This window comes from Ambystoma mexicanum, chromosome 13 (assembly GCF_040938575.1).
Source record: "Ambystoma mexicanum isolate Mex_15411 chromosome 13, UKY_AmexF1_1, whole genome shotgun sequence".
NCBI classification, from domain to species: Eukaryota; Metazoa; Chordata; class Amphibia; order Caudata; family Ambystomatidae; genus Ambystoma; species Ambystoma mexicanum.
Genome location: NC_090938.1, coordinates 141054347 through 142207779, shown reverse-complemented (window position 1 = coordinate 142207779; position 1153433 = coordinate 141054347). Strand labels below are relative to the sequence as shown.

The following is a 1153433-nucleotide window of genomic DNA, read 5'->3' as shown; positions in this document are numbered from 1 at the left end:
CCCTCCTCAAGCACACAGACAACCACATTTCCTTACCACGGTCTGCCCAGGAGATCTCACACACCAAAGTAGGTTTCCATTCACTGGCCGGCATACCTGGTTGCATTGGCGCCATCGACTGCACCCATGTGGAATTGGTGGTCCCACATGCCATGGAGTTAGCGTACCGCAACCGTAAGCTATACCACTCAATCAACGTGCAAATGGTATGTGACTCAAACAAGATCATCACACATTGTTGTGCCCGATTCCCCGGATCAAACCATGATTCAATGGTCCTGCGGAACTCTGCGATACCACGCTACATGGAGCGACATGCAGGGCAGAGATCCTGGCTTCTCGGTGAGTCGCATGTTATGCCCATGGAAATGTGATGTGGGTAGGTGATTGAGGTATAGATGCATACTTCACCTGGCTGAGATGGGGGGGAGAGATGCATACTTCACCTGACTGAGATGGGGGGGGGGGAGATGCATACTTTACCTGACTGAGATGGGGGGGGGGGGGAGATGCATACTTCACCTGACTGAGATGGGGGGGAGAGAGATGCATACTTCACCTGGCTGAGATGGGGGGAGAGATGCATCCTTCACCTGGCTGAGATGGGGGGGAGATGCATACTTCACCTGGCTGAGATGGGGGGGAGAGATGCATACTTCACCTGGCTGAGATGAGGGGGGAGATACATACTTCACCTGGCTGAGATGGGGGGGAGATGCATACTTCACCTGGCTGAGATGGGGGGGGGGGAGAAATGCATACTTCACCTGACTGAGATGGGGGGGGAGAGAGATGCATACTTCACCTGGCTGAGATGGGGGGGAGAGATGCATCCTTCACCTGGCTGAGATGGGGGGGAGATGCATACTTCACCTGGCTGAGATGGGGGGGAGAGATGCATACTTCAGGTGGCTGAGATGGGGGGGAGATACATACTTCACCTGGCTGAGATGGGGGGGAGATGCATACTTCACCTGGCTGAGATGGGGGGAGAGATGCATACTTCACCTGGCTGAGATGGGGGGGAGGGGAGATGCATACTTCACCTGGCTGCAAGTGCCAGAGGGAATGGAGCATGCTCATACCCCAAAGCAGCCCAGACTGGACCTGACACATGACCACATAATGCAAGATGTAAGCAGCCCTACCATGTAAATGAAGCAGTGTCACAACCATTCCATAGCCATCTGCATGTGCACTGTACCAAATCAGACCGCATCCCCCTCAACAAAATGCAGCTACAAGCAATGACTATAGCCAATGCACGGCACCAAACACCATCTACTGAAAGGACAGTCCCCCATAACTGCGTACAAAGGACTAACATGAGGCTCAAATACATCAATACACCACTACACTGACACAGAGGCCCAACTGAATTGCATGACACCATTTGTTGTGCGTAGTGAGATCATCATGAGGCTGACAACAATGGTGCCAGGATGAAAGCATACAAATTACTTGACATCTGCCAGATCACAGAAACAACCGCTGTGGACTGACACAGTGCATGAGCACTCAAAAGGAACTGGACCCCCCTGTGGCCACTAGTTACTGGCATGCATACCAGTCCATAAGAGGATTACACACATAGCAGTCACATTGTGTGTCTCCATTCATGCATGGAGATGGGGTTGAATCTAAGAAATAAATGCATGCCATGGTGTCACTTAATGAGGTCAATTATGATGTGATGACTTACACATACATTGTTGTTCACATGCAGGAGATGCAGGCTATCCCTTGAAGAGGTGGCTCCTTACCCCAGTCCGGAACCCACAGAACAGGCACGAGGAGGACTATAATCCTGCCCATACACAAACCTGTGTGGTGATTGAGCAGACATTTGGCCTCTTGAAGGCACGGTTTCGCTGCCTCAGCAGGTCTGGTGGGGCACTCCTGTACCGCCATTAGACGGTTGCAAAGATTGTCATGCCATGTGTCATGTTACACAATATGTGCATCAGACGAAATGTGCCCCTGACGCTGAACTGCAACCACCTGACAAAGAGGATGAGGAGGATGGGGCAGCACCTCAGGGAGGCAGCGATGCACAGGAGGGACGTGACATGCGTCAGACTCTGATCAACCAATGTTTCTAGCACACATGGACAGGGAGTGTTACATGGAGATGGCACTCGGGGCACTGGGTGTGTCAGGGACATGGACACTGTAGACTGTTAACCAATAAAGCACATGTTTGCAATAAGCAATAACCAAAATGTGTATTGAAGAAGCAAAACTAAGTGAACAAGCCCTCCACCCCACAGACCCTCTCCCCCCTACCCCCTCAACTCCCCAACACACCCTCTCCCCCCTCCCACCTCAACTCCCCAACACACCCTCTCTCCCCTCCCCCCTCAACTCCCCAACATACCCTATCCCCCCTACCCCCTCAACTCCCCAACACACCCTCTCCCCCCTCCCCCTCAACTCCCCAATACACCCTCTCCCCCTCCCCTCTCAACTCTCCAACACACCCGCTCCCCCCTCCCCCCTCAACTCCCAAACACATGTTGTGCAGTACAGTGCACCAGTGGACCACATGGCACCAGTATGCAAAGCTGTGCCTACTGGCCTCCCCCTCTTCCAGCACCAGGTGCCCCCGTGTCTGATCGGCGCAGGTTCCTGCCAGACCTGTGCACGGGGCTGGTCCTGGTGGAACTAGCAGCTGAGGATGTACTTGGCTGCTCTGATGACTGTGGTGGACGCATGTCCCGCATTGCAGCCACCATCTCAGACAGTACATGCCGCACTGCGGCCATTTCTCCACATATGTCCTTTGAGGTAGACTCTATTGCTGACCTCAGGGATGCAGCACATTCAGGGATGTCGTCCCATACACTACCACATTCAGTAATGTGCTGGGTCAAGAGGCCAGTGAGCTGCTGCTGGCGCCTTACAATGTCCTGGATCCCCTCTTGGGTTTTTGGCGCTGGGGTAGATGTTTGAGGGGTTCCTGGAATACTCTGTTCCTCGGACACAGTTGGGGTGGGGCTGGGAGTTGCTGGCCATGAGTTAGCCAGAGACAGCCCGTGCATGCTGGTGTCAGGCGGGCTGCATTAAGACAGGTGTGGGGAATGCAGGGTGCCAGCGGGGGGAGTTGCAACATGCAGCACATCCCCTTCCTCGTCATCAGAGATTGCTGCTGTGGCAGCTGTTTCGCCAATTGTGCTGCTTGCAGCCGATGCAGTCCCTTCTGCCGCCTTCTGGGTAATGCTGGCTGTTGTGGGCGCCATAGTGGTGGACGTAGAGCACATTGGTGCTGTGGCTTGTGGTGTGCTCTTGGCCTTCCGAGGTCGTGGCGGTTGGCCTATGCCCCTTGAAGTGGAGGGGCGGTGTTGTCCCTCCTCGGCCCTGGCCTTCTTCCCTGGTGTGGCACCGGTGTCCTCATCAGCGCTGTCAGATTGTGTGCCTGTGGGGGGCCACAGGAGGGAGAGGGTTAGTGATGAGTCTACGGGCATTGAGCATGCATTGGGGTGGCTGCATTGATATGGATTGGTAGATGAGTCATATTGGGGGAGTGACATACAGGTTGCCTCACTCTTGGGTGGGTGATGCATGGAGGCATTTGGGTTGCAACACAAATGGGGTACATCATGCATGTGGACGAGGTGATGCTCTGCACTGCCTGTAGGCAGTATTGTGCTTATGTGTCTGGTGGACCCTGATATACATCATTGCACTGTCAATTCATGCGGACATCATCGTGGTGGTATTGGCATTGTTTGATTAGAGACACCTACCTGCATCGGCTGATGACGGGGCTCCTCTCTCCATGTCCCCGACTCCCTCTGTTGACTCGGTGCCTATGGTGGAGGCACATATCTCCTCCCATGGTTGGAGTTTTATGGGCGACTCTGCACCTCCACCTGTCGCCATCCCAAGGTTTCGGTTGGCCGACAGTATGCTTCGCACACGACACGTAGACGTAGATCGTCCCATCGCTTGCGGCATTGTTTTGGTGTGCGGGGTGTGGTGGCGACAGCACTCACTCTCTGGGCGACCAATGCCCAAATCTGCTTTTTGCGCAGCAGCGCTGGTCGGGACATGTCTGTTGCAAACACCACGTCTGCATGCTCCTGCAGTGTCTCTGCCAACATAGTGATGCCGGAGGTGCTATTTGCACTGCAGACAATGCCGGAAAGGGGGATTTTTCGTGCTTTCGCAGCATAGTGGTGAGCTCATTACCGGCATGGCGCAAAGCTTGTGCCCGCAAACCCGTAATGGGCCGCTTTTAGCGGTCTATTGCCAGCAAGGACACGGTAATTGCGCCATGCCGGCAATGACCGGAACTTACCGCCAGGCTCGTAATGAGGGCCTTAGTCTTGTTGTGGCTTGCTCACACATGGGTACTGTCATACCATGTACGTCTAGTTTGTCTGTGGCGCTAATTTCTATTATTGCTTGCATTTCTTTCTTTAACATTGTGTCATTGAAATTGAAACAGCTTGCAAGAGTTGGTATTAAGGCCATACAATTGACATTTTTGTGCGCTGTTTGTTCCATAACATCAGTTGCACATGCATTATCGCCATAAAGTGCATGTATATGCTGGATTTTCAATACAACTTGTGCTTCTTGCGATAATACACCAACTCTAATACTTTTAAAGATGTTGGCATAAGTGAGATCTGCAGATTGCTGCATGTTCTCAGTTAATTCTCTGTATTGGAAATGTTGTCAAAGGTTAACATTACCTATGCTATCAACAGTTTTCCGGCAGAGTTTGTGGCCTAAGGTTTTAAAAATCGGTTCACCTTTCACTGGTGTCAATTGTAGACGATCTCTGAAAACGATAATGTGTTTCCCTGCAAAGAGTTCTTCGTTATGATTTTTAAGTACTTCTTGTAATCTGAGATGAATCAAAGCCAACATTAGGTTGGAGACCATGCTCACTTCATCTATTAGTAGCATTTTAATTTGTTTCAATACTCTACGTAATTCCATTGCAGCTTCTGCAGAAAGTTTGTAGTAGTCTAATTTATTTTGATGCTCTACTGGAAGCAGTAGTAATCGGTGTAAAGTCACACTGCCTATGTTGTAGGCAGCTAAACCTGTGGGGGCCGTTACAATAGCTGACAGTTTGTTGTTTGTCAATTGTTGAAGGAGCTTGCTGATGATTTTGATTAAGAATGTTTTCCCTGATCCAGCTTCACCACTGACATACAGCAGTATAGGTTTGTAATTTTGGCATGTACATTCTTTATTTTCGTGTTGTACACCATGTACAATTTGTTTTGTTACGTCTTCAAAAATGGTGCGCTGATCGTTGTTAAGTTTTGCTTGTTGTACAGTTAGGTCTTCTGTATCTTCTTGATACTGATACATGGTGTTTTCTACTTCTGCCATAGCTACTTCAGCCGTATTTGCTATTATTGGTTGTCCTAATGGTTCTTGACTTCCTGTTACAGAAGGTTGACTACTGTCGGAAGAGTCTTTAACTAGTCGGGCCTGAAGTTCTTCTTCCTGTTGCTGCTCATTGTGTAACATTGTTTTGTACTGCGTAAAGTTCACATTGGTGATAGTGCTTCCATTTGCTTTGAAAGCATCTTCATAGCACTCATAATTATCTAGTATGTCTTCCTCTTTTCTCCATGGTTTGAAAAGTTGTAACAGAGACATGTAATATTGTTCTTTCTGTTGAGGAGTTTTTTATGACAATTTCACATGATTAATTAAGCTTGGTTTGTTAAGTTTCACTAAGCTCCCTTCACAATTGGTCACTCTATATCTACGTTTGCTTTCATTGGGTTTTACATTATTTTTGTATGCAAAGTTTTGAGCTATGTGGTATAGACGCATGCTTTCCAGAGTGGTACTCCTGTTCGGATAGTATGTGGCCAGTAAATTGTTTTTTAGAATGTCTTGGCTGTTGGGATCATTTCTGGCAATTGTTTCTATGTCCTCATATGATTTTAGCACTCTTTTTCTAGATTTTGCAGGACCAAGACTGAGCCATACAATGTTGTCTGATTTTCCATACAAAGCAGTGCCGGTTAAACAATCTGCTGTTTCATAGGCCCCACATTCTCTACGAGAGAGCATTTTTATGCCTAGGCTGTACAATTTCTGTGATAATGTTTTGTCTGATGCTAGGTCATCCCAGAGGTCTTGAAGCTCTGTTTTTTCTGCTTTTGTTAAGTAGGCTGTAACATATCGTGCAACAGCAGTTGAATTGTCTGCAATGTACTGCACATCTATGTTTGCATTCCATAATAGGGCAATGATTGCATTGTAATCATTGATATATTTTGATTCTTCTGTTCTTTTTATGTAATACCTGTTTTTAGGTGATTTACCTTTAACACTATGTCGAACTGAAGACATGAAGTTGTTTACTTCACCTGTTTCTGTAACTGGTCTAGGGAAACCAAAGTGGCATTTGGTGTAGTATTTATCTTTGTTTTTGTATTTGCGGCGACAATATTAGCCACATTTGTGTCTTTGAAATTGTAAAATCTGCCCATGCAGCTCACTATGTGTCTGTTGTGAAGGGATTTCACATGTGACATATTTTTGGATAAACTGCAAAACAGTGCTATCACTGTCGTGCCCAAATTTCGGTGCACCTTTGATCCATAATAGCATGTGAATATGTGGTGCTCCTATCGCTTGATATTCTTTTCTCCAAAAGAAGTGTTGCACTTCTCCAAGGGGAGGAACAGTTTTATTGCAAATAAAGTGTAACATTGCAATGAAACGATGATGGAAATATCTTGAGACATCAACTGGATCTAGAGAGCAAAGTTCTTCAGGTGTTAATATATCTATGTTGTTTTTGTTGCTGTTTGCTATGCGTAGGAACGCATGTAAATCTTCCCATGCATATTCTGCACAACTTAGTGTAACAAACCAAGTTGGCAGTCCAAGGTTTCTGATCATGCAACGCACGTCTCCGTGCCATCTGAACCAGTATTCCTTTGTACTACGCATGTTTGCAAACAAATTTGTTATACTTGATTGTAAAACCTCATCTTTTTCTTGTACTTTTTGTATTAACTCTGTAGCTGACATATTTTGAAAGTGCATTCCAGATTTAAGAATGTGTGCATCTCCATAACATAGTGTTGCTAATTCACTTTCATAGAGTAGTTGGAATATGTATTCCACATTTTGTCTAAATCTGGGACCTTGTGAATACATTCGTAATGAGCGGTATTCTGATGCCCCAATCTGAGTGGGTCTATCATCGTATCTTCCACCTTTGCCAGTAGGAAATAGCAGTGGGAAAACACTGCTTCTATACTTTTTTCCCAAATACTCATTGGTGACCCTTTGGTTTGTCGCATTCAGTAGGTTTCTAGTGCATCATCTATGCTTTCATTGGAATGCAATGGATGAACTGTGTAATGGTCCAAAATAGTGGATACTGTAGCTGGTTCCAGAAGTTCGAATTGTCCAGTTTCTGATGGCTCTTGAATTATTTCAGTTGTTTCCCTTAAGCTTTCATCAATATTTATTTCCTTGTAGTACTCATAATTGTCTTTTAGATATTGCAGTGCTTGTCTAACTTTGTGTAAGTCCACTAATTGTTGCCACATTTTTTTGTGTTTTGTTGGTACTCCATTTACCAAGACTATTAAAGAATGCTCTATTGTACGTTCCACTCCTAGAGTGTGTACATGTTCCGTTAGATCTAATGGCAAGTAAAGTCTTTGCCACGAATGCCTTTCACCAATTCAGAGGAAGGTCATTTTGCTGTTTTTGGATGAAGGCGTATAATTGCTTGAAATGGGTGAACTGTTTGAATTATTATGCTCTCATACAAATTGAGTTTGCAGGATTTTTGGTAATGGAAACAATTCCAAATTATTTGTAATAGCTTGTGAAGGAGTGTGGTTGTTGTCTAATTTTGCAGTACAATAACGGCAACATATTAGGCATTCAGTTATTTCATATTTGTTTTCATCTAAACGGTACAAAGCTAATTCAAACCATTTAGAGTCTTCATTGTTTTCTATTTTGTATGCTATGTATATTTTATACACTAAATTTCTTACATTGGAATGATGTACTGATATTCTTTTGATATCATGGAAGGTACTTTTGCAAATAGGCCCAGAAATGTAGGCTAATGAATGTCCTTTTAGTCCTGTGTCTTTCCGCACTGCACAAATATCCATATTTTGCAGTACTTTTATTTTACGTTTGTCTTTACCTTTTACATATTGATTGAGGAACTGATGTAAAGATTTGAAAGCTTTGTTTGGAATGGCACACATTGATGTGCACGGCCATTTGTATACTGGACGGTGCGGTTCTGCTGAATCGAGAGGTAATTCTGAGTTTTCAGGAGATAGTTTTGTAAGCAGTGTTTCTTGTTCCATGATGGTAGTATTGATTTTCTCATACCCTCGTCCACTGCTATGGATGGCAATTGTGTTTGTCTGATTTTGTTTGTATGCTTCTTCATTAAAATATGGCTCTGTGGTTGTTGTGTGTCTCCATTCATCACCACAAACATGCAAGAAATTATTTTTGTTCATATTACGTTTATTGCTGAATTTCTTTTGTAGTTTGGTACTTAGTTTTGTTAGTGCTTTCATCCTATGTGACACTAATATGAACAACTTCCTTTTGAGAAGGATTGCACTGTCCATGAGTGTTTGTAGAATTAACTTTCTACGGTACATTTTAAGGGGTGAGGATGATTTTGGTCCTCTTCTTAGTAGATTCTGAAGGACTCTGTGACGAAACATTTTTGCTAAAATACTTTTTTTACTATGGGTTCTTCTTACACTATCAGGATTATTAGGAACATTGTTAGCTGTACTGGCAGCCATTTTTTGACAACATTTCTGTGTTTTGTGACACTTTTTAATGGAGGAGGTACAGTTTCGGTAGTTGAGACTTCCTTTATTTTGTTACCCAACTGCATTAGCTGGTTTGTACCAAGATTCTCTACAAACTCTACAACAGGTGGATGCTTACATTGGGCACCTTTATTTTTATTTGCTCTAATTCTACGTTCCTTTCTAAAGAGTTGCTTTTTGGTAGGCATTCTTTGGTGTCTGTTGAGAAAAAAATATATACTTTGGTCTGTTGTCCAATCTATGTGTGCAGTGGGCATGTGTGCATACGTCTGATGGGGAAGCTCTTTGTCATGGTGTGTCAACGTACAGCGAACTCTAACAATGATTTGGTAAGGCTACTTTACTGTTTGTATACTACTACAATGTGCTTCAGATGAGAGTACAAAGTGGCCTACTTGTGACGAGAACCATTATTAATAACCGAAATGCCAAAAACTTGCTACAGCAACTTCTTTTCACAATCTACCCTTCTAAGGATTACCTATGTTATTTGAGTACCAAACACACAGGGATTTGTCAGCCATTCTGCGTGTTATTCTTTGTTCAATAAATGGATATTTGTAGGCAGAATGGTTTACAAATCAATGCTTGCTTTGGTGCCCAAAATAAACAAATAAACCATACAGCCTTTTTAAGGAGCAGTTACAATATAAAGGTTCTACTCTACTTACTTTTTTGTGCAAGATGACCAGGTTTCTTTGGATATGTCGTCTGCAGTGTAGATGCTGTTGATTCTCAGGAGAGTAGTCTTCACTGCGAATTAAAAAAACAAAATCAATTACTTTGTGTGTTTGCAGCAGTGATGCTACTGCAGACATTATTTGTGCTTCTTTGGTCAGAGCATTGAACTTTCATATTTCAATCCAGTGCACGTGCACATTTCACTTCACTCTGTGCAGTCTTTGCATAGTACTTGCAATATGGAACTTGAAAGCCCTTCATAATAACTAAAACATTTAAGGGTATAGAAATGCCTTGTTGTTTACAAAGTGTACTATGCATAGGAGAGAGGTTTGTAAGCGATAGGGCACAGTACTAGATGGGGAAACATTTTCTACTTGTTAATGAAAAGCACGATGTCGAAAAATTGGGAGACCCTCAGAAGGAAATGTCACCACTACAATTGGGAGTGCTTACTATTCTCATACGATCACATTGCAAGTAGCAAATATCATTGATGACATCACTGATGACATCACATGTCTGCCTCACTTATTTTGGTTCATTGAAAAATCTAGGCAAGGTGGTTTTATTCACTGACAATCACAATATAAAAATTGAAAAGGTGCTGTATATCAAAACGTTACCCTTGTCATGTGTTCTTAAAGTACTTTCCTTAGGATCTGGTCTCAGCTCATGATGCACATGCATGGGGCAATAATAGCAGGGCTCAAACACACAATTAATTTGTATACAGGAAGATAAACTTTCTGATGATGCTGTTTTTTTCTTCCTTACTTGAGTTTCCCTGTATGTGCCTCTGATTTATATGCATTGGGTCTTCATATGTTTTGTTTGTACTAGCACACATGTGTATTAAGTCTTGTATTGTTAGATAGTTATTACATGTTTGACATTACACAATTACCCCTGACATCTTGCTACCAACATAATAGAAAGAACCCCTTGTAGGTAGGGGCTTGTCATTCACATTATTTTCAGATGTGATGTCATCAGTGATGTCATTAATGATATTAGTGATGTCATCTTTGATGTCCTGGGTATTAGTCTTAGCAATGCACGTAGATGGTGCGAGTTATGGTTGATTAGCTTACTATAATGGGGGAATGTGCAGTGGTGTTTGGTTGCACTGTGAAGTATAACATTTCTTTAGTGAATTTTTTTTACTGAATGCACATATATATGTATGGCAGGGAAGGAAAAGAAAGGGGCTAAACAAGTGATGTCGTCATTGATGTCAGCATTGACATTTGAGATGACATCTTTCATGGTCTGGGTGTTAGTGTTAGCAGTGCACAGGGGTGGCGGCAGGGTTGGGGGCTTACTTTACCAAAACTGTCGAATTTCAGGGCTTTTTTGGTTTTAATTTGAAGCATAAAGGGCAGGAGGAAAGTTTTTTTTTAGTGAAGTGTACAGGTTTTTGTTAGGGCAACTTAACCATAACGTCTCCTCAACAAAGTTTTTTTTGTAGTATATATATCAGTTGAGCGTGAAACGCGTTGTGTGCAGGTCGTGCCTCTAGACGTCCTGCCTCTGTTCTTGCTGCTGCCTTTCCGGCCGTGTTTTTATCTTATTTTTTGTATTACCCATTAAATTAAACTTATGACCATTCCTACGTTGTGAGCTGTGCTAATTTTTGCTTATTTGGGCACCTATATTCTGCAGGCGGAGAGTGAGGTTCCCCTTTCCTCTTTTTTTCTTTCGATATATATATATATATACATATATTACACGGCCCGCAGTAGCAGGCGTGTAGTTATGGTTAAGTTGCTAAACTCATAGGAAGACCACTTTTTCGGCGGCTTATGACTTCGCAAAGTTATAGGCGGGTCCCAAAAACTTTTTTTTTCACAGACTGAATGGGCAAAAATTTTGCGCACAGCTACAGCCCGAACGGCTGGATGGATTTGCACCAAATTTGCGCCAGGAGCGGGGTACTGGGTCAGAAAGCGTACTTTTGTGTGTTTAGTGGAATGTGATCAGTACTTTTGTTGCAAAGAACTGAAATGTATGTCTCTAAAAATGTGTGATATCTGGGTCCGCTGCGCTGACCCATTTCCCTGTTCGCCCCACGGACAGAACTGTCATTGGCTTGCAGAACTTCGTGCTGTCGGAGAACTTTGGACGCGGCCTGTGATTGAGATTTTTGATGGCATCTTTGATGTCATGGGTGTTAGTCCTTGCAGTGCACACTGGTGGCGCGAGTTATGGTTCCTTAACCTACCATAACTGCCGAATATCGTGTTTTTTTGGTTAAGTTGCCCTATTAAAAAGGTTCTACGTTATTTTGCCGCAGGATTTTTAATCGCAGGACTTTTCATTGCCATTTTTTTATCGAAAAAAACTTGTTTTAAAAAAAAAAAAATTGGGGGGGTTACCACCCCAAACCACCCTTTATTATTTTTTTTAATTATTCCCATTCACCGGCAAATATTTATTTAATTTTTAAACCTCCACCCAAAAAAAAAATACAATTATTTTTTTTCTGATAAAAAACGTCGATGAAAAGTCCCACGACGAAAAATCCTGCGGCAAAAGAACTGTATACCATTAAAAACCTATGCCATTCTGTACAAAAACGTAAAAAGGACGTTATGATTACAAGTAAAATCTAAAAACCCCTGAAATTTTCGGGAGTTATGGTAGGCTAATCACCCATTTTTCCCATCAGCACTCTCCACTGCTACCAATACCACCCCGAACATAAAAGATGCTACCACACATGTCATTGATGCCATCACTGACGCCATCACATCTTTAGCCCCTTTCTTTTATGTCAGATAAGCAATCATAACTCGCGCCACCACCGTGCACTGCTAAGACTAACATCCAGGATATCAAAGATGACATGACAAATGTAATTGATGACATCACTGATGACATCACATGTGAAAATAATGCCAATTAAAAATCCCTACCTGCAAGGGGTTGTGTGTATTATGTTGGTAGCAAGATGTGAGGGATGTTTATGTAATGGTAAACATGCAATAACTAGCTAACAATGCAAGACTGCATATACACTTGTGCTAGTGGAAACAATACATATGAAGACCCACAATGCATACAAATTAGAGGCACACACAGGGAAGCTAAATGAAGGAAGAAAGAAACAGCATCATCAGAAAATGTTAATGGCATTAAAGTTTATCTTCCTGTATGCAAATTAAGTCTGTGTTGGATGCCTCCTATTGCCCCATGCATGTGTACCATGATCTGAGAGCAAACCCTAAGGCATGACCTTTAAGAACATATGAGAAGGTTAACGTTTTCATGTACAGCACCTTTTGAATTTTTATATTGTGATTGTCAGTGAAGAAAACCACCTGGCCTAGATTTTTCAATGACACAATATAAGTAAGCCAGACATTTGATGTCATCAGTGATGTCATCAATGACATTTGTCATGTCATCTTTGATATCCTGGGTGTTAGTCTTAGCAGTGCACGGTGGTGGCGGCAGTTATGGTTGCTTAGCTGACATAAAAGAAAGGGGCGAAGGATGTAATGGCGTCAGTGGTGGCATCAATGACATGTGTGGTGGCACCTCTTATGTTCGGGGTGGTGGTGGTAGCAGTGGAGAGTGCTGATGGGAAAAATGGGTGATTAGCCTACCATAACTCCCGAATTTCAGGGGTTTTTAGATTTTACTTGTAATCATAACGTCCTTTTTACAAAGTTTTTGTACAGAATGGCATAAGTTTTTAATAATGCAATTTAACCATAACGTTCCTTTAACAAAGTTTTTTTTGTAGTGAATTTTTGACGTTTTTAGTAGGGCAACGTAACCACAATGTTCCTTTTGAGAAACGTTTTTTGAATGATTTGCATAGGTTGGCAGTACTCTAAGTGATTTATAACATAAGTCGACCAAAATTTTTATTGAGCATTTGGAAGGATTCCAATAGTAACACATAAGCATACTGTAAAGCAACATTTGACTTCACAGCCCTTCTTTCTACGAATTGCACAGTAGCATATACTGTTGCACAGCATGACCACATGGTGCAGAACTCATACACACTTCACAATAATATGGGTGAGTCGTTGATAGTGTGGAAGGACATTGTATATTGTTGTACGAACTTGTAACTGCAACACTTCCCGTTCACACCTCAACAGGGCAAGTTTGCACCACAATAGAAGCAAGAGTGCATACCGAGATCTTTGAATCAGTAAACCCCATTCCACCCTAAACAAATGGGGGCTGAATGCCATTACCAATACAGATTTTACGGCACTAACCCATTGCACCAAAAAAAAAGGATTTTTTATCTTCAACTGGAACGCCTCTGGTGTTCCCGTTTGAAGAAAACAAATCCTTTTCCAAGATGGCCACCATGGAAAGGGAAGGCGGCCGTTGCATAGAAAGTCTTTTTCCGCTTTGCATTACAGCTGCCAGAAAGTAAAAAAGGAAAACGTGTGACCGTAGTGGGCGAAGAAGATTTGTATTTGTTTTAAAATGTGTGGTTATCAGCAACACCTTTAACAGAAATCCAGTACCTGGTGGACATGGTGACTGCAATGCAATGTTTTGTCCCAACCAGTAAATGGCAGTATTTACCTCCCCGACATTGTGGTCAGTAAGCATACCTACTGCGTACCCTTCAGAGACGAAAGGCGTACTGTTGATTTCTTATGTACATGGCGACACTTGTGAAGTATGAAAACACTACCACATGTAAAACACAAAGGTGTTTGTTTGTGCGCAATGACCTTTACATAAATGTGTGGAACATGCAGGGAATATGTTTGGCAAAAATGTGCATACAGAAGGCAAAGAAGTAGTCTTCTAATGTTTGGACAAAATCACAACAAACCCTGTGAAGTGAAGTGCACTAATGGCAGAAATATTGCAAGCAACACCATTACCACTGACCTGTGCACACATTTTTGTGTAAGTGCCACAAGGTGAAAAGGGTGAAGAAATGTGTAGTGAGAAGGTATAAGGAAGCATTGCTTTTGAAACGTTTCTGTACAGCAAACACTTTCACTGCACCTGATCTCATTTTTCCACTTTTAGAAAGATACCAAATCTGACAACATAACATCTTCATGCAGAACTAATCTTGGTAATTGGGGCATCTGGGTAACAGAAAGTACCCTAACGGCACGAAAGCATAATAGATGGGCCTGAGCCTTACACTGCCAAAGCAAGTGGTGTGCAATAGCATTCTGGATAACGTACCTTGACAGCGTAAACAAATGATTCCATAAAGACTTACGTACCGTGATGCGGCACCTATTAAAGAACATACTACAACCTGCAACGTAGCACGGCAGATTTTGAAGGGGAACATGAAATGGTTAAAAAACACACTAACATGTAAAAAGTAGTAAGGTACTTTTATTTCACAATGCACAGCACTAAATCATTGCCCTTTTCTCGGTTGCAAAGAAATTGGAAGTTTGTGTCTCTGCTGCACAATGAAAATGTTAATTTTCACGGTCACGTTGATGTTTTCCCACACAGTCACCATGCTTTGGTGCCACAGTTTTTATCACACACACAGTATGCAGTGGCGGCACAGTAGTCGATTTCCTCTCACATTCATTGCCAAGACGGCGTCAATCGCTCTGATGTAGTCCATCAGAAAGTATGGTATGTTACTTGTAATGTTAGAGGCAATGGTGACGTTGTTGTTTAACCACACACAAATGATGCGTTGTTGACACAGTAGTCATATTCCTGTCACAGTGATTTACAAGGCGACATGAATGGCTGCGAACTATGAAACCAGAAAGGATGGTATGTTGCTTCTTACTGCTACAACTGCGTATGGACATGGAGGTCCGATGCGGTGATCCCATTCAATGATGACGCACATACAACCGGTGACGAATAGCTGCACTTGACGATTAAAGAATCCGTCACTCGGACGCTGCAATCCATGACATTCGCAATACGGAAGGAAGTAGCTGAGGGGAAAATGACAGAAACGATCTATCATTACGAAGCCTTTGCGGAAATGTAAGGTGTAACACATAACATTTCTATGAACAATTAATGTTATATGGGTAAATGTACTGACTCCCTACAAACGGCGACAATGTACAATCTGCATAACAGGTAAAACAATATCAGTGCCACATACATTTCGTAGGTAATAGTGGAAATTGTAGTGACATCGTACAGACGGCTGTCATGTGCAATCTGAAATTTCAACGGCACACAAACTTCCGAATGCATTAGTAGTAATAATTGTTTTTTTTTTGCAGACTAAGTAAATAATGGCAGTTTGGTCTACAGGCCTGAAAAATAAGCTTAAATGATATGCACGCCTCCATTTCGGCCTCCGCAGTCACACAGTAGTTGTTTGAAAGAAGACATCCTCGGGAACTGATATTTCATGTGCTTCACAAACCTTTTTGAAGCATAACTTATCAAAGGGAATGTTTCACAAACTGTGACTCCCTACATTCTTTCTGTCTCTGTTCCCTGTGCGTCAAGGTCAAAAAACAATTGACCCTTATGAGGTTTGGTACATGTGCGACCATACTGAGCGCCTAGTGAAAAAATGAAATGAAATGAACTGACCTTCACTCCGAACGCAAATACATTCTCATTTTGCAACAACATATCAGCAGTCAATCATGAGAACCGTTACACCGGATCACGTGCAGACGTGCTGTGTTTACGAAACCGTGCAGGTGGCTGCCTCAGATTCCAAAATGTAGGACGCCATTCTAACCGCAGTACTTTTGGTGATGGCTTCTTACATAGACGCAGTAAGGACTTGTCGTACATTGCCTACCAAGTTTCACTGTACGGTACGGTAGTGGTAACAAGAATAAAGCACTGTTTCACTTTCTACTGCCACATATAAGTAATGCTTACCTTTCGACACAGTGTTCCATAAGGGTTTGTTTGTGGGGATTTCGGCGTACAACACAAAAACTAAATGACCATGGCGGCCGTATCAAAAGAATGCTACGCACTTGATGCTACAGCAGAACCAATCGGTGAAAGCGCAACATCTTGACGTACAGCATGCCATAGATTAGCCAATAGAAATCTTCTCCACTGAGCGAACAGGGAAGTGGGACCGCGCGGCGGACATAGATATCACTAATTCTTAGAGTGCAACTTTTTGATCATTTTAAAGGAAACTACAGGACGATTTCTCACAAAATTTACAAAAGCGCGCTTTGGGGAACAAGCCCTTATCCTGCCGCAAAATTGGTGACGATCCGTCCAGTGGTTTGGCCTGTAGCCGTGCGCAAAGTTTTTGCCCCATTCAGTCTATGGAAAAAAAAGACGTTTGCGACCCCCGCTATAACCTTGCCCCCCCCAGATGAATCCTTACCAAACTTTGGATAGAAAATTCAGAGTGGCCCATATGCTTTTTTGCAAACTTTGGTAAGGATTCGTCCAGGGGGAGCTGAGTTATAAGCCGCCCAAAAAGTGCTCTTCCTATGGAAACAGCAACTTAACCATAACTACATGGCCACGTAATATATATAACACCAAGAAACACCAAGACCTAGTAGCCATCGCTGAAAGTTCACCTCCAGTTCTGAGCCACAACAGCAAGGCATTGTGGGTATGCAAATTAGTGGTGTTGTGGAATGTGTGACTTGGCTCAAATGGACTTTCCTACTTCCACATTTCAGGTGAAAGGGCTTTTTTTCAAACCCTTTTAAACCCACCATAACTTTCTTGGTGTTGTGAAAACATGGCCAAATGCTCCAACCACAAGGCTGTCAGGACTATACCACACTGATGATTCCTAATAAGGGTGAAACCAGGTATGTGGTTGTCCTGGCAGCCTTGCAAATGTCTGTCTTGGGTTTATTAAGCTATGTATAAAGTAGCAATGCCCTCTTAGACAAAGACAGTTTCCTGGAGAAAAAGGTTTATAGTTGAGCTAATTTGCATTCCCACAATGCCTTGCTGTTGTGACTCAGAACTGAACGTGAACTTCCAGTGATCGCTACTGGGTGGCGTTGTGGAATGTGTAACTTGGCTCAAATGGACTTTCCTACTTTCACATTTCAGGTGAAAGGTTTTTTCAAACCTTTTTAAACCCACCATAAGGGGAAATATAGGAAAACAGCAAACAAGTAAAAGCAGATATTGGAAGCTTTACCTTACTCTTCCTCGCCCCAATACATGGGAAGAACAATAGAAATGATTAGCAATAAAAGCAAAATAAGTCTGGTAGAGACAAAGAAACATCTGAATGTACTATTGTAATGTTGTCCTCACCAAACAGCAGGAACGTCCAGGGAAGATGATTGTCCCCCTGGTGTTGTAAGATCCGCCAGGTAAGACCGAGGACGTGGATTGTCCCCTTGGCATTCAGTTTGCTTAATTTGCCATCAATTAAGGAAGAAGGTCACTTCCTTAAAAGTGTAACTTAGTATCACTTTACCAATCAGACTGTGGCACATTGGCTGTGACGAAAGGCTGCAGGAAAGCAGCCAACAACATTTTATTTGGCCTTTTTGTAGGTTTTTTGCAACATTGAGAGTGTGGGACAGAGTAGGAGTTTGACACAGGACAGTGAATATTATTTTGGACATTCTGATAAGGACTGACTCATCAGTTTGTTTTGGTGAGGCAGGGAACCCTGTCATAGAGATAGGGCTAGTGAGGCATTTGTCCCATCCCACCCCTTTTATTATTTAAATAAAAGCATTGTTGGTGAAACCACTATCTGTGTCAGTGAATACCTGATTCTAGCCAGAGATAAGATTGGTATCTCTTTGGACATAGAGATAAACGCTCTTACTAATTTGATTGTGTATGTAATGCCTTCTGTAGGAACTAGAATGAAAAAGAGAGATGAAATTGCTACACCCGCTGTCCTACGAAGAAGAAATAAAGTTTGTCTGTTTGAACTTCTCGTGCACCCCGATCAAAATCGAAAGGGGTGATCTGATCAAACATTTGATGTATGAAAATCTATGGGGCTCTGTACACCGTCCAGTGCAACACAGGGAAAGTGAGCGCCAAGGAAAACATTTCCTTCACAAGAAAACAGAAGTTGAAGGAGATCCCAACATCAGTGATGGCCTGGCCAATAATAAGTTAGAGGGGGAAAGGGATAATCTCCTAGTTTCCTAACAATTTTGTACAGTTTCTCTTCTTCACAAGTAAAGACTCCATAAGAACTTGAAGGATCTGGGAATGACACTCTATATGAACAAACAATACCACCAGTTACTTCGCTGAGATATAAGTGTTTTTTTGTGGAGGCTTTGGACATCCCCAAGAAGATTGTCCCTTACAACATAAACCTCTACTCTACTTATGGTAACCTCCCATAAGCAAGAGTTGCCCATTAAAGAGCATGAACGGGAGACAGAATCCCCAAGCACTTCTGAGGAAGAAGACTCTGATGCTCCTCTGGAGGTAACCCTGGAGGATGAAGAGGAAGACTATCCGAATGGACAACTTGAAAGGAATTACCAGACCACGGATGATCCCTTCTATCAAGAGGAAGACCCAGAGTACTATGCAAAAAGGGAACAACTGGGAAAAGAGAAGAGTTCTTTTTCAGGTCATATGCCCACCTGAACCAACCAATAGCTGTGGTCAGGAAAACAAAACCACATATAATTTCCCTGCAAGTATAAGAGGAAGAATCATCTGGGCCCAATTAGACATGGGATGTAACGTGGTATCAATTAGACTTTGGTGCATTGACTGCGAATAAAGGCTGCAGGAAAGCAGCCAACAACATTTTATTTTCACTTTTAGTAGTTTTTTGTAACATTGAGCGTGTGAGGGTCAGATTAGAAGTTCAACATAGGACAGTAATATTATTTTGGACATACTAACAACGGCTGTCTCATTAGTTAGTTCTGTTGAGGCAAGCAACCCCCTCATAGAGATAGGGCTAGTGAGACATTTTTCCCACCCCTTTTATTATTTAAATAAAAGCATTATTGGTAAAACCAATGCATGTGTCAGTGTCTCCTTACTCCAACCCCTCACACAATCAACTCTCTCTCTCGTGGTCCTTTTCCACTCTCTTCTTTGTGCCGCTGCAGCTGGGTCTCATGTCTAACCTCTGTACCTCTCCTCATCCCCCAGCTGCCTACTTACTCTTTCCTGAAATGTCCCCTCCGTTTGCACTCCCAGCCTCTACTCTCCTCATAGTCACTCAGGCTGTGGTACCGTTTGCCTTCAGTTTTTCACCAGGGGAAACACCCTCTGGGCCTCATCACGAGTTTGGCGGTAAGCCTGTTACCGCTGGATTTAAGGGTCCGCCAAATCACGGCTTCGGCTGATTTCCCCCCAGCTCTTAGCTGGGGTGAAATCCGCCGAACTTTCACGCTCTTACCGCCGGCGGGAAATCCGCCGGCGGTAAGAGCGCGAAATTTCCCCATTGAGCCCAATGGGGAATGGGGCATTCCCGAATGGGCTCAATGGGGATTTCCCGTTCCGCCAAACCCATGATCCGGCGCTAATAGCATCGGTGGGTTTGGCGGTAGGGCAGATAACGCCACCGCTATTAGCGCCAGCGTTACGGCCCAACTCGTGATGAGGCCCTCTGTCTTCCTTTTTGTTTTCATTCTCTTGGCCTGCAGTTGTGTCAGCTCATGTTACTTTACATGCTGGGCACATCCATGATATATTTTTCATTTTAAGTTAGTATTTATTAATGATACCCTAGTGGTCATTCCAACAGAACACGTTGCACAGAAGTAAGGTTCAAATAAGCTTATTTCTGTTATGATACGTATTGAGGTGAACACCTACTGATTACTAGGGTTTTCTCTATAGCTGAGAGGGCTGTTTGTTGCTTAGGAATATCTAAGAAAAGGGTGTCACGCTGGGTTAAACTTTAAAGCATCAGGGGTCTTTTATCTATGAGTGATTCTGATTGCTCTAACTATGGATCTCGCTTCAGAGTACAGACTGAGGGATACGTGATCAGAATGGTTCTTTACTTGGCTCTCAAAACAGCCTCAGGGATGTAGCCACTGTCAGACTCCGATGCTTCCACCCCCCCTTCCTCTTCACCTTGGCCTTCTGTTGTGCTGTCTTGCGTTTCTGTCTTCTTTCTCCTTCTTTCCTTCTTATTTTCTTCTCCCTTTTTGTCTTTCTTCGTCTCATGCAGATAAGGAGGCCTCTGGAGGCCACGTTGCCAAGGCTTTGGAAACACCTGTCAGCGAGGATTCCCTTGGAGCGCGCCCCTCAACCAACGGGGAAAAAGCCTCCTGGCTGAAAAATCCCAGTAAGTTTCCTGGAGGTTCTTGGAAGTGAGAATCCAGTGAACTGATAGAAACTCCAGCCGAGATGTAGCGCTCGTGTTCCAATGGCAACAAGTCTTGTGACCAGAAGTATGCTGCAGGGATGTGTTGGAAGCCGAATGACTTCAAACCATGGAGAGGTCCGGGAAGGATCCAGACCTGCGATATGGCCTTGAAAATTAAGGTGGAGCACAATGGAACGGTGCGATCCAATCACCAGATCCGGGAGTACTGTCTGTCTGAGATTCCGGTACAAGACCCAGAACGGGAGAGTAAGGCGGAGAAGGAGTCAGAGAGAGACATGGGCGAGGACTCTGGGGCAAGACCGATAAGGTGAGCCCAAAAATGGAAATGGTAAGAATGAAAGAGAAAGAGAGGGAAAGCCTGAAGGAGCTGGCGAAACAGGCGGAGCGAGAAAAGAGTGAACGGGGGAAAGCACAGCGAAAGTGAACACAGTGAATGCGGATTGAATGAACAAGGACGAAGCAAGGAAGAGGAGCGTTAGCTCCGAAGGAAGCAAGCAAATAGCGTCTCACAGATGAAGCCAAAGGTTGCAATGCGCCGACTGCATCCAACCAACACAGAATTTAGCGGTGGCGGCCATTTTAGAATAAACTAGACCGCTAATCCATTGAACGTGTTGATAGCGTGCCGGCCCTCTGATTTAATCTCCAGCGGTTCCATACTTTCCACGGGGAAGACATGACATGCACAGCACAATTCTTGACTCCTTTGATAAAGTCCCCTGCCTAACTCTTAGGACATCAAGCAGAGTCACCATGGGGGCCGGGTGCCTCGCCGAGATAGTGGATGATGGGCCCAGGGGATATGAGATGGATCCATTGGCCACCCACACTAAGTCCCTGCTCTAGACAGAGGAACACTGTCCCTTTGAGGGAGAAAGCTCCTATACCTATAAAGCTAAACCAGTTTGGAATCAGTCATGCATGAGTTCCCAACCCCAAAAGAAAATTACTTTATGTATTCCAGGAGTAGAAGAGTTTATAAACACTGTCCCTTTAAGAGAATTGAACTCTGGCACCAAAGGAAACCATGCAAGAAAGGATTAAAACTCCTTTGGCATCCATGATAGATGCCCCACATTTGCTACAGCACATATGCTCAAGACCCCACAGACATCAATCACGGTGAACACATAGCATTGAATATTATTTCCACAGAGTGGCCATTGGATAACAATTAAAGAGGTACTCTGTTTATTTTTAATATTTTGACAATAAGTTGAATTATAATAGAATATGAATATTTAGGCATACGAGTGGAATTTTTGTTGTTGTATATTTTTTCCAGTCACAAAAACCCAGAGGTTTATGCGATGAGCCGGGAATGAGACATAGTTTTGGCTTTAAACTTTTATTTAACAAATAAGGGTCTGGACAAGGCCTCTATATCCCTATGCTAAGAAATGGTTTCCCTACCTCAACAAAAAGTGTGTCCGTTATCAAGATATCAAGCTGTCCAAATCAAAATGTCCTGTGTCTGAAATCCTATTCTGGCTCTCACACTCTAAACATAACTCTAAGGTGAAAAGGGCAATGTCTTTAGCCTTGGCAGTGCACATATTTTTCAAGTTCAAAAGTAAAGGTGTAACTTTAACACACAAATTCCAATGTTCCCTTCTCCAGGTTTTCCCTTCACCAACACAACTGTTCTTAAGGGTATTATTCCTCCTTAAATGTCTCTGTACAACAACAGCAAAAGTGACTTGTATGTTAAGCAACTCGGCTTCACCTTGTATACTCTCCCGCTAGGTCTTTTCTCTTATACTTCATTTAACAATGCTTGCAAATTTAGATTTGCCTGGTATACTGTCCTGCCAGGGATTTCCTCTATTATGCTTCACTTCGTACTCTTGCAAACTTTGTTTTTCCCTGGTATACTCTCCTGCCAGGGCTTTTCTCTTGTGCTTCACTTGATACTCTTGCAAACTTCGTTTTTGAATGGATTGTGTCCTGAAACGTATTCCTTATCTTTGATATGTAATGTCCAGCTTCGGCTGCTTTGGAAGAAAATGTAGGCAGAGTGTGCCCTGCATTGATGGCGTCGAGTTGATGTCCTTAGAATGCCTCTGTCAAGGGTGACATCATCGGAGGTTATAAGTAGCACGTGCGGCGCCAGTTGCCCTCACTTCCATTTTTCTGTAAAAGCGTTTGCTTTGTGAGAAACTCGACGCGCCTCATACTTGTGAAGTATACTCTCTATCGTTTTTTCGGAAACAACTCGATATGTCTTCGTCATCTACACCGTCGACACCTCGGTCCGGTTTCAAAAAATGTAATGACTGCGGCTCGAAGATGTCCATAACCGACCCGCATCGAGTCTGCCTGTGGTACCTCGGAGAGGGCCACGATACGGATATTTGTTCCAAGTGTCAGTCCATGACGGGAAAGGTCTTGAGGGAACGAAAGGGGAAGCTTCAGGTAGGAAAAGTTTCCAAACCCCCTTAGTCCTGACCTGCTAGGCCTTCGACCGATGAGTCGAGAGGCGACTCTCCTTGGAGGAAGAAGGCCAAGCGCGGTCTAGGAGTGGTCCCCACTACTGATCATCTTCTTCAAAGAGATCGAGGAGTAGGCACCGCCGGGCACCTTCATCGATGTCTTCATCAGACGGTTCCCCCGAGAGGAAGGCATGCCTGTCCAAAACGTCTACACCCGCAGAATGGGAAGCTTTCCGTGTGGAAATCCTTAAAATCTTTGAGAAACAAGGTCATCCTCTGACAAAGCCTTCTATGGAAGCCAGAAAGGAGATGTCTCGGCCTAAAATGTGCGTGCCCTCGAGCCTGGGTAGAGGCGTGATCCACATCAAGAGCCCTCGAGGCCTCGATCGGAAATGAAATTGAAGGATCACTCGAGACAATGGGAGAGATCAAGGTTGTCAATGCCTTCCAAGCCTTCCTAGCCCACGACGCTGTTGCCGTCGATGACGCCCATCAGGCCCCCGACCCCTATTAAGCCATCAATGCCATTGACGCCACTGTCAACATCGACGCCGAAATCTTTGACGCCAGCTGCACCACTTTTGCCAGCTCAGCCACCAGTGCCTAGTGACCATCTGAAAAAAGCACTGGCTAAGTCAAAGTCGACAACTTTGACAACGACAAAGCCTCTGGGTTCTAAACCAGAGAAGATGCATACTCCTCTCTCATAAAACATTTTTTTTTTAAGTCGCTCACATTTTTGAGGTGGAATGCATTCAGACGAGGAAGATGCCCCTTTTGGGCTCTAGTATGGTACACTAAATGTGCCTGAATGCCTTATTTCAGAGGAGTTTTTTTGCACAATGCTAGTGGCATTGACACCTCTCCTGAGCTGGAGTTCGGCAACCCAGAACCAGGGGAGCATGCAGACTCCTCGTACAGACAGCTCATGTCTAAGGTTGTGGTCTAGACCTCCTGCCCCATATGATCAAGATGATCTAACCGACATACTGGACAAGGATCCGCCTACTGATACAGCTTTACCTTTCCATGTGGCACTTCAAAAAAGGATGGCCAGGAATTGGGAGACTTCAAAAATGAATCCGGCAGTTGACAAAAAATGTACAAAGAAATATCACCCCTCCTGTCAAAATACCCCACTCCCGAGAGTCTGGTGGTCCAGGCTGCTACAGCTACCTCAAAACAGTCAGCGTACCCTACCATCCCTTCTGATAGGGATGATAAGTGCATAGATGGATGGGCGCGAAAGGTATTTTCTGTCAGTAGCATGGCATTAAAATCTGCCAACTCCACTTGTGCCCTTGCAAAATGTTCATGTACTCTATGGGAGTGTATTTCTATGGCGGCAGAGTATATTCCCAAAGGGGATGAAAGGGATGGCTTACTAGCTATTGTTAAGGATGGCAAGAAAGCCATGTGTGTGTCCCTTCAATCTGAGTTGGATTCTGCAGATAGCATCAGCAACTCTATGTCTACTAGCACTGTGATGCGCATGTTTGCGTGGTTGTGAAAGTCGGGTTTTGCACCTGATGTGCAGGCTAGACTTCTCAACATGCGATTTGACGGGTCTTATCTTTTTGGCAGCAAGGCTGACGAGAGCCTTGAGAAGTTGCAGACCTCTCAGGCGGCAGCCAAATCTTTAGGTGCCACTGTTAGGCAACCTGAGCCTTTTCGTCCTAGAGGACAACCTTAAGAGGGGTAGATCTTTTCGCTACTACTACTCCTCATTCGGAAGGGCGAGAGGAATGGCCAGTCAAAGGAAAATGTCCTCGAGGTGGATGAGGTAGAGGTGCCAAGCCATCTCAAGCAGCAGCCTCTTTACCATCAGCCTCTGCAACAGCCGCTTCAAAACCACTCTGAGGGCCTGAGTTACAACTCACCAGTGGGGCAGACTGTCTCAGCATCTAGAAGAATGGCGAGGCATTACTTCAGATGCTTGGGCTCTGGAAAGAATAGCCCATGGTTACTGCTTTCTTATATATAAACTGCCTTCTTATATATAAAGAGCCTCAGATCTATCCATCAGGAAAACACTCTTTGAGAATTCCGGATCCGTCATTTTGCAGGAAATGTTGACCCCGCTAGAGAAAGGCGCTATAGAACCGGTGACTGTAGCGGAGAGGAGCAAGGGTTGGTATTCCCCATATTTTTTGATTCCCAAAAAGGACGGAGGACTGAGACCCATCTTGGACTTGAGATACCTGAACAAGTTACTCAGGAAAGACAAATTCAAGATGATCACTCTTTCTCAGATCCTTCAGGCCCTCCAACTCCAGGATTGGTTGGTGTCCTTGTACCTTCAGGATGCTTATTTTCATGTGCCAATCCCTCTCAAACACAGGAAATACCTGAGGTTCGCAGTTGGTGGTTCGCACTATCAATTTCGAGTCCTACCATTCAGGTTGACCTCCGCCCCCAGGGTTTTCACCATGCTGATGGCGGTGGTGGCAGCGAGTCTCAGGAGAGGGGGTATTCACATAAAGCCCTAGATCATCTCAACGTTAACTGCCACTCTCTTCACAGACTGGGCTTCTCCCTCAATTGCAAGAAGTCCCATATGACACCTTCCCAAAAGCTCCAGTACATTGGAGCTGTGATAGATACATCCTTGGGAAAGAGCTTGCCACCCGAGGTGAGGGCTCAATACATTCTTCAGATGGTAACAAAATTCCAGAGTGTCCAGAGTCTTCCGGCCTTTGGATTTTTGAGGTTGCTCAGCCTTATGGCATCCTGAATTTTTCTGGTGCCAGAGGCCCGCCTGAGAATGAGATCCCTTCAGTGGGCTCTCAGAACACAATGGTCCCAATTCTCAGGAAAGATTTCAGACCAACTTCAGATTCCAACCACAGGATCTTCTGTCGTGGGCCTGCAAAAACTATTTTCGGAAGGTCCCTTTTGGCAACCATGGCTGGAGAGAACTGTAATGATGGACGCCTCACTCAAGGGGTGGGGAGCTCACGCCAACGATCTGACAATCAGCGATCGTTGGTCTCCATCGGAGTCCAAACTACAAATCAATCTTTTGGAGCTGAGAGCAATCAGACTAGCACTGAAGGCTTTTCTGCCGTCTGTACGGGGAAAGAATGTCCTTATAATGACGGACAACACAGTGGCAATGAACTACGTCAACAAGAGAGGAGGCGTAGGGTCACTACCACTGTGCAGAGAGGCAATGCAGCTCTGGTACTGGGCACTTCAAGAAGGAATATCTCTATCGGTAGTTCACCTCGCCAGAGAGGAGAACACAGCGGCAGACGTTCTGAGCAGGCAGAGCACAGTCTCTCGCGAGTGGGAACTAGCCCAGGAAATCCTTCAAGAGATCTTCACCCTTTGGGGAACCCCTCAAGTGGGTCTGCTTGCGACCGGCGTCAACCAGAAGTGCGAGCATTACTGCTCAAGGAAATTTCCTCCAAAAGGAGCTCTAGGAGATGCGTTTGTGGTGGATTGCGAGTTCCCACTACTGTACGCATTTCCTCCAGTCCCCGTCATTTCTCATGTAATCAGGAGGTTGAGAAGATTCGGGAGACACATGATCTTAATTGCCCCCGTTTGGGCAGGAGGACGTGGTACCCGGACCTTCTGGACATGTCCATCTGTCCTCCGATGCATCTTCCACAAAGAGAGGACCTTCTCTCGCGAGCGGAGGGTTGGATTCTCCATCAAGAGGTCAAGACTCTCAACCTTCACGCTTGTTTTCTGAAAGGCTGAGATGCAAGGTTTGGGACCTCCCGGATGACTTAATGGAGGTGTTGCTTTCGGCAAGAAGGCCAGCAACAAAATCTCTGTACCGCTGCTGTTGGAATAGGTTTTGCGACTGGTGCAAAGAAAAGAATGTTGATAATTTTCAGTGTACAACTCTGGATGTTTTATCCTTTTTGCTTTTATGAGCATATAAAGGTCTTCAGTTTGGCACCATTAAGGGCTACTTGGCAGCACTATCAATCTTTAAGCGCTCATCAGAGGAATGCTCCTATTTCAAGATTCCCACTGGTGATTCAATTTCTAAAAGGGCTCACAAATGTGTTCCCGCCATCTCCTTTTCAGGTTCCGGTTTGGGACCTTAACCTGGTTTTGAAATTTCTGATGTGTGCCCCATTTCAACCTTTGCACACATGTCTGTTAAGGTTGTTAACCTTTAAGACAATACTGTTGGTTGCTATAACATCAGCCCGTAGAGTGAGCGAATTGCAGGCACTTTCTTCCAAGCCACCCTTTAATATATTCCACAAGGACAGGGTTGTGTTAAGGGTAAAACCCTCCTTCTTGCCTAAGGTAGTTTTGGACTTTCAGTTAAGTCAGAAAATTGTGCTTCTGGCCTTCTATCCTCCACCTCATCCTAGTAAGGAAGAGGAAAGGCTACATAGGTTGGACCCTAGGAGTGCATTAAGCTTTTACATTTCCAGAATGTCAAAATTGAGAGTGGACGACCAGCTCTTTATAGGGTATACATGACTCAAGCTAGGCCAGGTTGTTTAAAAACAGACCTTGTCTAAATGGATCATCCTGACCATATCTGAATGCTACAAACTAGCAGGTAAAGACCTTCCTGAGGGCTTATGGGCTCATTCTACCAGGAGCATGGCTACATCGACAGCCCTGCAAAGTGGTGTCCCTGTTAAGAAAATCTGTGATGCTGCAACGTGGTCATTAATACACACGTTTACAAAGCATTACTCTCTGTATACTTCCCATGCTCAAGATGTTGCTCTTGGTAAGGCAGTACTTTACTCTGCCATTTAAAATTCTTCATATCTAAATTCTTCACCCTCCTCCAATAATGGATACAGCTTTGGGAGTCTGTCAAAGATGAGGAATACGTTGGAGGACCCAATCCATTTGAAGAACAAGTTGCTTGCCCCATGTAACGTTCTTTCAACTGGATGTTCCTCCAACGTATTCCTCATCGCCCTCCCGACCTACCCCTCTGTAGAATTTCCCATGTTATTACAGCGTTCGTTCCACCAAGGCTGAGTACTGTCATGCCCGTATTTATGGGCATTTGTGCTGCACGAGGAGGGGAAAAACAGAACTGAGGCCAACGGGCGCAGCATGTGCTACTTATAACCTCTGATGACGTCACCCTCGACGGAGGCCTTCGAGGGACATTGACTCGACGCCATCGACGCAGGGCACCCTCTGCCGAAATTGTTTTCTGAAGCAGCCGAAGCTGGGCATTTGTCATGAACCATAGAAATCGTCGGGGCTTACACTCCTTGGTACTTCCAACATGGCCGTCTAACATGGTACGCCTTCCACCAGCCCCCACGTCGGACGTAGCACATTCTACAAATAGACCACGCCCCTGCGGCCCCACGCATCTCAACACTATCGCTGGTAGTGACTAGACGCGTGCTCCGTAGTTCGCTGAACTATTCTCCTGCTCCTGGTTCCCAGACCCTCTAAATTCCCATCTCCCTTCCTCCCTCTTCTCTCTACCTTGCTTCCCGGATTTCGTGTACTGCCTCCGAGTACACCTTCCTCGTTTCCTGGACTTCCCGGAGCCTCCGAGTATCCCGGAACACTGAACGCACGCTGGAGCCAGAAGAGGCTCGCACAGGCTTGTACAAAACCCGATCCGTGCGCAAGAAGACTCCTTCCAAGAAATCCTGCAAGGATCGATCTCAGGTGAGAAAGGGGGAAATCCGTGACAGTTTCAGACGCCAAACGACCGAAGTTGAATTTAACATGGAAGCCGCCGTTCAGGATCTTATGCCTGGCATGCAAGAATTGACGATCGAGGTGCAGAATTTAAAGGTGGAAAACGCGGCATTGAAACAATTAGTTTTGTCCCGTGATTCTGCTACAAAGGAAAGCGTACTACTGGGCGGCATTGTAGACAAATACGATGGGTCTGCAAAAACCCTTAGTGGATTCCTTGATTCCTGTTTAGTCCACTTTACCTTTAAGCCTTACTACTTTTCGACCCCCATGGCTAAGGTGGGCTTTATAATATCGCACCTCTCCGGAAATGCGCTAACCTGGGATACACCTTTAGTCAATTCTGGAGATGCCCTCCTGGATGATTACGACGGATTTATACAAGCCCTTAAGACCATGTTTGATCGCCCAGAACAGGTCTATAGCACCCAGGAACGTATACTTGATTTTCAGCAAGGATCACAGGACATGCTTACGTATGTAACACGATTTAAACAATTGGCTAAGGAAGCGGATTGGTCTTCAGAAGCAAGCTTTACTCTTTTCCGAAGGGGGCTAAATGAAGAGATCAAAGACGAATTAGCCAGAGTGGCTCGCCCAAGTTCATTCCAGGCACTTATGGATCTTGCCATGCAGATAGACTTTCGTACCCAGGAAAGGAAGGCAGAGAAGAAAAAGACCAAGATGCCCTTCCAGAAGGTTTCCCTTGAGATCTCATCGAAACCTGAACCTACTCCAGTCTCTGTTAACGATCCAGAACCCATGCAAATAGGGGCTTTCCGAGGATCCATAACCCCGCAAGAAAGGATGTGAAGGATCCACACGGGCTTATGTATGTATTTTGCCTCGGATAAACATCTAGTTAGAGAGTGCCGCCTAGCCTCTCCACGGCGTTTGGGAAACGCCAGCTCCCGATCCTAGATGGAGCAAGGCTTCGGGAGAGAGATGTTTGTTCCACATCTATTCCTTCCTTGAACTCTCCTGGACACAACAACCTAGTGGTTATACAGGCCTTCCGATCGCCATCCAAGAATGAGACCTACCCTATTTTGGACTTGGTGGATTATGGGGCTATGGGAATATTCATTGATCAAGATTGGGTCTTTAGCCACCACATTCCATTTGAAACCCGAAGCATCATGCAACCTGTGGAGACGATCGACGGAAGACCTCTCTCTTCAGGACCTATAACCTTGCAGACCAAAGAGATCCAACTCTCGATAAACCATCACCAAGAGGTGATCAAATTTGACATCATAAAGTCAGCTCATTATCCCATGGTACTGGGTATGCCCTGGTTACAGAAACACAACCCATATATCAACTGGGCAGCAGGATCCTTGTTTCTTGGTTCTGAGTTTTGCATGTCTCACTGTCTATTCCTGGATTCCTCCTTGACATCTTCCGAAAGCACGCCAACAGACCAACAAGGCCCACTCATGGTATCTAATATCATACAGGTTCCTAAGGCCTATCAGGAATACGCTGATGTGTTTTCAACTGCTATAGTCAAGTCCCGACCCCCTCACAGACCTGAAGACTGCGCTATAGATACAGAACCTTCAGCAGTGATTCCTTTTGGAAGGATGTTCATTCTATCCGAACCAGAAAAAAGGGCCCTTTGAGAATACTTGGATACCAACCTCGAAAATGGCACCATGAGACCATCCAAATCTCTAGCTGGAGCTTCGTTGTTTTTTGTTCCCAAGAAAGACACTAAAGAGCTTAGACCTTGTCTTGATTATCGTGGATTAAATCAATGCACCCTCAAGGACCGTTACCCCTTGCCCTTAATCTCAGATATCCTGGAAGCGGTGAGAGGAGCTGTAGTCTTCACGAAATTGGATCTCAGGGGTGCCTACCATCTGATCCATATTAGGGAAGGAGACGAATGAAAAACAGCCTTTAGAACACCCTTTGGTCACTTTGAATACCTGGTCATGCCCTTGGCACTAGCTAATGCCCCCGCGGTCTTCCAACGTTTCATGGATAGGGTGTTTTCTGACATGCTGGACGATATCTTGATTTACTCCAAGGATCTTCTAAAGCATGAAGAACATGTAAAGGCAGTCTTGCAACGGCTACGTGAAAACAAACTCCTAGCTAAACCCGAGAAATGGCTTTTTCATGTCACTTCTGTTGGTTATTTAGGATTTGTCCTTAGTCCAGAAGGAGTTGGAATGGACCATTCAAAGTTAAAGGCCATACTATCTTGGCCTGTTCCCACTTCGTGAAACAGATTCAATCTTTCCTGGGGCTCGCTAATTTCAACCGGAAATTCATACCGTCCTTTTCTGAGATAGTTCAAACGATCATTGCTCTGATGAAGAAAGATACTCCCTTTCTCTGGACCCCAGCTCAAGACAAGGCATTCCAACGATTAAAAACAGAGTTTACTGAAGCCCCCATCATAGCTCAACCCGATATAAATTGACCATTCCTAGTGGAAATGGATGCCTCTAACTACGCCATAGGAGCAGTGCTAAAACAGGAACTTGAGGACAAATTGGAGCATCCCATTGCTTACCTTTGACGAACCCTGACTCCCAGCGAGACTCGTTATTCCGGCTTGAAAGAGGAGCTGTTAGCCATCCGCCAAGCCTTCACAGAATGGCAGCATCTACTTCTGGGAGCTAAACATCCTGTCCAAGTCCGTACGGACCATCGAACTCTTCAAGTTCTACAATCCTTGGAGTGTAGGAATAGTCGTCAAGCCCGCTGGGCCTTCTTCTTTGCCCAGTACCAGTTCCACATCCATCATGTCCCCGGATCACAGAACCTAATTGCTGACGCCTTATCTCGACGTCCTGATTATGAAACTCTTGAAGATCGGGCCTTCCCAAAGATGTTTCCCCACACAATGTTTGTATCCCAAGCAGTCAGTTTCCTGGAAGACATTCGAGTGCAAACCCAGTCCTCTGAGATTTGGAAGGAATTCACTGGGAAAAATCGGTGGAGTCTTAGAACTAGAGAAGGGTACCTGTTCAAGGATAATGGCCTGGTCATTCCCACACAGAGACTGCAACTACGGATTATTAACCTCTGTCATGACACCCTTCACTCCGGGCATCGTGGCATCACCAACACCCTCCGTCTCATACAAAGACAATTTTAGTGGCTTAAAATGAAAATTGACGTTCAACAATACATTCAAGCCTGTGCAGTCTGCAATCAAAACAAGCATGACAACAAGAAACCGGCAGGTCTCCTACTTCAACCTACGCTACCATCTAGGCCCTGGGAATTCATTGCTACGGACTTTATCATGGCATTACCACCATCTAGAGGCTATACGACTATCATGGTCACCATTGATTTATTCACCCACATGGCCCATTTTACACCATTGTACAAATTGCCATCTTCATCAGAACTCGCTGGAATTTTCCTTGAACATATATTTCGCCTCCATGGACTCCCTTCCAAGATCATATCAGACCGAGGACCTCAATACGTTTCTCAATTCTGGAAACATCTATGTCGCATTCTAGGAATACAACGTGCCCTCTCATCAGGTTATCACCCACAGACTAACGGAGCTACGGAACGTGTGAATCACACCCTGGAACAATACCTTTGTTGTTTCGCCACCAAGGTACAGGACGATTGGTTGCTCCTTATACCCGTGGCTGAATTCGCCTACAACAATTCTGAACACTCGGCAGTCAAGACCAGCCCTTTTTATTGCAGCCAAGGATTCCACCCGTTGGTTCTACCTTCCATTCTCCCACATCCCACACCAGTACCAACAGTCGACTCCTCGATTGAAACTCTCATCAACGTACACAAGGAAGCCAAAGAACATTTAGAAAAGGCACAAACTCACATTAAGCGTTATACGGATACCAAAAGAAGACCAGTCTGGCTGTCCTCGAAACTACTGCCTCAACATTTTCAACCAAACAAACTGGACCCCGATACTATGGCCATTTTTCCATAAAGGAAATCATGAACCCAGTCTCATTCCGACTCAAATTGCCAGACTCCTGGAAGAAGATTCATCCGGTTTTTCATACTTCTTTGTTAAAACCGTACATCCGATCCTCCCGGAAATCCTGCAGACCCAACCCTGTGGTTGTGGACAACCAGCTGGAATATGAAGTATCCAGAATATGTGACTCCAGGTATAAACGGGGTCCACTTCAATACCTGGTTGAGTGGAAAGGATATCCTCCTAGTGAAAGAACCTGGGAACCAATTTCTAATCTGAAAACCCCTCGATTGCTCAGAAGGTATCATCTCATACACCTGAGCAAACCTGGTGGAACAGGTTTTCGGAGGAGGCATGCTGTCATGATCCACAGAAATCGCCCCTTTTGGGCTTCCTGGTCCCTGTCACAACAGGGCTTACACTCCTTGGTACTTCCAACATGGCCATCTAACGTGGTACGCCTTCCACCAGCCTCCACGTCGGTCGTAGCACATTCTACAAATAGACCACGCCCCAGTGGCCCCGTGCGTCTCAACGCTATCGCTGGTAGTGACTAGACATGTGCTCCGTAGTTCGCTGAACTATTCTTCTGCTCCTGGTTCCCGGACCCTCTAAATTCCCATCTCCCTTCCTCCCTCTTCTCTCTACATTGCTTCCCGGATTTCATGTGCCACCTCCGAGTACACCTTCCTCGTTTTCCGGACTTCCCGGAGCCTCCGAGTATCCCGGGACACTGAACGCACGCTGGAGCCAGAAGAGACTCGTGCGGGCTTGTACAAAACCCGATCCACGCGCAAAAAGACTCCTTCCAAGAAATCCTGCATGGATCGATCTCAGGTGAGAAAGGGGGAAATCCGTGACAGCATTAGATGTCAAAGATAAGGAATACGTTGGAGGAACATCCAGTCGAAAGAACGTTACCAGGGGTAAGAAACTCGTTCTTTGCCTGGAATACTCACTTGCCTTGGCTTTTATTTCATGAGCTTTATCCAACACAGTTACAAAGTTCACTAGGCCTGGTGCACTCTCTTGCCAGGGCTTTCCTTTCATGAACTTTATTCAGCACACTTGTAAATGTCACTGTGCCTGGTATACTCTCTTGCCAGGGCTTTTCTTTCCTGAGCTTTATTCAACATACTTGTACTTTTCACTGGGCCTGGTATTCTCTCTTGCCAGGGCTTTTTCTTCATGAGCTTTATTCAACACACTTGTAAACTTAACTGTGCCTGGTACACTTTCTTGCCAGAGCTGTTCCTTTATGAACTTTATTCAACATACTTGCAGACTTCACTATGTCTGGTATTCTCTCTTGCCAGGGATTTTCATACGCCTCTCATGACGCACTTGCGAACTTGATTGACAATAATATTTGGTGGCAGACTTCACATTTGATGTCTGCTTATTTTCATTACAATATCTTGATTTCCCTCTTTGCCAATATTAATTACATTTTCTTTGGCTCACTTTCTCCTTTGGGGTCTCTAGCCCTGTTATTCTTATTTGTTCACTCTTCCCCCTGGCCTCTGCAACATCTAGCAGCCGTCTCTCCCTTAGCATACCTGTTTCTTCAGTGTGCTGTGTGAAGGCATCCTGAAGTTCGACACAGACAACAGACTTCAAGTTCAAACAAAAGATATTTATTAACTGAAATATCAGGATGGTTGAAGGCCTAACTTGCCCTATGCTACGGTGGTATTTCCCTGCCTGAATAAAACTTAAAAGTTAGTTTATGTCCAAAACCTATCCTTGCCCTCACAACTACAATTAACCAATATGTAGGGATGTCAACGTCAAAAGAAACAGTGTTTAACTGAAAGTTCTGAGCTTCTTCCAGCTCACAGCTTTCATTCAGCTCCCCTTTCCCAAGCATAAGAAAGTTCCATGAAAAAGTATTAAAGTTTACCTTTATCCAGTTCAAGGAAATATAGTTCAGAACCAGTCCTTGGGGTTCCCTTCCCCAAGTTTCAAGTAACACAATCCAAAACAAAGGGGTCTTAAGACTCTGGTCACAAGACAACAAGTGTAGTCCTTTAGCTCTCAGGATTCCCTTCCTTAAGACTTCAATGCCTTAAATTACACTTGTCTTAGTCTATTCAAAAGTCTTTTAACAAAACACCAGGTCAACCTGACCCTCGTTCTGGCTTGCCTCACCACCTCCTTTGCAGTGGTTTTGATGGGCTTGTTTCACAGTGTCCTTATCTTTCACCATTCATGGCTCTCCGGTCTAGGCGCAGTTGTCAGACCACACCATCCACCCATCACAAGTCACGCAATCAGCACCCTGGGCTCCTCAGCTCACACACATAGGTTACTTGGTACTTGTTCCTGTGCACCAAGTTGCTGTCACTGATTACTTTTATTGGGCTCTTGGCTTAGGGTGTATTCTTGTGCTCCTCTGGCATCTCCTTGGTCGCCTCGTGGTTCTGCCACCATGTACCACACACTGCTTGCCAACCTCCTTAATGTTCCCTGTTTGGCTTCCCTCAGCCTTTAATGTATTGGACTCCAAGGTTTGGGTTATTTTGTTGTGCTACATATATTTTAAAGTTCACTTTCAACTCAGAGTTCAATACGGTCTTATGTTGCTTACTTAAGTTCAGTGTTCAATGTATACTTGTTCGCCTTTAATGTTAAGTTTCTATTTAATTTGGTATTAAATATGTGCTGGTTTTATTTTCAATGCTTAGTTTCTATTTAGTTTGGTATTCAATGTGCATTGGGTTTTTAATGTTCCATTTAGTTCAATATTCAATATGCATTGGGTTTTCAATGTTGAATTTCCATTCAATATGCGCTTCATTCTTTTCTCTCATGAACCATTACTCACTTGTGGTCCTTTAGGAGCTCCCTCGTGCTGTAGCGCCTCTCCAAAACTTGCATATCTTCTCAGCGTCCTCCCAGTGGATCCTGCAAGTTCCTCTCACTCTTGAAGTCAGGAAAACTCACTGTTGCAAGCTCTGCTTCTTTGCCGTATGCTCTCTGCTGCACACTAGCTCCTCTAGCGCTTGTTACTAGACACAGACAGTGTCCTCGGAATTGCGGGCTCGTTAGCAGCTCCTGCTGCACGGGCTGAATTTTGGATGCTCCCTGGCTAGTGCGGATTACAGAGCCCACTTACATCGGGTCCCACAAGTCCTCTAGCACTTCTGCCGGCTCCTGCTTCTTTCTCCTAGGCCACCACGGCTGCCTGCTTTCACGGGTCTCCTGCTGCTCTTCCACACACAGGTCTCCCTGTTGCTTCACCTGTCGCGCCCTGCCCCGCAGGACTGGTTTACCTTTATACAGCTGCAGCCCCTTGACCGCTGCAGGTGTGGAAGTCTGATTAGTGTTGCCTGACCACAAGTAGAGGGACATGCCTGACCCTCGCAATTTCTTGCGGGCATCTTCTTCGTCCCAGTTCCAAAGTGGTGTAAAGGTGTAGTTTTCATCACTCTTAGTTGCCTCTTCTTCATCACAGTATTGTTAAGTGTTACATGTGAGAATTTGAGGGGAACTGGCTTATCATAGCTTAGAAAGGTTGAGGAAGAGTTTGGGTGGTTGTCACTAGGGAAAAGGGGATACCATGTCTCGTCCAAGGGCACCCCACTCCCAGTCCTCAAGGACCCTCCACCCAGGTGATACTTGCCCGCTTCTCCACCCCCAGGGTCAGGGTCCAAGAGCGATGGCATTTCCCTGGCCACCTGCACAGAGGATCCAAGGGGTGTAGGAGTGAGAATACCCTCAGGTTTCTCACAACAGTGTTTGGGGAGGCGTGCTTCTCTCCGTCTGGTCAGTGGGATTCAGGCTTCTTCGGTTGTTGGCAGCTTCCGCACTGCTTGCTTCCCGGTTGCTTCCCCACCGGCATCTCACTTCTTGGAGGTGGCTTTGTTCGCCTCCTACTTCCCGCTTGGCTCTCCCCCAATTTCTGACTTCTGGGGAATATCCGCTTCCGCAGCTGGCTTCACATCCAGGGATACTGCTCCCCAGCTATAGACAGGCCAGACCTCCAATGGATGATTGCCTCGGGCAGCATGACAAGAGGGTCCTTCTCCCCATGTCGTCCGCTCATTCCTGTTCTCCTTCTTCTTAGGCAGTCTTGGCTCTTTGGGACCTCTCCAGGCAACGGTCTACCTCCCAGACATGCTGGATGTGCCTTTTAAATGTCCCAGCACATATCAATGGTCTTCTACAACTAGACTGCGTTCTGTGCTTCTCACTGTCAGTGATCTTCATTGCTCTAAGCAGCTTTCTCGTCACAGTACTTTATTTTCATAGCAATGGTAGTAAGTTTTAGGAAACTTACACGCAGCACAAGGGAAGATATCTACATTGGTTTCTCTGGGTGGTGGAAGGGAGGTATGGCAATAAGCTATATAGGCATGGGGAACAGAAGGGGTATCCCTAAAAGGGAAAGGGGGATACCATTTTTCATCCGATGATGCATCACCCCCTTAAAGGTCACCTGTGCCCATTTGATCCTCTCTCATGCAGCCGCCCCCAGGGTCAGGATCAAGTAGCAGCTGCCGTCCCCTAGCTACATGGGAAGTGGTTACCGGTGGGAAAGGAGCGATGGCATCATTAGATTTATCACAATTGGCTATTATTGAATTGGAATATTTGATTTTGGATAAAATCAGCACAGAAACATCCTGCACAGAATTTAGATTATTATACCGTTACACTATTTGTTGATAGTCTATGGGGTTATACAAATAAGTTTATTAATGGATATCCTCACCTCTTTTTTTCTTCTTCACTGGTTTCCACCCTTTCTTGTTTTTTTACTGCATTTCTTTATTGTTTTTTTATCTTTCTTTTTCCTTTTGTCTTGAAATAGGGCAAATTATTGTTTTTGGACTTTCATGATGCTTATATTTGCTTGATCTTGCCTTGAAAAAGCCCTTTGAGAGGTGAAACTGATGGCCATACAGTCAGCACATGTTTTGGTATTGGCACATCTTTTGTTATTTTGCAAACATACAATTCTTCATGTGTATTAATACTGTTGCCCCAATTTACTAACAGACGAAAATCCAAGAATTGGACAATTTTATTGTATGATCTGTTTTTGAATTCATAATTTAGAGTGAAAAATATATACATGATTTGACCGAATTACTAATTCTAAGGAGGTGCACATGCTATGAAAATCATATGTTTGAATACCCTTTTTGACCTTACTGCAGGTCTGAGTTTTCTGTTCCTTCAAACAGCCTGGGGGGATGACACCCTTCCGCATGTCTTATTGGACTTAACGGCCGTTCCCGGCTACCAGGAGAATGACTCCTGGTATCTTGGTCTCAGTTCATCACAACCAGGGGAATTACTCCCTTCCTCGGCCTTCTTACCATCAGGCTCCACACCTATAACACCCAGTTATGGTTTTACATGTTCTTTGACTTGGCCCGTTTGGTTCACTTCCCTGTCAAGTACTGCCATGAGGAAGATGACTTGTATCTCTTTCTGGTATTGGGTCCCAGATCCTAGTTTCTCTTTCGTCTCTTTTTTGAATTGACCCTCTTGCTTCACTACCCTGCCAAATCCTGGCACAAGGAAGATTACTCATATCTTAATCTTGTTCTCTACCGTTGGGGTCCTCAACCCTTTTCTGGGCTACCACCAACACAAGGAAGACATCCTTGGATGCAAAAGTCACACTCTGTCACATTGGGGTCCTTGACACATCTCTGGTGGTCAGTGGTTTTGGCACTATCACTGAGACAAGGATGTTTTCCACTTATGCACAGTTCACTTGTACTTGCTTTTAGATTAGCAGAATGGTGCATGCCCCTGTATCCCCATGTGCTATTATTCAGTTTAGCAGGACCGTTTTGTTCTCCCACTGGTCAGCCCGCTCTCTCCTGTACTTTCTAGGCTCTTCTCGTCAGACTCTGTTCTCTCCTGGGGTCTGTACTGTCCTTGTTTTGTCTCTTCTGTGTCTTCTCATGGCTTCTGGGTCGCTGCGGCGGCTTTGCAGCCTTTGGCTCCTTGCAATTTCCGCCCCCATTATGGACTGCATGCTCCACCTCCTGCAGGAGGTCGTGCAACTGCCTCACTAGCTTCTTGCAGGGTTTTGTATCGGACCTGCTAGAGATGTGTCTCCTTCTCCGATGGCTTCTCGGTCTCCAGCTCTTCGAATTTCCCATGCCGAACAGCTTCCATGAATGCTGTTGCCCCGGGGATGGCTTGACCTTGTGTCATGCTCCTGTTTGGTTTTTAAAGTCTGTAGAGGTATATTACTTCCTGGAAGGCTAGAACGCTCATCTGAGTTCACATAAGTGCTCTTCCTGCATCTGTGCATCCCCTACATGTCAGTACCTGCCTCCCAGGTATTCTTCTTCATCTCAGTAATAGAATCAGTAACTGGTATAATACTACAATATCAAATGGAAGTGCCTCCCAGGTATTCGTCTTCATCTCAGTAATAGAATCAGTAACTGGTATAATACTACAATATCAAATGGAAGTGCTAGCAAGTGGGGGCTGGCTAAAAGATGGCCAAGAATTTGGGAAGGGTAGGTTAGGGATATTGTGTCTAATTCTACCCAGATGTTTGTCCTTTTCCTCTGGGGTGGGAAGGTGTCCCCCCATGAGATCCTCAAACGTTGTACCACCCCTAGGGGGACTATTGGGTAGCAGCCCCACATCCCTGGCCTTATGGATAGGGGCTCGTCCTAGGCGAGAAGTGATGACATCTGATGAATCATCACAATACCTTTTTGCTTTAAATTGTAAATGTGTGATATTACTACTGTTATACATGATATTACAGATATCACATCTTATTCTGTAGAAAAAGATATTTTGTTCCTAATGTGCTAGACTGGTGCTAAAGTTGGAAAGACGCAGAGATTGTGTGAAAGTATTTATTCTTGCATCTGAATAATGTGCTGTTGAACAAATCATCTATACAAAAAATAATCTGAACAAAATAATCTGAGTGCGCAAACATATATTGCAAGGGCCTAGATGTGTTTCGCTCCTAGAGCTTCCTCAGGTCCTACAACAATGAAGGATGTGACGTGTCAGGAATTTTCCCATCTGCCTGGTGGGTGTGAGCTCCCCTGGGCTTTTTTTTAACATTTTAAAGAAATAGATGATGGCAGACTTACCTCAGGAACATGTGTGGAGCTAATGCACACACATTTTCCAATGCTCACACCACAAAAAACACATAGAACTGTGTACACTGAAATGGACACAGCTTACAGACACAGTCCACTGCTGTTATATTTAGTTAAAATTTGAGAGCAGAGGAGGGCGCAATGTCATCCAAGAAGGGGGAGGACAAGCTTCCCCCTGCCATGGGTAGCCTGATTAACGGACAAAGGTTCATGGAACCACCCTCCTCTTTGGTTGGGCCCTGCAGCTGGTGGCAGCAATTAACATACCAACAGGGGGTACTTCAAAAAGGTCCACATGGGGCCTGGCTGCAGAGGATAACAAAGGAGACAGGAAACCCATCAACATTTCATATGTAACTGTGTCAACCTGAAGCCAGCCCCCGCCCTCAGTATCAATGACAGTGAATTGACATGTCTGTGCCCAGTGTGGCAGTAGGCCACCCCCGCTAGGGGGACCCCATTCATAGGTACGAGAATGTGTTTTGCAGAAGCCAGAGAGTCTGGCCACTCCGAATCTTCAAGGGAGAGCTGCTGCTTTAATCAGGAACCACACAGGGAGGACCATTAACCAGAGAGACTCTTTGATCACAGCGGACAAGAAGATGGGTGGGACTCAGTAGCACAAGGGAGTGAGACCAGAGCTCTTTCTGTTGAGAGAAGGGTTCAGTCATATTAGTTCTGGGACACCCCTTGTTCTTGTTTCACCCCTTACCTTTTCCTGTCACAAAGCACTCTGGTTATAATCAATATAGGTTGGTGTTTGTTGCCAAGTGGTACTGTGCCAATCTATGGGCCTCATGACAAGTTTGTCGCCTGGAAATAAGGCTGCTGGTAAGCTCACTGGCACCTTTGTTTCTGAACCGGCAAACTACTGGTTTGCCTGCCGGAGCCGCTGTGCCCGATAGGTCTTTCCTTGCCAGGCGCAGCCGTCACAGTAAGCAAAGCCATCACGGAAGTACCAGCACCGTTAACAACAGTGCCGGTGCTTCTATATGGGAATGGGGATTAACAAAATTACCAGCGCTTGACTTCCCGGCTGCCAGACTCGTAATGAGCCGGTGGCACCAGGAAGTCAGGTGCCATTAAATGTTTACGGGTTCGGCGGCAACCCGCCAGTAGCACCGGCAGGGTTACCGCCAGACCCGTAATGAGTCCCTATGTGTCTATGTTAATGATATTTTCTTTCAGAAGAATTCGACACTGTCAGCATCTGGGAAGACCGGAGCAACTAGCGGTCTGAAATAATGTACATGGATTAACTGGGTGACTCCTGACACTTGTGCGCTCAATGCCTGTGAGGACAGTACTAAGGCTAAGAGGATTTTACAAATGTATGACCTGTACGTTATGCATTAAATAATGTGAAAACATTTGAGACTAAAGATGAACAGAAATTGATCATAGAAGATCTCATCAATTGTAAATCAAAATGTGTAACATATATATCATAATATGCGTGTGTGACAAATTGTATGTTGAATCCACAATCGGAGAACTGCGATTTAGAATCTGAGAACATCTCAACATCAACATAACTAACGCAGGTTAGGGTGGGATAATGTTCGTGGGGATTAAACACATCAGACAGGATGCCAGACTAGGCAATCGAGAACTCATCTTAAGACAAGAAGAAGCTAAAATCATTTGTGAATTACAAAGCACCATTACCAGTCTAAATTGAGATGATGACATGCATGTTGTCGTTCCTAATCTGATGTTAATATAGAACACTCATCTGCTTCAGTATTGCTGATATATGTATAATAATGTACCAACATACAAACAACAAGGTGGTCTGATCACATACAAAAAACATAATGTTTGGACCACACCACCATGCATCAGTCATAAGGTGGACATGTGTGGACTACAGCTTAGCCACCCACTCGATCTCACCTTCAACACAAGGCTACACACCTGGGGCTTAATTGGATCACTGGCTATCATTCAGTACCCGTTGCACCACATCCTTCATACACTCGCACCCCCTGCAGCTTGTCTAATCAATCCAGCTGGCCACTACAGATATTTGAGATGCAACTGTGAGTTCTCTATTATGAACTCAGCCGGTACTTCTCTAATGCGCCGCATTAGTTCAATGCTTAATCATGGTGATGGATCATTGATCACGACAATTGGACTACAGACATCCACTTAGCCAACCAAGCCTGACAACAGACTTTTCCCTCCCCTCCCGCTTCTTTTTTGGTTTTAAATACAGATTAAAACCAAACAGGCATTCACATTAGAAGCCTACATCCGGGTGCTAATGCCACGATAATATCACGGCTGACACCCAGCCTGTATAAATAGACTTTTCTAAGATGGCTGCAATAGAATAACACAGCAGAACGTTGCTGCCTTCTAGGAGAAGTTACATGTTGTACTCACAGCACTGATTAAGGTACAATCTTGCTCCTTCTACTTATCACAGAATGCTCGCTCTGTAATTCCAATCCAGGTCCATTGACCAGGCATTGGTTAGTGCAACACATGCCCTAAGGCAGTGATTCTGACCCCTGACACTTGTATTCCCATAGATAATGTGAAACAAAGACCTACCTAACTCCATGGGGCATACAAATACCCACCTGTTGAAGAAAATAGGCGGACATTACTAATAGCCACTCAGAGCACTCCCCAAGCGCAATTATGAACTTTGCTCTCGAGAATACATAGGTAATTATGGACACCATTGGGCACTAATCCACAGACCAACCTGCATGGCACTAATATTATCAATCATACTGGCCTCTTATATTTCTTACAGGAATTATTCTCCTTTCTATCCCACACTGGGTCGAGCGGCCCAACGAAAAACTCTAGTACCTGAATGTTCCTTTACATGATGATCCATGTCGCATCAAGGTAAATACCAAACCTTATCTACCCTCACTCCACATCTGTTAGATAGTCACCAGAACCAGCACTCACAGCAATCACAACAATTACAGTTGGTCTGAAAATTAAGCCACCCCCCATGTAAGGGAGGAATGGTATCACAAGTATGACACTGACACAAAAGGTACAATTTTTAAAACCTTTATTGAAGTTTCAATGGGGTTGGAGAAAATCCTACTCTGCCCTATAGCTAAGATGGGAGTAGTCTCGACCATCAAATAATAAGCAAATCAGTCTTGGTTGAGTCTGTCAAATCAAAATGGCCTATTCTAACAAAAACCGAATGCCTGCCCTATATCTTGTACAGAAAGTGTGAAAAAGAGAATATGTATGGAAAGGAAAGTCAGTGTTCAAACATAAAGAATAAATGTGCCTGAGTCAGCTCTCCTCCCCACATTGGACAGCATGGAGTAAGGCGGTCCCTATGGGCAAAAACAGCTCAAAAATGGTACGATATTCATTCATCAGCGGTTTTTTCTTGCTATACTTTTTTTACAAAAAAAACATTGAACAATATGGGGGTAGGGCATATAAGGGGTAGCGTGGGGTGGTATATAGGAAATAAATGATAGGGGATGGGGTTGGGGGGACCACCCCCAATACAAATGAAAAAACAATGATTTTCTTCAGCAAAATGTTTTCGGTACAAAAGTGCCATGAAAAAAACAGGTGAAGAATGAACATAGAACCCTAAAAACATGTCCTCTCTAACTGTCATATGTTGCTCAAAGCCCCCTACCATGACACCCCATAAGGCACCATGCACCCCTATGCCCGCTCTGCAGCAGGTACCCCATAACTAAGCAAGTTACACACACTGCTTTCCATTCCCCCATGTGACTTGTTGTGCTGTTCCAGCTCCTGTGTTATAACACACTATATCTATCCTACCTGCGCCATGTGCAATGATGTCACCACTCCCGACATCATCCACCACGTGACTTGTGTGTCACCGCGTTACTTGCATAACTGGATTGTGCGCACCCCTTGACAATGATGGATCGGGACCCTCACAACATTTTTCCCTTTGATCAATCTATCAACACATCTTTTGCCATCAGCTCCATGCTTTTTTCCTTTGGTCAAATCCAGTATCAAACAAGCCTCCTACTCAGCCTAACAATCTACACAGAAGGCCTCATAGTTATCTATATCCAGGGGTGGTATTGAAAACATTCCTGGGGGGCCACATTCAGGAATTTCTGTTTGTGTTTGTATGTGTTGTATGTGGGGTGTCGCTTCGCTTACCCCTTCAACATTCAGGGGCATCATGTATGCTCCCACCTGTCGTCCCCCCAGCCTCCCTTGCAAATTCTTAGCCCTACTTGACATGCACAAAAGGTGATCAGTACCAAAACGAGGATTGGCAGAGTTATCTTAAAAAATATAAGTTGTCAGGTGTTGTTGGGTTTGTTTCTGTGATCATAGGCTCATGGAGTGTGTTGTGATGAATCCAATAGTGTCATCACTCCTTTGCTGTCATTGACTGTGGGAAACCTGAGGAATACTTTGTTCAGGTGGCCAGGGGAGGGCCATCGCTCTGTGATCCCAACCCTGGGGGCGGATGAGCGAGGGAGGATCACCTGGGCAGGGGGTCCTTGGGGACTATGGGAGACACGCCGTTGGGCAAGACATGGTATTCCTCCCGTTCCATTACACCCCTACCGACATGCCCTCAGTTGTCATGGGATATTGTCAGCAGAGTCCCATCATACCCCAGTACCTTTTTGTAAGAAAAAGGAGAAAATGACCAGGGAAATTAAAACCAAATAGAAAATACATTCACCCATAACAATACATTTACCCCCTATATCCTGGAAAAAACCTACTTGGTTTTTCCATGATCTCCAGGAAAACCTACAACTCCCACAATCCCTACTTCCATTCTAGTGCAACTACTGGGTCGAAGAGGAGGCAGATGGAAGGCATGAGGATTACTCATAGGAATCTATGGGCAATGGATTCCTATGGGCAGTCTCCATGTTGTCTTGATAATGAGGTCAGGCAGAGTCAGACAGTGAGGGACAACTACTCACAACTGACTCCAATCAACTCTTTCAGAGTATGAAAGGTCAGACACCCGGGTACACTGTGAGCAAGTTGGGGATGCCGAAGGTACCCTGAAGAAAAGAAGGAGAAGTCAGCAGCTGGGAGATCCTTGGGACGCCAGACGGGGGACGGACTGCCAAGACACTGAAGCCTGTGTGTACAAAGGAGGCTACAGTGTGGCAGGGGAGCCGTGCCCCAGGGAACCAAAACACCAGCTGCCCTTTTCTGGTAGTGTTTAAACCAGTGCTTGCTCCCTTGGTGAGTTACAGAAACCCAGGTATTTGAGGGGCAGGTGCTGGGACCCTGACCGCAAGAGAATCCCCATTGAGGACCCGCTAACACCTCGTCACTGAGGGTAAAGGATGGTGGCCCTGTGACTCGAGGGAAGCTAAGGCAGTATAACTTGTGTCAAGAACTTTGTGTAAATCCCAAAAGTGCCTGTAACTGGAGAAGTGGGAACAAAACCTTGAATGTGCATTCTGGGACTTGTAGTCCAAAAGAGCAAAGCTGTGGGACAGAGAGAGACTGGGGCGGGAAGGAGCGGCTCTGGTGGCGCAGCAGCAATGTAAGCTGAGGAAATTGATGGGTCCAGAGGCTGTAGGAGAGAAAGAGAAACCCCAGGAAAGCCAAGGAGAGTGACCCTGTTTTCCGCCCACTGATGAAAACCCTGCTTTGTCCTTCATTGAGGCCTTGAAGAAATGTCTGCTCGACGCCCTACGAACAGCTGAATTGAGGAGACATGTCAACATTGGAACTGCGAGTTTGAAGTACAAGAGCAAAGTTAAGAAACTGGCGTGATCCCTGTTAGGCAGAAACCTGTGCAGTTCACTTAGGGACCACTGCAAAATATTTAAGACTACAGGTGTTTGGCAGTAAGCCCACTTGGTAGCAGTCTGTACCACACAGATTCACTTGGTAGCTGTGGCTGAGCAGTCAGACTTCCCTCAAGAAGAGTTAGGCAGTATGCAGAGTATACACAATAGGTACAGAGACACAGTAGCACAAACAAACACTGACCAGAGCTTTGGTGTAAAAGTATATAATTATTTATTTAAAAACACACTTGTGATTTACACTAGCAAAAACGAGGTAAGTAAATTCAGCACACAGTCACTATCATATATATACAACCCTATTCACTTATTAGACAAGTCTTAGTGAGAAACACCACTTATTTTCAGACAGAGGTGAGCGCTTAACATAAGATGACACTCTAATAAGTTGTAAAGAAAGGGAGGGAAAAAGGCAGGGTTAAGGTAGCACACAAGTTTCAATACTTTTACAAAGAACCACAGTAAGGCAGGATAGGCAGAGTTCTACTGGAGAGCAAGGAAGTCAATTGCAAGGCCCACTCTTGGAGAGAGCAAGCAGAAGGAGTCCAGGTTCACACAGTGGGGTTATGCCCAAAGAGTCTTGTAGATAGTTTCACAAAAAGGATGAAATGCAAGTCAGGAAAAGGTAGCTAGGTTGTCCCAGGCTAGCCCAGGTTAGAAAGTCGAGGCTTTACTGTCACCCCGAACGATCTCTCGCAAGGGAAGCCAGGCGGGAAACAGTACCTTAAGTGTGAAGGGAGCTCCAGCGGTGGCAGTTGTGTCTGACAGCATGTGCAAATTGGTGTTTCGTCCAGAGGAAGAAGAGGTCTCGCCGTGGAGGAAAGATGAATGTCATTGCACGGCCAGGGAAGAAACCAGCCGCGGAGTCCTCCGGTTAAAAGGTAATACCCTTCTCTTCGCGGTAGTGGTAAACCGTGGTATTCCGGTTGCCGGGGTGCTTGGCACGGGTAAGGCGGCCACGAGATGCTCCACGAAGGTGAAAAGAAGGCAAAACTGGTTTCCCCACCAGTCAAAGGAAGAAGACTCTCCGGACTGGAGATCTCCTCTGTCGTCGGGAAAAGTGGTGAGACGGTTCAGCAGGGCTCCACCGGTGGTGTTATCGTTGCAGGTTGGCTCAGCTTCTCCCTCCTCGGATTCTTAGGTCCTGTGGCGACTTCTGAAGTTGCAGTCCCCAAAGCCCTGCTTTTATGCAGCACACCCCCATTCACTCAGCCTAGCTGTCAATCAAACATGCTAAGTGCTGAGCCAGCCGGCTCACCACTTGGGCCAATCACACAAGAGTGCGACTTGAGTTACCAAGGTAACTCAGTCCAGGGTGCCTAAACCCCCTCCCACACCCCATGTGGTACCCAGACAGAGTGGCACCACTTTTGGAGGCTTCTGTGGAGAAGCCCACCAAAAAGTGGAACAAAGGGCTCGACTTGGGTTGGAGTCACAGAAGAGAACACAAACGCCATTTTAGAATCAAGTTCTGGCAGAAAATACCAACCGGTGAATTAATATTAAATAAATGAACCGGCGGTATGTTCGAGGGTATAAGAAATAAATAATTAAAGTTGGTAGCCTCGAACAATGGGAAAATCCCATAGAGATATATTCGCGGTCGAATATAAAAAGTAGTATCCACTGCCACCAGCCAAAACTCGATCAGCGGGGACGGAGACGTGCCCCCTCAAACAACAGACCCCGGGGCAATCGAATTGCCCCGACCAGTACGTCCACAATATGATGGTTTGTACTGGTTTCTGTTCATAATTTGGGACTAGCAAAGCCAATGGTGACTTTACATGCCCTGGGAGACAGTAGTCAGTCCCAGGGTATGGAGTCTATGTTGGGGGATCGCTACAACACCCCTGGGTTACGGCACGGAGGGTGCTGTGTAACCCACATCAAAAAAACACATGAGACCCTATGGAGTAAAAGACCCCATAGCCCATAAAATACATGGGCCCTCATTACGACCCTGGCGGAAAGTAACTGACCTGACCGCCATAGCGTAAATAGCGTTTCCGCCATTGCACGACGGAGTAAAGTGCGGCTAATTCTGACCCATCGGGCACGAGCATTACGCCATGGCGGAAGTGCAAAGTCCGCGATGGCGGAAATGTCCCCAAAACGCCCCTCACTGCCGTTGTACGGCGCCCTAGGTGCAATTCCGCCACCCATCATAGCGGTCACCGTAATGAGCGGTAATCGCAAAATACGGTGACCGTAAATATACGGAAACGGAAGTAAAAACATGGGGCCGGAACGGGAAACAGCACGCCGTACACCTATAAAATCAGAATCCCAACACAACCATTAAAAATCCTACCCTGAGACACATCCCAACCCGTTAGCCACCCTAGTGAAAACAATCAAAATGGGAAAAGTTGCGAAAAAAGCGTGCGACCGCAAGCGGCAGGTCCACTTCTCCCATGAGGAACTCACCGTGCTCACAGAGACCCTCCAGGAGAATGCTGCCGTCGTCTTCTCGACGCAAATGACCAGGACGGCACTTGCGAACAAGAAGGCCATATGGGCCCTGGTGGCACAGCGGGTAAGTGCGGTGGGGACCGCACCCCGCAACCCACAGCAATGCAGAAAGCGATGGGACGACTTGCGGATACGCGTACGGAGCATACTATCAGCCAACCGTAACATTTCCACAGCTACCGGGGGAGGATCGGAATCACCCATCAAGTTGACCCCCTGGGAAGAAATCTGTGCCTCCACCATTGGAATGGAGAGTATAGAGGGAGTCGGAGGGATGGAGAAAGGAGTGCAGACATCCGAAGAATCAGGTAGGTGGGCCAAATAAAACAATGCTAAATCCACAATGTCCAATCATGTGAAGTACCATGTGTCCACATAGTGCAACAGAAACACATGTCCAGGAGAACGTCCACATACATTGGCCTGATAGCGCACTTTAAAAGTCACATTAAATACATAAATAATAAAAAATCCTAAAAACACCCTCTACACGTGCAGCATGCACACCCTAACTGCAGGCTGCAAAACAACTGCATCCTCAATCCACACAAAAATGAAACCACCTCCAAGGCCCTGACCCAAATCACCCTCAGGTACCACCCCAATGCATGTGATACATTGCCATTCCAATTTCCACAGACCCATAAATAACGCTCGCCCTCCTTTACTCCACCACAGGGTCCGATTCAAACGACGAGCTTCAGGACACCCCTACCAGCACACCTGCAAAGAGGGCCAAGACCAACGGCCAAAGACCCTCCACCTCAGCTGCACGGATCAAGACACGGCAGCAGCACAAATCAAGTGGCAGCACACAGGAGGGGACTCCAACAGGCACCCCAGCAGCCAGCATGCCCACATCAGCAGCACCACAGGTCCCCCCAATGGATGCCACAGAAGGCACTGCTTCTGGTGGCAGCAGCACCATAGGTGACACTGCATTAATGGCAGCATGCTCCGACACAGAAAACGGTGCTGTCGATGTAGGATCCATCCATGACCTGTCTCAATCCCCCTGTTTGTTTCATCCCGTACACCATGAGGATACCACGCAGGGGCACCCATAAGACGACGACTGGCCATCCCCCACAAGCCCTGTGGCAAGGCAACATGAGGTGATCAGCCCCTCTGTGACACCACCGCAAATGGGCATGGCCCAGCAGAGGCAACAGTCCCTCGACCAGGTGATCGTGCAACAGCAGCAACTGGCCACGCTCCTCAAGGAGCATGCTGATGAATGTGGGGGTACTAAGGCAGCCATAGAAACATCTACTGAGACACTTAGGGCAGAAATGGAGAGAAGTACAGAGACACTAAGGGCACAAATGGAGAGAAGCACTGAGAGCCTGAGGGTACAAATGGAGAGAAGCACCGAGAGCCTGAGGGTACAAATGGAGAGAAGCACCGAGAGCCTGAGGGAGGAACTGCATGCGACGTCCAAAGACGTATGTGCTGAACTTGCCGCTGTGCGCCGTGTGCTCACTGAGCTCTCACAAACCCTTAGGGACATGCATGGACGTGAGCAGGCAGAGACATCATCCGTTGCAAGTTCCATCCAGGGCAGCCCCCAACGTAGATCTGGGAGGAACCTGCGCTCCACAGGCAGGGGTGCCCCTGATACCCGGAGAGGGGGCTTGCAATAGCGTCTGCCCACTGACAATGAGCATCTTTGGACACTGGTGTTCGGGGGGGAGGTAGGAGGGTGGAGGGGGTGTGTTGGGCTTTCTTGGGTGGCGGGTCGATGGGGTGTGTAACATAATTTCACATATGCTATAAACATTTCACAATCATCCAATGAGATGTGTGGACATTGATCTTTGTGTACGAGGCCTTTATAGGCGTACAGTCCATATTGTGCATGTTCCAGACACACACAGTGCCACAAGTCCCGTGTCCATGTATCAGCCACCAGGCGTGAGTGCTAGAAGCATGAATCTATGATATACTGACGAATTTCACGGGCCTCCTGTGCCTCGCGGACTCCTTGAGGTGCTGCCACATCCCCACCCTCATCATGACCATCTTCAGGTGCTTGCAGTTCTGCGTCAGGGGGCATGGGCACATTTCTACGTACGCACATGTTGTGTAGCATGACACATGCCATGACCATCTTTGCAACCTTCTCATGGCGGTACAGGAGTGCCCCGCCAGACCTGCTGAGGCAGCGGAAACGAGCCTTCAGTAGGCCGAATGCCTGTTCTATGACTACACGTGTACGTGAGTGGGAATGGTTGTAGTCCTCCTCATGCTGGTTCTGTGGGTTCCGGAGTGGTGTAAGGAGCCATCTCTTCAGTGGATACCCGGCATCACCTGTATGTGGACAATAAAGGATGTTTGTGGAATGACATTGCTACGTACGCATCCCCCCCTTCCTGCCAGGTCATTGCCGCATCACATACCCCACATTATCATGCATGAAATGAGACTCACCGAGTAGCCAGGATCTGTTCCCTGCGTGTCGCTCCATGTAGCGTGGTATTGTAGAGTTCCTCAAGACCATAGAATCATGGGTTGATCCAGGAAATCGGGCACAACAATGTGTAATGATCCTGTTGGAGTCACACACCATTTGTACATTAAGAGAATGATATTGTTTCCGGTTGCGGTACTGGACCTCCATGGCATGTGGGACAACCAATTCCACATGGGTGCAGTCGATGGCACCAATGCAACCCGGTATGCCGGCAAGTGCATGGAATCCCACTTTTGTGTTTGTAATCTCCTGCTCCGAGCGTGGTAAAGAGATGTAGTCGTCTGCGTGCTTCAGGAGGGCATCGAGCACTTGCAATAGTGTCCGTGACAACAGTGGCTGTGAAATGCCATGCAACTGTCCGACTGTGTGCTGGTAGGTGCCTGTGGCCAGGAAGTGGAGTACAGACACCACCTTCAGTAGGGGTGGGATGGCGGTTGGGCTATCTATCATGCTGACAAGGTCAGCGTGTGTCATGTCCACAATGGCGGTTATGGTGTCCCGGTCCAAACGGTAGAGGGTGTGGATCTGCTCATCAGTGAGGTTGAACGGATGAGCTCGGAGGCGTGGGATTGCGGGCTGCCTGCGTGGTGGTAGTGGCTGTGCTGGTGGGCCTTGCTGGCCCTGCCTTGCCCTCCTCCTCCTCCTGCGTCTCCTCTGTGCGGCCGGTTGTTGTAGTAGTTGGTGTTCGTCTTCTTCTTGAAGTTGGAGTACTTGCAGTGCTATCAGGTCCCCCAGGGCCAACATCGCTAGTCCTGCCGGTAGCATTTTGGAGTGGGTGTGGTTGTGGGAGGGGGTTGGGTGTGCAACTTATGTGTTTTCAGGCTGTATAGCCTCCACCTGTGGTGATTCATTCCACCTGTGCCAGCTGCAATCCCCTTTGGGCGAGCACGTCCCGCACACAACGCTGCAATTTGACGCATGGCATCTTGCTATTACAATCATGTATTTAATCCCGATGGCAGTGAAATATTGGTTTATATGTTCATTCTGCTATGGTCCCATTGTTTCACATACTATCTTTGCAGTCGCGAACAAACTTGTGAAGGGTCAGTGGAATGTAGTACTCGATTAACGGTGGACCCTCTGCAGCACTGTACCGAGGTTCACCGACGGGCGGGGCGTCCCATTTGTGAGTGAAGCCAGTTGCCATTTTCACACACTGCCGCACTACATGGATGAATTTGTGATTTCAAGCGGTCACAGATGCCTTTTCGACGTGATGTTGCAAATGAGGAATTCGAAGGACAGCGCTTTCGGTTTTCAGCTAGCGGCGAGGAGACGCCCACAGGTCTGACTGCAAATATAACGTTCTATTGTTTAATGTCCTTCGGACAGGGGCCATGGCGAGAATGCAATGATTGATATGAATAGTATGGGATGCGCAATAGCGTAGTGGACGATAAGGCAGGACGTTCCCAAATACATGTTACTTCACAACACTAGAATTCCGGGCTGGAGCACAGTGGATTTTGCAGACTGCATTACGCACAGACTCAATGGAAATTTCACATGTTATGTGAGTAAATAATCAGGCGTTTTTATACCGGGATGAGGGAATGATGTATGGATGCATGGACAGATGATTTAATTGAGAGTTTGCCATGTACATGGCTTTTTGGAATCTATCCACTTCCCCTGCGCTATGTGATGCAGAGCTGCCATAGTGGGACCATCGTCTATCTGCCCTTGTTGAACCCTCCCTGTCTCGACGCGCCTTCAAACACTTGTGTCTATGCACGTTACTAATCCCATCTAATGGATTCTGTTTTAACAGACACATGCACACAAACACTCGTTTGTAATAGTGTTTTCACCTCGATTTATATAGTTATGATTCGCAAGTGATTTTTGGGTGGAAATAATCCTTTTGAGTGGGCTAGCATGCATATGGCTGTAGATTTAGTGTGATCATTGAAGTGAGTAATTCAAATGAAGTTCTGATGCCCATACTATTCTTTTTCATTTCATTTGGGTGACAGGTATCTCCTCCCCTTTTGCCGCTGCCATCTGTATGCCACTCCTGCAGATGGCTTTTACTCCCGACACCTGCTGCTTCGAGTTAATCAGTGGAGCACCATTACGATCTTATGGGACGATCGCCAATGGGCCACATGCCCTTACGCAGTACTAGTGGCTAGGAGCAACATATCGACCTTTCAGCTGGACTAGTGCCTACCTAATGGGACGGCCCTGCGGTTCTAGGCGCTTCCATGTTGCCTTTTTGAACGTGAATGTAGCCCCTGTGTACCATGAAGGAGCAGGGCGTCACACAAGAAGAAGCTGGTCATTTATTGCGGATGCAGCCCACATTGATGAAAAATATTTTGGAGTTTATGACCTAATAGCTGTATGGGCTTGGTGATTTTGATGTGCATTAAAATTTTATTCTGATATTAACCGTGTAGCGTTATTCTTTGCAAGTAATGTAGCATATTCCTATTTGTGGAGCGATGTATTGTGAGAAGATCTGCATTGGGTTCCGGCTTCTGAGTATAGTTGCGTGGTACTGTACTGGCCGCGTTTGCCTACGAAGCCCAGTAAGGTCAGGGATAGGGGCTGCCATTATGACTGTTTTAATGATGTCATGCTCAGGGGCGGGGGATTAGCTTTTGTGTAACAGATGCCGGTCAGCCAGGTGGATTGGTGGAATGATGTGATTATCAGAATATGGCTGGTCACAGGTGCCTGTGTTTGCGTGCGTTTCTTGGAGGGGGACTGAGGTCATGTCCATTGGAATAGCTTCTGTATTCGTGCCATCTGTGCCCTGCAGCTCCCATTGGCCCCTCTTGAGATGAGCCTGGCTGCTCAGTCACTCTGCCAACTTGTGTGGTACATGCTTATGCTGATGGTTGGTTTGTTTACTGGCAAGAGTACAGGGCTGGTGCAGTCTCCCTCAGGATACTGCTTTGAATGTTGCCTTACACTGGTGTCAAGCGATGGGGGCCTGTTGTTGTTTTGTCTCATATTTCAGTTCATATTGCTGTACTTGAACCTTCACATGCCTGTGCTGCATCAGTACGGCAATGGTGACATGCCAAATATGGATGGCCACTCACAAGGCACTTGGAGCCCCTACATTCATTTGTTCGTTGGCATGCATGGGTGACTTGTACATTTCACTGGTTGCATTGTGTGACTTCATTGCACCTACGAGGAGTTGTGCAATGTGGGCAGGGAGTGGTGTACAGGCACTCAGTAGGGCCATTTACGGTTGGTTCACGATGCCGTAATTCTCACCATGGCGGAATGGTACTTTCCGCCAAGCTTGATGGCGTTAAGTAAATGTCCGCTAGGGTCAGAATTCGCGTACCGTTGCGCCATGGTGGTAATTACGGTTTTGCATGGCGCGCGTGCGCGTACTTGGTGCAGTTAGCGCTGGCGTTCACTACAGTGTCGCTAATGGCATCGTACTTTACGGTGACGGGTCATAATCGCACCGAGCGCTATTCGATGGCGGTATTGCATTTCCGCCATCGTTTTTCGATTTCCGCCAGGGTCGTAATGAGGGCCATGGAAAGTTAAAGGAACACCTCAAATCATGTCTAAGAGTGGGAGCAAAAGAATCTCACTCTTAGCAGAAGAGAAAAAAATAAACCCCAAAAATCCAGCAAAGCTGCTGGGGGACTCACTAGGTTTGGGAAATTAGCCTTTACAGATAATTCTCTCTAACAATCCCAACGGAGGGAAGCCACTGAGTTGTAAAGAATTGTAAAATATCGAATATTGTACTGTACGAGTGACAAAAGAAACTACAAGTACCAGCAGACACTGGGAAAGAAGAAAGTACTGTAGAAGTCGAAGTGGTCAGGTTAGTAAAACCCCATGCCGTCTCAAAATCATTCGACGATAAAAGCTTGGAGAAGGGAAAGCCCAAAGTGACAAGTAAGAGAAGTCAGTGTGTTTTGACAAGTAAAGTGAACTTTTGTTTCAAGGCGGAGGAAGCCTGTATTCTGACAAAGGAAGTATGTGTTTGACAAGCAAAGAGAACTTTGTTTCAAGGCGGAGGAAACCTGTGTTTTGACAAGAGACGTTTCCTTTGAGAATCCTTTTTGTTTCTTGAAGACTTTGCCAGAGTGGTGTGAGACCAGCTGAACCATTGAACAGTGTCCTTGTGCTAAACAACAAGAGTGTGCACGAAACTTGAACATGCTGCCTTGCCCCGTACTGAAAACGTGGGTAAGGGAAGCCAACTGCTCAACTATCCTGACATATTATTTCTTGAACGCTTTTCCTTATTTGCATACACTACTGTCCTACACCATTTTGTATTTAGAAGTAAGGATTGGCAATATGTTTCTTAGTATAGGCCCCTTTATTTTGATAGTCTTGACTAGGACTGTGTTGTTATTATTTGATGGTTGTAGCTTGCTCCTATCCTTAGATTTAAGTTTAGATAGGTGTTTAACCACCCCTTTCAAATTCAATAAACACCCTTGAACTGTGTCTCATTTGTGTCAGTATTCATTGATGAAACCAAGCATTTACTTACAATAATATACCCTTGTTGATAATACCCTTGTGGCTGATACACCCCCTGTTGGGGATCCCCTCCCTGCTGCTGGAATCAGGTTCCTTGCTGTGGATATACTCCTCCTGGTTGGGGGAGTCCCCCCTGTGCCACGCCCCCTGCAAGAAAACCTCTTGTTGTGCGGGAGCTGCTTAAAGTTGCCCTGCAACAATGTTTGTAAGTATGCGCCCTTCCATGGATATTTTTGCTCATTTCTTTTGCACCAATTTTGCCTCTGCCTTCACTGCATTATCTTTCTCTCTTTCCTGTTTCCTCTTGCAAAAGTGGGCAATGTGGGTCTGTACCTCTGGCCACCCCTTTGCCTCAATCCCAGCCACCTTTTCTAAGGAGGCATGCATATAAGTGGGGAAACCCCTGAGCAATACGTGATAACATATTGGTATGTTTGTGTCCCATGCTTGCCGTGTTTCTAACGTCCACATCTCCTGTATCTGTTGTATGTAATGTGTGGGGTCTTCGTCTGGTTTCATTTTGTGTGCCAAAATAGCATGCATGTCTTATGTGTCTTGATACATAGTCCTCAATACTTTCCACATGTGTGCGTGGCAGTTATTGAAGGGCGCACCGTTGTTATTGTTCCTACTCAATTTAACTCTGTTATATCCTACCTTTTCCAATATTTTGTCCCCCTATTCCCCCAATAAAACTGCAAATAGGCTCTTCATATCGCCAATCGCCAGGGTAGACCCCGCTGTCTCTTTCTCGAGAGTATATATCAGTTTGCCTGCCCCTGCCGTTAGGGATGGCAAGCTATACATCACATTATTTCTGTCAATTCTCTTGCCATGGTATATACTGTGCTTAACTGCTGCCCTTCTGTAACAGGGGCAGCTGTGTCTTCGGCACTGGGGCGTCCCCGCCCTTTGCAGCGTGGGCTACCAATATCCTTCCTGTCCTACTTGTGAGTTTCTGGGACCAGTCCTTACTGCCTTTCTATTCTGTCTTGCTTCCTTTTTCTTTTTCTCTCTCTTTCTTTCCCCCTTCTTCTCTCCTCCTCCCTTTGCTTTTTTTTCTGTCCTTGTCTGATTCCTTTTTGTCTCACATGCTCCCTTTCTCAGCCCCTGCTCCTCCGTCGTCATCTGTATCTTTGGGGTATGAAAAACCAGAGGTTGTCTCAACCGCTAGTCCCCAGGAATCTTGCTCTCAGTTGGCCAGGGCAGGCCATCGCCTTTGGATCCAGACCCTGGGGATGGGCCAGTGCGGGAGGATCTCCTTGGGTGTGGGGTCTTTAGGGAGTGGGGGTGGGGCAGCCGATGGTGAGACTTGGTATTCCCCCTTTTTTGTTTATCCAACCCATCCTATGTTTTAGGATGCACCGAGGTCCCAACTCCCCCCTTTTTACTTTCACACATGGTACTGGACATGTCCCGCTAATCGGGTCAGGCAAGATCATACACCTGATACGAATTAGCTCTCCTCACACAAATAAAAGGCAGAACCCAAAGACACACTCTTAGCAAGGCGGAATACGAGTACTTGCAGGGCTTCTGGGACAAAGGCAAACCTACTGGAGCAGAGCGATGGCCCAAGGCACGAGAGCACGGGGTCGAGAGCTCCAGGAGTTCCCTACTGGAGGTCGTTGCCTCCAACATGCCACGAAAGACACGTGGAGAGTGCCAGATCCCACAAGTGAATACTGCACTGTGTTTAAAGGACGCCAGCAACACTCCCGGGTGGACGGCAGAGTTGGGGAGGTGAGGCCAAGCCTGTGGTACTAACCTTGACTCGTGAATTGGGAATCACAAAACCAAGAAGAGACGCACACAGCCGGTGAGTTGGCAAGCGACCTAAAAGACCGGAGTGTGTTAAAGTCTGAAATAGTGACATTTTATCGCAAGTGAAGGCTGCACGCGTGTGAATGAGATGCAAGGAAAGGCAGACCTTTGAATTAAATTTGAAGTAAAAGACAACTGCGAAATCAGCGATACTAAGTAACAGAGTGCAAAACAAAGGGGGTTCTGGGAGTCTCTCTACCGGCACAAACACAGCCCATTGACCTGTTCTTGGGTGGATGGCCCCCAGGAGAGTCTCAACCAAGTCTTTAGCTCACTGTCTCTTTCACAGAGGAGAAATATCCCTGCATATCAGTCTTTGTCCTGCCCATGGGCAGTCCAGCACTGAAATGCTAGGAAATTCTCCTCTGAACAAGAGTACCAACAGCAACCCCACTTTAGCTCACTGTACCTTTCCCCTGTGAAAGGTACAGTGAGCTAAAGTGTGGCTGCGAACTTTTGAGTGGATACCATGCAAAAGAACAGGTCATTTAGCCGTGTTCGTTCGGTGTTCAGTCATAATATGGAAAAAAAATGTCAAAAGACAATAATTTCGAAAAAATAATGTTTAAAAAATAAAATCGAATTCTTTATTTTTTTATTTATATATTTTTTTGGGGGGTTCACGAGTAAAAAAAAGGTAAAAACAAAAAAAAATAAAAAAGAGGGTTGGGGGAACCTTTTCAAATAAAAAATGTGAAAAAGAAATTCGATTTTTTTTTTTCAACTTTATTTTTTTTCGAAATGATGACTTTCGACATTTTTGTATTCGATATTATCACTATAAACCGTGTTCGTTCTCAAAGAGGTGCGCCTATGGACTATTCTTTGATTGTTTAAGGGACTTAGGTTTAGTCATCCTAAGTTGCCTAGGGTCATCCAGACGTGTACCCCTTGCTCACTGTGCTTAGAGAGGCACACCTCCACCTCACTGATGAGGCCCAACAAGGCTAAAACACGTGTATGGGGTTGCTGTTAGTACTCTTGTTCAGAAGAGAATTGCCATAGCATTTCGGTGCTGGACTGCCCATGTGGGCGGGACAAAGACTGATATGCAAATGGATATTTCCCTTCTGTGAAAGGTACAGTGAGCTAAAGTGTGGCTGCGAACTCTTGAGTGGGTACCATGCCAAAGAACAGGTCATTTAGCTGTGTTCGTTCTCAAAGAGGGGGCACCTATGGACTATTCTTTGATTGTTTAAGGGACTTAGGTTTAGTCACCCTAAGTTGCCTAGGGTCATCCAGACGTGTACCCCTTGCTCACTGTGCTTAGAAAGGCACAGCTCCACCTCACTGATGAGGCCCAACAAGGCTGAAACACGTGTATGGGGTTGCTGTTGGTACTCTTGTTCAGAAGAGAATTGCCATATCATTTCAGTGCTGGACTGCCCGTGTGGGCAGGACAAAGACTGATATGCAAATGGATATTTCCCTTCTGTGAAAGGTACAGTGAGCTAAAGTGTGGCTGCGAACTCTTGAGTGGGTACCATGCCAAAGAACAGGTCATTTAGCCATGTTCGTTCTCAAAGAGAGGCGCCTATGGACTATTTTTTTATTGTTTAACCCCTTAAGTGCCAAATACGAGATATCTCGTCCTTGAAATTACCTCCATAGTGCCAAGGACGAGATAGCTAGTACTTATTGGCACCCTGTTTTGAGCGATCCCTGCAAAGCAGGGGATCACTCAAAACTGTAATCCAACCCCCGGGCTATGTGAGGGGTGGTCCCCCCTCACTGCCAGGGGGCTGGGTTACCTTCGGTTTCACCGCAGCAGCCCTTTCGGACTGCTACAGTGAAAATGAAAGGTGAGTCTACACCTTTCTCCCCCTCGGTCTCTGGCTGTATTTCAAGCCGGAGATCGAGGGAGATGTCGTTGGAAAGGGGAGAATCTCCCCTTTCCAACAACACCTTTTGTGAAAGCATTGCTAGGCGCAGATAGGGCACAGAGCGCTCGATCCGCGCCCAGCAATGCCCACTAGACACCAGGGTTCTGTCTGAGAGGCGGGGGAGGTGGGGGCTGCTTACAGTAAGCAGCCCTCTCCCCCCTGGCACCCAAAGCATGGGGGTACATATGTGTAGAGCCCTGGGGGCAGATGACTGATCATCTGCCCCCAGGGAGGGGGGCAAATTGAAAAGTAAAAAAAAAATGCAGCAGGGGTGGGGGGGCCACTAGGCACCAGGGATTTATTTGCTATTGAAAGGGTGGTGTCCCTCCCCCTCCCACACCAAGTGGAATGGGGGGCCACCCCTTGTAGCCCTCCCTGGGGGCAGATTTCACCACCAGGAATAAGTTTGCAGGCCCCCCAAAGGATAGGGCTGCAGGTTAGGGCCCCCTGGGGGCAGATGGCTGATCATCTGCCCCCAGGGAAGGGGGCAAAATGGAAAAAAAATGAAAAAACAAAAAAAATAAAAGGAAGTTTTGGGTGGGAGTGGGGGGCCACTAGGGATTTATTTTATGGAAAAGGGGGACCCTCTCCCCCTCACCACAAGGGGAAATTGGGACACCCCTTGTAGCCCTCCCTGGGGGCAGATATCTGCACCTAGGAAGGGGCATCTGACCCCAGGGAGGGCTGCATAGATGCCCCCCTCTTATCTGCCCCCAGGGAGGGATGAATGAGATGCCCCCCCCCCTGCATTTGGTGTGGGGGGCGAGGATCACCCCCCATTATATTACAAAATTACCTGGCAGTTTAGGGTACCCCTCAGCCCGCCCTAAGGTGTAGTGTACCATTTTCCATTTTTTTCTTTGTTTACCAAACTTGCCTTTGCGCCGATGGGCCCAATAGTGTGCCAATCTGGCCCCAGGGTGCCCAAACCTTACTGCCCCACCCACTGGGGGGCCTGTCCCACAATTTTTGGTGGCCCTCTCCCCCCCACCCCAAATGGAGGGGGGTGTACCTCACTCAGCTGTTTGTAGGAGGCCCAGGGAGGCCTGCATGAGGTCCCCCTGCCACCCATTTGGGGTGAGGGGGGAGAGGGTCACCAAAAATTGTGGGACAGGCCCCCCAGTGGGTGGGGCAGTAAGGTTTGGGCACCCTGGGGCCAGATTGGCACACTATTGGGCCCATCTGCGCCAAGGGGAGTTGGGTTACCAAAGGAAAAAAGTGAAAATGGTAGACCTCATTTTAGGGAGGGCTGTGGGGCACCCCAAACTGACAGGGAATTTTGTAATGGGAAGAGGTGGTGACAACCCCCCCCCCACCCACAATGGAGTGGGGGCCATGTCATGCAGCCCTCCCTGGGGCCAGATATATGCTCCTAGGTTGGGACACCTGACCCCAGGGAGGGGTGCAGGACAGTCCCCGCCCTTATCTGCCCCCAGGGAGGGCTACATGAGATGCACCGCCCCTCCAATTGGGGTGGGGGTGGAGAGGTGCACCCCCCATTACATTTCAAAATTTTCCAGCAGTTTAGGGTGCCCCTTAGCCCCCCTAAAGTGCAGTCTGCCATTTTCAATTTGTTTCTTTGTTTACCAAACTTCCCTTGGTGCAGATGGGCACATTGGTGTGCCAATCTGCCCCCAGGGTGTCCAAACCCTACTTCCCCATCCATAGGGGGGCCTGTCCGACATTATGGGGTGGGCTTCTCCCCCACCCCAAATGGAGTGTGGGGGGGCACCTCATGCAGCCCTACCTGGGGGCAGATATCTACCCGTAGGAAGGGGCAAATGGGTTTTCACTGGGGGGTGAGGTTCAGTAGACCACCAGGGATGGCTTGCAAGGGGGTCGGGGGCATGCTTGAAAAGTACTGATTTGTTTTTGCTGGTATGACTGTAGGTAACAAATGTTTTTTGTTTTGTTTACAGCTTTTTCTACACGAGTAGCTGCAACCTTATGTGAGTACTGTTTTTTATTATTCTATGGTTAGGGCCCACTGTCAGTGGGGTGGGTGAGACTGATGCTGGATTGTTGGTGGTGTGGGTGGGAATGGGCCACCTGGGCAGATATTTTGGTGGGCTGGGACACAATTGCAGGGGCAGGCCACAAATTGCCCCCCATGCCAGCAGAACATAGGTGTTTCCCTGGGAGCGGATCCCTCCCATGTGGGTTGTCCGCCACCCACCGAAACACACTGCCAACAACACATGGCCTACATTCCCGCATCCCCACACGTGTCCCGATGAAAACGGTACTGCACATGTGTGGGTGCACCTACCTGGGGCGCAAAAGGAAAAGGGTAACCCACTGGTAACCCCAAGCCTTTCGGCAGAGCACATTTTATTCATGTGGGCAACCTACAGATTTGGGCCTAGGGTGTCGAAGCCAGCAAGGAAAACAGGGAACCCCATATATTTCTGAAAAGGGGAACCCCGTGGGAATCTGCAAAGGACTGCCTTGCGCAAAGCGGCCCTGTTTTTATTAGCCACAATCCCCGACAATGTGTGATATTTGGTGGGGAAAAAACACAATGTTCACTTTGTCTGGGGTTCTGGGTATTAAATTCTGGGCCGCATCGTGCAAGTCAAACCTCTGTGCATTCCCACGGGTGTCCTTTTTTGGGAAATGCATGGGGTTCCCTGTTTTCCTTGCTGGCTTCGACACCACAGGCCCAAATCTGTAGGTTGCCCACACAAACAAAATGTGCTGTGCCGAAAGGCTTGGGGTTACCAGTGGGTTACCCTTTTCCTTTTGCCCCCCGGTAGGTGCACCCACACATGTGAGGTACCGTTATCGTCGGGACACCTGTGGGAACGTGGGAAGGTATGACATCTGTTGTTGGCGATGTGTTTCGGTAAGTGGTCAGAGGGAAATGTCTCTGAAATTGGCTGGAAATAAAGACAATTCTCAGACATTTCGCTCTGGCCACCCACCGAAACACACCGCCAACAACACGTGGCCTACCTTCCCGCGTCCCCACACATGTCCCGATGAAAACGGTACCACACGTGTGGGTGCACCTACATGTGGGGCAAAGGGAAAAGGGTAAACCACTGGTAACCCCAAGCCTTTCGGCACAGCACATTTTGTTCATGTGGGCAACCTACAGATTTGGGCCTAGGGTAACAACACATGGCCTATCGTCCCGCGTTCCCACAGGTGTCCCGACGAAAACAGTACGTCACATGTCTGGGTGCCAAGGGGAAAGCCTAAAAGACCCCTTAGCCCAAGTCTTTTCTGAAAGCTGAATTTCACAACTGTGTGTTGTTGGCGGCGTGTTTCGGTGTGTGAGCCGAGTGAAATGTGAGGAAAATGGGTTTTTTTGCCACACTTTGGACTTTACTGGGGTTTCTGGGTAATAAATTCTGGGCCGGTTTGCGCAAGTCAGACCTCTGCGGATTCCCACGGGTGTCCTCTTTCCGGAAATGCATGGGGTTGCCTGTTTTCGTTGGTGGCTTGGACACCCTAGGCCCAAATCTGTAGGGTGTGCGCATGAGCAGAATTCCTGAAATGATGCTGTGCCGAAAGACTTGGGGTTACCCGTGTTTTAGGCTTTCCCCTTGGCGCCCAGGTAGGTGCACCCACACATCTGAGGTACCGTTTTCATCGGGACCCCTGTGGGAATGCGGGACGGTAGGCCATGTGTTGTTGGCAGCATGTTTCGGTGGGTGAGCCGAGTGAAATGTGCGGAAATTGGGTTTTTTTTGCCACATTTCAGACTTTGCAGTGTTTCTCGGCTGATTTGCACAAGTCAGACCTTTGCGTATTCCCACAAGTGCCCTCTTTTCGGAAATGCATGGAGTTCCCCGTTTTCCTTGGTGGCTTGGACACCCGAGGCCCATATCTGTATGGTGTGCCCGTTTGGAAAAATCATGAAATTCAGCGGTCAGAAAAGACTTGGGGTTAGGGGTCTTTTAGGCTTTCCCCTTGGCGCCCAGACATGTGAGGTACCGTTTTCATCGGGACACCTGTGGGAACGCGGGACGGTAGGCCATGTGTTGTTGGCGGTATGTTTCGGTGGGTGAGCCGAGTGAAATGTGCGGAAAATGGGGGTTTTTTTTGCCACATTTTGGACTTTGCCAGGGTTTGTGGGTAATACATTCTCGGCCGATTTGCGCAAGTCAGACCTCTGCGGATTCCCACTGGTGTCTTCTTTTCGGAAATGTATGAGGTTCCCTGTTTTCCTTGGTGGCTTGGACACCCGAGGCCCATATCTGTATGGTGTGCCCGTCTGGAAAAATCGTGAAATTCAGCTGTGTCACACCCTTCTTTCTTTCTCACCTGTTTTTCCTTGTTTGTGGTCCTTTTGGGAGCACCTTCCTTCTTCCTCACTAATCGAGACTTGTACAGGTAGGGGCGCGAGTCTTTGGATTCCAGTGTGAGGTAAGCCGACTGCCTTAAGCAGGACAGCATTCAGTATCCAGGAATGTTCAGCGACGGAATCCAGGAAGGAGAGGGGGCAGGCGTCCTATGCTCAGAGAGTGCCGGGAAGACCACGGCACCGAGCACGAGACGGGATCCAGGATAAAAGGTGATAAAGCTAGCAGAAGCAAGGCAGGAATCAGGGGGGGGTTCCAGGAAGGAGAAAAAAGGGGTAAGGAACTGGAAATAGCACGGGTCAAGGACTCGAGACACACGCCTAACAACTCTAAGCAGTTGCGTTGAGACGTGCAAAGCCGCAGGGGTGTGCCCGTTTACTAGGAAGCAGAGCGTTGCGTGTAAACACTAGAGTGCAGTGTTTCTGGGCCGTCGGCCATGTTGGAAGAATCACCGACCTGATGTTGCGGTGCATCATGGACCACGAAATCCAGAAGGGCCGGAATCAGTGATTCATGACAGCATGCCTTCTCCTAAACCCAGCACCACCGGGTTTGCCTGGATGGATTCGATGGAACCTTTGTACTAGACGGGGGAGGCATTCATATTTGAGACAGGTTCCCAGTTGCGTTCGCTGGCGGGGTATCCTTTCCATTCCACCAAATATTGGAGCTGACTCCGTCTGTATCTAGAATCACATATCCTGGAGACCTCGAATTCAATCTGGTCATTGACGAGCACAGGGCTCGGTCTAGGAGTAGTTCTGGTGGACCATGCAAACGGTTTCAATAGGGAAGTGTGGAAGACCGGATGTATCCTCTTCCAGGATTCTGAAAGTTGAAGTCAAAGGCCGCTAGAGTAATGATTTCCTTAATGGAGAAAGGTCCATAATACTTGGGAGCCAGTTTATTAGGCCGTAGATGTCGAGGGAGAAGTTTTGAGGATAACTAAACTTTATCCCAGATTTCATATGAAGGGCTAGGTCTCGGCTTCGCATCTGCATATTTCTTGACTTCTATCCTGGCTTTCTCCAGGTGCTCCTTCACGTCCCTATGTACGTTTACTAGTGTTTCAATCCAGGAATCAACTGAGGGAACCGGGGTAGGATGTGGTAGGACAGATGGCAGAACTGAAGGGTGAAATCCTTGACTGCAAAAGAATGGGCTTGTCTTGATAGCCGAATGATCTGAATTGTTGTAAGCGAATTCAGCTACAGGAACCAAAAGAGACCAATCATCCTGGACCTTGGTTGCAAAACAGTGAGGTACTGTTCCAGGGTCTGATTTACACGTTCCGTTGCTCCATTAGTCTGAGGATGATATCCCGAAGATAATGCACGCTGGATGCCTAGTATTTGGCATAGTTGTTTCCAGAACTGGGATATATACTGTGGTCCTCGGTCAGAGATGATCTTGGAAGGTAATCCATGAAGCCGGAATATATGTTTTAGGAATATCCCAGCCAATTCAAGCGAGGATGGTAGTTTGAACAAAGGTGTGAAGTGAGCCATACGGGTAAACAGATCGATGGTAACCATTATGGTTGTATAGCCTCTGGATGGGGGCAATTCCACAATGAAGTCTGTGGAGATAGTTTCCCAAGGGCATCTTGGTAATGAGGGTTGATGTAGGAGCCCTGCAGGTCTTCTGTTATCATGTTTGTTTTGATTGCACACGACGTAGGTTTGGATGTAAGTTCTTACATCAGCAATCATCTTCGGCCACCAGAATTGTCTCTGAATGAGGAGGAGAGTGGTAGTGATGCCACAATGTCCCGATTGGAAGGTATCATGACATAGACTCATGATCTTGTCTCTCAGTTTTTGTGTGGGTATTGTCAATCGTTTGTCCTTGAAGAGATAACCATCTTTCGTAACAAGGTTCCATTCATTAGTCCTGATGTAATCCTCCCAGATATCGGAAGAGGGTGTTTCGGCTCAGACATTTTCCAGGAGGGAATTTGCCTGTGCCACAAACACAGTGTTTGGAAACATCTTCGGGAAGGCACGAGCTTCGACAGGCTCGTAGTCAGGATGCCTGGATAAGGCATCTGCTATAATGTTATTAGTTCCAGGAAAGTGGTGAATATGGAATTGGTACTGGGAAAAAAGAAGGCCCCTCGTGCTTGGCGACTGTTTCTGCATTCCAGGGACTGTAGGACTTGCAAGTTTCGATGATCTGTCCGTACTTGCACTGGATGTTTAGCGCCCAAGAGTAGATGGCGCCAGTCAGTAAAGGCTTGTCGGATGGCCAATAACTCCTTCTCCAGGACAGAGTAGTGGCTCTCGCTGGGAGTCAATGTGCAGGATAGGTAGGCAATAGGATGTTCCACCTTGTCTTCGAATTCTTGTTTTAAGACCGCACCAATGGTGTAGTCTGATGCATCTGTTTCCACCAGAAAGGACCGATTTATGTCGGGTTGGGCCAAGATAGGACCTTGAGTAAATCTTTGTTTCAGCTCCTGAAAGGCCACCTCTTGAGCAGTAGACCATTTAAACAGTGTGTCCTTCTTTAGGAGTGCTACTATGGGATGCACTATGTCAGAAAACGTAGGGATACATTATCTGTAGAAAGTTGCAAGTCCTAGGAAGGATTGAATCTGTTTTACAGTAGTGGGTGCTGGCCAAGAGAGTATGGAGTCGACCTTGGCAGAATCCATTCCGAATCCTTTGGAGCTCAGCACAAATCCAAGATAATGAACGATCTGGACATGGAAGAGACATTTTTCTGGTTTGGCCAGGAGTTTGTGTTCTCGTAGACGTTGTAAATCTGCATTTACATGTTCCTGATGGATCTGGGGGTCGTTGTAATAAATCATTATATCGTCCAGGTACACGATGACGAAAAGGAACAGCATATCTGAGAAGACTCTATCCATAAACCGTTGAAAGATTGCAGGGGCGTTGGCGAGACCGAAGGGCTTTACTAGATATTCAAAATGGCCAAAATGGGCTCTGAAGGCCGTCTTCCATTCGTCGCCTTCCTTTATCCGAATGAGGTGATAAGCACCCCAAAGATCGAGTTTAGTGAAGATGACAGCACCCCGAACTGCCTCCAGGATGTCAGAAATGAGTGGTAGAGGATAACGATCCTTGAGAGTACATTGGTTGAGACCACAGAAGTCCGAACAGGGTCGAAGTTCTTAGGTATCTTTCTTTGGAACGAAGAATAGAGAAGTTCCGGCTATAGATTTCGAAGGACGAATAGTCCCATTTGCCAGGTTTGTATCCAGGTATTCTCGTAGGGCCCTTTTTTCGGGTTTGGATAAAATGAACATTCTGCCGAAAGGGATCACTGCTGAAGCATCTGTGTCAATGGCGCAATCCTCAGGTCTGTGGGGTGGAAGAGCTTGAACAATGGCTGTTGAAAACACATCCGAATATGGTTGATAAATTTCAGGTACTTGGGTAATGTTGGATACACATAAGGGTGATTGTTTGAGATTCCGGGAATTCACAGGAGGGTTCTGCAATGAGTCTTGAGACAAACAATGGGACAGGCAGAATTCAGAACCTAGAAATAGGGATCCGGCTGCCCAGTTGATGTATGGGTTATGTTTCTGAAGCCAGGGCATGCCTAAAACCATGGGGTAGTGAGCGGCTTTTATGATATCAAAACAGAGCTTTTCCTGGTGGTTGTTTATCAAAAGTAGTAGTTCCTTGGTTTGGTGAGTAATGGGCCTGGAAGATAATGGTCTCCCGTCAATTCCTTCGACAGGTTGTATTATTTCTTTGGGTTCTCGAGGAATATTGTGACTCACAGCCCAGTCATGGTCTATGAAAACACCCATGGCACCGCAGTCCACTAGGGCCAGGATGGGGAATGATTATTTTTCAGCAGGTGACAAGATTGTCTGGAAAATCACTAAGGTGTTTTGTCCTGGAGTATTCAAGAAAGGAATGGATGCGGAGCAGGCATCTCTCTCCCGAAGCTGCGCTCCGCTTAGGATCGGGAGCTGGCGTTTCCTGAACGCCGGGGTGGTGCTATTGGGCATTCTCTCACAAGATGTTTATCAGAGGCACAATACATACAAAGTCTAGTATTGATCCTAAGGATCCTTTCTTGCAGAGAAATTGGTCCACGGAAGGCGCCCAACTGCATAGGTTCAGGATCTGAGGAACGTGGAGTGGGTGCTTCCTTGAGGCAAGGATATTCTACGGTTGTCTTTGGGAATGTTTTCTTTGATTTTCTTTTCTCTGCCTTTCCCTCCTGGATTCTGAAGTCAATCTGTAAGGAAAGGTCCATTAAGGTCTGGAAGGAACTTGGACGGGCTACTCTGGCTAACTCATCCTTGACTTCGTCATACAATCCCCTTCGGAATAGGGTAAAACTAGCTTCTTGAGACCAATCGGCTTCTTTAGCTAGCTGTTTGAAACGAGTCACGTAAGTAAGCATATCCCGACTTCCTTGCTGGAATCCGAGAAGTCTTTCTTGTGCACTGTAGACAAATTCTGGTTGATCAAACATGGCCTTAAAGGCTTTTATAAATCCATCTTAATCATCCAAGAGTGGGTCTCCCGAATTGACTACGGGAGTCGCCCAAGTTAAGGCATTGCCTGTGAGGTGAGATATTATAAACCCTACCTTAGCCCTAGGTGTGGAAAAATAGTAGGGTTTGAACGTGAAATGCACCAGGCAGGAGTCAAGTAAGGAACGCAGGGACTTGGAAGAGCCATCATATTTGTCAACTATACCCCTACCAGGGCGCTTTATTTGAACGCGGAATCCCGGGACAAGAAAAGGGGCCTCATTATGAGTTGCCCGGTAAAACCGGGTTCATTACCGGCATGCCGAATGAGCGGGTCCGTGCTCGTATGAACCCGCTAATAGCGGGTGATTACGAGTGCGCGAGCACGCGCGTCCCCCCATGCCGGTAGTGGCAATACCGCCATGCCGCTTAAGGGCCTCCAACTCCCCTATATAACGGCATCGCCGGACCCGCCCATAGCATTACTGCCTCATACAAACCCCTAAATACCGGCATGGCAATACCGGCATGGTAATACCGTGTTTGCAAAAAAATGGACCCGGAAATTACTTCATCGCGCAGGAACGGGAAATGGGCCGGCGGACATCTTTAAAAACACAATCCATTGCCAGCCTCCATAACCACCAGCCGATACTCGGAGAGCACAGTGGAAATCCATAGAGGATGTCAAAGACTACCAGGAAGGTAGGCCATGTGTTATTGGCGGTGTGTTCGGTGGGTGAGCCGAGTGAGATATGTGCGGAAAATTAGTTTTTTTCACCACATTTCAGACTTTGCTGGGGTTTCTGGGTAATAAATTCCCACGGGTGTCCTCTTTTTGGAAATGCATGGGGTTCCCTGTTTTCCTTGGTGGCTTGGACACCCTAGGCCCAAATCTGTAGGGTGTGCGCAAGAGCAGAATTCCTGAAATGATGCTGTGCCGAAAGACTTGGGGTTACCTGTCTTTTAGGCTTTCCCCTTGGCGCCCAGGTAGGTGCACCCACACATGTGAGGTACCGTTTTCATCAGGACACCGGTGGGAATGCAGGACGGTAGGCCATGTGTTGTTGGTTGCGTGTTTCGGTGGGTGAGCTGAGTGAAATGTGCGGAAAATTGGGTTTTTTAGCCACATTTCAGACTTTGTCTGGGGTTCTCAGTAATACATTCTGGCCCAATTTGCGCAAGTCTGACCTCTGTGGATTCCCACGGGTGTCCTCTTTTCGGAAATGCATGGGGTTCCCTGTTTTCCTTGGTGGCTTGGACACCGTAGGCCCAAATGTGTAGGGTGTGCGCATGAGCAGAATTCCTGAAATTATGCTGTGCCGAAAGACTTGGGCTTACCTGTCTTTTAGGCTTTCCCCTTGGCACCTAGGTAGGTGCACCCACACATATGAGGTACCTTTTTCATCGGGACACCTGTGGGAACGCGGGACAGTAGGCCATGTATTGTTGGCGGTGTGTTTCGGTGGGTGAGCCGAGTGAAATGTGCGGAAAATTGTTTTTTTTGCCACATTTCAGACTTTGCCTGGGGTTTCTGGGTAATAGATTCTGGGCAGATTTGCACAAGTCAGACCTCTGTGGATTCCCACAGGTGTTCTCTTTTCGTAAATGCATGGGGTTCCCTGTTTTCCTTGGTGGCTTGGATACCCTGGGCCCAAATATGTAGGGTGTGCGCATGAGCAAAATTCCTGAAATGATGCTGTGCCAAAAGACTTGGGGTTACCTGTCTTTTAGGCTTTCCCCTTGGCGCCCAGGTAGGTGCACCCACACATGTGAGGTACCGTTTTCATCAGGACACCTGTGGTAATGCAGGACGGTAGGCCATGTGTTGTTGGTGGCGTGTTTCGGTGGGTGAGCCGAGTGAAATGTGCAGAAAATTGTTTTTTTTTGCCACATTTCAGACTTTGCCTGGGGTTCTGGGTAATACATTCTGGCCCGATTTGCACAAGTCAGACCTCTGTGGATTCCCACAGGTGTTCTCTTTTCGGAAATGCATGGGGTTCCCTGTTTTCCTTGGTGGCTTGGACACCCTGGGCCCAAATATGTAGGGTGTGCGCATGAGCAAAATTCCTGAAATTGTGCTGTGCCGAGAGACTTGGGGTTATTCGTGTTTTAGGCTTTGCCCTTGGCGCCCAGGTAGGTGCACCCACACATGTGAGGTACTGTTTTCATCGGAACACCTGTGGTTAATGTGGGACGGTAGGCCATGTGTTGTTGGCGGCGTGTTTCGGTGGGTGAGCCGAGTGAAATGTGCGGAAAATTCATTTTTTTCACCACATTTCAGACTTTGCCAGGGTTTCTGGGTAATATATTCTGACCCGATTTGCACAATTCTGACCTCTGCGGATTCCCATAGGTGTCCTCTTTTCGGAAATGCATGGGGTTCCCTATTTTCCTTGGTGGCTTGGACACCCTAGGCACAAATCTGTAGGGTGTGCGCATGAACAGAATTCCTGAAATGATGCTGTGCCGAAAGACTTGGGGTTACCTGTCTTTTAGGCTTTCCCCTTAGCGCCCAGGTAGGTTCACCCACACATGTGAGGTACCGTTTTATTCAGGACACCTGTGGGAATGCAGGACGGTAGGCCATGTGTTGTTGGTCGCGTGTTTCGGTGGGTGAGCCGAGTGAAATGTGCGGAAAATTGGGTTTTTTCGCCACATTTCAGACTTTGCCTGGGGTTCTGGGTAATACATTCTGGCCTGATTTGCGCAAGTCAGACCTCTGCGGATTCCCACGGGTGTCCTCTTTTTGTAAATGCATGGGGTTCCTTGTTTTCCTTGGTAGCTTGGACACCCTAGCCAAATCTGTAGGGTGTGCCTATGAGCAGAATTCCTGAAATGATGCTGTGCCGAAAACTTGGGGTTATTCGTGTTTTAGGCTTTCCCCTTGGCGCCCAGGTAGGTGCACCCACACATGTGAGGTACCGTTTTCATCGGGACACCTGTGGGAATGCGGGATGCTAGGCTATGTGTTGTTGGCGGCGTGTTTCGGTGGGTGAGCCGAGTGAAATATGCGGAAAATGAGGTTTTTTCGCCACATTTCGGACTTTGCCGGGGTTTCTGGATAATAGATTCTGGGCCGATTTGCACAAGTCAGACCTCTGCGGATTCCCACATGTGTCCTCTTTTCAGAAATGCATGGGGTTCCCTGTTTTCCTTGGTGGCTTGGAGACCCTGGGCCCAAATCTGTAGGGTGTGCGCATGAGCAAAATTCCTGAAATGATGCTGTGCCAAAAGACTTGGGGTTACCTGTCTTTTAGGCTTTCCTCTTGGCGCCCAGGTAGGTGCACCCACACATGTGAGGTACCGTTTTCATCAGGACACCTCTGGGAATGCAGGACGGTAGGCCATGTGTTGTTGGCGGTGTGTTTCGGTGGGTGAGCCGAGTGAAATGTGCAGAAAATGGGGTTTTTTTCACCACATTTCGGACTTTGCCAGGGTTTCTGGGTAATACATTCTAGGCCGATTTGCGCAAGTCAGACCTCTGCAGATTCACACAGGTGTCCCCTTTTCGGAAATGCATGGGTTTCCCAGTTTTCCTTGGTGGCTTGGACACCCTAGGCCCAAATCTGTAGGGTGTGCGCACGAGCAGAATTCCTGAAATGATGCTGTGCCGAAAGACTTGGGGTTATCCCTGTTTTAGGCTTTCCCCTTAGCGCCCAGGTAGGTGCACCCACACATGTGAGGTACCATTTTCATCGGGACACCTGTGGGAACGCGGGACGGTAGGCCATGTGTTGTTGGCGGCGTGTTTCGGTGGGTGAGCCGAGTGAAATGTGCTAAAAATTGGGGGTTTTCGCCACATTTCAGACTTTGCCTGGGGTTCTGGGTAATACATTCTGGCCCGATTTGCGCAAGTCAGACCACTGCCGATTCCCACAGGTGTCCTCTTCTTGGAAATGCATGGGATTCCCTGTTTCCCTTGGTAGCCTGGACACCCTAGGCCAAATCTGTAGGGTGTGCGCATGAGCAAAATTCCTGAAATGATGCTGTGCCGAAAGACTTGGGGTTATTCGTGTTTTAAGCTTTCCCCTTGGCGCCAGGTAGGTGCACCCACACATGTGAGGTACCATTTTCATCGGGACACCTGTGGGAACGTGGGACGGTAGGCCATGTGTTGTTGGCGGCGTGTTTCGGTGGGTGAGCCGAGTGAAATGTGTGGAAAATTGTTTTTTTTCGCCACATTTCGGAATTTGCCAGGGTTTCTGGGTAATACATTCTGGGCCGATTTGCGGGAGTCAGACCTCTGCGGATTTCCACGGGTGTCCTATTTTCAGAAATGCATGGGGTTCCCTGTTTTCCTTGATGGCTTGGACACCCTAGGCCCAAATCTGTAGGGTGTGCGCACGAGTAGAATTCCTGAAATGATGCTGTGCTGAAAGACTTGGGGTTATCCCTGTTTCAGGCTTTCCCCTTAGTGCCCAGGTAGGTGCACCCACACATGTGAGGTACCGTTTTCATCGGAACACCTGTGGGAATGTGGGACGGTAGGCCATGTGTTGTTGGCGGCGTGTTTCGGTGGGTGAGCCGAGTGAAATGTGCGGAAAATACGTTTTTTTCACCACATTTCAGACTTTGCCGGGGTTTCTGGGTAATATATTCTGACCCGATTTGCACAATTCTGACCTCTGCGGATTCCCACGGGTGTCCTCTTTTCGGAAATGCATGGGGTTCCCTATTTTCCTTGGTGGCTTGGACACCCTAGGCACAAATCTGTAGGGTGTGCGCATGAACAGAATTCCTGAAATGATGCTGTGCCGAAAGACTTGGGGTTACCTGTCTTTTAGGCTTTCCCCTTAGCGCCCAGGTAGGTTCACCCACACATGTGAGGTACCGTTTTGATCAGGACACCTGTGGGAATGCAGGACGGTAGGCCATGTGTTGTTGGTCGCGTGTTTCGGTGGGTGAGCCGAGTGAAATGTGCGGAAAATTGGGTTTTTTCGCCACATTTCAGACTTTGCCTGGGGTTCTGGGTAATACATTCTGGCCCGATTTGCGCAAGTCAGACCTCTGCGGATTCCCACGGGTGTCCTCTTTTCGGAAATGCATGGGGTTCCCTGTTTTCCTTGGTGGCTTGGACACCTGAGGCCCATATCTGTATGGTGTGCCCGTCTGGAAAAATCGTGAAATTCACCTGACGGAAAAGACTTGGGGATATGGGTGTTTTTGGCTTTCCTCTTGGCGCACAGGTAGGTGCACCCACACATGTGAGGTAACGTTTTCATCGGGAAACCTGTGGGAATGCAGGACGTTAGGCCATGTGTTGTTGGCGCGTGCTTCGGTGGGTGAGCCGAGTGAAATGTGCGGAAAATGTTTTTTCTTTTGCCACATTTCAGACTTTCCCGGAGTTTCTGGGTAATACATTCTGGGCAGATTTGCACAAGTCAGACCTCTGCGGATTCCCACTGTTGTCCTCTTTTCAGAAATGCATGGGGTTCCCTTTTTTCCTTGGTGGCTTGGACACCTGAGGCCCATATCTGTATGGTTTGCCCGTCTGGAAAAATCATGAAATTCAGCTGTCAGAAAAGACTTGGGGTTAGGGTTGTTTTCGGCTTTCCCCTTGGCGCCCACGTAGGTGCAACCGCACATGTGAGGTACCGTTTTCATCAGGACACCTGTGGGAACGCAGGACGGTAGGCCATGTCTTGTTGACGGCGTGTTTCGGTGGGTGAGCCGAGTGAAATATGCAGAACATTTTTTTTTGCCACATTTCGGACTTTGCTGGGGTTTCTGGGTAATAAATTCTGGGCCGATTCGCGCAAGTCAGACCTCTGCTGATTCCCACGAGTGTCCTTTTTTCGGAAATGCATGGGGTTCCCTGTTTTCCTTAGTAGCTTGGACACCCGAGGCCCATATCTGTATGGTGTGCTCGTCTGGAAAAATCGTGACATTCAGCTGTCGGAAAAGACTTGGGGTTAGGGGTGTTTTCGGCTTTCCTCTTGGCGCCCAGGTAGGTGCACCCACACATGTGAGGTACCGTTTTCATCGGGATACATGTGGGAACACGGGAAGGTATGACATTTGTTGTGTTTGTGTGGTTTTCATAAAATTTCGACCCATTTTCTGGTGGCCTTTGTCACACAACCCTTTCATTTCCCAATGTGCCCTACATTTAGTCGCTGCTTTAGGCACCATACACTGTTGTAACCTGCACAAGTCACCTACCCTTGAAAAGGTCTGCCTGTGCTCTTTCAAAAAATGTATGATTGCCGTTCCTCACCACATTGGTTTTCCTGATTTATACATGCTAAGTAAATCTCTTCAGGCCGTAAGCATAAAACTCCTGTGTACCATGGCTCAGTGTTTGGCTTGTGGTATTGCTTGTTTTGTGAAACACTACAAAAAATGTGTGATTTCCTAACTACAAGAGTCGGGGGAAAGCAGCAGAGCCTTGTTTTTCTCAAAATTCATAGAAGCCATTGCCGTACCAAGCAAACCATGTCCACCACATACCTTTTTTTCAGTCATTTTCCTGCTTTTTCCCCAAACTATGGCATTTTCCCCTACTTAGTTGTTGCCCGACCTGCGTAAATCACCCCTTCCTAAACTTGGAATTTTGTCTACTTTTCAGAAATGTATGCCTTTCTGTCCTCCAATTCGGCGTTCCTACCCTTTTCTTCCATTCCGTCCAGGCATGACCAATTAGCAAAAATGGCCAAAATCGCCTACCTCTCACAAAACGGTTGATAACCACATCAAAGTAATGTTTTTTTGTTTCCACTAAACCTGTTCGCGAAAGCCAGGAAATTGGGGAATTCAGCACAGCAAACCATTTGTTCCTAGCTCTTACAAGGAAAAAACGGGTGACTATGGACTATTTTTTGATTATTTAAGGGACTTAGGTTTAGGCACCCTAAGTTTCTTAGGGTCATCCAGACACGGACCCCTTGCTCATTGGGCTCAGAGAGGCAGAGCTCCAACTCACTGATGAGGCCCAACAAGGCTGAAACACGTATATGGGGTTGCTGTTGGTACTCTTGTTCAGAAGAGAATTGCATAGCATTTCGGTGCTGGACTGCCCATGTGGGCAGGACAAAGACTGAAATGTAAATGGATATTTTCCTTCTGTGAAAGGTGCAGTGAGCTAAAGTGTGGCTGCAAACTCTTGATTGGGTACCATGCCAAAGAACAGGTCATTTAGCTGTGTTCGTTCTCAAAGAGGGGCGCTTATGAACTATTTTTTGATTAAGTAACAGAGTGTTCTGGTGAAAGAAAGTAGTCCACTCGAGAACTCTCAGTGAAAAGTAAATTGTTTGAAGCGAAAAAGCGAATGAACAGCGAAAGCGAAATGAAGAAGTTTAACTCCTAGAGAAGTGGAGAGTGAAAGTTTAACTGTAAACTTTGAGTCAAATTGGTCCTGCAGTGGTCTGTAAAGAAAGCCACGCACATTCGAAATTCTGCGACATCCGAAAGTGTTCCAAACTCAACAGAGGCAGACCCGAAGTGAAATAAGCTTGGGGAAGGCAGCCCCCTTGCAAGTGTGTTGAACTTTATAGTGAGAGGTCTGAGCCCAACAGAGGGGGGACCTACGAGAACTGTATGGTGAGAGGTCTGAGCATGGCAGAGGGGGACCTTTGTGAACTTTTTTGGTTGAAACATTATTTTGGAAGTCAAGAAAAGATACTTTAACATGGAAGGTTAGGCGGGCCTCAGTCCACGTTTTGGAACTGTTTATTGTGGTGGAAACCGAGCCAGAGTGTGTCATCCCACTTACAGGGATAGCCTTACTCCTTTTCACACTTTTATGTACAAGAGATAGGACAGTCATTAGATTTTTGTTAGCATGGGCCATTTTGATTGGATGGACTCCACTAGGACTGCGTTATTTATTATTTGAAGGTTGAGACTACTCCCATCTTAGTTATAAGGCAAAATAGGAGTTTCTCTAACCCCAACAATTTCAATAAAGGTTCTACAAATTGTATCGATTGTGTCAGTGTCACACTTGTGATACCATGCCTCCCCTACAGGGGTCCACTTCGGACCCTGCGGAGGCCTTGTCTTCTTCCTCTGGGGTCTTTTTATTTAATGTAAACATCATTTTTCCAACGTACAGACACCTGAGGTTTCCGCCGACCCTCGCTCCTCCTCCTATTTTTGGACTGCCCTCGCTATCTCATTCTCTGCTTCCTTGAACATGGTTTTTCTACTGCTGCTGCACACTTTTCTCTGTGGTGGCTAAGTACTTCTTGTTGCTTGCTGCTTTTCACTCAGTAATAGTTGTCCTAGCCTTTGGCTTTTCCTTCCTTGTGCCTGTCTTGTCCCTATTTGGGGGATACCCGTTGTGGGTACTTGTACCCTGCTGCAGGATTCAGCATGGGGTACAGCCCATGTGGACCGGGCGGTGTGGTGTGCAACACTGCCTTACCACTACCTTTCACCACCTCCTTGACAGATTCCTCTTTTTTTTTCTTCCTACAGCTTCCATAATCCTAAAGTTTTTTGCCTACTCTTTAATTTGGTACTTTTTATATGTCGCCAATAAATATGCGAGCATATTTTCTATTGCATCGCTATCGAACAATCCTTCTCCTGGCCATTCTTGGAAAACACTGCCCTGCTGTGTGCCGCATCCAATGAAACTGAAATGTAACTATTTTAGCTATACATCGATATTGGGGCAATTTAGTTCAAAGATGCACCAGGGTCATTTCCATAATCCAAATCAACCCCATTTCTCCCCCTTTCATCCCCTCCAACGTACTGACCCCAGTCGTGAGTGCTTCCCTCCTTCCCTCGTTAACAATTTAGACTCCCTCCCAATTTACCAAAAATGCCAATCACAATTGATTCACTTGTACAAGTCTCTAAAATTATTAACAAAACAACCATGTATACTCAATCAACACCCATTCCTTAAAACACGCGCTACACTCCTCCCTTACCTCATACCCACTCCATCTCTCCTCACATACACACCTTCAGCCCAACCTCAATCACACAAATACCAAAACTCTCTGGCCTTCTCCACAGGCCCACACAATTATTTTTAACAAAACTCTCTGCCCCTCTCCCCAGGCATGCACAATTATTTTTACAAACTGATATAACTTACTATACTCCTCCTCAGGCCACCATACTACTTATACAATCACTGAGCACAACTATTTACAGCATCAAATTTGTGCCAGCCCTTGCACCTCAGCCAACACAATATACCACAATATTTGTAATCTACTGTGCGCACTGCTCAACAGTAACCAGCTCTTATCTCTTTACCTTAATAATCTCTTATCTCAATCCCCATAATAATAAGAAAAATGGCACAACTGCCTATACAATCGCCTGCACTACGCACCACCCCATCTAATGGAGGTGTTCCACCATCTACGCAATCATCTATTCTGCTATAGATGTGCCTGACAAACACCCTTTTCTTACTGGAGCGATGGAACTAATATCTACGACTACTACGGCTGATCATCCACCCCTGTAGGATGCGTCCTATACACCATAAAAGCCCTGCAGCGTGCGCACATGCACAGCACTGCACGTTCATACAAGGGCACGCACATGCTCTAGAGGTATTCGAGTCCTCTCGATGCTGAGTCTCCCGTCACGGCCTGCACCTCCCTTAGAACAGAGGCAGTGCTCGGGATCAGGCAGACTTTTACGAGCTCAGCGTTTGCTGGACCTCCTCATCAGTGAACTTCAAACTGGTCTCAGCCCGCCTGCCCTGCGCCCCCAAGAAGTGCGGCAAGAATACTGTCAGATCGCCGAGGGAACTGAAGATCTTGCTGGGGTCTCCACAATGTACAAGGGGACGTCTATCAAAAGTAATCCCAAGGAAGAAAAGTAATCACATAAACAGAGCATACACCAGGCAAGAAGTAACACAGATTTATTAGAACCACATAGCTGGGAGACACGGTTCAGACAGCACCGTGGAACTGAACTGAATGAAATGAGCTCAGCACCGTCCACAGCACCTATATTTTTATACACAAATGACAAAATTACTATACTACATTTTAGCAAAATTTTTGGGGCAGGTCACAGGAGCTGATTGGTGGAAATACGTCCAACCGCTATAGTATTCTTTACCTTAAATTACCCCTATTGGATGAAGCATTTCTTGGAACAAAATCACATCAAGATCTCTCGTGACATCACAACCCTTCCCACATGGCCCACAATTACGTTATTGTGCTGATCAGCCGAAAAACACTTAATTGTCATTGGTTGGCACCGTCCGAAATACAAATAGATAACTTGCTGCGTACTGATTGGCCATGGCATATTGAGATGGCACAGGGCAAGACCTTCTCACCAAGTCTGACCACTGATGTGCCCCATGGACATCAGCGAGGACTTTACAATGTTGCACCCTCAGAACACCCAAACCTCACTCCACTGATTGGTTCCCTGCCGCATGCCCCACAGCCCCCCAGCCCCCTTCTCACGCCTCGCTGCCAGACGTGCTAAAAAAAATCCTACGCAATACCGTGAATATATTTTCATTAGCTATATTTGATTCTTTTTTCTCTGCCAATTCTCTTTGACACCCAGGTGCCTAGCGCTGTGGCCTTGAAAGTATCTCATGGAGAGGCTCTTATAGGACTGCGTTCTCCTGGGAAACTTCATTCTTGCAGTATTACTGTGTACTGTTTCTGCTGAGTCTTCAAAACTGAACATTGCTGTCACAAAAAGCCTGCAGCCCTTTATTGTGAGCTTTCTACAAAAATGCTTTCCTAACATGGGCCTAAAAACATGGCCTCTCTAATTTTCATATATTGCTCAAAAGCCCCCTACCATGATACCCCATAAGGCACCACGCACCCCCACACCTAAGCCCGCGCTATAAGAGCTACCCCATTACTAAGCAAGTTACACATACTCCTTTCCATTCCCCGTATGACATTTTGCGTTGCTCGAACGCCTTTAACTTAACACACTATGGGCTCTATCAGGAGTCTGGCGGTATCCTGGAAGTAATTCCGCCAGCGCAAGTTGCATTTCTGCAACCCGGTCCAGCGCTATTAGTGACGGATACCGAGTTGCGGGGTCGGGGGTGTTAGTAAATCCCCATTCTGTGCGCTAATAGTGCCAAAAATGGGTGGAAAGGGGAGAATTTTACCTCCAGCAAAAATCTGGAGGTAAGCTTCCCACTTTCTGCCTAAACTCGGGATTGAGCGGAGCCGTAATGCAGCAGTAATAGCATTACCACTGCATTTTTACCGCTCCGTCAACTCCTAATGACCCCCTATATCTAAACTGCATGCACCATGCGCAATGACGTCACCACTCCCGACATCATCCACCATGTGACTTGTGCGTCACCATGTTACTTGCGTAACTGATACATGCACCCCCCTTGACAGCGCTGGATCTGGACCCTCGCAACAAGATAGAAGAGCCCAAAAAAGACCCGAAGTGGATAAAGTGAACCTTTAAGAAGAGACCCTGACCTCAAAGGTAACTCACCAGCAAGCTGTTCTGGAGAATGCAAAGAAGAGGTTGCAGGTCAGCAAGCAGAGGTTTGGTTCCTGCCTCGATGGGCTAGGTCAGTAAAGGAATGCCCTGAGCCCCAAAGAATGCATCAAAGACCCTCAGGTAAGTGCAACCCCTAGAAGAGATCCAGTCAAAGAAATCCCCTCAAAGAAGTGTGGACTATTGATATTGTGCCCCGGTGGAGCAGCTGGAGAGATTGCGATACTTTCTTGGATGTGCAAGATCAGCACTCAAGAACCCTGCAGCTGGACTAGCAGAACAAAGACTTTAGGGAGAGTCATGTACCTCAGAGATGAAGTGCAGGTGAGGAAGATCTGTCGCATCAGCAGTACCAGGGTGCCACTACATAGTTTGAACATTGGGTAGGTCCAGCATCAGTGACAAGCAGGTCAGGCCATTCAAAGGATGCTGTGCTCTGAGTCTGAGATGAAGCAGAATTGGCAAGGGTTGCCTGTTAGATAATTGCAAAAACAACTTCAGAAAAACGCATTGAGCTTGACCTTCCCAGTCAAGGGGATAGGGTGCCACACAATGTTCCTTCTGGTTGTCAGAGAGGCAGATCTTTGCCAGTGGGTTTCTCTGGGTCCAATAGATCTTGCAGAGGGTTTGTCATCTTTCTCATGCAAGTCATTCTTCTTGGTGATTGAGGATCAAATCATAGCCTTCGCTAAGTATTGGTGCAGACTCGCATCTTATTTTTCTTAAACTGGGTTTACGTTCTGACCCTTAATCACCAATTACTGCTCATTCATCATTAAAAAATGTAGCAACCAGCTGAGTAGTTCTGGCTGTACACACATCAACTTTTGCAGGGCCCTTTGCTGGCAAACTCGGGAGATGGGAATTTCAGAGTAGTTGAAAACATCCCTTCCCTTAGGCACCGTGATGAATCACAGGCATTCACCACTTCTCCCCAGGGGGGAGCACCCCTTGTGAGTGTAGGGAGGTGAGCCTGCTCAGCAAAACCCTTTACAGGGTGTGAGAAACCTGATGGTATTCTCCCACCTACTCTCTCTGGATCTTCCATTCAGGTGGCCAGGGAAGGGCCATCGCTTTTGGATCCCGACCATGGTGGTGGACAAGCGAGGGAGGATCAACTGAGTGGAGGGGGTTCACGGGGGAGTGGGAAAATACCCAAGGGCGAGACATGGCATTCCCCCTTTCATAATTTTAACCCAATCCACTTTCCATCAGTCTTAATGGGGTATTTTCAATCACACCCCATCTCCCCCTCCCCTATTCCAAGAATTACTGGGATGAGGAAGAGGCGATCAGGAGAAATGAGATCAAGAGCAATGAGGATTACCTATGGAAAAACCATTAAGAAACAGGGAAAAGACTACTACCAACTACCATTGAACTGTCCCACTAATAGAGACAGGCAGAGTCAGGCACTCTACTATAATCATTCACACCTGACTCCTCTTAACTCCACTGAGGACTATAAAAGGTGTGGTTCTGTAAAGGTGGGAGAGCAAGCTGGGGATGCTGACTGGACCAGAGGAGCTGCAGAAAGAGAAGCCTGGGGAATCCGAAGGAGAATGGTGTGCAGTGTGGCTAGGTAGCCGTGTCTCCAGGAAGCTGGAGTGTGGCCGCCTGTATCCTGCTGGCTGTCATGGGTACCAGGCATGTAGTCGGGGCAAGCTGGGTGGAGGCTTGGCAGGCCTGGCATAGGCACACAAAAAAAACCCATAGCAGATACCTTCTTTTAATTCCTTCCTGGTGTTTGTAGCAACTTCCTGGTTACCACTTCCTGTTGCCAAACAGGAAGTACATGAAAGTCCATGAGCTCTCTAGTGTTCGGATGTGGCTGGCTATATAAGCCACACCCTAGATTCTTCCAGTGCTTCCTGTTGCTTTCTGTAAGCTGCATCAGCAACACACTCACCCTGCTCCTGCATACCTGCTCTGGATCATCCTGCTTCTGCTTACCTGCTCCGGATCATCCTGCTTCTGCTTACCTGCTCCGGATCAACCTGCTTCTGCTTACCTGCTCCGGATCATCCTGCTTCTGCTTACCTGCTTCGGATCAACCTCCGTGCTTTCTCCACGCCGCAGCTTTCCCCGGACACAAGGTGAAACCTACACCGGCTCCTGTAAGCACAAAGAAGAACTATGGTTAGTGCGCTCGCTCCAGTAACGCTGCGCATACTCACTGAATCTTCCCGCTACGCTGGAATCCAGGTTCGTAGCCTGAGCGCCCAATATCCTGCATAAGAAAGGAGAGACATTACTTACTGTGCTCGCTCCAGTAACGCTGTGCATACTTACCGGACCTCCGAGGCTCTCCAGTAGCGCTGAACCTAGGCTCGTGGCGCAAGCACTCGATAATCCACTCCTGCAAGGGAAAGGACAGACATTACTAGGTATGCTCGAACCTATAACGCCGCGCATACCTACCGGTGGTTCTGAGTTCTAACCGCAGCGCTACTCAAACAAGATACCTTTGGCAAAATAAAGACAATTCGGACAATACCGGACTCTCAAACTCCACCGCGCAACGTTTGCCTTGTCGAAAGGACTTTCTTGCTAGTGAACAAACGAGCACATTGAACACTCTGGCTCGCTGTGAAGACATATAACAGCGTGTGGCATCAGAACTCAGCAAACAGACATTGGCATCATCCCTACGAGTGTAGGGCTGTGAATCGCCCATAGAATCGCGCCCCTGTGAATGCAGGATGGAGGGCACACCCCACTAAAAACCAAGGTAAGCCCCTAGGGGACATCACAGCACATAGTAGAGAGAAGGGAAGGGGCCTAGGGGAATCAGGTGAACCCTGGTCTGAGTGTGCATCTTATATTTAACAGGTGTTCCTCCGGGTGAAACAGGGGAAGTGAGAACTCAGGGTCAAAGGAGGCTCATCCATCGCCCCTGCAGAGACACAGGTGAGTGTGACACTGGCAGTGTTAAGGAGAATACGTGTTTCCTTGGGACATGTGCCAGTCCCAAGGGTGTCTGAAGGGCAGGTGGTGAGACCCTGACCTCGACCCAATGCATCCAGGAAAAAACGCTCGCCAGCGCTACGCTACCTGGCGAGTTTAGAAAAAGTGAGAGAGAGAAACTCAGGAGCGTGGCTGGAGCAGAAAGGGAGGAAGACAAGATTTTGTAAAATGGCACGGAGCGGAAAGCAAGAGTGGAAGCATAAAAGGACAGAAAGTAAGAAAGAAGGAAAGTGGAAAGCGCTCTAGCGGCGTAGAAATAAACCAAAGTCCAGAGTAAAGACATTTAGAAGCGCTAGCAGCGCAGAAATAAAGCGAAGTCCTGAGTGAGAGAAGTGAAGTAAGAAAAGGGTGCAAACGACAAGAGTATAAGAAGTGTGCAAGAGACACAATAAGGAAACTGATAGGTGCAAGTGTGCACAATAGAAAGAAGGAAATGTGCAAGAGACACAACACAGAGAAAGTAAAGCAATAGAAGGTGCAAGTGTGCATGACAAAGGTGAAAGAAACATAGAAAGATAAAAGGGGTGCAGGAAGCAAATGAAGATAAAAGGTTAAAAGGAAAACAAGTACAAGAAATAAAGAGAGGGGCAAAAGATCCGAGTGGTTGCGCTTAGGAGGAGCAAAGAGCCTGGCGTTTTCAAAAGTCTCTAATTTTACCCCATGAAAGGTTTGTAGGTCTTGTATTTGAAACAGAGAGGCATAAGCTTGGGGAAGAGAACCCTCAGAAGCCCAAGAAGAATTGTGTCATATTTTGTTTTGTGTTGAACTTGGTAAAGAGGGACCTAGGCTTGGAGAAGGGAACCCTAAGAAGTCCATTAAAGACATTGGGCCTCATTCTAACCTTGCCGGTCCGGAAACAACTGTGCTGGTAGCACCCTACCGGCATCATTTTCCCGACCGGCACATTCCGACCCACAAGTGCGGAAAAACCGTGACCGCAAATTGTCCCCATGGTGCTACCGGAGTTGGTAGCACCGTGACGAGGAACAGTAGAACGAGTCGCGGGACATCCCTGAATTACCGACACAGCGTTAGTACTGGTACATTCGGAGTTCCACCTACACGGAAACACAACCATAAAAATGGCGGTGGCACTGTGACCACTGCACCTGTAATAATGACAACGCAGACCAGGCGTTAAACAGTAGCAGGTTGGGGTGGGGCGCTAGCGAGCCCGACCAAAATGGCAGCGAGCCCGTAAAGCTCCATTGCACACATAAATCCGGTCGGAAATCCGGACGGTATCCAGACTTCCACTGGCAAACAAACGTCGGAATTGTGGTGTGAGAAGTGTCTGGACCCAGTAGGTGGTTTTTCTCTGCAAATCGGAACTTGGGAAGCCCAAGCCGACGTGTGCAGCGGGAAGCCAGAGTGAGCTGTGAACTGCCGCCGATTGGGGGAAGGGCTGCAGCGGGCCCATGCGATACGGCCTGAACTAGGCCTCCCGCGCAGATTGTGTGCACAATCGGCTGTGCCTGGACCGTGGACTCACCTAGCAGCAGAGCGGTTGGGGATTAGCATGCGGGAGGTCCTGCACCTCGACCCGGACCACGAGCGAACAGTGGGCTTGGAGGTCTGCAGGGAGGGAGTCTTCACAGCCCGACACTCCTATCTGGATGAAATGACAACGAATCAAGGTGCGGGGTCGGGTCCGGAGGCAGGTTCGACTTCACACACCCCTGGGACACCGGAGAAGCACACCTAGTTAGCGGTGGGGAGAGGACGTTCACTGGACGGGAAGGAGGGGCACAGCAGCGCGCCATCATCGGTGAGCCCTCCAGCGGAGTTGTGCAACACCCACCTCGGCTCAGACGGAGAACACCTACAGCCCACAGTGAGTAAATCGAGTGCAGGACCCTGATCATTAGCAGTGGCTCAATAGGTGTTGAGAAAGCTGTGATCTGTATGGGATCTTCTGGAGACTGCTGGATGGGGCAGGGGAGGCTCCCCCACCATATCTGGGTCCCGTCATTGTGTCCTTTCTCTGGTCACGGGCGGAGACCCCGGGCTGCCTGTATGGACTGGAGAGACTATGGGCCTCATAACACGGAAGGCGGTAAACCATGGTGCTATTAGCACCACGATTGCCGCCGGTACCATACCGGTACCACCATGGATGAAAGGGGAATTAACACCACATTCCAAGGTTGGCGGGCCAGTAATTCCCCCTTTCTCCATGGCCCTTCCCCATTCCCATTTTTGCCCCATAGGGCATAATGGGAATGGGGAAGGCGGTAATTAAGGTACCGCAAATTGCGGTACCGTAATTAGCACCACGGTCCCTTTGCGGGTACCAACTTTAACGGCTGGTCTACACCAGCCGGTAAGGTCGGGTCCCGCAAAGGGACCTCGTAGTAAGGCGGTAAGGGTTAACGGTCACCGGTACCCTTACCGGTGACCGTTAACCCTTACCGCCTTCCGTGTAATGAGGCCCTATGGCTTTGATTCATGGAATTAATGTGCGCTGCAAATTTCCGTGCAAGCGTGCGAATCGCAGCGGAAGTGTGAAAATCGCAGCGAAACCCACGCACATCGATTCATGGAAGTCCGTGCGCGTGTAAATCCATGGATGTGCGCTGAAATCTTGCGTGGCGCACGCGGGCGCACACTTCACCAAACAGCGTGCGCTACGCGCACAGCAAAAGCGCACATAGCGCAGCGCTCACAACAAAAGAAGGTGGAACACGGGGCGTAACACGCGGAATGGGGAACAACGCGTGAAAATTTGGGCGTTACAGGGGAAGTACAGGAGGCAAATGCGTGGAACACCCACACGCACGCCTACAACACATATTCATGGAATCGAACAGGGCTAACGCGTGCGTCAAAAAAGACGTGCTAATCCGGAAACACGTACGCCAGCAGGAAGCAGGCGTACTAGGACCCGCGCAGCATAAAAGTGCGCGCAAACAACAAACAAGCTCAGACGCTACGATGAATATACCGTTCCTCGCAGCAGTGGTCGTGGGATACCGCAGGAGGAGGAGGAGGATAGTCAGGGCCAGAATTTTTACACCCAGGACCAGCCTTTTTGGGATGCCTGATGACCAGGTGTATGGGAGGTACAGGTTTCCACCTCACACAATACTCGACCTGGTGAGTGAGGGGGGGATGACCTCACATCACCCACCCTGTGCTCCCAAGCACTGAGCCCCTTGGAAAAGGTGCTCAATGTACTGCACTTCTTGGCTACTGGGTCATTTGAGCGGACAAGTGCCATAGTGGGGGGGGTGTCACAGGCCACGCAGTCACGCTGCCTACACAAGGTCTTGGCCATCATGACTGCACGGCCATCAGTCCGCAGGCACATATACCTGCCCAGAACACCTGCAGAAAGGCAGGCTGTTGTCCAGGATTTTTACGGGGTGGCACACTTCCCGAAAGTGCTAGGTGCCATTGATTGCACCCATGTGGCTCTACGTCCTCCCAGGGCATCAGAGCACATCTATAGAAACTGCAAGCACTGGCATTCCATCAACGTGCAGGTAGTATGTGACGCCAAGGGAATCATCACCTCAGTATATGCCATCTATCCAAGGTCCACCCATGACAGTTTCATATACAGAATGTGAACCCTAAACCGGGACCTAGAAGCTGGGCGCCATGGCGATACATGGCTGCTTGGTCAGTATAAATGCCACTGCATCTGCATGCATGTCAGATACTGAGTAATGTCACAACCCCACTAATGATACCCATCATCACCTCCCCAGGGGACAGTGCCTACCCTCTGAGCACCCACATGATGACGCCAATTCGGAACCCCTCCACACCACCCGAGGTAAGATACAACACAGCTCATATTGCAACGTGGGGCATAGTGGAGCGCACATTCGGAGTGCTCAAGTCACGCTTTCGCTCCCTTGACCGTTCTGGTGGGCAGCTGCTATACGCCCCCCCAGTAGTGTGCAGGGTCATAGTGGCAGCATGTGTCCTGCACAACGTTGCAACACGCCGGGGCCTGCCGGTGGACATGGTGGTGCCCCCACATCCCCAACCACATGCACGGCTGCTGCGCATGGGAGGGGAAAGGGCACGTGGTGAGGCAGCCCGTACGCAGCTGGTGGCTAATTACTTCACCTAAAATCACACCCCTGTGGAGTGCACACAGCCCTGGCACATACCAGCTGACAATCAATGATGATGACATAAGGGACAGTCATCTGTCACAACCATACCAGCCTGAGATTGGTCACCTGGAAGTGTTACATTGTGTGCATCTCTACCTACCGAAAGACAACCAATGCTGTGTCATGCTGCATGAATGACTACCCCCTAGCAAAATACAACATGAAAATAGCACCATGTCACCCAACCCCTCCCCATCTCCGCCACCCAACACACCATGGCATGTCATGCAATGTGAAAGCAAACAAAACAATGCACAAGACCTGACACAAGTGTCACAAAGTGCACTGTCCCAAATGGAAACAGCCCACAGACAATATGCTCCCAGTAATCAATAACAAACAGCACACATGACCAAATACTTACCACCAACACAATACAGCAACACAGCATGAAACATTGCAATAACATGACAGTACAAAGTCAAAGTAGTGGTAGTCTTACAACCTGAATAAGCCATCACATCGACCCCTTCCAACTGCAGAATGTTGCTGCAACGCAAATGTGTCAGTGTACTGCATACAACATGAACTCCATCTGCAAAGGAGACGGCCTTGTGAAGACATGAAGAAGGTACCTGCGAATTTTGTGGAAGACATGGATGCACAAGCACATATCAATACACCATGCAGTGTTCAATACAACAACAATACCCACTAGGGATGTCAACACAGTATTGACTACAGACTGCCCACACAGCTCATGGGAGCCCAATGTCACCGTGTAAGTCACTGTCACTTGGTCACACCCTTTGCAAGCCCATGGAAATGGGAAGCAGGAGGGGTGTGTGTGTCACGAACCTAAGCATCTAACCCAAACTCAGGACAAGCCTGCATGTTCCCAGGCGGAATACACAGTGGATGCCCACGGGAGCCACACAAGGCAACACACTGTAAAAAAAAAATAATTAAAAAAAAAAAATGCCCATGTGGAGGGGCGGGGGGGCACCCAGGAGGTTCGAGGACAGGGTGCACACCAACACCCACCTGCGTGGATGTTGCGAGTAAATAAAATACCTCCATGGGCTCATGGCCTGTACGGCTATGCCATTGTGGGAGAACTGCTGTCGGTCTCTTCACCCTCTGCTGCTGCATCAGGAGGTGGTGGTGCTATGGGAGGCAGCCCACGCAAAGCCCTGGTATGGTCCTCCATGGCAGCAAGCATGCGGGTCTGGAAGGTCTGATTCTGGAGGATGATAGTTCGGAGATCCCCATGCAGCACCTCACTGGTTGCCTGCATTTCTGCATGCATGGCCTCGCGTGATGCCCGGATCTCCTCACGGGTTGCCTGCAGCTCAGCTGAGAGCGAATGTGTGAGCTGCTCCAGCTGCTGTTGTGCCCTAAAATTTCGGGAAGCCTCAAGTTCAAGCAGAGTCTCCCTGACGTTATGGAGTGCTACCCTCAGGGCTTCCCTGTGGCCCTGTGACTCTATTGATATGGCTTGGCGCAGAGTCTCCAGTGCCGCCCGTCGGTCTCTGTTGGACGCCAAGATGTCTTCCCTGTGTGATTGGCAAATGGAGTCTGTTGCCTGCTGTTGTTGCTCCATCTGCCTTTCAGGGGGAAAAATGGAAGTGGCCACCCTCTCCATTGCCTAAGCCATCATTTCAACTGATGCTGCCTGTTGGGTTGCCATACCGTACATGGAGTTTTCCCATACAGTATTGCCTGGTGGCGCACGGCCACCGCGTCGGCGGGCACCACACCTGTTTGGGGCAAGGCAATCTGCACCTTGCTGTGCTGGCACTGCCTGAGGCTGCAGGACTGCATTCCCCCTCTGATCTGCTGGCCCAGGAACAGGATCAGATGTTGTGGAGTGTGACTCTGCATCCGTAACCGCCAAAGGCGGACCTACCAACACTGACATCCCCATAGAGGGTTCTACCCCTGGTGCAGGTGGGTTGGACAGAACAGAATCCCTGCCAGAAGCACTCACTTGCGACAGCACATAAGTCTCATCATCCGATTCAGCACCTGAATAGAGGTCTGGGGAGGTGCACCCAGAGACACCCCTGGACAGTATGTTCTGAAGTAACAAAGGGTTTTCACCCACCACCACACCACGTCCTCCACTGGTGCCCGGTCGTGGCTGAGATCCCTCCTGGGTCTGCACCATCTCCTCAACCTCACCAGCATCAAGTGCGTCATCACCTGCAAAAACATGAAATACAACAAATGGAAACAGGCATGAGCACCATAGCACACACATAGGCCTGACAAGACAGAGATCCTGTACATGATTTACACATGTCCCACATGACTATAACCCTGGCATGCATGCACTGTCAATGAGTTGGAAGGGGAGGCAAAAAGCAGACAATGAGGACACCAAGATGGAAAAGCAACACACTTGCTGCATGGTGGGTAGCACTGGCATCACACATTAGCCTGTGAGTGGCATGTCCAATACACATACATGACACATGCCAGCACACAGATGGCATGTACCATAGCCATGGTACACTAGACAACTACAGCGATATGTCAGTGAATGAGTACTGTCACCCATCCATGTGAGATGGACATGATGAGATGAAAAATCCTAAATAGTGTGGCAAAATATGCATGTGCCACACACTGCAACACATCCAGTGTACAATAATACAGTGATTGTAGGCAGATGTACACATCAATGGTTGGTCACTTTAACATGACAGGAAACAACTACCATGTTCCACATGCAAACAGGCCCTAAAAATAAATGTGAGCAGGCCAATACTCTATCGGCCTGAATGGTCTAATCATTCACATAACCAGGTAACAAATGTGGCCCAATTTGTGGTGTAATCAATCACAGAAGCATGTCACATATGTGGCATTAGGGCTGAAAAATGCGTAGCAAAAATGGGAGAATTGAAACAATCAGCCTGAATGAACATTGAAAAAATCTGAACAATGTTGTTGCAAGATGACAGTTCAAGGGCAACTCCAGTAATGTGGCGCTAATTGGCTACTGTGGGCAGAAGGGATACTGTCATACCCAAATCCAAGGCACGTGAATGTATTGGAGGAAGCACATGGGTGACCCATACCACTCTGGAGTACACACCCTCACCTGGCACTCAATCAGAACCCGTCACCCAAACAACACACACATGGATTACACACACATGCATGGGCACTCACCGGACAATGCGTCGTAATCAGGTAGGTCTCCCACGCCGTGGATCTGTTCCTCTGTGACGAAGGTTCCAGCAACAGACTCATGTTCAGTGAGTTGGTTGTCCTCTGGTGGAGACCCGCCGCCAGTCACCAGAGTAGAGGCATGATTTGAGGCCAGCTTGTTCTTTGCTCTGCGTTTCAGGTCATTCCACCGCTTGTAGCAATCATCAGCTGTGCGCCTCACAAATCCAAGGGCAGTAATGTGGTCCGCGATGGTCTGCCAGTGTGCCCTACGTTGACCAGGTGTGGTCTTGCACCCTGCAGTCACCACCATTTCACGGCTATGTGCCGACACATAGGCCACAAGTGCATCAAGTTTGGCGTCGTTAAAGCTAGGCTTCCTTGACGTGCCAGAGTGTGTAGCCATGTCTGGGGTCTCAGCCTGTAGTGCCAGAGCACCCTTCTTCTTCTTTTTCAAAGGTGGTGCAGATCCTGAGTGGCTTACGCCGCTCTGGTCAGTAGGGGCAGAAGCGCCGGTGGACTGTGTACTAGGAGTGTGCGAAGGCACAATGACCATAGGTCTTGGTGCAGGCATTGGCTGCAGGGTGATGTTGGCAGGGGCAACGTCGGTTTGATGGACCTGGACCGACACTGTCCCAGCTGGGAGATTCAGAGCTGGGGTGGATAGAGCTGCAGCTGCCCCTGCAGCCTCCCCACCCTGCCTACTTGGGGCAGCAGATGACATTGCTGCCCCAGATCCACGTGGCCTGGTGACACCAACTTGCACCGCCACACGTGGCTTAGACTTGCTGACCCGGAAGTCAGCCTGGGAGTCTTCCTGTGCCGGTTCAGGTGCCACAATGGGCCGGTCCAACAAGGGCTGAGCTGGGATGGTGTCAGCTACGTTTCCCACAACCATGGGGGGGTGGGGCATGTGTGTCCCTGATTGGTCCTCCACACATGGGGGTCTACAGGCACCCTGCAAATTCTGGCCACGTCCCCTACCGCGCCCACCACGCCCACCTTTTGAAGGTCGGCCACCTTTGCCTCCCTTACCGCTTGGTCGCCTCCCAACCATGGCATTGATGTTGTTGTGCGTATGGGAGTAGCAGTAAACTATTGTCCTGGGCAATTGGGGGTGAAAGGGGTAGGGTACTAGATGGAATTCGTACCCTAGTGCTCTAGCAAGGCTAGACACTTGACGCTGCCACTCATGTGAAACTGTCATGTGTGTAGCAGTCCATTGTACAGTGCCCTGATGCCTGTGTTCTATCTCTCCCTGTCTGCAGCGTCAACTGATGAAGAGGGCGGAGAGGGTGCTGTGGAGCCAAGCGGCTGGGATCGCACCACCAGCCGGAAACGCAAGGCCCGGCTCCCCTCCCAGATCGTCATCTCTTCGGGAGTGAGGAGTCTGGTGCCATGTCCCAGGCCGCAGCTGCCGAGGGTAGGTCCAAGAGGCGGAGGTTGGAGATGGACTCCTCGGCAGTAGAAGGGGCAGCTGAGACCCCACAGGGTCCAATGGAGGAAGATGCCATGGAGTCATCCAGGTTGGTGGGGGGTTTGGAGGAGGAGGAGGCCGTGGAAGGGACACACATGGGGTCTGGAGGTGGGGATTCTGCTGGTGCCAGTGGTGCAGTGCAGGGGCAGGGACAGGAGGCAGCACAGGCCGCCGCGGAGGTGCCTGTGTGTAATCCTGTGGGAAGATGACGGGTCACGCAATGCACAGGCACCCCGAAAACAAAAATGAACGTGCACGCAACCCCTCGTAGACCACGTGCATGGAAAAATGAACCCGCACTATGCTGTGGCACCCAGAAACACAAAAATAAGCCCACGCGTAATACACGCAGCCTACAATGACCTCTGAAGGGGTACGCGACACACGGGGCAAGCACACTTGGTAAATACGTGCGCGACTCACCGTATGCCTGGAAAAAGAACGTGAAAAAGACACGCGTGTGCGCGTTGGCTACACCCCCGCCAAAAGAGGAATTGTATGCTGTCTGAGGAAACAGGACAAAAGAAGAAGTGAACGCTGTTTGAGGAAACAGGCACAACAAAAAAATTGAACGCTGTCAGAGGTAACAGGGAGTACGAACTTGAAACGCTGTGAAGTTATCGCGTGTGAACCGACAAGAAGTACAAAAATCACCCACTCGCTCTCCACGAAAAGCATGTACAAGTAAATGGTGTCCTACACGTTCCTTTTAAACCGGCCCACACGTACAACGTCACTTACGCGTGTATGCGCTAAGGCCCTTTCCTCCAATTACACGAGCTGACACTCGGACGTGCAGTTTTTGCACGTGTACGATGAACATGCACCCGTGTTGAGGGAAATGCCCTTGCGCGTCACGTCACAGACGCGCTTACGCGCTAAAGGGCCTTTGGTCCAATGAATTAGCGTATGTGCGGTGTATTCACCTGCTGATTCACTATGCACCCGTCACGAGGGAAACACCCGCGCGCGTAACGTCACAGACACGCTTACGCGCTAAGGCCCTTTCCTCGAATTACACGCTGATGTGCAATTTTTTCACGTGCCAAATCACTCCGTATCAAGCTGGCCACGCGACAACACACGGAAGACCACGCTCCTGCCCAGAAGGCCGAATTACTGCCCCTAAGAGCCCAGAGCACGCTCCAGCCTGTCCTGGCTGGGATAGCGTTGCGTCAACGGAGCATGCAAGGTGACCTGCTGTGTTTTCGTGAAGACACTGCACGTCATCTCGGATGCCTCTTTGACTGTGTTGACCTACTGGGACGGGTGACCAGTGCTGGATTCCTGTGTGCTGGACCTTCTTATGACCCCCTCCTCACCTGAACTCCCTACGCACCAGTCGTCCTCCATGCCATCTTCCCACCCATTTATCACCTGGGTACCCTGTGGAGCTGCCTCTGACCCAGCGGCCAGGCTGGTGGAGGACACATCCCTGCCACAGTCGGGAGTCAGACGTCCAGCAGGGGTGGCCACCATGACAACTGCGCCCCAGCCAGAGGAGGACGTGCAGGCAGCAAGAGCCAGGGCGCAGGCACAGGCACAGCAGCAGCAGCAACATGGTGGAAGCAATGATGGCTTGGGGCCTTCAACATCGGAGGGGCAGGCATCGGCCAGAGGGCAGGAGGACCCACGATTGCAAGTGTCTTCTGTGTGGCAGCGGTTGGGCCACGCCATAGATGCAGAGCGGCAGCGGGCGGAAGAGGCACGGCTCACAATGGTCAGGGCAGAGAACTCCATGCGGAGGGCACTGAGGCGGGCCGAGTGCCTCGAGGCAATTCGCAGGGAGTTGGAGGTCAACAAGTCATCGTCCTTGCGAACCCTCGGGGCCATGGAAGAGGACCGCCTCCAGGACATTGAGCGGGAGTTCGATGATGCCCTGTCCCGGGACATCAAAAAGTGAGCCGTCGGACTAGCCCGCTGCCATTGTAAATAGTTAGTGTTAGGTTTCATTTTGGTTTTCATTTTTGTTTGGGGCGCTTCGACAATACCCCAAATTTTTGTATATAGTTCTTCATTAGTTAGTGTATTTTTGTAGGTTTCGTTTGGACAGTTGGGCTCATGGACCCAGGATTTCATCCTTGTAAATAGTTGGAGTGTGGATTTGTCGGCATTTTCTTTTTTGATTTTTCCATGGAGCAATGGATTTTACTTTTTCATTTCTGTTTGGATTTGGTTTGTTGGAAGGAGACTTTGCACACATTTTTGATTTCATATATTTTGGATCCTGATTTCCTTTCTTTTTCATTATGTGACATTCTGCATTGTTTTCCTTATGTACATTGTTTGGTCTTTGGATTTCTATCACCACATTTTTTGTTCAATACATTTGTTCCCGTACTTCAATGTGTGGTATTCTATCATTGGTTTCATGCATGTCACGATGTGGGTTTTCACATTCACTGGCACCCATTGTGTGTGTGTGTGACGGACATGTGTTGATGTACATACATGCCATTTGGGTTGTTTCATGTAATGGGCATTTCAATGTGGGGTGTATGTTATGCTGGGTTGGTTATTTGGGCAGGGGTGGCGTGCCGTGGGATTTTGGTGGCCATGAGGGCCATGATTGTGGGTCATGTTGACATGTTGGGGGGGACATGAGTGGGGGCCTGCTGGCAGGTGCCCCTCACTGCTGGGGTATGGGGGTGCAGGGGGACATGAGTGGGGGCCTGCTGGCAGGTGCCCCTCACTGCTGTGGGTAGGGGTGCAGGGGGACATGAGTGGGGGCCTGCTAGCAGGTGCCCCTCACTGCTGGGGGTGGGGGTGCAGGGGGACATGAGTGGGGGCGTGCTGGCAGGTGCCCCTCTCTGCTGGGGGTGGAGGTGCAGGGGGACATGAGTGGGGGCCTGCTGGTGGGTGCCCCTCATTGCTGGAGTGTGGGGGTGCAGGGGGACATGAGTGGGGGCCTGCTGGCAGGTGCCCCTCACTGCTGGGGGCTGGGGGTGCAGGGCGACATGAGTGGGGGCCTGCTGGCAGGTGCCCCTCACTGCTGGGGTGTGGGGGTGCAGGGGGACATGAGTGGGGGCCTGCTGGCAGGTGCCCCTCCCTGCTGGGGGGTGGGGGTGCTGGGGGACGTGAGTTGGTGATCATATTGCAAGGTGACATGTGACTTGGCTGGGGGGGCATGCCCATGGTGGATGGGCTGCCTGAGGGACATGACCAGGGGTGCAGGGTAGTCCCCTGTGGTGTGGGCTGCCTGCAGGGGCCCTGGAGGGGGTAGAGGGGACACCTGGGAGGACCCACACTGCCAATTCACGTGTTGGACTCCACGCGCACCCCACTGGATACACGTACCCTGCTCTGACAGCGAAATCGCGTGTGAAACTTCACGCACACCCCCGAAATACACGTACCCCGCTCTGACAGCAAAATCGCGTGTGAAACTTCACGCGCACCCTCGAAATACACGTACCCCACTCTGACAGCAAAATCGTGTGTTAAACTTCCCCCAAACCCCAGTAATACACGTACACCGCTCGCACAGGGCCAATCGCGTGTGAAACTCCCTGCGCACCCCAGTAATAAACGTACCCCGCTCGCACAGGGCCAATCGCGTGTGAAACTCCCCGCGAACCCCAGTAATAGACGTACCACGCTCGCATAGGGCCAATCGCGTGTGAAACTCCCCGCAACGGGGTGTACATGTATTCGGAGGGGTGCGCTGGGAGTTTTACAGGCGTTTTCGTGGTTGGGGGGCTGTATGCTGGTCCAATGGCCTCTGCGCCATGTACGGGATTTGTGCGCTGTGCATGGCGCACGGGGAGGTGTTCGGGGCATAACTGGCGCTGCTGCAGGGTTGCTCTCCGCCAGGGCTGGTTTTGGATGTTGAAATCCATGAATACGATGTGTGCGGAAATGGATTTTAGCGCACGCAGCTGGTGCAGACTTCGCACACGCACACTTGTGCGCTGGATTCTATGAATTACCCCGTATATCCGGTCCCCCTGGGCATGCCTGGCACCCGGGGGTGATCTATGAGCACACCAGCCTTATAAACAGCATGAGCCCACCTACGGCGGGCATAAGGAAGAGGCGATTGTGGTCTACATTGGCCTTATAAATAGTGAGGGCTTGCCTTCTGCAGGCACAAAAAAGGGGGCGATAGCGGCATGCAGCTGGCCGGTGGTGCATCCTGGCAGTTTGCGAGGCGGGGGCACTGGATAGCGGCGATAGAGTGGCCGCACTGAGAACTTGGATCTGGGGGCGGGGGCCACTTAGATCAGCGGGAGGAGACAACGCTCAAGCATCAACAAATACCTGGGTGGAGACGGTGCCACCCTAATCCTCTACAGAGTTTGGACACTGCGGAGTACCCTGCTGAGTGGGGGTTGCTGGACGTTGGTGCGGTAGACAGAGGGAGTCCTGGGTGCTAAGGAGGTCTGGAGGCCATGCTCAGGATTTAGCAATATCGCCTGGATTCCTCCGAGGTGCTGGTAGGGCCCCCCCTGGCCAACACAGTTCGATATGTCTAAAACTTGCAAGAGTGGTAAACAGCAGGCCAAACTGCATTTTGATATGGCACAGGAGACCCAAACCTCGTCATTCCCTGCAGACCATGCTACGGCCCTTCAAGATATTAAGGCGATGTTGACGCAACTACAATCAGGCATACAGTCCCTGGACGGTAAGCTAGACTTGTTGACTTGCAAAGTGGATCATATGCAAGTGAGGCTAGATAAACACGGGGAGAGATTAGATGAGGCTGAGGGTAGGGTCTCGAGAGTGGAGGATGAGGCGGCTTCCGCATCTAGAAACATGCTGTCAAGAGGGCTTTGAAGGAACTCACGGAGAAGCAGGAGTATTTGGAGTCACGCTTCAGATGGAACAGCATCAGGATAGTGGAATTGTCGGAGTCATGGGACCGGAAAAACATGGAGGAGCTGAAGGTGAAGGAGATTCTTCGGGTAGCACTGGGCCCCGAGGGCTTCTCATCATTCTGTGTTGTGGAAAGGGTGCACAGGATTCCGAGTGGTAGGAGGCCAATCCCAGGGGCACTGCCCCGTCCATTAATAGCCAGCCTTTTAAACTATCAGGACAGGGACACGGTCCTCTGCAAAGCAAGGGAGGAAGGCACAGTCTGCTACAAAGAAGACGTGATATGTTTTTTCCCTGACTTTTCTGATAATGTGCAGGCGCCTAGAAGAACATTTATTGCTGTTAAGAAGAGATTGAGAGAGAAGGGCATGAAGTATGCCATGTTGTTTCCGGCCAAACTAAGAGTGGAACATAATGGCAAATCAATTTTCTTCCAAACCCCGCTGGAGGCTGGCTCCTTTCTAGATATGTTGCCACGATCCCCAGGTTCCTGAGATGATGATATATGATATACCTCTGTGCTCATGGCATAGTCTTGTTCACCTGTTGATGTTGTGATCCAGAGCGGTGGATAGTTTTGGATACATTATACCCACTGTGTGCAGGGAGGGTGGGCTCCTAATCGCCCCCAAAGCGAGAGCTCGATATTTCTTTAAGGTTGGGGTTGTTATTGTAGGAGAATGTTGGGGCAGTCTGTGGGGGGAGGGGGATTTGATTGCTCTGCAATTGGTGGGAGGGGGAAGAAGGGGGGAACAAGACTCCGACAAGTTGGGAGGTTGTTGGTAGGGGTGGTGGGAGGGGATACAGTGATACGGACGATACTGGAACACAGACAGGCGAGAGGCGACTTAAGTTCTTCCGATAGACTATTACGTGATGGTGACACTTAACCTCGTGACTTGGAATGTCAGAGGCCTTAACAGTCCACCTAAATGTCGGAAGGCTTTACACTACCTGAGGCGCCGTCGGGTGGGGGTGGCCTTCCTCCAAGAGACCCACCTGACGGCGGATACCGAATCTAAATTTGGCAAGAGCTGGGGGTGCCATAGATATTTTTCATCCTTCTCCTCTTATTCCAGGGGGGTGGCCATCATGGTACATAGCTCAGTAGGGTTTCGAATGACCAAGGTTTTGAAAGATCCCCTTTGCTTGTTCAGGCTGAGACCACTGAATTCTGAATAACTGGTGAGATGTCATATATACTTGCACTTTAATAATTGAACTTTGCATGGGAATCACCACAGGGCACTAAGAGACAACACTAATGGGTGCATTTACCTCATACAATGTGTATAGGGTACCAATGGTATTTTAGCATTTCACCCAGTGACTTTTGCCAAACAAATGTATTGGGGAAGCCGGTGGCCACGCCTATGGGTAATCACACTGCAACTTTGAACACTTATTTAACAAGTTAATCAACAGATTGACAATCATTGGAGAATAACCAAGCTGTATGTTTTCTGTTCTGTTCTATCTGCCTCCTCTACTTGCTCTACATCTGATTGTACCAATTTTGGGTATGTAAATAATTTGAATTTTCCTTACAAAATTTGCATTCCATTATTTTGTTTAATATATGTTTTAAATTTATGACAACATTGTCAATTTAATTTGTTCCTTATTTTACCTCAATTAACTGTTCCATATGGTATTATTGTATATCTTGATTGGCTTTGTCAGCCTTCAGAACGACTTCGGTCGGAACACTTGTCGGCTGACCTTGTGAAGCAATGAAACCGACTTATGTTAAGAAATGTTGGATTTATGTCATACTGTTAATAATGGGGTTTTCTTTTTTTCCAATACATTTTTATTTTCAGCTTTCAACAAGTTATATGAACACACAAACTCCCTGCCCCTGCGTCACCCACCCCCCCGTCTCCCCCTCCCGCCCTTCCCTCCCCTGATCAAAGAGCATCCCAAGCATGTGCCCACGGTTTGTAATCTAGGCACTTCTACTATCGCTGGTCATTGGCCCGCCCCCCTAGGCCAGCCGCTCCAATAGACCCCCAGTGCCAGTCTTTCACAGGTCAGCCTTGTCTTGCTGCTCGATTATTCCAAGAAGCTCCATAGCCTTGGGGCACCAGGCCTGGCGAGCACCAGCTTTCAGATAGGACATTAAAGAAGACCAGTCTGATATGAACCTCAAGTGATCCCCCTGGATCGAGTACATGAGCCACTCCATGGCTAGTAATGACCACAGTTTGGCTATCCATTCATGCTCTTGTGGAGGCTCAATCGATTTCCATTTTCGTGCCAAAACCAATGCTCCGACATCATCATCACCACATAGAGCTTACGGGCTGCTTTAGTTGCAGTGCCTTCCAGGACTCCGTTTAGACCTAGCATCTCCAGCCCTCTGTTCTTCCCACCCGTGACACCCAGGACTTGGGTAACCGCCCTCTGCACTTGTTTCCAGAACTGGTTAATTTTGGGGCAATTCCACCAGATATGTGCCCAGGAGCCCACACCCCCACATCCCCTCCAACATAGGCGCGACATATTGGGAAATATTTTGTTAAGCCTGATTGGGGTTGGGTGCCACTGGAGCATCAGTTTCAGCCAGATCTCTCCAATTTGGATTGATCTGGTTAGTTTAGGAAACTATGACCATAACCTTTCCCATTCTGGTTCCCCTATCTCCTGCCAGGTATCCTCTTCCCATTTCTTCATATAATTCCTGCTCGGTGGGCCTTCAGCCAACTTGATATGTTTATAAATGGACGCCAGAACTCCCCTGTCCCCTGAGACATTATCTAGGTACTTTTCAAAAAGGGTTAGGGGACGGGATCCCGCCCGCTTTACTGTAGGATGTGACAGCCAGTGCCTCAACTGGGAGTAGGAAAATCACTGCTTCTCCCCTATGTCAAGGTCCTTTTTACACTGCTCAAATTGTTTGACATTATCTCCGTCAAACATGTCTCGTATTAACCAGCAACCCCCCGGGTGCCAGAAATCAAAAGCTGATGGTTGGCTATAACCTGGGGTGAACTGCGGGTTGCCAAACAGTGGTGTGTAGGGGGAGGGGTAGTAGGTAAAGTGCACCCCTTTTATTGCATGGTCCCATGCTACTCCTGTCGTCGAATGTATTATGCTGCAGTACATTCGGTGGGGTCTGTCTGACCTCGGTAACCACAGCATCCCCTATAAATTCCCTCCCACCACCGCTCTATCCATCGGCCTCCAGATCTTTCCCCTGTCATCCCTTTGCCAATCCCTGATGACCCGGATTTGAGCCGTCAAATAGTAGGCTCTGAAATCCGGCTCTCCCATGCCTCCCCGGGTTGTCAAAGTTCTCATTAGCTTTGCCATCACCCTCGGGTGCCTCTGATTCCAGATGAAACGGTTGGTTATTTTCCAGATATTTCGGAAGAAAGATGCCGGGATAGGTATCGGGAGGGCCGTAAAGTAGTATAGCAGCTGCGGTAAAATGACCATCTTTAACGCGTTAATGCGACCCAGCCAAGATATCGACAGGGGCCCCCAGTCGACCATCTTGGTTTTGAGCTTCTCTAAAAGCGGTGGGTAGTTTGCCTGATATAGGTCCCCTACCGTATTGGTCAGGTGTATTCCCAGGTACTTTAAAGATTCGGCTACCCATCTATAACTGTACGCCCTTTTAAGATCCTGCTCAGCAAACTCCGACGGAGAAAGGGGGAAGACTTCGGATTTGTGCATATTAATTTTTAGACCTGCCACCTGGCTAAACCGATCTAGTTCCCTGCCCACCGCCTACAGAGAGGTGACGGGCTGAATTAAAGACAATATCATGTCGTCTGCAAAGGCGACCACCTTATGGGCACGGCCGCTAAAAGGAATCCCCTTTATGTCTTCAGCTGCCCTTATAACTGCCAGAAATGGTTCGAGATGGAGGGCATAAAGAAGCGGGGATAGTGGGCAACCCTGTTTAGTGCCCCTTCGTACCGGAATTGGGGCTGAAATTTGACCGTTAATAGCTAGAAGGATGTGTGGGTTTTGATAGTTAGCACTGACCCAATCAATAAAGTTGGGTCCAAAGCCCATCTTGACCATGGTAGTGAGTAGAAAACCCCACTCAACCCGATCAAATGCCTTCTCTGCGTCTATCGCTAGCAGTAGGGCCGGTAATTTCCTTTTCTGGGTCTTTTCTATAAGGTGTACTAATCTTCTTACATTGTCGGACATTTGTCTGCCTCTAATAAAACCCAACTGGTCTGGGTGTATCAATTTGGGAAGAATCGCATCAAGCCGGTTAGCTAATAGTTTGGTGGAAATTTTAGCGTCCACATTAATTAAGGCTATTGGACGATAGGACCCACAATCAGTCGGGTCTTTGCCCTTTTTGTGTATTAGGATTACTTCTGCCTCGTCCATAGTTTTGGGGAGGGCCTTGGTGTTACCGATATGGTTAAATAGATTAGTGAGGTATTAATACTTCTTTGTATGTCTTATAGAATTTGGTTACAAACCCGTCTGGGCCCGGGGATTTGTTGTGAGGTAGGTTATTGATTACTTTCCTAACTTTGTCTGATGTTATCTCACCCTCCAAGGATTCCCTATCCGCCAACGAAATCTGTTGGAGATCGATTGTGTCTAGATAGGCCACCTGATCTCGGCGGGACGGATTGTTGGAGATATATAAAGCAGTATAAAATTTATGGAATTCCCTTTCTATATCTGTATTATTAGTGCACCTATGAGCCCCCTCCCCTTAATTTTTAAGATAGTTTTGTCGCCTACCTCCTTCCTCAGCATTGTAGCCAAAAGGCGGTCCGATTTATTTGCTTTAATATAGTATCTTTGGCGCAGACGTAGAAGGTTGCGCCCTGCCGCTCTTGTTTGTAGGAGATTCAGCTGCCCTCTCACTGACCTAAATTCTCTTTTAATGGCCGCTGACTGTTTGGAGCCCATCTGAGCCATTATTCCTTTGAGTCTAGCTTCCAGTTGCTGCTCCTCCAATCTCAACTCTCTTTCTCTTCTAGCTTTAATCGTTATGATTCTCCCTCTAATCGTGGATTTAAGTGCATCCCACCATACCTGCGGGGTCGTATCATCCCAGTTGTTGAGTTTAGTGAACTCGTTTATCTCTTCCTCTAACTACTTGACTAGGGTATGGTCTTTAAAAAGCGAGACCGGATCTCTCCACTGCCATAGGCCCCGGGGTCCCCGTGTTCTATTTAGAGACAAGGTTAGTGGGGCGTGATCAGCTAGAGTGATTGCGCCAATTGCCATGTCCGTTGCTCTCCCTACCAGGGACTTTGACACCCATATGTAGTCAATATGCGAATGTGACCTGTGTGCATGCAAGTAAAAGGTGTAGCCCTCAGTGACTCCTTGGAGTTCCCACCACGCGTCCACTAACGCCAAATCTTGGAGTTTCTTTACGAGATCCCCTGAGAGTCTCCCCTGCGAGCCCCATGCGGATGCGCTCCTATCTTTCGAGGGGTCCCAGGCCAGGTTGAAGTCTCTCGTTAGCAGGATCTGGGTCCCCGCAATTTTCCCCAGTCTCGTGATAATATTTTGAATGAACGAGTCCTGAGCTTGATTAGGTCCATAGAGCGTGGTTACCGTGAAGGCCTCCCCCCTTCCCTCCAATGACACCGCTAGGTACCGTCCCTGCTTGTCTTTCTGTGTCCCCTTGAGTGCTAAATCCAAACCATCTTTCAGGGCGATCAAGACTCCCCTTTTGTTGCTAGCTTGTGTGGCCTGGATAATTCTTGAGTAACCCGGAATTTTACCCTCTGGGTATCTCTGGTATGTATGTGGGTCTCCTGCAAAGTTACAATATGCGGTTGTTCCCTCCACAGGGACCTCTCCACCTTCTTCCTTTTAACCTGCGAGTTGAGCCTGTTTACGTTTAGTGAAAGTAGCTTCAATGCCTCTGGACTAGCCTTGTTAGGTGTCTATAGTTTTATATTTAGGCCCAAAGGGAGCCAGACTCCCCACCCTCTCCTCCTTGAGGGGTCGCCCCTTGATCCCTGCTGGGTGCCCCTGCGGCAGATGACTCTTGGATCTTCCCTCTTCCCTGCCCCCGCTCACCCTCTTCCCCTCTATCCCCCCCTCCCCTCTAGGCGAGCCCGACTGGCCCATGGCCCCCCTCATAATACTATGATGAGAGCTGGACTCTAAAGCTTGCCCAGAGCAGCCCCACACAGGATCTCCCAATCCCATTCCAAGCCCCCCCAGGATCTCCCCTCCCTGCTTACGCATAACGTGTTCTAACCATCAACCTAAAACAAAGCACTTATCATCATTGGCGAGCGCCCTCCCCGGGCTCGATACACTGACTCAGAGGCTCCTCTCTGCTTCATGACCTATTTGGAGACCCCCTACCGGTGTCCTGAGGGGCAGCCTCGCCTTTATTGGTGTCTTTCCTGGATGTATCAGCAAGGTCCCCCCTCCTCTTTTTCTTAGACATAACCGTAGACCATTCCCACGGTTTGCGCACGTTAGTTTGTGACTCCGTCCCGCCGGGAGCCTTAGTTGGCTGCTCATCCAGGCCCAGCAGGGCCAGCCCTTGGTCGCATGTTGTGATGTTATGGTGAGAGCCCTGCCAGGAGGTCAGTCCGAACGGGTCGGAGCATCTATAGCGGATTTGTTGAGATCTCAAGTAGGACCGCACAGGCCCCATACGCCTCCTTTTGATCAGCGTTATCTGCGCCAGGTCTTGGTATAGGAAAATTTTGTGACCATTGTAAGTGATGCGAGCGGCCTTCCTGGCCTTTTCCAAAACCTTTTCTTTAGTTGCGAAACCGTGGAAGGCCACCAAAACGTCCCTTGGCCTCGATCCCGGTTGTGCTCTCCGTGGGCCCACCTTGTGCACTCTATCAAATTTCATCTCCGGTTCACAGTCCAACTCGAAAAGGTCGGCAAATATTGATTTGAGTGTTTGTGTTAGCTCATGGTCCGGTATGTCCTCTGGTAAGGATCTGACTCTAATATTTGCTCTCCTTGACCTTTTTTCTAAGTCTTCAGCCTGTAGCTCTAGATGTTGTGTAGCCACGGCCAGTGTTTCTAGTAGGTTGTCGACTTTCCTCGCATCCTCCGATAGCCCACTCATTGGTGTCGACTCTCTCCTCAATTTTGTTGATGTCCCTTTTTATTTCTCTTATACCTTCTGACAGGTCCTCGTACAGCGTGTCCTTTTGCTTCTGCCCCGCCGCTGTAATCTTGTCTACTAATTCAGTCATGAATTGTGTGAGCATGGCCTGGGACACTAGTCTATCATGATCTTCCTGCGCAGGGGATGACGCTTGTTCGTCGGTCCAGTCTCTCGTCGCTTGGCCTTCTGTTGTATCCGGATCCTTTGCCCAGATCTTTGTAAGAGGGGCCTTCCAACCCCTTTTTGGTGCTTTTCCCAGCTGACAGCGTGTCCTTCCCCCTATTCTGTGACATTTCCCACTGTCAGAGCTTGCTCTCTTCTTTGGAGAGGCAATTTGGCCAACGGCGAGCTCCCCGAAGTAAGATGGGAGGATGTGATAGCCCACCGTGCTAGCCTCAAGCTGATCCCACTGCACCTTCCCCCTCTCCTGGGGGCCACCGTGTCCTGGCAGCCATGAGAGGTTTTGGGCTCCGAGGGGAAATAAGGCCAGTCCAAAAGTTCACCCGAGCCTAATGTCCAAAACTCTCCCCGCTAGGGTGGAATGCCTCCTGGAACCACCAGATGTTTCACTGCCAGGACCTTCTGTGGTGCCGGTTCTTTCAGGTGTCTCCCCCCGGGCCCTCTATGGGCATAGAAGCTGGGTTGGGTCCCAGGTGGTTTGTTTGGCTTGTTCCCTCGCTCTATGGGGGACAAATCACTGGCTTTAATGAGCCCGCCGGCGTTAGAGGGGTAGTGAGGGTGTAAGCCTGAGGTGATGGGGGCCCCAGTATGTCCAGAGCACAACTGCTGTCAGTTTATAAGCCTCCGGAACGGAGCCCATTCGATACCGCTTGCGTTTTCAGGAGACGGGGCAATCTGAGCTTCCCACCGAACAGTATGAGTTTAACGTGTGTCTTCCTGGGGTAACTATGTGTGGGCTATCCCTCCCGCTTCCTCCCAAGGTCACCCACAGACAGCTCGTCCACCCGGGAAAACCATATTGAGACACTTCCCCAGCAGACAGCTTGGGGTCTCTGGAGGAGGCTACCTCCCCCGCTGGTATGGACTTCCTCGGACCACCACCATGGGCCACTCTCCGGAGCCTCCCCTCTCCCTCTCTCCTTACTTGGTGATGGGTATAAGTCGCAGGCAGCCTGTGCGGGCCCCTCGTCTGGGCTTCCCTGGCCTTCCCCTCAATCCAGGGGTCTATCTCACGCTCCTCAAGCTACCTCTCAGGCCAAGCCCCCGGCTCTGCACTTCCCCCAGCACCCAAGAGTATTGATCTTGGGTGGCTCCTCCTGGGCGGCTCCCGGCTCCCCTCTTCCTCAGAGGGGCCGGCTTTCCCTCTGCCAACAGCGTACCTGCTGTTGCGGGGGCCCACCCACAAAAGCTCCTCGGTGGACGACGATGATCCCTCTGCCTCCACAACCGACGAGGACCGTCCCGCACCACCCTATGATGCAGAAAGGGTGCAAAGTCCGCCGGGGGGGGCTGCTTACATCCATAGGATTTCCGCTGGCACTGTCAGGATCAGGGCCGTCCATGTCCGCTGCATCAGGCCAGCAATGGGCCCCTCTGGAGCCGCTGGAACTCGCCGGGCGGCTACACCGCCGTCAGAGGCCAAGGGCAAACTTTCCCCGCCAGCCCCGCCTCACCAGCCCCGCCGAATCCACTTCAACTGCACCACCCAGGGCCATGATCTCCCCCGACCGGGCTTGTCCCAGGTGAGCCGCCCATTCACTCTCCCGCCTCTTGGTGCCGTGTACTGGATTGCTGATCGCTGCAGATCCCTACTCAGGATGTCGGAGCCGCTTCTCTAAGTATACCGCTCTGCTCCGGAGCCTATCTGCGCTAAATGCGGGAGCCGGGCAGGGTTTATGAAACTTCTTAATAGGTTTCAGGAGCTACGCAGGTCGGGAGCTCAGGTGTCGCAGTCTTCACTGAGACGCCGCCATCTTGGAATCCAATAATGTGGTATTCTTAACAATCATTGGGCAGAGCGTGACACGCCAATCTAGATACTAAAAAGTGCATACGAAATCATTCTGTCCAGCCCAAACATACACATCATATGATGCAAAACAGTGAACCCTGCAACATTCATCACAGAAATTGCACCAATGAGGTTTTGGCCAGACAGAACTGTATAACATACAAGGGACAAGAGGATGACATTCCCAAAACAAAAGACAAATCACTTGATGGGGTGGGGGAGTCCCCTTCATTGATGGGTCAGCGACAACTGACCAGGACACGGGCCTCAGGCAGTAGTGCACCTAGTTGACGGTGAATATGAGACACTCATTTTAAAAAGACTACCAATGCATTATTCAGCACAGGCAGCAGAACTCATTGCACTCATCGAAGCACTGCAATCATCATAGGGGTGCCACAAGACCATTTATTTAGACTCAGCATATATCACTACAACAGTGCATGCTGGTCTTTCACAGTGGAAAAGACGGCGCTTCAGAAGGGCGGTTAGGTCACCAGTACAGCATGCAGCGTTGCTAGATAAGCACATTTTTGCGCTATCCCAGCCTTCTGTAGTGACGGTCAAATGCGCCACCCATACCAACAACACAGATGAGGTGTCACTTGGACACTTGGACACCGTGGCCAAATTAGCAAAATATCTCTCAGTGCCAACTGTAGCAGAGTATGTCGTTGCGACCCCTTCCCCTGGCCAGTCACCTGTCTCATACAGTGCCCTGCCCAGCGCACATATAATTGAGTTACAGGGAAGGGCCTCAGAGAAGGAAAAATGACTGTGGGTAAAAAGAGGATGCACACAGTCCCTTCTGACTTGTTGTGGAGGCAGGAGTGTACAGGGAAGGCAGTAATGCCCCACGTGTTGTTGATAATAGTGTTTGACCAACTACTTCACCCTTCCCACGTCTCCAAACAAAACATTGCTGCTGACATACAAGAGGATTCGTTCATTCCAAACATCCACAAGCATTTCAGAAGCATGGTCATTAGGTGCACCACATGTCACTGTTTCAGTACAGGGAGGACATTAAGGACACTGAGGGGCAACTTGCCCCACCCTACTGGACCATTCTGTAGAGAAGGAGCCAAGTACCCCCACCTCAAGCACTGCTCCCATGTTGCCTATATGTTGGGAACCAGAGTGTGAAATACATGCAGTGCCAGTGAAGATACCAATACCAAGGAGAATCAGGGAAGCAAGGTTTCCATTGAGAAAACCATACATGCATACAAAACAATATGATGGCCATTTGAATGAAATCCCGGAAGAAGTGGGACAAATGAGCAAAAGGGAAGATTGGTGACATCACACGAAGCAGGGCTGACACACCCAGAAGAGATGCTGAGACAAGAGAGCATAAACATTCTATTGGTGTTAAGAAAGTGTCAGAGATAAGTAACATTTTGAGTTTGAGATGAAGATGTTTATGCTACAGAAACGATTAAGATATTAAGTCATTTTACAAGTGTACAGATGCAAGAAACGCAAGCAGACAAAGTATTCTTAAGGCTAGGTATGTAGTGAATAGATCGCGGCATGCGCCGCCATATATATATATTTATATATAGGAGTGAATGAGCTATGAACGATTCCGCTACGCATTTTAGCAGAGCTGCAGAGCTGGACACAGAAAAAGAAAGGCTTTTCCAGTGTGTCGCAGCTGAAAAGCAATCGAATTACAGAGGTGAATCAAAGAAAGGCGGTGCTGGACCAGCACCAAGAAGCCAAGGCCGCTCTGGGCCTGTATGATCAGACAGTAGTTAGAAGCATGTGAAAAGAACAAACTCCTGTTTAGAAGACGGGCACGGAAACAATGAAGACATCAGAGGTTCATTATAAAATAGTATTTTAAATGCAGCAGAGCTCTAAAACATGTTCTTCAGTCATGTGAGTGAAAATAGATAATCATGACGTGCTACGCCAACTCCAGGAGACAGAGTATGTCATACTCCCTCGTATTCTCCAGGCATGAAGAACAAACTCAAGGCCAATCTTCAAAGGGCTAATTGACTGGCAGACAGCAGAGTGATGATGTATAGTAGGCTAATCGGTGGGAACCTATGGTCAAGACCAACCCACCAGCACTTGGATGCCAGCCTGCGTGCTGCTGGCGTATGTGGAAAAGTATTGATGGATACAAGGGTGCCAACCAATTATAGATGGCCACGTAATAAAGAGCCTTATAGTTTATGTAACCAATGAGACGTTGTGTTTTTGATGACATTCATAGTGACCTGTATGAGAGGAGGGCTTAGTTGCCCTACCTGATGTTAGAGACCCAATCAACTTCCCAACAAGTATGGAACGTATACCTATATATTCCCTCTAACCCTATCACTTTCTCACACAGTTTTGTAGTTTGCCACGTAGGATGACATCTATAGTGACGAGGTTTTAGTCACATAAAACAGATGTGATTTGCCAACTTCCTGAGTTAGTCTTATTATTGATGTTGGAGTATCTTCTGCATTCCCATCCATCTCAAAGTATTGCTATCTCGTCTTAAAGGACTTGGTCGATAACCCCCAGTTCACATGGTAGCAGATAGGGTGGTTAGGTATCCGTCGGCCTAGTAAGGTTTGGGGTCCTGGAAATATCGGACGTCCTCTGCCATTTAGCTGGAAGGATGTGAAGCTCCCTGTAGATAGCGACAGTTAGTTTAAACATCTTGCAAGTGCAGGTGGGACGGGCCCCTCGGTTTCAAATGGAATCCCTTCCCGATTTCTACAGGAAGCTGAGCGGACCGAAGGCTGAAGCGGCTGGTTGAGGAGGCGACGATCCTGAGAGTCGGAAGTCGAAAACGCGAATGGTGAGTGGACTGAGTGAGGTGGCAAAATACGAATGGGTATTAAGTAAGGGAAAGTGATAAGGGAGGTAACAGAGGGTTGGTTGGGGTAAATAACTTGAGACGATGAGCGTCAAGTTAGTAAGTGAATAGCTCGAGACTATAAGCGTCGAGTTTTTAAGTAATTGACTTGATATGAGGACCATCAAGCAATTAAGGTATATAGACAAGGAAGGATCTATATGATAAGCCTGAGATCCTACATCAATGGATGTTTAGAATGAGCTGTTTCAGAGTCCCAAGGTGGATGGCGTGGACTACAAACAGATTGTTCTGTTAAAGGGAACAGCTTAGACTCCGTAGGAGTGATTTTAGGGGCAAGAATAGTCACGAGGAGCGTGGACTGAAATATTTGTGGGCCGGTCAAGTCTGTCAGTATTGTCTATATGTTTATATGCTGTATGACATGTATGTGGTGAAGAAATAGTGAACATTGAAGAAACGAGAAACAAAGCACAGAGATTTGAAAATCAAGTATTTATCTAGTTGATTGACAGGGGTTTAGTGAATAAAATAGATTGAAATAGAATGTGACATAAAAGGCTTCAATCTGCAATGATTGGTACACGCTCATATTGTGTTATTTTTCTGAAAAGCATTTATAAATTATAGAAACAATGGTGAGTATTGACAGTCAAGTGTGACTAGTCAAAATGGAGGATATTACTCCGCTTATACATCTATGAAAACAGTTGCCAAAACACGCACCTAAGCTTAAGCAGTATAGTGCGGAATGGGCTAAGAGCACGGCAGATAAGATGTTCATGCCATGGCCACAAGGGGGATCACTAGCAAAAGCAGTTTTGCAACACATGACGACATACTTGCACGCAGCATATATTGGAAAAAGTTAGAAAAGAAACTAGTGAACTAGACCTCTGGAAAATGTATAAGGAGGAAAGGGAAGACCCACCTCCTCAAGACTGGATGCCTAACCAGTGCAAAGAGGGGAGTGAGGAGCCTTCTGCTCCCCCCGCCGTGCCTGAAATAAATGGCGATAGTATAAAGGATGACAGTGTGTACCTAGTAAGAGAGCTTAAGGCGGCAATAGGGTACAGCAATCCGATATATGAGACACCTGCGCAGAGCAGCGATGGAAGTCCAGAAAAGACTTGAGAAAGAGATGTGATTGCTAAAGTCCCACAGGACCAGAAGAGAGGTGATCGACCAAGTACGTCCCTAGACATAGGGCAGGAGATAAAGAGATGGAAAGGAGAGAAAGATAAGACTAATGTGATTTTTCAGCTGTTCATTCCTCGCTCACTGTTTTGTCTACAAGACCCTCTGGGATAGGGAACCCTCACTGCACGCTTGAAAACTACATACAGAAAGGGCTGAGTCCATTTTGAAAACGGTGAAGCCACTTACGATAAAGCATATGCAACGATGTTTGGGATTATGCAATTATGTTAGACATGAGTATTTGATTATAGTTCATATATAAGACCCTTGTTACAGGCTCTGAAAAAGGCACATGCAATTCAGGAAAAGATTGTCTGGACTGAGGAAATGGAAGAAGGATTTGATGAGTTGAAAAAGGCAATTTGCACAGCTCCAGTTTTAGGGATTCACAATTATGCTGAGGAATTCTTTTTGTTTTCCCACGCGAATGGCACAGTCATGACAGCAGTCCTCACGCAGAGAACCGCCTTGGGGTGCAAGCCTTTAGCTTATTACAGTGGGATTCTGGACCCAGTAATGAGGGGTCACTTCCCTTGCGAACAATCTTTGGCAGCCGCCGCATTCACCATTGAGAAAGCTGCCAGCATAGTGATGGGGTGTTCCATGATGCTATTTGTCGAGCATGCTTTATCTGCTATTTTGGAGAAACCTTAAGGTACTTTGACGTCTCATAGGGGTTCTGCTTATGAGGTGGTCATTTCGAATCCAATGATAAAAATAGTCAGATGCAAAGTAGTGAGCACTGCCATGTTTGTAGCAGAACCACTGGCAGAAAACAAGCATCCACATGATTGCTCAAATTATTTTATGATGAGAGCCCAAGAGTGAAGGAAAATGCTTTAGGAGCTGGGGAAATTCTCTTTATTGACGGTAGTTCAAAAATCGATCAAAATGATGGGAAGAGAGATACAGGTGCTGCTGTGGTAAAACACGGGGCTAATGGAGAATTTGAAGTATTGATAAGTGCATGACTACCGTCTCACTTTTCAGCACAGGCTGCAGAATTAGTGGTGCTGATTGTCGCGCTTGAGAAACACGCAGACCAGGAAGTAACGGTGTACAGTGACTCCGCCTATGTGATGTCGGCAGTACAGGCAGGGACTGCACGTTGGAAAAGGAGGGGCTAACTCCGAACGGATGGCACTCCAGTGCAACACGCTGCATTATTGGACAGACTTATTAGAGCACTACAGCTCCCAGTAAGCATTGCGGCCATCAAGTGTCCAGCGCACACTAAAGGAGTAGACTTTATTTCACGCAGAAACCAAGCCACAGACAAAGAAGCAAAATTAGTTGCCTATTCAGTGGAAATAATGAGCTTTGATAAACCTGATGTGAATGAAAAAATAGTGGTGATGAATGTGAATGAAAGTTTTAACAATTTGTCGAAAACTCAATTAATGGAGGTTCAAGGGGAAGCACCACAGGATGAGAAAGACCTGTGTACACAGAGGGGGTGTTCTTTAACCCATTCCGAAGCATTGTGGAGACAGGAAAGCACTGGTAAACCGGTGATGCCTGTAGCCTTATTAAGGGTGGCATTGGAACAACTGCACTACCCTGCGCATGTCACTAGAGAATGCCTTGCAGCTACTATTGCGGAGGACTGGTTTGTACCAAACCTGCTAGAACACGTTGCATTTTATGTAGTAAATTGCATCGTATGTCAAAGGTTAACTGCTGGGCACACGCTGCAAACAGTCAGGGGAGTTATCCTGCGATCTAATGGTCCCTTCCAGCATTTACACATCCACTATGTCGATATGTGGCAGATCTGTAATGAATATCGATATATGACAGTGGTAGTATGTCCCTTTTCAAGATGATTGAAGTTGGTCCTTGCACACACCCTGACGCCACTTCCACTGTGAAACTTTTAGTACAAGAAGTATTTCCCAGATAGGGAATATGTGAAGTATTAAGATTAGATAATGGCCCACATTTTGTAAATGAAGTATTCGAGCAAATCAGCTTGTTGCTTAGTATGAAGCATAGGTTCTCTTTGGCTTATCACCCACAAGTCAATGAAATATGCAAGAGACTCAATGGCCTGCTTAAAGAAAGGATAGCTAAGTTGAAGCTTACATTGAAAAAAGGATGGTTACATTGCCTGCCTTTTGCATTATATGCGTTAAGGAATCAGCCAGGTTGTGGCCATCATCTTACGCCCCATGAAATAGTGACAAGGAGGTGAATGAGGACACCCCTCACTCCTCCATCAAGAACTAGAAGTGATATACCCAGACGGCAGCAGAATTGTTAGGAAATGAGTTACATGCCTACTTAACGTGTATGACAACAAGTGTCTCTGTCATTTCAGAACAGCTCAAACAAACAGGGTGTCAGGCTCAGAACACAGATGAAGACCATACAGCAACCAGACAAAAAGAACTATTACTGCCAAAAATATTCCCAGGAGATCAGGTGTTGATCAGGAACTTTGTTCGCAAGTGGCATGAGCCACGATTTAATGGTCCTTTCATTGTGGAGGATATCACACCATTGCCAGTAAAAGTCTTGGGAAGACGAGCTTGGATAGTCCTCGGCGACGTGAAGGTCTACAGCGGAGAGTCCCCCTCACCCACAAGCAACGGAGAAGAAGTTCAGCACGTGCAGACTAGATCGATGACGAGGAAGAAGGATGCAGAGACTGTCCAATAAACAGATAAAGAGTAGATTGGACTGTGGTTCTTCCGGGATACTCTTTGAAGCTGCTAAACAGGGAGTGAAAGAAAAAGTTATTGTTCTTGAACCACAGGAGTTTGCTAATGTTGAACTGAGACATACTGAAGTCTTGAAAAGAAAAGGAAAGGCCAGATCTAGAGTTCATCTTCGACGATTGCAAGAGGGATCAGTTCCCCGATTCCTTTCTCACTGAGTTTCTTTTTGGAGGCACCCATGGTAGTTACTGATGGCCACGTTCACCGGATCATTCTTATTGTTTTTCTCTTCATTCTTCGTGCATTCCCTGCGCTCGTGGGGAGAACTGTTAATGTTCATCTGTTTCTGCAAGATCCTAAAAATGGTCCAATCATGAGGAGATTGCTTGCAGCCATAATAGAGCAAGTTCTCTAGCTTCCTGAGTACTGTTTGGAAAACACAAATGCACCTATCTGATGAAAACGCTAATAGACTAGTTGGAATGTTTTTTTATTTCTTGATTGAAGAACGTCCTCACCTTGTTGGAAGACAAACTGACGTTCATACTTTCCTGGGAGATCCTAGGCATCTAGTGGCAATCAATCAATTGCTACGTGACATCATAGAGCAAGTACGTCTATTTTCCGAAGCAACACAGAGAGCATCCTGAATGAGGCTTTCGAGTGAAAACATTCAGATCTTATTGTCTGTGGTCTTCTATTATATACTGGAAACACATCCTCATTTCGTTTGGCGAAAGGACGACTCCTTTGTGTTCATCGGGAATCATGTTAATCGTCCTGCGATCAGCCAGCCTCTTATGGAGCTTGCGGAGCAGATACAGTTACTGCCAGAGTATTTTATGATGTTGCCCGATTAAAAGTTGTTTTTCCTTCCCTTACAAAGATTGGGAATGGGCAACATCGACAGCAATAACAATGGGGCCAACAACGAGAGACGACCACACCATGCAAAAAGCTATTGCTGCGTGAAGTGGGCCTACTGGTATATTATTTAAACATGTATCCCATTCATTGTGATTTTTCTTACACTCACAGTACATACTGTTTATTATGTGGATTCAAATAAAGCAAGGGTCCCTGTGTATCTTCCTATGCAGCAGGAGCGTACAGATGTGGCAACTACAAGACAACCAAGACCTTATGTAATTGTCCCCACTCCAGTAACTTATGTAAGGGTGCCTGATTCTGTGTCAAACCTCATTAGACATCCTTATGCAGGGAAGACTCTTTTAGATATTGTTGCTAAGCACCAGATACAGATTCTTAAGGAAAGACAAAGAAAGAGATCTCTTGTGACTATCCCTACACCATTAGAACATGTAAAGACACCAAGTTCACTGACAAATGTTCCTATGATTCCCCCAGTAAGAAGGAATTATGCTGATATGCTTGCAGTGATAATGGATCAGTACTGGGCTTGTGGATCCAGAGCTTACATGAAGCTGCCTAAAGATTGGGGAGGACGGTGTTCTATAGTGAACGTTCATGTTCCAGCATTAGTGATTCCTAAAAGTGACTTGAACATTGGTGACTTTCCAAAAGCAGATGCACCTCTGAGGAAGAAGAGATCTGTGGAGCTGATAAATTGGATGAAGAGAGCGAACTATTTCTCAGCCAAGTCAATAGAAGCTTTTAACTCCATTCCATATGAGCACAGATTATTCAGTAAGACTTTGGCGATATTCACAATAATCTTCATGCCAGACATATGCAAATACTAAGTGGTTACAAAGAACTTAATGGAAGTTGTTACAGACAATCAACACTATCATAAAGGGATTCAATGCTATCAAGGAAGAGCTGAGGGCCATACCACTGATGACTCTTCAGAATAGATACGTTTTGGACATGATCACAGCCATGGATGGAGGTGTTTGTGCCAAAATTGGAGATTCATGTTGCACATTCATACTTCCTCATGATGACGAAAATGGAACCTTGACAGAGGCCATAGAGATGTTGACGAAGCTACATGTCCAAATGGTAGACGAAGTGGAAGATATTGCTGATGATAGGTGGTTTGGATCACTCTTTTCATGGGTTCTGCAATGGATGGCAGATATGTTCAAGTTCATTGGAGCCCTGATAGTGATGCTTTTGCTTGGATTCTGTTTAATCAGATTAGCTATCTCACAATGCAAGAAGACTGCAAAGAAAGCAAACGGAATGAAGATCATGATTGATGTTGAATCAGGATGGAAAACTAAAGAGCTAACAGATGAAGATCAGAGACGGACTATGTGAAAGCCAGCATCCATTCACCTGAGGGAACGAAGTTCCTGTACCCAAAGAACCACAAGAAATATGTAGGGAAGTGGATCTACTGCAGTCCAAGCGGACAGTGCATGCTTATGACTTGGAAAAGGATAAGCATGTGATATCAGCTGGATGCCTGAAAGGAGTCATAAAAATATAGGCCCCTAAGAAGCATTTCTTCAGACAATGATGTCTAGATGTGAAGGATGATGGGAGAGTGGGGAGTGTAGAGAAGAAGCCAAGTACCCCCACCACAAGCACTGCTCCCATGTTGCCTATATGTTGGAAACCAGGGTGTGAAATATGTGCAGTGCCAGTGAAGATACCAGTACCAAGGAGAATCCTGGAAGCAAGGTTCCTGTCAGGGACTCAGGTAGGCAGAGACAAGGACAGGCTAGGCGTAGGGGTGTTGTGGGTACTGTTTTGGGCACTGGAGGGGAGAGACAAACAAAGATGCAACCATACAAAAGGCTGCTTTGCCCCATGTGCAGGAGAAAGGGACTAAAGACTGCGTTTCCCAGCAGCCGGCGCCAAAGGACTACAATCCCCAGCATGCCCAGGGACGTTTTGGGCCAATCAGGAACCAGGAAGGGCGCGGCCGCCCCATCGCGCATGCGCAGAGCCCCGAGCACGGGGCTTGCGCTTGAGACTCCATGCCGACAAGACGTGTGGACCGGAGCTCCAGCAAAACTACACGCGAGGGGCCCAGCCCCACCCGAGCAGCAGCCCGGCCCCTCGCCCACACGAGATAAGTACTCCTCTTTGCTCAGGGCCCAAAGGGATCGAGGGGGAAGTGCAGGGGGCGAATGCTTGCCACCCCAGAGCCCCTGCACAGCTACGAAAAAGCTAAGTTTTTAGAACGTCGGCGCTCAATGTGCCGGCGGCATTCTTTTGGGATACATTGACCTGTGCACGGGCGTTTAGCCATTTGGGGTGTTTCCGCCTCTTGGAGACCAAAGCATATCCGTGAGGCGAAAACACAGCACCGGAGACACCTGCCACAGTTTTAGGGCACAAATCGATCACGAGGGTCTGCAGGAAGATTGCTTGTGCATTTGAACATGTTTGCAGGGATCTGCAAGGAGATCGCTTGCGTAGCATAGTGCAATAGCACTATACAGGTCTTGAGAGGGGCATTAGAGAGTGTGCCTGTGTGAGTGAGTCTGCATGAGGTGAATGCAGACAATAACAGAGGGCATGTTCTAATGCTTGTTAATTTCTTTTAGCTTGGACCTTTTGAAAACAACCCTTCAGACGTGCCAAGGACGTGACTGCTCTTCATGGACAGGACACAGAAGACCAGAGCTAAGTTGCATGCTAACTCCTGTACTGTTCCGATGACTTAGGGTTAGGCAGAGTTAAACTGTTCTTATGTGCAAATTGGTGCTTATGTACAAGTAGCTAGTAAGGGCTGAGAACACCAGAACAAAAGTGAGCAGCAACCAAACTTTCCCTGTAGAACTCCCCATTCCCACCCATAACCTCTACCTCACCCTCAATCCGGTTTACCTAATTCCCCCTACCTATCCAAACATCAAGACCCTAACCCTCCTTCCCTGCTCTGGTCCAGGAAACCCGTGTAAGCTCTGACTTGCGGGCTCCACGACCAAAGTGGGGGTGGTTGGTACTGCGTCGCTCCTGCGCCTTGGATTCTGGACTTCGTGACAGAAGCGCAAGACCACGTAATATTCAGGTGCCCGAGCTACGTGGCCAGCCCCCATTGAAACCATGGAAGAAATAGCCAAAGCCCTGCAGGACTTACAAGGTGAACTGGCAGCGTCTAGACAGGACTACGCCACCCTGTCCGCACAGGTGCGCAGTTTAGCGGCTCAGACAGCGCCCTTACCTACCCAACCACCCACTCCGGTGCAGGTACACGTAAGTCCGGAGGCAACAGTTCCGTTGGCTCCTCCTGAGCGCTACGCTGGAGACCCACAAAAGTTTACCACTTTTATTACTCAGTGTCTTCTCCATTTTCTGACCAAGACTGCAGCCTTTCGGTCTGTTCAGTCCCGAACGGCGTTTGTAATTTCGTACCTCACAGGGGACGCTGCGGCATGGGCAAACCCATTAGTCCAAAAAGACCATGCCATTCTTTATGACTGGGATGAATTCCTGGCGGAATTCGAGAAAATATTTAACCGGCGAGCCGCCACCCTTTGCAAGGATCGGGAACTGTTAAGCCTCAAGCAGGGGTCTAAGGAATTAGTGACATACGTCACTCATTTCAATCGGCTGGTAGCGGAAGCCGACTGGCCCTGTGATAAGCGGATGTCCCTCTTTTATCAAGGTTTGAGGGATGACATCAAAGACCTTATTGCCCAGGTAGATCCACAGCCAAGGGGATGTTCAGAGATGATTGATCTGGCCTTACGGCTTGACCATCGAATGGCAGAAAGGCGGGGCGATAAACGAAAGGGAGATTCACGACCCGTGCCTCGGTTGGATCTGTATAGGGGATCCCGGGGGGTGGCGGCCAGATCTGAGGGGGAAGAACCGATGCAGATAGGTTCAGTTCGAGGTCCCCTCACTAAAGAGGAGAAGGAACAAAGGAGGAAGGACGGCCTCTGTATGTACTGTGGCAAGGCTGGGCACTTTGTTCGTGAATGCCCAAGCAAGCCCAAGACCCAGGGAAACGCTTCGGCTCGTCGGTAGTGGGGGTCACCCGATCGAGCCTGTTGAGTAGTAGGGCCCCAATGGCAGGCATTTCGAACTATGCTACGCATGTCACCTTGACGGGTTGTTTGGAGTTCCAAACACAAAAGAAACAGGTCACTATGTTTGTGGACTCGGGAGCGACAGGTAATTTTATTGATGTCCAGTACGTGGTTACCTTAGGTATCCCAGTACAGCAAAAGGCAGACCCGGAACCTATACGTGCTGTAGACGGCACTCCTCTCAGCTCAGGGCCCATAACACATAACACTTGTTTGGTGACGTTACAATGCGGAGCTTGGCATAGGGAAAACATTGCCTTTGATATCATTGCCGCCCCGCAATTTGGGCTGATTTTGGGATTACCGTGGCTAAAAAAGCATAACCCCCAAATTCATTGGACCACAGGGTCAATCAGTCTGGACTCACCGCATTGTCTTGAACATTGCCGGCAAGAAAGTACACCTTCAGTGTGTGCTCTCAACATCTCGGTTAAGCAGGAAATGCGTCCCGAAAGTATACCCCAAGAATACGCAGATTTCATGGACGTGTTTAACAAACAGGCTGCAGAATCATTACCCCCACATCGGCCCTTTGACTGCAGAATTGATCTGGAGCCTGGGGCTACTCTACCGTGTAGTCGTATATATGCCCTAACGGAGGCAGAAAACAATCACCTCCAAGAGTACATAGCTACGAATTTAAAGAATGGATTTATTCGCCACTCTAATTCGCCAGTGTCCTCCCCTTTGTTCTTCGTACCGAAGAAGTCTGGAGAACTCCGGACTTGCATAGATTACCGCAGAGTGAACCAGATAACCATTAAGAACCGTTATCCGCTTCCTCTCATCCCGGTTCTTTTGGATCAAGTTAGGGACGCGACAATCTACACCAAGTTGGACCTTCGAGGCGCTTACCATCTTGTGCGGGTGCGTGAGGGAGACGAATGGAAAACCGCCTTCCGGACCAAGTTCGGATTGTACGAATATCAGGTTATGCCATTCGGTCTCTGTAACGCCCCCGCTGCCTTCCAACACTTCCTGGATGAGGTCCTTAGAGAATATTTAGACGTATGTGCGGTAGTGTACATAGATGACATCCTAATATATTCTCAAAATCTCCAGGAACATGTCCAACATGTACGCGCAGTTTTGCAAAAGCTGCGAGAATACCACCTTTATGCAAAACTGGAGAAGTGCGAGTTCCATTGTACCACCGTGGAATTTCTAGGCTACTTCCTGACCCCAACCGGCGTACAAATGGACAAGAAAAAGGTGCAGGCAATCTTGGATTGGGCTCCCCCTACCAGTGTGAAAGAGATTCAGTCATTCCTGGGGTTTGCGAACTTCTACAGACGCTTCGTAAAGAACTTTTCTGCATTGGTCACTCCAATCACGAAGCTTCTCCGTAAAGGCTGCCCTTTTGAGTGGGACACATCGGCCGACCAGGGGTTTCGACAGCTCAAAAAGGCCTTCACCGACGCCCCGGTACTGAAACACCCGGATTTGTCTAGACCTTTTGTAGTGGAAACGGACGCCTCTAGCTACGCTCTAGGTGCTATCCTGTCCCAGCAGGATCCTCAGACAGGCCTGCTACATCCCGTGGCCTACTTCTCAAGGAAACTACTCCCAGCTGAACAGAACTATATCATTGCCGATCGGGAATTGTTGGCAATTAAGGCAGCTCTTGGTGAGTGGCGACACTACCTGATGGGGGCACGTCATACCACCACGATCATAACGGACCATCGTAACCTCCAGTTTATAAGAACCGCCAAGACGTTGAGCCCGCGCCAATTGCGATGGGCTCAATACTTTGCCGAGTTTGATTTCATCATAACGTATAGACCCGGAGCCAACAATCGAAAGGCAGACATATTGTCACGATATCCCGAGTCAGCAGAGCGAGAGGCAGGCATTACACCACAACCTATTATTCCCCCAACACGTATCGTTGGAGCTACTTCTGATTTCTTTGAGGCCGTATTAAAAGACCTCACTATGCAGGACGTCCATCAGTGGTGCAAACAAGATCCTCAGAATACTTTCGTTGAGGGACTCCCCTACCATGGGTCAGCCTTGTACTTGCCCACTAAGCAACTACGGGAAAAGGCCTTATCTTGGTGCCACGATTCGTCATTGGCAGGACACCCGGGAAAGTCAAAAACTCAGGAGTTGGTGGCTAGACATTTCTGGTGGCCCAAGTGGCGGCACGATGTTCTGCAGTATGTGTCTCAATGCGAGGTGTGTGCTCGAAATAAAGCTAGTCACCAAAAACCTGCTGGGCTCCTTCATCCTCTACCGACCCCTTCGGTGCCATGGCATACGATCACCATGGACCTTATTGTGGATCTTCCCGAGGTTCAGGAATTCACTTCTGTATTGGTAATTGTGGATACCTTTTCGAAAATGGCTCACTTCATCCCATGTAAGGGAGTCCCGACTGCTGGTGCAATTGCCGAATTAGTTCTGCAAAACATAGTCCGCCTTCATGGCCTACCCTATTGTGTGGTCACAGATAGGGGTCCACAGTTCACCTCTCGCTTCTGGCGTGAGTTTTGCAAGATTCTGGGAATGGAAGTCCGCTTGTCGTCCGGATACCATCCCGAGACAGATGGCCAGACAGAACGCGTGAATCAATGCCTAGAGCAGTATTTACGGTGTTTTGCCTCAAGTAGGGAGACAACCTGGGTCCAGCATACTTGGTTGGCAGAATTGGCATATAATAACGCCACACATGCATCCACCAAAAAGACTCCGTTCTACTGCCTTTATGGGCGACATCCACGGATCCTCCCAGTGGCCATTCCAGTTTCAGGATTTGAATTGGCTACATTGGCTGGACAACGGTTGGGCATAGAGCAGGTTTGGAAGGAGGTGCAGGAGAATCTCACAAAGGCCAAGGACGCATATAAGCGCTATGCAGATAAGCGTCGTCGACCCAGCCCACTTTACTGTGTAGGAGATAGAGTGTGGTTATCCACTCGCAACCTTCGCATGGAAGGACCCAGGAAATTACAACCCCGATATTTGGGTCCATTCCCAATAGTTAAAATTGTGAACCCTGTTGCAGCTAAATTGACCTTACCTCCCCAAATGAAGGTACATCCCACTTTCCACACTTCCCTCCTGAAACCCGCTCCACATGGGACAATTGCTAGAAAACCACCTCCCGTTATGGTGCAAGGGGAACCTGAGTACGAGGTTCGAGCAATATTGAACTCTAAACAAGATAAAAAGGGCCAGGTGTTTTACCTCATTGACTGGGTGGGGTATGGCCCTGAGGAACGCTCTTGGGAACCCTCCCAGCATGTACATGCCCCCAGGTTGCTGCGTGCTTTTCACAGGAATTATCCTAGTAAACCCGGAACAACTGCCTTCTGTGGGAGGGGGAGTACTGTCAGGGACTCAGGTAGGCAGAGACAAGGACAGGCTAGGCGTAGGGGTGTTGTGGGTACTGTTTTGGGCACTGGAGGGGAGAGACAAACAAAGATGCAACCATACAAAAGGCTGCTTTGCCCCATGTGCAGGAGAAAGGGACTAAAGACTGCGTTTCCCAGCAGCCGGCGCCAAAGGACTACAATCCCCAGCATGCCCAGGGACGTTTTGGGCCAATCAGGAACCAGGAAGGGCGCGGCCGCCCCATCGCGCATGCGCAGAGCCCCGAGCACGGGGCTTGCGCTTGAGACTCCATGCCGACAAGACGTGTGGACCGGAGCTCCAGCAAAACTACACGCGAGGGGCCCAGCCCCACCCGAGCAGCAGCCCGGCCCCTCGCCCACACGAGATAAGTACTCCTCTTTGCTCAGGGCCCAAAGGGATCGAGGGGGAAGTGCAGGGGGCGAATGCTTGCCACCCCAGAGCCCCTGCACAGCTACGAAAAAGCTAAGTTTTTAGAACGTCGGCGCTCAATGTGCCGGCGGCATTCTTTTGGGATACATTGACCTGTGCACGGGCGTTTAGCCATTTGGGGTGTTTCCGCCTCTTGGAGACCAAAGCATATCCGTGAGGCGAAAACACAGCACCGGAGACACCTGCCACAGTTTTAGGGCACAAATCGATCACGAGGGTCTGCAGGAAGATTGCTTGTGCATTTGAACATGTTTGCAGGGATCTGCAAGGAGATCGCTTGCGTAGCATAGTGCAATAGCACTATACAGGTCTTGAGAGGGGCATTAGAGAGTGTGCCTGTGTGAGTGAGTCTGCATGAGGTGAATGCAGACAATAACAGAGGGCATGTTCTAATGCTTGTTAATTTCTTTTAGCTTGGACCTTTTGAAAACAACCCTTCAGACGTGCCAAGGACGTGACTGCTCTTCATGGACAGGACACAGAAGATCAGAGCTAAGTTGCATGCTAACTCCTGTACTGTTCCGATGACTTAGGGTTAGGCAGAGTTAAACTGTTCTTATGTGCAAATTGGTGCTTATGTACAAGTAGCTAGTAAGGGCTGAGAACACCAGAACAAAAGTGAGCAGCAACCAAACTTTCCCTGTAGAACTCCCCATTCCCACCCATAACCTCTACCTCACCCTCAATCCGGTTTACCTAATTCCCCCTACCTATCCAATCATCGAGACCCTAACCCTCCTTCCCTGCTCTGGTCCAGGAAACCCGTGTAAGCTCTGACTTGCGGGCTCCACGACCAAAGTGGGGGTGGTTGGTACTGCGTCGCTCCTGCGCCTTGGATTCTGGACTTCGTGACAGTTCCAATTGAAAAAGCCATACCTGCATACACAACAATATGAGGGCCCTTTGAATGAAATCCCAGAAGAAGTGGGACAAATTAGAAAAAGGGAAGATTGGTGATGTCACACGAAGCAAGGCTGACACACCCAGAACAGATGCAGAGACAAGAGAACATAAACATTCTATAGGTGTTAAGAAAGTGTTGGAGATAAGTAACATTTTGAGTTTGAGATGAAGATGTTTATGCTACAGAAACGATGAAGATATGAAGTCATTTCACACGTGTACAGATGCAAGAAATGCAAGCACAGTATTCTTAAGGCTAGCTATGTAGTGAATAGATTGCGGCATGCACATATATATACATATTCACTACAAAAAAAAACTTTCCACCTCACCTTTATGCTTTAAAGTAAAACCGAAAAACCCCTGAAATTCAACAGTTATGCTAAACTAAGCCCCCAACCCTGCCACCACCCCTGTGCCCTGCTAACACTAACACCCAGACCATGAAAGATGTCATCTCAAATGTCAATGATGACATCAATGACGACATCACTTGTTTAGCCCCTTTCTTTTCCTTCCCTGCCATACATATAGATGCACAATCAGTAAAAAAATTCACTAAAGAAATGTTATACTTCACAGTGCAACCAAACACCACTGCAGATTCCCCCATTATAGTAAGCTAATCAACCGTAACTCGCACCATCTATGTGCATTGCTAAGACTAACACCCAGGACATCAAAGATGACATCACAAATAGTTTTTTTTTTAGGGAATTATGTAGGTTTTTGGAAGTTGGAAGGTAAGCATGAAATTGTGGCAATGAAGTTGGTGAGCAGAATATACACTGTAATCATGTGATTTTGAGAGATATGTAGTATAATGTACGTACTTGACATACATTTAACATTGAACATACAGAATCCTCTCCCTATTGATACTGGAAATGTACGGACTGAGCGCCTGTTTGGGGATGGAGTTGGACAGGATCAACATTACCCAAAGAGGCGGGGGGTAGCTGAAAATGCACTATTGTCTGACACTAAAAGTGTGCAACGTAGAAGAAGGACATAAAGATATTATAAGTAATAATAAGTAAATATGGAAACCTGAAGCTGGGAAAAGAAAACCACAAATTTAATAAGCATGTAGAATGAAGTGGATGGTACCATAAAAAACAGGATGCCTCCAGCGTAATCACTGCACAGAAACTCGGCAGCCTGGAACGACAGTGGACGAACGCAGTAGGACGAAGGGAGATTACAGCAAAAGAGTGAGTGCAGATCATTTTTTTTATATGCGTGAGGTTTTTTTTTGGTATGTGGTGCATAAATAATAATTTCTTTCTGTTGTTTTGACTCAGAAATGGGTAGTACTTTGGAGTGGCTGGAGGAGTATTTCCCGCATGGAGAAATGTCTGAAGACAGCGACAACAATGGTACACACTGCTCTGCATATGCAAAATAGTGACCAGTATTTTAGAGGCATTCAACTTATGTATTTTTTTTTTTAACAGACCAGGAAAAAAAGACGAAAGGGCAACAAACAAGACAGAAGAAGACAGGATAAAGAGGATAGAGGATAAAATGGACATATTGAACGCCAATTTTCAAAGTTTACAGGAGTTTGTGGAGGACTGTGTGAGAGGAAAAGTTTGTTATCATTGCCCCACCTGCACCTGCCCTGCTTCTCCATTCCCTAGTGAACCATCCCCAAAACTTGAACAGGAAAATAGACGTTTTGACGAAATATCCATCCCTTCTTCCCCTCACAAATCTTCTCCTCATAACCAGTCCGTGTTGAATCCTAATTCCCCCATATTTGTTTCAGTGTCCGCTTCCCCCGCTATTTCTTCAGATTGATGTGTGTGTGTGTGTGTGTGTGTGTGTTTGAAATGTTTTTGTACAGTAGTTGTAGAGCAAGAGTTTGTGTGTAGATTTTTTTTTTTAAAAGACATAAAATGTTCGCAAACAGCGCACCTGTTGGACCTATCCGCAAGGAATGGAATGTGTGTGCTGTGTAATGTCAAGTAAGACGGATGTGATGTGTGACTGCACCATCTGTTGAAATTGTGCATACATAAACAGAAAGGGGTGTTCAAAGGATATACTACCTCGGCGTACCGCTTGGAAACGAGATAATACATGTTCGTAGAACACACCTGATGTGCGGAATGGGTGTAAATGAGGAAAATGGGAGTGTGTGAAGGACAGTATAGCGGTCTGTATCGGGCGCAGCCAAATGGTGCCGTCCGTAGAACAGGCACGGTTGCCTGCAAGTTCGTAGGCAAACAAAATGGAGTTGTCCTAAGGACACAGGAACTGTCCGTACAGTGAACATAGCATGTGTGCACATGCGCAGTAGAAACGTAAGTATTGCGAACATCGCGCCTGTTCCTAACTGTCCGTCTCACTTGTGTCGCACTTTGAAGTAGTTTGAGAACCCGAACACTGTCCGTAGGACACTTGTGCGCATGCGCACGTTTGAATCTTTGCATTTGCTGTCCAGGAGACTTTCATTACTGGGGTGGATGTGTTGAGGACGTCATCATGTGACCGCACCTACACTGAGCGTGGGGACTAATCTCCGCTGTTGGTGTGCTTCTGCAACAATACAAATGACCTTGTAGACACAAGGCAAAGTATTGTAGAGTGTACAAATGTAATTTCACACATTCCAAACAATAGGCCACCTCAGGGCTTGCTGTGTAAAATTTGTGTACCGCTTTGTAGGGATGAAGGCGGTCACAAGACACACCCCTGCACTCCTACAAAAGGCCACACCCCTGAGCGCATCTTCATTGTCCTTCTAGCTATAGCAGATTGAGGTGTGTTGGCCTTTACTGCTGTAGTGACCAAAAGGAAACTAATCAGTATGGCTTCCATGGCTGCTGTTGGGTCATTAGCCTCTGCACCACCCCCAAACCCGCCACCACCTCACCAAGGGCCTGCAGAGAAATATATGGGTGAGGATGTAGAGATCAAGGAAGAAGAGGAAGAAGAGAATGAAGTGGGGGAACTCCGCACTCGGCGGGAGTCGTGGGTGTGGCGGTTGTTTTCCGTTTATGGGAATGTATCAAAAGCACGTGCGAACCTGGTGAAGTGTAACCAGTGTGAGCTGGTGTTGAGTCGCGGGAGATTTAGAGCGTACAGTTTTGGTACGACAACCATGAAGCGACACCTCACTTCATTCCACACTGCAGACATTCGCTAGGTGGTGCCATGTGAAGAGTGTAGTCGTTTGAGTTCCTCTACAGCATCCTCGGTATCCAATCCTCCTAACACAAGAGCCACTCCTGTGGGGGAGCGCCTTCCTCCAGCTGCCTCACAAGCCATTCGCAATGCTGTTGACCTTTACCTTTCAAAGGTGACAGTAGTGTGCACGTATTGTGATGCAGTACTCTGCAGAGGGGAGAGTTTTCGAAGTGCTTTTGAGGCTGCAGTCACCGAGCACCAGAAGATCTGCTCCTTACCTAAATAAAGCTCACCCTAAATCTTTCTCTGTTCAGTTGCCCTTTTTTATCCCTGTGGCTGGTGTCCCTTCCTTACCCTCCTTTCACCTCTTCTCCTAGTGTGTCGTGTGCTGTTAAGCAATGAACGTAAAAACAACCAAAATTATAGAAAAGGCTCTTTTCAGAGCCGCCTTTCTCAGTATAACAATAGAACTATGAAGTGATGGCCATAGACCCCTGCGGAGTTCTGAAAAAGTTTGCGGACAAAGTGTACGTTTAGAGAAAGTGGCGGCTCTGAAAAGAGCCTTTCGGTGGTGTGTTGTGTGGGTCAAAAACAGTGGATCGGGGAAATGGATTGTCAGATAGGTTAGTGTGATTGCAAAAGAGGTCGCAATGCATTTTGTAGATTGCGAAGAAAAATCTGATTGCCAGCATATGTGAGGTGGACTCCATCTCTGCGGAAAATGAAAGTGCTGCGAAACAAAATGTTTTCATTGTGGAAAGAGGACATGCCAACATCTCTTAAAAATGCACACACAGCCTTATACACATTGCGTCTCGCTTTCTCCATTTGTGGACCATATGCAGAAGAACGCAGCCATATTTGTCTTTGGGCAATACGGGAAAAAAGTATTTGACAATTTGGAAACATGTCCATGAGCTTCGCGAGTCCTTCCTTCATTGCAAATTGCAATGAACTTCCAGATACATGGCCTAAACTGTTTCCTCCACAATGAATGATCAGTATATCTGGAGGACGCTCTGTCAGTAAAGTAACACAAAAAGGTACCAAGTCCAGCCATCTCATGCCACGCAGGACATGCCAGTGCACTTCCGCATGTGGAAATCCGAGATTTGTAGATAAACTGCAGATTTCTGCATGCACCTTCAACCAATGTATCCATGAGTCTCCCAAAATCCATATAATCTGTTTTCGAGCATGGAAAGCCATGGCTGTGTGGTCTCCTGTGAGGGAGAAGACGGTCTTATTAAAGTACGTCAGTCAGAACACACCTACTGAACTTTATGGACCAATCCCTAGTGCTGCTCATTCTTATTTACATGCGGCTCCACCCTTGAATCCCTGGTGGTGATATGTGCTGGCTGCTAACTACCGCCATGTTCGCAGACATGTACAGGATCAGAGCGTGACGATGGTACAGTAAAGTACTATTCCCCTTTTTCCCCTTTAAGGTAGGCTCTGAAAAGAGCCGTTTTTCTTTTATTTTTGGCCAGATACCGTACAGACATCTGGTATTTTATGTATTTTTTGTCCTTGCTTTACTCTTACAAACATTACAGAACCTTCTCTAAAGCAAGCCTTATGTTCCAAAAGAACATCGCATTTCCCAAAGAAGATAGCGCAACACCATCTCCTTCAAAGTAATGCGCATTGCTTGGAGCAATGTTTTCGTGGCTGCAAAAAAATATACCAACTCGTAGCATGAATGCACGCATGCTGCGATTGATGATACACCTCCCGATGCTTTGAAGTGGACAGAAAACAGAAGTGTTGTTCCATTGTACTCTCGGGAGTAAAGCAGAAAAAATTACTTTTTGTTGTTGGGAAGATGGTCATGAGTGCTTCAACCAACTGTACCAAATCTGCCAACAAAGTACATGAAGTCAGGTATCCCAAATGGCAAGCACCGTAGTGCAAAATTACCACATGAGGAGTGGTCATTCTACGCATGTCTCTACAAACTTGCAGAATTGCCGCAGCATTGGCATCAGTGTCAGCGCTCCACACCATCTCCACTCCTCGCACATCGAAATGGTGTGCCACATGCCTACTCTCGGCATAGTGTTGTAAGCCTTGCACAAAAATGTCTCCAAGCATCAAAACCCTGACCCTCTCCACCTCTACCATCTTCAGTGTGCGCACCGTCTTTCCACACAAAAGAGTAATGTGAACATCTGATTGGCTGATGCCTAGAGTCGCCTTTCCATGCAGGATTTGCTGTAGAAACCCGTATGTGACACGCCCTACCAGCGGACAAGCGTTGCCTTCGTGCGGCACGTAACGCTTACCCAGTCCTTCCACCCTTTCTACAGCGGTACCAAAGCGAGTCCCACATTGGACACAACTAAGCAGTCGCACAATCATCCACCAATCACATAGAACATAGCTAATTTTAACTCCGTCATCAACATTGCGCACTTCAAAATTATTGTCGATGATTCTGAATGGAAGTCGCATACCATTGCAAAGCACCTATTTCACAAGCTACTGTGCAAGGATTGTGAATTTCTACGTACAGCTCCATACATGTCCACAGTATAAAGCACTGGTATGTATATTTTAATCAGAGAACATGTGGAAGCCTTATGATTTTAATTAGACAAAATAATGCCGCTAAATGTCCATAGGGAACACATAACAACGCTCCCCCTTTCAAGTGCAAGATTGCCGATTTGTCATTCACAAATCGCACGACTGCTTACTGTCTTCCGCATAACCTGTACATACGTTGCAAGCATGCCTATTTAGGGAAGACCTCAATTTTGTATGTGAAAATGTCGGAGTTCTGTACTCTGTACGGCCTACAGCAATGCTACTTGCAATGTGATCGTATGAGAATAGTAAGCGTTCCCGATTGTAGTGCTGACATTTCCTTCTGAGGGTCTCCCGATTTTTCAACATCGTCTTCATTAACAAGTAAAACATGTTTCCCCATCTAGTACTTTGCCCTATCGCTTACAAACCTCTCTCCTATGCATTGTACACTTTGTAAAGAACAAAGCATTTCCATACCCTTAAAAGATTTAGTTATTTTGAAGGACTTACAAGTACCATATTGCAAGTACTATGCCAAGACTTCACAAAGTAAAGTTAAATGTGCACGTGCACTGGGTTGAAATATGAAAGTTCAATCCTCTGACGAAAGAAGCACAAGTAATGTCTGCAGTATCATCACTGCTGCAAACACACAAAGTAATTGATTTCGTTTTTTTAAATTCGCAGTGAAGACTACTCTCCTGAGAATCAACAGATCTACACTGCAGACGATATATCCGAAGAAACCTGGTCATCTTGCACAAAAATAATAAGTACAGTACAACCTTTAAATTGTAACTACTCGTTAGAGAGGCTGCATGGTTTATTTGTTTATTTTGGGCACCAAAGCAAGCATTGATTTGTAAACCATTCTACCTACAAATATCCATGTATTGAACAAAGAATGACAGGCAGAATGGCTGACAAATCCCTGTGTGTTTGGTACTGAAATAACATAGGTAATCATTAGAAGGTTAGATTGTGAAAAGAAGATGCTGTAGAAAGTTTTTGGCATTTCGGTTATTAATAATGGTTCTCGTCACAAGTAGGCCACTTTGTACTCTCATCTGAAGCACATTGTAGTAGGATACAAACAGTAAAGTAGCCTTACCAAATGATTGCTAGAGTTCACTGTACGTTGACACACCATGACAAAGAGCATCCCCATCAGATTTATGCACACATGCACACTGCACACATACATTGGACAACAGACCAAAGTATATATTTTTTCTCAACAGACACCAAAGAATGCCTACCAAAAAGCAACTCAGTAGGAAGGAAAGCAGAATTAGAGCAAAGAAAAATAAATGTGCCCAATGTAAGCATCCACCTGTTGTAGAGTGTGTAGAGAATCTTGGTACAAACCAGCTAATGCAGTTGGGTAACATAATAAAGGAAGTCTCAAATACCGAAACTTTATCTCCTCCATCAAAAAGTGTCACAAAACACAGAAATGTTGTCAAGAAAACGGCTGCCAGTACAGCTAACAATGTTCCTAATAATCCTGATAGTGTAAGAAGATTCTATAGTAAAAAAAGTATTTTAGCAATAATGTTTCGTCACAGAGTCCTTCAGAATCTACTAAGAAGAGGACCAAAATCATCCTCACCCCTTAAAACCTACCGTTGAAAGTTAATCCGACAAGCTCTTGTGGACAGTGCGATCACTCTCAAAAGGAAGTTGTTCATATTAGTATTAAATAGGATGAAAGCACTAACAAAACTAAGTACCAAACTACAAAAGAAACTCAGCAATAAATGGAATGTGAACAAAAATAATTTCTTGCATGTTTGTGGAGGTGAATGGAGTCACACAAGAACCACAGAGCCATATTTTAATGAAGAAGCATACAAACAAAATCAAACAAACACAATTGCCATCCATAGCAGTGGACGAGGGTATGAGAAAATCAATACTACCATCATGGAACAAGAAACACTGCTTACAAAACTATCTCCTGAAAACTCAGACTTACCTCTCAATTCAGTAGAACCACACCGTCCAGTAAACAAATGGCCATGCACATCAATGTGTGCCATTCCAAACAAAGCTTTCAAATCTTTACGTCAGTTTCTCAATCAATATGTAAAAGGTAAAGACAAAAGTAAAATGAAAGTGCTGCAAAATACGGATATTTGTGCAGTGCAGAAAGACACAGGACTAAAAGGACATTCTTTAGCCTGCATTACTGGGCCTATTTGCAAAAGTACCTTCCATGATATCAAAAGAATATCAGTACATCATTCCAATGTAAGAAATTTACAGGGTAATTCATAGAATTTCGCAGAAAAGTGTCGCAAGCGGCTGGCGCAGAGTGTCCGCGTGCGATTGTCTGCGCCAGGCACGTGCGCTAAAACCGATTTCCGCGCACAGCGTATTCATGGATTTTAGGCTCCCAAACCAGCCGTGGCGCAGAGCATCGCAGCGACCCTGCAGCAGCGCCAGTAACGCCCCCAAGAACGCCCTCGCGCAAGGAAAAGCCATCAAAATCGCTAAATCATCGCAAAGGGCTGCGCTAACCCTGGACCAGTTTACAGGGCTGCCAAACAAGGAACGCAAAGCGGGTAACGTGCATATCAGGGGTACGCGTGAAGTCATACACGCGATTAGCCAGGCTGCCAGGATACGTGTATTTCAGGGGTGCGCGGGAAGTTCAACAAGCGATAGTCCAGGGAACGTGTATTACAGGGGTACGCGGGAAGTTCAACACGCGATTGTCCAGGGAACGTGTATTACAGGGGTACGCGGTAAATTCAACACGCGATTGTCCAGGGAACGTCTATTACAGGGGTACGCGGGAAGTCTTACATGCGATTAGCCAGGGCACGTGTAATACAGGGGTAGGCGTGAAGTTATACACGCGATTAGCCAGGGTACGTGTATTACAGGGGTACGTGGGAATTATCACACGCGATTTGGCTGGGTACGTGTATTACAGGGGTACGCGGTAAGTTCAACACGCGATTGTCCAGGGAACGTCTATTACAGGGGTACGCGGGAAGTCTTACATGCGATTAGCCAGGGCACGTGTAATACAGGGGTACGCGTGAAGTTATACACGCGATTAGCCAGGGTACGTGTATTACAGGGGTACGTGGGAATTATCACACGCGATTTGGCTTGGTACGTGTATTACAGGGGTGCGTGGTAATGATCAGACGCGATTTGGCTTGGTACGGGTATTACACGGGTTCCTTGGGAAGTTCTACACGCGATTGGCCAGGGTACGTGTATTACAGGGGTACGTGGGAATTATCACACGCGATTTGGCTGGGTACGTGTATTACAGGGGTACACGGGAAGTTCTATACGCGATCCGGCTGGGTACGTGTATTACAGGGGTGCGCGGGAATTCTCACATGCGATTTGGCCAGGTACGTGTATTACAGGGGTGTGCGGGAATTATCACACGCAATTAGGCTGGGTGGGTCCTCAGAGGTGTTCCCTGTACACCCTCCACGGCCCCAGCAGGCAGCCCACAAAACAGGGGACTACCCTGCACACCTGCTCATGTCCCCCTGCACCCCCAGCCCCCAGCACTGCAGGGTCACCCTCCACCAGGCCCCCACTCATGTCTCCCACCACCCCCACCCCCCAGCAGTGCAGGGGCACCCTCCACCAGGCCCCCACTCATGTCTCCCACCACCCCCACCCCCCAGCAGTGCAGGGTCACCCTCCACCAGGCCCCCACTCATGTCCCCCTGCACCCCCACCCCCCAGCAGTGCAGGGTCACTCTCCACCAGTCCCCCACTCATGTCTCCCACCACCCCCACCCCCCAGCCACCAGGGGCACCCTCCACCAGGCCCCCACTCATGTCTCCCACCACCCCCACACCCCAGCAGTGCAGGCTCACCCTCCACCAGGCCCCCACTCATGTCTCCCACCACCCCCACACCCCAGCCACCAGGGGCACCCTCCACCAGGCCCCCACTCACGTCTCCCACCACCCCCACACCCCAGCAGTGCAGGGGAACCCTCCACCAGGCCCCCACTCATGTCTCCCACCACCCCCACCCCCCTGCCACCATGGGCAGCCCCCACCAGTCCCCCACTCATGTCTCCCACCACCCCCACCCCCCAGCAGTGCAGGGTCAACCACCACCAGGCCCCCACTCATGTCCCCCTGCACCCCCACCCCCCAGCAGTGCAGGGTCACCCTCCACCAGGCCCCCACTCATGTCTCCCACCACCCCCACCCCCCAGCAGTGCAGGGTCACCCTCCACCAGGCCCCCACTCATGTCTCCCACCACCCCCACCCCCCAGCAGTGCAGGGTCACCCTCCACCAGGCCCCCACTCATGTCTCCCACCACCCCCACCCCCCAGCAGTGCAGGGGCACCCTCCACCAGGCCCCCACTCATGTCTCCCACCACCCCCACCCCCCAGCCACCATGGGCAGCCCCCACCAGGCCCCCACTCATGTCTCCCACCACCCCCACCCCCCAGCAGTGCAGGGTCACCCTCCACCAGGCCCCCACTCATGTCTCCCACCACCCCCACCCCCCAGCAGTGCAGGGGCACCCTCCACCAGGCCCCCACTCATGTCTCCCACCACCCCCACCCCCCTGCCACCATGGGCAGCCCCCACCAGGCCCCCACTCATGTCTCCCACCACCCCCACCCCCCAGCAGTGCAGGGTCAACCACCACCAGGCCCCCACTCATGTCCCCCTGCACCCCCACCCCCCAGCAGTGCAGGGTCACCCTCCACCAGGCCCCCACTCATGTCTCCCACCACCTCCACCCCCCAGCAGTGCAGGGGCACCCTCCACCAGGCCCCCACTCATGTCTCCCACCACCCCCACCCCCCAGCAGTGCAGGGTCACCCTCCACCAGGCCCCCACTCATGTCTCCCACCACCCCCACCCCCCAGCCACCATGGGCAGCCCCCACCAGGCCCCCACTCATGTCTCCCACCACCCCCACCCCCCAGCAGTGCAGGGTCACCCTCCACCAGGCCCCCACTCATGTCTCCCACCACCCCCACCCCCCAGCAGTGCAGGGGCACCCTCCACCAGGCCCCCACTCATGTCTCCCACCACCCCCACCCCCCTGCCACCATGGGCAGCCCCCACCAGGCCCCCACTCATGTCTCCCACCACCCCCACCCCCCAGCAGTGCAGGGTCAACCACCACCAGGCCCCCACTCATGTCCCCCTGCACCCCCACTCCCCAGCAGTGCAGGGTCACCCTCCACCAGGCCCCCACTCATGTCTCCCACCACCCCCACCCCCCAGCAGTGCAGGGGCACCCTCCACCAGGCCCCCACTCATGTCTCCCACCACCCCCACCCCCCAGCAGTGCAGGGTCACCCTCCACCAGGCCCCCACTCATGTCTCCCACCACCCCCACCCCCCAGCAGTGCAGGGTCACCCTCCACCAGGCCCCCACTCATGTCTCCCACCACCCCCACACCCCAGCCACCAGGGGCACCCTCCACCAGGCCCCCACTCATGTCTCCCACCACCCCCACCCCCCAGCAGTGCAGGGGCACCCTCCACCAGGCCCCCACTCATGTCTCCCACCACCCCCACCCCCCTGCCACCATGGGCAGCCCCCACCAGGCCCCCACTCATGTCTCCCACCACCCCCACCCCCCTGCCACCATGGCCAGCCCCCACCAGGCCCCCACTCATGTCTCCCACCACCCCCAGCCCCCAGCACTGCAGGGGCACTCTCCACCAGGCCCCCACTCATGTCTCCCACCACCCCCACCCCCCAGCCACCATGGGCAGCCCCCACCAGGCCCCCACTCATGTCCCCCTGCACCCCCACCCCCCAGCAGTGCAGGGTCACCCTCCACCAGTCCCCCACTCATGTCTCCCACCACCCCCACCCCCCAGCCACCAGGGGCACCCTCCACCAGGCCCCCACTCATGTCTCCCACCACCCCCACCCCCCAGCAGTGCAGGGGCACCCTCCACCAGGCCCCCACTCATGTCTCCCACCACCCCCACCCCCCAGCAGTGCAGGGGCACCCTCCACCAGGCCCCCACTCATGTCTCCCACCACCCCCACCCCCCAGCAATGCAGGGTCACCCTCCACCAGGCCCCCACTCATGTCTCCCACCACCCCCACCCCCCAGCCACCAGGGGCACCCTCCACCAGGCCCCCACTCATGTCTCCCACCACCCCCACACCCCAGCAGTGCAGGGTCACCCTCCACCAGGCCCCCACTCATGTCCCCCTGCACCCCCACCCCCCAGCAGTGCAGGGTCACCCTCCACCAGGCCCCCACTCATGTCTCCCACCACCCCCACCCCCCAGCAGTGCAGGGGCACCCTCCACCAGGCCCCCACTCATGTCTCCCACCACCCCCACCCCCCAGCAGTGCAGGGTCACCCTCCACCAGGCCCCCACTCATGTCCCCCTGCGCCCCCACCCCCCAGCAGTGCAGGGTCACCCTCCACCAGGCCCCCACTCATGTCTCCCACCACCCCCCAGCCACCATGGGCAGCCCCCACCAGGCCCCCACTCATGTCCCCCTGCACCCCCACCCCCCAGCAGTGCAGGGTCACCCTCCACCAGTCCCCCACTCATGTCTCCCACCACCCCCACCCCCCAGCCACCAGGGGCACCCTCCACCAGGCCCCCACTCATGTCTCCCACCACCCCCACCCCCCTGCCACCATGTGCAGCCCCCACCAGGTCCTCACAATCCCCAATCATGTGCGTAATGGTCAGCCTCCACAGCCAAAAAGCCCTACCAAGTAACCCATTCACCCACATGGAAATGAAAACACATGTTACACCCCCAATGTTCATGAAGCAAATGAACCCATGTCCGTCACACACAGATTTTCAAATTGAATGGGAAAACACACAACATGACATGCATGAAACCAATGAGATGAAACCACACAGTGAACAATGGAAAAAAAAATGTATTGGACAAAAATACGAATGGTAAAGAAAGAAAAATAACTACAATGTAAATGTGAAAAAATAAGCTGCATGTCCGCATAAAAACACAAAAGTAGAAAATCAAATCCATAAAATTTTGTCCAAAGTGAAATGTAAAAACTCTCCATGCAACAAAGAACTATGTACAAAAATAACAAGGGTCCATCATCACAACTGAACTAAGGAAACCTCCTAAAAAACCTACCTAAATATCAACTATATACAAAAAGTGGAGCAGTGTCCGTCGACTCCAAATCATAAGAAAAAACAAAGGAAACCTAAAACTAAAGAACTATATACAAAGGCGGCGGGCAAGTCCAGCGGCTCACTCCGTGGTGTTCCGGGCCAGGGCATCATCGAACTCCTGTTCGATGTCCCGGAGGCGGTCCAGTTCCATGGCCCCGAGGGTCCGCAGGGACGACGCCGTGTCCTCTTCCAACCCCCTCAGGGCCCTCCGCATGGAGTTCTCCGCCCTGACCATTGTGAGCCGCGCCTCTTCCGCACCTATGGCGTGGCCCAACCGCTGCCACACGGAAGACACTCTCTGTCCTGGGTCCTCCTGCCCTCCGGCCGATGCCTGCCCCTCCGATGTCGAAGGCCCCGAGCCTTCATGGCTCCCACCATGTTGCTGCTGCTGCTCTGCCTCTGCCCGTGCACTGCCTCCTGCTGCCTGCACATCCTCCGCCGGCTGGGGTGCAGTTGTTGATGTGGCCACCCCTGCTGGACGTCCGACTCCCGACTGTGGCAGGGATGCCTCCTCCACCAGCCTGGCCGCACTGTCAGAGGCAGCTCCACAGGGCACCCAGGTGACTGATGGGTGGGAAGATGGCACAGAGGACGACTGGCGCGTAGGGGGTCCAGTTGAGGAGGGGGTCGGAACAAGCCCCATCAGATGGAGGAATCCGGTCTGGGTGACCTGTCCCAGCAGGCTGACGTGGTCAACGAGCCATTCGAGATGACGTGCAGTCTCTCCATGAAAAGACTGCAGGTCACCTCGCATGGCCCGTTGACGCAACGCCACACCAGCCAGGACAGGCTCAACCCGGACCTGGATAGCCACGTCCGCAGGCAGAGGAAGGCCAGTTGACGTCAGCTCATCCCCTGCCTGGAAACGGGTCTGGACGTAGGCATCCCTGCTGGTGCAAGATGATGCAGGGACAGGATCGGGGACAGGATTGCACACAGGCACCTCCGCGGCGGCCTGTGCTGCCTCCTGTCCCTGGTCCTGGACTGCACCACTAGCACCAGTGGGATCCCCACCTCCAGACCCCGTCTCTGGTGCTTGCACGGCCTCCTCCTCCACCAGACCCCCCACCAACCTGGATGACTCCGTGCCATCTTCCCCTGTTGGGCTCTGTGGGGTCCCAGCTGCCCCTTCTGCTGCCGAGGAGTCCAACTCCAACCTCCGCCTCTTGGACCTCCCCCCGGCAGCTGCGGCCTGGGACGCGGCACCGGACTCCTCACTCCCCGACGAGATGACAACACGGGAGGGGAGCCGGGCCTTGCGTCTCCGGCTGGCGGTCGGATCCCCGCCGCTGTGCTCCACAGCACCTTCTCCGCCCTCTTCATCAGTTGACGCTGCAGACAGGGAGAAACAAAACACAGGCATCAGGGCACTGTACAATGGACACATACACACATGACAGTTGCACATGAGTGGCATTGGCAAACCTCAGACATGTCATCACAATCCCCAACACACATGTCATTGCAACTCGCACACATGAGCCATACCACAGCCATATCGAACTGCCACCACCATCCATACACATACAACAGCATGAGCAGCCAAAGGTGACCCAGACATCACATGCAACACAGGAAGTGCACCACACATGTACACACACCACCACACTTGCATGCATGTGTACACCTCTGCCAAGTGTCGCACTGTTCAGACGGGCATCCATGTCACATCTGCCAATCAGGCTTACACATACCGCAGTCACATGCATCCATGTTGCATCACTGTTGCACCCTTGTCAAATACACACACATGCACATGTACACAGTGCTCATACATGCAGCCCAATACAACATACATGCGTGACATCACGGACATGTCTACTTACATACACATACATACAAACATGTGTGCACGCACAACTGCATTTGCCATGCAAGCCTACACACACAAGCACCATCCATGTCTCACACATTACAGCCCTCGCATGTGTCAGCCCCACGGCCATGTACACCCCCACCCATACTCGACCCCATACAAACAGATGTGCAACCTGCACAATACCGAATAATCACCACACGCACTGCTCACAATCAGGATGCATGTACACTCACCGCTCGACTCCAGACGGGTCTGCTTCTCCAGGACCTGGACGTGGAGCGCTGGGGATATGCGTTCCAGGACCCCCATCTGTTCTTCCGACAAGTGGCCCCGGCGCCCCTTGGCATCCGCTGCCTTCAAGAGGCGCCGGGCCTTGTTCAGGGTCCTGGACCTGAAGTCCTCCCAGCGCTTCCTGACATGTTGTAAATCCCGGACTGCCACCCCCTCCGCGTTGATGGCAGTCACGATGTCAGTCCAGATCCGAGTCCGTCCTTCCTTGTCGGCGCGGGAACTTCCGAAGAGGGCATCATACTGCCCCAGGACTTGCTCCACCAGGACACCAACTTCGGTGGCACTGAAGCTGGTGCCCCTCTGCCTCTCTGGCCGGGGGTTGTCAGTGGTCACAGATGGTGTTTGCCCCGACATGACAACCCCAGAGGCAGGAGTGGGTGGGCAACTGGGTCCTGGGGCTGGGCTGTGGAGCGATGGAATTCCAGTCGGGAGTCTTCGGTACCAGCAGGGGTGGTCACAGCAACAGCACCCCTGGCTGATGTGCAGGCAGCAAATGGCAGTGCACGTGGGCAGCAGGCAGTCAGGCAGCAGCAGATGGTAGGTGGGAGCGTGCTCGGGGCTCTGGGGGGCAGTAGTTCGGCCTTCTGGGCAGGAGCGTGGTCTTCCGTGTGCTTATGCGTGGCCAGCTTGGTACGGAGTGATTTGGCACGTGAAAATCCTGCACGTCAGCGTGAAAATCGAGGAAAGGCCCTTAGCGCGTAAGCGCGTCAGCACGCATACGCGATTCTATTGGACCAAAGGCCCTCAGCGCGTAAGCGCGTCTGTGACGTGACCCGCACGGGTGTTTCCCACACAGCACGTGATGACAGAGCACATGTGGAAAGACTGCACGTCAGAGTCTCATCGCGTGTGATTGGTGGAAATGGCCCTACACGCAGAAGTGACAAAGAGTGTAATTGGAGGAAATGTCCCTACACGCAGAAGTGACAAAGCGTGTAATTGGTGGAAATGGCCCTAGCGCGTACACGCCGCGTAAGTGACGCTGGACGTGTGTGCCTGTATAAAAGGTACGCGTAGAACACCACTTCCTTGTACGTGCTTTTCGTGGAGAGCGAGTGGGTGAATTCTGTACTTCTTGTCGTTTCACACGCGATTTACTTCACGGCGTTTCAAGTTCGTATTCCCTGTTACCTCTGACAGCTTTTTCTCTTCTTTCGCTTTTACTGGTTTACCTGGACCTGTTCCCTCAAACAGTGTTCCCTTCTACTGTTGTCCTGTCTCCTCAGACAGCGTACAAATCTTCTTTTGGCGGGGGTGTTGCCAACCAAACGTGCTCCTTTTACACGCTCGTTTACCAGGCAGACGGTGAGTCACGCACGTATCTAACATCTGTGCTTGCCCCGTGTGTAGCCTACCCCTTCAGAGGTCATTCTAGGCTGCGTGTGACACGCATACGTTCATTCTTGTGTTTCTGGGTGCCACAGCGTAGTGCAGGTTTTTCTTTCTGCACACGTGGTCTAGGAGGGGTTGCGTGCACGTCATCTCCCTTTTTTGGGCCTCCTGTGCGTTGCGTGACCCGTCATCTTTCCCCAGGGGTTACATTCAGCCTTGCTAGAGCACTAGGGTACAATTACCATCTGGTACCCAACCCCTTTGACCCCCAATTGCCCAGGACAATAGTCTACATCCACTCCCATATGCACATTAACATCAGTGCCATGGCTGGGAGGCGAGGATTCCGTAAGGGTGGCAAAGGTGGAAGAGCCACAAGTGGTGGCCGTGGTGGATCCGGTAGGGGACGTGGTCGTAACTTGCAGGGTGAGCCTGTCCCCCCATGTGTGGAGGACCAGTCACGGGCACCCATAATCCCCCCCTTCCCCCCTCCCATTGAGGCTGATGTGGCTGACACCATCCATGCTCAGCCCTTGTTGGACCAGCCCATTGTGGCACCAGACCTGGCTGACTCCATGGCTGACTTCCAGGTCAGCAGGGCTAAGACACGTGCGCTGGTGCACGTTGATGCCATCATGCCACGTGGATCTGGGGCAGCAAGGTCATCTGCTGCACCAAGGAGGCAGGGCGGAGAGGCTGCAGGGGCAGCTGCGGCTCCATCCACCCCAGCCCTCACACACCCAGCCAGGACAGTGTCGGTCCTAGTCCATGCTGCTGACATTCCCCCTGACACCATCACACTAGAGCCAATGCCTGCACCAACTCCCATGCTGAGTGTGCAATCCCACACTCCTGATACAGAGTCCACCAGGGCTCCTGCCCCTAGTGTCCAGAGCGGCGCAGGACACTCAGGATCACCACCACCTTCCAAGCGGAAGAGGAAGAGTGCTCGTCCGGCACAGGCTGATGCCCCAGACACGGCTACACAGTCCGGCCCGTCCAGGAAGCCCAGCTTCACGGATGACGAACTGAATGCACTTGTCGAGTATGTGTCCGGACATGACAACGAGATGGTCATTGTTGCAGGATCCAAGACCACACCTGCACAACGCCAGGCACACTGGCAGACCTTTGCGGACATCGTAAGTGTCCTTGGAATCGTGAGGCGCACAGCCAATGATTGCTATAAGTGCTGGAATGACCTAAAGCGCAGGGCAAAGAGTAAGCTGGCCTCAAGTCATGCCGCAACTCTAGTGACTGGAGGTGGGTCTCCAGTAGTAGACATGGAACTCACTCCACATGAGTCAGTCGCTGGGACCTACGTCACGGAGGAACAGATCCAAGGCGTTGGAGATCTGGCTGATTACGAGGCATTGTCCGGTGAGTGCACATGCATGTGTGTGTGTGACGGTGTCTTTAATCCTTAACTGGGAGCACGTATACAGTAAAATAGTGAATGTGTAACCAGGAAGTCCTGGTTGATGTAATCCATGTATGGACTTTCCTCTAATGACAAGGCTGTCATTTGTTTTTGTCACCTAGGAGACGGAGTCTCGTGGGGAGGACGGAGAAAAGGACGGTTACGCATGGGCGTATTAAGAGAAGTTTGTTTTTGTTTATAAAGCAGCTGTTGGCTTCGGCCCTAAAAAGACGATACGAAGTTGCGCCGTTGCGCAGGTTGCCGAGTTATTATTTTTGGCTGAACGTTTGAATACAGCGACTGTGATCGCTGACTTTGCTGAGGGAGGCATCATACCGGAACGAGAGTAGGAGCCGTGTCGGGAGTGCTGAAGTTGACCGTGGAAGTGACCGAGGCGAGAGGCAGTGGACGCCGTTACCTTGGGGAAGCTGTCCCGAGGCAATACAACGATCGTGGCCGCTGACTTTGCCGAGAGAGGTAACCTTCCTGAATCGACGAAGGTGTCGTCACCGGAGGGCAGACGCAGATCGTTGAGAGGGCTGAGACGGGAGACCCTGGAGGCCGTTGTCCTGGAGAAGTCGGACAGAGCCAGCTACGAGTCGTGCCTAGAAGAGGATGACGGAACGCAGAAGTCCTTGCCGAAGGAAACCGTAAGACAGTGAATAAAGTAAGTTCAGAGAAAACCCGGATGGGAGTTTTGTTGATAGTGAAAGACTTTCGAAGAGGGAGAACATTATATACTGCAGGGAACCGCCAATAAGGGAGCACCTTTATTTGATGGACATTTTTATGAAGTCAGTTACCGAATAAGGACTGCAATACGACGGTGCAAAATAAACCGCGAACTGCAGAATTTGTGAGAATATGACTGGAAGAGGCTGAAGAGGGGGGAGAGGTCGAATACAACACATTTATGACTATTATCTATGTAAGGAGGGAGTCTCAAGGAGATTTTATTATTTCCGATGAAATGAAGTATCTATTGAAGAGAAGATATAGAGGCTTTGCGACGATGTGTTAGGAAACAGGATTACCAATATTTGCCTTTTAAAAAAAATACTCAGAAGTGTAAGAAGCTAAGTTTGGCTAATTGAAGAAAACCAACATAAAAGTTTACTCTGAGAGAAAAGAAACAAGTTTCAAAACTATATGGTGGAAGGAGAGAAGTAACAACATCCCCAAAAGAAAGAGTCAAAGTAACATAAAGAGACAACTTACCTTGGGCCAGAGGAAAAATCCGCACTCATGCCAGATTGACCAGATTCAACGGTGAAGACGTATCCTTTTCATTTAAACGATCTCTGAAAGAAAGAGGAAAACATTGTTAATAAAGTTATTTGGAATCTCGTTGCATTCCATACAAACTATTTATTGTCTCAGACTTTTATTTTATACAATATTGAAGACAGGCCATCACAGTTTGGTGTCAGAAGTGGGATAGAGAGAACGCAATGGAGGAACTTATCAAGACCCTAAGTGAGGGACAACAAATGTTACAGCAGGCCTTGCAAATGCAGAATCAACAGGCCCAAGCAGACAGACTAGCTTTTCAGCAAGCTTTACAAATGCAGCAAGCACAATTATTAGAGGTTACTAATACTAGGAACAACCCTCAAGTACCTACGTCTGTCTTGCAAAAATACGCGACTGGGGAAGATCCGACCCATTTTTTTGTGAACTTCGAGAGGGTAGCTAGGAACGCCCAATGGCCAGCCGAGAGATGGTGCCATTACATTGCACCATTAATGACCGGAGAAATGCAGTCAGCCTATCAGGCCGCCAACCCAACGGGAGATACCCTATACGGAGATATGAAGAAAGTGGTGCTAGAAAGAATGGGACACGATGAGGAAATGTACCGAATCAAGTTTAGAGAAGTCAAATTGACGGGAGAGGAAACCCCCAGACAGTTATTTTATAGAGTAAAGGAACTGGCGGAGAAATGGTTGCAACCTAGTCTGACCACTACCAAGGAAATAACAGAGAAAGTGATCTTGGAACAGTTCATTGAGGCCCTTCCCGGTCCTGTGCAGAGATGGGTCAAACAACATCATCGACTGTCTCTACAGGAAGCGGTAGATGTGGCCTCCGCTTATCAGAAAGCGGGTCAGGGACGGTTGGTATCCTTTACGACAACGTATAAAGCACAGCCAAACAACAATAAAGCTGGGTCTCAACCAAGATGGCCCCACTCCATGCTGCGGAAGCCAGAAGGAGAAGTGGTACGGTCCAGACCCAACAGTGAGGGTCCTATAAATTATCGTCCCTCCACCACAACCCTTCGAGGACCTCAATGTTTTGACTGCGGAGACTGGGGCCACCTTGCTAGATTTTGCCCGAAGAAATCAAGAACAGAACCAATGGATGTGGGGGTATTAGACTCCATTAAAGAAAGTGAATACGTTGAACAAGCGCCTGCAAGGCAGTCACAATACTTATATACGTGCGAGGCTGAGGTGGATGGAAAACCTACAACTGCCCTAGTCGACTCGGGAAGCCTTCAGACTGCCGTGACGTCAGAATTGGTAGGTGAAAGTTATAATTCCTCAGGGGAAATCCCAGTTCGCTGTGTACATGGGGATGTAAAGGCTTATCCATCAAAGTACATACAGATCAAATTGGGAGGGGAGAAATGGGGAGTAAAAGCAGCCGTACTACCCTCTTTACCAAAACCCTTGTTAGTTGGGTCAGACATACCTGAATTCCCTAAAATAATACATGCAATTGAGAAGAGCTGGTGGGACGAGGCCCCTTTCAGGGAAGAAGAAATATACAACACTGCATCTAAGCAACCAAAGAGCAAGAAAGTGAAGAGAACTCAAAAAAAGGAATGGAAGGAGAAGAATATGCTCCCGTTAGCCGTTGATTGGAAGTTAGAAGAAGATGGGGATAGTTTTAGGTCGGCTCAAGCACTGGATCCATTACTTCAGTATGCTCGAGAACGAACGTCAGACGATCCTACAGGACAAGGTCCACGTTTCATAAAAGAGAAGGGGTTGTTATACCGTGTGAGTAAGTCCAGGAGTGGAGATGAGCTGAAACAACTTCTAGTTCCAAGAAAATATTATCAAACAGTCCTGGAGGTAGCTCACTTACAAGTTGGTGAAGGCCATCTCGGAACGGAGAAGACAACGAGAAAAATTTTGGATAGATTCTACTGGCCAGGCATATACCAACAAGTGGTTAGGTTTTGTCAATCCTGCGAAGAATGTCAGAAGAAAAATAGAGCTAATGTAAAGAAAGCACCCTTGCAACCAATGCCACTGGTTCTAGAACCTTTCAGTCGGATTGGACTTGATATTGTCGGGCCGATAGACCCCACAAAAAGAGGCCATAAGTACATCCTCGTTGTGGTAGATTATGCCACTAGATATCCAGAAGCTTTTCCGTTAAAGGCCACCAATACGCAACAGATATGTGATGTATTGATTCCCTTTATTGGACGAGTGGGGATCCCAAGAGAAATCGTAACAGACCGAGGGTCGAACTTTATGTCTAATGTCTTGAAACAAGTTTGTGAGATACTAAAAATTGATCATCTAAAAACAGCTGTATACCATCCCCAGACTGATGGGTTAGTTGAGCGCTACAACCAAACTATTAAACAGATGATAAAGAAGACCACTTCACCAGGAAACGGAGACTGGGACAGAATGTTACCATGGATATTGATGACTCTAAGAAACACACCCCAGTCATCGACAGGTTTCTCACCTTTCGAATTATTGTTTGGAAGATCAGTAAGAACTTTATTAGACATCCTGAAAGAAAATTGGGAGGAACAACCAGATCAGGAGTTGACTTTAACAGAATACGCATCACAGTTGCAAGATCGAATCGAGAAGCTACAAGATATAGCTAGAAACAACCTTCTTCAAGCTCAAGTGAAACAAGAGAAATATTATAACCAAAAGGCCCAGTTACGTACGTTCAAAACAGGGGATCAAGTACTAGTGCTGATGCCCACCTCAGACAATAAAATGTTAGCCAGCTGGAAAGGACCTTTTGAAATTCAGGAGGTACTGGGACCTTTAACATATAAGGTAAAACAGCCAGGTAGTAGACTGGCTTGTCAGACCTATCATGTGAATCTACTGAAAAAATGGATACCTCCAGTGCAAACCATTGCCATGATTACCAATGAAACACCAGCAGAAGAAAACTTTCCCCAGATTAAGGAAAGGTTTGGTGTGGAAAGCTTGAACATTAACCCTGAACTGTCTGGCCTACAAAAATCTGATCTGTCTTCCCTCTTACAAGACTTCACAGAGATATTCTCATCCCTACCAGGAAGAACCAAATTGACTTGCCATCGTATCGATACTAAACCAGGATCTCTCATAAGACTCAGACCATATCGAATACCGGAATCAAAAATAAGCTCCATAAACCAGGAAGTACAGGAGATGTTAGATTTGGGTATCATTGAGCCATCCCATAGTGATTGGAGCTCACCGGTGGTCTTGGTACCAAAACCAGATGGCAGTGTAAGGTTCTGCATGGACTTCCGAAAACTGAACGAAATCTCTAAATTTGATGCTTATCCCATGCCACGTATAGAAGATTTATTGAATAATCTAGGGAAGGCCAGATTTTTAACAACTATTGATCTAACCAAAGGCTATTGGCAGATACCTTTATCACCGACAGATAAGGAGAAGACAGCCCTTGCTACACCTACCGGCTTATACCAGTTCACGGTGTTGCCATTTGGGTTACATGGAGCACCTGCAACATTTCAGAGATTGATGAATCATCTCATAAAGGGTCATGAAAGTTATGTCGGTGCATATCTTGATGACATCATTATCTATAGTCATTCGTGGCAAGAACACCTTATACATCTGAGGAATATACTTTCAACTTTGAGACAAGCTGGGTTACATATAAACCCTAAGAAGACACATGTAGCAACCTTCCATACTAAATATTTGGGATACTATGTGGGTCAGGGAATGATTAGACCCCAAGAAGAAAAAGTGAAGGCTATAAAGCAGTTGAAATTCCCAGAAAGTCCAAAACAAGTACGGGCATTTCTAGGATTTGTGGGGTATTACCGACGGTTTATCCCGCATTTTTCTACTTTAGCCGCTCCTTTAACAGATCTGTTGAAGAAACCCACGGTATCTAAGAAAAGTTGGGAAACGGTTGAAACCAGAAAAGCCTTTGATCTTCTAAAAGAGGCTCTCACCAAAAGAGCTGTCTTGCAATGTCCAGATTTTAAATCTACATTTACTCTTCAGACTGATGCTTCAGGAACGGGACTCGGAGCAGTACTTCTTCAGAATCAAGGCGAAGGGGAGAGGCCTATACTGTTCATCAGTAGGAAATTGCTACCACATGAGTTAAGTTACCCGACCATAGAGAAGGAGTGTCTGGCCGTCAAGTGGGCCATTGAGGCACTCAGGTACTATCTGCTTGGTCGAGAGTTTACGCTGATTACAGATCACGCTCCCTTGGTCTGGTTAGCCCGTAATAAAGACTCAAACCAGAGAGTTCTAAGATGGTTTCTTTCCCTCCAACCCTTCTCCTTTAATACCGTTCATAGACCTGGAAAATTGCTATCACAAGCTGATTATTTGTCCAGAGCAGAAACCCTTCCCGAACGTAAGGGTTTAGTAGAAGGGGTGTGACGGTGTCTTTAATCCTTAACTGGGAGCACGTATACAGTAAAATAGTGAATGTGTAACCAGGAAGTCCTGGTTGATGTAATCCATGTATGGACTTTCCTCTAATGACAAGGCTGTCATTTGTTTTTGTCACCTAGGAGACGGAGTCTCGTGGGGAGGACGGAGAAAAGGACGGTTACGCATGGGCGTATTAAGAGAAGTTTGTTTTTGTTTATAAAGCAGCTGTTGGCTTCGGCCCTAAAAAGACGATACGAAGTTGCGCCGTTGCGCAGGTTGCCGAGTTATTATTTTTGGCTGAACGTTTGAATACAGCGACTGTGATCGCTGACTTTGCTGAGGGAGGCATCATACCGGAACGAGAGTAGGAGCCGTGTCGGGAGTGCTGAAGTTGACCGTGGAAGTGACCGAGGCGAGAGGCAGTGGACGCCGTTACCTTGGGGAAGCTGTCCCGAGGCAATACAACGATCGTGGCCGCTGACTTTGCCGAGAGAGGTAACCTTCCTGAATCGACGAAGGTGTCGTCACCGGAGGGCAGACGCAGATCGTTGAGAGGGCTGAGACGGGAGACCCTGGAGGCCGTTGTCCTGGAGAAGTCGGACAGAGCCAGCTACGAGTCGTGCCTAGAAGAGGATGACGGAACGCAGAAGTCCTTGCCGAAGGAAACCGTAAGACAGTGAATAAAGTAAGTTCAGAGAAAACCCGGATGGGAGTTTTGTTGATAGTGAAAGACTTTCGAAGAGGGAGAACATTATATACTGCAGGGAACCGCCAATAAGGGAGCACCTTTATTTGATGGACATTTTTATGAAGTCAGTTACCGAATAAGGACTGCAATACGACGGTGCAAAATAAACCGCGAACTGCAGAATTTGTGAGAATATGACTGGAAGAGGCTGAAGAGGGGGGAGAGGTCGAATACAACACATTTATGACTATTATCTATGTAAGGAGGGAGTCTCAAGGAGATTTTATTATTTCCGATGAAATGAAGTATCTATTGAAGAGAAGATATAGAGGCTTTGCGACGATGTGTTAGGAAACAGGATTACCAATATTTGCCTTTTAAAAAAAATACTCAGAAGTGTAAGAAGCTAAGTTTGGCTAATTGAAGAAAACCAACATAAAAGTTTACTCTGAGAGAAAAGAAACAAGTTTCAAAACTATATGGTGGAAGGAGAGAAGTAACAACATCCCCAAAAGAAAGAGTCAAAGTAACATAAAGAGACAACTTACCTTGGGCCAGAGGAAAAATCCGCACTCATGCCAGATTGACCAGATTCAACGGTGAAGACGTATCCTTTTCATTTAAACGATCTCTGAAAGAAAGAGGAAAACATTGTTAATAAAGTTATTTGGAATCTCGTTGCATTCCATACAAACTATTTATTGTCTCAGACTTTTATTTTATACAATATTGAAGACAGGCCATCACAGTGTGTCATACATGTGCATGGTGTGTGTGTGAGGGCTTCTGTTTGTGTGCCAGGTGAGAGTGTGTGCGCCTGAGTCGTATGGGTCAGCCATGTGCTTCATGCAATACTTCCTGCGCAGCTGCATTTGGCCATAGCATTATCCCTTCTGCCAACAGTAGACATCTAGCCCAACTGCACGCCAGTTGCCCTTGAAGTGTCACCTTGCCACAACATATTTGCTTATTTTTCACTGTTCATTCAGTCAGTTTGTTTGCATTCCACCACTTTCACTAGGCATGTCGCTGTCCACTAGTCACATGTCTGACATGGGTATGGTAAAGTGGAGTGACTTTGTTACCTGGATATCATTTGTACACACATGTCCCTGTGCAATTGGACCATTTCAGACTGGCAGCTCCAGGTGAAAAATCTGACCTGTTAGAATTAGAAAAGCAATTACATGCGGGAACTGGACTGAATGAATAGGTGCTGCCCTCCTCTCCATCTTCACTCAATAGCAATGGTACATGCCATCTGTGTGATGGCATGTGTGTTTCATCTGGCAATCACAGGCCAATGTGTGATGGCACTGCCAGGCAGCATGCAGAAAATGTGTTCATCTTCCATCTTGGTGTCATCAGTGTGTGCCATTTGCCTGCACTTCATACGCAGTGAGGGTGCATGCATGGGAGGGTTTTAGTCATGTGGGACAAGTGTCAATCAAGTACTGGTTCTCTTGCTTCTCAGCCCTCATTGTGTGCCATGGTGCTAATGCCTGTTTCCATTTCTTTGTTTTCATGTCTTTGCAGGGGAAGACGCACCTGATACTGCTGGGGTTGTGGAGATGGTGCAGACCCAGGAGGGGTCCGAGGGCCGACCAACCACCAGTGAGGGACGTGGTGTGGTGGTGGGGGAGAACCCACAAGTGCTGCAGGTCGTGCTCTCAAGGGGTGTCTCTGGCTGCACCTCCCCCGAGCTATACTCAGGTGTTGATTCGGATGAGACCTACGTGCCGTCGCAGGTGAGTGTTCCAGGGAGGGATTCTGTTCTGTCTCACCCACCTGCACCAGGGTCAGAACCCTCCATGGGGATGTCAGTGTTGGCAGCTACGCCTTCGGTGGTTACGGATGCAGGGTCACACTCCGCGACATCTGATCCTGTTCCTGGGCCAGCAGATCAGAGGGGGAATGCAGTCCTGCAGCCTCAGGCAGTGCCGGCACAGCAAGGCGCAGTTCGCCTTGCCCCAGACAGGTGTGGTGCCCGCCGACGTGGTGGCCGTACACCACCCGGCAATACCGCATGGGAGCAATCCATTTACGGTATGGCAACCCAACAGGCTGCATCATCCGAGGTGATGGCTCAGGCCATGGATAGGGTGGCCACTTCCATTGTCCCCCCAGAAAGGCTGATGGAGCGACTAGAGCAGGCAACCGACTCCATCTGCCAGTCACACAGGGAGGACATGTTGGGGTCCAACAGGGACAGGCGGGCGGCACTGGCGACTCTGCAGGAGGCCATCTCCATTGAGTCCCAGGGCCACAGGGAAGCCCTGAGGCAGGAGCTCCTTCACCTCAGGACGACTCTTGTTGAGCTTGAGGCTTCAACACACCAAAGGACAGAACAGCAGCTGGAGCGTCTCACCCGTACGCTCTCAGCTGAGATGCAGGCAACGAGGGCGGAGGTCCGGGCATCCCGTGAGTTGTTGCATGGGGACCTCCGCACACTCATCCTCCAGAACCAGACCTACCACACCCGCATGCTTGCAGCCATGGAGGAGCAGACTAGGGCCTTGCGTGGGCTGCCTCCCATAGTGCAACCACCTCCGGATGCGCTGCACAGGGTGATAATAGCGACAGCAGTGATACTCCCACAATAGGGTAGCCGTGTGGGCCATGAGCCCATGGAGGTGTTTTATCTTCCCAGGATCCACGCAGGTGGGTTCTGGTGTGCATCCTGTCCTCGGACCCCCTGGGTGGCCTCCCCAACCCCCCCGGGCCCATCAATGGCCATTTTTGATTGTTTCTTATTTTTATTTTTATTTTGATTTCTTTTATTCCCAATTTTTTTGGGACGATCTGTTGGCTTCCGTGGTTCCTGTGGGCATACGCTGCATTGTGGCTGGGCACATGCAGGCTTGTAATGTATTTGGTTCAGATGCTTGGGTTTGAGTCACACACACCCCTCCTGCTTCCCGTTTCCATGGGCTTGCAAAGGGTGTGCCCAAGTGACAGTGAATTACACAGTGACGTTGGACTCCCATGAGCTGTGTGGGCAGTCTGTAGTCAATACTGTGTATACATTCCTAGTGCATATTGCTGTTTGTTGTACACTGCATGTTGCATTGATGTGTAACTCTTCTTCTGTGTCTACCTCCCAATTTGCAGGTCCCTTCCTCATGTCCACACAAGGACCTCTAGTCTGGAGATGGGGTCCATGTTGGCAGCAGTGCACCTACAACTCTACATGGCGACAACACTGCACAGTTGGTAGTGGTGGGAGTGCAGGCATTTCCAGGTGGTGAGACTACTAATATGTAACATTTGTGATGTCATGTTAATGGTAGTACGTGCTCAAGTATGTTGTTGGTCCGGCATTGCTGTGAGCATTTCAGGTGTTGCAGGTTTCTAATAGTGCCACTGTACATAGTGAGACTGATGTCATGTTGTGGGGATTACTTTGTTTACCTGCAATTAGCATGACATGGCACGGTGTGTCGTGTGGCGGTGCTGGGGTTGGGTTGGCTGACATGGCACTGTCCTCTTGTTGCATTTTGCAAGTGGGTATTAATTTTAGCTGCTTCAATGTGTAACTTCACAAAACTGCATTGGTGGTGTCTGTGTGGGTAGGGATGCACACATTGTGACACTTCCAGGTGAACAATCTCAGGCTGACATGGTATTCCCGGTTCATTCTCCAGACATTCAGGATCAGTGTCAGGTTGAGTCATCATTGATTGTCAGATGGAATGTGCCAGGGCAGTGTGCACTCCACAGGGGTGTGATTTCTATGTGAAGTAATTAGCCACTAGCTGTGTACGGGCTGCCTCCCCCCGTGCCCTTTCCCCTCCCATGCGCAGCGGCTGTGCATGTGGTTGGGGATGTGGGGCCACCACCATGTCCACGGCCAGGCCCCGGCGTTTTGCAACGTTGTGCAGGACACATGCTGCCACTATGATCCTGCACACTACTGGGGGAGCGTATAACAGCTGCCCGCCAGAACGGTCAAGGGAGCGAAAGCGTGACTTTAGCACTCCGAATGTGCGCTCCACTATGCCCCTGGTTGTAATGTGGGCTGTGTTATATCTTACCTGGGGTGGCGTGGTGGGGTTCCGAATTGGCGTCATCATGTGTGGGCTGAGAGGGTAGGCACTGTCCCCTGTGGAGGTGGTGATTGGTATCATTGGTGGGGTTGTGACCTTGCTCAGTATCCAACATGCATGAATGTGCAGTGGCATACATACTCACCAAGCAGCCATGTATCGCCATGCCGCCCAGCTTCTAGGTCCCGGCTTAGGGTGGACATTCGGTAAATGAAGCTGTCGTGGGTGGAGCCGGGATAGTTGGCATATACTGAGGTGATGATTCCCTTGGCATTACATGCTACCTGCACGTTGATGGAATGCCAGTGCTTGCGGTTCCTATAGATGTGCTCAGATGCCCTGGGGGGGACGTAGAGCCACATGGGTGCAGTCGATGGCACCTAGCACTTTGGGGAATCGTGCCACAGCGTAAAAATCCAGGGCGGCAGCATGCCTTTCTGCAGGTGTTCTGGGCAGGTATATGTGCCTGCGGACTGATGGGCGTGCAGTGATGATGTTCAAGACCTGGTGTAGGCAGCGTGACTGGGTGGCCTGGGACACCCCACCCACTATGGCACTTGTCCGCTGAAATGATCCAGTGGCTAAGAAGTGCAGTACATTGAGGACCTTCTCCAGGGGGCTGAGTGCTTGGGAGCACAGGGTGGGTGATGTGAGGTCATCCTCCCACTCACTCACCAGGTCCAGTATAATGTGTGGTGGAAACCTGTACCTCCCATACACCTGGTCATCAGGCATCCCGAAAAGGCTGGTTCTGGGTGTGAATATTCTGGCCCTGACTATCCTCCTCCTCCTCCTTTGGTAGCCCACTGCCACTGCTGCTAGGAACGGTATGTTCATCCTGGCGTCTGAGCTTGTTATTGTTAAAGTCCGCAAATTTATGCTTTGCGCGTGTTCTAGGCGAGCGTGTGACCCGCGCACCCCTGGAATCCAGTTCCCAGTCCAATAGCGTGTGGAAATTCACACGCACCACGGGATACAGGTTCGCTGACGTACTTGCGTGTGTAAGTACCCGCGCACCCATTAAATACACGTACATAGGCCAATCGCGTGTACGCGCACTTTTGTCCAATTACACGCGATGACACTCTGACGTGCAGTATTTCCACGTGTGCCCCGTCATCACGTGCTGAGTGGGGAACACCCGTGCGGGTCACGTCACAGACGCGCTTACGCGCTGAGGGACTCTGGTCCAATAGAATCGCGTATGCGTGCTGACCGCTCACGCGCTAAGGGCCTTTCCTCGGATTTCATGCTGACGTGCAGGATTTTCACGTGCCAAATCACTCCGTATCAAGCTGGCCACGCGAAAACACACGGAAGACCACGCTCCTGCCCAGAAGGCCGAGTTACTGCCCCCCAGTGCCCTGAGCAGCCTCCCACGTGCCATCTGCTGCTGCCTGCCTGCCTGCCTGCTGCCACCGTGCCCTGCCATTTGGTGCCTGCACATCAGCCATCTGCAGGGGTCCAGTTGCTGTGTCCACCCCTGCTGGAACTGAAGACTCCCGACTGGGATTACATCGCTCCACAGCCCAGCCCCAGGACCCAGTTGCCCACCCACACCTGCCTCTGGGGTTGCCATGTCGGGCACTTCCACATCTGGCACCAGTGGCAACCCCAGGCCAGAGGGGCAGAGGGGCACCAGCTTCACTGTCACCGAAGTTGGTGTCCTGGTGGAGCATGTCCTGGGGCAGTATGATGCCCTCTTTGGATCGTCCCGCGCCAGCAAGGAAGGACGGCAGAGGATCTGGGCCGACTGTGTGGTTGCCATCAACGCGGAGGGGGTGGCAACCCGCGACGTCCTGAAGATCAAGAAGCGCTGGGAGGACTTGAGGTCCAGGACCCTTGTGAAGGCCCGGCGCCTCGTGGAGGGGGGCCGGGGCCGCATGAGTTCCATCCAGATGAGGGTCCTGGAACGCGTACGCCCAGCGCTCCACGCCCAGATCCTTGAGAGGGAGGCCCATCTGGAGTTGAGCGGTAAGTGTCCAAGCATTACTGTGTGAGACAGGGCATGTTGCGGTGTGCTGGTTCTATGATACTTGCCTGTATGTGTGCCATAGGCCATGTATGCATGTATGTGTGCAGGGACATCATGGTAATGCATGTGCGACCAGTGATGTGTGATCCACATGGTTGTTGCATGTGTTGAAATGCCGCATGGGGAGCCCTATGCAGATTTTGAACATGAGAGCATGCCAGTCTCTGCACCTGGACATGGGTGGGGGTGAGGGATGGGTGCTGATGCCAGGTACATATATGGTAGCCATGTCTGTGTGCCTGACCTGCGTGTCTGTGACTTGTGCATGCCATGGATGCATGACACATGTGTGTGACAATGCACAGATTCAGTGAAGCAGCCAAATTACCCTTGTATCCGCTGTGTTTGGTGTGTTAGGGGCCAGATGGATGTGACTGAGGTGAAGTGTGTGCATGTGATAGGCATGAGCCATGATGCATGTGAGTTACATATCATTGAATGTTTCAAGAGTCCATTGGACATGCATGGAAATGTCCATGGCATGCACCATGCCTGTTACTGTGTGTGTTTTACCTGGACTGACCCATGTGTTGTGGAGGGACATGATGGAAGTGTACTTTGACAATGGTGCTCATCTGCTATTGCTTCCTGTCTAGGGGACCATTGTACAGTGCCCTGATGCTTGTGTTCTTTGTCTCCCTCTACGCAGCGGCTAGTGAAGAAGAGGGCGGAGACGGCGCTGTGGAGCAAGGCGGCGGGGATGCCCCCACGGCTGCAGCAGAAGGGGTGGGTGAGCCCCCACAGGGGCCTGCTACGGTGGGAGACGGTGAGGAGCCATCCAGGTTGGTGGTTTGCACAGAGGAGGAGGAGGCCGCCACTGGGGCACACATGGGGCCTGGTGGGGGCATCCCTGCTGGTGCAAGTGGTGCAGTCCAGGGCCAGGGGCAGGAGGCAGCACAGGTCACCGTGGAGGGGCCTGTGCATGTCGCTGTCCCTGACCCTGTGAGTGCCTCACCATGCACCAGCAGGGATGCCCCGTCCCAGGCCTGTCTGCAGGTAGAGGGGATGTCCATGTCACCTGACTCCCCTCCACCTGCGGACGTGGGAACCCCTGGCCGTGCGGAGAAGGTCCTGATTGGGGTCGCGATGCGCACGGCTGTGATTCGTGATGCCGTGCGTGCTTCCCGGGAGGAGCACGCACGTCATCACGAAGTGCACCGTGCCGACGTGGCCCAATTGGGATCGGCCATGTTCGGGGGTTTCCTGCATGTGTTGGCCAATGTGGCGGCCCTCTCCTCCTCTGTGCAGGCTATCCACCAGTCGTTCCCCTTGCCGTCTTCCAGCCCAGATGGCACCAGGGCCCCCTGTGGACCTGCCCCGACCAATGCAGCCAGCTCGGTGGGGATCCCATCCCTGCCACAGTTGGGAGTCGGAGGTCCAGCAGGGGTGGACAACACAGCAACTGGACCCCAGCAGATGGAAGATGTGACAGCATCATCGGGCAGGGCACGTGCACGACGGCGTCGGTGGTTTCCATCAGCCTGGATGCCGTCGTGCTGGCAGAGGCAGTGGCGTCGAAGGCAGCAGCGGGCTCGACGTGGGAGGCATCATGGCTCGGGGCCATCAAGATCAGAGGGGCAGGCATCGGCCGGAGGGCAGGGCAACCCTGGGATGGTGGTGTCTTCCGTGTGGGAGCAGTTGGTCCAGCGGATAGGTGCGGAGCGGCAGCGGGCGGAAGAGGAGCGGCTCGCCATGGTCAGGGCGGAGTTCTCCATGCGTCGGGCGTTGAGGCGGGCTGAGTGCCTCGAGGAAGCTCGCAGGGAGTTTGAGCTGAACATGGGGTTATCCCTGCGAGACCTCGGGGCCAGGACAGAGTCCCGCCTCCAGGACATCGACATGGAGTTCGATGATGCCCTGGCCAGCAACATCAACAAGTGAGCCGCAGGACTTGCCCGCTGCCTTTGTATATAGTTATATAGTTAGTTAGTGTTAGGTTTCCTTTATTTGTTTTTATTATTTTGGACCGCTCGGACAATGGCCACTTTTTTGTATATTTTTTTTCATTAGGTAGTAGTAGGTTTCCTTTATGGTGTTGGGCTCATGGACCCTGGTACATTCCTGTATTTAGTTTGTTTTTTGAAGGAACATTTTCTTTTTTTCATTATTGTGTTCACCATGTGGAAATGGTTTTTCATTCTTTTGCTTCTACTTGATATTGCTTTGGTCAACATTTGTTTTTGTATTCCTTTTTCGTTTTTTGATTTTTACTTTTGTTCCCCAACATGGACCATTTATTTTATTATCCACATAGTTGTATGTTTGATTTGTTTACTTATTTTTAATCTTTAATACATTTTTTATTTTTACTTCCACTTGTCTTATTTTGTCTTTGGTTTCATACATGTCATGATATGGGTTTTGACATTCACTTGCAGCCATTGTGTATGTGTGTGTGACGGACATGTGTTCATTTACATACTTGCCATTGGGGTTGTGTCATGTAATTGCATTCACTATGTGGGTGGATGCAATCCTTGCCTGGGTGTTTGTGCTGGGTATGCTGCCCATCACTGCCATGATTGTGTATCGTCAGGACCTGGGGGCAGGGGGACATGGGTGGGGGCCTGGTGGAGGGTGACCCTGCACTGCTGGGGTGTGGGGGTGGTGGGAGACATGAGTAGGGGCCTGGTGGAGGGTGCCCCTGGTGGCTGGGGGGTGGGGGTGGTGGGTGACATGAGTGGGGGCCTGGTGGAGGGTGCCCCTGCACTGCTGGGGTGTGGGGGTGGTGGGAGACATGAGTGGGGGCCTGGTGGAGGGTGCCCCTGGTGGCTGGGGTGTGGGGGTGGTGGGAGACATGAGTTGGACATGGGTGGGGGCCTGCTGGCAGGTGCCCCACAGTGCTGGGGGGTGGGGGTGGTGGGTGACATGAGTGGGGGCCTGGTGGAGGCTGCCCCTGCACTGCTGGGGTGTGGGGGTGGTGGGAGACATGAGTGGGGGCCTGGTGGAGGGTGACCCTGCACTGCTGGGGTGTGGGGGTGGTGGGAGACATGAGTGGGGGCCTGGTGGAGGGTGCCCCTGGTGGCTGGGGGGTGGGGGTGGTGGGTGACATGAGTGGGGGCCTGGTGGAGGCTGCCCCTGCACTGCTGGGGTGTGGGGGTGGTGGGAGACATGAGTGGGGGCCTGGTGGAGGGTGCCCCTGCACTGCTGGGGGGTGGGGGTGGTGGGAGACATGAGTTGGACATGGGTGGGGGCCTGCTGGCAGGTGCCCCACAGTGCTGGGGGGTGGGGGTGGTGGGTGACATGAGTGGGGGCCTGGTGGAGGCTGCCCCTGCACTGCTGGGGTGTGGGGGTGGTGGGAGACATGAGTTGGACATGGGTGGGGGCCTGCTGGCAGGTGCCCCACAGTGCTGGGGGGTGGGGGTGGTGGGTGACATGAGTGGGGGCCTGGTGGAGGCTGCCCCTGCACTGCTGGGGTGTGGGGGTGGTGGGAGACATGAGTGGGGGCCTGGTGGAGGGTGACCCTGCACTGCTGGGGTGTGGGGGTGGTGGGTGACATGAGTGGGGGCCTGGTGGAGGCTGCCCCTGCACTGCTGGGGTGTGGGGGTGGTGGGTGACATGAGTGGGGGCCTGGTGGAGGGTGCCCCTGGTGGCTGGGGGGTGGGGGTGGTGGGTGACATGAGTGGGGGCCTGGTGGAGGGTGCCCCTGCACTGCTGGGGTGAGGGGGTGGTGGGAGACATGAGTGGGGGCCTGGTGGAGGGTGCCCCTGGTGGCTGGGGTGTGGGGGTGGTGGGAGACATGAGTTGGACATGGGTGGGGGCCTGCTGGCAGGTGCCCCACAGTGCTGGGGGGTGGGGGTGCAAGGGGACATGAGTTGGTGTTCATTAGTTCAAGGAGACATGTGCCTTTGCTGGGGGGCATGCCCATGTTGGGTGGGCTGCCTGCGGGACATGACCAGGGATGCAGGGTAGTCCCCTGTGGTGTGGGCTGCCTGCAGGGGCCGTGGAGGGTGTACAGGGTACACCTGGGAGGACCCACAATGTCAAATCACATGTGGAACTTCCCGCGCACCCCTGAAATACACGCGCCCAGGCTATTCGCGTGTGGAACTTCCCGCGCACCCCTGAAATACACGCACCCAGGCTATTCGCGTGTGGAACTCCCCGCGCACCCCTGAAATACACGCGCACCCAGGCTATTCGCGTGTGGAACTTCCCGCGCACCCCTGAAATACACGCGCCCAGGCTATTCGCGTGTGGAACTTCCCGCGCACCCCTGAAATACACGCACCCAGGCTATTCGCGTGTGGAACTTCCCGCGCACCCCTCAAATACACGCGCGCCCAGGCTATTCGCGTGTGGAACTTCCCGCGCACCCCTGAAATACACGCGCCCAGGCTATTCGCGTGTGGAACTTCCCGCGCACCCCTGAAATACACGCGCCCAGGCTATTCGCGTGTGGAACTTCCCGCGCACCCCTGAAATACACGCACCCAGGCTATTCGCGTGTGGAACTCCCCGCGCACCCCTGAAATACACGCGCACCCAGGCTATTCGCGTGTGGAACTTCCCGCGCACCCCTGAAATACACGCGCCCAGGCTATTCGCGTGTGGAACTTCCCGCGCACCCCTGAAATACACGCGCCCAGGCTATTCGCGTGTGGAACTTCCCGCGCACCCCTGAAATACACGCGCCCAGGCTATTCGCGTGTGGAACTTCCAGCGCACCCCTCAAATACACGCGCCCAGGCTATTCGCGTGTGGAACTTCCCGCGCACCCCTGGAATACACATAGCCCGCTCCCCCAGGCCCGATCGCGTGAGGAACTTCACGCGAACCCCTGAAATACACGTAGCACGCTCCCCCAGGCCCGATCGCGTGAGAAACGTCACGCGAACCCCTGAAATACACGTAGCCCGCTCCCCCAGGCCCGATCGCGTGAATAACTTCACGCGAACCCCTGTGATGCACGTACCCTGCTGAAATCGCGTGTTAGACTTCCCGCGCACCCCGGTATACACGCACACGTATTTTTTGTCAGCGGGTGTCCGTGTTTGTGGGTACCCCTTTGCACGTCATTTTTCCTGGAGGGCCACAGTATGGGACATTCATCATGGCAGTATATAGGTGCTATTTGTTGGCGCACCTTTTGGCGCACATTTCTTACAGCCGCAGAGACGCTACCGCCTGCTTTCTTGTGGCGGTCGTGTTTGTGCCTGTGCGCTGGTTTGAGCGTGCGCTTTTTTCCCCTATTCTATTCCATGAATACGTGTTGTAGGCGAGCGTGTGGGCGTTCCGCGCACTTGTGCCCTGTACTTCCCCCGTGACGCCCACGTTTTGGCAAGTTGTTCCCCATTCCGAGTGTTACGCCCGCCCGTGTTCCGCCTACTTTTGTTGCGTGCGCCGCGCTATGTGCGAATTTCGCTGTGGCCTGTGCGATTTTCGCTGTGACCTGGCGCACGCTGTTAGATGGCCTGTGCGCCAACGTGCGCCGCGCACTTTTTTATCGCACATCCGCTGGTTTTCTCGCGCACGGCCTTCCATGAATCGACGTGCGCTGCTTTTCGTGCGATTTTCGCAATTGCACTGCGATTTTCGCTATTCCACTGCGATTCGCACGTTTTTGCCCACTTGCGCCGCGCTAATTATTCCATGAATCGGCCTGTTAGTGTATAAAATATACTATGCAAAAAGTCCAGCTTCAGAATTAGGCAATTTAAATACCACTCTTCTGTGTGGTACACCCAAATACTTACAAGAAGAAATGGACCGTATCCAGAAAAAGTATTTTGGAAGTGAGAGCCACGTAGAAAATGCAACAGTTTTAGAACATAGTAGCGACAGTTCTGCACATAGCAACCTTCTATTACACACATACAGAAAAGAAATAGTAAAATTTAAAAGGTCATTGGCTGAAGTACCAAACCATGTGTGTGTGGGTTGCCGCAGAACGTTTTACAAAAGGAACACAAAAAATGTGGACATAGCATACAAAATAGAAAACAATGAAGACTCTAAATGGTTTGAATTAGCTTTGTACCTTTTAGCTGAAAACAAATATGAAATAACTGAACTCCTAATATGTTGCAGTTACTGTACTGCAAAATTAGACAACAACCACACTCCTTCACGTGCTATTACAAATAATTTGGAATTGTTTCCATTACCAAAAATACTGCAACAGCTCAATTTGTATGAGAGCATAATAATTCAAACAGTTTACACATTTCAAGCAATTATACGCCTTCATCCAAAAACAGCAAAATTACCTTCCCCTAAATTGGTGAAAGGCATTTGTGGCAAAGTAGTTTACTTGCCATTAGATCTAACGGAAAATGTACACACTCTAGGAGTGGAACATTCAATAGAGCATTCTTTAACAGTCTTGGTAAATGGAGTACCAACAAAGGACAAAAAAATTGGCAACAATTAGTGGACTTACACACAGTTAGACAAGCATTGCAATATAATAATGAGTACTACAAGGAAATAAATATTGATGAAAGCTTAAGGCAAACAACTGAAATAATTGAAGAGCCATCAGAAACTGGACAATTCGAACTTCTGGATCCAGCTACAGTATACACTCTTTTGGACCATTACACAATTCATCCATAGCATTCCAATGAATGCATAGATGATGCACTAGAAACTTACCAAATGCGACAAACCAAAGGGTCACCAATGAGTATTTGGGAAAAAAGTATAGAAGCACGTGCTTTTCCACTGCTATTTCCTACTGGCAAAGGTGGGAGATACGATGAAAGACCCACTCAGATTGGGGCATCAGAATACCGCTCATTACGAATGTATTCGCAAGATCCCAGATTTAGACAAAATGTGGAATACATATTCCACCTACTCTATGAAAGTGAATTAGCAACACTATGTTATGGAGTTGCACACATTCTTAAATCTGGAACGCACTTTCAAAATATGTCAGCTACGCAGTTAATACAAAAAGTACAAGAAAAAGATGAGGCTTTACAATCAAGTATAACAAATGTGTTTGCAAACATGCGTGGTACAAAGGAATATGGTTCAGACGGCACTGAGGCGTGCGTTGCATGATCAGAAACCTTGGACCACCAACTTGGTTTGTTACGCTAAGTTGTGCAGAATATGCATGGGAAGATTTACATGAGTTCCTACGCATAGTAAACAGCAACAAAAAACATCGTTTCATTGCAATGCTACACTTTATTTGCAATAAAACTGTTCCTCCCCTTGGAGAAGTGCAACACTTCTTTTGGAGAAAAGAATATCAAGCGAGAGGAGCACCACATATTCACATGCTGTTATGGATCAAAGGTGCACCGAAATTTGGGCACGACAGTGATAGCACTGTTTTGCAGTTTATTCAAAAATATGTCACATGTGAAATCCCTTCACAACAGACACATAGTGAGCTGCATGGGCAGATTTTACAATTTCAAAGACACAAATGTGGCAAATATTGTTGCCGTAAATACAAAAACAAAGATAAATACTACACCAAATGCTGCTTTGGTTTCCCTAGACCAGTTACAGAAACAGGTGAAGTAAACAACTTCATGTCTTCAGTTCGACATAGTGTTAAAGGTAAATCACCTAAAAACACGTATTACATAAAAAGAAGGGAAGAATCAAAATATATCAATGATTACAATGCAATCATTGCCCTATTATGGAATACAAACATAGATGTGCAGTACATTGCAGACAATTCAACTGCTGTTGCACGATATGTTACAGCCTACTCAACAAAAGCAGAAAAAACAGAGCTTTAAGACCTCTGGGATGCCCTAGCATCAGCCAAAACATTATCACAGAAATTGTACAGCCTAGGCATAAAAATGCTCTCTTATAGAGAATGTGGGGCCTATGAAGCAGCAGATCGTTTAACCGGCACTGCTTTGTATGGAAAATCAGACAACATAGTATGGCTCAGTCTTGGTCCTGCACAATCTAGTAAAAAAGAGTGCTAAAATAATATGAGGACATAGAAACAATTGCCAGAAATTATCCCAACAACCAAGACATTCTAAAACACAATTTACTGGACACATACTATCCGAACAGGAGTACCACTCTGGAAAGCATGTGTCTGTACCACATAGCTCAAAACTTTGCTTACACAAATATTGTAAAACTCGAGGAAAGCAAACGTAGATATAGAGTGACCATTTGTGAAGGGAGCTTAGTGAAACTTAACAAACAAAGCTTAATTAATCATGTGAAATTGTCATTAAAAACTCCTCAACAGAAAGAACTATATTACATGTCTCTGTTATAACTTTTCAAACCATGGAGAAAAGAGGAAGACATACTAGATAATTCTGAGTGCTATGAAGATGCTTTCAAAGAAAATGCAAGCACTATCACCGATGTGAACTTTACGCAGTACAAAACAATGTTACACAACGAGCAGCAACAGGAAGAAGAAATTCAGGCCCAACTAGATAAAGACTCTTCCGACAGTAGTCAACCTTCTGTAACAGGAAGTCAAGAACCATTAGGACAACCACTAATAGCAAATGAGGCTGAAGTTGCTATGGCAGAAGTAGAAAACACCATCTATCAGTATCAAGAAGATACAGAAGACTTAACTGTACAACAGGCAAAACTTAACAACGATCAGTGCACCATTTTTGAAGACGTAACAAAACAAATTGTACATGGTGTACAACACGAAAATAAAGAATGTACCTGCCAAAATCACAAACCTATACTGCTGTACGTCAATGGTGAAGCTGGATCAGGGAAAACATTCTTAATCAAAATTATCAGCAAGTTCCTTCAACAAATGACAAAAAACAAACTGTCAGCTGTTGTAACAGCCCCCACAGGTTTAGCTGCCTACAACATAGGCGGTGTGAATTTACACCTATTACTACTTAGAGCATCAAAATAAATTAGACTACTACAAACTTTCTGCAGAAGCTGCAATGGAATTACATAGAGTATTGAAACAAATGAAATTGCTACTAATAGATGAAGTGAGCATGGTCTCCAACCTAATGTTGGCTTTTATTCATCTCAGATTGCAAGAAGTACTTAAAAGTAATAACGAAGAATTCTTTGCAGGGAAACACATTATCGTTTTTGGAGATCTACGATTGACACCAGTGAAAGGTGAACCGATTTTTTAAACCTTAGGCCACAAACTCTGCCGGAAAACTGTTGGTAGCATAGGTAATGTTAACCTTTGGCAACATTTCCAATACAGAGAATTAACTGAGAACATGCGGCAATCTGCAGATCTCACTTATGCCAACATCTTAACAAGTATTAGAGTTGGTGTATTACCGCAAGAAGCACAAGCTGTATTGAAAAAGCAGCATATACCTGCACTTTATGGCGATAATGCATGTGCAACTAATTTTATGGAACAAATAGCGCACAAAAATGTCAATTGTATGGCCTTAATGCCAACTCTTGCAAGCTGTTTCAAATTCAAAGAAACAATGTTAAAGAAAGAAATTCAAGCAATAATAGAAATTAGCGCCACAGACAAACTAGACATACATGGTATGACAGTACCCATGTGTGAGCAAGCCACAACAAGACTAAATAGTTTAGAAAATTCAATCTCCAACTCAGCTGGGTTGGAAAAAAATATTGAAATTATCATTAAATTGTAGAGTAATGCTTAAACGTAACCTTGACGTAGAGCAGGGGCTAGTTAATGGAGCACTGGGCACAGTTGTTGGCTTTCAATCATACCCACGTGATAGCAACATTCAGTTTGTAAATATTCGCTTTGATAAAGTTTCAGAAGTGAAAAGGATAGGGTGCTCAATTGCTCGATTCCTTCTCTTCAAAGACATGTATGTACGTAGAGAGCAATTTTCTCTAACTCTTGCATATGCAGTTACCATTCATAAATCCCAAGTTCTTACCCTAGAGAAAGCATTGATAGGAAAGACAATGTTTAAGGAAGGCATGAGCTACGTAGCATTATCACGCTTACGTATACTTGACGGTCTATTGCTAATAAACTTTGATTCAAGTAAAGTCAAAGCTGATATTCCTTGCATTCTAGAATACAATAGATTGCGTTCCCTGTACACCCCTCATCTGAAACAATACCCTGTTCCAGATAAAGTGAAACATGGTAAAAGAAAAGTAAATGAAACAGAAATGCAACAGCAAATTCCGTAAAGAAAAGAAAAGAAGCTAAAGTTTCATCAATTGCCGCAAACATAGAAGAACCTATTAGGGAATGTAAACCAGGCACTTCGGCAAAGAAGCAACAGAAAAAACGAAAAATGCACTCAGATACAGAACTTGCTGACCCATTCAAATTTACAAATGAAAGTGGGGTAAGTTGCTATGCAAATGTAGCAATGAATATTCTATTTCAATTGCCACCAATTGTTAACAATATTTACCTGCACAGTACAGACCAATTGTGTTTGCAAATGTTAGTGCTGCATAGAAATGCAACAAGCAATCCTGACAACATATACAGTGTTCATAGAGTAAGGCAACAATTGGACGACTGTGCTGGAATGGAGAGATTCACTATGAACTCTCAAGAAGATCCACAAGAATTTCTAATGTACATACTATTAGTATTGGTAAACAAAAGCATACCTGTAAATGAAATCTTCAAAATTTCGTACATGTGGAAACATACATGCACTCTCTGTAACAAAGTGATACAGGAAGAAATCCCAAATGAGCGATTTGTGTATGTTTCCATACCAAATAATGAGAGCATTCCATTTCAGCAACTTGTACAAAATGCAAACCATGGCCGATTATGTAGTATTTGCAATTCAGACAATTGCTCTACCTTACTGATACAATCACATAGTGCCTACATAATACTTATGCTTTACGTTATAATGCAGATGGCACCAAAAACAACTGCAAACTGACTGGATTCACACACGATCAATTGTCACTTGGAAAGAAAACCTTTACAACAGTAGGAATAATCTACCATGCAGGAGCTACAACCAATGCAGGTCACTACACTGCATACATTAAAAATATTCTGGATGATTTGAATGTAATGCTAGCACCATTACTCTAAAGCAGAGGTTGCCAGCTAACCTAAAAAATGAGTATTTAATGTTCTTGAAGCCAAAATGTACGAATTCATGTGTACTTCAAAATTGTCAACAAAGTTTGTGAAAGACTACAAACAGTTATAATACGCCCACAGGTATCTGACTAGCCAACAGGATGGAAGAATGACACAAATAAATGATTAACACAGATAGTTGGAAACAAATACACAGGTAGAATACGCCTATATGTATCTAACTGTTGTTAAAAATCGGCAGGAAGGCAACAAAGAAAACATTAATGGGAAAGATAAAGGAAACAGGATATGACAACGACACAAATGAATGAGTATCACAAATCTGTAGGAACAAATGCACAGTTAGAATACGCCTACAGGTATCTAACTGTTGTTAAAAATGGGCAGGAAGGCAACAAACATAACATTGAATAGAAAGATGAAGAAAACACTGAAAGGAAAAAATGAAGTAGTTAGTACCATATGAAATGAAGGCTTTTTTTAATCCGACAAGGATTTTTTTCTCCAGACCCAAGGATTAGAAAAGCAAACACAGAAATTGAGCACAATGCACAGTACACTGGTTTGTAAACTAAATATGAGGGTAAAAAAAAGGTTTACTGTCTATTATGCAATGTAGTAAATTTAAAATAAATGCGAACACTAACACACCTTTTTCTTTCATCACAGAAATGGAAGAAGTGATACTTCCGCCAAGTACGATAGCCAATAAAAAAAAGTATGTGGAATCTGAACAAAGTAAGGAGTAAGTATATTGGCAGGCATTTTCTACACATGGGAATCTACACGTCTAATCTATGGTACTAATATGCTGCAGTGCCTGTAGGCTGCCCTTCCATCTTCGGTGAGTAACCTACCACCTACGCCTTACAACCAAGGTACAAGGAGTAGAGTTCCTATCCACAACCATCGCTGCATATGGAAACCATGGTCCTTGTAAATTAGCTGCTTATAAATTTACTTTTCAGACCATCGTCTACAGCCATGAAGTTAAGACACAAGGGCATCAACACAACTAGCACATTCCACCACACCCATATTGACTTGTAACTCCACTGCTTATGACTTCATTGCGTGCATGGGCTTTAGCCATGCACCCAATAGTGCAGGGTCTCCCCACAACCACCTCGGTGATGTGTGGTAGTGGGGGTTATTCTATAGGTGTGTTATCCTTCAGCACCTCTGCCCAGAGGTTTCCCTCCTAGCTGTATGTCTGTAGATCTTACATGGGATGGGTGTGCAGTGTCTTCCAAGTCTAGTACTTACCACTTTGTTCTTGGTTGCATGGACACAACTAGCACATTCCACCACACCCATATTGACCTTAAACTCCACTGCTTATGACTTCATTCTTGCGTGCATGGGCTTTAGCCATGCACCCAAGAGTGCAGGGTCTCCCCACAACCGCCTTGGTGATGTGTGGTAGTGGGGGTTATTCTATAGGTGTGTTATCCTTCAGCACCTCTGCCCAGAGGCTTCCCTGCTAGCTGTATGTCTGTAGATCTTACATGGGATGGGTGTGCAGTGTCTTCCAAGTCTAGTACTTACCACTTTTTTCTTGGTCGCATGGCCTTCGGCCACGCACCCAAGACTGCACGCACTCCCCACAAGTTGCCAATCAAACCGCAACACTATGGGTGTATGCATGGGTGGCACATGGGGCGGTGGTTATGGCCAGGGCCTACAGTCTTGGAAGTAAGGCCTTCGGCCTTCGGACGACGGCCATGCATCCAAGACTCTAGGCCCTGGCCACAACCACCGTAGCATGTGCCACCCATGGCGGCGTACTAATGAATATAATAATAGCCATTTGAAAAAATTATGCATTCATGCCATATTGTCAATTACAATGTTCCCTAACACCACACGTGTCCTTACAAATGTAACAACTCCCCCGTGCACTACACGGGCTGAAATACTGGCCTTATTGGACCCCTCATTTTCTGTGCGTACAAGGAGGCCATAGAACATATGTCATTAAGTAGGTATAAGTGTACTGTGCGTACAAGATGTCCATAGAAATTACATCATGACGACCGACCCCCAGAACAAATGCATTGACCACCCATATCTTAAGACTCTAGCCCCTGGCCACAACCACCGTAGCATTTGGCACCCATGGCCACGTACTAATGAATATAATAATAGCCATTGGAAAAAATAATGCATTCACGGCATGTTGTCAATTTCAATGTTGCCTACCAATACGCGTGTGCTTTCAACAGTTACAAATTTCCTGCCCACTACATGGACTGAAGTGCTATCGTTATTACACCCCACATTTACTGTGCGTACAAGGTGTCCATAGAAATTACATCATGACGACCGAAGAACAAATGCATTGATCACCCATGTCTTACTGTCTGAACCTTTCCCAATGCTCTGTGACACAGCAAAATAGTTTCATGAAAAAAGCATGTGTACGCTCGTTGTTGCTCCGCTTTCCGCGGATCCAAGATGTCGGGCGCATCCAAACCATCTGACGCAGAACATGTCTCCCAGCAGCCAATGGGCAGAGACGTCACGTGTCCGCAGTCATGACGCCAGCCCCTTAGCCAATCGGTATCTTGTTCGTCGACCGAACAGGGAAGTGTGACCGCGGAGCGAACATAGATATCACTAATTATTTCAGACCTACTTTTTGATAATTATAAAGAAACATACTGCATGGATGGTGACCAAATTTACAAAAGCACGCTTTCTGGACCAAGCCCCTGTACCTGCCGCAGATTTAGTCAAAATCCGTCCAGCGGTTTCACCTGTAGCCGTGCGCAAAGTTTTTCCCCCATTCAGTCTATGGGAAAAAAAGAAGTTTTGGGACCACCCCCTATAACTTTGCCTCCCCTGGCCCAAACCTCTCCAAACTTTGCAAAAGAATTCAGAGTGGCCCATAAACTTTTTTTGCAAAGTTTGGTGAGGAAATGGCGAACCGCACTCCCGCAGGCCAGGCATAGTGCCACACTCCAGAAATCCAGGAATCCGGAAAAAACACAAAAAGACACCGTGTATAAAATACGGGTGACTTTAATGTTTATAGAATAAAAATAGTATTACAAAAAACAAAATGCAACACATATGCAGCAACATAGAGACAGACAGAGGCAGGACGCCATGGTGCGCAGCCTGCAGACAACGCGTTTCGCGCTACACTGAACGCTTGATCACGTGAGGGGAGGAAACATTAGCAGATACAAATACATATTCTGAACGTGGTCCATTTTCTTTGTCTGTGACTTCAATATACTACAGCCATATGAGGTAACGGGGGCGGCCATGATGGAAGGGAGTAAAAATACATGACCACATAGAATGCCAATAGTAAAAGCATTGAAACAAACCCTCATCGAAATAAAGATAGAGGGACAAAGCTATATATAGGCGTGAATGAACTACTACGCATTTTAGCAGAGCTGGACCCAGAGCTGGACACAGCTGAAAAGCAGTCGAATTACAGATGCGAATCAAAGAAAGGTGAGACTGGACCAGCACTATGAGGCCAAGGCCACTCTGGGCCTGAATGATTAGACCGTAGTTACAAATGTGTGAGAAGTACATATTCCTGTTCAGAAGACAGGCACGGAAACAATGAAGACGTCAGAGGTTCATTAAATAATAGTATTTTAAATGCAAGAGAGCTCTAAAACATGCTCTTCAGTCACGTCGATGAGTGAAAATAGATAATTGTGATGTGCTATGCCAACTCCAGCCATGAAGAACAATCTCAATGCCAATCTTCAAAGGGCTAATTGACTGGCAGACAACAGAGTGATGATGGATAGTAGGCTAATTGGTGGGAAGCTATGGTCAAGACCAACCCACCAGCAACTGGATGCCAGCCTGCATGCTGCTGGTGTATGTAGAAAAGTATTGACGGATACAAGAGTGGCAACCAACTACAGAGGGCCACGTAATAAAGAGCCCTATAGTTTGTGGAACCAATGGGACATTGTGTTTTTTATGACGTTCATAGTGACCTGTATGAAAAAGGGGCTTAGTTGCCCCACCTGATGTTAGAGACCCAATCACATTCCCAACAAATATGAAACATACACCTAGATGTTCCCTCTAACGCTATCACTTGTTCACATAAGTTTTGTAGTTTGCCACATAGGATGACGTCAATAGTGATGGGATTTTAGTACATAACCTGCTTTTTTCACATGATGAATCGAGTGAGAAGATCGGGAGAATCGTTGATGTTCATTGTAACACCCTGTTTTAGACAATTGCAAATAAAACAGATGTGATTTGCCAACTTCCTGACTTAGTCTTATTATTGATGTTTGAGTATCTTCTGCATCCCCATCTATCTCAAAGTACTGCTATCTCATCTTAAAGGGCTGGGTCGATAACCCGAGTTCAATTCTGCGAGTTGCATATCGACTACATGGCTATGGTCGAGAAGTGAAGCGGGTCCCGGTACCTGAACGTTGTTGTCTGCCCCTTTTCACGATGGGAGGAGGCTGGTCTTGTGCACATACAGATGCCAAATGCGCTGCCACATTTCTGGTCCGTGAAGTGTTCACCCGATGGGCCGTGTGTAATGTGTTAAGGTCAGATAACGGCACACGCTTTTTTAATGAGTTGTTTAAAGAGGTTACTGCACTCACTACTTGGCATTAAACAACGGATATGTATGAATGATCATCCCCAGGCCAACAGAATTGTAGAGAGGATCAACGGGCTCCTCAAAAGTAATTTGTCTAAGCTTTGCACCATGCTGAAGAAAACTGGGTGCATTGCTTAACATTGGCGTTGTTCAGTTTGCACACGCAGCCCAGCAAGGACCACCATTTATCACCCCATGAGGTGGTAACTGGTCGTCGCATTCACACACCAATATCTCCCATCAGTAAGGCGTCCGGCGCACATAGGCCAGCAGCTGTCTAAGGAGAAAAATTCAAAGACTATTTGACAACACTAACACAAGCACTCACATGTATTTCCCGGCAGATTGCACTGCCCAGATCTGAAGACGTGCCAGGCGCCACAACTGACTGCAGGACTGACTCTTCGCCTACTCAACCACTGCTGCTAGGAGACCGTGTCTATGTGTGGTCCTTTGACCGCAGGTGGAGTAGCCCCAGATTTAATGGACCTTTTGAGGTTATCTTTTCAACTTCCCTCGCAGTGAAGGTGAAGGGGCTGCTTTATTCTTCACCCACTCAACCACTGCTGCCAGGAGACCTTGTCCACATGCGGTCCTTTGTCCGCAGGTGGAGTAGAACTAGAGTTAATGGACCTTTTGCCTTTTGAGGTTATCTTTTCAACTCCCCTCGCAGTGAAGGTGAAAGGGCTGCGTTATTGGATTCACATCTCAGACATTCAAAAAGCGCCTTCAGACACTGCGCCAGCACTTTAGAAACACTGACCAAGCACTTTAGAAACACTGACAAGGGCATCTACCTCATTCTCTTTCTTGCCCCGACCCAAAACCTGTGCGGAAGCACAGCTGCTACAGAAAGTAACATTTACATAGGGGAAGGGCTCTCTCTCTCTCTATCTCTGAATAAGAATTGTAGTTATAGTATTTTGCCGAGGTATTCGTATTCATATATGTGTGCAATGCATTTTTATAGCGGGTATGTTTTTCTATGTCGGTTTTTTGGTTTATGGATTTATTTAGTGGTGTCTTTTATATTAAAGGGACATATAAAAGAGAGGGTTGTGGGGGTAGAGGAGGACATTGCAATTTCACTGTAAATAACAGACAAAATGTTTGCTTAAACAAAAGTGAACACCACTCAAATAGAACTGAAAATGTAGTGTTCACAACGCCAAATGTTATGCATCAACAGGTCAACAATTTTGAACACAAAAAGAACTCACCCCTTAGCACTGGATTGTTAGAATTGTGAGAAACCTGAAGGTGTCTCACCCGCTGGTCCCTGGAGATCTGTCGTCCAGGTGGCCAGGACAGGGCCATCGCTATTGGATCCAGTTCCTGGGAATGGACCATTGGGTTATGGTCACCTGGATGAGAGCTGTTTGGGGAGTGGAAGTGGGACACTAAAGGTTGAAATGTGGAACCCCCTTCCCATTAACACATGTTCCCTATCCTACCCCGTAGAATATGTAGAAGCTCTACCCCCCTTTTATGACACAAACACTTTCTTGCACCATGAAAGATAAGAGACTAACACCAGAGCCGTTTACCTGACATGGACCACCACAAGGGTTAGGCAAAGTCAGGCAATTGACAAATAACTACACACACCTGACGGCCCTTTCCCTTCCCCGCAGGGATAAAATGCGGAGCACAACAGCACACTACGAGCAAGGCTGAACGCATGAGGAAGCAGCTATTCCGGACCGGCAGTTCAAAAGGAGGAGAAAGACGGCAAGACCTGAAAGGACAAGGAAGGAATTGCCCTTGCCCTTTTCAACTCAGACCTGCAGAGCCTTCAAAAGGGAAATCATAAGACCGGGGAGTCCAGCTTGCGTGTGATGCATCAGATGTCAACAGTGCCCGGAGCCCTCCCGCACTGATAACCAAGGTAGGGAGATGCGCTTGCTATCGTGGTACCATCCTTAAAGGAATGGTTCACCCAAAAAATGTTATTGGCCAAAAAGATGGGCAATAATAAAAAAAATATACTGCCCTTTTTTTTAAAGTTCCTATGTAAAATTTTGAGCAAAAGCAAGCACATGGGGGCATCCATTTTGTGAAATGGATGCCCGCCTGTTCTCGCTTTTGCTTTTGCTGCACTAATGAAGGAAAAGCCAGCCAGCTGTAGTAAACAAAAGCTACCACTGGGTGGCTTTTCCTTCATTGGTGCCGGGACTTGCAGGACGGAGACCGGAGACTACAGGCAGAAAAGCTGCAGCTGCATCTCGGTAAGTGCTATTTTTTTTTTTAAAGCACTAGCTGTGTTTTTTTTCTAAGTTTTCAGAGCTGGAGGAGCCTGAGAAACCTAGAAAGAAAAACAGCAGCGTTATTGAAACACAACCGCGTTGTGTTTCTGCCTGCCGTAGCTATCACTTTGGGTCTCCGGTGCTCCCCCATGGGAGCACCAGAGACCCAAAGTGAAAGCCAAGGCAGGCAGAAACACAATGCGGTTGTGTTTTCATGCTGCAGTGTTTCTGCCTGCAGCTGCTTTCCCATTTGGGGCTCTCTGGCTCCCCGTGGGGAGCCCGAGAACCCCAAATGGGAAAGCAGCTGCAGGCAGAAACACAGCGCGGTTGTTTTCAGAAATGCTGCAGTGTTTCTGCCTGCCTTGGCTTTCCCATTTGGGGCTCTCGGGTTCCCCGTGGGGAGCCCGAGAGCCCCAAATGGGAAAGCCAAGGCAGGCAGAAACACAACACGGTCGTGTTTCCATGCCACAGTGTTTCTGCTTACAGCAGCTTTCCCATTTGGGGCTCTCTGGCTCCCTGTGGGGAGCCAGAGAGCCCCAAATGGGAAAGCAGCTGCAGGCAGAAACACAATGTGGTTGTGTTTCCATGCTGCAGTGTTTCTGCTTACAGCGGCTTTCCCATTTGGGGCTCTCGGGCTCCCCTTGGGGCGCCCGAGAGCCCCAAATGGGATAGCAGCTGCAGGGAGAAATCTTTTTAAGTTTCTCAGACTCCTCCGGCTCGAAGGAGCCTGAGAAACTTAGAAAGAAAAACCAATGAAGGAAAAGCCACCCAGTGGTAGCTTTTGTTTACTAGAGCTGGCTGGCTTTTCCTTCATTAGTGCCGCAAAAGCAAAAGCGAGCACAGACGGGCATCCATTTCATAAAATGGATGCCCCCATGTGCTTGCTTTTGTAAATTTTGAGCTTCAATTGCTCAAACTTTTACATAGGAACTTAAAAAAAAAAGTGCCAGTATATTTTATCATTGCCCATCTTTTTGGCCAATAAAGTTTTTGGGCCGAACCATTCCTTTAACTCCAGGGGCAAGAAATGCCAACGGGAGTCAGAGAGAGAGCTGATAGAAAACCGGACTGTGTTGAGCCGAAGGTTGCGAACGGCCACATTGTAAGAACTTTTTAACAAAGAACTTGTGTGTGAAAGCTTGAAAGAAAGTCCAGTGATGGACCAGCTGCAGAGTGGGCAGGTGCCCCATAGGTGCTGTAAGGAACACATTGTGGCAACAGTAAAGACAGACACAAGTGATCTCTGTTCTAGGGTGTTTATTAGACTGTATGAATGGGTGAGAAAAACACCTAATCTAGACCTAAATCTAAGATGGGAGCAAGCTACGACCATCAAATAATAATAATGCAGTCCTAGTGGTGTCTTGTCAGATGAAAATGGCCTATACTATTGCCAATCCTTACTGCTAAGTTACATAATAGTGTGGGGCAATGTTTAGCAGAAAAGAAAGAAATGTTCACAAAATGATAAGTCAGGATGGTATGGCTCGGGTCTCCCTTCCCCACGTTTTCAAGCACAGGACAAGGCTTCTTCTAAGGCTTCTTCTAAGTACAGAACACTACTGGGCCTTGCTAGCACGAAGTTACAGTTCAATTCCAAAACACCAAGGCCATCTGTGGTCTCTGTTACCCAAAGTCTCTTGCCTCAGTCAAGTGCCTAAAACAAACAAAAAGTTACTTCTCTCAATCTTTTACGTTGGGCATTCCCTTTCGCTTTAGGATCCTCATCAGTCAATTTTCAATCCTTCTCTCAGGGTTGACCTCCCTCTGTTGGGTTCACTACGGCCTTTCAATCACAAGTTCAACAATCATTCACTGTGGACATCCCTCGGCCGGGTTATGATATGATATGGTATTTATAACGCGCCTATGCACAAGTGTTTCAAGGCGCGGGGAGGTAAGGGAGGGGAACATAGGGAGGACAGAGACAACGATCTTACTAGGCCAGGTTACATTGAGATCGCACAAGTGCAGGGGAAGGGGGAAGGGGGAAAGTGCAGGGGGGTTCACTCTTGTCATCACAATGTTGAACTTGCTTTATCACAGTAAGGGATTCACCCTCGCTAGCTCTCCCCTTGGCATCCCTCCGTCGGGTTCACATAGCCGCTCGAACACAAGGTTCACAATCTCATCAGAAAGCAGTTTCCCTTCCCTTAGTTTATCACAATACAGGAATTACTTGTTTTAGCTTTCACCTTGGTATCCCTCCGTCGGGTTCACACATTCAATTTGAAATTTGACCATAGTTCATGATTTTCTAACACAGTTCATGATTTGCTCCTCTCATCAGAATGCAAGGTTTCCCTTCTCTTAGCTTTCTTTCGGCATCCCTCCGTTGGGTTCACACTTGCCTTATTTCACAATATTCACAATTTTGTCAGAAGGTGGGGGGGTCCTGTCCCCAAGCTTTCTCTGGGCAATGAGTCAAAGACTTTCGATTGTACAAGGGATTTGACATGACCCTTGTAGGACCACTCTGACACCTCACTGCGGCCTCTCCTAGGACTTCCTGGTACTTGTAGTTCAACAATAGGGCCAGCCAGAGTCCTTTGAATGAGCACTCCTGTGTGTCTTGACCACTCTGAAGTTGGCCCTTCACTGGGCTTCCCAAAAGTTCAACCACACACAAGTCCTTTGTTCACAAGTCCTTGCGTTCACAATATGTTGCTGATTGCAATCTTCAGCTCAACACAGCCCGGCTTAGTATCAGCTCTCTCTCCGACTCACTGGCTGTGTTGAACTCCCTGCTGTTTCTTGTCTCTGGAGTCAAGGATGGTGCCACGGTAGCCAGCATGACTCCCGACCTGGACTATCAGAGTGGCAGGCCCTGTGCACCGTTAACATCCGTTCTGCCGCACACCAGATGTATATCCAAGTCTTAGAATTCCTTTTATGGAGGATTTGAGGGTCTGAGTTGGAAAGGGCAAGAGCACTTCCCTCCTTGTCATCCTTTCTGGTCTTGCCGCCTTTCTTCTCCTTTTGAACTGCTGTCTGGTATAGCTGCTTCCTCATGTATTTGGCCTTGCTTGAAGTGTGCTTTCGTACCCTGCCTTTTATCCCTGTGGGGAACAGAAAGGGCCGTCAGGTGTGTGTAGTTGTTGTCAATTGCCTGACTTTGCCTCACCCTTGTGTTGGGACATGTCAGGTAAATGGCTATGGAGTTAGTCCTTTTTTGTCACAGTGTAGGAAAGTGTTCATGTTGGAAAGAGAGGGGGTTCGAGTTTCTAAATATCCTACAGGGTAGGATGGGGAAAACATGTTATACTGAATTATAGCGCTCGTACAAGGGGGGGTTGGTAAACTCAGAAGGGTGAGATTTGTAGGGGTTGTGAAACGAATGAGAATGACCTGGATTCTTATCGTGAAATGTGTCAGGAATCAGGACTGGCAAAGGCGTGGAGTGTGTAAATACGCCTATAGAGACATTATGGGCTGAATTGGATATGAAAACTACAATTCCCAGCATCCTAGGTGGTTCTGGGTAGTTCGGCCCGTGCATGCCTTGGCAGCTGCAATGCATTAAGAATCAACGCAGCTTAAAGACAGGCAACGGCTACCGGCAGGTGTGACTTATTGTTTTTTCATTGTGCGGCGGAAGGCAGACGGCCGCGTGCAGCCGCAAGGTGTTGGAATTCGCGTGCTACCGAGGCAAGGCACGCTCAGAAGTTTATGCGTTCACTGTGCAGCATGAAGCTGGAGGGGCGCTGAGTCACCGGCAATACAAAGCTTGAAGTTCTTCGTCTGGGAAATTCTTCGGGGTTTCCCAGACTCCAGTTAAGTACTCATGCGGGGCACTATTGGGAAAACGGCTTGAAGTGATTGTTCAGCTATTTTCATTTGTGTCTGGGAGGTCCCGAGGGGCCCCCAGATCTAAGATAAGTAACAACCGCATTTCTTGTATTTTACATGTTGGGACTAAGTGTCTTGGTTACGCATGTCGCACACAAACATTCTAAATGTGTGTATTTGGGTAATTCTGGACTTATTGCCAATGGACCATAACTCTTCACTAGTGAATGAAACTAAGGGAAGTGTATTTATGTTGTGGAACGTTGCTGGTCGGCGGGATCACCCTTGCCTAGGACGGCGGATGCCGGGAGGGACTGGACGCGGTGGGATCACCGCAAGTGGAGCTTCTGGCAGGCTCATCAGCTGGAGTCGGGTGCGCGGTAGGAGGAGAAACCTCAGTGTCAGTTGTTACAGTAAAATACGAACTGTGAAATAAGGACACAACACCCTGTTGAGGAGAACTCATTCACTTTATTACCTCCTTCACAACGAGAGGGACTATTAAACCTAGGTTTTGATGTTAAGCAGATGGAGGTGGAGAAGGGAGAACCACGTTATATCAGCCACAAGCAGATTATTGGAGTCCCCCGGCGGACAGCGAGACAGCAGGAGTGGGATGTGGAATTGAGAAGGGGTTGGAAAAAGAAATAGATTGGGTCACAATCATCTCCTCTCTGTGGCAGAAACTGGTCCTGTAAACTAACAAGCACTGAGGGTACGGAGTGGAAAACTATCTCCCTATGTCTAAAATCTAGGAATACCCGTGGAAATATGCATCTCTTTCCCAACCCTGCCTGCTTAGCTAATCTAAGGGCCTCATTACACGTTTTGCATTAAGGGATTAACGTTACCGGTAATGGAATACCGGTATCGTTAAATCCCAACCCCAATTACGACCCGGGTTACCGCTATTACGGCACTGCTAAGTACGGTGCCACTAATAGCGGCTAGTTCGCGGGCGCGCGACCCTTCATCACGTAAATAGCGGCATGTCGCTAATAGCACACCATCACAAGCCATGCGGGCATGCGAATAGCGACATGGTAAAGCCCCAAAAACCCCTTACCGGCATGGCGCTAATACCGGCATCGTCAACCACCCGTTAAGAGAACTGAGCAGTGTTCCCACCGGCCAAACTACCCTGTTTTAGCCGCTTCTCTCCTTGGTGTTATTACCGCACTGGTTTTGATTCCCCTGCAGTAGCCAGCGCCAAGATGCCTTTGGGTGTACGTGCGCTTTACCAAGTTCAATTAACATAACATAACATAACATAATATAACTGCCACAGGTGGACACAATCAGCACAGGTGGATGCAATGGAGACTGTGCCAGCACAAAAGGAGCACACCACACCCGTTCACACACCCCTTCCCACACCAAGATGGTTCCAATACTAGCAGCATTACATGGGGTGGAGGACATGATTGCAGTGCAGCAGCAACAACAACAGGCAGCACAGAAGAGACGCAGGAGAAGGAGGAGGAGGAGGAGGGCAAGACAGGCGCAGCAAGCACCACCAGGGCACCTAGTAATACCACAGAGGCAGCAACCAATCCCCAGGATCCGAGCCAGTCCATTTAACCTAAACCCTGACAAGATACACACCCTGTACCGTCTGGACCGGGATACCATCACCAGCATCGTGGACATGATACATGACGACATTGTGAGCCTCATAGACATCAGAACTGCCATACCCCCTCTACTGAAGGTGGTGACCGTGCTCCACCTCCTGGCCACAGGCACCTACCAGCATACAGTGGGGCAGATGCATGGCATCTCACAACCAGTATTCTCACGCACGCTGAACCAGGTACTCGATGCCCTCCTGAAGCATGCATGTGAACACATATTCCTACCACGGACTGCCCAGGAGATCGCAAACACCAAAGTTGGCTTCTATTCACTGGCAGGCATCCCAAGTTGCATCAGGGCCATCGACTATGAACATGTTGAATTGGTGGTCCCACATCACAATGAAGTAGTCTACCAGAACAGAAAGCAATTCCACTCTATCAATGTCCAAATGGTATGTGACGCAAACAAGATAATCACACATTGTTGTGCCCGATTTCCCGGATCAACCCATGATTCAATGGTCCTGCGGAACTCAACCATACCACGCTACATGGAGCGACAAGTCAGACAACGTTTGTGGCTACTTGGTGAGTAGCAGGGCAAGCACATGGCAGTGTGATGGGGGGAGAGATACATACTTCAACTGGGTGTGATTGGGAGGGGAGAGATACATACTCCAACTGGGTGTGATTGGGGGGGGGATACATACTCCAACTGGGTGTGATTGGGGGGGATACATACTCAAACTGGGTGTAGACAGCCGTCTGTAGGACAAATGGACATACAGATGTACGCCAATGTCCATCAGGGAAGGCCACAATGTACTTGAGAAGAACCCACATGCAATTTGAAGCTGCACAACATTGAGAACAATCCAGGTTTCCAAATATCACACATCCATCCACATCCACATTGCACATCATGCCATACCACATAATACACAAATCAGCAACATGGCGTCAAGATAGTTATACAGAATTAGCGCAGCACAACTTCAATATAGCAATGTGCCCTTGAATGCATGCAAAGGGATCACCCCTAGCCATAGCATTGAACCACGCACCTTTAGCACCACTGAAGTGATGCTTCACAGCATGGCGACATCAATGTCGGAATGGCAGTACACTAGCAGTGTGGTACCAATTTTGCCTGGGCCGAGGGACACCTAAGACCTGGCCTCACCCAGGACATGTCAATTACTATCGGAGGCATGAATCGGGCATGTCCACTTGCAGGGTCGAGCTCACCTTTGCACATTGCAGTCACACAGATCGTCTGCATGCATGCTGGTAATCGTGGTTTTAAATCACAATGCAAAGTCGATTTGTGTGATATGTACAGGCCGCTCTTGAGGTGAACAGTAACAGGTCCCCATTCTTCCCCCTATACAGGTGATGCCGCTATCCACTGAAGAGGTGGCTCCTTACCCCTGTACGGAAACAGGCACGAAGAGGACTACAATCCTGCACATACCCATACCCGCGTCGTGATTGAGCAGACTTTTGGCCTTTTGAAGACGCGGTTCAGGTGCATAAGCAGGTCGGGTGGGGCTCTCCTGTACGGCCATGAGAAGGTGGCCAAGATCACCATGGCATGTGTCATGCTGCACAATATGTGTATCAGACGGAATGTGCCACTGCCCCCTGACCTTGAAATGCAACCACCTGATGAGGATGAGGATGATGATGGTGATGAGGACGGAGGTGACGGGGATGGTGGTCATGCAAGAGGCAATGCCCAGGAGGGACGCGATGTGCGACAGCATCTGATCAACCAAATATTCTGAGACACAATTTAACTCTGTAGGATGGATATGGGTATTAGTGCACTGGTGTCTGTGGTGAAGCGCTAAATGGACCCTGTCATCAATAAAGTACACATACACAATGACGAAGTCCAAGCCTGTGTTTTGACTAGACACCAGTGTATTAATGTATAATGAGATGATAAAGTGCATGTCCCCAACTATCCCACCACCCTTTCCCACACCCCTCCCACCACAACACTCCCGAAACACCCTTTCCCCCCTCCCCCCACAACACTCCCGAAACACCCTTTCCCCCCTCCCCCCCACAACACTCCCGAAACACCCTTTTCCCCCTTCCCCCACAACACTCCGGAAAAAACCTTTCCCTCCTCCCCCACAACACTCCCGAAACACCCTTTCCCCCCTCCCCCACAACACTCCCGAAATACCCTTTCCGCCCTCCCCCCACAACACTCCCAAAACACCCTTTCCCCCTCCCCCACAACACTCCCGAAACACCCTTTCCCACCTCCCCCCACAAGAGTCCCGAAACACCTTTCCCCCCTCCCCCCTTCCCCCACAACACTCCCGAAACACCCTTTCCCCCTCCCCCCACAACAACCCCATGTGTGCCTTGCACAATGTTGGTGTCCTGCTGCACACGTGCCAGCTAGACCACGCTGTCCCTAATTGCCATTGCAACCACCACCATTTGGAGGTTGGGATGATGTGCGCCGAGTGGTGCGCATGGAGCGGCGGAGGGGGCTTGTCTGCCTGGAACTCGCTGATGATGAGGAGGCTGTATGTCCCTGTGGTGGGAATTGGCGGTCCATCTGGTCCGCTATACGCATGAGGACCTGCCTCAGTTGGCCAATCTCAACGCACAGCCTGTTTGTACAGGCTTCCATCGCCTCCCTCGACTGCCTAGCAGTCTCTGTGATGTCCCCCCTGAGACGGGCATCCTCTTCCACATGCTGTCCAACTAGCACAGTAATGTCCTCCTGGCGCTGCCTGATGGTAGCCAGGTCATGGCCACTGTGGCCAGCTCGTGGTGTGGCTGCTGCGCCTACATCTACGTCCCGGTCATCAGGTGAGGCCACCGGTGGGCTCCAGCTCCTTCCCGTGTTTTCCTCGCCAGACTGGCCATGGACACAGGATCCTGGTGTTGGCCGCAGAGTTGCTTCTGGGCTTCCTGGGGGGGTTGGGGTGTGCATTTGCATGCTGAACTCCATAGGGTCCTCCACAACTGACAGCGGTGCTGTGGCAGCTGCCTCACCAGTGGAACTTGTGGCAGCGGAGTGTGGCCCCTCCGTGAGTGTGACCTGTGGTGGGGGGTTCACGTCAGTGGGCGTGGCAATTGTTGCTGGTGTGGAATTCGGTATTGGCACAGTGGCGATCTTGAGATGTTAGCCCCTCTGCAGGGCCTCACTCCTCCCTGTGTCACTTGCTGTGGTGGGGGTGTCCCCTGTCTCCTGTGCCCTGGGTTTTTTCTTTGCAGGGGGGGCCTGAGTCGCAGTGGAAGGTTCTTCGCTGTCTGTATGTGAGCCTGTGGGGGACAAAGAGAGGGATGGAATTGGTGATGGTTCAACGTGCTTCTTGCAGATTCGGTTCATCATGCTGTTCTGTGTATTGGGACTTAATTGGTGGGAATTCAGGTGATGGGGGTGTTGAGTGGGTCTTCCAAGCATGGGTATGTGTGGCACTTGTCTGTGGTGATGCGTGCATGTGTGTGTGTTGGGGTGTGACACTCACATGGGCAGGGTTGTGTGCATGTATGAATGTGGCCGCATCCATGAGGTGAATGTGGCCTCACATTTGGGGGTGCCTCAACATTCACAGTGCATTGTTTCATGTGTACACTTACCTCCATCTGATGTAGTGGCCACACCATGCTCCCGACTCCCTCGATTGATTCGACACCAATCGTGCTGGCGCAGGTCTCCTCCCACTTCTTCAATTTAATAGGTGAATCCGCAACACCTCCTGTGGCCATGGCCAGGTTGCGGTTCGCAGGCAGTATGCTGCGGTCCCGGAGGCGGAGATCGTCCCACCGCTTCCTGCACTCCCGGACGGTGCGGTTGGTGGTGCCCTCCACACTCACTTTCAGGGCGACCTCTGCCCAGATGGCCTTTTTCCGGATCAGGGTCTCCCGCCGCTTGTCGTTGGAAAATACCACTTCAGAGTTTGCTGCTAGTATCTCAGTCAGCATAATGAGTTCCTCGTTGGTAAACTTCTCTTTACGCTGGCGGTCAGTGTTTTTTTTTTATGGCCTTTGGCATGGTGAGGGGATCCTCGTGGCTTTGTGATGGCACAGTTCTCAAAACAGGTCCAGGGGGCGGAGGATGGCAATGGATTGTGTTTTTAAAGATGGCCGCCGTGCTCTTTCCCGTTCCTGTGCGATGACGCTATTTCCGGTTACGCTGTTTAACGGTGACCGCTAATAGCGGTGTCCGCTATTTGCGTGCTTCTGGAGGTCGGAAGTGCTATCAGCACTTTTTTGGGGTCTTTAACGGCATGCAGGTAGGGTCATTACCGGCATGGCGCTATGCTCGTGTCCGCGTACTTGTAATGCTACGCAATTAGCGCCCTCTTGACTAGGCGGACACGTTATTAGCGCCATGCCGGTAAATGCCGTTTTTTACCCCGTACGGTGTAATGAGGCCCTAAGAGAGGCTAATTGTATTTGCTTACAAGAAACGTGGATGATCTCAATCCCTATTCTAGATGGTTACAAAATCTATACCCAATCAGCTAAAGAGAGGGCTGGGGGGACGCCCTCAGGGGGCTTACTTATCGCTGTACAAAATACCGTAGGTCTTAGTGGGTCAATCATTGAAAATCTACCCTATGGTGTTCTTGGAGTGGACTTTACCTCCCGGGATGGTTGTATGAAGATTCTTATAGTGAATATATATTGGCCCAAAGGTATTTCAACGGCAGATGCCTGTGTGGAGAAAGTGTGCCAAGTTATTCATGATTGGTCTGGAAGGTTTCTGAATGGTAGAATTTTAGTGGTGGGAGATTTAAATGCAGACAGTGGATTCCATATAAACCCCTGGGACCTGGATGAGACTTGTTTGAACAATCTTGGTAACCTAAGGAAGCAGGAATTGGGGAAAATATGGTATGCAGGACTAGGCTCTCTGGGCTTGCAGCCTTTGGTGGGGAAAAAGACTCCCAACTCTGAGCAGTCTGAATGGCACACCTGGTACAGGGGGAATAGCTCCTCTCTTTTGGACTACATCTATCTAGACAACTTCCTTCTGAATCGTTGTGCGTCATTTACAGTGGTAAAGAACGATTGGAGCGACTACTGTATTTTAACGCCAACCTTTGATTTGATATTAAATATCAGGGAATTCCGGTCCTATCCTAAGTTAGTCGCCAGTTCGGCGTGCAATAAAGTTAGATGGACTGATTCAAATATTACCATTCTGAATCAGAATGTGAGGTATACCCTCAATTTCTGCACTCTAGACTGGAAGATCTCTAACTTCAAAGCAATTGAGTTCCAAAGGTATATAGGTGTCCTGGTCTCTGGTATTCACCCTGTGAATGGTATTAGAGGGAATGGACCGGGTAGGCAAATACACTGCTATGATGGGGATCTGGCCTTTGCAAAAGGCAACATGAGGAGAGAAATTAGACTGCTACAGAGATGTTATGGATACGAGTACTCGAAGCGAGCTTTTTAGGAAAATCAAACAGTCCTAAAAAAAGACTGCATATCAGTAAAAAATATTCTACTGCAGCAGGATGCGGAGTCTATGGGCCTCATTACAACCCTGGCGTTGGACCATGGTGCTGTTAGCACCATGGTCCATGCCGGATTCCGCCATGGAGGATGGCGGATTTACCGCCCCATTCCAAGGTTGGCGGGGCGGTAAATCCCCATTCACCATGGCCCCTTCCCCATTCCCATTTTTGGCCCATAGGGCTCAATGGGAATGGGGAAGGCGCTAATTACGGCACCGTAAATTACGGTGCCGTAATTAGCACCAAGGTCCCTTAGCGGGATGGACTTTAACGCCTGCAAAAAGCAGGCGTTAAAGTGTGAATCCGGCGTTAAGGGTTTAACGGCACCGCAGCCTTTTACGGCGCCGTTAACCCCTTAACGCCAGGGTTGTAATGAGGCCCTATGTTAGGGATTCTAATTAATGCACAAGTTAGCACATTTTGGTCTCTTATTAATGGCCAAGACCCGAACTACGTAGTCTCCCAACTAAATAGCATCTCTGAGCTCGAATGGGTCGAGTTCTTTTGAATTGCGAAATGAATTGACTACCTCGGTCAGAGACCAATATGGAAGGAAATCCATGGATTCGCACAATGCTTTGAGAAATTCCTTGGCCAAAATTGAAGCAGAAGGTAATCCTTTTAAAGGAATAAAGTGGGCCATCTCGGAAAAAAGATCCACGATAACTAGAATGGTGTTGAATCCATTGCATGGAGGCAAATCGGTAATAAAGTCTAAGGATAAAGTGTGCCATGGTGTAGGCGGAATATCCAACGGTTGTAAAAGGCCAGCTGTTTTTTTCATCTGACTTTTGTTTTGGGCGCAGATACCACAAGACAGCACAAACGACTTTATGTCTTTTCGCCAGGTGGGCCACCAGAATTGTCTTTTAATTTTAGCCTCGGTTTTTGCGATACCAGGGTGTCCTTCCATCAGAGCATCATGATAATTAGAGATGACTAGTTCTTGTAGTTCCTTGTGAGGTAGAAATAAACGCCCTTGATAGTAAGGTAGATCATTGATGACAGAATAGTCTTGGCCTTTCTTTACCCAGTCCTGCAGGGCTGCTGGATCGAAAAGTTGTTGGATTTTGAAATTAATGTCTTCTAATGTCTGTAGCGTAGTTATGCCGAGGATTCTTTGTTCTGAAATTATAGGCACCGGTTCCGGGTTGGAATATGTTTCTCCCATTCCTATTCGGGATAATGCATCTGCCTTGTCGTTTTTACAACCTGGTCGATAGGTAATCACGAAATCGAATTCGGCAAAGAATAATGCCCATCGAAGTTGATGCGACGATCTGGCCTTGGCTGTTTTTAAATACTGCAGATTTCCTTGATCTGTGATTACAGTAATGGTATGCCTGGCACCGAGAAGATAATGCCGCCAAGCCTTAAAGGCTGATTTGATGGTTAACAATTCTTAATCAGTGATCGCATAGTTCAACTCGGGTGCCGTGAACTTTCTAGACCAAAATGCTACTGGATGAAGTTGACCGGTTTCTGGATCCTTCTGGGATAGGACAGCTCCCATGGCTAAACTGGATGAATCGGTTTCCACTATATATGGAAGTTTGGGGCGTGGATGCTTTAAGACAGGCGCAGACGTGAATTTCAATTTCAATTCTTGGAAGGCTCTTTCAGCCTCTTCAGTCCACAAGAAGCGTTTGTTCTTTCGCAAAAGTGCTGTGATGGGGTGTACCACATGTGAGAAGTCCGGAATAAATCTGCGGTAGAAATTCGCAAATCCAAGCATGCTTTGTACCCCTTTAACTGAATTGGGTGATGGCCACTTGAGAATTGCGTCCACTTTTCGAGAGTCCATTCGGACCCCTTTCGGAGTCAGGATGAATCCAAGGAATTCGACTTCTGTAGTATTAAAAACACATTTTTCCAATTTTGCATATAACTTATGCTGGCGTAGTTTCTCAAGGACTGCACGAACGTGCTTAACATGGTCTGATTCAGAGGAGGAGTACACTAGAAAATCGTCTATGTATACAACAACACAGACATCAATGAGTTCACGAAGGACATCGTTCATAAAATACTGGAAGGCTGCTGGTGCATTGCACAACCCGAAGGGCATCACCTGATATTTGAATAATCCGTACTTGGTGCGAAAGGCAGTCTTCCATTCATAGCCCTTCTTTACACGTACCAGATGATATGCCCCTCGGAGATCTAACTTGGTATAGATGCAAGCGTCCTTTACTTGGTCTAGTAACTCAGGGATCAGAGGCAAGGGGTATCGTTTTTTTACCGTAATCTGATTTAACACGCGGTAGTCTATACACGTTCTAAGGACAACTTCCTTTTTAGGCACGAAGAATAAAGCTGAGGAGGCCGGAGACTTGGATGGCCGAATGAAGCCATTAGCAAGGTATTGATCCAAGTATTGCCGTAGGTGAAGATTTTCGGGCTCAGTAAGGGCGTAGATCCTACTGCAAGGAGGTTGTACACCTGGTAAGAGGTCGATTTGACAATCGTATGGTCTGTGAGGCGGTAATGTGTTTGCCTGTTCTTTTTGAAAAACATCTTGAAAGTCTTGATATTCCTGAGGTAACTGCGCGACTGGGGTAGTAACTGTGGCCAGGCCTTTGTTCAAAGGTTCTTTCGGGTAACAGATACGTGCACAATCCGGGAAGGTCACTTTCTTCTCTTGCCAATCAATACAAGGGTTATGTGTTTCTAACCATTGCATTCCCAGAATGATTTGGAACTGCGGGGCCTTGATTAAGTCAAACACAATAGCTTCTCGATGCCCGTCTTGACCCAACAGTGTCATCTCTGTAGTGGAATGAGTTACGCGCCCTGAGGCTATTTCAGTTCCATCGATTGTGGTGATGACATCCGAAGTGGTCTTCTTGCAAAGAGGTAGATTCATCCTTGAAGCCAAATCGTGGTCCATGTAATTTCCTACGGCCCCACTGTCAATATATGCCCTTACTGCATGCATACGTGATGGCTGCTTTGGATCAACAAGGACCATTGGTATGATGAGGTGCGAGGTCTGAGTGTCCTTTTTCAAGCTCGGCAAGCGGACCTCTACGCTTGTCGGGCGTGGTCGTTTCCCCAATCGGGTTCTCTTTGGCCTTTATCAGCAACTCCTACCATCTTCTTGGGTGGTTTTGCAGGGCCATCCCGTAGAAAATGTCCTGAGGTTCCGCAGTACAGACACAATTGCATCTGGCATCTCCTTTCTCTTTCCTTTTGCGTTAAGGGTCCTCTAACCCCCCCGATCTGCATAGATTCAGATGCATCAGTCCCTTTGGAGGCAACGTTGGGCTTAACTAATACCCGATTCTTGAACTTGGCTCCGTCAGCCTTTCTGTTCTGGAGTCGATGGTCTAGCTGGACCACTAAGTCTATATATTCTGCGCAATCCTGAGGTGGGTTCACAACTTGAGCCAAGACGTCTTTGAGTTCTCCCTGAAGTCCAGGGTGAAATAATGTAACTCGCTTTTCCTCAGGCCATCCGGTTTCCACCACCAACCTATTGAAAGTTGCGATATAGGTTAACAGATCCTGGTTACCCTGTCGTAAGGATAAGAGTTCGTTATCCAGGGTCTGTCCTTGTGAATGTCTGGCGAATAGTTTTTCCATGCTCATTTGAAACCCTTGAAAATCCCGGAGAAGGGGGTCATCCTGGTTGACTAGTGGAATGGACCAATCTGCTGTGCTTCCACTAAGATATGACAATACAAAGGCTACTTTGGCTTGGTCATTCGGAAAGGCTCCAGGTCTGCATAAAAAGTGCAAGCAGCATTGATTCATAAACACTGCAAACCTTTTTGGGTCCCCAGCAAAGCGTTCAGGTGGAGCTAAAGGGATAGGTACTGGTAAAATCACTTGCACAGGATTGCTCGATGAAACAGGGGTTGGATTCCCCGCAAGTCCAGGTAGGGGTGTTTGCCCAGCTTGGTTTTGCACCAATTGCCTAGCAAGATCATCAGTGCGCTCCTTTGACACAATTAGTTCTCTCCTGAGGGCATTAGTCTCTTGACGGGTGGAGTGCACTTCCGCTCTAAGTTCCCCTAATAATTAGGCCAGTTGGTCAGTTTCTGAGGTCTCCATAACGCCCGGGTGGGGATTTGTAGATGGGCTTCGCATTCTTTAACGCTCACCTGATTCCCACGGGGGCGTCGATCGGAACTGGACTGCTAAGGTCTCCACCAGCGTTATTCGTAGTGCAGAGACGGCTGACTGGACCGGCCTTCCTAGCTTCATCTGCTTGATTCGTAAAAGTAGTTTCCTAAAAGCAGGAGGAGGGGAATTAGCCACCCAGTGGATGCAAGGAAACACTTGTTTAATTTGTTCCCTCTAAGCACCCCGATATTCCCCTTTTGTTGTCTCACCTTATTGTTTGTAATGATGAGCTCTCCATCCTACACCGAGCGCAGGGGCGCGTAGAATCCCAGTTGCTTCACTGGTTTGAAGATTTTGGGCGAGTTCCAGACGTGTTGGACTCCGTGGTAAATGGCAAGGAGCCGTAAGTATAATGTCTATAGAGTTCAATTGTCTGTTATTCACTCGTTTTTATCCCTTTTGTATTGCAGCTTAATCCGAGAAGAGTTCACCTGAAGTGCTGCAGGTTGCGCGTGGGTAAGAGTCTGTATTACCCAGTGTTGTCCAGTAAAAGCGAAATAAATGTCTTTAACAAGTGTTCTTTCCTCCCACAGGTGCGGCGTTAAAGAGATGGAACGTCGATGAAAGATACCTAGGGGGGCGGTAACTCTGGTGAGTATAATATGGTTGCTTTGATTGTCTTTGTTAGCACCCGGCTCACCTTGTTCTCTTTGTCCCTTCCAGGTTCCACGGATGCAGTGATAAAATGATGGCTGCAGCGCTGAACCGTGGAGATGCAGACTGGTAAGTATGGTGTGGCTCACCTGCTAGCGATGCGATGCTTTTATTTCCGACGTGTCTTTTCCAATTCTGAAGTGCGGCGAATTCGGGAACAGATGAAGATTAAAAGATAAGTTCTTGTTCTTATTTCTCTTTCTTCTAGAATGGTGTCCAGGTTCGAGGCGGGAGTGGCAGAGGACTGGATGCTGCAGGCACGGTGAGCGTAACGCTGCTGAAGTGCAGAATAGCGCGAAGCATGGGCTGCTGTTCGGGCGTGGTTTAAATAGCCTGCAAAGTAGTCCCAGGTAAGAAGTTCCCCAGAACCACACCCGAGTAAAAAATAGTCCCTGTAATAAAATAGTCCCATCCAGGCCTCACGTGGGCTTTGATTCATTTGCAGCATGGTCTGCAGGAGGTAAGTAATGTCTATGAGCCTGGCGCCTATGGAGCCAGGACTGATGTCTATTATGAGCCTGGCGCCTAAGGCGCCAGGACTGAACCCAGATAGCCCCCAGCCCGGGCTGCTGGGGTCTCAATAAATGTCTGGATGCCTGCTCCCGAGGCTGCTGGGCTGGGTCCGGGTGCCCGGGGGTAGGCATCATGACATGAGGGTAGAATATGGAGGCGAAACCTCGGCATAACTAAGGCAGTGCATCTACCTGCACTAAGATTTGAATTGGGGGTAACATCAATTTGGACAAGGGTCCAATGGTCCGCATTGACACTATCTGCGAAAATAATGGCTCCAATACCCGATTCTCTGTATCATGTGATGGATGAAAATGTGAATCTTTCTGTGGAGCTAATCGTCCTCAGGAAAGATGTGAATCTATTCTCCATGATATTGGTTCAGATTTAGAGACCTTAGTTCACAACATCGTGAGGGCCAAAAGAGCTCGGATTGATTTTGACTGGATTCCGACAACGGATGCCTTTCATTCATACGCATCTCTGGGCCATCTAATGCATGAGCCTAAGTGGCGAGGATCCCCCTCTAGTATTCTTCTCCAATTTCCGAATCGGTTTTATCGGGGGTTGCTACTCAGGGTTCGGTGGAATCTTCTACCCAGAAAGGAAATTCAGCTTAGGAGGAAATTGATGACGAGTGATGCAGATGTTTGTAGATTCTGTTTGATGAAGCCTGAGACGCTATGACACTTCATTTTGGAATGTGAACCACAAAAGTTGTTAAGGTCTACATTTCTGTCATCCCTGCATTTAAATCAACTATCATGTAGCAGAGATATGGCATGGAAGCGATGCTGGAGTATTCAGAACGTACATGAGGGCCTGGCAATATTTGGTTTTATTAAAAGTCTCAGTCTGCAGAAAAATACCGGATGAGGAAGGCTAGAATGTGTGCTTTAATGATTGCCTTGGAGGCAAAGGCTATGAATACTACATTTCTTCCTCTTCTGTTTCAGATTTGGTAGGGTGCAGCCTGCTTAGTATTTACTTATTTTTTTGAATTCCGTAATTTTATTAGGATATGATATCCTTCTTAGTAACCATGTTCGGCTGGCATATTGATTAAACCGACCAAGATGTTTTCTGTCTTCTGTCTGTTTTTAATTATTCTGTATCTGTTATGCACTAATTTTGTTTTTTTCCTTATTTTTGATTTGCCTTACTACCATGGTGTGTTTACTTTGTACCCTTTATTGTATTTTTCTGTATTTCGGTGGGTTTTTTTTGTTGCTTAAATACACTTGATGATATGTATTTATTGTATGCTTTTTTTAATGATCCAATCTCAACTTGTAAAGGTTTAATTTAAAACGTGTGCAATAAAAAATAAATATTACCCCCTTCTTCCTCATACGAATAATAACTGCCTGTCCCAGCTGCGCCCCTTCCTCATACTCCCTCTAACCGCCTTGTGTCCTCGGCTGTGCATTAAAGGTGCAGTATGACTATTAATGTTCATGAACAATGTTTATTAATTAGGACTTATATATAATAAACTATGTAATTAACTATTTATTTTTGTAACATGCAGAAGGTTAATTGTTTAACTATATTGCACTATTATATTTTTTTTAAAAAGATTTTCCCAAAAGGTTCTTTGGGAGAATCTCCAAACCAAACTTCTAAGTGATCTTAAAATCCTGACAGTCACATTATGGACATTTCCCTTTATGCCCCATTTGATTACTGGGAATAATAAAATAGGGCCATGATGTGCTAACTCAGTATATTGATAATATCCAGGATTTGCTAAATGGGCATCATAGAAACTAACAGTGACACCTTTTGGCTCATGGAAATGGACCAGATGTCCCTAGTGTCTCTTGAGGGATAGTCCCATAGCTCCCACCCTTTTGTGTCCCCAAGGCGGGTGAAAACACCCATTTTCTTTTTGACGGGTGAGAGCCCATAGAAGTGAATGGGCGTATATGGGGCTTGGCGGGTGAGTCAGCTGCTTGCAAGACGGATCATCCCTGCAAAAAGCGGTGAGTTGAGAGCTATGTAGTCCACAGGCCTCCCTAAAAAGCCATCTTCTTAGCCTATACATTTCTTCTCAGTGTTAGTTGTTATGTAGTGATGTTCCCCGTACCCCATACGCATGCGCAAGCCTCGTTCCGGGCCACGCATGCACAGTTAATACAGGGGAGCCCGTACGACGTGGTAGCCGCCGGGAGCCCGTAACGGTGAGACGTGTCTGTGTGGTCTCTCACGGTATTGTGCATACTTGGATGTCCGCGGGGCCTATAACATCATAATATTGGCTACGAGGACGGGCCTGAGTGGGGAGAGGGAACTTCACCCTTGAATCACCCGATGCTTATGCAGTTTTCTCGACGCCCACTAGACGCTGTTACTTACGTGGCACACGCGAGCCGCCATTGTGCATACAAATGGTAGCGGCCCCTCACGGGGTGCTTGTGTGCCATTTTCATCGATTTTTGTGAAATTCCACAGCTGTTTTCCACAGATGGCTGCGGTTTCTGGTGCAATCTGAGCACACACATGTTTTCTGCATTGCACGTTCAGCCTGGAGAAGGAGTCAATGACCTTTCAGCCCATTTTCAACTATTTTTGGACATTACGAGTAGCTGTAGTTTCTGATGATCTCCAGTCACACATGTGATGTCTGCATGTCGCTGTCAGCCTGAGGAAAGAGGTTTGGACCTTCACCTTCATACCCACAACAGTGAGCCCACTGGACAGTCTACCCTCACAGGGAGTCATTTTGTTTGGTGCCACCGCCCCGAAATCTACGCTGCTGGTGCAGACTTGCGGCCTCTGTAAAGCAGGAGGTGTCTGTGAGGTCTGCAGCCATGGGAGAACAGGAAGACGCCGGTGCACCAGCTTAACCTAACCGAAGACAACAATGTACATTGGCACCCATACCAGAGTTCGACATGTCGGGTCCACCGTCCAAATTGGGGCCCAAATGGCTCCTATTTGTCAAAAAGTTAGAAATGTACTTTAGAGCCACTGGAGAGACGGTGGACTATGCGAAGGTGGCGATCATGTTGTATACCGCTGGTTCCGAACTACATCTCATATTCGAATCACTGAGCTCTGAGGCGACTACATACATGGAGGTAAAAAATGTCCTCAAAGAGCACTTCCTGCCCCTGGCCAATCAGGACTTTGACAGGTTTGTAATGTGCAGTGAAAGGCAGTCGGGGGATGAGACACTTGACCATTTCTGCGGGAGGCTCCGACATCTGGCCAGCACGTGTCAGTGGGAGAATGAGGAAGGAATGGTGCGTAACCAACTCCTCCAGGGATGCAGCACAGGGAAACTCAGGTGCCAAGTACTCTGTGAGCCAGGACTGACTCTAGCGCAGATTCTAGACATGGGTAGAGCATATGAGCTGGCAGAAAGCAGAGGGGCAAGAATGGATGCAGTAGCCCGTCCAGGGAAAAGCGAAGCGGCTTATTCTGTGTGGCACTCTGCAGCTAATACGCCCCAGAGACAGAGATGGGCCCAGCGAAGACCAGAGTCCTCCCAAAAGCCTCACCTACCCCAACCATGTCAATATTGCAGCTATGACCTTTCACATGCCAACAACTGCCCAGCGAAGGCAAGGGTTTGTGGGCGCTGCGGTACGACAAGACCCTTTGCGTGGGTATGCAGAGCAGCCAACCCGGTAGTGGCCGCACGTGGACCGGCGAGGGCCGGCAGTGGGGGTCCACGAAAACAAAAGGGTGTGGCTGCCATTGAGCTGGCCGAGGAGGAAGAGGAGGATGAAGAGGTGTTCTTCATCTCGAATTTTGACTTTGGCTCAAGGAAGAGGCGACAACCCACCTGCGTAGTGGAAATTGGTAAGACCCCCACCCCAGTGCTGATAGACACAGGAGCGTATGTGTGCATATTGGCTGGTAGACATTATGAGGCGCTGCCAGGTCCACCAGTGCTCGACAAAACGAAGGGCAGGATATATTCTATTGGGTGTGATCAACCTCTTCCCCTACAAAGAGTGTTCACTTCATCAATCACCCATGGCCAACACTCTATCAAGGCCAAATTCTTCGTAACAGAAGTTAGTCCACACTCTTTGCTGAGCTGCGCAGTGAGCTGCGCAGTCTCTGAAGCGCTGTACATTGTCCACTTCGCCATGTCAGTATATCAATCCGATGTTCAGGGCATTCCAGAACAATATGCCAATTTGTTCAAGGGCATAGGCAAGCTACGGGGAGAACCCATCCGGTTACACGTTGATTAATCGGTGAGACCAACTGCTTTGAAACACCACCGGATCCCGTTCCACCTACGAGCGCAGGTGGAACAAGAACTGCAACATCTCGTCAATCTGGACATCATAGAGAGGGTGGAAGGCCCCAACCCGCTGGTGTCCACAATAGTGGTGGCCTCCAAGCCTAAACAACCTGGGGCAGTGCGCATCTGCATGGACATGCGCCTGCCGAACATGGCCATTGAATGGGAGCGTCACCTAACACCCATTCTCGACGATGTGGTGGGAGAGCTCCAGGGAGCCAAGGTATTTTCGAAGCTGCACCTTCGGTCGGGGTACCACCAGCTTGAGCTACACCCGTCTCCAGGTACATAACTACCTTCAGCACCCACGATGGGCTGTTCCAATACAAAAGACTGAGCTTTGGGATCTCTTTGGCTGTAGAAATTTTTCAAAACGTGATCCGAGGTGCCCTTGCAGATCCAAAAGGGGTTCTAAACCTGAGTGACGACATTCTAGTGTACGCGTCCTCAGAGGTAGAACACTTGAAAAGCCTTGAGAAGAAGCTGGAGAGGATCCGAGACTTGGGGCTTACTCTCCATCGAGAGAAATGTGAATTTTTGAAAGACAAAATTGAGTTGAGCTTTCTAGGGATGGTGAACTACTCTGGGCAGTTCATCCGGGACCTAGCTTCCCTCGCGGAACCACTTAGAGCTCTCACAAGAAACGACACCACATGGGAGTGGTCCTTCCGAGAGCAGAAGGCATTTGACACCATTAAGGCGGCATTGACCGGGGACGAGACCATGTCCTTTTTTGACCCGAAAAAGGAATCAGAACTGGTTATGGATGCCAGCCCGGTTAGCCTGGGGGCAGTGCTACTGCAACCGGACACTCAGGGACAGATGAGGCCAATAGCGTATGCCAGCAAGGCCCTGACCGATACGGAGAGGAGGTATTCACAGATCGAGAGGGGGGAGCTGGCAATCCTGTGGGGCTGTAAACATTTCCGGATATACATCCTGGGGAAACTGGTGTCCGTCATACTTTCTCTGAAACCATCCAACTGTCAGGGCGACAGCTGTCCAGCGCAAATAATCAAGGACGCAGCTAGAGACTTGGCACCTTTCATCTCCAAGCTCATTAATGCTTCCTTCAACACCAGTACAGTTCCAACCAACCTCAAAGAATCATGGGTATTACCACTTCTTAAAAAACAGACGCTAGACCCATACATCCCAACTAACTATAGGCCCACCACAACTGTCCCTTTTCTCCTAAAAATTATTGATAGAGTAGCCTACCTCCAAATACAAACATACTTGGAGACCAACCACCTCCTAGGCTCACGCCAATCGGGCTTCAGACCGCAACACGAACTGAAACGGTATTAATTGATCTAAAGACACAAATCGACGAGTTGAAGGACAATGGTAAAACAGCTATGCTACTCCTCCTCGACCTGTCTGCAGCCTTTGACCTGGTGGATCACGCAGTGTTATGCGAACACCTAGCCACTGCTGCACACTTCTCAAGTGATGCCATAGCCTAGGTTCAATCCTTCCTAGCCAACCGCACGATGAGTCTTCTCCCCGTCAGCTTCAGCAGACCCAATCCATATTACCTGTGGCATCCCACAATGTTCATGCGTCTTTACTAAGCCTCTCTTCAACAAACTTGACCGACTGGGTGTCACATACACTAATTATGCTGACGATACTCAGATTCTCATTCCCCTGTCGAGCAACTTTGTTGAAGATACAGCTCTGGTAAATAGGATATACCTCCTCATTCAGTCATGGATGGCCTCTCACGGACTCTACCTGAATGACAACAAAACTGAGATTCTGATCCTGAGCTCTGACTCCAACTTAAAAAAACTTAGCCCAGAGTACTATGCGTTCACTATCCATGGTAACGTAATTAAAGTAGTCACTCAAGTAAAAACACTAGGTTTTTACTTAGACTCCACTCTTTCACTAAAAAACAAGTCAGCTCAATGGCCTCTACCACAGCCTACACCTGTAAATTAATTAGGGCCTGCAGACCCTTTCTATCAAAAGCTAGTTGTATCACTCTTGCCAACGCACTAATAATGTCTAAATTAGACTATTGCAACGCTCTGTATGCTGGTGCCAACAAAAATACTATCAATAAAATTCTAATCCTTCAGAACAACGCTTTGAGAGCTGCTCTAAACATACCTCGCAGAGAGCGTATTTCCAACTCCAGAAGAGACCAGCACTGGCTAAAAATCAGTGACAGGATTTTCCTTAAAATGCCATCCCTTACCTTTAAATGTCTCAACAATGCCGCTCCCCCCTATCTATCTGCCAGACTCACCAGAAAAATCCCAACGCATCACACTAGGGCATCTTCCCACCTCTACCTTGAAGTCCCTAGATTTAGACTATCCAAAGTGGGAGGAACTAGCTTCCCTGTCAAAGCGGCCACTACCTGGAATGCCCTCCCTATCACCATCAGAAGGGAACAACCATATTCCAGCTTTAGACGGAACCTGTTGAACTGGTTGTATACTAATGACCTCTAGATATAGCACACCCTGAACCGGCGACAGGTACTGACATGGGAAATTATAGGCAGACGCTGCCACCCTTCCTCTTACCTGCCAATGTAATCTTGGTTGTATGTATACACCCCCAACTGCATGCTATACATCAATGTATGACTTCACCAATCAATGTAACCCTGACCGTATGCAGATGCCCCCAACTATATGCTATACACCTATGTATATTTTCATGTACCTACCTGTAAGCAAACATCAAGCATCCTTGTAATCCAAGTTTTTCTGTAACTAAATGTCAAGTATCCTCTGTAACCATATGCATGTTGTAACTAAGCTTTAAGTATCCTTGTAACTGCTGCGCCCAGCTTCCTAATGGTTACCAAATAAACAAACAAACAAACAAACAAACAAACAGATCACAATCCCCTGATTCCCATCATGACCAGAGCATCCGCAAAGCCTCCTCCACGAATTGAAAGGTACGGTGTGAAACTCGAGTACCGTCCATGCACGAACAACCTGGCGGACTACCTGTCCCGACACCCCGGGCCGGCCACTCACAAGACATGCTGGCTGGAAAGGACTGCACCAAAATAGTCAGGCAAATGGTAGAAGCCGCCATGCCAGTAGCGTTAACCATGACAGAGCTGGCAGACGTTTCCAGAACGGATGAGTGCTTTCAGCTGATATGAACTGCAATGGCTGAAGGAGACTAGAAACTGGCGATGGCAAACATGTCACAAAGAGACAAAGGTGCGCAACAAGATCTGCAGGCGCTGTGGCAAACCCGCCATGAACTGTCGATGTCAGATGAAGTGCTGCTGCTAAGAGGACGACTGCTGGTTGAGAGGGTGCACTAACTGGCCCACTGTGGCCACCAGGGCACAGACAAAACCAAGGCGCGTCTGTGGACCAAGGTCTAGTTCCCGGATCTGGAGCGCCATGTAGACGAGTATGTGCAACAATGCATATGGTGCCAAGCCGCCAGCCTTGCAGCGAGAGAGCCCTGCTTCGAGTCCATGGGGAGGAGTGACCAGCCATGGGGCACGGTGCACGCTGAGTTCGGCTCCAAGGGGGTGGAACATACTTCCTGGCCATGATTGACCAATGGTCCCGCTACCCGGAAATTGAGCTGGTCGAATCTACCGCTAGCGACCACACCATTGAAGCGTTGGAGCGAATATTTGCAACACATGGTTTTCCCCTTATGATATGCTATTTTATTTGTATCGCACTCGTATACAGGTGTTTCAGAGCGTGACTAGGCAAGGGAGGGGAACAGGGGAGAAACAACACAACAAAACAAAGATCTTACTAGGCCCAGTGACATTGAGAACGCGCTACTGCATGGGAAAGGGAAAAGGGAAAAAGTGCATGGTAGGAGGAGAGTGTAAAGTGCAGAGCAGAGGAGAGCAGATAAATAATAATTAATTAAAATAAATAGAAAATGGAGGCAATAAACAGTGGTAGTGCAGCCAGCAAGTGGCAAGTGCTGTGTTTAAGGCAGCAGACTGGATAGGTCTGATAAGTGCAGAAAAAGAAGAAAATGGGGGGGGCTGTATGGGTACAGATACAGTCCCCAGTGCAAGGGATGGCCAGGAGTCAGTTCAGGACGGTGGCAGGGTGAGCAGGTTGGGCTCAGGGGACAGAGGGTGGCCAGGTGCACAGTGCCAAGAGAGAGCAGATCAGCAGGGGAGAGGGGGAGCGAAGGCAGAAGCAAAGAGGAAGGTCTTGATGTGCTTCCGGAACTGGAGATGGTTCTCCTCAAGTTTTAGCATGGCAGGGAGGCTGTTCCAGAGGGAGGCCCCAGCCGAAGATAGAGATCTACCCGCTGCTTGTTTCTTTGAAAAACAATTGACCCGGAGGGAGTTAGAGGTAGAGGACCAAAGAGCTTGAGAGGGGAGGTATTTGCGGAGGGATAGCTGAAGGTATTTTGGACCCAGGCCCCAGAAAGCCTTGCGAACAATGCAGAGGGTTTTGAATTTAATCCTTGCATCCGCTGGGAGCCAATGGAGAGATTTCAGAGCTGGAGAGATACGATGCCAGGGCTTGAGGCCAAGGATAAGTCTTGCAGTCCTGTTCTGGATAAGTTGCAGAGGGCAGAGAGTAGAGGCAGGTAGATTTAGAAAGAGGCTGTTACAATAGTCCAACCTAAAGAGAACCAGAGCTTGGGAGACAGTGAGCTTCTGAGGGAAGTAGTGGAAAGGCAGAGTACCTCTGATGAGGTGCACTAGGAAGTTTGACTTTTTAGAGACCTCAGAGATATTGGCGGAGAAGTAAAGTGTGGAGTCAAAGATGACCCCGGGGTTCTTAGCCTCGCAGGTAGGGGTAGGAGGAGGGCCCAGGGAGACCGGTCAGAGAGGGAGGGAAAAGGATGGAGATGGTGTGCCGATGAGGAGGATCTCAGTCTTGCTGGCATTCAGACAAAGATCATTGGCGGCACACCAATCCTGAATGGCAGTTAGGCAGTCAGAGATGAGAGAGGGAGAGGAGGTGGCCGAGGGTAGCCAAAGAATGAGATGAGTGTCATCAGCGGAGCACTGGAATTGAGCATAAAATGGCAATGCAGTGGGCGACAGTTGCCAGGTATTGGTTGAAGAGCCAGGGTGAGAGGTTAGACCCCTGTGGAACCTCACAGGTAGAGTGGAAGATAGATGATAGGAAGAAGCCCAGTTGGACCTGGGAGGGTCGATCAGAGAGGAAAGAGGTCAGCCAGGCCAGAGCCTGATCAGTGATACCCAGGTTATCACAGAGACGGTTGAGCAGGCTGGTGGTTCAGTCAAAGGCAGAAGAGAGATCAAGAAGGATGAGGACAGAGGGAATGTCAGAGTCCAGGTTGGAGAGCAGATCTTCATGGATGTTCAGGAGAGCAGTTTCTGTGCTTCCGGCCGCTCTTAGGCCAGACTGGTGGTCATGGAGACAGCCAATAGAATCTGAATGAAGGTTAAGATGAGAGATGGACAGCTTTTCCAGGAGTTTGCCCAGAAAGGGGTAATGGAAATTGGGCGATAGCCGGACAGGAAGGATCAGCTGTGGGTTTCTTGAGAAGAGGATGCACAAGGGAGTGCTTCAGAGGGGGGGGGGGAGGGTCCTGAGGCAAAGGAGTGGTTGCAAAAATCTGCAAGGGCCGGAGCGAGGGTGTCAATGTGGTCCTTTATGGTTTAAGAGGAGCAGGGATGAACCTGTTTTGATGAGGCTTTCATAGATCGGACTTGCCTAGCAACCTTGTCACGGGGGAAAATATGAAAAGAAGAGAAGGACGTGGGGGGTGGTTAAAGGAGGGTCTGCAAGCACAGACTGATAGGGAATAGGAGGGGTAGGGGTGGAGAGGGTGCACAGGATGTCCTGAGTTTGACCAATGGTCAAGCTCTGCTCAGACAATGGGCCCCCATTTAAGGCCAACGATTTGCCCAGTACATGGAGGAGTGCGGCATCATCCACAGGAAAGTGACACCATTATGGTCCAGGGCCAACAGAGAAGTGGAACGCTTTATGCGCACCCTAAATAAAATATTCCAAATCACTCAAGGCCAAAGGGGTGAGCTACGTATGAACTTATATTGGTTCCTCTGAGAGTACCGCACCACGCCCCATCAGTCCACATGAATAGCTCCAGCGGAGGCGCTGTTCAATAGATGCCCCAGAGGACTGATACCGGAGGTGGAAGGGCGTGCCCCGGGGACCATTGACGATCAGAGGACAGCGAGGGCCGAGAAAGTCTGGCACCAGCAGAACATCCCCAGCTATCTGGGAATGAAGGCAGAAGGTATCCAAGTCGGGAAGGTCGCTGGCATAGCTCCCAACTCACACGCTTTTGGCGGGTGTCACCCGCCTTGTAAACAGCGGACTCACCCGCCAAACCTCATGCACGCCCATTCATTTCAATGGGCCTCTCACCCGTCAAAAGTAAAATCGGGTGTTTTCACCCGCTTTTGCGACATAAATGGTTGAGAGCTATGCGCTGGTGCATGGCCAGATTCCACGATTTCATAATGGACCCTAGTCCCTGATGTCCAGGGAGGACAGTAATTGCCCACGTTGGGCCTGTAACTTTGTTACATGTTTTGCACTAATGTATGTGCCCCGTTGGGAAGTTGGAAAATGTTTATTCTATCACTCTATTTGTTTCTTATGAAAAAGGAGGGATGTTAGGGAGTGATGTACCACGTACACATGCGCGAGCCTCGTTCCGGGCCGCGCATGCGCAATTAATAAAGGGGAGCCGGTGCGACGTAGTAGCCGCCGGGAGCCTGTAACGGTGAGACGTGTCCGTGTGGTCTCTCAAGGTATTGTGCATGATACTGGGATGTGCGCGGGGGCCTATAACATAATATTACTGTCTAAAAGTTTGTTCAAAGGCCAGATTATCACAAAATGTTCTTTGGGGCGAATCTCTAAATCAACCAGCAAAGTGGTGTTCTACTCCTGTCAGCCTCTGACTATTTTGGAACTAGCCTAATCATTTGTAAAATTCCCTCTTTGCCAGTACATTTACCCAAAACTTTTTTGTAGGGAAAAGTCCCCAAACCATTATTTACCCAAAACTTTTTTGTAGGGAAAAGTCCCCAAACCATTGTAAAGAAATGTTCAAGACTGACTTGTGAGTCTCTATTGTCTGATCCCCGCAGCGCAGTGGAACTTGACTGCCCATAAATTCCAGTAACATAACATTCCCATTTCTGAGTCACACATACTAGAAACTCTTAATACGTTTCCAGTTACAAATTCAGTTTTCTTTCAGTTGGGATACTCCTTGGCCATTGTTGTCTGGGTAGTATTTTGTTTGCATCTGGCTCTGACATTCTTCTTTTTGGTAGGGATTCATACATTGTATCTTTCGTTAGTCTGTCTTTCATTTCAATACACAGCGACAAAAGTCATTCTTTCATTTCTCTTGCCGGGATCAGGTGTACTCCTATCGTACGCAGTGATGGCTCACGCAGCCCGGAAGTGACGCGATGCCGGTGGGTGTGTCCGCTCTGGTCGAGGAGGCGGGGTTGCCCAGAGACGAAAGTTTGGCCGAGGGCTAGTGGCGGAGTGAGCGAGCCGGGGGGACCCAGGGGAAACCGTGGCGAGGAGCCGGGGGAGGCCCCGTCATGGGGAAGGAGCAGGAGCTGCTGGAGGCCGCGCGTACCGGCAACCTGCCCGCTGTGGAGAAGCTGCTGTCTGGGAAGCGGCTGTCTGCAGGCTTCGGAGGTTCCGGGGAAAGAGGCGGGGATCGAGGCGGGGCGGGTGGCTCCAGTCACCCGCTGTCCAGCCTGCTCAGGTAAGTGATCTGCTACGGTATCTCAACCCATCCTCCTACAATAATACTCCACCCAATGCTTCAGGCACCGAATGCTTAGATCCCTAAAAAGACTTCATTCAGCCGCTGTCCAGCATGCTTTGACAAGGGCCACCCACCAGCACTACACCAGTGCAAGTGGCCCCAATCTACGTATCCTGCTGCATTACCTCCGTCGCTTTCTCCAGCCGCTGTCCAGCATGATTTGACAGTGGGCGACCATTAATTAATGTCCAGCCCAACCTAAAGAGCCAGCCGCTGTCCAGCGTGCTCACCCAAGACTAGACCAGTTTAAGGGGTTCCAGCTAGTAGTTGTCAAACCTGCTTAGTGAAGCTGCGCACCACAAACCCACCCTGCGGGGCTCCAGCCAGTCCCTGTTCAGACAAAAGCAAGGTAATTAATCAATATCACCCCAGGGGTTTCAATCTCCTTTGGCAACATGCACTTAACTGTACAAACCGTGCTGGAAATGGAAATTATATACATTTGGAAGGGAGGGAGGGGGGGGGGTGAAGAATGTTTGGTCTCACCCCCGCCCACCATACACATTTGCCTCTCTGAACATTAATTATAAATCCTAAAACGCTCAGCAGGGGGTTTAAATTCAAGATGCAAGTTACCCAGCAATAAAAAAGTAATTCGCAACCTGAATTCTATACATACGCACAGCATTTCTTACTCGCCAAGAGTCAAATAACACTAGCCAATAGAGAGTGCAAATGTTGCACCCTGAATGAGCGATTTAAATATTTAGTGCCAAGTACAATCCTAGGAAGTAATTTCAGACATTCTGATCAGAGGTTCAAGGGTTCTTTTATTTGTTTTTATTATTTGTAATGCGCACCTAACCCAAGGGTAGCAGGGCGCAAGAGCAACAAGAGGATTGTGTAACTTAGGTTACATATGGTGAAATGGATGGAGTCCAGCTATGGTTACAGTACTGGACACATCCGTATCATTGATAACAGATAAAATAAAACATATTTGCAGAAAGTATAATAAACAGGATTTAAAAGTTATAGCTAAGCATATATTAGTTGTCGTGTTCCTTGATCCAGTGGATAAGATTGGATCTAAATTGTATGTAAGGAATGTCTTCCCTTAGGGGTGGCGGTAGAGAGTACCAATGTTGTGCTGCTTTGACAGGAAAGCTACTCCCCCCGGTTGTAGTGCGTTTGAATCTCGGCACCAATTGGAGGTTTGAGTTGACCTTTCTGGAGGGGCGGCAGGAGACTTGTCTGGTAAATATCTTTGTCAGGTAAAGAGGGGCAGAATGGTGGAGACATTTGGGGATCAAAGAGACAGATTTGAGGACGATCTTGTCTGTCGTGGAGAGCCAGTTGACAGATCTTCTAATAACTGAAATGTGGGCTTTCTTCGGGAGACTGAGGGCTGCTCTTAAGGCATTATTTTGCAAGATTTGAATCTTGTTTTTGATGTATTTGTTACTGCCTAAATATAGGGCATTACAATAGTCCAACTTGGACAGGATCAAAGCTCTAGCTAGGGTAATACAATTATTGGAGGAGAGGAAAGGTTTGGCTGCTCTGATGAGTTTGCAATTATAGGATGTGGCGGAAGCCATAGCATTTATTTGTTTTTTTAAGTGTTAGTGTGGAGTCTAAATGGAAGGCAAGGGTTTTTACCTCCTTAGTAATAAGTAAATAATCCTCAATGGTATTATTGGCAATTTCGAATGAAGAGTAGTTCTGGCCAAGTTTAAGTTTAGCCGTTGTGCCCAAGATGAGGAGTTCCGTTTTGTCATCATTCAGGCATAGACCATGGGAGGCCTTCCATGCCTGGATGATGAGGTACACTCTGTTTACAAAGGCCAAATCCTTGTCATAATCCCCCGTCAACGGGATGAGGATCTTGGTATCATCGGCATAGTGGGTGTATGTTATACCCAGACCGTCAAGATCATCGAAAAGGGGCTTTGTAAAGATGTTGTACAATGTGGGCGAGACGCAGGAGCCCTGTGGCACACTGCAAGTTATAGGTATTGGGTCCGCAGCTGTTAACGGGGAGAAGACTAGCATTGTTCTGTTGTTGAGAAAGGACTGAATCCAATCGATTGCCTCTTGGGAGAAATGGGCTGCCGTCTCTAAGTGATTGTAGAGGATCTCATGGTCGACCAAATCGAATGCTGCTGAGATCAAGGAGTAGCCGGTGTGCCGTCTTGCCCTCATCTCTCAACTCATCAATTTGTGCCTTAAGTTCTATAAGCGCGGTCTCGGTTCCATGTTGGGGTCTGAAGCCTGACTGTCGGACTCCCAAGACGTTGTTGTATTCAAGGTATTGTTGGATTTGTAGGTATGCTATTTTATCAAGGATTTTAAGTAGGAATGGCACTGTGGTGCTAGGACGGTAGTTGGTGGGGATGGAGGGATCTAAATTTTGTTTTTTGAGGAGAGGGAGGACCCATGATTGTTTCAGGTTGTTAGGTATGATTGTTTCAGGTTGTTAGGTATGATACCTGAGGTGAAGGATGCATTTATAAGTTTGGTAATGAAAGGGGAAGAGTTCACGAGCTGCATCTTTTATGAGTTGCGCTGGGCATAAGTCACCATGGGAGTTTGAAGGTTTAAGAGTAAGGATGACTTTTTTAACCTCTATAGTGGATACTTTTTGCGAAAGTTAAAGTGGGGGATGGCTGCATAGGGTGGAGTCAAGATTGGTAGCGGTGCTGTTGTATTAGTGTTGCTAGATTTTGAGGTGGTAAGGAGTGTCTCTTTTTTGTTATTGATCTTAGTTTGTAAGGTTGTAATTTTATTGGCCAGAGCATTTTGTATGCCCGTGCACCAGCTTTTGTCCTGGAGGCAGGAGTCTGGAGTTTGGATAGGGGATTCTACCTCTTTCAGAATAGCAAAACGCTCTTTGGTATTGGACTTGGCTTGGGAGATGCGGAGGTTGTAGGAAGTTTGTTTAGCAAGGATAATTTCTTTTTTATAGAGGGTAGCTTGTCTGCTCAAGTTATTCTTATTGGTCTCAGATGGATCTAGTCTCCATATTTGTTCGTGACGACGTTTCTCTTGTCTGATTGCTTTTAGGTGTGGAGTGAACCAGGTATTCACGTGTTTGCGAGGTTTGCTCTTTCTCATTTTTAATGGTGCTATGACCTCAAGGGATGATAACATCACTTTGTTGTACATATGTACCATAGTGAAGGGATCAGTGTGGTCTGAGATAGAGTTGAGAGTGGGTATTATCAAAGGGAATAGGTTTTCTGGAGTAATATTTCTTTTGTTTCTGGTGGGGACCGGTGGTGCTATGCTGTCAATAAACAATGGAGCTGATACCTCCAGTGAGAACATAATCAGATGATGATCGGACCAGGACTGGGGCATTATGGAAGTGACCGTGATTGGGCAGTTGTGCTCGGCAATCCAGTCGGGTTCTGCCTTTGGTGTGGGTGGGAGCTGTGATCTTTTGGGTAAAACCTAATTCTTCTAAGGAATTATTGATTAGGGTTGCATTAGAGTCTAAAGGGTCACTGAAGCCAAGGTTAAAATCTCCTAGTATGATGCTTTGAGAGGAATTTTTAAGGTTGTTGGACAAGATGTTAGTTAGGTCCTCTTCGAAGGATCCTAGAGGGCCTGGAGGTCGGTATATATAAGGTGGATGAATACTGACTGCGTGTTGGATATGGCTAACTTGGCGGTTAGAAATTCACAAGAGTCAGTGTTGTGATGTGGAGAGAGTCTCAGTGTAAGGTTAGTTTTAGCTATTATGGCGAGGCCTCTACCTCGCGAGGTGGTACGATCTAGTCTTAGCAAGGTGGCTGGGATGGCTAACATAATTGCTGGACCAGCTGCAGGGTGAAGCCAGGATTCAGTGATCGCTAGGAAATCCATATTTTCTTTTTGTAATAGATCGGCTATATCTGTTGCGTGGGCAACCATAGAGCAGGCATTTATAAGAGCATTCTTAATCCCAGACTGTGCTGGTTGGGGCAGTGGTGGCTGTACCTTGAGATTGCATTTCAGGGCAGAAATGGGCTCACGGAAAAGTCTGCTATTCAGTTGGCGGGGATGCTATGAATGGCTAGTTTTGCAAGGGCTGGTAATAGCATTACTTGATGCTTTTTTAGGTAGAGGGTTGTACAGTCTTGGGAGTCTCGTGCGTAATTTGAGGTTCCTCTGTAATAGGGTACAAGGTCTAGAGATCATGTAAATCTGCCTAGGGAAGTTTTGCGCGGACGCTAGTAAAGGTGTGTAGTGTAACATAGTGAATTCTTGCAGGGTGATTATGTGGAGGAGTGTCCTTAGTGGGACTGTGTAAAATGGTGGGAGGTACACATCGTGTGCGTAGGGATGGTTGCGGTGTGGACCAGGGATAGATGTGCTGTGGGGGTAGCTATGAGGCAAAGTACATAAATGGGACCACAGGTCTATAATTTGGCAACTGAACATGTGACACAAATAGTGGGTTGAACAATGTAGAGCTACTGTCTATTTGCAAGCAAGGCAGAGTAGATCTAACAGGACTAGCATAATGCATGTGCATAGGACCCAAGGCTAAACAGTAGTTTGGATGCGCATGTGGCGTGAATAGGCTGGTATGAGGCTAGTATGCTAGGTAACACAATGGGAGGCATACAATCATAGGCATTATAACTTGAATAGTGCTGTGTTGAATACAGTATAGCGTGCTAGTAGCTGTACAACTATTGGCAAACACAGTGCACAGTACATAGGGTTTGTCTGTCTTGCTCCTGGCTCTGATGATGAATGTTCGAATCCCTGCATTTGCACACTTTAAAGTCGGAGCACACTAAACATATTAACTATTTGAATGCTGAAAATTGATATTTTTTTTCAGCTCCAGTGAGACACTTGTTGCAGGATCTGTGGCAATCTGGTCCAAGCTTCAGCGCGGTTTACTAGCCCATCCTAACTGGTTCCACCCCTCCGATGTCCGACCTACTTTGACAGTATTCGCCTATCAATGCCACCTCATCTTAAGTGACTAGAGTCGCTGTCCCGCGTTTTAAGGCACATATCATTACCACCACATCCTAAGGGCCACTCGTCTAACCACCTCCACAACAAGGGGCACCGACCAGCTGCTGTATACCCCCGCAAGGAGTTGCAGCCACCTCCAGCACAGACTGTTAAAGCCAGTGGCACCCTAATTAGCCCCAACCAGTCTTTTTGGACAAAAGGCGCCTATCATCACAGTATTGCAAGGGACCTCATTCAGTCCCTGTACCGCATGCTTTAGCAGGAGTCAGGAAAACTTTGCCCTTACCTCAAGAGGCAAGCATTCAAGTTCACATTACCTCCATATCCAGTAACCCTCCAGTGCTCCAGATTTTTCCCATTTGCTATGGCAACAGACTTAAGAGTGGCTCCCATGTCTTCTTAAGACTCGATACAGGTGAACTCTGCAGCCAGTCGTGGTTTACACAGTGCCATCTAATCTTTACTAAATCGCTCTACTGTACTTTATAAAGCAAGAAGCATCCCCCTTTCTTAGGACTTGGAGATGGTATCTGGCCTCCTGTAGTCCAGCCTTCTCAAGTCAGGCCTATTATACCCATTTCTTGTTCAATCCTCATCCACCATTACCACTAAAATCCAATTACATGCTTTTTAGCTTGCTCCGAGAATAAATGGGCCACACTTTCTTCAACTATTCCCTCACCGTTTACCACTGCCCGGCCTACAGAGGGACAAGGCAGGCCAATTGTTTTCCCATCAATTAAGACTTTGGAAATAGTGTGATTATAATGTAATTACAGTCTGCTTGGCAAGGAATCGCAGGTATAAGGGTCTCCAGACACTGGCAGTCCAACCTGCTCGGGCAAGAATAATCCAACCATGTACCGCCCCACAGTTAGAGCTCCACCCACATATGCGAAGCCTTCTGACTCTTGCAATAGCAGCCCATCGTCATACACAGGCATTCGGCAAACTGTTGTCCATCCTTCCAATGCACGACGGACACGTCGATGGCACCCAACCACCCTAGGCACAAGTATGAAGCCTCTAGCCGACCGCTTTCCAGCTTGCTCATGTTAGACTGTGCCTTGAGTGTTGGGATTCCACCCACCCCACTCAGTTTAGGGACGCAAAGTATATCTTGGGAGGTTCACGTCTTGCTTGTTTACGTTTGCTCGGGCCCTTCACCTGTATGTTTTGGGGGAGCTTTACACGGTTGCAATGTTGCACTGATTCCAATAGCCTGCTTTGCTATTTAGCGCTGGCTTATATGGATGGTGTTGGCATAGTCCTACCCAGTTGCGCTGTTCGCTTGAATTAGAATTGCCCTAGGCATGATTGTCATGCTCTGATGAAGTTAACCGAGTGGTATGCAGCACTATACCATGTATTACCAATACAAATGTAGGACCCACTCTTTAGGTTAACATCCCACATGCACCAAAAAGAAGAGACGGTTCGTTAATTCGTGCATTTAGGTACAATGTCCCATCCTAGCACAAACATGGCCTAGAAGACTTTTGATAGCAAAACTTGTGGTGTAAAATATGATGTCCAAGCTACTTGCAAGACAGTTTCCCAGGTGCTCGCAGAACATACTTTCTTTGGCTATCTATTGGCGAGGGCATATTTTGATGCCTTATTCCATATCCCTTTCTACTCACCGGGTAGTGCCCTGGTAAGATGATGGGCCCTCCTCTGATATACTGTGATACTTCCAAAATGCACACAGCAGCAAACCTATCTGGCGTTTTCCCTTTCCCCACATTAATCTGACCCAGCCTTCTCTCTTTTGGATATGCCAGAATGCCTGGAGTCCCTATAAACGTGACCGGTGCGATATAAATCGCAATAACATAATGTTAAAATAACCTTTCTTTCACATTCTTACCTCAGTGTAATCAGGGAATTTGTGGCAGAGGCTTAAGGTATGCTTTCTCCATGTGGATCAAGACTGATGGGTTGCTTTGCCCCGCCCATCACAAGCACAAATGTAATTTGTTTTCCTAGTTTGTTTAGGAGTGTTTGAATCCCGGGAGTGGGTCTGTTCAGATCCAACTAAAGCCGCCCTTCTGTATTCCTGCACCCTTCTCTTTTGCCCCATCTTCTCCTATATAATCATCTGGCTTTTCGGAAGGCCCTTAAGACCCATCTTTTTTAAATATTGACTGTTCGGGTTCTCCGGATTGTTGTGATCTTTACCTGTCCTAACGTGTGCTATACAAATAACCATAACATAACGTATAACCTTTTTCAATGCTTTGTGACAATGTTTTCATTGTATTGTATAGAGGTAGCCTTCTGCACTGTTGTAGTTGCAGCTCGCTGCATCCTGATTTATTTGCCCTAGTCTGTTACCTGTGTCTCGCAGAGGTTGAAGACCACACTCCCCATCGCTCTTGCCAGCACCGTGAGTGATGATGAGAGGCGTAGATCAAAACATCCGGAGAGCTGCGGGTTGCATTCCGGGCCCTAGAACCTAATCCGTCTCTTCACAGCCTTGCTAGTCAAACTCCTTCTCTACTAAATTACATTAGTTTTGCACTTTAACCCAGTGTTTCTTCTCTCCCACTGATGTCAATTGTTCAGCCACTTCTTTCGTGTACCTGTCCATGACAGTCCCTGTGAGCCTCACAGACTCATGCCTGGATCACCCCCCCCCCCCTTCACCTTAATTTGCCTGTTATTGTTCCTGCCATAATTGTGACTTGGCCCATGACAAGGGAGGTAAAACGGGATGGGTTCTTGCCAGCCCTGGGTCAGTGAACACCCACTTGATGTTTCCAGCTCTTGTGTATACAGGTTCTATGCAGCAATATGGCTGCTTTCAGTGCAGAAACCGCCGATGGGCATGGGTTGGGCATCATTTGCACAGCAGGTTTAACTGCGTTTGTTCGGGCTGTGCCCCTGCTGTGGAAGTGTGATGTAATGGCATAGCTGCCACCAACCTAAAGAAAGTAAATGGCTTCCCACCAGCAACAATGATGCTTCTTCAAGCAGCAACACTTGCTGCTCAGAAGCGCTGCATCTGATACATTCTGCTTTTATATACATATAGTATAAATGTGGGTTACTTGCGTGCCAAGTACATTTTCCTAATAGTTAGCCAGCCCCCTCCCCCACCCTCCCGACTACCGGCGTTTAACTCCCTTCAGAAAAATATTGCCAAACGCAGAATTGTCTTTTGAAATCTTTAAAATGTATTTTTCTTTCTGTATGCTCACTGAGAGCCCAGCAGCTGCGCCTCTTGGCACATGAACAGGCCTGTCTCCTTTTTCAAGTCCAGTCTTTTTGGAAATTAATAAGTGCATGGTACTGCACCGAGTGGCTAATACGGGAAGATTGAAATCCTTTTACTTTTATTTAATTACAGCTCGCAAACGGTCACAGGAAGGTGTAGTGACTCAGCAGTCCCTGTAAGAATGTAGATTGGTGCTCTTGGGTTGTATTCTGAGATGTAGACGTAGTAAAAACCTTGCTGCGTACGCCTGTGCCGATCACAATGAGTATCGGTAGGAACTCTTTTTAGTTTCGGCTATAAGGTGGCCTTTAGCGAAACAAATGCATTGGAGTACAGCTTTGGAGGGATGGGACACAATGCTTGAATGTGTTGTCTGGTTATTTCCCCACGGCCATTGCCACCCACTTCCCGCCCCTCTCTGCCCAAAACACCCCCTCCTGTAATATCGTTGAGCTAACTTTATCAAGCCTTAAAATCAAACGTTGCACTTGAGGTATCTGCCAGGTTTTCTCAAAGCAGTCTTTAAGAGCTAATGGTTTACTTGGTGCTGTAAAGGCGCTACTGGTGTAATAAAAATGTCTTGACACCTGCTTGATTTATCAGGAATGCGCGTGTCATTCATTGAAATCCCATTAAAAACACGAACAATGCTAGTGTGGGCCACTTTTTTGGTCAATGTGGGCCAGTTTGATGACTTGCTTCACTGTCCGGCAAATAGTTTTGACCAGTGCTGAATAAATGTTCTTTAAAATGCACAATTTGCATCACATTTCATCAAAAAACCTTCCCTTTGGGGTACTATTCAAACAGTGTCACAAAAGGAATTAAAAGCCATTTGTAACTGTGGGCCACTTTTTCATTGGTGCCCGAGGCATTTTATGGCCCATTCCGACCCTGCACAAAAGCCAAAACAGTTGGCATTGCCAGTGCTTGTTGTAGGGTGTTGACGTTCACGGGACGTACTGATTATGAAGTACAGGCTGCAGAAATGATATTGCAGGAAATATCACTGGAACACGGGGAGTCCTTGAAGCAGTCCGGGGCAGTCTTCCATTTTTGGCACTGAGAGATGCCCCACTCCATTTTGCAGGGCGATAGTAAGGCATCCTCCCTCGTAGAACGCATATCTGGCTGCCTGCCCAAGGCCCTTTCGTTTTGTCTGAATTACAGTTGGATCTTGCAGTGCAGCCAAGCTCTTAAGTGCCGGTGTAATTAGCAGTCCCAGCATCATTCGGAAGCGTCCCCTTCTCCGCAGAACAAACCTTTATGATATTGGTCGCTGGTGGATCTACTCGGCTTTGTGTTTTATGCTTTTCGTTCAGATGTTGGTGCTGGGGTGGCACAATTGTCTGCTGTCCTTCATAACCTCGCCCATACTGTTCGTTTGAATGTATGGGTTCAACGTGTTCAGTTGCATACGCTTGGTGGTCTCTGCCAAGCCATGCTGGCATCCCCCTGTAGTATGGCTATTGGTTCTTTTTGCTCCTTTGATCTGCTATATCCACAGAACCTACATATCACCACTGTTCACCAGTAATGCATTTCCCTTTAAGTTGACAAATGGGGGGGGGTATTTTCTGTTTTTGAACGGGCTGGGTGTGTTTATTTTTTACGGCCAGGCAAGAAGCCGCTCATCATTCATACATGCGTACATTTCTATAGCTCAATATCGATGACATTTTGCGCAGGTAATAGCAACTGTGTGTGGACTGCAACATAACAGATCCCATATTTCAAAAGGCTATAAACACCTGCAAATCCCAGAATGATGCGAGTTACCTGGTGCCATAGATGCTGTGATCTACCCGGGATATGAAACTGGCAGGCCCTTCTCCGCTAGTATTCTTTTGAGGATCTGGAGCTATTTTTGAAGGCCACATACACCAAATGGAACAGAGTTGGGCTATGAAGTATTGTATGATTTCACAGTACCCAGCAGAGGTGAACCTGAGGATTATGCAGGATTTACTGCAATTTCCATTCTTGATACTGGCTTGGGTAATGCCAACTGTTTACAGTGCTACGTTATGGCCCTGTTGTGGCAGTGAGTGATAACAGCATTTGCTTTTCTTTTAGTGTCGTTCATGGCCATAAAGCAGACGTCAACTTTACATGCCAGATGAGGCCGAGTAGCATTAGTAACACACTTCCATAGTTACTTTGTCTCAATGTCCTTCTTTATTATAGAGCAAAGGATCTTCCGTCCTGTTGTTCTAGTCACTCTGGCAGACAGACCTTCCTCGTCTCGCACCTCTTCTCTCCTTTTTTTGACATTGCCACGTTCTAGTTGGTTTCTGGATTTCTGTTGGAATTGCCGGGCCTTGTTTGTTTAGCCTACCTTCAGGGGCTTCTTCCCGCATCTGCGACTGGCAGCCAGATACTGAGAATCTCAGTTGCTTGTTCCAGATGACGGCTCTCTGGCGTTCAGCAGTCCTGCTCTTCCTATACCCCTTCCCTTGGGCCCTTAACTCAACCTTCTTTCAAATGCTGTTGCTTCTGGGATTTTCACTTGCTCATTTCCTCTTATGCTCTGCTTTATCGCCTCTTTCATATGACCACGGTAGGTCAGGTGATTAAAACCCTGCGTAGCTTCTCGGATTTTGGCAATTCTTCTTTCTGTGCTTGGTGGAACTATCACGTGTATTAGCTACTTAGTTGCTGAAATGCAGGTAACTCGCTATTTTCAGCACATTTTCATTTTGCTCCCTTCAGCCATTGAAGAGGAGGAGTAGGAGGCTTCTTTACAGTTCCATGCCCTGGAAGTCTCGTAATCCTTCCTGCTTGTGGTGGGGTATCTCTCCCCCCTACTGTTCCCTTTTGAGGGGTTTCACTTACAAATCCGTCTGCAGGTGACTGGAGAAGGTTTCAGTACATGTCCGGTTTTGGTCTGTAGAAGCCATGGTCTTCCCAACAAGTAACGTTGTTGGTGACACTGAATACTAACGTCCCTGATTGAAAACATTTTTTGTTGAACTTGTGGGAAAAAGGGGGCTGGTTAAAATGTCCCTTTTGGTATATATGTGTTTGCAAGGTTGATTTCGTACCTTTTTTTCCTTTTGGACCATGGCTGCCTTGACATCTGACCTGCCCCAAGATATATCTTGTCTTAAGAATTGGAATAATGTTTTTACTGATTGAAAATGTGTCTGCCCTTTGAGGCTCCTGCCCATGTTCCATGGACATGGCGATGCATGCACTTGAAACTGTGTCTGCACTTTGAGGCTCCTGTCCCGCTTCCATGGATATGGCGGTGCATGTACAGGTGTCTATGCTTTCGGCCCTGTGCTTCCCAACGGTCACAGCTGCACCTCTTCTCAAGCAGTCCCAAGGAAGGTGGGGTTCGCTTTTCAGGGTAGGTATGTAAATCTGGCCTGACAAACCGGTCACCGCGGTATGTAAATCTGGCAATTTTAAGATTAGGATCCTTCGTAAGGTCCTTCCGTTCATCACGGCCATCAACCAGGCTCCCGTGGTCGTGGCTCTGGTGCTGAGTGTGCTGGATTATTGCAATTCACTCTATTTGGTGCAACCCGCCCACCTGACAGGACGGCTTCAGCTTCTGCAGAACGCTGCGGACAGATCCATTCTCTATCCCCCTTTTGGTGCCCACATGACCCCTATGTTGCGCCAGCTGCACTGGCTTCCAGCATGGTGCACAGGGCCTTCTACAGTGTTGGAGCCGAATATTTGCAGGCTAAATTTACTCGCTATCAACCCACTTGTGCCCTTCGCTCTCAAGGGACTTGTCGACTGTTGGTACCCCGCTTTAGATTTGCCCGCAAAGGTGGCCGTGCGTTCTCAGTAGTAGCGGCCAAGGAATGGAATAATCTGCCTCTGTCCTTGCGCGAGACTATCGACCATCTTACTTTCTGGCACAACTTGAAAACGTTACTGGTTTAAGTTCCTGGCCCTCGGCTGGCTCGCTTGCTCCACCTCTCTCCTAGCGCCAAGATACCTATGGGTGGGCGTGCGCTCTATAAATTTCAATAACATAACATAACCTAACATACATTTAACAGGAAAGTGTATTGGTGAACTTAACCACCACGTTCCCAGGCCTGTCCTGGAGCACCGCTTTGCACCATGTCCTAGAGTGACAAACTCGCACCTGTCTCTCACGCTGCTCACATTTAGACCACACAGTGGTTTTCAGTAGATCTTCTCGACATTCAAGGTGCGCATGGTTTTTATACCATTATTTAAAGGCACATCTCTGGCGTTAATGTGGCTTTGTGTGTTTAATGGAAGTACCCAAGCTCAGTCTGCTGACTGGTGATGTCGTGACGCTGGTCCTGCGACATGGAGAGACAGTGGCTCCCAGATCAGGCAGTTTCCTCCTTGTGGACTCCTCCTCCTTCTCCCTTTTGGCTGCATGGACCTGTGCTTTTCCTTAATTCTACAGTGCCTTTATTGCTCTGTTTGAGCATCAGATGCTTGCAGGCACAGCTAGCCTGCCACGGTGGCCTAATGCATATTGAGTTGGTAGTGTTAGCCGAGCTTGGCCTTAAGAAGCATAGAACACGACTGTCGCAGAATTTGTGCTGCTTAGGGGAGGTACCTATTTTGTACCCCCCAATGTGCTCTCTGTGAGCAGTGATGGTTGGACCACCAGCACTTTGTGGACTTGCAGCAGCTTTGCAAAACTGGACACCGTGCATCTGTTGTGTGGAACCGCGGTACCATCTCCTGGGAAAGCTTTGAGGTTCTGCGTCGTAGTGCCTATTCTCGGGGGGGGGGGGGTTGCCTCTAGGAGCCATGTAATCTCTATCGAGGTACAGTTTATGCAATTGCCAGAGGCATTCATTCATACCTAGCATTTTACCCTGTTCTACTGGCTCTCCTCCCTGTTCTATTGTAGCAGCCTCTGTGGATTGGGGTGGGCGGGGGGTTTGGGTGGGGGGGTAAGCGAGCACGCTGGTTACCTGTCCTACTAAGCCGGCATTGCGGTTCTGGCCAGCACTGCAATGGTACCAATCGGGGGCAGGTAACCCGTGCCCCATGGCTGTCGGGTCGGGGAGAGGGCCCGAACTCCAGCCCATCACAAGGGGCTGCTCCCCTCCTCTTCCCACTCCCCCCCCCTCCCCTCACGTTCTCATGCCCTCTCCTGAGGGCAGGCACACCGTCGCCAAACACAAATGGGAAGAATGAAGGGCAAGGTCTAATCAACACCTTGCCCTTCCTCCAAAAGAGATGCTAAGCACCTGAGGCAGGAAATGAGGAGGGACCAAATGACCAAAAGCACCCCAGGGTGCGGATGCCGTCGGTGCCAGCCGGCCGGGGGCTGGCAGCACAGCCCCCCACACAGGCACAACAAAGACCCAGGGCCAGCCCATGGGTCCTATATAAGGAGCTGAGTTTCTGCAGGAAAACAGAAATCAGTTTGGGATCCTGCACAGGGACCCAAGCAAGAGCGTTCACTGCGTACGCAGGCTCTCCTTTTTTTGGCATCAATCTGCTCTTTAATTGCTGCGGATAACTTGAGCCTTTTACGGGCTCCGTTCAGAGAACGGGCGACAGATCCTGTGGCTGTCCCCGCCAGGAGAAAAAGGAGGCTGCAGCAGAGAAGGAGCTATGCGGCTCCAGCAGCATCAAGAAGGACCAGCGTCAGTGCGGCATGGTTTGGCTGTTCGTCGCATTTCCAGCACGTTGCAACCTGCCGGGGACATGGGATCCGCTTGCACGTACCATGCCATAAGCGTCACTGTACTTTCAGCGAGCGCTGCTTTGCGGCCTCAGAGAGGAGGTCCTGTGATTTTCAGCCGACATCCCCAAGACACAACGACAAATTTGGGGCAGCGTGGACGTTGCTGCATGGGAATCGTGCTCACCTGAGTGTTCCTGGCAGGGCTCCGGGGATCAGCTGAACGGTCGGTTACACAAGCACACGGCTCCAATTGGAGGCAGAGCTAGCGGTAAGTGAAGTATCTAGCGACCGCTACAAAAGGACGGGTAGGATACAAAAGGACGTGTGGGATAATCCCGGCTAAGGTTGCCCAGGGATCTGCCAGCAAAACGAAAGCACTGCGCTGACGACAGCGTTCGGAGCAGGGGCAAACGGTTTCAATTGTGGACAACACGAAGCAAAGCCATTTGCTCTACTGGGGAAATAAGGCAACGAACCAGGTTTATATCTAAGTTTGCTTGGTCACGGAAAGTAACGCGGCAAGCCTAACTAATCTGCAGCTGCACGGTTTTGGTAGGACGACAACGGGTTGCAAGGGGCTTTGCCCAACTCAGACCCCGTACTAGTGGCTTGATCACAAAAGCAACACTGCAAGCAGAACGTATCTGCAGCTACAAGGTCAGTGCCTTTTTTCACAGGCACAACAAAGAATAAACAGTCAAGCTACATCTCCAAAAAACAGTACCCTGAACACGGCGCACAGCAAATGTATAAGGACAAGCTTACAGCCACAAAAACAGTACCATGAGAACGGGGCACAACAAAACATAAACAATGCCACCCAGGAAAGTACCACAAAAAGCAAAATCACAGCTACTGCGACTGGCCGAGGAGGCAGCAGATTACTATGGATGGCCATGGGTCAGAAAGAACCTCTATGGAAAACCAAAGGGTGAAATAGCAGACACAATGAAGGAGGAAGATTCACCACCACTAGCAAAGAAATACAAGGGAGATGCAGAGACAAACAGGCGGACATAAGAAGGGGTGGCAAGAAAGGTAAAAAGGCGGCGAAAATGTCTTTTTATTGTTTGGTAACTTTGCAGATAAATACTTAACACAACAAAATGAAAATATGGAACAAATGATGATGGAAATGAGGGATAAACAGGCACCCAAAGAGCCAATAGTGGCCATTGAAAACAGGGTTCCCATGGAGCCTATAGTGATTATTGAAAACGGAGTACCCTCTGAACCAGTGGGGATTGTAGAAAGGGGAGGGGGAGCAGAAGGGCCTCTTAAAGCATGGACTGCCCCCACCTGAGCAACGGCAGCGTCAACAGCTTTAGGCAAATTAGGGCTGACAGAACCTATAGCAACCACCCCACAAACAGAGGGAGTAATGATTAGCAGTGTGCAGCTAGATGAAAAATTGAAAGCTTTAGAAATGGAAATATTAAATAGAAGAAATCACAGGCTTGGAACAGTGACCAAACAGTAAAAGATGCTATATGGAAAAAGGATTACATAGAAGTGTTTTCACTTATTAAAGCACAGCGTAAAGGTTTTTCAGAGATCCCAAAAAATCGAAGGAAAAGCGATAGCCAGAAATGCAGAATTGGGACAATTGGTTAAAGGGTTTCATCATCCTAGCAACTGGTTTTTTCTAGGGAAAAAAACCCAGAGACTGGATCAAAATGCTAGCATACATAGACAAAATCCGGGAGGTCAAAATTGCCTATGAAGGGGATGCATGGATAGCATATGATGTAAGGTTCAGGAGAAACATGTCAGAAAGACCTACAATAGAATGGGAGGAAGTTCAAAATTATCTATATCTGATGAACGGGAAGCCCCCATCAGAGGGTGAGACAGCACAGGCCTCTAACAAAACCAATAATAACACCCAGGGGGGTCAACAGAGTGCCAGAAAATGAAAAATACCGGAAGGGGGAACAGCCCTTTCGGAAGAAGCAGCCTTCAGCCAGTTTAAAAAACCAGTAAAACTATGCCCACTTCCTGGAATTATGGGAAAAACCAATGTGCCTGGGTCCAATGAGTGCAGGTACAAACACAATTGTTCAAACTCCGGGGGAGACCACCCAAACAGCAACTGTACCCCGCTGCCAGTTAAAAATACAAAAAAGAGGATCAATAATACAGGGCTTAAAATTAATTTAACACCAGGCAGACCCCCATCAACATTGAAGGTTTCAGAGCAGCACTGACTGCTTACCCGGACAGAAATATCAGCGCAGCAATAGAAAAAGATTTTAAGGAAGGGTTCTTCATGAGACCAAATGCCTTAAAACACTGTTCTAGTATCCCCTGTAGGTTTAGATCCCAAAAAGGAACCAGGCAAAATGAGGATGATACACCATTTATCATACCCATGGGGCCAGTCACTCAATGACAGAATCCCAGAAGCGGAATCAACAGTGACCTAGACACATTTCCAAGAAGCTCTGAGAATAATAAAGAGCTGTGGCAAGAAGGCACTGATGGCAAAATTAGACAGTCAACATTTAGACTGCTACAAGTCCACCCAACCTTGTAACAATGGCTAGGTTTCTCTTTTCACAATCAATTCTATGTGCTTGCCCATGGGCTGCGCCGTAACATGCGCGCTATTTGAACAGTTCCGTCACTTTTTCAGTGGGCATTCCAGGAGCAGTTCCTGGGGGCCCAGGTAGTGCATTATTTAGATGATTTCATGCTGGTAGGTCCAGGGATTGCCAAAGGGCACTGTCAGAAATGATAAAAATGGCAGCATAGTGCGGCATACTTCTGGCAGCTGATAAGACAACCAAACCAGCAACTAACATCATTTTCTTAGGAATTGAAATAGATACTTGAGCAGGGATTTGCAAAATCCGAAGCACAAAAGTAGGTGAGCTGTTACACAAAATTCAGACAATAGGGGGAAAAGAGAAAAAAGCTCAGTCAGGGACATACCGTCACTGGCTGGTAGCCTGAAATTTGCATCCAGGATAATACCACAAGGAAAGGTGTTCGCAAGAAGTCTGGAACTAAGGACGAGAGCATGGACCAAACCCCATCTGCACATTAGACTGAGGAAAAACGTGAAGGAAGACCTAAATATCGGAGAAGACTTCCGCACATTCTTCAACGGGGCAACACTTTGGCACACACCATTGAACTTGAAGGACAGAAGGGTACTTTTTACTGATGCAGCAGGGAGAAAGGGTTTTGGGGCTATGCTAGAATCAGACTGGGTGGCCGGAGAATGGCCAGAAGCATGGCATCCAGCAGGATGGACCAAAAATATTAGCCTTTTAGAGATCATACCTATCTGGTTAGCTTTACGCATCTGGTGCAGGCGCCTAGCAAACGCTGAACTTACTGCATGGTCTGACAACGTGGTGGGTATTATCAACAGAGGAACGACCAAATGCCATCTGGTACTAAAAATTCTAAGAGCCATCACAAGAATCACGTTGTTTGAGAATATCATGGCCTGAGATAAACACATTAGGGAGCAGCCAATAACATTGCAGATGCTTTATCTTGTTTTAAGTGGAGAAAATGGCACCAAATGGTGCCCAATGCCTGGAAAGAGATGACAGAGATCCCAAAAGACTGCTGGGAGATTCTAGAAAAATTCAACGCTGAACCACCTGGGCCGGGATGTTCAACCTGATCCTACAAACCCCTCAAACATGGGTGTATGCAGTGATATTCTGCCCACAGAAAATACAAACCCTGACACAGGGTTCCTTTTAGAGCTGGCCAAAAAAGCCTTGGCAGACAACACACAATCTCAATATAGTAAGTGTCTGAAAACGGTACTAAATGTGTCGAGGCTTAACCACATAGAGTTGTTGACAACAAATGACATCAATGCATTTCTGAGGTGGGCGTTCAGTCCAGGGTTTAAGAAAGAATGGTAAAAAAGACACCTCGCAGCAGTATTGTATTCAAAGCTACAAGGTGACTCAGACCTCACGCTGAGTTTGTTAATCTCATATGCCCCAAAAGGCAGGGGTGAAGTAGGAGGGCCACAAATAGACAAGAGATGCCCGCTAGATTTAAAAAAAAAAACCAGACTAAAATAACAGCTGTATTAGAGGGCATATGTTCACATCCTTACGAAACCCTGCTGTTCAGAACAGTGTTTTCACTAGCATACTTCATTCGCTTTCAGAGTGAGCGAACTCGTAGCGTCCAGCACCAAAGCCAACCATGGTTTGGGGATGGACAAAAGGGTGAGGGCAGACAGGATCTCTATTGATGTTCAGAAGTACAAAACCGGTGCTAAAAGAAATATTTATGTATTGACGATGTAAACAACTGCCCAGTATGCATTAAGAATCTATACTGCTCACAATGCCCCCTAGTAGGGCGGGGGGGATTCTTAATACACCGGGACTTCTCCGCCGAGTCCTTTCCAGTTCAAAGGGATACTGTTGAAAGCCATTGAAAAAGCGGGATGGGGTCCTAAAGAGTTTGGAACCCACTCTTTTAGAATGGGCGCAGCGACAGCTGCATGGCAGGGGGGGGGTCTGGGTTTGCAGCAGGTAAAAACCATAGGGGGATGGAAATCGGACTGCTTCAAGAAATACATAAGACCGGAACTAATATAAACCTTTTCTCCCCCTCACCGCCCCCAAAACAGATCGGGATACACCACTAAAATCAGCCTGGATAGTAGGGCACTCTTTTGTGTTTAGAACAGAGTGATGGGCTGAAGAAACAAAAGAAGGGACAACATTTAAGAACACCAAGACTTCATGATGGGGTTACAGGGGCCTCTGCTGGCCTGACATCCATGAAAAACTGGCAGACTTTGTGGCTTACAGGGTCCCGCCCGAGTTCTTAGTCATAAACCTGGGAGGAAACGACCTTGTATCCATGGGGAGGAGAACATTATTTGAAGATATATGTACCTCACTAGGAGGCATCTCTCATAACTGGAGGGACACAGAAATGTTTTATTCCTCCATGCTACCCAGGAAAACCTGGCTGGAGCAAATTCTTAAAAATCTGTGGACACTGCCAGAACAAAACTGAATAGAGGGGTGGAAAAATTCTGCGCAAGCAGGGGGCTCAGTTTCATAAGGCACAGCGCCATAACCCTGGCCAACCCGGACCTTTTTCACAAGGACGGGACACATTTATCAGGAACAGGAGCATTTCCAGAGAGATAACGGATACCCTAGCAAACGGGGGATGTTACCAACAACTTTTGGGGGACACTGCCTGGCCGGCAACCCGCCCAGGTGTGGCGTAACGGGCCAGATGGGCAACCTCTGGTCTTGGTGCCCAGAAGAACAGCATATTATGGTTATGTAATTGATTGTTTGCTATGACCATAACTGTGCAATAAAATTCCACTGCCTTTTATTGCCAACACCCAAACAATGTTCTTGTATATTATATTGGGTAGGGTAATCTATGTGTACACCCAGGTTGTGTTTTATTTCTGTCTGCATATGGGTCCACTGGTTATGGCCAGCACTGCAAGGGTACCAAGCAGGGGCAGGTAACCTGTGCCCCATGACTGTCTGGTCAGTGAGAGGGCCCTGCCCACCACAAGGGGCTGCTCCTCTCCTGTCCCCCTCTCATGCCCTCCCCCGAGGGCAGACACACTGTCGCCAAAACACGAACAGGAAGAATGAAGGGCAAGGTGTAAGCAACACCTTGCCCTTCCTCCCAAAGAGGTGGTAAGCACCTGAGGAAGGAAAGCCAGGAAGTAGGCAGGGACCAACTGACCAAAAGCAACCCAGGGTGTGGATGCCTTCTGCGCCAGCCGTCCAGCCCTGGTTCTAATATAAGGAGCTGAGTTTCAACAGGAAAACAGAAATCAGTTTGGGACCCTGCACAGGGACCAAAGCAAAAAGAGTTCACTGCGTACAGTCTCTCTTCTTTTTCCCAGAACCTTCCCACCCTAGAAAAAGGGAGAGAAGAAAGAGAAAGAAGACAGGCCACCGTACGGTGACCACACTGTCGTGGGACAAGGATGGTGGCATGGGCCAGAGGCGGCAACCTCTGGACCCGGTGCCCAAAAGTACAGCATATTATGGTTATGGAATTATGATTGTTTGTTATGACCATAACTGTGCAATAAAATTCCACTGCCTTTTATTGCCAACACCCAATGTTCTGTGTATTACATGGGGGGGGGGGGGTATATGTGTACACCCAGGTTGTGTTTTTATTTCTGTCTGCATATGGGTCCACTGGTTACCTCATCCACGCCTTCTCTCCTATTATGAGTTGGGGCCAGGGGGCGCATTACATGGTTGTCACTTCCGCATGCCACACTCGCTGGTACTGCACAGCGTAATACTTGGAAGGTAGCCTATTCATATACATGAACCTGCCCCCTCCGCCGGGATTTAAGGCATGCTTTCCGTCCCTATCAATATGTATTCATGCATGTTGCCATCTCACTGTGTGCCACTTACGTTTCCAATGCACATTGTTTTTTCTGTCTTCTTTTCGGCTCCTCTGAAACTGTTGCATTAGAGTACAGATAAGGAGAAATGGCATATGAGGAGGCACGCGCAGCTTGTAGGTGCTTGGTTATGTGCCCAGCCATTGACTGCCCATGGCCGTGCTAATCCCTATGGCTATTCCCACCCAGTTCCTGCCCCATTCCGCCAAAATCACCTCCTGTTGGGAGCTTCTTGAGCTAGCTTTAATCAAGCATTCCCATCAAACTTTGCATTCGAAGTGCCTGCCAGTGTTTTTTTTTTTTTTTTGGAGCAGTCTTCTGAGAGTTTACTTAATTGGAACTGTAAACATGCTACTGGCATAATAAAAATGTCTTTACTAGGCCAGTCTTCAGCCACTCGATTTATAAACACTCTGCTTGTCCTTCGCTGAAGTCCCTTTAAATCAAGCATTGGCAAAGCCAATAATTTGGCTTGTGTACACGAATTGGGCATTTGCCAGGCACTACTATTAAATGCCCAGGCACTCGCACCGTTTTTCACCTGCTACCATCAATGGGCAGTTAACACTACTACGGCTGTGTCTGGAAAGTACCTTTGCCTGCTCTACACAAAAGTCCAAATTGTTGGGATTGCCAATACGTGTTTATTATTTACTTTGTGTGAGAGAGACGGTTTATAATAGTTGTTCAATTTAAATGTGTTGATTAGTTTTTTTTTTTTTTAGTTTTTTTTAGCAACTTGCATGGATTTTGGTTTATTTAAATGTCTTATTGCAGGTCAATATTGTGTGCAGACGTTTTTGTGGGCAAGACTGTAATTGTGCTATGTTAATTGAATACTGCCTGTGCTGATGTGTGGGCGTCGTCTCTTTAAAGGGATGACTCTGATGGGTGACGTGGTTGCTGGCAACGTAATGGGTGTTCTGGAATTGCAGAAATGAACCGTGTGAACTGTGACCTGCATAGAAGACCTGTATGTTCGAGTGTTAGGAAAGCCAGGGGCACGCAGCCGTGGGAGTGGCGCGGCGGACCTGAGACCTCAGTGGTGTGCAGCATGCACAGTGAAAGGAGCTTGCGGTTTGGCATATATGGATGAGATCTTCCATGGCAGATTCGGGTTTTCAAATCCTCTGAGAACCTAGTAGCTCAAGAAATACGCCCCGTAAAGTGTTCCTTGGGAGACTGGAACCCCCACAACCACGATTGCTGTTACGACTTGGTGACAAATATTATGAACTCATGGCCGCCCCCCCTGCCTTTTTTCAGGGAACGCAAGACACAGTTCTCTTTGCAATTGGCTGTAAGACACGGACCGGATGTTCAGAAGCCGTTCGAAAACTGCTGGTTTTGGCAGCTTTGGGGTGGTTTTCCAGTCAACATTAGAATGAAAAGCTACATAAAATGAATGCTGGCTGTACCTGCTGTGAAACGTTGGAAAATGTCACCGGCTATTTTAAGTCGTGAGTTCTGATTGCAGTCTGAAGGTCCCAGCAGGCCAGATACTACAATTAGCCAACTCGGTGCTACTCACTTCCTCGGAAGGATGAAGACTGAATGAATGTGCTCGTCCAGGATCAACCTCCGATCTGCGGGTAAAGTCACCTAATCGCGAGATGGCTTTCATACCCTGATTTTAGCTAGTATCTTGCCCCGGCAGCCTGTCAATACCCAGCGTGCACACAGGTTACATCTACAGAAAATGCTTGGAGTGGGAAGCTCCGTGTCTTTAGAAATCTTAAGCACTGCAGCTGCTGGTGTATGCCAATATTGTAATCGTTTTTGCATTCCAGTTCCCATGGCACAGAATCTGCGCACTTGACCCATTGCAGGTTTTTCAGAATGAAGTATTTCGATTAGCGATTGAAGTCCCTCTGGTGACCCGCAGTCGCACGGGTGACTGTTGGATAGGAGACAGTGCTTAGATGAACAAGTCAAATGCCTCCTTCCTGCCCAGTTATTTGTTTATTGCCAGGTGTGTCCCAAGTTACTGGGAAAGGGGGGTTGTATGAACCCAATCTTTATTATTTATTTTTTCTTTCTAAAATGTGCTGCTCCCCTCACTGGTGGTGCAACCAGGGTGGCTCCAAGAAGGGAGTGTTATGTTCTGTTCTTGGCACAGTTTTCTTGAAAACCGGCAAACGGGCCTTACCCTGGGGGAAGCAAATGCGTGAAATGTAAACATCTTGGATAAAATGGCACTGGCCCCCCAGTTGGCCGTCTTCACTCAAGAGCCTGCTAGATTAAGTTTATTCATGTACATTGTTGGCTTTCGGCTTGATTGCTTTCCCCCCAGACGGCCTCCTTGTGGTTTTACACTGAATTGCATAACATCCTAAACATTTTCTCTAGTTCTATATTTTGTCGAAAATTAACTGTTCAGCCGATTGGCGTTCTAGGTCTCTTTCCCCTCATAATGCTTGTGGTGCTAGCAAGCCAGGCCCACATAATGGTGCGTCGGTCTTACTTTATTCAAAGAGTTCTTTCGCCTGCCTCGCTACACTGGCGAGTGCAGTCTGCTTTATGGTGTCCGAGTCGTCGCGCAATGGCAATGTGTTAATGCAGAAATGTCGCATAGCCCGCCCATCTTCCTGCCCCTCCCATGGCTGGATTCCTTGTCCCAATGGCTGCTTCCTCGTGGTAGTGCTTATTACCGCTTCTAAGCACTCATTCGCTGTTTAAGAGAGATGATGTTGCCTGTCCTTTTATTGCATGTTCTACATCCAGCAATCTGCCACTCGAACGCCTCTTGGATGTATCTGGGGGTTTTTATGTGCTCATTTGCATTTTGGACGTCTTTTGCTATTCCTTCTAAATAAGTGTGTATCCTTTTTATAAAGCGCTTCATGCCAGACTCCTTCCTACCTTTTTGAAGCACTGTAATAACCCGTGCTATTATCCCACTTTGAATGGTGCTTTAATCCACCTCTGAAGTATAAAAGCCACGCCGGCCCTGCTACGGGATTGGAACTCGTGAAGTGCAGGCTGCCCTCCCACCAGAGACTCTTGGAACTATCTACCCATGGCCAATGTAAGAAACCCTGAAATACAGCGGCCCTTGGGGCAGAGTCTGCGAAGTTGATGAGTGTGCCAGCTAGATGCACTTGTGGGCATTTTTTTTTTAACCAGGAATAAACCTTTCAAGTTGCAAGTTACTAGCCAGGCATAAACATGACTTGTTCTTCATGCACAACATTTCTTCTACTCGATTCTCGGCAAAAGTCATTTATCACTTGCCAATGTGAGGCCTGGTTTGACACACTTTTAAGTGGCTTCAAAGAGCATTGCAGGTTTGACTGCCCATGCCTCCGAGCTCTTCAGGCTGAACATATTCTACTGCTGCGTGCGCCCGTCATGTTGATGGCTAATGCTGGTTAGGTGCTAAAGATTGTCCCTACCTACGCCTTCTATTCGAAGGCCAAAGGCCCAAGTGATGAACATTCTCCTTCCAGACCTACTGACAGTCTCTTCTGTGATGACCTGGACAGCTCTGTTCCTTGCCTTTTATTCTGTGTCCCATCCTTGCTGCGTCCTGGGCAGCCCAAAAGCACTGTGCTCTCGGTGGATTTGCAAAAATATGGATTATATTTCTCTATATGGGTGCATGATTTATGTATTTATTTTTGAAATACTGAATTGTGTGGCTCCTAGCTGATGCTCCGACTAGACTGGTGACCTCAGTGCTTCAGCCTGCCTGAGTAACCTCTCGCGCTCAGTTAGACATGTGGGGAGATGAGTTCCCTGCTAGCAACGTTTCTGTCAGAGCACACCTTGCCCTGCCGTCTGCAAGTCTAGCCTGAGGCTGGCCTTGTCATGTTCGCAAAAAGCTGCCTTCGGGCAGTATGGGGACCGTGCTCGAAGGCTGGCAGAATGTGCCTCTAAAAAGACCTGCAAGTGCTGCTGGGGAACTGTGAGCCCGCTTCAGCCTAGGCTTCTTGACCTGGCAAAAGGCGGGATGGCCGTGGGATATTTCAACTCTGGCAGAAATGGTATCGGGATTACATAAATCGTTCTTTGTGTTGGATTCCTCCCAGTTTCTAAGCGCTGTAATGCATGTTGTTCTTACTCAATTTAATGCTACCCCATTCATCGACCATGGAAAAACACGTCTATTTCAACCCCTTGATATTCCCCAGAGACCTGGCCTGATCAAGCCAATTTCCCTCATTGAAACTTATGCCAGTTAGCTTGTTCATTTCAGTTACCCTTTTCTATCTTTTGTGGGAATGATGGATGAACTGAGAGTTGTGTGGATTTAATTTATTTTCCTTCAGGTCTATGGCTGGTAAAAATGATGTAATTGGTTGCGGGTGACCAGAGGTGGTTGTATGTGCCAACACAAAAGGGATGCTTTCTTTATGGCCATCAACAAGCTTGGAAACATGAATGCGTTTCAAGGCGAAGACTTTGGGCCACGTCCATCGCTGTGCTTGTGCATATTGTTCCTGTACCTCTTATCGCAATGGTGAACTCGCTACTGGGACTGTCAACAGAGTATGTGGACTTTGAACCTTGGCTGAAACCCGGCCCCCATTCGCTCTTTATACATCTGAAAGTAATTTTCTGCTAACCGGTGGGTATTTACTGGGGCAGGGTGGCTTGTTACACGTTTAGATATTTCATAAACGTTTGGCAGATGACGATAGTGGACCATGTATACGCGTCCACTCAAATTGAGAGGTAGGACAACCATGCAACATAATAAGTATGCACATACATGCTTCAGGGCATATCTATTCTGATATGTCTTATTTTTTTTATTACAGTTGGAGTCCTTCTGGCCCTGAGGAAGACGTTTTCTTTGTTTCTGTCTGTCGAAACTAGGGGGCTTGACGGGTCTAGTTTATGTTTGGGTCATTGTAACCCTTTAGTTTAGCCTCAGTTCCATTAACATTGCTACTAATGAACACTAGCTGGCCATAATGGCTAGATGAGCTGGTGCCATCCCGTGTGATAGCACCCCTGTCATATTGCTATTTAGATTTTGATATTTTTTGTATCGCGCTCGTACACTAGTGTTTCAGAGCGTGACGAGGCAAGGGAGTGGAACAAGCGAGAACAATAACGATCTTACTAGGCCCAGTGACATTGAGAATGTGCAAGTGCAGGGGAGAGGGAAGAGGGGGAAACTGCAGGGTGGAGGGGAGAAATGGAAAGTGCTGAACAAATGAATAAAACCAGTGGTAGTGCAGTCAGCAAGTGGCAAGTACTAGGTTTAAGGCACAGACAGGGGGTGTCTGCTAAGTGCAGAAAAAAGGGGGGACTGTAGGGTTACAGATACAGACTCAAATGCAAGGTTTACCAAGAGGCAGTGGGAGTGCGTGGCACGGTGGGCAAGTCCCTAGGCCCGAAATCAGAGGGTAGCCAGGTGCACAATGCTGAAACGGAACAGATCAGCAGGGGAGAGGAGGCGAGCAGGCAGAAGCAAAGAGGAAGGTCTTGAGGTGCTTCCAGAACCAGAGACGGAGATCTACCCCAGCTTGTTCCTTTGAGAAACTACTGACCCTGAGGGAGTTGGACGTGGTTGATCGAAGGGCTCGAGAGGGAAGGTATTTACAGAGGAAGAGTTTATTTTGGACCCAGGCCCCAGAAAGCCTTGTGGACAATGCATTGGGTCTTGAATCTAATCCTTGCATCCACTGGGAGCCAATGACGAGATTTCTGGGCTGGAGGGATGAGATCCCAGGGCTTGAGGCCAAGGACAAGTGTTGTAATCCTGTTCTGGATGAGTTGCAAGGGGTGGAGGGTAGAAACCGGTAGATTTAGAAACAGGCTGTTGCAGTAATGAAACCTAGAGAGAACTAGGGCCCGAGAGATGGTGAGCTTCTGGGAGCAGGAGAGGAAAGGCAGAATACCTCTGAGGAGGTGCATTTGGAAGTTTCACTGTTTAGCGACATCGGATATGTGGGCAGAACAGGAAAGCTTGGAGTCGAAGATGACCCCAAGGGTGCCTCGCAGGTGGGGGTAGGAGGAGGGCCAAGGGAGGCTGGTCAGAGAGTGTCCGGAAAGGAGGGTGAAGGTGTGCTGAGGAGGATCCTCTCCATCTTGCTGGCATTAAGGCAGAGACCGTTGGTGGCACACCACTCCTGAATAGCAGACATGCAATCGGAGATGAGAGAAAGAGAAGAGGTGACAGAGGGAATCCTGAAAATTAGTTGTCATCCGCGTAGCACTGCAAATTGCTGCAGAGGAAGGCAATGCGATGGGCGATAGTTGCCAGGTATTGGTTGAAAAGCCAGGGTGAGAGGTTAGACCCCTGGGGAACACCGCAGGTAGAGAGGGAGATGGAGGAAATGAAGCACCCAAGTTGTACATGGGAGGGTCGATCAGACAGAAAATAAGTCAGCAAGGCCAGAGCCTGATCAGTGATACCCAGGTTGTCACGGAGACGGTTGTCACGGAGTCGGTTGAGCAGGATGGTATGGTTGACCGTGTCAAAGGCAGAAGAGAGATCGAGTAGGATGAGGACAGAAGGGGTGTTAGAGTCGAGATCTTAACTGATGTTCAGGAAAGCAGTCGCTGTGCTTCTGGCAACTTTAAAGCCAGACTGATAGTCGTGGAGGTAACCAACAGAATCGGCGTGAAGGTTATAGCATGGTGTCATAGCCATCTTGTCTGCTGGTTTGGAGTCATTATTTATTCATTTAAACTTTGATGGTGTCATGTTTATCATGCACATCACTTTAATATACACTGCACACTTTATATTGTGGTTATTAGATGTGATTATGTATTTTACACATTCCAAAACGTACAGGTTGTTGTTTAAAATGGTGTGTTATCATAAATTGATGAATACTTATCTTCTATTTTCCATGTTCATGTACCTGAATACTAATTGTATAGAGAACACATGTTCCCCATTGGTAAATTAATTTGAATAATAGCATATGTCTCTTAGTTTTCTCTAAGAAGATATACGTGTTTTCAATTTATAGTTTTCATGGTCTTTTTGGGTGTTTGGGATCACTGGTGTTTTACTACAATGGTTAACCACTGGGCCGGGTTTCAAGAAACTGACACGTTTCATTCAGAACTGGACGCGGAGCAACACAGGTTCGATCCCTGGGCCCGCGCTTAGAAACCTCTGGGTATTAAGAGCGTTATAAATAACCAATTACAAGCTCCATGCTGTGAACATAAAGTTACCAACGTCCCCATGTCGCTGTTATTCTTTTGCCTAAAAATGACAGTCTTGCGAAGGACCCACACAAAATGTATTTATTGCAATCGCGTCTCGCTTATTTTCTCTCCTGTAAGCATGGTTTGCTTTTGGTGTGAAAGCTTGAGCATCCCCCATTCCCCCCTCCCCAACTGTTGGATTGTAAGTACACGTCACATTTTGTCCTTCTTAGATTTGTATTCCTCCTTCTTTTGGGAAGTAGCAACAACAACGAAGAGGACTTGTCGAAATTCCATAGAGCTCGAAAACGGATTAATGTCAAGCGCGGCTATATGGCCTAGCACCCTGTAATGCCTGCTAACAGTCGTAATAAGATTGCCATTTATATCCGACTGTCGGTGCTTAAAGTCTCATCGGTCTTTTAATTGAGGGTCTTCACAAACAGTCGAGCTGTGCCTCCTTTGTCCTTTAGTTAAATCCTTCCTGTGTTTTCTCACCTCTTTGTAAAGTGCACTGAAACAGTTAAACATTAGTCAGACGCGCGTGCGTTTACACGAGCCACATCGATAAATACATGTTTGGCATTCCCATCCTTTTGCTGCAATTGGAGGGTTGGGGTGCTTCTTGCAGTTTCACCTCTTTCATTAATGTTTCCAACAGGGTGGGTACCCAAGACTAGTCCAGCATCACTTACCTAGATGTTGGTACCCGTGGCTCCCTCTCCACCAAGGCTCTGCATCATCTAGACCTTTTCTTTGTGTGTGCCCTATGGCGGCAGCTTATCCGCTACCGTGCATCATATTTGCTATATAAGTCTTTTCTCGTAGGTTTCCACCGTCCACTGTGTGATCTACTAGCACATCACATTGAGGCTGCGACGAGGCGCTTTGTTAGTGCTATAAAATATGAAAATCAATCCCGATTTTAGGTTGGCTTGTAGGTACGCGACGGAGAAATGCATTACTGAGGGATTGCATGCATCTAGTATATTGCTCCTTAAGGTTCTTTTGGTATAGTAGGTTACCAGAGGTCTGTTTGATGACTGCGCTTATCCAATCTGTTTGGTTATTTGTCTTCTAAAGGCATAAGGCCTCTAGACTCCGTCCTTAATATGGGTAGTGTTAGCTGGTGTAACCTTCTCTGTGCGTTTTTTGTAGAGGCCCATTAGCAGTCACTGGTTGACTTAAAATCAACCACACAAAATCAACCACACAGACTTGTAGTCCATAAAAGGTTATGCGCTGGAATCCGCAGGCTTGATTAATCTGAAAGCAAGCGCAGGTAGTAGCTGCTGAGATTGGTGAGTCAATGGGCAGGCGCCAGTGGTAGCTGGGGGTCCAGTTATTGGTAATCTTGCCTAAGTGATGGCATGTCCAAAGAGTAAGAGCATATATAATATGCAAGTGGTGTGCCGTGGAGGGAAGGGGACGAGCTGGAACCTTGTTGTGTCTAGGTTGATTGAAATGTATTCTGTGCACCATGGACAGGCAGCTGAATTTCCAAGAATGGTTGCTAGGATTCTGTTGGGAGTGGGGGGATCCCCATTGTTTCTTTTTAATTCGTGGAGGTCAAGCCCCTAGTGCCAACTACTGTTGCCTTTTTTGCTGCCACATTATGTCTACCTTCAATCCAAAGACCATCTATGGCTCTCTTCCGGCCCTGCTTCTTTTATCACACCACCTTTCAGAAACGCCAAATCCCCACCCATTTAAGAACCTAGAGGAAAATGAATTCATTAAGAGCAGTACACAAGGGAAATATCCCATTGGGTAATCGGTTAACTGTAGTTTAGATGTTTCTAGTTGGCTTATGTTTTGGCTGTGGCAAAGACGTTCTAAATGTTAGACGTTTGTGATTCCATACCCACATATCCATCTCTCGTTTCAGACGGAGACCCCGAACCAAGATGAAATGCTACTGTTTCAGCGGCCAAAAGGTGACTTCGTTGCTCACCAAGGCCGGCCTTCCTCAATTTGCCCCCTGGAACTCTTGTTTCTGTACAGCAACCCTCTATTTAAAAGTGCAGACTCGGTTCATGATCTAAAGTGCTGCAGCGTGGGAGTAGATATGATGCGCAAAGCTTTAATATTCCTGCAGCCAGTTATTTGAAGAAACGGTGTTGACAGATTGTGTTCTCCGTTACCACAACATTGAAAGGGCTTTCGTGCCTGCCGTCTGGAATAGTGTGTTGTGAGCGATGATAAAAATACATATGGAGCCAGACCTATGAATTTACAGTCGAAGCACCACATGGTCCTGAAGCCACGGGAACACTGGCATTTCAGGTCTGGCAAATTCTTAAAAATCCCACTGGACGTGCAGAGTGAGTTCCGTAGTGTACGTACTTGACCTAAGAGAAATGCACTTGCTCCAAGGTAATTGGTGACAAGTTATTTACCAGTGCATTTTGTAAAAGGGTGCATGTCGCCATCAGCACACTTCATATTTGCTGCAGTGCTGTCAAGCATGCACAGTGAAACCTGTATTTGCCATGCACTGCAAACAAAGCGTGTTTGCAGTAAATTAAAAAGAAGTATCTAATATCCCCCATACTCGCCGGCAAGGTCGAGTAACATGGAAATGATACTAACCCTGCATAAAAGCTACTCGCCAATGCCAGTGGACTAGTAGACTTTGCGAACCTTGCATTGGTTGTGCTTTCATTTATGATATATAAATATATTTCTGATGTTTGTTAATCTGCTTAGAATCACATGCTGTGCATAGGTCCGACATCCAGTGGTCACTGCGGAGTATTGCATTTTGTTTTTCGTAGTCGAAAAAAGGCGTGTCTGAAATACTATCCCTATAGTGACGTGCGTTGTACCCACAATCCCTCACGCGTCGAGGTCCCTCAGATTGTTTTTTTCCGCCCAGCTACTGGTCGCCTTTACGCAGAGCTCCTCGAGAGACATTGCAGATTTCATCTCCTCGACCTTTGGTCGTTTTCCTATTTAATTATAACATCGATCCCTCCCTCGACGCAGTTGTGAAGCTGTCTCCGCCGAGCAAGATCTTCGACGGAGGGGACGAGCGGAGGAGATCCTTCGGCGTTGCTGAACACGTGGCCTGGCCTCGCAGGCCAAATACAGTAGGGAGAGTGGGGTCGTGGGACATCTCTGGTTCTTTTCTGAGCATGCCTTTCCTTTTCCCCTTCCTTTCCCTTGGGGTCGTTATCACGATTTATTGCCTCGGCTATGGAGAGGACACCCTTTAGGTTTTGCCCGCTTTGCCCGCTTTGCAAGGGTAAGTTTACTTGGAAGGACAAGCATTCACGGTGTAACCGCTGCTTGCCCCTAGATTCACAAAGAGGAGGGTTGCACGGCTTGTCGGCTTCTTAAGCCAAAGACTCTAAAAGACCGTAGGGTCAAGAGGTGGGCGGCCTACGCTATGTCGAAGGCCGATTCTTCACCCGCCGCTGCTACCACCGACAGTGACGAGGAACGTGATAACACGACCTCCGCTACGGAAGTCGTACACCCCTCTAAAGACCGCTCGCGCTCTTCGTCGTCTGTCCCCGGCCCCGACGGGCTCGGCTCACACCCTGCTTATGGGGATGAACACTCCGGCGACACTGACGCACACGATACCACACATAAGCACACAACCCATGGCTCTTCTTCGTCGAAGACGAAGAAAGCATCAGCGCCCAAGGAGACGCAGGTTCCACCGGCGGCCTCCTCGGACCGTTCGGGTTCGAAGCCCCTCCCGCAACCGCAGCCGCGACTAGCGACTGGGCTTTCGGCAAATAAGGACGCCGCCCCCAAACCATCGGCTGGCGCGCACCAGCAGAGAGTGCACGCCGCCGTAGAACGATCGACACCCGTAACGTCGAAACCACAGCCCTCCGCTGACAAACGAGTCACAGAGAGCTTGGCGAGGATCGTTGTAGCCGACGCCCAGAAGCGTACGCCGAAAGACACATCGAGCACTACGCAAAGGTCGAAAGACACGCCGAAAAAGCCCGAAGAAAGACAGGGACTACCCCCTTCAGTCGGGGGGGACCCCCAGCACACCGGAAGGCTTTTCGGAAGGCGACGGGACACTTTCCTCGACGTTGTGGGAGAGGTCGAGCCTTTTTCAGCAAGATGACACTAATTTTCCCCCGCTAGACCGCTCAGGGGTACCCCATGAAACCATGGAAAGGCCCCATCTCTGCATGGAGAGAATGGAGAGGTTTAGGAAGACCCAGAACCCTCCTACTCCCAAGAGAACGAGAGGGGCCTCAGGAGGACCCCAGGGCCAAATATCCGAGACTATTCAATCCCCAGCAGGGCACAGCCTCAGATTTCCATAATGTGAATGACCTCACTGGTGAGGAACAATACTTGGAGGAGGAGGAGGATGAATTTGTGGACGATGAAGAGGGACAGAACCAGGAGGAAGGTCTGGAAGACAGCCCAGACATGGTAGGAGAAGGCTTCGGAGAAAATCCAGGAGAAGGACCTTCTCATCCCTGGCAATCCCCATCAGTATATTCGGACACTGATGTCCTCAACCTAAATCCTCCTGACAATTCACCTGTTAGAAACACGTCTCCCATTGACGATCAGCCCACATTTAATGCCCTGTTGCGCAGAGCAGCAGCACATTTCGAACTGGACACTGGGGAGATCTCTCCCGAAATAGACTTTGTGGAAAGAGTAATTAAGGAGAAACCCCCGGTCAGCCAGACCATTCCCCTCCTCGCTTCAGTGAAGAGAAGAATCATCCCTTCGCTATCCACACCCGCACTAATCAGAGGAGTTAATCCAAGAATTGAAAAACTTTTCACTCCTTCACCCTCAGACCCGCTGTACATCAGGGGACATTCCATTCCGGATTCCCTGGTAGTAACTAATACAAGGAAGAGAGCAGGGGTGCCGCTGTCCACCAGCGAGGCACCACCTGACAAGGAGGGCAAGAGGTTGTATGCCCTTGCAAAGAGAGTCACATCCTCGGCTGCCTTTTTGGCAAGAATTGCGAACAACAATTCTTTGCTAGCTAGCTACGCGGACGCGCAGTGGGCCAAACTGCGTAAAGACGCCGAAGAAGCGCCGGAACCACTACGTACACGCCTGCTATCAACTATTGGTGAAGGAACCCAGGTCAACCAGAGTATTGTAAAGAAGTCTCTGGATGCCGCAGAGACAGCGGGACGTTCCCTGGTTCAGGGAATACTCCTAAAACGCCATGTATGGCTGCGCAACTCAGGGTTCAAACCGGAGACACAGGCGTCTTTAATAAATAAACCTGTTGAAGACTCGAACCTCTTCGGGAAAGCGGTGGATGAGGCTCTGGAGATGGCTAAAAAAGAGTTCGATACTATCAAAACTCTTGACCAGATCTCTAAGCCCACTACCAGACGTGGCTATGGCAACAAACGCTTTTTTCGTGGCCAACGCCAACAGCAGAATCAGCAGCAACAGTACCCTGCCACCAATTACCAGACCAATAGTGGGCAGTACAGCCAAAGAGGCCAGCGCCGGGGCAAAGGGAGAGGACGGGGGTCCACCCCCAGAGGCTCCCAAGCCCCCAACAACACCAAGTGACGCGAAGATTCGCGTCCCCTCCCATGCAACACCGGTCGGGGGCCGGATAACATCCTTTCTTCCCGCATGGGAGGGAATAACGTCAGACCGCTGGGTACTTTCCACCGTAGCCCACGGATACTGCATCGAATTCAACAGTTCCCCAACATACAGACCCCCGAGGGGACGACGCATGACACCGGAACACCTTGCCATCCTTCTCCAAGAAGTACAACAACTGCTGGAAAAAGGAGCCATAGAGGTCGTGCCTCTATCTCAGGTAACGGAAGGTATTTATTCAGTGTACTTCCTTGTACCCAAAAAGGATCTAACCATGCGCCCTGTATTAGATCTGCGCCCAGCGAACAAGTTTATCAAACCCCAGAAGTTTCCTATGGTGACCTTACAGGAAGTGATCCCACTGCTATCACAGGGAGATTACATGACAACATTGGACATGAAAGATGCATACTTTCATATTTTAATGTTGCCAGCGCACAGAAGATACCTCAGGTTCATGATAGAGGGCAAACACTACCAGTTCAGAGTGCTACCCTTCGGCATAGCATCAGCACCAAGGGTATTCACGAAGGTACTGGCAGTGGCAGCGGCCCACCTGCGCAGGTTGTCCATCCCAGTTTACCCTTACCTCGACGACTGGCTCATAACAGGGGATTCTTACGAAACATGCTTCTCCAATACCCAAAAGACTGTAGACCTTTTGTTCCAGTTGGGCTTCTCCATCAACGAAAAGAAGTCCAGCCTAGACCCCAGCCAAATCAAACAATTCCTAGGGGCTCTAATTCAAACAAAGGACGGCCTCGTCTTCCCCTCCAACGAGAGGGTCCAAAACATGCTGTTTCAGATCCCTCAATATGTGACCGGTCGAGAGGTGACGGTACGCAAAGCAATGCGCTTGCTAGGCATGATGGCGTCGTGTATTTATTTGGTACCTCACGCGCGCCTGCGCATGCGCCCAATGCAAGAGTGGCTCAACAGCCAGTGGTGTCAGGCCAGCGGACTATGGGACGATCTAGTGGTGGTCTCGCAGGCCTTGGTTCTCTCGCTACGGTGGTGGACAAAGGGAAACCTGGAAAGAGGGAAACTCTTTGCCACACCCGCGGCGGAAGCCACTCTGACCACAGACGCATCCTTCACAGGATGGGGGGCTCACCTATCCCATCAGACTGCTCACGGAGTGTGGACTCCGAACGTAGCATCCAAACACATCAATCTACTGGAGCTACTAGCTGTGTTCAAGGCGCTAAAAGCCTTCCAGGAACACCTACAAGGCAAGACTGTGTTGGTCCTTACAGACAGCACCACAGCCATGTACTACATCAACAAGCAGGGGGGCACCCACTCTCCAGGACTGTCCAAACTGGCCCAAAATATATGGAAGTGGGCTCTCAAACAAAACATGTTCCTACTGTCACAACATGTACCAGGGGAACTCAATCTGCTGGCAGACAAACTCAGCAGAGATTTCCCCCTGCCCGAAGAGTACGAATGGCGACTGCACGAAGACATCGTCTTCGACATCTTCACACAATGGGGATTCCCAGAAATAGACCTATTCGCAACCCTGGAGAACTCACAATGCCTAAGTTACGCCTCCAGGTACCCCCAGAACCAATCCAAGGGGAACGGTTTGTCGATGCAATGGTCAGGGAAATTTGTTTACGCTTTTCCCCCGACTCCCCGTCTCAACAAGGTGGTGCACAAGATGCACCAGGAACAAGTGACCATGATACTGGTGGCCTCAATGTGGGCCCGACAGCCATGGTTCGCTCACTTGATGGAGATGTCTCTATCTCCCCCAGTGAAACTCCCCTGCCCGTACAACATGCTGTCACAAGACAAGGGCAGGACTTTGCATCCATGCCCCCAGAACATGAACTTAGCAGCTTGGCTCCTGAGATCATAGAATTCGGACATCTACAGCTCCCGCAGAGATGCATGGACATCCTCAGGGAAGCCAGAAAACCTAACACTCGCCACTGCTATTCTAGCAAGTGGAGGAGATTTGTCATCTGGTGCAGAGGAAAAAGCATCAACCCGATTGACTGCTCTCCCACACATATTGTTCTATACCTGACCCACTTATTGGATTCAGGTCTAGTGTTCAATTCCATTAAAGTCCACCTAGCGGCACTTTCGGCTTACACCACTTCCCAACTCAAGGTGTCGTGGTGGAAGATCCCTGTTATAAAGGCCTTCATGGAGGGAATAAAGAGAATACACCCCCCGATAGCTGACCCAGCTCCCGGATGGGACCTTAACGTGGTACTTACCAGACTCATGGGCTCACCTTTCGAACCCATGCACAAAGCATCTCTTAAAGACCTCACTCTTAAGACTGCTTTTCTAATAGCTATCACCTCCATCAGGAGAGTAAGTGAACTACAGGCTCTTTCTGTTCTAGACCCCTTCGTTACAGTTCACAGAGATAAGGTGGTTCTACGCACACACCCAAGGTTTGCTCCGAAATTCATCTCGAAATTCCACGTAAACCAGTCTATAGAACTGCCAACGTTCTTTCAAAATCCTTCCAACTTGGGAGAAAAAACTCTGCACACACTAGATGTGCGCAGAGCGGTCATGTTCTACATGGAAAGAACCAGACCACTGAGGAAGACTAATCAGTTCTTCGTCTCGGTGGCAGCAGGAAGAGAAGGGGATGCAATTTCAAAGTCCACTATTTCTAGATGGATTGTTCAATGCATCACTCTCTGCTATACTCTTGCTAAGAGAGAACTGCCCTTTAAGCCAAGAGCACACTCTACTCGAGGCACGGGGCGTCCATAGCATTCATTGCAAATGTTCCCCTCGAGTCCATCTGCAAAGCGGCTACCTGGAGTTCTGTGCACACCTTTACAAAACACTACTGTCTAGATGCACACTCGAGATCTGACTCCCAGGTGGGACAGGCAGTATTAAGACATCTTTTCTCTACTGTTCCTTCTCATAACCCACCGCCAACTCCGGGTACTGCTCGCTAGTCTATGCACAGCATGTGATTCTAAGCAGATTAACAAACATCAGAAGACAATGCATTACTTACCGTAAAAGCATTTCTGATGGTTGTATCTGCTTAGATTCACATGCGCCCACCCTTCCTCCCCGCTCGGATGGAAGGAACATAGACTTCCTTTTATATCTCTCTTTTCTGTACTCACTCACGTCTAGAAGGCTCCCTCAGGGCAGAAAAATACAAACGGAGGGACCTCGACGCGTGAGGGATTGTGGGTACAACGCACGTCACTATAGGGATAGTATTTCAGACACGCCTTGTCGACGTCCCTTTTTCGACTACGAAAAACAAAATGCAATACTCCGCAGTGACCACTGGATGTCGGACCTATGCACAGCATTTGAATCTAAGCAGATACAACCATCAGAAATGCTTTTACGGTAAGTAATGCATTGTCATTCTTTTTTTTTTGGAACCCCTGGTGTAGTCAGATTGTCCTCGCACTTTACAACGTGGGGGCGGGGGGGGGAAACAACGCAACCTGATTATTCTTCAAAAATAGCGGCTATGCTGGTGTGGTATTAAGCTGTTGAGGTGTTCTGCAGTTTTATCCTGACTGGTGGTTGGCTGCAGGTCGGAAGGCCTAGGGCTGGCGTCTGCAATCGTTGGCTCTCCAGATGTGCTGAACTGTAACTCCATTCAGCCCTAGCGAGCCTATACCATGGTGAGAGATCAATGCAGTCGTAGTCAGAAACATCTGGAGAGCCACAGGCTGCAGGCCCCTGACCTAGGTTTTGTCATCTGCCTGGTCGCACAACAGCAGAAAGCTTCTAGTTCTTTCTTACAGCTGGATGCTCTGAATCAACAACAGAATGCAGACAAAGATGGGGAACTCCATGGCAGTTATGGCAAAAATTTAAATTGGTTGGATTAGCCAGATAAAAAAAATAAAAAATGTCCTCTCCACTAGCTGCTAGGTAGTGATAATTGACACTTGGTAAGTAAGAAGTGGTGTGCTCGGTGTATATGTCTGACTAATGGCTTGTAATTTAGAACTTTTTCTGTTTTAGCTATAGGGTATTGTACAGATCGAATATCGGATTTGATGAACTGGGACTGAAGCGGCTCCTGGGTAGCTACCTCTAGGGACCTAGCAGCTGGTACATAGCGCACCGCAAATCTAACTTGTCGATGAGATGCAAAAAATGTTTTTCACATAATATATGTTCAGCTGTGCTTAAGGTGTTTTTTGGGTCTTTCTTTTTATTCCTCTTACTACACGTTCCCAAATCTATATTGGTGAGCCTGTGTGCTACCTGTTGGCCTTGGGTTTCCCCATCTAGCTCCTGGCAAGTGTTGGTAACAAGCTGATCAGGATCTCCTATTCTACAAGCAGGCGTGAACTGAGCCCCAGTAATTTGCATCCCTGTTATGGGGAACTCCACGTTGAAATTTAGCACAATTTAATTCACATACAGTGGGCAAACGACACAGCAATATAGCGACCGGGAGGGTATAGAGTTTAGATGGTGTTTGGGGATATCACTTCTGGGTTGGACTAGGACCGTCCACTCCACATTAGTTGCGTGGCAACAGTGCCCAAAGAAACCCTTTGAGCGTCTGGGCCTTTGCTGGTAAGAAGGGGGCTTATGACAACCAATACAGAGTAGTTAGTTAATCTGCATTGAGAGGATTCTATTTTTCCGACGGTTTAATTCGTGAAGTCTGGGGTTGGTCTTTTGAACTCATCATTTGCATCGTGAAACCAGATTAAGCGAAAGGGTCCATTTTAGACGTTGGGGCTCATCAGCCTTCCACATTGAATTCCTGACCTGGTGTAAGAAGGATGCTTGCACCTGAAGGTGGGTGGGCACGGTGTGCTTCTGCTCTCCTGTCGCCAACATGGTGGCTTTATTGTGACAAGTGTCATGGTTGCCAGCATGGTTTTCGAATACGAGACAATTTAAACCTGATGCCTGTGTTGGCAGACGGGAAGATATTGGAGCTTCTGGTTAAAGTAGGTGAACCTGCTGACAGTTGGCATCCTAATTATGTCCCCCTGTCACAGCAGCCAGCTTGTTTAGTTAAAATGGATATAAATTCAAAGGGCAAAAATAAAAACTGGTCTGGGTGGCTTGCTTATGCATGGCTCTGTACAAGATCGCCTCACCATCATGTCCTAATGTATTGGTCTAAGGTGCATGTTTGAAGGGCTCTCTCCACTCACTATGCTTTGCGTCAAGTCCTTAATTGGACACGCAGTGAAGCCTTGTAGGTGATTTACATTTGTGCCCCTTGTACACAATATCAGAAGTGGCCGTGTTTGTAGCTACCCTATCTGCACTTGATAGAACACGTTTACAGTACAGTACATGGCTTCCATGCCACGTGATTTTAATTGATACGTTTGCCTCAAATATGATCCTGTAACACCTCTGGCGGTTCAGAAGAAAAATAGACTATTGTGTGTTTCAGGATGGTTTATGAAAACATTGGTCTCTACCTATCCTACTAAGGTGCTTGTCAGTCGTGAGAGTCAAAATAATTAAGTCTGCTGTCCGAAACTACCCTAGCTTGACCCTACCACTATGTAAACTAACTTGGGTTTCGAGAATGATCCCCTTTTCCTTAGGATACTTATAGTTATCAGTCTATAAATCGCCAGGATCCTTAAATAGCCTCTTCTTAGTTCTTTGATTAGCCTCTGTAATTCTTCAATGGAACTTGTAATTTACATTTTATTGGTATCCCTAATGGTTTGTTTATTTTTTTTTTAACAAATGTATTATTTTCTCAAAACATAATACAATGCATCCAAAACCATGAGTCCTACAAATGAATCACTTTGCAACTTATAAAGAAAACGCAACAATATCCCCAAACCCACCCCTCACCCTACCTTCAACGCTTCCAAAAAACACGACTACATATTAAGTGTAACCAAACTAAAATGTGAAGAGAAAAATAAAAAAAATAAAGATGTTCAACGATTGATTCTGGAAGAGGAATGACTTCTCAAAGATGGACAAGTATATGTGCAAACAGGGTTTCCCTGAACATTGGGGATCAAGATGGTGAAGAAACTCCACAAAATATTCTGGACTCCTGTTCGTCTTTTCAAACATGGTTTATTGAAATCCGACATTTGCTGGCGTTGTGCTCTGGGGAAAGGTACTTTAGAGCATATGTTGTGGGAATGTATTAAAGGATTTCTGGAACGTAATTGTGCAGGTAATGAATGCTGTCCTGGGTGAAGAGATGGAATACAACTTTGAAAAATTGTTCCTAGGTGAAACGGTCCTTCTGGAAGACTTGACTGATAGCCAAATCACCTGGATTATGACAGGAGCAGCAGTGACAGAGATTGATATTAAGCGCATGGAAGTGAGCCGACTTTATGAACTGGCGCAAATGGTTAGAAATGTACAACATTTGCAATATTGAACAGGTAAATTATATGCTGCAGAAGAAGGTTTCAAGGTTCCAGAAGATCTGGGGGCCTTTTTTGGATTTGAATATGTCGTAGAGGCGGTTTGATCTGGGGACTGCAAGAGATGTATTTTTTTGAATTATTGTATGTTATTGATTTGAGGACTGCAGGAAGGATATGTATTTTTTTAGAATTACGTTATGCTTTTCAATCATTTGCACATTCATGTTACCACACTTTAAGTAATCACTGGGCTTTCTATTGCTTTGCTACTTTGTTTAAAGATAATCTTCCTTTCAAGATTAGTACTGAGGCGATTTTGTGTGATGCCCCTCCTCCCCCACCCACCATCCCCCTCCCTTCGAGGCCAGCCGTGACTCCCGTACTCACCAGCCATCATGAACACAGGTTTAGGGAGTTCCTCACGGGAACAGGAGTCCTTGTCCCTAAGGCGCAGTCTCTCGGGGTGAGGTCTCACTTGCCTCTACCCCATGGGAGGGTTTTGCAGAGCAGGGTCACTTCACCAGCTTCAGGGGCGTGGGCGGGGGGCGGGTGGGGGAGTCTTTCCCCTTGGGGAGAAGCAACACATTTCTTCAATTAGTCACACACCCATGTATCAGTTTCTGGATGCCTGATGTCTTAACTCATCTTGGTCTTTCTTCTGTGCTACTTCTATTCTAATATAGCAATAAAACCCATTCCAGCGGGCCATATCGAGTGGTAATGGCCCAGGACCCAAGTTATATGCCTGAGCACACCAAGGGCCTTAACATTGGGCCTCAGCGCCTTTTCCACCGGATCAGTTTTTATTGCTATTAGCACCCCGGGTTTTGAATCCAAAAACCTGGGTTGCTGACAGCAGTGTGTTTTTGTTTGAATGAATGGGACTCACTTGTGGCATCCCGTTCATTCAAACTAAATACTTACCAACGATGGCTGCCATGAAGATGGAAGGTAGGGCTCCGCGGAGCCCCTCTAACACTCCATCGAGGCCCGGGAGGCTGGAGTGGCGGAATTAGTTGTGGGTTTTCGGGGTGGACAGGGAAGGGACTGGAGGCAATGGGAGAGTGGGGGAAAGCAGGCGCGGCGGGTGCGAGCAGCCTCCAGGCTGCTTGGAATGCAGGCTTGGATTGTGAGATTCAGCCTGAAATCCAAGCAACCCGATTGGCTGGCTCTTCTGCCACGGGTGCTAATATTCTTTTTCGGTCTAGATATTTTTTCTTTGTTGGACATTTGTTCTAGTGGGGACATACAGCCGGGTGCAGTGTGGAGGGCTTTACAAGCAACGTGCTACTAAGAGCATTTCAAACGTGAGGTGTTGTGCATCACTTCAGAGATGGGCCATGCCCGTGGGGATTGGTGGGTTACAGTTTTGATGTGGGACTGGGGGGGTGGGGTTGATTAACCTATTTGTGTATTTATTTTTTGCCGGATTTTGACTCCATGTCCCCCCAAGTTCAGCAACCAAACCACATCTCCATGCTTCAGGAAGCCTATTTTTTTATTTAATTCGGGATGCAGTAAATTCACTTGTATGAGGAGCTAATTGTGCGTCTTATCTGCTGTGTAGGATTGTAAGGACAGTGCCTCCTATGTGACGGGATCAGACTTCCAGTATGGCATTATCGGCAGTAACGCCTGACCTTGGGGGAATTATTGCCGAGTGACTCCACTGTTGATCCATAATGTGGCCCTTTTGTCTGCACCTGTAAGCGCGTGCAGCTCAGCTTGCGAGCCCTCCCGCCTCTCGGGAGGGAGTATGGAGTTGGCGAGCTTTGTATACCTGACTGATTGGGAATAATGGGAAGGCTCTCAACCAAGGCAGGCGCCTTTACTTCCAGTGCCTGCTGCTCCTAGTAAGCTATGGGGAGACGCTCTAAGCAGCAGCAACGCACTCCTTTTTAAAGACATCGTTACATTAGAACCGTCAGAAGGGAAAGGAGGAGCAGAAGTGGCAGCTAATGAGAATGTAGGAGGAGGACTAGGTGCGCTTGAAGTCGCCGTGAAATCCCACAGTTTCATGTCTTGTTTCCAAGGTGTGTTGCTTAACTGATGATAAAAAAAAAAAAGCTCCCACTATATAATATGGAAACAACTCAGTTGGCAAAGAAAAGCTCACAGCAATGATTTGGAATGACACCTAGTGTTGCCATGTGTTCAGGATTCGGACTCGAGCACTTCCGACCCGTCTCGTTTTCTTTTTGTTTGTGCAATTCTTTTCGTAGGTGGTTTGTTGAAGAATCAACCTTGATGGGGCAGTCTTGTAAGTCTTTTCCTCTGGACATCCACAGCGGGACGGTGTACATCTGTGTGGAGCTGCCATTAGTTTCAGGTCCTTGTTGTGGGTTGTTTTGCTATTTTAGTTTAGGCCCAAGGTTTGAATTTTTGGAGACCGTAATGGGGCAGGAACTTTGGCCAAAGTTTTATTCTTCCACAATCCTGCGCATTCACCACACGTCAGCGGCATCTCGCTACTTTTCTCCTCGGGAGGATTTCGTTACAGGCCTGATGCTTTGAGTGGTGGGGTGCGTGGATTGTGTATAGTTGCAATCAGCAGATTGACGCATCACTACTAATCTATGATGACGAAGTTTCCTTGTCTTGCCTGTCCGTGAACGCTAAGTAGTCACTGTTGCAGAGCAGGGGGCTGGTGTTTGACAGGCGTTCACTGATAGTCATACTTGGCAGTCAAGGTTGACCCTTTCCTCTGGATTAGACACGTGGTTCCGCTGATGAACTCCTCTCAGGGCCTCCTTTAATAGGTATCCAGGCAGAAGAAACGGGAGTTCTTGTGGCTGCTTCAATTTTTCCTGCTAAGCCATCAATCCACTCGTAAAGTCAGGAAACTACTGAAGACCTGGCAATTAAACAAAGCATGATTTATGAATTACTTCACCCCCTGCCTCCCCCCCCCCCCCACAGTTTCTCTATTTTTCATTGGGTCATGTGGCCTCTTGGTCATCTCGGTCAAGGCTACGAATTTCAAGTTGCAATCTACTCCCACGCATAACAAGCCATATGCCCCCACGTTACTTCAGATACACAAAACACAATTCTTTACTCGCAAGGGGGTTATTCCCACAAGCCAATGGATAGTGCATATTTTGAAGCCTAATCCGAGTGATTACAAACGATTCTATTTGAAAACATAAATGCAGCTGTTGCCTATCCGAGGGCTGGAATGTTTTTCATTTGTACGTTGTCTCCTAGCTGTGTGGACTTTGATGGCTGTATGTGTTTCTGGGTGCTTGCTTCCCTGTACAGGTTTCCAACAAAGGCTGGTTTGGCTGTGCGCACCAAGTAAAACGTCCCTACTCCCTGTGCAAGCTGGTATTGTACGGGGGAGGGTTTCGGCCCCCATTTTTTTCCCGTTGAACTGTGACGAAATGAGAAATAAAAATAAATCGATATTTTGTGACATGTACAATGTTCGTTACTTTAACGCTGATCGTGCAGGCTGGGTATAGCATGGTTGTCTTGTAATGTTAGTTCTGGTTGCTGCATTATTTACAGGCAGGGTATGGGCAGGCCTCTTGGCGCAGTGGAACTATCTGGTATCGGCGTAAGTGTACGTGGACCGAAGGCACGTCACGCTGTTGGTGTAGGGGGAGTGTCATTGTAAGGGAATTGGATCCTGCTGACATTTGGACGACCATATTGGGGTTGTTTGGGACCAGATCAGATTGCATTTTGTGTACGTTGTGAAGATTTGCTATATTGGCTGTATCTATGAGTGCACTGGTTACAAATGCAGGTTTTGGCACTGTGTAGTTTGTGTGGAAATCACTGTCATGCGACCCTTGGAACTCCGTGCTTTTTGGGCACGGGATTATCTGCACTGGGGAACTGCTGCCAGTGGTCCGCGTTCTATGGAAGTAGGAGTTGATGTGTAGGGACAGTATTTCGCAAGTATTTAAACTGTCCAGTAAACACAGTGAAGCAGCTTGAAAGGAAGTAACATTGAGCAACGCCAGATGTTTCTTGCTTGTTAAATGTGTTGCTAATAGGCACGCTTTTCAAGCATGAGAACCTAATGGGCATTCCTTTCTGACTACCCAACGATGATGCAGGCTCATGCAAACAAATCTACTTGTGAAGGCCCGAGATACTGTGTAGGTCTCAGGTTCTAACCCACAAGAGATATAAGGATATGGTGGACAGACTGGACAATGTTTTATTGGCCACCTGGATAAACTGCGTCTTGTCACATTTTAGTTAATGTGGCCCGAAGCAGGACATTAATAAAGCAATGGATAATAATTGTGTTCTTATAGCACTATTCATGCCGTATTTCACCCACTTACATGTGCTGTAAAAACAGGCATTACCCATATTCCTGGTACTAAGGTTATCAAACCTGGTAAACTGAAGGGCTGTTCTTCCATGAGGTTTGAGCTTGTGAAGTGCAGGCCGGCAGCATGTCTCGGGTGATTGCTCTACTCCTGGGCTATCTACTGGACATAAGGGTGACCGATGTGGAAGTTTTATGCACGAGTGAGTGTCTGAACTTAGTTTTGCACTCCCTGTAAGGTAAAGTGGCCTGAAGAGGTGGCACGGGAGACATTGTGGTTCCACAGCCCTCTTCAGGGAAGGCCAGGTATTGCCCAATGCTAGGGTATCGGTGTTAAAGGACGTTCTGATTGCTCATTTGGGTAGCATGAAATAAAACCTGCAACCCGGGAAGAAGAAATAAGGTTGGATGTACAAAGTGTTAATAAATGACAGGTTGCCATGAGTAATACGCCTCCATCTGGAAGGTGCTTAGCGATGGCAAGTCCTAATGTTTCTGGGCAGGTAAACAACGCATGTCCTGGGGCTACTCCTTTTGCAGAGCATTGAACAAAAGAAAACGCCATAAATATTGCAAATTTGTTGTAGCTTCGAGTCTGAAGGGTGCAACAACTCTTAATTCTTCAAACCATGCTTTAGGATAAGAGTTGTCCACCTGTGCGCTCCTAAAGTTTCTGCCTATGACTAACCCCATCCCCTATCTCTCCCCGGTGACTGGCAAAACCTCTGAAGAGCTGCAGGTTTCCTTTTCCAGTTCTAGGAAAACGTAATCTTCGCCAATCTGGATACTACTGAAAGCCATGCTTCTTGTTGTTGGTCAAGAAGCCTAGAACAACCTTGCCAGAAGAAAGACAAAGGTACGGGATCCAAAGCAAATCTAGAGCCCCCATCCATAGTGTGGCAAATCAACTTCCTGGGCACCAGTGGTCCAGGGGTGAATCTGTTTCTAAACCATCAATCAGCCCCGTACCTGTAATACATCAGAGGAGATCGTAACAGATTGGAAATACAAGCAAATTACAAACCTCCTTGTCCACTTTTAGTAACTTAGATGGAACCTGCAGGCTTATCTCTGAAAGGTCGTGGATCGTTTGTTGGTTGCAACACAGCAAAAATACAGGGACTGTTCAGTCAAGGTTACATAGAAATATCTACTTTATTACTATCGCAACTGACAGTTCCAGCAACACTATGAGATACAGCCCACCATGTAATGGAATGCAGAGGACTGACAGTTTCAAAAAGGAAAAGAGATGCACTATGGATACTGACAGGAGGGTAGTCAATGTAGTAAATAATCGCAACAGTTCAAGGGAACTTGGTTTCAACATAAAGCGAGCACTGGGTCATAAAATGTCTCTAGTGGCCTTTGGGGAAGGACCACGGGGACAGAACCACAATGTACGACCTTGTGCTTGTAGGTGGTGGTGTTGCTCGAGTGGGTTTCAGGGCGCTTTGCAGCTTCTGCATCAGAGTTCAATATGGGAGACAGCTGCGTGTATCAGGTGACAAAGAGTTCAGCAAGCAAAGCTGAGCAGACTGCTGCAGGCTGGCCTATACAGTGGCTTGGGGATCAGGAATCATTGTCTCAGTGCTGGTCAGCTGTTCTGAAGCACTGGTCGTTACGTCTCGGATGGTTTTAAGCGTCTGCGGCTTAACACTGGTCAGCGTTGCAGTCACTTGCAGCTCGGGACTTGACTGGCTCAAAAATGTCCTTTTTAAGGCAGACGTCTGTAGATGTTTGATGCACTTCTCATGGCTTCTTCACTGGGCTCTTGTCCTCTAAGGCAGACGGCCCAAAGCTGAGGAGTGTTGCAGGCTGCTGCCTTGTCCTTGATTTAGGGTTCATAGACGCTGGCACTTCCCACCTAGTAAGCTTGCTGCAGAGCCTAGCAGGGCATGCTGTGTGCTGGCTGGGTACCGGCTCTGGAGCTAGTGGAGGGTCTTCTGGATTCAGTATCTCCCTCTGTTCCCTTGGAGATGTTTAGGGGAGGGATCTTGCTTCTCTCTTAAAGGTCCTGGCCTTCCATCACTGGCGGAAGATGTAAGGCAGACTGTACGTTCAGCCAGGGTCCAATGATGAGTTCTTCTTTCTGCTTCTGGTGAAGCCTTCCGATCTGCCAAAAAAGAGGGGCTCGGCCCTCTTTTAAAGCCAAATGGACCGCAGGGATTGGTGTAAGCTAAGCCTACCTTAATGAACCAATGCAGGGTCCCCACCAACAATCTCCTTTATGCATGAGGTCATAACCGGAGTGCTTTGCAACAAAAAAGGTAAGGGGCTGAAAACATGTAATACTAAGTCACACCCATCTTCTTGCCTGTTGTGGATCAAAGGGTCTTTCTGGTTAATTGAGCTCTCTGTGGTTCCTGATTAAAGCGGCAGGTCTCCCTTGGAGCTGCAGCGATACCAGACTTTCTGGCTCTTGCTAACCACATACTTGTACCTTTTTATGAATAGGGTCCCTCTCCGGGGTTGAGTACTGTGGAAGCGCAGTCACAGACATGACAATTCACTGTCAATCGATACGGAGGGCGGGATCTGGCTTCAGGTTGGCACAATTGCTTATGAAAGGTTGTTGGGAGTTTCCAGTCTCCTTAGTTAGCCTCTGCAGCCAGGCCCCATCTGAGCCTGTTTAAATTAGTATGCAAATTGCTCCTTCTTTCTGGGCATAAATAACCTTGGAAGAACTAGAAGCGGTAATCTCAGTGAGTAAACGGTGGGAGGTCCTGGGCTTCCTAAGTAAATAAATGGTAATTTTGTAATCCAATGGCCAACAATTATTTTTTTTTTTGGACCAATTTGTGTGCAAAGTCTAAGTGATAGTCAGCTGGGCTGTGAATGTTTTAATCCCTCGGGTCGCCCCTTTCTTTTTGTTTACAGGTCCTACCCTACATCGGGGATATAATCGATACAACAGCGAGTGGCAGGCCACAGCTCCCTCCTGTTCAATTATTTCTGAGACCTCAGGAATAAACACAGATAATTCAAATTGTTGCGGATTTGCGCCTTCAATCATTGACAACATTACTCACACGTGTAAAAATTCGTATGAAGTACAATAAACTGTGGGGTTAGTATTAGTGCCATTTATGCAGTACAGTATATTTACCAAAAATGATTTAGGTCATTTTAATATCAGTCACAAGGGGACGTGGTCACCGTTCCTAATAGTTCATTTAACAAGCTTCATCTTATCAGTGTTTCAACTCATCATTGTGTATATTGTATCGGTGTGTCAACAATTTCCCTCGAGATTATGCCGATCATATGTCCCGTTAACAGACTGGGCGTATTTGTACCCTGCCACTTATTTTCATTTTCTTCTTTTTCTTTGTTTGTGTGTGCTGCGAATTTATGTGCAAGTTGGTGTGCTATGTCTGGACATTTGGTTCCGAAGTTTTGCCTGTATCTAAAATAAATGTATGTGCCACGCTTTTAAATAGTCGGATGCGTGGTCTAGAAAAATATGAAATGACTGTTCACGTCAGTGGAAATATATAATCTTTAATATGGGTGTGATGGTTAATGGAGAATTGCATATTATCAGCATGGCTATGCACCTGATACGGATACCTAAGCAACCCCTTTCACACACATTAAGGCTGGGCGGGCGTTTGCTTGGCAACCGCTTTATAGTATCTCTTTAGGGTTACGAAGACCTATGTGTTGCAGGACAGTGGAGAACCTATGAATCAGTGACTCTTCTGAACATTCCATTGCTAATAACTTTTAACTCATTTGACTTACCTTCGGGCTCTCACACGTTTCAGCCAGTTAAGCCGTGATGTCAAGGGTTTTGACCCATGTTGAATTATTAGACGGGGGTAGATGTGGGGATGAGCTGTCGCCGCTCATCATTCCATCCCAGAACCAGGAAAACCGCGCGGTTGTGCGCACACCAAAATGGTTGTCTAACCTGCCACCCACCAGTGCCAGCATGATGGACCGGAAGCGCCAGGGGTGAAAGGTGGTGTCAAAGGAAAAATAACAGTGTTGTTAGACCAAAAGCGCCTTAAAATCACCTTGTTTTCCTGAATGCAAGCTCAAAGTGCCTATTTCGAACATTGCAGGATATTCAAAAATCTTACTGAACACCAGCAGACATCTGGCAGAATGAAGTGTTGTGTGCATACAAAATCTGGGAATATGAAGTGCCCAAAACAATGTTTATAACAAAACTGGCTGAGCTGTGGATGTCAGCAGCTTAAGTGAAATTGGACTAAACCCACTAAAATCGAAATGTTTAAATTAACTGAGTGACCTACTTTTGAGTGTCACATAGTTTGCAACTGTTGAATGTCATGGTTTTGAACTTAGAATCAGCATTCTAGCTGCATGTGTAAAAATTGTAAGTTTGCTTTAAACTGGGAACCAACAGGACATTTAGCTGAAGCTTGGCTTAAATAAATTGAATTCTGCCTGACAACTACCCCCGACAGAAGTTGAACTGGCTCAACAACTCTTCCCAGGCCTAGCTGCATCCTGCTGCCCCCACCAAAAGGAGATCACACCTCTCTGATTGAATTAAGGGAGGGGTACCTGCAGACTGCAGGAAGTTGAACAAAGCCCTGTCCTGGGTTCAGGCAAATGTTATATTGGGGGGGGGGGGTCGTAAAATGGCTTCCTCTTGGGAGGGGCAGTGCCTGTGAGAGCCAGCTGAGCTTGGGGGAAGTGGATAAACCAGTTATTCCACCATGTGATGTGGGAAGCCACACCCCTTTTTGACCAGGGCATAATTTTAAAAAGATGGATAATTCCTAGTACGGACTTGTCAGAATTATATAAGTAATATCATTATTCTTGTGATTTTTCTGTGCACGTTTTAAGAGGTGTTAGGACCCTGTGGTGTATTCTGGGGGTTGCTAGCAGAAAATAGGGTCTTACTCCAAATGTCTGCATGTTAAAAATCTGACACTTCATCAATTAATGTCCATAATCCTTGCACACATTTGTGTAATGTTTGGTAAATGTCCGATATTGGTAAACCGACCAAATAGCGCAAAATGTTGTCATTTCTGAATCCCAGCTCGCAGGAACATGGGGCTTGAACAGAGACCTGTCTTAATTCATCTGTAATATGTACATGTAATGTCAACCACTTGTGTATCTGGGAAATATGTATTTGAATCAAATATAGATTTGTGGGCAAATTGACCAAGGGAGGATCCTCTGACCCATAAACAGACCTCATCATGATGACAATCCATTTCCTCCCCCCCAATCATGGGAGAGGGGAGAATTGGGCCAATGACAAGTAGAGAGGGGCAGGCTTAGCTAGGCCCAGGCACAGACCCATTTTCATAACACATAAAAGGAACATTGAAACCCAGGTAGAGACATTCACTTTCCACTTTCTTGTGGGACGCTTTGCCGGGAGACTTCAGACTTCACATCCAGAGATCCAGACTTCAAATCCATCAATCTCCAGAACCTGTAGCAGAAATTAACTCCAGAATTTGTAGCTGAGAGGCCTGAATCCACAAGCTGAATCCTCTTCAGCAGGCCTCAAAACCAACCAAACTATTCAACAGCCGGGCGAGCTGTTTGAATTTTTTGCCAAGAACTTTTGCGAGAACCTGTAGCAGTATCCAGAAAGCAGTGCTGTATCCGGAACCAGAGAGAACCACAAACCAGACTGTTGTGAGCAGAACCGGTGGTTGACAGACCCAGAGAGCAGAGCTGACCCAGATAGCCGGGACTTCATAACCACCCGCCGGAAGTCCCGTCCAACCTGACCAGACCTTGACGTCTTATTTAAAAAATATAGTGTGAGTACTCACTGTGCAAAACCAATCTCTCAGTTTAATATAATCTAATTAAAACTATTTTCACCTATTTAGAACTACCTCATAGGAATCATGTGTGTCATTCTGTCCTTTTTAAAGCTGAAAACTTTCACCTGTCATTTTGAACTTTTAAATTTCAAATCCGAAAAACTACCTTCACAAAATCGTCCTTATCTCCGGAACCGTTTGTGCTAGAAGCGAAATTTAACTTTTATCTTAAAGCTAAGATTCTAGGCTTCCTACTCCTTATAGGGCCTCCATAATTACGCTCGATGCACGCGATTAAATTTGCCGCGATTTGACATTTTGCACAATTTCAGCCGCGTGTAAAAATCAGCAGCTCCTTGCTTTCCTTTGCTAACATTCGTTTTAACCTGCTAGTTACTCATAGAGCATTGCTAAAGTGAGCCTGAACTAATATAAACTAAATATCACCCACCCTGAACCTCTAGAGGGAATTAAAAGCATTTGTAGCACATTTCTCACTTCATTGTCATCACATTCAAAGCATTTTGGGCTTGTGTTTCAAACTTCTACCTGTTTTCCTTTAAGCTTGCTGGGGGGAACTGGATTTCGTATTGTATTTGATTGCATTCCTGAGAACTGTGTGCTCTGCTTTCCATCTCCTTATATTGCACAAAGGGGGGGGGGGAGTGAATTGTCAAGGAAAAGTGATTACATTGTCTTTTGTTGAAGCCATATCAGGTTTATTTTCTGTACTGCATTTCATTCATCATTGCGTTTCCTTGAACCATAGAAAGCATTCTTTCCCACCTTATTCTTCTGTTCCTATTCATAAGTAACCAAGAACTGTGCTACTGTAGGATTACCTCTTGCTGATTACTGCTCAGATTCACAAGTGTACTATCCATTAATTTATTTATAGAAGTGTGATATATATATATATATATATATATATATATATATGTTTAATTTTTCAAATAAACCTTTTAAATTTGCGAAACAAGCCTACTTCTTGGCTCAGTGGGGTCAAGGGGGATTCTAAGAGAGGGGTGTTATACAAGGGTTCATCATCCAGATTATAACTTGCCATAAAAATACATAAATAAGGGCTTCCCTTGGGCATCCCAGACAAGGCACTGACTTAGGTGGGATTGCTTGATCCGAGTCACTTACAGTGAGCACCCAGAATGCAAATTATGGCACGAATTCATCGAACGGTTCCAAACAAATATTAAAAATGCTTGTTTTTTCGACCAATCCCATTTCCCACAGGTGAAAAGGTGCATCCTTTGAACAAGCACACAGCAAAAACCTCTGAATGAAATGAATCAAATAAGGAGCAAGTTGGTTGCAGGTGTGCTGTTTGGTGGACTTGGCTTAAATGGCTTATTTTATGTTCATATTTCCCCTGAAATGCACCTTTTAAAACAAGTTACAAAATCTATGAGAGTATCCTATTATAGCTTATCTGTCATTCCCAAATAATTAAAATCTGTGTAATGAAGTACATATAAATTGTATCCCTATAATTCTCCCCCAACCCTCCACACCCCCAAATAGAATAATCAAGTCTTGGACAGGTTAGAAAGATAAGATCTTCTTACTCAACACTTTAACAGATAAAACTATACCCCCTGAGGGGCTCCCTTCATTTAAAAAAGTGGGAGTCTAAGCATACAGAACAATTTGATTTAACTCCCCATTGGAGCCTCAAGAGTCCTAAACGGAGAGGATGGTTGGAGGTCTGAGGCTGGAAACGTGCAAAATGTTTATGCAAGAAGAAGCGGCACAGAAAGTCCCAGGTACATGATATGATATGGCATTTATAACGGGCCTATGCCCATGTGCTTCAAGGTGCGACGAGACCAGGGAGGGGAACAGAGGGAGGACGGACGACAACCTTACTAGGCCAGGTGTCATTCAGATCGCGCAAGTGCGTGGGCAGGGACAGTGCAGCACAAGATGATAACAATAAGTGAATAGCGGCCAGCACGTGGCAAGTGCATAGGTAAGTGTGGACAACAGGTGTCAGGGGCTGGTTGGGGGACTGAGGGATACAGAAACAGTCCCCAAGTGCGGGGCTTGCCAGGTGGGCAGTGCAGGTATGAGACAATGGCGGGGGAGGGACCTGGGCCCGAGATCGGAGGGTGTCCAGGTAGCCAGTGTGGTTCAGGTTTCTGCCAGGAGGTGAGGAGGAGAGAAAGCAGAAGCAAAGAGAGAGGTTTTGAGGTGCTTCTGGAACCGGAGATGGAGAAGCGACTGACCCTGAGGGAGTTGGAGGCGGAGAGCTTGAGAAGGAAGGTATTTAGGAAGGGAGAGTTGAAGATGGTGAGGACCCAGGCCCCAGAAGGCCTTGTGGACGATGCAGAGGGTTTTAAACTTAATCTTCGCAGCCACTGGGAGCCACTGCAGAGATTTCAGTCATGGAGAGATACGATCCCTGGGCTTGAGGCCAAGGACAAGTCTTGCAGTCATGTTTTGGATAAGTTGCAGAGGGTGGAGAGTAGAAGCAGGTAGATTTAGAAAGAGGCTGTTGCATTAGTCCAGCCTAGAGAGAACTAGAGCTCTGGAGACGGTGAGCTTCTGGGGGAAGAGAGGAAAGGAAGAATCCCTCGGAGTTGTAGCTGGTAGTGTGACTTCTTAGAGACGTCCGAGATGTGAGGAGAGAAGGAGAGTGTGGAGTCAAAGATGACCCCATGGTTTTTAGCCTTGCAGATGGGAGCTGGAAGAGTGCCAAGAGAGGACCGCCAGAGAGCTACATGGAAGATTTAATGACTGCTGAATGGTGTAGAGCTTGCCTCCTACCCCGAGGTGCTGCGAAGACTGTTTAAAATAATCAAGTTTGATTATGGTACCTGAGCAGGGCTTCTATTGCATCTGAACTACTACATGGACTCCATCGTTTGAGGTATGCGAGTTGTCCTGTTTGTGGACAAGACCGGTGGTCTTCCGCTAATGTGGAATGAAATCATTGTCAATTTGGCCTTAACTCGAGAGATAAAGTGTGACGCAAGAAAGGTGAAAAGGTGTGAAATGTTTCAGTTTGGGCCTTCTGGCAAAAAGAATGCATGCTTCAGATATATTATTTTTTAATATTCTTGTATTTGTTAGCTGACCTAGCTTTTATAATCAGTGGAGCGCTTTACAACTATATAGATGCACAACGAAGCGCTTTACAAAGTTATCAATAGAACAGATATACAGTGGGGGGGGGGTAGGATACAGAGAGGCACTAAGGATGGGTACAGCTGTACAGGAAGACTGGCAGGCGAAGGGACAATGGCATCTAGCGAGTCTGGTGGCGCGGCGGAGTGATGTGATGGCCTAGGTGTTGAGGTGGAGGAGAGACTCATTGAAGAGGTGGGTCTTCAGTTCATTTTCTGAATTGTAGGAGCATGTGGGCGAGTCTGATGCTTATGGGTAGGAAGTTCCACAGTCTGGGGCATAGGTAGAGAAGGCTTGTTTTCTAGTCCTTTCCTTTTTGCAGCATTTATTTTTTTGTTTAGTTATTTATTTTTTTAAAGTCTGCGCGTGTCCTCCCTTCTGGTGGTGCACTGTCAGTTGGAGATGCAGAATTTTTTCCACAAGGTACTTTGGTGACTTGAGGGGGACTGCCTTGCAAGACTTGAAGGTGAATCGTGCGTGCAGTGAAAGCCAGTGAAGGTCGATAAAGGCTACAGTGATGTGCTTATATTTCCGCAGACCCTTGATGAGGTGTACAGGCCTGTGTAAGACACTTCTCGGGGGCACAAGTGAGGACGACGGGAGGCCTTTGAGGATGGCATTGCCCCATCCAAGTCTGGTAGGACCAGTGCTTGAACTGTGGATCCAAAGTGGTCTGGAGGGAGGAAGGGCTTGACTTTCCGCAGGAGGGAGAACGGATACCAAGCTGCCTAAGTATATAGGCACGTACCTGCGTTTGGAGATGTGTAAGGGACGTGGAAACTAGGTTGTTGACAATTGGATTGCCAGCCGCCCTAGTTTCCTTTTGCTACAGGCAGCGTCCCCTTCCGAACACTGCTAGGATTGTTTGGATCTCCTTTATTATTACACTAACAACTTGAAGAATCAACTGTGCAAGGATGATCTCTTCCCAAAGTAAAGTGTTCATTGTAGTTCCAACCAACAGAAAAGTTCCTAGTCTCTCAAATAAACATAACTGATTAAATAATCAAATGTAGAACTCCAAGGCTAGGGTTGACTTTTACAGTCCATTATTCTTAAACTCTCATTTTGGGTGTGGGTCCCAAATTCACAATGTAGCATTGTCTACTTTGTCTACCCCTCTGCCAAGCATACAACTTTGTTTTGTTTGTTTCTTTTACAGTTGGGGTCACAGGCCCACCCTCTTATTCTCTGTTTCTCATAAGGGTGCAGGTTCCAGACTTGCACTTCATTATCAGGTTACTAGACCCTCTTATCCAGCTTCTATTTTAACCCATTGCGTCCCCGGACCTCTGGCACCTCTCGGGTAACCCGCGTACCTGTTTGTCTCTTCTGTGCAGGTAACAGCACTATCGGCGTGTTACCCTTCAGACAATCCTACCCATGTCTATTTGTTTACGAACCACACCTAACTAGTGCTTGGCATCACTGCACTTTTGAGCATATGCATAGCGCGTGTCCAGGATACCGGATTCAGCCCACCCCTCCGTGCCACCTATCCTTGACATAGGAAATTAGACTACTTCATTGCTTTGTGTATCATATTCCATGTGCGTGTATCAAATGCAATGCAGTCTGAACGAATATGATCTTGCTATCCTGTGATAACTTGCATTAGCCTACTATGGGCACATTGAATTAGCCTACTCTATGCCTATCTGATTTAGCCTACTCTGCGCATGTTTGCCTCGGCCTACTCTGCGCATGTTTGCCTCGGCCTACTCTGCGCATGTTTGCCTCGGCCTATCCTGTGAAACTAGAATATATAGACTCTAAGACGACTTTATAGATGCAATATCTAAAATGAGCATATTAAGGAGCCCTTTGCTCTCCTCCATTATATTAGCCATAGCTTGTACTCGGCTCCCTTCCATGTCACTCTTAATTCCATAATGGCCCAGTCCACTACCCCCTCAAATAGCCTGTACCATACTCAATGGTCAGTTAAACCCAACACACTACCTCAGCAGCCTCTTATGCTCAATGCCAACCTTGTAACGCTATTGCCAGAAATGAAAGACTCTGCAAGACTAGCCAAACTATATGAACCACTAGCAAGAACCCTAGCAAGTCCAAATAGTAGGATTAATAACTTACTTTCTAAAACCTCCAATGTCGGAGGAAAACGCCACCTTATCCCTCGGCCAGTATATGCGTCATTCAATCAAATCACTCCCAAGACCCAAAGCATAGAAGTCTCCTCCTCTCCTGTATCCACCAATCTAGAGTTTAAGGGCGCTTTAATAAACGCCAGATCTCTGGTCGCACATGCAACCGAGATATCTGACATTATCGAGTCAGAAAACCTCGACTTCCTAGCGGTTACAGAATCATGGCTACATGCCGCTGCAGGCCCAGCCCTATCTTTGGTCATTCCCAATAGCTACACTATTCTAAGATCTGACAGAAATTAAGCACGAGGGTGTGGCATTGCCCTCATAGCGAAATCCAATCTATGGAAAGTATCCAATATTTTCCATGCCACTAAACATTTAATCTCCTCCCTAATCTTCTCGTCTCTTCTACTGCTCCTCCTTACTCTTTGGTCTACTTACTTCACATCTCACCCCCCTCAAATCTATCATTCTGCCATCCGTACTCTGTCTCCTCACCTCCCGAGATTTCATCTCTGCCTCCCTATCCTCCCTTGGCTGGCTTCCCTTTCGCTCCCAACTTAAATTTCATTTTCTCTGCTTAGTCTTCAAATCTCTCCATGATCTTGCTGCCCCTTATCTCTCTTCCCTTCTCTCTTTCTACACCCCCTCTCGCTCTCTTCGCTCTGCTGACCACTTCCTCCTCACTGTTCCTCCTTCCCCTTGTGCCTCCTCCCGTTTCTGCTCTTTCCAACTCCTAGCTCCCCTTCACTGGAACTCCTTACCTCTCTCAATCTGCTCTATGCCTACCTTTTCCTCATTCTGCACTTCCCTTAAATCTCTCCTTCTCCATTCCCCGCCATAATTCCCCTCCCCCCTCTCCCACCATTCCCCTCCCCCCCATAATCGCCTCCCTCCACTTCCCCTCCACTCTATCCACATCCCTTTACTCCTTCCGTCTCCCTCCTCTTCTTCCTTCCGATCCCTCCCTCTTCCTCCCAGTTCTACTCCACCACTCCCTTCCCTTCTGTCTAATTGCTCTATATACTGTTTTGTTGGTCTGATTCAAAATTGTATTTGCTTCTACTGTTACTGTTATTTTTGTTATTGTTAAATGTATCCTGTTAAAATGTGCAGCGCTTTGAGAGTAAAGCGCTATATAAACCTAATAAATACAAATACAATCTACCAATCGGACTAGCCCCACCCCTCACCATCAAATCATGTGAAAATCCCGCAGCCAAGCTTACTATCAACTCCCAGACTCTCACAATCCATCTGATATACAGGCCGCCGGGCCACATCGGTACCTTTTGAGGAAGATATTTCCAACATCTTGTCTAACAATTAAAACAATAATAATCTCAAGTTCTCCTATTAGGGGATTTGAACCTAGGCTTTAATGACCTTCAAGACATACATGCATCCAGCGTGGCTAACTCCTTAATTGAACTAGGCTTTACCCAGAGAGTGCTCCACCCTACTCACAATAAAGGTAGACTACTCGACTGGGTAGCAGATCATAACTGCAATGCCTCCATCTCAGCCATATCTCCCAGATCTGGACCGACCACCACCTTGTAACCTTTGCCCTAGAAACAGTAAAACCCATCGCCACGCCCATATCGCTAGCTCCTCCTATAACCCAAAAGAAAAAAAGAACATTACCTATGACAAATTACTCCCCCCCTCATTCTCCCTACACTCAATGCGCTTCCTGGGGCCTGATGCACTGGTTAAGGAATACAACCAAGTTATGGCCACTTCGCTTGACTCAATGGCGCCACTCAAAATGAGGCACTGCAAACCTAAAGCACACCTCAACTCATGGTACACAGCATACTTAAACACTACGAATAAAAAATAAAAAAGACAGTGTGAGGCATCTTGGAGACTACTACCATCTGAAGAAAACAAGACTAACCTTAGTACGATAACCGCTCTCTATAAAAGTGAAATTCTTTTAGCTAAATGTGAAACCTACAACTCCAGAATATCACAAGCTAAATCAAGTACAAAGGAACTTTTTGTTATTTTAAAGAGCTAGAAGCCCCTATCCCAGTGCCAGACAACTGCATAAAAGATGAACCTTGGTGCTCCAACATACAGCAAGCACTAGTCAATATTATGACCCTACAAATAAAAATTGACAAGACAAAAGCTTCACTAACAAACACCCCCCCCCCACTATCGCCCCTGCACCCCCCAATAACACTGCTGACCCCCCCCCTCCCCCCCAACCCCGCTTTAAGTTCTCTAAAGTCTCTATACTGGAAACTGAAAAAAATATTGTATCGCTTAAACCCCAGCCAGAGACCTGGTCCCCTTTATCACAAAACTTATCAATGCCTCATTTTCTTCAGGCACTATCCCATCTAACCTCAAAGAATCTTGGGTGCTCCCATTAGTTAAACAGTCCCTAGACCATCTATATCCACCATCTACCGACCGATTATTACATTGCCTCTTCTTCTGAAAATCATAGACAAGATGGCCTATTTACAAATACACCTAGAATCCAACCTTTTACTAGGTTCACGCCAGTCTGGTTTTCGGCCACAGCATGGGACTGAAACAACTGTAATAGATTTGAAGGCACAGATTGACTAACTTGGGCCGATTTTCCTTTATCCCTTTCTTCTCCTCCTGGACCTGTCAGCTGCATTTGACCTGGTGGACCACGGGGTCTTATGTAGTCATATGGACTCTGCACGCTTACTTCTCAGCAGAAGCCATAGCATGGATACAATCTTTTCTAAGTAATCGAACCATGAGGGTCTTCTACCCTACTGCAGCCGCAGACCCCATCCCCATCACTTGCGGGGTACCTCAGGGATCTTGCGTCTCACCTACTCTATACAATATCTTAACGAAGCCCCTTTTCGATGATCTGGATCATCTTGGTATCACCTACACTAACTATGCAGATGATACTCGGATCCTCTTACCACTTAATGGGGATAATGAAAAGGATTTGGCCTTGGTGAATAAGGTATAGCTCATCTAGGCATGGATGGTCACCCATGCACTATGCCTGAGTGCTAAGACTGAGATCATTACCCTGGGCACGACCCCAACCCTTACAAAATGGAGTCCTAAATACTCCACCCTCAACATTGACAATAACTTCATTACCGTCGCTAAGGAGGTAAAAACCTAAGGTTTTTACCTAGATTCTACCCTATCTTTCAATAAGCAAGTCAATGCCATGGCCTCGGCCACATCATACACTTCTAAATTGATTAGAGCAGGTAAACCCTTCCTGTCTAACAGTTGTATTGCCCTGGCCAGAGCGCTCATATTGTCAAAGTTAGACTATTGTAATGCGCTGTATATAGGGGCTAATAAACCAACCATAAAGAAAATCCAACTCCTCCAGAATAATGCCCTTAGAGCAGCACTTGGAATCGCTATGAGAGACCATATCTCCGAGATTAGAAGATCTAATAAATGGCTCTCAACACAGGACATAAGCTAAAATTTGCTTCACTTGCAATGCCTGAACAATGCGGCACCCTGCTATTTGTCAGACTCTCCAGGAAATCCTCTACGAAACTGACCAGATTATCTAACACTAATTGCCTCTCCGTCCCAATATTCAAGCTGTCTAGAGTCTGGGGCAGCAGCTTCCCGGTCAAGGCAGCCCAATTCTGGAACTCCCTACCCTCTCTACTCAGAGCAACTCAACCCTACCAAAACCTCTGCCATAACCTTATAAGATGGTTCCAAAGACTCTGACAAATAAGGCCTCCTCCTTGACACCTAGAACTCAACCCTTTATCTCTATGTAAATAACTTACTAAATAATTTAGTTAGCATATACCTGCCCAAGATATGTATATTATTAGTTATACTCTTTATCCATTGTGTATGTGATTATCGCTCAACATGCCATGACCTTGTTGCCGTTTGATCTCTGCTTGTACAGTGTGCCTCTTCTGTATAAAAAATGTACTGTATTATTCTGATGTGTAACTAAGCTGTAGGTTATCTTATGCTATGCACCCAGATACCCATGGGTCTGGTGTGCAATATAAATAAACGGCGTTTCTCCCGAGCCGCTGCTTTCTCGAGGCTCTGGTAGCGTGTGGGGAACCAGCAAGCACTGCAGCGGCTCTGCCAGCGTCTGATTTTCCTGCCTGTGTCCTCTCAGGTGCTTTGCTGCGACCTGGGGTGCCTGGAGGTTTGACTCGGCAGCAGCCCGAGTAGTCCTTCCGTCCTGGACCACGTTTGGGTTCTCCTTCTCCTCTGCACACGGCTTCCCTTCTGGCTCTCGTCTGCTCGACTGGTGCACGGCTCGGTGAATTCCCCTCTGACGACAGCTCTCCCTCAGTATCTCAAATGAGCTGCCTTTGAACTCCTGTGCTGGATAAAATTGCTTTGGGCCAATCACATACCATGAGAGGCTATACCATTCACGCTGCTTCTCTAGAGTGATCCTTGGACTCGCGGCATCTTCTTCACAGTACTCAAAATAGAGGCATATGTAACTTACTTTGTATTCTCTGGTGTTCTAGTCTTGACAAGTATATTAAGTTGACTAACTTGACAATAGAACACGTTGGCTCTATCTAAACTGGGGAAAAGAGGATTTGGCATTTGAGAAGTGTTTCGGTGTACTGACCCAGGGGTATACTGTGTTCTCTGAGAATGGTCGTCCCCAATCCCATCAGAGGCTTCCTCCCTCGATGCACCACCCAGGGGGCCTATTATGCTGTGTGTACACCACCCTAGCCCCATTAGAAAGCACCCCCCCCCCCTGCCAGGGGAGGAGGGACGACCTCCTCGGATTCGTCACACTATCCTGGTGCACCAGTGCATCTATGGAAAGGCTCCCACCTATCTTGCGAATAGACTGACATGCTGTCCATCAATCGGCCAGGCCCTACAGCCACGTTCAGTCTACTGAGATGACTCCGATTTAGGCTTAATGTTCCTGAAGGTAGAAGTTTCATAGTTCAAGGCTCCAGAATCTTGAATAAATATTAAATAAATTAATTTTATCATTATGGTCTGACCCCAATCTGGGTACAATTCTGAAAACTTTACAAAACCTCAGAAGTTTCAACTACTTCTATCTTGATAACATTGGAGATTATATTTTAAATGTTTCTTATGCTAAGCAGTTACTGCTGCATGCACTGTTATGGTTCTTTCTCAAGTTTTCTAAGTCTACATTCTGCTGAAGGACCAGGCTATGTACAGCGCTTTGACATAACAAATGAGTGGATGTGTTCTACAGATACATTATAACCCAACATACACCTATCGGTGGGAGAGAAATTGGGATAAAAATGCAAAATGTTCATGTTATTTGTAGTATTTTAGAAAAGATCGCTTGCCAATGTGTCATTTCCTTAAGATACCCAGGGTTAAAATCTTTAAGTAAATATCGAAATCCATTATTGATGACGGCAAGAGAAAGTGGGTAAATCCGACTATCGAGGGCGCTTGATGTTCTGGCGTATAGTGGGGCTTGCTGCACCGCCAGAGCCTTGAGGTTCTATCCCAACCTCCAGAGGTAAAAAAGAAAAACAGAGTGGCTCTGGATTGGTGCGCTAGTCTAATCCTATTCCATTAGCAAGAAAAGGTTTGTAGACTTCAATTCTATTCAATATAATTCAACACAAATAATATAGTGCACTTGTTTGACTGCAATTTAATTCTGTGTGATCCAACAGTTTAGCCCTTCAGCCAACGCGTGTTTCGACAAACTGTCTTTGTCAACGCAAGGTTGGGTATTAGAAGAAGCCTGATTAATAAAGTCGAGGACTCTTTTCAGTGTTAAGTGACGTTCTCACGTTTGGGGTGGCTCCTGATTATGAAATTGCAAGAAGGTTTGGGGAGTTCCTCCGGTTTGATTGGACAATTAAAGTAGAGTGTTCAACGGCTCAGTGGCTGTATTTCAGTATATATCCCCTGTGGCAGGCAAAGGAACCATGAATTTCTTGTGGTTTGCCGCTTGAACACTACTTTAATTGTCCAATCAAACTGGAATTAAATTGCAGTCAACCAAATGCACTTTATTATTTGTGTTGAATTATATTGAATAGAATTGAAGTCTAAAAACCTTTACTTGCTAATGGACTATGATTATTTAGGGTAGCGCAACAATCCAGAGCCGCCCTGTGTTTTTGTTATTGAAGAAGGCACCAGAGAACTTGAGTTTTTCAGAGCGAAAGCAAGAATCTGTTTAATTCTGAATGCTTGTGCAAAGTGATTTTAAAACCATAACTTGACAGTTATTTATCATATTGGCTAGGCATTTCAAAGAATTAGTTTAGAAAGACAAGACCTCCAGACGGTGCTTTTTAAAGTTCAAGGTTTTACAGAAGAACAACCCAACGGTTTCCGACATGCAGTGGGTATAAAACGGAAAATCTGTTTTTGTTCCTCATACAATTCCACACTGTTCCACCAATCTGCACCAAATGTTGCACAGTTACCTGTGAGGACCCTCTGGATTTCACTGGCTACATTAGGTGTGGACATCCCAACCAGTTCCCTAGATTTCAGCCCCTGCACACATGAGGCGGCTGCCTGGAAGTGGCGAAACATCGGGGTTGTTGTAGAAAGACTGGACAGCGCGCCTTTCAAGCGCATGGATGTGACGAACCTTGATGACCACGTTTCAAGGCCCTAGAACGCACCTGCGCAAATCATCATGGAAGGGACCGGACAAAGCTCATGTCAACTGTCTTGATGCCAGGAACAAAACTTGAGGCCGCAAAAACCACGTTTCCAGGCCCCAGTTCGCACCGTTTTTTAGAAATCTGCACTGCGCCAGGGTGATGCAACAAGTGGAGAGAGCGCACAGAAGGGTCCCATTATGCTGCAGCACGACAGTTCTTTCCTCCCTTCCACGTCTGCTCCATGGTTGTCAACAATTAATGAGTGTTCTCATGTCTGTTTACTGGCACTTTTTGCTAGTTGGGTTCAAATGTGTGTATGTACAGATTCAGAAGACGAACGAGACATCACCATCGATAAACATGCAGAAATTCGGGTGTGTCTAACAATACACTTGGTTCTTACTTGCAGTTATCTCTTCCTTGTTATGTTGGCTTATTGCTTGCAAAATCTATTATGAAAGCCTGGGTGATCATATTAGCAAGAACTTTCTCTTTTTAGTTTTCGGTGTCTTAGTCTGTGTAAATCCGGTTGTCCGTTATGACTTTTGCTTCCCGAATCCCCATCAGTTCACTTTGCCTGTGCATCATTGCTGGTGCAGATTGGTGGCAGTTAAACCAGAGAGAAGTGGATGGTCCCATGGCAACCTAAGCCTATAGTTCTTCTTTATTTACTGAAATTGATGCTGTTTTAGACTGCTCTGGAACACTGCCAGCAAGCAGATGTTCAACGTGATAGGAGTATTTCAAACACACGGATAGTCCCACCCCACCAAGCTGATTCTTCTGTGTCGTGGCCTTGGCTTTGTGTAGGCAGTTTCTTTGCTTTAGATCTAGTTGAAAGCTACGTTTTTTAACTTTTGTTCAGACACCACCTATATTTTTTTCTTTCTTACTGCCCTCCTGCCCCATCCACCAATACCAACAGTACCCCCCCTTGGGATCTCAATTTGGATGCAAACTTGGTGCTTCACACTCATGCACCCAAACAACGTAGCCCCCATTTCCCACCCAACCAGACAAACATTACCACGGCTGCCCCCCTTGACCAAGTGGGCTGGTAATCTGTAAATGACTGTGATTAGGTGCTAGTGGTAGGAACTCTGCCCTGCAAAATATGCCTTGGAACAGGTCTCCACCTGACAACCTTACAGACACGCCCTCCCCAGTTAACTCATCGACCAGTACGATTAAATATTTGATGTGCAGAATGATCACGTTTCTCTAATGTAAATGTAGTGGCATAGCCCCTTAGCCTGATTTTGGGGAATGGCACCCCTTTCAGATTTACTTTTGCCCTGCCTCAGTCAATCTTCCGTTTGGTTGGAGAATGTCACTCAAGGCTAGCATGGTAGGTGCTAGCTGAAGGCTGTTTTAATTTTTGAAGTATGTCCTCTCCTCATCTTTGATGATAAACCGTGCTCTGTGACCAATTGCTGTGCATGCTCCAGGGCCTTGCATGTGAGTCTTTTTTGATATCCTATTTAGGGATCTAACGGTATTAAGGTATACCGTTAAAGATACCGTGAACCAATGAATTGAACAATAATAACCGTCACATTGTTTATACTGGTATACCGTTAAGTGTGCTTTTCAATCTGATTTGGAAAGGCTGCAGTAAGCAAGTGCTGCACAGTCTTGGTCTTGAACTGTTGGATGTGCCGTCTGCCAAGTAGTTTCAGTTTGAGCAGTTTTTAATGCCATTCCATAAACCACATGTGCCTGACACAAAATCAATATGTTAGCAATAGGAAGAATAATACAGTGCCAAGAAGGAAAAGAGTTTGCTTTTTTTTTTAATTTACATTTTTTTTTAAAGCGCTCACACAGCCCGCGGGCATCACGGCGCTGTTAAAGAAATTGTTTTTGTTTATTTAGTTGCGTAATTGTTTTTCTTATTTGCATATTTATAACGCGCTTAAACACCCAGAGGTTAGTGCGAACCCGGGGATCGAACCTGTGTTGCTTCGTGTCGTCTTGCTTCCAAGGCGCGCACGTTGCCGCTGAGCTATCCTCCCGGGACTTTGGGTTGGTGGCTTTGGGGTTTATATATTTATGATGGATAATGTTTTCTAAACATATGACAATGGGGGATTTCCCTAGTTCTGTCATTGAATTTACATATAATAAGTCACACTGCGAAATTTACTAATCTCTGTGGGTATTCCCTGCTGCCATACCAAAGGGTAACATGTCCGTGATTACTGAACACCTTTTGGCCCGGAAGTAAACTAAAGGCTGTAACGTAAAGAGAGAGTTTGTGTGCATGCGCACAAGCGTATACTACCATCAGACTCCATTGATCTGTGGCATGCAGGTTATCAAGATGGCAACATGTTCATCTTCACCAGTAGCCAGTGGGGGAGCTAAAAGCCTAAATGACCACTTAAGAAAAGCTATTCAGTTTGCTTTGCCAGTCGCAGCAGGGCTCCCCCCCTCCTCCTCTCCCCACGTGTGTTTGTGTTTGTGGAAGCAAGGGGTGGCATTTCAGTGAAAAGTATGTTGAAAAGCCCAATTCTCGCCCTGGGTGCCTGGTTTTGTTTGTGATGAATAATCTGACAATTTATGACCTTTTAGAAAATGTTTAAGATTAGTTAACTCCACCTGCTATACCGCGATAACCATGATATACCGTCATTTTGCAAGAAGGTTATTGTACCGTCATAAAACTAATACCGTGACACCCCTAATCCTATTCTAGGACAGATAAAACCTATATGGCTTTCCTCATATATAACTGACCTTCGCCTTGTGCCTGTGCACCAGTTATGTTGCATTTCATGCTGAATCATTTTAGATTGCGAGCCTGGCACTTTGAGAGAACAATTAGAGGAAATCAGTGGTATGGGTGGTTTTACATTGTAGAGGCTATTCTGACCTACAGATTTTTGAAGCATTCCGTTTATTGACTTTAAGTTGTGTTGTTAATTGTAACGCACTTCCACCAAGAGAGTTATCTTAGTCGTCGACCACGACGTGATGGAATTGCCCACTATAATAACATACCCATATTTGCCAGTCTCCCTACCCGCCCAAATCCCCCCCCCCCCTTGCCCCCAATCATTGACTCCGATTTTTGTTGATGGGCATCGCATTGTGCGCAAGTGATGGTAGCATTTAGAGGGTGCAGATCATTCCTCTCCATTGAGTTTACAAGGTTTGTGTATATTGAAGGACCTACAAAGCCTAGCTGGTTCTGAAATGTCATGCTTGATCTCTGCTACTATAATCGCTTTATTTTTGTGGGGTGCCCAGGGCATTGCACAGAACCAGAGATGATTTGAGAGGCCAGCAGTAACGCATGCCACTTCTACATAGAAAAGGAATAGATATGGCACCTGCGTGCGGCAGCCTAACGGCACTGGACCGAAGCCAGGGAACGAGCCCATTAAAATAGGTCCGAATTAGGGCGTGGCTTGAAGCTTCCGCGATCGGCATGACTTCGTAGAAGCTCCTGGCTGGCCCGAGGCGCGGAATGTGACATCGCCGTCCCCCAGCCCCAGTTTCTCGCCGAAAACTGCTCAGTGTGGGGGAAACTCTGAAGATGCAGCATGACAAGTGGCATCCGGAACGGTAACCAGCTCTTCGAGTTCGGAGTTCGGAGGCCTTTAAGTCATGGAGATTTCCCGGCGGCAAGATGGCGGCCGCTCCACTGGGCCACAAGAAGCGGCGGAATGGGGGAGGGGCAGGCGAAATGAAGACAATGCAGGCCGCCAGGTGAACTGATCGATCCAAGTGGTCCCGCACCGCTCGAATGAACAGTGCCGTGTACCTGCAGTCCACCAGCTGGTCCCGGGAGTCTGAAGGCGTATCGTATCCCATCTGTAGAGGGCTCCTGGAAGGTGAGCAGCAGCGGAGCAGAGAGGAGTCCCGACTGGAGGAGCACGGACCAGGGGTGAAAATATTCCTCTGGCCTTGTCTTGCCTTCTCGGGGATGCCGCCCTGGCTCCGGTCCACATCCCGAGCCCGAGACTCCTCCGGAGATGGTATTTGAGGCAGCCCGCGCTTCTCATGGTGACACGAACAGGATTCCACTTACTTGCCGTGTGAGGCAGCTAAGATCAGGCGAGCACTATCCACATAGGGTGCTCTGCTCACCTCGAGGCAGACGAAGGAGACCTAGGTGCACTGGAGTGACTACGGAGCCATCACGCTGCGCTTCGGGCGCATGAAAGACTATTCACACCGTTGCCTGCTCAGCCCTGTAGACGGGAGGAAAATCCAGCCCGGCGTCAAGCACAGCAGGCTTACTAATGGAAGGTGAGGAGCAGGGCACTGACCGCCGCAGACCCCTACCGGCATACACCCATAACAAGGCTTGAAAAGTGGGGAGGAAGGCTGATGCGGGGAAGCAAACGTCCCGCACATCGTTCGGAGCAGCCGCTCTCATAAATTCTGCCATAACCTTACAGCTGGCATAAATCTCCGAAGAATTTGCTCAACCGGGCGCCGTCCCCTCTCTTCTCTTTCCCCCCCCCCCCCGCCACCCTCTCCCTCAACTTATACTTATCCCTTCCGCCCTGCCTCAGGGTAGCCAAGCGGACAGAACATCAAGGGGGTGAGGGAGTGGATAGTGGGCAGTCGGGAACCAAGATGTCCAGAAGCGGAAAAGTGTTGAAGCAAGCGGACATTGTGACACTAATGGCCGGCGCCTCGACCGAGCGCTCGAAGAAGGGGGAGATGCCAGAGTCTCTCCCCGGTGAAGAGGGCCACGCCAAGGCAGCATCAGCGAATAATACAGCGCAAATGGTGACCAAGAATGACCTGCAGGAACTACTTACGGCACTGACAAAGGAAATTCACAGAAGAAGTAACTAAAAAAATAAACTCTCTGGACAAAAGAGTGATTGAGGTGGAGAAAAGAACGGCGGAGCTTGAGTCAGAAGTCTGTGACCAGCGGTTTGAAGGCAAAATCGACAGAGATAAAATCAGAGCTCTGGAAGAAAGATGTGAACTCTTAGAAACCAAACAAGAAGATGCGGAAAATCGGTCGCGGAGAAATAACATTTGCTTCGGGGGGATACCAGCAGCTATTGCAGACACAGAGCTAAGAAGTTGCGTCTCTCAGCTGCTTAGATTCATAATAACCCTGCTGGAGGAAGCAACTCTAGAGCTGGACCGAGTACACGGGGCGGTCCCGAGATCGGCATCCAACTCCCCCCCCCCCCCCCCCCCCCCCCCAGACGTCCTAGTAAGGGTACATTTCTACCAACTCAAAGAGGAAATCATGAATGAAGCATGACAAATGGGCCAAATAACATTTCAAGGATCTAACATCTCACTATCAGGACCTAGCAAACTCCACACTCCAGAAGCGCAGAGCCATGAGGTCACTCATGGAATGGTTGAGGGCGAAAGAAAATTGCCTATCAGTGGAGGTTCAAAACTTTGGTTAGGTTTACTTGAGAGGGGACTCGAAAACAAATCCGCTCACCGAAAGAGGCCGACAAATTCATGGGCATCGGAGAATCAGGAGGCGGGTCGGACTCCGAGGAACCATCCCAATCCCAGCACAAGAAACCTTCAGACGGTGAATGGTCGAAACCTACCCGACGACGCAGACCCCGAGAGCCACCCAGGAAATCCTCCAACCCTGGATGATCTAGACATGTACATCCACCTAAGTCTGCGGATCAGGGTACCTTTACAGGGGAACAACCTATCCGAAGATAAACAAGATGGATGGATCTACTAGTCCAAAAGAAGAGGGGAAGTTCACGTTGAAGCTTATACACATCTCGAGACAGAAATTGATACACCACGCAGGGTGGATGCACAGCATTATCTCTAGTTTAACAGTTAATGCGGCGGCCCAGTTGGCCAAGATGAGCGCATCGATGCCACCAGTTTCCCAGTGGCAGTAGGATGTTGTTCTTCCTACATGTTTGTTCGAAGGGGGTGGGGGAGGGAGAAGGGATTCTCAAGACATACAAACACTCCGGGTCAGGAAGCCCTTGTGGCTCGGCCCAGATCTCTAAATCACATCACGACAGGTCAACGAAAACAGCAACAAAGCACCACAGAAGCATTGAAGTAACTTCAGGAATGGAAGATCACTCTCAGCAAGCGGATATGAACTCAATCTTGGATAAGAAAGGAACCAGAAAACATGGCTGATACGAGCGCAATAACAATCTTATCATGGAATGTCCAAGCGCTAAACTCGCCACGGAAACGAAAATCCGTAGAACACAGGCCTGGGCAATTAGCGGGGGACATTGTGTTGCTTCAAGAAATCCATTTACTACAGGAAGACTAACGCAGAGTAAAATTTACCAGGTACCGAAAAGCATACTTTGCTACCGCGGGCCAGAAGAAAAGGGGAGTGGCAATACTCCTTAGTGATGGGGTCACCCTAACAAAAATTACTATAAAAAGAGATCCAAACGGGCGATATCTCCTACTCAAAGGGATGTTCGAGGAGCTCCCGATCACTATTGCTGCAATTTATGGGCCCAATTCTGCTCAAGCTTACTTCATCACAAATCTAATCCCAACCATTTTAGCATTCCAAGAAGGGCATCTAATCATGGGCGGGGACTTCAACTCAATGCCGAATCCCCAGATGGACAAGACCCTTCCGCCCACCAAATCCGACTATGCACAAGCACTCACTAGCCAAGCTACTAAGGGAAACGGAAACCGTCGACGCCTGGAGGCTCTTTAACGGGACCTCGAGAGACTACTCCCACTATTCCCAGGCGCATAAAGGCTTCTCAAGAATCAACCTCCATTTTAATCTCAGGAGTCATCTACCCATGCTTGGAGGCAACTGCAATACACACCTGTTTGATCTCGGAGCACGCTCTAATGACGGCGAAGCTAGCTATATCGGGGCAAAAGCTCCCTGCCCAAAGATACTGGAAACTGAACGACGCTCTGCTACTGGATGAATGCATCAAGATGGAAGTCGAGAACACAATAGTCAACTACTTTTGAGAAAATACCACGGAGACCTCTCGTATCAATATCATCTGGGACGCAATGAAGGCAGTTGTCAGAGGCTCGCTAATCAGCGCAGGAGCGGAACAACGAAGGGTCTCTAGCATAGCCGCATCCAAGCTGGAGGAGAAGGTGAACCAACTGGAGACAGATTTGAAAAGGCGATACTCCAGAAAAGCCGAGAGAGAGCTAAGAAAGGCCAAAACAGCCTTAGAAATGCACTGCGCCGAAGTCCTTAGCCTTTACAAGACAGTTTTATTACATGAAGGGGAATAAAGCAAACGGAGTACTAGTGCAAAAACTGAAAAAGCTCGAAGCAGAAACAACATCCTTACAATAGCTGGAGCGGATGGCAAAGCTCTCTACAGTGATGCGGATAAAATTGCGCAACTATCAAGATACCACTCAGAAATCATGAGTGGGTCATCGACAGCACTAGACAACCTACCAAAGTATTTACAATCAATACCCAAGCAGAACACGACCCAGCTGGAGCACCTCGAGATGCCTGTGTCGGCGGAGGAAATGATCGAAGACATCAAATCGCTGAAATCCACGGCCCCTGGCCCTGATGGCCTATCCGCATCCTTTTACAAGTACGCCAGGCTCCTGGTCCCTCAGCTGGTGGAATTATTCAACTCTTTCCTTGCATCCGGCTCTGTCACTAGATCGATGGCCTAGTCGCTGACAGTCCTGCTACATAAACCCGGGAGGGCTCCTGAACTGCACAGCTCCTACCGCCCGATTACGCTCATGAACAATGACGGTAAGATTTTCGCTCAAGTGTTGGCGGGCAGACTAGGTGCGGTTCTGCCGGGCCTAATCGACAGTGATCCGACAGGGTTTATACCTGGGAGAGGGACTCATGACACTATCCGGAGAATGAAGACATTATGGAACATGCCCACAGGGCTGGGGACAGAATGGCCGTTATATCATTGGATGCTCACAAAGCTTTTGATATGATGGACTGGAGGTACCTGCGGGCAATCTTGGAACATTTTGGTTTCGGCCCAAATTTCACCAAATGGGTTATGGCCAATTATCAAATTCCCACAACACAATTACGGGTTAATGGCAGGCGATCTGAAGCAATACAGATATCAAGGGGCACCCGACAGGGGTGCCCACTATCGCCTCTGATTTTTGCGTCATCTATGGAGCCCTTTGCAGCCAGGATTAGGTAGAATGCCAGAATAGTGGGGGTCAAAATAGGTGGCCGGGAATATAAAATCGCTCTATATGCGGATGATGTTTTAATCCCAGCCACGAACCTGGCATCATCCCTAGATTCCCTATGGAAAGAAATTGACTAATTGGGAGCATTGTCGGGGTTTAAAATTAACTTTGACAAATCATCAGCCCTAGCGATCAACATCCATGGTCTCGAAAGAGCCGCCCTCCGCCCGCTAATGCTAATGGGCAAAAGGTGTGATGGAATACCTAGGGGTACGAATCATTAAGGACCCGGCACAACTATATGCAGAAAATTTCCCACAACTTATTACAAATCTTAAGAATGACCTAAAGACCTGGTCCTGCAGGGAAATCTCCTAGTTCGGGCGGATTGCAGCCATAAAAATGAACATTGTCCCCAGGTGGCTATACACCTGCACAGCAATACCGACCCGCATTCCGGGACCAGTACTTGTTGATCTGCAAAAGAAAATGCAGGGATTTGTCTGGGGAGGGAAAAAGCTGCGCATTGGTAAACTAATAATGATGCGGGACAAGAATTAGGGTGGGCTGGGGGTGCCAGACATAGCCAGATATACCCTAGCAGCTCAGCTATCGCATGCCTTCTCCTGGGTACAGGAAGAGGATGGCCCAAAATGGACGCAGAGGAGACCTGGTGCCCGGGCAGCACCGCTGACCTCCCACACCTGCCAGAAAGAAAAGCGCAAGCGAATAAAGGCCCTCTGTCTGCTACAACCACAACTGCCCGATGTTGGAAAGCAGCGGCTCGGAAATGGGGCATTAGGGGCGTACTGGGCTCGCTATCACCTATCTGGAACAACCCAGAGTTTTCACCAGGCTGCAGCCCCAATAGTTTCCAATCCTGGAGGGAGGGTGGACTGCTTAAAACAAGTGACTTCCTAGAGGAGGGCGTACCCATTTCATTTTAAAGATGTAAAGAGAAATTTGGGATAGGGGAGAGAGAAAGATTTCATTACTCAATTAAGGCACTGGTTATCTCACAGGGCGGTTCGAGAGAAATGCGCTAGAGAGCTGACGGCTCTAGAAAACACCATTGCAACGCCAATAAAAAGAGGCAAAATCTCTACACTATACCATCTCCTGGACAGGGTTGACCCCACGAAAAAAGAAAGATACATGATTGCGTGGGAGAGGGACATAGGACGAGAAATAGAGGTTGAAGAATGGGCAAAAATCTGGACCAGGCTACATAAAAGCTCACAATGTAGTACGAACAGGGAGGGCGGCTACAAACTCTGTTACAGATATTATGTAACCCCTGTCCAAATCAACAGAGCTAATCAAATCTCTCTGACCAATGCTGGCGGGGCTGCAACATCCCCGGTTCATTATTTCACATGGTATGGGCCTGCCCAAAGACGGAGGCGTACTGGAGGGAGGTGATCCAACACATCAAAGACATTACTGAACTCACTATTCCTTGGGATCCGGGGATCATTCTCCTAGGGGAAACGGGGGACGGGGCATTACCAATCTCAGGTCACATACCTCAGTTGTGTACGCATCTACTCCCTGCAGCGAAAATCGCCATGGCCCGCCTGTGGAAACCTGAGGAAGGACCCTCGATAGCATTAGGGTGGTCCAAATGTTGGGACATTGCGGTGGCGGAAAAGGTATCTGCGATCCGAAATAATTCCTTCACCAAATCCATGAACATCTGGGATCCTTTCATGGACTATGCAACTAGATTCCTGGCTCTGTCCAGAAGGCCACCACTCACCAGGTGGCTACAAAGCAGCCCCCTCTACTGACCAGCCCATAATCTTTAATTGGTCTCCTAACCCATAACTGGTGATTTATCCACCAAGCTCAAATATAGTATCGGACAATGGAGTTCTGCCTAACGCCGACTAATAACTCATCTTCCATACGAATGTATATTGCTGAACGTTGAGATTATTGATCACATTGCTGTTGTTGATGTATTGCTGATTTGTACAACCTAATAATATATTATGAAAAAAAAATAGGTCTGACTTGTAACATTATTTGGGAGACCAAGCGAGCACACAACCGAATCAAGTGCTAACATATGACGCATAGAGGATGATTTTACCGGCTCATTTGCAACCTTTATTTTCTCTAGACCTAAGATATGAATAGCTACCAAAACTAAAGAAAAAAACTGAAAGCACGTGAAATGGAGAAGAAAAACTTCACGGCAAGGAATTGAAGCATTGCTGTAAAGCCGGTATCTATGCATTACTACTTTATCACATAGGAATACAACAGTGTATACACACAAGAAGACCACAATTGACACTATTTTGCTGTATGCTTGCTAGACTCACTCAAAAGCAACAGATTTTAAACCAGCAAGAATTGACCTTGAAGATATTTACCATTCTCCAGCATGGGGTCTGGCATGGATTCACATGCTCATGAATATTCCCCGTCGTCAGGCTGGGAATCCTCGGTAAAGAAAAAACCAGTATCAGTTTCGTTTCTGATCTGTCTTTCGTAGTAATAACCAATCACTGGTCTCTGCGTCATACTGACCACAGCCAATGACTGCCCTCTACCTAAGCACCGCCTCTGGCAGCCATCTTCAGATTTTTACCGCACGTTCATGTGTTGGGATCCTCGTGCTATTGCTCTCGAGCGTTAGTGCTTTTTTTTCGCGCTTTTTTCACAAAAAAACTTCGATTCTTTCGGTCAAAGAGCCTCAAGCTCCACCGATCCTACATCCGATCAACGGGGACCCGTGTCGGATTCATCTGTGCCCCTCAAGGGTGAAGATTTCGTCGAGCTACACTTCGGTGGAATCCAGAAGCTTCTCAGGCCCGGTCTCGGAGATGGCCCAGGAGAAGGGAAGCTCGACGCCCGGAAAGCTGTTCAGGGTCTGCCCTGGATGCCAGCTGCAGAACGTCTTCAAGGAGGACGAACACTCTTTCTGCCTTTACTGCCTTCATGAGGACAAGACGCACGTGGAGAAGGACTGTGCGTTTTGCGGCAACATGTCGGAACGGACCATGAAGGACCGCCATCAACGTCTCGCCAACTGGCTGGAGGGTAAGAGCCCGTCTGGCGAGAAGAAGAAGAAATCCGAGCGGTCTTCTAAGACCTTTGAGGGCGCACCGGCGACGGGGGCCCAACATAAGGCCAAGCACCGCGAGTCCGCTGGCACCGGGAGCGCCGTACGGTCGGGCTCTACGGGCGCCAGGCAGGGCGCACCCTCCCCGGCACCATCAACCACGAGCCAACGCTCTGGGTCGGGTAAGAGGAAGGCCGAGCACCCGGCGAAGCTCCTGGAGAGGCCCCGGTCGAGCTCTAAGGCAGAGGAGGAGCGTGGCAGTGCCCCCTCCCTCAAGGATAAGGCGGTGAGCGCACCTAAGGTGGTGAAGGCCTTGATCCATCCGACCAAGCCCTCTATCGAAACGGTCGCGGCGGCCCTGGCTCAGCCTGTGGTGGCTGCACCAGTGGTGGCGACCTCAGGGCCCAGAATCTCCCTGCCTCCTCGGAGGGAGTCTTCCTTTGTGCCCATCGATAGGACCCCCGTGAAACCCTCCGTGGGGAAGAAGAAGGGGGGGCAGGGCGTCGTCGGAGATTCGGCCTCAACCTCAGAAGAGGAACTGATCGAGGTCTTAAGCCACGGCCTAGGCGTGGAAGAAGGCCAGCCCGTCGGAATGGACCCCGACGCAGGTGACGACGACGACATCGTCGAGGATACTGACGGGGCCCCTGCTCGCCCGTCGGATTCCCCTCTGCCAGCGCCGCAAGACAACTCGGCGGCCATTTTGTTGGCCATACAGTCCTTATGCTCCGAGATAAGGGCGAGGCTACCGTTACCGACGGAGGAACCTCTCCCGTCGGGGGATCCAGAACCGGGACCTTCTGGTGTTCCCCCTACCAAGAAAAGAAGGATCCATCCACCACCTCCTTTTCAACCGTCGCGCCCCTTCCAGCCCTCCTCCCCGTCCACCCGAGGGGATGATACGGGGACTGACACGGCAGCGACGAGATCGGATCGTTCCACTCCATGATCTCCAGGGCTTCCGAGCTTTTCCAACTCTGCCCTGAGGAGAAGAAAAAGGAAGGCTTCCTTTATCAGCGGCGCGAGGCCAAGAGGAAGACGGTCCTCTCAGTGCCTCTGTTGGACGACATTTGGGATGAGGGCCTTTCCCTCCTCAATAACCCTTCCACGACGCCAGCTAGAAGAGACCGGTACGAGAAAAAGTACCGGGTCCCGGACACGGCCCCCCTGTGCCTCCGGGCGCAGCCTACCCCGGACTCCGTCGTCTCCGCGGCAGCCAGGAAGAAAGCGGGGGGGGGTGCGGCCTCCACATCGACTTCCCCGCCGGACGGCGAGGGAAAGAAATTGGATGCTATGGGACGTAGAGTCATCTCGTCGGCAGCGACGACGATTAAAGCGGCCAACGCCTTGGCTATCGTGGCCCGCTATGACAGGGAGCTCTGGTACAAGATAGCTCCCCTGCTGGAATTTCTGCCGGACGACAAGAGGGCGGAGGCCCTTGAGATCCTGCAGGAAGGTGAGGTGGCCTCCGACCACGCCATCACCGTGGCGACGGACATCGCCGACACCGGGTTCCGCCAGCTGGGCAACGGCGTTTGCCTTCGACGTCGTGGATGGCTCAAAGCTACGGATTTCCGGCAGGACGTCCAGACCAGAGTCCTGGACATGCCCTTCGACGGGAACAACCTGTTTGGGAAGACAGTGGACGATTCCCTTCAGGCCATCAAGGCGGATACTGAGACGGCCCGGGCCCTTGGAGTCCTGCAACGACGGACGCCCTTTCGGAGCGGCGGAGGCAAGGGCGCCTCCAAAGGTTCCGGCGGCGGTTTCGCTTCCTACCGTCAAGCGGCCCGCTCGTCGTCGCAAGAGGCCTACAGAGGACGAGGCAAGTCTAGCGGACCCCGCCGTCGTCGCCAAGGAGGTCAAGGCGGCAAGGCCGCGCCCAAGCAGGATTGAACCGGCCGTGGGGTCGGGCCCCCACCGAAGCACCCCGGTGGGAGGCCGGCTGGCGGGCTTCGTCAGCGTGTGGGAGTCCATCTCCACCGACCGTTGGGTGCTGGACGCCCTGGCCCGGGGCCACGCGCTCGAGTTTCAAAGAAGGTGCCCGCGCGTCCCCCCCGTGGCCAGGAAAGAACTTCACGTCCCTCAACTTCTCCTGGAGGTAAAGGCGATGCTCAGAAAGGGCGCCATCGAACTCGTCCCAAAGAGGCTTCGGGGCTCCGGAGTCTACTCGAGATACTTCCTCGTGAAGAAGAAGACGGGAGGATGGCGCCCCATCCTGGACCTGCGACGTCTGAACAAGTTCATCAAGGCGCAGAAGTTCCGGATGGTCACCCTCCAGCACGTCCTGGGTTAGCTGGAGGAAGGAGACTTCCTATCGTCGTTGGATTTGGAGGATGCCTACTTCCACATTCCCATCCTAAAGGGGCACCGCAAATTCCTCAGATTCGTGGTCCAAGGGCGTCATTACCAGTTCAAAGCCCTTCCCTTCGGACTACGGTCGGCACCCAGGGTATTCACCAAGTGCCTCGCACCGGTGGCGGCGCAGCTGCGCCGCGAGGGGATTCACGTCTACCCCTACCTGGACGACTGGCTCATCCGCGCCAAGACGAGGGAGCTCGCCGTGGTCCACACGGCAAGGACCGTCCAACTCCTCTCGGACCTGGGATTCTCCGTGAACTACGCCAAATCCCACCTGGTGCCCGCGCAAGTCGCACTGTTTCTGGGAGCCAGGCTCGACACAGTGTCCCTTCTGGCCTCCCCGTCGGAGGAGAGGACCAGGACCATCTTGGGCAAGGTGCAACGGATGTTGGTGGCCGACGCGGCCAAAGTGAGGTCCATCAAGTCCCTCCTCGGGATGATGTCTTCCTGCATCTACCTCATTCCCATGTGCAGGCTCCGGGTGCGCCCGTTGCAAGAATTCCTGGATGCGCGCTGGATCCAGACGGGCAGCTTCGAGGAAAGGATCAAGCCCGACGAGAGTTTCCGACGAGCGATACGGTGGTGGGGTACCCGCGCGCATTTGACGGCGGGCATGGACTTCCAGACCCCAGCCCACCAGGAGACCGTGACCACGGATGCCTCCCTGGAAGGGTGGGGAGCGCACACCGAAAATCTGCACGCAAGGGGACTCTGGCTCCCGACGGAGAAGTCCCTGCATATCAACGTCCTGGAGCTCCGTGCAGTGTTTTGGGCCCTCAGGTCCTTCCTTCCGTCCCTCAAGGGCAAGGTGGTGAGGATCTTCACCGACAACACCACCACCATGTTTTACATCAGGAAACGGGGCGGAACCAGGTCCCCAGCGCTGTCCAAGGAGGCGCAGGACCTGTGGCATTGGGCCGTTGCCCAAGGGATTTTTCTGGTGCCGTTTCATCTGGCAGGGATAAAAAACACCATCGCCGACTCACTCAGCAGGGAGCTGCGCTCGTGCCACGAGTGGGAACTACGGCAGGATCTGGTGGATCGCCTCTTCCGACGGTGGGGCACACCCCAGATCGACCTGTTCGCGACGGCGACGAACACCAAGTGCCGGAGGTTCGCCAGCAGGTTTCCCCAGACGAGGAGCATGGGCGGTGCTTTCTCGTTCCCCTGGGAGGGCCTGTTCCTCTACGCGTTCCCTCCCTTGCCTCTGCTAATCCGGCTCGTCAACCAGCTCAAGAGGTCACGGTGCAGGATGATCCTCGTCGCACCTGCGTGGCCGAGGCAGATATGGTTCCCGGACCTTCTGGACTTGTCAGCGTCCCCGCCGATCAAGCTGCCGGCGGACGCGGATCTACTCTCCAGGGAAGGAGGCGCCATCCTCCACCACGACCCGAAGTCGCTGAACTTGCAGGCCTGGCTCCTGCAGCGCTAGAGTTTGGAGGATACGACATACCGGCCGATTGCAGAGAGGTTCTTGCAAAGGCCAGGGCGTCCTCGACTCTTAAATGCTACGGACACAAATGGAAGAGGTTCTCTGTCTGGTGCCACGCACAGAAGATTAACCCTCTACGGATTACGGCCCCCCAAGTACTGCCGTACCTGCTGACGCTGGCCAAAGCTGGTCTGGCACACGTGTCCATCAAGATTCATCTTGCTGCGATCTCCCGATACACCAGAACCACGGGGCGGACGTCCTTGTGGTCTCATCGTCTGGTGAAAGAGTTCATGAAGGGACTGTTCAGATCGTTCCCGCCGGTGAAGGCTCCGGCCCCGGTGTGGGAGCTCAACGTGGTGCTGACCAAGCTCATGGGACCTCCGTTCGAGCCTCTGCACTCGGCCCCGTTGAAGTTTCTATCGTGGAAAACAGCTTTTCTTGTGGCCATCACCTCCGCACGACGAGTGGGAGAGATCCAGGCCCTTTCCTGCAAGGCCCCGTACTTGACTTTCCACGACACGAGGGTAGTGCTCAGGACGCACCCCTCCTTCATGCCCAAGGTACCGTCGGACTCCCATCTCAACGAACCCTTGGTGTTACCTGTGTTCTTCCCGTCGCCTTCGTCGCCGGCTGAGAGGACTTTGCACTCGCTGGATGTAGCTAGAGCGCTGAAGTTCTACGTGGACCGCACGAAGGGTTTTCGGAAGACGTCACAACTCTTTGTGAACTTTGGACCTGTCAATCAGGGGAAGGCTCTCTCGAAGGCTTCCATTTCCAGATGGCTCTCCGGCTGTATCATGTACTGTCATCGGTTGGCAAACCGACCGCTGCCTGGCCGTCCGAGAGCCCATTCCACCAGAGCGATCGCAGCTACCACAGCGTTCCTTTCTGGTGTGCCCCTGCTGGACATATGCAGGGCTGCTACGTGGAGGTCGACGCACACCTTCACAAAGTTCTACTGCGTCGATCGGGATTCCAGGGAGGAGTCCAGGGTCGGCCAAGCAGTGCTGCGCAACCTGTTCGCCTGAGGTGAGCCTGGTGAGGAGGTAAGATGCTTAATGTTGAATTTGATGTAATGCTTAATGTTGAGCCTTTGCCACCTCCCGTGGTTGTGCATGTGTGTACTGCTATGTATTCTTTATTCATGAGCATGTGAATCCATGCCAGACCCCATGCTGGAGAAGGAACAAGTTACTTACCTGTAACTGTTGTTCTCCAGCATGGGTCTGGCATGGATTCACATGCGAACCCTCCCGCCTACCCCTCTGCGGCTCTTCACTTGGTCATACTGCCACTTCACGTGCTTCCAAATCTGAAGATGGCTGCCAGAGGCGGTGCTTAGGTAGAGGGCAGTCATTGGCTGTGGTCAGTATGACGCAGAGACCAGTGATTGGTTATTACTACGAAAGACAGATCAGAAACGAAACTGATACTGGTTTTTTCTTTACCGAGGATTCCCAGCCTGACGACGGGGAATATTCATGAGCATGTGAATCCATGCCAGACCCATGCTGGAGAACAACAGTTACAGGTAAGTAACTTGTTCCTTTCTGAGACCATATATCATGCCAGAGGTATAACTTGGAGTGGCGTATGGGCTCTGAGTGCTATAAGGTAAAACAATTAATTATTCACAGAATGCGAGAGTGCAAACCACCTTAAAAATCACACCCAAAATTAGCAAATCAACAGAGAATGGGCCTGTCTTATTACAAGGACATGGCAGGGTTAGTGGTTGCATGCACATCCGTACCTGACTTTGAATAGAACAATCTTGACTTTAAGAAATTAGATAAAAGTTGCAATTTTATTTGATAATTTTTCTAACCAAGGTTTGTTTTCCTTTTCTCTCCAACTCAGATGTTTTTTTATTAATGCTTGTTACAAGTTGATGATTTAGGTGTTGTGAATGTTGTCATAAGAAAAAAGGTTGTCATTAGAGCTGATATCTTAATGACACTTATCTGTTAGCCTTGAGAAAGCCAGAGGAAGGGCGGAACTGCTGGCCACACTGAGGAATTCGACCATCCACATGGTGGGTGTGAGCTCACCTGGGCTTTTTTGAAATTTTATGTAAAATTGAACGATGGTAGATCAACCTCTGGAATTTGTGTGAGGCTAATCTGCACACATTTTCCTAAGCTCACCGCATGACATACACATACACATGTACTCTGTGTGGACACGGGCTCAGTCATCCCTGACATATTTAGTTGGGATTTGACAGGTGGAGTACACAATGCATCTCAGAAAGGGGAGGGCCAAAACCTTACGCCTTCCATGGCCAGCCTAATTAACTAACAAAGGCTCCATGGATTTATGGAGACAGAAAGTTTGTTCTCACCGCAGCTTCAACGGAGACCTGCTGCTTTAATCGGGAACCACAGAGAGCTCAATTAACCAGCGTGACCCTTTGATCCACAACAGACCGGAAGATGGGTGGGACTTAGTATTACATATTTTCAAACCTTTACCTTTTCTGTTGCAAAGCACTCTCGTTATGACGTTAAGCATAACCGAAGATTGCTGGTCGGGTCCCAGGATTGGTTCATTAAGGTAGACTTAGCCTGCACCAATCACTGGGGCCCATTTGGCTTTAAAAGAGGGCTGAGCCCCTCTTTTGGGCAGATCTGAAGACTTTAAAAGTAGTAACAAGAAGAACTCCGCATTGGACCCTGGCTGAAGTTAGTCTGCCTTACAGCTTCCGCCAGTGAAGGAAGGCCAGGATTTCCTAGAGGGAAGCAAGATCCCACTCCTAAACATCTCCCGGTCAACAGAGGGAGATAATGAATCCAGAGGGACCCTCCAGCAGCTCCAGAACCAGTACCCACCCAGCACACAGCGTGCCCTGCTAGACTCTCCGGCAGGCTTCCTAGGTGGAAGTGCCAGAGAGTCTCTGAACCAAATCAAGTACAATTTTGTTGGCTGCAACACTCTCTTCAGCTTTGGGCTGTCTGGCTTTAAAGGGCGACACAAGCACAGGGAAGAGGCTACGAGGAGTGCATTGACAAGCATCAACCAGCATCTGCTTTAAAGGACATTTTCAAGCCCCAACCGACTGCACTGCTGACTTTTACCCCGTAATCGCTCACGCGTTCAAGATGCCTCGAACAGTGCTACAGTCCCACTAACCAGCACTGAGACACTGATCCCTGATCACTAGCCACTGTGTAGGCCAGCCTGTAGTTGTCAGTCGAGCCTCACTCGCCAGACTGCCTGCCGCCTGATACCCACAGCTGTCTCCCGTCTTGAACTATGTTGCAGAAGCTGCAAAGCGCTCTTAAATCGACTCGACCCTTTCGAGCACCAAGAACTTATACAAGCACAAGGTACATTGTGGTTCTGTCCCTCTGGTCCTTCTCGGCAGGCCCCTTTTGTTGACGTTTTACGAACCATTGTTCCTTTGTGTTGAAACCAAGTATCCTTGAACTATTGCGATTAATTACTATACTGACTACTCTCCTGTCAGTATCCAGAATGCATCCTTTTTCCTTCTTTGAAACTGTCTGCCCTCTGCATTCCTTTACAAGGTGGTTATATTTTTGTAGTGTGCTAAAACTATCTGTTGTGATAATAAAGTAGATATTTGTATACAACCTTGACTGGACAGTCTCTTTTATCGCTGGGTAATAATTGTATTTTCGCTGTGTTGCAACTAAGCTACGATCCACGACCTTAAGGAGATAAGCCTGGTGTTCCGTCCACGTTTCCAAAATTGGACAAGGATGTTTAAAGTGAGTGTCCCTCAATAAGGCATTTAAAACTCCCCCTGTGAGAGTCAATAATAGACACACCCCAAATGGGAATGAGACCCAGACCAAGTGCGGGTAAATTCAAAAGGTAAAAGTTTATCTAAACCAATAAAGGGCAAGCAGAGAACTCTGCGAACTCAGAGTGCTCTGCCGGACAATAGAAAGACCTTCATATTTATTACAAAATAACGTCCTCAGTGAGGTAAGTTATAGGGGGCACATAGTCATGGGGATTGGGTGGCAAAGGCTAGATGCTATGCATTGTTTAAGGGCGGTGCTCCATGATTGGCAGAGATCCACATGGTGCCAGTGTGGGGTGCTCGGGTCCGCTGGACTCATCTGGGGGAGCACTGGGTCCGAGGAAGTTCGAGCTGTTACAATTTATGCTACATAACGGTTGCCCTTGTGGCTCGTTCTGATACACTGGCTATCCAATCCCAGGTAGACACACCCTTCATTGATCTCTATGACCCAGACTCTGACACTGAAGAGACATATACAGCTCAGGAGGGCAGAGAACCGAGAACAGGACTATAGCGATGAAGGAGTAAATGTAGAACATAGCCTCTCCCGTCACTCTAGATCCCCCCCCACCCCCAGTAGCAGATTCGCCCATAGGCAAACAGCCACTACAAAATGACATGCTCATCAAAGGGAGCTGAGCATTTTCAGATTAAAACAGAAGAGACTCAAGACAAGGACTTTGTTGCGGACATTTTTAGGGGATGAGAAAGCGGTCACCCATCCCTGGAAACACCTAACCAGATGCAGGCAGTTAATCCCTGCATAGAGAAGCTCTTCCTCCCTGCTCCGACAGACCCCCTTTATATCAGCAGACAGCTGAAACCTGATTCACTTGTAGTTGCAACAAGGAAGAGAGCAGGGACACAATTGGCCTCTTCGGAGGCACCACCAGACGCAGAGTAAGAGGCTGTATACTATGGGGTGAAAAGTAGCCTCTTTGGCGACCTTTCAGGCTAGAATAGCTAACGCCACTCTTCTGGCGAGTTAGAACTGCCATAAACAGGATGAGGTGTCCATATTGTTGTCTTCAGCTCCTGAACCCCTTAAGATTCAATTGGACCTGGTAGCGGCAGAGGGCAGAGCAGTTTCATTGCAGAGGGAACCATTATTAAGAGACATGCTTGGCTGCGCCAATCCGGCTTCAACTCAAGCTACACTTACGTCCTCTTTGGAAAGGCCGTTTAAGATGCCCTCAAGTCTGCAAAGTAAGAATACGACACCCTAAAGTCCTTGGGCCAGCTTAGCAATAAACCCTCAGGGCAAAGGGTTAATTGTGAATTTTGTCAGCGAAAATTACTGAGAGGTTGAAACTACAATCCGAACCAAGGATCGTCCTTGAGTAACAATCGGGGCCAGGCCCCACAGGGTTACCAAAGGGGACTATGCAGGTCTCGCGGCTGGGTGAGGCCCTCCACTTCTAGAGGTGGATCCACACCTCCAAAACAGTGACTACCCGCTACAGTTGCCCTCCCATGCCTCTACAGTAGGAGGGCGTATTTCCAATTTCACCCAAGCATGGGAGGGAATCATCTCAGACAAATGGGTGCTATCCACTGTGGTGGGCGGCTATTGTGTGCAGCTAATCCAGTTAACTCCCACCCGAACCAGCCCCCGCGTCAAGACTCACTTGAAGGAAGAACTCGTCCTTCTCGAGGACTTCACAAGGCTGCTGCAAAAATACCCCATAGAATTAGACCTATGCCCTGCAACCACCTATGTCAAGCCACAAAAATTCTGCATGACTACGCTACAAGTAATCCCCCCCACCCCCCTTGCCAAAGCGGGGAGACTACATGGGAACATTGGATATGAAAGATGCTTATTTTCGTATTTCAATGTTTCCAGTGCACAGAAGATTCTTGCGGTTCAAGTTAGCAAACCAGCACTAACAATTCAAAGTGCTACCCTTCGGAATAGCATCCGTTCCAAATATGTTAATGCAAATACCTCCTTATCGGGCCGGCCGCCAGATAAGCGTACGCAAAGCTATACACTTGCTAGGCATGATGGCATCTTGCATTTACCTGATCCCACATGCATGCATGCGACTCATGCGGGAGTGGTTGGTGAAACAGTGGTCTCAGGCAAGCGATCAGTGGGACGGTGTGGAATACCTCTGGGTGGTTGTTTCGCCAACACTGGTACAAAGCCTTCGCTGGTGGTCAAGAGAAAATCTTTTGAAGGGGAAACCCTTCCACGATCCAGAAGTGCAGGCGATAGTTACGACAAGCGCGTCTCTCGCCGGGTGGTGGGGCGGGGGGGCCTCATCTTCATCACACAGCACAGGGTCTGTGGACTCGTGCAACGGCGCAGAACTACATTCATCTGCTTGAGCTACTGGCGGTGTTCAAGGCCCTTCAGGAATTCGAGATACACCTAGCAAACCAGTCCATGCAAGTCCTCACCGACCGCACTAGCACAATGTTTTACATCAAAAAACAGGGAGGCACATGCTCTCCAAATCTGTCCAAACTAGCACAACAAATTTTGAAATGGGCACTGCAACGGAAAATATTCCTATCCTCACAACACATTGCAGGGGAACTCTAGCAGACTCACTGAGCAGAGATCCCCTAACAGAGGAACACCAGTGGCAACTAGACACAAGGGTCATAGACAACCTCTTCTCTCAATGGGGTTTCCCGGCGCTAGACTTGTTCGCTACAAGTGAAAACGAACAATGCCCAGACTTCGCGTCCAGGTCCCCCCAACCAGGCTCCAAGGGGGAACGCCCTATGGATGAAGTGGTCCGGGAGATTTGCTTATGCTTCCCCCTCCACCCCCAATCTCCGATTCCTCTCATGAACAAAGTGGTGAACAAGATCCACAAGGAACAAGTGACGCTCATCCTAGTTGCTCCTATGTGGGCAAGACAGCCATGGTATCCACATCTGCGCAAACTTGCGATGTGCAACTCCATCAAGTTTCCGTACCAGACCAACTTACTCACTCAGCACGGGGGATTAACAGTGCACCCGCAACTTCACTCGAACTTGGCAGCGTGGTCCCTGAAGTCAGAATTCAGACATCTTAACTTACCACAAAGGTTTATGGATATACTCAAGGAGGCATGAAAGCCAAACACTAGACACTGTTATTTCGACAAGTGGAGGAGATTTGTATGTTGGTGCCAGCCTAAACAAATTAACCCCATAGAATGTACTCCATCCCACATTCTAAACTATGTGCTCCACTTGCTAGACTCAGGGTTAGTATTCAACTCTATAAAGGTCCGCCTGGCGGCCCTGTCGGCTTAAACCACCTCCCACAATAAAGTATCATGGTGGAAGGTACCGGTCATCAAGGCATTCATGGCGGGAGTAAAGAGACTTCACCCTCCAATTTCAAAGCCACCGCCAGGATGAGATCTCAATGTAGTACTTGCCAGGCCCATGGGGACTCCCTTTCGAGCCAATGCACAAGTCAAATCTTAAGCACCTGACTTAAAAGACTTCCTTCTTAGTGGTTATTACTTCCATAAGAAGAGTTGGCGAATTGCAATCATTGTCAGTGCAGGATCCTTTCTTTGTCATCCACAAGGACAAACTGGTTTTACGTACTCCTCCTAGGTTCTCTCCTAAGTTCATCTCTAAATTTCATGTGAACCAGTCCTCCAGAACTCAAAAAAACTGAGCTGAGGTAAAACTCCACACTAGATGTAAGGAGGGCAGTCCTTTACTATGTAAACCAGACCAGACCGCTAAGAAAAACAGACCAACTGTTTGAAACACTTGTGTATAGGCGCGTTATAAATATATCATATCATATATCATTCTGTGGTCCATTGGGAGGAGCTGGGCAACACAGAGGGAGCAGGACTAGGTGGAGGTTCTGGGTCGGGGGTCTTTTTGTGATGCATAGCCCCTTAAAATGGTGCCCTCTGGGGTAGTGTAATCCCTACTCTTGGTAGCCTGGGATTTTTAAATTTGGGGCATCGAAGATTCATGGTTTTTCGACGTTCGTGACTTTAGTAGGGTGTCAGGAATGTGTTAACTCACTCAATTCCACAGGCCGTCGACGCGTCTTTCGACACCTGGTCGTCGGCCCCCGTGGACCTCCCAGATTTAGACATTGTGTCGGAAACTGACTAACGTTTGTTTCGGGGGGCCTTTCGTGTGCTGACAGGGAGTGTTTGGATCTTCCCCTTGGCACCGCGTGTGGCTTACCGGTCGGCGACGTGGTCGACTTTCAGCCGTGGGGGATGTGCTTGGTGTGATGCGACTTAGTGCTTGACCTCGATGCGTGAAGGACCATGGGTACAGTAGATGTCACACTGGGGATAGCATTACTGGCACGCGCTGTCGACTGCCCTTTTCAAGTTTAAAAATAAAAATGTAATACTCCTCAGCTACCACTAGATGTCGGCCTATGCATAGCATGTGAATCTAAGCAGATGCAAGCATCAGCAATATGATTAAGGTCGGTGAGTAATGTATCACATATATATGCACATAACACCAAGAAAATGATGGTGGGATTAAAGATTTGGGGAAAAAAAATACCTTTCACCTGAAATGTAAAAATAGGAAAGTCCATTTGAGCCAAGTCACGCATTCCACAATGCCACCTATTAGCCATCGCTGGAAGTTTCCAGTTCTGACCCACAATAGCAAGGCATTGCGGGTATGCAAATTAGCTAAAATGCTCACCTTTTTCTCCAGGAAATTGTCTTTGTCTAAGAGTGCAGTGCTACTTTATTCATACTCGACTGATGATTCCCAATAAGGGTGCAACCAGGTATGTAGTTGTCCTGGCAGCCATGCAAATGTCTGTCTTGGGTTGATTACGCTATGTATAAACTAGCACTGGCCTCTTAGACAAATACAAATATGCATGTGTTATCTGGGAACTTGTCCGCCATGTGTTATCCTACGACCCTTAATGTTGCATAGATCAAGTCTGATCTTTGTGTACATAGTCCCACGTGCACCGAGTTGAACCCAAATATGTGTATGCTCTGGCATTGGCCGGTGTTGGGGGAGGGCGAGGCAGCGGAAAGTTCCTCCTGGTAGCTGTTGGTCTGAAGTTAACCATACACTAGCAGTCTACCAGCAGGGGCTACATCGCGCCCAGCTCATACACTAGCAGTCTACCAGCAGGGGCTACATAGCGCCCAGCTCCCCAATTTTGATGCAAGTCACTTTCGGTGTACCAGAGCATTAATGCTTTCGTAAATGCTGCTCTATGCCCCCTGAGTACTGTATATAGTACATATTCCCATGCCATTACCATCCCAACCGTAGTTGATAACCAATAGTCCCCATCAGAAATTGCGAAGCTCGATAGTCCTTCCCCAGATGTGAACCTGTGATCTGCAGATCCCAAAGCACTGCAGCTAGTTCTCGACCCACTGAGCTACCTCAAGAAAGGTAACGTGGCCCTTATGTACCTACACCATTCAATCATCCGTCGCTAGGCTGTTAAAGCTTACTGATCAAAGCATACCCCGTTGGCTGATTCTATTGCACATGCAGAGAGCTGGACAAAATATCCTACAAATGGCCCAAGCCCTTTAGTTTCCTGTATTATTGCAAGGCCCTTTGACCCACACAACTCCTGGTAATCACTGTGCACCCCATCCACGTCTGGATAACGGTCTTGTTTATACCCATAGTCTCCAAATGTCTGTGCACCCTTCTACGTCAGGGTTCCTGACCTGAAGATTGAATTTTTAATTCAAACAAACCCCTTATGGATCTGTTTAATAGTACAACATATATCTAACTAGTAACAGCTGCACCTTATGGCTTTAATTTAAATGAACCCTAAAGGATCCGTCCAATATTACAACGTATATCTAAACTGATGACCGCTCTTCCACACTTCTGACTTGCAGCGGAGACCTATGACAAATTCAGGCATGTTTAACCCATAGCGAGCGTTAGCAGCACCCTAGGGGGCTGTTTTGATCCTGGACACCTTCAGGCATGTTGAACACGTGGTCATGTCAACCGCATTCCGACAGCCCTACAAGTGATGCTCCTATCTCTGTAGAAGTCCAGCAACCTTCCCAGTTTATTGCTTGCTGTGCTCCTTTGCCACGTACCGCCGAGACCAACCTGCAATAGTCCAGTCCTTTCCTCCTGTGCCCTAGAGTTTTACCCTTGTGACAGCACATAGAACTAGTCCATGTTATTGAAATCCAATAGATCACTCTGTCCAAATGCCTTTATCATCCCCCCACATCTCCCTTGGAGCAATTATGTGCAAGTGGATGAAATACCTCTGCTAGCACATCTAAAAACTTTGATATCTTCCCCACACCGACCACAATGTGTAGAATTGCAAATTGCGGCCGAAATCTGGCCATAAATATACATCCGTTTGGTGGTGTCTGGGCTGCCAAAGAGACTGAACTGTCTGTCTGTCTGTCTTCTTGCTGATGGATACAATCTATCTGCAATGATTACTGGACACCGAGGCTTGAGCCTCATTACTCCATCTTCTTGGTTGAGTTTGTAGTTGTGGGTTTGGATTCTTCATGGTCCGTGTGGGCTTGTCACAGTAGGGCTGGTTTCAAAGGGTCTTTGCCATGATGGGCCACGAGTAGCGGTTGAAAGGGTTTGAAGTGTGTCTTCTGATCAGAGGGTTCAGGTTCTGATTCAGTCTTTGGCAGAAGTTCTTACTCGGCTTCGCTAGATGTTTGTCCAACATCTCAATGTCCAGTTCTTTGTGAACGTCGCTATCTTTGTGAAGAATGCAGCTCCAGATGCTATCCGCAGAGCCTTGTTCTGGACAGCATGAAGACTTGTTCTGTGTTGCTCAGAAGCTGAACTTAGCCCGGCACATTTTATGTGATTCCACGGGCCCAGCTGGTTCCAGCCGCACCATGGGGCACGCCCCTTTCGCCTCCCTTGAGAGGGGAGGTGATCCGATTCAGGGGCCAGAGGGTCGGGCCGCTTTGCCAGCGGCCCCTCGTGGGCCCCCTGCTGAGTCCCTGGGAAGCAGCATAGGGGATGTGTGAGGTCATGCTCTTAAGGGAGGAATTGCAGGTGTGCTCTTCTGGGGGTTGGGGGAAATGTTTAGCCAGCATGGTTCCCGAGAAGCTATATCAAGTTGGGAGAGGCAGCGGTTGGAATGTGAGCGCTGCAAATGAATGGGAATGGATTAAATGGATGTGAGGCAGCTAAGTCTGTGTATGTGATTGGCGATTGGTAGATTGTAGAGGTCAGTGGAGTCAAACACACGGCCTGCAAAACCGACCATACTTTTGTAGGGTTTATAATTTCAGAGTTTCTTGTCTCTCCATATCTGTTATACACGGCTCGGATCTATTTCCTAAAACGGGATTCACAAGTGATTTTCTGCTTGGTCAATGTGTCAAATGTGCAGCGAGAACATGACCCTCTGTGAACGCTCATTTGTAATCGCTGCGGATTGTTGGATGAATACCTAATGAAGTTAAGAAATTGCAATCGCATATGCTTCGAAAGCATCCACGAAGCTCCGAATCTGGGACCACCGGGTTGCACCTATGGGCGGCACAGTTTTGGTGCCAGTGTATATGCACCCTTCACCCTTCGGAAATATAACTGATGTGCAGGTAGAATGCTCTCGACTTTATGGTGGAAGGGCAACTCGAACAATCGTCAACCACGGCATAAATTCTCTGGGGAACTCTTGCCTTTCATCATGCACAGTTCTGACACACAAAAGCAGGAACAACATTGTTCCCACCCAAAAGGGGCAGGCCAGCCCAAACCGCCAGCTTTTTGCACTGAACCAAAAGCAACCTCCGACCTTTTTGCCCTTGCTCGGTGCCCTGAATAAAGTGCACTTTGTGACTCACGTCCCATGTTTGCCTTGCGTCCGGCTAGCCTGAGAATGTGCATGTTTTATGGTGCAATGGTGGAGGGGCCTAGTAGGTCCAGCTGACTGCGCCCATTAGAGATCCAGCCAAGCCTCATTTGCATATATCTGGTCTCCTTCATTGGCACAAACGGAATCTAAAATGTTGGGAAACTTAACTGCACAGAGAAGTTCACTGATGATACATTTTAAAACATTTTACAAATCTCCTCTTGGTGTATGAAGTACAGGTCATGCAGTCTCAGTTCGTTACAACCTATTATCTGCTTATTAGTGATCACCAGATGTGTCTAGTGCCAGACATGGAATCTGCTAGATCTACAGTTAGCGGCCACTAAGCATTGATTGATCTTTCAAGAGTGAAAATGCATTTTTCAGGAATGTTGGATATATATAGTGTTGAACTCCATACCTCGAGGCCTGCAATCCTGGCTGGTTTTCAGGATATCCCTTAGTGTTCAGGAGAAATGTACACACATGTATAATCATTATATGGACCTTTTATCTCATGACAATTAATCTGGCGAGGGGAGGGTCGGGAGGGGTGCTGACATTTTCCGACACTCGAAGGCTGGAGTTGGAAAACCCTGGTCTAGACGATCTTGTGTTGATTACCACCAGTCTCTCGCCCTTCTTGGATATAAAAATCCAATGTTTGATAACCTTTTCCTTTTTCATACTTTGCCGATTTTCTCCCCCACCCCCTCGAATCACTTTCCTTTGTTGGGATTTAGTTTGTGGGCCCATGTCTAGCTCGTACAAAAGTAAATCTATTATAGCAACCTAAAAGGCTCTACAAATTTGAACTTATTAATAGTATGGTACGATGTTCATTCAATGGAGGCTTTTTTTTTTCCCCTCGCAGTTTTGGCCCGAAAAAAAACTCTCCCAAATAGCGGGGGGTCTAAGGGTATATAAGGGATAGGGGGTGGCAGGATGGGGAATAAATAAAAGGGATGCAATACATTTTTTCAACCAACAAAATTCGGCTAAAAACTAGGCGGAAAAAGAGAAACGGGGATGAATGAAGAACCAAGCATATTTTATGGCTTCAAAACATTGACTTCGTTATGCGTTCCCTTGTAAATATCATCCTTTGCCAGTTGGCAACATTATTTTTCCCTGTAAGTAAGTGCCTTGTTAACGGTGGGAGCCGAATCACGCCCTTCCGCCCCCCACGCTAGGAAAATCCCCCTTAATCATTTCAACCTTTCCTAATCTATCCCTACCATTCTATTCTATTCCCCCCCCCCACTCCCCTAACCTAGACAAATAATATACTGGAGACTCGCAACCTTTTTACTCTGCCTCAGTAGAGTGCCGCTCATGCCAGACCGAAGTTGTATACTCATGTAACGCTTGGAGTATTCGATCGGTGCATCAGTTAAATTGCGTAAAAATGGCAAGTTGCAAGCCAGCCATGTAGGAGTCACTTGCCCATGGCATGGATGCCCGTTCTCCACATTCACACTATTTCTTACTTTCCAAAAGTGAATTACTCGTCACTGGCGAGAGCACATTGTGTTAATTTGTCCACCATGCCTGTTTGTCAATATGACACTTTGATGCAGACTGGCACTTATGTTCATTCAGCTGATAGTTCAGCATGCGACTGCCTGTTTGTTCTGAGCTGACAAAATAAACGCTTAGCAGAGATAACCCCAACTCTTTGTCCCTTACATCATATCAGTCACATGCATAACATTTCCCCCCTGCTTCCCCAATGAGAGTCGGAGACTTTCTGAAAGTTGGCAACATATATAACATTTTATTGGAAAAAAACATATGGTTGCATAATTTGGAGACATTTTATGAGGGCGGCCCCCCCAGCCCCTGATCAGGTCTTATGACTGCCTGGCATCAACCATGGTCCTTAGACGGGTGGCTCCGCCAATCCCGCCTTACAAAGTCCCATGTCCAAAAAGCCTGTGAGCCATCTCACACCTTTCTGTTCTTGCGAGAACGGCCGCCCTGGATTCCACTGCCAGTTCAGTCATTCCTCCAGAGAGTATGGAGCGAATAAGGCCACTGCATCGGTTGTTGAGGAGTCCCAACCGTCCCTAGTGGAATCAGCGGCCGTGTCACCCCATCCTGCCTGAAGCAGCCAGTGCTTGTAGCTCACGGACCAGACCGCAGCGTGCCTCCTTCTCTGGGACTGCCCTCGTAATTCCGTCTGCGACAGAGAAATTAGTTGGTACCTTTAATGCCACCATCACCTATGAAAAACAATGTGTTAAAAGACATTCCTACAGTGCCACCATCACCCTATTAAAACAATTTTGTTTAAAAGACATATCCTTCCTCCAGCAACTACCATCTGTAAGTCCCCCCCCACCCTTCCCTTGACCCAACCCATGATCCTCCGTTTCCTGTCGCAGCTTTCCTTAAAGCTTGGGTGGGAGGGTGGATGTCGCTGCTGCCAGGGCTGGATGAGAGGTCTTGCTCTCTCCGCTCTGGCTATTTAAGCCCCCCCCGAGGTGCCGTCCATTTCTGGCCGGACCCCCAGGGCACCCTGACTGCATCCTCCCTAGAGGAGGCGAGTCCATGCAGGGTATGGACCGCTATGTGGGCTGCGCCTCTAGCGCCCACTGAGTGGGCTGGCGCACCTGCTGATTGCTAATAAATCCTTCAGACTTGCGTAGTCCTACACTTTGGTCCCATTATTATAGCATATTCAGCCTCTGTGGTTTTGTGGAAGCCCTCCGATCTTCCCCGATGTGGTTGGAGGCGACCTTCGAATGGATGGATTTGTTTGTGGCCCTCCTCAGAGATTTGGACCTTCTTCCTCTAGAAGTCCAGGGAACACATCTCCCCCTTGCAATGCAAGACTTGCATTTTGGGTGTATATTTTGCTGTGACTTATATTTTTACTGTATTACTATTTCTGAAAATAGCTATTCTTCCTTGGATCAAAGCAGAACACGTTATTGAGGGTGCACAATCGGGAGGTAGCTGCAGGCATCCAGGCTTTTGCATGGTCTGAAGAGAAGGAGCGTCATGGTGGTGTAATGCGTCACTAAAGGAGTGAGAAAATCTTTAGTAGCAGTATTGTGGACTGGAATGTACTGTATCCGAGCAAGTACAACCTCCCACGGATTTCATTGTTTTTTGATTTTGTTTTTCTATTTAGATATATTGTAGATTCAATTCAGCACTGACTTTTATTGCATCATAGTCTGTGTGATACCATCGTGTGAGTTGCCCCCATACTGTCCTGCACATAGAAAGAAGCCATTGCTGCTTTATTGTGCATTTTCGATCATACCCTTGGAGGAACTTTCGCTCTAGTTGCAACTGAGAAGGCACCTTCCGACAATTTCTTGTTCATTAGTCTGTCGGCAAGGGCGGCCTTCCACTGACCCAAAAAGCAGATACTGTCCCAAGTTAGCCTGTCCTTGGATTTCTAGATACACAGTGACCAAAAGAGCGGGGGCTTTTACAACTGGAACCTTTCCTGGCATGGCCGTATGTGAAAACCTAGACACTGAACACAAGAGACTGGCCACTCGATTACCTTTAAAAACCCATCCCAGCAGCGAAATCTGTGCTGACTATAATTGACGTGCCAGACACGTTTACTTTTCGCAAACCTTAAGATGCATACTTCGGTTGCTGCTATTGAGGAAGCATGTGATACCCCACCCTCAGCTTATTGCTACTTTTTAAGCCTTTAGGACCAAAAGCGTTTCTTCTTATGCACTCGTACTCCAAGAATGGCGCCGCCTTCTACTCGGTAGAGCAGCATGTTTTGTTTATTTTGTGTAGCACACGCTGTAATGTCTGGCTAGCAGAGTTTGTAGTCCCATGGGAACAATATGGCGAACTAATCTAGGTACATATTGTCAAGAAATGTTGGGCCTTCATCTAGACGTGGCACTTAATTCTTCGAGATCCAGTGGATCTCCCTGTGGTTCATGGGTCTGATTCCTTTGGCAGAAGTGGTTAGGACATTTCAGTCTTTAGTGACCGCTTGAATCGCAACACACATTTATGGAATAATGTCCCAGCTAATCCCTAGTCTTAAGCAGGATCATTAATAATCTGGGGCCTAACGCACTCCTTGACTTGGATTCTGTTTCTGTGGTCGGGAGCGCCATTGCACGCCTTCCACATGGAGAGTGTGCCATTTCCGCAATAAGACCAGCCCATATATAGAATGAGACCTCGTGGAGCAGCTGGTATTTCCAGCTCTCCTATAATGGGCTGTCGGGGAGCTTGCCGGACTTGTCGGTCCGGTAAGGGAGATAAATGAGAGGGAAGTAAGATGGGTCACATTCTTCTCCTGGGGAACGAGCCAGGACGCGCTCCTCATCGGCAGTCTGGCCAGAGGTGGCTGCTGACGTAGTGCCCAAAGGGAAAGGACTCTCCCTTACAGTGAGGCCAAAGAAGGCCCCAGTCTAGCACAGCCAGGGAAGGGGACCTTTCCAACATGCCACCATGGGCAAGCCCAGAAAGTGACGAAGGGGTGGATCGATGTTCCCGAGATATCTTGTTGAAAGGCACTGGAGTATCCTCACTTCCTTGGCTTCTGCAAAGTGCTCTTCAATCGGGAGCGTGAAACTCAGATCCCTGAGGATTTTGTCTCTACATTATGAATATTCATTAGAAATATTTAAATAGAAGAGATGTCTGAGTGGTAATCCTTTTCCCATTTAGTCTTTATACAGAACCCCCCCTGGCCCCCTCATATGTCTGGTGTTTTGGGCCCCGAGTTCTAAATTCGCAGACCAATGTTATTTGGTCTTGTATATAATGGATTCGCCCATTTGCTTGGCCTCTTGCTTCTTAGATGAGGGGGTTGTGTGGTTTGGGGTGGCGGGGAAGAGCAAGGTTACAATAGATAAAAACGGTCTTGAAAGTCAAAACGCAGAAGCTGTGCTTTTTGTACCGGTGGGTGCCTACAACAGATTTAGGTAACATTTCAATTACTGGTATTTTACATCTGTAGGCCCCCCCCCCCCATAACTTTTGGCTTTTGTTTGTCTTGTGTCCTAACTTTCTGCCAGTGAAGCGCAGCCTTCAACTGCGCTCCACTGGGCTTTTGCTCATCCTTCTGCGGAAACGGACTGATCCTTCTGACAGTCAGTACTGGGAAACAGTTTCCCTTAGTCTTATGACTTTGTGTAACTATATATTGCAGTACTGCACACTGGGGTACTTGCATTTTTTCGGGCCCTAGACAGCCCGTAATGATTTTTTGGTAACTGCCCAATGTGCCTAGGAGTAGAATGGTGGCAGCAGAAGCTTTTTCATGTGTTTCTATTAACGTTTACCGAGCCATACCGCGCTTTCTGCGTTTGGCTCATGACTGTGGCTAGGGTCCTTCATGGCCATGCCACAAGGTCTTTTGTCTTCTCCTTTGGCCATTTTGTCCGTTGGTCTTCCCCTTGCTCTTTGTGGCCCATGGAGTCCTTATTTGGGCATGCATTCTCTCGCGAAAGCTGGTGCTTTTTGATGGCTAATGCATGTCACATGGGTGGGTACCCAGGAAGTGGGCTGGGACTGTCTGGTCCCAATCCACACTACTGGTGCCAGAATGTCTGCTGTGCCTGTGTGTGAACTGCAGTGATCCCTGTTTGGACTACTATTGGCGGGCATGAGTGGGCAGATCTTATGGACCAGCCGGGTGCGAGCCCGCTCTGGACTTTTAGGATATGAGGAGGGGCTCTGAGTGCAGACCTGCAGATCACTCTTCTGTCCAAATTGACCTATATACAGAGCCAAGTATCCTGAGAAGTTAGGCAGACCCAAGGACTGCCTGGCACCGCACAGAGAAGGTTTGGTACCCTGAGCCTACTGTTGTCCCGGCAGAACCCAGCTTTGCACTCAATCTCCGAAGACCTGCAAAGGTGCTTCAACCCTTTTTGAGTGGTGGGACCAATACCACTCAACGCCTCATTGGTACCCTGCAAACAAGCCTTCTTGGAAGTGTCCCTGGATCCTCCAGTTGACTGACCAGCTTGTAACTTGGCACCCGTGCTGGAGCGTTGCTACATCAAGTTTTGGCTCAAGCTTTGAGAGAACCCTAGTTTGCACTTCAAAGCCTCTTCCTGCAGAATCTCGTCCTCCCTACTGCTTTGGGCCACGACAGAGAAGCCTGCGTCAGTCTGCAAGACTTGGGTGCTCCTGCGTGTCACTGCGACAGTGGCCGTTGCTGGCGACTTTCCCCTCCTTAATTCAAGTGTCCTGAGATCAGCTGCATCAGTGCTTTCTTTGTTCTGCATTCGTGGCGAGAAATCCAGCTCCAGATGTAAATCAGATCTGCAGCCGCACCGCCTGTGCACTTTGAAGCGTAACCAAGGAGTGGATTTTGTAGTCCTGGCGACTTTTTTCAAACCTGCCAAGTTTGAACCCGCAGTGAGCTAAGTGCGGTGAGTAATCATACCACTTACTGGTGGCCCCTAGTTCATCCATATCATTTTTATGCATAAAGGATCCCTTGTGGTCCTTGACTTGGGTGGCTGCTGCTTCCTATAGTCGTCGGAAAGTCGAGGACAGCTTTGTTCTCAGTTGCAGACCCGCCTCTGATTCTTGGAACCAAATTCCTCACACTCCAGTGTCCTCTTCTAACTTTCCTTCCCATTGAAGTTTGTCCTTTGTGAGCTTTACGCATCGCCGAGCGCTTTTACGCACAAACATAACATTGAGCACAAGGCTCCAATCTCCTTAGGGCTGGACTTCTTAAGTTGGGGATATCCATTTCTGGAGTTGGACATTGTGATAATGTGTTTGCTTTCCCTCCGGGAATCCGCACTTTACCACATTGACAGAAAAGTGACTGTACATTTATTTTAAATAGTGTAGTATGTGTTCTTTATTCACGTGTTTGTTGTCGGCCTAATAAATTGTATATTTTTGATATACTACTGTCTAAGGGTAATTCTTGTTGTCCTGTGTGTGCGCATTCATCCAAGACCTCAGATCACCCTCACCACTCCTGAGACTTAGCATTGACTTCTCTCCAAGCTACCTTGAATTGTCCTGGCTAACTTCGCAGAAGTGTTCCCTGTTTCACTAAACAAGGGTGGCCGCCTGAACATCTGTTCACCAGAGCAGAGTTCAGAAATCCATTCTAACGAACAGGAATCAAAATGAGGATATCCTGCACAAGAGCAAAAATCTGGTTCTCATTATCTATATTACCCAGCATGCAAGTGCTACCTCTTAGGAACGGGGAGCTATTCTGCAGCAACCTGCAAATCTGATTTTTAACTTGCTTCTAGAAGTATCCTAAGGCTCTTCTATACTCCGTCCCAGAAACCTAAAGTGAATGTCACATAGCTGTTTGTATATGACACTATATATAGCTGAAGGTTGCAGGGGGGCGGGTAAAAGTAGCTCCTAGGAAAGTGGGTGTTGATTAGGATACAAGGCTGAGAATTAGTTGTTGGTCAACTGTGAATGTTCACGGCCGAACCATAGGGGCGGGGGGAGAGGCAAGTGGAGTTGTTCTTGCGCTTTATTTTTTTTATTTTATTTTTTACTGTTGGCTGCCCCTTCCACCCTATGTGACCTCTACTATTCCTCTTTACATACTGACTGCTGCATATGACTGCCTTTCTCCAGCACTGGATCTTTCATGGATTCACATGCTTTGAATATTCCCCACCGACAGACTGGGAATCCTCTGTACGTTCTTGTTATAGCTTTATAATGGAACTTTTAAACACACTTTAGTAGCCCATCAATGTCCTTTTTGGGTGCATTCTGTCTCAGCGAATGGGACATAGAGTGACTAGCCTCACCCAGTAGGCCACCTTCAGATTCTAACAGCACATCATGCTGAGGAGTCCTCTGGGCTTTCTCTCCTGGAGAAAAAAATGCTAGAATCCAGAAATACTTTCCAATGCCTTTTTGGAATTTTATGTCAGACTTCAGAAATACTATACATCTAAACAGATGAATGCTTTTTATTTTCAAATGATGCAAGCAAAAACGGAAAGCTCTTTTCAAGGCAAGCCGGTCATGTGGAATTAAAAATGTATATGAGAGAGACAGGCATTCTGAATGCATATATTGTCTCTATCCAAACCACATTCAGGAAGATTGAGGGTTTGTGTGCTAAAGGTGGCACAAATTTCACAAAGACAGAAAAAGAAGACTTGCCCTTTGGCTTAATGAGGGAAGGTAGCCCCCTTCAGAGTCCTGTAGAAGTGTGGTGGAGGACAGAACAGATGGGCCCAACAAACATAATCGGGCTAGATCAGAGGGGAGCATGTCTTTTTCCTTTTTAAATGAAAAAAGGAAGGAAAAAAAGAAAAGTCCACCCGTCGACGACTTCGCCGATGACCGATCCTCTGAGGGCGAAATCCGTGTCGACACACGCTCTTTCGATGAGCGCCACTGCCGTAGCCTGAAAGTCCTCGGCTACCACACTGTCCGCATCACGGTCATTGACGACACCATCTTCATCATTGTCGACAGGCATACATCAAAGCATCCTCTTCAATGGGAAAAATGACTAAAACCCTTGACATCTACGCGCCCGTTGACGTAACCCACGAAGACCTAGTCACCAGCAGTGGAGATACTGTCCATGGAAAGCGATATTGCGTCAACGACAACCCTGATGGTACATGGAAAGTCACTGACACCATTTCTTTCAGCATCTTCAACGGGGGGCTCAAAAAGGATATTAGAGTCCTCGTTCATGGGCACTCAAAATAAACTCAGAAATAAGGCAAACCGAAAGAAAATGGTCAAATCAAAACCGAAATCTGGTGACAGATGCCAGATGAAAAGGAACAAGAGCCAACAGATGACTCGACACCAGTACAACCGGGCCCGATGGTTACTTAGTCACCAATGCCATGGAAGACCAGTCCATAACATGAGAAAGTGGAGAACCATCACTACCTCACTCGCCTAAATGTGTTTCTGATCAGCCCACAGCACCCTATCCCCAATCTTGTTGATTCTCCCAGATCAGATACTGGAACACCATATCGATTCAGCGTTTGAGCAGGGATACTCACCCCAGTGCTGGGAGGAAGACCAGTATTTGCCACAGGAAGCACCCATGAGACCAAGGTTGTAAAAGTTACCGGTGCCTACGTTGCCGAGGCCGGTTGCCCCCCCACTACTCAACTCCGTCTCTTGTTGTTACAAGTCTTTACTTTCCAATGTCTGCTTCAACAACTGGATACTAGGCTACCAGTGGGGCCAGTTCAGCCACAGGTACCCGACAAGCCACCTGGCCCCTCGGGGGAGCCCCACACGCCGAGCAGAATAGCTCCACGAGAACAAGTGGGTGAACCTAAAAGCAATACGCCTAGAGTCTCCTATCAAGCCTTTCAGGCACACCATACTAGACAGAACCAACAGCCCTGTCAGAAAATGAGGCACCAGGCACTCTTCTCCCCCCCCTATCCCCGCTCCAACACCGCAACACCCCCCATACAGTCGGGTATTGGGAGAGCTCCAATCCTCTGCCATGGACAATGAGGGGAGTAATAGAGAGGCTGCTACCTCTAGCTCTAAATCACTACAGCCAGATGAATGGGAGGACACAGACAATGGGTCTGAACCAAGACTCAGAAGAACGGTCGCGTCAGTCAGTCACCACCCGACGACATAACGTTCCACAATACGGTCCTAAAGGCATGTGAGAAATTTGGGATTGTTTCCTTTTTGACATGATGCACAAGCGCAGAAAGGTGGCTATTTCTACTCCCATTGTAGACCATGTATGGGAAAAAGGACTGTTACTCATGGGGGGAAAAAAAACTTCTCAGGCCACTTGGAAAAGAAATTTAAGGCACCGGAGCTCTCCCCGAAATGCCTTAAATCTCAACCAACCTGACAATGACGGCAGGAAACGAGACACATTTGACAAAGGTTTGTCCACAGGAGCCACAACAGTTACAAGCGTTGAATTCCCTGGCAATAATACGACCGCGAGATGTTGAACCGGATGGCCCCACTGTTGGAGTACTTGCCAGAAGATGAACGTAAACCGTCCTTGGACATCCTGTGAGAAGGGAAGATTCTTCCAATCATGCGATCAACATTGCAGTCGACATAGCGGAAACAGGCTTTAAACAGATCTGCAATGGCATTGTGCTACAGATACGGGCATGGTTAAATGCACAGATTTCAGAGAGGACGTTCAAGCAAAGGTGCTTCACTTGCTCTTTGAGGGAGACCAATGTTTTGGCCCCAAAATTGACGACACCCTTAAAGCAATTAAAAACTGCCTGATACAGAAAGGTTGCTTATCACCCTGACTGTGACACGCTTTTCGCTCCTTCCGGGGAGTCTCGGGTCGCTACACAGTGACTAGTAGAGGAGGTAAAGTGTATCAACTGGGAGCTTCCTATTCAAAAACTTACTACCAAGGATACCGTAGAGTGTACCCGTACAAACAAAAGGACTACAGCAAGCACCAAGAAGGCAGCAGACCGCATCCATTCCCGGGTGCAGGTAGCAGAAACAAGCCTGACTTTCATCGACCTCGGACACCCACTGTCTAGCTGCAGCAAGTGGGAGGCAACTTGCAGTACCATCTGCAGCACTGGCAACAGTTAATGACAGATGGGTGTTGGACATTATGCAAAGAAGACACATAATAGAATTCCAGGGAAACCCCCTCCGACTCCTCCAATATTTCAACACCAACCACATTTAAATATCTTGATAAGCAAAGTGGAGAAATTGCTCATAAAACACGCAACTGAAAAGTCCCAGAACATCAAAGGGGCAAGGGCACCTACTCCAGGTTCTGTGTGGTCCGAAAACCAGATGAGTCATGACGACCAATTCTAGATTTAAGAAGTTTAGAGGGTCACTTCAAGAAACAAAAGTTCAAGGTGGTCGCCTAACAGAGGTCATAACATCCATACAGGGAAACCACTTCCTGGCGTCTCTGGATCTCAAACATGCATTTTTTCACATTCCCTTTCGAAATGGCCACAGTTTTTAAGTTTTGTGGTGGGTACGAATCGCTATCAATTCATAGTCCTCCCGTTTGGTTCAGCCCCGAGAACATTCACCAAATGCCTAGCCCGGTACCTGAGTCGTTCAGGAAAAGAGTATACCGTGTGTATCCAGATCTCGACAATTGGTTAGTACAAGCACCATCACACCTGGCGGCGAAAATGGCAAGCCAAGAGGTGTTAAAAGCCCTGTCATGCCTCAGCTTCGCAATCAATTTAAGCAAATCCTGCTTCAAGCCATCGAACACTCTAGTGTTCTCCAGGGGCACAGTTCAACACCACCGAGGGGCGAGTGCGTCCCTCAGTAGAGCGAGCAGCGTCAATACCCCATCTAATCACGAAATTCTACCCAGGCACCAGAATCCCAGTCGGAATGTTCATTCAACTACTGTGCATCTTGTCGTTGTGCATCCCACTGATAAAACATTGCAAATTACAAATGAGACCGCTACAAGAATTCCTAGCGGATGGATGGTCCCAGCTAACTGGGTCATAGAACGACAAGTGACTGTAACAAAGACTCGGACAACTTGCAGTGGTGGCTCACACAACCTCGCATAACAAAGGGAGTGCCATTAAGTGATCCACCGTTTCAGGAAACTCTGATCACGGATTCCTCACTGCCTGGATGGGGCACTCATGCAAACCAGCTATCAATAAAAGGACCGTTAGTCCCTGGCCGCAAACTCCACACCAACATCTTACAGCCGAAGGCAGTAGCTCGTGCCCATCGCTCGTTCCAGCCAGTGCTTCAAAGCGAAGTCGTAAGAGTGTTCACAGTTAACACCACCACAATGTATTATGTGCGAAAACAAGGGGGCACCAGGTCAAGGGCACTGTCGGGGGAAGCACTGCGGTTAAGGCATTGGGACATCAAAAACAACATGCAATTGCAGGCCTTCCACCTTCTGGGGAAGCGCAATGAAATGGCAGATCAGCTAAGCAGACCCAACGACCAGTCGCACAAATGGCAACTGGTGTTCAGGAAATCAAACACATTTTCAGCGAATGCAGAACTCGAGACTATCGATATGTACGCCACATGGGAGAACAAGAAATGTGCCCTGTTTGCGAGCAGATATTCTAATCACCCATCTCTGGACCACACATTCGCAATTTCATGGTAAGGAATCTTCACCTATGCGTTGCCCCCTCCTGCCCCAAACACTGGTGATAACACATGGTCTTAGAAATGATTATGAAGCACGTGCATGGTGCATGATCATTCTAATAGCGCCAACCTGAGCGAAGCAACTGTGGATTTCAGAGCTTGTTCATCTATCCCGGGATTGTCCAATCGATCTGGGGCAGGACCCCGACCTGCTATCCATGTGCAACCAGCAGGTGTTCATCACAACCTTGGGGTCCACAACATAAAAGCCTGTCTTATGACTTCAACGAGTTTGGAAAAATACCACTCACACAGGAATGCATAAATATAAAGGGCAGACGGAGCAGACTCCACAAACAGATCCTATGTGTACAAGTGAAATCTATTTTGCAATTGGTGCTCCCAATAACAATTGGACCATTAGATATAGAGCCTCTTCAGGTCCTACTAAAATGAGCAAAAGATGGTTTGTCACACTCTGCCATCAAGAGGCAGACTCTAGATACAGCAGGAAGCAATGTGCAGTTCCTTTATTTGGGGCTTGTATCTGCAACCTTACAGTCCCCTGACTCTCTGCACTTATGAGCTACCTACCAAATCACTTACGAGCTACTTGCAGTCCTCTCCTGCTCCCTCCACCCCGCACTTGCACGATCTGAATGACACAAGTCCTTGTAAGATCGTTGTTTTGTCCTCCTTCTGCCCCCCCCCCCCCTTACCCCCTTCCTGGTATTGTCGCGCTTAGAAACACTTGTGTACAGGCACATTATAAATGCCCGGTCATCATATTCCACTAATAGTTTTACTGCCTCTGGCCCAGGGTCTCCTGCTCTCCCTGTTAACTTCCTTGCATTGGGGCTGCTGACCGAGGTCCGCATTTTCCTCCTTCGCTTCGCTTTCTGGTCCAGGCAGTCTGTGTGCATGGCTCCTCTGATGCACTTCGGTGTGCTTCTTGGTAGGTGGTATCTGCTAGAGAGGAGTTTCCTGTCTGCCCGTCTCTACCACAACCTTTCTGTGCTTCTCAGCTTCTTCTCCGACCTGCTTCTGCGCGCGTCATGTAAAACGATATCGCCTCAGAGGTCTCCCAGTGTTCACCGCTTCTGGGTTGCGTGTCCCTCTTAGGACTACTTTCCAGGTGACAGACTCTCTGGTCTGTCCTTTGAACAGTCCGGGAAATCACCCTCCGTCCCGGGAGTTTTTTCATTTTTGAAACCCCGTCCGTTTGCATGTTTGGGAGGGCTACGGTAATTAAAACCGTAATTATTTTTCACTACACTTTCAGAATTTTGAAGTTGGAGGTTTGGCTCGAACCCCCCAACCTCTTAGGTACAAGTCAGAACACTTCCTGACTGTGCCACAGAGACTGGCTTGGAAATTATTGTACAGCAAGCCATGTAATATCAATTAGAGCAAACGCTTGTTTTGAATTCCCATGCCACGATTCACAGACACAACTGCACAAATGAGATTATATACAGTTTATAGAAAGGAAAAGTGCTGGAAATATGGTTGGGGGTGGCTGTGTCGGGGCGTGTTGGGGGAGGGGCGGTAATTGGTGGGCTGCGATGGGGGTAAGTCCCTCTTTTATGTTGTTGGCCGACCCGGTTTTCTATTTTGAAAATCTGGTCACCCTAATTGTAGCACCAGTTAACACGTTTAACTTGAAAAGCTCTTGTGATTATTGCTTTCCAGGACCTGACTTTTAGACTTCTGACTTCTGAGGGTGTGTGTTGTCCCGGAGCATCCTTCCAAAATTGTCTTCCTCGGATGCATGCCCTTTTGCACGTTGGGCGGGATCGAAATAGCTGAATAAGAGAGAAATGCAGTACCGGGTATTTGGTCTTATCCAGCAAAACTAACTACCATCCGGGGAACGAGGTAGTACGTAGCGTTCCACTAATGTAATTAACTTTCACCAGAGATGCAATCTAACTCTTTTTCTATTGCATGTGGCCCAGTTTTCATTACATTTCTTCTATAGGTTTCCTAATGAACTCTTTATGGGCATTCCCTTAGAAAATATAGCTGTAACAGTAAAACGTGGTATTTTTTAAATGCTTCCTGATTATGAGCTGGGATTTCATAGGGGACCAGAAGTACTTCCTGTGGTAAATATGGGTTATTTAATGTCAGATAGGTAACACTGTATGTCAGTTTGGCCTGAGGAGTCACAAATGGCTCCTGGTAGCAGTTAGCATCTCTTCAGGGCACCAAGCAGTTGCTAAATGGCTCACGGGTGGTGTTGTGGGGGTGGGTGGCTTCTAAGTGTTTTCAGTACTGTGGCCTTTTGTGATCTCACTGAAACCTGCTCCAGCCATGTCAAGTTTGAGATCTGAAAGGCCCTCCGGTTGCACCTAGGTATGTTCTACTTGGGCTCAAGCCGAGGGGGGACACAGTGATATGGTAGGCGTCACCTCCCTTAGTAGTTTTAATACGCTTCCATGAATTCTTTACAGATGTCATCACAAGAGATGTAATTGCTACAGAAGCAACCGAAGTCCTCGCAGCGGATTGCATTATGGAAAAGGGCCGCCGGTCCACTAACGCATCACTTCAAAAAGCAAATCTACGAGCACTGTTCTGGTTTCTGTGTAGATGTCATACGCGTCACCGAGTCTGAGTAACATGTTGTATTCCATGTAGGTTGAAGTATCCAGATGCACTCCCCTACCCTCTTCTTTTTACACGGCTGGGGAGCTCCGGTCTAATGGGGGGCAGTGGGGGGAACCAGCGCATGCGTTAGTGATGGGCTCATGCACTAAGCCACATCTTCACGCAAACCCACAAGCTATTGCAACACTTTCGACACTTCTCATCCCTCCTGTTCCAAATGAAGACACATTTTCGGCGTTTGTTGTGATGTAAATGCACACAGTTGTCTATATGACATTAGGTACGGTTGCTGAATGCAGTCCCCTCGAGTCCCTGTCCTAGAGATTCCCACTTGCCAGTGGCATACCGAGCAAGGAGCAGAGGTTCCTTTGAGAGCCAAACCGGGATATTTGACAGTGGGACACCTCTCCCGTTCGGCACCGCATTGAGAGCATGTCGGCATGGTGGTTCCAGAGGCTTCTGGGCCTTATGGCCTTGTGCATATTGGCTCTTCCTCTTGCTCGGCTCAAGATGAGGCGGATGCAGATGGCTCTTCAGAGTTCTTGGCGTCGGGCTGTGGATCCGGACTCCAAGATATCGATTCCGGCTTTCGAGAGTGGACCTCGTCTGGTGGTCGTTTCTCAGCAATTTGTCGGTGGGCGCGGGTTTTCAAGACCCCGCTCCGATGGTGACAATCACGACAGACTCTTCCCCTCCTGGAGTGGAGTGCGACGTTGGATCTTCAGGTCTCTGACCTCTGGTCGCCCCAAGACAAGCTCCTTCATATAAATCTGGAGCTTCTGGCGATCTTCCTGATGCTCGAGGCATTCAGGCCAGTCATTGCCAACAAAGTGGTTCGTGTTCGCACGGACAATGTGGTGTCATGTTTTACAAGCAGGGGGGGCACCAAGTCCCCTCCTCTTGTGGATCTTGCCATTCAGATTTGGGAATGGGTGATTCAGCATGGCGTCTGGCTGGTGGCAGTACACATCCCAGGCCAGCTGAACATTACGGCAGATGCCCTCAGCTGACGAACAATGGTACGCTACAAGTGGGAATTGAAGGCGGAGGACCTCTTACAGATATTCCTGTGTTGGGGCACTCCGAAAGTGGACCTCTTCGCAACATCAGCAAACAAGAAACTTCCTCTGTAGGCCTCCAGAAATGGGCTGGGAGCCTCCTCTCTGGGAGATGCTCTCGAGATTGCTTGGCACAACATGAGGGCCTATGCTTTTCCGTCTCTGCCTCTGTGGTGGCCGGCCAGGTTCTGGTGTTCAGAGCTTCAACATCTGTCAGTGTGCGCACCGATCATGCTTCCGTTGGTATCCGATCTACTTCACCAGAGATCGGCAGCTGTGGCACCCTTCCCCACAATCGTTCAGCTTGGCGGCATGGTGCCTGAGTTGACTGCTGATAACATGCGCATTATTCAGGCAGCCAGGAAGCCTTCAACGACGTCTCAGTACGGAAGCAAATGGCTTTGGTTCTGTCCCTTGTGCTTAGCCAAACAGCTGGACCCCAGGGTAGCTACGATCGGCACAGTGCTGTCCTTCGTCTCTCACCTAGCAGTCGGGCATTCATGTCCTGTCATGTAGGACTTATCCTTTGGCTGTGGCTGCCTACCTATCCACTGACCAGTGCTGTTTTTCACTGTCAAATCCGGTGGTTAAAAGGCATTTTGTGGTCCTAATGCGTCTTTACCCTCCTGTTCACAAATCGCATCCGACGTGGGATCTGAATGTGGTTCTTAGGGCCTTTTGCCATAAGCCTTTCGAACCAATGGCTACGGTATATCTTAAGTGAAAGGTGTCTTTCTTGGTCGCCATTAGTTCGGCAAGGCGTATGAGTGAGCTCCAGGCTTTGTCGGTGGAGCATCCCTTCTTGGTTTTCCACAAGGATAAGGTTGTCCTAAGGATAAATCCTTCCTTCCTACCAAAGGTGGTTTCTGATTTCCATCTAAATCAGTCAATCTCCCTGCCTGTCTTCTTTCCAAACCTGGCTTCGGAAGCTGAGAGGGTTTTTGTATTGCCTGGATGTTAGAAGAGCTCTTAAGTTCTATCTGGACTGAACAGCTGAATTTAGGAGTTCTTCTCAACTATTGGTGATTTTTGGTAATCCGCACGGTAAGCAACCCTCCAAAGCAACTATCTCCAGATGGATTGCTGCCTGTATTACGGAGTCTTACACTGTTCAGGGTCTCCAGCCTCCTAAAGGAATTCATGCACATCTGGTACGGGGCAAGGCAGCTGCTGTTGCCTTTCAAAAGTATTTCCCTTGGGAGACCATCGCGAAAGCGGCTACTTGGGCCTCCCCATCGTCTTTTTGTAAACATTACTGTTTGGACCTGAGCGCCAGATCCGATGTCCAGTTTGGCCAGGCTGTGCTGAAAGAACTTTTTCAGTAGGGGCTTTTCATCCACCCGTAGTTCCTGTGAGAAGTGCTTGGGAATCTCCCATAAGTATGGAGGAAAGGGGATGGGATGTAGGAGTATAATAAGGTTACTCACCGTAGTGACCACCTTACTCCTAGTCGTCCATAGTCCCTTTCCTCCATACGCCCGCCGTCCCCTCTAATAAGGTTACTCTGTTATTGCTTAAAGGCGATAGAAAAGGACTGATGGGCAATGTGCTGGGCAAAGCTAAGGAGGGTGGGGTTACGGCCACGTGCGGTACCCCGCGTAAAAAGAGGGGAAGGACACATTTTTGAAAAATGTGATGCTTTTTACAAAGTGCTCCAGTTGCGTCCCACCGGACGGAGGAATGTCCCATAAGTATGGAGGAATGTGGACTATCGACCAGGAGTAAGGTGGTCACTACGGCGAGTAACCTTATTAAATTATCCTAGTGGGCGTAGCCGACAATCACTGTCATCACATGGGGTGCGAGCCCCTAATCACAGTATCAGTCCACAATAATCAGCCAGTGATCTGTCTCACTCCACAGTGATGCTCTCTAGATGTGAATTGGTCAGTCAGATATGAGAGTCCTGTATAGTGGGAGAGAGTCGTACAATCAACAATGCAATTGTGTAGCAATTAACCCTTGCCTGGGATCCACGTGCACTTGGTGATAGGGGGGGGGTGCTTAAGAACGTTTGCAAGACTTGTTAGTGCGAAAGAGGCCTCCCAGTTTGTTAATGGATATTTAATGGGTGAATGAACCGATGCTGCGAAGATGCAGAACTGGCATGAACTCGGGCCCCGAGCTTGAGGGGGGGCGGTGCAGATATCGCATGCATGTTTAGCCGGGTTGAACTGGTGGTGTGGCAGTCACCCGTACCAAGCAGGTGAGACTAATTGGCCACCATAAGTAGTACATGCGTGCCAGGGTTCACGTCGGGGGCCCACGGTGGTTGTACCGTCCACTTAAGGGGCCTTTCTTGCTGATCTCGCTTGAGCTCCTGGAAACTCTGCCTTACCACATCCAATCATATCGCCGAATGCGTTCGTGGTAATTCCTTTGGACGCGTTTATGTAGCAACCGCCTGGTTGCTCAGCTGGCCCGGCCACGAGTTCCCAGGTGAAGGCTGGCACACGTGTACTGAAGCTTGACAAGTGCCTGGTTTATTATCCTAGGAGCACGTTTTCTTTATACAGACACGGGATTCTGATTGGCTGCCATGGCGTTTAAGCACCGAGCAATAAATGCCTAAGCGGCTTCACCCTGTACTTAATCGGCGGTTTCTGACAGCCTTGATGCTCTGCTTTGCGAGGGTGGTGCAGCCGAGTGTCTCCTATTCGCAAGCATCTATTCAACCTCTTTTGGCACTCGGCGTTGCTTTGGCAAGTGCAAGTCCGTGATGTGTGCTTCCAATCCAGCTTTTCTCTGCTCCAGGGACCACGCTCTTTTCTCCTGCCCCCATCCCAGTGTCAAAACGCGCTTTTAAAATCTTTAGGTGCAAAGGATTTTGGGAGCCCAATTGGCTGCCTGCTTAGAAGTCGTGTAACTGCGGCTTGGAGCCGTGCCAGCGCAGGCACGTCTTCGCCCTTCTAACCGGAGAGAAAGGAAATTAGCAGCTCTTCAGGCAAAGGAGCCGAAGGGACTGGGTTTAAAAGGCCTGCCTCTCGCTTCCAACACCCCGTTCTGCTGTCTGGGAGTCAACCTCCCTTTCATAATGGTGCTAGACTGCCTGGCTTGCATGCCACTTCGTTACGGCGGTCCTTTTTTCAATGCACACATCTTTTTAGGCTACTGCGTTATTTTGGGACCTTCCCTTTCGTAAAAAATGCCACCACGCTGTGTCCGAGAAGAGTCGCATCATTAACGACTCCAGACACTGTCTCTGAAGTTGGCAGACACACTGCTCACAACGGGCACCATTTAATTAGTCATGTCTTTGTACATATTCTAGGACTGGGATCCTTATGTAACCAAATTCCAGCCCATGAATATGTGGGAAAGGGAGTGAGAGAAAACATATCGTATCCCCAACGATCTTTTTTCCGTACATATTCTGGCTGGATTACAAAGCAAAAAAGTTCAATACAACAATCAAATAAAAAATAATAATACAGGCGGGACGGAGTGCATTTGTTGCATTCTCCATTGGAGTGAATCTCAAATCAACGTTGGTATGAACCCCCTGCCAACTGTTCTGTAACATTGAACACTCGTTGCGGGCTTTTCACTTTTATCGTGGAGCTGATGGTCTGATGCATCACCCTTTCTCGCCACTCGTATCCTGCGATGGTAATAGGCCTGTACTTTTTGTGCCCTGGAATCAGTGCAGCACATTGGTCTCAATGAAGTGCTGGCAGCCTAGCATACATTGCATGGAAGTGGTTTTGTACACTAGTAGCATGGGGGGTTTCCAATGTGGTCCCCCTGCAACAGTTAAAGTTTGGCATTCTGTGGAGCTGAGCCTGGTACTGCCATGGCTTCAATGATCATGACTTGGCACACCAGCTGTCCACAGAGAACTGCCTCAACAGTTGCGTAATTGGGTTTTTCACACGCATTACAGGTTTCAGCCCATCATTGCCTTTGTTGTGGCATCATTAGACAATGGGGATTTAACAAACCATGCAGATGGCAGCTGGCTCCACTTTTGCTCTTTACCACTGGGGATTTGGCACACTACGACTGGCAGCCTGGTGCCTCCTGTGCTATTGCATCATTGAGGATTCTGCACACACTGCAGCCAGTCACTGCTTTTCTTATGGCATCAGTGCAGCAATGGGGATTTGACACACACTAGAGATGGCGGATTAGCATCATCTCTGCTATTAAGACATTGGGAATTTGGCACACACGTTCTGGGAGCTGGGCTCCGCCTTTCCTATTGCAACATTGAAGTTTAAAGCGCTCACTGCAGCGCAATGCTGCCTTTCTTTGGTTTGGGTACCATTGCTGTACTGTTTGACACACAGTGGCACACCTCACACTAGACTAGAGCATATAGCGCTGCAGTGCCTGTGCTGTAGCACCATTGGATTTGACCCAGCCGGAGAGCTCCATGCGTGACTGTCCCCTTTGTTTGTATTGCTCTTCATTTGTGTTCATATCCTTGAATATTTTAGCTCCGGAGTGGCTCAGCAGCTCAAGTCTCAACATGCCACATTGCTGTTTCCTCCGAGCTTGGGAACCAACGAAAGAAATCCCAAATCTGTCCCAATTCCACAGGCAAAGATTTCGCCAGGTAGTGCCGCTGCAGGCTTTCTAGATTCTTTCACTAAAGACCAGTTATTTAAATGGCCAGAAGTGGATTTTGAACACTCCTGGTATGTGAACGTAGTAGAAACTTCCCGCTCACAAGTCGTGTGTCAGCAGATCGTAGCACAGTGAGATATTGTTAATTATAGGAATGTTCGTTGAATGTGGGATTATGTTCAGACAGATGTCTTCATGCAGTTGCTATTTTGCTGCAAAAAGTGAAAATCATACCATTTTATATAGAGGGAATTTTAGACCAAAAGATCAAGCCAAATGGTAGCAGGACAAAATAAGCCTTGCCTCCCTCTCATAGATGCAGGGAATCCAACAGACTTTCTGATAATGATTGGGTCGTGCCCCATTTCTAGGAGGCCACGCTTCCCACCAGGCGTCGATCGTTAAACTCTTCACATAAGCAAGCTGGGGTTGCCATGTAGGTCAAAATAATGCTCACTCGGTCTGAAGGTTTCTGGGTCACCACCTAGCGGACTGTTGCAGACCTTGATGCCAAACCTGCATTGGAGCCTCGCCAGAGGCAAGAGCGTGTTGCGGAGGAGGGCTGTTGAGTGCTTGTCGAACCTAACTAGCGCCTGTCTGCATAAGCTATTCTTTGATTATTTGCTATGGTTGAATTTTCTTAAGGTCTGCCTTCGAGATAAGCAGCGTACAAGCCACTTTACTGCCCTTCATACAGGCAACTACTCTGAACACAAAAAACAATGAGCAATTATACTCCTAGCGAAAACGGGAAACAATAGACACATATGATCCCGATCCTTGGCTACACGCCAGCAGCTGAGAAGATATGTTCGAATAAATGTTATCGTCAGAGGAATGCCACAGGAAGCAGCACAGACATGGTTGCTGTTTATCCGGAGAGGATCATTAATGGAAAACCTATTTAAATGTGCTTAAAATACTAGGTTCACAGAAGTATGGATTAAAAAAGTGTTGAAATGTACTTTGCCTAAAAATGTACCTCTGTTGTGAATGGGATATCCTCTTTTGTTCCCCCCAAAACAATAAAAAAATAAAAATTGTACTCTCAACTTGAAAAATGTGTGAGGAAACCTATACACCAATATAAATCTTCATGTCCAATATGACTAAATGTTTGGCTATTGTGTACAGAATCAAACAGTTAATAAGCGTTCTTAACGCAATGTCGTTGCCTGGAGCCAAATGTGTTGGACAACTGTGATTAGACTTCATTGCTTAAAAATCTTTGACCTTGCCTGAAGCCTTGGATAAACATATCGTTTCCTACAGTCATTCAGCATTAAATTAACATTTCATTAACTGAAGCCATTATTGCTTAATGCCATTTGACATTGAAGTATCTTAGACAAGTGTACCCAAAACATTTTCTCAAAATCTCAAATTATAACTTTCTGCTGCAAAAATGCCAAATCAATTTACAGAACTCTTAGTTAGTGACCAATCATGTTCAATTCTATTGGTGATTTAGTTTTTGTTTATCTTTTTTACTTTCAGCATCAATCATCTAGTGCAATTTAGTTTGTTCCACATTTCTTTTCACAAATGTTTTCTCTTTCGCAAACCATTCCGGTGTACCTTTCTTCTTAAACATTGAGATAGGTGAAACAATTACAATATTGCATATATCCTAAGCGTGCCAAATACAAATTAATACAATAAGGTTCCTAAATCACCTCGTGATGTGAGCACCACTAAATACCAAAATAAACACTTGATTAACATCTAGGTCAATTTGACATTGAAAAAGCAGATTGCCTATAAGCCAGCACGTATTTCGACCGTATCATGGTTTTTCTCAAGGTTATTGCAGAAATTTTGTTCGGCTGCTCTATTGTTAAAAATACACATTGCTGGTCACCAAGCTAGTAATTGCCAATTTGGCCATTATATAGTGAACAAATCAGTTTTGACACAAATTCGAATGAAAAGTTGTCTCTAAGAAAAGTAGACCTAATTTATCAATATAAACCGAACTGTGTAAAACGATCCAAACGAGGCCACTAGGGGGCGCGGGCAAGATGGCTGCCTAAACTCTATGCTCCCCACATGGCCCCGGGAAACCTGCAAATATCAGCGCCCCGTCGGAAGGTGACCCCCACCAGCTAATGGAGTATTGAGAGAGGAGACACCGGGGAGTTTGGAGGCGTTGGAGCGGCCTCTGTGGGTGCCCCCGCTGCAGAGATAGGTCCACGTGAATCCTCCCCCTCGCTACACAGAGGGGGGAGGAGCCGGCGCGCCTCCACCGAGCGACACCGGCAAATACCTGAGGGGGGCCCAGAAGTGCTGCAGTGGTCTCGGCCCCCTTCCCCCCCCCCGGCGGTCTGCCGACCTCGGATCTTAGCAGGAGGATCGTCTCCCCGCCCCTCCTCCGCCTCTGTGGTGCGGCGCTGCCTGAAGCCTTGTCGGCTGGAGGAGGACGCGGCGTGGGCAGCGACACGCCTCTGGCCCTGCGGCTGGGGAGCGCCGGAAGCCGTGTCCTTCTCGCTCCCCCCATCTACGCCAGCCGAGACACACACCCCCCTGGGCCGACGTGGAAGCGCGCCGGGCCCCCTCTCTCTTCTGGCAACATCCCAGCCCAATAAGAACGATGCCAGCACGGACCGCCAACGGTGGGGGCTCGTCTGGAGCACCCCGGAGAGGGGCACCAGCAGAGGCTGTGGGGCCGTGGTGACATTGCGGTCCCTGGAGGACCCCCTCCCGCCCCACGGCCTCTTCAACAGACCTGAGCTGCCGCGGGAACGCGCCCGGACCCCCCCTCCCCTCTCCACTCATCGGAACACACTGGTACTGATTATGCGGCTGAATGTGCCCCAAAGACAAGGTGAGACGCAATTTGCCATCCTACACTAAGGGCCACACCGGGCCCTCCAAAATAAGGTGCTGTACCTCCACCACCCTGCCACACAACTAAACTTGGGGATACAAATTAATACCCCCCTGCAAGAGGTAATCAGCCCTAAGGACATTACACAAGGCCATCTGATAACACTGCCCCTCCCCATCATACTGAGGGGGCACATGGAGGAAACGCAGAGCGGGTTGCACCGAAGAGGAGAGTCCTCACCATTGAACTCTCGGGCTTCAGTAAGAAACAGCCTGGTCCCCGAATGGTGTACTAATGAGGGCGCTGGAATCCCCCCCCCCCCATAACGCAGATCTAGAAGTGGGACACCAGTGGAGGCCGACTTGGGGAGACCACAGTAGTGACCTGCATGAGGGGTTACACATACTCTGAACACGGGGGGTGGGAGAATAAAGACCTCAAAGATCCACCCTGAATCACAGCGTTGACGTCCCACGGTGCCAGAATGACCCAAGCGAAAACACCAGCGTATCACAGCAACCCAGGGCTGGTGAAATCCCATGAGCTGGAAGGAGACCCTTGAGAAATACCAGTTTATGCCAGGGCAATCAGAGATGGAAACCAGACCCCCCTCCACGCCAGCCCCAGACACGAACACTATCCAAAGTAACATTCAGACAATCCTCGAAGAAATCGGAGGGATGAGGACGGACATGGGCGCCAAGCTGGCCAACCTCACGGCTAAGGTCTCCACACAGGAAGACCGGATGGAGGGGGTAGAGAATAACCAGGCATCAACGGACCTCCTTGAAACACAGATGGATATAAGGTTCAAGGAGCTGCAGCGCCGTGAGGAGGATCTCCGCCTCAAGGTCGACGATATGGAAAATCGCGAAAGGAGAAACAACTTAAGGATCTTAGGCCTGGCAGAGACAGAGGGGGAGACCCAGGTGGGCCTGGAGGGGAAAGTCCAGGACATTATCAGGATCGTTCTGGGGTCTGACTCCGGAAAGACACTCCTGCTCGACAGGGTCCACCGAGCGGGCGGCGGCGGAAGGGGCCCGCGTTCAGTGCTGACAAGATTTCACTATTACCGAGACAAAGCCAGGTTCTTAGAAAGGGCAAAGACCCTGAGAGATGTTCAGTACGGGAACTCCAGGGTGACAATCCATCAGGAGCTCTTGGCCCTCACACTCCAGATGAGAAAGAAATGCGGTACCATCACCCCATGGCTACAGGAGAAAGGGGTCCGATACCGCTGGTGGCACCCATTCTACCTATCGTTCGAATGGCAGGGCCAGAGGTACCAGTTAGTAACAGAGGACGACATTCAGAGAGCCACAGACGACCTTACAGGGGACATGGCGGGAACATCCAGAGACCAAAATGCAGGGGACCGAGATCCTGGATATGCCCCCCAGGGCCCTGATCTCACTCAAGGGAAGCTTAAAGTTTCACAGAAGTTTAACGAGTCCTCCTGAACTTCCTCTGGTGTGGCAAAAAACACAGGATCTCCTATGAGGTATTAACCAGGCCAAGGGAAGATGGCTGGGTGGGATACCTGGACTTGGAGACCTATTACAGGGCCGCTCAGTTGAGGGTGCTGAAAAGCAATGGGTAGCTATGGACAATAAGGTCCTCGCACCTGTCACAGTTGAGGAATGGCTATGGGTCCCAAGAAAAAAACATTCCTAGGAGGGTCCTAAACCACCCAATTTTGTAAGTGTTATGGTCCCTGTGGAGGGAGGCAGGCTACTATTGTTGGCTCACAACCTGCCCCTCCACACTGAGCTGCATCTGGGCCCCCCCTTTATAGACCAAATAGCAGAGCCAGCTGCGTTTCAAAAATGGTTCAAAGCTGGTCTAAGCAGGACTGGCCACCTTTGGGTGGGGGGGGGGGCTCATGTGTGCCTTTGAGAGATTTGGAGGAGGCACTGGGAATAGGCACCCTGTCACCATTCCGATACCTCCAGTTTAAGGGGGTCCTTACCGAACCATCGTGGGGAGACACCCTCAGGAGGGATCTAACCGACTTTGGAAGACTTCTCATCTCCACTCAGGGCTCCAGGGGGGTGATATCGTGCCTCTACAAACTCTTTCTGCTTTCTGTCCCGAGGTACCCGCCACCGGCACGCTTGAAATGGGGAAGGGACTTGGGTGCGGAGTATGTAAGGTGGTCCAAAATGTGCATGCGGGCCATCTGCTCCACGGCCTCGCTGCAATTCCGGCATCAAGCCCTCAGTCATACACAGGTGGCATTACCCCCCGCAGAAGAGTGCCAGGATGAGGGCGGGGTATGACCCACATTGTTGGAAATGCAAGAAGGCAAAGGGCGACTACTTTCATATGTGGTGGAAGTGCCCGGTGGTCCTGACATATTGGGGGGAGGTACTATCCTGGATCAAGGGGGTGGATGGAGTCGAGAGGTCTGTGCCCCTGGCTCCTCCTCTTCGGAATTGATGTAGGAGATGACCATGAGGGAACTCGGGGCCACATGCTACAGGTTATGTTGGTGGCGGCTAGGTGCTGTTTGGCACAGAAATGGAAAAGCCCCGCTATGCCGGGAGAAAAGGTATGGGTCACGAAGGTAGATATGATATGGAGTTTCTCACCCACTTGATTGACGAGTCCAAATCAAACATTGAAGAACTATGGCTCCCCTTCTTTGAAAAATATGGTCGCAGGGCCTAAGGGGGCAGAACCACACCGAGGGCTCTTCTACACCCCCCCACTCCCTCCGAACGGGAAAGGCTGCTGCCGACCTGACCAATTGAATGTTGCCTAAATGTTTGGCCCAAAACTCCAGTGTGCAAAGAGACAAATGAATAATCACTGTTATGCTCTCCATGAACTCGCTAGGTGGACTAGGTGCGAGTGCTTGAACTGGGTGAGGGTGGGGGGAGGGATGGGGGGACGCGTTATGCTTGTGTTTTGGAGACTCATGTTTAAATATGTTATGCAATGTTATAACGCTAAATATCAATAAAATTTGATTTTCAACAACAACAATAAAACTATCCAAACAACCAACCACAGGGCATTACCCTTCTCATAAAGACACGGGGGGAGGGGAAGTGGGAGAAATGTGCAGAGTTGAAGAGACCATGTTTGATGATGGCCCTTATACATTCTTGATAATAATATAAGCCTGCTGATTGTAGCAGTACAGTAGAGATGCTGTCGCAAGTCACCAAGTTATGATCTAAATCCATGTCACATGACTACCCGAATTATAGTAATGTATTGTTAAAATGATTCTCATAGTGTGGATTAGTGCCTGATAGCTCAATGATAATACGGTATTATCTAATATCACCAGATGTCCTAATGTATTGAAAAATGTATTTAAGTGCTGGTGTCCAGGATGTGAACATAATGGAGAGCACCTCTGTAGTTATTAGCTGAAAATGTCGATAAGGTATCTAGTCTTGGAATCTGGTTGCAGCTGATAGAAAAAGTGGCGAAATAGCTTCTCAATGTCAAGTGATGCTTGAGATATAGTTTATGGTGCAAAGTAGCAATATCACTCCCCTTCCTATTGTCAAAAAATGAAGGCCTGTAATAGAACTGTTGCTCTTGCATCTTTAATATTTCCAATCTCGAACAGAGATGAAGAAAAACATTTCATGGGAACTTCCTAATGTTAATACAATATTTCATCTTTGGTCATTGGCGAAGTTTCTTACCTCATTCATATCCCTGAATTTGCTCAACAAATGTGTGTCTTGATATTTGAAAATAATTGGCCTTTCTTCTTCAGTTGAACTTGATTGAGAGTGGTATCACGCTAGGGATATTACTATGCGGTTTTTTTGCTCCTTCATTGTTCCAAGGGATGAGACACAGCATTTTTCTTTATTTAAATCGTTCATTGTCCCCTCTGCTCTCCCGCAGTAGTGCATGCTACTTCGTCTTCTCAGCAGTACACGCTCTGCAGCAGACTGAAACGTACCCGGAGTCCTCTTTCGTCAGGCCGTCTACCCGTGTCTGCTCATTTGCTGGCTGGAGTAGTACAGAGAAGCCCCCTTTTGCACTGCCCTTAAAGGATGTGTGGCAAAGCCACATTCTGTGGTAGCTAAAGAGGGACCTTTTACTTTGCTATTTACTGCTATAAGCAAATGGCTCGGGTAGAAGTGAGATGGCTCTATCCCCTGTTCTTTGCCTTCCTGCTGCTGTTTTGGTAGGAAGGGCCGTTTCATTCCCAGTCCTAGGATTGTAAGTCAGTGTGTGTGTGTGTGTGTGTGTTGCAGTGTGCTACCAAGGACGTTCTTCGGGTGTTGGTCGGAGTTGTGAGCAGGGCACAGAGATGTGACGGAAAATGCTCTCGATTGAAAGGTATTCTAAATAATCCCTAGAAAGGCGTTTTTCCTGTGCCTGGGTTGCTTCAAGTGGTCTCTGTGGGGCAATGCCAATTGCTTAAATTCTGTGGTAGCGGATGCCAAGGAGACTCGCGCAGTGTCCATTTTGTCTGGGAAGCTGCTGTTCTCGGGTTCATCAGACTTTGCTCACATCCCTTCTCTATAACCCTTTTGCAGTGAGCGTAGCATCCTTTTCTGTACCCGTTTCTCTTAAGGGCCTTTGCTCACAGGGGCTTCAACTATCAATGATGCAGTTTGCTATCTGCTTGCCTTCTGAGATGGTTTTCAACAATTGAGCCTTTCGTGTTTAGGGGACGGCTTCAATCTGGCTTTCCAGGTCATCCCATTTGTGGCAGCCACAATTAGCTAAAAGTGTAGTGTTGTTTTGTTGGCGAGTCTGGTGTGTTGCAGAGGAGGCACATTTTCTCCCGAAAGATGCTGCAGAATGGAATTGCTGATGCTTCAAACACCCCTTTTGGGACACAAGACTTCCACGAGCAAGAGCAAAGTGAATGTTAGCAACATACTATTTTCCGTGCTTGGGGATCATTCATAATCTTTTGCTTCAGACTTGAGAAATTATTCTTTAACTAGTGAGTGATAAACATTTCTAGTGGGATGTTGATAAATTAGTCCCCACCACACCTTTCGCGTGAGACTGAAGGGCCGTGCCCCAATCAGTTCTGTTCTTAGTCTTATGTGATATTGTGCACATCGCTGGATCTCTAATGCAGTGGCCTTAAAGCGACTATGCTCTTGTGGGTCCTCGCGTTAAGATAGTTTTACAGGCATTGTCATAATTCTCAATATGGCATATTTGCCTGGATTAGGGGAGTGCTGTTTAAGCAATTTTTGGAATCCTTGGGAGTGGGTTTGACACGGTTGGAAATGTTTCCGGTAATGTTTACCCTGCGATTTCGGGTCTTTAGTTAATGATGAGTAAAGTGGAAAATGTGCATCTTGCGTGTCCTCACCTGGATGTGGGTCTGCTATGTTGGGCAAAGCAAAATGGATTTACTGTTCGCAAACGTTCGAAGCACCATGACTCGGCTTACTGTAGGCCAAACCGAATGAAAAGCTCCTTATGCACTCTTTAAAGCACGCCTTGGTATACCCTTTGCTGTGTGTTTTTTTTAATTAATGGTACAGTTCTTAGTATTGGCCAGACTTGACATTCAGAATAAAGACGCCTTTCATTTTAGGCAGGTTCTGCATGCTCTTCTACCTGGGTGGCGCCTGAAGCACACGTTTGCATTGCTCTGTAAAAGGAAAGGTCTGGTGGATGGGTTCTCGGGGTGTGACCTGTTTTCAGATTGTATTGGATTTCGTCATTTTTAGATGACCAAGGATGACCATCCACTTCAGCGTGCCTCTAGCAATGGGGAAGGCCTACGTTGGGTGTAGGTCCCTGCTTAGTATGCAGGCCTCTGGAGAAACTAGCTCTCCCAATCTTAAACTGCTGCTGGTGGGATGCGTTCTGTTGGGTGCATCGGCCTGCTTCTTCCTGATTGATGGTCCATTCACTCTTGCTTGGTTTCATACACCTTTTGTAGTCAGTTTTTTGACTTGTTGCAGAGCAAGCCGGCAAAGTGAGAAGCCTTCTGCATAGTTCAACATTGCAAACTCTTAGAGGATTAGCAGAAAATAAGGCAAAGCAATGGTGATTTACACACGATAACGATTTGTTAAAGTGGGTAAGCAGGGATTTCTCGGTTGGGTAGTTTGCAGGTAGGCAGTTGACACTTCCTGCCAAGCACAATGGCCCCGTTTTATTTCGTGTTTTATATAGCTCTTGCCTTTTTTTCGTGACCACTGTTTTAGGCACACCATATTTTGCCAAATGAGTGTACTGAGGCATAGATTTGCTCAGAATCACATTTTTGTAATATGAGGATGACTGGTTAGGAACTCATGTCTCCTGGCTATAAATTATACAAAACCTACATCTGTATCACTATAAAATAAGTGATTACAACTTGATCAAAGAAACTCAATACCAGCTCTCACGCACAAGTTGTACATTGGGTCGTTGTTTCAGGGGAAACGCCTGAATGTGATTGTTGCAGTTCTATATGCATATGGTCCTGTCATGCACAGCCCTTTTCTCTTTAAGTAGGGCAACTGACTTGTGTGTGTGCGTCTAGTAATTTATAAAATTGAAATTGTCACTCTGTACACCAGAAGAAATTTCAAGTTGGAAGCTACTAGCCATGCATAATTGCTCGCTCCCTAGCATAAATTAGTTTGCCACATGCAAACTAATTTAGGGAATTGTCACTCCAGGATAGAGGAGTGGTCAGAGGGCTGGAGAGGGGGAGGTCAGAGGAGATCAAGACATTGTGTGTGTGTGCCCTGCAGAGTGAGTCTGGCCAGAGGGGAGGATGGAAAGGGAGAGGGAGTCGGAGGTCATGGAAGAGTAGTGAGGAGTGACTAGTAGCGAGTGCAAATGTTGTCCAGCTTTACTTATATAAATGTCAAAATTGTGAGAGCGTCTTCTTATAACTAACAAAACCAAATTACCTGTTCTATTGCCTGCTTCCCTCTCAAGATGTCTGCAATCAATGTTAGACCCTGTGCTGTACTAGAGAACCATTAATTTGCAAATCGGTCTGGCCCTAAGCACTGAAATGACAATTCCTCTCACAATAAGAGTACCAACAGCAACACTTGTTCGGCGCCTTCAGTAAGGTGTAGCTTAGTGTCTCTTGGTGCAAATCGAGGGCTCTACATCTGAACTTCCCTCACTAACGTAAGTGGCAACCCCGAGCAATGCAACTTTTTCCAGAACAAATATTGAGATTTTATTTAGATCGCGCTCGTACACAAGTGTTTCAGAGCGCGACAAGGGAGGGAAACTGGGGAAACAACGATCTTACAAGGCCCAGTGGCATTGAGAACACGCGTGTATGGGAGAGGGGAAGGGGAAAAGTGCATGGAAGGGAGGAGAAGTGGAAAGTGCGTAGCAGAGGTGAAACAGATGAATAATAATAAATAATAAAGGTAACACACCGTGGTAATGCAGCCGGCAAGTGCTGAATTAAGGCAGCAGAACAGGGTATATCTGAAGTGCCGGAAGAAAAAAAGGGAAGGGCATGGGTACAGATACAGCCCCCACTGCGAGGGGTGGCCCAGAGGCAGTGCGGTTGGGTGGCAGGGTGAGCAGGTACCTGGGCCCGGAAGACAGAGGGTGGGCCAGGTGCACAGTCCCGAGAGGGAACAGATCAGCAAAGGAGAGAGGGGACGAACGCAGAAGCAAAAAGGGAAGGTCTTGAGGTGCTTCTGGTTTGAGGGGCAGGGAGGCTTTTCCAGAATGAAGCTCCAGACAAAGGCGGAGCTCTACCCCAGTTTGTTTCTTTGAAAAACGACTGACCCGGAGGGAGTTAAAGGAGCGAAGAGCTCAAGAGGGGAGATATTTGCAGAGGGAAAGCTGAAAGTATTTTGGACCCAGGCCCCAGAAAGCCTTGTGGACAATCGAGAGGGTTTTGAATTTAATCCTTTCATCCACTGGGAGCCAATGCAGAGATTTCAGGGCTGGAGAAATACGAACCCAGGGCTTGAGGTCAAGGACCAGTCTCGCAGTCCTGTTCTGGATTAGTTGCAGAGGGGCAGAGAGTGGAGGCAGGTAGATTTAGAAAGAGGCTGTTACAGTAGTCCAACCTAGATGGAACTAGAGCTTGGGAGACGGTGAGATTCTGGGGGAAGGAGGGTAAAGGCAGAATACCTCCTGAGGTGCAGTAGGACATTTTATTTTGTTGAGACATCAGAGGTGTGGGCAGAGAAGGAAAGTGTAGGGTCAAAGATGACCCGAGGTTCTTGGCATCGCAGGTGGGGCTAGGAGGAGGGCCATGGGAGGCCGGCCAGAGAGTGAGGGGAAAGGAGAGAGAAGGTGGGCCGATGAGGATCTGTCTTGCTGGCATTCAGGCAAAGATCATTGGCAGCACACCAATCTTGGATGGCACTTAAGCAATCGGAGATGAGGGAAGCGGAGGAGGTGGCAGAGGGAAGCCTGAAAATGAGTTCTGTGTCGTCAGCATAGAACTGGAAATTGGAGAAGAAAATGGCAATGCAGTGGGCGAGAGTTCCCAGATATTGATTGAAAAGCCAGGGCGAGACGTTAGACCCTCGCGAGACGTTAGACCCCTGGGGAACACGACCGGTAGAGAGGGAGATAGATGATAGGAAGGACCCAATTTGGACCTGGGAGGTTCGATCAGAGAGGAAAGAGGTCAACCAGGCCAGAGCCTGATGGGTGATACCCAGGTTATCACTGAGATGGTTGAGCAGGATGGTATGGTTGACCGTGTCGCAGGCAGAAAAGAGATCGAGAAGGATGAGGACCGAGGGAATGTTAGTTAAGATTGGAGAGCAGATCTTCACGGATGTTCAGGAGAGCAGTTTCCGTACTTCTGGCAGCCTTCAAGCCAGACTGGTGGTCGTGGAGACATCCAATAGAATCGGAATGAAGGTTAAGCAGAGACATGGCCAGCTTTTCAAGGAGTTTGCCCAGAAAAGGAGTAATGGAAATTGGGCAATACTTGGCCGGACAAGAAGGATCCGCTGTGGGTTTCTTGAGAAGATGATGCACAAGGGAGTTCTTCAGAGGGGAGGGGAAGGATCCACAGGCAAAGGAGAGGTTGCAGAAATCAGCAAGGGCAGGAGCGAGGGGGTTAATGTGGTCCTTCATGGTTTTAGAGGAATAGGGATGAACCTGTAATGACAAGACTTTCATAGATCTGACTTTTCTAGCAGCCTCGCCTGGGGAGAAAAGAGTAAAGGACAAGAATTGGGGGGGGGGTGGGGTGGCTGAAGGAGGGTCGGGAAAGGGTGGATATGATGTCCTGGGTTTTTGAGATAAAGTGAGAGGCAAAGGCATTGCAAAGAGCCTGGGAGGCAACAGGAGGGGTAGAGACTGCAGCAGGGTTGGCCAGCTCCTTGCAGATTTTAAAGAGTTCAGGCTAGTTGTTTGATGCTGCAGAGACACGAGCTTGAATGTGGGCTCTCTTCTTGGTGAGGACAGTCGTTATTACCTTTTGGAGCAGACGACAGGCTGATTTTTCAGAGGATGAACAAGAAGCCCTCCATTTCCTCTCAGCCACCCTACACTTTTAAGTGCAGCTAGGTCAGAGTCATACCAAGAATTGCACTTGGCTTTGGATTTCAAACGGATCCTCATGATGGGGACAAGAGCGTCAAGAGTATCAGAAATAGAACAGTAGAGCAGAGGCAGGGCTGTCTCAGGATGTGATTCAGCCAGAGGTGGAGGGGAAGGGGTAGAGAAGGTGGCGGCGAAAAGCCTCAACTGACACATGCTTCATGGGCCTGATGTCCGAGAAGGTAGGTGGCAGTATTTGGGTTGGAGGGAAGAGGGGGGATAGATGAGAGGAGGGAATTGTCACTCCAGGAGAGAGGAGTGCTCAGAGGGCTGGAGAGGGGGAGGTCAGAGGAGATCAAGACATTGTGTGTGTGTGCCCTGCAGAGTGAGTCTGGCCAGAGGGGAGGATGGAAAGGGAGAGGGAGTCGGAGGTCATGGAAGAGTAATGAGGAGGAACAAGGAGAGTCTAGATGGATGTTTAGGTCCCCGAGGAGGAGGTGGAGGCCAGGAGGGAGGAGGAGAGGTCAGCCCACTCAGAGAAAAGAGGCAATTTGACCAGGAGTCCGGTAGATAGTAGCCACAGTAAGAGAATGGCTAGGCATAAGAGAGCCACAGACAAGGCATTCAAAAGAGGAGCAGGTCTGAGTGGGAATGATAGAGACAGGAATCCACTCAGGAAAGATCAGGGCTACACCCCCACTGGACCGGGAGGATCTGGGTTCGAAGAGGATCTAGTAGCCATTAGCGAGGATAGTGTCAAAGCCTGTCACCGAGCTGGCCGTGAACCATGTCTACAGGAAGACCAAGGACATCAAAGTCTAGTTCTTCAGGGAGGTGGCAGATGTCAGGAGTGTTTGACAGCAGAGCGAGAGTTGAGAGTGGCAAGATGAAGAAGGTTGCCAGTCTTAAATACCTTCCATGGAGGGGTACATATCGGAGGTATTCTCTGTGGAGGAGAGGGAGCCCTAGGCGGGGCAGAGGAGGAGAGGGAGAACGTAAGGTAGTCAAGGGGGGGGGGGCAGGAGGGGACAGAAGGAGAAGAGAGGAAATTGACGAGGTGTGGAAAGCGCCTATCAAAGAGGAGGAGATTGGCCTGAGCGCCTTGGACCATGACAGTGCCATTAAGGTAGACATTAATGATTACTTTAGAGAGTCGAAGGAAGCCGCGAGTGCCACCATTAATGGGAGAGGAAGATCTAGGACGGAGATCATATGAAGAATCCATAGATCTGGCGAAGGAACGACGGAGGATATCGGTGAGGATCTGTCTGGAGCAAGCATTGGAGTAAGTGTTGACGATGGGAAGGCCAGGGTTGGAGGCCAAGATATCATTTTTGAACTTTTTCCTGCCTGACCTAATGAGAAGGGAAGGGTAGTCAATGGAGAAGCAGTTGAGGGGAAACAGAAAGCACCATGGGAGTGGCAGGGAGGACACGGACAAACAGTGGTGGAGGGGGCTTGAGGTAGGTAGGAGTGGATGCAAAGAGAGTGGTGAGGTTACTGGGCCTGAAATTAAAGAGAAGCAACAGTTTACAAGCAGGGTACAGAGAAGCTAGAAATGGGCAGCAAAATTTGACTTTCAAACCAGAAGCAAAAAGAGCAAAATATGACTTCGAAGCAAAAGGCCAAAACAGCTAAATTTGACTTTCCAATTTGGGTTCAGATGTTAGCAAAGGATTTTAACTAGCACCAATCATCGGAAAGGCAACATGGGAGAAACAGAAAGAACGGCGATAGTCAAAGCTAGTAGGAGTGAATCCAGAAGGAGGGAACTAACCCATAGTGTAGGAGGTTGACCATGACAAGCTAGTCGGTTAACTCATGGGAGTGCTGCAGTAGCAACATTGTAGTTGGTGCAGGGGAGCGGAGAACCCCAGTAGTGTTCTGGTAGCAGACCAGGAACAGACAGGGGCCTTGGAAGTGGGCCTTTGTACAGTGGGCTGACTCCCGCCTCCTGGACCCACCGATTGGCTGGTCAACACTAAGGTAGCCAGTGGTGGGGGTCCGTGCAGGGCTATACAGGCAGCATCACAAATGCAGCCATTTTAGAAGGGGGTGAGGGTTTCCTCAAACATGCAAACAGTAACTTGATATGTCCAAAATACGGCCCACACGCAGCACCATAATTTCAAAAAACATGTGGTTTAATTTCAATAAGTACACGGCTGCGGTTTATGGCTGTGCAAAAACAAATATAATGCCCAATTATGGATTGAATCGGGTGAAACTTGCAATCCACTTTTTAGATGCTACTAAAGCGTCCTGTGGCAATGATGGGGCCACAAAGCTTGCTTACCTTGCGAATGGAGCGTTGCTGAAGATGAATGCTGTGTGTTCTGAAACGGCTCATAACAGATGGATGATACCCGCAGAGCAAGCGAGGTTCAGAAACCGAACATGTTTCAGGAAACGGCTGATTTCAAATGGCTGAAATGTGCGGAGAGCGCGAGGTCGGTGGAAAGCTAGAAGCAAGCAAAGTGAAATAAGCCATGTAACCTTTCTCTCAGCTGCTACCATATCAAAGTCTCTGTGCCACACCAGGGAAGTATTCCCCAATTGAATAGCCGCCTCTGTCTATTTTAAAAAAATTTAAATTTTATTTTGTATTTTATTGTGTTCTAGCCGAAACATCAACTTTTCACAGTACAAACAAGACCACATAAAGAAAACTTTTAAAATAGTTGAAACATTTTAAATCGTGGACACTCCATCCCTGTTAAGTCAATTGTACTTAGACCACAATACTGGATTCTGAATAACTATTTAGTGAATCCCACATCTGTGAATCTGTAAGGATGCTGAATATTGGAGGATGCCCCTGGACCTAACCAAAACCCTGCCCCTCCGAGCACTTTCAGGGCCTGCGAGTTTAAGTCTATTTTGATTCTGAAAAGTGTGTGTTTACTTTGCACTTTAGGGTTCAAGCCTCACACGGGAGGCGGGGCGAGGAATCCCTTAATCATTAGTCATTGCTTTGTTCAGATCTGAAGGACATCAAGATCATAGCCATTAGTTATGAAGCTTTTTATTCCCAAATATATTACATCCTTTGACAGAATAAGAAAACGCTTGGAAGGAGGGGGAGGGCTAAGGGAGTAACTTTACCCTCCCATTTGCTCACACCTAGAAATTAATTGCACTGGCTTCTCGACTTAGTCAGGCGCACTGTAGGAAGCTACATGTTCCATGGTCGGTCCTCTGGCTGTATCCAGGGTATTGGCAGTGGATCATCATGGTGAGTTGGCATATGTCGATGTGTTCTACTGAGTTGCTGGTGGTGATCGCACTGCTTGGGCTATTTAGAACCAGGCAGGATGGTACTCCTAGATAAGGGTGGAGCTTTTTTTCTAAACATATCTGTGGGCTGAGTCATTGGTGGTTAGACCTGGAACTGTTGCACTGTGATGTATTTTATTCATGAAGGGTTGGTGATGGCTCCACTCAGTGCCAATGAGCACCTCTACCTGGTGCTCAAGGACCGTGACACAGAAACCTCTAGTTCTTTAAGTCAGTATTTTGCCACATATTTGGTGATGGCTTCAGCCCTTGATGTGGGAAGAAGCTTGCCACACCTGCTGGGATCATGGGCAGACATCCCCGGTAGCCCAGGGCTAGCAATAAGCCAAACATTACGTAGTCTTTGTTCAGTGTTCCACATTTGGGTTAGGTAAAACCTGAGAGCAAACTTTGGTCGCTGGTGAATCCCCCCGCAGGGAGTAACAGTGTTGATGTAAAGTGTTTGATTTACTTTTGTATCGGAGATAGTCGCCTGAAAATGACCCTATTTTTAAGTTGGATATTATAATTGAACCCCAAACTGTTCTGTGAGCCAAGCATATGGAATGTATTTGCTGTTTGTCGCTTTGACTGATGTTTCGGCATAACTTTTGTTAAACGAAGACCGCTCCTGATTTATCTTTTATTTTTATTGGTTTCATATATCGCGCTTAATGTCACTTCAGCCTCAGGACCAGGACAGGGAATCCATCTCGTCTCAGTGTAGTCTTCTTTTCAAGACTGGCGCATAGCTTCTGAGCTATGCAACTGACTTCTAATGAGAAATGGCCTTTGGCCTCTTCAGGGAGTGTGTGGTAAACTCCTCTGTTAACTGCCGTTTAATATTACCACCTATCATCATCAAACAACCCTTAATCTGAATTGCGCTGTCTTGGTAATCTTACAGCAGAAGACGCCAAAGCTACATCAATCCCTTCAAGTATTCACTCCCAGTTCAGCCTAAGGCACCTATTCTAGAGCACAAGCTGTGGATAGGAGGTTCAGCATTTATTTTAACATGCCAAGAAGCCGTTTATTTGGCAGAGAGCGCAATTAGACTGTGCTGCTGTGGGAGGTTTGTATGATTCCATCCACCACACCCATGTGTAAGGAATTTGACCATCCGCACGGTGGGTGTGTGCTTGCCTGGATTTCTTTTTAATTTTAAAAGAAATTGATTGATGGTAGTTGAACCTCCCTAAAATGTGTGGGGCTAATCCACACACATTTTCCTAAGCTCACCGCATGACCTACACATAGACCTGTGTACTCTGGGTGGACACAGCCTACAGATGCCGTCCCCCCTGTCATATTTAGTGGGGATATAACAGCCAAGAGTATATCGAGCAATCTTAAAAGGGGGAGGGCAAAGCCTTCCTCCTGCCATGGCCAGCCTAATTAACTGTTGATATATAAAAGGGATCATTATACTATATCCCATTTTGCTGATCTAAGTACATATATGGAAGTGTGTGCCCCACATTCATAAAACCTGCGGTCTTGAAAAAATAGACTCAGTGTTAGTTATTTCTAAAAAATACTTTCAATTTTTAATCATTATTTCATCATTAGTTCAAAAATATATAAAAACACTTATAAAAGTGTTTGGTATGAGTAAAACCCAACCTCACACAGCATGGTACTAAACAACAATACAAATATACAAATTCACATACATACAACCACATAGAACAATAAAAAACTTTTACAAAACAGCAGTGGATGAATTTAACAATTTTCCAAATACTGAGTATAATAACTCAGATACTAATAGCTCCCGACATGTTTCAGTTCTTGGTTTGCTCAAATGCATGAACTTTCTTCAGGGGAATAAAGATTTCTGAATTTCCACCATGCAATCCAAGTAAAGGGTTCTGGGTTCTCACAAATTTCCTAAATCAGGAAAACAAACAGAAAAGGGCAAGTCACCACCCATATGTACTAGTCACCTACAATAGGAAACAAATTCCATAACTCAGTGTTATTTGTGTAATACATCACAAACCACTGATAAAGTTAGGACATGATTATATTTTATCAGTCCGCCAAAACAAAACTACATACCTCTTGACTTGGTACCAGTAGTGCCAGTGTAGCCCCACCACAAATTAGCCATAAACTCCAAAATCGAGTCCTTGTTTATTTGATAGCTCCTGGTAGCTAAGGGCTCACTTTCCAAGCTGCAAACCAAACAGTACAAACTATTCGTCACAACACACAGTACTGTACATTTTGGAGTTTATGGCTAATTTGTGGTGGGGCTACACTGGCACTACTGGTACCAAGTCAAGAGGTATGTAGTTTTGTTTTGGCGGACTGATAAAATATAATCATGTCCTAACTTTATCAGTGGTTTGTGATGTATTACACAAATAACACTGAGTTATGGAATTTGTTTCCTATTGTAGGTGACTAGTACATATGGGTGGTGACTTGCCCTTTTCTGTTTGTTTTCCTGATTTAGGAAATTTGTGAGAACCCAGAACCCTTTCCTTGGATTGCATGGTGGAAATTCAGAAATCTTTATTCCCCTGAAGAAAGTTCATGCATTTGAGCAAACCAAGAACTGAAACATGTCGGGAGCTATTAGTATCTGAGTTATTATACTCAGTATTTGGAAAATTGTTAAATTCATCCACTGCTGTTTTGTAAAAGTTTTTTATTGTTCTATGTGGTTGTATGTATGTGAATTTGTATATTTGTATTGTTGTTTAGTACCATGCTGTGTGAGGTTGGGTTTTACTCATACCAAACACTTTTATAAGTGTTTTTATATATTTTTGAACTAATGATGAAATAATGATTAAAAATTGAAAGTATTTTTTAGAAATAACTAACACTGAGTCTATTTTTTCAAGACCGCAGGTTTTATGAATGTGGGGCACACACTTCCATATATGTACTTAGATCAGCAAAATGGGATATAGTATAATGATCCCTTTTATATATCAACATATTTAGGTCACTCCCTGACCGTGTGGGAACATTTTTTGTAATAGGGTGTTTTGCCTTTTATGAAGTACAGCCTAATTAACTAACAGACTCCATGTATCCGCCCTGTCCTTTTTGTTAGCTGCTGGTGGCAGCTTTGCATACTAATGAGTTCATTCAAACAGGCTGACAGGGGGCTTGGGGGGAGGGGAGGGCTTGGTCACAGGACTAACAAGAGACCGGAAACCCCAATAACCTTTGATATGCACTGTCAACCTGAAGCCAGCTCCTGCATCCCAGTAGCGAGGGCAGTGACCCATGTCTGGGACTGTTTACAGTAGGCAACCCCTGCAGGGGGACCCCATTCAGAAGGTACGAGTATGTCGATTGACGGTGGCAGGAAGTCTGTTCCAGCAGCTGCTTCTAGGAAGACCGGCTGCTTTAATCGGGAACCACACAGCTCAATTAACTTCAGAGACCCTTTGATCTACAACATACAGGAAGATGGGCGGGACTTGGTATTGCATGTTTTCACCCCTTTACCTTTTCTGCTCCAAAGCACTCTGGTTATGACCTCATGCATACAGGATATTGTTGGTGTGGAACCAGCATTGGTTCATTAAGGTAGGCGTAGCCTACACCAATCACTGTGGCCCATTTGGCTCTAAAAGAGGGCTGATCCCCTCTTGGACAGATCTGAAGACTTTGCAAGGAGGAACTAGAAGAACTCTGCATTGGACCCTGGCTGAAGTTACAGTCTGCCTTACAGCTTCCGCTAGTGAAGGAAGGGCAGGATTTCCAACAGGGAAGCAAGATCCTCCCCTAAGCATCTCGTAGGGAACAGAGGGAGATGCTGAATCCAGAGGACCCTCCAGCAGCTCCAGAACCGGTACCCGGCCAGCACTCGGCGTGCCCTGCTAGGCTCTGCAGCAAGCTTCCTAGGTAGGGAAGTGGCAGAGAGTCTGTGGATCCAACCAAGGACAAGGTAGTTGCCTGCAACAGTCTCCTCAGCTTTGGGCTGTCTGCCTTAAGGACGACACAAGCCCAGTGAAGAAGCTAGGAGGAGTGCACCGACAAGCATCCACCGTTGTCTGCCTTAAAGGACATTTATGAGCCAGTCGAGCCCCTTGAGCTGCAATGGACTGCACCCCCAGCTTATGCTGAAGTCTCTAATGCCGTCAGAGATGCCTCGACCAGTGCTTAAGACCCACCAACCAGCACTGATTCCTGAGCCGCTGTGTAGGCCAACCTGCAGCCGTCTGTCCAGCCTCGCACGCCGAACTGCCTGTTGCCTGATATCCGCACCTGCCTACCGCCTTGAACTCTGTTGCAGAACTTGCAAAGCGCCCTGAAACCGACTCTTCATTGACAAGCACCAACAACTTCTACAAGCACAAGGTACATTGCAGTTCTGTTCCACTGATCCTCCTCCAAAGGCCCCTAGTGACCTTTTACGACCCATTGCTCCCTTTGTGTTGAAACCAAGTATCCTTGAACTATTGCGATTCATTTACCGACTACCCTCCTGTCAGTATCCAGAGTGCATCCCTTTTCCTTCTTTGAAACTGTCTGTCCTCTGCATTCCTATACAGGGTGGTTTATATTTTGTAGTGCGGTAGAACTTTCTGTTATAATAAAGTAGATATTTTTATACAACCTTGACTGGATAGTGCCTTTTATCATTGGGGGTAATTGTATTTTCGCTATATTGCAACTAACCAACGATCCACGACCTTGCAGAGAAAAGCCTGCTGTTACATCCACATTACCAAAATTGGACATTGACGTTTATAATTTGCTTGCGTTACCAATCTGTTCAGATACCTTCCGGTGTACTAGGTGTTCGTCTGATTGATGGTTTAGAAACCGATATGTCAAGAAGCATCATCTTTAAGCGAGTGTTTGATAGCCTCTTGGAACACCCGAGGATTTATCCACCTTTTTAACACAAACTGGCTGGAAGGAATATCTATTGCATGTTTACAGGAAACATGGTTAAATGAAAGTCCACTCACAAGTGACTACGAAGTGGCACTTAATCCTGTAATAAAGCTGGAGAAAGGTCGCCCGATGGCGGGTTTGTCAACATTAGTTAATAAGGCCTCTGGCTTCAGGATTAGTAAGTCGATCAATCGTTCTCCCTTCATACAGGAAATCACGGTTATAAAGGAGAAGGTGCTTCCCGAAGATGGGGATGAAATAACACTTCTAAATGTGTACTGGAACCATCAAAGGGCAGGAAGAACAGAATTCGTAGATCAAATTGCGGAAATACTTGATTCCCTGTTGGTACTTAATGAGAGTGCAAACCTCATGATCTGTGGTGATTTGAACATTGATCTCCTCAAACCTACTACAAATGGCAAAAGCAAATGGCAAAAGCTGAGTCACAACTGGTTGGAAGAAATGAAAGTTAGACACCTGCAAATGTTAAATGGAAACACGATTGGTAACCTGGTACCGGCAGCAACATGGCATCGAGCTGACACTACCTCCATAATTGATCATATGTTTGTGTCTAGAAACTTGCATGCACGAATAAAGTCCTTTAAGGTTAGGAATCAAATTAGTAGCGATCACAACATGCTGACAAGTCTCATAATGACACCAAAAGAGGTTATCTCAACCTGGCAACATAAGATCTCAGTTGCATCAAACAGGGTCAGACTACGTCTGGAGACGCTTGAGGTCGGCAAGTTGGTAACAGCTTACTGTCATCACAGCACCCAAACGGACTATGCACAGCTTTTGTTCAAATTTAAGACCAAGAAGGCAGGGCTCAAACACCTAAACATGGTGCGTAAACACTGATCCGACCCAGAGATACAGAGTCATAAAAAGGCAGATGCGACAAGCTATCCGCCAGGCTCATCTATTGGACCAGTTTTTTCGAAAAAAGGCCATTAAAATCGTCAAACAGAGAGATAAAAACTGGCTAAAAGCCCACGAACACCTGACCATCCAAAATGATGCGGAATCCATGTTAACCGCACTGAAGAATAAAAAATCAGGAGAATTCTGGAGGATCATTAATAACATGCAGGCACCGCAAAAGGCTTTGCAAATATGTTTGGTGATGGAGAAGGATTGGATCTCCCATTTTGAGGAACTATATAAGGGCCATAAGATTGCCGATAACGGAGATGAGCCGTTGTTTCCCCCTAGAACAATTGATTATTGCAAAGAGGACATTATATCCATTCTCTTGAAGGCCAACAACTCGAGAGCTCCTGGTCCGGATGGATTAACTAACTATACCATCAAACAACATCCTGAGATCTGGGCTGAGTTGTGTGTGGCCCTATTCAAAAGAATAAACAACTCGGGCAAATCCCCTGAATCATGGAAATCGGTGGTCATAGTACCAATATTCAAAAAAGGAGATAGATCGAACCCTGGAAATACCGACCAGTGGCCCTATTAGACGTCTTGGGTAAGATATATGCTACTGTTTTGCAACAAAAATTGGTAGCATGGGCTGTTAAAACGGAGCACGTTGACGCCCGCCAGGCTGGGTTTGTCAAACAGGTGGGTTGTTCTTTAAACTTTTTATTACTCAACCTGATAAAGATGGAGGCCTTGAAATCAAATGCCATCATTTACCTGGCCTTTATTGACTTCTCCAGTGCTTTTGACACTATCGACTGGGATCTACTATGGTCGAAATTGCGTCGGTGGGGGTGCCCTGAAGATTTGGTAGCCGCAATACAGGAGCTTCATACGGATACTTCTATCAAGATTCGACTTGACCAACTGGGGTCTTTGTCAACGACAATTAAAACATATAAGGGGGTAAAGCGAGGGTGCCCGCTTATTGCAGCAATATTTAGCCTATATATATCGGATCTAGGTAACTCGATAGATGAAGTGATTTCATACCCACCGAAAATAAATAAAACACATGTAAGCTGGCTCCTATATGCTGATCTTGTGATCATGGATCTAACACCTGTCGGCTTGCAACGAAAACTAGACGCAATTCAGACCTACGTAAGAGAGAATCGCCTGTTGATTAATGCAAACAAAAGTGAAGTTTTAATATTCAAAAACCTGAAAGGGGCAACCTCGAGGAAAGCAAAAAAAACTTAAATGGTATCTGAGTGGGTCTCCAATGACGATATCACAAAGTGTCAAATATTTAGGAATGGTAAGTTCCTGCATTAATGATGCCCCGTGGGTGGCCGACACTAAAAGGAAATGTAACCAGCTAGCAAATCAAGCATTGCTTATTAAAAAGAAATTTGGGAAATTCTCATTGGAGCCGGTACGGATGTTTTATCAACAAAAAGTCGTACCGGTGTTGATTTACGGAGCAGAAAATGCCCTGGGATGTTCTCACGAGGTGTGGTTGTCCCTGGAGAACCAATTCTGGACAAAGGTGTTGGGTCTCCCTAGAGGGACCTCGTGTATTAGATACGAGTTATCTCTCATTTCACTACAGGCAAGGATCACCTGGAACTTGTTATCTCTATTCCGAAATACTCGAGCCCGAGAAAACATCTTTCAATTTGAACTTGTACAAAGTGCAACGGCGCAAGGTCATAATTTGGTGGCCTTGTGGATGCACAGATGTGAAAGCTTACTGGAAGAATTCGACATTAAAAGCAATTTACTTCATGAAAATCCACTCGCTGCAAAAATGTAAATCTGGCGTTTGGACTGGGAGAGAACTTGCTCTGAAAGAGCCATGGCAAAACTGATGTTAAGTGCCCATCTAGAAGTTTGTTCTTTCAACACGCCCCAGCGTTACATCAGTCTATTTCCGGAACCCAATGCACGGAGACGATTCATGTTATTTCGTATGAATCTGTTTAAAACTAAAGAGTGGTTACAAACATGGAAATGTAACAAAAACATAAACCTCAGGTGCAGATTCTGCACAAAAGCACCCGAGTCGTTTAAAAATCTAGTGTTATTTTGTAACAGCTTTCGAAATGAAAGAACTTTGCATTTGGGTCCATGGGGGGGGGGGGGTAATCCACCCTTCTTTGCGTGCAGAAGAATGGTGGGGTCATATGTTTAATGGAACAGATCTGAAATTGTTAATTCCGCTGACACAATTTCTAGCAACAATCGAACACCAACTAAGTACGGTTTCTGATGCTTAGGAAGCGAATGAAGGACTATTGGGCAACAAGAAGGCCGACAAAATGGTAGAAAGGAAGGTGGTGATCTTGAATGTATGGCAAAAGATTTTAAAGGTTTGTACAAACCGTATAAAATAAAAAATAAAAAAAGAAACCAATATTCATGCCTTGACCACTGGTGCCCCGGAAGTTGATTTGTCACACAATGTCACAAGATTACCCAATGCATATGAATGCTCCGGTCTCACTCCGACAAACCATGTTGGGTGAATTTCATGTGCGCCCCCATCATTTCTTAGTCCACCGTAGTTGGTTGTTCCAGTTAGCTACTAGCAGTTGTTGACCCGACTGCAACACCAGATCTCGCAGAGCTCCAAGGTCACAAAAAAGCTTGCACAACACCCCAAAGGACTTCAAGACCACGAGGACTGGAAAATGAGACGGACCCACCCTCCCTTCCAAAATTTAATGGGAGACTTCAAGGAACGGGGTCCTGAAAAACAATGGATTTCACAGGCTGCTAGCCTTTGTGGCGGCAAGCCTGTGCAGAGAGCGAAGGTGGGGATTGGCCCCCTTATGACTTTTTGCTGCACATACCAATTATGGGTGGTGAAGTTCAGGCCAGAGAGTGTCATCCAAACCCAGCAGAGGGAGGGAGATTTAAGCAGGTGACGGGAAACTGGACGTGTGGGTTTAACGGGGGAGATCTGGTGGTGGAGGAGGACCATGAGACCAGCAGAAGAAAGGGGTGGGAGTGTGAAGGGGAATTATTTGAACAGGTGATGTATTGGTTAAGTAGTGAGTGGTTCTGCATCTTCAAGTATGTGTTTGTGTGGCGAGTAGAGTGGCTGTGAAGCTAATGTTAGAGTGTAAGGAGGGTTATTGTATGGTAGAAGAATTGGCAGTAGTGTGGAGTAGGGGAGTATTGACATCAAAGTGTGGAGGTGATGCCTAGGAAGAGTGAGGACAACTAAGGGACAGAAGAGTGGTGATACTTTTTTTTTTTTTTTGGGTGTGGAAGGTTTGGTGCACATTCGTCAAACAGTGGCAAGTTACAAGCCACTCAGTGCTGTTGCGTTGGGGGGGTTTGGAGGAGGGGGGCGGTGGACTTTGTTACTACGGGATCATTCATATTTATTGCCCTGATGAATTATCTAATAGAAATGAAGAAACACGAAACCTGTGTGGAAATGTCATATTTATAACGACTGCAGAAATGTATGCAATCAATTTACATTTTATATATTTTAATGAATGTTTTTGTCTGTTGTAAAAGGATGAATTAAAATATTATATTTTAATGTTATTGTAAAATGCTTTTTATAATGCACTTTAAAAAAATGAATTGTATTAATTTAATTAATAAAGGTATCTGACTTTCATTACAAATGTGCAACCATTTGTTTTTAGTGATTCTATGGAGGCGGAATGCCACGCATTGTAGCCGGTGCCCACTTAGTGTAATGTTTGTAGTTTGGGTGCAAGATTCTCTAAGCAACAATGTTACTAGCATCCCAAAAAGTGCTCTTCCTACGGGCACTAATACTCGATCATGACCACAGAGTGACTATGGACGATTCTGTAACCCAGATCCCAAAGTTCAGTTTATTAAACATGCTGAAGTTCTTCTGGTGCTCTCTCTACGTGTGCTTTGCGCCATTGGTACAAATCGGATTAAGTGCATCTGCCGAGCATTGAAGCAAGACTGTTCACATTTTTCAAGTTTCAGCTAAAGTTGAAGAACTTTCCATTTAAATATGTTTTTGGTTGAGCATAAAGACTACATGAATTTCTTTGGAGCATTGCTACATGTTTTTATATCGTTTTGTGGTGTGAACTGTGAGCGGTCCATAACGCTCTTTTTATCTTCTATGAAGGCCCCGGTGACTCAACTTGAATTGAACAAGAATGCATGCGTACATTTTACCTATGTTTTTTAAATGTTTTTAAAATCATTATTCTAGTAATTGGCTGCGCTTATAAATAGCGCGTTTATAAAATATACAAACGCCTTCACTTACATTTTTTTTTTTAAATGACCGTCTAGTCTTCTTGAATGATGGTGTTTCTATTCTTAATATGTCAGTAACATAATGCTGCTGTAAATGTCGGGGTGAAAAGGCGGTATATGAGACCAATCGGACAGGGAGGAGGTGGGGCATGGCGAGATGACCGTCAAGCCAAACGATACCCACAGAAGGTGATAATTGATTTTTTGGCTGCTTGTGCAAGAGGCACAGATCACACGTGCTAAACAACCCGTTCGTCAGCCGACCACTGGCAGTCCGGAAGCAGCAGAGCAGGACACGCTGAACTGGTCCCAGCATGAGTTTACCCTTCACATTCCTGGCGCAGCGACCTATGGCAGTACAGGAAGCCCGGAGGAATGCGAGGAACGCTTGGTCCACCTCTGCAGGCCGCACAATTCTTCCTGGAGCTCTGCTGCTGATCTCCAACTCGGAGGCATGGGCTGGCGTGATGGAGGGTCGCTGCGCTTTCTCCACAGGCTTGGGAGGTGTGGGTTGGTAGGTGCAGGGCAGCACAGCTTTCTTCCACCTGTGAGGTGTGGCCCAGGGCAAAACACTAGAATGCGCCCCTGACCCTGCACGCTCAGCGCGCCACACGGTTAAGTAACCCCTACCCAACCTCAATAAATCACTGCTGTACAAATGATACAGGTTTTATTACATTGTGATTCAAGTAATTCCTCAGACGAAGCCGAGTACACCAACAGTATATACTAGTCTTGGTTTTTAAAGTTTTGTGTCAATTGTTGGTCTATGTGAAAAGGCACTCGCCTTGATTTTTGCTGCTGCAAAAGCATTTATTGTGGCTGCATAATCAATGTTTTCAATGTTCACTCTCAATTGAAAGTACTGCAAGGGCTGATGGACATCTTCAGCCATTGTGGAGCGGAAGTAATTCTGTCAGTTTTAATTTACTAAAGCTTCTCTCACTACTTGCCCCTGTAATTGAAATTGTTAGTGAGAGCCTTATGGCAACCCACACATTTGACCATTGTTGCTGAATAAATATTCCTTCAATTGCACAATTTGCATTACATTTAATCAAACTCCCCTTTGGGTGCTATTCAAACATTCTGCCGCCTGCTTTTGATTCGTTTTCGTTACCTCAAAACATTCAATCCTGACCATCCTTCTGCTTACTCATATCTCCGCCTGACTTTCACCTTATTGCTTACGTAGAGCGATGCGATGAAAGCCGCAACTTAATGGTACTCGCTCAATCAACATCGGAAAGCTGAAAGGCTGAGCCCACCCATCGCCTCTGAACATGCCACCTTCCAAACCCACCCCTGCATTAAAGCGCTGGTGTATCCACCAACTTTTCCTAAAGCCCTTGAATAATGCCATCTGACGATGCCATCTGACGCAAGACTACGCATTTTCAGGGTTGAAGTGCTCTGGAATAAAACATGGAAATGTACAAAGTTTAGAAATTGGACCAAGCACTGCAACGTAGCAAGCATGCCCCTGAGGTATCATGCTTTCGCCCTTCTCTCTCGGGAACAAGGATGTTTTGTCTTGCTTACCTGGAGTTGCAAGGCTGCAAGCGACACAAAGACAGGGCATTTTATACACGCTGCTCTTCCTCTCAACAAGCAACCCTTGCATGGTGTGTGGCCCTTTCATGAGACGTTGTCTAAACAGCAAACACAGGAGCTGATGGAAGACAAACTTGGGGGATGATCAGGGGAAAGGGCTCAGCTATCACCACAGACCCGCAGGTGCTGAAGAGAAGGAATGGGAGAAAGCGGGGGTGCTAGCCGCAAATGGAACCAAACACTACCATACTACCATCAATTAGCAGCAACTCCATACGCGATTTCAGCACCAATGGGATGCTGGCACCACTCCAGCTTAAAATGTGTCTGGTAACTAACATCCTGTAGATCTTTCAATGAGTTTTTTTTTATTATCAACATCATAATAAAGTTTGGATGAAATCAGGGTCACACCTGATGCAATGTTATCATTTCTTATGAGGTCATTGGTGGTGAAGAATGAATGATATCCCTCTTAACTGCCCGTGGGAATTAGAAAAGGGACACCGGTGGATGTCCATTTCCTTCTGTCGCCTATCTGAAACTCGAGAGGTCCATCCAGTGCTAGCTTTTGTGAATGAAACTACTCGCCAATGCTAAATATATTGGCGCATAAAGTCGCAAGTTGCAACACTTAGTTTAGCACAAGTTCTATGTAAACATCATAAAATATGAATTTGCTCTATATCTAACAAGTGAACGTTTCTTTTTTTTATTTTTTACACTGCCAAAAAGGGAGCACAAAATTAAATTGTGGGACACATTGGTTTTCTTTGGCACTGCTATCAAATATCTCAAACGGGCGAAATTCACAAAATAAGAGTGTACTCCGTTGAAGCATTTTAGAATCTGAACATGCCCCAAACCCCCCCTCCCCCAGCCCCTCCCCCCCCAACACTCCCACACACATGCAGATTTCTCTGTAAATGCAGATCCAGTATTGTAAGGTTTATTGCTGCACCTGTGCAGGGGAAGAACCCTGCAGAGTGGAATGTGTAAACCCCAACCTCCAGAATATCTTTCTGGGGCGAGTGATAAAACAGGATGTGCCACCCATCACGCGTCTACCCTAGACTACGACGGAGCAGGCTACAAAACTACAGTTAGCCAGTCTCCTATGAGTATCCTAGAATATAGTGAAATAAAGGCGTCAAACGCTTGGTTTATAACTGAGCAATCCTCATGAGATGTGCAGCTCGGGTAAGACTCCCTCTCCCCGCCCCCCGCCCCCCCAGATCCAAAGGGTGGGTGCTGGAGGGACTAAAGTGGTACTGAAAAGTGAAAACGGACCTGCAGTTCCAAGGAATACGAAATTTTAAAAGATAGCATGTAGAGATGGCGCATGCAAAGCTAAACTTAAGAAACTAGAAGTTGTATATGCACCTAATAACTCGGTGGCCACACTCCGGTATACACCTACAAACTAAGTTTCGTCAGCTAGCAGATGGGCTAAACGGGTGCCGAGGGTACGTACCTTCTTCAATCCTTCAGTCCCTCTACTGGAATCCTTATCATGCTGGACGGCTCACAGCAGGCTGGCTCAAAAAGCGGATTTCGGTCCTTCTGCTGGATGGATCATGGCTTTAATCCAAAAGCAGCCACCAACACCAGACACCCTTCCATGTCCCCAAACAGTGGTGTGAAACATTAGAAAATGATCCAAGCATGTCCTATGTAAGTAGTACATAGGCAGCGCCAGCACTTGCTGCCGCTACTGGTCTGGGCCACCCAGAGAAAACTCACCCACACCAAGACTATTGCTCCCTCCAGGGCACTTCAAGCCCGCACCAGGGTAGGCAATTGCGCCCCCAGGCAATTGTGTCCCGGGCAGTTGCCTGCTTCGCCCGGGCCAAGAAACGGACCTGGGTGTGGCCTGGGGAGGTGTAGGCCAGCAAAGCTTTCTCCAACCTCTGTTGGGGAGATGTGGGGAAGCAAGTCTTTATCCAACCTGTGTAGTGTTTTAGCGAGGTGCGGGCAGTAATTTTTGCTACATCAACCAGTGCTGGAAATGGAAAAAATGTATTTTGGGAACACACTCTTTCTGGGGTAGCCAGGGGGCGGGACTGGACTAAGGAGGAGCTGGGCAGACGGGTGTGGCCCATTCACATGTCGTCATGGAACCCAAGCCTTCTGAATTTCTATAAAACCAAACTGCATTTTGGGAGTGTAAGAATGTCCACAATTTTAATGTGAACATAGCTGATAGTGATTGTGTCAGATCTCCTTTTGAGCGACTAAGGAAAGTTTACCTCTGCTCCTTTTTATTGGTCACAATACTCATCCTAACAAAAATCTCTCTATATAAAAGTAAAAGAGAAAATCTGTTTGCTTGAACTGTGTGGAATTGTAGGAGGAACAATCTGCACCAAATTCTGCTTAGATACTAACATCAAGGTGGGCGTCATTGTAAGCGTTGTGATGCGAGTAACAAAACTTGAGAAACCCATGTTTCGAGTCTGTAGGCCACACCGTTTCCGAGATATTTGCACCACAAGGCATGAGATTAGCAAAACATCAATGTGGTCGTCGAAGTACCGGACAAAGCTCATTGTAAGTATCTTGACACCAGGAATAAAACTCTGAAGTCAATGTGGTACCTCGGAAACCACGTTTCAAAGCCCCAGGACGCACCATTTCCAAGATATTTGCAACGCAAGGCACTGTACTTCGTCAGTATGAGGTGACTTTGGGAGAGCGCACAGAAGGTCTGAGTATGCTGCGGCATGCCAACTCTTGCCTCCCCTCCATGTCTGCTCCGGGGTATGTCAGCCAGCCACACGCTCCCATTCTCAGCGCAGTTTACTTCAGAGTGCAAAGCCCATCAAGCAATAAGCAACTCGGATCACCGACCTACAAGATCATTGATTTTCACAAATTGATGAGTGTTATGTCTGTCTACAGAACCTGTGTGGAGTATAGTTTCTTTTTGCTAGTGCTCTCTAAATTGTGCAACATGTATACCAATCTGGAGAGTCTTGGAACAGTATGTGCGGCTATGTGTGTTTCTGCATCCTGTCCCCCGGGCTGAGTCTTCTGAAACGGTGTTGCTCCGGAGTACTCGGTTTGGGAGGCGATATGGGAGATTCCTGGGCCTCAGCAGCACTCCAGAAAGACAAACTTTTCCAGAGCACTGCTTCATCTTGCACTGGCCCATTGCCCGTGGTGTGGGCCAGCACAGTTTACCCCAACCTGTGAGGTGTGGGCTATGAAGCTGAAAGATAGCAGAAGCTTCTCTCTGCTGTAAAGCGTGATTTGAGTTGGTGCAGGGTAGCTGAGCGCTCACTGCCTTTGGTGTGGGTTATGGGGGGGGGGGGGGACAGGTTCTAAATATCATCTTGACTAACCTGCGAAGTGTGTTGGGAGGCACAGGACAGTAGATGTTTCACAACCATTGAATGATTTTTGAGCTGGAGTTGGGGAAGTGCATGGTAATGGTTTTCTTAGCCGAAATGCAATATGTCAAATTATGCAGAGCAGCCGTGCAGGAGAAATTTCTCCTGCTTGGTAAACTGTTCCAATTTCCAAAAAATTGGTGGGAAATGTCCGAGCACTCCAGCCTGGCTGCATCTGGTCCCCACGTGGCTGAAGTGCGAAGAGAGATTGGTTGTGTACTGTACACCCCAGCACCTTTGAAGGGTGCTTCCCAAAAGATCTGCTTGTTAAATAGCACCCGCCATGCAGGCAGATGTGTTGACTCTAGTGTATCGTTTGCTGTGGAAGCTCCAGGCACTCTTCTGCTGCACAGACGTGGGATGTTGTGGGTTCCATCTGAATGCTTAAATGTTGTCAAGTGCTTAGAGTCCTGGCACAGGAAGCGCCAGCTGTGGAGCCCAACTAAGCATAAAACCAGAATCCAAGCATTCCTCAGTCATGTGGAGACAGGGTGCTCACTGCAGCTGTTCGCCACAGATAACCAAGTCTAGAATAGAAGAATTTAACCATAAGGGATATCTCAAGTAATCTTTGTCGCATGCATGTGCTGCACTGGACTGTTATGCCTGGGTCGCCAGCTCAAAATGTAGTGTATTAGTCCTGGCTGTTTGTAATGGTTTGAACCTTTGTGTGGCTCTTCCTTTTTCAGTGAATTTATCGTACCACAAGGTTTTTTTGATTGAGTTGGTGGCTTTAATAATAATAATTTGCATTTATATAGCGATACAAACCCTTATTACCCACTGTGTGTGATGCTCATTTATTGTCCTCAGAAGGATGAAAGGTTGAGTTTGGCCCTGCCGGTATTCGAACTTGCGTCGGCAGGCTCTGCATGGGTGTCAAAGTGAACGCTCTACTCACTGTGCTATATGACTGGCTAGAGTTTGGATTAAAGTTCATGCCTAATGGGAGCAACTTTCTAGCGGAGAAAGGTGATCTTGAGACCTTGGAAATCTTTCTCGTCAGCCCTCCTGATCTAGGAAGCAGTGTGGAGGAGGAGCGGCAGGAAAGAATTTGTGAAAGTTATGTTAATAGGCTTTTTCTGCTCAACCAAATCACTACTGTATTAGTTGGTGTTTAGGCTTGTCTGTGGAGTGGCATACAATGCTCCCCCGCCAGTCGTATCCTGAACTTAGTCTGCTGGAGGAAAGAAAATGAGCATGGTGAAGATGAGCGGGTGGAAAAGCAGGAAATGGATACTGCAAACAGAGGGAGTGGCATGTACACATGCCAGTCCTGTTAGTTGGACCATACATAGTACTGCAAGAGGTGGAGGATGTGTCCTTAAGTGTTTAGATGAATGGCTTGTGCATCCAAGGCAGATTTGGGGAAGTTGGTACTCCATGTGGTGTATGCATGAAGGGCTCAAGTGGGCTTGAGTAATCCTGGAGGTTTGGTGGCTTATTTACCGGGCCAGGTGAAGGGCCCTACAGCGCCTCAAAGACCAAAAGAAGCTGCCTTTTGCCGCTCTGTGATGTTAAACCACTTCAAACGCTTGGAACTGTGAGCTGCTGCAAAGACCAAAGAGTTGCCTTTGACGTTCTCAAATTTGATTCGCGTAGAGCATCTTGAAGCTATATATCGATGCGAACATTGCCCGCCAGTCACAAGCTTCTTTGAGCTGTTGCTGTTTGACGAACCACACTGCTTTGCTGGATCCAGTCGAGCCAGCATGCCACTGAAGCCAAATAGCAGCTGTCCTTTTTTCGCGACCCCATCAAGCCTCCGAGCCATGTCGACTTAAAGAAGCCTGGGACTGGCAGGCGATGTTGAGTCTGAAGTGGTTGCCGCTTGTCGAACCGCAATCCTGTTGAACCAACTTGAACCAGACTCAACACAATGGTTAGCAACCAGAAACCCTGCTCTACGCTGTCTAGATACTGAAAGAAGATAAAGTATAAAACGGCCTTCTTAGTAGCCATTACATCCATAAGAAGGGTCAGTGAAATTCAGGCTCTGTCAGTGCAAGATCCTTTCTTTACAGTTCATAAAGATAAACTGGTTTTACGCACACACCCTAGGTTCTCACCTAAGTTTATTTCTAAATTCCACGTGAACCAGTCCATCGAGCTTCCGGCTTTCTTCCAAGACCCACAGAGCTCGGCTGAGGTGAAACTACACACCCTAGATGTGCGTAGGGCGGTCCTCTGCTATGTAAACAAGACCAGACCGCTAAGGAAAACAGACCAACTGTTTGTCTCCGTAGCTACAGGCAGAGCGGGGGATCGCCTCTCTAAAGGTGCCATCTCGAAGTAGATTATTAACTGTATCCAGCTATGTTACTCCCTTTCTGAAAAAACTCTTCCTTTCACACCAAGAGCCCACTCTACAAGAGGCATTGGGGCCACTCTGGCTTTTATTGCAAATGTCCCCCTTGACACCATTTGCAAAGCAGCTACTTGGAGCTCTATTCACACCTTTACTCAGCACTACTGCATTGACACCCATTCCAAGACAGATACCCAAGTGGGACAAGCGGTTCTAAGACATTTATTTGCTCATGACCCTTCTCACATCCCACCTCCTTCTTCAGGTACTGCTCGCTAATCTATGCACAGCATGTGATCTAAGCAGATTCCACAAGCCTCAGAAGGGATACATTACTCACCGTAATCGTATTTCTGATGCTTGTATCTGCTTAGATTCACATGCGACCCACCCTTCCTCCCCTCTGAGAGAAGGCGCATGGATGCTTGTAGTCTTACCATTCTTTCTATCTGCTTGGATTATCTGTACTTGCGCTTGTCCTCATGCTACCTCATGTCAGAAAAAATAAATCTGAGGGTCCTACACGCGTGAGGGATCATGGGTACAGTGGACGTCACACTAGGGATAGTATTACTGGCACGCCCTGTGTCGACGCCCATTTTCGAGTTTCGAAAAACAAACTAATACTCTGCAGCTTCCACTAGATGGCCTATGCACAGCATGTGACTCTAAGCAGATACAAGCATCAGAAATAAGATTACGGTGAGTAATGTATTCCATGCCTACCTGCCCCCTCATATTCTTTATTTCCTTCCATGGCTCTGATAACCGAAACTGCTGGGAGTTTTGGACTCATTCCTTCTTAAAACGTTGTCCTCTTGCTTGAAAATGCCAACAAGTGAGAGTACCGTACTAATTAAGTGATTTGGCTATTCAGTAACATACTACATACGTCATCTGTACATGTCTGGTCTGAACTCCCCTTGTGATTAAAATGTACATTTTAGATGAGCTCTTCTGAGAAGTGCTGCTACAGTCTCATAAAGACCTATGCTCAAAACATTTGCTTAGCCTTGGTTCCGGCAGCGCCCCTGGCAGTGAAACAAAAAAAAGTGGTGTCCACCAAATGCACTTCAGCAGGGAGCTAATCACTGGAATAGGCCTCTGATGCCAATGCATCGGGACCCTAGTCCCTTCAAAACCACCCCACTCCCGTGCCGGAGTGGGGAGATAATCGCTGTGCAATAGGCGTCGAAGCGAAAGGATTGGCGCCCTATTGTTAAAATCACCCCGCTCCTGTGCTGGAAAGCATGGCGCCAGAACAAGAGCGGGGCACATTTAGTTTCAATAGGGCACCTGCTGCGCCTTCTCCCACCACAGCAGCTCGCGGGAGCCTTTGAAATTGAAACTGTCCCCCCCCCCCTCCCTCCTCCGCCTTGCTGGTGTGCTGGGTTTTTAGTGGCACTCTGGGTTAGGGGTGTCACGGTATTCGTTTTATGACGGTACAATAACCTTCTTGCCAAATGACGGTATATCATGGTTATCGCGGTATAGCAGGTGGAGTTAACAGATCTTAACAAATATTTTCTAAAAGGTCATAAATTGACAGATGTATCATCACAAACAAAACCAGGCACCCAGGGCCAGAATTGGGCTTTTCAACATACTTTCCACTGAAATGCCTTGCTTCCACCAAACACAAACACGTGTGGAGAGGAGGGGGTGGTGTGGAGGCCTGCTGCAACTGGCAAAGCAAACTGAATAGCTTTTCTTAAGTGGTCATTTAGGCTTTTTGCTTCCCCACTGGCTACTGGTGAAGATGAACATGTTGCCATCTTGATAACCTGCATGCCACAGATCAATGGAGGCCGATGGTAGTATACGCTTGTGCACATACACACACACAAACACACACGCACTTTCTCTTTACGTTACAGCCTTTAGTTTACTTGTGGGCCAAAAGGTGTTCAGTAATCACTGACATGTTACCCTTTGGTATGGCAGCAGGGAATACCCACAGAGATGAGTGAATTTCGCAGTGTGACTTATTATATGTAAATTCAATTATAGAACCAGCGAAATCCCCCATTGCCGTATGTTTAGAGAATATTATCCATTATAAATATATAAACCCCAAAGCCGCCACCCCAAAGTAAACCCTATTCCTTCTTGGCACTGTATCTATTCTTCCTATTGCTAACATATTGATTTTGTGTAAGGCACGTGTGGTTTATGGAATGGCATTAAAAACTGCTCCAACTGAAACTACTTGGTAGACGGCACATCCAACAGTGCAAAACCAAGACTGCACAGCAATTGCTTACTGCAGCCTTTCCAAATCAGATTGAAAAGCACACTTAACGGTATAACGGTATAAACAATGTGACGGTTATTATTGTTCAATTAAGTGGTTCACGGTATCTTTAACGGTATACCGTTACATCCCTACTCTGGGTGGTTACTGTGTGTGTGTGTATGTGTATGTATAGGTATATGTATATATTCTTTCTTCAGCTGTCGTTTCCGGAGTTGGTAGAGGAGCACTCCTTGGTTCCAAAAGAATGTACAGAATCAGGAAACCAAAATGCAAAATTGTTCCACTTTATTTGAGTATCAAAAAGGAAAAATCCATAAAATCATTGCACATCCTCAATGCAAGAAAGTTTTCACAAGCCACTCACATTGTGGCCCTCCCAAGGTAGCTGGCGCATAGTAGATGGAGTCTACGCGTTTCATGGTCCACTGACCGCTTGTTCACAACTAATGACCCAAACATTGTAGAGGCTTAAAATACCCCATGTGACATGTGGACAGACATAGAGAGAGAGGACTACCCAACCTGTCGAACTGTGTCGGCCATATTGGAACGGGTCTGCTCTATCATATGGGTTTGCCAAACCCAGGCTACTAGCCCGTTATTATGTGTATCTTGGCCCTCCTATTGAGTAGCATGTCGTGAAGCTTGGTGAAGGTACCAGTTATTAACATAAGGTCTATGTGTCCCAGCTTAGTGCTTGTCGTTGCCTCTTCATTCTGTGGTGAAGATCAAATGACCTGCTGCATAACTCTGTACAGTTGTTACTCTTTGGTAATTCCAATGGAGGTAGGAATACAATGCTCTTATAGATAATGAGATACATTTTATATAACTCGCAACATAGCTAAAAAAGTGCATGATGCTATCAACGTAGCCATAAGGTTCATAGTGCACATATTGCGTAATCGAAAAAAGTATTGCAGATTGCTTGCAGCATAGCTGTAAAGTGCATAATGTCAGCAACATAGCCATAAAGTGCATAGTGCCCCTATTGGCTGAGTCCCAATGGTCCTTCACAAAGCCTGCCATATTTGATATTAGAAGTTGGCGGTTATTTAGCTAAAACCGTCACCGAATGGCCTTCGGTTTATATATACATATGGTACTCGTACCTTGGTCCAAAGTGCAATGTGCTAACAGCAATTTAATAAAAAGTGCTATTCGCCTCTCCCTCCAGAAAGTGCAAGGGCCTATAGTTCTACCAAGGACAGGTACCAATCTATATATAGATTAAAATCATATATATATATATATATATATATATATATATATATATATATATATATATATATATATATATATATATATATATATGATAAAAAAGAGGAGAGGGGCGCACTCCAGTTCCCTGCACAGTAAACCTTCTCAGCTGCAGGTGTTCTCCTCCGACCGGTTTCTGTGCCAATACACGTCATCAGGGAGGCTGTCTTAACTTGCAGCTCACAGCAAGTGCAGGTGTTAACACTTAGTGATGATTCTGCTGCAAGTACTTCTGGTAGCTGTAGTCATCAGGTTTGCAAGTAACAAACTCACACCCAATCCCATAAATGGGGAAAGGGGGGGAGTAGCCTACAGTGAGGCACTCCAAAGTTGGGCATATGTTACCCCGGTGCAGCACCCTATAGGATTTCTGAAGATTCCACCCTTCAGAAAACTGAGGAGGAGGAGGAGAACACCTGCAGCTGAGAAGGTTTACTGTGCAGGGAACTGGAGTGCGCCCCTCTCCTCTTTTTTATCATATATATATATATATATATATATATATATATATATATATATATATATTCTGAGGCTTGGCTTGTGGAAGCTGCGGAGTATTAGTTGTTTTCGAAACTTGAAAATGGACGTCGACAGGGTGTGCCAGTAATACTATCCGTAGTGTGACGTCCCTGTACCCATGATCCCTTGCGCGCCGAGGTCCCTCGGATTGTTTTTTTCCGCCATGCTAAATGGACGCATATAGCGCAGTTCCTTTCGGCAAATTAGCCATTGACTTTGTTAAGATAGTTTCTCTTTCTACCCTTTCTTCGACTTCGTAATTCTACGCCGTAGAATCAGAAAGAAGACTACTGTTGAATATCATTGCGACGGACTGAATGGCCTTGGAAGGCCGCCCCGCGGCTCGGTGCCCAGACAGTAGGGAGAGAGGGGGGAGGCTATTGTTAGGAAGCCTTTTGTAGAATGCATATTCTCCCCTTCCTACACTTTGTTTGCCCAGCTGCCATCACCTTTATCCAGTATTATGGAAAACACTCAATTTAAGTTTTGCCCTAAGTGCAACCGTAAATTTCCCTGGGTAGACCAACATCTCGTGTCCAACCTTTGCCTCCCGAAAGATCACGTCGAGACGTCTTGTCGAGCCTGTAGGCTCTTCAAGCCTAAGACGTTGAAAGACCGTTCCATAAGCAGTGGGCCCACCAAGTCAGGCAACTTGAGGTCAGGGAAGAAGCCTTCAGTGGTGGCAGCGACGTTGCACTTTCGGCCGGCGAGGGCACCGGAGTAGCGCAAGCCCCCGACCCCGTAGGACAGGCAGGCGGCCATGTTGTGGTGACCACACCCGGCGGCGGTAGTGCTCCATTTACACACACCCCAAAACACACAACTCCTAGTTGTCACTTGATGGAGGAATCGAGTACTCGACAACACTCTGCACCCTGTGAACGGTCAACTGAATCCTCTGGGCAATCTCGATCCAGATCGCCGCATGACAAAACTAAGGTCGAAAGACGGTAAGACCGCAAGACGTCGAAAGACGGCAAGACGTATAAAGACTGCAAGGGTGCCTCGTGAATAACAACCTCTGAGGGTCATTCGTCTGCAGACGAAACTCCGACTCCCACACCCGAAATTCAACGTTGTTCTACAGATAACAAGACGTCGGGCCACCCATTAATCAGGATCTTCCAGTAGTACTCTCTCCCATAGACAACCAACCCCTACTCAAAGTTCTTAATAAAGCGGCAGAACACCTCTGCATAGATACCCAAGAGGTGGTAGAAGACCGACTTCTCTGAGCAATTGTTGGGAGATAAAAGGACTGTAGGACAATTTATTCCAATATTAAAGTCTATACAGCAAAGAATCCAACCTTCTCTGGAAGCACCCAACCTTACACGGGCCGTTAACCCGCGTATAGAATTTTTTTTCAGACCTGCACCTTCCGACCCCCTCTACATAAGATGACAGTTAAAACCGGACTCCCTGGTGGTTACCACCACACGAAAGAGAGCAGGCACTCCTCTTGCTTCCTCTGAGGCTCCTCCAGACAAGGAGAGCAGAAAGATTTACGCAATGGGAAGGAAAGTAGCCTCTTCTGCAGCCTACCAGACTCTCATCGCAAATAATGCTACACTTCTGGCAATCTTCAACTGCCACTAGTGGGACGAGGTTTCCGCATTACTTTCTTCCGCACCTGAGCCACTTAAGTCCCAATTAGCCCAGGTGGCAGCAGACAGTAGAGCGGTGTCTACCTGTCTCCTAAAGTCAAACTTTGACGCAGCAGACAATGCAGGTAGAATCATCGCGGAAGGCACTATCATTAAGGGACACGCATGGCTTCGCCAATCAGGCTTCAGGCCAGAAACACAAGCCACCTAATCAATATGCCGATGGAAAAAGATGTGCTCTTTGGAAAGGCGATAGAAGACGCATTAAAAGCTGCTAAAGACAAATATGAAACACTTAAGTCTTTAGGCCAGCTCACGAACAAACCCACGGGGCACAGGGGCAGCAGCAATTCTTTCAGTTTGAGGCCAAAATTCTCAAAGGGGATCTGGATACAACTTGGGCCAGAGTTCCTATGGTAATAACCAAGGACAATCTTTTCCAGGGTTTCCGCGAGGACAACAAAGAGGTTGTGGTACCCTGGGCAGAAGCCAAGCTCGATGTGGCACACCACCGCAGAGCAAGTGACGTTCCACTACAGGTACCCTCCCATGCATCTCCAGTAGGAGGACGAATTTCCAACTTCACCCATGCATGGGAGGGTATTACATCAGACAGATGGATGCTGTCAACGGTAGCGGGGGGCTACTGTGTAGAACTTCTTCAAAGACCTCGCAATCACCCCCCGAGAGAAAAAGTACACTCAGAAGAAAATCAGCGGATTCTTCTAGAGGAAATTACAGTGCCTCTATTAAAGGACGCCATAGAAGTGGTCCCAGCCAACCAGGTAAACAAATAGTATTTATTCAGCTTACTTCCTTGTACCCAAAAAAATTTAACAATGCGCCCTGTGTTAGATTTAAGGCCTGCAAACAAGTATGTCGAGCCACAAAAATTCCGCATGACCACGCTACAAGAAGTAATCCTGCTAAAAAAGGGGATTACATGGCAACACTGGATATGAAAGATAGCTATTTTCATATTCCAATCTTTCCAGCGCATAGAAGGTTCTTGCGTTTCAAGATAGCGAACCAGCACTACCAATTCAAGGTGCTGCCCTTCGGAATAGCCTCGGCTCCAAGGGTATTCACCAAGGTACTGGCGGTGGTGGCAGCGCACCTGCCCAGGGAGGCAATCCCAGTGTACCCTTACTTGGACGACTGGCTCATAACAGGGCAATTTGCAGATAAAACATTCAAGCAACAATCTACCTCCTCTTTCAATTGAGCTTCTCGATCAACAAGAAAAAAATCAAGCCTGGTGCCCAGCACCTCAAAACAGTTCTTAGGAGCTATTCTAAATGCAGAGGAAGGGTTAATCTTTCCCTCGGAGGAAAGAGTAAAGAACTTGTTACTGCAAATGCCACACTATCAGGCCGGCCGCCAGATAAGGGTACGCAAAGCAATGCGTTTAATAGACATGATGGCATCTTGCATTTACCTGGTTCCCCACGCATGCCTGCCCATGCATCCCATACAAGAGTGGTTGGCAAAACAATGGTCTCAGGCAAGCGGTCAGTGGGACGATCTAGTGGTTGTTTCGCCAACACTAGTACAAAACCTTTGCTGGTGGACGAGAGAAAATCTGACCAAGGAGAAACCCTTCTGCAATCCGGAGGTACAAGCAGTGGTCACAACAGATGCCTCACTAGCAGGGTGAGGTGCACACTATCTTCACCACACAGCTCAGGGTCTGTGGTCACACTCTACGGCTCAGAACCACATCAACGTGCTGGAACTTCTAGCAGTGTTCAAAGCCCTACAAGCATTCGAACCCCATTTAACAAGTCTGTCGGTGCAGATCCTAACAGACAGCACCACAGCAATGTTTTAGATCAACAAACAAGGGGGGGACACGCTCTCCAAATCTATCCAGACTTGCACAGAAAATCTGGAGATGGGCACTCAAACGGAAGATGTTCCTAGCATCTCAACATGTTCCAGGGCAACTCCACGCTCCAGCAGACTCACTGAGCAGAGACCCCCTGCCAGGAGAACACGAGTGGCGTCTACACAAAGAGGTTGTAGAACACCTCTTTTCCTGGTGGGGTTCTCCAACTATAGACTTATTTGCCACAAGCGAAAATCGTCAATGCCTAGACTTCGCGTCCAGGTTTCCCCAGCCAGGCTCCATGGGGAACGCTCATGGATGAACTGGTCATGGATGTTTGCCTACGTATTTCCACCAACCCCTGTGATGAGGAAAGTGGTGAACAAGATCCACAGGGAACCGATGATGAATCCTAGTTGCTCCTAATGTGGGCGAGGCAACCATGGTATCCACACCTACGCAAACTGGCAGCATGCGACCCCATCAAACTCCCATGCCAGTACAACCTACTCTCTCAGCACGAGGGGCTAACAGTTTTTATTTTTGGATTTGTATAGCGCACTACAACCCATGGGCAACGAGGCACTGTAAGAACATGAAAGTAGGCTTGCTTTGAGGTTACAGGTGAGCGGCCTCAGTTTGATACAGTTGCTTAGTTACAGAGAGTCCGTAGGCCCAACACAGGTTACATTTCACAGGTCACATTACATGGCCCAGTATATGAATGAGAACAGAAGGGCAGAAGCAGGAAAGGGAGGCCGTTCTACAAAAGAACAGTGCATCCTCAGCCCAACTCGAACTTGGCAGCATGGCTCCTGAAGTCCTAGTTCGGACATCTCAATTTACCCCAGAGATGTATGGATATCTTGAAAAAATCAAGAAAACCTAACACAAGTCACTGTTACTATGACAAATGTAAACGATTCGTTATTTGGTGCCAGAACAAACAAATCAACCCAGTTGATTGTACTCTTTCTAATGTTGTCACCTATATGCTCCATCTTTTGGATGCAGGTTTAGTGTTTAACTCAAAGTGCACCTGGCAGCTTTATCAACCTACACCACTTCCCATAACAAGGTGTCATGGTGGAAAGTGCCAGTGGTTAAAGCATTTATGGAAGGGGTAAAGAGACAACACCCTCCAATTTCTAACCCACCACCAGGTTGGGACCTTAATGTGGTACTTAACTAAACTCATGGGGCCTCCCTTGGAGCTTATGCACAAATCTAGTCTCAAACGTTTGACTTATAAAACTGCCTTCTTAGTAGCTATCACTTCCATAAGAAGGGTCAGTGAAATCCAAGCTCTGTCGGTGCAGGATCCTTTCTTTACTATACATAAGGACAAACTGGTTCTACAAACTCACCCTAGGCTTTCACCTAAGTTTTATTTCAAAATTTCATGTTGACCAGTCCATTGAGCTACCGGCTTTCTTCAAAGAACCCAAAAGCTCTGCTGAGGTAAAACTCCACTCACTAGATGTGAGGAGGGCGGTCCTGTACTACGTAGACACAAGACCGCTAAGAAAAACAGACCAGCTGTTTTTCTCCATAGCGCCAGGCAGAGAAGGAGATCGCGTCTCTAAAAATGCCATCTCAAGGTGTTTAGTCAGATGTATCCAACTGTGCTATTCCCTTTCAAATAAAACGCTGCCTTTTACGCCCAGGGCCCACTCCACAAGAGGTGCTGGAGCCACGCTGGCTTTCATTGCAAATGTTCCTTTAGACAGTGTTTGCAAATCTGCTACATGGAGCTCTAGTCACACCTTTACTCAGCACTACTGTATTGACACCCATTCCTAGACAGATGCACAAGTGGGACAAGCGGTTCTAAGACACTTATTCGCTCAGAAACCTTCTCACATCCCACCTCCTTCTTCCACTGCTCGCTAATCTATGCACAGCAGGTGATCTAAGCAGATTCCACAATCCTCAGAAGGGATACATTACTCAGCGTAATCGTATTTCTGATGCTTGTATCTGCTTGGATTCACATGCAACCCACCCTTCCTCCCCTCGGAGAGAAGGCGCATGGATGCTTATGAGCTTGTCTAATAGTATCTGCTTGGATATAGCTGTACTCACACTACACCCCATGCTACCTCATGTCAGAAAAAAAATAACAATCTGAGAGACCTTGACGCGTGAGGGATCATGGGTACAGGGGACATCACACTACGGATAGTATTACTGGCACGCGCTGTCGACGTCCATTTTCAAAAACAACTGTAATACTCTGCAGCTTCCACTAGATGTCGGACTATGCACAGCATGCGAATCCAAGCAGATACAAGCATCAGAAATACGACTACGGTGAGTAATGTATCCCATATATGCACACACACACAGGACTATTGCACTTAAACTATACAAGAAGTTTTGTATGAACATATTCCTTAAGATATTCCCCTGCTACATCACACAGCATAGTTGACAAAGTTTTTAAAAATCATAGGTTTAAGACACCTCTTGACAATTCTTCTAAGATCTCTATACATTGTTTAAAAAATTTCACCATAAAATATATTCAATTGCTGTAATTTCTTCCATTAGTTTCTGCCACGTTTGATGTATCAATACTGTCACGTTTATTCTCATGATTTTCATCCATTTAGTTCTAATATTGGTTAAGCTTTCACAATCTATCAATATATGCTCAAACGATTCAATTGTATTCCCACACAGGCGACAAAAACGGTCTGCTCTCCTTAGATGGGAGTCGTGCTCCTATAATTTCAAGCACAGGGCAGGTATTGGATTTTATCAACAGATATTGTCTAATTGTTGTACTGCTAGGGTAAGCCATGACATAATTCGGCATTTGCACACACTGCATCATATATGCTATAAACCGGCCACTGTTCACATTTGTCGCAAGTTTCATTAAAATTGCTTCATAGCTGTAAGACACAAGTTTTTTCTTTTCGCCATCTTTTGTATGGACACAAATTATGCCTACTACTTTCTCGCATAAAGCCTGTTAACCACGTCTTGTGTACCTTTGTAATTTTGGCCATAGTACCCATGTCTCGATACCCATATTTGTATGTCTCGATACATTTATAGGCTGCTAGATAACTCGTTACAATGGTTCCATTGTGTAGAGAGTAGTTTTTCGAACCAAAGGGTAACTCTGGATATGTTTATCGCCGTTATACTCTTTATATTAAACTCTAGTCGCAAATATTCCACCGGCAATCTCTTAGGCATTCTAAACAATATATTAAGCATTTTCGCTTTGAAGCAGTTTATCTCAGTTGTTAAATTGTGCCCCCACAATTCCACAACATACATAAGCACAGGGATAATCTTTGCCGAGTACAGTGGCAATGTCGTTTGAACCAAGGTCCCTCCTTGGCGACCAATGAAGGAACTTGGTGCATATATGGTTCGCATACATTAATTTGTGGTCTCCTTCCAATGCATCTTCCAGGATGGTGTCATCTATGGTTCTTCCCTGATATTTATATTGCTTCACACGTTCAACAGGTAATGTATCATAGTTCCACGCATAACTCGGTCCTGCTTTAGATTTGTTTCCTCTAAAAATCATGATTTTTGATTTGCTAAATTTCACTGTTAAACCATTTTCTTAGGCATAGGTTTGCAGACAGTAGCAGGTTTTGGAGTCTATTCTGGGTTTGGTCTAATAGTAATAAATCGTCTGCATACCCTAACCAGTTTTTTTTTTTTTGCTGGGCAATCTTGATTGGATGGGATCTCGAATTTCAGAATGCCACTGGCAAATCAGCTATGCAGAGGTTGAACAGGCTTGCTGCCAAGATCCAGCCCTGTTTAACTCCTCTTCCAATCGGAAAAGACTGACAATTTACCTTTGACAGCCCAACCCATTCTTATACTAGTGTCACGATAAAGTAGCAGAATCATATGTTAAAGACCTCTGGGAATATCCCAAGCTATCAACTTAGACCGCAGCCTATTGTGCATTACTGTGTCAAAGGCAGCACTGAAATCTATATAACACCATATACTGTAGATTTTTTAATTATGGTCACATATTCAACTGCTGACACTAGTATTATCAAGTTTTGGGTTGTGTTGGAGTTTAATCTAAACCTGATTTGATTTGGAGAAAGAATATTATGGCCATTACTCCGTTGGGTTAGCTCAATTAGTATGACTTTAGCAAACAGTTTGGCAGGGATGTCTAACATTGCCTGCCAACATCCTATGGTGTGCAGGATTGGTCCAACATCCTTTCTTATAAACTGGTAGGATGTGACTTACTCTCCACGAGGTAGGGAGAGTGCCAGTCTTCCCTATCTCTGTGAACGGAAGATGAAGTGCCTGTGCCCAGAAATGTGGCGATTTTTGTATTAGGCTATTACATGTTCCATCAGGGCCAGAGGCGCAAGATGAATTTAGTTTACTAATGATCACTAACAGATCGTTTACAGATGACTTACAATTCCAAGATTTCTTCGGTATTCCCATTTTCATATCTAACAGTGTTTGACTATTCAATGTAATGGCAATATGTTCCGACCATGCATTTTCAGGAACACTTTACATAGGTAAGGCACGGTTTGCCGCTCCTAATTACTGTCCGGACTCATTGGTCTAACACTGCGAGTATGATTAGCTAGCTGGTACCAATCCTTTGCATGCTAATTGATGTGTTTTTAGTCTTCTACGGTAGGTGCTCTTTGCTTTATTTATAGATATACTTGCTTCCCAATCAGAGTTTGCATTTCCAACAGATTTCAGTATAGTGGAAACCTTGCTCCTTAAGTGTTTTTTGGCTGAGTTTATTCTACTATCAAACCGCCTGCTTTTTTCTGAGTTCCATCGCTCATGGGGATTTTTAATCTCTCGTCGTTTTTTGATAGTTAATTTAATATCAATGTAAGTGCTACAAAATCAGTTGTAATGGTAGAGGGCACACTTGTCACACCTGTTGTTTGGTTTGCAATACATTTTGGCAGTAGTTATACCACTACTGCGTTAGCTTTCTCTAGGTTCTTTGTGGTCAATTCAATGTGATTATAACTGTTATTAGTGTAGATGTCCCCATTCCCATCATATTCGTTGTTTCGCTTATTTACTGTCGCTATTTCAATCACTACACATAGCGGCATATGGTCACTTTCTTCTCGTATTACTATAGCCATGTCAACCAATAATAGCATTGCTGCAGAGTATACAAATGCATAATCTATAGTTGAAGCACTTTTGCCACTAATACGTGTAAATGCCTTTGGGCAATCACTACTGCAGTTGCCATTCAGTCTCATTAGCGAGTAGGACTATAGCAATGTCGCCCAGGCCTTGCTCTGACGCTCTAGCCCCAGCATCTTAACAGGGGTAGAAACCGGTGATCTATAAAGTTCTGTGTCACCACTACTTATTTTCGTTTTCAGGTCGCCCATTAACTCAAGGGGGACATTTGGGTCACATCCTAGAGTATATTTTTGCTGGTTTTCACATTGTTTGTGGTAACTGCTCCGGGGGGAGTTATAGGAGGTTGTGGCTGCAAGCACCATAGAAGAAGCATGTAGCTCTTTCAGGGCCCATGGATGTCGAACAGTGGTCAAGAGCCCACCCATTTGGTCTACTAAATTGGCTTTTAGTAGCTATTTGGTGAAAAATGCTACGACCAACAAATTCGCGACAATCTAGCAGCAATGTTTCCTGCAGGGCCACCATCCAAAATAAGTTTATATATGTTAATAACACTTCTTTGTCCCAGCGTATTCCCTGAACATAGGAATTCAGGTCAACGAGGAAGTGTTGCAAAATGGGACTTAACACTGCTGGCAACCACTACCAATATTCATCACCACTGATCTCAGGCTCACTTCCACTTTGTGTTTTTACATTCTCGTTGATTATCCATTTTTTCTGTCTCTCACAATAGGTTGTCTATTCGAGTTGCGCTGTCGGCAACCGAGCAGCACTGATCCTGGGGTGTAAAACTTTAGGGGATATTATTTTATTTGATAACATTGTCACAATACTATATCTGTATCCCAGTTTATTTATTTCTACTTCATAATTCATAATGTACTCAAGTGTTACATCAGAGGTAAACCATATGTTGGACACAGATACAGGCGTATCTTCTAGTTGATCAAATATTTTAATATCCTCTGAGCTGACCACTGAGGGCAACTACAGAGTGGAAAAGACACGCAAGATATGATCGATTCAGAGGGGGCACATAATCTGAAGCTGATGGGATTTGGGGGGGGGCGTATCTGCAGGACTTTAAACATCTACTGCACGTGTCTCTTAACTGCTATTTGCAGTTGTGCGTTTGTTTTATCTTTAGTGCTTGTTGCAGTTGCTTGCTGGTTTAAATTAGGCATCCCTGTTTGGGAGGCAGTAGTCACCAAATGGTTCTCGTTTGCCTTATCTTTAGGGATAGTACTACATGTTGCTGGGAGATATTTGCTTATAAATGAGAATTCAATATCTTCTAATGCACCGTCTGCAGTATTACTGTGCCCTTTTTTGTTTTTCTGTATCCCTGGTTTTTTTATTTTTTGGTTTTGGGATAAACTAATGCGGTTGCATTGCATTATGTTTATTTCTAATGCGCACCAGACCCAAGGCTAACAGGGCGCAGCAATAGGAATATGCGATGCTTACAGTGTTACACGATGTTTCACAGTCCAATACAATATATTTACAGGTAAATTTACAGAGGCAATATAACAGTACTCAAGGTATAGATACAAATGTACAACATACAGGTTATAAATCAGTTTGGTTCTACATTTCACGAAGTTGCGAAATAGACTAAGGCAACCCAAGTGAGACAAATAGGACTCGTAAGGCTAGTGTTTAATGGTGTTGAGCAGGTTGATATTTTTTCTGAAACTTAGGTAAGGTTGGTCAGGAGGTAAGGAGTTCCACAGTTTGACCGCCTTCACGGTGAAGCTGTATCCACCAATCTTAGTGAGTCTGAATCTCGGTACCACAAGGCAGTTGGCATTGCTGGCTCTAGTTGGTCTAGTAGAAGTTCTTCTAATCAGTCTGTCTATTAGGTAGCTAGGGGGCACATTATGTAAGGCTTTATGGGTCAAGGAGACCATTTTTAGCTGTATTTTATTATGGGTAGGGAGCCATTTATGTTGGCGTCTGATGTGTACTTTTATTTATGCCTAGTGCAGTTTTAAAGCGTTATTTTGAAGAGTTTGTAGCCTCTGGATAATGACTTTGTTAGCACTACAGTAAAAAGCATTGCAGTAATCCAACCTAGAGAGTATGAGTGCACTAGCCAGAATCATGCAGCTGTCATTTGAGAGGAATGGTTTACGGGCTCTGAGCTTGCAAGTGTATGTCGTGGTAGAGGCCAAGGATTTAACTTGTTTGTCAAAGGACATAGTTGAGTCGAGGTAAAATCAAAGGGTTTTTACCTCCTTGGATACCCTAATGTTTCCATCGATGTGAATGAGGAATACTCATGACCCAATTTATTGAGGTTGGAATGTGTGCCCAGGATTATCAACTCGGTCTTAACGTTCAGGCATAGACCGTGGTTGGCCATCCATGCCTGAATGCTGAGATATACCTTATTCACCAACGCCGAGTCCTTGCCATGATCCCCAGAAAGAGGGAGGAGAATCTGTGTATCATCTGCACAGTTAGTGTAGGTGATACCCAGAAGGTCCAGATCATCGAACAAGGGTTTGGTGAATATATGATATAGAGTAGGGGAGACACAGGAGCCCTGCGGTGCACCACACTGGATAGGGGTAGGGTCCGCTGCAGCTGATTAGGGAAAACACCCTCATGGTCCTTTCGCTCAGGAATGATTCTATCCATCTGGTAGCCTCTGTGGAAAAGTGAGCTGCTGAATCCAAGGGTCTGCATAAGACCTTGTGATCCACTAGGTCAAATTCAGCTGAGAGATCTAGTAGTAGAAGGGCCGTCTTCCCATTGTCACTCAGCTCATCGACCTGTGTTTTTAAGTCAATCTGGGCCGTTTACGTCCCATGTAATGGGCGAAAACCAGATTGTCTAGCTTCCAGGAGCTTATGCAGTTCTAAATATTTTTGTATCTGGGTATATGCAACTTTGTCAATTATTTTAAGTTGAAATGGTACCGTCGTGATGGGGCGATAATTAGTGGGAATGAGAGGATCTAGAGTTTGCTTTTTTAAGAGTGGAAGTAGCCAAGATTTCTTTAAGGTTGGCCGGAATGGTCCAGAGGCAAAGGAGGCATTAATCAATTTGGAGATGAATGGTGACAGATCTCTGGCGGCATCTTTTATAATTTGAGCTGGACAGATGTCGCCTTTGAAATTGGATGGTTTGAGAGAAGAGAGTTTTCTCTACCTCTAAAATCGTAGTTTTAGTAAAACGGAATCTGGAGGTCTGGGCAGTAGGTATATCACTAGGCGGACGGGTGTTTGAAGAATGCTGTGAATTCACAGTAGCTTTTTTTTGTTTTATTTTATTTTGGAGTGTATTTATTTTATTATCTAGTGCATGTCAAATGTCTGAACACCAAGTCTTGTTTTTGATACATATGTCAGGTATGGGAATTGGGGACTCCAATTCTGTTAGGGTAGTTAACAATTCCTTCATACTTGAATTGGATTTGGCAATACATTCATTATATGAATTCCGTTTTGCCAGGCAAACTTCATTTTTGTAATGCAAAGAAGAACAAGTTACTTCTTACCTTGTAACGTTCTTTCGACGGGATGTTCCTCCGACGTATTCCTCATCTTAGATATCTCCTTCCAGCTCTGCTGGCCTCGGAAAATTTTTTCTCTAGAGGGCGCTGCGCGTCGACGTCCTTCGAGTCGATGTCCCTCGACAGCCGCCGTATCGACGTTCGACGTCATCCTGCCTATAAAGGCCGCGCGCAGCGTCCGTTGCTCAGTTCCGTTTTGTAGCCCACAGTATTACTGTCTGGACTAGACTAATCACCCTGAAGGAGCGTAAGCTGCAACAACAAGGGAAGTAGAACTGCGGGGATGGATGGGAGGGTCGATGAGGAATACGTCGGAGGAACATCCCGTCGAAAGAACGTTACAAGGTAAGAAGTAACTTGTTCTTCGAAGGGATTGTGTCCTCCGACGTATTCCTCATCTTAGATAGGCTCCCATAGCAGTATTCTATATTCGGAGGAGGGAGTACTGACTTCACGCTGTCTTCTATTGATGAATAGAATGCAGTACAGCCCTTCCAAACCTAGTCTCTTGACTGGAGGAGGAATCCAGATTGTAAAAACGTGTAAAGGTATGGACAGACGACCATGTAGCGGCCGCACATATGTCTTTAACCGGCACGCCTCTTTTGAGGGCCGATGAAGCTGCAATACCTCTGGTCGAATGAGCCCTAAGGTTTTGAGGGGGCTCTTTCCCTGCCAGTTTATAACATTCCAGAATGGCTAGAATGATCCATCTGGAAATGGTCTGCTTAGTTATTGGTAACCCCAGCTTGTGACCTGTGTAACCTACAAATAGCTGGTCTGCCTGTCTTATCCTGGCTAGTCTACTAATGTAAAAACTTAAAGCCCTCCTAGGGTCTAGTCTGTGTAACCTCTCTTCCTCTTTCCCCGGGTGAGGAGGAGGATAGAAAGATGGTAGGGTAATCTTCTGAGTGATATGGAATTCAGAAACCACCTTTGGGAGGAAATTAGGCTTCACTTGCAGGACAACTTTGTCTTTGTGAAAGATTGTATGAGGGGGTTTACAAGAAAGAGCTTGTAATTCGCTCACCCTTCTAGCAGATGTAAGTGCTATTAATAAAACAGTTTTAAGGGTAAGGAATCTTAACGAACAAGAATGGAGAGGTTCGAAAGGTGTACCCATCAGGAAAGTTAGTACTAATTTTAAATCCCATAGGGGAACTTGGAATGGTCTTGGGGGATAAACATTGGTTAACCCCTTTAGAAACTGTATTACCAAGGGTAATTTGAAATAGGATGGTTCTTCCGCAGTACGCTTAAAGATGGATAGCGCTGCGAGATAGCCCTTAATGGTGCCAACTTGAAGGCCTGAATTTGCCAAATCTAGTAAGAAGGACAAAACCATTGGTGTACCACATGAAAATGGGTCGATATTCTGTTCTCTACACCAGCTGCAAAATCTGTTCCAACGGCAGCGGTATAAAGACTTTGTTGCTGGCCTCCTTGCCGAAAGCAACACCTCCATAACATCATCAGGGAGGTCCCAATCCTTGTACCTCAGCGTTTAGAAGCCAAGCGTGAAGGTTGAGGGTTTTGATGTCTGGATGGAGAACCTGACCTCCCTTCTGTGAGAGTAGGTTCTCTCTGAGTGGAAGTCGAATTGGAGGGCAGATGGACAAGTCTAGAAGGTCCGGGTACCACATTCTCCTGGCCCAATCCGGGGCAATTAGGATCATGGTTCGCCGGAATCTTCTCAACCTCCTGATCATTTGAGGAATGACAGGGACCGGTGGGAACGCGTACAGAAGCGGAAACTCCCAGTCCACTATGAACGCGTCTCCCAGAGCTCCTCTCGGAGGAAATTCCCTTGAGAAGAACAGGTCGCATTTCCTGTTTAGGCTGGTGGCGAACAGATCTACCTGAGGGGTTCCCCAAAGGGCGAAGATCTCTTGAAGGACTTCCTGAGCTAGCTCCCACTCGTGGGAGACTGTGTTCTGCCTGCTCAGAGCGTCCGCTGTCAAGTTCTTCTCTCCGGCTAGGTGAACTGCCGATAGAGAGATTCCTTCTTGGATTGCCCAAAACCAGAGCTGCATCGCCTCTCTGCACAGGGGTAGTGATCCTACGCCTCCTCTTTTGTTGAGGTAATGCATGGCCACCGTGTTGTCCGTCATTATCAGGACGTTCTTCCCTTGTACAGCTGGCAGGAAAGCCTTCAACGCAAGTCTGATGGCTCTCAGCTCTAACAGGTTGATGTGTAGTCTGGACTCCGATGGAGACCAACGACCGCTGATGGTCAAGTCGTTGGCGTGGGCTCCCCACCCCGTGAGTGAGGCATCCGTGACTACTGTTATCTCCGGCCAGGGTTGCCAAAACTGTTCTCCTTTCAGAATGTTCTCCTGACAGGCCCACCACTGCAGGTCTCGAGCCACCCTGCCGGGAACCTGAAGAAGATCTGTCATTCTCCCTGAGAATTGTGACCACTGAGTCCTCAGTGCCCACTGGAGGGATCTCATTCTCAGGCGAGCCTCTGGCACAAGGAGAATGCAGGATGCCATGAGGCCTAGCAACCTCAAAAAGTCGAAGGCTGGGAGACGTTGGGCATGCTGGAACTTGGTAACCATCTGTAGAATATCTTGAGCCCTCACCTCTGGTGGCGAGGCTTTTCCCAGGGAAGTATCCAGGATCGCTCCTATGAACTGGAGTCTCTGCGATGGTATCATTTGTGACTTCTTTAAATTGAGGGAGAAGCCCAGTCTGTGAAGGAAGTGGCACACGTGATTTAGCTGGATCTGAGCTTGCTCCGGAGAAACAGCCCTGATCAGCCAATCGTCCAGGTAGGGGTAGACGTGAATCCCTTCCCTCCTTAGACTTGCCGCCACTACCGACATTAACTTGGTGAAGACCCTCGGGGCGGAGGTCAGGCCAAATGGCAGCACTCGAAATTGATAGTGAGAGTTGCCAATTGTGAACCTCAGGTATTTCCTGTGTTTGAGATGGATAGGCACATGGAAATAAGCGTCCTGAAGGTCCAGAGATACCAACCAGTCCTGGAACTGAAGGGCCTGGAGGATCTGAGAAAGAGTGACCATCTTGAATTTGTCTTTTCTGAGGAATTTGTTCAATTCTCGCAAGTCCAAGATGGGTCTCAGTCCTCCGTCTTTCTTCGGAATGAGAAAGTAAGGGGAGTACCAGCCCTTGTTCCTCTCCGCTACAGGTACCGGTTCTATGGCACCTTTCTCTAGCAGGTCCAAAATTTCCTGCAAGAGGAGCGGATCTGGAGCTTTCTGAGAGCTGATCCCCGGTGGATGAGACTGAGGTATACGTAGGAAAGGCAGGCAGTAACCTTGGGCGACTGTTTCCAATGCCCAAGCATCTGACGTGATAGCCTGCCATATCGTCAGATGTTGAGTCAACCTGCCTCCTACAGGTGTCCTGTGAGGGGAGTCCTCAGAGTGGTTTTGGGGCGGCTGATGCAGATGCCGATGGTAAAGAGGCACCTGCTGTTGCTGCGGCTTTAGAATATCTACCCCGTCCACCTCGGGTAGTTCTTCTTTGACCCCTTTGAGCCGGTCGTCCTCTACCTCTTCCGAATGCGGAGTAGAAGCGAAAGGACTTGCCCCTCGCAGAGGTTCCTGTGGGACGAAAAGGAGTCTGATGGATTGCAGCTCCTAGGGATTTTGCTGCAGCTTTTGAAGTTTGCAGTTTCTCTAAACTGTCATCCGCCTTTTTCCCGAACAAAGAGCCATCGAATGGCATGGTCAAGAGCCTGGCTTGCACATCTGGGGCAAAACCCGACTTTCTCAACCAAGCCAATCTCCTGGTTGATGTACTTGCCGCCATTGCTCTGCTGATACTGTCAGCCGAATCAATGCCCGTCTGGAGGGATTCGCACATAGCGTCTTTACCGTCCTGTATAATATTCAGGAACGCATCCCTTTCTTCTCCCTCCGGGATGCAGTCAGCCGCTGTAGAAGCACACTCCCAAAGTGTATGGCTGAACCTCGCAAGGGTGCAAGTAGCATTAACAGACTTTAACGCCATGCTACATGCTGAAAAGACTTTCTTTGCCATAGCATCATATTTTTTATCGTCCCTGTCCTGTGGGACTGTAGGATAAGCCGTCTTGACATCGGTAGAGGATGCTGCTTGTACCACCAGACTTTCTGGGGATGGGTGTTTAGACAAAAACTCTGGGTCTGTGGAAGATACCCTGTACTTTGTAGACAGTTTTTTATTTACTGCTGGTATTACATCTGGGGTTTCCCAGTTTGTCATGATCTTTCTCTGAAGAGCTTTATGAAAGGGCACCACAGGATCCTCTTGTGGGCCTTTGTCAAGAATATCCGTGAGGTCATCTTGTTGGAAAGATTGTGAAGGTGCAGACCACCCCATGAACTCTGTAATTCTGGCCATTAAGGCTCTGTAGGGGGTTTCAGCATTCTCCCCCGGGTCTGGCTTAGCAAACTCCACCTCAGGGGAAGTGTCTAACCCACTTGCCTCATGTAAAGAATCATGAAGATCCTTTAATCTGCGCTCTTCAGAGGAAAATTCCTCTTTAACTGGGGTTACAGGTCCCTGTAACTCAAATGTGTCTTGTTCAGACAAATCACCCTCTTCTAAAATTGAGGATATAGTTCTCAATTGTTCTGAACTCATAAAGGGAGTAAATCCCATTTCCAAGGCAGAGGGTGCCGAACTTGTCATTATTGGCCTCGAAAGCGTCGATGTCGTCGACGCCGACGTCGAAGGCTTCGAGCGTGGCGTCGAAAACAGAGGTGGAGGCCTCGAGGACCTCGACAGAATTGGAATTCTACTCGACAATATCGAAGCCGTCGAGGGCCTGGGGATAGTCACTGGATGTGTGGTAACCGTGACTTTTCTTGGCGTCGACGCCGGTGTCGAGGCCGGCGTCGAGTCGACAGACCCGTGTGTCGAAGGTCCCCTCGACAACGGCGTCGAAGACATCGACCTCGACGTCGACGGGACCTTCGTCGACGGAACCTTCGAGGAAGGTTTGGAGGTCATAGTCCTGCTCGAGGGTTCGAAACACGCTCGAGAGGTTTCTTTCGCCGGGTACTGCGACTCGCGGCGTTTTTGACCTTCGGGTCTTTCGACCAGAGCATCGCTCTCGGCAGTCTTCGAGGGGGTCGAGGCCGCTTTCTCGAAGACGCTCATCATATTCTTTCGGAATTCCTCCCATTCAGCCCGGGAACTATGTTTCGTGGGGCAAGGGATTCTTTTTGGCGAAACAGAGGAAGACGGAGAAGGGGATCTTCGACGTCTCCTCTTAGAGTGCTTCGATCTCGAGGAGTGATGAGACCCACTCCGAGACCTGGAGCGCGAATGGTGACGAGGAGACTAATGTCTCGACTTCGACGAAGAAGAAGCTTTAAAAGTCTTACCTTTCTCCAGCTTCCCCCTACGCTCCTTCAGGGCCTTAGCTGTCATGGACATACAGTCCTCGCATTCCGAACAATGGTGTTCAGCTCCCAAGCACCACAGACAAATTCTGTGAGGATCGGTCAACGACATCTTTTTCCCACAATCTCGACATTTTTTGAAGCCGGATCGAGGAGTTGTCGGTTCCGACGAGGAAGCCATCGAGTACGGATCGAATAACTCGAGGTAAATAGGATTATCTGACTAAGAACTGAGCAACGGTATTCCGAGGCACCGAGTAAGCGCGGAAAAACGGAACTGAGCAACGGACGCTGCGCGCGGCCTTTATAGGCAGGATGACGTCGAACGTCGATACAGCGGCTGTCGAGGGACATCGACTCGAAGGACGTCGACGCGCAGCGCCCTCTAGAGAAAAATTTTTCCGAGGCCAGCAGAGCTGGAAGGAGATATCGAAGATGAGGAATACGTCGGAGGACACAATCCCTTCGAAATGGTAGTTAGCTTGCCTTTGTTCTCATTGGAGGGGCATAGTCTCCAGGCAGTTTCACATTTCCTTTTCATAATGCTTAGGTCCTTTAATTGTGGAGTAAACCACTTGTTTAAATGGGCTTTTGGTTTACTTGCTCTTAGTTTGAGTGCGGGAATTTTATCCAGTATGGTAAGCATGAATTTATTGTATTCATGGACCATAGTACTAGGGTCTAGATTATCGGACCGTGCATTTAAAGTCGGGAGGATAGCAAGAATCACTTTGTCCACTGTGATATTCTTTTTATGTCTAGTTAGGTGGGGTGTCGCCATTTGCGGGACTATGGGTAGAGGTCTAGTGGTTGATAATGTGAAAGACACGAGTGAGTGGTCTGTCCACAGTTGTGGCGTGATGGAGGTAATGGTGGCCGTGGAGTTGTGATCAGCTACCCAGTCCAAGGTTCTACCTTTAACATGGGTAGGTTTGCTAACTTTTTGAGACGGTCCTAATGTGGTAAGGATATTAGCCATTTCTGGGGCATACTTGTCCGCTGGATCATTAAAGCCTAGATTAAAGTCGCCAAGTAGTAGCAGTTGAGTGGTGGTTTTAAGGTTGTTTGCTAGTATGCTGTGCATATCCTCTTTGAAGGTCCCTAGGGGGCCAGGTGGTCTGTAAAGTAGATGGATTGTAAGTGACTGGGAGTTGTTTAGGGGGAGTTTGGCAGTAAGGATTTCACATGATTGCAAGGTTTGTGGGGTGGGGCTAGTCTCAGTGATAGGCTCGCTCTGGAGATAATGGTGATTCCTCCACCTCGGGTTCTGTCTCTGTCTTGCCTAGATATAGTGTAACCCTCTGGGATGGCTAGCATAAACAAGGGTCCTGCGGCATTGTGTAGCCAGGACTCGTTATGGCCAGGAAGTCCAAATTGCCTTATGTTATTAAGTCGGCAATGTCCATTGCATGGGCCACAAGGGATCTCACATTTAGGAGTGCTCCTTTAAGGGATTGTGCTTCCATTTTGACAGTAGCCTGGTGCTGTATTGGTAGGTTGGGGCCAGTTAGTTTGGTATTGTAAGTCGTATTCTGATTGGCGTTGGAACAAGGAGCAAATGAGGAGGTATATCGGTTGGTAGTATTACACTTCATGCTAGTGAGGCAGTTTGTTTTCTTATTTATAGTTGGTAGTAATCTAGTGAGTGGTTCGTGTAGTTTGGTAAATCTTGCACAAAGTTTAGTTTGTCGTTAATGGTGTATGGGAGAGTAGCATAGGCTCCTGGGTCTGAAGCACAGAGAGATTTATGTTTGCCAAAGCTAGGGTTGTTTACTGCCATATTTGACTGGCTAGGTGAGAGTGGTTCAACCTCAGTTGGAGGGACCCTATTGCAGTATTCTATAGTGCTGGTGGAGAAGAGTGTGGTGGCCATTATTATACAATACAGAAACATGTTTTGCAGGAGGTATGATATATACCTGCAGGTACTGAATGGTAAGGTCAAGCGCGCAACTTGATCAGAGTCGAGAGTCCCAGGCAATATGGGTGATGCGATTGTCGACTAAGGCCCATGTGTCAGTTCAGCTAGGCTGCAAGGCACAATTAAATGAGGAACGTTACTCGGAGCGCCAAGCATCAAGTGCGCAGAGGAGGCCGTAAGGATCATTACAGTGTGAGTAAATTAAAGCGCACATGTGAATTGCAAAGAAGAGTGGTATGCTAGGCACACACCGTTCGTCCGTCAAGGAGAAATGCACAACAGCAGTGTAAAGGAGCAGAACGTTAAACTAAACTATGAGAAATGCTCAGATGACAGGGCGGACAGTGCACAGCATGCACATTTCCAGATGCGCGGTATGCGTAAGCAGACTGTTGGGCACAGTGCCGAGTATGTGTAGGGACATTCCGGTTGCAAGCTAAGGTCAATGCACAGGCACAAGTATATAAACGCAATATGTATACAATCCGTAAGTAGTGGCCAGATATACATTGTGGAGCTGTGGATGTGTACACATCCTGTTGTAGGGGAGACAGTATGACCATGCAAATGGGCTACATAGTATGATCACGTAGTAGTTAGGGTAGTACACTGAACCCACATTCTCCGAAGGCACCAATAGGCATTATCAAACATGTAAGAGCAATACAATACAATCAAACAATCCAGTGACTGCAATGTCAGCTCAAAGGGATCTTGGTTTGCGAGCGGGTCTAACAGTGCGTTAATAGCAGTGCACTAGGCGTGGTAGCTAGAGGAAGTCCTGGATGGGTACGAGAAGCAGTAGCACAGTCAGGAGGTCAGTAAGTTAATAGGCTAGTTTGTTATACTGATTTTTGGCTTGTGTAGATGCCGATTAGAGTGGCGATACGAATCCGGGTCTCAATGGTAGGTCTCAATGGTAGTGTGAGATGTGAATAGGCACGTAATGGCAATACGTTGTGGCTGCATAATTGTAATGTGTGTTACCTTAGGTGTGGCTGTATCGAATCGAGCAGGACATCTGGCAGACGGTGTGACTGTCTAGTGACAGGCTTGGGACAGGTGAAAGCCTTGTTTCCTGGGCCTTCGTTCCGGTGGGCTGTTTTACGCCTGCTGGCTGTAATAGGTTCCTCAAATGTACCTTCCAGCCAATCCTGGCTTGGCTAGGGCACAGTTAGACAATGGAGGCGATGCCGAACTCGGGGCGGCCATCTTGGACATAGAACCAGCCTTGTGGTGCTCAATGGTGGTTGCTGTGGGGTGCCAGTCACAGCACCTGCACAGGCAGCCACAGATGGTACTTTATTGTTGCGGATTACTTCTTTCAGATTATCCTGGCTCATACCTACTCCATCATCCATTTTGCTCTGTTACTCAATAATAGTACAGATGTCTTCGGTCTCGGACAAGCATTCCTTTTATGGTTCTGTTTCTAACTGTATATATGTGCTTGGGCTATTACCTTCTTTTTACGACCTTTTGGTCCTCTATTGCCAACAGGTTTTGTGGAAGGTATACCGTTGCTGCCAACGGCATTAGTGGTGCAGTTCCTAACCTCACGTTCTTGGGACCCGTCAAATATACTGGTGTTCACCCTTTGCTCCGTTTTCCGACCTCTGTTTATACTTTTTTTTGTAATGAAATAGATTGAATAGCCATTTTAGGAGATTTTCAAAGATACTAAACATTGTGGTGGATTTCATGCTGGTGTTCCCCATATTATTACTATCTACTTCTAAATTGACGCACGAGAATGTTATAGGGGACATTTACTGTATTAACATATTAGTCACATTTCCCAGGCCCTCCCCTATCTCCTCATTAGGTTGCGTCATTACTTAGGTACGTGCCTCTGGAGGCTGTAGTTCTCCTACATAGACGTGGATAGTACTCCCTCTTGAAACTATTCATGTGCGAGTGACGAAGTGGGATGCATCTGTATGTCCTCTTTCAATATATTCATCTAATTTCGGGCATTCCCACTCAGTAGCTCATACACTGGCAACACATTAATTTCAGTGTTATGTGCCACCGCTTTTATATTAATTATATTTTGCCCTGAGTTAGTAGCAAAACCATTGTTCACTGGGCACATAGACACTGTGTCCTTTTGGGTACATGGGTAACGACTGTGCAATATCTACAGCATCGATTTTAGATAGAGGGGCACATTCAGTATGCCCATGGTGTATCTCTGGGCTAGGCGATACAGGCAATTTCATAGAGTAACCATTTGCATGCACATCAAAGTTCATGTTATGCTATTTGTATCCATATCAGAGTTAATTACCTGGGATAGGAGTTAAGAGCCTACACACCCTAGTCCAAGATTAATGTCCACTACAATTTCGTCAATCGCTTAAATTTCATCTGTTGCATTTAATAGCGGGCGTTTGGAAAAGTATGTTTTCAATTTCTTAGTTTTTATTTCAACTTCCGGTTTTGCTATTATTTTGGGCGTACATGTTTTATGTTGCCGTTGAAGTTGGCTACCATCCATGGGTAACTTGGGAGAGGAGGGGATCAAATACTGGCAGTCCATTTAAAGTTTGCTTGGAGCTCGGGACAGCGCATCTGTGTCGAACGTAGCGGGACTAGAGGTGCACGGTAATGAAGTCGACTAAGCGGTTATGGACAGGCACAGGTTGTTTGGGCACAAGCTGCACAGGCTGCTACATCAGCCTTCTAATGTACTCTCTACCTACTAGCAGGTCGCTGCTATGGCTTCAGCGTGTGGCGGAGACTGGGGTCATGGGGGGGGCTAGGTTGCAGATCTCAGGCTCACGGCGAACCACGAACAGCACTCCTAGAAGCACTTGATCGATGCATGTACGCTGATGCATGTGCCTGCTTCCTAAAATACCTGTCTGAGTCAAAAGGGGACGTAGCTTGGCTCTCACTATGAAGGGGAAAGGATAAATGGAGATTTAGTGTGTATAGGTTGTAGGTGTTAATCACAGTAGTGATGCACAGTTCACAATGCATACCACACAATTTCAGACTATGGTAGTTGTCCAACAGTTCTGGTCTGGTTTTAAGCAGGTCTCAAGGTGAAGCGAACACAGCGAACAACACTCCTAGAAGCACTTGCTTTTGGCCTTTGATACAATTACACCATGCCCACTTGTGCACACATACTTGCTCTTACACACCCACACACTCACAGCCACACTTGTCAGTGCACACTTTTTCAAGCATGTGTTCTCTGTGATCAGCTCTCACTTCTTGTATGGGAAGAAGCTGTACTCTAACGCCTCCCTGCACCTGCGTCAGATCAACACTGATGGCATGCTGGCAGCCGCTAACCAGAGGTTGTGGCGGGAAATAGCAGACTTCCTTCCGGAACTTCCAGCGCAGAGCCAGGCACGCTTCAAGGTGGGTTCTAGGAGAATCCAGGCTGGTAGCACAGGACATTGTGGAATCCACAGTGGCCCACATCGATACCTCTTGCCGGGCCATCTTGATTGCCATGGACATGAGAAGGACGGCCTGGCTTCGAGCCACCAGGTTTAACCCTGACGTCCAGGATTGCATATTGGACCTTCCATTCGAGGGTAGTGACCTCTTCCACTCTACCACCAGCGAGGAATTGGATAAAAAGAACAGCTTGTAAACTGGGAAGTCTTTATCCTGACGAAGGCCATGCCCAAGTCGTACACCCAGTCGCCTCAACGCTCCGACAAGGGGCAGCCATTTGATGGGTTCCGGGGATTCCAGAAACCGAGGACGAGACAACCTGACCGTTTGCTGAGTCAACACTGGTGCAAGCAACAAAAAAAGGGGGGGGGGGGCAAGGGCTTCTTCCAGTCTCCCCCCTCAGGAGCAGCCTCAGAAAATAAAAAGGCATGCGTCTCTCCGGGTCCACGTGTCTCTGGTGGGGGTGGGGGGAGGTTAGCCTCTCACCGGCATTTCTGCCGCTAGAACTTTGCGGACCCTTGGATCCTCTCAGTAGTATCCACGGGGTACCGCCTGCCTATACCTTCCTCCCCTCCACTCCCACAGATTGGGACGGCAACTCTGTTGGCGGAGATCCGGACACTCGTCGAGAGCCAGGCAGTGGAAGTAGTGCCAACCTCCAGCGGTGCTTAGGCTTCTATTCCAGGATTTTCGCCATACAAAAGAACCAGGCTGGCCTGAGAGTTGTTGGACCTATCCACCCTCAACCTCTTCCTCCCTCTTCAAAAATTCAAGATGGTTACTTCAGCACTCATTGCAGAGACACTAGACAAGGGAGATTGGCTGTGTTTCCTGGAACTGAAGGACGCCTATTTACACGTCCCAATTTGGCAGCCCCATTGCTCCTTCCTAGGTTTCAGGATCATGGGCTGTCATTTCCAGTACAAGGTGCTACGCTTTGGCCTCAACTCAGCCCCCAGGGCATTTACCAGACTCATGAATGCAGTGGCAGCCCTACTCGGGGGGCCTAGGGCCACCATGTCTACCCACACCTGGACGACTGGCTCGTCAGGGCTAGATCCCCAGAGGGGGTGGTTCACACTTCCTCCGCACTTATGAGTACACTCCACAACATGGGGTTTACCATCAACCTCAACAAGTCTCCGCTGCAGCCCATGCAGTTCCTCACTTTTCTGGGCCTCATCTGGGATATCAGTTCTGAGAGCGTTTTTCCCTCAGAGGACAAGATTACGGCCATCAAGAGGGCCTCTATGCACTTCCTTACCAGAACAGTGACTTCGGCTTGGTGGTACCAGCACCTACTGGGTATTATAGCAGCTCTCCTATTGGCCTCTCCTATTGGCTGTGCCGCACACAAGGCTCCGGATGAGGAGAGTGCAGCTGCACTTCACAGCATCATGGAATCGGGAGAAGGGCTCCCAAGCAGAGCTGGTCAGCATACCACCTTCTCCATTCGGACCTCAGTGGTGGTCCAAGGACTGCAATCTGCAGACGGGCAGGCCATTCCGGCAGCCGGCTCCGCAGGTCACCGTTACTACAGACTCTTCCCTAGAGGGCCTGGAAGCCACGCTTGACAGCCACAGCGTCCACGGAGTCTGGACCCGGCAGGAGCAGGAGTCGCATATGAACTTGCTGGAGCTCAAAGCCATCTGGCTAGCCCTCGGGGGCCTTCTTTCCATTCATCGGGGGCAGGATTGTCCTGATCCAGACCAACAACTCCACCAGCATGTACTATGTCAACAAGCAGTGCGTGTACCAGGTCCCCTCCGCTGTGCGACCTAGCGGTCAGCATGTGGAAATGGGCCCTTAAAATCATCTACCTCAGGGCCGTCCACTCCCGGGGGAGGCCAACTTGGAAGTGGATAGGCTCAGCAGGCTGGGAGCAGACAATTACAAGTGGCAATTGAACGACCAGGTGCTGCAGCTGCTATTTAATGCATGGGGCCATCCTCAGGTGGATCTATTTGCCTCCTGGAAGAACAGGAAGTGGCAGCAGTTTGTGCATTTGCAGGGACAGGGCCCCAGCTCACTGGGCGACGCCATGCAGATTCAATGGGAGGGCATGACAGCCTATGCCTTTCCTCCCACACCCCTGATCCCCAGGGTACTCCGCAAGATAAAGGAAGCTTGTCACCTCAGCATCATAGTGATAGTGCCTTGGTGGCCAGCGAGGCCGTGGTTCTCCGAATTGCTCAGCCTCTGACAGACCACCCATTCACCTTCTGCTGGGCCCTAAACCTCTGTCGCAGCAGGGAGGCAGGGTTATCCACCCCACTCCTCTGAAGTTGGCCCTCACAGCGTGGTTTCTGAGCAGATAACCCTCAAGCACCTGAGCCTATCTCGGGCTAACCTGGAGAGCATCCAGGGCGCTAGGAGCATGGACACTAGGAGCCAATACAAGAGTAAATGGAGCAGGTTCTGTCGCTGGGCAGAGTCTGAGGAGATCGACCCCCACCTCACCCCCCTCCCCCATTCCGATCACCCCTCCCTTGATGTGCACGCTGGACGATGTATTCGCGTTCTCTGCACACCTTGCCCACTCAGGCGTGTACAGGTGGACACATGTCGCACCTATCTGGCAGCCATAGGGGCCTACAGGAATTCAGAGGCGGAGGTCTTCTCTTCTTTCAACCCAATAGTGAAACATCTGACGGGCTTGTCCTGGCTTTACCCGCCCATCAAAAGGCCACACCCTGTGTGGGACTTCAATGTGGTGTTGGGCGCCCTGGCGCACAACCCCCTTCGAGCCAATGGCATCCGCGGACATCAGGCTGGGCACCATCAAGACAGCTCTGCTAGTAGGACACTCCTCCGCTCGCATAATCGGCAAGATCCAGGCTCAGGTGGCTTCAGAGCCCTAAACCAATTTCCACAGGGACAAGGTGGTCCTATGGATGCACCCGGCATTCCTACCTAAGGTATCCTCCGCTTTGCATCTGAAAGAGGAAATAGTATTGCCTACTTTCTTTGCGAACCCCAAGTACGAGGCTCAGTCTTACACTGTCTGGATGTCAGACGCGCTCTGAAATTGCACAAATCGGACACACTGTCACCTTTGGGGGCACCAGACCAGTTATCGGGCATCCAAGGCGTCCATTGCAAGGTGGATGGTTGCAGCCATCAAGGAGGCCTATGAGGGGCAGCGCAAGCCGCTGCCAGCCAACATGCACACTCTCGTGGTCGGAGCCGAGGCCACTGCCATTGCCTTCCAGTGGCAGGCTCTGACGGATCATAAGCAGGACAGCTACCTGGGCAACCCCTTCAGCTTTCTCTAAGCATTACTGGAGTGGCGCCAGTGGGTGCAGTCAGGGGAGCGCATGCTCCCAGGGCCGCACCCCTCTAAATTTAATGGGAAGAAGGTTTTTCTGGTGGAAAAAGGTTCTGTCTCCCGTCCCTAGGAAGGGACGCCCTATACAGTATGAAGGAAAGGTGACTAAGGACTAAGAGTATTTTAGTCACTACAGTGTAACTTGTAATTTCTCTCTCATCCTCCCTTTCCCCTGCCTTCTGCTGACCCCTCATGTCTGGCTAACAACCGGCCCATCTCTCACTCCCTTCTTTGGGGAAACTTCTGGAGAAGTTGGTCTCCCAACTGACTCCTCATACTCTGCTTGTTGGTTGCCTGCACTAACATAAATCTGGATTCCGAGCATCCAGTGGCACGGATACTGCACTCCTGAATACCCATTGTATCTTGCCTCGCTCCACCTGCAAACACAATTTCAGACCGAAATGGGGACAGTTGGCTAGGTGGCGAGCTCGCGGAAATCCGGTGCAGCGCTGATGTCTTCTTTGGCATGTCGAGGAGCTGTCTGTTGAGAGAAGTTTGATTGAGCATGTCCGGACAGACAGGTATTGCTTAAACTCCTCACCCGAGATTGACGCAGCCCTGTAAGCATCAGAAGGTCTCCTAATGGTGGGGGGGGGGGGGGTGGTGTGGTGTGGGGTGGGGTGTGTGTGTGTGTGTGTGTGTGTGTGTGTGTGTGTGTGTGTGTGTGTGTGCGCGTGTGCGTGTGCGTGTGCGTGCGTGCGTGTGTGCGCGCGCGCGCGTGTGTGTGTGTGTTCGTTCAAAGTCGGGTGGGTCACCCAGGGCTAAAAAAAAGTAATGTCTTATGAAGGCATTGAAAGTGAAGATGATTCTCCACGGTTCTCAAAGAGGGGAGGAGGCCATGCCTTAGTTTACTAGCTGCAATAGAGAAAGCCCTACCACCAATTCTGGTCAGACGGAACCTAGGGACCACCACAAGATTGGAAGCAGCCGAGCGCAATGTGCGTTTGGGGATATAAGGCTAAAATGTGTCCTGCAGATAATTGGCACCTTGATGATAATGGGCCTGATGGACTAGGCATAATGCCTTAAATGTAACCCTCTGTCACTGGAAGCCAGAAGAGCCTGAAGCACAGGGCTGATATAGGCACCATAAGGGGTGGAAGAAGACACACATGCAGCTAAACTTTGTAAAAGCTGTAACTGATATGAGTCCCACGGGTTGAGCCAGGTAGAGAGCATTGCAATAGTTCATGCAACTCACAACCATGGCAGACGCCACCAGAGGGCGCAACCCAGAAGGCAAAGGTAGCACCTTGCAGAGTATTTTAAGAAGGAAGTGACCGACTACTAACTTGATGGGCCATAGACAGAGTAGGAGAAAGGGTAATCTCAAGGTTTTTAACCATTGCCGCTGTTGCGGGCAGGTTACCCAGTTCCGAAAGACAAAACTCTGAAACCCATAGTGAGGTTTCAGGGGGAGAACCCACCAGCAAAACCTCAGTCTTGCCCCTGTTAAGTTTCAGCCAATTGTCATCCATGCACCCCTTAAAGGCCCCCCAGGCACGCGCACTAGCGTGACGACACCTCGGGCTGGCATGAATCTAATCCGACCAAGATCTGAGTGTTGTCAACATACGCGTAGCACCGGGAGCCTTACAAGAGAATCAGACAGACAAGAGGGTGAACATAGAAATTAAGCAACATGGGGAAGGCCGGATCATGTTGTCCTTTATGTAATACTCATCCAAACAAACTTTTTGTATCAATCTACAAGATGGAAGTTTCTTATAAACAATATTGAATTGTCAGTGTGTCCTGTTGTGCAACGAGGTTGCCCTGATAAATTGGGTGTAGTGACGTGCCAAGTTACTAATTATAGAAGTAGAAGATTTGTTTATCCTAATCTTGGCTTTAATACAATACCAACGTTCTGTGATCTTGAGCAATTCACGTCCTTCTGTAGGCTTCAGTTCCCTATTCTTCTCATTGTATTTTATGTAGGGTGAAAATAAAGCAACGTCTTCCATGGGCAACTATAATCGCACAATATTTTAAAATTAAGATGACTGTGTTCGTGGCGGAAAGTTTTCTCCTCAGTGACGTTCTTCTAGCTACTAGGTCCGATGCCATCATAAACGAGTGGCACCCAACAGTTCATTCCCTCTCTCAATCTCTGGCTTTCTGTGCTCCCTGGGGGCCATCGTATTGTGGATTGTCAGCAGCTGTTTGCAGCTTAATCGGAACGAAACGCAGTTTATGATGGTTGGTTCTGCCAGACTCGCGTGCAGCCCTGTTTCATTTCTGCCATTTCTACATTCCTTGAAAGTGTTTCTGCGTGCTGTCCTCTTATGCCTTAATGACTTGCGGAGGGACTCTCCCACGACTGTGGTTGCTCACATCTGCAAAAAGGCACATGCTTCCTCTTGCTAAACTGCCAGAAATATATCCTGCACTTTATTCCAGTAGAAGGTTCAGCTACTGTAGGTAGTGCTTTAAACCATGTGCTTATTCATTAAGGTAACCCCTCATTGGGGCTTCATCCTCTGACATTTGCAGCCATCCAAATGCTGTTGGGCTTGTTCTGGACATTTGTCTGTGTCCTGTGATTCCTTCTTTTATGGTGGCTGCAGGCAAAGAAGCACCTTATCTTCAGATATCTCTGCCTGGTACAGAAAGGCCCCTGATTCTGTCCTGGCCACAGATTCCCGCCCAATTGCCGTCCTAGATCCTCGCGTGGAATCGGTTCAGGGCTACACAGGGGCAGGAGACAGTGGGGCCGGCTTCCTCTCACAAATGAACCCTGGGCCAGGCACCTCCGCTTTACGGTCCTCTGTGCTTTCCCAATGAATCCGCCCTGCCCCTGTTCTGACGAGGGGCAAGTGGTGCTTCTGTCAACAGCGTCTGCTATAGAAATCATTTCACTCACTGACTTATGATAAAAATGGACGCAATATGGACTGAGTTTTGCAAGGCTAGCTCTTTGCCATCTCTTTTCCAGGACCGCCAACCTTTTTCTTACTATCTCTGGTCCCATTAAGTCCAACACAAGTTGTTTGGGTCCGAATTTTTCTGGTAGATTTTAACCTTTTTCCTCTCGGGTGTGGGGGAGGCCCCTGTGATTACTATGTTTCCAGGGCCTCTCAGGGTTCGCGTTTCCACAGCACATCTGTGTGTACCTCCTTTCCAAATCGAGCGCCAAAAGAGTTGTTGTTGCATAGGGATTGTTAAGGCTGTGCAGCCTTTGGAAAATGAAGGACGCACACAAAGGATGAAAGTAATATCTTCTTTATTCTATATCTAACGGCATACTGATGCAACGCCCCTCAGCCTTCTCCCATGTCATGGCCCACGTGACTAAACCCACGTGGGCCTGTCTCTTGCCTGTCTCTCTTTAAGAGACGTAAGCCATTTAACACCCCCGGACAAATGTCCTTGCTTCTGCTCAGCATTCTTCAACAAGTCGCAGGGGCTTCCTGATGATCCTTTGTGGACGACCACTGGGAACAGCGCTTGGACCCGCCTCAGGACTATCGGCCGCTTCTGCCAGGCGTCGAGACAGAGACCCAGGAGGGATCCACAGATCATCTGTGGCCTCGCGAGTCTCTGTGTCCGGATCAGGCGGCAGAGGCCTTTTATCCTCTTCCTTCACAACATGCTTAAATAATGAAGTGTTCTGAGTTATCTCCTTTTCAGAGTTCACAGCGGTCACCATCGTTCCTTTGACGGCAGTGACCTGTAGGGGCTTTGCGGCAAACTGAGTCGGTTTTTCTGACGATGGCTTGCTGAACCAACACTTAATCCCCTACATGGAATTCTTTCGGCTGGGCTCCTCTTCTTTCATCGGTCTCTCCTCGAGCCCGTTCTTTCCATTTGGTGTCTCTCCTTATGACTTCCTGATCTGCCTCCGGCTGACCCACAGGGTGTCTTATAATGCAAGTGTGAACTTGGCACTTCATCATCAGGTCTGCAGGGGTCTGATTTGTGGCCTCGTGAGTCGTGTTGCGGTAGTCCCGTAGCGGTCAACAGAACGCTTGATGTGGGTCAGCAAATTCAATGCGGGCCCTCTGCATGGTTTTCCTGATCGAGGCCATGAACCTCTCCGCCATCCCATTGGCTTGCGGCCAACGAGGTGTAATCTTTTGATGAGTAAACCCTGTGTGTCTTGCAAAGGCAGCTGAAAGGTGGACCATTGTCCGACTTGGTGTTTTCCGGTATTCCCCACTCACTTATGACCTCATCGAAGATGGTGGCCTCTTGGGCAAACGCTGTGGATGTTGTCGTCTTTACAATCGGGGAATCTCGAATGCTTGCCAATGAAGATTAATAAATACTCTCTCGATTAAGTCCATGACGACCTTCCAGGGGTGTTCCGGGATCTGTTGGAGTGGTATCGGAGCCTCAGCCCTGACTGTACACTGGCATGCTACACAATTTCTCACCCACCGGTCTACCATCGCGTCCACGAAAGGGATCCACACATGGCACCCAAGCTGTCTCTTGGTTATGTCAGCGCCCCAGTGGCCTTCATGGGCTGTCTTGATGACTTCGGCCCGGTGGGTCGCTGGGATGACAAGTCTGCACCCCCTCAAGAGAATTGTTTTGTCCTTGTTGGCCAGCTAGGCATGCACCTTGGCTAACCTCTCCAACTCGTTGCTGCAAGCACATGGATAGGTCACTACGGCCCGGCAGTAGTCCTTCCATCTGTTCTCTGTGAGGCTAATTGCCAGGGCCATGGAGGGGTCCGCACTTGTGGCTGCAGCGACGGTCTCGAGCGTGACAGCCAGGGGGAGTGCTGTTAATGACACATAGCTGATGTATTCAGTGTCGCCAGGTCTAGGCAAGGGCTTGCCTGTAGGGTGTCTTGACAGATAATCAGCCGGGTTGTTCTCACCCCCATGTCAATGGATGATTTCAAAGTCTTATTCCTGGAGCCTGATGCCTCATCGCTCAATCCTGGGAGGCATCTTTGTCCTTGGATTCCCAAAGAGCGACAGCAGGGCCTGGTGGTCTGTGATCAGGTGAACCTCTTCCCGATCACAAAGTTGTGGAAATGTTTGCACACCCACACAGCTGCCAGACTCTCCTTTTCGGCCTGCGAGTAGGCGGACTCGGGTGGGGCCAGCGCCCTGCTGGCGTATGCCATGATATGTCTCTGGGGGGGCATCAATCCCATTTGTCTGCGCCAGTATGGCACCTAGCCCCACTGGACTAGCATCCACAACGATTTACGTGTGCTACTCCAGATCGAAGTAGGACAGCCTCCTGGTTTCGGCCATAGCCTGTTTGATGGGTCCTTAATGGTGGCGTAGTGTTGGATATATCTGGTACAGTAGCATGCCATCCCCAGAAATGATCTCACGTCAGCTGCCTGACTTGGTTCTTGAAGGTTGAATATGGTGGAGACTTTGTCTGGGTGCGGTGTCATGCCTTCAGTAGAGAAAATGTGTCCAAAGAATTTCAATTTGGTTTTGCTGAAGCGGCACTTGTTGACATTGAGGGCTCGCCCGGCTCCTTGGACAGCAGCACAGGTTGCACGCAGGGCAGTGTCATGCTCCTCATGTGACTCTCCGAAACACTAGGATATCGTCACTGTAGTTTAGCGCCCCTCAGACTGGTTTGATTACCTGTCTGATGGCCTTGTGGAATATCTCGGCCGCCGACGAGGTGCCAATGTTTAGGGGCTTGTAGTGCAAGAGGCTCTCATGGGTAGCAAAGGTGGTAATGTCCCTTGACTCAGGATGAAGCTCCATCTGATGGTACTACTGGTTAAGTTTGGAGAAGAGAACAGCTTTGTTGAGTTGGACCATCATGTCCTCTATCCATGGTCTGGGGTGTCGCTTTCTCTGGATGGTGGTGTTGGCCATCCTCATGTCCACTCAGAGGACCACCCCCCTTCCTTTGGCACGATCACCAGTGGCAAGACTCATGGGGTCCAACCTGTGGCAGGCTCGATGATTCCGTCCTCCAGGAGTTGATTGAGCTCCTTTGACACAGCAGTCTGCAGATGAAACCCGGCTCTCCTCAGGTGTTGGGGGACGGGCCGGACTGCGAAGTCTATGTGCAATTTGACAGGGGGACCTTTCATCTTGCCTAGTCCTTTGCACAGGAGTGGGAATTCGTTCACAACTCTCGTGATGGTGTTCTCGGGCGATTGGCTGTTCCAGATGCTGCAGACTTGGTCTTTTGCCTCATTTTTAGGGGCTTTCGAGCAAATGGTGTTGCGTTCCTGGACATGAATGTCAATTGGGCCCAATCGGGACACTGTCCGGTAGCTCAGAAGGCACCTTCCCTTGGTCAGGATTCGGATCACATGGTTGACTGTTGTAGTGGACCGGTCACCGTGGGTGAGCTGGCGCCTGAAGGATCCGATGGAATGCAGAGGGACACCGGCTCCCCATTGAAAGATCTTGGATACTGTCTGGGCTAGTGTCGGCTTGTTGGGGATCTGGTGAAATTCTTTCTCTGCCACGATATTAATAGTAGCCCCTGAGTCGACCAGAAAACAGAAGTGTCTGCCACAGATCTCCTCTGGTATTCTAAGTGATTCTCTGGCTTCTTTCTCGTCCATGATAAGGTTCACATATTCATCTTGGGTGTATTTGTCATACTGGTCACTCTTGTGGTCCACTCTGCAGGGTGCCATCGTATCGTATGGTATCGTTAAGGTGGTGCGGGCCATCATATTCGTCTCGAATCTGTGGATTCTGGTCATGCGTTTCGAGTTCTTGGGTATCTTCCTCAGGGTAGAGGTCTTCCACAACCTTTGCATACCTTCTTGGCCCTTGCGTATACGGGCACATCTGGTATGTCTGGTTTGCGGGGACCGGTTGTACGTCTTGTACTGTGGCGAAGGTGACATGCGCGGTGTGGGGAAGGGTCTGCCTTCCCTGCAGACAGACTGGAAGTGGCCTTTTCTGCCACAGTTTCCGCCCCTCTGGGTGAGTGCGGGACACGCCCCCTGAGTGAGGAAAAGCTATCCCGCACTGGTAGCACTGCCGCTACAGCCTTGGAGTCAGGTATCTGGATCCTGTGCTCTTGTCCCCTGCTTTTGCGTTACTTGGTTGGATCGCTGCAATCGGCTCACCTCTGTCCTGCTTGGGCGTGGTGGTGCCCGACATCTGGGTGGCCTGTATATCAACACTCTCTAAAATCCTGGCCATTTCACTGACCTCATCAATGGTGAGCGGTTTCTTGAGCAGTTGTTTCTTGAGTGTCTGTGATACGACCCCCCTCAATCACCCGCAGGCGAATGGCTTTGTCCAACGAAAAGGCGTGGAACTGGCAGTGAGCTCCTTTGACTCGCGGATGAGTGATGAATTCATCTACTGTCTCATCAGCTCCCTGGGTACACTGATTGAACATGTACTTTTCGTAGTCTCTGTTGGGCTTGATTACAAGTCTCTTAATGAGGGCTGTGAGCAGCGTTGTAAAATCGGGATGGTCTTATTGAGTGTCTTTGCTTTATTGCCAGCAATATTGAGGAACATGCTGCGCAATTTGGGGGAGTTTTCCTCGCCTGCTTCGGCAGTGAAGTTGTTAGTCTTCCAACGTTTCTACCCACCGCAGGCCTACCATTGTACCCACTTCAGGCCTTAGTCAACCTGCGGGGTCAAAGAATGGGGGGGGGGCATTCGCACGCATTGGCAGTGGACCTCATGGGAGGGGACCTGCACTGCCTGGGGCTGCCCAGCTTGACCAGGGGGTGCACTCATGATGGCTATGGGAGGCGGATGTTTGTGCCGCTAGGTTAGTAGACCTGGCCGTGCCACGTGCAAAGCGCTACTGTATGGTCACTGGTGGTCACCCTGCCCACTGGTGGCTGCTGGCGAGTGATGGTTCACTTGGGTCTATTCACGGTTCGGCTTGGCCCACACGAGGATGCAGGAAAGGCAGAGCCTGGTAGGGAGGCCCTTGGGTGGGGGCTGGCTTGGTCCAGCTAAGGCAGTGAGGTAGCCCACGTGTGAAGCTAGCGACTGTGGCGCTGTGCTGTCTTCTCTATAGGAACAGTTGGGGAGGGATAGCCACCCACCTGTAGAAACACGTGGATTTATAGGAGCTGGAGCCCCAGCCGCTGGCAGAGTGTCGCGCGGTAGTGGGACTGTGCGCTCTCTTGTCTGCTCTGTCCGGATTGCCCACACGTAGCCGGAAGAGGAGGAAGGCGGGAGGAGGGAGGATTTATTCTATATCTAACAGCATACTGTTGCAACTCCCCTCGGCCTCCTCCCGTCATGGCCCACGTGACCCAACCCACATGGGCCTGTCTCTCTCTTAAAGAGACCTAAGCCATCTACCAGGGATGGACTCGGCCCCCAAAGTCCCCGACCCGCACCGATCCTTTTGTTCTTTTGGAATAGGGTGTCCCTTTTTGCTTCTTTTTCCTGACGTCTGTTTTCAATCAAGTGGTTCGGAGGCGGCAGCGCCCCTTTGCTGCAAAGGGTCTGAATAACTGGGCAAATGTTGAGAGTAGCTGGGCAAAGCCTCACGTTGTGTGATACACTAACCTCCCCTTTATCACCTCCCGGTGTCTGGATGACTACAAAATATGCCGGGTACATAAGCTGGTAATGCTATCATTTGCCTGCTTGTGTCGCCATTGCCTGCGGTTGTTTGGCCCCAGTAGGGCCGTTCTATCTCTGGTAATTCGCCATATGTAAGGTGTAGCCTGGCATGCCCAGGTGCTGCCTGTTCGACCCCAGTAGGGCCGTTCTACCTCTAGTAATTCGCCATATGTAAGGTAGCCTGGCATGCCCAGGTGCTGCCTGTTCGACCCCAGTAGGGCCGTTCTGTCTCTGGTAATTCGCCATACGTAAGGTGTAGCTTGGCATGCCCAGGTGCTGCCTGTTCGACCCCAGTAGGGCCTTTCTGTCTCTGGTAATTCGCCATACGTAAGGTGTAGCCTGGCATGCCCAGGTGCTGCCTGTTCGACCCCAGTAGGGCCGTTCTGTCTCTGGTAATTCGCCATACGTAAGGTGTAGCCTGGCATGCCCAGGTGCTGCCTGTTCGACCCCAGTAGGGCCGTTCTGTCTCTGGTAAGCCCAGGTGCTGCCTGTTCGACCCCAGTAGGGCCGTTCTATCTCTGGTAATTCGCCATGCCCAGGTGCTGCCCTCACTTTACACATTCATATGGAGGTTTCCGCGGGCGAATCAAAGACTCGGAAGTGCTCGAAGCGTCGGCTGTTTTTCGTTGTTTAAAATTCTTTCCTGATCATGACGTAACCAAGTGTGCTTTGGGAACTTTATAAGCATAGTTTTCCTACGACTAGTTTAGACTTTGAAATGTTTCTTGGCATTTGTTCCTTGTACTGAATCCCGGTTAAAAAAACGCCCTTTGGCAAAGCCAGCTGTACAGGAAACGGACAGGCATGTCTCCGCCACTGCCATCAGATACTCGCACCTTTGGTCAGCTGCTGCCAGGCCTGTTCCATCCAGGCCTACGCCACACCTGGCGAGGAGTAGGCATCTCCAGCCCTATGCCTCGTGGCATTCACTGCTTCTGATTAGCAGGCACACGAGACCTTTCCATCCTGCCCAAACTGCACTCCATGACCTGCGTCTATCGATGGCTTTCATGTGAAGAATCATGTTCCCGTTTTGGAAATGTTTAGTTTGAGAGCTCGTTCCAATGATAGAAAACGTAACAACTTAACCTACTTGTGTTATCCTCCTCGAATGCTGCACAACATTAGTGTGTCTAATCACGGCACATTTCAAAACGGCTAGGCTTGCCGTGAAAGAATGGAAGGCTTTGAAAGGGCTAAGCTGGTATTATTGGCAGGATATCGTGTTTAGAAGGGGCTAGGAACTCAGTGCCGGATTTTCCAGGCTCTGGGATCCGGCCACACATGTCTCGGGAAATATTTTTGTATCCTTCGTGTTTGAGTGCTTTATACCTGTTTAAACTTTGCAGAGACGGGATTCAAACTCACGACGTTAGGTCGAGACAATTAACCACAACAACACATGAACGTCACCTCTGAAATTGCTTGTTAGGCTAGTATTCAGCAGAAATATTTGATTTTTTTTTTAATATATATCAGTGTTTACGGTTTTAACTTTGCTCGTAGCATTATAGGACATGAAACGATCCTCTCATGGTTATTTTCTATGGGTTCATTATTAACCTCTTCTGAAAGCAACATACTTATTTGGGATTTCTGTTTTCGGGGGAGGGGGTTGAAGAAAATCTTCCCTCTTTCACCTTTCCGCACTCTCCTTCCACCCTGCACTCGTCGCCGGTGGGATCCCCAGTAAAGAATGTCCACTTTCAGTACTGGCGAGGATGTCACTGGCAGGATATCTCGCCTAGAAAAGGCGAGGCTGGCATTGGCAGGATATCGCGTTTAGGAAGGGCCTGGCTGGCATTCAAAGAATGGAAGGTTTTGGAGGGCTAGGCTGGCATTGAAGGAATGGAAGGTTTTGAAAGGGCTATGCTGCCACTGACAGGATATCTTGCCTCAAAAGGGCAAGGGCTGGCATTGGCAGGATATCATGCTTCGAAAGTGCTAGGTTGGCATTGAAAGAATGGAAGGCTTTGAAGGGCTAGGGTGGCATGGCATTGGCAGGATACCATGCTTACAAAGGGCTAGGCTGGCATTTGGCAGGCTATCGTGCTTAGAAAGGGCTAGGCTGGAACTGGCAGGATATGCTTGGAAAGAGCTAGGCTGGCACCATCATACTTAGAAAGTGATGGCACTGGCAGGATATCTTTCCTAGAAAGAGCTAGGCTGGAATTGAAAGAATGGAAGGCTAGGAAAGAGCTGGGCTGGCACTATCGTGCTTAGAAAGGTCTAGGCTGGCATTGAAGGAATGGAAGGCTCTGAAAGGGCTAAGCTGGAACTGGCAGGACATCGCGTGTATTGAGGGCTAGACTGGCATTGGCTGTCTGGGTAAGGCTGGCGATGGAAGGCTAGGCCGCTGCACCTACATACAGAGCTCTGCTTTTTGCAAATGTTTTGCTGTTCTTGGGTCACATTCTTCTCTTCTGAATATTGTTCTGCGGCATTGAGTGTTCTGAACTGTCCCCTCTTTTGTTTGTTTCTGCAGCATCTGGCGAGGGCCGAATGTGAACTGTGTGGACAGCACAGGGTACACGCCTCTGCACCACGCCTCTCTGAATGGGCACAGGTAATGAATGGTTCCATCATGTCGGCGTGGTTTTCTTCCTGCAGGTTGATGGTGCCTGTGCTGCCTGGGGCGACTCGGCATCCTTGCCCCCTTGCTAGGCTGGCCGCCTCCCGTTCCCTACTCTGTGTGGCATCTTTGGTCGTGGGATTGGCTGGGTTTCTGCGGGGGGGGTGTCTGCGTCTGCCTGTAGCAGTGGCCCGTTTGAGTTGTTCTGCATGGATCAGGCTGCTTTGCACACTAGTCTTCTTTCTCTGCCCTCCCCAGGTGCTTTTCTGCTCTGAATGCCATCTCTTCTCTTGCAGGGATGTGGTAGAGGCGTTGCTCAGGAACGATGCGGTGACGAACGTGGGAGACTGTAAGGGCTGCTACCCGCTCCACCTCGCTGCCTGGAAGGGGGACGCCCATATCGTCAAGCTGCTCATCCACCAGGGACCCTCGCACACCAAAGTAAACGAGCAGGTGCGCCTTCTCGCCTCCCGCATGCAGCTACTATGCTACTGTGCCACGGTGGCATTGGGGCCGGTTGCTGGCACTGACCTAGTCTTAAGAGCTTTAAGGAAGAGAAGCTGTTGTTTCTTTGTTGTGTGATGGTATGTATGATGGTTAGTCTGTATGTGGCCCTCGGATGTTCTGGACTTCAACCCTCTCCAGCATAGTCAGTGAGTAGGATCGTGGGAGCTGTAAAGCCCCGGATTGGTGGCAGGCATATTGCACTGCCTTGTGCCAACGTGTACCCCAAGTACAACCACTGGATCGTGTAACGGGCCAGTTACACAAATAGTCTGTGCAATAAGGGAACCCAAAGTGCCCCTGACTCGTCCCATTGCGGATGTGCTTTCTCTGCAGCTTGTGCCAAGGCCGTGTAGTAGGCCTTCCCCTCCAGCAGACGCGTCACTGGGATCCTATGTATATGGTGCGGTGCTGTTCAGCTCCGGCCGTCTCTTGCCAAAAGGTGAGGTGTGCCCTGGCTGTCTGTGCCCGCTGGGCCGGCCATCGTGTGACCTGTGGCTCTCCATTCCCCACAATGCAGGGGCTGTGACATGCCCGGGTCCTGTGCGGCACTAGTGGCACCCTCTTCTAGGATAACTGTGCAGTGACGGGACGCAGCGGCGCTTCCACGAGTCCAGTAGGCTCTGAGGGCTAATGGGTTGCACGGGTGGAGTGCATTTTCAGTGGGACAGGTTCAGATTAACTTTAAGCTCTCTTCACTTGCATGGAGGGCATGTCCCCTACAGTTTTCTGGTTTCAGTGAATGCATTGGAGGCCCGGTTGGCAATTGTCCGACGGTGCAGTTCAGAAGGGTTCCTCCCAAATAACCAGAGACCTGCCCTGGCTTAATTGTTGCCTTCTCACAGCGACAAGGGCCAGAGAGCGCTTAGCACTAGGACCATCGTGAAGCGGTGTTTGACAATCCTCTTGTCTAATTCACCCGGTGAGTTATGATTCTGAACCGAAGTACTTGCCTTTTATAAAGAGCCTCGCGGTACACTCCTATTTCGGCGCGGGCATCTTTTGGCACCAGCATGGTTCGGCGCCGCGGTTTATGAAATACAAAAACATCAAGGATTGATGCGGTCTCGAGCCCTGGTCAGCAGGGCTGCAAGACCGAGAACGAACCATTGGGCTATTGAGATCTTGTACTTTCCAAAAGCACCAGTTATTATGTTATTATCGCTGGCATAGCAATTCATGGCGCAAGGCTGCCCTCTAGCGACTGTTTTCCAACAGCATCTTCGAGTTGAAAGGCCTGGTTTTCCAGCAGACTCTGTCCAGCCTTGTTCTGTACACAATAAGCGTAGCACTGTCTACGTTAAGATCTGGGACCGTTGTTTAAATCTATTACAGCTCCCCCTGCTTGTTTTTGTAGGTCTACTGCGGCGACTCCCTTCAAGTCGTGTAGTCCCTTTTTTCTCCTCTAAACCCTTTATTCCCTCTTCGCACTCTGAATTGCCCACCCTCTGTATTTTTTTATCATCTCCCAATAAACACCTTGCTAGTTGTGGAAATGAACCCTCTTCCTGTACACATTAACCTTTTCTATAGTGGCTTCGATGTGCTTGCAGGCGCTTCGAAGGGTAATCCTTGCCAAACATTCCTTGGCACTGCTGTTTTTTTGAAAATCTAAGGGCTCTAAGCATGTAAAATGCCCGTTCGTGGCTTGTGCCACTTCGCCCATATATTCCCTGCCCGTCTAATTGCATCCACCTTTTGCATCCACGAGGGAGGTGGGAACTCAGCTGAAGGAGTCTTTTGAAAAGCGAGTGGGGCCACGAGTGCTCACTCAACACGCCTCCAAGTGTATGCATGTGCTGATCTTTGCTTCGTGCACCTTGCTCTCATTAACCCTCTGGAGGTGGTGAGATTTGCCACAGGTCTCAGTATAGTCCGCAATACACCCGTGTCCCATTCCTTCTCCAGCATTGGATCTTTCAGAGTCGCATGCTGTGACTATTCCCTGGCCTCAGGCTGGTAATCCTCGGTTCATTTTCTCCATCATAAGCATCATGAGACCTTCGCCACCGGGCATGGGACCAGAGCGTTTTTTTTATTTTTTATTGCACCAAAAATCGAGTTAATTTTTTTTTTTTTTTAGGCAAAGCTAGGCACACCTCCCTGACCCCCGCCCCCCACCCTCACGCCCGGTTTCGCTCCTCGGTCTTTTTTATCTGCAGGGGTTTGCACTTACCACATTTGCACAGCTGATTATTTTTTTTCTCGTACTTTTTTTTTGGGTTTCTAATAATTCCTTTCCCCTCGTGCCTTGGACTTTCAGCATCTTGCCCCCTCCGCCTTTGCAGGGTGCACATGCGCGTATCCTCACATACACTAGTGCTTGGGCCCTGTCCATTGTTGGGAGGCATTTCTTTATTGTGGCGGGCTTTGTCAGGAACCTTGGCTGGTCTCCTGAAGGAGGGAGGAGGTGGTCAATATACCGGCTGTGTCCCACCTACCCAAATTGATTGATTGGGAAGGAATTCAGATGGCTGAGCGACTTCCTTTTTAGGGCACCCCAGGTCGACTTTTCCTTTCTGGGGATCAGGGACTCGAGGAGGTGTGCTAGCTGCTCTTAAGCGTTCCAGAGATTCCCCACTCCGTGGCTAAATCAAGCGGCCCAACCAAGGATCCCCCTCGAGGGGCTCAACACACTAGCTCTGCCCAAGGCTTCCCAGGCTCTCCAGCCGAGGATACCCGAGAAAGGGCCAAGAACACCTGCTCTGCCCAGGCGTCCCAATCTGGGACCTTGAGCACCATGGAATCGCCTAGCGGGAAAGATTTGCACTCTCAAAGCTGTGTAGCACTAGGCGCCCAAAGCTTCTACAAATCCTTGTTAGCGCAGTGCAAACATGCCCCCTTGAGTAAACCAACTGCTGGTAGCCCAGGGAGATTGGTTTGACCCTGCGGTTTTGCTCTCACTTGCAAGAACTCCACATAAACCAGATCCCTGTGTGGCAGGGTGGAGACCATCCCTTTCCCGAACTATTCACTTGCTAACCACAACACAGGTGGAGTCTGGAGTGTAATAACGTTTGACAATGTCGTCTGCTATGGCTTTAGGTATGGTCATTTTTCAGGCATCCACTTCTCTTTGCTTACTCTGAAAAGATCCATACTCCTGAGTGGAAAGGAACTGACTTGGGTTAAGCACAACAGTCGAAGCCAGCCATTTGATCGTCCGGGCATTATGAATCCTGCCTTCCTGGAAACCCTGAACACAACTGCTGAATATGATGGGGGGGGGGGGAGCGAGTACCAAGCAGCCACTTTATTGATTGTTGCGGCGTGTTTGCCGTCTTAACATGATGTGGGGACAAACCTTGTTAACGGTGAGAAATACAGAAGATGAAAGCCAGTGGGCCTGTATTTATCTGCATTTTAAAGCTGAACTCCGTTTGCTCCCCTCCCTTCAGTGTTTAAGGAGCCATTTCTTTGGCTTATGGCAACACCCGACCTACGAGTACCATGATCTCTGCTGCAGGCTCTGTAGTTGCCTAGGATGATTGATTGTGTGTGCGATGTCCTCGCTGGTGGTGATTTACAGACAAACTGCAAATTGGTAAAGCTTCGACTTTCACATTCTGATGGAATTCTTTATGCTGTGGCTGCGGGCTGGGTAGGGGCATTGATCAGTACCAAGATGAAATGCTTCTCCCTGTACCAGTGCTGATCCAAGCTCATTGCTTGCGTTGCTGTTTCATTCATTTCATCACAACCTTTTTTCTTTCCTCTCCTTTTTGTAGAATGCTCTTGAGATCAAAGAACTCAAAAAGTACGGCCCTTTTGATCCTTATATGAATGCTAAGGTGTGTACCTACCTGAATGGGATTTCACTGTGCCATCGCCACTCCTGGAGTTGGGTCATCTAACGCTGCCTTTGCTCATTGACTTTTCTGCACCTTTCTATCACCCCAGGCACTTTCCCCTGAGCTCTTGCCTTGACACTCCACCACTCATCCCCAGGGGGCTGGCCTCAAAATGTTCAAATTCCCTTCCTATCCCCACTGGTGGCCCTTCTGAAACATCTGATGGGTACTCTGCAATCAGTACCCTCGACACCAGGGCCTCTCCAAATGTTTTGGACTACGAATCCCACGATCCCTTACCATTTGGCAATGCTGATTGAGGCTGATGGAAGTTGTACTCTAAAACATTTGGAGAACCAAATGTTGCAGACCCTTGCAAACTCCTACTGAAAGCTATGCCAGCTGCCATTATCCTGCTCTCTTCTCCACTTCCCATCAGCCGTCCTCTTCTATCCCCTAATACACACACAGAGCAGTCAGTCCTAGCTTCCCATCAAATATTCTTGGGCTATGCTCTGTCAATCAGTTTGTTAACCACCCACAATTTCACCTCTTAAAGTCCAGCCAATCCTTCAGAGACTTTACTGTTGCACTGTCACATCAGTTCTTTTTGAGGCACTTACTTTCTTGCCTTCCAGAATATCCGGCCAATCACATTTTGGTGCCGTAACGCAGCCATCTCGGTCTCCATTGAGCACGCCAATCTCATTTTCACAGACAACCATGAAAAGAGCGGAGAGCTCGAGTCCCTTTGGAGCGTGTTAGGTTCCTGCACCACATACCACTGACTGCGTCAGCCTCTTTCCTCCCCTACGTGCCTTGTTGGGCTTCAGAGCACTTTATTTGTGTTTGTGCTTGTGGACTACACAGGGAAGGATCCCTGCTGCTGCTTCCCCTTTTGGTAGCAGAGATTGCAATGTTATTTGCCCGTCTCAGCAACTTTCTTGGTGTTCAGTGAAGTCCTTTCTGTTTCGTCTTGCTTGTGGCTACCTTCTTTTCCTTGTCGTAGGTGGGGTCTTGAATGGCATGTGCCTCTCAGCATTTTGATTGTGACATCCCCTTGTTGTCCTGTCTGTCTTGCCTCTGCTTTCTTGCTATGGTATTTGAACGCACATGTGAAAAATCAGGTGGCAATAATGAAAACAAATGTACAAAATTGAAACCAAAATCCTTCTGTGAACTAAGGAAGGTGCCGCCTCTTCTCTAAAGAAGCAGGATCGATTCACTGGGTTCCTTGCTTGACTTGTTGGCTTGGCAGGAGTCCACTGTCTCCTGTGTCGTCTTGGTCTTCTCTGAAATTCAGAAAATGTAGAAGGGAACCGTTTGCATTTAAGAGGATTTCAACGGAGTAGGAAACATTTTTTCCTCTCGTTTGAAAATTAGTTTTCATTTGCTCCATTTTTTTTTTCTTCCTGCATCATGGGTACACAGTGAGAGAAGGGGCTAATGCCGCAGAATCACTCATGTTGAAGCCTTTTTATTTTGGGGGAAAAACTTGCAATACTATACACAACTACTAAGTGGCCGCCTATTAAAGGAATGCCTTTAGCCACAGAAAGGTCTACTGGTAGGCAACTTCTACCATGCATTCCATTATGTTGACCTAGGACTGTACCTTCTGAACACACATTTCTGCTCTGGTTATTTGTATTGAACAAATGAATAAGCAAGAAAATTGTAACTAAATATTGCCCAGATTCAAATATTACACCTGGTGCCTTCCTGCCTGCCGCTCTTTTTCACCACTTATCAAGCCCCGCCCAACTGGTGCCTTCCTACTTGCCGCTCTGTTTCCCTACTTAAGGAGCCCTCCAGCTTCTTTTCCTTTGCAGATGGGGAGCAGGTGCAAGTGGATCTAGGTCACCTGGCATAAGCCCTGCCCACCTGGTACCTTCCTTCACCTTCACCATCACTGTCTTGTGGCAAATGCTGGATTTGACTTTTATGGACTTCATTCATTCACGGTGCGTCACTCTTTCTCAATTCTCATGCTGGACTTCCTTTGCATCTTGTACTCATGGTGTGATCATGTTGTTCCCATCTTCATCTTGTATCCTGGCTTGCAACATTGTGTTACTACTGACTTCTGCAATTGTATTCGCTCTCCAATCTTGCTTCTCCACTCTTTTTGACTTACTCTCTTTCCTCTCCTCCTTTCCCTTCTCCCTTTCCCTATCTCCTCCCCTTACTTTCTTCTATGCACTTTATCAGATTTGTCCCTGGACCTAATATGATAGCAACCTCGTCTGTTTCCTCCACCCTCCCATTACTGTTTTTTCCTCCCGACCACCCCTCCAGCACTATCTGAAATGTCGTCTGGCCTAGTATGATAGTTGCTTGTTTTGTTCCTCCCCTCCCTTTCTGCACCCCTCTCCCTCACCTTTTGTTTTTCTCCGGCTCTACCAGAAATGTCGTCAGGCCTAGTACAGTAGTCGCCTGTCTGTTTCCATTTCCTTCCCACTCTCTCCCTCCCTTCCTTATCTATGTCTTAGCTCTTGCACTATCTGAAATGTCGTCAGGCCGAGTACGATAGTTAATTTCACATCCTTACTGTTCATGGCCTGTAAGAATGTGGTTGTATTTTCCCTTGTTCCCTCCCTTGCCTTGAAGCGCTTGAAACACATTGTGTATAGGCGCTATATAAATAAAATATCATATCATTAAGTGATTAAAAAGCAGTTCTGTGTTTACCCTTTGCAAGACACATGGGGGGTGGGGGTTTACTCGTCAAAAGATTACGCCACTGGTATAGGAGTTGCTGGTGTAGTCTTGATCCTTTCAACTCTGAACCAATCTTTGTTAAGCAGACTGCAGTGTGTTTGCAGCTTTATATACGAAATGGCATTTATAACGCACCTGTACACAAGTGTTTCTAGGTAAGACAAGGACAGGGAAACAGACAGAGGGAGGGAGGGAGGGAGGGATATGATATATGATAGGTTATTTATAACGCGCTTAATACCCAGAGGTTTCTAAGTGTGGACCCAGGGATCGAACCTGTGTTGTGCCGTGTGGTCTTGCTTCCAAGGCGAGCACGTAGCCCCTGAGCTATCCTCCCGAGAAAGGACCGAACAGCGATCTTACCAGGCCTTGTATCAGTCAGATCGCGCAGGTACGTGGAAGGGGAGAAGGGGTGGGTATAGTGCAGGTTACTCAATCAGAGCATTGCAGAGAGAAGGGGCTGTATGGTTGCAGATACAGACCATAAGTGCCAGGGGAGCACGGAGGCAGTGCAAGGGCAGCGGGACATGGAGGAGCCTGGGCCAGAGTTCAGAGGGTAGCCAGTTGACCAGTGTGTGGTGCAGTCGGGACATCAGCAGGGGAGAGGAAGAGAGAAAGCTAAAGCTTAAAGGACGATTTTGAGTTGCTTCCGTAACCGGAGGTGGTCCTGCTCAAGTTTGAGAGGCAGGTTACCTGATCCAGAGGGAGGCCCCAGCCGAAGAGAGATCTGCCCCCCAGCTCTCTGCTTGGAAAAGCGTCTGACCCTCAGAGTTGAAGTGGATGAGCGTAGAGCTCGAGGAGGGAGAGGTTTTGGAAGAGAGAGTTGGAGTTAGTGCGGTCCCAGGCCCCAGAAAGCCTTGCGGACGATGCCAAGGGTCATGAACTGGAACCTTGCCACCACAGGGAGCCATTGAAATGATTTCAGAGCTGGCGAGATACGATCCCTGGGCTTGATGCCAATGCCAAGTCTTGCAGTCCTGTTCTGGAAGTTGTAGAGTTCGGAAAGTAGAGGCAGGCAGATTTAGAAAGAGGCTGTTGCAGCTGTCAAGCCTATAGAGGACTAAAGCTCTGGAGACAGTGAGCCTCTGGGGGAAAGTGAGAAAAGGAAGAATACTTCTGAGGGCGGCCAGCTGATAGTTTTACTTCTCAGAGACGTCAGAGATGTGAGAAGAGAAGGAGAAGGAGGTGGTGAAGTGGAAGATGACACCAAGGTACTTAGCTTCACATGTAGAAGCAGGAAGAGGGCCCAGAGTGGGCAACCAGAGAGAGGAGAGGAAAGGAGCACCTGGTGTTCCAATGAGGAGTATCTTAGTCTTACTGACATTAAGGCAGAGATCATTGGCGGCACACCATTACTGTATTGCGGCCAGACAGTCTTGTATGAGTGAAGGGGAAGAGGTGGCTGAGGAGCCTGAAGGGGAGCTGGGTGTCATCCGCATAACACTGAAAGTTAGAGCAGAAAGTAGCGATGCGGGGTGTAAGAGGTGCTAGGTAGTGGTTCAAAAGCCAGGGGAGAAAGGTTAGACTCTTGGGGAACACCACAAGTACAGAAAGATCGAAGAGAGGAAAGACCGCAGTTGAACTTTGATATTGTTTCTCAATTACCCATTCATAGACAAAAATTCTTCCACATAAATAGGGCGTTAATCCTTCTACCATCTCTATATTCAATGGGTAAACTTTACATTGTCTCGCATGCCTGTTGGCTGGTTTCCACAAGTCTTTTTTCTGATTATTTACCTGTCCTAAATAAAAGTTTTAGAGCAGTTATATTTATCCTAAATCTTTTTGAACCGTTGCTTACTATTTTGGGCAAAACATTTCATTTCCATAATGTTTTGTTTTCTCTCTCATTCAAGTTTTATCCACCAGGTGAATGCAGAGTTAAGGAAAATTGCCAAATACGGTTTTGGACCTATTGTGTTTGTAAGGAAGGTTGTACATTCATCTCTGGCTTTACTTCTGTACCCTGCTGGCAGCAAGCCCTATGTGGTAGTCTATGCTGGTGGCCACGTCCATTACCTGGTTTTCAGCCACTAACCTCAGGCAGGTGAATCCACTGTGGGCTCTAGCTTTGTGTAGGTGCTGCATGGGTGATGGAGACTCGCACTGTGGAGGGAATGGGAGGCATCGGGCAGAGAGCTTGGTCTTGTCGCAGGAAAAGTAGCTGGGGCAAATTAAGTAAACCATGCCCACCCGATCTGCCTCGAAAGAAAGACCCTAAATTAAGGTGGATCGCACAGTTCTCTCATCAACTGGAACACCAACTCTCCCGACTTGGAGGGAATTCTGGGCGGTGTGACGACATGGGGAGCAGAAGGGTCCCTGGCTTTTGGTCTTTTAAAAGAAAACTCTTTATTAAGCAAGTGTAAGATAAAACTGTGTTTTGAGGAATAACGCAAAGTGCTCAAACATAAATGATTTTAAGTCATCCTTGTGTGAATTGGACAAACCTACGGTGTACTTGATCTTGGAAGTAAAACTGTACTCAAAACCCTAAAGTACATTCGCCTGTCTCCTCTAATCCTTTACATAAAGGTTTCCTGAGTCAAATGTTCCTAAAATAGTGCGTCGTCAGAGTGGATAAATCAAATAGTGAAATGAGGAAAATAACTTAGTTCTACCCTTAAGTGCAGAAGGGTTGGGGTTAAAATCTCTAACTTATTCTTTCCCTTAAATAAGTAATCCATTCAGAGGCCTTCTACCAGGCCTCCTTGGGTAGACGAGCAACAGGACAGCGTCTGTAAAAACTGAAGCTGGGAGCTGTAGTTGCCTTTCAGGTGTCGGACCTTTTAGACGAGGGATGAGTTGGGGTCCTGCTCTTTGGTGCCTTATCTCAGTCCTCTGGTTTATATTCTTCTTCCTCTTCCTCATTGTTTCTTCTTCTTTTAGTCTTCTTCGTGTCGTCGTCTTTGTTCTTTTTGTCTTGGTTTCTTCATCCAGGTAGAAACTCCTCCTTTGGGATACAGCACCTCTTCCGTTCACCAGTGTCTGGAGTGAAATCCAGGGGACCTGACTCAGACCAGTTCAGAGTGGGCGCTGGCTCTGCTTTTATAGCCAGACTCCTCATTCCGTTTGCTGCTGATTGGAGGAAAGCCCTGCATACAGGATTGGTTGCAAGGGTGTTTCCACTGTGGTCCTCTTCTGTTAGGCTCTCTGTCTCTCTCTCTTTCTCTCCCTCCTGATCGGCCAGTTGGACTTCTGTTTTAATTATGGATTCACTTTCTTTATTTCCATTATTTGTTCTTCTTTCATCCTGCACTTCTTAAATATTTGTCCGATGCAAGGGGCTTGTATTTTTATTGTATTCATTTAGATGCAACCTTACATTCCTATGAGTTCCTGTATATGGATTTGAACTTGGGTCCTCCCACATGTAACACCATAGAACAAACATGCAGGACTTCTGCTAGCACTTCTGAAGGAAAAGGCCAAGTCCTTTCCTCTGAGGTCCTGCAGCGCCTGTCTGCCAGCATCTCTCATCCAGTTCCATCCCTCAGAGCGGAGCATGCCGCTGTCCCGGCTCCTGTTGTTCACCACAGGCATGCTGAGGGATGGGTGCTTCGTTGTACCTCCATGTGCTGTGAGCTGTGCCTCTACTGGCACTGAAGGCACTCTGACAAATCCCAGGGTATTGTCACTGCTTCCATGCGGGAGCCCCTTCCCATGAGGCCAGGGAGGTGAGACTGCTACTTGATTGTCCCTCTGGGGGTGGTACTCAGCGGGTGAATCTCCTGTGTAGGGAAACCCTCCACGGGACCAGTGACAGTCACCTTGGGAGAACACAGTATTTCATTCCCTCCTTCCTTCCACCCTGCTCAGTACCCTGTGGTCCCCCACACCTCTATCGATCTGTGTAGAGTTGAGGAAACCAAGTCCCAGGAGAATACTGTGATGAAAAATAGTACCATTGAACTCTGACCATCATCAGTTCAGTATTGGGATGAGGAGGAAGGATGGAGCAATGAAGAATACCTATGGAAACCAGCATATGCAGTCTAGTTTCTGGAGACTGCCTATTGGTTTCCCAAAGTACAAATCAGAAGACAGACCATGCCATTGTTCAAGCCTGCCCCAAAGGATTCAAAAGCGAAGTTTGAATGCTGCAGATGGAGAGACACAGGAAGAAGCTGTATATATGAACGCCAGTGTGGAGAAGCTGTCATCTCTAAGGGAACTGCCAAGAACTGACGAGCCATGAGAAACCAAAGAGAAACCAAGTGCATGGAAAACTTTGGACGCTTCCCGGAGGGAAGCTGTGCAGCCCGACTCGCTGAAGCAGGGACAGAAGGATCGAAAGCTTGTGCAGAAAGTCTGAGAAGCCAGAGTGGGACGCCAGGCAGCGGGAACCCGAAAACAAGGTATGGGTGTTGCCTGTGTCCACGAGAAGGGCTAGAGACTGAACAAAGGAAGCCTAAGGAGGGTCAGGGCCCTGATGCGAACTTAAGAGGCTGATAACATACGTGTCAAGGACTCTAAGAGAAATCTAAAGATGACATATGCTGCATCAGTAGACACTTGGCAGGAGAGTAAACCAAGTGTCCTGGAAAGCCAACACAAAGGGGCCTGGGACCCAAGTGAACTACAGAGGCAGAGCTAAAGTAGATAGGTTGGAGACCTGAAAGAAATATAAAGGCAAAGCATAAGAGGGTCTAAGACCCTGAGGAAATGGAGGAGAGAGAGAGATTGAAACTAACTGTATAAAATATCCTATGTTGAACAGTACCTGGCAGGAGAGTACACCAGGTCTGTTCAGTTGGACAGTGAGTGAAGTTGGGGTAGAGAACCAGCGAGAGCCACACACCATGGTCTGGGACCCATATGAAGTTTGGCGAGGCCCACAAAAGCAAAGCACAAGGGTCAAGGATCCACACGAGTGAAGAAACATATATTCAAGGGTCTGAGAGTGGCCCAGAGCACGTCGAAGAGAACCTGAAAGAACATAAAGGGTTCTGGGACCCACACAAGAGAGAATTTGCCAAATGAGTCGGAGATCTCGAAACAACCCAGAGGGATCTTGGTCCCAAGTGTGAGAGACATTTTCTGGAATTCTGATTTCTATAATCAAGTCTGGCAGGATAGTGCACCAGACATGGCACTACAGTGTTGAGTTGGAAGAAGAAACCAGGGAAAGGGACACCCCTCCCCATACAAGGAAAATGCTTTGTGACAAAAAGGTCTACAGTTGGGTCTGGCAGGATAGTGAACCGGACTTGGCGCTACGTTTGGGAATTGACACTTGGGAACTGTGCTTAAAAAGTCGCTCGTTGTGTTTTGACACCATGAACTGAACTTTAAAGGTCTGTATCGGTCTGGAACGAAAGAAGCCACCTTCTGGATCAAGAACCCCTGTTAAGACATCACGGCAGTCCTTAGTGTTTTGTTGAGGCAGGGCAACCCCTCATAGAAATAGGGCAAGATAGGTTTTTCCTTTTCTTTACCTTTATAATAAGTCTCTGCCGACAAGCATGCTACCACTGTGTCAGACTCGTGCTTCTGCACCCTTACAGCACAGACCACTTTGTTTAAAGTAATGCTGAACTGCTAGACTTTAATTAGTTGGAGTTGATCAAATATCAAATACAACTTCATAATCTCTGTTGTACTTGTGTGATGTTTCTGGTGGCAGTTTACTACTTCCCATACACTGGGCTTGATTATACTGTGATAAGACATCTGCAGTTGGTAGCCCATTAAATTTGGTGCAGAGCTGCTATTCTCAGTTTTCACTTAAATTTCTATATTCTATCATCTGCTGCCCTTGGCTTTACCTTCCCAAGTTGTTGCCTCACAAGCGAGTAGTCCTGGTGCCTAGACGGAGGTGCTATCTGGAGATTTAATACTGCACCTGCTAGTGTAGCCATGCGGATTGCATTTATGAAAAGCACTGCCATTGATTGCAACAGCCCTGCAGCTCATAGTCGAATGTGCCATCCCCCGCTATTTACTCATTACAAAGAAAGAAGGTTGCTGACCATTATAGTTGTAGTTGCAATATTTGAAACCGCGTAATCCGCGCAGAACTGGTGACAAATAAGGCTATTTAAACAAAGATGTTTTTTAAAAAAACAAGGTTTAAAGCTTGACAAATCGTTTTGCCGTTAATTTATTTTATGACTGGATTGAGGTTATCGCATTGTATTGCCAGCTCCTCAGAAAATTAAGCATTCGTTTTCGAAGGTGAATGTTTGTTTAGAGTGAGAAATTGTAGATCAGTGCTGGGAATTGCCCATCTGCTGGAAGGGGTGCTATAATTAGAATTTTTCTTTTATAACTCGCTTAATACCAATGAGTGGTTTCTAAGCGCGGGATTGGGATTCAAACCTGTGGTGCGCTGCGTTGTCTTGCTTGCAAGACAAACGCGTTGCCCCTGAGCTATCCTTCCTTCCCCATTTTAAAGGATTGCATTTCACCTGTGATCCCCTCATTAGCTCGAACCCTTTAGTGAGGCGGCATCCTTTAATAAACCAGATGTAACTCCTCTGCTCTGATCCAATGTGAATCACATCCCATGATAAACCACAGATGATTTAGCAGCTCTGATCTCCATTCCTTAATAAATCAACTGAGTCAGCCCTGTGGAAAATATGCTTGTCATCTCTCCCTGCATAGACACTTGCTCTGATATAAATTGAATACCAATACTGCACGCAGCCCCAGCCCTAGCTCCTGGAGTCGCTCATCCACAGCACAACCTCTCTAATCAAATCAAGATGCAACCCAGCAGAGCACTGCGCAACAATTGCCCTATTGCGTAACACTCATGCATTGACCCCAGAATCTTTAAAGCAACAATGTTCAGTATGAATTTGGCGACCAAGACCCTAAGATCTATTCCTCGCTCAGGAACGCACAGGATGATTTCACCCAGATTATGACCCCTTGTGTAAAATCCCTTTCAATTTACAAAAGCACTGTCCATAAAAACTAGGGTGCCGTGTTTTAATTGAAGCTCTTAAGCAAGATTAAGCCCCACCTACCAAAGTCTACATTTCAGAAAACCGTCCAAGCCCTGTTTTATTGTCCTATGTAGGTGGTGGCCAGATCCTTCTGCTAACCAGCCAGATTTCGCTTCACCTCCACCCCTGCCAGTAAGCAGTATTTTATGCACCTGTCCAGTTGCTTTGAGAGAAACACATGAAATCAATCCCATCATCCCATCACCCCATCAACCCTTATAACCCCACTCCAGCATCGACTGCTTGCCCTTGTACTCTTAAGATACTACGTCCTTTTAATAATGGCCCTGTTTACTCCCCCATATATCCTATAAACCTGTCGGAATGTAAATGTAAGGAAAGGGCATTTCTTGTCCCCAGTGGGGGAAGGAGGGCGATCATACCCAGTGGGATACTGCTTGCCCTGTCCACTAGGGAGGGTGTTGCATAGCAGACTCGCCTCAATAGTCCCAAAGAGGGTGGCTCCCCCTTGGGGAGAAGGGACAAACTCCATGGATTTGCCAGGTTGTATGTGTTCATATTGCAGCACAAATATCGCCGTACATGAATGGCGCAGTTCTTTGCGGCGAGATTACCCCATGGAACCTGCGGGGCACACCCCTGCAACACCAGTATATTTCCGAGGCTTGTGGACTCCGCTTAGATCACATGCTGTGCATAGGCGACATCTAGTGGAAGCTGCAGAGTATTAGTTTGTTTTTCGAAACTCGAAAAGGGGCGTCGAACTAGGGCGTGCCAGTATTACTATCGCTAGTGTGACGTCCATTGTACCCATGATCCCTCACGTGTGTAGGACCCTCGGATCTTTTTTTCCCGCCATACTTGTCGAAAGCATATCGCAGAGTTCCCTTGGCTTTAGCCATTTATCTTTATTACATATGTTCCACGTTCTCCAACTCTATGTCGAAAGATCGCTGAAGGTCGACATCGATACTCGAGACCGAGGAAGAACAGCCATCGAGACTACACGATGGATTTTGGCCCTCGGAATGCCTCTAGTCTCTGTCTGGGCCTCGGAAGGCCTCTGGCCTCGGCCCTGTACAAGTAGGGAGAGTGGGGGGGCTGGACACATGCACACTGGCTGCCAAATAGTGACATATGGAGAGTACTCCCTTTAAATTCTGCCCAAAGTGTAACTGTACATTTCCCTGGGTAGACAAACACAATACATGCAACTTGTGTCTTCCGCTGGACCATTCCGAGGCTAATTGTAGAGCTTGTAAGCTCTTCAAAGCCAAGACAGTCAAGGACCGCTCGACCAAGCGCTGGGCCCACTTGCCAGGCAGCAGGAGGCCATGGACGCAGTGGTTCCTTCACTGATGGCAGCGACGCTGCCTTATCGGACAGCGAGGGCACAAAGGTGTCGTCGGACACCCACGCGCAAGCCCCCGACCTTGGAGGACTGACCGGCGATTAAGTTATGGGGACATCACTGGCGGCAAGAGCGCAACACACACCTCTTCCACCAAACACACAAACCCCAGGCGAGATTCGACCCGTATGTTGAATGACCGGCAGAAGAAGGCACCTAGAGAGCGGTCTGCCGATTCGGTGTCCCCTGGGCGTTCCAGGTCACGGTCGCCTCATGACACACATCAACCGTCCATGGTTGCTAAGGGTGCCACACTACCAAAAGTCATGGAGGCCCGGTCGTCTGAAGACTAATCCAACCTCTTCCCCCAAGTAGCGCGTTCGATGTCTACTTCTGTAGTACGTTCGAGGTCTGCTTCCGGATTCAACACCCTTCTTCCAAGACTCCCGAATCTCGTGATGGCACCTCCGCATCTCGACGCCAGGCGTCGAAACATTCAGGAAACCCCAAAGGGTCAGGTAAACATTCCTCTACACATGGGAAAGGGGAAAAACAACATAAAGCCTCTGAACATCCGGTTCAGAAGGAGAAACACCAGGAAAAACCCAAGGTACCTGACCCTGCCACCAGGGAAAGATCTGTTCCTCCCACTAATCAGGAAACAGAGATAATTGAAGAGACACTGCAGGAGAGGGTTATCCCCAGTTCCAAGCAATGGAACTTTGAGGACATTGATAGAGTAATGAGGAGGATGACCTTTTTTGTAGATTTCTACGAAAAGGACCCAAATTACTTTCATAGTTATCATGGTACTACAGCTACCCCTGCGCCTTCTAGATCCAAAGACCCTCAACCTCCTAAGAGGCTCTGCTCTGAGACTCCAGTTCAGGGTTTGATTTCAGACCCTTCCATAAATGAGCCTTACCAGCCATATGGTGAGGAGTCAGAAGTACAAATGCTGGAAGGACAGACGGGGGTCAACTGCTATGGGGACGATGAGGATCAGGAAGAGTAAGACTAGGCGGAAGCCTATACTCCCCTATTCCCAAGGATCCCCCTGTGAATGACTCGCCGGTTGACAATCAGTCTTTACTTAATGAGGTATTCGCTAAAGCTGCAGCCCATTTTCAAATTGACACACTGGGTGTCCAAGAAGAGAGATTTTGCAGAGGAAATTATATGGGACAGGAAATCCATTGCCCAAACTACCCCCATTTTAAAATCAATTCAACGCAGAATCGATCCTTCCCTGGTAACCCCTAATCTTACTCGAGCGGTCAATCCACAAGTAGAAAAATTATTTGTAGCCGCTCCCTCCGATCCACTATATATAAGGGGTCAGTTAAAACCCGACTCACTGGTGGTTACTACCACCAGAAAGAGGGCGGGAACACCATTCACTTCTTCTGAAGCACCCTCGGACAAAGAGAGCAAGAGAATATATGCTCTGGGGAGAAAGGTGGCATCCACGTCGGCATACCAAGCACGCATTGCCAACACCACCACTCTGTTAGCAAGCTACAATTGCCACCAATGGGAACAGGTAGCTGCCCTCATTGCCTCTGCACCTGAACCTCTAAAGAGCCAGTTGGCCCAAATTGCATCGGACGGAAGATCTGTGTCTGGATGCATTGTTAAGGCAAACCTCGATGCAGCAGATAATGCAGGGAGACTAATAGAAGAAGGCACAGTCATTTAACACCATGCTTGGCTAAGACAATCAGTGTTTAAGCCCGAGTCCCAAGCCACCCTCATAGATATGCCGGTAGAACCAAACCATCTATTTGGGAAAGCAGTGGAGGAAGCACTGAAGACTGCTAAGAACGAATATGAAACCTTAAAGTCCCTCGGCCAACTAACAAATAAGCCCTCAGGTCAAAGGGGGAATAACAATAATTTTCGGTGCTTTCGCGGCCAAAACTCCCAAAGAGGGTCCCATTACTATCAAGGTCAAGGAACCTCATGGGGCGGCAATCAACAGGCTACACAAGGTTTCACCAGAGGTCAAAAGAGAGGCCGCGGTAGAGGGAGAGGCAGCCCAGATAGAGGCACTTCGCCACCCAGTAAACAGTGATGTTCCGCTCCGGGTCCCTTCCCATGCATCCCCAGTAGGGGGCGCATTTCCATCTTCACCCACGCATGGGAAGGGATCACTTCGGACAGATGGGTGCTGTCCACAGTGTCCGCGGGATACTGTATAGAGCTATTAGAACGCCCCGCAACCATCTTCCAAGACAGAAGATGCACTCCTGGGAGCACCAAAGAATCCTCCTTGAGGAGATAGTCGTTCTTCTTGCAAAGGACCCAATAGAACTCGTCCCGGGCAACCAGGTAAACAAGGGTATTTATTCAACCTACTTCCTTGTGCCAAAAAAGATCTAATGATGCGCCCAGTATTAGACTTGCGCCCTGCAAACAAGTATGTCATGCCACAAAAAGTCTGCATGACTACACTCCAGGAAGTAATCCCCCTACTAAAAAGAGATTACATGGCAACATTGGATATGAAAGATGCCTATTTTCATATTTCCATGTTCCCAGCGCACAGAAGATTCTTGCGTTTCAAGATAGACAGCCAGCACTACCAGTTCAAGGTGCTGCCCTTCGGAATAGCCTCGGCTCCAAGGGTATTCACCAAGGTACTGGCGGTGGTGGCGGCGCACCTATGTAGCGAGGCAATCCCGGTGCACCCTTACCTGGACGACTGGCTCATAGGGGAAACACCCGTAATTTGCAGATCCAACATTCAAAGAACAATCAACCTCCTCTTCCAATTGGGCTTCTCAATCAACGAGAAAAATCAAGCCTGGTGCCAAGCACCTCAAAACAGTTCCTAGGAGCTGTCCTACACACCCAAGAGGGGTTGGCCTTTCCGTCAGAGGAAAGAATTCGGAATCTGTTGCTGCAAATTCCTCAATGTCAGTCCGGTCGCCAGATAAGGGTGTGCAAAGCGATGTGTTTGCTAGGCATGATGGCATCATGCATTTACCTGGTTCCCCACGCGCGCCTGCGCATGCGATATATGCAGGAATGGTTGGCGAAACAGTGGTCTCGGGCAAGTGGTCAGTGGGACGATCTAGTGGTTGTTTCGCCAACACTAGTACAGACTCTTTGCTGGTGGACAAGAGAGAATCTTACAAAGGGGAAACCCTTTTACGATCCAGAAATACAAGCCGTCGTCACAAGACTCATCCCTGTCAGGGTGGGGAGCTCACCACCTTCACCACACAGCTCAGGGTCTCTGGTCTCACACACTGGCTCAGAATCACATCAACCTGCTAAAACGTCTGGCAGTCTTCAGAGCGCTTCGGGCATTCAAACCCCTCCTATCCAACCTGTCAGTGCAGATCCTAACAGACAGCACGATGGCGATGTTTTACTTAAACAAACAAGGGGGCACTCGTTCACCAAATCTGTCCAAGCATGCCCAGAGAATTTGGAAATGGGCACTCAGACGGAACATATACCTGTCATCCCATCATGTTCCCGGGGATCTCAGTTCACTAGCGGACGCTTTGAGCAGAGATCCCCTCTCAGAGGAACACAAATGGCGACTACACAAAGAAGTCGTAGAAGATCTCTTCTCTCAGTGGGGTTTCCCCACTATAGACCTGTTCGCCACAAGCAAAAACAGACAATGCACAGACTTTGCATCCAGGTTCCCCCAGCAAGCCCCCAAGGAGAACACTCTATGGATGAATTGGTCAGGGATGTTTGCCTACGCTTTTCCACCACAAACCCAACACAAGAGCCTCTTTCTTTGATAAGTGGAAAAGATTCTTTATTTGGTGCCAGAATAAACAAATCAACCCAATTGATTGTACTCCTTCCAATGTTGTCACCTATATGCTTCACCTATTGGATGCAGGGTTAGTATTTAATTCACTCAAGGTACACCTGGCGGTGCTGTCAGCCTACACCACCTCCCATAACAAGGTGTCATGGTGGTAAATACCAGTGGTCAAAGCCTTTATGAAGGGGTAAAGAGACTCCACCCTCCAATTTCTAACCCACCATCAGGTGGGACCTTAATGTGGTGCTTGCTAAACTCATAGGACCTCACTTTGAACCCATGCATAAAGCTGGTCTGGAACACCTGACTTCTAAAACAGCCTTCTTAGTAGCCATTACATCCATAAGACGGGTCAGTGAAATTCAGACACTATCAGTGCAGGATCCTTTCTTTACTGTTCATAAGGATAAACTGGTTTTACGCACTCGCCCTAGGTTTTCACCTAAGTTCATTTCAAAATTACATGTTAACCAGTCCATTGAGCTACTGGCCTTTTTCCAGGAACCCAAAAGCTCTGCTGAGGTGAAACTCCACACACTAGATGTGAGGAGAGTGGTCCTCTACTACGTGGACAAGACCAGACCACTAAGTAAGACAGATCAACTGTTCAACTCTGTAGCTCTAGGCAGAGAAGGAGATCACGTCTCTAAAGGTGCCATCTCTAAATTGATAGTCGGATGTATCCAACTGTGATACTCCCTTTCAGATAAAACACTGGATTTTTTGCCAAGGGCCTACTCTACAAGAGGTACTGGGGCCACTCTGGCTTTCATTGCAAATGTACCCTTTGACACCATTCTCAAAGCAGCTACATGGAGCTCTATTCACACCTTTACTCAGCACTACTGCATTGACACTCATTCCAAGACAGATACGCAAGTGGGACAAGAGGTTCCAAGACATTTGTTCGCTCATGACCCTTCTCACATCCCACCTCCTTCTTCTAACACTGCTCACTAATCTATGCACAGCATGTGATTTAAGCATATTCCACAAGCCTCAGAAGGGATACATTACTCACCATAATCGTATTTCTGATGCTTGTATCTGCTTAGATTCACATGCGACCCACCCTTCCTCCCCTCTGAGAGAAGGCGCATGGATGCTTGTAGTCTCATCTTCCTATCTATCTGCTTGGATACTCTGTACTCGCGCTACTCCTCATGCTACCTCATGTCAGAAAAAATACAATTTGAGGGTCCTACATGTGAGAGATCATGGGTACAGTAGACGTCACACTAGGGATAGTATTACTGGCATGCCCTAGTTCGACGCCCATTTTCGAGTTTCGAAAAACAAACTAATACTCTGCAGCTTCCACTAGATGTCGCCTATGCACAGCATGTGCATCTAAGCAGATACAAGCATCAGAAATACGATTACAGTGATATATATATATATATATGTGTGTGTGTATGTGTGTATATATATCAATATATATATTTTATTATTGGTGGGGATATTATAATATTACGTGATGCCATTTGCCACAGCTGTCACAAGGGTTGGGGTTCGTTGGTGTTCCCCAGCACAAAGCACTGTATCTTCTTTCCTGGGTTACTCCCTAGGAGACCTGTCTCCTCACCAGGGTCTTTACCCTCTTCCATTTTCTTTGGCTTCACCTTCTTTGTCTTACAGCTCTGCCTTCCCTTTGGTCAGAGACTTCGTCTTCACCTTCTCTGACTTACCCTTATCAAAGGCCTCTGCCTTTGCTTCTTATTGGCCAACATTCTTGCACAGTCCAGGACTCTGTCCCGGCTATATTGTTACTGAGGTATCATCCCTTCAGCAGCTCCTTCTAGGCCTCCACATCGTTCCCCAGAGCAACTGGCGAGCAACAATTTAGGGTGCCATGAGCAACATGTTGCTCCCGAGCGACACGTTTGGGGATCACTGATTTTAAGCCATGACAACCAAACCATCCCTCAGGAGGCACCTTGCTTAATTAAGAAGGACCCAAGCTCTGAGTAGACACAAAACTCATCTATGCAACAAATTGTTCAAGCAGGCACTGTCACTATATGCCCCCAGACTGCACCACTCCAACTAGCCTCTTCCGACCCCTCTCTTGAATCTAATACAGAAATTAAAAACCAAGATGTTGAGCAAGCAATTGGTGGGCACTATGGCACCCACACTGTCCATTATATTGATCAAATGTAGTTTTGATGTCATTGTCATCCTGTCTATCGCTTGAAAATCTGTTTCATCACCCTATGGCTTTATTTTACTACCTGTACAAAGGGCAAAGTTATCGATTTTAAGGCTATAGTTGGACTTTGCAGACATCCAGACTAAAATTAATGTGTATTTAATACCCTTTACTCATAGGCTTCAAACTCCCCTAACCCTTTCCACTATACCGGTACATTAATTGATACAAAATCCAATTTTTGGTGTTTTGCTGCCTTCTCTGAAGCAAATTTGCCCATTTTAAAGTCCATCCTTGTTCAACTGCTCAAATCAGTCCTACATATTTGCTGTACCTACTTACTTAAATGAGAAATGATGCCCTCATAGTGCCATGAATGCGGCCTTGATCTGGGACTTTTGATCAAAGTGGCTTTTTAACTGTATTTTTATGGTGCACAAGACCCCACCCTAAAAACAATAATAAATATACTTTTTCCTCTGACCACTTTTCCCCTAAGAAAAGAATTCTGCGAAAAATGTGGTGAAACAGGCCACGATTAGATGAACTGGTCCTACGGCCCTGCTCATATCACATCCTCTGCACTGACGCTGCTTGGGCTACCATCCTGCTCTCTTCAAAAGAATGGTCTTTCACTCAGCCGCACAGCATTATTTGTGCGTGAATGTCTGAAAGCCTTGTCTTAGAAGTATTACAGTTTCACTGCTTTGATACCCACCCGATTACACTTTGCTTCGGGTCGGCATTCCACTTGACTGGAACAAGCGTAATCTCTTTCCACTCCAGTTATTTCTGAGCAGAGAAGGCCCTCTGGCAACCGGGGCTGCTGCTTCATTGGATGTGTGCATGTTATACAATCATATTTCAGTATCCTGCATTTGCATGTTCCTTTAGACTGTATCCATAAAAGGGAACATTTTCAATCCCTTCCCAATTTCCCTTTAGGGCCACAGTAACAAACCGGCCTGCAATCTCTTCTCAATTTCGATTCCAGTATTCTTTGAATGGGGTGCAATTACACAATTCTATCTATTTCAGCCCTGCCTGGAGGAGTTTGTGATAATTGTCTACCGTCCTTTGTAGTGGTCACATTTTCTGTTACCTCCTTCTTGGGCATTTTGGGCAGATTTACCATATTTTGTTTTTCGTAATGAGCGTGTTTTTTTCCTGTGTTTATTTTTTGAACAGTTTTCTATTGTTTTTGCCATGGTTCTAAACAAAGGATGAACAAAGCTTTGTCTTTTTGCACCATGTACTTGCCGAACTGGAAGCTGTCCAGACACCGTTTAATCCATCTGCCTGATGTGCCTGAGCGGTATCACTACAGAATACCGAATCCCACTACTGCATTCCACACCACGATTTCCCCCCAAAGGTAGATTGGGGAGGAGGGTCGTGGTAGGGGCGTTTTTAAATACAGAAAATGTGGTGTTTAGCATAAAAGGTTTTCAAGCTCACAGTAGAAAATTCAGCATTTTAACGTAGATCCTTGATTCTCGGGTTGTTGGCGAATACAGTGACTTAATTCTAGCTGTCAAACCAGTGACCGCCAGAACTGCGCGTTTCTTGCCGTCCAGATGCTAACTTTGGGCAAGAGGATCACATAGTGTTTGCTTGAACCTTATTAGAATATGCCAACTCCTGATCACCCGTTTTAGTCTGTGGGATCAGCTCAAACAAGCTGTAAATAAGGGAAAGGGAAGACTGCATATACACTTCCTATTTCACAACTAGCTCTGCCATCCCTTTGCACAGATACCATGGTCTCAAGTTGGTGTAAAACAATTTCGGACTTCACTGTTGGGCCATTTGTGACTGTACATCTGGTGGTGGAGGGTGGTTCCAGGCACATGAAGGAGGCTGTTGGTGGAAGCACTAGTGATATTTCAGTTTTATAGACCTTTTCTGTAGTACAAATAAGCAAGATTGTCCTGCAGCAGGGCACGATTGCCAACATGTTGTGAAGCTGAGAGCTTTGGACTGAGCACATTAGCCATCCCAAAGTGAATACTTGTCCTCCTATTATTCCTACATGCCCTTTTAAATCATGCATTACATGCAAAAGTGCTTGGTTATGTATGTATACATTTGACTGCCCACAGACCTCAGTTCATGAACCACTAAAGAAAATGCTAAAATTGTTGCACTTTTGCTGTTTTAGGAGATGCAAACGAGGGCTTAAACAGGCCAAATGCACTAAAAAAAGAATACATTGGTTTGCCATTTTTGCTATTTTTCTTACCTTGATTTAAATGTGTAAAAAAAAAAGTCAAGATGGCGTTTGGCTATTACATTTTTTTATTATAGGAAGGTCCACACAAATTTATATGGCTCTGTTGTAAAGTTTTCCCCAAGCTTTCCCCGTTTTTAAATGGTAATAGCTTAATTATATTATGTCCTACATCTTAGTTGGTCAGTAACTGTCAGGGCCAGCCCACAGCCCCTCGAACATCCAAACACGAGGCCATCCCAGTGTCAAGGAAAAGCCTGCCCCTGTGATGGTCCCTCCCCCTGGAATAGATCCACCCCCAGAACAGGTCTCATTACATAATGCCACGCACCAGGAAGGACTGACACAAGTAACAACCAAACAGAGCAAACTAAGTGGAACAACCTCTGAACAACTCATCCGGGAACGGACTCCTACCAAGGGGATAACGCAAGCGCATGGTCAAAGGAACAGAGCCCATTCACCAGATCAAGACCAACATCGCTCTACTTAGCACCCACCCTACCTGTGAACCTACAACCCACTCCGACAGCCTGCTACCCTCAAGAACCTCAAGTACATTAGCAGGATAACCTGATTCCTTGTGGGAAGATGGGAATCGCACATAACCAAGCCAGAATGAAACTACACCCAAGCCAGAATGAAACTACACCAACAAGCCATTTATCACAAAAAATTGGCATGCCAAAAGGTACCGTCAACGCCAAGAGGGGCACAACCACAAAGAAGACAATCCAATCAACAGACCCGAACACGCAATCCGATGGTAAAAATGACCAACCTAACCACTAAACTACACAGCCAAAGACCAAACGGACCACAAGAAACAAAGATGCACTGTAACCTAGCCAAAGCCAGATCTATGTCCAAGCACTTGAAGGCTCACACCCAACAATGCACGTAATATCCAGTAAACCAAACACACCCCGTGAGGGAATGAGACCAGGAGATGACGTGCAAGTAAAATAAATGTATATAGATATAAATCTCAACAAAGAACTCTGCTGCCCGAGACCGCTCTGCCAATCAATACACGGGCAGCACATTATAAGGCGAGAAATCGTCACTAGTGATGCAATGCTATATTGTATAAGAGGATAAACTGGATTGGTAAGCCCGTATGGAACAGCCTGTTCTATCAGTGATGGTAGGCTGCAATTGGCTGCTATGTCCTCGTTCGTCTGGTGACACGTGGGTCTGCTGGGCTCATCTCCGCTGTAAAGGTCAGTTTAGAACTTGTTACATCTTTAACTATCTAACTAAACAACAGGAACTGACAATGAGAGAATAATGATGAACATACAAATCATTGCATGAATGGGGTATTTGGACACCAATGGCGGATATACTGGCATTCTAACTCCTGTATTCGGGGTCATCGATCCTGGGTCCCCGTCCCTGGTGTATCTCCTTGTGGGGTTTTGATCTGTTTGATGCCTCATGATAGAACTATACATGTGTTCGTTTTGGGGAGAATATATTGGTGCACAGTATTAACTCTAGGGTGGGTGTCCTGGAATGGTCTTTGAAAGGGGGTCAGATGTGCATCTGTATCACAGTATGGGGGTAAAGGACTGGTGGACCATGGCCTGGCGGGGTTGGGGTTGTGGGGGCATGGTCAGGTTAGTGGAGATGGATGGGCACATGGACTGGTACCTGGTCAGATCTCAAGCAGGGCAATGAGCTCATCTGGCACGAAGTGATATTAAAAACGTTGCAACAATAAATGGCTGGACTTCCGTGAGAACAAGGCTCACACATAGCTGACGGGGTGGGAGTGGCTTTGGCTACCTGTGCGATGCGCTGAGGAAGGGAGAACTGTGGTTACAGAGATCATGCTTGGGCCTAGTAAACGATGGCGGCTGGTGTAGCACAAAATGGAGTAGCTAGGCCTCGACACAAGCTTGGTTATTTATTTGATTACTAATATTAGTTCATGTGGATGGTCGTCATGGGGGTGGGGCGTTTCCCCCCCCTTAGCCCACCCGTGATCTATTAATTGCAGGAATTGGGGGTGGGGGTGTGATAAGACCACCTCTCCCCCAACACACTCGACAGAAATATACGATCTGCTATGTGAAGGAGAGATAGACATCCTATTCCTCACAGAAAGCTGGCCAACTAAAAATGACTGGGTAATAGTGCATAACTGCCTACTCAACGACTTCAAACTCGTGCAAGCCAACAGAGAAGGAAAAAGAGGATGACTCTCTGTAACATACAAGGACCAGCAAATAGTAACAGCACCACCATTGCACATCCCAAAGTGTGAATCGCGCATCCTCACATATCCCTAGAACTTCAAACCAACCTACCGTTTCTACTTGTCTACAGGCCACCGACTTATGACCCGACCTTTGTGGAAGCCATCACCAAAATGGCCATTAAACACGATTACCTGATCACTCTTGGAGACGAAGAAAAGAACATCATCTCACCCAGAACACTTACTAACCAACTAGAGACAATGAATCTACAACAACTGGTGAAAGGAGCAACACACACTGCTGGCCACAGACTAGATGCAATCTTCAGCAACAAAAACCTGGTCACAACTGCACCTCCAATGCAGATCCTCGGGAGCAACCACCTCATTGTACCCTTTGTGATCCAACTGCCAACACGGATACCCAATAGCCTCCCTAAAACCTCTCAATTCTGAAAAGAAATTAGAGCGTTATTAACAGTGTTGCCCTAAATGCGAAACTGTAAGTCGCCATCCTAGACTCAGTCGGCATAGATGAAAGGACAGACATAATCCTAAAATCGGTCGCAAAAAGTAACATTTACTCTGCATCAGAAAAACCTTTCACCCCCTCACTAAAGAAAGCAATGTCAAGATGGTTCATGCCCCGTCTCAAAGCACTGAACAATGACAACATGAAATTAGAACAAGGGAAAAACTACGACCAACACAAAAAACAAACATCTAAAACAGGTCAGACTATACAAAGCCGAAAATACTCAAAGCAAAAAAGACATACTACAATGAACGGATTGCTAAATCAAGCGACACCCAGAAAGAAATGTTCAACATCGTAAACAAGATAAACTGTAAGGGTGCAGAAGTATGAGTCTGACACAGTTGGATGTTGGTTGGGAAAGACATTTGTGCAAAAAGGGAAAAGAAACCAATCTTAACCTATTTCTTAGAGGCGTTTCCCTGCTTCAACTAAAAGTACTACCGAGTCTGTCAGGATGTCCAAAATTAGTCCACAGTCCTGTGCCAGAAACCTATTTCCTTACCTTACATTAAATGCTAAACTAAAGAAATGGTGAATCTCCAAGAGTTCCACATTGAGACTATATCATGAAGGAATGCCTCCCTTTCCCACTCTGCAATCTCATTTGGGGAGAACACGAAGTTCTGGGTTTAAAAGTTCTCAAAGCACAGTTCAATGAAAAATTCTGTGAGGAGGTAGGAATGAGACTCGGACACAAGGGTGTTCTGGTTTTAGTCAAAGACCTTTATTAAAATAAAAGGGGGTGAGCAAATGCCTCTGTCCCTGCTCTAAGAGGAGTTTCCCTTCCTAAAATCAAAACTAAGGGCCGGTCGATATCAAAATGTCCAAGGCAAAACCGCCCAGTGTCCAAAGTACTATTCTTTCTGGCCCTCACATTCTAACAAACTAACTCCCTTTGTCTTTGAAGCAAGACAAGATAGCAACAAAGGTTTTAAATCCCAGGCTTGTGCCTGGAAACTGGTATGCGGTATGAAGCATGTTATAAAAGAATGAGTATAGTTATAAGGTGAAAAGGATAATGTTCATGGACTTGGGTGGTTTTATAAATGTTCAAAAAGGAAAATGCGTAACTTCAACACACAAGTCCCAGAAGGATAGAGTTCCTTGTTCCAGAGAGTGGTTCCCTTCCCCAGATTTCTCTTCACTTTGCATCTTCAAAGGTATCAGTTTTTTGCATTTCCCTTGATCAACAACACAACTGCTACAGAAAACAATGTGGTGCTCTGTCTCTTATCTTGTTCGGATAGCTGGTGTACACTTCTGCCAGGTTTTCACTCCTCTTCTCATGATCCACAACACTGGTAAACAAAACAACTTTGCTGGATGTATGTATCTCGCTAGGATATCGGGGGCACTTCCTTGCAAGGTTTCCGTTCCACTTTTCTTAATTGACAATAAAACTAGTAACCAAACAATTTAGCTGCCAGTTTGTATCTTGGTAGGATACCTACTCCTTTGCCTGGTTTTCACTCCTCTTCGTTTTCGCACAGCCTTTTGCTGGTCCAGATAGATCATTCTCAGGATCACTTTAGGTGATGTATTTCTTATACTCTTCTCCTTTTCATTCCCTAACAGGGCTTTCTTAAATGCACACACTTGCAATTGCTTGGTATGCTCTCCTGCCAGGACTTCCTTATGTGTATTTTTGTTGCAGCTTTAATTTGTCTGTTGTCCTTTCCTTCCACAGCCTTTCATATGTGGTCCCTGCACACACTTCAAAACTTGATATTCTCTTATGTTTGCTTTAGCTGATATTGTATCTACCTATTCTGCCAGGGTTTTTCTTAAGTGTATTGCATACACTCACACACTTGAAAGTATCTTACCTTTGTTCTGTTTTCACTTTCACAGAAATGCTCACTGGCTCTTTCTCTCTCATGTACTTCATTTGCTTCCTTAATTGTTATTCGCATTTGGCATGGCTGCCAATATGCTCCGGTGTTCCTGCTTCCCGTTCGTGAACTCACCGGCTCTTGCTAGTGTATGCTTTCTGCCACGGCAATCCATTGGTGGTTGTTCAGCGTTTCCTTCTGTCTCACCGCCTCTGTTCTTCAGCTCCTCTGCCTCTTGTGATCCCTACTGGCTATTCTGCTTTGTTGCAGGCTTCGGTAAGGCAAACGCTGCCTCTCAACACTTGTAAAAGCCCAGGAGCCCTGAATGGCTTTGGGTGTTCCCAAAGCGTGTTCTCTCTCTGTCACCTTTCCTTTTCCTCCTACCTGAGCCAGTTGGCCCCCCTGGCACTCTCTGCAGCCTCACTGGGTCTCAGTCCGTACCGAGAAGCAGCTTTCTCCCACCATCTGCAGCGATCGCACAAATTGAAATGCTAAAAAGGAAAAGCATTGCAAACATAGTGCTGAGGACGAATTGGCTCGTCCTTAGCACTTAATGGGTTAATGAGCTTTCAAAAAAAGAAATTCGTATACAGTGCCATTTCGCCACTGTAATGGTCTCAAAACGGGTAGACCTTGTCAGAGTTGAGGCACATTCAAATCCCTTCCAAAGGAAAGCCTACCTGAAGTCTGCTGCAAGGAATGGACCATAAAATAGGGTATATGATATATAGTTTTGTTGAAGTATTGGTGGGTGTCTAGAAAAGAGGTGTATATGTGAGTTCAAGGAGAAATTAACATGTAGAGGGTTATTCACATGACATTTGGCTGCATGTGGGGCTTGAGGTGTACTCGGGCAGTTCTAAGAATGTTGAGGGAAAGGTTAGAGCAAGGTTATTCTAGTTGGTTATCCTAAGATGTGGGATACCCTTAACAAGTCTGATTATGTGGCGAATGTTGAAATTGAGTAAGATGAAGATTTGCGTTTAAGTAAGTGGGCAAATGTCATATCTTGTCCGAGATGGTCTGAAAAAACATGCAAGGGTAATTGATTTTAAGGTGCTTTTTATTAATTTTTAAACACAAAACAATTTGAAAATGCTGGGACAGTTGAAAAGAGGGACCCACCCTTGCAGCTCTCTCGACCCTCCCCGGACTCCATATGTGGGCTCCCTCTATCGTAGCCCAGATATCCCTAATCAACAGAATGTAACGTATTCTAACACAAGGTAACCCCTGCTGTCCAATTCTTCTCTAATCCATGGAGGGTAACCTAAAGGCCATGGCCTTTTGTATCTCCCTCTGGGATTTCTCTGAGATACTTTTTGTTACTTTTATATACATATATTTCTTCACTTTCCTCTCTGGGATCTTCCAACCCTTCCGCCCCTAACCCCTCCCCTTTCCTGTTTCTAGGTCCACTCCTTGCATTTTCTCTACCTGCCTTTTGCTCCTTTCCCCAATGTTTCTTCTTGCTCTCTCCATGCTCCCCATTCCTCCTCGCTCCCTCTCCTCTATGCCTCAATGCCCTGATTTCCGTCTATATCTCGCCCAACTACCCTCCTGCTTCACTTCACCCTCATTACTACTCGTACTGTCTCAACACTCTTGTAACATATTCACTCTGTAAATCCCCCATCCACTTCTTTCCCTCTTCAACTCTATTCTTTCACCTTTCTCATCCCCCCCACCATGCTACACTCTAAAGTTATCGCCCTCTCCCAGACACAGTACCTTACCTGCACTCTCGGAACACTGCCAGAGTCTCCTCTCGGCTGCACCCTCCACCTGGCTTCTTGGTCTACAACTGCTCCACCTGACCTCAGCCGCACACCTTCTAATCTCCTCTGTGCTGGCTGGGATTTTCTAGCCCAACCTTATTCCCCTGCAGCACTCGTCCTGACTCCTTGGTCACATACTATCCTTGGCCAATATATATCTAGCTATCCTTCTGGGGTTTGGGATTTCCTCTGAAGGACTTTAAGGCTTTTTAGCCTAGTACCTTTTCAGTCTCCATTTTTGACATGTGAGCCATGTGCTCTGGCTGATTGTTTTGCTGGTGGTTTGCTTCAGGTGCTTGTTTATACATGTCTGATTCAATAGCACAGGTTTTAACAGGCAAAAACATTTAATCTTTTCCATAAATGCACTGAGTCACCTCAAACCTGTTGAAGGAAAACCAGGCTACGAATTAAAACTATTGTGTTGGAACGAAGAAGTGTTGAGAATTAAAGCTGCAGCATTACAATTTCAGATGTAGTATGAGGAAGTTCCAGAGTCAGGAATCTATTGCGGCTCAGAGTTGAGATGAGGGTGAGAACCGTAAGGTCAACATGTGAGGCTTCATTGACGTAAATGTTTACAAGTAATAGTGAATCAATAAAGGGCAAAACAGAATTGACCCCTTACATTCACTATCTCTACATTTAGGGGATATAAAGATAAACTTAAAGAGATAGGACAAAGGAATAATAAAATCCAAGTGTAGTACTGAGAACCTACACGTATTTCTGACTAGAAATGGCGTACTAGTATCTTGTTGTTTCAGATTTATAAACATCATTGTGTTCACGGATTTAGTGAACTCATGTTGAATTGATGTTCATCGGCACTGTGAACCGCAGTCCGTCACTAATCTGACCTTCGTGTTGAATTGTGAAAATTGAACAGTGTTGGAATATTTCCAGGTATTTTGCAGATTGGTCTTGACTATCATTTATCTCTGCAGTTTCTCTTCTTTTCGTACACTCCTGGTGATGGTGATGTTTCTCTACTAACCTAAGGTGACTTGTCCACCTTCTATATTAATTTGACCACACTTCAAGTGGTCAGGCGAACAAATATGATTTGTCGCCTCAGAAGTGATTATTAATAATCCTTCTATTAGGATTGTGAATTAACTTTTTTCACGTCAAGGGTGATTGTTTAGACTCTTGATAATACTGTCATGGTGACTGCTTCTCTCACCCTATTTTGCCGTTAGAGGCTGTCTACCTCTGCGTATGTAAAGATGGTGAATGTTGTTGAGTTAACATTTTGTGATTACTGAGAACTTGGGTTTTTTTTTTGTCCCTTGTATCTTGCAGCTGGTTTTGACTACATATGTTGGTGGATGTGCTTAGGACCCCTACTGCACAATATTGAAAGAATTTTAAACTACAGAAAAGGTGTTTGTTTCATCTGAAGAGAGTTCAGCCATTTTAAGGCACCAAGAACTGAAACATGTTGCATGTCGGGAATATATGCGTTGTCTGGAACACATTTGTTTTATATTGTGATTTGCTGCTAATGTTGTGTTTATGTATATGGTGTAAATGTTTTATGTAAAATGGTTTTTATGTGAACTGAGTAACTTTAGTGCATTTTTTAAGATCAGTTATTGTGCAAAATTGTGGGTATTCTCTAATTTTTCATTTTTTGTGTATAATAAACTCATATTTTTTTGTACTTTATCTATTCTTTCAAGATACTAGTACGTGATTTCTAGTCAGAAATACGTGTAGGTTCTCAGTACTACACTTGGATTTTATTATTCCTTTGTCCTATCTCTTTGTTTAAGTATACAAGTAATAGTTGCCTTCCTCATCTCTTTAATATGCCTGAACACCTCTCAGCCTTTAAAGGAGATAGGACTCAGAAAATAAAATGCATGTGTTCAGACTAAGAAGAGTTGTCTCTAGAAAGGTATAACATTAATTTTCCAAATATAGTACAAGGTAGTGCTGGAGTCGGAACCTATTCATGTAAAATTGTGTGAGATATGGGTGAAGATAGATTACTATAATGAGCATATAGGCACATTGTGCTAAGCATCAGTTTATCTTTGACTATTCGGCGAGGGATCCCCTTTTTTCAAAGCTCTCATTGTACAGACCATTATTGTATCACCCTAGGTGAGGCATAGTTTTGTGTGTTGTGGCGGTTTAGTGTAGAAGCCTATGTTGATTAAGAACATGTGGCCAGTCTTTCCAAGGAAACTGTCTCCCTTTTGGGTGAAGGCAAGAGGCAACAGTAAATTGCTTTAAATGCGTTCAGGTCTCTTATGTGATCCAGCAGAGCCTTAGAGCATGTATTGGGAAGATGGAAGCCCACATTATCATTCTTCTGAAAGTGGAGATAGCCAAGGAGATGTGCATTGACAATCTGTTTCACTGCTAGGGGAGTGAATCTTAATTCCCTCTCTTGTGAAGGCGGCACCTACTCGTGTATTACATTGAAGGTGATTCATAAAGCCCTGTATACTATTCTGCATGCTCTTGGTAGGCAGTGCTGTAAAAGCAGTGCAGTGGTTGTGGTATCTTTGCGATAAGTCTACCTCCAACATTTAGCATTGTCTGCAGTCTGACCATTAGGAAAGGTTGGGCATCAATATAGTCGGTGTAGTCAAGCCTCAGGAAAATCCTAGGGATTGTTGTGTGTTTTTGGGGGAACGTAGATGGGGAGAATGTCCTCTGGGGTTTTGAGAAGTCTGAAACCTTTTCTAACAACCTTATTTATCTGTGGTTCTAGCAATAATTAGCAGTTTCCGATTACGCTGTTCCTCACTTTAGAAGAAGTGGTGTTGGGACATTTTCAGTTTAAAAGATCTGATAGGAAGAGGTTGCGGAGTGTCGGGGTTCCCTGTTATAAGAATGTCTATTTTCTCAAGATTCAGTAATAGATGTTTTGACACCGTCCATAGTTCAAATTGTAGTATAGTATCTGAAATATTGGCTTGGGCAATTTTTGGGATAACCTGTGTATTATCCAATTAATTGTAACAAGATAAATTAAGTGATTTTAAGAAGTTGGTGAGAGGTAGAGGTTAAATAATAGGGGGGCAAAGGGAGGAGCCATTTGGTACCATTAAAAAGTCACTCTTTAGAATGTGAGAATGGGTCTATGAATATCCTTTTTTGTAGGAAGGACAGTTTCCCGTCAAGAGCTAGTCCTCTGATGCCCAAGTCGAAGAGGTGTTGTATATTCAGCTTTGTCAAACACTGCTGAAAGGTATTAGGGCGGATGCCTTGTTCTTCTCATTTTAGTTCATCACAGATGGAAAAAAGGACAGATTCAGTATTGCTGTTTTTTTTCTGAAGCCAGCCTACTTAAATTATAAAAGTGAGTTTTCCACTTTTGAAAGGGGCCCCTAGGGGTCCCTCATGTTATGGAAACAAGGCAAGTCACCACACACGATAGATACGCCAGACACGAGGTTGTATTCCCAAAGCTAGGGTTTATTGAAAGCAAATAGTCTCAGTTGGCCAACTCGGTCTAGCGCCCCGCGACGTGCATCTCTAGACCTCGAGGGACGCAAGAGAGTGAATTACGTACATCAGTTACATATATACAAAATGCATATCATACAATCAGCTGTGACATGTTTAACACCCCCCTTTATTGGGTTTCTTTGAACTCGGTTTGATGATGGACACTTCCGACGAATATGACACCTTCGAATATCTATTCTAGTAACAATATGCAACCTTGCAAGTGCAGAGACATCTTTTCTTTGTTGAACAGAACACAGTGCTTCTGTTCTTGCAAGCGAGCTACATACAGGGGAAGAGTCACATTCCAGACCTTGCTATCTATGAGGTGCTATTCGTGTCCTGGGAGCCGACACGCTCTACACAGCTCGGAAAAGGGGGGCTGTAAGAAGAGCATAATTCAAGCCTTTAGCTGCTTTATTCTAACATATTCTACCATATAACAAGACTGGCTGGCAACAGTGAAATGATTAAATGCCCTGCGGCTCTGCTTCAAGGCTACATTCGGGAGGGAGCCGGGCGTTCCTCTCCGGAGCTGCCTACGCTGTGTTTCAACAAACTCTTATTAGCCTCGCGGCCTTGTGCTTTCACGTTCAGACAACAATGTTAACAGTCGAGCAGTGTAAGCAGAAATGTGCTGCGAAGCAATTTGAACAGAAGCAATGAGCAATGGTTAGAAAACAAAATGGCGATCCTTGTTACATCAAAATGGCTGTTCATTGGTCAAACTCTGAAACCTGTATTTCTATCGTTACGTACATGAGGCGGTTGGCCTTTGGCCACCAAAATGCGTTTGCCGTCCATCGTGAGAGGTGTCAATTTTTCCTAGACCGACACTGTAATTCTTGAGTTGGTTGTAGGTTGCTCTGTCAATTAGTTCAGACAACGGCCTAGACCGCTATTTAAGTGCGGCTGGCAAAAAACATCATTTTACTCTCTTGGTACTTTGCCACTGGCAAAGGACAAATTAATGTTAGTTCTGGCTTTTTTGAATAACAGTAGATTTTGTAGTCTTCTCTGTTGAAAATGTCAAGGGTGAGTGGATTTGTGGGGAGCCTGCTAAGGAGCTTTTACTGATGGTTTCCCTGAAGTCTTCCACTGTTCTAGGGAAAAAAGATGTTAGAGTTTCATAACGCAATGACCATGCAGAATGTGATTTGCAGATTGGGCGGAGAGGAGTTTAATTCTAATGTTCTAATCTTCTTTAGTTGAGGTGGGAATGGTCCGAGAAGGAGTTGTACAAGTATTGTGATGCTGTAATGGCATTTGCTGGCACAGAGGGGTTGAACAATTAGGTCATTATTTTTGAAGCTTCTTTGTAGGGATAAAAGGCCCAGGTTAGTCTTTTGGAGTGATATGCAGGTTTTGCTCTCCTAATAACCCTGTGGGAACCTCTTTTATGTTGTAGAAAGTATTGTTTTAAGGTTGAGTTTCTGTTGTTCCTCTACTTCTGTTCTACTGTTCTCAGCGATACTCGGTTTGTTTTTTTAGATCCATGCTGAACCACTTAGGTTTGTCTTTTCGCTGATGTAAGATGTCTACAGCGGAGCTAGTGTGTTGAAGGCCTTTGTGAGTCAATTGTCAGTCTTCTATTGGTCTATCTGGGCTTAAACATGCACTATCAGCAATAAGAACAGAATTAGAACTGCAATCACTCTACTCTGTAATCTGTTGGAAATCAGTTTCCTTATTAAGGAAAATCACTGAACAAGATCAAGCGATTGGATACAAAATTCTTAACACAAAAGGAAAAGGAAAAAGTGGAAAACTCTTAAATGCCTGGAAAGATAACTGATGTAAGTTCCTGGAATTGAACAGTTCCAATTTAGCAGAGCTAAGCTCTAATCCTGAGAAAGTGAAAGAAAAAATGAAAAGAAATGACTGGATAAAAATGCTAGAAAAGAAATCAGAATATTGATGTTTGGAAAATATAATCCACATCGACGAGAAAAAAGATACAATGCCAGATTATCTATCAAGATTCCCGAGCAGATTCCACAGAGGAAAACTCTTGCAAATAAGAATGGACTCGTACCCGACAAACGGGTACTTACATAAAAAGAGGTAAACGAGGAATTAATGAAGGAAGATGTAGGTTCTGTAATGACAAAGATTTACAAGAAACAGTCAACCATTTTAATATTCGAATGTAAAGCCACTTCCAAAGAAAGATACATTCCAGACTAAATACCTAAAACCATACACCACAGTGACAAAAGAAGATTGGTGGAATTCATTTCTAAGTCGAAACCATATAAGACTTTCATTTGCAGGAATAAACTTTCTAGAAAACATATTAAACACAAAACAAACTGTTGAAAGTAATCTGACTGAATTTTAACAAAGAAAAAGGATGTTGAACAGGGGAAACACTTATGATCACTATTATTAAGAATTGTTTTAGGAAAATGTGTAAAGTTTTATTGTATTAAACTAACGCACAATAAAATTAAAAACTACTCTTAAGACATATTGCACAACAACTCTGCAATTCGAATGCAGCTATCCCCCACGATAAAATTTCTGTCTAGCTGTACACATGATTCTCCTGCATACTCTCCATACCACTTGCCTGCTCGACATGGGTGACCAGCAGGGAGTTGGCCACCTCTACCTACCTTCGTATTGGCTAAAATGCGCTGACGTGTTCTAAAATGCTCTGACTAATGTCCAATAGCTAGACTTCTGTCCCCCAAAGGCGTTCAACCTACAGCGCATTGGCACCATACCATTGCTGAAAGACGCTATACAAATGGCAATTGCACTGCATTACATAATAGTGAGATGTCGTTCAGTTTTGAACTGTCACATAACGTCACTAGGTTGTTGTTGATTATACTTTTCCAAATTGTGAACTTTTATTTGTGATTGGGCAGTGTGAGCGTGCCTTAGTTATATTTACGAAGTAAACATGGAGGACTGAGTGGTCATCCTAAGGCAGCCTGATTATGGTGAGAAATGTGAGCATCTGCACACTGAAAGTGCTATCCAGAGTGTCTTGCAGTATGTGTAGGATCAGTAAGGAAGTAGGTGGAGGTACCGGCAATCGCAATTGGGAAAAAGATTCTTGGTTTGGAGGTCTGCTCTAGGCATATATTGAAGTCTAAAATAATGCAACATTTATTGTGTGATGCTCAATCATTCGCAACAAATTCTGCCAACTTGACACCAAAGTTAGTTGTTTCTTGGCAGTCTGTCGATTAGTGGAATGCGATAAGCCCAGAACTGTAAAAGGAAGTTTTAATGAGCTGAGGCTCACAGGAGGGGTAGCTATGTTGTCAGGGTATTAATTGCTTAACTCATCTTTTTGTATCTCTGCTGTCCCTCTTGTTCTACATACCCTTTTCTTAGACAATTCTATATCTAGTAGGGATACATTCATTAATGGTGGGGGCGTTATCCTACTTCAAGAATTTTTCAGTGAGGAATAGAAGTGCTGGTTTGTTTTCAAAGATGAAGTCCTATATCTAACCTGTACCTGTAATGACTGCATGTTTAGGAGATCGTGTGGGTTGTGCTTGGAAGGCTAGAGTTGCAGAAGTACCCAAACCTTTGGTGGCATTCTCACAGGAATTGATTGGCCTGATCTGAATGGTGGCTGAGGTTCCATAGATGTGTTTTTGCCACAGTTTCTAGTGTGTTCTTGGGGCAGGCTCCATTCTAATAATGGTGCTTTTTCTCTGGTTATTGATATTTCAGGTAAAGAGTGAGTCTGTGGTTTGGTTGACGAGCAGAGACCCTGAGGGGAGTGAGATATGGATTTCTATAGTTGCCTCAAGTTTTGATTTTGGCTCAGCTTAGTACCATCTGCGATCCAGTTGTAGGAGTAATTGATCTTGGGGATAAGGTCTATTAATTTTCTCACTTTCTATCGAGAGGCAGAGAGCAGCTTTTTATGGTAAGGGAGTCCGTAAGTATTGGTGGGAGACATGAAGGTTTCCCTGAACATTCTAGCTTTGATCAACTGTGTTGGAAAGGTGTAGGAAGACTTTTGTTGTAGCAGGGATTCTTTCCGACTTCAGGACATTGAGGTTAAAGGTGGACTCCCATGTGGGCATGGGTAGTGTTGCTGTGGGTTTGGGAGGTTGGCAGTTAAGATCCTTGTCTTGTCTAATGCCCTTCATAGCGGATGATAGTCTGGTTCCTAATGGTAGCGTATCGTCTCGAAATTTCCCTGCTACAGTGGAATGTTGGTGAGTACTAGCAGAAGCCATAGTTGGTTCTCCACTTGAAAGGTGCTTTTGTGCAACAGTTGAATTAGAGTGTGAGTCTGGACTATACTGATGGTGTAATTAAGAGTCGGGCTACATCGATCAAATAAATGGATGGTTGAATAAAGATGCTGTGTTATTGAGGGAGTGCTTAAGTTCTCTGTCGTTGTCCTCGCCGGTCTAGTTTCTCTTTGTAGCGATTTAGCATTTTTCGGTGCTGCAAGGGCATTGTATTTAAGCTGGTACAGTGGAGCGGCTGATGGTATAGTGGTTGAGCTGGATATATTTCGGATTCTTACTGCTAATGGGGAATGTAATAATATAGAAGCACCAAAATCAACAGGCAGTAGTTAGTTCCTAATGTTGTCCCAGCTTCGTTAACATTCTATAACTAAGAGAACATGTTAATGCATGTTCGTTCAAGACTGCATGATGGTGTCTGTGCACAAGGAATGCTGTATCCAGCAGATCAATTGCCAATAAAGTAAGACCAGTAGGCTATATTGGATGAAGCACCATCTATAACTGTGAAGATAAAGTCATCTAACGAATTAGATAATGTTGCTGAGACCGCAGCTGGCCTCAAAAGTAAATTTGAAATATTAATATTCAAATTGGCATGTTGAGTACTACCACAAAATGTCTGTGCAGGTTAGGATTGTCTCCTCGAGCAGTTACTGAATAGGAAAACTGAGATGAAACTGGCCATTACCCTGGCCCACAATAATGTCATATTCATACATACATTGGGGTGATATATAAAAACATTTGACAGATTGTGATTCCCAATCATTCCATCATCTACATTTTACAGAATTTGCACTTACTCGGTTATAATTTGTCGTTTTTGGTGAATAATTTAAATAGTTTTATCCTGACATTTTGTAAACTCCTTTGGGGGTGAAATGATGTTCATTCGATGTACTACTCTATATCGGCTCCAGTCGAAGTGGTCACATGGCTTATCGCGATGAAGATTAGGTTTATCATAACCATAGTGCTGATCTACTTGGGGCAGCTTCTTGCTTTCCTGAATGCTCGAAGAATGTGTTGAGTGCTTGAAGATTAAAGAAAATGTTCCCATAGTCGGAGGTGAGAGATCGGAAGGCAGCAGCTCTCCAGACTCTTCTCTTACTACGAAATGGACAAGACAGAGAAAGGAGGAGATGGTGATTAGTCTGAACTAATGTAACCCATTTGAACATTATGGGCCGGAGACGGCTAGTTGTGATTGTTGCTTATGAGGACTCCGGGCTGGGTGGGCCTTTGTAATAGTAAGTCTTGTGAATGGGGCTAGTTAGCCACGTAAATCCTTGGGCGTATATAATCTTCATCCTGTGAAGGTCCTTGTCCCCCCAGCCCTCACAATAATGCCGGTACCAGTCTGCGACCTAAGCCTTGCTTCCTGGATGTTTTTCTAGATTCCTAGGATAGCTGCATAGAGGAGATCCTCCAAGTTCAAGAAGGATCTATATCCCGCCTGGAATCCAAAATTTGGTTTATGGGTGCAAGGAACGTTTTTGGATATTTTGGCTGGGCTCCAGCGCGTCCTGACAATAGTTTATTGTTCACTGCACATGAATACTGACTTATTTTTCTGAGTGCTTATCGCAACACAGCAATATTAGTAAAAGCTCAAATTTGTTGCACTTTCCTACAAACCATTTGTTTAACATGAAGGGCTCAAACCTAAATGTTTTAAATTTTTTGAGTGTTAATTTGTTTGTATCCGTTTTCCTCTTACTGTCGCCCACGTGTGTTAATGTTTTTTCCCTGTGTTAACTGCATTATCTGCATGTTGGCTAGTACTCTTGTCTCTTTTTGCTGTTTGTTTTGTGCATGCTTGCAGTTGATGTCTAATGGTTTCATGCTGTTCTTATATATGCATGTAAACATGCCTCTCGCTGAGCACCTGAACCATGCTGGCCTGTGATTCGTGTGTTCAGTCTTTTGTCATGGCCCACACAGAATGGTATCGGCTGGCAGCATTCCAAATTACCGTTTTCTTTCGGTCTCCGCATGGTTTTGAGCTCCTTACCCACATTTTCACTACACTCCTTCATTGTGGTGCCTTTCATAGTTCTTGCATACATGCACTCTGCTCCTCTACCATTGTGCCCTCTTGCCCCTTCCACGCCTCCACATGCATGCACAAAAGAATGATGACGCAGTGAAATGCTGATCTGAACTAATATGCATGTGCCTAATTGTGTGAGCATATATTCAGGTTTAGGAAAGCTGTAAATGCAAGTAATTCTCTCATTTCTGTTCCTTTCTCTTCTGAGGTGCTGAAAGGGTGCAACATATCCCCATCACTCCTAGTGTGGAGCTTCACGAATACAAAGAGGGTTGCAAGGCATCCTACCATTTGTCAGTGTTGTGTTCATCCGGGGAATGATGGATTGTAGTAGGGGAAATCTGGCCACATGTGGGTTCTGCAAATAAGGGTTTAAAGATTAGAATAGCTGATCCATATATCCTTTGGGGCCCATCTGGATGTGACTAATTTGCGCAGTTAGTCACTGTCAGCTCCGATTCAGAACAGTGGCCTGCTTCGGTAGGTTCAGGACAGAGCCGCAGATTTCTCTTCAGCTGCTGCCAGGATTTGAGACCTGATTTCAAGTGGGAATATTTTACTCCCTACTTTGGGAAGCAGAATTTTTTTTGTCAGGGAGTAAACAATTTAGCACTCATTATGGGGGAATTTGTAGACTAGTAGTAATGCAGTTTAATTTTCAAAACCTGCAAGACATTTTCTTTGTGTGCAGTTGAGTACCATGAATGGAAAGGCGCTATTTTTTATTTTATTTTAAAGGCCCTTTTCAAATCCGATTCAAAATAGTACCACTTCTAGATGTGACATACGTGGCTAATGCCACTTGTCTGAACTTAGCAGGTTGCAACAACGGGCAGACACCAGTTTTTTAAAAAAATTATTTCCATCTCATTTGGGAACAAGTGCCCGATTTTAGGGACTCAAATCGGCTGCTACGTCCTTTGTTATGCAGTTGTCATTCCTATAATTCTTTAATTGCATTTTACTTTTTTCATGGAAATGCACATACTTCCAGAACACACAGCACATTTAGCATTTGCAAAGCATATGCATCTTAATTTTGAGATCTTCGTTTATGACTTAGTGGATTTATTTTCATTTTGGTAAATCTTATTCTGCACTAAAATTCTTAATCGCAAGATGGTCTAGCGGTCTTACATTTTTTAGAGCTCCCATGAATTTAGTGTTGGGTGTGTTCATTTTTCATACGCTTCGGAGTATGCCATAATTCTATTAATTTATTGCATTTTCAGGCTCATTTTTTTGGCAGTGCAATTTGGTGATGAAACCATATTCGTTTGAGGGGTGGTTATGTATGATGATGTTTGGGGAGATCATGTAGATGAAATTGGTGAATCCAGGTCATTTTCCCGATCTACTTTAGTGAAAACGTTGGAATAAGGATGCCAGTCTGCTGCCTACATATATATGTAGCATGGTGGGACAGTGGAGGTGGTGGGTATGTAGAGGCCACACCATGTGGCTTTAAGTTAGCTACCAGAAGTATGAGCAAAGACAATTGTGTTGGGTTTATTTTGCACCTTTTCACCAGATCTCTGCTGTGGTGTGAATAGCGGTGGTAACTTCTGTTGCCTGCATGCATTACTGTCTCCAGTTTGTAATATTTCTGCAGCAGTTTTTGTTTGGCTTTTTATGTAGGAAAGAGTCACTGGTTTGACAACCCTGACGGGCTAGCTTCTACTGCAATTGCTGCTTCCTTCACCCTCATATTTTCTGGCTGCATGTAACGCTGATAGATTTCAAGCTCTGGGAAAATGATTGGCATATTTGAAGTGATGGAGCAGAGACACAAGTTCTGCTTGTGAAATAGAATTTGCCTGGCTCAGAAAAGCTCTGAAAATGACTGAAGTAAAAAAAATAAACAAATGGTTGCATCTTACAAATGTGTTTTGCGTTTAGAATGGCAAAACAGTTTTTTCAAAATAGAGGGTTTTAGGATGTGGGATAAACTGCTGTATCGGAGCAGTCCGTGTAAAGCACTAAATCTTAGGTTGGGTTTCTGTTTGTTTTTGGAGAGATTTAGCAAGAGGGAAAAGCAAGCCATAGTCACTTATCGATTAGTGAATCTAATAGAGAATTACCCTCTCTATAAAATGGGGAACTAGTTCATACTAGAGCAGATTGTCTCCTCAAGTTAGTGGGCACAGATCAGGATTTGAGATCTGAAAAGTCTTCCATAGAGGTATAGATCTAAAATGAAAATTAACACTCACCAGTCGATTTGTGTTGGAGGGATGAGAGCTTTGAGGATTTACATTTGATGAAAGTGATCATATCGCATTACAGATATCATTGGAGTTGATAGCAACCCTAGTGTATGATAAAATGGAGCACTTTATGGTTGCATTACAGGAAGACGGGAACATTAAGTAGGTTTTGCATTTGTTGGCGGATTTAGATGAGACACATTTTGGAACGTGAAGTTACATGGCAAAGTGATTAGAGAAGACTCTTTGGGTTCAGAGGGTCTACTTCTACAAAGTGCTAAATATACTTTTGGGATTACAGACCAGAGTTCAAGAGCATTGAACAGTTTGGGGTAAAGGTCAAACTCCATGAGGGATGGGGTACATTTCAGGGATACCTTGGGATTTCTGTCCATGTGGCTTTTTTTTGCAACCTAAATATCTTCAGTCACTTCCAGGCTGGATCGGCCCAGGTTCAGATTGTTCCTTTCTGGTTTGAAGGGTTTTGTGCTGTTTTTCATCCCCTCCTAGAACAATGACAATGAAACCGCTCTGCACTGTGCTGCCCAGTACGGACACACGGAGGTAGTGAAAGTCCTGCTGGAGGAGCTCACTGACCCTACCATGAGGAATAACAAGTTTGAAACTCCGCTAGACTTGGCTGCCCTCTATGGAAGGCTGGAGGTTGTGAAGATGCTGCTCAACGCCCACCCAAACCTCCTTAGTTGCAACACTAAGAAGCACACGCCCCTGCATCTGGCAGCACGGAATGGGCACAAGGCCGTAGTGAAGGTCCTTTTGGATGCTGGGATGGACATTAACTACCAGGTAAGAAGAATGGCAGAGTAGCATGTGGGTTGGTGTTACTAAATCCTGGGTAGCCAACCTGTAAACTCTGCAGTTGTTTTCACAAACAACTCCCACCAGCATAGTACGTGGTGAGGATCCATGGCAGTTGCAGTCAAAACATTTGGATGGTGACATGTTGGCTACCCCGGTCTTAAAAGATGTTAATTTGTTGGTCAATTTGTGCTTTTCTGGATTGAAGTTGTACATTAGAATTCCCTTCTTAAAATCTTAACTGCCATGGGTTTTCCCCCCCAGTGCCAAGGCCTTTTTTGGTGATTTTGGTATTTCGCCATTCAATGCCTTCTAACGTTTTCGGTTTCATTAACCCCTTAAGTGCCAAGGGCAAGGTATCTCGTCCTTGGCAATAGGGAGGTAATCCCAAGGTCGCGATACCTCGCCCTTGGCACTTAAGGGGTATTAATGTGGCATTTTACATATGGACATAAAGCGGTGCTGACACTGACTGGTCTCATCCATGAATTCTCACTGGGCAATTCCAACTTTGTCCAGCCTACTAATTGTGTTTTTCACTTGTTCCCATAGAATTACACAAACCATTTTCCTTCTCCGTGTGTTTCAGTGTGTCTGCTCTGCTGTTCCCTTGATCAAGGCTTTTCTCTGTTGAATGGATCCTGGGTGTGGCTGTTTTAGATCCGATGGTTGGGGTTCAAAGTGGGTGGTTTCAAAGTGGTGGTCTAATCTATGCATTACTGCTCATCTGTTTTTGTTTGTGAGGTAATGCTCACCTCTGTTTTTTGATTTCAGACTGAGAAGGGCAGTGCCTTGCATGAAGCTGCATTGTGTGGGAAGACTGATGTTGTGCAGATACTGTTGGCAGCAGGTGAGGAGACAAGCCGCAGGTGGGCGGAATGTCATACTTGGCTTGGTGCCTTTTTCTTTCAGTAATGCTCTTGTGCACATTCTCTTATTAGCATCTGCCCATCTGTCTTCACTGCTTCCTTGGTTTACTTAATGTCCCTTGTGGTGTTTTAAATTCGGTTTTCGACCTTCGTAGGATTGGTTGCACCTCTAAAAAGATCACCTGTTGAACAATATCTTGGAAGTCTGGAGGCGTTTGCAATCGCTTTACATTTAGTTGCAAGCCTTCTTAATTTTGAGTGCTCTTAGCAAGTTTGCATGAACATCCAATTTATTTAGGGAAACGCTTAAGTGCTTGCACTCTTGAGTTAAGTGTTGCCCTGTTTACCATGCAAAGTTTGCTTTTCCGACTGACACTTCTTGCAAACAAGATAAGCCTGCTGGTGGCTTGTGTGTCTGTGGATCAGAGGAGTGTTTCAGCATTGTGCTTGTGTACTTCAGTTAGTTTGCAGTAAAGGGAAATTGTGCAACTCTAGGTTGTGGTATTTGGGTATCAAACGTTGCCTAATGTGTTATAAAAAAAATAACCATCATATCATTATGGGGGTTTGTTGAATTGCAGGTACATTCATCTTCTGTGAATTCCTCATGACTTAACTCCTGTTATTCCGTTGAGTTTGGGTCGACAACTGTTTATTTAGGACTGGACAAGTTTGTTTTCAGAAATACACATTACAACTTTACTGTATAAAAACAAAAGCATCCCAATACTCAATGATGCACGATCAATATTATATTTCAGAAACGTGTTCACAAGGACACAATTTGCTGTTTAGCAATTCCGTATGCTGTTCAACAGTTCAAAAAATATAATCTTGAAAGTGCTGGTATTAAAAAAATCTCCCTTTTCCTAAGGGATAAAAACAAAATATTCTGCAACTGTGGATCTGCAGTAACATGTCAGATGCAAAAGGCAGGGGCTGGGTCAATTTTGCTCAACCCGCTCTCGGCACTCTGGTATCATGCTATCCAATTCGAGCTGTGGGCATGTTTCACATATTCCAAACTTTCTTCCTAGCTGTGGCCAAAATGTATATGGAGATTAGCTAGGTTTTTTTTAGCGTATTAGCGCTACCAAACTTGGATTCGGTGATGCCATGTTACACAGCCACATTTGACAGATTATCTCTTCGGCTTAAAGTATGCCTCACTTTAAGAAAATGAGATCAAGGCATTGTTAATTTTTAACTTTTATTTATCCAAGGACTTTACTGGCAATCTTCCATTCCATTCAAATCATTCAGAATCTTGTAAGTAAGGCATGGATGGATTAGTCTAAATTGCTGCCTAGAATTGTGGGGTGAGTAACCATTCAGTTTTACTCACTCGCTTCGGTTTCCAAATCTCAACAACGATCGATTTGTGGACCATTAATATGTTAATGTTAAATGTTTTAAAGACTGTGCTTAGGTGCCACTGGGTGGTTTCAGGTGTTCTGGCGCTTCTGTCAGAAACATTATTGGGGGAGGGTAAAGTTAGTGGGAGGAGAGGGAAAAGAGCAAAACCCATGATGAACCCAGAAGGGATGCCATTTGCCTGCTTAGCACTGAGCAGCTTCTGTAGAGATGGCTGAATAGTTCTCTTTACGGGATGTTTACAGCTGTGAAAGAGTGTGTACCTTTGGCACACAGTTTTTGGGTATGCTTTCAAAGGTTTCTTGATGCACTTGCGCATTCAGATTTACTCTTCTCCATTTAACTTCTTTAAGGATTTGTTATTTATATAGCTCCTTAAACCAAAGCGCTTTACAGAGATCATATTTACATACATTTATCATCCCAACCGAAGTTGGTACTCCTTTATCGACCTCAGAAGGATGAAAGGCTGAGTTGGCCTTGCCGGGATTCGAACCCGCGACCTATAGATCGCAGCAGCGAGCGCTCAACCCGCTGAGCTAGCTTAGCGGATCGTTATGATCGATTTTATGCTTGCACCTTTAGGGCGGCCACAGATCCCTGAAATGTGGGGCCGGGGAGGGAAAATAGTCCTTGCTTCCGAACATCATTTTAGTGTCACCTGTGGGAACTCTGTGCTTGACTTAAACATAGGCATGCGTGTAATATTGTAAATGATGCATCATTTTTAACCTTTACTTTTCTGAAGGGAAAACCCTCATTTTTTGCAACTGTTTAAAAAATGCATGTCACTTATTTGAATATAAAAGGGATCGCCAAAAATAATGTGAATTGGAACCAATAAAACCAATGAGGTTTTGCTGTTTTGCATATTAAAGAACATTTTGGGAAGATAGGAATGACCAAAGAAGTTTATATCTGTCATAAATGTCTGTGAGAGTTGTGTGACTGAATCACTAAATACTGAAAGCACGCCGAGTTTGGTACGTGTTTCCTTTTTTCGTTTTTTAAACAAAAGTCCCACGTACAATGAAGCTTTTGCAAATATCAAGCATATAATACAAGTTTGGCCATCAAATGCTTCAGCTGTCAGATGGATTGACTGCTAACAGCGCCACATTTTCTGCATTGTTGTGGATCAGCCAGACTCAGAGAATCAAAATTTGTTTTATATTTAAAAAATGACAATCAGTAAATTGAAAATAAACTGCAATAAAATGCTGTCCCCCACCCTTGGCAATCTGCCGCCCTAGGCCTGGGCCTAGTGGGACTTATTGTAAATAAGTCTATGATAAGAACACCAGCCAAGATAGTCAACCAGGTAGAAAGCCCAGGGGCCTGGGATCCCAAACCAAGATCCCAAAGGGATCTGAGAACCAAGACAGGAAAGCCAATACAACAGAGCTCTGGGACCCGAATACCTGGTGGGATAGTGAACCGGGTACACATTTTTAAGAACCAGGAAAAGTCGAGAAGGAATTGGCATCCACAGCCAATAACAAACCACACACCAAACCTTTTGTACAAATCGGTGTCTGGCAGGATAGTGAACCATGTAGACTGCGAGTACAGCAGACCTTGTGGAATATACAAGGGGAACGGAGACATATACCCCCTGGTGTTTGTGGACATAGTAAAAAGAATCACGTTGTGGGGTTAGGGGGTCCTTCTCTTGACATTGTAAAGATATGAGACTCTTTTGTTCTATGTGCATTATTGGAACATCAATCCAAGGAACCTGTTTTGGACGTTTGATTTCTATCATTTAAGAAGAACATTTCATATTGAATCACCCATAAGTGAACTTTCAACCATCACCCCGAAGAAAAACATTTTCTTCGGAATCAAGAAGGCGGCCCTTTTTCGTTGAATATAGTGTAACGGTTTGGAAATAGGCTTTTGGACACAGGACGATGAACTCCTTGCTTAAGAGTGACATCCTGGCGCATTCCTTAGTATTATTTGAGGTAGGACAACCCCTTTTAGAGCTATGGTCAGATAGTGTCTTCTCTTTTGCTTGAAAATAAATAAAAGGTTATAGCCAGAAACCTGTCTCCTGTGTGTTGGGCTCCTCCTTCCATACCCTTGCAGTATGCATTTTGTCTATTTAAAAAAATACAGAAAACATGAATGGGGTGTGTTGCTTTTTAATTCTTTTGTTTTTGTATGTCAAAATTGAATACATGATACATGGACGTGCTTAAGAAAAAGGGGTGCTAGATGCATAGAATAAGAGGACAAAAGCATTGGTAAAAGCGGTGGTGCTATATAGCAATGAAAGCACCAATAAGGTACATGACTGATGCACAATATGTAAAAGCAAGTTAAGCTTTGGACATGAGATTGTCTCAAAAGCCAGAGTCAAAGCCTCCTGGTTAAGTATTATCGGTAGGGGGTTGGGGGAATCAGAAAGTAGTGTGAGGCAGTCATGGTATCAAGAGAGACACAGACTTGTAAGGGTTTTTTAAATACCTTTATTTACTGAGGTTCCTTAGTTGGTGTAATGCCTGACTGGCTCCAACTCTAACTGGATAGTTCCCTGACATAATGTTTCTAATGGCCATCGTTGTCTAACCGTCCAAAATAAGTATGTCTGTGTCAAAACCTATGCTTTCTCACTCTTTACAAAAAATGTTATAGGAAGTCTTTTTAAAAAGAAAATAGTGGTACAACAAAAAGAAGGAAAAAAAGTTGGTTTCGGGTGGTCTTCTCACTAGGTTCAGTTTGGTGAATGTCACAAAAATGAGTTAATTCAAAAGGGCCGTTCGTAAGGCCTTATTCACAGGGCCCTTAACGTGATTTCAAAAACCTTCAGCATCTTTGAGTTCCTTGCGGTTTCCTTCCCCAAGCTTCAGCTTATTGAAGTTTCAAACACCACAAAATAAATATAACACAGTTCCTTCTTAAGCTTCTCAGGCATCCCTTCCCCATGCTTCAATCCTTTCAACACTATAAAGAAAATTAATGTCACCAACTTAGTTTGCCCTCTCAGGGTTCCCTTCTCCAAGCTCAGGTCCCTTCCAGCTTTCAACACAAAACAAGCTATATCGCAATTTCTTTTTGGTTTCTCAAGGTGCCCTTCCCCAAGCTCAGGCCCCTCTAGTTTCAAACACAAGCCCAGCTGGTCAGGATGTACCTTTTCCTTATGTACAGTTTTTTTTTTACATACCATCCTCGTAGGGTAGAATCCGAGGCTTTCGAAAACGCCAAGCTCTTTGCTTTTCCTACGCACAACCACTCTAATCCTTTGCCCCTCCTTGTTTCTTATTATTGCATTTTGTTAGGGAGAGTTCTCAGAAATGTGCCAATTCCCTCTACCTGAGAGACCCCCAGCAACTTTGCTGGATTTTGAGGACTTTTTTTACCTGGAGAATGAGACCCTTTTCCCCACTCTCGTATTTTAATGTGCTTTCTGAGCTTTGTTTCTTTTGGTTATGAAGCCTGACAAACTCCATAGGCATCATCTTTTACATCGTGTCACACTGCACCTTCAGTGCAGTGGCACAGGGAAGTCTTTCAAATTTCGGAAAGATTTGAATACCTTCTCTGGGATGAACTACTGTTTCCTAGAGCAGTAAAGTGAAATTGACCTTACTTACAATTGTAACTTTCTAGACCCAGCACACACTATCTTACAATAGGGTGCTGGAGGGGTTACCTAGTATCCCCTTTGTCTAGCTTCTCTGGTAACATTTTTGTTACCATTTCCTCACTCTGGCTGGTGGCAGTGGTTTCGTTTTTACTACCGTGGTGGTTTGTCAAAATGGCCCTGGTATTCTTTTTTTTTTTTGTTGCCATTTCTTTGTGGAAAGGTCCTTCTTGAGATTTACTCAGCATGCAAAACCAGGTTTGGTGCCTTTGTTCGTTTTACCTTTGGTGGGATTCACAAGTGAAGCCCGCTTCTGGCTCCATGTTGTCTGGGGTAGGAAGGAAGTACCCGAAACTCCCAGTGCTTAGTCTCCTAGGAGACCCAAATGCACTGTGATGATTGGCTGGCTGATTGTCCGGCAAGGACAGCCACCCTGCTGGGTGAGTGACAGCTAGGCTGGAATGAAAGGGAGAGAACTGTATAAAAGGCTAGTCTTTTGGCTTGGAAGGCAGAGTTGACCACTGGACGAAGGAAACGAACTTGAAGAGGACGCCTAATGCAACTCCTGCACCGTTGGTTAGCTCGGTGAAGCCCTGCTTCAGTGCCTAAACGCCAAGTTCGCATCAACAGTGAAGCCCCTGCAAGGACAACTTCTCCCCTTGAGTTGGTGGGAAAAATCAACTCCAAAGTAAACCACCTGGACATCCATCTCAGAGCTTGTTGAATTTCCACAGGGTTGCTGCTGGAAACCGTAGGGCCAGGGAGAGGAACACTAGTTTGTGTGCGTTGCTTTTAAGTTGGCCAAGCGCTCCAGGAAGATCTTCCGGACTCCCAGGAAGCAGGACTAACCGATCCTGCGCCCCCCTCAACAGAGTACGGGGCCCAGAACCAAGGAAAGTCCATCTCGACAGCCAGGAACCACAGTGTTGCTATTTGCGGCAGACGCAAGGAGCTGAAACACTGAACAGCCACTGAAAGTGAAGTTTGCCGGTTACAAGTTTTGACCATCCGAGTGCAGTGCAGAAGTGCCCTGACGCCCTCCCTCTTGTCCCCATGACTGAGGCCCAGGAACAGTGAGATCTGCAGAGCTGCACAGGAACAGGAGTCATCTGCTGCATCTTTTCTTCATTTTAAAGGTACTGTACAAAGTCTAAGAGAACTTACATTTTGCTGTAGAGATGCTTCTACTACTCACAAGTCTAACAGCTTGTGGTCCTACATTGATTCATCTTTTTCTTCAAAGACTTCTGAAACATTGTGCAAAGACTTTTCTACTTATCTTCAAAGAAGTGCTTCGGCCCACATAGACTCTTGCTTATTTACTTTGGCTTAGCCCGTTTTAAACTGAATGACTCTTATTGGGGGGAATCTGAAAGTATTTGCCTGCTTAAGAAATATTTGGTGTATCTTGTTTGCTCTAATAATCTTTTCCCTTTTACTTGCTCTTAACTAATTCTGAATGCCAACACTAATACATTAATGTCAACAGCACCCTAGTAATTGAAGTCACCTGAGAGTGTCGGTCTCTTCTGTATGCCATCCCCAAAGGGGTATTTACTGATTCTGAAGTAAATTATGTAATTTTGAAGTATATTTGTGTGGTGTTTAACAGTGCTCCCTTCTGAAGAACGCTTATATTAACTGACTTAATAATTGTTTTATCAAGAAACCGTGTGTGTAAGTGTCTGCTTGAATACTTGTCACTGTGAACCTCTGTGTATCCCCTACGGCTCACATTGACCCCTCTTGAGATAAGCCTGGCTACTCGTCCAAACTACCAACCTGTGTAGTACAGACTTATACCAAAGTTTGGATTATTACTGCCAGGAGGTCAGGGTTGCTGTAGTGCACCCTAAGGGTACTGCATACAATCTTGCTTAACACTTTTCTTTATACCTTTTTATCTTTGGGTGCCTCATGCACCCCTTTCATGTGTTCCTTTCTCTTTGTTGTGCACACTTGCACTGTCTTTTATTCCTTTTATGTGTTTGTGCCTCTTGCACACTTATTTCACTCCTCCATGCACACAGGACTTGTTTGCTTCTTCCCAGGTCGCTTGCACCCTTTCTTTGTACTCTGAACTTTACTTTTCCTTTTGCGCCGCTAATATACCTTTTTCTTTCCTTCCTTCTGTGCCAGTAGCGCCCTTTCTCCTTCTTTTGTAAAAACTGTCCTTGCTTTCTGCTCCGTGCCGCTTTATGAATCTTGCTTTTTCTCCCTTGCACGCTCCTGAGTTTCTTTCTCGCTCATGCAAAACTCTCTGGGTAGCGTAGCACTGGCGAGCGGCTTCTCGGAGATGCTTTGGGTCGAGGTCAAGGTCTCACCAACTGCCCCTCCAACACCCTTGGGCCCGGCACACAGCCCAAGGGAACCAGCACTTGCACGGACACCACCAGCAGGGTCCCAGCTGCTTCGCTCCAGCTCTCAGGAGACATGGCACCCCAGTCACGCTGGAGCGCCTCTTCTCCGGGTACCTTTCTGCAGCTCCCAGCTTTGTGGTTTCTCTGGTCCAGTATGCTTCCCCAGCTCGCTCATCCATCTGTGCAAGACGGCACTTTTTTATAGTGAAAAAACCAGTTCAGTGTAGTCAGGTGTGCATGGTCACTTTTAAATGCTTGACGTTTATTAGTGGGACAACCTGAGTTCTTTCTAGGGTAGGTTGCCTTTGTTTTCTCCACGTTATTCCTATGGCTTATCTTTTGTGGTCTTAGTTGCCGCCTCCTCTTTGTCTCAGTATTTGTTGGAATTTGGGAGGGGGAGATGGGGTGAGATTGGAGATACCCCATAAAAGGTGACGGAGAATAGGCTGGGGTATTTTTGAGACTGGGGGAATACCATGTCTCGCCCTTGGGTATCCTCTTCCCAATCACCCGTGATCCTGCACTCAGGTGGTCCTCCCTCGCTTGCCCACCCCAAGGGTCGGGATCCAAATGCGATGGTCCTTCCCTGGTCACCTGAATGGAAGATCCCGAGGGAGTGGTTGGGAGAACACTGTCTGGTTTCTCATAAACCCTTCCACTATGCAGTTTGGACAGAAATTCTTCACAGCGGAACCGCAAAAGAAAATGTACATTTACTTGTTCTTTGCCCTTTTGATGCTCCACTGAGAAGCAATAAGGTTGTAAGTCCAACAACCAAAGCATAACTCTTGGGTTCGACTTCCCTTTGACTGACCCAATTTAGGGGGCATTGATCAATCCAAACTTTATCCCCAATAAGTAATATTTGAGATGGAGGATGGCACACTTGATTGCTAAGGCTTCTAGTTCGATCACTGAATAGTTATTTTCCCTGGGGAACAGTTTTTCGGCTAGAGTATAGAATGGGGTGTTCTAGCCCGTCATAGATCTGGGATAATACTACACCTAAACCACTCGGAGGATTCAGTTTGCAATATTAAGTCCTTGGATAAGTCTGCTACCTTGATAATGGGCTTTGACACACGGTTTGTCTGAGGACCCGATAACATATTTCGCCGTCCTTATCCTATTTAAGTTTCTGGGGTTCCGTGTTTCATAGTTTGTCAGTCAATCTGGCTGTTATATTGAAAAAATTAGGAATGAACCTTCGATAGTACCCATTTAACCCTAGGAAAGATCTTGTATCTTTTTTAGTCTTGGGGCGTGGGGAACTCGAAGACAGATCTAAACTTTTCCTCTTGAGGTTGAATGCTGCCATTTCCAACGAAGAACCTGATATTTTACGGCAGGATGATATAACTTGCGTTTTCTCGACATGGCTGTTAATCCGGCTTTTCGTAAATCTCTTATTGCAGTGTATATTTGCTATAAATGGTGTTCCCCAGGTGGGGCTGTGGATTACAATGTATGCCCCCCCAAAATTCTGAATAGGGTTTCAGAATCTTATCCATCAATTTTTGGAAAGTTGCTGAGGCACCATGCAACCCAAAGTGTAAGACTTTAAACTGATATAGACCCAGCAGGGTGGCAAACACAGTATTTTCTTTATCTGGTCCGTGTAGGGAACTAGCTAGTACCCTTTGGTTAAGTCTACGGTGTATATACACAGCACTACCAAATTTGTCAATACGAGGCATTGGGTAGGCGTTGAAGGCTGAGATGTTGTTCACATTTTGGAAGTATATACAGAACCTCCAACTTTTGTCTGGCTTTTCCACTAACACAATGGGAGGGGACAGAGGATTGGTAGATGGCTCAATTATGTTGCCCTGGACCATTTGGCCCAGAGCATTTGCTCTACTTCTTTGACATTATTTCTACGGGCCTCAGGTAGTCGATGCGGTTTCAGATGTACTACCTTGCCTACAGGCGTGCGGATGTGATATTATATTCCTTTCACCCTGCCAGGCTCTTCATGTAAAAGATCGGGGAATTGCTCTAGCAATTCAAGAAGATTTATTTGTTGTGTCTCAGTGATATCAGAGGGAATTAGAGTATTGTTGTCCACCTATTCTGGCATTAGACAGGATTACACTGTGGCATTGGACTCGGAGGTGTTCTCTTTCCACTCTTTTAATACATTTATATGGTAACTCTGCGTCTTCTGGTGACGGTCTGGCTGGGCGATCTTATAATTAGAGGGTCCTGTCTTGTCTAATACCTTATATGGCCCATGCCATTTGGAAATAAGCTTGTCATCTGAGGTGTGGGGGGGGGGGGGGGGGGGAGTACAAGGCCCTTTTGCCCGATGGGAAAAGACCTAAGTGACACCTTATCATAGAACGCTATCTGTTGACCTTGGGCTTTTTCAAGGTGATCTTGAACCGGAGATCAAATGATTGCCGTAACTGAGAGGCTGTCTGGGACAATGGTATTGGAGCATCTTCCCTTTCCTCCCATGTTTCTCGAAGCATATCTAAAACATCCCAGGTTTCTCACCTATACAATAGTTCTAAGGGTGAGAAACCAGTGGAGGCTTGAGGTTTTTTTCCTATGGCAAGCAGAGCCCACAGAATCATCTGATCCCAATTGGTTCCGCCCTTGTCAACCAGCTTCTTAAGAATGGTCGTAAGGTTCTTATTCAACCGTTCAACTAATCCGTCTGTGGGGGTGATAAACGGACGTCCTCACAGTGGTTATATGAAGTAGCTATTTTACTTGCCCCATGAGCTTACTCATAAAGGTGATACCCTGATCTGCTAACATTTTCTTAGGGGAGTGTAGGATTGGCATGGTATTGCAAGTCAATACTGACCCAATGGGTACAACTTGAAAAACCTTTGAAGTTTCTGGGGTTGGAAAACTACTACTCTGCCCTATAACTAAGATGGGAGTAGTCTCGATCATCATACAATTAACAAAACAGTCGTAGTGGAGTCCGTAAAATCAAAATAGCCTATAGAAGACAGTTAATTTACTTAGCATACAAGACCAGGAAGACCCACATACAATACAATCAATCTCAGCAGACTTTGACATAGAAGTGGATCTAAGTGAAGAAACAGCATTTAAGCTTAAGTCAAAATTCACGTCACACTTGGAACTGGACAATATAATCGACCTTTTCTACAAAGCAACCAACACAACAGGAATTAAAGAAAAATTACCTCTCAGATAAAAAGATAAACCTCCATCACATGTCACTACAAGAGAAAATGGAACTCAATAAATTAAGTAAAAATCTTGATCACAATAAAGAAAAAAGAAAGAGGGGGAAATCTAGTCCTAATGAAAACTGAAGACTATCTAAAAGCAGCAGAGGAGCACCTTAACCAACAGGACTGCTATGAAGAATTTAGAGTCAATCCCGTAACCGAACTAATAGAAGATTGGAACCAAATGACCTCACACTAGTTCGATTTAGGACTATTGAATGAAGACGAATGATTTTTTTTACGCAATCCTTTTCCAATATTAGGAACAATATAGTTCATCCCTAAAATACATAAACCTGTCACCAATTTTCCATCCTGTAGACTGATCAACAGTATTGGCTCTGTCATTGAACCAATTTCACAGTATACTGACGAGCATCTGCAGCCTTTAGTATCAGGATTGGCCTCCCACATAAAATATACTAAACATGTAATCCGACAGAAGCAATAATTTGGGAGCAAGAGTACAAACTAATTACGCTAGATGTCTGTTCATTATATGCCAGCATACTGCATTCGAAAGGAATAGGAACTACTAATTATTGCTTAAAAACCATATCAGTTTCATGCTACAGACAAAATGAAATGCTAAACTTCACATTATATAACATCTTTATGTTCAATGAACAAATATACAGACTGAAACAAGGAACGGCCATGGGTGCCAAGTTTGCACGTGCTTACGCAAACCTTTACATGGGTCACTACGAGATCGAACACGCCTGGCAACATACAGCATTCACTACAAATAACATCTATTGGGGCCGCTACATCGATGATGTTTTGATGATATAGAATGAAGATTCGAAGGCCCTCAAAGACTATCGGGAATATCTGAACAGCAATGAATACAATTTGAAATTTACACTTGGAGAAAGTACCTCATCTATCAACTTCCTAGACTTGGAACTATATATAAAAGAGAATACAACACACACAACCTTATTTGTCAAGCCTACTGCAGGCAATACAATATTAGCACGCTAACAGTAACCACCCGGACCATATTATTCAAAATATCCCTTATGGGGAACTACTCCGCATCAAGAGGAATTGCACCAAGAAGGAGTATGAAACACATGCCACAGATTCAATTAATAAATTCAAAGCAAGAGGATATGATCATAGTCGTCGCCAAAAAACATTCCTTAAAACTAAAAACGGGACGAGAGCGGAACTCCTTACAAATAAATACAAATGACTATTGCAAAACAATTTCAGCAAAGTAAGATTCATAACCACGTATAGTTCCAACACCAAGGAAATCAATTTGGCACTCAGAAAAAACGGGCACATCCTCAAATTGGATAACATCTCAGACTACCTAGATGACCAAATCAACATAACCTTTTCGGAAAGCCAAAAGTCTGAAAGACACTTTAAGCCACTTGCATTTCTCTACCAGAAAGATTAAAACGGGGCTGCAACAACTATGGACCTTCAAACCATTGAACGTTCATTATAAATGTGGAAAAGGCCTAAATCTGCCCAAATTCGGTTAATGGAAAACCAGAAATTACACTACCTAATGGAACCACCAAAAAAGTGAGGCAATTCATTAACTGCAACTCAAAATATGTGGTCTATGGCTTAGAACGTACATGCCATAAAGTATATGTAGGAAGCACAATAAGACAACTAAAAATCAGAATTCAAGAACACTTCAGAACAATCAAGAAAGATATGTAAGATTTCCCTTAGTATATCATCACCAACCAGAACACAAAGAAGAATCTAAGTATAACCTCACATTTTGTGGCATAGAAAAAATAAGCATGCCACAAAGAGGTGGCAACATAGAGAAAATGTTAAGCTCCAGAGAGGCATTCTGGATATGCCTGGTGGGGACGTGCCACAGTGGTCTCAATGATGATGCAGAGAGGAGCAATTAACTTTAGAAACTTCTAAACAACTGATAAAATAGAGGCTGAATAAGCTTTAGTACATTCATTTATCTTTTTCTTTTCATTGTCTATAAGTAACAGTTATTGTGTATGCATATTTTGAACTGATCTGTGGACACACTATTACTTTCACAATGTATGATTGTTTATTAGAAAAGCGTAACACTGCAAAATACAGCTAGCAAATGAATTCCATTGGACTCTGGACTATTAGACCAGATTAACTTTAGCCACCACTTGTTGAAGTCTTAAAAATAGTCGGAATCGCATCCCAATGAAAGATGGCGGCCACACGATGTGGCTACGCATTACACGCAACCACGTCATCACATAGTTATAAATTAGCAGCCATTTTCCAAAACCGCAGGTTATAATGCCGCGATTCCCCTCAGAATCAACAAGAAAACTATCCAGCAGTTAATTTAAGGTAAGCTGAAGCTCTGGGGAACTAATGCCACCTGTATGACAATATTTATAATTAACAATGCGAATCTCATAAAAGGGTAAAGCAAAAAAAATGTAACATTGGCTTCTACCTACTGTAATTTTAGAATAACCCTGCCACGGCGTTGGAAACACAGCCAGATGCCATGATATTTGTCATAGCAAAATTCCAACATTCATGCCACACAACATTTTGGGGAGTCAAGTACACAAAATAGTGAGTATGACTTTTGACAGTCCAGAATCCAATCTTCACAAAATTGTATTCATGTCACAGATCAGCAAAGATGGATCACATAATCAAACTATATTTTTTTCTCCCATTATTCATAAAGAAAAATAGTCTGAAGTAAGCCTTTACCCTCCCAGATAAACCATCCAGATCCATAGGAGAAACACCTGTCGAGGGAGAAAAACGCTGTAAGTTACTAGAAACTGGCCCATTGTGATTTAAGGGCAAACAAAAGATCTAAAACTTTGTAAGACAAACAAAATGGAACTACCAAAGGAAAAATAAAAATAGTTTGGCGCAACTAAACGGACTTCCGTTCTCATTCTTCTATATGATCTCCGAAGGATTCTCATCAGCCTCAGAACCAGGAATCCATCTGCAGCCATCCTAACACAATTGAAAGAAACAAAATACAAGCATTGAAAAATTAAGGCTTGCCACAAGTTGCTGCTAGGTTGACACGTTTTTAGTTTTGTATATATCAAAAATGGCCTATGCTAACAAGACCTAATGCCTGCCCCATCTTTTGAACAAAAGTGTATAAATGAGAAATGTATGCAAAGGAAAAATCAGTGTTCAAATTAACAATTTGTACCAGCTCTCCTCCTCACGTAAGACCTCAAAGAGTAAGGCGGTCCTTGTAGGCAGGATGACGCACTCTGGCTCGGGTTCTCAGTACAATAAACAGTTCCAAAACATGGATCGAGACCCGCCTGGCCTTCCACGCTAAAGTCTCTTTCAGACCTTCAAATAATGTTTCAGCACAAGGTTCACCTAGGTCCACCTCTGTCGGGCTCATACCTTTTCAACACAAAGTTTAACAAAACTTGCAAAGCGGCTCCCTTCCACAAGCTTATTTCATTTTTCGTCTCCCTCAACCGGGCTCAGACCACTTTCGGGTGTCAAAGACTTTCGAATATGGGTGGCTTTCTTTACAGTCGGACCACTTAGACGAGGAGCTATTTCTGCTTACTTTGCTTTTGCATTTCATTCGCTTTATCGTTTCAAATAATGCACCTTTCACTAAGACATTCGAGTGGGCTACTTCCCTTCGCCGACCACTCCGTTACTGAGTATCACTGATTCCCCCAGCTGTCTTTAACGTCAAAGTTAATTCACAGGTCTGCCTTTCCTCTCGTCTCATCCACACGCGTGCAGCCTTCACTTGTGATATAATGTTGCCACTTCAAACTTTCTATAATGCACACCAGTCTCTCAGGTCGCTTGCCAACTCACCGGCTGTGTGTGTTTTTCTTGGTTTTACGATTCCGATTCACAAGTCAAGGTTAGTACCACAGGCTTGGCCTCACATCCCCAACTCTGCCGTTCACCCGGGAGGGTCGTGGGATCCTTGAAACACAATGCCGTCTTCACTTGTGGGATCTGGCATTCTGTGTGTCTTTAGCAGCCTGTCTGAGGCAACAACCTCCAGTAGGGAACTCTTGGGGTTTCGGACCCGCTGCTCTCATCCCTTGGTCTGTCGCTCTGCTCCAGTAGGTTTGCCATCGCCCCGGAAGTCCTGCTCGTACTCGTGACGCCTTGCTCAGTGTGCCCTTAGGTGTTGCCTTTTATCCGTGTGAGGAGAGCTAATTGGTATCCGTTGTATGCACTTGAAGTCAAGTCCCTGACTTTGCCTGACCCGGTTAATGGGACATGTCCAGTACGATGGAGAGTTAGTCTTGTTACTAAGTCACCCTCTTCTTTGGCCCAGTGTTTGTGTAAAAAGGGGGTGGGAGTTGGGACCTCGGAGTATCTTACAAAATAGGATGGGGTAGAAGAACAAAAAAGGGGGGAATACCACGTCTCACCATCGACTGCCTTATCCCCACTCCCTGTACACCCCTCACCCAGGTGATTCTCCCGCACTGGTCCACCACCAGGAACTGGATCCAAAACCAATGGCAATGTCCTGGTCAACTGGATGACAAATCCCTGAGGACTAGCGGGTGAGGCACCCTTTGGTTTCTCACAGAAGCCACTCTAGAGAAGAAGGGAAGTAACTGCTCGAGTATCTGCTGGTTGGTATAACACAGGGCAAATGCCTCCGGGTATCAGGTGGCATGGTCCAGTATCACCAACACATATTTGTTCCCTAGCTTCAATTTTCCCAGGGGGCCAATGATGTCCCTTCAAATCCTCAAATGGCACTTCAATGTTGGGTAATGGATTTAAAGGGGCTGGTGGTGGTAAATGAGTACTGGTATTCGGATATATTTCACAGGTTTGAATTAAATGTTTCATTTCGACATGTATCCCTGGCCAAAAGAACTTGTTGGCCAAGTGAGCCTGAGTATTTTCTTTACCGAAATGTCCTCCTGTGAGATGTGATTGTGCAATCTGAAGCACTATCTTTTTGTGAGTTTGGGGAACCACCAGTTGTATTCTTGGCATCCCTTCATAAGTAGGACCCTTCTACATAGAAGTCCTTTCTTTAAAAAGAAAAAGGGCCCTCCTCCCTTTTGACCCTCCGACTCAGGTACAACCTGTAGGAAGTCTTCACTGAGTAAAGGACCGTTCCGTTGAGCAAACGCCAAGTTGGGGAGCATGGATGGCTGGGGTTTGGGTACAACTACATCTAGCATCAGCTTCCCTAAAGCCCCTCTTTCAGTAACATCTTTCTCTGTCTCTTCTCTAGGGTTAGACAGCATTTCTCTTTCAAGTATTGCCTTGGCTATTTGGTCTCCTGCTGTTACTTACCGCTCCGTGTGCTGATTGGAGCCTAGGTAAGACGACCTCACGGAGGGAGGTAGTATTTAACAGGTTCGGGTTCAGCCTCCAGGATTCCATCTCCCCTGAATTCTGTGATTCAGGCTTCCTCTAAGAGGGGCTCTTTTCTACGATGTACCTCTCTGCTGTTTGAGTAAAAACCAGCAGAGATGTCGATCGTCTAAAAGAGCGAGGAGAACACATACCGCCAATAACCAATGCTGCAAAGAAAACGCAGTATGATTAGAATCAATCAGGCAATATGGAATTAACCAGACAATCGGATATTTCTCCAAGTACCTAGACAGTGGTTGAGGTGGTGTTGGACCTTAAATGAAGAACCTACAAGAGAACCCAAGACTATGAGTATGCACAAGTGATAACCACAACCTCACTATGACTGATCCAACACCCAGCAGACCTGATAAGTGGGATTCTTAAGGAAAAATGGGTACCAGTTGAAAGGAGTACAACGGCAGGTACAAAACAACAAATGGGAAGGATAGTAAGGAAGAGTATTCCCGGGCGGCACGAGGGTTGCACTAGTGACGGGTTGGGGCATACACTGGAAAGCGTCAATTCTATGCACTCGGTTAGGGTAGAGAAGGCAGGAAATTAATGAGATTGTTCCAGGAATCCGCACGTATGAGAAGGGCTGATGATTTTAAGGTAATGAACAATACAGGAGAATTGGACGAGCTTTACCTTAATTGAACAAGCACAGGCCAAGTTGGTGGGGCACTCTTGTAATGTGCAGCGTAGTAATACGCGTTGGAAAGGTCGCTCAAATTGCGTAGAGCTGTAAGAAGGAGTAATCTCACCAGACAGGGTGAAGGCACAGTAGAAATCCAGGGACAGTCCGAGGTCGGCAGCAGGGTTCACGGATCAGGCTGGAGGAAAAAGCAAATGCGATCCAAGGACAGTCCGAAGTTGGCAACAGTGTTCAAAGTCAGGCAGGAGGAAAAAGCAAGGACAATCCAAGTAGACAAAGGTGGGTCGAAGTCAAGTAATCAAGAGGAAAAGGAAATAAGCACCGGAGCGGGATGGAACCGAAGGAACGGAACGCCACAATTAGCAGCAACAAGCCGCTGAGTCGCTTCGGCTTTTACGGTGCAGGGGGGCAGGGCCTCCTTGCGCGTTCTCTGCGCACGGGACGTCTCAGCTGATGCAGCGTCCTCTGCTGCATGGCCAGGCGGCATGGCAACCGATACCGAAGCCACAACGAAGTTCTGGAACGCGCTTGCCCCCGTATGTAGCCACCGGAAACGGGAGGCACTTCAGGTCTGGGCCGATATGTAACACCTGCCTGGATCTGAAAGGCCTCCTCCCCATGGTTCTGAAGTAGTGCCTTTACATCCCTACTAAAATCAGGTTTTATCACCCAGGCCAGAACATCGATGCCAAACTTCCATGCAAGTCCAGACTTGGGTGCCAGCCTTATGTATGTTCCGGGAAGTGGAACAAGATCAGTAGGGATAAGACGTCTTTCTTTGGGGGGGATGGTTTCTGTCCAGCTACTACAAAGATAAAACCCAGTAGACCCTAGTGGCCACTGTGGGTTGGAAGCTTTATCACTTAACTTCTCATACTTTAGGGTCCCCCAACTTCTAGTTTCAGTTGAGTTGCATCCCACTACTAACACCATATGTGAGACAGGCGTGGTATCGAGAGAGAATGTCTCCAAAAGGTTTCATTATAAAACATTTATTTACTAAGGTTCCTGAGTTTGTGTAATGCCCGACGGGTCCTAACTCTAAAGGGATAGTTCCCCGAACTGATGTTTCTAGTGGTCCTTGTCTAATAGACTAAAGAAAGTCAATCTGCGTCTAAACCTATGCTTGCCCTCGCTATTTACAAAAAATGTGATGGGAAGTCTTTTGAAAAGGAAAATGGTGGTTCAACAAAAAGTAGCAAATAATGTTAGTTTCAGGTAGTCTTCTCACCAGGTGCAGTTTGATCAATGTCACAAAAATGTGTTCAATCAACAGGGCTGTTCATAAGGCCGCCTCCATACGGCCCTTACAGGGATTTCAAATACCTTCAGTGTCTTTGAGTTCCTTGGGGTTCCCTTCCCCAAGCTTCAACCTATTTGTTTCAAACACCACAAAAGAAATATAACCCAGTTCCTTCTTAAGCTTCTCATGGTTCCCTTGCCCAAGCCCAGGCAAACACAGTCAATGTTATCAGGATGCACTTTGATTTCCTTGGTAGGCCTCTCGGGGCACCCTTCCCCAAGCTCAGGCCCCTCTAGTTCCAAACACAAGTTCAGCTTGTCAGGATATACTTTTTCCTTATGTACAGTTATTTTTTTCCTTTTTTTTTGCATACCATCCTCTCATGCGGTAGAATAAGAGGCTTTTTGAAAATGCCCAGCTCTTGGCTTTTCTTAAGCACAACCACTCTGATCCTTTGCCCCTCTTTGTTTCTTACTATTGCTTTGCTTTATACCTTTTATCTTCAGGCGCCTCCTGCACCCCTTTCATGTAGTCCTTTCTCTTTGTCGTGCACACTTACTGTCTTTTATTCCTTTTACATTGTTGTGCCTCGTGCACACTTCTTTCACTCTTCCGTGCACACTTGTTTGCTTCTTCCTGGGTCGCTCGCACCCTTTCTTTTTACTCTGCGCTGCTAATGTACTTTTATTTATTTGCATTTGTATCGCGCAACCTGCAGCCCTGGGGCATCGAGGCGCTGTTACCAGAAAATGTAAGAGGTTTGACATACAGGTTAAAGCGCCCCTAGGCTTCTTAGTTACAAATTACATGACATACGGAATGAAAAACGTGACGGGCAAAGAAAGATTAACAGTATGGTAGTACTACCTTAGAAAGGTGGTACTAGGTTTACAGCTTTCAGTTAAAGAGCTTAGTTTTGATGGCTTTGCGGACAGCTTGGTGGGATTCGATCTGTCTTAGGTGGGAAGGGAGTGCGTTCCAATGAGTGGTGGCCAATGTAGGAAAGCTGGAGCCGCCTGCACGGGCTTTACGGATTTTTGGCGTGAGAATCGTATTGGAATACCCTTCTCTGAGAGGCCTCGAGGCAGTATGCCTCGTGATTCCCTGGATAGGTATGGGGGTGCGAGCTCATGGAGGCATTCGTGGGTGATGGCAAGGATTTTAAAGACCATTCTTTCTTTGACTGGGAGCCAGTGAGCCTCTCTACTCACTTCAGAGATGTGGTCTCTTCTAGAAGTTCCTGTGGCTGCCCTGAGTGCGTTATTTTGCACCAGCTGGAGTTTGTTGAGGTTTTTTTGGGACGTTCCTATGAGGAGAGCATTGCAGTAATCAAGCCTTGTGTACCTTTTTTTTCTTTCCTTCTGGTCCATTAGCGTGCTTTCCCCTTCTTTCGTACTTTGTTGCTTAAAAACTGGCCTTCTTGCTTTCCACTCTGTGCCGCTTTATAAATATTGCTTTTTCTCCCTTTCCCATTCCAACCACCCGCACGCTCTGGGGTTTCTCTCCCTCACATGCAAAACTCATCGGGTAGCGTAGCGCTGGCTAGCAGCTTCTCCGAGATGCTGGGGTTGAGGTCATGGTCTTACCACCTGCCCCTCATGCTCCCTTGGGCCTGGCACAAGGCCCAAGAGAATGAGCAATTGCACAGACACTGCCAGCATGGTTCCAGCTGCCTCGCTCCGGCTCTCGGGAGACACAGCTCGACACTCACGCTGCAGCCCTTCTCCAACACCGGGCCAGCGCTGTGGCATGCTGCTCTCCTCCAGATACTTCTTTCTGCAGCGCTCAGCTTCGTGGCTTCTCTGGTCCAGTATGCTTTTCCGGCTCACTCGTAGATCTGTGCAAGACCACGCCCTTTTATAGTGAACAAACGAGTCAAGTGGTGTCAAGTGTAAAAAGCTGAGGGAGAGTAGGTTGGGTTGTGTTTGGTACTGGGGGAATACCATGTCTCGCCCTTGGGTATGCTCTTCCCAATCCCCTGTGACCCTCCAGTCAGGTGGTCCTCCCTTGCTTGGCCACCTCCAGGGTCAGGATCCAAACTCGAGGGCCCTTTCCTGGCCACCTGAATGGAATATCCTGAGAGAGGGGGGTACGAAAACACTGTCTGGTTTATCACAGTAATGTGACTTGTCTAATGAAGGAGGTTGGAGTGCCGCCGGAGGGGCCTATGATGCTGGGGCGGGGAGGGGCTGTGCAGCACAGGAAGGGCAACAAGGATGGGGGTCTTTTTCAGGGCTCTCTGGAGTGTGGATAGGTTAGTTTCCTGTCTAAGAGCTTTAAGGGAAATATACTTGAAAGATCAGGAATTTCCCCAGATTTCCCTTGTTTCTGGATATGGTCATTAGGGATGTTATTCCAGCAGTGGGGGCAATTGAGGCGAAGGCTAGACGTCTGATTCACTGTTTCATATACCTGCTGAACTGAGTTTATTCTCAGTGGCTAGTGTCAGTTTCTCGATGGGTGTTAGACTGGATTTTTAAACGCTGACCTGGTGGATACATGTTTAGGAGGCCAACCTAGTTATAGTGAACAGGGCCAACACTGGGAGCTGTAGCCAAACCAATCAAGGTAGCATGGAGAGTAGACAAATCTCAGGAGAGAGTGAGTGAGTATGGCAAGGGGTTCACAATGAGTCCCAGTGAGCCATCAAGGATTGCACTTAGAAAGGCGAGTACAAAAAAAACGATTATTTAATAATGGCCAAAACACACTGAGAAATGACTAATAACAGGTAGCAATATCGCACATACATTTTAGATACGTATATACAATCACAGTAAGTTAGTGTAAAACATTCAGTTCTCCCCTCCACCCCCAAATACCTGAAGGGGAAGGAAATTACATTTATTATTGCACCAACAGTCCACAGGAATTGCAATCCTCACTTAGAAAGTCCAGACCTAAGTTGTTTGGGACTTTGTGCCCAAATGTTTACAAAGTTGCCAATAGTTTTGGGAGCTGGGGTAAAATGAGGGAGTGTCCTGTGGGTGTTAAAAAAAGATCCAAAAGTCAGAAGAAGACGTACACTGAAGATTAAGACTGTTTCTAGTTTTTGGAGCGCTTTCAGCAACAAGTGTTGCCAAAGCTAAACGGTTGTAAAAGGTTCAAAAGTTATTCAAACTTTTCAGGGGTGGAGATAGGGGAGATAGGGGTGCATATGTGATGTCTCCCCTGGAGTCATCACTGAACCCCAGCCTGGGATCTCCTCCTATGTGGCCTAGGGAAGGCAGCCGCTCCCTGATCCCAACCCTGGGAGTGGTATCATGGGGGAGGATCACATGGGAGGTGTTGGCTGTCAGGGGGAAGTGATGACGCCTTTAGGAGGGACGCAGTATTCACTTCTTCTGAGGATGAGTACCTCATGGCATGCTGTCACTGTACAAGTCTTTCCCATGAAAATGCCCAAAGAATATGCTATGAAAGGTTAGCTAAAAAGAATACGGTTGGTACCTTGGGAGGTCAGGAAATGACATCCATTAATTGTCATGATTCTGACTTGGGTAGAGATCCTAACTCGAACGATAAATCACAAAACTTTTTCATAACATCCGTTAACTTTGACAACTCTGCATTCTCAAAGCTAACTACATATCAAAGAGCTAAAACCACTATGGACTTTAAGATGCATAATGGTTGTGGTACTGGGACAAGGAAGAAGGGCCCAGAATTAGTATGGCTCAAAGGTGCCATTGACCAGAATGTGCAGTCTAGTTGTTGGCACAACACCTCAGTGGGACATTTGAAACTCAGGAATGAGTTGCAGCTGAGGAAAGATGCAGGAGAAGTAGTTGTGGCAGAGGCAGTCGGAGTGCTGGGATTGCTGCAGACGGGGGGGGGGGGGGAGGGCATCAGCTGATGGCGTCTCGAGATGTTAAGACGTGTGGCAGCAGCATCAAGAAGAGAATACCAAACAAAGGGTAGACATTCTCCCAACCCCCGACATGTGGCACTTAGGTGTGCGAGAGGAAGGGGAAGACCAACTAAGCTGGCAGAGCTCTGTAGAAGTAGTATGCCATCCACCGAAGATGTGCAGGAACTGGCGACAGAGCAGACCGGATGCAGGCAGTCTGCCTGAGCAGCAAGCAAAGAAACGGAGACACCAAAGAAGACTGCTGAGTTGACCTGATGCTAAAGGTGACCCATGGGTGCTCCGTACAGGACAATTGACCGCTAACAATTTTGAATACTGAATAAATAAAGCAGCACAGAGGCAGCAAGGGTACAGTTCCTCTTCTATGGTACACCAACTGGGGATAACGTATAACCCATATTGCCAACAGCCAAAAGGCTGTAAAGAAGGTGGCAAGGGTGCAATTCTCCTTCTATGGGACACCAACTGGAGGAGACTTGTAACCTGCATTGCCAACAAAGTGGCAATAAAGAAGTGGTACAAAGGTGACGGGGGTACAACTCTCCTTCCATGGGACACCAAGTGGGGGAAATCTGTAACCCACATTGTCAGACTATAAAAAGAGGCAGCCATTGTTCTGCCTTCCTCACATGGGATAATGGTGTGGAGAATCCTTGAACAAATATTGCCACAAAGATTAGTTGTAGGGGTTTTCTTCCTGGTAGGCGAGTACACCAGAAAAGGGATCATAGTTAGCCCTGGCAGGCAAGTATACCGGGAAAAGATGTTTTGAAGTAGTGTTTATGGCAAAAAGGTGTGGCGAAAATAACTTAATACTATTATCATTTGTATGAAATGTTACATCACCAGAGTTTGCTGTGGTATTGGCAACGTTGACCTAATGCCAACCTGACCTACTCCCATTTGACCGCATCTTTTTGACCTAATTCAGTAGGTCAAATGGTACACTTGAATAAAAAAAATAGTTGTGGGCTAAGGGAATAGGTTGGGGTGGGGGGGCAAGTTGGGGAGGATGGGGCAGCAGGGGGGTCACCCCCGCATTAGGGCGGGTTGCAGGGGGAGATCTCCCTCCGCAGTAGATAAAAACAAATTGGGTAAAATAAATTTGGTCAAATGGGCAGTAGGTCAAGTTTTTTAGGTCAAACAACCCACATATCCGTTGCTGTGCTATCCTGACAAAAAAAATGCTTTACATCCTGCAGAGATCAATGGCTTTGATTCATGAACTTGGGTTTTGTGAGACATTTGCCTTACCAAGAATGTTATTGTGGAAGACACCAATTGTTTTGATTTTAAAGAAGTGTTTACAAAAGAGAAATATATTTAACCAAGTGGAAGGACTCAGTCGAAGAAAGACATTTTGTGTTGAACTGAATAGAACTTAATTGTATCAGAACTTTTCCAAGGGTATTCCTGAATTGATCCTGGGTACGGGAACCCAATCCGGGTCACAGGGAGTACTTTCTGAGTTTGAACTTTTACACTGTTTTGTTGAACTGGAAAAAGGCCAACTATTCCTTATATACTTTTGTTGTTTGTATTAGTGTGAGGTGTTTTGCACACTACGTCATCTTGCCTTAGTTTTAGCTTGCTAGCTAGGGACATCCTTGTTAAAGAAAGCTAGGCGTTTATTCCACCCATTTTTCATTTAATAAATGGCAAACATCGACAAAACTATATCCCTTTGTCCGTCTCGGTCTCACATTTCTGACCGGTCACAGTAAATACTGCTGTAACGCACTCAGTGTACTCTGACTTTTCTCCAGATTTGGCAGATCTGCCCCTCCCACACACCCCAGCAGTGGTCCAATAAGGGACCACTGTTGGCGAAACCCGTGCATACACCCCAGAAATACATAAACAACTTTGTGTTTTGGGACCAGCCATTCCCAACCCAGTGCCTGGCTTCCAAGCACACACGGCCTGCACTAGCCTGCAGAAAGTAAGGCTTTCCTGGGCAAATCTATGACCATAAAATAATTTTACTGACCTGAGACGGAATGAAGAAGACAAAAAGACAATGGCTAAAGAACAAGTGAAGAACCTTGTGGCACGGCCATGTTTGGACACTAGCCACAGTTTGCAGCCAAATGCAGCAAACAAAATAAAGAACAAAAAATAGAGTAAAAGCAGAAAGAAATAACTGCTGCCACCAGCTTGTCTTTGGGCACATTTCAAAGTAACCAAAAATCAATTTGTGTAGTCTGGGGTCATACAAAAGAATCCCTAATGCACTGCATTGGAAGATGCATTGTGCAATGTTGGAAAACGTTATCCAAAATGAAGTAAAAAGAACAGGGAAACAGGTTCCCAGTACTGACAGCCTTAAGGACTGGTCCGTTTCCTCATAACATATGACCAAAAGGCCAGTGGAGTGAAGCTGAAGGCTTCGCTCACTGCAAAAAGTCAGTACAAAGCGCAAAAACAAAAGCAAAAAGTTTAGGTGTCCATAACACATGCAGGATAAGTTGCTCCAAGAGAACTTTCCTAACACTGGGCAATAGTTTGAGGATCTGGGTTAGCTACTTGGAACCTTTTTTATTTTATGCTTTTGTGCACTAAGCATATTGATTTAATAGTTACAATATTGTATGGTGTCGAGGCTGATTTAGAGAACCATGATGTATGATTGGGTAAGCAAGAGGGGAAAATTTAGCATAGATGTTGTCTCCTGTATTCTACTACTATCCAAGCTATTCCCTTCGAACTATGTATCCTTCCTTTGTATGCATCTTTGGCAATAAAGCAGGTCAGTCTTTATTTAAAGCCACTAAAAACTCCTACCTGTATTATTTGGTAGATTCTGACAAGTTTTCTAAGAGGGAACCGTTTGATCTGCACATTTATTTAAAATAATGCATTAAACATTTTGGGCTGATTGATTGGAAACTAGATTGGGACATGGATTTATGATTTGATTTTACAAACATTTCAATTAAAAACCAACCAATGGTACTGGTGTCAGAATTCTGTGCACATTACAAGATTGAAATCGTTCACATTTAAAGATTGATATTCCCCAAAAGTATATTTGTATTTTCCATTCTGAGAATACACCGCACTGGTATACTGAGTAGTATGCACTTTAATATAAAATCTCACATAGCAAGTTGGAGGGTGCAGGAGTAAGACTTGGACACAAGTGTGGATTGTTTTGGTTATAAACATTTATTCATAAAAATAAAGGGGTTGAAGAAAGGCCTGTTCTGCTCCTAAAACTGCAGTTTCCATGCCTCAAAGAAAACATAGGAAAACTGTCAGAATGGCCAAATGAAAATAAGTAGTGTGTGAGAAACCTGAAGGTGTCTACCAGGCTAGTCCCTGGGTGTCTGTCTTCCAGGTGGCCAGGACACAGGCCATCGCTATTGGATCCAGTTCCTAGGGGTGGACCATTGAGGGAGGATCACCTGGATGTGGTGGTCCTCGGGGAGTGGGACACCGACGGGTGAGATGCAGTATCCCCCTTCTTTCAATACCCTTTTCCCCTCCTACAACGTAGGACTTTAGAAACCACCGCCCCCTCCTTTTCCAACACAAACACTTTCACACGACACACCAGAGAACAGACTAACACCAGAGCCGTCTACCTGACATGTCCCAATACAATGGTCAGGCAATTGACCAGAATCACACACCTGAAGGCCCTTGCCCTTCCCCACAGGGATAAAAGGTGGATCAGGAGAACACAGGTCGAGTACGGCAGAAAGCACAACGATACGCTAAGTAGGCGCGGCAGTTTAAGCAAAGGAGAAAGGCGGCGGGAATCGAGAGGGTTGCGAGGAGAGAAGTGACCTTGCCCTCTTCGTCCCAGATCTGCAGAAACTTTGAGGAAGAAAGCCAAAGACTGCGAACAATGGCACAAGTGTCTTGCAGATGTCAGTGGTACACTAGACAAGCCTTTGCCGATAATAAGGAGCGAGGGAAGCTCCCGCGACCATGTGACCAGCCTTGACTCCAGTGAACACGAAAGCCAAGCGGCTCAAACAGCCGGTGAGTCAAGGGGAGAAGCAATAACAAACGGATTATGTGGATTGAGAATCGCAAAGTGGCAAATTTGAACCAAGTTCAATGAACTGTGAAAGAACTGTAAAACATGTTAAAGCAGAGACTAGCAGCAGAGGGAAATCAGCACCATGTGGGTGTTAACTTGAGAGACTCTGGTCGATTCCCCATGTGAGTGAAACTACAGGTAACAGAAGCCTGTAGGAGAGTCGTAGAAAGAGGTCAAAGTGGTCATACAAGAGGTCTAGTAAAATCGCTGTACAATCGAAAGACTTTGATGTACAAATTGAGTGAAAGCAAGGGAAGTGAATCCCGCCACTTGAGAAAGTAAGGGAAGTGCAACCTGTAACCATTTGTGAATGTGAAGTTGGTAAGACTTAAGAGTTAACCGAGGGAGGCTGATGAGAAGGGGGCAAGTTTAAAGTCCCAAGAAACACTGTTTGACAAGAGGGACCCCGGCCGAGGGATGTCCACGTTGAACTGTTAAAAAAAAGAAAGGACATTAAGATTGTTGAATGTCCTCAAAGGCAATAGACTTGTAAGGAAATGAGACTTGGCCATCGATGGTCCTGACAGCTGACATTAGCACTGTTGTCTCGTGCTGGAAAAGCCAGAAATTGTACTGTGCTCCTAGATCTCACCTTACCCCATGCTCAAAACGTGTGGGAGGGAGACCCAGGCTACCGCATCCTGACATATTATTTTGAGAACACTGCTTTCTTTTCTGGAACTATCCTACACCCTTTTTTGTATTAGTTGTAAGGTTTGGCAATAGGTTTTTAGTATAGGGCCTTTTATTTTAACACACCACCACTAGGTCTGCCTTATTTTCATTTGATGGTCAACGTTCGCTCCCATCTTAGGTTTAGTTTAGGCATTTTTCCACCATGCCACCATTATTCAATAAACACCCTTGAACTGTGATAACTTTTCTGTCTTTACTGTTGCCACCATGAGTTCCTCACACGTGTCCCAAAACCCTACTTCTGACCTCAACACTAACTAATGAGTAACGTGTAAGGACTTCAAAACTCCAAAGTAAACTAGTAGTGACAGTTCTTGCCACTTCAAAGTTCTCAGTCTCAAGTGTTCAAAGGAAAACAAATGTTCTGTTTCTTAAAAAACGATATTCCAGTGCCCAGGGTTTGGCTCCTTCCCTTGGCTTATAAAATTAGGAGCTTATCTTCTCCTTTTCGGTAATGGACAAATGTATTCGACTTCATATGGGTGTGGGACCCAGACTCGCAAAGCTGTATCACAGTACATTGATTCATTCTCTTGACAAACCTACCTCCTCCCAGACCCTCTTTTGATTTACTCTCCTGCCAAGTATGTGTCACTTTCATAAGGGTGCGGATCCCAGACGCTCAATGCGGGAGAAGCACTACTTTGTTTACTCTACTGCCAAGTAAGTGTGCCATTTTTAAATGTCTTCATACTCTTCAGTATACCAGACCCTCTTGTGGTTTTCAGAATTGGTCTCTTATATGGGTGCAGGTCCCAGACTCTGAATACGTATTGACCAAGGCTTGGTTCACTCTCCTGCCAAGTATGTGGTTCACTCTTCTGCCAAGCATGTGGTTCTCTTTAGCTTCCTTCAGTTACTTTTAAGGTCCCAGACCCTCTCGTTCTCTGTTTATCATGGGGGTGCATTCCAGAGACTCTCATGCTGCTTTCAGGGTCCCCAAACCTTCGCAAATGCTTTCCACACTTATCCCCCGGCTTCCCTTGAATTTCGGCCCTTCAGGCTATACCTGCGTACCTTTTTTTTATTTCTTGGTTTGCGTCTCCCGAGGAACTGTGCACTTCTGCAAGTCTTCTGCAGCACTTGGAGATGTGACTTCGCTGTATGCTGCTTTGCAGCCTCTGGCATCCCTCTAGGAGAGGCTTGGCTCTGTGTTGCAGCTCTCCTGTTAGTGGAACTCCGAAGTCAATTTTGGTACTTGTTTGCATTGTCCCTTCTTCCCGGACTACCAGCGGCATACCTCGTGTCTTCCGTGCCTGGCATCTCCCACTTCTCTGACCGGCTTGCCTGTGCCGTTCTGGTGGCTGCTCATCAGCTGCTCTTCTCGGAGGGTAGCTCTCTCTCGTTGCCCCAGCTGACAGGGATTTGAACTCATGCTGTTTCCTGTTGGGTTGTTCTGGACCAATCAAATATTGCAGAAGACTAGTCAATTCACTCCGGTTCTATGGCGTGATCTGCATCCTCCTGGGCATCTTCTTCACATTAGTTGTGCAATCTATATATGGAAAACCTATAGTGTTCCTTGGTATTGTAGTCCGGAGGTATACATTTGACTGTATAACAAAGGATGTTGCCCCGATCTGAAGATGGGAAAGAAGGGGTTTGAGATAAAGCAGGATAATACCACATCTTAGATATATCCTTCCAGCTCTGCTGGCCTCGGAAAATTTTTTCTCTCTAGAGGGCGCTGTGCGTCGACGTCCTCCGAGTCGATGTCCCTCGACAGCCGCCGTATCGACGTCGACGTCATCCTGCCTATAAAGGCCGCGCGCAGCGTCCGTTGCTCAGTTCCGTTTTTCCGCGCTTACTCAGTGCCTCGGAATACCGTTGCTCAGTTCTTAGTCAGATTAATCCTATCTACCTCGAGTCATTCGATCCGTACTCGATGGCTTCCTCGTCGGTACCGACAACTCCTCGATCCGGCTTCAAAAAATGCCGAGATTGTGGGAAAAAGATGTCGTTGACTGACCCTCACAGAGTTTGTCTGTGGTGTTTGGGAGCTGAACACCATTGTTCGGAATGCGAGGACTGTATGTCCATGACAGCTAAGGCCCTGAAGGAGCGTAGGGGGAATCTGGAGAAAGGTAAGACTTTTAAAGCTTCTTCTTCGTCGACGAAGTCGAGACTCGTCTCCTCGTCACCATTCGCGCTCCAGGTCTCGGAGTTGGTCTCATCACTCCTCGAGATCGAAGCACTCGAAGAGGAGACGTCGAAGATCTCCTTCTCCGTCTTCCTCTTCCTCTGTTTCGCCAAAAAGAATCCCTTGCCCCACGAAACATAGTTCCCGGGCTGAATGGGAGGAATTCCGCAAAAATATGATGAGCGTCTTCGAGAAAGCGGCCTCGACCCCCTCGAAGACTGCAGAGAGCGAAAGACCCGAAGGTCAAAAACGCCGCGAGTCGCAGTACCCGGCGAAGGAAACCTCTCGAGCGCGTCTCGAACCCTCTAGTAGGACTATGACCTCAAAACCTTCATCGAAGGTTCCGTCGACGCCGTCGACGAGGGTTCCGTCGACGCCGAGGTCGATGTCTTCGACGCCGTTGTCGAAGGGACCTTCGACACACGGGTCTGTCGACTCGACGCCAGCTTCGACACCGGCGTCGAGGCCAAGAAAAGTCACGGTTACGACACACCCAGTGACTATCCCCAGGTCCTCGACGTCGAGATTGTCGAGCAGAATTCCAATTCTGTCGAGGTCATCGAGGCCTCCGCCTTTGTTTTCGACGCCACGCTCGAAGCCTTCGGCGTCGACGACATCGACGTTTTCGAGACCGATAATGACAAGTTCGGCACCCTCTGCCTTGGAAATGAGATTTACTCCTTTTATGAGTTCAGAACAATTGAGAACTATGTCCTCAATTTTGGAAGAGGGTGAATTGTCTGAACAGGAAGACACATTTGAGTTGCAGGGACCTGTAACCCCAATTAGAGAGGAATTTTCCTCTGAAGAACGCAGGTTAAAGGATCTTCATGATTCCTTACATGAGGCAAGTGGGTTAGACACTTCCCCTGAGGTGGAGTTTGCTAGGCCAGACCCGGGGGAGCATGCTGAAACCCCCTATAGAGCCTTAATGGCCAGAATCAGAGAGTTCATGGGGTGGTCTGCACCTTCACAATCTTTCCAACAAGATGACCTCACGGATATTCTTGACAAAGACCCACAGGAGGATCCTGTGGTGCCTTTTCATAAAGCTCTTCAGAGGAAGATCATGACAAACTGGGATACCCCAGATGTAGTACCAGCAGTAAATAAAAAACTGTCTACAAAGTACAGGGTATCTTCTACAGACCCGGAGTTTTTGTCTAAACACCCATCCCCAGAAAGTCTGGTGGTACAGGCAGCATCCTCTACCGATGTCAAGACGGCTTATCCTACCGTCCCACAGGACAGGGACGATAAAAAATATGATGCTATGGCAAAGAAAGTCTTTTCAGCATGTAGCATGGCGTTAAAATCTGTTAATGCTACTTGCACCCTTGCTAGGTTCAGCCATACACTTTGGGAGTGTGCTTCTACAGCGGCTGACTGCATCCCGGAGGGAGAAGAAAGGGATGCGTTCCTGAATATTATACAGGACGGTAAAGACGCTATGTGCGAATCCCTCCAGACGGGCATTGATTCGGCTGACAGTATCAGCAGAGCAATGGCGGCAAGTACATCAACCAGGAGATTCGCTTGGTTGAGAAAGTCTGGTTTTGCCCCAGATGTGCAAGCCAGGCTCTTGAACATGCCATTCGATGGCTCTTCTTTGTTCGGGAAAAAGGCGGATGACAGTTTAGAGAAACTGCAAACTTCAAAAGCAGCAGCAAAATCCCTAGGAGCTGCAATCCGTCAGACTTCTTTTTGTCCCACAGGAACCTCTGCGAGAGGCAAGTCCTTTCGCTTCTACTCCGCATTCGGAAGAGGTAGAGGACGACCGGCTCAAAGGGGACGAAGAACTACCCGAGGTGGACGGGGTAGATATTCAAAAGCCGCAGCAACAGCAGGTGCCTCTTTACCATCGACATCCATCAGCCGCCCCAAAACCACTCTGAGGACTTCCCTCACAGGACACCTGTAGGAGGCAGGTTGACTCAACATCTGGCGGTATGGCAGGCTATCACGTCAGATGCTTGGGCATTGGAAACAGTTGCCCAAGGTTACTGCCTGCCTTTCCTACGTATACCTCAGAGTCATCCACCGGGGATCAGCTCTCAGAAAGCTCCAGATCCGCTCCTCTTGCAGGAAATTTTGGACCTGCTAGAGAAAGGTGCCATAGAACCGGTACCTGTAGCGGAGAGGAACAAGGGCTGGTACTCCCCTTACTTTCTCATTCCAAAGAAAGACGGAGGACTGAGACCCATCTTGGACTTGCGAGAATTGAACAAATTCCTCAGAAAAGACAAATTCAAGATGGTCACTCTTTCTCAGATCCTCCAGGCCCTTCAGTTCCAGGACTAGTTGGTATCTCTGGACCTTCAGGACGCTTATTTCCATGTGCCTATCCATCTCAAACTCAGGAAATACCTGAGGTTCGCAATTGGCAACTCTCACTATCAATTTCGAGTGCTGCCATTTGGGCTGACCTCCGCCCCGAGGGTCTTCACCAAGTTAATGTCGGTAGTGGCTGCAAGTCTAAGGAGGGAAGGGATTCACGTCTACCCCTACCTGGACGATTGGTTGATCAGGGCTGTTTCTCCGGAACAAGCTCAGATCCAGCTAAATCACGTGTGCCACTTCCTTCACAGACTGGGCTTCTCCCTCAATTTAAAGAAGTCACAAATGATACCATCGCAGAGACTCCAGTTCATAGGAGCGATCCTGGACACTTCCCTGGGAAAAGCCTCGCCACCAGAGGTGAGGGCTCAAGATATTCTACAGATGGTTACCAAGTTCCAACATGCCCAACGTCTCCCAGCCTTCGACTTTTTGAGGTTGCTAGGCCTCATGGCATCCTGCATTTTCCTAGTGCCAGAGGCTCTCCTGAGAATGAGATCCCTCCAGTGGACACTGAGGACTCAGTGGTCACAATTCTCAGGGGGAATGACAGATCATCTTCAGGTTCCCGGCAGGGTGGCTCGAGATCTTCAGTGGTGGGCCTGTCAGGAGAACATTCTGAAAGGAGAACAGTTTTGGCAACCCTGGCCGGAGATAACAGTAGTCACGGATGCCTCACTCACGGGGTGGGGAGCCCACGCCAACGACTTGACCATCAGCGGTCGTTGGTCTCCATCGGAGTCCAGACTACACATCAACCTGTTAGAGCTGAGAGCCATCAGACTTGCGCTGAAGGCGTTCCTGCCAGCTGTACAAGGGAAGAACGTCCTGATAATGACGGACAATACGGTGGTCATGCATTACCTCAACAAAAGAGGAGGCGTAGGATCACTACCCCTGTGCAGAGAGGCGATGCAGCTCTGGTTTTGGGCAATCCAAGAAGGAATCTCTCTATCGGCAGTTCACCTAGCTGGAGAGAAGAACTTGACAGCGGACGCTCTGAGCAGGCAGAACACAGTCTCCCACGAGTGGGAGCTAGCTCAGGAAGTCCTTCAAGAGATCTTCGCCCTTTGGGGAACCCCTCAGGTAGATCTGTTCGCCACCAGCCTAAACAGGAAATGCGACCTGTTCTGCTCAAGGGAATTTCCCCCGAGAGGAGCTCTGGGAGACGCGTTCATAGTGGACTGGGAGTTTCCGCTTCTGTACGCGTTCCCACCGGTCCCTGTCATTCCTCAAATGATCAGGAGGTTGAGAAGATTCCGGCGAACCATGATCCTAATTGCCCCGGATTGGGCCAGGAGAACGTGGTACCCGGACCTTCTAGACTTGTCCATCTGCCCTCCAATTCGACTTCCACTCAGAGAGAACCTACTCTCGCAGAAGGGAGGTCAGGTTCTCCATCCAGACATCAAAACCCTCAACCTTCACGCTTGGCTTCTGAAAGGCTGAGGTACAAGGATTGGGACCTCCCTGATGATGATATGGAGGTGTTGCATTCGGCAAGGAGGCCAGCAACAAAGTCTTTATACCGCTGCCGTTGGAACAGATTTTGCAGCTCGTGTAGAGAACAGAATATCGACCCTTTTTCATGTGGTACACCAATGGTTTTGTCCTTCCTACTATATTTGGCAAATTCAGGCCTTCAAGTTGGCACCATTAAGGGCTATCTCGCAGCGCTATCCATCTTTAAGCGTACTGCGGAAGAACCATCCTATTTCAAATTACCCTTGGTAATAGTTTCTAAAGGGGTTAACCAATGTTTATCCCCCAAGACCATTCCAAGTTCCCCTATGGGATTTAAACTTAGTACTAACTTTCCTGATGGGTACACCTTTCGAACCTCTCCATTCTTGTTCGTTAAGATTCCTTACCCTTAAAACTGTTTTATTAATAGCACTTACATCTGCTAGAAGGGTGAGCGAATTACAAGCTCTTTCTTGTAAACCCCCTCACACAATATTTCACAAAGACAAAGTTGTCCTGCAAGTGAAGCCTAATTTCCTCACAAAGGTGGTTTCTGAATTCCATATCACTCAGAAGATTACCCTACCATCTTTCTATCCTCCTCCTCACCCGGGGAAAGAGGAAGAGAGGTTACACAGGCTAGACCCTAGGAGGGCTTTAAGTTTTTACATCAGTAGACTAGCCAGGATAAGACAGGCAGACCAGCTGTTTGTAGGTTACGCAGGTCACAAGCTGGGGTTACCAATAACTAAGCAGACCATTTCCAGATGGATCATTCTAGCCATTCTGGAATGTTATAAACTGGCAGGGAAAGAGCCCCCTCAAAACCTTAGGGCTCATTCGACCAGAGGTATTGCAGCTTCATCGGCCCTCAAAAGAGGAGTGCCGGTAAAAGACATATGTGCGGCCGCTACATGGTCGTCTGTCCATACCTTTACACGTTTTTACAATTTGGATTCCTCCTCCAGTCAAGAGACTAGGTTTGGAAGGGCTGTACTGCATTCTATTCATCAATAGAAGACAGCGTGAAGTCAGTACTTCCTCCTCCAATAATAGAATACTGCTATGAGAGCCTATCTAAGATGAGGAATGCGTCGGAGGACACAATCCCTTCGAAGAACAAGTTACTTCTTACCTTGTAACGTTCTTTCGACGGGATGTTCCTCCGACGTATTCCTCATCGACCCTCCCATCCATCCCCGCAGTTCTACTTCCCTTGTTGTTGCAGCTTATGCTCCTTCAGGGTGATTAGTTTAGTCCAGAAAGTATTACTGTGGGCTACAAAACGGAACTGAGCAACGGACGCTGCGCGCGGCCTTTATAGGCAGGATGACGTTGACGTCGATACGGCGGCTGTCGAGGGACATCGACTCGGAGGACGTCGACGCGCAGCGCCCTCTAGAGAGAAAAAATTTTCCGAGGCCAGCAGAGCTGGAAGGATATATCTAAGATGAGGAATACGTCGGAGGAACATCCCGTCGAAAGAACGTTACAAGGTAAGAAGTAACTTGTTCTTCTCTGGGAAGGGTCGTCCCTAATCCCATAAGGGGCTACCTCTCCCATGTGATCCTCCCCCTGTGTATCACCCCCAGGGGGGCTATTGTAAAGTGGATTCGAAAGCATGGCCCCATGGGAACGGTCTCCCACTAGGTACGAAGGGAAGACAGCCTCCAATTTGTCACACAGTCTATCTATTAAAACAATGAACCTACATTTCTCCAGCATTGGATCTTTCATGGATTCACATGCTTAGAATATTCCCCGTCGTCAGACTGGGACCCCTCGGTACACATAGCCTTTTCCTATAGGAAAACTTCCGACACTTTTGTGTCCTATCTACGTCCTTTTAGGACCCGCCTACGCATGCTCCGTAGGCCGTCCCAATATAAGAGGCCCGCCCCCGCGGCTCCCCTTCAGATTTCATCCGTCTCCAAAGTAGTGGGATCTCCTCGCGTTGTCTTACTATTTTGTACAAGGTTGTATACCTGGAGTTGGAGTTAGAGAAAATGTCCTCCATGTCAGGAAAAGCGCTGTTCTGTCCGTGTGCGACGTGCGGCTTGAAAAAAGTTTACGAGGGGGACGGACATATGGATTGTATATATTGCCTCCACCCTCATCATTCGGCTGATAACTGCGACATATGCAAAGGGTTTTCTCAAAAAACCCTCAAAGACCGGAGTCGACGGCTGGTGGCATGGCTGAATGATGGAGCGGGGGCATACCCCCCTTCGGAGGTAGGCTCCACACAATCGGCAAAAACATCACGCCGCGCTACCTCGTCGGAACCACCGGCGAAGAAATCTCGACCGTTGGAAAAAGAGTCATCTGGGAGTCGCTCAGCTAGAGACTCCTCGTCAAAAAAATCATCTTCATCAAAAAAGCATGAAAAGGAAAGGCCGAAATCCTCCTCGGGCGATCATCATCGATCGACCACGAGTCGAGTAAAAGCAAGCCAAGCGTGGAAAAGGCGGGACCGCCTAAACCACCTGCTAAGTCTTCGTCGACGGCGGTCCAGTCATCGGCCTCCACCCTGCCACTGACGCAGGTGGCATCCACTGTCTCACCGACAACGGCGGCGACGATGGCCTCGTCGACGGGGGTTCTACAGGAGGCCTGGAGGCCGGAAGTTTTTGACCCGATCCCCCCGGATACTTTACTACAAGAACAGGCTGTTCTGTCCTCGGAGGACGAGAGCGAGAGAATAGCTGGTCCAGCAGACCTAGGGCTACAAGTGGCCGACAAGTCGTCGACGAGGGGATCCGGTGTACCGGTATCTGCCCCTCTTCTCAATCCTCAATCTGTTTTGTCGCTGGAAATTCTGTCCACGCTTCAGTCCTTGCTACAGTCGTTGGACCAGAGTCTACCTCAGGCAAACCTGCCACAGTCACCCGTCGACGAGCCGGGCCCGTCCCGTCCGCTGACGCACCTACGCACGCCAATCTCTGCACTGGCACAAGAGGAAGGTGAGCTGCCAGATTCGGAGTCTGACAGGGGAGCCACGTCGGATATCTCATCATCCCCCTCCAGGGATCCAACCTTGGAGTCAGAGGTGGAGTTGGAAACCCCTAGAAGCCCAGCTCACCCGTCCCCTTCGGACGACATTGCATCATGCCATTCTATGATGGAGAAGGCGTGTAAAGAATTCGGTTTGTCCCGGGAAGAACAGAAAAAGGATTGTTTTTTGTTCAACCACATGGGTAAGAGAAGGAGGTCTGTGTTCTCAATACCAATACTAGATCACGTGTGGAAGGAGGGGTTGGAGACAATGCGTCACCCCTTTTCAGAGCCGGCAGTGAAAGGACGCCTCGAGAAAAAGTTTAAGGCTCCAGAGTCTACCCCCAAGTGTTTATCCTCCCAACCAACGCCAGACTCGGTGGTGTCGGCGGCAGCGGCGAGAAAGGCGAAGGCCCAGCACAAGTGCACGACTCCGCCTGAAACGAAGCGAGACGCCAGGATGCCTTTGGCAAAAAAGTGCTATCCGTGGGAGCAACCACAATAAAGGCCGCAAACTCTCTGGCGATCGTAGCCAGATACGACAGAGAGATGTGGCACAGGCTAGCTTCGTTGCTTGATCATCTTCCGGAAGAGCATAGGAAGGCAGCGATGTTACTTGTCCGGGAGGGTGAGGAAGCCTCAAATCACGCAATAAACATTGCGGTGGACCTCGCTTAGTCAGGCTCAAGCAAGTCAATAATGGGGTCGTATTAAGACGACAGTCATGGCTTAAGTGTACCTACTTCAGGCCAGAGGTACAATACAAAGTATTAGATATGCCTTTTGAGGGAGACCTTCTATTCGGTGAGAAGGTGGACGAAGCCCTAAAGGGAATGAAAGAGGACTCGGACACGGCACGTTCATTGGGTGTCCTCCAGAGTGGCCGAAGCTACAAGTCTTTTCGTCCCTGTAGAGGGGCTTCAGGTAATTCCAGATTCTCTGCGTCTGGAGACAGATCCTTTGGCAGGTCGGCTTACCCCTCCCAGGGATACAGGCGTGCTTCCCAAACGGCAAACCGACGCCGTAACTTCCAGATGTCCAGGAAAAGACCATCCTATCCATCGTCGTCGAGAGATAAGCAAAATAAAGATCAGCAGTGACATACAACACACCGTTCTGGGGGGAAGAGTGTCAGCATATGTCGATGAATGGGAACGAATAACGACGGATCAATGGGTGCTGGACACTATAAGAAACGGACACTCTCTACAATTCAAACACAGCCCTCCGCACATTCCACCTGCGTTCACCGCTCATTCCCATCTGGGGATACTGCAACAAGAGGTAACACTCATGTTAGCAAAGGGCGTGATAGAATTAGTTCCAACATCACAGAGAGGTTAAGGAGTCTACTCAAGATACTTCGTCGTAAAAAAGCCGAATGGCAAATGGCGTCCCATTTTAGACTTACGCAATCGCAACAAGTCTTTGGAGCCTAAAATTCAAAATGCTCACTCTGCAGGAAGTGATCCGCGCCGTTCAAGAGGGGAATTTTCTAGCGTCCCTGGATTTACAGGACGCGTACTTCCATATTCCAATGTGTCGGAAACACAGGAAATTCCTGAGATTTGTAATAGGGCGGACTCACTACCAGTTCACGCTTCTTCCCTTTGGGCTCAAGACCTCCCCCAGAACGTTCACGAAATGCCTGGCTCCAGTAGCGGCCTGGCTAAGGAAGCAAGGCCACCATGTATACCCATACCTCGACGACTGGCTGGTAAGGGGATCCTCCCCAGCGTCGACCAACACAAGTTTACAAGCCACCATGCAGCTTCTACAACAGCTGGGATTTGCCATAAACTTCGAAAAATCCTCTCTGCGGCCATCGAGAACGCTGGTATTCCTGGGGGCACAGTTCGAGACCCAGTTAGGGCTAGTGAAACCTTCTCTCGACAGAACCTCAAGACTCAATCAGCTGGCGAGCCAACTACGTCGAAACACCAGGCTCTCAGTGAGAAAATACGTTTCGGTTCTAGGGGCCATGGCATCCTGCATCCATCTGGTGGCAAACTGTCGCCTATTCATGAGGCCAGTCCAGGAATTCCTCTCGGACCGATGGACGCAGGCACAAGGATCGTGGTCAGACAAGATAACCATCGATGACGACAAGCTGCTTCGGACCCTTCAGTGGTGGCAGAGTTTCCACAATCTGAACAACGGTGTACCCCTGCAGGAACCGGAGTTTCAGCGAACCATAGTCACGGATGCGTCCCTAACCGGATGGGGAGCTCACATGGGTGCTCTCCAAACGCAAGGTCGCTGGTCTCCAACGGAGTCACTCCTACACATAAACGTGTTAGAGCTCAGAGCAGTACGATGGGCCCTGAAGGCATTCCTACCACACATCAAGAGATCACGAGTACGAGTACTGACCGACAATACAACGGCCATGTTTTATCTGAGGAAACAAGGAGGGCTATGATCAAGAACTCTTTCCATAGAAGCCCAGTACACATGGCATTGGGCATTAAAGCACGAAATTTCCATCGTGGCTCATCACCTCCCAGGAGTGAGGAACTCGCAAGCAGACTCCCTCAGCAAAAGCATGGCCCAGATACACGAGTGGGAAATGGACACTGTTCACCTGATGAAAGTGTTCGAGAAATGGGGTCACCCCCCTCTGGACGCCTTCGCGACCAAAGACAACAAGAAATGCAAGCAGTTCGCAAGCAGATGGCCTCAAGAGGGTTCCATGGGGGAGGCATTCTCCTTCCCAATGGCCGGACATGTTACTTTATGCTTTTCCCCCGTTCCCCCTCATACGGAGGACAATACAGTGGATACGCAGATACAATTGCCGAGTAATTCTAGGGGCACCATACTGGCCGAGGCAACCGTGGTTCTCCGACCTGCTTCACCTGTCGCTGGAACATCCTATAGCGTTTCCGAGAGTCCCGAACCTACTATCCCGGGACAAAGGCACGGTGTGGCATCACAACCCGGACAGTCTCAACCTTACAGCCTGGCTCCTGACTTTTCGGAGTTCGGTGCTTTAGACGTTTCGGAGGATTGTCAAAAAACTCTGCAGGCGGCTCGAGCCCCTTCTACAAACAAATCTTACTCCTATAAGTGGCGGAGGTTCTGTGAATGGTGTCGAGGACAACAAGGCCTACAACCGTTGTTGGTGACGCCGGAACAAGTTCTACCTTACCTGCTCCTCTTGGCGGAGAGGGGGTTATCCTTCACATCGATAAAGGTGCACCTGGCGGCCATCTCGAGGTTCACGAGGAAGAGGCAGTCGTCTCCTCTATTTAGCGACAGACTTGTGAAACACTTCATGAGGGGTTTATTTCGAACTTTTCCCCTGGTAAAACGTTTCCCTCCAACTTGGAGTCTCAACACAGTGTTGGCAGGCTTAATGAAACCGCCTTTTGAGCCTATGGCCACGTCCGACATAAAATTCATATCGTGGAAGTTGGCATTCTTGATTGCTATCACATCAGCTAGGAGAATCTCGGAACTGCAAGCGCTGGTCGTAGACCCGCCATACCTAAAATTCTTTAAGGACAAAGTGGTCCTGGCAACTAATCCTACGTTCGTCCCAAAAGTTCCGACAGTGTATCACAAACACTCGTCCATTGTTCTCCCTACTTTCTTCGCGACACCATCATCGACAGCAGAAAAAGCTCTTCATACCCTGGACGTTAAGAGGGCTCTGAAATTTTACCTACATCGTACACAGGAACTCAGGTCTACTCGACAACTGTTCATCGCATATGGTCCGTCGACGAGAGGAAAAGCAATCTCTAAACAGGGATTGGCTCGATGGGTCTCATCGACTATTGCGTTTTGTCACTCCAAGGCCGGAAGGCCACTGCAAGGACATACTAGAGCCCATTCTACAAGATCAACGTCCTCCTCAGCAGCATTATGGGCAGGAATTCCGCTGACGGACATATGCCAGGCTGCGGCATGGTCAGTGCCCCACACGTTTACCCGCCACTACTGCCTTGCCAGGCAGCATGCGGACGAGGTGCAGATGGGAAGAGCTGTCCTGCGCCATCTGTTTCAGTAAGGTAAGCTCCACGCTGTGGAGAATCTGTTTTCTACCTTTTTAATGACAGTATACTTTATGTGGGTAAGGTTATATGAGTTAACTTATTCCTACTGTACATATGCATTGTGTAGTATGGTGAGGGTATATTACATTACATTCTCACCGCCGTCTCAGGTGTTACTGCTATACAATCTATTCTAAGCATGTGAATCCATGAAAGATCCAATGCTGGAGAAGGGAATAGTTTCTTACCTGGAACTCCATTTCTCCAGCATTGGTATCTTTCATGGATTCACATGCGCCCGCCAACCTCCCCGGAATGCAATGTATTTGATTGATAAGTTTAACCCTTCCTACTTTGGAGGGGCCGAAATCTGAAGGGGAGCCGCGGGGGCGGGCCTCTTGTACTGGGACGGCCTACGGAGCATGCGTAGGCGGGTCCTAAAGGGACGTAGATGGGACACAAAAGTGTCGGAAGTTTTCCTATAGGAAAAGGCTATATATGTGTACCGAGGGGTCCCAGTCTGACGACGGGGAATATTCTAAGCATGTGAATCCATGAAAGATACCAATGCTGGAGAAATGGAGTTACAGGTAAGAAACTATTCCCTTACCATGCATTGATCAGGACCCAAAATGTTCCACATACAGTAGCAATAAATTCCCCTCCCCTTTAGTAGATGGTGGAAATATTAGATATGCACCATACTCCAAATTAAACGCCTCGCGGTAAAAAAAAGGGGTTAATCGTTATCCAACAATACCCAGAGGGCCCAGAAAAGTTTTGACGCCATAAGACTTGCAGTACCATGACCATAATGTCTTTAAACACTCCTAGAAAATAGAATAATTACCACCATTGGCACCATGGGTTGGGGCGCTGGCCAATCAGGAGCGTCTGAACGCAGGCTGTACTGTATGGTAAAAGCCTGTGTTCGGAGCTGCCTGGGTAGCCAGCAATCAATTCCCTGCTCCCCCTTCACCACTTAGCACCCGTGTAGTTTCATGCACAGGTGGTAATGGGGTCTTTTAAAAAAAACAAAAAAAAGGAAAACGTATCTTTATCAACCGTGACCCGGCACAACACAGCTCTGCTTGTCAGTGAAGTCTGTCTGTTTTCATGTTGATGTCAGAGCTTCGGGGCATATTGCCTCAGTAATACAAAGTGACTTAGAGAATTTTCTTGAGCAAGAGTCTAATACATACATTTAAAAAGCATATAATATCAAGGGTATATGCTAACCTGTATGTAGAAGTTAAGGATATCAAGTGTGACCCAGGTAAAATGTCAACCTTCTTGTTAGTCCCTTCCAAGTCACTTTTAAGTTTGTTGTTAAAGTTCCCCATAGGAATACATGGGACAAAGTCTGTAAGCAGTACTGCAGTTATCGAGAAAATGTATGTGAATCAGAGTTCTACCCCACAGATTTGGTGAAGACCGAAGTCCATCCCAGGCAATTCCAGGGGAATCAATCTGAAAGAGTTCCATTTCTAGATTTGAGACCCAGAAGCTCCAAGAAGCAAAGGATGGTCGAGGCTAGTGTTAGCCCGTGGCAAACTACAGTAGAAGGTAACCTACAGAAATCCAAGACCATGGACACAGGGGACCCCTAAGGGTAAGTTTGAAGAATAACCCACTAGCCGATAACTCGGAGCTAAGAGCTCCCTGCGCCAGTTTTGGAGAACTCTACTCAAGAACTGTGAAACACTGAGTAAACCTTCACTTGCAGGTTGCGTTGCAGGATCCAGACACCCGGGAACTTGAAACCTGGACCGAGGACAATTTAGATGACCCTGAAGAACAGTGTGCCTTGATGGCCCACCAGCCTGGAGTGAAAGCAACAGTGTAGAAGGCACCAGAGCAATGGAGGAACCAGAGCAGGCAGATCTGTATAGCTGGATAGTCAAAACGTAACAGCCACTGAGCAGAAACTGTCCCATAATGGGGGCAACACTGGAGGCGACCCAAGATGGCCCAGACAAACAGCAGAGGCAGGGTAGTGGTGGCGCACCACTCTTCCGTTCAAGGGTGGCCTCCTACCTCGAGGTGCTCCAACCAAGAGTACAAAACGAGAAGACGGCAGAAAAACCCAGCAAAGGTCATTCATCTGGGGAGGACGACGAACAAGGGCGGACTAAGGACATCCCATCAAAGTTGTCCAGCAGCCAAAAATGAAAATTGGACATCAGGGATAGGGCAAAGACAAAGCCAGTGTGATCAGTCCTGGTCCTTAAAAGCAGGAGCATGGCTTTGTGGATAAATTACCCAGCAGCGGGGAGGTAATCCAGCAGACTTGAGGAGGGGACCTTATCTCTCCTAGATATACCTATAACCTCATGGCTTGGCTCAAGCCAGCCCTCCAATCACACAGGCGGCCAGCCATGTCAAGATTGTGGCTGCCAGCTAATCACGCTGGCCCCAAAACCCTATCAATCGGGTCCACCTACACAGTTTAATTGTCTAGGGACCAGTTTAAACCACGACACAATGTGCCTAACTTTTATAGTTTCCCTAAACAAAGGAATGACCCATAACAAAATGGCCGAGAGTAGCACTTAACAAAAAAAAAATTTAAAAAAGAAACTAGTACCCCAATGGCTACCACAGTTAACTTAAACTACTAATGCGCTAAAATCTGTTACTTGTGAAGCCACAACTAAATGGCAGCTGCCGCCAGTTTCGACCACAGCACCATTATAGGGTGCTCTGGTTACACTTGGGCCAAAATGTGGTGCTTAAAAACACCCACTCCCAGGAGCTCAATGGGCTGCCATATTACAATATGGCAAAAAGAGTTGCAGTGTCAGGCGTACTTTAGTAGAACTTCCTGTGCACATAAACAGATTAAATATGTAGCTGTTGTATGGACGCTTTGAGCTGCAGCTATACGCTGTTCCATTAGCCTAGATTGTTGAGGACTATAGCTATCATCAAAAGTTCTCTAAGTCATCACAAGAGTGGTGTGATCTTTGAGCATTGTTGGATTTAAAAGAAATGTGTGGAGTGAGGGAGAGTTCGTCAATTATAAAGCCTATGTGTTTCACATGGGAGTGCGGGGGGCAGGGGGGGGTTAAGGCAGTTGCCCATCCAAGTGGGTGAGTCGGAAGAAATCTTTATAGGGAAGATGGGATGCCGAAAAGAATTATCCCTATTTTTCCTGGGTTCAGGCGGTGGCTTAGTCGCCACCCATTTCTGCATTACTCATAGGCAGTTGGTTATGTTTGGGTGATTTGTATGGTTTGCATGAACCGTGAATCCTGTTTGAATACTGTTGCTGCTGTTACATATATTATGTCGAAGTAGCACATTATTATATGGACAGATGATTTGCGACTGAAGTAACCCAAATTAGCAAAACAATGTGCAAGAAATGGAATTGCATGCCATTTAGATATGACCCTGGTCAGCAATTCACTGTTTTGGACAAAGGGCATTTTTTTGACCAAAAAGAACAAGAAGCTGTATTTATCCAATTATGGGATTTAATGTTCATGCTAGGTGGTGGTGGCAGATTCGAAAGGGATTTGTCTTTGATGTTTTAATACCGTTTTGCAGAGGTTTTCTATTTTCTGACACATGGTGAGGTATTGGGTTCGTTTGGCTGCTTTGAAGTGTGCTGTAGGTGCGCGCTTTCCATGAATTAGCTTTGTGATTGATATATAAGACATTAATACCCATCCCTTCACCTGGTCCTGGCATGGGATTCTCTGCCCAGGAGTTTCCTGTATTTCCCTGCATTGCTTCACCTGGATCGCCTCATCTGCAGGGCCGACCTGAACCGCCAGTGAACAAAGAATGGAGGGCCATGAACAACACCTTTTAAGTAAAGCACAGGATCTTTTCAAAATCCAATTTAGGGTGAATGTATTGTTAATTAAGTGAGTCGAACATTATTTTGAAATCTAAGATAGTCTGCCAGACCTGCCCGAAACAAGTAAATCACTGTATCTTCACTTTTTAATATATTGGGAATATGTTTATTTGAGAGGTTCAACTTGTCTTTCATATTTTGACACCGAATATCATCTATGATGGCATGCAAGTCGTACCAACACTTGTTCGCTTCAATTGAGCAAGACATGTTATCTTAAAGATGAAAAATGTTTAGTCATGGCTATTTCAGTCCTTCAAGGGAATAGTTTAGTACACAGTTGAGACCACAAAACCAATAAGAGACAGTGGGTAGTATTTTAACGGCCCTGAGATTCATACCCAAATACAAACTTGTGAGACACTTCTAGACTTAAGAATCTCATGACCTTCGTATTGTAACCTCTTCTGGTAGACAATATCGCTTTCAAACCGTCCGCTAACAAATAATGAACTGTATATTTCAATGAAGTTGATATGATAAACAATTTTATTAATCAATATCAAGTTATAAAATCACAATCTAAACATTACACATCATTTCATACAAAGTGATGAGTACAAATAAATATCAAGTGCAAAGCTATTTAGAAGTTAAAAAAACACGATCACTGACTCTAAAAGAGTCTAATCCTGTGCAACACTTTTCACCTATGTTGGGTATTGATTAGAGAACTCCTAATCCTACGGGTTGCTCTCCTAACTCTTGTGCTAGACTTATTGGGCGAATCCTTTTGACATTTGCAAGAAAGGTTCTGGTAATACACAATTGAGATCTGGTCTTCGCTGAAATGTTTGGTCTGCTCCTCAAGGCCACATCCTTGAGGGATGTTTGTATTTACATGCGACGCCTTATGTAACGCTAATATCCTTACTTGAATCATGGTTTTTATCTTCCAATATGGTGATCAGATGTATTAAATCTCTCCCACATGAGGGAGTCTTGCAGATTAATTCTTGGAAGAAAAAGTCAACAAGTTTTTGCAAGGGCCCAAATACTGAAATGATGCCTGAAACTATCAGATTTTCCAAATTGTTATAAATCTTAGGTATGGTGGGAAAAGATTATTGCTGGAATCTTAGGGTTGATACCTGCCAATAACTACCCCACTTTCTCACCTTCCCACCCTTGAGCTTTCTCCATCTACCACATGGATTCCCTTTTAATAGTTGTTAGGAAAGATTTTCTTTTTGCAACTCGCCCTACATGGATTCCTTTGGGACCACCATCTTTTTGCTCGTTTCTGAACCATGCCCTGACTTTTGGTTTGGGGGGTCAGTAAAGCCTTCTGCTTTTCTTCCCTTGTGTGCGTTGCTCATTCCTATGGGGAAACTGACTAGTCCCTTAGACTGTTAGTAGTGAGGGATTTTATCTCCATTTGGAATTTGTTTGTATTTTTACAGTTACAAAGTGAAGTAGTAGTAGTTTGTCTTTTATATCGCCTTTAGGCCATTAGTATGGCCTTGACGCACTTATTGTGTGAATGCCCTCAGAGTACTGAAGTCCAAGATATGGGAAAATTGTCTGGTGAAATATAATGCATGTGTGCATTTGGCAAACATAGTGTTGGGTGTGCTGGCCCAAGCTCCTATAAACTACCCATGATGGTCAGGCATATGGATGGGTGCTGAGAGGTGGACAAGAGAGTGCGCAAGTGCAAGAGACTCGTTCTGTGTCCAGCTAGACCATATTTTTTGTTGTAGGTCGTAGCTGTATTCTAATAGAAGAGACTTGGTATGCGTCCAGCTAGACTCCATTTTCTTTGTCGTAGTTGTATCCTAATGGCATAGATTTTGTGCTTTGTGTTTAGTCTGGTGTATAGCGGCGTATGCGTAGATGAATGCGGCCATGCCTGCGGCTTAAGTTCCATAAGCATGGAGGGCGACTGGTTTAAATGCGTTAGCTATACTCACAAAGGCCTTAGTGCATTAGCTTCATTCACCTAGAATCGCTGCACTGGCTGCATACATATACATCATTTCAATGCACTGGCTACATTCTGCTACGTTCTTCGAAGTGTAATATATTGGATAACCTACACAATTCTTCTAAGTGCAAATTTTTCTATATGTGGTACATGCGCTAATCTACACAATTGTTTGAAGTGCAATATATTATAATGGCACTTCAATGGCAAACTAAAGAGCACAGTGCATTTCAATGCAGTATTAGGCAGGTGCTAGTAATGTAGGAGTGGCAGGGTGTACCAGAGCATAGTAATGGCTGTGCTCCCCGCCCATGCCACCTTAACCTGCATTGTAGGTTGTTCCATCAGGAGTCCATGGGTGAACAGGAGCAAAAAGGGATCGTAGCTGCCCAGGGAAGGGAGCTGCCCTTTGACTCTTGCTGTTAGCCAGCTTCCCTGGGAGGATCTCTAATGTGGAGTACTTCTGGTCAGGTGCTAACATCACTGGCCAAGCCATGCACAGTATGGGCGAGAAGGAGATGGACGGGCAGCAGGGGAGCTGGGAAGAGGGTCCGAGTATGCAGGGGAGCATTCTCAGTATGGAGCGCCAAAAAAGACTTGTTCAGACCTTCTGTCCTCCTTTACATGGCAGGACTTTGCAGGAGTGCAGGTACAGACATCCAGCAGCAGAAAAATGATTTTTTTTTTATCTCCCACAAAAGCAGTGTGTGAACACAGCCGCCAATCACACAGCATCAGTCAAAAAGAGAGGTGCTCTTCAAATGGATGGCCATCACTACAGACACACCCATGGACTCAAGAAGGGCTTGCATGTGACGAAATGAAGCCACACTACTCCAGAGGGGTATCTGCATATGCAAATCGGAACCGGTTTTAGGCAGACTTGCCCATCATCCTCCAGTCCTGGGATATAGGCATCACACGCATGGGCTAATCGTGTGATACCCCCTCAGTTCCTCGAGGCTAACCAAAACAAACTTCCTTTTGTTAAATAGAGGAGGTGGGGGGTCACAAAGGACCGATCTAGACAGAATAGTTCCCACTAAGTGAAAGCATTTTACACAAAGCAAAATAACACCAGACTAGCTTAATGACTGAGAGATCTTCTATTCTGTGGACACTGGGGGCACCCCTGCCTTAGGAATCGCAATGCTTCTTAAGGCATTGTACATGAAAATAGAACCACCCACAGTCAGGTTTTTGATGAAGTTTGGGGAGGGAGAGGATACAGTTCAAAACCCATTAAGCCAGTGAATTTCCATTGGTGCTACCTTGGGGGTAGGTGGGAGGGTGCTTTCTACAACACCTAACAAAGGGGAAAACCCAGCCCATCACTTGTCCAGATATCACTGGCCAATGAAGCAAGAGGCTGTATATATCATTACAGAAAATTAGATCATTTATACAGTTCACTTTTAACAACCTGGGTCTGACTTTTTAGGACCTACCTGTAGTCCCTGCATGTTACCACATGCTCAGTGATGGGATGCAATGCCTTTGCTCAGGCTGGTGACATGTCGCTAACTCGTCAACCTAGCCAGTGTTAGACTGATATGACATTGACATGAACACAACCTTCCTCTGTAAATAGTCTGCAATTATCATGTGCGTTTTGAAGAACTTGCCTCGGCAGAGTGGTACAGTCATGATAGGTTATTTAGGTTGTACCAGAAAGAAGCGGGAACAAGTGATAGTCTTTGTGTGCCTATTGACACCCAAGTTATGTATGCTTTCTCGCAGTTGGGGTGCTTGCACCAAGTGCCCTGGCAGAATTGCTACAGTGGTAGAGTAGGGAGAGTTCAAGCATCAGTGTGTACGCTGTAAGTAATCAGCTTTGTGAATTACATTCCGCTCATATGTGCGCCCCTACACAGCAGAGTTAAACATGTGGCCCTACCTAAGCCACTGGATGTCTCCATCCCGGGTACATTGTGTTTTTTAGATTTGGCCATCTATCCAGATGTTGTGTAGTCCCCTCCTAAGGAGAACACTTTGAAAATGAAAATCACAGATTTTCAGACTGTTGTTTTTGCCAGTGATGCAGTGACAACCAATGGCAAAGGGACTAGAATTGAGAATCTTAAATATAGAAAGGCCTCACTGCTGATCAACTCAATTACATCCTTATTGGGAATGTCTGCCTTATTTTCATCTTGTCACGGCATCTGCAGGTTTAAGTGCAAATACTTATGTAGCCATTGAGGAGGCCACTGAAAAGGATGTCCATGTTTCTAATCCTTCAGCATGAATTTGTTCGCTGGAGATAAGATTTCTCTATTCTAACACACCTCACCTGCAGACATCCCATTCTGCCAAACTGGGTTTTTATACCATTGCTGTTCTAAATCTGGTCTAACTCTCTTGTTAGACTCTATAATAAGGTAAATGCTGAAGTGAAATGCTATACATCAGTATTTACTGAAGTTCGATGTTATAGGCTAATAATATCCACTGCAACTCACCCAGAAGGGGAATTTTTTAGACCACTCCGAAGTGACATCCATAAATCGAAAGGGCCACTTGAAAACACTTTATGCAGTTGCACCCGGAGCATTCCAAGTGCTGGATGGGATTACCACAATAACCGATTTCAGGCCCAAATAACAGGACAGACGCAAAGAATATGGCAAAATACTTATTTATTATCAGTTCAATAAAGTAGGGAAACTTGGCCAGCATAACAAATCGCAGCTCACACTCTGAGAGCATTTCCAGTACACAAAATGCTTCATACCTCGTATGTCGGCTATGAAGTCATCCTACATGGCAAACAGTCAAAACGTATGGAATGGAGGGATTGGTTAAGAGAACACGTATATACCTATAATTCATTTAGGTGTTAGTAACATCATTGGCTGCACCTTATCAAGTAGGCACACCTCAATCTACCTCCAACTATGTATAATACAGATAATGGCAGAATAGCAGCACCGGATTGGCTTCTGCAACAACGTATAGTTCATTACATAGGCCATCCTGATCAGTTGGCGCTCTCCTCCAACCTTGGACATACGGCTTGCTGGCAGCACGTAAGCAAAACAAAACCCAGATGCAAGGAACAATGTCAGACAACTGCCCAATTGGCCTACTATCGCTAATCCGCCACGGCTGCTTCTTCTTTGTAGTTGACTTGCTGACTGTTCTCTTCCTCAGAACTTTAAAGGGTGTGATGGGATATTCCTATCTTCGTCTGGAGCTTTATAAATGGGCCTTATTTTCTGTTCTTGGCACCACGTTTTAGGAGACCATGATTTTGTCCATCTTGTCCTCCGATTGAATGCAATTAAATTGGGTGCTATTACTCTCTATGACCTATGGAGACTTGGTTGCTCTGTCTTGCATATGCTTTCTGCATCTTTAATTGTCCACTACTTGGCACTCGCAAATGTTCACTCTTTTACTTAATCTAAGAGAAATGTGTCCTAAGTGCATGTCTTATCCTGTTCGGCTCCTTTTGTGCCTTGTAGTTGCTTCTTGCTGCAACATTCTTGATCCTGAGCCAGAAAAATATTATTTGTTCTTCAACAAGTTTGTATTTCAGTGCTTGTCAGCTCTGCAGCCTTGGTCTTTCTCCTTGAGGCTTCTAGCTTACTATTATACGAAACCGGCGTCCATTTTCTCAACATGGCTTTTTTACTTGCGTTAGATTGCCTACATTTAGCAAGCTTCTATGTGCCATCTTCTTGGGTTTCTGCATATATACATTTCTTCTCACTTTTCTTCGGTATATGATTTCATATTTGCATATTCGTTTACTTTGTCATTTCAGTCACATCTTCATTACTTAAGTATTCGTATATGATTTCAGTGCGTCTTCGTCTCTTCATGACGCCACTTTACCCCTGTCTAACTTGACTTATAGTTCTTCTATATCTAGTGGTGTCTGCAGACTTAGTCTACCACATCAGTTAGAGTGTACATTCAGTATGTTTGTCTGGGCGCATAACGTCTTTCATATATTCGATGCGGTAATGGGATGATACAAGGTGTCCTGCACAGGGCTTTCCTGCTGTTTTTCCAATATGACAGGTGGGGGGGGGGAGGGATCTCCTTGAGTGACATGTACATTTGCAATTCTACAACTTCACCTCATTTAGAAACACTTGGTCACTTTTTCAATAACTGCACTAAGAATGAGTCTGTCTCTGTAATCATACCTGATTCATTACTAAGCCCTTCTCAACACCCTATGGATTGATGCCCAGAACAGAAGAGCCTTAATAAAAAGAAAAAACCTGTTCAGAAGACTAGATTCTCTTCAGTAAAGTTCTTCCAGGATTTACATCTGCCCTCCCCTCCAACAAACTGATACACAGAAGGTTCTAGTGTCTGTTTCTGGCAAGGCTGGAATTGAATCGCAAGATAAACTAAAAAAGGTAAAAAGAAGCAGAGGCATGTACTGCTCTACAGATGAGCTAAGCCTGTCAATCATACTCTTTCTGACTAGAAATTCTGTTTTAACAGAAGCTGTGGCTCTCAATGAACTTGAGAATGTGAATCTGGAGGACTGTCCTACCACCTCTCGCTCTAGAACTTTGCTATTGTGCTCTTTATTTCACCTACAACACGTCACAAACAAAACATCTATCAAAGATAGCTGAGAAGGTCTGTGTGCCAGTGACTGAGGCACAGACTGCTCTCAAATCCTGGCTTCACCCGGGGGCTGTTCTGCATTTATGCGCATGGGCAACCATTGATACCCACCGGTGCCCCCCAAACCCTCCAGGCACCACATCTCTGCAGGGGGAGTTGGAGAGTAGTAACCCTGTTCCTTACCGGTCTGCGGGTTGCTCGGTACTCCTCACTGGGCTCTGCTTGATGCAGGGTGAGCCCGGGGAGGGCACATGGCCCTGCTTCTCGGTACCCCTTTCCCAGGGGTGTGGGTGTGTCAGTGGTGTAGTCATTCCCTTGCCGGACTGTGTTGGCTCATCTATCCTTATTGCTTTCTACCTAATGGCTTTTTGGTTACTTTCACAATGTGCTTCAGACTGGTGGCAGCTGTTTTAATGATATTTTTCTCATGCACTTTTTCATTAACCGCAAATGGCTATTAGAGGTGGCTAGCACTCTGAAATTGCCATGCCACAAACTGTTCTGCTTATTCTTTGCCCATCTTGTATGTTTGCCTTCTTTCTTCCTTCACGGGTCAGGAAATGCCATATATGGTAACCCCTCTCCTGGCTAAAGCCAGCCTGAATCTTGTATAAAAGGGGGTTCCGGAATCTATTGGACAGATTGTTGCTGGAACCAAGACTTCTGCGAAGATTAGCAGCACGCTCACGACCAGAGAATCGAATCCTGCAGCTGACCAGCATTGACTCCTGTGATTGGCCTGGTGAAATCCTGCTCATCTGCCTGATCTGAGGACCCAAGTCTTGACCACTGCTCGCGGGTCTGCAGCTTGGAAGCCTTCAGAGATGTCCCTGGACCACCCACTGGACTGACCAGCTACCTTTCGACTACAGTGCTGTCATCCTTCGAAGCAGTGGCTCACAGAATGTTCAGTTTGTCATAAATCGCCTGTCATTGCATTTTTGGCCATCTCACCTTAATGGAAACTGTGCTGGGGTTGCTTCTGTGTTCACTACTGGAAGATCACCTGTCGCAGCCTGAGCGTGGTGACCTCCACTGCAGTAATCCCTCTGCAATCCTGTGGTGTCCTGAAGGTTCTGCACTACTGAAGTCTGCATCTTTTCTTCATTTGGGGGGTCTTCTTCAAAACGTTTGCTGTAACTGTCTGGTGAGAACCATGACTAGCTCACTACCTGAAAAATGACCTCTGCACCTGCGTCCTCTGGGCTTCCCTCACCAAAACAAAGGACAGAAGATTATGTCCACAGACAATTTTGGCAGAATGCGAGCCGGGGGAATTGGGGTTGGGGAGGGGCGTTAGCAAACATTTGTTTCTGCCCCCCTGCCTCCGTTAGGGTAAGATTGGGTGTAGAGCCTTTGTCCCTAAACTCCTTCTGGCCTGTACTTTGGTCGTCAAACCTGGGTTAAAGATTCTTTCCTAGGACTTTCCTTGGCAATAGGATAGAGTTGGGGTACTTGACTAACTTGAAGTAATTACTTGCGTTACTTTAAAGAACTTTCAAAGCACCACCACAGCCAACTTGATCATTTTGAAATAACTTCCCTTAAGAAACCATAGTTGGACTTTGTGACTTTTGGGCACAAGGCCTCATACATCTTGGGGCTGGCCTTCATAAAATGGAGAAAACTGAGGTTGTTTTTCTGTCTGATCTTACTGCTTTTCCTGCACCCGTTTGCTCACCTGTTGAATACTAGTATTTAATACTTGCGCAATCGTATTTCTAAGGGTGGATGTGTTATGTATGGTTTTTCATTACATTCTGTGATTTTTGTATGCTTAGTGTGTTCATAAACTCCTAATAAATAATTGTAGTTTCATGTACTCGCTGACTAACTTGAATTACTGGTGGTGGTCTCTGTGGATTAATTGTAGCCCTATATCACTTTCCTGAGACTAAGAGTTCACTGCTCATCCACACTGACTTGATTGGGTTTTGGCTAACCTCTGTCTTCCCGGTTTACCATAATAAGCAAGCTTCCTAAAATCCTCCTCTCCGGGGCTAATTTTCCAAATCGATCTTAACAAAAGGTTATCGGTGGGACCCTTTGCCAATTGTTACGAAATACTTTATTTTTGCTGCTTTCCTACCATGGGCCTGCATGGGGCACCTGCTTTGCTTCTCTTTCTATGCGCAAATCTTTATGGGTATACTAATCCGCCCCTAAGACTAACAGTGCTGGGGGCTTTCTCTCTTTATGAATTTCTTGTATTTTAACAACAACACATTACTCTGAAGTGAAGTTTGGTTAGGATACTTTGCACCTTCACTCTTTTTGTAACCTTTGGGTTACAAATGACATGTGTCCAAGATGGGCTGGTGGCAGTAAATCCTTTTCTACCATGTTTTACTCTTGCACCTTTTCATTTACCATAAAAGGCTACTCATAGAGTGGCTAGCACTCCAAGATGGCCGTGCCACGAGAGTGTTGCCTGCCCTTTGGCCATATTGTTCTTTGCCTTCTTCCTGCCCTCTCAGGGCTTTAAAGTGCTAGGGAAATGTTTGTGTTTCTCTTAAGTGCTTGTATGTATTTGAGCACCTACCTGTCTTGCATGGATTTTGAATCGTATGATTTTCTAAATTTACATAAGGGCGAATGTGTGTGTGTATGTATATGTATATATGTATATATAGTAAGTGTGTGACAATATTTACCAAGGGGTTTCATGGCTTGGTTTGCATTTTAAATGTCTAATACATTATTGTATATTTTTGTACTTAATTGTCTAACTTGAATTAGTGGTGGTGTTCCGAGTGGACGCATTGTAGTCTTAGACCACACCCCCTCCTAATTCTAAGCTTTAAAGCTCTGCTACATAGCTTGAGGAAGTTTTGCTAGACTTCAGAGGCTTTCCTGTTTATAATAGTTTGGCATCCCAAAATCTACTCCCGGGTTCGTTTTGGAAATCCATCTCAACGCCAATGATTTTGTAAAAGGACACATTGCTCAACTGGCATGAGTGGCTCTTTGTTTCATAGTGTCCTGGAAGTTTACCACTCTACCTTTGTCAGCTGGTTTAACTGTAATAAACTAATCTTGTGCAGATATATGAAACCATCTTACTCTTCATTATCTGGTTTCTGGTTGATGGAAGGGGTTTTCTTTTTTTTGTTTTTATTATTCTGATCGTGATTTCAGCACAGTAAATTTAGTAGGTGGTCTTACTCCCATAGTTTTGGTTTCCACCCGACACCTGAACACCTTTGGTGGGTAATATTGCAGACTATGCTTTTTATTGAGGAAGCCTGCAATAGCTGATTGAAGTCCATTTGTTGGAACGGAAGAGAGAGGGGAACACTTTCCTCTGAGCTTGGGTTTTGCCTTCGTCCCACAATGAAACTTATTGGACCATGTAGGGATGGGGGGGAATGTGTTTAAACCTTACTTGTTTAGATGGTACAGTTGCTCAGAAAGTGGCCAATTCTTTGGATGAACAGCACGTCACCAGAATTTAATATGTGGTGTTCAGTTTTGAGCAGTATATCGCTCATGGTAATGAAGGTCTTTTCTGTTGGGCAAACCATACTGCTCAATACACAGATGCCAAATGTGTTCTGTTTTTTCATAGGCTTTTCAAATTTCAGATTTTAATATCTACGACCCATCATGGATTTGACAGCCTCATCATTTTTTGGCACTTTCTTAAGAGGCAGCGTTTCGTGATTTTACAGATTTGAAAAGCCTACTGCTCTAATCTGGTGTGTATCCTTAGATGGCCGTTAATCCTATTAATGCTTATGAAATGCGTTTGATTTTTCAATTTGAATACTTCCATTGGAACATCCTATACATTTGGATGTTGTCATGGGATTGTACATTACATGGCCAGCAACCATTTTTGCTAGAGTAAATATGGAAATGCTGAGCTAGCAAATGGTGGTCCTGTTTATTCCCATCCTGGTATTGAGAAAGTTTGAACCATACTGAATTACAATTCTTAGACTTTGCACAAACGTGATTCTTCCTTAGACAGTTGAAATTTTATGAAACTTATCCTGGTGGATGCACATTAATATTAAACTTCAATGTGTTACCACTCTATTGAAGTGCAAATCATATTAATTTGCTACTAATCAACTAATGAGTCATTGTAGATCTAAAAAAGTCATTTAAGATTAATTCATGTTTCAGTTTAAGTGGAATTGGCGTGAAAGATTTCACTGTCAGTTAAACTGGTATTAATTATTTAGTTCATTGTTGAAGATCAATGTCTATAATGGATGTAGGTCTGTGAGCCATATTGCATTCTGTGTTTGTCTAGTTCAGACTGGTATACGACTTAATTAGCCATGTCCTTCTCTTTCTTCCATTCCCTCCCACCAAAGATATTGATGTGCACATAAAGGATAACCGGGGACTCACATCGCTGGACATTATGAAGGAGGTGCCTTCGCAAAAGAGTCAGCAGATTGCTGCCCTTATCCAAGGTAAGATGGCAGCGGGATGATCAATGAGATGTAGAAGTTGCTCACCGTCCCTGGACGCAACAGATGGACGTTTGTCCGTTTGCAAGAGGGTCTTCAGGTGTGTGTTGCCGGGGAATAGCAAGCATTCATATGCCCACTTCTAGTGCTAGGACATGTTCATCGCTGATGAGACCTCTTTACCATAAATAATATTGAAAAGACATGTCCTGTATCCAGATCTCCCAATCCGAGCTTTGCGTGAAGAACCAAGTCCACACCTCCCACAAGCTTTCTATAATGGGAGCATGACAGACCCACAATTTACCGATATTGCAAGTTTTAGGTTTGTTCTATCAGGACATGCCATGTTTATTTTATGTTTGTGGGCGTTGTGTACAGGGTTGCATGCACAAAGAATACAACTCGTCATAGTGTCTGGAAGAGAAGGGCGGTTTGGGGGAAAAGGATGGGGAGTGCACTCAAAAGATGGAGCAAATGTGTGGACTTTTGTCACATGCTGTCTTTGCAGCTGCAGTAGGGGGGACACAAGGATCTCCATTTACCCAAAATGGTGGCTGTACTTTTTCAGGCCCTGAACAAGGTGACTTTTCCTTTCTGATGTCTTCTACCTTTCTGGGTGGGGGAGGATTCTCTGGACCCTTTCGTCTTTGCCTGGCTTCCTAAGGAAAGCCTGCAAACGGTCTCAGAGTGACTGGCAGTACAGGAAGTGGGGGAGGTGACAAACCCCCTTGTCCTTTGTCCTGCATTGTGGCGGACTGAAACCAGTTCAAGCTGCGAGGCTGGCTGGTCCCATTGAACAACTGCTCCCCAAGTTTGAAGGGTGCATGGGTCATGATTGGGGGACTCAGCTGGTGTTCCTGGATACATTCTGAAGTCTTGGAGCTGAAACTGTCAACCACAGGAACAGAAAATCCAGAAGAACAAAGGACGCTGTCCAAGCAACTTTTAGCGACTTCCTGAGCCTGCTGAGTAACCGCTGCTGTTCCAACCTCCACTTCTAAGCGATAGGGAAGATCTGAATACAACTTCTTCCTCCCTTGTACCGGTGGACCTATCCAGGTGCAAGACTAACTACAATTTGTGGCATCCCTAGAAGAGCTGTGACCTCCACGGCCTGCATTTCACCGATACCCGGTGACCTATGCTGCATTGCTGTGCATAGTGTGAGAAACCTGAAGGTGTCTGTCTGACTAGTGCCCAGGGATCTGTCATCCAGGCAGCCAGAACATGACCATCACTATTGGATCCAGTTCCTGGGGGTGGACAAGTGAGTGATGGGTCGTCCTCGGGGAGTAGGACACTGACGGGTGAGACTCGGTATACCCCTTCTTATGACATCTTTCCCCAACCTACCACGTAGGATACGCAAACGCTTTATCCCCCTCCTTTCTGATGCGAACACTTCCTCATATCATGAAGGACAACGGACTAACACCCAAGCCATTTACCTGACATGTCCCAACACAAGGGTCAGGTAAAGTCAGGCAATTGACCAGAATCACATACACCTGACAGCCCTTTCCTTTCCCCACAGGATAAAAGGTGGAGCACGAGAGCACAATACGAGCAAGGCAGACCGCACGTATAGAGAGCGAACTCAGCACTGCAGTTCAAGAGGAGGAGAAAGACGGAGCAAACCGAGAGAGTGACGAGGAGAGAAGCGACCTTGCCCTTTCCGATAAAGGCCCGTAAAACCTCAGCAGAGGGAATCGTAAGACCACGAACGATAGCCAGCGGGTGTTGCAGCAACTGTCAACGGTACATGTGACCGCTCCTCCGCTGATAACCACGCCGGGATGAGCTGCCTGTCTCCGTGGTACCATCCTTGACTCCAGAAAGAAGAAAAGCCAAGCGGTTAATCACATCCAGAGAGCCGATAAGAAATCGAACTGTGTTGAAGGAAAAGTAGCAAACGTCTAATTGAACTGTGAAAGTACAAAGAACCATTGATACAAAAGGGGGAAAACCAGCAACAGAGAGTCCGGCACCATGTGGGTGCTCACTCAGGAAACTGGGCGATTACACAATTGTTTTACCAGAAGACCTTGGGAAAGGGGAGAAAGGGGGTCAAAGTGATCATACAGGGGTCCAGTAAAATCCTCTCTACAGTCAAAAGCCTTAGACCGACAGATAATTGTGAAGCTAAGGGAATTGCATCCCACCTCGTAAAAACTGATCACAAAGTTGGAAAGGGTGAACCCAAAGGAGGGATGTCCACAGTGAACTGTTTGAGAAGACATTGAGATTTGTGAATGTCAGACAAAATTGCATTGAAAGCCATAGTTAACCTGATGAAGGGAAGCTGGCACAAGAGAAGAGTCTGGGCCTGGAAGAGCGGGATCCAGGGGTGAAAAGGGATCTCCCAATGTGTATACAGAAAATAACTTTTGTTTATTTTTTTTTTTAAACCTAGCAGGTCCTCGAAGGCCAGACACTTTTTGTAGAAAGAGACTTAACCACTGAAGGCCCCGATTGCTGAGGATGGAACTGTTGGCTCGTGCTGGGAAAACTTGAGTGTGTGCAGTGTTCCAGAATCCTACCTTGTCCCGTGCTAAAAACATGGGGAAGGGAGACCCTGACTACCGAAACCTGAATTATTTGTGAACACTTCCTTCTTTCTTAAGAACATTATCCCACACTTTTGTATTTAGCGTAAGGATTGGCAATAGGTTTTTCTTAGTATAGGCCTTTTTATTTGACAAAGACACCACTAGGACTGCCTTATTTTTCTTTGGTCGAAGCTTGTTCCCATCTTAGATTTAGGTTTAGAATAGGTGTTTTTCCAACCTACCTATACAATTTAATAAACACCCTTGAACTTTATTGGCCGATTTACCATCCTCTGGCTCCTTTGTCAGCCTTTTATCTATGCAAATTAACAAGGGGGTCCTCGGATCGGAGTCCCTCTGCCAGACATTAGTCCTGGTTACGAGAGACTTACCCAGAGTCTTTAGCTCACTATCTTTCACAGAGAAGAAATATCCCAAACATATCAGTCTTTGTCCTGCCCTGGGGCAGTCCAGCACCGAAATGCTGGGCAATTCTCCTCTGAACAAGAGTGCCAACAGAAACCCCAGACATGTGTTTCGGTCTGGTTGGACCTAATCAGTAGGGTGGATCTGTGCCTCTCTAAGAATAGTGAGCAAGGGGTCCACGTCTGGATTCCCCTAGTAACTTAGGGTGAGACCCAAAGTTACTTAATTCTCAGAGAGGCACAGCTCCACCTCACTGATGATACCCAACAAGGCTGAAACATGTGTATGGGGTTGCTGTTGGTACTCTTGTTCAGAGGAGAATTGCCTAGCATTTCAGTGCTGGACTGCCCCAGGGCAGGACAAAGACCGATATGTTTAGGATATTTCTTCTCTGTGAAAGATAGTGAGCTAAAGACTCTGGGTAAGTCTCTCGCAACCGGGACTAATGCCTGGCAGAGGGACTCCCAGGACCCCCCTTGTTAATTAGCCTTTTATCTATGCCATCACGCGTGACGCCTCTTGGCAGTCATTGGCCTTGCTGCACTGTGTTCACTCATAAAAGTTAATTTTGAGAGTTTTTTGTTTGCACACCTCCATCTTATGACTGTTGCGCCTGCGCCCTTTTCCATAATTTGTTTTCAAATGGACACCTTGGCTATTTGCTTGGAATTGTAAGGTTCTATTCAGTTCACTATTCAATATGCATTTATTTTGCTTCAGTTTAAGTTTCCAACACCCAGAGACTTTCAAAAACGTTCTCTCTGAGACACGCTACCACTCTGATACAAAGTATTCCTTCTCAAACTTCAACAATGGAAATTATCCTGGTCATTCACTCGCCTACCAAGTTATACCGGGTTGCTCATCTGTCAGAAACTCACTGAGCCCATAGTTAACTTTCGAGTGGGTTGTGTCCTCCAACGTATTCCTCATCTTAGATGTATTCCATCCATCCAGCTTTGCTGCTCTTCGGAAATTTTTTCGGCAGAGGGCGCCGTGCATCGATGTCGTCGAGTCGATGGTCCCTCGAAGGACTCCGTCGAGGGTGACGTCATCGGGTGTATAAGTAGCACGTGCGGCGCCCGTTGGCCTCAGTTCCGTTTTTCTGCCGTTACGTTGCTTCGGACATTCGGCGCGCCTAGAGTTCTGTAAAGAATATATATAAACGAGAAGAAAATATGTCCTCGTCATCGACACCGACCACGACCCCGAGATCGGGTTTCAAGAAATGCAAGTCGTGCGGCTCAAAAATGTCGATCACGGACCCGCAGCGCAAGTGTTTGTGGTGCCTCGGAGAAGGCCACGACATGGAGGCCTGTTCAAAGTGTCAGGCAATGACTGGGAAGGCCTTGCGAGAAAGGAGAGGAAAGCTACAGGTAGGTCAGAAGGATCGAAAAGCCTCTAGCGTCGAGTCGAGACCCCATGAGGAGAAATCTCCTAGACGCGAAAGGCATCGATCTAGATCCCGAAGCGATTCTCATCGCTCGTCGTCTTAGTAAAAAAAATTGAAGAAAAGACGCCACAGGTCTCCCTCCACCTCGTTGTCAGATGAGTCTCCGAAAAAAATGAAATGCCCCACGAAACATTCATCTTCCGAAGAGTGGCAAGCATTCAGGTTCAAAATGATGGAGGTGTTTGAGAAGGAGAAGCCTCGGTCCGCGCCGCCTTTGGAAGCCGGCCGGAAGCGTCATCGCTCCGACACTCGCACGCCCTCGAGCCCGGGTGATCGTAAAAAGTATAGGGAACCTTCCAGGACGCCGAGCGATAAACGCTCGAGTCGAGTCGACCGCTCGAGGTCACCGACGCCGCCCGAGTCCTGTCACACCTCGAAGGGAAAATCGTCGAAGACTGCCTCGAAGCAGACCCTGTCGATGACCACTATGTCGTCGACGCCGAAACCCAAAGGCTCCAACCAAGCCAGGGCAGCCAGAAAAAGAGAAGGAGACAAACATGTCATTTCTTCAGAGCCTGGTACTACACCTCTTCCTCCTCCTCTTCCAGAGGTTTTCAAGCCTCTCCCTAGGAAGGAGTTTTTCAAATCCTTGACCTCAATTTTTGAGGAACAGGAGAGATCCGAGGAGGAAAATGTACCTTTTGGATTGGAATATGGCACCCCAAATGTCCCAGAATGCTTGATCTTGGAGGAAAGCAGAATGAGGGATTTGGTGGAGCCTTTACATAATGCAAGTGCCATTGACACTTCTCCTGAGAATGACTTTGGTAGACCAGATCCAGGAGAGCATGCCAGTCCATCTTACCGTCAGTTAATGACCAAGGTGCTAGATTACTTGGGATGGGCTAGACCCACCAGCCCAATTCGTCCAAGACGATTTAAGACATATTGGACCATGGTCCCACTGAAGACACAGTACTACCTTTTCATGTAGCCTTACAAAACAGGGTGGCCAAGAATTGGGAAACTCTGGATTCTATTCCTCTGGTAAATAAGTCCCTCGCATCAAAATACCGCCCAGCCAGTAGCAACCACGGCTATCTGTCAAAACATCCAACTCCCGAGAGTCTGGTCATACAGGCAGCCACAGCTTCCAACAAACTTGCGTACCCGTCTATCCCTCCAGACAGGGACGATAAGCGTGTGGATGGTTGGGCACGGAAGGTATTTTCAGCCGGGAGCATGGCATTAAAATCTGCCAACTCCACATGTGCCTTGAAAAATTTTTCGTACACTCTGTGGGAGTGCATCGCAATGGCGGTGGAGCACATACCAGAAGGGGAAGAAAGGGAAGGTTGCCTAGCCATCGTTGGAGATGGAAAGGAGGCCGTGCAGGAATCGCCTTCTGAACATGCCTTTTGATGGGTCTCACCTTTTTGGCAACAAGGCTGACGAGAGCCTTGAGAGGTTGCAGACCTCAAAAGCAGCGGCCAAATCTTTAGGAGCTGCTATTAGGCAACCTCGGCCTTTTCGTGTGCAAGGGCTATCATGGAGGGGACGATCCTATCGTTATTACACTTCATATGGAAAGACGAGAGGAATGGCCAGTCAAAGGGGCCAAAGAAAGGCCACTCGTGGTGGACGAGGAAAATGTGCTAAGCCAGCTCCAGCTGCAGCCTCTTTGCCATCAGCGGCTGAACATCCGCCACAAAACCACTTTGAGGACTTGCACCACAAAACACATGTAGGAGGCAGGCTGTCGCTGCATCTGCAAGAATGGCGAGCCATTACTTGAGATGTTTGGGCTCAAGAAATAATAGCCCAAGTCTACTGCCTTCCTTTTCTAAAGCAACCTCCAAGCAATCCACCAGGGAGACACCCGTTGAAGTTTTCAAACCCGCTCCTCCAGCAGGAAGTTCTAACCCTACTGGAGAAAGGTGCTATAGTACCAGTACCTGCAGCGGAGAGAAACAAGGGATGGTACTCCCCGTATTTTTTTATCCTCAAAAAGGACGGAGGACTGAGACCCATCTTGGACTTAAGAAACTTGAACAAGTTCCCCAGGAAGGACAAGTTCAAGATGGTTACCCTTTCTCACATCCTTCAGGCCCTTCAACTCCAGGACTGGTTGGTGTCATTGGACCTCCAGGATGCTTATTTTCATGTGCCGATTCATCTCAAACACAGAAAATACCTGAGGTTCGTAGTTGGCGACTCAGCCTATCAGTTTCGAGGTCTGCCATTCGGGTTGACCTCCGCCCCGAGGGTCTTCAAGTTAATGGTAGTGGTGGCAGCGCACTTCAGGAGAGGGGGGATTCATGTCTACCCCTATCTGGATGATTGGTTGGTCAGAGCGCGCTCTGCCGAGCAAGCACTGAATCATCTGAAAGTCACCTGCCACTTCCTCCACAAACTGGGCTTCTCCCTCAATTTCAAGAAGTCTCAAATGACGCCTTCCCAACAGCTTCAGTACATAGGAGCTGTACTAGACACATCCTTGGGAAATAGCTCGCCTCCCAAGACGAGGGCTCAAGACATTCTTCAGATGGTTTCCAAATTCCAAAATGCCCAAAATCTCCAGGCTTACGACTTTTTAAGGTTGCTCGGCCTCATGGCATCCTGCATCTTTCTGGTGCCAGAGGCACGTTTGAGGATGAGATCCCTTCAATGGGCCCTAAAGACTCAGTGGTCCCAGTTCTCGGGTCAAATGACGGATCTTCTTCAGATTCCGAACAAGGTCAGACAAGACCTTCTATGGTAGACCTGTACAGAGAACATCCTCAAAGGAGAACCTTTTTGGCAACCATGGCCGGAGATCACATTAGTGACGGACGCCTCACTCCTGGGGTGGGGAGCTCATGCCAACGATTTGACAATCAACGGTCGTTGGTCTCCATCGGAGTCCAAACTACATATTAACCTTTAAGAGCTGAGGGCAATCAGACTAGCGTTGAAGGCCTTCCTGCCATCTGTCAGGGGAAAGAATGTCCTGATAATGACGGACAACACAGTGGCCATGCACTACTTAAACAAGAGGAGGTGTGGGGGTCACTACCCCTGTGCAGAGAGGCAATGCAGCTCTGGTATTGGGCGATTCAGGAGGGAATCTCTAACGGCAATTCATCTAGCCGGGGAAGAGAATACGACGACAGATGCTCTAAGCAGGCAGAGCACGGTGTCCCAAGAATGGGAACTGGCTCAGGAAGTCATTCAAGAGATCTTCACCCTTTGCGGAACCCCTCAGGTAGACCTATTCGCAACCAGCACCAACCGTAAATGCGAAGGGTATTGCTCAAGGGAATTTCCCCGGAGAGGAGCCCTGGGGGACACGTTCATGGTGGATTGTAATTTCCCACTATTGTACGCGTTCCCTCCGATTCCCGTCATTCCTCAGGTCATCAGGAGGCTGAGACGCTTCGGGAACCGCATGATCCTAATTGCCCCGGATTGGGCCAGGAGAACGTGGTATCTGGACCTCCTAGATATGTCCATCTGTCCTCCAGTACGTCTTCCTCAGAGAGAGAACCTTCTCTCTCAAATGGAAGGTCAGGTTCTCCACCCAGAGGTCAGAACACTCAACCTTCATGCTTGGTATCTGAAAGGCTGAGATACAGGGATTGGAACCTTCCAGATGATGTTGTGGAGGTGTTGCTTTCGGCAAGAAGGCCAGCAACACGGTCTCTATACCGTTGCCGTTGGAAAAAGTGTTGCAACTGGTGCAGGGAAAAGAATGTCGATCCTTTTCTATGTTCTATTCTGGAAGTACTATCTTTCCTTCTGACCCTAGCACATAGAGGTCTGAATATCGGCACAATAAAAGATTATCTTGCAGCGCTTTCGATTTTCAAGCGCTCATCGGAAGAATGCTCCTACTTCAAAATTCCTTTGATAACATATTTCTTAAAAGGTCTCACTAATGTGTTTCTTCCTCACCCATTTCAAGTACCGATTTGGGATCTAAATTTAGTCCTAAAATTCTTAATGTGTGCCCCTTTTGAGCCTATGCACACGTGTCCATTAAGATTACCAACATGGAAAACGGCCTTTTTAGTTGCTCTAACATCGGCAAGAAGTGTGAGCAAATTGCAGGCACTGTCTTCTGGGCCACCCTATACTGTGTTCCATAAGGACAGGGTTGTGTTGAGGGTTAAACCATAATTTTTACCAAAAGTAATATCTGATTTTCATTTAAGTCAGAAAATTGTTTTACCCTTATTCTATCCTCCACCTCATCCTTCTAAGGAGGAAGAAAGATTACACAGACTTGATCCAAAAAGAGCTTTAAGCTTTTACATCTCTAGACTTTCTAGGCTTAGAGTCGAAAACCAGTTGTTTATAGGCTAAACAGGAAGGAAACTGGGTCAATCGGTAACAAAACAGACAATTTCACGCTGGATTGTACTTTGCATTTCAGAATGCTACAGACTAGCACAAAAAGACCCACCAGAAGGGTTGAGGGCTCATTCCACCAGAGGCATCGCCTCTTCCACGGCCCTTCAGAGGTGTCCCAATAAGGTCCATTTGCGAAGCAGCAACTTGATCTTCACTTCACACCTTCTCAAAATTCTATAGCCTGGATGCTTCCCAGTCTAGGGAGCTGACTTTTGAAAAGCAGTGCTTTATTCCGCCATCTAAAGGCATTGATAAAAAAAAAAAATCTGACCCCTCCTCCAGAGAAAGTAACAAAATACTGCTTTGGGAGTCTATCTAAGATGAGGAATACGTTGGGGGACACAATCCACTCGAAGAACAAGTTACTTCCCAACTGGTAACTTTCGATTGGATGTTCCTCCAACGTATTCCTCATCGCCCTCCCAACCTACACCTCTGTAGATTTTTTTCGGGTTATTGCCATCACAAATCTCGCAAGGCTGATACCTGTCTGCCGGCACAGTCTACACAGTACAAGATCACAGGCTAAAAAGGGGGAAAAACAGAACTGAGGCCAACCGGCGCCACGCGTGCTACTTATACACCCGATGACGTCACCCTCGACGGAGGCCTTCGAGGGACCATCGACTCGTCGACATCGACGCACTGCGCCCTCTGCCGAACAAATTTCCAAAGAGCAGCAAAGCTGGATAGAATACATCTAAGATGAGGAATACGTTGAACATCCAATCGAAAGAACGTTACCTGTTATTAAGTAACTTGTTCTTCACAGCAACGTGCAGCACACAAACTTCTATGTCTGATATTAGTGGTCCAATACTGCCCCTCAGACACTCCTGTGTCAGCTCGCCAACACAGGACAATGAGCACTTTTGTTTGAAGGGAACGGGACGCCTCTCCACTTGACTCCCTTCTCTGTCTACTCCAAAGAGCCCCAACTTCCTCACCACGATTTGTGAGACAACCTCTCTGCAGTCCCCAGCGTCTCCGCGTTCTGCAAATGCAGGCTGACTCACAGCAGTTCCCTCTAATAGCTCACCTCCACTCAAACAAGGCCCCCTGCTGGTCTCCCCCAAACAGGCCTCCCTGTAGCTCCCTGTGGTGTTCTCTCCCTCTCATTTTATACACATGCAACCCTTTAACAGGTTGCAGGTGTGCTTTCTCAATTGAGCTGGGGACATGCCTGACCTTCACAACACTTTGCAGGCATTTTCCTCGTCCCAGTACTAAAGCGGTGAAGTGCCATTGTTTTCATCACTCTTAGTCGCCTCTTCCTCGTCTCGTAAATGATATGGCATTTATAATGTGCCTATACGCAAGTGTTTCGAGGCACGACGAGGCAAGGGGGGGGGGGAGAAAGAGGGAAGACAGACAACAATTCTGCTAGTCCAGGTGTCATTGAGATCGCGCAAGTGCATGGGGAGGCGAGAGGACAGTGCAGTACATGGAATAAGACCATAATAAAAAATAAATAAATGTACGGCCAGCAGGTGGCAAGTGAAAGGGTGAGTGCAGATATCCAGTGTCAAGTGCTGGAAGTGGGACCGTAGGGATACAGAAAAGTCCCCCAGTGCAGGGGTTGCCAGGAAGGCAGTGCAGGAGTGCGACTGGCGGGGGAGTGGCCTGGGCCTGAAATCAGAGGGTGGCGAGGTAACCAGTGCAGTTTCAGTGTCAGCCAGGTAATCAGCAAGGGAGAGGAGGAGAAAAAGCGGACGCAAAGAGAAAGGTTTTGAGGTGCTTCCAGAACCGAAGATGATTCTCCTCAAATTTCAGCAAGGCTGTTCCAGAGGGAGACCCCAGCCTAAGAAAGAGATCAACCACCAACTCGTTGCTTGGAGATGTGACTGGCCCTGAGGGAGTTGGAGGCAGATGAGCGAAGAGCCCGAGAAGGAAGGTATTTAGGAAGAGAGAGTTGAAGGTATTGAGGCCCGAGGCCCCAGAAGGCCTTGTGGATGATGCAGAGGGTTTTGAACTTAATCCTTGCAGCCACTGGGAGCCAGTGCAAAGATTTCAGTCCTGGAGAGATACGATCCCTGGGCTTGAGGCCAAGGACCAGTCTCGCAGTCCTGTTCTGGATAAGTTGCAGAGGGCGGAGAGTAGAAGCAGGCAGATTAAGAAAGAGGCTTTGGAATAGTCCAGCCTGGATAGAACCAGAGCTCTGGATACAGTGAGCTTCTGGTGGAAGGAGAGGAAAGGAACAATACCTCTGAGGAGGTGTAGCTGGTAGTGTGACTTCTTAGAGACATCAGAGATCTGAGGAGAGAAGGAGAGTGTAGAGTCGAAGATGACCCTGAGATTTCTTGCCTTGCAGGTGGGAGCAGGAAGGGGGCCAAGAGAGGCTGGCCAGAGAGCTACAGGAAAGGAGGGAGTAGGTGTGCCGATGAGGAGAATCTCAGTCTTACTGGCATTAAGGCAGAGGTCATTGGCGGCACACCACTCCTGGATAGCAGACAGTCAGAGATGAGGGAAGTAGAGGAGGAGGCCGAGGGTAGCCTGAAGATAAGCTGTGTCATATCTGTGTAACACTGGACGTTGGGGCAGAGAGAAGCTATGCGTTGGGCCAAGAGTGCCAGGTATTGGTTGAACAGCCAGGGAGAGAGGTTAGACCCCTGGGGGACACCACATGTAGAGAAAAAGATAGCAGAGAGGAAGGACCATCACATGATGGGAAATGGCTTACAGTAACCCATGAAGGTCGGTTAATGGTTAGGTTGTTCGTCAATAGGGAAAGAGGGATAACATGTCTCGCTAGTTTGCACCCCACTCCCAATCCCCAAGGACCCTCCATCCAGGTGATCCTCCCTCATATCTCCACCCCCAGGGTCGGGGATCCAAGAGCAAAAGGGATCATGGGGGTATAGGAGTGAGAATACTCTCTGGGTTCTCACAGTGGGCATACTCCTAAGCCTGCAGTGACTCAAGCCAGTACCCCAAAGTCCCCTCACCAAAGACTAGAAGTGAGGAGTCTTCTGCCATGACAATCCTCTTCCACCCACGCCTGAAAAAGGCGCCAACAAGCCAGAACCGCGAAGATCTTTTGCTGGGCATCTGTTTGCACGAGAGCTGTCGCCAGATCCACCCAAGTCAATTTCTTTTCGTCAAGTTCACAAAACCTGTGACCGGTCTGCTGTTGCCTCCGTGCTGGATCAGTCCTGCAGCAACTGTCTCTTCACTTAAAGGTACTACCCTGCTTCTGGTAAAACGTACCTGCAGTCTGCTTGTTTGATCCAGGGGGCTGCAGATGGCCTTTATCTGGCATCCCTCCAGCCCCCCATGAGGTTACATTGGGGTGGACCACCCATTGTCCCCTAAACCTGCCTTAGGACATTGGTCCTTAGGGCAACCCTTCAAGGAAACCTCTTTATTTCCAGGACTTGTGAAACCTAATGTTTACTTGCCTGCAAAACCAAGAAGAGAGCCTTTTGGGCTTAACATTGTGAGACTTGTTGGACTCTTTAAGACGTGATGGAGCAAAATCACTAAACTTTATAAGAGTTTGGAAAAGTTTACATAAATGGTTCAGATGGTTTTACTATGTGATTTGTTTCTAGAACAGCTATTCTAAGGTGACTAGAACTGTGGATTAGTGCCCAAATAATATTGCCAGTGTTCTTCTGTTTAACTGTTATAGTACTCGCTGGACTTGAAAGTTACAACAATGTGCCTCCTGTTTATTTTCTTTTTTTATTAGGGTTCTTTTGGTTACATAAACCTTTCAACACAATAATGCAAATAAATATGAACTGATTTTAAATGCAGCTCATTTACATCTCTAAAACATTACTCTACATACATCATAGCTATACATTATAAAATAACGAAACGTTTATAAAATCGCTGAATCAAAGGGATTCGTACTGTAAAATGCATACCTTTTTTAATACATTTACATAATTCTTAGGTCATCAGTTCATAACAACCAAACACCAACATTTAAAAAAAAAGCAAAAACAAAAATAAGTACATTCACTTCTCCAAGATTAAAATTATTTCATGTACTTCTCCACATTTTAGTAAAGAAGATGATACAGCCCTCATGGGTTTCGGACATAAAAATTGCCCAAAGCACAGCGAGGAAATATGTGCATCAAGCCGTGATGCCCTGAGTGGAGAATCACAAAAATAATCCAAAGCTATACATTTGGAAAGAAGGTGCTGAACTGATTCCACCATTGGCCCGCCATAAAATTGACGGTGTGCCTTTTGAAATTTTTTTTAACATGCTTTATTTTTTTTTCAGCATCAACCAAGAACTTATAATAAAGCAAAACAGCTCGCAGTTTGTTTTGATGCCAATTTATCCTCCCACCCCTCCTCCCTACCGTCCCCTCCCACTTCCCAACTCCCGCAACTTAACAATGGTGGTATATTCCGGTGCCCAGTCATAATTCTGAGAATCTGACCAACAATACATATTTGCGTTCAGGGTTAAGCGCAATGGTTAGAAGTTCAGAGTGTCCAATACAGTGTCCAAGTTCATTCCCATACGGGATCACAGCACCGAGACATTTTTGAGGATGGTTGATATGTGGCATTGATTGTCTTTCAGGTATGAATTGGTGAAAAAGGAGCCAGACTTTCACGTAGTTCTGATATTTACTTATTGCTAACGCGCACACTTTTTCCATAGCCAAAATGACCCATAATCTGCCCCACCACATGCCCAGTATCGGTCCTTGTTCCAATTTCCAGTTGTATGACAACGTGATTTGCGCGGACGCTAACCTGTGGGTGATCAGAGTTGCTCTTGCTCCAGTGGCCCCATATAAGCCTTCCGCTACTGCCCCCAGCAGGACCTCCTTTGGACACATTGGTAACTGTATTCCCAGAAATTCTTTAATGTGACCTAAAATTTCGTTCCAGAAACTTTAAGTCTTTGGGCACGTCCACTGCATGTGTTCCATATCTCCCACTTGCCCACATCCCCTCCAGCACTTGGGATGTCCGGGTTCGTCTTGTGAAGTCTCAGTGGGGTCATATACCATCTCATGTATATTTTATATGCTGACTCCTTGATTATGGAGCCATCTCAAGCTTTTTCTGGGCCCTCCCCCCAAATTTGCCCCCAATCTGCCTCTGATATAGACGTACCCAGGTCTTGTTTCCAACTTCTCATGTATGGCAATTTATCCTCCATTACAGCCCCATCTTGTATTATCTGGAAATGCCCTTTCTTGGAGTCCCTTCCTTCATTGTAAGTTCCAGGCCCACCGGTTCTCTACCAACTACCTCTCTGCACTCTTTAGATGTGATCCAATGTCTAATTTGTACATAGTGGAATCTTTCACTTTCAGGAAGGGAGAATCTACCTTTATACGTCTCAAACTGCATGGGAACCCCGTCTTCAAAAAAGTCCTTTAGTGATAAAGTGGTGCGCCCCTCCAAGTTTGCCCAAAACCCTGGGACCATGCTCAGAGAAAACTCACTATTGTGACTCAATTGGGTAAGGGGCCCTTCACAGGGCTGAGCTTCCGCACTCCCGGCGCTTTATCCCAGTAACGAAGTGTGTTTCTTGTGTAGGCGAGCAGGCATCCGCCTGCTTCTCTTGCTTTAGGCTTTAGAAACCTCAGATACCCCAGTTGAACGCTTGTAGGCTGTTGTCCCAGCTCACACCCTCCCTCTCTCAGCTTCCTGTGAGGACCAGTGCAGCATGGATGCCGATGGGTAACGGGACATCTCAGGGACCCCCAACCCCCATTCCCGGGCCTCTGAACAGGATTCTTCCGGCCACCCAAGGTCTCTGAACCCCCACCCCCCAGACGAATTGTGATATCTTTCTGAAGCCGTATTATGCGTTTGAAGGGGATCCATAATGGTAGCGCACTCACCACAAATAAGAATCTAGGGAGAAGCGTCATTTTGACCGCCGTTATTCTTGCAAACCCAGAGAATTCCTGCAGGTGCCACCTTTTTAGGTCCTCCCTAAGGCTTGGGGGTCAACTTTACTCCCAGATATTGCAGGTGCTCCTTTTCCCACAACAATTGGTAAACCCGGCTCCACCCCAAGATCCAGCACCCTCGGCATTGTATCCCCCATGTCTCTTAAGAACAGTAGCACATCATTGTCATATAATGCCACTTTGTGTTCTGACCCCTTTACTACCACTCCCCTTGTTGGATCCGACCTAATCGCGTGCCCCAACGGGTCCATGACCATGGCAAAAACTAACGGGAGAGTGGGCATCCCTGTCTAGTGCCCCTGCGTATAGCTATGGACTTGGATTTCTTCCCGTTCATATAGAGTTTCATGGAGGGGGTCTGAAAATTCACCAAAACAATCAGCATAAAGATTTCACCACACCCCAAGTGATCCAGTGTAAGTTTAAAGGAATAGTGCACTCAAAAATGGTATTGTCCCGATCGTTCGGGCATGTGGTTTTAAGCAAACTGATAGATCGTAAAAACATTTCCTATGCACCTTACCTTTGTTTTCTGCACTTTTAAACATTTGAAATCAACCAGCGGGGCGCAGCCATCTTGTGCTAATCTTATCCGTGGATTGATCGCCCTAGGTTCAAGTGCTCCTGTGGCACTAAATCATATCACCCGCCCCTAAAGCTGACATCACTAGACGCGTATGGCCCATTTCACAACGCAAATGCACGTCTTGGGTCAACGTTCTCTGTGCGCCAGATAATGACTTGTCTCCATGGACATGGCAGGATGCCTCTTTCCTCAATGAGTATAAACGGACCGTTTCTCATGAGACAACATCAGAGTTGCTTTTTCAATCATTTCATTGTTTTTTTGTATATCTTGTGACTAGTTTCTGCTGTGTTCAGCTATCTTCGTTGCTCAGAGCCCCTGCAAACAGATACTTATGCAAGCATTACTATCGATTTTAATATTGTTGTATAATGGCAACAATACAGCCCTACCAGTATGAGCCAGAGTATTCCGAGACGGAATTACTTGATGGTGAAAGATGCGGAAACGAGGGGGCATCAGACGGCAGTTGGGAAGAGGAATCGATGGATCCTGAGCCAGAGCCTAGTCGTATGGAACACGTTTTCACCTGTTGTACCTGCAATCGGTGCAAGGTCATGCCAACTGAGGAGGAGAACTGCTGCTGCAGAGAACTCTGGATGCTTGGCATACATATCGGAAGAAGACACATTGCCGCTATGCGTTACCGAGCTGCATGACTTCCGGGGAGCCAGTCTCACAAGGTCTGTGTTGAGGATTATGATGATGCTTATGCATGAACTTTGCAACAGTTTGCCCTTGCAATCCAAGTAACGAGTAAGTGTACTCTAGATGTGATGTCACTTTGACCACTGAGGCCACTAACATTTCTTGTTTGTCTCCCTGATTGTCGTAACTTTGATCTATCACTGCCAAATGAATGTAGTCTGCCAATTGAATACATTTCTCGTGCTTTAGGGGAAATCAGAGTGTTCATTATGTGTCTTTTACGTTCAACTAAGAAACAATATTTCTCTGTGCCCTAAAGGTTATGGATTGCATGGGTGTTCACTTTTGTAATGTTTCTACACTTCAAAGCCCGAGTTGATTGATCCATGAAGTAACATTTGTACAGGCAACTTTGCCATGGGATACAGGGTGCATTTTCAAGTAAGATTTGTACACTTATCAGGTTCATATAAATACTGTATGTATGTTTCTCTTCCACATGTGGTACAGGCTGGTGGCCGACCGTTCATTTACATGATGGCTTTATGGGAGGCTTGGATTTCGCGTTCGTGTAATACCCACCTGTGTTGGCGCCATTTGCGCCAAATTCCCCAGTGACAGCAGACAGTACAGGGGATTTTCCCACACCGTGCTGCAACCCGAAGTATACAATGTGTAGTATTTGTGCCATCAACATCAGCAACAAAAGAAAATACAAAAGAGCTTTTATGAATAGTTTCAATTTTTCAGTGAATCAAGGACACGCTCACTTGTCTATGAGGGACATGAAAGAATGGTTGGTGCCCTTTTACATTCACCTCCTCTGCAACAATCAATCCCCCCTCCATTATTAATGTCAGTTCGCACCTGTGGCTGTGTGCTCTGAAGGGGGCTGGCAGGGTGCCAAACACCATGTACACTTCAAAGGTATCTTCCGCACATGGCTCATTGTACACATGGCTTCCCCGGACCCAGTGTCTCCAGGCTCCCCTGACACAGACCGTGCCCCTACAATCTACATTAGTGTGTCTTCCTTCAGCAGTGTTCTGGCCCTTTCCTGCATGCCTCTTGCCCATCCACCTCCTCCTCCACTATCCATGATAGTTCACACCTGTGGCCGTGCGCTCCCGAAGGGGGCTGGCAGGGTGGGAGCGGCAAAGATGCCAAACACCATGTACACTTCAAAGGGATCTTCCGCACAGGAGCCATTGTACACATGGCATACCCAGACCCAGTGTCTCCAGGCTCCCCTGAAGCAGTCCCTGCCAGAAACATGTCATACATTCACATACACACCCACTTTTCTAATCCTTTATAAACCCCTTGATATTTATCTGGAGAAAATCTGAGTGTTGGAAGTCAACTCTTGATCGTGCTACCTGTTCTCCTGTTACTAACTCCCCTGCTTGCTGAATCGAATTGTTTGTTTGTCAAGGTAAGGGCAGATCACCTATTAACATCACTATATTCATCTCAAAATTTTGATCTATTTCGACCGACTGTACCCAGTAGTGTAATGATATGATAGGTTATTTATAACACGCTTAATACCCAGAAAGTTCATTCATCTCAATGACTTTACCATTGTCTAATGTTTCAAGTGTTTTGATCTCGATATATAGCACATTTCATCTGTGTCCATTGTAATAGAATCACATCTTTCTCGGACCATGTCTATAATGGTTTCCTTTTGATGCATGAAAGTACATTCAACGGACAAGTAACATGTTAAGATTTGCATCATATCAATCAATTCTGTATGAAAGTTATCCCAGTGTATATTCGACTACGCTACACAGGTTTTGTTTCTTTGACCAAAATAAACATTGCATAGAAAACTGTGATAATTCCATCAATCTCATGCATACAGTACAATTTATTTGTAATTATTTGTACGTTTTTTATGCAGATCTTATGGATTTTTCAAGAATGCCTGCTTGTATAGTTTTGGGTTGCCGTTCTAGGAGCCATGTCAAGTCAGGGCACAATCCTGCATACGTTCCCGAAGGAAATGAATTTAATTTAGAAGATGGGTTCGATATTGTGGTTTTGTGGTGGACGAGATTGAAAGTAGAGCCCAGGCTCTCTTGGGAGACTTGAGGACCTACTGATTCCGCATTTGCAGCCTGTACTTTTCACAGGATATGTACGACCAATCGAAGTACACAAAGCGTCAACCCAGAATGTTCGTAAATTGCTTCCAAATGCAATTCCAACTCTATTGATGCACACAATGCCTCAGGTGAGTCCCGGATGATTAATTAGCTGTAGGCGGTGGGGTACTGAAAAGGTAGCACCATGAACGGAATAGTGCTTTCGGTACAAATGTGATTGTTTTACATTTTAACTATACCACATTTTACTATACATCTGTCGTTGGTTTATAGAGCCTCAAATGAAGTAATTCTGACATGGAAAACAATGCCATAGTGCCCTTCACAAGAAGCATAATGTTTTCATAATCTGTTGCTTGACATGTCAAATTTTTTAGGAAAGCATACTGACTGAAGCACAGACCCTCGCAAGTGACGAAACCACTGACACGTCCAGTTTCTCCAGCATGGAGTCTGGCATGGATTCACATGCTCATGAATATTCCCCGTCGTCAGGCCGGGAATTCTTGGTAAAGAAAAAATCAGTATCAGTTTCTTTTCTGATCTGTCTTTCTCAGTAGTAACCAATCACTGTTCTCTGGGTCATACTGCTCCCAGCCAATGACTGCCCTCTCCCTAAGCCCCACCTCTGGCAGCCATCCTCAGATTTGTACCGCACGCTCAAGTGTTGGGAGTCCTCATGTTTAGCTCACGAGATTTTGCTGCGTTTTTGCGCTTTTTCAAAGAGAATTTCTCATTTTTCGGTCAAATAGAGCCTCAAGCTCCACTGTCTCTACATCTGATTAACTGGGATCCGTGTCGGATTTTTCTACGCCCCTCAAGGGTGAAGACTTCGTCGAGTTAAGCTTCTTGGAGGATTTCAGAAGTTTCTGTGGCCTACCCGAACATGGCCCAGGAGAAAGGAAGCTGACGCCCCGAAAACTGTTCAGGGTTTGCCCTGGGTGCTAGCTGAAGAATGTGTTCAAGGAGGACGAGCACTCAAAATGTCTCTACTGCCTTCATGAGGACAAAACGCACGTGGAGAAGGACTGTGCGTTATGCGGAAACATGTCGGATCGGACCATCAGGGACCGACACCTTCGGCTCTCCAACTGGCTGGAAGGAAAGAGCCCGTCAGGTGAGAAGAAGAAATGGTCCGAGCGGTCTTCTAAGTCCTGTGAGGGTGCCCCGGCGACCGGGGCCCAACAGAAGGCAAAGCACCGCAAGTACGCGGGCACCGGGAGCGCCGAACGGTCGGGCTCCTCGGCTGCCAGGCAGGGCGCACCCTCTCCAGCGCCATCAACCACGAGCCAACGCTCTGGCTCAGGGAAGAGAAAGGCCGAGAACCCGGCGAAGCTTCTGGAGAGGCCCCGGTCGAGCTCGAAGGATCCGGCCGAGAGGGAGCGAGGCGGTGACCCTCCCCACAAGGTGAAGGCCACAGGCCCACACAAGGTGGTAAAGGCCTTGATTCACCCAGCCAAGGCCTCTATCGAGGAAGTCGCGACGGCCCTGGCGCAGCCTGTGGAGGCTACACCAGTGGAGGTGACCTTGGGGCCAGAGTCTCCCTGCCTCCGCAGAGGGAAGCCTCTTTCAGACCCATCGAAAAGACCCCCGTGAAGACCCCGGCGGAAAAAGCAGGGGGGGGGGGGCAGTGGCCATTGGCCATTGTGGACATGGACACAGCATCCGAGGAGGAGCTGGTAGAAGTCTTAGAGGGCCTCGGCATGGGTGTCGAAGAGGCCCGTCCCCACGGGAGGGATCCTAACAAAGGTGACGACAAGAGTGACGGCGGCACCGGCGACTGTCCTAGTCACCCGTCGCCGCAGGATAACTTGGTGACCATTTTGTTGGCGATACAATCCTTATGTTTGGAGATAAGGACGAGACTACCCTTACCACCGACGGAGGATCCGGAACCAGGCTCGACGGAGGAGCCAGAGCCAGAACCAGGCCCGGTGGGAAGCCTCCCGAAAAAGAGAAGACGGATCCATCCAGCCCCGCCTTTTCAGCCCTCGCGGCCTGCTCAGCCTTTACCCACGTCCCCCGTCCCTGGGGATGGCACGGGAACGGACGCGGCCACGACTGGTACCGACGGCGAGGGCGGTGACGACGGGACGGAGCTCCCATCGCCCCCAGCCTGGGCCTCCCCGCCGACGAGATCGGATCTTTCCATGCAATGATCGCCAGGGCATCCAAGCTTTTTCAGCTCTGCCCCGTAGAGAAGAACGAAGGTTTCCTTTACCAACAGCGCGAGGCCAAGCGGAAGACAGTCCTCGCCGTGCCTCTGCTGGATGACATCTGGGACGAGGGTCTGACCCTTCTTAAGAATCCGTCTACGACGCCTGCCAAGAGGGATCGGTACGAGAAGTAGTACCAGGCCCCCGACGCGGCCCCTTTGTGCCTTTGGGCACAACCGACCCCTGACTCGGTCGTCTCAGCGGCGGCCAAGAAGAAAGCAGGGGGGGAGGGCATCGGCCTCAATGTCAAGTTCCCTGCCGGACGGCGAAGGAAAGAAGCTGGATGCAATGGGACGACGAGTTATCTCGTCAGCGGAACAACGATTAAGGCAGCCAATGCCCTCGCGATCGTGGCCCGCTACTACAGGGAGTTATGGTACAAGATCGCCCCCCTGTTGGACATCCTACCGGATGACAAGAGGGCCGAGGCCCTGGAGATCTTGCAAGAAGGCGAAGTGGCATCGGATCATGCCATTACGGTGGCAACGGACATTGCCGACACCGGTTTCCGCCAGCTAGGCAACGGCGTTTGCCTTAGACGACGAGGGTGGCTCAAGGCGATGGATTTTCGCCAGGACGTACAAGCCAAGGTTTTGGACATGCAGTTCGAGTGGAACAATCTGTTTGGGAAAACAGTGGATGAGTCCCTCCAAGCCATCAAGGCGGACACTGAGACAGCTAAGGCCCTAGGCGTTCTCCGGCAACGAAGGCCGTCCTTTCGGAGCACCGTAGGCAAGCAGGGTGCCTCCAAGGAATTCGGCGGTGGCTCCTCTACTTACCGCCAAGCGGCCCGCTCCTCGTCTCAGGAAGCCTATAGAGGACGAGGCAAGTCGGGTGGACCCCGCCGTCGTCGCCAGGGAGGCCAAGGCGGCATTGGCGTCCTCCAGGCAAGATTGAACCGACAGCAGTGTCGGGCCCCCACCGAAGCACCCCGGTGGGAGGCCGGCTGGCGAAGTTCGTCAGCGTGTGGGAGTCCATCTCCACAGACCTTTGGGTGCTGGATGCCCTGGCCCAGGGGCACGGCCTCGAATTTCTAAAAAAGTGCCCCTGCATTCCACCCGTGGCCAGGAAAGAAAATCCCGTCCCTCAACTGCTTTTGGAGGTAAGGGCGATGCTCAAAAAAGGTGCCATCGAGCTCGTCCCGAAGAGGCTCCGGGGCTCCGGAGTATACTCAAGGTACTTCCTAGTGAAAAAGACAGGAGGATGGCGCCGCATCCTGGACCTGCGACGACTGAACAAATACATCAAGGCACAGAAGTTCCGGATGGTCACCTTCTAGCACGTGTTGGGACAGCTGGAGGAGGGCGATTTCCTGTCTTCGTTGGATTTGGAGGAGGCGTACTTCCACATCCCCATTCTAAAAGGACACCGAAAGTTCCTCAGGTTTGTGGTCCAAGGACGGCACTACCAGTTCAAGGCCCTCCCGTTCGGATTGAAGTCGGGATCCATGTCTACCCCTACCTAGACGACTGGCTCATCCGAGCAAGGACAAGGGAGCTCGCCGTAGATCACACAGCGAAGACCGTCCAGCTGCTCATGAACCTGGGATTCTCCATCAACTTTCTCAAATCCCACCTGGTCCCGTCGTAAGTCGCACTGTTTCTGGGAGCCAAGCTCGACACAGTGGCGCGTCTGGCCTCGCCGTCGGAGGAAAGGACGAAGGCCATCCTGGGCAAGGTGCAGCGTCTGCTGGCCATGGACGTGGCCAGGGTGAGGTCCATCAAGTCCCTCCTCGGGATGATGTCCTCCTGCATATATCTCGTGCGCCTGTGCAGGCTTCGGATGCGCCCTCTGCAAGAGTTCCTCGACGCCCGCTGGATCCAAGCGAAGGGCAGCTTTGAGGACAGGATCCCGCTCAACGAGACCTTCCGACGAGCGATCTGGTGGTGGGGCACCCGCGCTCATCTGATGGCGGGCAGACTTTCAGACCCCATCCCACCAGATAATGGTGATGACAGATGCCTCCCTGGAAGGGTGGGGAGCCCACACCAGAGAACTTCATGCCAGAGGCCTTTGGCTCCCGGAGGAGAAACCGCTTCACATCAACATCCTGGAGCTCCGTGCAGTGTTCTGGGCCCTCAGGTCCTTTCTCCCGTCCCTCAAGGGCAAGGTGGTGAGGATCTTCACCGACAACACCACCACGATGTTCTACATCCAGAAGCGGGGAGGAACCAGATCCCCAGCCCTCTCCAAGGAAGCCCAGCATCTGTGGCATTGGGCCGTCGCCCAAGGGATTTTTCTAGTGCCCTTTCATCTGGCAGGGATAAAGAACACCATCGCCGACTCACTCAGCAGGGAGCTGCTCTCGTGCCACGAGTGGGAACTAAGTCAGGATCAAGTGGATCGTCTCTTCCGACGATGGGGAAAACCGCAGATCAACCTGTTCGCGACAAACTCCAAGTGCCAGATGTTCGCCAGCATGTTCCCACCAGCCGAGGAGCATGGGCGATGCCTTCTCGTTCCCCTGGGACGGCCTGTTCCTATATGCGTTCCCTCCGTTGCTGCTCCGACTCGTCAACCAGCTCAAGAGGTCCCGGTGCAGGATGATCCTCGTCGCACCGGCGTGGCCGAGGCAGATCTGGTTCCCGGACCTTCTGGACTTGTCAGCATCCCCACCAATCAAGCTGCCGACGGACGCGGATCTTCTCTCCAGAGAAGGAGGCGCCATACTTCATCACAACCCGGTGCGGAGTGACACGGCCTGACTCCTGCAGCACTAGAGTTTGGAGGGTACGATATCCCGGCTGACTGCAGAGAGGTCCTTGCAAAGGCCAGGGCGTCCTCATCTCTCAAGTGCTACGGACATAAGTGGAAGAGGTTCTCTGTCTGGTGCCATGCACAGAAGATTAACCCTCTATGGATTACGGCCCCTCAAGTGCTGCCGTACCTACCGTACCTACTGTCGCTAGCCAAGGCTGGACTGGCTCACGCCTCCATCAAGATACATCTGGCTGCAATCTCCCGATACACCAGAACCACAGGACGGGCGTCCTTGTGGTCCCATCGCCTGGTGAAGGAATTTATGAAGGGACTGTTCCGATCATTCCCGCGGAGGAAGGCCCCTGCCCTGGTGTGGGAGCTCAACGTGGTGCTGACCAGGCTCATGGGGGCACCATTCGAGCCCCTGCATTCGGCACCGTTGAAGTTCCTGTCGTGGAAGACTGTGTTTCTTTTTGCCATCACCTCCGCACAACGAGTGGGAGAGATCCAGGCCCTCTCCTGCAAGCCTCCATACTTGACTTTTCACGACAAGAGGGTGGTGCTGAGGACGCACCCCTCCTTTATGCCCAAGGTGCCGTCGGACTTCCACCTCAATGAGCCCTTGGTGTTTTCTTCCCGTCGCCTTGGTCACCGGCCGAGAGGACTTTGCACTCGCTGGATGTGGCTAGAGCGCTGAAGTTCTGCGTGGACTGCAGGAAGAGTTTTCGGAAGACATCACAGCGATTTGTGAACTTTGGACCTGTGAACCAAGGGAAGGCTCTCTCGAAGGCTTCCATTTCCAGATGGCTCTCCGGCTGCATCATGCACTGTCATCGGTCGGCAAACCGACCGTTGCCTGGCCGTCCGAGAGCCCATTCGACCAGAGCTATCGCTGCTACCACAGCGTTCTTGTCTGGTGTGCCCCTGCTGGACATCTGCAGGGCTGCTACGTGGAGGTCGACGCACACCTTCACGAGATTCTACTGCGTCGACCGGGATTCCAGGGAGGAGTACAGGGTTGGCCAAGCAGTGCTGCGCAACCTGTTCGCTTAAGGTGAGCCTGGTGAGGAGGTAAGAAATGCTTAATGTTGAGTTTTGATGTAATGCTCAATATTGAGCCTTTGCCACCTCCCGTGGTTGTGCATGTGTACTGCTATGTATTCTTGTATTCATGAGCATGTGAATCCATGCCAGACCCCATGCTGGAGAAGGAACAAGTTACTTACCTGTAACTGTTGTTCTCCAGCATGGGTCTGGCATGGATTCACATGCGAACCCTCCCTTCTACCCCTCTGCGGTTCTTCACTTGGTCATACTGCCTCTTTGCGTGCTACCAAATCTGAGGATGGCTGCCAGAGGTGGGGCTTCGGGAGAGGGCAGTCATTGCATGGGGGTAGTATGACCCAGAGACCCGTGATTGGTTACTACTGAGAAAGACAGATCAGAAACAAAACTGATACTGATTTTTTCTTTACCGAGGATTCCCGGCCTGACGACGCAGAATATTCATGAGCATGTGAATCCATGCCAGACCCATGCTGGAGAACAACAGTTACAAGTAAGTAACTTGTGCCATACCAATGATGAGCCCTACAGACTTGCAGAAGTTCATATGCTCGACAGTTGGATCTTCCCACATATCTAATGCAAATCTAATTTTCCCTTTTACCACATAATGACAATGCACTGAAAATGAAGGAGCAAGATTCTGCATCCATTTATTTCCAGGAGTCAACAGAAACTTTAAGCGCCTATCGGGTAATTTTATTTCATTTTTCAATTACGAGAATGTATTGTGCTTGGAATTTCAAATATGAAATCGTTTGTATCCTGTTGGTGGTTTACACTAGGTGTCATTTATGGGTTTCTCTTTAAAAGTACCATTGTCTCTGTTGCGTTTCGCTGTTTTCATCCGTACTAAAACAAGTACTGATACAGGGGGATGCTGGTACTTCGACTCCAATTACATTGTCCTTTGCAGCTGGTCCAGAGTATGAGGTATGCGTACTTACAGTTCCCTTGAATGAAAGAAAGTAAATCCTACATAGTCATAGACAGTGACATTCAAATAAACCTGCAGTGTTTCAAACCTTCCTGGTTTCAGTTCTAACGTTATACTTCCTCCCTAATGCAGAATACATTGCAAAATGTTTGAGGGCAACATTACAAGCAGTATATTTTGCACAGTGATCTCTGATCAAGTACACTTACCATCAATCGGGTGAAATTTGAAATGTATATTTTGACTAAATGACGTACACTGTTTGCGAGGGTGTATGTCTAAGCGTTGTGTGCGATGCAAGATTTTAATTTCCAATACGATTGACTTTTTTTTTCTAATGGATATTCTATTCAAGGAATGTACTCAAGGTGTGTAAATAGAAGTGGAGGCACATGAATCCAAGGTGGTGGATCAGCTTGCTGGTGCGGTCGTTACAGAGAAGACCACAGTTTCACAGAAAATCACGAAAACAAGGGTAACAATTTTGTTTTCTAGAAGTGTTTTGGGCTGGTGTTTTCTTCATAACATGTTTTTGTATTTAAAGTGTGATCTGCTGTATGTGTGCTATACATTGAACATGTTTTTACAACACATCTCCTAGAGGTCCAGAAGGAAAAGAAGTATAAAGACACAGACAACAAATGAAACCAAAGATGTCGCTTGCCAAACAGATTTCACCATGGAGCAACTACTATTTGAGGTGCAGCATGGTCCAGTCAATAAGACTCGTGATGCTTATGTCCAATGGCCTGAAACTGAATTGAATGTGACTGGCGAAGCCAGCAAAGTGTTCTTGGACCATTGCTACAATGTGAGAACTCAACAAGATGAAACTGAATATAATGAAGATACATTGGAATTCCTCGCAGACCACTTGACACAATTTAAACCCGCAAAAAAGGTCCATCCAATAAACATTTGAATTTGACGGTTTCTCCAATTCGTGTGCAAATAGCACAAACTGAACTAACAGACTGAAGCTTCAACGCAATTGACCGATGAACTTGCTAAAGAGCTCGACTGCAGTTTGGCTAGTTTGGGCGATTTGTCCACCACAGTTGAGTCACAAACCACATTCATGCACGACGATTGACTAATAAAGGAGCAAAAATACATTGTATTCGACAGCTGCCTGGTAGACCTTATACTTATGCTGAAATGTGTCTATACATTGAGGGGGGAAAATATGCGGGCAGTCATTAGTGCATGTGTCTCGTGTATTAGAAGGCACTAACCTGAAAATCCAAGCCAGCTGTGTCGACCTCCATCATGCATTTTCATGGTACGCACAACCAGCTTTACTTTTCAGTGGGTCAACCTCCAGTAAAATGTCCACTTTCTATTAATTTGTGTCAGGTTTTAATTCACTGCCAGTCTTCATTTATTTGGGTTCCCTTTATTTTGTAATCTGCTTTTAATGTTTATTGATGTTTATGCCTATTATTCCCCTCATATTCCTTCACTGTCTTTTTATCAGAGGGAGAGTGTCCCAATCCAGCATGGTGGGAAGGAAGGAGGGAATCAATCGGGGGTCTGGTTGGTAGTCAAGATGATACATTGTGAATGGAAGCTAAGGAGACATTGAAGCAGTTTCAAGGTTCTAAACTGCCTTTCATTGTTCAACCTTCATCAGGAAGGTTCTGTATATTTCTATGCTGAGTTTTAGTTTTAATTGGTAATATTTTAGAATCAGAAACTACTTATGAAGCAAGTTTGAGGTCTGAGCTGCGTGGGACAAGACGTGCAGAGTTTTGGTGGGAGCGCAGCGTTCAAGGCAATTTAAAAGAACAGTCAATCTGTTATTTGGAATACATTTAATTCAAGTCAAGTTAAGAAGTTACATTTCAAAGTTATCTGTTTGATAAATCTTTTAGGTATTTAGTTAAGTAATTAGATTCTAGGAAAAAGACTTTGCATCTTGAAGTAACTGAAACCTGAATAGGTTTTGACAGTCAGTTTCTTACCACATGAAAGGAGATCTTAAAAAATCCTTCAAGTGAAGCGCATAGCAGCGTTTTAAACTTTTTCTTGTAATAACGCTAATCTCTTGCGCATGCTCAGTGAAGGAAAGCGTATTCAAATTATGCGCGATTTATTGATTCCTCATAAGCTTACATGAATATGTACATATTGTGATAAGGTAATGCGTATTAACGGAAAAGAACACATGTCGCCTTTATTTTGGTTAGTAACGGTTTACGAACGCATGCTCTGATGAGTAGAGTAGTCTGAGCATGTGCAGAAAAGTAGTGTAAAGCTCAATTGTTACCGCGCAATCTCTAAAGTACAAAAAGTAAACTGTAACGAGGAATCGTATTCATCCATTTTGTTAAACTGAGTAGTTCATCAAGCATGCATAGATAACGAACACTATTGAATGCTGCGCCATCATAATGAACTAGTGTTTCTGGTATTGCGTGTGTTCGTATTATCTAGCCGAGTGACTTTCAGAAAGAAACTTTCTCACACAGGCGAATACGAGCGCATGAGAAGAGTGATTTTTTCACGCATGTGTAGTTAATATAAATGCTAATTGGCTGTTATTTTGAAATCTATGAGAGGAAACTTATAAAAGGATCTTTATAAGAAGAAGAAATTTTATCTTTAATTCATCTTTACAAAGTAACCGTTTGGCTTTAAAAACATTAATGTATGAAACGGAGAAAAAGAGAATTCAGAGCGATTTGTTTTTAAAGACCGCATCCATCCTTCCTTGATTAATGAAGCAAAGCTAATGTGAAATTCAAGGTTTTAAGGAACTTGCAATTTGAATTAAATTCAGAATAATTTCATGAACTTTAAGTGAAAGAGTCATGGAGAGAGAAAATCCTGAATGATAGCTTTCAGATGTTTTCTTCAGTTATCATCATACAATAATGAAGCAATTATAATTCAAGCTTTCCAGCTCTTCAGGGAGGCTTTACAGGTATATCTAAATTCTAAAAGGGGTTAGAGAATAAACGCTATTAGTTCATGTGGATTTAATTTGAATTGTTTTATCCTTTGCAGGTTCTCAATATCAAGAGGAGTTACCTGTGTGTCTTGTTGTTTTCTCCACTTCCCCCTTTCCCTTGGAGTTGTTGAGACTTCTGCTGTTACTATTCAGTATTTGACTGCACAGTTTCAGGGGACTGCGGGGGCTCAGCAGCTTCTGCAGACACAGGTACAGGACCGGACAATTTGTGGGAGCTCAGTTCCTTGCTAAAACCCATTACTACAAATTTCAAAGGGAATTCTTATTCTCCAGCATTGGATCTTTCATGGATTCACATGCTTAGAATATTCCCCGTCATCAGGCTGGGAATCCCCGGTACATTATATAGACCCTTTCCCGTAGGAAAACTTTTTCGACGCTTATGCGTCCTATCCACCTTGTTTTGTATCATGCGTGCCCGCGCCGTCAGGACGCCATGATATAAATACAGGACCCGCCCCCGCGCTCCCTCAGATTTCAACCGTCTTTCAAAGTAGTGGGATCCTCGTGGTTACTGCTAGTCGAAATTAGGTTGTATTTTCGCTTCGGCGACGTTACATTCTGGATAAAATATGTCAGGAAAAGCTTTATTTCGCCCTTGTGCGACATGTGGACTTAAAAAAGTCTATGAGGGTGATGCCCACATGGATTGTATCTACTGTCTTCACCCGCACCACACGGCGGATACATGCGAGATATGCCAGGGTTTCTCCCAAAAAACCCTTAAAGACCGGAAAAGAAGGTTGGTCGACTGGCTTAACGACGGAGCGGGTGCCTATCCGGCATCAGAAGTTGGCTCCACGGCCTCCAGGAGCAGGTCGGAACCTCCCTCGAAGAAGGTGCGGCCCGTCGAAAAATGCCCTGCGGACAAGCATACGGGGAAGCATGCTGGGTCTTCCTCATCACACAAAAAGTCCTCCTCTAAGACGGAGAGGCAAGCGGCATCAAAACCCTCCTCAGGGGACCGTCCTAGGTCTTCCGTGAGTCGAGACTCTTCAGCCGGGAAGTCGGCAACGAAATCAGATTCGAAGTCTAAAGGCTCAGTGCCAGCTACTTGCTCGTCGACCCCGGTGTCGTTCACGATGCCTATTACTATTCAGGCAGCAGTGGTGGGGATTCCTTCGTCGACGGTGACTCAATCTATGGCCTGGCAGCCAGAGGTTTGTGACCCGGTCCCCCCTGAGGTCCTACTGCAGCCAGACACGGCCTTGTCGGTGACGGCGGAAGGAGAATGCAACAGGGTTATGCAGCCGTCGGACTTGGGCTTACGGCCTTCCAATACGTCGACGACGAGTGCGAGTGGGGGTGTGGTCCCTCTATCCTCGACGTTGCTGACCCCCCCAGACGGTTTTGTCTCTGGATGTGCTTAATACACTTCAGAAGCTCCTGCAGCGTCTGGACACGCAGATCCCTCAGCCTGGCACTTCATCGTTGCTATTTTCTGCACCTTCCGTCGACGAGCAAGCTCAAGCAGCCCGCTCGACGACCAAAAGCCCGTCGGCCTCCCAGGTGGTGAAGGATCGTCCTCGAGCGCAGGAGGAGGGTGAGCTATCGGAGTCCGATTCTATACGAGGTGACTCGGGGTCGGACATTTCCCTGTCACCGTCGAGAGACCCAACATGGAATTCGGATGTAGAGGTAGAGTCTACGAGGAACCAGGCACAACCATCTCCTCCGGATGATGTGGGAGCCTTCCATGCAATGATGGGAAAAGCGTGTTCCGAGTTCGGCTTAATTCCTGAGGAGCAAAAGAAAGACTTTTCTTTTTGATCACATGGGTCAAAGGAGGAAATCGGTATTTGCCATCCCAATCCTGGACCACGTGTGGCAAGAAGGCCTCAAGACGATGCGTCATCCGTTCTCGGAGCCGGCTATTAAGGGGCGTATTGAGAAAAAGTTTAAAGCCCCGGAGTCCACTCCAAAATGTCTAACATCACAGCCTCTGTCAGACTCTGTGGTATCGGCGGCAGTGGCTAGGAAGGCCAGAGTACAGCAAAAATGTTCAACCCCACCAGAAAGCGAGGCCAGGAGGCAGGACGCCTTTGGAAAAAAGGTGCTCTCAGTCGGCGCCACGACGGTAAGAGCAGCCAACTCCTTGGCGATTGTATCACGATACGATAGGGAGATGTGGCATAAACTAGCCCCTATCCTAGAACATCTGCCGGAAGAACATCGAAAAGCAGCCATGTTGCTAGTACGAGATGGTGAGGAGGCCTCGAACCACGCAATTAATATTGCGGTGGACCTAGCAGAGTCTGGTTTCAAACAAATCAATCATGGCGTAGTACTACGTCGACAAGCGTGGCTCAAATGTACTACTTTCAGACCTGAAGTCCAATACAAAGTCCTGGACATGCCATGTGAAGGAGAACATCTGTTTGGAGACAAGGTAGATGAAGCCTTGAAGGGGATGAAGGAAGACACGGATACCGCTAGGTCTCTTGGTGCCCTCCAGACAGGTAGAAGTTTTCGCTCTTTTCGCCCCTTAAGGGGTGCTTCCGGAAACTCCCGCTTTGGAGCCTCTAGGGACCGTGGATTTAACAGGCCCTCATACTCCTCACAAGGTTACAGACGTGCATCCCAGTCGGCACGTAGAGGCAGAGATTATCAAGCCTCCAGACGCGGCTCGGGTCCCTCGTCGACGAAGGACAAGCAAACCAGCAACCAATGACGGCCTTCGGAACGTCCTGGGGGGTCGAGTTTCTCATCATATCGACCAATGGAAATGCATCACCACAGATCGATGGGTTCTGGACACGATTCGCATGGGTCATGCGCTACAATTCAAAAACAGGCCTCCAAGTCTTCCGCCAGTGTTTTCGGCCCAGCCCCACCTTCGAGTTCTACGACAAGAGGTGGCGCTTATGCTGCAAAAAGGAGCGGTAGAACGGGTTCCCGTGGCACAGGAAGGACAAGGGGTTTATTCCCGGTTCTTCATTGTCAAGAAGCCAAATGGAAAATGGAGGCCCATTCTCGACCTGAGGGTACTCAACAAATGGCTAAAGAGCTCAAAATTCAAAATGCTAAAGCTCCAGGAGGTTATCAGGTCAGTGCAACCCATGGATTACCTGTCGTCGCTAGACCTTCAAGACGCATATTTTCATATCCCAATACGTCCACGACACAGGAGATATTTAAGGTTCGTCGTCGGGCGAAAGCATTTTCAGTTCAAGGTCCTCCCGTTCGGTCTCAAGTCCTCCCCCAGGACGTTCACCAAGTGTTTGGCCCCTATAGCGGCCCATTTAAGGAAGGACGGTCACCATGTCTATCCCTATCTAGACGACTGGCTGGTCAGAGGTTCGTCCATGGAACAAACACGAAACAGTCTGGGGGCCACGATGTCCCTCTTACAGGAACTGGGCTTCGCGATAAACTTCAGCAAGTCCTCCTTAGAACCTTCGAGGACCTTGGTCTTTCTAGGAGCGGAGTTTCATACGCACACAAGCCTTGTAAAACCGTCCAGCGAAAGAATACAGAAGCTACAAAGCAAGGCGTCGGAATGGAGATGCGGTACCAGGGTGTCGGTGCGCAAATACATGTCCCTGCTAGGGACCATGTCATACTGCATTCCGTTGATAAACAACTGCCGTCTGTTTATGAGGCCTTGCCAGGAATTTCTAGCGGACCGTTGGGCGCAGAGCCAAGGTCGCTGGTCCGACAGACTGGTCATCGACGAACAACTGGTACAAGCACTCCATTGGTGGAGAGTTTCTACTCATCTAACGAAAGGAATGCCTCTGGTGGAACCGGAGTTCCAGAAGATTGTGGTGACGGATGCATCGCTGAGCGGATGGGGAGCTCATCTGGATACGTTACAGGTACAAGGCCGGTGGTCGTTACAAGAGTCCTCCCTGCATATCAACCTGCTAGAACTGAGAGCTGTGCGGTGGGCTCTAAAATCTTTTCTTCCTCAATTGAGAGACTCCGTGGTGCGTGTCATGACGGACAACACGACTACAATGTTTTACATAAGGAAACAAGGAGGAACACGTTCCAGGTCCCTGTCGACGGAGGCACAGAAAATCTGGCATTGGGCCCTGCAACACAACATGCTAATCTTGGCGTTCCACCTGCCAGGTGTGAGAAATGTGGAGGCCGATGCCCTCAGCAGGGAAATGAACGAAGTTCACGAATGGGTGCTGAACGACCAGCAACTACAACACGTATTCAAGAAGTGGGGACATCCTTCCATCGATCTGTTCGCGACGAAGGACAACAGGAAATGCCCGCAGTATGCAAGCAGATGGCCTCAGCAGGGCTCACTGGGGGATGCGTTCTCCTTCCCATGGACGAACAAATTCCTGTACACATTCCCTCCGTTTCCTCTTATCCGGAGGACGTTGCAATGGATCCTCAAGTACCCATGTCGGGTGATTCTGGTGGCCCCGTATTGGGCCAGACAGGTGTGGTTTTCAGACCTGCTGAACCTAGCGGCGGCGGAGCCAATGAGGTTCAGGAAGATTCCCAACCTTCTGTCTCGACAGGAGGGTATCGTTTGGCATCACGACCCGGACAGCCTCAAGTTGGCGGCCTGGCTCCTGACTTCGCCGAATTTGGTCAGCTAACGATTCCGGAGGAGTGTCGTCGTATTCTGCAAGCGGCAAGAGCACCTTCCACAAACACTTCATACTCGTACAAATGGAGGAGTTTCTGTCAGTGGTGTGTGGATCAACCAGGTTTGGTTCCGCAGTCGATTACGCCGGAACAGCTCCTTCCATACTTGCTGTTCTTAGCTCAAAAGGGCTTATCGGTGTCGTCGATAAAAGTACACCTGGCCGCCATCTCCAGGTTTACCCGTCATCGACATTCCGCACCATTATACAGCGACCGCCTGATTAAGCACTTCCTTAAAGGTTTGTTTCGGAGTTTCCCTCCCGAGAAGAAATTTCCTGCGGCGTGGAGCCTCAATCTGGTGTTAGCGTCTCTTATGAAACCTCCTTTTGAACCAATGTCATCATCGTCTCTAAAGTTTTTGTTGTGGAAATTGGCCTTCCTGGTGGCCATCACTTCAGCTCGACGTATTTCGGAAATCCAAGCTCTAATGGTAGACCCACCATACTTAAGAATTTTCAAGAACAAGGTGGTCCTTGCCACAAACCCACAGTTCATACCGAAAGCTCCTTCAGTGTTCCATAAACATTCCTCTATTGTTTTACCTCCGTTTTTTCCAGAGCCATGCTCGGGAGCGGAGCGCACGTTACACACATTAGACGTGAAAAGGGCTCTCAAGTTTTATCTTCATCGCACGCAACCTTTCAGAAAAACGAGGCAATTGTTTGTGGCCTATGGTTTGGGTGCTAAAGGCAAAGCCATTTCAAAGCAAGGACTGTCAAGATGGGTATCGTCTACCATTTCGTACTGCCATTCCAAGGCTGGGAAGCCTCTTCTGCGACGCCCAAGAGCTCATTCAACTAGAGCGGCGGCATCGTCGACGGCGCTGTGGTCTGGAGTCCCTCTGGGGGACATCTGCATGGCGGCTACCTGGGCGGCTACACACACTTTTACCCGCCATTACTGCCTGTCACAACAACATGCCGAAGATACTCGGATGGGACAGGCGGTGCTTCGACACCTATTCCAATAAGGTAATCCCCGGTTGAGGGGTTAGATCTTGTTGCAATTATGACTGAATATTGTTCGTTTTCTATGTTAACAATTGCTGATGGGTACACGACCATAGGGAACGGGCATTGTGAGGAAAGTATGTGAGTTTGCATGCACACCTCCTCTTTTCGGGATGGTACTGCTATGTAATCTATTCTAAGCATGTGAATCCATGAAAGATCCAATGCTGGAGAAGGGAATAGTTTCTTACCTGTAACTCCATTTCTCCAGCATTGGTATCTTTCATGGATTCACATGCGCCCGCCTGCCTCCCCTGGACATGCAAACTGGTTCCCCCACTACTTTGGGGGCCGAAATCTGAGGGAGCGCGGGGGTGGGTCCTGTATTTATATCATGGCGTCCTGACGGCGCGGGCACGCATGATACAAAACAAGGTGGATAGGACGCATAAGCGTCGAAAAAGTTTTCCTACGGGAAAGGGTCTATATAATGTACCGGGGATTCCCAGCCTGACGACGGGGAATATTCTAAGCATGTGAATCCATGAAAGATACCAATGCTGGAGAAATGGAGTTACAGGTAAGAAACTATTCCCTTCCCTGCTATTAGTCAAGCATGGAAAATTGAAAAGATGTCATTGAAAGCACATTCTCTGGCAAACGGTTCAGGCTAGCTGGCGACGGACAGTGTGACAGCCCCAGATTTTCAGCAAATTACTGCACATACCACTTCCAAGACCTGGAAAGAAAAAAATTGTGCGTTCGGAGATCGTGCAGCTGTCCCAATGTAAATCCTCAGTGGCCATGGAGAAACATGGTTTCATAAAATCCCTCTAACATCTTCAATCGAGGGAAATGCAAATAGACCCCATAGCCACTGACAGACATGTTTCAATAACCAAGGGTGTGCGAGAGCAGTTTCCAAACATTCATCATCAATTTTATGTATGGCATATTGCCGAATTGGTGAATAAAAAAATCACAGCTGCTGGTTAAAAAAAAAGGTTCGGAAAATAGTTTACATTGGTCTGTCTTTCAGCAACCATCTTTGGTGGAGCGCCAAAACGTGTGATGGGTCTTTGGAAAATCTACTTGAAAAATGGTGCTCATTGATGCATCACTGTTCCAACATTCACTCATGGACAGAAAACCAACATTTTGACAAATGTGCACACGGACAGTTATCAGTGGAGCAGGAACTCAAGAAGTGGTTGGTGCCATGTTCATCTCCATACAAAGCTCTTGAGAAGATAGTGTATGACAAAACTCTTTCAAGTGACCTAACAGGACTCACAGAATTCTGTCACCCTGGAGATTTGGAGGTGTTCCTCAATATGTGCCCAAAGTACAGGCCCAAAAGGTTGCATTTCGGGATAGACGGTATGCAAGCCAGAACATTACTAGCCGTATTGGCACATAACGAGAGCCTGGGTAGAGAACAATCGAGAACTGCTGGAAACTTTGGGATGCTTCGTTACACCTTGGCCTTTCCAAAACAAAGCAAAAAATGGGTGGCAAAGCCAATATACCTCTACTTCCCAACGCTAGTAAGATCCTTGCCTGTCTTCCCTCTGCATTGTGTCGTCGAACCTTGAAGCACTTGTGCATTGGTGCGTTATAAATGCAATATAATATCGTATGCTATTGTGGTCTGTTTCAGACACACAAATGGAATCTTGGTTTACCCCAGACTTTCAGTGTCTTGTATTATCTGTTTTACTGACCTTCAGTGTAACTGGTGGATGCTAGCAAACAATTTGTAAATTATTCGAACATGTTTCAAATGCCACATTGGTCGGCCGGACTCCCCGCTCCTATGGAGTGAAGGTCACTTCGTTTGATGTTGCCTGTGGGGAGTTCACACCGACGCGTCTTGTACAGCAGGTTTTAGATTTATGGCTTTACTTCACAAAAACTAAACCGACCAGGCATACACGCTCGAAAGATGCTTCAATTGTTATTCGACCTTGGACGAAAGAAGAGAAAGAATTTGCTATTGCTTGAATGGCGGAAGGCGTCGAATAGCTACAAAAATGATAAGATTCTCTATTTTAACACTGGACATTGGAACATTTATTTTCATTCTATGGAGACCGTTGTTCTGAGCGGACACTCTGCGTTATGCCAAGGGAATGGAAATACCAAATATTATGTAAGTAACTACTCAGTTTAAAGAAGAGTTTAAAGGTTTCATTTTCTGACTGGTATTGCCTGATTACATTGTTATGGGTTGTTAATTGGAGCATATTGCGAAGATTATTCATCGACCTGCAAACACAACCTGTATGCAGACTAGTGATCTCTAAACCACTTCGTCCCATGGCATATCAGTGGTTGTATCAACGTTGTAGTATTGGATGAGCCGGGTGCAGAACATTTACCAAGGGGACTTGGTTCGCTTGTCAAAATTTGATGTTGCCAGTTCTGTTATATTTTTTAAAAAGGTAGCAGGCGCCCCTCTCTAGAAAGAACATGGCATGATAACTTGTGTGTGTGTTGTCACACTTTGAGTGTCCGCAGCTGTGTTTCCATTGTTTGTGGTTTGTGTTTTCTATTAGGTTCCCCCCGGTGCAGAATTACAGGGTTAATGGATACATAAAGAACGATTACTAAAATATATTTGTGTTCTTCACAGCTACATTTTGCCTTTCTGCAAATGGCATTGCTTCCAGATACCGACGGATGGTTTCTTTTGCCAGAAGTGGCAGATATGCCTAAACGGATGGATTTCCATTACGCTGGTGTGGGACGATCGTCCGGGACCAATATGCCGTTTTGCGGTACCAGCGAACAGGAGCATCCCGTCATCGTTTATGGTGGTCTAGCAAGAAGCTGATGCCGAAGCCTTACGTTTCAAAGTGCGTCGAATGCGCATCTTCTCCCGAAAGGAACATTGTGTGTCTCATGATGTTTTGACACTATAACCCAAGGTCTTTCAATAATTGCTGGTAAATTGAAATCACTGGATGTTCTCTAAACTTTTTTTGTGTGAAATAAAAGCACATTGTAAATTGCAGAGTATTGATGTTTCCTTTAAAAATGGTGTTTTCTATTCCGATTTGGGACGCACTGTGCTGTGGGAGGATGTGTGTGTTGCTATTCCGGGTTCTGCGTCAACTGATGTTAAGACGTAGGTGATGACTGGGTGCGTTTGGCTACCATGCCCACTAACGTCATGAAAATAGGTGAAGAATATTGCTAAGAACAGTGATGTCAGCTTCAGGGGCGGGTGATATGATTTAGTGCCGCATGGGCACTTGAACTTAGTGCAATCAATCCAAGGATAAGATTAGCATAAGATGGCTGCACCCTGCTCATTAATTTTGCATGTGTAAAAGTGAGGAAAATGAAGGTAAGGTGCACAGGAAATGTTTTTATGATCGATCAGTTTGCTTAACCAAATGCCCGAATGATTGGGACAAACATTTTTTGAAGTGCACTATTCCTTTTAAGGTAGTTCCAATCCATGCTGTCAAATGCATATGAGGCGTCCAATGCTACTACTGAGAATTTCTGCCCAGTCCTCTTCCCCCCCATTCTATCACATTCACTGCCCTGCGTGTATTGTTCGGAGTATGTCTGCCCATTATAAAAACCCGCCTGGTCCGCGTGGATCATTTTTGGCAAATATGGCCAGACAACAATTACAAGATCACATTCCTTGTAACTTGCCTGCCTTATAACTTCAAATGCGTCCAAGCAAACAGAAAAACCCAAAGATGGGGGGAGGGAGGAGGGAGGAGGGAGGTGGGGGGACTGGCAATCTTCCACAAGGAACACCTGGCTATCCAACAGAAAGACCTGTCAAACATCGATAAATGTGAATTCTCAATCCTACGCCTATCAGTAAACGCCAAAACAAACCTGAAATTCATAATGATATACAGACCGCCAATATACGATGCAACCTTTGTGGACGCCTTCACGGAAATAATCGCAACCCTAGCCATCGAGCACAATAATCTGATCATCCTGGTAGATTTCAATATCTGGTTCGATGAAGAAACCACAACCACACAAAAATCTCTAACCAGCCAACTAGCAGCAATGAATCTACAACTAGTCAAAGGAGCAACCCACTCGGCTGGGCACACACTTGACGCAATTTTCAGCAATAAACAAAACCTATTACCGCAACACCCCTAATTCAAATACTCTGGGGCGGCCACCTCATCATTCCCTTTGTAATTCCACTAACCTTCCCAACAAACAAGCGACAAGACAAACTACTGATCACCATGAAAAGGAATTGGAGCACCATTAAAAAAAACTCCAACCTAATTGAACTTCTGTAACTCGGCAAACCACAAGCAACAATTATGGAAGAAGCCGACCTAGATAAAGCTCTACTCCACAACTGGATCACATCAACGATCGACAAAATCGCCAGAGGAAAAACCTTTCACCCCTTCATGTAAGAGCAACGGCAAAATGTTTCACCCCACTACTGAGCGCCATGAAAAAAGAACCGAAAAGTAGAACTAGAATGGAGGACCAAAGATGACACGGGAAATAAATTTCAACAACATATCCGCACCTACAAAAAGGAAATACAAAAAGGAAATATTACGACAACCGAATCCTCACAGCACCCAACATCCATAAATGAAATAAAAAATCCACCAGGCTGCAACAACACGCCAATACCATTCAGGACACTGTGCAGTGATCTAGCTGACCACTTCAAAAACAAAATCGCCACCATTCAACAAGCCAAACCATGTGTTCGGACTACAGAGCCTGCCGACCCTTTCGTGGGAACGCCTGAACAAACTACAAAACTTCCCCGAAATATCAGTGGAGACTTTCGTCAAACTGGTAAATCAAAGCAACAAAACGGGTTCTCCTGAGGATCCTTGCCCACCGGACATATACAAATTAATCCTCACACAAGGAACCCCCATGGAATGACACATGAATGTCCTCAACCTTTCAATCTCAACAAGGAAAGTGCCACAATCCTTCAAATCAGCGTACATGAGACCACCACTCAGACACAGCTTGAAATATAGAGGCCCTCCAACTACAGATTCATCTCCAACATCTCGTATACAGCTAAATTGCTCGAAACGTACATATACAAAACAACCCAAGAATTCATGGAAGAGCACTGCCTACTAGACCAGGCACAAGTTGGTTTCAGACCAATGAGGGGAACAGAATTGGCTCTCCTCTCAATATGTGATTACCTAAAAACAAACGCAGACTATGACAACAGTGCGGCCTTGATACTTCTAGACGTCTCGTCGGCGTTTGACACAGTTAATCACGACATCCTCATCACGAGACTAAGAGTTGGGAAGAACAGACACCGCCCTACTGTGGATCAAATCCTTCCTGACAGAACAGAAACTAAATGGATGCAACCTTTCAAATCCAACGCAAGAGAATCCACATGCGCCGTACCCCAAGGATCAGCCTTCTCTCCACTATTATTCAACATCTACCTTTCTCTACTGATCAAAATCCTCAAAAGACACAGCCTCACCTGCTACAACTATGCCGACGATACACAAATAGTATTCAAAATGCAATACCCTCAAGAAGAAAACATAACACTTGAGAACTGCCTTTGTGATGTATTCGTGTGGACGAACTCTAACTACCTCAAACTCAACCCAGGCAAAACAGAAATAATAATAATAATCAGAGAAAATAGAGAAGACAACCACTACATCCCCTGGCCAATGGAACTCCGTACAACCCCAGCCCCATTGTCGACTGTAAAAAACCTGGGAGTACTGATGGGCAACAAACTTACCCTGGAGCCACAAGTTAATGCTATACTCAAGAAATACTACTTTCTACTGCGAGCAGCAAAAAGGATCCTACCATTTCTATCATTTGCCAACAAAACAATAACCATCATCGCTCTCGTCATGTCCAAAGTAGATTACGCCAATATCCTATATCTGGGTATGCCTGAACGACTTCTATAAAAAAAAAATTAAAAAATCCAACTCATACAAAATGCAGCAGCCAGACTGCTCCTCAGACTTCCCCGAAGAGAACACATCACTCTTGCGCTATAAACACTACATTGGCTACCAATAAAACAACAAATCCTATCAAATCAATGTGCATCACGCACAGAGCAATCCAGAACCAAGGCGCAAAATTCCGGAGAGACAAATTACACCTACAACGCCCAACAAGAATGCTCTGATCAAGCAACAACATTCACCTGGAACCAAAACCCTACAACAAGAGAAAACTCATAGGATCCACTTTCTCTCACCTCGAACCAAAAATATGGAACGACTGACCGAAGAATATACACAACACAAGAAACCACCAACTATTCAGGAAACTGCTGAAATCATGGCTCTTCACGCATAACTAGAACGCCCAAAGGGGCGCACACATACCAGGTAACAATGATGAGTGAAGACACCAATCCTGGATCCCAACAATCTATCAACTAACAGATTCTAAGGAAGACATTCTACGACATATCAAACTACAAACTGAGTTAGCCATTACAGGACAATAACCAAATACATAGTTGGACCAAGACGGAAGGTCAAGGATGATCATCAATAGCAACCTGGCTCCAAATCACGCCCAAGCCCAGCAGACCACTGTCCATATAGACAGCAAGGGAATAGGGAGTGGGCAATCCACAGCAACACCACCAGAGGAGGGGCGGGGACTAGACCTAACTGGCCCCACCAACCTAAGATCCATACAGCACAACCTGGAATGCACCGTGACATCTAACCTAACGGGTAGATGGCCAAGAAACGTAACCAGCTACTAAGCGCAGCCACCGGAATGCTACTTAAATAGAACAAGATCGGCTGGAACAAGAACATACAACCCAATAACCCAACTTCAAATCTCTGCATTCCTAATTTACCCGAAAACCCACACAACCATTTCTCACCCAGCAAACCGCACACACTTCACCACACCTCAACAACAAACACATAAACTGCATCAACAGCACACAAGGTCTCGCTCCGATCCGATACTCTCACCAAAGCTCAGCGCACGGTGGAAACCGATCTGAAGCCGCCAGCAGCACACCACTTCTCTCACTCTCCTACTCCCTTCACCCGACTAACCTAACCCCTCCGCCCTCTTGTCACAGATCCGCCTGGGGACCAACTCCGTTGGTGACAATGCGCGATATAAATATCTTTAACATACATTTTTTTGCATATTTTGGCGTCGCCACTGAGCAACGAAATTGGGCGGTAACTAGAGCACAGTGTCTGTTGGGTTTTAGTCAAAGAATGGTCGTGGAGGGTCCCATATACCCTGATACCTTCCCGGTTTCCCTTATGAAATTAAGAAGTCCTGTCAATGGACCAGTTAAAATCGGTTGGAATATTATATAGTATTTGTTCCCAAACCCGTCTGGGCCTTGAGCTTTATTCCCAGTCATCATACTTATGCCCTCCCCCTTTCTTCCTAGTGAAAGCGCTTCCAATGCCCACCTATCTTCCTCTGTCAGTTTTGGCATATCGCAGCCCTCCGGGAATTTCTTTTGATCCTCCCTCCCCTGCTAAGGCTTTAGAATAGAAATTGTACATAATCTCCTGCTTTTCTTCCTCTCCCCATTTTAGTTGACCCTCCCCATTCTTCAGTTGTGAAATATAGTTTTTCACCTGTTTTCTAAGTTTTGCTGCTAGGAATCTGTTAGCCTTCTCTCCTTTTAATATAGCCTGTTTGCTTGGTCCGTATCATTAATTGTGGCAATTTCTCCGCCAAATGTGCTTCTAGTTTAGCCCTAACCTTCATCCACGCCCTCCTCAACCCTGTTTCTTTATGTAGGCCCTCTGCTTCTTTGACCCCCTTTTACCAGAGCCAGTCTCACCCTCTTTCCCGCTCGTGTACGCTGCCGTTTGTCCTATAAATTCCCCACTTTATAACCGCCTTACTCGCATCCCACACCACTCCCCAATTCACCCCATCTGTCATTCTCCTTAAAAAAAAAAAAAAAATAAATAATGCCTCATGGTGTCCTCCATATGCGCCCTCACCACTGGCTCTTTCAGAATGAAAGGGTTTAACCACCATGTTTTCCACCCTTCTGGTACTCCAGTCAGAGGTTCCAAATACAGAACTACCGGAGCATGGTCTGAAAGGAACCTCACCCTGATTTCTATGTCTGTTACCTGGGGTATAAGGGTGTTCGAAACCAGAATCCTGTCAATTCGGGAGAACCCCCCTGTGAACCGCTGTATAGTGGGTGTATTCTGTGTCTTGGGATTGGAAAAAGCTCCAAGTTTCAATGAGATGTAATTCCCTAAGAAATTGTGCCAGCACCAATCTATCACTGCAGTCGGCCTGTGTTGGAGGGAGAGTTTTATTCATGTGTGGGTCCATCACGCAATTAAAATACCCTCCCACTATTACCTTCCCCACACACCAACCTGAGATTTTCCACCACACCTTAGCTATAAAGTGGTCCTGTTGCTCATTCGAACCATAGATGCTCTCTAATGTCACCAGTTGGCCTCTTGACTCCCCCACCAGGTATCTCCCCTCTAGATCTTAATGTACAAATTGTTTGAAAAATGTGTTGTATTTGGCTATTAAAATCATCACACCCCTTTTCTTCTCACCACTAGAGCAGCAGTATTCAAACTGTGGGGTGCGGCCCCCCAGATGTCCGCAGGTGCATCCCTGGTGGGCCCTGAGAGCTCAGCATGAAATGTGTAAAAAAAAAAAGAAAAGAAAAAAAAAAATATATATTTTTTTTTTTTTTTTTATTTAGATTGGAAGAAATGGGCAGGGGTGGCTCACATGGTCTGGTTGAAGCATGAAACTGTCTCAGGCAACAATTAAAAAGTGTCCAGCAGTTGTAAGTGGATATTCATTCCTTTAGTCAGACTGGGCCTCATAACTATGGAGGTACGGTAACAGTGCCGGTAAGTTACGGGCACCGTTGCTACGGTACCACCATAGTACGAGTTGTGCTTGCGGGTGCCTGACAGCCTGCTGGGTCTGACCTAGCAGGCCGAGCGGCACCCGCGAGCACAGCTCGTCGGATGCACCGGCACCGTTACTAACGGTGCCGGTGCATCCAAGCTCCCCATTCCCATTGAGCCCTATGGGGCTCGAATGGGGATCTACCGGTACCGACACCCGCGAAAGGGCAATTATCAGGTCCGGCTAACTCGGCATGACCCGAAAATTGCCCATTTGCGGGTGCCGGACCCGGATTCAACTCGGGCGGCAGCCGTGCCGGTTTTACTGGCACAGCTACCACCAGGGTTAGGGTTGTAATGAGGCCCACTGTTTCAATAGTACCCAAGGGGGTGCCTTGTGTTAAAATGCAAGTAAATTGTGATACATTCAGCAACAAATGCCAAAATTACTAACTGCATAGTAAAGTAACTCAACAAACTGGTCCACATTGGCCAAAATGGTGGCCCATTTTGACTGGCCCACACTAGCATTTTACATTTCTGGTACAGGCATTGCCCTATAGGCCAGTCGGATCCTGGTGGCTTATCCATAATGGTGAGGGGGCTCCCACCCAGTGGCTCTCGCCCATTATGGAGGAGCTAAGGAGTCAGCCCAGTGAAACAGTGAGCACTCCCTTAGCTGCTTTTTACAGCTGATGGAGTGCTCCTGGGCTGGCTGAACTGTCAAAGGGAACCAATGTTTCCCTTTGACAGTCCAGTTCCCCAGCCGCACATGCTCACTGGGCCATACAAGTGCTGGGGCGTTTTGCTTCGCCAGCATTGCATAGATAATTGGAAATGCTGGCTGGGGCACTACATGTCTGTATGTCCGGGGGGGGGAGCTCCTGCGCCTCCTCGCACATACGGACAGGGCAGCCTGGAGCAGGGCGTTTCAGCACCCACACGCAGGCCAATGCAGAAGGTACGTTTATGTTAATTTTTTTAATTTAAACATGTGTATGAGTGCGTGTATGCTTATGTGATGAGTGAGTGTATGTGATGGATGCTCTTGTGAATGATAGTGATTGCTGTATGAATGTGCATCGCCTTGCATACACATAATCATGTTGATTGTGTTAGGCCCAGTGGGGCGCAGGGGACAGGGATGGTATCTTTTTACTTGACATCTATCATCGATGTCCAGTAAAAAAATGTCATGCCTGCCCCCTGGACACCCCCAGCACCAATTGCAAACTGTTTGGCTATTTAACCCATTTGTTTGTTAAAACCATTATTTAACCCATTATTTTAAAAAAATTCACAGGGGGAAACACCCCCGAACCACCCTTTATTGGTTCGGGATCCCTCACTATGCTCGGTAGCTATGGCATTTTTGGGGGAAATAGTTATGCCCCTCCACTTAAAATAAATCACCAGCCACCACTGGCCCTCAGACTGTGTTGGGAACGGGATGGGGGAAAACCAGGGACTATGGTGGGAGCACAATGGGCGGGAACCATGGGATAGTGGTGGGAGCAGAATGGGGAGAGCTCAGGGTGTGTGATGGGGTGGGGAGAGACCAGGGACTGGGTAGGAGTGGGATGAGGGAGCCCAGCGATTGTTATGGGAGCAGGTGACAGCACGCAATACATACTGTCCATTTGGCATTTCTGAGGGGAGCCAGCCAGCCCAATTTTTTCTCAGGGGGGCCCCGATCAAAAAAGTTTGAAGACCACTGCACTAGAGGCAAAGAATTGACTAGAGAACAATGTGTGTTTGAGGCGTACCTCGTCTTTCTCCAGTAGATGGTAGATGGGTTTCCTGTAACCAGGCCACTGTGGCCTGCAACTCCACTAAGCATCACTGAATGGAACGCTTTTTAAGTGGAGAATGAAGTCCTTGGACATTCAGGTACACCATGTGCACATCAGCTGTCATCCTGTTCCCTTTCGACACCCTTTTAAGAACTTGTCCTACACCCCATTCCCTCGGTTACCAGTCTGTTCTCCGTATACCACCAGTTCCCCTCCTACCCCATGTAACCGCAAAACCACGTCTTCATCGACCACTGGGTATTATCACCACCCAGGATGAGGACGGCTTGTATGATCCTGCTACCCCTTTCTCTTGAGCCCCTCCAACATATTAATTAGACCCCAACTTTCACAAACCCACATTGCACATTGCCCTTTGGCTCCCCCTCTTGTAAACTCTCGACCAGAACTTGTGCAAAAACGATTCTCATGTTGGCCCCTCCAGCCCCCTCAATTGTTTTCTGTCTGCTTTTCCTTTTCAACTGAGGCCGTGCCGATTCCATCGTTCCTTTCTTCCTGCCGGTGAAGCCATGTCTTCCCCCTGGCTTTCATTTGGTTCCATTTGCTGTCCCTTCATTCTTTCCCTCCTCCGAGAGAGAGACCATTTCTTCTTCCTTGGAAATAAAATATTTCTGCCCTCCCCGCTCAAATCTTAGAGCACATGTAAAACTCCACCAGTATTAGACCTTATTGGATCAAAGCCAGTCCGTAACCACTCTTAGCCTTTTCCGTTTTATCAGCGCCGCCTGTGCCAAGTCTTGGAACACAGTCAAGGGTGTGTTTCTGAACTTCACCGGCTCCTGATTGAGTGCCTTCCTCATAATTTCTTCTTTCACTTGATGCAGGTGTACCCTAGTCAAGACATCTGTTGTGAGGTTCCTGCTTAGTTGCCATGATGAATTACACACGATGGGTGCGATCCAGTACTATCTCTCGTTCACCTTCTCCGCCCAAAATGGATTGGAACAAGCCTTGCACATAGGTCCCCGTCTGCTATTGCTTTCGGGACCCCCCTAATTCTTATGATGATCCTCCTTGATCTGTTTTCTGTGTCTTCCTGTTTATCCAGGATATTCTGCATCTGCTTTTCCACGGCCTCCACCCGTTGCGCCAGGACTACTTGATCATGCCCCTGCTCACACGTAACTGTCTCCAACTCATCCACTCTACTTTCCATTGCCATGACATTTTTATTAATGTCTGAAATGGCCTTGAAGTCCACTGTGCTCTCTCTCCGATGTCGTTTTTTTTTTTTTTTTTTTATATAGTCAAAATGGCTTATGGGTCTGATCTCTGGAGCCACGGGTCCTCCTCTTCTTGGAGTATGGATTTGTGCGTTCGTTTGCTGCTGCGCTGTTTTGGGGGTTTCAGCACCCATCATGAGCGCTTTGATGTCTCCTGATTGTGGGCCCTTGAGTTTTGCTGAGTTTTTGTTGCCCATGTTTTCGTGCTGGGTGTATTATAGCCTTAGTTCTTCTCCCTTGGGACTTACGAATGGTATTAACAGTGTGGGAGAGCACTCCCCGCCCTGCCTGGACATTGCATACTTTGCACCCCTGTAGTGTCAATGGGCTGTCATGGCTGGTGCCTGCTCCGGCTTAATTCTTTACCTTGCGTTGTGACTCTGAGGTTTGTGATCACAGCCGCAAGTCTGTTAGCTCATCCAACGTGACGGAGGGAGAGCTGCCTTCCAGCTGCCCCTCATGCCTCTCTCCTTGCCTTGTGCTATGAATGTGCACATCTGCAATAGCCCGCATTGGGCTCCGCCCAGAGTGCAGGATCCTATTCTCCGGCGCATGCAGGGCCTTTGTCCTTGCAGACCATGCGAGTCGGCTGGGGGCGGGATGTGCACCTTCCTTCCCACACGTCTCACACTCCCCAGCAACACCTTACTGGAGGTGCCACCAGCGCCGGCGATCACCCTCTCACTGCTTCCTTCCCGATCACCCTAGACCGCACTCCTCCTCCTTTACGCTTGGTGTTCCACCCGCCATCTTGTCCATTAAGTCACGCCACGGGACTCTGCCATGCCGATTGTACTTTCTGCGGTTACAGACCACCAGAAACTCCAGTCCGCAGCTTCTCAAGCATTCCGAGGACCATCTCCTACATTGTCAGGGTTTATTCATATTCACCTCCAAAATGGGGATTTGGACTGCCGGGGCAGGATCAGCAGTGAGAAGCTCATCAGAGTCGCATCCAGCAGCATCTCTGGCTAGCCACGGCCCCCACACTTTTGTTGATTTTATGCCATCCCCCAACGATCAAGGTATTTACTGCATTCATTTTTTAACGTAGATATCCCAAACCGAATGATTCCCAATAAAATGACCAATATAAGGGGGGGGGAAACCACCTGCCCATCTAATATGTATGGGAAAAACCCTTCTGCTGTAGACTGTCAGTTGGTCATGAATGAAGCTCTTCAGAGATGTTTTCATGATTATTTTTAAAAATGCGTAAGTCCCAACAGCAAGGGGTCACCTGGGAACTCTTAATCCATCGAGCAGCTAACTGCTTAATAGTTCCCATGGTGAAATACTTCATAAGAGGAACTTTGGTGGTAAACACCTCAAACAGGTACCCCATAAGTGTATTCCTTTGAGCATGGGCAACCTTCCAGTAGAGAGTCGGACAATTCCATGTTATACGCTCTCAAATCAGAAGTAGTCCAAACTCCAGTAGAACCTTTCAGAGGTAGGTAGCCTCTTTAAGATTCCAGCCCTTGATCAGCCTCCGGCAAAGAAGAGGAAGCGCCATCGGAGGCCCTCGTTTCAGCCTCCACATCCACGCCAGGTGCTTTCCCCCCAGTGGGCACGGATACGGGCACAGCGACTACGGACGAAGATGACGATATCAAAGCGGGTGGGGGGGATCCCCGTAGCCGATGGCGTCCCCACTGGATAAGGTGGGGGTCATTCCATTGCATGGTCCCCAAAGCCTCTGAGCTCTTCCAGCTTGTGCCAGAGGAAATCAAGGAGGGTTTCCTGTACCAGAGGTACAAGGTCAAGAGGAAGACCATCCTGGCATGCCCCTTCTGGACGTCATGTGGGAGGAGGGCCTGGCCCTCTTGAACACTTGCACGGCTCCAGCCATACGGGGTAGGCTGGAGAAGTACTGGGTGCTGGAATCTGCACCCAAGTGCCTGAGGTTGCAACAATCGCTGGATTCGGTGGTTTCAGCGACCGTGAGGAAGCGGTCTGCTAACCAGTCCTCGTCCTCCTCAGTCCCTCGGACAGTGAGGGGATGAAGATGGATGCCATGGGAAGGAATGTCATTTGCACTGCGACGTCACCATCAAGGTGGCCAATACACTGGCAATCCTGGTCAGGTACGACAGGGAGCTGTGGTACAAGCTGGACCTGATTCTGGAGTTCCTCCCCTACGACAAGAGGATGGAGGCGATCACCTGCTTCCAGGAGGGAGAGGGTGCATCAGATCACGCCATCACAGTGGCATTGGACATTGCTGACACAGGATTCCGGCAGATGGGGAACGGCGTCTGCCTTGGTCCTCAAGGCTGGTTGAAGGCCACATTTCCACCAGGAGGTCCAGACGAGGGTACTGGACATGCCATTCGACAGAGAACCTTTTTGGGAAGGTCGTTGACGAGTCCCTGCAGGCCATCAAGGAAGATGGAGACTGCCCGTTCCCCGGACACGCTCCAGCAGCACTGCTCTTCCTTTTGCTCCTCCAGAGGAAAGTGAAGCAGGTCGTCAAAAGGTTTCTCCTCGTTGTACCACCAACCTTCAAGATCCGTGACTCGGGAAGCCTACAGAGGCCGTTCCCAGGCCTACGGTGGAGAAGGCTGGCACCGCCGTTGCCTGCAAGGCAGGGCACTGGCTCCAAAGCAGGCCTGAACCGGCCAGGACGTTGGGCCCCCACCCATGCACCCTGATGGGAGGCCAGCGGACTGGATTTGTCAGCGAGTGGGAGAAGATCACCACTGACAGGTGGGTGCTGGACTCTCTCACTTAAAGACATACCCTGGAGTTTCAGCACAGATGTCCGCGGCAGGAGCAGCCCATCCCTCAGCTCTTGCAGGAGGTATGGGCCATGGTGCGAAAAGGGGTGATAGAGCTGGTTCCCAAACGACTCTGGGGTTCCGGAGTACATTCCAGATACTTTTTAGTCAGAAAGAAAACTGGGGGCTGGAGGCCCTTACTAGACCTCCGATGTCTGAACAAGTACCTAAAGTCCCCAAATTCAGGATGGTCACGTTGGAGGACGCTTACTTCCACATCCCCATTCACAAGAAACACCAAAGGTTTCTACGCTTCGTAGTGCAGGGACGGCACTGCCAGTTCAAGGCCCTTCCTTTCGGCTTGAAGTCTGCCCCCTGGATGTTTACCAAGTGCCTGGCACAAGTGGCGACCCATTTGCATCCTGTACCTTGACGACTGGCTCATCCGGGCCAGCTTGCAAGAGTTGGCTGTCAGACGACCGTGCAGCTGCTGACGAATCTGGGGTTCTCGATCAATTATCCGAAGTCCTGCTTGACGCCACCGCAGAAAGCTCTGTTCCTAGGATCCAGACTCAATATGGTCTCCTGCCTAGCGTCGCCCTCGGAGGAGAGATTGTGGTGGCTATGCGGGGGAAAGGGCAATGACTGTTTTCAGTGAAGACAGCCACGGTGTGAGCCATCAAGTCACTGCTCGGCATGATGTAGTCTTGCATCTACCTTATCCAGCTCTATAGGTTATGGATGCAACCTCTTCAGGAGTTCCTGAACGCTCTCTGGATACAGGTGTCTGGAAGCTTCACGGACAAGATCCCGCTTGACAAGGAGTACAGTCGGGCGATAAGGTGGTGGGGCATCCACTCCAACATCATCCGAGGCACAGGGTTTCAAAACTCCCCATAACCAGAAACTGTGACCACAGGTGCTTCTCTGGAAGGCTGGGTAGCCCACACTGGACGTCTGCACGTCAGAGACCTGTGGCTGCCAAAGGAGAAGGATCTGCACATCAATATCCTGGAGCTACTGGCAGTGTTCTGGGCCCCTCGCTGAACCTGAGGGCTTGGCTCCTGGAGCCCAATAGTTTGGAAGGTATGAGTTGACGGCGGACTGTAGGGAGGTCCTTGTCCTGGCCAGGGCGTTGTCGACTTTGAAGTGCTACGGTCACAAGTGGAAGCATTTCACTACGTGGTGCCGGTCGCAGAAGATCACCACTCTGAGGGTTGCGTCCCTGAAGATCCTTCCGTACTTGCTTTCCTTGGCCAAGGCTGGATTAGCGCATGCCTCCAAGATATATCTGGCAGCGATCTCCCGCTACACCAGATCTCCAGGAAGATCTTCACTTTGGTCTCATCGACTCATCAAGGAGTTCCTCAAAGGACTGTTTCGATCTTTCCTGCCGGTGAAGGCTCTTGCCCCGGCGTGGGAACTCATTGTGGTGCTGACAAGGCTCATGGGGGCAGCCCCCTTCCAGCCTATACACCAGGCACCTCAAGTTCCTTTCATGGAAAACGGCTTTCCTTGTGGCTATCACCTAAGCCAGGAGAGTGGGTGAGATACAGGCCCTATCCTGCAAGCAGCTGTATCTGACTTTCCATGAATCGAGGATGGTGCTGCGGACGCACCCCTCTTTCATGCTGAATGTTCCTTCGGAATTCCACTTCAATGAGCCTTTGGTGTTATCTGTGTTTTTCTCTAAGCCTTTGTGACCGGCTGAAAGGGCCTTGCACTCGCTGGACGTTTCTCATGCCCTGAAGTTCTATGTGACACGCACAAAGAGTTTTCGGAAGACCTCTCAACTGTTCGTGAATTTTGATCCTGTGAACTATGGGAAGGCCTTGTCCAAGGCTTCCATCTCAAAGTGGCTCTCCAGCTGCATCACGCACTGTCATCGGTTGGCAAATCGACCGCTTCTAGGCCGTCTGAGAGCCCATTCCACCAGAGCGATCGCTGCAATAACGGCGTTCCTGTCTGGTGTGCCCCTGCTGGACATCTGCAGGGCTGCTATGTGGAGGTCCATGTACACCTTCATGAAGTTCTACTGCGTCGACCAGGATTGCAGGAAGGAGTCCAGTGTTGGCCAAGCAGTGCTACGCAACCTGTTTGCTTGAGGCGAGTCTGTTCCAGAGGTAAGTAAATTGCTTCTGTTAAGCCTTGCCACCTCCTGTGGTTGTTTAATATTGTACTGATATGTATTTGTTATTCATGAGCATGTGAATCCATGCCAGACTCCATGCTGGAGAAGGACCAAGTTACTTACCTGTAACTATTGCTTTCCAGCATGGGTCTGGCATGGATTGACACGCAAACCTTCCCCCTGACTCCCCCCCCCTGCGGCTCTTCTTGGTCATGCTGCCACTTTACCTGCTTACCAAATCTGAAGATGGCTGCCAGAGGAGGGGCTTAGGGAGATGACTGTCATTGGATGCGGGCAGTATGACCCAGAGGACAGTGATTGGTTTAGTGGAGAAATACAGTTTGTAAGTGATAGTGAAACCATTTTCTTTTACCGAGGATTTCCACCCTGATGACAGGGAATATTCATGAGCATGTGAATCCATGCAAGACCCATGCTGGAGAACAATAGTTAAGAATGAAAGCTAGGTCTAGTGGTACACCAATGAAGCACATATAATTACATAGGTTTTTAATTGTGTACCTATTCTCATAGGAACCCTCTGGAAATCATATTGGAGACAACAGTGGAATGGATCCCTTGCCACCCTTAAGATACACATTTTCTACCCCTGAGGAATATCCTGCATGTTAGCCACAAAGGACAGAAAGCTTTAGAAGTTGGGTCAAGACAATCAGTGTGAGAACTGGGCGTAAAAAACACTATGAACAATCAGGTCATGGGGACTTTATTTTTCTATGTACCAACCATGTGCACAGTATATCATGAATGTATTATTAATTGGATTATTAATTATCATACCAGTTGTGTACTGATGAATGTATATGTTTTAACACATATTTTCTGTTAGAAATAGCAGGTGGCTACAACCTTGATTTGATGGATTATTTAATAAAATGGACAAATCTTTTTATATGTGATATCATTTTGATCCTTTGATATTGACCTATATTTGTTTCAAGTTTATTTCTCAGAGCGTCATGAGGACCAGATAGGGTACATATTTTATCTGTGTTTGAGACCTTCAGATAGATAAAGGCAAAATAATAAAGGGGCCAGAATGCAACCCCGCTTGAGGCCTATATTGGTGTAAATCCACCCCAAAGTACTCCATTAACCTCCACCCGTACCTTGACACAAGTCTCCTCGTGCAGCATTATCATTTTTAATAAGCCCGCTGGAATCCCCCAACTGGCTAACTTCCCCCAAGTCTAGTGCGGTCTACAGTGTCGAATGTAGCACCGAAATCTACAAATGCTTCATAGACTGGTCTCTTGCAAATCTGTCAGGACTTTTGCATGATAGTGATGATAGCGAGGGCATGTACAGAAGTTGAACAGCCCTTTCTACTTCCGGTTTGATTCCAAGGGATTGTATTTTTGGCTTCAGTCCAGGTAGTTCATTTGTCAAGGAGGACCCTAGTAAGACCTTAGAGGGAACATCCAACATTGCCAGAAGCTGGTAATTTTTGGGGTTGGAATGGGAGCGTCTTTTTAAGACTGGAAGCAAGTTGCTATCGTGCCAGGAACGAGGACGAACCTGGATTGCAGCAATACAGCAAAAGAGGTGGTGAAGAACCTCCAGACAACAGTAAATTGCAGAGTCCATCTGGTCCGGGGTGGCCCTGCATGGCTTGCTAATACTTATTAGTTTAGAAACTTCCTCCTTGGTTTTGTCAAATTTCCGGACACTCAAGTGGGGAAGGTGAGGAGGTCTCAGGCTAGGGCCACCCATGGTCTCACAAATGAAAGTTGCTCAGACTCCATTAATATCCGAACAATTCAGTTTTTCTGAAGTGGTTGACACAGAATATCTCCACTTCTGACATTCTCTTGACAGACGATGTCTGAGCCACCTAGTATAACTTGCCTTAATCAGCCGCCTGCATATTGGCCTTGGTCAGGGACAGAAAGAGCCAAGTGACGCAGCTCTCTGTGGATTGATCGCTTTTTGTCCCGAATTGATTTATCAAAAGCCTGGGTATGCATTTTATTAATCCCAGTTGCTCTCTGGTTATGTCCCCGAATTTGAAGGGAAATGCTGTCGCAGATCAAAATCGTGCTCTTCTCATATTTTGCTAAAGTCACAAGACCCTGACCTTTGTCGACGACAGAAGTAATAGATCCTGTAGGAATAAAATCAACAAACACCCTATGAGCCGTCACCCGAACAGCTTCAATATTGGAAGAATGCCACACAACGCAGGTCAGTTCGTTGTTAACCGAGGCTGTCCCCGTTGTGTGGTCTTCAAATTCAGGCTTCTCAATGTCAAGACTCAAAATAATAGTGATCGCTTTCCGTACGAGAAATGTTAGCCATATCCATTATCCGGGATGGTTATGGGGCCACAAATGCGTAGTCAATACTGGAGCCAGTGAGAGTGGACCAAGTGAATTGGGGGGGGGGGGGAGAGAGGGCAGTCAGATGGCCAAGCGCCATTCAGCATAACTCAATCCCTAGAATAAAGGAGTCTCCCAGTCAAGGCCACGAGAACAAGAATGGTCAAGATTGGACTTGTGCATGAATCCTGATGACTGAGGGTCCTCAATCCCATCCTCCATGAAGTAGATAGTACATTATGGAATGTGACCACTATTGCTTGTATTGCCAACTGGTTAATACTATCCAATATCCTCAACTAAATGCAATACAATTCGGTAAAGCTCCTTAAATTCCAGAGAGTTTGTTAACAAATGTCTATCTCAATTGCTCCTAGACAAAATCTACACAAACTTTGGGAATATGGGATCTTTTCCCATACACACCAGTTCCAGATAGTGGGAAGAAGCTCCAGGCTTATTGACATAAATCATATTCTCATGTTTCTACATTTTATAATATAGTCAGAGGGTCTGTCAATTGGAAATTCTTGCATTGTGTAATTTTCATATTTTTTATATTTGGTTAGATTTCAAATATTGTCTTTCACAAATTCTAGTTTTCTTTTTAACTTCTTTTTATCATCACTCCTAAATTAGTTTCTTTATTAATGTTAAAACCATTTCCATCAAAAAATATAAACAAATCCTTATTCCACTCTTTAAATGCTCGGTTTGTACAACCCTGAGTAACACCTTCTTGAAATTAGAAAATGTATAATTTTGCTCATCAGTTTTGCTTCTCATACTAACATAAAATATACCCATAGCCAGTTTGCGTATTTAAAGAGCACAGTCCTAACTCACCAGCACAAACCTGTCAGAGGGATATTGGTAGGAACACTCGGCGCTCTTCTCCAAATCTTATCCTCCATTTTTATACCAACCAACGTGTTTCTCTGACAGTAAATATTTCTAGCCTTAGCGCAAACAGGGATTTAGAAAGGCTTTATATAGCTTAACTAGACCTTCCAAGGAATATCCACCTTTAGCTCTTATAAAATTTTATTCAGCCAGAAACAGTTTTTCAATTTTCTGCCTTATGAATTTTTCATACATTGCTATATTCAAGGTATCAGAAATAAAAATACCTAAATATACATAGGTATGAACAACCTCAATGCTATTCTCCGTTAACCACACACATTTCCACTTTACTTTTTTTTTAAATTTTTCTTTGGCCCAATCAGCATGATCTTAGTGTTTCGGAAATGTATAACCGACCTATCCCATTAGAATATTGTACTAAATTATCCATAATTCGTTTTAGGCCAATCTGGGTTTTATCCAACAATAGTGTCATCTGCTTAAGTGAGCCAGGACAGATGTTCATTGCCTGTCTTAGGTGAAATATTTCAGCAGTGATTTTAAAAATCGGACCCACGTCGGATACATTCAAATTGTAAAGAGTGCTAGCAGGTGAACAACCCTGTTTAAGCCAATATTAGTCAACATTGTTTCACTTGGGGCCGACACCCTCCTAATGTAATCTTATTTGGGCAACTGTATTGTATAAAATTCTTGTAAAAAATGTAATAACAAAGCTGAGACCCCATTTGCTAAATTTATTCCACAACAATGGATGGCCAACTGTTTTTAAAGCCCATGAAACATATAAACAATGAATCATCCTCTTTCAAATTTGTCTCATCAGATATAATAATGTCCAGGTATTATACAGAGTGCTCCTGCCTCTTTGAAAACCTGGTTGCTGCTTAGATAATATATTCTTTTTAATCCAGGTGTCCACCTCCCATAAAAGGATTTGAGCAAAGATTTTTGAACAGACATTTGTCATGGCTAGCAATCTGTAGTTATGTGGATCCTCACAAGCCCCTTTCTTAAATCTAGGTATAAAGATGGTTGCCTTGCAGCTGACCAAAATAAATCCAGTCATAAGCATTGTAGTAAATAGGTTTTCCCAATATCCTGGATTTCTCTTCTATATTAAGTTTGGTTTTCCATCTGGCCCAGGGGCACAGAAAGGTTTAGTATGAACAATTATTGCTTTGATATCAGCACTGTTAAAAGGTCATGTTAATACCACCGTTATTTTCATCCCATGCATAGGCGATATTAAATAGATGCCTATTTCCGTCATATAGTTGTTATACTTAATCCAGTATAACACTTTTATTGGATTAATAGGTTTACCCCTTCCACCATTTTCATAATTTTTTTGCTTTGTCTATATTCCAGAATTTACATCTGTCACAGTGGTTTAACACATTTCTAAGTATCACCCATCTTTTAGAATGTTCAGAGGCTTTGTCGTCTTATGACGCTTTTATAACCTGTTTTTAGAAGGTTCATTATCCTCTTTTTGTCATATTCATTGCTATATTGATGCTTAAGTGCATTAATTTCCTTATGTCTCTTTTTTCCTTAGCAATTACAATATCAAATGTCTTTCCTTTATACATCATTTTAGGAGTATTACTCCTTGATCGATCATGTGTATAATTTAGTAGCCATAGAGATTTAATTGGATCGATGCAACTACTGTTAACCATTGTTGAGACCATATCATCGAAATGGCTCACAAATCTGTCTATATTATTAAGACTAATGCATAAAATTACCATATCTATTTAGGCACTGTGTCGCCAACATAATCTTTTTCTTTCATATTAGTCTGGACGGCAAGTTAACATTTTTGTACGATGTGATAACTAATAGGTGTGGGCATCAGGGATCTAATCCATTGGCATCCTCTGCACATGGCCGTACAGTCTTTGCACCTTATTTATTTAGTTAAAATCTGTTTGACTTCAGTTTCATAATGTTTTATTCTTGAATCTCTTATAATTCAAGTCACCCACCAATAGAAAGGAACCCTCAGCATTTACGTTTCTCTAACAATCCAGTATCTTCTCCAATTCTTCTATACTTTTCATTGTGTAAGTGTTATTAGTGGTGTTGTAAACATTAAGAATTCTTTTCAGATCACTCTTTGCACAAGGACAATGTAGCTGCTAATATAAATTGGCATTTACTTGATGGGCAGAACTCAGAGACAAATGGTTCCTTACTCCCATCATCAATCCCCCAAAAGGTCTGCCCTTGTTGTTCTTTAGGGCCTTCCTGTATAGAACAGTATAGCCATCTAATGCAAACTCATTAAGCAAACGCATCTCTTGAAGCAAGAATATATTGGCATCTAAAAGCAATGCTATACCCATTGACTTTGAGACAAAAATAATGTATCCACATTCCTCCGATCTTGTCAATCAATTTCTTCACAGTTTACATACTGTTCTTCAACACCCTTATTATTGTCAAGGTCATACATATTCATATTTAAACCAGCAATAATCTTCTTCACTAGATTATCTATGTCAACCCCCAGCTCTTTTTCTGTAACCATGACTTTATTGACTTTCTTACTTATTGCAGGGCTAGTCTATTTATCTTCTACCTTTTTTATAAATATGTATCCCATCTCACAGAATATATTGGTGAACGAGAGTATAGATGCCAAGGTCATTAGAAACCAGATGTATTACAAACCAATTTGTTTCCCTCGATGTTTGGGACATCTCAACATTACCTCCTTCGTTGTGATCACTTTTAAATCCTGCACTTGATGCAATAATTCAATTACATTGTTCCTATTAATAAATGGGCTATATACATTTGCAAATGGGCCCCAAATGTACATTTTTGTAAGCCTGCTTCTGGCTGAACTTAAAATATCACCAATTCCAAGGATCTTTGGAATATTATTTTTACTGATCCGTGCAATGTTTTCACCCTTGTCGGCTTCACTTGTATACCGTACCTCCTCAAAGGATGTATGATCGATATGGTTTAGGTAGATTTGACCATCTGCAATTTGTTCACGGCAATTTGACCGAAAAAACAATTGCACGCAATAACGAATTTAAATGAATATGCATTTTTGTTCGTTTTTTTTTCTCCCCCGAGTCCAATTTTAAGGAAACGGGGGGGCACTCCGAAAATTGCTAAATACCAACCCTGGCTAGCGGGGGACACCCACTCCAGCGTTGCTATTTAGTAATATATGCAGTCAAATTGGCCGACGGCCAAATCACCCATGTGAAATTTGACCGATATTGGTCATTAGGTCATTTATTTTCGGTCAAATAGGCTAATACATCTATATCAAATATACCCTTTTCATTAGCGACAGACGCACTTTTATTTAATTCCTCCTTATCCACTATCTTAGTTTTCAGCTATTTATTGATGGTCCCTTGCTTGGCGTCTTCAATGTTTTTCGTTCTTCTCACCCTTGATCTCTTATCTTTTTGCTGAATTTCTTCTACAATAGTGAAATGATCTTCTAACAACACAATTAAATCTGTCTGAAGCTGCCTGCGACAGTGACAATGTATTTCTTGAATTTTTCTTGCAGCTTCACTTTCTGCTAAATTGGCCCATGATTCTTCCTGTTCCTAACCAATAGTGTATCACTATTCAGATTGATAGTGGCTGTATCTTTATTAGAGCCTCCTTATTAGGAACGCACGGTACTCTTGTTTGATTTTCGTCGCCATTGTGATTAGTCCCCTGTGTTTCAACATCAATTATTACGTCGGAGCAACCTGCATCTCTAATTTCGACTCCAGATGCTGTTGTGTCGACATGTATAATCCCACATGTACCAACTTTCCAACACCCTGTTTCAGAGACTGTTCGATATTAAAAAATAACTCCCTGATTTTAAAGACTTTATTTAGGAATTTCTTTAGCACCCATGCAATTATTTCAGTAATGGCACTCAAAAGAAAGTTGAGTGCCGGATGACAGTGGTGAAAACCTACTTTTACCATAAGTGGCAGAATGTAATGTTTTGTAAGGATTGAATATGTAAGGTGAAGCAGAAAAAGATGGCAAAGCGTTTTATAAAAAGTAGGGACAAATTGACATCTGTTTTCAGAACTAGTTTTATACCAAATACCGCCTAGTTATTAAAAAAAAAAAAAAACGTTTTTAAGTAGGGGAAAACATTTTAAAAAGGGAGCAATGACCACCTTTCCCAATAACTATTCAATTGCTACATTTTAACATTTTTGTTTGAAATCTGTGAGTTCTGTGTAAATTAAATGATAGGTTTTTTTTTATTTTTTTAGAACTGCTCCTTTGTTGCTCCCACAAGGAACAGCCATGTTTTCCGCAACATTACTTCATAGTTTCATAGAATCTTTTTCCGCCACTTAACCAAGGAATTTGAAGTTAATTTTTTTGATTGTTAAATTCAACAAAAGGTTAGTGAACATAATTGTAGGTATGAAAGAAATTAACATCAAGAAATCTATTTTAAGAAAGTCAGAAAAAGAAACAATGTTTAGTGAACCTAAAGCAGACCTACAGTAAAAGTTCCCATTTTAAAAATTGGGCCTACACTTATTAGAGTATCGTACCTCACTCAGCCAATCAGAAGTTGGTCAATTTCTCCTATTTATTAATATGAGAGACTATCAAATTCAAGTCCTATTATACCCCTTGGATCCTGTCCGCAAAACTGTATACCTGTAGGACCCATTTGACTGACATTGCCTGTGGCGTTAACTCGTAGGCTTACTACTTCAGATCACCAAAATGACTTGCTTGCCAAATACATGAATTACTTCGGACCTACACAACATTTTACTTTCTACCACAGAATATAGTATTGTATTTCATAGTGATAATGATGTTATTTATATAGTGCCTTAATCCAAAGCGCTGTACAGAGCACATATTTACATACAGTATCACCCAACCGAAATTGGTACTCATTTATCGACCTTGGAAGGATAAAAGGCTGAGTTGGCCTTGCCGGGATTCGAACCTGCGACCCGCAGATCACGCTCAGATCGCAGCAGCGAGCGCTCAACCCACTGAGCTATCTTACCGGCTTGGGTGGGTGGCCATTACCTTCTTGAATGTTATACTGAATCTTAAACTAAAGTGCTCCGCTCCAAGTGTTCACCTTTGACCATATGCCATTGCGACTTCTACGTTAGCTGGGGAAAGCTTAAGGCTTAAGGGATGTGTTTTTTATTTATTTATTTTGGGTACCTGTGGGCCAGTGCATCTCACCCCTTGAAGACAGGGCTAAGAGCATCTGTCCCAGATCGCTTCCTCTAGACTATGACCGGACAAGGGTTTTAAACTAGCGATAATATTGGTCAAAAAAGATGGCAGATTGAATCTTTCTAAAAAAAGAATCTGTGGAAATAACTCGGTACAAAATAAAAATACATGTTTTTACCATTGTTTTGTTATACAAAATACTTTACCAAATATTATAAAAAGAACATTTCCATTGGAAACTGATGCATTGAAACATGGTAACCACGTATCCCATGCACATCCACCATACCATTAGCCTGCTAAAGCTGTACCTTATCTTAGCAAATATAAAATAAGGGGTGGCGGCTCCCACAAATCTTCTCTCCTTGTGTTCGTATTAACACCAGAATATTTCCACTTTTTTTTAAATGTTTGCACGCTTCTTTGTAATGGCTTTTTTCAACGGCCTAAAACTAGGTAACCAGAGCCATAAAGGAAGTTCTCAAAAAATTTAACTTAAAGCATATTGGCTATAAGTACAAACATTTTTTTGTTTCTATGGGGGAAAAAAAGCTGGAATTGAAGGATTTGGAGGCTTTCCATTTTGACTGCAGAAACAGTATCATCTGTTTCTTTAATTCAATGCTCTCGCTGCAGTAATGAAGCAGGAGCCCCTACTGGAGAGCCTAGAATTAACACACGTTCACAGGACAGGAAATCCTTTCTGTTCTTAAAGGACTCTTGTAGTCTAGTTCCTTAGATGCTTTGACAGTGCTCTTTGCCATGCTGTACATCAACACAGCAAAGGGCACTGTGATTACCAGGGGCTCCTGTGGTCCTGTGATGAAGGGCTAGCTAGTCCCAGTCTTTTTTTTTTTTCTTGTGCTTCACATATTGTTTTTATGCACAAAATGTGATCAATCCTGTAACAGAAGGGCTGGGAATCGATCCCAGGTTGCGTTCTTGAAAGGGCTAACCCTTCACCACCGCCCAGGTCTACGTTCTGTAAACATCTGATCCCAGGAGCAGATTCTCAGCCCTATATATACATGTTGCCTTCTGGATCTGTAGCTCAGCATGAGGGCCCTTTGCGATTTGGTGCTAGTCAAATAAGCATTCGGAGGTTAGCTTTTGTCCTGGATATTTGGAACCCATGTGACTTTGCCACAGGCAGTCAAAGTTTAGTCCCTAAGAAGCATGACAAGTGGCACTCAAGATGATGGTATGTCCAATCGCAATTCAGGCGTTTTGCGAGAAGTCAGAAGGCAAGGAATCTGTGTTCTTGAGCGTGGGAAGACTAAAGCTGCATACTTTAGGAGAAACTACCACTGGCCAAGCTAAGACCAGCACTTGACCCTTAAGGGGTTGTTAATGCAAAAGAGGTACTTGCCACAAGAGGGGCAGAGTAGACCCTTCTCATATGCGGTACAAACAGGTCAAGCAGAGCACTTTAAACCAAAGAGTCGCTTAGCAAATGAAAGTAGGGTTTGTTTCAAGGGGAGCAGAGAAGCCTTGAAGAGCATTTGCCAGGTGAGCTGTTGAAGAGGCAATCGGAGGTACTGCGAAGGCAAAACCCAACACTTGTTAAAAGATCAGTCTTGAAGAGCACATGCCACATAAGAATCGGACATTCCTTTGAGGTAAACCACGTTTAGGTCTTGAAGTGGTTTTATAGTTGAAGGTGTTTAAAAGTCTGTGAAGGATATTAAACATGGAAAAATCTTTTATTTTTTAACACATTTTATTGGTTTTCACAACAAACCAAACATAAACATAACACCCGAAATTTTCATTTACAAGTTTTTAAGCGTACATTTGCGTTTTTATTTTTTTAAATTAATGTCTTCCCCTCTCCCCCCAATTTAACTTGAGCTTCCACCTCATTCTCCGGGCTTCCCTTCTCTTGGGGTTAATCCCCTTCGCCGCTCTCGGGCGTGTCGCATTCACTGGAGTTGGCCCGGGAGGATCCTGACAGTGTGGCTACCATTTGTCTCCATGCTATCTGAGGTCCTACTTCATCCTTCCCCCTGTTAGCTGCCTCATACCATGCTACTGTCTCGGCGTCTGCTCGTTTCAGGAGATCATTCCACCATACCTCTAATCTGGGTCTGCCGGCTGCTTTCCAGCTGATGGCTATTCTCCTTTTGGCCAGAATGTAGGCCAGGTCCTTGAGTTTGCATAGGTGTTTCAGGTTGCGTGGTCTAGTAAATTCCCCCCCCGCCCCCACCATGCACACCCACACCGATTCCACATCTAGCTTGATTACCTCAGACAAACGTGGCTCGATTTCCTCCCAGAATTTTCCCACCTCCGGGTACGTCCAGAACATATGGATCATCCCGGCATCCACCTCCCCACATTTAGGACATTTTGGTACTTCTGCACCTCCAAACCCGGCAATCTTTCGAGGAGTCATGTACGCCCTATGGGTGACATATAACAATCTGCTGCAGCCTTGCATTCCTGGACACATTTTTGTGGTATCTCTGAGCTCTTTCCCACTGTCCATCTTGAATAGATTCTCCCACCTCCTCCTCCCAGTCCTGTCTCAATTGGAGCAACTCCTTACCCACTGTGGACATTACCAGTTCGTAGATCCGAGATGTCTCGTGCCCTCCCTCTGAGATGTCATACATAGTTTCTATGGCGGTATCAGGTTGTTCTGCTACTGCTCTTTCGGGCCACGTTTCCTTCATCCGTTTGATTATTCTGGTATATGTAATATATGCCTCATGTGTATCCCAGTTTTATCCACTATCGTTTGAAAGTCCAGTACCTCCGCCTCTTGCCATGTCTCCCAAAGTTGCTAGGCCTACCGGCTCCCAATATTTGTGGATCCCTTTCCTCAGTTGCTCATCCACCCCGTGTAGCGCCACCAGTGGCGCCTGCGGGGAGCATGGGGTTGGGTTTCCTATAGCTCGACACGCTTTTTGCCATATCTTCCACCCCAGTTCCAACAATCTTGATCGCCCATGCATCTCTGGTTTGGGTAGCCGTATCAGTTCTTTTTGGAAATGAGGGTTGCATTCGCCCCTCAGCAGGCTAGATTCTCCTGTCTCGTCTTCTGACAGCCACCTGGCAACATAATGTAGCTGCATTGCCGTGTGGTACATCTCGAAGTTCGGCAGGTTTATACCCCCTCTATCATACGTATTCTGTAATTTCCATAGGGCCACTCTGTTTCTGGAGTTGTGCCACAGGAAGCTTCTACATAAGCTCTGGAGTTTGGTAAAGATTTGTTTAGGCGGCATGTGTGGGGAAATTCACGAAAAAGTGTAGTAGCCTAGGCAGGACTACCATCTTGAGTAGGGCTGCCCTCCCCACCGTGGCTAGGGGGAGCTTTGCCCAGAACCCCATGCTGTTCTTGATACTCTCTACCGCTCTTTGTTATATTTGTGCTTGTCTGCAATCGTGTGATATATGTTCATTCCCAGGTATCTAAATGTTCTGTCAAGCTATCTGCAAGATGGGTAGGTTCTCCTGCGGAACTCCTCTATACCTCCCAGGGGAACATGCATGATTTTTTGGGGTTCGCCACTATGCCCGAGAGAGTTGTGTATCGCTCCATCACCTTCAAGGTATATTGCAAGTTTTCCTCTGGGTATCGCAAGTATAGCAGCAAATCATCCGCATACAGTGATATCAAGTGCGGTCCACTCTTAGTGCGGACCCCTATCTCTTGGTACTGCTGTCTCAGACAGATTGCTAGTGGCTCTAGGGCGAGGATGTACAGCATCGGGGACCACGGACAGCCCTGTCTCGTGCCTCTACTAAATTGCCATTTATCTGAAATTATCGCTCCCGTTTTGAGCCTGGCTATTGGGGCGCTATACACCATTTTCACCCACCGCAGGTACCCTGGTCCTATCCCGTATTCTTTCAAGGCCGCCATCATCCAAGGCCACCTTACAGAGTCGAAGGCTTTCACTGCATCTAGCGAAACTACGGCTATTTCACTTGGGTCGCCCTCTGCCTGTTCTATAATCTGGTGGAGCCTCCTGTGGTTATCAGATATGCTCCTGCCTGAGACATATCTGTTTTGATCAGGGTGTATGAGCTTATTTATTACCCGGGTAATAAATAAGATTACCCGCTTAAGTCTATTCGCCAGCATCAACGTGAGAATGTTGCTGTGCTGGTTTAGCATGGACAGTGGTCTATACGATCCACAGTCTGTGCTTGGCTTGTCAGGTTTAAAGAGAGGAATGATTACCGCCTCCTTCAAAGAGCCCGTCGGTTTCCCCTTATCAAAGGCCTCATTTAACATTGCTAGTAGCGGGGGGAGCACTTCTGGTCTGTATGTTTTATAGAATTCACTAGGGAGCCCGTCCGCCCCAGGGGCTTTGCTCGTGGGCAGGTGTATTACCACTGTCTCTAATTCCTCTATTGTATTAGGGATAGGGACATCCAGGTTCTCCCTTTCGTCCTCGCTCAATTTGGGAAGTCCAGTGTCTTCTAGCGTCTCCAGAGTCTCCTGCTCTGCCTTCTCTCCTGTATCTTCATATAGGTGTTTATAGAATCTAAGGAATCCCTCGTTCGCTCTCTCCTGGGTGTTTCAGACTTGCCCCTCTACTAAACATGGAACTATCTCAGGCCTGTCAGTGGGAGTGAGAGCGGGGGGGGAGGGTGTGACCTAACCTGGGATGGAGAATTCCAAATACCCATTCATACATAGGATGCAAATGGCCAAAATACCCAGCAACTTTTGGAATAGCTACAGTGGTTGGCGAGTCGTTCCTATGGCAGAAACTAAGCAAGTAATCCCAGAACCCTTTTTAATAAAAAAAAAAAAACTATGTAATAATTCAGCCAAAAAAAATCACTTTTTATACATTCTTTTTATACAAGCACAATCAACAAAGTATAATGAAACTCAGGAGAAAAACGAAATGGAGGGATAAAGAATCAAACCATTTCCAATCAGGATGCCATGATAAAGGATCTCCTTATTCACAAAATTATTCAGTATTCTTTTGATTTTAAGCCATATTCTGGAATTTATGGAATTTAAATGGAGGTCGCTCCATGGTGGGTGTAAATATTAACGGCAGCAAGACATAAGCAGTAAATGTAAGAAGTAGCGGTATGCATTCTTTGATTAAAAAAAGGAATCTGTCCCCCCACTCTCCCTACTGCTAGGCACAAGTCTGGTGTAGGCCGAAGCTTGTCACCGGAAATATCGTCCGGTTCGGCAGTCGAAATTAGTCATCCATCAAGATGCTTGTCGAGCATTAACCATCCAAATCTGGATAAAGTTAATAACTTAGGAAGTATCCTAGCTACGGGACTCTGCGACAGCACATCTAACCAGAATGTCGGAAAGAAATAATCGGAGGTACCTCGACGCGTGAGGGCTTATGGGTACAGTAAACATCACACTAGGGATATTACAAACGCATGCAGTTGAGATCCCTTTTCGAACTTCGAAAACTTGATGTGCAATACTCTGCTCCTACTATTAGGCAAGAATTGATGTAGTAACCCTGTGGGAGACTGCACACCCCTTGGCTCTTGGTATTAGATAACCCACCTATTGGTATAGGTCTGTAGTAAACAGGTTGGTAGTGTGACTGAGCAGCCAGACTTATCTCAAGAGGGGTAAATGTGAGCTGTAGCATTGAAATCCACAAATGCAAGTATCCAAATAACTCTTGCACTTAAGGTTTTCTAGTAAAATAATTAAGTCAGTTGTAAACAAGCATTATTTAAAAAGGGCAATGTGCAACAATAAAAATGCACTTCAAAATACTTTCTCAGAGTCTAGTCAAGCAAGTAAATACTCTTGAGATGCTTCATACGCACTTCCTACACCCTGAGGTGACTTTACTGAATAGGACAGTATTGGCATTTATATATCACTTTTCTACTTGGTAAATTCTGAGGTTGCCAGAAAGGAAAGGTTAAAGGAAAGAAAAGGTTAAACAGGTTCTCGGAGCATGTGAGCTCTTTTAAATCTTACAATTAAGTCTAGATAAAAACCTTTCCCAGCAATATTCGTTAAAAACCAATGTATCACCTATGAAGGACAGTAAGAATCAAAGTCAATGGATTAGAAAAGTCTGCATGGAGCCAGGACAGCCAAAGTCAATTGGAGCAAAGTTGATGGAGTTGAGGCACTTCTTAGATGGCAAAAGGTCTTGCAGAAAGTTAGTTGAAGAAAATTACTGTTGGGCCACAAGCTGTTACACTTGTGAAAGTTAGAGCAACAATCCACTCTAGAAAAGCAGCTACTGCAAATCTCAACTGAGAAGAGCAAGCTACAGGCAAAGAGGTAAGTACCCCCAAGTCAGAACAGTACCTTTGGTTAGAAGAGGAGGATCCAGCTGGCTTCTGTCTGGTTGCAGTGAATCAGATCCTGTGTTCCTGTGCCTCAGTCGTGGGCAAGGGTGGGGGGGGGGGGTGATATCTGGAGGACTCGTGCACAGCAATTCAAAGTTCGGCAGCAGCTACGGGCGTTCTTTGGATCAGCGGCACTTCGTGGTTCCAGCGGTTGGTAAGTAGCACTACCGTGAATCTTGGATAATGGTTGGGCTTCCTTCACTCCTTGAATCCAGCACACTGGTGAGGGGACTAGAGCCTGGGTCGTCCTGCTTGGGGACGGTCCTCGGGAGACTCCTGGAGCTTTTGGCTGGTTTACAGACATTGTACTCGACTACTGATTTCTCAACCCCTGGCACTCTGTTGCAGCAGCAAAGAAGTACAGCCAGTTGGAGAAGGTCTTCCAGCAGAGTTAAACTCAGGGTTAGTTGGTCCCACTAACCCAAGGTAAGAGTTGTTCTGTCCAGAGCTTCTCTTGTCGATCAGAACAAGGAGTTTCAGCACAACAGCAAGGCTTCACCAGGCTATTCAACGGTCCAGAAGTATGCAGCAAGCTTCATTCACAGGTTCTTTGTCGGGTTGTTCATCCCAGTGGTAAACTGTCTTCAGTCCAAGAAGCCTCACCTTTTTTAAGCAGGTTTCTCCCATTCATGCACAGCCTAGCTGTTAATCACACAGCAGGGTGGCTGTCCTGCAGGGACAGCCAGCCAATAAGGACTGGGTGCATTCAGGTAACTAAGGAGACAAAGGACAGGGGTGTTTCGGGTACCTCCCTCACTTCCTGCCCTTGCAGACACACTGGAGCCAGAGGCGGATTTCAGTATTGAAGCCCGCCAAAGGCAAAATGAAATAAGGCTCCAGCGTGGTGTGGCACGCAGAGTAAAACCCAAGAGCTCACAAACAAGAAATGGTGAAAAAAGACGACCAGGGCCATTTTGACACAATGGTCACCCATGGGTGCTATACTGCAGCTGAGGATCCAGCTTGCAGTAGAAAAGCACAATGGTAGGAACATTTAACCACTGCCACCAGCCATTTAAAGTAGTGAGGGTAACAACATTTTTTACATGAGTAAGTAGGAAAAGGGGCTACTAAGTAACCCCCCAGCACTCCACATAGGATGGGGTGTGCTGGACCTATAAAGAGAAAAGGTAAGTAAAGTCTGTTCCACTTTACTATTCTTGGGAACTGCAGTTCACCCAAGAAAGGTTTTTAAAACTCCTAAGGAATCCAAAGGATTTCTCTGTGACACTGCAGTGAAGGTGCTGTGTGTCCTTATACAAAAAGTAGATGCCTATGGAGTTTGTCAGACTCCAAAAACAAAGGAAACGGATAATACAAATCAGATCAAAATACATGAGGGAGAAAAAGGGCTCACTCACTTCAGGGTTCAAATGTAAAAGTCCAGCAAAAGAGCTCGGGCGCGGTCGCTAGGGTTGAAGGGGATTAGCACAGAAATGAGAATTCTCCCTCCCATCTACCACTAGATGTCGGATTATGCAAAGCATTTGTTTCTAAGCAGATCCACAAGCCCCAGAAAGAAAATTACGGTAAGTAATGTATACCATATCAACGGAATGTCATTTCCCAACATGTAAAAATCTTTTAAATTTAGTTCTTGTAAATATTTGATCGATATTCAATCGGGAGCACCAGAGCCTACCTTCATTTAAAATCTTACCACAGGTAGTTCTTTTGGAGTGGCTTACCATCTTAGTGGCTTCAGTTAGTAAGGCTTTAAGTAAACATTGTTGCCTGCAGTAACTAATTTCTAGTAGTAAGACAGCCTGTGTATTATAGCAATAGTCGAGACGGAACGAATGTCCAATTCATAGAAGGTGAATTTTACTGGTAGTCATGTAGGCAGGTTCAAAATGGTCTTGACACAAGACCCCTCCCATTTGCTCAAATTGTTTTCATTCTTCCCTCCTCAAACTTCATTTCCATATGTAACAAATGTCAAAGAGCCCTTAGGTTCAAGACGAACATGCACACTGGTATATTGATGTAGTGAAATAATTGCTGTGAAAAATTCCATAATTGATGCCAGACTTTGTTTCTATTAGTGGTGTCAAGTGCTAAATGATTTCCTGAAGCAAGTTTGATTTAATGGCAAGAACTTAAGTATTCCAGTGATTGATTTTAGTGCAGCAAGCAACTGTCATGCCCCGCTCATCTTTCCCCGGTAGAAAGAACTCGTGTGCTGTTAGATGAGCAGCAAAACCGTTTTATACAAGGTGGAGGCTCTTTACCAAATTTCCCACAAAGAGGTGGATCACATGAGTTCTTTTGGTACTACCTCTATCACGTGATCCTTTTAAGTATTTAGGTGCCTTTCTCTAAGCTTTTGGTGCTTCTGATTGTGGAAACCATTACAGTCCTGTTTCCGTGTTACAACCTTTTTCTCCGTGACTCCTTTTCAAGTCAGGCTCCTGCAGTGTTTCCCGTGTTCTGACTGCGGTAGTCCGAGAAAGGCCGTCCCTTTCACCCCACCGCGCACAGCGTCTACACTGCGGCGTTCCTCAGAAGGAGTTCAAACGCGGAGGCACTTCTCTCCTGGCCGCGTCCAGTGCGGCACTCCCGAGAAGGTGGTGTTGCGCGTTCTCGTTTTGTTTATCACCGTGTCCAATACCGAACTGAGGAATTACCTGGAAGCCGGTGACATTACTTAAGCACACGGAAGTTACCTGCTTCTCCACCTCAGGTGAATGATACCTCTAACATAAATCCATTATTATTGCTGCCGAAGAACTTTTGTTACTTCCCAGAAAGAACTACTCCGCCCCAAAGGGTATTCTTTTTATTTCTATTTATATTACCAAGGTGAAGTGAAACCTACATTCCGGAGTAATAATGAACTGGTTGGGCCGTTGAACACACGTTCCTGTTTGGAATTATTTACTTTTACTCAAAGGGTGAATTCAAGTCCATCTCCGGATATGAACTTTTGCTTATGAACATCGATGTCCAGGACATGCTGTACTAATCTTAGTGCACAGAACTAAAGGACGCTTTCTAGAGTGCACCTACCCGACACTAGTGCGTCCCTCGTGCCGTGCGGGTTCGTTTCCCTACTAACTTCCCTTTCCCTTTTCATTGTTTCTATTGGTGATTCATTCCTGGATTTTGTTGATACTAGAGACTTCCTCCAAATCAAGTCATATCAAGGTTAGTGGAAATAACTAGCAAGTTTATATTAGTTTAATGTAATTAGTCATTACTTACCTTTTGTTTCTATTACACAGATTGGAGAGTGTGTTCATTTACAGCCCTTTCAATTGATTGCTCGCGCTGGCTGTATGTTATAATGGACAGTGGGTGTGATCAATGGAAAGGGTTTTTCCTTTGTCATCACTGAAGCTAGGAAGGAAACGTCATCAGGATACTGTATCCTTTTTTGTAACATCTGTATCCTTTACTGGTTAAAATACACGGTTGTCAATCCCAAATTAGTAGGGCGGCATGTCAGAATCAGAAGCCATAGCAATGGACGTTGTGGATCCACTGGAACCCGTCACACGGCTTATAGCGGATCTACGGCATGAGATGATTACAGCCCAAGAAACGTTACGTCATCGCATGGACGTCTTACAGGACGCAATGCGTGACTCACTGCAGAGTGGTGAGAGCCCCACCGCCAACCCTTCCGCTTCAGGCTCATCAATGTCTCCGCGTGACTCTGTACAAGTGCTTATGCCAACCCAATTTCCTTTAGCTCCTCCTGAGAGATTTACTGGTGATCCTAAGGCATATCACACTTTTGTTAATCCGTGCCGCCTACACTTTTTGTGTCGTCCTAGTTCTTTTCGGGACTTGACCACCAAAACAGCATTCGTTCTGTCATATTTGGGTGGCACTGCGGCTGCATGGGCTAACCCATTATTAGAAAACAGTCCTTTGCTTTATGACTGTGATGCTCTTTTGGATGCCATGAGCAAAGTGTTTGATATGAGGTATGCTACTCAAGCTAATGACTTGGAATTGCTGAGCCTTCAACAAGGTAATCAACCGTTGTTATCCTATTTAGCCAAGTTTAATCAATTAACTACAGAAACCAGTTGGCCGGAAGAGAAGAAAGCGGCAGTATTCTATAAAGGTCTATCCGAAGAACTCAAGGACGCTCTTTCCACAGTTCCAGTGGTACCTGCAGGGTTTACAGAATTACTTGATCTTATCCTGCAAACGGATGCTCGTAGAACAGCCAGAAAGGGTGAAAAGAAACCTTTTTTTACCTTCTGTTATACGCCCAGAACCACCTGTGACATCCTCTAATGAACCTGAACCCATGCAGATAGGGGCCGTACGTGGTCGCCTCTCGATGGCAGAGAGAGAATAGGCAGAAAAACAATCTTTGCATGTGTTGTGGTTCTGCAGAGCACCTGTTGGTTTCCTGTCCCAAGAAACCAAACAAGCGTCTGGGAAACGCCGAAACTCAGCATCAGTAGGAGTCCCTGTGCCGAGTTCCAAATCGGACTCCTGTTTGGTTAATGCACCTGCCCCCGTTGCCATTGCAGTGGAACTATGCTTTCAAGATTCCAAAATCCAAGCCCAAGCAATGTTGGATTCAGGGGCTACCAATAACTACATTGATCAAACCTTTTTGCAAACAGTTGCCATTCCCACTGTGACAAAAGAAATTCCAGAAACCGTGAATACTGTTCCATCCTCGCTTCCGGTTTGGTCACTAAGGAAACAGTCCCGATTACAGTGGTTCAAGCTAACGGACACACTGAGAAAGTAATATTTGATGTGATTTCAGCACCCCAGTACAAAGTAATATTGGGCATTGCATGGCTCACGCTACATAACCCTTGTATTGACTGGACAACCGGTCAAATACAATACCCGTCCTCCTATTGCAATGAGCATTGCTTTAAGGAATCTTGAGTGCTGCGGGGTTCTTTGATTTCTTCATTGCTTGAGACAGCTACTACCATTGGAGCTGTGGTGTCACCCAGCACACAAGTACCACAGGAGTATAAGACATTTGCTGATGTGTTCGACAAGGGTAGAGCTGAACATCTTCTACCTCATCGGACCTATTATTGTCCTATCAAACTGTTGCCCGGATCCAAGATCCCCACAGGACGGGTTTACTCCTTAACCCAACAGGAAGATGCAGTGCTCAGAGACTACATTGATAAGGCGCTGAAGATGGGTTTATCCGTCCATCACAATCACCGGCTGCATCTCAGTTGTTTTTCATTCCAAAGAAGGAGGGTGATCTCCGGCCTTGTATTGATTACAGGGCACTCAATTCTATTACGGTGAAGAACCAATACCCTTTACCTCTAATCAACGTTCTGTTGGATCAATTGGGCTCATCAGTCATCTACACTAAATTAGACCTCAGGGGGGCATACAATTTGGTACGCATTCGCGAAGGAGATGAATGGAAAACGGCCTTCAAGACTAGATATGGTCTCTACGAGTATCTTGTCATGCCGTTCGGCCTTTGTAATGCCCCCGCTACTTTTCAGTTTTTTATGAATTACCTATTTGGAGACATTCTAGATCGCTTTGTTGTCATGTATTTAGATGATATCTTGATCTATTCCTCCTCATATCAGGAACATATAGTTCATGTCACCAAAGTATTACGAAGGCTACGTGAACACAAATTGTTTGTAAAAGCAGAAAAATGTGTTTTTCACACATGAGGTTGAATTCCTAGGATGACATTACTAGTTCTGGAGTACGAATGAGCAAATCCAAAGTCAAGGCCATTTTGAATTGGCTGCTTCCTAACAATACCAAGTCCCTGCAATCCTTTTTAGGGTTTACCAATTTTTACTGTCGCTTCATCAAATCCTTCGCTCAGACAGTGGCTCCTTTGACAGCACTCATTAGTTCTAAATCAATTTTCATCTGGAGCAAAGAAGCACAAAAATCATTTGAAACATTAAAAGAATCATTTACTACTGCCCCTGTTTTGCAACATCCTGATGTTGACCTTCCATTCATCGTAGAAGTTGATGCTTCTAATGTTGCAATCGGTGCCATTCTTTCCCAAATCTGTCCTGATAGTAGTGAGGAACATCTGGTTGCCTTTTTCTCCCGAAAATTAACCTCATACGAACAAAATTATACTGTCACGGAGAGGGAGCTTTTAGCTGTCAAAGATGCATTACAAGAATGGCGTCATCATTTGTTAGGGGCCAAACATCCCGTGACTGTTTATTCAGATCGCAATCTAAAAGCGTTTAAGACAATGAAATGTCTTGCGGCTCGTCAAGCAAGATGGCCTGCGTTCTTTACTCAGTTTGACTTTTAGATCACCTACCGACCTTCACGTAATGTTCTCAAAGCTGACGCTTTATCACGTATCGGTAGTGACACATTCGAGGACAAGACGGATCCTTGTCCTCTTGTGGCCAATCATGTCATTTGAGTTGTTCAGCACAGTCCTCTTTGAAAAAGGAACTGCAGGATTGGGTGTCCAAACACCCTCAAGATGTGGCTTCACTCAATTTGGATATCCAGGAGGGTTTGCCATTCATGCAAGGTGTTATACCTACCAACAGAAAGTACTCGCTCCAGGGCTATACGATGGGGACATGATTCCTTAATAGCGGCCCATTCAGGCCATAAAAAGACCATAGAATCATTGAGACGTTGGTGGTCTTCCATTTCTAGAGACGTGATCGATTACACCAATTCATGTTCTGTTTGCGCCCAGTGTAAAACACAACCCGGTAAACCAATGGGACTAATGCAACATCTACCAATACCACATAGACCATGGTACATGATCTCTATGGATTTTGTGGTGGAGCTACCTTTAGAACGAGGATTTAACACCATATGGGTTGTGGTCGACTACTTTTCTAAAGTCGCACTATTCATACCTTGTAAGGAGCTACTTACTGCTTCTGTTCTAGCAGACCTTTTTCCAAGACATGTTTTCCGTTTTTTTTGGTCTACCAACTGTGATCATCACAGATAGAGGTTCTCAGTTTGCTTCGCATTTCTGGAAGGCACTTACTTCTGCTCTATTAATAGACGACACAATGTCTAGTTCTTTCCACCCACAAACCGATGGGCAAACTGAAAGAACAAATGGTACAATGGAACAATATTTGAGGTGCCTTTGCTTACAGTATCAGTCTACCTGGTTATCCATGCTGCCATCAGCAGAATTTGCATATAACAATTCTCTCTGTACCTCCATTGGCACTTCTCCGTTTTTTGCTCTGTATGGCCAACATCCTAGATCCCTTCCATTTGACCCAGATCTGTCCACGGATAATCCGGCAGCCAACAATGTTGTGGGATGTTATGATCACTGCTTCCAAGGAGCTAGGACCAGCCCAATGTCCTTGGAAGCAGGCCCCTAACTTTCATCCTAGGCACCAGCCGGTCCCCACTGGGACCTTTTGGACCTTGTCCTGGCGCCGGTGGCACCAGGCTCATCAAAGTCACTTGTCCCGGCACTGGAAGCGCCGGGCTCATAATTTGTATGAAGATGCTTGGGTGGACTTACCTGCAGCAGACCAGGCAGCTTACTTACCAGCCACATAGGAATCCTCTGTGAGCCGGGACTACTTTCTTACCTGGTTGGGGCAAGCTCCACTCCCTGGATACAACACTGGAACTCTTCTGGAACAGGAACTCTTTTCTTACCTAGGCGAGGCCGTGGAGGAAGACGCCTCATCACTCCAAGGCTATTTAAACCACACCCGATTGATGAAACGTGCTTCGCGTTATTCTGCATCTGCAGCAGAACGCTCACCGTGTCTGTTCCAGTTTTCTTCTTTCCGATCCTGAACCTGCAAGAACAAACGCTTACCATTCCTGTATCCAGCCTTCAGTAGCACCTGCAAAGACAAGAAACAACAGGTTAGCACGGCAACCTTCACGCGCAGCGCTTTCCTCACCTGATCCATCGGCAGCTACCATCTCTTCACGCTGCTCCTCCGCCTGTGAAGACAAAAGCATAGTTATTCCTGTGTGGAATTACTTACCGGCACTCCGGGAATTCCGGTTTTCTTCAACGCTGCAATCCTGCACCTGAAAGACAAAAGAAGAGACATTAGACAGGTATTTTACTTACGCGCCATTGCGCCCGCCACAATAGGGCGCCTGCAAATACTCCGGCGTTTCCAGCGTCTCTTCAACACCCGAACTCACAACTGCAAGGGAAAAGAGACAGAGAGCTTTTGAAAAGCAGGCAACCGGCATTTACTTACGCATTTCCAAGCGCGTCATTCCAAGACTCTGGCTCGAACTTCGGCTTTCTTCACACCATCTTCTACCTCAAGAGCCCTGCAAGACAAATAGAAAAAGCATTATACAGAGCCCTGTTCCACATTAACGTGCCCACGCACCTAAAGACTGTAAGGACTTAAAAGGTGTCCGGAAACTCACCGTTCGTGCAGTTAACGACGGTAGCAATCCTCTGATGTCAAGAGGCCTACGTTTCACCCAGTGAAGGAACTGGCAACGGCACACTGCACCAGACGCAGATGGAGAGTTCAGCATTCACCTATCTAAGATATCTCACTCTTCGAGTTAGACACAGTGCGAAGAGGCTCAGCCCCGGAAGCCAATCGAGTCCTGCACTTCACTTTTCGAGTCACAGACACCATCCTGCCAAGACCGGCGCCTCCGTGGGAATCAGGTGAGCGTTACAGAGAAATATGTTTGTGTTGCATAAACGCATCAGAACACAACTGATTCGCGCACAGCAGAGAACTAAACGATATGCTGATTCCAAGGTAGCTATTGCCCCCGACTATCGAGTCGGTATGAAAGGCTGGCTATCAGCTAAGAATCTGAAGATACCAGGAAAAAGGAAGCTTCTACCTCGCTTCATTGGCCCTTTTGTAATCTCAAGGCTTATCAATCCCGCATCTGTTTGTTTGGACTTGCCTGCTCGGTGGAGGGTACATCCGGTGTTTCATGTTTCATTAATCTTACCGTGCAACCCGAACATGTGTTTACCAGTTCGACCTTTGGCAGTGAAGGTCAGAGGCTCCAATGAATACTAAGTAAAGGCCATACTGGATACGAGATTAGGTTCAGGCAAACCATTCTATCTGGTTGACTGGAAGGGGTACGGCCCTGAAGACCGAACTTGGGAACCTCTTGACAACATTCACGCACCCATCCTGCTCTGGAAATTCCACTTCAGGCAGGGTGTGGGGGTACCTTTTTGGGGGATTGTACTGTCATGCGCCACTCATCTTTCCCCGGTAGAAAGAACCCGTATGCTGTTAGATCAGCAGCAAAACAGTTTTATACAAGGTGGAGGTTCTTTACCAAACTTCCCACAAAGAGGCGTTGATTCCCAGCATAGGATCACATGAGTTCTTTTGGTACTACCTCTATCACGTGATCCTTTTAAGTATTTAGGTGCCTTTCTCTAAGCTTTTGGTGCTTCTGATTGTGGAAACCATTACGGTCCTGTTTTCTGTGTTACAACCTTTTTCTCAGTGACTCCTTTTCAAGTCCGGCTCCTGCAGTGTTCCCCGCGTCCCGTGTTCTGACTGCGGCAGTCCGAGAAAGGCCGTCCCTTTCTCCCCGCCGCGCATAGCGTCTACAATGCGGTGTTCCTCAGAAGGCGTACAAACGCAGAGGCACTTCTCTCCTCTCCTCGCCGCGTCCAGTGCGGCACTCCCGAGAAGGTGTTCCGCGTTCTCGTTTTGTTTATCACTGTGTCCAATACCGAACTAAGGAATTACCTGGAAGTCGGTGACATCACTCAAGCACACGGAAGTTACCTGCTTCTCCACCTCAGGTGAATGATACCTGTAACATAAATCCATTATTATTGCTGCCTAAGAACTTTTGTTGCTTCCCAGAAAGAACTACTCAGCCCCGAAGGGTATTCTTTTTATTTCCATTTATATTACCAAGGTGAAGTGAAACCTACATTCCGGAGTAATAATGAATTGGTTGGGCCGTTGAACACACGTTCCTTTTTGAAATTATTTACTCAAAGGGTGAATTCAAGTCCATCTCTGGATATGAACTGTTGCTTATGAACATTGATGTCCAGGACATGCTGTACTAATCTTAGTGCACAGAACTAAAGGACGCTTTCCAGAGTGCACCTACCCGACACTAGTGCGTCCCTCGTGCCGTGCGGGTTAGTTTCCCTACTAACTTCCCTTTGCCTTTTCGTTGTTTCTATTGATGATTCATTCCTGGATTTTGTTGCTACTAGAGACTTCCTCCAAATCAAGTCATATCGAGGTTAGTGGAAATAACTAGCGAGTTTATATTAGTTTAATGTAATTAGTCATTACTTACCTTTTTGTTTCTGTTACTCAGATTAGAGAGTGTGTTCATTTACTGCCCTTTCAATTGATTCCTCGCGCTGGCTGTATGTTATAACGGACAGTGGGTGTGATCAATGGAAAGGGTTTTTCCTTGAGGAGTCATCATTGAAGCTAGGAAGGAAACGTCATCAGGATACTGTATCCTTTTTGTAACATCTGTATCCTTTACTGGTTAAAATACACGGTTGTCAATCCTAAATTAGTAGGGCGGCACGTCAGCAACACTGTGGCAAAAATGTTACACGGGGCATGAAGCATCGCTAAGATGCAATAACTCTTGGGGTCGGCTCTAGAGCCCCTTTTATAAATGGACAAGACTATACTACAAGTTTGTGTGTTGGGTATACGTCCAGTAATACCAATGGCAAGAGAAACCTGATGGAGAATCTTGTCCCAAAGGGTGGGCTTCAATTTTATTAGGGGATTGCATATCCCATCAGGGCTATGTGATCTAGAAGTCTTGGAGTTCTTAATGAATGCAATAATATCATCTTAATTAGTTTGAAGGCCCATTTACCAGTACCCTGATCATCCTGTCCATGGGGGGCATCCCTGCCAATAGTTTCTTGAATTTGTTTCCCACGCTTCCTTGGAGGTCCCCCAACACCAATGAGGCATTGTAGTTATTGGTGTTAATAAACTGCCAACCCCCATGCAGTTCAGACCAAAGCTCCATTCTAAGCCTATGCTTATATCCTCACAGCCAAAGGCGATCTTAATGTGTTTCCAATGGGTGACTAAAGCTGCCATGTCAACGTACTCCTGTGCACCCTCCATAGTTTCAACCTCCTTTTTTTTTTTTCTAATGTTTGAGACATTACAGTGAGAATGTACAATGTCATCATTTGGCTTTAGATAGAGTATTGAGCATGTGATCAGGGTTAGGAAATGGCTGCCAAATTAAATTATGAACAAGCAGCTCAGATTTCTCTAAAACCCTCACCAGTACTATAAAGGTTTTTTGGGTTGGGTATACCAACTTGTTAAGGATGCTGAATACTATAGTTAGTGGATGCTAGCTGAGTGGCATGTATATTAAAATAATTTGTTAGCTCTCTAGATAATAGGATTAGCTTGGTTATTTATGATTGTTTCCAGTCTGATCATATTCCTTTTTATTAAAAGAAGCACATGGGATAATCCGAGGCGTTATCACTCTCTTCTGTGTTTTACCCGCAAGCCCAGAAATAGGTGGCAATAACCATCCTGCACAAAGCAATAATCTAGGGTAGAAGCACTTTTGTATGCGACCCTAGTGAAGTTTACAGAAATATCACCGGCACATCTTGCATTAAACATAAAGCCATATTGGCTCAAGAATGTATGCCTTTTGATGCCCTTACTATCTCCAAAGCCAGGTTGTGTTCAACGTCTTCCTGTGTCAAAATGTGTGCAGGATTTTTGGAGTTAAAATCTTTCAAAATGATGACTGGAATGCCATAGATATAGCTTTCCTGTTCAAGCAGAGATCTGAGTTGGTTCATGATCTCCACAATAGAACCAAGACAGTCGTAAATATTAATGACCAAGGTTTTATTATGTTTGACTACCCAGTTAACAAAGGTTAGTCCTGTTAAAATGATCCCAGATCTATTGTTAATGCAATTATTAAAAATCCTGACCCTAGAAGTTAAACACAGGATTCAGACATGGAGAGGAGGGATTCTGGACTAGTAAAGGAGTCACCACAGATATGAAAGTATTTTAATTAGAGTGATGTGGTTATCCCGAAGAAATTTGCGAGTTGCAATTAAGAACACTGAAATACTTTGAATATTGGTGTATGTGTATCTTTAGGAAACATTGTGCCACACCATTTAACATTGCTTGCAGATAGATCACAGGTGTTCTTTGTCTGCAGTCTGACAATAGTTGACATGGCACTTATGTAGTTTACAACCTCCCTGTCGGCATTATGCAGGCCTGGTCTTGCATCGGGAGTGGCACATGGTCCCTCAGAATGCTGACCTAAGTCAGTCCCTCACATCAAGGACATGAGGAGGCGGACTCATTAAAATGTTGTTTGCAGATACAGGCTCCCCTTAGTATTATGCCCCCCTAATACTACGTATAGGCTTACCTCTGCAACAGATCCAGAGAGTCTTAGTAGTGTGTTTATGCCTGGGATAATAGCAGATGTTTGATAGGGTTCACAGAACCACTCAATTCAGGGGCTGTAAAGGTATTTTTCATAGACCGCAGGTATGGACCCCCCGCCCCTTGCCTCAGATGCAGCAGTAGTTTGTTTCAAAGATCTGGTAATTGGGTGCACCTTTTTGTTTCTTGGTCTCTTCGTTTTAGGACTTGCTGTTGTGAAATCTCAATCCCAGGATTTGATTTTATCTCTATTTTAGCCTGTGGTGTCCGATCTGTATAATCTCTGCTGTTCATGAGGTTTTAGTTTTTAGCCCATGATGGTGGGTTAATTGAGCTGTTTCCACCCTGCAGATCATACCGTCTCAAGGGCAAGTGCCAAAGAAGCAGAGAAGGTGGCATCTGCACCACCATCCATCGTGCCAAATGTGGAGTCTGTGTCATGGAATGCCCAGGGTAGGTTAGACCCCGAGTCACTGCAAGATCTGTGTTGATATCGGAGCGTTGGACATTTCTAGCAGGGGTTGGGGGGGGTGTTACATTCATGCAAGGGTCTTTAGCGTTTCAGTATTGTCTCCAGAAAGTGCCTTGTTTCTAGACTCATTACTTAACTGAGTGTGCACTACCTAGTATGAAATGTCCAACGTCTTCAATTACTGAATGCTCCCTCCATCGTGAAAGCATGTTTATTGCTGTCACTTTCTCTGTGCTTCCGAATTCATCGTTTACAGTTGTGGGATATGTATGCATTATATGTGTGTCCTTACTTAGAATAGCCTTGCGTAGATGAACACCATCCCTGTGGCAGTTATTCTTAGCTATTCCTTAATCTGTGCACAACCTTTGGCGGTTTGTGCTATTCCATCCATCTGGGGTATTTTTGTGTATTTGGTAGTTGACAAGTGCTACCAGGCAGGGGTTAGTAACCCTGAATCGGACTCTTTTCACAATAAACACTATTAAAGTGGGTGGACAATTGGAAAAACCATACTCTGTCAAAGACTGTGTATGAATGATTATATAAAGTATTTAACTATTACTGCCTCTTCAAGTATTGCCTGGTGGTGTGTTCCAAACGTGCTTGCAGTTATGGCTTTGGTGTTCAGAGCAAAATGCAGAAGAATTACCCACCATCTAGGGAGTAACGAGGTTTGAACATTCTGATGGACTTTGACCAATAGTTGATCACAAAATTAAACTTGACTTAGTACAGTGGAAATTATCCAGGTTTTATGTTTTGTTATAAACTGGAGTGGATTTGATGGTGCCAAAAAGAGGCAATGGCTAGGAGAAAGAAATGAGTAAGGCTTTGCCATTGCTATTAAATGCTCTAAAAGGGTCCATGGGCAAAATTCCACTAGGCTGATCGTAAATGCAACAAGGGCACACCACACACAATTGGAAAAAATAGAGTATAAGGGAAAGCCCCCTTGCTCTTTTTCTGGGGCATGAACTGCCTAACATAGACATCACAGAATCTACCATATAGTCCCTTTCAAAATTGCCTCCACTTTGAATTTGGGGAAGCGACTGCAGAAGTGTTCTCCCAGCATGCAACTGTCATTGGCTTACAGGTCATGAAGGATTTTGGGTATCCAAAGAAAAGGCATAACTACATGGTCTTGGAAGGATTCCAGGGGGAAATTGCTCAACAATTTAAACTGATAAATATGGGAAAATCTGTCCAGGTTGTTTTGTTTGCAAGTATTGAAATAGCTTGACAATCTCTTGAGTTTGTTGCTAGTAAAGCATGCCCAAGACGCCCAATGAAGCAAAGCACATCTGCAGTTTTTGACATTTTAGAGCAATCTGTCTTGCGAGTCAAATTTAAATATTGTTCCTATTAGAAATTGGAAATAAGGCTCCAACAAGCAAGAACTGTGAGTTGTGGGGCAGCCTCTTTTGTGCCCAGCTGCTCAGAAGTAAAGGCAAAATAATGTATCTGTGACTTTCACAGTCCGGAGGAGACGGAAGTGGTGGTTGCTGTCTCTCATTCCTCCTCCTCTTAAGGGCGAGGGTTTGGGGAGCGTAACTGGGGAGAATGTCCCTTCTGTAATGGAGAGCATATGGCTGTCTTCTCTTGGTACTCTTTACATTGATCAATGTTATCCTGTCCCCTTTGACATTCCTGCAGTAAGGCTGTACCTACCATGCATGACCATCTGCTTTTCTTTCAGGAGAGGTGGAAAAAGCCTTGACTGAGCTGCACTTAGACTTCGCTGGGGATGTGGAGGAAGAATGCCCTTATGAGGCACTGTACAATGCCTCATCGTGCCATTCCCTGGACAGCCTGATGAGTGGGAGATCATCGGATCGTGACTCGCTGGGCCGGGATGCTGAAGGATCGGCACTGAAAGCCCAGTCAGTACGTAGCTGGGTTTATGCTTGCTTTGGGTGTCGGTTGTCACTTTAGCACTTGTTCTGCACATGTTACCAGCTACTGCTCGCACTGATCAAGGATGGTATCAGCTCCTAGTGCCTTGAAGTCTGCAATACTCTGATAAAGGAATACTGACTTGTTGAATGAGATGAGTTTTAATAACCTTTCTAAATTAGTTTGAACTTGTGTGTATGTTGCATTGGCAAGATGAGCTTCAAATAATGGATTCCTAGCTGCTAATGGTTCTATCCACATGATGCACTTTCTAGAAACCATAGCTGATCAATTAATGTTGATCAATATTAGTATGTATCAATATTATGGAATTTATTGAATGCATACCTAGCTTCGGGAAGCAATGCAGAGTTTTACAAGTCATTGGGGGATGTAGAGGTACAAAGGAGTGGGAGCGAACAACGGGGGTGGGCCGGGGTCAGCAGGCTATCTGGCAGCAATGGATCCTCAAGCACCAGGGAGTCACGGGGGGTAAAAAGATAAGCCAGTATCAGGATATATAAGGCTGTATGGTGAACAGGTGGTTATAAATCAGTGGACAAATGAAATTGTACCTTTCCTTTATGGAAATTGTTGATTGCCCTCAGCATATACTCTCATACTTCATTTGTTTGCGGTTCACTGAAGCTATTTGTGACTGTTGAAACGGCTAGTTTTCTAACATACACTATCTAATGACCTGGCTATTTTCAAGTCGTCCTCCTTTTTTCTATACTTGGAGCAGTGGGGTGAGGGGCAGTGTGGAGTCATTCAACCCAACAAACTAAAATATAAAGCACAGTGAGGTGTATAATCAAATGTACAGCATAACCTTTTCACTAGTAAGGCAAACGCTGAAAGGGACTAATCTGTTCTATTCTATACTCCATTAGGATTCGCCAACTCGTGTCCTCTAGCACCAACCACACCAGGTTTTCATGACTAAGTAAATAACTCTTATTAAAATGCACTATATAAAGACATACTTTGTCTGAATATCCCGAAAACGTAGTGGATTGAACTCTCAAGGACAAGACTTGTGGCCTGGTGCTGCACATAGTAACTATAGCAGGTAACAATATGGCAACAACTGTCAATGGTATAAAGCCACAGATCTGCAATAGATGTAAATCCTTCACTCTGCTCTCCCGTTCACTCCATCCTCAATGATTCTGGTTTACGGATCACTCTAAGGTGTTTATATGGGGCCAGGTTGCACATTTTGTCCTCATTGTGTTTGTTATATGCTGTGCTGGTGTGTGATGCACTGACCATTTTAAATGTTCAATCACATGCTCGTTCTTGAACAGTCCTCATTTCAATTAATTGTAATATGCTTGGTAAAGCTAGAGTGTGAAAGGATAGACTGTGAATTGTGGCTGCGGAGATGCTTTGTAAAAATGTTATGTTACCTGTTTTTGTATAAAATCACACCTTAAAGGTTGGTAAAATGGTATGTTCCAGAGAGAACGCCCACCTCCTCCAGCAAAGCCACCCCCTGATGAAGAGGAAGATCATCAAAAGCGCCTGTGTCCTAGTGCACCATGTGAGGTAAGAGAATATTTACTGAAAAAAAGGTGTTTGCTGCTAGACATTCTAACATGGAGCCTTTCCGAAAAGGGACCAGGTTCATGTTCTGTGAGTGATCGAATTCCATTCTTTGTGATGATCTCTGCAGGACAACTTTCCTTGATCCCTCTTTTGCTTCCTACACCCCAGTGCCTTGTCTAAGTTAGATCAGGCCTTCCAACGCTGCCTCCTCTCTTCCAGATATTAATCCCAAGTCCAGTTTTAGTAAAGAACCATCTTGTTCAACAATACCTTCATTCCCTCCATCAGAGGGCTTGGGAGGGCCATTTATAACCTATCCAAGGATTATTGTTATGAATGGTCTTTTAAAAAAATAAAATAAAATTGAAAGAGATTTGTAATCCTTGAACCAAATGGGATCATTTTTGCACATTAAGGCATTAAACACTATGATCACAAACAGACCACATTACCGATTTAGACGAGGCTCTAGATAAGAATTTAGGTAAGAGCATTTTACTCCGTGATTTAGAACATTGAAAGTAAAAGGATGTATTGGGAAGCAAAACTATAGTTTTTCTTGACCGACTTATTTTTAGGCAATCAAAATAGTTCTTTTAATAGGTGCTTTCCTTGTGATACATATATTCTTGGTAGTCAGCAATTTTCATAAGTGGAAATCACGTATGCCGTCTTTACATCAGGCATCAGGCAGAACAGAGGTCTTGTTGGTGGAAGGCGCTGCTCTACTGAACTCTTCACCTGGGCAGTGCAGAGGGCATAACTGGTAACGCACATACCTCTCTGTTACTCTCTACCTTTGTCTTTTTGGGAGTATTGGCTTGTTTTGTAGAGAATTAAAGCTATGCATGCAAGTCATGGTTCTGGGTCCCGGGATCTCAATATCGCATACATTTTTTTTAAATTTCAAAACAGAAGTTCAAACCTGCATTTTCATTTGATTACACAAAGTAAAACCCTAATGGAATCTGTATCTGTGTGTTGTAAATATTCAGGTTAAGGAGATCAAGGTTGTTCAAGGCTTGCTTTAACTGTGAAATTTAAACCTGATTGATCTTTTAAAAGGGAACATTTTAGCAAAATTAACTGAGATGTTTCTACAACACAGCTTTGAATGTGTGATGGCATATATTGTATTCCTATGGCTCTGGATAGTGGACATTCAATTCTTTTGCAATTGTAATTAAACTCCATACAATTAAGGTGCTTATTTTGCAGATTCCCTCGACCACGGCTAATGGACAAGTCTCCTCTCAATGCCTTGCTAGTTTGTGGAGAAAGAAATAAAAGTAACCTTGTTAGTTAGGTGGTGCTTTCATTGGTTGGTTGTCAAGAATTACCTTATTTGGTATTCAGCTTACTGTATCCCAAAGGAGGCCTTAGTGGGTTCCCCTGTGTTAAAATTCCAGTGTGTGTGATCCAGCTAAACCTGGTCCTCTTTAGGTTAAAGGAAATGGTTGAAGCCTTGCATGGTCAAGGCTTTTCCCAACTTGGAATGGCGAGGCCAGGGAGCCAAATTTAAATGTGGTTATTTCCCCGATTCATGTTTGGTATTCCGGTGTGGAATCCAAAAATTGAGTGATACGTCGAAAAGGTGCCCAGGAATGTTTGAATTTGGAGTACCCAAGTGATTTTTGAAAAGTTGCACTCTCCTGAATGTAAGCAGTTTGCACTCAGCTACCCATTTTCCTGTGTAACCTGGGAGACTAGACTCTTACCTTTACTAAAGATTGCATGAGTCCTAAAACTATAAAATGTTGCCCAACCCTAGAAAAAGACTTTGACAAAGCTCTGATACCCCATCTTGCCAGGTCTAGTATGACTGTGAAGCTCTGCCATTGTCTGCAGAAAATGGGAAACCAACAGCCCTCCTCTTCCCTTAACGTTTTTCAGTTATCAAACAAAAACTGTGGAAGTAAGGTGATCCGTTTGAGCCAAGTCACACATGCCATAACACCACCTAGGGTGAAAACAGATATGCAGTTGTCTTGTCCGGTATTACCCTAATTGACCTTTCGTCATAATTGACCTAATTATAGTGGTCTGTCATGATCTCTGCTTCCAAAAGGTCAGGGTTTTCCCAACTCCCTTGGAAGCAGATCCATAACCTAGGTTCCGAGTGCCAACCAGTCCCAATTGGGACCTTTTGGACCCAGTCCTGGCGCCAGTGGCACCAGGCTCATAAATATGCCCAGTCCCAGCGCTGGAAGCGCCGGGCTCATAATGCTTGGGTGGACTTACCTGCAGCAGACCATGCTGCTTACTTGCCTGCCAGTTGAGCCTCTGATCCTCTTCTGTTTGGAACTACTTTTCCTGTTGGGTGGGGCAGGAGCCACTCCCTAGGTTCAGAACACTGGAACTCTTCTGGAAAGCAGGAACTCTTTTCTTACCTAGGCGTGGCTGTGGAAGGAGACACCTAAGCACTACAGGAGGCTATTTAAACCACACCCGATGGATGAATCTTGCTTTGCGTTATTCTGCATCCTCTGCAGCAGAACGCTCATCGTGTCTTCTGCATCTGATCCTGGGCCTAAGGAAAAAGGCTTACCATCCTGAATCCAGTCTTCAGCAACACCTATAAAGACAAGAAAGAACAGGTTAGCATTACGGTCTTCAGTGACAGCGCTTCACTTACCTGGTCCATCGGCTGTCACCAACGCCTCGCGCTGCATTCCGGCATCTGAAAGACAAAGGCTTACCTACTCTTCGTGCGCTCCGGAGGTCTTCGCACTGCATTCCGGCATCTGAAAAGACAAAAGCTTACCAACTCTTCGCACGCTCCGGAGGCCTTCGGTGCTGCATCCCGCATCTGAAAGACAAAACAAGGTGCGTTTAAAGACATTGGGGAACTTTAATACTCACGTGCCATTACTCCTTTCCACATCTAACCCAGTGGGTATTCCGGCACCCTGCAGCCGCTCCGAACTTGTACCTGCAAAATAAAAAGACAGTTAGAGCGCATCGTGAAGCAGGCAACAAGCGCTTACTTACGTGCTTCCAGGCGCTTCTATTCATCACACGGGCTCCATCTTCAACTCACTTCAGCCCGTCATCCGCCATCGCCGGAACCCTGCAAAACAAGAAAAATCATTACTAAAGACTTTACAGACATTAGAATTACTCGAAACTTACCGTTCGTGCAGTAAACGACGGACAGCAGTCCTCTGAAGTCAAGAGGCCTGCTCCCCTTATCCAGTGAAGAAACTGGTTACAGCACCCTGCCCCGAGGCAGATGGAGAGCACGGCGTTCACTTACCTAAGACATCTTACCCTTCGAGTCAGACATACAGTGCACAGAGGTCCAGCCCAAAGAGCCAGCCGTGTGTTACACATCACCTTTGAAGATACGGAATACGCCCAGTCAAGACCGGCGCCTCTACGGGAATCAGGTGAGCGTTACATGGTCCTAATTGACCTTCTGCACAATTGACCTTTATATTAGTTATTTTATATATGTATTGGGTTTGTTTTGGACTATAAATGGTATAAGGTGATTGGGTAGGGAGTTGCGGGGGGGTTTCCCCCCGCATATATGTCCTAATTGACATTTTAAATTAGGTCAATTCTTCAGAGGTCAATTCTCCCGACGTCAATTGTGAAAAGGTCAACTAGTATACATCCGCCTGTCTTGGGATGGTAGTGCTATGTATAGAGGAGCACTGCTTTTTAAGACAAACAATTTCCTGGGTCAAAAGCTTTCATTTGGGCTAATTTGCATGGCCACAATGCCTTGCTGGTGGGGTTCTGAAGTGGAGGTGAACTACAAGTAATGTCTACTGGGTGCCATTGTGGCATGTGACTTGGCTCAAATTATTATTTTTTTTTTCTATTTGAATGTATTCACTCATAATCACATATTTCGGGTGCATAACATTAACTCTTGTTCTTATTGGATTGATTTGTCAAGTTACACATTCAATACATCTAATGACACAGTTAGGCCTGTTACATGTCCTCTGTGATCATGAATCTTTTTGTGTGATGTAACCAAATGTTAACGTGACGCCCGCCCTCCCTCCCTCCCTTCCCTCCCTAACCCCAACATGTATGGCATAGCTACAGTTCTTCCAGGATTGATTATGCCTTCTATCTATTTCGGGGAACTTTTCCGCTGTTTGTTCCCCCACTGTATTCATACCACATGAACATTTTTGAGCAAGGTTGGTTTATGAAAGTAGCATTCTCTGTCCTTGACATAATCGTGGAAAGGGAGCCAGACTGTCAGAAACTTCTGGTATGTCCCAGCTCTTAATGCTCACACCTTTTCCATGGCGAGCAAAACCGAAATGTTAACCAACCTCCAGGCTAGTACACGTCCTTCTACTGTTTTCCACCCCTGGGCTAACATTATTTAGGCTGCCATCAGCAATTGTGTAATGGTGCCACTTGCAGCATAGACTCCCTCCACCACCGCCCCAGCAGGATCACAACTGGTGAGCCAGGTAATTGTGCTCCTTTGATCTTTTATGTGACCCAGGATCTTTTTCCAGTTGGTTTTGGCCTTGGGACATGGCCACCACATATGATCCAGGTCCCTTACTTCCCCACATTGCTTCCAGCATAGGGAAGAATAGTTTTGTGTTCATCCCATGTAGGAATTTAGGGGGTCCAATACCATCCATAACAGATCTTGTATGCTGTTTCCTTAACCCCTTAAGTGCAAAGGGCAAGGTATCTCGTCCTTGGCATTCCCTCCGGATTGCCAAAGACGAGATATCTCGTCCTTTTAGGCACTTCGTCTTGCGTGATCCCTGCAAAGTAGGGAATCATACAAAACTGTAATCCAATCCCCGGGCTATGTGAGGGGGAGGTCCCTCCTCACTGCCCAGGGACTGGATTACTTTCAGTTTCACGTCATGAACATTAAACAAAGTATTTTCACTGCGGCAGCCATTTTCGGCTGCCACAGTGAAAAGAGAAGGCAAGTGTCCACCTTTCTGCGCCTCGATCTCCGGCTGTATTTCAAGCCGGAGATCAAGGCAGATGTCGTTGGAAAGGGGAGATTCTCCCCTTTCCAACACCTTTTGTGAATGCATTGCTGGCCACGGAACGGGCGCAGAACGCTCGATCTGTGGCCAGCAAGGACACTGGACCACCAGGGATTCGTTTTTGGTGCGGGGGGATTAGGGGGTTGCTTACTAGGTAAGCGCCCTGCCCCCCCCCCCCCCAAAGCATGGGGCCACAGGTATGAAGACCCCTGGGGGCAGATGGGTGATCTGCCCCCAGGGTAAATGAGAAAAAAATTGAAAATCTTACCAAATGGGGGTGGGGGGCCGCTAGCCACCAGGTATTTTTTTATATGAAAGGGTGCTGGCCCTCTCCTCCCACCCCAAGTGGAAAGGGGGGGCACCCCTTGTAGCCCTCCCTGGGGGCAGATTTCTGCCCCCAGGCAGGAGTACATGAGGTGGCCCCACATCCAATTGGAGAGGGGGGGCACCAGGAAAGTGTAGGCAGACCCCCAAAGGATGTGGGGCCTGCAGGTTAGGGACCCTCTGGGGCAGATGGGTGTCCATCTGCCTTTAGGGAATGGGCCCAAAGGATAAAGTCATGGATGGTTTTGAGGGGAGTGCCCCCACTAGACCACCAGGGAATTGTTTTTATGGAAAGGGGGGTGTCCCCCCCCACCCAAAATGGACTGGGGGGGTCATGTCATGCAGCCCTCCCTGGGGGCAGTTATCTGCTCCTAGGAAGGGTCATCTGACCCCAGGGAGAGCTGCATGAGATGCCCTCCTCCATTTGAGGTGGGGGGGGGGAAGAGGTGCACTCCCCTTTACATTTAAAAATTCTCCAGTGGTATAGGGTGTCCCTCAGCCCCCCTTTAAAGTGCAGGCTACCGTTTTCAATTTCCTTCTTTGTTTACCAAACTTCCCTTGGCGCAGAGGGGTACATTGGTGTGCCAATCTGCCCCACAGGGTGCCCAAACCTTACTGTCCCACCCACTGGAGGGCCTATCACACATTTATTGGTGCCCCCCAAAAATGGAGGTGGGGGGGCGCCTCATTCAGTCATTCGTAGGAGCCCCAGGGAAGCCTGCGCATGCACATGTATGTTTGTGTATAGTTTTGTTTCATGTTGGGTGCTGTAAAGTTGTGATTTTTAGTACGGTTATTTGGTAGTAAACACATTTCCTACCCCCAACAATCCATTGAAAGAAATTGTCATTCAATAAAAAATCAAAGTGAACACATCAGAGTCATGGACAATTGCATATTATAACCAGTATGTAAACAGTATGTACCAGGCAATGATGTACAGGGGCATGGCAGGGGACCAGGGCACTCTCCTCCCTGTCGCGCCTTAGCGATACCAGGATGCCGGAAAGCCCTCAACCAACACCACCTGCTACCTGATGCAGCTCTTTAAGCCCTAACAGTCTCCTGCATGCTAGCACTACCTCGCACCCTCAACTCAATTAAAATGTGTTGCAAAAATGCAACCAAAAATAAAACTTTGGGATTAAAATGTAATTTTGTAAGAAACACAATCTCCTATTCCTGGGTTCAGTGTTTCGGGGGGGGGGGTCCTACCTTTCACAACAAGGTGACAGGACCACACACGCACACCTACTGCGGGGCCTGCTGGTAGTAGCCACAATGTTTATGAAGGCATTGTTGGGTGAATACCACCTGAGATGGTACAAAGACTGGGGACCTCACTGCTCAGCCCTCTCGGAGGAGGAGGCATCAGATTCTCTCCAGCTGCCAGGCATGCTTGGGTCTGGTGGGAGTGGAGGTAAATGGGAATGGTGGTTCGAGCTGAAGGAAGGTCACTGGGGGTGAAAGATGGAGGATCGGATTTCATAGAAAGGGGAGAGCAGATGGAAAGGGAAGATGGGTAGAATGATGTTGCAACATTATGTTCCTGCCTTCTCTTTGGCTCTGTACTGTTTTCTATAGAGGGGTTTAAATGTATACTTTTAAGCTGGATCACCGATTTAGGAAATCTGGATCAACCACAGCACTTTTTTAGGGTCCTCGTAGACACACACCCAGTGGAATTTGGGCCCCCCTGATCACAAACCTGTCCCACCCAGATGAAAATACCTGTAGCCGGACCTGAGCTGAGGTTCCTGAGGTGAAAGGCAAGTCGTCCACTGGAAACTGAAGTAACTGAAGCTGAAGACGACCAGAGACGCCTGCAGACCCTTTGCATCATAGTGAAGCGACCACCGCTAGCAAGGCCCCCTTTTCTATCTGACAGAGGAGCTCCAAAGAGGACGATTCGTTCCCTTTGGCTGGTGGGACCAAGTGGCCCTGAGACGAACTGCAATTTGAGCCATCTCCCGAGGTGCTGTGCCTTTCCAGAGCTGCAGACTGCAATTACCAGGAGACCTCCGACCCATTTGCAGTGCATAGTCTTTGAGAGGCCGAATCTGTCCAAGTCTTTGCTGAGCTCCAGGTGAACATCCAAAGACATGATCCAACTCCTCCAAGTCCCTTCACCACAGTGCAGGACTCCGGAATCGATTCAGTCTTTTGTTGGTGCTGAGAAAAAGGTTCCAAAACTGCAGACTGACCAGGGAGAATGAAGACACCCATGCCAAGGGTCCTCTCTCGAGACAGCTGCTGAGACATCCCATTCAGAGTCTTTCCTTTCATCTCCAGACCGAGGAATCTGGAGACCGGGTCCGTCGATGCTGCACAGAGGAGAATCCAGCTTCAAGCATTTCTTCTAACTTAAGGTGGTTCTGTGGGGTGAAAGGTATAACTTGTCTTGAACCAAGAAGTCACCCCAGAGAGACTAGAATGTGTGAAGAGGTGTCAAGAGTGTCCACTCTACCTCAGACCCAAGCTACCAGCTTGTGTCCCTTTACAGTGTCTCCATCGTTGTTAATTCTACACGTATATTTTCCTATAGACTAAAAGTATCCTAAGGAACTTTTCCTGTTCTACTGCTTCTTAAGACTTTGAATCCATTCAGCACTGACTTTTTCGTATAGTTTGGGATTTAACTTTAAAAGTGTTAGTTTACCAAGAAAGTGTCTTTAGAACATTCAGCTCTGCTACTGTATGACTAACCAACCTTTTTTCTTCCTAAAAGACTTGATCTTATGTGGGTTTGCAAACTAAATACAATTACTGTATCTTTGTCTTAACTGAGTTTGCTGTAGTACTGATACTGTAGAACTGTCATTAGTGTCACACTCTGTAACAAGTGTACCACGAGCAACTACCACTGAAGCTATGGCCTTTGAGAAGTGTATTTATGTATTCACGGGAGGATAGCTCGGGGGCAACGCGTTCACCTTGGAAGCAAGACTGCACGAAGCAACACCGGTTCCATCGCCGGGTCTGCACGTAGAAATCTCTGGGTATTAAGCGTGTTATAAATAACCAATTACAGTGACCAATTACAATTCCTAAGTTTTTTGGTTAATTGAATTTTACTATACCTATGTCTAAATATAATTGTTTTATTTTAGTTGTGTTTCTTTGGACTATTGTACTTACTGGGTTCAGTGTACTTAACTACAGCTCACATCTTCCTCCTACGATGTTCCTGACTGCTCTGCTACTCTAACAAGGTTCCTTGAGTAATAGTGACTTGTGCTAAGAGTTGGGGACCTGTATTCCAAGGGATAGTTTTATGAAGTCTTACCTCAAGTGGACTTTTGGAAAACAACCCTAACATTCACCAGAATATGGTGGCCTTTCAGAATCTGCCCACCTGGTTGATTCTGAACCGATCTCTTAACTACTACTCCATAACCTAAGATGTTATTGTAAACATCAGATGTCTTCTCTCATTCCTCTACATAGGTTTGTGTTCCAATGGGCAGTTTTTCCGTTCTGTAGAAAATGCCTTCAAAAGACACAATTAATTTGATACTACGAGCCTCTTTCCGAGTGAGGCTCTGATGATCTCTTATTCATGCCATATTCTAGTTTCAAACTGCAGTACCTTGAACTTAGCAGTACTTAAATAGCGAGTGCTTTATAGAATTAAAAAAAATTAAATGACCTGGATCCTCAGTATTCAGAAATATTGTTTGTTTAGAGGTTGCTCAAGGAATTGGCTCCCAGATTAAGAGTGGATTCTTGTTTTTTCCACATGTTGCATTTAGGTCGCTGGTACAAGGAGGAAGAGCAGAGGTAGTACGACAGAGGGAGAAGATGAAAACCCCTATGAACTGCTCCTGACGGCAAAAACCAAAAGGCCTGTTACATTAGAGGGAAGAAGTAAAGGTGGGTGATCCTCTGAAAGTCACAAGGTGTATTATACACATTCAATAGGATACCTAAACTAATGTAGACAAAGGTGTTCATATCTGGTAATCTGTTCTGAATCATACTTATAATTCAAGCCCTGAAGTGCATCTAATGGTTCATGAGCTGAATACGCACAATAACTTGATGGCTAATAACTGTAGTTAATAGTATCACTTAAAACAATCAGATAAATGTCACTTATATCCTATTTGTTGGCATGCTTGGCAAATCATGGTGCAACTGCAGTGCTCTGAATTCTTAAAAGAAAAAACGTTTATCTTATACTCAATCTGATCTCGTTCAAAATGACTGGTCTGCCCGGTGTTTTGGAGTCTTAAGAAGGCTTGTGTTGGACTGCCACCTGAATGGCTTTCCTTGATGTGGACCGCCGAGCTGTACCAATGGTGGCCCATGAAGCAAAGTGTCTTGAGTTTGTGTTGGTGGGCCGCGGTGCGATTACCCCCAAGGTACGAGTAGTCTTGCTAGCGATTCTCGCTATGATCGAAGTCCTTAATGGTCTAGGTCAGCTGGGGAGGGTTTGACTGCTGCATGCGCCAGTGCCGGGGAGTGGTGCGAGTTGCCTGGCAAAGCTGCAAACGATATCCAGTTAATTTGCTGTGTTCTCTGCATCTTCTTTTTGGCTCTGCGCCTCGGGATAGCTGTAGGCATGTCGCAGGGATGCTGTTGGGCTGCTGTCCTGCGAGTGGTCTCTCTGGACTGTTTCTGCCTCACTTGTGGCTCTAGAAAAGGAAGAGAAAAATTGGGAGGTACTTGTGGAGTGGACAGGAAATGGGGGAGAAGGGACCTTGCCAATGCCACTCTTTGAGGTAGGGCTTGCTCTGGCTTACCATCTTTAGGCCTTCCAACCCAGGATGAGAGGGCTTGCTATCCACTCGTGACCTGGTCAGGTTACTGGCCTAGTCACATAAAACAGAGTAATATTGTTTCCATTGCTTTTACAGTGTTCTTGTGTTGCTTTGTCTTATTTTCACTTGCTCTTGCATTACTTTCCTGTTTATTTTTACTTGATTTACTGCACCCAGTTTTTAATGGTTCATAAGTGAATCATTTCCAAAAATCTTAAAAGTAAATGTTGGTGTTCTCTCAACAGATCAGACCTTTTGTGAATTTATATTTGTATAGTAGTAATAGGTACCTGTTATTTTCATTGCTTAGGGTGTGTACATGCCTAAGTGTATTTGTACACTGCCTGTCAAATGTGATGCATTTGAAAGCTCTGTCTCATTGTACCATTACACCACCCCTAAATCGCCTGAAGTCGAAGTCTTACTGCTGTACCCACCTACCTTGATTGAATGTGGCTAGACCCAAGTTTTTCCCCTGTTCATTAAAAGTGTTAAGCAGTTTTTGTACCACTGTCTGAGGAAGCTTCAACAAATAACCCTATGCAGAAGGCTGAAATACCTGACCAGAAAGGGAAGCCAAACCGGGAGGCTAGCTCTGGGGCAACATGCTTGTCTTGGAAGCAAAACAATGCAGAGAAACCCAGGTTCGAATTCCGGTCCTGCACTAAGAAACTGGTCTCCAGAATTAAGCACGGTATAAAATATGAATGAACTAAACCTCTCAAGATAACTTAAGATAAAGTAGCGTGGCCAGAGCGAAAAGGCTTGACTCTCAGGTAGAGGTAGTATGTCGACGGGTACAATTATTCTACATGCATATCTCCAGAAAATAACTACATTGTGTGGCGAGCAAGAAATAAGACTCGGACAAGAGGACATTGTGCAACCTTTGCTTTATTCAAAATAAAAAGGAAATTCCTCACTAGCCCTATTGCTACAAGGGATTTCCCTTCCTTAGAAACAAAAACTGAGGTGCTCGTCAGGATGTCAATACCAAAGAAACAGTCTGCCATCCTGTCCCACTAACCTGCCCTGCCACTAGTGTAAGGGTAGATGTTCATTTGAATGTATAGCCCCCCAGTACTTTTTGCTGGACTTATGGATTTTTGGTCTGTTCCTTTTGAGTGTGTGGGGACCTTTTTCTACATACCCCCAATTCTTTTACTTTATCCTTTGGGATACTTTGCATATCTTTTTTGCAACTGTTTCTTGGAGAAATAGTTTCCTCCAAGTTCCATGGCATCTGTTAAGGATTTCAATCAGGCGACACACACCTTGGTCTCGGCCTAGTAGGCAGCTCATGACTGAAATGCTTACCTTTCTATGTTATAGATTCAATATTGAGATGGTACACCACTCATATCACACCCCCTTTTCAAATACCCTGGGTCACAATGGACCATGAACCAGGCTGGTTGGTAAAATACAATATTTATTTTAAAATTCAAAAGAAATCATACACTTTTTAATATGGGGCAGCAATCACCAATGGGGTGATAATTACAATGAGAATGTGAGCAATGCACGGGGTTTAACCTTCTAGTGAAACATATACACAGCACAGCGGAATAGGAACACTTTTTGATTTAGGAAAGATAGCACCCAAGCTAGAATTCCCCGCTGCAATGTTCCCTTAACCCACAAATAATCAATTCTGAGTGGATAAACAGAAGCAGCAGGTAATCAGGAATAAAAAATAGGAAACATAATCTAAATATGACCTTCCCTCCCCAAATAAGAGAAAAACTGATTTTAAACCCCTTGCAATGTTATGAAATGACACACGGAAATGGACAAATAAATAATGAATGTGTGTTAAAAACCTTAAAGCAAATCTAATTCCTCGCTAAAGCAACAATGCAAAGACACGAACAAAGAATGGAGTACCAAAAGCATACATTTCGAAAATGAGTGGAAAGTTTAAAACCGATTGCAGCAAAATGACACATTGGAAACTGCAAATTTTTCAATTCCCATCTGAAATTACCCAAAAGGTTTTTAATAAAAACGGGTGAAATGCACTGATTTGGAGTGCGGTTGGGCTGGGGGATAGAGGTATATCACAGGAACAAAATGGAAGTGAAATTAAGTCTCTAGCTGGTAAATTTGTTGAGTTATGCAAGATATAAAAAGCTGCGCTTTGAGTAAAATGGTGCTGTGAAATAGGAAAGGAAATCGGTTGTGACAAGAACATTTTTACTTTACACTAGAGTATTCAGGCTAGGTCACCAAAGATAGACGCAGTAAGAGCCAGGGTTGATGCGTGACTTCAACCCTGCTACCTCAGCGCCCAACCCTGGCGGAAACCAGTCCGATCACTCGAAATAGGACTAATCGTGTTTGCAAACTACGCGGATGACACGCAATGCATCCTTCCTATTTCAGGAATGCATCAAAAGGATGAAGCCTCCATTAATGGAATCTATGCGAAGATCCAAAATTGGATGATAGCTAACGGACTGGCCCTGAACAGTGCCAAAACGGAGCTCCTTCTTGTTGGGTCGCCAAACAAACTGGACAAACTAGGCGAGGAATAGAAGAATATTAACCTGGACAATTGTCATTAATGCACTGTCCAAGGTTAAGACGCTGGGCGTATGTCTGGATAGACACTTAAACATGAAGGCGCAGGTGAACAGTCCCGTCTCGTCAGCCTCCTATTTCTTCAAACTCTTCCGCCATCTTCGCCCATTTATTTCTGAAAAAAACTCAGAAACGTTGGCTAGAGCCATTATTGGCTCAAAATTAGACTATGGCTGTAGTCTCTTGGTGGGCATTCCTCAGTCGGAGATTCATCGCCTTCAGGTCATCCAAAATGGGGCAGTAAGAGTAGTAAAGAGATTGAGAAAAAGAGATCATGTCTCGGAGGCCAGAAGGAGTCTCCACTGGTTACCAGTTGGAGCAAGAATTCAGTTCAGGCTCCTTCTGATAACTCAAAAATGCATTGTTGGTCCAATGCCATCGTATTTGAAGGAAGCCATAATCATGAAAGACAAGGGAAGGTCATTGAGATCAGACAACTCGAACATACTCGTGGTTCCTCGGCACAAGACCAATAAGACAAGACAAGGGTCCTTTGAAGTTGCGGCTCCTACAGTTTGGAATGCCCTCCCTACTCACATAAGAACTCTGGCTTCAACAGAACTTTTTTTAAAAAAGCTGAAAACACTGCTCTTTGTGTAGACCTGTGTCAGTATTAACCATGGACTGCTTTACCTCTTGATGTATATGTAATTCTGTTTCATGTTTGTTAGTCTGCGCCCATCAGCTTCTGGGTACCAGGTGCGCATTACACATTTCTTAACATAACATAATGGTTTAGGATCATACAAGACAAAATTACTAAAGAGATGGTGCTAGCACCAGAAATCAAGGGCAGGGTTGCAAGAATGATTCTGACAGTTTTAACAAGTTAGCAGGGTAAGAATAGGATGACTTGGAGAGTTAGATAAGGACAAGGCCAAGATATGCTATGGGTTTCTATGGGGTGGCAATTATACTCGCAGTCCACTTTTTAGTTTTGGGGTTTTGGACCGTCAACGGTTCTGGTCACTACACGGCAGCGCGCCTGGCAAACAGCTGGGCAGTTCTGGTCACCGGATGGCACTTCTGGACTGGCAATTCTGGTCACTGGATACTAAAGGTCAGCTGGATGGCAGGATAGCAGCGAACATGCAGTTAGGGGTATCAGGATGCTTCCCAAAAACACCACAGCTTTCCCCTTTGGTTATTTGGGAATTTTAGTGGGATTTCAGAATTGAGGCCTTCCTGGGAATATGATCAGCACTGCTTGGGTTTTGCAGTGGGCCCTGGAGTATGGTCAGCAATGCTTTGGCCTTGTAGTTGGGATCTGGAATGTGGATGGATGGAACAGGAACGCAGCGCAGGAACGTCAGGAAGAGTGCGTCTAGAGTCTAAGCTCGCCTCTAAACAACTAGATTGGACAATCAATGTTGGTTGCCTGCCCTGGGATGTGACTCAGTTCAGGAGGTTGCATTTTATGATGTAAAAAGACTTCCCACAGGCCTTTTTGCCAAAAATCTGTCATACCAGAATTTACAAATTTGTACAGTTGTGGCATCTTAATAAAGGACATAACCAGGTTACATATATTCTGTATAGCACAGCCGTCCAATCCTGCAATCTGTGAGACATTGTTTTGTACTTTTATACTTTTTTTTGTAATTTTCAGTGTGAAATATTAAGCCTAAAATTCCATACATGGGTGCGGATGATCACAAGGGATGTATGTACAAAGCTTCACATTTGCAACATGGAGGCTTTTCTTGTAATCCGCAAAACTTTGCCATTTCTGTCCCCAAATTGTCAGTGAATTCTACCATGTCTTCAATGAAAGCCCATAAAATTATATATTTAAATTATAACATTTTCACATGTTTACAAATTCTTGCTGCAGAGATGGTCTTTATAGTTTATTTATAAAATAGTCTTTGGAAGCAAATGGCAGTCCTTTGTCCGTCACTGTACCATTTTTTTTTCGTTTTCAGCTGCCACCAACTGTCACTTCAGCCCTGTGTGGGGTGGGGATTCCCAGTTTGATTGAAGGTTTTCTGGTCCCCTCTACTTCACAGGTTTGTGTCCCAGGACCTCTTGTCCCAGCCTGGAGTACAGACGAATGGCTGACGAGTGTGTGAACTTTCTTTGTCCTGGTCCATTCAAAGTTTTTCAAGCTAGCAATTATCATTTTTATGTCCTGGAAGTTTATGGTGTGGCTCCCTTCCTAGGAGAAAGCTTTAACTCTGCCAACTGGAATAACCTGTTTTTGGCAGCTTGCAAATCCAGCCAAGGCTGCTTAACATCTTTATTTTCTGATATTTGGTCCTGAATTAAAACAAACCTGTGGAATAAAATAGCCTATGTATGTATTTTCACCAGCCGCAAACCCCTTCACATTGCTAGGTAATGGTAGGCTTTCCTTCAGTTTACTTTTCAAACGGGCATTTTTCTCCTTTTGTTTTACAAAAGCCCCATTTTACACATGTGTTGAAAACTGATGGCATTTCCTTTCAAATTCGATTTTTCCATCTGACTTCCCAATATAGTTTATCTGAAGCACAGATGCATTGAAACTGACATGGCTCAGATAGCTGGAGTCTCTTTTGAACTACTGAGCTTTGATACATTTGTAAAGAAATGAACACATTTTCTGTGCAAATAAAAGTGCAATTCCTTGTTGATTTCTCTGAGTTGGTTTGACAGGGTGTGTCATTCAGAAATCATGCCTGGTTTTGCTGAGGCACAATGAGATACTGGGCATGGCAGGGCCTTATTAATCAGTGATTAAAGGAAGAACAGATGGTGAATAGCGTCCACAGCATTATTTTAAAGTTGAAAGGTTTCCTTGATAACAGAGATCTTGGGCTTTCAGCAAAGCAGTGCTGCCTTTTAACTATATATTTTTTTTATACAGATAAGAACACACTGGCACACTCCCTTAGTGTGTCCCCTTCTTCCATCCTGCTCCTGTGTGCTTGGCAAGAAGGTGCAGCCATCTTTGTGTTGCTGCAAAAACAGTTTTGAGGCCATAGCGCTCACAGGAGCCAGCACAGCCATTTTGCTGTTTCTGCGCACATGCAGCTTGGTGATGTGGGGAAATACTGTTGAATGGGTCAATATATCCCACACGGTCATTGACATTTGCTAAACACAGCACTTTCTCTGCGGTGTGGCTGGGAGCCATTTGGGTTTTCCCTTTTCATTTTCTGTAATTTTCCTTGTGAAAACTAATGTTCCCATGGGCAGGGAGATATTTTGTTTCCTTCCTAACTTTTATATTATGAGATCAGCACACCCACCTGCTCGTGTAACATTTTGGGTACAGTGATGGGCAAATCTGAATGGCTGTTGGCAGTGGTTTTATCCTATCTACTTTTGTGCAATTTAGACTCCCAGGCTTTACTTGTTGCCATGGTAGTGCACAGAAGGGTCACCATTGACCCAACATGGTGGCTGTGTTCTTTTTTTTTTTCTCCCATTTCTCTTTTGTCCCGTCATGATCCTTATGCCTTGCTGGGTTGGGGAGGTCCTTGTTTGACTTTTGTCTTCGGCGGGAATCCTTTGTGAAACCCGCCAAGGCTCCAGTGTCTGTGAGGACCGGAAACGGGAGAGGAGTCAAACTCCACTCCTCTTTGTCTTCTGGTGTGTCTGCCTGGAACCAGTTCCACCTAGGTCGCTGGCTTTCCTAAAAGGAGAGCAACCACCCAGAGTTTGAATGATGCATGAGTGCTGATTGGCTTGATTCCTCCATAAAGGCATGGATCTTGAGGCGAAAGACAGCTGACCCCTGAAACGGAAGAACCGACGAGGAAGAAGAGGAAAAGATGTCTGCAGCCACTTACAGATGGCCGGAACTGCTCTCTGAGTAATTGCTGCTTCGAATGGATTGTCTCCTCCCACATATTCCTCATCTTTGATATTCGTTATCCAGCTTGAGGTGCTTCGGTAAAAAACATTCTCGGCAGAGAGCGCTGTGCATCGATGCAGTCGACCGATGTCCTTCGAGGGCCACAGTCTCGAGGATGATGTAATTGAAGGCATATATAGCACGTGCAGCACCCGTTTGCTTCAGTTCTGTTTTTCCACAAATGCTATCTTTGAGAAATACGGCGCGCTTCATTACTTCATACGCAAGTATGTCTTCTTCGTCAACACCGACTACCCAGAAGACTGGGTTCAAGAACTCAAATGTTGTTGACCGATCCACACCGTACGTCTATGGTGTCTCGGGGTAGAGCATAAGATCTCTTCCTGATCGAAGTGTCCGTCGAGGACCGAAAAGGCCCCGAAGGAGCTAAAGGGGAAAATGGCAGTAGGTCGAAACCCCAAAAAATTACCATCTACCCCGACCAAAAAAAACCTTCGACCGACGAGTTGAGGCAACTCTCCTCGGAGGAAGAAAGTTAAAAGATCGAAGAGTGGCTCCCACCACTTCTCATTGTCGTTGAGGAAGTTCAAAAAGGACGACCATGGGTCGACTTCGTCAGACACCTACCCTGAGAGGGTATCTTGTCCCACAAAAACATCAACACCTGCCAAATAGGAAGCATTTAGAGCAGAAATGCTGAAAATATTTGAAAAGCAAAAACCCACGTGAAGCCATGCTTCTACCACGCCTTCCAATGAAGCCAGTAAGGAAAGGGCTCGAGCTTGGGATGAAGGCCTTGTGAGCCGTCAAGGCCTTGATGCGATGACAAGTAATTGAAGGATCCGTCGAGCCGAAAACATAGGCACAAGTCGAGCACTGTTGATGCCTGCTGCGCCACCAATGACAGCTGCACCATTGACATAGACTCTGGTGGTGCTCTTGACACTAGCTGAACCATCGACGTCTAGCACCCCATCTAAACCTAGTGTGCCATTGAAAAAAGTTTGGACTCCTCGAGCGTCGAATTCGCAATTGGTCAAACCCTTGCTTCCTGAAAAACTTATGTTCATTTACCAAGGAAAGAATATTTTAAATCCCTCACCTCAAAATCATGGTAGTTCGTTATAAAACCACTGCCACCAGCCATTTCAATAGGAAAGGGTAGATTTTGACAGCTACAAGAGTGTTTAGACATTGGGGATACTAAGTAACCCCTCCAGCACTCTGTAGGAAGATAGTTTGTGCTGGGTCTACGAATTTAAAAAGACTTGTAAAGTCAATTTAACTTTACATTCTGTGGGGAACAGTAGTTCATCCCAGAGAAGGTATTTAAACCTTGGGGAGTCCAAGGGACACCCCTGTGCCACTGCACTGAAGATGCTGTGACACAACAATAAAAAGATGCCTTATGGGGTTATCTAAAACTCCATAATCAAAGAACACGCGTAAAACACACATCAAAATACCTGAGAGGGTGGGGAAAAAAGGCTTGCACTCTCCCCAGGGGAAAAAACAAGTCCTCAAAATCCAGCTAAGTTGCTGGGGATCTCTAAGGTGAAGGGGAAATGAGCACATTTCTGAGAATTCTCCCTAACACTGGTGGGCTGACGAGCTCCATAGAGTGCACCCGCTATCTGAAGAGGCAATGCGGACTCCCCCTGTAGACCTCAGTGAGCTGGGCATAAGCGCTCTCATGAGGAGGAATGCAGCAGAAAATAAATCAATAATGCTGTAAACCGATGGGCTGCTGCCAGAGACGCATTGAACTTGCCTCATTGCTCGCGTTGGAAGTGTAGTCCCCTGCTCCTGATGGCCATATAACACCTCAGAGCCCATAATGCATAACATTTTACCTCCTGAAATAGCATGCCTGCACATACCTTTAAGCCAAATTTCAGCTACAAGTCTTTCCCCCCGGATACTTGAGGCAATTTGCTGCCCTGCTGCGCTGAAAATTGGCTGACATACAATTGCAAGATTGAGAAAGCCAACATTTGGGGGCTCCTGGCTGATTAAAGGGGGCAGTGTGCTGAAGAGCTTATTGGGGGTGGTACAGGTGGCAGAGGCCTGGGCCTGGGAGGCAACGACCCAAGTAGAAGGTGAAGAGGCCGAGATGATCTGGGCGGACGGAAGTGCAAACTAGTCGGGTAGTGGAGCAAAAGGTACAGCACAGCCCCTAAAGGCCCTTAGGTACAGCAGAGGCGAGTGGTAGTGGCGGCCACTGCGACTAAGCAGAAAGGACCTGTGTCAGGGGACATTAAGGCGCTCATGTAGGGACCAAAGCGCAGAAACATTTGCAACAGGTGACAGCGGCACAGATACACTCGCCTCCTCCTATTCAACAAGATGCCGATGACCCACCAACGACGAGATCAGACCTGATGGCCATGTTATAAGAGCTTAAAAAGGACATAAGACAGTGATACTGACCATACCAAAGCAATTGCGGACCTTAATAAAATTGTCCTTGCGGTAGCGAAGGGTAGACGAGGTGGAAACCGCAATATGTGAGCCGGGGCACGAACAGGACGAACTGGCACGGCGAATAAACTCCCTTGAGTAGCAGATGGAGCAGGTTCTTACTAAGCAGGAGGATGCCAAAAATAGATCCCGGTGGAATAATATACACATCCGTGGAATCCCCCAAGTCAATACCAGATGCGGATCTGCAGGAATATGTGATATCATTGTTCCAACAATTGCTGGATTCCAAAGTGGAGCAAGCGTTTATCCTGGATCGCACCCACATTGTGTTCTCATCGTACCAGTTAAGCAAGAACTTGATTCCTGCTGTCTCGACTACGGTCAGTTTCGGAACACTCCGCTAGCACTCTAAGATCTGGCTCAAGCGGAAGAGACTCTGCATTGTCACAGGCTGGCTCAAATCCAGGGACATACGTTCCCATGTGGCTTACTTTTTGAATGGAAAGGTCAGTCATATACCATTTCCAAGGAAGAGGAGGCCACTGACTTGATGGAGGCAGACAGAGAGCCTAGTTTGGCGAACCCAGAAGGGGGCCCGTAGGATAATCCGCCTACAGCCTCACTTCCGAGGAGGGTGAAATGGAAAACGGGCAGTCTGCACCTGAAAGGAAGAGTAGAGGTACCTGAAATACAGCAACACCCACCTGAAAAGCTATGAATAAGGCTGGACAGGGCAATCTTGGGAGGGCTGGGAGTGTTTGCCACGCTTATTCGCTTATTAACTAACAAGGCGTTAGCAGGTCATTTGGGTAGTTTCTCAAACTAGGTGTTCTATGAGAGGGGGGCTGGGTAGGGTGCTGGAAAGTTTGTTCCATATTGCCCAGGTGGTGAAACCAAGCCCGGGGATGACTAGTTGTTTAATATGTTGACTTACAAAAGTATGGAGGAGATTGGGTGGGAGGGGTCTGTTTACTATTTATGAAATGGTGGTGGCACACATGATTCCCGTTCGCATTTATGGTTATGTGGGGTGTTCTTGTCAGGTGTGCTGGGATATGAAGGATTGCAAAAGGACGATGGCGGCTGAGAAATTGATCAACCCTGGGGCGTCTCACTGAGCTGCACACCTCAGTGGTGTGGCTACAAGCGACACACTTGCTTCCCAAAGATGAGGCCTGTATGAGACGCTAGGAATTCCCCAAACAATTCTTTGCATCTAGTGGCATTAAAAGGGGGGTGGGTTGCTATCTTTATTGCAAAGGATACAGACTTCAGCAAGTGGTTCCAGTATAAGGATCCATAGTCTTGGGGCAATTAATGGTTCAGCTGGTAACCCTGATAGCGGTGTACGCGCCTAATGAAAAGCAAGACCAATTTTTGACAGATCTGCTGGTCAAGTTAAGTGGGTGGTGTGTGGGAAAGGTGTTGGTTGGGAAGGATTTTAACTGTGTGATGGATGCATCCTTGGACAAAACCGCCCACCCACAATGATGCTAGGAACAGACAGGCACTCGCACGCTTTCTTAGGGAGCTACACCCCTAAGAAATAGGTTGTTTCTTTCACCCTGCACATAGAGGGTTCTCGTGAATTGATATGGTCCCAATATCGGATGCTTTGATTCCACAGGTGACGGATTTGGAGATCGCAGTCAACCTCCGCGCAGATCCTGGAGATTGAATGATCGGATGTTAAGGGACCTCCCCCTAAGATCCCATATGGAAACAGTCATTGGAAACTACTTCAGGGACAACGATAATGGGGAGGTGGATTGGGGTACGATTTTTGGATGCTGGGAAGGCAGTTATGAGGTGTGAATTAATCGCTCAGGCGGCCGCCTTCCTGAGAGAGAAGGACCTCTTCAGGGTGGGGTTAGAATGGAGGTGCAGGACTCAGGAAAATGTGCATAAGTCTCGGGGGTTCTGGAAGGCATGGCAAGCCTTCATGAAGGCTAGGGTGAAATTAGAGGAACACCTAGTGGATAGGTTGGCGCAACTCCTAATTCAAACCAAGCAATAATGCTATCTGAAGGGGACAGAGCTAACTGCTTCCTTGCGGCAAAACTAAGGAAGGAAAAAGCCCAAAACTGTATCGCCCAATTGAGGAATTGGGCTGGGAATTTAGTAAGGGGTGAGGTGGAGAAAATGGAAATAATGCAGACCTTTTATGCTCTGGCCTTACAAAGTGAGAATGTAAACGGCGAAGCGCTACAAACTTTCTTGGAAAAAATAAACGTACCCTGTATAACGGCTGTTGGGGGCAATTCTCATTTCTGTGCTAATTTCCTTCAACCTTCGAGATCCCAAGCTCTTTCGCTGGATTTAGGACTTTTTAATTTTAACCCTGGAGAGAGAGCTCTTTTTCTCAATCTCAAGTATTTTGATCTGATTTGGATTGTTTCCTTTGTTTTAGGATTCTGACAAACTCCATAGGCATCTACTTTTTGTATGGTGACACACTGCACCTTCAGTGCAGTGTCACAGAGAAATCCTTTAGATTTATCATAAGGTTCAAATACTTTTTCTTGGGTGAACTACAGTTCCCAAGAATAGGAAAGTGAAATTGACTTTATTTACCTTTTCTCTTTGTAGCTCGAGCACACCCCATCTTATGTCGAGTGCTGGGGGGGTTATTTAGTAGCCCCTTTTTCTACTTATTCATTTAACATTTTCTGTCGACCCTCAATACTTTAAATGGCTAGTGGCAGTGGTTTAATTTTCCTACCATTGTGCTTTTCTACCACAGGCTGAATCCTCAGCTGCAGTATAGCATCCGTGGGTGACCATTGTGTTTAAAATGGTCCCGATCTTCTTTTTTCACCATTTCTTGTTTGGGAGGTCATTCTTGGGTTTTACTTCGCCCGCCAACCCAGGTTTAAGCCCTTTGTTTGTTTTTTGCCTTTGGCAGGCTTCAGTACTGAAACCCGCCTCTGGCTCCAGTGTGTCTGGAAGGGCAGGAAGGTGAGGGAGGTGCCGGAAACTCACCTGTCCTTTGTCTCCTTAGTTATCTGAATGCACCCAGTCCTGATTGGCTGGCTGGCTATTCTTGCAGGACAGCCACCCTGCTGTGTGGCACAGCTAGGCTGTGCATGAATGGTAGAAACCTGCTTAAAAGGCGAGGCTTCTTGGACTGAAGACATTTGATCACTGGGAAGAACCACCCGACGAAAAAAACGTGAACTAAGCCTGCAGCATCCTCGTGAACTGTTGAATTGCCCTGTGAAGCCCTGCTGCTGTGCTGAAACTCCTTTTTCTGATCGACAAAAGGACGAATTCTTCCCTTGGGTTAATGGGACCAACTAACCCATAGACTAACTTTGCTGAAAGACCTTCCCCAAATGGCTGTACTTCTTTGCTGCTGCTGGAACCGAGTGCCAGGGGTCGAGAAATCCATAGTAGAGTGCAACGTCTGTAAGCTGGCCAAAAGCTCCAGGAGTCTCCTGAGGACCCTCCAGAAGCAGGACAACCCAAGCTTGAGACGCCTCACCAGCGTGCTGGACTCAAGGAGTGAAGGAAGCCCAACCAGTGTCCAAGATCTGCGGTGGTGCCGTTTACTGAGCCCTGAAACCTCAAAGTGCTGTTGATCTGAAGAACGCCCAAAGCTGCTGCTGACCTTTGAATTGCTCTGCAAGAGTCCTCCAGATGTCCTCCCTCTTGTCCCCACTACTGAGGCCCAGGAACACAGGATTTGCATCACTGCAACCAGACAGAAGCCAGCTGGATCCACTTCTAACCAAAGGTAATGTTCTGACTTTGGGGTACTTACCTCATCACATGTAGCTTGCTCTTCTCAGTTGAGACTTGCAGTAGCTGTGGCCGCACAGTGATTTTTCTTCAACAAACTCTCTAACTTTGTGCAAGACTTTTACTATCTAAGAAGTACCTCAGCTCCATAGACTTTGCTCCAATTAACTTTGGCTGTCCTGGCTCCCTGCAGACTCTTTTAATCCATTGATTTTGATTCTTACTGTCCCTCATAGGTGATATGTTGGTTTTTAACTAATATTGCTGTGAAAGATTTTTATCTAGATTTCATTGGAAGATATAAAGTGCTCAAATGCTCTGAGAACCTGTTTAACCTTTTTCCTTCTGTTAACATTTACTTTCTACCAACCTCAGAATTTACAAAGTGCAAAAGTGATATATAAATGCCATTACTGTCCTATTTAGTGAAATCACCTTACGGTGTTGGAAGTGTATAGGAAGCATCCCCAAAGAGTATCTACTCGCTTTGCCTTGATTCTGAGAAAGTATTTTGAAGTGTATTTTTATTGTTGCACATTGCCCTTTTTAAAGTGCTTATTTAAAACTGACCGTTAAATAAATATTTTACTAGAAAACCTTGTAAATGTTATTTGGCTATTTGTATTGGTGAATTTGTATGCTGCAGCTCACATTAACCCCTCTTGAGAGAAGTCTGGCTGCTCAGTCACACTTAGAGAGAGCGAGTGAGTCAAAAGCTACCCTAACCAAAGGCGTGACATAGGGACACCAGAATTTGCAGTGGAGCTAGTTAAATACTAGCTCAAAAAAGGACAAATAAAACCCAAGGGTACGGAGAATATCACAGAGAAGGGTTTTGTTTATTTAACATTAACAAAGAACAGAGAACATTTTAACACACTGCGCCTTGGCGCTGAAAAAGATGTATTGCTGAACACAAAATAATTCTCAATATTTGTGGGTTAGTAAACATAGTGACCAAAGGTGTCAAGTTTTTGTATTGTTTTAAATTACAATACGTTCCACATAGTTTAACATTGTTTTTCACATGTATTGTTAGGAATGGCAATACATTTATCATTGTCTAGCATCGTCGACACACGAATTTTGTGTTTCTGGTTCGGTATTTAATTCCTGGAGGCAGTGGCTGTATGAGATGGGACAGCGCTGCTGAGATGTTACCGAACGGTCATCAGGACAGGTGGTTAAAGTCGGGGAGATGTAGAGACGTGGGTGTCCACCTATGGGTGATAAGGGGCTGTGTTAGTTCTAAGAATGGTGTCCAGGAATAGAATGTAAAAACTGCAAAGAGGGCGACCTACCATGAGCAAGTGATTTGGCGCCTTGGCCGTCGAAGTAGTTTGTCCAATCACTGAATTAGCTGGAGAGGCTGTCTGTAAACATCAGAGGCCGGGGGCTGCATACATTGAAATATTTCGGATATTAAAAACGGCGGCTAGAGGCCGTGGAGGTAAAACACGAGTATAAATATGTGCTGGTGCCAGGGCAGGGTAATGGCGGTGCCGGGTGGTATTTAAGCAAAAGGGTGTATCTAAGGGGGTCAGAAGGCTGTGGGTGGGCAAGTCCTATCGGCCTGGTGAATAGAACTATGCATACCAATATTAGGCTGTACCACCTGTCCTGATGACCGTTCGGTAACATCTCAGCAGCGCTGTCCCACCTCATACAGCCACTGCCTCCAGGAATTAAATACCGAACCAGAAACACAAAATTTGTGTGTCGACGATGCTAGACAATGATAAATGTATTGCCATTCCTAACAATACATGTGAAAGACAATGTTAAACTATGTGGAACGTATTGTAATTTAAAACAATACAAAAACTTGACACCTTTGGTCACTATGTTTACTAACCCACAAATATTGAGAATTATTTTGTGTTCAGCAATATATCTTTTTCAGCGCCAAGGCGCCGTGTGTTAAAATGTTCTCTGTTCTTTGTTAATGTTAAATAAACAAAACCCTTCTCTGTGATATTCTCCGTACCCTTGGGTTTTGTTATTTGTCCTTTTTTGAGCTAGTATTTACCTAGCTCCACTGCAAATTCTGGTGAGCCTATGTCACGCCTTTGGTTAGGGTAGCTTTTGACTCACTCGCTCTCTCTAATCCTTTCACCCTCTTGAGTCAAGCCCCCTGACAAAAAAAAGAGGGTCCGCCCTATTATTTTTTACCTGCTCAGTCACACTACCAACTTGTGTAGTTAAGACCTATACCAATAGGTGGGTTAACTAATACCAAGAAGACAAGGGTGGTGCAGTCTCCCACCGGGTTACTACATCAATTCTTGCTTAACAGAGAAAGACAGTTTTTGGAGGCCCCATTTACTGAGGAGAAGGAGTAGGGGGTGGGAAGGGAAATTGAGACCCCCCCCCCCAGCAATAAGGCCCGGGGCCAATGGGTTTGGGAATGTTTCTTATCAAACTTTCCAGCGTGCATTAGTTGCCCCTTTGACAAAACTGTTCAACCACATACGGGAAGGGGGTACAATTTCAGGAGCTATGGGAGCCTCCATAACCACTTCAGTACTAAAATCTGGAAAGGACCCGACAGAATGTACTAGCTACCGCCCTATCTCTCTGAACAGAGATGCAAAGCTCTGCGCAAAGGTTTTGGCTTAAAGACTGATGCAGGTGCTACCTAAAATTATACATCCGGATAAGGCAGGATTTATTATGGGGAGGCATTCCTAGGACAACATCCGTTGGGCAGTGAATGTAGCGATATGGGGGACACAGAAAAGCACGGAAAATTTCCGTGATAGCACTTGATGTAACTAGGGCGTTCAATATCCTGGATTGGGGTTTTCTGCGGCTAACAGAGCTTTGGATGTGGGCCGGTCTTCATACACGTTTCTGGCCAACTTCCAAATACCTTTTATGAAATTACAGGTCAGTGGGCAATTGTCAACCTCCATTCCGATTCCTGTCGGGGATGTCCGCTGTCGCCATTGATTTTCGCCATGGCCATGGAACCTCTGGTGCAGGCAGTGAGGGCTGATGCTGAAATAAAGGGGATCACGGTTAAATAAATCTCACATAAGATCGCATTGTATGCAGACAACATATTGCTTTTCCTCCGATATACTGCAATCTCACTCCTGAGGACTATGAGGCTCCTGGAGGAGTTTGCAGAGGTTTCAGGATTTCGCATTAACTATTCCACATCAAAAGTGCTCAATGTCACAGAAGGTCAAACCTTGGTAGGCAGATGGAGAAGGAGTTTTCTCCTCTGTATCATCCATAATACTCTCCCTCCAGATCTTTACGCTTCTCCTGCACCAACTCTGTGTTTCAATCACTTCTCTAAATGGAGAGCTGGTGCCCGATCCCTTTCCTCAGCAGGCTCCCTCCTATGGAACAGCCTCCCCTCTTACTCTTCGTCTTGAGACCTATCGCCTCAAATTCCGGAAGTGCCTCAAGACTTTTCTTTTCACCTCTTCCTTCTTTTCTCCTCTGCTAATCCCACAGTTGCTGAGATTGGTGACCAGGGCCCTTGTGTCCTTCTGGGCCCTGGCCTCCCACACCCAATCGTCATCAGCCTCTGCCCGCTCCCAGCACTTGCCTTGGAACTATTGGCCTGTACTACCGAGGCATGGACTTTTTCATTGGCAGCTGACCACCCCCTAGCACTTCTTGCACTTGGCACTTAGTTACTGCCTAGCACTTCCCTCCTGGCAAACCTCCTCCCCTCCTCTCCCCTCCCCTCCCTTCCCTTCCCTTCCCTTCTCTTCTCTGTGCACTTCCACATTCTGAACGCTCACAAGGCCTATTCATTTTTTTAAATTGATTTTCATTCCCACGTTCCATCCTTGTTGCCCTGTGGGCGTTTTGAAACACAATTTACTTGTATAAGCGCCTTACAAATGCACAATAAATACATTGTTTTGGAATAGGAGAAAGGGTTTATATTCTCCTTTCTCATACACCCTTTCAGCATTGTTCAGATATTAAATGGATGGAAGTTGTCGATGAACCCTGCTGTCAGGTTGTTTGGGCCTTTCAGTGCTCTGTGTTGTTAGTATGTTCATTTGCTGCTGATTTAGTACTGTTCTAGTACTCATTATATTTCTTAACTGTTTAAAGAATAAGTTTTATTAGGATTGTGATTGTTAATAATTTATGATTTTATAGTTTTAAAGTCGAAAGTTTTAACTGCAAAGATCTGTAAATGTGTAATTGATTGTTTTCTGTGATTTTAAGTGTCTGAGAATCGATGTGTGAAAAGTTTGGTTCTGTACTAAACACACAATAAATAAAAATAAAAATTGATCTGGGACCGGAACAATATAGAATATTTGGCAGTAAAGCGGACTCCGACCTATGAGGGACTATATACAGACAATATTTCTTGTGTCTGGAAAGCCCTGCTAGACGACCTTATATGCAAGAACATTCCTGGTTCGCCTGTGTAACATCCATTAAGATGACCCTTCTCCCATGTTTCTTGTACACAGTGACCTCTCTACCACAGTATCCCAGCGCAAATGATCAATAATTTATAGAGGGAAATCCTACGTTTCATTTGGAGGATGGGTAAGAAGCCCAGGGTGCCTAGGAGGGTTCTCTTCTGCCCTCTGGGGTTGGGGGGCCTAAGGGTTCCTGATTTTGCTCGCTACTTTCAGGCTTCACAGTTGGCGCCCGTGTTACAATGGTCCTTAGCAGAGCCTCAAATGGGGTGACGCATTTTGGAACAAGAGGCCACGGACATTCCTCTTGGGGGTATTTGGGTTTTTGGGGCAATGAGCAAGGGGTATGGGAGGAGGGGGCTCATTGCTCGAAACCACCAAGTGTTCCCTCACATATTGGGACAAAGCCTGTCTGGAGAAGAAGCTAAATTTGGGAATGGGTCCTCTCACCCCGAAGGGATATAATATGGAAAACAGGGGACATCCTGCCATACACGTCTAAGTGGCAACAAGATGAGAGGGTCAACATAATAGAGGGGCAATGTGGTCAGATTTGGCACAGAGCACTTTAAAGCTCTAAATACACAGCCATCAAAGAGTTGGCTTATGAAATATGCTTCTGGTTGTATGACCCCACACAGATTGTATTCTATTAACCTTGACATTTCTCCCCTGTGCTGGCGAAATTGTTGGCATGTGGGGAACCTGGGCCATATGTGGTGGACCTGCCCAAAGGCACAAACCTACTGGAAGGAAAGTTTGAGCCACATAAAAGACATAGTGGGGATTCAACTGCCACTTAGCCTGGTGGTGATACTGGGTGCGGTGGCGGAGGAGCTATATGCTGCAAGTGCCATCCTAATTACTCACATGTTGGTGGGGGCAAGCATTACCCTAGCCCATGGTTGGAAAACCGAGGGGGGCCCGGTTGAAGCTATGTGGTGGGTAAGAATGCGGGGCATCATGGCGATGGAGAAGGTGTGTGCATTGGCCAAAGGCACATATGAAAGGTTTATGGCAGTGTTTCTCCCATTTCATGAACATGCATCAGCCAGGGAACAGAACTCCTTCAGGCCTGCTTTAAGAAATGTCTCAGTTTAAGTGGGTGTAAAGGGGCCGACGGGAAGTACAATCCTTGAACGAAAGACTTTCTGTTAATAAGGAATGCTCAAATGAGCCACCACTTGTTTTATGAGTTGCCTGTAGCTCCTCTTAAAAGTATTTAGTTCTTGGATTACTGCTGCCCTTCTAAGACATGTAACACTGTGCTGTGCTTTCCCTGAATCACATTAGTACTATTCTAAAAGAGTTTCATAAAGTTCTTACCTTAGAAACTATTGTACACTTTAATGTATACTGGGTATAACTAGCAATTAGGTCACAGATAGTTCTTCCACCCGCCTCCCTCTTCCTGGGAAGCTCTGCTACATTACTGCTTCTTGCTCCGGCAGCCTTCTCAATGCCTTACTGGTACTAGTGTTTCTCTTTCTCTCTGTCTTGGGGTTCAGTTCTGTGGGCTCCTGGCCCACCACGTCCTCTCTGTGGTCCTGCCTCCATATTGCCTTCTATCTTAACTTCCAGTGGCATCTCTGCGTATCTCCTCCTCTGCTGTTCAACTCTGCATCAGGGAGTCTCCTCCTCCAGCAGAGAAGTTATAGTCGTCCCTATAACGAGAGGTAAACGTGCTTCTGATTGGATGAGGTTGAGTCTGAGGACGGTTCAGCAGTGGTGCCAGTAAAACAAAAACGTCTTAATGCCTTTCCAACTTTTGTGCACTGCCCCCCATATACGTGGAGGGTACAGATTTTACAGGGTTCTCATCTGATCCTGGGAGTCCGCCCCAAAGGAGGAGCCACTGCCCATGGGGTCCTGCTTGCCCAAACCCGTAGGGAGATATAACTCCCGACAGGGGATACAGCAATGGACACGGGCACAGATACAGCAGCTACGGCAACAGACACCGACGCAGCAGATGATTTTGTACCAGCAGACTGGGAACCATCGGGGGCGGATGCTCCCCAACGGGTGCCTGCCCCGGATGAGGTTGGCTCGTTCCATGCAATGTTGTCAAGTGCCTCGGCGCTATTTCAGATGGTGCTTGAGGAGACTAAGAAGGAACGGTTCCTTTACCAGCAACGTGAGTCCAGACGAAGACTCAAAAGGGAAGTCCGGCAGTTCCTCCAAGGTATAAACCACCTCTTATCGTCAACCTTCACGCTCATCGTATGAGGCATACAGAGGTTTCTCTAAGGCATATTGCGGCAGAGGACCGCGTTGGTGCCGCCCACAGGACCCGACCCAGACACCAAAACAAGCCTGAACCGGCCATAGACTTGGCCCCCACTTGTGCATCCCAGTGAGAGGCCGGCTGGCGAGGTTAGTCAGCGTATGGAAGACCCTCCCCACCAACAGATGGGTGCTAGACGATCTCAGCCAGGGTCACACCCTGGAGTTCTAACGCAGGTATCCCCATATTCCCCCTGTAGCTCAACAAGCTGCTGTAGGAGGTCCACACCATGTTAAAGATGGGGGTGATAGAACCTGTCCACCCGCGCCTCCAGAGTGTATTCCAGATACTTTCTGATCCGAAAGACATGAGAACGCCCCAACAAGTACTTAACTCCCAAAAATTCAAGATTGTCACGTTGCAGCACGTGCTCGGCCAGCTGGAACAGGGAGGCTTCTTGGCATCGCTGAATCTAGAAGACACCTACCTCCACAGCCCCATCCATGGGAAACACTTCAAATTCCTGAGGTTCGTGATACAGGTACGGCACTATCGGTACAAGGTGCTCCCCTTCGGCCTGAAGTCGGCTGGTCTTTACAAAGTGCTTGGCTCTGGTGGTGACGCACCTTTGTCTGCAGGGCATCCACATCTATGCTTATCTGGACAATTGGCTCGTCCGCTCACGCGTGTTGGTGAGAAAATACAAGGACCGTGCAACTGCTGAAGGATCTGGGATCTTCCATAAACTATCAAAAGTCCTGCTTGGAGCGATTGCAGAACGCTTTGTTTATGGGTGCCATTCTCAACACAGGGACGTGTCTAGCGTTGCCCTCGGAAGACAGGGTGGTAGCCATCCTGGGGGAAGGTACAGCGTCTATCGTCGGCACAGTCTGCTATGGTGCTGTCATGGCTGCAGGCCCCAGAACACAAAAACCACACCATCTAGTGATGGGGGCAACGGGTTACTTGACTGACTCATGTCCCTTTGGGACCCATAAACACAGGGGCCCTGGCTGGACTCGGTCCTGGCGCCTTTGGCGCCAGGCTCGTATAGAGATGTGAGCAGGAACACTTTTTTTCAGTGCAGGAGTGCTTTTATTTTACAAGAACTTTCCAGGAGCTGAAAACCTTTATTCCAGAGAACATCCTCATGTGCCGACTCATCGGGTGTGGCAGGCAGGCTGAACATGGCGGACGTGGCTTCAGAAGCTCAGCTATATAAGCTGCTCCATCCTTAAGGCTGGTGCGTCGCGTTACTGTGCACTCGCGTGCAACGTGACGCTCCCCACCGTTTGGACCAGTTTACTTACCTTTGAAACCAGGCGTTCTCCTGCATACTCACCTCCAGGAAACCGGTGCTTCATCGCTTCATCTGCAGACTCATCTCCCGACATCCAGTGATCTTGATCCCGACGCTGCAGCACCGCACTCCGCATCCACGAACTCAGACCCTGTGAAGGACAAGGTTAGAACACCCGTTCTAGGTCTGCGCCGCATTTGAACCCCGCGCGCCCCCTAGTTAACAACTTACCAGCTACTGTACAGCTGCAGCTTCGTTCCTCTTTCCCTCCGGCTGCCAGTGGAGGAGCTCGGTCCAGATCATACAAGTGCCCCTGCCAGAAGCAGCAGGACGGAGTGCTTGCCAAAACTAATCAACAGGTGAGCTTTCCAGGGACGGCGCATCCCACGGGTACCACCGATTGGGAGAAGGGGTCTAGAAGGGGATCAGGCTCACAAGTTGGCATACTCACGCCCCCTATTCTCCACGCAGGAAAAGTCCCGAGCAGCATCACCTATTACCACCAGATACCACATAAGCACAGAGGACAGTCTGACCCGAGCGACCTCGCCCCCGGGAGGGCTGCAACCATGCCCCAACGTCTCTGCAGAGACCAAGTGAGCGTAACTGGTGCAAACTATCAAGTCACTGCTGGGCATGATGTCCTCCTGCATCAACCTCATTCGCTTGTGCAGTCTACAGATGAGACCTCTTCAGGAGTTTTTGGATGCAAGGTGGCTGCAGGCCTCGAGTCCTAGACCGAAAAGATCACCCTCAATGAGGAGTTTAGATGGGCGGATATGGTGGTGGGACGTTTGCCCTCACCTATCAGAAGGAGCCTGTTCCAAGTCCCACCATACCAGGTGACTGTCACCACAGATGCTTCCCCGGAACGTTGGGGAGCCCACACCAGAGGCCTCTGACTATCGGAAGAAAAGGCTCTTCACATCAACGTCCTGTAGCTTCGGAACGTCTTCTGTGCCCTCAGGCCCTTCTTGACATTTCCGAAGGGCAATGTGGTGAGGATCTTCATGGACAACACCACGTCCATGTTCTGCATCCGGAAGCAGGGTGGGATGCGCTTGCTGGCTCTCTCCAAAGAGGCCCAGGAGCTGTGGCCCTGGGCCATTCGTCAGGACACGTTTCTCATGCCATTCCACCTGGCGGGTACCAAGAACACTGTTGCAGACTAGCTCAGCAGGGAGCTATGTTTTGCCACGAGTGGAGCTTTGCCAAGCGCAAGTTGCTATTCCCAAATGGGTCCAGCCTTGGATTGACCTCTTCGCAGCGGCGACCAACTCCAGTGTGATAGGTTCGCCAGCAAGGTTCCCGCAACCGAAGAGTATGGGGTGATGCTTTCTCGTTCCCATGGGAGGGTCTCTTCCTTTACCCCTTACCTCAGTTTCCACTCCTGCTACTAGTGATCAATATACACAGTGTCACTGCAGGATGGTACTGGTCACTCCGGCATGGCCACGGCAGATATGCTATCCGAACCTGCCACGTCTGTCGACAGCACCATCCATCAGGCTGCTGCAACTTGCAGATCTTCTCTGCAGAGAAGGAGGAGCGATTCTACACCACGACCCAGTGTCATTGAACCTCAGGGCCTGGCTCCTGCAGCCCTAGAATTTGGACATTATTCCTTATCTACGCAATCTAAGAACATCCTGGCCAAAGACAAAGCCTCTTCCACATTCAAATGCAACAGCCATAAATGGAAGCGATTCTCCATGTGGTGCCGGGCACAGTAGATCACTCCCCTGAGCGTCACGGCCCGCAAATTTTGCCGTACTTGCTTTTCGTCAGCAAGGCTGGACTGGCTCATGCCTCTATCAAGGTACACTTGGCCATCATATCCCGTTACACCATGACACAGGGTAGGCCTTCCTTGTCATCTCACCGGCTTGTCAAGGAGTTTGTCTGGGGCCTCTTCATAACTTTTCCACCGGTGAAGGCTCCAGCTACCGTTTGGGAGCTCAGCGTGGTATTGACTATCATGGGGGGTACCATTTGAACCGATGCATCAAGCCCCCCCCTGAAGTTAATCTTGTGGAAAACTGCTTTCCTCGTGGCGATCAACTTGGCCAGGCGGGTCGGTGAATCCAAGCCCTGTCCATCAAGCAGCCATACTTATCCTTCCACGCTACAAGGGTGGTACTGCATACACCCCCCCCTTTATGCCGAAGTGCTGTCAGAGTTCCATCTCAAGAAGCCTTTGGTGTTGCATGTATTCTTCCCCAATCCGTCGTCGCCAGCTGAGAGGGCCTTGAATTCGCTGGACGTTGCTTGTGTCTTAAAGTTTTACGTGGCAAGCACGAAAAGTATTAGGAAGGCTTCTCAGTTGTTCATCAATTTTGGATCTCTGAATCACAGAAAGGCCTTAATGAAGACTTCCATCTCTGGTGGTAGAAGATACATTGGGCAATATGAGAAGCCTGAAGGTCTCTCAACCGCTAGTCCCCGGGGGGAATCTGTCATCCAGGTGGCCAGGACACGCCCAACGCTTTTGGAACCAGTTCCTAGGGGTGGACCAGTGCTGGAGGATCACCTGGGTGAGGGGTCCTCGGTGAGTGGAAGTGGGACACCGTATGGTGAGACGAGGTATCCCCTTCCCAGTAACACCTTCACTCCATCCTACCAGGTAGGATACTTGGGAAATCAAACCCCTCGCCCCTTTTCCGGCACAAACACTTTCTCACGGACTCCTAACTGTGAGAAAATGGACTAACACCCGAGCCGTATATCTGACATGTCCCAATACAATGGTGAGCCAATCACACACACCTACCGGAATTCCCCACACAGATAAAAGGCGGGGCGCGAAAGCACACTCTGAGCAAGGCAAAGCATGCGTGGAAGCAGCAGTTCCAAGCTGGCAGTTTAATATAAGGCGAAAGACAGCAAGACCGAAGAGGGTTGCAAGGAGGGAAGTGCCCTTGACCTTTTCACTGAAAGACTATTACTTCCATGAATCTTGGCGAATAAGCAGCGTAAGATCCGGAATGAAAGGTGAAGAAACATGCAGGGTGTGTCGGAGGTACCTGGGGCTCTCCTGATTCGATAGTCAAGGTGGGGAGAATCGTTTGCTGCTGCTGTGGTACTGTCCTTGGCTCCTAAAACAAAGCAGCACCAGTAAAGTCGGCACAGCCGGTGAGTTGGGGAGACAGATACTAGACCGGTCTTTGTTGCAGCCAAGGTTCCAAGCAGCAACATTGTATAGTGAAAACTGAAGAGAACAGTGTATGAAGCGTATGTGGCAAGCTAAGCAAACATAATTAAACAGCAGATGAGTGATTGAACTGTGAAGCAAAGATTCAATACCGTATAGTGGTCCGGCAACACGTGGGTGCTCGTTCGAAAGTCTGTTAGGTATCCAACTGAAAGGTGAAAAAAGTTACCAGAAAAGGAATTATGTAATCGAAGTGGTCCTGCAACGGGTCAAGCAACACCCTTTGCACATTTTAAAGTCTTAGATAGCTGATGCTTGATGAAGTTGGTCTGAGCCCGGTGGAGGGAGATCAGCTAAAAAGCTTTTGGTTAAAGCAAGGTTGTATTAAGAGTTGCATATGAAGTTGAAATTGGTCCAAACCCGGATGAGGGAGACTAATTGTGTTAACAGGATCCGAGCCCGGCTGAGTGGGGTCTGGGGCGAATAGCAAATCGCCTAAGAAATGGAATATTGAATTTTGTTGCATCAGGCCCTCTGACTGAAGAGACTTTGAAAGGCAAAGAGACTTGGGCTGAGAAGGCCCTGATGCTAATGATTGAACTGTATCTTTGTGCTAGATGTTAGGCAGAAACCTGTGCAGTTGCCTCTGGGACCACTGCAAAAGATTTAAGACTACAGGTGTTTGGCAGTAAAACCACTAGGTAGCAGTCTGTACCACACAGATTCACTTGGTAGCTGTGGCTGAGTAGTCAGACTTTCCTCAAGAAGAGTTAGGCAGTATACAGAGTATTCACAATAGGTCAAAATGAACACAGTAAAACAAGCAAACACTGACCAGAGCTTGGTGTAAAAGAGATATAATTATTTATTTATTTATATCTAATAAAACACACAGGCACTAATATTAAGCAGTTCAAAAACACGGTCACTAAAAGATATACACTCCCTTAAAAGAATATTAGACAAGTCTTAAGTAAAGCCCCACTTATTTTCAGACAGCGGTGAGCGCTTAACGCAGATGGCACTCTAATAATTCGGTTTAAAAGGGAGAGAAAGGCAGAGTATAAATTGAAACGGATCCCAACACTTTCACAAGAACACAGCAAGAGAGGAAGGCAGAATCAAACCGTGAAGTTAGAGTTCAGAAAGCCGGATCCACTTTAAGGGGATCAGAACGAAATCTGTCCAAGGTCACACGGTTGAAAAGTGCACACAAGTATCAAAGGTTCAGAACGAGTTGGACCAAAAGAAAGGGTTAGATGGTCAAGGCGGCCAGCCCAGTCCAGAAGGTTAAGGGATTATTACCTTGTAGCAATCTTTAGAAAGGGAGGCCTGGCGGACACGGTACCTTAAAGTGGTGAGAATACTCCAGCGGGCACAGTTGTTCCTGGTAGCGGATGCAAGTCGGTGCTTCGTCCGGGGGAAGAGAGGATCTCGTTGGGGAGGAAGACAGGAGTCCGTTGCACGGCCAGGGAAGAAACCAGCCGCGGAGTTCTCAGTTAAAAGGAGTGGTCCTTTTGTTCGCGGTCCAGTGGTAAGTGGCTATCCGGTTGCCGGGGTGCTTGGCACGGGCAATTCGACCACAAGACGTCCTGGGATGCGAGGAAAAGAAGGTAAACTGGTTGTGCCCAACAGTCAGGGGAAGAAGACTCTCCAGCAGGGAGATCTTCTCTGTCGTCGGGAAGTAATGAGTCGGTTCCGCAGGGCTCCACCGGTGGTGTCGTCGTAGCAGGTCGGCTCAGCTTCTCCCTCGTCGGATTCTCAGGTCCTGTGGCGACTTCTGAAGTTCCAGTCCCCAATGCTCTGCTTTTATGCGGCACACCCCCATTCACTCAGCCTAGCTGTCAATCAAACATGCTAAGTGGTGAGCCGGCCGGCTCACCACTTGGGCCAATCACACCAGAGTGCGACTTGAGTTACCAAGGTAACTCAGTCCAGGGTGCCTAAACCCCCTCCGACACTCCCTGTGGTACCCAGACAGAGTGGCACCACTTTTGGAGGCTTCTGTGGAGAAGCCCGCCAAAAGTAGAACAAAGGGCTCGACTTGGGTTGGAGTCACAGAAGAGAACACAAACGCCATTTTAGAATCAAGTCCTGGCAAAAAATACCAACCGGCAAATTAATATTAAATAAATAAACCGGCGGTATGTTCGAGGGTATGAGAATTAAATAAAGTTGGTAGCCTCGAACAATGGGAAAATCCCATAGGGATATATACGCGGTCGAATATAAAAAGTAGTATCCACTGCCACCAGCCAAAACTCGATCAGGGGGGGACGGAGACATGCCCCTTCGACTAACGGACCCCGGGGCAATCGAATTGCCCCGACCAGTAAGTCCACAATATGATGATTTGTACTGGTTTCTGTTCATAATTTGGGACTAGTAAAGCCAATGGTGACTTTACATGCCCTGGGAGACAGTAGTCAGTCCCAGGGTATGGAGTCTATGGTGCAGTGTCACTATGACACCCCTGTGTCACTGCACGGAGGGTACTGTGTAACACACATAGTAAAAACACATGAGACCCTATGGAGTAAAGGACCCCATAGCCCATAAAACACATTAACAGTCAAAGGAACACCATAAATCATGTCCAAGAGTGGGAGAAAGAGTCTCACTCTTGGCAGGAGAAAAAAACAAACTCCAGAAATCCAGCAAAGCTGCTGGGGGACTCACTAGGTTAGGAAATTCAGCCTAAACAGAGAATTCTCCCTAACACTAGAGAAGCCAGAGACTGTGCTAAGCCAGAGTGTACCGCCTTATCCCATGCTGAAAACATGGGGAAGGGATGCCAACAGCCTGAACATCCTTACATATCATTTTGTGAACACTTCTTCCTTTGTGTAACTTTCTTTCCCACACTCTTTGTATTTAGAGTTAAAGATTGGCACTAGGGTTATTAGTATAGGCCCTTTTTTATTTTGACAAGACACCACTAGGACTGCGTTATTATTATTTGATGGTCGTAGCTTGCTCCCATCTGTAGATTTAGGATTTTTGAAGTTCAATAAACACCCTTGAACTGTGGTCACTTTTGTCTGTCTTACTGTTGATACCATGCCTGCCTTACAGGAGCCACCAAGCTATAACGTAGGCAGCCCTGTTGTGCACAACCAGGGCTATGAATATAGCCTGCGGTTAAAAAAAAAAAATGGCACAATCGTTGGTAGAACACGCCCACTGCCATGTTGGGCAGAATCCTGTGCAGTTCCCTTAGGGACCACTGCAAAAAGTTTAAGACTACAGGAGTAAGCAGTAAACCCAATTGGTAGCAGTCTGCACCACCCAGATTTACCTGCTGGCTGTAGCTGAGCAGTCAGACTTCTCTCAAGAAGAGTAGGGCAGTATATAGAGCATACACAATAGGGCCAAAAACACAGTAGAGCAAACGAACACTGACCAGAGCTTTGTGTCAAAAGTATAGAATTATTTATTTAAAACACACTTTAGGAAATACACTAGTACTCTAAATCAAAAGCAAGTTAAAACACAGTCAGGTAAAGTATATAGTTCGATAGTGGTGTTATATTATCTTTAACCAGCTCCTTGCTATCTATTTACTGTCGGTGGTCCATTGGGTGGTATATTCTTCTCTTCCCTGACTGCATAGTTTCAGGGCCAGGGGTTGGAGCAGGCTTCCATCTAAGTTTTTGACCTTAGTACACCCAGGTGCGAGCATAATCCCTGCTTCGGTAGTGGAGTTATATTATTCCCTGCTCCTTCCTATCCATTACTGTTGGTGGTCCATTGCTGCCTGTGCCTTCGAGGGATGCCAGGTGCTATTGCTGAGTCATACCTTGCACTCCCTTCCGATTGATCTGGGGTTTTTCTTGGTATGATTTGAAGTGGTTTGTGTTTTAATTGGTAAGTGGATATGTTATAGATCTGTACATCCTTTATTTTATAAGGGTTGATGATTTAGGGACTCAGGGTAGGTTCTTCTCTCGGCCCTAGTTCCTCTGTGTATGTCCTTATCGGCATTCTTTCTGGTTATGGTGTGAAGAGCCATGATTTGAGGAGTTTCCTGAATTGTAGGTGATCTCTTGTGTTCCGTGTGTTTATTTGTATTGCGCACCAGGCCCAAAGGTAACAGCGCGCATTGGATTAGACATCTTACAGCTTAGTTATGCAACAGAAAATGCAAAACTGGTAAGTACAAGATAAAACAATAGGGGTATATCATGTGCAACATAGGTAAAAGGAATATTCCACGGGGACAGGAGGCAATACAAGGGGGAATCATACATGCCAAGTGGGCAATTTGCAAAAGGACTGGAGACTATTTACAAAACGGTCACGTGGAGTGTAGGCAATTACTGGTCATTCTCTCTAAACCAGTTGGTGAGTTTCTGTCGAAAATGTGAATGTTTGATCCATACGCAATGAAGGAGGTAGGGCGTTCCAAAGTTGCGCTGCCTTCACCGGGAAGCTGCATCACCCGACCCTGGAGAGTGGAAATCTAGGGACTATCGGGCAATTATTAGCTGCTCTAGAGGGTCTTGTAGAGTATTTCTGGTGAATCTATCTCTAAGTTAATGGGCGGAGCATTGTTCAGGCATTTGTATGTGAGGGAAGCAGTTTTCAGACGGATTTTGTCGTGAGTTTATAACCAGTTGTTTTGTCTTCTGGTCTCAGAAATATGTTCTCTCCTAGGTATTCCGAGGGCCGCTCTCGGGGCGTTATTCTGGAGAGATTGAATTTTCTTGATAATTTGCTTATTGGTCCCTGTATACAGAGAGTTGCAATAATCAAACTTTGACAGTATGAGAGCCCTGGCCAGGGTAATGCAACTGCTATTGGAAAGGAAAGGTTTACCTGCTCTAATCAGTTTGCAGTTTGCTGAATGAGAAGGTCGTGTCGAGGTAAAAACCCAGGGTTTTTACTTCATTGGCGACAATAATAGTGTTATTGTCAATATTGAAGGTAGTGTATTTAGGTCCCAGTTTATTTTCAACTTCTTTTTTATTAAGATTTCTCTTTAGACAAAGAACAAAAGAAAACAAAGCCCAACTCCCTCTTCCCCCACATTCCAGGAGCAATCTGGTGGTCTTTAACCCCTCTTGAATAACATACTGGCAGCGAAGAGTTTTAAGTCTGTATGCCCTTGGCTAGGACTGCCCTTAGCTGTGCTAGGTTTTCTCACATTTATGGATCAGAGTCATCCTGAGGGACTATAATTCCAAACAATGACATACTTTTAGGGCACCATGCTCTGCGCGCACCCTCTTTTTTAGGAATGCTAGAAAGGCAGCCCAGTCAGTTGCAAATTTCATGTGTTGTCCTTGTATTGTTTGTGAGCCATTCCATGGCAACCACCGACCAAATTTTTGCAACCCACTCGCGTTCTTGGGGGAAGTGGGGGGGGGGCCCTTTCGACTTCCACTTGCGCGCCAGTACCATTGCTGCAGACATCATCATGACGACGTACACTGTGTGAGCGGATTTTGTCGGGATGTCAGCCAGCGCCCCGTTTAGGCCTAACATATTGAGCCCCCTGTCCCCACCCCTCCTGATACCCAGAACCTGGTCAATGGCTTGTTGAATGTTACCCCAGAATGTGTTCAAGTGGTCTGCGCCAGAGTTTCCAGGAGGTTCTCTGCTTTCCTCGTATCCTCGGTCAGCTCCTGAATGGGCCGCTCATTTGTGTCCACTCTTTCTTCGACTTTGTGGATATCCCGCTTTATACCCTTTAGCCCCTTGGCCAGGTCTTCCCTTAGGGTGTCCGTCTGCTTCTGACTTGCCGGCGTGATCTTGTCCACCACTTCCCCAAGGAATTGTTTGAGCGCCAAGTAAGTGACTTCTCTGTCCTGGTGTTCGAGAGTATGGTCTGGTCCATGGTCGCTTGCCCAATCTCCCACCTGGTGATCACCCTGGTGGTCCGCTTCTGACTTTGGTTCCTTGGCCCAGATTTTGGTGAGGGAGCCATCTTGGGTCCTCTTGGCGTTTGAGGGCCGTGGGGGGGGGAGGGACCTTTAGCACTGTTCCTGGAAATAGTAGGTTGCAGACCCGAGTCTGGTTTATTATCCGCTCGGGTGGAGTGGTACAAAGTGATAGTGGGATCTCTGCACTCTTGGGTGTTGTTGGTTGTCACAGATGGGGGCAGCAAGTGCCTCTTTCCCCTCCTAGCTTCCCCTGGTGGACCGTACCGCTCTGTCCAGCCTGTGCACTGTCTGTACTCCCCAAGTGAGTCCCGTAGGTGTATGGGTTGGGCCCCGATTCGTGGTGGTCTATGGCCAGCTCTGGTTGTAGTGGAAGGTAGGGTCTGGTGCCCCTAGTGCTGTCCCCTGATTATCCGGTGGGTCCACAAGGGACCGAGGGGCCCCTCAGCCCGATTCCGTGAACTTAAGACCGTACTGAGCCTGTTGGAGGGAGAATGGGGAAGTCTTTGTGCATGGGGGGTGTAGGATCTCTTGCCCCCCCCATCCCCCGAGGCGCGCCGGCCTTCAGTCCTACCTAGATGACAGGTTGCGTGGATTTCGCAGGTCCCCCAAGGGAAGCGGGCTTCTTGCCAGTGCTCAATGAGGGGACCTCTCCGCCCCCACAAGCTGCTGCCTGCTGCCATGGGTCTCCGGCCGCGTATGTGACGGCGGCCAGGCTTTGCTGGGGCCCTCCGGGGCCGGCCATGTAGTTTTCCAGGTCCCGCCCAGTGCACCTGCTGGCGGTGGTTCCTCCAACTCGGCTCCTCATCAGGGTAAGAGCGGGTCCAGGAGCTCAGGAGCCGCAGTGTTTGTTAGACAGCAGCCATGTTGGAATCCTAGGTCTCAGTTTTTTAAAGGTAGTGGAAGTGCCCAGGATAAGCTCCGTTTTATCATTCAGGCATAGACCGTGTTCAGCCATCCATGCTTGATGGATAATCTATACCCTATTCACCAAGGCCAAATCCTTCTCATAATCCCCAGTAATTGGTAGGCGAATCTGAGTATCATCTGCATTGTTGATGTAGGTGATACCAAGATGGTCCAGATTATCAAATAGAGGCTTAGTGAATATATTGTATAATGTAGGTGAGATGCATGATCCTTGGGGCACTCCACAAGTAATAGGGATAGGGTCTGCTGCATCTGTGGGCGAGAAGACTCTCATGGTCCTGTTACTTAAGAATTATTGTATCCATGTTATCGCTTCTTCCGAGAAGTGTGCAGCTGAGTCTAGATGGCTGCGTAAGACCTTATGGTCCACAAGGTCAAATGCAGCCGATAGATCAAGGAGAAGTAGTAAGGCTGATATCCCATTATCTGAGCTTGTGCATCTGGGCCTTGAGGTCTATTAGAGCTATTTCTGAGCCATGCTGTGGCCGAAAGACAGATTGACGAGCTCCTCGGAGTTGGTTAGATTCCAGATGTTTCTGTATTTGGGAATAAGCCATCTTATCTATGATTTTCAGAAGAAAAGGCAGAGTTCCAGGTTTTTGGGGTGTGGTGAGAAAGAGGATCCTCTGAGTTTTCTCTTGTTGTATGATTTGGGTTCCAAACGGATGTCGCTGCTGGATCTAAGTGGCCTTGCAGTGTGATGTACGTTTAGTTTTCTTCTGAGGAACTCTGCACCATGGTCGTGGATTGCTCTGTGGGTTATTCACATTGATTTGAACTTGATCCAATGTTTGATGGGTAGTCAGTGTAACGTTTTCAGTGCTGGTGTGATGTGTTCTCTTCTAGGTAGTTTAAGGAGCAGTCTGGACGCCGCATTTTGTATGAGTTGGAGTTTATTTAGGAGTTGTTCAGGATATCAATCGGGTGACACACACTGGGCCAGGACCTTTGCCCTTAGCCTTGGATGTAGCGCGCAATTGGAATGCTTTCTCTTTGTTTTCTGCAAATTCAATTTTAGTTGGCACACAACCAGTCTCTCGCCCCCTTTTACAAATACCCCGGGTCACAATGGACCATGAACCAGGCCGGTTGGTGGGAATGTAATATTTATTTATTTAAAAATTCAAAGAAATCACACATTTTAATATTGGGCAGCAATCGACAACGGGGTGATAATTACAATGAAAACCACTGAAATACACTTGGTAAACCTTCTACAAGAACATATCCAAAGCACAAATTAATAGGAGCATTTTTTCAATTAGGATAGATAGCACCCAAGTTAAGGTTTCCCCCTGCAATGTTCCCTCAACCAACAATTACTTGAATTCTGAGTGGATAGAAAGCAGCACCAGGTAGTCAAGGATATGAGATAGCAAACCAAATCAAAATCGGACTTTTCCCCACAAAATAAGAGGCAATGGCATAAAACGATACTCAAAATTTGGTAAATAATTAATGTGCAGTTAAACCAATGAGGCAAATATGATTTCTCACAATGTCAGTAATGTATAAACACTAGCAACCACAAGGCAAGGTATCGACAAAAGGCATACAGTTCAAAAGCAAGTTGAAAGTAAGAACACGATGGAGCCGAATCACACGTTGGAAAGTTGCATGTTTCTCAATTGCGGTTTTAAATGTCAAAAATGGTTTCTATGAAAAATGGGTGGAATACTCAAAATCGGAATGCGGATTTTGGGCTGGGGAATAGATGAACATCACAGGGACAATATAGAAGTGAAATGATGGCTGTAGCTGAAGAATTGATGAGATTTGCAAGATAAAAGGAGGTTCGGTTTTGGAAAAATAAAGCCGTTAAAGAGAATCTGTTTGGAAAGAAAATGACAGTTTACTTATACTAGATTATCAAGAAGATAGCGCTGCCCATGAAACAGGTTAAGCGGCCAGATTAACCCACTCCACATCGCGTTTCTCTTTATGTGGAAATTGCTTAAATTATTCAAAATATTACAAAGGAGTTACAAGATGGGGGTGAATGAAAGAATAGCGCTAACACTAGGAAACCACGGACAAGATGCACAAAGAATTCTGACTGTTTAACAAACTACTACGGTATGGATAGGGTTGCTAAGAGAGGAGAAGAAAGACAAAGTATCAAGATGGGGTAGGCTATGTGTTTCAATGGGATGGGGGGAAATACCCACAGTCCACACGTGAGTTTGGGATTTTGGGACAGTCAACCGGGTCCTGGTCACCGCACGGTGGGCCCTCCTTACAGCAAACAGCTGAGCAAGTCTGGTCACTGGATGTCAAAGGTACAGCTGGATGGCACGGGTACGGCAGGCATGCAGTTAGTGGGCAAAAAGCTAATCTGGTCACAGGATACTCCCCAAAAGAGTACCACAGCTTTTTCCCTTTGTTCTTGGGGGTTTTTAGTGGGATTTCTGGATCTGGGCCTTGCTGAGATAGGGTCAGCTCTGCTGTGCCCTTGCAGTGGAATATGGAATCTGGCAAGATGAATGTAGATTATCAGGATACGTAGGCGCTGGAAATTCAGGAGAGCGTGAGTGTGACCAGAGTTCTATCAGCCAGCCTTATTTATAAGGCATGGTAACATCATAGGATTATATGGTGGGGCAGGCTTAGCTGGGCACCCCTCGAAACTGGATTGGTCAAGGGTGATTGTTACCGCCTTGCTATCAGCTGGTTGACTTTTTAGGCACATGACATAAGCTTTATGAGGTGGGCTTCACAATGCAAAGGATCGTCCCACAGTTACTTCAGCTAAAATCTTTCTTCACATAAATCACACATTTACGAAATGTTTACAAATTATCTAGGCAGATTACATATTTCACGCAGAGCATGACAGTCTTGTCTCTAGTTTGTAAGACTTTGTTTCGTCTGTCTAAAAGTTTTCATCATTTTCGGTGAGAAATATTCGACTTAACATCCAATAACTATATACATGTGTAGAGATTATCATAAGGCATGTATTGAATTTCACAGTGGCATCATGTACACGTTTCTCAAAATATCCAATTCCTTGCCATTTCTGTTCCCAATATGGCAGTGAAGGCTACCACGTCTTGTTTAAAAATCACAAAAATTACATTTAAACTGTTAACTTTTTACATTCCTGCGAAGTCCTGTTGTAGAGATGTCTTAAAAGTTTATTAATAAAATAGTCTTTTGAAACAAATGGTCAGCATTGTCTCCCAAAAAAGGGCATAGCTTACAAGGCTGCTCTTGAGTAAGCTTTGAAGCTCCCAGTAAAAGTTGCGAGGACGTGTGATTTCCTATTTCACACGTGTCCCAGAATCTCTATTGTAAGAGGCCTCTGCCCAGACAAAAGTCTGATGGTTATGGGATGTTTAGTGCTTTTGGTCCATTCAAAGTTGTCAAAGGTAGCAATTAGCACGCATGTGTCCTAAAATCTATTGTAGCTCTTTTTGGGGGAAGGCCTCAGTTTAGCCAGCAGAAAAACCTGTTCTGGAGCTTCCAAAATCTAGCCAATGCATTTTAATTCCTTATTTTATTAGGTTCTGAATCAGAATCAAGCCTGTTAAAATAAAACATCCCATATGTTTCCCAGCAAAAAATCCCTTTATATTGCTAGGAAAGGGCAAGTTTTTATTCAACATTGTACTTTTAAAACAGGCATTTCTTTTGGGTTTGCAAAAGCCCATTTAGACACATCGTGAATGCTGCTGGGATTTCTCGCTCATTCGTTTTTTCTCTTCCATCTGAATTCCCACATTGTTCTGCAGCCCCAGCCAGTTTCTTTTATACAGCAATTTGTTCAAGACATAGTTCACTGAAATTGACATATGCCCATAGAGCTAGGGTTTCTTTGAAGCATTGATTTCTGACATTTTGTAACCCAAAAAAGCTCTTTCCCATACGGCTGAAGGTAGTTTTTGTTAATTTCCCAGTTCTGGCCTGACACAGCCTGTCATACAGGGATAATGCTTTACCTGCTAGAGCACAATCTGGATATGGATGGGCGTGGCAGAGCCTCATTGATAAAAGCAATGTGATGTTGAACCAATGAAAATAGCGCTGGGTACAGCATCCTTTTCAATGTAACATATTCCCTTTTCAATGGGAACTTTTTGCAAGCAGCAGAGCAGCGCTGCTTTTCAATTTGCTTCTTTTGGTGCACACAAGAACTCATACTGACTGCCTTTCTCAGTGTGCTCTCTGTTCCAACTTGGCCAATAGTTGTTTGACAAGAGGGTGCAGCCATAATTTTTCTTTAGTGTAGCTGCAAACCGCAGTTTTGATGCGGGGCAATGGTGCTCCAAGGAGCCCGCGCAGCCATTTTGCTGTTAACTGCAGACCTGCAGCTTGATCATGAATGGGAATTCTGCCGAATGGGTTAATGTACCCCCACAGTCAAGCCTAGATATCGGCTGTTGGCGTAGCCTAGTCTGGACATTTTGAGGGCGATGACAGCAGTTGTTTTGTTGGTGAATGAGAGGAATGGTAGGATCCTGTTAACCGATCGCAGGAGAAAGATTTCTTGATTAGGGTGTTTACTTGTGGCTCTAGAGTGAGTTTGTTGTCAGTCAGGACTCCCAGGTTTTTTACAGTTGTTGATGGGGCTGGGGTTTCGCCAAGTTCAGTTGGCTATGGGATGTAGAGGTTGTCTTCTCCGTTTTTTGTGATGATCATTATTTCTGTTTTGCCTGGGTTGAGTTTAAGGTAGTTAAGTTCATCCAGTTGTATATTTCACGAAGGCAGTTCTCCAGTGTTGTCTTCTTGTGAGACTTGTAGTATTTTGTAGATTTGGATGTCATCGTAATTGTAATGGGTGAGGCCATGTCTTTCGATGATTTTAATTAGCTGAGACAGTTAGATGTTGCATAGTAGTGGCGAGAAGGATGATCCTTGTGGGACTCTGCATGATGATTCTCGTGGCCTTCATCTGTAAGGTTCCATCCATATTGTTTCCGTTCTGTTTGTTAGGAACAATCTGACCTAAAGTAAGGCGTTCAGTGATTCTGAATTTCCAGTCTCACAATGAGGATGTTGTGGTTAACTGTGTTGAATGCTGCAGAGAAGTTTAAAAGTATCATAGCGGTGCTATTTGAGTCTCCGTTTGCCTTTAGATCATCCCAGATTGAAATAAGTTCTGTTTCTGTTCCTCATCGGTTTGAAGCCTAATCGTGACTGGTTTAATAGGTGATGTTCCTCTATGAAATCTTGGGTTGTTCTATGTGTTTCCAGGATTTTAGTTGGGTAGGGGATGTTGGAGATGGGTCTGTAGTTGGAGAGGTCCTCTACGTTTCCTGTTGTATCCTTGAGGAGTGGTTTGATTTATGCGTATTTGAAGGCTTGAGGCACTCTTCTCTTGAGATTGATTGGTTGAGGACGTTCCATTGGTGTTCCTTGTGCGAGGATTGATTTGTAGATGTCAGGGTGGCAGGGATCTGTGGGGGTGCCAGATTTGTTCCTTTGGTTTGAGTTTGATGAAGGTCTCTACTGATATGTGCACTGGTGTATGCCAAACTCAACAGGATTTAAAGTTGGAGAAAGATGTTAAGTATCTCTCTATCCTTAAGAACAGTAGAAAGTAAGAATACAGAATGTCAAAGTGGAATTCCCAGCACCACTGCCCATAAGGAGCTCTGTGCTGCAGAAGTAAAATGCAAATGAATTAAAAGGCATATGGAAGAATATAGACTCCATAGGACAGGTAAAACACAGAGAACATAGTCCATAAAATGAATGAGTGGGAAACATGGCTCCACTCGTTCAGGATATAAGGGAGAAGGGTCCAGAAGTCAAGCAAAAAAGTGTTTGATCCTTAGTGCATTAGACTCCACACGTCCTCCGTGTTCTGGCATGTCTTTATGTTCACTTTTTACAAGTGTTCGAGTTGCTCAGCGTTTTAATATTTTTCAGAATGTCCTCTTTGCTGATGTTGAGAGGCCACTCGGCCAATTCAAATACTTTCACTTCTGGTGTTTGTGTCTGTTTTTTGAAGAGTTCCGTGAAATGATCTATCCACTTTTGTTTGGTTACAGAGCTTGCAAGGAGCGCTCTTTGGAGTGCTTCCATGTTTATTATTGCCCAGAATCTGCTCACTTCCCTTGAAGTTATCAAGCTCGGCATTTCTTCACTGTCTTGTTGCCAGATTTAGTGTTTGAGAGGCTAGCCAGGCTGTGTAGGATTTCTTGCTTTTTTTTATTTCGTCCCACACGTCACCGTTTTTGTTATTCTTTAAAGCTCTGATCTTTTTATGTCGTTCTCGTTGTTTTAAAACTATTTCTCCAGCATGGGGTCTGGCATGGATTCACATGCTCATGAATATTCCCCGTCGTCAGGCTGGGAATCCTCGGTATAGAAAAAACCAGTATCAGTTTCGTTTCTGATCTGTCTTTCGTAGTAATAACCAATCACTGGTCTCTGCGTCATACTGACCACAGCCAATGACTGCCCTCTACCTAAGCACCGCCTCTGGCAGCCATCTTCAGATTTTTACCGCACGTTCATGTGTTGGGATCCTCGTGCTATTGCTCTCGAGCGTTAGTGCTATTTTTTCACGTTTTTTCTCAAAAACTTCGTTTTTTTCGGTCAAAAGAGCCTCAAGCTCCACCGACTCTCCATCTGATCAACGGGGACCCGTGTCGGATTCGTCTGCGCCCCTCAAGGGTGAAGATTTCGTCGAGCTACGCTTTTGGAGGACTCCAGAAGTTTTCTCGGGCCCGTCCCGGACATGGCCCAGGAGAAGGGAAGCTCGACGCCCGGAAAGCTGTTCAGGGTCTGCCCTGGATGCCAGCTGCAGAACGTCTTTAAGGAGGACGAACACTCCTTTTGTCTTTACTGCTTACATGAGGACAAGACGCACGTGGAGAAGGACTGTGCGTTTTGCGGCAACATGTCGGAGCGGACCATGAAGGACCGCCATCAACGTCTCGCCAACTGGCTGGAAGGGAAGAGCCCGTCCGGCGAGAAGAAGAGGAAGAAATCCGAGCAGGCTTCTAAGACCTTTGAGGACGCCCCGGCGACGGGGGTCCAACACAAGGCCAAGCACCGCGAGTCCGCTGGCACCGGGAGCGCCGAACGGTCGGGCTCTATGGGCGCCAGGCAGGGCGCACCCTCCCCGGTACCATCAACCACGAGCCAACGCTCTGGGTCGGGTAAGAGGAAGGCCGAGCACCCGGCGAAGCTCCTGGAGAGGCCCCGGTCGAGCTCGAAGGCCCCATCGGAGGGGGAGCGAGGCAGTGTCCCCTCCCCCCTCAAGGATAAGGCGGTGAGCGCACCTAAGGTGGTGAAGGCCTTAATCCATCCGGCCAAGGCCTGTATCGAGACTGTCGCGGCGGCCCTGGCTCAGACTGTGGAGGCTGCGCCAGTGGTGGCGACCTCGGGGCTCAGAGTCTCCCTGCCACCTCGGAGGGAGTCCTCTTTTATGCCCATCGATAGGACCCCCGTGAAATCTCCGGCGGAGAAGAAAAAGAGGGGGCAGGGTGTCGTCGTAGACTCGGCTTCGACCTCGAAGGAAGAGCTGATCGAGGTCTTAATCCACGGGCCCCTGATCGCCTGTCGGATTCCCCTCTGCCAGCGCCGCAAGACAACTCGGCGGCCATTTTGTTGGCTATACAGTCCTTATGCACGGTGATAAGGACGAGACTACCGTTGCCAGCGGAGGAACCACTCCCGTCGGGGGACCCAGAACCGGGACCTTCTGGCGTTCCTCCTCCCAAGAAAAGAAGGATTCACCCTCCACCTCCTTTTCAGCCGTCGCGCCCCGTCCAGCCCTCCTCCCCGTCCACGACTCGAGGGGATGATACGGGGGCTGACACGGCCGCGACGGGTACGGACGACGAGGTCTACGACGAGGATCTTCCGTCCTCACCTCCCACCAGGGCTTCTCCGCCCGACGAGATTGGCTCGTTCCACTCCATGATCGCCAGAGCATCCGATCTTTTCCAACTCTGCCCTGAGGAGAAGAAAAAGGAAGGATTCCTTTATCAACGGCGCGAGGCCAAGAGGAAGACGGTCCTCGCGGTGCCTCTACTGGAGAAGTACCGGGTCCTGGACGCGGCCCCCCTGTGCCTCCGGGCGCAGTCTACCCCGGACTCCGTCGTCTCCGCGGCGGCCAGGAAGAAAGCGGGGGGGTGCGGCCTCCACATCGACTTCCCCGCCGGACGGCGAGGGAAAGAAATTGGACTCTATGGGACGCAGGGTCATCTCGTCTGCAGCGACGACGATTAAGGCGGCCAACGCTTTGGCTATCGTGGCCCGCTACGACAGGGAGCTATGGTACAAACTGGCTCCTCTGCTGGACTTCCTACCGGACGACAAGAGGGCGGATGCCCTGGAGATCCTACAGGAAGGTGAGGTGGCGTCGGACCACGCCATCACTATTGCGACGGACATCGCCGATACGGGTTTTCGCCAGTTGGGCAACGGCGTGTGCCTTAGGCGGCGTGGATGGCTCAAGGCTACGGACTTCCGTCAAGACGTACAGACCAGAGTCCTGGACATGCCGTTCGATGGGAACAACCTGTTTGGGAAAACAGTGGACGATTCCCTTCAGGCCATTAAAGCGGACACAGAGACGGCCCGGGCCCTTGGGGTTCTGCAACGACGACGGCCGCCCTTTCGGAGCAGCGGAGGCAAGGGCGCCTCCAAAGGTTCCGGCGGCGGTTTCTCCACCTATCGTCAAGCGGCCCGCTCGTCGTCTCAGGAGGCCTATAGGGGACGAGGCAAGTCGGGCGGACCCCACCGTCGTCGCCAAGGAGGTCAAGGCGGCAAAGCCTCGTCGAAACAGGATTGAACCGGCCGTGGGGTCGGGCCCCCACCGAAGCACCCCGGTGGGAGGCCGGCTGGCGAGCTTCGTCAGCGTGTGGGAGTCCATCTCCACCGACCGTTGGGTGTTGGACGCCTTAGCCCGGGGCCACGCGCTCGAGTTTCAAAGAAGGTGCCTGCGCGTCCCCCCCGTGGCCAGGAAAGAGCTTCACGTCCCGCAGCTTCTCCTGGAGGTAAAGGCGATGCTCAGGAAGGGCGCCATCGAACTCGTCCCAAAGAGGCTTCGGGGCTCCTGAGTCTACTCGAGATACTTCCTCGTGAAGAAGAAGACGGGAGGATGGCGCCCCATCCTAGACCTGCGACGTCTGAACAAGTTCATCAAGGCTCAGAAGTTCCGGATGGTCACCCTCCAGCACGTTCTGGGTCAGCTGGAGGAAGGAGACTTCCTGTCGTCGTTGGATTTGGAGGATGCCTACTTCCATATTCCCATCCTAAGGGGCCACCGAAAATTTCTCAGGTTTGTGGTCCAAGGGCGTCACTACCAGTTCAAAGTCCTCCCCTTCGGACTACGGTCGGCACCCAGGGTTTTCACCAAGTGCCTTGCACCGGTGGCGGCGCAGCTGCGCCGAGAGGGGATCCACGTCTACCCCTACCTGGACGACTGGCTCATCCGAGCCAAGACGAGGGAGCTCGCCGTGGACCACACGGCAAGGACTGTCCAGCTTCTCACGGACCTGGGGTTCTCCGTGAACTACGCCAAATCCCACCTGGTACCCGCGCAAGATGCACTGTTTCTGGGAGCGAGGCTCGACACAGTGTCCCTTCTGGCCTCCCCGTCGGAGGAGAGGACCAGGGCCATCCTGGGCAAGGTACAACGGATGTTGGTGGCCGACGCGGCCAAGGTGAGGTCCATCAAGTCCCTCCTCGGAATGATGTCTTCCTGCATCTACCTCATTCCCCTGTGCAGGCTCCGGATGCGCCCGTTGCAAGAGTTCCTGGACGTGCGCTGGATCCAAACGACGGGCAGCTTCGAGGAAAGGATCACACTCGACGAGAGTTTCCGACGAGCGATCCGGTGGTGGGGCACCCGCGCGCATCTGACGGCGGGCATGGACTTCCAGACCCCAGCCCACCAGGAGACAGTGACCACGGATGCCTCCCTGGAAGGGTGGGGAGCGCACACCGAAAATCTGCACGCAAGAGGCCTTTGGCTCCCGACGGAGAAATCACTACATATCAACGTCCTGGAGCTCCGTGCAGTGTTTTGGGCCCTCAGGTCCTTCCTTCCGTCCCTCAAGGGCAAGGTGGTGAGGATCTTCAACGACAACACCACCACCATGTTTTACATCAGGAAACAGGGCGGAACCAGGTCCCCAGCACTGTCCAAGGAGGCGCAGGACATGTGGCATTGGGCCGTCGCCCAAAGGATATTTCTGGTGCCGTTTCATCTGGCAGGGATAAAAAACACCATCACCGACTCACTCAGCAGGGAGCTGCGCTCGTGCCACGAGTGGGAACTACGGCAGGATCTAGTGGATCGCCTCTTCCGACGGTGGGGCACACCCCAGATCGACCTGTTCGCGACGGCGACGAAGTCCAAGTGCCGGAGGTTCGCCAGCAGGTTTCCCCAGGCGAGGAGCATGGGCGATGCTTTCTCGTTCCCCTGGGAGGGCCTGTTCCTTTACGCGTTCCCTCCATTGCCACTGCTGATCCGGCTCATCAACCAGCTCAAGAGGTCACGGTGCAGGATGATCCTCGTTGCACATGCGTGGCCGAGGCAGATATGGTTCCCGGACCTTCTGGACTTGTCAGCGTCCCCGTCAATCAAGCTGCCGGTGGACGCGGATCTACTCTCCAGGGAAGGAGGCGCCATCCTCCACCACGACCCGAAATCGCTGAACTTGCAGGCCTGGCTCCTGCAGCGCTAGAGTTTGGAGGATACGACATACCGGCCGACTGCAGAGAGGTTCTTGCAAAGGCCAGGGCGTCCTCGACTCTGAAATGCTACGGACACAAATGGAAGAGGTTCTCTGTCTGGTGCCACGCACAGAAGATTAACCCTCTACGGATTACGGCTCCCCAAGTACTGCCGTACCTGCTGACGCTGGCCAAAGCTGGACTGGCACACGCGTCCATCAAGATTCATCTTGCTGCGATCTCCCGATACACCAGAACCACGGGGCGGACGTCCTTGTGGTCTCATCGTCTGGTGAAAGAGTTCATGAAGGGACTGTTCAGATCGTTCCCGCCGGTGAAGGCTCCGGCCCCGGCGTGGGAGCTCAACGTGGTGCTGACCAAGCTCATGGGACCTCCGTTCGAGCCTCTGCACTCGGCCCCGTTGAAGTTTCTGTCGTGGAAAACAGCGTTTCTTGTGGCCATCACCTCCGCACGACGAGTGGGAGAGATCCAGGCCCTTTCCTGCAAGGCCCCGTACTTGACTTTTCACGACACGAGGGTAGTGCTCAGGACGCACCCCTCCTTCATGCCCAAGGTGCCATCGGACTTCCACCTCAACGAACCCTTGGTGTTGCCTGTGTTCTTCCCGTCGCCTTCGTCGCCGGCTGAGAGTACTTTGCACTCGCTGGATGTGGCTAGAGCGCTAAAGTTCTACCTGGACCGCACGAAGTGTTTTCGGAAGACGTCACAACTCTTTGTGAATTTTGGACCTGTCAATCAGGGGAAGGCACTCTCGAAGGCTTCCATTTCCAGATGGCTCTCCGGCTGTATCATGTACTGTCATCGGTTGGCAAACCGACCGCTACCTGGCCGTCCGAGAGCCCATTCCACCAGAGCGATCGCAGCTACCACGGCGTTCCTTTCTGGTGTGCCCCTGCTGGACATATGCAGGGCTGCTACGTGGAGGTCGACGCACACCTTCACGAAATTCTACTGCGTCGATCGGGATTCCAGGGTCGGCCAAGCAGTGCTGCGCAACCTGTTCGCCTGAGGTGAGCCTGGTGAGGAGGTAAGATGCTTAATGTTGAGTTTGATGTAATGCTTAATGTTGAGCCTTTGCCACCTCCCGTGGTTGTGCATGTGTGTACTGCTATGTATTCTTTATTCATGAGCATGTGAATCCATGCCAGACCCCATGCTGGAGAAGGAACAAGTTACTTACCTGTAACTGTTGTTCTCCAGCATGGGTCTGGCATGGATTCACATGCGAACCCTCCCGCCTACCCCTCTGCGGCTCTTCACTTGGTCATACTGCCACTTCGCGTGCTTCCAAATCTGAAGATGGCTGCCAGAGGCGGGGCTTAGGTAGAGGGCAGTCATTGGCTGTGGTCAGTATGACACAGAGACCAGTGATTGGTTATTACTACGAAAGACAGATCAGAAACGAAACTGATACTGGTTTTTTCTTTACCGAGGATTCCCAGCCTGACGACGGGGAATATTCATGAGCATGTGAATCCATGCCAGACCCATGCTGGAGAACAACAGTTACAGGTAAGTAACTTGTTCCTTTCACATCGTACATGTGCTGATGTTTAAGTGTCAGTTTTTTATTTGCACTTTGATGTTCAGTGGGCTTCTCGAGCAAGGCATCATACTCAATCTGCTCATAAATCGTGCACGTTTTTGCGTTTTCGAGTGAGTGTCATTTTGTTGATTTTTCTCTCGTCCAGTCGGACCCTATTTCTCCCTGGGACGATTTTTATTTGTTTTTTCCATGCGTCTAGATTCTTCATTTGGGCCATCTTTAGGGCCACTGTAACCAATTTGTGGTCACTTTGCTTCATCAGCGTTACCTTTAGTGAAGTCCCTGCACTCAATATATTTGGAGGCATGAAAGTAACCCAAAATTGATCTATTACTTCTCTCCCAGGTATAGTTTGCAGGGATATCTCTGGACACATATCCGTTCAATAACATCATATTCCGTGTTTCAATCTCCTCTGACCAGGTGGTTTTTATTTGGTAGTGGTTGTTTTTTTGCTTTGCTATTTTGTTCTTCACCGTTTGATCTTTTAAAAGGCAGTCCATGTTCAGATCTCCACATAAAATGATTGCAGCATTTTCCTCCTCCTTATTGATTTGGTCAATTATTTCACATATGTCAAGAAAATCGGATTCATCCAAGGCTTTGTGCTGCTAGTAGATGTTAATTATGTGCAGGTTGCTAGGTGGTTTATCGCCATTGAATTTTATAGTTATCTTTGACACCTGGACATAAGGGGACAGGTTTATCGAGGAAATTAACTCTCTCCCTGTTTTTATTAGTGTTAATACTCCCGCGTTTGGTCTGCCTTTGCAGCGTTTTATTGCTGGATTGTGGGCTAAATCATATTTTCCCGCACTGGGTTCGGTGTACACCTATGTCTCTTGTAGACAAATTATGTCCAGCTCTAGGAGTTCTTTTGGTTGTGTTATTTAAATGAAAGAATCCTCGCGTGTTCCATGATCCCAGCGTTAGATCTTCGTACCTTGATACCTTTTGGCATTACCTTTTTTCATTACAATTTAATGTTCGGCTAACCAGTTCCACCTTGCCCTTTCCGCCTTTACCTGTTCTTCAGTATCACACCCAGCTTCCTCTTCACCTGGTTTTTCTGATTGGATAATTATTATTTCAATATCCTCTTTTCTGACACTTTCAATTGTATTTTGTTCCGATGCTTGAGCACTTGTGTTCTGTGTTCCTTTATCAGGTGTCTCTCTCATTCTTCTAGCCTCAGCCCATTCCTCGTTGGGAGTATAATCTTGGACTTTTCTTGTAATCCCTATACATAATACAACTTTACCTTCAGTTCAGCACTAGCTAGTGTGATTATCTCATAATGAGCATCCATTCATATCGATCCCTATACATAATGTATCTTTGAAACCAGCATTGCAATTCAGAACTAATATGAAGAAACTCATGAAGGGCATCCATCACTGGAGCGTGGAAGCATCGGAATATTATTAGATAACCCCAAAAAGCATGTTTAATAAAGAAGGCAGAGGTGAAAACTTGTGGGCCAACCTTTAACTGATTCCAAAAACGTCTTCGGAAGGCTCATGAAGGCATGAGAATTTGCTGCACATGAACATATTCACTTATATCTGATGTTATATATCTATGTGCTAACACCCAAAGGTTACCCCTTGGACTTGGTAGTTTTAAAATAAAAATACAGGAAAAATCATGATCACCGGACTCACCCAGCGGAGCAGCCGCTCATGTGCAGAGTCTCTCCACGCCATCCTGTAGTCCTCGCCCTGTCCTTGCCGCTACGCCTCGTGTGTCGTAATCCGCCATCGTCCGCAACCGACACGGGTGGGGATGGGGGCTTCAGAAGCGTCCAGCGCTCACGTTCTGAATGCAACACCCGCTCAGCCTTCTGGGCAATGTAGTTTGCAGCCCCAGTGAGCTGCCTCTCCAAGCCTTACAACTGCACATGTCCCCACCATAAATGTCCCCACCACATTCCTGACATCTCCTGTAGGAAAGACATTTTATTGTATTCTTTAAGAACTCCTCTTAAACCTGTTGCCTTGTACAGTTTTGCATATTTTTCTATGAAGTTGATTTACTTGTTAGTGGGGTTATTTATCGCTTGCCTTTTCAATTTTCTTACAAAAATCTAGTGTGAACACCCTGACCACAGGGCTCGCTGAAAATCGCCCTAACACTAGCATATTGCTTAGTTGCACTTTGTGCCTGTGACATTGTGTACCTGTGTCCTAACCGTTGTTTTGTCTCATCTTCAGGTGACGTCTTAGTTCCTACGACCATCCTTGGAATCCAACCTCAGGTGAGCTTGTTAGATCGTGCATGAATTTGGAAATCACACACACAGCATACACCATTCTCGTTGTTACAATACCAATCTAAGGCTAAAGCTAGCATAGTTTGTTGTTGATGGGGGCGAGGAGGGGGAATGTGTTGGAGACAAAGTGCTCACTTTCTTTGAAGCCCACATGGCTGAACCATAGATACTGATGTTGCATGGGTCTTTAAGTGGAATCCTATTGTGAATAATTAAATGCAGCTCTTCTCATGCTCTTTCCCTGTAGTTTTCCCAGTTGCTTCACCTTTTCCAATAGCGTGTCAGTTTGGCATTTGATCTGCTCTGCGCTCGCACCTCTGCCTGCACACCTCAGTCTTGAACTTTTGTTCCAACTACCATTCAAAAACTGGGACCCACAAGCACCTTTGCAGTGCACAAGTATCTGGTATTTTAGGATAAGATTTTCATTTCAGTGATAAATCTTCCTGACCTGTGCCATAACCAGAACCTTTTGCTTGGACTTGGTAATTATTTTACCGTCTCCGTAGGTGAGTGGGAATCTTTTTCCCCCCTCTCACCTAGTCTTTTACTCTCTTTATGGGGGACTTTTTTATGTCTCTCCATAGTGTATTATTGGAGTTGTAGTTTCCTGTAACTTTGGACTGACTGTAAAATACTATGGCAGTACAAAGCATTTTAAATGCTGTGGCTTCCTTTTAATTCTCATTATTTCTTGGATGGACTACTGTTCCCAATAAGTAATGTGGGATTCACATCTCCTTTAAATTGATTCAAGTGAGCCAGCACACCCCACCTTATGTGGAGTGCTGGGGGATACAGCATATCTTCTTTCTTTCTTACCTGGTAACATGTTTGGTGTGGTGGCAGTGGTTTTTACCTTAGTGACTTTGGTAGTCTTTTACTTGCAGGATGTTAAATCAGCCTCAGTAATGCACAGAAGGGCAACCATTCTGCCAGAATGGTGGGCTCCTTCCTTTTTTGCCATTCTCGTGTGCTTGTTTTTTGAGTTCTTCCCCTGCCATTCTAGGCGGGAACGACCTCAGTGGAAGTCTTGTTTTCGGCAGGAATCTTTTGTATTCCACTCTCAGCCTCCAGAGTGTCTGAGAAGGCCAGAAGGCAGGGAGGAGTCCAAAACTCTGCAGCCCTTTCTTGCTCCTTGCCTGAAAGGAACCAAGTCCCAGTGGGGAGGTAGGGGGCGGTGGCTGGCTGTCCTGACTGGGCAGCCTGACCCCCCCTTTATATAAATTGCAGGAAGAGTTTGCAGAAGTTGTGCTGTAGTTCCTGTTAAATACTCTGAACCTGGAACTGCTGACAAGTCGACCACTGGAGCTGAATCCAAAGGTGAAGATGAAGAAAAGACACCTGTAGCGATTTCCAGCGACCAGAGAGCCTGCTGTGTAATTGGATCCTGATGCAACCCTTCCTTCCTAATCGATCTGGGGGTTCCGAATCCGACGACTCCTACCCAGAGGCAGGTGAGATCCACTAGTCTCAAGAAGACCTGCATTTTGAGCCTTCCCATGACATGCTGTGCCTTTGCTGGACTGTAAACTGACAATACCCTGGGACCTCAGGCGAGTGCAGTGCATGCTCGTCCGAATGCAGCTGAAACTTTGGTGGACTCCTGCTGGACCTCCAGAGACACGATTTGAATGCCTAAAGTTCCCTCACCAGAGTGCAGGACCGAGAGCGTGAAGAGAATCCGACCTGCGATATTAGTTCATCTGGCTGCTGTAAAAAGGCGCCAAATGCACAGAGCCATGAGAATCTGTGAAGAAGCCTATGCTGGAGGCCTCCTCTGACGACTATTGCTGCAAGTTCCCGTCCAGTTCTTTCGTCTCGAGTCCAAGAATCCAGGGACTGAGTCCTGTGCTGCTGCATCCTGAAGGCATCCACTCCAAAGCTCTTTTCTTCCAAGGTACTGTGTTGGCTTGGGCAATACTTAAGTCTTGTGTGAATCCTGTGATGCTGAGTGGGTGATTCATGTGGTCCGGAGTTTGCCCATACCACGTGCCCAGGCCTAATGCTGGAATGCTTATAGGGAACCTTCTGTGAAGTCCCTGAAAACTTTAACTCTGAAAGTGAATACTTACTTGCTTAAGCTCTCCTATGGAACTTTAACTTTCCTGCAATTGAACCCTATCTCAACTTGCCTACAGCTGGCACCTAGACGTCTAGGGGCTCTCTTCTGCCTCTTGGAGAACTCATGCAATAGACTAGGGAAGGACTAGATAAGAAAAGGATTCCTCTTTGAAAGTATAATTTTTATTATTATTATAACAAGTGTAAAAGTACTTACTTGCAAAAGAAGTTAGTGTCGTAACTATCTCTGTGAAAGCAGTTACAAAATGTAATTCGTTTGTGCTTAACTTTGAATGGTGTTTATCCCCCTTTCTAAAATGTCTTCTTTGCATAACTGAATGAGTGTAAAAGCTTACCAATAGGGTCTTACCTGTCTTGAATAACATTGTGTCATTCTTATAGTGTAACATTGGGTTTTTCTTTCCCTGCTCTGCTTTATACACGGCTAAAACAGTCTTTGAGTTAATACTTGTCTTATGAGGTGCTGATTGCCCCTCTTAAAAGTATGTAGGTATTACCTTGATTAGCTGCTGCTCTTGTAAACTTGACTGGTTGTGCTTCCCTGAATTGTGTTGGTTCTATTCTAAAATAGTTTCATAAAGTTCTTACTTACCCAAGTACAATGTATTATACATTTCTTAAAGGTATACTCAGTATGGCAGATAGTTATGTATCAATAGGTTGGTTGCTTCCTGTTAAGCACGATTGTATGAAGTACACTTTGGGTGCACTACAACAACCCTGACCTTCTGGCAATAGGAACTCAACCTTTGGTATAAGTCTATACTACACAGGTTGGTATCATGTTGAGCAGCAAGGCTTATCTCAAGAGGGGTCAATGTGAGTTGTAGGGTAGTTGCACAGAGATTCACAGTGACAAGTATTCAAAAACTTAGACACAAGGTTTCTTGATTAAATAATTATTAATTTATTTAACAGTCTGAGTAAGCCTTCTTCAGAAGGGGGCAATAAAACAGTAACACACAAATACACTCCAAAATCCACACACTTAATATTTCTAAATCAGTAAGTACCCTTTTGGGATGGCACACACTTCCTACACCCTTAGGTGACTTTAGTAACTAGGACACTGTGGACAGTAATATACTACTGTTGGCATTTAGAATCAGATTCAAGAGTTTGGCAAAGCAAAAGATTATTAGAACAGAACAAGAGATCACACAAATATTTGGAAGCAGGTAGGTACTTTTGGTAACCCCCAATGCAAAGTTAGTTTGCCCCTTCCTGGAAGGAGGATAAAACACGATGTCAAAGAGCAGAAGAGTCATTCAGGGGCCCAGGCTAGGCCAAAGTCAATTGGGCAAACGTCTAGGTGAGCTGAACCACTTCTTGCAGGGAAGTAAAAGTCTTGCACAATGTTTTAGAAGTCATTCTAGAAAAGAAGAATTCAAAGTAGGGCCACAAGCTGGTTAGACTTTTGAAGTAAAGAAGCGATCAGCAACTCTACGGAGCAACCACAACAGGTCTCGCCAACAGAGAACAAGTACAGTTACACATCGAGATAAGTTCTCTTAAACTGTGCAGTACCTTTGGATTGAAGAAAAAGGGCAGCAGATGACTTCAGTTCCTGTGCAGCTCTGCAGATCCTGGTGTTCCTGGGCCTCAGTCGTGTGGACAAGAGGGGGGACGTCTGGGGACTCCTGCACTGCAATGGGACGGTACCCGACCGCAACTGGCAATCATCAAACAAGAGGCATTTCAGTGTTTCAGCTCATCGCATCTACCGCAAATAGCAACACTGTGCTTCCTGTCGGTTGAGATCGACTTTCCTTGCATCTGGGGTCCAGCACTCTGTTGAGGTGGTTCAGGCTCTGTCAGTCCTGCTTCCGGGGAGTCTGGAGGGTCTTGCTGGAGCTTTTGGCCAGCTTAAAAGCAACGCACACAATCTGGTGTTCCACTCCCTGGCTATTCGATTCCAGCAGCAGCTGCAGTGGAATTTCAACCTGCTCCGAGAAGATGTCCAGGTGGTTTACTTTGGAGTTGATTTGGTCCCACCAACTCAAAGGGAGAAGTCGTCCTTGCAGGGCTTCTCTAGTTGATATGAAATTGGAGTTTCAGTACAGCAGCATGGCTTCACCGGGCTAACCAACGGTCCAGGAGTTGCAGCAGGCGTCCTCTTAAAGTTGTTCTTCGGATTCCTTCGTCCAGGGGTAGACTCTGCCTTCGAAGCCAAAAAGCCTAGCCTTTTATGCAGGTTTCTCCCATTCATTCCAGCCTGGCTGTCGGTCCCCCAGCAGGGTGGCTGTCCTTTACTGGACAGCCAGCCGGCCAATCACCGAAGAGTGCATTCCTGTCTCCTAAATCTGCCCCACCAGACACCCTGGAGCCAGAGGCGGGCTTCACTCGTGAATCCCACCAAAGGCAAAATGAACAAAGGGACTAAACCTGGTTTGGCGCGCAGAGTAAATCTCAAGAAACACCTTTCCACAAAGAAATGGTGAACAAAGAAGACCGGGGCCCTTTTGACAAAAATGGCACCCTTGGGTTCTTTACTGCAGCTGTGAACGCAGCCCGCAATAAATGCACACCACGGTAGTTAAAAGTAAACGACTGCCACCAGCTATTCAGTAAAGAAAGGGTAACATAAAAAAAGTTACATGAGAAGCTAGATAAAGGGGATACTAAGTAACCTCTCCAGTACAGTGTTGTAAGATAGTGTGTGCTGGGTCTAGGAAGTTACAAGTGTAAGTAAAGTCAATTTCACTTCACTGCTCTTGGAAACAGTAGTTTATCCAAGAAAAGGTATTTAAACCTTGGGGAAATCTGAAAGACTTCCCTGTGCCACTGCACTGAAGGTGCTGTGTGACACAATGTAAAACGATGATGCCGATGGAGTTTTTCAGACTCCACAACCAAAAGAAACGGAGTTCAAAATCACACTAAAATACATGAGTGTGGGGGAAAAAGGGTCTCGCTCTCTCCAGGTTAAAAATTCAAGTCCTCGAAATCCAGCAAAGTTGCTGGGGGTCTCTAAGGTAGAGAGGAATTGGCACATTTCTGAGAATTCTCCAAAACACTTACCTTGAAGTACATGGTTTTTTTTATAGCGTGATTGGGTTTTGCTTTCCCTGATATGCTTAGTGGATTCTAAAATAGTTGAGTGTTCATACTTAACATTAAGTAGCATAAGGCCTCTCCAGAAAGTAAGAGTTGATTTAATAGCTCTGAACTGAGATCTTAAAAGTAATGTTGCAAGGAGTATACTTGTAACAGGGTTGGTTTACTATGTGATTTCATAACTGTCACTGCATGACTGACTGGATCAACTACCCTTGAAAAACTGATTGTATTCTATAAAGTATATCTTTATTCCCCAAGAATAGTATATTACTATCCTGAATGTATAACCTTATGTTTGACTCACCTTGGCTTGCTTCTTTCTTGTCTAAATAAGGTTATACCTTGGTTTGCATACCATGGGTATTGTTGGATTTTATAATTGGGTTTATATAATATTATAGTACTTACTTAGCCAAGAATTATCTTTGTCTACTGGTATTTATATAAACTGTTTATTTTTACAATACATAGTGTTTCCGTGTTTCTTGGGACCGTATGTATACTATAATTTCTTTGTACCAAGCTATAGCCCTCTCCTTCTAAGATGAGCCTGACTGCTCTGACCATGCTAGCCACATTCTCAGGTGGTGCAGCCTTATACTAAGAGTGGAGCTTATGAACTGCCTCAGTTGGACTTTAGAAAAAACTGTCCTAGCATTTTATATACCTTAGTTTAGTACCAGTGACCCACACTTCCATTATTTGCACCTGTGGAATGGGTGACGCAATAAAGGTTTAGGAATGTCCCAGAGTCCTTGCTTTCGCTCTGGCATGCCTAGGCCCAGGCGCCATCGGTTCTGTATATTCTCGCAAGTGGAGGTGATGGCTTTAATGTAACCCTTTGCCTCACATTTGCCTTTCCAGTATACGCACCTATAGACAGTCTGTGATGATAGCTTTTGTTATGAAGCCTTTATCAAAAACACACAATTGTTCAGTTTTTTTTCTAGGGGTGTTTATCCCTTCTACCACTGCCCAACCTTTATGTTAATGTTTTTGGGACAGGTGTTTTTTTTCAACCACTACTTTCACAGTGTTTGTCTCCTCTACATGTGAGTTCCCCAGCACTTCTTGCTGGATTTAGGAATTCTGGTCTAGTCCCCGGAGTGAGTGGGAACTTTTTTCCACACTCACTCATACTTTTACCCTATTTTCTTGGTCTACTTTGTATTAATATTTGTAACTCTCTTGGAAAAATTATTTCCTCTAAGTTTTCCTACACACAGACGTGTGTGCAGTGTGGCTTGGGCCCTTGGGCTTCCGCCCTTTTTTAATTGGTCCTGGTTTTACTTTGGTCTTTGGCTGGAATCATGTGGGAAGCCTGCACAGGCTCCAGTGTGTCTGTGAGCATAGGAAGCAGGGAAGGAGTCTGAAACTATGCTGTTTGTCTTCTGGTGTGCCTGCCTGGAACCAGTTCTAACTGGGGGGCTGGCTGTCCTGAAAAGGCAGCCACCACCCAGAGTTTGAATGGTGCATGGCTGCTGATTGGCTGGGTTCCTGCATCAAAGGCGTGGATCGTGAGGCTGATGACAAACTAATCCCTGGAATAGAAGAATCAACGAGGAAGAAAAGGGGAAGATGTCTGCAGCCACTTTCAGATGACCGGAGAAGCCCCCGAGTAACCGCTGCTATCTGACCCCTTCTTCCAAGTGCCAGAAGAACTCTGAAGAGGATGACTCTCTCCCTTTGACTGGTGAGACCAGTCATTCTTAAGACTACCTGCATGTTGAGCCATTCCACGACGAGCTGTTGCTTTCCTGGGCTGCAAACCGCCAATTACCTGGGACCGTCATGCAGTGTATTGTCTCCTGAAGAACAAATCCTCCTGAAACTTTTGTGGACTCCTTCCAGACCTCTAAAGGCAAGATTCCACTCCTTCAAGTCCCCTCACCAGAGTGCTGGAGCGAGGCGAATCGATCAGGCGACAACCGTCCTTCATCTGGTATCCTGAAAAGGGCACCAAAAAAGAGCTCCAAGAAGTAACAAAGTATCCCTTGCTGGAAGCCTCTTCCCATGATTTCTGCTGCGAGATCCACGCCAGTTTCCCTTCAGTCTGCCTGACAAAGAATCCAGTGACCGGGTCTGCTGCTGCTGCATCATAGAGGCATTGTGCTGCAACTCATAAGGTACTGTGAGACTCTAGGTATAATTTACCTGGAGTGGTGTTGCTGCTCCTGTGTTTCTGGATTACTAATGTGAGCAGTTGGGAGTTCGCCAAGCCCCAGCACCTGTGTGCCTTCAGGGAGCCTTTTATGAAGTCGCTGACCCCTTTTAACCAACTAAGAGTTTCTTACTTGTAACTCAAGACTTCCTCTAACTTTCTACAGCTGGTCTACCTGTGTTGCCCTCCAAACTGACTCTGAGGTATTCATAACTAGTTAGGTATGGTCTTTTAAACATAATTACAAATATTTACTTACCTTGTGTTGGTTTTGTGTCATCCACTTTGTACCTGACACATATATATTCTTAAGTTATCACAAGAGCTTTACTCACCTGTGAATTGCATACTGTAATTTTGAAAAGTATTATCATACTAATATACTTACTGTGAATATTGCATTGGTTTTTTGAAAGTTACTCATTGAATGATATAGTACTTATCTTTTACCCTTACCTTGGTGTATATATAAAATAAACCATTATTTTTTTATAGAACTGTAGTGTGAGTCTTTCTTTGGACCTTTGTGTATACTTTAACTTTTTTGTACCACTTACAGCCCTGTTCTCCCTCCTCAGATGAGCCTGGCTGCCCAGCCATTGCTACCTACTTACTCGTGTGGTTCAGGCCTATACCAAGATTTGGAGCCCTGTGTCCCAAGTGAGAGTCTTCTAAAGTCTTACCTAAGGTGGACTTTGGTAAAACGCCCTTACACACATTACCATACACGGCTCTGCCTTTACATTTTAACCTCAACGTAGGCTTGCACTGGGACCTTGCCCGGGCATAGAAAAATCAGTGGCCCGATACATTTCAGTCCCCTTGCTTGTTGTAGCTAATGGATATTTCACATGAATGTAAAGAGGTATTTCAAGCAATATTAACTTATTTAAGTTTCCTGAAATCTATTTTCAGGCCAGGCCGCGCAAAGGTGTGCCGTCCCAAGAATCCCAGCGAATAGTGAACCGGCGTAGCTCTTCTGACCTCTCAATTGGCCATAGTGAGGCAGAGGCTCATGGATCAGAGAGACCCAGCGGTAAGGCTCATGTGTGAAACCAAAAGATGCCAGGAAGTAACCAGCTTAGCTGTTGTTGGGTCAGTAGTCACCTTTTCTTTTTCTGCCGACTCTATATGGTGTCCTGACTGTACTCAGTGATCTAATTACAGAATATTTACTGGACATATATTTCAGTGCAGTATATTCACCACCAAGTAATTGACCTACAATATAAAAGTAAAAAAAATAGCATATACATAGTTTTGGAAAGAGGATAATATTTCTTTGGATGGCGTTTGTGGGATAATGGCAGGAGGGGCATTTTGTGGCTGCACTGAGTTTAAAATCAGTGAAAATTCAAAAATTTAACATTCATGAATAAAATAATTGGTCGTAAAATGCATGGAACCATCGTTTTTGCTTTTCCCATTATTCCTATGGAGATATGAACTGACACTGGAACTCTCCTAAAAGTGACACTGAAGTACTTACCTGCCCCAGCACATTTTGGCTAGATACTTTGAATTTATATACATTTAAAGTCATCCTTTGCATTTTATTCTGTGCTAAATGTACTTGAAACCCTGTAACTGCACCTGGTAACAATGGTTTTATTTGTCCATATGTATCAGTACAGTAACTGCTACTGCAATGTTTGATTTACTATGCTTTCACCCTCTTTGTAGCTTGAGCGAGAGGCCACTAAAACTGTTATAAGGCTCCAAGTGGTTTAAATTGATGGTGGTTGTGTTTTTTGCCTTATGGATTGTAACCTTTGTTTCTCTTGAATAACATGGGTTGTTCCAGTAATTCAGGCTTTTGTGGAAGGAGTTAAAAGTATATGCCATGGGTGTTTGCCCATCTACTTCCAAGCTGTACAGAAAAGTGGTTCCTCAATTTGAAGCAGTCCGCAAGACTAACACCTCTTGCATTCCTGGTAACAGTCTTGGTTGCTGTCACATAAGTCGAGTGACTTGCTGGCCCTGTCAGCTGATGAGCCATTTGTAGATATTGTTAGGACAGTTTTTCTAAAGTCCACCCAGTGGCTTCATAAAACTATACCTTGGGCAATACAGTAAACGCCAACTCTTAGTATAGTATAGTCCGGGACTGCATATTTGGTAGCGTGGACAGAGCAGACCGACTTATCTTGGGAGGGAGATTGGGCTGTAGTTTGGTATGAAGAACCTGTAGCATGCATATGGTCAAAAGAAACACGGATGAACCATTATTTTTACAATACGGAAGTGTATTTTGTGTATACACAGGCTAAGGGAATTCTTTAGAAATGTAAGTACTATCATTCATAAACACTATTATAAAAACCAACACAATACTTAAGGTATGCAAACTAAAGTATAAAGCTTATTTAGAATAGCAGAATGCAGGTCCAGGTGAGTAAAACCTAGTGATACTCATTTAGAATGGCAGTATGGTATTCATGGGGAGTAAAAGCACATTGGTAGACTTTTAGAATGACCCAGGGCAATTCTAGGTATGTAAACCCTATTGGTAATAACCTACAGTGTTATTCAGTTTCAGGAATGATCTAGTTATACCAACAATGTTACAAGTATACACCTTGCAACAGATGTAACTTATTAGTTTCTCAGAATGGATGCAGTTACACTCGGATTACTTTCCGGAACACGTTTCAACTTTCATTTCAGAGATGCAGTTACATCACTAACACCTTTAGCAAGTAAGTACTTTGCAACACCTTGTTACCATTTCTAGCAGAGGCCATATACTTTGGAAGTCCTTCCCTATTTTAAGGCATGAGTGATCTCAGAGGCAGATGGGGGGGAGGGGCACTAGTGGTCTACTGGCCAACAGTAGGCAGGTCATGATGGGCACAGATGTAGGAAAGTCAAGAGTTCCAGAGGGGTTCTCATCCAACAAGTACAGACTTCGGAGTTAGTATAAACTGTTCTGTAACTTCGTAGAAGACTCCCTAGATGTGTTCCAGTGATGGGCCTGGGCGATCGTTAAAGGAGAACTCCCAAACACACATCACCCACTCGGCTACACAGGAGCGACACAAGACTTTAGTTAATTACTACCCTCAGCCACACAGTACATCAGCAGTAAAGAAGAGCTTGCAGACGGACGCATTAACGATGCAGCAGCACAGGACCCTCAGGCTGCAGCTCATGGTGACAAAAGAACGGACACTGCATGGGAACTTGCAGCAGCAGTCGAAAGAAAAGGCTCCCAACAAAGGATTCTAATGTGCTTCTTGTGGCACAGTGGATTTGGCTTCCTTTTCAAAGTACCAGATGGACAGTTGTCGCTGGTCAAATTTGCCTCTATTTTGGTTCTGCACTCGGTGAGGGGACTTCAAGGAGTGGAATCCTGTCTCTCGAGGTCCAGCAGGAGTCCACCAAAGTTTCAGCAAAAATCGGACATTCGGAAGACAATACACAGGACACAGGCTCGAGGGCCCAGGTTATTGGCTGTTTTCAGCCCAGTAAGGTCACAGCTAATGGTGGGATTGCTCGAAATGCAGGTCGTCCCAAGAATGATGGGTCCCAACAGTCTCTGGGTCGGAGTCTTCTTTGAATAGAGAGTAAGTAAGTTACTAGCGGAATCCAGACATGGACCCCTTGCTCACTATTCTTAGAGAAGCACAGCTCCACCCTACTGATGAGGTCCATTCGGAACAGCCAGACCCACCCCCCCACCCCCCCTCCCCAACCCCCCTCCCCAACTTGGCGTTGGTTCCTTTCAGGCAAGGTGAAAGGCAAAGGGCTGCAGAGTTTTGGACTCCTATTTCGCTTCCTGCGTCCTCGGGCACTCTGGAGCCTGGGCAGGGGATTCCCACCAAAGACAAAACTTCCACTGAGATCGTTCCTGCCTAGAATGGCAGGGGAAGACCTCAGAAACAACAAGCATACTTACAAATGGCGAAAAAGAAGGAACCCACCCTTCTAGCAGAATGGTGGCCCTTGTGTGCATTACAGAGTCTGATTTAACAGCCTGCAAGTAAAAATTACTACAAGTCATAAAGGTAAAACCACTGCCACCAGCCGTTGCTACTTTAGCTTTTATTGCAAATGTTACATTAGATGCCATTTGTAAAGCAGAAACTGAGTTCAGTTCACACAACATTACTGTCTAGATAAATTCTAAACAAGATTCTCAAGTGGGATAGTCGGTGTTGGGGCCTCTTTGAGCCGCTGTACATCCCACCACCTTCTACAGGTACTACTTGTTAGGGAGTTTTACTGAAGTCCACCTAAGGTAGGACTATAGAAGACTCTCCTTTCAGTGTCCAGGGCTGCCACTCGTAAAGGCCTGAACTACCCAAAAGGTTTGGTATCTATGGCTAAGCAGCCAGGCCTATCTGGGGAGAGAGAAGGGCTGTAGTAGAGTACAAGGACCTTGGAGCACACACAGTCAAGAATACACTATCATATTTATATATAACAATAGTGTATTAAACATACTAGGCAAGGATAGTCAAAGTTCAATTCAGATGAGTAAGAGAAATATATATATAATATCTTTTACAGGTGTAACTCAATTAAATGTCAAACCTTAAGTTGGAATGCAGGTAAGTGAAAGAGTTTCTTCAGGTTGACAAATGTATTTATCAACCAACAATTCTAAACTGGTAACTAAATTAACTTGTTGCAGACTTCTAAAGTAGTTGGAAGCAATTCGAGTTAAGTTAACCACTTCGGAAATAATACTTCGAATAGCTGGTTTAAGGAAGAATAAAATGAATCAAGGCCAGCACAGAGCAGGAAAAACTTGCATTTAAATTCACAAAGGCCTTGTGCTTTAGAAGTACTTCCCTATCTAAGTATGAGAGTTTCAGAGTCCGATTGGATGGCAAAATAGATGAGGCACAAGCTGCAGAATGGCAAGAGTTCCAGAAGATTTGTAGCAAGTAAGTGCAGTTCTATGTTGGGAATAAGGGTTCAGGGACTTGGTAGAAGGCTCCATGTAGGCGCACAGGCATTGGGCCTGGCCAAACGTTTATGGGCATGCTCCCAAATGTATGAATCGGTACTCCAGCAACAAAGCAACTCAAGTCTCGCAGTGCCTTAAGCATGAAGAAGTTGCAGCACGAATGTGGTCAACTCTGGCTTCAGCATCAAGACCCTCGCCTTTTATGCAGGAACCCAGCCATTCAACATGCATGCTGCCAATCAAACTTGTGGTGGGGGCTGTCCTTTCAGGACAGTCTCCCAGTTAGAACTGGATCCAAGCAGGCACACTGGAGGACAAAGACCTGTGGTGTTTCGGACTCCTCCCAGACACACCGACTCCTTCGGGCAGCTTCACAAACAGATCTCGACGAAGACAAAAGGCACACAAGGGCTTCCCCCACCCAGCACAGCAGGACTAAAAGAACGAACCAGCGTGAGTTAGCGAAAAAAGAAGATGCAAGCCATTTTGCATCTGTGGTGTCCCATGGGAGCCTTAAAGCAGCTGGGAAAGCAGCCTGCATTGTAAGTTTCACAAAATTGGTAGCAACAGTATACACTGCCACCAGCCACTGAAATGGAACTGTTACTGTAACCAAAACGTTACAGGAGAAGGGGAAAAAGCAACAGTTTTCCATCAGTGCTCTACATAAGGTGGGGTGGGTGTTGCAGGGCTTACAAAAAGTCTAGGATTGGGTAGGATAGAAAATGGCCTCCTATCCTTGGGAACGTAGTTCTTGCAACAAATACAAATAAAACCAAAGACGGAAGCTGAAGGAGCTTCCAGTAACAATGTGCATAATGTGCTGGGTGCTACAATAGGAAATTACAGATGCCAAAGAAAAAGATGGAGGAAAGTGACTCCATCAAAATAAAACCCAAAAGGGGTGCCCAGAGTACAAAAAAAATGGGTGAGTAAGGAAAAAGATTCCCACTCTGACATGAGTCAGAAAAACCTGCCAAGCCAACATTTCTGGGGGATTCTCAACATGGGGTAGAATATCACACAAGATGGAAATTCTACCTACCACTACTCTATGCAAAGCATGTGATTCTAAGCTGATCCACAAGCCCCGGAAGGCATACATACTTACCATAATCGTATTTCTGGTGCTTGTTCTGCTGAGATTCACGTGCGCCCACCCTTACTTCCCTCTTGGAGTAGAAGGAACATAGACATTTTACACCTTTCTCTACTTTTCTGTACTCATGCATAATACTTCTTGCTCCCTCATGTCAGAAAACAATCTGAGGCAACTTGACGCGTGAAGGACCATGGGTAAAGTACACGTCACACTAGGGACAGTATTACAAACATGCCCAATCGACGTGCCTTTTTTAACTTCGAAGTCATGCTATACTCTGGCCCTACCACTAGAGGTCGGCTGATGTTAAAGCATGTGAATCTAAGCAGACACAAGCATCAGAAATACAATTACGGTAAGTACTGTGATATAGTGATGAGTCCTTAGATGTTGTCACTTCTCCCCAGGAGTGAGCACCTTCCCATGAGGCCAGGCTGCTACCGAATAGTCCCTCCTGGGGGTGGTGCTCAGTAGGAGGATCTCATGGGAGGAGACCTCCCCTCTGGGGACAAGGGAGAACATCTCAGGAGAATGCGGTGTGATATCCCTTACCCAACACCCTGCACACCTCGATATCCTCTGGATCCTAACTCTTTTACCAATACTTCCATATACCTTTATAAATCTGAGTCTCAAAGATACTGAGACGAGGAAGATTAGGGATGACCAAAAGGGAGCAAATCGGATAAGTACTGGGACGAGGAGCAGAGTCATAGAGAACACTCCATGTAACTTGAGTGAGCATTCTAGTTATCCACCACACAATCCGATAAGAATCGACAAAGGACTTACAATGTTGCTCAGCCATCCCAGGAGGAACCGAGGACCAGGAAGCTGCTTGGCACGAGAGGTTGAAGTGGCTGCAGTCCAGGACGCTGAGGAGGACCAGACTGCATCCCCAGAGGGTCAGGCGCTGAAGTACCCTCGGCGAAGTAGTAACCGGACCTCGCAGGGGAGGTGACCAAGCGGTCTGTAACAGGCACGCATACTGCAGAAGGTCAGAAGTTGTGGAGCCGCCGCAGTGCTGTAGAAGTCGGTGACCAGAAGAGACCCAAACCAAGCAGAGGCATACTCTGAGGCATACCGGAGCCTACGAGAGAAGTCACAGAAGGTACAGGAGTGAACAGGTTGGCCGCTGGGGGTACCAGAGAGCCTGTGTTACCGCACAGCCATATAAAGAGGAGAGCTCTAGAACTCTGGCTGAGATATGAACCCTGACCTAGAGCGAAGGGGGGAGAGCCATAAGAATGTGGTTCTCCAACAAATTAGCCAGGCCCCCAACCTTAAAGGAATATATCAAGAAGCGAACACAAGTCATCTTTGCCGTACTTGGCAGGAGGGTAAACCAAGTCTGCAGAAGCAGGTCTGGGTCCCATACGCAAAACAGAAGGAAACTACAAGCCATCTTTCCTGGGGCAGTATTTGGCAGGCTAGTGCACTAAGTGAACCACAGGCGAGGAACCCGGGTCGAGGACCCTATCAGCATATGAACTCTATTGTTGAGAAGCCCGAAAGCAAGAGAAGCCAGTGGAAGGAAGTCATTCCTCCTGGTTGTACGGGACTGTGAAGCCCAGATACCAGGAGATGGTAGTCCTTCTGGTAACCAGGTTAAGAGGAAGGGAGCCATCCCCCCCCCCCCCCCTGGCTGTGTTGAACTGCTGAATTAAGATACTGTAACGCTCACCTGGTTCCCACCGGGGCGCTGGTCTAGTCTGGATTGCTGTGGCCTCTTCTAGCGTGATGCGCAGGACCCGGAACACCGATTGGACAGGACCTCCAAATCGTGCTTGCCTGGCCCGTAGGAATATCCTTCTGCAGATGAGAAAGGGGATTAACAGTCTGCAGAATAGTGTGCTAGCTCCCTCCTTTCCCCCCTCCCCCTTCGTTCCTCTCTAACTTCCTCCAAACCCCAGTTTAAGCTCACCTTATGGTTTGGAAGGATGAACTCTCAATCCTGCTTCTGGTGCAGGGGCGCGTGTTCGTCCAGTTACTTCACTGGTTTTCAGAATGGCGCTGGCAAAATCCACTTGACTTTCCTGAGCGATGCGCCTTAAGTATGAAAGTTCAAAGTTCAAGTGAGGCCCCCTTTATGTTGTCTTTCTAACCTGTGATCTGTCCTTTATTTCCGGTGCAGAATGAAGGCGATGCGTCGAGGGGTTAAACTGCCGAGGTGAGTAGTGATGAGGGCGATCCCTCTAAATGTCCTCATCATTCCCCAGAAATGTCTCTTGTCCTTTCCCCATAGGGGCCGGGGTACGGTACCTGCCAACGGGGCGACGCCGACCCGAAATGTGGAAGAAAAGCCAGTAAGTATTATGGCTGTTAATCAGGCTTTCCTTCTCTGTTCCTTCTGCTCACCTTTTGTTTCTTCCTCTCTCCCCTAGGTGCAGAGATGTGGCGTCCGATGCTGACAGCCGCGATGGAGCCGGGAGATGTCTCGAGGACAGGTGAGTGAAGCGTGGCGCTGCAGCGAGCAACGCAATGCTTTTAAATGGAAGTCTTTCTTCAGGGATGCTGGCGAGAAGATTCTGGATGCAGGTAAGAAGTTTGAAATAGTCCTTGGTTTTCACCTTTCTCTTCTCTTCCTTCCTTGCAGGTCTTCCAGGTTCGAGGCGGGCGTGGCTGGAGTCCAGGAGCAGGAGCAGACACGGTGAGCGTTAAGCTGCAGGAAGCAGAACAACGCGAAGCATGAGCTGCTGTCTGGGCGTGGCTTAAATAGCCTTCAAAGAAGTCCCAGGTATGTATCCTTCCCCAACTAGGTATGTATCCTTCCCTGGCCACGCCCGAGTGAAAAAATAGTCCCTATGAAAAAATAGTCCCTTTCAGGTCTCAGGGAGGCCTGAAGCGTGCAGCATGGTCTGCATCAGGTAAGTGCACAAAACACCTCCCTTTATGAGCCTGGCGCCTATGGCGCCAGGACTGAGTCCAAAGAGCCCCTATAAGGGGCCGCTGGGCTTTTACCCGAGGGCATGATGCCTGCTTCCGGGGGTGCTGGGCCTGGCCTGGTGCTCCGGGGGTAGGCATCATGACAGATACCCGGAGGAGGGAGTCATTCTCCTGGTAACAAAGGTTGTGGAGACTTGTTGAGGCAGAGTGCAAGGACATAGGCAATGTGGCTGCCAAGAAGTAGTGTTGGCACTTTACCCTTTGTTTTGCTGGTGAACACTTTTGAACTGGGGAAGGGAGTCACGCCTCAAACCAAATCTGAAAGTGAACTTTCATTGCCAGTCCTGCGGAAAGGAGGCATTCTTCTGGAACAAGAACATTTACTTTATCTCTAGTTCAGGTTCAATTGTAAGGGAGATGTGAGAAACCTGAAGGTATCTCGCCCGCTAGTCCCTGGGATCTGTCATCCGTGTCCCAGTACACAGCCATCACTTTTGGAACCAGCTCCTGGGGATGGACCAGTGCGGGAGGATCGTCTGGATGAGGGGTGCGACAATGGATAACTGGTCATTACACACACCTGACTTCATCAAACTTTCCCACGCGGATAAAAGGCGGAGCATGAAAGCGCACTCTGAGCAAGGCAAAGCTCATGAGGAAGCAGCAGTTCCAAGATGACAGTTAATACAAGGTGGAAGACGTCAAGACCGAAGAGGATTGCAAGGAGGGAAGTGCCCTTGACCTTTTCACCGAAGACCACATCTTTCAGGACCCTTCGAGCATAGGAAACGTTAGCCTAGGAATGAAAGAATCCTGCATTGTGTGTCGGAAGTACCCTGGGCTCTTCCGCGTCGATAATCAAGGTATGGAGAAGTGTTTGCCGCTGTGGTACTGTCCTTGGCTCCTACAACAAAGCAGCACCAGTGAAGCCAGCACAGCCGATAAGTTGGGGAGACTGATACCAGACTGGTCTGTGTGGAAACCAAGGTTGCAAGCGGCAACATTGTATAAAGATTATTAAGACAGATGAGTGAATGAACTTTGAAGCTAAGATACAATACCATTGACAGAGTGGTCCGGGATCACGTGGTTGCTCTTTCGAAGGTCTCTGTTAGGTATCCAACCTATAGGGTGTAAACGTTAAAAGAACGAGAATTGTAAAATGGAAGTGGTCCTGCAACGGGTCAAGCCACACCCTGTGCACATTTAAAAGTCTTCGATACTTGATGTAAAATTGACATTGATCTGAGCTCGACTGATGGGGACTAATTGTGTTGAAAGGATCTGAGCCCAGCAAAGTGGAATCTGGGGTGAACCCTGCAGCTCTGCCGGCTTACACAGCACCTCAAAACCAAGTTCACTGAAGGAGACTTCGAGTTATGAAAACCTACATGGAAGGAGTTAAACGATTACACCCACTGGGAGCTAACCTGCCACCAGGTTGGGATCTAAATGTTGTATTTAGCAAACTCGTTGGTCCTCCCTTGAGCTAATGCATAAGTCATCCTTGAACAAGCCTCTGTATATGGTAGCTTTCCTTGTAGCCATTACTTCCATTCGCAGAATTAGTGAGCTTAAGCTTCATCAGTAACTGAGCCATTTGGCAGTGCATAAAAACAAGGTGTCCTAAGAAAACACCTACATTTTTCAGCAATACATTTCGAAATGTAATGTCCATAAATCAATGGAACTTCCAGCGATCTTTAAAACCTGCAGAACTACGGCGAACAAGCTCAACATACATTGGAGGCATGCAGAGCCGTCATGAACTTCTCCAGCATGGGGTCTGGCATGGATTCACATGCTCATGAATGTTCTCCGTCGTCAGATTGGGAATATTCAGTAAAAGAAAAAACAGTTTCACTTTCACACTGTATTTCGAATGGATTGTGTCCTCCCACGTATTCCTTATCTTTGATAAATCCACTTCCAGCTTGCTGGCCTCTGAAACATTTATCCCAGTAGAGGGCACTGCACGTCGACATCCCTCGAAGGCCTCCGTATCGATGCCAATGTCATCATAGGTATATATAGTCTCACGGTGTGTCCGTTGCTCAGTTCTGTTTTTCTGCGCTTCGTAAGCCTCGGAGACGCAACGCTCGGTTCCTCAGTGAATCTTTCCTAAACTTCGATTTTATTGATAAAATTCTTCTAATCTACGTTGGCATCTTCGCTTGCTTCATCGACTCCGCAATCCGGTTTCAAGAAATGCTGGGATTGTGGAAAAAAGATGTTAACCGATCCTGAAAAAATCTGCTTGTGGTGCCTGGGCTCAGAGCAACAGTGTTCGGAGTGTGAGGAATGTATGTCCATGATGGCGAAAGCCTTGAGGGAGCGTAGGGGGAAGCTGGAAGAAGGTAAGATCGTTAAATCTTCTACCCCTTCAAAATTGTCCTCGGTCGAGACATTAGTCTCCTCGCCATCTGAGAAAACAGTCCCGCTCAAGATCTCGTAGTGGTTCTCACCACTCCTCCAGATCGAGACATACCAAAAGGAGGCGTCTAACATCACCTTCCTCTTCATCTTCCAACTCACCCGAAAGGGTCACCTGCCCACTAAAGACAGCTCTCCAGCTAAGTGGGAGGAATTTCTCAAAGAAATGTTAAGGGTCTTCGAGAACGTGCCCTTGTCCCCCTCGGAGATACCTTGAGGTGATACCCTGGGTGAAAGACCCGAAAAAGAGAAACTTAGTGAGTCGTCGACCTCGGCAAATAAAAATCCTTGAGCGTCCTGAATCCTCGAGTAGATACAAGGGCCCTTCGAACAAGACGGCTTCATCGCCGTCGTCGAAGGCACCTTCGACACATAACGCATCGACGCTGTCGTCGACCCTGATGGAGAGACCATTGAAACCTCATGGCCCGACTGCACCATTGGCAACCGGGCTGTCGAACGATCCTTCGAAAGGGGCGTCGGCCATATCGACGGCATCGAGTAGAATTTCGATTCTCTCGATGACATTGAGGCCATACTAGAGTATATTGACACCGTTTGTAAGTTTGTCGAGACCTATGACATCTACATCAACAACTACAACCCTATCTCAAGCAGTGTCAACCAATTTGGCTCCCTCATCACTGGAAATGGGATTTACCCCTTACCCGTGCTCTGATTACTTCAGAGCGTTGTCCTCTATTTATGAGGAAGGGGAAGACTGATAATGAAAGGCTGTTTGGCTTACAAACTACAAGCGTTCCTATTCCAGAGGAGCTAATATCGGAAGAAGTCAGATTAAAGGATATTCAGGAGTCTTTACAGGTAGCCAGTGACATGTATACCTCTCCAGAAGCTGACTTCGGCAGACCAGAACCTGGGGGGCATGCAGACATGTCTTATAGAGCTCTTATGGTCAGAATTATGAAATTGTTGGGGTGGTCAGCACCTGCACCCTCTTTACAACAAGATGACTTAACAGACATCTTAGATAAAGGACCTCAAGAAGACCCTATAGTTCCTTTTCATGCAGCATTACAGAGAAAGATGACTGCAAATTGGGAAATACCGGAGGTTATCCCTGCAGTAAACAAAAAGCTCTCTGCGAAGTACAGAACGTCAGCCTCAGAGCCTCTGAACTTAACTAAGCATCCGACCCCAGAGAGCTTTATAGTACAGGCTGCGAGTTCATCAAGCAGTAAATCGGCGTACCCCACAGTACCACAAGATGGGGACGACAAGAAATTTGATGCAATGGCCAAAAAGGTCTTCTCGGCATGCAGCATGGCACTTAAGTCAGTTAACGCCACTTCAACGCTAGCGAGATTCAGCCACTCTTTGGGAGTGCGCTTCATCAGCGGCTGACCGTCTCCCAGAAGGGGAGGAACGAGACACATTCTTGAATATCAAAGATGGGAAGGATGCAATGGGAGAGTCCCTCCAAACAGGTCTCGACTCAGCTGACGGCATCAGCAGAGCCATGGCGGCCAGTACCACAATCCGCAGATTTGTGTGGTTGCGGAAGTCTGGTTTTGGTACAAGCCAGACTTCTAAATATGCCTTTTGACAGCACCTCTCTATTTGGCAAGAAAGCTGATGACAGTTTGGAGAAATTGCAAACCTCCAAAGCAGCAGCCAAATCTTTTGGGGCTGCAATTCGTCAAACTCCAAATCGCCCCTCAGGTGCATCCTGGAGGGGCAAGCCCTTCCGTTTTTACTCCGCATTCGGAAAAAGGCAGAGGACAGCCAGCTCAAAGGGGCCAGAGACAATTTAACAGCGGTGGATGGGTTAAAGGTGCCATGTCCGCATCAGCAGGTGCTGCCTTACCCTCAGCATCTGCGTCAACCGCTCCAAAACCCCTCTGAGGTCTCTCCTCACAAAACACCAGTAGGAGACAGGTTAACTCAACATCTGACAGAATAGCAGGCTATTGCGTCAGATGGTTTGGAAACACTTGCCCAGGGTTACTGCCTGCCTTTCCTACACACACCTCCAGAGACATTCACCAGGGAGCAACTCTTTGAGGTTTCCAGATCTGCTCCTTATGCAGGAGATTTTAGACCGGCTAGAGAAAGGTGCCGTAGAACCAGTACCTGTAGCGGAGAGGAACAAGGGTTGGTACTCGCCTTACTTCCTAAGGACGGAGGATTGAGACCCATCTTGGACTTAGGAGAATTGAACAAATTCCTCAGGAAAGACAAGTTCAAGATGGTAACCCTTTCTCAGATCCTTCAGCCCCTCCACCTTCAGGATTGGTTGGTATCTCTGGACCTTCAGGGTGCTTACTTTCATGTGCCTATCCATCTCAAGCACAGAAAGTGCCTTATGTTCGCCATTGGCAGCTCTCGCTATCAATTTTGGGTTCTGCCATTTGGGCTGATCTCCGCCAAAGGGTCTTCAAGTTATTGGCGGTTGTGGCAGCAAGTCCAAGGAAGGGAGGGATTCATGTCTACCCCTACCTGGACGACTGGTTGATCAGAGCAGTATCCCCGCAACAAGTTCAGATCCATCTAGATTATGTTTCCCATTTCCTCCACAAGCTGGGCTTCTTCCTCCAATTTAAAGAAGTCGCAGATGATACCATCAAACTCCAGTTCATTGGAGCAGTCCTGGACACATCCCTGGGGAAAAGCCTCGCCACCAGAGGTGAGGGCCCAAGATATTCTACAGATGGTGACCAGATTTCAAAATGCCCAGCATCTAACAGCCTTCTATTTATTTAATTTATTTATTTGAGGTTGCTCAGCCTCATGGCATCCTGCATTTTTCTAGTGCCAGAGGCTCGCCTAAGAATGAGATCTCTCCAGTGGGCGCTAAGGACCCAGTGGTCTCAATTCTCACGAAGGATGTCAGATCTCCTCCAAATCCCGAATAGAGTAGCACAAGACCTTCAGTGGTGGGCCTGTCGGGAGAACATCTTGAAAGGAGAACCGTTTTTGCAACCATGGTCGGAGATGACAGTAGTCACGGACGGTGGGCAGTCATAATGTCGACAGTCAAAATTTCGAAAAATAAATGTCGAAAAAAATAATGTCGACAAACAATAATGTCGACATTTTTTCGATATTTTTTCGAAATTTTGTATTTATTGTATGAATAAATAAATATATATAACTAAGATGTGTTGAGTATGAGGGGTGGGGTGTGTGGGGGGGTGGCAGGGGGGTGTTGGGTGAGGGGGGGGTTGGGGGGGACCCCCCCCAATAGTAAATGATACTCTTTTTGGCTATTTATTTATTGAAAAAATAAATAAATAAATATATAATTAGAATGTGCTGAGTATGAGGGGTGAGAGGGTGGTGGTGGGGGTGTGGGGGGGGGTGGCAGGGGGGTGTTGGGGTGAGGTGTTGTTAGTTCTAAGTAACATTTTATTGTCGACATTTTTTTTTTTCTAAAAAATGACTTTTTACATTATAAGTATAGGATGTCGACATTATTGTTTTCGACATTTTTTTTTCGACATTATGACTATAAACCGCCACGGACGTCTCACTCACGGGGTGGGGAGCCCATACCAATGACTTAACCATCAGTGGGCGTTGGTCTCCATCGGAGTCCAGACTACACATCAACCTATTAGAGCTGAGAACAATCAGACTAGCACTGAAAGCTTTTCTGCCATCAGTACAGGGAAAAAATGTTCTGATAATGACTGACAACACAGTAGCCATGCACTACCTCAACAAAAGAGGAGGCATAGGGTCACTGCCACTGTGTAGAGAGGCAATGCAGGTCTGGTTCTGGGCAATTCAAGAAGGAATCTCTATCGGCAGTTCACCTAGCCAGAGAGAAGAACACGGTGGCGGATGCTCTGAGCAGGCAGACTAGTCTCCCACGAGTGGGAACTAGCTCAGGAAGCCCTTCAAGAGATCTTCACCCTTTGGGGAACCCCTCAGGTAGATCTGTTTGCAACGAGTGTCATCAGGAAATGCGAACGATACTGCTCAAGGGAATTTCCCCCGAGAGGAGCTCTAGGAGATGCGTTTGTGGTGGACTGGAAGCTTCCACTTCAGTACGCTTTTCCTCCCATCCCTGTCATTCCTCACGTAATAAGGAGGCTCAGGAGATTCCGGAAACCCAAGATTCTAATTGCCCCGGATTGGGCCAGGAGAATGTGGTACCCAGATCTTGTAGACATGTCCATCTGTCCTCAGATTCGTCTTCCACAAAGAGAGGATCTTCTCTCGCAAGAGGAAGGTCAGGTTCTCATCCGGATATCGGGACTCTCAACCTTCACGCTTGTTTTCTGAAAGGTTGAGATACAAAGATTGGGACCTCCCGGATGACGTAATTTATTTATTTATATTTATATAGCGCGCAAGTAGCCCATGGGCATTGAGGCGCTGTTACTTGCAAGAGCTTAGTTACAGGAATAGAGGCATTCAGTGGTACATTATGAATTCCAAAAGGCATAGAGCTGATATTTTGGTTGGTACAGTTCGTCATTACAATACATTTTATGCATTAGGAACATATATGTATTCAACTAGTGCGAGGCATCTTATGTGAATAAGTTGGTTTTCATGGTTTTGCGGAAGGCGCTGAGGGAGGCCTCACCTCGGATTGTGGGAGGTAGGGCGTTCCAGTGAGTGGGTGTGAGATATGGGAAGCTGGATCCGCCTGCTCTGGCTTTTTTTTACTAATGGCACAGAGCATGTTAGTATATGGTGATCTGGTTGGCCTCGTAGAGGAGACGGGGTGGATCCTTTGGGAGAGGTAGTCGGGGGCAGTAAGGTGAATGCACTTGTGGGTCAGTGTCAGTCTTGAAGATGATCCTTTCTTTTATTGGGAGCCAGTGTGCTAGTTTTCTGGCCTCCGAAATGTGTTCTCTTTTGGAAATGCCTTGGGCTGCCCGGAGAGCACTATTCTGTATGATCTGTAACCTCTGGGATTTTGTTGGCGGTGCCTAGAAAGTGTACATTACAATAGTCAAGCCTAGATCCAGTGATGACTCTGGCTATGTTAGTGCAGTTCTCTTTGGAGAGAAAGGGCCTGACAGCGTTAATTATTTTGGCATGATATGCAGCTGCAGAGGCTATAGCGTTGACTTGTTTGTCCATGGATAGGTTGGAATGCAAGTAAACTCCAAGGGTTTTGACTGATTCTGAGACAGATATTTTGATGGAGTCTATGGTGAAATGACTGAATTGGGAGTCTAGATTTTTAAGCGTGTCGGGTGAGCCTACCGGGAGGAGTTCAGTCTTGTCGGAGTTGAGGCATAGTCCATTGTCTGCCATCCAGGCTTGGATGGTGTTGTAGAGGTCGTTGAGGGTCATGGAGTCAGTGTCATAGTTGCCAGTGAGGGTGAGGAGGATCTGTGTGTCGTCGGCGTAGTTGGTGTATGAAATGCCCATGGCGTCGAGGATGAGAAAAAGGGGTCGTGTGAAGATGTTGTAGAGGGTGGGTGAGAGGCAGGAGCCTTGGGGCTCACCGCAGAGTATGATAGTTGGTGAGGCGGATGCTAGGTCCGAGAAAACTTGCATGGTTCTGTCTTGTAGGAAGGAGGTGGTCCATGCTGTGGCTTCAGGGGAGAATTTGGCAGTAGAGGAGAGGTGGTGGCATAATGGAGGTGTTACTTTCGGCCAGAAGGCCAGCAACTAAATCTTTGTACCTCTGCCGTTGGAACAAATTCTGCAGCTGGTGCAGAGATAAGGATATTGACCCTTTTTCATGTAGTACATCGATGGTGTTATCTTTCCTGCTATATTTGGCAAATTCAGGTCTTAAAGTTGGCACAATCAAGGGATAAGCCGCTGCGTTACCAATCTTTAAACACACGGCTTAAGAACCCTCATATTTCAAGCTGCCTCTAGTCATTAAGTTTCTGAAAGGGTTGACTTATATCTCTCCCCCCCCCCCAACTCTTTTTCAGGTCCCCCTGTGGGATTTAAATCTAGTCTTAAAATGTGTAATGGGCACTCCATTTGAAAGTCTTCATTCCTGTCCATAAAGGTTTCTCACTCTAAAAACAGTCTTCCTAGTGGCTTTAACTTCTGCCAGAAGAGTGAGCGAACTACAAGCTTTATCTTGCAAGTCCCCACATACCATCTTTCACAAAGATAAAGTAGTTCAAGTGAAGCCGAACCTCCTCCCAAAGGTTGTCTCAGGATTTCATATCACACAAAACATAACCTTGCCTTCATTTTACCCTCCTCCTCACCCAGGGAAAGAGAGAGAGATTGCACAGGCTGGATCTAAGGCGTGCCTTGAGTTTTTACATTAACAGACTTGCAAGGATTAGGCAAGCAGATCAGTTGTTTGTGGGGTATGCAGGACATAAACTAGGTTTACCTATCAAGAAACGGACGATCTCAAGATGGATAATACTATCCATCGGAGAGTGCTATAAACTGGCAGGAAAAGATCTGCCTCAACACCTCAGGACTCACTCAACCAGGGATATCGAAGCCTTGTCCGCTCTCCAAAGAGGAGTTCCAGTTGAAGACATCTGTGCGGTTGCCACATGGTAGTCCGCACATACTTTCACCAAATTCAACAGTCTAGATTACTCCACTAGATAAGAGACAGAATTTGGGAAAGCTGTGTTGCACTCTGCATTTTTAGAAAATCACTACATTTTACTCCCGCCTCCTGTACACATTACTGCTTTGGGAGTCTATCAACTATAAGAAATACGTGGGAGGACACAATCCATTCGAAGAACAAGTTACTTGCCAACTGTAACTTTCTTTCGACTGGATGTTCCTCCCACATATTCCTTATTGCCCCTCCCACATATTCCTTATTGCCCCTCCCATCCTACCCCGCAGTAAAACTTCCCTTGTAGTTGCTGCCTATGCTCCTTCAAGGGTACTAACCATCTCATACTGGACAAACACAGCACCTCAAAACGGAACTGAGCATCGGACGCTGCATGAAACTATACCTATGATGATGTTGGCGCCGATACGGAGGCCCTTGAGGGACACCTACTTGAGATATCGATGCGCAGCGCCCTCTACTGGGAAAAACCTTTCCGAGGCCAGCAAGCTGGAAGTGGATTTATCAAAGATAAGGAATACGTGGGAGGAACGTCCAGTCGAAAGAATGTTACAGTTGGTAAGTAACTTGTTCTTCTCCTATAAACCAATCACTGTACACTGGGTCATACTGCCCCCAGCCAATGACTGTCGGCTCACTAAGCCCCTCCTCTGGTAGCCATCTTCTGATTTTTACTGCACGTTCAAGTTTTGGGAGTCCTCTAGTTTTGTTCTGTGAGCTATTCTACCTTTTTTTGCGTTTTTGACAGCAAAAGTTCTATTTTTGTCAAATAAGAGCCTATGTGCTCTTCTCTCCATCTGCTGACAGTGGGTGTCCATTTGTCTGTGAATTTCAGCGCCCCTCGAGGGCAAGGATCATCAATGTTTCGTCAAAGTTTCCAGAAGGCCATCGGGCACTCTCCGCCCCTTCTTCCTTTTTCTCCTCCGTCAAGGTCGGGAGATCCCTTTTCAAGCTCTGCACCAAATGCGGACTGCTGAACATGTTTGTGGAGGACAAACACCTTCAATGCCTCTACTGCCTTCACCCAGACCACAAAGGGTGCGAGATCTGCCTCAGCTTCTCCAAGAAAACAAAGGGTCGACACAGTAGACTGGCGGTGTGGCGAAGCGCCAAGGCTTCTGCCCACGTGCTCCAAGCAGGGTCATGCCTCACCTAGGACTGGGCGGTCCGAAGAGTGGGCTTCTAAGTCCTCTGATGGCGCTCCATCCGTTTGGGCCTAAGACAAGTCGAACCACAGCGAGACAGTGTCCATCTGGGTCGCTACGCAAGCGTGTCCTTCGATGGGCAGGGCCGATCGACGTCACCATCTGCCTCCATCGCCAGCCAGCGATCGAGCTCCTGCTCAAAAAGGAAGTCGCCCAACCTGGCTAAGCTGCGGGAGAAGCCCAAGGAGGAAAAGATGGCCGACTTGTCAAAGAAGTCCCAGGCGGCGCAGGAGAAATCATCAACTATTGAGCTGGTGGCACCCACTCTTGAAGGCCTCAGGAGCTGACCTGGTGAAGTTAGCCCCTACTGCCCCCAGTGTCCCTGCCTCTGAGGTGGGAAAACTCAGCAAGGGGCGGTGGCGAAGCCTGCTGACAGGCCAGAGCCAGGAGAGACGAGGATGCTTTCGCTTCGCTTAGCTCAGCTCTGACTGCGAAAAGTAGGGGTGGGGTGGGGGGGGTGGATTAAGTCCCAAGCCGGGCCCCAAGACATGGGGGGGGGGGGGGGTGGATTCGTCTTTAGATGATAACCAGGTGTCCCTGCACGAGGTCGCCGACGACGATGCAGAGCCTAGTGTGCCGCCCACGCCATCTCAGCCACGAGATGTATCCCTTGACATCCCTTCAACCCTACACATGTTGGTGTCAAAAATCCAGAAAAGTATGCTGCAGGCCCCGGTCACTGCGGAACCGAATCAGTCTGTCTAATCATCGAACGCCCCGTATCAACCTCCACACCCCCCCCGGCAGACACTGGGACGGACACGGCCACAGTGACGACGACGTTCTCCTCACAGCGGGCGGAACGCCGCAGCCGAGGGCATCCCTACTGGAAGAGGTAGGGTTGTTTCATGCCATGAACACCAGTGCGTCCAAACTTTTTCAGCTGACGACCGAGGAGACCTAGAAGTAGGGTTTCCTATACCAGAGTCACTGGGCCAAGAGTAAGACCATCATGGCGGTGCCCCTCCTGGATGACGTGTGGGAGGAAGGCCTAGCCCTATTGAAGAATCCTTGCACGACCCAGGCAAGCAGGATAGGCTAGAGAAAAAGTACTGGGTACCGGAGTCTGCACGCAAGTGCCTACGGTCGCAACCGTCCCCGGATTCTGCTGTTGGCGGCTGTGAGGAAAAGATTGTTGAATCCCTCGTCATCCCCCACAGTCCCTCCGGACAGCAAGGGAAAGAAGTTGGATGCCATGGGAGGAAGGTTATATACTCTGCAGTGTCAACTGTCAAGGCAGCCAACGCACTGGCGATCCTGGTCAGGGAGCTGTGGTACAAGCTGGCCCCGATTCTGGAGTTCCTACCCGACGACAAGCGGGTGGAAACGATCACACTCCTCCAGGAAGGTGAAGTGACTTTGGTCCATGCCATCACAGTGGCCCTGGACATCGCTGATGCAGGTTTCCAGCAGATGGGAGGGTTAGGGGGGGTGTCTGCCTCAGTCGTCGAAGCTGGCTGAAGGTCACCAATTTCCGCCAGGAGTTCCAGGCGAGGGTACTGGACAAGCCTTTCAACTGAGATAACTTCTTCGGGAAGGCCGTTGATGAGTCCTTGCAGGCCATCAAGACGGATACGGACACGGCTAGTGCCCTGGGTACTCTCCAACAGCACCACTCTTCCTCTTGCACCTCCAGGGGAATGGCGGGCAGTTTGAAGCCAGTTTGAAGTTTGAAGTACCATCAGCCCTCCCGGTCCACGACCCAGGAGACCTACAGAGGCCATTCCAAGGCTTTCGGTGGAGGTGGTCAGCGCTGTAGTCACCCCCAAGGCGGAACGCAGGTGCTGAAGCAGGAATGAACCAGCCAGGACGTCGGAGCCCCACCCATGCACCCTGGTGGGAGGCCGGCTAACTAGATTCATCAGCGAGTGGGGAAAAGATCTCCACCGAAAGATGGGTGCTAGACTCTCTTGTCGATGGACATACCGTGGAGTTTCAGCAAGTGTCTGCTGTTACGCTCACTTGGCTCCCACAGAGGCGTTGATCTGGACTGGATGGACTGCTGCGGTCTCAACCAATGTGATGCGTAGGGCCGGGATGACGGACTGGACTGGCCCACCTAGCTTTGTTTTCTTGGCCCGTAGGAATATTCTTCTGCAAATGGAGAAAGGGAATTAACCACCCGTGGAGTTGAGTGTAATTTCCCCACCCCTTGTTCTCCCCACTGGTCACATTGGATGTCCCCTCTTATAGTCTCACCTGATGATTTGAAAAGATGAGCTCTCCATCCTGCATTGAGCGCAGGGGCGCGTAGATAACCAGCTGCTTCACTGGCTCGAAGGAATTGGTGAGTTCCAGGACAATATTGACTCTGATATTCCCGGCAAGACGCCGTAAGTATGTAGTTCGTAAGAGTTCCAATGCCTGACTTTCACTCTTGGCCGATTCCTTGCAGGTTGCAGCTTGACCCTACTGAAGAGTTCCTCGTGGCAACCGGTAATATTCTGGTAAGGATTTGTATTATCCAACACAGTTTGATAAAATAATGTCCATATGTAACCTGTTGCTTTCTCCCTTATTCAGGCGCTGAGAAAAAGTATGAAGTCGCGGGGAATAATGCCTCCGGCGGTAAAATCAGGTAAGTCTTTTGTGGTGAGGAGGGTTCTCCTTGTTAGTCCCTTTGTTTCACCTTGCTGTCCTTTTGTTTCCCCTTAGGGGCCGGGGTTCGGCTAGAATGCAGTGGAAGCTGCACCGACCCGTGAAGAGGAATAGTACCCCCGGTGGTAAAATCAGGTAAGTATACGGGGGGTATTCCTCTGTGTATTCCCTTGGCTCACCTTGCTGTTCTTGTCTTCCCCTTAGGTGCCGGAGTGCAGCGGGAACATGCAGGAGGATGCGGTGAAATGTGAAGATGCTGCGAAGGCCGGTGAGTTCAGTGCGGCGCTGCCGCAGGCGAGGCCACGCGCATAAAATAACTTCTTTCTTCCAGCTGGAAGGCGCGATGGATTGGGAATTCAGGTAAGGATCAAAGGTATTGCTCTTGTTCTCACCCTTTCTCCTTCTTTCTCCTTTTCTAGGAGCTCCAAACTCGAGGCGGGCGTGGCAGAAGACTGGATGCAGACTTGCAGGCACGGTGAGCGTTACGCTGCTGGATGCAGAATAACGCGAAGCGTGTGCTGCTCTTCGGGTGTGGTTTAAATAGCCTCCAAAGTAGTTCCAGGTAAGTATTCCTCCCCAGCCCCACCCGAGTAAAAAATAGTCCCTAGATAAAATAGTCCCTTCCAAGCCTCTTTTGGCTTGGAGCTCTTGCAGCATGGTCTGCATCAGGTAAGTTTCCAGCATGGTCTGCCATCAGGTAAGTTGGCAGCATGGTCTGCCATCAGGTAAGTTGGCAGCATGGTCTGCATCAGGTAAGTTTTAATCTATAAGCCTGGCGCCTATGGCGCCAGGACTGACTCTCCATATGAGCCTGGCGCCATAGGCGCCAGGACTGCACCCAAATAGCCCCTAGCAGGGGTTGTTGGCTTGCTTGGGGTAACTTGATGCCTGCTTCCGGGGTTGCTGGACTTGGTCCGGGTCCCCGGGGGTAGGCATCATGACATCTGCTGATCCCTCCAGTTGCCCAGCAGGAGCAGCACATCCCTCAGTTCCTGCAGGAGGTACAGGCCATTCTACAAAAAGGGGCGATGGAGCTAGTTTCAAGACGACTGATTTCCAGATACTACTTAGTCAAAAAGAAGACTAAGGGCCAGAGGCCCATTCTAGACCTGCAGCGTCTCAACAAGTACCTCAAGTCCCAAAAATTCAGGATGGTCCCGTTGCAGCACGTGCTCGGTCAACTGGAGGTAGGTGACTTCTTGATGTTGTATCTGGAGGATGCCTACTTCCACAGGAAACATCAAGTTCCTATGCTTTGTGGTGCTGGGAAGACATTACCAGTTCAAGGCCCTCCCTTTCGGGCCTAAAGTCGGCTCCCACGGTCTTCACAAAGTGCCTGGCACCAGTGGTGGCCCATCTACATCTACGAGGGATGCATGTGTATCCGTACCTCGACAACTGGCTCATCTGGGCGGATTTGAGAGAGGTGGCCGTCAAACACATGGAGTCAACCGTCCAGCTGCTGACGGATCAGGTGTTCTCCATCAATTATCCGTAGTCCTGCTTGACATTCAATGCAGAATGCACTGTTTGTAGGAACCTGGCTGAACACGGTCTCCTGCCTAGCGTCACCCTCTGAGGAGAGGGTGGTGGCCATTCTGGGGAAAGTGCAACGGCTGCTGGCACTGAAGACCGCCATGGTGTGAACCATCAAGTTGCTGCTCAGCATGATGTCGTCTTGCATCTACCTCATCCGGCTTTGCAGGTTATGGATGCAACCACGTCAGGAGTTCCTGGGCTCTCTCAGATACAAGTGTCCGGAAGCTTCACAAACAAGATCCCTATCAACGAGTTCCGTAGGGCAGTAAGGTGATGGGGCGTACACTCCGTCACCCTGGGCACAGTTATAAACCTCCTACCCCCCCCATACCAAGAGATGGTAACCACGGACACTTCCCTGGAGGGCTGTGGAGCCCACACCAGACTGCAGACCCGAGACCTGTAGCTGCTGGAGGAGAAAGATCTCCACATCAATATCCTAGAGCTGTGGCAGTGTTCTGGGCCGTCAAGTCCTTCCTTCCATCCCTGAGGGGCAAGGTGGTGAGGATCTTCACGGACACCACAACCACGATGTTCTACATCAGGAAGCAGGAGGGCACTCCATCTCCAGCGCTCTCCAGAGAGGAGCAGAACTTGTGGCACTGGGTCGTCGAAGAGATGTTTCTCGTCCCCTTTCACCTGGCGGGAGTCAAGAACACAATCGCGGACTCCCTCAGCAGGGAATTGCGCTCCTGCCACGAGTGGGAACTTCGGCAGGAACAGGTGGACCGCATCTTCATCAAGTGGAACAGGCCCCAGATTGATCTGTTTGCGACAGCGGTGAACTCCAACTGCCAGAAATTTGCCAGCAGGTTCCACCAGCTGAGTAGCATGTGGGACGGGTTCTCCTTCCTGTGGAAAGGCCTGTACCTGTATGCGTTCCTCCCGTTGCCTCTCCTCCTGTGAGTCCTCAGTCAACTCACAGTGTCGGTGCAGGCTGATACTTGTTGCCCCAGCGTGGCCAAGGCATATTTGGTACCCGGACCTTCTCAGCGTCGTCTCCTGTCAATCTGCCACTGGTCGTGTATCTGCTCACCAGAGGAGGCGCAATCCTGCATCATGAGGCAGGTTTGGTGAACCTGCGGGCTTGACTACTGCAGCCCTAGAGTTTGGAGGATACGAGTTGCCAGAGCGTCACTGACTCTTAAGTGCTATGGTCACAAGTCGGAGCATTTCGCTACGTGGTGCCGGTTGCGGAAAATTAACCCTCTGAGGGTCACAGCCCCGCAGATGATTCTTCCCTACTTGTTATCCTTGTCAAGGCAGGGCTGGCGCACGCATCTATTGAGGTGCATCTGGTGGCTATCTCCCGCTACACCAGGTCTCAGGAAGTTCTTCTCTTTGGTCCCACCATCTCGTCAAGGAGTTACTCAAAGGACTGTTCAATTTTTCCTGCCAGTGAAGGCTCCTGCCCCGGCATGGGAACTCAACGTGTTACTGACGAGGCTCATGGGAGACCCCTTCGAGCATATGCATCGGGCTCCTCTCAAGTTCCTCTCGTGGAAAATGGATTTCCTCATGGCCATCTGTTAGGGAGAATTCTCAGAAATGTGCTAATTCCCTCCACCTTAGAGACTCCCAGCAACTTTGCTGGATTTTGAGGACTTCATTTTTTTTTTTAACCTGGAGCGAGTGAGACCTTTTTCCCCACTCATGTATTTAATGTGATTTTGAACTGTTTCTTTTGGTTGTGGAGTCTGACAAACTCCATAGGCATCTTCTTTTACATTGTCACACAGCACCTTCAGTGCAGTGGCACAGGGAAGTCTTTCAAATTTCCCAAAGGTTTAAATACCTTCTCTTGGCTAAAATGCTGTTCCCAAGAGCAGTAAAGTGAAATTGACTTTGTCTAGCTTCTCATGTAACATTTTTATGTTGGCCTTTTCTCACTGAATGGCTAATGGCAGTGGTTTCATTTGAACTACCGTGGTGTGCATTTACCGCGAGCTGTGTTCGCAGCTGCAGTAAAGCACCCAAGGGTGCCATTTTATCAAAATGTCCCCGGTCTTCTTTTTCTGCCATTTCTTTGTGGAAAGGTCCTTCTTGAGATTTACTCTGTGCGCCAAACCATGGTTGGTCCCTTTGTTTGCTTTGCCTCTGGTGGCATTCACGAGTGAAGCCCGTCTCTGGCTCCTGGGTGTCTGGGGTAGGCAGGACGTGAGGTAGGTGCCAGAACTTGTGCGCTTAGTCACCTAGGAGACCCAAATGAACTCTGTGATTGGCCGGCTGACTGTCCGGCAAGGACAGCCACCCTGCTGGGTGACTGCCAGCTAGGCTGGAATGAGTGGGAAAGAACTGAATAAAAGGCGAGGCTTTTGGCTTGGAAGGCTGTCAACCACTGGACGAAGGAACTGAATAAGAATTTGAAGAGGAGGCCTGCTGCAACTCCTGGACTGTTGGTTTGCCCGGTGAAGCCCTGTGGCTGTGCAAAAACTCCAAATTTGTATCGACAGAGAATCCCCTGCAAGGACGACTACTCCCCTTGAGTTGGTCGGACCAATCCTCTCCAAAGTAAGCCACTTTGACATTCTCTCGGAGCTGGTTGCATTTCCACAGAGTTGCTGCTGGAAACCGAAACGCCAGGGAGAGGAACACAAGATTGTGTGCATTGCCTTTAAGTTGGCCAAGAGCTCCAGGAAGATCCATCGGACTCCCAGGAAGCAGCACTGACCGAGCCTGCGCCCCCTCAACAGAGTGCGGGACCACAGAAGCAAGAAAAGTCCATCTCAACAGCCAGAAACCGCGGTGTTGCCATTTGCGGTAGTCCCAAGGTGCTGAAACACCAAAGTGCTACTTGTTGGAAAGATTGCCGGTTGCGAGCGGTGACAGTCCCATTGCAGAGCAAGAGCGCCCAGAATCCTCCTTCTTGCCCCACGACTGAGGCCCAGGAACAGTGAGATCTGCAGAGCTGCACAGGTACAAAAGTCATCTGCTGCACTTTTTCTTCAATACAAAGGTACTCTAAAGTCTGAGAGTACTGACCTCTCATTGTAGAGTTGCTTGCATCTTCTACTACTCACAAGTGTAATCCGCTTGTGGCCCTACATTTGATTCTTCTTTTCTTCAAAGACTTCTAAAACATTGTTCAAAGACTTTTCTACTTACCTACCAGAAGTGCTTCATCCTATATCAGACTTTTGCCCATTGACTTTGGCTTAGCCTGTTATACTGAATCACTCTGCTTAGGGGATCCACAAGTATTTGCCTGCTTAAGAATATGTGTGGTCTCTTGTTTGTTCTATAACCTTCTCCTTTTACCAACTTCTAAGAGTATTCTAAATACAAACAGTAAGATATTAATGACCCCAGCACCGTGGCTATTGATGTCACCTGAGGTTGTGACTGTGGGTCATCCCAAAAGGGTCTTTACTGATTTAGAAACTAAGAGTGTACAGTTTTGAAGTGTATTTGTGTGTTGCTTTTATATTGCTCCCTTCTGAAGAAGGCTTATTCTAACTGACTGATACATTAATAATTATTTATTCAAGAAACCTTGTGTAAGTGTTTATTTGAATACTAGTCACTGTGAATCTTTGTGCAACTCCCCTACAGCTCACATTGACCCCTCTTGAGATAAGCCTGGCTGCTCAACACACTACCAACCTGTATAGTACAAGCTTATACCAAAGATTGGGTTCCTATTACCTGTAGGCCAGGGTTGTTGTAGTGCACCCAAAGGGTACTGCATACAATCTTTGCCTAACACCATCACTTCCTTCTACCAGGAGGGTGGGTGAGATCCAGGCCCTATCCCGCAAACACCCTTATCTGACTTTCCACTAATCGAAGGTGGTGCTACAGATGCACCCCTCCTTCATGCCATCAGTTCAGTCGGAATTTCACCTCAACAAGCCTTTTTGTGTTACCTGTGTTTTTTCCGAAGCCTTTATCCTTGGCGTAAAGGGCCTTGCACTCGCTGTAGGTTGCTCGTGCTCTGAAGTTCTACGTGGCACGCACAAAATGTTTTCGGAAAACGTCTCAACTGTTCGTGAACTTGGGGCCTGTGAGCCATGGGAAGGCCTTGTCCAAGGCTTCTATCTCCAGGTGGCTCTCCGACTGTATCACACACTGTTCTCAGTTGGTGAACCAACCGCTGCCCAGCCGGCCAAGAGCCCATTCCACCAGAGCAATTGCTGTGACAACGGCGTTCCTGTCTGGTGTGCCCCTGCTGGACTCATCAGGGCTGCTACGTGGAAGTCTACGCACATCTTTACGAGGTTCTACTGCGCCGACGGGGATTCCAGAGAGGAGTCCAGGGTCGACCAAACAGTGCTGCGCAACCTGTTCGCTTGAGGTAAGTCTGTTCCGGAGGTAAGAATATTGCTTCTGTTGAGCCTTGCCATCTCCTGTGTTTGTGTAATGTTGTACTGCTATGTATTCTTTATTCATGAGCATGTGAATCCATGCCAGACCCCATACTGGAGAAGGAAAAAGTTACTTACCTGTAACTGTTGTTCTCCAGCATGGGTCTGGCATAGATTCACATGCAAACCCTCCCTCCTACCCCTCTGAGGCTCTTCGTCATACTGCCACTTTACGTGCTTACCAAATCTGAAGATGGCTGCTGAAGAAGGGGCTTAGGGAGAGGACAGTCTTTGGCTGTGGGCAGCATGACCCAGTGCACAGTGATTGAGTGATTTGTTTAGAGGCGAATTACAGTTTGAAAGTGAAACTGTTTTTTCTTTTAGAGCGGATTCCCGGCCTGACAGGGGAATGTTCATGAGCATGTGAATCCATGCCAGTCCCATACTGGAGAACTAAAGTTACAGGTAAGTAACTTGTTCCGACCTTAATGAGACAAAGCAACTGAGGAAAACTAATCGGTTCTTTATATCACTGGCAGCCGAAAGAGAAGTGGATCCTGTCTCTAAGGCTACTGTTGCCAGGTGGATTGTTTGAGGGGTCAGAAATGTGAGGCAGACAACTTTGTAAAGAGTTTTCAAAATTGTCCATTTTATTAAATAAAAAGGTTGGATAAATGCTTTGCTATCCCTACGCTGATAAGGATTTCCCTGCCTAAAATAAACTAAAGGAAACTCTAATAAAGGATATCTGTCCCTCACACTTACACATTCAACAAATCAATAAGTAAATGCATGGCAGTTCAAAACAACAAAATTAAAACAGTTGATTCCGTAATATGAACACAGTTCATTTTTATGATCTGGGTGAATTCCCCTTCCCAGATGATTCAAGCAGGATTCTGTTCCACAGTTAAATAAGGAAATCCTGGCTTGTATCAAAGTTTCAACACTAGTCTTTGTAGCGTCAACTTGACAATAGAAAATTCCAACACTACAATGGGACACAAAAGAAATAGAATATTCGTTCTCCCCTTTGAGCAAGAATGCACCTCAGAATTATCATCTTCACATGAGCATCAATAATTGTTTTTGTCAGGATAATTTACAACAACTGAATACTTCTGAAGAAATGCAACTCCTCAACAGCAGGTTTATTCAGTTCTTCCTTCAGCACCATAAACAACATAAAGTGTCGGTCAGGACCACTGTACAGCAGCATCAATTGCTACCTGGTTTACTCACATGCCAGGCCTACTACTTCAAAGGTTTGCCATCCGGTTATACTCCCCTGCCCAAACAGCATTTCACCAAATAGAACATGCTTCAGTGGTGACCTCCAACCTTAACAGCAGCTTCACAATGTTCATTATTTTTCAGCATTAAACCTTTTATCAAATCTTGAGAGAAAACAAGATTCACATTGGTGCTCTTTAATACTCTTCTGCAAAGTATGCTACTATCCTTCTGAATAACCTTTTCCTGAAGGGCAGCCTTGTTGCCACTTTCTTTTACTCACTGCACAAGTAACCAAATACAGATATGGATAGTCATATATTCTATTACTTTCTTGGCTTTGGCAATGTGTGTTTATATCAGCTGTTAACTGTTTCACAAAGTATGAATAAAATGTTTGAAAACCCTTGGGCCTTCCATTATCCCCCTTTCGCCTTTGTCAATATCTGTTGGACTTGAATTGCTAAATTTTTGGTTTCTCTTAGCTTGGGTAATGGTTGTATTGATAAGCTTTTAACAATGTTGCCCCATCGGGTTGTTGAATTCTCCATAAACTCACATGCTTAAATTTACAATCATTTGGCTTTAACAAATGACTATCTTCTTTCTGATAGTTCGGTATTGAAAATTATTGCTAATACCTCTTTCACTCATACGCAAGTGAAAACCCTGCCCTGAACATGCAAGCAGTCTTGAGCGCTATGGGGTCACTTTCTACTTGTGAATTCACCGGGTACATCACATGCTCCTGATCCTCTCAGCATACGCAGGTCTTCTGCTGCAGTGGCTCCTCACTACCGGTCAGGCAGTTTCTCCTGGTCTGCTTTCGCCCGCGCCCCTCCTTTCTGGAGCTTCCGTTGGTCCCGAGAGTCCCTGGTGCATGCCGGCAGCAGATGGATGGCGTAATCTTAATTGTCTCAGTTGGTACTTGTATATTTTTTCCTGCTCCAAAGTTAATTATCAAAGTCATGGCGATTATTAAAATAGCTATTATGTCTATTTTTTGGCTGATCAACATCCCAAAGTAAGTTCTTTTGTCGAGCATACATCCAGCATTTCCTCTGTTGTGGCATATTTAGTTCCTTCACCAATTTTGTCCCTCCTTTAGAGAATTCTTATTTTATTACTTCCCTGCTTGATCGTAACATTCATTGGCCCAATTACCTTTTTTCAAATAATTCCAAGATTAAAGAAGGCCTCCAATATGTAGTGATCACTCAGGATTGTATGCTTAACCTTGAAGGTATCACATTTCTCAAACATTGATCTTGATGCAATTGGAAAGTCAACATTTGATGTATGTGATGCCCTTTTTCACATGACTGCCTTCTGCAGATCTCCCTTCACATTCCCATTCACTATCTGCAAGTCCTGTGTTTTTATAAATGACTTCAATTTTCTTCAATTTGTCTTTAAAGATTTTATTTATACAATTCGTATTTAAATCCCCAGCTAGAATCACGTGATCCCCCTCTGGCTAGACAATTGCATAGAATTTCTGCAATGTTATAGAAGAAGAAATACAGCTCTTCCTCAGCAGGATTCCAATAAATGTTTAGCAGAAGTACAAGTGAATTCTTTTCATTATGGGTACTAGGTACACTATCTGAGAGGATTTGTGAGACTTGTATTTTAGAATTTCTTCGCGCTGTTAATAAACCTCTTCCCAGGCTCCCTCGGGTGTGGGTCATTTACATTAAATAGCTGATCACTCCTGCAGCATTGTTCCTCTTCAGCCCTCTCCCTCGTCCCAGTACCTAGGGAATTATAGAACTTGTAGTCACCAGTGATGTCATTTTTCTCGCATCTTGATAATTCTTCAACTTATTGTTACCTATGCTTTCCTTTCCAGAAATATCATAAGGATCAGTCGTCAGACTTGATTGAAAAGAGGAATAAAGTTTCTGATAGTATTAAACCGTTATTATTTGCAGACTTCGTTTCACTGTCTCTTTGGGAGTTAGGGAGATTTTCAACTTTATAAGTCTCCCTAGCTTTAGAAGGGTTTATATTTCGCTCCATGCCAAAAGATTTCAGACTGGTTTTACCCACATTAAGATGTCCGACTTGCGGAACAGACAGATTGTTATAACAAGTCATCAAATACTTTTGGCATTTGTAAAATATCCTCCTTATTGGAAGACAAATACTGTGTCTCGCCCCACAGAGTTCTCCGATTCCCCTGGCCCTTTTCGCCTGCCACGTGATCCTCCCGCAGAACACCCCCTAAGGTCCGGATCAGGAAGCGCCTGCCTTTCCAATGGCACGTTAGCGATGAAGGCCAACGTAGCTCCTGTACTGCATGTAGACTGGAGTGAGGCGTCCGTAGGATTCATCACAATTGTAAGGTGAATTCAACAGTGTTATAGGCTCTTAAGCAAATGACTTGCTTTCACTCCCAGGGCACATTCTACACGCAGTACAGGAGCTACGTTAGCCTTGATAGCTAACGTGTTTAAGGAACTCATGGTGGAAACAGTAAAGACAGACACAAGTGATCACAGTTAAAGGGTGTTTGTTGAACTTTATAATGGTGAGATAAATGCCTAAACTAAATCTAAGATGGGCGAAAGCTACGACCATCAAAAAGTAAGGCAGTCCCAGTGGCGTCTTGTCAAATAAAAAGGACCTATACTAAAAAACAATATTGCCAATCCTTACTGCTAAACTACGAAAAGCGTGTGGGATAATGTTCACCAGAAAAGAAAAGTGTACACAGAATGAAGTCTGTTCCCCACGTTTCAAGCACGGGACAAGGTGGGACTTCTGAGCACAGCACACTCCTTGGCCTCGTCAACACGAGGCTCACAGTTCAAGGTCATTGATTTCAAAGGCCTTCGGAGGCTAAGTCTCTTTCCATCAAATGTTTCTTGCCTTTAGAAAGACTGCTGCTTCAGAACGACAAACAAAAGTTCTCTCTGTGATCTTGCATCTTGGCCGATTGCTCTTCGCCCACAGGATCGCCCTCTGCCGACTCGGAACCTCCTTACAACTCGGACATCCTTCCGTCGACTACGGCCTTTCAAGAGCAGCTTGCAATATCCTAGAGTCTTAATGTCCTTTTGAATAACTTCTAAATACCCTACAGGGTGTTACAGGGAAAAGGATACTGCGTCTCAACCCTTGGTGTGCCACCTCTACTCCCCGAAGACCCCTTGCCCAGGTGATCCTCCCCTACTGGCCCACCCCCAGGAACTGTATCCAATAGCAATGGGTGTGTCCTGGCTACCTGGACAACAGATCCCCAGGGACTAGTAAGTGCAACACCTTCGGGTTTCTCACAAGTGCCACCGGAAACATATTTGTAAAGCAGCAACATGGAGTTCAGTAAAAGCTTTCACATGTTAGAGTAGTATTCCTAAAGTCTACCAGCAGTTGAGACTTTATAAATCTATCAATGAAAACTCAATTCATTTTGTAAAGTTACTCAGGTAATGTCTTGTAAGGAAAAGGGTTATTCAGCACTAGCAACAGAAATATACTACTTTGTAATGCTTGTCAATGATTCTAATACTTAAGCAGTCCATTCCTTAACTTCCCTAACTAGTTGAGTTCTTCAAAGTCAGTTGAGGAGGGATGCTAAAGTCATGTAACGCCAGAAAAGGCAAGTTCTCAGTTACTTTCAAGTAGAATGCTTTGGTGTAATAAAAATGTTAGTAGGGACCTTTTAAAGGACTCCCCATAGTTGCACAAGCTGTTAGGTATGGGCAGTGGGTAAGGGTGATAACCCAACCTCTGGATACGGCACTGCAGTGACACAGGAGTGACAATTCAGCTTGTGGTAAGTAGTACATTGAGCCCCACAGTACCTTAGGAGTATTGAAGAAAATGCGGCTGGATTCTTATCTGTGCAGCAGCGATAGACACTTTCTCCTGTTCTCTGGTTGTGATGATGAAAGGAGGGATTCTGGAAGGGATGTCGCAGCAGTAGTTGTGAGAAAGGACCCTCAGCAAGGAATTGTTCATACTCTCACGTCGGGCTGTGTTTTTTTGGCACCTTATTACAAGCTCCAACAGTGAGCGGTTACCATCTGGTTGATCTTCCTCGATTCTCTAGTCCTGCACTCTGGTGATGGGACTTGCCTCTGAAGATCCAACTGGAGGTCACTAAACTTCTGGGAGGACTTGTTGATGGGAAGACAATGGCCTGCAGTTCGGAGGTCCCCTGGTATTGGCGGTTTGCAGCCCTGGAAGGTCAGAGCACGTCAAAGGATGACTTGTTCTGCAGGTCGTCCTATGCCTAGTTGGTCCCACTAGCCAAAGCGAAGGAATCGTCCTCTTTGGAGCACCTCTGTCGATTAGAAAATGGGGTTAGGACAGCAGTGTTCTCTTCGCGGTTACTGGAAGGGGCTACCGGTAGTCTCTATTGCTTCAGATCTTCTGTTCCAGTGGTTGACAGTGGTTGACTTGCCTTGTGCCTCAGGTACCTCACCTTTATATCAGGATTTCCCATTCATTCCTCTGCAACCTCTCCCTGCACTTTACAGAAAGGCGTGGGGTGGCTGGCCAATCAGGACAGCAGCCCCTCCACCCCCAGTAGGAACTGGTTCCATTCAGGCACATCAGCAGAGAAAGGACAGTTTTGTACTCCTCCCTTGCTTTCTGTCCTCAGACACATGGGAGCCTTGGCGGGCTACACAAAGGGTCCCTGCCAAATACAAAACTCATATTCAGACCCCCCCCCCCTCCCTCCCTCCCTCCCAGGATTGTAGAAGAAGGGCGAACAAAGGTAAACTCCCCACTGGCTCCCGGTTGCTGCAAGGATCAAATTCAAATCCCTCTGCATCATCCACAAGGCCGTCTGGGGCCGGGGACCCTGCGATCTACAACTTGCTCTCACTAAATACTCTCCCTCCAGCTCTTTACATTCCTCCGGCACCAACCCTCTGTGTGTTAAGCGCTTTGCTTAACAGTGAGCTGGTGGCTGATCTTTCCTCAGCAGGCTCCCACCTATGGAACAGCCTCCCGCTTCCTCTTGAGCCGGATCTCCTCAGATTCCAGAATCTCTTCAAGTCTTTTCTTTTCACCTCCTCCGTACTCTGCTAAATCCCACAGTTGCTGAGGTTGGTGACCAGGGCTGTTGTGTCCTTCGGTGTCCTGCCCTCCCACACCCAATCGCCTACAGCCTGCACCCCTCCTAGCACTTTGCCTTGGCACCCACTGGCCTATGTCCCTACAGGCCTGCACTTACCTATTTATTGGCAGCTGACCACTCCACCTAGCCACTTACAGTTGCTCAGTCCCTAGCACTCCCTTCTTGATACATCTAGCACATAACAATACACTCTTTGCTCTCTGCACTTGCACGTTATGAATGCTCACAAGGCCTAGTAGGTCTGCCTCTATCTTTCATTGTTATATTTGTTTTTCATTCCCTTGTTCCCTCCCTGTTGCCTTGTGGGCTCTTTGAAACACAATTTACTTGCTATTTAAGTGCCTTATAAACCACACAAGAAATGTTGAAAAAAATAGAAGCCACCAGTGACCCTATTATGCACAACCGAGATTGTGAATACAGTCTGCGGTAAACAATAGAATAGTTGGTAGAACACGTCCACTGCCACCACCAGAACTATAGGGTTGTCACTGGAACCAAAAAGTTACAGGAGCAGAGAGAAGGGGGAATACTAGGTATCCCCTCAGCACTCCACATAACGCGGGGTGTGCAGATCTCTAAAAAGTTAAAGTTTAGGAAGGAAAAAAGTATCCCCCTTTCCTTAAGAACAGTAGTTTTTAAGGAAAACGAAAGAATATAAAAGGAGAGCACAAGAGCCCTCAGCAACACTGCACATAGGGTGCTGTGTGCTGCAAATGTGAAACAAAGATGCATTTAAGAGTTATGGGGGAAAGCAAGACTCCATAAAATAAGGTAAAGCATAAAGAACTGAGTTCCCATAGTTAGAGCAAATGACAATGAATAAGGGGGGAAAAAGGCTTCCCTCATTCAAGAGAACATGAAAAGGGTCCAGAAGTCCAGCAAAAGGTGCTCTGGGTCTCACTAGGAGAGGGGATTAAGCGTAAAACGGATAAATCTTCCTAACATCACACAATATTTTGTTAGCACACAAGCCAGGAATGGCTCACAGGTGTGACAGGCATTATTATAACCTCTTACTGTCCCTTAAATTCACCCATAACGCATCAGTTACTGCTTGCTAGTCTATGCAAAGCATGTGATTCTAAGCAGATCCACAAGCCTCAGAAGACTAACATTACCTTCCAGTAATAGTCTTTTAGGTGCTTGAATCTGCTTAGATTCACATGCGCCCACCCATCCTCCCAGCTAAGGAAGTTGAAGGTGTCACAAACTATATGATGGATGATGTTTGTTCATTGTTATTGTCACTGATATATTTTAGCAGAATAGATTTGATTTTGGGCCCTTTATTTTACACACTTTTAGCACACACCTAGTCCACTATAGACTTCAGGTATCCTCAGGGAATGAAAAAAGAAGCAATCTGAGAACCTGTATGTGTGAAGGGCTTGTGAAGTATCATAGGTACTGTACACATAATTGTAAGGATAGTATTATGGGAATTCCCTGTCTAAGCCCTGTTTTTGTAATTGAAAATGAAATATTGTAATATTCCGCACCAACTAATAGATGTCAGCCCATGCAAAGCATGTGGATCTAAGTCGATGCATGCATCAGAAAGACGATTACTGAAAAGGTGATGTTTGTTAGATACACATTCACTATTGTGAGAAGATAGAAAAGCACATGATTCATAACAAGTGCAACACAGGTAAGTATTCAGATGCATACAGTTCGGCTAAAACACTTCAGAGCAACATTAGAATAATTCCCTAGCACTTAGTAAGTCAAGCCTTAAGATGGGGTGGGGCCTAGAGCTCAAGTCATCAGTTTCAAAGTTCTACTTTTCAGGTAGGTTTACTTTATTGGTCAATGCCAGTGGTTGTGATTCAGTGTTCTAAAAAAAGGAAGGAAAGTTCAGGTAAGTGACTCTCTCTATCCCACTACACAAGAGTAGACCCAGGAGGGGATCCTTGACAAGATCACCACCAGTCTAAGTCAGGAAAGAGTGTGATGGTGCCAGACCTTTAGGCCCATGTATCCCGATGGAGGATGGAGGGGGAGGGAACAGGTGTGTTAACTTCCCTCTCATTCAGATTTCTCCAGAGACCACTGCTGAGGGTCTGGAATATGTTGGAGCACGTTTTTCTGTGCTTCTAAGTCCAGTTTACGAGACTCCGGGATCATGGTAAAGAGGTCTGTTTCGGACACAATTTATTTTTGATAGGTTGCAGTGCTTAAATCTCGTTTGTAGGCAGCTTCCATATGAAAACCCTTGAAATTAAATGCAGAAAACTAAGGACACCTCCGCCCCTCTGGGTATCGAGGAAGACTGATTGCAAGGAGGGGGGGGGGGGGGGGGGTGTCGCCACAATCTGGCGGTGATAGGTGATATTCAATGGACCAACAAAGGAGCAGATCCTGCACGGCCTCTGTGATGCGAAAAGGCTGAAAATGCAGGAGCAGGCCTCTTGTAGAACAAGCTGAAGATCCTCCAAGGATGCACTCGGAACGGTGAAGGGTGCAGGGAAGTAGCCTATGAGAGGGCTGGACAGTCCACCAGTTGCACTTCCGAAAGCTCCTAAGGCACGGATCCTCGAGCAGAGGTCGAGATTGGCTGATCTGACCGATTCAGGAGTCGAAGCAGTGACAAGATCAGGCAGAGGAGCAGGGTTTCACCTTGACTTCTCTGGAGTTGATGCTGGTCAGCTGCAAAGGCTGTCCTGGGGTCGTTGGAGGCTGCACTTGCTCCACGATTTGCAATTGTTTGTTTAGCGCTTATACACAAGTGAAGTGCTTCAAAGTGGGAAGGGAGCAAGGGAAAAACAGTCCTTCTTAGACCTTGAAGTTTCCAATGATCAAATACAAAGGAAAAACTTACTAGGCATGACGGCATTTCACTTGGTGCAAGTGCATGAAGTGTAACGGGCACAACCAGATGTGGGAGGGGAGACGGGGGGGACAAGACGGAACTTACTAGGCCTAGTAAATTCAGCTCATGCAAGTGTACAGATGGAGGTGCAAGGGAGGGGGAGGGGGGGAAACAAGTGCACCCAGTCCAGCAAGGCCCAGGGTTAAGTGCAGAGATGTTATCCCTCTCATGGAACAAAAGCTGAAAGTGCAGTAGTGCTGGCCATAGTGCAGAGGCCCGGAGGCAAGTGCAAAGACTGACGGTGGAGCCCGGAACCTGTGAGGCTCTGGAGGTGAGCCAGGCGACCAGTCAGCAAAAACTGAGCAGAGTTGGGGGATAGATGGAGTGAGGCTGGAGAGAAAAGAGGGGAGGTTAGCAAGGGAGAGGGAAAGAGGAAGTGAAAAGGACAGTCCTGAGGAGTTTCCGGAACTTAAGGAGCTCCGGCTCAAGGCAGAGGGAGGCTATTCCAGAGGGCGGCACCTGCAGAGGATAAAGATCTACCCCCAAATCTCTGCTTCGAAAAACAGCTCACATGCAGCGAGTTGGAGGATGATAAGCAGAGGGCTCTAGAAGGAGAGTTGTAGATGGTGCGGGCCCCGGCCCCAGAAAGCTTTGTGGACTATGCAGAGGGTCTTGAACTTGATCCTAGCAGCCACGGGAAGCCAGTGAAGGGATGTCAGCGCTGGAGAGATGCGGTCCCTGTGCTTGAGGCCAAGGATAAGTCTTGCGGTTCTGTCCTGGATGAGTTGTAGAGGGAATAGAGTAGAAGTAGGTAGATTGAGAAAGAGGCTGTTGCAGTAGTCCAGCCTAGAGAGAATGATGGCTCTGGAGACGGTGAGCCTTTGGGGGAAGGTGAGAAAAGGTAGAGTACCTCTGAGGAGGTGCAGCTGGTAGTGGGACTTTTTAGAGATGTCCGAGTTGTGAGAAGAGAAGGAGAGAGAGTGGACTAAAAAATGACCCCAAGGTTTTTTGTCTCACTGGCAGGTCGGGGAGCAGGGCCAAGGGAGGGAAGCCGGGCAGTTGGAAATTGGGAAAGCAGGGGCAGGGGTCCCAATGAGGACGATCTGTTTTACTGGCATTGAGGCAGAGATCGTTCGCAGCACACCAAGACTGAATTGCGTACAGTCAGTTATGGACTGGAAGCTCGCCCAGGTCCACCAATGGTAAGATTCTGCACTATTCAAACTAGCAGTAGCTATCCAATCATGGCTAACCATGGCCACACAATCTGCCCAGCAACCCATTCAGACACCAGGATGTGAACGATCTGAACTGGGACCAACCAACCAATCCAAGCCCCAGCCCCAATCCAGCCACACAGACCATAACAGCCTGCGATAGCAGGAGCAGCTTTCTCCAGGAAAGGGCATTCCATATAAGGCAATTCCAGCCCGGAGAGGCCAGGATGAAGTCCAAAGAACAATATGGCCAGAACCGAGCTGTTAAAATTGATTTTCAGAAGTAGTGCAGTGGACAGATTCTGAAAGGCCACCCCTTTTCTGGTGAACAGGTTTAGACATTAATGTCCAGTCGAACACTATCTTGGTAGGGTGGATGAGCAGCAAGGCTTAGACTTGGGAAGTGTGAGTGGAGAAAGTTTCAGTTAAGCACTCACGGCACACACTAATAGAAGTATCCGCTGCCACCAGCCTGTCTGGACACACTGTTAGAAACCACATTGTTACGAGTAATAAAGCTACAGGGGTACGAATTGTCCCTACCCCACTTCAATATTACAATGGCGAACAGAGGTACAATGGCGAACAGAGGTATCCTGCGCTGCTATTCATAGGCTCTAAATGGTGCCGCCAAAACTGTTAAACTAAGCAAGGCAAGTGAAGTAAAAAGGCTTCACTTGCCTCTAAAAGTCAAAACCAGTTACTGACGATAATAAAAGGTTGGGTTGTCCCATTGATGTCTACGGAGTGAAAGCAGCAACAGGAAAATATTTCCTAACAGGAGCCAAGAGAAATCAGCAACGACCAGGCAGAGACTTGCGTATCACTTCAAATGGGCTTGCCAAAGGCCAGATCGCATTCATTAGCTACTGATTGGTCAGTGGGGCTGCCACTCGGCTTAGACCACCACCAGAAGTGAGCAGGAGACCCCAGTAACTATACTTGTCTATACGAGTTGGCCCAATGTGGAGGTTGCCATGTGTGCTTACAAAGAGGTTATTTTTAGCCTACCTTGTGGTTTCCATAAACAAAGGGGACCCTAAAGTACCAAATGGCAGAGCCGGATTTAAAAAGATTGGTGCCCCAATGGCTACTTAAAAGATGTATTGTGCTACCAATGCCTTAAAATGGCTTGCACTGCTGGTGAAGTCAAAAGCAAAGTACAGATTACACCAACCTATATCCTAAAATCAATGTAGGGTGATAAAAACACACTAGGGCACACGTGGGGTAGCTGAGAGGTATCCCTGGTACTGGGCATCTTAAGAGCCACCCAATACCGCCAGACAAACTGTTTTCAATGACAGGCGCACTTCTTGAGAAGCCCAACTGGCCACCAAAAATAAAATTGGTGATCCCAAGAAATTGAGTGGAAAAGCAAAAGGTTGAGGGGCCTGTGGCAGGTCAGGAGGACTCGGACTCTTGGAAAACATTTCAAAGATGTGTTTATATAAGAATAAGGCCTAACTTACCATATAGCCAGGGGCTGTTCCCTACCTATCAAACTAGCTATAGTGCTTGTCCATCTGTAAATGTTCCAAAGAATATGTCCATAGCCCTAACTGACCCTACCTCTATTCCAACAACTAGGGCCCAAAAAAGGACTCTTCTCTTGGGTTTTGATTCTTGCAAATCTCTTCTTCCTGGTTCTTCTTAATAGGTGATTGTTAAATGGTCTTTCTTGACTTCTTTAATCAGTTTGTTTAATACTTTCAAGGCTTTATTCTCCCTGTGTTCCTCATCAGCAATTGATTTCTTTGACCTTGGATGAATACTTTGATCCATATTAATGGGTTTGATGTAACTTTGGTTCTCTTCTTTCCTTATACAAAAAGGGGTTGCTTTTCCCAGGATAGTGATATCTAGCCTCTGTAACTCTCCCTCTTGGGATTCTCATCTCTGCTTCTCAATTCATAGTTCTCTTTTTCTTTATAGTCTGTCTTTAGACATATACCACACTCTACCTTTCTCCCCAGGTGTTTTTCATCATTTCACTTTCTCACTTTTGATATTATGTTCACTTAGATTTGATTGGGACGAGTAGTCCCATGATGATTCCCCGACAGCCTCCCAGGTCTCCCGTTACCCCTGTTACCTTGGATTCTCTGGGACATCGTCAGCGGAGCCTTCATTCACTTGGGGTTCAAAGTTTTCTCTGCATCGTCCGCTTCTCTGCTTTCTCTGTTGTAACACCTTCTGTACTCTCCTTTGGTACGGTTTAGCAGCTCTGTGGGTTTCCAGAAGGAATGCGGCTATGTGCGCTTAGTGGTTTCAGCGTTTCTTTGTGGACCACTGGTCCACCAGGAAGTCGCCATGGTCGCACCACCACCATCAGCTGTTAGCTAATTGTTTCTCCAAGGACGTGCTTTGCTTTCGGCCCGTGCAGTTTCCAAACTTGAGTGCTTCGCTGGTTACAGAGTTTCCTCACCTAGGAGTGTTACATCACTGTGGGGTTTCCCTGGCTGACGTTCGTGTCTCTCTCCCTCTGCTTGTTGCAGCGTCTCTCGCCACTCCAGCCCCCTTTTCCCAGTTAAATGGAGGTTTCTATTTAAAATGACATGCTCTGTTTTTGGTGGACGATAACATATGGTCGTTTCTTTCTTTGCACAATTCTCTGTACGGCATATTTCTTTGTGGGTCTGATATTCCCAAGTAGGCCATTTCGAGGTGTCCTTTAGGATGGTCCTCTCACTAATGGGAGTCCTTGTCCACACAGGGGGAAGTTTCTACGGTGAGTTCCTGTTTACCTCGACCGCTAGGGAGGGTGTTGTGGAGCGGGCCCACCTCTCTAGCCTCACAGGAGGGGGGGGGGCCTCCCTCTTGGGGAGAAGGGATGAAGTCTCTCGATTCGCCACTTGCCTTAGAAAGTGGCCCAAGAATCCCCAAAAATAGTAATTCTGTCTTAATGCCTACTTACAACATGTAATACTATGGACCAACTACTAGATGTCGTAATATTGAAAGCATGTGGCTCTGAACAGAAGCACTAGAAAGACTATTACTGGGTAGGAAGTGTATGTCATGTCATATTTTAGTATTGCATGAGAAAAGGACTGTCAAATATGGGAAAGAGTGAGCTGTTGTGATTTATTATACAAACTTGTATAATACATCACTGCTTCATGTTAAAATTATACTTTCTGTTCTACAAACTCCAGGGCCCCAAGGTGGACCAAGGAAGAAGTCTCAGTTCAGCTAGTACTTTTTTTAAAGTTGATTTTCAGGAAAAGGTAACGTTTCTTGCGAAAATGAATGCGACCAACACAATAGGCTTGTTGGCAAAGGTTAGCTAGGTTATTGCTTTACCCTACAGGTGCAGCAGGAGGGACAACCAGCCAACTCTGGAGCGAAAAGGATCCTAGAGGAACAGTTGGAGCCCAAGGTTCAAGAACCGGTAGAGCTGGTTGCAGAGGTGAACCTGAGGCCCACTCTGGACAGTGGATATCATTGTTAGAAGGGGGCTCCAAATCCCCACTGCTTCTGGATTCAGAGGGCCCTTGAAAATGAAACTTAGCTATGGAATCTAGGTCAAACGACCCAGGGGAATGTTCTCTCAGCATATTTGTGTTTTAGGTCAGTATAGCAGTGGTTGGGATCTCTGGAGTACTCCATTCCATGACCCAACAAGGACCTACATGAGATGAGCCCAATGAGGAAGGCACCTGAATCAATGATCCATGAGGCAGAGAACACAGCAGCAGTGACAGGAGCATTGTTCAGGGCCCAGAAAGAGTCCAGTCAACCCGAGGAGTCAAGGGTACGGCCAATGAGCAAGATGGACCCAGGATGACGGCAATGGCTATAGGTGACCCGAAATGTACCACAATGGAGATTAGGCAGTGCAGCAACATGCCAATTGCTTTTCCAGGCCAGGATGACCTCATACATTTAGGCACTTGAGCTAGAGAGCTGTTACCTTGTTGGAGGTGGGGGGGCAAGACTACAGGCAAGGATGAAACCAGCAAGAGCAACCCAGTCCAACCAGCAAGGATGACTGGAGGAAATTAAAGAAACTCAGCAAGGATTCCAACAGCCAGGAGAAGGTGGAATGCAGGATTAAAGGAGCAAGCTGCACAGCCAAGGCCACAGCAAGACCATTGGCTGCAGCCCATCTTCAGGCGAGAAGCTGAGCATGTGCAGGTCTTCTCATGGATAACCTCTTCCATCTATTGTCTTGCCAAGCTAGCCTACCAATCGCATTCCAGGTAGTAAAGGTTTCGGCTGCCAGCCAATTAGGCTGGCCATAGAGACCACCAAAAGCAAACATTGGATGTAGATTTGAAAGTGTGAGGGATTTGAAACCAGTTTACACCACCTTATATCACAACCAGGGTTGTATCTATGTATTCTGGGTGAGCAGGGCAGTATAGCAACTATTGTAAGCCTGCCTTGTGGTCCACTTAAAGGCCAAAATGTCAGAGAAGGCATAAATAAAATACTTTAGTACCCCAATGGCTACCATATAGATGTATTGAGCTACTAATAAAATAAGAAGGGCTACAAGTATATAGGCAAAACTAAATCACAGCTGCAACCAGCCTTCTCCCCATCACACGTTCACTGTGATACTCCTATTGGGAGCATAATGGGGTGCCTAAAAGCACCTCTGTTCTGGTAGCCATGTGTGCTAATTGTAGGGGAGGCATGGTATCACAAGTATGACACTGACACAAAAAATACAATTGGTAAAACCTTTAACTTTGTGGAGTTTGGAAAAACTCCTATGTTGCCCTATAACTAGGATGGGAGTCGTCTTGACCATCAAATAATAAACAGTCTTAGTTGCGTCTGTCAAATCAAAATGGCCTATGCTAACAAAACCTAATGCCTGCCCTATCTCTTGTACCGAAAAATGTGTAAAGGAGGTATGCATATAAAAGGAAAATCAGTGTTTGACAACGAATGAATGTGACTAAATCAGCTCTCCTCCCCACGTTTGGACAGCACTGAATAAGGCAGTCTCTTTAGGCAGTATGACACTCTGGCTTTAACACAAACAGTTTGGAATGTGGACCAAGGCCCGCTTAGCCTTCCATGTTAAGGGTTCTTGTTCCCGTCTTCTTCAAATAACGAAACAAAGTTCAACACTGGTTCCCCTCTGCTGGGCTCAGACCTTGTACAGTTCAAATGGTGATCCCTCTCTGCCAGGCTCAGACCTTTCACAGTTCAAGAACACTTGCTGGGGCTCCCTTCCCCGAGCCTTTTATACTTCGGGTCTCCCTCAGTCTGGCTTAGACTGTTTTTCGGATGTCAAAGACTTTCGAATGTGCAGGGCTTCCTTTTCATACCACCACAGGACCACTTCGACTAAGAATTCAATGTTCAGCTTTTTGTCTCCCCTTCTGCCGGGGTTAACTTCATTCACTTTCGCTTTTACAATTCATTCACTTTTACCACCTCAAACAATGCACGTTTCACAGAGACTTTCGAGTGGGCTACTCCTCTTCGCAGGACCACTCTGTTACTCCGTTTTGCTGATTCCACTCTTAAAGTTTGTTCACAGGTCTGCCTTTCCTCGCATCTCATTCACACGTGTGCAGCCTTCTCATGCAATATATTGTTGCAAAACTTAAATCTTTCTTGGCACACACCGGTCTCTCTGGTTGCTTGGCAACTCACCAACTGTGTGCTGTTCTTTCTGCTTTTTTGATTTCCAATTCACGAGTCAAGGTTATTACCACTGGCTTGGCCTCGCCTACCCAACTGTCGTTCACCCGGTAGGTCACTGACGTCCTTGAAACACAATGCAGTCTTCAATATTGCGATCTGGCATTCTCCACTTCTTTTTTGTAGCATTTTGGAGACAACGACCTCCTGCAGGGAACTCTTGGCGTTTTTCGATCCACTCCTATCATCCCTTGGTCTGTCGCTCTGCTCCAGTAGGTATTCGTGTTCCACCTTACTCTGTGTCTCTAGGTTCTGCCTTTTATCTGCCTTTTAGCTGTGTGAGGCGAGCTAATTGGAATCAGGTGTATGCACTTGAAGTCGGCTGCCTGACTATGCCTGACCCAATTAGTGGTCCATGTCCAGTACGATGTATAAGAGTTAGTCTTGTTACTCTGTCTCCCTCTTCCTCAGCCTTGTCTTTGTGCCGAAAAGAGGGTGGGGGGGGAAGGGGTGGGACATGAAGTGTGAAAGGCTCGGAGAAGGGAGCCCAGGCAAGTATTATTCAACAGTGAAAGGTCTGAGCCCGGCAGAGGGGGGACCAACTTTTGACCGGTATTCCCTCCTTTTTTGTGTATCCAATTCCTCTTATTTTTTAGGATGTGATGGCCCAACTACTAAAAGGATCCTACTTTTTATACCATGCTTCCCCTATGCTAGTCACCACTAGAATTGTTAAAGGACCAAGGGCCAGCGCTGCTACTGGTCAACATTAACTTGGCAGGCCGCATTCTGTTTGGTTTTGGATATTCCCAGTAACACAATGGTAGAGACACAATCATTGAACATTAAAAGATCTTCCTCCATAAAACCTTACCTGTAAACTGCACAACATGACTTACCTTCACAGAAGACAAAGTATTATTTTCGTAAACCTCTAATTGAATGCTATACATTTTACACTGCACCTAACACTGCTGCTTTGCCCTCCTGAGATGTTCCCTTTTACTAGGTGAACTTGGAGAAAGCTTGCATAGAACCCTGTCACCGAGCTGTGGGTGAGTCAATTCATGGCCTGAACACAGTAAAGAAGCAGTTGTAGAGGAGATGTACACGTCGCTCATGGAGCCCGCCCCCTCACCTCCATCACAATGGAAGCGCAGCATGCAAGCACTGTGCATGACACCTGATATTGTCCCAATACCTCATCAAAGATATGAAAGATATTATGCACTCCGTACCTAATGTACCCTCGAACTGAAGTGGTAGTAGGAAGTCTGCAGACACTATCAGGCGTAGCAGAACTATAAGCAAAGTCTGACTGGGGTTAAGTGACGTTATCAAGAGAAGACACAATGACGTACTGAAACAATATGCAAATACTCAAAATATGAAGCTATAACTGAAGTAACAAAGTAAATGAACATATGTACGGCAAAATCATATATACTGAAAAGATAAGAGATGCAGTAAATATATATATATACGCAGAAATACAAGCTAGATGAGAAATTTAGAAGCTTGCTATAATAGAAAATATAACACTGGTAAAACAGCCATGTTGAGAAGAAGATGGATGTCGGTTTGTGTAATAGTAAGCAGAAAACCCGAAGCAGAGAGACCAAGGCTGCAGAGCCGACAGGCACTGAAATACAAAATTGTGCCAAAATAAAGAATATTTATTTGGCTAACGATCAAGGATGCCACTGTGAGAAGCAACTGCAAAGTACAAATGGAGTAGAAGAGGGTAAGCTATGTACGTAAGACATATATTTCTCTTAGATTAAGCAAACGAGAAAACATTTTCAAGAGCCAAGTGTTGGACAATTAAAAATGAAGAAAACATATGCAAGATAGAGCAACCAAGTCTCCAGAGGTCAAAGAGAATAATAGCACTCAGTATAATTGAATGAAATAACACTAAATAAATGGACAGAATGGACAAATCAGGGTTGCCTCACATGTGGTGCAAGATGAGAAAAGTGTGTCTCTTCATAACGTTCCAGAAAAAGCTAGCAATGTTACCCTCACTCCTTAAAAGTTCCGGAGAAGATGATGGCTCAGAAAGGTCAACTACAAAGAGGCCCATTTTTTTTGGTTTGTTATTGGTCATTTGTTAGGTGCTTATATAATTAGCAAAACTGTTTCAAAGTGCCCACCGGGGGGGCGATAGGGTGGGGGAAAGGGGAGGTAGACCACAAATTACAAAACAAAGAAATAATTGAATTAATAGTACAAACAAATACAGTACAAGTACAGTTACGCTACTGTATGATTAGCAGGGAAGAGAGGAGGCGGATGGAGAGGTCAAGAGAAAGGTCTTGAGGCTTTTCCGGAACTTAACTGCTCAAAACGCAGGGGGAGAGGGAGGCTGTTCCAAGGGAGGGAGCCTGCTGAGGAAAGCGATCGACCTCCAGCTCTGTTTAGCAAACCGCTTCACACGCAGGGTATTGGAGCCAGAGGAACGCAGGAGTCTAGCAGGAGAGTATTTAGTCATGAAGCGTTGAAGTTGGAGTGATCCCCGGCCCCAGATAGCCTTGTAGCTGATATAGAGGTATTTGAATTTAATTTGTGCTGAGACTGGGAGCCAGTGAAGGTGTTGTAGGGCAGGAGAGATGCGGTCCCTGGACTTGAGGCCAAAGATAAGTCTTGCTGCCCTATTCTAGGTTAGCTGGAGGTGTCGCAGGAAGATTGAGGAGGCTATTGCAATAGTCTAGCCTGAAGAGAACCAGAGCACGGGTAACACTGAGTCTCTGGGGGAAGGTGAGGAAGGGTAAGGTTGCTTTGAGAAGGAAGAGCTGAAAGTGGGACTTCTTGACAATGTCCTGAATATGAGGGATGAAGGAAAGGGAGGGATCAAAGATGACTCAGATTTCTGGCTACTGAGGAGTGTGCGGGGGGGGCATGGAGGAAGGCTAGAGAGAAGGGAATGAGTAGGGTGCAGGGGACCCAATAGGGAGAATCTGTTTTGCTGGCATTGAGCAGAGGTAATTAGCAGTGCACCAGGCCTGGATGGCAGAGAGGCAGTCGTGGATGAAGGAAGGTGCAAGGGTGCTGGTAGGAAGTTTGAAGAAGAGTTGTCTCAGCGTAGCACTGGAGGTTGGGGGACAAGGAGGAAATTAGGCATGCCAGCAGAGAAAGGTATATGTTAAAGAGCCTGGGCGGGAGAATGTAGCCTTGGGGGACACTATAGGTGGAGGAGGAAGTAGGGGAAGAGAAAGGGCCCGATCCGAGATACCAAGGGTGTCATGGAGCCTTTTTAGGAGGAGGGAGTGGTTCAATGTGTCAAATGCTGAAGAGAGCTCAAGGAGAATGAGGACCGCACTGGGGTTGGAATCGAGAGATGCGAGCAGTCCTTCATGGGTGTTGAGAAGAGCAGTTTCCGTGCCTCTGGATGCTCGGAATCCAGAGTGGTGGTCGTGAAGACTGCCAACAAGTTCGGTATGAGAGTTGAGTTGAGGGAGGGCCAACTTCTCAAGCAATTTCCCCAGGAAGGGGGTGAAGGAAGTGGGTCGGTAGCTTGTTGGGCAGGAAAGGTCTGCAGAGGTTTTTTTTTTTTTAAGGAGGGTGCACACAAGGGAGTGCTTGAGGGAGGATGGAAAAAGAACCAGTAGCAAAGGAATAGTTGCAGAGATCAGCAAGAGCAGGGACGGGAGAGGAGATGTTCTCATTGATGGTTCTGGGGTAATCTGTTTGGAAGAGACTTTGAGTTGACAACTCTGGTGACTTCAGAGGAGATAGGAGCGAAGGAGTGTGGTGAGGGCAGAGGGTTGGGTTGGAAGAGTGTATGGCAAGGCTGTTCAGTACGTCTTGGGTTTTGGAAGTGAAGTGAGAAGCGAGTGAATTGCAATGGGCCTGGGAGTAGGGGCAGAAGATACTGCGGACGGGTTGGCAAGTTCCCTACAGATTTTGAAGAGTTCAGCAGTGTTGTTGGACGCATTGGATACTTGTTCCTGAATATTGTCTCTTTTGTTGGCACTGATGGAGAGAGAGTCTGTAGTGTCTTTGGATCAGGCAGCAAGCCAGTTTGTCAGAGGGTGAACCTGAGATTTGCCTCTTCCTTTCTGCAGCCCTGCTCTTACGTTTTTGGTCTGCAAGTTTGGAGTTGTATCAGGAGTTAGGCTTGGAGGCAGGTTTCAGGCAGATCCTCATGACTGGGGCAAGGATGTCAATGGGGGTTGGTAATGGACAGATAGAGGTTGCTGAGGGCAGAATCAGTGATAGTCTATGTTGGGTGGACATGGGGGAATGAAGGTGAAAGGGAAGGCAGCAGCACACACAGAACACTATTAATAATGGAAGTTAGGCAGAATGTATTCATATACAGTTTTTTATTTTGCGCTCAGCTATTATCAATAAAAAAACTGATGTAACACTAAAACATTCATTATTAATATATCTTCAAAACAGGCTTTTGTTCAATGGAGATGCGCTCTCGCATATATTTGGTTGAAAACGAAGACAAATTACAGTATACAGTCCCGTGTTTTGATCGCAGTTAGCTACTTTGATTTGGTCCAATCTTTGCCAACACACGTTTCTACCACTTTTGGTCTTATTCAAGGCAAGACTTCTTACAAAAACACTTAATTAATATCCATAAATGATCACATTACGTATATCAATCGAAAAACAAAGAAATAAACAAATGAGCAATTCCATTGCATGAAAGAGAGAAAGGGAAGGATTGGACATATTCGAAGCACAAGTAAATTGAATGAATTATAATGGATTCCATACGCAAAGGGAAAATAAAAGTAAAAAGAGAAAAAAGGAAAAATAAAGGGAGAAAAAAAGGCAAGTGAAAACTAAATTACTAATATAACATAACAACTTTAACATTCTTGTTCTACTTTTGGCGTTCTCTAAATGACCCCAAATATGCTGAATTGTCATGCCAACCCGTGTGACAAACCTTAGTGATCAAAAGAGTGAGATCAGATTCCAATAACACAGCTAGGATTGGTTTTACCATAGCCCTACGCATCATTGATGATCAGATAAGAGATGTTTCAATTAATGATATTTGGAAAACAGTTTGAATCAAAATTATAAGGACACTTTAAATGCTCTTAACAAAAACTCGTAAAGACTAGTATATTAGTATGGTAGGTGAATTTAAGTGAATTACCGAATATTTACTGGGGTTACACTTAACCCCAGCAGATATACGGTAATTCACTTAAATTATTCCGTAATTGCACCCTAGAGGGTAGTTCTGGGACTGTCCCTGAGCGCTTCTATTGGCTGGATCTTCAAACAGAGGCAGGGGTCGAAGCACCGATTAAGGTGATCTTGAAATCTGCAAAGACACAGGGTTTTTGCCAGGCAAGCAAAGAAAAACTGTCAATTTTTCAATGAGTTCCCGGCCAAGATTTGGGATGGAATTATCCCCAGGTCACCTGTAGCAAGGATTTGTACCATTCCCATTCAAACTGGCAGGGGCTGTCCAAACCTGAACATGCTCAGACCACTGCATCTGCCCAGAAACAAACACTTGGTTAGGATGTGGACTGGGTCCAGAGGGAGCCAACCCCCAGCACCCGGCTTCTCACTCGGAACACCATTTTGCCTATGAAACCTGAAGCTTTTACCAGTAAAGGACTTGCCATATAGGGAACATCTGGTCACACCAGGGTAGGAAGATCATCAAAAGACAAGGTAGCAAAAGGATGGGCGCAAATCTTTTAGAGTATTTGGTACTCTGGAAGGACAGTTTTTCTAAAGTCCAACTAAGGGCTTCATTAAACCATATCTGAGGCAATACAAAACTCCACTCTTAGTATAAGGCGGTATGTACCACCTGATAACATCTGGTAGCATAGACTGAGCAGCCAGGTTTATCGTAGGAGGGACAGAGGGCTGTACGCTGGTTCAAAGAAATTGTAGTGTACATATGGTACAAAGAAACACTGTTTTGTAAAAATAATGATTTATTATAAATACATGTAGGCCAAGATAAATCTTGAGAAAGGTAAGTACTATCACATGTCATATAAACACAATTATAAAAGCCAACTTAATACTTGTGGTATACAAACCAAAGTATAACCTTGTTAAGAATAGCAATCAGCAGTAAAAGGTGAGTCGAACCTAAAGATAAACATTCAGAATGGCATAAAGCTATTCTTGGGGAGTAAAACCACAGTAGATGGACATCATATTTTGATATGGTTACCAGCTGTTTTGTGATAGGTGATTTTGGCCTTTTTTTCCCAATAGGGCATGCGTGGACGGAATGGAAGAGGATGATAGGAAAGCTGAATGGGAAGACAGAAAGGCATACATTTCTGAAAAGTAGACAAAATTCCAAGTATAGGAAGGGGTCATTTGCACAGTCCAGGCAACAACTATGTAGGGAAAAATTCCATAGTTTGGGGAAAAATCGGGAAAATGACAGAAAAAACAGATGTGGTGGACATGGTTGGGCCGGTACGGCAATGGCTTCTGTGAATTTTGAGAAAAGCTATGCACCGCTACATTCGCCCGACTCTTCCAGTTAGGAAATCACACATTCTTCGTAATTCTTCACAAAACAAGAAATACCACAAGCCAAAAACTGTGCCATGGTACACAGGTATTTTATGCTTACAGACTAAAAAGACGTACTTAGCATGTGTAAGTAAAGAAAACCAATGTGGTGAGGAAGGGCAGGCATACATTTTTTGAAAGAGCACAGGTTCACCTTTTGAAGGGTAGGCAACTTGTGCAGGTTGCAAAAGCGTATAGTGCCTAAAGCAGCGACTGAATGTAGGTCACATTTGAGAAATGAAAGGGTTGTGTGACAGTGCAGCAGCAAATGTTTGAAAACTTTATGAAAACCACGCAAACGCAACAAATGTCCTACCTTCCCGCAGGTGTCACGACGAAAACGGTACCTCACACTTGGGTGCACCTACCTCGGCACAAAGGGAAAAGGCTAAACCACTGGTAACCCCAAGGGTTTTGGCAGAGCAGATTTTGCGGGAATTTGCTCTTGGGGACAACCTACAGATATGGGCCTAGGGTGTCGGAGCCATCAAGCAAAACAGGGAACCCCATGCATTTCCGAAAAGACACCCCTGGGAATCCACAGAGGTCTGACTTGTGCGAATCGCCCCAGAATTTATAACCCACAATCCCCGGCAGCAAAGTCCGAAATTTGGTGAAAAAACCCACAATTTTCATACATTTCCCTTTGCCCACCCACCAAAACACGTCGTGCTCCTACCTGGTTGGAAAAGAAAGTGTCGGCCGTCCACAAGTTCTACGGCAGTCCCAGGGAGCACCGGCAGGGTCCCCAATCTTTCCCAGAGGGAGAAGCTGCAATGCAGGCCAGCTATAGCTCCAGGATAGTCGGGGGTAATGTCCCTGGCCTTGGTGGGCTGTCTCCCATGGCGACCATCCCCAAGTGTAGCAGCGGTTCCAGGGAGCCCCGGTAGGGTCCCCATTCCTTCCCGGAGCTAAATTCTGTAACACATCCCAGCCAGACCTCCAGGATGGTCGGGGGTGATGTCCCTAGCTTTGGGCACTCGTCTCCCATGTGGATCGGCCATCCCCGAGCCCAGCCTAGAGCTCTGGCTGGGCTGCTTTACAGCCTTTCCTTCTGGAAAAGAATGGGGACCCTGCAGGAACTGTCACTGGATTTGGGGATGGTCGCCACATATGGGAGACAGCCCGCCAAGGCCAGGGGTGTTACCCCGACTATCCTGGAGCTCTGGCTGGCCTGCGTTACAGCTTCTCCCTCCGGGAAAGGCCGGGAACCCTGCCAGGGCTCCCTGGAACTGCTGCTGGGCTAGGGGACGTCACCCCGACAGTCAAACCAAATGAGAGACAGCCGCCCAAGGCCAGGGACATCACCCCGACCATCCTGTAGTGCTTGCTGGGCTGCGTTACAGAATTTCCTTTGGGGGAGGGAAGGGGACCCTGCTGGGGCTCCCTGGAACTGCTGCTGGGTTTGGGGACAGTCAAACCCAATGGGAGACAGCCGCCCAAGGCCAGGGACATCACCCCCAGCCCTGGTGGTCTACTGACTCTCACCCCCCAGTAAAAACACATTTACCCTTTTACTAGGGGCAGATTGCAAGATTGCACTAGCAATCTGCCCCCAGGGAGGGCTACAGGAGAGACTCCCCCCCCCCCCCCCCCCCCCCCCCCATCATCCATTCCTGCGTCTAACCCAGTGAAGCCCTGTTGGACTACCTGATCTGCAAAGACTGAGGATCCAGCTGTTCTGGGCCTTCGTAAGATTCCCTGGACCACCCAGTGGACTGACCAGCTCTCCAGTAGGCTGCACTGCTAGATCCATGGCTGTTACGCGTTGGCATCTGGAACTTCGGTGGATGCCAGCTTTTGGTGTAAGTCGCCTTCCTGATAAGTTTCAGCCTCCCAGCTTAAAGGGATCCTGCTCTGGAAGGCCTTCTACAGCCATGAGTGAAGGACGCCTGTGTCGTCTCTGCACGGTGACTGCTGCTGGAAGTCACTTTCTACCATCCTGTGAAGTGCCCCGCAGAGGTCTGAATTGGTGCTTTCTGCATTTCTCCATCGCCAAGGGTTGCCCCCTGCTCCTGGACCTAACGGGGAGAATGCTTGCACCCGCAGCTCTTGGGCGCCTCCCACTGAAATCAACAGCGGGAAATCTAACTTGTTTGCTCATCGCACTTTATCAGTAAAAACTGACAAATAAGAACACATTTTTACTTACCAGTAACTTTCTTCTCTTGAACAATCACTGGGCACAAGGCACAGCTCTTCATAGGGATTGGACTTCTGAAGCTAGCGCATATGTGAGGATAGTGGGGTCCGGGTAGGTACGGGCCTGCTTAAAGGTGCAAGCGGGAAGCGGACAGTGCCTCCCGACACTGCTGCGCCACTCCTACCCCGCCTGAGGCAAACGGCACAGCAGCCACGGCAAGGATAGCAGGGCGTGAGACACCTGTGCCTTGGCTGCGGCGAGCAGCAGGGAGAACAGCAGCACCAGCCGTGGCAGTGACAGCTGGGCATGAGACGCCTGCGCCACGGCCGCGGCAAACCGCAGGGAGAGGACCCCGCTCCGCTGGGGTCCGGCGGCTGACGAGATGTACATGCCCCATATCATGCCCGCCGGACCTGCAACGGAGGGGGAGCGGTCCATCTCCTCATGGAGACAACCCAGAGCCCTGAACCCCTTACCTTATGTGCCGCACATGTGGACACGGCTCCAACAGAGAGACTTCCTGGGAGGGGGCAGGCCCGAGGCATGCCGAAGCTGGGTGGGGAAGGACTCACGGCAGCCTGTGGCGTCCCAAGAACAGGGCAGGGAAAGGAAGGGAGCTGCAGAAGCCGCATTGCCCAGAGGCATGCTGGGAAGGCTCCAACACTGAACTCACTGCAGCTGGAGAGGAGGCAGGGACGGCAACTCCTCTTATCAAGATAGGCTCCTGTAAACAGCAGCCTATCAGTAGGAGAGAGACTTGGCCTGAGGCTGATTGGTGGAGACATAAACCAATTGGAAGGTATAAAAGGGGTAACGTGAACTCCCCATTTGTGTTATTTTCCAGAACCCCAGAGAGGAAGTGAATGGGGGGGGGGCCTATCAGGGCTCGAGTGACTAGTAGCCTCTTGAGAAACACCCTATCCCCAAGACTTTGAAGTAGTGAATAAACTACCATCACAATCCTTACTATAGTTTGTTAAAGAGGACAGGACATTCTGAATCTTAAGAAATAAAGTATTATTTGAAGCATCAACCGTCTCCCGTCCTGGTTCTTAAAAGTGGCATAGTCGGCAGGATATCGACAACGCAATGGAAACCCTCATAAAAACATTATCGGAGGGTCAGCAGCAATTGCAGCAGCTGCTACAAATGCAGTCCCAACAAACGGTTGCCGACCGACAGGCCTTCCAACAGGCAATCCAGTTACAAGGATCCCTGCAGTCGGCCTCCCAAGACAAACACAAGACAATCCTTCGACTGATGGATGCGGTTGCGAGTTCCCGTAACCAACCACTGGTTCCCTTCGCTATCCTACAAAAGTTCAAAGAGGGAGAAAATCCTGCTTTCTTCTTCACCGGATTTGAACGGATAGCCCGGAACGCACAATGGCCAGTGGAAAGATGGGGACAGTGGAAAGATGGCTCCCTTATTATCAGGAATAATGCAAGGGGCCTACCAGGCCGTAAACCCCAATGGGAACACACCTTATGCAGAAATAAAGCTGTTTTGGATAGACTAGGCCTGGACGAAGAAGCATACCCCATACAACTGCGAGACACCAAACTCAAGCCCGGAGAAGGCCCACGGCAGTTGTTTTACAGGGTCAAGGACCTTGTGGAAAAATGGCTTCAACCTCCTAACCCAGCCACACAAGACATATTGGATAAAGTTACGCTGGAACAGTTTGTGGAGGCCCTGCCTCCCCCCCATGCAGAGATGGGTCCGCCAGCATCATAGGCCCTCCCTAGCAGAGGCCGTGGACATTGCCTCTGGATAAAAGGCTGGGGTAAACAGGCCGTTTGTAACGAACGCACCAGAACCATGGTGCCCCTCAACGATCCATTACCAAATAAAGGAACCCGAGCCATAATGCCTAGGTGGAGGATCCCTGAGGAACGCATTCACAGGCCAGAGGAGGAGAGCAGAATCGGGACCGAAGGGAAAACCACCATTACAACCACCGGGTTCCGCCAGCCGCAGTGCTATGATTGCGGCAACTGGGGTCATATCGCCTCATTTTGCCTGAAGAGAAGAGGGACAGAACCCATGGAGATCGGGTGCATGAAAGCGGAAACAAGAGCTCCCCTTGCGGGACCATATACTATGGACATCAGAGTGGATGGGATTCCGGCTTGAGCACTAATAGACAACGGAAGAAGACAGACCGCCATTTCGCCAACTGTAAGTAAAAAACCCTACTTGCCTAATATACGGGTACCTATTCGTTCTATACATGGGGACGTGCGATCATATCCTATGAAAAACATACAAGTGAAAATGGGCCACAATGCGGCTAATCTGCGAGCTGCCGTCCTGCCCTCCCTACCAGCTCCAGTCGTCATAGGGACAGATTTACCCCTCTTCCATCAAACAATAAAGGCCATGGATTCCGATTGGTGGTCCGAAGCCCCCTTTTTCCCAAGACCCAGTAGAAGCTGAGATAAAGGCCCCAAAGATATCCGTGAGCAAGAGAAGAGAGAACAGGCTAGCATACTGCCGTTCCATGTATGCCACACAAAGAGTTGAATGGAACCCGGAGGAGCACGAAGACTCCCTTCAGGTAGAAACTTTGGTAGACCCCACCCTCAAGGTAGCAAGAGAAAGGGCTTCCCAAGAACCAAACCCTGACCTGAGTATCACCCGAGACGGTCTGTTTTATAGAGCTTATAAAGCAGAAAACTGGGTACAAAGGGAACATCTTCTACCCAAAACCCACCGAATGGTTATCCTACAGTTAGCACATAGTCATCCATGTGGAGGCCATATGGCCTCGCTGAAGACGCAACAAAACATATTGAAAAGGTTCTATTGGCCAGGGATCTATGGATATGTTGCCAAATTTTGCAAGGAATGTACAACTTGCCAGCTGACAAATGGGGGGAAAAACCTGTTAAGGCACCTCTGCAACGCATGCCCCTCATCACCATTCCTTTCCAACGCATCGGTATGGACTTGGTGGGACCCCTGGAACTGGCTAGCAGGGGTTATAAGTACTTGTTAGTCATCGTGGACTATGCTACCAGGTATCCGGAAGCCTTCCCTTTAAAGAGGAAATCAGCAAGGCAGATATGTGACCAACTCATCCCATTCTTTGCCCGGGTAGGATTACCCTCCGAGGTCCTCACAGACCAAGGGACACATTTTATGTCAACAGTAATTCACCAGGTCTGTAACAGATTAGGCATAAAGCAACTCCGCACCTCAGTATATTACCCTCAAACCGATGGGTTGGTAGAGCGGTACAATAAAACCATCAAGAAAATGGTAAGAGTCACAGGACCAGAAGGATGCAATTGGGATCGGGTGTTACCTCTAATACTCATGGTACTGAGGGACACACCTCAATCCTCAACTGGGTTCAACCCTTTCGAACTGCTCTTCGGGAGACAACCCAGAACAGTGTTGGACATAGTGAAGGAAGACTGGGAAAACACCCAGGAAACCTCATTAACAGAGTATTCTGAAACCCTAAAAACGCATAAAGCCGCCCTACGAGCCCTAGCAGAAGCGAATCTAGGGCAATTCCAAGCCAATCAAGAGTGAGCATACAACAAAGGAAGTCGTATGAGGAGCTTCCAGCCAGGCGAACAAGTACTAATATTACCCACGAGCACAAACAAACTACTAGCCAGGTGGAGAGGACCACACAAGATACTAGGACCAGTAAACTACAAAATCCACCAACCGTATCGAACCCCCTCTATCAAGGTATACCACATCAACCTCCTTAAAAAATGGACGGAACCTACACCCCTGGCTGTACTAGTCCCTGGTGGCATAGAGGGTGAGGATTTTAAGCCTAGGGACGAATCACTGGGAGGGGTAAAATGGGGGAAGACCCTAACACCCAAGATGAAGGAGATATCAGATACCCTGGATGAGCACAAGCAAACCTTCTCCTCCTTACCCGGAAGAACACAGCTGATGGAGCATTGTATCGAAACGACTCCGGGACAGACGGTCCACCTACGTCCATACAGAATCCCGGAAGCCCGAAGAGAAATAAGAGTAAGGGAAATGTTGCGTTTTGACATCATTGAGCCTTCCACTAGCGCCTGGTGTTCCCCTATAGTCCTGGTACCAAAACCGGACGGATCGGTCTGGTTTTGCATGGACTACAGACAGCTGAATTTCATCTCGCAATAAGAGGCATACCCCATGCCTAGGATGGATGAACTTCTAGAAAGGCTGGAATCAGCCCAATATCTCAGTACATTGGACTTGACCAAGGGATATTGGCAGATCCCACTAAGAACGGCAAATAGAGAAACTACCTTTTCAACCCCCCCAAGGTTTGTTCCACTTCAAAGTGCTACCTTTTGGATTGCACGGAGCACCGGCCACGTTCCAGTGTTTAATGGATGAACTTCTCCAACAGCACGAGAACTATACAGCAGCATGCCTGGACGACATCGTGATGTACAGTAGAACCTGGGAGGAACACAAATCCCATTTAGAAAGGCTGATCGGAACCTTAAGACGCTCCGGCATGCATATCAATCCAAAGAAATCCGTACTCAGTGCTCAAGAGACCAAGTACTTGGGTCACCTGGTTGGGAAGGGGACTATACATCCTCAGGTATCCAAGCTTGAAGCTATACAGAACATCCTGACACTGACCACCAGGAAGCAGATAAGAGCCTTCTTAGGCTTCGTCGGCTATTACCGACGCTTCATCCCAGAGTTCTCTATGCTAGCAGCCCCTTTGACTGATGCCTTGAGAGCCGGTGAATCGCCCAATCTCTCCTCCAACGAGGCGGCCCTGCGAGCCACTGACAGCCACAAACGGTGCATCACGTCATTCCCGGTGCTACTATGTCCCGACTTCACCAGACATTTCTTTCTGCAGACAGATGCCTCTGGACAGGGACTAGATGCAGTCCTCACAGGAATCTATGGGGATCCTCCGCCCAATCTGTTTCATTATCCGCAAACTCCTATCACACGAGATGGCTTATTCAATGATTGAGAAAGAATGCTTGGCAATCAAATGGGCAGTGGATTCCCTGCGTTATTACCTATTGGGTAGAAAATTCACGCTGTACACAGGTCACGCGTCCCTGCAGTGGCTGGCTAGGCATAAGGACTCCAATCAGAGGGTGCTTCGTTGGTTTTTGTCCTAACAACCCTTTGACTTTGTTACCCTTCACCGTCCGGCTGGCTTCCAGGTGGTGGCTGATTACCTGTTGCTCGACCCTGCCCGATCGGCCTGGGTCTGCGGTGGGGGTATGTGAGTATAGTGGGGTCCGTGTAGGTACGGGCCTGCTTAAAGGTGTGAGCGGGGAGAGGACAGTGCCTCCCGACACTGCTGCGCCACTCCTGTCCCGCCTGACGCGAACGGCAACACCAGCCGCGGCAAGGACCGCAGGGCGTGAGACGCCCGCGCCTTGGCTGCGGCAAGCAGCAGGGAGAAGTGACAGCTGGGCATGAGACGCCCGTGGCAAACAGCAGGGAGAGGACCCTCCCCCCCCCCCCCACCTGCTCCGCAACTGAGGTGGAGCGGTCCGTCTCCTCATGGAGACAATCCGGAGCCCCGAACCCCTTACCTTACGTGCTGCGCATATGGACAGGGCCTACACGGCTCAGAGACTTCCTGGGAGGGGGCACGCCGAAGCTGGGAGGGGAAGGACTCAACGCAGCCCATGGTGTCCCAAGAACGGGGCAGGGGAAAGAAGGGAGCTGCAGAAGCCGCATTGCCCAGAGGCATGCTGGGAAGGCTCCAACACTGAACTCACTGCAGTTGGCAAGGAGGCGGGGACGGCAACTCCTTTTATCAAGATAGGCTGCTGTTTACAGGAGCCTATCAGTAGGAAAGAGACTTGGCCTGAGGCTGATTGGTGGGGACATAAGCCAATTGCAAGGTATAAAAGGGGTAACCTGGACTCTCCGTTTGTTATTTTCCAGAACCCCGGAGAGGAAGTGAATGGTGGGCCTATCCGGGCTCGAGTGACTAGAAGGAGCCTCTTGAGAAACAACCTACCCCCAAGACTTTGAAGTAGTGAAGAAACTACCATCACAATCCTTACTATAGTTTGTTAAAGAGGACAGGACATTCTGAATCTTAAGAAATAAAGTATTATTTGAAGCATCAACCGTCTCCCGTCCTGGTTCTTACAGCATATTACTTGTGAGTTGGTTACATCTTGCTGCGTCACTTACTTACCTTCCTTTATTGATTTAAGTCAGTAAATGCTTTTTCAGAACCTACTGTGTATATATGTTTGTTATTGAGTGTTGTGCGACAGTATCATCTGCTTGTTTCATTTTTTAGTGTGCATTTAAGGCCAAGAATAAATACAGTATTTGTATTCTTTCCTCTCTAAATTGAATTGTGTACTTCACTGTGTGGACTCGCTGTGGACCCCTGACCCCAGTCGCACTCTCCTGAGAATAGCCTTGACTGCTCTCCATTGCTACCTTGATTGGGTTTTGGCTAACCCTGGAGTTCCCCTGTTCACTGTAACTAGGGCAGCCTCCTAAAATCTGTCCACCAGGCCAGATTCTAGAAATCCATCTCAACAATCGCCAGCTAAACCAGGACACATCATGCATGTAACCAAAGAGCAGCTAAAACAAAGTTACAGGAATACCAAGTGTCCCCAACTCACTGAAGGGGATGTGTGCAGATAAAATACAAAATAACTTTACAATAGAGATGAGAGGTTCCATGCTCTGATCAGTGTCCCTAAAACAGATGAACTAAGCAAGGTAAGTGGAGCAAAAGGCTTTGCCTACCTCTAAAAGCCAGGAAAGGTTAAAAACAATAGCAAACAGAAGAGTCCCTGATGTCTTATGGAGGGGAAAGCAACTAAACACAATACCTTTCCTAACTGGTCTTAGAAAGCACCCCTGTCTTGGAAGACTTAATGGCTGCCATGAGACTATATGCTCAGTCGAAAAGGGTTGTAGAGGCAGGAAGGCTTCTGTAGAAGTCCCTCTGGTCACAAAATAGGTCAGAGATCCTAATAAAAAAATCAGGGGGAAGCAAAAGGTCAAGGAGATAAATAAAAAGGACCTACAGAAGTCCTGTGAATGAAATTCCAGCATAACACACACACTTAAGGTGCAACCCTATGGAATGCTCTATCCCTTCCTTTCTTTCTTGAAGGTTTTCAAAGAACATATTATTTATCGTTCAGTACGAGTCCTCTTAATCCTCAAACATTATCTGCCCCTATTTGGAATCACTGTTCAATCCTTCCCTCTCTGCACCAGCTCCACTCTCAAAGCTCTGTGAAGTCATTGACATTGAGAATGAATGCATTAATTGTTCCAAGCAAGTTTTATGTTCGTAGGAGTGGCAAATCGGATCTCTCCCTTTATGATACAAATGAACAGAGCTGCTGGAATTACATGTGTGCATTGCTTCAATGCAGAGCTTGCTATGTGCACAACAGCCTCGGGCTTCCTCAACAGGATGATTGGGTCGGTATTGTACACAAGCCCCATTGTTTCCCCAGTTTGAGCACAGTACAAGCTGTGGGCCCTGAGTTGACCCGTGGGTGTATGTGTTGCAGGGACATTTGAGCAGAATGCCAGAAATGAGTACAGAAATACTTAATCATCAGCTACACAATATCTCTACTCTAAAAAACAAATAAAACGGTTACAAAGCGTTGCATTGTATGCATGCTCTGTGCGCGGTGGGGATGATTGGAATATACAGCTGCAGTGACTGTACTTTCCTTCCTCTGTGGCAGTTTGCGTATCTGGGGTAATCTTAGGCATTCAAATGAACCTTCAATGAAGTCCACTGAATCGGCCTTGTTTGATGTTCGAGTTTCTACAACTAAAACGATAGTGTAGCTGTTAACCACCTAATATTTAAAGTGTGTTGTTTAACCAGTGTTATGTGACTTGTGGTTTGAATTCTAGTGTGATGGAGTTTGTGCTGGGGAAATACTTTGTTTGGACAAAGGGCATTCTACCTTAACTTTGCAATTTCCAGCCTTTGTAGACTTTTTGTTACCTTTCCATGTCGTGATAATCAAATGATATTTTATTTATATCGTGCTTGTACACAAGTGTTTCAGAGTGCGAAAATTTCAGAATGCTGCAATTGCGAGGGCTAGTGACTTATGGCATATGCTGAATATCCTGAGAGTCCAAAGGCTCTGCTCAGAATGGTGTTGGCTGCAGGGCATTAGCCCAAAAGGGAGCTGGTCTCAGTCCACAGAGTGGTCCAGGGACACTTCCGAAGGCTTCCGAGGTGTGAATCTGCGAGTAGGGGTTGAGACTGGTTGTTCGCACAGGTCCAAGGGTCGAAGCACCAGCAAGAGTCTTTTGTGATCAGGCCGAGGAGCAAGGCTTCACCAGCCCAATCACTGGAGTCTATGCTGGTCAGCTGTTGGAGTCAACCTCTTCATACAAGTATTGGTTCCAACTATGATCTGTTGAGTAGCTGCAGGAGCCCTCCTTTTATCCAGGATTCAGGCTGAGAGCTAGCTCAAGCCCACCGATGATCAGGATCCACAACATTCAAACAGCACAGAGTTGTCCAATCTCGGATAACCATTGGTCATCACATCTGTCCAGCAACAGACTTTCGAATGCCAGAGGATGTGGACTGGGACCAGACAGCCCCAGCCCCCTCCTCTGACTCAGACACAGCCCACTTTCCCGTGAGAGGATCAGCTTTCACTGGGAAAGGGGTTGCCACATATGGCATTTCCTGGCCTGAGAAGATATGAAGTAGGTCAAAGGCCAAGATGGCCAAAGAACACATCTTGTTGCACTGCCGTTTTAGGGTGCTAGCCATCTTTAGTAGTCATTCCCAGTAAATGCAAAAGTGCACGAGAAAAATCACACAGCTGCCACCAGTTTGTCTTTGGAACATCAACAAAGTATCCAAAAAGCTATTAGGTAAAATGTTATAAGGATATAAAGTAGCCTAACTGCACTTCACTGCAAGGTGGTGTGTGCAATTGTAGAAATGCAAGAATTCCAAATGAGACTCTCAGTACTGACAGTCTTGGGGACTGGTCACTTTCGCCATAAGAATGAGCGAAAACTGGCAGGGGAAGTACAGCAGAAAGTAAGCTAAAAGACTGGTGTTTCCATAGAAATCGATGGAGGCAAAGACGCACAAAGAAAATCATTCATAACTGCTATCAAGGGTACAGTGGGCTGCTAATGCAGTAATTCTGCCTGCTCTACTCTTTAAAACAAATGTAGGGTGATAAAATCGGCCTAGTGCCAAAATGGGGTGCTTAAAAAGCCAAATATGATAACCTGGGACCAAATACTCGGCATGGGTTACTGTGGCTGGGGGACTTCTAGAACGCCTTCCTTCTCACACCAAAAAAAGGTGAGAGGTCCTAGAAACCAAAGGGGGGTGGGGCAAGAGGATTAAGGTTCCTCTAAAAGAAGCAGCAGACCTAGACCACCGCCAGCCCCCTCAAATGGAATTCTGCCATGTTATACTTAAATCAGGATATTCTATGCCTCTGGATTCTTGAGACATTTGGTTGCTTAGACTCACTATCCTATTTTAAAACCGCTTCTATTGGGCACTTTCATCCTTTGTGTGATAAGTAGTCCCTGAATGTAAAGGGCCTCAATGTATCAAACGAAGAGTCCAGGTCTTGAACACCTTCAGGAAAAACAGCTAGTCCAGCAGCCCTGCAGAAAACTCATCTGCAGGCTTGTGATCAATTTTTCATTTGACATGGGGATTTCCTTTACAGTTCCACACCTCGCATAATAACAAAAAGGCTGGGGCTTGCCCTTATTACACAGGGTTGCCTATTATAGTAGATTCCCAAAAGAAAGTTGGAGATGGTTGTCATTTAATGATCAGGTCATCTTCGGACCCAGGATATCACTATTGCCTCGTTCTACAGCCCAAACATGGGCCAAGATAGGTTTATGTTGCAATTTCTGGGAATCTTCAGATTTTTATAAAGAAGACCTGTTCACATGGGGGAAATATGGATCTGGTTTTAGGCAAGATCCTAGATAGACCCACTCAAACTAGATTTGGAGATGTTGATGAGGCCTCCAAAATGCTGAAAAGAAAGATGAATGACAATAATTTGAAAGCTGTCTGGAGACAAAGCCATTCACAGCATAGATATTACACATTATTTTGGCAGATATACTTGTCACATTCTAGAATAGGCTAATGTTGGGATGAACGTCCAACCTCCCAAACGCAAGAGAAAATATAAGCAAAGGAAGTCCCTATAACACGAGATAGAAACTACACAGGCCAGACACCTAGACAAACTACACAACACATAGGCCTTAGGTGAAGCTAACAAAATGATGGATACATTCCTGAGAACCTCCCATGAAGAAATGCAGACAGTAACATGCAGTAGATGCATAAACACACTGAGTATATCCCATGCAGAATAATGGCAGATGCGAATAATGTGCTGTGGGGCATTAGGCTTAAACGCAAATGTGTAAGCAGGATACTGGCACAGTGCGTCCCCAAGCAGTAATGAGAGCTTTCATTGGATACAATGAAGGTAGTAATTACAAAAACATAAGTACATCGGACCGTCATTAGTTGTATAACCTATAGAGTAGGCCTCAGGGCAAAAGTAGCTTTGTTGGCCGTTAAGAATTAATAGGCCTCGGAAATACATGGATTATTCCACAAAGTAAAATACACCATGTTTTGGTTCATCTTGGATAGACACACACACAAGGTCAGTGGCCTCGGATAACTGAGTGTAAAGCTGCACTGCGATTGGTCAGGACCGCGAGGTGCAGCTCATCCCCAGGCTTCGAAAAGGAAGCAGTGATTCAATCAGATATTGCAACTTTGTGCTGACCGCATGACCGAGGATGTAAAAGCTGCACAGGGATTAGCTAGGAGTAGAGGAAGCAGCAAGTTCCCAAATATCAGACATGTGAAACTTATTACCAGTAAAGTGCCTACCCATTGCTTTAAAAGCTAACAAGACGAGGGTCACAGGTCGGTGAGAATGCAATAATATGCAGAACTGTACACAAGACCAAGACCGCCGAAGAAGCCATCGAGTACGGATCGAATAACTCGAGGTAAATAGGTTTAACCTGACAAAACTGAGCAACGGTATTCCGAGGCACTGAGTAAGCGCGGAAAAACGGAACTGAGCAACGGGCGCTGCGCGCGGCCTTTATAGCCAGGATGACGTCGGCGTCGATACGGCGGCTGTCGAGGGACATCGACTCGGAGGACGTCGACGTGCAGCGCCCCCCTAGAGAAAGATTTTTCCGAGGCCAGCAGAGCTGGAAGGAGATATCTAAGATGAGGAATACGTCGGAGGAACATCCCATCGAAAGAACGTTACAAGGTAAGATGTAACTTGTTCTTTTCTTGGATCTCGTGCCCTTTATTGGCTCTAGTATTTGGGCCTACCTTACACTACAATCATTTGAACAGGTTGGGGAAAATTATTTTTGCAGCTATCCGACTTGTTGCCGTTACGGATTACAGCAGAGTTTAAATGGTATGGGAAACGTGCCAGAGTGGGCAAGAGACTGTGAAATGGAGGTTAGAGGCGGGGAGAAAATAAAGGAGGCTATTGGGGGCTAGTTGGCTAAGAACGTTCTAGGGGCTATCGCCTATGTACTCATCGGGATGCACTGACAGCCACATTATGAGGAAAACTGATTTCACCTTCTAGCGCCTTAAGTAAACTGCGTAGGATATAAGAGAAACTAGAAAAAGAACTTGAATCAGCAGATGGGCAATGCAAGGCAACCCTTATCTTGTTTGTTTTGTAAGTTTTCTTTTAGGGTCAACTTAACTCAAAAAGAATAAATACAGTAGAGAAGCACCTCCTCAAAGCCTAGCCTGTTTCCTACAAATCTGTTATTGAAGTGAGTAGATTATTGGCCCGAGGGCTGAAGACTCGGATTACAATAACCTTTATTAAAACTGTGGAAGATGGGGAAAGTGGGTGGTTGATGGTACAGAGGCTCATAGGAAAAAGACCTTTACACAAATCCACTGGGATTTGGATAGGATGCGCATCATACCCAACAACGCAAATATCTTAAGTGTTTTCTCAGAGGAGATCAAGCTATTGCTAGAAAAACCTATTAGTTTAATGGGAGTGCTAGAGTTGATTTAACCCTTTAAGTGCCATGGGTATTTCTCCCCAGTGCCAGAGCCTTTTTTGGTGATTTTGGTATGTGGCCATTCAATGGCTTGTAACTTTTTTGTTACATGAGATATCTCGGCCAAATTTGGCTCCTTTTTTTCCCACATGTAGGCGGTCGTAACGCCACCCAGGAATCCCAGGTTGCTGTAGGGGGGGGGAGAGAAAATAAGGAAAAAGTGCGAAAATTTTGGGTTTTTTCAAAAAATGCCAATAAAATGATGTACAAAGAAGCCTGTGGTTTTTTCCTTGTAAGAGCTAGAAACAAATGGTTTGCTGTGCTGAGTTCCCCAATGTGTTGGCTTTCAGGAACAGGTTGAGTGGAAATGGAAAAAAATTATTTTGATGGGGTTATGAACCGTTTTGTGAGAGGTAGGCGATTTTTGCCATTTTTGCCAATTCGACATGCATGGACGGAATGAAAGAAAAGGGCAGGAAAGCCAAATTGGAGGACAGAAAGGCATATATTTCTGAAAAGTAGACAAAATTCCAAGTTTAGGAAGGGGTGATTTGTATAGGTCAGCCAACAACTAGGTAGGGGAAACTGCCATTGAATGGGGGAAAAGCGGGAAAATGACTGAAAAAAAAGGTATGTGTTGGACATGGTTGGCTTGGTACGGCAATGGCTTCTATGAATTCTGAGAAAAGCAATGCTCCGCTACATTCCCCCGACTCTTGCAGTTAGGAGAGCATACCATTTTTGTAGTGTTTGTACAAAACAAGCAATACCACAAGCCAAACACTGAGCCATGGTACACAGGAGTTTTACGCTCACGGCCTGACTAGACGCACTTAGCATGTGTAAATTGGGAAAACCAATGTGGCGAGGAACGGCAGCCATACATTTTTTGAAAGAGCACAGGCAGACCTTTTCAAGGGTAGGTGACTTGTGCAGGTTACATAAGTGTATGGTGGCTAAAGCAGCGACTAAATGTAGGTCACATTTGGGAAAAGAAAGGGTTATGAGACAAAGGGCTCCAGCAAATGGGTCAAAACGTTATGAAAACCACACAAACACAACACATGGCCTACCGTCCCGCGTTCCCACAGGTGTCCCGATGAAAACGGTACCTCACATGTGTGGGTGCACCTACCTGGCCGCCAAGGGGAAAGCCTAAAACACAAGTAACCCCAAGTCTGTTGTCAGAGGGAAATCTCAGACATTCTGCCGACCGGCGCAACTTACAGATATGGGCCTCGGGTGTCCAAGCCACCGAGGAAAACGGGGAACCCCATGCATTTTCGAAAAGAGGACACCCGTGGGAATCCGCAGAGGTGTGATTTGCGCCCATCGCCCCAGATTTTTTTACCCAGACAGCCCTGCAAAGTCGGAAATGTGGGGAAAAAAATGCTTTTTCCGCACATTTCGCTCGCCGCACCCATCGAAACACGCCCCCCACAACACATGGCCTACCGTCCCGCGTTCCCACAGGTGTCCCGATGAAAACGGTACCTCACATGTGTGGGTGCACCTACCTGGCCGCCAAGGGGAAAGCCTAAAACACAAGTAACCCCAAGTCTGTTGTCAGAGGGAAATCTCAGACATTCTGCCGACCGGCGCAACATGCAGATATGGGCCTCGGGTGTCCAAGCCACCGAGGAAAACAGGGAACCCCATGCATTTTCGAAAAGAGGACACCCGTGGGAATCTGCAGAGGTATGATTTGCGCCCATCGCCCCAGATTTTTTTACCCAGACAGCCCTGCAAAGTCGGAAATGTGGGGAAAAAAACGCCTTTTCCGCACATTTCGCTCGCCGCACCCATCGAAACACGCCCCCCACAACACATGGCCTACCGTCCCGCGTTCCCACAGGTGTCCCGATGAAAATGGTACCTCACATGTGTGGGTGCACCTACCTGGCCGCCAAGGGGAAAGCCTAAAACACAAGTAACCCCAAGTCTGTTGTCAGAGGGAAATCTCAGACATTCTGCCGACCGGCGCAACTTACAGATATGGGCCTCGGGTGTCCAAGCCACCAAGGAAAACAGGGAACCCCATGCATTTTCGAAAAAGAGGACACCCGTGGGAATCCGCAGAGGTGTGATTTTGTGCCCATCGCCCCAGATTATTTTACCCAGACAGCCCTGCAAAGTCGGAAATGTGGGGAAAAAAACGCTTTTTCCGCACATTTCGCTCGCTGCACCCATCGAAACACGCCCCCCACAACACATGGCCTACCGTCCCGCGTTCCCACAGGTGTCCCGATGAAAACGGTACCTCACATGTGTGGGTGCACCTACCTGGCCGCCAAGGGGAAAGCCTAAAACACAAGTAACCCCAAGACTGTTGTCAGAGGGAAATCTCAGACATTCTGCCGACCGGCGCAACTTAGATATGGGCCTCGGGTGTCCAAGCCAGCGAGGAAAACAGGGAACCCCATGCATTTTCGAAAAGAGGACACCCGTGGGAATCCGCAGAGGTGTGATTTGCGCCCATCGCCCCAGATTTTTTTACCCAGACAGCCCTGCAAAGTCGGAAATGTGGGGAAAAAAACGCTTTTTCCGCACATTTCGCTCGCCGCACCCATCGAAACACGCCCCCCACAACACATGGCCTACCGTCCCGCGTTCCCACAGGTGTCCCGATGAAAACGGTACCTCACATGTGTGGGTGCACCTACCTGGCCGCCAAGGGGAAAGCCTAAAACACAAGTAACCCCAAGTCTGTTGTCAGAGGGAAATCTCAGACATTCTGCCGACCGGCGCAACTTACAGATATGGGCCTCGGGTGTCCAAGCCACCGAGGAAAACAGGGAACCCCATGCATTTTCGAAAAGAGGACACCCGTGGGAATCCGCAGAGGTGTGATTTCTCTGCGGATTCCCACGGGTGTCCTCTTTTCGGAAATGCATGGGGCTCCCTGTTTTCCTCGGTGGCTTGGACACCCGAGGCCCATATCTGTAAGTTGCGCCGGTCGGCAGAATGTCTGAGATTTCCCTCTGACAACAGACTTGGGGTTACTTGTGTTTTAGGCTTTCCCCTTGGCGGCCAGGTAGGTGCACCCATCACATGTGAGGTACCGTTTTCGTCGGGACACCTGTGGGAACATGAGAAGGTATGACACCTGTTGTTGGCGACGTGTTTCGGTGAGTGGACACAAGGAATTGTCTCTGAAATTGGCCGGAAATGAAGACAATTCTCAGACATTTTGCTCTGGCCACCCACCGAAACACACCGCCAACAACACGTGGCCTACCTTCCCGCGTCCCCACACGTGTCCCGATGAAAACGGTACCCCACATGTGTGGGTGCACCTACCGGGGGCGCAAAAGGAAAAGGGTAACCGACTGGGAACCCCAAGCCATTCGCCACTGCCCATGTTGTTCATGTGGGCAACCTACAGATTTGGGCCTAGGGTGTCGCAGCCAGCAAGGGAAACGGGGAACCCCATGCATTTCCCAAAAGAGGACACCCGTGGGAATCCACAGAGGTCTGACTTACGCAAATCGGCCCAGAATGTAATACCCAGAACCACCAGCAAAGACCCACATGGGAGAAGGGTGCCCAAGGCCAGGGATATTACCGCCGACTTTGCTGGAGCCCTGGCTGCCCTGCGTTACAGCTTCTCCCCACCAAGGAGTCTCGGCAGTGTGCCAATACCTCCCCGAAGGGAAAAGCTGTAATGCAGCCCAGCCGCAACTCCAGGACAGTTGGAGGTGATTTGCCCAGACGGGCCATTCCCACCCACACCACCAACAATCCAGCCCCAGTCTCACCCACCCCACTGACAGTGGGCCCTAACCATAGAATAATAAAAAACAGTACTCGCATAACGTTGCAGCTGCTCGGGTAGAAAAAGCTGTAAACAAAACAAAGAACATGTGTTACCTACGGTCACACCAGCAAAATGTAGCCCTCCCCGGGGGCAGATAAGGGGGGGGGCTGTCCTGCACCCCTCCCTGGGCTCAGGCGTCCGTTCCTAAGAGCAGATATCTGGTCCCAGGAAGGGCTGCATGACTTGGCACCCACTCCATTGCGGGCGGGGGGGAGGGGGTCAACCCCCCCATCCCATTAGAAAATTCCCTGACCCTTTGGGGTGCCCCACCGCCCCCCCCCCTAAAAACCGTTCCACTATTTTCATTTTTTTCCTTTGGTAACCCAACTCCCCTTGGTGCAGAGGGTCACATTGGTGTGCCAATCTGGCGCCGGGGTGCCCAAACATTACTGCCCCACCCACTGGGGGGGCCTGTCCCACCATTTTTGGGGCCCCCCCCACCCCACCCCCAATGGCTGGGGGACACACCTCATGCAGGCCTCCCTGGGCCTCCTCCAAACGGCTGCGTGAGCTACACCCCACCTCCATTTGGGGTGAGGGGGGAGAGGGCCACCCCAAAAGGTGGGGCAGGACCCCCATTAGATGGGGCAGTAGGGTTTGGGCACCCTGGGGGCAGATAGCCACACTAATGTGGCCATCTGCACCAAGCCAAGTTGAGTAAACAAAATGCAAATTCACAGGCTGCTTTTTAGGGGGGGCTGAGGGCCACCCTAAATTGGCAGCGCCTGATGTACCGCAACGGGGGGTGGCCCTCAACCCCCCCCCCCACCCCAAATGGAGGGCACCACCTCATGCAACCCTCCCTGGGGGCAGATATCTGCTCCTAGGAAGGGGCATCTGACCCCGGGGAGGGATGCATGAGGTGGGGCCCCCCCTATCTACCCCCAGGGAGGGTTGCATGAGGTGGGGCCCTCCATTTGGGGTGTGGGGGGGTTGAGGGTCACCCCCCGTTGCGGTACATCAGGCGCTGCCAATTTAGGGTGGCCCTCAGCCCCCCCTAAAAAGCAGCCTGTGATTTTGTATATTTTTTTTTGTTTACCCAACTTGGCTTGGTGCAGATGGCCACATTAGTGTGGCTATCTGCCCCCAGGGTGCCCAAACCTTACTGCCCCATCTATTGGGGGTCCTGCCCCACCTTTTGGGGTGCCCCCCCCACCCCACCCCCAATGGCTGGGGGACACCTCATGCAGGCCTCCCTGGGCCTCCTCCAAACGGCTGCGTGAGGTACACCCCACCTCCATTTGGGGTGAGGGGGGAGAGGGCCACCCCAAAAGGTGGGGCAGGACCCCCAATATATGGGGCAGTAGGGTTTGGGCACCCTGGGGCCAGATAGCCACACTAATGTGGCCATCTGCACCAAGCCAAGTTGGGTAAACAAAAAACAAAATGCAAATTCACAGGCTGCTTTTTAGGAGGGGCTGAGGGCCACCCTAAATTGGCAGCGCCTGATGTACCGCAACGGGGGGTGGCCCTCAACCCCCCCCACCCCAAATGGAGGGCCCCACCTCATGCAACCCTCCCTGGGGGCAGATAGGGGGGGCCTCACCTCATGCATCCCTCCCTGGGGTCAGTTGCCCCTTCCTAGGAGCAGATATCTGCCCCCAGGGAGGGTTGCATGAGGTGGGGCCCTCCATTTGGGGTGGGGGTGGTTGAGGGGCACCCCCCGTTGCGTTACATCATGCGCTGCCAATTTAGGGTGGCCCTCAGCCCCCCCTAAAAAGCAGCCTGTGATTTTGTATATTTTTTTTTGTTTACCCAACTTGGCTTGGTGCAGATGGCCACATTAGTGTGGCTATCTGCCCCCAGGGTGCCCAAACCTTACTGCCCCATCTATTGGGGTTCCTGCCCCACCTTTTGGGGTGCCCCCCCCACCCCACCCCCAATGGCTGGGGGACACACCTCATGCAGGCCTCCCTGGGCCTCCTCCAAACGGCTGCGTGAGCTACACCCCACCTCCATTTGGGGTGAGGGGGGAGAGGGCCACCCCAAAAGGTGGGGCAGGACCCCCAATAGATGGGGGAGTAGGGTTTGGGCACCCTGGGGCCAGATAGCCACACTAATGTGGCCATCTGCACCAAGCCAAGTTGGGTAAACAAAAAACAAAATGCAAATTCGCAGGCTGCTTTTTAGGGGGGGCTGAGGGCCACCCTAAATTGGCAGCGCCTGATGTACCGCAACGGGGGGTGGCCCTCAACCCCCCCCACCCCAAATGGAGGGCCCCACCTCATGCAACCCTCCCTGGGGGCAGATAGGGGGGGCCCCACCTCATGCATCCCTCCCTGGGGTCAGTTGCCCCTTCCTAGGAGCGAAACAAGAAGGGGACTCACCTTCTCTCTCCAACGCAGCAGCCGAAAATGGCTGCTGCGTTGGAATTACTTTCAGTTTCACGCCGACGTGCGTTACGCACGTCGGCGTGAAACTGAAGGAAATCCAACCCCCGGGCAGTGAGGGGGGACCTCCCCCTCACATAGCCCGGGGGTTGGATTACAGTTTTGAGCGATCCCTGCTTTGCAGGGATCGCTCAAAACAAGGTGCCAAAAAGGATGAGCTATCTCGTCCTTGGCACTGCGTGTGCACTTCCAAGGACGAGATACCTCGTCCTTGGCACTTAAAGGGTTAAAAACCTCAAACCCAACAAAGGTATGGATCCGAATAGCCTTGCAGCAATTATTTTTGCAAAGCCGTGGCACCTGTGACTGGTTCAGAGACCTGGCCCTGTCGATTGGGGGAGGGGGGAGGGGCTAGGGACCCCTCTCAGCATGTGGTCAGACGCCTACCGGGCTTTTCACCACAGCCAACCGTGCCCCGTCTGTCTAACAGCAAAAGAAAAAGATCCCATCAACAGGACAGTCTGCGTGACAATGTACAACCCAGTCAGCAACCTCATCAAGAGTACTATTAACAAACACTGGCATTTGATCAAAAAGGAGGGCAGTCTAGCCAAGAAACCATTGTTCGCCTTCAAAAAGAACAAGAACCTCAGACACCCTTGTACATATGTTTCTGGAACCCACAAAAACACCATCAACCCCGTGGAACCTCCCACCAGTTGTAGGACACCTCAGCTGCGGACACTGTGTCGCGTGTCGGTACACCACCAACAGCAAAACCTTCACCCATAAGGATTTCACTTGGAAGATGAACAGTCATACCAACTGCGAGAGCAGATTTGTAGTCTACGCCATCAAATGCCCATGCGACATGGTAAATACCGGCAAGACTATCAGACCCGTAAAACAAAGGCTTAACAAACATAGGTCCTGTATCAAGAACCAAGTGCCAGACAAACCTCTGGTTGAACATTTCAACAAAAAAGGACATACTTACGAACAATTCTCCTGGACCGTGCTACAACAGCTCCAGCCACAACGACGTGGAGGGGATATCAATCTGGCCCTCACCAAATTGGAACAAAAATGGGTGCATAAATTGGACTCTGTACGCAATGGTTTAAACATAACCGTAGAATGGAAACACTTTTGAGACACTCCTGCCACCCAACACACATGTCAAATAGCCTTCCTTTACACTAACATGTGTTATTCTGACTAAATTGAAAATGTATGCATGAATAGAACTTGCTTCCTCACTCAATTGTTCCACTTTTGCAACCAGGGGACTAAAATTGTGTTGACACTGCTATTTCAATGTACAAATGCATGGGCCAATAGCTCATACGTCAAAAACTCTTTTGCTTCAACAACTTGTGGATGAAAATGCAGTGATACTTTGTCCTTTCTATATCAGTACCATACTAGTGCTGACACCAGCTGTCCTTTTTGTGCCAATGCTTTTAAATATTGATTGTCAACGATGCCACACTGACTGTCACCGGGTATGGTTGATAAACGTCCACCATTGATATCTCTGCCACTTTCGACAGACACTAGGGCGCCTAGGCCCACAATGGCCAATCGACACAGGCACCTTACACATCCAGCGCACCCCCACGCGCTTTTTAAAAACGTTAACCATGCTTTTTAAATCATCCGGCATGGTTCATAGCTTTTCACCCCTAGGGGACTACCTCTCCCATGATGCCCTGCCGCACCAGTAGTCCATACCTCTGAGTACACTCCCCCCCCCCCACCCCCCACCCTCCCGCCTTCCACGTGACACGCAATTGGGTAAGACACTGACCATGATGTGATTGGTTCGCTCGGCCGCCTCCCACACCAACCGCACATCCCCATTGGCTGAACGTCAGCCTCTATGTACATTTATAGACACGGAAGCCGGTCTCCCTCGCACAGCACCACTGTGAGCTGAGGACCCCGCGAGCACAGACTGTTAGGAAAGATTTCGTAATTGTAGGTAATTTTCCTTCCATGTGGCAACCCCTAAACTTTTTGCTGTTGTTTTTCACCTTGTTCTTGACTTTGCCAGAGAAGTGCAGCCTTCTGCCGCACTCCTCTGGGCTTTCGCTCCTTTCTTACGGGGAAACTGACATGCCCTTAAGACAGTCAGTACCGGGGAACGCTGTTTCCCGTAGTTTCTTTTATCATGTTGCGGCTTTCGTGCAACATGACACAAGAGGGCACTGTAAGCTAAGTTACAGCTCTCTTGGGTCTCTAGCCTTCTACAGGCCCTAGATACTCGTTTAGGATTGTATCTGATCGGTGCAAGTGATTCAGGGACGGGAATGGTGGCAGCGATCGTTTCTTGTGTTTTGAGCTCCTTTTGGCGTTCTAAGCACGTTTCTCGTGCTTAACCCAAAATGGTGGCCTGGCTCCCAAAATGACCAGACCACGAGGCTCCTTTGTCCTGTCCGCTGACCGTCTTGCTCCCTTCACCTTCCCCAGGTCGAGCCGACCCGGGGCCTTCCTTATTTGGGCATGTACTTTCCCGCGAAACACGGATGCTTTCGCTGACTTCTACATGTCTTGTGTGTGCCTCCAGGATGTGGGCTGGGATGTCTGGTCCCAATACACATCCTGGGTGCCAGAGAGTCTAGGGTGGTGTGAATGCCTGGGACCATGAAACAAGATGTGTACCTTTACTGTGTTCTAGTAACCACTAGAGATTTGTAGAAAGACAGGCCAATCAAATGGTTGGGCCTGTCTACTTAATTTAAATTATAAAAGCAGAAAGTGTGTTGCCTAATCTTTGGCAATCACAGAATAAATCTGCACGTGGGTATAGATTATTTCAATCTCAAAAACACAAAAATGAAAGTACAAACAATACATAAAAAGAATTTTACTGTTTTGTAAAGAACATATCAAGAGAAGGTAGATGCAGAGAAAGCATAGTAACGTGATTATTTTGGATAATTATTTGGTCGTTATTCAAAAACAATAAACAAATTTGGGAATACAGTTTTGGAACAATTCCTATGTACAAAACATTAAGACAAATGAAATATATACATTCAAATAAGTATAATTATATACTAAACTTGAAGACAATTGAAATGTGTACATTCAAATAAGTATAGAGTATTTCGAGCCTAGTATTTCTAGGCGAGAGAAATTACAAATTCCAAGGGTCTGTTCATATTAGATATCTGTTCGTTAGCCAACGTGATCCCAAGTTGGTTGGTAACAAAGGTTGGTTTCAACTTGGTTTGGGACAGGTGTGTTGTTAATTCCTGTGTTTGTCACGTTTCGGCGGTAAAGATTTGGGATTGGATCCGCCTTCATCAGGGCTGAGAATCAGAGACCCTGTAAGAGGGTGACAAAGGTAATGATGAGATTGGTTATAATACCCTGGTGGTCCCTATTAATGGGGCCGAGGTTGCATTTGAATTTAATCTCATGGCGACCGGATTCCAAACTTACATGCCGGTACGCCTTGTTCAAGCGTTTGGTGTGATCACGTGTCGTGGATAGGGTAGGACCATCTAGTCCTTGAACCCGAGGTATAGTTGCCTGGCTCAGGTTTGCTGGTATCCCAGTGTATCAAAGTTTACATGGGCGATCTTCAAGCTGTTAAATATAAATGGAAATTACCATCAGGTCATATTCGATCCTGATTACTCAGTAAAACATATGCAGCTTAGTACAGCATTTGGAAATTGTAACGTGTAAGAAAATTGAATTGTAGCATGTTTATTTATTGTTGTAATCATTATATAAAATTCAATGATTTCTGGTCTCGCCACGTGAGAGTACTGTATATCAGCTTCTAATTAGAGAGGAGTATGTGTTTTTCTCACTCTCGTAGTCCTTGGGGTCATTTTCATATGCAAAAGGGCATATTAAATAAACATTTACGCCATAATGTATTTACAGTTTAGTGGCAGATGCAAAGGTATCGTAAGTACCCGTGTGTCGGCATTAATGTGTGAATATAAATACTCGCGGGTTTACGTAACAGCTGGTAGAAGCTCAAAAGGTTCCCGTGAAGCAGGATGAATTTACAGCAACATTCATACGTTTGTGAAGTTAGTCGGGAGGGTGGGGGGGTGTGGGGGGGGGGGAGGGGAAACCTGGTCCCTAGTCCCCGAGGGTGAGATGATTTAGCGGCCTCTGGCTTACCTCATTAATCACTTTACTGGTGCTGAATCATGCTTCCTTAGTGCCTTCGTCTGCCGTGAATTGGATCGGCAGGGCGCATATTCGCTGGAGTGAAGCTGGGCTGGCACTCGCTGAGTGAACGGACGCGTAGCTGTGGACGCCCACGCATGCGTACTGGGAACATTTATTCTAAAAATGGCAGAGCAAGCATTTTCTGGATGCGCATGCTCCCTTGTTGCCTGAGAGAACTACAGGCTGGTAGTTCGTTGTGATCCTGGTGTGTGTTGCCCACATTTGTTAGGCAAGTGCTCACTCCCATATATGTTTAGGTATGCTATTGATTTACTTTTATTTATTAGGCGTATTGCGCCATGGATGAAGCTGGGCTGGCACTCGCTGAGTGAACGGACGCGTAGCTATGGACGCCCACGCATGCGTACTGGGAACATTTATTCTAAAGTTGGCAAAGTAAGCATTTTCTAGATGCGCATGCTCCCTTGTTGTCTGAGAGAACTACAGGCTGGTAGTTCGTTGTGATCCTGGTTTGCGTTACCCACTTTTGTTAGGCAAGTGCTCACTCCCATATATGTTTAGGTAAGCTATTGGTTTACTTTTATTTATTGGGCGTGTTACGCCATGGATTGGTGGTATTGAGTGGAGCGGTTGGTGAAAGGAATGGCTTAGTGGTAGTTTTCTAGCCCAGGGTCACGTAAGCCATGATTGGAAGTTACATGAGCACAGAGGCACATTGAGAGAGTATAGGTCCAGCATCATTTGTTATTAGGTGATGGGTTGAAAAATTTCATTGAGGCCATGATGATAGGTATCCAGCCTATGGATCCATATGGCTTCCTTTTTGTTGAGGCTGTGGTTGATGTCTGGTCCGCCTTTTACTTTTTCAATTACCCACCACAGGATGTCATTGGGGGTGTGATTGAATTTCAAAAAGTGTTCAACCAATGGTGCAGTAATGGTTTTGCATCTAATTTTAGATCTGTGTTCAGATATTCTTGTGTTAATAGCTCGTGAGGTTTGGCCGATATAGCGTAGGCCGCATGGGCACTCTATGCAGTAAACTACATTCTGGCTTTTGCAGTTTGTCAGGTCCCGGAGCGTCCACGTTCGGCGTCCGATTTGGAAGGAGCTCATTTTTTTGGTAAGTTTGCAAGCTACACAGTTACCACATGGGTGGTGTCCTTGCAGCGGTCGGAGGGTGCGGGTGGTTTGTGAGACGGGTTGAAAAAGTGAATGCACGAGGTGTTCCTGTAGATTTTTTCCTCGTTTATAGGCAAATCTTGGAGCAGGTTCCTCAGGCAGATTCAGGCGTGCAATATTCCAATGTTTGTTAATGATCTGTTTGATTTTTGAGGTGTGTGCTCCAAATGTGACGACACACGTTAGTTGTTTCTCCTGGGTGGCTGTGTTATCTTTATCTTCGTGAAGTAGGTTCTCCCGATTGCTGTTTCGAGCTCTCCTATTAGCTAGATTGAGTTGTTTCTTGGGGTATCCCCTGGCTAGTAGCCGTGTGGTCAGGCTCTGTGCATGAATCTTGTAGTCATCTATGGAGGAGCAGTTGCGGCGTATTCGGAGGTATTGGCCGTAGGGTAGATTGTTTCTGGTGTGTGCCGGGTGGTTGCTGGTAAAGTGTAGGAGAGTGTTTCGGGCCGTTGTTTTTCTGTAGAGGTCACAAAGTAACTTTCCATTCATGGCACGAATTGTGAGGTCCAGAAATTTAATTTCCTGGTTGTTTTGTTCCATCGTCAATTGGATATGTGTGTTACACGAATTGAGCCAGTTCCAGAAATTGGTGAGATCATTTGCAGTACCTGTCCAGATGAAGATCACATCGTCGATATAACGATACCAATTGCTAATGTTGGGTTGCCAGCTATTTTGATCGGAGAACACAAATTCCTTCTCAAATTTGGCCATGAATAGAATGGCAAGGCTGGGTGCGAACGCTGCCCCCATAGCCGTACCCTTAGTTTGTAAGTAAATGGTATTGTTGAAGGTGAAGAAATTACGTTGTAATGCAATTGTCATAATTTCAACGATGAAGTTCACCGGAGTCCTGGTGTTAGGGGGATTGGAGGTAAGCCATTCTCTTATACTTTCAATTGCGTCTGCCTGGGGAATACTGGTATAAAGAGATTTAATGTCCATTGTAACCAGTATTTGTTCCCGGGGGTTGAAGTCCAGAGCATCAAAGATATTTATTGTGTGTGTAGTGTCTCTGAGATAAGTGGGGGTTTGGATACTGATTGGTTGCAGAAAAGTATCCACAAACTTGCATAAAGGTTCTATAATTGAACCACATCCCGAGACTATCGGACGTCCTGGTGGGTTTATAGAGTCTTTGTGAATTTTGGGTAATGAATAAAAGCAAGGGGTCCTGCCAACTGGTTTGGTAAGGTATTCTGCTTCTTTTTCTGAGATCCATTCACGTTGCAATGCAAAATTGACAGCTTCCGAGATTTCTTGTGATATTTCACGGGTAGGGTCTTTTCTTAGTATTGAATAGCTTTCTCGGTCATCTAGTAGTGCTAAGGCCATGTTTTTGTATTGGTCTATAGTCATAATCACCAAACCTCCTCCTTTGTCCGCTGGCTTGATGATAATATTTTTGTTTGTCTGTAGTGATATTAGTGCTTGTTTTTCAGCTCGAGACATGTTATTTTTGATTTTAGTGGTTTTCTTCCGTAAGTGGTCCAGGTCTTCTAACACACATCTTTCGAAGGTTAAGAGATCTGGTGGTATTTGCCCATCAGTAGGTGTAAATGTCGATGGGTTATGTAGTCCAGTGTCTTCATTTGTTTCTTCACGTTCCAGATTGTGATTCTGAAAGAAGGTTCGTAGTCTAACTTTTCTTAGAAAGGTTCGTACTTCCATCTCAGAGTTGTACCAATCCGTTTGTGCTGTAGGCACAAAGGATAGGCCCTTCGTGAGGACTGAGGACTCAGCAGATGATAGTGGGATCTTTGCTAGGTTGAAGACTGGAATTGCCTCATGCTCTTCAATATTGCCTAATATCGTTGTCTGCGGCGTCTGGGACGTTGGTTTATTCTTCCGCCGCGTGGTAGAAATCCCCATTGTGGCGGGCCCCATTGGGGGTTGCCAAATCCCCCACCACCCCCTAAAAAAGGAGGAAAAAATGGGGAAGGAGTCGGATATCCAAAATTCGCTGGTATTTGGCCTTGTGACCTGGGTTGTGATCGTGATTGGTCGTCCGAGGATGATCCACTACTCGAGCTCGAGAAAGCTACCCCTTTTTTACGATTTCTTAGATTTCCTTGATGAGTGCCTTGGTTTAGGCTATTTATGTAGTTATCGGAAATGTAGGGATAAATTGTTTCCAAATTGAAGTCTTTGATATCTTTCTGCAATTTTTTGGTTTTGCGATTGAGGGTAGCACTCTTGAAGTCTTCAAACTGTTTGTTTATGTCTGTTAATAAGTTCTTAGCATTAGCAATTGTTGCATTAGTCGAAAAAGTTGTTTCTTCAAGATCTAGATCTTTCTGAATTTTAGAAGCAGTTCGTATTGCAGTATTAATAGTTAGTACCATAAGATCGCGGCTGCATTTAGTAGCCACGTAGCTGAAGTTAGTCACGTACTCCTTATCATCTAGAAATAGACACGGGGTGTTGCGAACGACTAAACCACTAGGGATGATGCTGGCACGCAGATACTCTCTCAAAAAGTGCGCATGGAGTTCGGTACGGAAACATTTTTTCTTCAGTCTCAAGATGTTGTCTCCTGAATTATTGCCCCCTTGAGGTAGAGCAGAGTTTTCCCCAGTCGGGGTGAAAAGTGAGGGGCCACTAATTGTGTCCAAAATTTCCTGTTCTGTGAAGCTTAAGGTCGTGCCTTCCGCCATCCCCTATTTTTGGGGGGGGGGGGGTTTATTTTTGGGCGTGTTGAGTAGATGATAAAATAACGTAAATATTTATCAAAAAGCGGGTATCCTATCCAGATCCGTGTGGGCACCAAGCAATTTGTTCTACTTGATAGAGAGCTAAGATAGTGGATTTTGAGGGGGGTGGGCCTATAAGTGAAAGAGTTTGGTGCAGGCCCTATCTGTACAGAGTACGGAACCCTAAGCAACGCGGTTGCCCGTAAATGGTAACAAGATTTAGGGGATGGCCGTTAAAGAAAAGGTACATGGCCAAATATAAGACCATGAAACAAGATGTGTACCTTTACTGTGTTCTAGTAACCACTAGAGATTTGTAGAAAGACAGGCCAATCAAATGGTTGGGCCTGTCTACTTAATTTAAATTATAAAAGCAGAAAGTGTGTTGCCTAATCTTTGGCAATCACAGAATAAATCTGCACGTGGGTATAGATTATTTCAATCTCAAAAACACAAAAATGAAAGTACAAACAATACATAAAAAGAATTTTACTGTTTTGTAAAGAACATATCAAGAGAAGGTAGATGCAGAGAAAGCATAGTAACATGTGATTATTTTGGATAATTATTTGGTCGTTATTCAAAAACAATAAACAAATTTGGGAATACAGTTTTGGAACAATTCCTATGTACAAAACATTAAGACAAATGAAATATATACATTCAAATAAGTATAATTATATACTAAACTTGAAGACAATTGAAATGTGTACATTCAAATAAGTATAGAGTATTTCGAGCCTAGTATTTCTAGGCGAGAGAAATTACAAATTCCAAGGGTCTGTTCATATTAGATATCTGGTCGTTAGCCAACGTGATCCCAAGTTGGTTGGTAACAAAGGTTGGTTTCAACTTGGTTTGGGACAGGTGTGTTGTTAATTCCTGTGTTTGTCACGTTTCGGCGGTAAAGGTTTGGGATTGGATCCGCCTTCATCAGGGCTGAGAATCAGAGACCCTGTAAGAGGGTGACAAAGGTAATGATGAGATTGGTTATAATACCCTGGTGGTCCCTATTAATGGGGCCGAGGTTGCATTTGAATTTAATCTCATGGCGACCGGATTCCAAACTTACATGCCGGTACGCCTTGTTCAAGCGTTTGGTGTGATCACGTGTCGTGGATAGGGTAGGACCATCTAGTCCTTGAACCCGAGGTATAGTTGCCTGGCTCAGGTTTGCTGGTATCCCAGTGTATCAAAGTTTACATGGGCGATCTTCAAGCTGTTAAATATAAATGGAAATTACCATCAGGTCATATTCGATCCTGATTACTCAGTAAAACATATGCAGCTTAGTACAGCATTTGGAAATTGTAACGTGTAAGAAAATTGAATTGTAGCATGTTTATTTATTGTTGTAATCATTATATAAAATTCAATGATTTCTGGTCTCGCCACGTGAGAGTACTGTATATCAGCTTCTAATTAGAGAGGAGTATGTGTTTTTCTCACTCTCGTAGTCCTTGGGGTCATTTTCATATGCAAAAGGGCATATTAAATAAACATTTACGCCATAATGTATTTACAGTTTAGTGGCAGATGCAAAGGTATCGTAAGTACCCGTGTGTCGGCATTAATGTGTGAATATAAATACTCGCGGGTTTACGTAACAGCTGGTAGAAGCTCAAAAGGTTCCCGTGAAGCAGGATGAATTTACAGCAACATTCATACGTTTGTGAAGTTAGTCGGGAGGGTGGGGGGGTGTGGGGGGGGGGGAAGGGGAAACCTTCCCCCCCCCTGGGACCACCGTGGTCCGTGATTGGTCCACGAATGGTGTGAGTGTTGACGAGCGGATCTCCCATTGGGTCCCCTCCGTTTTGGCGCGAAGGGAACCGTGGATAAGAGGGGGCTGGAAACACCACTACAATGTCGATCTCCTGAGTTCTCACGAACGAAGGAATACAGGAGCCAAGTATCCTGCAACCAAGAGGCTGGACCGAGGAATCGCTGGTGACCCGCTGAAGGACTTCTCCTCTGCACTGCTGTCGCCTTGTGAAACCCTTTTCACCTTTGATCGAACCAGAAGGCCTGTACTGGTACTTCGACCCTTGGAATAGCGGGAACAGCTATTCTCGGCATTTTCACCATCTCCTGCCAGTAAGCCTTCGGAAGCATCTCTGGGCCATCCAGCTGACTGACCAGCTTACACGGGAGTCTTGCTCTGTAACCGCCGCCAGGTTGTGTAGTATTTCGAGTCCTTGTCACTCTCACACGCTTCGTACACTTGGCGTTCCCAGGTCTGAAGTGAGTAGTGTACATTTGGCTCAGATACACACGGCCGCTCCGTTTCCCTGCTGTGGTAACAAACTGTGCGGGTTTCTTCGATTGGGACGTCTTTTTACTCAACACGACGACGAGGCGTTCCCTGCTCTTCTGAACCTGCCAGCTGCTGAAACTGACGCGGAGAAGCCTGGGTCTGCTTGCATCGGGGACCGGTGAGTAGCATAGCTAGGATCTGGTTGCCCTCCTGCAGGAGCCCATTGCTTTTCCCCGCTGTGTCAAACAGCACCCTTTTCCGTACTCGCGCTCTGCTTCTGCCCACTGTGGAGGCTGCGCTTGAGTCGCGCAACGTGTTCTTCTTCTTTTGTGCACTAAACTGAACTGCCTGATTTCCCTCGAAGAGCTTCTCCTTTTGCCCGTTGGCACTAGCGCGTGCAGGTACTTTTGAGCACAAGGCTCCACTCTTCGCAGGGCTCGGACTTCCATCTAGTTAGGTGCCTCTGAAGGGGAACTGGGTCTAAGCATTATTTCGCACTGCCTGTCTTCCTTCCCTTTTATATGGACTACCCATTTTGTGCATCTAACGCTTGAGACTGTCGTATTTGTATATATATTGTGTTGATATGGTATGTGTTGGTTTACTATCGTTATATTGTGATTTTCTCGCTACGGTCATTGTTTTAAAGGCCTTGGAATAAATGTGTATATATTTTTAATATAACAACTGTTTGGAGTAGTTTGTAAGTGATCTTGCTTTGTGTGCTCATTGCGGGCTTTCAGTCACCCTCACCCCTCTTGAGACCTAGTCGTGACCGCCGCGATCGCTACCTTGATTGGTCTGGCTCGTCCAGAGGTTACCCTATTCCAAGTAATTAGGTTGGCCTTCTGAACTTCTGCGCCACCAGGACGGAGTTCAGAAATCCGTCTTAACACAGACGCACTGCGGTAAGTTGATGGGGTCCTTAACCTGTGTTACTCTATTCAATGACGCAACGCCTGCATTTAGGAGCGACTTTCACGTACGGTCTTTTTATAACTAACCACGTGCTTTCGCCCACTTACAACTGCAATCACGCACTATCTACTAGCTTTGATTAGCATTTTATGGCACTCCTACTCCAAGGCACCTCTAAAGTTGTTTGTAGACCCCGCCTCCAGCACCATAATTGTGCACATGCAGCGTGCATTTTGTTCCATAGACCAGAACGCACCGTTTTCACGTTGCACCAAGCATAGGACCGGATGCTTTCAGAGCCAGATATATTAACATGGACCACACTGTTTCACTCATGCGTCACCATTTCACACCTGGTGGTCTACCAGGCATTCTGCACAGGCCTGCATCACTGTTGCGCATCTCAAGTTCCGATCTACGCACCAGAGAGGATACACTACACCTGGAGCCATACTCACTTGTGGAACCATGTCACTCCACTTACCTCCATGGATACTTCACGGCCAACCGGAACTATTCGCCGAGTTCCACATAGAATACTTCTTCACTCTATGGGCACGTATGGACTACTGCCACGGCAAATAGGGGGTACAGACCCCTGGCAGGATTCCCTCACCACTACCGAATCCACCACTAGTAGACCTCTTTGAGGATCAGTTGGTCATGATCCTCCCTTGTTTTCCTCTCAGATTTGGGACCCACCCTGGCCCATTCCAGTCTGCGGGACCCTGAGAGGCGTCGGCCTTCAGGACACTTAGGCCTACTCTTAAAGTCCAACTTCGCACTAGCAATCCAACAATTATGAGGATTGTCCACAGCATCCTACTGCTATTGCAGCAGCAGGTAAGCTGTTTTTTGATACACCACGTGATGTATCACCACGGCACCACTCGGCCAGTATTGAATACTATTATGAACCAGTCAATTATTCTCTGAGCTCCTGACAGCTTCTTTTAAACCTACAGATTCTACGGACAGCACCACAATTGGTGTCTCTCCTGACGAAGGCCAGCATATAGACAGGCTTCAATCAAGCCCTATTTTGGCCGAAACACACTTGTGTCGATCCCCGTGACACAATTGTACCATCCCCCTCTCGTGTATGTTTTGTAAAGACTGTTGTGTACACCTTGTGTGAACCAATCCTGGGACCATCTTAAGTCTCAGGCGCACTTCCCTTGCATAGTAGGTTTTTTCTACCTCATCTGTCTTTGGAATGTGCCTCCTTGTGGAGTTTTGACCTCAATACCTCTGAGGTCGACACTCACCCGTGTTACCATCGTTCACAATCACTCTTGTCCATTTGTTTTCTCAAAACTTTCGTGCTTATCGAAAGTACTGTAAAGTAAATTGTAAAATCAACACAAAATGCTCTGTCGTGAAATAAACATACACACACAGAACAACTTTATGGCTTGTAGGATCTTTTCATCCTGATTATTTTCTTCTCATGTTGTAATTTGGCCTTTTTCCTGCCTTTCCAGGTCAGGAAATCCCATATAAGGCCATGCACTTGCCTGGGAAAGCTGCTACTTTCGCGGTTCAGTGATGCCTTTGTCTGGCCCAGGAAAGGGGTGGGACGGTTTAGTCCCATTCCACAATCGCAGTGCCAGAGAGTCTAGTTGTGGGACATGAGTGAAAACAATATTTGTCCCTGATTGGACAACTACTGGCTGTTTGCATGGTGCAAATCCTTACCATTGGTGGGCTTGGACTTGCCTCCAGACTGGTCTTTGGATAAGAGGACTCCTGCAGCCATTTCCTCAGATCAGCATTGGGGCCAAGAATCCCTCATAAAACAGCTGACTGAAGATTCAAACATTCCTTGTGGAGGTTTGACATCCCTTTCTGCATCTGGTCCGGGAAGCCCTGTTGGACTACCTGAGTGCTGAAGACCTTGAGCAGTGCTTCAATCCTTGGACTAGTGGAACTAACAAGTCTCAACTGCCTTCTCGAAGATCTAGCATTCCTGAGCCTTCAGAAGAGGTCCTAGACCACCCTGTGGATTGACCAGCTCCCTCGTTGCTTTTCCCCGGTTGCACTCGGAACTTCGGTAGTAGCCAGCTTGTGGTACAAGTCACATTCCCTCCGAATTTCAGCATCCCAGCATCAAGGGATCCTGTCCTAGAGAAATCTCTACAATCGCGACTGGAAGAACGCCCGTCTATTGCCTTTGTGCAGAGTCCATTGCTGAAACTTGCCTTCCCCAGTCCTGTGAAGTGCCCCGAAGAGGCCTGCATCTGTAAATCTTGCATATTTTCATCGCCAGGGATTGCATCTTGACTGAACAGGAAGAATCCTTGCACCCGCATCGCCTGGGCACCTATCACTGGATCCAACCGCAGGAACTCCAATGACCCCTTGTCAACTGGGAAAATCGGAGTCCGGAGATGCCTTTTGTTTAAATTATTTGTTTCCCCCCCTGTCCTCCATAGCAAAACATTGGGAACAAGTCCCTTTGTCTTCAACCTTCCATTCCACTGCCTTTTGGTCGTCGAACCTGGGTAGTATTTGCTGAAAGATAAGAACACGGTTACTTACCTTAGTACCATTGTTGAATATCTTCTTAGAACACTCACCAACACAAGTGAATTCTATCTTGCCTGTGAAGACTTCTTCTGGGGGGAATCATTGTGGCCCCCTGTGCCCAAAAGGCCACAATGTCCCATTCTTTTTAGGGATTGTACTGCTTCATTTAGGGAAAAGACTTGTGAATTGGTTCCATCATATACTGTATTATTTTACTTACCTCCTGTGTTAAATCATGTGCATGCATTTTCTGAACATATGGTGAATGTATGTGTTTATGATCGAGTGTTGTGCTATGTCACATGCTAGTTTCATTTTTCAATGTGTATAGAAGGCCTAGAATAATTATTAGTATATTCCTGTCTAAATTGAAATGTCTGTTGTATTGTGTGGACTCATTGTGCCCTGTTGGGCAGAATTCCCACCTTGTGTGTAATTCTCCCCACTTGGTGAGTTTCCCAGCACTTTCTGCTGGATTATTGTTTTTTTTCTGACTCTCCTGAGTTAGTGACATCCTTTTTCCTCACTCATTCATTTTACTGTAGCTCTGGGAACCCTTTTTTGGTTGCTTTTGATGTAGCCTGCTTTCCTCCATCTTTTTGTGGCATCTGTATTTTATTTTTGTAGCACACAGCACCTTCTGTGCATTACTTCTGGTAGCTTCTTGAGCTTCCCCGTTTGGTTTTCTTTTTCTTTTCCTGTTCCAACACAGTGTTACCACGATAGGGGGATACCTTTTATCCCAACTATACTTTTCTTTTGTGAGATGAGCACACATCACCTTATGTGGAGTGCTGAGGGAATACATAGTATCCCTTTTCTCACGTCTTCTGTAAATATCTAGTTAGTGGCAAGTCTTTTGGTGGCAGTGGACGTTTTCTTTCTGTTTTTGTGAAACTTAGGTCGCAGGCTGTATTCACAGCTGCGGTGAGGGACACATGGGTCACCATTGACTTAACATGGTGCCAGTCTTCTTTGTCTGCCAACTCCCAATGACTTTTCCTTTTTTTTTAGCTGCCTTCTGCTGACCTCGGTAGCAGAGCTCCTGATCTGTCTTTTGTCTTCGTCGGGTTTCTATGGAAAAGCCCGCCAGAGGTGCCAGTGTGTCTGGGAGAACAGGAAGCTGGGAGGAGACAAACTCCTCAGGTCTTTGTCCTGTCTGCCTGGAAGAAGTTATGACTGGGTGCCTAGCTGTCCCCTTTGAACAGCCACTACCCAAACCTCGAATGTAGCATGCATGCTGATTGGCTGGGTTTCTGTATATAAGCTGAGGGTCTAGATGCAGAAGCCAGAGTCGGCCACTCGAAGGTCCATTCTGAAGAAAGGACGCCTGCAGCCACCTCCAGCGAACGCCAGAGCCGACTGACTGCTGCATCTCCAGCCCTTTCTTCTGTGCGACAGGGAAAATCTTGACCAGACAACTTCCTCCCTTAGACTAGTGGGTCTAAACGGTCTGAAGACCAGCTACAGTTTGAGCCATCCCACTATGAGCGACGACCCACCCGGCCAGTAATCTCTGAATACCCTGGGTCCTCTGGCACTGCAGATGTGCATCGTCTCACCAAATTTGATTTCCAGTTGCAAACTTGTGGGCATCTGTCTGGGCCTACAGAGTCTCCATTCCGATTGTTGAAGTCCCCTCAGCTGAGTCGTGAACAGAGAGAAAGAAGGAAGTCTGCTGGGTGACAACCAATGCTTCTACAAAGCCTGTGTTAGGCCTCCACAACCAGTTGCTGCACGGATAGTCTGCTGGGCTTCCCTGTGACCGAGTCTGTTTGCTCCCGCTTAATTTTCTCCCCCAGCCATGGCCAGAGACCTGAACCGGAACTGCTGCTGTCTTACCTTGGGGACCCGCCAGTGACATTGTTATTTATTTGAAAAGGTACTGTCTCGCTCCTGGGTACTTACCTAGCCAGTTGTTGGGTTGCTGTTAACTCTTCTTGAGCTTCTGGAGTCATGTTGGGGTGGATGAACAACCGCGTTCTCCCAGGCCTCAGGACATCTGTCCTAGGGGTTGAAATCCTTCAGGTGGCCTACCTAGCCCCCCCCCCAAACCCTTTTGAATCTAATTTCATTATCTACCTGCCACGAAAAAGCATCTTCCGGGAACGTATAAATCTCACAGCGCCTACCTTCCTAAATTCTAAAGTTCAGGCCTGGACAGTTATTTACTTACCAGCCTTGCTCTTTCCAGTAAATGTTGGTGCTTTTATATGATTTGATAACTTGAAACTACTCTTACTACTTACCTGTTATTCTTCTAAAAGTCTACTATTGAATTGAGTATTGCAACAGTAAATATCTACTGTATATATCTATCTGTATGAACTGTTTTACTTACCTGAATTGCATATTGATTTTAACAATGACTTGGTGTATACAATCATATTTTATATAACTACAGTGTGTAAATGTTTCCTTGACTCTAAGTGTGACTAAAGGTCTTTGCACTCACCTACAGCCCTTCTCCCTCAGAGTAAGCCTGGCTGTTTGACCATAGTTACCAGACCTTTTGGGTAGTTCATGACAATCCTAAGAGTTAGAGCACTGTACTTCTACGAGGTGAGCCTTCTAAAGCCCTACCACAGGACAGGTCATTTCCCCTCCCTCTTTCTTAGAGATTGTCTTAGTTCTGTCCAGGTTCATTCTTTCTGTCTTGTAGGCTTTGAGACTCTTTGTTAAAAAATATATCTTCAAGGTTAATTAAACCAATAAACAGTTTGATAGGAATTGAATTCTCACCTGAGCAGACTTATATTCAATGGGAAGCCAATGCTGAAAGCAAGAATTTCCCCGACCAACGCGCCACTCGCTACCCGGTAACAAAACCCCGAGAGGAAGTGTGCGCCAGTCAGGGAAACCCTCTGGGGAAGAAAACCCTGGTCGAAAGCAGAATCCGATGGCTTGATGTGGCTTGCAGGATGTTGTCACCGATGCAATGAAAGTTCGAAGGCGGGAAGGCTTCTTCTGGAGAGGGTGACAATTGGAACAGATGAATATGAGGAACTCAGAAAGGATGAAGAGAAGCAGGTACATAATAGTAATACTTTCCCCTAACCTCTTGACCTGCCGAGTCTGGAATACCAGGAGAGAAGCCGAAGAGGCGGGAACCAGAGAGAGCAACAGGGTGACAATTCTGCCAAAAAGAGGTAAAGGTGAGTGAACTCGTTTAATCAGAAACCTAAGAAGCCCGGAGAAACACTTAGAATGTAGCTCAGGCGGGAAATGGATATTACCCGGAAGACTGTAGCTCGAGAAACTAGAAACGGCGTCTCTAAACGAGGCGCAGGTAGGAACCGGATGGATCGGGTGAACAGAGAATGCTGCGGGAAGGATCTGGAAAGTTTGAAGAAAGACACAGTTAGTATTAGTAAGGAGTGTGAAAGGTTTATCAAGGGATTGAAGGGCACAATCTAGTTGCAAACTCACGGAGCATCAGCTAGAACAGTAGCGACGCGAAGAGCTGGAAACCTTCGTCATATGAGGGATCACGTGAGCGGTACGCCGCACCTCTGGCGAACGTGAAAAGACTGGAACGGTGATCACAGATCTGCTTGCTCTGTGATCGGCCATCTTGAAGATACCGCTCTAAATAGAACCACAGAGCCGATATGGACCAAAGAGACCACTGTTTTGTGTGTGTCACACTCTTGAGTATTGTTCTCCTCTCAAATATTTTGGTTGTTCAACTTCCAATTACATTCCACCTCTTCCCAGGGTGCTGCTTCATGTATCAAGCTTATCTTCCTGAGCTCACAGGTATTTATTCCCAGTGTTTTTCTCAATTAAGCTCTTTCTTATCCTTGTGATATGAGTTGACTTCTCTGACCCCACAGGTCTGTATTCCTCCAGTGTCTCTTTATTGTATTCTCTTTCTTGTCCTTGGATGTAGGTTGACCTTTCCCTTTACCCAAGATATCAAGCTTCCAACTTCATCTCTCTCTCTGGTTTTCAGATTTATTCTCATTAACACAGTCCTGGTGTAACAAGATTCTAGTTTTGTTTCTCTCCCACTCTGCTTTTCGTGTTTCTTTACTTCGCTAATACACTTCTGTTTCCTTGGCTTATTTTTTCCATCTTTTCACATTAGTACTGGGACGAGTTTTATGAGTCCCTCTTGATCGTCCAGTATTCCCGTTCCCTGTATCACCTTCTGTTTTTAGGAGTAACAACACCAGAATGTGTAGGACTTTGGGCTCTCTTCATAGCTCTGTGGCTTACATTTCTATGCGTCTCTCTCGTCGGGATCCCTCTCTTGACTTCTACCAGTGCTGTGTCTCGATCAGGAGTACCTGCCTCCTGTTGGTGGTGTCGACGTTGTGATGAGCAGCCAGCCCGTTCAACAATTGCTAGTGGTCACCCCACCACTGAACACTCTTCCACTGTGTTTGCATTTCCTCAGCTTGCACACACTGGTTCCCCAGCTTTTCTCACTTCATGTTGTAGCTGCTCTGGTTTACGCTGGCTCTGTGACAGCCCCGCCTCCTTCTGCTCTTCTACGTACAGGGGGCTTCTTATGGTTCTCTCAGCTTTCCACCCTTTCACTCCGGTCCTTTGGTTTATCAGTTTTCAGTATCCACTGCATAGTCCATTGGAGACTTTGATTTAAAGTGATAACTTCAGTTTCTTGTCGCTGATCATGTAGGTTCACTTTATCTTCATGAAACTGATAACCTTGTGATGTATTACACAAGTCCATATCAGCCAACACTTGCAGGGCGTCAGTGAGTTCCTCACATGAATAGTAGTTCTTGTCCCTAAAGGTCTCTCCTGGTGAGGTCCCACTTGCCTCGACCCCTATGGAGGGTGTAGCGGAGCGGGCTCACCGCCCTAGCCTCACAGGTGGATGGGAGGGGCTCCCTGTTGGGGAGAAGGGACGAGTGCTCTCAATTCGGCACAACTATTTGCTCTACCTTTAAAAAGTAGCAGAAGATCTTGACATTTTTTCAAGGGAAGCTGGTATTATTGGGTATATTAAAATTTGCTAAAAAGATATTACAGGCAGCGCCTAGCAGGGCTTGAAAGTCTGATAACTTGCTGGGGAAAGCTCAGCCTTACCTGGAGGGTGGTACATCAAGTGACACCGTCCTAGTCAAAGACCAAGCAATCGATAGACAAAAGTTCAAAAGAAGATGAAAATTGAGTGGAGCAAAGATGCTCACATGAGAACCTATATACAAGGCATGCCACCATGTTCATTCCAGCTCTATCGAAGAGTAAAAGAATAATTTCATTCACACATGCTGTCACCAGCATACCGCTCTGTCTGATACGATACTTCAGAGTTGCATTTACTGCCACCTTAAGAAGCTATAAACCACAGCAAAAGGTACTGGCATAAAGTGTGCCCCTGTCCCCACGAAATGTGATGCAAATCTGTCCAGCGGTTCAGACTTTAAATGTGAGAGCAAAGTTTGCCCTAGGAAAAATTGCATGGTAAAAACAATGTTTAGGGCATCCTCCTATCTTTGCCCCAGCCCTTCACAGAATCTCTTAAAACTCTCCCAAAAAAAAGGTAGGTTGGTCTGTATTTTTATTTTTGTGAAGATTTTGAAAGGCGGCAAAGGTGTGTAAATCTCTCAAACATGCGTTACGCATGGAGAGTCCAACTTAACCTTACATGCTTTGACCCATCTAATGCATGTTAAAATGTAAGTGTGTGCGTGTATACTGAGATTTCTGTCGTGCATCACAGCCAGGCACTGGGTGAGGTTAGTAGGTAGAGGTGTAAAGAGCAAGAGCGATCTGCTGCCCGGTTTGTGTGCAATTTGGATGCAGCCTAATACTGCGTGCGGTTCTGTGAAGAGGCAAAGAGAATGTTGCCTTGTGTGCTCCGTGTGAAAGGGTGCTTTGGCTGAGAGGGGTGCGTGCCATTGAAGTTGTTTATAAAGGTATTCAATTCTGTTTGAAGGCAGGGATTTTAAAGCGCGCTGTGCAAGTCACATAGTATGTCTATTGTGTGTTTGGGTGTGAAGAAAGAATGTTGGCTCAAGCAGTTCATACCGCAAGTATAATTGTGTGTGTGTGTGTGTGTGTGTGTTTATATAAAGTCAACAAAGATCAAAAATTCCAACGTTGAGGGTCAAATAGCAATTGTCTTGTTTGAATGTGTCAGTGGTGTTTTGTGTTATGGGTTTGTTTCTACTTAGTAATTGATTTCATTTTTATGATGCCCATGGATAATTGTGATTTGTATGTTGGTAGTGTTTGCTATTCTACTTTTGTATCGGTCGACTCTGTATGCCTGTATTCTGTATGTTGTATGTGTAGCTTGCCTTGTAAATGGTTCCAGATTTTACAGGTGCATTCTTCCGGCCGGATCAGGTTTTTTTCCCTGTTTGGCAGCACTGCAAGGGAGTGGATGTGACTCGAAATAACTGTTTGGCCTTTATAGGCTGGCTCCAGAAGCGGGCGTCGCACCCCCCCCCCGTCCCTCCCTCCCAGTTAGCAGTTATCCAGCCATCTATAGCCAGACACAAGATTGTTTGTGCGAGCAGGCGTCAAGCAGAAAGTGCTGCTGGACTCCGTAAATCAGACTAGGATTAAAATTGAGCAACAAATTCCGTGCCTTGAGCTGCACAATAAGCCCTGTATGTGTTCTTGTGTGTCTGCCACCCCCGCTTCCCCTGATATCTTGCCCTCCCTCTTTCCTTCTCTTTTTAATCCTTGTTTACATGTGCCCTTGTCTGTCTCCTTCTGCTCCGGTCTTTTCGCCACTTTGCAGTCATTAATGCTTCTGTTGTTTCTACCCACCCTCAGTTCACATCTCGTCGGAAGACCAGGGGCAGCCGCAGAGAAGGAGCAGTGGACAGAGTCCGGATTCTCCAGAAAGCTCAGATGACACTCAGTTGCTGGAGCAGTTTTCGGGGCTCTTGCATGGCTCGTCGCCAGTATGTGAGATAAAAGAAGACCCCTTTAGACTTCTATCCTCTGTCAGTAAAGTTGCATCCGAGGGAAAAACGGCTGCCTCTGACTTGGGGGACACATACACCATGCAACTGGATGACACCGATTCTCATCCTTCCTCATTTCCTCAAACCCCAAGTCCTCCTGAACCTCAAAAGCAACTCCTCTACACATCCGTCCTTCACGCCAGTATGAGTCGCTCCGATACGGAAACCTCTATAACCGATGTAGCAATTTCACAGCCCTCCAGAGATGAGGAATATGAGGACGATGAAAATGGGGACAGCCTGAATGGTGCTATGGCAATGGGGCAGCACAACAGGCCCAAAATGGAGCTCAGACTTAGTCGAAGTTTATCAAAATCCGACTCTGATCTCTTAACCTGCTCCCCCACAGACGATGATGTGTTGGGAAGCCGAAGTGAGTCTCTATCAAACTGTAGTGCTGGCAAAAAACGACTGGAGAAGTCCCCTTCTTTCACATCAGAGTGGGATGAGGTAAGTGTGTTCATTGAGTGCTTTCTGGAGCAGTCCATGTTGCATGATGCACAGTGTTGGATATCTAAAACATGGTATTGCCGTTAGACCTGTGTGGATGTTTTTGGACCAGTAGTGTAGTTTTTGACCTTTTGATGAGGTTTTGTTTGTGGAAAGGTTCTTATGGTCGCGTACACATACTGCCAGCTGTGTTTCTGTTAAGGGCGGTAGCTGAATGAAACGCTGTGGCCATGGACATGCTATTATGGCCAATGGGTGTGTTTATTATTTCTGTGGATGTATTCTTTGAGACTGCATCTGATTGTGTTCTAGATGCAGTGGGGGGAGTTGTTAGAAATGAGATATAAATGTTACTTTACTGGGATTTTAGGAGATGGTTCCCATGTATCCTTTGTACTGTGGATGGGCTCTTTGTTGCTTCTGTGAGTAATGCAATGCTTGTGTCGGTTGGAGGTTTTGGCAGAATTTGAGGTTTCCTTTACGGGTGAGTTGTGGTTTGTATTTTAGTGTAGAGTTGCTGGCAAGGGGTGTTGCATGGTGCGTGAAGATATTGGGCAGGATGTGTCACTGAAGATGGAGCTTTAAGTTATGCTGGTGCAGAGTTCCATTACCTGATGTAACATTGCCACTGTACACGTTGCTGGGGTTCTGCCTTTGGCATTGTCTGTGGACAGAGGTCTCAGAATGGTCCAACAGTGTGTAGATTTGTTATACTGCCAGTCCATTTGTGTTGTGCACGAGTCTGGATCTGAGTGGAGAGTTTCTGTTGTGCATGAATCTGTCAGTATGAATTGTGTGTAGGGATGTGTTGGCTGGAAGACCTACTGTTCCATTGGTACCAGAGTGTGGAGTTGTTGAGGGTTTTTGAATCCTAAAGTCACAAGCCTCCCATTTCCTCTTCACTCAGTGGTGGCTTTCTAAACAACACCGCTGTAGTAGTGGGCCTTCCCATATTAGTCCTTTCTTGGCAGGACATTCGGATCGGACACATCCTATGCATTCCTGATGTAAGGTGTCCAGAAACGGTGCATTTAGGAAGAACTTTATATTTGAGGAGGGTGGGTGTAGGCTCTACATTGCATGGCTCTACCAGATTGTTTGCCTGTGATGAGCCTTGCGTGTAACTCTTGCAGCTGTTGTGCATATAATCCTTTTAAGATCCCAGGGTTGGAATGCGAGTGTGCCCCATGCACAGTGTGGTGAAACTGACGAGTGCAGCATTTCTACAAATACCGACCAGCTGGGGCCACCCGTTTCTCTTCTGTGGTAGAAACACTTGAGCGAGGCGGGCTGCTTGCGGGAGCTACGGGTGCAGTGGAGACCTGCTGCTGCTGCTGCTGCTGCTGCTGCTGCTGCTTCCCTTGCTGCAGATTTTTTCATTGTGTTATGCACATTGTTATCTAGTGAATACCAGTTGAAGAGGTTGCATTCTTCACATGTACTAATGCACTTTGCATAACTGAAAAAGGCAACCTTTTCAGTTGTAATTTGTTGTAATTTCCCCTTAAAAATGCCCATTAGTCAGGATCAGGACGCAATCTGCAGGATAAGCTGTGAATGTCCGACATCTTCCCTTCGCATTTGTAGCAACTCTTTTGAGTTGTATATAGCTGAACAGAAATGTAAACATAAGTATGGGGATTAAGACCCAATATAAGCCAACATGTAATGTGAAAGAAAGGCTGTGGGGGAAAACGATTCCACGTGATTACCCTACAGCAGGTGCGTGCAATATCATGGTTACGTTTTGATCACTGCTTTTTGCTGAAAATGTTTCTCTTTGCTTTGTGCTAGAACATGACATTTTGTGATAGACACTTCCCCTTGAGCTTCATTACACTTGCCTGTGCTGCACACCAGGCCTAAAAGTGGTGACATTTTTCTTTAATTGTTGAAAATCTTTGAGGATGTCCGTTTTAGACAAAGCACCGTTCGCATGCCCCTTTTTGGTATTCAGTACACAGGGACTGTTTGTCACACAAGCATGCCATCTTGGGTAGGAGCGCTGCATGAAACTGTACACAGTCTGTGTGGTCTCTTGTTGAGACTGAATTGGAGAAAGCATGTGATTAAAGGGAGGAGGAGGAGGGTGCTGACATTACTAGACAGCACCCTGTATATATTTGCATTAGTTACAACTTTGGGAAAAGAGAGCATATGATTCACCCAGTCCCAGGATGTGCAGGTATGTTTTAGGAGTGGTCTTTCTTTCTTTTTCTTTTTTTTTTGTTTTTTTTTTTTGTTTTTTGAGGCACCGTTTAGTCAAACATTTTATTTGTGGTGTCATAATTTCTTTACTAAAATGTTGATTCTTTTAGAATCTAAAACAGTTGCCATAGTTGTTCGGAGGTACCAGCAAATCTAAGCACAAGGTTGACTTTTCATTCTTCAATAGATACATCCAAAGGATATATCCCCATCTTTAGGGCAGAGCTTTAATAGGAGCAGATATGGGTGCCCCCAAAATGATTTTACAAACTGTCCCGAGTTTAATCAGGGATCCTCTTTCCACACCCTGGGCAGCAACACATACAATGATGAGAATCCTTGTTTATAAGGCCTTCTTGGAACATTAAACTGACTCTCAAAGTCCACAAGCATGTCCTTCCCTTTTACAATCACCATCCTTTTCTGTTTCATCCATTATAAACATAGTACCATTGATGGCTAAATACTTTAGGTCTCTTCCCCTTTCCTCCATACTTATGGGGCCTTCTCCATGCAGATGACAGGACTGGTGCATGTTGCTCAGCAGCAGGAATACAAATTGTACTGTGGAGAGGGCACAACCATGCACATTGTATTTGACTGGTTCTGCTTTGATTGCTGTCATCTCGAGCAGCTTTCTTGCATCCCCCAACCTATTTGAAAGTTGATGGGGTAGGAGCTACAGAGTCTCAACCCTCGGTCCACACCTGAGGGTGGTCATTGTCTCATGTTTGCAATCTTAAAAATAGTGTTTGTATGGCAAGTTAGAGGGGTAATAAGTTGATTTAACAGTGTTTTACAGCGACATGGGCTCCAAATATGATCCACCTGCCGATGTAAATCACGGTAGCTTTATGACCTACGATTGGCTTTTTACATGTTTCCAGATGGCATCCTCCCAAATAGTAAATTGGGTCTGCCAAGCTGGGAGATGGGATAATAACCTGGTCTAAAATAGACTCGTCCCACCCAAGCCAGTGGATGTCGGACCTGGAGGCAGTTTCGCGAGGATCCTCAAGTGTCACCACCTTGGTCACTATCGCATGGCAGATGACCATCACAGAGGCACAGCATAGGCCTGTTTGGACGTTCTAGATGCTGCACTACCCCAGTTCACCAGGGCAGACCAGTCGAAAACCTTTAACCCTGACAACCAGTGTGTGACTCTGCCGTGCAATACTGATGCACCCTCTTCTCCACTTGATGGATCCTGCAGTTTCCTTTACGCAGAGCTTCCATGAGAAAATACCTCTTCCCCTTTAAGGGAATAATTACTAGCCTCTCTGCAATAGTGCAAAGTATTTTGAAACTGTTCTCACCTTCCCCCGTCAAAGAAATGGTGTTTGCATTTCTTGCGGGGCCTGCAATTAACACTGCAGACTTTATTTCCAGTCCACAACTACTTGAATGCATGTAGAAGAGTGTCAGAAACTATGTTCTCAAGCAAGGGATTCTCATGTTGGTTATACAGCATTGCTGGTTTACCATGTTCCTAATATAAATATAGATCTGGTACCCAGTGTCTTTCTAGCCTCTAAGGGTACACATTGAAAAGAGGAGTTACAAAGCTAAACTCTCATCGAGCTCAAGTCACCCACTTCAAGCACATATCCCCTTTAAATCTTGAGCATCATATACAGGGCGGTCACCATCAAGTCTGCAAGCTACTGAGCAGCTCAGCATTGTAAAAGGACATCGGCAGACTTAAACTGAACGGGTGCAGGCAAGAATGAACCAAAAGACTGGCCAGCTCAGTCTGTGCTCCAGGTCCTCCTCCCTGCCAACATCATATTTTTTGCCTTGTTCCTACATTTCAGGAAGGAGCAGAAGACCCTCTTCTTCAAGGATTAACTCCTCCTTGGTGTCAACTGCCTTCCCTCCCCGTTGTTAGTTTTCCGCTCCCTTGCCATCTACTTCAATCACTGTGAACTTCCTCATGAGCGAGGGAGCCAGAGCCTGGGGTGAGGGAGCCGGAGACTGGGTGTTTGTTTATTCATTTATAATGCGCACCAGACCCGGGGGTATCGGAGCGCAGCAATTCACAGGACATGCAAGGCTTGGAGTTACACAAAATGAGCAGAGGTAGTACACATACAGAACAATAATCGGTCAATAAATACACTGAAGAGAATATGCAGATATGGTACAAGAGTATAGATCACACACAAGCGGGCCTTAAAGATCAGTAGACTTGAGCCAGTTGATGTAGCTAAGTCTAAAATTCAGAAAGGGTTTATCTTCTCTAATTGGGGGTGGCAGGGCTTTCCAAAGTTGGGCCGCTTTGACGGGGAAGCTGCAGCCCCCAACCTTAGAGAGCTTAAATCTAGGGATGGTGAGGCAGTTGGTGTGGACTAGTCTCGTGGGTCTGATGGATGTTCTCCTGGGAATTTGTCCGTGACATAGCTGGATGGCAGCATTGTTCAGTGCTTTGTGGGTAAGGGAGGCAGTTTTTAGCTGGATTTTGTAAAAGTTTGAGAGCCAATTATTTTGACGCCTAATCTCAGATATGTGATCGTCTAGCCACACTGAGGGCCGCTCTTAAGGCATTGTTTTGAAGCATTTGTATCCTCTGGATAATTGATTTGTTGGCACCAATGTAAAGGACGTTAAAATAGTCCAGTCTAGAGAGTATGAGGGCTCTGGCCAGGACAGGCAGGTTAATGCTATCGCTTCCTCTGCAGCGTATCACTCCAAATTGATCAATGCTGTCAGGCCATTCCTGACCCAACAAAATTGCATTACCATAGCCAGAGCCATCATTGGCTCCATACTGGACTATTGCAATGCCCTCTTTATCGGAACCTCCAAAAGAAACCTGGCTAAACTCCAGATAGCCCAGAACAATGCCTTAAGGGCCGCAACAGGCATATCACGTAGTGATCACATCTCTGTGGTCAGAAGGCAGGTACACTGGCTACATATCAAAGAAAAGGTTATCTTCAAAACACTTGCTTTAACACACAAATGTCTTCACGGTCTCGCACCCACGTATCTAGCACAAAGGATCTCCAGACAAACAACCTCCAGACACTCCAGGTCCGCCTACGCAAACCGCATCATGGTTCCTCACACGCGGAGAGTGCGTGCTGGGGGCTCGAGCTTCCCAACAATGGCTGCTACGCTCTGGCACAACCTCCCGAACCAGATAAGATTAATTGAATCTCATGCTGCCTTCTGCAAGGCTTTAAAAACGAGGCTCTTTGTCTAGAGGGCTTATCCCATGTGCGATCTTTGACATATGCTTCCTCACGAATCTGTCACACTATGCAATGTAAAATACTATTGTCTCTGTAATGTAACCGTGCAAGCAAGTGCCTTTAAGTTTTTTCTTGGGCCGCTTATTGTAACCCTCAAGCAAGCCTTCTTAAGTATCCTTGATAGCGCCTTGATGCCTGTGGGTTGCAGTGTGTTCTACAAATCCAAAAAAATAAAATAAGGAATAATGCAGCTGTCATGAGAGAAAAACGGTTTGCTGGTTCTTATGAGCTTACAAGTGTAAGCAGTGGCAGAGGCCATGGCATTCACTTGTTTGGTGAAGGAGAGAGTGGAATCTAAATGGAAGCCAAGGGTCTTTATATCCTTGGCCACTTAAATGAGGTTACCATCGATTATGAAGGAGGAATAATCCTGTCCTAGTTTACTGATGTTGGTGTGGGTACCCAGGATGATCAGCTCAGTTTTGTCATTCAGGCATAGACCATGGGTCGCCATCCATGCCTGGGTGATGAAGTACTCTATTTACCAACGCCAAATCCTTAACTTAATCCCCAGAAAGTGGGAGGAGTATCTGAATATCAGCTGCATAGTTAGTGTAGGTGATACCAAGATGGTCCAGATCGTTGAAAAGAGGCTTGGTGAATATATTGTACAATGTGGGGGAGACAGATGAGCCCTGAGGCACCCCACACGTGATAGGGTCTGCCACTGCTGAGGGGGAGAAAACCCTCATAGTCCTATCACTCAAAGACTCAATCCAGACTATAGCCTCTTTGGAGAAGCGGGCGGCTGATTCTAGATGGCTGCATAAGACCTTATGGTCCACAAGGTCGAATGCAGCCGAGAGGTCAGGCAGTAGGAGGACTATTTTCCCTTTATCTCTTAGCTCATCGACTTGGATGTTCAAGTTAATTAGGGCAGTCTCCGTTCTGTGTGGGGGGCGGAAGCCTGATTGTCGAGCACCTAGGAGTTTGTGAAGTTCTAAATACTTTTGGATTTTAAGGTAGGCTACATTGTCAAGTATTTTTTGCAGGAACGGTACTGTTGTAATGGGATGGTAGTTGGTGAGTATGAGTGGGTCAAGGGTTTGCTTTTTTAGCAGAGGGAGCACCCAAGATTGTTTAAGGTTGGTGGGGATGGTGCTGGATGCGAATGAGGTATTGATAAGTTTGGAAATAAAAAGGGCAAGATCTCTTGCAGCATCCTTTAGGATCTGGGTTGGGCAGAGGTCACCATGGCAATTGGATGACTTGAATACAAGGATAACTTTTTCTACCTCAAAAATTGCTGTTTTAGTGAAGTTGAAACGGGCAGGGGAGTCAGGTAATGTTTCCCTAAGGGGGAGGTCAAGGGTAGTGTCATTAGGATATGCTAGAGAATTTAGGGAGGCTTTTCTTAGGGCTATTTTATTTTGGAGGGTGGTTACTTTGTTGGGGTGCTTGTTGTATATCTGAACACCAGGTTTTGTCTTTAGTGCAGATGTCTGGAGTTGAGGTAGGGACTCTAATTCCTTTAGGATGGTGAATAATTCCTTCATACTAGAGTTAGAGATACGTTTATTGTAGAAGTTACGTTTGGCCAGGCAAATTTCTTCTTTGTGTTGGGATGAGATTTCAGTTAGTTTAATTTTATTAGCCTCTGAAGGGAGTAATCTCCAGGAAGTTTCACAGCTCCTCTTTAATTGGCGCAAGTTATTTAGCAGTGGAGTGAACCACTTGTTCAAGTGAGTTTTGGGCTTACTATGTCTAAGTTTGATTGGGGCAATAATATCCAACGAGGTGAGCATGATTTTATTGTACTCATTAACAAGCGTTTCTGGATCAAGATTGTCAGCAAGCTAGTTAAGGGTATGGAGAATGGCAGGGATCACTTTGTCCACTGTGATATTCTTTTTATTCCTTGTTGGGCAGGGTGGGCAGTGGAGGTAGCTAAAGGGAATGGTCTAGTAGTTGTTCGTGCAAAAGACAGGAGGAAGTGGTCTGTTCAGGGTAGCGGGGAGATGGAGGTGATGTTGGAGGTACAATTGTAATCAGCTACCCAATTGAGGGTTCTCCCTTTGTTATGAGTGGGTGAGGGAGGCAGAGGCTGGGTGAGGGAGACTGAGATGGAGACTAGGTGAGGGAGACGGAAGCTAGGTGAGGGAGATGCAGACGGAGGCTTGATGAGGGAGCTGGAGACGCAGGCAGAGGCTGGATGAGGGAGCTCGATACACAGGCTGGGTGAGCCAGAGTGAGCCAGGCGTGCTGGGTGAGTGGTTAGAGTTAAGGAAATAACAGAAAGGGTGGTAATATAAAGACGATGAAGGTTGGAGGAGCAAGTAGTAAAATCTAAAGGGAAAGGAGGTGATGACATCAGAGGTGGAAGGTGACACAAGAGGTATCAGCGGTGGAAAGATCTTGGAAGAAAGACTACCTACCCCATGATGGAGGTGGTATAGAAGAGATTGAAAATGTGAAAACAGCAGACCAAAAAACTGATCAGACAAGGGTAACCTCCCTAAATGTGTAGGCCTATGCAAGAACATATGGAGAGTGACCGAGAACCAACACGTACACTGCAAGAGCAGCCCTAACCCAGCCAGATGGTAGGAGGAAGAATGAGTGAGGGGCGGGGGTTGGGTGGGGTGGTTTGGTCGGGTAGATCATTCAGATCAGGGATGTGGTACCAGAGAAACAGGAGGTTGCTCAGGCACAGCAAGAGTCCACGGAACCATGTATAGCCTATCTGGCGTCCATTCCCACTGAGCCATCTTCCCACAAAACTTTACAACAGAGTGATTTGTGGTATGCGGGTCCCTAGAAAGACTGCATCTGGTTCAGACCAATAGGATTTCATGTCAAAAAAGCCTGCAATGCTAGGAAGTGATGAAGCAACACCTTTTGGAACTGTATAAACTGGGACTGCTTCAGAGACTGGGAAGGCCTAGAATCTGGACTCTAGTGAGAGGATATTTGGACGCACACCTTCTTGCACTTCTACTGAACATACAATTAGAAATCTTCTCTTACAGCCAGTTGCCACCGTCTCCAGGTAGGAAACAATTGTGATAAATTGATTTGCTTTGTCTGGAAAAGCAAGCCCAAAATGTAAGAATGACCTGTCGCATAATGGCTCCTACTGATTTTTTTTCTTATTTGAAGAATTGACTAGTTTCTTTTCCTTTTACAGTACATGGCTTTTTTCTTGCTTTTTTAGTTGTAGTTATTCATTAAAAATGAATTGCTTCACCAAAAAGCACTATAAAAAGGGCATATTGATAACTGAATCTGTCCCTTTGCTGAGTGCTTTCCATGATAAATTAGTAAACGGTAAAGTGTTACAAGCACAAACATTTTTACTCCAGATGGCAAGTACCAGGATGGCAGCATTTCAAGTAGAGTGGGGCAGAGGGAAGAAACAAAAATGTAAAACTGACAATAGTGGGGAAGGAGCTAGAAGCACGAGATAAGTACAACATCAGTCAGGCATGGAGTAAATCTTCAAAAATTACAGTATTTATAGTTCTATAATACAGTGGTCATCATGGTTGGGCGCCATTGGGGTTGGAGGATAGCACTTTTAGACTGACTTTGAGACTCCCTCTTAAGACAGATGCTGGGTCATAAGAACTTTAACCCACTCACTGTTGGAACGTGTTTTAATTTCTGAGATGGAAAATTCCACTGAAGAGGCTCTACAAACCCAGAGTAACAAATGGAGTACAGTATGGCTCACTTGACCTTTGGAGCATAGAGTACATAGGGTTGGGTAGTCTGGGGAATATTCAGCTGGGTGAGATGATGGGCTTGTTCATGAATAGATTGCAAGACCAGGAGGAATTTGAATAGTGATTTTGCACATCGCAACAACCTGCTGGATATTGGCACATAGATGTGGGTGATGATGGTGGGAGGATGTAGCGGTTACGGGTAGCACGAATACATAATTTATTTAGAAGAGCATAGGAGTTGCGGGGGGAGTCGCATTAGAAGCTGCCTCATGTGGACCCTGGTGTTGATGATTTGTTACAGCAAATCTTAGATGGGAAGGTTTTTACAGATGATGAGCGAAGTCAAGCCTGGCAGTAGTAGCGATGGCAGGGAGCACTGATCGTTCTGGGCCTCGGCCAAAGAGCCCCTCTGATTGGGGGCCTAAGGTGGTGGGTTACGAAGGCCACTACGGTGAGGGGAACACTGGTATTAAATTGGATGCTGGGAAAATGAATACTTAAATCTTAGTGATTACCATTAAAACATCACTGTGCAAAGATTAATAAAATGTAGGAAACGAGTGCTGCTAACGGAAAGGTGGGGGGTGCGAGGGTAGAAGAGAGGAAGGAGATTATTTATTAATCATTGGCAAATAATTAAGCAAAGGTGGAAATGAGTTGGCAGAAGTGGTGTAGATTTAAGGGAAGGGGGACCAAAGAAAGACCCTTGTGGTAAAATGAAACACACCACTGACAACAGTAAAGAAAGATGGCAGTTAAGTCTACAGAGATATTGCTCTGATTAAGTTAAACATTGAAAGAAAAGTGCCCCCTTGGTGCCAGAATTTAACAGGCAGGGTAGCTTCTTGTGCAGCTCCCTCTCGTGATAGCGGTGCTTAGTGCTGCTGCTTGTGAACAGAATTGACATGATTGCAAGACTAAGGGCTGCCTAGTGGGGTAACCTGTCGCACACCCCCGCCCCAATTTATTTTAATAGTATTGCAAGAAATGTTTATCAAAACTCTCTTCACAACAGCATGGTTGGTTGAATGGGCAATCCTATGGGAGAGTTGCTTCTAGTACATGAGCAGTGGTGGGTTCTTATAAGGTGGAAGGGGGTTCTTTGGTTAGTGGGAGGGGGGGTTGTATCTGTTAGATGACTATGTATTTTACAAATGGTTTACATGCTAATATGTACATCAATATCCATGTGATGGGGAATAAAAGGGATCAGGTGGCGTGGGGTACAACAACCGATGGCTCAGAAGTGCATTTCAGGAAAAGGTGCAATGTTAATGATAATGTGGCAATCGTGAGCTCTGAGACTGCGAGGAGGGACTTTCCTCAGTCGATGAGGAGTCTGAACGGCTCGTTGAGATGGAAAAAACACAGATGGGCCTAAACTTTAAGTAGAGTGGATTGGTTGTGAAAGAGCCACTGCACAGTGCTCAGAGGTGGGTGAGGATTTGAGTAGATTAGTGTGCAGGTAGGAAAAGTGAGTAGTTTGTCAAGTATGGCAAAGGGGGAGTGCCATGTTCTGAGAAGGAGAGTGAATATTGGGGTCTTAGCATAGTGAAAAGCAACGATGGGTGTTTTTTTCTGATGTTAAAGAGGTTAAAACTGGCGGCCAGAGGGGTAGAATTGATGAACTGCTGTGGTTGTAGATTGATTGCTTACCCTTTACAAAGAAACAAACGATGTATGGAAGTACCTTGAACAAGCTTCAACAAAGGGGTATCTGGTAATATCCCCATACATAATGTCGTTTGGAAAAGCCAATGGTGACATTATGTATGGGGGCGGGTTGCAGGGATGTCCCCTGCTCCCATTGTTTTTTTTTAATTATTTTTATTTATTTTTTTTTAATCCGGGGTTGCAGGGCTTTCCCCTGCATGTTCACTGCCATAATGTCTCTGCAAAACACTGCGACTTTTTTGTCTGGTAACATTTTTGCAGGGACATTAGATTGAACCGACAAAGCCAAGTGGTCTGGTTTTATGCATGTTGTTTAAACCTATTATGTGTGTGCAATAATTTGTTTGCTGCGACTGCAGTGTTTGTTTGGCTTTAGTGTAATCGGTGAAGTTGCATTTTGTTTTAGAAGTTCCCAAGTATAATATAGTTTTGTTCAGTGAAGCATTTGACTTGTGGTGATAGCTGTGGTGTGTGGCTACATGGCTGGCTGTGGTGCTGCGAAGAGCAATGGGTAAGATTGCTGTGAGTTAGCATGGTTTGGAGTGAGCAGTGGTCAAGATGGCAGGAGATCATGGATGATGGCAGTGGTTTTTTTGGTGTTCAAGCTTACCTGAACCCAACCTGGACAAGTGATTTCCCTGCCCGGGAAGTCCCGCAAACACGTTATTTGATATGCACATACATTTTTGAATTACGGCTCTGGTTTAACAATGTTTTTGGGACTCCTGTGTTCTGGTGGTCCCTCTTGCCAGGCTTTGCATGCAGGATACCCTAATTCAACTATCAACTTGAATCTGGAGATACATTGCTTGACACTGTTCCATCCCACCAAGCCCTGCCATGGATTGGACGCAGCAGGGAACTCTGGGCAATAATGCACGCTGCCCCTAGAACTCTGGTTTAACACCCCTTTATTTTGAAATTTAGATCAAGCTGGACTAGTCTAATGCCTAAAGGAAAAAGGGGAAACTTTAGAACTAAAAAGGGATTTCTCTACTCAACAGTGTCAGGCTTGGCTAACGAAATAAGTGTTTCTCCCGTTCCGAAACTCTAAATATCTTAACTTGATGTAATGCTTTTCTTTATAGGTCCCTTCCCCTACTGGTGAAAAACGGCTGTAAACTGCCTGGGAAATGGCTGTAGGATAGAAGACACAACTCCCCACAAGATTAGAGCCAGCAGAAGCACGCAGGAAGCCCGGTCTGGACTTCTAGCAATGCATTTCCCATCAAGATATGGCCAAACCACTACACCCAGCTAAGTTTGGTTTAAAATTCAGCATCCAGCGTGTCTGAAAACTCCCACAGTTTGGCAGACCTGCTTCTTCCAAGCTAAAGGAGCAGAGCGGCTACAGAAAGAGCAGTGGCAAAGCAAAACCCTAACTACCACGGCTCTTAGGGGCTGGCTAAGGCTAACCGGTAGGGGAGGTAGGCGGAAGGAGTCAGGTAGCCAACCATTTTGGCTGGCCATCTGGACAGCCACTCAGTCCAACCCACCCCACAGGAAGTGAGAGGGAGGGTTTAGGATCTTAGTCTGGTGTAAACCAGTTGCAATGAAAATGGAGGCCGGGGGGGGGGGGCGTGTGGGGAGGGAGGAACATTGTTACCCCAATGGCCACCAAAAACATACATTGGAAGGCAAGGTCCTGAAAACTTTCGGCGGCCTAAATCTCTATCAATACAATATCTACGACTTAAATTCAGATTGTGATCCATTTCAAACATGGTTATACAGAAAATGTTCATTCTATATGGGAGGGTCTTCAATGTTGGGCCGGGATCTGTTGCATCGGTTAGTACAGACACATATGGCCATGCAAATGACAGTGCAGACTACCTGTCTGAATCTGCTATTTTTAACGTCTGAACATTGGGCTTCAGAAATTGATCTACATCCGCCACAGATAATTACATGTGTATACAAATGGGTGGTTAAAAGGGTGCTTTCAACTTTGACTGGGATAATTCCATGGTCAATTTAGGCACTACGACAAATAGCCAGAACTTAATGGAATATATCCAGAATAGAGTTGATGTGCCAGGCTATATAAGTGCTTCTCCATCTAGATATACTCTGCGATGATATTTAAACGTTAAATTCAATACAGTGGGCTCCTTAGAAGTAGTCGGAGCAAGGGTGGGTATCACTGCTCTGAGGAGCTGTAGATTCTGTGGTGGGCTTGTTTTTGAAACGGGCGCAACACTTAATGACCGAATGTGAAAGTTTATACAGACTGTGCCAGAAATGTTGAACGTCTTCTATTCCCTCAGTTCAATTGGGCACAGGTCAGGCTGTATGGGAGCATTTTATGTAAGGCTGGATTGTCAATTTACTTTATTACATGGTGAAGCTTTGTGATCAACTTTTATTGATTTTAGATTAATTATTTGTGGTTCTTACATATTCAGAGTTAATTGGATGTTATGTGTTGTATAGAATGTTAGGGTGGCATATAAAGTCATTTTATTGACTAGATGTATATTTAAATTAAAAAAAGTACATTGGGTTACCAATGCAGTACAATGATTTACACATTCGGTAAAGCCAAAGTGTATTACAGCTGCCACCAACCTACTTTCTAAAACCATTGTAATGTTATATAATCACCCTACGTCACAAATGGGGCAAAGAAGTACTACTAGGTTTGGGAGACACATGGGCAATTCATTACCATATAACTTAAGGCAAGAAGGGTTCCAATAGCAGGGGAACTTCAGGAGAAGTCACTCTGTCCACCAAAAATAGGTCCGTAGTTCAAATGTATTGATGGCAAAAAGCAAAACATTGAGATGCCCTAGAATCTCCCAAAATAGGATTTTGGTCTTAACATTGTCATACACAGAATCCTCTACAAATCCATTGACTTCACTGTTCAGTACATTGCTATTCCTACTCCACTCTATCTTCTTGCATTAATAGAACGTCCCCTATCCGCTCCCTAGATCAGCCCCCCAGAACCTGCTTTGTATCCTCCGGATTTGGAGAAGCAGACATGGTGGGCGTTCTTTTGAGGCACTTACCCCAAACATTAGAACAAACTCTCAGTGGACATCAGGAATGAGATCTATGACGAAATATCCTCTTCTGACATTTATTTCGTTTATTTATTGTGCGTTTGTTAGGCGCTTATACAACAAGTAAATTGCGTTTCAAAGTGCCCACAGGGCAACGGGGGGACATGGGAATGAAAATCAAAAAACAATGAAAGATGGAGATGTAACTCTTACCCCCCCCCCACCTCTGTATCTGTAACTTACCTGAAACCGCTTCTGCGCTTATTTTTTAATATTCACACTTTAAACGCCTGTAAAATGACACACCTCCTTGTCCTCACACTCCATCTGTACGTACCTGCAGATACCTCATTGATTTAATAATGTACAGTTTCTTTTCTGATCCCTATATGTGCATCTGAATATACACCTCACTGTTGCTTTAACAATGCTACTTGTACCTGTTTTCTTACATCATTGAACGTGCATCAGCCATTACAACCTGGCACTTTACAAAACACCACCAATTGCCTAATACAATTGAGTTCTCTCCATACCCTTAATGCAATTAGGGCTCCAAGGCTTTGCTTCAATTGTTTGAAGCAGAAAAGATCAGACATTGTGTGACTCAAGAGCCACCATGGGCCACTGGATAGTTACATGCATTTAGTGCAGCTAGTTCACAGCTATTCATTGATGACTAAAGAAGCATCAGTTTATTCCGAAAACATGTGCTCTCCAAAGCGGCACCATGGGCTACGCTGCCACGTTGGGGTCTGCGTGGAGTCCTCCAACGCTCTGCTCTTGAAGTTATTTCTTAGAAAAAAACGTGTGCTTGAAGTGAATTTTCTCACTTGTATGGTGAAAACATTTGATTTCTGACAAATCGCGACTGAATAAAGCCAGACGACCCTCTTTGAGCAAAGTCTTAAATGTGGTCAATTGAATATTTCCGGAAGACCTTTTCACTGGACCAGTTTATGGTCTCTAAACACACACACCACGAGGTTTCCAACTGTAAACTCTTCGAAACGTTCTCATCTAGAACAAGGTAGGAGAGGACAAACTGGGTGTTAAAAGCAGAGTCTGAGCAGATGGCACCAGCGAGGGGGGGGGGGAATGCATGCGTAGAATAAAAATAGTTCTCTGGACACCATCCCTTCCCCCTTCTCTCCACAGTCTGTGGGGATAAAGGATCAGAATGTGCTAAGAAAGGTATTGGCTTTTGGAGCCACATGCATGAAGAAAGGGTGTTTTTACATGGTAGTGGTTGTGCATGTCGCCCAGGGTTTTTCCCACCCCCTTTCCAGGGATGACATCCTAGAAGTTTGGAGACCAGGGCGCTATGGGCTGGCTAGGGCTGAAGTAGTCACTACAGTGAGCAGCTTTTACTGTTCATATAATAGTGCCTAGTTTTCTTTTGTTAGATAATTGGAGATGATTTTTGACTCTCTGCAATCACCTTAGTAAGCATGCATGAGAGTCCTCATCGCTTGCATGGGTCTGTTGCTCAGGAATGGAATTCCTTGGCGTTTGAGTCTCCTACCACCATGATGAGCAGACTTGGTGTGATTGCCCTAATGAGCTCACTTGCTGCTGACCGCTTCAAAATGCCCTGTCATGTTAATAGGAATACTGCAGATCTAAAGGTCTCTCCAGCCAAATGTAAAAATGTATCTCATTAAACGGAGTGATCCAGCTGGAGAGGTAGCATTTTGAAATTAGATTTATTTTGTTTGGAAAACCTGGACCATGTTGCTAGTCTCTGATCGGTCTGTGGTTGTCATAGCAGAGGTAGCTGCCTTTGAGTGTCTTGCTGTGATCTTGGTGAATGTTGCTGACCCTCTGAAACCTGCGAGCCAATGTGCTTGGTAGATTGCTGTCAATGCAGTGCCCTGTGGGGCAGCTATCTCAGCCCTGAAAGGCTAGCTTTTGTTGTGTGTGTTAAGTGTTTTTTGTGGGCATTGCTTTGAGGATTAGCCATACAGCGGTGGTGATAGTGTGGTTGGTATCCAAACGATTGGCCTACAGCGTGACCTGCTTAGAGCATATTTTTTCCGCTGTGCATGCTTACATCTGTGTCTGGCAATACTCTATGCTTTGTGATTCAGAGAAGAGTACATTGAATCCTGAAACAAGACATCCACGCTCAGTCCATTAAGAAGCTCGAATCTTCTAATGGATAACAGGCCTTGCCAGAAAAACACTCTTCAGGAGTTCCTGCTTGTGGACACACTGCTTCTGTCTTTCCAGATACAATTACCTCATTTGTCCAGCAACCTCTTGCTGTATGAGCTTAAAAGGCCCCGTTTTTTCTGTGTTGATTCAAGCTTTGGGTTGCTTTGATGGCCTGTTTTCAGCTAATAAAGAAATTCATAGCCACACGCATTAAGCCTGCAGGGCATTGCAGAGTTCTTGGACGTCTGGATTATTGTAATTCTCTCTACCTGGATCAACCTGCCCATCGTCTCCATCGCCTTCAGGTCCTACAGAATTCTGCTGCTTGAGTGGTCTCTGGCTCCCCTGTATCGTGAGCATAGGTCTTCCGTTTTGGGAGTACTGCACTGCTCCCTGTTATTGGCAGAATTACATTGTAAGTACTGTGCATCGTTGATCATATCTTTTATGGCAGAGAAGCTGATTACTTCCAGCACAAATTTCGCCCTTCTCTTGCGCCTAGACTAATTTGCTCTGCCATGGCGCTCTCCATCCAGGTTCCACAGTTCTAGAGCTCCAGACCTGGCAGCCGTGTATTTTCTGTGGCGGTGGACTCTCTGCAATAAGCTACCGTATTCTATCCATCCAGGTTCCCACAGTTCTAGAGCTCCAGAACTGGCAGCCGTGTATTTTCTGTGACGGCTGACTCTCTGCAATAAGCTACTGTATTCTATCCATCCAGGTTCCACAGTTCTAGAGCTCCAGACCTGGCAGCCGTGTATTTTCTGTGGCGGTGGACTCTCTGCAATAAGCTACCGTATTCTATCCATCCAGGTTCCACAGTTTTAGAGCTCCAGACCTGGCAGCCGTGTATTTTCTGTGGCGGCGGACTCTCTGCAATAAGCTACCGTATTCTATCCATCCAGGTTCCACAGTTCTAGAGCTCCAGACCTGGCAGCCGTGTATTTTCTGTGGCGGCGGACTCTCTGCAATAAGCTACCGTAGTCTATCCGTGTAATTGACGATCATCTTGTGTTTCGCCATCAGTTGAAAATCTTTCTTTTTAATTTGGCACTTTCTCAGTTTCTCTATGATGGTCCCCACCCCCCCCTCGCCCACTAGCGCCATTATGCCCTCGGGCGGCCACTGCACTTTACAAATAATGTAACATAACTGGGTATTCAAGGATTTTACTCTGAGACATTTTCCCTTTTTGTGCCCTATGTTTTTATCTCGCTTAAGACCTTGTCCTTCGAAAGCTGCTGCCTGTAGTTGTGCGTTAATGTAAATAGCTCTATTCCTGCATCAAGAAATAACATTGAACGTTGTGAACGCTGGCATGCTATGAATTTTGGAATAAGTCAGCATAATGAAAATGGTGTTCTTGGGTGTAGACTTTTAAAACTTGATATTCAGGTTATATTCCATTTTGGGCAGTTAAGAAATCCGAAATTAGAACTTAGTGACTCGCTGATCTGTTCAACTGAGTACATGTGGTTTCTGTAGCATGAATATTATAAATACAAATGCTCTCTGCAGAAGTCTCCCTAGGGTGCTTTGTCCAGAATATTTGAATTTGCTTTTTGTCAGATTGGTAAACAAACATCTATGTGGCCTAATGAGTGATGAGATCCATTTGACGTCTGTGCTTCTCCTTCGAGTACACGGAAGCATAGCCAAGATTGTCTAACAAGTGGGGCCTGAAGGTGATGTAGTTGGGCCCGCACAGTGACATGAACATCTGTAAATGCCCACACTTATGCCTAGTGTGCATTTACAGATTTTAGGTGGGCCTCGCCCTACCCTGCACGCCTCTGCGAGTACACACCATTTTAAGATTAGTTTTCTGATTTCTGGTATGATTGCGAAAGAGATGCAGTCATCAACATATATTTTCTCTGCATATCAGAAGATTTAACCTCATTGATTACTGAAGAACCGTCGGATAGTGAACTGAGAACATGGAAGTGCTTCTTGTCTGCAGGATTTCACACCGGCATGTCATTTTTAGTCTAAAGAGTTATGCCACTTTTTTTGGGGGGGGGGTTTCTGTTTTATGTCCACCTTTATTTAAATTAACTGATATTTTGATAACATTGTTCAATAAATTGAGCCAAACGAAATATTTGTTGCGCATATAGTTCACTTGTTTTTAACAATGGAGTAAATGCACATGATTCCATTTTACGTTTTACCTACAGTGAACTTGCTGGTTCTCTTGGATAGAAAAATCCTGGCTTTGCAGACATTTTCTACCAAGAGACTTGACTATAAAAAGTATGCGGCTTGTCTTGGGTTTAAACATAAAGCATTAAGCTCTTGCAAGGGACAGAATGTCTGTTTATTTATGGAAGTTGGAATGCCTACAGCTTTGAGGATGCAACTAAGAAACGCATACCAAGGCACATTGCACTAGTGATGTATGTTGTTCAGAAATAAAAGCAGGTTTCATTTTCTTCACGACTGGAAGAAAAACTTAGCCAGTACTCACAAGACCATTGCAGACTGGAGTGACTTGGGCTACAAAAAGACTAGTGTCAAGTGCTCCTGTGCCAGAAAAGTAAAGGCCTGCAAGTTTGTTGCCTCAGACTACTACACCTGAATGGGCAATGCGTGCAAACAGTCACTTATCAGTCTTTTATTTGATGGAAAGGTTTAAGACCAGTAGACGGCACTTACAGTTTGAGGTAACAAAGGAAGGCACTACATGGGCAACATCTACCCGGCCTTGAAATCATTCTACTAGCACCAGGCCTTTGCTTAAGCGTCTTGTTAGTGTGTTTTCACAATGTTCTATGCAGCCTCAGTGAGGGCAAAGGCACCTGCAAAGGAGCTAAAGAGAATGTCCAGACCCTTGCAAAACTATCTGTCCAATACCAACAGTACAAGACTGGGCCCAAGATCCTGCTTCTCCTTTGGAGGTGTACCTCAGGACAGATACTTCTCTGAGGGCAAAGAACAAAGTGTGGGGTGCCTGTGTAGTGGATTTTTCGTAGGAAAAGGACAGATCTAGTGTTCTCTTTCCCCAACAAATGACCAGTGCTTTCAATGTTTTGCTAAAGGTTGGTTGGTAATGTCAGATTCAGTTTGAATTTGCAAGGCGATGAGGAGCATGGGGGTAATATCTTTCACACGCAGTCAGTGTTTATCATTTCTGGCACAAATTGGTAAATCATTGAAAAAACAAATACTTCCCTCTTGTTTCCTCCCCCTCCGGTCCCCACTGCTACTGAAACGCTGTGTATATTTCAAATTTGACACGAATACCTGGAGGCCATGCAAATGTTCTTGGTATAAATCCCAGTAACCTAACCGAAACCGGCAGAACAAGACCCCCTTATAGTGCGGTCATGCTATGCCGTATGTCGACACTACACCGAGGGAAAGGTCTTCTTTGCCAACATGCTCATCTGGCTCCCCACCAGACCAAGAAAGTGGAAAGCCGGAAACCGGAGGATAATAGGTGGGAAAGTTATCAGCAGATAAAATAAGAATGACTAGTTTCACTGTTCATGGTGAGATTAATGCAACAACCGGTATGCATTGGTGAAAATCCTGAAGCTTGTATCCTAGAAATCGAGCACACATGCACAAACTATACTGTGCGAGGCCAGATTCCATTCAATACCCTGATGAAAAGAAGTTGATTTGGTAGGAGATTCGGGTAGGCGGGCAGCCACTTGCCGGATGCAATGTAATATTTGCATAGCTTTCATTTTGGCACCCTCGCATTGTGTGGCCCTGCCAGGATAAAGTGGGAAGGGATGGGGTATTTAGTGTGCTAGAGTGAAAGGCAAATGTGAATCTTGTGGTGTAGTGTGCAGGATCGAGTCACTTGAATCTTATAAAGTTTTGGTAGGATTTTAAAGCGGTTAGTGCTCGAGAAACCTGGGTAGGTTTCAACCAGACGGGAAAGCCCTAGATCTATTTGTCGAAGTCGGTGCTGGAGGACCTGGTGAGTTGCTGGCGTGGCATGGGATGGGCTTGTGATGCTACTATCGGAGCGAACAGTGGCATTTCTCCTTTAATGGAGTATGCTGTAGGCAACTTGCAGCTGTGTGCAAGGGATGATTGTGTGTAGTGTAAGTTGGGAGGAGGAAGGCGTCAGTCAGTGGGGAAAGGGAGGGGAATGGTTCGTGAAGGTGAAACATTGGGATCAAGAGCATTGCTCTGGTGGCGTTGAAATATTTGTTTTTCTCCTTTGAATTGGGTTTTTATCAGGTTTCACTTAAGGGGTGCCTGGAGATCGACCTCAATGAGGCTCGTCTCCTGTATTTTTTATGCAGAGAAATGGTCCGTCTCTTTGAGGTTACCTTGAATGAGCAGTCTTTGTCGAGGTTTGATAGAGATGCTTACGTTTTCTTTGGCATGTACACTGGTTGTGTACAAATATTTAGGGTTTTAAGTTTTAAAAAAATAGTTTTTAATTACTCCGAAAAAAAGATTGATTTCGAAAAACCGCTATGTGACCACACAGAGCGGTCTTTCATAATTGAACTGTCAAGCCACTGCCGCGCCCGTCTGTGGCGTGGTCAAGAGGAAAGGAGCTTCCGTGAGGTAAGTGTTCAATGTTTTGTGTGTGTGTTGGGGAAGGGTCGGTGTCTTGGGTTAGGATATGGCTGGGTTGGTGGGGGTTAAATGAAACCCCGCACCACCCCCAATTTAATAGAAAGCTTGCCGAAGAGGGTGGAGAAGGCATCGACTTCTGAGGGTGGGGGGGCGCAGAGTAGGGTATTTAGGCATTTTAAGGGCTTCACAAAAACGGGTCAAAAAAACGGTCATTTTTGTGTTCGACCTTTAAAATGCAGAAATATCACATAGAACCGTATTTAGTTGTCTTGGATAACGAAGGCTCGTGCAGTTCTTGTTTCATTTAAAGGGTTGCAGAGCCTATGCAAAATGATAGAGGCGCTTGGCAGCCTGATTCAATGTTTTCTAGCACAATCCCAAATAAGTGATATATCCTTTAGTGGACAGTGTCTGTTCGGTACTCAAGTGAATCTGACACTTGAAAATAAGAATACAAACTAAAACTGCAAAATCAGTGGGGCTCTTACTATAAGAACACACATTTGAATTGGACAGAAATAAAAGCAGAGGCTAGAGACGGAGCATGCCATCTCCAGGGATTTCATGCCAACTTATGGCTTCATACTTCATCCTCTTTAAGACGGTAGTTAAACATTAAATGGAAAAGGGGCAGGGGAAGAAGTAAAGCAGCCCTCACCTGATAGCGACTGATGACACTGTAATTTCCACCCTTGGGGGTCCGTGTTATTTTGCTGCCTGGTGCCCAAAGAAAGAAGTGCCTTGCTGCGATTGCCCTCTCCAATGTAATTCACTTGGTTGGCTCCTAGATATTGCATTTTTATGTTGTAGCATGCACAGTTGTTCCTAGGCACCAACCTGTACTCCGCCCGCTCGGAAATCTCTACAGTGATCTATACTCTTAAGTCCCGTCCCCTTTCCTCCATACTGTATGGGCGTCCCTTCCAAGGGACGGGAGATAGAACCTTTTTTACCAGAAAAAACCTTCTTCCCCTTTAAATTTAGAGTCGTGGTCCAGGTAGCATGCGCTGCCCTCCGGCGCCACATCTCGGTCCCCTTTTACGCGTCGACGGGAACGTGCCAAATTCACCAGCGATCCTGGGTTTGGCTTCGGCCATGTAATTACATGCGCGGATACTTTTTCTCTTTGTCTTTTTTGTGTTATCTATCATTCAGGTACTCAGTCCTCGGGCGTCACGCTCCTCCCAGGCGCATGTCGACTTCTACATGGTTCAGCAGGTGTCCATCCTGCAACGGGCTCTTCCCAACTTCAGAACCCCATGCCCTCTGCATATGTTGCCTTGGCCCGGATCACGGTTGGCAATCATGTTTGGCGTTTGACTCACTGTCCTCTAAGGTGCTGAAGAACAGACTAGTCAGGTGGAGGGAGCTCTTCCAGAGGATCTCAAGCACTTTGTGAAGCATTGAACCAGGCCCAAGGTAGGGCCGATATTTTCCAGCGCACCCCGCAAGGGAGAGGCTTTCCCAGGGACTCTCCCGTGTGGGAGGGACCGGCCAGTGCACCGAGGCTGCTACAGCTACCGGCCTTCGGGTCCAGGGATCCTTGGATTCTCCCGGGCTCAGTGTTAAGGGACCGGAAGGTTCTTGTACCGGGGCTACACTCGAGGGGCTACGTCCCTTTCACCGGCACAATGACCGAGGGGCTACGCCCTAACACCGGCAATACGTGTGAGGAGCTACGACCTAATACCGGCAATACGTCCGAGAGTGCGCCTCAATGCAGCTCTAGCGACCCCCGGGTCGAAGGTGTCACACCTACCTGGCCCGAGGAGCAGAGTAGGCCTCGTGATCCACACGCAAGACTCTTGGATGAGGCCAGGCCCAGTGGGCAGAGCAACAGGTCTCGTGCACATGGCAGGCAGCTCGACAAAATGTCCGCCGCGCCAGATAAGGGCACCCGTCCGACGCCATTCCACATATTCGGCGAAGAACGAGTGTCAAGGTGGGACTGGCCTCAACCAGGTACGTGGCCTACAGTCTACCCTTCATTTGCGCAGAACAACTTTCCTTTGCGTCCAAATGGACAGGGTACGCAGTGGCTCCAGCAGCCCCCCGCTACCCTGTCGGTACCTCCTGCCACATCTTTGGCCAGTGAGGAGGTGCTCTTCGAGAAGTTTCTCGGCCTCATGAGGTTTCCTCAGATGGCGGTTATCAGACGCCATCAGGGAAGTCATCCCAGACATGCTAACTGCACCACAGACTCCTCCATCGGGCCCTCAGGCCCCAGTGCAGACGCCTCCTACTTCTCCACAGCCACCTCTGCCACCTCTTCGGCCTCCAGCTGCGGTCTCTGTACCCCAACCTCGGGCACCATCTACTCCTCCTCCTACACAAGATCCTCAGGATACGGACGAGGAGGAGGATCCCGACACTCCATCCTCAGCCGGGGCCTTCCATGAACATCTTGCTGGCCTGGCGGAGTACCTGGGCCTTCCCCCAACCCGAGGTCGAACAGCCGGCAGAGGGGGTTCTGGCTGAAGTCATCACGAGACGCCCCTCTGCCAACACGGGGATTCCACTGCAAACCGATGTAGTGTCCCTGGCCAAGAAGGGTTGGCTCAAGCCCCACTCGGTCTAGCCAGTCAACCGACGCCTGGACGCAAAGTACAGGCCGATGGAGGGGGATACTCTTGCTCTCGACCCAGCCTCAGCCACACTCCTTGGTGATCGCTGCAGCATCACTATACTCCAAGCCTCAGTCGACCTCAGCCTCCTCTGCGGCGATGCTAGGCAAGGAGAAGATCTTGGAGGCATACGGCAAGAAGATCTACTCCACGCCTCCATGCACCTGCATCAGGCCAATGCAGATGCCATGCTGGCTGCTGCCAACCAACGGTTATGGTCGGAAATTGCGGACTTCTTCCTGGAACTGCCACCCAGTGCCAATCATGCTTTAAGGCGGGGCTAGCGGAAGACAAGCTTGTGGTGCATGACCTCATGGAATCCACAGTGGCTCATACCGATACCTCAGGCCGGGCCATCTGCATTGCCACAGACATGAGAACAGCGTGGCTCTGAGCAAAGAAATTCAACCCAGATGTCCAGGAGCGCATTCTAGATCTACCGTTCGAGGGGGCGGGGGTGGAGAACCTCTTCTACTCTGCTACGGAAAAAGAGCTGGACAAGAACAGCAGCTCACAAACGGCGAGGTCTTTATCCATTCTTACAAAGATCACACCCAAATCGTACACCCAATCTCAGCAGCGCTCGGAAAAGGGTCGTACATATGGAGGGTTCCGCGGCTTCCAGGAACGCAGATCCAGGCAGCCGGACCGCTTGCCGTCTCAGAACCAGTGCAACCAACAAAAAGGGGGCGGGGTTAAGGGCTTTTTCCAGTCCCCCCTCCTCGGCATCAGCCTGCGAGGGTAAGAAGGCATGACACGCCCCTTCGGGTCCACGTGTCTCCGGTGGGGGGCAGGCTTGCTCTCCATGCACAATTCTGGCACCAGAATTCCGCGGACCCCTGGATCATCTCCGTAGTATCAACTGGGTACAGCCTTCCTACCCCAGCCTCTCCTCCCTCTTCCCCCTCCACTCCTACAGGTTGGGACAGCAACTCTTTTAGCGGAGATCCGGTCGCTCGTAGAGAGCCAGGCAGTGGAGGAAGTCCCAGACTCCCAGCGAGGCTTTGGCTTCTACTCCAGGATTTTCGCCATTCAGAACCAGGTGGGTCTGAGAGTTGTGCTGGACGTTTCCACCCTCAACCCCTCACTACCCCTGCAAAAATTCAAGATGGTTACGCCAGCTTTTATAGCAGAGGCATTGGACAAGGGAGACTGGATGTGCTCCCTAGACCTGAAGGACGCGTACCTACACGTCCCGATTTGGCAGCCCCATCGTTCTTTCCTATGGCTCAGGAAGGATCATGGGCTACCCTTTCCAATAAAAGGTCCTTCCATTTGGAGTCAGCTTGGTACCCAGGGTCTTTACCAGACTCATGAATGCTGTGGCAGCCCTCCTGTGAGCGCAGGGCCTCCACATCTACCCGTACCTCGATGACTGGCTCATCAGGGCTACAGCTCCAGAAGCGGTTTGCCACTCTTCCCATGCCCTTATGAACACATTGCAAGACCTGGGCTTCTCTCTCAACCTCAAGAAGTCACAGCTGCAGCCTACGCAGACTGGCATTCCTGGGACTCATTTGGGGCACGGGCTGTGAAAGGGTTTTCCCATCAGAAGACAAAATCTCGGCCATCAAGAAGGCCAATGCCCACTTTCTCAGCAGAGAGGGGACCTCGGCATGGTGGTACCAACATCTCCTGGGTCTACTGGCGGCTGTCCTGTTGGCCGTGCCGCACACAAGTTGCACTTTGCTTCCTAAGGGAATCTGGAGCGGGGCTCGCAATCTGAGATGAACAACGTTTCTCCATCTCTCCTCCGGACCTAACTTGGTGGTCCATGGACTGCAACCTGTGGACGGGCAAGTCCTTTCGGCTGCCCTCTTCGCATGCCACCATCACCAGACTCCTTGCTCGGGGGCTGGGGAGCCACCGTGGACAATCTCTCGGACCCCGGCACCTTGACTCGACAGGAGCAGGAATACCACATCAATTGGTTGGAGCTGAACGCCATCTGGCTAGCGCTCAGAGCATTCCTACCACTTCTCAAGGGCAAGGTTGTCAACAAGCAGGGAGGCACCACATCCCCCTCCTCTGTGCAGGCTGCCGATCAGCATGTGGGAATGGGCACTGGAAAACATTTACCTTTCGGCAGAACACCTCACGGGGGAATCCAACCTGGAGGCGGACAGGCTCAGCAGGCTGGGGGCGGACAATTAAGAGTGGCAGCTAAACGACCGCGTTATTCAGGAGATCTTCAACAGGTGGGGTCATCCCCAAGTGGATCTCTTTACCACCTGGCACAACTAGAAGTGTCCCCAGTTTGCATTCTTGCAGGTTCAGGGCGCCGGCTCTCTGGGCGACGCATTTCACCTCCAGTGGACCTGCATGAAGGCCTATGCCTTTCCACCTACTCCCCTGATCCACAGGGTAATTTGCAAGATCAAGGAGTCTCACCGACTCCTCATCATTCCGATAGCTCCATGGTGGCCGGCCAGGCCATGGTTGTCGGAACTACTCAGCCTCTCGGAGGTGCCCCTGATACACCTTCCGACAGGCCCAGCACATCATCTGGCACAGCAGGGGGGCAGAATCATCCACCCCACGCCAGGGAAACTAGCCCTCACAGCGTGGTACCTGAACAGGTAACGCTTCGGCACCTTAGCCTCTCACAGGCCAATCTGGAGATCATTCAGGGCTCCAGGAGCAAAGCCACCAGGGCCCAGTACAAAAGCAAATGGACCAGATTCTGCCACTGGGCAGACTCCAAGGGAATTGACCCCTTGGCCTGCAATTTGGACGACGTGCTCTCCGTTTCCGCACACCTCGCCCTTTACTTACCTTGCTGCCGTTGGGGCTTACAGGAACTTTGTGGAAGGCCTTTTTTTCCTCCTCCAACCCTATCGTCAAACATCTGACTGGTCTCGCTAGGATCTACCCGCCCGTCAAGAGACCGCACCCTGTGTGGGACCTTAACATAGTTTTGGGCGCCCTGGCGCACAAACCTTTCGAGCCAATGGCGTGCGTGGACATTAGGCTGGTCATCATCAAGACGCCCTTACTAGTCGGTCTTACCACTAAAAGATACACCTATAACCATATTTTCTTCTTGAATTGTAAACAGACGTGCACTCCTTTTGTAGCACGCTGGATAGCAGAAATGTACTGAGTAGCAAAGGGCACAGTTCATCTGAAAGAACTCTTGCCCAACACCAGCGATCTTTAGTACTTCATCCCTTTTCCATCTATCTATGGTTTCACTTAATTGTTTCCATGGCTTTGGTAGACACTAAAGCATGTGTTAGAGATTGTGGATTCTGTTTACAAGTGATCCCCAACCCAGAGGCGCTTAGATTTTGATCAAATGTGTGCACTTGTCGCCAGAGGTCAAGCCCTGTATAAGATGAGAACCTTGCCAACACCAAGGGTTGTGACTTTATAAAGAATAGTGCTTTGTAGCATAGCCCCCCTTCCAGGTCCCAAGCAAAGAGACTGTGAAAGATGGCTCGCATGGCAAGAGAGGTGGCGAAAGTGCCTCACCGTAACAAATCTTTGCCTAAAATAGCTACTCGTCGTGACACAAGACTGAGCAGCCAAACAGACAGGATCTTTATTTGCCTTTATTCCAAACCTCATCGCTACACCTCAATGCTTTAAGATGGTGCTAAAGGGCTGTCTAGTCCAGTCAATACTGGCTGAAGTGAAAACAGTACACTGCAACAGTAAAGATTCAGCATATTTGGCAGATTCTATGCAATGCGTGTAAACTGCTAGGCTCATGATTTTCAGCCCCTCTTTTCGCTGAGCATGTTAACTTTGCCCATGTTTGAATTGCTATGCAGTCAATATACCCAACTCTGCTTTGCTCGCTATAGTCTTTCTAGTCAAAGTTCTGTTTCACCATTATGCGAAGTGCATGAAGAGACTAGCCTGCTCGGTCTGTGAGCACAAGTAGGTCTCGGTTTCCACTCCCTCTATCAGCCATCTATATAACATATATACTTTACTTAAGACTTTAGAGGAAAAGCAAATCATATGTACAGTGTCCCTTCTAAATTAGCAGCTATAACAGTTAGGACTGAAAATACCTAGAAAATAAAAGGTTCTATGGATTTATGGATTTATGGGAGTGTGGTTTGTTTAAATCCCTAAACTAAGACTTTGCAAGATTTTAACAGATGTTTTCATGGTATTTTGGCCATCAACACCTCCTTGCTTCCCGTCCCCCGGTTACTCAGTCCTGCACCCATAGCACTGTGTTCAAGAATGATTGTAACCTTTTGAACACCAACAGTCGGAACAAGAGTGAATAGGTTGTTGCATGCGGTGCAACAACCGCAGGAAGGAAGCATGCCAGCAGAGGTAATCCATGCATGCCCACTGGTACCCACTTGAGTTGTTGACTGTCCACACGTTAGTGGAATTTGGAGCTGGCCAACACCAGTAAGCATCTATTGCGCACACTGTTTTATAGTCTCCTGAAAAAAATCCCTTTTAAATGCATAACAGCTAATGCTCTTTAACCTTGGCATATTCTTGGAGATATTTATGCAGCACAAATCAATGCAGGAAATTCCTTCCCACCCAAATCAAAAGCGCCACACCAATATTCCTTTTCAGTTCAATCGAGCCCCGTCTGTGATTAATATAGAACCATGTAGGTTCCTTGCCCTTTAGCAATAGATAAGCCAAGAACCAGGCCGCAGTATAGAAAGAATATATATATATATTAATGAACAGGAAAATTAATATTGGTACTATATCACAAATCGTACCACCTCACTTTGTGGCCCAAATGCACACTTCCCTTTTCACACACATTGAAAACACTAGTTGGGTTAGGATAACACAGATCACTCGCTAACCCCACATGTACAGTCAAAATACTTTGCAAGAGGTTCACTTTTGATAACATGTAGCACCTTGAAGCGTGACCAGATCATACACTTAACAATATAAGGAACTAGGAATAAAACTAGATGAATTGAAAACTCAGAAATGTTATTGTTTAATTATTCATCATTAGAATATATCAAAGATTTTTGAAGCTTTGAGATTGAGCACTGTTTGAAACCTATGCTTGTTTCACTTATCAGTACAATTTACATGAAGTTTAATTTAAATAAGATGCAATACTTTCCTATTGGCAAATCCAGTTTCAAACATGCAGCCCTCTGTATTTTTTATCTCCATGCGCAAGTGGAAATGCTAGCAATGTTGCAGCACAACAGACGCTTAGAAACCGAATACTTGTATATATTTCTGAGGCTTGTGAAATCTGCTTAGATCACATTCTATGCATAGGCCGACATCTAGTGGAAGCTCCAGAGTATTAGTTGTTTTCGAAACACAAAAAGGGACTTTGATAGGTTGTGCCAGTAATACTATCCAAAGTGTAACGTCCTCTGTACCCATAGTCCTTCACGTGTCGAGGTTCCTCAGAAGGTTTTTTTACCGCCATCATAGACGGACGCTTAATCGCGGAGTTCCTTTTTCGGCTAACATCATTGATTATATGTCACTTAGAGTTAGTTACTTTTTCTATCCTTTTACTCACCGACTTTCGACAACATCTTTGGCGGTGAAAAGAACGACCGACGGACAAGGACCTTGATTCGACGGACGTCTTCGGCCTTCGAATGCCGCAACGGGCCTCGGCCCAGACAGTAGGGAGAGTGGGGGATGGACATTTCTTAGGGATCTAAGAGAATGCCTTTTCACCTATTCTCGCCTGGCTGCTATTCCTTCTAACAATGGAAAACACTCTGTTTAAATTCTGGCCAAGTTGTAATAAAAGGTTCCCCTGGGTAGACGAGCACCAGGTGTGCAACCTTTGTCTAGCATGGGACCACGACGAGGGCCATTGTCGAGCTTGTAAGCGCTTCAAGCCAAAAACACTTAGGGACCGGAAAAGCAAGCACTGGGCCCATCACGCCATGAAGGCTGAGGCTGCCATGGACGTGGAGGGTGCCTCCAGCGACAGCAGCTTCGCTGTCTTTTCAGATGACAAAGGCGAAGGGGAACCGATTGATTCCCAAGTGTTAGCCCCTGACCCCAATACAGGCCGGCAGCTCTGTTAGGTGGACGACACCCGGCGGCAGCAACACTCACACTACAGCCCGCACTAAACATATACCCAAGGGCCGAGACTCAACGGCACTGTCGTCCGCACGCTTGCATGCCCGCACACAGTGTCGACGGGGAGGTCCACCAGTTCCCAGTTCTGGGCAAGTGGGAAGAGGTTGCCACCCTAATGGCTTCAGCTCCAGAACCCCTCAAATTTCAACTGGCCCTAGCAGTAGCAGATGGCAAGGTGGTATCCAGCTGCATCTTAAAGCACAACCTAGATGCCGCAGGTAACCCAGGCATGATCATTGCTGAAGTTACCATCATTAAACGCCATGCATGGCTTTGCCAGTCTGGTTTCAAACTTGAAACACAGGCAACACTCCTCAACATGCCAGTAGAACCCAATGTCCTGTTTGAAGGCAGTGGAGGGTGCTTTAAAATCAGCCAAAGAGGAGTATGACACTCGATCACTAATAAGCCACCAGGCCAAAGAGGCGGAAGACATTTTTCATCGATTTCGAGGTCAAAGCTCACAAAGAGGTTCAGGTTATGGCCAAAGTCAGGACTCATGCTGGGGAAACAATCGGGGACAAGCCTTGCAAGGTTTCCAGAGGGGCCACCGTCGATCTCTTGGCCGGGGGAGGTCCTCCACTTCAAAAGGTGGAGCAACACCTCAGAAACAATGACCATCCGCTTCAGGTCCCCTCCCATGCCTCTCTAGCAGGAGGGCGTATAGCACACTTCACCCACGCATGGGAGCGAATCACCTCAGACAAGTGTGTACTATCGACCGTAGCGGGCGGTAATTGCGTGGAGCTACTTCAGCGGCCCTCAAACCATCCCCCTGCGTCAAAAGACAAACGTGAAGGAAGAACAACGCATCCTTCTCAAGGAGGATGCAACACTGTTACTCAAGGACGCGATAACAATCGTCCCAGCAGACCAGGTAAGCAAGGGTATCTATTCAACTAACAATGCGTCAGGATTAGACATACCTATCTCAAGCCACAAAGGTTCTGCATGACAATGCTACAAGAAGTAATCCCTCTGGTAAAGTGGGGGACTACATGGCAACATTAGATATGAAAGATGCCTATTTTCATATTTCAATGTTCCCAGCACAAAGAAGATTCTTGCGTTTCAAGATAGCGAACCAGCACTACCAATTCAAGGTGCTACCCTCCGGAATAGCATCCGCTCCAAAGGTATTCACCAAGGTACTGGCGGTGGTGGCAGGGCACCTGCACACTACTGCATTGACACGCATTCCAAAGAAGATACACAGGTGGGGCAAGTAGTTCTAAAACATCTGTTTGCGGCCACGCCTTCTCATAACCTACCACCTTCTCCTAACACTGCTTGCTAATCTATGCATATCATGTGATCTAAGCAGATTCCACAAGCCTCAGAATTGATACATTACTCACCGTAATCGTATTTCTGATGCTTGTATCTGCTTAGATTCACATGCACCCTCCCTTCCTCCCCTGAGAGAAGGTGCTTATATGTTTAATGAGCTTTTCTGATATTGATCTGCTTGGATACACTTGTACTCACGATGCACTTCATGCTACATCATTGTCAGAAACAAAACAATCTGAGGGACCTCGGCGCGTGAAGGACCATGGTTACAGTGGACATCACACTAGGGCTAGTATTACTGTGACGCCCCGTCGACGTCCCTTTTTGAGTTTCAAAAACGACTGTTATACTCCACTAGTGTCGGCCTACGCATAGATGTGATTCTAAGCAGATAAAAGCATCAGAAATACGATTACGGTGAGTAATGTATCCCATATATAGTCTTCCTTCACCACAATACCATGAAGAATCTTTGATCATATGAGTCCCTTTCCCACTATCAGTAGAGAGTATGCTTTCAATCATGGACTTCGCTTTATTTGATTTTGGCAAGACACTTGGCTGCCCCAGCATGAGAACCCAGATATTCAGTTTACATTCAGCACCCCTCTGTTCTAATGGCAAGGTCTGGGGAATGGTGAATAGTTAGGAATTTTCGTTTCTATGCACCCATCCCTTTAGGGAATTTTGGGGTTGGCAAAATGAATGTACACACTTTAGACTATTTTTACTGAAAGCGATGTTTTTGAATTTCAATAAAACACCAATTGACTATAGAGGAACTAAATTATTATATAGTCAGAAAATGCTAAGGGCCTACTTGTCTGCTCACCCAATCAATAATGGGAAAACTATTGAATCAAACAGATCCCCACAAGACTTGGTTTGACAAGTTTAGTTACATAAAATATCTGTTTTTGCGCTCAGGAACGTCCTCAAGGCTTCTGGATACTCTCGGTAAAGATCAGGACTTTGCTGGAGGCCTCTCCAGGTTCAGTCAATAATGGCCTCCAGCATTAATCCCTTTATTTGATTGTCCTTGGATAGATGCCAGACAGATTTTAGTCCTTCCCTGGTTCTCCAGCAATTTTGCTAGCATTTCTAACTCTGATTATGTAAGGCAGCTATACCCGATTCCCATTATGTGACACCTTATAACATGTAAACCACACCCCAAATTATTAAAGTGAGTATGTGGTATCTAATTGGCTCTTGTTCTGCATTGGACATCTGCTGAACTTCCTTTTTTGTAGGATTTTTCCCTTTTTGTTAGTAGACATTAACTCTTTGAATTTATTACTCCACCCATCTGGGAGAGCATTATCATAGTTTCAATTTTGCACTTAAGAAAACTGCAACATGTCAACGTTCTCTAATTTCTAACTAAACCTAACAATAGGACTTAAGAAAATAAGTCCTGTGTCGGCACGAGGTTGTAGGTTCGAACAACAATCTTTCGTAAATTACTCAAAGATTATAACAGTTATTGACATGACCAGTTCTATACAGATGCCTAATTTATCATTTTGAATAGGGATATGTAGTAATCAATAGACTACTATAGATGTAGACGCTACAATTCATTAACTCAAAAATGATCTGTCTGTTTTGTGTGAAATATAATTTATTAAGCTATCATCTCCCTGAATCTCTGCTTCATGACATTTTCTGGGTAGCTAGAAACACATTTTAGGTTCTAACTCCTGTTCCCAAGGTCAGGTTATTTAGAATTGAATCAACAGATGGGCCTCTTCATAACCTTTGTAGTGATATTTGAATGATTTATGTGTGCCTTGTGAACAAAGTTTGATACTCTATGTAACCCTGTGGCAAAATAATGATATACATAGTGTTCATTCAATTTCACTTTACATTTCTTCCAACTGAACATGTGATCTGACCCATCTGCTTCCTTTGTTTTTGTTCTGGTATAAATCCATTAACATTCTTGCAAAGTCAATTGCCTGACCCTGGGTCTTCTTATATTTTGATGCAGATGAAGACCACTCGACCCCTGACTCATAAAGCACCTTCTGGTGTCTGTCAAATGTCATAGGCTCAGGGAGATGGACCACAAATTTGAGTTTTAGATCCAGGTATTTTAGAAAGGTCCACCCATTAAGGGCTGCCTCTGTTTACCCAGTTGCTGGCCCCAACCCATCATAAGTTCATTCAAGGTCACTGATGTGGCTTCAGAAAGGTTTTATATTGATGGAAGATAGGGGGAACGTAACTGTTTGAGTGTTCTGAACAGAAACCGAAGCCAATTCTTCTGAACAGAAACGGTTGATGTTCAATGTTACAATTTCTTTTACACATGAGGCCTTTTAATATCTCTCATCTTGACTTCCTAGCATCTATTCACATGACTCTGTAAATGGAGATTCGTTTTCCCATGTGTTCATCATTCTAAGCTGGAAATGCAGACCTTTCCATGGTAACTTTGTGTTTTTGCAGAGTTATCCTTTTAGTTTTGCTCTCTGTCAGCATGACTGCACTTCAGAGATCAGTTGCATGTGATGGAAAGTAGTTTCAGGCCTTTGGCGCCTAGTCACTCAAATGTTAAGGCCATTTCTTGTTTGTATTTCTCTTGCTCTGAAAACAGCATTCTGATATTTGGCAGTTGCATGTGAAACACTGCCTTTTTTTCCTGTCAGCCAACAGTGTGCCTTTGGTTTCCCTTCTGCGATGTAGTCTCCTATTCCATATTCCTGGTTTTCAATCTGCGGAAGGCCCACATTTCCCTGACCTCTGTTTTATCCAAGGAAATGGCGTTTTCAGGTTCTTGCTGTTTGGAAATGTATTGCTGGCCTTTTCTCTGCCAGTCTACAATGTGTTTTCCTATTGCAAACAGGATTTCTGCACTCTTAGGCCCAACGTGGCTAGAGGCAGTTCATTTGATGCCGGGGTTGCCTTTAAACCCCACAAGTCCCCCCCCCCCTCAAAGTGCTTCATTCTCATGACATAACGGGTGTGAAAGGGCAGAGGAGTTTTTTTTCTCACAAGTCAAATTCTTTGATGGAGCATGTCCCGCTCTTTTCTTTCACAGGGAAGGGCCAATTTGGTCTCCACCTCCCTGATTTTGCATTCCAGGTGTATGGAGAGGATTCCTCTTTTTTTGTCTTCCCTTAGTTCCCCTCCAGGGTCCTCCCAGGACTCCACTTCTTTCAGTTCAAGGCTGGAATTAATGGAATTAGTGTTCTAAAGAGAGGAGTAAAAAGAGCTGTTAGGTTCTTTTGTTTTTTGTTTAAATCTTTCAGTCCCCGGATAACATTTCAGAAAAAGACATTACTTTTTTAGTCACAGACAATATTCACTTACAATCATGACTCATAAATTATCATTTGAATTGAATTACTCACCCATTATATATTTTAGGTTCTGTGGTTTTTCTTGCCTTCATTCTTCAGATGGTTCCTTGGCTCCAACTTCAGTGGGTTCCTCAATCACTCTTAAAGCGAGTCTAGGATGGCCGCTTTTTCCCTGATAGATATGTAACAATTTTTCTTCCGTCTGTTCTCCTTTTGGGATGCAAATCTTATAGGCACCAGGTGATATTTTGTCCACAATTTCAAAACTACCTCGCCGAGACAGGAGACATTTCTGTTTCTTGGTCTGGTTTCTCTGGAAATTGTACAGGTAAACTTTGTCACCTACCTTGTACTCCTTTTTTGTGTTTTTAAAATCATAATAGGATTTCTTCCCTTCAGCAGACTTCTCCAAGTTGTGCTGTGCATAAGCAAAAGCCTGTTGAAGGTGCTTCCGTAGTTTCTCAATGTATTTGAGTAGTGGACGCTTAAATCCATGTCTGCGCCCGAGTTCTATAGAGCAGATGCTGGGCTAACGCCATTCTTCGTCTAGTCATAAGCTCAAATGGAGACATTTTAGTTGCCGAAGATGGTGTAGACTTAATAGCCATGAGGAGAAGCAGTAATCAAATGTCCCAACTGGGTCCAGAGTCAGCCACACACTTCAGTATGCTTGCAATTGTCCTATTGTATCACTCAATCTCTCCACTCAATGCTAGGCGGTAGGCTATGTGGAGGCCGAAATGAGAGAATATGTGGTGGATTATTAGCATGTCAGCTGTCTCCACCTTACAATTCGGGGCAGGAAGACTTTCTATCCACTTTGTAAACAAGCATGTTACTTGACCTGCACTTTCTTCGAGAGGAGTGAATCACTGGCCTGATGAAATCAATTTGCAAATTTGACAAGGGCAGTGTCCTTCCCCTTTTTTTTTTTTTTTAGGCAAGCTGTGTGTGAGCGAATTTGGCTTAAATTGTGCACACACAAGACACCCCTTTTAGATATATATGTTGAGCTCCTCGCCCATGTGTGGCCAGTATGAAACCTCATAAGACCGGTAGGGGCCGGGTCATGGGTACGATTCAACATCAGGTTCTGGAATCGGGTAGCTACCACCCACGAGTCGCATCCGGATAGGGTTCACTGTACCCACAAACCATCTTGGATTCTAAACATTTTGGAAAAATGTCATCAACACCAAGTGGTCCTCTTTACCAGTATAATCCAATTTTGTTAGAGAAGAACCCACATGGTCTTCAATGTGTCGATAGAATTTTTCAATAATAGGTGCAGTGCTCCAATTACTTTACTGCACTGAGCAGTCGAGAGTTTATTTATTTTTGCATTTGTTGCAGCTCACTGAACCCTTGGGTATCTAGGCGCTAGTTAAATTATGAGACAAAAAAATACAAAATGCAGAAAATACAAGAAACAAGCAGGGAAAACTCAGGGGGTTGGGATTACTATGATGTCTTAAAGTCTTGAACCAGGGAGCTTTACATGCAAAGAGGAGATGGGTATACGATTGTCTTAGTGTCTTAACTCAGGGAGCTTTTAGGCGAAGAGCCAAGTTTTTGTTTTTTCTGAAGGTCCAGTAGGAAGGTTCCTTTCTCAGGATGATGGGGAGATTGTTCCAGAGATTAGTGGCCATGACAGGAAAGCTCAATCCTCCTTTTAGTGCAGGCAGTCTGAGGAGATGGCTATTCGTGGATCTTGGAGGGCGAGGGGAGGGAGGGGTTTCCTCCGCCCCGCGTGATGGGTAGGCCGGGGTAGTATTCGTGGTGCACCTCTGTGCGATGAGAGGGTCTTGAATTTAATCTGTTCATGGCTCGGGAGGAAGTGAGCGTCTTTCCTGGCCTTTGTGACATGGTTGTGCTTAGACAAACATATGGCTGCTTGCAGGGCATGTTTTGGATGCTTAGCAGCTTTGCAGTTCAGAGGTTCCTGCAAAGAGGGCGTTGCAGTAATCTAGTTTTGCTCTGGTGATGGCTCTAGCTACGCTGAAGCAGTTGGTTGTGGTGTTGATGTGGTGAGGGATGGCTTGCTGGAATTCAGTAGTTTTGCAGTGTAGGCAGGGGAGGAGGCAATGACGTTGACCTAGCTAGAGAGGTCAAGGGTGGCGTCTAGATAGATGCCCATGGTTTTGGCTGCAGAGGATGTTTGGCTCTGGTTGTCGTCCATGTCGAATGCTTTGTAGGCTGGATCCATGCTGCAGAGGGTGGTGTGTGAGCCTACAATGAGGATCTCAGTTTTGCTCTCCTTGAGGGATAACTGGTGGGTTGCTATCCAGTTTTCAGCAATTTCATAAACCAAGTTGATGGTTGCAGCTTTCAGGTGGTAGGTGCCTGATAAAGGGAGGAGTTGGGCGCCGTCTGCATAATTAGAGTAGGATTTGCCGAGGGTATCCAGGTGATCAAAAAGGGGTTTAGTATACATGTTATGCAGGGTTGGGGAGCTGCAGACCCTTGCCGAACTCCACGGGTTACTGGTGTGGGTGGGGCAGCATGGTCATCCATAAATACATGGGTGGATCTGTTAACTAAAAAGGATCTGATACAGTCTGTTGCTGCTGGGGAGAGGTTTGCTGTAGTGGTGAGTTGTTGCAGTGTCTGGTGGTCGACAAGGTTGAATGCTGCCAAGTCCAGCATGAGGAGCAGGGCAAGTCTTTGATATAATGTAACTTTTTTTTAGGTTCAGTAAGGCGGTTTCAGTTCTGTGTCTTGGTCGGAAGCCTGATCGGCAGATGCCCACGATGTAATTGTCCTCGATTTATTGTTGGACCTGGATATATGCTGCACGGTCGGGGATCTTAAGGTTGAAGGGTATGGTGGTAAGTGGGCAGTAGTTGGTGTGGGTGGTGGGGTCAAGAGAGGGGTTTTTTAGTAGCCAGAGGATCCAGGCTTCTTTCACGGTGGATGGCACAGTTTTTGTTGCGAAGGAGGAGTTGATAATAGTTGTGATGATGGGTGGGAGTGTCTCGGTGCAGTCTTTGAAAATAGGGGCTAGACAGGCATTTTTCTTTGCACCAGTGCTTGAGGTCTTTGAGATTTGCCACTTCGGGTTCCGATACCAGGTGGAAGTCAAATTGGGCGATGGTCCGGCTGGTAGGTGGTGTGAGGGGCACAGAGGTGGCTCGCGGTGGTTTGGGGTGGATGGCCAGTTGTTTGGCACAGATTTTAATCTGTAGGAATCTTCCCTGTGTGGGATTCTTGTACCTTGGTACACCAGGTGTCCTCTATGATGAGGTCTGTGCGAGGGGAGAATGGGGACTCAGTTCACGTAGGATCATGAAGAGTTTGCAAGTGTTGGATTGTATGTTTATTCTGGCATTGTAGCTGCTGGCTTTGGCAGTGTGAATCGCTCTTTCGTAATCCTTGGCGAGGAAGGTATACTGGGCATTGGAATCTGAGGAGGGGTCTTTTCTCCAAGCCATTTTGGCGGCGTGCTTCTTGGCATGGGAGGCAAGGAGCTTGTGTGTTCATTGCTGGCATGGTGTCATGATCTCTGCTTCCAAAAGGTCAGGGGTTTCCCAACTCCCTTGGAAGCAGATCCATAACCCAGGTTCCGAGTGCCAACCAGTCCCAATTGGGACCTTTTGGACCCAGTCCTGGCGCCAGTGGCACCAGGCTCATAAATATGCCCAGTCCCAGCGCTGGAAGCGCCGGGCTCATAATGCTTGGGTGGACTTACCTGCAGCAGACCATGCTGCTTACTTGCCTGCCAGTTGAGCCTCTGATCCTCTTCTGTTTGGAACTACTTTTCCTGTTGGGTGGGGCAGGAGCCACTCCCTAGATTCAGAACACTGGAACTCTTCTGGAAAGCAGGAACTCTTTTCTTACCAAGGCGTGGCTGTGGAAGGAGACACCTAAGCACTACAGGAGGCTATTTAAACCACACCCGATGGATGAATCTTGCTTTGCGTTATTCTGCATCCTCTGCAGCAGAACGCTCATCGTGTCTTCTGCATCTGATCCTGGGCCTAAGGAAAAAGGCTTACCATCCTGAATCCAGTCTTCAGCAACACCTATAAAGACAAGAAAGAACAGGTTAGCATTACGGTCTTCAGTGACAGTTCTTCACTTACCTGGTCCATCGGCTGTCACCAACGCCTCGCGCTGCATTCCGGCATCTGAAAGACAAAGGCTTACCTACTCTTCGTGCGCTCCGGAGGTCTTCACACTGCATTCCGGCATCTGAAAGACAAAAGCTTACCAACTCTTCGCACGCTCCGGAGGCCTTCGGCGCTGCATCCCGCATCTGAAAGACAAAACAAGGTGCGTTTAAAGACATTGGGGAACTTTAATACTCACGTGCCATTACTCCTTTCCACATCTAACCCAGTGGGTATTCCGGCACCCTGCAGCCGCTCCGAACTTGTACCTGCAAAATAAAAAGACAGTTAGAGCGCATCGTGAAGCAGGCAACAAGCGCTTACTTACGTGCTTCCAGGCGCTTCTATTCATCACACGGGCTCCATCTTCAACTCACTTCAGCCCGTCATCCGCCATCGCCGGAACCCTGCAAAACAAGAAAAATCATTACTAAAGACTTTACAGACATTAGAATTACTCGAAACTTACCGTTCATGCAGTAAACGACGGACAGCAGTCCTCTGAAGTCAAGAGGCCTGCTCCCCTTATCCAGTGAAGAAACTGGTTACAGCACCCTGCCCCGAGGCAGATGGAGAGCACGGCGTTCACTTACCTAAGGTGAGAGCGTTAACCTTTGGGGTTCTACAGGAGAAGAGAAAGGGAAGAAGAGAGAGACATTCAATAACCCAGTTCCTTAATCCCATATTTTCTATCTGCAGACATCTTACCCTTCAAGTCAGACATACAGTGCACAGAGGTCCAGCCCAAAGAGCCAGCCGTGTGTTACACATCACCTTTGAAGATACGGTATACGCCCAGTCAAGACCGGCGCCTCTACGGGAATCAGGTGAGCGTTACACATGGGTTTTAGACCTGGTTACATCTGTGAGTTGGATTTCACCGAGCAGGGATTCCGTATCTATGAATTCCCCTTTCAGAGCTCCAGTTTTAGCCAGCTGATCCGCCAGGTTGTTCTCAGTCTTATCTGTACCCTCTATTTTGGAATGACACCTAATCCTTTTCCAAAATGTGGTCATCTATTGGAGGTCACTAGGTCATCAATCGACTGGATTAGTTTTCCATGTTTGAATGGTTTGTTAGCAAAAGGCATGCCTCGATTCGTCCAGTTTATCAGGTGTTCCACAAACCCATTCCTGACATAGTCAGAATCTGTGATTATCACCAGTTCTTTGAATTGGTGATGTACTTCAGTGAGGATGATGGCTTCATGAACTGCCATCAACTCTGCCATCTGTCTAATTCAGAGTCCTATTTTGGAACCAGCAGAGGGCTCCAGGGTATAATTCGACCAGGCATTCCCAATGCTAGCCACTAGTTCCTTTTCCTCGTTATTGCCAACGTGGGGAGCACATGTCCACATGAACTGCGAATATCCCCTGACAAGTGTCTTCTGCATAAACCTTGTTTGGGGGAAGTCGGTATGCCTCCATATTGTCTTTGGTCATTAGACTTACGTGCTTGAGACTGTTTTCTTAAGCACAATCATGCAAGTCAGCCAATCCTTGCGCTAGGACTCTTCTTGTTTTGGCCATATCTGACCTCCCCAGGAAAGCCTTCCATGGACAGAATCCAGGAAGTAATTCTGGAATTACTCGCATTCCCAGCCCGGATTCTGCAACTTTGTAAATACTGCAAGGGTAGGTAAGGGGTCTCTACAGCGATGTGCTCCCCTTGGATGAACATCCGTAGTTTTCACTGCTCACACCTTTGCCAGTATTGCCTTTTTGCAGTCGTTGACTTTTTTCTCGGAGGACAGTTTTGCTCATGTAAGAGATAACTTTGTTGACATTGTCATGTTTTTTGTATCATACCCTGTTAGGGAGGTCTCTGAAAACCCTTGATCAGCCGGAGTTTATATATCCGACCAGTGTCTGGGTCCACGTTTATTGCTGCCCCACAAGGTAAAGGCAAGCTTGTATTTGTCTTTCCTACTCACTGGTACTGCCCAGTAGCCATTGGTCAAATCAATGGCTGTGTAGACTTTTGACCCTTGGATCAGTGCCAGCCCTTTATCGATGTAGGGAAGTGACCATCTTGGTATGTTGGCCTGTTTGTTCAACTCACTCAGGTCTGCACATTGTCTCCATTGCCCATTTGGCTTTAGGATCCCCAGTACCGGGTTGTTAAAGGTAATATGGATGGGACGAATTATCATTATCGCACAAGATTCCAAATTCTTGATGATCTCTGTGAGTGACTCCATGGACGCCAGAGGTAACTGGTATTGTTTAACAAGCACTGGAGCCATCTGTGTGTCTTTGGGTATGGTGGTTGAGTAAATAGATGTACGTCCACAATCGCAAGAATCTACTGAAAAGATATCCTGAAAGCTCAGAAATGCTGTTTCAGTTTCTGTCTTTGTTCCTCCTGGAAAGACCTTGTCTTGGCAATTTCGGTAGTGCCCTCCAGTTGGTTGGGGGGATCTTTTTGTGGTGTTCACCTGGACATGACGTTCCATGGATTTGAGGTATTAACTCTAAATACCACCTGGTCCTGCCTGATGTCACAGGTTACCTCTTCCACCCCATAAGGACATGACAAGTACACCAAGAAGTAACCCCGATGACGGGTAAAAACCTTCTCTGGCGGAATACCGTCACTGACATCGAAACAGTAGTGAGGAATTGGTCTGATGATTTCCTTGCCTAAATCAACAGAATATTGTTGGGCATCAACCGCCATTCCAATAAAGGGATCTGTGTCCAATGTGGTACTTTGAGGCTCGCTGTTATCCACCAATATTTGGATGATGTGGTGTTCTAGGTCCACAAAAGGTATTTGATGCAAATATAAACCTTGTTGTTGGAGGTAAGAGTACAAGTTTATATAGGCGTCCTTATGTTTCAGGTTCTGTCCTTGTTTATTTTGAGGGGAATGGTGAATTGCCACACCTGTCCTGGGATTGTGACCTCTTCTCCCACCTGAACTTCAACCGCACAATGCAGCAATGGAGCTGACTGAAATGCTTGTTTGGTGTTGTCAAAGCCCGTGGGGTTACCCCCAGTCATGACCATACTTTGTTGTTAATTAGATCAAAGCTAATGGCAAATCGATTTTAGAATGTCACTACCCAAATCAAAGTCAGATGGGACATCTCGAACGACCCAAAAATTGTGTTGTATAATTTTGTTGCCAATGGAATTTTTTAGCTAACACCTGCTAGCAGGACATGTTTACAATTTGGTGTTTCCAGACCCACTTCCCATTTATCAGTCAATTGAAATGTGGGAATGGCATGATCTTTTTGGAGTTTCCTTAATACTTCTTTGTTGATTAAGCTCTTTCCATTATTCAAGCATACCCTGCCAAGTACTGGCTACTTACCCTCATTTATTTCAATGGGGAAAACGTGTTGGCCCTTTTTCTGAATGTTAGTCAGACTTTGGGCAGGTTTTTAATCTTCGTCTTTCAAAGGATTGTGTTTCTTCTGACTTTTGAATGGTATATAATTTCAGAGTGTTCCCTTCCATTGTGGAATACCCCTTGCTGCTGGTAGGAAGGTTGATTTTCAAGAGTTGGGTAGAGTTCCAATTACCAGTTGGTTCTCCTGTAGAAATGATGGTGATTTCTGGGACTTGATTGTTCTGAAAATTAAATTCCATTTGATCAGCACACCGCTCAATCGGATTGCAGCTGCCGTTCAGACTCATATAATCTGTACTTTTCTTGAGTTTGGTAGGCCGGTTAGTCTCGGTCCAGAGGAACTGGTTCACTCAGGGAATCAGAAGTGATAACCTCTGAAGGAAATCATTCTCCAGTAAACAAGGAGTGCCCTATGGAGCTCTATCACCAGGTGTTTTAAACACTGTCGCCCATTTTGTATCTCTAGATCCGTAGTCCCTTTGACTGAAATTTCATTCCTATTGAAATGTTGGAGTTGTCCGGGAAGAGGTATGAGGGAAATCGGATGACTCCTAACCCCTTCCCACCCCCACCCCCCCCCCACACCCCTCTTCTTAAATTCAATTTGTCAGAAGCCTTTTTGGACACTACAAAGTTGATAATTTCCACTGACCGGCATAAAATCTGCCCTCTTCTCCAGCATGGGAGTCTGGCATGGATTCACATGCTCATGAATATTCCCTGTCGTCAGGCCGGGAATCCTAGGGAAAAGAAAAAGGTTTCACTTTCACTTACAAACTGTATTTCGAATGGATTGTGTCCTCAAACGTATTCCACATCTTTGACATGTAATGTCCACAGCTGTGCACTTCGGGAACTTTTTCAGCAGAGGGCGTCCTGCGTCGATGACGTCGGGTCGATGTCCCTCGAAGGCCTCCGTCGAGGACGACGTCACCGGAAGTTATAAATGGGACGCGCAGCACCTGTAGCCTCAGTTCCGTTTTTTCCGCGAACATGTTGCTTCGTGAAACTCTGCGCTCCTCTTGTGTTTCATCGTTCAGATGTTTCATCGTTGAGATGTCTTTTTCTTCAACACCTCCGACTCCGCGGTCTGGCTTCAAGGCTTGCCGGGACTGCAAGTCGAAAATGTTGATAACTGACCTGCATCGCATTCGTTTGTGGTGCTTGGGTGAGAGTCACGACACCGACGACTGTTCAAAATGCCAGTCCATAACTGCCAAGGCCTTGTGGAGCGTAAGGGGAAGCTTCAGGTAGGTGGGGGCTCTAAGCCCAGTAAGTCCCATAATTCCAAGTCGAAATCCAAAGTGGTGTCCACCGATGACTCGAAGGGCGACTCTCCATGTCGGGAGGAGGCCTGGGGGGGTTCTCGGTCCCGGAGTGGTTTCTGCCATTCTTCTTCCTTGTCGCGGCATTCCCGGAAGCGCCGTCACCGGTCACCTTCCCAGTCCTCCTAGGAGGATGGAGCCGTGAGGAAGGTAGCATGCCCGACAAAGTCCTCGACTCCAGAGGAATGGGCTTCTTTTAAGGAGCAAATGTTAGTGATATTTCAATCGCAGGGCACGGGTCTGGTCACGCCTTCTAACTAAGCCGACCATGATCAGTCTCGTACTGTGGCTCGCACGCCTTCGGGCTCGGGTCTGCGACGCGACTCACATCGGGAGCCTTCGAGGTCCCATTCGGACAAGGTTTCGGAAAGTCGCAAAAGACGTACTTCTAGATCTCGGTCTTCGTCCCCAGCGAAACCACAGCAACCTACTAAGGGCTCGAAGCCAGCGTCGACTCTGTTGGTGCCGTGTCTGTCCGACTAGGGCATCAACGTTTTGCTGTCTTATGAGCCCACGGCGCCGTCGGCACCAGTGTCGACGTCAAAGCCTTTGGCTCCCTCGACGCCTTTGGGGATTTTTGCCCAAAATTTGCCATTGGAGTAACCCCGGTGTGGTGGATCCTCCTAGGAAGGCTACGACGAAGTCTGTTAGGCCAGTATCGGACTCAAGGCCCTCTTCTGTCCCCAGGCCAAGGTTTCAACTCCCTCTGGACAACATATATGAAGAGGAAGAAAGGTCTGATATTGAGGGCCCAGTTGAAAGGCATGTGGCTCCAATTTTTTCTGGAGACAGTTGGAGGAGTTGAGGCAAACCCTCCATGATGGCAGTGGGTTGGACACTTCTCCGGAAGTGGAATTTGGTAGGCCTGAGTCTGGAGCTCATGCTGAGTCTTCATACCGGAGGCTCATGGCTAGGGTTTCAGAGTATCTGGAAATGGTCCAGTCCTCCTGAAGACTTAGTGCAGGATGATCTAAGGGACATCTTAGATCAAGGTCCATCCTCTGACCCGGTGTTACCATTTCATCTCACCTTACAGAAAAGGGTGTCAGCTGCTTGGCAGTCACCGGAATCTCTTCCGGCTGTTAATACATTTTTGACTAAAAAGTACCGCCCTTCCGTTAGCGACCCCAGCTATTTATCCACTCACCCCACTCCCGAGAGTTTGGTGGTTCAGATGGCCACGGCCACCTCGAGGCAGGTGGCGTACCCTACCATCCCTCCTGATAGGGACCACAAACGCTTCGACGGTTGGGCTCGGAAGGTATTTTCTGCGGGGAGCATGGCATTGAAATCGGCCAACTCCACTTGTGCCTTAGCAAGGGTCTCACACACTGTGTGGAACAGTTTCTTTAGCGGCTGAGCATATTGCCAAGGGGAAGAAAGGGATGACTTCCTGGCTCTCGTGCAAGACGGCAAGGATGCCATGTACGAATCCCTTCAGTCGGGTTTGGGTACGGCCGACCGTGTTAGCCGGCCCATGGCTGCGAGCACCATTATACGCAGATTTGCGTGGTTGCGGAAATCGGGTTTTGCTCCGGATGTGCAAAGCCGTCTTCTGAACATGCAGTTTGATGGCGCACATTTGTTTGGCAACAAGGCTGAAGAGAGCCTTGAGAGGTTGCAGACCTCGAAAGCTGCGGCAAAATCTTTAAGCGCAGCTGTGCGTCAACCTTCGCCTTTTCGTCCTAGGGGACACCAGTGGAGGGGAGATTATTTTCGTTACTACGCCTCCTTTGGTAGAACGAGCGGGGCCACCAGTCAAAGGGGCCAGCGTAAAAAAGTACCCTGGGTGGTCGGGGAAATAGGGGTGCCAAAGCCACTCGGGCAGCTGCCTCTTTGGAAGCGGCTGCGGCAGTGCTTGAAAGCAAACAGTCATGAGGCCATTTCCCATGGTTCGCCGGTTGGGTGTAGACTGTCTCAGCATCTCGAAGAGTGGCGAGCCATTACTTCAGATGCATGGGTTCTGGATACCATAGCCCACGGCTACTGCCTTCCCTTCCTTCAGCAGCCTCACGACAATCCACTGGGGAAACTCTTTGAAGCTTCCGGATCCGCTCCTTGTGCAGGAAATATTAACCCTGTTGGAGAAAGGCGCTATAGAACTGGTGCCTGTAGCGGAGAGGAACAAGGGATGGTATTCACCTTATTTTTTGATCCCAAAGAAAGAAAGACTGGGGATTGAGACCCATCCTGGACTTGAGTTGGTTGAACAATCTTCTCAGGAAGGACAAGTTCAAGATGGTTACTCTTTCTCAAGTCCTCCAGGCCCTTCAACTTCAGGATTGGTTGGTGCCTCTGTTCCTACAGGATGCTTACTTTCATGTGCCGATTCATCCCAAGCACAGAAAGTATCTGAGGTTTGCGGCTGGAGACTCGCACTTTCAGTTTCGGGTCATGCTGTTCAGATTGACCTCAGCCCAGAGGGTCTTCACCAAGCTAATGGTGGTGGTGGCAACGTACCTCACGCGAGCTAGGGGATTTAAGTCTACCCCTACCTGGACGACTGGCTGATCCGGGCACGCTCTCCCGAGAAAGCTTTTGATCACCTGGGTCACACCTGCCGCTCCCTCCACAGGCTGGGCTTCTCCCTCAATTTCAAGAAGTCGCACTTGACACCTTCCCAACAGCTCAAGTACATCTGGGCTGTGTTAGACACGTCCTTTGAGAATTGCTCGCCTCCCAAGGTGAGGGCTCATCACATTGTGCAGATTGTGGATGAGTTTCAACAGGCCCAGAGTCTCCCGGCTTTCGAATTCTTAAGGTTGCTAGGCCTTATGGCATCCTGCATTTTTCTGGTGCCAGATAAGATGGATTTCTGAACTCGGACCTGGAAGTTCAGAAGGCCAGCCTAGTTTCTTGGAACAGGGTAACCTCTGGACAAGCCAGACCAATCAGGGTAGCGATGGCGGCGGTCAAGACTAAGTCTCAAGAGGGGTGAGGGTGGCGGAAAGACCTCAATGAGCACCCCAATGCAAGGCCACTTACAAATTACTCCAGACAGGTGTTATATTAAAAATAGACACATTTATTACAAGGCCTTTGTAACATCGACCATAGCAAAGAATCACAATAATACTAAAGTATACCAACACATCACCATCAATACAATATATATATATATACAAGACCGAGGGGGTCTAAGGAGTTAGGAGCACATAATATGTAGACCACCTAGATGGGGAGGAAAACGGACAGTGCAAGTAATCATTAGACCCAGGTCGACATCTGAAATACACCTAACTAGGAGGAAGTCCGAGCCCTACGAAGAGAGGAGCTTTATGCTCAAAAGTACCTGTACGCGCTGGTGCCAATGGACAAAAGAGGTCCTATTCAAGGATATCAGGCAGTTCAGGAAGGTGAATGAAGCGATGCAGAACAAGTCCCCACTACTCAAACAAGGCCTCCACTTATTGGCAGAGGCAGGGTGAGGGTGCGGGATAGTCGCTATTTTGCAACAGCGGTAGAAAAGGAACGGGCGCCTGCGCGAGGGGCCACCGGTTGGGGTATGGACTACTCACCGGTCCCCGACGCAGGCAGACCCAGACTTCTCCAGTTCAGTTCACGTTGCTGGCAGGTTTAGCTACGGTGATCAGGATGTTTCGACACCGTGTAAATTCTGCGTAGCAGTATGCAGGGTAGAGGGTGTCCCAAATGCAGCGGACGTGAACAGGTCGTTACCGCAGAAGGGCAACACAGCAACCGCGTTTACTCTGGTCTGGGCGCACTCGTCTCACTTCAGACCTGCGAATGCCAAGTGTACGAAATTCGGTGTGAGGGTGCCGTGGACGCAGAGCAAGCAGTAGCCCAAGTTTCGAGGGCTTCCCTGAAACGGCGGCAGTGACAGAGCAAAGCGTCCTGCGTAAGCTGGTCAGCCCACTGGTTGGCCCAGGAACACTTCCGAAGAGGCTTACTTGCAGGGTTTGATGAAGGTGCCGGGAATAGTTGATCCCACTATTCCAATGGGTCGAAGCACCTTCGCAGACCTTCTAGGACAATCAGATTCAGAGGGGTCTCGCAGGACGACAGCGGCTCAGGTTGCCAAACCTTCAGTGGGTCACCAGCGTTTCCTCGACTCAGCTTCTTGTTGCAGGATACTTGTCTCCTTATCCCTTTTTCGGTGTGAACACAGGAAATCGACATGGTAGTGGTGTTTTCAGCCTCCTCTTATCCAAAGGTCCCTTCGGGCCAAAACGGAGAGGACCCAATGGGAGATCTGCTCACAAACACTCGCACCATATGTGGACCTATCACGGACCATGGTGGTCCCAGGCATTCAGGACACTCTAGACTCTCTGGCACCCAGGATGTGTATTGGGAACAGACATCCCAGCCCACATCCTGGAGGCACACACAAGGCATGCAGAAGCCCGCGAAAGCTTTGGGTTTCGTGGGAAAGTGCATGACCAAATAAGGACTGACCCGGGTCGGCTTGACCTGGGGAAGGTGAAGGGGCAAGACAGTCAGCGGACAGGACAAAGAACCTTGTGGCATGGCCATTTTGGAGCCAGGCCACTCATTTGTGCCAAGCGCGGATAACATGGCGAAAAAGGGTTCAAAACACATGAGAAACGATAGCTGCCACCAGTCCTGTCCGTGACACATTTGCACAGTTCATAAGTCCAGCGAGAGTTTCTAGGGCCTTTGGAATGACTAGAGACCCAAGAGCGCGGTAAAGTAAGTTACAGTGCACTCTTGTTTCATGTTACATAAAAGCTGCAACATGAGGAAAGGACTAAGGGAAACAAAGTCTCCCAGTACTGACTGTCTTAAGGGCATGTCAGTTTCCCCATAAGAATTGAATGAAAAACCAGAGGAGTGCGGCGGAAGGCTGCGCTTCTCTGGCAAAGTCTAGATCAGGGTGTAAAACAACAGCAAAAAGTTTGGGGGTTGCCACATGGAGGGAAAATTGCATACAATTATGAAATCTTTCCTAACACCAGAGGCCAGGCTGAGGATGGGATCGCTGCAATGAGTCCTCAAGATGCAGTGGTCGCAGTTCTCACGCAAGATGTCAGATCCCGTTCAGATTTCACTCTTGGTCTCCCAGGATCTTCTGTGGTAGGCCGACGAAGGGAACCTGATGAAGGGGGAGCCGTTTTGGCAACCGTGGCCGGAGGTGACTGTAGTGACGGATGCTTCCCTCACAGGATGGGGCGCTCATGCCAATGACTTGACCGCCAGCGGTCGTTGGTCTCTGTTGGAGTCCAAACTCCACATCAACCTGTTGGAGCTGAGGGCCATCAGGCTTGCCCTGAAAGCTTTTCTGCCGACGGTACTGTGGAAGTGTCCTGATCATGATGGACAACACAGTGGCCATGTATTACCTCAACAAAAAAGGGGAGAGGTAGGGTCACCCCCGTTGTGCAGAGAGGCAATGCAGCTCTGGTCTGGTTCTGGGCCATCCAGCAGGGAATTTCGATCTTGGCAGTTCATCTGGCCGGAGACGAAAATGCAGCGGTGAACGCTCTGAGCAGGCACAGCACGATCTCTCACGAGTGGGAGTTGGCTCAGGAAGTCCTACTGGAGATCTTTGCCCTTTGGGGAACCCCGCAAGTGGATCTCTTTGCCACCAGTGTCAACCGGAAGTGAGAGATTGTGCTCAAGGGAATTTCCTCCAAGAGGAGCCTTGGGAGACGCGTTTGTAGTGGATTGGCCATTCCCACTGCTGTACACGTTTCCTCCAGTCCCCGTCATTCCTCAAGTATTGCGTGGGTTACAGAGGTTCGGCTCCCAAATGATCCTCATTGCTCCGGATTGGGCCAGGAGAGCGTGGTACCTGGACCTTCTAGAAATGTCCATCTGCCCTTCACGCCGTCTTCCCTAGCGAGAGGATCTGCTCTTGTGAGAAGGCGGTCAGGTTCTCCATCCAGAGATCAAGACTCTCAACCTTCACGCTTGGTATCTGAAAGGTTGAGATATAAAGATTGGGACCTCCCGGATGACGTCAAGGAGGTGTTGCTTTTGGCCAGGAGGCTGTCAACAAAATCTTTGTACCGTTGCCATTGGCGTAAGTTCTGCGACTGGTGCAGAGGACACGATGTGGATCCTTTTCAGTGCTCCATTCCTATGGTTTTGTCTTTCTTACTTTCTTTGTCGCACAGGGGCCTTCAAGTTGGTAACATTAAGGTTTACCTGGTGGTGCTGTCTATATCTAAGCGCTCGTCTGAAGAATGTTCTTACTTTAAGATTCCTTTGATTTCTCAATTTCTTAAAGGACTGACTGTGTTCCCACCATCTGCTTTCCAGGTGCCGGTTTGGGATTTGAATTTGGTTTGGCAATTTCTCATGGGTGCTCCATTTGAACTTTTCCACTCTTGTCCTTTGAGATTATTGTCCTTCAAGACAGTGTTCTTGGTTGTGGTTACTTCTACTCTCAGAGTGAGTGAATTGCAGGCACTTTCCTCTAAGCCACCCTTTACTGTGTTCCACAAGGACAAGGTAGTACTTGGGGTACGTCCATCCTTTCTACCCAGGGTAGTTTCTGAATTTCATTTGAGTCAGAAGGTGGTTCTGCCATCGTCTATCCTCCTCATCCTGGTAAGGAAGAGGAGCAACTCCATCAGTTGGATCCTAGGAGAGCTCTGCGCTTTTACATTTCTAGCATGTCCAAGGTCAGAGTGGACGATCAACTCTTTGTAGGTTATGCTGGACACCGATTGGGCCAGGCTGTTACCAAACCGACCTTGTCCAGGTGGATTATCCTCACCATTACAGAGTGTTACCGATTGGTGGGTAAGGACCCTCCTGAAGGGTTGCAAGCTCATTCCACTAGGGGCGTGGCTGCTTCCACCGCCCTCCAGCGGGGTGTTCCTATTAGGAATATTTGTGATGCCGCTACTTGTGCTTCGCTTCACACCTTTGTTAAGCATTATTCCCTGGATACAATCCATGGTCCAGTATGGCCTTTGGTAAGGCGGTTCTTTATTCCACAATCTGATTGGGTACCCTAAATTCTTTTCCCTCTTCCATTTACTGGTACTGCTTTGGGAGTTTGTCAAAGATGTGGAATATGTTGGAGGACACAATCCATTCGAAGAACAAGTTAGTTACCAACTGGTAACGTTCTTTCAACTGGATGTTCCTCCATTGTATTCCTCTGTTTTCCACGAGAGGAAATTGAGGGGGCAGATGCATAGGCTCAACGGGGGCCCTCCCATGAGCTTTGTCAGCACCACGTTGAGTTCCCATGCTGGGACAGGAGCCTTCACCGGTGGGCAAGATCGAAACAGTCCTTTGTGTAACTCTTTGACGAGTCGATGAGACCAGTGAAGTTCTTCCTGGAGACCTGATGTAGAGGGAGATTGTCGCCAAGTGTACCTTGATGGAGGCATGCGCCAGTCAGGCCTTGGCCAAGTATAGGAAGTACAGAAGAATCTGCAGGCGGCCGTGACCCTCAGCGGGGTAATCTTCTGAGACCGGCACCACGTCGCGCAACGCTTCCATTTGTGAGCGTAGCACTTCAAAATCCACATTACCCTGGCCTTGACAAAGACCTTCCTAGAGTCCGCCGGCAACTCGTATCCTCCAAACTCTAGGGCTGCAGGAGCCAAGCCCCGAGGTTCAGCAATCCTGGCTCGTAGTGAAGGACTGCATCTCCTTCTCTGGTGAGAAGATCCGGAACCACAGGTGGCGACGCCGACAGGCTGAGAAGGTCAGGGTACCAAATCTCCCTCAGCCATGCCGGGGCAATGAGTATCATCCTGCATTGGCACCGTTTGAGTGCGTTGATGACTCGTAGCAGGAGCGGGAACGGGGGAAATGAGCACTGAAACAGGCCTTCCCACGGGAAGTTGAATGCGTGCCCCAGGCTCCTCTGTTGGTGGAATCTGCTGGCATTTGGAGTTCGCCGCCGTCGCAAACAGATTTATCTGGGGCCTGCCCCACTTGAAGATGCAGTCCACAGGACCCTGCCGAAGCTCCCACTCGTGACAGGAGCGCAATTACCTGCTGAGGGAGTCCACGATGTTCTTGACTCACGCCAGGTGAAGAGGAAAGAGGAACATCCCCTGTCTGGCCCAACGCCACAAGTCCTGAGCCTTTTTTGGAGTGCTGGGGATCCAGTGCCCCCTGCTTCCTGATGTAGAACATTGTGGTGCTGTTGTCCATGAAGATCTTGTCCGCAAAGCTTCCGAACACCTGTATCCAGCAAGGTCCAGGAACTCCTGAAGAGGTTGCATCCGTACCCTGCAGAGCTTGATAAGGTAGATGCAAGACATCATGCCAAGCAGCGACTTGATGATCCAGACCGTGGCGGTCTTCATTGACAACAGTTGTTGCACTTTCCGCTGAATGGCTGGTACTCTCTCCGAGGGCGATGACAGGAAGGAGACCGTGTTGAGCCTGGCTCCCAGGAACAGCGCTTTCTGCGATGGTGTCAAACAGGACTTCAGATAATTGATGGAGAATCCCAGATCCGTCAGCATCTCAACAGCTATCTCTGTGTGTCCGACGGCTAACTCTTGCGAACAGGCCTGGATGATCCAGTTGTCGAGGTACGGTTACATGTGTATCTCCCGTAGACATAGATGGGCCGCCACCAGTGCCAGGCACTTCGTGAACACCCTGGGGGCCGACTTCAAGCTGAAAGGAAGGACCTTGAACTGGTAGTGCTGTCCCTACACTACGAAGCGTAGAAACATTTAGTGTTTCCTTTGGATGTGGAAGTAGCGGTCCTCCAGGTCCAGCAACATCAGGAAGTCCCTTTTCCAGTTGGCGGAGCACGTGCTGCAATGTGACCATCCTGAACTTTTGGGACTTGAGGTACTTGTTCCGACGTCGCAAGTCTAGAAATGCTCTCCAGCCCCCGGTCTTCTTTTTGACTAAAAAGTATCTGGAATAGACTCCTGAGCCCCGTTGTCGTTGGGAACTAGCTCTTTGGCCCCTTTTCGTAGCATGGCCCGCACCCCCTCCAAGAGCTGAGGGATGTGCTGCTCCTGCCGGGCCACCAGACGGATCCATGACACCTGTGCTGAAACTCCAGGGTATGTCCTTGGTTGAGAGCGTCCAGCACCCACCTGTCAGTGGTAATCTTTTTCCACTCGCTGACTAATCTAGTCAGCCAGCCTCCCAGAGGGGTGCGTGGGGGCCCCCCCCGACATCCTGGCCAGTTCAAGCCTGCTTTGGCGCCCGCATCCTGCCTTGCAGGCTACGCCAGCGCTGACCTTCACCGTAGGCCTGAGAACTGTCTCTGTAGGCTTCCTGAGTCGTGGATCTGGGAGGCTGACGGGACAATGACGAAAAACCTTTTGACGACCTACTCAACTCCTCTGGAGGAGGGAAAGGAAGAGTGGTGCTGCTGGAGCGTTCCCAGAGAACGGGCTGTCTCAGTATCTGGCTTGATGGCCAGTAGGTACTCGTCGACGACTTCCCCGAAAAGGTTATCTGTCGAAAGCCATGTCCAGTACCCTCGCCTGAACCTCCTGGCAGAAATTCATGGCCTTCAACCAGCCTTGATGACTAAGCCAGACACCGTTCCCCCCCCTCCCCCCCCCTGCCGGAACCCAATCTTGGCAATGTCCAACACCACAGTGATGGCGTGATCCGACGCTACCTCTCCTAAGTGCAATCGCCTCCATCCTCTTGTTTGGGAGGAACTCCAAAATCGGGCCCAGGTTATACCACAGCTCTGTCGTACCTGTCTAGGATCGCCAGTGCGTTGGCCGCCTTGATGGTGGACACCGGAGTGTAAATGACCTTCCTCTGCATGGCGCCCATCTTCTTCCCTTGGCTGTTTAGAGGGACTGAAGACGAGGATGGGTTAGCTGACCGTTTCCTTGCAGCTGCCGAAACCACAGAATTTGTCGAAGGTTGCGACCTCATCTGGCACCCAGTACTTCTCCAGCCTATCCCGTATGGCCGTAGCCGTGCAAGGGTTCTTCAAGAGGGCCAGGCCCTCCTCCCACACGTTGTCCATAAGAGGCACTGCCATAATAATCTTCCTCTTGGCCTTGCGCCTCAGGTACAGGAAACCCTCCTCCTTGGTTTCCTCGGGCACAAGCTGGAAAAGCTTGGAGGCTCTAGCGACCATGCAATGGAACAACCCCACCTTGTCCGGTGGGGACGCCATCAGCTCTGGAGATCAGCTGCGACAATATCGTCATCCGTTGTAGCCATGGCCGTATCCACCCCAGTGTCTGGGTCCACTGGAGAGGGTGCACGACACGGATGTGGGGGCTGAAAGCGGGGCATCAGATTACGCTTCCTCCTCTTTGCCAGAGGCTGATCAGGGATATTGGGGGCCATAGGAACCGGGCCCTGCGGCATCCTCTTCTGGATCTCCTACACCAAAGTGTGTAGGTTCGACAGGATGTCCAGAGATGCATCCCTCGGCTGAGCTGGCGTGATCGGAACGCTAGGCCCCATGCCACCGTCGCCATCGTCCTCTTCCACGTCCTCGTGGACTGTGTGCAAGGACTCCATGTCCTCAACGTCTGTGAACTTCCATGGCCTGGGGCTGGCCCGGGGCCTCCTTGCCCCCCCCCCTCCCCCTTTCTCAACCCTGAAGGGTCGGAGCTGGGCTCAGAGATGGCATGCTCTTCTCCACTGTGCCATCAGACTTCACCAAAGTCACTGCAGCGGTTTCTCACCTCGGAGGCAGGGACACCTTCTGCGCTGTGGGGGCTACCCTTACGGGCACCTCTGCCAGGAGAGTGGTGAGATCCAGGCCCTATCCTGTGCTCAGCCATATCTGACTTTCCGCAAATCGAGAGTGCTGCTGCGGATGTAACCCTCTTTCATGCCGAAGGTTCTGTCGGTTTTCCACCTGAACAAGTGTTTTTCCCAAAGCCTTCGTCACCTGCTGAAAGGGCCTTGCACTTGCTGGATGTTGCTCATGCCCTGAAGTTCTACGTGGCACGCACAAAGTGTTTTCGAAAGACTTCTTAACTATGAACTTTGGTCCTGTAAACCATGGGAAGGCCTTGTCCAAGGCTTCCATCTCAAGGTGGCTCTCCAGCTGCATCACACACAGTAATCGGTTGGTGAATCGACCGCTGCCCAGCCGTCCGAGAGCGCATTCCACCAGAGCAATCGATGCGACGACAGCGTTCCTGTCTGGTGTGCCCCTGCTGGATATCTGCAGGGCTGCTACGTGGAGGTCCAGGCACATCTTCACAAAGTACTACTGCGTGGACAGGGATTCCAGGGAAGAGTCCAGAGTTGGCCAGGCAGTGCTACACAACCTGTTCGCTTGAGGTGAGTCTGTTCCAGAGGTAAGAGTTAATTACTTCTGTTGAGCCTTGTCACCTCCTGTGGTTGTGTAATGGAGTACTGCTGTGTAATCTTTATTCATGAACACGTGAATCCATGTCGGACCCCGTGCTGGAGAAGGAACAAGTTACTTGCCTGTAACTATTGTTCTCCAGCATGGGTCTGGCATGGATTCACATGCAAACCCTCCCTCCGACAACTCCTTGGCTCTTCTTGGTCATACTTCCACTTTACGTGCTTACCAAATCTGAAGATGGCTGTTAGAGGAGGGGCTTAGGAAGAAGACTGTCATTGGATGGGGGCAGTATGACTCCGAGGACAGTGATTGGTTTAAAGGAGAAATGCATTTTTTAAGTGAAACAATTTTTTCTTTTACCAAGGATTCTCAGCCTGTTGACAACGAATATTCATGAGCATGTGAATCCATGCCAGACCCGTGCTGGAGAACAGTAGTTACAGGTAATTGACGTGTTCCTTTTTCCTCAAGAGTACAAAGAGAGTGTGAGTTATTTGACAGCTTGGCATTCATTTTCTTAATGCAGAACTCTGTCACTGTGTGATCTTCAGTAATTTTCCATGTCAGAGAAAGGGAATCTGTAGGAATGAAACAACATATTGAAAACATGTTTATATAGTAGGGAAATCCTTTCTCCCCGATTCCTAGCTCTCCATGGGTATTTGAAGACAGTTCTCTGAACCCGTTTGTGGGACAGTATACCTCCAGTGTCTTTGTATGATCTGGCTTGCACGGTTTGGGCCTGGGAATTTCTTAATTAGGGACTGTCTCTACACCTACCTTGTCGGTCTCTTGGGACCCGTTTTTCTTTGGGAGTGGATCCCCTCACTCCTGAAAGGGAAGATTTATTTATCAGAATCCTTCCGGGATTCCTCTCTCCCAAAGGGAATGATCTTGTTTTCCTTCTCCACAAAGTGAGTTTTTCTTTCACCTCACCTACTTAGCCTTTGTTTTTGGGTACTAAATTCCTGGGAGTAGAAGAGTCACCATCAGGTTGAGAGTTTTCCAGGGGTTCTATTCTGGGAAGAAAGGAAGCTTCCTCAAAGGCTTGGCATCTCATTTCAACCAGGTCCCCCGCCTCAAGAACCTGGTGGTTGTCTGGACTTCACTTCAGTCATTCCCTTTCCCCCTCCAGGGCATCAGACTTGGGTGGTGGGGGTGTTCTGGGAAGCATGGTTAGTTTGAGGGTTCGACTAAGCCCTCGGCATGCGCCCCAGGTTGTCGGTCAATTGTTGGGCTTGTCGCTCCAGTCGGGTAGCTTTCTCTGGGCTGTAGGGAGGTAGCTGCTCATCTTTGCTGCTCTGTAAAAGGGTAACTGCCTTCTAGCGAAGTAGCTCGCGTATTGAAAATGTCCACCATAATAAATGTTCAGTCCTGTTTCTTCCATTTTCTTGGTTCATGGATCTATAGTCCTGGTACCGGGGAGAAGGTGTATTGTTTAGTTTCCCGGGGAAGTACTTACCTGATTTTACCCCCTCGTCCTCTGCCCCCTTTGGCCAGGGAAGTGCACACATACCCCAGAATTGGTTTTGTATGCTTATATTGAGGGTTTACATAGGTGGCAGGGTCACTAAGGTCACTTTGCTGATACCCTGTCTGGCTACCATTCGATGGGACCTGGGCAGAGGGTTTCCTCTGCCCCTCAATCTGCCTATCAGCTGGAGGAGTATTTGTAGGCATCTCCAGGTCCTAAGTAGGTGTCATTTTCACCTTTGCCACCTTCGAAGTGGCAGGTGGTTTAGTGATTTTAGGGTTGTTTTTACTGTCAGCGAGTTTCTGGACCTCATGTATCCTGGTGGCTTGCTCTATCCATGCTGGACTACTGCAATAGCCTCCTCCTCAATCTGCCTAACTCCTCCCTTAGTCCCCTTCAACTAATCCAGAAAAGAACTGCGAGACTTCTCCTTTGACTCAAGCCAGGCACTGTAGCTCTCCAGCCCTAAAATCTCTCCACTGCCTCCCGTTTGCTGCCAGGATTAAGTTCAAGACACTCTGCAACATCCACACGGCTTTCTGGGGTGTGGGACCCTGCTACATCAAACTCTTTCTCTCCCTAAAGAACGCCTTGCTAGAGCCCTTCGTCGTCTAGCTCTAACTCTCTGCAGACCAGACACTTTTCTAAGCAGAGAGTGGAGGGCAGGGTGGTAGATCTCTCTCTCTCTCCTCCTCGGGTGCCTTCCCCTGGAATAGCATCCCTTTCCATTTCAGACTTGAGCCGGATCGCCTTAAATTCCAGAAGCTTATCTTCTCAAGACTTTCCTTTTCTCTTCTTCCTTCCCTCTTCCCCCGCTAATGTCACCATCTGACCTTGACTGGCTTCCTTGTTCCCTCTGAGTGTTACAGGTCACCAGGCCCCCCTAGTACAGTCTACCCCTGCACGTGGTCTCTCTCCCCCCCCCCCTCCACCTCCCGTTTCATCCTGCACTTGCCCTTCCGGGTCCCTCCCCCCGCAGTAGCCTAGCTGGGCCTGCACCCTTTCCAGCTCCTTACCTCGCACTTAGCTTGTGGACTTTTATTCCCCCGCACTCTCTGCTCTCCCCTGTCTACCTGGCCTCCCCTGCACTTCCTGTTACTGCACGGAATCGTTTGTTTTGTCCTTCCTATGCCCCACCCTCTTGTCTTGCTGTGCCTCGAAACACATTGTATATAGGCGCATTATAAATACCCAATGAATAAATATTACCCAATCCAGAGTTCTGCGCTCGTGGAAATCGCAATCTAGTTGGGTAATTATATGTTTGGGGAGAGCGTGGAAGTATGTGGTTACACATTCCCTGCTATTTAAATTCACCCGGCTAGAGGTCTGCGCAAAGGCACATTTGAATTCTTGTGCAACTCCTAGGTGCTTGATCTTTCCCACATTGCTAATTATACACAGCCTTGCGTGCCTCTTGTGGGTGTCTGTGAGTGGTGAAGTGTTTCGACATGCCTGCCTTATAGGTGAACCATTTGCAATGATCCTGGTCTTCCAATCCTGCAAACAAACTGGCATACTCTGGGGAAAACGTCCATTTCACAAACTCCATTGTGCAATTGATGACATTTTTAATTTCAAATGATGACATAATTTGTTCATAGAGTTCAAAATGTTCCCACAGCGAATACTTGATGTTGTGGTATGGTGTCATGAAGCTCTTTATGGTCTTAATCTGCCTGAATGAGTCTTTACCAAAACTTTGTTGGTATTTTTTTCCGCCCCTGAACCAGTGTCCATTCGCCCTCAGAATTAGTGCTGCTATTGGCACTTCATTCCCTACTTCTAGGCGCCCTCTATCTCTGCGAGATTGGGAATACCTCGCAAAATCCTGGGTACTGGACGACTCCTTTCGCCTGTGCCACAGTAAGCTCTCTAGGCCCTGTCACTTTTCAGCGCAGGATAGAACAGCCTCTTCTCCAGACCATTACCAATGTCTACTATCCCTCGTTCGCAGGTAATCTGGAGGAATCCACCCATTCACCTGAATATGCGGATGTTTTTAGAATGCCCTAACTAGGCTGAAATTTCTGCTTTTCTCGCTCAGCGAAGCGGGCTAGATGTTCTCTTTGCAATATCATTCTCTGTAAATTTACCTCTCTGATTTTGTATTTGAGTTTTCAGGGTTAGGAATACTTGCAGGACTATTTCTGGTCTCCCATGACACACTGGTCCAGCCACCTTCCCTTCTGTTTGGTAGAGGTGAATATTCATCAATGTCAGTGTAAGTACTGGCCTTCCTGCCTCATGTTTCCCTGGTATTCTTGAGGTCCGTTCCAATCTGCACATGGGAGTTTATAGGTAGCTGGCATGAGTTCCTTGATGGGGAGGGCCTCTCTCCTTAATCATAGGGCCCTATCCAATACTTTGATTTGTCAGGGTATCTTGGTGCCGGTTTATGTTTTTGGATTTCAGTCTTTAATTTCTCAAAGGTGTTGTTTTCGGTCCAGATTTGCTCCATATATGCAGAGTTGAGCTTTCAACTCTGACACTGATGCTTGGCTGACTTCAGGCCCACTGCTCTGAGCCGCCAATCAATCCCTCACTGTCTGAACCTCTTTGTGAAGGATTTGATATTCTCTCTGAGAGTCTTGTTATGCGTGCATGTTCACAGCGCTTTTCTTTCAAAGTGACATGTTCTCTCTTGTGCATCTATACTATGTGCTGCCTGTAATAGGTCTGCTTCTGCTCCCTAAAATCTATATTTTTGTAATAGGACACTGTTGTCCTGGTTTAAGAGGTCTTTTTCCTTTATCAGTTACATTTTCCGTTTCTGAATATTTAAATCTTTTTGCACCTGAATATAATAGTTTTGGGAGTCAACCCCCTTTAAAATTAACTGACTGTTTTCTTGGTTAAGCTCCGTTATGGACTGTTTAAAAGCCACAATTTCATCCCGTAACATTCTATGGTGAATAATCTGTTTGTTCCACTGGCTTATGGTTTTCTGCACTCTTTATATGTATCTTGCAGTGCAGTAAACTCCCTTTCGAATGGATTGTGTCCTCCAACGCATTCCACATCTTTGACATGTAATGTCCACAGCTGTGCACTTTGGCAACTTTTTCAGCAGAGGGCATCCTGCGTCGATGGCATCGGTTCCATGTCCCTCGAAGGCCTCCGTGGAGGGCGACATCACAGGATGTTATAAATAGGATAGCACAGCGCCCGTAGTCTCAGTTCCGTTTTTCCGCGAACGTGTTAACTTCATGAGACTCGGCGCGCCTCGTGTGTGTTCTCTGTAGATTTCTTTTTCTTCGTCCCCTCCGACTCCGCAGGTCTGGCTTTAAGACCTGCCGAGATGTCGCTCACCGACCGCCCTCGATTCCCCCCCCCGCATATGTTTGTGGTTCCTGGGCGAGTTGCATGATACAGACAACTGCTCGAAATGCCAGTCGCAGACTGCCAAGGCCTTGCAGGAGCAGCAGGGGAAGCTCAAGGCAGGTAGGGGCTCTAAGCCTGTTAAGTCTCGGACTTCCAAGTCCAAGGGGGTTTCCACGAGCGACTCGAGGGGTGACTTTCCGCGTCGGAAGGATTCCCGGGGATCTCGGTCCCAGAGTGGTTCCCGCCACTTATCTTCCTCGTCCCGGCACTCAAGGAAGCGCTGTCAACGGTCGCCTTCCCCGTCCTCATCGGAGGATGGTGCCTTGAAGGTTTCGTGCCATACAAAGTCTTCTACTCCGAAGGAGTGGGCAGCATTTAAGAAATCCATGATGGCTATTTTTCAATCACAGGACACGGGTCCGGTCGCGCCTTATGATGAAGCCGGCGAGGATCGGTCTCGTTCCGTGGCTCGCACGCCTTTGGGTTTGTGACGCGACACTTATCAGGAGCCATCAAGGTCCCGTACAGTCAAGGAATCGAAAGGTTGCAAGAGATGTGTCTCTAGGTCTCGGTCATCTTCCCCAATCGAGACCGCAGCAACCTTTTGAGGGCTCGGGCCAGCGTCGACTTGTTCGGCGCCGTGTCCGTCTGATTCGGACATCTACGATTTGCCATTGTATCAGCCCAAGGTGCGGTCGGCACCTGTGTCCAAGCTGAAGCCTTCGGCTATCTCGCCGTTTCGGGATCTCGAAATCTAAGTCATCTGCGCCTAGGGGAATTTTTTCTCAATTTGCCTTTTGGAGTACCCGGATATCGTGGATCCTCCAAGAAAGGCTATGTCTAAGTAGGTGAAGCTGGTTTTGGCCTCCAGGCCCTCTTCTGTCCCCAGACCTAGGTTTCAATCCCCTCTGGATCATATTTATGAAGAGGAGGAAAGGTCTGAGGTTGAGGTGACAGTCAGTTGGAGGATTTGAGGCAGACCCTCCATGATGCAAGTGGGCTGGACACTTCCCCGGAAGTGGAATTTGGTAGACCTGAGCCTGGGGCTCATGCGGAGTCTTCTTGTAGGAGACTCATGACGCGAGTCTCGAAGTGTCTGGGCTGGTCTAGTCCTCTTGAAGACTTTGTGCAGGATGATTTGACAGACATCTTGGATCAAGGTCCGTCCTCTGACCCTGTTTTGCCATTTCATCTTACCTTGCAGAAAAGGGTTGCAGCTGCTTGGCAGTCGCCAGAATCTCTTCCGGCTGTTAGGTTTTTAACCAAGAAATACTGCCCTTCCGTTAGCGACCCAAGCTATCTATCTACTCACCGCACTCACCAGAGTTTGGTGGTTCAGGCGGCTACGGCCACCTCAAGGCAGGCGGCGTACCCTACCATTACTCCGGATAGGGACGACAAGCGCTTTGACAGTTTGGCCCGGAAGGTGTTTTCTGCTGGGAGCATGGCCCTGAAATCGGCCAACTCCATGTGTGCCTTGGCAAGGTTTTCACACACACTGTGGAATTGTTTCTTTGGCAGCTGAGTATATTCCCAAAGGGGAAGAAAGGGATGGGTTCCTTGCTCTTGTGCAGGACGGCAGGGATGCCCGTGGGAATCCCTTCAGTCGGGTTTGGATGTGGCCGACCGTGTTAGCCGATCTATGGCTGCAAGCACCGTTATACGCAGATTTGCGTGGTTGTGGAAGTTGGGTTTTGCTCCGGATTTGCAGGCCCGTCTTCTCAACATGCCCTTTGATGGCGCACATTTGTTTGGCAGCAAGGCTGAAGAGAGCCTTGAGAGGTTGCAGACCTCAAAAGCTGTGACGAAATCTTTAAGCGCTGCGGTACGTCAATCTCTGCCTTTTCATCCTAGGGGACAGCAGTGGAGGGGAGGTTTCTTTCATTACTACTCCTCCTTTGGTAGAATGAAAGGGGCCAGCAAAAATGTACCTATGGTGGTCGGGGAAATCGTGGTGCCAAAGCCGCTCAGGCAGCTGCCTCTTTGCCTTCAGGCACTGCTGCAGCCGCTTCCAAGCAGTCGTGAGGCCATGTCCCATTGTTCGCCGGTTGGGGGCAGACTGCTTCAGCATCTCGAAGAATGGCGTGCCATTACTTCAGATGCATGGGTTCTGGATACCATTGCCCACGGCTACTGCCTTCCCTTCCTTCAGCGGCCTCACGACAATCCACCGGGGAAACTCTTTGAAACTTCCAGATCCGCTCCTTGCGCAGGAAATTTGGAGCCTGCTGGAGAAAGGCATTATAGAACTGGTGCCTGTAGCGGAGAGGAACAAGGGATGGTATTCCCCTTATTTTTTGATCCCAAAGAAAGACTGGGGATTGAGACCGATCATGGACTTGCATTGGTTCAACAAATTTCTCAGGAAGGACACGTTCAAGATGGTTACTCTATCAAGTCCTCCAGGCGCTTCAACTTCAGGATTGGTTGGTGTTTCCTGACCTCAAGGTTGCTTACTTTCATGTGCCGATTCATCCCGCGCACAGGAAGCACCTGAGCTTTGCGGCTGGCGACTTGCACTTTGTTTCGGATCCTGCCGTTCGAATTGACCTCCGCCCAGAGGGTCTTCACCAAGCTAATGGTGGTGGTGGCTGCGTACCTCAGGCGAGGGGGGGTGGGATTCACATCTACCCCTACCTGGACGACTAGCTGATCCGGGCGCACTCTCCCGAGCTGGATCATCTCAATGTCACCTAAACACCCTCCACAGGCTGGGCTTCATCCCTGAATTTCAAGAAGTCGCATCTGACACCTTCCCCACAGCTCCAGTACATTTAGGCTGTTCTAGACACGTCCTTGGGGAAGTGTTCGCCTCCCAAGGTAAGGGCTCATCACATTGTGCAGCTGGTGGACAAGTTTCAACATGCCCAGAGTCTCCCGGCTTTCGAATTCTTAAGGTTGCTCGGTCTCATGGCATCCTGCATTTTTCTGGTGCCAGAGGCCCGGCTGCGGATGAGATCCCTGCAGTGGGCACTCAAGATGCAGTGGTCACAGTTCTCTGGCAAGATGTCGGATCCCGTTCAGATTCCACTCTGTCTCCCAGACTCCACATTCATTTGTTAGAGCTGCTGGCCATCAGGCTAGCCCTGAAGGCGTTTCTGCCCTCTGTACGGGGGAAGAGTATCCTGATCATGACGGACAACACAGTGGCCATGCATTATCTCAACAACAATGGGTGGGTAGGGTCACTTCCATTGTGCAGAGAAGCAATGCAGTTCTGGTTCTATCCAGTAGGAAATTTCAATCTCGGCATTTTATCTGGCCGGCGATGACAATCTGAGCAGGCAGAGCGCGGTCTCCCACGAGTTGGCTCAGGAAGTCCTTCAGGAGATCTTCACCCTTTGGGGAACCCCTCAAGTGGATCTCTTCGCCTCCAGTGTCAACCGGAAGTGCGAGAGGTTCTGCTCGTGGGAATTTCCTCCAAAAGGAGCCTTAGGAGACGCGTTTGTAGTGGATTGGTCATTCCCACTGCTGTACGCATTTCCTCCAGTCCCCGTCATTCCTCAAGTGTTACGGAGGTTCGGTTCCCACATGATCCTCATTGCTCTGGATTGGGCCAGGAGAGCGTGGTACCCGGACCTTCTGTTAATGTCCATCTGCCCTACACGCCGTCTTCCCCGACGAGAGGATCTGCCGGGGGGAGTTGGGGGGGTGGGAGGGGAGGGGTGTCAGGTCAAGTTCTCCATCCAGAGGTCAAGACTCTCAACTTTCATGCATGGTATCTGAAAGGGTGAGGTATAAGGATTGGGACCTCCTGGATGACGTGATGGAGGTGTTGCTATCGGCCAGGTGGCCTGCAACAAAATCCCTGTACCGTTGTTTTAAGTTCTGCGACTGGTGCAGAGATCACAATGTTGATCCTTTTCAGTGCTCCATTCCTATGGTTTTGTCTTTCTTACTTTCTTTGGCCCACAGGGGCCTTCAAGTAGGTACCATTAAAGGTTACCTAGCGGCGCTGTCTATCTTTAAGCGCTGGTCTGAAGAATGTTCTTATTTTAAGATTAATTTGGTTTCTCAGTTTCTTAAAGGACTGAGTAATGTATTCCCACCGTCCCCTTTCCAGGTGCCGGTTTGGGATTTAAATTTGGTTTTGAAATTTCTCATTGGTGCTCAGTTTGAACGTTTGCACTTCTTGTCCTTTGAGATTACTGTCCTTCAAGACTGTGTTCTTGGTTTCGGTTACTTCCACTCGCAGAGTGAGTGAATTGCAGGCACTTTCATCTAAGCCACCCTTTACTGTGTTTCACAAGGACAGGGTTGTACTGCGAGTACGTCCCTCCTTTCTACCCAAGGTAATTTCTGAATACCATTTGAGCCAAAAGGTGTTTTTTCCATCTTTCTACCCTCCTCCTCATCCTGGTAAGGAAGAGGAGCGACTCCATCGGTTGGATCCTAGGAGAGCTCTGAGCTTTTACATTTCTAGGATGTCCAGGGTCAGTGGACAATCGACTCTTTGTAGGATATGCTGGACACCGATTGGGCCAGGCTGTTAACAAACAGACCTTGGCCAGGTGGATTATCCTCACCATTACGGAATGTTATTGATTGGCGGGTAAGGACCCTCCTGATGGGTTGAGAGCTCATTCCACTAGGGCCGTGGCTACTTCCACCACCCTCCAGCGGAGTGTTCGTATTAGGAAATGTTGTGATGCCGCTACATGGCTTCCATCCACACCTTTGTAAAACATTCCCTGGATACAATCCATGGTCAGGATATGGCCTTTGGTAAGGCGGTTCTTTATTCCACAATCTGATTGGGTACTCTAAATTCTTTGCCCTCTTCCATGGTACTGCTTTGGGAGTTTGTCAAATATGTGGAATACATTGGAGGACTCAATCTATTGCAAGAAAAAGTTACTTACCAACTGGTAACGTTCTTTCGACTGGATGTTCCCCCAACGTATTCCACATCACCCTCCAGCCTGCCCTCTGGAGAATTTCCTATGCGATTTTAGCTTCCGTTTTCCGCAAGGTGCAGTCCAGCAGGCATCGGACTGGTGCCACACGTTCTGGGGGCAAAAACTTAAACTGAGGCTACGGGTGCCATGCTTCTTATTTATAACATCCTGCGACGTCGCCCTCAACAGAGGCCTTCGAGGGACATTGACCCGATGCCATTGACGCAGGATGCCCTCTCCTGGAAAAAAATTCCAAAGTGCACAGCTGTGGACATTACATGTCAAAGATGTAGAATGCGTTGGAGGAACATCCAGTTGAAAGAACGTTACTAGTTGGTAAGTAATTTGTTCTTCTCACTTTGCTGGCCTGCAGTTAGATTTTTTTTACATCTTTTTGGAGTTGCTCAAATAGATGTTCATGTTTTAATTCTAAAGTCTGGCTTTGTTGTACTTTATCTTCCAATTGCATGGGTGAGTGCTGGCTCTTTTCCAGGTCCCCAGTCTGACTCTGCATACTGGCCTCTTTATTTTGCAATCACTCTTTAATTGCAAATTAAAATATAACTGAGCTGTGAGTTGAGCTTTTTTAGTCTGCTCATCACATGCATTTTGAGTCCTGTAAAACTCCTCTTGAGCTTATGTAAGATCCCACCTGCAATCCAGATGTCAGTGCCTACTGATGTAACATCGTGTACCATTCTTGCCTGCCAGCACCCAGCCTCCATATCTGGCCAATTACCACAAATAAATAACTTGGCTAGGAGATGTTTCCTGGCCTCTTCAATTTCAATTGCACAAGCTGCTTTTTGCCATCTTGTAATCTTTCTACAGAGGAATAAAAACCTTTCACTTTATTCCTGATAGCCTTCAACAATCAATACCAAATCAGCTTATTTTTACATTACTCTGCACAATCTTATTCTTCTGTATACCTCCCTGACTCTCAGGGTCAAGCCCACATTGGTACTTTAACAATGCATGAACTGCCACACACCCTTTTCGCCATTGCACTGGACTGAATAGTCTGTTAAACAGTGTATTTGTCATGAATCAAAAATAGTGCTACATCCTGGCCACGAGCCCCCATTTATATTGGGAGATATTTATGCGGGGAACAATCAGTGCAGGCCACCTCTCCCTCCTTTTCTCCGACAACACCTGTCGACATTTGTAGACACGCAGGATCTATGAAAGGATCGTCCAGACAGGTGCTCACCTGCTCGTCCAGAACCATCAAGGTCCGCATTGACACCATCTCTACAGCCTTGGCCGATTTCTGCAATCACTCTTTCGTTGCTGGATCTTTCACCTCTCTCCCTTGTGCACCCTCTCCTTAAAAAGCCTTCTGCCTATCCTGCCTACCTGGCAAACTATCGCCCAATCACTTATCACTCCTTTCCTGGGTAAACCCTTGGAAAATATGGCCATCTCCCAGCATACTCTCCACACTGAAGGTTGTCTCCATGAACATTGGTCTGTCTTCAGAGCAGCCAGAAGCACAAACTGCTCTCCTGAACACCCTTGACTCCAGCATTCCTTCTGTCCTCGTCCTCCTTGACCTTTCGTCTGCTTTTGACATGGTCAATCACGCCATCCTGATCAATCGACTACGTGAGAACCTGGGCATCACGTATCAGGCTCTGGAGTGGTTGACGACCTTCCTTCTTGAGTCTGTCCCAGCTCTAACTTTGGTCCCTTCTCTCCACCACCTCTGTCTCTACATGTAGTGTTCCCCAGGGCTCTACCCTCTCATCCTGGCTCTTTAATGTCTACGTGGCCCCTTTGGCACACCTGATCTCTGCATTCTCTAACTTTCAGTGTTATGTGGATGACAGTCAGCTCTCTTTCAGGCTCCTCTCGGACTCCTCTCCCCTCTCGCTCATTCCTGACTGTGTATCCGCAATTCAAGAGTGGTGCGCCTTCCAAGATGTCTGCCTTAATACTAATAAGATTGAGATTCTTCTCATTGGGACCCTTGCTTCCACTTTCCCCTCTCACTCTGGCCACCCTCCTTGGGCCCTCTTCCTTCACCTTCCTGTGAGGTAAAAAACCTTGGTGCCATCTTCGACTCCACTCTTTCCTTCTCTCCTCACATCAGACCTTACCAAGAAGGCCCACTACCAGCTGCACCTCCTCAGAGGTATTCTTTCTTTTCTCACTTCCCCCAGAAGTTCACTGTCTCCAGAGCCATGGTTCTCTCTAGGCTGGACTACCGCAACAGCCTCTTTATCAATGTGCCTTCCTCGTCTCTCCACCCTCTTCAACTAATCCAGAACAGGACTGAAAAATGTATCCTTGGCCTCAAGCCCAGGGACCGTGTATCTCCAGTCCTGAAATTTCTACACTGGCACAGAGTGGCTGCAAGGATAAAGTTCAAGACCCTCTGCATTGGCTAGCCTTTCTGGGGCAGGATCCTGCACTTCATCCAACTCTTTCATAATACCTTCCTTCCTGAGCCCTTTGATCAGCTACCTCCAACTCTCTACGGGTCAGATGCTTCTCCAGGCAGAGAGTTGGTGGGGGGGGTGTAGATCTCGCTCCTCTGCAGTTGCCTCACGCTGGAATGGCCTCCCCACCTCTCATAAACTTGAGCCGAAACACCTGAAGTTCCACAAGCAGCTCAAGACATTCCTTTCCTCCTCCGCTTTAGTTTTCTCCCTCCCCTGCTGACCTACCTGTTTTCTGTGCCGACTGATTGCTGGCGAACCTCAGTCTCACTTGGTACCTATCTCCTCCATAAGTCTCTCCTGCACTGCCTCCTGGCCTACCGTGCCCTTAGGGGCTGTAACTGTAACAGCTACAGTCTACTGGCTTCAGAGCCGCGCTGCCCGGCTGCACTTACTGGGAGCAATGCTGCCGCACTTCGACGATCTGAATGACGCAAAGCCTAGTAAGATTGTTTGTCTTGTCTTCCCTCCGTCTACCCTCCCTTGTCTTTTCATGCTTGAAACACTTGTGTATAGGCGCGTTAAAAATGACTTCTCACATTCCTTCCCTGCTCAATCAAAAGCAAGTCACGAATATTCAATCTAGCCCTGTCTGATTAATTTAAAACCACATAGGTCCTTCGCCCTTTAGCAATAGATAAGCTAAAAATCAGGCCAGTGTATAGAAAGAATATATATTTATTGATAAGAAAATTAACATTGGTACAAAATCACACCACCTCACTGCGTGGCCCAAAGGCTTTTCTTTCCTAACATTTCCCTTTTCACACAAATTGAAAACACCAGTCGGTTTATGATAACACATCAGACTCTTTAACCCCACAACATGTGCAGTGAAAATACTTTGCCCAAGGTTCACTTTTGATAACCTGTCGCACCTTGAAGCATGACCAGATCATACCCTTAACAATACACTTTACCTGAAGTTTAATTTAAATAAGATGCAATACTTTCCTATTGGCAAAAGCAGTTTTACACATGCAGCGCTCTGTATTTATAATCTCCATGCACACTTGGAAATGCCAAGTGTTGGAGCACAATAGGCTTTTAAAAACAGAATAATCTTTTGTATGCATAGAACCTTCTTCCTTCACCACAATGCCATGAAGAATCTCTCATCATAGGAGTCACTTTCCCACTCTCAGAGAGTATGCTTTTTAATCAGGGACTTCACTTTATTTAATTTTGGCAAAACACATTGCTGCCCCAGCACAAGAACCTGGATATTCAGTTTACATTCAGCACCCCTCGGCTTTAAGGGCAGTGTCTGAGGAATGGTGAATAGTTAAGAATTTCGTTTTTAATCACCCCTCCGTTTAGGACATTTTGGGGTTAGCAAAAAGAAATTTGAGTACACACTGATGTTACAGACTATACATGGATTCACAATGGAAGTGATGTTGATTTCAACGAACCCCCCACCCTGTGTTAATTGGCTATAGGGGAATTAATTGAATTATTATATATTAAGAAAATGCTAGGTATCTGCTTTGTCTGCCCACCCAATCAATAGTGGGCAGACTGTTGAATCAAACAGATCCCCACAAGACTTGATTTGGTTGGACATGTTTACTTACATAAAATATCTCTGGGTTTTTTCACTCTGGAAAGTCCTCAAGGCTTCTGGATACTCTGGGTAATCACCAGGACTTTGTTACAGACCTCTCCAGGTTCAGTCAACAATGGCCTCCAGCATTAATTCCTTTTATTTGATTCTCTTTGTATAGATACCAGGCAGATGTTAGTCCTTCCCTGGTTCTCCAGAAATGTTATCAATTCCAACTCGGATGATGTCAGGCAGCTCTCCCTGATTCCCATTGTACGACACATTATAACATCTAAACCACACTCCAAATTATTAAAATGAGGATGTGCCATATTATTGGCTCTTAATCTGGATTGGACAACTTCTGTCCTCCCCTTTTCTCCGATTGGTCCCTTTTAGTTACTAGGCATCATCCCTTTCAATGTATGACTCCACCCATTTGGGATAGCATTTTCATAGTTTCAATTTTGCACTTACATTACAGCGTGGCAACATACTCTACTTTATAACTGAGCCTAACAATAGATACATTTTTTAATTCTTCTCATGCCAGACTTAAATAAATCCTGTGGCAGCATGTGGTTGGAGGTGCTAGTGACAATTTTTCGCAAATTACTGAAATATAAATTATCGACATGACATTTTCTATACGGATCTCTAAATTAAGCCATCATCTCCCCAAGTCTCTGCTTCGTGACATTTTCTAGGGAGCTAGAAACAACTTTTAGGTTTTAACTCCTGTTCCTAAGGTTTTTGAGGGTTGGATCAACGGGTTGGCCTGTTTAGAAGGTTTACATTGATATTAGAATGATTTATATGCGCCTTATGGTTCCTGAGAAAGTTAACAAAGTATGATCCTCTATGTAACCCTATGCCAAAATAATTATGTACATATTCCTTAAATTTCATGTTACATTTCTTTCTTCCAACTGAATATATGATCTGGCCAATCTGCTTCCTTTGTTGATTTTGGCCTGGTGTACATCCATTAACATTCTTGCAAAGCAATGGTCGGACCCTGGGTCTGCTTATCTTCTGATGCAGATGAAGACAACTTCACTCCTGACTCATAAAGCACCTTCTGGTGTCTGTCAAATGTTATTAACTCAGGGAGATGGACCACGAAATTGAGTTTTAAATCCAAGTATTTTATAAAGGTCAATCCATTAAGGGCTTTTTGTTTACCCAGTTGCTGGCCCCAACACACCATAAATTCCTTCCTGGAATTCCTGTCGCTTCAAAAAGATGTTTTGGAGAGAAGATGGGGTGGGAAGGTCACTTGAGTGTTATGAACAAAAACTGAAGCCAATTATTTTGAACAGAAACTGTTGATTTGAAATGTTAAAATTTCTTTTACACATGAGGCATTTCAATATATCGCATCATGCATTCAATGTTCATCTTTACATCCTAAGAGCTATTCACATGACTCTGGCAATGGAGATTGGTTTTCCCATGTGCTCATTGTTCTAAGCTGCAAATGCACACCTTTCGATTGCTTTGTATTGTCGTTGTCATTTATATATAGCCATTTCCCCATTTGTATTACCGCAATGCGTGTTGTGGTTGGAATGCCCTCAGGGCCGAAGTCCAGGTACGGGAAGTTCTAACTTAGTTTTGTCTAAGATGTGTGAGCGCATGCTACCAGGATTTGGACTTGGGAGGGCAGGATATGCTCCAGTAAGCAACCCAGAGGTCAGGCACGTTGGCAGCTGCTGTTGTGGTTGAGGTAGAGTGCTAGTGCCGGAGACTCGATGTGTGCCCAGCTAGACCGGAATTTTTCGTAGCTTGACGCTGCATACTAATGGCAGTTGTTGAGGCCCGTCGGGGGTTTCAGTACAGAAAGCTTTGCGTGCAGCTGGACCACATTTGTCGTAGCCGTAACTGCGTTGTAGAGTGCATTGATGTGTGCCTGCGGCATGTGTACACACGTGGTGCGGTTTATACATACCTTAAACTTGGATGGAGTGAATCTTCACTGTCGCTTACCTAGGTCAAAAGCGATTGGCTGGTTTCGCAAATTGAGAACTCCCTAGATTTGAAAACTTAAGCAGTGGGAGGGATGCTAAAGTCCGAGGGACAGCAGCAAGTGGAGAGCCACCCAGAACCAAAACACTATAGCAGAGGAAGAAACGCCCAAGTCCAGACAAAGCAGCAAGAAGACCGTGTTAAATGGCAAGCAACCCAGACCCGAGACAATTGAGCAGTGGGAGAAATGCCCAGATTTGAGACACAGCATTGGATGGAAAGAAGCTCAAAACATGATGTACAGCAGTGAATGGTGAACCACCTAGATTTGAGACCCCTGAGCAGTGGGAAAAATGCCCAAGCCTGAGAGTCAAACGTACGTGGTGGAACACCTAAGTTGTGAATCAACATAACATGCGTAACCGCCTGACTTAAGGATACCTGAGCAATTGGGCATATGGATAAGTTTGAGATTCGACAGTACATGCAGAAATCCCTATATTTGGGATACCTGAGCAGTTGGAGAAACACCTACATTTGAGACTCAACAGTACATGGTGGAGCACCTAACTTTGGGACACCTGAGAAGTGGGAGACATGCCCAACCCGGGACCCAACCGCATATGCAGAGACGCACACCTAAGTTGAGTATCAACAGTACATGCATAAACGTCTAAATTTGAGATTCAACAGTACATTCATAAATGCCTAAATTTGGGGTACTTGAGCAGTGGGAGAAACGCCCTTGTGAAACTATTTTTCTCGCTTTCCATTTTCACGCTCTGTGCCTCCCCAACCCCAGCTTCCTGCTGCCCCAGTTCACTGTTCCTGCCATTGTTTCTGTCCCTAGTGGTTCGTCTGAACAAGATTTCTGTCCAGACACCTTTAAGTGGCCACGTCCAAGGTGCAATCAGATTTACAGGAGTTGTTTAGTAACCAGTTTGTGCCGGTTATAGAGTTTGTGGTCTGGGCAGGGGCGGGGCGGAGGGTGATGTATGATGGTCTGTGGGTGGGGGGGCGAGTTTATCACAGTATGCCCCTGCGAGCACTACTGACATCCGCTGTGTCTTGGAAGTGTAGGAGTATTGTCTGGTTTGAGCCAGTGCTTCTGTGCGCAAGTCAATCACAGTGAAGAGTGCACAAAGATTTCAAGAGGGAGAAGGAAAACGCCTGGTTTTTAGGGCCTTTTTGAATGCAAGGTGATTGCCCCTCCACATCTGCAACATTGACAGAGTTCCAGATAGTTGGAGCTTGGACAGAGGAGGATCATCTGCCCAGTCTGGTGCTGTTGTATTAGGGGATAACTAGAAGAAATGCTGTGCTGGATCGGAGTGTCCTGGAGGGGCCATACTGTGTGAGTTTGTTTTGGAGGAATTATGGGCCAGTGTTGTGGATAGCACAGTAAGTAGTGCACATGGCTTAAAAGGTAGTTAGTTGACCAATAGAGAGCAAGTGGAGGACTCTCAGTGTAGGGCTGATGTGTTCTCTGTGAGGGAGACTGATGAGCAGGCGAGTCGGAGCGTTTTGGATTCTTTGAAGCTGGATTGTGTGTGCGCCTAGATAAAGGCAGTTTGCATAGTCTAAGCAGGAGAGGATGGCCGAGATTCGGTGAGGATAGGTGACACATGGGAAGATGCACCTGCCTGAAGATGCTTTGGTGGAAGAATCAGGTTCTGGATATGGAGTTGATGAGTTGGGAGAGGGATAAATCTGTGTCCAGCGTGCATGCAAGGTTTCTCAGATCTACGTGATCCGACAGCGGCTGATTTTTCCTGCGGCCGGAAAATGTTTGCACAAAAGCTTTGCACATTTCCCATGCGAACACACGTGCACAACCCCTACATACCCATTCCCCCACCCACACCCTCAACACACCCACAACATAAACATACCCTACTTACCTTTTTCTTCACGCTGAGTCCCTGTGGCGCCAGTTCCCTTTCACTTCCATGATCGGGTACAGGCACCGCAGGGTCCTTTTTCTTTTCTTTTTTCGGGTGTGCTGCGGGGTTGTCCCCTGCAACACCCCGCTCACTGTACTCTAAAGTGTAGTGAGCGGAGTGTTGCAGAGGACACCCCTGGAGCATTCTTTTATTTATTTTGTTAATACTTAGCTATAATGCTACCACCCAAGGTTCCAACTTTTGGTGTCCGAACCTTTGGTGGTAGCATTTTTAGAACTTTTTGTACATGCAACCTTTTGGGTACGGTCAAATCGTACAATACCGGTTTCTCGCCGATGTGGAGGTTGCTAGAGGGAAGGGAGGGCCTTAGGAGTGAGGCCAGGGGATAGGTTGGGGAAGAAGCGTGTTTTCTGCACGCTTGGATTTCTGTTTTCCCAGGGTTGAGGAAGTTGGCCGTCATCGAGTAGTCAATATCCGAGAGGCATGACAGATCAGGGCGGGTGGAGCCTGGTGATTTTGAGATTTTAAGAATAGTCTGCGAAGTTGTAGCAGGTGAGATTCTGGGAGCGGATGAGTGCGGGGGGTGACTTCAGATAGATCTTGAAGAGGAGAGAAAGGGATGCTCCTTGTGGGAACTCTTTTGGTACTGGGCGGGATGCAGAGGTGAAAGGGTGGAGGAGCATGATATGCGTGTGATTGGAGATGAAGGAGGTGGTACAGGTGAGGACAGTGTCTTTGATTCCTAAAGGGTGTAGCCCTAGGAGAATGGTGTGGTCAATGGTATTGGAGGTGTCAGAGTGGTCAAGTATAGCGCATCCTTCAGCATCTGCTGTTTTTTAGGTTGTCCCAAACGGACACTAGAGAGGACTCCGTTCCTCTGAGCGGTCTGAAGCCAGATTGAGCAGCGTCAAGGAGGTTGAGTTTCTTGTATGCTGTGCGGTCCATGTGTTTGGCCATGAAGCAGGTGTTGGAAATGGGCTGATAGTTTTGGGGAAGGAGTGGGTCGAACATAGGCTTTTTGAGGGGTTTGATGTACGAGGTTTTTAAGGCTTCTGGGAAGATTCCTGATGTGAGGGATTGGTGAAGGATTGAGCGTGCAATACTGCCTGCACAAGTTGAGGTTCAGATGTTCTTGAGGAGGGTAGTCGGGCAAGGGTCCTCGGGGGATCCTGGCAGGCAGCTTTGTGCTAGGCGCGTGAGGAACTCCTGGTGTTGGAGCAAGGAGAAAGAGGCAAAGGTTTGCATCGGGCGGGAATTGGGGCAGGGGATTCGAGGTGGGTCAGGGCATTATTTCTATTGTAGAGATGATAATGTGTTATTTATATAGCGCCTTAATCCAAAATGCTTTACAGAGCACATATTTACATACAATATCACCCAACTGAAATTGGTACTCATTTATCAGCCTCGGAAGGATGAAAGGCTGAGTTGGCGACGTGCAAATCACGCTCAGATCGCAACAGAGAGCGCTCAACCTGCTGAGCTATCTTACTGGCGATGTCTGTCGATATCAATGTTGTGAAAATATCCTGATAAGGTATTGCATAGGGATTGGGAGTTGGGTGGAGAAGTGTTTGAGTAACCTGGTGATTTGAATTCAGAAATGATTATATGCAGTTCCTTGCTTGGGTTGCGAGAGTTCAAGATTCTGTTCCCATAGAATGCTTTTTTTGGTTTTTATGATTTTCGATCTGTATGCTCTTGTTAGGCTTGCCAGGGGGGTTTTGTTTTGAAGGGTTGTCTTGGTTTTCCAGGTCCGTTCCAGATGGTGCTTAAGGGTTTTCAGAGATTTGAGGTTGGTGGTTTGCCACCTGGGTGTGGGGCCTGATGTCTGAGAGGTCTGTTTTGCTTTGGTGAGGGGTGTGAAGGCACTGGAGAGCCAGTGGTAACCGTTTCTTTTTTTGCAAAGTTATCCTTTATTTTTTGCTCTCTGTGTCAGCAAGGCTGCACTTTAGACATCTGTCACATGCAATGGAAAGTAGTTTGGGGGCTTTGACCTAGTCGCTCAAATGCAAAGACCATTTAGTGTTTTTTTTTCTTTTATTTCTTTGCTCTGAAAACAGCATTCTGATATTTGGCAGTTGCAAGTGAAACACTGCTTTGTTGTCGGTCGGCTAACAGTGTGCCTTTGAATTCCCTTCTGTGATGTAGTCTCCTATTCCTTGTTCCTGGTTTTCAATCCGCAGAAGGCCTACATTTCCCTGGCCTCTGTTTTATCCAAGGAAATAGCGTGTTCATCTTCTTGCAGTGTGGAAATTAACTGCTGGCCTTTTCTCTGCCAGTGTACAATGTGTTCTCCTATTACAAGAATGGTTGCACTCTTAGGCACAACGTGGCTAGAGGCAGTTCATTTTTTTTTTTAATTTTCATTTAGTTTATACAAACTTTTGAAAAACTTTTTGTTTAATAAAAAAAAAATGGTAAAAAAGACACACTTCTCATCTTTACTTGTTATGTCTCTTTAGCATTGATTCGATCTACTTCCATACGACTTTATCCTTACATTAGTTTCTGTTTTACTTAATCCCTACATTTAGCATTACTTGGGTTCATATTCTCCAGTCTTTATTCTGCACAGGCCTCTCCTTTAGCATAAGCTGATCTCATTTCTAGTTGATTCTGCAGTTGCTCCAGAAATCTCATCAACGCAATCATCATTGTTTTACTTTCATTCGAGTGTAGTAGCTCCCTCCATTCTTCCGCATTCAGTGTCTGATAGTTTGTCATCACTTTCCCTAGGCACTTTTCACATTGAACTTTTAGTTCAGTGCAATTCAGGACAAGATGTTTTAGATTTTCTTCCTCATTTGCACAGAATCTACACAATATGTTTCCTGCTGGGATCAAGCGTCTATTCCTCAGAATTTCCTTTGTTTCCATGATGTTCAAACAGAACTTCAAATAATGTCTTCTTGGACGCTTGCACAGTGAGGGAACCAAATATTTCGGGAGCGTGTTTTGTTTTTTTGCTTCCTTGGGTTGGTTTAACATAGATTTTTGTGCTGATCGTTTCTCACCGGTTTCAATCCAGTCAAGATCTAATGATTTCTTTTTCACAGATTCTGGATTGTACCATAGTGTTATCTCATCCGTCTCCAATTGACTAAGGATCTCTCTACATTGATGTTTCCATTCTTTTAAGGCAGAGTTTTTTTCTAGCTCGTTTCCCGTCAGTATTTTGAACGGTGACAAATTTGCCTCTTCATGTCTTTCTGAATAGCACTAGTTTATTCCATATAATTCTTGCGTTCAGAGTCGAGATCCCTACTTCATATAGGACACAAGCAGTTGGGGTGCTTTGGGGTATCTGGAGAATTTTCTTCCAAAATAAATCCTTCGCATCTGGACCATACTTTATGGTCACAGCCAAACATGTTTTCGGCCCCGTAGGTTAGAATTGGCATCACTTTATTTTGGTCGAATTTTCTTACTGGCTCACACGTAAATTTCCCATATTTCTTTTGCATTATCATTCCTTGTGAAGTTAGTTGTCTACAGCTGTTTAAGATTTTTTTCACCATCGGTTCGTCATTTAGGCTGGAGTTGATCATTGTGCCTAGATATCTTGTATACTGCACTTTTACAAGTTTCTTCTTTCCCACAAACCAACTTGTTCTATACTTGGATGTCGGTCTTCCTCTTTTGTTCACTAGGACTAGGATTTCTGATTTGGCTGCATTTATCTCTAGCCCGAGACTTTCTGTATAGATCTTTAGTGCTGTTAGTTTTCGCTGTAGACCAATTGGTGTGGCGGTCTAAGATCACCATATCGTCAGCATATAGAATATGATGTAACTGGGCTCCATTAATGACCGGTGGGAATGTGATCACGTTTGCCAGAGCGTTTCCCACTTCTGAAATATAGAAGTTGAACAGGGTAGCCCCTAATGGGCACCCCTGTTTCACACCTCTCTCTGTGGGTATTGGTTTTGACAAATTTCCTTCGCTGTCTAGCCATACTTTAATGTAGGTGTCGGAGTAGAGTTCTTTGTTGGCGGAAATTAGGCTCTCATTACATCCCCTCTCTTTCAGTATGCACCAAAGGATTTCTCTGTTCACACCATCAAACGCATTTGCCATGTCGATAAAAGCCAGGTAGATTTTATGACCTGCTCTGATGGCATCGATTTTCATTAAGTTTAGAATTAGTAGGTTAGTGCTACAACCCACTCCTTTTACAAACCCGGACTGGCGCTCATCGTAGATCTTTTCCTGGCTAATCCATGTTGTTAGTTGTTTCAGGAGCTGGGTTGCAAACACTTTCCCTATTACGTCGAGGAAGGCTATGGGCCAATAGTTAGCCGGATCAGATCGAATTCCTTTCTTCAATATCGGCACAATGATCCCTGATTTCCAGGTCGCGGGGATCCTTCCTTCTTTTATTACCGCCTGGAATAGAATATCACAAAATTCGGACCACTGTTCGCTGTTCTCTTTTAAATCGGCGTTGGAGAGGCCATCGGGGCCTGCCGCTCTGGACGCACTACTTTTTTAAATTGACGATCGAATGTTCTCTCTATTTTAATTTCCCATGGTAATTTCGGTTGGAGCTTTATTGTACCTGGGCTTTTCCTTCTTTTAAATAGATTTGTGTAGTGACATTCCCAGTCGTTTTCCGTTACCATATTTGTTAGTATGGCCTTTTCAGTGTTAGTTGTTTCGTTTATTATGGGCCAAAAACCTCTGTAATTTCTTTGATTGAGGGCCTTCAAAATCATTTCGGCATCTCTTTGCTCCATCATTGCTCTGTGTCGTTTACAATAATTATTATATTGGTTTTTTGCTTTTTTTGCCAGAATTTTTGTCAAGGCCCCTTTAGCCGCCATAATTACTCTTAAAGTTTTCCTTAGTTCTCTCTCCTTTCTTGCAACCTCCGGGTCATACTGGTGCTTTAAGAAGTTTTGGTTCTTTGAAGAGAACTTTTTTGGTTTTATAAATTTCTAGTAGCTGTTGATATTCCATTGCCTCCGTTATGCCTTTCTCCTGGCATCGTCGCAGCTGTTCAGATACTACCTTGATATCAGTGTTCTTTAACCTTAATCGATTTCGACCAGGCACCACTGCGATTTCACATCTCCACTGCTCCCGCTCCATGGCTTTATTCCATTTCCATTCCATAGATACTATGTTATGATCACTTTGTTTAGATTTGGTGACTCTAAAGGAGACTGTTTCTTGCAATAAACTCAGATACGAAAATGTAATCTAGTACGGACTGTTGACGTCCTCTTTCCCATGTGGGCTTAGCCTGAATGTCTCCTCTTGTTGCTCCATTTAGCATTGATAGATTTCTAAGTGACATTTCTTCTAACAAGCATTCATTTTTGTATCTCTCACTACTGGTCCTCCATGTTTTCAGTTGTTCCAGTTCGACTAGTTTCATGTTGAAGTCTCCACATAACAGAATTGATGCCTTTAGATCGTCTATTAGAATGGAATCTAGGGCCTCAATAAGTTCATCCTCAAATTTTTGATTGGACTTTGGTGTAGGTAGTTCATTTATCCTGAGGCTACCTTTAAACCCCCACAGTATCAAATGAAATGGTAGGCAACATATGTACATTGACAGAATACGTCTGCTTTCAGGTGGTAGCAAAATGATTGGACCCCAAAGGAAAAGTATAATGAACCAATAACTTATTACAAATGGGGCATGTTAACGTGCAGTTTGTCTAGATGAAAATCAATTCCAGACGAATTTGCAATGGCTGTCATCGTTTGATATTTGCAAGGAATGCAAGTAGTAAATATGCTCTTTTTAAGCATGCATGACCATTTCCAGTAAATGTAAAGGCTATAAAGTACTTTATTTGGTTTTGGCAGGTACTCCAAGAAGAATATTGTGGAACGTAGTGGCAAACTGCGTTTGTAAACCTGTTAGGCCAGTAAGATTGGTCACATGATTGTCCATTTAGATACCACGGTAGACATTGGTTAATGGGTTTTACTGTTGATGTTGGGAGGAATAGGTTGGCATATTAACATGGGATGTTTTAACATTTCTGGGGTAAAACCACGCGTGCCCCCTCGTTCATGTGCCTCGTCGTCGCCCCCACCCCCACACACTTTTTATATTGAGATAATAACATTGTTTGACCTCTGTTGCAGTGGATGAACATACCTTACCCTGTTAGGTACCCAAATAGGAACTTACTAACCTAGCAAATACCTGGACAACCCTGACTATTAGTCTAGACCTCACCGGCCTGCTAACTGTTGTCTGAGGTATTGGTGTCAACTATGCTAGCCCTGGTGGGAGGGGGGGTCCCCACCCCCAACATCTTAACCTAACTTTTCTGCATTTAAGATGACATTTTTCCTTCATCACTAACCTGCCTGTCACTTTCTCTGCCTCCACTCTCACTTCACCCATCATGGTCATATGCCAACAGCTGGCCATACCGCCTACCTGCGCTTACAAATGTCTGTTTGCTGTCCTTAATCTATGTATGTCCACCTGTGTATTTTCCCCGGTGGCTGTTCCATTTACTCCCCTCCATAACCTGGTCAGAATGTCCCTCAAAACGGATTGTAAGGCGCTTCCGTCAAATCTGATGTTTTATCTATTGTGTGTTGTTCGATGATCACAAGAGCGTTGCTCTTTAATACACAGAAATATAGGAGGGCAGATTTTGAGAGAACTGGATTTACCCATTAATTTGGAATCGATTGGTGCGATGAAGATTTTAGGACGTAGAAAGTAATTGTATTAATAGTAAGAACATTCTCCAAAGACTGGAGTGTTGCCATTGGCTGGAGGCTCCTCGGTACACGCGCGCCCGCTTCGCGCGCCCCAGGGATTGGGTCCGGTGTTCTAGGAGCAGGCACATACACGGGTCACGAGGGGGGGGGGTTCACTTGGAGCTATCCATTCTCGAAAAGACGCGACGTTTATATAGCGCCTCGTGCAAACCGGGCACTCGGTCTGAACCCGTTATTCACTTACCGGCACGTCAATCTCTCCCCGCGCACGCACTGGAGCAGAGCGCTTCATGCTCGCTGGGGCATAAAGCGCTTCACTCTTTCGGAGCGGAAAGACGCATGCAAATGGGCCGGTTCGTTCTCAGACACGACGAGAAGCCGCTGGTTCAGCACTGGACGGATTGCCATCGCCGGCCCTCGGTGCAAGATGGGTCATAATTAGATGCATATAGGAAAGCGGGTGTCTACGAGCGGGGGCGGCGTTCCCCCCGACGCGCTGTTTAGAATAGAAACGAGACTAAAGGCGCCGTACGCCCCCCTCCCCCAGCCTGGCGCCCACCAGGAGACGCTCCTCCCCCGGCTGTGAAGGCTTCATTCGCTGCTGACACGCGCTGGGAAGAAGCTATTTTTACCATCTGAACAAGGGGCTATTTCTGTCCAGCGAAGCTTCCATGCAAGCTTCGCTGGGTAAGGGGCGGGGGGGGCCGGGGGGGGCATGAGTCTGCAGCCAGCATCCCCTGTGCCCCCCAGGACCAGATCCCTGGGCAGTGAGGATCGGTGTCCCCGTGTCAAGATGCGGAGTCCGATTCTGCAAATCCCAAATAACATCATTCCCACTCCAAGGGCGGTGTCTCCTGACCCCTCCCACGGTTACCTCATGCAGCGCCCCGGCCCCCGCCCCAGACCGAGCAGCTCTGCTGCCGCTGCCTTCTAATGGAAGCATAACGTGGGCTATTCATCACTCGCCGGTGACCTGTGAGCGGGACGCTGCCACAAAGCTGGGCCTGGAAAATTGGACATACCCGCGACACACAACTGTGTGGGGGTGAGCTGTGCACACATGAAGGGAAGCACAGCACTGCACAGTCCAGTAAGCCCTTCACGGCCACCACCACGTCCGAATTAAGCATCGAAAAAATATGCCAACGCGAACATTACCATTCTGGTGGGCCTGCCAAAGGCAGCCCAGGGCGCCCTCTGGGACCCTCCCGTATAAATCACACTGTGGGCTTCACGTGACATCAGACACGCGTGTCCGTCTACTTGATAATCGCGCTCAGCTGAGCATTTCCCCGCACGCTAGTTCACCAGTACCCTTGACGTGCCCCACCCGCTACACGCCGTCTCTGGTGTGATGGAAGAGTAGAGCCTTCGGCGGGACCCCTGCCCGACTCGCACCCTTGAGTGCTAGATCAGCGAAGGGGACCCTGGCCTCCGCGGTACACACCAGTGGGCACAGATACCCAGGTGGGTGCCAGACTAGCAGTGCCCTAGGCGTACAACTTGGCTTCCAAACACACACACCTGCCAGATCTGTATCTCATCCCAATATCCACAAGGTTTCGGAGAGCAGCGCTATTAACTATTTCCCTCTCCAACCTGTGACCTTGGGCACAGAGCCCCAGGTGGGTGCAAGAGTAGCAGTGCCTCTTTGGATCTCAGGACCGGCCACTGCTCTGAAGTCTTGAGAGCCGCGCATCCCTCTTTCAATACACTCCCCCACCCCTGCGCGCTAGAGACTCTAGTGCCTGCTAGGGGGCAGTGCCCCGTGCGAATGGGATCACATTGGGGTCCCCTTGGGTCCTAGCTTGCGATGGTGACCCTGGGCTCATGGTTGCAATGGTCGGGGCCCAGGGGGCGCCAAGCAGGTGTCCCATAACCTTGGCGTACCCTTGGCTGTGATGACAGATGCGATGCTCAGACTGATTTACTGTCATCTTTGCTCTTCGCTGCGAGGAGGGACAGGTCGGATCGGACAAGTGCAAGGCAACCTTGGTGTCCCCTTGGGTATCCATTCATGCCTGTGACGGGTTGAGCCCGGGAACCCAGGCCTGTGGTTGCCCGAGGCTGCGATGCTGGGGGCAGGCGAGTTCCCAGACGGGTCTGTAGTTGACATGCTGCAGTGCCTTCCAGCAGTCTAGCGCCCCCCCTCACAACAGTACAGTGGAGGCTAACCTCTGGTGTGGGCTGCGAGGGGAGGGGAGGGGGGAGGGAGGGAGGGGTGGGTGTTGGGCTCTGCACGCTTCTCCGTGGAGCGCTGCCTGCAGAGTAATCTCTCGGAGCTGCTGCTGCTGTCTGGATCACTTTGCCCGTCTCTCCCTGAATGCCAGTTGTGCCCTTCAGTCCCCGGGTCCGATCACCGCCGCCTGCTACCTGCCCCCAACTCGTGCGAGCGCAGCCCTCGGCACCCGCGAAAGCCCGGACACATGGTGAGTCTTCCTGCCGAGTGAATGGCTAAGGGGGGCAGTGAGGATGGCCCCTGTGCACAGCACTGTGCGCAGCAGGAACGGCTCCGGCCTGCGCCGATCTTGGCTGTGTGTGTGTGTATATATACTCATTGTGCACAGCAGTGCGTGTGCGTGGAGCGGAGGGGCTACGCTAAGAAGAAGCAGCAGTGCACTGACTGGCGGGGGCAAGTGTAGATGGCTACTGTGGGCAGTCTTGCCTATCGCCTTGCCAAGCACCGAGGAGCACTGTGCACAGCATTGTGTGCATCAGGCCTCCAGTTGGGACCAGTGTGGATGTCTTGTGCTGCAGGACCGCCCGTCATTTAGTGTTGAAACCTGAGCAGTGGGCAGGGAGAGAGAATAGGGGGCACTAGAACTCCTGGCTAGAACACACTGACCACCTGAAAGTTTGAGACAAGATCTAGAACTCAGTCACTGGCACATGGGACTTGGTGGCACTGGCAGGGGATCCAATCTCGGCAAAGTGGGGCTTGGTGGCCCAACAATCAGCTAAACGGAGTGGGTGGCAGCTGGAGGCCCACCCTGGCATAGTCTAACTGGGAATACATGAGCTCCTGGGGTACCCACTGAGACAAACTCAAGTGGCTTTGTGGTGGGGCGGAAGGGGGAGGCTTAAGAGAAGAGTTGGTTAAGACTGGGCTGCAGTTGCAGGGCTTGGGTAATGGAGTAACCAGAAAGCAATATACTGGTAATGCTTCACTTAGATAAGATTGGGGAAAATAGTCGCCTTCTTTCAACTTTCTACTCTGGAGGCTCCGCAGCATTTCATAAAGGAAAACATGGGGGCAATTGAAAGTGGAGGCTGTGGAAGGTGGTAGGTTCACAAGTTACCGGAAGTAAGAACATGGCAAAGTAGTGATCACCATCAAAACGCTTGCCCATGTTTTCATGGTCACCCGCACAACTTAAGCAAAATTGAGCTTTTTAAACCAATTGGCAAAGGAAAGGAAATACATTCGTGTTGCGAGACAAATATTATCCAGTTTGGACCAGAGGATTTTCGGGGTACACTTTCTCTTTTGCACTTTTGTATATCAAGTTGACAGATTGGATAACGTGAATGTAGGTTGAGGACAACTATTCTGTTTGGCGTTTAGTGTAGATTTTTAGCTTTTCTGTATACAGTGTACTTTTATTAATGTAGGGGTGATTGATTCAAGTTGTCAAGGTTTTGAATAAAAAACAAGGTATTATTAAAGGGAATTGAATTGATGCCCCAAGTACTAGGCACTGCCGGTCCGGGTATCCTAGGTCCCTAGCAGTGTTGGAGTGATTTACCCTAACTAGAGGGTGAAGACTAAGGCTGAATAACTGGCTTAAAGTTGTTGACCTAGTCTCTTATCACTGGCACTTTGGAGCTGTTCACAAAGCTGGGTAACCTGGGATGAAGTTAGTGGACTGGGTGGATGTGCAGGGAATTGGTGTCTAGCATCAGGTGGGGATGTTGGTTAAATAACCAAGCTGAAAGGGCAGCCATGTTATTTACCTAGGAGCTCATCACTGGCTGCAGGGTAGGAACCTTGCCCTAGGACCCAGTCACATGTTCTCTTGGTAGGGAGTGGCCTAGGACACCACTCCAAGTACAGGAGTGCTAGTAGCCTAGGGCCCTGCTATTTGTGGGAGGGCAGACCGAGGGCCGAGCCTGCCTGCCTGGCACAGTGAAAGAAGCAGTGTAGGCTTGCCGTTTAGTGATCAGTAACTGCGACAATGTGAGGGTTGGACCCTGGCTTTTGGCTTTTAGATGCTTCGACCTGTGACCTCTTCAATGTGGCCCGGCAGACTCCTCTACCCTTACCATTGTGTTGACAGCATGACTGGCCTCCAGAGCTCAGCAATCATGCAAGAAATGTATCCGGGCCACAAGTTGTGTATATGGCAGCGGTGCGCTATACAAATGTAGCTATTTCATATTCTTGATTCTTATGGGCTCTTGGCTCATTTTAAGCCCGAGCTCTTAAATCCCACAGATTGTGGATGTGTGTTGTCTATTGCTCTCAAACTAAATGCCCTGTGTTCATTGGATGAAACCGGAGCTGCAATCCCAGTTGTGGATTTCGGTTTGAGGTTCCTTTGACTCAAAGCAGCACATGCCAGGATTGCTTCAGTGCCTGTTGCGAGTTCCTCCACTCTAGTCTACTTGAAATGGACGAGAACAGATATTGCATTAGGCACCCAAATTGCCCATGTTGAGTATAGAGTAGTATGCAATCCCATTGAAAGCGTGTTTGGTTGGAAGGAGATTAGATTGTACTGCAGATTTTGAAGGAGTTTTAGGTGGGCTGTTGTTGACCACTTTAGATGGTGATTGGGTGGACATCATCTAAAGATCCATCTAGACTCCTTCCTGAAACAAGGTGAAGTGAAGACTTGCAGCCAGTGTCCTGCTTTATTTTGGTCTGGGTGTATTCTACATATGTTCTCTCTTTCTCCCCTCCTCACCCTTGAATTGGGCATAGTACAGTGGTAGATTTTGTAATGCCAGACTTGAGTGTGCCGTTTGTACCGTGGTTTGGATAGCATATGAGTAGAGGTATTGCAGACACTGTCAGAAGGCAGCCGGCATCAACATTCCGCAGATGGAAGTGAGGTTGAGGTATAAACCCCAAGCAGTGACTGCTTGTCCAGTTAGGTTTGACTTCTGACAAGCTAGGTCTGACATTGACACCCTGCTGTTGTGAAATCTAGTAGATTCCAAGGGATTGAATCTGAAGCGGTCATCTTTTTATTTTCTCCCAACCCCCACTTTTTCCTGCTTTGCAGTGCAGATTCACTGGAGACGTTGCCAGGTTCCGAATTACAGAAACCTGGACTAATCCTGTGGCAAAGGATAGTATAAGCAGATGGGGCAACGGAAGGCAAAGCAATGGGTAAAGGTGGCCAGCTAAGGGAGTGGGACCTGCAATAGAAACTGGAGTAGAGCGAGGACAAGAGCAGAATGTGTTGGATTGTTTCAAACTGTAATCCAGCACTACTCCCCCTGTGACAGAGAGAGGGTGCAGTGGAAACCATGTTGCAACAGTCTCCGTTGCTGCTGGCAGGGAGCCCCCAATCGGTTCTTTTATTATACACTGCTCCTGCAGGGTTAGCGTGTGCTAGAATTGAGGAACAGGAGCCGTGTGCACGTTTGCTGGCCCAGCAAGGCGTGCGCCCCTCTGGCTGTATGCTGACAATGGTGTGGCCATTGCTTCTGGCGCCACAAGGGGACTCTGGCAGCTCAAACTGTGTCGTTTGAATGCCACATGTGGAATACATTGGCAGGGTTCGGAATTCAGAACGGAGCATAGTTATTTAGACCCTGGGAGAGCCTAGTTAGCTTGATACCAACAGATACCAGGAGCTACTTTTGGCTCCCCAGCTCAAATGGTGCCTTACAAATATGCCATGCATATGTGACATTAACCTTGAGGTCTGAGAATGTAAATAAAAAAGAATTGACACATCTAGCACACATTTAAATCGAATTGTACATAATGGGTAAAAAGTTAGGGTGCATCTAATGTGGAAGTTAGATTTGCAGTGCAGAGTACTCGCTCCTGGTTCCCCAGCGATTGCTCCTGGCTCTTGGGCATTGGCGAAACCCAGGAGCGGTTGTAGCTCCTGCTCATCGAATCTGAATTTCGAACCCTGAAATGGGTATCCAGCTTTAGAAGGCTATGCATGCCTCATGCCAGGTAAGTCGGAGTAATTAAGAGGTGCCTGTGTGGGGGGAACGGGCCTGTCTTTGTGGCATCAGAAACCATTTCACAACACAAGAGATTAGCAGCCATCTTCTCCCTTTTGGAAGCTAACCATTTTAAACCGCTTTGTAGTTTGAAACAAACGTTTTGTATTTGGTGGAAACCCTTTTCCTCATCATAATAAAAATCATTAACTTGTTCCTAACGTATTCCAAAACATTGGGGTCTTGAGATATCAACGTAAATTGCCCTGTGCCTTTAGGAGTGTCGCATACTCCTGAAGGTACAGAGACTACTCTGTGCTAATGGAAAAGGGAACACCTTCTTCACATGTTTAGCAGCACCACAATAAATGATACGAAATCTGGTGCAATTGGTATCAGTTAGTCTGAGGGCTAAGAAATATCAATAAACTGATCACATGTCTACTCTGTAATCCAGAAGCCCTTATTCATCCACCCCTCCTTATTTTGACAACCTTTTTAGAAGTGTCCCATCTATTCATAGCTCACTATCTTTGTTGCATATACACATTTTCAAATCTCAATGAATGCATCAGAGACAAGCTCCCTCATTAGTTACCTTTCTTCCTGCAAGTATTTTTTAGGCCACAATGAAACAATTTAATTTTTTATTTTATTTCCACAGCATCCTAGTGTTCTCATTTGTACAATGAATAAAACAATAGTTTCTGTTTTGTCCCTTTTTTAAAAAACTTTCAGGACTCCATCTGTGTCTATATTGGCCCCTTTGATGTGAAGGCTTCACAAACAATATTTACAGGCTCTTCTAGTTTTCAGATGGGGGGGGTGCATTTGTAAGGCGCTTGTACATCAAGTAAATTGTGTTTCAAAGCACCCACAGGGCAACAGGGAGGGAACATGGGAATGAAAAACGAATAGAACAATGATAGAGGCGGACCTACTAGGCCTTGTGATCATTCAGAACGTGCAAGTGCAGAGAGAGGGGATGAGGGAGTGGGGGTGTAAGTGCTAGGTGTATCACGAGGGAAGTGCTGTGGGGGTGAGCAGCTGTAAGTGCCAAGATGGAGTGGTCAGCTTCCAGTAAATTAGTAAGTGCAGGCCTGTAGTGACATAGGCCAGTGTGTGCCAGGCAAAGTGCTTGGAGGGGTGGAGGATGTAGGCGAATGGGTGAGGGAGGCCAGTACCAGGGAGGACACATAAGGTCCCTGGTCACCAATCTCAGCAACTGTGGGATTTAACAGAGGAGTGAGGAAAGAAAGGAGGTGGTGAAAAGGAAAGTCTTGAAGAGCTTCCGGAATTTGGGGGAGCCTGCTGAGGAAATATATCTGTTGCAGGCAAGCTGTTTAGTGAAGCGCTCAACTCATATATTTGGTGCTGGGGGAGAGTAAAGATCTGGAGGGAGAGTATTTAGTTAGAGCCAGTTGTAGATGGGGTGGTCCCTGTCCCCAGACAGCCTTATGGATGATGCAGAGGGGTTTGGATTTGATCCTTACAGCAACCGGGAGCCAGTGGAGTTTTTAGGGCTGGAGAGATCCCAAGGATAAGTCTTGCAGCCCTATTCTGGATTAGCTGGAAGGGCCGTAGAGAAGAGAGTAGATTAAGGAAAAGGCTATTGCAGTAGTCTAGCCTAGAGAGAACCAGGGCTCTAGAGACATTGAGCTTCTAGGGGAAAGTGAGGAAAGGAAGAATTCCTTTGAGGAGGTGGAGTTGAAAATGCGACTTCTCGGCAAGGTCCTGAATGTGAGGGATGAAGGAGAGAGGGGAGGGAGGGAGGAAGGAGAGAGGGGAGTCGAAGATGACTCCAATGTTTCTGGCTTCAGAAGAAGGGGGAGAGCCCACAGAAGATGGCCAGAGTGAGGGACAGAAAGAGGGAGCAGTAGTTCCAATAGGAAGGATCTCGGTTTTGCTGCTGGCGTTGAGGCAAAGATCGTTGGAAGTACACCAGGACTGGATGGCAGATGGGCAGTCAGGAAGAATGGAGGAGGTAAGAAGAGGATCAGAGGGAAGTTTGAGGAAGAGTTGTGTCATCTGCATAACACGTCGTTTGGGGAGAAGGTGGAAATTAGGTGTGCAAGGTAGTTGTTAAAGAGCCTGGGAGAGAGGTTGGAGCCGTGGGGGAGGAGAAAAAGTCCAGGATAACCTTGGAGGGACATCACTGAGGAAGGAGGTGAGTCAGTCCAGTGCCTGCTCCGAGACACCTTGGGTATCATGGATCACTTTTATGAGGATGGAGTAGTTGACTGTGTCAAATGCAGAGAAAGATCAAATAGAATGAGAACAGCTAGAGAGTTGGAATCCAGAGATGCAAGCAGTTCCTCACAGGCGTTGAGAAGAGCAGTATGTGTCTCTGGATGCTTGGAAACCAGATTTATGGTTGTGGAGGCAACCAACAAGTTCAGTGTGCTGGGTCAGTTGGGGGAATACCAGCTTCTCCAAGAGTTTCCCATGGAAGGGGGTGATGGATATGAGGCGGTAGTTGACTGGACTGCAGAAGGTTTTTTTCAGGAGGGGGGGCGCACAAAGGACTGTTTGAGGGAGTAGGGGAAAGATGCAGTAGCAAATGAGTGGTTGCCGAAATCAGCGAATGCAGGGGCAAGGGAGCCAATATTGTCCATAATGGTTCTGGAGGAGCAGGGGGAAACCTGTTAGGAGGATGCCTTCATGGAGCAGACAACTCTGATGACCTCATCAGGTGTGATAGGAAACGAGGAGGCAAGATAGGCAGAGGGAGGGGGGGGATGCCACAGGAGGCAACGGTGTGGGAGAGGGGGAGAGGGACCCAAGAGTCCTCAGGATGTCCTGAGTTTTTGCAGTGAAGTGTGAGACCAGTGCATTGCAAAGGGCCTGCGGAGGGGCGGGGGGGGGCGGAGACTGCAGAGGGGTTGCATAGTTCCCTGCAGATTTGAGTTCAGTCTTGTTGTTGGATGCACCAGAGATGCGCGCCTGGATGTGGGCTCTTTTCTTGGTGTGGATGGAAAGTCTGTTTTTTCTTTGAAGCAGGAGTCAGGCCTGTTTGTCGGAGGGTGAGCCGGAGGTCTGCCACTTCCGTTCTGTTCCTGTGTTTCAGGGCTGCAAATTCAAAGTCGTACCATGTGTTACGCTTAGAGGCATGTTTCAGACGGATCAACATGACTGGGGCAAGAATGTCAAGGGTATTAGTGATGGCAAGATAGAGGTTGCTGAGAGCAGAGTCAGAGGTAGTCTGTTGTGGGGAGAGGGGGGGAATGAAGGTAGATGTGAATGAAGTTTGATCAGCTGATACCCATTTCATCTGGCAGATGTTCATGAATGAGGTCATCATTGCTGGAGGGGGGGTGCGGTCAGAGAGCCGAGAGGACCCAGTTAAGAGGAGAGGAGTGAGTGGTCTGACCAGGAGAGTGGGGCGGGGGGGTTAGTGGGGAGGAGAGTGAAAGGCCGGTGTGGATGAAGGCATCAAGAGTGTGTCCAGCTGAGTGGGTATGACCAGAAGGTAGAATGGAGAGGGAGGTGCAGAGGTCATGGAAGAGAGTGGATACCGTGATTGAGGAGTCAAGGTGGATGTTAAAATCGCCCATGAGGAGGAATTTGGTGGTGGTTGTGAGGAGAGAGGAGAAGAAATCGACCCATTCAGAGAGGAACAGGGTGGTAGTGTCAGGTGGCGTGTAGATGGTGGCCATGGTTAGAGAGGAGCTGGGAGAGATGATCCACTTGCAAACCAGGCAGAGTAAGGCTGGGTGGGTATGAGGTTAGAAGGGACCCACTCAGCGAAGATGAGCGCAACCTCACTACCTACATGGTTCAGGAGAGGCTTGGAGATTATCTTATAACCACCAGGCTGAAGGGAGTCAAAAGCAGTGACTGAGCTGGCCTTGAACCACGTCTTGGTAAGAGTAAGGATGTCAAGGGAGGCACATGTTGGCAGAGTGTTAGATGGCAGAACTAGCATTAAGCAGGGCTAGATACAAGAGGTCTCCACCTTTTTGAAGGTTTTCTGAGGGGTAGAGGGGCGTGGTACACCAGTCGGAGGGGGGAGGACAGAGCGAGTGGAAGGAGTAGCAGGTGTGGGAAGGAAGTTAATGAGGGACGGCAGGTGCCAGTCAAAGAGGAAGAGGTTTGGTTGAGGACCCTGAACCAGGATAGTGACAGTGTGATAGACATTAATGATACACCTGGATGATGCGAAGCCCACCAAGAGGACTTCCCATTTGGTGCCACCATTAATGGTGTAGGATGTAAGAAGAGATAAAGTAGAGATGAGGCACTCAAAGATCTACAGATGGGACACAGAAGAGGACGTCAGTAAAGATCTCTCTGGAAGTTGGTGTCGCGATAGGTAGGCCATGATTGGTGATCAGGCTATCTTTTTTTAAAGCTTTTTCTCCCAGATTTTGTGGGAGGGAAGATAGATGACAGTATAGCAGTTAGAAAAGATAGGGGAGGTGTTGAATGACCTAGTGGTGGAAGAAACCAGGAAGTAAGGGGGGCTGCACAGCACAATGAGTGCGGCCTAGTAGCTGAGTGAAGCAGGAAACGGATGCACTTGAATAGCAATCAGAGCACACAGAACATATATAAGGGCACCTAAAATCGATTTTGGTTACAAGGCACTGTGGACACACAAAACGAAATTGGCAGAACAGAGGAAAGGGCACCTAAATCGACTTGGGATAGAAGGCACTGTGGACACACAAAACGAAACTGGCAGAACAGATGACCCATACTCTTGCTGTGTGGGAGTGTTGAAAGTTACTGAGTGAATGAGCATGCCCAAATATCAGCAAAAGGTAGTGTTACGAGGAGGAGGAGAGAGCATGCCTCATGGTAGTTTACCAGGGCTGGTGGTACATCTTTGTCCACGTCACTGATAGATCCCACTTTTCTCTGACTGATTTATATAAACCGGTACTCTGTTAATACTCTTAACAAAATGTAACCCCACAAGTTATTTCGGTAACCTGTCTGTCTTGGTTAGGGGGTTTCTACAATTGGAATGATATTCTCAGATAAGACAAGTAGGCATTTGTGACATTAATTTTCATTGGGGCTCTCGGTCTGCTTGCCCACGGAAATCTAGGCCGTACTCTGTTTGACTTCACCCAGCACTCGGGCAAAATAGAGAGCTCTGCTATATTATAAGAATTCCAGTATTACAGAACAGCGAAAATTTGATGGGAACGTTCACCGTTTAGCTTTAAGGTAAGATTGCCGTTGGACCGTCAACTGATGGACCTCAAGATCATTGAGGTCTGTCTGGGTAAATCGGAGATAACAAGTTAATTTTTATTATGGAAACACTAGAATCATCTTGATTGTCATTAAAAGGGTCCCATTAAAAGTTTAAAGTGCTCCCTGGATCCTCTAACTGGAACTCCATATAGAGAGTGATTTCCATCAAAGGTGCTAAGAACTTTCAAGTATTGATTGCACAGAATTAAATCATGGTAATTCCCATTTATGGTGCTTTGTTTCAAGGATATTCGAGAAATGAACAATGAGCAATTTGGTAACTGATGTGGGGAGTAGATGATTCATTGATAATGGTGGGAATGGCTTATTGGTTTGATGTTAAAAAAAGAAATGATAGGTTGTATATCTTTGTCTCGTTACAGAAGTATCATTGTGTGTTACTGATTGTATAGGTAGACACTTCAATTTGTTTGTATGTGTGTGCATATATATGTATAATATAAAATATAAATTTATTTTGGAAGCTTGGGATCTGCTTAGATCACATGCTATGCATTGGCCGACACAAGGAACACCTAGCAGCTTACCGTTTCCATCTGCACCCCTCTTTTAATGTACCCTCCTTGAGGAATGTAAAGTTCAGAATGATGATCCTGGGACAGCACAGTCCCCACGAACTTGTTTGAGTCTGGTGCCCTTAAAGCAGCCGCCTTTTTCCACACACGAAGCTTCAAATATTGCCTTTCCAAATAATTCGCCTCCTACGTCTGATAATGAAAACTTTGAGCACTCATGCCCCGTAATTTCTCAAATTCTAAATTTATTAGATAAGGGGCACAAGTTAACTCATTTAGAAATGAGTGATTTAAAGCGTACATCCTACAATATACTAGCAAAGGTACATAAATTAGGTTTTATGTGTGGAGAGGTGTCAGTATATGCCCGGACAGATTTGAAGGAGACTCTAATACCTTTGAGATCCCAAAGTTTCCAAACTAATGACTTCTTGTTAAGTCTTAATAACGAACCATTGAACTCTCTTTCAAATCTGAATTTGCAGCTCAAGCGATCATATGCACAAGTAGTGAGCGCCCCTTCAGTAAAAGAGGCTGTGACAAAAGAAACTGAGCTCTCGAAAGTATTGCAACATATCGAGAGCATGTTAGAAAAAATAATGAAACTTGAAAAGTGCATGTCCGAATGCGTCTACGTCCCTCAAGTATAAGGCTAACCAGCCCATTGAGGGAGTGGAAATATCATCTAATGACACTCTTGATAGTCCTACACCCCTTACAAACTTGTTAGATCGGGAAAAAGGAGAAATGGGGGAAGAAGAAATGACTCATGAAGTGGAAACCGATAGATTGGGGGTCAGACAGGGTGTTTTTTTATCAAGAAGACAAACAGCTGAATTTAAGAGCCAGGAAAAGAATGAATCATAAGAAACATCAGCAGAAGGGAAGTAGCAAAAAAAAACGGAAATGTCCCCATACAGAATGAGTAGTGACAAACTGCGTACAGCAAATCTCAAATCTTTCAAATGAAGATGTTATATCTGATCCTGCGCAGTTTGATGAGTCGTAAAACACTTTGCAGGTACACGAGAATAGTCCAGATCCTTATGTTATTCCAGATTAAAAAAAATAATAAACAAAAAAAAACCAAAGGAAAAACCGTTTGTAGTGATGCAAACAAAGATTTCAAAATGGGAATCAAGCTGGTTGAAGATTCTGGTGGTAAGTTAGTCTATCAACTCAATAGATGATAAAAGCATGAATGAATTCAAATAATTTACAGTCCCAACTTTCTGCTTTCAACCCATTGATAGAAAAACCAATACAAAATGTAGCCCAGAAAGTATCGAGGAGATCTACAACAGGAGCTAAAACAACTGACACGCCCCAAACTTTGCAAAATATTCAGGGGAGAATGGTGCAAATTGGGCCTAACATGGGTAATGTAGAAGTTAAGGAGAAATCGGAGGAGGCTTATTCTTGGCAAGAGTGTCATCCAGCGAAGGATCCACATATGGATGTATCGGGCTCAAAAGTAGTTCCCATGGAAAAGGAAACAGAAGATGGGATGGTCAATGAAGGAATTGAGCCAAATTATAAAGCTCTGGTAAGTTTGATAAAGACAACTTTTCTGGAACTGTTACCGACCTGGCCTAAATCAAGTGTAATGGAACAAATAGTGGGCCCTTCAGGGACGAGGTTAATTGTAGAGCAGCTGGAAGTAGGATCGGGAGCTGTCAGCAAATTAGAGAATAAAGGACCTACATAGACTAACATTAGGGTGGGTCATTTAAAAGTTCCTGAACAGGAAATGGAAACCTAGGAGGGTGAAAACTATAGGAAGAAGATGGTATCTGGGGCAACCTGTACTTGGAGGGAGGGGGAAGTCTCCCAATCATATTAATGACGGTGTTCTTAGAAGTGTGCAATGGCGGAAACCAAGGTATCCTGAGCTTCCTACCTTTTTACTCTATAACCTATTTGATGAAGGTGGGCCGGCGTCTTTACATCGCTCACAAGTTTTAGCCCTGTACAATGAAATACCAGCTGTGAGATTGATCTTGTCCGCTGAGATAAAGATTGTAGACTTTATTCATCACACACGCTATGGTCACATGAGGGTGGCTCTTCACTCTAGACAGATATTTGAGGCAATCCTTTGGGAGGCCGAGCAGTTTAATCGTATGGGCTATGATATGATTTTCAGCACAGGTCCTGACAATGAAGGGGAGCGAGAGCACGTGTCAGGGCGCCCAATGGTGACCAAAACTGATAACATTTGTATATTTAGTGAAATACCTTTGCCGCATGAAGAGGACGAACATGGGTGGAGGTGGTTGGCCCTATCCCTGAGGGTGTCTATATCCCAAATAAAATCCGTGCAACAAGATCTTAAACCCAAAGGATCAGCAATGCGAATGGGTAATCATGTCTTGTAATTCAAATCTCCTCTCCTCTGTCGATCTGGGTGTGAAGTTTAATAGGTGTAAGATTGTATGCATTCAAGAGTCTTGGATGACTTTGTGCCTCCAAATAGATGGGTTTGAGTGCAAGCACCAATTGGCGAAAAGAGGCTTGAGAGGAAGGCCCTATGGAGTACGTCTTATTGCAGTAAAAAATGATGTAGGTTTTAAGATCGTAGAATCCTACGATTTTGGAACTGGGGCTATTGCTGTGGTCCTAGAGGAATATGTTGATTATTTTCCATCATATATACTTGTTATAAATATTTACTGGAATCCGCTCCATGAATTGGCAGACATTATCAGTAGAATAAATGAATGTCTGACTACAATGATGTTGAAATATAGTGGGCTGCATATACTGATTTCAGGCCATTTCAATGCAGAGATAAAATATGGCCCAGGCTTGCCTAAAAATCTGGGCTCAATTACATCACGTAATACTGATATCAACCACTGAATTGAAGGGGCCCTTTGGGGATTCCAAAGGAAAACAGTCCACGGTCATATATGGCATGAACTATTTGAAAATTGGGGCCTCATGCACGCAAATGCCCTTTTAAATCCCATCAAGGACGCATATACGTGGTCGAATGGAATTAGAATGTCATCCATTGACCATATCTTTCTTTCTCAGAGATTGTTTGGAGTTTGTGAAAAGTTCCAGATTCTAGAAACTGATTTAGGTGATCATAAGATTCTGGAGATATGCCTGAAAATGCTATGCAAGGCCCTGGTGCGGGGTAGGTTTAACATAAGCATAGATGTGAACCCAGCAGGGAACCGGATTAAATGGCATGCTGGGAATGTTGAAAAGTTAAACGTGACCTTTGTATGCGAGCATAATAAAAACTCTTGGGCTGAAAGGCGATTATTATTTTCAATCGTCAGTTTTCCTGACTACCTAAAATATTTGATCCAAAGCTCGGTTAAACTGGCAAGGGCGAGTACGGGTACAGCTCCTCGCACACATGTCTATGTCCCCTAGTGAGACAACAGAAAAACTGGTGTAGGAAACTGATTAGAAGAATAACGAACAGTGTACTGGATTGGGATGTTAAGGGGACACGAATTTGCCTTGCAAGGCAGGCATTGAAAAACTGGCTTAGGAGACATAAGGCACATATGTTCCAAGTTAGATAATGAGCTCATGCTGAAAGCTCTTAATCAGAGCTCGGTACGTCAGTTTTGGAGCTTGATAAGTCCAATAGAATCCTCTCAGGCTGTAGCTCAATCAAACTGTATTCTAGAGGAGACTTGGGTGGTATATTTTAGCACTCTATAGGCAGACATGTACGTTATCCAGGACGTTCTCGAGGACCTAAGAAATCATCCCTGGGAATGTAAATTTGAGATCTCCGATATTGAGAGGCAAATTAAATCCTCAAGCTCATCTAGGGCCTGTGGTCCAAATGGCTTTTGCCAATCCTTACCGCTAAGTTACAAATAGTGTACGGTAATGTTCATGGAAAAGAAAAGTGTTCACAAAGGATGGTCAGGCTGTTGGCCTCCCTGCCCCACATTTTCAGCACGGGACAAGGTGGTTCACTTGAGCATAGCACAATCTGGGGCTGCTTCGGCACAATGACACAGTTCTATTACAAGCATCAGGGTCTCCTATGCCCAAGTCTCTTAAGACATCAAAAGTCTCTTGCTTCAGAGGGCTTGATGTATCAAACAAATGAAAAGCTCCTTTCCAAGTATTCACAAAGGGCAATCACTCTTCACCCTGGATTCCGCACAGCCAGGCTCAGATCCCATGTTCTTCCACAATCCCTTTTCAGGTCACTCGCGGTTCACCCCGGGCTCAGATCCCCTTTTCACAATTAGTCTTCCTCAGTCGGGCTCGGACCAATTCCAGTTCGTTTTAGCCATCAGACTTTCGAATGTGCACAGAGTTTGGCTTACCCGTTGCAGGACCACTTCGAGGTTCCAGTTCACAGTTTGACACTCTCAGTTGGATACCTAATGGAGACCTTTGAGTGAGCACCCACGTGGTGCCGGGCCACTCTCAATATGGTATCCTGGGTTTCCTCCTAAAGTTCAATCACAAAGCTAAATTACTTCAGTTGCAATTATACTTGCGTCGTTCATTGCCACCGCTTCACACTCGCTTCTCTATTTGTATTTATTACGTTTATATAGCGCTTTACATTATAACAAGAATACATAGATGATAACGATCGGAGCAAATTATAAAACATGAATCAAACCAGTAAAACAGTATGTAGAACAATTTACCTATGATGATGAGAAAAGGAGGGGGGGTGAAGAAAGGGGAGAGGTGAGGGAGACAGGATGGGGAATAGAATGAAGATGCAAGTGAAGGGGAGGAAGCTTAAGAGGAAATGGAGCAGGTAGGCAGAGGTAAGTAGGGGAAGACCTGAGTGGAGTGAGAGAGGTGAAAGGTGGGGATAAGGGGTGTCAGGGTGGGGAATGGAGAATAAAAGATTTTAAGGACGCACGGAAGGGGGAATAGGTGGAGATGGAGCGCTTAGAAAGAGGTAGAGAGTTCCAATGGAGGGGGGGGGGGCAAGGAGCTGAAAGGAGCTGAAACTACAAGAGGCACATGGGGACGGGGGAACAGTGAGTAGGAAGAGATTGGCAGAACAGAGGGAGCGTGCGGGAGTGTAGAATGAAGGGAGAGCGTAAAGAAGGGGGGGCGCAAGATCGTGAAGAGATTTAAAGACAAGACAGAGGAAGTGAAATTTAAGTTGGGAGTGAAAGGGAAGCCAACCAAGGTAAGAAAACCAAGAGGAAATGGAGTCGTGAGGAGCAAGAAGACAAAGGTTACGGGTGGCAGAGTGGTAGAGGGATTTCAGGGGGGCAAGATGAGAGAAGCAGGGAGTCCAAAGAGGAGAGTAGAACAATAAAAAAGACAAGAGAAGATGAGGGAGGAGATTAAAAGTTTAGTGGCATGGAAGTTGAGAGGAACATACTTTACGAATATTGAAGCGGTGTCAGCTACAGTTGCGAGAGGCAAGAGAAATATGGTGGGTAAAGGAGAGGGAGGAGTCAAAGTGAAGGCCTAGATTGCGAGCATGGTCAGAGATGGGAAGATTAAAGGGGAAAAGTGAATAAAAGGAGGGGGAGACGGAGGGGGAAGCGTGTTGGAGGGAAAGAATAAGACTTCAGTCTGAGTGCAGAGAGAACGTGGGATGACATCCAGTTTTTAATGGCAGGAAGAGAGATTAAGGTGGGGGTCAGGAGTGAAGGAAGAGAAGGAAAGGAAAAGCTAGGTGTCATCGGTGTGGAAATGGTGAGAAATTCCAAAAGAAGAGATCATGGGGGCGAGAAGGGAATTGTAAAGAGTGAATAGAAAGGGCTGAGTACAGAGCCTTAGGGTTCACCGTAATCCAAGGGGGGAGTAGAGGAGGTACGACCGACGGCTCCAGGAGACAGCAAAAGAGCGGTAGCAGAGGTAAGAGGAGAGCCAGTTGAGAACAGAGCCTTTGAAACCAAAGGAGGAAAGAGTACTGAGAAGTAAGGGGTGATCGACAGTATCGAAGGCAGCAGAGAGGTCAAGGAGGCCCAACCTTTCTGCTACCTTTGATACTGAGGATTGAGACTGAGGATTGCTTAGAGTAGTGAGCGGTGAGGAGGGAGTTGAGAACAAGTGAGAGCAGTTTCACAGGAGTGTTTAGGGCGGAAACCAGATTGTGAGAGAGGGGGGGGGAGAAAGGTTAGTGACAAAAGCTGAGAGCTGAGAATAGACTAAGCTTTCAAGTATTTTAGAGAGTAATGAAAGAAGCGAAATTGGACGGAAGTTGGATGCAAGAAGGGGATTAGCAGAAGGTTTCTTCAGAATAGGGATGATAGTAGCGTGCTTGAAGGTGGAAGGGAAGGTAGCGGAGGAGAGACAGATATTGAAGGAGGTTGAGTAGGGAATTAGAAGAGGCTAAATCTTCAAAATAAGGAGGGTGGAGAGGGGATCGGAAAGGGCAGCTGTAGGATGAGATTTGGACAGAGGAGGGAAACGTCGGAAGGAGCGACAGGAGAGAAGTCAGACATGCAAACTGAAAGGGTAGAGAGAAGTGGGAATAGGAAGGGGAGCGATTAATGTTTTGGCGAAGAGAATTTTGGAAGAGAAGAAGTCGGCGAAGTCAGAAGGAGAGAGGAAAGAAGTAGCTGTGGGGTCAGGAGTGGGCGGAGAGAGAAGACGAGAAAGGGTTTGAAAGTTACTTGGAGGATGAGAGGCTTGGGAGTGGAGAAGGTTAGAAATAGTAGGAACATTTAGCCGAGCTGAGGCAGGAGTCATATAGAGAGTGGTAAGAGAAATAGGAGGTTTGATTAGACAGAGAGCAAAATTTGAGCCAACGTCGCTCAAGGCAACAGAGACGACGACGCATGGAAAGAAGGTGAGGGGAAAGCCAGACTTGAGAAGGTTTGCGAGTAGGACGGAAGGAAGAGAGGGGGTATAGTTGATTGAGACTGGAAGAGATAGAGGAGGACCGAGAGGATAGAGCTTCATTAGCCGAGAAAGAAGAGAAGTCAGAGAGAGGGTTGCTGCTTGCAACCTTGGTTCTAACAGAGACTGGTCTGCTATCGCTCTCTCCAACTCACTGGCTGTGCTGACTTTACTGGTGCTGCTTTGTTGTGGGAGCCAAGGACAGTACCATGGCAGCAATAACTCCTCCCCGCCTCGGCTGTCAGTGCGGGAGAGCCCCAGGCACCTTCGTCACACAATGCACCTTTCTTTAGCTTTAATTCCCGGTCTACTGTTTCTTTTCAAGGGTTCTTGAAAGTAGCGCTTTGCTTCCGAAAAGGCCAAGGGCAACTTCCTCCTTGCAACTTTTTCTGTTCTTGCCGTCTTTCTCCTCTGATTAAACTGCCATCTTGGAGCTGCTGCTGCTTCGTGTGTTTTTGCGTTGCTCAGAGTGTGCTTTCATGCTCCACCTTTTATGCTTCTGGGGAAGTGTGATGGAAGTCTGGTGTGTGTAATTATCAGTAATTGCCTGACTGTGCCGGACCCTTGTATTGGGACAACATGGCAGGCTTCCATAGGGAGGAATGGCCCTTGTATTCCTAGGTTTTATTTTCCTGTCTCCTGGTACATTAACCCACATCCTAGGAGGGTTGGTAAACTCGGAAGGGTGAGAATCTGGGGAATTGTAGTATTTGTAGAATGAATTGGAAAAATCTGTAAAATAATAGTTTGGAGGCCTGTCCAGGGAATACCTTGGATTATTGTTGTGAAATGAATAGGTGGGTGGGAGGGACTGTAGTGTTTTTATAAAAGCAGACTGAGTTTGGAAAATAATCAGAGAGACTGGGAAAAGAATGACTGGAAGTACTCGGGTAGTGAACAGGAAAATAGGGATTCTGGGAGATGTGGGTTCCCAATGCAGCTGTGTTTGGGTTCCTAATTGGTTTAGCAGATGCCGAGAGGGTGGGAGGGAGGTGGATTTGGAATAGCCTATAAAACCCTCAGGAATTTCACCCTCCTCGCCTTTTTCCCTGGTGTAATACTGTGTCTCACCTGTTGTATTCCCCCCAGAGTAACCCTGGGTTCCCCAACACAGATAATCCTCCCTCGCACGTCCACCCCTAGGGTTCGGGGTAGGAGAGCGTCAGCCCTTCCCAGGCCACCTGGATAAGGGATTATTGGGATCTACCTGGGAGAATACCCTCAGGTTTCTCACAGAAGTGATTTTGTTGTGGACATCCTCAATGAGAAAAAGCCCATTAGTCAGACTATATCCTCTCCTAGAATCAATCAAAAAGAGGGTCTTGCAATCTGACTACCCCCTCACTCACCAGGGCAGTCAACCCAAGAGGGGAAAAAATATTTAAGCAGTCTCCATCCGATCCTCTTTACATCAGAGGACATGTCAAGCCAGATTCTCTGGTGGTCACCACTACCAGAAAGAGAGTTGGTGTTCTGCTCTCCACCTCCGAAGCACCCCTGAACAAGGAATGCAAAAGATTTTACTCGCTAGGCAGGCGTATCAATACTTCTGCTGCATTTATGACCCGAATAGCCAATAATGCTACCCTGCTGGCCAGCTATAACAGCACCCAGTGGAATCGGGTTGCAAAACATCTCGACTCCATGCCAGAACATGCGCGATCACATCTCCTCGAGGTGGCTATGGAGGGGAAAAAAGTCTCCTAAAGAACATCCTAGATTCTGCGGACACCTCAGGCAGAGTCATCGATGAGGGAACTCTCCTTAAGAGGCAATCAAGGCTCAGACTCAGGCTTCAAGCGCCTCATGAACCTGCCCATCGAAGAGGCAGTCCCGTTTGGTAAGGTTGTAGATGAACAGCTAGAAACCACGAAAAAAGAACATGAGCCCATTAAGGCATTGGGTCATATATCAAATACACACTACAAAAAGGGGATTCAACACGCGCTGTAATTTTCAGGCACAAGGTTTCCGCAGACTGAGCCAGTCCGGCGCAATTACATCTGGTACCTCCCTTCTACAACCAACAAGGTCAGTCTTCCTACCAAAACTAGCAGAAAGCGTTTCAAAAAAGGGCAAGGCAGACTTGCGGCCTTCAGAGCTTCAGCAACCCCCTGCCTCCAAATGACGGAATGATCACATTCCCTCCCATTCGTCCCCAGTCGGGGGTCACATAACACATTTTGCCCAGCAATGGGAGGGAATAATTTCGGAGCGCTGGGTACTAGACACGGTGGCCATGGGATACTCCGTGGAGTTCCTAGAAACACCTTGCCACCATCCACCTCATAAGAAAAATGTCTTCAGAACACTTCAACATCCTGCAAGAAGAAATAGAAATACTACCCCAAAAGGGAGCAATCAAACTTTTGCCATTTCTGGAACAAAATTAATGTACTTCCTTGTTCCAAAGAAAGATCTAACAATGTGCCCAGTGCTGGACCTGCGCCCTACAAACACGAATGTCGAAACCCAAAAATTCAGGAAGACAACTTTGCAGGAGGTCATCCCACTACTAAAACTAGGGGATTACATGGCAACATTGGACCTGACAGATGCATACTTTCATATTTCAATTTTGCCAGCGCACAAAAAATACCTGTGATTCAAATTGGGGGACAAGGACTACCAATTCAAAATGCTACCATTCAGCATTGCATCAGCCCCCAGGGTGTTCTCAAAGGTCCTAGCAGTGGTAGCCGCCCACTTGCCAAAGCAGTCCATTCTAGTGTACCCTTACTTGATGACTGGCTAATTACCAGGGAACCCCCCAGAGGTGCCTTCAAAACACACAACAATCAATCTGTTGTTCCAATTGGGCCTTTCCGTAAATTAAAAATCTAGTGCCCAGCCAGGTAAATCAGTTTCTGGGGTCACTAAACAAAGCGGACGATGGTCTGGTCTTTCCCATTGAGCAAATGGTCCAAAACATGTTGTTTCAAACACCTCGGTATGTAGCCGGTCGTCAGGTGATGGTACGAAAGACAATGCGCCTGCTAGGAATGGTGGCTTCCTGCAACTATCTGGTGCCACACGGCAGGCTGTGTCTGCGTCCAACTCAAGAGTGGCTAGTAAAACAGTGATCACAAGCAAGGGGGTTGTGGGGCAATCTAGTGGTGGTTTCGCAACCTCTGGTTCAATCGCTACAGTGGTGCACCAGAAGCAATCTTCTGAAGGGAAAGCCTTTCAACACACCAGTGATCAAAGCCACTCTAACGGACAGGTCAATGACAGGGTGGGAGCTCACTTCCTCCATCACACTGCCCATGGGATGTGGGCACAGGCACTAACCAGAAAACACATCAACCTTTTTGGAACTGCTAGCCGTTCTCAAAGCATTTCAAGCCTTCAAGGCTCAGTGAGCACACAAAGTCCTGGTCCTCACAGACAGCACAACAGCCATGTACTGCATAAACAAGCAGGGGTGGAGGGGTGTTAGATATAACACATTAAACATTCTCCAGGGCTATCCAAATTAGCCCAGAACATCTGGCTGTGGGCATTACATCACATGTTTCTAGTAGCACAATATGTTCCAGGGGAACTCAATTCTCTGGCTGATGTGCTAAGCAGATGCACAATGCTACCCTCAGAGCATGAGTTGCGACTAAACACTGATGTGCTAGACATGTCTTCTCAAGTTGGGGCATCCCAGAAATTGACCTCTTCTCAACACGGGAGAATGCACTATGCCCGGATTACATGTCCAGGTTTCACCAAAAAGGCTCCAAGGGGAATGCACTTCTTATTAATTGGTCAGGGAGATTTGAGCATGCGTATCCCAAACACCTCTTCTCAACAAGATAGTCCACAAGCTACACCAGGAACAAGTTACACTTATCCTGATTGCGCCCATGTGGGCGCGACAAACCTGGTTCTCCCAACTGCAAATGATATCCCTGTGTTCTCCCATGAAACTACCTTGTTCGGACAATCTGGTAACTCAAGATCAAGGGACAGCGCTTCACCCATGCCCTGACACGCTTAACATAGCAGCTTGATGTCCCAGAATTTGGCCACTCAAACCTAGACTGATGGTGCATGTAAACCTAACACATGAAACGGCCACTTTAACAAGTGGAAACTTTTTGTGTTTTGTTGTGGTCGGAAATACAGGTTCTCAATCCAACTGACTGTTAACCATCCACTGTAATGAACTACATGCTTGACTCAGGATTAGTCTTTAACTCACTCAAAATACACCTAGCGTCTCCCTCCACCTGCACCACATCTCGGAGTAAAACTTTGTGGTGGAAGGTGTCAATTGTTAAAGCCTTCATGGAGGGTGCTAAACAATACCCTCTGATTTGTAATCCTACTCCCGGCCGTGATCTCAATATCGTACTTGCAAGGCTCATGGGGGCCCCCTTTGAGCCAATGCAGAAGGCCAGCCTTAAATATCTGACATACAAAACTACCTTTCTCATAGCCATTACCTCTATCAAAAAGGTTTGTGAACTACAGGCTATGTCAGTACAAGACACCTTTGTGGTTATACACAAAGACATGATGGAAGCAGTTGCGTAGCCCTCCCGCCTGAGGCCGACGAAAGTGGAATGAGCCCCCACTTTGCTGCACCCCCCACCCAGAAAACTGTGCCCCCCAGCTAGAGAACGGGCAGAGGCACCTGGGGGCGAAAGCACAGGCAAAACCGCAATGTCGTTTTGGAGAACAAGTGAATAGTGTGTCCAGCGCCTACAACTCAGAAACGTTACGTGACCTGGCTGCAGCGTGGAATGACGTGCGCAGCAGGAGAGACCAGTCAGAAGCAGGATTGCAGAGCGGAACAGGAGAAGGGATTCACCGAAGCCGGGCGGTGAAGGCTAACCTCTGGTGGCGAAAGCAGAGGCGGATTGTGGATGGACCCCGGCCCGCTTGGGGGGTAGGGGGTATTCGGGTGGAGGTGAGGGCCCAACAGTCTTGCCACTGGGATGTATGCCCACCTCAGAGAGGGCCCATAGAATAACCCTGACGACCCCCAAGAAAGGCAACAACGCTGGGTGGGGAAGTAGAGGACGTAGTGAGGGCAGCAAATCAAACAGGAGCGCAGCCACTTCCCCAGCATGCCCAGAGGAACTCTTGCACAGCGGATTAGACCTGCCCAGAGTGAGGGCCCCCGGGACACCTTCCTGGGGCGTGTGCCCGCCCTATCAAGGATCTGATTGTTGGGAGCGTGGAGGAGCCCACAAAAATTGGCAGCGACTGGCCCTTAGCAACCTAGGACATAGAGGGGGGCTCCATCACACTAGTCCCCCTCCATCCATGAGTCCCCCCCCCTCCATTCACAGCGGCCATCCATAGGCCCCCCGACCAGACCATGTGCATAGACAGAAACAAAGGCACTCGACACCTGGCTCCACGGAAGTGGGGGAATAGGGCCCTGAAACCAACAAGAACTGAACAGCCCCCAAATCCTTCGGGGCTCTTGACCTCCCCATGGACTGAAAAGCACAACTAAAGCACTTTGAGTACCAGAAACCTACTGAGGGGAAGACAATACCCAACCCCAACAAGTTGGAAGGAGGGAGCGATGCAATGCCCACCAAGAGAGGCATTTCCTCTCTCCAAGAGGAGATCAGAGGAATGAGACCAGATATCGGAGGAAAAGTTGACAGAATAAATGTGAGAATAGATGAGATGGACGAAAGACTACAGGCGGTCGAACACAATCGGACATCCCTCAGAACCCTGGAAACCCAGATGGACATGAGGATAGCAGAATTGGAGAGGAGAGAGGATGAAGTAACACTGAAGATGGACGACTTCGAAAATCGAGAGAGAAGGAATAACTTGAGATTTTTTGGGATCCCGGAAAAAGATGGAGAAACAGAGGGGGACCTGCGGAGAATCATACATGAGGTGGTAAAAACCCTGTTCGTGAGGACAACATGGATGAGCCTAAACTGCAAAGGGTGCATAGAGCGGGAGCAACAGGGAGGGGACCATGCTCAGTACTGGTGCAGTTCCATAATAACCAGGACAGACCCAAAATTCTTGAGAAGGCAAAGGGCATGAAAGCCATGGCCCTAGGCAATACGCAGGTGGTAATCTATCAAGACTTATCCGCTCTGACCCTGGCGAAGAGGCGACTGTGCCTCCCTCACAAAGTGGCTTACCGAGAAGTGGGTGAGATATAGGTGGGGATTCCCCTCCTCAATATCCTTTGAATTGGAGGGCTACAATTATGAACTTGTGACCGAGAAGGACATAAAGAGGGTCACGCAAGAACTGCTGGAAGGGCACTGACCAAAGCAGCTCGACGACGAAAAAGGCCCAGAACACAGACAATGGCGTGTGAAGGGCCCCAATAGACGTAAAGTCCCAGGTGCCAGAAAATACAGGTAGCTTGTGCCACCACAGGTGGGCCCCTGTTGAGTAAAGAAACCGGGGTGGGGGGTACAATGTAGTGCTTCAATGTCTAAATCCGGATTGGGGGGGAGACTGGAAATTGGGGGCTCAAAAGGGGAAGAGTGCAAGAACCAGGCCCGGGGGTAGGATCCACTGGTGATTCACTCTCATTGGAGGATATGGATCCGGATGGGGTTGTATGCCAAAGGGAGGCATGGAGGTTGCGAGGGGGGGGCAGAGGGGGAGTTCTTTCAAAAGGTTGTTTCACAGCAGTGGTGTAGAGTGGTGACCCAGTTTAAAGGGTCCCAAATGGGTTTTTGTCTCAAGAGGGAGGGGAACGAAGGGTCATAGGGGAACCAAGGAGATGTCTGGCCAACGTGCGATGGGTATAGACTCCCTTAACACCCAGGGCCTCAACTCACCCGCTAAAAGATCTATGGTGCTACGTGAATTTGAGGTCCAACCTAGATTGATGTGTCTATAGGAAACGCACTGGAAAAGGGGAGGGGAACACAAACTATGCTCCCGGGCAGTCATTGAACTGATCATGGCCTCGGATGTTAGAGGTGTGGGGTAGCAATCTTGGTGTCGGGTAGGTTGAGCTTTGCGATTGACGAGTCCCTGGCTGTCCCAAATGGGTGATACGTGATTGCAAAAAGTCTGCTGCAGGGAGTTAAATTCACGATAGACTCAATATACGCCCGAATCTACAGCAATGTGATTTCTGGGAGAAAGTCTGAGATGAATTGATTTAATTTGCAGAGGGTCAACTGGTGGTAGGAGGGAACTTCAATATGGTGTTGGACCCACAGAGGGATCGCAAGAGGATGGGCGGGGAACAAGGGAATATAACCAATCCAAGGGAATCAGAGCAGTTTAAAAGGCTAAATGAGGTATTGGGACTGTGTGATTCCCTCTGCCCGGTGCCAGCTGGGGATATGCCCTGCACCTACTATTCAGCAGTCCACGATTCCTTCTCGAGAATAGACTTAATCCTCATGGATAGAAGCCTGAGAGATGAGGTATTATGGTCTCATGCAATACCAGTGCCATGCTCGGACCATGACATGGTCGCGATAAGTCGATACGGGGGATTTGAAGATGCCTGAGGGAGCTGGAGGTGCAATGACTTCCTGCTTAAGGATAAAGAGGTCCAACAGGAGCTGCTAAGGGGAATCAAAGAATACTTCTTGTTTAATGACACGGGGGAGGTGGGACAGTTTCAAGGCCACCATAAGAGGGAACCTGATGAGAATAGATGCAGAAAAACGGAGGAGAAGGAGTTAAAGCTCTGCAGAAAGATAGAGGAAATACAACCAGGAGGTATCCAGGGGCAATGTGTGTCGCCTGCCAAGGCGAAAGAGCTCCGTAAATATAGAACCCAACTGAATGCAATATTGACGCAGGAAACAGAAAAAAAAACTTCTGTTCTTGAAACAGAAATATCATGAGAAGGGAGACAGAGCAGATAAGATTTTGGCATGGAGACTGAGAGAAGAACAAAAGAGGAGGACCTTCGGGAGTATAAGGATGGAGAACAATAGATACTTGCATGACGTCTTGGGCATTGGGAACAAGTTTGTGGAGTACTACAAAACGCTTTATGCATCAGATTGGGTGGGGGAGGAGGCCCAAATAGAAGATTTTCTGAAAAAACTGCCAATCCAGGTCTCCCCAGGGAGATAGCGGAGGTCCTAGATAACCCCATATCCACAGAGGAAGTCATGAAGGCAATTGCGGGAATGAAATCAGGATCTGCCCCAGGGAAGGATGGCTTCACAATAAAATTATACAAACTATTTAAATCCCTACTGGCTCCATGCTTAGCGATGGTATTCAATGCATGCCTGGAGGGAGAATATCAATCCCCTCTCCCCCCGCGCCCACGATGATGGTTGGTCATTGTGGTGATCCCAAAGGAAGGGAAAGATCAAACTAGATGCTCCCTTTCTAGGCCAATCTCCCTCCTCAATGGTGACGTGCAAATACTGGGAACAAGACTGGAGGGGAAGTATGCCGCTACTAGTACACGGGAACCAGGTGGGATTCATCAAGGGAAGGCAAGGGTCAGATAATATTAGGAAAACCATCAACCTAATCCGCGGGGTACAAACGGGAGAGATGGACGCATGCCTAGTGACGTTGGACTCGGAGAAGGCCTTTGATAGGGTCGAGTGGCCATTCATGATGAAGGTACTGAGGAAGATGGGGTTGGGAACGAATTTACTGCGATGGGTGACAGCATTTTACAATAGGCCCAGGGCCAGGGTGCAGATAGATGGAGCCCTTAGCAATTGCAATACGGGTGAACGACCAGATCAAGGGAATCACGGGGGGAGAACTGGAATCCAAGATCTCGTTGTTCACCAACTATGTATTTGCATACCAAACATACAGGTCTCCCTCCCCGCACTAATGTCCCAGATAGCGGAGTACAGTCTTTTGTCGGGGCTCAAAACTAACGTGGGGAAATCTGCCATACTGCTGCTATTACCACAGAGCCCGTTCCTAGACACAAAAGAAGTTGCCTCGGTTTGAATGTCCCCCGGGAATGCATTAGATACTTGGGCATATGGGTGACGACGGACTTCAGTGAAATTGGTGAGGGCTAACTATCAGCCCTTCCGCACACTGCTAAAGGCAGACCTAATGCGATGGAACCCTCTAATATTGACTTGGTACGGACTAATGACAGCTATAGAAATGAATGTATTACCTAGGCTGCTGTATCCGTTTACAGCCATCTGGAATCAGCTCCCGGACAGTTCTTCAGAGAAGTCACAGGCGAGCTCCAAAGGTTTATATTGGGCAATAAGACCCCCAAGTGAAGATGGCGGCACTAACCCTGCCAAGAGAGAGCGGGTATTTGGGTTCACGGACATCCGAAAGTATTGTCAAATTAGAGCGATGCTGGAGCATATGAGGGAGGACGGGAAGACCCAAGGACCTACTGGACCTATGTGGAGGATCTGATAGCCCATCCCCTGAAGGTTAGAGATTATCTCTGGTCCCCGCCAAGGTTAGTTCTGGACCTAATGAGATCGCACCCTATGTTGGGAGTCTTTTGGTCCATCTGGAAAGATTCAACTACAACACGCGGGTACGCGTCATGGCCCTGCCTGATGTCCTCAATATTGGTGCCTCCGTTTGAAGTGGGGCTTCACATTCTCACCAGAAGTGGCCAGATGCAGGGTGGGACAACTTTCCGAGGGGGGGAGCTTCCAGGAAAGGGACAAGGTGTGTGACAGGCTGGGAGAGGACTCATTACAATCTTTGACTACCTTTGTATTAAAGGCATGTTGACTGATCCTAAGCGAGGGGCGGGGGGAAGAGGTGGTCAAGAGAACTAACCTCATTGGAAAAGGTACTGGACCAATCAGTATCACAGAAGGGAATACTATCCAAATTGTACAAGGCAATGAACAGAACCCACTTACAGGGGAGGCAAAATTACCAGAGGTACTGGTAGGAGCTGGTGGGGGAGGGGAAGGGGAAGGATCACTGAGGAGGAAGGGTTGCAGATATACAGAGTGGTCTTCCAGGAAGGGCTATTCACCTCCTCAGTAGAGCATACTTGTAAATGTTAACAGGCTGGCATAGGGACCCGGTGAAATTGTCTAAAATGTTTCAGGGGGTAGCCCCATTTTGCCCACGGGGCGTGGTAGTTGAGGAACACTTGCACATATGTGGTGGTGGTGACCCAAAATGCAGGTTTATTGGAAAGAGGTGTTGAGCTAGATGGAAGAGGTAACGGGAGTGGGGTTGGACCTAGACCCTCTGCAGTTGCTCTATTAAGGTGCCTGCAAAAAGATAGGGAAGAACAGACTCCCGAAGATGTGGGAAGCCATGTTAAGAGCGGGGAGACTGGCTATAGCCCAATGGTGGAAAATGGAAAGGCTCTGTACGAAAGAGGTGTGGGAAGGAAAAGTACAAAGCATGATGCTCATGGAAAAGCTCACGGCGGTGGTGAATGATAGAATGGAGGAATACCTTGCCAAATGCTCAGCCCTACTGCTTAAATGGGGGCTAGAGGAAAGCAGCCAAGTGCACTAACACAGAGGAGAGGGGCCATATGGTGTGGGGGAAGACTGTCATGCCAAGGAGGTGGTTGTGGGGAGGACCCGGGAGAGGGAGCCAAAGAGGGGTTTGTTAAGACAGTATAATGACCTTCGGAACGGAGACCTTATCGGAGATACCTTTCACCATTGTGCAAAATGTTGTGGTCAGTGAGGGTGTGGGGGAGGAGGGGAGGAAAGAGGGGATCTAGTCTGTTATTGGCATTTAAGGCTTTCTATGTAAGTGTTTGATACTAGGAAAATGTCTGGATCTGTTTAAAAAATGCTAATAAAATCAAGTTAAAGAAAAAAAAAGACAAATCCTATCGGTCAAACAAATTAATTTTTTCGTATCTATAGCCGCTGGTAGAAGAGGGGACCACATCTCTAAAGCAGCAATTTCAAAATGGATTATCAACTGCATCCAGCTGTGTTATTCTCTTGCTAAGAGAACTTTGCGGCGCAGAGGCATCTTTAGCCTCCATAGCAAATGTACCACTAGATGCCATTTGCAAGGCTGCCACTTGGAGTTCCGTACACACCTTCAGCCAATCTATGCATGTGATTCGAAGTAGATCCACAAGCCTCAAAAGGTATAAATTACTCAGCGTAATCGTATTTCTGATGCTTGTATCTGCTTGGACTTGTGCACGCCCTTCCTCCCCTCTTGGAGTTAAAGGTTCTTGGGGAAAAAACATAGATCTTTCAAACCTCATGGTGTCTAACTACACTCCACGCTTACAACTTACACTCCACCTGGTCAGAAACAAATAATCTGAGGGACCTCGACGTGCGAGGGATCATGGGCAACCCGGTAGGTCATACTAGGGATAGTATTCTAGTTGCGCTCTGTCGACGTCCTGTTTCGAACTTCGAAAACTTCATGTACAATACTCAGCAGCTTCCACTAGATGGCGGCCTATGCAAAGCACGTGAATGCAAGCATCAGAAATATGATTATGGTAAGTAATGTACACCATATACATATATACTTTCCATGGCTTGTGAATCTGGTTTACTGGCATGCTTTGCAAAGGCCACCAACTAGTAATTGGTCCAGAGTAGTGCAAGTTGTTTACTTCCAAGGTAAAAAATCATTGACACAGGGGTTCCTGTCGCATCCCTATCCTGTATGTCCAGGTACCAATGATCCTTCACACATTGACATCTGTTTTATTTTCTGCCATGGTTTGGTCGTATGCGAATCAGCGTGGTGAGACTGTCAGTTTCCAAACTATTTCAACCCTTATTTACTACTTGACGTCGGACTAACACCAACTGTAAAAACTTCTACCTGGCAGGATCTTCTCTGCTGGCTTCGAAGTCCAACTCTTGATGAGCCTTACCTTTCATAAACCCATGGTAATTTTAACTATGATGACATACATTTTTGTTCGGGCAGAACGCTATCCTGAGTAACCTACACATTCACGACTAATAGAATTTGCAATATATCTCCTGCATATAAATGTTCTGGAAGCTAAAGCAGACTTCCTGACCCCAAACAAAGCCTTCCATCCCCTGTTGAGGAACAAAGAGGTTGTGATTTTTGTTACCACTCTGTTTTAGATTTAAAAAGGGGGCAGCAATCAGGACACCTCAGTTATGTTGATGAGCCATTTTCCCGTGGAATTGGGCACTTAAGCATGGTATTTCCCATCTTGCGACACATCTGGCAGGAGAGAGCAATATACATGCTGATAAACTAAGCTGTTTTAATCATCAAACCACAGGAGTGGGTGTTTTCAGACACCATTGTACATTCAATATTTCAGCTATGGGGTACTCCCTTAAGACTGGTATGCAACTCATCCCAGCTCCATATGACAGCTGCCTGCCTCATAGACAACTTTCATTATTGGAAGCTATGACTTGAGACCGCACGAGAACCTATGCATTCCCTCGAATTCTTCTGGTACAAAAGGTCTTGAGGAAATCCAGTTAGTCCAGGAACTGCGTTTATATATGGCTAGCCCATCATTGGCTGACCAAGGTTTGGTTGTTAGAGATTCTAGCACAGACCTTAGCCCCTCTAATGCTACTTTCTCAGTATCTAGGTCTGCTCAGCCAGTAAGTGGGACTGTCACTTCTCTACCAGTCCACTCAGTCGCTGAACTTGGCAGCATGGATTTGAGGGCAATACCACTAAACATTTAGGAAGGAGTCTAACATGGCCATCATTGAGGTGCTAAGAAGCTGTATACAAGGGCTTGGTACCATAGTAAACGGACAATGTTCTGTCACTGGTACATCAAAAATGGCACATCCTTTGAAAGAGTCACTGGGTCAGGGTTTGTCCTCCTTGATTAGTTTGTGTTACATATAGGCCCCGTCCTGCAGTACCTCCCGTTTCTTGTGGCCACATACGGGAGCATACGGGGCGCGTTCTAGAACTTTGTTGTGGCTTCGGTATCGGTTGCTATGGCGTCTGCCCGTGCAGTAGGGAACGTCGCATCAGCTGAGACGTCCCGTGCGGCGCAGAGAACGCGTAAGGAGGCTCCGCCCCCTTGCTCCATAAAAGCCGAAGGGACTCAGCGGCGTGTTGCTGCTAATTGTGGCGTTACGTTCCTTCGGTTTCATCCCGTTCCGGTGCTTATTCCCTTTTTCCTCTTGATTACTTGACTTCCTGGATCTTCGACCCACCTTTGTCTACTTGGGATGTCCTTGCCTGTTCCTTCAACCTGACTTTGAACTCTGTTGCCGACTTCGGATTGTCCTTGGATTGCATTTGCTTTTTCCTCCAGTCTGATCCGTGAACCCTGCTGTCGACCTCGTACTGTCCTTGGATTTCCACTGTGCTTTCACCCTGTCTGGTGAGATTACTTTTTCTTGCCGCTCTACGCAATTTGAACTATCTTCCTACGCGGAGTACCACGCTGCACATTATAAGACTGCTTCGCCAACTTGGCCTGCGTTTGTGCAATTAAGGTAAAACTCATCCAATTCTCCTGTATTGTTCATTACCTGAAAATCATCAGCCTTTCTCATACGTGCAGATTCTTGGAACTATCTTTTATTCTTGCCTTTTCTACCTTAACCGAGTGCATAGAAAGTGACGCTTTCCAGTGTATGCACCAACCCGTCACTAGTGCGATCCTCGTGCCGCCCGGGTATATTCTTCCTTACTAACCTTCCCATTTGTTGTTTTGTACCTGCCGTTGTTTTCCTTTCAGCTGGTACCCATTTTCCCTAGGAATCCCACTTATCAGGTCTGCTGGGTATTGTATCAGTCATAGTGAGTTTGTGGTTATCACTTGTGCATACTCATAGTCTTGGGTTTTCTTGTAAGTTTATCAATTAAGGCCCAACACCACTTCAACCATTGTCTAGGTACTTAGAGAAATATCTGATTGTCTAAATAATCCCATATTGCCTGATTGCTTCTAATCATACTGCGTTTTCTTTGCAGCATTGGGTATTGGCGGTGTGTGTTCTCCCGCTCTTTTAGGCGATAGACATCTCTGCTGGTTTTTACTTAAACGGCAGAGAGGTACATCGTAGAAAAGAGCCCCTCTTAGAGGAAGCCTGAATCACAGAATTCAGGGGAGCTGGAACTCTGGAGGCTGAACCCGAACCTGTTAAATCCTACCTCCCTCCGCGAGGTCGTCTTACCTAGGCTCCAATCAGCATACGGAGCGGTAAGTAACAGAATTAGCAGCCTATAAAAATGTCTACAGGTGGACGCTATTCAGTCTTTGGTGACTACTCCAGTCTCATTACCCAGTGGCACTACAGCTAGGGCTTCGGGGTCCGGGTTTCCAGCTCCCAGTCAGGAGTCAGCTCCGGTAATGCTTACCACTCAGTTTCCTCTGGCCCCCCCCCCCCCCCCCCCCCCAGAACTTTTTTTTCTGGGTGATCCCAAGCATTACAGAACTTTCGTCAATCAATGCAAATTGCACTTCCTCTGTCGCCCGGCCTCTTTTCCCTCTTCCACCACTAAGGCCGCGTTTGTATTGTCACTCCTAGGTGGTACTGCAGCCGCACGGGCAAATCCATTGTTGGAGTCTAACAGTCATGCGCTCTATAATTGTGATGCCCTTCTCACCATGATGAGTAAAGTATTTGATACGAAATACACCACTCAAGCCACCGACCTGGAGTTACTGAAACACTGACAGGGGAATAACACCCTACTGGTTTATTTATCCCGCTTTAATCAGTTGGCTGCCGAAACTGACTGGCCTGAAGAGAAGAAATCAGCACTCTTCTATCAAGGTTTATCTGACGAACTGAAGGACATTTTGTCCACTGTTCCAGTCGTTCCCACTGCATTTGGAGAATTACTTGTGTTAGTCCTCCAAATTGATGCCCGTAAGGCCGAAAGACGCGGGGGGAAAAAAGAACTGTGTTCGCCCCGGCAGCAGCTGAACCCACGTCCACAAACCTACCTGCCCCTGAACCCATGCAGATGGGAGCGGTTAGGGGTCCACTGACGCCTGCTCAACGGGAATATCGCAGGTCACACAACTTGTGTATGTACTGCGGAGCTTCAGATCATTTGTTACCCAAGTGTCCTAAAAAACCCAAACGCAAGGCGGGAAACTCCAAATCCCGACAGTAGATGGAGTCCCTACGTCGGGATGTTTTACTCTGGACTCACCTTTGCAGAATCTTGTTCAGCTTTTTTGTCTCGCTGTTGAATTTTCCTCGACCCAGGGATTGTCATTAAAAGCTACAGCGATAATAGATTCCGGTGCAACAGGCAATTATATTGATCAATGTTACGTCTCTGAGTCAGGAATACCCTTACTCTGCAAAAAACACCCTGAAACTGTCAATGTCGTAGACGGCTCTATTCTTGCTTCTGGCCAGGTCACCCCGTCAGACGGTTCCTTTAATTATGAGTACTTGGACATATGGAAGAAATCTCCTTTGACATTATCAAGGCTCCAGCATATAAACTCATTCTTTGTATTCCGTGGTTGCAATTTCACAACCCTGCCATTGACTGGTCAACGAACCAGATCCCATTCCTGTCAACCATTTGTAATACCCAATGCACTTCATTGCTTGGGATAACCCAAGACGGTTCGGCTAGAGCACTAGCCCCTCTTTCCATGCATATTGGGGCGATCACTAGATCTTCCACACCCGTGGTCCCATCTCAGTATGCAGAATTCATGGACGTATTTGACAAAGAAATGGCAGAAACACTACCACCACATCGGGTCTATGACTGTCCAATAGATCTTGTACTAGGCGGAAGGATACCAGCTGGGAGAGTGTATTCCCTCACTCTCAAAGAAGATGTCGTACTCAAGGAGTACATAGACAAAGAACTTGCTATGGGCTTTAAACGCCCATCAAAGTCTCCAGTTGCTTCTCCTCTCTTCTTTGTTCTGAAAAAAGGAGACCTGCGTCCTTGTATTGATTATCGCGCCTTGAACGCGGTAACAATAAAGAACCAATATCCCCTTCCGTTGATCTGTTCTCCTCGATCAGTTGGGTTAATCGCAGGTTTTTACGAAACTTGACCTTAGAGGATTGTACAACTTGGTAAGCATGAGAGAAGGGGACGAATGGAAGACCGCATTTAAAACACGGGATGGTCTATACGAATACCTGGTGATGCCCTTCGGGCTTTGCAATGCCCCGGCCACTTTTCAGGCTTTCATGAATGACATTTTCCTCAGTGTTTTAGATCAATACGTCGTGGTATATTTAGACGACATTCTAATTTACTCACAGAATCTCACCGAACATGTCCAACATGTCAAAACTGTGCTTCAACGCCTGCGAGATCATAAATTGTTGGTAAAAGCAGAAAAGTGCATCTTCCATGTCTGCGAAGTAGAGTTCTTGGGGTACGATTTAACTGCCCATGGGGTTCGGATGAGTCAATCCAAAGTGAAGGCTATCTTAGACTGGCCTATACCTAAATCAGTTAAGGCCCTACAGTCTTTCTTAGGTTTTGCTAATTTTTATAGGTGCTTTGTGAATGCCTTTTCTGATCTGTCAGCTCCTCTGACCTCCCTGACTAGTGCCAAAGTCTCATATGTATGGTCACCAGAGGCACAGAAAGCATTTGATCAATTGAAATCTGCTTTCACTACTGCTCCTGTTCTTATGCATCCAGACCCGGATCTTCCGTTCTTTGTAGAAGCGGATGCCTCAGGTTATGCAGTTGGTGCTGTTTTATCACAACAATGCTCTCTTTCGGCCGACGTACATCCCATCGCTGTATTTATATTTATATAGCGCGCAAGCAGCCCAGGGGCATTGAGGTGCTGTTACTTGCAAGAATTTACACAGGTACAGGCATGGTAGCGGTCGTTGACACATTGTGAATACTACAAAACATCATACTGTTGTTACAGATTTTGCACATAGTCATTATATTGCAACTTGTGCAACGGTTCATATGATAAGTATTCATGCTGATGTGTAGGGCCTTATGTTGTCAGTCTAGAAAAATGGATACCTCTCATATGTGACGGCAAACGTATTCTGATGGCCGTGGGCCAACAGTCTCATGCACGATATGACAGAATATAGGTTTCCGAGTTTGCCAATGAACGGCCATTTTGATGTAACAAGAATCGCCATTTTGTTTTCTAACCATTGCTCATTGCTTTCTGTTCTTATTGCTTTGCAGTACATTTTCTGCTTACACTGCTCGACTGTAAAACATTGTTGTCTGCACGTGAAAGGACAAGGTCGCAGTGCCGCGAAGATAACAAAGGTTTGTTGAAACACAACGTAGGCAGCGCCAGGAAGAATGCCCGGCTCCCTCCCGAATGTAGCCTTGAAGCAGTGCTGCAGGGCATTTAATCATTTCGCAGCTGCCAGCCAGTCTCGTTATATGGTAGAATATGTTAGAATAAAGCAGCTAAAGGCTTGAATTATGCTCTTCTTACGGCCCCCCTTTGCTGAGCCCCGTTAGAGCATGTCAGCTCCCAGGACACGTTAGCACCTCATAGATAGCAAGGTCTGGAATGCAACTCTTCCCCCGCATGAGGCTCGCTTCCAAGAACAGAAGCGCTGTGTTCTGTTCAACAACTGAACGATGCCTCCGCACTCACAAATTGCAAATTGTTACTGGAATAGATATTTGAAGGGGTCATAGTTGTCGAAAGTGTCCATCATCACACCAAGTTCAAAGAAACCCAATAAAGGGGGATGTTAAACCTGTCATAGCTGATTGTTTGATATGCATTTTGTATATATGTAACTGATGTACGTAATTCACTCTCTTGCTTCCCTCGAGGTCTAGAGATACATGTCGCGGGGCGTGAGACCGAGTTGGCCAACTGAGACTTTTGCTTTGCAATAAACCCTAGCTTTGGGAATAAAACCTTGTGTCTGGCGTATCTATCGTGTGTGGTCACTCGCCTTGTTTCCATAGATGTAAGGGACCCCTAGGGGCCCCTTTCAATGTGAAGAGGATGGTTTTCAAGGCTTTGCGGAAGGTGGTGAGGGAGGCCTCACCTCGGATAGTGGGAAGTAGGGCATTCCAGTGAGTGGGTGCGAGATAAGGGAAGCTGGATCCGCCCGCTCTGGCTCTTTGTACTAATGGCACAGAGAGCATATTGGTATACAGTGATCTGATTGGCCTTGTAGTGGAGACGGGGTTGATCCTTTGTGAGAGGTAGGAAGGAGCAGTGAGGTACATGCACTTGTGGGTCAGTGTCGGGGCTTTGAAGACGATCCTTTCCTTCATTGGGAGCCAATGGGCTAATTTTCTGGCCTTTCTGGCTTACTTCTCTCGCAAGTTGACACCATATGAGAGAAATTACTCAATTACAGAATGTGAACTTATGGCCATCAGGGATGCCTTCTTGGAATGGAGGCATCATCTTCTTGGTGCTCGACACCCTGTAACCGTTTATTCAGAACATAGGAGTTTGTTGGCCTTCAAATCCATGAAATGTCTCACTGCCAGGCAGGCACGTTGGCATTTGTTTTTCTCACAATACCAATTTGTTATTAACTATCGTCCTGCCAAGGCTCAGGTATCAGTTGACGCTCTCTTTCGCGCTTGTGCGGGTGACCGGCTCCTACAGGCGGAACAGAAGCTGCTTCTACCGAACAGTGTCATATGTGGCTGTTCTGTTCAACCCTCCTTGCGATCCGTTATTACGGATTGGGCCTCTACTCATCCTAATGAGATTGCAGAACTGAACTTGGATCTGGTGCAAGGTTTACCATTCATTCAGGAACGTGTTTTCATTCCGCCTGGTCAAGCTCGCACTTTAGCCCTTAAGTGGTCTCATGATTCACCTGTTGCTGCGCATCCAGGTAACCAGAAAACATTGGAAGCATTACGTTGGGCTTGGTGGCCGTCCATGGCACGCGATGTACAAGACTACATAACGTGTGCCATATGTACTCAATGCAAGACTTCCAGCACCAAACCTGTGGGGTTATTACATACCTTACCAGTTCCATATAAACCCTGGCAGATGGTGTCGATGGATTTCATTGTCGAATTACCAGAGATACAAGGACACAACACAATTTGGGTAGTAGTGGACTACTTTACAAAGTATGCTATATTTGTGCCTTGTTCCGGGTTGCCTTCAGCACCCGAATTGGCCAGGTTGTTCATGTCTAATGTGTTTCGGTACTTTGGGCTACCGTCTGTCATTGTCTCCGACAGGGGAACACAGTTTACTTCACGCTTCTGGAAAGCTCTTACGGCTTCTCTTGGAATCGATGATAGATACTCTTCATCTTACCATCCACAAACAGATGGGCAAACTGAAAGGGTGAATGCTACTATTGAACAATACCTACGCTGTCTGTCTCCGGTTTCAACAAACCTGGTTTACGGCGTTGCCACTAGCCGAATTTGCGTACAATAATTCTATGCACACCTCTACTGGAGTTTCTCCTTTCTCTGCCCTTTATGGATGTCATCCCAGAACATTACCAATTGTTCCATCATTGCCAGATTCCAATCTGGCTGCGCGTGACTGCTACCGCGATCTGGATCCAGTGCACAAAGATGTACAATGTCATCTCCTTAGGGCCCAAGACTGTGCAAAGAAGGCAGCTGATGCACATCGTTTGCTGGCACCTACCTATCAGATCGGCATGAAGGTGTGGTTGTCTTCCTGTAATTTACGGATTGCCGGCAAACGCTTGTTGTTGCCTCGCTTCGTGGGTCCTTTTTCCATTACTAAGGTCATCAATCCTGCGGCAGTCCGGTTGTCCTTGCCCAGATCCTGGCGTATACATCCGGTCTTTCACGTTTCCCTCATTAAGCCTTTTGTTCCTTCCACTAGGCTCCCGGCGCGTCCATCCCCTGTTGTGGTAGATGGTGAAGAAGAATATGAGGTATCTCGCATCCTGGATTACAGCGTATCCAGAGGTACTATCTTTATCTGGTCGATTGGAAGGGTTTTGGTCCTGAGGATCGTACGCAGGAGCCTCTTGCTAATTTACATTGTCCTAAGGTTTTGAAGGAATTCCATTCCGCCAGGGGTGGCCGGTGTCTTTGGGGGCGGATGATGTTACATATCGGCCCCGTCCTACAGTACCTCCCGTTTCTTGTGGCCACATACGGGGACAAGCGCGTTCTAGAACTTAGTTGTGGCTTCGGTATCGGTTGCCATGTTGTCTGGCCGTGCAGCAGAGAACGTCGCATCAGCTGAGACATCCCGTGCGCAGAGAATGTGTAAGGAGGCTCTGCCCCCCCTGCTCCATAAAAGCCGAAGGGACTCAGCGGCGTGTTGCTGCTAATTGTGGCGTTACGTTCCTTCGGTTTCATCCCGTTCCTGTGCTTATTCCCTTTTTCCTCTTGATTACTTGACTTCCTGGATCTTCGACCAACCTTTGTCTACTTGGGATGTCCTTGCCTGTTCCTTCAACCTGACTTTGAACTCTGTTGCCGACTTCGGATTGTCCTTGGATTGCATTTGCTTTTTCCTCAAGTCTGATCCGTGAACCCTGCTGCCAACCTCGGAATGTCCCTGGATTTCCACTGTGCTTTCGCCCTGTCTGGTGAGATTACTTTTTCTTGCCACTCTACGCAATTTGAACTATCTTCCTACGCGGAGTACCACGCTGCACATTACAAGACTGCTTCGCCAGCTTGGCCTGTGTTTGTGCAATTAAGGTAAAACTCATCCAATTCTCCTGTATTGTTCATTACCTGAAAATCATCAGCCTTTCTCATACGTGCGGATTCCTGGAACTATAATCATTTATTCTTGCCTTTTCTACCTTAACCGAGTGCATAGAAGTGACGATTTCCAGTGTATGCACCAACCCGTCACTAGTACGACCCTCGTGCAGCCCGGGTATATTCTTCCTTACTAACCTTCCCATTTGTTGTTTTGTACCTGCCGTTGTTTTCCTTTCAACTGGTACCCATTTTCCCTAGGAATCCCACTTATCAGGTCTGCTGGGTATTGTATCAGTCATAGTGAGTTTGTGGTCATCACTTGTGCATACTCATAGTCTTGGGTTTTCTTGTAGGTTTATCAATTAAGGCCCAACACCACTTCAACCATTGTCTAGGTACTTAGAGAAATATCGGATTGTCTAAATAATCCCATATTGCCTGATTGCTTCTAATCATACTGTGTTTTCTTTGCAGCATTGGTTATCGGCGGTGTGTGTTCTCCCGCTCTTTTAGGTGATGGACATCTCTGCTGGTTTTTACTTAAACGGGAGAGAGGTACATCGTAGAAAAGAGCCCCTCTTAGAATCACAGAATTCAGGGGAGCTGGAACTCTGGAGGTTGATCCCGAACCTGTTAAATCCTACTTCCCTCCGCGAGGTCGTCTTACCTAGGCTCCAATCAGCATACGAAGCGGTAAGTAACAGTTTGGCTCGATCAGGCGTGAAGATCGAATTGTGCAGAACTTAAATTTTATTGTGGCCTTCCACGATTCAGAAGAACTTTGCTTCTAACCGCATTAATAAGACATCTAGAGGGGCTCTCAAACGTTTCTCCTAGTCGGGCCACCACACCCTTCCTGGGATTTGAATGCACTCGTAATGCTTTGGCACGTAAACCTTTCATACACATAGAATCGGGGATCACCTAAAAAGCGTTTTTCCTAGTCGGTCACATTAGCTAGACAGAGCTACAATTCACATCGTTTGAAGAACCCTTCACTGTTTCGTAGGGACAAAGTAGTCCTTTAAACTCCTACCTTTTCTGACCATAGCAGTTTGTGATTTTCAGAACAATGGAAGAATCGTGTTTGCCAACTGTGATGAATCTGAACAATTCATTCCTTCTTCCCCAGAGCTGAGCCACCCCCTTTGAGGCTAGGGAGTTGAGCCCGCTAAGCAAGACCCTGCCTAGGGATAAGGGCAGGTGGCACCTCACTGGGAGTGACATCCCTTTTGGGGACACGGACTCACATTCCAATAAGGAACCCTCAGTCCTAAACCCACTTTCTGCCTATATGGGTGTTGGAAAAACTTTGGTATCTCCCGTCATGACTGTAACCTACAAAACCCCTTCTTTCACTCTATTTGCATCGGGCAATGCTGAACATAGTCTGAATGCCATAATCACACAAGAGGGACATCTTTATTTTGTTCTGATGACACGCATAACAGCCATGCGGACTGCAAATGGAAGAGAAGACTCCTTTCAGAGGTAAGCCAGCCCATGCTGCAGAGCCAGCGGTGGCATGGGCAAAGCGAGACTCGCTAGCTCAGGGCTGAGAGGCGGGCTCTCTGACAAAGCAAGAAGCTCCGGTCAAGAGAGGGACGAAGACAGAAGGAAAACTGTCTTCCCTGCTGGCGCGAAACAGTGGTGGGCCTGGCACCCGGCAACGGACGCCGAGTCCAGATAAAGGAAAGGAGCCCGGTGCCCCGAGCTCCACACAGCAAGTTTCTTTGCCGACGAGACGAGTACCAATAGGGAAGCAAACACACCCAGACCAAGGATGGCAGTGAGGGCAGTGAACTTTGGTTTCCAAGATTGCCAAAACCGACAAAGGTATGAGAGTCTGATAAAACTGAACGGGCATACGACCCAGGGACAACAGAGTGAAAGAGATAAATACGCTGTATATCAAGGCTGGGGAAGCCAGCAACAGTACGAAAGTCTAATCGAATCAGACAGACTCTATGTAAAAAGGAGTCAAAGGGATATGTTAGCTTTATGTCTAGGACGGGAAAGCCAAAAAACACATGAGTAACTGATGGACAGAGTTACGTCCTACGTGGTACAGACGGAAAGCCGCATGAGCACTGTGCAACAAGGCTAGCCAAGACTACCATGTAACGGGAACCTGTAATATGCGATTAGGCAGAAGGCCTGCGTTTATTAATTGAACTGAGAACCAATAACCCTGCCAAAGAGCCACAGGACTTTGGAGAGTCCCAGTGCCACGAAGGTGGGACACATAGAAGTGTTTTTAAAGTGATCTTGGAGGGATTTGATCACTGAAAAAAAATCTAAGAAAAGTTATTAAGAAGAATTCTTCTTTTCCAAAGTGGGAAGAGAAAGCAATACAGCGAATATTTGTATTTTAACCAACACACACAATAAAGAAGACTGTGAACTGTGTAAATACCTTCCAAAGGAACTTTGAGATTAAGAACAAGTCATCTACAAGTTGGGCCAGGCAGAAACCCATTCTGAGGCTATTGTGCAATCCTCCCTTTTTCGTTTTAGTTAGAATTTCTAAAGTGGTAGGGCGTGTTAGTCAACTAGGATTTGGACTCAGGACTTCTAGCACCCTTAGTTTTTGTTTTAGAAGGTATGGAACTTCCCTCATGACGATAGGGTGGATAGGCATGGTTTCTTTTAATTTAAATAACCTGCATTGAAACATGATTCACTGTAGCCCGGGTCCCTCTTCCTGTTCGCCACACAACCCTTTTCCCAAACCCTTCTTCTGATGTAGAAAGGAACTTAATTGCCTGGACATTGGATGAGCTTTGAAGTTTTATCGGAATAGAACATATGTTCAGAAATTTAGACCAATTTTTCATAACTTGGGTACATTCAGGACTGGGCAAGTGTCTTGTTTTGCCAAAACATAGAAATGTGAGAGTATGTTAATTCCATCAAAGCCAAACCAGCTCATGTCGCATTTCAAAGACCGTTTCCCGTTATTGTATTCTGCAGAGTGGCCACTTGATGTTTCACATCTCAAGACATTACTCTGTGGACCTTCGCTCCAGACGGTTTAGGGCAAGCAGTGTTGCTAAATATATTTGGGTAAAAGCCATCCTTCAGTGTGCGCCATTGCTGTATAAATCTTCCATGAATATGGGGGAAATGGGACGGGATGCTTCAGTTTGTAAAAGTTCCTCACCATGCTGACTATCATAAGTAGAGGGTACCCTTTCCTCCATATGCCCTCGCATTTTCCTCCCAGTGTGCAGTGTTTATAAAGGGAAATAAAATTGACATACTTTTAAAATGTTTTAGTAAAAGTATATATGGGAGGGTGAGGTAGTGTGGAGGGGTAACCCGGCAGTAGAAACGGGGGGCTTGGGAAGGGGGATCCCTCCAAATTAAAACAATTGTTTGCCGTTATTTAGGGTGTTGTTGCAAAGCTATGGAACCGTTCCTCCCTATTGCAGTTGTCGTGACTTGGGTGGTCCTAGAAGAATGGCAAGCGTTGCTGAGAGGCTCTGCATGTTTTCAAGATTATGTGGTTTTTGTATGGTCCGAAGCACCAGTTCTGTCCCCATTAAGGGACATGGAAGAAAAGAGAATATGGACTAGGACTAAAGTAGTCCCTATGGTAACACTATCGTAACATTTGTTATTTTGTTGTTAAACTCATTAATAGAAAATGTATACTGTTTCTCAGTCAGTTACCCCTCTACTTCCTTCTGCATCACTACCTTTTGAGAAATATACTCGGATCCTATTTATAGAATTTCCGAACAGTTGGTGGAAGATCTTAGTTTGCCGATCACCATCTTCAAGTAGCATTGGACACCTTTTAGCATTACACTAGGCTTGATCTCAGGATTCACGGTTAGATTCAAATCTGTTAATATTATCATTGCCACTGGTTCATGTGACATAGTTAATGGCCTTATTGCTGTGTGACTGACATTTTCTTTATCAGTGCCATGGGTTGATTTTCCCATCAATGCACATCTTTATGGTTTTAAAATGTGTTTCATCTCCAAAATGGCAGCTGAATATCTGCGATTTCTTTCGCTCTTTCTAGTGTAATGTCTGAAAAGCGTGAACACCTATTTGTTGCATTCACTGCTTGACTTTGTCTTCTGCAGACAGAATCGCATCTTTTTGAGAGATCTTTGGATGTAGCTATGATGTATACTTTGTTTTCTTGTATGGATGTGATACCTAATTTGCCAGTACCAATGTTTTGATTTTCACTTCTGTGTGCATCGCTAGGGTTATGTTTTTCATTTTCCCCTCTTCTAGCGATGCCTGAAGCATATTGATGTGTGTAGTCTTTTTTTTTTTTTATCTTGCTGAATTGTTGTGTATGTATGATATATATCACGCCAAATGCTTAATTTAATGTTGTGGTAGTAGCAGTACTCTTCTTCCAATTATGCATCATTGGTATTCCACGCAACAGCTTGAAAGACTATACAGATTGCTTTACCACATCCAATCTTTCCAGTAGATCAGAGGAAATGACTGCTATTCTCGCTCAATTGGGTACAAACGTGGAGAATTTGTATTAGCATCTGGTAGTAGTTATTGACCTCCTCTAAGCCAATCGGATGTGTGGAGTGCAGTCAATATCAACTGGTATTAACTGCATTCTGAATATTCTGACTTCAAAATCAGACAGGGAAACAGCATTGCAACGCCCTAGTATAATTTCGCATAAGCAAAACACTTTCCCTCTGGGAAGATCTTGTTTTCCCACTGCAACAACCAAATCACCTTACCAAAGAGAAAGCAAAAACATGTTAAAAAAAAACATTCACTTTATTATAGAAAACGATTTCTTTATACATTGCAGCTAATGCGTGCTCAAGTTAAAACTTTTCCAGTTCAACCAAGTTTGCATTTAAAATGCTTAACTTATAAAGAAAGCTTTGTTTTTTAAATAATACAAAATTAAAGTGCATTTAATTTACGAACAAGGTTTGGGATTTTTTACTCACCAGTAAACGTTTTCTACTTTACAACCACAGCACCAAAATCTATACTGCTATTACCAGTATGTTCTAATAGCCTTATAGCCCTCAGGAGGAGTCCTTATTGCTTAGGATAATGGCCCCTAGCTAACCATAACTTGGTGGTGGGTCATTATCCCGCGAGAATGTCCTCTCCCTCGGTCTATAAGGCTATTTTGTATCCACCCGAGGACTTTGAATAGTTTCACTTCTTCTCATACACCTCACTATTGGATTACTAGGGACAGTTGCTGCCATTCAACACTTGCGTTTAGACCTCTGCTTCGTGTGTCGAGGGAAAGTGAAATCCAAATCCTATTGGTTACAAAACGATCTTAAAGATGGATTTATTGTCTACTGAGCTCTCATACATAACCTTCTAATTCTTTAGGCCGCCAAGTCTGCCTGGTCTTCAATCTAAAGCTAGGGTTTTACTTGCCAGTAGGATTGTGTTCTGCCAGCACATTCCACGTTGCACTGGCAAGCACTTCATTTGTATTTGTATTGATTGTTTTATATAGCGCCTTAATCCAAGGCGCTTTACAGTTAACAAAAAATATATTAAACATGGAACAGTAGAAGCAATAACAGTAAACATGAGTCAAACCAGAAAACCAGCATGCAGAACAATTTGCATTTGAGAAAGAAGAGGAAAGGAGGGGGGGTGGGGAAGGAAGAAAGAGGGAGAGAGAGTAGTGAGTAAAGTGGGTAGTAGGAAGAAGGGAGAGTTTAGACGAGAAGGGAAAAATTGAAATGTGGCAGTACACATCATGGGTTGTATTGAGCTTGGAGTGACAAGGCCACGGTATCCTCATGCATTTGTCCAAGTCGAGACTAGCTGCTAGGAATAATGTGCCTGTCAGAGTGGCAGGCATGTTTGGCAGTTGGCATGCCAGAGTCCACCTACTGTGAATGTGGCTGTCAAGCTTAGCCATAGGGAATGATTCTGCTGTGTACCATTGGCCAGTTGTTGTGGCTCATACCATATAGCAGCAACATAGAGTTCATTGTAACGTGTGAGCACGCACATTGTCTCGCTGGATATACCCGAGCCAGTGTTTTGTGAGTTCTGTCATTGGGATGTGTATTCCTGCTACCTAATAATGTAATGGTGAGATCAAGCTCCATGAATAGTTCCTTCAGCTAGGGTTTGTCTTGTTGGTCATCTGTAATTTCTAATTCCTTGAACTAGGGAAAATAGCCATCACTCTGGCTTGGGTGTATGCTTGGCTGCTTGATATGGCTGAAGGAACTGTCCACCGAATGGTCTTTTGTGGTGGCTGTGTTGTGCACCGTGTCAGCAAGGTAGGCGTGCTGAGACTCCACCAGCGGTTCAAATGCTGCAGCTAGTGTGTGTGTTGCCAGCTGTTTGGGAATCCGAGACCATGCTTGTGGAATGATGTGCAAGTCTGTCTGGGCATACCTTTTTACAAGTTTTATTCTAGGACGCACTGGATTAAGAAGTGATATTTGTTGTAAATATCAACTTTTACAAGCTATAGATAGCTGTGTCCCATCCCCAGGTAAGTTGCCCATCTTGGAAATGGCTGCACCCTGGAAACCTTTGCTCATGACTTTACCTTTCTCAGCAGCACGAGAAGCCTCCATCTTCGGCCCAGCGAGCTGACAGTGTAAGAACCCCCCATACTTCGTGCTTGACTAGGGTGTGGTGCCGGTGGGGAGCTGCTTCCCCTGCTTACTTCTACTTTGCTTTCATATTTGTTTTTTCTGCTTCTTATTTTGTAGTCATTTCTTGTTTTTGACAAAGGGTTAAGCAAGAGCAGCACCAATTAATAGTCTTGACCGTTACCCCTGTCTGTTTTAAGTTTTCCATTATTCCTACTTAAAGAAATTGCTGGTGGGGGACCATCCACTTGCTACTAAAAGCTTGAACAACAATTGCCCCAGACTCCGATTCATTTTCTGGGTGTCCTATCTTATTTGTCTTAACTTCGCTCATCAACATCAATAGTATGAAAAAGAGAAAGTCCATTAAAGTGTGCACAATCTAAATTGTCTAAGATGTGGCATTAAAGTGGTTATTTGTGGTTAAACTGATTGGGCTCCGTGCCTAACAGTACTGGTAATGTAGGAGATGCATCCATCAGATAGCATCCTCCAAAGATGGCGGCTGATTTACTCCATGCAAGGTAGGCATGGGGTGCAGTACCTTAAGCAAGACCACGGTGCGAGGTTTATGTGTATAGCAGAAAGTATTCTCAAAGGAAGCCCAAGTGCCAGTCATTTGCGGTGGTAGTATGTACCAGTGAATATTGGAAAGGTGGAGGAGAGCCATCTTGTGTTGAAAGAAAGAGTGGACACCAATGTTCAGTTTGAACGAACTAAGCAAGAACTTACTTGCACAATGGTCTCCAAAAGAACAGATCGTTCTGACATTTGTGAGGTCCAAAATGGCGCAATATATCATACACACTATTTTACGCTTGTACCAGGACACAGACGGCTGGGGATTTTAAGTTGTAGGTATCCTGACGCCATTGTCACCGATACAGGTGTTCATTCACCTTAGAGCTCAAGCTTCTGCCTTGCCACAATCCTATGGTGACTTTCATTAAAAACCCATGCCTCTTTGACTCTGCTTCCCCTGAGATGAGGTTCTGAACATGTTTGTGGACTAGTGGTTTCCCGAGTTGTTTGGGTTTGTGCTGCATTAATCCCAAACCAGATTTCCTTATGTTTTCTGTTACTTGCTTTAGGCCGTTTGTCTAAAACAAGCTGCGTAGTTAAGCTTGGACAACTTCCGGTTTTTTGGGTTCCTCTTTCCACACAATGGGGTCTCTGAACTGAAGTGGGTTTACATGTACTGTCTGTGGGTTAGATAGGAGTGTGGGATGTAAGGTCACATTACTGCTGTTAAAAAAAATTGTTTCGCGTCCAACAGTTTATCATACACCGATATGTATCTATCTGTTTAGGCTGGACATTGAGTTGTGTGTCACAAAGTGCTACTCCCAAATGTTAAGAGAAGTGAATAGTGATTGGATATTTCATATTGGTGCTCATTGAAAATTTTAGTGACTAGTGAGTCCAGTTAGGTACATGGTGGAGGGGGCAGTATTCTGGCATCTGAATAGATTGACGATCAGGCAATGAAAGTGTATGACTGGTGCAAGAAGTTACACTGTCTCACTGTTGAGTGAGAAGATATGCCTAAGACTTGCGATTGGAAAAGCACAGTGAAAAATAGGCAGTGGCCGGAGACCTGACTGGCCAATGAGAAGCAGGTAGTGGCAGAGGCTTTTGACATGTGCAATGTGTCAGTAAGTGACTGGGGTACCTAGCAACGCAGGAAGGTTCAAGTATTTTCTAGGGTTCTGACATAAAAAAAGAACAGTGGTGGCTCCGTGTGGGAGTTACATTCTTGGGCCTGCAACAAGGCACAGAGCTGGATCCAATGCCAGTCAACTGTTTGCATAATTCATCATGAGAAAACACGTTGGTGAGGACTAATTTCTTTTGTTGAGTTGGTCAGTATTCAATTACTCTTAAGGAGGCTTGTTTCATTGCAACTTGGGAGGGGTCTCTGCTGGCATAGACTGAGTTAAAATGAAGACACACATCCTCTCCAGTGCAGTGTAGTGGTTTGGTATGGTTCTTGTTGGCATAATACTAGACCTTTGGCAAGGCCACGGTTGGACTGGGAAATAGTCTGGGGAGGAAATAGCCTCGATTAGGCCTGGTTTGGATACAAATAAGATTAACCAGACTAGCTAACTGGGGGGAGTGTGAATTCTCCTAAACAGTTTCCAGCATTTTGTTTCTACTTATTTAGTCCACTCTTCAGCAGCCAAAAATATATAATGCATACTCAAAATACTATAATCCCCAATATCCATAGTAGTATTGGGTAGTCCATCAGCTTTTCTTTTCACCAACCCAGGCTGATCTTGACCAATCCTAGCCAGTGCATCCCACAACATCACTCCTTGTGCAAGACCACCTTTCTGTTGAGAGGATTCACCTGAACCATTACTCAAAACCTGGCCAGCTCATCGCTACTGCCTACAACTTAACCTCGCAAATAAGGGAACTGGTACGAAAGAAGTTTTCTGTTTGGGCCCTGAAACAAAAGTACTTGATCAGTATGGAGGAGCAGTGTAAACCCACATCAACAAATTATTGCATATGAAATATGACCACAAAAACTATCCGAGTATTGGGTTTCCCCCACCTTTGATTATAGTATTTACGAGTTGTGGCAGATAATGCTAGCCTCCATGTTTTTAACAGAGGAAAGACACTTTGCACTAAACTAATATGGTTAGCCTTAATTCATTGTCAATACAGGAAGTGAGCATTCAGCTAGATCATATCTTATTGTAAGGAAGGCATGGTATCAAAGCAAGATGGACACAAGTGATCACAGTTTAAGGGTGTTTATTAAACTGTAAAATGGGTGAGATAAATGGCTAATCTAAATTTAAATCTAAGATGGGAGCAAGCTACGACCATCAAATAATACAGTCCAAGTGGAATCTAGTCAAATAAAAAGGGCCTATGCTAAAAAAAAAAAAAAAACAATTGCCAATCCTTATCGCTATGCTACAAAATAGTGGGAGATAATGTTCACAAGAACGAAGTGTTCAAAAATGATAAGTCGGGATGTTATGGCCTGGTTCTCCCTACCCCATGTTTTTAGCACTGGACAAGGCGGGACTCTTGAGCACAGCACACTCCTGGGCTTCTCCGGCACAAGCTTATGGTTCCTTCTGGTAACCTTCACATCGGATGATTACTCGTCACCCTAGGATACCCCACAGCCAGGCTCTGATCCTTCTTTCAGCATTAGCCTCTCAAAGCACTTACCAATTTAAATAGAGGCTTCCAAAGTGTTGCTGGGTCACTGTTATTCTATGGCAAGTGGGTGCTTCACAATATCACAGTTCGCACAGCATTACCCTCAGTTTCAGAATTCCCTCTGTCCGGTTCACACTTTCCACAGCTCATAATTTCTAAATCTCATCAGACAGCGGGGGTTCCCTTCCCCAACTTTCTCTTGGCATCCCTCCGTCGGGTTCACATTTGCCACAGTTCATATTTCAACAAAGTCATTTGAGGCCCTTTAGGTTCTTCCCTTTATGCAAGTCCGGGTCTCGGCCCCCAGTCAGGTGTTCTCTAAAGCTCCCCAGTCAGGCTTCGCACAGTTCATTCATCATAATGCTCTAGGATGTGTTGGGGTTAACCCCAATTCGTAGTCATTACTCAGTCGGGTTCACGTCTGCCTCCACAACGTGTCAAAGACTTTGAACTGTACAAGGGGTTTGTTTGACCCTCGTATGACCCCTCCTTGACGCCTCACACCGGCATCCCTTAAAGCTTCTTGGTACTTGTTGTTTCTCCTGGTTCGGGAGAGGGGGCACCATCCAGAGACCTTCGAATGAGCGCCCACGTGGTGCCGGACCATTCTCTCTGGTGCTTCCCTCACAAAAGTTCACAAGGTCTTCCTCTACCGGGCTCAGACCCCTCCTACAAAGTTCACAGGTTTCTCCCTCTGCCAGGCTCGGAGGCCCTTCTCGCAAAGTTCACAAGGTTCTCCCTGTGCAGGGCTCAGACTCCTCTCACAAAGTTCACAATCTTCAAAAGTATGTTTTTGAACTCCCAGTCCCAGAATGCACCTGTGATAATTTTGCTCCCACTTCACAGCTCTGCAAAACGGCATTGCATGTTTTGGAAGTTGGTGCCACACAGGATGTTTCAATGATGTCAGGGTCTTGCCTCCTGCCCCTCATGTGGGTTTGCCTGCTGGCCCCAGGGGAGGAGTTCTGCTGTAGGTACTACCAGGCAAACCCTGCTGCCCCTGGTCTTGCCTTCTGGAAGTTCAGCTCTCTCCTCCACACTGCAGTCTCCTATCGAATAGCAGGGCCAGGTTTTTGGCGGTTTTCTCCTCCTCCCGGACTTCTAGGGCTTTCTCCTTCTCTCCCGCACCTTCCAGAAAGCCTGACTTGTTCAGCAGGTTTTCCTGCTTAGCCTGGCCTCATTAAAGGGGTGTCTGTTTTCTGTGTCTGTGGTTCCCTTTTGGTAATCTTCATCCTCCCAGTCTCTCTCCTCCTCGTCTGTGACTTTAGAAAAGAACAGATGGAAGGAATTATGGGGATTGTAGTTTTCACTAGTAAGTTTAAGAAAATCCTGAAAAATACTGTTGAGAAAGGGGGGGTAAGTCCTGTTGTCGCTCACTGTGAGTTGTCTGTGAGAAAGTGTCAGTGTCGGGAAGGGGGCGGGGGTTGAGCTCCTAAATATCCTACCTGGTAGGAAGGGGAAAAGGTGTTTATAGGGAAGGGGGTACCGGGTCTCACTCCTCGGTGTCCCACTTCCACTCCACGAGGACCCATCATCCAGGTGATCCTCCCGCACTGGTTCATCCCCAGGAACTGGATACAATGGCGATGGCTGTCTCCTGGCCACCTGCACACCATATCCCCGGGGACTAACAGGTGAGACACCTTCAGGGTTCTCACATACCCTGGTCCAACCAGCATAGGGAAAGGGTATTTCACCTGGATATACACCTGGGGAATAATCGGAGTACTGGTCCAATCAGTCCGCAAATAATCTTGATCGGAGAAGGTCATCTGATTCAAGGGGCATTCCCTTGTGGGGATGACTAAATTATCTGCAAGAATAACATTTCTTGTTCTTAGATGATGGTGAGATAAGAGGAACATTAGTTGGTTTTACCAAAGGGGGTGGTGTTTCATTGGTACTCTCTAGGGTTTGGGCTTCTAAGGGGAATTTGAGTAGATACTCATTCCTCCCTTCTGATCTTCACTGGTTTTCAATAACCCAGAGTAGGGAATCCCTAGGGCAGGAGGCTGATTCTTTTGAGGTTATCATACGTGGTCCTGGGAAGCATGTTCCTTTGTCTCCTAATTAATGTATCACATTCTCCATACTAGTGGAAGGTGTGGGGGGGCACCATCCACCTGGATGACAGATCCCCGGCGACTAGTGGGTGAGACACCTTCAGGGTTCTCACATAATGCACCACTAACACAGCTACCTCTGTAATGGGCTTATTATATTTATAATGTGCTAAAAACCTCACAGAGGCACCAAAGCACAGAGTAGCAAAGAACACTAACTGTACACAAAAGGAGAGTCAGATCAGATCCATGTCAAGCAACAAACGGAAGCACAAGTAAAACCAAGGAGAACGCTCATTAAAAGAGTAGTGTCTTAAATCTCTCCTTGAAAGTTGGAAATTCAGAGATAAACCTGCATTCCAGAGGGAGTTGATTGCATAGAGAAGGTGCTAGAACATCAAAAGAGCAGCCTCCACAGCACTCCAGCTTAGAACCTGGAGTCTGAAGCAGTGCTTTAGAAGATGAATACAGTAGCCTACTGGGTCTAAAAGGAATAATAGGTTCATTAAGGTACTGAGGAGCTCTGCCAGATGCACATTTATGGGTGACGGTCAACGCTTTGTGTTATTCTGGCTCAAATCGGTAGCCAATGTAATTTCCTCAAAGTGGGCCAAATACGCTGGTGGCCAGGAATATTGCAACCAGCCCAGCGGCGGTATTCTGCACCACTTGTAGTCGTTTACTATCAGTTTTATTGGCTTCAGCAAGCAGCACAATTGCAGTAGCTCTATGGTGATCAGATAGTAAGGGACATAACTATCTCAATAGTCGAAGATCATCACTGCATGAGTTAATAGTTGTGTTTGTATGTCCAGCCATAGACATGGTTGTATCAAGAGTGACTCCAAGAGATTTGGCTTTATGCATGGTCTTTATGGGACAATTGTCAACAGTAAAAGAGTCCTATGCTTAAAGTAATTTCGCCCTAGCAGCAGAAGCAAGTAAAAGTAATTCAGTTTTACCACTGTTAAGACGCATGCCGTTGGCAGTCATTCACATTTGTACCTTTGAGAGAATCTGGTTCAAAGTTACAGAATCGGTTTGATGATTGCCAGACAACACTACCAGAATGTGGGTGTCTTTGGCATAATTCTCAAAGGCAAGATCATTTAACAAAAATCATCTAAAGGCTTCATGGAGACATTAAAGAGCATGAGGCCATAGTAGAGCCCTGGAGGATGCCGCAATTCAGTGGAATATTGGGAGAAGAAAATTGTCCCAGCACTACCTTGTATATTCTGACCTTGCGAAAGGAGGCAGTTCACCTTAGCGCCTACGGACTAAATCAAACAACCCTGGTCAGTCTGCCACCTATGATAACAAAATCCACAATGTCCAAGCAGCCGACAGTTCAAACAATACAAGAAGACCTGCCTTGCCTTGATCAAGCACCTGGAGTATAGCTGACATAAGATTAAGCATAGATATAACTTTGCATTCGTTTACATGCAAGATAATCAAGAGGATTAAGAGGAAATGTTGTGTTAGTGCTTGGCCTTTAATTACCTGGATCAGTTGCATCCAGAAAGGGCTTTTTCAAAAGTAGAGTTACACAGGTTTCTTTGAGTGAGCTAGGAAAACAATTATTCCTAAAAGAGGAATTAACAAAAGTGCAGGTATAAGGAGAGTGTCACATTCCTTAACTTAATTTTGATAACTGGGCAGAGCAGATGGTGGGTTTCAAGATCTTCAATGCTTCTGCGACTTCTTGCTCCACAACATCTCTAAAATAGAATAAAGGTGCTCCGTCTGGAACAGCCTCCGCACCACCAGTAGAAAAAGATGGCAACCCATGAGAGTCAATCCTTAAAGTTAAATCCTTTAAAAGTTGAGTTGCTAGACTGATTGATCAGCTTCTGAATGTACTCCAAACGAGCTTCTCTTGTGAGTGCTTTTGTTGCCATGTCTCCATGGGCTGAATATGTGCTGAAAACAGACATGTCTATTCCGATCTCCCAGTTATCCAACACACCAACCGGACTAACGTAGGTGATGACACTGGTCCTTATAGTTGTCACCTAGAGATCAGCAATTGCTTAAGCCATGGCTCTCTTGTGACTCTAGTATATTCCCTCAAACACATTCCAATGCAGAGCCAAGGTCTACCTGTAATTAAGGGTACGAGACAGACTTGGAATTACACTTCCTGCACCTTGTGATCTCTCTGGGGAATCACAAGAATATCCCTCCTTTATAGGATGTGCCCCATTGCTCGGTGCTCCTTCATGTTCATGCCGGGCTGAGATTACGGCTCTATAAACTTCTGTTTCTAAACTCCTCCCCTTCCCGTGAGAAGCTAAACACTTGAAAACTTCTATCATTCACTCAACAACTGGACACTGTCTTCATTCCAGGCACCAGTCAGTCGCTCCATACTCAAGTCGCTCACTTTTTGTGACTGGAGCACAAGACTCACTGATGAGCTTTTATATATGACTGTGAAAGGCGGTCATACGCTACAGTTCAGTAAAATCTTGCATTCAAGCAGATCGATCTTGCACTAGAGAGGATGGCTCACCCCTGACAGGCTCGCCCTGCAAAGATGGGTTCCTGGGAAGAATCGGTAGAAAATCAGTGGAACGTACCTGAAGAACTTGAAACCACATTTTTGATGTCTACCAGTGCTTCATGATCCCTATGGATACTGTTTCTTCACTTTTGGCAATGTACTCCCGATAATTGGGAACAGGGGAAATGAGTACTCTGTCCCCTTTCGCAAGTCCTGCAAGAAAAGGTCTATCCTCTCTACTTCTGGATCTGGTTTCAAGTTGAGGAAGCTGGGTAAATTGGGTTTCAAACCGGGTTGCAAACAAATCCAGCATGAGAGTTCCTGAAAGCTGACTGAGAAGCACCTCCTGGTCTAACGTCCTGTCACTTGAGGCTTCTAGAATCCAGGAATTCCAATCTGCCACCACGTTTGACTCGCGTTCTGCTGTAACTGATATCTTCATGGACAGGCGGTAATGCAAAAAAGTAGTTTTCTAGCTCTGCTAACCTCCTCTATTTTGTACCCCTGAGGTGATTGATCTACCTCACTGCAGACTCATAGTCCATCTTTAGTAGGATACACCAACTCACATTGTTGTTTAAAATGGATCGGAGACCCCAGCTTTACTCATTCGTGGCACCACCCATGTGCTGTCAACCGAGTTAAACGCTATAATTGTCTAGTGCTTCCCTTAAAATGGCATGGCCATTCCATGGTTTCATGTGTTGAAACCACCCATTCAGCTTTGTCAGGCCCATCTGGCCCTATGCTAAGCCTCTCTGCACATGACACATTTTAAGTCTCTGCTAGGTTCCATTGTGCAAAGGCCCTGGAAAAATGGCCTGTAGCCTGAACAGTTTCATTCCTACAGTACTTGAAATTCTATTGTGCCTGGCGGCAGATGTGTTGCTTTTAAACCAAGCTCACTTTCTGCACCAGAATCTCTAATGTGGGTGATGTCGTCTCCACTGTAAACCAGAGAAATTTCGCCTCATAGTACTAGCCCAGACTTTTCACAGAATACTGTTGGGGGAGGGGAGGTTAGAAGGAGTCGGACACATTAAGAACATTTTGACTGATGTTTTATAAAATAAGGATACGGCCCATCTTTCGCTACTGTTAGCAGATTATCTCTGCCCGTCTAAATAAACTGTAGGTGCTTGTCAGTCATCAGGAAGTCCCAAATGAATGTCCACTGTCCAAACTATCTCTGACTGGCCCTGCCACTGTATTAACTAACTTAAATAATACAAAGCAAATGTCTCTCTTCTTCTGGTCTCCTCTTTTAAAAATGTCTCTTCTTTGTTCCAAAGTTTCCTTAGTATGGTCTCTTTGAATAGTTTCTTAATACCTCCTTCACAATATACCTGGGTTTTATTCACTCTTTAGGTATAGGTTTTTGACAGTTCTCGTTCATACACTTTCTTACACTCTGGTCTAAACTTGAAGGGCTTTTGAACTTCCTTAGTTTGGGTATGCCTTGTTCCAGTTTGATTTCTCTCCCCTCTTTTAGCTTTTCTCACTCTGATTATCTCTTATTTTGTTAAGATATTTTCATGTTCCATCCATAATCAGAGTTTTATCTCTGGTTTTCTCCACTGTTTAGGCCATGCTGCTCTTTCACCGGTATTCTGCCCAATCTTTAATGACTTCTCATCATCAAAAATGTTTATTTCATTAAAGCAAAGCATACCATAAAAACACGACAAATTTAACAACAATATTACAAATGAAACCATTTAAAATGACTTTGGAAAGTCTTAAAAAAAAAACACAAGATACATAAACCCATTGGTCTTAGTAAAAATTCTCCCGAGGATAGTGCATGCCTTAAAACGTCAGGACAACCCATCCTACCTGAACTGAATCCACCCTTAGCAGATAGTACAATGCTGGCTCGTAGCATCAAAAACCTCGATCCTGCATTACGGGTTTAAATGTATGCTCCCTGATCGCAGCAAAAGCAGGGCAAAACAGAAACAAAGTGTGCCAGTCTTCTCTAGGTGGCCTGCAGAGAGCACATGACTGATCTGCAGTCCCCTTAGACCAGACCTTCGACACCGCTTTCAAATGTATACAATTAAGTAGAACCCTTGAAACCAGAAAACACTGAGATGAATAGAGGGCCCAACTCCGGTATCTATGAAGACAGGAAGATGAAATAATCAAATGTTTACTATTCTCCGGCTTCATGATCTCCAAAGACTCTCTCCTTGCCAGGAAATTCTGGAGCACACTCGCTTTCGCAGATTTTATAACCTTGGGGGAGAGAATTGTCGTGGAGAAACCGTGACCCATGCCTGCGTTGACCAACAAGGCTTTCACATATTGGAGCCAGGGGATTTTTAATTACTTCTCTTTCAGGCTTATGCGTTATTCTCTTTATTGTATTTTCATAGTTCCAGTTAAACAATCTTATATTGAGTATCTCGTCTCTCACTGGGACAAGTTCTTCCCTATTTATGTTGATGCCCTGGTGTCCTCTTGGTTCTCCCGTTATCCCTGTTAGCTCTGTATAAGCGGCTGAACGCTGTAGGATTCGGCACACGTTCAGCTCCTCTTCAACTTCTGTTTGCTTGCTTCTCAGTATTGCAGGCTTCCCATGCTCTGTCTTCTCTTATGCCCGGTGTAGGTGCGGGCACTCCGGAGCTTCGTACACTCGCCAGAGATAGTTTTGCTGCGATTCACCAGGCCCTCTGCCCACTACGATGGTGCTGTGGCCATACCACCACCGAACCTAGGATTTCCTTCAGCTGCTTTACAATGACTTCTCCGTTCTTGCAAACGCCAGGCCTCCAGCATTTCCCATTAGTTTCTGTACTTTCTCCAAAGTCATTGGCTCTTCATCCCTTCTTTGCTCTGCCTCTCCCAGTGTGTTGCTCTCAGGTGGCTTACCCTGCTTTCGATTCTCTCTCTTGTCACTCTACTTACCTCAGATAAATATACACGTCTACTTGGAGACCGATTCTTGCCTTCAGCCAAACACCCAGCTCTTAAAGTATTCTTCACAGCAGGTATTCCCATATATGCTTCTAGGATGGATGAGTGGTCTAGAGAGTTCCTCGCAGGAACAGGAGTCCTTGTCTCCTAAAGAGGAATCTCTCCCAGTGAGGTCCCACTTGCACAGACTCCTAAGGACGTCTTGCGGAGCAGGCTCACCTCCCTAGCCTCCAGGGGGAAGCTCTCCCTTGGTGAGAAGGGGCGAATACCCTAGATTTGCCACAATACCCAGACACTGCAAACATTCTATCCTCCAGTTTATCTGTTTTGTCAACAAGCAATCGTTTTGAGTTGTGAGAATTATGTTGCAATAAAAATGAGCCTGACCTGCCTTCGTCCCCACTTGAGTGCCACTGTTTTCAGTACTTTGGTAAAAAATCAAGGCGCGGAAGAGAAACCAAAAGGAAGGCATTCAAAATCCCAGTTTTCTTTTCCAGGTGAGCTGGAGAAACTTCCTGTATTTTTGACACATGGACATTGTTAGATGTGCTTCTTTGGGGTTTCATGAAACCAACAACTGGGTCTCGCATGATATCCTTGATCATGTGAATGTCTTCCATTTTAAAGTCTGTTTGCAAGCTACTCGTGGAACTCTCATGGTTATGACTGGCTTCACTTTCCTTTTTTTGTGAAATAGAAATATATTGCTTACAAATTCAGATGTGTACATTCTAAAGCTCCTTTCCCAGTGAATGTCTCCACTTCTTTCCCCAAGTCAGTTCCTCTGCCTAGGACAGTGTCCTCTCAACTGCACAAGGGTCTCCCAGAATTGTAATTTATCCCTTTTAAGGTCTGTAGTGCGTATGCATCCCCCAATAGCCTGCAACCATTTTTGCAAGAATAAGGCTGTCCTGCCACCTACTGAGGTGTATATGCCCCTCTGAATGCTCAACTGTGATAAAGTACGGCTGAGTGAATGCTCATCTCTTGATTGGTGTCCACAACCACCTCCATGCATTTGAAAGGTGGTGTCTTTACTGGGCTGCTCTACGATTTCTCTCAGGCCTGTGACTTTCAGCCGAGCTTATCCTACCATGGCCGGTCCTACCAGAAAAAAAGTTCCTGGATAGATACCCAAGCTTTATTGAGGACTGCGTACATGCCCAGACATGTGCCTTTTTCTTTAGTGAATACATCTCTGTAAGAGACAGATCAACTAGCTTGGCATGCATTTTCAGGCTCATGCGTTTCCTAGAATGTACACCACCTTCTGAACTTTGCCATAATGGAGTGGTGCTCATCCCTCCCCGTTTTGTCTTCTGGGGGCAAAATCCTGCCTTCCAAACCAGTCTACCTCCATGAAATGTGCTCCTCTGGGGTTCAAGGAGGCTGCAGCACCAATGTTGTTCTCCCCCAAGGCACTAAACTGATCAATATCAACACTGCCTTAAGATTGACATGCAGGCTCCACATCCGGGAGGCTTTCCTTATATCCTTCAGTGTTGTCCGAGTTGTCGTCAGAAGTAATCCTTTCGCAACCCGTAATGCTCCCGGAAACCTATCGCTCATGCAGCATCTTTCAGAGTTGATTCTTTACCCAGACAACGCATCCTGGCCTTTCGGTCCCTCTTGGTACCACTACATTCTAGCAGTGATTGCATGGCTTTTAGCCTGAATGCCTTAGCATGATTACTTCAGCGAGTTGCCTGGAACTATTTATGAAATCATGAGCAGGTCTTGTCGGATAACTACTTGATGCTCCTCATACTGCCGGAACTAGCTATATTCATATTCAAACTCCTTCTCCCATTCCAAACTCGTCTTTGCTATCTCTCATTGTTCTCTTTAGGCCAGCTCTTGTATCCTGTTGGCTGGAACTGTGCAGTCTGTGGGTGTCTGGGCTAGAGCAGATTGGGAACCCAATCAGGGCAGATATTCACTTATCAGATTATACTCCATAAAAAGGAATCCTGACATATATGTAGTACATATGCAGTTAATCTGCTGAGGGGCCTTGCACATGGAGTGAATAACCAAGATATGTTATGTGAATTTGTAGAGCACACATACACCAAAGGCATATTGGCTCTGCGTATACAACAGGAAGGCTAGACAAAGAGTCGGGAGACTAGAAACGATGAGTCTTGAGCAGGCGACGAAACTGTAAGTGGTTTTTAGTAGTCCTGAGTTGGAGTGTTAAGGCGTTGCAGAGTTTGGCAGCTACATTTGAAAAAGAGCATCCACCACTGCTGTCAAGACAAAACCGAGGGACTGAAATCAGGTAAGCCACCTGGGAGCAAAGTGACTCCACTGGGACACAAGGAGGGAATTTCGCCAGTAGCAATTTGGCACACAGGCCGTGGAAAGCCTGGTGTACTATACACAGCAATTTAAATGTGATGCATTTGGAAACAGTAAGCCAGTGCGAAGAGCGGAGCGTGGGAGAGATGGTAGAACCATAAGAGACACCCGTGGCAACACGAGCTGCCAGGTTTTGAAGAAGTTGAAGAGGGCAAGTACGATCCAGGGACTGGGCAAGAAACAAAGAATTATAATAGTCGATGCGACTTTAAACAATGGCATTGACAACAGGAGCACAGAGGTGGAAAGGAAGAAAACAAGGGACCTTCGGAAGAACTTTAAGCTTGAAGTGAACTGCCTGGTAGATAGAGCAGACTTGCACTGTGGTGGAAAGCGAGGCAGAGCTTTTGAAGCCAACATTTTTCACCATTGATACAGGAGTGGGGGAAGGGGCCAGAAGGAAGAGGTCCAAAGAAAGAGAGGGAGAAGAGGAAGCTGACAGGTGGGAGCCAACCACCAGTATCTCAGTCTTGTCCCCATTCAATTTGAGCCAGTTGCCCCTCATCCATCCGATGGCTGCCAAATAAAGCTGGATAATATCTTGTGTCTCATCAGCATAGGAGTAGCAGCAGAAGCCAAAGGAATGGATGAACCGGACGAGGGGCTGTATGTAAACATTGAATAAAGTGGGGGGACAAGGCCGGGCCCTGGGGGACCCTGCAGGAAAAGGTACAGGAGGAAGAGTAGAAGGAAGGGACCACAAAAAAACCTGGCCCCTATCAGTTAGGAAGGATGTGAACCAGTACAGGACCAGGCCAGAGAGGCCATCGGAGGCTAGACTGCTGAGCCGGAGGTAGCGGTCAACAGTGTCAAAAGCGGCTGACAGATCTAAAAGAATCAGAGCTCCAACTACGCCTCTCCCCCTGCCAAACCCCCCTGATCAACCAGCTGGGTAAGGTCATCTACCACCGACACCAAAACAGTGGCCCCAGCCCGGTCGAAAACCTGACTCGAAGGGATCAAATAAATCAGAACTGTCCAGAAAGGAACTGAGTAAAGGAGATGTTGAGACTGATTTTCTATACTCTGGCATGGTGGACAGATTTATAGAAGGCCAACCTATATTGTGACAGGGACAACTCTGGGAGCTGTAGCCCAACCAGTTGAAGGTAGCAGTGGCGAGAGGTCTAGGCTAAGTCTCAAGAGGTGGTGAGCTTGAAACGGGTCCACAATGGGAATCACAAATTACACTTAGACAGTAAGTATACAAATAGTTATTTATTTATGGCCAAATATCACTATGAAAAATGACTACTAACAGGTTGAAGTATTACACAACCCTAACAATAGATTAAATATATACAGTCACTAGAGTAGGGCATAATACAAATCAAACTCCTGTAAAAGAAAGTATAGATAAGGTTATTTCTCTGTGGACCTGTAGTGTAAACTTAACTTCAAAAGTCCTTCCCTAAATTGTCTGGGGCCTTATGCCCAAACGTTCAGGAAATGTTCCAACAGTTTGTGATGCAGGAGAAAATGAAGTTAGGGTCCCTGGTGTCCAGTGGATGTATCCAAGAGTTGGAGGACAGGTTATTCTAACAAACAAAAGTGTCCCCAACTTTCGGAAGGCTTGCGCGAGCAAGCAATGGCAAAGCCAAAATATAGTCAAAGTTGTATAAAAGTTAGCAACACTTTTAAAGGGAAATTAGGGGTGGATAAAAACCACTGTAACTCACCCTGTACTCCAATTCTTCACAAGACTTGGCAGGTCAATGGAAGAAGGTCAGAGGTTGCTTTTCCCGCAGTCGCCTTAGTCCTTGATTCGCACGGGTTGCAGTTTTGAGCAGATCTCAGGTAGGTGTCTTTAGCTGGTGCAAGGACTCTCGGATGAAGAATGCAGAAAAACATGATGCAGGACCCTTCTCAGGACTGAACTCTACTCAGGTAAGCTGTTTCAGACAGTTGTCACTGCAGCACGGTGACGCAAAGGTACTCTTGTCGCGGTCACTCTCACTCCTATCTCGGGTCCCCTTTAAGCTTGGACTTCGAGATTTCACTGAGCTAAATCTTGTAGGATAAGCTGCAGATCCCCCAAGTTCTAGGCCTCAATGCAGAACGGCGACGTCCGCAGCACGGTAGCCCCTACTCAGAGCTGGTCAGCCGCAGGACGGTCCCGGGACACTTCCGACGACTCATCTTCGCAGGGTACCGAGCAGATGTCAGGAATGGATGTTCCCTCCACTCCGCGGGTCACAGCTCCCTCGCAGGAACGCTGAAGATCAATAGCAAGACAGGGCTCCTTCAGGAGAGCAGCAGAAGTTGGTCACCAGGCCTCCTTCAGACAGGTCTCTGGTCTCTTCACGGGTCTTGCAGCTGGACAGGAGTCTTGGCTCCTTCAGGTTCCTCTAGGATCTCTCGAGTATGTGTAGGTGTCCTCTTTTTATCCCAAAAAGCAGGCAAGAGCCGAAACTCCCAGTAGCAGCACTAGCCCCGCACACACCCCAGCAGTGGTCCAAATGGGACCACTGGCGGGAACACTCATGCATAACACTCAGACACAATGAAACCTGTTTGTGGATTGGGATCACAGTCGTAGCCCACACCCACATCCTGCCAGCAAACGCCCATAGCCCTCCAGTAGCCCGCCAAAAGCCTCTGCTTTCCTGGGCACTGGAAATCCATATAAGGATTTTCGCGGCCTCACAGGCCAGGAAGAAGGCTAAAAACAAGATGGCCAAAGGACGAGCGAAAACCTTGTAGCATGGCCATGTTTGGTCACTAGCCACATTTAGTAGCCAAACGCAGTAAACGAGGTAAGGCTAGAACGAAAAGCACCAATAAAATTGTAATAAGTCCCTGCTGCCACCAGCTTGTCTATTTAGCACACCTAGAGTAACCACAAATCCTTTGAGTGTTAGTCTAGAGCAAAAACAAAAGTGTACCCTATTGTACTACCTTGTAAGATGCATTGTACAATAAGTTACCACAAGTGATAAGTTACTGAAAGTAGTAACAAAGTAACTAGACTAAGGGAAACAATATTTTCCAGTACTGACAGCCTGAAGGATATGTCAGTTTCCCCATAACATATGAGCAAAGTGTAGTGAAGCTTAAGGCTTCACCGCACTGTAAAAAGTACAGTTCAGGATCAAAAATAAGTTTGGAGGGTCCATAAAAATTGAAGCAACGGTGCAGTAAAGAGAAATCTTTCCTAACAGGATAGATCAAAGATTCAAGCAACTTCATAAAAAAGGGAAGAAGAGAGATGGGACAGAAGCTAGCAAGAATAGCTGGGTCTAAAGAAGGCTTCTTCACGAGAGGGGGTCACAAGAGCTTGTTTATGTGTCATAGAAATAGTATCTGTGGAGCAGGAAAGTTTTACTGCTCGAGTCCCCAAATGAGCAATAGATGGCATAATTTCCTTGAGGACAGATAAAGGGAGAGTCCAACAGGGAGGCCGACTTGAGATGGCCAGCAGCCAGTAGGATGTCGGCGGGTGGAATATCGAAAAGGGGGCCAGAGACAGGAGTAGGGGCTGCTGCTAAGAGACTGCCCAGAGGAGCACTAGTATAGGCGCTGCTAGCCGGATGTTCTTCTGGATGTCTTCAATCTTAGTGATGAAAACTTCGGACAGTGACCACACTGGGAAAGTAACTCTTTAGGTCGGTTCAGTGTAAAAGGGGGTATTGCTTGGAAGTAAGCTGAAACTTTTTGTCCTCCTCGGCATAGGTGGTGCGCCACTTGCAATCTCCTTGCCTTTGCTTAAGCCAAAGGATATTATGACTGGGATTGTCCAGGGGAATTAGAATGCATCGGTGGAAATAAATGTTTGGACCACGCCAAACTACTAATGGGGATATTGGTAGTGTGTTGAGTCTTATGTTTCCTTTGCTGCAGAAAAGTGTAATAAAACTAAATGTAATCCTACTGCTCATCTGCAGAATTGCCATAGAATTTCGAAGTTTGTGGCAACATTCTCTACATAGTTTGGTTTGGGTACAGGGATGGAGAGTGTATGGGATCAGTTTGGATGACAATATGTGCCCTGATAGTCTGGCCGAAGGTGTAGGTGTAATGTGGTCCCCAATGCACACTCAAATAGGGGGTGCTAGCAGTAAACCTGGAGCCACAAATGATTATCAACATCTCGAAGCACTTACAAGGAGATGATGGGGATGACCTCTGGAGTGGGGGGGAAGTTGGTTCAGATGTAAAGATCGCAGGGTCTCATTGGTAAATAACACGTACAACTAAAAGCTCTGCGTTGCTCAAAGCCAGCAGGGGAAATGGGAAGTAATATAGTATAGGTGAGAAGGGAACGGAATAAACGGTGGTATTGCCACCAATAAAACAGGCAAGATTATACTTTATGACAAGCCTATGACATGAAGATCTATGCATGCTGTCTGACTTGGAAGCTGCAGCTAGCTTGTTGAAGTTCAGGAGGGGACTGATGCGTGCGTCTTCTTAAAACACCCTGCAAACTGAGCACCTGCATTTGAGGCCCGACAGTGGCTGCGCCAGGAATAGCTATGGTTTAAACAGTATCCCAGAACCATATTCTTCTGCTCACTCAGTAGTCTGGAACAGGGGATATTCTAGATAAGAATGTGGGAAGCGTCTAGTAAATGGTGTGGGGTGTGGGGGAGAGTGTAAAGTGTGGCAGGGCAAAGCACCTTGGCCATAGTATGACAAGGGTGTGGGAAACATCGGCTTGAGCACGGACTAAGCAAAATTTAGTAGGCATGGGAAAGTTCAGGTTTTAAACATTCCAGAGGGTATTGGCCTCATATTTTACCTGCCGAGGCCGAGTAGTTGGTGAGGAAATGTTATGCTGCCTTTTTTTATCTCTAGCCAAATTCTTTGAGCTATAAAGAGGCGGTTGTGTTACCTCTAGCAGGATGGGCCACAAGAACAACCTTTTTTTTTATTGTGTGGGGTCATCAATGGGAACCTGTTAGAACCTTATCTGGAATTCCCTCTTCACCTGCTTTTAGCCTCCCTCTCTACAGCTGTTGTGCGCTACTCCAAGTATGTCTTCTGCTTCTCTTTACTGTCAATAGCTTGACCCTACTATCAAGCTGAACACTTTCTTTGGGCTGGGAGTCTTGTCGCTGTAGCCCAAAGCTCTTAGCTGGCATGTTGGCAATGAGCGTGTGGTAATTCCAACAGTGTTGGATGAGCGACTTTGCCATTGCTGTTGGTGACAGTGGGTCTCTTTTGTGGGTGAGATTGTGTTGTGTTTTTGTGCTGCTTGAACTATAGGGTAGTTGTCTGCTGGTGGTGGTGGGTGCTTTGCAGATGTGTTGCTACAGTCTCGATATTTCTCATGTTCTGTTTTTGGGGGCTGCCCCGTTTTTCTATTTACAGATTGATCAAATAATGAATTCGATTGGGAAAGGAATAGAGTTTTCTCAGGAGCGGCAAATCATCTCAGGTAAGTTATCAGAAAGATGCATATTTAAGAAGCCTTGAGATCCTCCTCAAAGCTTTTAGTGTGATAAGGAAATCTGTGTGTACATTTTGTGCTATCCTCTTGAAATAATGTGCACATTTCTTTTTTTGTTAAAAAAGAACATAGCCAAAAATAAATTCCTTTTTTTAGTCACTTGGGCTTTCGTAGTCCTGCATAGGTTTGGGAGTTAACCAATATGGCTGCTGTGTAAGAAATGTGATTGGCTCATTTTAATGTTTTTTCCAGTATATTTAGACGTATTTCCTGAAATTAAGAGTGGCTTGTTGAGGAATTGGTTGATGAAGGTATTTTTGATAGAAACGTATTGGAAGTCGTTATTGATCTCCTCTCACCCAATCAGAATGTTTTGAGTGCAGTCAATAACGACTGGTATTGAATGCATCCTGAATATTCAGAGTTCAAAAGCAGGCAGGGAAACAGCAATGCAACTTCCAGGTATGATTTCGTTTACCAAAACACTCCATCCTTGGTAAGATATTTGGTCCCACTGCATCACCCAGTTTGCCACACCAAAGAGCAAGCTAAAACATGTGAAAACCTTTTTCTTAAAGAGAGGCCACTTCTTTTTTACATTAAACGTAATTCATATTCATGTTAATGTCAACATATTTTGTTTGTGATTGATATGCTTAACGTATGACATCCTTGTTTTTTAAATATCACAAAATAAAAAAGCATTTAATTTACAAACCCGGTTTGAGCTTTTATTTTGCTCCCTAGTAAACATTTTCTACTTTACAACCACAACTCCAAAACCTATGTTGCTATTACTAGTAGGTCCTCATACCCTTAGACTTTGGGAAGGGTCATTCTCGATTGTGATATGGACCCTTAAACCTATGGCCCGATGCGAAGGATGGATCATTATCCTGCGATAATTACCTCTCCCTCTCATATTATCCGTTGAAGACGCAAAGCTCGGGTAACTGACGTTTAGCCCGTGAGTCAGCAGGTATAAGCAAATTAGCCATTGACGTTGGCTGTGTGTGAAGCAGTTTGTGCTTGAACCAGTTGGTGGAAGGAATTCTTTGTCAGCCCCTGAAACAAGCTACATAAAAGTAGTGGGGGTTGCAAAATGATGGTATGGTTCAATGATGCCCTGGGGAATACTAACATGTTGGGATTGTTTGAGTTGTGTAAAGGCTTGGGAGAGTGGATTGTAGTATTGGCCTCTGCCTTTCATTGTGTGACAAAGGATTTGAGATACGCTCTGAAATTTCTGTGGGGAATTGGAAAAAGTAATCATGTCATTTGGGGTGTGGCTGGAATGGTGATTAGGCCCTTTTACGTCCTTAAATCGATTAGCTTGATATTCTATACCATTTTGTGTGTTATGCAATTTTAAAATTCTGATGGTTAAAACATACAATAATACCTTGAGTGAAATGAAGGCCAATACCGGACTGCAATTGCTATTTGATTAATCTCTGTTATTGCTGGAGTATATTAGTTTAGACGGTTGGCTGGTGATTAGTTCCTCCTGGTAGGAGACGGTTCTGGGAATTTGTGGTAGGGCAGAAGGGATTCTCATCAAACTGAATTGACCTGGGTAGTTTCTATTCCTTCAACTCTCTCCCATTTGCAACTCGTCCGAAAGGTGTGCCATTTTTATGGCATGGCCAGAATTGGTGGTGTTACAGTTTCTGCCTTCCTTTTTGTACCATACCATAGTGCCGATTTATCGTTGCCTCTGGTCTGGTTGAAGGTGGTCAGCAAACCGAATGCTCTTTTTGGAATTGTGGCAATAACGAAATACAACAGTCACAACCAGTCTCATAAAAGTATTCAGGTTGACAACTGACATTTATTTGGCCTGGTTTGGGGCTTACAGGACTACTAGCAAAGTGTATTCTTTGTGTTAAATCCTATCAAAAGACGCTTTGACAGACATGTGTTTAGTCTGGTGAACGCAGGCCATCATCCAAGGGATTTGATATTGTTTTAGTCATGGTGCCTTAATCCCTGTCTTTCACAGATGTGTTGTTTGAAATATGCTCCAGCGTACACAATCCTCAATTTGAGGTAAAATGAGGTTTACAGGAACTCCTTGTTTGTATTGTAGTATCAAGACTGAGCTCTCAGGCGTTACTCTGTAGAAAGCTATGAATGAGCTCAGATTACAGCATAGCAGTATGGCTAAGAGAATACATGCAAGGAGAAAGTTAGTTGAAACAATAGCAAAAATGTTTAGGGTAAAGTACAGGACCAGATTTTGCATTCCTAAACCTCAAGGATTAACGATTTAAGATGTGCTACTTCTGAGCACTTTAGGCGAAAGGTCACAGATAGTCTAGTCCAGGTGGAGACTACAAATCATTGCGGTGGTTCATTTTTAATATGACGCTCATGCATTGCACTCCGCGTGCGTGAGCGATTGTTTGAATGCTAAAGAACTGCTAAAGAGCTGCACAGCGAGACAAACGCTGGGAAAGCTAGGTCTCGATTTCAGACTTGAGGCCTTTGCAGAGTTTTGCAGTGATTTCATTTGACCGATTTTATATTTATATTGCACTGATGATACAGTACAACCTAGCAAACACAATTGCCTCTAGGTGCAAAATGCTAATAAGAAAACTGGTACAGACAAACTCCAGAGAAGGGGCACACACTACTGAGGGCCAACCACTGGGAATTGCCTTGTCATACATTTAAAACAAGGAACCCCAAGGAGATGGGTTGCTGCAGATCCTAAGGCACCTATGGAGTAAATTGAAACTATTTAAATAGTTAGGCCAAGGCCAATCCGGGCAGGCACTTCTAAATCAAATGGTAGACCTTGAAAGCAATACACATGTTAACATGCAACAAATGCAGTTTGCAGCATCAGGACACAATGGATTAAAAACTGTTAAGGCCACATATAAGACCATTCACTACATCTGAAGATCATGTAACTGAGTTGCAGCGAGTCAGACATGGTGCCATTAGCATTGATAAGAGCCCCAACCATAATCTGGGTATCGCTCTAGGAAGACATGGGAGTCTGGTTCAGTTTTCGAAGAATAAGAAATCAATGATTTAAGCACAGACTCTATTTGTGCATTGTTGCTGAAGTCTGCTTGCCAAATGATCCCCAAGTTCCTGACTTTCGTAAGATAAGTGGCCTGATGGATGGCCCATCTGGATGGGTTGAGGAGGGAGAGCCACAGTGTTCAAAAGATGGTGAACTCCAAACCTTATCACCTCTGTTTTTGATCAGTTGAGCTTGAGCCTGCCGTCACTCTATCCAACCACTTACTCGGTCCAGATTATCTGAATGGAGGGAAAAATTCTTCAGGGGACTATCAACCCGCAGCAGAATCTATGTATGCACATGAATGATATTGATACCCCAAGGAGTCGAACAGTTTAAGAGAAGACAGTGATAGGCCTTGGAGCAGTGAGAGTTAGGACGCCTGCAGCACGCCACACACATTTGGTAAGAAGATTGGAAATTGCCAAGTTGAACCCTTTATTCTCATTTTGCCAAAGATTAGCTGAGCCAATCAAAGCCTAGTCCACCTATGCAAAATGAATGAGTTAACTGTGCAGCAAGTAACTTCAGATGCATGATACAAAATTCTACGGAGTATTATACAATTACTGAAAGGGGAGCCCACCGTTGGCAGCCTTCTTGAGAATATCAAGCCACAAAGTCAGAATGTTGTTTGTGCATAGACATGTTCAAAGGGATCCAAAATCCTAGCATGGCCTTAGGTATTTCTGAAGTCAACACATTAGCACTTCCGCCAGGATTGTTGTAATCCAGGGAAGCCATGCAGCATAAACTGTTGAAGTCCGTAGGATCTAAACCAGGTTTTTTAAGCAGAGGGATCACGACCGACCCGAGTTCTAAGTGCAGATAACCGTAGTGAAACGATACATTGATCAATATGGACACCCAGTGAGAATGTCGGCCTTTTCCTTGCACCCCAAGTCTGGTGTGGCATCAGTCAAATTAAACTTTGGCCGAAAGAAGGACTAGCCAACTGCTGTATCCCTGCAGAAGTAGTGTTAGCAAAGCGGAAAGACTTGGTAATCATTTTCCTCTTGAATGTTACTAATCATATTCACAGATACAACTCGGAGCCTCACAGGTCTCAATAGATGGACTTGTTTTTTTTTTATGAAGCGCTTTCGCCATAGTGCACAACGATAATGGATCATGGAAAAAAAAAGTATCAGTAATGGAATTATTTAGGATAGGGAAGATGGGTAATAAGCTTTATGGTGAGAATGAAATAAAGGATTGGAGGAAGGTCCCTGTAAGCATTCTACATTAGTGAAGCTCTGAGTATATGATATGATCTGATTTGGTATTTATATTGCGCCTCTACACAAGTGTTTCAAGGTGGCACAAGATTGGAGGGGACGAGAGGAATGACAAGACAAACTATCTTACTAGGCCATTCAGATCATGCAAATGCAAACGAGAAGTGCAGGGTAGAGGGTGTGGGGGTGGGGTGCAGGGAAGGGGTAAAGGGGTAAAGAAGTAGTGTAGTCAGGGCAGCTGGGCTCTGAGTAAGCGCAAGGACTACATGGGTGCAGTGCCAGACCGGGAGTGCTGGGTAGGCCAGACGGTAGTGCAGGGTGACTGGTCGAGTGGAGAGTGGAGCGGGGGGGGGGGGCATGGTACCCTTTCGGACTCTGACGGCAACCAGTCAGGATGAAAAGACGGATTAGCAAGCGAGAGAGAGCAGGAAAAGGAGGGAAGGAAGGTCTTGAGCAGCTTTCGGAACTTCGGGTGGTCCAGCTCAACTCTGCTTCTAAAAACGTCTGACCTGCAGAGAGTTGGAGGTAGCTGAACGGAGGGCTCTAGAAAGGAAAGTATTGAGGAAGAGTTAGTTGGATGTAGTGGGGACCACGGGCCAAGAAAGCCTTGTGGATGATGCAGAGGGTCTTCAACTGGATGCTTGTGGCCGCTGGGAGCCACTTGAGAGATTTTCAGAGCTGGAGAGATGCGGTCCCTGGGCTTGAGGCTAAGGATAAGTGTCCGAGTCCTGTTCTGGATTAGTTGAAGAGGGCGAAGAGTAGAGTTGGAGAGATGGAGAAAGAGGCTGTTTCTATAGTCCAGCCTGGCAAGAACCAGAGCGCTGGAGACGGTGAGTTTCTGGGGGAAGTGAGGAAAGGTAGTATACCTCCTGAAGCGCTGCAGCTGGAAGTCTGTCCGTAATGTTCGAAATTATATTCACTCAATCCCTCACTATTTGCAAAGTGCTTTACAGCAACTGTCCACCATCCAATCTCTCCTGGACCCGCTCTCTCTGAATCTTTTGACTCATTCAAGCTTGTAAAAAATAAATAGCCTCACCCTGCCACCAGTTGGCCAAAGCCCTAGATAACCATTATAACCAACACGCTGAAAGCTCATCTTTGTAGCCTACTTTGAATGTGGTAAAGATATCCCTGCCATGACTTGCGTACCTGCTAGAAACTCCTTCACCATCACCTCTGTACTAATCATTCTCCCGGGGGCTTATCTAACCACTTCCCAGAAGCCATTAATGACTATTTTCTTTCCCAGCACTCTTATTCTATGTAATCCATCAACTTCCCAATACTACTACCACCCCCCTGACAGCTGCCTCATATTCCGAAAATCGGGTCATCCTATGTGTCCTCCTTGTTATCCCTCGTTCCATGAACTTTCTTACCATAGTCCTATTCTTTAGTCTCCAACCTCCAATCCACATATCAAGAGAATTGCCCCCTAATGTCCAATCCACCATCTGCCTCCTTTGCACCATGAATTACCCAGGAAACTCGTATTCTTACATTAAAGCAGATTTGATCCTGGACATTCCCCCACCCTGCCTGCCCGCTTTGACTCCCCCAGATTCCCCCCACCTACTGCTCAGTCTCTTTCCTCCTCCTGCTGGTCTCATTTCATTTTAAAATATACTCTTATGCATAGTCTTAAGATGTTTAGCAAAGAGCACATGAAAAACAGTTAGGCACTTATGCGAACTTCTTATTTAAAAAAGAAAACTTCCTGCACAATCTGTTTTGAAACCAGATTCACAGCTTTTTGGTGTTGAGGCATCATGGGCAGACAAAGCTCCCTTCTGTATACAAAGGCCATCATGCCCTCAACAAGGATTATGTAGAAATGGATGTGCATGCAGAATCCGGTTACTTCAGATCTGAATGCATCAACACAGCAGCAAAGCTTTCTTGCTGGTTACCCCTCTTCTCACTAACCGAGCTTAACACCTTCAGCTCTGAAAGAGAATCTGGATTCCATGCGAATAAGTGGTGTACAATATAAATTACAGGAACACAACAGATCTACTCCCCAAGGTACAGCATCGGGTTCTCAGCCTGGGAACATTTCCTCCTATATATTTCCATGGGTTTGATTAACAAAAGGACATAGGCTTTTCATCAGTTTTACCCCATCCTTTACCCATTATAGTCTTATGGCTACCTGGGTGACGAGAGGACAAATTCCCAAAAGTGCAGAATACTGTAATTTCTAGAGCTTCGATTCACATGCTTTGCATAGGCTGCCATACAGTGGTTGGTGCAGAGTATTATAAATTATGTTTTTGAGTCCGAAAGATCAACCTGTAACACTATCCCTACTCTACGCGTATGGGAACCCATAATCCTTCACGTGCCTACATCTGTTTTAGTCCGCCTGGTACAAGTGTGAGAAACCAAAGGGTGTCTCACCTGCTAGTACTTGTGGACTTGTCATTTAGATGGCCAGAACACGGCCATCACTTTTGGATCCAGTTCCTGGTGGTGGACCAGTGTGGGAAGATCACCTGTGTGAGGGGTCTTCGGGAGTGAGCCGATGATGAGATGCAGTATTCCCCCCCCCCATCCCCACTCTATTTTGTTTATCCAACCAATCCTATGTTTCAGGGTGCTCCAAGGTCCCAATTCCCCCCTCCCCCTTTTACACAAACACTGGGCCGAGGAAGAGGGTGACTGAGAGTAACAACATTAACTTTCACACACCGTGCTGGACATGTCCCGCTACTTGGGTCAGGCAAAATCAGGCACTTGATTTTAAGTGCATACACCTGATACCAAATTAGCTCTCCTCACATGAAAGGCAGAACCCGAAGACACTCTGAGCAAGGCGGAACACAAGTACGAGCAGGTCTTCCGGTATGAAGGCAAACCTAGTGGAGCAGAGCGACAGACCAAGGGACGAGAGCAGCGGGTTGAGAGCCCCAGAAGTTCCCTACTGGAGGTCGTTACCTCTGACAGGCCGCAAAAGACACGTGGAGAAGGCCAGATCCCACAGTGAAGACTTTATCGTGTTTCAAAGACATCAGAGACCCTCCGGGTAAACGGCAGAGTTAGGGAGGCAGGGCCAAGTCTGTGGTACTAATCTTGACTCGTGAATTGGGAACCACAAAACTAAGAAGAGATGCACACAGCCAGTGAGTTGGTAAGCGACCTGAAAGACGGGTGTGTGTTAAAGTTTGAAATAGCAACATTTTATCGCAAGCGAAGGCTGCACGTGTAGGAATGAGAAGAGAGGAAAGGGAGACATGTGAAAGAACTTTCAAATAAAAGGCAGCTGCAAAATCAGTGATACTAAGTAACGCAGTGGTCCGGTAAAAGGAAGTAGCACACTCGAAAGTCTCAGAGAAAAGTACATTCTTTGAAGTGAAAAACCGAATGAACAGCAAAAGTGAAATAAAGAAGTTTAACTCCTATAGAAGGAGAAAGTGAAAATTCAACTGTAAACTTTGAGTCAAAGTGGTCCTGCAGTGGTCTGTAAAGAAAGCCATGCACATTCAAAAGGGGTCCGAGCCCGACAGGGAGACCTACGAGAACTGTGTGGTGAAAGGTCTGAGACCGACAGAGGGTGACCTCTGAAAACATTTTGGTTGAAACATTATTTTGGAAGTCAAGTTAGACTTTAATGTGGCAGGCCAGACGGGCCTAGATCCACGTTTTGGAACTGTTTGTGTTGAAAACTGAGCCAGAGTGTGTCATCCTGCCTACAGGGACAGCCTTACTCCGTGAGGTCTAAAGTGGGGAGTAGAGCTGGTTCAACCACATTAATTCATTTGAACAATGAGTTTTCCCTTTGCGTACATTTCTCCTTTTTACACTTTTTTGTACAAGAGATAGGGCGGTTATTAGGTTTTGTTCGCATAGGCCATTTTGATCTGACAGACTCCACTAGGACTGCATTATTTATTATTTGATGGTCGAGACTACGACCATCTTAGTTCAGGGGCAAAATAGGTGTTTCTCCAACCCCAACAATTTCAATCAAAGTGTACCCATTGTCCGTGTCATACTTGTGATACCACGCCTGCCCTAGACAAGCTACAGAAAGACCATTACTGATTAATATTTGTCATATAGTGTGACTGCAACACCCTGTAGGCTCCTTCCCCAATGTCCTTGTAAGATTCATATTGAGTCAACTTACCCTTTATCCGACTGTCCAACAATTTGTACAACCCATGTCAATCTAGCTTTCGCAAAAAAAAAATACCCTGCTTTCTCTTCCTTACATCCGACTTTCACACACTGTACCCCCAAGCATTGCCCCTCTTTTCTAATCCTATGAGTCATATTGAAATCTTTCAGCATTGCCATTTCATGAGCACACTGCCTAGTCCTATTCTTGCAAACACTGCCTCTTAACTGTTTCCCTAACCCAATGACTTAGTGAAAAATCTTGAAGACAAACTCTGTTTGGGTCTGAACCATGCACTGCCTCGCACTTAATCGTACAAGAAGTAATATATTTGTTCTCAGCAACAGCCCCCAAAATATCCCTTCCTCTCACCTTCATTCCTGATTGTATTTTCTCCCACAATCTGGGGTTTCTAATAGATACCAAATCAAAGCCTGCAGGCTGGTACCTCCTGAATATTTTTTACTAACGCTCACAAAGTGCTGGTTGGTGCCATACATACCTGTGGTACCATGAGGGTACATCTTGTAGCCTCCACTGTAAGTGACGGTGTCCAGGCTATAAGTGGCGTCTCCTTACCTTTGCCAAACAGTTCCTCTTCCAATTCCAGCGTGGAACCACTACCACCAACGGTCACGAAAGTTCAAATCTTGTCTTATTTTTTAATTACAATTGGAATACTAAATGCTTTCATCAAAATGAGGAGGAAAACACACAGGAATTGAGAACTGTAACAAGTGTCAATGGACGATTTGCATTAAGGACAACCATGACGCCACTGAATGTGGTGTCTTGGCACCCGCCATGATGGCATGGAGTGTGAGACGTGGTGGTGTCGCTTCACGTTGAATGCCAGCCTGTCTTAGGAATGTTGACTTTTGATGTCCCAGAAAATAATCAAAGAAGGTAGTATTCCTCCAGAGGACCACAGGGGGCTCCTTGCAACCAGATCTGGCTCAATCTGAGCACTTCCATGGGAGATCCCCTGGCTGGAGTTCTTCCCCATGTTTTATGGGAAAGCATGAGGAAAGGTCCTTTTGTGCGCATCCCAGTCTTCCAGCACTAAATACGGAAAAATAAGAAAGAGCGACTACCTTGGATTTCACTGTCTGCACTAAATACGGAAAAATAAGAAAGAGCGACTACCTTGGTTTTCACTGTCTGGGCTCTCTGGGGGACGTGGAGTTTTTCCAGTGGGAGACGTTAGCCACGTTTGCCAAGATGTGACAGCATCTGACGATGTAGTCTTCTACTCCTACTGTCCCTTTTACTCAGCGCGGATCCAGAGATACAGTACACATGTCTCAGCGACACCTACTGTGTTAGGCAACCCCAAAAGAACAGAGCATCGTCGTAGACCTATTCATCTCTTCTGCTGACTCTCTGGATTAGAGTGTGGCACCACATGAGATCATTGCAAGACCCATAGATGCGGTTATGGAGGTTAATTGGAACCAAGAGGGCTTCAGAGTTGCGGATGTGAATGGTGAGGCAAGCAGAGGTAGAACTATTCTCTGATAGTGCAGGTTATGACAGTATGGCATTGGTGACTGAGAAGAACAGTATTCCAGAATCATGTACCATTTTGATGAGAGATGAGTTGGGGGAGATCCTGAAAGGGCCTGCAGAATGCCACTGGCTTGGACACACCATCAGAGTAGTCCTTAATGAAAGGGTGGCCCCGCTGCCAAATTCATGTCAAACATGGCCCTCATAAGGAGTGCAGTTAAGGCTTTGCATATCCAGGTCCTTGATACTGTACATCATGATGAAAAGGACAAACTGTCAAATGTGATGAACAAGGATCTAAAGTAGGATCAACCCCCTTTCCTTTTGATGAATGTTTTAAAGACCCCATAATAGACCTCTGAGATAAGCCCAAGTTTCTTCAGGCCCTCAACAGGAGCATGTTGAGAAAATAAAGGCTTGTTAGAGGAGAGCCATCTTACCTAATTGACCTGCAGATTCGCTGGCGGTGCATGCTGCAAATCTAGAGCACCCCTTAAAGCTTTATCAACCTTGCCACCAAGACAGGCAGTCCAACATGATAGCTGCCATGCCAAGAAGGTGTTTATTTTGAGGTCACCGCCCTGCATTCTGCCAATGCTGCCACAACTGTGTCGTTATCAGTTCCCCCTATGACCGAGAAAGCAATTGTCCAACTGCTAGTGGTGAGCAGAGGGTCCTAGAAAGGTGGCTTTGAGGCCACCAGAGACAATAGCCCCTCAGGCCTGGACATGACAGATTAGATGGCCACAGAAATAGTGACATTAGCAAGTTTCAGACGTCTTGTTTGTCTCCTATTTGTAAGGTTATTCACCAGATGTTCAGACCAACGTCATGGACATGCCCTTTTAGGGGGACAAACTGTTTAGAAACAAGTTTGACCATACCCTGGAAAAATTCATGGCGTCCACACAAATGGCCCATTGTCCATGTACCTCCCTAAAACCACCTTCACAGTTCAGCAACATATAGGAGCAGGCCACCACTCAACAAAAATAGTTTAACAGGAGTACTCCAATAAGAAATCATCCGACATCTAGGAGACCCTTTAAGGTAGGGGGCCGGAAAATGGCAATGTCCCAGTCCATAGCAGCTGAAAGGGCAGCAATGCTGCTAGTGAAGCCACTTAGATGTGTCCTCAGCTCAGGCAACACGAATGAGGACTTGGTTGGGCAATGGAGAGCTGTGACCACGGACCAGAGGGTCCTGCAGATTGTAGAGAACAGTTAGACCCCAGTTCTTGACTTTCTCTAGGCTTCCCTTCACATTGAAGGAGACCAGAGTATTACCAAAGGGAGGCCCTTCGGAGGTGAAACAGATGATCGGAAAAAGTACTATAGTAAGTGCCTGAAGACCAGCATATTTTCGAAACCCAAAAAAGGAACCTGGATAATTGATATGTATTCCAGACTGGAGATGCATTACCAAATTAAAGGAAAGATGCGTTTAAGATGATAACATTGGCTCAGATGTTGGCTCGGAAGTTCGGCACTGTTAATCAGTGTGACTGGATGGTATCCTTTAAACCTCCAGGGTGCATAATTTCATTTGCCCGTTCTACTGGCTCACATGAAGTTCCTGTATTTATTGGTCACGGGGCAGCACTGGCACTTCATTTCATCATTTGTATAGTCCCTTTCACCATGGGTATGGTCCGAACGTGCTGTAGGTTGAAAGCCCTCAAAGGGTCCGAAGTATGGGAAAGTTAAGAGGTGCTAGTGTGCGTGTGCATAATGGCCATAAATGATTGTGAGAGCTTCAGAGTCCCTGCTAGTAACTCATGTCTAAGTTGCTTGTATGGAGTGGAGTGAGGTACGCTAGGGATATAAGCTGGAGGGGTGTGTGTAAAAGGATAGTCAATTGTGTGTGTAGCTACAGTTCGAATTTATCATAAAATGTAGCTACATTCTATTGGTGGCAGTCTCATTCGAGTTGTATGTGAAAGCAGATGAGTGCAGGAGTGGGGCCGCGCCTTTTGCGAATTCTGGAGGGTGAACGGAAAAAATGCATTGGTTATAATCAAGTGAAAGCCTAGTATTGGTAGATTCAGCAAATTCTAAAACATCTGGGTCGATAGATGATGGTAGGTGCATGCATCCAGCTATCATGAAGTGGCTACATTCAAGACCCCACTTAACCGTAAAAGTGCCGTTCTGCCAACACCTGCAATCCACGGTGTTGTTCTTCATGTTGACATCATCCTTAAGAGTCTTCACGAAAGCACTGGCGGTTGTGGCATCCCACTTGCAAATGGTAGGTGTGAAAGTACTTCCTTACCTCAGTATTTACTAGTTAAAACATGCATTTGGGAAGGGGTTCTATTTTCGCTTCTGCGCCCTCCAGTTTTCGTGGAACATCAAGAAGTCACTCTTGACCCATACAATGTGGCTGCAGTTCACAAGGGCAGTGCTGGACAAGAAATTGAGGAGTGCCTAGAGGTGGGAAGTCGTGATCGAGACTTGGATGTTTTACTTTTTGGCTTGGTGGTCTCATGGATTCTTGTCTGTCAAGCTAGTCTTCACAAGACAAAGCCTCAGTGGGCAATCTAGTTCAGTTGGAACTAGTTGACCCGGGTTTCTGGAGGAGAAGTTACCAATGGGCACCGCCTTGGTTCAGGACTTGTGTTGGTGGTGCATGGGGGAGAATGTTTAACGGAAGGGAAAACCCCTGTGTGTTAGGACCTAAGGTATAGATATTCGTATAACAAAAGGGTGTCCTAAACCTTTATGCTGAGGGCTAGCAGGCAGAACACATGCAAGCTTTATTAGCGTGGATGACATGACAGTGAAATTGTACCCTTCTTGGCTTCCTTGGTGACGGTTTTAGTTTTCACATTGCCACTGGTGAGAGAAGGGCTGCAGGTTTCCACCATTTAAAATATCTGGCTATGTTCTCCATCTTTATGCAGAGGCCCGCGCAGGGTTCGTTCTTTGAAATCCCAAATGTGAAGTAATTCCAAAAGGCCTTGCTAATAGATTATCCGCAAGTGCCGCATATACTAGCACAATGGGACTGGAAAAAGGTCTTGTCACAACGGATTGCTCCACCTCTTAAACCTGTGCACAGTTACGATTTAAAAACCTGTACCTTAAAGGCCGCCCTTCTATTGGCCATCACATCAGCCAAGCATGTGAGTGAGCCTGACAGGACTTGGGCTACTTTTACAAAATATAAGGTGGTGCTTCAGTCCTTCCTAACCAAGGACATCCATGAATTCCACCTCCACTAATCCATACAGCCTTACAGATAACTGTTCCGATGGATACAATGGAACATCTGCAGATTCTTTATCAGATTCTTTACCTGCTGGTCCTCCCTCCTCCTCCTTCATTAGATAACGCGGAATAAGCTCAGTCTTCCGGTGATGGGATGTTGTGCTCAGGGTGGGGGGGGTTGCAGGGGAGGGAGTCTAGGCGCCACTTATACCCTGGACTGGACACCGTACCTTCCAGCAGAGGCCGTGAGGCATGCTCTTAAGACAGTTGGTATGGGTGGCACCTCCCAGAACTGTTCAAGCGTAATTCAATCATTCCTGAGGTTCCAGCATGAAGGCTGGACATTTCAAAGATCAGGAATCTGAAAATCGGGCATTCTATCCATCAGATCCAAAGTTACTTTTAATGTTCCTAACTTGCTCTTGTCTGATCACAACCTTGTTAGCCTCGTAAAATACCCAATTGCAATTTCCGCCCGATACAAACTACTGACATGAGTAAAGTCTTTCTGACCTCTAATGTTCTTGTCCTCAGCAGGTTTTTCTGATGCAGCAGTCCTCCTTTTGGCCTTTCCCACACTCAAGTGTGCCTTCAAGTCCCCCACTTCATTACTCATGCCATGTTTATCCTCCCAGGATCCACTGCCTCTTGTTCCATCAAACACTAGGCTGCTTTGTGCTCTGCGTTAAAATGCTTTTCCACTTTCCTCAATTCAGTCCATTGAAATCTTGTCCCTCCTTACCTGGCTGATATTGTCAGGCAACACTTCTCCAGTCTAACCCACCTGTCCCTCCTCCAAATGAATCCTTCTCCTGATCGTGCCCGGCTACTGAAACACCTTCCCCCTCGACCTGTAATTACCCTCCTCCCATACCCCCATGCCTTTTAAAAAAAAAAGTTATTTTGAAACACCATCTCGGAGGTTATCCTGCCATCTGCCTAGCCCTTTCGCGATTGACTTTAAACAGGGCTATGATTAAACTCTGCTTCTATTCTCTATTCCAGTGAACCATCCTCACCAGCTGTCTGTTCTTCCACCTCTACCGTTGTTCTCATGCACCGCCTACTGCTTCCTACGCACAGATGTTTTATGATACTGCAGAGATGCTTAATAAATACATGCATTAAAAAAATGTTCTGTTCAACTGGATGTGAGGCAAGATTAGGGATGAATAATTTATCCTAATTGCGTTAAGAATTGTCGATTAGTCATTTGTGTGTGGCAAAACTGGGAATTAGTAGCTGAGAACAAGCTAGTTGATCAACAAAATTTGAATCTGCTGCTAAAACAGCATCTTTTGGGAGGATTTCACACTTGGAGGTACGAGATTTTCATGGTTTGGACAGGCATTACGTACTTTGTCAACTGCATGCATGGACGCTAAGCTTCACCAAAAGATGCTGTCACTCTAAGAATGTTGGTGCCTGGCTCCCTGCCTGGGTGACCTTTCATGCACTGTGGCATCTCCTCCACTTCTGCAGAATAATTATAATAATGCTTTCTCATATAGAGCTTCATGCCAGACTTTGAAATCCTATTCTAGCTGATATTACCTCATTTCATTTTGAATAGGGTAATAAACATATTCATATTGATTAACCTCTGATGGATGAAAGGCTAAATTGGCCCTGCTGCAGGATTAGAAACTTGGAAAGTGCAGAGTGCCCTCATGTCAGAGACTAGCGCTTTACTAGTGTAGCTAGCATAGTTTCACGAATGCTGAAACGCCGTCGGGCATTAACGAAATGGACCAAAATAGAAAAAGAAATGGATTAACAAAATGGATTAAAATTAATTTTGCTCAACGCAGTAGCTCACCAATTGGCCTCTGGTACTAGTTCTTTGCCAGTGATTACCTAGAACACGGAGGAAGGGGGCAGATGAATATGGAGCCGGGAGGGGCATGGTTAACAGGCTACGAAGGCCATGTGAGCCTGGAGGTAAGTGGGGGCAGTGGGAGAGTGTGAGGACAAGAACTAGAGTTGTTGGGAGGGCATAGAGGAGAAAAGGGTGGGCCTGGTAAAAAAGAAAGCAGGACGAGCTGTGAACGTGGGACAGTATTAAAGGATAAGACCACTGCGAGAGTGAGGCGAGGGGGCTGGGCATAGTGAGATTGAACATGGGAGTAAGAGGGGTTACCCACCCAAAACAAAATTAAGTGGAGAGATAAGAGGGGATGATTATGGGGGAGAGGTGGAAGAAGATTTCAATAGTGGGGGGAGGTGGGAATGGAATCCAGTAAGAAACTTTGTTAGGAAAAAAAGGTTGGGGGAAATCTGGTGGACAAGTGTGTTGAGATTAAATGCTTCGGCACACCCATAAAGACCCAATTAGCTCACCAACAGTCACTAGTACCTGTCTTTCCACCTGCTGGCGGGAGGCAAGACCGTTCCCTCCTGGCATTCACTGCTTTTAAGGGCGGTACATTTCAATTATCTGCCCTTTATTGAAGGGGCGTTTTTCCTATTTTTTAATTGGCAAAGTGTTCCAATCATTGCCTCCCTCTGCAGTACATGCTGACCACCAAAATGTTTATGAAAATAACTTTGATGCAGGAAGCAGGTTTCAGCAGATGACTGTCAATAACAAGGTGTCTTGTCTGAGCGACTCATCTGGTGAGTTCCTGTCCATTCTGCAGTGGAATTTATTAAAGTTTGCTGAAAACTTGCCACCACTCCATGCTAGCAAATGATCCTGTAAGAATGGCAATGTTAAACTTTGCAGAAGAGACACGCACACCTTAGGGATTCAGGACCGGGCAGCGTCCTGAGATTGTCCTTGTTGTGAGGTAATCTCTTCTGTCTCCAGACCTTGCACCGCCCATTCAGGCATGGGGTGCTCTGGGGTATGCGCTTGCAAGTACCTCTTCGTGGGAAAGTACCAAGCCACAAGGTTGTGCCCTTAGTACCAAGTACACTTTGTACAGCAGATACGATTTTGTTTACGGTATTATGTAGGAGTGTTCAGTCTCTACCACTCCAAACAAGGCAAGGGACACTGTAGAGTTGCACAAAGCTAACCAAGACGTGTCCTCTACAAAGGTCAAGATGACCATCTTCAGTTAACCTTTTTAAAATGAGTCCCTCTCCTGTCGGACAATGTAGTGACTGTTTGTTTTATTTAAACTAGCAAGGAGGCACGAAGTTGATCAGGTTGTGTGCCCTTGTAGTAAAAATCAGGGAATGGGCTCTATGGAACTATATCTCGTTACAAGCAGCCCACCTAGCAGGAGCAGACGCAGAGGAAGTGGACACTGAGCAGTATGTCCTATTCCAGCTACGAGTGAGAACTACACCTAGAGATTCTGGGAGAGATTTCCTCCAGGATAGCTATTCCTCAAATGGATCTCTTTGCAACGGAGACAGACTACGAGTACCAACTGTATGCCACCTGGAAAGGGAGTGGTTGGAGTTTGCTAGAGAATGTGCTGTCGATCACTTGGGACAATCTGTCGATTCGGACTTCCAAGAATGGTCAGATTCTCCTGACCTCGCCCCACTCTGGGAAGCGACACTGGTTTTCCAACCTCCTGCATATGGCTTCTGAACTGTCTCCCCGTCTGTCCCTTTGCGATCCTTTCACCAACAAAGGTGAAGGTGTGGCACCCCTCCCCTCAATCACTTACCTTGACGCTCTGGTACCTGAAGAACTGACATATGGTCACTTGGACCTATCAAAAGATGAGGTGCATTTCTTAACGGCTGCTAGGAAGGACTCTACCAGATCTCAGTATAAAGGCAAGTGGCACCTCCAAACAAAGGCTTACAGAGTTTGTTTTCTGTCTGTATGTTCGTGCCCTAAGGTTCTTGAAAGGTCTAGACCTGATGGGTCTTGGGGCAGACAATTTTGTCTAGTTTAGGGCTCCTTGTCTGGGCAAAAAGGTAGCCAACTCTACTAAAGTAAGATGGATTGTTAAGAAAGAGGCAAAAAGGAGAGCATACGTTGCTGTGGTTAGGCTCTGATACCATCACCACTCGCTGGGAATTTCCATGAGTTTGGAGGAAAGGCTACTTCGGAAAGAGAGTGCAATAGTCACTATGTTAATGTTAAAGGACATTTGTACCGCGCACTATCACCACCGAAGTGGTCCCCTGGCGGCTCTGAAAAAGGGGAGGAGAGGGTTTGGGTTAGTGGGAATAAGCTGGAAACGTGCAAGAGAGCAGTGATGTGCTGTTGGCAGCCTCAGCCCGGTGGGTCCGTCGGCTGGGCTTGGGGTGTTTTATGGTCCGTAGTCATTGTGTGCTGTTGTGCAAGTCTATGTGTGGTTTGTTTTGTTGTTGCATTGTTGTGAAGTTTGTGCGGATTGCTGCATTTAAGGCTTGTGGTTGTGTTTGGTTATAGTTTGAGAGGTGTATGCAGAGGGATGGAATTGTTAGTTGGTTGCTTAGTTGGCATTGTTGTTCTTGCAATTGTGGGATTCCATCTAGGTCCGGTACATGCTAACAGTCACATTTCTGTCCACATATGCTAACAATTACATTTCTGAGATTCCATCTAGGTGTGGTATTTGCTAACAATCATATTTCTATCTAGATGCGACGCGGGCTAAGCTTGAGAATTCCATCTAAGTATGGCATATGCTAACAATCAAATTTCTGTCTAGATTTGGCGCAAACTATGCTAGAGAATTCCATCTAAGTGTGGCATGTGATAATCACATTTCTGTCTAGATTTGGCGCAGACTAACCTTGAGAAATTCCATATAAGTGTGGCATATACTAACAATCATATTTCTATCTAGATGCGACGCGGGCTAAGCTTGAGAATTCCATCTAAGTGTGGCATATGCTAAGAATCACATTTCTGAAATTCCATCTAAGTGTGGTATATGCTAACAATCACATTTCTGTCTAGATTTGGCGCTTCTATCTAAGAGTGGACATGCTAACACTCACAATTCTATCTAAGAGTGGACATGCTAACACTCACAATTCCGTCTAAGAGTGGACATGCTAGTATTATGGCACACTGTGTTATTGGTAGGTAAGTTAGAGTGGCAGGGTTTTCTGGAGTAGAGTGATTGCTCTACTCCCCACCCATGCCACACTCACGTTTTTTTTTTTTTTGTTGGTGTCTGTTGGCTGCTGGCTTCCTTGGCGTCCCCTGCGGACACCTGCAGACACATCTTGGGGCCGTCCTTTGCCTCAGGGTCCTTCGCCGCAGGGCTGCCGGGCAGAGGGCTGCCCTTGGATGTCCTTGAAGTGGTGCATGGGGACCAATCCGGTTGGAGTGGGCGTGTTGGGAGGCGGGTACAGGGGAACCAGGAAGCGGGTGGGCTGGGGAGAGGGACCACGCGCCGAGTGCGCTATGGTGCTTTTAAGCACCTATGCAATATTACATTGCAGGGTTTGGGGAGGAGGGGGTCGGGGAGACTCCTTACCTTGGCCTGGGTCACTGCAAATGGCGGGGACGCCGGCTGCAGACCCTCGCCACGGCCTCTGGTTTTTTTTTTCTTTTCTATTTTTTCTAAGGACCAATCGGGACAGTGGGGAGGCGGGCCCAGGGGAACCAGGAAGCGGGTGGGCTGGGGAGAGGGACCACGCGCCGAGTGCGCTATGGTGCTTTTAAGCACCTATGCAATATTACATTGCAGGGTTTGGGGAGGAGGGGTCGGGAGACTCCTTACCTTGGCCTGGGTAACCATTCCCAGTTGGATCAGGATTCCCCATGTTTACAGGCAGCCAATGAATGTTCAAATTTTAGATTGCAGCAGCCGGTTGTGGGAATGTGCATGTTACTCTGCAACTGCCATGTTGCCAAACTACAAGGCAGCCGATTAGGTGTTGCTTGACGGGCTCAGCAGGGTTGGAGGTTTGCACTTTACTTTCAGTTTGAAGCATTTATGAAAGAGAATCTGATTAGCAGAGCTCACTTTCAGAGGCAGCATTGCCAGCTGGCTTGGGTTACAAAAATTAAAAAAAAAGCTCATGCCCATCGCCCCACTACCCCTCACCAATGGCATTCTGTTACAATTAAATATTTGATGTTGTGCTCTGGCAGTCCTGGAGGTTTGTTGGCTTATTTGCGTACACATACATCTATACATTGTACCCCAGGTCAAACTAAAGAATGTTAATTCTGTGACGGTCGAGCATGAGCCAAGAGTTGATTAGTCCAGAATACACTGTGTATAAAGGTGAATGATGTTAACAGAAGAAAACTGAATGGAGTGATCAAACTAGTAGGGTAACATTTTAAAAACATGGTACCTTGATGGGAGAGGTTATAATGAATCGTTTTTTCTGTCATATTATGCTAGGCTTTATTTTTGGTCACAGTGAGGTAAGGTGCTGCTTTACCTGGTAATAGGCTATCTACATAGCCATATACAGTGAGAAAGCAGCCTAAACTACCTATGAAGGCTAAGCCTATATGTGTATGCGAGGTGGAGGTGTGGTGGACAGGGTAGGGAGGGCGAGAAGGGTCAGATGCCTGTCTTTATGTATGCTGTGACACCCTGGTACTCTTGTTACCTTACAATGCTTTTTCTTACCATAAGGCTATGACATGCTTTGTTGCTTGTACATCGCTTTATACTACCATAAGGCCACCTGACGATTGAGGGATAGAGATGGAATCTTTCATGTTGCCATGTAGCAACATGATCTCAGTGTGCACCACGTCCAGCTCTGGGGGCTCCCTTAGCTGGCAATCCAGCCAAAAATGAGATCAATGGTGTGCACTAGAAGTGAAAGCGCTCCAAATTGACTCCCTGCCATGTGAAATGATGATCTGCTTAGCTTGTACACCTAGAGACCATTTTAATAAAGACAAATATGGAGAGGGTGAGTGTCAGAAATGCAAATTTGCCATGTTCACAGCTACTTGAAAAATTAGAAAAACAGGGTTTGACATTGAAGGGGAGCTATTTAGCTCCTGCTTGTGGCCTAGAAGCCTTATTCCCATATGTCGGAACAGCCAGGTTCCCTAGACAGGAAAGCTGGAAAAAGGTATGGGCAGTTTTAAATGTGTACGTTTTGGACCATGGCTCCTCAATGGGCAAAGCTCTGAACAGGGGGTTCTTAGAAATGTGTGTGGGCATCTAGGAATTTCATTGGGGTGGTTTCCGCTCAGGCAGAAGCTGGACTGAGAGTTACTCTGCATAATTCAGCTGTGTAGATCCTTTGTGATACCTTGTCCTATTAATAGAGGGCAGCATGCAAAACGTAGGGTGTAGTCGGTTTACCAATTACATTTCCTTTGGGTGTTATGGTGCCTTTTTATAAACTGAGTGCTGCTTGTGTATTTTATGGGTGTTTTTGAGCTTTTCAACTTGCGCCTGGTTCAGAGCACTTGAACATTATACTTTAATGCAAACAAAGTAATGGAGCATCACATAATACAACCAGACTTCTCCAGCATGGGGCCTTACATGCTTATGAATATTCCGTTATCAGGCTGGGCATCCTCAGTAATATAAAGCAGTTTAGCTTTCAGCTAAAACTGCATGTCTCTTGTATAGCCTATTGCTATCACTTTGTGTCTGACTGCCCCATCCAATGACATCCAACCTCCTTAGTACACCCTTGGTAGCCATCTTCAGATTTTTACAGCACGTTCTTATGTCAAGAGTCCTCGAGTTTCGTTCTTCGAAGATCTCGTAGAATTTAGCCGATTTTTATTAGATTTTTATTTATTTTTATTTTTAATTACATTTTTTTTCCATCAGTCACTGTGTGTCTTGCGGCAATGGGTGATCAATTTCAAGTAGCGATCCCATGTATCATCTGATCTCAAGATCGCATGTAGTCGTTGACTTGGGCTTACTACACGTGGGATGGTGGATGCATCAATGAAGAGCCTCTTCAGGGCCTGTTTGAACTGCAAACTGACGAACTGCGAACTGAAGAACACCTTTGTGGAAAATTGCCATCAAAAGTGCATCTACTACTTTCCACCATACCACAATCTGCCAGACGCAGAGGGATCGTCATAGAAGGTTGATGGCATCGATTGACGAGGGCAGGGCCTCTGACTTGGGTGTCTGTGCGCAGTGATGTCTCTGCTAAGACCTGCAAAGAGCGTACTCCCTCTGAAAAGGGGTTGAGCTCAGTTGAGGACAGCTCTGAGGGAAGATGGAGAAAAAGGCAAAGTCCCACGCTCCGACTTCTCCATTGACTAGCGCCGCGGCTGCAGCGTCTACATCAACAGGGTCATCAAAGTCCAACTTAATACTGATTAAAGTAACATTCTTCATAAGTACTGGCATTGGAAGGCAATTTTCCATATCCATTCTAAACTCTGACTGAAAAAGTAAAGCAGCGGACACAAATCCGCTCAAACAGACAAACAAAGACTTTATGGAGAGATGGAGCAGATTAGGGCACGTTATAGTGGGAGAATGGTTTGGGAAAAGGAAGCCTCTTAAGCTAGACTTCACATTGAGGATACACATTGTTCCCCTTGCCATCATGGAACATGTATCCCCTTGTAAGTAGGAGTGATTTCATCCTTAAAGCATCAATGGGACTTCATGACCTGTGACTGTAGCACCATGAATACATTAAAATAAAGGTTTTTTTACCTGTCAATCTCCCACCAATATTACAATAGTCCTCTCAAACTCCTGACCGATTCAGTGTATTCTCCTTTTGGGAGATGCTGCTTTCGGCCCATTAAGCCTTTTTTCAGACCTGAATCAGCTCATTATAGTGAACACCTTCCGCATTACCACTCTTTTGAGGATTGTGGAGGCTTTGCAGGTGGATGATAGCTTATTTTCTGTGAACCTCCAAGATGCTTCCTTCTAAATTCCCAGCAGAAACTGGCATCTTCATATTTAGGAATGAATCTAAAGAAATGACCAGTACAGGTGTTAATCTTGCAGTTAGAATTGTGCCCACACTGTCTTCGTGAAGGTATCATGGTAACTGCACATCTGGGACTAAAGGACATTTACCTGCTCCCATATTTGGATGCCTAGTGATGAACAGTTAATTGGCAAGCCTCAGAAAACCCTCTTCACAACCTGGGTTTCTTGGTTTACCAAGTAAGATCCCAGTTTCCTCCAAAGCAATGGATTCTATTTATCACGGCAGTTGAAGGGAGGCCCCTTCTGAAATAATCCTAGAAATTCAGCAAACACTTAAATGTTTTCAGAATCTACTCGGACACATGCCATTTGTCAAGTTGAGACCTCTTCATGGGCATTGGTGCTTAGGGTAATGATACAAGAGATATCAATTAAACCATCTGTACAGTTTTCTTCAGTATTGGGTCAAGAGGAGACTCATCCCGGTCAATTAGATAGAAACAAACTTTGCAGACTTCCCCACCACAGGGAATGGCCTCCTGGAATGATTCAGCAACTCTGAAACTGGGTGACACTCTTGCCCCCATAAAATCCAGCCGGGCTAAGACCACACCGTACGCCCCATTGTACACCACTAAGCTAGCCTCGAACAAACATTCAAACAGAGCCATAGAGCAACGATGGCGCGTATATTTATTTTTCCATTTGTAGAGCATCGCAGCCCGCAGGCATCGGGGCGCAGAGAGGGGAAAAAGAGGATGCAAAGGAATTGATAAAGATTATGAGGAAGTCCGAAACTATTCGAAAAGGAGAATTTGCAAATGTTTTCTAAACCTCAGGAGATTGGGTTCGACACGCAATTCCTTCAGGAGTTTGTTCCAGGCCATGGCTGCCTGCACTAGGAAGGATCTGCCATATCCTCTAACCCGTTTACTGCTTGGAACAATAATGCGTGTTTCATCATTTGATCTGGTAGCCCTTTTGGGGACATGCACCTTAATGCGAGATATATATATATATATATATATATATATATATATATATATAGTGCAAGTCCTCGGGTTTCCCTCTAGACTGAGATGAGCCAAAGAGCAACAGCTCCGTTTTAGCAGCATTCAAACACATTCCGTTGCATGTCATCCAGTTTTGAATCGAGTTGTAAATCAGTCACTGTGTCTTTCTCGTATACTCCACACAGCTCGATGACGAGCGATGTGTTGTCTGCATAATTGGTGAAGCAGACGCCTAGATTATTCAAGAAGACACAGTGGTTTACAATAAACATTAAACAGAGATGGCCCATACAACTCTGGACGTTCTGTTTTCTAGAAATGAGGCGATCCAGGTAGCTGCTGTGGCCACACATTCTCCTACCTCCTTCGACCTGCTCCTCACAAGCTTCTCATGGTCCACCAAATCGAAGGCTGCTGATAGATCGAATAGCATCAACAGCCATGCCTTGCTTTTATCCATGAGAAGAAGCATTTCCGTTTGCAGGTCCGCCAAGGCCCTTTCAGTGCCATGGTGAGCCCTAAAACCGTATTGCCTCCAGTGCAAGGCCTCTGCACTTTCCAGGTATTCCTGTAATTGAGCTGTTGCCATCTTGCTGATTATTTTCAGTAGGAAGGGTACATTCGAAATAGGCCTAATGTTACAATAGTCCTTGGGGATATCAACAGTCACTGCTACCTTTTTGAGGGAGTTAGGGACTTTGCTCTCTCTAAAGATTGTGTTGATGAGCCAAGTCAAGAAAGGTATAAAAAGTTGGCTATTTGCGAGGATCATTTTAGAGGGAAGGGTCTCTCCAGCACAGGTCGGCGATCTCATAGATTTTAGGCCCTTAGACAGTTCTTCATCATGAATAGGTCTAAAGGAGAACTTCAATTGCCCTAATTGGTCCGGCTCCTCCTTATTCTCTATTTCTTCACTTAACGGGTCCCTGTTTTTATCAAAGTTTATATGGGCTTTGGCTATCTTGTCTGAGAAGGCCTTCTGAATGTTTTGATAAACTGATTTAGATGGTGTAATTGCATGTAATGTGGCTTAGGGTTTTTCTAGATCTCTAAGAATCTCAAATAGTTTCTTCAAATCATTCTTGGAGCTTGCAATTTGACAATCAAAATAGTGATCCTTTTTTTTTTTTTGTCCAAGAGGATCTCTGCATGAAAAACTTTCTCTAATGACTTCCACATATCCTTATTAATCTGGGATAGATGTTTCTCCCAGAATCGTTTTGCCCTTTTTTCCAATTGGTCAATGCTGCTGTATACCATTTATGATTGTTTCTTTCTCTAAGGATCTTGGTTTTATAGGCGCAACCTGGTCCACAAGGTTAATTATCACCCAGCAGCTCGGGAGGGTCTAGGTTTGATGCAGTCTTCATAAGGCTGCTCGTTAAGTCTTTATCGCTGATTATATTGTAATTCCTGCTGGTCACTTTATTCAATGAACTTGCTACATAAACCATAACTCTGGAGACCTCACCAACCCCAAATCTCTTTGCGCAAACCGTAGGATTTCGATTACCTAGGCCAAAACTGCGTACTACTCCACCACCATTACGGCAGCCTCTAACAGGAGTTAAGCCCTCGTTGAAGTAGTAAAGCATTGTATCAAACCTTCAGTGGACCCAGAGGTACCAGCAACTCAGGAAAAATGCAACAATCAACCTATTTAAAAATCAAGAGACCATCAAATCCACCTCTCACAGCATTAGCATCCACAACACCCCGGCATGCACACTGCCCTTCTGGACTGAATTCTGTCCCCTTTCTCCGGATTTCCTAAAAATGATTTCCTCCCTCTATCCTACTTCTGACAATATAATTCTGGCCTCTGTCATTAAAAATTTGACATGCCCGGTCCTCACTGCGGTCCTCAGCATCATCAATGCCTCCCTCGCAGAAGGACCATTCCCAAACAGGTATTACCCGAATTGTTCGTTTACAATTGTTCGAATGACACAATTGTTCGAATAATAGGGGTCCTAATTGACCTTCTGTACAATTGACTGTATGGTCATTGTAACATATATTATGGGTTGGGTTAGTGTAATAATAATATAAGGGGATTTTGAGGGGGGTTGGGGTGGGGGAATTGGCTTGGCGGGGGGCTGCGGGGGGTTTCCCCCCGCATATATATCCTAATTGACCGTTTAAATTCGGTCAATTGTGCAGAAGGTCAATTGTTATTCGAACAATTGACATTCGAACAATTCATATACAACCCCCAAACACCCTCAAATCTAGTCTCATGCGACCTCTTTTGAAAAAACAACCCTAGATCCAAACAATCTGGTCATCTACGGGCCCATTATGAACCTCATGTTTATTGGCAAAATCCTGGGAAAAGTAGCTGCATTACAAACACCTCCACCTCCTAAATTACTATCGGTCAGGGTCCCAGCCAAAGTGTAGCATCAAGACCGCCACCATCCAAGTGGTGGATGATGCTCTCCAAATCATGGATAAGGGGGACTCATGCCTCCTCGTCGTCCTTGACCTCTCGGTTGCATTACACATAGTCGACCACCATTTCCTTCTCTCCCTCCTTGTTGACGGGATGGGCTTCTTTGGCACGGTCCTGAATTAATTTACCTCCTACCTCTCCGGCAGACACCAGGTGTCCAGATGTACTTGTTGTTTTCTAACCAATTCCAGGTATCCTGCAGAGTCCCCCAAGGCTCCATCCTCTCACCAGTCCTTTTTAACTTTTACATGGATCCCCTGGGCATCCTCCTCGAAGATCCCAATATAGCAAGCCACCAATACACCGACGATAATCAGTTGTACAGGATTGTAAATAGCGCACAGGACATCGTTCACCTCTGAGATTACCTAGCCATCATGCAGTCCTAGATGTCGACTGCCTACCTCAAACTAAACCCAGACTGAATTGGTCCTCATCGGTCTGCCTGCTAAAAAACAACTTGACCAACAATGGTCAACGGTATGCGCTGAGAAGGATTTGATCCAGAACTCTGACTCATCAAAATCCTTGGGCTTCTCCATTGACTGCAATTTGTCCTTCCAGAAACACAAAGGCAAGATGGTCCAAATAGCCTGCCTCAGAATCTCCACCCTTCAAAAAAAAATCAAACCCTTCATCCTGCAACAGGACTTCCGGACCGTAGTGCAGGACCTTGTGGTCTCGCACATAGTTGGGGGGGGGGGGAATGCTCTCCTGTCAGGGCTCCCTGCTGCTCATGCTCACTTCACTCCCTAAAAGCATTCCACCATACTGCAGCACGTCCTATTACGGGAGCACAGAAATTTGATCGAATTACCCACATCCTACCCGAACTACATTGGCTTCCACTCCAAGCCAGGATATTGTTCAAGACTGCATGTATCATCTACAAAGCAGTCACGAGTAGCACACGGTGTGCTTAGCGGCTAAGTTCCACGTATCTGGTGGCACAAGCTCCTCACGCAGCAAATCGATCAACTGACTTGAATCTCGACTCATCCGCAGAAAGAGGGCCTGCAAACCATCCTAGTCATGTACCCACCCTCTGGAACTCGATCCTGGTGTCGGCTCGGAATGCCCCCCACAATTCTCCAATTTCGCAAATTCTCAAAACATGGCTCTTTCAACAACACCTGACCAAAGACTAATTCCAGTTGATGCACATACCGACGCACAGTCCTCACAGTACTGCGCTACTGAAAAAAGATGCAAGTCCAAATGCTGGTTACCCACACTCTGTACAGGGCTCCGCTGCTCTCGACTTAGGTCTGCGCTTTAAACAATAAAATAAAAATATTAAAAAACCACTGGAAAGTTAAATCATTCCATCCTTATTCTTACATGTCACCTTTCAAATGCCCCACCCGAAATATCACCTACCGGGTTCCAGCCACCCAACCTTGCTCTTAAACACCTGCATGACCCCACTAATTGAAATAATCAAAACCTGTCCTTCCCTGCTACATTTATTTTGATGAGTCAAAAATTAATTGATGACAAACGCAAACCTCAACCGAAAGTCAGCTGTATCTCAAATTCCCTCTCATGAATAGGCTCCTGGTTGATAAGTGACTTGCAGTCACTCAACAAACACATCCAAGTAGATCCTCACCCTGATCTTTCACGCTTTCAAGAGCTAAAAATCTTTGTTTTGAAAGTCTTACTAATGCAAGTAAAAGGCATTTATTGGTACTTGTCATTAGTCTCATCCACAGATCCTTTGCTACAATTGACGTTGTGGAGTATACAAAAGGTGCCAATGTCGGAAGTCTGAAAAACCATCTCCGGACATTTTAACACAACGTGGTTTCATGTTTCCTACCTGTTGAACTTGGAGGTGACATTTAAGAAGCTTGTGTGGTATTCCAAGTCTTGGACCAGTAACCTCCAATGTAGGCAGACAATTCAAACGAAATCTGAAATATCAGTCTGTGTCTCTGAGATGGAAACTTACGTACATAAAATCTCCTTTCTGTTGTGGGAACATCAAAAATTCCTCTGTCTGCATAGTTTCATTCTCTCCGGGTCTTCCATGTTCATTATTCTGTCCCACCGTTTCATCTTAATTTTAATGGTCAGTTAAGAATCAGTATCCACAATCTCTATCAGACGCATGAAACGTACACATCGCTTGTTAAGCTTAAGGTATGTGATTCACTTGTTTACTTGTCCCTAAGAAAGTCCCAAGAGAAGGTTTTTCAGCTTTCTTAACCTTCAAATACAAGGATATCTATTTCCTTATGCACTGCACCCACCAGGATTGTAAGCCTAAATCTAACAGCACAACGCTGATTGCTACTTATTTTGGCAGGCCTAAAACTTGTTTCAAGATTTTCCCCTCCAGATAATCAAACCAGATGGGTGCCGGTGGTTCACCCGGCTTCAAAACTGTTAGTCTGACAAAAACCCCACCTGGTTAGGAATCCCACCCATATCTTACTGTCCTTCTCCTTTACACACCCTGTTCTTCTTCTCGATTTCCCCAAATGGACTATTCTTTATTCAACTCCTCAAATGCGGCAATCGTGGTCGTACACAAGGAGTTGAAATCCCTGCCTAATATCATAGACTGATTGCTACCATCACTTGTCCAGTCAATCAGGATATTATCGATTTCATCAACCACTTCATTCACGTTCATGCGCACCGGGTTAAAATAGATGCTGATTATTAGCCACCTTTTCTCTGCCACCTTAGTTATCAACCACTACTGTTGCTAGAACTGCTTCAGACACCCGTTTCTTTTTGCAAATGGTTTGTCCCTGTAGATTTTTGTATCGCAGTGAGAATTCCACCAAATGGCCCCCCCCTTGGTACCTTTCATAGCCTTTGTAGTGTGTAATATTTACCCATCAAATACTGGATCCACATTCAACCAACTTTCTTGTATTAGAATGCAATCATAACCTGCAAAATCCCTCATGTTGGTATTCAGACAACTGTTGTGTTCTCTTGAGTTCCAACTCGGAGTTTACGTTCACTTGTTCTGAAACCTGGGTCGTGTTCTGGTTGTTGTGGATAGAGTGCTTGCAAGCCAGGCCCAACTACCTGTCTCTTTCCCAAAACAGACCTGCCTCCGCCAGTCATTATTAACCGAGCAGATTAACTTTGTTCTATCATTCATGTGTTTTCACTGGTTGGGTTGCTGATCAGCCTTGTCCCTCTTCATATAATAGCTTTCAGACCCTTGAAACAAAAATTCTTCTTGTTTATCACACACTAACTTGGCGATAAGTTTGGAATAAAAGTAAACTGTACATTTCCCAAAATGACTCATCAAACATGTGAACAAACTTAATGTCAGAAATTAAGTGAAGAACAGACATTATTCTGGCTCTGTTAAGTGGCACATCCCAATCATTCTCAAACCCTGATTCAAAAATACGTGGCTGGTTAAGATCATCCTTTTTCACCAGTCTGTTATTGAAATCCTTTAATCTCAGACTCACCCTCATGGAAATTACAAAAATAGGATGTCTTCTTATTGGTTGGTTTTTGATGTTTCTTACCAAATGTACATGATCCCTATTTTCGTCGTCTCTACTTCTTTGCTGCCCTTGGTCTCCTAAACGATGAGATACCAAGTCTGTTCCCAGGATTCTGCAATATCCTTTCCTTTTTGCTTTTTCTGCTTTTTTGTTCCCCGAGTTGATCTTTGCTGGGGGCCAGACGTTATTGGACTGGGTATGTGTACTGTTTCGTGTTCAAGTTGTACCTTGTCCTTTTTACATCGATTCTTTCTTGTCATCTTTAATCTCAATGATGGACTGATATATTCCACCTGTATTTTTACCAGATATATCTGTTTGTTCTCTCATCTTAGTAACCCCCAAGATCTTTCTCAGGAATGTTCTGGATCCTCTATTCATTGACTTGACTCGTCCTTTGTTTTTTAATTTCTTACTCGTCACTTCTCTCATGGTCATTGCTCTTGATGTAGAGACTGTCTCAGTCAAATGTCCTTCATTCCTCACAGGGACAGTTGTCATTTTTTTTTACTACCAGGACAATTTTATCATTTACCGATAGTTTTACACTCTAATGAATGCCTGTTATCCCGTTAATAGCGTACTTTTGATTTCTTTCAAGGCAGACAAGTTCTCTTACTTACATGACAACAGTATCGTTATGAAATATTGAAGAACAATATCCAAGGCCGCCACTGGCTGTTTCCACACTCGGATGAGGGTCTACTAAGAGACTCATCACCTTAAAATGAAGTGAGGTGCAATCAGAATCACCCACGTGTTAGTTTCTAATTTCCTCTTCTCCCACTTGATTCGTACTGTCCACTATTCTTGGAGAGTCAAAAAAGTCTGGGTGAAATGCTTAACCTATCAGTTAAACCGTCCTCTGCTTGTATTTCTTCTAAAAGACTTTGTACATACGTCTAGAAGAAACGTACTTGCATGTATTTCTACGTTGCGTAAGACTGGACCTGAAATCTCAATACCGTCTTAATGTTCCTTGACAGACTTGGCTGACATCAATAAATCAATTGGTGGTTGGTCTGCTTCAGCCCCTTGACGAGAAAGTCTCGACTGGACCAGCAGAAAAAAAGTTAGATTTCGTTGCTCTGTTTGCCGAATTTTGTTGTTCTGAATCTGCAAGTCCTCTTCCATTTCTTTAACTAGAGGTGTGGAGGGCACCACTTCTTGGGTTATATCTGCTTTTCCTGCCTTTCATTGCATATGCAGCTACACTAGTGTTCAGTATTTATCAAAAACAGTTAGGCCTCACTTCCACAGAACTGTGCCTCACCTGAAGTCAGCGAAGCGTTGTTTTTGCTATTGGATTCCTGTCCATGTTCAGTGTTGTACATTTAGGAGACGGGCAGCTCCAAGGCAACGTTCCCTGCAGTCACTACCACTCACTCATCTCCTCACTATTGCTATTAAGCTCTGGTCGCCCTTTGCTCTAATCCTCTGACCGACTGGCTAGGCTCAGCCAATGACACTAACCGGCACGACTCTGGCCGGCGCCACTCAAGAAGAGCAGTTCACCACAGTTATCTAAAAGCTGGTATATGTTGACACTTCGCTTTTGTGCAGCGCTCTGACCTGGCTAATTGCCTCGCACACCAAAGGTACAGTGAGCTCAGCTCAAACCTAGTTTGTCTCACCAGGCAGCTTTATCCACAATTGGCTTATTCAACACGTTTCCTGCATTTAACTTGTACAGCTCAGCCTGAAGTCCAGAAGTCAGCCGATGACCCCCCCACACATAGCAACTCCAACCCACTTCCGCCAAACACAGGGTGTAGGGGGACCTAGGAAAGGCAGGGAATATCCCATGGGTAGTTGGAAGGCGCCTCAGCCGTGTGTGGGCCACTCCTGTCACCTGCTCTCACATTCACAGCTCTGTCGAATCAACTTTCAGCTCTGCTCCTCAACTGCTGAATCCAGAGGAAAGGACCTTGCATCTTACACGCAATGCAACACAACACACACGTCAGATCGTCAAGCCGCGCTGAGCAGTGAACTGAGTCATCCAATTCGACAATCGTTTACCTACCATTATGCACAATGCCTTTGAGTCTTTACCATCTTGTGACTTTGGTCTTCTAGCTTGGAAAACATTTTTGGTAGGTGTTGCCTCGCTCAGGCACCTTCTCTTCAGAGTATTCCTGCCTCCTTTTTCACAGAGCAAGATCACAATACTCCGAACAGTTCCTTAATTCTGAAAGTCTTACATGGAGTTAACCCAAATCAGGAAATGGAGCTCCCTCCGTTTTATCCTATACACCATTATGCTTCTTCAGTTGAAGAAACGCTCTACAAGTCTGACCTTTCCGGATGCCTCCAATTCTACTTAAAAAGAAAAAAATCCTTCAGGAAAAAGGATCACCTTTTTATAAGATATGAAGGACCACCAGGGGAGCGCAGAATGGCAGCCTAAAAAAGTTAGCTTCTTGGTGAATACAGTACTTTGTCCTTCACAATGCCCATTTGATAATCCCCTCACAGTAAATGCTGTGCTACAAGCTTGCCGCTCAGTGATAGACTGGTGAGGGCAGCATCTTGTCATGTGAAGGGATGCCCGTGTTAGAAGCCAAAGAATGTGATTGGTAGAAGTTTTTCAAGAAATGCTAACCACTGACATTGCTTCTGCACCACTGGTTTTTGGGCTATATACACCGCTGATCTAATATATATATTTCTGAGGCTTGTGGAATCTGCTTAGATACACATGCTGTTCATAGGCCGACATCTAGTGGAAGCTGTGGAATATTAGTTTGTTTTTCGAAACTCGAAAAGGGGCGTCGAACTAGGGCGTGCCAGTAATACTATCCCTAGTGTGACGTCCCATGTACCCATAATCCCTCCCGCATGTAGGACCCTCAGATTGTTTTTTTCTGCCACACTAGTCGGACTTATGTTGTGGAGTTCTCTTGGCATTTGCCAATTATACCTAAATATTATTTAAAACTTTCCCCGTTATCTTCCATCCTACGCCGAAGATCGATGTCAGCGAAGATCGAGGGAACCAGCCGTTGAAAAACTACACGACGGACTTTGGGCCTTGGAAGGCCTCTGGCCTCGGCCCTGTACAAGCAGAGAGAGTGGGGGTGGTTATAACTTTCCCACATTTATTTCCTACATATACACAGCCCGCTGCCGTATTTACACATATGGAGAGTACTCATTTCAAATTCTGCCCTTAGTGTAAAAGGAGGTTTCCCTGGGTAGATGAGCACAATACGTGCAATCTGTGTCTCTCACGAGACCATCCCGAGACTACGTGCCGCGCTTGTAAGCTCTTCAAGCCAAAGACACTTAAGGACCGCTCGACGAAGCGCTGGGACCACTACGCCAGGCAGCTAGAGGCCATGGACGTCGAAGGGTCGTTCAGGGATGGCAGCAATGCCGCCGTATCGGACGGCGAAGGCAGAGAGGTGACTTCAGACACCCACGCGCAAGCCCTCGACCTCGGAGGACTGGTCAGTGTCCTAGTTATGGGGACAACACCTGGCGGCAGGAGCGCAACCCACACCACTCACTCTTAACACATCAGCCCCAGCCGTGACTCGACACGCGTGTCGAGCGATCGGCAACAGAAGGCACCGAGAGAGTGGTTCAACGATTCTGTGTCCTCTGGGTGGTCCCGTTCGCGATCGCCACATGACGAAGGCCAATCGTCTGCGGTTGGAAAAGGTGCCGTACTCCCAAGAGTTCCAGAGGCTCGATCGTCAGAAGACGATTCCGACCTCTATGCTCCCAAGTCAAAGCGCGTAGCGTCTACTCCCAAGATTCGGCGCCCTCCTTCTACCTCCGAATCTCGACGCAAAGCATCAAAGACCAACTCCGAACCTTGACGCAAAGCGTCGAAACCCTCGGAAGCCCCTAAAACCTCCATTAAACATTCCTCTAGTCACGGGAAGGGGGATAAACAACACAAGAAACCTTCAGAACACCATAAAGAAAAACAGAAGGCTCCTAAAGTGATAGTAGTGTCGGGGACCTTGAACTTTTCGAAGAGTAAAATTGTCCCTCCCACTCCTCATGATATGGGCATGGATGAGGAACCAGAACAGGAGAGGTTTATTCCCTGTTCCAAGGAATGGAACTCAGCTGACATTGATAGGGTGATGAGAAGGATGTCTTTTTTTGCAGACTTCTATGAGAAAGACCCTAACTATTTCCTTAGCTAGGCCAACACACCAGCTACCTCTGCCCCTTCGGGGTCCAAGGACTCTCAACCCCTTTCTAAAAGGCTCTGCTCTGAGGCTCTGGCACAGGGAATGCTTGCAGACCCTTAGCTAATTGAACCTTACCACGCAGAGTCATATGGAGAGGAGACAGAAACACATATGCTGGAAGACCAGACATGAGTTTCCTATTATTGAGATGACGAGGACCAGGAAGAGGAACAGGAGGATGAGGTGGAAGTCTACAATCTTGACTCCCCAATTCCTAGGGACCCTCTAGTGAATGACTCAATGAGGTACTGGCTAAAGCAGCAGCTCATTTTCAAATGGACATACTGGATGTCCAAGAAGATGGGGATTTCACAGAAGAATTCCTAGGGAGCCATTACCCAGGCTTTCCCAATATTAAAATCTATCCAGCGTAGAATTGATCCCTCGCTGGTAACCCCAAATCTTACTCGTGCAGTGAATCCACGAGTGGAAAAATTATATCGGGCCGCACCCTCTGATCCCTTGTACATAAGGGGTCAATTAAAACCCGACTCCCTGGTAGTAACTACCAGAAAGGGGGCAGGTACACCTCTAGCTTCTTCAGAAGCTCCTCCCTATAAGGAGAGCAAAAGAATATATGCTCTGGGTAGGCAACTTGCCTCCACATCAGCCTATCAGACAAGTATTGCTTACAGTACCACTCTTTTAGCAAGCTATAACTGCCATCAGTGGCATATATATATAAAAATATTTTTTAGACGAGATGCGGTTTTGTCAGGACGGGAAAAATCAAAAACGTGGCAGAGGTCAAAGCAAACCAAGAGGCAGAGGCAAGGGACAGAAATCCCGAAAAGGACTCGCCGAGGCCGGCGTGGGAAACGGCTCGGGCGCAAATCAGGAGAGCAGATCAACGCGCTCTGGAGCCAAAAAATAACTACCGATACCATGAAGCTATGTCAAATCATCAATCTGTCTTCTCATGTACTTACTAAATCTCAAACCTCTGTCCTTTCACTTGGTCTTAACTTTTGTCCTACTAAGGTCTTCGATTATGTTGAAGCTCGTCTGGACCTTGACAAATTCTTCCGCAAGATAAAACTGAAGAAATTCTTTAGTATCAATCCCAAGGTCCGTAAGCCTTCTGCCCCTCGGACTGGCTGTACTGACCTCCAGATCTCGGATATTCCAGTACTTATGAATCTGGCTAGCCTTGAAGATTCACAGTTTGATTCTACCAATGCTGACTTCACAGATTTTGACATCGACCCTAACTGGGATGTACGTACGAGACTTGAGAATAAATCTAAAGTCAATCCCCAGTTTCCCTTGGGTGGCTGCTTGGAAGCTTTTTATGATCTGTGTTAGTGACCTCAGAAAATTACGTACGAGCACAGACAAAGGCAAATATAATCTCACTGCTTCACAACTCAAGGCTATAGGCGAACTTCAACAACTGCCCAATATTGTTATCAAGCAAGCTGATAAGGGGTCGAACATTGTGATCCGAGTCCATTATGTCACCGAAGCCAACCGTCAACTAAGGGATCGGCTATGCTATACCAAACTAGCCAAGAATCCTTTCCCTGATATTCAATTGGAACTTAATGCTCTTTGTACCAAGTGGGTTGATATTGGACTCTTGGAAGAGGACTTTGTCAAATTTCTTGTTCCCTCTTGCTATACTGTTCCCACCATTTATTTCTTACCTAAAACACATAAATCTCTCATCCACCCTCCCGGGAGACCCATTGTTACCTTATGTGGTACCCTTCTTGAACATCTGGCTCAATTTATTGACGAGACCTTGTTTTCTTTTGTTTCTGTTCTACCTTCTTATTTGCAGGATACAAGGGATTTTCTACAACATATTAATGACACCCCCTGGGAAGAGGGTCTTCTTTTGACTACCCTTGATGTTGTTTCTCTCTTTACATCTATTGACCAAGTAGGAATACAGGCCTGTCAATTTTTTATGGAGACACGTTCATTGAATCATCATGGACATAGTTTGATGATTCTGGAGATGTTGCTTTTTTGCCTCACTAACAACGTTTTTTTGTTCGATGGTGCCTATTACCCACAAGTTAGGGGAACTGCTATGGGTAGTATCTTTGCCCCATCATATGCGAATTTAACAATGGGTTGGTGGGAGGCTACATTTCTATGCGATTTGCTTGCATCCAGCTTCTCTACTCAAATTGTGGCATGGTGGCGTTACATTGACGACATCTTTGTTATTTGGAAGGGCAGCGAAACTGATTGGTGTTAATACTTCTCACAAACAACTGCCAATGTAACCAATTTATGCTTTACAGAATGTCACAGCACCACCGAGGTGATTTACCTTGATGTGGTAGTCACTTTAGATACATCTGGCTTCCACACTGTCTTACACAAGAAACCCTCAAATACCGGTTTACCACTGCATGCTACTAGCTGCCACCCAGTACCATGTAAAAGAAGTATTCCGTACGGTGAATTTATCCGTTACCGTAGGAATTGTACTGATTTGGCATCCTTTGACCACCATTGTGCTCGCATGGCCATTGATTTTTTTTGCAACAAGGCTATAGCAAACGCAACATTGAAATGGCCTATATTAAAGCCCGAGGACTGTCTAGGGACAAACTATTGTATGGCACCAAAATCAATAAGACCTTAGCAGATGATGAACCCAGACTCATTGTCTCCTTTGACCATGCTTCCCACAGTGTCCGCAGGATCATTGAACGACACTGGCGCGTGTTGATCCTAGATAAAGATTTATGCCCTTTACTCTCTAAACGCCCTACCATTATGTACAAAAGAGTACCTTCGCTCAAAGACAAGCTTGTCTCCAGTTTTTTGTCTCCTAGTGTTTCTAGTCCTCCCTTTTCAAATTGGCTGGCGGTGTCCCCCATTGGTTTTACCAAATGTGCCAAATGTAAAGCATGTGCACATGCCATCCCTTGTAAATCCTTCTTGCAGCCAATCACTAAATGCAATCAAATTATTAATCACTCCATTAACTGTGACACCACTTTTGTTGTTTATGTCCTTTCGTGTCCATGTAAGAAGTGGTACGTGGGGAGCACTACCTGCAAGCTCAGAATTCTCCAGCATCTCAGGGCCATCAAAAACTTGGATCCCGCGTACCCCATGGCCAAACACTTTCAGCAGGAGCATGAGAATGATGTTAATTTGCTTACATTCTTTGCAGTTGCACATATTCCTATCCATCCTAGGGGTGGAGACCGCGTCCTAAAATTGAGACAACTAGAAACACGCTTTATCTTGGATCTTGATACCAAGTTTCCCCATGGACATAACCTTGATGAGGAGCTTTATACATTTTTGGGGACTTAAATTTGGAAGTTAAGGTTTATGTCTGTCATCTCTCCTGTTGCAGTTGTTTTTTGGCATAGGCTTTCTTTGTTGGTAACTCTTTCTCCTAATATATTACATCCTTGGTCTGTCTGTACTATTTTACACCTTATTTCATCTGTTTTAGTGTTCATATTGTCTATGTTCAACTATTTTATTTTTTGCTGTAGCACGACCCTTAGGGACTTGAGCTCTTTATTGTCCTTGTTTATTTTTCTTTTATTTTCTTTTTCTTGTCTATGTAACTCGGCCTTCCTTGTGTCTGTAGTCCTGCAATGGATCATGGCTTTTGAGTTTTAAATCTTTTCCTCTTAATTGGTTAGCCATGGACTTTGTCATTTTATGTGTATTCATTGCTGTCACTCTGGCTCCCGTATAATTGCATAGTATTGAGGCTGTTAGATATTTTTTAATGATGCTGACATTCTGCATTTTTTGCTACCATTGATTCCGGCATTTAGGCCCGGCATATTTGCACAGTATTATGCTGTTATGCACTTGCACTTTATTTCATCTTTTAATGGGGCCAGATTATTATATCATGCATTTTTATAGATTTTTATCTTTCAACCATTGCATTTGTGCTTCATTATGCTGCTACAAATGTATGCAATTGCATTTTATTCCATCAGCCAGAATGTTGAAAATGTCTATCTGTATATACAATTTTACTGTGACCGTGGTTTTGCATTTTTGCACATTACCTTGCTGCTATTATTGTGTGTGTATGCATTTTGCATTATTTTGCACTCTAATTTGCACATTACCTTGCTGCTATTATTGCCTGTGTATGCACTTTGCATAGTTTGTATCTTTATTTCGCTGCTATAACATCTTGCATATGCACTTTATCTCCAGTTACATAGAATTAGAATGTTATACCCTTTTTAAGGAGGATTAAGAATTATGCGATTCATCTTCTCATGTGGCTATTTAATACATTGTGCCTCCACTCGAAATTACGTGTCTCTATGTACACTGCTTGACTATTACTACTGACCTTGGAATTGCAGTGTTGCCTGTCATGGAATGTGCACATTAGAGCTCCATTATTTTGCTGTTTCTATGACCCTGCTTGCAGCGTTTTCATTTGTTTATGTGCTGTTCGACTTCTGGTGTTTCATCATGGCATTTCATTCCATCATGGCCGCTGCTCTTTCCATCTGCCTAGGCACTTTTCTGAGTTCCATAGACATAGTTAAAGGACTATACTGGCAACAACTATTAAGATGTTTTAGTCCCTTGTCTTTTCACGTGACCAAGCACTCAGTTGAGTGTGAAACGCGTTGTGTGCGGACCGTTCTGACAGGCGTCCTGCCTCTGTTTTTGCTACTGTTCCAGCCATACTTTGTATTTTTTTGTTTATTTCAAATAATTTCTTTGTGCAACATTAAATAATTTTTTGTGACCTTTTTAGTGTTGTGCGCTGTACTTTTTCCGTTCGGAAATTTGGGCATTCACTGTTCTATTTGACTGCGGAGAGTGCGGTTCATTTTCCTCTTTTTGTTGACATATATATATATATATCTATAATACCCATAAAACCACATACAAATAAATGCATAATAGATGTGCAAATGACAGCTTAAAGTAAACTAACAAATTATATAATGATCCACCTTCAGTGAAAAATCATTTCACAAAACATTACAACTTTCAGACAATCCGAATCCATGTTCAAATTAAGCAACAGACCCCTAAATCTTAGAAAACACGGATTACAGCTTTCAGGTAGGAAAAACGAAAATTGGAAGCTCCATCCAGCAACAGATCAATCTTTTTTTCCAGGCAAGTAAAAGTAATGTACTGACTGCAAAGTTAACCTTTTCCTGGGTAGTAGATTTGCAAAGAAATGATTAATTCCTAACCGTCCAGCCATTACCTTCAGTTTTGCACGTTTTGGAAGGCCAGCAGCAACATGTTGGTCTGAGTCATGGGAGGGGGGCGGGTGTGTGTGGAGAGGGATTGCGGAGGGAAGCGGGCTGTATGTTGGACTGGGGGTGAGTGGTGTGTGTGTTTTGATTGTGTGAGGGGACCGTATGTGGAGGGGGACTGCCTAGTAGGGTGTGGTACTTAAAACTGTAATTATTTTGCAAATCACGTTCAGAATGTTGAAGTTGGAGGATTGGCTCGAACCCCCAACCTTTGAAGTACAAGTCAGAACGCTTAGTGACTGTGTCACAGAGACTGGCTTGGACATGACTCTACAGCAAGCTATGTAATATCAATTGGAGCAAACGCCTGTTTTGAATTAACATGCCAAGATTCACAGACAAAACTGCAGAAATGAGATCATGTACAGTTTATAGTAAGGAGAAGTGCTGGAAATATGATTGGGTGGTGGTTGTGGGGGCGTGTCGGGGGAGGGGTGGTAATTGGTGGGCTGCGATGGGGTAATCCTTCTTTTATGTTGTTGGTCGTCCTGGTTTTTCGTTTAGGAAATCTGGTCACCCTACTGCCTAGGCATGTGGGTATTGGGGGTATATATGTGTGTTTGGGGGACTCTGAAGAATGTGTGTGGGTGCAGGCTTCTAGGTTTGAGAGGGAGTCGTGTGTGTGGAGGTGTCATGGGTGTGTCAGGACTGTGGGGGGTCTGTATGAGTTGGGAGTCTGTGTGGGGGTGTGGTTCTGTGTGTGAGGGGGGGTCCTAGGTGTGTGCGTGACTCTGGCCAGTCTGTGTGGCTGTGGGTGGTCTGTTTGTTGGGGGGAGGGTTCTGTGTGTTTTGGGGGTTCTGTGTGGGTTGGGGCCGCGTGTGTGGGGTCTGTGTTGTGGGTTCAGGGTCTGAGGGGGGTCCTAGGTGTGTGTGCGACTCTGAGGAGTCTGAGTGGGGTGTCTGTTTGCTGGGGGGATGGTTCTGTGTGTGGGTTGGGCCGTGTGTGTGAGGTCTGTGTGTTGTGGTTTCAGTGTGCGTTTGTGTACGCGTGCTGGGCGTTATATGTGGCGGTGTCTCTTGGGGTGGGGTCTGTGAATACGGGGGAGACGGTGTGAGTCTGTGGGGGTGTCGGCCGGTCGGCGAGAAGCAGAGTCCTGTGTGTGTTGGGGGTCGCCTGTGTGGGGTCTTTGTGTTGTGGGTTCGGTGTGTGAGGGGGGGGGTCCTGGGTGTGTGCGTGACTCTGGGGAGTCTGTGTTTTTTGGGGGGGAGGGTTCTGTGGGGCCGAGTGTGTGAGGTCTGTGTGTTGTGGGTTCGGTGTGCGTTTGTGTGCGCGCGTTGGGCGTTATATGTGGAGGAGTCTCTTGGGGTGGGGTCTGTGAATACGGGGGAGACGGTGTGAGTCTGTGGGGGTGTCGGCCAGTCGGCGAGAGGCGGAGTCCTGTGTGTGCGTGTGGATTAATCCCTGATCAGGGCCTGATGTTTATGTGATTGGACATGGCTTCTAGTAAAACGTGTAGTAATTTGAGGATCTGAAAATAATCTTGTGAGCGTTGATTTGTGATTAGCTATAGCCCCGTCCCGGATAGAAGCCGAGGGCCTACAACCAAAAGGCTGGCTCGCCTCGAGTGCAACACACGTCTGCAATGGTTTTCAGGCTCTACTAAACAGATCGCTGGTCCACATCCTAGCGCGGGGTGCTCTTGCCCTGTGCTGGTGAACTGTTAACCCTCTATCACGCATCCGCCTTTTCTCTGAACCTTCTTGCGCCCCCTATTCTGTGGAAACTGCTCTACCCTGCTTTGCATCAGGCCCCTTCTCCTTTTGAAAAGTGATGTCACTATGCAGGTGCTTATGAATGATTGACCTGATTAAGTAAGTGGTTTGTGTGTGGAACTGGGGGGCGAGGTGGGGCGGAGAACTGAAAACGTTGATTAGAAAGCAGGGTATTAATGTAAATGTATACAGACCCCATGATCCCTGGCGCTCTCTCCCCTCACTAGCCCCCACTCCCACCCAGGGCCGGCCTTAGGACCACCAGCGCCCTGGGCGATTTGGCGCCCCCCTCCCTTTGGCGCCCCCTTTCCCCGCGCGCGCCCTGGCCACGGAATGTAACTTTTTTTAAAAAAAAAACCTCCTCCCACAGGCGAGGAGGTAATTATATGAATTGCCGCGGGCGCATTGACAATGAGGCGCCTGCCGCCACTATGCCAGCTCGGGGGAGCCCTTAAAAGACTCCCCCGAGCTGGCGTGGCGGGGGCTAATGGCGCCACGGGGGCTCGTCGCCCGGCTCGCCCCCTCCCCCCCAAGGCCGGGCCTGCTCTCACTCCCCTATTTTAGCCGCGTTGCCATTACCAGCGAGCCCCCTCTCATTCTCCTTAGTCCGTCTCTGGCCCCTGGGGGGATTGGCATAGAGATGTTTAGGCTGGCATAGACGGCTCCTTGCTGCAGACCAGCGGCAGGTGTAGCAAGGTGTGCGGCGCAGAAGGGGTGTCTGTCAGAGCGCCCATTGGAGCAGGCGCTGCTGAATGCATGGCTTGCTTGAGAACCTGCACTGCTGCGCTTGGGGTGTCTGACGGCGAGGCAGCGCTTCTACTACTGATGGATGAATGGAGGTGCTCCGGTGTAGGAAAATGAGGGACGGGCAGAAAAAATGAAGGGAAACCCCTGCAACCATTTAGTCAACTTTGTGATCTTAAGGGCTGTGGAAACTCGTAGATAATTCTTAAAAGCAGTTTCACTTATTAAAATCCAATTGTTCGTCCTTACAGTCAGAGGGCTGTCCAAGAGGCTCGTGAACTCCTTAGGGAGAGGTATTGTAATAAAGGATGGGTCCCAAATACTGCTTGTACCCACTGGGCAGGGTAATGCACTATGTGCTGGCTAGAACATCGCTAGGCAAGGCAGCATACACTTCTAGAGGCCTGCTGTACACTGAGCAGAATCCCACTAGATCGGTGACATTCTGGGGGCCAGTCCGGGAAGGGGCAAAGCCGTTTATAGTTTGGGTGGGAGGGGTGCAATGACTTGTATTTGGAAGTGGCAGAATTCGTGCTGAATGTTTAGGAGGCACACTGCTGAGCTGTGTTTGTCCTTGGGGTTACCTCTATGGGGGATAGCACACAGGCCCTGGGACAGAGCCCTTTTGCTGTCCATCGCTGGTACCTACTGAGAAAGAAAAGCCACCGCTGCTTCAGGATGCTCTCACATCGCTCCAGACTAAAGTGAGTTGAGATGTCCTGGCAAGCCCCCTCCCCCCCCCCTCCTGCATGCCTGCAGCCGTCCTTGGTCTGACCTACCGCGTTGTGTCCATGATGTCTGGCCTTCCCAAGTGCACCAGCCTGTCCCTTCTCTCCTCCTGTAGTTGAGGGTTAACATGCAAGACCAGCGAATGTGTGCATATCGTGGGCTGCCTCTTGTGCTTCTGTGTTGCCTTGTCTGTCAATCTCTTGTGGCGCGGGACATTGTTCCGTCTTCCTCCAAGCAAATGAAGTCTTCTCTATACTTTAGGGGAAGTTGTGCTTTGTAGTTTCCAAATGCATTACCTTGGAAGCCTAGCCCCGTCTGCAATATTTCTGCCCTTGGAGTTTCACTGGGGAAGTTTGCTTCTAAAAGACTATTGAAACTGATAATGTTGGCTTTTATCGGAGGCCTACCTGGCTAATGTCTGGCCCTCCAGATCACAAGATGACGTGGCATTGCCACGTGTCCTCCTCAGAGTGCTGCTGCTACCGCCTCACCAGTTCCTCTCTCTTCAGGTTGGCGCATGCTGGAGCAGAGTGTTGGGGAGTGGCTGGAATCCCTGGGCCTGCAGCAGTATGAGCGGAAGCTGCTCCTGAACGGCTTTGATGATGTTCGATTCCTGGTGAGTTTACAGCATGGCACATATCACGCAACAGTCCTTTCTTCCTGCCCTTCTTTCTACCTGCTTGCTTTTCTTCTCTCCTTCTGTACTAGCTAAATTGTCTAAAATAAATGTCCAATCAATAAATAGTCTTGCCTAAATTTCCCTGACTTCTGACCGCTGCTAGTTGATCTGTCTTTCAACTCTATTTTTGCTAAAATTGCTATTTGGCTGCTTACCTTGCACGGTTTCGATCTGATTGCTTATCTTGTGCTTACTCTGTGACTGCTCATCTTGCACTGTCTCTGGCTGGCTGGCTCATCCTGCGCTGTCACTGGCTGTCTGGTCTATTTTGCGCTGTCTGGCTGGTCCATCTTGCGCTGTCTGGTCCACCTTTCCCTGTCTGGCTGGTCCACCTTGCTCTGTCCCTGTCTGGCTGGTCCACCTCGCCCTTTGTGTCTGTCTGGCTGGTACACCTCTACCTGTCTCTGTCTGGCTGGCTGGTCCACCTCGCCCTGTCTTTGTCTGGCTGGTCCACCTCGCCCTTTTTCTGTCTGGCTTGTCCACCTCGCCCTGTCTCTGGCTGGCCGGTCCAACTCACGCGGCATCCCGTTTGTCTGCCTGCTCGATTTGCGCTCTAAGCCTGTTTGCCTGCCTGTTTTGTTCTGGCTGCCTACTTGCCTGTCCACTTGCGATTCCCACCTCACCACCTCACCCCAAACTCATTGCCGTCAAATAGCAATTTGTAAAATGTATGTTTATATTGCTTTGGCATGAGCTATTGAGTCCACATGCGTGGGCAGCCTGTACATTAACAGGATATTGACCCTCTTGCTCAGCATTCAGGGTAGGGGAAATGGGGGTCCTTTTCATGTGTCCAGCAAATGGATCTAAAAGAAGCTTACGGTCGATGGAACTCCGTTGTTGCTAGTAAGCACGTTCTTCACCTCCAAGTTTAATCTTGGTTAGACTCTCCGAGGAGTTTGACATTGGTCTGCCCACGCGCAGTCTCCCTGTGCCTATCCCGGACCCTCGACAGTGCCCTGGGAATCCACGCCACCCCTGCGCTGCAGCATCTCCTCTCTGGAGACACCTTTTTGGGCCTCTTGTTTGTTAGATGGGCACTGTTGCTTCCGGCCCCTCGCTCTGCCTTCCTGGATTGCCATCTCTGCAAGGGCTCCAGAAGATGCTATGGAAGTCCCTTTTTAAAACCGACTTCAGCCATGTGGTTTGTGCCAGCTTCGTTAAATTTGCTTATAGGATTTGCAAAAAGTGCACGTGGGGGCGGGGGGTACCATGACACGGAGCTCGAATACACAGCGCGACTTCGCCACGGAACATTTTAATTGTTACAGCTGTTTGGCAGCAGGACCATGTATTGCGATAATTGAAGTGCTCTGACATTTTAGCGTTCATAATACAGGGTCAGGGTCAAGAAGGAACACCACCGGACCATTGGGGCGTGAGAGGCTGACTCTGGCAACACAAAAGAAGGCGGGGCCGGCGAGTTCCCTGCAGAGCAGTCTATGGCCATGTTTAGAAGTCAATGAATCATGCCAAGGACATTCAGGGAAAAGCATTCTTCAGTCTGCATCCAGCAAAGGGCTCCAGAAGATGCCATGGCCTTCATCTCGAACACTTACTTCACGGCCCTGTTTCGCTAGGATCCAAGCACTCGGTTAGAACTTACAGAAGGGAAAACTGGTTTCTTTTATATGGCAATCTGTACGTGTACGTGGAGGCTGGTGTTCCACTGACAGACCATGCTTGGCTTCACCCGCATGTCTCAAGCCTCTGCGCTGCCTTGCCATGGCAAGCACGGGAGCTCACATGCAGAAGTCCAGAATCCGCGCATACATCGTGGAGACCCAAGTCTGTCCTAGTGTTTTATTATCCATCTACGGTTGCTTGAAAGCCTGCCTTCCGCTGAATCCCTCAACTCAACCGAACATGCGTAACTAGTAGGATTTGCGACTCACCACCCCCTCAATTCAATATAGACTCACTGCCCCATAATTGTCCTTAACTACTGCTCGTTATGTCAACCAAAGAAGGTTTTTGGAGAGCAAACATATTTCCGCTGCTCTTTGGAGTGGCCCTCGCCTGTACATAACGAAGCTTTACTGTGACATTAAGGTAATGTGGTATTGGCCTGTGTCATGGATGGCTTCAATAACTCCCAGGCTCTGAAAGATGATTCAAAGTGCTTTTTATTATCCAATTGATCAACATTATTTTTATTCTGGTGAGGGTGCAGACAGGTTGTACTAATGGGATTCCCTCTCTGAACTCCCCGTGGACTCTTTCCACCCTAAAACAGATGCCTGTAAACCTCACGTTTTCCAGCTAGCGATCAGTAGGTAACTGCTACTGTTTTGTTGTTGTTTAACTTTATTTCGGCTTGGCGCCATAAAAGTTTGCACATCACTATTTTTAAACATCACAAAACAAAAGCCCTGGCAATCAATTACTCAGATAACTGACAAGGGCTAAGGAGGCTTAAGGTGACTTTGCCCCCCAATGGAACAGCATTCGCTGCGGTCAAAACAGACCCCAGTGGCGTTTTTCCCCCAGGTCCGGGGCTCAGTACAATAGCACTGTTTGTCAGGGGTTATGTAACCTGGCGCTGCTCAATGTGTCCCTAGCCAGAATCAAGCAGGTTCTCCCCCGATTTGGATATCGTGGTGCTATCATCCCAGCCACTTCCATTAAAGATGGGAGAAGCTTTTATATTACCAGAAGTTCAGATAATAACAAACTACTACTGCTGCAGCTTTCTTTACTCCCTGAACATCCCTCCCCTGTTTCCATGGGAGTGGCATGAGGGACAATGGTCACATCCCTCATGTCAGGTGGTGAACTAGAGGAGGTTCCCTACAGGGCCACATCAGTTGTCCTTTATACACATGGCAAACTCTTCCCTATCTCGCTGCCCACACAAATAGATGAAGTGCCGGAAGATTGGGTGGATGTGTCTTCAGTGGGCACAATAGGTGGGGACATGGCCTCCCGACCACTTGATGGTAACATTGTGTCCTTGGTTTGGACGAAGTTGTCCCCCGCCCACCCACAACCCCATACTACATAGGGAGACAGTAAAGGTTTCATTTTGCTCAGGGCCCGGTACAGCAACTGTCGGGCAGTGCGGGATATCCGATGCTTTTAAGACCAAAGTATGACCATTGCTGTTACTGTCAATAGTTGCTCCCTCCCATAAGTCAGGCCGGTAAAGACTCCTTGTGGGCCCAAGAACTACTGAATTTCGTTAATCATCAGGTCGGCGTCCCCGAAAGATCCAACAGTGTCGGATGTTCTCAGAGCCACTGGGGCAGCGTCAGCGAAGGGGGTCGTGTGGATGGTCTGGCTTTGTTCCTCTTTAGGGATGGAATTTTTTTTCGTTTGGGCCCCAAGCCGAGGCCAAAGCCCAGACTGAGGCCGGATCCAAACAGAGGGAGGGGAAGTGATGGCTCTGCAACTACCTGTGTGGTTTCCTGTGCCAGTGCTTCTGGCATAATTGGTGCAAGTAGGTGACAGCAGTCCTACCGATAAGGAGAGTATCGGCCACTTTTACGCCATAAAAATAAACAAATACTCCCATAAAAATAGGGAATACAAATACTCCCTACAAAAATTAGGAAACAGACCCGTAGGACCTTGTGTCCCCTGCTTTCACCCACACAGCTCCATTGATAGGTTTGGACCGGTAGTGCACATCGTACCACAGGATGAAACTTATTACATCTGCCTGATCAGAAGAAGTACACCTGTATCTTTTAATTTATTTGCATGAATATCTAGTTGCAAAAAAATAATTATTACAAAAAACATTTCGAATGGATTGTGTCCTCCAACGTATTCCACATCTTTGACATGTAATGTCCACAGCTGTGCACATAACATGTCAAAGATGTGGAATACGTTGGAGGAACATCCAGTCGAAAGAACGTTACCAGTTGGTAAGTAACTTGTTCTTCTGTTTTACAGTTGAAACGTCTTTCGATGCTTAGAAAATACTCTGATTGGGAATTGCACTTACTTTTTTACTCCCTAAAAAATCAGTAAAATACTTCCACTTCCAAATCTGATCTGTAGCACCAGGGCACAGAATCAGAGTCCACAGGTAAGGGATGCAGTAGTGTGCTGCACAGTAACATGGGTGTGAAGGCTTGGTGCAGACATTATCTCAGTATCGATTAGTTTATTAGTTTCTCCAGCATCGGGTCTGGCATGGATTCACATGCTCATGAATATTCCCTGTCGTCAGGCCGGGAATCCTCGGTAAAGAAAAAATCAGTATCAGTTTCGTTTCTGATCTGTCTTTCTTAGTAGTAACCAGTCACTGATCTCTGGGTCATACTGCCCCCAGCCAATGACTGCCCTCTCCCTAAGCCCCCCCCCCCCCCCCCCTGGCAGCCATCCTCAGATTTTTACCGCACGTTCAAGTGTTGGGAGTCCACGTGCTATAGCTCACGAGCTTTTGCTGCGTTTTTGCGCTTTTTCAAAGAGATTTTATAATTGTTCGGTTAAATAGAGCCTCAAGCTCCACCGTTTCTTCATCCGATCAACGGAGACCCGTTTTGGATTTTCTACGCCACTCAAGGGTGAAGTTTTCGTCGAGTTACGCTTCTTGGAGGATTCCAGAAGTTTTCTGAGGCCTAACCCGTGGACATGGCCCAGAAGAAAGGAAGCTCGACGCCCGGAAAGCTGTTCAGGATTTGTCCTGGATGCCAGCTGCAGAATGTGTTCAAGGAGGACGAGCATTCGAAATGCCTCTATTGCCTTCATGAGGACAAAACGCATGTGGAGAAGGACTGTGCGTTTTGCGGGAACATGTCGGAACGGACCATGAAGGATCGCCATCTTCGTCCCTCCAACTGGCTAGAAGGAAAGAGCCCGTCGGGTGAGAAGTAGAGGAAGAAGTCTGAGCGGTCTTCTAAGTCCTGTGAGGGCGCCCCGGCGACGGGGGCCCAACAGACGGCAAAGCACCACGAGTCCGCGGGCACCGGGTTCGCCGAACGGTCGGGCTCCTCGGCTGCCAGGCAGGGGTGCATCTTCACCGATGCCATCAACCACGAGCCAACGCTCCGGCTCGGGGAAGAGGAAATCCGAGAACCCGGCTAAGCTTCTGGAGCGGCCCCGGTCGATCTCGAAGGAACCGGCCAAAGGGGAGCGAGGCAGTGACCCTCCGCCTAAGGTGAAGGCCGCAAGCGCGCCCAAGGCGGTGAAGGCCTTGATTCGCCCGGCCAAGGCCTCTATTGAGGGAGTCGCTGTGGCCCTGGCGAAGCCTGTGGAGGCTACCCCAGTGGAGGTGACCTCAGGGCCCAGAGTTTCCCTGCCTCCGCAGAGGGAATCCTCTTTTAAGCCCATCGGAAAAATAGAGGGGGGGGCGGTGGCCATTACAGACACAGCCTCCGAGGAGGAGCTGGTAAAAGTCGAAGAGGTACTGGACAAGAATTTGGAAGAGGCCCGTTCCCACGGGAGGGATCCCAATGAGGGGGGGACGACGAAAGCGAGGGTGGCGACGACGGGGCTCCTGTGGAGGAGGAGCAACCGTCGCGGCCCGAGCCACAGGACAACTCGGCGGCCATTTTGACAGCAATCCAAGCCTTATGCACGGAGATAAGGACCAGATTGCCCATGCCCCTGACGGACGACCCGACGGAGCCGGGTCCGTCGGGAAACCCTCCAAGCAAGAGGAGGAGGATTCATCCAGCCCGCCTTCTCAGCCCACACGGCCCTCTCAGCCTTTGTCCCCTTCCCCGATTCCGAGGGATGACATGGGGACGGATGACGACGGCGGTGACGATGGGACGGACCTCCCGTTGCCGATTCCTCGGGCAGCCCCGCCCGCTGAAATTGGCTTGTTTCATGCCATGATTGCCAGGGCATCCAAGCTTTTCCAGCTCTGCCCCGAAGAGAAGAAAGAAGGCTTCCTCTACCAGCGGCGCGAGGCCAAGAGGAAGACGGTCCTCGCGGTGCCTCTGCTGGATGACATCTGGGACGAGGGACTCGCCCTTCTCAAGAACCCGTCCACGATGCCTGCGAAGAGGGACCGGTACGAGAAGTACCGGGACCCCGACACGGCCCCCTTGTGCCTTAGGGTGCAACCGACCCCTGATTCGGTCGTCTCAGAGGCAGCCAAGAAGAAAGCGGGGGGGACATCGGCCTCGACGTCAACTTCCCCACCGGACGCCGAAGGAAAGAAGCTGGATGCAATGGGACGACGAGTCATCTCGTCGGCGGCAACGATTAAGGCGGCCAACGCCCTTGCGATCGTGGCACGCTACGACAGGGAATTGTGGTACAAGATCGCCCCCCTGTTGGACTTCCTACCGGATGACAAGAGGGCAGAGGCCCTGGAAAATCTTGCAGGAAGGTGAGGTGGCGTCGGACCATGCCATAACGGTGGCCACGGATATTGCTGACACCGGTTTTGGCCAGTTGGGCTACAGCGTTTGCCTTAGACGGTGAGAGTGGCTCAAGGCGATGGATTTCCGCCAGGACGTACAAGCCAAGGTGTTGGACATGCCCTTCGACAGGAACAATCTGTTTGGGAAAACAGTGGATGAGTCCCTCAAAGCCAACAAGACTGAAACGGATACGGCTCGGGCCTTAGGAGTTCTTCAGCAACGACAGCCGTCCTTTCGGAACTCCGGATGCAAGCAAGGTGCCTCCAAGGGATTCGGCGGTGGCTCCTCTACGTACCGCCAGGCGGCCCGCTCCTCGTCGCAAGAAGCCTACAGGGGGCGAGGCAAGTCGGGAGGATCTCACCGTCGTCGCCAGGGAGGCCAAGGCGGCAAGGCGGCCTCCAAGCAGGACTGAACCGGCCGTTGCGTCGGGCCCCCACCGAAGCACCCCGGTGGGAGGCCGGCTGGCGAAGTTCGTCAGCGTGTGGGAGTCCATCTCCACCGACCGTGGGATGCTGGACGCCCTGGCCCAGGGGCACGCCCTCGAGTTTCTGAAGAAGTGCCCCCGCATTCCACCCGTGGCCAGGAAGGAAAACTACGTCCCTCAACTTCTGCTGGAGGTAAGGGCGATGCTCAAGAAAGGTGCCATACAGCTCGTCCCAAAGAGGCTTCGGGGCTCCGGAGTTTACTCAAGATACTTCCTAGTAAAAAAGACAGGAGCAAGGACAAGGGAGCTCGCCGTAGAGCACACAGCAAAGACCGTCCAGCTGCTCACGGACCTGGGGTTCTCCATCAACTTCCCCAAATCCCACCTGGTCCCCTCGCAAGTCACACTGTTTCTGGGAGCCAAGCTCGACACAGTGGCGCGACTGGCTTTGCCGTCGGAGGAAAGGACAAAGGCCATCCTAGGCAAGGTGCAGCACCTGCTGGCCACGGACGTGGCCAGGGTGAGGTCCATCAAGTCCCTCCTCGGGATTATGTTCTCTTGCATATACCTCGTGCGCCTGTGCAGGCTTTGGATGCGCCCTCTACAGGAATTCCTCGATGCCCGTTGGATCCAAGCGACGTTCAGCTTCGAGGACAGGATCCTTCTCAACGGGTCCTGGACCTGCGACGACTGAGCAAGTACATCAAGGCACAGAAGTTCCGGATGGTCAACCTCCAGCATGTGCTGGGACAGCTGGAGGAAGGAGACTTCCTGTCATTGGATTTGGAGGGCGCGTACTTCCACATCCCCATTCTAAAAGGACACCGAAAGTTACTCAGGTTCGTGGTCCAGGGACGGCACTACCAGTTCAAGGCCCTCCCGTTGGGATTGAAGTCGGCACCCAGGGTGTTCAACAAGTGCCTGGCACTGGTGGCTGCGCCTGCAGTGGATCCACGTCTACCCCTACCTAGACGATTGGCTCATCCGTGCAAGGACAAGGGAGCTCGCCGTAGAGCACACAGCGAAGACCGTACAGCTGCTCACGGACCTGGGGTTCTCCATCAACTTCCCCAAATCCCACCTGGTCCCCTCGCAAGTCACACTGTTTCTGGGAGCCAAGCTCGACACAGTGGCGCGACTGGCTTCGCCAACGGAGGAAAGAACAAAGGCCATCCTAGGCAAGGTGCACCACCTGCTGACCACGGACGTGGCCAAGGTGAGGTCCTCCTCGGGATGATGTTCTCTTGCATATACCTCGTGCTCCTGTGCAAGCTTCAGATGCGCCCTCTACAGGAATTCCTCGATGCCTGTTGGATCCAAGTGACAGGCAGCTTCAAGGACAGGATGCTTCTCAACGAGTCGTTCCGGCAAGCAATCCGGTGGTGGGGCACCTGTGCTCATCTGACGGCGGGCACAGACTTTCAGACCCCGGCTCACCAGGTGACGGTGACTACGGATGCCTCCCTGGAGGGGTGGGGAGCACACACCGGAGATCTTCACGCGAGAGGCCTTTGGCTCCGGGAGGAGAAGCCGCTCCACATCAACATTCTGGAGCTCCGTGCAGTGTTTTGGGCCCTCAGGCCCTTTCTCCCATCCCTCAAGGGCAAGGTGGTGCGGATCTTCACCGACAACACCACCACAATGTTCTACATCAGGAAGCAGGGCGGAACCAGATCCCCAGCACTATCCAAGGAGGCCCAGGATCTGTGGCATTGGGCCGTTGCCCAGGGGATCTTTCTGGTACCGTTTCATCTGGCAGGGATAAAAAACACCATCGCTGACTCACTCAGCAGGGAGCTGCGCTCATGCCACGAGTGGGAGCTGCACCAGGATCAAGTGGATCGACTCTTACAGCGATGGGGCAAACCCCAGATCGACCTGTTCGCGACGGCGACGAACTCCAAGTGCCAGAGGTTCGCCAGCAGGTTCCCCCAGCCGAGGAGCATGGGCGATGCTTTCTCGTTCCCCTGGGAAGGCCTGTTCCTGTATGCGTTGCCTCTGTTGCCGTTGCTGCTCCGACTCATCAACCAGCTCAAGAGGTCCTGGTGCAGTATGATCCTCGTCGCACTGGCGTGGCCGAGACAGATCTGGTTCCCGGACCTTCTGGACTTGTCAGCGTCCCCACCAGTCAAACTGCCGATGGATGCAGATCTTCTCTCCAGAGAAGGAGGCGCCATCCTTCATCAAGACCCGGAGTCGCAGAACTTGCAGGCCTGGCTCCTGCAGCACTAGAGTTTGGAGGGTACGATATCCCGGCAGACTGCAGAGAGGTTCTTGCAAAGGCCTGGGCGTCCTCAACTCTCAAGTGCTACGGACATGAGTGGAAGAGGTTCTCTGTCTGGTGCCGTGCACAGAAGATTAACCCTCTGCGGATTATGGCCCCTCAAGTGTTGCCGTATTTACTGTCGCTGGGCAAGGCTGGCTTGGCTCACGCCTCCATCAGGATACTCTGGCTGCGATCTCCCGATACACCAGAACCACAGGACGGGCGTCCTTGTGGTCTCATCGCCTGGTGAAGGAATTTATGAAGGGACTATTCCGATCATTCCCGCTGGTGAAGACCCCTGCCCCGGCGTGGGAGCTCAACGTGGAGCTGACCAGGCTCATGGGGGCGCCATTCGAGCCTCTGCATTCGGCACCGTTGAAGTTCCTGTTGTGGAAAACAGCTTTTCTTGTGGCCATCACCTCCGCACGACGTGTGTGAGAGATTCAGGCCCTATCATGCAAGCCTCCATACTTGACTTTTCACGGCACGAGGGTGGTGCCGACGACTCACCCCTCCTTTATGCCCAAGGTGCCATCGGACTTCCACCTCAACGAGCCCTTGGTGTTACCAGTTTTCTTCCCGTCGCCGGCTGAGAGGACTTTGCACTTGCTGGATGTAGCTAGAGCGCTGAAGTTCTACGTGGACCGCACGAAGAGTTTTCAGAAGACGTCACAGCTATTTGTGAACTTTGGTCCTGTGAACCAAGGGAAGGCTCTCTCGAAGGCTTCCATTTCCAGATGGCTCTCCGGCTGCATCATGTACTGTCACGGTTGGCAAACCGATCGCTGCCCGGCCGTCCGAGAGCCCATTCGACCAGAGCGATCGCTGCTACTACGACTTTCTTGTCTGGTGTGCCCCTGCTGGACATCTGCAGGGCTGCTACGTGGAGGTCGACGCACACCTTCACGAGATTCTACTGCGTCCATCGGGACTCTAGGGAGGAGTCCAGGGTCGGCCAAGCAGTGCTGCGCAACCTGTTCGCCTGAAGGTGGGCCTGGTGAGGAGGTAAGAGTTGCTTAATGTTGAGCCTTTTGCCACCTCCCGTGGTTGTGCATGTGTGTACTGCTATGTATTCTTATATTCATGAGCATGTGAATCCATGCCAGACCCCATGCTGGAGAAGGAACAAGTTACTTACCTGTAACTGTTGTTCTCCAGCATGGGTCTGGCATGGATTCACATGCGAACCCTCCCTCCTACCCCTCTGCGGCTCTTCACTTGATCATACTGCCACTTTACGTGCTACCAAATCTGAGGATGGCTGCCAGGGGAGGGGTTTAGGGAGAGGGCAGTCATTGGCTGGGGGCAGTATGACCCAGAGACCAGTGATTGGTTACTACTAAGAAAGACAGATCAGAAACCAAACTGATACTGATTTTTTTCTTTACCGAGGATTCCCAGCCTGACAACGGTGAATATTCATGAGCATGTGAATCTATGCCAGCCCCATGCTGGAGAACAGTTACAGGTAAATAACTTGTTCCATCCCAATCAAAGATGGTAGAAAATCCAGCATTGAATTTTACCTTCCCTGTTCCAGAGTTAGCGAACCCCGCACTGCAAATGCGGAAGGCGAGAGGTAGCACCCATCAAAGAAGCTCAACTTCCAGTTATTGTCAGTCAGAGGTATACACCACTGGGGCGTGAGATGGGAAATGGAACTCCGCGCACACAACCCCCTGCAAACCCGCTGCCACCCCACGCTCGTGACTCCCCACAGGCTTCACCCTCGCGGGGAGAGCCAGGAGTCTTTGTTTTAGCACGAGGTGGGAGGGGCGAAACAGCAGGGATCCAGGAAAGGTACTTGTGGAGGGACGCCAACACCCGCGCCCTTGACTCCCCTATTATTTGATGCTGGCTGTTGATGAGGGCCTAAAGGCAAAGGCCTTCTATGCCTTCTGTCTGGGTATTTTCTAGTTTCTAGCCCTGCCCCAGGTTTTCCCAATAGAATTTGATGGTTCAAGTGTGCCAATGTCGCACTCTGGTTGACCCGGTCTGTCACTCTTTCTATCTTTTCCCTGATCTTAGTACTTTCTCTATTCTACTCTCTCTCATCCTCTCTGGACCCGGCACTCCCTCTGCTTTCTTCACACACTCTCCTGTCCCTTCGATGTCCACAAGCTCTCTGCTCTTCTTTACTCACTCATTTCCTTTCCCTTTTCCCACTATTCTCTCCGCTCTTCATACCCCTCCTCTACACACCTCTTGCGTACACACAATCCACTATCTATACCTCTATGCCCTAATCTTACTACCCTCACTCCACCTATCTTTTCCAAGTTTGTCCCCTCCTGCTTTGCTCCACCCTCAGCATTACCCCCACTACCGCCTTGCACTCTCCACACCCCCCTGCCATACTCTTATCAGCCTTTCTAATTTCCCCCTTCTGCCTTTTTTCTCTTTTACTCATCTTCTACACTACCTTCACCACACTAAACCCCACTAGTACCACTCTCTCAACAATACCTCACCTGTACCCCAACTCTTCAGCCCCTAGCTCCACCGTCAGTCCTTCGGTAGGTCTCTCGGACCACTGCCTCACCCGTACAGTCCATGCTGTTCATCATCTACTCTTCTAGTTATACTGTCCTCTTCCTGGTTCTACCCCCGCACCTCCAATCCCCATTGGTTCCAGCGCTCACTTGACTCTGTGTAGTAATCTTTGGCTTTTCATTTCCCAGGGGTTGGGTTGCACAGGTGCAAAGCTTTAAAAAAAAGTAACCCTGCCCCTTTTTAGTCTCCATTTGCAGGGTAGCAGCCAGGTGCTCGGGCTACTTGCTTTTCTTGTCTTTCTTGTTGTGCCAGTGAGTCTTTCTTCCATTTTGGTTTGGGGAGGATGTCTGGCTCTCCCCTGCTCTCTTGAAGTCTCTTCTCACGCTGTTAGTTTTCTGTTGCACCACCATTCGCCTGGGGTCAGTCTGGTGTTGATGGGTCTGGTGCTGCGTGTCTCATCTCTGTTGGCAAGAAAAATCCAAGTCCACTTATTTCTGTTCTCATTTCCATTCCCCTGGTTCCAGTCTAGATTTTCTTGGTTCCGCCCAAGTGCATTCTGAGAGTTGCTCTCCTAAAAAGGATGAGAGCACTCTGGGCCGAACAAGTTCTGGGAGGCATGGTGTGAAAGAGTGGCTGTCCCCACGTTAACATTCAAGGTACATTAGTGGGTTTCAGGGGTGTCCAGTTAAAGTTTCAAAAACAAAAGGATCGAATGCAAAAGGTGAGAGTGCATTCGACCGAAATCCAAAGGATCGAAAAAAAAAATGTAAATGTCTTTTGTTTTTTTCTCTAGTTTAGCTTTAAAAGGGTGTTTTTACAGCAAAAACGGGAGCTTGGGGGGGACCCCCCAAAAAAAAGTTGATCCTTTTTTTTCGGTCGAATTGACTCGACCCTTTTGTCATTCGATCCTTTTGATTCGGTACTATGACTTATAACCGGTTTCAGGGACCACTACCCCCACCCCAACTCTCACAACCTGCCTCTGGACAGGGCTGGCTCTAGCGTTCGCCATGGTAGGCCCCTTCCCCAGTTTGGTAGGGCTCCCTGTCACACCTGCTAGAGCAAATGCACTGATCCACTTAGTATGAAAGCAGGCTCCCTGATCCAGTAGCTCGGTTGTTGGCAATATTTCGAATGAAGAAATGTCATTTTGCAGACCTTTTCTGGATCCTGTGTTAATGAGTCCGAAAGTAGGCATAGAGTAGACGGTGGCAAACCCAGCAAATAATGGTGTTCTTATTGCCAGGAGATTCATTTCAAAGCAACAGATGGGATGCAACACAGGTCTGCTGAAATAGAATGCAACCTGGTTTCCAGTTTATTTTTTGCCTCTATTAAGCCAGGTGGGCAGAACACTCCAGTTTTATGGAATGGAATGTGCTCGTGTTTACTGTAGGTCTCTCAGTTCCACGAACCCTCGTGCTCTGGATGCTGACTGATGCCCCTCTCTCTAAGGCTCCCCTTTCAGCCGCCGTCGAGGTAAGGGGCACTTTACTGGACATTGGCATGTTTGCCCTTCTGTCTTTATCCTATCACTCTGTATTTTAATATGTTCACGCTGCCCGTCTGCATCTAGCCTTTTTTTTAATTTTTCTTTCTAATCGTTTTTTGCACCTGCTGGTAGTGGCTTTGGTGGTGCTGTGCTAACACCTGGAGAGTGCCCGACACTCCTCGCCTGAGATGCTGGAGTACAGTGCGTGATGGCTGCGTTCTCTGCCAAAGGCGTATGTACTGAGGGCTGGGGGCTTGGGTCACTGTCGCAAGTATGTCATATGTTTAGTAATTCGAACCCCACTTGAGAGCCAGTCCCCAGGTGATGCATAGCTCGTTCATTTTCTAAAATTCTTAAAGTGGAACCTTATGATGTGGCATTTATAACGCGCCTGTACACAAGTGTTTCTAGGCGCGTTAAACAATACGTTCTTATGCCAAGCAGATATTCTAGTTCTCTGAACCATTGCTGCTTTTTTTTTTGCCGTCTTACACTTCCACCACATGATTTTTTAACTTTTCTTTTCAGCAAAATGCTGAGGGAGACCATAATTCCCCCATACTACCCCCAGCCCCACCCCCATATATACCTTAACCACCCTTCGCATAGGCGTTTTGCCGCAATGTTATTTTGTGCCAAAACGCATTCAGACTAGGTCGGCAAAAGTGGGCTAGACGGGTATTCTCTGGTCTGGTCTGGGAGGAATAGGTAAGGACCATGGAGCAATTCTCGGTGACCCACTTCTATTTCCTCACTAGAAGTTAACTGAAGATCCCGTGTCTGCCTTCTATGTGGATGTATCCCACCAGTGGGTGGTCCGCAAGACGGGCCAATCGAGTCCTACAGCTCACACCTTTAATGCTGCAGGCCACTCCCAAAGATGCTCCAGTTGCTCCCTAGTTAGTGTGGATTAGTACTGGCACTGGTCCTTGTATGAAGACCAACATAACTCTCTATATCAAAGAGGCCTACTCACTTGAGTGGTGTGAGCGGGCCAGGCTGTACCAGTGTGCCCCGCCCGCACCTCTAGAATGGTACAATACCGTCTGAAAATGGCGTTCTCTTGTATGCCATTGGTTACAGCATGTGAGTGTGGACTGGAAGTGGGCTGATCCATCATACTAGTTGCCCTTGATTGCCTATTAGATGTGCCTTCCTGCCACTGGGCTCTATCCACCATGGGGCACCTCAGCCTTGTTTCTGCCCTTGAACCCCTTGCTTCTGAACTAAAATAAATGGTGTGGGGTTTAGCGGCTATTCCCTCAGAGAGGCTTGTTGGGGTTATGCACCTTGCTGTCCATGCTGGCACAGACCAATTATCCTACATTTAGTGTCACGCATATTGGTCCTGGGTGCAATGGCTGCCGACTATATAGTGAAAGCCTCTTACCAATAACAAAGGTGATTGCAGCATTTTAAGAAGCAGCTGAGGCACTAATATTTAAAGAAAATCCAAGTTTTATTTGCGCCACTCAATTTGTATTAAGTACATGCAGCGCTCCAGGTAAGATTTGAAGGGGGTGTATTTTACTCATTATTTTTTAAAGTTGGGAGTCAAATGATTTTTTGGGGAGTCAAAATGTAAGCCCATTTCCCAATGGGAGTATTTTATAAGCGAGAAAAATGTTTGAACTGGAAAATGGAAATGTTTTTGTAATTCTTTATTCTCCAGCATGGGGTCTGACATGGATTCACATGCTCATGAATATTCCCCGTCGTCAGGCTGGGAATCCTCGGTAAAGAAAAAACCAGTATCAGTTTCGTTTCTGATCTGTCTTTCGTAGTAATAACCAATCACTGGTCTCTGCGTCATACTGACCACAGCCAATGACTGCCCTCTACCTAAGCACCGCCTCTGGCAGCCATCTTCAGATTTTTACCGCACGTTCATGTGTTGGGATCCTCGTGCTATTGCTCTCGAGCGTTAGTGCTATTTTTCGCGCTTTTTCACAAAAAACTTCAATTCTTTCGGTCAAAAGAGCCTCAAGCTCCACCGATCCTACATCCGATCAACGGGGACCCGTGTCGGATTCGTCTGTGCCCCTCAAGGGTGAAGATTTCGTCGAGCTACACTTCGGAGGACTCCAGAAGCTTCTCAGGCCCGGTCTCGGAGATGGCCCAGGAGAAGGGAAGCTCGACGCCCGGAAAGCTGTTCAGGGTCTGCCCTGGATGCCAGCTGCAGAACGTCTTTAAGGAGGACGAACACTCTTTCTGCCTTTACTGCCTTCATGAGGACAAAACGCACGTGGAGAAGGACTGTGCGTTTTGCGGCAACATGTCGGAACGGACCATGAAGGACCGTCATCAACGTCTCGCCAACTGGCTGGAGGGTAAGAGCCCGTCTGGCGAGAAGAAGAAGAAATCCGAGCGGTCTTCTAAGACCTTTGAGGGCGCCCCGGTGACGGGGGCCCAACATAAGGCCAAGCACCGCGAGTCCGCTGGCACCGGGAGCGCCGAACGGTCGGGCTCTACGGGCGCCAGGCAGGGCGCACCCTCCCCGGCACCATCAACCACGAGCCAACGCTCTGGGTCGGGTAAAAGGAAGGCCGAGCACCCGGCGAAGCTCCTGGAGAGGCCCCGGTCGAGCTCTAAGGCAGAGGAGGAGCGTGGCAGTGCCCCCTCCCTCAAGGATAAGGCGGTGAGCGCACCTAAGGTGGTGAAGGCCTTGATCCATCCGACCAAGCCCTCTATCGAAACGGTCGCGGCGGCCCTGGCTCAGCCTGTGGAGGCTGCGCCAGTGGTGGCGACCTCAGGGCCCAGAATCTCCCTGCCTCCTCGGAGGGAGTCTTCTTTTGTGCCCATCGATAGGACCCCCGTGAAACCCTCCGTGGGGAAGAAGGGGGGGCAGGGCGTCGTCGTAGATTCGGCCTCAACCTCAGAAGAGGAGCTGATCGAGGTCTTAAGCCACGGCCTAGGCGTGGAACAAGGCCAGCCCGTCGGAATGGACCCCGACGCGGGTGACGACGACGACATCGTCGAGGATACCGACGGGGCCCCTGCTCGCCCGTCGGATTCCCCTCTGCCAGCGCCGCGAGACAACTCAGCGGCCATTTTGTTGGCCATACAGTCCTTATGCACCGAGATAAGGACGAGGCTACCGTTACCGACGGAGGAACCTCTCCCGTCGGGGGATCCAGAACCGGGACCTTCTGGTGTTCCCCCTGCCAAGAAAAGAAGGATCCATCCTCCACCTCCTTTTCAACCGTCGCGCCCCGTCCAGCCCTCCTCCCCGTCCACCCGAGGGGATGATACGGGGACTGACACGGCAGCGACGGGTACGGACGACGAGGCATACGACGAGGATTTTCCGTCGTCGCCCCCCACCAGGGCTTCTCGGCCCGACGAGATCGGATCTTTCCACTCCATGATCTCCAGGGCTTCCGAGCTTTTCCAACTCTACCCTGAGGAGAAGAAAAAGGAAGGCTTCCTTTATCAGCGGCGCGAGGCCAAGAGGAAGACGGTCCTCGCAGTGCCTCTGTTGGACGACATTTGGGATGAGGGCCTTTCCCTCCTCAAGAACCCTTCCACTACGCCAGCTAGAAGAGACCGGTACGAGAAAAAGTACCGGGTCCCGGACACGGCCCCCCTATGCCTCCGGGCGCAGCCTACCCCGGACTCCGTCGTCTCCGCTGCAGCCAGGAAGAAAGCGGGGGGGGGTGCGGCCTCCACATCGACTTCCCCGCCGGACGGCGAGGGAAAGAAATTGGATGCTATGGGACGTAGAGTCATCTCGTCGGCAGCGACGACGATTAAAGCGGCCAACGCCTTGGCTATCGTGGCCCGCTACGACAGGGAGCTCTGGTACAAGATAGCTCCCCTGCTGGATTTTCTGCCAGACGACAAGAGGGCGGAGGCCCTTGAGATCCTCCAGGAAGGTGAAGTGGCTTCTGACCACGCCATCACCGTGGCGACGGACATCGCCGACACTGGGTTCCGCCAGCTGGGCAACGGCGTTTGCCTTCGACGTCGTGGATGGCTCAAAGCTACGGACTTTCGGCAGGACGTCCAGACCATAGTCCTGGACATGCCCTTCGACGGGAACAACCTGTTTGGGAAGACAGTGGACGATTCCCTTCAGGCCATCAAGGCGGATACTGAGACGGCCCGGGCCCTTGGAGTCCTGCAGCAACGACGGACGCCCTTTCGGAGCGGCGGAGGCAAGGGCGCCTCCAAAGGTTCCGGCGGCGGTTTCGCTTCCTACCGTCAAGCGGCCCGCTCGTCGTCGCAAGAGGCCTACAGAGGACGAGGCAAGTCTAGCGGACCCCGCCGTCGTCGCCAAGGAGGTCAAGGCGGCAAGGCCGCGTCCAAGCAGGATTGAACCGGCCGTGGGGTCGGGCCCCCACCGAAGCACCCCGGTGGGAGGCCGGCTGGCGGGCTTCGTCAGCGTGTGGGAGTCCATCTCCACCGACCGTTGGGTGCTGGACGCCCTGGCCCGGGGCCACGCGCTCGAGTTTCAAAGAAGGTGCCCGCGCGTCCCCCCCGTGGCCAGGAAAGAGCTTCACGTCCCTCAACTTCTCCTGGAGGTAAAGGCGATGCTCAGAAAGGGCGCCATCGAACTCGTCCCAAAGAGGCTTCGGGGCTCCGGAGTCTACTCGCGATACTTCCTCGTGAAGAAGAAGACGGGAGGATGGCGCCCCATCCTGGACCTGCGACGGCTGAACAAGTTCATCAAGGCGCAGAAGTTCCGGATGGTCACCCTCCAGCACGTCCTGGGTCAACTGGAGGAAGGAGACTTCCTATCGTCGTTGGATTTGGAGGATGCCTACTTCCACATTCCCATCCTAAAGGGGCACCGAAAATTCCTCAGGTTCGTGGTCCAAGGGCGTCTTTACCAGTTCAAAGCCCTTCCCTTCGGACTACGGTCGGCACCCAGGGTATTCACCAAGTGCCTCGCACCGGTGGCGGCGCAGCTGCGCCGCGAGGGGATTCACGTCTACCCCTACCTGGACGACTGGCTCATCCGCGCCAAGACGAAGGAGCTCGCCGTGGTCCACACGGCAAGGACCGTCCAACTCCTCACGGACCTGGGATTCTCCGTGAACTACGCCAAATCCCACCTGGTGCCCGCGCAAGTCGCACTGTTTCTGGGAGCGAGACTCGACACAGTGTCCCTTCTGGCCTCCCCGTCGGAGGAGAGGACCAGGACCATCTTGGGCAAGGTGCAACGGATGTTGGTGGCCGACGCGGCCAAAGTGAGATCCATCAAGTCCCTCCTCGGGATGATGTCTTCCTGCATCTACCTCATTCCCATGTGCAGGCTCCGGATGCGCCCGTTGCAAGAATTCCTGGATGCGCGCTGGATCCAGACGACGGGCAGCTTCGAGGAAAGGATCAAGCTCGACGAGAGTTTCCGACGAGCGATACGGTGGTGGGGCACCCGCGCGCATCTGACGGCGGGCATGGACTTCCAGACCCCAGCCCACCAGGAGACTGTGACCACGGATGCCTCCCTGGAAGGGTGGGGAGCGCACACCGAAAATCTGCACGCGAGGGGACTCTGGCTCCCGACGGAGAAGTCCCTGCATATCAACGTCCTGGAGCTCCGTGCAGTGTTTTGGGCCCTCAGGTCCTTCCTTCCGTCCCTCAAGGGCAAGGTGGTGAGGATCTTCACCGACAACACCACCACCATGTTTTACATCAGGAAACAGGGCGGAACCAGGTCCCCAGCGCTGTCCAAGGAGGCGCAGGACCTGTGGCATTGGGCCGTCGCCCAAGGGATTTTTCTGGTGCCGTTTCATCTGGCAGGGATAAAAAACACCATCGCCGACTCACTCAGCAGGGAGCTGCGCTCGTGCCACGAGTGGGAACTACAGCAGGATCTGGTGGATCGCCTCTTCCGACGGTGGGGCACACCCCAGATCGACCTGTTCGCGACGGCGACGAACACCAAGTGCCGGAGGTTCGCCAGCAGGTTTCCCCAGACGAGGAGCATGGGCGATGCTTTCTCGTTCCCCTGGGAGGGCCTGTTCCTCTACGCGTTCCCTCCCTTGCCTCTGCTAATCCGGCTCGTCAACCAGCTCAAGAGGTCACGGTGCAGGATGATCCTCGTCGCACCTGCGTGGCCGAGGCAGATATGGTTCCCGGACCTTCTGGACTTGTCAGCGTCCCCGCCGATCAAGCTGCCGGCGGACGCGGATCTACTCTCCAGGGAAGGAGGCGCCATCCTCCACCACGACCCGAAGTCGCTGAATTTGCAGGCCTGGCTCCTGCAGCGCTAGAGTTTGGAGGATACGACATACCGGCCGATTGCAGAGAGGTTCTTGCAAAGGCCAGGGCGTCCTCGACTCTTAAATGCTACGGACACAAATGGAAGAGGTTCTCTGTCTGGTGCCACGCACAGAAGATTAACCCTCTACGGATTACGGCTCCCCAAGTACTGCCGTACCTGCTGACGCTGGCCAAAGCTGGTTTGGCACACGCGTCCATCAAGATTCATCTTGCTGCGATCTCCCGATACACCAGAACCACGGGGCGGACGTCCTTGTGGTCTCATCGTCTGGTGAAAGAGTTCATGAAGGGACTGTTCAGATCGTTCCCGCCGGTGAAGGCTCCGGCCCCGGCGTGGGAGCTCAACGTGGTGCTGACCAAGCTCATGGGATCTCCGTTCGAGCCTCTGCACTCGGCCCCGTTGAAGTTTCTATCGTGGAAAACAGCTTTTCTTGTGGCCATCACCTCCGCACGACGAGTGGGAGAGATCCAGGCCCTTTCCTGCAAGGCCCCGTACTTGACTTTCCACGACACGAGGGTAGTGCTCAGGACGCACCCCTCCTTCATGCCCAAGGTACCGTCGGACTTCCATCTCAACGAACCCTTGGTGTTACCTGTGTTCTTCCCGTCGCCTTCGTCGCCGGCTGAGAGGACTTTGCACTCGCTGGATGTAGCTAGAGCGCTGAAGTTCTACGTGGACCGCACGAAGGGGTTTCGGAAGACGTCACAACTCTTTGTGAACTTTGGACCTGTCAATCAGGGGAAGGCTCTCTCGAAGGCTTCCATCTCCAGATGGCTCTCCGGCTGTATCATGTACTGTCACCGGTTGGCAAACCGACCGCTGCCTGGCCGTCCGAGAGCCCATTCCACCAGAGCGATCGCAGCTACCACGGCGTTCCTATCTGGTGTGCCCCTGCTGGACATATGCAGGGCTGCTACGTGGAGGTCGACGCACACCTTCACGAAATTCTACTGCGTCGACCGGGATTCCAGGGAGGAGTCCAGGGTCGGCCAAGCAGTGCTGCGCAACCTGTTCGCCTGAGGTGAGCCTGGTGAGGAGGTAAGATGCTTAATGTTGAGTTGATGTGATGCTTAATGTTGAGCCTTTGCCACCTCCCATGGTTGTGCATGTGTGTACTGCTATGTATTCTTTATTCATGAGCATGTGAATCCATGCCAGACCCCATGCTGGAGAAGGAACAAGTTACTTACCTGTAACTGTTGTTCTCCAGCATGGGTCTGGCATGGATTCACATGCGAACCCTCCCGCCTACCCCTCTGCGGCTCTTCACTTGGTCATACTGCCACTTCACGTGCTTCCAAATCTGAAGATGGCTGCCAGAGGCGGTGCTTAGGTAGAGGGCAGTCATTGGCTGTGGTCAGTATGACGCAGAGACCAGTGATTGGTTATTACTACGAAAGACAGATCAGAAACGAAACTGATACTGGTTTTTTCTTTACCGAGGAGTCCCAGCCTGACGACGGGGAATATTCATGAGCATGTGAATCCATGCCAGACCCATGCTGGAGAACAACAGTTACAGGTAAGTAACTTGTTCCATCTACATAGTTCTACATGTACATCAAAAGAGACATCTTTACTTCTTCCCAACATGCAGTAACAATAGTAGTTTCTTCCTTTGGGGCTACATGCACTACTGGTCCAAACATATCCATGGAACTGTTTGGTTGAAAGTAGGGGCGCAAGGTCTTGCGCATATGTTTCTTATTTTTTGCTGGCAGTATTTGTACTCCCGATTTTTATTTCTTGGGAGGGTTTGCCTATTTTTAGGCAGTACAAGTGGCCAATACACCCCTTACCTGTAGGGCTGAGTACAGGGTTGCGCAGAATACAGTGATGAAATGTAGAGCTGGCAGATCTATCCCTCTTAGGCAAGTCCTGTGTCCGGGTTCAACTAGAAGCCTACAAACCTGCTTTTATGACCATGTATCTTGGTATGAGCTTTGCCATTGGATCTTCTGCTGGTACGTTTTCTGAAATGGGACCAATTTCATGCTAGTGTCTTGGTACTAAGCACGTTATAAGGGCACTTCTCGAAGAGTGCTAATGCCCCCGTCTTGCTCTCCTTGCTCACTTTGCATGTAAAGTGATTCTCCCTTGGCTTCAATGCTGCCCTTGTTCGACCGTGGTTTAGGATAAGTGCTTTTCTGAATCTTTCTTTTATGCTGATTAATTGCAGTGAGCAGTGGTTACGACTTTTCATTTAACAGCAAGGGTACATCCTTGTCTGACCTTTGATTTGCAGAGTAATTTTATTTATTTTGCTGTGAAGTGCGTCCTTCTGTTCCTTAGCACAAACTGCCGTATTTGGGTTACTCAGTAACCAAAATTAGCGCACACACGTTTGATTCCCTTATTTTTGTGGGCAACAATACTCTTTTCAATACTGATCGAAAGGATCAAACCTTTCATCGGCCTTTCAGCACTCCCTTCTTCCCATCCTGCATGAAATGGTGAGTGCTAATCGAGATTGCTTATGTGGCAGCCTGCAGAAAGGTTAATGAGTAACGGGCGCAAGCGATCCCCATATCTGTCTCCTTTAGACATTGGAGATGATTTTAGTCTTATTTTTATTTGCTCAGAGGAAAAAGGAGTTCCCTCCAGAGAGTGCCTTTGTTGTTCAGGCAGAACGGCACTTATTTGCCCAGGTTGTATGCGATAGACCTTTGCTTAGGCTGAAGTCTGTTCAGGATCTGTCTCTGACCTGCTCTTCCTTGGTCCTTGAGTTTAGTGGGTGTGCAAGATTTAACTTGGACCTGCTGAAAACAATCATTGGGTTTCCTTATAACAAGCACAGTATGTCAGGCCTTCATCCTTTTCTGCATGACTGTTGAGCAGTTTCTCTATCTAATCAGTGACATTTTCTGATCAGCTGGAGTGCTTCTGGGGTTTGTCTCAGGATAAGGTGGCCTATTTTACTTTAGCCAAGAAAGATCAAGAATAATCTCTGGATTGGCATGCAATCCCATGGAATTGTCTGTGAAGAGTAGTCTTCCAATGTGGTGTAAAGGAGCTAGGTACAAGACTCCTAGAGGGAGATGTCTTTTCTAAGATCATCCCCACTCAGACTCAATTCATTGGTCAGTATCATCCAAGTTGGGTACAACTTCAATACTGAAAACACTGTAAAATAATAAGTACTTCTATATCTTCTATAGGATGTTATTTATAGACTTGATGAATGTCATTCTGTTGTATTGCCCGAATTACATAACGAAAAGGAATGCAGGAAAGCCGAGTTTGACCTCAGCTGCATTTTAAACCTGCTTACTAATGTGCACTGCCTCCCTTTAGGAGATAATCATTTTAAACGGCAGCCCCCTGTCAATGACTCATCTGGTCCCACTGGTTCAAAGGTAAGTATTGCTACACAAGGTTCCAGGCCAGGCAGTGGTTAGCCGTCTAGACTAGGTTCTCGCAGTTCTGGAGCTGCTGCTAGAGTTAGTCATCTTCCTCCAGCAAGTCATCTTAGTGCGCCACAATCACATCCCACTGTTTGACAAAGTACTCCACAAGGTACTTCTGCATAGTAGCAACTTCTACCTCGAAACTGGGGTCAAGGACTGACACTAAACCTCCAGTCGTGCACCAGTCAATGTTTCGGTCTTGATCTAGTCGGTGCTAGTCAACCACACATCCACCATCACAGGCAAACTCAGTAGCTGGAGATTTCATGGGAATCTGAGACGGCGATCTTCCTGAAGCATATCCACTCAGTTCTTTTGAGAGCTTCTGGCCCAAGCTCATGTCAGCAATGATCCTATGTAGTCATTCTCAGTCTCCACCTAACAGCACAAGGGCAACAAAGTACTGTTGTGTAGCTACTGCATTTCCAAACAACTAGATACTCCTTGTCAGCTGCCTCCAGAAAGAACGGCTTTCTGTGAGCCAGTATTGCTGCAGCTTGTGCAGCTACTGTTTTAAAGCACTGCCGCCCACTGGAACAGGACAACAGACTGAGCTAGGCTACTGGCCCAGGGGGACTAGGCAAAGTGTTGGCGATCCTCACCACTTCCAAAGGGCCACATACACTCACTTCCAAGCTATTATAGCCATGCTCCTGTTTTTTTCTCAGTTATTTCGTGCAATCTAACTTCACTAGAGCCCCGAGATCAACATCTCTAAGCCTTTGAGTCATACCTAACTTTGATGTACGTAGAGTTGGTTTGACACACTTTTTCTGTGAAGGCTTTCGGACTCTTGAATTCTTAGCCTCCACCCTAATAGCAATCTGAAGTTAAGGAGAAACTGAGACATTTGTTTCCTCGCAAGTCCTTGCTTCCTTGCCTCTGAAAGGTAAGTCGGAAACCCTTGGCTGTCGTTTCCTGTTCTATACCTGTTGGTTTCCATTACATGGGGGACTGGTTCGTTTTGTTTATCTGATTTAGGTGCTTTGATGCCTTTTCAGTGTGATGTGATATGCTTTACAAATCACACTGCTATACCATACCATTACCTGATAAAAAAAATGCTAAAGTGCAGAATGTGTTTCATACCTCTCAACATTTCCTCTTTATACGCGACTTTTAGAAGTAGTCCTGTTCTTAACTTGCCAAAAAGGTAGCAGGTGCTACCTTTTTTTGAATCATTTTCTTATCATCTCTAAAATGTCTTTGGCAAGTGATTTTCAGTATAGAATCGGACCACGCTATTTTTTGCCCGAAAAGCATCCTCTCCAACGTCCCAGTTTTAGAAGTTATTAACGTTTGAGGTCCCCCTGATGAGAATGGGTGCGCCTGCCAGACTGTGGGTGGGTACCGCCTTTTCTGCCCCCTTTCCTGTTTCCGTGGCTTATGACCTGTGGAGCATTGCACAGCTGCAAGGACAGCACCAGCGGGTGACTGATGGTGAAGGGGGAAACGCGCAGAATACCTGATGCACTTCAAGGTCCGTTACCTTTCAGCAATCCTGAATGATATCAAGCCACCAGGCTTCCCAGCCGCCTTCTGTGGGGGAGGCGAGGGTCTGTCTGAGTGCTGAAACAGGGTGGCTGTTCTCCGCAAGCAATGGCGCTCTGCATGTCTCACTCTTGATGTTAGTGCGAGGGGGAGAGCTGCATCTCCCTCGCTGTGGTCTACACGCATGACCTGCCACCCCGCTCTACTCTCATCAGCGGGATGTTTGCACTGGGTCCACACGGCCTCATGTTAATAGAACCTATGCAATATCCGTGTATAAAGCAGTGCTTCTGCTTGCGTCAGTGCCCTGTCCAATCATTAGCCCCTCCGCTACTCCGTTATTTCTTTCCAACACTATTCCCATTTCCTCCCTCCCGCATTGTTCCCTCAGTCTTCCCCAACCCACCCCACCCGCTGTGAATTCTCCTTTCTGCCTCCTGCCGACCCTTGTTTATACCTTATAATTCTCTATCCCCCCCCTAAATGGCTTCAACTTGATGATTAGCCAGAGATAACTCTAGCCTTCTTTTTTTTTTTTACAGTGCTTTTTTTTACAGTGCTGAGTTTTCTCCCCATATCGCCCATTTGCGTAAGGCTTGAGGGCACAGTACTACCAGCTGTATTAGATGTAATCACTGCCAATTGCAAAATGCTGCGTGTGCAGATGGAGCGCTCCATTATCCCCAGCATTGCTCTCCCGCTCAGTCTATATTGATCCCTCTATTCAGTGCGTTTTCCAATTATGGGCTGCGAGTGCTCAGCTGCAGGCCTGCGATACGTCTGGTGGGATCTGGCAGCACTGGGCAGCTATCCTGTAATGGATCCAAGAGCTCGTGCAGCCTCCCAAGGGAAATGTTGTCTCTGCTGAACATTCAGACACAGTACTGTTGTAGAGGCAAACAGGCCAGAAGATCTGAGCATCCGTAGAGGGGGTGGCAGGGTGTTCGTAGGGAAACCAGAGATGCAAGGCAGCAAGTCTATGGTATTTTCCCTTTTTATCAGTCTCTCTGGCTTTCAGGTCACCTCCGGGTGGCCCCTCAGCGATTGGGTCTCACTTTTTTGTTGGTTTAATGTCTTGTTTTTCCTCTCTGCTTCTGGTCTAATGTCCTAGTCTCTGATGGCGCAGTCCTCGCAAAGATGATGTGTGCATTTATGTTGTGCTGATTCTGCACTCGGAAAACCAGATGCTTTGTGAATAAAAGCTTCTGTATTTTTTTGTTTTTGTGGTGCTCGGGGAAACGGCAGAACAGACTGGTCTTGGTGTTTAAATCATTTTTTTTCTCGAGCTCTACAGTAAGTATTTTGCAGGTGTCCCTGTGTAATTGGCTGGATTATGCTTCATATCTTGGGTTGTCTTGTCAAACTCTCACCTAATATTACCTTGTTAAAGTGATGGACGGCAGCGAGCATGTACAGAGACCGGTCCCCAATAACCAATAACATCCCCCTTTTTTGGGGATCCCTGCATGCCCTTGCTGGTCAGTAGCCTCTTAGCGTTATCCTTTCAGTTCCAATGCACTAGGTCGATGTGTCTTCCAATGTCCTAACTGATGGGCCAGCTTATTCTTTCCTTCCTGAAGACCAAGCTCTGGCCCAATGAAGAATCAAGGGCTTGTGAGTGTGCCTTTAAGATAGGCAGAGTCCCCCTCCTCCTTCCCTACAGGATTCTTACTATAAAACAAGGTCCTAGAACACTTCTCAGATTAACAGCGAGGAGAGAGCCGTACCCCTAACCAGTTCAGGCCCATGCAGGAGTTCGTAGGGAGGAGCAGGCTTGCGTATGGAGACGATGAGAAGGCCAGCCGAGCCTCAGAAGGTCTGCATATGTCCTGCACATTGCTTTTCGGCAAGGATGCAAACGGCAACCCTGCCAGATCCTCAAAGCATTTCAGCTTTTAAATAAGCATCTTTTGCAGATGGTATTGCTCTATTTACAGCAGACTCCCAAACCACTCGAGAAAAAGGTCTATAATGGCTAAACAATTGTGGTCTGTGTTCAAGGTATACATGAATACTGGGAAAAGTCCCATACTTAATATTCATCCCCCTGAATTTAGTTGTGAAATGATTAGTTATAAATGGATTACTTGGGGATTAAACGTAGCATAGAACCCTGAGAATTGTGACGCACTAACTACGAGTTTCTCTGAAGACAATGAAAAAGTTCACATTTTGCAAACATCTACCACCATTGGGCAGAAAAAATTATTGAATTGCCCAATTGTCTATATTTATTACAAGCCGATTTAGGCTCTTTACTAAAGGAACAACTATTTTCCTCTTCATATGGGGCCCAACAAAAACTGCTTCATTAAAACAATCAATCTAAGATCCGACAGTGCCAGTCTTCCAGCACTATTAATAGGCTACCATGTGGGCAATAATTGCCTTGGCTATGAAGTCAAACGAGATGGCTCCAGATTATTATATTGAATTATATTTTGGTACTCCATGTTTTAATACATTAGATATAGTAACAGTCTACGCTTCCAAAAAGAGACAAGTGACATTGGCATATGTCTAGCGGGATGAATTGTTGTACAATGTGTCCCGAATGTTTTTGTAGGTCTTCTCCTTTGTGGCACAATTCCACTCTTGACCATAAATTGATGGCAAGGTAATTATCGATTAGCAAACTTTAGCTGTTGAATGATATACCTGGCAACCCGTAGGTATAATCCCCTTCAGGTATTAACAGTATTACAAGATTGTTTCTATGCAATGCTAGTAGAAAATAAATCTTGTTTCCCCTTTCTCTCCATCTATTTTTAATGGGACACGCTTTCCTTTTTCTTGTTTTGAATTTTGTCTTAACTTTTGGAGGTAAGTTAAGCCGTTTGCTTTACTTCCTTTACCTGTTTTGCTTGTTCTTATGGGGAAATAGACTAGTCTCTAAAACTGTCAGTACTGAGAGACTATGCCTCTCTTTTTGAATTCTTGCATTATTACAATTGCACACGTCACCTTTCAGTGAACCGCAGTTAGGTTACTTTGTATCCTTTGTGAGAAACCTGAGGACATCCTCACATCTGCTCCGCTTGGATTCTCTTTGTAGGTGTCCAGGGAAAGGCCATTGCTTATGAATCCTGACCCTGGGGGTGGTGAAACTAGGAAGGATCACCTGGGCGGAGGGTCCTTGAGGATTGGAAGTGGGGTGCCCTTAAGCGAGACATGGTATCCCCCTTTCCCTATTGACGACCAATCTAGCCCTCCCCCAAACTTTATGGGCTGTTGTAAGGCAACTGCCCTCATTTCCCCACATGTGACACTTGACAGTACTAAGACGCGTAAGTGTAATGCACACTATGCCATGTCACCACTTTAGTACTGGTATGAGGAAGATTCCTGCAAAATGTAGTGAAGGTCAGGGATGGCCTCTTAATCATAGTCTGGCAAATCCAATTGGAAGTTCACACCTGTCAGGGTTTCAGGTCTATAAAGTGAGACAAAATATGCAGCAGAGAAAGAGAAACAGGGAAGCCTGTGGGAAGGAGCCCAGCAGGGGATCCATTTTCATAGGAGACAGCCAAGGTGGGACCTTTGGAGAAGCCAGGACGCCAGCGAGAAATCCAGAAAGCCTGTCCAGCCCAAAGACAGTTGGGCAATCAGACTTTTGCCGGACCCCCTGTGGCGAGAGACCATCAGCCAGAGCTGCTGAAGTGCAAGATAGAGCAGGACGCTGTCTGCATCCAAGCAGAGGCAGCGGAACAACCAGCGAGGGCAAGACAAGCCCCGAAGTATGAGCAGGGCTTGCAGCAGCTGCCCCGCCAACCTGCGAGCTAGAATGAAGCCGGCAAGGAGCAACGCCGAAGACTGGTGTGTGTCATAGAGAGGCCTTCGGGTGCCAGGGCTTTACTAGCGGGCGGTGAAGAGGCAATGCTTTACCCAACTGAAGGGAAAACTTGAACTTAAACATGCTAGATGCATAGCGAATAATGAACCAAATGGAAACTTTACAATTACGCAATTAAGCATATTGCACATTGGTTAAACACAGAACAGAATGAAATCTTACCATTAAGCACATTGAATATCTGGTGAATACTGAGCAGAATGAAGTCTTGCAATGACATTTTTATAAAATTAAATTAAACTTTATAGGCAAAGTAAATAACAAAAAAGGGAAAGTTCCCATATGACGACAACATATAAGAAAAAGCACAGGTGTGAAAGAGTGACAAAAAAGGTGGCACAGGAGTAATTCCACCACAAAGTGAACTTCACAAACAAATACAGTGCAGCAAGGACATAGACTGACGAGAGGTGTGGGACATACTCAGAGAAGTGTAAATATTATCCAAGAGGCCAAGCAAAGAGTGGGATCCTGGTTGCGCAACCTGTGATGGGTGGACCATGTGGTCTCTCAACTGCGCCTAGACCAGTGAGCCCTGAACTGTGAGAACCAAAAGACATTGTGAAATAAACTAAGAAGGGGCACTGCCAGTGAATGGATGAGGCATTCCAGGAACCGGGCCAAGATGACTTTAAATTGTTAAACCTTTTGTTTGAAAGACTGAAACAAGTATAACTTTGCTGAGCTGAAGTCTTGGGGAAGGGAGCCCTGATACTTGAGGAGCTGCATTTATCTTGAGAACAAACTCTAAAGTCCATCTTTCCTTTGAACTCTGCTGCTTGGAACATGGGGGGAAGGGAACTTTGAGGATTGTGTGGAACTGTATTACGTTGAGTGGGAGAGAAGTAACTGAGATTTTTGTGGAACTTTCTTGAACTTGGGGAAGGGGAGCTGAAAAGGAAGCTAAGAGATGGCCAAAGTTAAGAACTGCGTTGATCACCATTTCGTTGATTGTTTACATTCCTACACACTGTTTAGCTTTAGTTGTGAGGGCAAGTATAGGTTTTGAACATACAGTACTCCATTGTCATTGCACTATGTTCTCTTGTCCTGTCCAAATGTTACTAATATAAGATTTGCCTGAATGACTTATTTATACAGGTAGAATTAACTTGTCATCTTGAGACTTCTATAATTCCAAACTGTGTCTTTCTGTAAGAATTGTTTGAATGGTATCAATGCAAAATGTATATTAGTGCTCCACGAACACACTTGTGAATATTGATTTTCCCAGCTCATGTGATCCCCTTCACTTGAGCTCGGCGCCCTGCTTTCCCAACTGGTTTCGTGGTACGTGGATCCCATAATTGGGTTCTTCTTAAGTCTCTATTGGTATTTTGAGTCGTTCTGTTTTCCGCTATATATTGTATAGATCTATCGGAATTCATGAGCCACTTTTTAAAGCAGGTTCATTTTGCATTTATAACCTTTTCAGTATATTGGACAGCTTGAACATGTATTACGAGCTATCTCAAAGGTAGCAGGTTGTTTTGTATGCACAGTATTTTACTGAGTAAGACCCAAAATGCATTATGGGTAATAGATTTAATATGTCTTTTATCAATACTTATGAAATAAAATTATGTATTTTTTTCAAATGCTTCGTATGTTTTGGGTCTAATTGAGTTCTTCCCCCGTGGGCTACACGGCGGGCAGTCAAGTATTAATGTGCTAAATTTAAGGCTTATTTTGCCTGATAGGACCACTGTTCTACAAATAGGTTTTGGCCACAAACAGAATTTTAAGTTGAACTCTTTGACTCAGACTTTCCTTAGTTTTGTTCAGGTAGGGAAATCCCACCTTAGCGTAGGGCAAGTTAGGCCTTCTACCATCCTGACATTTGTTAATAAATATCTTTTGTTTGAATCTCAAGTCGGTCTTCCTTCATGATGCCTTGTATTATCGCTTTTTGGTTACTTTTCATATTTACCGAAGACTGGTGGCAGCAGGGATATTTTTACTGTTTTTGTTATTTTACTCGTGCCCTTTTGCATTTACCGCAAATGGCTACTAAAGGTGGGTAGCACCATAATGTGGAGGTGCCACACGTTTTTTTCACTTGTTCTTTGGCCATTTTGTTCTTTGGTGGTCTGAGTGCCTGCTTAGGTCAGGAAATGCCTTGGATGGAACTGCCTTTCTCTGGAAAAGCTGTGGCCTTCACAGGCTAAGAGTTGGTTTGTGTGTGAGCCAGAGAAGGGGCTGAGACTGTCTAGCTCCAATCCACATCTCTGGTGCCACAAAGTTTGTTTCTTGGCAGAAGTGTTGATCAGTGGCTATCCATGATTGGATGTTGTGATTTATACCAAGCACCGCTGTCATTTCCATGGGCTCCAAACGGTCTGGGAGATCTGAAAAGGAAGGAGGACTGGGAGGGTTTAGTTAGGGGGGATTGAAAGCGAAAAGTGCAAGACTTCATGTCCTGTTGGTAGCTTCAGTTTGGAAGAAACGGTCCCTGTGCTGGTTTGTTTTATGTTGGTAGATGTTATGTGGTGTTTGGTGTAGGAGTGTGCATGGGGTGATTTGTGTGTAATTGGTTTAGTTTCCTGTTTGATATCGCAGAGTGTGTACAGTTTGTGGTGGGGTTAGGTTTTTGCTGCAGAAGAGGTATGGGTGCGTTTGTTCAGTGTTCGAGGATGAGTATGCAGGATTTTGGAGTTTTTAGTAGGGTTAGTGGAGAGTTGTCTGTGTCCTTTTGTGTAATGGTAATGTTATCTGTAAAGTTCATAATCTATGGTGAGTGTTTTATTTCATTAGGTTGTCCTGTTTCAGTCGTTTTGTTTCCATTATGGTGTGTTGACCGTTTCCCTTCGATGATGATTCTCATTTAGCTTGGTGAGTTCAACAGCCATGTTTTTAGCAATTTGTGGAACTTTAGGTAACCTTCCTTTTTTCGTATTTCCTTTGGGAGCAAGTTCCAAAGTTTTGCTGTGATGCACGAGAACGCTGTTCCACCAAAATGTGCACTTTGTTTATTGAGGTGCATGTCGTTGCTGGACCTTAGTCTTCAGTTTATAGATGGACCTTTTTCCCTTTTATGAATACTGCTCCTTGGCCGTGGATTGCTCTGTGTGTTATTCAGAACTTTTAGAAAAAAATTCATTTTTTGACGAGTAGCCAATGAAGGGCACTCCGTGCTGGTGTGTTGTGTTCTCTTAGTGGCATTCCAAGATGGAGGCTGTTGACGTAGTATGTTGTTGACAAGACAATTGACAGCAAGTGTTCTATGTGGGAAGGTGAAAAAGGGAAGTACCTGCTTGATTGTTTGTAAGGGGAAGAAGCACTTCTTTACTGCTGCGTTGACGTGCAGTTCAAGTGTTAAGTCGTTGTCCATTAATATTCAGACATTTTTAACCACTTTGGATGGTTCCGGGCGGTTTCCCATTTCAGTAGGCCATGGAATGTGGTGTAGGGTAGATGGATCATTGGGCGTGATCATGATTTCTGTTTTGTCCGGGTTCAGTTTAAGGCCGCTGGCTCTCATCCAATGGTTTATTTCTGTGAGGCAGTTGATAAGGGCTGGGTGGTGTTCTCCGCTAGTGTTGATTTTGTAGATTTATGTGTCTGCATAATTGTAGCAAGTGAGACTGTCTTTTGATGTGGTTGATGAGAGGGGTCATGTGGATGTTGAATAGCAGTGTTGAGGGGGATGTACCTTGTGGAATTCTGCATGTTGTTATGCAGGGTGTTGAGTTGAAGGGGGTTAGCCATGTTTCTGATCTTTCTACCCTGAAGGATTTTTGTCAAAGTAATGCTGTGTTGCCGATTCCTATATCTTCAAGTCTTTAGGCGAGTGTTTTGTGGTGGACTGTGTCAGAGGCTGCTGATAGATCCAGTAGTATTGGTGCCGATTTGACATTCAGCGTTGGTTTTTAGATCATCCCAGATCGATATTAATACTGTTTCTGTTCCTCTCATGCGTTTGAAGCCAACCTGTGCCTGATGTAGTATCTGATTGTTTTCTACAGGTTTCAGGATTAGTTAGTAAATATAGCTTTCTAGGAGTTTTACCCGGGTATTGAATGTTTGCAATTGGTCTGTAGTTGGTTAGACCTTCAGTGTTTCATGATTTCTCTTAGTGGCTTGATGCATGCCGATTTGAAGGTTCGCAGTACATTCCCAGTTGCTAGAGAGTGGTTTAAGTATCCGGCAGGAGTTTTCTGGGTGAGGATAGTCCTGTATGTCTGTTGGGCAGCGATCTGCTGGAGATCCGGCTCTGTTGCTTTTGTTCACTAGGTTGTAGAATTTTTCTGTTGAAATTGGTGGCTCGTTGTTTAGTCTTGTAGATGGTTCTGGCATTGGCTGATTAGGGTGTTTTGGCGTTTTTGGACATGCGCTTAATGACTTGCTGGATGTTTGCGATTTCTTTTAAACATTTCTTTTTTAAAAGTGGTCTGCAAGGTCATTTCATACTTTTTGGGATGGCTTGGCTGTGTTGTTGCATGCTGTTGGGTTTCTTAGCTTGTTGATGATGTTTTGCATCTTTCTTGGTGTTGCTTGAGTTTGTGATCCATTTGTTGTAGAATATCCATTTTGCTTTTTTCAGCTTTGAATAGCCCTATCTCTTTGGGATGGGATTTATTTATTTTTTCTGTTGATTGTAGTTTTTCCACCTTTCTAGTTCCAGTTTCTTTTTAGTTTTCTTCAGTGCTCTCAGGTGGGGAGTGAACCATCTCGCCATTGTTTTCTTTGGTGAGGGGGTGAATGGTTTTCTGGCACAATGTAATCTTGTGTTTTTGTGATCCATTTTTGGATTGTCTGTTCTTTCTTTCAATGTGGGTATGAGTACAAGACAGTGATTGATGGTTTTGTGGCTTCCAGTTTGGTGTTTATGTCAGCAGTGTTTATGGATTTCCAGATTCTTTTCTGAATTGGAGGATGTTTTGGGAGGTTGGCTAGTATTTGCGTTGATGGGTGGATCACAAAGGATATTATGAAGTGGTCGCTCCTGAGGGTTTACATTGGAGGTGCTGGTGTGACCAGGTTTCTTTTGCAAAAGATTGCATCTTGCGTGTGGCCTGCTGTGTGTCACTCCTTTCACTAATTGTTATAGATGCATCATTGCTATCTGATTTGTTACAGTTTTAGGTGAGTCAATGTTTTCTTCTTCGATAATGATCAGGTGATAATTATTTATGGTGATGGCGTCCATAAATGTGTCTGTAAAAGTAGTGTTGTATGTCGGTGGTCTGTAGATCAGTAGGAATGATAGGTTGTTTGGTGTCTAAGGCTAGGTACTGAAGAGTGATTCACAGTTTGGGATGTTTATTGGTGGTGCTGTTGTCATCTTTAGCTGGTCATTGTATGCAACGGAGGGACAACCTCTTTTTTTACTTCTCGTTGGCTTCTTTCAATTTGAAGTTGTTGGGTAGGGAATAGTGTGCTATTACCTTGAAGTTTAGAGTTAGCCAGGTTTTGGTGAGGAATAGAATGTCTGCCGCTCCATCGCTTAGCATTTCCCAGCATCTGTTTGTGTTGACATTGATCTGGTGTTGACTAGGTTGCAGTGTATCTGTTTTGTTTGTCCTTTGATGGTGGGTTTGGTGATTTCAGTTGATGTTTTGTTTTTTCCATTAGATTTTGCCATCGGTTTTGTTTCTTCATTGTCAAAAGGTTGTGTTTTGGATTGGTTTTCTTGGGGGGTCATCTGTCTTCTCGTATTGATGGATACCCACTGGCTGTTTGAATGGTGCAGATCCTTACCATTGGTGGGCTTGGGCATGCTCCCAGCCTAAATCTTGGATGAAAGGAGAACTCCTGCAACTGTTCTTCAGATCATCATTGGAGGCAAAACCTCTAGGGTGAAATGCAGCCTGTTGACGACCCAAAGACTCCTGCAGCTGACCAGCATCGACTCCAGTGTTGACCCGGTGAAGCCCTGCTCCTCTGTCCTTATCTCAAGAAGGCCTTCATTGGTGCTTCGACCCCTGGACTGGTGAACAGCCAATCATGACCCCAGGTCCCTCCTAGGCTACCTCGCTTTAGCTGTCTCAGTTCCAAACATAGCCTTGGAACTTTGCAGATCTTCGGCTTGTGCCACACATCGCCTGCTCTTCCATTTTCAGCTGTCTCACTCCAAGAGAAGCCCTGCTGGGCCTGTGTTCATTGCCGGTCACCGCCCGACTGTGATGACTCCTGTTGCAACACTCCTTCAATCCTGTGAAGTGTCCTCAGGCGTGTGCACCGCAGAAGTCTTCTATCTTGCCTCATTTGGGTCTTCTACTGGAAGCTGTTTGGAACAGATTCTTGTGCGCTACGTCCGACCGGAACTAAATCCTGATGCCAAAAGTGACCTCTTCAACGGCAACCCCTTGCCCTTCCTGGCCCGGACCAAGTGCAGAAGATTGTCTCCCCAAAGGATTCCAGAACACCTGCAGGGATCTCTGGAAGAATCAAAATTGGGGGTGGTAAGTTAATATACTTGTTTCTGTCCCCCTATCCTCTGCCTACCTGTCCTCCATAGGGTTACATTGGAATTAAAGTCCTGGCCCTACTCACTCTTGAAATGATTGTGTCCTCCCACATATTGCTCATCTTATGATAATTATCTCTCAAGCTTCAGCTATTTTTTTTTCGTCAGAAGGCGCTGTGTGTAGTGTCGTCGAGTCCATGTTCCTCAAGGGCCTCCATTCGACTGTCGATGTCATCATCCATATAAGTAGCGCACGCAGCAACCGTTGGCTTCAGTTCAGTTTTTCTGAGCTAACGCTTCGAGAGAATTACAGCGTGCGTCAGTGAAAATAGTGATTCATGTTTGAAAAAGTCGGGCTTTAAGAAGTGCCAAGACTGCGGGTCAAAGATTTTGATCAATGACCCCCCAGCGCATACGTCTGGGTTCTGGGCACAGTACCTCTGACTGTGGCCCCTGTCAGGCGATGCCCGTGAAGGGTCTCGGGGAGCATAAAGGTGAATTGACGGTGGGGAGGTTACCTTCAAAGTCACCTTCGAAGAGGTAAAAAAAGACAGATGAGTCGAGGGATTCTTCCCGACGCAAAACCATAAAAACGGTTTCGATCGAGAAGTCGAACGCGCCATTCTTCATCTTCGAAGAAGGCCAAGAAGAGGCGTCATGGGTCACCTTTGACCTCCAGCGATTCCTCGATGGAGGTAATCAGGATTTACGAAATCTGATTCCCCTGCTAAATGGGACGCATTTTGCAGTGAAATGCTTCGAATCTTCGAGAATGCAGCCTCGACCCCGTCGAAGGACAAGCAGAAAAGCCATGCCCCAGTCACTCTGCATAAGGACGACAAAGGAAGAAACCAAGCTTGAAGCCAGATTTGCATTGAGAAAGTTCTCGATCCGAATAAAAATCGCTGAGGGCTTTGACGGGTCAGGAACCTAGCCCATCTAGGGTTCCGTCGAGGAAGCACAAGAAGTCGACATCGTCGACGACTACGACAGCTACTTCGACATTGACGAAGTCTGTCGTGGTACAGGAAAAGGTTTACCAACCTTTAACTAAAAACGACAATTTTTAAGTCTTTGTCAGCCATATATGAGGAGGAACCTCCCTCTGATGAAAATACACCACCTTTTGGATTACACTTTGGCAGCCCTAATGTGCCAGAGGAACTAATATCTGATGGGTGCAGACTAAGAGATTTAAATGATAACATTCAGTCAGCCAGTGGGTTGGATACTTCACCAGAGTTAGTTTGGCAAACCCAGACACAACGGAGCATGCTGACTCGTATAGAAAACTTATGGGCAAGGTTATTGAATGTTTAGGATAGAGTAACCCTACTCCATCTTTTGAGCAGGGGAACATCTTGGACCAGGGTACTCGGAAAGACCCAATTTTGCCCTTTCGCATGGCATTACAGAAAAGGGTCTCTGCAAATTGGGAGACACCAGAAACTGCGGCTGCAGTAAATCAACTTTGCGAGGAAGTGCAGACCATCCAGCAGTGACCCGGACTATCTCTCTAAGCATCCCACACGAGAAATCTTGGTGGTTCAGGCTGCTACATCTACCAAGCAGTCAGCTTACCAATCCCTACTGACAGGGATGATGAGAGAGTTTTCACTGCGGGTAATATGCCATTGAAGTCTACAAATGTGACTTGCATGCTATCTAGGTTTACTTTTACCCTGTGTGAATGTGTTGCTTCAGCGGCAGACCACATTCCGGAAGGAGAAGAAAGACTGCTTCCTGGCAATCATCAAGGATGGTAAGGAGGCAATGGGTGAAAGTCTCCAGTCCGGTTTGGATACTGCAGGCAGCATCAGCATATCCACGGCAGCTAGCAAAGTGTTAGGCAGATTTGCGTGGTTTGTGGAAGTCGGGGTTTGCACTAGATGTGCAAGCCAGACTACTCCATGCATGACGGCTAAAGGCTGTTTGGCAGCAAGGCGGATGAAAGTTTGGAAAAGCTGCAGACTTCAAATGGGGCGGCTAAATCCCTGAATACTGCCATTAGACAGCCTCAACGCTATTTGAGCTCATCTACCTGGAGGGTTAAGTCCTTTCGATTCTACTCCTCATTTGGAAGAGGACAAGCAGGCCAAAGAGGTCTGAGAAGATTCCCTCGTGGTTGACGAGGGAGAGGTGCCAAGTCAGCCCATGCATTAGCAGCCTTACCTTCAGTCGCCTCTAAACCACTCTGAGGCCTTGACTCACAAGACCCAGTTGGGAGGCAGAGACTTACTCAGCATCTGAACAAATGACGGGACTTTACTTCAGATGCTTGGGCACTGGAAACTGTGGCCCTAAGTTACTGCCTTCCTTTTAAAAAAAAAAAAAGGCCTCAGGTTCATCCGCAGGGCAACAACTTTCGAATTTCCGGATCCGCTCCTTGTGCAGGAAGTTTTGACCCTGCTAGAGAAAGGTGCAATAGAACCTGTACCTGTAGCGGAGAGGAACAAGGGTTTGTATTCCCCATACTTTCTGATCCCCCAAAAGGGACGGAGGAGTGATGCCCATCTTGGACTTAAGAAACTTGAACAAGTTCCTCAGGAAGGACAAGTTCAAGATTACCCTTTCTCAGATCCTTCAGGCTCTCCAACTCCGACTGGTTGGTTTCATCGGACCTTCAGGATGCTTACTGTCATGTGCCAATACATCTCAAGCACAGAAAGTACCTGAGGTTCGCAGTTGGCGGTTCTCATTACAAATTTCGAGTTCTTCCATTCGGGCTGACCTCCGCCCAAGGGTTTTGACCAAGTTGATGGCGGTGCTGGCAGCGAGTCTCCGCAGAGAGGGGATTCACGTCTACCCATACCTAGACGATTGGCTGATCAGGGCTTGTTCACCCGAGCAGGCCCGAGAACATCTCAGCGTAACCTGCCACTCTCTTCACAAACTGGGCTTCTCCCTCAATTACAAGAAGTCTCACTTGATACCATCCCAAAGACTCCAATTTATTCGGGCAGTCATGGATGCTTCCTCAGGGAAAGCCTCACCACCCGAGGTTAGAGTGCAACACATTGTGCAGATGGTTACCAAATTCCAGAGTGCCCAGCATCTTCCGGCCTTCGATTTTCTGAGGTTGCTCGGTCTCATTGCATCCTACATTTTCCTGATGCCAGAGGCTTGTCTGAGAATGAGATCCCTCCAATGGGCTCTCAGGACTCGGTGCTCTCAGTTTGCAGGCAGAATGTCAGACTACCTGCAAGTTCCAAACAGAATTGCTCTGGATAGTCTGTGGTGGGCTTGCAAAGACAAAATTCTCGAGGTAAAATCTTTTTGGCAGCCATGGCCGTAGATAACGGTAGTGATGGACGCCTCTCTCACGGGGTGGGGAGCACACACCAACGATCTGACAATCGGCGGTCGTTGGTCTCCATCGGAGCCCAAACTGCAAATCAACCTTTTAGAGCTGAGGGAAATCACACTAGCGCTGAAGGCCTTCCTGCCGTCTGTACGGAGAAAGAATGTCCTGATAATGAGACAACACAATGACCATGTACTATCTCAACAAGAGAGGTGGTGTAGGGTCGCTACCACTGTGGAGAGAGGCAATACAACACTGGTTCTGGGTGATACAAGAAGGAATGTCTCTATCAGCAGTTTATCTAGCCAGAGAGCACACCACAGCGGCGGATGCTCTGAGCAGGCAGAGCACAGTCTCCCACGAGTGGGAACTAGCTCAGGAAGTCCTCTAAGAGATCTTCACCCTTTGGGGAACCCCTTAAGTGGATCTGTTTGCGACCAGTGTCAACCGGAAGTACAAACTGTTTTGCTCAAGGGAATTTCCTCCAAGAGGAGCTCTAGGGGACACGTTCGTGGTGGACTGGGAGTTTCCACTCCTGGAAACCCATGATCCTCATTGCCCCGGATTGGCCAGGAGGACGTGGTACCTGGACCTTCTGGATATGTCCATCTGCCCTCCAATACATCTTCCGCAAATAGAGGATCTTCTCTTGCAAGAGGAAGGTCTGGTTCTCCATCCAGAGGTCAAGACACTCAGCCTTCACACGTGGTTTCTGAAAGGCTGAGATACAAGGATTGGGACCTCCCAGATGACGTAATGGAGATTTTGCTTTCGGCCAGAGGGCCAGCAACAAAATCTTTGTACCATTTGCCGTTGGAACAAGTTAAGCAAGTGGTGCAGGGATAAGAATGTGGATCCCTTTCTTTGTGACAGACCTATGGTGCTTTCCTTTTTGTTACATTTGGCTAATCTGGGGCTCCTGAATGAACAATTAAGGGTTACCTAGCGGTGCTTTCCATTTTCAAGCACTCTTCAGGGGAGGATTCATATTTTAAGATCCCTCTGATGATTCAATTCTTGAAAGGCCTAACCTATGTATATACACCAGTCCCATTCAATGTCCCTGTATGGGACCTCAATCTAGTGTTGAAGTTTTTAACATGCATTCCCTTTGAGCCTTTACACTCATGCCCTTTAAGGCTCTTGACATTAAAAACCGTTTTGCTTACTGCAATAACGTCAGCCCACAGGGTAAGCGAGTTGCAGGCCCTTTCCTGCGAACCTCCACATACGCTATTCCATAAAGACAAGGCCCTTCTCAAGGTAAAGCCTTCTTTTTTTTACCGAAGGTAGTCTCCGACTTCCACTTGTCACCAAAGATTACCAACTTTCTCCTCATCCAGGAAAGTAGGTTGAGAGGTTGCAGTGACTGGACCCCAAAAAGGACTATATCCAGACTGGCTAAATTTCGCCAAGGTGACCAAACATTGATTGGCTATACTGGTCCCAAATTGGGTCTTGCGATTAATAAACAAACCATATCCAAATGGATCATCCTGACTATTGGCGAATGCTACAGATTAGTGGGCAAGGACTCACCGGAAGGCCTAAGGGCACATTCCACAAGGGGCATGGCAACCTCTGCTGCTCTTCAAAGAGGTGTCCCAATCAATGATATTTGTTCAGTAGCCACTTGGTCATCTATCCATACCTTCGTAAGACATTACTGCCTGGATTCATCTTCCAGTCAAGGAGGACAATTTGCAAAAGCAGTCCTTCATTCAATCCATGATTAGATCTAAATTTAATTAGTACTCTCACCTCCAAATGATTACTGCTTTGGGAGTGTATGATAAGATGAGGAATACGTGGGAGGACACAATCCATTCGAAGAACAATTTACTCACCTCCTGGTAACATTATTTCGATTGAATGTTCCTCAAGTATTCCTCATCACCCCGCCCAGCCTATCCCGCCGTACAATTTACGTGTTATTACACTTTGCGGTTTCTGTGAGTCTACAGTCTATGGTACAACTGGTAATTCCTCTTCAGTGCGCTACTTATACGGATGATGACGTCGAACGGAGGCCCTCGAGGGACATCGACTCAACACTGCACTCAGCACCCTAAGTCAAAAAAAGAATTGCCGAAGTAGCTGAAGCTGGAGAGAATTATCATAAAATGAGGAATAAGTGGGAGGAACATCTTATCGAAAGAACGTTACCAGGGGTAAGTAACTTGTTCTTCTCCAGCATAGGGTCTTACATGGATTCACATGCTCATGAATATTTCCCATAGTCAGGCTGCGAATCCTCAGTAATATAAAGCAGTTGGCTTTAAGCTAAAAACTCCATATAGCTTCTATAGCCTATTGCTGTCACTTTGGGTCATGCTGCCCCAGCCAATGACATCCGTCCTCCTTGGCTCCAACCTTGGTGGCCATGTTAATATTTTTACCGCACGTTTTTGTCAGGAGTCCCCGAGTTGCACTCTTCGAAATATCTTGACTGAATTTTGCCCATTTTTTATTACATTTTTTCCATCAGTCACTGTGCCGGTAGCGATCCTGTGTCGGATCGTAGAATCGTGGCCTACTACACGTGGTATTGCGGACGCATCGAAGAAGAGCCTCTTCAAGACCTGTTTGAAATGCGGACTGAAGAACATCTTTGTGGAAGATAACCATCAAAGTCCATCTACTGCCTTCAAAAATCTTCAAAAACACAATCCATTGTAATCCTCCGAACACAGCACTGGTACAGAGTGGAGAGCAGTCCCAATCAATCCATAATGTCCAAGGCTACTGGAAGTCCACCCCCCGCGTGCGCAAGAAGGGCTTCACGGACGAGGAGCTGAAATGCTAGAGGACACGCTGGTAGCCCATGCCGATGAGGTCTTTGCCAATGATTTATAGCGCACAGCCCAGCTGCGCAAAAAAGAAATATGGGGGGAGGTGGCAAGGAAGGTGACTGCGGTTGGCACCACCACCCGCACGGCAAAGGATTGCAAAAGAAAGGTGGGACGGTTTACATCTCCGGGTTCACAACATACGGTCTGCCAACCGCAGGGAGGCCATCGCAACAGGTGGAGCGGACCACTCGCCAATGAAACTGTCATTATTGAAGGAGACATGTAGCACTGTAAGGAAGGATATTTGGCGTGTTACAGCACAGAGTACAGCACTACTGCACAGGTAGTGCTGTACTCTGTGCTGTAACACGCCAAATATCCTTACAGCACCACGATCAATATGGAATATATCAAGGTCTTCGGAGACATGGAGACTGGTGCGCCGGCAGATGGAGGAGAGTACCCCCATAAACCACAGAGAACCAAAGCATGACATAGCACAACAGATGTGAAAGTGAACCAAGTAAAAGCATGGCCCATCATACACACATATACAGATCCATGTCCAGATGGTGGCCAAAACCCTATCGCAATGCTATGCATGGTGTGTGCCAATCCCATTACCAACAGACACCCAATACACAGGAAGAAATCACATGTCACTAATCACGCAAACCACAATACAACGGTATGCCACATAGTACACATCAGTCCAGAAAGAGTCCACGACGTGTGCCAATATGCCTCCCCCTATTGCAAGTACCCCGTGCGTCCCACCTACAAGAATGCAATGCATGAAACATGAACTACTGAACAGCACCAAATTGTGCATCTTGCACGTACCACCATCACTGATGCCCTGCATCTCTTGTTCCCCCACAGGCACAGATGCAGAAAGTGAAGGCCAGGAGCCTGCCCCAAAGGCCACGACATCCTCAAAGGGTTCCAGGCCCAGTCAAGAAGGCACTGGACCTTCTACCTCCAGGGCAACACCAACACCCAGACTAAAATACAGGCCAGCAGTACAGGGCAGGCCAGCAGAGAAGGAAACGTGTGAGACACCAGCCGAGGACACAGCCACAACGGAGTTGTTAACTGTTGCATAGGCAGAAGGTAATGGCACGCAGTCTGCTGCCACCAGTTCCATAGGGGAGGTAGCTGCCACTGCCCCCCCCCTCAGCGATGTGGAGGGCCACGCGGAGTAATTTTTAGACATGGACAACAACCTCCATGTGGTATGTCCTCATACCCTGAGCCCCAGCCCACCCCCCTGCACTCCACACAGGGCACACCAGTCAGCCCCATGCAAAAACATACTGTAGTACTGTGGAGTCCATCTGTCGTCCCCATCAGAGGGCAGTCCAGCATTGGCCCACCCTGCCACTGCACCGTCCACCTCCACAGCCACCACTACCGTTGAGGCCTGCCAGGACAGCATGATTGAGCTGGTCCAGCAGTATGTGGCGGAGGGGGAACTGACCCGCCGTGAGATACACAAAGGAAATGCGGCTACCATCATAGCCATGAACACCAACACCATGGTCATCCAAGACTGTTTAGCTGCAGTAACACAGGTCCTTAGCAGGATTGTTGGACATTTGCAGTAGCAGCAACAACCTGCACCGATGGTCGCACTGGCATCCACCTCTACCCCATCCACCACACCTGCCAGCTCGACTCCCGCAAGCCAGCATGACCAGGCGCAGCGCACACCACACAGACATGCTGCTCCCAGACCCAAAGAGGGGCCGCAACTAGCAGGTCCACCCTGCATGTGCTAATTGCCACCTGTGGAAAATCATGTGTGGGATGACAATGGGTGAGGGGGGAGGTGGTGTTGTGGGTGTTGGTGGATGGGGGTTCAAGCACAATAATGTTGAATATCCAATACACCGTTGTGTTCCACTCTTGGCTCTTGGTTCCTACTGCCACTTTACATGTGTGACCACATCTGAAGATGACCACCAGGGGTAGAGCTAAGGAGGACGGCAATAGGTTATAGAAGCAACATGCAGTTTTTAGCTTAAAGCTAAAATGCTTTATTTTACAGAGGATTCACAGCCTGATAATGGGGAATATTCATGAGCATGTGATCTATGTAAGACCCGTGCTGAAGAACAATAGTTATAGGTAAGTAACTTGTTCCTTACCTAACCCTTGGTACCGGAACCTGGGTTAAGGATCCTTCCCTAGACCTATCCTAGTGTGTTGGAATGAACAAGAACGTACCTTAACTTCACTTGAACTTTTATCTAACTTTTGATCTCTTATTAATCATAACCACTGGCACTGCACATCTCAATTATAAATCTAAGATGTATATGCTCTGGAACTGGTGACTATTGGACACACGCTCCAAACCGTGTTTGGGTTGGACTTATAAGAATTAGGGAAGCTGTTTGTGTTGATTCTGAAAAGTTCCTCCTATTTGTCTATGCATCTTACCACTCAACTGGATTTCTCTGCTAATTGATTCACATGCATTTCTATTTTACTGAAGGTGGATGAGTGTATGTGTGTTAGACGTTTTTGTGTGACAATACTTACCTGTGATTTTCATATGCTTAGTGTGTGAACTGAAGGCCTAATAAAGAATTGTGTTTTTATATACTTACTGTCCAACTGTAATTACTAGTGTTACTTTGTGTGGACTCATTGTATCCGTGGACCACTCTCCCACCCTTCCTGAGACTAAGCTTGACTACTCTATCATCTCACTTTGATTCTGTTTTGGCTTCCCTGTTTACCATGATAGGGTGGCCTCCCACCAGTGATGAATTTGGAAATCCATCATAACACACATTAAAATTGATTGCCAAAGGTCTGGCAGATAACCCTGTTCTTATGTAATCTCTCCAACTACGTGATATGCTTTATTCACACCAAATAACATGGTTTGGAAACTATTGCAGAGAAATGCAATGCAGTATTTCTAAATAATGCTAAAATATCTGAACTCTAGCCAACTTTAAAATGCAGGAATACAAGAAATTGCTTAAAAAATGACACACCATATGTCCAGGCATTCGGGGTCTAACCACATGCATCGGCCTGTAATAAGTGCACATCTCGAAGTGCAAATTTGCCTCACTCATCCTGTCGAACTATTGCCAAACGTGAGACGGTATGAGTGGAAGACATGTTGAAAGATGTAACAAGGGAACAGTTTACATCATCTCAGAAAAACATGACCGAATTTTATTTAAATATGGCAATCAGTGTGATTTGTATTCATTGTAATAACTAGTCGAACATTAGTCTGACCTTGGCAGGAAATTGCAGGACTCTTGGTAGGTCAATGGTTTAAAGAAGCTATTTGGACATATTCCTTGCAGAACACTCTACTGATCTTGCATGCGTGTGCCAGGAAATGTGAACTTAGATTACCTTTTGTTTAACAACTGGAAAGACTCAAGTTGTGATTTGTTTTTTCTACTGAATCAGTTTCGAATTGTTTGAGCATCCATAAGCTTTAGAAGATGTAACCCACATTCTTGACAGGTTTTATGTTCTCTTGTCCTGTTTCTTTGTGTTGTAAACCTTTTTTAAATTTCTCTAAATAACTTATTAAAAGGAGTGCACTTGAAGTGAAATTATGCATGCTGGAATGTAGAGTTCATTAGAAGCCTACAAACAATAACTATTATGGCAAGAAAAGAAAGATGTAATAGAGTTCTTGCCATCCTGAAACAACATAACTCTCGTAATAGAACTGTTGGACTCTTTCCTGGTCTCTACTAATTATGACATCACCACATAAATCAGAAGCACTACCTCACTCCCCTTACCCTCACCCACTGCACGCATTCATGAATTGTATAAACTAGATGAGTACTTCCTAGGTCACGTCTGCAGTTTTCTGCATGCTTTTCTCATATGCTATCTAACGTTTTTACACCTCCTTTTCCATCACTATTCTCCATTCCTCTAGTGCACTCCCTTTCACATTCTGCCCCTTCTGGTTCCTGTCTCATCTAACCATTGTCCCACTTTTAAACTTGCTAGCATTTCCTACACTGCGATATCACCTTTTCCTTCCAGCTTTTCTTAGATGACTCGCCTTTGGCCTTATTGTGATTACAAAACTCTTCTTTTGTTAAATAGGCAAGCAATGTCATGGAAGATCAGGACCTCCAGGAGATCGGAATCATTGATCCCCAACATCGGCGTAAATTACTCCAGGCCGCCCGTGCTTTGCCTAAGGTGATCATCATTGCATCACTCCAGATGCTTCAAAAAAAGAGATTGGTGGGCTCAGCTACTTCTGTGTTGTCATCATAGGCATTTGATTGGATGGCCTTGGTTTAAAGTGATAGGGTTTCGCACAGACTGGATTGACTGCACATTGCTTGTGGCTGGACATTTTATAGTCTTACGGAGGGAGTGAGTAAGTGGTCAAAGGGCCCGTTATAAGTGGTCTACTGTTTTGTGTGTAGAAATTGGCAAAGTTGGTTTGTGAGGTGGTAGGAAAGGTATGCACAACGGCTACGTTTGTGTTGGTGTATTGACAGGGGGAGCTTTCGAGGGTGGTTGATGGGTTAATGCTTCAGACTCAGTCTGAAGTGGTGGGGCGTTTGGTAATTTTAAGCTGAGTTTTGACTAGCTTTAGTTTATTGGTGTAGGATTTACTATTTGTGGGTGGGATTCTACTAACCGGACATGATGGTGGAAGTTGTCTTGGAAGAGCCACGTTCAGGAATGCAACTGAGCCTCCATTTGTGAGGCTAGATGGTGTTGGTATAGACCAGTTTGTGGTATTTGAATTGGAATTCGTGAAGTGTGTTTATAGTAAGGTATGATTTGATTATTAGGGTTTTGCAAACATTTGTTGTTGTCTGGTACAATAGGGCATGCCCCCTTTATAGGTAAGGGGTGTCTGGGCAAGGTATGGAGAAATTAGGTGTTTAAAGCTTTGGTTTGACAGGATCTGATTGTTTGGGCCCGATTTATAGTGGGTAGATTGCCTTTGCCATGTTTGGTTGATCAGGAACGTCTGGGTCTGGTGTTATTGGGTCAATTTTTCTGGGGCTGCTTATATGATGGTGGGGTATTTTGAATTTGGTTTTGTGAGGGCAGTGGTCCGAGTCTGGTTGAGGTTTGTGGAGAGGTTTATGCTGGCCCTGACGTTTTGTTCCTAATGAATGTCTTGTACTGGTTTAATGCGCTGTGCTTGGCAGGAAGCGATTTATGTTTTGGGTAAGAAACTTGGGGCTTAGCTGGCCAGAACAGTGTTGACTGCTCCCTTGTTTGGTGGAATGTGATACCTGCACTTGGATTCGATATAGCGAGTGAGGTGAATTGTCTGTGGTTGGTAGTGTTGGCATTTGGGCTTTTGTTGGCTTGAATTTTCCAGGACCCTGTTTTCCTTAGATTATTGGGGATTTAGCCTGTTTCACAGGATCTAGTTTGATAGGTATTGGTGGCACATGGTTTAATGGGATGAGATGATGAAACTAGATGATGTTTGGAGAGTTACTGGTTTGATGATCCATGTTGTTTCTGATTTTGATGGGTTTGGTTCGAATATGAGTGGCTTTACCAAATGTGGTGGAATGTGATCAACCAGGCCCACTTTAAAGGTGAGGGAAATGCATGATGGAGAGGACTGCCGGTCTGTGCATGAATTGTTTGGGTTGGGGGGGCATGATCTTGCACAGTAGACAAAGTAGATAGATCTCAAATAGTTTTGGGTTTTCAGACAACCCTTTATTGGTGCAAGAATAGACTGCAGGAGTGCAGAGACCACATCACATATGAATGCATTAAAATGCATGAAATGCATTGCATTTGGGTTCTGTTAAGAGATTTGACGGTTTCTGTTCTCATTCAGGTCAGACCTTTGGGCAGTGACGGGAATTCCCAGCCCTCTGTCTCTTCCTGGCTCGAGTCCTTGGGGTTGCAGCATTATATTCACTCCTTCCTGTCCAGTGGCTATAGCTCCATTGACATGGTGAAGAACCTCTGGGAGTTGGAAACTGTGAACGTGAGTGTTGCTGGGTTTGGGGACAGTGCAGATGTGGTATTTATTATAGTATGATCATAGAACAGGTATCTTATACAATATATTACATGCGGAGGCAACTCAAGGCATCTTATACCATTATTGTGGGATTGTTGGCCTTTGAACACCTTTACTCATGTAAGGTGCTTTTAAATTCTGTACAGTGGCTTCAAAGCTATAATGCTATAATGTATGGTGTAGGCTTAAATTGCAAAACATGTTTCAGAATGCATTACTGTGTAAAATGGAAACCATTCATTTGGTTAACTACACAATAAAAATTGCTTTTAATGTTAGCGGGTAAATGACGGTGTAACTACTTCGTGAATGAGCATTCAAGCAGCACTTGTGCAGTGTTGAGCATGGACAAATTTGGAATGGTTTAAAACCTTGTTAAAATTAAGTGTGTACACCTAGTATTATTGAAGATTATTCATATGTTTGTTCGCAAGTAGGACAAAGACTGCCTATTGGTATTGAATAATGCATTTGTGCAATCTTGTAATATACTTGAATTGTAAATTTCTAGTAAAGCCACATGACTGGGAAAAATGTTCCATGTAGCCCAGGAGCATAGAGATGTGTACCCAAAGAGTTTGTTTTCCGTCTTCCTGCAGGTGCTGAAGGTGAATTTGCTCGGACATAGGAAGCGAATAATGGCATCTCTGGCAGATCGTCCCTATGAAGAGCCGCCACCCCAAAAGCCACCAAGATTTTCGCAACTCAGAGTGAGTTCTCAAAAAAAGGGATAGAATATCCCGGATTGTTCACTAACTCAAGTGTCTTCAGCGACAAATTGCCCCACTTGCCATTAGAACTGGGCATTCCAGCTCCGATCAGGGATTTCGGGTCACTCAGGGTGCCAGGTCAAACGGGGGTGCCCTGAGGCTCCCTCTGTTCCCTATGGCAGTCTGGATCTTGCGTTTTCCTAAAATGATAGTATGCTGCAGGGTCTCCCTGGCTGCAGCTGGAAAGCCGTGTGTTCATGATGTATAAAACACCAAAGCGTTCCTGCTCTGCCAGTACCAACCCAGTAGAGTAAAATTACAAAATCAGGATGCTACATGCATATGTGCCACAGAAAGTGTTAGGCCTGCCGTACACACCGCTCATGCATACGCAGGAATGAAGACACGGAGCCTGGGGTCCTGTCAACCTCCTTTATTCCTCCTCTCACACTTTCTGCCTTCCCCTCCTCCGCCCCTCCCCTTCCGCCTTTTTCCCGCTCCCCTCGGTCCTCTTAAAGGGGCCATGTCCCTTTTCCCTATACAACACCTCCCCTGTGCTTAACACGAAAGCTCAATTACATCTGTTCGATGAGTCTCATTGGCTTCTTTATTGTCCGAGGGGGTCTCCCTGGTGGTTCGCGGCTCTCGCCAGTTGATTCCACTGGGGGCTCTGTTTCTTCTTCTTCTTCACTGTGGTCCTCAGTGGGTGTTCCTTGTGTCTCGGGTTCCACTAGATACAGTTTCTTGAAGAATGAGGAATTTCGGGTAATGTCTCCTAGGTCTCCAGTTGCTGTGACCATGGGTCCCTTGATGGCCGTGATTATGCGCGGTTCGGGACTGTACCGGGTGTCTGTTTTCTTGCGCTGCTTTTGTCGCACAAGGACAGTTTGTCCGATCTCTAGCCGTTGTTCTTTCGCTCTCCTTCTCGTGTCGGCCCATTGCTTTGCTTTCCTCTTCTTTTCGGTGTCTCGTTCTCTGATGGCTAGGTCTTCTTCAGGTGTATAATCTTCCCATCGGGGAATGCGCGTTCTGGGTTGGTATCTCACCATGAGTTCGGCTGGTGGTTTTCCTGTCGCGTCATGTTGGGTATTCCGATAGCCCCGGAGCATGCTGCAGATGGCCTTCGGATGTGGCGTCTGCTCTGCCACTGCCTTTTGTCTTGTCAGTTTGATGGTAGCCATAAATCGTTCCTCCATCCCGTTGGCTTGGGGCCACAGAGGGGTGATCTTTTGGTGGTGGAATCCTAGGTGGCTTGCAAAGTTTGCGAATTCCCTTCCTTGGAATGGAGATCAGTTGTCAGTTTTGACAACGTTGGGGATGCCACATTCGCTGAACAGTTCATCCACTATGGGTGCGGTTTCCTCGAATGATAATGACATTGTTTGTTTGACAAAGGGGAATCTCGAATACTCATCTATTACTGGTAGATAGCCCCCTTCTTCTAGGGGTCCGTAGAAGTCCATTGCGACTCTTTGCCACGGTCTTGTCGGGAGCGTTGTTAGTTGCAGAGGGTTTGGGTTCGGTCCTTGCGCTGCTAGTTGGCAGGGTCTGCAGTGCTTAAGTATGTCTTCTACTATCACATCCATGTATGGGAACCAAACGTAGTTCCTGAGGAATCATTTGGTGTTCTCTATGCCTCTGTGGCCTTCGTGAGCTAGCGTTGCTAGGGTCTTTCTCAGGTCTCTGGGTGCTACTAATCTCTTCCCCCCCGTAACAGGAGTCCTTGGTCGGTTGCTATGAGTTCTTCGTGTATCTTGGACAGCCGGTCGAGTTCTTCCTGGTCTACCTCCTCCATTTCCGTTTTTCTTGTGCGATGCTCTCTCCATTTGTTGGAGCGGGTGAGGGAGATTGCGGCTCTGATTGTCGGGTCCGCTTTGCTTCTTTCCTCAAATGTTAAGGAGATGGTGGGTGGCGTGGCATTTGCTGACAGATGTGAGATGTATTCAGCGGCTTCGTGTTCTAGTGTGTCCTTTTTGTCCCTTAGGGGATGCCTAGATAGGTAGTCCGCTGGATTGGCACCTCCCCCTGGTTTATGGATAATGGAGTAATCGTACTCTTGTAGTCTTATCCCCCACCGTTCAATGCGGGGCGGCATTTTCGTCCTGGGGTTTCCAAAGATTGACAGCAGGGGGCGTGGTGGTCCGTGACTAGAGTGAAGTTTCGACCGATGATGAAATGGTGGATTTTTTTCGCATGCCCATACAGCAGCTGGGCTTTCTCTCTCCGCTTGAGAGTAAGCTTTTTCAGTGTGTGACGGGGCATGGCTGGCATATGCGACTATTGCGTGATAAGTACTGTCCGAGGGGTCGGTCTGGGCTAGGATGGCTCCTAGTCCCACCGGGCTCGCATCGACTGTAATAATGGTATGCCAGTCTGGACGAAAATATGCCAGTTGACGGTTGTGGAGAGGCCTTCCTTAATCGCCATGAATGCTTCCTGGCAAGGTGCGTCCCAGGTGAATGGTGTATTTTTCTTTAGGAGGTTGCGGAGCGGGTCAGTTGTTGAAGCATAGTTTGGGAGGTAGCGCGCGCAGTATCCTGCCGTTCCCAACAGGGAGCGTAGTTCAGCAGCGGTCGTAGGTGCTTGGAGTTCGGTTATTGCTTTTATTTTGCCCGGGTCGGCTGTTATGCCCTTGTCCGAGAAAGTGTGTCCGAAGAATTTTAAGCTTGTCTTGTTAATGTCGCACTTGGGCTCGTTGAGGGTCAGTCCCGCGTTTTGTAGGATGGAGCAGATGGTTCTAAGGGCTTTGTCGTGCTGGTCCCGATCTCTCCCAAATATCAAGATGTCGTCACTATAGTTTAGTGCATTCATCTCCGATGCTATGAGCCGTCTGATGGTCTCCTGAAAGATCTCTGCGGCGGACGATATGCCAAAATTTAACCTTTTGTATCGGAATAGCCCATCGTGCGTTGCAAATGTAGTGATGGGTCGTGACTCTGCATCCAGGACAAGTTGATGATATCCTTGGTTGAGGTCAAGCTTCGAGAAGAATCTGGCTTGGTTTAGCCTGATCAGCATGTCTTCTAAGCTCGGGCCCTGGTGCCTTTCCCTTTGGATAGCGGTGTTTGGGATGCGCATGTCAACGCATATGCGGAGACGGCCGTTATCTTTGGGGACGATGACTATTGGCGATACCCAAGGTGTTGGACCATCTGCTTTCTCTATGATATCATTGGAGAGAAGAAGTTGTATTTCTTTTGATACTTGTTCTTGAAGGTGGAAACCCACTTTACGCGGGTGTTGTGGGACCGGTCTGATGTTGTTGTCAATGTGCAGCTTGATGCACAAGTCTTTTAACATGCCCACTCCTTCAAATAGCCTGGGGAATAGGCGTTTGAGGTCTTCTTTCAATAGGGGCTTGTCTGTTATTGATCTGATGAGTCCGTAAGGCAGTGGTAGCCCTTCTATTTCTTCTGACGGGTCGTAGTGTAGGTCAATTAGGGCAAGGGCCTTAGCTGTTCGGTAGCTGAGGAGGCAGCGGCCGACGGATGGGCTCCTTACGACGTGTATCGTGGCTGGTATTGTGATGTTTCTGTGCCATAGGTTGCATTGGAACTTTCCTTTAGAAGACATGGGTTGTGTCGCTCCCCATTGAAAAATGTGTGTTCTGGATTCTTGTAGGGGGTATGATGACGCTATGTTGCGGTAGATGTCTTCATTCATGACATTTACTGTCGCTCCCGTGTCAATGATGAATCTGTTTCTGATGTTGCCCAGTTGGACCGTTACTCTGGGGGCCGACGTCTCTTCATCTTCGACACTGAGGAGGCATACGTATTCTCTGTCGTAGCCATCTTGCAGGTATTGGGTGTGGTCATTCTCTCCTGGGTGATGTTGGGGGGGGAAGTTGAGGTATGGGTCTCTGTCTTGCTCACATAAACCTGTGGTCTCTCCCCTGTGGGTCACTTCATACTCCACGTTTTGCATGATGTTACTCCTGTGTGTGTCATATAGTTCATGATCTTTTTTGTCTGGCTCGATCTGGAGACCTTCGGTGTTTGGGCGTTGATAACCACTCGCGGAGGTTGGCGTGTGTCTGTCCGTCTGGCGCAGTTGGTCTGTGTGGGCTTACATCGTGCGAGTGACGGGTCTCGGGCGTGATGATCCTCCTTCCGGTAATAGTTCTTTACACATCACTTGGAAGTGATTTTCCATGCCGCATCTCAAGCAGCGTTGGCCGATGGCCGGGCAGGGACCTCTGTGTGGGTATTCAAAACCACAACGATAACATTGGTGGTCACTTTGCGTCTGTTGTGACGGGTACCTCGTGGTCATCCTTGTTTGTTGTGCTGTGTTTCGGGCATAGGGATGTATTGCTGCTATTACCTCACCCTTCCTGGGGTTCTCGATGGCCGCTGCTTGGATGTCCACTCTCTCGTAGACTCTGGCTAGGTCTAATACCTCCTTTAGGGATAAGGGCTTCTTTAGGAGGTGTTTCCGGAACATCGACGATACACAGCCTTCTATTATACGCAGCCTGATGGCTTCCTCATCATTAAAGTTGGCGAAGTCGCACTTCGATATTTTCCTCTGAAGGCGAATGACAAATTCCCCCATTGACTCGTGGGGTAGTTGACTGCATTGGTTGAAAGTTTATCTTTCGTAGTCGCGATTGGGTGAGATGACAATTTTGTCATTGATGGCTTGTCGTAATTTTGCATATGTGGAACTGTCCTGTAGCGAGATCGTGCGTATGATGTTCTTAATTTCTCTGCCAGCTACATTTGTGAAGATGCTTAGTATGTTGGGTGGTTGTTGCGTTCCTATGGCACCTACAAAATCCTCAAATTCTTCCATCCACTCTTCCCGTCGTTGGCCCTGGTCATGGTGTGGGTTTAGAGTGAACGGCGCGCGTCTCCTCATTAGGCTGGCATATGAGGATGGTACCTCTATTGGTGCTGGCTGTGCATTGGGGTCTGCTGCGTCTGAAACCGACATGATGGTGTCACTAGAATTCCTTTTGTTGGTTGGTAGCACTTGGGTGCATGTGGTGGTTAACTATGGCGTTATGGTCCTTTTGTACCGTTTCCACGTGGGTGCAGGCTTCCTTTTCCTGCGTGGTGTGGTAATCGTGTCTTCTCTTTGATTTGTTTTTTTTTTGGAGATGTCACGTGGGAGGACACGGGGTTCTTTTGTGGGAGCCTCCTTGTGTAAATTGCGGTTTCTGCGTATCAACTGTAAATGTCACGTGGGAGGACACGGGGTTCTTTCGTGGGAGCCTCCTTGTGTGAATCGCGGTTTCCGCGTATCAACTGTAAATGTCACCTGGGGAGACACGGGGGGGGTTCTTCTCCCGTGATATATGTGAGTGTCACGTGTGGGGGGGGGTACGGGGTTCCTTCCCCGAGGTGCGGTCTGTCCAGACTGCTTTAGCCTGTCACAGTCAGGAGACGCGAGGCTTCTTTTCCCCCCCTCCTTACTTTAAGTGGTTGTCACGGTGCCAGTCTTCTCGTCGGAGTGGGTTCTTCTCTCCTGGGCGCACGGGCCCGCTCTGGTCCTCCGGCGCTCCTCACTTTCTTCTTCGGCACACCGGCGTCGCTCCTTCGAGGTGCGCAGACTTCTTCTGTGCGGGCGCACGGGCCGCCGGTCGATGACGGGCGCACGGGCCACACCTTCTCGAGGCACACGGGCCTCCAATCAGCCACGGGCACACGGGCCCTCCGGTGAGCTGCAGGGCGCACGGGCCACTGCTGGGCCACTGCCAGGCACACGGGCCCCCTCGTACGGCCCTCTCCTTCTCGGGGCGCACAGGCCACCGATTAGCAACGGGCAGCAGGGCACACGGGCCGCTGCAGAACTGGCGGGCACACAGGCCCTTCTCACGCGGGTCTCACCTTCTCGAGGCGCGTAGGCCTCCGATTGACAACAGGCACACGGGCCTTCTGTCAAGTTGCAGGGCACACAGGCCACTGCTGGGCCATGGGTACACGGGCCCACCTCAAACTGCCGGGCACACGGGCCCTCCTCGCACAGGCCTCACCTCACACGGGCCCAAACTGCCGGGCACACGGGCCCTCCTCAATTGCTGGGCTCACCGCCCTCCTGTTACTGCTGCCGGCACGCGAGTTATCGCATCGGCTTCGTCGCCAGTGTTAGGCCTGCCGTACACACCGCTCATGCATATGCCGGATTGAAGACACGGAGCCTGGGGTCCTGTCAACCTCCTTTATTCCTCCTCTCACACTTTCTGCCTTCCCCTCCTCCGCCCCTCCCCTTCCGCCTTTCTCCCGCTCCCCTCGGTCCTCTTAAAGGGGCCATGTCCCTTTTCCCTATACAACAGAAAGATCTTCACACACTTCTTAGGATGGCACAGAGCTTGCACGTTCATACTGTAGCTTATCCTCACTTGTACGAGATACACACATCATTGGGTCTGGAGTAAACAGATAACACGTTACATTCTTCATGTGCTTGGAAGCAATCCTGTGCTGTCTTCTCATCATAAAGGTTTCAGTAATAGCCATTGTCCGATTTCATCTTTGGTGGTTCTTCAACCGATGGCTACTGATTGTCATGACTTAATTTATGCATGTATACATGTATATAAAGCACAAGCCTAGAGTGGAATCATTGGTGCACTGTACGAGGTATGAGTGACAATGATTAAATACAGACAGACCTTTCTGAGATGGGTGATAATCCGAGACGTGCGGTCTGGTGCTTTAGTGGTTTCAGTGCTGTGGAACTGTCTGAACAGAAGGGTCTCCAGTTCATTTCTGAACTGCAATAGAGATAGTGCCATGCAGATGTCTGGTGGGATGTTGTCCCACAGTGCCGGTGTATAATTATGCTACAGTCTATCTTTCTAAGCTGTAGAATGTGATTTTTTTAGCATTTAAATCTTTTCTTTAGGACGGTGCTTTGAATTGCTGAAGTCTTTTTCTCCTCCAACCCCCATCTTCTAACTGTTCTGTGTGAATTCCTATTTTATGCAGACCTTTTTGTTGTTTTTGATACTTTCCTGTCTATATAATAGTACTTTATCATGTATAATGACTAGCTCCTAGTGCTAAAATATTTTCAGCTTGGACTCGTTTTCAGTGCGGAGTGGTAGGAGTAATGTGTCATTAATATAAGGTGTCCTGACTGTATGAATCTAACCTTAAGTGCAGCATTTGCCAAGCAGTCAATGTGCTCAGGAATTGGGCACCAGCAAGCATCTGAGGACCGAAATGTTATCGGAGCATTCAAAATCCATGATATCTTGGAGTGTGAGGGATAAAGCAGAAATGTGGCTGGCCAACGAATGGTGTGCATATATTCTGTGCGCATATTCTGTGTTTTGCTTAAAGACTTGTCGGACGCACTAGGATATATTGTCATTTATTTCCATATTTGTCAGCAAGAAAAAGGAAATATTGCTGCACAAATATACATATTTTGCTTAATTTATGCTCAACATTCCTAGGTAGCTATTAAGCTTACAAAATTCCATTTATATTGTCCTTATGTTGCTTACGGATTGACAAACCATCTATCACAAAGGAATTGGCATCATAGAAGTGATATGTAGGGCTGGCAGCCACTGGTCTTGTGGGCAGTCGCTGGAGGTTAGAAATAGACATGGATTTGTTTATCAAAAGAAATGTAATAAGTGGCAGATGTGTAAAATACTGTAGGTTGCCTTTCAGAAATTTTGCACCACATTTAAAACTGACTAATATTGCAATTTTTAGATACAAGCTCAAAATTGCTATAGCTAGATGATCTGACTACTGCTAACCCATCTTGGAATGAGTGGTCAACCGTAATCAGACGTACTTGTAACATCCAGTAAAGGAATAGCTCTTGGCACAGAACATATTTTCTAAAGGGAACCTTAATTCCAGAATGATGAAATAGCTAATCATTTCCTTCTATTTATTCAAGTAAGTTAGGGGTTGCACTGCTGTGTCGGGGTTATGTGTTCGTTTTGGCAAATAACGTTTGTGAATTTTGACTTTAGAACCGATTTGTATTTTTGGGATTCAGATCATAGGATTCAGATCATAAGATTTGTTTTCGTCATAGCTTGTGGCCTCTTGGGATCATTAAAGAGCTGCAACTCTTCCTGCAGCAGATGAGCAAAGACGTTACATGGAAAATAAAAGCTACCGAATGTCACTGAGTTTTGGATTAGTTGCAGAATTAAGTTGTCCAAATGTACCATACTACTGGAGAACAATACTCCAAAGAACTGACTCCTGGCATATTGGAATCATTTCTGGAATCAGACATTTTTTTCTTGTAAAGGTTGTTCACTTCTTAAATGATTTATTCTTGATTTGAAATAGTTTGAAAACCCAGCACAATTCATCTAGATAACGAAAAACATTTTATAACCCATTTTTCACATCTGTTCCCCATTGTTCTGACAAGAGCTAGAACTCAATCTTTTCAGTATTTTAGAATTGCCTCTCTTCTTGCCTAAGCCAATTTTCCTTTAAACAGGGAGTACATATTCCGTAACTAAGCCTGTGTCACCATTGCTCCTCCATTTCTAATACACTCCACCTTGCAGTTCACTTACATACCTTTGTATTTGGCGAACCAAAGAATTATTGATATTGTCTGAAAAGAGAGTGTATCCAGCCACTTCAACAATCCATGTAGGAATACAAAACTTTGCAAACGTTCCAGATACCCCGATAGTTTCAATGTGCGACTCTGACTGCTTCTCTGATTTTGCATTGCATGTTAATTGTAAATTTGTACAAGAGGCCAAAAGGTGCATGTATGCTGTTAATTGTTTGAATGCATATCTGCATCTCATTCAGCTAAGCAAATATTTGTTTTCATGTTATCCAGTTAAACGTTTCCCTTTACTTCTTAGCCAAGTCTGACAAAGTTTTGTTTGTTGTTGGCAGAGTCACTCAAATATGAGTACTCTTAAGGGAAATCCCCCCTCAATGGAAAGTCTCTGGCAAAGGTAAAACATAACCTGCTTCTTTTCAAGGCTTATAGAGGCTGCTCCTGTGCTTTAACACGATTGTGATATGAAGTGGTCAACTATCAAAACTCCATCTCCGGTAACGTGTCTTTCATAGATTAACATATTGTTTTATATTCCCACCTCTCAAGATGGGAGACCATGATGCTTTTATTTATCATTTAATTAGAAAACACTTTGTTTTCTTAATCATATAATGTGACTTTTGGCAGTATCATTTGTGAGTTGCTAGTTCTCTAGGCCGAGGAAGTCTTTTTATTTGTTTGAGAGTAAAGCTCCCGTAAGAACACAATTTGTACCGAAGATAGTCTCTGAATGTGGTCTTAATGCGTTGCTAGGGAGGTTTTTATGACACCCACAGTGAAGATTCAGGAAGTCCAAACTAGTAGTAGGAGTGCAGGGTGCCCACCATGTTTGTCCAAACTCTCATTGATATCATGACAGAGCTGTCTGGCTTCATTGTTTGAAGCCGTGAGGGCTGGTCTCGGGGTGCTGTTAGTTTCACACAAGCACACTAACACAATCCACAGAAACTATGAAACCTAATATAATATTGATGTAGTAAGAAGCACTATAAGGTAGTGTTTGGGTGCAGAAGTAAGGGTCAGATACAATCGTGGTACGTTTTTGGGCAGAAACGTTTATTACAGGGAAATGGGTTGGAAAAATGCCTCTGCCCCAAAAACTAAGATTTCCCTGCTGCTGAGAAAACTAAGGACATTGTCAGAATGTACAAAACTATGAAGTCTGTCACTATCATGTCTTTAAAAAGCCTACTTCTGTCCCTAACTAATAACTTTTTGTGCAAGGGATGACTCTTTCCCAAACTAAAGTGCTCTTTGTCGATCCAACCAACAGAATAAGTTATGAGTCTTTCGGGCCATCACAAGTGGTAAAAAATGTAACTTTCAAAACTGTAGGACTCCAAGGTTAGGGTTGTAATCCTTTACCCTAGATTCCTTTTGTGAAGTGTTCTTTGTAGATCTAACCAAGAGAAAAGGTTCCCAGTCTCTCTGGTAATGACAAGTGGTGAAAATAAAGAAATGTTGAAAACCGTTGGACGCCAAGGTCAGGGCCGGAATTCTTTCCCCTAGATTCCTTAATGTAGGGTCTCTCTCCTTCTAGAGCCGCTGTGGCCTGTATTTTCTTATAAAATAGTCAGAGGCAGTTCACAAGAACATGCTCCTCTTATTTCCACTACTTGGCACACTCCTTTTACAAGTTTAGGATTAATTTCCATATATATATTCACTCGTTTTGGGTGCGGGTCCCAGACTCTCAATACTCGGAATGGCTTATCCAGTATAAACTAAACTCCATTCAAACCAATAACATTTGGGGGTCTGCAAAGATCTTATATGAGCAGGGCAGCAGTTTTGACAATTCCTAATGGCCCAGACAAAAATGAGGCCACTACAAAGTGGCTGGGATGTAGGATTTTTAAAAGGCATTTGTTGCTCAGTGGCCTCCATAATAGTTTGGTGTCTCAACAGGATAGATCGCAAAATAAAAATATTTAGCTGCCACCTTCCTACTCCTGAACACACTTTTTGGGTAAGAGAACTCGCCTAGGGACACAATAGAGGGCTCAGGGAGCACCTCTGACCAGGTAGCCATATTGGCTAGTAGCACAGCACAAAAAAGAGGTGGCAGGATTGATCATATTCAAGTACCTCTGACAGCAAAAGAAAGTTGAGAAACCCAAAAAGCCAGTAGAAAAAAGTGAAGGCTGTTCAACCCCAAAAGTAAAGTTCACATTTGACATGCATCATATTTGGTTTTTCAGAAACTGAGATTCTTAAATGCAGTGGACCTTGCTTTGGATATCAGAGGTGTAGAACATGCTTTTACAGCATATTTATGTTAAGTAGCACTATCAAGCACCTAACTCTGGCCGTTGACATTGCAGAGTACAGAGCCACGTGGCAGGCGCTTGGCTGGTCTCATGTATTTCTCTGTGTAATGCTCAAAGGACTCTTTATGGTGAAATGCTGCAGCAATGCCGTTCCCCCCCCACCCCCACTACCCTGCACCTTTTAAAATGTGTAACATGCCACTGTACATTTTCATTAACATTCTAACATGAATACCTAGGCATGGATATTGTAGTGTATGCTACACTTGGACAAAATGTTGTTGGCAAATGCTTGGTCAAAAGTGGCTCTTGTGAAATCCAGCTACCACCTGACGCCAGTTGCATCGAAGGCGGTCAGATGATGTTCGAAATTGTTTCAATGTATGCAGAACTCTGCATTTTATTCACTGCTCTTTTACCCTACATTTCACCTCCAACAATCATCCCTGCCTTTCTGTAATCTAATTCCCTTTCTCACATATTCCTTTTTCCAGTTTTGGTGGGTCATCTTCCTTATCAAATCCTCATTGTGTCCATGCTCCCTCCCCCCCATCCAGGATCTCCATCCCCAGACGTCTCACCCCCTGAGTCAGTACGACTCGTGCACATGGAAGTCTACTGAGCATTTAATCCCACCCGGGGATGCTGGACGGAGGCGGCAAGATGAGTCCCACGAGGTGGCTGCACACCCAAGAGTTGACAGAGCCCCATCACAGGTAAAAGGCTCCTTTTCCCCATCTGTGGGCTTGTTCTGTTTCCAAATGCTTGCATAAAGATGTGCATCCTAGATACATACAGAGTAAGGGCATAAAACAAACAGTTATGCACTGTGGCAGCATTTGGATGCAGAAAATAGTGAGTAAGACCGACTCTCAGTGCGCTGTAGTCCTAGTAGGTAGTTGGGCATGTGGTTTTTCTCTCAACCTCAGAAATAAAACTGGATACTAAGAGCGGTGCTAGTTATTCCCGCTAGCCTTGGTCATAATTATAATTACATTCATTGTATAGTTTATCAACACAAAGCATGATTTACTATTGTACACTTGACAAGATGGTCCAACCAATGCCTATTTCGAACTCTGCCTGCGTGGTTCACTCTCAATCCTTGATAGTCTGTGCTCTGCGCCCCTTCCATCCTTGGCTATGCTCACGCATCCTGTGCCTGCGTGGTTCCCTCGCAATCCTTGATCAGGTCTCCTCTGCATACCTTCCACCCTTGGCTGCGCTCTTCCCTACGTGTCCTCTGCACGTCCCTGCTCCCCCTGCAGACCCCTACCCTCCTTCTCCCTGCCCTTTCCCCATGCCAGCCCCTTCCCTTACCCCTTTGTTACTACTGTGTTTTGCTGCTTTTCCTTCTTCTAGCCCCCTATTGACTTGACTGCTCTTTTCTTGTGTCTGCTATCTTTGACTGCTGTATACTTGTACTGCCTACTTCTGTATGTTTTTAACTCTACTCTATTAGGTTCCCTCAATCATTGTTCGGTTACTTAGCCCTCAATCTGCCTGGTTGTTCCCTCACATTGTACTGCCACCACCCCTGTTGTGTTCCTTTTTTCTTTCAGGTTCCCTCGATCTTACTCTGTTAACTGGGTTTTTACTCCCAGCTACATGTTTGCTGCTCTTTTTTGTCTCATCAATCCCATCCTCTCCTCTATCTCTATCTCTACCTGTGGTGTTCCCCACGGGTCTAACCCCTCTTCCTGGCTTTTCAACCAATACCTGGCACTTCTTGCCCACTGCATTGCCGCTCTCTGCCCCAACTTTCAGTGCTAAGCTGATGACTCAAATCATTTTCAGGATCCCTTCAGCCACCTCTTCTTCTCTCATCTCTGACTCTCTCTGCTATCCAGGAGTGGTATGCCACCAATGATCTCTGCCTTAATGCCAGTAAGACTGAGATTCTGCTCATAGGCACCGCTGCTCCCTCCTTTCCTGTCGCTCTCTGGCCGGCCTCTCTTGGCACCCTCCCTGCGCCCACCTGTGAGGCTAAAAACCTCGGGGTCATCTTCGACTCCACACTCTCCTTCTCTCCTCGCATCTCTGACGTCTCGACAAAGTCACACTACCAGCTGCACCTTCTCAGAGCTATTCTTCCTTTCCTCTCCTTTCCCCAGAATCTCACTGTCTGCAGAGCTCTGGTTCTCTCTAGGCTGGACTTCTGCAACAGACTCCTTCTAAATCTACCTGCATCTACACTCAGCTCTTTGCAACTCATCCAAAAAGGACTGCAAGACTTGTCCTTGGCCTCAAGCCCAAGGATAGTATCTCTCCAGGACTGAAATCTCTGCACTGGCTCCCAGTGGTTGCGAGGATCAAGTTTAAAACCCTCTGCATTGTCCACAAGGCCTTCTGGGGCCTCAATACATTCAACTTTCTCTTCCTAAATATCTTCCTTCTCGAGCCCTTCGCTCATCCAACTCCCTCAGGGTCAGTCACTTCTCCAAGCAACAAGTGGGTGGTAGATCTTTCTTCGGCTGGAGCCTCCCTGCCTCACTGACACTTGAAGAGAACCATCTCCGGTTCCGGAAGCACCTCAAGAACTTCTTTGCTTCTGCTTTCTCTCCTCCTCTCACCTGCTGAACTCCTGGCTGGAACTGAATTTGCACTGGTCACCTGGCTACCCTGTGTTCTCGGGCCCAGGTCTCCTCCCCGTTAGTTGCACACCTGCACTGCCCTCCCTGGCAATCCCCCTGCGCTTGGGGGCTGTTCGCTGTATCCCTACAGCCCCCTACCAGCATCTGACACCTGATGTCTGCACTTACCCCTGCACTTGCTTCCACTTGGCTGCACTTCTTATTTATTTTATTTATTGTTTTTATTTATTTTACTGTTATCGTATGTACTGCACTGCCCCCTCCCTTTTCCCCTAGCACTTTTCCCTTCCCCCCTCCCCTACACTTGTACGATCTCAATGTCACCTGACCTAGTATGATCATTGTCTTTGTCCTCCCTTTTTTCCCCCCTCCCTTGCCTCGTCGTGCCTTGGAACGCTTGTGTATAGGCATGTTATAAATGCCATATCATATATCGTGAATTGAAATAAATTTGTTCTTGTCTCGTCTGCTTGCACCCCTCTTGTGCCCGCCCCTAGTGTCTCCTCTCCTCACCTTTGTTTTCCCACCCCTAACTCCCCCCTTATCCCCTTCTATTCCTCTGCATCCTCAGTGGTGCTCTCTCTCTCTCTCCTATCTTCTCTAACTGCTTCTCTATTGACTATCCTGTTCTTTTTACGAAGTCTGGTAGGAAGAAGTTCAACAGGGATATCCTGGTCTCCAACCCAGGCCTCCCTATTGCTGATCCCGAAACCAGCTCTTCCTCCAGACAGACCCTCACCAACATCCTCTTTGTCGTTCCTTCGCCAGACCTATGGACTCCTCATATGGTCGCTATGCTCTCCTTTTTCCTCCTCTCCCATTAATGGTGGCACCCGGTGAGAGGCTCTCCTTGTCGCTTCCAATCCTCTAAGACCATTATTAATGGTTATCTAAATGGTACTGTCTTGGTCCAAGCCCCTCAGGCCAAACTCCTCCTTTTTGATACACTTCCCCTGCCTCATCAATTCACTTTCTTCTCCTGCTATCCTTTCTTCCCCTTCTCCGGCTCCTCTGACACCTCTTTGGCTTACTCTACTTCTCTGGCTTCCTTGTTGCCTCCCTCCTCTGCCACCTCTCTGGCGTCTTCTTCCACCTCCTTGGCTACCTTGCCCTCTCCTCCTCCTGCCTCTGCCCACCCTCGGGCTCTTTCTACACTTCCGCAGGGTGTACCTCTGACCTTTACCCCTCCACAGAAGTCTTTCAAGGGAGGCAACCTTCTCCACATTGCCACTCTTAACTCTCGCTCAGCTGTCCCACTCCTCTGACATATGACGTCCCCTGCAAGTACTCAACCTTGATGTTCGCGTTCTGACCGAGACATGGTTCACGGGCAGATCTGTCACGAGTTTTGACACTCTTCCCTGATGGCTAGATCCCCTCCATGCCCAGATCCAACCGTCCCGGTGGGGTGTAGCCTTGATCTTCCCAGAGTGGATCCTTGCCTTGATCATTCCTATGCAGGTCTACTCCTCCTTTGAATGCCTGGTCTGCAGGCTCTTTCTCCTGGCCACTCTTACTGTGGCTATCTACCGGCCGCGTGGCCAAGTAACCTCCTTCCTCTCTGAGTGGACGGAGCTCTCTTCCTCCCTCCTTGCTTCTACCACTCAACTCCTCCTCTTTGCAGACCTCAACATCAATCTGGATGCTTACTGTCCCTCCTCTGGACTCTTTTGCAACCTCTGCGATTCCCTTTCTCTCTCTATTCTTCCCTCTGGCCCGACTCACACTGCAGGGCACACCTTGGTTCTCCAGCATGTGGTCTAGCATGGATTCACATGCTCATGAATATTCCCAGTCGTCGGGAATCCTCGGTAAAGAAACAAATCCGTATCAGTTTCGTTTCTGATCTGTCTTTCTTAGTAGTAACCAATCACTGATCTCTGGGTCATACTGCCCCCAGCCAATGACTGCCCTCTCCCTAAGCCCCTCCCCTGGCAGCCATCCTCAGATTTTCACCGAACGTTCAAGTGTTGGGAGTCCTCGTACTATAGCTCTTGGGCTTTTACTGCGTTTTGTGCTTTTTCAAAGAGATTTATCTCATTTTTCGGTTAAATCGAGCCTCAAGCTCCACCGTTTCTACTTCCGATCAACGGGGACCCGTTTTGGAATTTTCTACGCCCCTCAAGGGTGAAGTTTTCGTCGAGCTTCGCTTCTTGGAAGATTCCAGAAGTTTCTGAGGCCTACCTCGTGGACATGGCCCAGGAGAAAGGAAGCTCGACGCCCGGCAAGCTGTTCAGGAACTGCCCTGGATGCAAGCTACAGAACCTGTTCAAGGAGTACGAGCACTCGAGGTGTCTCTACTGCCTTCACAAAGACAAAACGCACGTGGAGAAGGACTGTGCATTTTGTATGAACATGTCGGAACGGACCATGAGGGATCGTCGGACCCGTCTCGCCAACTGGCTGGAAGGCAAGAGCCCAGCAGGTGAGAAGAAGTTTGAGCGGTCTTCTAAGTCCTGTGAGGGTGCCCCGGTGACGGGGGCCCAACAGAAGGCTAAGCACCGCGGGTCAGTGGGCACCAGGAGCGCTGAACGATCGGGCTCCTCGGCTGCTAGGCAGGGCGCACCTTCACCGACGCCATCAACCACGAGCCAGGGGAAGAGAAAATCGAAGAACCCAGCTAAGCTTCTGGAGGGGCCCCAGTCGATCTCGGAGGAACCGGCCGAGGGGGAGCGAGGCAGTGACCCTCCCCGTAAGGTGAAGGCCTCAAGCGCGCCCAAGGTGGTGAAGGCCTTGATTCACCCGGCCAAGGCCTCTATTGAGGGAGTCGCTGCGGCCCTGGTGAAGCCTACGGAGGCCACCCCAGTGGTGGCGACGTCGGGGCCCAGAGTTTCCCTGCCTCCCCGGAGGGAATCCTCTTTTAAGCCCATCGAGAAGACCCCCGTGGAAAAAGAGGGGGGGTGGTGGCCATTACGGACACAGCCTCCGAGGAGGAGGTGGTAGAAGTCGAAGAGGGACTGGACAAGAATTTGGAAGAGGCCCGTTCCCACGGGAGGGATCCCGACGAGGGGGACGACAAGAGCGAGGGTGGCGACGACGAGGCTCCCGTGGAGGAGGAGCAACCGTCGCGGCCCGAGCTACAGGACAACTCAGCGGCCATCTTGACAGCAATCCAGGCCTTATGCACATAGATAAGGACCAGATTGCCTCTCCCCCCGACAGACGACCCGACTGAGCCGGGTCCGTCGGGAAGCCCTTCAAGCAAGAGGAGGAGAATTCATCCCGCCCCGCCTTGTCAGCCCTCACGGCCCTCTCAGCCTTTGTCTCCTTCCCCGATCCCAAGGGATGACACGGGAACAGATACAGCCACGACGGGGACGGATGACGACAGTGATGACGGGACGGATCTCCCGTCGCTGATTCCTCAGGCTTCACCGCTATACGAAATTGGCTCGAAATTGGCTTGTTTCACGCCATGATTGCCCAGGGCGTCCGAGCTTTTCAAGCTCTGCCCCAAAGAGAAGGAAGGCTGCCTCTACCAGCGGCGCGAGGCCAAGAGGAAGACGGTCCTCGTGGTGCCATTGCTGGATGACATTTGGGACGAGGGACTTGCTTGGTCTTAAGAACCCGTCCACCACGCCTGCCAAGAGGGACCGGTACGAGAAGACGTACCGGGTCCCTGACGCCCCGTTGTGCCTTAGGGCGCAACCAACCCCATATTCGGTCGTCTCGGCAGCGGCCAAGAAGAAAGCGGGGAGAGGGGGGGGGCATCGGCCTCGACTTCTACTTCCCTGCCGGATGGCGAGGTAAAGAAACTGGATGCAATGGGACGAGTCATCTCGTCGGCGGCGACAATTAAGGCGGCCAACGCCCTGGCGATCGTGGCCCGCTACGACAGTGAATTGTGGTACAAGATCGCCCCCCTGTTGGACGTCCTACCGGACGACAAGAGGGCAGAGGCCCTGGCGATCTTGCAGGACATTGCTCACACTGGTTTTTCGCCAGTTGGGCAACAGCGTTTGCCTTAGACGGCGGGGGTGGCTCAAGGGGACGGATTTCCACCAAGACTTGCAAGCCAAGGTTTGGACATGCCCTTCGACGGGAACAATTTGTTGCGAAGACGATGGATGAGTCCCTCCAAGCCATCAAGACCGACACGGAGACGGCTCGGGCCCTAGGAGTTCTTCTGCAACGACGGCCGTCCTTTCGGAACTCCGGAAGCAAGCAAGGTGCCTCCAAGGGATTCGGCGGTGGCTCCTCTATGTACCGCCAGGCGGCCCGATCCTCATCGCAAGAAGCCTACAGGGGACGAGGCAAGTCTGGGGGATCTCGCCGTCGCCAGCGAGGCCAAGGCGGCAAGGCAGCCTCCAAGCAGGACTGAACCAGCCGTTGCGTTGGGAGGCTGGCTGGCGAAGTTCGTCAGCATGAGGGAGTCCATCTCCACTGACCGTTGGGTGCTGGATGCCCTGGCCCGGGGCACGCCCTCAAATTTCTAAAGTGCCCCCCCATCCACCCGTGGCCAGGAAGGAAAACCACGTCCCTCAACTACTGTTGGAGGTAAGGGCGATGCTCAAGAAAGGTGCCATTGAGCTCGTCCCGAAGAGGCTGCGGGGCTCCGGAGTTTACTCAAGATACTTCCTCGTAAAAAAGACGCCCCATCCTGGACCTGTGTCGACTAAACAAGTACATCAAGGCACAGAAGTTCTGGATGGTTACCCTCCAGCACGTGTTGGGACAGCTGGAGGAAGGCGACTTCCTGTCGTCGTTGGATTTGGAGGATGCGTACTTCCACATCCCCATTCTAAAAGGACACCGAAAGTTACTCAGGTTCGTAGTCCAAGGACGGCACTACCAGTTCAAGGCCCACCCGTTCGGACTGAAGACGGCGCCCAGGGTATTCACCAAGTGCATAGCACCGGTGGCAGTGCGGTTGCGCCTGCAGGGGATCCACGTCTACCCCTACCTGGACGATTGGCTCATCCGAGCAAGGACAAGGGAGCTCGCTGTAGAACACACAGCGAAGACCGTCCAGCGGCTCACGGACCTGGGGTTCTCCAACTTCCCCAAATCCCACCTGGTACCGTCACAGGTCACACTGTTTCTGGGAGCCAAGCTCGACACAGTGGCGCGACTGGCCTCTCCTTTGGAGGAAAGGACAAGGGCCATCTTGGCCAAGGTGCACCATCTACTGGCCACGGACGTGGCCAGGGTGAGGTCCATCAAGTCCCTCCTCGGGATGATGTACTCATGTATTCATCTCGTGCACCTGTGCATGCTTTGGATGCGTCCTCTACAGGAGTTTCTCGACGCCCGCGGCGGGCAGCTTTGAGGACAGGATCCCTCAACGACTTTCCGACAAGCAATCCGGTGGTGGGGCACCCGCGCTCATCTGATGGCGGGCATGGACTTTCAGACCCCGACTCACCAGGTGACGGTGACTACGGATGCCTTCCAACGAGAGAGGCCTTTGGCTCCCGGAGAAGCCGCTCCACATAAACCTCCTGGAGCTCTGTGCAGTGTTCTGGGCCCTCGGGTCCTTTCTCCCGTCCCTCAAGGGCAAGGTGGTGAGGATCTTAACCGACAACACCACCACAATGTTTTACATCAGAAAGAAGAGAGGAACCAGATCCCCACCTCTGTCCAAGGAAGCCCAGGACTTGTGGCATTGGGCCGTCGCCCAGGGGATGTTTCTGATACCCTTTCATCTGGCAGGTATAAAGAACACCATCCCGACTCACTCAGCAGGGAACTGCGCTCGTGCCACGAGTGGGAACTGCATCAGGATCAAGTGGATCCACTCTTCCAGCGATCGGGCAAACCCCAGATCGACATGTTCGCGATGGCGACAAACTCCAAGTGCCAGAGGTTCGCCAGCAGGTTTCCCCAGCCGAGGAGCATGGGCGATGCTTTCTCGTTCCCCTGGGACGGCCTGTTCCTATATGCGTTCCCTCCGTTGCCGTTCAGATTCATCAACCAGCTCAAGAGGTCCCGGTGCAGGATGATCCTCGTCGCACCGGCGTGGCCGAGACATATCTGGTTCCCAGACCTTCTGGACTTGTCAGCGTCCCCACCAGTCAAGCTGCCGACGGACGTGGATCTTCTCTCCAGAGAAGGAGGCGCCAACCTCCATCACGACCCGGAGTCGCTGAACTTGCAGGCCTGGCTCCTGCAGCACTAGAGTTTGGAGGGTACGATATTCCGGCTGACTGCAGAGAGGTTCTTGCAAAAGCCAGGGCGTCCTCAACTCTCAAGTGCTACGGATACAAGTGGAAGAGGTTCTCTGTCTGATGCCGTGCACAGAAGATTAACCCGCTACGGATTACGGCCCCTCAAGTGCTGCCGTACCTACTGTGCCTGGCCAAGGCTGGACTAGCTCATGCCTCCATCAAAATACATCTGGCTGCGTTCTCCCGATACACCAGAACTACAGGACAGGCGTTTTTGTGGTCTCATCGTCTGGTGAAGGAATTAATGAAGGGACTGTTCCGATCGTTCCTGCCGGTAAAGGCCCATGCCCCGGCGTGGGAGCTCAACGTGGTGCTGACCAGGCTCATGGGGGCGCCATTTGAGCCTCTGCATTCGGCGCCGTTGAAGTTCCTGTCGTGGAAAACAGCATTTCTTGTGGCTATCACCTCCGCACGATGAGTGGGAGAGATCCAGGCCCTATCCTACAAGCCTCCATACTTGACTTTTCACGACATGAGGGTGGTGCTGAGCACCCACCCTCCTTTATGCCCAAGGTGCCGTCGGACTTCCACCTCAACGAGCCCTTGGTGTTACCAGTTTTCTTCCCGTCGCCTTTGTCGCCGGCCGAGAGGACTTTGCACTCGCTCGATGTAGCTAGAGCGCTGAAGTTCTACGTGGACCGCACGAAGAGTTTTCGGAAGACGTCACAGCTGTTTGTAAACTTTGGACCTGTGAACCAAGGGAAGGCTCTCTAGAAGGCTTCCATTTCCAGATGGCTCTCCGGCTGCATTATGCACTGTCACCGGTTGGCAAACCGACCGCTGCCCGGCCGTCCGAGAGCCCATTCGACCAGAGCGATCGCTGCTACCACGGTGTTCCTGTCAGGTGTGCCCCTGGTGGACATCTGCAGGGCTGCTACGTGGAGGTCGACGCACACCTTCACAAGATTATACTGCGTTGATCGGGACTCCAGGGAGGAGTCCAGGGTCGGTCAAGCAGTGCTGCGCAACCTGTTCGCCTGAAGGTGGGCCTGGTGAGGAGGTAAGAGTTGCTTAATGTTGAGTTATGAAATGCTTAATGTTGAGCCTTTGCCACCTCCCCTGGTTGTGCGTGTGTGTACTGCTATGTATTCTTATGGTTTATAGTCAAAAAACCGAATAAAAAAATCTCGGAAAAAATATCGAATTGAAAATCTCGGAAAAAAACAAAATCTCGAATTCTTTTTTTAATACGTTTTTATTTCGAAATGGGGGGTTCCCCCCAACCCCCCCTTATTTTTTTTTTTTTATTTTACCCTTTTTTTATACTTACCTGAACCCACAAATACATACAAATAAATAAATAAATAATTCAAGCTTTTTTTCGAGATTTTAAATTCGATATTTTTGTAATTCGATATTTTTCTTTCGGTTTTTTGACCGACCACCATTCTTATATTCATGAGCATGTGAATCCATGCCAGACCCCATGCTGGAGAAGGAACAAGTTACTTACCTGTAACTGTTGTTCTGCAGCATGGGTCTGGCATGGATTCACATGCGAACCCTCCCTCCTTCCCCTCTGCGACTCTTCACTTGGTCATACTGCCACTTTACGTGCTGAGGATGGCTGCCAGGGGAGGGGCTTAGGGAGAGGGCAGTCATTGGCTGGGGGCAGTATGACCCAGAGATCAGTGATTGGTTACTACTAAGAAAGACAGATCAGAAACAAAACTGATACTGATTTTTTTTCTTTACCGAGGATTCCCGGCCTGACGACAGGGAATATTCATGAGCATGTGAATCCATGCCAGACCCATGCTGGAGAACAACAGTTACAGGTAAGTAACTTGTTCCATGTTCTGATCCCCCTCAGACCTCCCCCTCTCTAACCCTCTCACCACTCCTCTCTACTGGAGTGACCACTTTCTCTCTCTCTACTCCTCTGGCCGAGCCACCTTCTCGGTCATCCGACCCATCAAGCGTGTGTCAGTTGAGACTTTCGCAGCCACTTTCTCTCCCAGTTGAGGCTTTCACAGCCACTTTCTCTCCCCCTCCTGCACCTCTGGCTGACTCGCATCCTGAAACAGCCCTTGCCAACCGCCATTCTTCTATCGCTGACACTCTTGATGTACTTGACCCTGTCACGAGGATCCACTTGAAGCCCAAGGCCCATTGAAACTCTTTGTTCGACTCGGACCTCGTCACCCTTAAACACAAGTGAAGGGTGGCTGAGAGGAAATGGCGGTTATCATGTGCACTTTACTGGCAGTCAGTTAAGAGCCCTCCTGGCATCTGAGACATGCGCACACCTGCACAGGTCTAGAACAACCCGAACAGCATTGTAAGGTCTAGATATCATAACTTAGATGGTAGCATCTTAAACTGGACTGTGAATCACATTAGAAGGGACAAAAAAGTAAGTGACTCAGCATATAGTAATAATTCTGTTCCATCATGGTGCTAGTGAGATAACCTGCTAAGCACTTACCATTGGGTAAGAATATGCGTCTTTCGGCAGATATGTCAATTTGCAAACCCTAAAGGGTTGTGTTACTACTTACCCATTCATTATAGTTCCCATCAGGTGCTAACTTAAGAGTTCTGTGAAACTTAAATCAGAATGTGGCATTCACCCTCAGTGCATGTCACTAAAGGATTAGAGGTAAGCTTATGTTAAATCACTCTCACCAATTGAGTACACCCCTAACTACAACTTCTAATCACGATACTCTGCTAATCCCCACAGTTTCAAAAGGAGAAGTGAATTATTATTAGGACACATAAAGGTCCAACCTGAGCATTACCCACGACTACCAGGGTAAGTGGATTAGTAGGTTATGTCACTAGCACCATGATGGAACAGAATTGCTATACGTTGGGTCACTTACTTTTTTGTCTCTTCTTATGTGATTCACAGTCCAGTTTAAGACTCTACCATTGATGAGACTAAGTTATGATATCTAGACCTTACATTCTACACAGAGCACTGTCTAAATCACTTGCTCACAAAATGGACGGGTTCCCAATGTCTTTTCTAATATCCCAACAATAATACCATACCTATAAACATTGTCTTGCATGGCACCCTTGCCACAACGCATGGGTGCTTTTTCAACCAGAGCATTTCACGACCAATTGGTAAATATGTATTCAGTGATTTTTAGTGTTTGGACCAGTCTACCATTCACTGACATGTGATTGCTAATGACCACCTATGGCACCAACCTAAAGGGGCTAATGAATATTTCAGATCTTCAGAAAATGTTAACGGCAAAATCATGCTGCCCGCTAGTTTTTAATTTTATTATTTTCCCCATGTCTCTGTCTGCTCTTTTTCTCCCCACCCATGACCATGGTATGTATTGACAATTTATATGCATGTAAATGTTACTGTTAAAATCCACTGGTCCGACTGATACCACTTGATTGCTGTACAATTGTCAGCCTTGAGAAAGACCCTGTGTTGAAACAAGTGGTGGCTGAACCATCTTGTCAAGTTTACAGTTTTAAATCAAGCTTTGTGTTGATAAACTATACGATTAATGTAATCATAATTACTACCGAGGCTGGCGAGAAAAACTACCACCACTCTGGATGCATGTTGCACAATTTGAAATTGATTAATTTGTAACCTCAGCACACAGTTGGTGTGGGTGGAGGGAGGGTTCTGTAGTCCACAGAATTGTCTACTAAGGAGACCAAACACACTTCTGAAGTAATACCGCAAGGTATTCGTTAATGGCATACAATTAAGGCCCTTTTTAGGACCAGAACAGGCCTACACATAAACTAGTCAATATGAAAGAATGTCTGTGTAAAGATTACAAGCAGTATGGTTTAGTTGTCGTGTTTCCTTCCCTCGTTGTGACAACAGACATATCTTGCACCATATTGCAAAAGGATTCACACTCTATCCTCCGCACATCAGATAAAGACATGTGGCCTTCATTTTATTCCTTAATTTTTAAAATGTGCAAATCCCAGAGTATACTGCCACAGTTCTATGAGCCAAGCTTCGACTGCAGGCAGAAGTATTGAAGCATAAAGGTGAAGCACAGGCAGAACTCTTGAACTTTTTAGTTGGCTAGATGATCAAGAGTAGCCCTGCTGGCTTGAGTGAGAATTCGAGATGAGCGCTTGAAACGGAAAAGGCACTTCTCTAAGCCTGTCTTTGGTGCAACAAGGGCATACATTTGAATTTAGATATGAGGAAAGGAATGTGGTCCTTGTGAAAAGGATTTGTAATATGTTCTCTTGTTACCCAGAAGCAATTGAAGGGGGGCAAAGGTAGAAAAGGTTGTTATATTATAAGCCTCAAAAGGGTGGCAGGCAGCAGCATTTTATACTCTGTGAAGATGAAGGTCCAGGGTAGAGGTGATTGCCATAGAGTTTGAAGAAGATTAAGGCATTTGTGGAAAGAACAAGATAAAATAGAAATGTCTTGAAGGACTAAAGGGAGAAGCAGCAGCTGATTTGGTTGATTTTGTGGTGCAAGGTTCAGATTACTATTAAGGTACAGGCCAACATTTTTAATCTCTGCATAGAAGGGGTTGCTGAGGCATGGTAAATGTTGGATCCTAAAGGTAATGCCAAAGGAGAAAGTAACTGAGGAAGTAATTCCTGAGACACCTTAAACACTGGATAGATGTATCTATGCGATTACTACGCAGCACAAAATTGCGATTACGAACATATTGAATTCTAAAATTGTGATGCGCAGCGACCGCTTTCCCGGCATCCCCCGCCCTCCCAAACCTACATTTTTGGCAGCATACACAGAAGTGTGCCACCGACTCCTCTTTCCCTGCAGCGTCAGGGGCCCCCTTTTTTTTTTTTCTTCTTGCCCCCTGCTTCCAATGTCATGGAAGATGGGGACACCTTTGCAACCCCCGAAGCCCATAAAGCCGAACAAGGTGAGTGGGGGGCTTCTCCGCTCCCCATTTTCGGTATTATGAGCTTCCATTTGATTTTTTCCAAGCCAAATGCGCAGTGAAAGCGCATTCACCATTTTTGTACTCGTTTATTTCATCCAATACCTTAATGATCGACAGCTGCTTTACTCTGCGGAATAGGGGATTGTTATGGAGATGTGATGTGCAATATTGGTCACCAAACAAGAGAGCTAATGCTACAGAAAACTGTTCCTTTAGTTTGTTTTTACTCTGCTTAATCTTTATTTGATGCACCCATCAATCTGTAGTTTGGCACTCTATTCCGGAATGACAAGATGCCATATAGGATAGCAGTGTTTATTTTCCTTTGGAAAATATTGAGGGTGGTATTCAAGCTCGATTACAGGACGGCAATACCTGGCTTGTGCTTTCATACTTGTTGATCAGCATTAGTAAGAGGTTTTCTGTCTGAAGTGAAAAATAAGCAAACTTTCCTGTGGTCAGTGATGGTGGTTGCTTGCATTAGCCAATTACGCACTTTCTCGGGTGCTGTTTAGCCCAGAGCTGTTACAGTTTTAATGGTTTTGAAGCAAGGCCAAAGTGTACAAACCCATGGGCCGTCTGGGCACAGAATCTTATCCCCTTCCCAACAGCCGAAAAAGTGTCAAACCCATGTTCCATTTGCCATGCACATTCACATCGGGGACGGCATTGCCATATGGAGGCTGCACAAATCTCCTCAACAGTGGACACGCCACCAGTCCAACTTGTCATGGTTTTAATTGTGTTTAACATACAGATTTACGAAGTCCGAACTTTATGGTAAATAGTAAGCCTAGACATTGTAGACTGTTTGGGATACCGTTTTTACTATGAACAGTGAGAGCAGTATGTTGTCGAAACCAAAGTGCATCTCCTGGCATCCTTACGTGTTTGGCAATCTTGTTCTGTCCTGTTGATTTGTTGTGATATAGTTCATGCTTGTGTTTGTCGTTTTATAAGCACAGCTCTTGCTGATACCATGGCCCTTTTACTGACCTGTTTGTTTCTGGCACACAGGAGGATCGTCGAGAGTCCAAACTCACTTTGAGGCCTCCAAGTCTCGCAACTCCCTATGCACCCCTGCAAAACTGGCAGCATCAGCCTGAGAAGCTTATCTTTGACTCGTGCGGATATGAGGCAAATGTGAGTGGGGGGTTCTTGGGAGGGAAGAAAATAAGACCTGTGTAAAGTAATCATGTCATGTATTTTTCGCAGTAACATTGAAGGCAAAGGGTTCCTGTGTTTATTCAGTAGAACTCTTTATCAAGCTTCTCACTAGCAAGGGTTTGCAATCACATAGAGCCCACCTCTTACACAGTATCGCTGGATCTTTTCGATATGAATTTTAACAGCTGTCAAGCTTAATGTGCAACATCCAATTAATGTAGTTGAGTCAATACCAAAAGCAGGCAGGTAGAAACCATCAATACAGAGGACCTAGTATAAGGAAATGTTCTGCTGATGTACTTCAACGGTGGCATGACCTTGTTCCCCGAGATTCCAATTCCATACATACAAGGTATTGCACCTGAGCCTCCACTCTGTGCTAAGTGGAACCCACTTCTTTGCAGTAGTTTTCTTTAGCTTCCTGCCTTGTCCGGTAGTCTGGTGGTGTGATGGTTAGTGGGGTTGTCTGATGCTCATGGAATATCTTCAATTGAGCAGCACAATTCTTTTGATGAAATAGGCCACCTCATTCTCGAATGTTCCAAGGCTTCCTCCTTCCATCTCATTAAATATTGTCATCTTATTAAATATTGCCCTTTCGGTGGCCTGATTTCCTCCTCCTCTTATCATTTATCGAAAGTTGTGCAAAAGAATAGTTATAATTTTGCAGGTGTGAAGTATTATTTTTTTTTTTTAAAGAAATGGGCAAGCATTAACATAATGTCATCACACAAGGTCTTAAACATGGGCAGTCAATCAATGCCCAACAGGAGCTTTGGTGTGGCTGATAAGCCTATCTAGCAGCAGAAGCCCTGGACCGCAATAGAAATATTATTCCATTTCAACAAAAGAAGAGTTGTGATTGACTGAACGGTTTCTCATAAAAATAAATGGACTTGTTAGTCCATAGGTGAATTATCCAAGCATTCGCCCTGAGCACCATGAAATGGAGGAGCTCAAAGAAGACCCTATGACTGGTGTAGGGACCATCTTAAAGAGAGATTCGCAAACTTCAACTTCCCACCACATCAGACAGGAGATTGCAAGGAGGAGCTCCAACGTCATGAAGGATGCTCTGGTTCTGATGGGCCGGTGTCTGAATGGGAGTCCAACAACGCTTAGTGTATCACCTGTTCAGAGCTTGTAGAAAGTCCCTGGAGCAGCTCTCTCAGATGTTGTGGTTGTCCACTCCATGGGCAGGGTAAGCAGCAGAGGGCCGCCCCACCTGGAGAGGGCCATCTGCATGCCTTTCAGAGCCTCGGGGACCCTAAAAGAGACAAAGAACTGCACAGGAAGCACCAGGGTCTTGTAAATGAACAAGTGGTATCCAAATGGGCAAGGTCGGCACCGTAGGACCTTGTCCTCTGAGGAAACCAAAACATTTAAATAACTCAGGAAGGCCTACAGACGAAGATCCAGTGAAGTAGGTTGAGGGGTTTAAAGAAGCACACTAGTAACACTTACCAAGGTCACTGGTGGGGGTTATGAACAAATAACAGTACAACAATCTACTGAAGGGTCCCCATGACAAAGGAGCAGTGTGTGTGTGCCCTGCTAGGCATCAAAGGAAAGGGTCCAACTTAGTGACAGCTACGTCTCTGGCAGAATGTGGTGCTCACAAAGTTTGTTTGTAAATACTGGTGAGTCCTGAGGTCTGAGGAGCACAGAGGTGGTGATTAGACTTGTCCTATCCTGACCAATGAAAAAAGCACTGCAAACGGTTCCTTCAAACCAGAGGAGTGGCAACGCTTTTGGAGATGCTTTTGCAAACTTCTATCGTCATCCTCTGTCCTGAAGCATCAAAATAAAGTCGCCACATTTGCAGAGTCTCCGCTTATATCCCCAAACTGAACGTAAGGCCTAACCCTGATTGCTGACCAAGCACTTGTGCACCATTTAAACTTTTGACAGACAGCCAGCGAGTGCTGGTAACCACACCCAATCTTCGCTGGCATTAGAAGAATCGGACATCCAACCTCCAGGCACACACAGGAACACTCATCCAGCGGCTTTGTGGGCAACTGGTTGGCGCTCACATCAGAATAGACCCTCTGGCTATTCCTGGTTGTCATGCACAAAGGACAACCAAGTATATTTGCCAGGTTACTGGATGTAAACAAACTAGAGTGGCTATTAGGCTCTGCCAGCAAGCAAAAAAGGCTTCCTGTTTGGTGAAATGACCACACATGATGCTCCCACCAACCAGACCCTGGCCACAGTCTAAGCAAGGTTTCTTGCCCAGGGAAGCTAAGGGACACCATCACAGTAGACCCCATATTAGGGAACCTGAGGTCTACAAGAGATCAAAACCTCACAGCTGTGTCCCCAGGTAGACCAGGATAGGGACTAATTGAAGGGAAAATGATCACAGGAAATAAGCGAATGTTCAGGGTACCTACAAAGCGAGCAAAAAGATAATTTTGTATGTCATTTCCTGTTACACAGTTAGCACTCTAGTTTGCTTGGTTAACATTCCGTGCTTTGGGATTTAAGGTGCAATAAGGTTCTTTGAGAACGTTCCCATACAATGTATTCAACAAGCAACCCTGACTTCTTATTGGAACATGTGAAAAGTTATTTCTAGCACTATTCATAAGGCATGGTATTACAGGGCTCCCTGTTCATCCATCTTCAAATGGATAGAATGTATGGCTATAGAAATAGTTTATTGTGAAGAAAACCAAACCCTTTGAAATGTTTGGATGAATATATTGCCAGGTGGTGCCACCTACCCTCCCCAACCTACTGTCCATCCTGGCCTCAAAACACCATTCCTATGTTAAACTGTGAATATGTATTACTCCTACATTTCGTCCCCTTTCCTCCATACTTATGGGACATTCCTTCGTCCTGTGGGACGGGACCGGAGCACTTTGTAAAAGCATCAAATTTTTCAAAAATGTGTCCTTCCTCTCTTTTTACACGGGGTACCGCACGTGGCCGTAACCCCGCCCTCCTTAGCTCTGCCCAGCACATCGCCCCTCAGTCCTTTTCTCCGCTCGTTCGGGACTGGACGCACTTGCATCTACGGAATACTTTTTTCCTTCCAGTTTCCTCCTCTCTGGCTTAGCGGTCGCGTGGTAGTCCGTCTATGCCGTTTCAGCTAGACTTTCTAAATTGTTCTTCCTGTCAGCGACGTTTCCCTAGGGTGGATCCCCATCCTCTTTGCTTAGTATTTGGGTCCGGACCACCGGTGGGACTCGTGCTTTTATTGCGACTCCCTTTCGGTCCGGGCGCTTCAACGTCGTTTAGAGCAGTGGGAGGTGGTGTTCACCGTATTCCCCCGGTGCATTTTCAAACTTTCATCGCCGAGAAGAAGAAATGCCCGGTGAGTTCTTTACTTTTTAGAGCACCCCGGCCGGGGGACTCCTTCCTGGGGTCTTCCCGGTCTGGAAGGAGCGTCAAAAGCTCTATTACTGGGGCTTGCCCTGAGGTGCCTTCCAGGCCTAAAAAGTGTACCAGAGTTTTCTCCGAGGGCCTCCGCAAGGGGCCTATTGATACTGGATTACATTGCGAGGCCCCTCCCGTGGGGGCTGTTTGTGGGCCCAGTTCTACTGAGGCATCGGGTACCGGAGCTTGCTTCGAGGTCTCCTTGACTGGAGCTTCCTGTAAAAACACAGGGGTACTCGAACGGAAGTTCGAGGCCCGACGTGAAGAGGCTTTTACCGGACTCTGGTCCGAGGTACCTCGTTAGATGTTAAGGTGACCAACAGTTCTGAGAGGCCGGTTAAGGTCTTGTCGGTGAGGTGTGTTCCTCATCGTTCCTGCTCTTGTGGTAACTCCAGTTCTGTTGAGGGGGCAAGGAGTGAGGTTTTGAACCGCAATCCCTCCTTTACCGGCAGTGCCAAGGTCCTTCCTTTGAAGGCTAGTTTGGCTGTCAGCATGCCACAGAAACATCCTAGGCCACACAGTACCGGCTCTGCTGAGGTTCCTTGTGTTAAGGCTAAAATGAAGACCCCTGACCCACCTGTGGGGACCACTGCCTCACTTCCACACGTCGCAGTTCTCCTCAGGTGCCGACAAAATGGAGGCCGTTCCCGCCAAGACCACAGCGACTATTTTGGATACATCCCTTACGTCTACGCCATCGGCTCTAGGTGTAGGGAGTGGCTTTTCAGGTGAACACCGGTTTCCTTGTACACATCCGTTTCGACCAGTTTATGACTGGAACGCTCGGATGCCCCTACCTCACAATGTCTCGCTTCCTGCGGCATCAGCGCCCTTTATGTGGACACCAGTGGGGAAGGGCCCTCTTGGCAAACCCTCTCCCTTACGTCCCTGGAATTACTCCCCTCATGAGAGACCTCCTCCGGTCACGCCTAAATCTTCGACGGCGGATGCCTTTTTCGCCAAGTTTCAAAAACATATGCATTCTGACCCCATGAAGGAGTACTTTCGAGGCTTGTTTAGTGAGATATACCCGCCTGCGCCGTCAGTCCCAGCTGCGGTTCCTGTGGTTCCGCCGATGCCGCCCTAACTCGCTGGGCCTCGCCCGACTCTTCCACCCCTGCCTCCGTTGTCCCCGGTGGACAAGGCCATTGTGGTGCCTGATGCGACTCAGCCTGATCCGGACCTGCCGGACGACGCACAGGGCGATCAGGACAGCGAAGACCAGCCCCGCTCTATCAGAGCTTTTCACGACCGGGTTTCCTCACATGTGTCTGTTGGTTGTTCCAGTGCCCGAGGCACCCGCTCCGCAGGAGGGCGTGCTTTTGGGTGCGTTCACCTTGCCTCCTTCGGAGCGTACCGGCTTGTTCTTGCAGAAGGACGTTTTGGCCGAGGTCTGTAAAGTCTGGAAGAAACCACACCCTGGACTGTTTGTCAACAAGAAAATTGACGGGCGCTATGGGCTACATTCGACGGAAGAGGTGGCCTTAGCGTCATGTCCGCCTCCCTCCTCCACAGTAGTGGCTGCGGCCACTCTGTAATCCAGACCTGCGGCATCCTCTTCGACGGCTACACAGGTTCTGAGCAAAGAGGACAAGCTTCTTGACTCCCTTGGGACGAAGATTTTCGCTAACTCAGCCCTGCAACTGCGTCAAGCCAATGCAGAAATGGTGTTAGCGGGGGCGAATATGAAAATATGGAAAGGTCCGTCGGAGTTTGAGGAGTTTATTCCCGCTGAAAAGCTTGAAGATTTCAAAGCGGGATTCTCGGATGCCAGGGTCCTGGCACAGGATCTGCTGGAGGCTGCAGCGCATAATGTTGACACCTCGGCCCGGGGCCTTATGCTTGGCGTGGATATCTCTTGTCAGGCTTGTCTGCACGCCACCAAGATCTCTAAGGAGGTGCAGGATAACATTTTGGACCTGCCTTGTGATGGCAAGGAGCTCTTTCATTCTACAACAGACGTGGAGCTGACCAAAACTAAGGACAGCACTCAGACCACCAAATCCTTGTCTGTCCAGGTAAAACCACTTTTCAGGACACAGAGATCGTTGTCGCAGCCTCGGCCTTCCTCTGGTTTCAGGGGTTTTCTAGATCAAAATTCCTATAGGGTCAACACCTGTTCGGGAAATTCCCGCCGAAGGCAGCAACTGAGTCAGTTTTTCTCCCGCTCCTCAGCCTCCTCCTCAGGTTCAGGTGGTGCTGCCACCGAGAAACCAGCTAAATAGGGTTTTCTGCAGTTGCACGAGACCCTGGTGGGAGGATGCATTGCGTCTCATTGGAAAGCGTGGCAGACCATCACCGCGGCCCGGTGGGTCTTGTCAGCCGCTAGGGCGGGCTTTGGCTTACCCCTTCCCCCTACCCCACCCATCAATCCTCCCTTCCAGCAGTCAAGGTCGCCCTCCCTCAGAGCCAAGATTCAGAAATTACTGGATCTCAGTGATGGAACCCATTCCCCTAGAGGAGCGAGGGGAGGGCTTCTACTCCCGGCTCTTTATGCTGCTCAAATCCAACCAGGCTGGCATGCGCACCATCCTAGACCTTTCCCAGTTCAATCTTTTTCTACCTCAAGAGAAATTCATGATGATCACGCCTGGTCAGATAAAGTCCTCGTTGCAGAAGCGCGATTGGCTCAGCGTGGTGGACCTTCAGGATGCGTATATGCATATTCTGATCTGGAATCCACACCGGAGATACCTATGGTTTTCTGTGGGGGAGGAGCACTTCCAGTTCTGAGTGCTCCCTTTTGGCGTCAGCTCGGCACCGCATGTCTTTACGAAGATGTCGGTTATCGCAGCTTATCTTCAGCTTCAGGGTATCCATGTGTATCCGTATTTGGACGATTTGCTGTTGCGCAGTCCTTGCCTGCTGAAATCCACGAGCAATCTTCAGTCTCTCCTCCAGCTACTGTTCCACCTTGGGCTGTCGGTGAACTGGTGGAAATCTTCCATGATGGTCTCTCAGGACTTGACTTTTCTTGGGTTTTTGTTGGAACACGATTGACTGCCGAGTTTACCTGACTGGGGACAGAACGGCTGATCTGTTGGCCACGTGTCAGATCTTTGCGCAGTCAGAGAGCATGGCGGCCTGGTTGTTCCAGAGGCTTCTGGGCCTCATGGCCTCGTGCGTACTGGCTCTTCTTGCTGGGCTCAAGATGAGGCGGACGCAGATGGCTCTTCGGAGTTCTTGGCGTCTGGCTGTGGATCTGGACTGGACCTTATGTGGTGGTCTTCTCTCAGCAACCTGTCGGTGGGCGTGGGTTTTCAAGACCCCACCCTGATGGTGACAATCATGACCGACTCCTCCCTTCTGGGGTGGGATGCGAAGTTGGATCTTCAGGTCTCTGACCTCTGGTCGCCCAAAGACAAGTTCCTTCACATGAATCTGGAGCTTTTGGCGATCTTCCTGGCGCTCAAGGCGTTCAGGACGGTCATTGCCAACAGTGGTTCGTGTCCGCACGGACAATGTGTTGTCCATGTTTTACACCAACAAGCAGGGGGCACCAAGTCTCCGCCTCTTGTGGATCTTGCCATTCAGATTTGGGAATGGGTGGTTCAGCATGGTGTCTGGCTGGTAGCGGTGCACATCCCAGGCCAGCTGAACGTCACGGCAGATGCCCTCAGGCGACATGGCATCTGAATGTGGTCCTTACGGCCTTGTGCCATAAGCCTTTCGAACCAATGGCTACAGTGGATCTTAAGCACCTTTCGTGGAAGGTGTCTTTCTTGGTCGCCGTTTCTTCGGCAAGGTGTGTGAGTGAGCTCCAAGCTTTGTCATTGGAGCATCCCTTCTTGGTTTTCCACAAGGATAAGGTTGTCCTAAGGACAAATCCTTCTTTCCTACCAAAGGTGGTTTCTGATTTCCATCTGAATCAATCTCCCTGCCTGTTTTATTTCCAAACCGGGCTTCGGAAGCGGAGAGGCTTTTGCATTGCTTGGCTGTTAGAAGAGCTCTTAAGTTCTATCTGGAAAGAACATCTGAATTTAGGAGCTCTTCTCAACCATTGGTGACCTTTGGTAATCCGCTAATTTAGCAGGCCTTTGAAGCGACTATCTCCAGATGGATTGCTGCCTGTATTACGGAGTCTTACACGGTTCAGGGTCTCCATCCTCCTAAAGGGATCAATGCACATCTGGTACGGGGCAAGGCAGCTGCGGTTGCCTTTCAAAAGTATGTCCCCTGGGAGACCATCGCGAAAGCGGCTACTTGAGCCTCCCCATCGGCTTTTTGTAAACACTACTGTTTGGATCTGAGCTCCAGATCTGACGCTCAGTTTGGCCAGGCTGTGCTGAAAAACCTTTTTCAGTAGGGGGTTTACATCCACCAGTAGTTCCTGTGAGGAGTGCTTGGGAATCTCCCATAAGTATGGAGGAAAGGGGATGGGACGTAGGAGTATAATAAGGTTACTCACCGTGGTGACCACCTTAGTCCTAGTCCATAGTCCCCTTTCCTCCATACGCCTGCCCACCGTCCACTCTATTAAAGTTCCTCTATTGCTTAAAGGGGTCCGACCTGGCGATAGAAAAGGACTGATGGGTGATGCACTGGGCGGAGCTAAGGAGGGCGGGGTTAGGCCGCGTGCAGAACCCTGCGTAAAAAGAGAGGAAGGACACATTTTTGAAAAATGTGATGCTTTTACAAAGTGCTCCGGTCCCGTCCCACAGGACGGAGGAATGTCCCATAAGTATGGAGGAAAGGGGACTATGGACTAGGAGTAAGGTGGTCACTACGGTGAGTAACCTTATTAAATTGTGACACTAAGCTTATGTTTAGTGTACTAAGCGTACTACATCTGTTTCATGGTCTATCTCCCGGATTTCTATATTCCATTACCTTTCCTCCCCAACCGTCTACTCATTCCCAGATAAATTCAATATTTTATGAAGGTATCACAGGTATTGAGGTATTGAACTTGAAATGCAGGATGTCAAACATTCTCAAGCTTGCTATCAATCATCGCACACAATCTGGTACCTTTGCAGCTGTCCTCTTCGGGCAGGATGTTTTTTTTTTTTTGCATGACCTGACCAGTGTGCTCATTGCCTGTGTATGGTGCTTGTCCTGCATAGAATTATAAAACTTTTTACATCTGTAGTGTGTTGGTTCTCGATAAGATTTGGTGGTTGCTGACAGGATTCCTTTTAATTTTCTAGATAGCGGAGCATCAATTCCTTTTAGTTTTGGGATTTCTGTTTGTGGATATACAGTGCACATTACGGAAGGGCAGTAATCAAGCCAGGGCTACATGAAAGATCTTATTTCAGCACAGTGGTGGGTCTCAAGGAGCACAAAAGACTTTCCTCAGCATCAGAGTTTATTTTTTAAGAACACTCTTTTCTGAATGGTGAATACGATGGTTGCATAGAACCAGCCAACAAGATGTTTTACTTTGATCAAGTGTGCCCTGATGAAATTTGTTTCAGATTGTGCCTCCTGATTGGGCTGTGGTGCCTGGGCCGGTCACAGAAGAGGGGTCATAGCCCATCTATATTCGGTGGTAGGGATCAGGTAATGCAATAGCGTGAAGTATAGTGTATTTTGTTATAAATGTCCCTCATTAACTGTTTAAAGAAAGTTAATTTGCACTTGATCAGTCGCTATAGTCCTCTCTAAAGAGGAAGTGGAAAATTCCATACTCCTTTGTATAAGGCATCAGTTACAACAATCATTTGGGACTTTTTTCCGGGATTAAGAAAGAATACAATATTCCCATGTTATTTTTGCGTAACATTCTCATGAAAAATGCTTGGTTACGTATTTTGGAAAGTGGGAGAAATTATGATAGATGACTAATGCATCCAATGGAGACTTCAAAAGTATATGTGCACATTTTTGATGTGTGTAAGAATCATTTGATAAGGGTTGGAGTATTTTGATACATTCTGAGATCTCCAGCAGATCACACTATAGACTTTGCCTAAAAGCAGACCTGTCGGGTATGCCAACTTGTTTTTTAATTTGTATTTAATAAAAACTTTCTTGCAGTATTTGGGCTCGATGCTGATCAAAGATCTCAGAGGGACCGATTCGACACAAGATGCCTGTGCAAAGATGAGGGTAGGTGTTAAAAGGAGTATTGCATTTCTAGCACTTCCCATAAGGGAGCAGTCTGTAATAACCTCTTCACGTGTACAATACGAAGTTTGCTAGGAAATGCAAAATCCAATGCCCGCAAATTAGGTGCGCTTTCTGCAACATAAATTGGCAGGCAAGAATGCCAAGAATTTGTTTTTCAGCATCAAATTGCACATATGTTGTCTTAATTTGCTATCTGCCAAGTACAAACTGTATTAGGTGTCTGCTATGCCTGTAGTTCTGTGTGGGGGAGGACCATAGAATATTTCAGGAGGCTGACTCGCGCAGTTGGGGTTGAGGGGAGCACAGGAGAGAAGAGCACCTGAGTGAGCGGAGGCACAGTTTAGTAGTATGGGGCTGGAGAAGAATCAGTCTCCTCCTCTATTACATGTATGTTTTTAATAAACCTACCTGGACACTGATATATTGTGCAGATTGAGGAAAGGTCTTCTGGCAGTGAATGAAAACGGTTGAAGGATTGTTTTAAGAATGTTTCTCTATGGTCTATAGTTGTGTGCCCTGTAAAGTATGGAGCATCCCATTGATAACTGGTACTTGAAGCAATAGGTGGAGCTGTACTTCATAGTGTAGTGCCCATTTTGAAAGCGGCACAATGTGGTTATTGCCCTGTTAAAGTGGATTTGTAAAAACCTTGGGGGGGAATGAATTGAATTGATGTTTTATTTAGATCACGCTTGTACACAAGTGTTTCAGAGCGTGACAAGGCAAGGGAGGGGAACAGGGGTGAACAAAACAACCATCTTACTAGGCCCATTGAAATTGAGAACGTGCAAGTGCATGGGAAAGGGAAAAAGGGAAAAGTGCATGGAAGGAGGGAGAAGTGGAAAGTGCGGAGAAGAGGAGAAACGGATAAAAAATAATAAATGAAATAAATAATAAAGGCAATAATCTGTGGTAGTGCAAGCCAGCAAGTGGCAAGTGCTGGGTTTAGCAGACAGGGTATGTCTGATAAGTGCAGAAGGAAAGGAAGGGGGTGTGGGACTGTATCGTACAGATGCATACCCCAGTGCAAGGGGTGGCCTGGAGGCAGTGCAGGAGGGTGGTAGGGTGAGCAGGTAACTAGGCACGGAGGACAGAGGGTGGCCAGGTGCACAGTGTCGAGAGAGAAACAGATCAGCGGGGGAGCAGGAGGGCAAAGGCAGAAGCAAAGAGGAAGGTCTTGAGGTGCTTCCGAAACCTGAGACGGTTCTCCTCAAGTTTCAGAGTCGCAGGGATGTTGTTCCAAAGGGAGGCTGCAGCCAAAGTCGGAGATCTACCCCCATCTCGTTTCTTTGAAAAACTACTGATCCTGAGGGTGTTGCAGTTAGAGGAGCGAAGAGCTCGAGAGGGGAGTTATTTACAGAGAGATAGTTGAAGGTATTTTGGACCCAGGCCCCAGGAAGCCTTGTGGACAATGCAGAGCGTTTTGCATTTAATCCTTGCATCCACTGGGCGCCAATGAAGGGATTTCAGAGCTGGAGAGATGCGATCCCAGGGCTTGAGGCCAAGGACAAGTCTCACAGTACTGTTCTGGATTAGTTGTAAAGGGCGGAGTAGAGGCAGGTAGATTTAGAAGGGGGCTGTTATAATAGTCCAACCTAGAGAGAACCAGAGCTTGGGAGACATTGAGCTTCTGGGGGAAGGAGAGGCAAGGCAGAGTACCTCTGAGGAGGTGCAGTAGGAAGTTTGACTTTTTAGAGACGTTGGTGGAGAAGAAAAGATGACCCTGAGGCTCTTAGCCTTGCAGGTAGGGGTAAGAGGAGGGCCAAGGGAGGCCGGCCAGAGAATCAGTGGAAAGGATGGTGCAGGTATACTGATGAGGAGGATCTGTCTTGTTGGCATTTAGACAAAGATAATTGGCGGCACACCAATCTTGAATGCCAGTTAGGCAATCCATGATGAGAGAAGGAGAGGAGTTGGCTGAGGGCAGCCTGAAAATGAGTTGTCGGCATAGTAATGGAAATCTGAGCAGAAAATAGCAATGCGATGAGCGAGAGTTGCCAGGTTTTGGTTGGAATGCCAGGGCGAGAGGTTAGACCCCTGGGGAACACCACAGGTGGAGAGGCAGATAGATGATAGCAAGGACCAAAGTTGGACCTGGGAAGGTTGATCAGAGAGGAAAGAGGTCAGCCAGGCCAGAGCATGATCGGTGATACCCAGGTTATCACAGAGACGGTTGAGCAGGGTGATATGGTTGACCGTGTCGAAGGCAGAAGAGAGATGGAGTAGGATGAGGACAGAGGGGATGTTAGAGTCAAGGTTGGAGAGCAGATCTTCACGTCTGTTCAGGAGAGCAGTTTCTGTGCTTCTGTCAGCTCTGAAGCCGATTGGTGGCCATGGAGAGAGCCAACAGAATCGGAATGAAGGTTTAGCTGAGAGATGACCAGCTTTTCAAGGGGTTTACCCAAAAAGGGAGTCATGGAAATTGGGCGATAGTTAGCCTGTCAAGAAGGATCAGCTGTGGGTTTCTTGAGAAGCGGATGCACAAGGGAGTGCTTCAGAGGGGAGGGGGGAAGGATCCTGAAGCAAAGGAGAGTTTTCAGAAATCGGCAAGGGCCGGAGCAAGGGTATCGATGTGGTCCTTGAAGGTTTTAGAAGAACGTGGATGAACCTGTTTTGACAAGGCTTTCATAGTTTGTTCTTGTCTACCGATCTCATCAGGGGAGAAAAGAGGAAAGCATGAGGTGGCTGAAGGAGGGTCAGCAAGCGCAGAGGGAGAGGGGATAGGGGAGATGAGGGTGGACAGGATGTCCTGAGTTATTGAGATTGAGTGAGAGGCAAGGGCATTGCAAAGAGCCTGGGAGGCAAAAAGAGGGGTAGAGACTGCAGCAGGGTTGGCTAGCTCCTTGCAGGTTTTAAAGATTTTTGCTGAGTCGTTAGATACCGCAGAGACATGATCTTGAATGTGGACTCTCTTCTTGGGAAGGACAGAAAGTCGGTATTGCCTTTGGAGCAGGCGAGAGGCCAGTTTGTCAGAGGATGAACAAGAAGCCCTCCATTTCCTCTCAGCCTCCCTACACTTAAGTTTAAGTGTAGCTAGATCAGAGTCGTACCAGGAATTGCACTTGGCTTTGGACTTCAAACGGATCATGACGACCGAGGCAAGAGCATCAAGAGTATCAGAAATAGAAGAGTAGAGCAGGGACAGGGCTGTGCCCGGGTGTTAGTCAGCCAGGGGTGGAGGTTTGTGTGGGGGGAGAGATGGTGGCAGCGAAAGCCTCAACTGACACACGATTCATGGGCCGGATGGTCGAGAAGGTAGGTGGCAGTTTTGGGGTAGGCTTGGCTTGGGGGCGAAGAGATAGAGAGATGAGAGGAGGCAGTGATCACTCCAGGAGAGAGGAGTGGTCAGAGGGGTAGAGAAGGGGTGGCCAGGGGAGATCAAGACATCAAGTGTGCCCTGCAGAGTGAGTCGGCCAGAAGGGAGGATAGAAAGGGAGAGGGAATCGCAGAGGTCGCGAAAGATTAAGGATGAGGAACAGGGAGAATCCAGATGGATGTTGAGGTCACCAAGGAGGAGAAATTGAGTGGTTGAGGCCAGGAGGGAGGAGGAGAGGTCTCTCCACTCAGAGAAATTAGGTGATTTGACCAGGGGGCAGTAGAGAGTAACAGTAAGAGTGGTTAGGAGAGAGAGACACTGCAGACAAGGCATTCGAAAAAGGAGTAAGTCAGAGTGGGGTTGATAGAGGCAGGAATCCACTCAAGAAAGATGAGGGTTACTCCCACTCCAGGCCCAGTGGTTCTGGGCGCAGAGAGGATCTTTGTCGCCATCAGGGAGGAGAGTGTCAAAGCTTGTGACAGAGCTGGCCGTGACCCATGTCTCGGTAAGACCGAGGACATCGAGGTCAAGTTCTTCCAAGAGGTGGCAGATGTCAGAGGAGTGTTTGACAGCAGAGTGAGAGTTGAGAGTGGCAAGATGAAGAAGTTTGCCTGCCATAAAGACCTTCCGGGGAGGGGTACAAATCAGGGGTACACCTTGCGGAGGTGTGGAGGGAGCCTGAGGTGGGGCAGAGGAGAGGGGGGGACAGAGGGTAAGGTAGCTAAGGATGGAGAGGAGGGGACAGTCGGAGATGAAAGGAGGTTGATGAGGCGTGGGAACCGCCTATCGAAGAGGAGGAGATAAGCCTGAGGGCCTTCGACCATAACAGTGCCATTTAGGTAGACATTTATGACGACTCTGGAGGAGTTAAAAGAATCCACAAGGACTTCCCAGCAGGTGCCACCATTAATGGGAGAGCAGGAGACCGGCTAGAGCACAGAGATTATATGAGGGGTCCATAGATCAGGCGAAGGAGCGAGAAAGAGGATGTCGGGTCTGTCTGGAAGAAGCGCTGGAATATGTTTCTGAGATGGGGAGACCTGGATTGGAGGCCAAGATATCCTTTTAAACTTCTTACCAGACTTAGTGAGAAGGGAAGGATAGTTGATACAGAAGCAGTTGGAGTAGATGGGAGAAACAGATAGTGCCATGGGTGAGTAGAGAGGGGAGGCAGTGTGTTAAGCAGGATTGTATGCAGTACCCTTTGGGTGCGCTACAATAACCTTGACCTCCTGGCAATAGGGACCCAACCTTTGGTATAAGGCTGAACTACACAGGTTGGTAGTGTCTGAGCAGCCAGGCTTATCTCAAAGGGGGTCAATGTGAGCAGTAATATTGTGACACAGTTTCACAATAAAGTCATTCAAATAAACACTTATACTCAAGGTTTCTTGATACAACAATTTATTTCACAGTCGTTTGTATAAGCCTTCTTCAGAAGGGAGCAATATACATGTAACAATTAAAATACACTTCAAAACACACTCTTAGTTTCTCTAAATCAGAGGATCCCCATTGGGGATGGCACACAGACACTTCCTATACCCTCAGGTGACTTAAATGGCTAGGACACTGTGGACATTGATTTATCACTGGTACATTTAGAGCAATACTGAGTTTGGTGTAAAAGATAAAATCGAGGACTAAAACAAAGGTTAACAAATAATTTCATACACAGTTAAGTACTTTTGAAACCTTCCAATGTTCAGTAAATTAACCCTTTTCTGGGTAAAAGATGAAGCACGGGAGTCAGAGTTAAGAAGTCACTCAGGGAGCCAGGACATCCAGTGTTAAATGCACAATGTCAAGGGGAGCTGAAGATCATCTTTGCAGGTAGGTAAAAAGTCTTGCACAATGTTTTTAGAATGTTTGTAGAAAAATAGAACACTTGAAGGCCACAAGCTGGGAGGCTTGTGAGGGCAACGCTTTAGCAACTCTGCAAGGTAACCAAGACTGGTCTCAACTGAGAGCAAGCAAGGCTACACAACAAGAGGAAAGTTCTCTTAGACTTTCAGTACCACTGATTAAAGGGTTCCAGCTGGCTTCTGTTCCTGTACAGCTCTGCAGATCTGGTTGTTCCCGAGCCTTAGTTGTGGGGACAACAGGGAGGACGTCTGGTATCTCCTGCTTTGTAATGGGAAGGTCAGCAGCAGCAATAGGCAGACTTCAATTCAGCGGTTCTTCTATGAGTCTGACAGCAAATAGCAACACTGAGGTTCTTGGATACCACTTCAGACTTTCCTCGCATCTGGGGTCCAGCACACTGAGGTGGCTGAGGCTTGGTCAGTCCTGCATCAAGGAAGTCCGCTCAGGTCCGACTTAAAAGTAACGCACACAATCTGGTGTTCCTCTCCCTGGCACTTCGGTTCCAGCAGCAGCAGCAGTGGAAATACAACCAGCTTCGAGAGGATGTCCAGACAGGCTTACTTTGGAGTTGATAGGTGCCACCAACTCAAAGGGAGAAGTTGTCTTTGCAGGGCTTCTCTAGTCGAGGCGAATTCAGAGCTTCAGCACAGCAGCAGGGCTTTGCCGGGCAGACCAACAGTCCTGGAGTTGCAGCGGGCGTCTCTTCCAAGTTCTTCTTTGGATTCCTTCGTCCAGTGGTCGACTCTGCCTTCAAAGCCAAAAGGCCTCGCCTTTTATGCAAGTTTCTCCCATTCATTCCATCCTAGCTTTCAGTCACACAGCAGGGTGACTGTCCTTGCCGGACAGCCAGCCAGCCAATCACATTTGGGTGCATTCCTGTAACCAAGGGGATTAAGCACAGGGAGTTTCGGGCACCTGCCCCTGCCAGACATATTGAAGCCAGAGGCGGGCTTCACTCGTAAATTCCGCCAAAGACAAAACTAACAAAGGGACCAAACCTAGTTTGGTGCGCGGAGTAAGTCTCAGAAATGACCTTTCCAACAAGAAATGGCAAAAAAAGACCGGGGCCATTTTGACAAAAGGGGCACCTATGGGTGTCTTGCTGCAGCTGTGAACACAGCCCGCAGTACAAAACCCACAACGGTAGTGAAAAGTAAACCACTGCCACCAGCCATTAATTGTAGAAAGGGTAACATAAAAATGAAAGGGTACATAAAAATGTTACATGAGAAACTAGACAAAGGGGATACTAAGTAACCCCTCCAGCACCCTATTGTAAGATAGTGTGTGCTGGGTCTAGAAAGTTACAAAATGTAAGTAAAGTCAATTTCACTTCACTGCTCTTGGAACAGTAGACAGTAGTTTCACCAAGAGAAGCTATTTAAATCTTCGGGAAATCCAAGAGACTTCCCTGTGTCACTACACTGAAGGTGCTTTGTGACACAATGCAAAGATGATGCCTATGTAGTTTCAGACTCCACAGTTAAAAGAAACAGAGAATAAATTGCATTCAAATTACATGAGATAAAAAGTCCTAAAGTCCATCAAAAAAGAGCCAGGGGGTCTGTAAGGTAGAAGGGGAATTAACACATTTCTGAGAATTCTCCCTAACACAGTGTGAGGAGTATGCAAGTACAGCGGTGTGGAACAGTCACTGGGCTAGCAGGTTACAAATAATGGCCAAAGTTAAATGCAAAAACACACCCAAGTCTGGCTTTCCAAGTTAAATGCTAAGTCACTGTGGGTATAGAATCGCAGTATGAATCAGGAGTTAGAGGTGAGAGCAGAAACGAGTGCATTAGAGAGCATAGCAGCGAGAACTGAGAACAAGCCGAGAAGGGAGTAAAAGTCCCAAGAAGAGGAAAAGGCAATCAGAAGGAGGGAACTAACCCATGGTGAGTGAGGTAAGAGAGTCTTGGTAGTCCAGTTTCATAGCTGAATGAGGTAGCAGCCTCGGGTAGAATTGGCTTGTGGCAATAGTCTCCTGTGGCGTCCTGGTAGTGGACAGGGAAGCAGACAGGGGCCTTAGGAGTGGGCCTTTTTGTAAGGGGGGCCGGCTGAAGCGTGCCAATCCCTCGTTGGACAAGAAAAACAACCCCCCAGCCAATGCCCGAGCAGGATGGAGAAGGGCAGATTTGCACACAGTGCCTCCCATAGATATTTGGCCAGGGCAGCCATGTTGGAAGCACCACATAGTGACTGGGTTAAAGGCAAAAAGTTCAAAAACAACCAAATTCCTTAGTGTAGCAGGATAATGAGAAGATCCTGCAAGTGACCCAATGTAGTGCTGTAAAAAACTGGCATTTCGGCACCAAAAAATAAATGATTGCAATTTTAATTTTTTTGTCGGTAACGTGCCCAAAATTATTTCGAGGTGCAGAGATTGATGAAGAATTGCACCTACCTCGACCTGAAGGCTGCAGTCAGCCCTGCACCGATAAGGACAGAAGAAAAATGTAGCCGGTGAAAGGCTGCAGGACCTCGCGCTCCATAGTGTAGAGAAGAAATATATATATATATATATATATATATATATATATATATATTATTTTTTTTATTATTTATTTTATTTTTTTTACGAGGCCACCCTATTCATGGTAAACAGGGAAGACACTGAGAGGTTGGCTAAAATCCAGTCAAGGTAGTGTGGATGAGCAGTTAAGGCTTAGTCTCAGGAAAAATGTGAGTGTGGTCTAGGACTACAATGCGTCCACACAGAACGTCACCAATAATTCTCTAGCCTTAAGTGTATAAGAATAGAATTATTTATTAAGCCTTGCTTTATGAACACAGTGTTAGGGTAGATTTTTATTTATATTCACAATCTCCTCCACGTGTGAAACCCCCAGCACATTTTGCTGGACGTATGGATTTTTGGTCTGTTCCCCTGAGTGAATGCAAACCTTTTTCCAGACTCATTATTTTACCCTAACTTTTGGGATACTTTGTATTTCTTTTAGTAACTCTCTTGGAGAAATGCTTTCCTCCAAGTTATATGGCTTCTGTCTTTGACCTTTGTAGCACACCACACTTTCTGTGCAGTGTTGCTGGGAGCCCCTTGGGCTTCACTTTTTATTTTCCATTATAGGGAATAGTTTCATCCCTCCTAACTTTTTATATTGTGAGATCAGCACACCCCACCTCAATATCCCTTTTCTCACTGCTCCTGTAACTTTCTGGTTGCAGTGAGAAGCAAATCTGAATGGCTGGTGGCAGCGATTGTATGCTACTTACTTGTGCAGTTTTTACTTTTAGGCTGTACTGACAGCCACGTTCGTGCAGAGAAGGGTCTCAATTGGCCCAAAATGGTGACAGTTTTAATTTTTCGCCATTTCTTGCTTGTGTGTCCCTTCTTGATCCTTCTTCTGTCATGCAGAGTGGGAGAGGTCCTGGTTTGACTTTTGTCTTAGGCAATAATCTTTGGTGAAGCCCACCAAGGCATCATTGTGTCTGTGAGGACAGGTAATGGGGGAGGACTCCAAACTCAGCTGTTCTGCCTGGCAGGTCTGAAAGTGGGGCAGCTCAACCGATAATCTCCTGCCTCTCGCCCTGCAGTGTGCCTGGCGGGGGGGGGGGAGCTGGCTGTCCTGACAAGATAGCCACCACCCAGGATTTGAATGTTGCGTGTGTGCTGATTGGCTGGGTTCCTGCATAAAAGGCATGGATCCTGAGGCTGAAGACAAGCTGACCACTGGAACTGAAGAAATGACGAGGAGAGATGACTGGAGATGCTTTCTGTGTAACTGCGATTCCTCTCCTTCCAAGCATCATAAAAACTCAGAAGAGGATGACTCTCTCCCTTAGATTGGTGGGACAAATCAGTCTTGAGACGACCTGTATTCATTTCGAGCCATCCCATGACAAGGTGTGACCTTCACAGGTTGTAAACCGCCAATACTCTGGGACCTGTGGCCAATGTGCAGTGCATAGTCTTCCGTGTTCAGAGTACTAAGGTCCAGGAGGGATCCCCTAGAGTTGCAGGTAAGTAAATCAGTGGTTATAAATAGGCTCAGGGAGGTTAGGATATCCCCACTGAACGGATGCCCTGAAGGGCCAGTATCCAAGGGCAGACGGTTTTACCACTTAGAGTACAAAGGGTTGTCCCCCCAAAGTTACTAAGGGGGGGTTAGCAGGATGCAAGGGATCTGCAGCCCCTAGAGTCACAGGATCACACAAGCAAGCCCTAGGTAGGTTATACCACAGGCAAACAGTACTTTTGGATGAAGAAGCAGTTGCTGTAGGACTGTGCCAGCGGAGAGGCGACAGCAGACCCGGTCTCCGGGGGAATGTCCAGCTGTGGTGCTTCCAGGTGATGGCTTGTTGGTGGCTTCTGCAGGCTCGGTGGACAGACGGTTGTTGCGACAGTCAACTCTCCTCGGTTTCTCGGTCCTCTCCCTGGTGAGGGGACTCTCTGGAGCCTATTCGATTTGTTGCAGACTTAGGATGCCCTCGAAGTTGCAACCAAACAGTGCTGCCGGGGACGTTGCACAGCGATGCAGCACAGGACCCCAGGATTTGGAGGTTTACAGGCCCAGGCAGTTGCAGCTCCTCTGGGGATGGCTCAAATTGTAGCATGTCTCTAGACAGATTAGGCCCACCAGTCTATTGGAGGAAGTCGTCTTCAGATCTTTCCTGTTTGTTTGAGCGATGATGTCCAGACAGCAGCTGCAACTCAAAAGGCTCTGGCGGTTGCAAATGCTGGCAACGTCCTTCATCCTCCTTCAGAATCTTCTTGTTCCATTGGTTGACTTTGAGATTCTGCTCCAGTACCTCTGGATTTATCCAGATGAGAGGCAGGAACACTGGCTGGGTCCACCAATAATGTCCCATACACCATTCAGACTTGAGGGTGGCTGTCCAATGAGGACAGCCAGTTTGAACTGGTTTCCGCCAGGCACACTGCAGGGTGAGAGGCAGGAGATTATCGGTTGAGCTGCCCCACTTCCAGTCCTGCCAGGCATCTGGGAACCTTTGCAGGCTTTCTATGAGAAGCCTGGCCAAGACAAATGGACAAATGAAACTTCCTCCACCCAGAATGGTACAATAGATCAGAATGGACAAGCCATCTTTTCGGGACTTAAATAAGGCTACCATTTTTAAGTATGGGGTGCCTTATGTACCTTTTATTGCAGCTGCGAGCACAGCCTGCGATGGAAAGTACCGAAAAGGTTGTGTTAAGGTTCAATACTGCCACCAACCTGAACAGATGGGTTTGGCACAGTAACAAAATGTTACTGGAGAGGCCAGAAAAGGGATACACTGTATATCCCCTTAGCACTCCACATAAACTGGTGTGTGCTTATCTCCAAAAGAACATACAGGTAGGATAACAAGTATCCCCCTGCCCTAGTAGCTGCAAGAGTTAGGGAAACAAGAAAAATATGAAGGAGAAGCACTAACAGTGTCTGACAACACTGCACAGAAGTTGCTGTGTGTTGTTCCATTAATACAGAGATGCCTAAACATTGGAGGAAAGTAGAACTCAGAAAAGAAATCCAAAAAAGTGGCTAAAAGGTTTCTTAGATCAGACTAAAAGCAGAGGTGATTGTGGAAAAAAGCTTCCACTCACCCAGAAAAATCAGACCAAAAATGCAGGTGTCCAGCAAAATGTGCTGGCAAAGGAGTGGGGATTTCACACAAGAAGATAAATCTACCCTAACAGAAACATAGAACGTGTAAATATTATAACCATAAGATGCAGCAAGATCTGAAGTATCAGAATAAACAAGCTGAGGTCTGAGACTACCAGATGGTAGATAAAGTTAAGATAACAAAACTGTAGTGGAATCTAAGAAGCCTGAGAGCTGGGAGAATGATGGTGTGTAGATCATGACAAGGGAAGGGGGTAGATGGAGGCACCAGCATTCTGGGGAGAGTCTAAGATAATAATCAACAGGAGGTAAACCAGATTCAGCACAAGAATGATGTGCTGGGGGCGTGGCTTGGAGCTGCCGCTATCGGCATGACTTCGTAGAAGCTCCTAGCTGGCCCGATGCGCGGAACATAAGATCGCCGTCTCCAGACCCCGTTTTTTTGCCAAAAAAAGGACCACAGCATGGGGGAAGCTCTGGAGCTATGGTACGGAGAGTGGCACCCGGATCAGTGCCCAGCCTGCCACGATCGGACGCATTTAGAGCCCGGGGATCCTTTGGCAGCAAGATGGCGGCCGCTTCACTGAACCACGAGAGGCGGCGGAATGGGGGAGGGGCAGCCGTATGAACACAAGGGCTGCCGAGGAACTGTGGACCCACGCGGTATGGTAGTGCCGTAACGAAGAGTGCCGTGTACCAGCAACCCTCCAGCCAGTCCCGGGAGGCTGGGGGCACTTGATACCTCGCCGACGGAAGGCTCCTGGAAGACACTCAGCAGCGGAGCAGTGAGGATCTCTGATGGGCGGGGGGAGGACTCGAGAATCACTGGGCTCTTCCCTCACACTTCAGAGGATCCTGATCGAGCATTAGCCCGCATCCCTGGTCCGGATTGCTGGAGGGGAGGGGGGAGGGCATAGAGGTGGCGCTGCACGCTCCAAGGCAGAGATCGGAGGCTGTGGCGAACGGCGTGATTGCAAAGCCATTGCACTGCACGTTAGTGCGCAGGTAAAGATCGGGCTCGCCGGGTCCCCCGCAGCCTTGGAGGAATAAAGCAAACACGGCAGTACTGCGGAGACAGGGTGAGGAGTGGGGCATTGAATGCAGCGATCCCATCAATCGCAGGGTTGAAGAAGGCAGAGGCGGGGAATCATTACCCCGTACATCCCCCGGAGGGACCACTCTCAAAGGTATAACGTACAGTGATCACCGGCCCAAAATCACCAATCACCAAAGAATCGCTCTGACCCCTGGACCCCTCTGGCTCACTGTCGCCCCTCACCCGGCAGCAGAGTAAACAAGCGTAAAGAGCGCCAAAGGGGGTGACTCGGAGTCTAATCAGGGGCAAGGATGTCTAGAAGCGGGAAGATATCAAAGCAAACAGACATTGCAGCATTGATGGCCAATGCCCTGACCGAACACTCCAAGAAAGGGGAAACGCCCGAGACTCTCCTCGGCGAAAAGAACCCCGCCAACGAGGCATCAGCGAATAATGCAGCACAAATGGTAACTAAGAATGACCTGCAGGAACTGCTCGCGGCACTGACGAAGAAAATTCATAAAAGCACAGAAGAAGTAACCCAAAAATTAAACTCCTTGGACAAGAGAGTGATTGAGGTGGAGAGAAGGACAGCGGAGCTCGAGTCAGAAGTCTGCGACCAGCGGTTTGAAGGTGAGATCGGCAGGGATAGAATCAGAGCTCTGGAAGAAAATCGATCACGGAGAAACAACATCCGCATCCGGGGGATACCGGCATCCATACCGGACACAGAGCTAAGGAACTATGTCTCCCAACTGCTTCGATTCATCATAACCCTGCCGGACGAGGCATCCCTGGAATTGGTCCGGGTGCACAGGGCGGCTCGGAGGTCGACTTCCAACTTTCCCCCAGATGTACTGGTAAGGGTCCATTTCTACCAAATCAAAGAAGACATCATGAATGAAGCAAGACAAATGGGCCAAATAACGTTCCAAGGATCCAACATAACACTATATCAAGATTAGGCAAACTCCACGCTCCAGCAACGCCGAGCCATGAGAACATTCACGGAATGGCTGAGGGGGAAAAAGATTACCGATCACTGGGGATTCCCAACGTCGGTCAGGTTCACTTGGGAAGGGACTCGGAGACAAATCCGTTCACAGAAAGAAGCCGACAAATTCATGGGCATCGGAGAAACAGGTGGAGGATCAGACTCTGAGGAAACGCCCTAATCTTAACACCACAAACCTTCCGATGGAGAGTGGTCAAAACCTGCACGGCGACACAGACCCCGAGGGCCACCTAGAAAAAGCTCAGTTCCTGACTGATATTTAACTACATACATCCATAAAATCCCCAGATGATAGAGCTTTCACAACAGAATGAACTAACTGAAAATAGGCAAGATGGACAGATCCTCTGGTCCAAATAAAGATGAGTCTCACGTTGGAGATCACGCTCAACAAGGCACAGGAATCGACACCCCAAGAAGGGGGGCGCGCAGCATTTCTTCTCTAAGTTTACAGTTGACTCGGCGGCCCAGTTGGGCAAGATATGCGCATCGGCGCCACCAGTTCCCGGTGGCAGTAGGGCAATGTTCATCCTACAGTGGACGCCTGGAGGCTGTTCAACGGGACCTTAAGAGACTACTCGCATTATTCTCGGGTGCATAAAGGCTACTCAAGAATCAACTTTATTTTGATCTTGGGGGTCATTTACCCATGTTTGGAAGCAACGGCAATACACACCTGTATGATCTCGGATCACGCCCCAGTGTCTGCGAAAATAGCTACATCGGGGCAAAAGCTCCCGGCACAGAGACACTGGAAACTGAATGACGCTTTGCTATGGATGAATACATTAAGATGGAAATAGAAAACACAATAGTAAAGTACTTCAAAGAAAACACCACAGAGACCTCGCCCATTAACATCATCTCGGATGCAATGAAGGCAGTTGTCAGAGGCTCTCTAATCAGTGCAGGTGCGGAACAACGAAGGGTCTCTAATATAGCCACAGCCAGATTGGAGGAGAAGGTGAATCACCTGGAGACCGTCCTGAAAAGACGATACTCCAGAAAGGCCGAGAGAGAGCTAAGAAAGGCCAAAACAGCCTTAGAAATGCACTGCGCCGACCGCACCGCTAAATCCATAGCCTTCACAAAACAGTTCTGTTATATGAAGGGGAACAAAGCAAATAGAGTATTAGTACAAAAATTGAAAAAGACTCGAGCCAGAAACAACATCCTCACAATAACTGGGGCGGATGGCAAAGCCCTCTACACCTATGCGGACAAAATGGCGGCATTATTGAGATACCATTCAGAAATCATGAGGGTCACCAACAGTGCTAGATAACTTACCAAAATATCTACAGTCCATACCCAAGCAGAACGCGAATCATCTGGAGCACCTAGAGAGGCCTATTTCGGCAGAGGAAATAATCAATTCCATCAAATCATTGAAACCCACGGCTCCCGAACCCGATGGCTTATCCGCATCATTTTATAAGAAGTTCTGTAGGCTTCTGGTCCCTCAGCTGGTGGAATTATTCAACTCTTTCCTGACATCTGGCTCCATCTCCAGATCTATGGCGGAATCATTGACAGTTCTATTGCACAAACCCGGAAGGGCTCCTGAGCTAGCTGCCTCCTACCGCCCGATCACGCTTATGAACAATGACTGTAAGATTTTTGCTAAAGTGCTGGCGGGCAGGTTGGGCACAGCTCTGCCGGGCCTAATTGACAGTGACCAGACATGGTTTATACCTGGGAGAGGGACGCATGACAATATTCGAAGAACAATAGACATTATTGAACATGCCCACAGGTTTGGGGACGGAATGGCAGTGATTTCATTAGATGTTCATAAAGCATTCGACATGATGGATTGGGGGTACATGCGAGCGACCCTGGAACATTTTGGATTCGGCCCAAACTTCACCAAATGGGTCATGGCCAATTACCAAATTCCCTCAACACAATTAAGGGTTAATGGCAGGAGATCCGATGCAATACAGATATCAAGGGGCACCAGACAGGGGTGTCCACTGTCCCCACTGATTTTTGCTCTATCTATGGAGCCCTTTGTCGCCAGGATTAGGCAGAATACCAGGATAAGGGGGGTCCAAATAGGGAGCCAGGAATATAAAATTGCGCTATATGCGGATGATGTTTTAATAACAGCATCGAACCTGGCAACATCCCTTGATTCCCTATGGAAGGAAATTGACGAATTTGGAGTATTGTCAGGGTTCAAAATTAACCTAGATAAATCATCAGCCCTAGCGATCAATGTCACTAAACGGGAAAGAGCAGCCCTCCGCCCGTTAATGCCTATTCCATGGGAAAGAGAGGCGATAGATTACCTATGGGTGAGAATTACTAAGGACCCGGCTCAACTGTACACCGCAAATTTTCCCCAACTGATTACAAATCTTAAGAATGACCTAAAGTACTGGTCCTCCAAGGAAATTTCCTGGTTCGGCCGTATCTCGGCCATAAAAATGAACATTATCCCCAGATGGATAAACTCCTGCACCGCAATACCGACCCGTATCCCGGGCCCGGTACTGGTGGACATGCAAAAGAAACTGCAGGGATTTGTCTGGGGTGGCCGTGCATCAGTAAACTAATAACAATGCGGGACAAAAACCGGGGGGTACTGGGGGTCGCAGACATAGCCAGATACACTCTAGCAGCTCAACTATCACATGCCTTCTCATGGGTGCAAGAAGAGGATCCCCCAAAATGGACGTAGATAGAGGAGACCTGCTGCCTGGGCAGCCCTGCGGACCTCCCGCACCTACCAGAAAGGAAAAGGCAGGCTAACGCAGGCCCTCTGGCAGCTACAACCACAACAGCCCGATGTTGGAAAGGAGGGGCTCGGAAGTGGGGTGGTAGAGGCACACTGGGCCCTCTATCCCCGATTTGGAACAACCCAGAGTTTTCGCCAGGCTGTAGCCCCAATAATTTCCAGTCTTTGAGGGAGGGCGGATTACTTAAAACGGGTGACTTTCTGGAGGAGGGCATGCCCATCACATTTGAAAGATGCAAAGAGAAATTCGGGGTGGAAAAGAGGGAAAGATTTAATTACATCCCAATAAGACACTGGTTATCTAATAGGGCGGTTCGCGAGAAATGCTCGAGAGAGCTAACGGCTCTGGAGAGCACCCTTACAACCCCTACAAAAAGAAGCAAAATCTCTACACTGTACCGTCTCCTGGACAGGGTGGACCCCACGAAAAAAGAAAGATACATGATTGAGTGGGAGAGGGACCTGGGACGGGAAATAGAGGTGGAGGAATGGGCAAAAATATGGACCAGACTGCATAAAAGCTCACAATGCATCACAAACCGGGAGGGGGGGCTACAAATTTTGCTATAGATATTATGTGACCCCGGTCCAAATCAACAGAGCTAATCCACATCTCTGGGACTAATGCTGGCGGGGCTGCGCCACCCCCGGTTCATTATTTCACATGATATGGGCCTGCCCAAAGGCGGAGGCATACTGGAGGGAGGTGATTAAACACATTAAGGACATTACGGGACTCGCTATTCCTTGGGACCCGGGGATCGTTCTCCTAGGTGAAACAGGGGAAGGGGCATTACCGATTTCAGGTCACATACTGTAACGCTCACCTGACTCCCACGGAGGCGCTGGCCTGGTTCGCGCTGCTGTGACCTCTTCTAAGGTGATGCGCAGGGTTCGGAAGACGGACTGGACCGGGCCCCCAAATCTGGCTTGTCTGGCTCGCAGAAGTATCCCTTCTGTAGCCGAAAATGGGGGATTAACTGTCTGCGGGGTAATGCAATCAGCCTCCCACTTTCCCCTCTCACCCTACTCGAAACCCTTCTGTGATTCCTCGTAGCGTCTCACCTTAGGGTCTGGAAGGACGAGCTCTCCATCCTGCTTCTGGTGCAGGGGCGCGTTGGTATCCAGTTACTTCACTGGATTTTCGGATTGGTAAGAACCAAACTTGCTTGGCTTCCAGGTTAGATTTTTGATAAGAGGTTCCCCTTGTGTCCATGCATTAATGTACTAATGCTAGTGTCTTTTTCCCCATAGGGGCCGGGGTACGGAATGCCGGGGAACAGGCACCGACCCGAGATGAGAGGTGAAATCCTTGTAGAAATCAGGTAAGTCTTTAATGAGCGTTTTTTTGGTAATGTCTTTTCATTCGCTCATTAACGCTGATGTCTCTTTTTCCCCTTAGCGGCCGGGGTCCGGAAATGCCAGGATGCGGCGCGGACCCGAAATAAAGAGGGAATGAATCAACAGGTAAGTCTTAACATGGAGATTTAGCTTTCCTTATTCCCTTCTCTCTCTCACCTTTTGTTCTGGTCTTTTTCTCCATAGGCGCTGGGGCGTGACTGCGAATCCGGATGATCGCTGCTGAACATGGAGGCGCCCTGTAAAGGCAAGTGGAATGCGGCGCTGCAGCGATCGACGCGATGAGCTTTTAAATAAAAGTCTTCCTTTTCAGGATTGTCGGCGAGATGTCTCCGGGATGCGGATTTAGCAGGTAAGGACTTTTCCTTCTTCTGTTCTTTTGTTCTCTTCCTTTGCAGGTGATTCAGGATGCTGGCAGGCGTGGCAGAAGTCAGGATGCAGGAGCAGACACGGTGAGCGTCCAGCTGCTAGATGCAGAGCAACGCGAAGCATGTGTGGCTGTTCGGGTGGGGTTTAAATAGCCTTGGAAGAAGTTCCAGGTATGTATCCTTCCCTGACCACGCCCGGATGGTAAATTAGTCCCACAGGTAAAGTAGTTCCTTTCAGGCCTCAAGGAGGCCGGGATCCTGCAGCATGGTCTGCATTAGGTAAGTGCACCCAAGCACTTCCATAATGAGCCTGGCGCCTATGGCGCCAGGACTGATCTTTTATGAGCCCGACGCCATAGGCGCCAGGACACTGTCCAAAGGGCCCCTATATGGGGTTGCTGGGTCCTTCCTTGGGGACTGGATGTCCGCTTTCGGGGACGCAGGGCTTGAACCGGCTCCCCGGGAGCGGGCATCATGACACATACCTTGTTTGTGTTCGTACTTACTCCTTGCAGCGAAATTGCCATGGCCCGTCTGTGGAAGCATGAGGAGGTACCCTCAATAGCACTATGGTGGCACAAATGTTGGGACATTGCAGTAGCAGAAAAGGTGACCGCAATCCGGAACAACTCATTCACCAAAAACATGAACATCTGGGATCCTTTCAATGACTATGCAACGAGATTCCCGGCCCTGTCCAAAAGGCCACCAATCACCAGATGGTTACAAAGCAGCCCCCCTCTACTGACCAACCCATAACCCTCAATCACAGTCACCCTTCCCAGAACTCTTGACAACTCCGCTAAGCCCAAATGAATTATCAGACATTCGAGCTATGCCGTCCACAGACTATTTTTTTTATCCTCCATATGAACTGGTATTTGTGATTATTGTGATTATTTTTTTTTTATATACATATTTTTTATTGTTTTATAGGTACAAACAAACATAACATTGACTAATTAACACTTGGTCAATACATTAAACACACAGGTATTCACTTCCTCACAAAGCTTGAATTCTTCCTCTTTTCCTTTTATACTGTAGATCTGTTATGCTCAGTGGCTTTTAGGATCGTCTCGATCGCATGCATGAGTTCTATTCTGGTAGTTCATCAGATTCTAGGCTCCTTTTTTCATGCCTTCAAGTGTCTTCCCATCTTTGCCATATCTTGGCTGCTTTCTCTGGGCATCCTCTTGTGGTGTACACTCTTGTTTCCATCGGTACACACATGTCCACATCCGTTACCCATTTCTCATATTGTGGGGGTGAGGCCGAGCCCCATAATTGGGCTAGGTTCCTCTTTGCAAGTCCAGTGGATGTTGCAAACTTGAGTTTTTCGTATCGAGATAGCTCCATCTCTGCATTAATCCCTAGTATCAGGAGTTTGGGGTCCATCGGTATCTCGCGGCCAACCACTTTTGATAGCCTGTCGCAGCATTTGTGCCAGTAGTCTTGTATTTGTGGATATTTCCACAGGAAATGGAAGAAGGTCCCTCTCGTTCGATGGCATCGTAGACAGTTGGGATCAGTCGCCCTTCCCCATTGATGCAAAGCCTCTCTGGGATAATATATTCTGTGCAAGATTTTTAGCTGGATCAGCCTGATTCTGGCAGAGATTGCTGTCTCTTTGGGGTACATGACGGCATTAGTCCAGTCCTCTGATTGAATTGGTCCCACATCTCTCTCCCATTTCTCTTTAAGTTTTGTGAGTTCCGTTGTAGCGAATGAGTTGATTGCATTGTACATTGTAGATGTTATTTTGTGATCAATTCGCTCCATCACTATGTTCCTCTCGATCGGGGTACACTCTGGTACATTAGGGAGGTCAATCTCACTTGCGATAAGGGCGTGTCTCATTTGCCTGTAGTGGAAGTATTCTGAATCAGGGAGATTGAATTTGTCTTTTAGAGCTTGGAAAGATTTTATTTCACCTTCCGTTACCATGTCTTCTAGTCTCTGGATCCCAGCTTCACCCCAGGCCGACCACTTGGGGATACCTCTGAGCTCTGGAAGATGCTTATTATGCCACAGGGGCTGTTTCATTGTGACCTTCCCTTCCCATCCCAGGTGTTTGTGTGCGTCCGTCCAGATCTGTGTCCTCTGAGCGGCCATTGTGGATGTGTTCTGCCGTGTTCTTTTTTGATAGAGGTTTTCCATCGGGGTGATCCCTTGCTCCGCCTGCGTATCTGCTCTGTTGTGCGGTAGGCTTGTGTCGTTGTGTAGGATGTCATTCACTACTGGCATCTGGGCTGCCCAATAATAAGTTTGTAGGTGCGGGAGTCCAATTCCTCCTTCCCATACTGATCGCTGTAGGGTTTTCAGTGCGATACGAGGGTGCCCTCCTCCCCACAACAGTTTCCTAACCGTCTCATCTATTTTTTTGCGAAATTCTATTTTTGGTATGTATATCGGAGCGTTCTGCAGGATGTATATGAACCGGGGGAGGGCGAGCATCTTGAATAGAGCAGCTCTTCCCAGCAGTGTGAGTAGAAGAGTCATCCAGTGCCTCACATCATTCACAAATCTATCTCTTATTGGGTGAAGGTTCTTTTCTGTATATAGTGTTAGATCTGTCGTGATCTTTATCCCGAGGTATCGGAACTGCTCTCTTTCTGTTTTGTACGGACAGTTATTTAGACTTGTCGGATCAAGTCCCTTGATCGGGAATAGCAGGGATTTATCATTGTTTACCCTTAGCCCACTGAAGATCCCATAGGTGGTTAACATATTTGTGACGATGGGCCAAGAGAGAGCTGGGTCACTCGGGTAGATTAGAAGATCGGCGTATAGGGAAACCTTGTCTTCCTAGTCCTGTGCCCACTGGAAACCTTTCCATTCCTGGGATTCTCTGAGCATTATCGCTAGTGGTTCAATCGCCAGTGCGAATAACATCGCCGATAGGGTGCATCCCTGTCTGGTGTCTTTTCCAAGTTTTATGCTTCTCGAGGACCACCCATTTACTCTGATTTCTGCTGTTGGGGCTTTGTATAGGAGTTTAAGCCAGTTTGTGAATTGAGCTCCGAATCCCATTTTAGCCATTATGATCCACAGGGCCTCCCAGTGAACGGAATCAAAGGCTTTCTCAAAGTGAATAGTGAGGAGCGCCAGTTTGTCTTGTAGAGCCGATGATCTTTCGATGGCAGTTTGTAGTCTATGAATATTCATTCGTGTGGATCTCTGTGGCATGAAGCCGCATTGGTCTGGATGGACCAAGCATGTTATCACTGTCTGTAGTCTGTTGGCTAGTATTTTCCACAGTACTTTGGCTTCAGTGTTTGAGTGAGATTGGTCGGTGGGAGCTACATGCATCCGGAGGTTTGCCTTGTTTATGTATCACCACTATACTGGCCTTTCTTAAGTCCGACGGGAGTATACCCTTTTCCTTTGCATGCAAGAACATTTTAAGCATGTGTGGTGCCACTTCTGCAGTGCCAATTCTTTTCCAGATTTCCACAGGAAAGCCGTTGGGTCCCGGGGTTTTCCCATTTTGGAGTTGGGAGATGGCAGTCGCCAATTCTTCCTCTGTTATTTCAGCTTCGAGTGCCAACCTCTGTGCTTCATTTAATGTCGGAATGGACAACGTATCCAGTATGCTGGGATCCGTAGGGGTCATCGGCGGGGCATATAGGTTTTCGTAATAGGTTGCAAAGGCTTCTGCAATATCTGGGTCCGTTGTGGCCCATTCGGTGTTCGTGGTTTTTATCCGGCGTACTTGTAGGTGGCCCTCTTCTCTCCATGCAAGCATCTTGCTGGCCTTATCTCCCGTTTCGTATATTTTGGCGCGTATGGTTCTGTGTGCATGTTTTGCGCACGTTACCGCCACATTCTGTAGCTTCTTTTGCGCCACTTGTAAAGTTGTGTTGTCTCCTGCCGCTCCTGTGCTTATGAAATTTGCCTCAGCCCGTTTCACCTCTGCTTCTGCAGCTTCCACTTCGTGCTGGTGCGCTTTTTTGTGTGCTGCTGTCCAGCTCAGGATTTCACCCCTCAGGGTTGCCTTGTATGCTTCCCATATTACCCCCGCGTCCTCCACTGAGTCCTGGTTCAGGTCAAAGTATGCTGCAGTTGCTTCCTGACATTTTTCTGTTAGTTCCGGGAATCCCAGGTAGTATGTATTCATTCTCCAGCTCGGTGGCGGCTGTGGTCTCTCTGTCTCAAGCAGCATCGTGAGTGGGCAGTGATCTGAGATCCCTCGGGGTTGTAGTGTCGCCTCTATTACTTTATGTATGCTTTCGCCAGGGAGGAAAAAAAAAAGTCCAGTCTGGACATTGACGCATGTGCGCCCGAGTGGAAAGAGAATTGCCTCTCCTCTGGGAGAAGGTCTCTCCATGCATCCCTTAGGCCCAGTGCCACCATGAAGGTAGCAAGCTTGGTTGGTAGTGCCGGGTTTCTACCCCTTGTATGCGTGCGGTCCTCACTGATGTTCATTACCTCATTGAAGTCTCCGCCTATTACCAAAGTATCCGTTGGATTGTTTACTATCATCGGTGTAATCTCCTCGATTAAAGCTGTCATGAGTGTCGGGGGTGAATAGACTGCCAGTATAGCTATGGTTTGGTTCCATAGTGTGCCTTGTATGAAAACAAATCTGCCTCCAGGGTCTTGGATTATTTTAGTTATGTCGATCAGGGTCCTTTTATTTATCAGTATTAGCACACCTCTCGAGCCCATGGAGAACCCTGCGTGAATTGCTGTCCTATACATTGTTCTCCTGAAGAATTAGCAGTTTGTGCCCGCCAGATGTGTTTCAGATAGCATTACTATATCTGGGTCTTGTCGCTTTATGTATTGCATCACTAGCCTTCGTTTTATGCTGTTTCCCAGGCCGTTCACATTCCATGTCATAAAGGCTAACTTTTTGGTATCATTTCTTGATGTGGCCATTACTCCTTGGGTTTGGTGTTATGTGCGAGTGTCCTTCCCTTGCAATCTTCATGCATGCTGTGATTGTTGCAGCCTTGCTGAGCCATTTAATTAGCCAATACCTGTGTAACTCCCAACTCCCCCTCCCCATACTCCACCCCCAACTGAAGCATCTGTCGCCCATTGAACAAAACAATTAACCAATCAAACTAATCGCAAGTGCGTAGCTGTCTTTGGTATTGGAAATACCTCGGTGCGCACTTGCTGCTGTGGGGGGGTGTGTTGTGCCGGTCTGTGGGCCGCCACCAGCATTCATTTTCCGGTTGCAATATGTGTCAAGCAAGGTTCGTTTGATTTCATGCCATATCTGTTTTCCTCTTTCATTCGCCGTCAGTCATTCGTCTTCTCTCTGTGGTATCGCATCAATTTCTTGATGGGGTGGCCTTTCTGGTGGTTCGTTTAGCCGTGACCTGTTTCCTCACCCCTATTGGTTTTTGTGTGGATTCCCCTCTCCTTTCAGATTTCTCTCTGCCCAGGTCCATGCCTCTTTAGGGTCAGTAAAGTGTTTTGTCGTGCCATTGTGGTATATCTTCAGCTGAGCTGGGAACAGGAGACCATATTTCACATTCAGTGTTTGAAGGCGTTTTTTGAGGGGTCAAAGGATTCTCATTTTCTGCACTTCCCTAGTGAAGTCTGGGAAGAAACCGATCTTGGAGCGGTTGTATGTTATGTCACCTTTTGCCCTGGCCATCTGCAGCACTGCATTGCAATCTGTGTAGTTAAGGATCTTCGCTACTACTGTTCGCGGTTGCCCACCAGGTATCGGCCTGCCTGTCGGGACTCGATGTGCCCTTTCTATCGAGAACAGTTTCGACAAAGTCTTGGGTTCAAACAGATGGGCAATCCATTGTTCTAGGAAGAGTTCCATGCTCTCTCCCTCAGCCTTTTCGGGCAGGCCAAGTATGCGGATGTTTCACCTTGACCTGCCTTCACGTTCTTCCACCCTACTTTCCAGTACCTTTATGCGTTCCAGTGCTCTATTCATTTGCTGACCCATGCCTCTCAGTTCGTCTTCTGCAACCGATATACGGGTCTCCGCCTCTCCAGTGCGGGATGAGAGCTTTTGAAGATCGTGGCGTAATAGAGAGACTTCTGTGGAAATGCCGTCCATTTTGACCTCCATTGAGGTGCGTGAGTTGGAGATGGCATTCATCACATCCCTTAGGGACAGATTTTCTTCAGGATTTTGTGCATCCTCAGATCTGCCCGCTTCCATTGGTGGAAGCATGGCGGTGGTTGTGAATTGCTCCATCGTGCTCTGATTGGTCCCTTTTTTTGTTGTTGTCGCTCTATCTTTGCCCATCGCAGTTTTCGGCTGTTGACTTGCTTTTGCAGTGTAACGTGCAGGCTTTAGTGTTTTGAGTTAGCTTGCGGGGTAGCCTGCGCAGTGGCACTCGTGTTTGTGTGAGAGTTAGTAACCAAAGCATGTTGCGCTCCTGTGGGGCTCTTTGTTATTTATGTGGCTACTCTCCTTTTTGTGCACTACCGGCTACTGAATTGCCACAACGGTCTAGTCTTCCTTCTCTCCCCCCCCCCCTCGTTATAGGGGTTGTCACAGTTCAATTATTGATCAATTTCTGTTGTTGATGTATTGATGACTTTGTACACCTTCATAAAATGTTGTTATGAAAAAAAAATGATGTGCCATTTAAGTATTTGTTCTGGAGGCAAATGAATCCCTATAAGGGAAGAATGAGTCCAACATCAATGCGGAAATTGATTTCCTTGAGAACAGCAGCGGGAAGAAGAGGGAAAAAGGTTTCCTCAAGGGAGAGGAGACTGTTGGGTAACCACGAAATATAGCAAGGATGTGTTTTAAAACAAAGAAAATATAATAGAAAGGGGAATGCACACAACGATTGGAGATGGAAATAAAAACAGCAAAACCAGAATAAGTGGAAAGGTAAGTGGACATACGCCACTGTAAAAGCAAGCGTTGCAGGGCTTACTGGGCTACATTTCTTCATCTGAATTCTGGATGCACCATCTACGATTTCACTGGTTACGTGAAAAATAAATCTTTCTGGCCTTGGAGGGAATTGGCTTGCTCATCCGGTCATATCTGCCAGTTTGAATGCAGATTTCCACCCACAGAGGAGAATTTGATTTCCTTTCGTTTTAGTTTTCAACCATGTCTTGACTAAGCTTTATCCTAGATGATTAACGCGTGTTATTAAAATAACAGCTAAACATGAAGACTTACATTTTTTTATTTTTTATTCTGCCAGAAATCCACAGAGCAGATGAAGAAAATTCCAACTATAATCTTGTCCATCAGCTATAAAGGGGTGAAGTTTATTGATGCTTCTAATAAGGTAGGGTGTGCGTGTGTGTGTGCCCACACTGTTGTACATGAAACTATGGGTGATCCTGTCAATCGCATCTTACCTTGGATTTTCACAACATGATTCTGTGATAAGGGTGTCCAGCTGAAAAGTGCTTCAGAAGAATACACAAAGATGGCTGCTCAGCAAGCTCAAATTTTTCTTTTCATTTGACAGAACATTATTGCAGAGCATGAAATCCGGAACATTTCCTGTGCTGCTCAGGACCCAGAGGATTTATGCACATTTGCATACATCACGAAGGACCTGCAGACGAGTCACCACTACTGCCATGTCTTCAGCACCGTGGACGTGGTATGTATCTAACCGAGTATCAAGAGGGAGGGGGAAACGCTCACATGCCTAAATTACTTTGGAGAACTGTTGGTGTATAAAGAAGCTACTTTCCTGACACCACTTACTGTATCCTGGGGGATTGAACAAGGAGACCTGTGAACAGAGTGAATCTTTGTTGTGCACGGTGGTTACCAGAAATCATTCCATTTAATAAAGAACAAAAATGTTCCTCCTTCGTAATTATTCAGCTGGGACTAAACCCAAAATGAGATGGGCTTTAGGATTTAAGTAATTTTATATTATAAAATCATAAAGGACTACTGTCGAGGTGACATTTTCTACAATATTCAGAATTCATCCAGCCATTAGAAAAGAGAAACATTTAAGTAAGTGAAATCTTTTGCCATTGTTTTCCAAATTGGAAAACATGCTTTTCTTGCAAATCTCCTTAGTCTGTAACTGCCTTCTTTTTGTGAGGCTGCACTATTTATTTTGTATTGTTTTTCTATTATTTAGGTATTTTCTGACCAAGTGTTAGTTTTATTCTTTCGGTCTCCGAAATCTATCCCCTTTTCCTTATACTTCTAAACATGATGTACTTCAGCATTCATTCTTTGACATAAATATTCAAGTGCACCAAAGAGCCTCCTGAATGGGACATCCCTTGCACATGCTGCCCACCCTAAGCATTACTCGTTTTCCCTACGAAGATAGGGCCAGACTGGTGCGGCACACAATCTGTTTTTTCTATAGTGACCCCTTGCACTAATACGCTGTAGTTTCAGTTTCGAACATTGTGCGATCTATCTTGTTCTGCAGCGGACCAGTGTAAGGATGCAGAAGGAGGAGACAGACACACAGCTGGCATGATTGTTGCTAAAGACTTTTATTATAAAGTCAAAAAAGAATAACCTGCCTGGGCCTTATTAAGAGGGGTTTCCCTTCCTCAACTAAACACAAAGGGCTCTGTCAGGATGTCTGTCTAAATTAAATAGTCCACCATCCTGTGTCAAAACCTATTTCCATCCTTTACCCTCTTAACTAAACTAAGGAAAACGTTGATCTTGGTCCAGAAGAATGACTCAATTTGTTGGACAGGCTGTGCAGTTACTTCCAGGAATATAGATTGTCCTAGTTTGTATCAATGTTCCCTTTTTGGCCAACCTATTGTTCATAAAAAAAAAATCCCATTGATCCTCTTGGGGGATTCTTTGAGGCAGAACAAAACATCAGGTGGAATGCCTCCCTCGTTTCTTCAGTATTTCCTGAAGCACCAATGATGCCAGACTGACTCCCTTCCACTGGTTATCACAGATTTTAGTGTCGGGGGGGGGGGGGGGGGGGGACACTTCCCTTGCCCAGACAGTTCTGAGCCCCAATGTAATAATTCACAGCACCTGGGGAAATGGCTCCCTTCACCATGGCCTTTCTCAGGCTAATGTCACAGTTCCACACACACCAGGGGGAATGTCTTCCTTCCCCTGGCCTTTCTCAGGCTTTATATGGTAGTTCAATACACCAGGGGTAATGGCTCCCTCCCCATGGCCTTCAGGCTTTATATGGTATTTCAACACACCAGCGGGAATGTTTCACTTCCCCTGGTCTTTCTCAGGCACTCAGTTGTAAGCATCTACAGTGGCTCGGGTAGGCAGACCTGGTACACTTCCCTGCCAGGTACTGCCACAAAGAAGATGCACAGTTAAGGAACGGCTCCTCGTTCACCTGCGGGTCCCCAACCCGGTCTCTTTCACTCTGTTCAACTTCTGCTATACCGAGTTCACTATTATGTCGGGTATTATACTGTTAGGGAGAATTCTCATTTCTGTGCTAATTCCCGTCTACCTTGGAGAGCCCCAGCTCTTTTGCTGGACTTTAGGACTTTTAATTTTTAGACCTTTTTCTCACTCTCTCGTATTTTTCTCTGATTTGGACTCTGTTTCTCTTTTGGTTTTGGAGTCTGACAAACTCCATGGCCATCACCTTTTGTATTGTGACACACAGCTCCTTCAGTGCAGTGTCACAGAGAAGTCCTTTGGATTTCTCTTAACGTTTAAATGCCTTCCCTTGGTTAAACTACTGTTCCCAAGTGAAATTGACTTTACTTACCAGTTTTGCCCATCTAGGTCCAGTACAAACCATCTTATGTGGAAGTACTGGGGGGGTTACTCAGTAACCCCTTTTCCTACTTTATCATGTAACATTTTTATGTTACCCTCACTACAATTAATGGCTGGTGGCAGTGGTTTAAAGTTCCTACCATTGTACGTTTTTACCGCAGGCTGAATCCTCAGCTGCGTTATTGCACCCAGGGGTGCCAGGGGTGCCCATTTTGTCAAAATGGCCCGGTCTTCTTTTTTCACCATTTCTTGGCTGCGTGATCTTTCTTGGGTTTTACTCTCCACGCCAAACCAGGTTTGGTCCCTTTGTTTGTTTCGTCTTTGGCGGGCTTTACTGCTGAAACCTGCCTCTGACTCCAGCGTTACTGGCAGGGCAGAAAGTGAGGGAGGTTCCTGAAACTCCCTGTGATTGGTCTCCTTGGTTACAGGAATGCACCCAAAGGTGATTGGCTGGCTGCCTGTCCTTGGAGGACAGCTACCCTGCTCTGTGAGTGACAGGTAGGCTGCGAATGAATGGGAGAAACCTGCATAAAAGGCCAGGTCTCTTGGATAGAAGTCAGTTGACTACTGGACGAAGGAACCGAAGAAGAAACTGGAAGAGAAGGTTGCTGCACCCTCCTGGACCGTTGGTTTGCCTGGTGAAGCCCTGCTGCAGTATTGAAGCTCCAATTTTCGGATTGACTAGAGAAGCCCTGAACAGACAACCTCTTCCCTTGGGTATGTGGGACCAACTGACCCCAAGACAAACTTGACTGGAACCCCTATCCCTGCAGGCTGTACTTCTTCGCTGCTGCTGGAACAGGCTGCTAGGGAACAGGAACACCAGAAACGAGTGCATCGTCTTTAAGCCGGACCCGAGCTCCAGGAAGATCCTGAGGACCCCCTCCCCCGAAGCAGGGTGACCCACGCCTGAGCAACCTCAACAGTCCTGGACCCCAGAAGCAAGGGGAGCCCACAAGGTGTCTAAGAACCGCGGTGGTGCTATTTGCCGGTAGCTAAAACCGCAAAGTGCCGCTGATCTAGAGTAAGCCCATTGCTGCCGCCGACCTTTGAACTACAGTGCAGGAGTCAGAGACATCCTCTCTCTCGTCTCCAAGACTGAGACCCAGGAACACGGGAACTGCAGGACTGCAACCTGAACAGAAGTCAACTGGATCCTTTTCTTCAGACCTAAGGCACTGTGTAACAAGGGGTACTTGCCGCCTGTTTGCAACTTGCCTGCTCTCACTGGAGACTTGCATTAGCTGTCTTTTGCAGAGTTGCTTGCATCTTTGCTTTTCACAAGCCTCCCAGCTTGTGTCCCAACAATGATTCTTTTCTACAAACTCTCTAACATTGTGCAAGACTTTTGTGCTATCTACAAGAGGTGCCTCAGCTCCCTTGCCTGTTAAGAGAAACTTATAAACCTTTGTTTCCTTCCCTAATCTTTTCCTTGTTCCACAACCTCAGTATTGCATTAACTGTTAAAGTGAAATATGAATGTCCACAGTGTCCTAGCTACTGGAATCACCTCAGGATGTACGAAGTGTGTGTGTCATTCCAAAAGGATATCTGCTTAACTGAAACTGAAGGAGTGTATTTTTGAAGTGTATTGTGTTGCATATTGCCCTTTCTAAAGAAGGCTTATTCTAAAACGGACAAATTAATAATTATTTTAATAAGAAACCTTGAGTAGAAGTGTTATTTGAATACTTGTCACTGTGAATCACTGTGTTGAATCTCTACAGCTCACATTGACCCCTCTTGAAAAGTCTGGCTGCTCAGTCACTCTAACAACGTGTGTAGTACAGACCTATACCAAAGGTTAGTTTCCCTATTGCCAAGAGGACAAAGCTGGTGTAGTCTCCCACGGGGTTACTATATACAATCTTGCCTAACAGATGCTTTGCCCAAACTTTGTTATTTTAGTTCTGGGTCCCAGACCCTCTTAAAATTGTTTCTTGTGTTCCCTCTGTGGACCCGGGCAGCCCCCGTACCTCCAATAAGAGCACCTGGTCATCTTCATCGGTTTTGATCTCCCCTGAGGCTTCCGGCGTCTTTCTCTCTGGGTCTTCTGTCGTCACGCTGCCTCCCGCGGTTCCGCTGCACTTCACTGGGGCTGGGCTGCGTATCTTTACTCGACTGCGTAATTCGGCTGGTTCTAGCGACTGGGCTTTCTTCTTCTGTTCTCTGTTTACTTCTTCTATTCTTGTCAGCTGGTGCACAGCAGACCATAGAGGGATGCTGTAGTTCATCTGAGTGCATCCTGGGCAGTAGCTTCAGCTTCTCTGTTTGGGGTATGGGTGCTTCGCTTGCTGTGCCTCTGATGGTCTGACAACTGTCAGTCGTTCCATCTTTAAGCTGCTGGGCATTCAAAAACTAGAATGTTCAATCCAATTCTGATGATTCATGCTGGCTTCACGCTTCCTCGTCTCGGTATGTTGCAAAAGGCATTCACTGAAGTCAAGCGTACTCATCCTCGTCAAAGTAATGGGATAATTTTCACTGATCCTGCAGCCATACATAGTAGGGCATACTTGATTAGAAGAAGGTAAGCAAGGCAGGGGGTAAGAAGTGTGATTGGGAATATCGCGTCTGCCCATGATGTCCTCCCTGTACCGTAAAGAGCGACTTTCTCCCCATGAGATCCACGCGGAGTACCACCCCCAGGGGGGCTATCGGGTAGGAGCCTCACCTCCCTGGCCTCATGGGAAGGGGCTTCGCCTAGGTAAGAAGGGACAACATCCTATGATTTGTCACACCTGCATTTCTTTAGTTTAGAGTGCCAAGCCGAACCATGCCAGGGCAGTATGTATTTGCTGCGACTCTCTTGCACTTTGGTTACTGCAAGTTCATGTTCAGGAATGAGTTGTGGAGTATTTTGTCATGGCTTGATATTGGGTCACACAAAATATGACAAGCCAAGCTAATACTCCCATTTACGCAATCCCACTTCACAATTCAGTGCAAAGAACACAGTTAGGTATTCAAAAGTTGGAATTTATTTTAAAAAGATAGTTTCAACAAACTGGGTCTCCAGCTTTACACTGGCGACCCCTACAATATTGTTGGTATTCCTGCATAAATACTTATACACAGTGAAACTGTACCTGCCTATATGGATCTCACTATTAGTGCACAAATGCATTCACCTTTAAACATTCACTCTATATTTCGTATGCGTTAGAATCTACAAAGCACTTTCTATATTGCTATTTTTCTAATGTATTTTATTGGATTCAAATTGTAAAAGAATTTTTAGCAGTGACATTTAGATGAAAACTCTGACAGAAAAGAAAGAAGAGTAGAAAAAGTCAAAACCTTAAAGGATGCAATAACAGAACAGATTGGTACTAATCAGCTGAATGTTACAGTATCAAAAGATAATCGCCCGAGAAATTGTACAAGGGCTATAACATACTTGATTTTCACACCACTAATTAAAAGTGACCACCAAGCTTGGGGATCAGAAGCAATGAAATCTGAGACTATGTTGCTATTACTTTTTCGTCAGTCTGTCTACACAGATTACTTTTGGGGAGCGTTTCACAAGATAAGAGTGTATTTTTTATATCTGAGCAATCTCTTGGCACTTGCTTTTCTCCAGTATCAAGACAAGTATGGTACCAGAGAGGAGCTTCCTAACATTTCTCAAACACTTTTCCAAATACTTGCCTTTATCCAGCATCAAGCCAAATATGGTGTGAGAGAAAAACAACTTAAATCCAGAACAATTCTTTCTTTTCACTTAACTTTTCTGTACAAGTGTGAAGTTGTGAATGTGTGGATTATTTGTAAGCCATGTGTATTGAAGGAAGGCTTGCATGCATATTAAGTTCCTATCGGTACAATTAGAAATTGTGAACATGTGCAACACAAGAGGTGTTTGCTGGAAGGTTCAGGATTAATCTTAACTTCTGGCAGTGCCCTGGGCAACCCTTCAGCCCATCATTCTTCAGCCTGCCAAGCCATTACTGATTGTGCATGTGTAAGTGACTTACACATATCTGAACAGACTGCATGCAGTACTCTCAAATAAAGTGAGTGTGGTCGGCTTTCCTTGTACATGAATGTATTCCTTTTTACCTAGATGCACGCATATAATGCTTTCTCTTTATATTTCTGGGCTGGGGATGTACTATTCTCCAATAACCAATACTTATTCGATGTCCCCATTGCCCCACCGACCCCTATTACACCTCCTGACTCTTCCTATGCATTAAAAGGCAAGGGAATGCAAAGGAGTTGCACTTCACACAATTCTTAATAAATAGAAATATTTTCTTTAGGCATGCATTTCGTTGAATAACGTTCCAACCTATACCAGGGTCTCCACCAGTGACATTAAGTGCATGATGTCTCTTAGGCAAGTAGTGGGTCATGATACCACTATAATCTAAATGACTCAACCCCAGCCTCAACCGCTAACTATAGTCGCAAATAATACTTACGTTTACAAAGGTCAATCCCACTTTAAAGTGGCGACTGGAATGCTTCCATATTTGGATTTAATTTTTGACTGCAAAGTGGACTGGGAACAGTGGTCGAAGTGAGTGTGAGTGGGAGTGGGAGTGGTTGGAAGCTTTTTTCTAATTACGTTGTACTGGTCTTCTACTTTTATTTTAAAAAGAAACAGTTCCAGAATGGTCAGTTTTAAAATAAGTGTAGGAAGAAGTTGAAACTTGCTCTTCAGTGCACTGCACTGAACGTTCCCTTAAACAGCAGCCGTGTTTGTTTGGGGGTTTGGATTGCATGTGGGAGGACCGTGGCGAAAGAGATTGTGGGCAGCTGGGGCAGGCCAGCATGGAATATAGTTCCTCTACTTTTCGTACTTTGACCACTGACTGGGAATAAAATAAATCACATTTCCCTTTGTATTTGATGTACATAAGCAACACAGAACATTGGGATATTAGCCACTGTATCCCTGTTTTCAAATTGCACCTCTCTGCATTCCCAGTCCTTTTATCTCCCCAGACTTTGGACAATTTGGGGATTGGAGTTGATTTACCATTCCAGGTGTAACATCTGTTGTTGGGACAACCAGCAGGGAACCCATCAGCCGGGCATCATTCCTACAGCGAACCCTCTATTCTTTTGGATTAATGGGATATCATCCCCAAGCGCCGACTGGTCTTCCTTCTATGGGCTGTTTTAGCCCTTTTTCTCTCAAAGGACAGACCTACCCTCAACTTAATGTTAGGCATTCTGGTCTCTCATTTCCATTTCGTTCCCCGTCTGAATCTTCCTCGCCCAATATTCCATACTTCTCCCTCTGTCCTATGTGTATGCCATTATATCTCCCTCTAAATTCGCCCATGCCTTGTCATAAAGGTGTGGTTTCTTTATCCACGTGACTAGCAAAGGTGGGAGGGAATTGCTGTTTTTATGTCAAGCTTTTCCTGTCGTTCAGTGATTCTTAGTTTCCCTAAGATCTTAAGTAGGTCTGGGAACTTGCTGTCAGGTTCATTCTCACCTTCTTTGTGGGAGCTGCTGATCCCACATACCCTCGCCAGGTGCTTCCAATCCAACCTCAAAATTAATTTACAGTTTAGTCAGGAGCCCCAAGTAAGGGAAAGGGATAGTGGAAATAATTATAAACAGATTCTGCACACTGGCTGACTCTGGACTCTGCAATCTGAATTTAAACAGATAACGTATTCTATTATTCCCTTACAAAAAGAATACACTTAACCTTTAGTAAATCCATTCTGTTCACCACTTTACCTACCACACCACCACTGATTGCCAGAAGTTGAATTAATAAGTAAAGAAAGGTTTTTCCTTATTGCATACTTTAACTTTACCTCAAAGTCTTGGTTGCTCTCAAAATAATTTCTATTAGGTTTCTAATCTAACGTTCCCTAACTAAACTAGTCTCCGGTAGCTGTTCTCTTTAAATAGTTGCTTCCTGCAGCTCACGAAAGCGAAACTTTAGTCTTTGCTCATCTTGACCTTCTCATGTAATGAGACGAGCAAGATGCTTCTCCTTCCTTAGTTCTTTTTTAGATACACATTGAGAACGTTTCATTCCATATCCTGGCAACTGTCTTTTACAACTGGAAAAGCTGACTGAAATCTTTGTTTCCTTTCTAAACCCTTTCCAAATGCTAGCAGGTCAGATAGCACAGTGAGCTAAGGGCTCGCTCCAGATATCTTTGTGCGGCCTGCTGTGGCAGGTTCGAATCCCAGCAGGGTTAACTCAGCCTTTCATCCTTCGGAGGTCGATAAAATGAATACCACTCTCTGGGGATAATAATGTCTTCTGTTATTTGAGCACTCTGAGACCTATGGGTGTGTAGCGCTATATAAGAAGTAAATTATTATTATTAGAAGCGTTCTGCAGTCCAGGGAGGCCGCGCATCCTTCCCAGACACTGGCCAATGCTCGGCTTCCCCCAAAAACAAACCAGAGCGAATTGCCCTGCAGGGTTTTGCTGTTGTGAGAGAGAGGTCCGCAATTACAAATGAAAAGGAAAACCTGCGCTTGGTATGTGAAACAATACAAATTCTTGCATGCTAATTTACAGCTGCTGCTTGTTGATTTCCTCCACTTTGAACAATTAAGTAAAGTAACTTTTAAGTTTATAGTCCTAGCTAGATTAAGTATTTACAGTTCTTTTTTCCTGAAAAATCTCGCACTTGCTCCCAAAAAGCTGCTCTCCCACCTGAGAGAATCTAGTTGCTGAAGTCTCTACTTCTGTCTTCTGCTTTTAAAAAAGTCTTTCTTCAGCTGCTTCAATTTCCTTCTGATTTCTTGGCCTAACTTATGGGGAGCTTTAATATGCACAGCCTGACTCTGTAGAGTTTCTGATGGAAGGCAGTTGGTTATAGTTCAGAACATTCCAAGGTGATTGTTCCTGCCCTCCTAACGACTTAGCTTCTCCCTCATGATTCTGCCATCTTCGCTTGGGAGACCTGTACAACTAAGGTGAAGGAAAACGAGAAACAAACACCATGCCCAACTATTTTCCGCTCTAACACCTAACCCTTGCCAAACATCCTCTCACCTTGTGAACAGTTACTTCCCTCTGCAAACCCTGACACCCGCCCATTAGAGGGCTCAGAGGAGACCACCATGGCTGACATTAAAACTGCAAAGCTGGTGTAGATGGACAGGCAAGTTGCATAAAGCAGGGGCCAGAACAAGAAGGAAAGTAAAAGTATGGGCAGAGCAAATAGCAAGAACAGGAGCAGGAGAAAAAGGCAGGGTGGTGACGAAGAAGTGAAGCATGTACTAACTATACAATCTGGGATCCAATTAGAAGTGTACACAGATTAGACTAGACACAAGTACTGGTTACTGTAACAGGCATTCACCATACAAGCCCATTGAAGAGGGACACAAATAACTGCTTCCATGACAAGCAGATGTTGGGCCTCACTGGAAACATAAATTAAATGCTTTCTTTGAGAAGAGCTCACCGCTATATACAAGTCAGCATAGGGCGGTCAGACGAGACAAAGAAAAGGGTGAGGGACTGGCTAAACAGTAGCGAGGAACAGGAAACTAGGGTATTCTAGAATCCATGGTAATTGGAAGTATAGGGTTGAGACACAACTTAACGAAAGGCCAGAGAGCAAAGCAGAGCAAAGAAAAAATGGAGGCTGAAAACTACATAAACGAGGGGAGGAACAGCACAATAAATATGGCTGATACACTGCATAAAGTGAGGAAAGGACAGTAAATTGAGGGCAAGGCTGAATGAGTAATGGAGCGAGATGGCACTGGTGCAGAATACACACTGGTAAAGCACAAAGAACAATGCTCAGCAACAGAGATCTCGCAGTTACAGCTGCTAGAGGTTCAGCAATCACTGCATGAACAGGAAGCTTCAGATTGTGACAGGTTATCATAATTTGTGACATCTGAACATTGACCCAAGATGGTGACTGTACTTTTTTAAGTCCTGAACAAGATGGCTTGTCCTTTCTTAGGTCTTCTTCTACCTACCTGGGTGGAGGGAGGTTCCTCTAATACCTTTTTGTTTTTGCCATACTTCCCCTGGAAAACCATAGAAGGGTAATTGAATGACAGGCAGGACAAGAAGTGGGGACAGTCACCCGAATCTCCCAATACCCCCTCCCCCCCCAAACCCTCAACCCTCCCAGTCCTTTGTACTGCAGAGTGCCTGAGAGAAACCAGTTCTGACTGGGTGGCTGGCTGGCCGGCCCCATTTGACAGCCACATTTCCAAGTTTCAAATGTTGCATCCGATATTGATTTGTGAGCTCAGCCAATGTGCCTGTATACATTCCAAGGTCCTGGAACAAACTCAGCCGACCACTGGAACAGAAGAATCCGAAGAAGACACCAGCCACATCCAGCATCTGCCAGAGCCCGCTGAGTAACTGCTGCTGTTTGGAACTCCACTTCCGTATGCGCGACAGGAAAGATCCGAACGAGATGGCTTCCTCCCTTGGACTGGTGGGCCCACCTTGGAAGAGCTGCGACCTCCATGGTCTGCAATTCACCAATACCCAGAGTTCTGTGCATCGTTGCCTGAAGAATGAATCTGCCTGGAACTTTTTGGGCATCTTTGAGAGACTGCAGCGACTCAATCCAGCTCCCCAAAGTCGCCTCACATGAGACAAGGACTGGGAAGAGTCTACCGTTGCGACAAATCTGTCCTTCAACGAGCCTGGACAAGGCGCCAACAAGCCAGAACCCGAGAAGACCCGTTGCTGGGCATCTGTCTACATGAGAGCTATCACCAGATCCACTGAAGACCCCTTCTGTCACCAAGACCGAGAAACTTGTGACTGGGTCTGCTGTCACCTCCCCACTGGAACTGTCCTGCTGCTACAAGTTCTTCATTTTAAGGTACTGGCCTGCTCCCTGTGAAACTTAACTGGAGCTTTGCTTGCTGATCCTGTATCCCTGGGGGCTGGCTTCTATAAGACCAGTTGGAACAAAGTTCTAAAAAGTTATCCTGATTTTGAAAAGTTTGCATATATGTCTCAGATGGATTTACTAAGCTATTCCTAAGGTTTCTACACCTATGGTCTATTACTTGGGAAACTTGCAGTTGTGTTCTACATGTGTTACTGTGTTTTAGTACTTACTTTGCATAAGTAACGGAGGATAGCACAGGGTCAAGGCGCTCGTCTTGGAAGGAAAACCATGCAGAGCAACAGAGGTTCGAATCTCGGATCTGCACTTAGAAACCGAACGCAGGTATGGTATTAAGTGCGCTATAAAACCATTAAATTAAATGTTTAAGTGTTCCTTATTGTATATATGACATTACTATTTTTGATATAAGTTCTAGTGTGTTAGTGTTTCCTTGAATAAGTGTATGCTCAGTTATTTGTACCTAGCTACAGCTCTCCCACTTCTAGGCTTAAGCCTAGCTGCCCTGCTATTCTACCAAACCTTTGTGTGGTTCCTGTACATCCAAGGTGGGGTTTTCAAAGTTCTATAACAGTCAACAACTGATTATTTATTTGTATTGGGTGCTTATAAAATAACCTTTAACAAATGTTTTGTTTCTGCACAAACCCAACTAGGGCAGCAATTACCCATATCGAATGAGGACCTCTCTGGTAGGAGGCATATTCCAACAAAAACGGAAAATGACCCCTAATTCGAATGAGGTGATAGACTGTTAAATATTGGGCCAGAATGCTAGCTTTTTTATAATCATCACTCCAGTGACTCAATCATTTCTAAGCATGCATCTCCTCCATAGTCGTAACCCATTCATACCAAAATAGCTGTAATTGATCTTTCTCTGGATTTGTGGCTAATTCCATCGCAGATGACCCAATCTGGTTGACAAGATTGCTGCAGAATTTTTTTTAATATTTTCAAAAACTTGAAATAAATCTACATATAGAGAATCCTTTAGCTGATTTAGAATTCCATAATAAAAATGTAAATATGTCCTCCTGGCACTTGCTTTAAGAAAGTAAATGCCCAGCTCAACACGAATCGGTGTACAATTTGGTAACCGCAACTGGTTTTTCCAGATAAAACTTTCCAGCAAAGGTAAAAAATCGAACATTTGCCATACATGTTAGTTATCAATTCTGCGCTTTTAATTCAACAATTTTCTCATCTACATCTTTAACCAAGCTTTAATAAATTGTTTTTGTGGTTTCGCTAAAATAGAAAAACCTAAGTAAATAAAGTTGTCCATCAACTCTATAGAGCTAGTTTCATTATGCCAGATGTATTTTGGAGCTGTCCTACGGCGAGTACACTGCGTGACTTTTTGTGTTCTCCACATTCACCTTTAGTGTGTGAGCATTTGCAAAATTCCAAAAAGCCGTAATTAGGCGCTCTAGACCTATTTGAGTGCAGTTGAAAATGATAAAATCATCTGTGTAAGCCAACCATGTGATTTTGAAATTACAGATTTTTAGGAGAGAGAAAAGCGTCAAAAGTTAAAAATTCACCAACATCCGAAATGTATAAATTAAAAAGAATCTACGCAAGCATGCACCCCTTACTGACGCCCCGAGATGTCTTCATTATTTGAGTTGGTGAGCTCTGCTGGTCTAGTCTCATTTGAACATTCAATCCTTCATAAAGACCAATTATAAGGTGCAGTAGCCCTTTAGGAATACCCAAATGATCCAGTTTGTTCCATAAGAGGCCACAATCGACCGTCAAACGCGGCTGGCCGATCTATAGTGACCAGAAAGATGGAATCATATTTAGGGTGACCATGCCTGACTATGAACTCCCTTCAAAACAAAGCCATTGATGGAGGTTCCTTGATGGTTACGGAAACCCTGTCTGCCATTTTGAAATCCTTCCCGTCTCAAGCTGCCATTTCTCAAGGCGTACCAACAGCAAGGCCGAAAAGACCTTTCTGTCGGCATTGAGAATAGCAAGAGGACGGTAATTAAAGGCGTCCAATCTCGGCTCCTTTTTAAAAATGGGTAGAACAAAAGCGGTAGACCAGGAAGAAGGAAACTGGCTAGCGGAAACAAAGAACCACCAGAATCTCCGCCCATAACTCGGGACTTTTTTGAATAACAAATTGGACAATTTAATTGAACCAGGGGCCCTTGAGGAGCACATTTTTCTTATAATCTCCTCAATCTCTGTAGAGACAATAGGAAGAACCCAATATTTTTCTGAACAGGGTCCTTCCTTTCATCCATCTCCCTTTCTACCTGTGGTGTTCCCCAGGGGCCTAACCTCTCACCCTGGCTTTTCAACCAATACCTGGCAACTCTCACTCATTGCATCGCCATTTTCTGTTCCCACTTTCAGTGCTCTGCTGACGACTCGACTCATTTTCAGGCTTCCCTCGGCAGCCACCTCTCCTTATCTCATGTCTGATTGCCTATCTGCGATTTAGGATTCGTGTGCTGCCAACAATCTCTGCCTGAATGCCAGCAAGACTGAGATCCTCCTCATTGGCACACCCTCACTCTCCTTTCCTCTCATTCTCTGGCCGGGCTCCCTAGGCTATCCTCCTACCCCTACCTGCGAGGCTAAGAACCTTGGTGTCATCTTTGATTCCACGCTTTCCTTCTCATCCCACATCTCTGATGTCTCTAAAGTCAAACTTCCTACTGCACCTCCTCAGAAGTATTCTGCCTTTCCTCTCCTTCCCCCAGAGGCTCAATGTCTATCAAGCGCTGGTTCTCTTTAGGTTGGATTATTGTAACAGACTCTTTCTAAATCTACCTGCTTCTACTCTCCGCCCTTTGCAATTTATCCAGAACAGCACTGTAAGACTTGTCCTTTGCCTCAATCCCTGGAATCATATCTCTCCAGCCCTGAAATCTATCCACTGGCTCCAAGGATTAAATTCAAAATCCTTTGCATTGTCCACAAGGCTTTCTGGGGCCTGGGTCCAATATACCTTCAGCTGTCCCTTTTGTAAATACCTTCCCTCTCGAGCTCTTCACTCCTCTACCTCTAACTCCCACAGGGTCAGTTTTTCAAAGAAACAATCTTGGGGTAGATCTTTGTGTTCGGCTGGAGCCTCCCTCTGGAACAGCCTCCCTGCCACTCTGAAACATGAGGAAAACCATCTCTGGTTCCGGAAGCACCTCAAGACCTTCCTGTTTGCTTCTGCCTTCACCACTCCTCTGCTGATCTGCTCTCTTGGCACCGTGCACCTGGCCAACCTTCTGACTTCCTGGCCAGGTACCCACTCACCTTGCCACCCACCCGCACTGCCTCTTGGCAATCCCTTGCACTGGGGCCTGTATCTGTAACCATACAGTCTCACCCCTCCCCACCCGTTTTTTTTTCTGCACTTACCAGCCTGTCTGTTGCCTTAAACCTAGCACTTGCCACCTGCTGCCTGCACTACCACTGTTTGGTACCGGTTATTATTTATCTGTATTCCTTTGCTTTGCACTTTCCACTTCTACCTCCTTCAATGCACTTTTCCACTTTTCCCTCTCCCATGCACCTGCACGTTCTAAATGTCACTGGGCCTAGTAAGATCATTGTTTTGTTCTCCCTTGTTCCCCTCCCTTGCCGCGCTCTGAAACACTTGTGTACGAGCGCAATATAAATACATTTTCAATTGTCACTAGGCTGCACAAAAAAAGGGCTGGAAAATGAGAAACTCAGATCGACTCAGAAATAGGGTTTAGTAAACTAACCGATTCAGAGTTGTCCATGTCATTAAGTATCTGCCAAAAGGCCCGGGAGTTTTTATTGATTGAAATAGAAAAAACAAATATTCTGCTTCACATTGTCCCCTCAGAAATCGATGGCCCTTTAGCCAGTCTTTGTGCCTGGTTAACTTTTCTAATATTCTTGACTTTTTCCGATCCTGAAAGCTTAGGTTATCTCTTTATTACTCTATTTGCAGCCCTCAAAATGTTTCCCTGTGCAACTACCTCCAAATCATAAATATCCATATGTTTCCTTCACAAGTCTTTGATGGTGGTTTTATGCATCAGCATACTTTACTCAGTTAAAGAGCTAACCGACACCTCAAAGTTTTCCACTGAGAAACAGGAGAGATGAATGGCATGGAAATTAGCAATCACAAATGTGACAAGAGTAGAGTTGGCTCTTCTCACTAATGAAGAATTCCAGCTAACTTTATTCCCAGCCTTATTCACTCTCAAACCCAGGGTTATAGTTTAGGTTTCTATTCCAGTGAAATCCCCCATCACAAACTTTGGCTAACAAAAATATAATCCAATGTTGATGGACATGAGCATTTAAACCATGTGAAGCGGCTTGCAACATCCCCACAAACTGCTCTGTTTAACATTACTAGGCCAATCCCAATAAGTGCTTTAGATCAGATATGGCCCATATTGGCTTTTCCAACTTTCTTTGCTCTCTCTTAATGATAACAAAGACATGCAGACTGCATGTAGGTCACCTGAGAAGAGCATTATTCCTCTTTCCCAGATGTCCAACCAGTCATTAATGCATTCCAAGATTTATTTCTAGAAAGCCGCCTATGTTGCCCACCCCCACCTGCCAGTATACATTTACGACAAAAACATCAATTGTGGAATCAAGAGCAATTCGAATACGAGTAGCCAGGCTCCCAAATGAGGCATCAACTTGAGTAATTATAGACAAAGCGCTAGAGGATTTAACCAGTATGAAGAGCCCACCATATGGTGATCCCGTTAAACCAGGTTGAAAGGAATAGCCATAACCGTCAATCAGTGCAGCATTAATAAGCCACATTTCTTGAAGATTTATTACCAAATTGGGCTTGAATAGATTTACTGCTGGCTTTGCAAACCGATGGACATGGCCCGCGTGTTCCATGATAAAAATGTCATTTCAAATAGCTTAGTGTTGGGGAATTTGCAATGGCCCTACCCTGGTGCTACCAATTAACACAACTGATATCCATTACCAATCCCTGGGCAGATTTGCCACATTCGTTGTGCTTTGGAGGATATAAACGAATTTTGATGAGCTTGCACCCTGATTCAGGGAAACCACCATGTCCCCAATCAAAACCTTAGGAACATCTCCTTCCGTTCTTTTATGCAAATCATTAGCTCTATCCAAATAGAATGTAATATCAAAACCAAATGGACGAACTGTACTTTGTTCGCTTAATACAGCATCCAAGATCAATTTAGAACGTAAATAAACATGCACCCAATCCGTTGTGAAATTATTGGAAAAATAAATCTATCTGGCATTGGGCGCTGAAACATATACACAAGGACAGTCCATCAAAGACAAGACAGTTACCGTGGAATGTTGGACGGGCGATGCAGGGAAATTACTGGAATAAATTAGTTTTCAAAGCCTTTTTAAAAGTTTTCCGATTGTCATCCCCTATGAGAGTAGTAGGCATGAGGTTCCAGAATTTGGCTGCTTTATCAGCGAACGATTTTCCTATACCTTTTTCACACTTGTATCTTGGGCATTTGATCTGTTTTTTTTCTGTTTAACGCAGTACTCTGGCGGGATGGTATTGTGGAATAAGAGTTTTTAGGTAGATTGGGGCGGTCCATGTATCCATTTGTGAACAATTGATCCTACTTTGAAATGGATCTTTCTTGGGCGGATAACCAGTGAAGGTTCCTCCTGTGATGCGTGATGTGTTCGCTTTGTACTTGAGGCGCCAATCAACAGAGTTGCAGTAGTCCAATTTTTACAAAACCTTAGCTCAGGCGATGGTTGCTGCATTATCCTTTGAGATGTATGGACAGATGTTTTTCAGAAGATGGAAGATGGTTCTCTATAGCACCCCCAATCACAACAACATAGTTGGTGGAAGGGCACTATCCATCACAACTGGTTAAAATCTCTGCACTAGGTAGCTCCCAGGGGGTTTAAAATTCTGTTAATGTGGTGTTGCCCACCTCTCCGATTTGAGAAAATGGAGAAGCTTTCTCCCCTGAAGCAACCAAAGAAAATACATAGGAGGATCCAACCTTATTTTCTCATTAAGCAAACCCCTGTCGCACAGATTAAACAAGCAATTCTGTGACAACCATCCTAAATTTGAACAATTAGTAAAAGTAAAGTATGAAGAACCGCTTAAGCGTTATTGGCAGAAATTTTGCTGCTGTCATTCTGCAATTTTGTTGGGATACAAAATCTTTTTTGTAGACCATCGGGTTGTTAAATTAGTGTAAAATAGACTCCAACATTGCTGATTGAGTCTTAGTCTCCAACTTAATCCCTTCGTATAAGGAGACCAAAGCACAAAGTACTTGCTTAATCTCATTGAACATATCTTTCTGAACACCCTCCTATTTGTTGTCCGCCTGCTTAAACATAGTCTACGGGGAGGCAGAGCCAATGGGTGTTAAAGAAAGCGAAGAGGATGAAGACGGAGATTGAGCCAATTGTATAGGAGAAATGTCTGGGGCGAATTCAGCATTGAGGAAATTGAAGTTTTCTCATTTTAATTCTTAGAACCCCCTTAAAGAGCTTAGTGGGACAATATAAACCAGGGAACTCACAGAAAGAGGACACACTGTATCACACGCCTGGACCCTCCCCCAGGGAGAGACTCTCTTGATTCACAATCTCTATAAGGTTGCACCATTGCTGCAAAATAATAGTCTGTCATTTTTCTACGAGCAGAAGCCATAACTGGTTTCACAACTGGAAACTGACTGGTCTTCTTCCTTCGATTATAACAAAAAATTCCCTCTAGGCGAGCCAACATCCACTGGAGATATTGTAAGCGGAAGGTTGACTGTCATAAGCATGTCCAGATCCAAAATGGGTTTCAGGTCCACAGGCAGGTTGATGTCAATACCTCTGCCACTGCACAGATAGTACATCACCTCAAAAACTAGGCTACAGGGCGAGTACCAGGGTAAAGCACAGAATAAGCGGGTAGTTATGGATCAGGCAAACAAAAACCAACCACCTCACTACAAACTAACACCAACTGTGCCAACCCTTGCTCACACTCACTTTGCGTGCAAAGCCGTTTCAATGGACTCCTTCAGTCACTACCAGCCGAGTCAACAGCTCCCAGGCTGACTAGTCAATGCAGCGTTAATGCAGCAATGCAGTTTCCCCTGGCAGTGGCAAAGCAGAAACTATTTGACAGGTTCCTGTCACTAACCGCCAGCTGCCAGAGACTACTGAGACTGCTCCTCAGGTCCCAACTCCGCCTAACTAATGTAAAACTCCCTCTTAAGAAAGTTTTCTCTTTTTAGAAACTTCCCCTCCATTTCTATGGACCCCCAAACGTTTTGCTTTTGATATCTGTCCCGACTTTTTCCAGCGAATAAAGTCTTTAGCTTCATGCCACTGCACATTTCTTGTTGTTATGGGGAAACTGACTAGTCCTTAAGGCTGTCGGTACTGGGAAAATGTTTCCCTTTTTTTAATGCATGTTATCTATTTTTCTTGGCAACTTCTTATCATTCCACAATGCATCTTACAATGCAGTGCAACAGGGTTTCTTTTATATGACCCTAGGCTATACTCAAAGGGATTATTTGGTTACTTTTGGATGTCCCTAAAGACAAGCCGATGGCAGCAGTTGCATTTGGACTATTTTTGCATACTTCCTGTTAGCCCTATCACATTTACCCCATTTGGCTACCAACTGTGGCAAGTGTCCCAACATGGCCATGTCAGAAGGATTTTGCTTGTTCTTTTGGCCATATTGTTCTCTTGTCTTCCTGCGCTGCCAGGTCAGGAAATTCCTTTCAAGGTCCTGCGATTACCCGGGAAAGCTTTGGTTTTCATGGGCTAGTGCAGGGCCATGTGTGTGGGTTCCCAGGAAGTGGACTGGGAATGTGTGGTCCCAATCCACATACTGGTTCTTTAAAGTCTGGTGTGCATGCTTGCATGTGACCCACAGTGGTCCCTGGTGAGCATGAGTCGGGCAGATCTTGCCATTGGAAGGCTGAATCTGAACACTCACCCGACCTAGGATCTGAAGAGGAGTCATACCGTGCCTCAGAGATCCTGGAAGAAATCCTGCAACAAGCCAAGTATCCTTCATTGCTGACGACTAGTGAAGAGACCGTGGACCTGTCCGAAGGAGGTCTGGCTACCATCTTTGGCCGCTATCCTGGAAGAGCCCTGTCTGGCAAGAGATCTTTAGAAATCCTTTGTTGGAGCTGCAACCCTGGGAGTGGCGGGAACATCCATTCCAGACATCTGTGTGATGTCCTACGAACTAGAGCCTCCGAAAGTGCCCCTGAGCCAATCTGTGGCTGGCCAGCTCAAGGTTTGGGCTACTGCGCTGCAGACGCCGCCGTTCCGTGTTTTGGCCTGGAACTTTGGGGACTGCCAGCTTGTCCTACAGATGTCGCCTCTGCCAAATTCCGGTGTGCATCATCCAACTTACCTGAGATACAAGGCGGACTTCGACCGCCACAACTGTGCCCTCTAGTGTCTCCCTACAATGGTGATAATCGTGAAACTGCTTTCCAGCGTCCAGTCGTGTGCGGAGAGGAGGCCTGTACCCGAGTGAGCTTCATTGTTCAACTGGTACACATGCACCAGCATCTGTAGCCGACCGGGGTTTCACTCGAACCCACAACTCCTGGGTACCAATGTCTGGACAAAATGGTGGAAAATGCAACATCTGATGACCCTCCGAAGACCTGCCAAGTGCCAAAAGAAACTGGAGTATGGGGCGAGTTACAGTTGTACTTACCTGAACCACCATCTCCCCCTTTTAAAAGTTTTCCTAACTTAAAAAAAAAGTTTACAATAGTTTGCCTTTGCCATTGCTTGTTCGTGCAAGCACTTTGAAAGCTGGGGACAGTTTTAGTCATTAGAATAGACACTTAGCTGACTTCAGGAACTGTTTTCCCATCCACAAGACCCTCCTAACTTTTTCCTGTCTTACAAAACTACATGGAACTTTGAACTTTCAGGGCACAAGGCCCCAGTCAATTTAGGATTGGACTTCTAAAGTTAGAGTTGTAATCTTGTGGACCGCCATTGCTAATCTTACCTTATCTTCCCTTTCAGTATTTTGGTCTGGGGATATTGTGGGTTTATTACACTGGCTATTAGGGCTATATATATGTATTTTATTAGTGTGTGTGATATTACCACTTGCTTATAGTCCTTTTCATAGTGGTTGCTTGGCCATAAATAAATAGTGTTTTTATAACTACTTGTCTAATTGTAATCCTTGATTACTTACCTTGTGGACTCATTGTGGACCCTTGACCAGGCCCACACCTTACTGAGACTTAGCCTTGACTACTCGCCATTGCTACCTTGAAATGGTTTGAATATGGCTCCCAGAGTTGTCACTGTCACTTTCTAGGCTGGCCTCCTATACATCTGTCCACCAGGCCAGAGTATAGCGATCCAGTCCTAACACTACAGAGACACGTGATTGGGCTGCACAGATTTGCAAGGACTGATCATTACCTTCTCTAACACAAACTTGCCGTAAGGTCCAGATGACTCAAAATCACTGTGGACACCATGCCCTTGTTGTGGGCTTTCCTTTCTCTATCAACTTCATTCTGGTATTTGCACTCTTGGTTCACTTCAATTTATTATAATGAACTAAAGTAAAAGCAAAGCCATGAACCCGAATATGATGTCCTCTGTGACATGGAGCTGTCTGTCATCCTTGCCTTGGAAAGGGAAGGCAGTCCTGATCAACTCCATGTGTTGCAAAATAAAGCAAAGTTCTGTACTTCCAGAAATGGGAGCTGTTTTGTCACTTGCATTGTGTAGTACCTGATGTTGTTCTTCCTAGAAACCACCACGTTCGTGCGAATAGGTCCAGGAGGGTTTCTACATTGTTTGCCAGGTTTCAGAATCCATTGCAATTGTTGTCCTTTGAGACATTCGTCTACTTGTTCATTCTTTTGAGAACACAAGGATGTGCACAGTGGTGTAGCACATAATCTGGGGGGAGGGCCTGCGAGCCATGCTGAGGGGCCCCCTCACCTGAGCTTGGCAACATTGCATGGGTTACGCCACACTCTGGGTCGACCTAGACTACCATGCCCAGAATTAACTTCACCTCCCTCTTCCTTGTTCCAGTGCTCCAGCATGAGGTACCTTGCCTCATGGGTAAGTACTGGGACGAGTAAGAGTGGGAATATGAGTAGTGAAGATTTCCAATAGGTAATCCAGGCAAACAAAAGCGCACACGCCATTCACCATACTCACACACAGACAGCCACCATACATCATGCATTCACATATAACAAACACACACCTCCATGCACGCCCATTTAAACAAAATACATTTTGTTAACTTTTTGAATCCGTTGGTCCAGGGAACAAGAAATTAGCTCCCTGCAGCTGGAAGCTTGTTTCTGCCATTGCAGAGGAGCTAGAGGCCTCCATGTCATGGGGTGAGGGTACAGGGATATGACTGCAAAAAGAAAGTCTCTTTTTGAAGTTACTCTGCCTTCATAAAGAAATGATTTCCAAACGGAAATTATTTCTTTATGAAGCCAGAGTGACTTCACAAAGGAACTCCTTTCTTTTTGAAGTCATAGGGCTCCCCCACTCCATGACATGACCTCCTCCAGCCTGGAATCTTCCGTGTCATGGGATTGAGGGAGCCATGGAACTTCAGAGAGAAATAGTTTTTTTGAAGACACTTTGCCTTTCTGCCTTTATGAAAAAATAATTTCCGAATGGAAATGATTTCTTCATAAAGGCAGAGTGACTTCAAAAATAAACTATTTCTCTCTGAAGTCCAAGTGCCCCCCCTACCCCTTTGCCTTGCTCTGGGACATGTGGCTGCAGGGCCCCTTGCTACGCCAGTGGATGTGCACACAATGGTCAGATTATGATGGTTCCCCAGACCTACTGGCATGTAGGCCAATCTCACCAGAGGTAGAAATACAGAGTTGTGACACCATCCAGCTTTCCAACATGAAGAAATTTCATATTTATATTTTAACTAGCGGTACCACCCAGCGTTGCACTGGTCTGTAGCTGACATGAACGTAGGGGTCTGCTATAGCTTTGTGAATGTTTTATTGTGTCATAACTTCCTATTTTTGATAAATTGCAAAATCGGCAATCTCCTGAAATTGCATATAATGAAAGCACATGGCCAGACCCGCTCCACCCCTGTGCAGGGCGAATGGGTGGAGTTCATCAAATTTCACTATCACCAGTACACACCAAACTGGTAAGACGACCTTGTGTCATAATTTCCTATTTTTGGAAAAGTCGCAAAATCGTCAGTCTCACTAAATCGCCTATACTGATGGCACAGGGCCAGACCCCGGCCTATGCAGGGCAAATGGACAGGGTTGGTCAAATGTCACCATCGCCAGTACACCCCAGATTGGTATGCCGACCTCAGGCCAAAATTTCAGCCCACCAACTGTTGTGTGGCTGGAGCAAACAATCACAAAATCTGCATGCTCCTGAAACCGCCTATACTAATAGCACAGGGCCAGACCCCGGCCTGTGCAGGGCGAATGGACAGGGTTGGTCAGATGTCACCATCGCCAGTACACCCCAGATTGGTATGTGCAGGGGGGAATGGATGGGTTTGGTGAAATTTCACTCTAGCCAGTACACCCCAGACTGGTATGCCAACCTTGGGACACAATTTAAGACTCCAACTGTTCTGGGACTGGAGCCAGCCCTGAACATACAAACACATTCACAAGTGGTTGACATCTAGTGGAAGCTGCAGAGTATTACAGTTGTTTTCGAAACTCAAAAAGGAACGTCGACAGGGCTTGCGAGTAATACTATCCCGTGTGACATCCACTGTACCCGTGGTGGTTCACGCATCGAGGTCCCTCAGATTGTATTTTTCCTCCATCATAGTCGGTCACTCATATTGGAGTTCCTTCTGGCTATTGCCTTTACTTACAAAAAATAATTAAATCTAGCATACTCTTTCTGGCCTTGGTTAGCCGTTCTCCCACAAGATCTTCAGCGAAGGCAAGGAAGGACAACATTCGTCGAAGACTGACTATACCAACTCGTCTCGACGAACCTTTGAGATGGCCTCTGAAGGCTGCAATGGGCCTTGGCCCTCACAGTAGGGAGGGGTAGGGGGGGGGGAGTGTCTCCCTAAGAGAATGCATGTTCCTTTCTTTACCCACTTAATTCACCAGGCTGCCTACCCCATGCACAATGGAGAGTACACCTTTTAGGTTTTGCCCATCTTGCAACCATAAAGTCCCTTGGAAAGACTTGCACTGGATGTGCAGTCTGTCTCTGAAGAAATCATTACGAGGGACAGTGCAAATCGTGTAAGCTGTTCAAGCCCAAGACACTTAAGGACTGCAAAACAAAGTTCTGGGCCCATCACGCCATGCAAGCCAAAGCCACCATGGATGTGGATGGAGACTCCAGTGACGGTAGCATCGACGTCTACAGTGATGTCTAGGGCGAGTGGGATCCGTCGGATGCCTGTGTGCAAGCCCCCAACCAGATCAGGCAGGCTGGTTGTTCTGCTACGGGGACGGCGGCACTAGCACGAACAAACACCACACAAAACATACCTCCCACGGCAAAACGTCGACCTCAACGCCGACCGGAAAGCCACACACTACGTCAAGGGGGAGATCCGACAGTTCCCTGTACTCTTAGCCATCGCAGTCGCCTCACAGCAGGCCCCCTAAACTGACAGGTAGGCCCGGTTCTAACGGCGTGTCCAAAATCACAGTCCTCACACGCCGATGACCGAGCGTCGAAAGATGCGTCGACGGCCCCCACGCATGCCAAAATTGACCGTCTAAGGCCCCTGCGAAAACTACAGAGCTCGAAAATGAGTGAGCTCATTAAAAAACACGCCCCAGACAGCCTATTGATGAGTTGGACATCGAAGAACCACAAGTCTTGAAAAACACAGGAAGCGGGCTCTGAGTTAGGGACTATGACCCATCGGAGGGCACAATTTCAGGGGCTATGAGGCACAAGAAACCCCCTGCACCAGAACCAACACCCACACCCCCCGCCCCCATTTATCCCAAGTTCCTCTCAATGGTCTGCAGAGATGATTGATAGTCATGAGTGAGCCAAATGTCTTTCCTAGCCAATTTCTTTGATCACCCCAAGGTCTTAGTAAACCTTCAGGGTGCTCCACACTGCAGACCAGCTACTACTTAGAGTGGGGCTGCAGTTACACACACCCCCGCTAAGAGACCCTGCACAGACACCACACAAGCCCCCACCCGGACTTAGGGCAGCTTGCTTATTGTGACTCCATGCAAGATTTCCAGGAAACTGGAACACACACTGACTCGGAAGACCAGGGGGACATGGGTGATGACCAATTTTACGATGACAACATCTACGTCATGCAGTCGCCGGATCACTCAGAACCACCATTGGCAGACGCACCAGTCGACGATCAAATACAGTACAATGACCTGCTCCTAAAACTGGCATAATATTTTAAGATCGATACACAGGTAGACAAGGACTTTGAGAACATACTGGGAGATAGTCTGCTACCCAGTTCATTCCCATACACACACTATTTACTCCAAATTTAACACGGGTGGTTAACCCGCACATTCAGAGAGTTTTCCAGCCAGCTCCCTCAGACCCCCTTTACATCAGGGGACAATTAAAACCAGACTCTTTAGTAGTTACAACTGCTAGAAAGAGAGCAGGAACGCTTGTAGCCTCTTCAGAAGCACCTCTGGATAAAGAAAGTAAGAAGATTTACACTTTTGGTAGGAAAGTAGCCTCTTCGGGAGCTTACCAGGTGAGAATTGCTAATAACACCACCTTATTAGCTAGCTACAACTGTTGGAAGTGGGATGAAATGGCCGAGCAAGTAGCTTCAGTCCCAGAGCCCCTGAAGACACAACTGTCACTCTCCATTGTAGAAGGTAAAGCTTTTGCAAACTGCATCCTTAAGAACAACCTAGATGCAGCAAGAATAGCAGCAGAGGGCATGTTGATCAAACGCCACGCATTACTACGCCATTCTGGGTGGCTACCCTTCTTAATATGCCCATAGAGCCAAACGTGTTGTTCGGCAAGGCGGTGGAAGACGCTCTGAAGTGCGCAAAAGGAGAATATGATACCCTTAAGTCACTAGGGCAACTTACTAATAAACCCCCCCGGACAAAGAGGGAGCTACAATTTTCGCAGCTTTAGAGGGCAAAACTCCCAACAGGGGTCAGGTTACAACCAGGGTGAAAGCTCGTCCTTGGGCTCATCACAGGGGGCAGTCCTCGCAATGCTTTCCAAGAGGCCAGAGATGGTCTTGCAGCAGGGGTAGATCCTCCTCTTCCAGAGGCGGCTCAACACCCCCCAAACAGTGACCACCGGCTACAGGTTTCCTCCCATGCCACTCCAGTAGGAGGCCACATTTCCTACTTTACCCACATATGGGAGGGAATCACCTCGGACAAGTGGGTACTTTCAACCGTGGCAGGCGGTTATTGTATAAAACTGTTACAGCAACCCACCAACCATCCACGAAGACAAAGGAACACCTCCAGGGACGAACAGCGCATCCTATTGGAAGAGGTTACTGTGCAGCGCTTAAAGGACGCCGTAGAAGTCGTCCTGGCGAACCACTTAAACAAGGGTTTTTATTCAATGTACTTCCTTATTCCAATAAAAGACCTCACGATGCACCCTGTCTTAGATCTGCGCCCTGCAAACACTTTGTCAAGCCACAGAAATTCTGCATGACAACGCTACAGGAAGTAATCCCACTGCTAAAGCAGGGGGACTACATGGCAACGTTGGATATGAAAGATGCATACTTTCATATTTCAATGTTCCCAGGGCACAGAAGATTCTTGCGTTCCAAAATAGCGAATTGGCACTACCTATTCAAGTTGCTACCCTTTGGCATAGCATCCGCTCCAAGTGTATTCACCAAGGTACTGGCGGTGGCACACCTATGCAGGGAGTCAATCCCAGTGTACCCTTACCTGGATGACTGGCTGATCACGGGGGAATACCCAAATTTGCAAGCAAAATACCCAAAGAACGATCAGTCTACTTTTTTTCAATTGGGTTTCTCAATCAATGAGAAAGTCGAGCTTTGTACCAAACAAAACAGTTCCTGGGAGCTGTTCTAAAAACAGACAAAGGTCTAGTCTTTTTGCCGAAGGAAAAAGTACAAAATGTACTGCTGCAAATACCTCAGTATCTAGCCGGTCACCAGATAAGCGTACGCAAAGCAGTGTACCTGCACAGGATGATGGCATCATGCATTTACCTGGTCCCACACGCACGATTGCGCATGTGCACAATGTAAGGGTGGTTGACTGGTCTCAGGCAAGCTGTCAGTGGGACGATCTAGTGGTCGTTTCGCCAACCCTAATACAAGCTCTACACTGGTGGACGAAGGAAAACCTGATGAAGGGAAAACCCATCCACGACCCGGCGGTGCTAACGGTTGTTGCATCAGACTCATCACTCACCGGTTGGGGGGCCCATTACCACCATTTTACAGCGCATGGTCTGTGGACTCAAATCACAGCCCAGAATCACATCAACCTTCTGGAACTTCTGGCAGTGCTCAAGGCATTGCAAACCTTCCAAGCACACCTGACAAATCATACAGTACAAATAGTCACAGACAGCACCACTGCAATGTTTTACATAAACAAGCAGGGGGGCACACATTCTCCAAGTTTGTCTAAGTTTGCACAAAAAAATATGGAAGTGAGTACTCAAGCGGGGCGTGCTCCTAACATTGCAACATGTTACAGGGGAACTAGATTCTATAGCGGACTCACTAAGCAGAGATCCTCTATCAGAAGAGCACGAGTGGCAACTTGACAGAGATCGTAGACTACATTTTCACACAATGGGGCTACCCCCCTTTAGACTTGTTCGCAACAAGAGAAAACAAACAATGCCCAGACTTCGCATCCAGGTTTCCCCAATGTGATATCATGGGGAACGCCCTGTGGTTGAACTGGTCAGGGAAATTTGCCTACGCATTTCCCCCAACTCCCCTAATGAGCACAGTGGTGAACAAGATTCACAAGGAACAAGTGACATTAATCCTAATTGCTCCTAGGTGGGCGAGACAACGTTGGTATCCACATCTGCGCAAACTGGCCACGTGTTACCCGATCAAACTCCCGTGCCCATTCAACATGCTCAAACAGCACAAGGGCATGACAATACACCCTCAACCTTAGTCTATCAACTTAGCATCTTGGCTCCTGAGGTCAGAGTTTGGCCATTTAAATCTACCTGAAAGGTGTATGGAAATCCTCAGAGGGACGTAAACCAAACACTGGACACTGTTACTTTAACAAGTGGAAGAGGTTTGTAATCTGGTGCCAGTCAAAACAAATAAATCCAATAGAATGTACTCCTCACACACTCTTCATTACATGCTTCACTCACTAGACTCAGGACTAGTATTTAACTCAAAGTTCACCTAGCGGCTCTATCCACGTACACCACATCTCAAAGTAAGGTGTCCTGGTGGAAGATCCCAGGCATGAAGGCCTTCATGGAGAGAGTAAAAACGACTCCACCCTCCTATTGTAAACCCACCGCCAGGTTGGGACCTCAATGTAGTACTTGCAAAGCTCATGGGAACCCCCTTTGAGCCTATGCATAAGTCTAGCCTTAAACATCTCACGTATAAGACAGCTTTCCTGGTGGCTATCACCTCCATAAGGAGAGTCTGTGAAATGCAAGTTTTGTCAGTGCAGAACCCTTTGTTTATCCACAGAGACAAATTGGTATTAAGAACGCACCCTAGGTTTTCACCTAAGTTCATTTCAAAGTTCTGTGTCAATCAGGCCATCGAACTACAAGCGTTTTTTCAAAATCCATCTAGCTCAGCTGAGAAACTCCATACACTAGATGGAAGGAGGGCGGTCCTTCACTATGTAAACAAGGCCCGGCCGCTAAGGAAAACTAGACCAACTGTTTATCTACATATCTCCAGGCAGGGATTGAGACTGCATTTCCAAAAACGCCATCTCCAGATGGATAGTCTGATGCATACAGCTCTGCTACTCTCTATCAAGTAAAACACTGCCTTTCACACCAAGAGCTCACTCCACTAGGGGTACAGGAGCTACCTTGGCTTTTATCGCAAACGTCCCGCTGGAGGCATTTTGCAAAGCAGCTACATGGAGCTCTATCCACACTTTTACTCAGCACTACTTCATTGACACTCACTCTAAAACAGATTCTCAGGTGGGACAAGCAGTGCTAAAACATCTGTTTGCCGCTGTACCTTCACAACCTACCACCTTCTCCAAACACTGCTCATTAATCGATGCATAGCATGTGATCTAAGCACATTCTACATACCTCAGAAGGGATACATTACTCACCGTAATCGTATTTCTGATACTTGTATCTGCTTAGATTCACATGCGCCCACCCTTCCTCCCCTGGAGTAGAAGGTGCAGATGTTTTGTGAGCTTTATCTGATACATAATCTGCTTTACTACACCTGTACTCGCGCTACACTTCATGCAACCTCATGTCAGAAACAAAACAATCTTAGGGACCTCAACGCGTGAAGCACCATGGGTACAGTAGACGTCACACTTACTGGCATGCCCTGTCGTCGTCCCTTTTCGAGTTTCGAAAACAACTCTAATACTTTGCAGCTTCCACTAGATGTCGGCTGTTAGGAAAGATTTCATAATTGTATGTAATTTTCCCTCCATGTGGCAACCCCCAAACTTTTTGCTGTTTTACACCCTGATCTAGACTTTGCCAGAGAAGCGCAGCCTTCAGCCGCACTCCCCTGGGCTTTCGCTCAATTCTTATGGGGAAACTGACATGCCCTTAAGACAGTCAGTACTGGGAGACTTTGTTTCATTCAGTCCTTTCCTCATGTTGCAGCTTTTGTGCAACATGAAACAAGAGGGCACCGTAACTTACATTACCACGCTCTTAGGTCTCTAGTCATTCCAAAGGCCCTAGAAACTCTCACTGGACTTATTATGAACTGCAAGTGTGTCACGGATGGGACTGGTAGCAGCTATCGTTTCTCTTGGGTTTTGAACCCTTTTTCGCCATGTTATCCGTGCTTACCGCGTTTGGCACAAATTAGTGGCGTGGCTCCAAAATGGCCAAGCCACGAGGTTCTTTGTCCTGACCGTCTTGCCCCTTCACCTTCCCCCAGGTCGAGCTGACCCAGGGCAGTCCTTATTTGGTCATGCACTTTCCCGCGAAACCCCAAAGCTTTTGCACGCTTCTGCATGCCTTGTCTGTGCCTCCAGGATGTGGGCTGGGATGTCTGGTCCCAATACACATCCTGGGTGCCAGAGTCTGGAGTGTCCTGAATGCCTGGGACCACTGTGGTCCGTGATGGGTCCACTTATGGTGTGAGTGTTTGTGAGTAGATCTCCCATTGGGTCCTCTCCGTTTTGGCGCGAAGGGAACTTTGGATAAGAGGAGGCTGAAAACACCACTACCATGTCGATCTCCTGAGTTCACACCAAACAAGGGAAAAGGAGCCAAGTATCAGGCAACAAGAAATTGAGTCGAGGAACTGCTGGTGAACCACTGAAGGTTTGGCACCCTGAACTGCTGTCGTCCTGCGAGACCCCTCTGCATCTGATCGTCCTAGAAGGTCTGCGAAGGCGCTTCGACCCATTGGAATAGTGGGATCAACTATTCCCGGCACCTTCATCAAACTGCTATTAAGCCTCTTCGGAAGTGTCCCTGGGCCAACCAGTGGGCTGACCAGCTTAAACAGGACGCTCGGGGAAGCCCTCGAAACTTGGTTTACTGCTTGCTCTGCGTCCACGGCACCTTCACGCTGAATTTCGTACACTTGGCATTCCCAGGTCTGAAGTGAGACAAGTGCGCCCGGACCAGAGTAAACGCGGTTGCCGTGTTGCCCTGCTGTGGTAACAACCTGTGCACGTCTGCTGCATTTGGGACACCCTCGACCCTGCATCCTGCTGCGCAGAATCTACACGGTGTCGAGACGTCCTGATCATCGCAGCTGAACCTGCCAGCAACGTGAACTGAACTGGAGAAGTCTGGGTCTGCCTGCGTCGGGGACTGGTGAGTAGTCCATACCCCAACCGGTGGCCCCGTGCGCAGGAGCCCGTTTCTTTTCTAACGCTGTTGCGAAATAGCGACTCTATCCTGCACTCTCACCCTGCCTCTGCCCACAAGTGGAGGCCTTGCTTGAGTAGTGGGGACTTGTTCTGCATCGCTTCATTCACCTTCCTGAACTGCCTGATATCCTCCAAGAGGCCCTCTTTTGTCCATTGGCACCAGCGTGTGCAGGTACTTTTGAGCATAAGGCTCCTCTCTTCGTAGGGCTCGGACTTCCTCCTAGTTAGGTGAATTTCGGATGTCGAACTAGGCCTAATGATTACTTGCACTGCCTGTTTTCCTCCCCATCTAGGTGGTTTACATATTAAGTGCTCCTAACTCCTTAGACCCCTCGGTCTTGTATATATATTGTATTGATTGTGATGTGATGGTTTACTTTAGTATTATTGTGATTCTTTGCTATGGTCGATGTTGCAAAGGCCTCATATTAAAAATATAGACACATTTATTACAACACCTGTCTGGAGTAATTTGTAAGTGTCCTTGCTTTGTGTGCTTATTGAGGTCTTTCCGTCACCTTCACCCCTCTTGAGACTTAATCTTGACCGCCGCCATCACTACCCTGATTGGTCTGGCTTGTCCAGAGGTTACCCTGTTCCAAGAAACTAGGCTGGCCTTCTGAACCTCTGCCCCTCCAGGTACGAGTTCAGAAATCCATCTTAACATCGGCCTATGCATAGCATGTGAATCTAAGCAGATACAAGCATTAGAAATATGATTACGGTGAGTAATGTATCATATATTCTATTTGGCGTGACCAAGAGCGTTATGACGAGATTATGTGGTCTGCTTTTAACAGATGTTCGTTAAACGGTATTATGACATGATGCTTTAGCACTTTATTACTATGTGCTGAGTTTCACTGCATTATGCACTGTACTATCTAGTGATGAGCTGCACAGTCCCTCTATCAGTTTTGTGATGGGATGTTTATCATGCATTAGCACTTTATTACATGATTCGTTAGCACTTTATTACTATTCCTATGCGCTGAGTTGCACTGCATTCTGCACTTTATTATCTAGCGGTGTGTTGCACAGTCCATCTAACAGTACTGTGCTAGGATGATGACCATGCATTAGCACTTTATTGCTATTACTTTGCACTCAGTTGCACTGCATTATCGAGCGAAGAGTTGCACAGCACCACACGTTTGGTCCTTTGTGCTTAAGAGCAGGTGGGTCATCCAGCCTGCTATGACTCTGCAGCTGCATAGTATGATCTGTTTACTATGCACACTGCTGCACCACATTTCGCACTTTATTTTCGAGGAATGAGTTGCACAGTACCACACATTTCTGGTTCCTTGTACTTAAATACAGTAGTGTCATGACACTGTGGTAGTACAGTACTCTAAATAGCATGCCTTGCATTCTGGTTTCATGGCCATACTGCACATGCACTTTACTATTTTGCCCCAGGTCCTGTGGATCTCGCAGGAGCACTTTATAGATCTGTATGCCACGCTGTGCACAGCACTTAGCCATTCTGACAGTTCATTTTCTGGACTATATAATGTGTCCTATATAAACTAGTGCGCACATAAATTTGACCACAGTAGATCATGTTCCATGTGTGGATGTTATGGCTATTCTGTATATGCACTACATTACACCGCCCGATTTTCAGTTTGACCCTGCAGCAGCACATTAGTATACTATATGCCATGATATGCTCTGCACCAAGCTGCACCAATCTACTTTGCTGTGGGGCACCTTGTCTGATATTCAGTTGCCAGTGTGCACATGACCACAATATGTGGTCCTAGCAGGCACTCTGTATTCCGGTATCCCACCCGGACTGCAGAACTAATGGCTGGACCACACAGTACACATGCAGGCATCGGCTGCTGAGCTTGCGACAGTGTGCTTATTATACAGGGCTGCATTAGGTCAAGCTATTTTATAAGGTCGTGTTTGTGCACGTTCTTAATCATGCATGTCGCACTATGAAACGTACGCTGGACTGTGCTCATACATTTCTATTTCCGCACAGCGCTGCATGACACATATCAGTAATAGTATCAGGGCACATATATATTGGCTACTTTTACCTTTTAACTTCAGAATATATATTTACATGTCGAATGTTGACTATTAAGTGTTTATGGGCTTATCCATCAGCCCCAGGAGAATGTAGGCTACACACGCAATGCATGGACAGATATTGCTATGCACTTAAGCAAACATCACTTAAACATCATTGACACATTTTACAATTTTTCACCCCGCCCATAGGATTATATTGTGCGGGGGTTATACAGCCAGGACACTTGTTTTGCTACTTACTGTAACGCATTGTTGAGAACCCATGTGCTGCAACGCTGTCACACATATACTGCAATGACTAATGTACTATCTCGTATGTAACACAATATGGCCGAATGCAAATCTAAAGGGAATTTGTCCCCTTTTCATGTTTGTTTTAAGCTGCTCGAAATGCCTCTTATTTCTACACACTGGAGTGGTGGGTGGACAATGTGATCAAGTGACAAGTAAATTGCGAAAAGTTATGCTGCCGAATTTCCAGCAACCATTGCCTATGAGAACTCTGTCTGTCGATGGATTTTAAATTATGCACGATGCACTATTAAAATGAAGGTTTGTCAATCAATGGACTCTAATTAATGATTTGAATAAATTGCGGTGATGCTGAAGACTGCTCCTCAGCCTTTGTTGCTACCACAGCGCGCGGGGGGGGGGGGGTGTGTGTGTGTGTGTGTCTGTGTGTGTGTCTGTGTGTGTCTGTGTCTGTGCCTGTGCCTCTATCTGAGACTTGTGGAATCTGCTTAGATCACATGCTGTGCATAGGCTGACATCTAGTGGAAGCTGCAGAGTATTACAATTGTTGTTTTCGAAACTTGAAAAGGGATGTCGACATGGTGTGCCAGTAATTCTATCCCTAGTGTGATGTCCACTGTACCCATGATCTCTCACGCGTTGAGGTCCCTCAGATTGTTTTTTTCTGTCATTCTAGACGAATGCGTTTAGCAAAGTTCCTTTCGGCGTAAAGTCATTGACTATTTCAATTATCAATGGTATTTCTTTCTATCCTTTCACTGACCTCTGAAACATCACGCCAGTGAAAACGGAGAAACTGAGGTACTACATGACTACGCTACAAGAGCTAATTCCTCTACTAAAAAAGGTGGATTACATGGCAACACTGAATTTGAAAGATGCCCATTTTCATATTTCAGTGTTCCCAGCGCACAGAAGAGTCTTGTGTTTCAAGATAGCAAACCAGCACTACCAATTGAAAGTGCTGCCTTTTGGAATAGCCGCGGCTCCAAGGGTATTCACAAAGGAACTGGCGGTGGTGGCAGCACACCTGCGCAGGAAGGCAATCCCAGTGTACCCTTACCTGGACGACTTGCTCATTACAGGGGAATCACCCCTGCTTTGCAAGCAAATCATTCAGAGAACAATCGACCTCTTTCAATTGGGCTTCTCCATCAACGAGAAAGTCAAGCCTAGTGCCAAGCACTTCAAAACAGTTCTTAGGAATGTCTTAAATGCAGAGGAGGGGTTGGTCTTTCCACATTATCAGGCTGGCCGCCAGATAAGGGTGCGCAAAGCTATGCATTTAATAGGCATGATGGCTTCTTGCATTTACCTGGTTCCTCAAGCATGCCTGCGACCCATGCTGGAGTGGTTGGTGAAACAGTGGTCTCAGGCAAGTGGTCAGTGGGACGATCTAGTGGTTGTTTCACCAAAACACTTGTGCAAAATCTTCGCTGGTGGACAAGAGAAAATCTAATGAAAGGGAAACCCTTCTACGATCCAGAGGTACAGGGGGTCGTCACGACGGACGCCTTACTGGCAGGGTGGGGGGCTCACTACCTTCACCACGCAGCTCAGGGTCTGTGGTCTCTCACTGTAGCTCAAAACGACATCAACCTGCTAGAGCTTCTGGCAGTATTTAAAGCCCTCTAGGCATTCGAACCCCATTTAACAAACCTATCTGTGCAGATCCTAACAGACAGCACTACAGCGATGTTTTATATCAACAAACAGGGGGGTACACTTTCTCCAAATCTGTCCAGACTTGTGCAGCAAATTTGGAAATGGGCACTCAAACGGAAGATGTTCCTGTCATCACAACATGCCCAGGGAACTCTCTAGCAGACTCATTGAGCAGAGATCCCCTACCAGAGGAACACGAGTGGCGTCTACACATAGGAGTCGAAGAACACCTCTTCTCCCAATGGGGTTTCCCCACTATAGACTTATTCGCCACAAGCGAAAACAGTAAATGCCCAGATTTTGCACCCAGGTTCCCCCAGCCAGGCTCCAAGGGGAACGCCCTAATGGTGAACTAGTCAGGGAAATTTGCTTACGCTTTCCTCTCATGAGGAACGTGGTGAACAAGATACACAAGGAACCGATGATGCTTATCCTAGTTGCTCCTATGTGGGCAAGACAACCAAGGTATCCACATCTGCGCAAACTGGCGATGTGCGATCCCATCAAACTCCCGTGCCAGTACAACCTACTCGCCCAGCACGAGGGACTAACGGTGCAGCCACACTCAATGAACTTGGCAGCATGGCTCCTGAGGTCATATAGTTTGGACATCTCAACCTGCCACAGAGATGCATGGATATCTTGAAAGAATCAAGAAAACCAAATACTAGACACTATTACTTTGACAAATGGTGAAGATTCGTAATTTGGTGCCAGACTAAACAGATCAACCCCATAGAATGTACACCATCCCACATTCTAACTTATATGCTCCATTTGCTAGATGCAGGGTTAGTATTTAACTCCATAAAGGTCCTCCTGGTGGCTTGGTCAGCCTACACAACCTCTCCATAATAAGGTCTCATGGTGGAAAGTACCATCATCAAAGCATTTATGGAAGGAGTAAAGAGACTCCACCCTCCAATTTCGAACCCGTGGTCAGGTTGGGACCTCAATGTGGTACTCGCTAAGTTCATGGGACCCCCTTTCGAGCCTACGCACAAGTCTAGTCTCAAACACCTGACATATAAAACTGCCTTCTTGGTGGCTATCACTTCCATAAGAAGGGTTAGTGAAATCCAAGCATTGTCATTGCAGGAGCCTTTCTTTGTTTTACACAAAGACAAGCTGGTTTTACATACTCACCCTAGGGTCTCACCTAAATTAATCTCCAAATTTCATGTAAACCAGTCAATTGAGCTACCGGCTTTGGTCCAAGAACCCAATAGCTCAACTGAGGTAAAAATCAACACACTAGATGTGAGGAGAGCGGTCCTCTACTATGTAGACAAGACCAGACAGCTAAGGAAAACAAATTGTTTGTCTCCATAGCGCCAAGCAGAGAAGGTGACCCCATTTCTAAAAATGCTATCTGTAGGTGGATAGTCAGATGTATCCAACTGTGCTATTCCCTATCAGATAAAAGTCTTTTACGCCCAGGGCTCACTCCACAAGAGGTACAGGAGCCACTCTGGCTTTCATTGCCAATGTCCCCTTAGACAGTATTTGCAAAGCAGCTACATGGAGCTCTGTACATACCTTCACTCGGCACTACTGCATTGACACTCCGTCCAAGACAGATACACAAGTGGGACAAGCGGTTCGAAGACATTCGCGCATGAACCTTCTCACATCCCACCTTCTCCTTCTTCAACTGCTCGCTAATCTATGCACAGCCTGTGATCTAAACAGATTCCATAAACCTCAGAACTGATACCATACTCACTGTAATCGTATTTCTGATGCTTGTATCTACTTAGATTCACATGCACCGGCCCTTCCTCCCCTCTGAGAGAAGGTGTGTAAACTTGTGAGCTTGTCTATTGTATCTGCTTGAATACTTCTGTACTTGTGCTACACCTCATGCTACCTCTTGTCAGAAAAATATAATCTGAGGGACCTATATGTGTGAGGGATCATGGGTACAGGGGACATCACACTAGGGATAGTATTACTGGCACACCCTATTCAACGTACCTTGTCAAGATTAGAAAACAACTGTAATACTCTGCAGCTTCCACTAGATGTCGGCTTATGCACAGCATGTGAATCTAAGCAGATACAAGCATCAGAAATACGATTACGGTGAGTAATGTATCCCATATAATATATGAATAGTTATCAAATTTCTTTTCATAACCAGTCATCTGGAGGCTGCACACACTTTATGCAGAATATTTATGACAAGGGCTCTGAAATATTTTTGGGGCAAAACTAAGGAATGCAGGATTTTAAATCAATTTGTTGCCGCTGCCCAGACTTTAGGAACTTTTTAAACTCTGTTAGAAAACTGGGAATGTTTATATGTTGATGTGGTGTTTTTTCAGATAAATTACCTTTTGCATACTGCACAGCTGTCTGGAACATACCAGTTTGCTATGACCAGTGAATTAAATAAATGTTTAATATTGTGGATTTCCAAACTAATTTACTAATTCGTATAACATAATGATAGAAATGGACCTGATACTCCCTTGCTGCTGCATTAGAGCAGGCAGTGATTTGACTGCTGCATGGAATGTCTTGCAGAACCTGACCTATGAAATCATCCTGACGCTGGGACAGGCATTTGAAGTGGCCTATCAGCTGGCTTTGCAGGCCCAGAAATCCAGATCAGCAGACAACCCTGAAATCAAGTCTTCCAAACCAGTGCCCAAACCACGTGCAAGCGTCCGCAAGTCCACGGTAAGTAGGAGCTCTGACTACTGTCCTTGGTGCAGAGGAGCCAGAATGTGTTAACATATTAACAATGTCAGAGGAGCTGGTACCAAAAGCCTCTCTGGACAACAGTGCCCTTGAGAGTTAGCGCATTTCTGCAGTCATGTTGTGCAGAAGGTGGGCATAATACGGTCTACCCATAGAGATCATTAGCAGGAGCTTAAGAGCCGATGTGCAAGAGCTGGCAACCTGTCTAGCGGCTGGTCCATGAGCTAAAGATCCACTCTCTCTGCTACCCTAAGCATGAATCTTCATCATAGCATTGGCCCTCCCAATTCCTGCCCTGCCTTTCTTTCATACTGCCTACCTGCATTCATCCGCCTTGCCTGTCTTTCTCCTTACCTAGCCCTCATTTTTGACTGATTTTCCATATTGCCATTTTAGATGACCATTACTGCTTTTTTTTCTGCTGCTTTGATCCCATTCGTCATTTAGTATCATTCATTGGCATGTTGGGCACATATTCAGTTTTTTTGTGTGCTGCATCCTCAATGTGGAACGTGTTACTGATTATTTTTTTTTTGTGCAGCCTGTATTCACATTATGCTCCAATGCGTGCTTATGGAAGACCTGTTTCTCAAGATCCACCTTTTTATTTTTTGGTAGATGGAGCAGCCTGATGCAGACCAGGATTATCGCGGCCATGCTGGTGTCTCCTGGGTGGTGGACCCTAAGCAAGATTCCAAGAGGAGCCTGAGCACTAAGTATGAGACCACAATCTTCTGAGAGAGCATTTCCATTTTGACCTACGCTGCCTCTCCTCCATTCCCTTCCCCTTCTCCCTCTGGGCCACTCTTTTGAGTTTCCCCTGATGGGCGACAAAAGAGCAACCTCCACACAGCCCAACTCCTGCCGGCTCTGTGCCTGATTACATGCTTTCATCGCTGTAGAAAGAGGGTGACGCTGGCAGGAGTGTCGGAGAAAATGCGGACGGGGGCCCAAAGTGCCCCTCAGTTAAATGTTGGTGTTGGCAATATTTCTCTGAAAAGCCATGGCATATCCAGGCCTTCCAACTCCCAATCTGGGGCTATTACTTGAAGACTTGTCTACGAGGCTGTTCCCTGCAGGGCTGCTTCTTGCTTTTGTACTGAGCCGTGGCTGTGTGCTGTTCCAAGAAATTGTCCGCCTTTGTCTCGTTCTCCATCTACTTTGGAATTGACATGCATCACTGTGATCTGCTCTCCCAATTATATCACTGGATTGTTCCTGCAGAACTTCCCTGTCTATGCTCTGTATTCTAGTCGCCCATCTCGCCATGCACTGTAGTGCAGTGACCAGTAATCCATGTCACTTTTCCTCCCTGCCTGCTGGGTGTTGGTAGAATTTTCCATTCAGACCGGTGTACTATCACAGCTGAGAGTTTGTTAGGAAGGCTACCGTTCATGCCTGTTGTGTGGAAGCAACTCTAAGCTATTAGCAGTAGTTGTTTGGTTTTTTTTTGGTATTTTTTTTAAAGCCTATCCTACTTCTTGCCTTTTCTTTGGTGTGTCCTCCTTTTAAAAACAGTACACGGATTGAAAAAAAGAAACCACCTATTTTGCCAAACTGAAATTGCCAATATTTCAGTTTGTGTAAACTAAATAAGAATATAAACTGTATACTTGCCCTATCACCTAGGGCCTGGTGTGCCAATCCTTTGGGATGTGTCAATACACAGACGATATTTGTGAAAGTATGTTTTGGAACCCAGAAAATCTATAGAAAAAGTCCCAGTTACACCACACGTATCCTATCCCAGCTCAAACATCTGGTAGAGTTCTTTAATTTCGCTTTTCTTTTTTTAACACCCTTCCACTCAGCTTGGGAGCCCTTTTTCAAACTGCCTTTAGTCGGTTTATGGCCGGCTGTCAAAACCATTTTTCCAGGAAGTCCCTGTTTTCTGAGACTATGATAATCTGAACGTTCCTGCCCATTGTCAAAAACCTTGAGTTCTTTAACTGCACCAAACTATATTTATCGCAATAATTTATTGGGGAAATCTCCACCTACACAGAGATGTTGGGGAACTAGGATATCAAGTAATGTTTACATTTGGCAGACAGTTGGCTGCATTTATATCATTTCAGAGAAGGCCCCAGTTTGTTCCATTGTAGTGATGCACAGGAGAAATCAGAATTTTGCCATGATATTCTATACACTGCTCGGCCCTCTCTGTGACTATACTGAACCTTTGCTTGGAGTCCTCACTTACGCCAACACATAGGTGTTCCCTCAAGAAGCCTTGCATAACTCAGCTGCTTCCTGTGCCTTGATTCTGAGGTGGGGACTCTTGGAAAAGTTTCTAGTAGCGGTTGTGTGATGTGCAGATGATCATGGGGAAGTTGTTTTTCATTGAGACTTCCGGGGGGGGGGGGGGGGCTTTTTACTTTACCTGTTATTGAGACCTCCTTGGTAACGGATAGCTCCCCTTATGATAGCAGTTTCCCCAGGAGCTAGTTTCCCTGGTTACGGAAAATTGGGGATTAAGAGAATAGGAAGAAAGTGAAATGGAAACATGTTTCAGTTCCAACAATAGCTTGCTTTCTTAGTCTAACACATATCCAGCAAAAAAGTAGTTTTGCTCCCATCATGCACCAAAAAGGCAGCCTCTGATTTCTAGGACACGAATGATGGCTGCAGCTTCTGATTTGAATAGATGAATGCAAACATTAATTCACATAAGTTAAATCATGTTGATATCATTTTATATGAATGATGTCTGATTTGGTCCACTGACCTGTTTTCTCAGAGCTGTTTCGGCATCGTTTTAAGAGACTTTACGGGGTTATACACAAGAATATTAGGTGTGTTAATGTGCAGCTCCAATTACATAATGGAAGCTACATGCAGCAGTTGACTGCTATGGTTTGCACAAATAACTAGACTGCATTATCAGCAACAAGCTGTCCTGTTTTATGGAGATTGCCAAGAGGATGTCAAGAGAAGGATTAGAGGAAGATGGCGGTTGAATGGATCACGGCTAGTAAGATATTCCTCTTTTAGATGTATTGGATGGTAGCCTGAGAATATTAATGGTGATGACTGCTCGTCTCTGGGGCTGACCCCAAAGCAGCTTTTAATCTGCGTCCAGGTTGCCTCTTTCAGAACCACTTTCCAGCTAGGATTGAGTTTCACAGCTCAGTAGTTTTAAACCTTTTCTTGAAGCACTGCGAAAGAGTGCTTCCATAAGGCTAGAGCACTATGGCGTGTGATGATTTAGCTGCTCAAGTAAGGGTTGAGCACTGATCACCTTTTCACTGCAGCACTAATCTTCTTGCAGTCACACTCAAGAAATGACTGGATATTTAACGCTGCTGCTTAAATCCTCTTACAGAAATATAACTCCTCTTACAGAAATATTGTCATGAGGCTTATGCTGGGATCACTGACCAGTTCAGTGCCCTGCCTTTGCAACCTGTGTAACTGCTAGTCTTTGACAGAGATCAGAAGTGCATGACTACCAAATCAAACCAGAAGTGTAGCTTTTGCTCAAGGGTTTTAGAACTGTGAAAGTATTCTGTCAAACATTTTTCAAAGTGTCATTTTAAGTCGTGAGTTTTTAGCAAGGAATTAACTGGTGTCTGTGCCCTTCTTTTTTTTTTTTTTTAAACTTACCCACTAATGAGCGACATTGATGTGGCATATGCACGAATTCCATTAGAGTAACAAATAGCTGGGCATTATGGTGGCTAATATGTTCTCTCGGGGCGTGTCACCTCTCATGACCTTGTAAGTGTGGCTTCTTGAAATCATGGCAGATCTGATTGTATCTTAAGAGGACACACCTTCCACTTCATTTCCTTTTCTCTTTATTTGTCTCTTATAACATCCATGTCATTTTTTGGTTTTAATCTCCTTCCCTCCCCCTCCCCTTTCTGTTTGCCTCCGTGAAGCTGAGTTGTGATCAGGCGAAGGAGCAGCGTCCATGTCCAGCGTGAATACCCTGTGGGTAGGAACCAAGCACCATTCCGGCGCCTTGAAGATCAGCTGCCCTGGGGATCTCGCAAGGCTGAGCTTGGGGAGAGCATCCTTATGGGGCCATTAACGACCGGAAGAGCCAACGGCAGTTAATTACACCAGAGAAGACACTGTAGGGGGCTTCGAGCCTGATGTGCCCCTTCCCACACTTCATCGAATTTAGATTACAAGGATGAGCACTAGAGAGCAGTTACCAAACTATAGCCAATCTTAAGATTCTGCTATGTGGGAGAAAAACCAAACCACGAGATGATCAAAGAAACCAAAACTAGTAGCATGCTTCCAATCTGCAGTGGGAGGACTTGATTGACCGGAGCGGGGGCTATCCAGGATGGCAAGGATTCTGGGCACCCTCCAGTCGCAAGGTGCTGGGACTAAGGATTCTCTGAGCAATACAGAATCTCATTTTGTGCATTTATTCCACGTTTTTCTAACCCTGTGGGCCGTTTCCTCCCACAGCTGCCAATACTTTTTTTTTTAAAAAGTCTGCGTATGAACTCTTGTGTGTGTTGGAGCCCAGAGGCTTATTGCCTCACCAGATAACATGGGGCAAGATGTGTATAGCAATTACTCGCTGTATTGCAGTTGGCACTGCTGGGTAGCGGATGAGGACTTTGGATGTAAGTCAGGCAACTGGACACAGTTCTACCAGGTGATGTGCGGCGCACCTGCCCTGGGTTTGTCAGGCTATGGTGGTGCCCTAATGGCATTCTAGGAAGAAGTCCTAATTATAGAGCACTTTTCTTATAGTGGGTACATGGGGACAGGACATGTGGACTGAGGGTCGGTGTGGAGCGCCGTGCCGTCTTCCACAAATGTGATGCAGAGCAAGAACGAACACAGCTGCTCCAGGAGCAGCACAGGCTGTGTGGGAAGGAACGGACTAGATCTCACTGGCAGTCCCACAGCTCACTTGCTTGCATCGTTCTGGTGGGTTAAAGGCCTTGGTGACCCTTGAGTTTGCCCGAAATGTTTTTATTTGTCTTTCTAATCAGTGGCTGCTGCCACTTCTTTTAGAGTTTAGCACTGCCTTTCTATTGGGACTGAAAGAAGAGTGTGATGGTTCTATGTAAATAAGGTGTTTGAAAGCAGACAGAAAATGTGCATTTTTAAATCCCTGTGTTCAGGTATCAAACATTCCTGTTTCCCACTGTCTGAGCTGGAGAATCTGAACATACAGTGTCCTGGGAAGTGGGGGCGGCTGTGCTGGAGGAGGTGTTACACTGCCTAATGAGTCTGGTTTGTTTTCAGCTGGCCACCATCAATAAGTGGCTTGCTTGTGTTCTCCATACACATGTGCGATCTTACATTTTTCACTAGGAGGGAAAAACTCTTTCTAGTGTGGGTCTTGCTGCCAGATACTCTGCATATGTGGATGAGTCATTTACTGACACCCAGGTGTCCTCCGAAGGCATCTCCCCTATTTGTTTGGCTTTGATCTTCTGACATATAAAGGCCACTTCAAGATGTCATTGGGCTACAAGAGTTTCAAACACCACACTACTAAGAATGTAAAAGTACAAACCTCTTAAAAAAGGTGAAACTCGCCCATTTCATTTGTGTTTTGCTAAGTTGAGTTCTTGAAGTGATGCTGGAGTGGTGCCCTATATGTCCCTCTGCTGACTGCCTGCACAGAGTACAGAATACATGGAGGAGCATTGATGGACTTACAGTGCCTGACTGTGCACCCATCTTTGCACCTAGCTCTGTGTCGGATACTTTTTAGTAATTCCTTTTCATTAGCTTTAATAAGAATGACTCATGATCTACAAAATAGAGTAAACCTGAATTTTGAACGATGCATTTTTCTCTTTTAAAACATATCAAGTATTTTTTTTAAATTCAGCAATACATCTTTTAACACTACATAAGTGGCAACTGCCCTTGTAGGGCTCTTGGCTTCCCCCTTTTTAGGGCAAGCAAGGTGGGACGGTCTTTTGTAGTGCTCAGTCCATATTGAGTAACAGTGGTGATAGGGACGTGTAAATACCGTTCATGTTTAGGGATGAGGTCATGGATGGCACCCTTGAAAAGCCTACTCTTTGGACTTGTTCCACAGAAGTGCATAGTCATGATTTTTCCAAACCAGGTTGTTAACCTCCACCCCAGTTAAACTTGGTAGTTGGTTCAATTGGGCAGAAAAAAAGCCATGACTACAACCTTTTAGTACGACCAATGGAATTCCCTGGATGGCAAAGTATGTTTCACTGTAATTTTGAAATGTTAATTTGACAGTGCAACAGTGGATGACTGCAAGCCCAGACCTCGTGGTTAAGTCCCTTGAAGTTGATTTACCCTTTGAAGGCTGCTTACAAACAGCCAAAGAAATCTTAAAACCGGTCCTGGGTCCTTCGATTTACTATCCATGGTCTTGAATTGGCTATTCAATGTGCAGATCAATTGTCGTGCTGCGTGGGGGAAGAGGAGGGTCTATGAAACACTTAAAACGTCTATTTTTGTTGCTTCTTTATAGATTTCAGGCGCTCCCCCGTAACCGATTAAAAAATCCTTTTATAACCTTTAGAAGCGATCTGCAGTTTCCTTCCATAACAGAAGTTCTTGGATACAAAGACCATGGCTTAGTGCTTATTTGGCAATTTTTCTCTTTTTGTTTTCCTCTTGAGTTAAGTATGGTTTTACTTTCCTTGTTTCCGCAATTATGATTGACCAGTCCTTTGTTTTGGAAGATAACACATTTCTTTTCTCATGCGTCTTTGGTTAATGCGACTTTATGGATGCAGCTATGGAGGAGTGTTTGATTAGGCACCTTGCAGCTCTTTTCTTGGAGTTCTGAGGATATGGAAAGCTTTGTTGTGCATAAAACAGTGATCTTCTTCCGATTGCCTTTCAGTATCAGATTATCATACACTATCCCTTTTTTTAAAACTGTGTCCATCAAGCACCCACTCATCACCTAATGCGGCGCCTCCCAAAAAACCTTTTCAACTGCCTAAGATTTGACCACTATACTGACGAGCTCAATGTTGAAGACTTCAGCGTGGAAGACTTTGTCTCTGAGGGCTTTAAAATTGAGAATATGAACCATGACCAGGTCCCAAGTATGTCCGTTCCATCAGATGTACAGGTATACCAATGCACATCTTATCTTTGTGGGGTGGCGTAGATGCCCTCTGAGTGGCAGTGTTTGCTACTGACCCTCGCTCATCTCGTAGACTCTTAAGAGGAAGTCTATGATGGGGCAGAGACTAATACTGCACAGTCTTGTTCTGCAAAGCCCATTATTAATGGACCGCCCCTCTAGCCCCACCTCTCTCTACTAAGAGAATTCACTAGATGTCTTTGGATGTTTGGACAGCTGCATTCAATGTTTTGTTTTATGCTATGTTCACTGATGGTTCAAATCCAAAACATGTCTTTATTTAAGAGTTTTCTACAAGAGGCTCTCAATACCTTGTTCGTATCCGCTGTGACCATTTCCTAACTTGGACAACTAGCCCTGTGGTTTCTTTTCAGCAGGATTGAAAGCATTGAGTTCACTGTGTATGGTGCCTAGTTTGTCTTGGGGCACACTTAGTTGAGTAATTGCGTATATGGCAACGAGGCCACATACCCACTATTGATTCACATGCTTCTCTTCAGAACTGAATCGAGAATGCTGAATCTTTGTGTAGAAACTTTAAATGTTTGCTTTTTTTGTTCTTGAGAGTTACAAAGTCTGCATTGTTTACTGAACACATAAGTTGAATTGAGTGTGGGCTGCCTTCTGGAGTTCGTGCCACAGGACGGGCCAAATGCAGCACAATCTCTTTGCGAAAAAATGAATTTGGCTATTGTCTTGGTCTCTGATAATTCACTGATGTAATGGGTCTTAGACCAGAGAGGTGATCGCCTGAACTACGATCCAATGACCGGTCTGGAGTTTCATGATTTAGCCCAGACATCCAGCAACACTCTCTGGATCATCTCTACAATAGAAACCCCTCTTCTGAACTCCAAATTGTTACACTGATTGAAAAAGGACAATTTCGAATCTGCAGTATCCATGTGAGCTTTCAACTAAGTGGCCAATATTTTCCCAGTTAACATTAGTTGAGGCTATGGAGTGATGGAGTGGCTGGCCTTGCTAGTTCCTATCAGATTTCAGTGTGCTAATGTCTGCTAGTTGAGACAGAAACAGTTCAGTGAATCCCATTGGAAAATAATGGACACCATTGTGTGCCCTACATTTGTCAGAACAATCACTAAACACTTCTTCAGGGAGATGTAGACTCTCTTACCAACCACATGTCAGACCATTTATTTCGCCCATGTTTCCAGGGAGTTCATGTTTACTGCTTCATCAACCGTTTCTCACTCTGCCTTTAATCTCCAAGAATGGACAAAGCTTCCTTTAAAGAAGGGTTATATGATGCCCCGCCCACAACTTCCGTCACCCAGCTTGTTTCTTCTAGCCGGAGGCTGGCTTTGGAATTCTACCTTTTACTGCACCATGCCATAATCTGGTATCTTGACTTTCTTGTGTGCTTGCAGCGCCTTGAGATTTCTTTATTCTTCAATCAGAGATTTCCATTCCTTACTTTTTGGAATTACTAATTGGGCTACTCTGCCTCTGGAGTTTAGGGTTGCGTGGCTTGTGAAAGAAGGATCAACAGTGCTGCACCTTACATTCTGGCTGTTCACACCCCGTTTGCGTTTGCCTGTGCAGAAAAGGAATACTGCTATATCCTCCCTGAGAAAAAAATCCTCGGAGGTTGCAGTAGGAAGGCCAGCTTCAAGGGGATGTGGTGTACGACTTTCTGAAATGCAAGACCCCAGTAGTTGAGAAGGACTTGTTAGAGGGTGTGTACGAGGTTGACATGGACTTGACATACCCTTGAGAGGGCAGCACCGTGACCTGCCTATTGGTGGCTTGGAGATCATGCATTGGGCACAACACCCCTGTTCCAGATAACTTGTTTTTTAATCCAGGTTTTGTTTTCAGCAGATCCAGAAAATGGATTTGTTGAGTTCTAATCTAAGTTCTTTGTGCATGATAATGCTCTGATCAAATCTCTTTTCAGGAATTGTGGTAGTTGATTAGGAGGTTGATGGGCTGTAGGTGAGGGTTTCTCAAACCCTTCGGTCAGACCCTCAATTTGGTAGATTTTGTGGTGATTGCAGGATGGGGGCAGTTGAACCAATTTTAATTAATGATATCCTTTTAATTTCAAAATTGCAGAAAGTGACATGACCACCCTGCCAAACTTTGGTCTGCAAAGAAACGATGTGTCTGTCTCAGAACCTTTAGCACAAAACTTTACAGAGAGTTCCGAGTGCTCGGTCTTTTACCATTTGGATCTGCCGAACAACAAACCCCATTGGATGAGAAGCTGTTCAGCCATGTCTTTCACTTTTCTTCCGCTCCAGCTGTTTGCAAAAAAAGAAATGGATCACCATAGAACCATGCCATGGGGCGTGCTCTATCTTCTAGGACCAAGCTCACTTACACGTCGTACTGGCATTGACAAATCATCCGGTATCCACTATCCCTCATCAACTGGGGCCTTGCTGTACATTGCCTGCATAATGCCCCCTGCTGTTTTGAACATCGGAGAGGTTCATGATACCTCATTGACCTCTGGGTTTTCCCTTGGGCAAACAGCCTTCCCCATTACAGCCACCAATTCAAACCATACAACCGCTGCCTGATTTTGATTACGTGTTACCAAATGGCCATCTAAAAGTAATTGCACAGTGGATGAACGGGTTCAAGATCTAGAATCTGGTGCAAGTTTTTTTTTATTGGCGTTGCATGCTCACGTGGCCTCAAATTCTCAAGTTTTGGTGAGCATTTCTGGTGTTGCAAGCAGGTGGTGCTACATCTGTAAGTTGGAAATCCTAGATGACACACTGAACAGAGAGGACTAGAAGTACTGGTGTATAACATTACATTCCCGCTACTGAAACAGAAGCTTTTTCATCCAATGTTTTACCTTTTTGACTGTGCCGTTTGGAGAAAAATTGATGCTAGTTCAAAGCGCTTTCTTTCTTTTGGGAGTTGCAGTGGCAGCTGCATTGCATCCTTCCTGTGGGCTCGCTGTCGCCTGCATCTGGCAGATTCCAGTTCCATGCAGCCTTGCAATGTCTGAGCACAATTGGGATACAGCCAAAGGTTGCCTTTTCCCAAAGGCAGTGGATTTAGGCGAAATGGAATAGAAGACCAGAAGCACTGTGCAATACTAGCAGCAAAGAACGATAGTTCTTGTGCCATTGGTATTGCACACTGGCTAACCTCGCCTTGAGGCTGACTCGGACTTGGGTGCTGAATATCTTTAACACAAACGCTTTGCTTGGAAGTGATCTAAATAGGGACTCTCTGTGGCGTGGCATTGCTTTGGCAGTACGTCATGTAGGAAAATGTTACAGTTCGGCAAAGCAGCAACAAAAAATTAGGATTGTAAGCAAGAGGTTATTTCCTATCGTTAGATCGATGGCACACTCTGGACACGGGCATGTGGGTAGTTGTGCCATCAATTAATGTGCTGACACAGAATGTCAATGCCTTCAGTGCACTCAGGAATCTAATTACAGTTTAGTTCTCGAACTTTAATATTTCAGAAACCTTGGCCCACAATGACGGGCCAAATCTCTGTTGGTTGAAACGCCAAACACCATAGGTTTGCTTCAAGTTCACAGGAGAATGAACGCATGACCAAGAACTTGAGCTGAAGGTTTTGCCTAAACTCGTATGGTTAGTTAAAAAAAAAAATGAAAAAACTGGTCATGTTTTTGCTTTCTTAGGTAGGGCAAATGATTCACAATGGGGTGGTATTTATAATAACATACAGGTTTTTCTGCTGGGGATCTTTTTAGGATTTGTTGTCAAAATGTTCTTCAGAATTTTTTGAAACTACGCTTGTTATAAATCCTAAGTATCAACAAAGTATTTTGCATACACTGATTTTTAAAGAGTGCCTAGACGCTGGGTAGGTTTTTTTTTTTTTTAAAGTCAAACTAGGCTGTCCTTTGTTGATTTTAGTTGCAGTTTTAAATATGAAGCAGGCATCGCAAAGCAGATGGTTTGCTTTTCTAAATGGCTAATCGGATGCCGCCAGCCACATTGAGGGCAAGTACTGCAAGATTAAGCCTGCCATTGAAGCACTTTTGGCAATATACCTGTGGTGGGAATGTGTCAAGCTCTACCTTGGAGATCAATTCATAGGTCTTGCAAAGGCTTTTACCCAGCCACTGATTTTATTTTTAGTAGTAAAGATAATCCCCCTTTTAAAGGGATTTTTGGTTCATGCTGGAACATACATTGGTTTCAGAAATGCGTTCCATATATTTATTTTGCTCATAAGCACCCTCCTATCTGCTTTATCCACAGTGCTACATATGCAGATCATTCGGGCACATTCTGTCTCGGAGTTGTAGGGCCAAAAGTATGACTTCGGCACGCCAGCCACCTACCAGACACAGGCCTCTTTGCACAGCCGCCATATACAGGAGTGATGGGGGAGGGTGGGTCGCCTCAATGGACACTAAGCTCAACTGGGACACAATATTTGTTATGTTATTTTATATAGAAAAATGTCTTGTTTTAAGCTGCTACAATCTCTTATTTATTCACTTGGTACTAACCTGATGCCAGCTTTGATTCTGTTTCTAAAGCAGCAAAAGAACACTCACAAAAGTGAAAATATGGATCAGGGTTTTTCTTTGGTACTTTTTCTATGGTACGTTTTGCCCATTGTGCTAAAATGTGAAATTGAACTGGATGACAGATGCCCTGGTGCCTACCTTTCAATAACCAAAAGGGGAAGGGATGAACAAATGCTTTGGAGTGACCAGTATACCCCTGCACCTCTTAACTGGGTATGGAAGATGCCTGCCTTGGAGTAATTACAAAGAGCAAAGAAACGCTGCTTCTTCCATCCTCTGAATGTCTAGTTCTTACTATGCGGAAGCAGCAGTGCTTAGTTATCCTCCAATGTGTGGAGGAAGAGGGCCTGAAGTCCCTGTAAGACAAACAAGAGCTTGTAATCCAGTTGAGGCCATTCTGCATGGATCCCAGTTTACTTGAAGTCGTATGTTGAGAGCATTGTAGTGGGCCTATGCGCAGTAGTCTAGGCTGCTACTGTCTTTGCTTAGTGATTATGGGGAGTGTGGCTGCCATAGTGGGATGCGTGCACATCTCAATCTGTGGCTGAGAGGATGGAACCTTGCAGTAACTGAGTTGTATGGGGTTCTTGGTAATCGTGACATGAAGCACCTGTAGTGGATGTGGTCGCAGAAAACGTGCTTTTAAAGTAGTCATTAGGCTATTAGTTTGGCTGCCATTACTCCCAGCCAGATGTGCCAAGGGAGGTATTTACACTCAACAGCTGAATGGTGCGGGGTTAAACTAGTAGTGAGGGGGTAGGGGGGGTCCAGCAGTTGTGGGAGAAATGCATATACCCGTAATGTAGTGGGGAAACCTTTAGTTACCAGTACTTTATTGCTCTAGTGGGTGGGGGCAGATGCTCCTGGCTACTTTAGTTCTGTAGCTGTGCCTTTTTGGATGGGAGGGTTGTTGGAAGCTCCTACAGGTACCATCAGCTGTTGTGTGGACTAAAAGGCGCATTCAGACAAACGCCACCCTCCCATAACACCAGGCAATGCTGGGGAATTTGACTTCAGTTTGCACATGGGCCTGATTTCTGGGTGTAACCTTGGGGGATGACTTGGAACAAACATGTTATTTAATCTTTGTCTCTGAATTTTGATACTTGAATGATTTTCCTTCCTGTAAATAAAAATGTTAATCTGTGTCAAATTCATTGGAATTCTAAGCATATATTGTACTGGTACCATGCCCATCTTGCCTGTGTGGTAGTCTTACCTGTAATTTCACAGGTTCTTTGGTATTTTCTCAACAGAACATCTTAGCACAGTGTTAATAAAGGAAAAAACCTGTGTTTGGCCTTTTCCACTCTGCATAGTAACATGTATCCAAGGTTTCTATTTAATGTGGAAGAGTGTTAAACCAAATGTGTCAAGTAATTGGGGTTGATATTGCAAATGTTTTGTGATGCACCATGGAGCCACTTAAGGTCTCCAAATGGACTATGGGGAAATAGTCAGTTCACCAGCAAGAATGTGATCGTCCCTTCAATGGATTGCATTCTCTTGCAGATTCCTCATCTGATAGATATCCTTCTAGTGTCAGCTGCTCAGAAGATTTTTCGACAGGTAGCATAGTGTGGCTCAGTGTCGTCCATCAATGCCATCATGTTTCAACCGCGGACATGATATCTATTATACATCTATCACATTACTACGTCCCCATACTTCAGTTTCTTTTTTTACACACGCTGTTCAAATCATGATTCTTTTCACTGACTGAAGTGTCTTTTTCACTTCATCCAATAGGTCGGGCCCTAAACCCTCGGTATTCAGCCACTGCAAGGACTGTGGCTCGAAAATGTACATCATGGACTTGCACAGTATTTGTGTGTCGTGTCTCTGGGTGGAGCTCGATGTCGAGCAGTGTGAATTCTGTCAGCATATGAACCCGAAGACGGTCAGGGAACGATCAGCGAAATAGACCCCTTGGGCAGCCTCCTTTGCAGTCTCTGGCATGATTGACTGCCAAGTCGTTGGGCCCAGATACCGAAGGCCCCACGCCCAAGAAGGAGGTGGGGCACTGAAAAAAAGGCAGAGAAGCCCTCCCACTGATGGAGTGAGTTGCACCAATCGTTGTCCTCCCATAAAAAGGAAAGGTGTTGACTCAGACATGACTCTTTTTGACAGAGGAGTGGGGCAAGTCTTTCCTAGCTACAAGTGCCCCGAGCGGGGAGTGGGAGCCATTGAAGACCCAAATTATAAATTCTATTAAAAAAAAGCAGCGACAGGTTCGGCTGTTCCCTCAATGCTGAAGGCAGTAGTTATGGCCAGAGGTTCCAGCGCCAAGGTAGCCTTGTCTGGTCTCATGCCCTTGACCTCAGCGCATAGTAAGCCGACCACGGCGCCGTTGGCCTTCGAGGCGTCTCGTCCTAGAGTCGAGATGGGACTTCTTCCAATCTATGAGGTTGTTCTTCGACGAATAGGATGACCCGTCCCCTTTTGAATGAAGCTGATGGGTGAATGGGTGTTAGGAGTGCCGACGCCTTCACTGACCAAGCCGACCTGTTGGTCTTGGCCGAAGGACTGCATGAGGCAAGCAGGCTTGATACCTCACCTGACCTTGACCTGCAACAGACAACCCAATACAGGAAGACAGTGTAGAGGGTGGTTTCGACCTTGGTACCGCAGCCAAACTGCTACAGTGCTGTGATCTCGCTGACCTCCTGGACAAGGGTCACCAATCAGAAACGGCACTGCCCTTTAATGCAGCTATCTCGCATCCCATCGCTTTGGCAGAGACCATGTCCCACGCCAGCCGTTGAAACCAAGCTGACCAAGACATATAAACCAGGTATGGGGATCTACCCTTCCTTTCAGCTCATCCCACCCCAAACGTTTGGTGGTCCGAGTCATCTCAGTGAGCTCACAGCCAGCTACATCCACCTCCAACTTGCCAATGCACAGCATTCAAAAAGACCGACTCTTTAGCCAAGAACATTTTCGCATCAGGGAGTATGTCTCTGAAGATAATTAACATCATGCGTGCCTTTGCTAAGTACTTGCATGTGCTTTAGAGAACGATAGCTGAGGCAGCAGATCATCTCCAAACAGGGGGGGTGAGGGATGATTTCTTGGACATGATAAATGATGGAAAGGTGGTTGCTTGCCAGGTGGGTCTTGACACTGCTTTTACACTGATTGTGTGGGTTGTACAATGGCAACATCCTTTGTGGTTAGGAGAGCAGCATATCTCCACAGCTACGATTTTTCACTGAACGTACAAGCCAAGTTCTTGGACATGGCGTTCGATGGCGATCACCTTTTTGGGCTGATGAATCTGAGAAATTCAAAGAGTTAAAACTGGCTGCGAATTCCTTGTGCAGCAGCCTGCCAAACAGTCCTTCAGTTTTTCTTCTGGAGGCAGGGGTTATAGGCAGTATGTTCCCTTGGGAGGAAAGCACAGCTACTGTGGGTCAAGCGGGGGCCAGAGGCGTTTCTCGCATTCCCGGACAGGATAGAGGAGCTTCTCTGGGCCAATTGACTCCTCGTCCGCTCGGCTGGCGGTGCCTGTTGCCGCTTTGAGTTCTTCCTGAACGTTTTCCTGGTTGGAGGGAGGGTCTCTGAGCACTGGGAAAGTTCTAAAGATATAAGCTCAGACATCTGGGCCTTGCAGCTCGTCAGATGGGGATATTGCCTACACTTCTTGAAGAGACCACCAGACAGACCCCCACCAGCAACCAGGACAGAGCTCCAGGAAGAACGGAGTCCTGCTTTTAAGGGGTGCAGTGAAAGGGGTACCTCCCTAACAGAGAGGTTTGGGTTGGTACTCTTGTTACTTTCTGGTACACAAAAAAGGAGGAGAACTCATCCTAGACATCAGGGCCTTGAACAAGTTCCTGTGGAAGGACAAGTTCAGGATCGTGACGTTGAAGGGCATACTCCAGGCCCTACAACTCCAGGATTGTGGGGTGCTTTTCCCATGTGCCGATCCATTGAAAGAAGGGGCAGTTCCTGAGATTTATGTATCAAACAAAATGGTCTCCCTGCTCAACTTTCTAGTTTACAAGGAATTTAAATGTAATATATGTATAAGAAGAGGGGGTGCCAGCAATTCAATGATCCCACCGAGCTAAGGAGCAAATGCATAAGTACAAAAGTGTCCACACTGCGTGGTCTGAACAATTGCTGTACACTGTCCTAAAAGGTACCTGTACGGCAAGTAATCATAAACGTTCAGTTAGAGTTTTGTACATGGTTATGGTTTGTTTAATAACAGCATTTCTTAAGATGTCCACATTTGTGATATCTGTTTTTTTTTAATGACTTAAATCTTTGCATAATTCTACAAACAAAACAGAGTGCAATTACATTTTTTTTTTTAAACTCGTCATTGTGGGCACTCACTACAAGTTCAGAGTGCTCCCTTTTGGCCTAACGTCAACACCCAGGGTCTTCACCAAGCTGATGGCATTTGTGGCGGCTCACCTCAGGAGTAGGTGCGGATCTCATTACCTCAACAAGCAAGGGGTGTGTGGTCTCTGCTCCTATGCAGGGAGGCCATGCAACTATGGTTCTGGCTGCTGGAGAACAGGATCTCCGCTTCTGCAGCCCATCTGGCAGGTGTAGAGCACAGGTTGGCAGACCGTCTGAGCAGGCAGAGCATGGTCTCCCATGAGTGGAAAGTGTGTCTGGAGTTTCTTGCTGAAATCTTTGCTGTTTGCAGAACCCTGCAGTGCATCCGTGTGCCACACGGGCAAATCCAAATTATAAGCTATTGTGCTTGAGGGAATTCCCTGTGAACGGGCACTGGGAGATATGTTCCAGGTGGAGTGGGTCTTAGACCTGCGCTAGGCATTTCCTCCGATACCTGTCATCCTGTGGTTTCTCAGGATGCTGAGGTTCCTGGCCACCGTGATCTTTATCGCCCCATACTGGGCGAGGAGAACATGGCACTCTGATCTCCAGGAAATGGCCACCTCCCACCTTGCTGGCTTCCTCAAAGGCCGAACCTCCTGTCCCAGTCGGAAGATCGGGTGCTCCACCTGAACCCAGAGTCCCTCATTCTTCATGCAGGGCTTTTAAGAGGATGAGCTATGATGACTTGGACCTTTCTGAAGCAGTATTTGAGGTTTGTTTGTTTTATTATTTGTAATGCGCACCAGACCCGGGGGTATAAGGGCGCAACAGTGACAAGAATGTGCAAAGCTTAGTTAGGTGTTGCTTCCTGCACCCAGACCGTCCACTAGGTCTCTGTACACGTGCAGGTGAAGGTTTGAGCCATGGTGAAGGGATCGCAAGTTGGACACCATCACGCGCTCCACTACCACATTGATGGAATTCCTTCTGTCCTTTGCCTTGTTAGATCGGATGGGCATGGTCAAAGGTTATTTGGTGGCTTTGTCCGTGTTTAAGAGGTCACTGTGTCCAGGATCTTTCTTTACAATCCAGGGGATGGCCCAATTTTTGAAGGGCTTTGTAAATAGGTTTCCGCCAATGCCATTTGTGGTTCTGGCTTGGAACCTCCGTTTGATAGTGGTTCTATTTGAGCCCATGCATTCCTTAGCGCCCAGGCCTGTGGGCATCCGGGCACTGTTGCAAACCAGTTACATTGTCCATATACTTAGATCACCAAACATTAAATAACCTTAAAACATGACATTTCCCAGAGGGGTAGAGACAAAAACAGGCAGGGTAATGACATGGTCAACTGTTAGGGAAAGATCCTTCAATGGTCCAGATAGGCATAGTTGGGCAAAGTACCAAGTTATTCTAAGAGCCCAGTGACAGTTTTCCAAACGTAGTGAGGGTGGGAGGCCATTCCATTGGGATGCTGCTATGAATGGGAAGCTCGACCCTCCTCCTCTTGCACGCATATATTTAGGAGGGATGATTCGGTGTGCGTAGGGTTGGTTTTGATGATTTTTTTGCGCTAGCTACTCCAGTGCTGTATTTAATAGGCATTTGTGTGTGATGGTGAGGATTTTGAAGTTAATCCTTTCTTGGATAGGGAGCCAGTGTGCCCTTTTATGGTTGCAGAGATGTTGTCTTTTTATGGAGATGTTTAGTGTAGCACGTAAAGCAATGTTATGGATTACCTCTGTCTTTTCTTTTGTTGAGGTACCTGAGAAGAGGGCGTTATAATAGTCAAGTCTTTCTCGGGTTATTGATCTTGCAATGGTCAGGTAGCTGGCTGGAGTTGTTGCCTAGCTGCATTGAGAAGTTTGACTGTATATGCGGCCGACGAGGTGATGGCATTAACTTGTTTGGTCATTGAGAGGGTGGTGTTGAGGTGTACTCCCAGTGTTTTCACTGAGGCCGACACTGGGATTTTGATGCCGTCGATCTGGAATGATGCGAAGGAACGTGGATGTTTTTTTTTAGCATTGTAGATGGACCTACTACCAGAATTTCTGTCTTGTAATTTGGGCAGAGATTATTCATAGCCATCCAGGTCTGGATGATAAGGTAAATCTCATTGATCATTTTGGAGTCTTTATCATGTGATCCTGGTAGGGGGAGAAGGATTTGGATGTCGTTGGCATAGTTGGTGTAGACTATGCCGAGTTCATCCATGAGGTCGAAAAGGGGTTTGGTGAAAATATTGTACAGGGTGAGGGAGACACATCAGCTTTGCGGTACGCTCCATGGTATGGGTTCTGGTGGGGTGTTTGCCGAGTCCAAAAAGACTCTTAGGGATCTTCCTTCTAGGAACGAGGAGATCCAAGTCATGGCGGCTTTGAAAAGTTTGCTGCTGTTGTGAGGTGGTGGCAAAGGGTATTGTGGTTAACCAGTTTGAAAGCAGCCGATGGGTGAAGGAATAAGAGTAGAGAGCCTTACCATTGTCTTTGAGGTTGTCCATTTGATTTTTCAGGTCTAACAAGGTTGATTTGGTTCCCTGGCCGGTTCGAAACCCCAATTGACGTTTCCCTAGTATTTGGTTTGATTCCAGGAAAAGTTGTATTTGATTGTAGGCTGCACTGTCTAAGATTTTTAGCAGCAAAGGTACTGTGGTGATTGGTCGGTAGTTGTTGGGGGCTGTAGGGTCTAAATTGGGTTTTTTGAGTAAAGGGAGAACCCAAGATTCTTTCATACTAGAGGGAACACAATTTGCTGCAAAGGAAGAACTGATGAATGGGGCTAGGATGTCAGCACAGCCTTTGATAATAGGAGCTAGGCAGGAGTCACCTTTGCATTTTGATGGTTTCAACTTGCGGATAATGTTTGCTGTGTCTATCAGATTGCTTACCCTTAAGATAGCTTTCTTAGTGGCCATCACATTGGCAAGGCTTGTAAGCGAGCTACAGTGACAATTTCCTGTTGCATCGTGTAATACTACAAGAAAGCAGGAATGGAATTGCTGCCGGGCATCCGGGCGCATTCCACTAGGGACGTGGTGACCGCTTCTGCACTGCAAAGGGGGTGTGCCAGTGAAAGAGATCTGCCAAGCAGTACTTGCTTGTCGCTCCACACGTTCACATACCATTACAGCCTGGACAGGGCTTGTGGAGCTGATGACTCATTTTGAAGAACGGTGTTGCAAAGCCCTCTCATATAAACTTTCATCCTGCCTCTGTAGACTGTACTTCTTTTGGAGTCTATCAGATGAGGAATTTATTTAGAATTTATAAAATGCAGACAAAAGGACCGAAGGCATCTAGGCCCTACTGGGGACAAAAGAACAGAAAAGCAGTCGGACAAGAGAATCGTCAAACGTAGAAGGTGACAAGAGACTGAAAATAGATGGGTTTTCATGGCCCTAAGAGAACTCGTAAGGTCCGTAATTGCCCGAAGCTGAGGAGGTGGGGGGTGGGGGGGAGTTCCAAAGGGAAGGTGCCGAAACAGAAAAGGAACAAATCTGCGCGAGAATGCAATCCATTGAAGGAGCAGTTAATTATCTATGGATTCTCCTCCTACAGATTGCTCATCAACCTGCCCCGTTATGAAAGGGTTCTGGTCTCCGCTCTTGGTTTCGCTTCTTTTGTGGGGCGACAATGAAAGGTTGTGACAGTAAAATTAAATATGGCAGAAAATGCACCATTTTTTCAGGGGGAGATCACAGTTTTGACGGTAAACAAATGAAATGGGGCAGAAAATGGTGCTGTTTGCAAACAAGTACTGTCAACCTGTTGCAGTATTTGTGACTGTTCGTCACCAAAAAAACTATTTATTTTGGCTTGTTTTAGCCGAATCCCATTGCTTTCTTCCCGGTGGCTGCAGAGCACAGGGGTACAAAGATGGGGAACTGAGGTATGTGGTTGCAGTGATGAAATATGTTTTACTGATGTCGCAAGACACGATGGTGTTGACAGATGATGCCAAGCCGCACTATGCTTGCTCCCTGTCATAAACGTTTCAGAGCAGCTGACACTGGAAGGATATCTATCCAACGAGAAATCTGCAGGAGAAAAATCCATCTTGGTAATAATTTCTCCTTCTTTATTCATTATGAGCCAAAGCTTTACAGAACAAGGTTTCTCCCTGGAACTCCAGATTCACACTAACTGTTATCCTTTGACAAAGAACGGAAAAGCAAACATTCTGCAGGGCTTTTGCATAACCTCTTCTACTTCTTATAACCAGCTTGTTGGGCATATTGTGGCTGATCTGAAAAGGAAACTCTCAAAATGCTATAGGTGAAAAAAGAAATCCTAGATTTGGGAATGCCCAAAGAATTTTGTAAAGCGAAAGATATAATTGTGAAACAAATGGCTGGGTTGCTTGTGTGAATGCAGCTCCACCAAAGAAAACAGACCTTTTGACTTCTCCCACCAGTCCTTTTCTCCACCTTAAGGCCAAGAAGCATTTTCTGCAAAGCAGCAGGTTGTCTCACTAACACTGACTTTATATTCCCCTTGGAGCCATGGGTTTTCAGAGTGCAGCTCATCTGCACGCTGTTTTGCTGGCCATCCCTCTTACTGTTTAGACTCTCTAGCCTCTTTCAGTGGCGGCTAGTGGTTTTTTATTAACTGGAGTGTTATAAATGTTTGCCACAATATGCAGGAGCAAGCGTGTGTAGCAAGGCGCTCAAACCAACCAAGGAGTTTCTGGCGTAGCGGGGGAGACCACCCCTTCCCCCTAGAAAATTTTAAAAGCAATGGGTTAAAATAGTGCATTTCCTAGTATGCTTTCTGTGAAAAATTGGGTAAAAAGCTATTTTTCAATCAGTTTTGTTTGGTAGCGCATACACAAATGCAATAAATGAAACTTACTGGCATGCACAGGAGCATTTGCCAGCACATGCCTTTGTCCTCAATGTTTGCCAATATAAAAAACATGTTGATGATGGCTGTGCCCATACATTTCTGTGCAAGATGCACCCATATATACCATTACAATATAAGATGACCTTGTTGGCTTTGCCAGTAAAAATCATGGCTCAATAAGAAAACATGTCGAGACTGGTTGCACAAGTATAGGTCATCAGGTTTGCTTTATCCTTGATGACCAGAAAAATATGCCATACCAGAGTAAGAAAGCGGATCCAAACTGGCTGCACCAATGGGAGCCAGTCTAGCAACATTATAATTAATCATGCTAGCTTTACCCATCATACCAGTATAAATGCAATTTTACAATTAAAAAAAACATAATTAGAATGGCTGCACCAAAGTAGGCCAGTCTAGCTATGTACGAACGCTCAGGTTTGCTTTACCCCTTGATGCCCAATATAAATGTCATGCTGCCAGTAACCTCCCAGAAATTGGAGGACCACTCCCCCTTCATATATGCAGCACACATACAACATACTCTCATTCACATGCGCAGTCACAGAGCACTCATCCAAACTCATTATTGGTAATCAATATAGGCTGAACAACCAACCTCAAACCTACAAACTCTTCACTATTGACGTTAACGTGATCACGGTAGCAAAAGAGGTAAAAACACTAGGAGTTTACCTGGACTCCTCACTCTCCCTAACAAGGCAAGTCAATGCTATTGCTTCGCAGGAGCCTACGGCCTACACCGCCAAACTTTATCACTGCCTGTAGACCGCTCTTAATTCCGACAATTCCATCACCCTCGCCAGAGCACTCATTCTGTCAAGGATCGACTATTACAATTCCCTCTTTGCAGGTTCCAGCGCCAGAAACATTAACAAGCTACAAATAATCCAGAATAACGCAGTCCGCGTTGCCCTCAACATCCCTCAGCCAGACGGAATATTCACTGGTTGCCAGTTCACGATCGAATCAAAATCAAAACACTGTCCTTAACCCACAAATGTCTCTTACAGTGTCCCAATCTACCTGGCTAAACTAATATCCAAAGCCAAATCATCCAGACTCACCCGCTCAGCCTACGCCTGCCACCTTGCCATCCCTTGGTTTAGACTGCAAAAAGCCGTAGGCTGTAGTTTCCCTGTGATCGCAGCCAAACAATGGAACTCTATGCCTCTATCTTTGAGATCAGACACCTACCTCTGGTCCTTCTGTAAAAGGTTTCAAAACTTGGCTCTCCTCCCAAGACACCTCTACTGCACTCTGCAATCTAATCCGTGATTTAATTAATGTAATCTATGCAAGCAACCTTTTGTAACATAATACCTATGCAAGCTACCAATGTGTAACCATCCTGCTTAAGCAAAAGCGCCTAGATGCCTCTGGGCTAGGTGCGCTATATAAATGTCTAGATATATAAATAAATTCATAAAACAAGCATTCACACATGCGCACTCAGACAGGCACACGTCCATGCATGCATACAAACACAATCCATATGCACATTTACATTTCAATGAACTCCTTTTCCTACCCTTAGCATGCCGAACCCATGACCGGAGGACCGCTCCATGCACAATGAGCAGTCCATGCTGCTTACACTAGGAGCACAGTGAGAGGGGCAGATTCCCCCCGCCTGCCTATTATTGTGCTCTATCCATTTTGTGGAGCCCAAATGAGCTGCTGCACTCTGTGTGTGGGGTGAATAAGCATGGCATTCAATACTAGTTTACGCCTGCCAGAAGTTAACACTGTGCATCCAAAGACACCCGTGGCTTAGCATGCTTCACAGGTAACTGGTTGCATTGCTGGGGCAGAAAAGGGAAAAGAATAGGTGAGTAGGAATGAATGAGAATTTGGAGTGGGCTGGGGTCCCTGAAAAACAAAGGAAGAAAATTCACAGCAGAAAAGCATGCTGGCACTTCAACACCATGTGATTATGATGTTTAGACTGGTGGCATTTATTTCTCCCCCATTATTGTGTAGCATTGTTTCAACCAGAATCTCATAGACAATAGATGAATGTTAGAGGGAACACTGCATGTCCAAGGATGAACTTTCCAGACAGAAAACATAATCGATTCCATCCTACTTTAAAAGAAGATCAGACACAAGAGAAAGATACTCACAAGTCAAAAATTGACATTGATTCTCGAAAACCAGCAAGTCGAGAACATCACTATCGATCTAAAACAGAAAAATACAGCAAAACTTCTAACTCCACACAAGAACGGCGTGGGTTCTCATATTAGAACAAATACATGGGAACTACGTTGACGTGATCCTAAATCGAAGTTCTGTGTTAATTCTGTTCAACCACGTACCAAAACTGAGGAAAATAAAAACTGAAGACCTAAAGATTGTCGACCCAAGCCATAAAAAAGGTAAGGCCCAAACCTATCTCCACATTGCTTCAGTATCGGTTAAAGATCTACTAAGAAAAGAAGCAAAAGAACTTCTGAGACTTGGGTACGACCTTACTGACTCAAACAATACCAGTGAACGACCATGCAGTAAAACCCATATTTCAAGGGGAAACGAAAGGTCACAAACAGTTATCATTAAGTAAAGCAAGCAACCACAAGAAATACCATAGCGCCTCTGAGAGCTCCTCGCCAAAACTGAACCTGTGCACGAAAAAATCCATTCCAGTGCCAGACCAAACTAACTACGATCTTGAAAGGGCATACTCAATGGAAAAAGCCCACTTCAACTTGAAGCATGATGAAAAAGGACAAGAAATCGATAATAGAAATCAAGCAACCAGCGTAACTGGCTCTACCTCGCAAGTTTTGCAAAAAACGATCAGTCAATCGATCCAACCTGCGACATCGAAGCAGGCCCCAAATGTGACCAAGCCTTCTGCTTCTGGCCTATGGGCCTGGCTTCCTAAAACCCTTATATCAAGAAAGTCCAAATAGCAATCCAAGCTCCTGGACAACAGCTTCGAAGAACAGCAGTCTACTGACGATACTAGACACAACATACGCCTTTGCTCTTGGAATACTAGGGGCTTCCAGCACCTGCCCGCCCCCAGGAGAAATCCATCTTGGCGACTATGACCTAATCTGCCTACAACAAACTTGGCTTATGAAATGACCAATCTTAGATGGCTATGAACTTTCCTTGGTGCCAGCCCACAAGAGCTCTAAAGGCCGTCCCTCCTCTGGCCTCTTGACGGCAATCCGTATTGGACACGGCTTAAAACTGGACAAAGTCATAAGCGCAAACCAACACCTACTAGCAGTTCTGCTAAAATGGTCTCGTAAAAGCGACTTGGACAAGAAAGAACAACATACGCACTTGGCTATTCAAAATACATACTGGAACCCTGCAAAAATAGAAGCGTCAATCTTTCTTAGAGAAACTGAAACAGCAATTGACGAGATCTTAACAGTTTACTTAGTGTCACACATACTAATCTGCGGAGACCTAAATGCTACATGTGCTCAACAAAAACCTAAAAAAAAGCATGACTCCGGCAGATCTCAGAGGGACTCAGTGGCAAGAACTAATGAAATCTAGAACACTCCAAAGCCTGGACCTGGTATTTCCTGACCAGTCCCGTCCACTGACATGGTCTAACGGTGTGTCCCAATCTTCAATCGACCACATATTCACCTCACAACCGTTTTTGGACTTGATTTCATCTTTTGAGGTGAAGCAAACCAAGGCCAGCGACCACAACCCTCTAATTACATCTTAGAAAAGCATAAATGACTCTGTGGAAACGTTGCCCTACCAGCCCGAAGTAAATACACAAGGAAATAGACTACGTCTCTCAGCGAAAGACATTAAAGACCTGTCCGACAAGTACAAAAGGACCAAATCCAGAGATCTGAAGCTCGTGATCGACTACGGCCCCCTGTTAACAGCATACAAGAAGTCTTGCCTAAAAACGAACCCATCCATTAAAACCTGCAAAGCACTCGTACGACTCATTGCTAGTTGAAAAACGACGAGAATACCGGAAAGCCACCAGACGGGCAGCCAAGTTAGACATTGACCAAGCAAAAATCATCAAGTTAAAAGCAAAACTGATCTACCGAGCCTGGCTTAGATCTCACCAAAGAAAACTATACCAACAGGACTCTGAAGCCATACTGAGATGCAAATGCACCAAAAACTCAAGCGAATTCTGGTCACTGTTAAACTCCAAGTCAACTACTAAGAGTGAAAACATCCAAAATGTGATTGGTGAAGCTACCTGGGAAAAGTACATAAAGGAAACCTTCAAATTGCCCTTGGGCCAGAAAATTCCGATTTCAGAGAGTTGTGAGAATTCTTAGACAATACTAAATGACCAAGAAGAAATCTATGACTCAATAACCAAATTGAAAAATTCAAGAGCACCGGGTCCCGAAGGCATTACAAACATTGATCTTAAGTCCCATCCTGAAGCCTGGTCTATTTTCATCAGCCAAGTTTTCTCAAGATGTTCAGACTCTAAAACAATTCCTTCTTCATGGACCACAGCTACTATCATTCCTATATACAAGAAAGGAGCCATCAACGATCCCTCAAACTACCGGCCCATTGCGCTGCTAGCCCCTATAGGAAAGCTATTTGGCTCCCTCCTACAGAAAAGGTTTCAAACATGGGCTTGCGACGCTCCATGTAATGACCCATTTCAATCTGGATTTAAGAAGAACTTGGGAACCACAGCTAATATCCTCATAATAAACGTCTTGAAAAGTAAAGTGTTAGAAGGAGGCCCAAAGCTCTACTTGGCTTTTATCGACTTTTCCCAAGCGTTCGACAGGACCCTTCTATGGAGTAAACTGAAAAGCTGGTCTTGCCCCCAAGAGATTCTAAACCCTATTAAATCCCTTCACGCTAACATGTCTGTGCGAGTCAGATTAAACTGCCAAGGATCTCTCTCTCAACATCTATTGCGATCCAAACGGGAGTCAAGCAGGGGTGCCCGTTGGCCCCTTCTCTTTTTTTGGCCTATCTTGGTGACTTCCAAGTAACAGAAACCTTTGTCAGATCATTTCCACCGCAGTTGGGCCAACACAAAATCAGCAGGTTACTCTACATTGATGACATTATATTAATTGACCAGACACCTATAGGATTACAGCGCCAACTTGACAACCTTTTTGTATATGCAACAACTAACAACTTGGAAGTAAATAAAGGAAAAACCAAAATAGTCGTCCTAGAAAAATCAACAAAGAAAACTGAAAAACCAAAATAGTTATTCCAAGCGGCCGAGATTGAAAAAGTAAACAGTTTTAAATACCTGGGAATCATATTGGACAACAGTAAAAAAAGAAACTGCTATGCAAGATCATCTAAGAACAAAAATCAGGAAACTGGCGGCACAAGGTAAAGCAATTGACCAAAAGCTTGGTCGCTTTTCAATGATACCAGCAATTGACTTTTACAAAATGAAAGTAGTCCCTGCCATAACTTATGGTACAGAGGCAATGAATCTGCTTCCGAGAGACATCTGACCGAAACTTGAAGCTTACTATCTCTCCCTTCCGGCCTCAACGCCCGTAGCATCAATACGAAGAGAACTGAGTCTCCTGTCCTTACAAGGGACCTTAAACTGCAATACTTTGAGGATATACAGAAAAATCTTGCTTCCTGAGAGCCTTCTGCCATACAGAACTACAGAACAATACAGAACTAGCTGTGGAATCAAACAAATTCCTACAATCTTGGAGGTTACATATCTCCACGCTTCTGATGTCTATTGAGAGCGATGAAGATGACCTAGTGCAAAACCCGGGAAAAATCATGAAAAAAATCAAGGAACTAGACTGGATCACGACTCTGGCAAAAGCCATGGAAAACAAGTTAACACTGCACTTGCCTCCAAATATAAAGAAATTAAATGAACTTCAGGGATACATGAAACAATTCCCAAACAGACAAGCCAGAAACTGTCTTCTAAGAGCGAGACTAAATCTGCTACCAACTAATGAAATCAAAGCCATCAGAGGACTTTCAAACACAGCTCATTGCAGATTATGCTGGAACATAAATGAAATAGACAGTTTGCCACCTGCTTTTAGGTTGCCAAGAAACCAAATCAATCGGGACGGGATATGCAGCACTTCTCGTCCGATCCTTCGCTGGACAGTGAAACTTGCTGGTGGTCAAGAATGATCAGTGGGGACAAACCAACCTGGCTAATAGCCACTTCCAAAATTGTGCAACAAATTAAGTCCAAGTTGGACACTTTGACTCATCTGGAAGAGATCCCAGAAAGCTAAGGTACTATTCTGCCACTACTATCCCCCGAGATTCCAGATTATTTGTAGTTCCGTGTGACCCCCCTTCTCAGTTACCAGCTTGAATAGGCCAAATAAGGGCTGGAAAAACAAGCTAATTTCGTTTTAAAGCCACATGTTGACTATTCAAAGACTATACGAGCGACAGACTTAGAAAAATTCTTTGGAAAATTTCTTTGTAAAAATTAATTCTTTTTTTTTTTTATTCACACAAATAAATTAATAAATAAATAAATAAACTTTCTTTAGGAGGGCTAATTGCAGGCCTTCAACAGTATTAGGGCATCTTTGGTGCACCATCGCAGGCAGCATTGAAGGACTAAGTAGCTTTGAAGGAAGATTGTTCTGCTCCTGTTTTTTCCTAACCACTGGGTTGAGGGAACATGCTTTTGCATGACTGATCACAAAGGCAATTATAAGCCTACCCATTAAGGGGCTTATGCTGCTGTTGTGGGCACCAAGGTTTCTCTCAGACCTTCTGCGAGAGTAATTGTTGCGGTAGCACTCAAGTGCTCTCAGTTCTATGGGATGGGGATGAACACTGAGGCTCACCCCAAAGACCCTGCTGTGCCTGTTACTGGGAAATCTTTCAATGTTCTTGGTACTGGGTCACAACTTCAGTGTTCAATGAAGCCTAAATGTTGAAAAGGTACACCAGCTACCATTTACCATGAAAGCATTCAGTTCCCTACGAACTTAAGAGTGGTGAGTAAGATGGAAGGGGGGGTCACATTGGATGATGGGGCTTCGTTACCGAGACATATTGAGACATCTCTTACCTACCCAGAGATCAGAGGGCCTTCTATAGCTTCCTTTATTATGGAAATCGGTCACTAAGAAGGTCCTCACATGAGGGTATACATGAAACCTACTGGCAGCCATTCATTGACTTTCTCTCAATTGGAGTCCAGTACAATCAGCCTGCTTGTTGAACTTCCTTACTCCTAATTGCTGTTGCGGTTTTCAAACCCTTGGCAGAATGCGACACTCCTTGCTGCAGAGCTGGAGTCTTAAATCTGTTACTACTTTGCCCTAGTAGAATCAATATCAAGGTGAGCTCATCTCATGAGAAGAGAAGTGTTTGATGGGTCAATGTTGGCACAATCATGAATGCACAGGCATACAGGTGTTAAAAAAGGGTACAACGTATTTGGGATTAAACAAATAGCGAAACGCACAGATCATGGCACAGGAGTGTAGTGAACTTCGCACAAGCTTGGGGGGGGGTAAATTGTGTTACGTTTTCTCTGGATGTTTGATGTGTTGCAGCTTTCTTTTCCCACCAATAGTTTCTGATAGATGACAATTCATACATAGCTCTATTTCTCTTCATGAAAAAAAGCTTTTCGGGTTGCGTTGCATACCCTAACACTGTTCAACAGTTCGCACCCGACTTCTTAATGATGGTTTATGATCATTTCAATAGTCAGACTCATGAGACAGTAGAGGATACTGATTTTGTTGAGGATATTTTGAATGAGAGGAAAGCCATCAGTCAGGCCATTCCACTCTTACAATCTATAAAGAAAATAATTGCCCCATATCGCACTAGACCTTCACTAACTTGGGCAGTCAGCCCAAGGCTGAAAGGTTTAAGGCCATCACTTTCGGACCCTCTTTATATTAAAGGACATATACAGCCTGATTCTCTAGTGGTCAAAGCCACTAGAAACAGGGTCAGTGTTCCACTATCTAGTGCCAAAAGATTGTATACCCTGGGTAAAAATAGTTACCACATCTGGGGCCTATTTGACACATGTTGTAAACTCTGCTTGCAAGCTATAATAGTACAAAGTGGGACGAGATACAAAAGCATCTGTTTTCTGGCCCTGAACCACTTAGGTCCCACCTACTTAAAATCTCTACTGAAGGTTTACAAGTAGCCCAACATATTCTTAAGAGCACTTTAGATTCAGCTGATCCTTCTAGAAGAGTAATAGCTGAGGGCGCCCTGCTGAAACGGCAATCATGGGTCCGGGATTCAGGGTTTGAACCCAAGACACTGGCAACTTTAATCAATATGCCTATTGAGGATTCGGTCTTCTTTGGGAAGTTGACAAACAACTAGAGACCACCAAAAGAGAGCATCAAACCTTGAAGACATTAGGACAAATTACTAATAAGCCATTTATCCATCGGGCACCTTTAACACAACGTTATTTTCCGTAGCCAAGATTTCACAAGTCCTCTCAGTCTGGGTTTGGAGCATCCTCTTCTTCCTACAATCCCCAAAGGCAAACATCCTCTTTTCAATCAAGTCAGCAGAAAGGGTTTTAAAGAGGTAAAGGTCAGGGCTGAATTGCAGCATCTAGAGGCCCAACTTCCCCCCACCAACAAACTACCCTCCGATGCTTCAGAGGTAGGGGGTTGCATAACATCGTTCACCCACACATGGGAGAGGATAACATCGGATCTCTGGGTGCTAACAACCGTTACAAAAGGCTAGTCAATTTAATTCATAGAAACATCTCCCCACCATCCTCCTTGATCAAGAAGAACATTGTCAGAACATTACTGGATTCTAGAAGCAAACATTTTAACTCTACTAAAGAAAGGAGCAATAGAGCTGGTTCCACCTCTGGAAGAGACCCAATGTTAAGATGGATTTCTGAACTCTGACCTGGAGGGGCAGAGGTTCAGAAGGCCAGCCTAGTTTCTTGGAACAGGGTAACCTCTGGACAAGCCAGACCAATCAGGGTAGCGATGGCGGCGGTCAAGACTAAGTCTCAAGAGGGTTGAGGGTGACTGAAAAACCTCAATGAGCGCACAAAGAAAGGACACTTACAAATTACTCCAGACAGGTGTTATATTAAAAATATAGTCACATTTATTATAAGGCCTTTGTAACATCGACCATAGCAAAGAATCACAATAATACGAAAGTAAACCAACACATCACCATCAATACAATATATATACAAGACCGAGGGGTCTAAGGAGCTATGAGCACGTAATATGTAGACCACCTAGATGGGGGGGAAAACAGGTAGTGCAAGTAATCATTAGACCCAGTTCGACATCAGAAATACACTTAACTAGGAGGAGGTCCGAGCCCTACGAATAGAGGAGCCTTATGCTCAAAAGTACCTGCACGCGTTGTGCCAATGGATAAAGTAGGGTCTCTTCATGGGTCTCGGGCAGTTCAGGAAGGTGAATGAAGCGATGCAGAACAAGTCCCTGCTACTCAAGCCAGGCCTCCACTTGTGGGCAGAAGCAGGGTAAGAGTGCGGAATAGAGTCGCTATTTCGCAACAGCGGTAGAAAAGAAACTGGCTCCTGTGTGAGGGGCCACTGGTTGGGGTATGGACTACTCACCGGTCCCCGACGCAGGCAGTCCCAGACTTCTCCAATTCTGTTCACGTTGCTGGCAGGTTCAGCTGCGATGATCAGGACGTCTCGACACCGTGTAGATTCTGTGTAGCAGGATGCAGGGTCGAGGGTGTCCCAAATGCAGCGGACGTGCACAGGTTGTTGCCGCAGCAGGGAAACACGGCAACCGCGTTTACTCTGGTCCGGGCGCACTCTTCTCACTTCAGACCTGGGAATGCCAAGTGTGCGAATTTTGGTGTGAGGGTGCCGTGGACGCAGAGCAAGCAGTAGCCAAAGTTTCGAGGGCTTCCCCAAAACGGCGGCAGTGACAGAGCAAAGCATCCCACGTAAGCTGGTCAGCCCACTGGTTGGCCCAGGGACACTTCCGAAGAGGCTTACTTGTAGGGTTTGATGACGGTGCCGGGAATAGTTGATCCCACCATTCCAATGGGTCAAAGCGCCTTCGCCGACCTTCTAGGATGATCAGATGCAGAGGGGTCTCGCAGGACGACAGCGGCTCAGGGTGCCAAACCTTCAGCGGGTCACCAGCGGTTACTCAACTCAGCTTCTTATTACAGGATACTTGGCTCCTTATCCCTCGTTTTGGTGTGAACTCAGGAGATCGACATGGTAGTGGTGTTTTCAGCCTCCTCTTATCCAAAGTTCCTTTCGCGCCAAAACAGAGAGGACCCAATGGGAGATCTGCTCACAAACACTCACACCATACGTGGACCTATCACGGACCACAGTGGTCCCAGGCATTCAGGACACTCCAGACTCTCTGGCACCCAGGATGTATATTGGGAACAGACATCCCAGCCCATATCCTGGAGGCACACACAAGGCATGCAGAAGCCTGCGAAAGCTTTGGGGTTTCACGGGAAAGTGCACGACCAAATAAGGACGGACCCGGGTCGGCTCGACCTGGGGAAGGTGAAGGGGCAAGATGGTCAGAGGACAGGACAAAGAACCTCGTGGCATTTTGGGAGCCAGGCCACTCATTTGTGCCAAACGCGGTAAGTGTGGATAACATGGCAAAAAAGGGTTCAAAACACAAGAAAAATGATAGCTGCCACCAGTCCTGTCCGTGTCCGTGATACACTTGCACAGTTCATAATAACTCCAGCGAGAGTTTCTAGGGCCTTTGGAATTACTAGAGACCCAAGAGTGCGGTAAAGTAAGTCTCCCAGTACTTAAGGGCATGTCAGTTTCCCCATAAGAATTGAGCGAAAGCCCAGAGGAGTGCGGCGGAAGGCTGCGCTTCTCTCGCAAAGTCTAGATCAGGGTGTAAAACAACAGCAAAATGTTTGGGGGTTGTCACATGGAGGGTAAATTACATACAATTATGAAATCTTTCCTAACACCCAAGGTATCTATTCAGTGTACTTCCTTGTTCCGAAAAAATATCTAACAATGTTCCAAGTCTTAGACCTGCACCCTGCAAACACCTATGTCACACCACAAAGATTCAGGATGTTGACGCTGCAAGAGGTAATTCCTCTGCTAAAACAGGTGGATTACAGAGCAAAAGTAGACATGAAAGATGCATACTTTCATATTTCCATGTTGCCAGCACCCAGAAAATACCTAAGATTCAAAGTGGGAAACAAGCACTACCAATTCAAAGTGCTACCACCTCTCCTCATCTGGAGCTCCTGGGCTCCCTGGCCAAGCCTCTGGCTGCATTTCCAGTCTCCTCTGTCATTCGACCAGTGACGCGAGTGTCAGTATCTGTTTTTGCCACCTCCTTCATTCCCCCTCCTACTCCTGCCATTGACTCTCACACTGAATTAGCCCTTGCTAACCTCTCCATCTCCAATACCCTTGATGCCCTTGCCCCTGCCATGAGGATCAGCATTAAGCCTGCCTCCAAGTGCAATAGTTGGTATGATTCCGACCTAGCCTCGCTAAAACGCAATTGAAGAGTTGCGGGACTGACGTGGTTGGCTTCTAACACATCCTCTGACAAACTGGCGCATCGCCTGCTCCAAAGGCAATACAGACCCGCCATCAGTTCCAAGAAGCTGGCCCATATCCAAGCCTGCATGTCTGGGGCCACCAACAGCACAGTTGAACTTTTCAAAAACTGTAAGGAACTTGCCAATCCTACTGCAGCCTCCACTTCTTTTCTTTCCCGGGCCCTCTGCACGGCTTTGGCCTCCAACTTCACAACCAAAACTCAGGACATTCTGTCCGCACTCTCCTCTACCCCCTCCCTCCTCCACCTGATCGCAGGCCTCCCTTGGCCCCCCTCTCTTCATTCCTACTACTCTCTTCCTTCTCACCCATAGCACCGGATGAGGTCACCAAGACAGTCTGCTCTATGAAAGTCTCCTCAAAACCTGGTGCTTCACTGCTCCTCTAGAACCATTAAAGACAACATTGCCTCCCTTGCTCCCTCCCTGGCTGAGTTCTGCAACCACTCCTTTCCCGCTGGCTCGTTCCCACTACCCCTCAAGCACTCCTTTGTGCACCCCTTTCTAAAAAAGCCATTGGTGGACCCTTCCTACCTGGGTAACTTATGCCCTATCTTCAAACTCTTGGATAAGTTGGTCCTCTCCCAACTAATCCATCACACTGAATCTATTGGCTGTCTCCACGACCACCAAGCTGGCTTCAGAGCACCCAGAGGCACGGAAACTGCTCTCCTGAACACCCATGAAAACTTGCTCTCAAACCTTGATTCCAAAGCGCCCTCTGTTCTTATCCTCCTCTTTCTTTTCTCTGTCTTCGAGACGGTCAATCATGCCACTCTCATAAATCAGCACTGTTATACCCTGGGCATCACGGACTGGGCACTGGATTGGTTGACCTCTTTCCTTTCTGATCAGCCCTCCCAGGCACAACTGGGCCCTTTTCTTTCCTCCACCTCACTATCTACTTGCAGCGGGGCTCTATCCTCTCGCCATGGCTTTTCAACATCTACCTTGCCCCTCTTGCCCACTTGATCTCCACCTTCTCTCCTCATTTACACTGTTATGCTGATGACGCATAGCTCTCATTTAAGCATCCCTCCTCTCCCTCCCCCATTCCCGATTGTCTGACTGCTATTCAGGCATGGTGTGCTGCTAACGATCTCTGCCTTAATGCCGGTAAGACCGAGATCCTCCTCATTGGGACTCATGCCCACCTCCTTCCCTACTACTCTCCTGGCGTCCGCCCGCACCCTCGTGTGAGACAAAAAACATGGGTGTCCTCTTCGAATCCTCTTCCCTTCTCACTTCGTATTTCTGACCTTGCCAAGAAGGCCCACTATCAGCTTCACCGCCTTGGAGGCATTCTCCCTTTCCTCACCTTCACTCAGAAATTAAATGTCTCCAGAGCTCTGTTCCTCTTCAGGTTGGACTACATCAACAGCCTCTTCCTTAATCTGCCTCTTTCCTCCCTCCGCCCTCTTCAACTAAACCAGAATAGTACTGAGACTTCTCCTTGGCCTCAAGCTCAGGCACCGCATCTCTCTAGCTCTAAAATCTCTCCACTGGTTCCAGGTGGCTGTGAGGCTCAAATTCAAGACCCTTCCATCGTCCACAAGGCTTTCTGGGGCCTAGGACGTCACTACATCCAACATTCTCTCCCTAAATACCTCCCTGCTAAAGTCCTTCAGTTATCTAGCTCCAACTCTCTGCAGATCAGATGTTTCTCCAAGCAGAGAGTGGGGGTAGATCTTTCTTTGGCAGGTGCCTCTCTCTAGAACAGCCTCCCTGCCCCTCTCATGCTTGAGATGGTTCTCCTTAAGTTCCGGAAGCTTCTCAGGACTTTCCTTTTCTAGTCCTTCTTCGCTCACCTTCCCTTGCTATGTCCCCCTGCCACTGCGACTGGTTGCCTGGTCCCTTATGAGTCTTGAATGGACCAGGCCCTCCTCGATCACTCAACCCCAGAACCCCTATAACTAGCACTTGCCCTCGGCCGCCCTTCCCTGACTAGCCGCTGAGTCTGTTCCACCCCTGTCCTCACACTAGCTTGACCCTTTATGCTGGTTACCTTAGCACTTGCCCTCTTGGATTCCCCTTAGCACTTGCCCATCCCCTGGGCCCCTCTCCCTCCTGAACTTCCCTCCTCTTTCCCTTATCCAATCCCTTCTGTCCTGACCTGTCCCCTCCCCCTGCACTTGCATCATCCGAATGTCACAAGGCCTAGTAGAACCGTTATTGTTGTTTTCTCCTCTGTCCCCCTCCCCTTTGTCTTGTGGCACCTGGAAACACTTTTTGCTGTATAGACATCATACAAATGTTCATAAAATATATAACCTCAGCACCTCAAGTGTTTACAAAGGTCCTTGCAGTGGTGGCTGCACACCTACAGAGGCAGTCCATTCCAGTGTCCCCTTACCTAGACGACTGGCTAATAACTCAAAACCAGACTGCTGACGTGATTCTTTCTCCCCTCCTATCTCCTCTCTCCTGGTTTCCTTCCATGCGCCTCCAGTACAGCAGCTTGCCCTGCCTTTCTAGTGGGCCCTGGTCCCTTTGGCTGCCATATCATTTCTCTCCACCTCCTCTCTTTCCACATGCAGTGTTCCCCGGGGCTCTATCTTCTCACCCTGACTCGTTCAGGCTCCGCTCAGCCTCCTCTCCCTCTTTGCTCATTCCTGACTGTCTATCCGCTATTCAGGGATGGTGCACCTCCAACGATCTCTGATTTAATGCCAGTAAGACCGATTCTTCTCATTGGGGACCCCCTGCTCCTGCTTTCCATCTCTCTCTCTGGCTGCCCTCCTTGGGCCCCCTCCCGTGAGGCAAAAAACCTTGGTGTCATCTTCGACTCCACTTTCTCCTCTCCTGAGATCACAGACCTTGCCAAGAAGGCCCACTTCCAACTGCACCTCCTCAGAGGTATTCTGCCTTTCCTCACCTTCCCCCAAAAGCTCACTGTCTCCAGAACTCTGGTTCTCTCCAGGCTGGACTATTGCAACAACCTCTTTCTCTGTCTTCCCAACTCTACTCTTTGCCCTCTTCAACTAATCCAGAGCCGTATTGCAAGACTTATCCTTGGCCTCAAGCCCAGGGACCAATTCTCTCCAGCTCTGAAATCTCTCCACTGGCTCCCAGTGGCCGTGAGGATCAAGTTCAAGACCCTCTGCATCATCCACAGGGTTTTCTCGGGCCGTAGTGCTATCTATGTCTCGGTACCAAACGGAATAGATGTTGACCCGGTTTTTTAAGTGTTTAAAATCACAAAAGGAAAAAAAAATCTAAATGAACAAACACAAATTGTGGTGAGCATAAAAAGACTAGAACATACAAAAATATGACAGCCATTAAAAAATCTAAGACCTCTGTGGAAAACAATAATAGTAACAGGAAAAAGTTTATAAATGCCTAACTACACCGCTTTTGTCAAAAGCTAGCTCCTCAACGACTAATAAAAAGCTTATGCAACTGCAGGCGGGCCCACAATCTACTTGTATTGAAGCCGTTGAGATAAACATGACAATCAAAATCATATCGATCTGGAGTCTAAAACATGCGATTTAATGAATTACTCTACTTATTCAGTTACATCGCTACAGTTAAATAGCGTTGATCAAATTGATGAACCAGATATTGCATCAAATATCCTTGATTCAGTAATACTTAAACAAAGTGTGGAAGATGTTGACTTTCAGACAATGGAATCAAAAAGAACAGAGATGAAGTTATAAAAAGACGACAATCAGTAGACACAAACAAGTCTCGTACTGAGCCTACAAAGCCTGAATGGAGAAATCCAAGTGCCTAAAATATTCCACACTCACCAGAAAAACAAGATAAAAATACTAGCATAAAGATATCAAATATGCTAACTGTGATAATGAGTGACAAAGTTGATAATGACCCGTATCCTAATAGGTCAACATTGATGGCTGTGTTCAGGACCATTACAAAACTGAAGGCCATCCAGTTGCATGATATTGAGATGATTTGTATACACAGAAATAGAAGGATGTATACAGTGACCATGACTGTACCCTCGCTCTTAGTAAGGCAAATAATATGGGCTGAAAGAAAGAACCTGTCAGAACAAGGTTTTGATAACTACCTCAAGAAAATGCATTGAAAACAGTAAATGAACTCATAAAAGACCATTCACATAGAAAGGAATAAAGGAATGCAAGGGAGGATTCTAAATTATTACTGATAAACTGTAAGGGTGGTGCTGGACATCTAAAAAGAGAAGTATATTTTGAAGGTGAATTAGAGCCCAAAGTATAAACAAAATGGTCTTGGCTTCAAAGAGCTTTGAAAGAAACTAAACATAGGAACAGTGATTAATGATTAATAAAACAGAATTCACACACAATGAGAATTGCAGTATGGAATATAAGGGAATTTTCACATTTAATGGTGCCTGACCACGCCAATAGATTGAAGGTGTGTGACCTTCTATTGTTTCAAGAAACTTGAATGACATCGCCAGCCTGGCCAAATTACCAGCTATGTTGGACACCGGTCCTAAAACAACAGAATGGAAGAACCATGGCTGGTCTCCTGGCGGCATTGAAAATAGACTTCCCTGGAAAGCTCACAATGTGGTCCAACCCTCACCCATCTATAAAGCTTGAAATTGATGACACTTGTCACCACTTGGCTCCTATGTCTGCAATTCCCAATGTATATTGGAACCCCGCCACAATAATGGAAGAGGATTTTCTTGAGCATGTTATTAGCCTGTTTGATGAAATCGAGAGCAAACCCAGTATTAGTATGACAATGATTTTGGGGGATTTAAATACACAGTGCTTAACCTTAAATGGCTCTCCTATAACATCAAGAGCAATTAAATGGTTGAGACTCATGGAATATAGAAATATGAAGATCTTAAATGGTGACATCGATGGTGACACCTCCACACAACCCACATGGAAAAGCAAGCATACGCAGGCTATACTCGATTATGCCTTCATATCAACCAGCAGTTTAAATATGGTCTCTAAATCCACAATCATTCCGACAGCACTAAGTGACTATAGTATACTAGATATAACATGTATCTCTGTTCCTAGACCACAGAGAAATGACTATACATTTCCTGTAGAAATAACTCAAGGTAGAAATCGAGTAAAATGGACAGCATACAAACTAAATAGATTGCCTGAAATACTGTCCTGTACCAGGCCCTTAAAATCACAGGTGCTCAGCCATCAAGATGACTATACAAATGCGATATCGCTCTTCACTCAAACGATCAATTTAAATAATCGTCCTTTTCAGTGACCTATACGATTGCACGATCCAATTAGTAGGAAAAAAACTCAAAAGAGGCGAAACATAAGAAATATCAATGCGAGCACTGATGAGGAATACATAAAATGTGCTAACTTTATCACCTAATATAAACATTTTACAATCCACCATAAAATGTTGAAAACGCAGAGGGTACATTAGAGCATGTTACAGGCTATAGCCTCAAATTTGAAGCCCAAATATGGAACCTTTTGAAAGAAAGTTGAAAACTGATTGCTCCACATATTTGATAAACATTATTATTATTGGAGAACAAGAGTGGACAAAGGTTTTCACTGAATTATTCATGGATATTAGCTCACCAAATGTTAAACCTACTCACTGCAAAAATCTAAAAGCAGATTTAGTGATAGATCTAGCAGATATACGGAACCAAATTAAGAAACTGAGCCATTCCCGTGCTCCTGGCCCGGATGGCATATCTAATGCGGCCTTAAAAGTGCACCTAGAACAGTGGTCTGTAATTCTTCTTAACATTTTTTTAAAAAGGCGATCGAAACCCGCCAGCAAATTACCGACCTCTAGCACTGTTAGACACTCTGGGGAATATCTATGCGAGGATACCTAGGGGCCTGACCAGTTGGCTGATGGAAAAAACCTGCTTGATCCAAATCAATCTGGATTTGTTTCAGGAATAGGAACTCCTCCTAAATTTCTAATAATATCTGCTCTGAAACATTATGGGATAAGGAATAAACATCCGCTATATATCGCTTTTATTGACTATAGGCAAGCTTTTGATTCCATCTCATGAGTTATCTTGTGGGAGAAATTGAAATCTGCTGGATGCCCTTCATACTTGTTAAATCCCTTGCAGTAATTATATTCTAATACATCTATTTGAAATAAATTGAACAGCGATGGTTTGCTGACACGATCGATACCTACTAATATTGGCCTTAAACAAGGCTATATACTAGCAGCCACGTTGTTCAATTTTTATATTCGTGCCTTTGGAAAACATCTTGACTCTACAAGATCATTCCCTCCCAAAGTCAACAAGATGCCTGTAGGGAGACTACTCTATGCGAATGATCTAATAGTGGCCGATCAGACCCCTATTGTTCTCCAAAGAGTGTTAACCGGATTAGAAAAACATGCGAGGGAAAACAAACTAGAAATAAATATGTACAGAAAGCGTTGAGTACCCCCACTTCAATCACCTCGCCCAAAACAAGGGAGACGTCAGAGGTCTATTAGAAAATAGTATTTTAAATACACTATGGCTCAATTTTGTGGTCTTCAGTCACATGGAAGGATGAAGTTGGATGAACATGATGATCACACCTACGCATGAGGGCAGAGCGTGCCTTCACTCCCCTGAATTCTCCAGAGCTAAGAACACTCCCAAGGACAAGTTCAAAGCCCTAATTGACAGCAGACCACTGAGGTGATGATAGATGAATATGCTAATTGGTGGGAAGCGATGGTTGGAGACTAGCTCACCAGCACCTGGAAGCCCAGTCTGCGTGCTGCTTACATAGGTGGAAAAGTACTGACAGAGGTTAGAGTGCCAACCAATGGTATTAAGGGTCCTATAGTTTGTGTAGCCAATGGGACGTTGTGTATTTAGTGACGTTCATAGGGATCTGTTTAAGGGGAGGGCTTAGTTGCCCCACCTGATGTTAAGAAGCCTATCACTATTCTTCACTCCTGTGGACGAATATGGGTCGTATAATTAGAGGTTCCTTAAGAACAAATCACTTTCTTCACTAGGTTTTTGTAGTTTGCCACGTAGGTTGACATTAGTAATACGTAGGTTGACGTCACTTATGATGATTTCTTTCTATAAAAGAATACTTTTTTTAAAGATGTATTGAGAGATCTTACGCTGAGACGTCCGTCGATGTCCGTTGTACTCCCTGGTTTAGATAATTGATATTAAAACAATTATCCTTTTGCCAACTACCTAAGTCATTTTGATTATTGATATTGGAGTAACTTCTGCATGCCCATCCATATCAAGGGTTTTGCTACCTCATCTTAAAGGGCTGTAAAACTCCAGTTGACGTGGTAGCTGAGGGAATGGTTAGATATCCATCAAGAGAGGAGGCTTTGGGGTCCCGGAAATATCACACAACCTCTGCCATTTGGCTGAAAGGACGTGAAGCTCCCTGTAGATAGCGGTATCAGTTTTTGAACTTTAGACTTGCAAGCAAGGATGCAACTGGTCCCCCGGTTTCCACGAAATCCCCTCCTGGCGTCTATACGAAGCTGAACGGACAGAAGGTTGAAGAGGCTACCGAGGAGGCGTACGATCCCGAGAGTCGGAAGCTGAAAACACGAATAGTGAGTAAAACTGAGTGAGGTGGCAAAAGTGTGAATGGGCAGTGGGTGAAGTAAGTGATAAGGGGAAAACGAGTAATGGAGGGAGGCTGGGGGGGTAAGGTAAATTGAGAAATGATGAATATTGAGTATTAGGTAATTGACTTGAGAGGCAAAGCAATTAATAGGTATCGTGAGGAGAGGCCACGATAAAGGCTATGCCCAGGTTTCCTGTGTTTTAAAGAACACAGAAGAAGTTGTAACTAGAGTAGAGGAATTGATAGACGCGAAAAAAGAAAACATGTGATTTGAGAATTAATGATTTGTCAGAATTAAACTGATAGTGTTTAGTGAAAACACAAAGTAAAGAAAAAAACATGATATAGAGGCTTTGGAGCCTGCGAAGATTGGTGCACGCTCATATTGTTTTGTTTTTCTGAAGCGTACTTTTGAAAAATCTGCAAAGTGTAAAGGTGAGTATTGACAGTCAAGAGTGGCATGTCAAAATGGAGGACATTACTCCGCTTATACACCTCTGCAAGCAGTTACCCAAGCTCGCACCCAAGCTTAGACAGAACAGTGCAGTGTGGGTGAAGGGCACAGCAGACAAAAGGTTCATGCCATGACCACAAGGGGGATCACTATCGAAGGCAATTTTGCAGCATATGATGACATATTTGCATGCTGCATATACAGGAAAAAGTTAGAAAAACGATTAGCGAGCTTAAAGTTCTGGAAAATGTACCAGGAGAGAGAGAAGAGCCGCCTCCTATAGATTGGATATTTAATATGCACAGAGGGTGTGAGGAGCCTTCTGCTCCACCCGCCGCTCCTGAAGCAGACGGCGATAGTACGAAAGAGGATGGGTTGTACCCATTAACGGAACTCCAGGCAGCAGCAGGGTATAGCAACCCGGCATGTGAGTCGCCTGTGCAAAGCAGCGACGAGGGCCCGGAGATAAATACTGAGAGAGATGTAATCTCTAAGGTCCTGAGGGACAAGGAGAGATGCTATAAAGCGAGAAGTGAACAACCAAGTACATCCTTAGATATAGGACAGGAAATAAAGAGATGGAAAGGAGAAAAAAGATAAGACGGATGAGTTAGTGCTTATACAGAACAAATGGATGGGTGGTCAGATTTTGCCCATACTTGTTGGTAAGAGAATCGAGGACGTAAGGCAAAAGGAAGATGGAGATAAGCAAGATAAAAATGATAAAGAAAGAGAGGAAAGATTGAAAGACAATGGCACAAAAAGAAAGGATAGATGAAGATGGGAACAGTTGTATCAAGAGGGGCAACTGAGAAAGCAGGAAAGAGCAGAGGAGCACAGAAAATATGACAACAGACCGAGGGCAATCAAAGAACGAGAAAGAGTAGAAAGGAAAAGAATGGAGGAAGAGGAACAGAAATTAAGGGATAAAAGAATGCAAAGACAGAGATGAAGGCATACGAAGGGCAAATGAGAGAAGGGACATGAAGAGAAAAAAGTAAAAGAAAAGCTAAGAGAAGAAGCAAGAAAGTAAAGAGAGTTTAACGATGAGCTAGAATGAAAGAGAAGACAAAGAGCATGCGATATTGATCATATGGAAAAGGAAGTCATGGATCCTAATCCAGTAGTGTCATGGGAAGACCTAGAAGAGTTTTTCCCAGCACATGAGCCAATAGCAGGTCCATCTAGAGCAAATCTAGAGGATGAGTTTGACTTGAGAAGCATTGGGGATGCTATCGATAAAGTCCATCATGACATGAGGGCAAAGAAGATATTGCAAGGGAAGGGAAAAATGATCGACTTGAGAGTACGCAGCTGTACGATAAAGAGGGAGCCTCATGTAGTTTTGAGCCAAAGGAGCTGTCTTTAGATAGACTGACTCTGAATAGAGATGAAGAAGAGAGAAGTCACACAAGTTGGGGACAGGATATGTCAGACAAAGATAGAGCAACCTTCCGTGGGGAAGAGGAAGGTGACGCATGTGGCCCAGAAGGGTGTTTTTCAATGGATAAGGAAGTAAGATGGCCGGATATAGACCTAGACAAATCTCGGGCGTCAGAATCATTAATGCGGCTAGATCAACATAAAGAGCGATCTCATGGTCGGAGGGGGGACTCGCCACCATATGTGAGCAGGTTAAGGTCTCTGCCAGGTAGAAGGTGGAGCGGAACCATTGTCCCTGTTATGGATAGACTGACGATCAGTGACGAATGTGAGTTTACGTTTTCACAGTTTCTTTTGTTAGAAAAGGGAGGAGCTAGGCCACAGTATATACCTTGGCCACAGATGGATAAGGATAATTTAAGGTGTAAACTTCTGAGTTTAACTTCTGATGCTGGGAAATAGATACATGAGTTGGAGGAAATGACAGGAGGAAACACGTTAGCTGTAGGGGAAATTAAAGGTCTCCTGATTGCTATCCTTGGGGAGAGGGCTGATGAATTTTGGTCAAGAGCAGGGTATTCTGGTGTTACCACAATTAACACTGCTCATGATGGAGCACCGTTCAATAACTGTAAGGTGGCGGTCTGGAAATTGCTTGGAGTACTGTATCCGGACATGTAAGACGGGGAGCTAAAATAGCGAAAAAGATACAGGAAGGGGAGGATCCTCTTGTTTACATTCAGAATTTCCAAGAGCAGTATGCCTTGGAGACACAGGAATCTTGGGGGAAATCTATACCTGTATTTGATCATATATTGTGCCAAGGGCTGCCAGAGTCAGTGCAGAAGCAGCTCAAGAAATTGGTGGGCATGTTAGTGAAGCCATAGTCAGAAATACAGTTATTGCAGGCTGTTGCAAGAGAAGAACCAAAAGAAAGACGATGTTAGGAAAGGTAAAGAAGCAAAGTTACTGCAGAAGAAACTGTCAAAGTACGCCATTGAACGGGCGATGTTAACTAGTGGAGACAGGTCGGGTTCGCAGCAAACATGCCGCAGGTGAATAACCAAAGGCAGTTCGATCAAAATAATAGTTGATTTGCACCACAGGGAAGGGGAGGATTTCGAGGTCAGGGTTTCCAGAATAATCAGCGAAACTTCCAGAACAATCAACGTGGGTTTCAGAACTCACAGAACGATAGTCAAAAAAAAGGATGAGACCTCCTCCTGTATGCTGGACATGTGGTATGTCAGGGCACTTTTCTCACACATGTAGAAGTCAAGGGTTTGTGTAGAATGGGCAGTTTGCTCAGAATCAAACAGTGCAGCAGACACAAGTGTCCAGAATTCAGCAAGACTTCCAAGCACAGCAGGCACTAATGAATCCGCCGTAAGGGCAGTCACAGCATATGGGGTGTCACTCTTGATGGAGAGAATCCTTTCACAGGTATGGGGATGAGAATGTATCCACAATGGAATAGCTCACTGGGAGACCTGATGTGTTCGATTCTATCTGTGATGCCTAATCCTCAAGAGGCACCAAGGGTTGATGTCAATATAGGAGGCAAATCCTTTTCGTTTTTTTGGTAGACACAGGTGTAATATGCTCATGTATACGAGAGGGGGCATTTTCAATGTCTGGAAATGCCACGAATACTCAAGGTTTCACAGGAGTTACAAGCAGAGTTCCTTTTACTGACGCATTGCCAGTCTCTATAGGAGAGTGACATGTCTGTGCCATTGTTATATTCAAGGCAGACACCTGTCAATATATAAGGTTGAGATTTAATGAACAAGTTGAACTTGACGATTTTCATTACTGATGAAGGCATAGTGTGTTCAACACCAGGAATGCATTATTTAAACGCGAGTGAATTTATTATGAAGTTTGCAGGACAAGTGATCATGCTAAGAGTACCGTTAGAACCAGAGGATTTTCATTATGGGGTGCGCATTCTGTTAACATGGCTGCCATGCTTAGTGGGCAGGACTATGAGAATACCTGATGAATATTTGTTTAGGCCAAAAATACCTATGATGAAGAGGAAGGGTGAATCTTTCCTTTAGAATTACAAGCAGCCATAGTGTCAGGAGAAATGGCTTTGCTTGATGGAAATTATCATGACGGCAGATAGAAGGTGTACAGTGATTGCCATTGGGGAAAGTTATAGATTAACTGACGTCACTGATGAGGATATTTTTGGAGATCATCCTGCAGATGTCGAAGTAATATTTGAGATGAGTAGTACGTATTGGGTGAGAGCAATTAAACGTGAGGTTCCTCAGAAAAGGATGCTAGCAAGAAAGTGTCCTGGATATTTTGATGACGACATGGCAAAGGTGCCAGTCTCATTATGGACAAAAGGACGCTATGACGTAGGCCTATTGAAGATGGCTGGAGAAGTGAAGATTAAATTGAAGCCAGGAGCAATTTTACCTCAAGCACGACAGTATCCCATGTCTAAAGAGGCAGATGAAGGTATTTTTAAGACGATATCTGCTATGATGGAACAGGGCATATTAGTGACATCAGAGTCACTGTGTAATATCGCAATTTATCCAATTAAAAAAAGGGAAAGGAGGGTTGTGGCATTTAATTCAAGATTTGAGACCAATTAACCAGTTTGTAGAGGCCGAGTTCCCTCTAGTCCCTAATCCGGTGACAATCTTATGTAATATTCCTGTTAAGGCACGATATTTCACTGTGATTGACTTGAAAAATGTGTTTTTCTCAATCGCATTGCATAAAGACTTGCAAGATTTGACATAATTTACATTCAGACAAACTCGCCTGAAAAGCACCCATTTACACCAATAGTACTGTGAGTCTCCATCGATTTTCAATAGAGTCCTACAGATGGACATAAGCAATATAGATTTAGAAAGTGTTGTGTTACAGTACGTGGATGACATATTGGTCTGTGGCACCTCAGAGGAACAGTGCAGATGTGACTCAATCCAGCTAATGATTATTCTTGCAGAAAAAGGATATAAAGTAGACAAGGAGAAATTGCAGTACTGTTAGGAGGAAGTGCAGTACATAGGCCAGTTAATTTCATGTGAAGGAAAGAAAGTTACTTCTGAAAGGGCTGGGGCTATTTTGAAAACAGCAAAGCCACTCACGATAAAGCACATGCAGAGATTTTTGGGACTGTGTAACTATGTAAGAGCATGGGTCTTTGATTACAGTTCATACATAAGGCCCTTGTTGCAAGCTCTGAAGAAAGCACAGGTAAATCGGGAAAACATTGTTTGGACTGAGGAAATGGAATAAGTGTTTGACGAGTTGAAAAAGGCAATTTGCACAGCTCCAGTTTTAGGGATTCCCAATTATGCTGAAGAATTCTTTTTGTTTTCGCACACGAATCGCATTGTTATGACAGCAGTACTGACGCAGAGAACCACATTTGGGTACAAGCCCCTTACGTATTACAGTGGGATCCTAGACCCAGTAATGAGAGGTTATTTTCCTTGCGAACAGTCTTTGGCTGCCGGCGTGTTTGCCATTGAGAAGGCTGCTAGCATAGTGATGGGGATTTCTATGATGTTATTTGTTGAGCATGCATTATTTCCCATTTTGGAAAAGCCTAAAGACACGTTGACATCACAAAGGCTTCTGCCTACAAGGTAGTCATATCGAATCCGGTGATTAAAATAGATGCAGAATAGTGAACCCTGCCATGTTTGTAGCAGAACCACTGGCAGAGGACGAGCATGCACATGATTGCTCAAACTATGAGGAATTCTATGATGAGACCCCGAGGGTGAAGCAAAATGCGGTATCCAGTAAATGTCAAACATTTTACTGCATTTTTTTTTCGAATACATTATTGTTAAATTTACATGTTTTTTGTTTGTTTCGCGAGTAAAAAAAAGGGTTAAGAAAATTAAAAAAAATAAAAAAGGGAGGTTGGGGGGCAACCCCCCCATTTCAAACAAACTTTTTTAAAAAAAGACATTCACATTTTTTTTTTCGGTAACTTTTTTTGACATTTTGGCATTCGAAATTATGTAATTCGAAATATTCACTATAAACCGCAAAATGCGTTGGCAGCTGGGGAGATTTTCTTTATTGACGGTTCTTCTAGAATTGATCAAAATGACAGACAAAGATATACAGGTGCCACTGTAGTGAAGCACACGGTCAATGGAGAGTTTGAAGTATTGATAAGTGAACGGCTACCATCTCACTTTTTTCAGCACAGGCTGCAGAATTAGTGGCACTGATTATCGCACTCAAGAGACACGCAGACCAGCAAGTAACCGTGTACAGTGGCTCTGCCTATGTGACGTCAACAGTGCATGCAGGGCTAGCATGCTGGAAAAGGAGGCGTTACCTACAAGGCAGACGGCACTCCAGTGCAACACGCAGACTTATTGGACAGACACATTAGAGCACTACAACTCCCAGTAGCCATCGCAGTAGTTAAATGTACAGCACACGCTAAGAGAGCAGATTTTATCTCACGTGGAAATCAAAAAGCAGACGAGGAAGCGAAGCGAATTGCATGTTCAGAAACTATTATGTCATTTGATACTCCTGATGTGAATGAAAGCATGGTAGCGAGGATCAGTGTGTCTGAATGTTATAATAACCTGTCTAAGACTCAACTAGCTAAGATCCAAGGGGAAGTACCCCAAGCTAAGAAAGACTTGTGGATGTGGAGAGGGTGTTCTTTAAACCCCTCTGAAGCATTGTGACGACAAGACAGCACTGGTAAACCGGTGATGCCTGTAGCTTTATTAAGGGTGGTGTTGGACCAGCTATACTATCCTGCGCACGTCACTAGAGAGAGCCTCACCGCTACAACAGCGGAGGAATGGTTTGTTCCAAATATAGTAGAACACATTGCATTTTATGTAGTAAATTGTTTCGTATGTCAAAAGTTTACTGCTGGGCACGCATTGCGCACAATTAGAGGAGTTATTCCAAGACCTAGTGGACCCTTTCAGATTGTGCATTTCGACTATGTCAACCTGCTGCAAGTATGCAATGGATACAGAAATATGATTGTAGTGGTATGTCCTTTTTCGAGGTGGATTGAAGCTGGACCGTGTACACACCCAGACTCCACCTGTGCAGCTAAATTCTTAGTACGAGACATATTTCCTAGATAGGGAATATGTGAGGTATTGAGATCAGCTAATGGCCCTCATTTTGTTAACTAAGTCTTTGAGCAAATAAGCGTGTTGCTTAGTATAAAGCACAAGTTTTCATCGGCGTATCACCCGCAATCAAATGGAATCTGTCAGAGACTAGCCAAATTGAAGCTTACCCTGAAGGAAGGATGGTTGCATTATCTACCACTGGCATTGTATGCATTGAGAAATCAGCCTGGTTCAGACCACCATCTTACCCCCCTTGAGATAGTGACAGGGAGACGAATGAGGACACCTCTCATACTTCAGTCTAGAACTAGAAGTGATGTCCAGACAACAGCAGAATTCTTAGGAAAGGAGCTACGTGATTATCTTAAATGCATGACTTCAAGTATCTCTGTCATTTCAGATCAGCTCAAGCGGGAGTGGTCCGGGGCAACTCGGAACACAGAAGGAGATGTTACAGCAAACTGAGTTGAAGAGCTATGTCTTCCCAAACTTTTCCTCTGAGATGTGGTCCTAATTCACAAATTCACTAGAAGGTGGCATGACCCTCGTTTTAACAGCTCCTTCATAGTTGAGGACGTTACACTGTCTGCAGTCAAGGTACAAGGCAGACGGGGTTGGATATTTCTCAGAGACGTGAAGATCTATGCCGGAGAACCCCTTCACCCCCATCGGAAGTAAGCATCGGGGAAGAACCACAGCACGTGCAGAACAGGTCTTTGACAAGGAAGAAGGACGCGAAGCTATTGAGTAAAGATAAAGAATATATTGGACTGTGGCTTATTTTGGGACACTCTTTTCAGTCATTAAACAAGGAGTTAAGGGAAGCTATTTGTTCTTGAGCCAAAGGAGTATGTTGACATTGGACTGAGACATGCTTAAGCATTGATTGAAAAACACAGATATGCCAGATCTGGAGTTCCTTCTCGACGACTGGAAGAGGGAGCATTTCTTTGATTCCTTTCTCACTGAATTTCTTTTTGGAGGGGCCTATGGTGGTGCCCAATGACAACATTTCATGGATCATTCTTGCAGTTTTTCTGTTCATTTTGTGCACTTACGCTGTGCTTATGGGGAGAACTACTAGTGTTCATCTGTTCTTACAAGAACCTAAGAATGGTCCAATTGTGAGGAGATTGCTTGCAGCTATCATTTAACAAATTCTTCAGCTTCCTGAGTTCAGTGGGGAAAACAAAAATGCCTCTGTCATCGGATAATGCGCATAGAGTGGTCAGTTTGGTATTCTACTATCTGATTGAGGAATATACGCATCTTGTTGGCAAACAAACTGATGTCAGAACCTTCCTGAGAGATTCGAGAAACAATGCAGTGCTCAGTGAACTATTGAGAGACATCATAATACAAGCGAATAGGTACTGTGAGAGAACACCGAAAACTGAATGAGACTTTCGGGGGAGAACATCCAAAAGTCTGCTCATTGAGGAACTTTGTTTCATGCTGAAGGAGAACCTTCATGTCATCTGGTAACAGGCCAATTCATGGCCTTCAATGGGAACCTTTACTCATCATCGTGTAAACCAGATGTAGCTGATCGAGGAACGTGTGGAGCCAATTCAGCAGCTTCCAGAAGTAGTGCATGATGTTACTCGATTAAAGATTTGTTTTTCCTTCCTTAAAAGTAAAATGGGCAGCATCAAAAGTAACTTAATTATGGCAGAGACGTCCACGATGTGCCATAAGCTATTGCTGCAAATGGTCTTATCTGTATATAATTTACACGTGTATCCTGTTCATAGTAATACTGCTCTCACTTACAGTATGTACGCACTGCTTGATATATATATGTGAATGGAGCAAAGACTCTTGTGCATCTTCCTGTACAGAAGGAAGGTACAGATGTGGCAACTTCTAGGCAGCCAAGCCCTTATGTGATTGTTCCTACTCTAGAGAGACATTCAAGGGCACCTGGTCCGATGATGGATAAGCCTGGGTTACCTTTTAGAGGGAGATCACGTATGGAGATTATTCGAGATATTTTTATGCCTAAATATTATATTGATAGGATTAAACTGCTGGAATGTTCTCCTACACAGGTAATACATGTAAAATCACCCGGTCTACTGATGTTTCTATGATTGGTCCAATAGGAAGAGTTATGCTGACATACCTCATGAGATGGTTAAGAAAATAACAAGATCTAAGAGAAGTGCCAGGGATGATGATCATGAGCTGAATGATTACCTGGATAGCACTGCACCTTTGGGGAACAACATAGGGTATCAGTATATGAAAGAAGTGGGAAGGAGAACCTCAAAGGAGGCATGCTTTGTATGTGCACTCCTGCCTTATAGCATGGGGAAGTCTAAGATCTTCATAGCCAATGAAAATAGACGTCCAGACAGCACATTGTCTTTCACACGTAGCATTCTGTCATACAAGAGGCCAGTTCATGGGCTGAGATGGCTATCTCAGATGGGCAACTGATTTGACAGACCCAGATGAAGATGACTATGTCCAAGATACAAAGACAAGGCTAAGAGATCATACAAAGAATCATGTGATCAGATACGAACAGCCTGGAGTAAAAGGAGCTGGAATCAGATGGGAAGTAAACAGAAGACTTGAGAGTCCAGGAAAATCTGCAGAAGAAATTTGAATCTGGAAGAACAGAGGTCAGATGCAGATTTGGGGATCAGTGTTATCACCAGACGGCTGGAAAGAAGGAGTGGTTATCTGCAGAGCCTGGATGGTAGTTGATCGGCCTGAATCAACTATTTGGAGTGCACAAGTGCTGTGCAAGCCTTTATGGCCAAAACTTGCTAAACTACTGACCTGGGTCGAAGACAGAGGAGGACCCTTGCAGATAGTGCCTTTGGAAAGCGCAAAGCTGTGCTTCAGAAATAATGGCACAAGAAAAGATGGAGAGAATCAAAACTGTGGTTGTATCTTTGAGACATCAGGAATGAACATTGGGACAGCCATGATCATGTATCACTATTGGGTATGTGGATCTAAAGCTTATATGAAGCTACCCAATGATTGGGGAAGAATATGCACACTGGTGAAAGCCATAGGGATGTTCCAACATTGGTGATTCCTAAAAGTGATTTGAACCTTTACAGTTTCCTGAAAGCAGATGCTCACCTGAGGAAGAAGAGATCTGTGGAGCTGATTAAACATGAAGAGGCAGAACTATTTCTCTGCCAAGTCAATAGAGGCTTTTGACTCTATCCCTTATAAGCACAGACTGTTCAGCCAGACTTCGTCAGTATTTACGTTGATCTTCATGCCGAGAATCCAGGTTGGAGCAAATAACAAATGGCTGCAGATTACCAGATGGGAATTGCTGCAGACGATCAACACAACAATAAAGGGATTCAATGCTATCAGAGAAGAGATAAGAGCCATACAACTGATGACTCTCCAGAATAGATACACCCTGGGCATGATCACAGCTATGGATGGAGGTGTTTGTGCAAAAATCGGAGAATCATGTTGCACGTTCATACCTTCTCATGATGACGAGAATGGCACCTTGACAGAGGCCATAGAGATCCTAACGAAGCTACACGTCCAGATGATAGATGAAGTGAAAGACATTGCTGATGACAGCTGGTTTGGATCACTCTTTTCTTGGTTTCCACAATGGATGGAAGACATGTTTAGGTTCCTTGGTGCCCTGATCGTGTTGGTGTTGCATGGATTTTGTGTGATCAAGATAATAATCACACAATGCAAGAAGACAGCAAAGAAAGCCATAGGGATGAAAATCATGATCGATGTTGAATCAGGATGGAAGGCCAGAGACTTGACAGATAAAGAAATCAGAGACTTTGTGAAGGCCAGCATCCATGCACCTGAGGGAACGAATATTGTGCTCCCAAAGAACCATGAGAAGTATGTGGGAAGATGGATCTATTGCAGTGGCCAGGGCATGCTCATGACCTGGAACAAGGATGAGCATGTGAAATCAGCTAGATGCCTGAAGGGAGTAATAAAGATATGGATCCCAAAGAAGCATTTCTGCAGACGAGGATGTCTAGATGTGAAGGATGATGGGAGAGTGGTAGATGAATCGCGCAGAGGTAGGAGTGTAGAGAAGGAGCTAAGTACCCCCAGCTCAATCACCTCGCCCATATTGCCTATATGTTGGGAACCTGAGTGTGAGACACGTGCGGTACAAGTAAAAAATACCTATACCGAGGAGAATCCTGGAGGCAAGATTTCCATTGAGGAAACCATAATTGCATACTAGACAGTACGATGGCCATTTGAATGAAATACCGGAAGAAGCAGGACCAATGAATGGCAAAAGTAGAATGGTGACGTCATGCAGAGCTGAGATGACGTACATGGAAGAGATGCAGAAAATAGAGAATGCAGATATTCTATAAGGCATCAAGAAAGTATTGAAAATAAGTGACATCTTGGGATCAAGATGAAGAAACCTCTGCTACAGAACTGATGAAGATGTCAAGTCAGTTTACACGTGTACAGATGCAAAGAAACGCAAGCAGATGAAGTATTCTTGAGGCTAGCTAAGTAGTGACTAGATTGTGACATGCGCCAACATATACATATATATAGAAGTGAGTAAAGAATGGATGTTTCCACTACGTGTTATAGCAGAACTAGGCTAAAGAAGGAAGGCCTCGTTTTCAGTGTGTCGAAGTTAGAAAACAAGTGAATTATAAAGTGAATCTCAGAAAGGCGAGACTGGAGGAGCCAAGAAGCCAAGGTCTTATCAGGCTGGAGTGAGCAGACATCAGATACAAATCGTGTGAAAGAACAGAGCTCCTGTTCAGAAGGCATGGACAAAAACAAGGAAGACGTCAGAGGTCTATTAGAAAATAGTGTTCTAAATACACTAGGGCTCGATTTTGTGGTCTTCAGTCACGTGGAAGGATGAAGTTCGACGAACATGATGGTCACACCTATGCATGAGGGCAGAGCGTGCCTTCACTCCCCTGAATTCTCCAGAGCTAAGAACACTCCCAAGGATAAATTCAAAGCCCTAATTGATAGCAGACCACTGAGGTGATGTTAGATGAATATGCTAATTGGAGGGAAGCTATGGTTGGAGACGAGCTCACCAGCACCTGGAAGCTCAGTCTGCGTGCTGCTAATGTAGGTGGAAAAGTACTGAAGGAGGTTAGTGCCAACCAATGGGAGGGGGCCATGTGATTAAGGGTCCTATAGTTTGTGTAGCCAATGGGACGTTGTGTATTTAGTGACATTCATAGTGATCTGTTTAAGGGGAGGGCTTAGTTGCCCCACCTGATGTTAAGAAGCCTATCACTGTTCTTCACTCCTGTAGATGAGTATGGATCATATACTTAGAGGTTCCTTAAGAACCAATCACTTTCTTCACTAGGTTTTTGTAGTTTGCCACGTATGATGACGTTAGTAATACGTAGGTTGACGTCACCTATGACGATTATTTGCTATAAAAGAATACTTTTTTTTAAAGATGCATTGAGAGATCTTAGGCTGACACGTCCGTTGATGTCCTTTGTACTCCCTGTTTTAGATAATTGATATTAAAACAGTTATCCTTTTGCCAAAGTACCTGAGTCGTTTCGATTATTGATGTTTGAGTAACTTCTGCATCCCCATCCATCTCAAGGGTATTGCTACCTCATCTTAAAGGGCTGGAAGACTCCAGTTCAAATACATCTAAATCAAACATCATGATAATCCAAGGTGGCAAAACGGGAAATAAAAATTGGGACACCATTGGCCAATAGGGAAAAAATCTGCTTCAAATAATTTCTGAATACCAGTACTTAAGTTTAAATATAAACAACAGTATGTCAGATATACCATATAAAGAAGACTTGAAATATAAAACTAAATTGCTATGCTCTCAAGCGAAATTGATACAGCGGAAATAGGGCAAATTCACCTGCACCCCTGTATTGATGTTCTATAAACAAAAAGCTATCTCTGTACTAACATATGGTGCCCAATGTAAGCAAACTGCCAACCTAATTGGGATTACCTTCAGGGTCTCTTTTGGAGGCCTATACTCGTGTTGCCCAAGAGCTTCCCTGTCACGATAATTCAATATGAACTGGGTCTCATATCCTTAAAAGCGGTAGTCGCATTACATGCTCTTTTGCTTTATGGAAAGTGTCTGAATCAGGAGCATTATAAATCAATGATAGTCTCTCTAATATCACAGGCATTTGAGAACCAAGGAAAAGAAATGATAAATGAGTGGAAAGAATGCTCCATAGAAGTCATGGCCTGACATGTCCCGATACAATGGTTAGGCAAGGTCTGGCAATTACTGACCATCACACACACCTAACTTCCATTAAACTTCCCCACATGGATAAAAGGCAGAACACAAGAGTACACTTTGAGTGAGGCAAAGCACACTAGGAAACAGCAATTCCAAGATGGCAGTTTAGTAAGAGGAGAAAGAAGGTGAAACAGAAGGGGGTCGCAAGGAGGAAAGTTCCATTGACCTTTTTGACAAGGAACGGTTACTTTCACAAAGCCTCGAGAGCAGAAAGTGTAAGTCCAGGAAACCAGGCTGAGGAATCCTACATTGTGTTTCGGAAGTACCCAGAGCCCTCTTGCATCGATAATCGAGGCTGGGAGAATTGCCAGCTGCCGTGGTACTGTTCTTGGCTCCAACAACAAAGCAGCATCAGTGAAATCAACAGAGCCGGTGAGTTCGGAAGACCGATACAAGACCGGTCTGTGTTGAAGTCAAGGTTGCAGGCGGCAACATTGCATGGTGAGCACTGGATTGAACAGTGTATGAAACGGGTATATTAACCAACGCAAGTAAAGTTGAACTGCAGATGAGTGGGTGAACTTTAAAACCAAGATACGATACCTTTGACAGATTGGTCCAGCACCGCATGTTGCTCAATTGAAGGTCTCCGGATTGTATCCAGCTGAGAGTTGACAAAAGTGAAAGATTGGCAAAGGATTGTGAATCGAAGTGATCCTGTGACGGGTCAAGTAAAATCATGTGCACAATCGAAAGTCTTCAATGTTGATACAGTAAAGATTTGTGTTACAATAGATAAATTGTTCCAAGTCCGGCAGAGGGAGACTGATTAAAGATTTGATGTCAAAGCGGATCTGAGCCCGACAGAGGGGGATCCAAAGTGAATAGTAAATCACCTAAGAAACTTGAGTATATGTGAAATACAAAAAGGAAAGGAACTTTGTTGTTTGTTGCATCAGGCCATCTAAAAGAAGAGACTTTGGGCCTCATTACATGGAAGGCGGTAAGGGTTACTTACTACGAGGTCCCTTTGTGGGTTGGTACTTTAACGCCTGCTTTTTAGCAGGTGTTAAAAACCAACCCGCAAAGGGACCAGGGTGCTAATTACGGTACCACAATTTGCGGTACTGTAATTAGCACCTTCCCCATTCCCATTATGCCCTGTGGGGCAAAAATGAGAATGGGGAAGGGCAATGGGGGAAGGGGGAGTTACCGCCCCGCCAACCTTGGAATAGGGCGGTAATTCCCCTTTCCTCCAAGGCGGTGCCAGTATTTTACCGGCATGGACCAAGGTGCTGATAGAACCTTGGTCCACCGCCTACCGTGTAATGAGGCCCTTTGAATGGCAAAGAGACTTTGGCACAGAAAGCCATGATGTTGAAGTTCTGAACTGCTATTACAAAAAATAGGGTCGCCCCCTTGGTGCAGGTGTGGATTTGGAGCAATATAAAATATTAAACAAAAAGATAGGGATCCACACTGTAGACACACAATTTGCTGTCATTATTCATTTGTATTCATCCAGGTAAAAATGTTTGTGCTCGGATGAGTCACAAGTAGAAAAACATAAAGAAGTGTCTAAGTTATCAACATGTTTAATAATGCAGTAAATAGGGGTTGGTACAAACATATTGGCAATACCTAAAACCAGAAACAAAATCATTTTCAAAATGAAATACAATTTGCAAGGGAGAGACAAACAAAACAGGAGAGAATCAGAGCAGAAAAAACACATGGATTTAAATCAAACAAACATTCATGCTCGGCTTATTACTACTCAGAAAAGCGGACCAGGGTGCCTATTAATATACTCCTGATTAGTTGTTTTTTTGTGTTGTAAATACACGATCAATACATGATCGTGTTTGTAGTCTGTTCTGAACCGCACCCTCGTGCTAGATAAGCCAGAGACTGTGCTAAGCTCGAGGGTGCCGCCTTATCCCGTTCTGAAAACGTGAGGAAGGGAAGCCAACAGCTTGACTATCCTGACATATCATTTCTTGAACACTTTTGTAGATGAGCAGCTGAATGCCTCTGTGAGAAGTCCCGCCCCCCTACTACCTGTATCATGGCAACCTGAAATTATGCCATGCTTGACACCAGCAGTTATGACTACTCTGCATCAAATCTTTGAGAAAAGGTGTCCACTAAGAAAACCCTATCAGATGCATTCTCGAAGAGATGACAATCTCTTGGAGGAGATCCACTTCGGATTATGGAAAAAATAAAGCGAAGTTGGTGATGTCACAAGAAAAGAGCGTGACGCACTGAGAAGACTGGTTGAAGAAGAGAATGTATGGACCTTCTAGAAACTGATGACGAGTAAAGAATCGAGTAAACTTTCATGTGCGAAACGAAGATTGCACGTGTGTGACGCACTGTAGAAAATGCAATTGTTTTATAACTGTACAGATGCAGCAACGCAAGTAGACTAAGTAATCATAGAAGCTAGCTATATGTAGTGAATAGACTGCAGGCAAACTCGCCATTATATAGAAGCTGGACATCAGTGTCGCAATTTTAGTAAGTTCAAACAACGAAGAGAAGGGCTGAAAGCTGTGTCGCAGCAAAGAATTAGCTTGGAGCCTGGAAGAATCGAGAAAGACTGTCTGGCCTGATGTCAAGACTGAAGGCAGCCAAGACTGGTTATCTATTCTTGAAGGCAGAGAACGTGAGAAGCTGAATTATCCCTTGTTAAGGTCCAATGAAAGAACACCATGAGTGTCAAGTTTTATTAATTCAAAACAAGTAAATGCTGCAAAATGGCCAGAATTGCGGTCTCCTGTCACGTGAGCCCAGGATGGAAATAGAGTTGGGCATGCAGTTCTGGACGTATGATAAGCATGTGCTCACACTCCCTTATATTCCCAGAGACGAGAATACATTGCAAGGCCAAATTCAAAGATAATCTACATAGGAGACGGCATGGGTGATGAGATGTTGGGCTAATTGGGTGGGGAGGTGACGTCAAGTTCACCCCCTGAAACCTGAGGTATGAGCTTATGTGCTGCTAGCGAGCTGAATGTTCCAGAAAGGCATGCGCGTGCCAACCAATTGTAGAGGGCCGTATAACGAAGGGCCTTATAGTTTGAGAGCCAATAAAACACTGTGTACTTAATAACTGTTGGAGATGACTTGCACTAGGGCTGGGCATGAGTTATCCACCTGACTGTAGAGACCCAATCACAACCCAACCCCTTATAGAAAGTATACTTAGATGTTCCCCTTGAAACAACCACATTCCCTCGTAGATTTTTATTTGCCACATAGTATGACGTCACATATGACAAGTTTTTACTATAAAAGTGTTGTTTTTTTATGAAATGCTTCGGGAGAATGCAGTGCGATGTCCTTTGATGTCCATTGTAAATCCAGGTTTTAGATCATTGATAATAAATCAGTAAATGAACTTTGCCATCTTCCTGAGTTGGTTTGATTATTTGGTGCAAAGAGTTATTCTGTTTCCCATCCACCTGTATGACACGCTACCTAAAAAGGGCCCTACGTTCACTTTTCTTTTGCATAACATTGTTTCCACACTATTTGTAGTTAGAGGTAAGGATTGGCAATAGGTTTATTAGTATAATTATAGTATAGGCACTTTTAATTTGACAAGACACCACTAGGACTGCGTTATTATTATTTGATGGTCGTAACTTGCTCCCATCTTTAGATTTAGGATTAGATAGGCGTTTTTCAAAACCCATTGAAGTACAATAAACACCCTTGAACTGTGGTCACTTGTGTCTGTCTTACGTTTGATACCATGCATTCCTTACAAAGGATAGTGCATAACACTTTACTGGTGCACCCCAGTTACAATCTCCAAAGGCAGAAACAAGGTCACGAGGCAGGGAGCATAGGAGGGCCAGGAATTGGGAAGAGACAACCGGGAAGGCTACAGATGGCTAACCCAGAGCACAGGAGAAGGGAAAACCAAGCAAGACCACGCCAAAGGGGCAAGTGAAGAAAAGGGCTAGCAGGGCTGGCAATGCGGGAAAAATAACTCCTCATGACAGGAGGCTGACAATAGAGAAAGAGGGGAGGAGTTAGCAACACAGGAGTTATTGAGATGCCGTGCACTGATTACCTGGCATCTTAGGGGGAACACCCTTGGAACGAGTCTCCCGACAATGATGTCCTAGCAATGCCAGGAAGCTGAGCAGTGCACATGCCTCATGTCGTGCCTGCGAACCTTTGCGCTCTGCATCCAAGATGGTGGCATGCGTGAGCACCGTAGGAATGTCTCAAATATGCGTTCTGGAAGGGGCAGGGCAAGGCGTCCCACCTGTACCGCTACTAAAGGAGAGTGTTGCAGAAACGGAATAGAGCGTGTCACTGTTGCATGATTCTGAATGTCCCATATTGGTGCAAGAGGCCATGGTACACGGACTGAGACTGATTTGCAAGGCGCCTAGGGTGTTACCTTTGAGACCAAACCTTCTACACCGGAAGGGGTGATTCTTCATCCAGACCCTCAATCGCTTTTCTTAGCAGGTTGGTTCCTGAGGATCTAGTTTATGGGCACCTAGGCATGTCGCAGGAAAACATGGCACTCAGGGCTGCAAGGAGGGGCACTACCTGGTATCGGTATGTGAGCAAGTGGATACATGTTTGTTACTGGCGCCTGGATGATGGATGAAACCCTCTGGAGGCAAAACTAAATGATGTACTTTCATTCATTACACATTTAGCAGAATCCAATGTGTCGGTGGACTTGTGCAAAACCTTTTTGGCCACAGTAGTGGCCTATCTAAACTCAGATTCCACAACTTTTTACTGCCAAATAAAGGTGGTGAGAAGACACTTTAACAGCTATTACTGCTACATCTCCCAAGGTAGAAGTTCCCTGCAATCTAAACGTGCTACTAGCGGCCTTAATGCAAAAACCTTTTGGTCCAAGCAACTCTTTTGCTAGGCATTACTTTGGCTTGCAGGATTGGGGAATTAAAGGGCATTAGGTGTAGAGGAACCCTACCTTGTGTTCCACAGAGATAAGGTGGTCCTGAGAACTCAACTGACATATCTACCGAAGATAGTCTCATTGTTCTGCATCAATGAGGACATTTCATTGCAAATTGCTCAAGCTGTGTGGTCCCCATCACTAGCATGGTAGAGGCTCCTACATTTATAACTTACAGTGAACTACTGCACGCAGGATTTGGCCATTGTATTGCTTGGCTGATGGCTGAGCTGGTGGCACAGATTTACAAGATTTCAAGGTTTGACTTTGCTGTTGTGCTGCGGGGTGTATACTGGGCCCGGGCCCTCACAGACGTTAAGAATCATCCCTTAAATGCTGCTTTACTCTGAAGATCTCTAGGTTCTGCCCAACAGCAAAACACGTTTCCACAGAGCTCTGTTGGATGCTGCAGAGTAAATTGGTAGACCTTGCGGACCTCTAACTAGTTGCCACCGGGTTTCGATTTCAGCTGTGGGGGTAGTGAGTTTGAGTGGGCTGAGTGTGTTTGGGAGGCATCATAGGTTGAAAAGGAATATTTGTGTAACTTATGTTCAACTAAGAAGCAAGTATTGTTCATATGAAAAACAGTGACCGAAGGATGCAGAGGAACACAATTGCTTTTGTTGTTTATGAATCTTGTCTTTCGAATGGATGTCAAATCCTGTGCAGATTATCTTAGAAATGCCTTAGAAATTTTTCAGCCATGCTCGCACAGCTTCAGGGGGTGTAATTTGCATCTGCAGCTGTTAAGACGGATTTCTGAACTCTGTCCTGGTGGCGCAGAAGTTCAGAAGGCCAACCTAATTACTTGGAACAGGGTAACCTCTGGACAAGCCAGACCAATCAAGGTAGCGATCGCGGCGGTCAAGACTAGGTCTCAAGAGGGGTGAGGGTGACTGAAAGCCCGCAATGAGCACACAAAGCAAGGACACTTACAAACTACTCCAAACAGGTGTTATATCAAAAATAGATACACATTTATTTTAAGGCCTTTAAAATAATGACCTTAGCGAGAAAATCACAATATCACAATATTAAACCAACACATACCATATCAACACAATATATATACAAATACACAGTCGCAAGCGTTTAAAGCACGAAATATGTAGTCCACCTGAAAGGAAAGGAACACAGGCAGTGCGATAACGCTTTAGACTCAGTTCGCCTTCAGAGGCACCTAACTAGATGGAAGTCCGAGCCCTGCGAAGAGTGGAGCCTTGTGCTCAAAGTACCTGCCACGCCGGTGCCAACGGGCAAAAGGGGAAGCTCTTCGGAGGAAGTCAGGCAGTTCGGGTTAGTGCACAGCAGAAGGAGAACAGGTTCCGCAACTCAAGCGCAGCCTCCACAGCGGGCAGAAGCAGAGCGCGAGTACGGCCAAAAGGGTGCTGTTTTTACACAGCAGGGAAAAGCAATGGGATACTGCAGGAGGGCGACCAGATCCTAGCTAAACTACTCACCGGTCCCCGAAGCAAGCAGACCCAGGCTTCTCCACGTTAGTTTCAGCAGCTGGCAGGTTCAGAAGAGCAGGGAACGCCTCGTAGTCGTGTAGAGCAAAAAGACGTCCCAATCGACGAAACCAGCACAGTTTGTTGCCGCAGCAGGACAACGGAGCGGCCGTGTGTATTCAAGCCAAATGTACACTCCTCCCTTCAGACTTGGGAACGCCAAGCGTACGAAGCGTGGGAGAGTGACAAGGACTCGAAATACAACACAACCTGGCGGCAGTTGCAGAGCAGGACTCCCTTGTAAGCTGGTCAGTCAACTGGATGGCCCAGAGACACTTCCGAAGGCTTACTTGGCAGGAGATGATGAAGTCGCCGGGAATAGCTGTTCCTGCTATTCCAAAGGTCGAAGCACCAGTACAGGCCTTCTGGTTCGATCCAAGGAGGAAAGGGCTTCACAGGACGACAGCAGTGCAAAGGAGGATTCCTTCAGCGGGTCACCAGCGATTCCTCGGTCCAGCCTCTTGGTTGCAGGATACTTGGCTCCTGTATTCCTTCGTTCGTGAGAACTCAGGAGATCGACATGGTAGTGGTGTTTCCAGCTCCCTCTTATCCACGGTTCCCTTCGCGCCAAAACGGAGGGGAGCCAATGGGAGATCCGCTCATCAACACACATACCATACGTGGACCAATCACGGACCACGGTGGTCCCAGGCATTCACACCACCCTAGACTCTCTGGCACCCAGGATGTGTATTGGGACCAGACATCCCAGCCCACACCCTGGAGGCACACAAACGACATCTAGAAGCCCGCGAAAGCAACCACGTTTCGCGGGAAAGTACATGCCCAAATAAGGAAGGCCCCGGGTCGCCCGACCTGGGGAAGGTGAAGGGAGCAAGACGGTCAGTGGACAGGACAAAGGAGCCTCGTGGACTGGCCATTTTGGGAGCCAGGCCACCATTTTGGGTTCAGTGCGAAAAACGTGCTCAGAACGCCAAAAGGAGCTCAAAATAAACAAAACGATCGCTGCCACCATTCCAGTCCCTGAATGACTTGCACCGATCAAATACCATCCTAAAAGAGTATCTAGGGCCTGTAGAAGGCTAGAGACCCAAGAGAGCTGTAACTTAGCTTACAGTGCCCTCTTGTGTCATGTTGCACTAAAGCCGCAACATGATAAAAGAAACTACGGGAAACAGCGTTCCCCGGTACTGACTGTCTTAAGGGCATGTCAGTTTCCCCATAAGAAAAGAGCGAAAGCCCAGAGAAGTGCGGCAGAAGGCTGTACTTCTCTGGCAAAGTCAAGAACAAGGTTAAAAACAATAGCAAAAAGTTTAGGGGTTGCCACATGGAAGGAAAATTCCCTACAATTACGAAATCTTTCCTAACAGCAGCCAGGGACGTCATTTCACCAAAATGCCCGGGGCAGCTGAAATGACATCACACAATACTTGACCTGATGTCATCACAGGAAGTGATGCCATTTGACCCCGCCCCGAAGTGATACCACGTAAAGTGATGGAACACAACCTTTCACCCCTTGACAAAACCGGAAGTGGCATCACATAGCATTGTTCCTAAGTACACGACGAAAAATATGATTACGATATCACTTTAAATGTGATATACATTTCATACAAGAATGGATTGCCATATGTATCGTTAAGATCAGTGTGTATAGGCTCATATTACCAAATTACTGTGAATGTAAGCATACGTCCATGGCCAAATGATGTGTTATTATATAGCACTTATGCTTACGTGCTTTATATAGAACAAATATACATACAATATCACCCAACCTCTGTTGGTACTCATTTATCGACCTCAGAAGGATGAAAGGCTGAGTTGAGGTGTTTAAGAACAGACTAAATCAGTGACTCACCCCATGAAGTGTGCCAGAAATAAAATAATGAGTCTAGCGATTGTTTAGAATTCCGGAAAGACAAATTATTTGGTATTCCTATTCTTTCTTATTTAGGGTCACTGCTGAAAGAGTTAGACTTGTGGATCTCCTGTTCCTTTGTTTTTTTCTTTTTAGAGGCCTGAACAAGAAAGGCAGACACTCCAGAAGCAAAGAGCCACATGATGCTGGTCACAGCCCAGGAGCTAGCATAAAAAAAAAAAGGTTTTCGTTTTTATGGGGTAGCAAGGGAGACCTCAGGGGTCGCAATTTCGACCCCTGGCGACCACTAAATTGCATCCCTGTCTGCAGCCCTGCATGAGTGAGTGCCTGGTGGCATTCTCATGAAGTAACTGCACCCTGGGTATAAATGTCTTCACCCATAGTGAGCCCAACAGTTCCTATACCACACACACTTGACTTCAGGATGTGCTATCAGTCTTTTGCTCTAACCAATAGTTTTATTTTTTATTTTTATTTAGTTGAATTTTATTGGCTATTCTAAAAATACTTAACAATGAAAATTGTGCATTTGTGTTCAAGGCATGTGCGAAATGTTCCAGGAGCATGTCGAAGACTGACACCCATAACACTTGCAGGTGTCATCTGAGTTTGGTCATTACAGTAAGGACTGTGAGACTTGTGATAGACTGACTTCGAAAGCCAAGTGCTAATGTTGCGTACAAATCAACTTCCTGTATTAACTGTGTGCGGTTCATAATTGAAGATATCTCGGGATAGAAGATTTTGCCATATATGTAAGTTTTAGACATATATTAGAAACTGCTAAGCATGTAATGATGGAGTGCAGATTTTTGGGGAGTGTGTATGTATATATATATATATATATATATATATATGCGCAATTTAGAAATACATTTCTGTGATTATGACCGGATTAAAAGCCAGGATTTATGACATATTGCCTGAACTCAGGAAGCCCTTCCCTGCACACGACACTTTATCGCATTTGGATGCAGGTTGCAAAGCGTTAAAAAACCTGATGCATATTGTATACTATTAAAAAGCAGATGAAGTTGAATCACATTTTTGATTTTTAGGAAATGGGCATTGTTTCCAGGCTTGTTTTAAGCTAGAAAGTGTATACAAATGTTGTATTTTACATGTGTAATTTTATGTGAATATGTTTTATAATATAACTAGCCTAAGTATCCGCCTTCACCTGACATGTCAATTTTTTTTCATATTCCACCGAAACAAGTTAACAAATATTGTTATTTGCCACAAAGGTAAAACGCGATGGATGCTAATTTCACTAATTAATTGAACACCAAATGTTCATTTATCTCTGAATTAAATTCTCACATGAATATCATATCTGTATCCTTACTGCGATTATTTGTAGTGTTGTGAGCATTGGTGGCCATTGTCGCTGCTAAACACACATTGCAAACAATCAGAGTAAGCGTACACATGATATTCATGTGAGAATTTAATTCAGAGGTAAACAAAAATGTTGTCAATGAATTAGTGAAATCAACATGTATCGAATTTATTGCAAAATAAATCAATGAAAAGAAAGACACACTCTCTTCTAAAAAAAAACAATTAGAAAATAAAAAAACTGCAAGCACAGTTCAGCACAGACAGTGCGATGATGAGCACTTTCTACAAATGACTGGTAGATGGCGCACAGAACACTGTAAAACGTAATGCTGACAAGCCAAAAAAAGTGAATTATCTCGGGAACGGGATGACCTATTGAGCTATAACCAGTTGCATTAATTTGGCAATGAAATAAAGAATATTCCATGCAAAATTGATGATGCCAGACCTCACCATTCATGTTATGTCACCAAGATCAACGCCACATACAAACCCACAAACATGACTATATATATATATATATATATAGAGAGAGAGAGAGATACAATGTACATTTTTATGATATATTTGTGAAAAGTTCCTTTTGAACTATACACAATGTAAAATAACATTTTATTTAAAAAGCCAGGTGCTCTAGCGAGCGCAAAATGTATGTCCTAGTTCAAAGAGCTCCATGCACCACCAGAGGAGTAATTGCAAAGAAGAGACTCCGACAGAATTCTTAAACCAATTGAAGGCATAAGAAGCACCTTTCTAGGTGTGTTACCAAGTCTTCTTGGTTTAGACAATCTGGGATGGGGAGGAAATCTGTAGCCCTTTCTGCAGCATGCCCTCCTGAACTGGTGCTGCTGGAGATACCAATCGCTGCTAAGGAGCCACAGAGGGCCACAAGAGCACTAGCAGTAAAGGGGACCATGGAGTTCTTCAGCGGTAGAGTTATTGGCTATTATCTCAGAGCTAAAACAGCAGCTCATGGCCATGTTTGGTCGTGGATCTAGAGTGTAGAATTGCAAGGCTCACCGGTCCTGAAGATGTTGGGGAATCCTGATGAGCCAGTGGATGAGCTGGAGGCTGTAGTAGCACTGGATATAGTGTGAGTGCTGTAACCTTTATTTTTAGGTCAATATGGAGAATGATAGATGCCATAGGTTGGAGCTTTAGCAAGAGATATGGAAAATCAAGTGTTTTTCTTTGCTAGCTAACTTGAATATCTTGAGGACGGGGAAAATGTATATGACGAGCAAGGGGGATGCAGTTTCAGAAATGCAGAGGAAAGCGTACCTGATACCGGTATGTAACATGAAGGAATGAGAAGCGAAATTTCTCTACCTTGTAAATATGTGTGTAATGAGGAAATGTAACCCTTAACACAACATTTGGATTGCTTGAGCAACATTTAGGGAATAGATGTTTTCATATCTGAAAATGTGCTTAGACCTGTCTATGAAATAGGTCATAAACATAATGGTTAATTGCAATGATGAGAAGCCAGAGATGGTAGACTAAGGCTCACATTGACTATGACTCTTTCGCATATTTCGGGAGAAGAGTTTAGTGTCCTATTGGTGCAGCACGCAGAGTAATCATTTTGATGAATAAACAAAAGTTTGGGAACAGGATACAATGAAATACTGAGTGAGGAAAAAATGTTTCATCACTGTCATATTGAACGGGTTGGGGATATGTTTAATGATGATGTGGCAATGTTAAAAATGTTAATGCAATGTATGTTTTCATCATGTCAGTCAAGTTTCCAGATGTGCAACATTGGAAGACAATGTTTAATTCATGATAGAAGGTGCACATTTAATGTCGATGAAAGTCGTTTTCTTGTCCTAAGTTATTAGGTGGTGGTATCCTCATTATTGGCCGAAACACATAGGGCCTCATCACGACTTTGGCGGTCGCGCTATTACCGCCGGATTTAAGGGACCGCCAAATCAGGACTTTGGCGGATTTCGCCCCAGCTCTTGGCTGGGGGGAAATCCGCCGGAAATTCGCACTATTACCGCCGGCGGGAAATCCGCCGGCGGTAAGAGCGTGAATTTTCCCCATTGAGCCCAATGGGGAATGGGGCATTCCTGAATGGGCTCAATGGGGAATGGGGAATTACATTACCGCCGAACTTGTGATCCGGCGCTATTAGCGCCGGGGAGTTCGGCGGTAGGGCTATTACCGCCGCCGTTACCACCAAAGTCGTGATCAGGCCCATAGTTTCGACAGTATCTGCTGGAAGAATAGTCAGTGATTAGATATGTTCACTGAGGGCTGAGTTTTGAGACTCCCTTTCTTTGACATCGTTGTCACCACCAGTGTCACTGCGGTCGATGTGTGAACTGCACTGGGTGAATGCAAGCAAACAGCGGGAAGACTGCCCCATTGTGTCGAGCAGTTCAACAACATTAATGTTGGAATCAGTACAAAGATGGTGATTTGTTCTGAATAAGGATGTTTACTGTTGTTACACTCACTCACTTTACTAACCTCTTGAGCACAAATTGTTTTATATATTTTTTCATGAAAATGTTTTTCGAAATTGTGTATCGAAATAAAACATTGTTTACATAGCCTTTAGCCCTATGAACCCGAGGGTTCTTTGATATGTTCCTGATTGGTGCTCTTTAGCTACCATTGTTGTTGACCAGTGAGTGATAGGAGGACTTAACCTGTTTTTCTCGGTTATCCCCTATGTTTTTTTTACATGGCTGCGACAGCAGAACTTCTTGACTTTGGAGATTGTTCACACTCGAGGCCTCTGAACAGCGCTATGGCAGGGTTCCATGTGGTGAACGCATGTATGGCAGTATGTAAGAAAGTGAATGAATTGGTAGCTACTTCAACTTACTATGACACCTGATATGGGAAGATCATTTTGTCAGGAGCCAGGCACAAGTTTTTAGATGACCGCGCACACACAGGAAGATGTGGAGGTTAAAGTGCATCAAGATTTTCAGAATGTAAGTAAGTTTGCCATGACACAATAGGAAATGCTGAGGTGCCTTGGGATCTAATGTGCATTTTTGATCCAACATGCCTCTAATAACACAGGCAGTCAAATGTCTGGACATGGAAAAGTAAGGCACATTGGGACTAGATGAGCACGACAAAGTCACTGATGTTCTGGTGCCCTAAGGAAGCCTCACTTTTTTTCCAGTAAGAGAATGCTTCAACAATCTGGTTATGGCTGTGTGCAAGAAGACACCTTCCACTCCAGCTCTAAACAAAAATACACTTAGAATGTGTCTTCAGACGGGGCATCGAAGAGAGTTGATTGCCAACTTTTTATCTGTGGAACATTAGCAGTGCGGTCAGCTTCTGGAGCTACTACCCTGGGGCAATACCAGTAGCAGATGGGGGAGAAGGTGATGAAGGATTGGTATCTGAAGTCTTTGAGGCTTCAAAGCATGTGCAGGCATGACTAGACACTGTGGATTCAGTGACAAGGGCATGGCGACATCTGCTTAGTTCCGGTGAAATGGCTGGCAGCAGATGTTGGGATTTTACCTGTACATAGAGTTTCAAACTGTGGACATGCCATTTCAAGGTGATTAGGGGTTTGGTAACCAGAATGATAATGCACTAGAAAAATGTAAAGTCTAGACAGACTGCAACGCCTTCCGCCTCCTGCCAAGCCATGTTTGGCAGTGCCACAGTAGATTCTTCCCTGCTATACTACAAGAGCAACATTTTAGCAGGGTAAATCCTGTTTGAGGGCAGCACTTTAGAATGCCTGGGTGAGCCAAGGGTGGCCATGAGATGGCCTCAGCCTTTGAGATCCCTGGAGGCGGGCCCATGGAACCCCTTTCATGTGCCCTTGCAACTTCTGATGCTGATGGTGGGAGGCAGGATAGTGGACCTTGACAAAAAAGTGAGGTCTTTGTGCACAGACCTGTATATCCTTCATATTGTAGAAAAGAGCTAGAGTCTCCTTTCTTGGCCTTTCCCCCAGATTACTTATGACTGCTACATAGACTGCAGCACTACTACTTACCAGTGTTTTGCTTGAAGGTTGAGCAAATCCCCAAAATAGTACACTAGAAATAGTCCGCAAAAAATAACTTACAAGGTATTACGCTCACTCAGTATGTTGGAATCCCAAGGAGAGCCATAGAAGTTGAGTCCCATTTTAGACGTAAGATGCCAGAACAAACTCATGATAAAAGGAACATTATAGATGGTAAGGATGTCTTTGATTCTAGATGCATAATCATAGAGCAGCTGGGTGGTATTGTTGCACCTATAGGACCCCTTTTACCATGTGCCCATCTTGCCAGCTCACAGTAAGTACCGCTTCTCGACTAGACCTGGGAACCCTTACCGGCTGCAAAGCACATGTGGCGATGATATGGAGCGGACACCTTTACTTAACAAAACTACCATACAGTTACAATTGGAGCTGCTATTATGCAGATAGTTATTTTAGACAAAGGGACCCAGGAGCACTCTCAGAAAGTTTTCAATGTTAATCGTAATGTGCATGTACAATAATGGCTGACCCTGACGAAGGCGGCCATACACAGTAGGCGTTGGCGAAACTAGTTGGTTCCTAATGATGATACATTCTACAAAAGCCTGAATGTTGACAGGTCCGGTCTTTAATGGTCTAATTGTTTATAAAAGCTTGAATGTAGATTGGCTGTTTACATGCATTGTACCTGGTGGTGGTAAACATGTTTGCATGTATTGGTGTAAAAATATGTATTTGATATGTAGTTTGAGCTATTCAGCTTAAACCATGAAATGTGAATGTTTTTTTAGATATGTTTACATTATATTAAGCCAGCTGTTCATAACCGATTGAAACTGTCCAGCACTCTATGGGCCTCATTAAGAGATTTCCGGTAGACCGCCGGTAGTACCATAGTACTCCATGAGAATGGGAACACTGTAGCACCGGCATTGTTGTTAACGGTGCTTCAGTTAATTATCTGCCGGTAGGGGCCTGAACTACCGGCAGGTCAGGCCTGCCGGTTGTTCACTGCCCCTACCGGCAGACTCGGAGTAACCTGCTCCAGAAAAAAATGCTGGAGCCGGTAGAACCAGCCGTTCTATCAACATTTATTCCGAACCGGGTTACTCGTAATGAGGCTCTATGTCTGAGTAATTATACAGGATATATGTTGACCTATGTTTAGGCACTTTTGTATATTTCTATTTCTTGCTTTATTATTATTTTGTTTTCCCAAGAGTATCTTTTTTGTTGAGTTGGTTACACAGAAAATGCCTGCAGTTTTTCTCCATGTGCCAACATTGGCAGTTCAGGGCGTCACCTTTTTGGCCAGACAACTCAGAGGGTTTTCATTAAGGTATGCTACTTACTTGCATCTAGCAGATATGAAGGTATCCCTTATGTAAAGGTGTCTTATATAGCGCCCTTCTGACATTTTTTCGGGCCGTGCTGCGAGTAGCTCTGTAAGAAAGGAGTGAAAGGTAATATGGTAAAGTCCACTCAACGCCCACGACTTTGGATATTTTAAACCTTGGTTGGTTATTAGGATATGGTCCTGCTATGTATCCCTTTTCAATGGGTAAGTTTACACCACTGCAGAAAAGAAAACATGTCCTATAGAAATCTCGCACTTGACTTGGATACACGTTCATGTAGTATCTCTAAAGTACCTCATTGCTAAGGATTAACCCAAGTTTTAGGACCATGAATTTCGTGGTTTGTCTTAGGCCTGATTGCTAAGACTTTACAACAGTTTTATAAACATCAATTTCTTAAGATGAGAACAGACATTGTATCAATCATAAGGTGAATAAATGGGGGGAAAAATCCCTTCATTTTCTATAATCCAATTTATTAATAGATTATAAACATAATGCCAACACTGTTGTACCTGCTCTGTATCTTGCCAATGTGGCTTTTTCAAGGCTAGTCATTTCATAAATTCAAAAAATTCCGTTTAACACCATGAATTGTCATATTAAATTAAAAAAATGTAGACAATAAAATGTAAATGACAACAAGGGATGTTTAAACACAGACAGGCAAGGATGAGAAACATAGAAACGCAAATATAAAAATGTATTCAATGGTATACAGTGAATATAACAAAACATTAATAGCGAATGACAATTATAACAAATTAAAAATAACAAAAAAATACAGAATTTCTTAAAGAAAATATATGTGGGGTGGGGTAAATGGTTAAGTCTTGTGGGGGGTTAGGGTGGGTTTTTTGAAAGGGGAAGTTCATTTTTTTTAAAAATTAGTTAAAATTTCATTCGTTATTTATTGATTCGTTTTTATATGACATGGAACCGTATTCAGTGTATTTTTTTAATCATGAATTATTATTCTGAAAACTGTTTATCTCATAGCAATGGTATTCCTATCCTGTGTTTTGAATTGCCCACGAAACAGGTCATATGTTTCTGTCATTTGATATGCTGCTAATTTTCAATGTTTGTCATTAATGTAGATACTATCCTATAGGAATGACTAACATATACAAATCAAATTTTAATAGAGGACTCTGATGAACCCTTATTACCTTTTTCTGCAGAGTTCTGAAAGGTTTCTGCTGCCATTTTTCCCTCCGGTACTATAAATGACAGTGCTGACGTCTTAGCATTTTATGATGTTGAAGGGTGATGACGTCATTCCTTATACAACCATGTATGTCTGTTGCTACGTCACATGTCATGCCGTATCAAATGGCTTTCTGTTCGAATGTAGATTAAATGTCAAATATATTCTTTCAGTCTATATTGAATCTCCTTTTCAATAGTGACAAGCTGATATTTTATCAAAGTAAGGATACAATTAAGCGTAATTGAAAGACATGTTTTCGCACTAATTACTGGTTGTCATCACAAATGTACAAATGTTGGTTCTTTCTAAATGTATCAAGAAATGGACTGAAAATTAGGCTTTTGAAGTCTGCAAACTGCTGTTGGTTAGTCGTAAACTAGATAGTTCTGAAGGCGAATACTACATGTGCCCACAGTTTTCCAGATTCTGGCATTTCTGTTCAAGAGATCATTGCATTCCCCGGAAACTGAAAATGCTCAGTGTTGTGTGCCACCAGACTGCCAAAATGTCAAAAGTCCCACTATATAAGACCCCTTTATGTTACATTATTATATAATCTGAACAGCAACAAAATAGCCAGCTATGTGTGCCATTTGGCCCAGTAAATGAGTGCCAATTTCAAAGTGGTAGAGATATAAATTATGGTTAGTGTCATATTCCACAAGAAAACAAATAGATGGGGAGCAGGTGCAAGCGGATCTAGGTCACCTGGCCTAAGCCCCGCCCACCTGGTGCCTTCGTGCCTGCCGCTCTTTTTCACCACTTAGCAAGCCCCGCCCACCTGGTGCCTTCCTGCTTCCCGCTCATTTTCACCACTTAGCAAGCCCCGCCCACCTGGTGCCTTCCTGCTTCTTTTCACCACTTAGCAAGCCCCGCCCACCTGATGCCTTCCTGCTCCCCGCTCTTTTTCACCACTTAGCAAGCCACGCCCACCTAGTGCCTTCCTGCTTGCCGCTCTGTTTCCCTACTTAAGGAGAGCCCTCCAGCTTCTTTTCCTTTGCAGATGGGGAGCAAGTGCATCTAGGTCACCTGGCCTAAGCCCCGCCCACCTGGTGCCTTCCTGCCTGCTGCTCTTTTTCACCACTTAGCAAGCCCCGCCCAATTGGTGCCTTCCTGCTTGCCGCTCTTTTTCACCACTTAGCAACTCCCACCCACCTGGTGCCTTCCTGCTTCCTGCTTTTTCACCACTTAGCAAGCTACGCCCACCTGGTGCCTTCCTGCTTGCCGCTCTGTTTCCCTACTTAAGGAGCCCTCCAGCTTCTTTTCCTTTGCAGATGGGGAGCAGGTTCAAGTGGATCTAGGTCACCTGGCCTAAGCCCCGCCCACTTGGTACCTTCCTGCCTGCTGCTCTTTTTACCACTTAGCAAGCCCCGCCCACCTGGTGCCTTCCTTCACCATCACTATTTTGTGGCCAATGCTGGATTTGACTTTTATGGCTTCATTCATGGTGCGTCACTCTTTCTCAGCTCTCATGCTGGACTTCCTTTGCATCTTGAACTCATGGTGGCCCTGAATCATGCTGTTCCCATCTTCATCTTGGATCCTGGCTTTCAACATTATGTGTTACTACTGACTTCTGCAATTGTATTCGCTCTCCACTCTTGCTTCTTCACTCTTTTTGACTGCTTACTCTCTTTTCTCTCCTCCTTTCCCGTCTCCCTTTTCTTATCTCCTCCCCTTACTTTCTTCTATGCACTTACTCTATCAGAATTGTCCCTGGACCTAATATGATAGCAACCTCGTCTGTTTCCTCCACCCTCCCATTACTGTTTCTTTCCTCCCCACCACCCCTCCAGCACTATCTGAAATGTCGTCAGGCCTAGTATGATAGTCGCTTGTTTTGTTCCTCCCCTCCCTTTCTGCACCCCTCTCCCTCACCTTTTGTTTTTCTCCGGCTCTACCAGAAATGTCGTCAGGCCTAGTACGGTAGTCGCCTGTCTGTTTCCATTTACTTCCCACTCTCCCCCTCCCTTCCTTATCTATGTCTTAGCTCTTGCACTATCTGAAATGTTGTCAGGCCGAGTACGATTGTTAATTTCACATCCTTACTGTTCATGGCCTGTAAGAATGTGCTTGTATTTTCCCTTGTTCCCTCCCTTGCATTAAAGCGCTTTGAAACACATTGTGTATAGGCGCCATATAAATAAACAATCATATCATATCGTTAATCAGGTGAAGGATTTTGCATCTGTATCAAAGGAATGGCTGAAGTGTTATCGGACATACTGCTGCAGGGCATATATAATGCCCCATGTGAAAGGTGCCACACACTTTAATTAGCTATCTTTGCTTGGATAGCCACACCAGTAGCTAAGCCAGAGCTGGACAGGATGTGTGTGTAGCAATGCCTCTTTCAATAACCTGATCTTTAATTATTTGCTTACTTATTACGGTTTCATTATGTTTTACTGAGCATTTGAATCTTGACTACATAAGGTTGATATATGTGACTAATCACGAGAAACCATGGGTGGGGGGAGCCTTTTACTGTGAGGCTTGGTAGGTGAGCCTGCTCTGTGACACTCTCCCTAGGAGTAGAAGCAAGTGGGACCTCACTGGGAGAGACCCACCTTTGGGGACAAGGACTCCCGTTCTGATGAGGAACTCCCTAAGAAAAGCACCACCAACATACCTCTAAAAACATCCAGTGAAGAAAGGTATGAAGAGCATACCAAAATCTGTTATTGCCATCAAGATACTCTGCGTATTCCTCTAAGAGAAAACCAACATGATACTGAGACGAGGGAAAAGACCTGTGGAGGAATACAGTTCCTGAAGCAAACAAAGAAAGGACTGTGACGTTACGCTGGGGAAGGCCCAGGAAAGCGTAATAAAGGCAGTAGGTGGACACTGCGAGAAGGAGAGAACCTGCAAATCCGACATGTGGCTTTGGAGAAGAGAAGAGATGTTAAAGAATATTTGTACCATGCACTATCCCCACCAGAGTGGTCCCCTGGTGCTCTGTCCGGTCCTAAATCTTGATCTGCAGGAGCTGCTGAGCCCCACAATCCCACTAGTATATGTAGGCAACTACCGATACAAACAGCAGAAGTCTCAATATCCTTGGGGGAAAGGGGAAGTGGATAAAATAAAAAACAGAACACGGGTTGCTCTCCTTCACTCACAACCAGCCGAGCTCCACCTGCAGAGGATGAGAAAGCAAAAGATTAATACTCCCTAAACCATGAAGATTCCTTCCAATCCCATTACAGTTAATGGTTTAGTACCTGTGATGTCTTCCTGAAACTCTGGAAGACGTTAGGAATTGTTTCTCGTCTTTTGCAGAGTCTTCACAGAACTTTGTCAGCTGAATTGCACTCACCAATTCCAATATGCAACTGAAGGCTTACCTGGAAAGAATGTCTGTAATTTGCAAGTTAGGATTCCAGTGATTTAATGAAGTCTCAGTCGTCTGCACTACTCAATTGTTTCATCTCACTTGCATTCAGCTGATAAACATGTACAGGAAGTGACTGAGAAGTCTCTATCTTCAGCACTGTTCCATTGAGTCTTCTCTCTTGTATTTAGAAGAAATCACCAGTTCTGGAAATGGTTTCTTGCATTCTCCTTGTGAATTTGAAAGTCTTTGAATGAGTTTACAGAAAAGAACTGAAGAATAAATATAGTAACTTAACTTTAAATTGGTTAATCTAGTTGCCTTCCTTTACTGCATATTCCTAACCAAAATAAACTCTAAATGTTCCAACTCCAGAAACTACTGCTCCATGCCGAAAGAAGTGAAAACTATGCAGCAATAACTGTGTTTTGAAAAACACTATTCTCTTTTGATTCGTGCCGTGGCCTCATTTCGGCGGCACGTATGAATTCATAAGCAGAGATTCACTGATCCCCGCGCATGCGCACCACGGTGACTGAAATTATTCGCCACTGCGCACACATAAGTAAATGGAGAGGGAGTAACTAACTTCCCACTTGTGCAGACGCACAATCGGTTCCCTGCTAAACACCGATCGTGCGCAGACGTTGAAAGAGAAGCGTCTGATCCTACTGCTGTGCTCAAAACTGCTGCGCGCACATGATCGGAAACTCCCAATTCCTGTCGAGTGCGGCGCTGAGACGCAAGCTAGGTACATAGGATACTTGTCGAAATTAAATGTTAATTGAACACTTCTTATTGAATTTTATCCTTGTCTGAATTGTCTTTTTTCTAAAAAAGCTGCGCACAAATATTCCAACGTAGTAAGAAAACATTTAAATCCTTGGACACAACGAAAGTCATTAGATTAATTCCTAAAATCTTCACCCTAATTAAATACCTAAACTATCAAACCAACCTCTCCCAGAAATAACTGTTTTAGGAATACTGTCTCTGGCTTCATTTATGAGGATCTTAACCACTGTATCTGTCTTCCTCAAGGAATTAGAGCGCAGCACTCCCACCAGTTTCTCTGCATGTCTTGTCCCACACTGTTCAGCACTTGGATTAGTGTCTCTTCCACTTAAGTTACTGATTCTCTCCTGCTTGGGTTTACGAAAGGGTACTTAAGGGTTCAAAAGGGTGCTTTGAGGAATTACATAAGGGAGCTTCATAAACAGGACCTTCCTAAATCTAGGTGGAAGATGGAAGGCAGTTTAGAATCTTCATACTGTCTCCAAGATCACTCAACCTCCAATCATAAAGCAGAATGTTCCAATCCAATCAAGTCCTTGCCTCCTGACCACCATGATGGCTTAGGAAACCCTCATAGAGAATAATAGGAGTTAAGGTAAATACAATCTGATATCAGCCTAATGATGCAAATAGTTGATCTAATCACCCAAAAATCAACCAGAACCCACTCCACAACCAAACCACAAATAAACAGTGAAACCTGACAGTACCCCCCACAGGGCCAGGCTTACCAGGGTATTTTCTATGAAATTTGGATACTAGACTTGGGGCATGAACCTCCTCGGAAAACTCTCAAGACCTCTCCTCAGGACCCTAGCCCACCCAATCAATCAAATTTTGAACCTTCCCTCTCAACCTCTTCAAATCCAAAATTGCCCTCACCTCAAATTCGTCCTCGTTGTCTTCCGACAAAATTACTTGAAGAACAGAACTCAGCCTGGTTCCCTTAACCACTGGCTTAAACAAACTCATGTGGAAAGTTGGATGGACTTTCAACCCGACTGATCATTTCAGCCTCACAGCCACAGGATTAATAATCCTCTCAATCTCAAAATGCCCAACAAATCGAGGACTAAACTTGTTACATCCCTTAAGCCTTAAACATTTTGTAGAAAGCCAAACTAATTCTCCAGTTTCATACCTAGGACTGATTGTACGTTTCCTGTCCTCAAATTTCTTACAGCTCTCCTTACTCAACTGTAAAGATTTAGGAATTTTCTCCAAACCTTCTTTCATGGTTTGTAATCTCTCCTCTATGGCCGGACTGGAAACATTCTTCACAACCAAATCTCTGAGGAAACGTGGATGAAAATCCCTACTGCAGAAGAAAGGTGACATGGAGATTGAATCCTTCTTGGAATTATTATAAGCAAACTCCGCCATCCATAACTGATCAATCCATCCCTTCCCTTGTTGCCAAAAGCAATGTAGATATTTCTCCAGTTCTTGGTTGACTCTCTCTACCTGACCGTTTGTTCCTAGGTGATAGCCAGACGTTAGTTGAATCTCCATAGCAAGCTCCTTGTAGGAGGCCTTCCAAAATCTAGAAACAAACTGTGATCCTCCATCTGAGATCACCCTACTGGGTAGGCCATGCAAACAAACCACTCCTTGCAAAAACCTTTGAGCTAAAGTTGTCGTCGTCGCTGGACCCTTAACAGGAATAAAGTGAGCTTCTTTGGTAAGCAAATTTACTACGACAAGAACTACAGAATATCCTTGATCCACAGGTAAATCAACCAACAAATCCAAGGACACTCTGTGCCAAGGATGCAGAGGTATCGGCAAGGGTTCTAAAAGTCCAACTGGCTTTCCGCACAATATCTTGGCTTTAGCGCAAACTTCACAGGTTTTTACATAATTTAAGGTATCCACTCTCATAGTTCTCCACCAGAAAAATCTGTGAACCTAATCTAGGGTGTTTCGAAAACCAGGATGATCTACTAATCCAAAATCATGACATTCTTTAAGAATCCTTTCCTGTAACTCTTCACTGGGAAGAAATAATCTGGTTCCCACATAAGGTAGACCATCCACCACCAATCTAGCTGAATCTTGATGAGCCCAAACTTCCTTCTCTTCTTGGCTTAAGACGTTCCCGGATTTCCTGTATCAAATCATCTTTTGTGGATACCCCTGCAGAAATTAAATTATCTTCCGGAATCACTGGCTGGGAATTGATCTCCAATTCATGCTCACCGCCTGGAAACTGCCTTGACAATGCATCTGCTTTCCCATTCAGCTTTCTGGACCTGAAAGTAACTACAAAATCAAAATCGGCAAAGGACAGAGACCAACGTAATTGCTGAGGAGTTAAAGTTCTTGCTGACTTTAAAAACAACACATTTTTATGATCAGTAAGTACTGTGACCTTTCGCCTGGCCCCCATCAGATAGTGTCACCCTTCCATGAAAGCTGCCTTAATAGCCCAAAGCAAACAGGGAAGTGAGTGGGCACCACAGGTTAGAAGTCTTTCAAATCTTAAAGTCAATGTGAAGGTAAAAGTGTGCAAACTGTAGTTCAGAAGGAGCAGGCTGTGACAAGTATGGAGACACCCTGACTTAAAATTACAACAAAAGCTAGAGACCAAGTAGGAATACCAGGTCACACAGCCGCTCTCAATGGGGCCCAGACAAGGGCTAATAATCTTTCAAAGTTTGATGGTCACGTGCAGCATAAATGAGCCGTTGTCCTGGCAACTGCCTAACACGGCAGTCCGAGATTCTGCCCGGCAACTGCACGCAGGAGCTCTCACACGGTCCGTGTGCTCAGAGGTACGAGACGCGATTGCAATATTTGCAAACTACCATTTTGGAAACTCTTGCTTGTCACGCTGTTCTACTCACTTTGGTCCTTTCCCTTCATCAGATTCTATTCACAAACACGATTGTGTTTAACAATATAGCCGCTGTATCCACGGCTCATCGTTGTGACCCATGCTGCTGTGGGCATTAACAACAAACGTTTTTTCGTCTGTGCAACTCTATTAAGGTAACCTCAGTTCCTCACATATCTTTCTGTTTTTGTTACTCACAAGACAATCAACTCATTCTTTCCATTTATTTCTCTATATTTCCTTTGGAAACTCTACTGACTGGTATGTTGACATCATTATTATTTTTACAAATATATGTAATTGTTATGCTGACATTGGTGCATTATGTTATTTACGTGCAATTGATTAGACTTGCCCTAAAGAAGGAAATAATTTCCGAAATGCATTGGCTTTAGTCTGTATTACATATGAGTTGCAGCAACCGCTCCCTCGCTAAGAAGATATTAGTGACAGCTTTGTTTTTCTTCAGATAAATTACTACTTAAAAAATCAACAGACTCCTTTTTTCATTTTTACTTTTGATACCTGAAAAAGAACTACATTTTCAAACTTTGAAAGATTATTAGCCCTTGTTTGGGCCCCATTGAGAGCAGCTGTGTGACCTGGTATTCCTACTTGGTCTCTAGCTTTTGTTTTAATAGCCAAAAGCTCCTGATCCATAATGGTATAGTTACACTCAGCCCCCGAAAACTTCTTGAAGAAAAAGGCTACAGGATGTAATTGGCCAGTACGTTCATGTCGTTGAGACAACAAAGCCCCCATTGCCAGTTTTGAAGCGTCTGCCTCAACAAAGTAAGCCTTAGAAGGATTGGGATGCTGCAGTACAGGACCAGATGTGAATCTTCCTTTCAAAACCTGAAAAACCTTCTCTGCCTCCTCACTCCAACAAAATTTCACTCCTTTTTTCAAGAGTCTGGTAATTGGTGGAATTATCTGCGAGAATCCCTCAATGAATCTCCTGTAAAAATTGGCAAACCCTAGGAAACTTTGAACTTCCTTCAATCAAGTAGGAGTAGGCCAATTCTTAACAGCTTGTACCTTCTTGTCATCCATCTCTAACCCGGAAGGATAGATCACAAACCCTAGAAACTCCACAGTCCTAGTATGAAACTGGCTCTTTGCTAACTTGGCAAAAAAGGTGGTTCTCAGGTAACCTCGCAAGAACTAATCTCACATGTCTCTTATACTGTTCTTCATCAGGGGAAAAGATCAAAATATCATCTATGTAGACCACCACAAAGATGTTCAGGAATTCCCTAAGGATGGCATTAATAAACAATTGAAAGGCGGCTGGAGAGTTACACAACCCAAAAGGCATGACTTGGTATTCAAAAAGTCCAAAATGGGTCTTAATGCTGTTTTCCACTCATCTCCCTCTGTGACCCTGACAAGATGGTAGGCTCCCCGTAAATCCAACTTAGAAAAGATCACTGCTCCCTGAATTTGATCCAACATCTCCAAAATCAGATGCAATGGATACCGATTTTTGATAGTTACTTTGTTCAGAAAGTGATAATCAATACAAGCTCCTAACTTTCCATCTTTCTTTGGGACAAAAAAATAAGGGGAAAGCAGTGGGAGACTGAGAATGCTTAATGAATCCCTTAGCTAAATTCTCATCCAGATATTCCTTCAGATACTCATTTTCCCTTTCAGCCAAAGCATACAAATGACTACAGGGTAACATCGCTCCATCCTCAAAATCAATTTTGCAATCATAAAATCTGTGTGGAGGTAAACCTCCAGCTTCCACTTCGTCAAAAACATCAGCAAAATCACCATAACACTCAGGTAAACTTCCCAAAACTGCTCCAATAGAATGACTGATTCCACCAACCTCAGCCAAAGCCAAATTCTTCACCCTACCTTCGTCTCCTTCATCTTCTTTCCTACTCGAGAATTGAAAGCAATGTTCTTTACAAAATGGGGAACTGAAATCAACCACCCTTCTACCTCAGTCAATAACTGGATTGCGAGAGGTCAACCAAGGCATTCCCAAGATTATCTTTAATTGAGGACCATCTATCAATTTGAAAACTATTTCCTCCCCATGCTCTCCACTCACAAATAAATGCAGAGGTAAAATATGATGTGTGATTGGACCTGATGGTAAACAAGACCTATCCACTGCCCTGACTTGTTCCAGCATCTCCTTTTTCACTAAGGGAATTCCTAAGGAATCAGCTAACCCTCTGTACATGAAATTTCCCATAGCCCCTGAGTCAATCATGGCAGGCCCCGATCCCTCCAGTTTTCCCAGATGAAACAAGATACATTGATGGTGATGTGCGGCACAGCTGATTGAAGAGTGTTAGCCACAACCTGTGTTCTGGAACCAGATGACTGAGATCTCTTTGGAGATTTCAAGAAAATGCCCACTCCTCCCACAATACAAACACAAAAGATTTAGTCTACGTCTATATTTCTCTTCCTTTGACAAGGGAGCCCGAATTCTTCGTCAGTCTCTGTACCCTTCACCCTTTCTTCTTTAACACTCACATCCCTTGTTTTTTCTACTCGCCGAAAAGTCTTAGTTTCACCCCAGCCTCTCCTCCTCTCATTCCTTCTTTCATTTAAAATAAAATCTACTTGCATGACCAGGTCAATAAGAGCGTCACTGGTAGAAGGTCTATCCACAATACTAGCCAGGGCATCCTTAAGATCCTCCCTAAGGCCACGATAAAACAATGTTGTCCTCTTCTCCTCCAGCCAATTACTCTCCATCACCAGAAACTTAAACGGAGTGCTATAAATCACCAAGTCTCTGTTTCCTGTATAAGTTCTAATAATTCACTATCAACTTCAATTGCCAACTGTCTCTTCCCAAACAACTTTTTAAACTCCTCCTTAAACTGATTAAAAGTCCTTAGAATTTGATTCTTTTGACTAACTAGTAAAACCGACCATGCTGTTGCCTCACCCGTCAAATATGAGAGAATAAATGCTACTCTGACCTCCTCCGTAGGGAAACTCCCTGGTCTACCGATGAAACGTAACTCGCATTGAGTTCGAAAAATTTGGAACCTCTTAGGATCCCCACTGAAACGTTCTGGAGAGGCCAAAGGAACAGGAACCACTGTCCCTTCCAATTCTCTAACCCCTCTTGCCCTAGCTTCTGGATCTTCCCTAACCAACAGAGGAGGGTGTTCATGAGGATCTCCTGCCTCTAAACTGGGCTGTCTTAAAGACACCTGAATTTGGGACACAATTTCTCCCAATTCCTCCACCCTCCTACTTAATTTTGCGTTCTCCTGATGAGATATCCTAAGCTCATCCCTCAACTCCCTAATAATCCCCCCCATTTCTGCCATACTCACTGGTGGGTTCAGCAGCCCAGGCGGATCTTACTATTGGCCTTTCATTCTGTTCGGTCCTGAATCTTGATCCGCAGGAGCTGCTGAGCCCCACAGTCCCACTAGGATATGTAGGCAACTACTGATACAAACAGCAGAAGTCTCAATATCCCTGGGGGAAAGGGGAAAGTGGATGAAATAAAAAACAGAACACGGGTTGCTCTCCTTCACTCACAACCAGCAGAGCTCCGCCTGCAGAGGATGAGAAAGCAAAAGATTAATACTCCGTAAACCATGAAGATTCCTTCCAATCCCATTACAGTTAATGGCTTAGTACCTGCGATGTCTTCCTGAAACTCTGGAAGACGTTACGAATTATTTCTCCTTGTTGCAGAGTCTTCTCAGAACTTTATCAGCTGAATTACACTCACCAATTCCAATATGCAACTAAAATTTTACCTGGAAAGAATGTCTGTAATTTGCAAGTTAGGATTCCAGTGATTTAATGAAGTCTCAGTCGTCTGCACTACTCAATTGTTTCATCTCACTTGCATTCAAGCTGATAATCATGTACAGGAAGTGACTGAGAAGTCTCTATCTTCAGCACTGTTCCATTGAGTCTTCTCTCTTGTATTTAGAAGAAATCACCGGTTCTGGAAATGGTTTGTTGCATTCTACTTGTGAATTTTAAAGTCTTTCAGTGAAAATATCGAATGAGTTTATAGAAAAGAACTGAAGAATAAATATAGTAACTTAACTTTAAATTGGTTAATCTAGTTGCCTTCCTTTACTGCATTTTCCTAACCAAAATAGACTAAATGTTCCAACTCCAGAAACTACTGCTCCGTGCCGAAAGAAGTGAAAACTATGCAGCAATAACTGTGTCTTAAAAAACACTAATCTCTGTTCATTCGTGCCGTGGCCTCATCTTGGCGGCGTGTATGAATTCATAAGCAGAGATTCACTGATCTCCGCGCATGCGCACCACGGTGACTGCAATTATTCGCCACTACACACACAAAAGTAAATGGAGAGGAAGTCACTAACTTCCCACTTGTGCGCACGCACGATCGGTTCCCTGCTAAACACCGATCGTGTGCAGACGTTAAAAGAGAAGCGTCTGATCCTACTGCTGTGCTCAAAACAGCTGCGCACACATGATCGGAAACTCCCAATTCCTGTCGAGTGCGGCGCTGGGACGCAAGCTAGGTACATAGGATACTTGTCAAAATTAAATGTTAATTGAACAGTTCTTACTGAATTTGATCCTTGTCTGAATTGTCTTTTTTCTAAAAAGGCTGCGCACAAATATTCCAACGTAGTAAGAAAACGTTTAAATCCTTGGACACAACGAAAGTCATTAGATTAATTCCTAAAATCTTCACCCTAATTAAATACCTAAACTATCAAACCAAACTCTCCCAGAAAGAACTGTTTTAAGAATACTGTCTCTGGCTTCATGTATGAGGATCTTAACCACTGTAACTGTCTTCCTCAAGGAATTAGAGCGCAGCGCTCCCACAAGTTTCTCTGCAGGTCTTGTCCCACGCTATTCAGCACTTGGATTAGTTTCTCTTCCGCTTAAGTTACTGATTCTCTCCTGCTTGGGTTTACAAAAGGGTACTTAAGGGTTCAAAAGAGTGCTTTAAGGAATTACATAAGGGAGCTTCATAAACGGGACCTTCCTAAATCTAGGTGGAAGATGAAAGGCAGTTTGGAATCTTCATACTGTCTCCAAGATCACTCAACCTCCAATCATAAAGCAGAATGTTCCCATCCAATCAAGTCCCTGCCTCCTGACCATCATGATGGCTTGGGAAACCCTCCTAAAGAATAATAGGAGTTAAAGTAAATACAATCTGATATCAGCCTAATGATGCAAATAGTTGATCTAATCACCCCAAAATCAACCAGAACCCACTCCACAACCAAACCACAAATAAACAGTGAAACCGGAGACCTCTGGCAGATCTTAAAGGAAAGAGGGTGGGATGGGTTAGTAAGTTTGAGCGGGAAAAAGAGCAAGAGAGCTGTGATGTGCTGTTGGCAGCCTCAGTTTGGTTAACACTGTCCGCTGAGCTTAGGTGTGCTTTTCGGTTGGTAGCCGTCATGTGTTGTTGTGCGAGGCTATGTGTGTTATGTTTTGTTGTTGTATTGTAGTGAAGTGTGTGCAGTTTGTAGTGATTTAGATGTGTGGTTGTGTTTGTGTAGAGTGTGAAAGGTGTATGCAGAGTGGTGAGATTGCTTAGTGGGGTTGGTTAGTGGCATCACTATTTAGAAGCGACGCATGCTAGTCTTCACAATTCTGTCTAGATGTGACGCAAGCTAATCTTCCCAATTCTGTTTAGATGTGACACAAGCTAATCTTCGCAGTTCTGTCTAGATGTGACGCAAGCTGATCTTTACAATTCTGTCTAGATGTGACGCAATGCTAATCTTCACAGTTCTGTCTGGATGTGATGTAAACTAGTATTACAATTCTCTAGATGTGACGCAATGCTAATCTTTATAATTCAGTCTAGATGTGAAGCGAGCTAATCTTCACAATTCTATCTAAATGTGATGCGAGCTAGTATTACAATTCTGTCTAGATGTGACGCAATGCTAATCTTCACAATTCTGTCTAGATGTAACGCAATGCTAATCGTCACAGTTCTGTATAGATATGATGCAAGCTCATCTTTACACTTCTGTCTATATGTGGCACAATGCTAATCTTCGCAGTTCTGTCTAGATGTGACGCAAGGCTTATCTGCACAAATTTTTTTTATTTGAACTTTACTCGGTAAAAACCAAGTTTTGTCAAAATTTGACAGTAGTATGAAGTGCCAGTATCCCTTGATAGCAATTTCACTGGAAATGCGGTAATGCTGCTTTGCATCCCGCATCTAGCAAGGGCACCTTGAACGGGACTCCTCCAGTGGCCACAAGCCTGCTACTGTGGCAGACCATCTTTGAGGTTTTGCTGTCTAATTTGGTCAAACACCCGATCAATGAGTTTAGCTAAGGCTTGCGACCACTTGTTGTTTTCACCGGAGATCAGTCTGTTCCACAGCTCGTCTGTTTGAAATATCCATAAATTGTCGTTGAGCGCAGGGAGGTACAGATTTCTTGATTCCTTAGTGTTCACGCATTCCATCACCAAGTGTTTCAGTGTTTCCGTAGCGTCGTGCTTTTTACATAGTCTACAATGATTATCCCCTCCGCCTCCTCTAATGGCTATGATCTCTCTGGTGGGCAGGAGGTTGAGCCTTGCTCTCATAATCACGATTCTCAGTCCTTTTTCGGGGAACTTGGCGCAGTACTGTAATGGTTTTTTTGCCTTGTTGAAGGTTGGCGGAAGATGGTTTAGCAGTTTGTACCCGGTAGCATTTTCTATGGTCGTGATCCAATCCAGGTCTTCTATTTTCTTTTTGATTCTGTCGGGGTTTTCTTTTAGCTCTTTATCTGAGCATTCAATTTTTGCCAGATGGTCCCTTCTCCTTTTGGTCCAGTTTTTCAAGGCCGTGCACTTCCCTGATTCAATTTCCTCACGTATAGATGCCACAATGGGTAGTGCATCGGCCATGATGATTTTTCTATATAGGCGCATCGCACTTTGGTCAACCATGGAAGCCAAGGAAAGCAGCCCTAGTTCTCTCCTGATCGCCGGCATGGAGATGGATTTTGGGAGCCCCAGTACTGTTTTCCACACATATCCTTCCAGTTTGGCCCATGAATTCCTTTGGAGGTATAACAAGGTCTCTGCTCCGTAGATTAATGTCGACACCACCTTGGCTTTGTAGAAAGTTATCACCGGAAGCAGGGAGAATTTGCCATACTTGCGGTCAATCGCTCTTGTTTGGGCTGTAAGACGTTTGACTTTTTCCCATAGTTGGCTTTGTGAGCTCTTTTCCGTTTTTGAACTATCCAGGTTGATTCCCAGGTATTTGAAAGACTTTACAGTTTCAAGTTTGGTTTTATCAAGGAATATATTTAACTTGGCTGATCCTTTGTTGATCACTTTCTCCATTACCATAATTTTGGTCTTTGTCTTATTAATTGCCAAGTGGTTTTTCTCGATATACTTTTCAAGGTTCTGTAATTTTCTTTGCAGTCCCACTTTGGTCTGGTCGATGAGAATAACAGATTCTGCGTACATTAGGCGAGGGATCTCCATTTTCCCTATCTTCGGGGGAAAAGCCCGAATTTTTGCTTCAGCTTCTTGATAGTCCCCTAAGAAAGCTATGAACAAGGCAGGGGCAAGTGGACATCCCTGTTTGACACCTCGTCTCACCGGAATTTCCTCAGAGAGGGCGCCTTGATGGTTCAGTTTTACGCGCATTTTTGTGTCTGTGTTTAATGCCATCATGGGTTCCAAGATGTTTGCTGGACACTTCCAGCCTTGAAGCTTGGACCATAGAGTGGGCCTATCGACCATGTCAAAGGCCTTTGAGAGATCGACAAAAGCCAAGTAGACCTTCGGTGCTCCTTCTTTAATTCTGGCTTTGAGAATATTTAACACCATTAGATTGATGGTGGTTGAACCCTTTTTTTGAAATCCTGTTTGGAGTGGGTCTTTAGCCGGACTTTTTTTTCTCCCAGTCTCAAAAGTGGTCCAGAAGGCGGGAGGCATATAATTTGCCCAGGATATCCAGTAACGCTATTGGCCTATAGCTTGCTGGTTCTTGCCTTGGGCCCTTCTTATAGATTGGGACGATCACAGCCCTTAGCCAAGATTCTGGCAACATCTTTGCTCTGGCACATTGGGCAAATATTTTGCTGATCCACTTGGCCCATTCCACCGGAGATGATTTAAGGTCTGCGTTGGTTAGCCCATCCGGTCCGGGAGCTCTAGATGTTTTCAGGTTCCGTATTGCGATTTCAATATCTTCGGTATTGGACAGGTCTACCCATGGTATTTCAAGGTCTGATGTCATTTCATCCATGCTACCTGGGAGTCCCTCAAATTCGGCCATGAAATACTGCACCCACCTTTCTTCCGCTACCGAATTTGCAGTGATGGTCCTTTGGTCCGCATTCTTGTTCTTTATGAGGGTCCAAAATTCACTAGCTTTTTTCGCTGATAGTTTAGACATCATCTCCTCTGCGTCTCTTTGGTATTGCATGGCTCTCTGCTGTCTGAGCCAATTTTTGTATTTTCGTTGTTCTAGACCCCAACTCTTCCAATCTTCTATTGTGTTGGATTTCTTTGCTATTCTTAGTAATCTGCGGACCACTTTTCTTTTAATCACTAGATCTTTATCATACTGATGGGCCGTGACGGTTCTTTCATTTTTCTTTTTTGAGCCCTTGACTTGGTAGGCCACTAACAAGGGCAAGTAGTTTGGTCGTTGATTGATGTCCGAGATGGGGTCGCCGCCCTCGTTCCGATCCCACGCTCGGTTAATTTTTTCAATGTCTTGTGCCTTTAAACGAAGTCGGGTTTGTTGTGAATTGACCTCGGTCGCCCAATCGTAGATGTTTAGTTGTTTCTTAGACGTCTGCCATGAGCATTTCAATAGGTTGTGATCACTATTGGCGGTTCGTTGGACCGTGAAACTTGTCAGATCCCTGATGAGACCGTTGGACACAAAAATGTGATCTAAGGTTGCTTTGGAGTCATTACGTTCCCATGTTGGAAGATTCGTTTGATTGGGGAACAGTGTGGCCACATTTTGAATGCTTCTCGAGCTCAAAATTTTATTCCAGGCCTTTCCTCTCTTTACGGTAGGGTCGGCTAGTCCCCGGAAATCAGTGGGGCATTTTATGTTTGCCATGGGTTCAATGCATTTCGCATTGAAATCCCCGCAGATAATCAGTTCAATATTCTCAAATTCTTCATAGAGCTGGTCAATCAGAGCACTCATGTTGTCACAGAAGGCTTTCGTGGATGTACGCTGAGGATTCCAATAGGCCACCATTTTTTGCAGAGTGATTACAGACTTTGGGTTTTTTTCCTCCTGTGTGGTTAGGATTACGAGTGTTTCGTATGACTGTTTCCACAACGTTGGTTCTGTTAGGCCTGAGCCCGATTTTATCGCTATCAGCAAACCCGATGATGGTCTTCCCAACAGGCCTTTGACTGCCGGTGCGTTCACCAAGGAGAACCCATCTAGGGCAGGTTGTTTCATCAGCCAGGTTTCCTGCAGGCATAAAATGTCAAACTGGCTAAGGTCAACGTCTCCTGGTGTCGTGAGATGCATATGGCCTCTCGTATTCCAGGATCCGAGTGTGATAGTATCCTTGCTGGGGTGTTCACATGTTCTCTCCTTGCAGTTGTCATCGGTGCGAACCGCCCCTGGTCGTTGCTATTTAGCCTGGTTTTTCTTCCAGGTCATCGTTAGCCATTTCCATGGTCCCATTGGTTGTTTTTCGATGTTCTCCCTTTTTTCTTTGGGACTACCCCGGACCGTCCTCGTGTGATGTCGTTGCTCTTGATCGGATTTGCCAGGGGGACCCCTTAGTCTTTGATCATCTCTGTGTCTTCTCGGCGAATGCCACATCTGCTCCTGCTTGTTTTTTCTGCTATGATATCGTGGTAACTTTGTATCATCCCTCTCCCCTACTTCAGTACCACGCTTTTCACCCTTCACTTTGTACTCTTATCTATGGTGTTCTTGTCTCTGTTGTGAGTAGGTGTATCGCTTGTCTTGGTATAGTTCATCCGTTCTTGATCTAAAATGGTAATGTGTTTTGTGCTTCTCCAGGGGTGTTGCTAGGTCTGGAAAAGACCCGGGGCTACGTTAATGTCGGAACTGTTGGGACTGGGGGCTAGCTAGCCTTTTGGTTGTAGCTCCTGAGATTCTATCCGGGGCTACAACCAAAAGACCAGGGGCTATAGCCCCCTTAGCCCCCCCTAGCAACGCCTCTGTGCTTCTCCACCCTTCCCTCATCCCGGTTTTGGGTGTCCTTCCTGTTCTTTAGTTCCGTCAGGCGGGAACCCATTTGATCCAGTTCTTGATATACCGAGTCATTAATGTCTTTAATGGCCGCTTCTTTCAGGTGGAGATACGCTTTCGCCCTCTTCTCCCTGTGATAGGGTTCCACCAGCACTAGATCTTTCGTTGAGATATTTTCCAAGATTTTTACTTTCTTTGTAATTTGTAGGACAGTCGGTCTGTTTAAGATGATAACATTTTTATCTGATGCCATTTGTTCAAGTTTAAAAATTCTGATCTCTTTTCGACCTGTTCTTCTCTTTTCAGGGTCATCTTTGGCTAGGCGCTCTTTTCGTGGACTGACCCGCCAATCTTTTATTCCCTTAGTTACTGGGGATGAGAGTGATGTAGTTCTTTTTTCTTATCCTGACCTTGAGCATTATCGTCCTTTACTCTTTGCCCTGAACTGCTATTGGGACTGAGTTCTTCCGATCTGCTTTGTCCCTCTTTCTCTTTGTTAATTGATGGGGTCGAGGTTTCTTTTCCTCCTACGGCATCATTTTTTTTTTTTTTTTTCCCACAGTTCATCAGTTGGCTCCAAAATCTCAACGACCTCGTTTTCTGAATAGGTGGATATATTCATTAGGTCCGAGCATTCTAAGAATTCCTCCACTGTTTTCGGTGATTTGGGCTGGTTGACTTCCTGGTGATTTTTAATTTGTATTACATCCTCTTCATCTACCGCCCTCAGGGCTGGAACGGCTCTCTGCTTCGTGGGGTTCTTGAAGTTGATTCTTGTTTCCCTTTGAATCCGTACTGGTGTTTCCAGCTTCTGTGGCATCAGCCGCTGGTTCTCTTCCCGTTTTCCTTGATTTAAGACAAGCAGAATATTCTCTTTTCTCTGAGGGCGAGACCCTTCCTCACTCCCTTGAGCCCCCCTTGCAGGTGGTTTAGCTTGCACTTCGTTGTTCCACTTTTCCATCTCCTCGATTTTCTTTTCCAGTGCTTCAATTTTTTTTTTCCTCAGTGACTTGTAAATGGGTTGAACCTTGCGTTGTCCCTGGTCCTGTGAGTCCTGGTAATGCTTGTCCAAGCTGTAGGGCCATGGTCCCAATTTTTTTTTCGACGGCGTCTGGTTTAGTTACCCAGTGGTTATGTTGATTGAGCATTTTTTCACTGGTTTCTAGGAAAAGGGTTTCCATATGGGCCAATTTCTCCGTCATATTAGATAGGATTGCCGTATTGTCTTGGACATTCCCCTTGATTGTCTCGTATAATTTACAGAATGGCGCTAAAACGACGGTCATCGCCGACATGATAGCGATCATGTCTGGTTTCTTGTTGGATGATTCGTTCTGTAATGACGCTGCAATCTCACTAAGTCGTCGCTGTTTCGGGGGAGTAAGCATTTTCTCCGATCTTCTCGCTTGTACTACAGAGTCAAAGGTGGCCCCTTCATCTGGTAATCCTTGGTCTCTGTCAGTGATTCTCCCCGTACTAGCGGAACCGCCTCGCTTCCCAGCCATCTCTTTGTTCAGTTGAGGGAGCGCCTCTTTCCTTCTTGTCGTAGCATTTTGTTGGCCGGAGTTTAGGTGGGGCTTCGTCCACGCCCAGCGCTCTTCTTTGTTCTTGTTGGTCTGTGAAATTTGGTCCGTGGTCCTGTCAGTCTCTATCTCTTCTTCTTTATCATCGTCCTCAATCACTATCTCCTCTATTGGTGTTGTGCCTGCGTCGCAAAGGCTTTCCGTTTGTTTGTTCTCGGGGATTCTCGTGAACTGACCCTGAGGGTCCATTTGTCTACCCTCGGGTACCTCAGACTCTTTGGTTTGTGCCGCTTCCTTGGGTAAATTGATTATTAGATTGTTGGTCGTTTCATTCTGGGACCTGTTTGGAGACCCTATTTTTTTTGTTAATCCAATTGATGGCTCTGTACTTTTCTGTTTTTGAGCCGACTGAGGTTCGGTTACTAGTTCCAGCATCTCCGCATCTGATATTTCAGTATCGACGCTCTGCTTTCTTTTATGTTGTTGGGTAAAGAAGGATTTGAGCGAGCGGAACGACAAATGGTTGGGAAGCCCTTTAGGGATAGGGGCTCCTCTATTGGGACCTTTTGTTGGATTTTGTGCCACCGGTCCCGTAAGTTTTCTAGATCTCATGGTTACTCTCTTCTTTGCTCCTTGGGATCTCACAATAGATGGAATAGTAGTTTTGTTTCTCTTCTTCTTTGGGACCCCCGCTCCCGCCTTGAATTGTTCTCCGTCCATTTCTTTATTGGAGTCTTCCAGTTCTCGCTCTATCTGGTCGTCACTGTCTGTGGCTTCTACTTCTAGGTCTGACTCACTCTCCGGGTCCGGTCCTTTCCCTTTATCTCCGGGGGCTTTGACAGGCTAGACCTCTTTGGCCTAGTCTTTTCCTCGTCTCGGTCACTGATTTCTGCCTCCCCATTGGTTTTGTGGAGCATCACCTCGATTTGAAGTGGGTTAGATGTCTGGTCATATTTGTCCCTTTCGGTACTGCTCTTCGTGGCTACTTTGTCTTTTTCCCTCCTGGGATTTGACTTGGCTCCAAATGTCGAGCAGTGTGGTGAGAGTTCTCTTTGTTCAGTTACTACCGTAATTTCTATTAATTTTGGTGATTCTGCTGTCTCTTTTCCTTCCCATAACCCTCCGGTTGATATGACGCAATTGGGAGCTGCGCTCCTCCGGGCTTCTGGGTTAATGACTGGTCTCTTAGGAGACTGCTGTATCCTCGCGTTCATTGTTCTTTCTTTTTCCGGGTTTGTATTCCGCGTTGCTTCTTTTACCTCTTTCCCCTCACACAAATGCTGGCTGGTTTCGGGCACTCCAGAGCCCCTCTCCGATTCCCGCCACCAGGCCCAGCCATTCCCTTCGTCCATTGGGTCAATGCTGATTGATCCTAATCCTTGGCGGCTAATGGTCGATTTGCGTGAACCCGAGGGAGGTCCATTTGTCCGCTGGTCCAAGGTTACCTGAACCCTGCCTTCCTCTCGTTGCTCCTCCCCTGGTTGCTCAGGGTCCACGGGCCAGGGCTCGGGCCGTTCCTGCCCTTGCGACGCGACCCCCGTTACCGGCGGGTCCACTGGGCTGTGTGTGCCGTCCAATGTGTCGCGAGGCTCGGGTAGGATATCTTCATTTTTGTCAGAACTAATTTCGCCCAAATCATCTGGGGTCTGTTTGGATGTTTTGCTGTTTGGAGTTATTGCTAGAGGCTCCGAAGTTGGTGGGGACGAGGGCAGTCTGTATGCTGAGTCTGATTTGCTCCTCCTTCTACCCGGGCTCATGTCTTTCCCCCGCCCAGACTTCGCTGTCTTTGCCGGGCGTCGATCTTTTGGGGTAGGTTTTACAGCCCTCGGGTCGTGGATACCCACGGGGGGACGTACCTCGGGCTCCATTCGGGCTCGGCTCCGCGTCTGCAGCGGACTGCTGCAGACTGGCTCACACCTCAGCCTCACAGCTCCGCTTCACCGCTCCGCGGTGTCAGGTAGAAGAAATAGCACCTTCCGGACAAAACGATGTGGTCAGACTGCTGCAGACTGGCTCACACCTCAGCCTCACAGCTCTGCACAAATCTGCATTGATGTGACTCACGCTAATCTTTACAATCCTGTCTAGGTGTGGTGCAAGCTGACATTCACAATTCTTTCTAGATGTGACGCAAGCAAGTATTACTGTTCTTTCTAGATATGACGCAAGCTAATCTTGACAATTCTGTCTAGATATGATGCAAGCTAGTATTACAGTTCTGTCTAGATATGGCGTAATGCTAATCTTCACAATTATGTGTCAAATTGTGATGCCGGCTCATATAGGCAATTGTATCTGGACTAGCTAGCACATAGTATAGTCTACCTAGTTGTAAGCTATTCCTCGCTAATAGTTATCTTGATGTGAGAGATCTGGCATAATCAGTCTATCCGGCACAATCAGGCTAAATGTGAAATGCTGCTATCTGGCACAATCAGGCTATCTGGCACAAACAGGCTGAATGTGAAATGCTCCTATGTAGCACACTTCGGCTAAATGCGCAATGGTGCTGTCTGGCACAATCAGGCTTAATTCTGCGATCGGGTACAGTCACGATATGCCTGAGGGCTACAGTCTGCCTAGATAAGAGGTATGGTTAAGGGATGCAGTCTATCTATCTAGACAGAGTAGGACTCAACAATCTGATAATAGGCTAGTTAGATGGGTTGGACAGTCTAATGGGGAGCAGCGGTTGCTGGTCCCCCCTGTTCAGACTTCACCTACCTTGTCAGTCGCTGCTGGTTAACGGCAGCAGGCGCCACGGGCCAACAGTCTGGTGTTGTTTCTGGAGAAGTTCTTTGCCTTGGGGTCCTTCGCCGCAGGGGCTGCACAGGCAGGGGTTGCCCTGGAGGTTCACTCTATATGGGTTTATGCCTAGCCAATCAGGAGAGGTGGGAGGGATGGGAGGTGAGCACAGGGAGGGAAGCAGCAGGCTGTGTGGGGGGGGGGGAGGAGCTGGACCACAGGAGCACAATGGGTGCTCAGTAACAAAATGGATACAAACAGCCTCAAAATAGGGCTCCCAGACCTTATAAGGTCTCTGGGGGCTCACTCACCTTCAGCGCCAGGAAAGGTCATTTGCTGCAAACACTGGGCCCAAGGGCCAATCACCATACAGGGGTTTACTGGAAGGTGCGGAGTGGATAGGGGGAGTAAGAAGAGGGTTGGGGGTGTATCAAGGGGGCTCAACAGGCGTTGAGGTGGCCGAAAATTGCAAAAGACGTTTACACTTTCTCCAAACTAAACTCTTCGCAGGAGCAGGGCACACACAGTACTATTAATTATTAATCAGGAGGCTGCCTGGATCGAAAATGCAGCTCCTACTGCTCTGCTTCCTGATTCACCACACAGGTGCTACAAACACTGGGCCCAAGGGCCAATCACCATATAGGGGTCGACTGGGAGGCGGACAGGGGAGAGGGGGAGGAAGAAGAGGGTCTGGGGAAGGAGGAAGGGAGCTTAACAGGCCTCGAGGCAGCCAGAATTTGCAAAGGAAATGTACACCTTCTCCAAAACGAATGCTTCCCAGGAGCAGAGCATGAACACTACTATTAATTGCCTAATCAGGAGGCTGCCTGGATCGAAAATGCAGCTCCGACTGTTATCCTTCCTGATGCACCACACAGGTGCTACAAACAATGGACTCAAGGGCCAATCACCATAAGGGGGCGACTGGGAGGCGGGCAGCGGAGTGGGGGAGAAAGAAGAGGTTGTCCTAGCTCGGAACAAGAGCTAAGTGGGGGTATGACCGAAGTCAAGCAGAGGTGGATCAACAGGTCTGTGAACAACATTAATACCACTTCGTTGAATGGAAGAAGGAACAAACTGGTCAATCGGAATCCGCAGAGATCATGTATGAAGCTGCAAGAAGTACGGGAGGCTAACCTGACAAGTCTAGAGGAAAGGCCCAACCCATCTAAAGGCCCGGTGACGTTGGCCTTGAGAACAAGAGGTAACGAGGAAAACGGGAGACCCAGGAGGGGGACTGGAGAGAATTATTACTGTCACGCTCAAACTCGTCCCAGTCAAGACAGGATATTCACATTGAGTAAAGAGAAAGAGAATGATTACTGGCATGATCATACTGGTCTCAGTCGAGATCAGGTATTGAGAATAAATGAAGAGGACGAGAATAATTACTGGCATGCTCATACTCGTCCCAGTACAGATCAGATATTGAAGGAAGAGAAAGCGAATCACTACTGGAACGCTCCTACTCACCCCAGTTGAGTTAAGACACTAATGTAGAATGGTAATCCTTACTGGCAGTTTTATAACCCAGGAGATCAAGGAGACAACCTTGAGATATTAGTGCATAGGCGACACAATGAGAAGGACAAACTAAGAAAACAGATTGAAATAGAAAAAAAGTGCCAAAACCAAAGTGAAAGCAAAGACTGATGTGGAGACTGAAAACTTTGTAAGTCAATGCATAAATTCTAACTGTTGGACAAAGTTATCCTATGAAAGGAAAAGGAAAAACACAAGTGGAGTAAGCAAAGTGAAATACAATAAGGATCGAAAGAGTAAAGACAAGAAAGACACTTGAAACTTTTGTTAGTTACCAAGAACTACTTAAAACTACTTTTTTGAAACTTGGTGAAGAACCAGCTCACAAGCAAAGGGAGTCATTCCGTTTGCTTTTGTTGTTATAATAGTGGAAGTGTTAGAATAGGTTAGTTTGGACAGTGGACCAATCCTTATTTTGGACTCTCACTGTTGACTGACTGGTTAGCTTTGATAGGTAGGGAAACCCTTAATGTAGGGAAAAGTAGGTGTTCATGTCTTTCAGTTAATACAAAGTACCAGTGCGATGGAAAGTCAGAGTTTGTGTCCTTCTTCTTACCCACCCTACATAGCAACAATAAATAACGCCATGGAGCCCCTTAAACCAACAGATGCCTTTGACCCAGTGCCAGGCTGGCTTTTGTTGCAATGTGTAGAGGAGCAGCTGCATGCCTTTGTAGGAAATCCCGCCCCCCCTACCGGCTATATGTTGGAAGCCTGAGATCGTGCCATGCTTGACACCAGCTGTTGTCACCATACCCCAGAGAATATTCGAAAGAGGATATCCTTTGAGAAAATCCTATCAAATGTATTCCCGAAGAGATTACAATCTGAGGGAGGAACACCCTGAAGGAATATGAGAGAGAGTGAAAGAGGAGCCGGTGACATCACAAGAGACAAGCGTGATGACCTAAGAATACTGGCTGAAGAGAATTCAGTATATTTTCATATGTGAAAAGAAGATTGCACGTGTGTGACGCACTGCAGAAAATGCAAGCTATTCAATAACTGTACAAATGCAGCAACGCAAGAGGACTAAGTGATCATAGAAGCTGGCTATGCGTAGAGAATAGCCTCCAGGCGGAGCTGCCATTGTATAGATGCTGGACATCAGTGTCATGAATTTAGTAAACCCGGATCCATGGAGAGGAACGGCCAAGAACTGTATCGCAGCAAGAATTAGCTGAGATTGTGGAACTGAATGACGAGGCTGTCTGGCCAGGTATCAAAGCTGAAGCAGCCAAGTTCTGTTATCTATACTTGAAGGCGGTGAAAGTGAGAAGCTGAGTCATCCCTTGTTAAGGTGCAAAGAAAGAACACTAAGCGTGGATAGTTTTAATCATTTAAGACATTTAAAGGCTGCAAAATGGACCAAATCATGGTCTCCTGTCATGTGAGCCAATGATGGAAATAGAGTTGAGCTTGGAGTCCTAGAAAAACAATAGTGCATGCTCGCACTCCCTTATATTCCCAGAGACAAGTATACACTGCAAGGCCAAGTTCAAAGTCAATCTTCATGGCAGAAGGCATGGGTGATGAGAGGCGTTGGGCTAAATGGGTGGGGAGGTAAAGTCAAGTCCACCTCCTGGCACCTGGGTCTGAGCTTATGTGCTGCTAAATTAACCGAATGTTCCAGACATGGCACGAGCATGCCAACTAATTATAGAGGGCCGTATAACAAAGGGCCTTATAGTTTGAAGACCAATGATATAATCTATACTTAATAGTGTTGAATATGACATGTTTTAGAGGTAGACATAAATTGTCCACCTGACAGTGGGCAGCCAATCATAATCCCACCCCTTGTAGAAAGTATACTTAGATATTCCCCTTGAACGTATCACAATCCCTCGTACGTTTTTCTCATTTGCCACGTAATATGATGTCACGTCTGACGTATTTTTTGTATAAAAGGATGTTTTTATGTGAAATGTATTGAGAGCTTGAGCGAACGTCCATTGTAACTCCCTGTTTTAGAAAATTGATGTTCAACAGCAACCTTTGCCATTTTCTTGAGTTGGTTCGATTATTTGGTGTCGAAGTTATTCTGCATTCCCCATCCATTTTCTTTTTTTTTAGCGCTGGTAGCTTGTGAGCATCGGAACGCATTCACACAAACATGGTACTACATACTTGACTAAAACATATACACGAGACTAGTGGTAAACCTCACTGGAATGGAGGCGTATCTAGCTAGAGCGCGAGACATTAAGATCATTTAAACAAGTAGGTTTTCAGTTTCTTACAGAAAGTTGAGTTTTGATTCCAATCTCAGATTTATAGGCAATTTATTCCAGTTGCCAGCGGCAACTGTCGGGAAAGCTTTCCCTAGACCATCTCAGCACTTGTGAGGTGCTACGCCCACCATACGTAATGCGGCTGATTTTAGTGCTCGACTAGGTACATAAGAGTGGATCTTAGCCTTGAGCTACGTCGGCGCCTTCCCATAGATACATTTATGTACCAGCGTGAGGGCCTTGAACAGTATTCTGTCCTCTACTCTTAACCAGTGAAGTTCCTTCCTGCCGTTGCTGATATTCTCGGTTTTAGATTTGTGTTCAATCATCCTGAAAGCGTTATTTTTAATATTTTGGTATCTAACAACGCACTGTTTGTTAGCACCCAGTAAGAGTGCGTTGCCATAGTCTAGGTAGCTCTTGCTATGGTAGTGCAGTTATCTTCACTCAAATAGGGTTCAATAGCTTTCAATAATCTAAAGTAGTAGAAACAATTTTTGCTGATGTAATGAGCTTGAGCGTCTGTGCTCATAGATGCTTCCAGAGTCATCCCAAGGGTTTTAACCTTGCTCAAAACCTGGATGTGAGTATCCTTGGTCAAGAAAGTTTGGCCCTTGCTTGATATGAGCCGAAAACCGTCAACTCGATTTTCAACTCTACACATTGCAACCAGTTGTGGTCCATCCAAGATTCAACTGTATTGAATATAGATGTTACGGTTTCACTGTCTTTCTTATAGCCCCCGCTTAATTCAACCACTAGCTAAGTGTCGTCAGCATAGTTGGTGAAAAAGATATTAAAAAGTGGCCGAGGACTATGCACAGGAACCTCAAGGTTCCAGATGGCATGCACGCCATCCAAAGGGCTATACGCTGAAATTTGTGCATGTTTTTTGGAGGTTATTTTCCCTTATACCACTATCTCTTCAGGGCTCATGCCATCTGCTTTGAAGATTGGGAATTTTACACCCCTTCTTAAAAATATCTTGAGACCTATTACCAATCTCCCTTTTGTTTCCAAATGTATTGAAAAGTAGTTGTCCGCTAGCTTCAGCCCTCCCTGGACCTAAAGCTGTGTCTCTTCACATTGCAAACTGGGCTCCATCCTAATAACGGAACTGAAACTGCCCTGGTGTGTTTTTTAAATGACAGCCTGGCAGCTGTGTAGACCAACAATCCAAGACCTTCCTGTGAAGATGGGCTGTGGATCATTATCCCTTTCTCCAGTCTTTTGCAGCTTTTCTCCTCCCACCTGAACCAACTTTATATTGTTGCGCTTCTTTTTAAAACTGGTTACACACAACATGTCTGCACAGCATTCTGTTCCCCTTCTACCGTTTAGGCCCCATGTGGCATCCCACGGGGTTCTCAATTAGGTCAGTCTTTCTTTCAACTCAGTAATCTCTCATCTCGCAACTAGCCTAATTTTGTAAGATAGCCATATTTTGCATTTAGTCTGAGAGTGTAAAGTAGCCTTACCTTGCTTTTAGCCCATTTGTGTTAGTCAGCCGCGTCTCGCATTTAGCCTAACTTTGTAAGGTAGCCTTACCTTGCATTTAGGCCATTTGTGTTAGTCAGCCATATCTCGCATTGGACTGTGTAAGGTAGCCTTACCTTGCGTTTAGCCCATTTGTGTTAGCTATATCTCGCATTTAGCCCATAGGTCCAAGGTAGCCTTACCTTGCTTTTGCCCATTCGTGTTAGTGAGCCGTATCTTGCATTTAGTCCAATTGTGCAAGGTACATAGATGGAACCCATGATGTAGACATTGTTCTTTGCACAGCTAACCCATGTCTCCTCTTGCACACTGCACCTATGCAACTTAGCCGGAAGGTATGGTCTCACTCCACACACCCTGCACTCACATATTAAACAAACACTATTGCACATCAACACTGCCATAAGAATGAAGCTACTTTTAATGACCCATATTTGAACTGTAGCTTCCCACATAACTCCATCTCCTTAAACACCCCCCCCCCCTTAGTCCATAGTATACCTCAGCTGTGCCCATACACACTCCATTTAGACGTGGGTGTCTAGCTGGGCCCTGGCCACCCTAGCATACCTTTAAGGGCTAAAATGCACACATTCATAATAGCACCTCCCAAATGTTTGGACTAAAGGTCCCTCCGAGGGCGTTCCACCAAAAGCGTGTTGGTTGGTGAAAGGCGCCAATACAAATGACGACATGAATAGCAAGACCAACATTATTCTCTTTGGGAGAAAGAAATTATTGCCCCCATAACCATTCCCCCTCTTCGTGAGAAGAGCTTCCTCTGAAATTCAAGGTCATGAACCATGTGTTCATCTTTGATGATCCAGTGACCTTACAACCACAGATTAAAACCCTGGTAAATGGTTGCTTTGCCCAGTTTATGGTGCTAGGACATGGGGTCCCTTTGCTTAGTAAACGTTACAAAACCTGGATTGTCGGGGTTGGGCTATAATGCCAAAGCTGCACTATGCAATGCTCTTCATGCTTGCCTACCACCCAATGTCATTTCATGGCTACATGGGAAGAGACCACTAGAGTCTGCCTGGCCTGCACTTTATCTAAAAGAGTACACTTCACACAGGCTCCGAGATTGTAACACTGGCTAAGTGCTCAAGCCTGAACTCGTTTCAAACTAGCCCGTTCGGACTTTAAGGGCCAGAATAACTTGGCGCCCAAATATCTCACGGCAAAATGTGTAGGATATTGGTCACAAAGACCGGTAAGAGATACTGGTCAGCAACTTCTTTGTACTGCTACTGCAGATGCTTTAATGTTGAAGAGTGATGCTTTGCCATGCAAGCAGCCAACACTTGGAATAAGCTCCCCCTTCATCACGGTCCTCAACACGCACTTCTCGTCCTTTCATTCTTCTTTAAAAAAACAATTATTCTCCCATGCAGTCCGATGACTAGCGCCCAGAGAACTTCTAAGGTATACATCCACAATGAATAAATGTATAAATTAAAATCAAAGAGCCAGTGCTGCAAATTGAGGAAAAAAGGACTTGCCTGTTTCAATTATATAACTTCATCTCAGGATGACTCACATCTTGAAGTTGTAACCCAGCATACTCTGCTCTGGAATCATTTAGTTGCCCCCAGAGGGTATCAGGCGACTCCACACCATAAGGGACGTTGTGTGTAGTGGTAGGACTTGCACCTTATGAAATCAGCTCCTCTTTCTACAGCTACAGCCACTGGTTTTTCAGAAAAGACACTTTTTGAATTATTAGTGTCATATTTCTTCATAAGTCGTTTTTCTAGTCCTTTATCTATTATGGGAGAAACATATTGTTCCCAGACCCCCACTGGCTCAGCAAGTGCTATTTAGGGTTCCATGTGTTAAAATCGCAGCAAAAATGGCCGTGGCGCAAAATATCGTGGCAAAAAGGCCATGGTTTTGCCACCGCAATACATGTAAAGGATGCGGGGGGACACCCCTGCCACCCCCAGACCCATTATCCCATTTAAGGGGAGCGGAGGACTCCCCCGCAACCCCCGCTACCCTGAAATGGTGTAATGGGGTACACCTTGAACGTGTCAAACCACAGCATTTTTGCCGCAATTTTTTTGTACAGGCGACATTTTTGCTGCGATTTTATCACTGCATACCGTATTTAGGACATGACCACACAGCTCAAGACTAAAAGTTCACTGCTGCTTTGTTCGACTTTGGAGGCCTGGTGTCGTTTTGCCACCCAATGCCCCTGGACTTCCCCCCCCCCACTCAAGATCTGACCTCCAGCCAGCAATGCCATTGCATGCAGCTCCAGTGCTCATCTCTTTGCTGTGTCTCAGCACTGACTCAGAGACATTTTCTTTGGTTCAATTGGAGCCGTGTGGAGCACGCCTGTATGTTATGTTATGTTACTTGGCATTTATATAGCGCTCTATATATCATTGGTATGACCTCAAAGCGCTGGTAGGATGAACGCCCTCGGGAACCGTAGTTCTGGTCAGTAGAGTGGTGAGGTTTCCATTCTTTTTCATGGATCTGGATCATCCTTCTAGTCTGGGGGTTGGTGAAATTGGTATACCAGAGGTATCTGGTCCGGATCCCCATTTTGACCCTACATTAGTTAGTTACATGAGACGCCTCCCCTGATTTAGAGTTTGGAATGCCAACTCCAGTCTTCAGAAGTAGCTTTGGCTCCTTCCATATTGTGGTGACTAAGTAGTCGAGACAGTTTATTCATTGGACGCATTATCAGTTTGTCTCTGTTGTTTGGTCTGTATTTGGCTCCAAGTGTGTTTACCGAGAGGATGGTTGTGGCAGAGGCCCACCGCTAGAGAGAGGAACTGTTCAGATATTTACTTACCTCAATGACTGGATCCTAACATCGAATACATTCCAGGACCTGTGCTTCCTTCGGCACTGAATTCACCTCCCATGGTTGTCCCATTGTTTACTTGTGGCTCTGTGTGTGAAGGTAGCGCCATGTTGCCTGCAGGCTTTCGGCGCTTAACAAATAAATAAAATAAAGGTCAGTGGAGAAAGGGTTGTTGGATCCGAGAACGACATGCATACAGTCCCTGGAGTTTTATCTTAACCAAAGAAAGTCCTGTCGGGCACATTCAAAGTATCCCTACTTCAATGGATAGAGTCTACATATGTTAGCAGGCATGGTGCTCCCTCAACCAAAGGGGAGGGTAAACATCAAAAGTCCTGTCCCACGTTTCTCAAAGAGAGATTCCAGCCAGGATTTTCCTCAGATTGTTGGCGCTTATGAACATGTGTATCTTTCTAGTTCTGCAGGTCAGATCCCGAATTAGGTCACTCCTGTGGTCACAGGACTCAGTGGTCACAATTTGACGGTGACACGATAGATCTTCTCTAGGTTGACCAAAAGATTTTGCAGATGTGTCTTCATCCCATTTCCTTCAGGGAGAACCATTCCATCTTCCGGTACCACAGATCACTGTGGTGAGTGATGCATCCTCAGAAGTGTGGGGAGCTTTCACCAAAGAGACCTGCAGCCACCGAAGAGGCAATGGTTCATATGTCAGTACGGCGCCTTTGGGAAGGACAAGAGTTGTATTCACTTTAATCTCTTGGAGCTAAGAGCAATCAGACGAGCTCTTTCAGCTTGTTTGCCTTTGGTAGGAAACCAGCATGTTTTAGGATTGTGATGGACAATACGGTCGCCATGCTCTATATCAACAACTGAGAATAGAATCTCTCCTTGCTAGGAAACAAAATGGCAGAGCAGATACCATCAGTTGGCTGATGTGAAGTTTGTTTTGCAAAATTCAAAGGTCAACGGCGGGGACATGGAGGAGATTCCCCTGGGGGTGGCCCGTTTGCTTCCAGCTCCAACATGAAGTGTGACCCATTATTTACCAGGGCGTCTGTTAGCGGCGCACTAGCGATCCCTTGGGAGTTTTTGCCTGCATTGCATTTTCACTCATATCTGTGATTCTGCCCATGGTTAAGCCATGTAGAAAGACCAAGATCTTGGCTGATACAGATTGGGCCAAGAGAAACTGTTCCCAATGCTGTTATTCCTGACACTGTGCTCTCCCGCAGGATCCCTTAGAGAGCCGACCATCCATTGCAAGCCTGAGGGCACACATTTGGTGCTAGACCAAAATGCCGCCCTCACAATTCCCACAGCGGAAAATGCCAGTGTCTTTATTTTCTAGACCCCCCCTTACACTATATACATTATATATATATATATATATATATATATATATATATATATATATATATATATATATATATATATATATATATATAGGGGTAGGTAATATAATGGTAATATGGGAGGGTGCAGGGGGCTCCCCCCACATATGTATGTGGTGTAAGGTTTTTTTTCGGTATACTAAATTCATTTATGCTTAGAAATGTCATTTGTTTTCTGTCAGGTGCATTTTCTGGTTTGTTTGGCAAATGTAGAGCTCCATGTGGGTACAGTCACAAGCTATTCGGTGGCCCTGCCGATGTTTCAGGAGGATTCTATTGGAGGGATTGCATTTTTCCATCCCTATCGTCCTTCATTTCTTTAAAGGTTTGGTCAACTTGTTCCCTCTGAAGCCATATGTTGTCCCTTTTTGGGGACTTCATTTCAGTTGTAATCATCTTTGTTATAGTACTGAAGAAACCTTCACACGCTTGTCCCCAGAGGCAGCTTACTCTGAATGTCGCCCTACAGTGCTGCTTACTTCTGTTAGGTTGGTGCCTAAGGTGCAGGATCTGTGTTTGGCCGCCTTTTTTTTTAGTTCCCTCAGAAGAAATTAACATGACCAGATTGAGTGAATATGATTGCCAGGCTGCGTTCCACCTCCTGCATCTTAAGACGGTGGAGAGAGACCACAGGGTTGGACCGTTAGAGGCCGTTGAGTTTCTATACAGCAAGGACCAACGGCTCCAGGCAGGCTAATATGTTCTGCGTTGGCCTCGTGTTTAAACCAGGGGTTTGAAAACTGTGGCTTTCCAGATGCCTTGGACTACAACTCCCATGATCAATCCCCATTGACTATGCGGACTAGGGGTCTGCTTCACAGAACGTTTTTCCAGTGGGATTGCGCCATTATAAAATACTTCTGTGGATCAGGCCCAAGGTCTCATGGTGTTTGTTGTCCAACATGTGAAGAGCCAAAGAGCGAGTACCCCTTGTCTAAGCAGAGGATTTGTAGCTGCAACATTCCTCACATTAAGACATGTTATGGCCCATGAGAATGCACCATTTGGTTTTAAGGCTCATCTGACTAAGGACCTGGCAGCTACTTCTGCATTGCAGAGAGCTGGACTTCTATTGGATATCTGCCAGATGAAAACATGGGCTGCTTTGCACACCTTCCTAAAGCATCACTGCCTTGATTCATTAGCTGGTGAAGAAGCAAGCTTTGGGTATGCAGTCCTCAAGTCCTGCCTTTTCATAGATGTGGTGCTCCTTTCCCTCCATTATTTTTTTGGTATGGTTGTGGGAGTCTTTGAAAAGTTGAGCGATCCTCCAGTAAGAAGGTGTGTAACGCCATAAAGACACCTTGCTGCTGAACTCCAGTACAAGCACGAAACAATGATCAGGGATCACGCCTGCCTGTAAGCGGAAGTGGCTACCCTGCATGGCAGAAGTAGTGTGATGAAATACACCATGGAAGCATATATGCAGGGGCGGCGCCAGGCATGGGCTTGCGAGGGCTAAAGCCCCCCCCCCCTCCCACCTCACTTTGACGCAGCAGGCATCCCTCTGCTGTTATGCCCAGCCCAGGCACAGACCTAGAACCTGTCACATTTCTCACCTCGAAGAGCAGTGCATTTACTTAAGCAAATACAGCTCTGAGAGGTTAGAAAACAGGCATTGAAGTGAAGGTAGAGGCAGAGTACAAAAGCCTGCCTGGGGTTATCAGTAGGGCAGCCCCATACCAATCCCCCCCCCCCATCGCACCCCCCTCTGCATGCAGGGATTGTATGCATGCATGCGAGGGAGTGTGTAAGTGGGTGTATGTTTGTATGCTAGGCAGTGTCTGCAAGTGCACACCTATGAATGAATGCAGTATGAATGGTGTACATTGCGCGTGTTAATGAGTGCATAGTCTAAAAGCTATGGGTGCTACTGTGAATGACGGATCAGCTGTGTGGGTGCGGTGACTGGTGGGTGAATGTGTCTATATCTCTGTGTGTATGCACGCTGGGACCTGGTGAAGGGCATTGGAGCATGACATTTTTTGACAAGAGCATGGCTTGTTTTACTGCTGTTTTTGGGCAAAGGAAAGCCAACTTTAGTGTTTTTTTATGTAATGGTGGGGGGAAATACTACAGTGGTGCTGGCCTGGCTGGGTCTTACTGCGGCATGGAATGTTGTACTTTAAGGGCAAAGCCAACATGAGTGCTCTTACATGAGGAGGGCACGTTTCCTTATTTTGAGTTGGATTTTTATTTTACTGGTGTTAAGGTCAAAGGGAACATAAATATTCTTACATGGGGGATTATAACATGATGAGTGCAACATAAGTGTTCTTATACGGGGGGATTTGTGTAATGATGTGTCATTTATATAGCGCTTTCGCCAAACCGCTGTAGAGGACATATTTACTTAAAATGTATCACCCAACTAAAGTTTGCACTCGTTTAATGAGCTTGATTTATTGCATTTATTGCGCCCAAACCCATAAGTATCACGGCACCGGTACAACTTGGTGAGCTGGGAAAACAGTACAATACAGAGTAAGAGCCAGAGGTAACAAGGTGCAAAAGCAACATAACAGTACAAGGTCCGTAGAGGTGGGTAGAGATCAGGAAGGTCACTTTACAGCATGAAAGGCTGAGTTGGCCTTGCCAGGATTTGAACTGCGAAACATACTCAGATTACAACAGCATGCGCTCAGCCCACTGAGCTATCTTACCGGCTAGCCAGCAAGAGCATGGGCCTCATTACGAGGCTGCCGCCGGTATTATTTTTTTCCCAACACCCAGAAATGGGCAATTACCGTGTCATTCTGGCCTTGCCGGACCGGGTATTTGACAATTCCTGGGCGCCGGAAAAAAATTCTTCCCCGTTCCCATTTGAGCCCCATAGGGCTCAATGGGAATGGGGAAAACGGATGCACCGGCACCATTATAAACGGTACCAGTGCATCCGACATGCTCTGCTCGCGGGTGCCGTTACAGCTGCCAGGTCAGACCTGGTGGCTGCAATGGCACCCACGAGCAGATCTCTTAGTTTACCGGTCCGGAAACTACGGTATGCTTACCGGTACCGTACTTCCCAGACCGGCAAACTTATAATGAGGCCCCAAGTTTTCTTACTGTGGCATTGCAGTTTATTACTGGTGTTAAGGCCAAAGGCAACAGAAGTATTCTTACATTGGGGTGGAGGCATTCATGCAACCTGCAAGGCAATATTTTTTACTGTGGCATGACATTTTTTTATTGCCGTTAGGGAGAAAATACAACATGATGAGAGTTCTTATATGGGGAGTGGGGGATTTGTGTAGCCAGCCACGATATGTTTTCTTACTGTGGCATGACACTTTTTTCACTGGCATGAAGGCAAAGCCAACAGGAGTATGTTCATACATGGGAATACTGGCATATATTGGGAGAGCTAGCATAAACATGCTTTGTTATAGTATCCTTACTGGCATTATGGACACAGCAAACAGGAGTATTTTCCTATGTGGCAATAATGGCACATATAGGTGCACCAGAAAAGATATGAAAATGTTTTTTTACACTTGCAGAGTACTGGCATATAGTGGCCAAAGGCATTATAAAAATGTGACTGAAAATGCTCCTGTGCATTGTTGGTGGCTTGGCTTCTAGTGGACTTTGTCTTACCCGGCAAAACCGATTGTAAACTGTGTGGGTTTTTTACCTAATTTATCACAGAAAGTGTACTGAAAAATGCATTATTTTAACCCATTATTTGCAAAATGTTCTCAAGGGGACAACCCTGCCCCCTCCATCCCCACTTTGATTGGTTCACCCCCTCCCTCACTACTCTGTCACTCCTGTGCATTTGGCTGGGGGCAGAACAAGTGCCCTTCCTTCTGCAGGCCCTACTACATTAGCTCCAGGCCCCACTTGTTACAGAATCCTGGCTACGCCTCTGGTGAGTTGGGGTGAAAGATGGACCTAATGGGCCAAAGAAAAGTGTAATATCTACTCAGCCTCCTGGGCTTGTGGAGGGGGTGGTAGGATGGGGGCGGCGGAGGCAATCAGTAGTGGAACAGGTTTAATGTCCCATCTCACTAACCGTTTTCAAAACTGCCATCTAGTCCCCCCAAAATGTTGAGGCTGGCTCCGGCCTTGCATATATGCATGGTGCCATTTGCACACTGCTTCAGGGAAAAACTGACTATAGAAAGTTTCCAGCTTTGCCACTAGGTTCTACGACAGGTATAAGTTCTGAGGGCCTTGATTTTCCATTAATACATCCTAGGATTGTGTACACAAAGAGAAGTGCTAGCATGGTACCTACAACCCTGCAGGTACCAAGAAATACTCATGCTGGAAACGATGTGGCGGGAGGGTCGAATGCTAGGCTATTTAAAAAAACATCTATTTATTATTTTTTTTTTATAACATGCCTAATACCATACCAGAGTTCGGTTTCTAAGCGCAGATCTGGGATTCAAACCTCTGTTGCTCTGCATGGTCGTGCTTCCAAGTCCAACACATAGCCCAGGAGCTTCCATTTGTAAATATTGTTAGGCATATCAAAGGAGTCTTGGTACAGAGGACATGCACATCTGAAGAAAACTGAATTATGGATATGGAGAAAATGAGCCACTACAGTGAGTTGCATATTGTTTTTGCTGAAAGGCAACAAAATGTGTCTTGTATTCACACCCCTCCTAACGTTTAGTTTTTTTTTTACATTGTCTTATTCCTAGGGTGTTGCTTTGAAGTCTGACAAATGCATCTCAATCAGAACTACATTACCAGCTAATTTGCGGCGAGTTCTCATTACAAGCTAGTAAAGGCAAAACGAGCTGGGGGTAGATCTGTCTCCGGCTGAGGCCTCCCTCTGGAACGGCCTCCCTGCCACTCTAAAACTTGAGGAGAACCATCTCCGTTCCGGAAGCACCTCAAAACATTCCCCTTTGCTTCTGCCTTTGCCCCCCCCCCCCCGTCCGCTGCTGGTTCTGCTCTCCATCGGCATCATACACCTGGCCACCATCTGTCCTCTGGGCCCAGGTACCTGCTCACCCTGCCCCCCTCCTGCACTGCCTCCAAGCCCCCCCTTGCACTGAGGTCTGTAGCTGTACCCCTACAGCCCCCGCCTCTTTTCTTCCTGTACTTATCAGACCTACCCTGTCTGCTGCCTTAAACCTAGCACTTGCCAATTGCTGGCTGCACTACCACCGTTTGTTGCCTTTATTATTTATTTATTATCATTTATCTGTTCTCCTTTGCTTCGCACTTTCCACTTCTTCCCCCTTCCATGCACTTTTCCCCTCCCCCTCTCCCATGCACTTGCGTGTTCTCAATGTCACTGGGCCTAGTAAGATCGCTGTTTTATTCTCCCCTGTTCCACTCCCTTGCCTTGTCGCGCTCTGAAACACTTGTGTACGAGCGCGATAGAAATAAAATATCAATATCAAGCTCGAGCCAGTGACCATCTTTAAAAGGAGAAAATAAGAAAACGCTTGAAAGTTTAAATAAACATTCAGTGAGCCGCAAAACACATTCATCACCAGAACAAGGTTCAGATGTGAAGGAGCTGTTTTAATAGGCGAGGACTTTAAAAGGTTCCCTGATAATGTTGTGCACAAGCAAACACACATAGGACTGGTAAGCATTTAAAGCCTGGCCTACTACAAATCAGGATGGAATTTCTCTTCCAGTGTGAGTTATAGACGTCCCCCGGCACAGGGTGTTTTTGGACTCGGGTGGATCCATCAGCCATCGTTTGATAGGCATTAGCGTTGGCAGTGTTTGAAGTTGCTTCTTTCAGAATGAAAGATTCTGACCTGAATTTTCATTGGAAAGATGGGATCAGTGGCCGCTATTAAATATCGTAGAAGCAAGCCCAGCAAGGGGGTCATAAGAATGATTCCACTTGTCCCGGGAGGATAGCTCAGGGGTAACGTGCTCGCCTTGGAAGCAAGACGACACAAAGCAACACAGGTTCAAGCCCTGGGTCTGTGCTTACAAATCTCGTATTAAGAGCGTTATAAATAACCTATTATATTATAAGTGCACTGCCTGATCCCTTCGACGCCCCGCCACCCCCCAATTCAATTTGCTTCATGAAAGCTAAGGCATCCAGGAGGTAGGCGAGTAGGAAGCTCTTGCAAACCTTGGGATAGGTATTCGCTCCCTCTTCTATGGCAGCCCTTTGGGAACACACTCTGAACTTCTTGCTAACTGCTACAAAGGAGCCTCATTCATTAAGCCTGACTCTTGGGGAGTCGCCTGCTGGCTGCTAGCATGATGGAGAGGAGCTGCTCGGGGACTATGCAGAGGAAATGGCCCTTGCACTGTTAGCCATGGAGTGTGATTGCAGTCTAAGAATCCAGATGTGTGAAAGCTGCCTCAAAGGGGCCCTCAAAAACAAAGCAACAGTGATTTAGCCGAGAAACAATACTGGAGAATAAGCAAGAGCTGCGCTGCAGCCGGAAATGGGGCTGGTGAGGAGTGGTGCTGTGTGCAGCAGATCTCCAGTTTTCACTGTGCAGGTGCAGTTTTGGATTCAGCTCAAGGTGACAGGGTTCCAAGATCTCTGGATTATGGGGATGACTTTCATTTTATGTATGTGTATCCAGGGTTTGGAGATGGTTGCCTTTCTCACACCAGGTAATATGCAACGTGGTGAGGGGTATGCCTTGATATAAACTTTGTCCGGCTGAAATGCAATGGAAAGGGGGCCGCCTATAGACAGAGTGCTTGTGTGACTCTGCAGTAAAAGTGCAGTAAAAGTTCAGTAAGAGTCCTGCTCGCCCGGGAGTTCATTGCATCGTTACCGGAGAAAAGTCTCGATTGATTAGACAGAAAAAACACGCAAACTTGTTACTTGCCTCTTTTCTTGATGTTGGGGAGTAGCGCGTTACAAATAAATAAAGTTAAGTAAACTCCTATCACTGCTCAGACACCTTTCAGTCAGATAAACGAACTGAAACGCTGACAACTCGCAGATGTGCGAGCAACGTCCTATCGAAAGACATTTTTTCCACTGACCGTACGCAGTTGCGTGAGCACGCTTTCAATAGAAAATATGAAAAAACACTAATCGCTCGCAGTTGCGCGAGCAATGTCAAGTCCACAATGAGGCACTACGGGAAGACAGCGTCTCGGACTTTATTTAAATTAATTTATATGAAATTACGAAGGCAACGTGAACAGTCCTTTAACTGTGGTTGATTTAACGTTTCCGTATTAAGTGAGAAACTCGCTCAGGAACTAGATTTTCAATCACACTGCGCTTCACATTAATGACAGTCAAGAGAAAACAGCAATGTTGATTTTCGGAAGGACAAATGAAAACTTTTCTTGGAAAGTCCTTAAATGAAATTACCTTAATACCTAACTCACTAAATACATAACAAAGCCAAACTTGAAAAGGTTAATTTAATCTTCAAGTGAAACAAAACGCTGCACTCCCACCAAGTAATCAGCATAGCATGTCCCACGCTGTTCAGAATTTACTGGAACAGAAGGTTCACAGTTTTCTCCAAATCTTCACAGGAAACTATTTGTGCCTAAATCAGGAACCTGACTAAAGCAGGACCTTCCTGCTTGGTGATGAGCAATGAAAGGCAGTTGCCAGCGAAGAACTGAAGACCCTCTCTGCACCAATCATTGACCAGAACCCTCTCCTCCATGATGGCTTGCGGAATTCTCCCGATATGATAGTTAAGCAAAGACAAACCAAATATTCCACCTAAACTAGAACACTTGACTTAATAGACCTTGCCAATCAACCAACCAACCCCGCTCACCCTAACCTCAGATTAACATTTAGACCTCCAGACCCGACACATCCAAGCTGGCACTTTTTGCTATGAAAGCAACGCACTATGAATACAGTTTCCATTCTCATTTACTTCCCTACCCTCATCTAACGTTGGATTAGTAGCACAGTTATTATATTGTGAGATTATGAGATAGTGACCCCCCCCCAGCCCCTATACTTGAATGAATAAACCCCAGTTAATACTTTAGATTCTGCCTACTTTGTTAATCCTTTGGTGGCAGAAGGATTAGAAAAAGTTCTGCCTTCTATTCCTAGTTGGACACTTGGCCAATTATGATATCCTGCAGAAGGGGGTCCTAATTGATTATTATTGACCTATGTATACTTCCACTGGGCTCTTTTTTGGAATAATCGCCTTGCCCGTGACTTGCCAGGCACCTTCTGCTAGGACACTGCCACCAATTTGAACTGCAGTCTTCAAGAACTCCCTGGAGCTATACCGTTCACTAGCCCAGAAAGCACCCAACCATCCTCCTTTCTCCCTCTTTTAAACCTTTCAGTGGAAACTGCCTCTTATGCTATGTCCCTTTATATTTCCTTTGCCATTTTCCAGCCTCTTTCACGTCATCTGTCATACCACGTGCCAGAACTTTCCAGCACCTATCCTACCCCCTCTCATTACGCTTGTGTAATTTGGGTATTAAGGGCGTTATAAATAACATAACATATATCACAAGCCAACCTCCCGATAATGTTGCATCTCTGTTAGGAAAGATCCCCATTTGTAATGTTCCCTCCAGTTACCCCCCCTCCCCCACTTTCTGCTGCTGTTTAAAAAACAAACCCTCACTTTTGCCAGTGGAGCACAGCCTTCTGCTGCACTCCACTGGGTTTTCGCTCACTTTGTTATGGGGGAAAATGACATGCCCTTAAAGACAGTCAATAATGGGAGACTGTTTCCCATAGCCCTTTCCTATGTTGCAACTTTTCTGCAACATTGTACAAGTACACAAAGTACCTTACAGTGCGCTTGGGTCTACCTTTCGTTTCCAAAAGGCCCTAGACTCTCTCAAAGGATTTTTTAATAGAAGTACAGATGTGCCGTGAACAGGGCTGATGGAAGCTTATCTTTCAGATATTTTTAACCTTTTGCCACGCAAACTGCATTTACCGTGGTTGGCACAGGAAGGTGGCCTGGCTCCAAAATGTCCATGCCACAAAGGTCTTTGTCTTGTCCTTTGGCCATCTTGTACCTTTGCCTTCCCCAGGTCTAGCAAATGCGGGGCAGTACTCATTTGGTCATGCATTCACCCACGAAACGCCAAGCTTTCGCAGGCTTCTGCATGCCTTGTGTGTGCCTCCACATTGTGGGCTAGTTCCCATACACATCCTGGCTGCCAGAGTCTATGGTGTGCTGGGAATGAGTGGGGCCACTGTGGTCCGTGATTGGTCCACGTCTGGTGTGCCTGTATGTGAGCAGATCTCCCATTGGGTCCTCTTCGCTTTGGCACGAAGGAGATTTTGGATAAGAGAAGGCTCCAAACACCCATACCAGGTCCATCTGAGTTCTCACTGAACTTAGGATAGGATCCAAGCATCCTGAAACTAAGAAGCCGAGTCGAGGTACCGCTGGTGACCCGCTGCAAGATTTGGCACCTGAGGCTTCTCTTGTCCCGCAGGACCCCTCTACATCTGATCAAACTTAGGTCTGCAAAGGCACTTTAACCCATTTGAATAATGGGAACAACTACTCACAGCACCTTCATCTTAACCTGCAAGCGAGCCCCTGAAGTGTTCCTGGCCCAACCAGCTAACTGACCAGTTGTGCAGGACCCTCGCTCTGAAACTGCCGCCGTTTCGAGTTGACACATTGTAGATCATAAGCACTGTGTCCAAGGCACTCTCCTGCCGAGTATCGTACACCAAGGTGCCCTAGGTCTTGAATTAGGAGAGTACGCCTGAACCAGAGTGCATGCGGTCACCATGTCGCCCAACCGTGGTGACTAATTTAGCAGGTGCCCTTGCTGCTGTGCCCTCTTGTACCATGAAGCCTGATGCAGTGAAACTGGCTTGATCCCTTCATCAGGAGCGGAGAAATCGCCACTGTCCTGCCACAGAATCAATGCTGTAACTCAGCCACTGAAAGCCGCAGAGCCGCACAATTACTGCATTAGAACCTGCAACCGAAGAGGACTCGACTGCCGAAGTTTGGTCCGGAGTGTGCCTGGGGTCGGTGAGTACTTGCAACCCTTACCGGTGGCCCATAGCGCATCCATCCATTTTTACGCACAAGTGTCCCCTGAGGGCCATTCACCTTTCACAGGTAGCATGTGCTACCGTTCTATTCCCAACTCCTGTAACCTGTTCTTCCCTCTTGGGGAGACCCTCCACAAATAGTGGGAACTGCTTCATCGTCTGACCCACCTTCCTCAGCTGCTACAGCCCCTGCAAGAGACCCCGTTTTTGCTCTACCGCATGATCACGTGCACCAGCATCCAAAAGTACTTTTGAGCACTAGGCTCCACTCTTCGTAGGGACTGGACTGCCTCATAGTTAGGGATTGATTGATGAAGAACTACCTAAAGTCTGTTTGCACTGCTCCCTTTCCTCCTAGGTTGTGGACCCATTCTGTGCACTAATCCTTTAGCCCACTTGGTATTTTATATATGTGTTATAGTAGTGTTGTATTGGTTTGAAGTATTACTGTTGATATTTGCACTGTGTTTGATTTCAAAGGCCTTGAATAAATATATATGTATGTATTTTGGATATATACACCTGACTGGGAGTGATTTGTAGTGTCCTTTACTGTGTATGCCCATTGTTGGCTTTCAGTAACCCTCACCCCTCCTGAGACCTAGTCTTGACAGCTGCCAATGCTACCTTGATTGGTCTGGCTTGTCCAGAAGGTTACCCTGTTCCAAAAAAAACTAGACTGGCCCTCTGCTCACCAGGTCAGAGTTCAGAAATCCATCTGAACAATCTCCTTGCGCTCTTCTTGCTTTATACAATGAACATTTATTCTCTCGGCCCATCATGCTGTTACACTGCACGCTTTGCCCCGCAAAACATGGCTGTCTACCTTTACATTTTGCATTATTTCTGAAACTGGCAATGATCAGTCAAGTGTTTTGGCACCTGCTGCACATTAGTACACTCTGAGCCTGTGTCCTAACAAATCTAGCCCACTCAATTCACCCCTATACTAAATGCTAGTAACCAATGGCACCCTTGTTGTCCCCAATACTAAATGTTATGTACTACACTACACACAGAATCCAATATGCTGAACACATTCTTTAGCTAATAACCTTTCATACAAAACCATACCAGCTTTGCAGCTTTAGATATACGCACTGAAGACTCATTAAAGTTGTCAATTCCCATATAACACATACTCCTATGGGATTCTTCAGACAAGGGAGAATGACAAAGTTACTCACCGTAGTGAGTACCTTACTCCTTGTCCATAGTCCCCTTTCCTCTATACTTGTGGGACATTCCGTCCTTCGGAACAGAGCACTTTTTATTAAAAAAGCATTTAAAAAAAATTGAAAATGTCCGTCCTTCACTTTTTACGCGGGGTACTGCACACGGCCGTAACCCCGCCCCCTGAGCTCTGCCCTGCGCTTCGCCCTTCAGTCCTTTTCTATCGGCAGGTCTGCAACCATTTAATTAATAATAGAGGATACTTACTAGAGGGGACGGCAGGCGGCGTATGGAGGAAAGGGGACTAGGAGTAAGGTAGTCACTACGGCGAGTAACTGTTCTACTCCTACGTCCCGTCCCCTTTCCTCATACTTGTGGGAGATTCCAAAGCACTCCTCACAGGTTATACGGGTGGATGGAACTTCCCTACTGAAAAAGGTTTTTAAAGGACAGCCTGGCCGAATTGAGCATCGGCCCTGGAGCTCAAGTCCAAGCAGTAATGCTTTTACAAAAAGCTGATGGGGAAACCCACATAGCTCCCTTGGCAATGGTTTCCCAGGGAACATATTTTTGGAAGGCAACAGCAGCCCTTTGCCGCGTACCAGATAGGCACGAATGCCCTTCGGAGGTTGAATGCCCTGAATTTTATAGGCTTCTGATATACAGGAAGCAATCCATCAGGAGATAGTAGCCTTTGAAGCAGGTTTCCCTTTCGGATCTCCGAACGTAACAAAGTTGAGAGGAGCCCCTGAGTTCAGATGTTCTGTCGAAATAGAACGTCAGAGCTCGTCTGACATCTAAATTGTGTAATACTCTCTCGGCATCTGAGGCCGGGTTCGGAAAAAAAGACAGGTAATGATATAGATTGATTCAAATGAAAATCAGTCACTACTTTAGGAAGGAAAGGAGGAGGAGTACGGAGCACAACCTTATCCTTATGGAAGGTAAGGAACGAATGTTCCACGGACAGAGCTTGAAGCTCAATTACACGCCTTGCAGAAGTCACTGCGATCAAAAAGGCAACCATTCAAGAAAGGCATTTTAGATCTGTCATAGCTATGGGTTCAAATGGTTTATGGCATAAGGCGGTCAGGACCACATTTAAATCCCACTTTGGATGAGGATTGCATACAGGTGGAACCAGATGTAATAGACCTGCGAAATGCCTTTCAATGACTGGGTTCGTCAAAGAAAAGGAACAGGAGTCAGTGGACAGGTAGGCAGCAATAGCCGACAAGTAAGTCCTACAAGACATGAATGCCTGAGGCAGCTAGATGAGAAATGAACGAAAGGACAGTGTCAATTGCAGCATGTCTGGGTTCTAGTTCCTTAGCTAAACACCAGTGACAAAAACAGAGCCACTTGCTCCTATACTGAGACCTCATAGAAGGCTTACTGGCCGCTTGGATAATGCGCATATTGTCCTGACAGGTTAAACTGCGCCAAGGATTTTAATTCAGGCATCAGGCCGCCAAGCTGAAGGATTGTGGGGAGGGGTGCCACATCTGCTGGTTGCACTGGTGAAGCAGGTTGGGAATCAATGGCAGTCTGATCGGAGGACAAATCGACAGATGCAGAAGTTCCAAAAACCAGAATCTGGCTGGCCACTAAGGAGCTATGAACAGGAGAGTGCAATTTGATGCATTCCTGAGCTTACAGAGAGACCGATGAATCAGAGGATGAGGCATATGCCATCATGTTGTGCCACGTAATCTTGAGAGCATTCCCTAGAGAGAAGGCCTGAGACCGTTCCTGGATGCATAAAGAGGAAGTTTCCTGTTTGTGGCGGTCGCAAAAAGGTCCACTTCCGGAGTGCCCCATTGGCGAAAGATGTTGGAGGACCTCCATGTTCAGTTCCCACTTGTAGCTGACCGCTGTCTGTGCGAGTCTGCAGTCACATTGAATTGCCCCAGAATGTGTACCACAGGCAGCCAAATGCCATGCTGAACGGCAAGGTCCACAATAGGTGGTGACTTGGTACCACCCTGCTTGTTGATATAAAACATTGACAAGAGTTGTCCGTGCGGAAACAGACCACCCAGTTCAAGATGGATGGTTGGAAAGCTTTCAGCACCAGAAAAACAGCCAGGAGTTCCAAATAATTTATATGAAACTACCTGTCGTGCGACGTCCATAGACCGGAGACCTGGAGATGATCCAGTGTCGTGCCCCACCCCAGAAGGGAGGAGTCCGTAGTAATCGTCACTTGTGGGCAAGGCTCCTGAAAGGGGGTCCCCACTGTAAGATTGTTGGTCGAGGACCGCCATAGAAGGTCTGCCATCATGCAGGATGGAACTGGGATCATCTTGGAATCCGAGTCCAAAGCCTGACACCAAGAGCTCCGAAGAGCTAGCTGTGTACACCTCCTTTTGAGATGCTCCAGAGGAAGAGCAAGCACGCAAGAGGCCATGA

At 46.8% G+C, this 1153433-nt stretch overlaps 1 protein-coding gene and 1 long non-coding RNA gene across 10 annotated transcripts; one reads left to right on the top strand and one right to left on the bottom strand.

Annotated features, from left to right (window-relative positions):
• Window positions 1–196643: 196643 nt before the first annotated feature.
• ANKS1A (ankyrin repeat and sterile alpha motif domain containing 1A) lies at window positions 196644–1052611 on the top strand. 9 transcript variants are annotated; one of them, XM_069633488.1, is made up of 28 exons: window positions 196644–196941; window positions 378974–379054; window positions 379357–379513; window positions 383293–383355; window positions 421350–421646; window positions 422433–422508; window positions 476574–476675; window positions 554355–554456; window positions 556178–556365; window positions 557839–557925; window positions 566990–567110; window positions 612868–612911; window positions 621148–621268; window positions 711058–711701; window positions 835521–835562; window positions 853915–853981; window positions 895968–896074; window positions 940728–940826; window positions 942454–942606; window positions 943242–943352; window positions 954694–954852; window positions 968789–968914; window positions 978311–978382; window positions 1002849–1002935; window positions 1003122–1003259; window positions 1039707–1039862; window positions 1040502–1040599; window positions 1043768–1052611. In XM_069633488.1, exons 1-28 carry the CDS (start codon window positions 196772–196774, stop codon window positions 1043769–1043771), a joined length of 3672 nt encoding a protein of 1223 aa, XP_069489589.1. In that variant the 5' UTR covers window positions 196644–196771; the 3' UTR covers window positions 1043772–1052611. The 9 variants fall into 9 exon arrangements, with proteins under 9 accessions (XP_069489589.1, XP_069489588.1, XP_069489587.1 ...); XM_069633487.1 differs by lacking the exon at window positions 1043768–1052611 and having other exon boundaries at window positions 835524–835562; window positions 1040502–1041366; XM_069633486.1 differs by lacking the exon at window positions 1043768–1052611 and having other exon boundaries at window positions 1040502–1041366.
• On the bottom strand, window positions 699072–700276 carry LOC138520993 (uncharacterized). The gene is made up of 2 exons (XR_011282904.1): window positions 699670–700276; window positions 699072–699552 (listed from the first exon to the last, which is right to left on the bottom strand). It is a non-coding gene; the product is annotated as an uncharacterized lncRNA (long non-coding RNA).
• Window positions 1052612–1153433: the final 100822 nt, after the last annotated feature.

What these genes read in the sequence shown, in the direction of transcription:
- ANKS1A (XM_069633486.1), top strand. Translation starts at nt 196,772, where the DNA reads ATGGGGAAGGAGCAGGAGCTGCTGGAGGCCGCGCGTACCGGCAACCTG. An exon ending in CCGCTGTCCAGCCTGCTCAG is followed by an intron (nt 196,942 to 378,973) that starts GTAAGTGATCTG and finishes TTGTTTCTGCAG; the next exon opens with CATCTGGCGAGGGCCGAATG. An exon ending in ATGCCTGTGCAAAGATGAGG is followed by an intron (nt 978,383 to 1,002,848) that starts GTAGGTGTTAAA and finishes TTATTCTGCCAG; the next exon opens with AAATCCACAGAGCAGATGAA.